General features: G+C 43.1%; 4 protein-coding genes across 10 annotated transcripts in view; 2 read left to right on the top strand and 2 right to left on the bottom strand.

The window, feature by feature from the left end:
* Nucleotides 1-47,995, bottom strand: part of SGO1 (shugoshin 1) — a 97,622-nt gene extending 49,627 nt beyond the window's left edge. The window contains exons 1-5 of one of the 4 annotated variants that reach the window (XM_033930662.1): nt 47,819-47,995; nt 33,958-34,246; nt 27,515-27,682; nt 20,685-20,881; nt 9,656-9,760 (exon numbers count right to left, since the gene is read on the bottom strand). In XM_033930662.1, the coding sequence (XP_033786553.1) occupies nt 9,656-9,760; nt 20,685-20,881; nt 27,515-27,662 (450 nt within the window). In that variant the 5' untranslated portion in view covers nt 27,663-27,682; nt 33,958-34,246; nt 47,819-47,995. Of the gene's footprint in view, nt 1-9,655; nt 9,761-20,684; nt 20,882-27,514; nt 27,683-33,957; nt 34,247-47,468; nt 47,490-47,818 lie in introns of those variants that run through there. The other 3 variants (XM_033930660.1, XM_033930663.1, XM_033930664.1) reach the window with 3 other exon arrangements.
* Nucleotides 47,996-150,664: 102,669 nt separating this feature from the next.
* On the top strand, nt 150,665-671,559 carry CTNNAL1 (catenin alpha like 1). 2 transcript variants are annotated; one of them, XM_033930655.1, is made up of 19 exons: nt 150,782-150,907; nt 443,931-444,120; nt 466,822-467,009; nt 479,017-479,136; nt 494,232-494,321; nt 512,066-512,236; nt 514,492-514,692; nt 548,035-548,121; nt 562,333-562,491; nt 578,809-578,901; nt 588,045-588,195; nt 638,805-638,842; nt 644,942-644,992; nt 645,091-645,245; nt 658,968-659,016; nt 662,210-662,266; nt 662,410-662,529; nt 670,280-670,363; nt 670,493-671,559. In XM_033930655.1, exons 1-19 carry the CDS (start codon nt 150,782-150,784, stop codon nt 670,655-670,657), a joined length of 2,295 nt encoding a protein of 764 aa, XP_033786546.1. In that variant the 3' UTR covers nt 670,658-671,559. The 2 variants fall into 2 exon arrangements, with proteins under 2 accessions (XP_033786547.1, XP_033786546.1); XM_033930656.1 differs by lacking the exon at nt 494,232-494,321 and having other exon boundaries at nt 150,665-150,907.
* Nucleotides 671,560-672,448: 889 nt separating this feature from the next.
* ABITRAM (actin binding transcription modulator) lies at nt 672,449-733,589 on the bottom strand. Of its 3 annotated transcripts, XM_033930658.1 has the most exons (8): nt 733,434-733,589; nt 716,931-717,010; nt 707,601-707,695; nt 691,972-692,023; nt 679,212-679,341; nt 675,061-675,137; nt 672,946-673,015; nt 672,449-672,862 (listed from the first exon to the last, which is right to left on the bottom strand). In XM_033930658.1, exons 3-8 carry the CDS (start codon nt 707,671-707,673, stop codon nt 672,725-672,727), a joined length of 540 nt encoding a protein of 179 aa, XP_033786549.1. In that variant the 5' UTR covers nt 707,674-707,695; nt 716,931-717,010; nt 733,434-733,589; the 3' UTR covers nt 672,449-672,724. The 3 variants fall into 3 exon arrangements, with proteins under 3 accessions (XP_033786549.1, XP_033786548.1, XP_033786550.1); XM_033930657.1 differs by lacking the exon at nt 707,601-707,695; XM_033930659.1 differs by lacking the exon at nt 716,931-717,010.
* Nucleotides 733,590-738,767: 5,178 nt separating this feature from the next.
* Nucleotides 738,768-839,415, top strand: SLC39A6 (solute carrier family 39 member 6). Its single transcript, XM_033930654.1, has 9 exons — nt 738,768-739,420; nt 751,069-751,252; nt 759,158-759,327; nt 785,040-785,246; nt 788,757-788,868; nt 798,299-798,673; nt 809,978-810,058; nt 830,332-830,522; nt 838,322-839,415. Exons 1-9 carry the CDS (start codon nt 738,968-738,970, stop codon nt 838,472-838,474), a joined length of 1,926 nt encoding a protein of 641 aa, XP_033786545.1. The 5' UTR covers nt 738,768-738,967; the 3' UTR covers nt 838,475-839,415.
* The last annotated feature ends 285,521 nt before the right edge of the window (nt 839,416-1,124,936 follow it).

Genomic DNA, 1,124,936 nt, shown 5'->3' with positions numbered 1-1,124,936 from the left:
AGTACTGGTATGCACAGTGCAAAGTGTACTGTCACTAACTTCCCACCCAACGCTGGCTCACAGAGCCATCAGTTCAATAAAAAAGCTAAGTCAACTAGGAGAAGTGGGAGGGTTGTGAGAATATCTGCCTGCTGTCCCTGGATAAAGCAATGTTACTTACCGTAACAGTTGTTATCCAGGGACAGCAGGCAGCTATTCTCACTAGTGGGTGATGTCATCCGACAGAGCCCCGACACGGACATCTTGCAAGCATGTCTCGCTTGAAGAAACTCAGAAGTTTCGAGATGCCCGCACCGCGCATGCGCCAGTGCCTTCCCGCCCGATGTACCGGGCGTGTCTCCTCAGTTCAGGTAGCTAGCCTGAGAAGCCAACCCAGGGGAGGTGGGTGGGACGTGAGAATAGCTGCCTGCTGTCCCTGGATAACAACTGTTACGGTAAGTAACATTGCTTTATCCCAGGACAAGCAGGCAGGTAGTCTCACTAGTGGGTGACCTCCAAGCTAACCCCAATGGGATGGTGGGAGAGTTGGCAACTTAAGAGAACAAATTTTGTAACACTGTTTGGCCAAACTGTCCATCCCGTCTGGAGAAAGTATCCAGACAATAATGAGAGGTGAATGTGTGAACCGAGGACCAAGTGGCAGCTTTACATATCTCCTCAATCGGTGTCGATCTGAGGAAGGCTACAGAGGCTGCCATTGCTCTGACCTTATGGGCTGTGACCTTACAGGGAAGGGATAATCCAGCCTGGGCATAGCAGGAAGAGATACAAGCCGCCATCCAGTTAGAGATGGTGCGCTTCGATACAGGTCGTCCCAACTTGTTTGGATCAAAGGAGACGAAAAGTTGAGGAGCAGTTCTGTGTGGTTTGGTGCGATCCAAGTAGAAAGCCAAAGCACGTTTACAGTCCAGAGTGTGAAGAGCTGATTCTCCAGGATGAGAATGAGGCTTTGGAAAGAACACTGGAAGCACAATGGATTGGTTGAGGTGAAATTCAGAGACCACTTTAGGCAGGAATTTCGGGTGAGTGCGGAGAACCACCTTGTCATGATGGAATACTGTGAAAGGTGGGTCCGCCACCAAGGCCTGAAGCTCACTGACCCTGCGAGCAGACGTGAGGGCCACCAGAAAAACCACCTTCCAGGTGAGATACTTAAGTGGAGCCTTGTTGAGAGGTTCAAACGGAGGCTTCATGAGATGAGACAGGACAACATTGAGATCCCAAACCACAGGAGGAGGTTTGATAGGAGGGTTGACATGAAAAAGACCTTTCATAAATCTGGAAACCACAGGATGAGCAGACAAAGGTTTCCCCTGTAGAGGCTGATGGAAAGCCGCAATAGCACTCAGGTGGACTCGTATGGAGGTAGATTTGAGACCAGACTGAGATAGGTGTAGAAGATAGTCCAATACAGAAGAAAGGGAAGCTCGTTGAGGTTCCGTGGCATTGGAAATACACCGGGAAGAGAATCTAGTCCATTTTTGGGAATAGCATTGTCGAGTAGCAGGCTTCCTGGAAGCCTCCAAGACCTCCCTCACTGCTTGAGAAAACTGGTGAGGAGTTATGTTGAAAGGAACCAAGCTGTCAGGTGGAGGGACTGCAGATTGGGATGAAGTAGTGAACCTTGATGTTGAGTGAGTAGTGAAGGAAACACTGGAAGAAGGACTGGCTCCCTGCTGCTGAGTTGAAGTAGAAGGGAGAACCAAGGTTGTCTGGGCCACCGAGAAGCAATCAGAATCATGGTGGCATGGTCTGATCTCAACTTGACCAGAGTCTTTTGAATGAGAGGAAAAGGAGGAAACGCATATAGGAAGCGATTCCCCCAATCCAGTAGAAAAGCGTCTGCCTCGAGGCGATGAGGAGTGTAGATCCTGGAGCAAAACTGAGGCAGTTTGAAGTTGTGGGGGGCTGCAAAGAGGTCTATCTGAGGCGTTCCCCACTGAGCAAAGATCTGATGAAGGGGGTCGGAATGGAGCGTCCATTCGTGAGGCTGGAGAAGACGACTCAATTTGTCTGCCAAGACGTTGTCCTTCCCCTGAATGTAGACAGCTCTGAGGAAGGTGTTGTGGCGGACCGCCCAATCCCAGACTCGAAGAGCTTCCTGGCAAAGAGGGGCCGAGTCCGTGCCCCCTTGCTTGTTGACATAATACATGGCGACCTGATTGTCTGTGCGAATAAGGACCACCATGTCGTGAAGCAGATGTTGAAAAGCTTGGAGAGCATTGAAGATGGCTCTGAGCTCCAGAAGATTGATTTGATGGAGTCGTTCCGCACTGGTCCAGAACCCCTGAGTGCGAAGACCATCCAGATGAGCTCCCCATGCATAGTTCGATGAATCGGTCGTGAGAACTTTCTGGTGGGGAGGAGAGTGAAACAGCAAACCTCTGGATAGATTCGAAGAGGTCATCCACCAGAGAAGAGACTGCCGTAGAGCAGGAGTGACTACAATGTGGCGGGACAACGGGTCGGACACCTGAGTCCATTGAGATGCCAAGGTCCATTGAAGAATTCTGAGATGTAGTCTGGCAAAAGGCGTCACATGAACTGTGGATGCCATGTGACCCAAGAGGACCATCATGTGTCTCGCTGAGATGGATTGGCGAGAAGACACCGACTGACAGAGTAGAAGAAGAGCATCCATGCGTTGAGGAGGAAGGAACGCTCGAAGTTGGATGGTATCCAGGACAGCCCCGATAAAGGGGAGAGACTGGGTGGGCTGAAGATGTGACTTGGGAAAGTTGATCTCGAAGCCCAAGTTCTGCAGGAAACAAATTGTAGTCAAGGTCGCCGAAATGACCTCTGGAGCCGACGGTGCCTTGATGAGCCAGTCGTCGAGGTATGGAAACACCTGGAGACCCATGTTCCGGAGTGCAGCGGCCACCACCACCAGACACTTCGTGAAGACTCTGGGCGATGAGGAAAGGCCGAATGGAAGCACTCGATACTGCAGATGTAGATGTCCCACCCGAAATCTGAGGAACTTGCGGGAGGCCGGATGAATTGGGATGTGAGTGTAGGCCTCCTTGAGGTCCAGAGAGCATAACCAATCGTTCTGCTCGAGGAGGGGGTAGAGAGAGGCAAGGGTCAGCATACGGAACCGCTCCTTGACCAAAAACTTGTTGAGGACTCGAAGGTCCAAAATGGGCCGCAGATCGCCCGTCTTCTTCGGGACCAGGAAGTACCGGGAGTAAAACCCTCGGTTTTGCTGATCCAACGGGACCGGCTCGACGGCCCGAAGCCGAAGCAAAGCTTGAGCCTCCTGGAGAAGAAGAGCGGTCTGCGTTAAGTTGGAAGGATACTCTCTTGGAGGGTGGTCCGGAGGGACCCGTTGGAAATGAAGAGAGTATCCCTCTCTTACGATGGTAAGGACCCAAAGGTCCGTGGTGATTGACTCCCATCGATGACAAAAATGATGGAGACGACCCCCTATGGGAAAAACAGGGGAAGACAGAACGTCGGTTATGCTCCCTGGAAGAGAGTCAAAAAGGCTGAGTAGCCTTAGGTGCAGCCGGCAACTGAGGCTTCTGCTGAGTCTTCTGGGGAGGCTGTCTCTTCGCAGGCTGTCTCGCAGGAGGAGTCTGCCTTGGTTGATAACGCCGCTGGTAAATTTGAGGCGGTCTAGAGGGACGAGACTGCTGAGGCTTCGGTTTAGGACGCAGAATAGACTGAAAAGACTTTTCATGGTCCGAAAGCTTTTTAGTAACAGTTTCTATAGACTCATCAAACAGATCCGCTCCTGCACAAGGTACATTTGCAAGTCTGTCTTGGAGGTTCGGATCCATATCAATGGTACGAAGCCACGCCAGGCGACGCATGGCGACCGAACAGGCCGCAGCTCGAGCCGAGAGCTCGAAGGCATCGTAGGAGGATTGCATCAGTTGAAGACGTAACTGGGACAGGGTCGCCACCACCTCTTCAAATTGGAAACGAGCCTGAGCATCGATGAAAGGGATGAACTTGCGGAGCACCGGCAAGAAGAAATCCAAGTATGAAGAGAAGAAAAAGTTGTAATTGAGCACACGAGTCGCCATCATCGAGTTTTGATAGATACGTCTACCAAACTTATCCATCGTTCTCCCCTCCCTGCCCGGAGGCACGGAAGCGTAGACTTGGGAGGGATGAGAAAGCTTGAGAGAGGACTCGACTAGAAGGGACTGATGAGAAAATTGAGCTCCCTCAAACCCCTTGTGGTGAACGATGCGGTATCGAGCATCCAGCTTACTGGGAACTGCAGGTATGGAATACGGTGTCTCAAAACAGCGCATGAAAGTCTGGTCCAGCAGTTTATGGAGAGGAAGCCGAAGTGTCTCCGCCGGAGGGCGAGGCAAATGCATGGTGTCCAAATACTCTTTAGAATATTTAGACCCAGTGTCCAAAGTCACATCCAAGTCATCCGCCATCTGTCAGAGAAAGGAGGAGAAAGACAGTTGGTCTGCCAAGGCCGGCCGACGTGACGGACTAGAAGAAGTGGAAGCCTCCGGGTCCAGGGAGAGCTGAGATCGGCATGGAGAATAGGAGGTAGATGGTTCCTCATACTCTGGTCCCTCCGGCTGGGATACATCCGACGAGGAGTATCCCAAACGCTGCATCTTTTTCTGCGGAGACACCTCCGAATGACGTGAGGAGTGCCGAGAAGAGTGCCGAGATCGATGCCCCTCCCGGTGACGGGACGGGGAACGAGATCTTCTATGCATCGATCGATTCTTCGAAGCCTCAAAGGAATGGATAGGACACGATGCAGTGGATCGCAGAGGTGGCAGAGATGCGGACTCACGCAGCGCCACCCATGTCTGGTATGGAGTGCGGAAGAACTCCTCCTGCGATGCAGTATGCCCAGGACTCCGATTATCAGGGGCCGCCCTAGCACCCTGTTGTCGTGGAGGTGTGATGGGCTCCAAAGGCGGCATATCAGGAAGGGAAGCCCTCTTGGAGGATTCCGCCGCCCTCCGCCGATCCCCCTCGTCGAGCAGAGAGATCGAACGACGAGGAGGAGGGGGAGGGGGCGGATCGCCCCCTGAAACCGGGGCCGGAATGTCACCCTGAATGTTGGCGATAAGCCGGGGTCCCATAGTCTGCATAAGCTCGACAAACTGAGCTTCTAGCAGGGATCGAAGCGAAGCCGATATGGAGGGATCCGCACCGAAAGGGGGTCCTCCTGCACGGTCTTCGCGTTCCTTCGTGGCCAAGTACTTCTGCTTGCTAGCTTTAGGCACTTTGATGACCACGGGAGGGACAGCGGAAGGCGGTACCTGAACCGAGGAGACGGAGGCAGGCGCCGATGCTGAACTCGATGCTGAAGCCGGTGCAAACGATGCGGGCTTCACGATGCTCGATGCAGGTTTCAAATGGACCGGCGAAACCTCAACAGCCGCAGCAGCAGACATGTCCTTGGCAGTCTCCATCTTGAACATCGACTCCCAGAGCAAGCAGCGCCGTTTAAACGAGCGCGCAGTGAGCGTGGAACAAGGCCGGCACGATTTCGGAACGTGTTCCGGACCAAGACACTGAAGGCAGCGTCGATGCGGGTCCGTCAACGAAATCGCACGCTGGCACTTGCTGCACTTTTTAAAACCGGTGATTGGTCGGGACATAGGCCGGAAAATCGACGCTGCAAGGTCGAAGGCGCTAGGCCGCAGCCACGAGGCCGGCCCGGCCGAACCGCCGGAAGAAATAATTTTTAACTTTTTTTTTTTTTTTTTTAGAAAAGTGAAATAAAAGTGAAATAAAGTCAAAGAAATAAACAAAAACGCGGGTTAAAGAAGGCAAAAAACTGAAATTCAGTCAGCGCAGAATGAAGATAAACTTCTCAGCTCCGCGGAAAGAAAAGAACTGAGGAGACACGCCCGGTACATCGGGCGGGAAGGCACTGGCGCATGCGCGGTGCGGGCATCTCGAAACTTCTGAGTTTCTTCAAGCAAGACATGCTTGCAAGATGTCCGTGTCGGGGCTCTGTCGGATGACATCACCCACTAGTGAGAATACCTGCCTGCTTGTCCTGGGATAACACCTGTTATAGGTAAGTAACTGGAAGATTTAGGTTTATACCTTCGAATAATCTTCTTTCTCTGTTAGTCCTTGTAGGATTCCATATGCTAGGTGTTCAATCCCAACCCACAATCCGGAGTTACAGAAATCCAACACTTTTCTGAGCACATACTCCACCCCCTTAACTGGATATGTTTGTTAGCTCTCAGGTTAAGTCCCAAAGCCAAGTAACATACCTTAACAAATCCATGGCAAAGGGGTACGGGGAAAGATCCCCCAATATCACAAACAAGTCTTGAACTGCTCTGCAACAAGTAATAACAGGCACAAAGGCAACTCAGAAAACATTGAGGAACAATGTAGAACTTAACCTGCTGTGTGCAATGAGTACCCCAAGAAAACCTTTGGGTAATGTGCATACTCACAGAAAACTCCCCAGAGGATCTGGCAACTAGCTAGAACAGTGTTTTTCAACCTTTTTACACCTATGGACCAGCAGAAATGAAAGAATTATTCTGTGGACCGGCATCGGTCCGTGGACCAGCAGTTGAAAAACACTGGGCTAAGTCATGGGCCAGACCCCGCCCACCTCTACCCAATGCCCACCCCAGACCCCACCCCCATAATAGTACTAATTGCACCTTGCTCATCCCATGCCTCATCTGGAAGCCTTCCCTCTGACATTGCAAAAGGGTAGAATACAGAAAGAATAAGGAAAAGAAAAGTAAAGTGAAGATAAGCATAAGATAATGACTATCTGATCACTAGTAATATGAAAAAGTTACAAGGAAATTAACAACCTAGTCAGAATTATGGGAAAATATTGCAGAGATAAAGACTCCCTATTCTCAAGTCATAGCAAAAGTTGTGAAGTGACAAACTATTAAGAACTATGTTCAAATACCATTTTGAAATAAAAAGCCTTCAAGTGAGACTTAAATGACTTCAGGGATTTTTCTGTTCCCAGATATAATGGGAGTTCCAGAGAGTTGGAACCATTACAAAGAGTCTCTATAAATGTACAAAAACAGCTGCCTAAAGGATGGAATAGACAGTAAGGATTGATTTGAGGAACGCAACTGTCTCCTGGGTGAATAGGGAATCAAATGAGAAAATAAGAATAGAGGAAGACCAGAGTCCAGAATCTGAAAAGTGAGATTATATTTGAAAGGTATCCTGAAAGAGATATGAAGCATTAATTCAAATCTGTGAAGCGGAGTGATATGGTCAAATTTTGGAAGATATGGTTATGCACGGTTTGTAAAATCGTGTATAACGCGTGCGTTATATGCGTGAAAATACGGTAGTTTGTTGGTCCTGTTTTTCCTCCCTTTTCTTCGGTGTTCCAATCGCCGTATCTCTCTCAAGACTCAGTCTTTCGGGATATCATTCTCCAAACTTCCGGATGAACGAGCCTCCTGGGTTGCAGACACTATCTCATTGGAGGTGTCTGATTCCCGCGGTGAACTGGTGTGTTGCGGTTGGGGGGGGGGGGGGGGGGAGTGTCTCTTACTTCAAGGCTCAGCGTGACCTCTAGCCCAGGGTTCCCTTTAGCGGCGTCACTCCGCGTCGCCGGTTCCAACGGGCAATTCCCTGATGTCGTTGACTCCCTTTGAAACCGATTCAGGAGCTGCTCAATGGTAATTGTAGGGGGATTTTCAGGGCGTCGTAAGGCTCCTGTGGCACTTCTCCCCCTCTTTTTTGGCATGAGGAAAGTTTCAGACAAGCTGAGAAGCGAAACAAGGTAAAGTTTCCAATTTTCACCCGAGCGCTCAAGATCCACTTCCAACATTCAGACACTCGCGGCCATCTTGGCTGTATCTTACTTTTTAAAAAATATGAAGATAACATACTAAACAACAATCTGAGTAATCTTTTCGTTGGCTAAGAATCTCTCTTAAATGTTCAGAACTATTATAAGATCTTACAATATTAATGTTACTTACAAGCATGTAATGTTTTGTTTAAAAAAAATTCAACATTATAAAGAAACTTTTTTTTTGTGAATCATTCCAAAATCAATAAAAATATTATTGGGAAAAAAAATGCCATGTTTGTTATTACAAATTGGTGTTTTTCCCCCTAATTGCTTATAGTATAGTTTTATTTTTTAGAGAATGACACGGGGAAAAATATTTGTCCCCGTCTCTGAGAGCTCAACCCCTGTCCCCGCAAACCATCTGATCCCATCCACATAAGCCTCGAATAGTTTTATACTGAACTTTATTTTATTAAAGTATAAAAAGAAACAATATTCAGTATAATTGTCATTTTATAAATCAAAGTTTGGCTGCCAAACTAGAGAAGAGATCTTCAGCTGGCAGGGCTTTATTTATAATATGTTTAAAAACACAACTAATATACTAATTTATGCAAAAGAAAAATAAATATAAATTTTTTCTTCTACCTTTGTTGTCTGGTTTCTGCTTTCCTCAACTTCTCCTCATTCAAGTCCTTCCATCCACTGTCTGCCTTCTCACTGCCTCTTCCATATGCTCTGTTACTGTGCCTCTCCCTTCCATCTCTCCCTCCACCCATCCCCCATTGGTCTGGCATCTCTGTCTTCTTCCCTTCCATCTTTCCTTCTCTCCCCCAGGTGGTTTTTAGCATCTTTCTCTTCCTTTCCTCTCCTCAGATCTGGTATCTGTCTCCCCAATACAGCATGTGCCTTTTTTTTCTTTATCCCCTCCTTCCATCCAGTTCCCTTCAGCATATTCCCCCCCACTCTCTCCTACCCACTTTCCTTCAGCGTCTGTTCCTCTCACCCCCCTCCACTTCCCTTCAGCACCCTTCGCGTGGTCCAGCAGTAGCAGCCCCCTTCTTCCCGCCGCGGTCCAAGCATCTCCCTCCCTCTCCCTTACATTCACTGGCAATTTTTATTTTTCTCTCTACAAGCAGTCTTTAAGTTGTGTGCGGCTGCCGGAAACTTCGCCTCTGACTCAACTTCCTGTTTCCGATTGCATCAGAGGAGAACTTTCCAGCAGCTGCATGCGATTTCAAGGCTCCGGCTGCTTGTTTAGAGAAAAATAAAAAATCGCCAGAGAAGGGAAGGGATGAAAATGCCCAGACTGTGATTGGGAGGAAGGAGGGAGGGGAATGAACCATGTGATCGGAGATTTAGCAAATTTTCCCTCACTTAACTGCTGGGACAAGGCCTTTCACTGCGCCACGGGGTGGTGAATGGCCTTGTCCCTGTTCCCGTAGCAACCAGGCTTTTTTCATCCCTGTTTTGGCGGGTTACAGTTACTAATTCTTTATTAGTTTTTTCCTACAATACTCTGTATCATTTCTGTTTTGCAACCCCCTGTACCATTTATGTTTTCCTGTTGTGTCTGCAGATGGTTTGTGTCTGTGCGACTACTGATTTAGGGCTTCTCTTACAAAGTCACAGAAATATTTCCTCTGTGGCAAATGCACCAAAGCCCATTCAATTCCTATGGGCTTTGGTGCATTTGCCACGAAAGAATCACTACCATGACTTTGTAAAATGGGCCTTTATATAACATCACCATTAAGATTTGGGATAGTCCAGTTTCATCTACAATCATGTCACCAGCTCTTAGAAATACTATAAAATCATATCCAGCCAAATGTTCACTACAGCCTGTGTTACACACTGTTAGAAACTTCCCTCTTCCCCCCCAAAAAAAAACAAACAAAATTTACTTACAGAACTAGTAAAACACAAATCATGTGCTGGGCCAAGCAAGTCTGCAGTCTCCAACAGGTTGGCAGTGACTTTAGAAATTATTTCTCTCAAGGCTGATAATTTAGACTAATCAGAGAAAAAAAAAAGTATATTTTATTTATATATATAGTCACCCTGTGTGGGTTTTTTTAGTTCTTACTGTCCAGATCAAGCTAACTACCCCCTTTTACTAAGCTGCGGTAGAGGTTTCTACCACAGCCCGGAACGCTAAATGCTCCAACAGTGTTGCAACTGTCATAGAATTCCTATGAGATTCGGAGCATTCAGCCTCTACCACAACTTAGTTAAAGAGAGCCAAAAATTATATAAAGAAAATAAAACTTCATGAGAGCAAAATAAAACAGATTCATAAGAGTGTGTGGAGCTACAGCCTCAGCACCCTGATGCTGTGGGTTCAAATCCCTCGCTGCTCCTTGTGACCCTGGGCAAGTCACTTAATCCCCTCATTGCCCTAGATAGAGTTTGAGCCCACCAGGACAGATAGGGAAATATGATAAAGTACCTGAATGTAAACCACTTAGGATATAAGTGGTATATAAACAATAAATTGCATTCTTACCTTGATAATCTTTCTAGTAGAAATGCATATGAGTCTTGACCAATGGGTAAGTTATCCCTACTACTGTAGTGAGTTATTATGGAGTCTTTACAGCTATTGCACCTTGACTCACCTTCACCCGCATCTGTGCAGAGATCAGTCATGAGCAACACCAAGTCCCAAACCACCTGTTTCCCCTGTCAACCAGATATTACCATGATGCTTATGCTGGATGGGGAGTTCCCCACACACCCCTCCTCTTATGTTTTTATATTTCCATTTTGGCTTTTTCTTGATTGCTTTGCAATAAACTGGGAAGCAGAGGGCAGAACCACAGGCAGAGTTGAAAAATATAAAATGATGCCTTCTACACAACTCACAATTAAGGATAAATTACCCACTACTCATGACTCATATGTCAATATTTACCTATAGCAAGCGTTCTCTAAAGACAACAGATTATACAGTCTCGCATGTGGATGATGTCACCTGATGGATCCTGCATGGGAACACTTTCCAGCTTGTTTGCTCAAACATGAATGTTACACTATGCAAGTATTCCCACAACTGCCTGCCCCTGTCATGTGAGACCTAGCCAGTCAAATTTGTGCTCAACTAAGGCCTATGTGGTGGTGGTCCAGGTGGCCTGGAGACAAAGTTGTGCTCAACACTGGAAATAGAACAGACACACAGCAGCCTGAAACAGGGCTAAGCTCAACAGCCAGCCAGAGACCAAGCTGTCTTCTACAAAGGAGCTGCGTTCCACATCCAAAGATGGTGTCATGCCGAACATACAGAAAGGGAACCTGAACAGCCCAGCAGAGCTGTGTTCCACACCTAGAGAAGGATTCATGATGAACAGCCAGGAGGAGCCACTCCCTACATCCAGAGGTGGATCCAAGCAGAATAGGCAGGGTCATGCTCTACATCTAAAGCTGTAACTGTACTGAACAGCCAGTTGAAGCTGTGATCCACATCTAGAGATGGAACAAAATTGTACTGCCAGGTACAGCAGTGCTCAACAGCTAGAGATAGGGTCAAGCTGGATTGACAAGTTGAGCTGCATCCAACATCCCGAGATGAAGTCCTGTTGCACAGCCAGGTGGGGGGCAATGCACCATGTCTAGATGTGTGACTATGAAGCACATCCATGAGAATTTGAGCTCCACATCTAAAGATGGAGGCCTGTCTGCCAGACAGAGCCAAACAGAGATGTGGATAACATGACAAAGTTGAGTTGCACCGCCAGAAGACGACACAACCTACAATCAAAGGTGGAACCATTATATACAGTGCGCTCGCTCCACAGTTAATGACAGAGCAATGTTTTAGAGCAATGTTTGAAGGTCAGGGTTGCCAGAACGTTCGCTCTACATCCAGAGATGGAGCCAGGCCCAAAGGCTAAATATGGCTGTACACTCATTCTACATCCAGAGGGGAGAGTCATGCTCTAAGGAAAGATTATGTTCTTACCTTGCTAATCTTGTGTACAGGAATGGTAGTCTTCACCAGTGGGTAAAACCCTCATTAGCAACGAGGATTGCAGAGAGCCCACTGTTTTGTTTTCATGCTCTAACTCCCATCACTCTGGAATGAGCCCCACCCCCTCAGTCAGTACCAAAGCTTCTAGTGAGTCCTAGAGTACAAACATAAGAGAGGGGTGCAGAAAAACTCCCCTAACCCCCATGTCTGTTCTGCTTTAAATACAAACATTAACCACCACTTAAACCATTATTAACCAAAACAAAAGGGGCTACCTACTTGTGTGCTATCTGCATCAATAGTTCTGTTGCTCAGTATTTAAAATGAGCCCCTTTTGAGTGAATTCCTCTTTATTCCCAACCCTACTGGGCAGGAGGTAGAAACAAGACATTTGACTAAGTTCAAGTTTTAAGTTTATTATAAATTTGATTAATCGCTTATTCAAAATTCTAAGCAATGCACAAATCAATAAAATTACAAATTTCTGGGAGAAACAAAACAAACGAATAGAAGTAACCTGACAAAACATATTAAAACAAAAGGAAAGGATGGGAAGAGAAATACAAGTTGTTGATAGTATTTTTTCCAAAGTCTTTATTCATTTTTCATCTTACATCAAGTACACAATATTACAACAATTGTACTAATTGTAGTAAATAAGACACATATGGGGAAAAAAAAACAATAGAAGGGGAGAGAACAATGTGCTTCAAAAAAAGTTGTGAAATAGGGTTCAATTGAGGCTCCTAATCAAGCTTTCTAGCTATCAAATGCATCTTTAAAAAGGAAGCTTTTTAACTTGCTCTTAAATCTGTCTAGATTGCGTTCTTCCCTTAAATAAATAGGGAGCGAATTCCATGTTTGGGGGGCTGTGACAGAAAAAATGAATTGCCGCCGTATGTTAATGTTTTTGAGTGAGGGAACAATTAATAGATGTTGGTTGTTTGACCTCAGTAATCTTGTTGAGGTGTAGGGAATCAATAATTTATGAATGAAAGCGGGAGTTTTATAAAGAAGAGAGATTTAAGAGTTAGCAGACTTAATTTATATGTTATGTGGTGAGCAACTGGGAGCCAATGCGCTTTCTTAAAGAGAAGTGTCACATGGTCGAGTTTCTTAGCTTTCATTATAAGTTTAATTGATGCATTTTGGATAATCTGTAAACGTCTGGTTTCATTTTGGGCTATTTCCTTAAATAGAGTATTACAATAATTGATTTTTGAAATTACCAGAGAATGAATTAATGTGTCAAACAGAAAACAGGTTAGTATACATCTGACAGGGTGGGTGTTAAGACTACCATTCCTGTTTACAAGAAGATTATCAAGGTAAGAACCTCATTTTTCCTTCTTGTGCAACAGAACTGGTAGCCTTGATCAGCAGTACGTGTCAGAGCAGTTCCAGGTTCCTAGGGTGGGACATATGAGCCTGCTTCCAGCATGGAGGTCCCAAAGGTGTCCAGCCCAGCTGTGACATCACCCTGTAAAAAAACTTAGTAAACAAATGGAGGCGAGACCAAGTGGTCACCCTGCATATCTCTGCAGGCGAGACTGCTCTAGACTCTGCCCAGGATGACACAACGCTTCGAATAGAGTGGCCTTCAGCTTCACTGGAGACCGATTTCCACTTCCAATATAGTACAGCAGAAGAGGCAAGGGAGGAGTCCAATCAACCAAGGAAAACTGCCTTTATTCAAAAATACAAGTCCCAACAAGGATCCTAGTTTCGGCGTCCAACCGACGCCTTCCTCAGGGGACACAATTCGCCAGAAAGGTCGGGTCCAAGATGAAACAGGATAGCTTCTGTAGCGAAAAACAGGCTCTTTCAAATGATATAAAACACAAAACAAAAAACTACACAGAGATATTTGAATTTGAAAAAAAGTGAAAATTTGCATAAATGCATAAAGCCATATTTGTTGAATGGTCATATCTTCAGCTTCACTTCCCTGTAAAGGCTCGTATTGCAAATCTTGGAAATACCTCAAGGTACATGTCTGCTGGTAAAGTTGTACCCTCAGCTGACTTACCTACCAGCAGCATTATGGAGCCAAACTTTGCCCAAAATTTTCGTTTGTGAATTTTTTTACCTACTTTGATGACCTGTAGATTTCAAATTTGGCACAGAAACTTGCCCCAAGGTGTTGTACCAAACTGCAAAATTTCAGACTCCTAGGTAGTTTCCTTCTGCCACAGTGCTTAAGCAAAGTTGGTGTTTTAGGTCACACACGGCATGGGAGTGGATCGATTGCTTTTGTTCAACCACCCCTAGCTCCTGACCAAATTGAGATAGATCCCAAAAATTTTGCAGAGTTTCATTTGAGACCCTGGTTAGATTTCAAGGGGGTCGAGCGTGGGCGGTTTTCAGTATTGGTCCACTTGATATGGAATGACCCATAAGGAATCCAGCTGCTTGCAATATTACAATTTGCAACCTACATCTAGCAACATTCATGTCTCCACCGAACCCAATTCAGATTCCGCCAACAGCATAGCACTGAGCTTCTCATCATCACTTTAATCACAAAAACCAAACAACTACTCAGCTGCCTTTGACTCCATGGATCATCACCTTCTACTAACAAAACTGTCAGAAATTGGTCCTTTTACTAAGGCGTGCTAAACACTAACGCGTCCATTATATATGTTAGCATTTAGCATGTACTAAAACAGCTAGTGCACCTTAGTAAAAGAGGGGGGACAATAAACTCTCTTCACCAAGTTACATTTTAATGTTTAGACTGATATTTTCGATGACTAGCTTAGCGATTGAAATTGTTTCTCCTGTTATTTTGTTCATAAAACTTTGTCTTCTGTGCTGCATTAATAGCAGATCTTTGTTGCAGTCATATGCTCTATTCATTTTATAATACGCTATTTTTATTTATTTATTTATTTAAAAAACTTAATATACCGCCTGGAATCAGCAGTTTCCAAATAAACATACATAAAGCAAAAACAAAAAAACAATACAAATCATTCTTCAAAATATCAACAAATGAAAATAAGACCTACAAATTCTGCAGTAATATATTTGATAAATGTTACAAAAATGCCCAAACGTTAGGAAATTGTACACAATATTCTAAATGAGGTCTCACCAAAGTCTTATACAGGGGCATCAATACCTCCTTTTTCCTACTGGCCATACCTCTTCCTATGCACCCTAGCATCCTTCTAGCTTTCACTGTCACCTTTTCAACCTGTTTGGCCACCTTAAGATCATCACATACAATCACACCCAAATCCTGCTCTTCTGTCATGTATATAAGTTCTTCACCCTCTAAACTGTACCGTTCCCTTGGGTTTTGGCAGCTCAGATGCACGACATTGCATTTCTTAGTATTAAATTTTAGCTGCCAAATTTCAGACCATTCTTCAACCTTCGCCAGGTCTTTCTTCATGTTATTCACACCATCCAGTGTGTCTACTCTATTGCAGGTTTTGGTTATCATCAGCAAAGAGTCAAATCTTACCAGACAACCCTTCAGCAATATAGTTTATAAAAATTTTAAAAAGAACAGGCCCAAGAACAGAACCTTGAGGAACACCACTGATAACAGCCCTTTCCTCAGAACGTTCTCCATTGATCGCTACCCTCTGTCGCCTTCCACTCAACCAGTTCTTGACCCAGCTCGTCACTTTGGGGCCAATCCCGAGGGCACTCAGGTTATTTATTAGATGTTCTTCACCACGCACTCTCCGATCCTCTGATCAAAATGTATTAGTAGTCCCATCACGTAGACACATCAATACCAGGAGAAATTCCATTTTTTCAGTTGTTCTTCCTTCCCTTTGAAACTCGATGCCTAATTCCTTAAGAGAGACAATATTTATGGAGTAATTCAAATCCTTCCTTAAAATGTTCCTTTTTAAATATATTTTCCAAGTTTGATTGTCCTTTTAAGGATTTTATAAACTTAATTTCAGTCCACTTCAGTTGGTCTGCTAATTGTTACCCTGCGCTTTTGAATTTTCCTGTGTTTCTCTCTCTTCTTTATTCATATTGTAGTTCTCCCTTTTCCTCTCGTTTCAGTAAGTCCTTTGGTCTTATTTGTTTGCCATCTTAATTGATGATGTCATTTCTTTGTTATTATTTGTTCCCCCCTTGATTTTATTTTACAACCACCTTGAAATTGTTGATAAGGCGGTATAACAAATTTCTAATAAGCTTAGAAACAAATATGGGATCAGAAGTTTGTTGATAAATTCCGGCTGTCCTGTTTTTCTTGTTTTAAATGTCAACAGCTAAAATCTAAGGGCTTCTTTTACAAAGGTGCACTAGCATTTTTAGCGCACACAGCGGATTAGCGTGCGCTACTCGAAAAACTACCGCCTGCTCAAGAGGAAGCGATAGCGGCTAGCGTGCGCAGCATTTTAGCGCACGCTATTCCACGCTTTAAGGCCCTAACGCACCTTTGTAAAAGGAGCCCTAAATACACCACATCTAGCGCATATCCTCTATCCAATTCTTTGGTCACCCAGTCAAATAAATTGATCAGATTTGACTGACAAGACCTACCTCTAGTGAATCCATGTTGCCTCCGGTTGAAACTTGGAGTCCATTTGCCCTGAAGAGGACAAATGCAGCAGAGTGCTCACCCAGCCACTTAGGCTGATGGCAGTCGTGAGAGGCACTCATAAGGAGATTGAGGGGAATAACCCTCAATAAGGCATCCCCTAGAGCAGTGGTCTCAAACTCACGGTCCAGGGGTCACATGCGGCCTGTTTATCATAATCACAAAAGTAAAATAAAACAGTTTCTTGATCATATGTCTTTTTAGCTATAAATTACAATATTATTATTATTAAGACTTAGCCAAAAGGAAAGATTTATAAACTATAACGAGTTTCACCTCATGTAATGTAATGTAATTTATTTCTTATATACCGCTAATTCCGTTAGGTTCTAAGCTGTTTACAGAAAATATACACTAGGGAGCATTAAAATTATAAGTAAGATAGGTACTTAGAAATTCCCTTAAAATTGTCTTTTCTTTTATAAGAAATTAACTATTTTTTCTGAGGCCCTCCAAGTACCTACAAATCCAACATGTGGCCCTGCAAAGGGTTTGAGTTTGAGACCACTGCATCTTGCTCCTGAAGACCCAGGGTGCTGCATCAGTAGAGATTGCTTTTGCGGGAGTGGCTGTATATGCGCTCTTGATAAGGGTCAACTTTCAGGATGGCCGTCACCAGAAAATCCTATGGAATCTTTACTGAAAATGTAGAAAAAGGGGTTTTGGAGGTGGGGGTAACCTAACCCTAACCCAAGAAACCCTCAAATCTACCCCCCCCACCCCCCGATGTTCCCCATACGGAATAATGGGAGTACTCACTGACTTCTGGTGCCTGTCAGCTTGCAGCGGCCTGCCTGCAGGGAAAGGATTTCTGCCTCAGAAAGTGTAAGGAACAAGTCTACCACTGGAAGTCTTCTGGCTGCCAGTCAGGTGGACCCTGACCAAGGACTCCAACCTCCCAAAATTTGCAGGGACTCCCTGATACCCCAAGGGTAGTTACACAAGGACCACACAGCCTATACTCGAGCCTCTGATAAATCAGCAGATAATCATGCTCCCAGGGAAACAACCCCCAAGCTCCTGAAGGGACTTAAAGCAGGCTGGCTTCATAGGTACTCAGAGAAATTGGCCTGTGAGCAGCAATCTGTCCTTTCCCCAGTAGGTAAGCCCAAAAAGCAATGTTACTTACCGTAACAGTTGTTATCCAGGGACAGCAGGCAGCTATTCTCACTAGTGGGTGATGTTATCCGACAGAGCCCCGATGCGGACGTCTCACAAGCATACTTGCTTGAAGAAACTTCAGAAGTTTTGAGATGCCCACACCGCGCATGCGCCCGATGCACCGGGCGTGTCTCCTCAGTTCAAGTAGCTAGCAGAGAAGCCAACCCAGGGGAGGTGGGTGGGACGTGAGAATAGCTGCCTGCTGTCCCTGGATAACAACTGTTACGGTAAGTAACACTGCTTTATCCCAGGACAAGCAGGCAGGTATTCTCACTAGTGGGTGACCTCCAAGCTAACCTCAATGGGATGGTGGGAGAGTTGGCAACTTAGGAGAATAAATTTTGTAATACTGTTTGGCCAAACTGTCTGGAGAAAGTATCCAGACAATAGTGAGAGGTGAAGGTATGAACCGAGGACCAAGTGGCAGCCTTACAAATCTCCTCAATCGGTGTCGATCTAAGGAAGGCTACAGAGGCCGCCATTGCTCTGACCCTATGGGCTGTGACCTTACAGGGAACGGGTAATCCAGCCTGGGCAAAGCAGAAAGAGATGCAAGCCGCCATCCAGTTGGAGATGGTACGCTTCGAGACAGGGCGTCCCAACTTGTTCGGATCAAAGGAGACGAAAAGTTGAGGAGCAGTTCTGTGTGGTTTGGTGTGATCCAGGTAGAAAGCCAAAGCATGTTTACAGTCCAGAGTGTGAAGAGCTGATTCTCCAGGATGAGAATGAGGCTTTGGAAAAAACACAGGAAGAACTATGGATTGGTTGAGATGAAATTCAGAGACCACTTTAGGCAGGAATTTCGGATGAGTGCGAAGGACCACCTTGTCATGATGGAATACTATGAAAGGTGGATCCGCCACTAAGGCTTGAAGCTCACTGACTCTGCGGGCAGAAGTGAGGGCAACAAGAAAAACCACTTTCCAAGTGAGAAACTTCAGTGGAGCCTTGTTGAGAGGCTCAAAAGGAGGTTTCATAAGTTGAGAATGGACAACATTGAGATCCCAAACACTGGAGGAGGTTTGAGAGGAGGATTGACATGGAAAAGTCCTTTCATAAATCTGGAAACCACAGGATGAGCAGAGAGAGGTTTCCTTTGCAGAGGCTGATGGAAAGCCGCAATTGCACTCAGATGGACTCGTATCGATGTAGACTTGAGGCCAGAATGAGATAGGTGCAAAAGATAGTCCAACACAGAAGATAGGGAGGAGACTTGGGATCGACAAGGAGAGAAAGAGCCGTAGGCATCCTCGTACTCCGGGCCCGTAGGAGGGGAGATATCCGAAGACGAATACCCCACACGAGGAAGTTTCTTCTGAGGCGAGACTGTAGAATGCCTAGAGGAATGCCTCGAAGAATGCCTGGAATGATGCCCCTCCCTGTGTCTCGAAGGAGATCTGGATCGGCGATGCCTAGATGGTTCCCCAGAGGCCTCCAAGGAATAGATGGGGCTGGAGGCCGTAGAGCGAAGAGGAGGATGGGCCGACGCCTTTCGAGCCGCATTCCATGGGTCGAGAGAGGGTCTGGCATGGAAGGGACTGCGGAAGAATTCCTCCTGACGACGCCCAGGGCTTCAACCACCCGAAGGCACATCCCAAATTTCTTCACCCTGAACGGGGGTGGGTTCCAGACGCGGCATGTCACTAAACGAAGCACACCTCGATGAACTGGTGGCCAAGCGCCGCTCCTCCTCCCCTAGAAGCGAGAGCGAGCGGCGAGGGGGAGGAGGAGGGGGCGGCTCGCCCCCCCGAGGAGGGACTGCCTGCCCAGACTGGATTGTGGCAAGCCACTTGGGCCCCATGGTAGTCATGATATCAATGAATTGGGCCTCCATGATCGGCCGCAGCGAAGCCGACAAGGGGGGAGCCGCACTCGAAGTGGGACCTCCTGAACGGTCTTTGCGGTCCCGAGTGGTCGAGTGCTTAGCCTTAGAAGCTTTCGCCACTTTAATGACCACCGGGGGAATGGTCTGAGGAGGTATCTGATCTGAGGAGACCGAAGGAGGCACCAGAGCAGGAGGCGGGGTCGAAGTCGGGACGAAGGAGGCCGGCTTCAAAAGACCCGATGCAGCAGGAGTAGAAGACGACTTCGCAGGTACAGGCGAAGCGTGGGTCGAAGTCGAAGGTTCCTTAGCAGCTTCCATCTTGAACATCGACTCCCACAGGAAACAGCGACGCTTAAAAGCACGTGCTGTTAGAGTGGAACAAGACCGGCACGATTTCGGAAGATGTTCTGGACCAATACACTGCAGACAGTGTCGATGCGGGTCCGTCAACGAAATCGCGCGCTGGCACTTGATGCACTTTTTAAAACCGGTAATCGGCCGGGACATAGGCCAAAAAAGCTCCGTCGCTAGATCGAAGGAGCGGGGCCTCAGCCACGCGGACGACCCGGTCAAATCTCCGGAAGAAATTTTTTTTTTTTTTTAAATAATAAACGACAGAATGAAAACACACAATTAAGAGAAAACTAACTCAAAACCGCGGTACTAGAAGGCAAGAACACGGGTTCACTCAGCGCAGAGTTGAAGCAAACTTCTCAGCTCCGCGGAAAGAAAAGAACTGAGGAGACACGCCCGGTGCATTGGGCGGGAAGGCACTCGCGCATGCGCGGTGTGGGCATCTTGAAACTTCTGAAGTTTCTTCAAGCAAGTATGCTTGTGAGACGTCCGCATCGGGGCTCTGTCGGATGACATCACCCACTAGTGAGAATACCTGCCTGCTTGTCCTGGGATAAAAGGGGAACTTCGAGCACTGAAGCCAAGAAAAAAAACAATGGCAAAAATGCCTGAAAAGAAAAAAGCAGCAGAGAAGATCAGAACACACCTTCTCAGTTTGCTTGCAGAAGGAAAAGAAGTTCTCCACTGTTGAAGACGAGGAGTTGAAAGATTTGAGCAACAACTTTCTGCAAAGTTCGCAACTATGGGGAAGAAACAGCTACAGTACACAATCCTACGTCTTTGCAACAGAATAAGCCAGTTTTGGGGAAATTAGTATGGTGACAAGCTCCGCCTACTAACTTCATGTAAGGTAATGGGCAAAGGCCGCTCCTGCTATCTACTTTTAATTAAAACCTACTTGGTGCTTGTGAACCACCATATAAAATTTTTTTAAAAGAATGTAGCTTATTAGGAACTCTACAATTATTCTATCCATCACTAATCTGCATCCAGTTAACTTGTAAACATTTTAATTATTTATTTCACAGAAAAACAAATTCTCATATTTTACCTCAGCAGAGCTTTCCTCTTCCTGGGACTTCAGCTTCCTTTGTAACATAAATATATGGAACTTCAGAGATTGGTAGTCTCGTTTCAAATGCAGGATAACATCTTGGGCTTGCCTTGTTTTTGCCTTTTCAATTTCCAGAGCCTGGGCTAGTGCTTTATTATTCAGCTGGACATTTTTTAGCATCACACAACTGTTTTCTGTGGACAACACAAACAAAAGATTAGGTTCTTACCTTTGCTAGTCTTCTTTCTTGTAAATCCACTCTCTATTCCTGAGCAAATTGGTTGATGGGAGAGTCGCACAGTGGTTAAAAGCTACAGCCTCAGTACCCTGATGTTGTGGGCAAGTCACTGATTCCCCCCATTGCCCCAGATATATTAAATAGATTGTGAACTCGCAAGGACAGACAGGGAAAAATGCTTGAGTAGCTGAATAAATTCATATAAAATGTTCTGAGCTCCCCTGGGAGAACGGTATAGAAAATTGAATGAATGAATAAATAAGATCTCTTGTAGGAAGCTTCACTTACATATTTTTGACCCTGCTCTCTTACCCTCAGGACTACCCTTTGACTTCCAGTTAATACAAAAGCAGTCAGCCACACCTGTAAAGCACACAGAAATTCTGAGAAAGTCTAATCTGCTCATATTATGAAACTGTATAACAATCAAACAAACTGAACAGGTTTGCAATAATCATAAACCTTAAAAACGTTACGATAAAGAGACGTAGCATGTCATCAGTATCACCCTGAGGATTCAACCACCAGGCCAGACTGCACTGAGCCTCTGTCATCCATGGAAGGCACACATGCAGCGGATCCCTCTGTGGATGCCAATGGGAGATAAGTGTGAGTCCTCACTCAGGGAACCACATCTATAGCCGTGACCATGGACCCCAGAACCTGCAGGTATTGCTAGGCTGTTGGGACTCACATATCCAGGAAGGTATGTTTTAGCTGATGAAACTTCACCTAGCGTGACTCAGGAAAAAATGCCTTGTTCAGACCCATGACAAAACAGACCCCCAGGTAGTCCAGGTCCTGTGTAGGAATGAGCTGGCTCTTCTGAAAGTTGGCCACCCAGCCTAGCCTCTGAAGCAGCAGGACGACCTGGTGCACCGTTTGGTGGCCCTCGGATTTCCAGATACAGGTGGACTTGGATTCCCGCTTTTTGCGGGTGGGCTGCCACTACCACCATCACCTTGGTAAAGGTTCGAGGCACTTGAGCCAACCCGAAGAGTAAGGCTGCTAACTGAAAATGCCACTGCAGGGTGTGAAACCTCAGATATTTCCTGTGTTCCAGAAAAATGGGAATACAAAGATAGGCCTCTGTTTCAAATCCAGCGAGGCAATCGCTGACGGCACTGTTTCCATTCTGAAATGGGGGACCTCGACAGACCGCTTTAAGATACAAGATTAGTCTCCAGTCCTCAGTGCCTCTATTTGGCATGATGAAGTATATCAAGTATCTGCCAGAGCCTGAGTCAGACTCTGAGTTAGGTTCTATGGCTGCAATGTCCTGGAAAAATTCTAGGAGGCCAATAAACTCGAATTTGTACACGTCCTACAGAATATCCAGAACCCAGCAATTGGAGATGATGGCCATCTACTCTTCCAGGAAGGCCAAGAGCCGCCCTCAAATCTGCAGAGGCCTGGCAGTATTGTCTGTGATACACAGGGAGGAGCCTAAGGCCCTGATTGGCTCAGGCGCCTTGAGTTCCTCCCCCCCTTAGGAGGGACCTGAGGCGCCTGAGCCAATCATGGACTTCCTTAGGGCTGACCCTTAGGAAGTCCCTGATTGGCTCAGGCGCCTCTCCGATCGCCCCCATTTGAATACGACTGATTGTTCCGATTCGGGCAGGTTAGTGAATCTAGTCCAAAGTCGGCCAGACCTTTACTGAACAGCAATTGCCCTTTAAAAGGCAGTTTACCGAGGGTCGCCTTAGAAGAGGAATCACTGGACCATTGCCTGATCCATAATATCCGGTGTGAGGATATAGAGTACACCGAGAGCTTGATCATGGACTGAAACTGAGGGGCAGCAGGCTCAGAACAAATGTCAGGAAGTTCTGTTTCGCACAGCGAGTGGTGGACGCTTGGAATGCTCTCCCGGAGGAGGTTGTAACGGAGACTTCCATTCTAGGATTCAAGCGCAAGTTTGGATTCACACCTTCTTGCAAATCACATTGAGGGTTACCGGTAATCAAGGTCTCCATCAGGGAGCACCTAGCTTGGCCTCCGGCTATGCGGGTCGCCGGACTAGATGGACCTAGGGTCTGATCCGGTGAAGGCGTTTCTTATGTTCTTATCAATACGCCAGAAACTAAAAAGGAAAGATCCTGAAGTACTGTGTGTCAGGATCGTGGTGAAGTTTGAAGCAGCAAACTCTAGTGACAAAGTAAGCCACTGCAGCTGCTTTCAAACCAGAGCCCATTGAAACAAAAAGCTGTTTCAGGACAAAATCAATCCTATGGTCTTGCACATCTTTCAGTACCACACCTCCCTCAGTAGGGAGAGAATACACTTGGTGACCTATGCCACCAACGAATCCACCTTCAGAGAATTCCCCACCCCCACCCGTTGATTAAAAGCCTCCACCATCGGATAAAGCTTGGACATGGCCTTCACCACTCTTAGAGGACCTTCCGGCACCTTCCAGTGATCTGTGAGCTTTTTAGCAATGTCTGGATGTTTGGGAAAGGAGGAGGTTTGTGGTAGAGAATGACACAGTGACAAAATTCATCACCGTTCCCGTCCCCGCGGGAAACCATCTTCATGTCATTCTTTAAGGAGAGAGGGAAGAATCAGAGTATGAATGGCCACAACCACTGACCCTCAAGCTTTGCTTTGAAGAATGCTGGTGTAGAAGGACAGAGGTTGAAAAAGACACTAGAAAATGACATGGGATTATTTTCCGCGGTTATCCGTGGGGACGGGAACGGTGATGAATTTTGTCACCGTGTCATTCTCTATCTGTTGTTTTGTGCTAAATTATGAGAGAACATTTAGCCGCCATAGACTGGCTAGTCTCCAATTTCAACTCTTGAAAGGATTCCGATTTCAAGCCCTACCAAGGGCGGAGGACTTGAAAAGCTCTCCTACATCCAGAGCATGCCCCAGATCCAGATTGGGAAGATCCATGATTGCAGCCAAACCCCCCACAGTGGAGGTGCCTGCTTAAGTAAGCAAAGACATGGTCAGATCATCATTAACATCCATTGGAGGACCATCCCTCTGTTGCGCAGGATCTCTATGCTAGGAGGCCCACGTCTTGGGAAGGAGGAACCCCCGACACCAAAGGAAACACCATTGGAGGCGCACTTAATGAAATTTTCTTAGCCAGATAAGACTGAAAGAGCATATTTATAAATTCCAAGGGGGGGACCCTGTTCTAGAGGGTCAGCCGTCTCCTGGGAGCCCTTCTTGGAGGATTTACAGACCTTATACACAGATTTGTGGCCGCATTTCTTGGGGGACATACTTCCGCTGTCCCCTGGGCACATTTTTATCTTTTTCAACTGGTCCTGGATGGACTGAGTGGCAAAACCCCCCAAAGGTGCAGAGGGAACCAAGACTGACACCACTTCCCCTCTCTCACACGCTGCATGGCATGTTGAACACGGCTGCTTGCTTGTGAGCCATCTGCCGCAAACTGGGCAAGAATCCAAAGTATCCTGCTTTGTAGAGTCCATCTGACAGGTTTTTCTGGCAAAAATAAAGCTTGTAGGAGATAGAAAATAACTTAATTTAGATCACAAAAATCCAAGATGGCCACCGCAGGAGAGATTTTATAAACAAAACAGCCCAAGAAACCTACAAGAGCCCCCAAAACACGATACCCAAACACTTAAAAACCAAAATTGGAGACCCCCTAAAAATCGATCTCACAGGCTGTCAACCTGCTACTCACTGTGAAATTCTGTATGCTGGAAGCTGCAAGACAGAAGCTGAAACAATTTACAGGGAGATCCTCTGCCTCAACAAGACTTGGAACCTGGACTGCTTGTCTTCCGACTACCTCTCCAGCCTGACACTATGGCCGGAGAACTTCACCTCACCCAGAAATGCCACACACTCGATCAGGTGGAATAACGCAGTCAGTCCTGATCCCAGATACACCTCTATGGAGCCACACAACCTGCACTCAAACCCAATAGCGGACGAAACTGGGGTAAGCAACACTCCCAAGGAAATGGTTCCCAAGTCCTGATCTAGAAATGCAGGCTGTCCAGGTAGGAACACTGCAGACTTTGCTAGTAATCTCCTACAGCCAGAGCTGTCCCTAGAGGAACCTTTGCAGCATGAAGACACAAAACCACGTAAACACTGACGATAAACAAAAAATAAACACGAGCAAAAAAAAACTAGCTCCTACTGTCTCGCTTGTAAGAAAGCAACTGGAAGTTAGAGAAGAAGGTCAAAAATATGTAAATGAAGCTTCCTACAAGCAATCTCACGAGATGGGATGCATAACTATATACTATTTTCTTGATCATCAGAAATCTGTTCTTCTTATCTCTCTAGATCTGTCTGCAGCCTTCGATACCATTGACCACTCTCTTCTCATCAACCGACTCAAAGACTGTGGCAAAACCCCCCAGGACCAGCTCTCTCATGGTTCACCTCATACTTTAACGAATGCAGTTTCAAATTTCACTCAAAGGAGAAAACCTCCTCATCTATAGCTCAAACTTATGGTGTTCCGCAGGGTTCTATTCTATCCCCCCTACTATTCAATATCTTTATGTCACCTCTCCTTACTCTGGCACAGTCAATCGGATTCACAATCTTTGCCTATGCGGATGACATTCAATTACTTCACCCCGTTAATACCTCAAATACCTCAGAAATACAAGAAATCAACAATAAACTAGATAAAATAAGTGACTGGCTTCACACAAATAAACTCTCTCTTAACATCGATAAATCCTGTGGCCTCCTATTCTCAACCAAAAAATAGCGAGTCTTTACTAGGAAAGCTTTTTATCAAATCCTCCCCTATAAAAATCGAAACAAAAATAAAATTACTGGGAATAATTATCGATAAAGACCTTACTTTTCATGACCATATCAGCTCGGTGGTAAAAACATGTTTTTACAAGCTTCGCCTCATTCGTTCTCTAACTTCTATTCTAGACACAGCTGCTATCACAACCTTGGTTCATTCCTTAGTTATCTCCCACCTTGATTACTGCAACTCTCTATATAACGGAATTCCCCAAAAAGAATTCCGACATTTACAGTTAATCCAAAACACGGCAATAAAACTTATCTACAAATTAGGGAAATATGATCACGTCACCCTTCTCCTGAAAGAAGCGCATTGGCTTCCTATTACACATCGTGTTACTTATAAAACCATCCTGCTGACCTTTAAAAATTAAACTCTCTCATCAGCCTTCCTACCTTGATAGGCTTCTCATTCCTCAATGCCCCATACGGACGCTTAGATCAGCAGACCAGAATTTCCTTTCTATTCCCTCTATAAAGGATTTTTTCTACACGAGGAAATCAAATTTTTCAGTAGTTGCCCCAACATTACGGAATGCTTTACCATATCAACACCGTCATAAAAACAACTTGATAGATTTAAGATAAGCTTAAAGACTTTCTTATTTCAAGATGCTTACAACTGCTCTTGAATCATTTCTTTTCTACACAACCAACCGCTTCTATGAAGCGATCCTATCCCAAATGTTTTATCCTCTTCCCCCATTTTCTTTCACACTCTTTTTTTTTTTCTCCTTCTTTTCTCTTTCTCCACTAATTATGTAACTTTACCCCCCTCCCTTTCCCCTTTATCCTCACTCTCAAGTTTGTCCTGTTCATGTCTTTAATGTACACTTTTATTTACTCCTCTTTTAGAAATATAACTTTTTATCTCTATTTTTAACATTTTACTGTAAACCGGCTAGATACCAGTTGATGGTCAGTATATTAAAAATTAATAAACTTGAAACTTGACTTGAAACTTGATAACCTACTTGTCCAGGAATACAGTGGGATTGTATAAGAAACAGTTATACAAAGGCTTGCAAAATTTAAGTTGGACAAAACCTGGTGTCCAAAAATTCAGAGCACTGCATTCACTGTTAGGCTCAGGTGGAGATGACATCATATAAATCAGAGAGGCCAGCTCAAAATGCCATTACCACCAATGTTGAGACCCCAGCATGGAAAATCACCATCAACATCTCAGGCAGCAAAACTGGACAACCACCTTTCTAAAATACTACAGATTACAAAACCTTCCAAAGGAAACTAAAAACCCTATTATTCAGGAAATATTTCAAGACAGACTAATGCCTCTCTTTAACTATCCCTAAATTTGTAAATTCACTGGACATGGAGAGCTAAGCTCTTATTGTAATCCGCCTAGAACTGCAAGGTTAAGGCGGAATAAAATTTGACTAATGTAATGCAATCTCAAAGTGCCAGTGCCTGAAAGAGAGGTATTAGTAGAGTAGAGATGGAAAAAGCAAACATGGAGGAAAAGTGCCAAGGAGAGAGGAAACCATGAAAAAGTAAAAATAAAATGGAAAGAAGCAAAACCAAAAAAGTCATGGACAAAAGAATATATAAAAAGAGAAGAAAAAAGGACAATATTCTAAAGGCTCCTTTTATTAAGTTGGGATAGTGGTTTTAGCGTGTGCGCTAGACGCTAACGCCAGCATTGAGCTGGCATTAGTTCTAACCGCGTAGTGCGGGTTTAGCGCATGTTAAAATTTTGTGCGCGCTGAAAATGCTATCGCAACTTAGTAAAAGGAGCCCTGTTTCTTAAATATTTTTCCAACCTACCTAATGAAATTAAAAACAAAACAAATCTTACGCAGTATTTTGCCTTTGACCTTTGTTGACAAGTTTTTGTTGGCTGTAGTCACTTTTGCTAGTTGTTTATTTCTTTTTTCTTTCATACGCTCCTTTATGACTTCTAGGCTGTCCCTGAAGGACTTCTTAGCACATCTTTCATGAACCATTTTTCCAAGAGCTCTTCACTCTGAAAAATCAAAAGGGCAAATTAAATAGTATGGACATGAAAGCACAGTTACTTACCGTAACAGGTGTTATCCAGGGACAGCAGGCATATATTCTCACATGTGGGTGACGTCATCTACGGAGCCCCAGCGCGGACAGCTTTTCAAGCAAACTTGCTAGAAGTTTCAAGTTTGCACACTGCACCACGCATGTGTCTGCTTCCTCGCCCACTAGAGGGCGCGTTCCACCTCGTGGTCCTCAGTTCCATCACTAGCAAAGAAGCCATCCCCGGGGAGGCGGGTGGGTTGTGAGAATATATGCCTGCTGTCCCTGGATAACACCTGTTACGGTAAGTAACTGTGCTTTATCCCAGGACAAGCAGGCATGATATTCTCACATGTGGGTGACCTCCAAGCCAACCAAAAAAGGGTAGGTGGGAGGATGGCAATTTATGAAAACAGATTACGCAACACCGACTGGCCAAACCGGCCATCGCTTCTGGACAAAGTGTCCAGGCAATAGTGGGAGGTGAACGTATGAACCGAAGACCAAGTGGCAGCTTTACAAATGTCCTCCATGGGAGTAGATCGGAGGAAAGCAACCGAAGCTGCCATCGCTCGGACCTTATGCCCCGTGACACGCCCCGAGAGCGGGAGACCAGCCTGAGCGTAGCAAAAAGAAATGCAAGCAGCCAACCAGTTGGACAAGGTGCGCTTGGAAACCGGATGTCCTAGACGATTAGGATCAAAGGACAAAAACAATTGAGGAACCTTCCGATGAGACTTGGTACGTTGGAGATAAAATGCCAACGCCCTCTTACAGTCAAGAGAATGGAGCGCCGTCTCGCCAGGATGGGAGTGGGGCTTAGGAAAAAACACAGGAAGGACAACGGACTGATTCAAGTGGAAATCCGATACAATCTTTGGCAAAAATTTCGGATGTGTGCGCAAAACCACCTTGTCATGATGGAACACCGTGAAAGGTGGATCCGCAACCAAAGCTTGCAACTCACTAACTCTTCGAGCCGATGTGAGAGCAATCAGAAAAACCACCTTCCAAGTAAGGAATTTGAGAAGGGATACGTCCATAGGCTCAAAAGGAGGTTTCATCAGTTGAGCCAGGACAACATTCAAATCCCAAACAACAGGAGGAGGCTTCAGAGGGGGACAAACATTGATTAGCCCCTTCATGAACCGTTGCACCATAGGGTGAAGCGAAAGAGCACGACCATCTAAGTGCCGGTGAAAAGCTGAAATGGCACTGAGATGTACCCGGACAGATGTCGTCTTCAGGCCTGATTTAGACAAATGTAACAAGTAGTCTAAAACCGAAGCCACCGGGACAGAATCAGGATTCAGATGACGCGAGGAACACCAAGATGAAAATCTGGTCCACTTCTGTGAATAACAAAGCCTGGTCGAGACCTTGCGTGAGGCTTCCAAAACCTCCCTCACTGACTGGGAAACCTGGATGGAAGTGAAGGGGAAAGGAACCAAGCAGTCAGGTGCAAAGACTGAAGATTGGGATGCAACAGCGAACCCCGACTCTGAGATAGCAGAGAGGGAAACACAGGCAGAAGCAGAGGTTCCCTGACACTTAGTTGAAGAAGCAGGGAGAACCAATGCTGACGAGGCCACCGAGGCGCAATGAGAATCATCGTGGCCGTGGATGACTTGAGACGTACCAACGTTCTCATGATCAAGGGAAAAGGAGGAAACGCATACAGGAACCTCCCCTCCCAGTCCAGAAGGAAGGCATCCGCCTCCAGACGGTCCGGGGAGTACATCCTCGAACAATATAGGGGCAGTTTGCGAGTCTCCGAGGAGGCAAACAGGTCCACTTGCGGAGTCCCCCAGCGGTCGAAGACCTCGCGCAGGACTCTGGAGTGGAGAGACCACTCGTGCGGCTGAAGAAGCCGACTGAGCTTGTCTGCCAAGCAGTTTTGGTCTCCCTGAATATAGACCGCCTGTAGGAAGATGTTTCGGGAGATTGCCCACTCCCAAAGGCGAAGCGCCTCCCTGCAGAGGGGCCAAGAGCCCGTCCCACCTTGCTTGTTGACATAGTACATCGCTACCTGGTTGTCCGTGCGAACTAGGACTACCTGATCGCGAAGAAGGTGGTCGAACGCACGAACCGCCATGTAAATGGCTCGAAGTTCCAGCACATTGATGTGACATCGACGGTCCTACGACGACCACAGACCCTGGGTCCGCAGCCCGTCTAGATGGGCCCCCCACGCATACTCCGAAGAGTCCGTGGTCAGGACCCTGCGAAAAGGAGGGGCCAGGAACAGCAACCCCCCGGAAAAATTGGAACAGTCGGTCCACCAACGGAGCGACCGTTTCAAAGAAGGAGTGACCGTAATGAGACGGGACACCGGATCGCAATCCTGACGCCACTGGGAGGCCAGGGTCCACTGAGAGATTCTCAGGTGCAGTCTGGCAAATGGGGTGACGTGGACCGTCGATGCCATGTGGCCCAGAAGCATCATCATGCGCTGGGCCGATACCACCTGCAGCTGCGAGACCCACCGCCCCAGCCGAACCAAGGCCGCCAAGCGAGGCTGCGGGAGGTAGGCACGTCGGCGCACAGTGTCCAGCACTGCGCCTATAAATTGAAGGGACTGGGCCGGCTGCAACTGCGACTTGGGGAAATTCACCTCGAACCCCAGTCGTTGAAGGAAGGCGATAGACTGTCGGGTCGCTGAGATAACCCCCTCCCTGGTCGTGCTTTTGATCAGCCAATCGTCCAGGTAGGGGAAAACCTGAAGGCCCCGATTTCTCAGGGCCGCCGCGACCACGACCATGCACTTCGTGAAGACTCGAGGGGACGAAGCTAGGCCAAAAGGCAGGACCCTGTACTGAAGGTGCAAGTCCCCCACCTGGAACCTCAAGAACTTCCGGAAGGCAGGATGCACCGGAACATGAGTATATGCCTCCTTCAGATCGAGGGAGCACATCCAGTCCCCTTCCTCCAAGAGAGGGTATAGAACCGGGAGAGACAGCATTCGAAACTTCTCCCGGACCAGGAATTTGTTGAGCTTCCTGAGGTCCAGTATAGGGCGCAGGTCCCCGGTCTTTTTCGGGACCAGAAAGTAGCGGGAGTAAAACCCGGTCCCCCGTTGATCTGCGGGAACCAGTTCGACCGCCCGAAGCTTCAACAGGGCCCGGGCCTCGGCCAGCAAGATGGGAAGCTGGCTCCGATTGAAAGTGGAAGGTCCCGGAGGCATATCCGGTGGCACAGACAAGAAATTGAGAGAGTAGCCCTCGGAGACGGTCCGGAGCACCCAGGCGTCTGATGTAATTTCGGTCCAGGCTGGGTAAAAGGACCGAAGACGCCCCCCTATAGGCAGGGATTTCTGAGCGGTCGCGGAGGGGAACCTGCCCCATCCGCTCAGCCCGTCAAAAAGAAGGCGCGGGCTTGGAAGGGCCCTGCGCCGGGGCTTGCGTTTGTCCCCCTCTGCCCCTCTGAGCCTGGCGTCTAGGTGGCGGTCTGGAAAAGGCGGGAGTAGATTTTTGGGGGTACCGCCTTGGGGGAGGGCGGAAGGGTTTCTGCGGCGGGGGTCTAGGCTTGGGCCGGACCAAGGAGGCCAACGAGCGCTCCTGCTCCGACAACCTCTTGGTCGCCGCCTCTAATGACTCGTCAAACAGTTCGGACCCCACACAAGGCAAATCTGCCAGGCGATCCTGCAGGTTTGGGTCCATGTCGAGGGTGCGAAGCCAGGCCAGACGGCGCATGGCCACCGCGAAGGCCGACACCCTCGAAACCAGCTCAAAAGCGTCGTACAAGGCGTGAAACAGGTACAACCGCAGTTGAGACAGGTTGGACATGAATGTATCAAAACCTGCCTTCTGGGAGTCCGGTAGGGAGTCACGAAACTGAGGGAGGTCCTTCACCATACCTCGAAGATAGGAGGAAAAAGTGAAGGCATAATTTAGCACCCTGGTGGCCATCAGGGAATTGGAATAAAGGCGACGGCCAAACTTGTCCAGGGTTCGGCCCTCCCTACCAGGTGGAACCGCCGCAGAAACCCGGGAAGGCTGAGACTTCTTAAGGGCAGATTCCACCAGCAAAGACTGGTGGGAGAGCTGCGCCCTGTCGAACCCCTTAGCCGGCACCGTCCTGTATTTGCCCTCCATCTTGGACGGGACTGACGTGACCGTAAGAGGGTTTGACAAATTTTTTAACCAAGTCTGCAGGAGGACCTTATTGTATGGGAGCCGAGGAGCCTCCCTAGGTGGAGTTGGAAGGTCCTGCTCCTCAAGGAACTCCTTAGAATATTGGGATCCGACCGAGAGGTCCAGCCCGAGGGCCTTGGCCATGTCCTGCACAAAAACCGAAAATGAGGACGGTTTAGCAGGCGGGGAAGGAGATCTCGACTTTTTCGCCGAGGAAACCGGAGAGGCCTCGTGCGAATAATACAAGGGATCTCTCCCTGACCCCGAGCCCCACGATGTCCTCTCCACAGGCCTCGAGGGGGTAGGAGAATGAGTCCGCCTCGACGAGGCCCGGGGCGAGGACCCCGGGGTCCGGGGGACGAGAGCCCCCTCCCGCTTCCTCGGCAAGGAAGAACGGGACACCTGACGCGCCGGGGAGCGGAGAAGCTTCGGATTGTCAATGCGCAACTCCGACACCCGCAACGCCTCGCCCCCGATCGGGGAAGACCGACCGCGCCCTCGAGGCGAACCCCGTGAGCGCTTCGGCTTCCTCGGCCGGCGCCTCGACCGAGTCCGAGGCGAGGGCGAAGACCCCCGGGAGGACCTCGAGGACGACGAGGAGGAAATGCGGCGGACCCGACGCACCTTGTCCCGGGGCCGCACGCTACGCTCCGGCTGATCCCCCGCGGTCGATGGTAAGACCGAAACCGAGGCCGAGGCGGGCGGAGCCTCGACAGCCGAGACCGAAGTCGGAGGAGCCCCGGTCTCCGAGGTCGAGGGAGCCCCGGCACCCGAGGCCGAGGTCGAGGCCACCGAGGCAACAGCCGCCGGGGTCGAAGCCTGTTGCAGCTGTTCCAGGGCCCCCGACAGCTCCGTTGATATGAGCGCTCTGAGGAGCTCCTGGAAAGCCGGGATCCCGACGAAGGTCGGGAGGTCCGAATCCGGGGCATGCTCCCTGGAGGGCGACCTCGGTCTCGAGTGTTCCCTCGGGGCTTGCACGGGCGGGGCCTGAGGCGGGGCCGAGGACGACCCACCCGCCTGGACGGCTTCTTTGCAGACCCTGTAGGGGATGGAAAGGAGGACTTACCCGAGGTAGTCTTCGTTCCCGAGGTCGACTTGGAAGTCGAAGGGCGAGGAGAGGCCGAGGGCCCCGAGGACGTCGAGGCCGAGGTCGAGGCCGGGGCCGAAGCCGAGGCCGACGTCGAGGCCTTCACCACGGGGTCCGCCTTAAACAACTCTGCCATTCTGGCCCTCCTGCGACGGAGAGCCCTGGGCTGAAATGTGGAACAGCGATCGCACGAGGTGGTAGGGTGTTCCGGGCCCAGACAAACGATGCACCACCGGTGGGGGTCTGTAATAGAGAGCAGCCTCTCGCACCGGCTGCACTTTTTGAAACCCGTTACAGGACGGGACATCAACGACGAAACTGGCCGGGAACGATCGACGTCCCGCGGCCACGGCTGCCGGGAGCCCCCGGAGCCCAACGAGAAGACAAAAATTATTTGTTTTTTTTTTTTTTTTTGACAAGAAAAGAACAGAAAAGAACAGAAAATCGAAAAGCACAGCGACCGAAAAATCAGACGCGGTGTCAGGAAGCAGCGACACAAAAAAGATTAGGAGCTCACAATCCACAGGGCTTACTGGCTCCGCGGAAAAAAATGAACTGAGGACCACGAGGTGGAACGCGCGCTCTAGTGGGCGAGGAAGCAGACACATGCGTGGTGCAGTGTGCAAACTTGAAACTTCTAGCAAGTTTGCTTGAAAAGCTGTCCGCGCTGGGGCTCCGTAGATGACGTCACCCACATGTGAGAATATCATGCCTGCTTGTCCTGGGATAACATTTTTTACCTTTTAAACTTTGTACAGTACTTAGTTTCATATGTAAAATGCAACCCCTGTGCTTTAATAAAAGAAAGTCAAAATATTATGGAGCTAATAGCCAGCAATGATCTGCGGTTTTTAAGCTGCTGACAGCCAAAGGCAGAATTAAACCCAGATCAATGTCAGGCCATGTTTGGACATCGGCATTAAATGGCCTGGATGTTATGCAGGTGCCAGCTGATATTCAGTGCCTGTATTCACAGTTCTAAGCAGACAAAAGATAGGACTGCTTAAAAGAGAGTCCTATCTGCCCACTTACCTATATGGTTATCAGCACCAAAAATGGCCAGTGCCTGCATAACTGTCAGCTCCTCTCCGATTCCACTCATAGACCACCCCAACAGTAACCACATAGTGCCATGGCAGTCAGAGGGGATGTTCTGCACTGTGTGGCAAATACTGTTGAATATCTGGCGATGCCTCTCCTTCCACTTAAATCCCGTTGAATATCAGCTCGTAAGGTAATAACCAGGCATTTAGACATGTATATTGCATATGCGACTATACACTTCTCCGTCCGTATTCGCTGTGATAGGGGATTAACAGACCTGCGAACACAGAAAACCCGTGAATAACCTTTTCATATATTATTCGCTGTTTTCTATTAAAAACCATTGTGAATATGGTGAAACCGCGAATAACATGGTGGGAGACTGGCCTGTTCCTAAAGGAGAGGCAAAACACGGTAAAGAAAGTGCTGGGAATCAGCGATTTCTCTATGCAAGCTGGTGTAATTGGGGGGGGGAGGAGCCAGCAAGCTAAAAACCACGAATATAGAGGGAGAAGTGTACTCTGATTTTATAATGCCAGGATAAGAACATAAGAAAAGCTATTCTGGATCAGACAAGTAGGTCCATCTAGCCCAGTATCCTGTTTCCAACAGTGGCCAATCTAGATCACAAGTACACAAAGATCCTTTAGCCAAAATTCTGAAAACCGAAACTTGATACAAATCGAAAGTAGTCAAGTTCCCCGATATAACATATGCTGAATAGTGCTTCCTGATTCAGTGAAAAATATTTCAATTTGATTTGCCCTGTTGAATTGATTTTTCGATTTGATTTCAATAACACAGCTTTTTAAAAATTTTATTTAACCAAGGCAATATCATGTCAAAAATAGGCACATCCAATCTTTAACATAGCTTTAAAATTAGTTAGAAACATGGGGTGGTGCCAGCAGGGAAGAGGGCCAGAGAGGAGAAGTGCTGGTGTCAGCTGACTGCCTACAGGCTGTACCTCTCGCAGCAAGAGGCAGAAAGTGTTGGACTCATGGAGAGGGCGAGATGGATGGGGAGGACAAAAAGGAGGAAAGGAGAAATGTCACACTCGGGAGGGCAAAGCGTGAAAAGTTGGACTCATGGAGAGAAATTGGTTGGGGGATAAAGGAGGACCAGAGAAAAAGCAGCATGCAGGTGGGAGAGAGAAAGAAATGTTGGACTGATGGAAAGGAGGGAGAAATGTTGACTGGGAGGGGGGTCAGAAAGGAGATGGACTGCAGTGGGCAGAAAGGAGGAAGGGAGAGAGAAATGTTACACTACGGGGTGGGGGAGGAGAGATACCAGATCGGGAAAGGAGGGTGGTGGTAGATAAATCCTTTGACTCAGATTCCGCAGCTCTGGGTGCCAGACTGGGAAGGGGGGAAAGGAAGGAGAGAGATGTTGGACCGCTGGGAGGAAGGAGGAAGGAGAGAGATGTCAGATCATGGAAACAGGGAGGGAAGGAGAAAGAGATAGGAAGGGAAGGGAAGACATGGAAAAGTAGATTTTGAGAAGAAAGCAGAAAAATTGGATGTTAAGTTAATGCCAACATGGATATAAGGCAGAAAGTGAAGGAGAGAAAAACAGTCAATGGATAAGAAGCACTGGAAACATAGTTAAAAGCACAGAAAAATAAAGTCACCAGACAACGAAGGTAGGGAAAATGATTTTATTTTCAATATAGTGATTGAAAAAGTGTCAGTTTTGAGAATTTATATCTACTATGTATATTGTGTGTATATGAAATATGAATGGAAAAAAATTGTATTACAATTAGTAAAGGGGATGGTATCTGGGGCAGAGCTTGGAAGTCTGTGGTAGGGGTACTCAGTTGATATTTGTTAGACTTAAGGGGTACTTAGCTTGAAGTAGTTGAGAAATACTGCTGTAAGCAATCAGCTGGCACCAGCACCTCTCCTTCCCTCCGGCCCACTTCCCTGCACCCCCTACTGGCATCTCAGGAGGCGGAGGGGTTAATATTCAAGAGCAGTGTCTTGCCTTGGCCTGCCCTGCCAGGCTCTACACCCTTTTCCCCCTCACTGCTCTGCCAGGCTCTGCATCCAACCCCCTCCCTCCCTCCCCTGCCATTCTCTGCACCCAGCCACCCTTCCTCCCTGGTTCTGTACCCTTTCCCCCCTCCATCCCTATATCTTGTAGGCCTTCACTAGGTCCAGCGGTGGCCGGGACAGGAGAGATCCCTCACGCCTCCTGTCCCAGCTGATTCTAATTATTTTCATCTCCCTCCCACCTCCCCCTTGTGGTCCAGCAGTGAATTGCGGCAGGAACAACAGGATATTATGCAGCTGAATAAGTATGTTATGATTTTAATTAAAGCTGAATTATGCATTTTTTATGTTATATACTCTTGAGAATATGAAGAAATATTAAAGGGGTGCTGAAAAATTGGCCATCCAAGAAAGTTGGGGCAGTCTCCGTCGAGGGCTATACATACACTTAATCCAGCGAGTTTCCATTTTTTTTGTTCAGTATTTTTCCAACGGAATGAAAAAAGCGGAAACTCGATGGAGACTGTCCCAAGTGCAGTTAGTTGGGCTGAGACCTATTCATCACCCCCTCGTACATTGGGCTGCTTTTTCAAGGTAATTTGGCAGGATTATAAAAAAGTATCTGGCAACACTGCTGAAAGATGCAATCGACATCCTTCTGCAACAATTTGCAACCAAAGGATATTCACCTACAGCACAGACTCCTATGTTTATATAACAGAATATTTATTTGTTTAAAAGATTCATAAACCGCTTACAATCAAAGCGATGTACAAAGTAACATACATGATGACAAACCATAAGTACATCAAACAAAAAGCACAGTTACTTACCGTAACAGGTGTTATCCAGGGACAGCAGGCATATATTCTCACATGTGGGTGATGTCATCTACGGAGCCCCGGCGCGGACAGCTTTTCAAGCAAACTTGATTGAAGTTTCAAGTTTGCACACTGCACCACGCATGTGCGTGCCTTCTCGCCCACTAGAGGGCGCATCCCACCTCGTGGTCCTCAGTTCCATAACTAGCAAGGAAGCCATCCCCGGGGAGGCGGGCGGGTTGTGAGAATATATGCCTGCTGTCCCTGGATAACACCTGTTACGGTAAGTAACTGTGCTTTATCCCAGGACAAGCAGGCATGATATTCTCACATGTGGGTGACCTCCAAGCTAACCAAAAAAGGGCAGGTGGGAGGATGGCAATTTAGGAAAACAGATTTTGCAAAACTGACTGGCCAAACCGGCCGTCACTCCTGGATAAAGTGTCCAGACAGTAATGAGAGGTGAATGTATGAACCGAAGACCAAGTGGCAGCCTTACATATGTCCTCCATCGGAGTGGATCGGAGGAAAGCTATCGAAGCTGCCATCGCTCGGACCTTGTGCCCCGTGACTCGACCCGGGGGAGGAAGGCCAGCCTGAGCGTAGCAAAAGGAAATGCAAGCGGCCAACCAGTTAGACAGAGTGCGCTTGGAAACTGGATGCCCTAATCGATTGGGATCGAAGGACAAAAACAATTGAGGAACCTTCCGATGAGGCCTGGTGCGTTGAAGATAAAATGCCAACGCCCTCTTACAGTCAAGCGTGTGAAGCGCCGTCTCGCCAGGATGGGAGTGGGGCTTCGGGAAGAACACAGGAAGGACAATGGACTGATTGAGGTGGAAGTCAGAAACAACTTTAGGTAAAAACTTAGGATGGGTGCGGAGAACCACCTTGTCGTGATGAAAGACAGTGAAAGGGGGGTCCGCAACCAAGGCTTGCAACTCCCCGATCCGCCTGGCGGAGGTGAGGGCAATTAGAAACACCGCCTTCCAAGTCAGAAATTTCAAGAGGGACTTGTTGAGTGGCTCAAACGGGGGTTTCATCAGTTGAGCCAGAACCACATTCAAATTCCACACGACAGACGGAGGCTTAAGAGGGGGACAAACCCTGAGTAACCCTTTCATGAAGCGTGTCACCAAGGGATGGAGTGACAGAGGGCGTCCCTCCAGAGGTTGGTGGAAAGCAGAAATCGCACTGAGATGAACCCGCACCGAAGTGGTTTTCAAGCCGGAGCGCGACAAATGAAACAAATATTCTAAAACCGAGGATACCGGAACTGATACCGGATCCAGGTGAAAAGACGAGCACCAGGTGGAAAACCTGGTCCATTTCTGCGCATAGCAAAGCCTCGTCGAGATCTTGCGGGAGGCTTCCAACACCTCCTTCACCGATTGAGACAGGTCCGGAGGAGTCAGGGAACAAGAAACCAGGCTGTCAGGTGCAATGACTGCAGATTGGGATGTAACATGGATCCTTGACTCTGAGACAGCAGAGAAGGAGAGACAGGCAGGGGAAGAGGCTCTCTGGCACTGAGCTGGAGCAGCAGGGAGAACCAGTGCTGACGCGGCCACCGAGGTGCTATGAGAATCATCGTGGCCGTGGACGATTTTAGGTGTACCAACGTTCGCATGATCAGAGGGAACGGAGGGAATGCATACAGGAACCTCCCTTCCCAGTCGAGTAGGAAGGCATCCGCTTCCAGACGGTCCTGCGAGTACATCCGAGAACAATATAGTGGTAGTTTGTGTGTCTCCGGAGAGGCAAACAGATCCACCTGTGGCGTTCCCCAGCGAGCGAAGACCTCGCGTAGAACTGCTGAGTGTAGAGTCCACTCGTGCGGTTGCAGAAGTCGACTCAGTTTGTCCGCCAGGCAATTCCGTTCTCCTTGGATGTAGACCGCCCGGAGGAAGATGTTCCGGGAGGCCGCCCACTCCCAGAGGCGAAGAGCTTCGGAGCAGAGGGGCCATGACCCTGTTCCTCCCTGCTTGTTCACATAATACATTGCCACCTGATTGTCCGTGCGGACGAGGACCACCTGGTCCTGCAATATGTGAACGAAGGCTCGAAGTGCTAGGAAGATGGCTCGCAGCTCTAGCACGTTGATATGACACTGACGGTCTTCTGACGACCACAGGCCCTGCGTGCGAAGACCGTCGAGATGGGCTCCCCACGCGTACTCCGAGGAGTCCGTGGTCAGGACCTTGCGAAAAGGCGGAGTGCGAAACAATAGCCCCATGGACAGATTTGAAGAGTCTGTCCACCAACGCAGCGATTTCCGCAAGGGCGGAGTTACCGAAATGAGGCGAGACACCGGGTCGCACTCCTGGCGCCACTGGGACGCGAGGGTCCACTGAGGGATCCTCAGGTGTAGCCTCGCAAACGGCGTGACATGTACCGTCGAGGCCATATGGCCCAGCAGCATCATCATGCGCTTGGCCGACACCCTCGATAGTTGGGAGACCTGGCGGCTCATCCGTACCAAGGTTTCCACCCGCTGGGTCGGCAGGTAGGAGCGTAGGCGCACCATGTCCAGCACCGCACCTATGAATTGAAGAGACTGCGACGGTCTCAACTGAGACTTTGGAAAGTTTATCTCGAACCCGAGAGTTTGCAGGAAGGCAATAGACTGTCGGGTCGCTGAGATAACCCCCTCCCTGGTCGGGGCTTTGATGAGCCAATCGTCCAGGTAAGGGAACACATGGAGTCCACGTGACCTGAGGGCTGCTGCAACCACCACCATGCACTTCGTGAATACTCGTGGGGACGCGGCCAGGCCGAAGGGCAGTACCCTGTACTGGAGGTGGAGGTCCCCCACCTGGAATCGTAAGAATCTTCGACAGGCGGGGTGCACCGGAACATGGGTGTATGCTTCCTTCAGGTCGAGGGAGCACATCCAGTCCCCTTCCCCCAAGAGGGGGTACAAAACCGGGAGAGATAGCATTCGAAACTTCTCCCGGGCCAGGAATTTGTTGAGCTTCCTGAGGTCCAGTATGGGGCGCAGGTCCCCGGTCTTTTTTGGGACCAAAAAGTAGCGGGAGTAAAACCCCGTACCCCACTGGTCCTTGGGGACCGGCTCGACCGCCCGAAGCTTCAAGAGGGCTTTGGCTTCGGTTATAAGGGTCGGTAGCTGCGAACGGTTGCAGGGGACTAAACTTGGGGGACTGTCCGGCGGCGAGGACACAAAGTTGAGCGAGTAGCCCTCGGAGACGATCCGGAGCACCCAAGCGTCTGAGGTAATCCCGGTCCATGCCTCCCGGAAGAACCGAAGACGGCCCCCGATAGGAAGGGGTTCCTGAGAAAGTGCGGAGGGGAACCCGCCCCGTCCGCTCAGCCTGTCAAAAGGAAGGCGCTGGCTTAGAAGGGCCCTGCGCCGGGGCTTGGGGTTGTCCCCCTCTGCCTCGCTGAGACGGACGTCTCGGAGGCGGTCTCGAGAAAGCCGGGGTCGACTTCTGAGGGTATCGGCGCGGCGGAGGCCGAAAGGGTTTCTGCGGCGGGGGCCTAGGTTTGGGCCGGACCAGGGATGCTAGAGAGCGCTCCTGTTCCGACAAGCGCTTGGTCGCCGCATCCAATGACTCGTCGAATAACTCGGACCCCACACAAGGCAAGTCTGCCAGGCGTTCCTGCAGGTTTGGGTCCATGTCGAGGGTGCGAAGCCAGGCCAAGCGGCGCATGGCCACCGCGAGGGCCGACACCCTCGAAACCAGCTCAAAGGCGTCGTACACTGCATGGAATAGGTACAACCGCAATTGAGACAGGTTGGACATAAACTTGTCGAATCCTGCTCTTTGGGAGTCCGGTAACGAGTTTCGATATTGAGGAAGGTCCTTCACCATACCACGCAAAAAGGAGGAAAAGGTGAAGGCGTAATTTAGAACCCTGGTGGCCATCAGGGAATTTGAATAGAGGCGACGGCCAAACTTGTCCAGGGTCCGCCCCTCCCTGCCTGGTGGAACCGCCGCAGAAACCCGCGAGGGCTGTGATTTTTTAAGAGCAGACTCCACCAGAAGAGACTGGTGTGAGAGCTGCGCCTTATCGAACCCTTTAGGGGGAATCGTCCTATACTTCGATTCCATTTTTGAAGGCACAGACGTGACTGTAAGAGGGTTTGACAAGTTCTTCAGCCAGGTTTGCAGAAGGACACTGTTGAGAGGGAGTCTAGGCACCTCCCTAGGAAGAATGGGGAGGTCCTGTTCCTCCAAAAATTCTTTGGAATACCGAGAGCCTACCATCAGGTCAATCCCCAGGGCTTGGGCCATGTCCTGAACGAAGGATGAAAATGAGGACGGCCTAGCCTGGGGAGAGGGGGTTCTCGACCGCCCCACCGAGGAGAGGGGGGAGGCCTCATGGGAATAATGAGGATCCCTAACCGATCCCGAATCCCAGGATCCCCTCTCGAGGGCCCTCGAGGGGGAAGGGGAAGTTATCCTCCTCGCAGAACCCTTGGGTGAGGACCCCGGGGTTCGTGGGACACTCTCCCGTTTCCTCGGCGAGGCGGCCCGGGAAGACTTCCCATGGGGTGAGCGGAGGAGCCTCGGGTTGTCGAGGCGCAACTCCGACACCTGCAACGCCTCGCCCCCGAACGACGAGGAACGGTCGCGCCGAGGCGAGCCTCGGGGCCGCTTAGACTTCCTCGATCGACGCCCCGTCCGAGGTCGCGTCGAAGGCGAGGCGTGTCTGGAAGACCCGGAGGAAGAGGAGGAAAGACGGCGCACTCTGCGCAACTTTTCTTTGGGCCTTACACTCCGCTCAGGGGGTTCCCCCGAGGTCGAGGTCCGGGGCGGGGCCGAGACCGAGGTGAACGGGGTCCCAGTACCCGAGACCGAGGTCGCCGAGGCCGGGGCTCCCGAGGGAGCCGAGGCCGGGGCCTCCGAGACCGAAGGCGTCCAGGCCGAGGTCGAGGCCGCCGGAACCGCAGCACGCTGCAACACTTCCAGGGCTCCCGACAGCTCCGATGAGATGAGAGCTCGGAGGAGATCCTGGAAGGCCGGAATCCCCACGAAGGTGGGGAGTTCCGAGTCCGGGGCACACTCCCTGGAGGGCGACCTTGGTCTCGAGTATTCCCTCGGGGTGTGCGGAGTCGAGGTCCGATGCGGGGCCGGGGTCGACCCACCCGCCTTGGCCTGACTCGAGGATGGCTTCTTTGCTGAAGGGGATGGAACAGAGGACTTACCCGAAGCTTGCTTCACTGACGACGCCTTCGAGGAAGAGGGCCGAGGCGAGGCCGAGGCCCCCGAGGACGCCGAGGCCGAGGTCAAGGCCGGGGCCGAAGCCGAGGCCGACGTCGAGGCCTTAGGCGGCGCGTCGACGGCGAACAATTCGGCCATTCTTGCCTTACGGCGACGGAGGGCCCTGTTTTGGAAGGTAGCACAGCGATCACACGAGTCTGTCGGATGTTCGGGCCCAAGACAGACAATGCACCACCGGTGAGGGTCAGTGATGGAAAGCAACCTCTCACACCGGCTGCACTTTTTGAATCCCGTAACAGGACGGGACATCCACGAAGAAAAAGAAGAAGGCCGGGAACGTACCGACGTCCCGCGGCCACGGCTTCCGGGAGCCCCCGGAACCCGACGAAAAACGAAAGACTTTTTTTTTTTTTTTTTTTTTTGAAAAGAAACGAAAGGAAAACAGTACCGCGAACTAATTCGAAGGGAAAAACAAACTAAACGCGGCAGCTAGAAGGCAAAAACACTGGAGCTCAGATCCACAGGGCTTTCTTGCTCCGCGGAAAAATTTGAACTGAGGACCACGAGGTGGGATGCGCCCTCTAGTGGGCGAGAAGGCACGCACATGCGTGGTGCAGTGTGCAAACTTGAAACTTCAATCAAGTTTGCTTGAAAAGCTGTCCGCGCCGGGGCTCCGTAGATGACGTCACCCACATGTGAGAATATCATGCCTGCTTGTCCTGGGATAATAACATTTACATAGCAAAACTCAACATCCCTACATTAACCCATTGAGGCAGTATGATGCTAAATTATAACATACAGTCAATCTATATTACATAAATGCATCAACAAACAATTGGGTTTTCAGTTGTTTCCTGATCATTACACTGTCTCATAACTCCAGGAAGAGAGTTCCAGAGCTGAACATCTACAACTGAAAACATCGTATTTCCAATTCTCTTATGGGTGGAATTCTAAGTTTCTAGTAGTACTAAGTCAATTATTATCAAAACCCAAACGGTCGCAAAACATGTCTCCCTTACTTGTCTGAACTGCATTTGCTCCTCTTTGGTCCTCAGTCCCCAGCAGCACTTCAGCAATGGATGGTGCAAGCAGCAACCCACACGCTGCACGTGGCTGACCCAGCCTTCTCTCCGTTAACTCTGATGTCGGAGAGAAGGCTTCTAGGTCAGCCACTTACATGCACCACCCACCGCAAGGAGCACTGCCGAAAACTGAAGGAGCGACTGCGGCTCCAAGAAGGTTGGTTCGGGGGGAGAGGCACGTCCTGTAGGCAATCAGTGGACGCCAGCACCTATCCTTCTCTCTGGCCCTCTTTCTGTCTGGCACTCCCCACTGGCGTCTCAGGACTCGCCTGGCCTTCTCACACATGAAGATATCGGAAATGATGATGTCACACATGTGCGTGATGTCATCACAGTGATATCTACGCACTTCTAAGTGCCTTGAGCCATGGCAACTACCTTTACTGTGTCGTGGCTCAAGAAAGTTTGCGGGACACTGGCTCAAAAAGGTTGAGAAACACTGTCCTAGAACACCACCTGGTGGTGCACTTTCCGAATCTGGAGGAGTGGGCATCAACCTGTTTTTGATGCAGAAGGCAATACAGTAAGCCGAGTCCCAGATATTACTACTATTTCTATAGGCTGAAAGGCATACGCAGCGCTGTACATTTTAATATACAATAGACAGTCCCTGCTCAGAAGAGCTTACAATCAAATTTAGACAGGACATTTCAGGGTTGGGGAAGCTATACTGGGTATCAGTGGCGTACCAAGGGGGGGCGTGGGGGGCGGTCCGCCCCGGGTGCCAAGCCCTGAGGGAGTGCTCTTGGTCCGGTCCGGTTCTCCCCCCCCTGTGCCGGGTGTCACGTCTGGAAACAGCCTGCAGCAAGACTGCGAAGCCAGCAATCTTTGCCTGCTTCGGCTGTTTCCTCCGCCACGGTCCCGCCCCTCCTCTGATGTCAGAGGAGGGGCGGGACCGCGGCGGAGGAAACAGCCGAAGCAAGCAAAGATCGCTGGCATCGCGCGATCTTGCTGCAGGCTGTTTCCCCAGGGAAATGAAGCGGGGAGGCCGGGGGAATAAGCAGTGCTTCGTGGTGGTGGGGCCGAGTGGTCCTTCGAGGTAGTGGGGGGGGGCAGCAGGCCTTCAGGGTGGGGCGGGCAGGCAGACCTTGTGGAGGGGGAGAAGACAGGCCTCATGGAGAACAGGCAGGCAAGCCTTCAAAGGGGGGACAAGCCTTCGTGGGGGGGGGGACAGGCCTTCAAGGGGGACAGGCAGGCCTTCGGGGGGGGGGGGGGGGTGCAGGCCTTGGGGGGGGGATAGGCCTTCAAGGAGGGGTGCAGACCTTCGGGGGGGGACAGGCAGGCCTTCGGGGGGGGGGGTGACAGGCCATGAGGGGTGCAGGCCTTAGGGGGGGGGGGACAGGCCTTCGAGGGAGGGGACAGGCCGGCCTTCAAGGGGGGGACAGGTAGGCCTTCAAGGGGGGGGACAGGTAGGCCTTCAAGGGGGGGACAGGTAGGCCTTCAAGGGGGGGACAGGTAGGCCTTCAAGGGGGGGACAGGTAGGCCTTCGGGGGGGGACAGGTAGGCCTTCGTTCGGGGGGGGGACAGGTAGGCCTTCGGGGGGGGGGACAGGTAGGCCTTCGGGGGGGGGGACAGGTAGGCCTTCGGGGGGGGACAGGTAGGCCTTCGGGGGGGGACAGGTCGGCCTTCGGGGGGGGGGACAGGTAGGCCTTCGGGGAGGGTGTAGGCCTTCGGGGGGGGGTGCAGGCCTTCGGGGGGGGGGTGCAGGCCTTCGGGGGGGGGTGCAGGCCTTTGGGGGGGGGTGCAGGCCTTCGGGGGGGGGTGCAGGCCTTCGGGGGGGGTGCAGGCCTTCGGGGGGGGTGCAGGCCTTCGGGGGGGGGGGTGCAGGCCTTCGGGGGGGGGGGTGCAGGCCTTCGGGGGGGGGGGTGCAGGCCTTCGGGGAGAGCAGGCAGGCAGGCCTTCAAGGGGGGACAGGCCTTCAGGGGTGGGATGCAGACCTTTAAGGGGGGGACAGGCCTTCAGGGGAGGGGGGGGCCCTGGTGTAGAAGTACACGGAGGGAAGGGGGAGGGGTTCAAAGAGACATGCATATGCCGGACTTTGGGTGGGAAGAAATAATGGGTCTGAAAATAGAAGAGAGAGAGATGATGGACATGGGTTTTAGGGAGGAAAGGAACAGAAAGGGAGAGAAGTTGGACACAAGGGATGATGTGGGGGGGATAGAGATATTGGTTAGAAGGGTAGTTGGGAAAAGAAAGGGAGAGATGGTGGACCCTGGGGTGGTGGGGAAGGAGGGAGAGTTGCTGGATGAAAGGGTAGTTAAGAAAAGGTGGATCTGTGGAGGGAGACAAAAAAAGGAAAGATGCCAGACATCCGGGCGAGGGAAGGGAAACGGAAGGGGAGGACAGAGATGGCAGATGGATGGTTAGCACGGAGAAAGAAGAAAGAAGGAGACCCTGGCAAGCAAGTTATCAGAAGACAACCAGAGCCTTGGACCAACAAGATTTGAAAAATAACCAGACAACAAAAAGGTAGAAAAACTAATTTTATTTTCTGTTTTGTGATTACAATATGTCAGATTTGAAATGTGTATCCTGCCAGAGCTGGTGTTAGACCGCAAACGTGAGCTAGGATTTAACAGAGAGAGGAAAAGTCCTTTTTGTTTCTTTATTTACACCACAGCGCCAGTGTGGTTAGGAGAAGCCAAAGGGGGGTGAAAAAGCTATAAAATAAACCCACCAGGATGTTTGAAAAAAACACCCAATTGGGCAGGAAAATTGAATCGATAAACCAATTAAATAGGCTGAATTGAATCGAAATTTTTTTTCCTGAATCTGGCAGCACTAGTTTGCGCTGTCTTAGACTTTAGGACCTGGGATTGGGGAGAGATGGCATCCTCAGTACTTTATAATGCAAGTGAAATGAGGATTTGGTCAGATTTTTGAAGGGTCTGCACTCTGCTGAAGAAAAATATTGCATAGGCCGGGAACATGAGACAGCAGGAAATGGGAACTTTTCTTCCTTCTATTTTTGTGAATGGAAAGGCTGAGGATGTCAGAGAGTTCAGTTAAAATATGTGCTTTATAAGAAAATATAATAATGTGTTTTATAAAGTTTATAGCATTGCTGGCCTACCTGGTGAGGTGTTCCTAGTGGTGGTGGCGGCAGCGTGTCAACGTGTTGAGAGGAAGAGGTGATCTGGGAAATTCTGCTGAGCAAACTCTGGGCCCATTTCCACCCCCCAGTTAGTCCACTCCACTCAACTGGTTCACACACTGAGTGGGTCTTTGGGTGTTGTTCCTGGGTAGTTGTTTTGGGATCTCTTCCAGTGGTTTGTCAGTATCTCCTTCTGGTCCAAGGAAGGAAACTTTGTTAACCTTAGCACTGACCTACAGAATATGTTTGTAACAGCGCTGCTTGTGTGGCATTAGTCTATGTAGTGATCGAAAGGAAAAACCAGACCTTTCCACATTTTTGCACTATATGATGGGTGTATGAGGAGATTCACATTTCCTGCACAGCTAAGTCCGTGTGAAGTTACCTTGTACTGTATTTGACATCTAGCAAAGGCTCTGTTTGGAAGGAAAGATCTCAGCTTAAAAATGAAGTGGCCAGAAGTTATGGTAAAAGCAGATAGCGTAGCTGGTTTTAAGAAAGGTTTGGACAAATTCTTGGAGGAAAAGTCCATAGTCTGTTATTAAGACATGGAGGAAACATCTGCTTGCCCTGGATCGGTAGCATGGAATGTTGCTACTCTTTGGGTTTTGACCAGGTACTAGTGACCTGGATTGGCTTCCATGAGAATGGGTTACTGGGCATGATGGACCATTGGTCTGACCCAGTTAGGCTATTCTTATGTTATGTTCTCATCTGTAGGGGCCTTTGTTTTCACTTCTTATTTTAATGTATTTTTTTTCTGAGAACTTATCAGTGTTTTTTATAATGGAAACAAAAATGGAAGAGAATTAATGTGTGTGGAATGGGGGGGGTAACTAATTTCTTCAGCTAAATAATTCAATCCACCTCAACCAGACATAGGAGAACTCACGCACCATTCACACACCCTCCAACCAAAAACGTCAAAAGAAAAAAAACTGTTCGACAACCTCCTAACACTCGACCCCCAACTCTACAACCTATTGACCTCGACCACAAACTACAAAACCTTCAAAAAAACACATAAAACCGAACTAACACAATCAGAACTGTCCCAAGCATCACCTGCAACTACTCCATATGTACTTCTGATGTCATGACAATAATTTATGTTATGTTATGGTATGTTTGGAATAATGGTTACATATATGAGGTTCAATAAAATAAAATTTTCACTGCCTGTTTCTATTATGACCATTTATTCAGTTTCATGGTTACTACAAAAAATATTTTTTTACATGGGGAGGGGGGGTGTCAAAAAATTATGGGCCCCGGGTGCCACATACCCTAGGTACGCCACTGCTGGGTATAGGTACCTGATAGCAGCAGGGTAGTCCGAGGGTAGCCATCCAAGGAAGGAAAATGGTAAAAACCAGGATCACCCGAGCACTAAGCCGTTGAACGTAGCTGTATTTCATTGTTTTTAAATGTTTTGTCAAAACAGTTTTCCTTGTTAGCATAACGACTGTAAAACCACTCCATAACTTTATTTTCAAAGACGTCCACAGCGTCTTATGACAAGGCCAACGACACCTTATCTCAAACAGGCCCCAGCAGTAAACAAAGCGCGAAGGCAGAAGCCTGCCGACAGATCTTCCAGATCGCCCTTTAAAGCGGCGCCAACCCAATCCGGCAGCGAGTCAGAAGCGAGCACAACCGCACTTACCGCGGGCACAGGCGCTAGGCCCGGCCGGGAGCCTCCGCTTTAGATCAGCAGGATCCTGCGCAGTCGCTACATCAACACACCGTTGGCCGAGCAAACGCAGGGCCGTTTCGCCGACTTTCAAAAAACCCGCTCTGAGAGCTTTCATTCGCCGAGGGGGTTGGGTTTTTTTTAATTCCCCTCCCCCGTGTGTGTGTCACGTGACAAGGCGAGGAGGGCGGAGAAAAGAGACGCCGAACCACAACGGCCGAGAGTGACGTCAGTGATGGTTCTTGCTCGGCCGGCGCCGCCTGCACGGCTGGGACAAACTGCTGGTACTGTAGCGGGACGGTCTCACTAACGGGAAAGATGACTAAGAGCAGTAGAGGGAAATGGTTGCAAACATAGGAAACGTGTGACTCAACCGTTTGGGGAGGCTACAGTGGGTGGAGCGGGGCACGGTAGCGGTACTTTGGGAACACGACAGGTTAGGATGGGACCGCTTTGCTGTGTTTCCTGGCGGCATTGCCTCACCTAGGTACCTAAGTTATTATGCAAATTGAATACACTCCAGGGAACGATACACACACCCCCGCAAAAAAAAAATCAAAATAATGGTGTTTTCAGTTTTCTAAAAATATATGCAGATACTTTAACATTTAGCGCACAGACAAAACCTAGCTTCCCAAACCAGTGTCTTCCTGTTGGCCATGTGAACAGTGACATTCAGCAATACACTAAAAAAAAAAATCCTTTGGTTACTCAGGGCCAGCTTAATCATTGGACCAGGGCACCAACATATTCAGTTTCTAACCTGCCTAGTCCACAGGCTAAGCCAGGGCATGATTAACCAACAATCCAAGTAGGCATGTGCCTAGGGCCCAAAATGGTCAGGGGGGCCAGATGAAGGAGGGCATCAACATTGATATCTCCAAACAGCGATGGGTCCCTCCAGCATCGATCGGCAACGTGGCTCCCCCCCCCAATCGACGGAAAGTAAGACAAGCAACGGGAACTGTAATTGTGCAAGCGGTGCTGCTTGCCCAAAGCTTCCCTCTGATGCAGCTTCCTGTTTCTGCCTGGGCACATGGTGGGGTGGGGCGGGGCGGGGCGGGGCAGGGCAGGGGGCCTAGTGTACTTGTGTGCCTAGGGGCCCTTGACGAATTAATCTTGCCCTGGGTTAAGCCTTTTCTTTTCCCCTCCTCTCTCTTCCCTCCCTTTCCCCCAGGTCCAGCACTGCTCCTTCACCTCTCTCACTTTCCATGCAATCCTGTAAAATTTATGTTGGCTGCTGCAGCAGCATACCATACCATATTGTTTCTTATATCCCGCAATTTTCAGCAAGGATTCATCGCAGCTTACACTAAGATTGGAATTAGATATTATATTGGAATTAGGTTCTAGAGCAGTGTATCGCAAACTGTGCTGTGGCAAGATTCCTGGTGTGCTGTGAGATGCCAGGCGAGGAGGAGAGGCACCGGCTGACTTGCCTATAGGATGTGCCTCTTGCAGCGAAAGACACATCCTGTAGACCAGTGTTTTTCAACCTTTTTTGGGCAAAGGCACACTTGTTTCATGAAAAAAATCACGAGGCACACCACCATTAGAAAATGTTAAAAAATTTAACTCTCTGCCTATATTGACTATATATAAAGTAATTCTCTTGAATAGGAATCAAATAAACACAAAGAAAGTATTTTATAATTACTTTATTACGAAATAAAAATTATAAAATACTTTATTCAGTGCGAAACCTGGGCCTGTTTGGCTGAACACAAAGCTGATATTCTGGCTGGAATCGAAGAAAGACACACACGTAGCTCTTTGTCAACAGCTCTCAGTCTCTCTCTGTATTTGGTTTTTATAGCATACAAAAATAGACAAATATACCCTCCATCCTTTTTATTAAACCACAATAGCAGTTTTTAGCGCAGGGAGCTGCGCTGAATGTCCAGCGCTGCTCTTGACGTTCATAGGCTCCCTGCGCTAAAAACCACTATTGCGGTTTAGTAAAAGGTGACCATATTGTAAAATATAGACAGCAGATATAAATTCAGAACTGTGCATAGTAAGTGAAGGGAAGTTTTCATCTCTGGGAATTTACCCAGTTAACTATTAAGTTATTTGGGCAAATTCCTTTGAAAACTGTGGTAATACTGCCTCCACTTTGCTAAATTTAAAATAAAATCATTTTTCCTACCTTGTCTGGTGATTTCTGGTTGCACTTTCTTCTTCTGACTGTGCATCCAATCTTTCTTCCCTTCTATCAGCCTGTATGCTTTCTCTCCTCCACACCTCATTCCCTCCCCCAACTTTTTCTTCCTCTCTCCCTGACCTTTCTTTCTTTTTTTCTGTTTCTCTTCTTTCCTTCTGTTTCCCTGCCTGCCCCCTTTCTTTCTTTCTCCCTGCTGTTCCCCAAGCCACTGCCGCTGCCATCGGGGAACAGGACCCACCAATGGATAACAGGCCCCAAAGCCGACGCCGACGCATGCTCTCCCTGACGTCAATTCTGCAATCGGAGAGGAAGTTCCGCCCAGCCAGGCAGCGATTGGCTGGCCCGAACTTCCTCTCCGACTGCAGAATTGACGTCGGGGAGAAGAAGACTTATCGGCTCGATAGATTAGATCGCCAAGACAAAGTGAGTCCTGGGTGATCGACTCACTTTGCCTTGGCGAGCTACTGGCGCTCCTGCCTCGGGCCCCCTGTCAGCTCCGGGCCCGGCGGCCCTGCGGCACACCAGGCAACATCTCGCGGCACACTAGTGTGCCGCGGAACAGCGGTTGAAAAACACTGCTGTAGACAGTCCACCAGCGCCTCTTCTCTCCACGCCTCTTCTCTTCCAGCACACATACCAGCACACTGGCGGCTCAAGACCCTGTCTGGAGGGCCTCTGTGCATGTACGGAAATCGACATCGCACACACGTCAATGTCTGCACATTTCCGGATGCCCTCTTAAGCCAAGTTAATTTTAAAACTGTTTCACAGGCTGTCTTACTATACCTAGACTACTGTAATTCCCTATACTAACGCATTACTGAGAAAGAAGTCAAGAGACTGCAACTATTACAAAATACTGTGGCCAGATTCATTTTTAGAGTGCATTGGCTGCCAGTGAAACAAAGACAGCCTCATCTAATATAATAAAATGCTAGGCCGCGCATACGCACTCTAAAGTCGTGTTCCCTGATCCGTCGCGGACATGAGAATGCGCATGCGCGCTTACTACGTCACCACAGCCTGCTCTCCACCTCGCGCCGCTGCAGTAACGGCCCACACTCGCCAAAGAAGAGCGGCGGCCTTCCTTTCCTGCCTCTCCCACGATAACCACCATCGGGGGATCATAACCAGTGGCATAGTAAGGGGGCGGACCGCCCCGGGAACCATGTTAGGAAGGGTCCGCTGCTCCAATGCAAAAATCTAAACTTTATTTTACTGCCACATCGTGGCCCTGCACCGCCCCAGGAGAGGGACCTGTCTCGCTCACTACGGCATAAGTGAAACCGCCGATGCTGAGCAATTTTAGTGGACTGGATGGGGGGAGGGAGGGGAGAGAGTGCGCAGCGGCTTTAAACTTTAAAATAAACTTTGGCCGGTAGTGCTGTTTTTCCGTGATGGAGGTCTGCGCGGGTTCTCCCAGAGCCTGACCCGCACCAAGACGCGCTCCTACGGCACTACAGCTAACAGGCGAAAAGAAAATAAAGAAAACGGCCCCCGCCGAAGTAGCAGAAGGTGGAGGAGGGGCGTGAGGAGCTGGAGAGGTGTATGTAAGTGTGCGTTGGAGCTGGACCCCCCCGTTGACCCTCCCACCGCTACAAGGCTGACAAACCCGGCAGGAGCAGCAGCGTCGCAGGCACACTAAACGCTGCTTCGTGTCTTCTACTGGCCTAATTTCCTCTGCCGCGTCCCTGAAGCAGCGTTTAGTGTGCCTGTGACGCTGCTGCTCCTGCCGGGTTTGTCAGCCCTGTAGCGGTGGGAGGGTCAATGGGGGTTTCGGTTGTGCCGAGTTGGTGGCGGCGGGGGGGGGGGGGGAATCAGGCAGGTGGAAGGAGAAAGGGAGGGAGGCAGGCAGGCTGGCTGGCATCGGAGGAGGGGGGGTTCAATGGAAGGCAGACAGGATGGCATAGGGGGTTCCATGAAAACATGCTGCTCAGGGGGATGGGAGGCAGGCAGCAGGCATGGGGAGGTTCAGTGGAAGGGGAATGGAAAGCAGGCAGGCTGGCATTGGAAGGGGGGTGGGGGGGTTCAATGGAAGGCAGACAGCCAGGATGGCATCGGGGGGGTTTCCATGGAAACATGCTGCTCAGGGGAATGGGAGGCAGACTGGCATGGGGGGTTCGGTGGAAGGGGGATGTGAGGCAGGCAGGCTGGCATTGGAGGGGGGTGGGGGTTCAATGGAAGGCATGCACGCAGGATGTCATGGGGGGATTTCCATGGAGATATGCTGCTCAGGGGGATAGGAGGCAGGCAGGCTGGCATGGAGGGGTTTCAATGGAAGGGTTATGGGAGGCAACGGAGGGGGTGGGGGGTTTTCAATGGAAGGCAGGCTGGCATCGGAGGGGGGGGAGGAAGGAGGCACTGGGGGCACTAAGGACATAGAAAGGGGCACTATGGACATAGGAAGGAAGCACAGGGAGATTCACAGACAGAAAAAATGACAGACAGGCAGCATGCAAGGAGAGAGAGACAAAGAAAAAAAATACCCAGACAGACAGACAGACATCTACTCTAGCACCCGTTAATGTAACGGGCTTAAAGACTAATAGTCTATAAAGTGTTCTATGGTGAAAACTCTGCCAGACTACATTCCTAGATGCTCAATCAGCCTCACAAATGGTCCCTCAATCCACAGATACTCCAATGGATGTTCCAAATAAGGAGAATCCCAGATATAGGCCTAAAAGCAATACAAAGGGCCCACAGTTTTGTTCACTTCAGCCAGCGCAGCAAGCCATCACGAGATGCATTCCCCATCTTGTGGAGGGAAAATCTAGCCCTTGCCACCATTTCCAATCATCTAGAGTCCTTCAGAAAGTCATCAAGAACTTTACACCTTACCCCGATTGATTCTTGATGGCCTGGCAACTCTGGTACCCATTTCTGCCTATTCCTCTCAAAATCCACCCTTCCTTCCTCAAACAGCAACTCCTCATGGGCAACCTCTCGGTCAGTGAAAACCATTGTTCTAGCCACGTGACGGCTCTCTACTAGGGTATTCAATCAATTTTAGGAACTTCTTTTCTAGGAGAGCTTCACCTCCGGGTGCGGTGGCTTCCTACTTGGACTCCTTACAGTTGCCTCGGGTATCGGGAGTCGCGGTGGAGGACTTGCATGCTCCCATTGCGGCCTTAGAGATTCGGCAAGTTATTCGGGACTCTCCACTTTCAAAGGCGGCGGTGGGACCCGATGGTCTTTCTTCTGAATTTTATAAAATATTGCAGGATCGTATTATGGGTTCCTTGGAAGCTTATTTTACTGGGGTGAAGGCTTCGGGGGCCTTTCCGGCTCATGTTAACAGGGCGCATATCGTGCTGATTCCCAAGCCTAACCGGAACCCGGCTTTTGTGGATTCTTATCGTCCCATTTCTTTGATTAACTTCGAGCTTAAAATATTGGCTAAAATTCTGGCTAACCGGTTGGCTGGATTTTTACCGGATTTGATTCATGCTGACCAGGTGGGGTTTATTCGGGGTAGACAGGCGGTTTGGAATGTCCGGAAGGTCATGGCAGCTTTGGGCCATAGTGTGACTCATTCGCTCCCCGGTCTATTGATTAGTCTTGATGCTAGTAAAGCATTTGATTGTGTGGATTGGGAGTATTTGTTCGCAGTGCTTGAGGGCTATGGGTTGGGGGGTTCTTTTCTGATCATGGTCCGTTTGTTGTATCATCTCCCTAGTTCAGCAGTATTGGTTAATGGACTGGTTTCTAGTTATTTTCCTGTGAAGCGTGGCACCCGTCAGGGTTGTCCTCTTTCCCCCTTATTATTTATTTTATCTTTGGAGCCCCTATTGCAGGGATTCGGGAGGATGACTCTGTTTTCGGGTTGACTGTGGGGCGGGAGGAGGTCCGTTGTCTGGCCTTTGCAGATGATATTTTGCTGCTGTTGACACAACCAGGTCAGTCTCTTCCTAGGGTGTTGCAATTGGTTGGTGATCATGGTGGGGTGTCTAGTTTGGAGTTAAATTTGGACAAGTCTGAGGCTTTGGCTGTCGGTGGGTATGTTTATGGGGATTGGTCGATCCCATTCCCCCTGCGAAAGATGGCACATAAACTTAAATTTTGGGGGGTATACATCACTAGCAATCTGTCCCGGGCATATAAGGAAAATTTCACAGTGCTTTTGAGTCTTTGGACTCGGTTTCCATTGTCCCTATGGGGTCGCATTGCTCTTTACAAAATGGTGTTGTTTCCTAAGTGGGTCTATGTGATGCAAACTTTTCCACTGTATATGACTAATAAGGATGTTAATATGTATTACACTGTCTTACGCAAATTTCTTTGGAATAATAGGAAACCCAGACTGACTCTTCCGCAATTCTCTCTCCCTATCCCGGACCTGAAGAGATACAACATAGCCTGCCTTCTTTGGCACTTGGTGGACTGGATTAAGAACACTCAGTTTTATACACCTGTTACTCTTGAGCAGCAGTTGATGGCTCTTACTCACTTGATGTACTATCTTCATGTTAAGCGTCCACACCGGATTTTTCCTACTAGGTCTCATCCTCTGCTGCATTCCATGAGACAATGTTGACAATGGTTGTGCAAACGTATGCATTTACCTTTCACCTCTACGATCCTGTTGCCCTTATGGGGTAATCGAGACCTGGATCATGACGCTTCTAAATTATATTTACAACATTGGAGCGCTCGAGGACTATGCTATGTGCGCAATGTGGTGTCGGAGGAGGGTATGCCTCGTTCTTTTCAGGATCTACAGGTGGCGGGTCTCTTGGAAGCTCGGGACTGGCTTTTCTATTGCCAGGTGTCTCATTATATCCGCTCGTTGGATGCTGCTACTTTGAATGAAGACATGGCGGATGTGGTGTGTGAGACTCTGACTCTGTCCCGCCTGACTCGGATTAGTTTATCCTTTCATCAAGTCAGCTTGGGCTGCTTTGTGGCTCCTTGGGACCCAGAGGTGGTGGCAGCTCTATGGAATCAGGATCTCCACCGTCTGAGCGTATTACGGGCTCCGGAGTTCATCTTCGTATGAAACATCTTCCTCGGATGGCTCGTTCTGTGGTACTACAAGAGCAACACTTCAAGTTTCTACTGCGGCTGCATGTCTCCCCATTCCAGGCTTATGTTTCTGGATACGCCTCTCATGCTCGGTGTCCTCGGTGCCAGTCTGCCCCTGCAGGTATACTTCATATGTTTTGGTCTTGTGACCGCATTCAGACATTCTGGTCCTTTGTGGCTGTGTACCTGCAGTCTGCTTTGCGTAAGCAGATTCCTTTGAGAGCGGATGTTCTGCTTTTTTCTCAGGGGGTCCATTTGGGTTTGTCCAGAGGGGGCAACTTGTTATTACAAAAGGCCTCTTTGTTGGCCCGGAAGTGTATACTTTTGTTGTGGCGCCAAACTGAAGTGCCGACCCTTACTATGTGGAGGAATGAAGGAGGATGGGATGAATGTGGAGGATGAGACCTAGTAGGAAAAATCCGGTGTGGACGCTTAACATGAAGATAGTACATCAAGTGAGTAAGAGCCATCAACTGCTGCTCAAGAGTAACAGGTGTATAAAACTGAGTGTTCTTAATCCAGTCCACCAAGTGCCAAAGAAGGCAGGCTATGTTGTATCTCTTCAGGTCCGGGATAGGGAGAGAGAATTGCGGAAGAGTCAGTCTGGGTTTCCTATTATTCCAAAGAAATTTGCGTAAGACAGTGTAATACATATTAACATCCTTATTAGTCATATACAGTGGAAAAGTTTGCATCACATAGACCCACTTAGGAAACAACACCATTTTGTAAAGAGCAATGCGACCCCATAGGGACAATGGAAACCGAGTCCAAAGACTCAAAAGCACTGTGAAATTTTCCTTATATGCCCGGGACAGATTGCTAGTGATGTATACCCCCCAAAATTTAAGTTTATGTGCCATCTTTCGCAGGGGGAATGGGATCGACCAATCCCCATAAACATACCCACCGACTTGTTATTACAAAAGGCCTCTTTGTTGGCCCGGAAGTGTATACTTTTGTTGTGGCGCCAAACTGAAGTGCCGACCCTTACTATGTGGAGGAATGAACTGTTTGCTCTGTTGAAATTTGAATACCTGGATGTTCGGAAGGGAGGTCCAGGGCCTTGGAGGAAATTCAGGAGAATCTGGGCTCCCATTTGGGAGGGATTGTCCCCTAGAGCTCGCAGTTCTTTATTGAACTTTTGACACTGGAATGCTGGGGGGGAGGTGGGGCGGGTTCAGGTGGGGGGGTTTGGTTTCCGTGGGTCTTCGTGAAGGAATGACACGAAAGACCCAATTGTTTTAGCATTTTCTCTTGTTAGTGGTTGTTGGTATGTGGTGACCTGTATTTCTATCTCTACAAACAAAAATTTAATTAAAATGATTTTTTAAAAAAATGTGGATTTTGCCTTATTTTGGCCCTCTTTTACAAAGGCAATTGTCGAGGCAGGCCGCAGAAATCGCTCCGACACCCATAGGGATTCAGTGGGGTCAGCGTTTGCCATGCAACAGCTGCTACCGCGCCTTTAAAAAAGGGGGATTTGTTTGCAGAACAACATGCCTAATATACGAGTATGTTTGGCTCTGTTGCCAAACTTCTGTGATATTCTTACACTTTTCCACAGAGTTTACTTTTCTTCAAATTTACTCTTAAAATAAAGTACGGCCGAGCACTGTTCTACAAAACCTTGACATTCTAAATCTCCTGCTGTGCTGGTAGGTGCAGATAGAAATATAATTGTGTTAATGCACAATTCTAGATTTCCTGCTGGTGTATGCAATTGCAATGAGTGCAGCAGTTCATTTTGTGTCTTTTCTGGCAGAACTCCAGGATTTCCTGAAATAGATGGGAGAACATCTGGAACTCAAAGTAACATGGGCATAAATCAATAATTATCTTGTAGTAACTCTTCACACTAAAGCTTCATTTGTACACTGGCAAGCTTTGTAGTAGATATCAAACTGCAGCTGAATTCCTCTGCCTCTTCTCTAAGCTTAAATTAGATAAATCACATACACACACACACACACACAACAAGGCATAGAATGCTTATGATTTTATCAAGTAGTCAATCTTTACTTCATGTTCTCATCATTTTGAAGCATACAGTAACGTGGTCTCATTTAACATAGTAACATAGTAGATGACGGCAGATAAAGACCCGAATGGTCCATCCAGTCTGCCCAACCTGATTCAGTTTTAATTTTTTCTTCTTAGCTATTTCTGGGCAAGAATCCAAAGCTCTACCCGGTACTGTGCTTGGGTTCCAACTGCCGAAATTTCAATCAAAACCTACTCCAGCCCATCCCCATTGAAGCCCTCCCCAGCCCATCCTCCCCCAAATGGCCATATACAGACACAGACCGTGCAAGTCTGCCCAGTACTGGCCTTAGTTCAATATTTAATATTATTTTCTGATTCTAGATCCTCTGTGTTCATCCCACGCTTCTTTGAACTCAGTCACCATTTTCCTCTCCACCACCTCTCTCGGGAGCGCATTCCAGGCATCCACCACCTTCTCCGTAAAGTAGAATTTCCTAACATTGCTCTTGAATCTACCACCCCTCAACCTCAAATTATGTCCTCTGGTTTTACCATTTTCCTTTCTCTGGAAAAGATTTGTTTGGTGTTAACAAACTGCTAAAATCAGGGGTAGGTAATCTTTATACACAGAAGGCTACAGGAATGTCAGTACTATCCTTAGCGTGCTGCAACATTATGTAACATCAGAACTGAAAATGCACAGTGCTCCACAGACCTTCTGTGATAAAGAAATAAGTACAAATGTAACTAAAGATGATGGAAACAAACTGCTCGAATGGCTATTCTGAAAATATTTTCCAAATGCAGTATTTAAAATTGCCAAAAACTCTGGTCTGCGTATATCTCCCATGGTTTAATGGGCCATACCAAATCCAATGGTAGGCCTCTTTCAGGCAATAGGCTGCAGGTTGCCCATAGGTGTAGTATGGGTTAGGCAGGGGTCAGCAACCCCAAAATGTATGGGTGCTAATGCTTAATTGCCCCCATCCTCCCACTGTCCTTACCCTTTAACTCTTTCCCCTATCACCACAGTTTATTATAAGTATAGTATAGTATACTGACACTTTCCAGCATTCTTTCCTGTGTATGTACCTCAGGAATTTAGTCCTCCTTTAAAGTAAGTGACAAATAGCAACAAAAAGAATAATATCCCTTATTGTTAACGAAAAAAATACTCAGTTGGAGGACATTATTAGCAGGGAAAACTTGATCACCTGCGAGCACTCATAGAATCTGCTAGCAACATTATGAGGCATGGAAGCAGGGCTTCATTCCATAAGAACATAAGAATTGCCATACTGGGACGTATCAAAAGTCCATCAAGTCCAGTATCCTGTTTCCAACAGTGGCAAACCCAGGTCCCAAGTAATAAAAGAGATTTTATGCTGCTTATCCTAGGAATAAGCAGTGGATTTCCCCAAGCCATCTCAATAATGGCCTAACATGGACTGCTCTTTTAGGAAATCAGCCAAACCATTTTTAAACCCTGCTAAGATAACTGATTTCATCACATTCTCCGGCAACAAATTCCAGAGTTTAATTGCACATTGTGTGAAGAAATATTTTCTCCAGTTTGTTTTAATCTACTTCTTAGTAGCTTCATCGCATGCTCCCCCTCCCCTCCTCCCCCCGGTCCTAATATTTTTTGATAGAGTAAACAAGCAATTCTGCTACTAAAATACTTTTCTGCTTCTGATGTGTACCAGCAAGAGGAAATTCAGTCAGCATTGCTGTGAGAGGATGAAGAGCATCTGTCTCTGTTCTGCACCACTCTTAGAAGTAGTGGGTGGCAGTAATAATCCATCAAGAGCTCCTGCTTGAGCCCATGGGGTGGAAGGAGACGTACATAGATGGATCAGAAACTCATTGGAGGGTAGGAAACAGAGGGTAGAAGTGAAGGGCCACTACTCGGACTGGAGGAGGGTCACGAGTGGGGTCCCGCAGGGCTCAGTGCTCAGGCCGCTGCTATTTAATATATTCATAAATGATCTAGAAACAGGGACGAAGTGTGAGATAATAAAATTTGCGGATGACACCAAACTATTTAGTGGATCTCAGACTAAAGAGGACTGCGAAGAATTGCAAAGGGACTTGAACAAACTAGGGGAATGAGCGACGAGATGGCAGATGAAGTTCAACGTTGAGAAATGTAAAGTATTTCATGTGGGATACAGAAACCCGAGGTACAACTATACGATGGGAGGGATGTTATTAAATGAGAGTACCCAAGAAAGGGACTTGGGGTAATGGTGGACATGACAATGAAGCCGACGGCACAGTGCGCAGCAGCCGCTAAGAAGGCAAACAGAATGCTAGGCATAATCAAGAAGGGTATTACTACCAGAACAAAAGAAGTTATCCTGCTGTTGTATCGGGTGATGGTGCGTCCGCATCTGGAGTACTGCGTCCAATATTGGTCACCGTACCTTAAGAAGGATATGGCATTACTCAAGAGTGTTCAGAGGAGAGCAACACGTCTGATAAAAGGGATGGAAAACCTTTCATACGCTAAGAGATTGGAGAAACTGGGTCTCTTTTCCCTGGAGAAGAGGAGACTTAGAGGGGATATGATAGAGACTTACAAGATCATGAAGGGCATAGAGAGAGTAGAGCGGGACAGATTCTTCAAACTTTCGAATAATAAAAGAACAAGAGGGCATTCGGAAAAGTTGAAAGAGGACAGATTCAAAACGAATGCTAGGAAGTTCTTCTTTACCCAACGTGTGGTGGACACCTGGAATGCGCTTCCAGAGAGCATAATAGGGCAGAGTACGGTACCGGGGTTCAAGAAAGGATTGGACAATTTCCTGCTGGAAAAGGGGATAGAAGGGTATAGATAGAGGATTATTGCACAGGTCCTGGATCTGTTGGGCCGCCGCGTGAGCAGACTGCTGGGCACGATGGACCTCAGGTCTGACCCAGCAGAGGCATTGATTATGCTCTTATGTTCTTATCAGCACTATCCACACAAAAACAGTTACAAAGTGATCATATTCTCATCTGGTACAGTTCTGGAGGGAAAGAACAACTGAAAACAAATACAATCTCAGGGAAATAAGGTGGCATATTTATGAAACAGAGAGTGTGAGTGTTAGAACGGAGTTTTGAGTCTACCCCAGGACTTCTGAATCATAGTTCACTGCTCCTAGATAACTCATTTTCTTCTGGGTGTCTTCCGTGACTGAACGAGTTTTCTGCATAAAAAAAGATTAAACATTTTTTTAATGATAACATGGTAGGGCACAACAATGGCAGTGAAATTTGAGTACACAACTTATAATGTCACCTTTCTGACAAACTCTGCCAGTGTGAAAGTAGAATCATGAGTTCCTGCTTTTTCTTATAGTACTTTGAAATGATTAAAAAGTCCATTTGTTTCAAAAAGAAATATTGCTTAGACTGCAATGTAAAGAACCCACATTAAAAAAAAGCTTGTTACATCCTGCTAACCTTGGCATCAAACCCATCTGCTAAATTAAAGGTTCATTTTTACAACAAATACCTCATGGCACGCTTATAAGAATCAGCCAATGTGCATTATTACCACACTGAGCCAGTTGGATGAGAGATCATAAATTGAAGCCGAACCCAGAGAAAACAAAATTCATCCTCCTCGAAAATAACAAAGTCCCAACCATGACCAATATAGAAATTAACTCAATCAATTACCCCATTTAACCCACCCTAAAACTACTAGGAATGACGATAGATAGATGCTGCACCATGCAACCACAAATCAATAAAACAATTCAGAAATCATTCGCAGTTATGAGAAACTTAAGACAAGTTCAAAAATTCTTCGATGGAACATAATTCCGGCTCTTAGTACAATCCCTAGACCTAGGTCTTTTAGACTATTGCAACATTCTCTACATCCCCTGCCCAGCAACAATGATAAAACAACTACAAACAATCCAAAACACAGCACTGAGACTTATCTATTCATTGAGGAAACATGACCACATCACAGAGGCATACCTCAACTCACACTGGCTTCCAATTCCAGCAAGAATACTATTCAAATTCTACTGTCTACTTTTTAAAACCATAAACGGTGACAGCCCTGAACAACCGTCTCATCCAACTACATCAACTAGACATAGGAAAACCCACACTCCATTCACGTACCCTCCAATCAAAGAAGTCAATCGGAAAAACTATATGATGGCCTCCTAGCCACACAAGCAGCAAAACTCGACAGCCAAATCTCCAATCTACTAATTACGACCCCAGACTACAAAACATTCAGAAAAGAAATAAAAACTCTACTCTTCAAGAAATTCCTGCAAATGACTTAATACTGCTAGCTGCTACCCACTTCCCAATACCTTCCTGATTCCCCAAAGCAACCTCATCTACTCCTTATCTCCACTAGGAATTACCAGATATCTTCTTTATTTAATACAGTTTTTGTAATTCTTTTGTAATCCACCTTGAATCGCAAGGCAATGGCGGAATAGAAATCTCTAATGTAATGTAATGTGCATGCCACAGAGTAGAGAATGACACAAGGATGGGTATCCATGGTAAACTACAGGGCGGACACAGGAGCAGAGCCTGTGTGTCATTCTCTAAAAGCATGAGACTAGTATTAATATGTAAAAACATAAACACATCTTAGATAACTTGCAATTGAGTTCAATGATTTAAAAAAACCACAGAAGCTGTTTCCGGATTTAAATGAACTACTAATAAATGACATCAAGTGTGTCTTGTCTGCTTTTGATATGCCAACAAGAGTCTTATCTGCTGATCAGAGGAGAGTGTGGTATAGTGGTAAGAACTATAGCCTCAGCCCCTTGAGGTTGTGGGTTCAAATTGTATGCTGCTCCTTGTGACCCTGGGCAAGTCACTTAATCCTCCACTGCCTCAGGTACATTAGATAGACTGTGAGCCCATGGGACAGAGAGGGAAAAATGCTTGAGTACCTTATTTTTAACCTGCTCTGAGCTTCTTTGGGAGGACAGGCTAAAAAAATCTAATTAATCTGCAACATCTTTCCATATGTGCCCAGCTGCTTAAGTATCTTACTGTTACTGCAACAGATTCATCCATCATTGCTGGTATCAATAAACATTTCCAACATTTAATACGAGTAGACACTTAGGCCCGGAATCAGGCCTATGCCCACCCAAAATAAACCCAATCCATGTTACAGATGCCAGTTACAGAACCGGATTACTGTAGACGTGGCCACTATAGTTATCTCGATCTCCCTGCAGTGATAAGTATAGCAGCCCCCCGCCCCCCCCCCACACACACACACATAGATCATGGCAGGAGGGAGCTCAACCCCTCCTGCTCAAAGATCCAACCCAACCCCCCCAAAAAAAATTTGCCGGCAGGAGGGAGCCCAATCCCTCCTGCCGGACCCCGCCACCCCTCCCTAAAGATCACTGGCAGGACATGTTCTGCAAACAAATCCCTCCTGCTGGACCTCCCAGTGAAACCCCCTCCCTGGACCCCGCCTCCCAATTAAACCCTCTTCCCCAGAAACCCCCTCCCCCGGGCACACCTTGAAAGGTGGCTGACTGGACAGGTCTTCCAACTGTCTGGCCAGCATTGCTCCTTCCAAATGAGGTGGGCCCACCCCTCTCTGGTCAATCCCACAGGAAGGGCCTTAAGCAACTTGGCTAATCAAACCTTAGGCTCTTGTGGGATGGGCCAGAGAGGGGCGGGCTCGCCTCATTTGGACTTATGTGGGCATGCTGATCAGACGGTGGGAAGACCTGTCTGTTCGGCCACCTTTCAAGGTGAGCCAGTGGGGGGAAGGAGGGTTTGGTTGGTTTCATAGGGGTGGGTTCTGGGGTTGGGGAGGTACGGGGAGGGGGGTTGTTGGAGGGTCCAGCAGGAGGGATTGGGCACCCTCCTGCCGGTGATATTCGGGGTGGAGGGGTCGGGTCTTCAGGCAGGAGGGGTTAGGCTCCCTCCTGCTGTGATCGTTCAGGAGGGACTGGCAGCCGTGGCTGCTATACTTATTGTGGCAGGGAGATTCCTTGCTGCGATAAGTGTAGCGGCCACGTCTACTTATTGTACAGGTCTCCCACTGGCCTAGGGAGACATGTACGGCATCCTAGGTTCGCCTAAGGCTACACCTAACCTTAGGCGAGCTTAGGCGGTTTTGTGGGCCTCCCTAGGCTCCTGGAGGCACCTTCAATGTAGGTGGTATGCCTGGGGAGCATTTTTTTTTCTTTTTAAACGTGCATCCTGATTGGCTGGTTAGACAGCTGTAGGACACCTTCAGCTGCCTACAATCGGGACGCCGTTTACAGAATCCAGGCCTTATTTTCCTATTCATCCACTAAACTGTAGGTTTTCTTCCACACCCATGTCTGAAAGACAAGCCAATTATCTTCCTAGATAAATGTAGAAACACAGGCAACTGAATCTTTGGGAAGGTTCTACCAAAACCAGATCGAAATAGAAGGCTCTATTTGTGATTTATAAACAGTTGTACAGAATATTGTCCCTTTTTATATTATAATAAAAAGATTTAAATATAAAATCATAAGTGTTTGAGGCTTGTACACATGAGGACAGAGCCCATGGGGATTGAGCAGGATGGAAACAGAGCCTGCAGAATGTAGAAAGCAGTCATTGGGACCATATCACTCCATTGTTGGTTTAATAGTCATTAGCTTCCAGTACATCATTGAATATGATTCAAACTTATGGTGATTGTATTTAAAATTTTAAATCAAGGTTTGCTTTTGACACTTGTGAAAATACTACAGTTGTATATTTCTCCTCGTGAACTGTGCTTTAATCAGGCATCTCTCCTTAAAGTCCTTGAAGTTAAACATTCCAAACTGGAAAATATTCAAAAAGATGCTTTCTTTTATGTGGCACCTGCGATGTGGCATTCTTTGCCTCAGTATCTTTCTCTTGTTTTACAAAGTTATTGAAGGCCTGGTTATTTTATCAGGCCTATGGAACTGATTTTAAGGAGGGTTAATTAATGTTATGGTTTGTAGATACAGAGAGAGCTATTTTTAAAAAGGATATTTAAGTCCAACTTGGATTTTCCCCACAAGACATCCAAAAGTTGGAAGCACAGAAATGTACATTTCAAAAGCCGAACCGCTAGACATCCCGCCAATTTTTTTTTTTTTTTTTTAATTGCCTAGTTGACTGACAGGATATTCAACCCTTAGAATGTCTAATTTTAGACCACATTTTTGACTACAGAAATGTCCAAGTTGAAAACATCCAAATCCAGACCATTTGGTCATGGGAGTGGCCATCACTTTGATGGCCAGATATGCCAACAGAGCAGGGTGACACCTTAGAGAATTCTGCTGTGAACTTTACATAAAGGGTGCCAGAAGTACAGCTCTCCATAACCTCATATAATTTATGCTAAGCTCTCCAAAACTCCATAAAAACTATTACTACTCCATACACTATTACTACTATACCCATCTATCTACTACCCCAATAGCTCTTATGGCTGCAGGTGGTACCTATATAGCAGTATAGTAGGGTTTTGGTGGCCTCACATTTTCTACCATAAATGTAATGGTTAGATTGGCCTGGATCCTTCTCTCTATGGTTCACTGGCCCACCCACGAGGCTACTTAAAACACCTGTGTGCTGCTTTACTAGGCTTTCCCATACTAGGTGCTGCTGTTCAAGAGACAGATATGTACTCTTTCATTCAGATTTTTTGGGGTGGGAGGGGGGCCAATGACCATGGAGGAGCATTGGTTAAGTCATACCTTCAAGTATCCAGTGCTCATCTGGTCAGTTTGGGTACCTTTATGGCACTTAGACACCTCTAAAATAGGTCTGGCTCAAAACGTCTAAGTTCCGTCCTGGACATCTTGGGAAAGGTTCAATTATTGCTGCAAGATGTTCAAGTTAAGCATGGCCAAAGCACATCCATAACGCCTCTCAACTTGCCCCCTGGAACTCTGGGCACACAGCAGGCAAAACACCTTGCTAGATGTCCAGAAAAATGGCTTCAAAAATCAGCGCTTGGACATCCCGGTGATAGGACATCCAAGTGCCGACTTATGACAGTTTTTGGATGTTTTTATTTTTGATTAGGAGCTCCAGAGAGTATTATATTATATCAGAGTGTAATTGCTTTATTTGATTTTTCAAATTCATATATCCTCCCTTTTACAAAACCGGAGTATGGTTTTTAGCGCTGGCCACGGTGGTAACAGCTCCGATGCTCATAGAATTCCTATGAACGTCAGAACTGTTACCGCTGTGGCCGGCACTAAAAATCATGTTACGGTTTTGTAAAAGGGGGGGGGAGGGGATAATGAGGATGTTTTTATCTATTTTGGGATTCTTTTGGAGTGGGTCTTTACTATTAGTTGATGACATTCTTTTCTTTTTCTTATATATATATATGTATACTATATATATATATATATATCCCGTTTTGATGAAAAAAATAAATGGTCACGTTAGACATATCAGATATGTAACATCAGTCTTGCCTTGCATAGTGTTTCTTTTAACTTATATCTAAAGATGTGCACAGAATTTATATAGGGATATGCAGTGCCACTGTGTGTATATATATATATATATATATGTGTGTATATATATATATATATATATATATATATATATATATTGTACACTATATATATTTCCTTGTATAGTGAAATGGCAGGTTATCAAATAAATAAACCTGTAAGCAGAAGAAAAAAGTAACTGTTTAAAATACATTATTTTTCTAAATTCCTTTTTACAAGGTAAGGACAGCAGTTCAAAAGATTAGGTAGGAAATGTTACATTACTGTAGTAGGAGTCAGACCATGTTGTATATACAGTACACTATTACAACTTATTTGTAGTTGGGCACACGGCAGCAATTCCATTAAAGGACCACACAGTGGCACTGCATATCCCTGTATAAATTCTGTGCACATCTTTAGATATAAGTTAAAAGAAACACTATGCAAGACAAGACTGATTTTATTTTAGTGAACACCAAAGGGGGTTTGGAAGATGTATACCTTTTCTATTGCTACAACTGAATGAAGATTCATACTTTGGTGGGGATCTTATGCCGTCTTTGATAATTTAATTTTATACATATTATCTGCATATTGTGCCACCAGCTGTTGCACACACTTCTGGACGGCTGGATGGACACATGGTTATTCATTCCCATGAGCCTCAAAGTAATAGTCAGAATGGTCCAAGGCTTAAATTCAACAATTTCTTTATTTCTCTTGCCAAACCTTCCCCCCCCCCCCCCCCCCCAGAACTTGACCACAAACATTCTCTCCAACTCCATTCTGGAGATTACTTACCCCCTTGGGAGTCACTTCCACAGGCTGGAGCTGTTCTAATGAGGACTCCCTATTATTCTCAGCAGCATCCAGCATTTCTCTGTCTGCCTTCTCCTGAAGGCTGGAGCTTTCCTCCAAGTCCTCCCTCTGGCAAGCCTGCTGCTTGGGTTTGGGTTCCTCTCCCCACTCTCCTCTCTTTGTAGTGGGCACACCCAGATAAGGCTTGTTTTTCCTCACAGGTGCTTCCTCTGTGTATTTAGTATGGTCATTAATCTCCAGGAACCCTGGTGTTGCTCCCTTTTCCTTCCCCTGGGAAACTGCAACACAAGGTCTGGCTTTGACAGCTAACCTCTCTCCTGTCAATTGGAGAGTTTTTACATTTACCCACATCCCTGCCATTCTTGTGGGTTTGGGATACCCTGGCACCTTTTGGGCAAGGAATATAGGTCCCTTTCTGGATCTGCTTAGGGCACATGGGTGTTTCAGATGGTGCAGCGCTGCCCTTGACAATATAATTGGAGAATGAACAGATTTGTTTCATTTTGATTTTTTGTTTTGTTTTAAAATTAATTGGTTTGTTACAACAAATAACAACTTAGGCAATTAACAGATTCAAAGAAAATACATCAAGCTAAAATATAATCTTATCAAGTCCACATTATTATGGGGGCTGATTGTTCTGTAGGAGTCACCAAAAAAGCAAAGAAAAAGCAAACAATATACCATAATTTCCTAAGTCAGGCAAATAAATGTATTTTCATTTGATCTCAACCTCTGTATTAGTTACAGGCAATATGTCTAATTTAGGTTTATCTTGAAGAAAAGTTTCTAAATGAACTGGATCAACAAAAATATATCTGATATGTCTAACGTGACCATTTATTTTTTTCATCAAAACGGGACATCTATTAATATTCAGACCCGCCCCCAATCCCGCCCTAGCCCCGCCCCCAATTTCTTCCATTCATTTTTCATTCAATATCTTATTAATTCATAATGGTAAACATAAAATAAAATAAAAAAACCACAAAGCACACTGTATGCAGAGAAAATGTTCATTATCATTTACGAGTTTTGGATTTTTTTCAAAGATGTCAAGGCAGATGACTTTAAAATATGCAATGTCACCTTAGTAACTATAGAAAAATAGACAAATATAGTGCAAAATATAGACAGCAGATATAAATTCTCAAAACGGACACATTTTGATCACATTTTGTCTGGTGATTTCATAAGTCTCTGGTTGCACTTCCTTCTGACTGTGCATCCAATCTTTCTTTCTTTCACATCCAACATTTCTTTCACAATCCAGCCCCATCCCCTTTGGGTCCAGGTCTCTCTTTTCCCTCTTACCCTCCCCAGATCCAGTTCTCATGTGTACCTTTGTTCCAGGTCTCCCTCTCTCTCCCTCCTCTGTTATGATCTTAAATCTCCCTGTTCTTCCCCAGGGTCTCTCCCCCTCTGTCTGAACTTCCCATAGTCCTGCATCTGCTTCCTGTCTTTCCCCTGTGGTCCAGGCCTTTCTCTCTCTAGTCTTTCTAATCTGCTTACAACCCCCCCTTTCTCTGCCTCTTTCTCACCTTCCTTCCTCCCTCCTTTTCTCCTCTCAGATCTGGTATTTGTCTCCTTCCTCTTTTTCTCCTCCCAGGTCTGGTATCTGTCTCCTCCCCTTCCCCCCTGCTCAGGCATCTTTCTCTCTGCTCCCTTCCTCCTGTTCTTCCTTCTCAATTTATTTTCTGCCTCTGTCTAAATTCTTTCTTACTATTCAGTCATCAATTTCCCTCTTTCATTGTGTCTACCTATAGCTTGCCACCTCTTTCCCTCATCCGTTCCAGTATCTAACTCTATCCTATTCCCTCAATCCAGCGTGTGCCCTTTTTTCTTTTTCCTCCCTACTTCCTTCCAGCGTCTGCTCCCCTCTCCCCCACTTCCATTCAATCTGCCCCCCTCTCCCCCACACTTCCATTCAGTGTTTGTCCTGCCTCTCCCCACACTTCCATTCAGCTTCTGTCCCTTCTATCCCCCACACTTCCATTCAGTGTCTGTCCCCCTCTCTCTACCCCTTCCATCTACTGTTCACCCTCTGTCTCACCCCTTCCATTCTCTGCCCTCTCTGCCCTTTCCATCCAGTGTCCGCCCTCTTTCTCTCTTCCATATGGTATCTTCCTTCTTTCTATGCTCCTTCCATAAACTGTCTCCTTTGTACATGATTCGTTTCAGCTTCCCCCCCCTCTCCATTTTTCTGTCTCCCTATACTCTGGAATCTCTCTCTTCTCCTTTCCTTCCTTCCTTCCCACTCCACCCTATGGTCTGACATCTCTATCTCCTTCCCTCCCCTCCCCCATGCCCTGGCATCTATCTCCCTCCTTTCCCTCTGGTCTGGCATTTGTTTCCTCTCTCTCCTCCCATACCCTAGCATCTCTCCCTCACCCTCCATGGTCTGGTATCTCCTTTCTTTTCCCTCCCTCCCATGGACTTGGCATCTCTCCTTCCTCTCCTTTTTCCTTCTCTCTCCTTTTGTGTCAGCATGCCCCGTGTCCAGCATCTCCCACCTGCCTTCCTACTCGTCATGTCTGTTTTATTCCTTCACCCTACAACCTTCATGTCCAGCATCTTCCTGTGTTCCTTTTTTTCTTCCTTATCTGATTTAGCAGCTTTCTCCTCTTTCCTGAGCCAGCCAACCCACCATCTTTCCACATCCCATTCCAGTACTTCTCCTCTTTTCCCTCAGGGAATCAGCCCTTAGCTTAATTTAGAGGCAAGTGTTCTAGTGCTGCTGCGAGACTGGAGGCAATTCTTAGCTGCCATCAGCCCTGCCTTCAGCTGCGCCGGTAATGCTAAACTGTACGGTAAAACCAAAGAGAGAAGCCGCGAGACTTTCCCACTTGCCTGCATCGCTCGAAGTTCTGCCGCTCTAGATCCCGCCCCTCAAAAACAGGAAGTCACTTCAGAGGGGGGCGGAATCGAGAGCGGCAGAACTTTGAGCTATGCAGGCAAGTGGGAAAGTCCCACAGCTTCTCTCTTTAGTTTTACCATCCAGTTTAGCATTACCAGCGCAGCCGAAGGCAGGGCTGATGGCAGCTAAGTGAGCTGCCTGGATCTCAGGCCCCCTTGCCATCCCCTAATGCCAGCCCTGAGAATAGGGAGGGTGATTTCGGACCTCGCAGGCCCCCATTGACCCTTTCAGCGCTGTAGGGAGGGAAGGAGGGAGGCAGGCTTTAGCGCAGAAGGGGAAGCGATTGCCAGTCCATTGTCCCCGCGCACAGCTTCAGGACGCTGTCCCTGAAAACGGGACATTTCGGCGTCCCAAAGCGGTGGGTCGGGACAACAGGATGGTCAGTCCCATAACGGGACTGTCCCGTTGAAAACGGGACGTATGGTCACCTTAGATATGTCACTAAACACTTACATGGGAAAATATAACTGATATGTCACTAAACACTTACATGGGAACTTAAGAAAAAATAAAGCTCCCACAGCCAAGACATAAGTCTTGAGTTGCAGGAATTTCTTTCTCCTGTATTGCATCTGTTTAGAGACATCTGGAAAAATATTTATCTGTTGACCACAAAACAAGGCATTTTTATTTATAAATTATAATTTAAGAATGGCTTGTTTTTCTATTTCAGTCCTAAAGGTGACCAACAATGTTGCTCTTTTGACTATAAAATCTTTTGATGACTCTAGGAATTGAGAAATATTTAAACTATTGGGTGACACTAAATGATCTTTCCCCTACTCTTCCGAAACCATTTTGGAACCACTAGGTATATAGTAAAGATTATCCGGAGAAAAAGTTTCTAATTGAGTATAACAAAGTATATCCATCAAATACATTTTTAGTAATTCCAAAGGAGAAAGATAACGAGCTACCGGAAAATTCAGAAATCTGAGGTTCCTAGAACTGATAGCATTTTCCATTTTTACAATCTTTAAGTGTAATAAAGTATTATCCTTCACATGAGATGCAGCATAGGATTGCTTTACAGATATAGATACTTCTACTTTGTCCAATTTCTTTTCCATCACAGCCAATTGAGAATCATGCTCAGTCACCTTATTTGTTATTTCAGATGAAAACTGACAAAGCTTTACTACTGTGCCCTGTAATGAGTTCTCAATTTTATTCACTACAGTCCAGACGTCTTGGAGCATAACAGTTTTATCACCCAACTCGGGCCTAGTGATAGGTCCTGTAGGCATTGAAACAGGAGACACAGAAACAAATTGTTTTCCCATTTAATAAATTTTTGGGTCCAGCTCAAAACATTGTGGAGAAGTTGAGTACGAACCGGATATGGAAAAGGAATCATTCTTCTTTAGTAAAGATAAACGGGTTGAAGTGGAGGTGTGGGTTCAACAGATGAGAGAGAGGCAGATTGGATTGTAAATCAATCTTACCTTCAAAGGATGTTACAGAAACTGGGCATAGGTGGCGATCCATTGGTCCTATTATGTTAGATGAGGGAATAATCTTAGCCTTCTGTTTGCCCATACTTTTTCCCAGTTGCTCCTCGCTCCTCCTGCCTCCAAAAGGTCTCAAAAGGGGCATGTCCTGCCCCTTTGGCCATGTCCCTTCAGACACACAGCCTTGGGCACGTATCCGCATTCCGCGGCTCACTCGGGTTTTAATCCTGGGAGAGAGGAACGTCCCTCCCTAACGGCAGATGCTAAGTGGTGGCTGCAGGGGTGCTTGACTGAGGAGAGGAAATACTGGCAGGCTCAGTCAGCCTTCATTTTGATTTTTGGGTGGCTTCAAAGGTTGTGGAATGGCCTAGAAATTGGTTGAATGACAGGCAACAGAGGGATGCTAGTAAATGGAATTCACCTTTGAAGAGAGGTGGAGTGCTTTTTTGTTAATACAAAGATCTGAATGGAATAGATACTAGGGATATGCATTTGTTACTGTTTGGTTTGTTAGTGTACCTTAAAAAATGTATGAGGGAGTGCTGAAAAGTTCTCAGCCCAACCAAGAAGAGATTGACATGGCTATGATTCAACCAATGATCTGAAACAATGTCAAAAAGCATGCAATTTCATTTCTGCAAATTGGTACTTAATGAAATAAGATAACACTTTTCAGCTACAGTGGCAAAATAACACCCAGAATTTAGGAAGATATTGGGCTGAGAACTTTTCAGTACCCCCTCATAGTGCATGCTTAATCGATTTAATATACATTAACCTATTAATTATCACATACACTTATTTCCTTATTATTGTAGATTGTTCAGAGAATTTTTTTCCTTTTTTCAGATTTCTTTATCATGGATATATTGAAGTGATTATAAAATTGTATTTATAGAAAAATAAAAGTTAAAAAAATAATTATCACATTGAAGGTGATTAGTAAAAGGTTTCAATGTATGTTAAAATGTAGTTTGTTTGTTTTTAATTTAAAACATATGTAAAATGAATCAAAAATTAATCCAAGAATTGGGGAAAAAGACCAAACAAATGGAAAACAAACATGATTTAATGAGACAAAGTCAGCGTGGATTCAGCTGAGAGAGATCTTGCCTCACCAATTTGCTTGACTTGTTTGAAGGCGTGAATAAACATGTGGATAAAGATGAGCTGGTTGATGTAGTGTATCTAGATTTTCAGAAAGCTTTTGACAAAAGTTGCTAATGAGAGGCTCTTGAGAAAATTAAAGTCATGGGATAGGTGACAAAGTTCAGTTGTGGATTAGGAATTGGTTATCAGATAGAAAAGAACCTGCAGACCCTCAGACAAGTGGTTCGACTCCGAACTCCACCTACTAAAAAGGCATTGCAGACAACTTGAAAGATCTTGGAGAAAAAAGAGAAATGACCAAACCAAATCCGCTTGGAGAACCCAAATCAAACTATATAACATCAAACTTAAGGAAAAGCGCAAAACATACTACTCTAAACTAATTGGCACAAACACCTCTGACGCAAAAACACTCTTCAACTTAGTAAAAAAACTTATGGACACAAACCCATTCCTTGCCACTCAAGGCAACAAAACACCAACAGCTTCCCAATTAGCAGACCATTTCAAACTCAAGATCATCAAAATCAGAGCTACCTTCAACAACTCAACTACCACACTCGACGAGTCAATAACTACCCCCACATCAGAAGAAGCCATAACAGCAGACAGAACATGGGCCACCTTCCCAACTCTACAATGGCCTGATCTGAACCGACTATATAAAAAATACAGCCACACCTCATGCGACTTGAACTACTGCCCATCGTATCTACTCACAAATGCCTCCCCTAAATTCAAAACCAGCCTCACGCAGTGGATACAAAGCACTCTCATAGAAGGCCAATTCCCACAAGATCTTGGAGAGATCATAATCACACCCATACTGAAAGGCCAAAAAGGTCCTGTAGACACACCTACCAACTATAGACCTATCGCTTCGATCCCATTATATGTCAAGCTGATTGAAGGACTTGTGGCTCAATATCTCACCAGCTACCTAGCTGACCACAATATACTTCACTCATCTCAATCAGGATTTAGATCTTACCACAGCACGGAAACACTACTAGCAACACTACTGGACATAGCCCGACAACACCTCAGTAAAGGACACAGGATCCTAATTATCCAACTAGATCTTTCCGCCGCCTTTGATCTAGTTGATCATACCATACTACTCCAGATACTTGATGCAATAGGGATCTCAGGAGTGGTTTACAACTGGTTCCAAGGATTCCTTAAAACAAGAACGTACAGAGTTAAGATAAATGATACGAAATCTAACACATGGTCAAATCCATGCGGAGTCTCGCAGGGATCTCCACTTTCACCCATTCTATTCAATCTCTACATCTCCTCCCTTGGTACCACTCTAGACAACCTAAATGTAACATCATTCAGCTACGCAGACGACATAACTATTCTCCTCCCCTTCGAAACCCATGACCACACCTCAACAGGACACCTGGAAACAATACTGGACGAAGTAGAAAAATGGATGACAAACCACAAATTAAAACTAAACTCGGACAAAACCAAATTCTTAATGCTTGAAACGGACAAAAACCCATCCATAACAGACCTGGAAATTAAAGCAATCAAATACCCAATCCAAACCTCCCTCAAAATCCTGGGAGTGCTGATAGACAGATGCTGCACTATGCAGACTCAAATCAACAATACTACCCAAAAAGCATTTTTCACAATGCGCAACTTAAGAAAAATAAGGAAATTCTTCGACAAAGAACACTACAGGATCATTGTTCAATCCCTGGTACTAGGTCTTGTGGACTACTGCAATATCCTATATCTACCATGCCCTACAAACATGATCAAAAAACTACAGACCGTTCAGAACACAGCTCTCAGATTAATCTACTCCCTCGGAAAATATGACCACATCACCAACGCCTACCTAGACTCACATTGGTTACCGATTAGAGCCAGAATTCAATTCAAGCTATACTGTCTAATCTTCAAAGTATTCAACGGTACTGCTCCTGCCTATCTAAATGATTGCCTAAACCGTAACCTTCCACCCAGAATAAGAAGAACACTGACACCATTCTCATACCCACCACTCAATGGCACTCATCGTAAAAAGCTTTATGATAACCTCTTAGCAACGCATGCAGCAAAACTCGAACCCTCCATCTCCAGATTGTTAACTTCAACATCCGATTACAAAGCATTCCGTAAAGAAATCAAAACGCTGCTATTCAAAAAGTATATACAATCTACCCAATCTCCCTCTCCTCTTCCACTTACACCGACCAGGTTTTGCTCACTCCCTGGCACCGTACCCTCAACCGACCAAAAAAAGGAAAAGACTATTGATATGTAATTGTAATGTAACCTGATTTATCTTCCAAAGTTACTATGTCCATTCTGTTATTAAGTCTATACCCTCAATCTGTTTTCTCCAATGTCATGTACCCTCCTGGAAATGTCCAGCTTTCTTCTTATGTAATCCGCTTTGAACCGCAAGGTACAAGCGGAATAAAAATCACTAATGTAATGTAATGTAATGTAAAAGAGGGTAGAGTTAAATGGTCATTTTTCTTAATAGAGGAGAGTATACAGTGGATGCCACAGGGATCTGTACTAGGACCGGTGCTATTTAACTTATTTATAAATGATCTGAATATTGGAATGACGAGTGAGGTAATTAAATTTGCAGATGACACTAAACTGTTCAAAGTTGTTAAAACACATGCGGATTGTGAAAAATTGCAGGGACCTTAGGAAATTGGAAGACTGGGCGTCTAAGTGGCAGATGAAATTTAATGTGGACAAATGCAAAGTGATGTACATTGGGAAGAATAACCTGAATCACAGTTACTGGATGCTAGGTTCCACCTTAGGAGTTAGTGCCCAAGAAAAGGATCTGTGTATCATTGTAGACAATACGATGAAACCTTCTGCCCAATGTGTGGCAGCAGCCAAAAAAGCAAACAGGATGCTGGGAATTATTAAAAAAGGGATGGTTAACAAGATGAAGAATGTCATAATGCCCCTATATCGCTCCATGGTGCGACCTCATTTGGAGTATTGCGTTCAATTCTGGTCTCCTTATCTCAAGAAAGATATAGTGGCAATAGAAAAGGTTCAAAGAAGAGTGACCAAGATGGTAAAAGGAATGGAACTTCTCTCGTATCAGGAAAGACTAAAACGGTTAGGGCTCTTCAGCTTGGAAAAGAGACGGGTTGATATGATAACTGTGGGGAGATATGATAGAAGTCTTCAAAATCCTGAGTGGAGTAGAACGGGTATAAGTGGATCAATATTTCGCTCTGTCAAAAATTACAAAGACTAGGGGACACTCAATGAAGTTACACGGAAATACTTTCAAAATCAATAGGAGGAAATATTTTTTCACTCAGAGAACAGTTAAGCTCTGGAACGTGTTGCCAGAGGATGTGGTAAGAGCGGATAGCGTAGCTGGTTTTAAGAATGGTTTGGACAAGTTCCTGGAGGAAAAGTCCATAGTCTGTTATTGATAAAGACATGGGGGATGCCACTGCTTGCCCTGAATTTGGTAGCATGGAATCTTGCTTCACCTTGGGTTTTAGCCAGGTACTAGTGACCTAGATTGGCCACTGTGAGAATGGGCTACTGGGCTTGATGGACCATTGGTCTGACCCAGTAAGGCCATTCTTATGTTCTTATGCTTGGAGGAAAAGGATGTTGTTAGTGGAGTACCGCAGGGATCTATCCTTGAGCCAGCTCTTTTTAACATCTTTGTGAGTGATATTGTGGAAGGACTGTCTGGCAAAGTGTGTCTTTTTGCAGATGATACCAAGCTCTGTAATAGAGTAGACCTCCCAGAGGGAGTGGATAACTTGAGGCAGGGTCTAGTGAAGCATGAAGAATAGTCCAGTAATTGGCAACTAAGTTGTAATGCTAAAACTGCACATGAGGCTGCAAATATCCATGGAAATGGTATAGTATAGGAGGTAAAGTACTTCTGTGTGTGAAAAAAGAGTAGGACTTGGGGATGATTCTGTCCGATGATCTCAGGGTGGCAAAACAGGTAGAAAAAGCGACAGTCTAAGCCAGGAAGATGCTTCAGTGCATAAGGAGAGGAATGGCCAGTAGGAAAAGGGAGGTAATAGTGCCATTGTATAAGTCTCTGGTGAGGCCCCATTTGGAATGCTGTCTGCAGTTCTGGAGACTTCACTTCCAAAAAGTTGTAAATAGGATGGAGTTGATCCAGAGGGCTGCTACAAAATTGGTTAGTGGTCTTGGTCATAAATTGTATTGGGACATACTTAGAGACTGTAATATGTGGAAGAAAGATGGGCAAAAGGGGATATGATAGAAACGTTTAAATATCTCCATGACATTAATGTACAGGAGATGAGTCTTTTTCATATGAAGGAAAATTCTGTAAGGAAAGGGCATAGGATGATGTTAAGAGGTGAAAGGCTTAGGAGTAATCTAAGGCAATACTTTTTTACAGAAAGGCTAGTAGATGTGGTGGAGACAAAGATTGTGTCTGAATTAAAGAAAGCATGTGACAGGCACATGGGATTTCTTAGGGAGAGGAGGAGATAGTGGATTTTGCAGATGGGCTGACTGGATGGGCCATTTGGCCTTTATCTGCCATCATGTTTTTATGTTCCTGAACCAGATGCACCAAAAAACCACTGTGGAGTGACAATGTTCCTGAAATGGACTTTATTGAGAATTTCAAAGTTCCAAAATCCTGAGTGGATAAGCTTTGATTTCAAGCAGCGCTTTCCTCACGATTCTACACACACTAGTTCCTTCACATATCTACTACCATGGGACTTTCAGGGACCCCTGAAGAAAACTGTCTTGTTGAAACACGGACCGTGTTGGGTCCTACGCTTACAGCGTGTTTTAGGTTTTTATGTGGATTACTGAATTGTACTTTTGGAACTTTGAAATTCTCAATAAAGTCCATTTCAGGAACATCATCACTCCACAGTGGTTTTTTGGTTTCTCTTGGACTTTCTTCTCTGTGGATTTCCTAGGGTTAACTTTTTTGTTTTTGTCCTGAACCAGATGCTCCAAGAAGCAGTCATTTATGACATTTAGGAATTTGATATTCGTAGCACACCCTGATGTACCGCAATATTTATCCAGAGTAATTGAAATAATCCATTATTATAAATTTGCCTACTTTTCTAGCTGTCCCAATTTCTGTAAGTATTTCTTCATCTGTCTATTCATTCTGTCCTGGTGAACAGTGGTACAGTCCTTACCAGTATACTCTAATCTAATCTTCTATTTCTGCGTCGCACATACCTAAGCAGGCTCATACTCCTTCCCTTCATGCTTGGAATTTCTATCCATAAGGATTCCACTCTGCTGTTTCATGTAATGCAACCTCTCCTCTAATTTGATTCACTCTCGACAGCAGAGATGCTACTTCAAGCAGTTGGTCGTGGCAGCCAACTTGTCCCGCCTTAACCTTTTATAAATATGATCCCTTCCTACCTTGTATAGTTTAGTAGCTTACCTGCTCTTTTAAATTTTAAAACTTCTTAAAAACGCAATATCAGAGTCGCTGCACTATTTTTATTTTTTAATTGATAGGAGTCATCTCCATGAATCTTTGCCTGCTATGGAATGTCTGCTGAACTTATGTGTCTGGGTAAGAGGAATTGTCATTCTAGTTTTACATTTTATTTTTATGATGAATGTACCACCAAGTAAATGCTGGCTGTTTAGATTGACAACTGTTTTAATAGAGTTTTTCTTTCATTAATGTATGTATGTGTATAATAAATTGTGATGAGTCAAAACTAGGCTCTTGCTTTGTAGTCAAAGAGATTTATGTACACGATCAGCTCATGCTCAGTCTATAAGAAGCTCCCTCGCTCCTGTTTGGTTCATATATTTCATTACAATTGCATTTGGATGAGAAGACACACTATTTTGGTGCAACCTGAACACTCTTTTGTGAACTTGCTTGACTTCTAGCCAGTGTCTAACAAAAAATAGGGATAATATGCTTTTATAGAACGGCAGTAAAGTCTAATTATGATAGAAACAAACTGACTATAATGAACACCAATTCCAAGAGAGTGAAATTACTTTGAAGTACGCTCAGAGAAGTGAAACTCTGAAGAGAGAGACAACCCCCTCTTGGGACGAGAGTTTACCATCCAGTCATTGCATATTTGATAAATCACTCTCTGAGAAATGGTAAACGCTGGTTTATATCTATTTTTCAAAATTTTAAGTTCAAAAAACGTTTCTTTTCTTGTTTTGCACCTTTGTTTGAAACATGTGTCACTGGAGCATTGTTACAATCTCACTTATCTTATGAGGAAAAAGTCCTGTAGGGTCCCAACGCGGCCCCGTTTCGTTATCTGCTTCAGGAGACCCAGCTGTAAAGTTGAAAAGTTTCTCACTCAAAAGATAGAACTGAAATGCTGTTTAAGATGTCCGTGAAACTGATTCGCTTGAAAAATCTCTTAATGGCTCCCAGCGTTTACCATTTCTCAGAGAGTGATTTATCAAATATGCAATGACTGGATGGTAAACTCTTGTCCCAAGAGGGGGTTGTGACTTCTAGCCAGGGCAGGATTAATTCATTGGTGGGCCCTAGGCATCCAAGTACACTGGGCCCCCCATGTCCCCCCCTCCTGTAACAGTGTACCTATGGGCCCAGCTCCAGAAGTCCAAGCAGCACCTTCTCCATCCTTCTTCATTATTCAGTGCAGCTGAACTTGCAGTCTTCATAAGATTGTGGGTAAAGGTACCTACATACTGCCCACGGCTGACCTGGAAGCAGTGTAGGAACCGCTGCCCATGGCCTTTTGAAGACTGCAAGTTCAGCTGCACTGAATAATGAAGAAGGCAACGTTCAGATGTCTGGAACTGAGCCCGGAAGCAGGTACACTGACGTCATCGAAGTAGGCAGTATTTGGGGGCCCCTGAACTCTTCAGGCCCAAGGCACATGCCTACTTGGCCTAACCGTTAATCCTGCCCTGCTTCTAGCAGAGGAAGCTTGAGCTGGACTGATAAATTATGGCACAAGTTCTTTGTAAGAAGCCTTCATAAACCTTTGAACATGTGATCCCCCTCAATCAATAGGTAATCACAGTTCTTTCAGGACTGTCTGTTCATGCTTACTGTAGTTTGAACTATTAGGATTGTGCAGAGATCATACTAATCATTTGGATTCTTCAAAGTAAAGAAAATATATCACAAGGGTACAGACCCAGGAAATACTGCCTTCTATGATAAAATCAGTCCGATGGAGGGTTCTTTATTTCTCTGTCCAAGTTTGATTAGGCATAGCCTAAGAGTTGGAATGCAGATCTTGTCTCAGATTTCAGCTTAAACTAGCTGTAATTTTTACTGTTCTCCAGAGCACTATTATTCTTCCCTCCTACTGAGAGCTTCATTATTTACTTATTAAAATGAGTGATGTGTACAGGGAGAAAGTCATATCAAAGCACATCACTACCCCAGTGATTTCAAGTTAAAAATTAAATACCACAGTCTACAGAGCAGCCCAAGTGTCACTCCACCTGCTGACATTGAAGTGAAAAAGGAGTTTCAGGTGCTATCAGGCACTTCATCTCCCCTGGGGCTATTTCTGGATAGGGAGGAGGAGCTATCTTTCCAGGCCAAGCTTTGTGGCATCCAATCCAATAGTCCTAGCTAGCAAAAATATCAACAAAGTCTGTATAGCACACAGGGCAGGATTAACCAATAGGCCCAGTAGGCACATGCCTAGGGCCCAAAATGGTCACAGGGGCCCAATGAAGGAGGGCATCAGCATTGTTTTTTGCAAATGGCAATGAGCCCCTCCAGCATCAATCGGCAACACGGCCCCCCCCCCCCGATCGGCAACATGGCTCCCCCCGATCAGCAACGCAGCTCCCCCCCCCCCATCGATGGAAAGTAAGACAAGCAAGCAACGCGGGTAAGAAAGGCAACAGGAACTGTAATTTTGCAAGCAGTGCTGCTTGCTCAAAGCTTCTCTCTGACGCAGCTTCCTGTTTCCGCCTGGGTGCATGGTGGGGTGGGGCGGGGCAGGGGGCCCAGTGTACTTGTGCGCCTAGGGGCCCTCGATGAATTAATCCTGCCCTGATAGCACACGGGCTCATAAAAAACATAATTTAGGATTCAGCTCATGCCTTTTTCATTAATAGCTCCAAGTGAGTTATATTCGGGAAACATAGATAATTCCCTGTCTGGCATGGGCGTCGGAACAGGGGAGGCCACAGAAGCCATGACTTCCCCCAAAATTGGTGGTCGGAAGAATCAGTTATGGCTCTACTCCCCCACCCACCTCCTTCCGGCCGCTGTAATTGAAAATCTTCAGGCAACTGCCATGCAACGTCACTGCAGAATGAAGACTTCTGAGGCAGGCCTGCTCATTGATGCTGTGCTGCTGCCCAAAAATGTAAAATTACAGCGACCGGGCAGGGTAGGTGGGGGAGTTGGGAGCTGGAGGAGGAGGTCATGCCACAGGATCCTGCTGGGGCTAGGGCAAAGGTTTTGTCCCCACTCCAACAAAAAAGTGTTCCGCTGCCTATGCCCTGTCCCCAGGGAGCTTACAATTTAAGTTAGCACCTGAGACAATGGAAGGTTGTGTCACTTGCCCAAGGTCACAAGGAGTAATACCAGGATTTAAACTTGGTTTTCAACCCTGGTGTTGTAACTTCTAGGCTAATCCTCCAGTCTGTATTAGCTTTTTCTGGTTAATTTTAGGATTTTGTGAACATAACAGCAGGAAAAAAAAAGAAAACCAAGGTGCTTCAGGATTTATACTAGTACAGTCCAAACCTGAGTGGACTCAGATCTTCTCCTTAGAAGAAGTAAATAAATCCTCTTTTTGTGAGGTTAGGACAAATTCCTGATGATCCAGACTAACAGCAAACTTACTAAGTCTAATTCATTTATCACGTGCCACCTGTATTTGGAGGTTATCTCACTCTCTCACACTGTGAGCCTCCTGGAGAGCAAAGTGATTTAAGCAGCAAACTATCCCTTTCAGCTTCCAGATGATATTTCCATTTCCACAACTAATTCCAGGCTGGTAGAGCCCTGGAGTCAATGAGAAACAAGAAATGGGAAGAGCAATGGGGGCAGAAGCACTTGAAGGCATGCTGCATAAACCATTTAACTACAATATGTAATGAATGCAAAAAAATATTTTCTTAGAACCTTTTCCAGTTTTGAGATGGGGTGACCATACCTGCACTCAATGGTACTCATTTTACGAGTGCTATTCGCGTTTCATACATATATAAATATTTATAAACAACCAAGGCCTAAATTCACTAACAATTGTGACTCAATTGCTGTTGGCCGGTTCTCTGGCCGATTTTCCAACAGTGATTGATTCACTATTAAGTTTGCATGCAAATGATTTGCACGAAGGTGCAAATTATTTGCATGGAAACTCCCCAACTCAATCGTTCAGTGAGCGATTGAGTCGGGCTTCTGAGGAATTCTTAGCTGCGCAGTTACGACTCAGTATTGTTTTCAGTTTTTAATCCATGTGTTCTTATATCAGGACTATTAGGGACCCCTGAGGAAGACAGCATTGCCGAAACACGGTCCGTGTTGGGTCCACAGCTCCCCATGGTTTGGGTCCTAGATATATTTTATGTGAATCATTAAATTGTATATTCTTAAATAAAGCCTGCATCTTGAACATCACCATCCACAGAGTTTTCGTTTTCACTGGTATATTAAAGTGACATCCTGATGCTCATAGCGATCCCATTATTTCCAGATAGATATCATTATTGAAGTGGAAATAGTTGTGAGTTAGAATGAATTTACATAGAAACATGATGGCAGATAAAGGCCAAATGGCCCCTCTAGTCTGCCCATCCGCAGTAACTATTATCTCTTTCTCTCTCTGAGAGATCCCACGTGCCTATCCCAGGCCCTTTTGAATTCAGACACAGTCTCTGTAATAGCTTCTAGTGGTGGTCCCAGGTATATGTTTTTAGGAATTTATCACATGGAGCTATGCCATCCAGATGGAGAATGTTGCTGTATAGTGATTCTATATCCATTGTGACTGTACCAGGTGGTAGCTGCCTGATGTTTTCTACTTTATTCAGAAATTCTGTGGTATCTTGATTGAAGCTGTTTGTCTTGTGCACCAACTGGCCAATATTCAGCAAAAGTTAACTGGCTGGGAACAGCTGCTGACCAGTTAACTTGCATCTCAGCAGCTAACTGGGCATTTTCAACAGCATTTAATGGTTATTGCTTGGTTAGCACTAATAAATAATATGGTGATGTTGGGGGTTCCGGGGCATTACCGCTTCAGTCCCAATATTCGGAACTTAAGTGTTCATGTTTAGCAGGCCTATCTCTGCCTGCTAACCCATGGCCGGTTAAGTCTGAATATTACTTTCACCAGCCATGTGCTAGCCATTGTTGAAAGACATGTATATTCCATGCAGGTCAACCAGAAATGGGCTGGCAGGGGTTAATGCCAGTGATGGGCAGTCAGAGCACTGCCCGCTAAATATCAAGTGGTAAGAGTTTAATAATCACCTTTATAAGTCCAGATATTTCCTCTGTGAGTGTTCCAGTACCAGATATGAGTACGATGGGCTGCCAGGATTTTCAGGTTTACGGGTTTTAGGTAGCGCGTAGAATGTGTCCACAGAAGGATGGTTTGGTAGTTTCTTTTAGATGTTGCTGTGTTTGCATAGCGAGTTTCTTGAGATTTGTCAACTGTTTTATGTAATCCTGTTAGGGTTCCTCAGTTGCAAAGTATCACCAGCTTGATTTAGTGAGTGAGAATGCTTTTCACTGAGCACCTTCACACTAGTTCCCCCTCCCCCTTCTTTACAAAACCGCGCAAGAGGTTTTTAGCACTGGCCGACACACTGAATGCTCTACGCTACTCCAATAGTCGTAGAATTCCTTTGAGCGTCGGAGCGGCGCAGAGCATTCAGCATGCCATCCGGCGCTATAAACCTCTTGTAAAAGAGGTAAATTATTTTTAGATATCTTAAATTATTATATTTTAAACATAGAAACATAGAAATAGACGGCAGATAAGGGCCACAGCCCATCTAGTCTGCCCACCCCAATGACCCTCCCCTACCTTTCTCTGTGAATAGATCCCACATGTCTATCCCATTTGGCCTTAAAATCAGGCATGCTGCTGGCCTCAATAACCTGAAGTGGAAGACTATTCCAGCGATCAACCATCCTTTCAGTGAAAAAGAATTTCCTGGTGTCCCCGTGCAGTTTCCCACCCCTGATTTTCCAAGGATGCCCCCTTGTTGCCGCGGGACCCTTGAAAAAGAAGATATCTTCTTCCACCTCGATGCGGCCCGTGAGATACTTGAATGTCTCAATCATGTCACCCCTCTCTCTGCGTTCCTCGAGTGAGTACAGCTGCAACTTATCCAGCCGTTCCTCGTACGGGAGATCCTTGAGTCCCGAGACCATCCGGGTGGCCATTCTCTGGACCAACTCCAGTCTTAGCACATCCTTACGGTATTGCGGCCTCCAGAACTGCACACAGTATTCCAGGTGGATGATAGTTGATGTTTGAGAATTTATTGCAATATTGTTGCCTTCACAGATATAGGTTTCTTGTTATTTTCAGAACATATTGACTGAGCACTGCCTGTGCCCTTCTAAGTATTTTTGTATGTCCATAATCACTACAGAGCATCTTTTGTCTGATGACAATATTTTGATCATTCTGTAGGCTTTTTATAGCAGCTTGTTCTAGTAAAGAGAGATTGTATAGAGTTGCACAAAAAGTCAGTGAATAAATCCTAATAAATCCCTCGGGCTGGGTCCCAAAGTGACGAGCTGAATCAAGAACTGGTTGAGTGGAAGGCGACAAAGGGTAGTGATCAATGGAGATCGCTTTAAGGAAAGGGATGTTACCAGTGGTGTGCCTCAAGGTTCTGTTCTTGGGCCTGTTCTTTTTAAAATTTTTATAAATGATATTGCTGAAGGGTTGTCGGGTAAGATTTGCCTATTTGCGGATGATACCAAAACCTGCAGTAGAGTAGACAAGCCGGATGGTGTGAATAACATGAAGAAAGATCTAGCGAAGCTTGAAGAATTATCTGAAATTTGGCAGCTAAAATTTAATGCTAAGAAATGCAAGATCATGCATTTGGGATGCAAAAACCATAGGGAATGGTACAGTTCAGAGGGTAAAGAACTTATGTGCATGACTGAAGAGCGGGACATGGGTGTGATTGTATGTGATGATCTTAAGGTGGCCAAACAGGTTGAAAAGGTGACGGCAAAAGCTAGAAGGATGCTAGGGTGCATAGGGAGAGATATGGCCAGTAGGAAAATGGAGGTATTGATGTCCATGTATAAGACTTTGGTGAGACCTCATTTAGAATATTGTGTACAATTCTGGAGGCTGCATCTTCAAAAAGATATAAAAAGGATGGAGTCGGTCCAGAGGAAGGCTACTAAAATGGTATGTGGTCTTCATCATAAGGCGTATGGGGACAGACTTAAAGATCTCAATCTGTATACTTTGGAGGAAAGGCAGGAGAGGGGAGATATGATAGAGACGTTTAAATACCTATGAGATGTAAATGCACATGAGTGGAGTCTCATTTGAAAGGAAGCTCTGGAATGAGAGGGCATAGAATGACGTTAAGCAATGATAGGCTCTGGAGTAATCTAAGGAAATACTTTTTTACAGAAAGAGTGATAGATGTGTGGAACAGTTTTTCCCAGAAGAGGTGGTGGAAATAAAGACTGTGTCTGAATTCAAAAGGGCCTGAGAAAGGCACATGGGATCTTTCGGAGAGAGAAAGAGATAATGGTTACTGCGGATGGGCAGACTGGATGAGCCATTTGGACCTAATCTGCCATCATATTTCTATATAAATAATAATTATCTGGCTGAAAAATCTACCTTTGGGATTGGTTGTAAATGTTATGCCTTGGCCTCTCCTGATCACATCCTTAACATGTATTTCATGAAACATCTTATTTCTTTTGTGTATGTGACTTGACTAGATTTTAAACTGCATGTAGCACAGTTTATCTCTTCCACGTACCTCTACAGCACTGGGTATGACCAGCAGCGCTGTAAAAATGGTACATGCTGGTAGTAGAAGTCCGTTAATTGCTAGGGATTTTTGGTGGAGAGTTTTGTAAGCTTTAATCCACAGGGTTTCTGAAATACGCTATTGAAAAATCATCTTCAACAGCCAGGGATTTGATAAGGTTTAAGTGATATAGTGTACACACAGCGACAGAATTAGAACAGAGAAATCCAAGCAGAAGGAAGCCCCGGGGAGCGGTAGCTGAGAACAAAACGTATTTCAATTAGCTGTTTTCAAATCATTTTGACAAGTAACCATTTATCTTACTTTTTATTTATCAGGCACTGGGGACTAGCTACAAAATGCCCTTTTTATACCCTGAACTTGATGAGTCTCCTGGGATTAGAAGAGATTTAAAAAATTCATACATAAAACATGAGTAGCTTTGCCACAAGGACCAAGCAAATAATCCCACAAATATGAGTTACATGTAACAATGAGATTTTATTTAGATCAAAGAAACATAAAATAGAAGGCTCGCATGATTATCTAGTACCAGGATTTTTCTTTTAAAATGGCTTCTTCACCTTCAGAAATTAAAACTCTGACTTCAGTGTGCCCTGCTGTTCTTGATTTAGGGCTTATTTTTTTCTGCAAGACAACCACTCACAGTTACAACAAGGGCTTTCTTCTTATGTACCGGCTTTACAGAAAATGAGAAAAAGATAAATTGAGCCCAGAGCTTTTGCTGGTTTGGAGAGTACAGCAGAGAGCAATAATTATTTTCCTTTTCTTCTTTTCACTTCTGAAACAAACAATGAGATGCTGAGTCTGATAACACTTACTTTACCTTGCCTTGAGTCGTTCCCCCCCCCCCCCCCACCCCATCTGCTCTCTGTTTTGTGGAAAGCCAGCAGGTCAGAGAGAGCAAAGGGGATAATAAAGAGGAAAAACAAAAGATACAAGCAGATTTAAGCATTCCCCAAGCAAAATGGAAGGGGTACCATAATGAGGGACTCTCAGCTTCAAGAAATACCAACAATTATAACACACATTTCTATTTTAAAATGTCCCTTGAAATGAAATAAATCGACAGCTACTACCGTACTTATCATTTTTATAACACTACTAGATGTATATAGGTGGTACATAAACATATAAGAGACCACCCCTGCTCCCAATCCATTCAGTTTACAATGCAGACAAACAGAACATATAGGAGATTAGGGAATTTCCTTTATGGAACCAGTTAAAAACCAACATGGGTATGGACAAGAGAATAAGAGGTTAAGATTTAAAAGCAGCTTCAAAAACTTGGGCTTTTAGGCTAGATTTGAATAGGGCCAGAGAAGGAGCCTGACACACTTACTCGGAAAGTCTATTCGTGGAGGGGCAGAATCAAAAAATATATCTAAGTCCATTTTGGGCCTAAGTCACTAGTCGCCCAAAGTCGGACATGTCCAAAGTCCATTCTCAAAAAATACATCCAAAATATTTTTTTTAATCGAGAATCATCTACTTGTACATCCAGCTGTTTGATTGTCCAGACCACTAAGTCGTCTATCTTTATACCCCATTCTCGTCCAAAAATTCATCCAAGTCAAAAACACCTAGAATAAGACCTTTTGGACATGGGAGGAGCCAGCAAAGTGATGGACTGGACACCCAGAAATTGCAATAGAGTAGTGGGGCACCTTACAGGGCACTGCTATGAACTTTACAAAAAGGGTGCTGCATAAACATCTCACCACAACTCCCTTGAAGGTCATGGTGAGCCCCCCAAAACCTACTATACCCACCTGTCTACAACCTCAGTAGCCCTTATGGCTGCAGGTGCCACTTATTTGGCAGTACAGTAGGGTTTTGGGGGGTTTGGTTGAATCACATTTTCCATCATGATTGCAGTGGTTAGAATAACTTATGGGCCTGGGTCCTCCTCTCTATGGTTCATTAGCCCACCCCCAGACTACTTAAGCCACCTCTGTGCAGCTCTACTAGGTTTTCCTATGCCAGGTGCTGATGTTCTAGAAGCAGATATGTATGGTTTTATTCTGATTTTTATGGCGGGGGGGGGGGGGGAATAAGTGATCACTGGGGGAGTGTGTAGGGGTCTGTACTTTGTGTCTGCAGTGGTTATCTGGTCACTTTAGATACCTTCTGGCCACTTAGACCTGTTATTATATTGCCTAAGTCACTCCGTATAAGTTCCAACTAGGCAGTCTCGTTAAACTTTCGGTTATACTTGCAGTACAACTAAGTCTGCCAAAAAATTAAAAATTTAAATTGAATCAGGTTGGGCAGACTGGATGGACCATTTGGGTCTTTATCTGCCGTCATCTACTATGTTACTATGTTACTATGTCTAGGTCAGCCCACGTCCCACCCAAATCCTGCCCTCACCACTCCACCTAAAATGCCCCTTTCAACTCTGGGTGTGCAACAGCATTGAAAAGGCCTAAGCTGTTTTTAGATATGTCTAAAACCCGTTTCGATTATTGGCACTCGGATGACCTGTCTTTAAGGTCGTCACCGTGCTGATTTGGGAGGGATTTTAGACATATTTCTGTTTTAATTATGAGACTTGTGAGCATAGAGTATAAGCAATAACTTGTAGCAATACCTTCAGATATCTGTGCTGTTCTTCATCAACGAAGGCTTTTAAACAGCTAAGACAGGTTAGATGATATCATTCATCGGGTTATGCTGTTATATAAAGTGCGAATTTTAGTGCATTACTATAAAATCATCTTGTGTAAACTTTTAGATTTAAGACAGCACATATCTTATAGCGTTGTCTTTGCCCAACGGGACCCGTTTCGCCGATCCTTCGGCTTCTTCAAGGGTCGTAATAAATTACTAGAATAAACATAGTGAAAAATGTGTTGTTACAAACTGAAATATTAAACATACTCTAAAAATAGTAAAACAGCGGTACTTACTGGGCAGCTAAATTCACAGATTTCTTTTCTGAAAATGGCGCTTGCAAAGTGAGAACGCCGCGCATGCGCTTTAAAGAGTACTTCATTAATTATTCATAATATCCTTGTGCGGTTAGATCTATACAATTATATGCTTTAAAGCTCCTGTAAGCCAATAAAAAGAATTATAAATATAAAGATGGAACTTGAAGAACATCATTTGTCCTTAAAAGAACGAGTTCCACTCCACTAAGCTGTTAAGACCCGCCGGTTTCAAAGTACCCAATTTGAAGATCCAACGGGACTCTTTCTGTAAGAGCAATCTTTTACGATCTCCTCCTCTTCTGTTTGGTATGATCTTGTCAAAACAGAAACTTTTAAGATCCAGGAATCTGTGTTGCATTTGAACACAATGTTCAACTAAAGGTGCTGTTAATCTTCCACACTTCAAGTTAGATTTATGTTCACTGAGTCATATCTTGAATGGTCTTGTAGACATGCCCACATACCACATGCCACAGGGACAAATAATGACATATACTATGTGTTCTGAAGAACAGGTAAGAAAATGTTGAATATTGTAAATCTTCCCAAAGATGGGAAGATTTACAAGATTCAACATTTTCTTACCTGTTCTTCAGAAGTGTGGAAGATTAACAGCACCTTTAGTTGAACATTGTGTTCAAATGCAACACAGATTCCTGGATCTTAAAAGTTTCTGTTTTGACAAGATCATACCAAACAGAAGAGGAGGAGATCGTAAAAGATTGCTCTTACAGAAAGAGTCCCGTTGGATCTTCAAATTGGGTACTTTGAAACCGGCGGGTCTTAACAGCTTAGTGGAGTGGAACTTGTTCTTTTAAGGACAAATGATGTTCTTCAAGTTCCATCTTTATATTTATAATTCTTTTTATTGGCTTACAGGAGCTTTAAAGCATATAATTGTATAGATCTAACCGCACAAGGATATTATGAATAATTAATGAAGTACTCTTTAAAGCGCATGCGCGGCGTTCTCACTTTGCAAGCGCCATTTTCAGAAAAGAAATCTGTGAATTTAGCTGCCCAGTAAGTACCGCTGTTTTACTATTTTTAGAGTATGTTTAATATTTCAGTTTGTAACAACACATTGTTTTCACTATGTTTATTCTAGTAATTTATTACGACCCCTGAAGAATCCGAAGGATCGGCAAAACGGGTCCCGTTGGGCAAAGACAACGTTATAAGATATGTGCTGTCTTAAATCTAAAAGTTTACACAAAATGATTTTATTGTAATGCACTAAAATTTGCACTTTATATAACAGCATAACCTGATGAATGATATCATCTAACCTGTCTTAGCTGTTTAAAAGCCTTCGTTGATGAAGAACAGCACAGATATCTGAGGGTATTGCTACAAGTTATTGCTTATACTCTATGCTCACAAGTCTCGTTTTGGTTGCTTTTCAGTTTGAGTGACTTGTTTACATTGTATTTATTTTGAGTGTTTTAATTATGAGCCAGTAGGTGTTAAGCATAAAGAACAGTCTGGAATTGGCAGTGGAGAAGAGGGGCACAATTAAGAGAGATTTACCTCATGAGCAAAGTTCCTGAGCAGGTATATATGATATGGGGGGGAAATACTGGAGAGGAAATGAGGAGCTACAAAATGACTGCACATGTAGGTCAGTAAGAGAAACTTGGACTTTATACTGAAACGGATAGGGGCCAATGAAGTGACTACGCTGGAGAATAGAGGGTTGTGTGAGGATAGCAATATTAAAAGAATATAAAACATTTTGGAGTCATTTTCAGATATCCATGAGGAACCGCAAAGTCTGCAGGAACTTTTAAGCATATGGTATATTTTCCCTTTAAAAATCAATGAAGGATAAAGTACTCACCGAGAATTGTACCTGCTTCTATAGACACTTTTCTGATTTAAAAAATGCATGTATGTTGGGAAACTATGCATGTGGTTGCATACCTTGTGCTATCGCTGACCCCAGTAACGCCTCATCTCTGCTCAGCGCAGGCAAAAGTATGCGCCTTAAGCAAACAATAAATGAACTTTTACCACATTGGGGGTTGGCAGTTTTCAAAAAGCTCTTGTACACAGCTAAACAGCCATTTTCCTGGATAAATGGCTTTGAAAATTATCTTCAATTAAAACCTTACCTCGAGTACCCTGCATATCTGTGCTTTCTAAGATAGAGAAATCAATCAATCAATCAATAAATGTAACTGTCAGAATGAAGCACAGATTCCTTTAAGAAAGTTTTTATTTGTTGAATAGTCATTGCTGGCTGCCTTGTTTGACTTTGTGCTCATGCCGTTCTGAGAGATTTGCATACAATAGAGGTAGAAGGTATGTAAATCATTAGAGATAGTCTAAAAACTTGACCTTAGTTAGTTCTTAAAATTTGCAATTAAAGTAAACAACTTCTTTCTATTTGACAAAGGAGTTTATACCTTTAAGACTTGATTGTCAACAGTGACATCTACTGACTTGCAGTGAGTGAATGGCCTTCTCTATGTAATTTTTCTTTTAGGAGAAACAGATTTTCTGCTATTTACTGATTTTCTTTTGCACTTCTTGGTGCAGAAGCCAGTGGCTATACATTTTTCTTGGAGGGAGTAAACAACATACTGCACAGGTAGGCATCTGAAATGCCCCTGTAATTAATTATAGGGGTACAAGAAGGAACAGCATCATCCATTATCTCAACTGTAAGAATGGAGTAAGTGTATCATCTGATGAACTGTACTGAATATTCCCACAAATAAATTTCTCGGATTGTGTTTCCTACTAAAACACCATACTACTACTTCAAAGATTAAAATATTGCTATCCAAGTTTCAGTCCTTTCCTTGCTTGACTACTGTACTATTTCTTTGACTTGAACTGTTGTTGTGAGGTGCCATCGACATGTGCTCAAGTCATAGCGACTTGATGAATTGTGGATATATAAAGAAATCAGTTTTGTGGTAGTCCAGAAAGGTCCTCCAGTGTCATCTCCATGGTTGTTTTCAACATGTCCAGCCATCTGATTGCAAGTCACCCTCTTCGCCTGGTTCCTTTGATTTTCCCAAACATAATGACCTTCTCCAATAATTTCTCTCTTCTGATAGTGTGACCAAAATAAGACAGTAGTAACTTCATCATTTCGGTTTCAAGTGACATAGCCGGTTTGATCTCTTCCAGAATCGACTTGTTAATTCTTCTGGTGGCCTACGGCATACCTAAATTCCCTCTCCAGCACCAAAGCTCAAATAAGTCAATCTTCTTTCTGTCTTGTTTCTGTAGTGTCCAGCTTTCGCATCCGTAACTGACCACTGAGAAAATGAGTGAGTAGACAAGTCTGATCTTCGTTTGGAATGTTACCTCCTTGCCTTTGAATACTTTCTCAAGAGCCTTCATTGAAGAGTGACCAAGTGCTATTCTGTGGAGTATTTCCTCCCTGCTAGTTGCTTCTTTATTTACAAAAGAGCCCAGGAGACTGAAATCCTTTAGAACATCTATCACCTTCAAGCTCAAGATCTTCATCATTTTCCATGTTAATGACCTTTGTCTTGTACTAATCCCATGTTATGACTTTCGGCTTTGACTTTTCTCAGTAGATACAGCATGTCTTTGCTGCTGGTGATGAGCGCTGTATACTTCGGTCATCAACTGTGAAACCGACACTCTTCTTCCAAATTTGCTTTGCTGAAGATGGTTTCATTGTACAGGTTGAACAGGTAAGGTGACAAGATGCATCCTTGCCTGACGCCATGTTTTATTGGAAACCAATCAGTGTTGACTTGGTCTACATTTTAAATAACTGCAAAGACTGCAGGTTTTTCAGAACATGTCACTAAATTCAATCATACTACACCATAGGTTTGTGAACTACATTGGCCATTTGTCCATGCAAGAACTGATTTTAAACTTTTGGCATTTGTTTTTAAGATTTTATATGGCTTATTCTCTGATTATCTACCCTAGTAGTCTTGATATCCAGTTTATCAGCCTGCTAGTTCAGAACTTTGTATGGAAATGCTTCCAAACTTTAGAATAGCTTACCATCTGAGATCAGACAACTGACACATTTGGATTCCTTTTACTAAACAGCATTAGAGGTTTTTAGCGCAGGCTGGCAAAGTAAATGCTCCGATGCTCATAGAATTTCTTTTGAGTATGGGAGCATTTATCTCACTGGCCCATGCTAAAAACCTCTAGCGCCGTTAAGTAAAACCCAGCATATACTATATACAGTTTGAAAAGTACTTGCTTTATTATTACATGTTTTTATATATTTTAGGCTGATTTTTACAGGAGTTTTGCGGTTTAATTGTATTTTTATTTTTCGTGTAATCCATTATGAGTCTGATGGTTACGCGCAGGGCTGGATTTTCCTATAGGCTAACTAGGCTTCAGCCTAGAGCACAGGTGTCAAAGTCGGTCCTCGAGGGCCGGAATCCAGTCGGGTTTTCAGGATTTCCCCAATGAATATACATGAGATCTATGTGCATGCACTGCTTTCAATGCATATTCATTGGGGAAATCCTGAAAACCCGACTGGATTACGGCCCTTGAGGAGGGACTTTGACACCCCTGGCCTAGGGCCTCAAGATCAAGAGGGACCTACATTCAAATTGTTAGCAAAATTAAAATTACACTATTCTAAAAACAGTGAACACTAAAACACTGAACCGAAAATAAGGAGAAATTCTACGCTTCGGGATCGGAACTGGCTTCGGCAGCAACAGGGCGCTGACTCGGCTTCTCCCTTTCTTTTTCTCGCCCTGGGAGGAGGATCGGGGAGGGAAAGACGTCAGTCCGGAAAAAGCTGGGCAAAGCCCAGCCCCGCGGGGAGAGAGGCAAAACGTGGATCTGTCAGGACAGAGTGTCCCAGATTGGCATTGGGGGGGTGTTCAGTGGAAGGGGGATGGGAGGCAGGCAGGCTGGCATTGGAGGGGGGGGGTGGGGGAGTTTAATGGAAGGTAGGCAGGCAGGATGGCATGGGGGTGTTCAATGGAAGGGGGATGGGAGGCAGGCAGGCAGGCATCGGAGGGGGGGTGAGGTGAGGAAGGACACACTGGGGACATATGGAAGGGGCAATGTTGTGTGTTATGTTTGATTAGTTATTGTTACAAGTACTATATATGGTGCTGAGAATAAATGTCCAAATAAGTGTTCTCGACTTTTTTTATTTATTATCCGTGTCACATTTTTTATAAAGGTTAGTACCAATAACAACATGTTTCATTTAACATATTGATATATATCACAGTAATGATGTATTTTATTATCTCTCATGTAATTTACAAACTTAAAAATGGGAGGTGAAAGGGCCTCATAAGTGGAATAGCCTAGGGCCTCTTTTCATCTAAATCCGGCCCTGGTTATGCTGGATATACTGTAAACGCTGGAATTATTTCTTTCCTTTTCTTCCCTCACTCAAGAAAACTGCTCTCCTACTGGACATAATATCCTGTTACCCCAAAGCTTCCTCACAGAAAGACCAATGACTCTATAGTAAAATAAAAATGTTTTGTTTCAGCACAAAATGAGCAGTGCCCCCCAAAAAAATTAAAAAAGTAACAAAAATAAAATATTAATATGTAACATGTATGAAAAACTCAATAGAAAACTGGAAGATGAAAATATAATACCAGAAACTTAACAGAGGGAATGTCAGCCTTCAGTAGAATACTAAACCAACTGACATAAAACGGTGACAGCTTAAGTCTGCTGACTGAACATGACTGTAAAAAAAATCTCTCCCACGTGGGGATCAAACTTACAAAATAACAGCATAGTTAAAATCACATATCATATATTACACATTTTGCCAGTGAGCCACTGGAGATGCTTCATTTCTGCCAATATATCAGCAACTTAAATATTCATCCATCCTAAGCTGAGGAATTTTTTTTGTCAGTTGATGTAGCACGAGGGGGCATTCGGAGAAACTGAAGGGAGATAGGTTCAGAACAAATGCAAGGAAGTTTTTTTTCACCCAAAGGGTCGTGGACACTTGGAATGCGCTACCGGAGGAAGTGATCAGGCAGAGTACGGTACAAGGATTCAAACAGGGATTGGACGGATTCCTGAGGGATAAAGGGATTGTGGGATACTGAGAGAGGTGCTGAGATGTAACACAGGTATAGAAAGCTAACCAGGGGTGGCGGCCTGCTCTGGTCGTGCATGTGCAAGACCGGAGGGTTAGGACTTCGATGGGAAGATAGAACTCAATGGGAAACCAAGGTGGCAAGGGGGCCCCTTCTGGTGACTCAGACAGGCCGTGACCTGTTCGGGCCGCCGCGGGAGCGGACTGCCGGGCAGGATGGACCTATGGTCTGACCCGGCGGAGGCACTGCTTATGTTCTTATGTTCTTATGTTCATTCTGCTGAAGGCTGAAGTCCCCCCTGATAAGTTGCAAGTATTATATTTTTGTTACAGTTTGATACTGAGAGCTCCTTTTACTAAGGAGCACTAGCGTTTTTAGCGCACGCTAACCCCGCGCTACGCGGCTAGAACTAACGCCAGCTCAATGCTGGCGTTAGCGTCTAGCACACACGGCATTGTAGCGCGCGCTATTCCGCACGTTAATACCCTAACGCAGCTTAGTAAAAGGAGCCCAGAGGTTTTTTTTTCATTCACGTTACATATTAGTATTTTGTTTTTGGCGGTTTGTGTTACACTTTTTGGAGCGTTGCTCATTTTGTGCTGAAACAAAACGTTTTTCTTTTAATAGAGTCATAGTTCTTTCTCATGGGGATGCTTTTGGGAAACACGATTTTGTGTCCAGAAGGAGAGCAGTTTTTGTGAACAAGTGAAGAGAAGGAGAAAAGCCTTTTTGAGAAAAGCAGTTGGTCGTATGTCTGATGATGCTTTAGAGAGCAAAGTCAAGCAGCAAAAGAAGAAAACCCAGCAGTTCCACACTGAATGAAGAAATCAAAACAAAAACTGGAATGGATTTTCTTGATGCAGGCTTTTCTTATTCAGTCTGTCCCCCTCTTTTACTAAGGCGTGCTTGCCGATTTAGTGCGCGCTAAACACTAACACATCCATAGAATATAATGGACGCATTGGCATTTAGCACGCGCTAAATCGGCTAGCGCACCTTACTAAAAGGACCCCTGTGTTGGAAATACAGAAGCAATCCACATATGCATAAGGTGAACCGAACCCAACACGGTCCCAAACATGTCTTCCTCAGGGGTCCAAATGTTTACTGTAGGATCAGAAAAGGCAAATGTGGTCGTTGCGAAATCAACATGAATCAGAATCATAAAATGTACTGCACTATTTGCGCTTTGATAAAACATCTGATCCTATGTAGACTGAATAAAAAAGCCCGCATCAAGAACATCCATTCCACATTGGTGGAGTGGCTAGAGCAACAGCCTCAGCACCCTGAGGTTGTGGGTTCAAATCCCACACTGCTGCTTGTGACCCTGGGCAAGTCACGCATTCCTCCAGTGCCCCAGGTATGTTAGATAGATTGTAAGCCCTCTGGGACAGACAGGGAAAGATGATTGAGTACCTACCTGATTGTAAACCACTTTGATAGGTGATATATAAACATTATGACTGTCAGAGCAGCGCAGACCATTCAGCATGCCAGCCAGCGCTAAGAAACCTCATGCACAGTCTTTTTAAGTGTGTGGGGGGGGGGTAAATTATTTTTAGGTATCTTATATTGTTATATTTTGTGGAAGACTGTAGATTGTTGATGCTTGAGAATTTATTGTAATGTTGTTGCCTTCACAGATATAGATTTTTTTTTTTTGTTATTATTTTTTGTTAAGACATAGTTTAATTAGTTTTACTCCCATTTCTTAGTTTTTGTTGATTGGAACAGTACCACAGCAGTCACAAAACTGCAGCTGGGCACTGATTGTACCTACTACAGAAAATAACAGAATAAATTTGTCAGGAATATGGTGTACAGACTGGTAGTGTCCAGTGCCCCCAGGGTTGAAGGCCAGAACAAACTATTTAGCTTCTTAAGGATTTGTTAACAGCCATTGTACTTCTAGTTGTGTTCTGATTGGCCCAGCAGGTACCAGCAGATGGCAGGGTTGGGCATTTCTGTCCTACCTCTGGTCTTGTTCCCTGCTGTCTCATTGGTCATTGTCTCTTGCATCTGTTTGTATTGCCTTGTCTCCTTCCAGCTGTCTTGCCCCAGGGCCGTGCTCTTGGTTCTTGCTTTTGCTGCCTGATACCTCAGGATTCCTGCATTTCTTGTTTGCCCTTAGTGGTGGAAGCACTTCAGAAAGACAGTAATATCTGAAACTTTGGATAACTAATGTATTGTGCAAATATTGGTTGAGACAAGTAATAATACTACAAGTCTCTATTTTTGGGAAATGATGATGTGCGAAATTATTATTCCTACATAAATGACATAAACAAGAGAATTAAATTGAAGAAAAAGGTCTAATAGCTACAGCTAAATTAAAGTATAATAGAGAGAAGAATTCAAAATGAAATTATCATCACATAATGCAAAATGAGTGTCTCTTCATAATGATACAATCATTTACTACATAAATCATATGAAACACAGATTCAGGCATTTGTCCTCCCCTTTTACAAAACTGCACAAGAGGTTTTTAATGCTGGCCAGCGCGCTGAATGATCTGTGCTGCTCCGACGGTCATAGAGTTCCTATGAACGTCGGAGCAGTGCAGAGCATTCAGCACGCTCGATGCCGCTAAAAACCTCTTGCATGGTTTTGTAAAAAGGGGGGGGGGGTTGATTTGATGCTCCCTGTTAATTGTGTGAATACTAGATAAATCAACCAGAAATTACAAAGGCAAACAGGTATGAGGGTAGTTTTCTAACAGGGCACCTAGATGGGGAAGGAACACATGTGTTTATATGCCACAGTCAAATGGCCTATACAAAAGTCCTCAAGTAGAATCACACCTGAAAGGCAGGAATAACATAGAGTGTGTATGTGCCTGTAAGAATTGATGCTTGTGAGTGTGTCAAATAGGGCTCTAGTGGTATAATAAGGGGGAGGGGCAAGAGGGGGCGGACCACCCCGAGCACCATGTTGATGAAGTCGCCGGTAAATAACATAACATAACATAAAACGCACTTGCTTACCACAAATACCATTAAGTTCTATGTGGTTCACAAAGACTAATAATGCAAATGAATAAATATCCTATATCTAACTTACAAAAATTTCTTTAAAAGATACGTCTTTAAGGCACGTTGAAATTGTTGGTATGAATCTGAGATTTTGAATATATGAATTAAATCCCTAGTCCTTGAGGCTACTTGAAAAGATAGCAAACGATCCTGAAATTTCTTATATTTACAACCCTTTACAGAAGGGGATGAGAATAATGAATGAGATTTTCTAGGATGTTTAGAATTGTGGAATATCCTAGAATTATGCCTGTAAAGCTCCATCATACACATCATTGACTCCATGTTCTATTTCCATTTGGATATATATCTGGAATTTCTCAAAGAAAGAACTTGCTGCATAAATTATGAGCACATGTAATTCATTTGGGCCCCCTTTTACAAAGCCACGTTAGAATTTTATTTACGTTGTAACCCTTCTTCCATAACTCTTTTTGTAATCCGCTTTGAACTGAAAGGTAATGGCGGAATAGAAATCTGTAATGTAATGTAATGTAATTTTTTATATATATCTTTATTTATTTTCATTTTAAAAACAGTGCATACAATTGCATAACAAGTTACCTGAAAAAACAGCACTTATATCCATCAGTGAAATACATAAGAATAATTTTCACTCCCCTCCCCCCTGATTTCAATATATTCAAGATACCCATACAATAGTACTAACAACTCATAAATAAACCAGTCCCTATACATTATCATTCTCCCTCCCACCCACCCCCCTTCCCTGGATGTGTAAAGTATAACCAAAAGTAAAGGGGAAACCATTCAATTAGAATCAATAAAATTGGTCAATGGACCCCATGTCAGATTAAACCACTTAATATTACCCCTTTGTTCAGACATCATTTTCTCATAATGATAACACAAGCAAATCGAATTCCACCAAAAAATGAAATTTAAGTGGTCACAATTCTTCCAGTTTTTCGTAATCATTTGGATGACTACCAAGTTAGAATTTCTATGAGCATCAGAGCTAATACCGCCATGGCCGGCAATAAAAAAAGCCTAACACGGCTTTGGGGGGGGGGGGGTTGGCTAACTGATGAACAGGGCATTTACTTCTAGACAGTGTCCAAATGAAACATTGCCATCTACCCAATCATACTAATTGTTACACTTAAGTGCAGCATTTTAAAAGCTATGAATGTGGTCAAACACCATATCTTTCCCCTAAAGTGTTCCCAAAGTGGGGGGTGGTAGGTGGCGATGGTAACTGCCTGTATCCTCTCCATAACAGTTTCAAGAAAAACCTTAACTATGTTTCTGGTTAGGCACTAGAAAATGAGCAAAACTGCCAGTCTGTACACCATATGCCTGACAAATTTATTCTTATTTTATGTAGAAGGTACAATCAGTGCCATGTTTATTATCAACTTATATTATTAATGCATGGAACATTAGTCCCACTTGCCTTCTTTTGATGCCTGAGCTGCAATGTTTAGCAATTCTCACATCTAAATAATATCTATGCCACAATGTTCATTACCATAAATAAATTTCATTAGTGTGTCATCATTTTTATTTATGCCAAAACCAAAGAAAATTGACCCCAAAGTATCCACAGAGAAGAAAATCCAGAAGAAACCAAAATAAACACTGTGGAGTGACGATGTTCCTTAGAGGGACTTTTTATTTTTTTAAAAATCATTTTTATTAAATTTTTGTTTGTAGAGATAGAAATACAGGTCACCACATACCAACAACCACTAACAAGAGAAAATGCTGAAACAATTGGGTCTTTCGTGTCATTCCTTCACGAAGACCCACGGAAACCAAACCCCCCCACCTGAACCCGCCCCACCTACCCCCCAACTCCCTCCCCCCCAGCACTCCAGTGTCAAAAGTTCAATAAAGAACTGCGAGCTCTAGGGGACAATCCCTCCCAAATGGGAGCCCAGATTCTCCTGAATTTCCTCCAAGGCCCTGGACCTCCCTTCCGAACATCCAGGTATTCAAATTTCAACAGAGCACACAGTTCATTCCTCCACATAGTAAGGGTCGGCACTTCAGTTTGGCGCCACAACAAAAATATACACTTCCGGGCCAACAAAGAGGCCTTTTGTAATAACAAGTTGCCCCCTCTGGACAAACCCAAATGGACCCCCTGAGAAAAAAGCAGAACATCCGCTCTCAAAGGAATCTGCTTACGCAAAGCAGACTGCAGGTACAGAACCACAAAGGACCAGAATGTCTGAATGCGGTCACAAGGCTTTTAATATCTAAAATTTACTTTATTTTATTAATTTTTGCTTTTAAAATCCCCTTACTCCCCAATGTTTTTCCTTAAATGTATTTCTCAATATAATAGATGTAACTTTAACCCCCCTTCCCTCCCAATTGTTGTTGGTCATGTTGGATTTCTATTGTTTATATATACTGTATGTATTTTAACTTAATTTATTTTATTATTATGTACATCGCTTTGTTTAATATAGCGATTCATCAAATATTTAATAAACCTTGAACCTTGAAACCTTGAAACAAGACCAAAACATATGAAGTAGGCCTGCTGGGGTTAGATGGACTTTATTGAGAATGTCAAAGTTCCAAAGGTACAATGAAATTATCCACATAAAAATAAGATAATCCACATAAAAATCTAAAGGACCTAGTCCGCTAAGGGTGCAGGACCCAACACGGTCCGCGTTTCAACATTTTTATTTATACCATACAAGTATTATATTGGCTACCAGGTTCCAGTGAAAGTCTTATACTAAAAATGCAACTGATTAATAAAAGGCCTGCTTATTTCCTGAGATAATACTGCTTCTTTTTCTCCTTTTACCCAAGTTTTCCCTCATTTCATTTCCCCACCCTCCCCTTCCTCTCGCCCCCACTGTCTCAGTGATGAATTAGTTACCTGCTCAAAAAAACCTGTTGCCTTGGCTTACTGCTCAGCATAAACATAAATGAAACGGGGAAAATCAATATCTGGAATTATCACAATCATGTAGAAATACATTAAAGCAATTCCATTAATAACTGCCAGAAATCCTGCAGGAAATCAGTTCTATTGGTCAATAAAGCATTAACATTACATAATTAGTTAACTGAAAAATCTCTAATGCATTAGGTAACGTGTTGTGAATTATACAGCAAGTACCAGAGAATTTTTCAACAACCATTCTGAAATTCAGTCTGATGCTCCAAAGTCCATAGGCAGTGCCGGAGAAGATGAGGAATATGGTGGCAGACTCATCTCAGTTACATGCTGGTTGAAGTTCACAATTAAAGGGCAACACGCCTGCAAACTGTATTACTTGCACAGTTCCAGACTAGCATGCATTGTGGCCAGTTTAGGAGCAATTCTTAAACTACTTACACAGGAACAAAGTCCACGGTTACTTTTTAGCCACAGACTTAGTAACAGTTTGTGTATATGTTCATTTTGAAACTTTTGCCCCTGCTGTTTTTGTGCATACTGTATGTTTGGAGTTTCCCCTTTAAAATAACACAGGTAGGCCTGTATTCCCTTCTGCTTTTGTAGTATCTTAGGCCCTGTTTTACTAAGCTACAATAGAAGTTTCTACCACGGCCTGGAGCGCTAAATGCTCTGCTGATGCTCTCATGCTCATAGGAATTATATGAGCATCAGAGCTTTTAGCACTCCGGGCCATGGTAGAAATCTCTACTGCATCTTAGTAAAAAAAAAAAGGGGGTTCGTCTTTTTAGATCTCTTTCATATTCATTTTCACCCTCTCTTCCTGTTTATGTCCTCTTTTCCTATTCTTTTTTCTTACAGACTTTCATTTTCTCTCTAGCCTGCACAATTGTTTTCTGTTTTCTTAATTCTTTTCCCCAACTTTTCCCTTTTACTTCTTTTCCTCTTCTTCACTTGGAGGATAGTGGCAGTATTCATCAGAAATATTGCTAGGGCCAGCGGGAGGGGGGGAGGCGGTAAAGACAATGTAGGTTGATCACTCCCCCCCCTCACATCTCTTGTGAGAGCATGCAGTAGATCTCCACTAATATGGATGCCTGGAATGTGCTCCCGAGAGAGGTGGTGGAGAGTAAAACGGTGACGGAGTTCAAAGAAATGTGGGATGAACATAGAGGATCTAGAATCGGAAAATAATAGTAAATATTGAAGAACTAAGGCCATTACTGGGCAGACTTGCATGGTCTGTGTCTGTATATGGCCTTTTGGTTGAGGATGGGCTGGGGAGGGCTTCAATGGCTGGGAGGGTGTAGATGGGCTGGAGTGAGCTTTGACGGAGACTTCAGTAGTTGGAACCCAAGCACAGTACCGGGTAGAGCTTTGGATTCATGCCCAGAAATAGCTAAGAAGAAAAACCAATTTCTATTGAATCAGGTTGGGCAGACTGGATGGTCTCGGGACTCAAGGATCTACCATACGAAAAACGGCTTGACAAATTACAGCTATACTCGCTCGAGGAGCGCAGAGAGAGGGGGGACATGATCGAGACGTTCAAGTATCTTACGGGCCGCATCGAGGCGGAGGAAGATATCTTCTTTTTCAAGGGTCCCACGACAACAAGAGGACATCCGTTGAAAATCAGGGGCGGGAAACTACGAGGTGACACCAGGAAATTCTTTTTCACTGAAAGAGTGGTTGATCGCTGGAATAGTCTTCCACTACAGGTGATTGAGGCCAGCAGCGTGCCTGATTTTAAGGCCAAATGGGATCGGCACATGGGATCTATTCACAGGGCAAAGGTAGGGGAGGGACATTAAGGTGGGCAGACTAGATGGGCCGTGGGCCCTTATCTGCCGTCTATTTCTATGTTTCTATGTTTCTATGACTATTCAAGTCTTTATCTGCCGTCATCTATTATGTTATGAGGATGTTGCTGGCCAGACTTTACAGTAGCTATCCTGCAAACAACGGGATGGTTGGATAGGCAGGAGTGAGCTTGGATGGCAACTTCCGCATTTGGAACCTAGGACAATACCAGACTTTACAGTCTACGGCCCAGAAGTATTAAAGAAAAGACAAGTTAATCAAATCATGTATTTTTTAAATTAGTATCACTAATGGGCAGACTGGATGGCGCGTTCAAGTCTTTATCTGCTGTCATTTACCACGATACTATGTTACCTGACCTGTGAACCAAAAGGAAGATACTCTATCCATCAGCCCATTTAAAACTAACAGCAGACCTCCATCCAGTTCTGAAGGAATTCTTGCAGAGATTTAATTTAACTTAATCAATTTATAATCCATTTTAAGAACTGGCCATATATAGCCTGAGGAATAATAGGCAGCTAACTAAATAATAACAGAAATACAATTGTTCCATTTTAACATGACAATAAAACCTAATAACTCTAATTCTAGCTAGGTTATAATCATATACCCCCTACTTTACAAAACCATGCTAGTATTTCTAGTGCAAGCCGTGACAGTAAGAACTCCGGCACTCGCAGAATTTCTATGAGCGTCAGAGGTCTTACCATCGCAGCCAGCGCTAAAAACACTAGCAAAGCTTTGTAAAGGAGGGGGATAATTTCTTCCTAACATGGCAATTAACTAAGAGGTCCTTTTACCAAACTGTGGTAAAAAGTGGCCTTAGTTAGCGCATCCTTACGCAGGTCATTCCTGTGTACTAACACTAGCTTTTACAAAACCGCAGTAGAGGTTTCTACCGTGGGCCAGCAAGGTAGATGCTCTGACACTCATAGTTTGAGCATTTACCTTGCTGGTCTACTGCGGCTTTGTAAAAGGAGCCCTAAGGTAAAATGACCAATTTTTTCTATTTTCAGTATTAATGACCATTTATTAATTTCCCCATTTGCGCATGGCCATTAATGCATGACACCCTTCCAGCACCTATTTTGTAGGCAGCAAGGCCCAGGTTCTCTAACCGGCGCTGATTTTTTTAGGTACTGGTAGGCACCCAAGCTCAGTAAATGCCATTTAAACAACATTTTTAACTGAGTTTCAAGGCGCCAAGTGGCACCTAAAAAAAATTGGCATCGGAATCGTACCTCGGTTGGCACTTTAGGCTGCCTAATGTCACTGTGGGCATGGCTAATGCCGGAAGTGGCATTAGGCAGCCTAAAGCACCTACCTAGATGCGATTCACGACAAAGAGAATGCCGGAAATGTAGACCTGGAAAACCCTGGCCTATATTTCCGGTGCATATCTTTCCTGGAGGCGTTATTCTCTATACGGTGCTGTCACATGATTGACACACGATTGGCAGCTGCATTTTAGGTGGCTGCTGATATCGGAGAATCTGGGCCTAAGGGCTCATGCACTAGCCACATGCTAATCAGTTAGCACATGGCAATGTAATGCACTGAACAATTAGTCCCCCTGCCAGCTCTACACATATGTAAATGTCACTTTTCCAATGACTGATGGGGTGGGATTACAGCTGACCTCCACGAACCTAATTTGCAAGCAGAGTTAGTTGAACACTGATCATTGTTTTAAAATCAGACAATTAATCGGCCCACAGCAACCCACTTGATCATAATGACAATTTTGGTGCATCCAGGCCTTAATTCTGTGATCTATGTCAGTGTGAATAGAACACAGATGACAGAGGTTTTGAAGTAGTTGTGGGAGTCTGTCAAAGAGAACAGAGCTTCTAGTGCAAAAGGCATGAGTATTGATCAATGGGTTATGTACCCACTCGCGATTTTGTGTAAAAAGCATCATCTGTATTTTTCGGCTCCGCCTCCTCTGACACTACTCTATGTTCCTTAGTTCATCCTTTTTTTCTCTGCTCTGTTTATTTAGGGTTTAAAATCACTGTAGAGGCTTTTTGGTGCTTTAGAAGCAGCTTTTGGTGCTTTAGAAGACACAGGTGCTCTCAGTTAGTTTCGATAGCTGGGAGGGCCGCTCTGTTTCAGAGCATGTACCTGGCCAGCCTGCTCTAACATTGGAATAGCTCGGGGACTGTTCCCCTTGTAGCATTGCTCATCCCTTGTGGTCTGCATCTGTGTCAATCCCCCTAGGGCTTTTTATCAGGTACCGGCTGCATTTAATTTCCCCCCTTTCCCCCGAAGAGAAATGAGGAGTTGTTGGGTCCAGGAATTCAAGCTCTAACCCAGTGAATGACAGCCAGAAGACACAAGTAGGTCCTATTTTTATGCTTATCTGAGGCAGTAAGTCTCCACCACTTCCCAGCTTGGCTGAAGGCTAAGGAGGCATAGCATCACTACTCTGTACTTACCATTTCTATCTTTTTGGCGGGGGTTAGGTGCAGAGCCGGCCCATGAATAAGTTTTTGGGCCAGCTCTGACCCACCCCCGCCTCCCTCTTGCGTCCCCGGACCTTACCTGGTGGTCTAGCTGTGAGTTCCCGTTAGACCATCAGGTAAGGTCCGGGGAGGTTCAGGTAGCCTGCAAAGAGAAGAAAAAAAAATTGCAAATAATCGAATTCACAAATAGGGAAACTGCAAATAGTGAGGGAGAGCCGTACATCCATTGTAAAACTAAATAAGAACAGTACAGATTGATCCTGCACAGTCAGTGCTAACAGAGAACCATTTATATTTATCTTTTTTGTCATTTTTCTATACTTGTTTTTGAATTTACTTGAATTCTCTTGTTTTGTGTTTCTTACGCACAGAACACACAAAACACCTTTGCCCAGTATGGAATATGTAATCACAAACTAACCCCCTAAACACACACACTCCTTTTACAAAACTGTAGTGCGGTTTTTAGCACTGGCCACGGCTGTAACAGCTCCGATGCTCATAGAATTCCACACAGGTAAAATTCTTCCTGTGTTATAAGAAAAAAGGGAATACATTAAATAAGAGAGTTCATTTCTTCCTGATATGGGTGTATGGTTGCTATTTCAGTGTTAGTGCCTGTTGCACTGTATATAGATTTGTTATATGGTTATTTTTTAATCAATTTTTCTTTATAGTCAGAGCAGACTCGAGCTGTACAGAGGGTTCCCCATACCCCTCCACTTTCTGTATTTATTTGTAGCGTTTCTCAACTGCTTTGGTACAAACTAAGGAACAATGTCAGAGGAGGTTGAGCTGAAAAATGTAGATGATGCCTTCTACATAAACTCACAAGTAGGGGTACACAACTTGCTGGCCAAGACTCATATGCCTTTTACTAGAAAAAAATTGAGGTAAATACCTACTCTACCCTTAGTAATGAGGAAAAGCAGTCAGAGATTTGACAGCTTGAATTCACTGAGATTGTGTAGTAGTTCCTGTGGGAAAGGGAAGGTAATCCACCCTTTACTACCCTTTCTTCTTGAGTGGAGGCATCAGGGTGCCAGAGATATAAAAAAGGGGTGGGAACAACAGAGCTGACCTCAGTGTACTGGAGTACCTGCTTGGTGGCTACCTGGGGCGGCACATTTTCTCCTCCTTCAGGCAGTAGGAGTGAGAGCTGAGTGAAGTGGACACAGAGCCATGCTCTGCATGCGCATGGCCATCAGTTCTGCCAGTCTCCTACCCTGGAATAGGAAATTAACATCAGAGGGGGAGGGGTCTGGCGGAGCCGATGGCCACGTGCATGTGGCTTGCAGCCCTGTGACTGCTACACCCCCCCCCCCCCCGCATTTTCCCCTCCCACACACACACACTGCCTGCACCTGGGATGGACCGCCCTGCTTTTGATACATTAGAGCTCCAGTGGAGACATTTATCAGGTGAGCCCCCCCCAATCCAAAGAATATTCCAGAAGGGATGTTACATAAGACAAATCTGGAGCCATTTGGAAAAGTTGTAATAGTCAAATTTGAGCTTGAAAATACAGTTGCACTAGGATTATCAAGTTTATGCTTATCCATTTTTGAATTTGTAAGGTGACCTTCTGATATTGTCTTAAACTTTGTCCAGAGGGCCACTAGGTGAAGGGGAAGACTTCCCCCTATTTTCCAGAGCTTGTATGGAACTCCAGAGCCCTGTATTCACACTGATCTCACCTCCATTCAGTTTCTCAACCTGCAAGACACCTCTTGGAATCATCAAGCACTTTAACTTCTTCCTCACTTCTCCAGATTCCTTAAATCCACTGGGTAGATAATCCCCCCTGTAATTCTTTGAGCCACCAGAGGTAGTGGAACAATATGGTCTCAAAAACCTAACTTTCAGATCTTCAGGTGTGCATCCATCTTCATTCATAGGACTGTGTCCTGGTGGTTCTATCGCTCCAGCTTAGAGCATTGACTCTTCTCAGTCAGGTTTTCAGAACTAGCAAACCTTTTTCAGTTTCTTCACATCAGAAACCTCTTGGACACCGGACCTTACTCCAGAGAATCTGACAACTTTAATATTGAGCTCCAGTGCTTGCCTGGATGGGAAACAAACAAAAATGGAATAGGCCTTTTTTTAACTTTGCCTTTAGACCAGTTTGGTACATTAGGACCTAACTGCTAGACTCCTCCTTCTACAAAAGTGACAGGAAAGAGCAAAAAGACAAAAATCCTCTCTTTATACCAGAACATGGCATTGTCAAAATCTCCACGTCTATACCCATATCTCTATCCAAATAGGGAATTCTTCTACATGGACACTTTCACCCAATATATCACCAGATGACAAGGATAAGTAGTATCCCTGTAACACACTTTTAAGCTATAGCCTCCAAACACTAAATCTACCTCTAAGGCAGGGGTGTCAAAGTCCCTCCTTGAGGGCCGCAATCCAGTCGGGTATTCAGGATTTCCCCAATGAATATGCATGAGATCTATTTGCATGCACTGCTTTCAATGTATGCTAATAGATTTCATGCATATTCATTGGGGAAATCCTGAAAACCCGACTGGATTACGGCCCTCAAGGAGGGACTTTGACACCCCTGCTCTAAGGCAAGGGTGTCCAACCTCAGCCTTCACCAGGTTGAGTTTTCAGGATTTCCCAAATGAATATGCATGAGATCTATTTGCATACAATGGAAGCAGTGCATGCAATTAGATGTCTTGCAAATTCATTGGAAAAATCTTGAAAACCCAACTGGATTGAGGCCCTTGAGGACCAATGTTGGACAACACTGCTCTAAGACAATATGCAGTACATTAAAGGGAAGAATTAGCAAGGAGCCACTCTTACTCCCCCTCCTCCCCATATTTAGAGGGACAAATCAATCTTGGGGAGGGGTTTGCAGTATGAAGAAGAGCCTAGGGATATTTCATACTCTTTGCTTCCAAATCCCGATAGAACTTCCTATCCTTACCTATCAATTCTCTATCCTCTCCTCTTCCCTATCCTTGCCTTGTTCCTTTCCCCTTCATATCCAATTCCCATCCGATTCCCTACCTTGGCTCCTCCCATTCTTCTTCCAATTCCCATTCCTAGGTAACTCACTTCTTCTTTCCCATCCCTTATTTTGTTTTGCTTGTATGTACCACTTCTGCAAAAAAAAAACAAAAAAAACACAACAAAAAAACCAAACCCCCCCCGCATTCTCCCAGCTAATGACATGGTATACTTACCCCCTCTTCTACAAAACCACGCTAGCAGTTTCTAGCATTGGGAGCTGCGCTACTTCCGATGCATGGGGAGCAGCATGGGCCATTCAACGTGGCTCTCTGCGCTAAAAACCGCTAGCGCGGTTTCGTAGAAGAGGGGGTTATTGTATCCTTAATGTGTGTGTACAGTACCATTCAATAAAATGAGGCCGTTTCTTAGAGGTGATCTTTAACTTTGCTGTGGCTTCCCTGTAATTTACACTCTGAAATCTGCACTTTAGTAGGTTGTGCTCTATTATCTGTTTCCACAAGCATTATCAAAGGAATAAAAAAAAAGTCTTGTTAATTTTCTGCACAATAGAAAAATATATCTTGGTATACTTATCCCAACACTGCACTAAATGTCAGCAGTCAATGAATGTAAAAGCCTAGTTACCAAGGAATAGAGCATGAAACAGATGGGCAAACAGCAATAATAAATATAATTTTGCTCCTGAGAGTCTACATAACCTTATGTGTTTGGTTAGAATGCACATGTTGAAAGTTATGATTAATAGATCTAGCATGAGACAGTGTTTATTTTCTTCTCCAGAGATTAGTTCAATGACTTGTCAAATAAACTGCACTTCCAGTTCAGAAGATTAAATGTTGACACAAAAAAATTTAGATTTACAGCTTATTTGTGTATCCTTAGATTCCATGCACACATTTCTGTATGATTGTGTATTTTTTTACTTTGTATTTATGTTATATAATTTCCGACCAATAATCAGCCAGCAGTGACCAGCATTTTTATGTCCACCACCAGCTGTATTCCTAGATATTCATTGTCGAGCAATATTCGGATATCAGCATTGAATATCCATTTCTAGATTGGTGTAGTGGTTAGTGCTGGGAGGAACTAGTGAGATAATTAAAATTTGCTGATTACACCAACACCCCCCTCCTTCTACAAAACTGCATTTGAGAGTCATTTCTGCCACCCTAGGGTTACCACACGCCCAGGAAAATTTAAAGAATGCTTAAACTCAACTTTTTGCAGCTGCCTTTTTGTTGCATAATTAATTGGGATGGATTAGTAATTGGATTTTGAAGGTTGCGCAATGATATTTGTTTTGTCTTCTTGTAATGGGATGTTTTTATTATGTATTTTTCATGTAAACTGTTTAGGTTAGGCGGTGGATACATTTTTTTAAATAAATGAGCAAGGGTTACTCAGACATGGTTGTTTAAATCCTGCTTAGAGCTAAAAAGCTGTTGACAGTAGCAGCCTATACCAAGGTCTGGAAGTCCTTTCAGCACTGGTGTGCTGAGGATAATGTAGACCAGGGGTGCCCACACTTTTTTGGTTTGCGAACTACTTTTAAAATGACCAAGTCAAAGCGATCTACCAACAATAAAAATACTAAACATATACCCCCTCTTTTACTACGGTGCGCTAGCCGATTTAGCACCCATTATATTCTATGGACGCGTCAGCATTTAGTGCGCGCTAAATCGGCTAGCGCGCCTTAGTAAAAGACCCCCCATATTTATTTATATATATATCAAGTGCACCTCGTTCCATTCCCCAACCAACATCTCTCTCTGTCCTTCCAGAAGTCCAGCTTTTCTTCCTCTCTCTCCTCCACCCCTACTGGCAACATGTCTCCCTCCTCTGTTCTGATCTTGCATCTCTCTGTTCTTCCTCAGGGTCTCTCCTCCTCTGTCTCTTCTGTCTGTACCTTCCATAGTCCAACATCTGCCCCCCTCTCTTCTGCCTCCTCTTTGTTTCAGGTGTCTCCCTCTCTCTATCTTCCTTCTGTTAACATTTTGAGTCCTCCCACCTTTGGTCCAAGTCTTTGTCTCTCACTCTCTTTGTCTTCCCCCTCCCCAGGGACTGGCATCTCTCTCTCCTCGGTTCTCTAACCCCTCTAATAGTCCAGGATCTGCCTTATCTGCCTTGTCTTCCCACTCCCTTTTGATTTAAGGCTGCTTTCCCGCCCCTCCTCAAGGTCCTTTTGTCCCTTCTCTCCCCTCCCTCTTCTCCGATCCAGCATCTCTAAGGCAATCCCCCTCCCGCCGGTGCCCTCGCAATGGGCACAATTTTACCCCAACGTGCGGGGCCTTATCTCCGCTGCTTCCCTCACCTCCGCTGCTTCCCTCAGACTGGGTCATCAAGCTGCTTCCCTTAGACTGGATCCCTCACTTCCGTTCTTCCCTCTGAGCCTACCACAGTTGAAAGTTCATTACGGCAGCCTGCAGAGCAAACGTAGCAGGCTGCCGTTGGCTTCTGTAGCACGTTCCCTCTGCTGTGGTCCCGCACCTCCTCTGACGTCGGGGGTGAGACAGCGGCAGAGGGAACATTCTATAGAGGCTGATGGCAGTCTGCTATGTTCGCTCTGCAGGCTGCCATAATTCCACTACTTTAAAGGCGAGACAGTGACCGGGGGAATGCTAGGGAGAACATTGGCTCTGTGATCTACCGGCGTTGCCTTTGCGATCGACTGGTAGATCGCGATTGACCGGTAGATCGCGATCGACGTTTTGGACACCCTTGATGTAGAGCCATTACAGGCTCCAATTTCAGTAGTCCTGGACTTTTTGTAAGAGGGTCTGTAAGAGGGTCTGGACTTTTCAGAAGGGTCTGTTGGTCAGATCACTGGAGCTGCTTTCCTTTTACCAAGCTTGAGGGAAAGAGGTCCTCTGCACTCTCACCCGGATATTGCCTGGTTCATCAGAGGGGCTCTTTGGTTGCACCTTCCTGCAAAGTATTCTTCTTCTCCTTCACCCCCATGTCCAATATGTCTCTCTCTCTTACTCCCTCCCTTGCTGCACAGGGAATGGGAAAAGAGAGACTGGATCCAGGGCGCATCTCTCCCACCCCTTCTATTGCCATATACAACGTTTCTCCATCTCTCACCCCCTCACCCCCCTCTGTGCAGCATCTCTCACTTCTCCCTACCAGTCCCATGCCCAATATTTCTCCACTCACCCCTCTCCAGCTTCAAAGACCACTTCTCTCCCTCCCTTCCCTCTCCTGATTTCCCTTCCTGGAATCTTAACACCATATTACAAGAGCTCCATATGATCCCTTACAAGAGGCTTCACTTCTGGATCTTATAATCGAGATGGTGTTTCTTATGGCGATTATGTCAGCGAGACAAGTTTCTGAGTTACAAGCTATTCCTTAAGTTTATGGAATCATGACTCTCCTTGTGCATGGTTCCATCCTTCTTACCAAAAGTAGTCTCTGCCTTCCACATCACTCAGGAAGTCCGTTTGCTCACTTTTCACTCTATGGGGGTCTAAGAAAAAGGATAAAGTTTTACATTTGGTGGATGTCAAGCAAGTGCTTCTCCAGTACCTTGAAGTTACGAGTTTTGCGTATTGGATCATCTTTTTGTTCTGACTAGTCATGCCAAGAAAGGAAGGCCGGTGTCTAAAATCTTGATTTCTAGATAGAATAAAATGGCCATTTTCTCCATGTATGTGAACTGCGGTAAGCAGCCACCGATTGCATTGAAAGCCCATTCCACTATAGGAGTCACTAACTCATGGACGGAGACTCAGACATTTTCGCCCGAGGAAATCTATAGAGCAGCTACTTGGTCTACCTCTTATACTTTTACCAGGCTCTATAGATGGATGTAGCAGCCAGGAAAGATGTTGCTTTCGGGTCCTTTATTTTTGAAGGCAGGCTCAGTGGGCCTGCCCTAGACTCTGGAAACTGCTTTGGTACGTTCCTAGCATTCAGAACTCCTAAATACATTGCACTAGAAAGAAAGATTAGGTTCTTACCTTGATAATCTTCTTTCTTGTAGATGTGACTGGAGGTCCTGAAGCCCTGCCCTGTCAGTGAGTTTCGCCTGCTTTCTGCCTTAAGATCAGTCTGAATTTGGAGAATTCTTTGTCTCAGATGAACTAAGAGGATATGTATAACCGTTCCCCTTAACTGTATCCATAACATCCTGTTTGTTTGTCTGTCTTGTCTTTTCTTGTTTAGATTGTAAGCTCTTTCGAGCAGGGACAGTCTTCTTTGTGACTCTGTACAGTGCTGTGTTCATCTGGTAGTGCTATAGAAATAATTAATAGTAGTAACCCAGACATGTTCTCTTTTTAGAGAACTGTCTGGGTGCCTGAATGTTGGTTTTTTAAAAAATGGGGAGTATGTCCAGTTTTAACTAGCTCTCCCAACGCTCCCATCTACCTCCTGCCTGGCCGCTGTAATTCAATCTTTAGGCAGATGGTAGCAGCAAAGAGGTGAGCCTCCTGCCGCTGACCTGCCCTGAAAGACACCTCTCTGCATGTCCCGCATACGTGGGAACAGGAAGTCGCTGCAGAGAGGTGGCTTCTGGGGAAGACTTGCAGCAGCAGGCTCACCTCATTGCTGCGTCAGCTGCCTGAAGGCTGAATTACAGTGGACAGGTAGGAGGTAGGTGGGGAAGTTAAAGATGTCATGAGGGGAAGCAGCATTGGAGGTTGGAGTAGGAAGGGAAGGGAGGAAGAAACAGCATGGAGGGAGGAAGAAAACAGGGAGAGAAGGAGAGAGGGCCAAAGAAACAGCATGAAGGGAGGGAAGGAGGGCTGGAGAAGCATTATGGAAAGGAAAGAGTGCTGGAAAAAAGAGCATGGAGTAGGGTAATACTGGATAGGAGGGGAGAGAAAGAAACATCAGGAGAAGAAGTTGGAAGGAGAGAGAGAGGGGCATTTGCGGGGAGATGAGTTATGGGTTGGAAGAAGAGAGCGAGAAGCACCCATGAGGAAGGAGGGTTGGAAGGAGGAATAGAGAGAAAAGCACTAAAAGGTTATAGAGGTTGGTAAAGGAGACAAAGGAAATGGGCGAAAGGTGGGTGGAGCTATGGGTAAAGTGTGGGTGGAGTCATGTGTCCTCTTTTTTGTCTTCACAAATGTGGTGAGAGGAATCAAGATGGCGTCGGAGTGAGTCGAGCTATCAAGTGGCTCCTGCTCTGTTCGGCATTTTTTCAACCTTTTCCTCATAGACATTTACCTGCTATGCCCAAGCGCAGGGGTAAGAAGAGGAGTGTGCTTCCTGCCTCCTCTTCCACTTCACTGACTCGGCAAGCGGCAATAACATCCTACGTTGTCCCAGTTGGAGAGGGCGCATCCGTTGACCGAGGAGGGCACACCTCGGTCTTGGAAGGCGATGTTTCGCTTAGCCCTTTCGGGCCCGGAGTTCCTCCACGTCCCGGGATGATGTCGGGGACGCCCTCAGACGCACAGGAAGCGCCGGAATTGATGTCTCCGGCGGCGCTGCAGGTCTCACCCCTGACCCCGGATGGAAACCACAGCTTGCTGACTTCCTTACAGTCAGCATTGGAAATCAGAGGACCTGAAAGTCAGCGGGAAGCGGAGAAGGTGGAGATGGATCTCATGGTGGAGTCCACCGGAATAGCTACCCCTGCTCCCCTGATTAAACCAGCGGTGATTGACATGGAGGCATTATGGAGCGCTATGGAGACTTTACACAAGGTATGCTCCCAAATTGTACTTTCCACACAAAATACTAACTGTAAATTTAAAACTTTTGAAGAGAAACTCCAGCAACAGTCCCTTAGAATGGACAAATTGGAGAAATCTGTGGCAGATGGGAAGATTACTACTAATTTACAACTTAAGGAGAAAGTTTTACTTGCTAGGAAAATTGAAAATTTGGAAAATGCTAATAGGAACTTGAATTTGAGACTTTTAAACTTTCCTGTTTCCAAGTTTCAATCTCCTAGGGATCTATTTCAGTCTTTTTTGAATACTGTTCTGAAATTTCCTGAAAATAACATGCCACCACTACAAAAGATATTTTACTTAAATTTACCAAAGGAGGATAAAGATAAAGGAGAATACCGGGAGAATTGGATCTCACTGGTATGCTGGAGACATCTCAAGAAGATATAATGACTAGAGCTACTTTATTGGTAACTTTTGTCTTTCTTCAAGATAAAGAAGCAATTCTTCGTCTATTCTATAGGACTGATAAGGTGGAATTTCATGGACTCAAAATTTCTATATTTCCTGATGTATCTAAGTGGACACAAGCCAGACGTAAGAAGTTTTTGGCTTGTCGTCAGTCTGTTTTGAGTTTAGGGGCAACTTTTCAATTACGTTTCCCCTGTAAATGCTGCATTACTTATCAGAGTAATAGATATATCTTTTATGAACCCGATCAACTGCAGTTTTTTCTTGAAGGTAAAGTAACCTCAAGAATTCCAGATACCTCCATGGAATCAGCCCAGCAGGCATCAGTTAAATAACTCCAACTGCACTCTGTTATTTGAATTAATTTAGTTTATTTCTTGAAACCAACTACCCTTGGAAGTGATTGATTCCTTCTCCTCTCAGATTGTGGACTTTAATCATAGTTACTATGTGTTATTATTTTATAATTAATATTTGTTTTTCTTATTGGATTGTTATATTTCCTTCAAGTATTGATTGATATGTTAATTTGTAAAAGTATAAATAAATAAAAAGTTCCCTTGCCAGAAAAAAACAAAACAACAAATGTGGTAACCCTATGGCAACCCCTTGAGATAGGGGCTTGTAAGGTAGATGGAGTGGGGGTGAAGATTTGGACTGAGAATCTGACTACAGGAGGGAGGATTATTAGAAATGGGGGAGGGGAGGGAAGGAAAGGAAAGAGGTGCTGCATGGGGGAGCGGGAAGAGGGATAAATATTGCACATGGGTGTGGAAGGCTAGGAGGAAGAGATGCTGCGAGGGAGGGGGAGGATAAATGTTGGACTTGGGGAGGAGGGGATGGGAGAGAGAAATGCTGCATGGGGATGGGGGGGAGAAAGAGACATCCAAACCCTAAACTCAGACCTTGAAAGCAAAACACTCTCAGACTTCTTTGCTGATAAAATAGACAAAATACATTCCCACCTGGATGCTACCACACAACAAACACCAACTCCCCAAACCCAATTAGAATACCCAAACCTTCATCTGAAACCTTAAATCATTTTGAAATTGGCTCATATGAAGACCTAACCAAGATACTAAACTCCATCAACCCTTCGGGCTCCATCCTTGAACCCTGCCCATCACACCTCCTTGTTGCTGCCAATGATACCTTTGTAAGCTCAAGCCTTCCTCTTATCAACTCCTCTCCGTACAGTCAGGTTCAGTCCCTTTAAACTGGAAATCAGCCATTGTAAGACCAATTTTTTAAAAAACCACACTCGACCCTGGTGTCCCCAGCAAAGGCCTGTCTCCAACCTACCCTTTATAATCAAAATCTTAGAAAAAACTGTACATAACCAACTCCTCTCCTACATCAACAAACAGAAAGCCCTATCCACCTACTAGTCAGGAGTCAAGAGATTTCACAGCACGGAAACTGTCCTACTTGACATTCTCAACAACTGCTGGAAACTCATGGACAAGGGAAAACATGTCCTTCTGGTGCTACATGATTTCAGTGCAGCCTTTGACACCATTGACCATCACCTCCTCATTATGCGACTCTCTGAGATTGGCATCCATGATGTTGCATTGTGCTGGTTCACTTCCTTCTTAAGTAACAGATACCCAAATACCCAAAGTGTACTAATGAGCTCAACCCTATCAAAACCAAAACTAATCAAATACAGGGTGCCACAGAAAGCCCTATTTCTCCCTCTCTTATTCAACATCTACCTTAAACCCATCCTAGATATAGCGCACAAACACCAAATTCGGATCCACTTCTTCGCCGATGACATCCACCTATACTTTCATTTAGGGAAGAGACATGACTCCCAGATTGCAAAACTCCTCAACTGTCTAGTGGAGGTCAAAACCTGGATGTTTATAAATAAACTGCAACTAAACGCCTCAAAACCAGAACTCCTTTGGTTATGCAAAGAGCAATGCACGTACACTCATCCCTCTCTTATCTGGGAAACCACTATCCTAACTGCAAAAGACCAAGTACACAGCCTGGGAATACTTCTCGACACAAATCTTTCACTCTCTTGTCACATCTCTCAGGTAGTCTCCTCATTCTACTATCTCTGATAGCTCTGGAAAATAAGAAGCTACTTCTCTAGCTATGAAGCTCCTTTATGGATCTTCTCTATACAGTACTCCCCCAAAATTCACGGGGGTTCCGTTCCAGGAACTCCCGTGAATTTTGAAAAACCGCAAATGCAGTTTTTTGCCTGTCAAAAGACAGGGGAGGCAGGAGAGGGCAGATGGAGCGCCGGTGGGTGAAGAAAATCACTCGAGGTCTGCTCCAACTGTCTCTTCCTGTAGTAAAGTTGGGCTACACCAATCAGGAGCTGCATTGACACGCAGCTCCTGATTGCTGTAGCCCAACTTTACTACAGGAAGAGGCGGTCAGAGCAGACCACGAATGAGTGAGTCCACGATTTGCAAACCACGAATTCAGGAGGGAACACTGTACCTTCATCCTGTACCACATGGAGTACTGTAACACACTAGTCAATGGATTGACAGCAAAAAATTTCCAGCACCTACAACGCATACAAAACGCAGCAATTAGATTCCTGAAAAGCCTCTATGCCTGCGACACTGTCTCAGAAGCACTACCAAACATTGTATCTTCAAGAGCCTAGTAACATCATAAGAAGAACATAAGAATTGCCGCTGCTGGGTCAGACCAGTGGTTCATCGTGCCCAGCAGTCCGCTCACGCCCTTAGGTCAAAGACCAGTGCCCTAACTGAGATTAGCCCTACCTGCGTACGTTCTGGTTCAGCAGGAACTTGTCTATCTTCGTCTTGAATCCCTGGAGGGTGTTTTCCCCTTTAACAGCCTCCGGAAGAGCGTTTCAGTTTTCTACCACTCTCTGGGTGAAGAACTTCCTTACGTTTGTACGGAATCTATCCCCTTTCAATTTTAGAGAGTTCCCTCTCGTTCTCCCTACCTTAGAGAGGGTGAACAACCTGTCTTTATCTACTAAGTCTATTCCCTTCAATATCTTGAATGTTTCAATCATGTCCCCTCTCAGTCTCCTCTTTTCAAGGGAGAAGAGGCCCAATTTCTCTAATCTCTTGCTGTACGGCAACTCCTCCAGCCCCTACACAACATGGAACCCAGCTACATATCAACCAAACCTCCTCCATATGTTCCAAACAGACCATTCTGCTCCCAGGAAGAAACGCGTTTGCAAATACCTCCTGGTTGCACTCTCCAACTCCAGAGCATCAGATGCCATTCCTACTCCCAGTTCCTACCAAATTATTGGAAGCAACTGCCTCTTCACATCAAATCCCTTAAAGGTCTTCTGAACTTCAGGAAAGAAATAAAAACTTACTTCTTCTCATAATTCCAGTCACTCCCTTCAAACCACAAGTATATTAATGTACGCTGAACTAGATTTACTCTGGTTGTTAAATGAAGATGGAAATACCCGTTCTAAATTGGTTCAACTCATATTGTCAGGACAGGTCATCTAAAGTTATATTTAACGACACATCATCAAGTAACTATATAAATTCATATGGTATCTCCCAGGGTTCAATTCTGTCTCCCCTATTATTCAATATTTTCCTTGCTCCTCTTCTCACACTAAGCCAGTCCATAGGATTTTCTGTTTATGCTTACGCAGATGATATCCAGCTATTACATCCGCTAAACACTGCTGATTCTACTGAGATAATGAACATAAATAACAAGTTAAAACAAATTAGTCAATGGTTAAAAGACAACATGCTGGCACTAAATCCATCTAAATCTTCAATGATGTTACTACCATGGAAAAAGGACATTACATTTGCAGCACAAATTTTTTGGGACAATTTTCCACTACAAAAAGTGACAACGACAAAAATATTGGGAATATTATTGGACCATGAACTATCATATCATGATCAGATCAGTTCTGTAGTTAAAAGTTGTTTTATAAACTACGCCTCATCAGATCCTTAGCCAAAGTCTTAGAACCAAAAGCTCTTAATGTCCTAATTCACTCTTTGATAATTTCTAAGCTAGATTATTGTAATGCATTATACCAAGGCATAACACAGAAAGAAATACGAAGACTACAAATTATACAAAACACAGCAATAAAAATTATTACTAGCTCTAAAAAATATGATCACGTCACTCCTCTTTTGCAAGAAGCACACTGGCTACCTATTTCACATAGAATAACATATAAAATCGCATTGTTAACATTCAAAATTCAGAAAACTAATACTCCAATATTCTTATATTGATATTTAATGCCCTACTCCCCAGTTAGATCTCTTAGATCAACAGATCAGTATTTGTTGACCATTCCATCATTGAAAGTAATTGGCACCAGAAGAACCACAACCTTTTCTATTTTCGGACCTCAGCTTTGGAACAAACTTCCAATCTATTTGCGCTGAAACCTCCTTAGAAAAATTTAAAAGTAATCTAAAAAGCTATCTTTATAAAGATGCTTATGAATCTTAGATCAGACAATCCTTTTGATTTTCCTATTTACTTTTAGATCAGGTCTCACCTTAACAATTACTCTTAGACTAAGTCTTCATAAAAATTGTTCTTCCCTAATTGTTCTTCTATTTTAATTGTTTATTTTAAATCAAATGTAATTTAACCTCTAATTCTTTACATATCTTTAATGTAACTATGGATAAAATTGTATGTATATGGTTTTAAACTGTTTTATTTGTCCCCCCCCCCAAATTATTATTGTTATACGCATTGAAAATACTTGATATTGCGTTTAAATCAAAATCTCAATAAACTTGAAACTTGAAAACATAGGGCTCCTTTTACTAAGGTGCGTTAGGGCCTTAACGTGCGGAATAGCGAGCGCTAAATTGCCGCGTGCACTAGACCTTAACGCCAGCATTGAGCTGGTGTTATACTAGAAGCGTACCGCGCGGTTTAGCGCATGGTAATTTTGTGTGTGCACTAAAAACGCTAGCACACCTTAGTAAAAGGAGCCCTATGGGAAATCACCGCGCACTACACTTCTAGAACTAACACCAGCTCAATGTTGGCATTAAGGTCTAGTGCACACTGCAATGTAGTGTGCGCTATTCCGCGCGTTAAAGCCCTAATGCGGCTTAGTAAAAGGAGCCCATAGTATTACAAATCTGCAAATTGGCACTTTGCAAAATAAAATAACACTCTTTTCAGCTACAGTGGCAAAATAATGCTCAGAGTTTGGGAAGTTGGTTGGGCTGAGAACTTTTCAGCACCCCCTCGTATTTTGTGAAATGCATATCTTGTCATTTATTTTATAAATAAAATGTAAAACACAAACTTTAGAAGCCAATTATGCATAACTGGTTGGAATTCAGAAGAGTTCAATTTATCCAATGTTCTCCATTATCTGCAAAATAAAACTTTTAGGCAAACTAATTTAAATGATCAACTCTTTCTTCATTATTCTAGACCAACACAATTTTCATTAATAACCTAAGTACTGTAATTGCTGTTCCAGTCAAGCAGTACTTCCAAATCCCTGATGTGAACTTTGCAAGTTTTTGGTGGTAATAAGGAGCTCAATAAACTCTTTAGAAACAACTTTTTATTTCAGGGAGGGGGGGGGCTTGTGTTTTAGAACACAAGGTAGCTTGTTACTTCATCTCCTTTCAATGTATCCCCAAATTTAAAAATTGGAAGCAAAATAAATCTTCTGAACTTCTTGGTGAAAATCCTGCAGTGGACCAATAACTTTGATATGTGGGAAGTATAAAGGCTTTTGTTGCATGTAAAACTGTCTTACATGTATAAAAGCCCTTTTATATAATTGAGCAGCACATTGGAATCTTTATTCAAAAGATAACTTATAGACTCATATATAAGCAGAGATTTTGGGGTCAAAAATGGCCCAAAAATGGGGATCTTGGTTTATATTTGAGTCTATGCATAAGTATTCTGTAACTCAGTAGTCTCAAACTCATGGCCCGGGGGCCACATGCGGCCCACCAGGTACTATTTTGCGGCCCTCGGTATGTTTATCATAATCACAAAAGTAAAATAAAACAGTTTCTTGATCACATTTCTCTTTAGCTATAAATTACAATATTATTATTAAGACTTAGCCAAAAGGAAAGATTTATCAACTATAAAGAGTTTTACCTCATGCAAGATTGTCATTTCTTTAATAAGACATTAACGATATTTTTCTGAGGCCTTCCAAATACTTACAAATCCAAAATATGGCCCTGCAAAGGGCTTGAGTTTGAGACCACTGTTGTAACTGAATTAAAAAATATTAAAATTTAAACATCCCAATGACTGTAAAGGACATCTTCTATGGACTTTACTAACTGCATTTCATCAGGACATACGAGGTCTGACAATTAAGGGCTCCTTTTACGAAGCCGCGTTAGCGGCTATATAGCGCATGACTTATAATCACGCGCTAACCCCTGCGCTAGCTGAAAAACCACCACCTGCTCAAGAGGAAGTGGTAGCGGTTAGTGCGGCCGGCAGTTTAGCGCACGTTAAACCGCTAACGCGGCTTCGTAAAAGGAGCCCTAAGTTTCAAGTCTATTAAAATTTTTGATTAAACGCAAATCAGAATTTCTAAGCGTTTTACAAATTGTATTAAAAAGGGGAAGACCAAACAGACAAATATTCAGTTAACAAAACTTGACCAATACAAAGAAAACAATAGGAAATAAGGGGGAACTACAAAATTAAAAGTAGAGAGTACATAGAAGGTAAACCACAAAAGGGAGGGAAAACAGTCAAGATTGTTGAGCAACTCTGGCAATATTCAAGATCTTTTTAAGAGTCAAATGCATCGTGGGAAAGGTAAGTCTTTAAATTTCCCTTAAATTTGTCTAGATTTTTTTCCGCCCTGATATGAAAAGGTAGAGAATTCCATATCGTGGGGGCTGTAATAGCGAATGAAGCGTATATGGAGTAGATACTCATCCTCAAAAAAGTGCTACATACCTCATTGCTGAATATCACTATGGTCACCTTCGAAGTACTGCCTTTGGGAAGCTATGCATTGATGCCAGTGCCTAATCCACCCTTCAAAGCAATTTTGGAACTCTTTTTCCAGAATGCCCATCAGAGCTGTCATTTTATTACCCTTAATGTCCTGAATGTCATCCAAATGTCTTCCTTTCAATATTTCCTTTATCTTTGGGTAAAGAAAAAAGTAATTGAGGACCAGATCAGGTGATTAAGTAAGGTGTTCCAATACAGTTATTTGTTTTCTGGCTAAAAACTCCCTCAAAGACAATGCCGTGTGAGCTGGTGCATTGTCGTGATGCAAGAGCCATGAGTTGTTGGAGAAAAGTTCATGTCATTTTCAACTAACTTTTTCAGCACTTCCATTTAGTAAACTTGGTTAACTGTTTGTCCAGTTAGTTCAAATTCAAATGAACAATCCCTCTGTATCAGAAAAGGTTAGCAACATTGTTGATTCTTGAATTGGACTGGCGGAACATTTTTGGTCGTGAAGAATTGGCTGACTTCCATTGTGCACTTTGATGCTTTGTTTCAGGGTCATATTGGTACACCCATATTTCATCACCAATGATAACCCGGCCCCAAAACATCATCTTGCCTCTCCAAAAGGTCTTGGCAAACTTTGACTCTTCTTTGCTTTTGTTCATTGGTGTGCTCCTTTGGGACCAAGATTTTCAATTAAGCTTTTCATGTTTCTCTATCGATGTTTACTTGGTATGCTATGCTTCTCACAGTCAACTGATGATTTCGATGCACAATTCAATGAATTTTTGCAATGCTTTCATCAGTTTTGCTCATTACTGGTCGCCCTGACCTTTCTTCATCAGTGACCCTTTCTCTTCCCTCAGAAAAATGTTTAATCCATTTGTACATTGCTATTTTCTTTATGGCATTATCCTCATAAACTTAGACTAACATGTCCCTGATTTCACTTCCACTCTTGCCAAGTTTAACAAGAAATGTAATGTTTTTTCATTGCTCTTATTCAATTTCTGACATTCTCGTGACAGCACACAAAAACATGCAACCTCAATAATGATTGCTACACAGCAAGATACCTCCATATGCTGACACAAATACAGCTGTGAGACACTAATATACAAAGGTTATGAAATCTTACTGAATTGTGCTGCCAACATAAGCACACGGAGGCAAGTTCACAAACTTGTCAGACCTCATATATATACAGTATATGTGACTTATTATGAGAGGGAATTATAATCACAAAAAGGGTGATAATAATAACACTGCTTTAATTAGTCACCCATGCCAAATCTGTAAATCTCTTTATATGTAAAATGACCACACGGTATAATACATGCTTAATAGTGAACGCTCAGACCCACAACTATATCCCAGTGAAATATCACAGAGAAGCTGTGTAAAGAGATCATCATTGCTTGTTCACAGTCTCTCCCACCATTACATATAACATTAGATCTTAACTGCATCCACAGCTCCTGAACTAGGAACAAAAACTACTTATCTTAATAAGGTGGTACTGTGGTCTTTACAGCTACTCCGGGTACATCCTTAGTCACCACAACTGCACAAAATGCATGTTCACTGACCCCCCCAACCCAGGTTTCACCGGTTGGCTTCATCAGATGCCAGAGTGCTCTGTGTGCTGAACGAAGGAAGTTGATTTTCCCGTACCCCTCCTGATGAAGCCAACAGGTGAAACCTGGGTTGGGGGGGGGGGGGTCGGTGAACATGCATTTTGTGCAGTTGTGGTGATTAAGGATGTACCCGGAGTAGCTGTAAAGACCACAGTACCACCTTATTAAGATAAGTAGTTTTTGTTCTTAGTTCAGGAGCTGTGAATGCAGTTAAGATCGAATGTTATATGTAATGGTGGGAGAGACTGTAATGCACACTGTAATGCCTTGTAGTTTGAATAGGGAGATTGAGTGCCGTACTGAATTAATTATTTTGATGTCAGCTGTTTTGATTTAAAGTTCTGCTATTTAAATGCAACCTCCCTTTCTGCGCCGTCACGACGTTTTGCATGACGACTGTTAATTCAAGTGTCGACAGACCTTGCCCTGATGTCCTGCCCGGTATGCTTGCCTTGTCTCCGTTTTATTTTGTTGCTTAGTTTGCTCTTTAGTTGTAATTTTTTAATTCTTTGGTATGCTAGTGTGTTTTGTTTTTTGTTTCTTGTTTTTAGCTTAATTCTTCCTTTTGAAAAATAACTTTGAAACACGGCCTGTGTTAAGGAGGAGAGAAGAAGTGGAAGATGTTGTTTCATTGTCCTATTTTGCCTCGTGATCATGTGAAGGAGCTGGTTTAACCACTTTCGTGGAGGATTTATTTGCACACAGCACTTGCACTTTATACATCATTTTTTTGATACTTTTTTGTTCTCGTTGGTACATAGACTGGTTTGTATGTGATTCTGCACTCTGCACTTTGAACTTGTTAGTAGTCCTTTCCGCCATCTTGGATTTCTTTGGAGTTTGTACACTGTGGGACTTTTAGCTGCTTATTTCATTTGTTCATCTGGATGAGTTTTAGATAAGTATTTTTCTACTATCTAATTCACTGCATACTGTATTGTTTAAAAAAAAATTTTGTATGCTGATTGTTGCATAATATTATACTTGCCATTCATGTGATCATGTTGTTCTTAATCTGTTTATTCGTATGTATGTATGTATGTCTTTTTAAAGAAATAGTTTTGAAGTCATGTTGCTATTAATACTAATAAAGTTGAGATAAATTCATTAATTATATTAGCTAGATATTGATTTTCATATAAGTATTATTTGATTAATTCACATTAGCATTTGTGCTATTCTATGTATTATTAAGAAGATTTATCCTAAGAGGGTTTGCTTATATATTTTATCTTATGTTTTGGGAACCCTTGTATTTAGTTTTTGATCTCTTAGGGTTTTGTTGTTTGTAACTAAACTTTAATGCTAAAAAATGTAAAGTAATGCATCTTGGGAGCGGAAACCCATGCAGAACATACACCTTGAATGGTGAAAACTTAGCGAGAACCACTGCAGAAAGGGACTTTTTAAAGATGCTTTTAACTGAAAACACAATGTTTAACTAAAATATAATTTTAGCTGTTCTCTACTTTGACCCTATCTTTGCCACCAAACTCTTTCTTCTTATCCCTTTGGGTACTTCCCTTTTATGTTCTTTTTCTTCAAAATTGTATTTCTCCCCCTCTTCCCTATTGTTTCCTGTGACTTAAAAAAAAGTAGTTACCCTTGTATGTCTTGTAAAGAATTATGTATATTATGTTACTTTTATTATTTGTACAACGCTTTGTACCTTTGGTTAAGCGTTTAATCAAACAAATGAATAAACTTGAAATGACTTGGGAGTTCTCATCCGAGAAGATATGAAAGCTGTCATTCAGATGGAGAAAGCTTCAGCAAAGGCTAGACAAATGCTGGGTTGCATCAGAAGGAGCTTTATCAGCCGAAAGCCTGAAGTCATACTACCGTTATACAGATCCATGGTGAGACCTCACCTGGAGTACTGTGTCCAGTTTTGGAGGCCACATTATCAAAAAGATGTGAAGAGAATGGAGTCGATCCAGAGAATGGCCACTAGGATGATCTCAGGACTTAAAGACATCACATATGAAGAACGTCTAACCAGACTGCACCTATATTCTCTCGAGAAGCGCAGAGAAAGAGGGGACATGATAGAAACATTCAAATACATTACGGGTCGCATTGAAGTGGAGGAAGAATTATTTTTTCTTACGGGCCCCACAGCAACAAGAGAGCATCCGCTAAAACTTAAGGGGGGAAAATTTCATGGTGACACCAGGAAATACTTCTTCACCGAATGGGTGATTGGTCGATAGAATAAATTTCCACGCCATGTGGTCGAGGCTAGTAGCGTGCTCGACTTCAAAAGTCAATGGGACAAACAGGTGGGGGTGCTACAGAGTTATGCATAAAGGATGGGTACACCAGGGAGGGAGGATTCTCGAGTGGGCAGACTTGTTGGGCCGCCGGCCCTCTTCTGCCGTCTTATTCTATGTTTCTAATGGAATTTGCTCATAGGAGGGAAAGGCGAGTAGTAGAGTGCCTCAGGGATTGGTGCTGGGTCCAATTCTGTTCAATATGTTTGTGAGCGACATTACTGAAGGGTTAGAAGTAAGGTTAGCCTTTTTGCGGATGATACCAAGATTTGTAACAAAGTGGACACCCCGGAGGGAGTGGAAAACATGAAAAAGAACCTGAAAAAAATTAGAAGAATGGTCTAACGTCTGGCAACTAAAATTCAATGCGAAGAAGTGCAGAGTGATGCATTTGGGGGGTAGAAATCCGAGGGAACCGAGATGAGATGAGAGGCTGATAAGCACTGATGGAGAGAGGGACCTTGGGGTGATTGTGTCTGAGGATCTAAAGGCATCTAAACCAGTGGTCTCAAACTTGCGGCCTGCCAGGTACTATTTTGAGGCCCTCGGTATTATAAAGAATGATTCTTTATGGAAAACTTGTGCCTTAAGTGTCCGGCGGTCACATTCTGGAATGTTGCCCGTCTGACTGCTGTAACCTCATGAAAGTACTTTCCTACATCTATACGGGATTGTTCTCTCCAGTCCACCTCACAATCGCGTGCAGACGCAGGAAAGCGCTTGCATGAGGTTACAGCAGTCAGGCGGGCAACATTCCAGAACTTAAGGTAACCATCGGAGGCAGTGCAGCTTGTGCGTGTGTCCGGTACTGGAGGAGGTGAGAGCTGAAGGCGGTTGCGGACGCGACTCCAGACACTTAAGGCATACATTTTCCATAAAGAATCATTCTTTATAGTACCGAGGGCCTCAAAATAGTTGGTCCAAAATCTTGTCTTTTGCAGATGATACTTTGATAGTTTTTCACTTTCTGCATGTTGCACTGCTTTCAGCTGTGTATAGCTGAAATTATCAGAAGCAATTAAGGAAAGATTTATAAACTATAGTTTATAAATCTTTCCTTAATTGCTTCTAATAATTTCAGATAATCCACATTTTGGATTTGTAGGCACTTACCTCATGCAAAGTTGTCATTTATGTAATAAGACATTAACTATTTTTTCTGTGGCCCTCCAAGTGCCTACAAATCCAAAATGTGGCCCTGCAAAGGGTTTAAGTTTGAGACCACTGATCTAAACAGTGTGATAAGGCGGTGGCTGAAGAAGGGAGGTGTTTATGCTCTTATATAGGTCATTAGTGAGGCCGCACTTGGTCTATTACAAAGGTGATTATCGCGATGAGCCACAGTAATCGCTCTGATGCCCCTAGGGATCCAATGGAATCATTTGCCATGCCTTTGTAAAAGGGGGGTAAGTTCATTACTAATGCGTTTTTACATTTTTTTTTTTTTAAATCAAATCACGTGCTAATTTTTGCATTAGCGTGCAAGACCTGCAAAAATATTAATGTGGGAACACTTATCACCTCCTTTTTAGGTTATTTGCATTATGCAGTCAGCATCCACTAATGCAAATGTGCTAGCTGGATAACACTTCCCTACCCAAGACACATCCTCTTTCTTGAATCTACCTCTAACTAGGATTACCAGATGTCCGGATTTCTCCAGATGTGTCCCCTTTTGAGGACATTTCCGGGGATCCGAAAGGCTTTTCAAACCCCGGAACTTTGTCTCGGTTTTGAAAAGCTTTCCTCCATATCGCGTCAGGCAGGAGAGCATCGGAGCATGCCTGGATGCCACGCGATGATGTCACACGTCGCATCTGCATATGCACGGATGTCCTTCTGCCCGACAACAGCAGGCAGTGGAGGGGGGGGCGCCGAACTGGGGCGTGATGTGGCAGAAATGGGTGGAACCGAGTGGGCCTGGGGGCAGGTCTAGGGGGTCCATATTTTCCAAATGGAAAATCTAGTAACCCTACCCCCAACTGCTTTTACATCTGTGACCTTTATGAGCCTCATTTCTCTCACAAGGTGCCACAGCAGCAATCAAACACAAATACAGAAACAGGCAACTCCCAGAACCCTTTGTTTGTGCGGAACAAAGCCAGAGCTGGAACTCACACATGTACCTCTCATTCCTTTTTTAGTAGTTAACTGATTTATATTCATGACTCAGTTAAATTGCTGAATTTTCAGGTTGAAAACACAGATGCTTTTCACTTAGGGCATGACTTTGATATTAAGGTACTTAAATGTATTGATGAGGTGTGAAACATTGCCAAATTCATCAGCTTAGAGTTGGCTACTGACAGGTTGAGGATCACTGACTTCAAATGTGCATGGTGAGCCAGATTCCAGGCACTGTTCACTGAATTTTCTTTTGAAAATGTAACCTAGATATTCAATGTCGAGCCTAATCTGTGCAACAGCATTGGATATCTGGGTACTGGCTGGCTATTGGAAGTTATCTAGGTGTTCAGACTGGTACCCAGCCTTTTTGTTGTCTTTGGCATTTCCAGGCACTTACCCCATTAGCAGACGGAAAAATCACTGCTACCAAGATAAGACCCAGTGCTCCCATGATTGCACCCCTTGAAAGTGCCACAGTGGTCACAGCACATATTCAGTAGCACCGAATATGTGTTCTAGGGCTGGCCAGTGGAAATTAAGAGGGTAGGAGCTTTCCTACCAAGTTAAATCCTTTTAGACTTCTACCCCTTTGTTTTGATATTTTATCTAGGATAACCTGCACAAAATGAGCATGGTTACAACCCAAGCAAGAGCAGCACAATTGCATCAGATTTCCAAGAAGGCTGAGTTAACCTACATAGGGTATAACCCTATGTGATCCTTACTTCGACCAGTTTCAAGTGGTTGCATGTTTCAGGCCAGTGGCATAGTAAGGGTAGATGGTTCCCCCCCTTCACACCTTCCTCTCTGCGCCCCCACTCCTTCCCACCCCCCACTCCACACTCCACACTTGCACTCTCCCTCCTCCCATATCTCTAAATCTTTGCCAGCGCGAGTGGCTTTTATCCAGCATGCTCCTCGCACCAGCGTTGGATTTCCCTCTGATGTCACTTCATGGCCCCGTGACCCGAAAGTGGAACCAGGCTGGTGCGAGCAACAGGCAGACGTTGCTTGTGCTAGTAAAATCAACAGAGGTACGGGGTGGGGGGAGGGATGGCGTGAGTGTGGTGTGGCGGGGTGGAAAGGTGCTAGCGCCCCCAATAACATGATGTCAGGGAAGTCCACACCCCCCCTTACTATGCCACTGTTTCAGGCAATGGTGTTATGAAGGGCCCCTTTAACAAAGCCATAGTAGCAATTCTCGTGCGGCAAATTCAACGCAGCCCATTCAGTTCCTATGGGCTGTGTCACATTTGCTGTGTCAGGACTTGCTATGTGGCTTTGTAAAAGGGGCCCTAATTCACTCTTTTGCTCCTCAATATGTCTCCTCTTTTGTCTCTCCCTGCACTCGTCCCCGGGAACTCCGTTCATCAAGCAAATCTCTCTTATCTGTACCCTTCTCTTCTATTGCCAACTCCAGACTGCGCCCTTTCTCTCTTGCTGCACCTTATGCCTGGAACAAACTGCCTGAGTCAATACGTCAAGCTCTGTCCCTGGAACTATTCAAATCCAAACTGAAAGCCCACCTTTTTCAGAATATATTTAACTAAAAACACCCTCAATCTAAGTACACTGAGAAACTCCCTAAGTCCCTATTTATTCTGTTGTCTGTTAATTTAGATTGTAAGCTCCACTGAAAAGGGACCGTCTCTTAAATATGTTGTTGTACAGCGCTGCATATGCTTATTCGAATCCAGAGTACTCTTCAAGTTCGCATGCCTCTGCTACAAAACTGTATTTGGTCTATCCCCAAGCTACCTCACCCCTCTCTTCAAGCTAAATCACAAGTATAAACACTCTTGCAGAACTCATTTGATCGCCTTCCCCCCCTAAAATTATGCCAATTCAAAAGGTTCCTTGACAAAACCTTCTCCTTCCAGGCAGCCAAACTAAACTCATGGCTATCCCAAATTGTTCTTGACGCCCCTACCTACCTTGACTTCAGAAAAAAACTCAAAACTCACCTATTCCATGGACAGAACCCCTAACTCCCTCTCACTTCTTTAACTCCCACCAACTCACGAGAACCTTCTTCTTCCCCTCTTATTGTACCCACCAAACCAATTTAACTCAATTACCGCACTTTCCTGCAAATACTACTGTACATTCTTGCATACTCCTGTCAACTGCAATAACCTGTAACTACAATGTTTCTTTATGTCTGTAATCTTAATTTAATTGCTGTGAACCGCCTAAAACTCTCTGGGTATGGCGGTATACAAAATAAAGTTATTATTATTATTACTATTTATTGGTGCTATAGAAATGTTAAATAGCAGTAGTAATTTTGATATCTGGTTGGTGTTTTTTGGCGCCATTTTGTTTCAAAACACAATCATTCTGTTTTTAGTCTAGATTTGTTTTCTAAGATCTGTGTACCCAACTGGACCCCTGAGGAAGGCGTGTTCGCCGAAACACGGACCGTGTAGGGTCTGCTACATATGTGGACTCATATATTTGTGTTTACTCGTGTTTATTTTTTGGAAGAAGTGACTAATAAATCATCCTTTAGAACATCATTTTCCACAGTTTTCTGTTTTTATCATTTAAATTATTTTAAACCATGGTACTAAGTTCAAATTTTATTTAAAATTTGATTAAATGCTTATAAAAATTTCTAAGTGATATACATTGATTAAAATGAGGGACACGTAAAAAACGTACATATCTGGTCCCCAAAACTAGGCTGACTAGAAACAAGTTGGAAAAGAGGAAAGGACTACAATTTTATAGTAAAGGAGATGAACAAAAGGAAGGTTGAGTCAAAAAAACAAGGAAAATAAAAACTAAGAAGCCCTAATGGTTATAGAAGGAAGCCTGGGCATTGAAACTTGTATGAACCAAGAGATAGACAACAGAGCCTTTACTATACTACCAGTGCAGGCAGTGGAAGCCAGCATGGTAACAAGCTTTAAATATGCTCAGAACAGTTATAGATGGTAGTGATATGAATAAGGTGGAGATATTGTATAAATAACATAGAAGGAGCTAGCATTGGTTGAAGTATGAGAATTTATATACTCATCAGTCCAAAATAGTAAAGAAACAAGAAAGGAAAACAAATGTTTTACCATGTATTTTGTCGAAATTGTCATGTAGTATACCATGCCATACTTTGATTGTAATTTGAATATTTTTTTACTGCTGTAATTGTCTGTTGCTTATGTTTGACTTATTCTTGCTGTACACCACCTTGAGTGAATTCCTTCAAAAAGGTGGAAAAAAAAGCCTAATAAATAAATAAAAATAAATGGGGGTATGAGGGAGTCTTTAGGACACTACAACTCCCCTGCTGGATATTCCCTCATAATGTCAGAGCCACCTTAACATAGGTAGCTCCTCCTTAGGGGTAAGTGACAGGGGAAGGAGGAAGCAGGGAAGCAGCTACCAGGAAGTATAAGAGCCAGAGCCAGAACTAGGTTAGGGAGGCCAGGAGTAGGAAGTGGCCCCAGCATACTCCTTAACTACTCCCACTAGACATTCTGTTTGGCTGAAGTAAGCCAAATCTTTTCTTGTTGAATACTTAAGAACGTGACTCTTAGGACTGGACAGGACCAGGCCTTGTTACTTGGCTGAAGGAAGACTGTTTCAATATTGTGTTTAGTGTGTGGCTGTTACAAACCACGGTCCATGTCTTGGGGTCTGGTCGGCCACAGACCCATCTCAGGATGTTTGAACTGAAAGACTGTTCATTGTGTGCCTGGCCCTGTGAAGCAACAGGGTGCAGGATTTTCCTTTTGAGTTAATAAAGAATTTTCTTTGACCTTTTGTACTTGTGCCTGGCTGTTTGTGTACCGGCCCAGACAACATCCCGCTCGTGCTGTTACAGGGGGCAACTGAATGTACCAGTTGATCTCTAGTGCTGCAATTTCACTGTGTATGTTAATGCAACATTTTAGGGCTCCTTTTACTAAGATGCGCTAGCGTTTTTAGCACACACACAAAATTACCGCACGGTACGCTTCTAGAATAACGCCAGCTCAATGCTGGCGTTAAAGTCTAGCGCACGCGGCAATTTAGCGCGCACTATTCTGCGTGTTAAGGTCCTAACGTACCTTTGTAAAAGGAACCCTAAGTTCTTGTGTAATGTATCAGATTAAAAGCACAGGAAACAGAAGTTCTCATTTATCCACAGAACAGATGCAATATGAATAGTAACAAACAGGCTTTCTCAGTGCTGCCACTGGGCTTTTGACCATGCTTTGGAGGGATCATCTCTAAAAAGTGAGTGGATAAACAGTCTCCAGTGTCTGAGACTGCCCATTGAGTGCCAATTAATACCAAACTGAGGTGGAGGATTTCTTTGGTGATGTAGACACTTCACTGGAAGAATTAACCTTAGTTAATTTAAATAGATCACTAATCACATTCAGATTGCATTCGTTTTCATCAGCACCACTCTGAAGCTAATATGAATGAGTGACTTAGAGGTGAAGGGCTGCGTAGCCCTGTATCAGTCTCCCAGAGTCATCATTATTCCACCAAAACCCTTCACTTTTGTTAAATCTGACATCCCTTTTCTAAATTATGATTGCTCGGTAGGTTGTTATATACAGCAGCTTATTTTGATTTGAAGATGGATTTTCCTGTGGTTTCGTATTACTGTCCAGATGTCCAGCTGTTTCCCTTAATTTCTCTTTTCCTTAGGTGGTTTCTTAAGCAGCATCCACGTTAGCACTTGCTCAGTATTTCTCCTTTTCTTCTACAAAGACATTACGATACAGCTTTGATGTGGGAAGCTCTCACTGCAGTGATGACAGCTTAAGAGCTTGTTCAAGAGGGAACAGAGGAAGAGAGAGTACTCCACCCAGCATGGGGAGAAATCTCATCAGAAGGTAAAAAGGAAAGTGCTGTTCCTGTCCGCAGGTGAGGACACGCTATGTGCATCTGGAGAAAATATAATTTGTAACTTAAAAAAAAAAATGGTTATAAGCAAGCGGATTATAACACAGAGTTCCTGAGTGATTGATTTTCTTTCAAGAAATGGGTAAATTATGGAAAAGATCCATGCTAATTCTGAACAATGGAAATCAAGTAGCACAGGAGTTGATGTTTTTCCATAAATGGTCCAATAAGAAATTGTCTCTATAGTTATTGTGCAAATTACAATAATTAGAAAGTCTCACTAGACTATATAGCACCCTCAAACAATCATCCTAAATACAGACGTGCAAAAATCATTGAATTAGGGAAAGATGACTAGCAGGAACCCAGAAGTGCAAGTTTCATTGAGTGACCTTTGGGCAATCTAATCCTTTTGCAGATACCCTACCAGGTAAGCATAGCTGTGGAGCTATGGTTCATGGCCATGGTCACACAACTAGCAAAACTTGTCTAAAGTTGCATGGCCAAAGGGGAGTGCCCCTTTGGAGTCCTTTCAGAGCCCCTGAAGAGTATGGCAATGGGAATTTCATCTAGAGTTTGAAATTTCTAATGAGGAAGAGGAAAATGAAGTTCAGGAATTTCCCTAAGATGAAACTTCCAGGCAATATATTTATTTATTTAATTCATTTTCTATCCCACTCAGAACGGGTTACAGGTTAAACATACATAATATACAGTTAACAGGTTATGATTTGCCATAATTACAGTACAAGTTGTACGATACAAGTTTTTATTCTAACTCGACACATACTAGGGGTCTAATACCAATATATATAATATACAGGTTTATAGGTTACAATTTGCCTTATAATGCAAGTTATTTTCATTACAAGTTTTTATCCTAACTTAGGCCTACTCCATCATAGAAGACCATTTTCATACAAATCTTGCCTCCCAACTCATGATCACTATAGCCAGGCCCTTCACCAGACTACAGGACTTCAGATGCCTTCTCAAGTTCACTTCCAGATTTCAGCTGTCCACACCCCCAGGCAGTTCTGACAAGTTAAAGTCTTATCCTGTGTGATTTTGATATACTGTATATCTGAAGCTGAGGAGATTAAAAAGCTGTTTTACCCTCTATTCCCTGTAATAAAAGTCAGTGTGGAAAAAATGAATGTGTTATTGTTCCCTGTAGCCACACCCTCTTTCCTTTCACCAGCAAGGACTACAGCAAATCACCATGTTGTGCAATTGGGCCTGCTCTGCCTCACACATCAGACTCCAGGGACAGATTACAAATAAATATACAACGTGGAGTTCATGCTGTACTAATCAGGCACATGTAATCATTTTTTTAACAGCTGGCAAGGACTCCATGGGGCATCTTTTCAATAACCTTGTAAAGGAAAAGAGTGGAGGAATGTCCTAGTAGAGAAGGGAAAAACATTCAAGGTTTAACATTTTTGCAAAATATAATAGGAAATTTGCCCCATCTGGGGTCTATGAGGAAAATGCTTAGCATTTCTCTCTTTTTTCTCCATAGATCTCTAACTCTATTCAGTTTCCTTCCTGAAATTTCTCATCCATTAGCACTGAAAATGAAAGACAACCCAAAATGTACAGTATGTAGTATGATGAGCTGGGATTACCAGACAATCAATAACATTTGTGTACCTAGGATCTCTACTATTCATGTGGCTATAAGGACCCTTCCCCCAAGACCTTACTAGCCACGTTTAAGCAGAGATATTCTGTCCACTGTGCCGTACTCTTGAAGACTTTCACTGAAGTGTGGTACATTTTTGTACTTAGCATACTTTTACAGCAAAAATTAATGACCAGTAAGGGCACAGGCTGTGTAGACATTGACATGGACATGCCAGCATGTCCCTTAAAGTTACATCACGGAAAATTTATTGACCCTGCTTTGTTTATACATAATTAAAAGCATGCATTTTAGACCTCCCCTTGAGGAGGCAGTAAGGGCCGGATTCTACAAATGGCGCCGATATCAGTGGCCACCTAAAAAACGGCCGCCAATCGCGTGTCAATCACACAACAGCACTTCAAACATTCAGTAGGTGCCGGAAATGTAGGCCAGGATTTTGAAGGCCTACATTTCTGGCTCCTGTGTTTGACGTGAATCATGTCTACAGAGGCGCCTAAGAATGTCTAAGGTGTTAACCACGCCTACTTTGACTTTAGGCATTCTAAGGCACTTCTGTAGATGCGATCAAGGTGCCATTTTTGGAGGCACAGGCAGGCGCCTACTTTTTTAAATAATTGTTTTTAATGGCTTTACCAATTAAGTTAGGCGGCGATAGGGCGCTGTTTACAGAATATAGCTCTAAGTGCACAAGTGACAGTCCAAGGAAAATCTGGTAACCCTATAACAGTCAGTGCAGCAGACTGAGCTCCCGAGGACTAGGTTCAATTCCCATCACAGCTCCTTGTGATTCTGGGCAAGTCACTTACCCCTACATTGCCCCAGGTACAAAACTCTTTGATTGTGAGCCCACTAAGGAAAGAGAAAGTGCTTGCACATCATGTACAGTGCTATATACGTCGACTAACACTATAGAAATGATTAGCAGTAGTTACTAACAAGCACTAATTCATGCATTAACCCCCTCACCCTAAAACAGGTTTCCTAAGCTTAAGCAGCATTTGAATGCTTAAATGTATGGAATACTGGCATTTACGTGACAGAATGGTCACGTGAAGAGTGTGAGTTCGTGGTATTGCTGGTGGAGGCAGTATCACATAAATAAAGCTCCGCTTTGAAAATCTGAGCTGCAGTGAAGAAGTCCGCTAGTACAAATGTATCTGTGCATATGCTAAAGAAGGGAAATGTTCATATTAGGGGGACTTACCCAGCTAACAATCAAGGCATATTCCTTTGAAACAATACTGCCTCCACTCTGTTTATATCCTTTTACAATTAACAAAGAAAACTCAATTTATTTTTCCAGTTCATTTACCCCTCCCCCCCTTTTGCAAAACCACATAAGCGTTTTTTAGCACCGGCCGGCACGCCGAATGCTCTGCACTGCTCCCGACACTCATAGGAACTCTATGAGTGTCGGGAGCAGCATATTCAGTGCACCAGCTGGCACTAAAAACTGCTTTTGTGGTTTTGTGAAGGGGGGGGTGTTATTTATTTATTTAAAAATTTATACCCTGCCTAAAAATCTAGGCAGTTTCCAAACAACATACATAATCATCTTTCAACAATATACATACATATATAAAAATTCTATCTATTAACTGCTTTACTATTCAGCCTCTCGCTCCCTCACATAAATACACTTACAAACAGCTGTGTCTTTAATAGTATTTTTTTTTTAAAAACCTGCTCTACCTGTAGTTATGAAGTTATTTTCACATTGTACATTTATATCTTGGACACATTACCTGTAAATCTCAGTCTTGGAGCAATCTACCCTTGAGAGTAGAAGCAATGGAGGGTGAAAATGACTTGCCCAACTTCCATGGTTCTTGGCCCACTTCCAAGTTACCCAGCTTCAGGAGAGAGACTTTTTGGCCAGTTCTGTTTTTTGAACTTAATACTGTATGCTCTTTGTAGTCCTGGATTTTACCCATTGATAATAATCAGTGCTACAGGTCCCATAATTCATCAGATAAAGTTGTCAGAAATCTCTCAGAACTAGCCTAAAATCTCTTTTCTGGGAGTTGGTAACTTGGGGGCAATCCAGCTCTAATCATTTCTGTTATATGATTGTTCTATAATGCTGTTACATTTGTATATTTCTGATACAGTTTCATGTTACTCCTATTCCTGGGATTCAGTTTGCCATATCCAAGTTTACCTCATTGATTGTATTGTATTTATGTTTATATTTGGTCATCCTACTATTGTTTTATGTTAAACTGTACCTGCTGTACAGCATCTTGGGTGAATTGTTTCAAAAGGTGGTTAATAAATCCCAATAAATAATAATTAAATACTAATTAAGTTGCTCCATTCAAAAAACAATAGCTTGCCTAATTCCAATTCTCATTAACAAACTATTAGTTACAGGACTCTACACTTCTATAGAAGTGAAATGCTGACGCGGTGGGGGGGGGGGGGGGGGGAGAGGAGGCCATGAATGAATATCTGAGGGAGACAGGAAATATTTTATCTTAACCATGCCTGCTAACCAGGACTTGCAATGCTCTATATCTGCCTTTGCTTCATACTCGACTAATCTCCCCTTTCTCAAAACCATAGCGTGGTTTTTAGCGCCAGCCATGGCGCTAAGAGTTCCGACGTTCATAGGAATTCTATGAGCGTCGGAGCTGTTACCGTTGCAGCCAGTGCTAAAAAACGCGCTACAGTTTTGTAAAAGGGAAGGGGGAGAGGGTATTATTCTGGTGCAAAAGACATATGAGTCCTGACAGTAGTTGACATGAGTTGATTGCAGAAGGATGAAATTTACATTTTTCAGCTCTGCCTCCTTCTCCAGTACTGTAGAGCCCCCTTCAGTTTTTCCCTTCTGAAGGCAAGTTGAGAAGGTGTGATTCTTTTTTTTAAAAATTCTTTATTCATTTTTACAATTTACAACAAGTGTAATCAGAAATAACATTTAGACTTACAAACTAACAAACATCACTTGAATTTCTATTACAATCATCTTAAATTAATGAGATTTATCCCTCCCCTCCCACTCTTACCATATCATATGGAATCATGTATATCATATAATATATTCTTTTCTACTAATCCAAGCAATGAACCCCCCCCACCCCCACTCTCTCAGTTACAATTATGTAAATAAGGGAAAAGTGTTATTTACTCATTACAATAATCTGTTAATGGTCCCCCAAACATCTTTGAATTTATTAAAATATCCTATCTGCATGGCTAATATTCTTTCCATCTTATATATATGGCATAAAGAATTCCACCAGAAGGTGTGATTCTGATCTGTTCTGATATTCTTTTTCAGGTTTTTATTCAAGTTTGAGGCTTTTGGTGCTGGAGAAGTCCCCGGTGATCCTGGGGCAGCTCTCCCTGGGAGAAGACTCAATCTTGGTGAAAATAGTCTGCAGCTGGCAAGTCATCCTTCGGGGTTCCTGTCCAGCTGGCCTGCATTTGGACTTGTGGAGCTCAGGTTCTGTTACCCTTGATGCTAACTCGCATTCTGATTTATCAGGTGCTTGAGCGCAGGCTGTTTAGCCCCAGTGTCGGTCCAGCAGGAACTAACGGGTGACAGCTACATAAATCCCTCCACAGAGGTTGAGATTAGAGAATGACACGTGGACCGTTTACCGCGGTAAACTGCGGGTCACCGCAGTAAATCCGCAGGAATGGAGACATTTGCAACTGGTTTACTGCAGGAATGAGGACAAGACCTTTCACCGCCCCGCAGGAATGGGGACAAGATCTTTTACCGCCCCATGGGAGTATTGAAAAGTCTTAGTCCTGTGATAAAAAAAATTGCACCCGTGTCAGACTCGGCATCTTCTCCCCAGCTCCTTTTGCGCCTATTTTACCTTCAGGAGCCAGCCTTGCCATGATGAAGACAGAGGGAACCCAAAACCAAAGCCTGAGACCAATGTGATTTGAAGAATAAAATTACCAGACAACAAAAAGAAAAAAAAATACATTTATTTTATATTTTCTGATTAAAATATTTCAGATTTGAAATATGTATCCTACTAGAGCTGGTATTAGACATAACTGGGGACCACAAAGTCCAGGCTATGCTTCTTTAGCTTCCAGCTGGCTTAGGGCTCTCTCTCTGACCAGGGGCAGTTGCCCTAGTTGCACTCCCCTAACACTATTCCTGCCATGTGTGACTGAAGTATTCTGTTAGCTTGATTTTCTATGTAGCATTCTGAAGTAATTTGGTTTGTTCAGTTTTCACAATAGTGAAGGAGATATTTGTGAAAGGGAGGGGAGATTAGTTTTGCTGAACCTTGCTTTGTTTTATTTGTGTTTATAAAATGGCAATTGTCAGAGGAGAAGCTTCTGCCCACACACACGACACATGCAACTGCAGGGCGGCACAGGCAGGCTTCGCCGGCATCAGTTTTTTTTTCTAAAGCGCTGCAAAGATAAGGGAGAGGAAGGAAGGGAGATAGATTTGGCTGGAGTGATGGAAGAGGCCGCGCACGTGATCAGTGACCGCACACCTTCCCTCCCTTAAGTTTCTTTATGCCATGAAGGTAAGGGGGAGGGAGGGAGATTCTTGGGCCACTGAAGGGTGGTGAGGTGGCAAGGGGGAAGGGAGGATGCTGCAGGGATGGGGCGGTGAAGGGGCGGCGGGGACGGGGTGGTGAAGGGGACAGTGGGTTCGGGGACGGGGCGGTGAAGGGGACGGTGGGGACGGGGCGGTGAAAGGGACGGTGGTCCGATGACGGGGCAGTGATGGGGACAGATTTTTTTCCCTGTGTCATTCTCTAGTTGAGATCTCAGACAGGCTTTAAGGGCTCCTTTTATAAAGCCACGCTAGCAGTTTTAACGCATGCACCAGATTAGTGCGCGCTAGCCAGAAATCTACCGCCTGCTCCAAAGGAGGTGGTAGCAGCTAGTGCGTGTGGCAATTTAGCGTGCGCTATTCCGCGCATTAAGGCCCTAGCGCGGCTTTGTAAAAGGAGTCCTATCTGACTGGCAGTCCAAAGATCCCAGCAGGGACTTGGTTTGCTAACTGAGTTTTCTTCTCTCTCCAGATGCAGCAGGGGGCTTCTTTTTCTTTGGTTTCCAGCCCTGTCCAGATGACATCAGCAGGGCTGGTTGCTGACCCGGGAAGCTCCTGGAAAGGGCTCATCTAGAAGCAGGTAACTGACTCCTCCAAATCTCTCCTTAAACTAGATACTCTTAAACATCTGATTTATGACTGCACAAATGTCTCGCAGTTCTGGTCTGATGTGTAGCTAATAAGCAAGAATATTCTTAATGTCCCAGAAAATATTTCCTATAAAATCATTATTTGGAAATCTATAGTATTAACATGTATTTTATCTGTAAAGACAAAGGGGCTCCTTTTACAAAGGCACGTTAGCGGTTTAACGCGCATAATAGCGCGCGCTAAACCGCCAGCCACGCTAGCCGCTACCGCCTCCTCTTGAGCAGGTGGTAGTTTTTCAGCTAGCGAGGGGGTTAGCGCGTGATTAAAAGTCGCGGCTTCGTAAAAGGAGCCCAAAGCTTTGCTTGAGTTTTTATTATCCTTAGATTTAAAATTAATCATCCAACATTGAAAAAAATATTGTATAGGAAATAGGAAGATATGTTCTTTCATCCTTATAAACTGCAAATGTAATAGGAAATGGTCTAAAATGGATAGCTTTTTGCCTTCAACATCTAATTTATATATGTAACTGGATCACTCAATTTAATTTCAGTTTAACTACTTAATCAGACTTCTACTGCTCATTTGTTTTGGTTTGTGTTTCTCTCTCTTCAAGTTAATTACAGTATGCAATTTGTTTGTACACAATTTATTAAAGTTATATTTGTATTATCTTACATAATTTCACAAAAAATGCACACCTTTTTCCATATGTACCTCCCTCCCCCTTATAACAAGCTGCATGGGAGGTTTATAGCGTGGACCAGCGAGGTGCTTCAATGCTTGTAGGAATTCTATGAGCATTGGAGCATTTACAGTGCCGGCTCATGCTAAAAAACCTCTACCACAGCTTGATTTCAAAATTTAATAAAAATTATACTTGAAAAAAACATATGAGTGTTCCACATAGAAATATATAGTGTTCTGTTCCCAAACAAGCAAGTATATCTTTATAACTTTTAAGTGCCAAAAAGCACGCCAAATTTGCACTAGATTCCAAACTTTAAAAAATAGTTCAAAAACGTATCTGACTTTTGGCTTCTTATGTCTGACAAGAGCCCTGTTTCGTTTCCTCCTTCAGGGATGTTACAAGAGCTCAAGCAAACGGCTTCCATCTGAAACGAAAAGCTCTTTGGTACGCAATGTGGCTTGATTTTTCCCGTTAGAATGTGCATTATCTACTGCAGCACCACAAAATCCTTCTGGCAACTTGGGCTAGCAGCCAGCAATCCAGTAGGTTACTGGATAGTGGCCAGAACAGGCTTCAAACTTTGAGATATTACTGAGAAGGAAGAGTTTGATGCACTTTACTAAAACACATAAAGATAAGTTGAACATTTTATACTCTGTTTACATAAAGGAGATCTAGTTGAAATTGTTGTTCGCAGCAGTCAACGTGCTCTTCGCGACTCCATCAGCTCTCCCGCTGGTGTCGCTTCCAGGTGTCGTGCATAGGAAGTGACATCAGAGGGAGAGCCGACAGAGTCACAAGGAGCACATTATTGAACACCGCAAGCAACAACTTCAACTAGAGGTACAAGGGAAGGGGGGCAGACGCGATCGGGAAAGGAGCGGGCAGGTGGAGATGAGGGTGGGGGAGGGGCACCACCACCCCAGGCACCTCTCACCCTCGCTACGCCACTGGCCAAGGGTACTAGCTGAGCTCTTATCCAGGATCACAGAATGGAGCCTAACATGTTCTTACCACAGCAAAAAATGGGGCGCGCCAAGACATCCCTCGGTAATTTTTGAATGTGTGTACGCACTACCCACACACTAAAAAATAAAATTTATTCTTACCACAGGGGGCGGGTCTATGGGCAGTTAGTGGGCGAGTTCTGCATTAATCAGCCAGTGCGGGTACATTGCCATGAGCTAAACGATTAGTGTATGCTTAGTGTGTGAGTCCTTAGGGCCGGATTCTATAATCAGTGCCAATATCAGTGGTCGCCTCAAAAATAGCCATCAATTGCATGTCAATCACGCAATGCCGCCATTTGTAGAATCACGGCTACCTCAAACATAGGCAGGGTTTTAAAGGCTTATGTGTGGCGGGAAGAGGTCATGCGATAATGGGAAAACTTGCATATGACTATTAATAGGGAAAATAGGAAAATCAGCCATTCTACACCTGTCGAATGACCTGCACAAGGTTGCACTGAGATCACTTTTTACCACAGTTTAATAAAAGAGTGCCATAATCTTTTCTCCTTTTTCCAACTATATAGTTTTGCTTCTTTTCTCTTTTAGATTTAAATGCAATTTTCCTTTTCTCCTCAGTGTGTTTGGATCTCTTCTACTTTGGGACTATAACTGAATAGAATTTCATTAATAATATAGTTCCTAGATAGTTTAAATATAATACCCCCTCTTTTACAAAGCCGCATTAGCGCCGGCCGCAGTGGCAACAACTTAGACGCTCATAGGAATTCTATTCTTTTCTGTCAGAGGGAAGGAAGTGTGCAGGAGCTGCTGCTCGCGGCTTTGTGAAGAGATGTGAGGCTGGGAGGAGGGAGCCGGCCAGAGAACATAAATACCCGCTGGAGGGAGGCACGAATTTGGGACAAGGAACAGAGAAGGAGGGAAGGACATTAAGGTGTGCATCGGGACATGGAAGGAAGGAAGAGGGTCACATTGGGACAGGAAGGGAGAAGCAGGACCCCGGTTCGTAATTATGAGTCCAACTTAAGTCAGATGTTCTTAACCTGACTGCCTGTATAGTTACCCTAGCTGGTTAAGTGCTGACACCACTCCTGGAATGCCCCCCAAATAACCAGTTTTCATTTAGGCATTAAGGCCTGAATTCTCAAAACTATGCCAGAATTGGCCAGCGCCTGAAAAAATGGTGCCAGTTGCATGTCACTCAAACTACGGTGCCAGTCACTTAATCCTCCATAGCCCCAAGTACGTTAGATAGATTGTGAGCCCACCGGGACAGAGAGGGAAAAATGCTTGAGTACCTGATTGTAAAAACCGCTTAGATAACCTTGATAGGCGGTATATAAAATCCTAATAAACTTGAAAACTTGAAACTTGATGTTGAGAATCATGGTCTGCATCGAAGAAAGGCGCTGGAAATGTAGGGTTTTACAGGCCTACATTTCTGGCACCTATCTTTGACATAGAATCACGCTTAGCAGCACCGAACATCAACCCTGCCCATAACCACACGTTTTTTTGATGGTCAGTGCCAGTAAGCATCTGCATAGATATGATTCAGGGGCTTTCTTTGTAGGTGCCTGGCAGTGCCTACTTTTTTTCTTAATTAGTTTTTAATTGTTTTTATACAGCATGGTAAATTACCACACTGTTAATTGCCAATCAAAACACTTAGATGCTGTTCGGGCACATTCCAGCGCCCTTCAAACGCTGCCATTTTGAAAATCCGGGCCTAACTGCTCATTTTCAGTGGCGATAACCAGTCAAGTGCAGCTGAAAATTTGCCAATAGCCCTGAACAAGCTATTTAACCTGTCGACGATTGTTTCTGGCCAGTTAAATCATTTTGAATCTCAACCAATTAGATGTTTTCTTTGTAAATGTTCTGAATGCATGAGAGAAAGCAAAATGACAAGAAAGCAAAAGAAGAAAAGCCCTATTTGCAAATAAAGAACTGAGAAACGAAGGTTGCACAGAAGTTGAGGCACCTTCAGTGAACCCCTGCATGCCTGATGCTGAAAGATCCTCACGTGAAGAAACCTCTTGATCAAGACTTATCCAGCAACTTTATTGATCACGCAAAAGGAAGCCCTCTGACTGATGGCTGAAAACGAGTAGAAACACAGAAAGATGGTTCACAGATTTTGCTCATTTGCGTCTGCCTAATGTGCTGTCACAGGTGTGACTCACTATGGTCATGACCTTTTCTGCAGATTAAGTAAATCCTCTGCTATCTTTCTTCTGAGGTAATTAACTCTGGTCAGTTGAAAGTGTTCATTACAAGAAACAGAGAGGAAATTCAAGTTTTCCCAAGAGTGGCTAGGCATAGTGAAAGAAATGAAAATAAATTAGGTAAAATTGTTTGATCCCAATCTCATAAAAAATACTCTAACTTCTATGATGAAGAAAATAATTGATGCAATTAGTGCAATAGAAGCTCTCAGCAGATGAGATTCCAAGATCAGAAAATGTGCAAGATAAAGAGAACAGAAAAGAAATCCGGCAAGAGCAGCTCAGCACACAGGAAGTGGACAAAGAAACAAGGCAGAATTTGTATTCATAATGACACATGAAAACAGAGAGCATGGCTGTGTACCTACTCTGCATTTCAGGATGCACTATCCATTGGCAAGAATTGTCCCTTACTGACAATAATTAAAATTTATGCATGCTGGTCTATAAAAATGTATGTGTACATTTTTCTACGTGCATCCAGAAGGGCATGTCAATGGAAGGGGTATGGGCAGGTCAGGGGCATTCGTGAAATTTGTGTGCAGTGTTATAGAAAATAGCAGATCAGTGCCTAATTTAGGCATGAGGATTTACATCAGGTTTTAGTTGGCATAAATCCCATGAACCAAAATTGGGTGCAGATCCTGGCATCAAATGCTATTCTATAAATGGCACCTAATTTGGAGTGCCGTTTACAAAACCCAAAGAGTAGCAACATTCCATGCTACCGATCCAGGGCAAGCAGTGGCTTGCCCCTTGTTTTTCTCAATAACAGACTATGGACTTTTCCTCCAGGAAATTGTCCGAACCCTTCTTTAAACCAGCTACGCTATCCACTCTTACCTCAATCTCTGGCAATGCATTCCAGAGCTTGACTAATTTCTGAGTGAAAAAATATGTCCTCCTATTGGTTTTAAAAGTATTTCCCTGTAACTTCATCAAGTGTCCCCTATTCTTTGTAATTTCTGACGAAGTGAAAAATCGATCCACTTGTACCCGTTATACTTCATTCAGGATTTTGTAGACTTCAACCATATCTCCTCTCAGCCTTCTCTTTTCCAAGCTGAAGAACCCTAACCTTTTTAGTTTTTCCTCATACGATTGGAGTTCCATCCCCTTTATCATCTTGGTCACTCTTCTTTGAACCTTTTCTAACACCACTATATCTTTCTTGAGATAAGGAGACCAGAATTGAATGCAATACTCCAGGTGAGGTTACACCATGGAACGATACAGAGGTATTATAACATTCTTAGTCTTGTTAACCATCCCTTTTCTAATAATTCCTAGCATCCTGTTTGCTTTTATGGCCGCCACCACACATTGGGTGGAAAGTTTCATCATATTGTCTACAATGACATCCAGATCCTTTTCTTGGGTGCTAACCCCCATGGTGGACCCTAGCATCCAGTAACTGTGATTTGAGTTATTCTTCCCAATGTGTATCACTCTGCATGTGTCCACATTATATTTCATCTATCACTTGGACGCCCAGTCTTCCAATTTCCTAAGATCTGCCTGCAATTTTTCACAATCCACATGCATTTTAACAACTTTGAGCAGTTTAGGGTCATCTGCAAATTTAATCACCTCACTCGACATTCCAATTTCCAGATCATTTATAAATAAGTTAAATAGCACTGTTCCCAGTACAGATTCCTGCGGCACTCTATTGTTTACTCTCCTCCATTGGGGGTGCGGGGAGGCACCTAAGGATAATTAAGCTCCCCCAAGGCTGGGAGTGGGTGTGGTTTCACCCAGAAGTGGCATTAGGCAAGTTTAAGTGGCCCTAGGTATCTCTCTTGGTGAGTGCGCTGGCACCTGTCCTCCTCTCTGCCCCCCTTGCTCCTTCTCACTCCTCCCCTCCCCCCCCCCACCATACCTCTGTCTCTTTGATGGCATGAACAGCAACTCCAACCTGCTGCTTGCGCCAGCATTGATTCTCCCTCTGATGTCACTTCCAGGTCCCACGCCTAGGAAGTGATGTCAGAGGGAGAGCCGACACCAGGGAAGTTAAAAGAGGTGTGTGGCAAGGGGGGCGGGGAAGGAGCAGGGGGCGAAGAAGAGGGCGGGGGAGGAGTGCTACTGCCACGGGCGCCTCTCACCCTCGTTCTGCCACTGAGTGCAACTTCACCTTTGGAACAGAGCAGATCAATTTGCTATGATTGTACTGCTGCGATTTTCTTGCCGAAACACAGCATATAGAAGTGGTATAAGTAGTAAGGGTACTTAGCTTTCGTCAAATCTAATTTCCATATTTTGACAGGTGACCATGCCCACTCCTGGTCACAACAGTCAGTCAGACATGAGGATCCACCCAAGCCATTCCTACTCACTTCCTGCTAGACTACCAAGGAAAGTCCCTTGTAGGTATCAGGGATAGAAGGGAATCTTGTCTGATGGGGAGGGAGAGCTTGACTGATTGGGGGGGGGATGGACTAATGTACTAGAGTCTTGCCTTTGAAGGGAGGGTTTGGAGCTTAAAAGGTGGGAAACTGGGTAGTAAGAGGCTGCATGGATATTGAGATTTGCTTTCTAGTGGTCTCTGGAAACCTAGCGAATGTCATTCAGGTGACCCTAGAGTTGGTAGAATCCTTTCTGTGGTGGACAATTTGACCCAATTTGATTGTGGGACTCTCATTCCAAATCCCTTAACACCACGAAGTGCTGAGTATGGATGAATCCAACCTGGGGTAGGAAGCTCATCTAAATGGGCTTCCCACTCAAAATTCTTTGTCAACTCAGGAGAAAGATTTCCTTGTCATCTTCCTGGAGTTTTAGGCAATATGGAATGTTCTAAAGCAGTGGTCTCAAACTCAAACCCTTTGCATGGCCACATTTTTGATTTGTAGGTACTTGGAGGGCCTCAGAAAAAATAGTTAATGTCATTAAAAAAATGACAATTTTGTATGAGGTAAAATTCTTTATAGTTTATAAATCTCTTCTTATGGCTAAGTCTTAATAATAATAATATTGTAGTTTATAGCTAAAGAAACATATGATCAAGAAACTGTTTTATTTTACTTTTGTGATTATGATAAACATACTGAAGGCCTCAAAATCTAATTGGTGGGCCGCATGTGGTCCCCAGGCTGCGAGTTTGAGACCACTGCTCTAAAGGGTTTCAGAGATCGACTGATCAGCCAAATTGTACTAATTTGGACAGACAACCAGGTTGCAATGTACTATACCAACAAGCTGGGGGGGGGGGATCCTACCCTCTGTGTCAGGAGACCATTAGGATGTGGACTTGGGCTGTTCAGCATAGGATAGTTCTCAGGACCACATACCTGGCGTGAAAATCCAACAGCTTGGCCAACAGACTGAACAGTATCATGAAACCAGGAGTGGTCACTCAATATGGAAATTTTCCAATAGTGGGACACTCTCTCAATGGTTCTCTTTGCTACTCCTCTCAATCACAAAGCTCCAGTCTCAGATCACACAAAAGACTAACATTGGATGCTTTCTCCTGCATTGGAGTTCAGGACTTCTGTTTGCAAGTTCTCCCATACCTCTGATAGGGAAACCTTTGCTAAAACTCAAGCAGGATTGGGGAAACATGAATCTCATTGCACCGTATTGGCTGAGGCAGATCTGGTTCCCTCTTCTGGAATTGTCATCCGAAGAGTCTTGGACTGTTTTCCAACCCTCATCACTCAGAACAAGGCTATTCTACATCCCAGCCCCCAGCCTCTACCTCTCACAGCCTGGATGTTGAGAGCTTAGACTTTGCTTCCTTGCATCTCCCAGATGGTGGATCTAGGATTTTGCTGGCCTCTAGGAAAGATTCCATTGAGGTATTATTCTTTTAAATGGAGGAGGTGGTTTGCTATCTGGTGTGAGGGTAATGCCCTAGATCTGCTGTCATGCCCTATCATCTACACCAGGGGTGTCCAACCTGCGGCCCGAGGGCCGCATGTGGCCCTGTGAAGTATTTTGTGCGGCCCCGGTTGAGGATGATGCAGTGTTTTCCGCTGCTGCCTCCGGGTGTTTACTGTCTTGCCGGCTCCCTCCTCTGTTTTGCTGCAGCATTTGCACGTTTGTGCGGCCCAAGAAACATTTTTTTCGGCCAGTGCGGCCCAGGGAAGCCAAATGGTTGGACACCCCTATTCTACACCTTTCTGAGCCTGGTCTCAAAACCAACTTTATAAGGGTTCACCTCGGTGCAATTAATGCTTATCATTCTCATGTAGAATGTAAGCCCATTTCTTTTTTTTTTATATTTTGTTTATGGAAAAATTATAGTCAAATATATTTTATTGATCTCATCAAGAAAATCAAACAAATACACAAAAGGAACCGCAAACAAGCTCAAATTTTGTTGTACAATACCCCCCACACAACTCCTCCCCTATCCCCCATACCCCCCATACCCCCAGGTCCTCCTCCCAAATACAACTCCAACATATGCAATGAGATAATACAAAACAATACATGCATACCAACGGTAACATAGCGATACAGAGAGACATGGAAGCAACAGTTAAGCAATTGGCTGCGAGCCAAGGGAGTCATGATAGTCCAAAAGGGTTCCCAGGTGTGTTGAAAAATGTGCCCTGGGAGAGAGGAAAAGCCTGTCACATCTCTTCATTCCCACATCAGGAGGGTAATCATCTGGCACCGCCAGATAGAGTTTATGGAAAAATTATAATATAGCCATGTTACATTCAGGATAACCAACTGGAACAAAATCATAACCAAAACCCTAGATACCATAACCCCTCTCCTGGTTTACGGAATCTTTAAGACTAGACAAACAACTATGCAGACGTCTAGAGAGGAAATGGAGGAAAAACAAAACACCAAACACAATGGAGAGCAGCCATTAAAAAAATATAAGGACAATATATCCGAAACCAAGAAAAACTACTAGGAAGCAACACAACCGACAGCAAAAAACTGTTTTGCCTGGTACGACAACTGACAACTCCCCCAAACCAAGAATCTGCAACCCATTCTAATAAAATTTCAGTCCATGAACTAGCAGATTTTTTCCACAACGAAGTCAAATTGGTCCAGTCGGAAGTTGCAAAGAAAGCCGCTACAAACACTTCCCAACACTACTCTATGGAATACACTGAACCCATAAAAGCAGACCATATCTGGACTTCATTCGCTAACCTTACCATCCCCGATACCAATAAACTAATATCAAAACTAGCCTTATGAAGCAGCCCCCTAGACAACTGTCCTCCATATCTTCTTTTAGCAGCTCCACATCATATCATTAACTGGCTCACCAACCTGCTAAATAGTTCCCTGAACCAAGGGCACCTACCCAAAGAAATGGGCAAAATAGTCTTAATCCCTATACCAAAAACAGCCCAAGTAGACCTCTCCACAGCATCTAACTACAGACCGATTGCTGGCATTACAATCCTCACTAAAATCCTTAAGTCCCATGTCAGTGAGCAGCTTGCCTCATAAATAGAGCAGCACTTCATACATCCAAATACAGCTGCTGAAAAAAGCACAGCATCGAGCTCCTCCTCATCACTTTAATCACTAAAATCAAACAGTTGGTAAGCTTGAGTCATCAGGCAATATTACTTCAATTTGATATCTCCGTGGACTTCGACTCAGTGGACCACCAACTACTCCTTGCTATTCAGAAATTGGAATAACAGGGACAGTACTGAAGTGGTTTGCCGATTTCATACAAAATCGCAAATATATGGTCAAAAAGCAAGAAGTATACTCCAACCCTTGGAAGGCATTCTGTGGCGTCCCATAAGGCTCCCCATTATCCCCAATCCTATTCAATTTATTCATGAGCTCGCTGGGACACATCAAGATGGAAGACGAAACTGTACTATCCTGTGCCGATGACATCATTCTCCTCATCCCCATAACCAATAAACATACTAATATTGCTGAAAAAAATCTCAAACGATATAGATAAAATCCAAACACGGGCAACGAACAAGTTGAAACTGAACGCCACCAAGACCAAAGCCATTGGTTTCCGCACCGCACAACAGAACGTCATATCTAACCTCACTCTTTCATCAGGCATCACTCTCACAATGGAAAAATCCACCAAGGTACTCAGTTGCATCTTAGACGGCACTCTCACAATGGAACCACAAATTTCTAACCTTTGGAAACAGACCATCTACACTATGCGTCAACTACATCTCACAAGACCATACTTCTACCCACATCACTTTGCTCTGATCGTGTTCAGATGATGGTCTTACCTCAATTGGACTATTGCAACTCTGCCTACCTTAGCATCAACACCATTCATCCACAAACTGCAGCTCATTCAGAACACAGCCGTTAGACTAATCTACAAATTAAAGAAATATGATTCAATCACAACGTTCATCAGGCAACTACACTGGCTCCCAATATCATCCCAAATAATTTTCAAAACTTCATGTATCCTACACCAGATTCTGTACAGAAACTCAGCAGCCCCTCTTATCCAACTATTCTCTACTGTTTGATCGACATCAAGAAGAATCCTTAACAGAATTCAACTAAACCTGCCATCCACAAAATACCTCCACTAGAAGCAAATTTTTCACTGTACGCTAACTTATCTGGGGGTAAAAACCTGGAATGACCTCCCAGAAGAAATCAGAAAAGAGACAAACTACACCACATTCAGGAAAAACCTAAAGACCCACCTCTTTGACATTTAACTGTTTTCAGCTTCTATATTGCACCCCCTACTTCTAGGCCCCTCCCCTTGCTTCTGCATGCCCCCCCTCTACCTTCCCACTTCCTCTTTGATCTGTCGCCTTGAGCTTGTATAGGTTTGTGCGACTCAAAATGGAAGATCAGATTAGACATAATACAATCTTAAACTAGGTTCATAGGATTACAGTTAGCTAGAAAAAGAAGCTTTTTATAAAGCTTAGAACTTAAACTACTTTGGTACATCCTAATTTACTACTTAATTCAGCTACCCCCTTCCTATCCTTCCCTCTTCCTATATCATTATATAGTAACTAACCTTTAAATTGTACAGTTCTCTCCTCATAATTTTTATACAACATAAATCTTAGATTATTCTCCAAAGACCCTTCCATATTTTATATAATTTAAACCTTAAACTGTCTCCACTGAAGATATGGGTTCCAGATTTTTCCACATGTTTGTAATTGTCCATTTTATTGTGCGGTCATTTTGGACATTAAGCAAATAAAGTCTACTTCATGCAATATTGTCTCCATAGTTGGTGCGTCTGCTTTTTTCCAATAATGTGCCAGTAAAAGTTTTCCAGCCACCAATTTGTGTGTGGCTAATTTATAGGTTAATGAGGGAAAGCCTGCTGATTTAACATGCAGAAGTCAGGCCTCTGCTATAAATGGCATTACACAGGGCTCCTTTTACGAAGCTGCGTTAGCAGCTTCAGTGCGCGCGACTTTTCATCACACGCTAACCCTCTCGCTAGCCTAAAAACTACCGACTGCTCAAGAGGAGGCGGTAACGGCTAGCGCGACCGGCTGTTTAGCGCACGGTATTACGCGCGCTAAACCGTTTCTGCGCCTTCATAAAAGGAGACCATAGTGTATGAACTGTTGCATTGTTCATAGTATCGTCTTCCAATATGATTGAACAATGGGGCATTCCCATCATATATGATGGAAAGTGCCCCAATTCCTACAGTGACATCAGCAATCAGATGAAATCATCTTAAGTATTTTTGGGAGATTTGCAGGGGGTGTCATATAATCTATAAATAATTTTAAATCCATTTTCCATTGTTCTTTTAGAGATAGATACTCTCAATAAGCTGCAGAATATCTTCCACCAAGATAGAAAGTCATAGGTTTGGCATAAATCTTTCTACCATTTATCTGTATAATATTAGATGGTAAGATGTTGACCCAATAGGGCTTGATAAAGGTGTGAGATACCCCCAAATGCAATGCCTTTTCTAAATTAGTTTCAGATACTATGAGCTCCTTACTGGCTTTCCAGTGTATATTGTCTCGAAGTTGGTGATATTTGAATAAATCTCAAGATTGTAATCCATATTCATCTTCCAGAACCAAGAAGTCTAATACTTAATTGTCTTCCCATAACTAAGCCAGTGTACATAGAGAGGATTGGACCCGTGTTTTATAAGTGCCATCAAGCATTCCAGGTGCAAAACCTGGGGCATACTGTATTGCGGTTGCAAGAAAGTGTTTCTATCTTAAAAAAATATAGTTCACACTGATAGCCAAGTTTGTAGTGAATCTCCTATGTATCTATTCAGATTTCGAGCATTTTAGGACAGTTCCTGTCACAGTAGCCAAGGCCAGGCCCATTCGTGTCTGTTCTATACTAAGCCAAGGTATATTTCTATTTTGCATCCATTCTGAAATGATTTTCAAATGGGCTTCTTTATGGTAATACAGAAAATTTGATAGAATTCCATTGCGCAGAATTCCACAAGAAAGAGACATCGCTTTAAGCTGACTTTTCCTTCTCAGCAAATCCACCAGAAAAACAGTTATTCACCTCCACCTTCAAATATCAAGGTCCCCAAATCTGGAACAGCCTACCACACTATCTATGTCAGCTCTTTACCTACTATCAATGCAGGAAACTGTTGAAAAGACATATCTCTTCTCACTGTAATTCTCCTTATAGACTATGAATCTTATTGCACCTTCCACGAATGCTCAGAATTCTTACTGAAAACCGCAATGAATCCTTGTTGAAACTTGCAGAAACTGTATGGTACTAGGAAAGCTATGCTGGATAGTTTAAGCGTCTGGAGTTTGTTTCACATGTTTTAGATACTGTACCTCCCTTTTCCACACAGAGGCTAGAGAGCAGGTGAACAACAGTAAAAGATGCGCATAAACCCCCCCCCCCCAAACAACAAAGCCGACTGGAGTTTCCCAATTCCCTGGCCATAGAAGAATCAATGGCGACGGACCTAGCAAACTCCTTACCCCAAGCCCTTTCCGTGATCTGAAATGCCCGATGCGATCCTTCTCCGGCAAAGTTTGGGGAACAGGAGGAAAAGGCACAGTTCAGCGCCGGGACAAAAGGAGGGAGGAACTGATTGAACCAGCGAAGCTGCGCTCGGTGACAGGAGGCGGTGCCCGGGGAGGGGGGGGGGGGGGAGGAGCCAGCGCGGGGTGGGGGCGGGACCCGTCGCCGCGCTCTCCTGTCCGGAGGCGACGGCGGGAGTTTTCCTGGCGGGTTCGGATGTGCGAGTCCTGGGAGGTGTTTTCCTGCGCCGAGAGGAGGAGGAGAGGAAGCACGGAGCCATGGCCACCTCTCCCTGCAGCAGCAGCGGGGTCTCGTCCTCCTCCTCCTCGGGCTTCAGCCTCGACTCCGGGCTGGAGATCAAGACTCGCTCCGTGGAGCAGACGCTCGTCCCGCTGGTGTCGCAGGTAAGAGGGGAGGGGGGGGGGGTAAACGAGCCGCGAAGCGAAGGGGATGCGCGCCGGATCGGAGAGCGGGAGAGCTGCATTCGTTGCCCCGGGAAGCGTCTGGAGCGCGCGCCGGGTGGACCACAAGTTCAGGGGAGTCGTAGGGTCGAGATCGCTTTAAGAAAACTGGGGGGGAGGGGGAGGGTCGTCCTTTCCATTCTTGGCTTGTGTTTTTGTAGGGTCTTGCTGGAAGGGAAAGGGATGGAGCTAGCACCTCTTGTCTAAAAACAGAGCGGGGATCGGCCGGGAGAGGGCATCGGGCGCGGGGGGAACCTGTCCGCGATGGAAGGTTGCATGGGGGGAAGTTCGATGGGGGGGAACACGTCGCATTGTCCGGGGATTGTAGCGTCAGGAACCGCCGTCCGATCTCCCCATCATTATTTTTGGGGTTGTTTTTTTTGTTGTTGTTTGTTTCTCTGCAATCGGCGAACCCTGCGCGGCTGCAGCTTAGCACTAAGGGGATGACTGGAAACTTTCCCGGCTCTTTTTTTATTTTTTTTTGCCGTTGGCTGGGCAAATCTGTAGCGCGGAGATGGAGGGCGCCAAGTTGTCCCCCCCCCCCCGCCTCTGAGTTTCTCTCGTCCTACTGTCAGAGTTCTTAGTAGATGTGCAAAGTCTGTGGCGCGCGTCTCAAGTTTTATGTTGTTCTCTAAAGTCTGGTAGAATCAGATGACTGTAAAAACAATAAACCTAGATGAGGTTGAGGTGCCATCTGTCTTCGACACTGGTGGGTTTTGCAAAGTTTTCCCGTTTACACTCGGATTTCCCTTTAAATGACCTTTTAGTTGTAACTTAAGTACTGTGGAGTTATTGCTAAAGAAAATAATCAATGCAGCTATCTGTACACAGCTAAGATGCTGCTATTGAGAAGCTTGAAATAGTCCTTGGCCGTTTGCAATTCGTAGAGGGAGAATGTGCAAATCTGCTTTCGTTATATGGTTAACAGCTTCGATCCTTTAAGTGTAGTGCTGAGCCGCAGCTGCAGCCTTACAGCTATTGCAAGTAGGAGAGTTATATCATTGTACATTATATATAATTAGGACCAGGTATCTCTTTCCTCGGTGTAGGTGTGAGCATATGTTTGGAAGGGATGTGCTCAGGAATTCAGTGGCTTAGGGGAGAATGACAGTGACAACTCCCATGTGCTGCAAGCAGAGTTCAGTGGCTTGGAAAAGGAGGACAGGTTTCATCATAAGTATTTTGGAGATTTAAGGCTGCCACTGGTCCTCTGTTCTTGGCCTTGGGGTTTCAGGGATTTGGATTTAGATCATGCCTTTTGCAGTACACTAATGCTAGCTGAGTGGCTTTCAGGTACAGTAGGCATTGCCTTGCCTCTTTTTAAGTTCTTGTGTAATAGAAATAATTATTTAATCACCACTGGGAGATTGTAACTTCTAAATGCTCCAGTGAGAATCAACCTTACTATCCCACCTCTTCAAATTGATTTCTAACACTTCCTATGGTTTTGGTGATACATTTAGGGGTGGTGATTTCTCATTAAATGCTCCTGTTCAGTTGCTTCGTGATGAGTTTGTTTACACAAGCTGCTGTCCTCTATAGTTGCTTTTATGTTACTGGCCCAGGAGTTTCCTCCTGCTTTCTTTGGGAGCCTTCATTATGGTTTATTATATTCAATATACTACAAGTAATAAAAAAAATCTAAGTGGGTCACAAGAGAACAAAGTTAAAAAAAAAAAAGCAAAAGCCAGTGTAAGATATGCATGTGTGAGGAATAGCCTAATGGTTAAAGCAGAAGGTCTGAGAACCAGGAAATTCTTGCTCAAATCCCACCATGGCTCCTTGCTATCTTGGGCAAGTTGCTTAATCTAAGGAAATAATAATCTATATATATAAAATCGGAGGTATGTATGTGTGTATGTATGTGTGTATGTGCCGCGATCACACAAAAACGGCTTGACCGATTTGAACGCACTACCTGGGATGATATGTTCTGGGGGTCTCGCGGCCCACCTGCACACGTGGGCGGAGCTACAAACATAAAATCAGATTTCACCCATTCATGTCAATGGAAAAAATGTAAAAAGCTGCCATTCTCACAGTAATTCAAAAACGGCTTGACCGATTTGAACGAAACTTGGTATGCAGATCCCTCACTACCTGGGGTGATATGTTCTGGGGGTCTCGCGGTCCACCTGCACACGTGGGCGGAGCTACAAACAGAAAATCAGATTTCACCCATTCATGTCAATGGAAAAAATGTAAAAAGCTGCCATTCTCACAGTAATTCAAAAACGGCTTGACCGATTTGAACGAAACTTGGTATGCAGATCCCTCACTACCTGGGGTGATATGTTCTGGGGGTCTCGCGGCCCACCTGCACACGTGGGCGGAGCTACAAACAGAAAATCAGATTTCACCCATTCATGTCAATGGAAAAAATGTAAAAAGCTGCCATTCTCACTGTAATTCAAAAACGGCTTGACCGATTTGAACGAAACTTGGTATGCAGATCCCTCACTACCTGGGGTGATATGTTCTGGGGGTCTCGCGGCCCACCTGCAAACATGGGCGGAGCTACAAACAGAAAATCAGATTTCACGCATTCATGTCAATAGAAAAAATGTAAAAAGCTGCCATTCTCACAGTAATTCAAAAACGGCTTGACCGATTTGAACGAAACTTGGTATGCAGATCCCTCACTACCTGGGGTGATATGTTCTGGGGGTCTCGCGGCCCACCTGCAAACATGGGCGGAGCTACAAACAGAAAATCAGATTTCACCCATTCATGTCAATAGAAAAAATGTAAAAAGCTGCCATTCTCACAGTAATTCAAAAACGGCTTGACCGATTTGAACGAAACTTGGTATGCAGATCCCTCACTACCTGGGGTGATATGTTCTGGGGGTCTCGCGGCCCACAACTCTATGTTGCTTGCTCAGGGCTGGGTTCACCCAAGAATTTATATGTTCTTGCTCCAGGAGGTGAAACTAAAAATGTTGTTTATAATCACGTTTTGCGTTAGTTGTATTGTATTCATTTTGTCAAATATTTCACATTATAATTTGAATATTGTACTTTTTATTAAGCTGTAAAAAAAAATTTCATTCACCACTATAAAGTATCTTTATTTGAATCCATTTACAGTGTTATTGCTATAATTAAATACCCGTGCAACGCCAGGGCATCAGCTAGTAATAAAATAAAAAAATTCAGAGAAGACCACACCGTCAAACTGGACAATGCACTTTAATAATGTTGCTTAATCCTTCTATTGGCTCAGGTTTGCGTAAGGGGCCGTTTTATTAAGCTGCGTTAAGTGTTCACACACACCTAACGCAGAATGCGCTAACATTTATTGAGTTAAAAATTTATATGCCACATAAAAACTATGCAGTTTACAAAATTACATGCATACATATTTAAGAAATGCTAAACATGTTTCAACAAGACAAACACAAAAAGACATTAACGGTATCATTATTAAAATCTTCTTTTAAATTCATCCTATAAGATGGAAACACAAAATCCCATAAAATAATCTACAGGACAGGAAGGCATTAACAGAGAATAGCGTTGTGTTGTGCCCTGTGCACAAGCTAAGCGTGTGCCGTTTATTTTGTGCGAGGGGCAGGGAATGGGCGTGGAAACACTGTTCAGCTATCACGCTGACCTTACTGCTGTGCTGGCTGGTTAGTGCATTCGTAACCTTGAGTGTTTGCTAAATAGAAGGGAGGTAAGTGCTCCTGTGTTCATGTTTTAAAATGGCTGCATTTCTAATGGTACATGGACAGAAATCCAACAAATGAGGGAGGCCGGGGGGGGGGGGGGGGGGAATGCCTATTTTCTGATGGCTCTAGAAATGGGCTTAGTGCAGTGGTCTCAAACCCTTTGTGGGGCCACATTTTGGATTTGTAGGCACTTGGAGGGCCTCGGCAAAAATAGAACTGACAATTTTGCATGAGGTAAAACTCTTTATAGTTTAAAAATCTTTCCTTTTGGCTAAGTCTTAATAATGATATTGTAATTTATAGCTAAAGAGACATAGGATCAAGAAACTGTTTCATTTTACTTTTGTGATTATGATAAACATACCGAGGGCCTCAAAATATTACCTCATAAGAACATAAGAAACGCCTTCACCGGATCAGACCGAGGTCCATCTAGTCCGGTGATCCGCACACGCGGCGGCCCATTTAGGTACTCATTTTTGGAGACCCGGCTTTACCGTATCCCTCAATATGATATGCAAGAAGGTGTGCATCCAACTTGCGCTTGAATCCCAGTACAGTAGTCTCCGCCACAACCTCCTCCGGGAGTGCATTCTAAGCATGTGGTCCCCGGGCTGCGAGTTTGAGACCACTGGCTTAGTGCTTGGGGAAAGTCCCATGTTAGTGCATGCTAAGTCCATTAACTAGTGCAGCTTAGTGAAAGAGATCCTTAGACTGTAAATCCTCCATGGAGAGGAAAATAACTAATCTACCCAAATGTACTGTAACTCGCTCCCAACTGCAAGTGAAGGAATGAGTTACATTCAGTCCAAAAGTTTATAACTATCCAGTAGCTTCTGTGCTACCAGTGGCGTAGCGAGGGTGAATGGTGCCCCTGCTCCGCCCTCTTCTCCACTCCCCCCTGCTGTGCGCACGCTCCCTTCCCTTCCCCCGTACCTCTTTAATTTTCCAGGCGGGAGTAACATCGCAAACTTGCTGCCTGCGTCGCGTCGGCTATCCCTGTGACGTCACTTCCTAGGTGTGGGGCCCAGAAGTGACATCAGAGGGAGAGGCAACACCAACGTGGGCAGCAAGTTTGTAATACTGCTCGTGCAGGGAAAATTAAAGAGGTATGAGGGAAGAGGGGTCTGGGGGGGAGCGAGGAGGATGGGTGCCGGTGCCCCTACCAAGACTGCTCCCTGGGACAGACCGCCCCCCACTGTGTGCTACTTTATATCCTCTTCTGCAATGCTAGACTGAGTGAACCAGGAACAGTCCTCGGCTTTGCTGTTTCACACTGAGCGCCACTTCTCTTCCGTGGGCTCCAGTTGATCTGGAGAGCAGAGGATGCAAGGTGAATTGTATCCTCTTTACAAACCCAGCTCCTTAGCTTACATCTGCATCCCTGACTGACCTTTACGTCGGACCACTGGATCAAAACCCCACCATACTTCAATGACCTACAAAGCTATTTTACCTATGTTAGGCTATGTCCATACAGGAAATGATGTAATTTAAACTAGTGGTTCCCAACCCTGTCCTGGAGGACCACCAGGCCAATTGGGTTTTCAGGATAGCCCTAATGAATATGCATGAAGCAGATTTGCATGCCTGTCACTTCCATGATATGCAAATCTCTCTCATGCATATTCATTAGGGCTAGCCAGAAAACCCGATTGGCCTGGTGGTCCTCCAGGACAGGGTTGGGAACCATTGATTTAAACCACCATAGACTATGGGCTCCTTTTACAAAGGTGCGTTAGGGCCTTAATGCGCGGAATAGCGCGCGCTAAATTGGCATGCACGTTAGACCTTAACGCCAGCATTGAGCTGGCGTTATTCTAGAAGCGTACCGCGTGGTAATTTCGTGCGTGTACTAAAAACACTAGCGCACCTTAATAAAAGGAGCCCTATGTCTTCTCGGAAAATACTGCGATTTTTAAAACACCCAATGTCCACTGTCTGTATCTCCAAATCTGTATGTTATGACTATACTGTAAAAGCTGAAATTTATACCTCTATGTACACCAAGTTTGTTTGTCCCAACAAAGTTTGTCTTACTTATACTGTGAATGTAATCTTGTAACCCGTTCTGGGCTCCTTTGGTAATAAGGCCTAAATAAATAAATAAATAAATTCTCTCCTGCATATTCTGACTCTCCATATAATTTCTATTGTAACTTCTAAATTTACTGCCTCATTCTGGGAAAGCAGATTACTAATTTGTGTAGCTGTGCTGTTCTAGTGAACTTATTACTCTGCACACAATATTTCAAAACTCTGCAAAGTTTATTTGTATGTAGCGTAGAATTCTCCCATCCTAAGGCCTAAAATTCTTTCTTGCCTTTTCCTTTCTCAGGCTTCAGCTGCCTCGGTTTTTTCTCGTTCCAACTGTAGTTTTGTCTCCCTCTAAATTCCAAAACAAGGAGTGGAACCAATATGCTGGATCAACCAAGTTTATTCAAATCAAATCAAAAAGTCAATGGAAATGTCACTCGCACCCTGAATTCTCTCCTTTGCTCCGATGGTGTGCATCTCTCTCTTCACTGGCTAAGAATCTCTTCCTCCATTCCTTTTCTGATCTGGGTCACTCTCTCTTCCTTTTTCTACTGTCTCCCCACCCCCACATGGGCCCAGCATCCATGCCTCCTCCTTTTCCCATCCCCCCACTTGTTGGTCCAGCATCTTTGTCCCGAGAATTCATGGGAGCCATTCAGGAAGCCACTGAGCGCCGAGCAGCAGCACCAAAGCGTGCTCCCGCTCGGTACCGGTTAGGAACTGAAGCTGGAACTCGCGGCAGCGACTGACCAGGTTAGCAGTGGGACAGGAGTGCTGAAAGCTCACTCCTGCCCGCTACACCTCTTGACCACAAGTGGTAGAGGTACGATTGACAGGGCAGAGGTATGATGGTCAGGGCAGGGAGGGGGGGTCAAGGTGCAGAGCCTGGGAGGGAGGGAAGGGGCCTGTGTGCAGTGACTGGCAGGAATGGGGCTGGGTGCAGAGCCTGACTGGATGGAGGGAAGGGCGCTGGGTGCAGATCCTGGCAGGGCAGGGCACTAGAACATTAATCTGCCCTTATTTGAGTCAACCATTTTTCCTCCTTTTTGGGGGGAAAATGGGGGTTTTGACTTAATTTCGAGTATATAGAGTAGTAGTGTAGAATTGTACACACATCAACTTTCAATCGTATTAAATTAACTGCAATTTCAAAGTTCTCTAGCTCAAATTCCTTTTTTTCCTTTTTAAGTTTAGAAGGTTTTGAGGTCCTGGCTGAAAAGCACTGGAAATTTAGGTGATTATATCTGGATCAGTGCTACAAATTATCATTTGTATATACAGATTTTAATCCATTTATTTCTGAATAAGCCAGAGTCAGTGATGGAAAATGTTTTAAAATATGAACTAAGTTACAGTGAATTGGACCTCTGTAGTGAACTGGTATTATCTAAAATGGTCCTTGGGTTGGGAGTTGCTACTGGGGCATAGTGGGATCTCATAGACTAGCGTTTGGGTAGGTTGATCAGGACAGTCATGTAGGTGCCACAAGATGATGGACAGACACAGTGAACGCTGCTAGCATTGTTCCTTGGACTCAGCAGGGTCTGCTTCCACATTGCCCCCACCTTTTACATGGCTGGCAGGAGGAGTAGCATTTAATCAGTCTCCTTCCTCCTGGGATTAGTTTCATGCTATGAACCTAGAGAACTTATGATCTTACAGCTCTTTCTATGAGGCTGACACATTAGGTAACCATGAGGGACCCAAAAAGTTCTGGAATATGGCTGCTGGTGAGAGAGAGGGAGGAGGAGGAAAGGAAAATATTGAGAAATTTGGGATGAGTCTGGCAGAGGGAGGGAGACCTACACGGGGTTGGGGAGCATAGCGAGGAAGACCTATATGGGATAATGGAACAGTGAAACCTAGAGAAGGGGTGTGGACAGGGCAACGTACATGGGAAGGGGGAATAGTGAAAGTGAAATGCAGACAGGGCATATGAGATGGAGAACTCTGTGGGCCAGGAAAAAGGCTGGTGGGAATGGGATGGAGGGAGAAAAGTAAGAAGGAGGTGGAGGACATGGAGAGAATTTCTGGAGGAAGGGGAGAAGGGGGGAGTGTTACTGATTATTTTTGCCTAAGGCGCTTTTTGCCCTAAATCTAGCCCTGTTCACCAGATGAGCCAGCCATCGTCTCGTAAAAAGTTCTACTTTGCAACATAACAGCCATCGCTGTGTATGGATCCTGTGTGCAAGACGGGGTTCATTTTGCAGCACTTTCATCGTTCCATAGCCTTCCTGTAGTCGTGCACTGAGCTGTCGGACAAAGTTTGGGAAACGGGGTGCACAAGTTAATCTGCTGGCTATATGGACATCAGTCAATACATGCTTCATTGGGAGAGGCTTCCTATTTTTACGTTTTGTGCCTTTATTGTGGTTTTACTTTGCAGAAGGTATGATAGCTAACATGTATGTCAGTGGGACAAAAATCATCCCTTAAGTAAGGGCAACATGATGTAAATGTGTTTTTATTACAGACGATTCTTGTTCCTTGTCTTTCCTCCTCTTCCCCAATATAACCGGATGTATAAGGATAAGGTTGGTTATTTATTTATTCAGTTTTCTATACCGTTCTCCCAGGAGAGCTCAAAACAGTGTACATGAGTTTATTCAGGTACTCAAGCATTTTTCCCTGTCTGTCCTGGTGGGCTGACAATCTGTCTAATGTACCTGGGGCAATGGGTGGATTAAGTGACTTGCCCAGGGTCACAAGGAACAGCATGGGTTTGAACCCACAATCTCAGGGTGCTGAGGCTGTAGCTTTAACCACTTCACCACACTCTCCCCTTGGACACAGGCAACACACTTGTACTCTGTGGCAACTGCCATGTTCCCAGTAGGGTCAGAGACTGGAGTATTACCGTATTTTCTCGCATATAACGCGCGCGTTATACGTGGTTTTTACGTACCGCGCATACCCTCGCACGTTATACACGTGAGCGCGTTGTACAAAATTTTTTTTACATAGTTCCCCCCCCCCGACGTCCGATTCACCCCCCGCAGGACCGCTCGCACCCCCACCCCGAAGGACCACTCTCACGCACCCCCACCCCGAAGGACCGCTCGCACGCACCCGCACCCCCACAGCCTCCCGACCCCGCCCCCATCATGTAGAAGCTCCTACCGGTGTCCTGCTGCTTCCTCTTGGCGGTCCCGACACCCGACACGATCGGGGCAAGAGGGAGCTCAAGCCCTCTTGCCCCAGCCAACTGCGGCACAACCGACATGATCGGGGCAAGAGGGAGCTCAAGCCCTCTTGCCCCAGCCAACCGCGGCACCCCCGACACGATCGGGGCAAGAGGGAGCTCAAGCCCTCTTGCCCCCCCGACTCCCCGACACGATCGGGGCAAAAGGGAGCCCAAGCCCTCTTGCCCCGCCGACTCCCCAACTCAACGACAATATCGGGCCAGGAGGGAGCCCAAGTCCTCCTGGCCCTGGTGACCCCCCCGCTAGTTGTTTGTGCCAGGAGGGAGCCCAAACCCTCCTGGCCACGGCGACCCCCTACCCCCACCCCGCACTACATTACGGGCAGGAGGGATCCCAGGCCCTTCTGCCCTCGACGCAAATCCCCCTCCCCCCAATGACCGCCCCCCCAAGAACCTCCGACCGCCCCCCCCAGCCGACCCACGACCCTCCTGGCCGACCCCCACGATACCCCCACCCCCCTTCCCCGTACCTTTGTGTAGTTGGCCGGACAGACGGGAGTCAAACTCGCCTGTCCGGCAGGCAGCCAACGACGGAATGAGGCCGGATTGGCCCATCCGTCCCAAAGCTCCGCCTACTGGTGGGGCCTAAGGCGCCTGGGCCAATCAGAATAGGCCTGGGAGCCTTAGGTCCCACCTGGGGGCGGGGCCTGAGGCACATGGGCCCAACCCGCCCCCAGGAGGGACCTAAGGCTCCCGGGCCTATTCTGATTGGCCCAGGCGCCTTAGGCCCCACCAGTAGGCGGAGCTTTGGGACGGATGGACCAATCTAGCCTCATTCCGTTGTTGGCTGCCTGCCGGACAGGCGGGTTTGGCTCCTGTCTGTCCGGCCAACTATACAAAGGTACGGGGAAGGGGGGTGGGGGTGTCGTGGGGGTCGGCCAGGGGGGTCGCGGGTCGGCTGGGGGGGCGGTCGGAGGTTCTTGGGGGGGCGGTCGTTGGGAGGGGGGTTTGCGTCGAGGGCAGGAAGGCCTGGGATCCCTCCTGCCCGTAATGTAGTGTGGGGTGGGGGTAGGGGGTCGCGTGGCCAGGAGGATTTGGGCTCCCTCCTGGCCCGAACAACTAGCGAGGGGGGGGGGTCGCCAGGGCCAGGAGGACTTGGGCTCCCTCCTTGCCCGATATTGTCGGGGAGTTGGGGAGTCGGCGGGGCAAGAGGGCTTGGGCTCCCTTTTGCCCCGATCGTGTCGGGTGTGCCGCGGTTGGCTGGGGCAAGAGGGCTTGAGCTCCCTCTTACCCCGATCGTGTCGGGGGTGCCGCGGTTGGCTGGGGCAAGAGGGCTTGAGCTCCCTCTTGCCCCGATCGTGTCGGGGAGTCGGGACCGCCAAGAGGAAGCAGCAGGACACCGGTAGGAGCTTCTATGTGATGGGGGGGGGGTCTAGAGCCTGTGGGGGTACGAGCGGTCCTTCAGGGTGGGGGTGCGGGTGGGAGTGCGTGCGAGCGGTCCTTCGGGGTGCGGGTGGGAGCGGTCCTGCGGGGGGGGGGGTGAATCGGACGTCGGGGGGGGGCATCAGGCTTTCAGGGTGGGGACAGAACTTCAAGGGGGAGAGGAGAGTCGGGACGGGCGAAAGGAGAGTCGGGGTGGCCAGAGGAGAGTCGGGGCGGGCGAAAGGAGAGTCGGGCAGCATGCGCGGTATACGGGTGTGCGTGGTATATAAAAATTTCTATACATAGATTTGTGTTTTTCGCGCGCTATACCCGTGTGCGCGTTTTACACGGGTGCGCGTTATCTACGTGAAAATACGGTAGTTATTCCTTCATTCCTTTCCACCCTCCCCCTATTAAGCACTTTTTCAATCTTGGCCACAGGAGGATGGTCCTCTTTGGCCCACCACCCAGACTCTGAGTTTGATTTTACAATTGGTTTAGTCAGAAGGTTAAGAAGCAGATTGCCAGAGAAGCCTCAGCTCTGATGCCTCTTGAGCTTGTCCTCTGACTATTTTTTAGAGTTGTCACAGTAATGAAATATGTCATCCCCGGAACCAAACTCTTCAAAGGACAGAATTAGTTGCAGTCTAGTTCAGTCTTAAAAGTGCTGGCAGAACTATGCTATTGAATGTGCCTGGTCGAATTACTCAAATGATCTGTGAAGCTCTGAGCTTGGCGTTTCTGCTTTTATTTTAAACTAGTGCCTGATGCAGGCCATGTCAAGTGCAGGTCACCTTCTTTTGTACAGACCTTGTGCTGACTGTGCTATAGATGAGCTCTGCTTATCTGCTGCAGCTTTATCTCCTGGCTTGGAACTTGTGTATTGCATTGTGGGATGCCGCCTGGATAATTTCCATGCCTTTTGTCTTGCCTTTAGAATACCTGCAGGGAACAAGATTCTGTTTTCCTTTAACATGGTAAAACTCCACTTCCTCTGTTCTGCTTCTTAGGGCACTTTCTTGTATGTTTTATACCACCTTTTGACTTAAGCAACAAGGCAGTTTACAAAAGATGATAAGTTAAAACTAGTAATATGAGCAAAAATTCCATTAGGACAGCAGGAAGGGCATCGCAAACAAACACAGTGTTTTTCAACCTTTTTACACCCATGGACCGGCAGAAATAAAAGAATTATTTTGTGGACCGGCACACTACAAGGACTAAAATTTAAAAACCCTGTTTCCACCCCATCTCCGCAAGGTTGGTCACCTCAGTAACTATAGAAAAATAGACAAATATAGTGCAAAATATAGACAGCAGATATAAATTCCCAAAACTGACACGTTTTGATCACTAAATTGAAAATAAAATCATTTTTCCTACCTTTGCTGTTTGGTGATTTCATGAGTCTCTGGTTGCGTTTCCTTCTGTCTGTGTATCCTTTCATTTCTTTCTTTCTGCATTCAGGCCCAACAATTGTCTCTTTCTATTCCCTCCTTCTTTCCTTCCCATGTCTTTAGTGCCCCCAGTGCCTTCTTCCCAAGTCCTTAGTGCCCCTTCCCATGCCTTTAGTGCCCCCAGTGCCTCTTTCCCATGCCTTTAGTGCCCCCAGTGCCTCTTTCCCATGCCTTTAGTGCCCCCAGTGCCTCCTTCCCATGTCCTTAGTGCCCCGAGTGCCTCTTTCCCATGCCTTTAGTGCCCCCAGCGCCTCCTTCCCATGACTTTAGTGCCCTCAGTGCCTCCTTCCCATGTCCTTAGTGCCCCTTCCTGTGTTTAATGCCCCCAGTGTCCCTCTCACTGCCTTCCACACTTTGTCCCACCTCCACCCCCGAAGCCAGCCTGTCTGCCTGTCTACCTCTCTCCCTCCCTCCCTGGCCAAAGCCAGCCTGCTTGCCTGACTACCTCCTTCCCTCCTTGACGGCAAAAAAAAAAAGCCTCCCTCCTTCCTTTCCCTTGCTCTTACCGCCCTGCTGCTGCTGCTAAACCCAACAGGAAATCTTCTTTCCGACGTCAATTCTGACGTTGGAGAGGATGTTTTGGGCCAGCCAGACAGCGATTGGCTGGCCCAGAACGTCCTCTCCGACATCAGAATTGACGTCGGAAAGAAGATTTCCTGTCGGGTTTAGCAGCAGCAGCAGCAGCAATCTTGCTAGCCCTCTGCAGACCGGCAGAAATTTCCTGCGGACCGGCACCAGTCTGTGGACCAGTGGTTGAAGAACAGTGCATTAGACCATCCATGCTGGCTGCTATCACCCCACTAGTCACAGCCCAATGGCTCCATAGAATAATCCAGTGACGTTGCCAGACTTCCCAGTTTTAGATGGGCCTGAGCCCAAAGTGGGTGGGCACAAGAACCCTGCCCCATGACATCTTTCCCTCCCCTCTTTTCCCAGGGAATCGGGCGTCTCCTAAATCCACTCCCCTCAACCCCCCTCTGGTACCTTTTTAAGGGGCAGATTCTCAAAACTAAAATTTGCCTTTAACGTGCTCGCTAAACCGGTTCCAGCTGATTTTAGTGTGCATGTATTTTAGCAACGGATTATCAAAATAGCTTAGGGAGGTCTCTTCGAGTTTTCTAGCAGTCTCCGATGCTGCCATGGAAATGTAGTACAATGAGGTCATTAATATTAAAATGATCACTCCGAGCGATTCTCTAACCTTGTTGCACCACATTTACAGCCAAAATTTACCAACAGGTCTGAGCTGTTGCCTTACTTTCTGATCAATGCCTGAGCGCTGATTGGCCAAGGTGAAGAAATAAATTTGAGATTGGCTTAAAATGTTGTCAAGGAGGACGCCTTCCAGGATCACTTCAGAAAATAGCTCCAGAGAGAGAGAGCAAAGAAGAAATATAAAAGATGAACTCCTGATTGAATTGAGACAAGCAATTGGAAATGGAATTTGCGAGTGGGAACATATGGAATGAGGAGTAGAGACAGATATAGTGGGATGCCAGTGTAGAAAGTCCAGTGGCCAAACAGAATCTAGGTGAACAGAATGCTAGGAATGATAAAGAAGGGGATCACGAACAGATCGGAGAAGGTTATCATGCCGCTGTACCGGGCCATGGTGCGCCCTCAACTGGAGTACTGCATCCATCACTGGTCGCCGTACATGAAGAAGGACACGGTACTACTCGAAAGGGTACAGAGAAGAGCGACTAAAATGGTTAAGGGGGGCTGGAGGAGTTGCGTACAGTGAAAGATTAGAGAAACTGGGCCTTTTCTCCCTTGAACAGAGGAGATTGAGAGGGGACATGATCGAAACATTCAAGGTACTGAAGGGAATAGACTTAGAAGATAAGGACAGGTTGTTCACCCTTTCCAAGGTAGAGAGAACTAGAGGGCACTCTCTAAAATTGAAAGGGGATAGATTCCGTACGAATGTAAGGAAGTTCTTTTTCACCCAGAGAGTGGTAGAAAACTGGAACACTCTTCCGGAGTCTGTTATAGGGGAAAAACCCTCCTGGGATTCAAGACAAAGTTAGACAAGCTCCTGCTGAACCAGAACTTACGCAGGTAGGGCTAGTCTCAGTTAAGACACTGGTCTTTGACCAAAGGGCCGCCGCGTGAGCGGACTGCTGGGCACGATGGACCACTGGTCTGACCCAGCAGCAGCAATTCTTATGTTCTTATGTATGTGATAAAGGAAATGGAGGCAAGCCCCTGCCAATATTCAGCCAGTGACGGTCAGCGTTTTTTGGGCTATCCTAAATTACTCCTCTTAGTTATGCAGGTGCTGGCAATGAATATTGCTGGCACAATGCCTGCATAATCCCAGGTCATCCCCAATGCTGCACCCAGTTCTGCCCCTCACCTGTCAACTTTTTGGTTGGGTGGTCTGTGGGAATATTCAGCGGCTAAGCGATTACATCACTTTGAAAATCATCCGGAAGGATTTTTGACAAATAAAAGGTAGTACGTGATATGTCTCTCCCCAAAAACTATCGTCCTATCGCAAATCTTCCTTTACTCTCCAAAATTACGGAAAAAATCATTCACTCCCAATTAACAGAATTTCTCGAAAAAACTCACGCATTACATCCTTGCCAAACAGGCTTTCGCTCTTCACATTCTACAGAACTATCACTACTTGGCCTTATCTCAACCATACAATATTACCATGAACACCAAAAATCTGTTATTCTAATCTCTCTAGACCTTTCCGCAGCTTTTGACACCATCGATCACTCTCTTCTTATCTCTAGATTAAAAGACTGCCGCGTTTCCGGTTCTGCACTCTCTTGGTTCATATCTTACTTTCAGGAACGCAGCTCTAAAGTCTGCGTAAAAAACGTAACTTCCTCAACTATATTTCAAACTTTCGGAGTCCCACAAGGATCTATACTATCTCCATTATTATTCAATGTATTCCTCTCTCCTCTCCTCATATTAGCCCAATCCATAGGATTTACAATCTTCGCCTATGCGGACGATATTCAACTTCTTCACCCTATTAACACCACCAACATCTCTGACATAAAAGATATAAATAATAAATTAGATAACATTAACGATTGGCTATACACAAACAAACTTTCACTTAACATCGACAAATCCTGCGGGCTCCTACTCCCCATCAAAAAATCCGAATCATTACTAGGAACTATCTCCATCAAATCCATCCCACTTCATATGGAATCTAAAATTAAATTACTCGGCGTCATTATCGATAGAGATCTCTCCTTTCACGATCACATTAGCTCCATCGTAAAAGTCTGCTTCTTTAAACTCCGCATCATCAGATCATTAATTTCCATACTGAATATTGACTCTATTACCATTTTGACCCATTCCTTAGTAATTTCTCATCTAGACTACTGCAATTCTCTCCTTAACGGCCTCCCTCAAAAAGAATTACGACGCCTTCAACTGATACAAAATACCGCAATAAAACTTATCTATAAGAAAAGGAAATTTGATCATGTCACTCCTCTCTTAAAGGAAGCCCATTGGCTTCCCATCTCCCACCGTATCACTTATAAAATTATTCTACTCACGTTCAAAATCAAACTCTTACATCTACCTACATTTCTTGACAAACTCCTTATTCCTCAAAGTTCCACTCGTACATTAAGATCATCAGACCACAAACTTCTCTATATTCCTTCCCTAAAAGACTTCTACTATACTCGCAAAACAAATTTCGCTATAACCGCCCCTACATTATGGAACTCACTTCCACAATACCTCCGTGACGAACAACAATTAGCTAAATTCAAGATAAATCTAAAGACTTTCTTATTCCGGGATGCTTTTAATCTAATCTAAACTTTTTATATTTTTTTTTCTTTTTTTTTCTCTCTCCTTTTCTTTTTTCTTTCTTTCTTTCATTAGGCAAGAATCCATCATCTTCACGCTTCCCCTTCCCTTCATTCAATCCCCCCCCCACTTTTCCCATTTCTTCTATACAATGTAACTTTTCCCCCTTCCTCCCCTATTGCCCTCACATTCCTGTACGTCAAGTCTTTGTCATTTATGTTTAATTTTAGACATCTTCATGCACATTCTACTACATTTAAACTCTTTATTAATTTTATTGTTAACCGGCCAGACAATTGTTTGATGGTCGGGATATTAAAAACTAATAAACTTGGAAACTTGGAACTTGGCATGTAGTCTGTAGATGCTCAAAGTTGATATTCGAATACCTGTATAAATTATATTGCAGTAGTACTGGTGCAAAATGACTAATGTCTGCATCAGGGACTTCACGGCTAAGTGCTCAAGGGATAACCTGACAGAGTAAATTTGCCTGAAAGAATAAAATGAGTACCTAAATATAACTTGTTCTTCAAAAGTCAATTGAAATGCAAGGATCACATTCAAAATATTGATGGGTTTAAGGTTACAGGATAGAACAGTGGTCTCAAACTCGCGGCACGGGGTTCCACATGCAACCCGCCAGGTACTATTTTGAGGCCCTCGGTATGTTTATCATAATCACAAAAGTAAAATAAAGCAGTTTCTTGATCATATGTCTCTTTAGCTATAAATTACAATATTATTATTAAGACTTAGCCAAAAGGAAAGATTTATAAACTATAAAGAGTTTTAAAATTACCTCATGCAGAATTGTCATTTTTTAAATAAGATATTAACTATTTATTCTGAGGCCCTCCAAGTACCTACAAATCCAAAATGTGGCCCTGCAAAGGGTTTGAGTTTGAGACCACTGGGATAGAAGGTTTACATGTGTAAGTAGTAATAAAAACTGCAAACCTATATCAGTCTTGTCTGTATCAGGGAAAGTCCCAAAACACAACAGGACAGGCAGTCTGCAAAATGCAAGATGATGGTTAAAACAGCATATCAGCCAAAACATACAGTAGTAACCAAATAACTTTATTGTTGCAGAGACACATAAAAATGCTTTACACAGGCTGTGTTTCACCCATACAAAAGCTGCGTCAGGGACTCAGTAAAACTATAAAACAATAATAAAATAGTAAAATCATTGTAAACATATAAGGCTCCTTTTTATGAAGCCACATTAGGCTTTTTTTTTTAAATCACCGGCTGCAGCGGTATTAGCTCTGATGCTCATAGGAATTCTATGAGCATCAGAATTAGTTCGGTTGAACCTTATTGTTCACTTGTTCTTTATTCCTTTTGTTCTTTTTGTAACTCTGTTTTGGTTACTTAAAACTCAATAAACATATTTGAAATCATAATACTGCCATGGCTGGCAATTAAAAAAAACCTAACGTGTCTTCATAAAAAGGAGGGGGGGAAGGGATAAAAAGTTAACAAGGGACTAGGAAAAGACATATATCTACACCATGGCAGAAGTAAAACACATATAACAAATATACAGGGAAAGAATTGAACCCTGGGGCACATTAGAAGGTATGAGGAAGACGTAGAAGAATGACTATGAAGAAAGAACTCAAACCAGTTTTTAGGACTTCAGCTTCAAGCCTAAGGGCTCCTTTTATCAAGCTGCGCTAGCGGTTTAACGCGCATAAATAGTGCATGTTAAACTGCCGGCCGCGCTAGCCGCTAACGCCTGCCTTGAGCCGGTGGTAATTTTTTTGGCCAGCGTGGGGAGTTAGCGTATGATTAAAAGTCACGCGCGCTAACCCCGCTAGCGTGGCTTGATAAAAGGATCCCTAAGTTTACTGAGCCTAGATCAGGGGCGGGCAACTCCGGTCCTCGAGGGCCGGAATCCAGTTGGGTTTTCAGGATTTCCGCAATGAATATGCATTGAAAGCAGTACATGCACATAGATCTCATGCATATTCATTGGGGAAATCCTGAAAACCCGACTGGATTCCGGCCCTTGAGAACTGGAGTTGCCCACCTATGGCCTAGATGTTCATTTAGAATACACCTTGGGTAATCAATGTGATATTTCTCCTCCTCCTTCCCCTGTTGTTTTCCTAGTTTTTTTCTTTTAGCTATTCTTTAAAGCAGGGGTAGGGAACTCCGGTCCTCGAGAGCCGTATTCCAGTCGGGTTTTCAGGATTTCCCCAATGAATATGCATTGAAAGCAGTGCATGCAAATAGATCTCATGCATATTCATTGGGGAAATCCTGAAAACCCGACTGGAATATGGCTCTCGAGGACTGGAGTTCCCTAACCCTGCTTTAAAGCATTATGGGCTCCTTTTATCAAGGCGTGCTACGGGGGTTAGTGCGTCAGACATTTCATCACCCCCACGGCAACCTAAAATCCTAACGCCTTGTCAATGGAGGCGTTAGGTGCTAGCGCGGCAGGTGGTTTAACGCGCAGTATTCCTTTGTAAAAGGACCCCTATGTTTTGAGTTTGGTTTGTACTGCTTTTTTATTTTTCTGGTTTGTTTCCAATTATGGGCTCCTTTTTACTAAGCTGCGGTAGTGTTTTTAGCGCGCGCTAGCGGTCCCCCACGCTACGTGGAAAAACTAACGCCAGCTCAATGGAGGTGTTAGCGTCTAGCGCGCTCTAAAACCGCTAGCACAGCTTAGTAAAAGGAGCCGTATATAAAATGCCTTGATGATTTTTTTGAAATTGCAAATGGTACATATATCTAGTAATGGTATAAGGAAAGAAAAAAAGTCTTGCTGCAGTCATTCTGTTGCTGTTGTGTGCTGTGACTGCTCTGTTGATAGGATACCCCAGTGCTTCATTACTTTATATGTGTGTTTTGAGGTTATTTCAGGAATCTATCGCCTTTTCCCTGAAGAAATATTTCCTGGCCTTTCTGAATCTAAAAAAATATATAGAGCAGGGGTGTCCAACCTGCGACCCCGTGAAGTATTTTGTGCGGCCCCAGTCGAGGGCGATGCAGTGTTTTCCTCTGCTGCCCACCCGGGTGTTTACCGTCATGCCGGCTCCCTCCTCTGTCTTGCTGCAGCGTTTGCGCGGCACCAGTACATTTTTTTCGGCCAATGCGGCCCAGGGAAGCCAGAAGGTTGGACACCCCTGAAATAGAGGATTCATAGACAAAACCGCGGAAGACAAAGGCGCGCGCCGACAACTGAGCGCAAGACGGAGGCGCACGCCAAAGAAAAAGACAGTTTTTAGGGGCTCCGACGGGGGTTTTTGTTGGGGAGCCCCCCCCACTTTACTTAATATAGATCGCGGCGGTGTTGTGGGGGGTTTGGGGGTTTTTAACCCCCCTCATTATACTGTAAACTTAACCTTTTCCCTGTTTTTAGGGAAAAAGTGAAGTTATCAGTAAAATGTGGGGGGTTACAACCCCCCAAACCCCCCACAATGCGGCGCGATCTGTATAAAGTAAAGTGGGGGGGTTCCCCCCACACACCCCCGTCGGAGCCCCTAAAAACAGTTATTTTCTTCGGCGCGCGCCTCCGCGCTGCGCTCAGTTGTCGGCGCGCGCCTTTGTCTTCCGCGGTTTTGACCTGACACCGAAATAGAGTATAACCAGAAAATCGGCTAATCCCATCAGCACTGTACAAGTTTCAAATAGAGGAGGAAAAAGACCTCAGATATCTAACTCCAGCAAGTCCCAACTTCATGAGACTGAATATATTTTATATATAGGAGCTTCTCCAGTCATTGGTCCACTTTAATTATATCACTCTATTGCAGTCTTCCCCCCCCCAAAAAAAAAAAATTGGCAAAATTGTGGGCTCCTTTTACAAAGCCGCGCTAGGGCCTTAGCGCGCGGAATAGCGCACGCTAAATTGCCACATGCGCTAGCCACTTCCGTCTCCTTTTGAGCAGGCGGTAGATTTTCGGCTAGCGCGCGCTAATCTTGTGCATGTGCTAAAACCGCTGGCGCACCTTCGTAAAAGGAGCCCTGTGTCTTTAATCACAGTTTTCGTAGACACAATCCCATATCATTCACAACTCACTCCCGTAACAGTTAGAGAACACAGCTGGGCTTTCCTTTTTTTTTTTTTTTCCCATCTCATATTCACAAAAAAGCCCAACAGCGGCCCTGTTTCGCCTCCAGCTTTATCAAAGGCTGCGACATTAATTCTCCGTCGGCAGTCTTTGCCAAACACAAAATTCTTCACCCTCACTAAAGGATTGCACCAAATGGCTCATTTATGAATGATATGGGATTATGTCTCTGAAAACTGGGCTTCCATGTGGCAGAGCTGACAGTGACTTATGTGACAGTGACTTTTGTGACTTATGACCCATCATGCCCTTGACCCCATGACCTGTGATGCATTCTCCGGGTTCCAGATGCAGCATTCACAGATAAGGCTACACTTGACGAATATAAGTCTCTTGCTAACTGGCAATGCATTGGTAATTGCCAAACTAGTTCTAATTGTGTCAGCCATAGTGCAAGTTCTCCCCTTCTTTTATTTTGTATGATTACTGTATATATGACTGTAGGTTTACTTTGTGTACTTTCTATAATTCTGCATTCCGCTTTGTCGAACTTAACCCTCAGTATTTTTCTTTTTTTTTTTTATTAACAAATTCAAACAATTACAGCAGCATAAACCCACACATATCATGCACATAAGTGATTAGCCAAAATTGATGTATTGTGACTCTTTAGCACATGATAGAGCATTAGCTGAAAAGGTCTTCAAATGTTTATATATATATTCAAACCCACAGACCTCAGAAGAACCGTGCTGTATGTCTAGTTTCTTCAAAGAGCATACAGACTAATTACGGCATCCATGGTCGTCATAGGTCTCTATAACATTTTTTGTTTTTTTATTTTTAGTTTTTAATAATTGTTTGACTTAACATATCAAAAAGTACTTATCTTTTATCTACGCGGGTGGGGGTAGGCACTCCGACATAGACTATGTTTCGCCCCGAATGGGCTGTATCAAGGAATCCCCCTTATATCAAGCGACTCATGCTTCCCGCTATAGATTTTTAATCTTTAGCACATGCCCATGTTACTTGAACATATCACATCTAACCCCACACCCACACCATAGAGCCCCCAGAGAAGGGATATGTGCAAGCAGAATATCAATAACCCAAAAAATCACCAAATGTCCATTTAGTGAAGATGATGTTCCAGAATGAGTGCGCTGCCTAACCCTCGGTATTTTAACGAATAACTGCAATGGTTCATTACACACTTTAGAAGCTTAATGCAATTTCTATTCATTCATAAATGGCAGAAAGTCGCACATCACAATTATAATTAGACCTAAATAATTTTGCAGCTTTTACAGTGCACTGAAATCGGAAGAAAAAAATGTATTATTTTCAGCATTATAGTAAAATTTCAAACTTCTATGGATAAATTTTATTGTGGGTTACAAGACACTGACCCGTGACCCACATGACCCATGACCCATTATCGGCTGTGCCGTGTGGCAGATGCAAGGCAGATGTAGATCACACTTCTTCAATTTACCATATGGGCTTTGCACTGACTGAATCTTAAATTTGCACTTTAAGTTTTTTAAATTAAAACTAAACTAAAGCTTAGCTTTATATACCGGGTCATCAACCAAAGGAAGCTCGACTCGGTTAACGATAATTAAAAAAATACTGAAAGAAAAACAAGAATTTCAAAAGGATTAATTTTCAAAGTGTTTAGCAAATAGAAAAGTTTTTAAAGATTTGCGGAAGAATTGAAAAGGACTGGGGCTCCTCAAAATTAAGGGGAGTTCATTTCATAGTTGAGAGAATTTGAAAGTCAAAGATTGGCTAAAGATATTGACTCCTGTAATTCCTTTTCTGGAAGGAAGGGAGAGTTTGAATTGTTGAATGCACTTATCTCATGGAAACATAGAAACATGATGGCAGATAAAGGCTAAATGGCCCATCCAGTCTGCCCATCCGCAGTAACCATTATCTCTTTCTCTGAGAGATCCCATGTGCCTATCCCAGGTTTTCTTGAAATCAGACACAGTCTGTCTCCAGCACCTCTACTGGGAGACTGTTACATACATCTACTACCCTTTATGTAAAAAAGAATTTTCTTAGATTACTCCTGAGCCTATCACCTCTTAACTTCATCCATGCCCTCTCATTCCAGAGCTTCCTTTCAATTAAAAGAGTCTCGACTCGTGTGCATTTATACCACGTAGCTATTTAAACGTCTCTATCATATCTCCCCTTTCCCGCCTTTCCTCCAAAGTATACAGATTGAGATCTTTAAGTCTGTCTCCATACGCCTTATGATGAAGACCATGCATCATTTTAGTAGCCTTCCTCTGGAACAACTCCATCCTTAAGTGCGGCCTCCAAAATTGTACTCAATATTCTAAATGAGGTCTCAGTAGAGTCTTCTACAGGGGCATCAAAACCTTCTTTTTCCTACTGGCCATAACTCTTCCTAGGCATCCTAGTATCCTTTTAGCTTTCACCATCCTTTTAGCTTTCACCAGCTTTTCAACCTGTTTGGCCACCTTAAGATCATCACATACAATCACACCCAAGTCCCGCTCTTCTGTCGTACACATAAGTTCTTCACCCCACAAACTGTACCGTTCCTTCAGTTTTCTGCAGCCCAAATGCATGACCTTGCATTTCTTATCATTAAATTCTAGCTGCCAAATGTCAAACCATTCTTCAAGCTTCACTAGGTTTTTCTTCATGTCATTCACACCATCTGGGCTGTCTACTCTATTGCAGATTTTGGTATCATCTGCAAAGAGGCACATCTTACCCAACCAGCCCTTCAGTAATATCTCAACAAATTTAGGCCCCCTTTCATCAAGCCACGTTAGGGTTTTTTATCGCCAGCCTCTGCTGTAAAAGCTCTGATGTTCATAGGAATTCTATGAGCGTTGGAACTTTTACCTCAGTGGCCGGTGATAAGAAACCCTAACGCGGCTTGATAAAAGCTGGCAAATGGAATGACTGCTTGTCCACTCTCATCTCTCTTGCCCCAACTTATCAATCCTTCAGGAAATCTCTCAAATCGTATCTCTTTGATAAATTCCTCTAACCCATGCCCCCCCTACCAAACTAATAATCCCAACCTCGCCTCCCTCCCTACCCTTCCCCTCCTTCATCCCCGATTGGCACCCCCCCATGCAACAGTTATTGGATCATTTTGTAATTGTCACTGGTTTATACCATACAATTGTTAACTAATTATCTGCACCTGCATTGCATAAATTGCTCTGAACTGTTTTCTGATATGCTGTAACTTCGCTGTAAATGTACAGTCTCTTAACCTGTAAACCGCTCTGAACTGTTTTGTGGTTTTGCGGTATACAAAAATAAAGTTATTATTATTATTATTATTATAAAAGGGGGCATTAGTAAACATGGCCCTTAATTTCTAAGTGTGTCTGTAGTGGTTTTTTATTGTTTTAAACAAAGGTGGACATATACTTCTCCCTCGTTATTCGCGGGGGATAGGGGCAGAGTCGGACCGCGAATGGCGAAAAACCGCGAATATCCGGCTCTGACCCACCCTTGCCTCCCTTCCGCCTTCCCCTGGCATCTCGGTCTTAACTGGTGGTCTAGCTGGTTTTTGGGGCAGGAGCGATCTTCCTACGCTCCTGCCCCGTGCAGATAGCCATTAAGAAATAGTCTCTCGAGAGGCTATGGGAACTCCCCACAGCCATTTCCTAATGGCTATCTGCACGGGGCAGGAGCGTAGGAAGATCACTCCTGCTCCGAAAACCAGCTAGACCACCAGGTAAGGCCAGGATGCCGGGGGGAAGACAAAAATATGGGGTTTTTTCTCCTCCTCCCCCCCAAAAAAAATCGCGATTATATGAAATCACGAGTAGGGAAACCGCGAATGGGGAGGGGGAAGTGTATAGTTCTGCTTCAAGGTAAAACTCGATCTTTCCTAACCAGGCTGAGACTAGGCAGCTATTAGAACAATATTTGTGCAAAATAATTGTTACGCATTTCTGTGATGTGGCAAAATGCTGAAGATTTTGCCAGCTTTCTGACTTTTCAAAGTTGAAAAAAACCATCAACAAGCAACAAAGCTCTGATCCTGGGTAGAAGCCAGCACCATACCAATGGCGAGGCTCAGAAACTTGCCTTTTAAAAAAAATTTTTTTTGTTTTTTTAAATCACACGTCATCTGCATATATTTGTTCCTGGGGACACGCTGCCATACTGTGACTATTAAGTGCTCATTTTGTGCTGAGAAAGTAATTGGCTTTTTTTTTTTTGTTGTTTAAAAGGAGCTGCTCATGAGAGCTTTTTCCCGTGGGCTTCTCGTCACAGATGCAAGTACAATGTAGCAATTGAGTTGCGCTCAGCAAGCTTCTGTTAAATTGTTCCTTTTATTGTTGCTGTTTCCATCCATAAAAATTATTTTACCAAAATATCTTACCGGGGGGTCATGAGGAAATCATAAACAGAAATGAAATTCCACAATGTTATTTTCTATTACCGGCGAGCAAGCTTTGTTCTGAGTTTAGAAGGTGCACTGACATCCATTTATTTCCGTACTACTTTGGCCCTCCCCTGTTTTTACAAAACTGTAGCGTTGTTTTTAGTGCCGGCCGTGGCGGTAACAGCTCCGACACTCATACTGTGTTTCCCCCAAAAATAAGATCTACCCCGAAAATAAGCCCTAGCATCATTTTTGGGGTAAGTCTTAATATAAGCCCTACCCCAAAAATAAGCCCTTGTCCGTCGGGGATTTCACTCTGCCGCATTACTGATGACATCATCAGTAACGCAGCACAGTGAAATCCCTGAAGGACTAGGCCAAGCAACCTGTTTAGAGTGCTGCCAGCCCAACGCTGCTTCGGTTGAAGGTAAGGCTCGCTCGTGGTTGGCGGGGAGGGAAGGATGGAGGGTTAGCAGGTGTTCAACTGCACGGTGGGGGCAAGGAGGGGTGCTGAAGGGTTCTGCTGCACAAGGGATGGGAGGGAAGAAAGGATAGAAGCTGGGCAAGGCTGCACGAGGGATGGGAGGGAGGGAAGGATAGAAACTGGGCAAACTTCTGCTGCACAGGGGGATGGGAGGGAAGATGCTGCACATATGGGGGAGAGAAAGGAAAGAGGAAGAATTGGGGTGAAGGAGAGGGAGGGAGAGATGATCATGTTCATACCCCGAAAATAAGACCCAATGCCTTTTCTTGGGCCCCAAATGAATATAAGACAATGTCTTATTTTCGGGAAAACACGGTAGGAATTCTATGAGCGTTGGAGCTGTTACTTCTGCCGCTGGCGCTTAAAACCGCGCTATGGTTTTGTAAAAAGGGGTGGAGGGTTAACTGTCTAGCAGGGAAAAGTGATTTACAGACTTTACATCAAAAGAAAGGAACCCTAAATCAAACAGAAAAGGGATATATCCATACCAAGTTTACATGTAACTGAATGTACAGTAGAATTAAGTTAATAACTTCTTTCAGGCTCAAGATGTTTGTTTCACTGAGTCGACTGTAAATTACCTTGAGCTGTTCATTGTTTAATGTTTAACAGACTGTTGCTGCCTTGGTTCTTGGTTTCACCCCAACTTGAATGTGAAAGTTCTGGTTAAAATGTCACACTGGAGAAACTGAGAGGGCAAGGTATTTTTTTTTGTTGTTGTTCCTTTGCTGATTGATTTGTAATCCAATAGGAACCTCTCAGAGAAGGTAGAGAAGATGGTCCCATAGCGTTCAGTTGGTCTGTAAAGTTGGTTGCTTCACCTTGTCAGCTCCAGGATTGAGTGGCTGCGGGTGCCAGAGAATGTGTTAGTTACATTGGTAAATCTTGTTTTATTTTTCAGCTTTGTACAAGTCCCGTGCTTATTTTTATTAACCAAAAGATTATCAAGTTTCAAGTTTATTTAAAATTTCTCATACCACCCAATCAACCTTCTAGGCCAGGGGTAGGCAATTCTGGTCCTCAAGAGCTGGAGCCAGGTCAGGTTTTCAGGATATCCACAATGAATATGTATGAGATGGATTTGCATGCACTGGCTCCTTGAGATGCAAATCTGTCGCATGCATATTTATTATGGATATCATGAAAATCTGACATGGCTATGGCTCTTGAGGACCGGAATTGACTACCCCTGTTCTAGGCAGTGTATAAAATCGTAAAAACATAGTTTGGTAAAAATACAAATTTAAGATGACAGGACTTCACCAGGAATAACAATGATATTTGAAGACATTTAAAACAAAGACAAACGGGAACAAAGGGTAAGAGGGCAGGAACTACAATAATCAAGGTGAAACAAAACATTTAGGGAAAAAGCAATAGGAGGGGCTGCTAGAGATAAAATTAAGCTAGTTTGCCCTTAGGACAGGGGTGTCAAAGTCCCTCCTCGAGGGCCGCAATCCAGTCGGGTTTTCAGGATTTTCCCAATGAATATGCATGAGATCTATTTGCATGCACTGCTTTCATTGTATGCTAATAGATCTCATGCATATTCATTTATTAATTGGGGGAAATCCTGAAAACCTGACTGGATTGCGGACCTCGAGGAAGGTTTTTGACACCCCTGCCTTAGGAGGACAGTTAGGTCTCGAAGGCATCAAGAAAGAGGAATGTTTTTAACTTCGTCTTGAAATTATTAAGAATTGATTCTTCACGTAAGTAGGTTGGGATATTATTCTGTGTGTTAATGCTAATGGAGAGCTTCAGTCTCCCTGTTCTCAAATATTTTTTCACGGTATAGCTGGAAAAAAAACCCCTTTCAGTATAGGGTCTAAAGAGAGAGCTCTATGAGTATGTTTTGGCTTTGTAAGGTGGCTGAGGTAGTAGCTTTTTCATTTGCAAACTAGACCTTGCACATAGTCAAAACAGAGTGTGGTGATGGGAGAATGACGTGGATTCGATACTTAGTTTCACTGTATACAGCTTGCATATCAATGCTTTGGTGTGACTCAAATTACGTGGGCTTATTATCTTGGTGTCCTTGTTACTTTGTAAGGAAAGTGTTCTCTGGTTTCAATTTCTCTGCAGGTTTTCAGGTTTTCTTTCTGGCTTAGCAAAGAAATCGCTCCCTATGTTTTCTACTCATATTAGGGCATTGCTTCATAATGAGAAGATCTCTCTAAACTGATTCTAATGAAGTACTTTACTGAAATTAAGAACTGTTTAGAGTCCCCTTGCCAGCAGCAATGATGTGTGTGACAATGTGCATGTTGCAAGACAGAATCCTAAGGTGCAAGATGTCCCGACAAATTTGTGTGAACATTGACTCTCTAAAAAGTTCCTGTACCTCTCCTGGAGGACCCCCCAGTCACCTGGGTGATCAGGATATCCACAATGAATATATACTGTATATACTCAAATATAAACAGAGATTTGGGGGCCCAAAAATGGGGGTTTCAGTTTATATTTGGGCCAGTGCCCAGCGCCCCCTCCTGGACTTGTCACAGGCTTCCACTGGGCTGCCAGGATCTGCACCCTGTCCTCCCCTCCCTGCCCTGTCCATTGTACATCCTCTCTGCCGATATTCTGCATGTTGAGCCTTCCCTATGACCCATGTACCTGGAATCCCTGGTGGTCCAGAGGTGTAGCGGGCAGGAGTGAGCTTTCTGCGCTCATGCCCCGCTGCTAAACCGGTTGCTGCCACGAGTTCTGGCTTCAGCTGTACTCAGCAGGAGCGAGCTTTCGCACTACTGCCTGGCGCTCAGCAGCTTCCTGAATGGCTCCCACTAATTCTCACAAGGCTCGCTGCAGCCATTCAGGAAGCTGCTCAGCGCTAAGCAGGAGCACGCTTTGGCGTTGCTGCTCGGCGCTGAGTGGCTTCCTGAAAGACTGCGGCGAGTCTCGTGAGAATTTGTAGGAGCCATTCAGGAAGCCACTCGGCGCTAAGCAGCAGTGCCAAAGTGCGCTCCTGCTTAGTACAGCTGAAGTCAGAACTCACGGCAGTTTAGCAGTGGGGTAGGAGCACAGAAAACTCGCTCCTGCCCATTACACTTCTGAACCACTAGGGATTCAAGGTACGCAGCAGAGAGGAGGTACGGTACAATGGAAAAGGCAGGGAGAGGGGGCAGGGTGCAGAGCCTGGCAGGGAGGGAAGGAGGCTGTGTGCAGTGATTGGCAGGGAGGGTGCTCGGTTCAGTGCCTGACAGGGGAGGGAGGGGGTGCTTAGTGAAGATCCTGGCAGGGCAGTGCACTTGAATATTAAGCTGCCTGACATATATTTGAGTCAACCATTTTTCCTCCTCTTTGGGAGGGGGAAATGGGGATCTTAACTTATATTCAGATAGACTTATATTCGGGTATATGAGAGAGATTTACATGCACTGTTTTCATTGCATATAGATTACCTCATGTAACTTCAGGATCCAAATCTTATTGTAAACCGCATAGATTGCTTGCAGAAAATTGCAGTATATATGACATTGTATTGTATTGTATCATATGTATTTTTATTGTTAGTATATTCACCCAGGCAGCTGAGGGTTCTGTAGGACAGGTGTGGGAACTACTGTTCTAGACATTTAGATCTGTAAACACCTTGGCAATCTTCAATAAGTTGAGGGATCTCCAGTCCATCCCACCAAACTCTCTCTGCAATTATAGTCCCCACTAGGTTCCTTCTGTCTTCTCTCCCCCCCCTCCATCACCCTCTCTTTTCACCATAACCATCACTAATCTACTTCTCTCTTCTCTCCTCCTTACTTCTGGTCCTGGTTCCCATAGCCAGCCACTGTTTCCTCCATCAGTCCTGCTCCTTAGTGTTGCAGACCATTGTTGAACCTTCTGTTTCTGGCCTATGCAGGCTGCTGCTAAGCTCTTTCTCACTGCTTCTCTGCTTCTGGCTCCTCCAGCCTCCAGCCTCGTGAACCTTCCTACCCCCTACCACCACCACAGACACACTTTTTGCATTCAGGCTGCTGCTAATCCCTCTGTCACTGCTGCTCTGCTTCTGGCTCCTCCAGCCTCATGAACCTCCCTCCCACCTACCACCACCAAACACATACTTTCTGCATTCTGAGGATCCTTTCTGATGTCATGAATCACCAGCAGTGCACTGACTTCAGACTGGGAGCCACCATTACTGACTATAAAATTTTTTTTTAAAAATGCTTATTTTTTTCTGTTTTGAATTAACTTTTAGACCTTTGAAAAGCTGTCAACATTTGATAAGTGGAGATATTGGATTTACTTGCTTACTATCTAATTCAGTGAACCAGACTCCTTTCTCTCTTGGAAATTTGTCTTAAACATGCCTGAATCTTGCCACCCTCTTTGCTGAATTCCTAAGCCCCGTTGTCCTCTCACATGGTGACTACTCTTAACTGGTCCGCCTCATTCCTCTTGCTCGCTCATAGCATGGTAGCTTACCTAATCTTTGTTTTACCATCATGTCATGTACCACTATCACTCTATTTTAAGCTTTTACATTGTTTCTATTCTTTTTGAGTTGAGGAGTTTTTAAAGATTTTCTAGAAATATGCATTTGAGCAGATAGCTTCTAGAAGTTGCATATTTAATTTGATTTAATTTTAAGATTTATCAGTTGTCTTGATAGGTTAGTCTCAGATTTGAACTCTACAGCTAAAATTTTTAGGACTGTGCCTTCAGCTTGACAGTGTTCATTTCTATCTTCCTTTTCATCAACAGCAGATGAATCTAGAGACTAGTGGGATTATGTCCATCAACCAGCAGATGGAGATAGAAACATAGAACATGACGGCAGAAAAGGGCCACGGCCCAACAAGTCTGCCCACTCTAATGACTCACCTCCTAAATTCTTTCCTGAAGTGATACCACATGCTTATCCCATTTTCTCTTAAAGTCCAGCGTGCTGCTGGCCTGAATTACCTGCAGTGGAAGACTATTCCAATGATCAACCACCCTTTCGGTGAAGAAGTATATCCTGGTGTCACAAGAAATCTCCCACCCCTGAGTTTCCCTCAGGTATATCTTGGATGCACAGCCTCCTGGCCAACCAGTATACTCTATCTCCTGGATTTTGTGGTGGATTTCGAGCCAGGCTTGGCAGCTACTGGTTTCAGTTTCCTGGATCAGAAAAGAGAAATATTCCTGTGGCTAAGGCCTCGGTGGAGAAATGTTACTGTGGCTTAGGTCTCGGAGGAGAGAGATTCCGGTGGCGTAGGCCTCGGAGGAGAGATATTCCTGTGGCTTAGGCCGCAGTTGAGCTGTGGGATGTTGGCTGTACAGTGCCAAGTATGTGTGGGGGGCAACACCTGGGCTCTCCCAAGTCCCTTCCCCCTGAAGAACCTGGATACCTAAATCCCATAAACTCACTCATTCTGTGGGGTGGAGCTACTGAGGTCGCCATTCTCTTCAGAGAGGCACCGGTAGGAGGTTGTTTTATTTTTTTTTACTCCTTTCCTGCGTAGGGAAGCTGAGGCTTCGGCTTTATTTGCGCGTGGTCATGTTTGGTTACTCTGTTCCCTCCCTCCCTGTCTTTGGGTGTGTGGGTGTGTTTTGCAGTGCTGTTTCCTGCTCCCTGCGCCGGTCCGGGCTGGCCATGACAGTATGAGTAAGTGTGGTGTCATGGCGGTTGTGCTTTGCTGGAGTCCACTGGTTGCAGCTAGGTCAGGCAGCAGCAGGCGGTAGGAGGCCCTAAGGGCAGTTGGCTGAGGCCCTTCCCTCCCGCCACGGCTCGGGGGAGGGGGGGCATCACTGCAGCTGCACGTTTCAAGGCTGCATTGTTTGTTCCCCTGATGAGCCAAACATTGGTGAAACAAGTTCGCTTGTTGGGAAGATTGGAGAAGACATTGTTGGAGCTCAAGTTGTCTTATGTCATCTAAGTCCTTGAACGTGCCTCCGAGTGACTTTGCCTTTTTCTAAACCTCAGCTGTTCTGTGAGGGAATATTTTGCCAGTGAAAGTATACATTAGTCTGAGGCTTTTTTTTCGCTCTTTTTGGGTGCATGCTGGGTTTGAAGAGGGGGTACCTCGGTGCCACAATCGCACAACATTTTGACTCACTATATGAACATATTATATGTTGTGCATATTTGCATTATTTGTTAACACACTAATATCAATATGTAAAAATGTAACACTCATAGACAGTTGGCAACTGAGTTCAATGATTAAACAAAAACCGCAGAAGCTGCTTTTGAATTTAAATGAACTACTGTTAAATAACATCATTTGTGTCTTGTCTTGTCTGTTTTATGTGGCAACTGATCAGACTCTTACCATCTGCAACGTCCTTCCATGTGCCCAGTTTCTCAAACATCTTACTGTTCAACAGATTCATCAATCGCTGCTGGCATCATGGAGCATGTCTACCTTTTAATAGACACTTATTTTCTCGTTCATCCACTTCACAGTGTAGGTTCTCTTCTACACCCATGTCTGAAAGATAATCCAGTTATCTTCCTAGATGATATAGAAACACAGGCAACTGAAGGTTGTACTAAAACTAGATCAAAATGGAAGGCTCTATTTGTGATTTATAAACAGTTAAACAGAATATTGTCCCTTTTTATACTCTCAAAAAATTTAAATATAAAATAACTAGTCTTTAAGTCCCTTACATTAACAGGTGCTAGAATATATGTTTGTCTGTCTGTCTTTCTTTCTTTCTGTCTCTCTCCCTGCCCCTGTCTTTCTTTCTGTCTCTGTCCCTTCCACTGTCTGTCCTTCTTTCTGTCTCTCTCTCTCTCTCTCTAGCTCCCATTGTCTGTCTGTCTTTGTCTCTCTCCCTGCCCCTGTGTCTTTCTTCCTTTCTTTCTGTCTCCCTTCCTCCCACTGTTTGTCTGTCTTTCTTTCTATCTGTCTGTCTCCCTGCCCCCTATGTAGCAGCAGCAGCAGCAGCAGCATTTCCCTCCCCCCACTTCTCTGTGCAGCAGCATTCCCTCCCCCTCCATTTCCCTGTGCAGCAGCATTTCCTTCCCACCACCCTACTTTTCTGTGCAGCAGCGATATTTCCCTCCCCCTCCACATCCCTGTGCAGTAGCAACAGCATTCCTCCTCCCCCCGTTCCTTCCCTTCCCTTCCCAGCAGCTGGTTGCTTATGGCCAGCTCCCTTAGTCCCTTGCCAGAGTTATTTTTAAGTTTAAAGCTGCCACGACGGCTCCTCTCATGATTCCCACCTGCGTTGGAAGCCTTCTCCGACGCAGGTGCGGCTCATGAGAGGAGCCACGGCGGCGGCTTTGAACTTAAAAATAACTTCGTCCAGGGAATGTAAGGTAGCCGGCCAGTCCGCGGGCAGCAGGACATTACCTGGGGGCCGCGAGTGTGGTGCCGTTGTCTAGTTAGAAAGAGTGAGGTTGGGAGGGGGGAGTCGTGTTCGTGCATCCCTGCTTAAAGTGCCTCGCATGCGCAGAAAAAACCACCGCTGAGTCCTTCTACTGTGCATGCGGGGCCACGGACCTACGGATCACGGAACACGCAGGTAGGAGTGTGCATGCGCACTTAGGGTATTATTACTAGTGATGTTTGAAGCTTGTGCAAATGAGATCAAAGTAGATAGCGTAGCTAGTTTTAAGAAGGGTTTGGACAATTTCCTGGAGGAAAATTCCATAGTCTGTTATTGAGACAGACATGGGGGAAGCCACTGCTTGCCCTGGATTGATAGCATGGAATGTTGCTATGCTTGGGTTTTGGCCAGGTACTAGTGACCTGGATTGGCCACCATGAGGACGGGCTACTGGGTTGATGGACCACTGATAATAATAATAATAATAATAATTTTATTCTTATATACCGCCATACCCGGAGAGTTCTAGGCGGTTTACATCAGTTACAGTAGTATCTGCGTTGACACGCAGATTTACAAACCGTTTGAACAATTTTAAACAATTTATCAGCAGTACACAATTTATCAGGTAGAAACAAATGTAAGAGCGGGGTTTGCAGCATTTTATCATGTAAAGACAATTTATCCGATGTAAATAGTTTATCGGATATAAGCAGTGTTAATCGAACTTAACAGAGGATGACTGGCGGAGGGGAAATGGGGGAGAGGGGAGCAATTAAGGGGGGGAAGAGCGGGGGTGGGGGGGGTGTAGTAATGTAAGCGGGGGGGGGGGGGGGGTTGTTAGGGGTCTTGTTTGCCGAATATGTAGGTTTTGAGTGATTTTCTGAAGCCGAGGTAAGTGGGGGCCTCGAGTATCATTTGTGCAAGCCATGGGTTGAGCTTAGCTGCTTGGAAGGCGAAGGTTTTGTCTAGGAATCTTTTAAGGTGGCAGAGTTTTAGAGACGGGAAGGCGAACAGCTGAATTCTACGGGATTTCTTGTTTGTGTTGTAGAGGTTAAAGTGAGAATTGATGTAACTTGGTGCTGAACCATTTATCGATTTGTAGCAGAAGCATGCGAATTTAAAGAGGACTCTAGATTCAAATGGCAGCCAGTGAAGTTGGTGGTAGAAGGGGGTGATGTGTTCCCATTTCTTAAGGCCGAAGATGAGACGCACCGCGGTATTTTGGATTATTTTTAGTCTCATGGTGGTTTTCTTTGTGGCGTTGAGGTATATGATGTTGCAGTAGTCAAGGATGCTGAGGATGGAGGATTGTACAAGTAGGCGAAAAGAGGTGTCGTCAAAGTATTTTTTTATGGTGCGGAGTTTCCACAGTACGGAGAAGCTTTTCCTGACCATGAGATCGGTGTGGTTTTCTAAGGATAGATTTTTGTCCAGAGTGACTCCCAGTATCTTTAGCGTGGGCTCGAGGGGGAAAGTTTGTCCTTTTAGTTGAATTGAAGTGTCCTTGATTTTGTCCTTGGGGGTGGCTAGGAAGAATTTTGATTTGTCGGGATTGAGTTTCAGTCTAAAAGATAACATCCAGAGTTCGATCTGGTTGAGAATGTTTGTAATGTAGTTGAGTCGTTCTTGTGAGAAATTGGTTAGTGGGATGGCTATTGTGATGTCGTCTGCATAGATGAAAGATTTAAGTTTGAGGTTGTGTAGAAGGTTCCCTAGGGAGGCTAGGTAGATCCTTCTACACAACCTCAAACTTAAATCTTTCATCTATGCAGACGACATCACAATAGCCATCCCACTAACCAATTTCTCACAAGAACGACTCAACTACATTACAAACATTCTCAACCAGATCGAACTCTGGATGTTATCTTTTAGACTGAAACTCAATCGCGACAAATCAAAATTCTTCCTAGCCACCCCCAAGGACAAAATCAAGGACACTTCAATTCAACTAAAAGGACAAACTTTCCCCCTCGACCCAGTAAGGCTATTCTTATGTTCTTAAGAGCTCATGGAGACGAAGCCTGTGGGGCAGGGCGGGGATGGGGACAAACTTTATTCCACTGTCATTCTCTAGCTTTGGTCTTTCAGTATTTATTAAGTTCCTCAAGATTACTCAAAGAACTATGTTGTTTTATGTCTCTGCACGTCCTTTGTGTTTGAATAGTGCTATAACTCCAGATATCTTTAATGTTCTGTCATCTTTGTTATCTCCAAAATATTTTTGCCTTCAGGGTCTTGTTGCATTAGCATGTTGTGGATACCTTGCATGATCCTGTAAGAGTCTCTGTAAAGCAGTGCTTGTTTTACTTCATTTTGAGGGCCTTGGACCTTATTTATTTTTCTTAGGAGGCTGCCGTGACTTCCAGTGGCAATCTTATGAGTTCCGCTGGAAGTTGCAGCAGCCATTTTTACCATAGAGACAGTGTGGGCAGGAGCGAGTGGGAATAGCTCCTGCTTCAACACACTACTCGACCACCAGAGAAGTATGGTAGGGAGGAGGGAGGAGTGCGAATGAGCGGTGCTTGTGGGGTGGGGGGGGGCAGGAGAACTTTGCCAGTTTGGGAGGCTGATGGTTGTGGCAGTAGCAGTGGAGGAGGGGGGGACACATCTACTACTATTACTACTACTTATTTCTATAACGCTGAAAGAGCTTACAATCTAATTTGGACAGACAGAGCATCTCAGGATTGGGGAGTTTCTAGCAGAAAAAAAAAAAGATACAATGGGTATAGGCATTTGACAGTGAGTGGGAGTTAAGAGTTAAAGCAGCTTTTGAAAAAAGTGGTCTTTTGGCTTGGATTTTAATACTGCTGGAGACGGAGCATGACGTATTGACTCTGGCAGCCTGTTCCAGGCAAACGGCACGACAAGAAAGGAAAAGAGTCTGGAGTTGGTGGTAGAGGAGAAGGGTACAGATAAGAGGGACTTACCTGACGAACGGAGTTCACGGGGGGAAGCCTAGGGGGAGAATAGTGAATACTATTGTAAGACACTAAGAGGAGTTTGAACTTTATTCAGAAATGGATGGGGAGACAATGAAGTGACTTGAGGAGAGGGGTAATGTAAGTGTGGCAGCTTTCGCAAAATATGAGTCATGCAGCAGCATTTTAGCATTTTGAATGGATTGAAGGGGGGAGGAGAGATGAATGAGTGGAAGACCTGAGAGAAGTACATTGCTGTAGTCTAAGCGAGAGGTGATGAGAGTGTGGATAAGGGTTTTGGTAGTGTGCTCAGAGAGGAGAGGTCGGATTATGGTAATATCATAGAGGAAAAAGTGATAAGTTTTAGGGGTTTGTTTGATCTGAGCAGAGAAGGGGAGAGCGGAGTCAAAGATTACCCCAAGGTTGCAGGCTGACAAGACAGGGAAGAGGAGAGTGTTATCCAAAGAAATAGAGAACAGTGGGAGGGGGAGGTGGGTTTAGGTAGAAAGATAAGGAGTTCAGTTTTAGCTATATTCAGTTTTAGATGGTGGTGAGACATCCAAGCGGCAATGTTGGACAGGCAGGCTGAAATTCGGGCCTGAATTACCGTAGCGATATCTGGTGTGGAGAGGTAGATCTGGGAGTCATCAGCATAGAAGTGATATTGAAAACCATGGGAGGAGATCAGTGTACTGAGAGACAGGGTATATATGGAGAAGAGGAGATGGCCCAAGACAGAGCCTTGAGGTACACCGATAGACAGTGGGATAGCAGTGGAGGAGAATCCACCGTTACATACACTGAAAGTACATGCCAGGGAGAGTCCACACATGAAGGGCAGGACCATGTGAGTGCCACAGGACAGTAGGGCTAAAGAGGGGTTAAAAAAACCCAAACTTTTTATGCTTGCGCCAAACAGAATGAGTGAATGAAGCCAGTATGGACCTTTTAACTGCTTCAATGAGTTTGGAGGAGGTACTTTGGCAAGGAATGAGTTGTCAGAGTAGTGTGGGGCCTGGTTTGAAGGATATATTGTCAGTCAGTCAGTCTGTGGAGACAGGGAAGTTGTTGAATTAAAACAATTAGCAGAAAAGCCAAGATTGTAATTCAGACATTATAGAAAAGCATGTAAGAGATTTTCAAAGTACAGCATTACCAGAAAGAGATTTTTCAAATGCTTTTTTAAAGGTACAGAGAGCAATATTACGAGAAAGACTTATGTGTATATTAGTTTAAAGATAATCCCCATAGAAACAGAATGAATGAATGAAGCTAGTATGAACTTTTTTGACTGCTTCAATGAGGTTGGAGAAGGAACTTTAGCAGGGAATGAATTGTCACTATTGGGAGGGAGGGTGGTAGAAATGTGGACTTCAGGGAGTGGGAAGGAGGGAGGACTTGAATATAAACCAAGATCCCCATATTTGGCCCAAAAATGTCAGTTTATATTTGAGTATATACAGTATTTGGGTTGAAAAAATTCCATAGCCCCTTTTTTTTTTTGGCAGAAAATCTAGGAATTCTGCTACTGCTTTTTTAGTGAGTAATACTGTTCATGTCTTTCCAGGTTGTCACGGTGTAGAAATGATATCTTCAACTTGCCCTTAAATTAGCTTTTCTGAAAACCTAGACTGAGGGTGAAAAAAAAATTCAAAAGACCTCTGACGGTTGTTTAGGACAAGAAATATTCTTGTTCCGGAAAGTTCCAGAATTATGGCATGGTCTACCATAGTATATTAGAGAGATTGATCAATACATGCCTTTTAGAAAAGTGTTGAAGGCATGGCTGTTTAGGAAATATCTGTCTTGAGAATAACAATTGTTTTGATGAAGCTTATTTTATGATAATATTGCTTAGGGCTCCTTTTACTAAGGTGCATTAGGGCCTTAACGCACGGAATAGCGCGCGCTAGACCTTAACGCCAGCATTGAGCTGGCATTATTCTAGAAGTGTACCGCGCGATTTAGCGTGCGGTAATTTTGTACGTGCGCTAAAAACGTTAGCGTACCGTAGTAAAAGGAGCCCTTAATGTTTAACTATAAGATAATTTATGTCTCGAGTGTGATTATTGTTTTGATGATGCTTATTTTATGTACCTATAGTCTGGTTATTGTTCAACTGTAAGATAATCTTTTAATGTAACCTGCTTTGAACTTGACAGCAGGATATAAGTACTGTTATCCCAGGACAAGCAGGCATGATATTCTCACATGTGGGTGACGTCATCTACGGAGCCCCGATGCGGAAGCATTTTCAAGCAAACTTGATTGAAGATTTAAGTTTGCTCTGCTGCTCCACGCATGTGTGCCTTCCTGCTCCACTAGGGGGCGCATCCCCTCGTGGTCTCCAGTTCAAAATTTTCCGCTGAGCCTAGAAGTCGTGTTTTTTCAGGCTCTGCCCCAACTGCCTTCTAGCACTGCGATTTTCTTATTTTTTTTTTTTCTCGATTAAGTCGCTGTGCGCAAATTTTTTCTTGTTCAACTTGTTCCTGCTTCGTTTTTGAACCGATCCGGAGGCTTCCGGGTCCCCGTGGCCACGTGGCTACTCGAGCCACGGCCACTTTCGATTCTATGTCCCGGCCTTTGACCGGCTTTAAAAAGTGCACCCGGTGTGAGCGGCTTCTTTCCATCACAGACCCGCATCGCCGGTGCATCCTCTGCCTGGGGGCCGCTCATCCAACCGACTCCTGCCCCCAGTGTGCTACTTTCCAGAACCGGGCCCTCCGCCGAAGAAAAGCCTGCATGGCGGATCTCTTCGCCGCCGACCAACCCTCTACCTCGGCCTTGAGGTCGGCCCCGGCCTCGGCCCCGGCCTTGACCTCGGCCCCGAATACCTCGGCATCGCCTCGAGACTCGAACCCGAAGTCCTCGGGACAACAGAAAGCCTCGGCTCTGGGTAAGTCCCCTCTTCCCTCTTCAGGTTCCGCAACAGCGAAGAAGCCAGCCTCGGGGACACCGGCGACGCATGGCGGAAGTCAGCCCCGGCGAAGCCCTCCAAGCCTTCGGGCCGTGCCTCCACCACACGGGAATACTCTGATACGAGGTCGCCCCCGGTGGAGCGCACCGAGGCAGTGGACATGCCCTCGATGCTGTCCGTGCCCGTTTTCCAGGACCTACTCCGAGCGATGATTTCATCGGAGCTGTCCGCTGCAATGGCCCATCTACAACCGGCCTCGACCTCGACCCCACATGTGCCAGAGCAGCCTGAGCCTCGCGTCGAGCCACCTCGAGGAAAAGCGCGCAAGCTTCGCCGCATCCCATCCTCCTTGGACTCCTCGCCGAGACACCCGAGGCGCTCTCCCTCCACAGACCGCCGCGGGGCAAAATGTCGTGCTAAAATGACAGAAACCTCGAACTGCCGTACCTCCAAGAAGGCCCGAGGTTCCCCCACTCTACGAGGCCGTTCACCTACACCTCATACGGGACCAGCGCATCCTCTGAACTCCCCCTCGGACCGGGGCTCCGATCCGAGGTTTCAGACTTTCACCGAGGGAGTCCGGGTCGAGGTCACCGATTCGTCATCGATCGGTACCCCGAACCCCGGCATCGTCTCCGAGGGGCTCCTCGAGACGGCGGAGATCCACGACCCCGGAACACTTTCACAGTGCTTCCACGGTCTCGGAGCGTGGATCGGAGCAGGAACCTCGATACTCGAGGGAAGCCTCCCCATCCTTCTCCACCCGACGGAGGTCTCGTTCACCGACCCCACAAGGGGCCTCGGGAACATCCCGCCCATCCTTCTCTCGCTTTGTCCAGGACATGGGCCACGCTTTGGACTTAGACCTCCAGTCCGACTCCAGATACTCTAAAGAGTACCTAGTGGAGCTGGATATGCCATCACTGCCCAGAGAGTCCCTTCGCTTACCGCCTAACCCGGTACTCCAACAGGCTTTCTTCAGAAACCTCGAGACCCCCTATATGGTCACAGCAGTACCCTCCAAAATGGATGCTAAGTACCGTACAGTACCCTTCCCGGGATTTGAACAACCGCAGCTCTCCCACCAGTCGATGTTGGTAGAATCCTCCTTGAAGAAGGCTCACCCCTCCAGGGTCTCAGCGGCGGACCTCCCAGGCCGAGAAGGCCGAACCCTAGACAAGTTCGGCAGGAGACTATATCAAAATGCGATGATGGCCTCTAGGGTGCAAAGCTACACTTTCACCTTCACATCCTATCTCAAACATCTCATTGGACTACTGAGAGCCTTTGAGACTGACTTACCGGCCTCCCGCCAAGGAGCGTTTAGCCTGCTTGCAGAGTCCCTCTCCAACCTATGCTTCCATCTATTCCACGCGGCCTACGATGGCTTCGAACTCTCCTCCAGAGAGGCAGCCTTTGCTATCACCATGCGCCGACTAGCTTGGTTGCGCCTGGTCGACATGGACCCCAACTTACAGGACCGGCTGGCTAACCTCCCCTGCGTGGGTAAAGAACTGTTCGATGACACTATCGAGGCGGCTACAAAATGCCTCTCCGAACACGAACGCTCGTTTGGCTCCCTCGTGCGGTAAAAGCCAAAACCGTCCACGTCCAGGCCGTTCAGGGCTCCTCCGCGCCGCTACCCACAAAAATCCACTCCTGCCTTCTTGCGGCCTCTGCCCAGGCGCCCAAGTCCCAACCGCCTGCGACTACCAAACCGTCCCCATCCTTTTGACGGGACACGCGGAAGGGGGCGGGCCCCCTCCGCCGTAGTCCCAGGCCTCCTTCCCATCGGGGGTCGCCTCAAGGTCTTTTACCCTCGCTGGGAACAAGTCACGTCGGACGCATGGGTCCTTGGCGTGATCTCATCAGGATACTCTCTCAACTTTCGGGCCATTCCTCCAGACAACCCCCCAAGGAATTGCCCTCCCAACCGGACGCAGCTACCCCTACTCCTCTCCGAAGCCCGAGATCTGCTTCACCTGAGAGCAGTGGAGGAGGTTCCCCCTGGCCAACGGGGGAAGGGCTTCTACTCCCGTTACTTCCTGGTACCGAAAAAAACGGGAGACCTTCGCCCAATACTAGACTTGAGACACCTCAACAAATTTCTGGTACGGGAAAAATTTCGGATGCTTTCCCTGCCAACCCTCTACCCCCTGATCGACGAGGGCGACTGGCTCTGCTCCCTCGATCTGAAGGAGGCGTACACACATGTTCCAGTGCACCCCGCTCACCGCAAGTTCTTGCGCTTTCAGGTGGGAGACCTGCACCTGCAATACCGAGTCCTCCCCTTCGGCCTAGCATCGTCACCTCGGGTCTTCACCAAGTGCCTCGTGGTGGTTGCAGCTACCTTACGCTCCCAGGGTCTTCAGGTTTTCCCCTACCTGGACGACTGGCTGATCAAAGACCCGTCCAGGGAAGGGGTTATCTCAGCGACCCAACAGACTATTATCTACCTACAGAGTCTGGGGTTCGAGATAAACTTCCCAAAATCCCAACTACGGCCCTCGCAGTCCCTACAATTCATTGGGGCCACGCTGGACACGGATCGCCTCCGTTCCTTCCTCCCCCCTCCACTCCTTCCTCCCCCCTCCGTGTCTAGAGGCGTTAGTAAGTCTGAGCCGAAGGATCTCACTGATGACCTCGGTATCAGCTCGACAGATGATGACTCTCCTGGGCCACATGGCCTCCACCGTCCATGTCACACCCTTCGCCCGTCTCCATCTGAGAATCCCTCAATGGACCCTGGCCTCTCAATGGCGTCAAGACCGGGACTCGATCGATCGTCCCGTGACAGTGACTCCTTCCTTGCAACGATCGCTCCGCTGGTGGGCCGACTCTTCAAATCTTTCCAAAGGTTTGCTCTTCCTCGCCCCTCCTCACAGCAAGGTACTCACCACAGACTCGTCGGAGTACACTTGGGGAGCCCACCTGGACGGCCTCCGCACTCAGGGGATGTGGTCAGCAGAAGACCGCTGCTGTCACATCAACGTGCTAGAACTCCGGGCCATCTATCTCGCAGCTGTAGCTTTTCAACATCTGCTTCACGACCGGGTGGTTCTCATCCGAACCGACAACCAGGTAGCAATGTACTACGTAAACAAACAAGGGGGGACAGGGTCTTGGCCCCTCTGTCGGGAAGCCATGCGCCTCTGGAAATGGGCAATCTCCAACAACACCTTCCTTCGAGCGGTGTACATACAAGGAGAACAAAACTGTCTGGCGGACAGACTCAGCTGCCTCCTCCAGCCACACGAGTGGTCACTGCACTCTCAGACCCTACGACAGGTGTTCGAAAAGTGGGGGACGCCGCAAATAGATCTGTTCGCATCCCCCCACAATCACAAACTGCCCCTCTTCTGCTCCTGGATACACTCCCCGGACCGACTCGAGGCCGACGCCTTCCTCCTCGACTGGGAGGGAAGGTTTCTGTACGCGTTTCCGCCGTTCCCTCTGATCCTGCGGACGCTGGTCCACCTGAAAACGGTGAAAGCCACCCTGATCCTGATTGCTCCTCGCTGGCCACGCCAGCCTTGGTTTTCCCTTCTACTTCAACTCAGTGTCAGAGATCCACTGCCTCTGCCTCGGTTTCCCTCTCTACTATCACAGAGTCAGGGTTCGCTGTTACATCCCAATCTTCAATCTCTTCATCTGAATGCTTGGTTTCTTTCCCCCTGACTTCTCTCCCCGTGTCTCAATCAGTCAAGGAGATATTGGAGGCCTCTAGAAAGACCTCGACGAGAACCTGCTATTCTCAAAAGTGGACCAGGACCCGGTGTCGGTCCCCGTCCCTCTGGTCCTTGACTATATTCAAATATATTTTATTGAGCAATCATGAAAAACAACAGAATGCCACAACAAGAGCAAAACCAGCTCAAAAGAGTTTGAAGTATTCCCCCCAAAGAGCCTCCCTCCCCACCACCCAACCCAAGACACCCCTCCCCCACCCAGTCCCACCCCTGGGTCCTCCTTCCAATTACCAAAAATAAACAAAGAACAAACTCCACACAAAAGTAAACAAAGAATATGCATTACAAAAAGCATCAATTAAGTATCCGGCTACGAGCCAGAGGGGTCAAAGTAGTCCAGAAGGGTTCCCAAGTAGTCTGGAAAAGGCGGCCCTGGCGAGAGGACAAATCAGCCACATCCCTTCGCTCCCATATCAAGAGAGCAATCATGCGGCTCCTCCAAAGGGAATAGTCCGGAGCTTCAACTTCCAGCCATTTCAGCAAGATGCATTTCAAAGCAATCAGGATAGACCACTTGAGGAAAGTTGCAACCCCTTTGGAACGTGGAAAGTAGTGAGGAATAGTCCCAAACAAAAGCAAAGGGGAGCTGCGGATGGTAACAGGCCAAAGAGTCTCAACAAAAGCAAAGATAGCTGTCCAAAAATGCTGTACCTGAGGACAAGTCCAAAACATGTGTCCCAAACTGGCCTCCGGAGCCCGACAACGAAGGCAGGCAGCGGTTAAACGAAAATGAGCCAAATAAGCTCTTTTCCTTGACTATTTACTTCAATTATCTCACTCCGGCCTAAAGACCAACTCCATTCGAGTACACCTCAGTGCGATTGCGGCCTTTCATCAGCCCCTGGAAGGAAAAGCCCTCTCGCTCCACCCCTTAGTCTCTCGCTTCATGAAGAGTCTTCTGAATATCCACCCTCCTCTCAAACCCCCTCCGGTGGTTTGGGACCTTAACGTGGTTCTGGCTCAACTAATGAAACCTCCATTTGAGCCCCTAGACAAATGCCATCCTAAATTCCTCACGTGGAAGGTGATTTTCCTGTTTGCACTCACTTCCGCCCGGCGAGTTAGTGAGCTACAGGCTCTGGTAGCGGACCCACCCTTCACTGTTTTCCACCATGACAAGGTAGTACTCCGCACACATCCAAAGTTCACGCCTAAAGTAGTGTCTGATTTTCACCTCAATCAGTCCATCGTCTTGCCCGTGTTTTTCCCCAAGCCCCACTCTCACCCCGGAGAGGTGGCGCTTCACACTCTTGACTGTAAGAGAGCGTTGGCCTTTTACCTCCAACGCACTCAACCACACCGGAAAGTCCCACAATTATTTTTGTCCTTCGACCCAAACCGGTTAGGCCACCCAGTTTCCAAGCGCACCTTGTCCAACTGGTTGGCCGATTGCATCACCTTTTGCGACGCTCAGGCTGGTCTCGCGCTGCATGGTCGAGTAACGGGACACAAGGTCCGTGCGATGGCAGCCTCCGTAGCGTTCCTCAGGTCCACACCTATTGAGGAAATCTGCAAGGCTGCCACGTGGTCTTCGGTTCATACTTTCACCTCCCACTACTGTCTGGACTCACTGTCCAGAAGCGATGGCCGGTTCGGCCAATCGGTGTTGCGAAATCTATTTGCTTAAATTGCCAACTTCCCTCCATCCCTTTTCAGTTAGCTTGGAGGTCACCCACATGTGAGAATATCATGCCTGCTTGTCCTGGGATAAAGCACAGTTACTTACCATAACAGGTGTTATCCAGGGACAGCAGGTATATATTCTCACAACCCGCCCACCTCCCCGAGGTTGGCTTCTTGGCTAGTTAAGTGAACTGGAGACCACGAGGGGATGCGCCCCCTAGTGGAGCAGGAAGGCACGCATACGTGGAGCAGCAGAGCAAACTTAAATCTTCAATCAAGTTTGCTTGAAAATGCTTCCGCATCGGGGCTCCGTAGATGACATCACCCACATGTGAGAATATATGCCTGCTGTCCCTGGATAACACCTGTTACGGTAAGTAACTGTGCTATTTTAAATTAATTATTAAAGATTTACATGTCCTATTAATTTCTGGCGTTTTCTTTACTTCTCTTTGATTTAGGGATCCTCCTTCACTTTATCGCAAGCATTTTCTAAAATTTTGATAACCTATTTTGGCTCCTTTCTCTCCAGTTCCCTCTCCTGGAGGCTATTCCATGCATCGCCCAACTTTCAAATAAAAAAATGTCCTTGTGCTTCTTGTGACTTTGCCCCCCTTATATCTGCATAATGTGACTTTTTTCTTTTACTGAAAAATATTTGTTTCTGCATTATTTATAGGGAATTTGAATGGTTCTAGAATGCTGTTTATGTAGTGCTTTCTTATCCTGCTGGACCAGGGGCTCTCAACCTAGTCCTCTAGACACACTTAGCCAGTCAGATTTTAAGGATACCCACAATGAATCTGTATGAAATAATTTTCATGCATATTCATTAAGGATACCCTAAAAATGTAACTGGCTAAATGTAAACCAAGGACAGGGTTAAAAAACCCTGTGTTAGACCAGTCCAGAGTTATGAATAGTCCAAGTTTATTGAGAATTTACTATCCTATCCCATCATACAGAAACAGCTAGGCAGCTTACAAGCTAAATACAGAGAAAGAAGGACGGGTAGAGAGGTAGAACTACAGTGTTACAGGATAGCAAGGAATGATACTCGAGGAAGGGAATGCAGTCTTTTCAGGCTCACCCTAAATGTGTCCATATTTTAGGTGTAGGTATCTGTAAATAAAAAGGTTTTAAGTTGCGATTTAAAAATTTTGTATACTGTAGATATATCTGTGAAGATGTTATGTTCTCAACTCAATCAAACAGACACTGAAACAAATCACACTAATTATATCAATAGTCAAAAAAGTGGTGATATTTAAATTTTTTTAGTTTTGAAAAATTCCTTGAATGTTGTAAATCTTTGTCTTCTCGGCACTCCTCCTGAGAGCCGAGTCCAATGCACCTCTGAAGGAATAATGGGGGTTCTTCTAGGCCATCAGTTTTTTTTTTTTTCCTTTTACCTGCTCCCAGAGGCAAAGTAATAGCATATCATGTTTTGGGAATGCTTGCTTACCGACCGACACAGGCAGCCTCTGTTGTCGGCATGCCATTAGGATTTCATGTTGAATGCTCTCATGATGGTACCCTTCAATACAATAACTTCAGTGCTGAATGCTTCGGTAGGTTCAGTTGTGATGTTGGTTGATGATGAGCTTAGGAAAGGCTGAAGCTTCAGGAAATCTTTTAGAATTTTATGCCTTTCTCCTCTAGGTAAAAACATTTATGTCTGCAAGTCTCTGCTTTGTCCCCTGGGCTACCTTGGGACCCTCTTCCATTTAGGTACTTATCTCTGAAAAAAACCTTCCAGTGATACTAATATTTTTCCCCAAAAACTCAGTGGTTGACTTCATTTCAATCTTATGCTGTCTTGGAGGAGATGGTGCGGAAAGATATGGAATAGTAGATAGAATTAAGAAGGAAGAAGAAAAATTGAAGAAAGTTGAATATTGAAAGTTAATGCCAAAGATGGATGTAGGGCAGAAAGTGAAGGAGAGAGAAACAGCAAATCGATAGGAAGGCCCTGGAAATAGAGTTAAGGGCACAGACAGAAGGAAGTACAACTAGAGACTGGGAAAACATGTGTAGAAAAACAAAATCAGAATACAAAGCTAGGAAAAATGATTTTATTTTCCATTTAATGATTGAAATATGTTGGTTTTGAGAATTTACATCTGCGATCTATGCATTTGTTTCTATTTCTCTGGTGTTGTACTTACATGCACGCAGAGTCTGTCATTAGGGTTCATTTGTGTATATTAGGACTTTTAATTTGTGGTCCTATATTTGCATAGGGTTGATATGTGTTCTGCATGTGTGATCAAGGCCAGGTGTTCTGGTAGAAATGAATGATGAGAAACATTATTGGTGTCATGGCCCAAAGTAGGAACATATTTGTCGTCTTTCCTTCATCCCTTTTTGAATAAAAGCAGCCCTCGCTTTATGGAAGTGTGGAGGAGAGAGGGAGCAGAGGTAGGCCTTTTTAATCGCCAGCCACAGCGATATTGGCTCCGACACTCATAGGAGTTCTATGAGCACCGGAGTTTTTACTGCCACAGCCAGCACCAGTGATAAAAAAGCCTAACGTGACATCATAAAATGGGATGGGGGTGGGGGCTATGAAGCCACATTAGGGTTTTGTTTTGGTTTTTTTTTTTCGCTGGCCGCAGTGGTAAAAGCTCCAGTGCTCATATAATTTATATGAGCGTTGGAGCTCTTATTGCCATGGCCTGCAATAAAAAACCCTAATGCAGCTTCATAAAAGGGGGGTTTTATTTGTTAATTTATAAAGTGATGATAGCAGATGTAAATCTGAAAAAACAGAGAAATAGCAATCTTTATATTTTGCACAATATTAGCGAACATGCATCATTGTTTTTGTGGTGTTGCATTGTATGAAGAGTCCAGCTTCTTGGTGGTTCAGTTTAACTTTTGTCTACATATTTCTATTTTACCCCCTCCCCTTTTTACAGAACTGTAGCGTGGTTTTTAGTCCTGGCCATGGTGGTAACAGCTCCGACGCATCCAGCGATTCTATGAGTGTCGAAGCTGTTACCATCGTGGCCAGTGCAAAAAACTGCGCTACAATTTTGTTAAAAAAAAAAAAGTGGGGGGTAGTTTGTGATTACATATTCCATACTGGGTGAAGGTGTTTTCTGTGTGTATGAAAGACTTGGTTCTCTGTTAGCGTTAACTGTGCAGGATCAATCCCAGAATGTGGCACATCATCCCCCCATCCATTAGATCACTAGATAGTCTTTGGAACTTCAGAAAAGCCGTGAAAACCTTCCTCTTTACAAACCCAGCTCCTTGAAGACCCACGTCTACACCCCAGATGGATAGAACCCCAAAGCCACCACCTAATATACCACACGGAATCTCGCTAAAACTCGCATGCCCACTGCAAATATAACCTGAATTACTACCACATTCTCTGACAACAAAGATGCACTCCACCTGCAAAGAAAAGCTACTTCACTTCCTAGTATATCTACACTGAAAATGCTGCAATTTAAACCACCCTATGTCCACTAAGGGCTCCTTTTATCAAGCCGCGCTAGCGGTTTAACGCGCGCTAAACTGCTAGCTGCTACCGCCTCCTCTTGAGCAGGCGGTAGTTTTTGGCCAGTGCAGGGGTTAACGTGTGATGCAAAGTCACATGTGTTAACCCCGCTAGCGCGGCTTGATAAAAGGAGCCCTAAATCTGTATTTGTAAGTCTGCATGTTATGTCTATACTGTAATTTCTGTAATTGAAACCCCTTTGTCCAAGCTGTAAATACTGTAAAGTCTATGTCTCACTTAAATTTGTCCTACCCATACTATGTATGTACTCCTGTAACCCATTCTGGGCTCCTTTGAGAGGACGGCCAAATAAATAAATAAAAATAAATAAATCTGTACTAGTCTTTCTTGTTTAGTTTTACAAGAAAGGCTAGTACACTGCAGTATGTAAGATGCTGCCTTTTCCTAGGTACACCCTTGTTGTGCGATGTGTGGATTGCTACTAAAAATCATGTTTTTCATATAGATGATGGGGGTATCAAAAAATGATAGGCCCCGTGTGTCTCATATGCTAGATACGCCACTGCTATCCCCTTCCATATTCATCACACAAAATGCTTTTTGTGAAGATGCTCGTGCTCTACAGCTCCCCAGCGAACGGTGATATCCCTGAAGCCACCAATAAATAAATGTTGAATCTCTGAAGCACAGTGCAGCAGGGAACTTTAGTAATGGGCCACACATAAATCAGAATCTAAATAAAGATGGTTTAACAGACTGAGTCACTAAGTGGTATGCAAACATTTTTTACTGTGCGCTAAAACTGGCATTTGCAGGCAGTTCACAGTGCTAATGATATGCAGGGCAAGCACACAGTAAAACGCTTGTTTTGTAGGAGAGGGGGATTTCTACTGTGTCGTGACAGAATCTCCCACATCAACTGACTCTGAGTGCAAGAACCAGTTCACATGGGAAATCCCTCCCGTACCCCTGTGTAACAAAGCCTTCCCCCTCCCTTCCATCACAAAAAGTCTTTAGCTTGCAGGAGTGTTAGCGGTTCTTCATGACTTTAACATTTCTGTCTGTGTCTTTCTTGCATTTTATTTTTGCTTTAGGAAGACTCCAGTTTTGATCACATGGCATAAGGAAAAGGAGCAGAAGATTTAATAATAAATGAAACTGCAGGTAGTTGGCCATTATTAGTGGAGAATCATCTGGGCCATTTTCAGCACCTGTGCTGTGAGCATTGCTGTAAGCATTGTTTTGGTACATTTTCCAGTATTTAGCACAAATCAGTTGGAAGTTGTTGGTAAAAAAAAAATTTCCCACAGAAAGAGTGTTTTGATTTTAATTATTATTAAATATATGGGCCCGCTACTGCTAAGGCAAATCTAATTAAATTCTCTCTGCACATTCTCAGGCAGCCAGTTACCATGCCAAGAACCTGCTGGCTAAGAGGCACTCAATGCTGTTCACCCCAGAACTTGGAACTTTTCTCACTAGCCACGCACACAGTGTAGGGGTTGTGTGATGACTAGAACTCTATCAGTCCCTGAGGGTGAGGAGGGTAAAGTAGGAATGCTGCCACCACAGACTGGTCCAGTGAGCAGAAGTCAAGTTTAGGAATGCCTAGATCAGTGTCTCAAACTTTTTTTTAGCTCTGGCACACTAAATGGAACAAATGTTTTTCATGGCAAGTTATAATTGAAAGTATAAAATTACAAAAACAACAAAAAATTAAATTTGAAAGTTATTTATTTAAAGTTCTTTAAGCTATGTATGGGTAATTGTAACAATGGTGAGATTAAAGTAGATAACATAGTATTAGAACATAAGAATAGCCTTACCAATGGTCCAGTAAGCCCAGTAGCCCGTTCTCATGGTGTCCAATGCAGATCACTAATACCTGGCCAAAACCCAAGGAGTAGCAATATTCCATGCTACTGATTCAGGGCAAGCAGTGGCTTCCCCCATATCTTTCTCTGGGCGATGGATGTGCTTGATTTTGAGTGCAAACTAACTCTAGATGCGGCTCGATAGTCGACAAGCAAACACACATTTCATCATCCATCATCTGCAGTTGTTATCTTTTTTCAATTTAATTTCTGTCAGAGCTAAAAATCTAAGTTCACAAAGATAAGAAGATCCAAAGTAATAAAGCCTTGAAGTTATCCTAACTACTGCATAAAAAATAAAATGAAAACTCAAATTACTTGCCATTAGTTTTCGAGGATCAATTATGTCAAAGAATGATGCTTGTCTGAGCAGTTGCATCCTTACGCACACAAATGCTCATAAAATTGACATGTTCTTGCATATGTGACGTACATGTCATCTGTTCTAGCATTCTTTGGAGTCGGTGCAAAGAATGGCCACCCGGATGGTCTCGGGACTCAAGGATCTTCCGTACGAAGAACGGCTTGACAAATTACAGCTATACTCGCTCGAGGAGCGCAGAGAGAGGGGAGACATGATCGAGACGTTCAAGTATCTTACGGGCTGCATTGAGGCGGAGGAAGATATCTTCTTTTTCAAGGGTCCCACGACAACAAGAGGGCATCCGTGGAAAATTAGGGGCGGGAAACTACGAGGTGACACCAGGAAATTCTTTTTTACTGAAAGAGTGGTTGATCGCTGGAATAGTCTTCCACTACAGGTGATTGAGGCCAGCAGCGTGCCTGATTTTAAGGCCAAATGGGATCGGCACATGGGATCTATTCACAGGGCAAAGGTAGGGGAGGGACATTAGGGTGGGCAGACTAGATGGGCCGTGGCCCTTATCTGCCGTCTATTTCTATGTTTCTATGTTTCTATATTTATGAAGGGAATTTTTTAAAATAAAATGTTATGTTACCATTAAATATAGGAATTCTGGAAAATTTTGAAAGATATATATGTTACCTGTACTGCTAATAGTGCAAAGTATGTAAAAATTATTGTTTTTTTATTTGTATGGCACTGTTACAGATTAAAAATCAATAAAGATTGAAAAAAAAAAAAAAAAAGTAAAATTCTGGAATCTCTCGTGGCATACCTGGAATCTCTTTGAGGCACACCACTGTGTTGTTGCACACTGTTTGAGAGACACTGGCCAAGATCATAAGGACTTCTCCCACCATTATGGTTTGTAAACCCAGACAATTTTCTTCTCACACCTTTTGGATTTCCAGCTTAATCACTTAAGCCTATTCCTCACTTCCATATCCTTCAGAAAGCCACTGTTTACATAGAAAAAGGCTATGCCCTGGATTCTGTACATGGCTCCCAAATTTGGGCCCAATCCTTAGATCTGATTGCAACTTAATTGGCTAATGAGCCATTAACAAGCAACAGCAACCAATTACTGACGTTAACTGTTACCAATTAGGAATCGCACATGCATTTGGCTGTGTGCCATTCTTTAATGCAAGGTACCCAAATCCCATTACATGCAACTTAGAAGGGGGCATGGCCATGAAAGGGGTACTCAGTTTATTCATTAGATGCCTGCAAAAGGCTTTGTTAAAATCTAAATATATCACATCTAGAGCTGTCCCTCTATCCTGTTCTCTGCTCACCCAGTCAAAGAAATTGATCAGATTTGTCTGACAAGAGCTGTATCTAGTGGATCCATGTTGCCTCGGGTTCTGTAATCTGGCACCCAAAGTTAGGATGTGGGATAGAATAGTACTTAGTGCCAATCTTTTCTGACATCCATTTTTGAATGCCACTTTTATAGAATCTGCTAAAATAGATTTTGCTTGATATGCCAACTTTTCAAACAATTAACCTTTTGGGTCTTCATTCCTCTGTTTCTCAAGTTACTGGCTCTAAGCTATTAAACTCTGCCTCTGGAGTTACAAAAAGCTGACTCATTGTTCTTAGAAAACAATTGAAAACACACTTATTTCATAAGGCATTTTGTGAAAAGTGCAGTTCTGAGAGAACAAATAGTTAAGCTGACTTTTTTAAAGTTTCAAATATGGAAGCTGGCTGATTTTTACATGACACACAGACACACACACACATGATAATATAAAAATATGTATGAATGTATAAATCAGATAAAGACCAAATGGCCTAACATTCTGCCCATCTGCAGCATCCACTATCTCCTCCTCTCCCCAAGAGATCCCAAATGCCTGTCTCACGTTTTCTTGAATTCAGACAGTCTTTGTCTCAACCACCTCTACTGGGAAGCTATTCCACACATTTACCACCCTTTCTGTTAAAATGTATTTCCTTAGATTACTTCTGAGCCTATCGCATCTTAACCTCATTCTATGCCCGTTCACTCTGGAGTTTCCTTTCAATTGAAAGAGATTCACCTTGTGTATTTATGCCACTTAAGTATTTAAACATCTCTATCATATCTCCTCTCTCCTACCTTTCCTCCAAAGTATACATATTGAGATCTTTAAGTCTGTCCATGTACACCTTATGACGTAGACCACAGACTATTTTTAGTAGCCTACCTCTGGACCGACTCCATCCTGTTTATATCTTTTTGAAAGTGCAATCTGCAGAATTGTACACAATAGGCTAAATCATTACTACTACTGCTACTAATCACTTATATAGCGCTGATTTAGTGATATGTTTTATCTGGGCAGTAAAGGAGAGGAGTCAAAGATGAGCCTGAGATTATAAGCAGACAAAACAGGAAGGATGAGAGTGAGGGACAGAGAATGAGGGAAGCGGAGAGGTGGGTTTAGGTGGGAAGATGAGCAAAGTCTCACCAGAGTTTTATATGGGGGCATCAATACTTACTTTTTCCTACTGGCCATTCCTTTCCCTATGCACCAGGCATCCTTCTAGCTTTCATTGTTGCCTTTTCAACCTGTTTGGACACCTTAAGATCATCATCATACTGTCACACCCAAGTCACAATCCTCTTTTTGTGCACAGAAATTCTTCACCTCCTGAATGCTTGTACCATTTCCTCAGCTTTTTGTAGCTGAAATGCATGTCCTTGCATTTCTTGGCATTAAATCTTAGCTGCCAAATTTCAGACCTTTACTCAAGCTTCACTAGGTCTTTCCTCATGTTATCCACACCATCAGGGGTGTCTGCTCAATTGTGGATTTTGGTATCATCCACAAAGAGGCAAATCTTACACGACAGTTGTTCAGCAATATCACTTAACAAAAAATTTAAAAAGAACAGGCCCAAGAACCAAGCCTTGAGGCACACAACTGGTAATATCTCCTTTCCTCAGAGCCATTCCATTGACCACTACTTTGTCACCTTCCACCCAACCAGTTTCTGAACCAGTGTGTCACTTTGGGGTCCATTCCTCACTTTGGGGTCCATTCCAAGGGTACTCAGTTTATTCATTAGATGCCTGCGAAAGGCTTTGTTAAAATCTAAATATATCACATCTAGTGCTGTCCCTCTATCCAGTTCTCTGCTCACCCAGTCAAAGAAATTGATCAGATTTGTCTGACAAGAGCTGTATCTAGTGGATCCATGTTGCCTCGGGTTCTGCCATCCCCTGGATTCTAGAAACCACTGGAATCCACTGGATTCTCTGTTCTAGAAGCATTTCTATTAATTTACTTACCTACTACAGAAGTCAGACTTATGGGCCTGTAGTTCTCTATTTCTTCCTTACTACCCCTTTTGTGGAGAGGAGCCATATCTGCCCTTTTCCAATCCTCAGGTACTACTCCCAACTCTAGAGAAGCATTGAAAAGGTCAGTCAGCAGAGCCGCCAGAATTTTCCTGCATTCCCTTGGTACCCTTGGATGTACATCATCCGGCCCCATTGCTTTGTCCACTTTTAATTTACCAAGCTCCTCATGAACACAATCCTCTGAAAATCGATCAGCCTTATTTGTTTTTGTTTTCTGTGGTTCCGCTCCTGGCTCTTCAGATGTGAACCCAGAACAGAAATATTTGTTGAGCAATTCAGCCTTATCTTTATCCTTCTCTTTACCTTTAAGACTCACAATGCTACCTTTGCATTTCCTCCTATCACTAATATATCTAAAAAATGTTTTGTCCTCCCATTTTACTGTATCTGCAGTTTTTTTCTTCTGTTTGCATCTTTGCTTTCCTGACTACTCAACCAGCCTCTCTTAACTTTTCAAGATATTTTTGCCTGTCTTCTTCTTTCTGCAACATATGGAAGGCTATTGTATGTTGTTGAATTGGTTTTTGTTTTGAATGAGTCTTTATGGATTGTGCATATTTACTTTAGATTTTGCAGAATATACATTTATAAAATAAATTTAAAAAATAAGAATTCTAGTCTTCTATTGGGAAATTCTACATGTACAGCACCTTTTCTGTGAAGAAATATTTCCTTTGATTAATTTTGTCTATCCCATTTCATCTTCATCCTGTGCCCCCTCGAATAAACTTCCTTTTAATTGAGAGGAAGTGTATTCCAGGTTGATTTCCTAAACACCTTGTCCTGACAAAGCTGGTGCTCTGCTTTCTACCATTGATGGCATTGAATTGATGGCATGGAAAGTAGGAAATATTCCTTATTTCTCACTCCTTAACCCAATTCTAGGTGAATGCAAATGGGTATTAGGCTGCTCATTGTTAGAATTTCTCTTGCTGTTTTTGGTTCTGGGTTGAGGTGTTGGTGGTGTTATTTCATTTTGGGGTATTATTTTCCTTTGTTTGATGCTAGGAACAGGTGTTTTTGTACTATTCTGCACAGACACAGGGTCTTCCCTGTGACAGTGTGACTTAATATACTAAATTTGCTCACTTTTCAAGTTTCTCTTGATATGCTCAATTGCTATGCATCTCTCACCGAAGGATTCAGATTGTGGAAATAAGTAGGTTATCGTGTTAATCTTTAATGCCTCCTTAAGTAAACAGAGAAAGAAGGTTTAGGTTTCCTATATTTTGCCCATCAGCTTGATTACAGGATAGTATACTGCAGCTTTAATTTCAGTGTTTATACCTGTATGCTAAATGTAAATTCCACTAAAGCCAATAAGGAACTCAAAACCTGTTTTAATACGTATGCAGACTTGCATGAAGCATTCTGCAAACATTACATCTCCTTATCTATATCACAGTGCAGTAGTTCTTAAACCTGTCCTGGGGAACCCTCCAGCCAGTCTGCTTTTCAAGATATCCCTAATATGCATGAGGCAGATTTACATGCATGTCACCTCTACTATTATATGCAAATCTACCTCATACACATTCTTTAGGGGTAGCTTGAAAACATGACTGGCTGGGGGGGGGGGGTCCCCTAGGACAGATTTAAGAACCACTGTCACAGTGGAATAATCCAATGATTTTTGCACCTTTTTAATGTGATCAATGTTGGTTCTGAGATGGGGCTGCCTTTACCTGTGGAAAACTGCCCAGGCCCAGTTCTGTCTTGATGAAACTATTGGCTGGTGTGCAGACTTGGGCTCCAGGGAGTACCTTTCTGCTCCCTACTCCATTTCCTCCCATATCAGGTCTGCAGGGAATACAGCAAAGCCGTGCCATCCTGTTGTCTGCAGAGAGCAGGAGGGGAAATGTGAAGCTGGGGTAGACAGTAGAACAAAACATTCAGCTTTGGGGTCAAATTTGTGGTCATTTATTCTGTATTTGGGACCCATACACCAAAGTTTGCCAGGGGTTTCTTAAATGGTTAAAGCGGCTCTGTCCCAGAACTGAATGTTCAGATTTCAGTGATATAACGGCATTACCATGAACATTTCTCTCTTTGTGTGCGTGCTGGTGGTAGGGGGTGGGGGGGTGGGGGGGTGGGAGCTGGATACAGTGATATGATCTGTCTAGTGCTTTGGAACATAGCTTTCAGAAGACAAACAATTACTTAACAATTTATTCCAGCTAATTTTGGTATGCAAACCAAAATACTCTTTCCTAAATGTAAAATAGTTTGTGGCTCTCACTTCCAAAGTTTTCATTCTTTAAATTTTTCTTACAATGCAAGGAATCCTCCAGACTCACCTGTTTTTCTTTTGCCTCCACAGCTGAGGTAATTATCATTTACTTTCTTGGATTCAAGTACAGTGGTACCTTGGTTTGCAAACATAATTCATTCCAGATGCATGCTCATAATCCAAAGTGCTCGTATATCAAAGCAAAGTTCCCCACATAGGCCATAATGGCAACTCGGATGATTCATTCCACCGACTTGGGTACATGTATCCAATCCCCGAGCCATGCCGACATCTGACCCAGCCCGACCATTGTTGCTTCTTCTGTCTTCTCCCATTGCTGTCCTCCACTTTGACACCCCACCCTGGGAACCAGCTTTGCTGCTCCCCCGAGGCCACCGGCTCTGCTCCCTCCCTTCGCAACTGAGATCGCCTCCTCCCCCCCCAGTGACCCAGAGCCAGAAGGCCTTGAGCATATGCAGGTGCTCAAGGCCCCATAGCAGCCCAGCAGAGCATCATCGGCAGGCACTTTCAGCACCGGCGCACGGGTAAGGACAGGGCCAGTCAGTGGGGGGGAGGGGGAGGAGGCGATCTTGGTCGCGAAGGGAGGGAGCATCGCCGATGGCCTGGGGGGAGCAGTAAAGCCGGTTCCTGGGGTGGGGGCTTGCAAATTGAGACAATGCTCAGTTTGTGAGTTACAGTCTGCTCAAGTGTTTTGCTCGTTTTGCAAAACACTTGCAAACCGCATTACTGCGTTTTAATCTCTCTCTACTAGCATGCGCTCTCTCTCTCTTAATTTTTTTTGAGTGGAAGTACTCTATACTGTACTTTTTGTCTATTCTGTTCCTATAAAGGAATTCTGTATGTACTACCCACAACTTTTTGAATTCCATCATTTTCATCCCCACCACCTCCTAGAGAAGAGCATTCCAGGCATCCAGTGCCCTTCCTGATATTGCTTTTCAGTTCCTTCCTCATAGCTTCATTTCATGACCTCTAGTTCTGTAATCCTTTGTTTGTTCATTAATATCTTTCAAGGATTTAAATGTCTGTATCATTTTTCTTCCCCCCTACCCTTCCTTCCTCTCCTCTCCAGTATATATATTCAAGTGTTTATCTCTTCTCGTATGTATTCTGGTGTAGACACCATACCATTTTGATTGCTTTCTTCTGAATTGTTTTGAATCTTCTGTTCCTGGCCTCCAAAATTGAACACAATACTCCAAGTGAGGTCTCATCAGTGCATTATCACCTCTTTCTTTCTGCTGGTTATGCCCTTCTCCATATAACTGAGCATCCTTCTGGCCTTATCTACCACCTAAAACAAAAAAGCAAACAAAACAAAAAAGTTTCAAGTTTCAAGTTTATTTCTGTTTTTGATTAATCGCCTATTTTAATTTCTAAGCGATGTACAAGGTACAATAAAATACAATAAAGAAACTTAATACAATAACAATGTTTTCCAGTTCTGACTGACATGAGTAATAGGAAGGCGGGTAAAGTTACATTTTTGGGTATGGTGAAAAAAAGGGAAGAACAAAAGGAGGGGTATAAAATTTACCAAAGCACATTTCGTAAACATTAATTAATCATCTGTTATTTAGAGATTAAAAGCATCCTTAAATAAGTAGGTTTTTAAAAAGTTTTTAAACGTTGCCATATCTTGTTCTGTTCTAATGTACTGGGGGAGAGTATTCCACCATTGTGGCCCCGCGACAGTGAACATGTCAGCCCTACGTGTCCCTATGGTCCTTAATGAAGGAACTGTTAATAAACTTTGCTCAGAAGAACGCAGAGATCGTTGGGTTTTATAAGGAATCAAAGATTTTGATATAAATTGCGGTTCACTAGAGGAAAGGGTCTTGAAAATTAAAAACATAAGTTTATATAAGATCCTATGGCTAATCGGTAGCCAGTGTGCATCTATCAATAATGGGGAAACGTGATCAAATTTTTTTGCATTATAAATCAGTTTGATGGCTGTATTCTGGATAATTTGAAGTCTCCTTTTTTCTTTTTGGGTAATGTTTAAAAGTAAAGCATTGCAATAATCAATTTTAGCTATAATGAAGGAGTGAATCAATATTTTTAAAGATGATGGGTGAAGAAATTTGGCAATTGATCGTATCTGCCGTAATTTGAAAAAACAGTTTTTAACGATAGAAGAAACATGTTCGTGATAAGTTAGCTTATCATCTATTACAACTCCAAGAAAAACTCTTCATAATTGAGTCCACTAGGGACAGAAGTATTACCTGAATATTTAATATGTAAAACCACTTTTAGAGAATGACCATGGGGACAAAGTTTGTCTCTAACCCACCCTGTCCCTGCAAACTCAAATTACACTACATTAATTTCATCATTTTGATAAGACAATCACTCGCTTTTTGTACGAATGAGATTTTGTACTGTTGAGGGGATGAGGTACGGCTGGAGACAAACTGAGTCCTCGTATTGTTCTCCAAGGGTACCACAGAGAGATGGCATATCTAATCCCTTTTCCCTTTTTCACATTGTTTTGCCACCTTGATATCTTCATACACTATTTCCCCAATTTCCTTTCCAAAAAATGTTTGCTTCCAGTGCTTTGCATGTTAGTATTTGATAGAAAATTTCAAGTTCGTATTACTACGGGGATTTCTACAGTGCGTCCTGTGTCTGCAGGAGTACCTCAGGAGTCGGGGACAAAAATGAGTCTTTCAGGAATATTATTTAATGTGTATTTGGCACCAGTGTGTAAATTACTGAAATCCTTGGGATTTAATGTTGACGATATTCAAGTGGTATTGCTTGTGCCTGACGACATCCCTGAGGTTCTCATGCAACTGCAGGAATTACTTGATATATTCCTGGATGTTTGAAAATCATTTGACATTAAATGTTGAGGAAACAAAGTTGATATATGTTTCCTCAGGTTCATCTGATTTATTTTCAGCTGAAGTGAAATTATCACAGGGGAAATTAATTGTGCCATCTCCTGTAAAATATTTAGAAGTTATTTTGGATTTTGATTTATTTTATAATTTCACAAGCAGGTCTGTTTAGTTATTAAGACTTCACTTTTTTAAACTGCGGCGTCTGAGTAAATTGAAGCCAGTGCTTTCACAGGCAAATTTCTGGAAGGTTCTTCAGAGCCTAATTTTAAGTGGAATTGATTATAATACGATTTTTGCAGCTTCATTAATATAATCTTTACAGGTAATACAAAATTCTGTTGTGCGTCTGATCTTTGGACTTGATAAATTTGAACATATTACTCCTTTTTACAGGAAGTTGTAATGGATAACTATTACTGGTAGGGTTCATTTTTAAATTGCTGATGACTGTGCATAAATGTTTGTATCGACAATCTTGACAATATTTAAAGGACTGTATTCAGTAGTATGAGTACCAAGGAGGTCTTTCTGTTCTGAAGCTGTTTGTCAGCTGGTGATTCAGGAGGCACCTCTTGAACGTGCATGCAGATGAAGCTACTTTGAGGCAGGCCCTGTGGCTTAGAATAGAGTGCCGGAAAACAAGCAAAAGATTGATCCTTAATCCCACAGGAAATGCAAAATCCAGCAAAAACGAAAACTCTGTGGGGATGGTGATGTTCAAGATACAGGCTTTATTTAAGAATGTACAATTTGATAATCTACATAAAATATATCTAGGACCTAAACCATTGAGATTGCCAGCAGGACTTCGATGTCAATCAAATTTGAGTCAGTTTAAACAGTTATTGAAGCGACATCTGTTTATTCAGGACAGATAGATGATGTAAGGGATTTATGATTGTTATTCTTATTGGTTTGTCATTTTAATATTATGTATGTATTTTTTTATACACTACTTTGGAATCCAATCCAATCCAATCTTTCTGTTTATATACCGGATCATCCTCCAATGAAGAGGTCTATAAATTTTTAATAACTGAAATGAAAAATATCTGAATGTTTTTGGGGTTTTTTTTTCCACATGCTTGCCTTATGTTTAGCAGGGGCATAGTCACGGGCGGGCCTAGACAGGACTGCCCTGCCCAGTTTGGGCTCAGGCCCATCCACCCAGCAGCCACAGGCCACCAGCAGAGAGCTGCACAGGAATGGGGTTGGTGCAGGAGATAGAAGATGGCTGGGAGTATACCTGGCCAGCTTGCCTGCCTCCAGGGCCACTGCTGTCAACATGCTGCCAGCAGTGGTTCCTTCTACGTGCTGCCGGCGGCTGAGCAGGAAGGCTTTTCTCTGACGAGCAGAAAAGACCGGCTCCTACCATCTCACTTGTAGAGAGACAACTGAGGAATTGGAGGACAGCCCAGAAGACTGGAGGCGGAGCAAAAGAATGCTAATGGAGCTCCCTACAAGAATTCTCATGAGAAGGGATTGACTACCTACATGTTCAGGAATGGAGTGTCTGTCTACTAGAAAGAAGATTATTGAGGTAAGAACCAGTGTTCCCTCTAAGCGGGCGGGTGTTGTGAGCAAACTTTTTTCACTGTGAGCTAAAAATATCGGGCGCCAGCAAGTTATGAGCCAAATAAATATGTTGTCAAAGTTGCTGATACATGAGGACGAGGTATTCAAAGGAATTTTAGGCCTACACGCTAAATTAAATAACGTTAAATAATATTTTTAAGAACACAGAAATTGTAGGGATGAAATGATATCTTAATAAATGTTTTACAACAAATGTAGTTATGTCTGTTACATCCATATGTGTAAACTGTAAATTAAAAACAGTCCAGAAGACAATACGTTTGATGCTTTCAATTTCTAGACCAGTGTTTTTCAACCTTTTTTGGGCAAAGGCACACTTGTTTCATGAAAAAAATCACGAGGCACACCACCATTAGAAAATGTTAAAAAATTTAACTCTCTGCCTATATTGACTATATATAAAGTAATTCTCTTGAATAGGAATCAAATAAACACAAAGAAAGTATTTTATAATTACTTTATTATGAAATAAAAATTATAAAAATTATAAAATACTTTATTCAGTGCGAAACCTGGGCCTGTTTGGCTGAACACAAAGCTGATATTCTGGCTGGAATGGAAGAAAGACACACACGTAGCTCTTCGTCAACAGCTCTCAGTCTCTCTCTGTATTTGGTTTTTATAGCATACAAAAATAGACAAATATACCCTCCATCCTTTTTATTAAACCACAATAGCAGTTTTTAGCGCAGGGAGCTGCGCTGAATGCCCAGCACTGCTCTTGACGCTCATAGGCTCCCTGCGCTAAAAACCACTATTGCGGTTTAGTAAAAGGGGACCATATTGTAAAATATAGACAGCAGATATAAATTCAGAACTGTGCATAGTAAGTGAAGGGAAGTTTTCATCTCTGGGAATTTACCCAGTTAACTATTAAGTTATTTGGGCAAATTCCTTTGAAAACTGTGGTAATACTGCCTCCACTTTGCTAAATTTAAAATAAAATAATTTTTCCTACCTTGTCTGGTGATTTCTGGTTGCACTTTCTTCTTCTGACTGTGCATCCAATCTTTCTTCCCTTCTATCAGCCTGTATGCTTTCTCTCCTCCACACCTCATTCCCTCCCCCAACTTTTTCTTCCTCTCTCCCTGACCTTTCTTTCTTTTTTTCTGTTTCTCTTCTTTCCTTCTGTTTCCCTGCCTGCCCCCTTTCTTTCTTTCTCCCAGCCTCCTGTCCAGCAGTAACTCTCTTCCCTTCCTCCCCTCCCAGCAGCATCTCTCCGTCTCCCTCTCCAGTAGCAGCTGTCCCTTTTTTTTTCCTTGCCCAGCAGCTTCCCAGATTCCTTTCCCTCCTCCCCTCCCAGAAGCATCTCTCCGTCTCCTTCTCCCTCTCCAGTAGCAGCTGTCCCTTTTTTTCCTAGCCCAGCAGCTTCCCAGATTCCTTTCCCTCCTCCCCTCCCAGAAGCATCTCTCCTTCTTCTCCCTCTCCAGTAGCAGCTGTCCTTTTTTTTCCTGGCCCAGCAGCTTCCCAGATTCCTTTCCCTCCTCCCCTCTCAGATGCATCTCTCCTTCTCCTTCTCCCTCTCCAGTAGCAGCTGTCCCTTTTTTTTCCTGGCCCAGCAGCTTCCCAGATTCCTTTCCCTCCTCCCCTCCCAGAAGCATCTCTCCTTCTCCCTTTCCAGTAGCAGCTGTCCCTTTTTTCCCCTGCCCAGCAGCTTCCCAGACTGATAGTGGTTTTCTCCCCTCCCAGCAGCTCTTCTTACTTCCCAGCGCAGCGATTCACGAAGGCAGCCTCGGGTCCTTTGTTGTGTCGCGCCGCCTCTGAGGAAAGAGGAAGTTGCATCATCAGAGGCAGCCGCGACTCAGCAAAAGCCCCGAGGCTGCCTTCGTGAATCGCTGCGCTGGGAAGTAAAGGAGAGCTGCAGAGAGGGGAGAAAGCCACTGTCGGAGGCTCCCCAAGATCTCTCCGGCCCAGCGCACGCTTCCGATGCTGATCTTGCAGAAGTTCAAATGAGTCAATCTTGCCGGTCCTGCGCTGTGACGAGAAACTTGTGCGCTGCGACCTAATATTTTGTGCGCCAGCGCACGCCAGCGCAGCTTAGCTAAGAACTACTGCTACTAAGAACTACTGCTACTGTTATTTCTATAGTGCTACCAGATGTACGCAGCTCTGTACATAGTCATGAAGGAGACTGTTTGAAAGAGCTTACAGTCTAAACAGGCAGGATAGACAGGATGTCAGGGTGGGGGTTACAGTTAAGGGGATGGTTAATCTGCTGGCTAGGGTGGTGAGTAGGGTTACGGTTTGAAGGAAAGGGGCATGATTGATGAACTCAGGTGGTTTATTCCAGGCATATGGGGCAGCTAGATGAAAGGAACGGTCTAGAATTGGCAGTGAAGGAGAAGGATATAGATAAAAGTAGCTTATTTTCAGCTTGGAAAAGAGATGGCTGAGGGGAGATATGATTGAAGTCTACAAAATCCTGAGTGGAGTAGAATGGGTACAAGTGGATCGATTTTTCACTCCGTCAAAAATTACAAAGACTAGGGGGATACTCGATGAAATTACAGGGAAATACTTTTAAAATCAATAATAGTTAAGCTCTGGAATGCGTTGCCAGAGGATGCGGTAAGAGCGGATAGCATAGCTGGTTTTAAGAAAGGTTTGGACAAGTTCCTGGAGGAAAAGTCCATAGTCTGTTATTGAGAAAGACAAGGGGGAAGCCATTGCTTGCCCTGTATCGGTAGCATGGAATATTGCTACTCCTTGGGTTTTGGCCAGGTTCTAGTGACCTGGATTGGCCACCGTGAGAATGGGCTACTAGGCTTGATGAACCATTGGTCTGACCCAGTAAGGCTATTCTTATGCTCTTATATTCTAACTGAGTTCTCGGGGAGGCGTATAAGGAGAGGTAAAAGAGGAGAGATACCGAAGGGCTGTGGCATGGTATATTAGCCATGTAATATTCTCATTTGAACTGCTCCATGAACCTTCATTTGCAAGTACCTGAAGGCTCTTTCCCTCCCTTATTTTATAGCCACCTTACTTTTATAGCCATTCTCCGAAATCTGGTACCTGTGCAGTTTATCTGGCATCCATGTGTCATCATGCTGTGATGGCTGAGACCAACTCTGCACCAAGAGAGTAGGGCTAGGGAAATCAAGTTGTATTTGACTACTATCCCTGGTGGTTGTGTTTCCCTATCCCTACTCTCTTGGTGGGATTTTGCTTGTGGGGATTTGGTCTGTTTTTTTTTTTTTAATTATCTACTGAGACTATCTCTGTCTAAAGTTTATGAATGCAGTCACCATACTATTTCTAGCCCTAGCAACTAGGAGAACATAAACTAGGGTGGGGAATCAAACCCGTGTCTCCCATTCAGAAGCACTTTGACTGCACCAACAAAGCTGCATGTCTGTCAGTTCTAAAGTTAAGTTAAAATAAACTAAATCTTAAGCTTACACATCTCCCTCGGTATTTGCGGGGGATAGGGGCAGAGCCAGACCGCGAATGGAGAAAAAACGCAAATATCTTCTCATCCAGCTCTGAGCCACCCCCGCCTCCCTCCCGGCATCCCGGCCTTACCTGGTGGTCTAGCAGGCTTTTGGGGCAAGAGCGATCTTCCAACGCTCCTGCCCCATGCAGATCGCCAACAGGAAATGACTGCCGTGAGTTCCCGTAGGGATAATATAGAGGGAAACGAAGATCACAATTTTGTAAAAAGCCGAGTTTTCAGATGTTTTCGGAATAATTTGAGTGAGCCCAGATCACGCAACTGGACAGGAAAATTATTCCAGAGCTCAGTAATTTTGAAAAGTTCTTGTTAACAAGGTTGAGGGTTTTTTTTTTTTTTTCTGTTTTAGAATCTTTGTAAGTTTATGGCACTTGTGCTTTGAGAAGAAGATACAGAGGAGCACTGGAAAGTTTATGTGTAGAGTAATTGTTTCAGATGGTACTGACTACACGATGTGATCTCTCTCTCTCTCTTTCTCTTCTGTTACTCCTGCCAGTCGTCCTGTAAGGGATTTAAAATTGGATGGGAGCCAATTTACCAAATCCTGTGGGAAAATGTGCATCCCAAAGAGAAACGCTCTAGCAACTTAAGAAGATGCATGTTTATAGTGAGCAGGCAGTCACTGAGAAGCCCCTGATGGTCTGAAAGGCGCTTTTGTGCTAGCTGTCTTTTGTAAGGCAGCATAGGCCGGAGGTTAGACATGATACACTGGGATTGTTGATTGCTGCTTTTCCTCTTGGTGAGGTTACCCCACTTTTCCTTTCTTGTCAAGTTTCAGAAACGGATGACTCCTAATTGCCTTGGCAGCAGCATCATGAGGGCCATAGTTAGAGGGAATAAGACGCGTGTTTTAAAAATCTGTGCGTATTCTATCTTCTTCAGCATTTTCATGAGTATAAAAATAAAGAATTTCCTATAAAAGTGTTTTTACTGAACAAGCATGTAACATAGTAGGCGAGGTCAGATAAAAATCTGCACGGCTCATCGTGTTACTGAAGAGTCTGTGAGATGTGAGTGTAACGGAAAACTCTCACTTTAAGCTTGTGATCTGTGTCTGTATAAGGCAAGATGGATCAGGAGCAAGTATGCAAATTTTATACCACATTCATATTGTCTGAGTACAGGTACACTTCTCCCTCAATATGTGCTGGGGTTAAGGGCAGAACCGGCCCACAAATTTTAATATTTGGGCCGGCTCTGACCCACACCCCCGCCTTCCCCCGGCATCCCGGACCTTACCTGGTGGTCTAGCGGGCTTTTGGGACAGGAGCGATCTTCCTACGCTCCTGCCCCGTGCAGATCACTCATACAAAATGGCTGCGGGGAGTTCCTGTCGTATGAGTGATCTGTACAGGGCAGCAGGGTAAGAAGATCGCTCCTGCCCCGAAAGCCTGCTAGACCACCAGGTAAGGTCCAGAGAGGTCCGGGATGCAGTGTTTCTTTTCTTCCCCCCCCCCAAAAAAAAAAAAAATCACGAATAACTGAATCTGTGGATACTGAAACCGTGGATTCGGAGGGAGAAGTGTATTGTTTTTCTCAGGGGGTGAGGAAGACATCTTATAATGGAACTTAGCAAATAAAATGAATAATTACTGGATTGTTGATTTAACATTGCCTTGATAACGAATGTGACTGTTGAGCAGACTGGATGGACCATGCAGGTCTTTATCTGCTGTAATTCCATGTTACTATCTGTTTTTCTTTGAAAAGCCTTTAATATCTGTCCCAGTGTTCCGTACCTCCTAGGTATGCAAGAAATATAGGTCCTTTTTTACTAAGCCATGGTAGAGATTTGTACAGCGGCCTGGGGCGCTATATGCTCCGGCACTGCTCCGACGCTCATAGAAATTCTGCGGTCCTTGCGCGCTAAACGCTAACGCGTCCATAGACTATAATGGACACATTAGTGTTTAGCGCGCGCTAAAATGGCTAGCGGGTCTTAGTAAAAGGACCCCTCTATGAGTGTCAGAGCATTTAGCGCTCTGGGCCATGATAGAAACCTCTAACGTGGCTTAGTTAAAAAAAAAAAGGAGGGGGGACGACGATGACATAAAATGTAAATAAAGACTTGCATGGTCCATCCAGACTGCTCAGCTAGTTGGCCAAAGCCATATTAACATCCTTTAGTTTACCCGCTTCTACTGTCTCGAACGAAAAAAAAAAAGTTTATTTGTATGATAAGCATACTATATTGAAATATAAAAAAATTTATATTTTCAGAATAGATCCCTTTATTTTAAAAGAAAAGTCAATGCAGGCCTTTTTTCCATTAGTTTTCACTTCACATTTTTCCTTTTGGGTGTTTTCGTTTTACATTTTTAAAATGCTCCATATATTTTCTGTGTAACCCAGACTCTCTTGTGTGCTTTAGAATAGCTGTTCAGCTCTTTCTCCATAGGCAGAGGTGGAATGTGCAGCAGCCTAAGCTCTGCTCACTGACCCCCCCCCCTTCCACTGATGGAAAGTAGCACAAGGCACTCCTGAATCCCCCTGAACTATCTAACAGCAATATGGGCTGACTATGCTCAGGATGAGTAGAAGAGCTCCACTGAAGAGAGAACACTTGCAGTCTGTTACAGACTGCTCCATGTTGAATATTTTCTCCCCCAAGTCTGTCTTTGCTGCTGTTGTACAAAAGTGCTACAATGACCATGGACACTACTTGCCTCACTTACTGCCTGGAGCCCGAAGAGGCGTCAGATACAGAAGTGTTTCTCCCCCTCCCCTCCCACACACTTAGGCCTAGGTGCTTTTTCCTTTAATTATAGTCCATTCAGATGAAATAGACAATAAGCTGGCATTCATATATTTATACTGGGATCTTTGTACTTCTCCCAGCACAGGAGGACACTTTTGGATGTCTCCTTCCATTAAGTAGTTTCCTAGAGATCCTATCTGCCTTCTTCATACTCCACTGCTTGCCCTGTATCGGTAGCATGGAATATTGCTACACTTTGGGTTTTGGCCAGGTACTAGTGACCTGGATTGGCCACCGTGAGAATGGGCAATTGGGCTTGATGGACTATTGGTCTAACCCAGTAAGGCTATTCTTATGTTCTAAACTACAGAATGACATGGGGAAAAAATTTGTCCCCGTTCCCGCCAGCTCAGTTCCCTGTCCCCGCAAACCATCTGATCCCATCTGCACAAGCCTCAAATAACGTAGCTATGATTTTATACTGAACTTTATTTTATTAAAGTATAAAAAGAAACAATATTCTGTACAATTGTCATTTTACAAATAATACAGAGGAAGGATCAACAAAACCCCTGTTTCTCCCCTCACAAATATCCCCTGCACTATCAAGAAAACTGAAGTCAAATTACTGCAGAATGCTGCATAGAAAAATGAATACTTCAGTCACACATGGCAGGAATAGTGGTAGGGGAGTTCAACTAGGGCAACTACCCCCTGGTCAGAGAGACCCAGCTCTAGCAGCATACATATTTCAAATCTGATATATTCTAATCACAAAATAGAAAATGAAATTATTTTTTCTACCTTTTATTGTCTTGTCATTTTATTCTTGTTGGTCTTAGGCACTGGTCTCTGTTTTCTTTTGTCTTCTCTTAACTCACTTGCCAGGGTCTCCTGACCATTTGACATTTCTTCTTTCTCCATGCTCACCATCCATCTTCTTTCTCTGTGTATGTATTGTTCCCCATGTTCAGCGTCTCCCTTCTCTATGTCTCCTACACATCCCTTTCTATTATTTCCCCTGTGCCCATCTCCCTGCCTTCATCTTCTCTCCATTCTTTGATCCCCTCCTCTATACCCCCCTGACCAGCATCTTCCTTCTGCGTTCTTATTCTCCATGTCTAACCATCTTCTCTCTGTGTCCATATACTCTCCCATATCTAGCATTACCCCTCTGTCCATATACTACCCCCATGCAGCATTCCCCTTTTTGTCCCTGTTCCTATGTTCCCATCATGCCCACCATCTCCCCTCTTTTTGTATATCTCCCTGTGCCCAGCTTCTCCCCTCTCTTACACCAATGTGTCTTTCATACTCTCTCTTTCCTCTCTACCCTGTGTTCAATATTTCACTCACTCTTCCTTCATCCCCTTGGTTCAGAATTTTCTCTTTCCCTCTCCTTCTCTCTCTTCCTCCCTGCAGGTCCTGTACCTTTATCCCTTCCCTCTAGCCCCCTTCCCATAGGCGTTGGAACCGGGGGGGGGGGGCACAGAGGCCATGACCTCCTCCCTAAATTGCCCAGCATTAGGGGGAGCAAACAGGGTAGCTATCCTATCTCCCGCAGTAGCCTACAAGCAACTTCGCCCATGCTCCGGGGATCTATTGCTGTGCTTGCCAGCTTCCTGACCCTTCTCAGACGAAACTGGAAGTTGTCATGAGGGGGGAAGGAGGAGAAGCGAAGCCGGCAAGCACAGTGTTAGAGCCCCGGAGCATGGGTGAAGCCGCTTGCTGGCTAGGGCGGCGTCAGCAGGAGATAGGGCAGGGAAGGAGGCGTTTAACTCACTGCTCCTGCTTGCTTCAGGCCTTCCTCGCTGCCGGGTCCTGCCTTCACGGAAACGGAAAGTAGGTGGGACCCGGCAGCGAGGAAAGCCCGAAGCAAGCAGGAGCAGTGAGCTGTGAATGCTGTGCTGCGATAGGGAAGGAGGGATGGAAGAGGGAAGAGAAATGCTGCTGCACCCAATTGGGGAGAGGGAAGACCAAGGAAGGGAGAGGAGAAGAACGAGAGATGCCAACTCCTGGAGGAGGGAAGAGAAATGCTGCTGCTGTACCCAATTGGGGAGAGAGAGAGAGAGAAAGAGGGAGAAGGAAGACCAGGAAAGGGAGAGGAGATGAATGAGAATGCCAAGTCCATGGGAGGGAGGGAAAGGAAAGGAGATACCAGACCATGAAGGGGGAGGGAGGGATGCCAGGGCATGTGGGGAGGGAAGGAGACAGATACCAGACCAGGGGAAAGGAAGGAAGGAGGGAGGGAGAGAAAGGAAGAAGAGGAGATGCCAGATAATAGAGGGGGAGGGGGAGATGGAAGGAGAGGAGATAGATGCCAGGGCATGGGGAGGGAAGGGAAATATAGAGACAAATGGCAGACCAGAGGGAAAGGAAGGAGAGGAGGTGCCAGAGCATGAAGGGAGAGAGAGGAGAGGAGAAAGATGCTAGGGCATGGGGGAGGGAAAGAGATAGAGATGCCAGACCATGGGGTGGAGTGGGAAGGAAAGAAGGAAGGAAAGGAGAAGAGAGAGATGCCAGAGTATATGAGAAGGGGTGGAGACAGAAAAATGGAGAGGGGTGAAGCTGAAATGAATCATGTACAAAGGAGAGAAGGGGCACAGGATATACAATTTATTGAAGGGACATAGAAAGAGGGAACATGCTGTGTGGAAGAGAGAAAGGGCGGACAGTGGATGGAAAAGGCAGAGAGAGGGTGGGCAGTAGATGGGGTAGAGAGAGAGGGCAGAGGTTGGGTGAAAGGGGCAAAGAGAGAGGGCAGATGTTGCATGGAAGGGAGAGAGAACAAACGCATAAAAAGAAGAGCAAAGAGAAGATGATTAAAGCAGAAGCTACAAAAGGTAGAAATAATTTTTTTGTTGCTTTTTGTAGAATCAAATAGTATTGTAACTGTATTGATAAAAATTTGTAAATAGGAAATGGAAATAAGGCAATTTGGGGGGGACTAAATCCCTTTCCTTAGGTCAGGACAGGATACCATAACAGCAGTACAGTATACTGTACTGTCCTGAAGAAAGATTTGGCATCTGAAAGCTAATTGAAAAATGGATTAGTCCAGTAAAATGGTATTTTCTTATTTCTCATTATTTGTTTTATTTCTATTTGTTAATTTGTAAAGTGGTGATTGTTTTGTATCAGTTTTTTCAAATTTACTACTACTACTATTTACATCTACTGTCTTCATATTTTGCACAGTATTAGGGGACATGTGTCACTGTTTCTGTGGTGTTGCATTGTGTGCAGTCTTGCATCTTAGAGTTTCATTTTTATATATTAGTACTTATAGGGCCTCTTCTATCAAACTGTGCTAGCAGTTTGTAGCGCTATGAGCTGAATGGCCTGCGCTGCTCCCAATGCCCATAGAGTTCCTTTGATAGACGAGGCCCTTAGTTTGTGGTCCCATATTTGCTTAGGGGTTATCTGTGTTCTGGTAGGAATGAATGTTTAGAAGCATAAAGTGTGCTTTGTTTAGTTTAATTTTGTGGTTAACCATTATGTGTTAATAAGATTATATTGTATATATATATGAAAAATGAATGGAAAAAATTGTATTACAATTAGTACTATTATAGGGGCGGGGTCTGGGGCGGAGATTGGGTGGGGGTGGGGTTGGGGGCGGAGCTTTCAGGCTCCCCCAAACAAAAAAGCATTCCGCTGCCTATTCCCTTTCCCATAGGTCCAACACCTCTATCGCTTCCCTTTCTCTTTTACTCATCCTTCTTCTGCCATGATCTCCTCCTCTTTTCACTATCTTTAACCCTTCCTATGCCTTATCAGAAGCATGATTAGCCATGGAGACAGTGATGATATGCTCATAATCTTTTCTAAATATAGAAGCACTTGTATGGAGAGGAGCACTGACAGTGGGAGTACATTCTTTTCCTTATCCTGTATCTGATGGTATTTTCTGTGGCTTGAGAAACAAACAAACGCCGAGAGCCTCAAAAATTAGGACTAATATTTATTGAATAGACCTAACCCAGGCTGTGTTTCAGTGCACAGCACCTGTGTCACGGACATCTTCAAGGAAACAAAATGATACACAAACAAACAATAAATATGAGTTGCATACAAATCTAAACCAACAAAAACTGTTGCATTTGAATTAATATATGTAATATGAACCACTCAAAAAATGCAGACCATGAACAATGTGTGCAAACTCAGAAAAAAAGCATGATGCTTGCACAGTATTATAATGAGTGGAATCGGGAATGTGCAATATTGAGCTACTCAGATTAAAAATTACATACTGGGATTGGGGCTTGGGGTAGGAGCTCGGCGATGAGTCACGAACACGAGCTCAAGGATTTGCAGCCTGAAAATACATGAGCACACGTGAAGAAGAAAATTGGCTTAGTACGTCAGGAGTTGCATCGTATCAAACAGAAGTAGTTTACCCATGGAGAAGAATACAAAGATATTTTATTGAAAGAAATACCTTCTCCTTACTATCTTACTATGTTAATAGCATTTTTTTGTTGTTTGATTTAGAATTTGGATATTATCTTATTGTGAAATTCACTACACACGTAGGTGGGAACTGTTTAAAAGGCACTTCTGAATCTCCTTATAACTCACAACTACACAGGTCGATGGCTGCTTTCTTCATTTCAAATGATGATTATTAGACTTGAACAGAAGAGAAATTTTGAGAGAACAAAAACAAAAAAAAAAACTGAGTAAAAAGTGATGCCTTTCTAATAGTCAATTTGCATGTTTCAGTGAATCCCTAAGTGAAGAAAGCCGACAGCCTCTGCATAGTACAAAGTTAAAACACCACATCTTTTTTCTAGACTAACAGCTTCTCTCTCTGTGTGATTTATATTTAGACAGTAAAATATAAGAAATTGGAGATATGTCTAGGATTCTGAGCTGTTCTGCACAGCAGTTGGGCAGACTAGATGATAGGCCATATGATTTTTATTTATCATTTAGTCTCTGTTTCATTTTCCATTGAAAGGATTTCTAAGAGGTTCTAAAGCAGTGGTCCCCATCCTTGTCCATACTGGGTGAGGGTGTATCTGTGCACTGGTATGCTAATCTTTGTTTGTTTTGAATCCAACATGAAACAAGGAGATCGGCAAAAAATAAGGAGATTCAAATCAGGTTTATTCAAGGTGCTCCCAAGAACCATGCTTGATGCATTTCACCAAACAAGGCTAGTCAACCCTAACAGAAAATCATGTCTTTTATACACACAGAGCACAGATACTCCCTCACCCAGTATGGAATAAGTAATCACAAACAAAAAATAGAAATATATAGATAAAGGTTAAACTGAACCACCAAGAAGCTAAACTGCATACAGTGAAACACCACAGAAACAATGACACATAGCCCCCTAATACTCTGCAAAATATAAATATAGCAGATGTAAATTTGAAGAAACTGACAAACAATCACCACTTTACAAATTAACAAATAGAAATAAAACAAAAATTGAAAATAAGAATACACCATTTTATTGGACTAATCCATTTTTCAATTAACTTTCAGAGGCCATAGCCTCCTTCTTCAGGTCAATATAGTATACTGCTGTTACATTATACTGTCCTGACCTGAGAAAGGGGGTTTTAGTCTCTAAAAGTTAGTAAAAAATGTATTAAAATTAGTCCAATAAAAAGATTACCTTATTTTCTGTTTATAAAAGTTTTATCAATACAACTACAATACTATTTTATTCTAAAGCAACAAAAAATCTTTTTCTCCCTTTTGTCGTTTCTGCTTTAATCATCTTGTCTTCACTCTCTTCTTTCTAGGCAGCATCTGTCCTTTCTCTGTCTTCCATACAGCATCAGCCCCTTCCATCCACTGTCTGCCCTCTCTCTCTACCCCTTCCATTCATTGTCCGCCCTCTCCCCATTCCATATGGTATCTTCCCTCTTTCTATGCTCCTTCCATAAACTGTCTATCCTGTGCCCCTTCTCTCCTTTGTACATGATTTATTTTAGCTTCACCACCTCCCCATTTTTCTCTCTCAACCCCCTCCACTATGCTGTGGCATCTCTCTCATCTCCTTTCCTTCCTTCCCACTCCACCCCATAGTCTAGCATCTCTATCTCCTTCCCTTCCCTCCCCCATGCCCTGGCATCTCTCTCCCTCCATACTCTGGCACCTCCTCTTCCTCCGGTCTGGCATTTGTCAGAATTTCTCCCCCTCCCTGTACAGCAGCAGCAGCATTTCTCCCTCCTCTCTGTGCAGCAGAAGCATTTCTCCCCCTCACCCCTTCAGCAGCATTTCTCCCCATCCCCCCTTCAGCAGCATTTCTCCCCTTCCCCCTTCAGCAGCATTTCTCCCCTTCCATGTGCAGCAGCAGCAGCATTTCTTCCTCCTTCCCTGTGCAGCAGCATTTCTTCTGTGCCTCCCTCTGGCGCATTTCGTTTCTGGCCGGCTCCCTTGCTGCCTGTTTAAAGCTGCGGGCATCGGCTCCTCACGCGATCCGTGGCTGCGTCGGAAGCCAGAACGCTTCCGATGCAGTCGCGAATCACACAAGGAGCTGACACCCGTGGCTTTGAACAGGCAGCAAGGGAGCCGGTCAGAAACGAAACATGCGCCAGAGGGAGGCACAGAAGAAAGGAAGGGAGAAGGTCGCATTGGGACTCGAGAAAGAGCACAAGCTGTTGGACACTTTTGATTTAAAGGTTTGCTGCTGCTGCTGCTGGTTAAGAAAAGCAGCAGCGGCAGAATAGGGAGGATGGTTCCGGTGGCGGGCCCCCCCTGACCATTTCGGGCCCTAGGCCCATGCCTACAGGGCCTACCCTTTAATCCGGCCCTGCATGTGCTAGAAAAGGGAGGCTGTGTGGACTATGTGAAACTTTTATGTTCTCATTTTTTTTTTTTGTTTTATCTTTCCTAAGGAACACTTAATTTTGTGGTTTTATCCAGGTGATTATAATCACAAGCTTCAAATGTTTATTGTTAGAATAAAAAAGATTTATTTGATGCTAGAGGGTTCCTAGAAAGAAAATATTTTTTAATAAATGTCACAGTCTTCCTCATAGCATATAATTAAGGCTTTTTTTAATGGGTATTCTGTGGTACTGAGAATTGGCACAGTTTGTATTGTCTACTAAAACTGATATTAGAGCAAGAAACTCTTGAGGCATAGGAGTCGCAGGGGTCATTGACATGAATCTTAAAATCACTAAGAATGAAGGAAGGAGACAAAGGTTCAAGAAAGACGGAGCGCCAGGAGACATGGTCAATGAGAAAGGAAACTAGGGATTTGTCAGGGGGTCGATAATGACCACTATTTGGAGAGGTGGAGGAGTGAACAGACAGATGGAGTGGACTTCAAATGGCCTTCAAAGGAAGAGAAGCAGTGGGACTGAGGTGGGAGAAGAGGTTGAAATCTACAGGAAGGTGAGAGTAGCAGCCCAACCCCCTTCTCCTGGGTGAGGCATATGGGAGACAAAGTAACCTCCATGACATAGGGTAGCGACTGAAACAGAGTCTTTAGGGCAGAGCCAGGTCTCAGTGCAAGTAGGTGGAAAGAATGAGCGATAAAGAAGTCGTAGATGTAAGCGAGCTTATTAGAGACAGAGCAGGTATTCCGCAGGGCACATGAGAAAGGTTGAGAAGAAAGGGAGAGGAGAGGAACAGAAATAAGGTTGGAGACTTTGTGGTGTAATCTGAATGAGTAGGGCGAGACATGATTTGGAGGGCCAGCAATGATGTTCCCAGCAATGATGTTCCCAGCAATGAGCAAAAGGAGGAGCAGAAGAGTGGGAGAGGCGTGATGACGGCAATGCAGACGAGATGTGGTTAGACAGGATGGAAAAGGTTGAAATGAGAGAAAGAAACAAAGCTTTAGAGCTGTGAAGAAGGTGGGCGATTAAAAAGGATGGTGAGGTGAATTTGAAAAGTGGACAATGAGGTCTTGAGGTATGCAGTGGTTTGAGGTGGAGGGAAAGATTGGGAAGGAATAGTATCAAGAGAAGGTGTAATGGAGCGCCATAGACTAGGAGAGGGAAATTATACCTGGGGGAGGGGGGGGTGAGGTTGATCAGGGTAGGCCAAGGGGTCACCCTAGGGAGTGCTGGGAGGAATCTGCAGATAGATCACAAGGTGGATGTAGTAGACAGGCAATTAGAGGTAATAACTATTCAGCTGAAATCTGTAGGTTTGCTTATAAGTATAAGGAAAGGATAATCAAGAGAGCCATCTGATGAAAGGTCTGGACATAGAGAAAGCATGTCAAAATCAAAGGCTGACACGGGCCAAATAAACAAGGTTTAAGTTTATGTGAGCCGCAAAAAAGCAAAAACGCAATTTTTCACAGAAACTTAGATTTATTTCAAAAAGTACAGTATAAAAAGAGAACAAGAACAACAATAAAAGTAATGTTTTCTTCATGACACTTGGCATCTCTTCTCTGCTAGTATTTTTCCTATTTCGGGGGTTTGCAGTGATTACTTTTAAAACTGACCCAAGGTGCATGTGGGTAATTCTGGATCTTATAGGAGATTTATTTTCTTTCATAAGTGTAAATAACTGCTCGCACTGATAAGTCTATTGTGTGTAAAATATGTGTGCAACCAAAGGGTGAGTAGGATAGATTCCGTACAAACGGAAGGAAGTTCTTCTTCACCCAGAGAGTGGTAGAAAACTGGAACACTCTTCCGGAGACAATCATAGGGGAAAACACCCTCCAGGGATTCAAGACAAAGTTAGACAAGTTCATGCTGAACCGGAACGTATGCAACTAGGGCTAGTCTCAGGGTGCTGGCACGATGGACCACTGGTCTGACCCAGCAGCGGCAAATCTTATGTTCTTAACCAATGTGTTAACCGCATAGTTTTATGCGGTATATAAATTGTTAAATAAATAAATAAGTACTTCCAAACATAAGTGAATTTTCATGTATACCTGGCTGGCAAATACTTGTAAAATTCATGCAAGCCTATTTCACTGTATTTTGTCTTCAAATCTGAATCACACTAGATCTCAATTACTTCCGTTTGCATATGATTAGATATTGATTCTATATTTATTGAAAAAAATGAAGAAAACAAAGAAAACTTGTCTTCCAAAGATTAAAAATCTACAAATCTTGTTTCAAACTCAGTTCTAAGGCTTAAAATTTTTTCTGCGTATTTTTGATATGATGCAACTTCACCTAAACTTGATTTGTTTATGTTGTATGTCGGAAAATGCGTTAAATCTTAATTTTTCAACTGCTTTTCCCAAAGAACTAGCTTACATTGGAATGCTTTAACTTGATCTCACATGTTCGTAATGATCTGATCTTCTTGCAGTTTTAAATTTAAATTGTTTAAGTGTTTTGTTATATCAACCATGAAGGATAAATCTTGTAACCATTCTGGATCAGAAAACAACCTTATGCCTTGATTTTTAGTTATTAAAAACTGACACATTTCTTCTTTCAAGTCCCAAAATTGTTTAAGGACCTTGGAGCAGGATAGCCAAAGTACCTCGGTAAAGTAGGACAAACCAGAATATTCGCTTTCTAATTCACTTAAGAAAGCAGACAATTTTTGACAAGTGTCAACACATTTTCCATGTTTATTACCTTTGTGCATAATACTTCTTGATGTATAATGCAATTTGTATGATGAATCTTGGATCCGTCACAAGTTTTACTTTGAGGTTTTTGCAATAATGCCACAAAACTGTTGGTTTTTCCGGCCAATGAAGGAGCTCCATCTGTAGCTACAGAAGTTAGTTTTGACAGAGGTAAATTGTATTTTTGCAGAAGTTCATAAACACAATTAAATATAGCTTGTCCCGTTGTAGTGCCACACATTGGTACTAGTTCCAATAATTCCTCAAAAATGTTGAAATTCGTGTCGCAAGCACAAAGAAATACAGCTAATTGAGCTACGCCCCCAATGTCCGTACTCTCGTTACAGGCAATGGAAAAAGCTTTAAAACTAGATGATTTTGCTTTGATCTGATCACTTAAATTGCCGGCCAAATCAGTAATTCTTTCTGCAACTGTATTTCGATACAGAGATTGTTTGAAGAACCTTCACAATTCCAGGAAAAATAATTTTTGCGGCTTTAATTGGACATTCCTTGATGAAATCACCTTTGGTAAAAGGTTTCAAGTGTTTAGCTATCAACTCTGACAAGGCGTAACTTGCATGCACTGCCGCTTCACTTTTTTGGGATACTTTAGTAAACATGAACTGTTGTTTTTTTAGTCCCAACTTGAGCTCTTTCAACTTTTCTTGTCTCATTAATTCTTTGTAATTGTCATATTTTGATTTATGCTATTCATGGTGCCGTTTAATGTTATATAACTTTGGCACACTAATAGCATGATTACATATCAAGCAAATTATTTTATCTCCAATACTCCAATTCCCACTTTTCTTGGAGATTTTGATGTTCATCAGCAATTTTTTATTTAGTTTTACCACTTGGTTTATTTAGTTTTACCACTTGGTTTTGATAAAGACGTCTGAATACAAAGAACTGAAATAAATGAGTAATCATTTACACAAAAAAAACCATTTCAATAAAAATCAATCTTTTCTTAAATATTAACTTACCAGACACAGAATAATTGCACAAATTAATACGTGTAACATAAATAAACCTATACTCATATTTTTATTATACTCTGAAGGCAAAATGTTTCCTGTTAGGCTCACCAAGCAAGTCAATACAAGACTAATGGCATGGTAGGTATTATTATCATCTGATTCACTGCTAGTATTAGTGGGGGGAAATGGTGCGTTACGACTAGAGGCGCGAAATTGTTTCGGGTACCAAAGGCGTCCGCATCGTAGTACTTAATAAGAATAAGCAACTGGTTATACATGTACGTTATGTCATTGTTTTCAACTGGCTTAGATAGGCGACTGCTTGGCGCTGATGGATTGCAGGAGAAATTTCACGATTCTTTAAGTTATGATTTATTGGATTACATTGGCTGGGCCGCAAAGATGTTTGTTGTGGGCCGCGAGTTTGACATGCTTGAACCAGAGGAATGTTAGGGGTAGTTAAGTGGAGTATAAAGGTAATGTGATTCTAGTGGTGGGTAGGATGAGGGGCAGGGTGGGAGGGCCCAAGCAACCAGGGATGTGTGGGCAGTGATTTCCAGGATTCAGAATAAGTCAGAATCTGAAAAATGCTTAGCTCAAAATAGAAGACTAGTGATGAGCTGAGATCTTAAACAGTATAGGCAATGCATAAAATTCAGAATGGCAAAAGTATGAAATTGACTTATCTTAGAAGCAGGTCCTGCCCCATGTGTAACAAGGGTGGGAAGGAAGGAAGGAAGGGCTGATGGGGATGTTTAAGACCTGCCATCCAAAAATGTATTCTGCCAGAGCCCAGGGCCTTGCTGTGTGAGGAGCGAGAAAGCAAGCAGGCTGCTCCAGCACTTCAGCAGATGCTTAGATCAGTTACAAATGGGGGCACTCTGCTTATTTCCTGCAACTCAGACAGCACAGCACCGGGCTCTGGAGGTGAATCTCTGGCTGGTGAGGTTGAACATTCCTTCCAGCCACATATTTGGTGCTGCAGTATTGGAGGGGGCCTGAGCCTAAAGTGTGTGTATGTGTGGGGAGAGGGTCCAGGTCACTGAGGCCCCCCTTGGCTATGATCATGGACGATACGGACATTGTTTAGATTGTAAGCTCTTTAAGCAGGAACTATTTTCTTTGTGAATGTGTAAAGTGCTGTGTATGTCTGGTAAGTGCTATAGAAATAATTAATAGTAGTTGTAATATTCTCAATTTTATTCTCTATTCCTTTTTGAATAATACTTAACATTCTGTTTGCTTTCTCAGCTACTGCTGCTATTACTACACATGGAACAAAAGGTTTTGGTATATTATACACAGTAATATTCTGCATGGTGACACCTAATATAGAGCTCAACATTGCAGGCTCCTTTTACAAAGATGCGCTAGCGTTTTTAGTGCAAGCAACAGATAGTGCGCGCTACCCGAAAAACTACCGCCTGCTCAAGAGGAGGCGGTAGCATCTAGCCCGCACGGCATTATAGCGTGCACTATTCCGCGTGTTAAGGCCCTAACGCACCTTTGTGAAAGGAGCCCTGTCTACATCTGGAAAGTAAATTTAGAAAAGGCCACATGAGGGAATATGCTATAACTGTTTTCTTGTAAAGTCAACCTTGTGCATTTTTGTGCCTTTTTAAGATTAGCACAGGGAAAGTGGGCAAGCACTGTTAGAGATACTTCAAGGTTGGCATAATTGTGTACATATATTGCCTCAGGCGAAGTTCTTCAGAAAGGTGGCTAAATCCCAATAAATAAATTTACCAGAAGAGTAGGCGTAAATGTCAACCTCCCCCCCTTCCCCCCACCTATTCTCCAGCCCCAGGACTCCTTATGTATAAAAGTAGGAACTATGGTGGAAATTCTATAAATGGCACTGAAACCTAGGTGGCGATAAAAAAATTGGCACTCGGTATTCTATAAAGGGTGCTTCAGGAGGAGTGTCCTTTATAGGATAGCACCGAGCGGCAAATTCTGTGCTGAACTCTGGGTGTGAGGACTTAAACCAGTTGAAACCTGGTTTAAATCCTGGTGTGGAATTTGGGCATGGACCCCGCTATTCTGTAACTCAATGTGCATCTTTTTGTGACTGCTGCTGACCCGCTCATGCCCCTCCGAAGGCCACACCCTCTTTTGAGTGTTATGCATTACAGTTTAGGTGCTCACTGTTACAGAAAAGTATGCATCAGTTCGGAACCCAAAACATATCCCCTTTTCTACGAAACTGCACTAGCAGTTTCAAGTGCAGAGAGCCGCGCTGAATGTCCCGCACTGCTCCCAATGCTCATATGAGCATCGGGAGTGGCGCAGGACATTCAGTGCGGCTCTCTGTGCTAAAAATTGCTAGTGCAGTTTAATAGAGGAGGGGGATAATTTGTTCCAATTTGGAAAAATGCTCCACCTCACCATTGTGGATTTAGATGAAACCGTGTATGCTGAATCTTACAGGACTCAAAGTAACTTTGGTAAAGTTTAAGATCTGCTCATGGAATACTTGTAAAGATATAACTCTTATTTGATACCAGACCAGGGGTGGGCAACTCTGGTTCTCGAGAGCCGGAATTCAGTCGGGTTTTCAGGATTTCTCCAATGAATATGCATGAGATCTATTTGCATGCACTGCTTTCAATGCATATTCATTGGGGAAATCCTGTAAACCTGACTGGATTCCGGCCCTCGAGGACCGGAGTTGCCCACCCCTTTACCAGACCATGACCATGTATTGTATCCCTGCACAGTTTTGGCAACTTTGAGTCAAAATATTTCCTTGGTTACATAAGCAAAACAAATGAAATTTGGTGATCTTATACAACTTTTTACAATCTTTTCAATGGAACTAAAGCGGATTTTAACTTTTTGAAACCGATATATGTAAAAATCCTCAAAGTGCAACAGGGGTCTACAAAAAAAAACAAAAAACTATATATCGCGTATATATAAATTAATAGAAAACAAAGATAACAATAAGCGTAATTTGTTTTATTTAAAAATTTTTATTAGTATTTTTGTTTTCTATTAACCCCTTCTTTTACAGAACCGTAGCATGGAGCTGTTACCACCGTGGCTGGAGCTATAAACTGTGCTACGGTTTAGTAAAAGGGAGGATAAATTAGGTATACGTGAAATATTTTGTAGACCTGATGCAGGTGTTATACGCCAAAACATGGCTTGTGCTGGGTCAATAAAGTCAAGTCGCTGTTCATTGAGGTCCTTTGTGCTTTTTATATTTTGCTGTATTGCCTTCGCCGATGTCACCATCTGCTACCTGCCTGACCAGCCCTGCAGAACAGATTTTGCTTTCCACTGCTAGAATTACCGTATTTTCGCGGATATAACGCGCGCGTTATACGCGTTTTTACGTACCGCGCATACCCCTCGCGCGTTATATGCGTGAGCGCGGTATACAAAAGTTTTAAAACATAGTTCCCACCCCGCCCGACGCCCGATTCACCCCCCCAGCAGGACCGCTCGCACCCCCACCCCGAACGACCGCTCGCACGCGCTCCCACCCGCACCCGCATCCACGATCGGAGCAAGAGGGAGCCCAAGCCCTCTTGCCCGGCCGACTCCCCGACGTCCGATACATCCCCCCCCGGCAGGACCACTCGCACCCCCACCCCGAAGGACCGCTGACTCCCCGACAATATCGGGCCAGGAGGGAGCCCAAACCCTCCTGGCCACGGCGACCCCCTAACCCCACCCCGCACTACATTACGGGCAGGAGGGATCCCAGGCCCTCCTGCCCTCGACGCAAACCCCCCCCCCCCCCCCCAACGACCGCCCCCCCCAAGAACCTCCGACCGCCCCCCCAGCCGACCCGCGACCCCCCTGGCCGACCCCCCCACCCCCCTTCCCCGTACCTTTGGTAGTTGGCCGGACAGACGGGAGCCAAACCCGCCTGTCCGGCAGGCAGCCAACGAAGGAATGAGGCCGGATTGGCCCATCCGTCCTAAAGCTCCGCCTACTGGTGGGGCCTAAGGCGCGTGGGCCAATCAGAATAGGCCTTGGAGCCTTAGGTCCCACCTGGGGGCGCGGCCTGAGGCACATGGGCCCAACCCGACCATGTGCCTCAGGCCGCGCCCCCAGGTGGGACCTAAGGCTCCAGGGCCTATTCTGATTGGCCCACGCGCCTTAGGCCCCACCAGTAGGCGGAGCTTTAGGACGGATGGGCCAATCCGGCCTCATTCCTTCGTTGGCTGCCTGCCGGACAGGCGGGTTTGGCTCCCGTCTGTCCGGCCAACTACCAAAGGTACGGGGAAGGGGGGTGGGGGGGTCGTGGGGGTCGGCCAGGGGGGTCGCGGGTCGGCTGGGGGGGGCGGTCGGAGGTTCTTGGGGGGGGCGGTCGTTGGGGGGGGAGGGGGGTTTGCGTCGAGGGCAGGAGGGCCTGGGATCCCTCCTGCCCGTAATGTAGTGCGGGGTGGGGTTAGGGGGTCGCCGTGGCCAGGAGGGTTTGGGCTCCCTTCTGGCCCAACTACACAAAGGTACGGGGAAGGCGGGTGGGGGTGTCGTGGGGGTCGGCCAGGGGGGTCGCGGGTCGGCTGGGGAACGGGCGGAGGTTCTTGGGGGGGGGCGGTCGTTGGGGGGAGGGGGTTTGCTTCGAGGGCAGGAGGGCCTGGGATCCCTCCTGCCCGTAATGTAGTGCGGGGTGGGGTTAGGGGGTCGCCGTGGCCAGGAGGGTTTGGGCTCCCTCCTGGCCCGATATTGTTGGGGGGGGCATCAGGCTTTCAGGATGGGGACAGACCTTCAAGGGGGGACAGGACTTCAAGGGGGGACAGTGCACGGAAAGTCAGGGGGGGTGAACGGAGAGTCGGGACAGCGCACGGAAAGTCAGGGCAGTGCACGGAAGTCAGGGGGGGGTGAACGGAGAGTCGGGACAGTGCACGGAAAGTCAGGGCAGTGCACGGAAGTCAGGGGGGGTGAACGGAGAGTCGGGACAGCGCACGGAAAGTCAGGGCGGGCGAAAGGAGCGTCGGGCATCATGCGCGGTATACCCGTGAGCGCGGTATACAAAAGTTTTTGTACATATCATCGTGATTTCTGCGCGCTATACCCGTGTGCGCGTTTTACACGGGTGCGCGTTATATCCGTGAAAATACGGTACTTCACTGACTGCAGGTACTCTTACCTAGCTTTGTCCTCTTAAGTAGAATCACTAGTGGGGCTAACATAATTTAAGGGTGCCGATTGAAGGAGCTCCTTAGTGTGCTCCTCTGTTTGGACTTTGGGTGGATAGATAAAGTGTCGAGTAGGGGATTATTATTCTTTTGTTATTAGTGAAATATAAACTATTTTGCTTTCTGGTTTAATCATTTAGAAAATGGAGTACAATATTTCTGTGATTGCTGGTGTAGAGCAGTGTCTCTCAAACTTTCTCGAGCCGGGCCACACTAAAGGTAGTGGCCATGGCATGAGGCACCCAGAAGTGCGCGGACGTCACTGTGATGACATCATGCATATACGTGACACCATCACGTCGACGTCCGCATGTGCAGAGGCCCTCCAGATGGGCCCTGAGACGCCAGTAGGGGGTGCCAGCAGGGAAGAGGGCCGGAGAGGAGAAGCACTGGCGCCAGCTGATTGCCTACAGCAGTGTTTCTCAACTACTTCAAGCTAAGTACCCCCTAAGTCTAACAAATATCAACTGAGTACCCCAACCACAGACCTCCCTAGGCCCACCCAAGCTCTGCCCCAGTTTCCTTCCCCTTTACTAATTGTAATGCAATTTTTTCCATTCATTTTTCAAATACACACAATATACACAGCAGACATAAATTCTCAAAACTGACACATTTCAATCACTATATTGAAAATAAAATCATTTTACTTACTGGTGATCTTCTGCAGATTGCTGCAATTAGCTTTAAAGGTGAGACCGGGAGGCCAGGAGGGAAGCCGGAGGACGCTAGAGAGAAGGGGGGAAACATGCATGCTTTTGGCAAATCGGGCAGCACTGGCGCTGTACCGTGTAGGGAAGTCAGCTGGCAGGTGCCTCGCTTCCTCAGTGTGCCGCGGCATACTTGGAATCTCAGGAGGCACACAGTTTGAGATACACTGATATAGAGGCTGTTATGGTTCATTAGCTAGTCTGTCTGTCTTTTGTGGTTCTGAGACCACCTTGTTTAGTCTTGATTCATCTAGAGTTTCAGCTCCTCCTATAACTCAATTGAAATTTGGAATTATAAATGCTAGGACAGTTAGAAATAAAATCTGGCTTCTATTTAATTATACTACTACTGATCATTTCTGAAGTACTGCCAGACATACATAGTGCTGTACATTAAACACCTGCTCGACAGAGCTTACAATTTAATCAAAACAGACAAATTTTACCTCTTATAGCTAAATTAGTAGAACAAACAGTATTTGTGCAACTGAAAGACTTTGTGGATAAAATGAGCAGTCTTCATCCTAGACAACTGGAATTTTAAGGGCTTTTAAAGTACAGAAACCAGCCTTGCAGCCTTTTAGAGGGAAGATGCCTTGGTGTTCTCTTTAAACCAGTGTCTCTCAATCTTTTTTTAGCTCCAGCAGACTTAACAGAACAAATATTTTTCATGGCACATTGAATAGAGCAAATGTTTTTCATGGAACGTTATAATTGAAATTATAAAATTGCAAAACTAACAAAAAATTAAATTTGAGAGTTATTTATATAAAGTTCTTTAAGCTATGGGGCTCATAAGCGAAACTGAAATACGTTTAAAAACCTGCCCAAGTTGGACGATCTATAAGACAGGTTGTCTAAATGCCGATAATCGAAACGTCTTTTTAGACGTATCCAGGGACTTTTTAGGCCTCTGAATGCCGCTGTGCGCCCAGAGCTGAAAGGGGTATTTTTGGAGGAGTGATTAGGGCACGATGTGGGCCGACCTAGACTTAGTCATCCTGCAGGGATAATCAAAGGTTTGACGAGACTGCCTAGACGGAACTTAAACGTTGTGGCACCCTTTATGTGAAGTTTACAGCAGTGCCCTGTGAGGTGCCCCACTGCTCTGTTACCAAGTTTGGGTAGCCAGTCCATCATAATGCTGGCCTCTCCCATGTCCAAAAGGTCTTGTTCTGGATGTTTCAGACTTGGATGAATTTTTGGTCGAGAATGTGGTATAAAGATAGAAGTACTGGCGATTTGGATAGACGATTTTCGAAAAAATATTTTGGATGTACTTTTCGAGAATGGACATTTTGTCATTGCCGACTTTGGGCGACTAGCACCCTACATCCAAACCAGACTTAGACATTTCTTTTGATTATGTTCCTCCACGTATGGGTAACTGTAACAATGGTGAAACTAAAGTAGATAGAATAGAATTGCTAATCAATGCAATGGATGTGCTTGTTTTTGAGTGCAATTAACTCAAAATGTGACTCAGTAGTCGACAACAAACATGCATTTCATCATTCACCATCTGCAGTTGTTCTCTTTTTTTCGATTTAATTTGTCAGAGTTGAAAATCCAAGTTCATAAAGATAAGAAGAATCAAACAGTAACAAAGCCTCGATTGTTTTGTTGCTCAAGTTAGGATAACTACTGCATAAAAAATAAAATTACTTGCCATTAGTTTTCAGGGACGAATCACATCAGAGAATGATGCTTGTCTGAGTGGTTGTATCCTTACACACATACACGCTCATAACATTGATAGACTCTTGCGTATGTGACATACATGTCATCTATTCTAGTGTATACTTATGAAGGGAATTTTTTAAATATAGTAAAATTCTGGAATCTCTCATGGCACACAAGGAATCTTTTGGGGCACACCTCTGTGCTGTGGCACACAGTTTGAAAGACACTACTTTAGGCCTTACAACTGCTTTTGATTTGGTTGACCAGTCCTTAATGGTATTTTGTTTACAGGGGTATGGCCTTGGGAGAACTGTACTTCAATGATTCTGGAATTGATGTGTGATATTCCATAAGGTTCATTTTTTTCCCCTCTTCTTGTGTTTAAATTGTTTTTGATGGATGATATTCAGTTGACATTCTGCATGGACTCAGTTTGTCCTACCTCTCCTCTCTCAATTCTTGTCTGTCTGCAGTTTCTTCTTGATTGTAATCTCATCATCTGAAGCTCAACCTATTTAAGATCCACAGCCATGGCTAGTTTGAATTCTACATGATAGAAGGCCTTTTATTTTTAATATGGTTCCTAGTTCTAAACAAGATGATGATCATCTTAATCTTAGTAATTATAGGCCTCTTGACTTATTGTCTTTCTTTGGAGAGTGTCATCTCATTTTAATCCTAGTAATTATAGAACGATTGATTTATTGTCCTTCTTTGGAGAATGTTATCAGACTTAGACCAATTATAAGATTATGTGGATTCTGAAAAGCATCCTAGATATTTATCAGTTCGGTTTAGGGCAAAAGATGGTATTGAGACAATTTATAGTCCAGTCTGGACATAATCTGACATGGTACGTCTTATGCTTTGGTGCTGTTAAATATATAGTATATCAGCAGTATTTGACACTCTGTTACACAAAGATCCCTCAGTAGGGTTTGGGGGTGTCACTTCATATTGTTTTTATTCTTCTAAAGGGAAATATGCAGGTAGGCAATGATCATTCTTTATAGTTTATAGCTCGAACTGGAGTTCCCCATGGGTCAACGTTTATTTCCATTGCTGTTCAATATCTGTATACAACCAATTTGCCAACAGGGCTTGGAGCTTTCCTTAAAGCATATGCAGAGGATTTGCAAGTTTTTGTACCAATTACTACTTTAGTTGGTGATAGTGTGCAATTTTTACATTGCTCAACTACTGCTCACTGTTGGTGTTCTAGGACCATTTTATCTTTTTTTTTTTTCCTTGAAAATTTATTGAAAATTTTGCAAAATACAAAAGGGAAAGTGGTACACAAGAAATACAATAGCCAACAATGTACATTCAGAGTGTTTGGTGTCATATGAAAAGTACAATAATGTAGGTGGGAGAAAGGTACAAGATATAATACACAATAATCATTGATCTAAAGGTATGTAAGGGCAGGAAAAAAGAGGATAAAAAGACAGGGGAGGAAAGGAAAGAAAAAGGAAGAGGAGCAATATAAAGTCAACAGGAGTGAAAGGGAAAACTATCAAAGGAAGGAGAGGAGAAAAAAAAAGAGAAGGAGTAAGAAAGAAAGAATAAGAAAGAAAGAAACCCTCAGAAGCCCGGAAAGAAGAAAAGGAGAGAGGAAGAAATAGAGAGAGAGAGAGAGAGGAATAACCAACAAGTATATAAAAAGAAGATAAAAGATGCAGTGAGAGTGATAAATTACAGAGAATTCAAGTACTCTGTAAAAGCAGCCCATTTAATAAGGACTTTGGAAGACAGAAGTGAGAAAGTAGAAATCAACATTTCATGTTTGTGCTGGAGAAGTACTGATTGAAACCAAAAATATACTGAAAGAGAGTCAAATGATTTCTAGTTAGAAAGTACCGTATAAGTCTTAGAGCTATGATAAGAAGTGTATCAAATAGCGAATGTTGAGTAAGAAGAATATCAATTTTTGGCGCTTCTGATTTCAGTAAAATAACTGAAGGAGAAAGATCAGATTTAAAGTTAAAAATTGAACCAAAGATAGACCAAATGCCTAACCAAAAGTTTTGTAGAAGTAGACATTTGAAAATCATGTGGAGTAAGGTGCCAGGGAGGGTCTTACAATTCCAGCATTTGTTAGTAGGGAGAAGACCAGCAGTGTGAAGCTTTTGGGGTGTCCAAGTTGTCCTATGATGTAAGAGGAACATAGACTGGATCGAATTTGCAGAGGAAATGGTTCTGATGCCTCTAGACCAGACCATTGTCTGTCATGTATTGGGTGTCCCACACCAAGTTCCCAGACTGCACAAAGGGAAGCATTTTATCTTCTTGAGAGAGTTCTATATAGACTTCCACTTAGTATTTGACCCCTGATGAAGACCACTATACAGGCCGAAACACAGACTGTGTAGGTTTCCTATTTCTATCATTGTTAGTCTATTCTACTGCTGCTCAACTTGCCTGCCAATTTGGCATATTGGTTTTATTGTGTCTACTCTACTGCTACATCACTCGCCAGCTAGTTTGGCACATTGCATTTAGCATGCCTGTTCATCATTATTGCAAAATATACCAGCAAAAACTATTGTTGCATTGTTTATATGTTAGTATATATTTTGGACAATAAATTGAAACCTGCTCTCTATTCTCTGAGCACTTATAGAGTTTGGGGCTAACTGAACTCCTTGTAAGAGATATTGTTAGGATATTACATACAGGGTGTTGAATCAGTAGGTAGGAACTCGTGAGAAAGATTTATCCAAGTTCACCAGGGTTCAATACCGCTAAATTTCACAAGCGTGCCCAGCAGACGTTACCCACTCACATCACTTTAAAGTTTAGATTAGCCCTGTGGGCTAATCTAAAAATCTATAATTTATAATGCAAAAAACTTTTTTACTATTTTCTTTTTAAATGTTTTTATTGCAAAAACTATGTTGATGGAAGGATAATAAATAAATATTTTTGAGAGGATAATATCAGTTCAATACACAAAGGAGATGGTATACTGTTAACCAACACCAGTCAATCCACTCAAATAAATTAGTCTTCAGACCCTCAGAAATGCCACCATCCACTCCATTGTAGTTTCAATAGTGGTTGGATTTACACATTAGATCCTCACCGTTGTGGTCGCGTTGTGGGTAACCAATTCAAACTTAGAGGGATCAAAGCCCTGATGAAACCCAGTATAGGGTGAAACATGTTGGTGATAGATCCCTTTGAATGCACCACCTCAGCTAAATATTAGCTTTATAAGAAGATTGTTGGCAAAATAGTCAGAGCAAAGTTCTATCTTCACAGTAGATTATAAGTGACCCGGTGAGAATCTAATGTGTAAATCCAACCACTATTGAAACTACAATGGAGTGGATGGTGGCATTTCTGAGGGTCTGAAGACTAATTTATTTGAGTGGATTGACTGGTGTTGGTTAACAGTATACCATCTCCTTTGTTTATTTTATTGCAAAAACTAGCCATAGGCCAAAACCCTGGTGTCTATATAATGTATTTAGAGAAATTCAAATAAATAATTCAATAACGCTTCTAAATGACATTCATTTGAGAGGCTCCTGTAGTATTTAGCCTTGTCAGTTTTAAACCTTTGATAAAGTTGCTAGAAAACAGGAACTTATCTCAATTCTGCAAACCGCTGTTTTTTTCATTCATACGGGGTGCCAGCTGATTGCCCTACAGAGCCCCGTTTCGTAGCCTTCGTCAGGGGCAACCTCAGGGGCATCTCCCGATGCCATGTAACTCCCAATGCTGGTTCTCCGCGGTGCAGGTATATATTTTGGACCACTTATAGCTGTTTACAGATATTTTGGATAGCCTGTCAGCTGGATTTGTTTTTGACTGTTTTTAGATTATATTGACTGGCTTGAGTGTTGTAATAAACTTGGTTGATACAGGCCATCCACTTCACTTTTTGGTTTTTGTTTTGTGGCTTGAAGGTATATAGAGCATGGATGTTGGCCAATAAACCATTTAAAAATTCATAGGACAAAGATTAGATTTGTCGGTTTTCTACAATAAGTTTCCATCTAGTTTTGTTATTGCTGTCAAGACCCTGTATGTTAAGTGTTTCAGAAATGTGGATGTTATTGTGGATTTTAAGCTGTGAGTGAAGAAGCATGTAGAAAATACTGTAAAGCTTGTTGTTTTCCAATTAAGGGGCCCTTTTATTAAGCTGCAAGAAAAAGTGGGCTTATCACATCTTTGTGTGGGTTTTTCCTGTGCCTGTTGACCATTGTTTCCATTTTTATTGTATTAATAGCCATGTGCTCATGAGTGTACAACCATTAGAAGAAATTACTGCATGGGCACTTACCACCATCCATTTTGTAGGTAGTAACAGTAGATGCCACCATTTTACCCAGCATTGACATCAGACTGGCCAGTCTGTAATTAATCAGATCATGCTTGGAACACCTTTTAAACACAGGTACAGTATTGCTACATTCAGGTCATCGGGTATAGAGGCAGATTTGAGTAATTGCAGATTGATAGCAGTGGTCTGCTATCAATCTTGAAATTTATTGCTATGTAGTTTGTCAACCTGCTTTCATACCTTTCCCAGGTTCAACCTGATTTAGTTCAGTTCCTCTGATTCATCACCTATAAAGAATGTTCCAGTGGGGGTATACTGGGTGAAAAGAGCCATCTTATCTCCTTAGAGACCTCCAAGTCTGGAAAGCTCAAGGTTTAGGATGAACTTCTAGTGGCATTCTCTGTTTGTAACCTTAGCCTGAATTCCTTGAGCAGAAGCCTGACACGGGGACAGAATTTGTCTCTGCCCCACGGATAACTGCAGGAAAATATCCCTGTCATTCTTTAGTGGCCATCTCAACCTCTGTCCTTCTACACCAGCATTCTTCAATGCAAGGCTTGAGGGTCAGTGGCTGTGCCCATTCATACTCTGATTCTTCCCTCTCTCAAAGAATGACATGGGAATGGTTTCCCATGGTTAACAGTGGGGGTGGACACAAATTATGTCCCTATGTCATTCTCTACGCTCAGGTACCCCCTTTATTCCTCTAAAGATTATATTTCCACTGTCTTGGTTCTATTCTACTTTGTTATGTCTCTTCTCATCTGAAAATCTTGATCCTGTTGTCCATTTCCTACTGTTGCAAATTAGCTTGGGCATGTTGTATTCATGAGTACCTACTGTTGTCCTTTACTGTGGTCCACTGTCACACTGCTTATCACTAAACCTGAGTATTTTTAATATGTACTGAGTAGCTGGCAGGAGAAGAGAAACATAGATTTGCCATAAATTCCGATGAAGGACTTGCATGCAAAAAATAGTGCCTTATACCCTTGCTCAGAAGTTTCCAAAGCCACAGAAGTTTCAGTGACCGTAATTACTGTCACAGATTTGATGATTCCCTCCCCAACTGATTTAAACTTGTAATGAAATAAAATATGCGCAGTAGGGAAGATACAGATGCTTACTCATTAGTTATAATTAATGGATTGGGTGATGAATGGGTGGGGACGATGGAACATGGGGGTTTTGTAATGAAAGGGAGAAGTAACCCAGTAGCCATAGTCTCACTCTCATAAAATATGAACTTCTACATTAGCAAAGGCAATTTCCTGTAATTGTTAAAGGGGGTTGTCAACTTGTTGGCATTACAGTTTTGAAGCTGAGATGATTTAAATGCACGTAACATTACTAGACTTATATTCCAGAATTCCTTCACAGTTCTATGCAATTAACAGAAAACTAAGAAGCTAGAGTCAAAAGAACATAAGAATTGCCGTACTGGGATAAACCAAAAGTCCATCAAGCTCAGTATCCTGTTTCCAACAATGGACAATCCTGGTCATATGTGTCTGGCAAGATCCCAAGCAGGAAAACAGATTTTATGCTGCTTATGCTAGGAATAAGCAGTGGATTTTCCCCAAAGTCATCTCAATAATTGCCTATGGACTTCTCTTTTAGGAAAGAAGCAAAACCTTTTTTTTAAACCCTGCTAATCTAACAGCTTTCACCACATTCTCTGGTAATGAATTCCAGAGTTTAGTTGCACATTGAGTGAAGAAATACTTTTCTTTGGTTTGTTTTAAATCTACTACTTAGTAGCTTCATCGCATGCCCCCTAGTCCTAGTATTTTTGGAAAGATAAACAAGTGATTCACATCTACCTGTTCCACTCCATTCAGTATTTTATAGACCCCTTTCATATTTTCCCAAAGCCATCTCTTCTCCAGACTGAAGAGCCCTAGCTGTTTTAGCCTTTCCTCATAGGGAAATCATCCCATCCCTTTTATCATTTTCCTCACCCTGCTCTGTACTTTTTCTAATTCTGCTATTTTTTTTTTTTAGATGCAATGACCAGAATTGCACACAATATTCAAGGTTCAGCTGCATCATAGAGCGATGCAAAGGCATATAACCTTTTCATCTTTGTTTTCCATTCCTTGCCTGTTGATTCCTAACATTCTGTTTGCTTTCGTAGCTGCCGCCGCACACTGAGCTGAGGGCTTCAATATATCCTCAAAGGTGACACCTAGATCCTTTTCATAAGTGATGACTCCTAATATGGAACCCTGCATCAGTATGATGTAGCTATAGTTTGGGTTTATCTTTCCCACATACATCACTTTGCACTTGCTCACATTAAACATCATCTACCATTTTGATGCCCAGTCTCCTAGTCTCACAAAAACCCCCAAAATCCTAATGTACGGCCATATAGGTACCACCTGCAGCCATAAGGGCTATTGAGGTTGTAGTTACTTTTTTTACCCAAGTAATGGTACTAGAGTAAGGTTTTTTTCCCCTGTTAAGGAACACTTTTTGTAGTAATCAAGAACAATATAATAAATAATTTCTTACTAATTAACCTGTATCAGTGAAGTTTTTATTTTTGTAATCAGGGTTGTGGAGTCGGAGTCGGAGGAAATTTCGGGTACCTGGAGTCGGAGTCGGAGTCTGAAGTACAAAAAACTGAGGAGTCGGAGTCGGAACATTTATCTACCGACTCCACAGCCCTGTTTGTAATTAGTAGATATTGTGTGTCTGTTTATAGCATTAGTCTGTAGACATGCTTTTTCTTTCACTGACTTAGCCTCTAACTGTGCCTTATCTTTGAAGTAGGTTATTGCTTTTAAATTGTTTTCACTCCTATCTACTAGATCAGAAGGCTAGTACAAAGCTCATACATGTATTAGGTAAAATGATTGAAAAAGATTTGTATGCAAAAGAAAAAAAGTTCACGAAGTACTATATGAGAGGATTTAGAGGTATGTCTGTGTGTGTGTGTGTGTACTGTGAATCTGAGTGACAAAAAGAGATTGTGAGTGTGAACAAGGGAAGGCTGTGAACCTCTTGTTTGTGAAGCCCCTCAATTCATTAGTGGTAGTGACCATTTGTGATACACATTCCACTATCTGCATTATTCTCTCCTCTTCTCCTATCCCTCACATATAAACACAGTTCCTTATCCTGCTAGATGAGTCTAGACCAGGGGGCTCCCAAATGGTCAATCGTGATCGACCAGTAGATCGCAAAAGCAACGTGAGTCGATTGCGTTGCTTTTACGATCTTTACTTCCTTTCTCCCCGAGCCAGGCCAGGCGTGTACAAGCGCCGAACCCACAAAACTTCACCTCTGACGTCAATTCTGACATTGGAGAGGAAGTTCTGGGCCAGCCAATCGCTGCCTGGCTGGCCTGGAACTTCCTCTCTGATGTCTGAATTGACGTCAGAGGTGAGGGCTAGTGGGCCCGGCACTTGTATGTGCCAGGCCTGGCTCAGGGAAGCCTGCTATTCAATGTATTTATAAATGATATAGAAACGGGGACGAAGAGCGAAGTAATAAAATTTGCAGATGACACCAAGCTATTTAATGGGGCTAGGACTAAAGAGGACTGCAAAGATTTACAAAAAGGACTTAAACAAACTAGGGGAGTGGGCGACGAGATGGCAGATGAAGTTCAATGTAGAGAAATGCAAAGTCTTACACGTAGGGAACAGAAACACAAGGTACAGCTACACAGTGGGAGGGCTGTTATTGAGTGAGAGTTCCCAAGAAAGGGACTTGGGGATAATAGTGGACATAACAATGAAGCCATCGGCCCAATGCGCAGCGGCTGCTAAGAAAGCAAATAGAATGCTAGGAATAATCAAGAAGGGTATTACAAGCAGAACGAAAGAAGTTATCCTGCCATTGTATCGGGCGATGGTGCGCCCACATCTGGAGTACTGCGTCCAATATTGGTCGCCGTACCTAAAGAAGGATATGGCGATACTCGAGAGGGTTCAGAAGAGAGCGACACGTTTGATAAAAGGTATGGAAAACCTTTCATACGCTGAAAGATTAGAGAGACTGGGGTTTTTTTCACTGGAGAAGTGGAGACTTAGAGGGGATATGATAGAGACTTATAAGATCACGAAGGGCATAGAGAAAGTGGAGAGGGACAGATTCCTCAAACTTTCGACAACTACAAGAACGAGAGGGCATTCCGAAAAATTAAAAGGGGATAGATTCAGATCCAATGCTAGGAAGTTCTTCTTCACCCAACAGGTGGTGGACACTTGCAACGCGCTTCCAGAGGGAGTGATAGGACAGGGTATGGTAATGGAGTTCAAGAAGGGATTGGCCAATTTTCTGAAGGAAAAGGGGATAGAAGGGTATAGATAGAGGGCTAGTATACAGGTTCTGGACCTGATGGGCCGCTGCGTGAGCGGACTGCTGGGCATGATGGACCTCAGGTCTGACCCAGCAGAGGCATGGCTTATGTTCTTATGGAGAAATCGGCATGGTGGCTTAGGGGGAGAGGGGCGGCAGGGAGAGAGAAAAAGAATCGGGGAAGTGGAGAAATCGGTCCGATGGCTTGGGGGGGCAGGGGGAGAGAGAAAGAAAGGCAGACAAGCAGGGGGAGAGAGAAGGACAGAAATAAAGAGGGGGGCAGAAGGAGAGAGAAAGAAAGACAGAAAAAAAGGGGAGATGGCAGAAAGAAAGAAATATTGGATTTACAGATAAAGGAAATGCAACTAGAGACTCATGAAATCCACCAAAAAGGTAGGAACAATGATTTTATTTTCAATTTAGTGATCAAAATGTGTCCATTTTGAGAATTTGTATCTGCTGTCTATATTTTGTACTATGGCCTCCTTTTACTAAACTGCGATAGTGGTTTTTAGCGTCGGGAGCTGCGAGGGGCTTTCAGCGCAGCTCCCTGCGCTAAAAACCGCTATCACGGGGCTATATTTGTCTATTTTTGAATAGTTGTTACTGAGGTGACATTGCATATTTTAAAGTCATCTGCCTTGACCTCTGAAAAAAACCCGAATGCAAATGATAATTAACATTTTCTCTGCGTACAGTGTGCTTTGTGTTTGTTTAAATTTTATTGTTGGTAGATCATTTTGACTTGGTCATTTTAAAAGTAGCTTGCAAGCCCAAAAAGTGTGGGCACCCCTGGTCTAGACTATGGGTTATGTTGCATTACCAACAGATGAGGTCAGGACTGGTGCAAGCGATCTTGCCCCCTCCCCCGCTTAATTAATTTCAGGCCCCTAATATACCCCCACCCCCAAAGATAACGTCGGGCTTCTAAATATTAAACCCTGCGTGAGTGTCTCACACACAAATAACACAGGTCAACACATCATTTTCATCAGAGTTAATGTTGAGTGGAAGGAGGATTCACTAAACACTGCTGTTTCCTTTGCAGATCTACAGCTGAACATTATGTGAAGCATGTCTGGCAGCTGAGGGATCCCTATAACCCAGGGACAAGCAGTGTGAAATGTATGCCATTGGTGAATCCTTATAAAATATTTCTTCCACCTCTTCATATCAACCTGGTAAAGGCCATGGGTAAAGCAAACTCGCCGGGTTTTTAATATCTTGTTAAGAAATTTCCAAAAATCAGCACTTCAAAATTGAAGGAAGGAATATTTATAGGCCCACAGATCTAGTACATTATGCAGGATGAAGATTTTAAGTAATCACTTTCAGCAGCTGAGCTTGAAGCTTGGGAGGCATTCAACTGGTTAGTGGGAAAACTTTCTGGGTAACCATAAGTCTCCTTCATACAAGGAAGAAGTTCAGAATCTCCTTGACTCATATCAGAAACTTGGCTGTCGCATGTCATTAAAAATACACTTTTTGCACTCACATCTTTACTTTTTTCCGTAAAATCTTGGTATGGTGAGTGACGAGCAAGGAGAACGTTTTCACCAGGATATTCAGTTAACGGAGCGTCGCAACCAAGGTTTCTGGAGTGAGAGTATGATGGCCGACTACTGCTGGATGTTGTGCCGTGACAATCCAGATACAACTTACAAAAAGAAATCATATTCTAGGGGCTCCTTTTACTAAGCTGCGGTAGTGTTTTTAGCGCGCGCTGTAGATTAGCGCACGCTAACCCCCATGCTACGTGGAAAAACTAACGCCAGCTCTATGGAGGCGTTAGTGTCTAGCGCGCGCTAAAACCACTAGCACAGCTTAGTAAAAGGAGCCCTAAGTATTTTTTAAGAAATATTGGTTGCTAAGTGACACAGTCCAGTATAATTATATTATGCTGTGTGCTTATTTGACTTTGGACTGAAGATACTGCAACATTTCTTTAAGTTGATGCTGGAGTTCTTAAAACCCTATATGCTAAAACGCTATAAACTAACATTAATCATAACTTTAAAACTTTAAAAGTGACTTAAAAAAACTAATAACAGATCTGAAATCAGGATGAAAGACTGATTTAGAAAAATGTGCTATGTTGTCAGATGATTCCCTCCAAATTTTTTTTATTGCCTTATGTAATGAGAACAGTTTCTAAAATCCATTCACCCAGATAAAATAGTCTGTTTGAAAACTGCTCACCCTTCCTGCAAGAAAAATATGCATTGATGGTTATTTCTGTTTATGTGGTTTTGCTTTGATTGCAGCTGTTCTTTGCTTCCCCCTAAAAGCTGCTGTCCTAGGTAACTGCCTACTTTTGTCTAATGGTTGAGCCAGCCCTGTTGAAGGAAGAGACATCACCAATAAAGGGAATGGTGCAGCCTGGAATATCTCAGTATTTCTCTGCCTCCAGCAGAAGTTACATGGTGGACTGGTACAGTGAGTTCTAGAAGTTGTCCATCAGAGATGCCTTGGAATTTGAAAAGCTAGTGTCAGACACCTTTAAGGTATCTTCTTGCTGATCCCACTTCAAGAAATGAACAGTCAAGTCCATGTTACAGATGTTTGCTCCAGTTAGAAGTGATGGAACCTATTCCAAGCCAGGACATTGGAAGGAGAAATTGTCTTATATAATTTTTCCATTAGTCCTTCACGCTATACCAGAGCTTGTAGTTATGCCTATCGACCAGAAAGTGGAGATAGAAAACACTGAACTGAGGTGTCACATATAAGCCCTGCTAGGCTGGTGCAGCAGAGCAGCTCTCTCTCACGCTGACAGCAATGATGAGTTTGATGGCTTTGGGAACGAATGTTGAAGGAGGGAGTGTAGTATCTGGAGAGCTAGGAATTTCCACCCCTTTCTCCCCAGAGTTCATTCTCCTCATGTACCAAGCCTTCTTATTATAGCAGCCTGGTGCTGCTCAGTCCTCCATGGCCCTTTCTGGGGACTCTCTGGCCCTCTCAGTAAAGCAGTCTTGGGTGGAGGCCCATAGAGACCAGGAGGAGGTGTCGGTGGCCTCTAATAATGAATTGGAGGTCCCTCTTTCAGGTGGTCTGGTGACTCATAAGGGGACTTCCTGGAGGACATGAATCTTCCATCACAGGACGAGGATGACCCCTGGCCATTTGTGGCCATTTGTTTGGAAAAGATGAATTGCCTTCATTTATTCTGCAGGTTCTGAACATTTCCTCTCTGGATCCCCTTCCTTCAGAGGTGATGGATTTCCTCAGCCGGCACTTATTAGATCCGGGAGAATGGATGCTTTCTGGGGAGGCCTTTTGGTGGATTGTGGATTGCTGAGGGAAGGCCAACCGTTGTGAAAGCCCCATGGTTTTTCAGCAGAAGGAAGGAGTTTAGGTCAGAGGCTCTATTCCAGCCCTGGTTATTCTCATGGAAGATCCCTTCTCCTTTGGTCTTATGACCTGGCTCTTGAAACTGCTGTTCAAACGTCAATCCAAGGCAAATATTAATATCTTGAAACAATAATCCAAATCCAAGTCTTTCAACCTAGTTCCAAGATCTATAATATTAATCTTCTTTCACCATCATCCAGTTTTCATATACAACTTCAATAGTGCCAGAGACCTCAGAAACACCTCTCCTCTGTCCTGTTATAGGTAAAAAAAATTTCGGGGAGGATCATGTTCCAGGCTCAATTTTCTATTTTATAAATCAATTTGCACACTTTTTATTAAACTTTTTATCTCCTATTATGTTGTAATTATCTTAATAGGTGATTAAGCGGTTGGACCCGACATGTTTCGCTTCCGCTTCGTCAGGGATCCACACTATAAAAAATCAAACCACAATAATTAAACCTTTAAAAGTGTCTTTCAATCACTATAGTACAAACTCCACTAACTATTCCTTACCATAGCCGCTATCATCCATCCCGCGTAACAACTGCTTGCAAGAAAACACAGGTGTTTTATTCAGCATATGCGGACTCCTGAGCCCCCAAGCTGGCAGCTTCAGAAGTGCCAAAACCAGGAAATTACAGTGATATTTATACATTTTCTGGCTGGACAACTGAATGCTAGATACAACTTCTCCTTTGTTACTTTTGCTACATTTTCTTAACAATCATTGGTCCTAAGCTCACACTTATTATTAGTTCAGGGGTTAACCTTATAGTCCTTAAAAGATGAATTCTCAAAGGAGGGAGGGTTCTTGAGTGGGCAGACTTGTTGGGCCGCCGGCCCTTTTCTGCCATCATACTCTATGTTTCTATAGGGAGCAGATCAGTTATCTAAGCCCTGCAGTCTTTCTGTTACATGTCCAGGAGGGTGAAATACAATATGGTTATCTCAGCATACACTGTAAGAAGCTAACACCCAAGCTACAACACCCAGTGTAGGCAGGCTAGAATATGAGATAAGTCAGGTCTGCAATTAAACATAATTCAGCATTTTTATTAAGGAGAAAACTTAGTGCAAGACTCAGAAAAACCAGTCCCAGACTCCTTCAATGAGGTGTTTAGTGCCAATTATCTGCCTGATTAAGCCTATTAACCAGTTAATTTAGGCACCTATATTGGTTCTGTGTTCTGATATAGGCGGCTAACTTTAGGTGGACTATATAGAATTTTCCAGTCTAGGCCTAAACTGATTTTTTGGAATGGAGGTTCAGAAGTTAACTAGCTAACAGCTCATACAAATTGTTGTTCTTGACAAACTTGAATTGCTGCAACAGATTTGCATCATGTTTTTCCCCCCCCCCTCTCACTTTCACGCTTTTCTTGGTTAGCTTGTATCATTTACTTGTATTGATTTTTGCTTTCTGGACGGCCAGTGTATCCTGCACATCTTAATTAATTGTGGTTGTGTAAAGTGTTGAATGACAGCAGCAGTAATTTACTCTGTTAAGCACTGTGCTATCTCATGAAGTCAGTTTGTTTCTGTAGAAGGGTTTGCAGTGCCTCTGACTTGTTTATCCATTGCTCCTTCTTTAAAATCGGGTTCTCGTACCAAGGCAGTACCTACCAACACTGTTTCTCCTACTAGATTCCTGTTGCGTTAGCCTGAAAGCGCACTGTGTTTTCTTAATGTTTGAGACTACCTAGAGCAATGGTCTCTAATGTGTGGCCCTCAAAGTCCTTTGTTGTGGTCATCAGTTGCCTGAAACACTCTTTAAATCCTGCAAAAACATCTTCAATCTTGCCCACTTGGATAGTGCACTAAGACCTTCTTTTACTAAGCTGTGGTAGAGGTTTTTTCTACTGCGGCCTGGGGCGCTAAATGCACCGACGCTGCTCTGACGCTATGAGTGTCAGAGCAGCGTTAGAGCATTTAGAGCTTAGTAAAAGAGGGAGTAAATCTTTTGAAAAAATGATTGCTATAGAGGCCAGGCATGGATGTAGGTATGCCTACAACGCCTGAACCATATGTACATACACAAGAGCACAAAAGTCAGGACTAATATTTAGATGCAAGTGTGCTGCAGTGATACGATGAAGCTAGAGTTGTATTAACTAATATAGGCTCATATGTGTAAGCTTGACATTTTTTGGTGGCCCTCGGAGCTTTGTCATAGTCACATTGCAAGGCTTTTACTGTGTGGCTTCGTAAAGGAGGCCCTTAAAGGTGTGTATATTTCTTTCTCAAGCATTCAATCTTCCTGAAAGTACAGGAAATCAGGTGACAGAATCATAGTATCCGATCTGTTTGCACTTTTTTCTTTTTGGTGGTGGTGGTATGCTGTGTGTTTGGTTTGTTTAGGTCTTTCCTAGCCATAATGGAATTCTTTTCTATTTTACATTTTTGTATGTATTTTTTTAATATATTATATTGTACACCACTGTGATCATTAGTTGCCAGGTGGTATATAAAGTTTTAATAAACTATAAACTGAAAGCCATGGAGCGTTTCAATTTCAATGTTGTATATTTTTTGACTGTATAAATCATTATAAGATTTTATGAATTAATGGTATACAAGATAGATGAATAAACAAATAGCTGTTAATGCTCTCTTGGTGAATATGTTTGATTAAGTGAATCAAGTTTGGAACATAAGAACATAAGAACTGCCATCTCCGGATCAGACCCATGGTCCATCGAGTCCGGCGATCCGCACATGCGGAGGCCCAGTCAGGTATACACCTGATGTAGTTTTACCACCCATATCCCTCTATGCCTCTCATAAGGAGATGTGCATCTAATTTGCCTTTGAATCCTAGCACAGTGGATTCCTTAATAACCTCCTGTGGAAGAGCATTCCAGGCGTTCACCACTCGCTGCGTAAAGCAGAACCTCCTGACATTTGTCCTGGACTTGTCCCCCCTTAGCTTTAAACCATGTCCTCTTGTCCGTGTCACGTTGGACAGTGTAAATAATTTGTTTTTCTGCTCTATTTTATCGATGTCTTTCAGTATTTTGAACGTCTCTATCATGTCCCCTCGCAGCCTCCTCTTCTCAAGGGAGAACAGTCCTAGTTTCTTGAGTCGTTCCTCATATTCCAAGTTCTCCATACCTCTTATTAGCTTCGTTGCTCGTCTCTGCACCCTCTCCAGCAGTTTTATATCCCTCTTTAGTTTGGGAGACCAATGTTGGACACAGTATTCCAAGTGTGGTCTGACCATTGCTCTATAAAGCGGCATTATGACTTTCTCCGATCTGCTCATGATTCCCTTCTTTATCATTCCTAACATTCTGTTCGCTTTCTTTGCCGCTGCCGCACATTGTGCCGACGGCTTCAGGGTCCTATCTATCAGTACACCCAGGTCCCTTTCTTGTTCGCTCTTACCAAGAGTTGCTCCTGACATTCTATACTCGTGTTCCTTATTCTTACTGCCTAAATGCATTACTTTGCATTTCTCCACGTTGAACTTCATCTGCCATTGCTCTGCCCATTTCTCTAACTGATACAAGTCGCTCTGGAGTTCTTCGCTATCTTTCTGCGTTCTGATTGTCCGGCATAGCTTTGTGTCGTCTGCAAACTTAATGATCTCACTGGATATTCCGTCTTCAAGGTCATTGATATAAATGTTAAATAGGATCGGCCCAAGTACCGAGCCCTGGGGCACACTACTAGTCACTTTCTCCCAGTCTGAGAACTTCCCATTTATGCCCACTCTCTGCTTCCTGTTTTCCAGCCATTTGCCTATCCACCTGTGTATATCTCCCTCTATTCCATGGCATTGCAGTTTCCTGAGAAGTCTTTCATGCGGAACTTTGTCGAATGCCTTCTGGAAGTCCAAATATATTATGTCCACCGGCATTCCACTATCAATTTGCTTGTTCACGGTCTCAAAAAATTGAAGCAAATTCGTTAAACATGATTTCCCTTTCCTGAACCCATGTTGACTGGGTTTCAGCAATTCGTGTATATCTAAGTGCCGGACTATGCTATCCTTGATCAGTGCTTCAACCATCTTTCCAGGGACAGACGTAAGGCTCACAGGTCTGTAGTTGCCCGGTTCTCCTCTTGATCCCTTTTTGAAAATTGGCGTGACGTTCGCTATCTTCCAGTCATCCGGTATCTGTCCAGTTCTGATTGTCAGATTGGCGAGTTTTTGCAATAACTCTCCGATTTCAACCTTCAATTCCTTTAAGACTCTCGGGTAAATTCCATCCGGTCCAGGGGATTTGTCACTTTTAAGTTTGTCGATCTGGTAGTATATCTGGTCCAAATCTACTTCAACTGTGGTGAGGCTGTCTTCTATTACTCCACTAAACACTTTCACAGTTTCTGGTATTTTTGCGGTATCCTCCATTTTGTTCTGGTAGTGATGTCCATGGGAGCCGACTTTGAAAATGATTGGGTTGCTCAACTCAGTTAACATTACCATGTCTGTATAAAGGAAAACAAAGTATGGTAGGATCATGGTCACAAACAAAGTATGGTAGGATCATGGTCACATCTAACAAGGCCGTATTTAGATGTCGAGCACAGCAGGTAGTGCATACAATAAAAGTATTAATGGCTAAAAGAACAGCTAGGGAAGCATTGAATGTCCCACCAGTCTCTCTTCAACTTCACTTCATCCCCAACAATTTACTTCACTTCCTTCCTTCCCCTCCTACCGATACCCATCTATACTACAGTTGTATCCCTTCCAGTCCAGCCTGGCCTATCCTTACCAGCCACATGATGCTCCTTTGACTTTCTCTTTGAATTTGAACTTGACTGTAGGTCCTCTTTATTACAAAACTTTTTCAGATTATGGAATCATATACTGCTGAAACTCCCTCTTCCTCTAAGCAGTAGGAGGATGCCTGGAACGGTCATGGGGTCCGCATGTGCACGGCTGTTGTTTCTGTCAGTGTCCCACCCTGGAAAAGGAAGTTAACTTTAGAGGGGGTCGGGGCCTAGCAGAGCTGACAGCCACCCACATGTAAACCATAACTGCTCCAGCAACCTCAACTACCTGCACCCGGGGCAGACCGCCTCTACTGCCCCACCCTTGGTATGCTAGAGGGAGAAGAATGGCAGAATACCAGTTTTCCCTACCCTTGATCCAGCCAGCACAGAAATTTTACTTTGGTGCTGTAGGTTCTTGTATTCTGTCTGCTTATTCTTGGTAGCTGTAGCTTACTTTATCACTTTTACAGATCTAGAGAAGAAGCAGTAACTTGGGCGTGAGAGGGGGGGGCAGAGAGGGAGCTTAAACTGGATGGAAGAGTGGAGAGGGGGCAGAAGCTGGAAGAAAGGAGGAAGGGGGTAATGCCTGGATGGAAGTGGGGAGTGTCGGTGACTGAAGCATGCCACCAATTTGCTTGCTGCGCAGGCCTCAGGCAGTGGACCTCTTCAGCTGGCATCCCCGCCAGCAAAGGTAGAACTAAACACTGTCAAGGGGGAGGGGGAGACCTGAGAGGAAATGTGCAGCCTAGAGGTGCTGTGACCCAAGAACATTTGAAAACCACTATAGTAACTTTTACACTTTTCAATTCTCTTTTTCCTTCCTAGCCCCCTCTATTCCTCTCCCAGTACTTCTGTCTCCTTTTTTTCCCCTTAATTTCTAAACATATTATTGTGGTAACACCAGTAAAACTGTCATGCTAATTAATTTATGTGACTCACTCTTCTTTCAGTGTCTAGCTCAGGGGTGTTAAACTCAAATCACATAAGGGGCTGAAATCTAAAAGACAGGCAAAGTCGTGGGCCAGATTTTTTTATTAAGATACTTACCCCCTCCTTTGCGTGGGCCTCAGTGCTGGTGGTGGCTCCGATGCGCACAGGACTTCTGTGAGCGTCGGATCAATTGCGGCACCAAAATCCACGCTGCATGCCAGCAAAGGAGGGGGTTAGGCTTAGTAGAAGTATAGGGATACAAACTCTCCAACCTCATGCTGGCTACAAAATTAAAAGAAAAGACTTTTCCTCTTTCATGCTTGCTGTATAACACCAGCTCTGGCAGGATACACATTTCAAATCTGAGATATTGTAATCACAAAATAGAAAATAAAATTATTTTTTTTTACCTTTTGTTGTCTGATCATTTTGCTTTTAGTCCCAGTTTCTCTTTCTGATTTTGTCTATCTTCGAATTCTCTTTCCAGTGTCTGCTGTCTATTTTTTTTCTCCTCTTCTCTCTTGCTCCAGTCCCTGTCTTCAACATATTGATTTTTCCCTTTCAACTTTTCTCCGTTTTTCTTTTCTGCCTCTGTCCATTCAAATCTCACCCTCTTTTGCATCCTTCTCCTTTTAAAATTTTCAGCTACCTATCAATTTTCCATCTCTTATTCTGTAGCTCTCCCATTTCCCATCTCACTCCTTTTCCAGCCTCCTTTTTCCTTATATCTTTCTTCCTCTCTCCTCTTGGTCCAACATTTTGCTCTTTCTCTTTTCTGTTCTTCCATCCCCTCTTGATGCTGAACAATGAGATGGAAGGAAAAAAAACTAGAGATGCTGCATCTCTCTCTCCCTTCCACCCCCAGGCCTACCATTTCTCCCTCTCTTCCATCTCCAGATCCAACTTCTCTCACTTTTTCTTCCCAACTGCTCACCAATTCATCTCTCCCCCTGTCTGCCTGCCTCCCTCCTCCCAGATCCACCATTTCTCCCTTTCTCTTCCCAACGGTTCTCCCTTCAAGTATCTTTTTCCCTCTTCCTCCACACTATCCCAGGTCCAACCTCTCTCCTTTCATCTTGCTCTCCTCACAGCCTAGCTTGCCTATCCCTCCTGCGCCGATCCCTCTCTCCTCACAGCCCAGCTTGCCTTTCCCTTCAGCACTGGTCTTAGAATCGCTATATTTGAGGACTTAAATAGTTGGAAGATATATTTATATTTCCTATGTTTTCTTTTCCTCCGATACTTATGATTTGTGATCTTTCACTTGATTTCTTGAAAGGAATATGTTCCTGTTTATAATATGGAAATGCAAATAAAAAGAAAAAAATGAAATTTGAAGAGGCACCCTTCCCTATCCAAAATGATAAATAATCCAGGGAAGAGGATCTTGGTACCTTTCAGTATGCTGAAACTCCTAAAGGTGCAGTGATGATACCTATTCACAACATTCTCAGGGACTTATAGAATGTGGTAATCTCCTTAGATTTGTGCACCTGAAGCAAGGAAACTAGATCTGAAATATAACATACAATCTGACGCTGGTTTCAAAGTCATCTACCATATTTTTCGCTCCATAAGACGCACTTTTTTCCTCCAATAAAATAGATGGAAATAAGGATGCTTCTTATGGAGCGAATACCACAACCCCCTCCCCCCCCCCGGTTCCTATTTTTACTCCCCCAGTACCTTTTTGCACATCCGGTGCTTCCCTTGCTGGACGGCTGTGGCAGCAACCATTTTGTACTCCCGGTGCTTCCACTCATGGATGGCTGCGGGAGCGAGAGGCAGAGCAGCGAACAAGGCAGGGGGAGGGGCGGACGGATGCCGCTGGTACAGGAGCAGGCACTGCAGTAGCAGGGTGAGCAGCGAGCCGGCCAGCAGCACATACGTCATGGTTCCCGCCCAGACCCCAGTGCCCCTCCTCCTCACATACACACTCAGTCCGCCCGCTCTGCTCTGCGCCAATCCCTACTTCTGGGACTCAGCCGGCGGGGAGTAACCTGATTGGATAAGCCAGTCAGAAATCCAGGTCTGGCTCGCAGTCTCCTCTGCCGGGATTTAAAAAATTACAGGAGAGTACAAAAAGGTATTGGGGGGGGGGGGGGCTGGGATTTTAAAAAGTAAAAAAGGTACTGGGGAAGGGGGGCTGCCCTGCCTGCCCGCCCTGTCCCTATTTGCTGTCAGCCACTAGGCCTGCCTGCCCTGTGCCCTGACTCTACCTGCCTGCCAGCCACTAGGCCTGCCTGCCCTGCCCCAGCCTACCACTAGACCACCAGAGGGGGGACAGGGTACAGTACCTGGCAGGGAGGGGGGGGGGGATCTGACAGGGAGAATTTGGTTCAGAATGTTTTTTTTCTTGTTTTCTTCCTCTAAATCTAGGCTGCGTCTTATGGAGCGAAAAATACAGTAATTGCTTCACCACTCAATGGGGGTGAAGTCTGCATTCAAAAAAGCTAAATGCTCTAAGAAACCTTCCAGTATGCTGACAGGAAAGGAAGCAAAGCCCATGGATCTAGTTGATAAAATTTTCCAGGTAGAAATGTTAAGTTGTGAGACTGCTGCTAACCAGGTCTATATAATGTTATACTGGTGTAGTAAGGGAGCGGTCCGCCCTGGGCACCATTTTGGCAAGGGCTCCAATGTATCTCCCTCCCCTCACCCCACCCCATACCTCTTCTGCAAGCATTATTTGTCCTCATCTTGTTTACATTTTTGTCAACTTATGAGCTGTACTAATTGCCTAAAATCTTGATTCCCCTCTTACACAGTTGTACTTATTTTATTTAAAAAGTGCTTATATTCTGCCTAATCTACAATTCTGAGCAGTAAATTTGTCTGTGTACATTCCCCGTTCCCAAGAAATCCAAAATTCCCTCTTATCCACCAATTCATCAGCTAGGCTTTGAAGTTTGTGATGTGACATATCCTGTTTGTCTCTTTGCCATTTACCAGTAATATTTCAGGAAATGCCATTGGCCTTGACAACTGCCAAAAAACGTCCTTTAATTTCTTCAGCATTTGTACTTGGTTCCTAGCCATATCATTTGTGCCCAAATGAACTGGAACATCTATCTCCTCTTCCCTTTTTTCTGCTCCAGGAATACTTTGTTTTTATGTTAGCTAACCAAGGATCATGATAGGCATTTAATCCTCTTGTATGTCTTCTGGCCTGTTCTAAAATGTGCTTCCCTGATGAGAGAGTCTCCCCACTTATATGGAATCCTTTTCCACTAATTTTGAGTTTTTATTTAAGGTGAATATTAATATTTAATTCTGCCTCCATAATAGATGCCTCTGTGGATATCATTTTTTTTTCTAATGAAAAGGAATTGCATAAAGGTATTATTTTGAGGCTGTATATATAACTCCCAACTCTGATTTTCTTTATCTTGCTAGATCAGTCCAGGCTAATAGATTCAGATCTCCTACCAGCAGATGAAGGTAAAGACAGTAAACCCTTCCAGTGACATCACTAGTATAAGGGCTGGTTCATTCTGGAATTCTTCAGTATTTCTGTCCCTCTATCAGATGGTGTAGGTTGTACTGGTGCTGTAGGTTTTCTATACACGTCTAATTCTCTGATGGGAAGTCCACAGCCTTCGCCCCTCGTGATTGAATTTCTTGGCTGCTGCTGCTCCCAGGGTTTGGGTCATGGACCTTAGAATGATTGAACTCAGATGGTTTAATTCTCTGAAGCCTGAGTCTGAACCCATAGTCCCTTGCTTGGTGAGGTGCGCTAACCTGCCCATTCCTCCCAGTTCCCCTACAGCAAGAAAAAATCTGTATCTAGTGTTAGGGGAATAAAGTTGTTGAAAAAAAGGAGATATACAGAAGGCAGCAAGGAGCAGCACTTGGTTATTGGCCAAACAGCAGGAAGACTTGGGATCCCTCCGGTGAGGTATGCTTTGGATCTCAAGTGTATATGTGTGTTTGGGAGGGAGAGTTGGTCTTTCCACCTACGTCATCTGGGATTCTGGGCAGACATAGGTGAAGAACCTGCAGGATCTGGCCACAGATCACTGCTGCTGGCTCTTACTGCTCCTGTTGTGATGGGGCAACCACAACTTCAGCTCCCCTACTTCTAGAGGAGCTCCCAGAAGAGGAGCACAGAGAGGTTAGACATCCTGTCAATATGATTATGCCAGCCATGGTTCTGTTTTTGTTACAATAGTAACCTATCTATGATGTGATCAAGATTTTTTCAGGTTACTCAGAGGCATGAAACTCTACAAGGAAGGGGTATACCCTCCCAAGAATGGAACAGAGTTCACTTTCCAATCATTGTAACTGTTTCAATAAAGATCACACTTCAAGCTAGGATACAGGTAAATAAAGAATGTATCACAATTTTTCAATGCTTCAATGTGTCATGGCTTTCTTTTCTTCATGAATAGTATTAAGTTAACATCACTGAAACTGGGTAAGTTATAAAATAATAACTTAACTTTATGGAGGGTTTGGGGTCCCAACGTGGCCCCGTTTTGCTTTCTTCTCAGGAGACCCAATCATAAATTTGATAAAAGTCCTTTAAAACTCTGAATAATATTAGAATTCTACAAGAAGCAATTATACATCACCAATTCTAATATTATTCAGAGTTTTAAAGGACTTTTATCAAATTTATGATTGGGTCTCCTGAGGAAGAAAGCAAAACGGGGCAACGTTGGGACCCCAAACCCTTCATAAAGTTAAGTTATTATTTTATAACTTACCCAGTTTCAGTGATGTTAACTTAATACTATTCATGAAGAAAAGAAAGCCATGACACATTGAAGCATTGAAAAATTGTGATACATTCTTTATTTACCTGTATCCTAGCTTGAAGTGTGATCTTTATTGAAACAGTTACAATGATTGGAAAGTGAACTCTGTTCCATTCTTGGGAGGGTAAATCCCTTCCTTGTAGAGTTTCATGCCTCTGAGTAACCTGAAAAAATCTTGATCACACCATAGATAGGTTACTATTGTAACAGCAAAGTCAGTTCACATTTTTGACTAAAGCATTTTCTGACTTTCCCTAGTTTTTACTAGTATTACCCCTGTGATATCAAATGGTTCTGTTTTTGGCAGGGACAGTGACCACTTTGCCTTCTTTCCATCAAAGTAGGGAGCTGTATAGTAAGAGCAATGCAACTGATTTGAGAGGGTTTAGAGGGGCCCCTGAAACCATCTGGTTCAGTTCACAGGATCCAGGGTGCCCCAGGACCAGAACAACATTCTGTCATTATGGAGTTCATCAAGCATAGCTTAGTGGTGGTGGTGGAGGGGTCTTCTTCCATGCATGTCAGCACAGCTTACAATCGTGAATGAGTCCCTAGTTTCTGGGCCCCATGGGGTGCACAGGGATCCAGTCTAATAGGTGTCTGGGCCATGGACCCGAGTAAATGTATCACCTCAGTGAGTTCTAATCTGGGTCAGTCCCTAATTCCACATGTGTCCCCAGTGGAGGAGAGGAGGGGAAGGGACCAGAAAAGGAGCTCTTTGAGGGCTCTCTACAGGAGGTGGCCTTACCAGAACTGAGGAACCTCTAACCAGAAAAAGATTGATTCCCCAGTTGTCCAGCTATTCAGGCATGAGAAACTGGCCATCAGTTTGGTGGCCATTGTGCTATGAATCTCAGCAATGGCTCAGGTGGAGCCTTTAGATGAGGACCCTAACCTTTAGGGACCCAGGAGGCTGTACAAATTGCTCTGGTTGGGAGGAAGCTACCAAAAGGCAGAGCTCAACAAGTTGTTCTTATACCCTAGTCATTACAGTGACCAAAAGGATAACATTTTGGTCAAAGGGGGTTAGGTGCTAAGGATGCCCTTGAGAGGAAGGTGGGGCAATTCCTTAAGCAGGCCTTTGTCTCTTTGCTGATAAAGGGCCAGGCTTCTGACTGTGGTGACTTCGTGGCTTGTACCTTCTTGAGTTGTGCAACAGTTGCTGGAGTCCCTGGAAGGGATGCAACTAGAGTCAGATGCAGCCTTTCTGGAAGATGTGTTTTATGATCTAGTCTGCATTTTTTTCTTGGACTATGGCATTGGTGGTGGTAGCCTTTGATGGTTCTGGCTATGGCACTGGGTGGCCAATAAGAACATAAGAGTTGCCATACTGGGACAGACCGGAGGTCCCTCAAGCTTAGTATCCTGTTTCCAACAGTGGCCAATCCAGGACACAAGTACCTAGCAAGATTCCAAAAGATGCCACTTATCCTAGGAATAAGCAGTGGATTTCCCCAAGTCCATCTTAATAATGGATTATGGACCTTTCCTTTAGAAAATTATCCAAACCTTTTATAAACCTTGTTACCTAACTGCTTTCACCACATTATCTGGCAATGAATTCCAGATTCAATGAAGCCTCCAAGATGCCTTTGAGTAACCTACTCTTCAGGGACTGTTTACAATGAGAACAAGAAAAGTTGGTAAAGGGCTCCAGAAGATCAATCTCATGCAGCAGTTTGTTCTCTGGAGATAGGTCTTGGTGAAAGGATAGGGACCAGCACCATCTCGGTAAGTGATCCTCAGGTATAGAAAGCAAACCAAGTAATAAGTATAGAAATCCAACCAGGTCGTGCATGTGCAAGACCGGAGGGATAGGACTTCGATGGGAAGATAAGACTCAATGGGAAACCAAGGTGGCAAGGGGGCCCCTTCTGGTGACTCAGACAGGCCGTGACCTGTTCGGGCCGCCGCGGGAGCGGACTGCTGGGCAGGATGGACCTGTGGTCTGACCCAGCGGAGGCACTGCTTATGTTCTTATGTTCTTATGTCTTGGCATCAAAGGCCCAAATGGCAAGGTATCCTGGACTCTCGTCATCCTTGGCAGCTGTCAGGAACCCATAGTGAGCATCAGCTAAGCTCCTCAGAGGTGCGGATGGGTGGCAAGCTATACCTATTTCACCATCAGATTAATTCAAGAAAGTGGATTAAGAATTGGCCATTTTTCTCAATGGATGAGGGTAAATAGTGGTGTGCTGCAGGAATCTGTCCTAGGACTGATGCTATTTAACTTATTTATAAATTATCTGGCTTGGAACGATGAGTGAGGTGATTAAATTTGCAGATGACACTAAACTGTTCAAAGTTGTTAAAATGGATTTGGACTGTGAAAAACTGCAGAAGGCCTTAGGAAATTGGAAGACTAGGTGTCCAAATGGCAGATGAAATTTAATGTGGACAAATGCAAAGTGATGCACATTGGGAAGAATAATCCAAATCATAGTTATCAGATGCTAGAGTCCACCTTTGGGGTCAGCACTCTAGAAAAAGATCTGGGTGTTATCGTGGACAGTATGCTTAAACTTTCCACCCAATGTGTGGCAGTGGCCAAGGACGCAAACAAGATGCTAGGAATTATTAGAAAAGGGACAGTAAACAAGACTAAGGGCTCCTTTTACTAAGCTGCGTTAGGGCATTAATGTGTGGAATAGCGTACGCTAAAATGCCGTGCGCGCTAGACGCTAATGCCGCATAGCACGGGTTTAGCATGCGCTAAAATGCTGCATACGCTAAAAACGCTATTGCAGCTTAGTAAAAGGAGCCCTAAGAATGTCATAATGCCTCTGTATTACTCAATGATACGACCTCACCTTGAGTACTGTATTTAGTTCTGGTCTCCTTATTTCAAAAAAGATATTGCAGCACTAGAAAAGGTTCAAAGAAGAGTGACCAAGATGGTAAAGGGGATGGAACTCCTCTCATATGAGGAAAGACTAAAATGGTTAGGGCTCTTCCACTTGGAAAAGAGACAGCTGAGGGGAGATATGATTGAAGTTTACAAAATCCTGAGTGGTATGAGTGGATGGTTTATTTTTTTTTTCCCTTTTTTTTTTTTTTACTGCATCAAGATTTTCAAAGACTAGGGGACACTTGAAGTTACAGAGTAATACTTTTAAAATCAATAGGAGGAAATATTTTTCACTCAGAGAATAGTTAAGCTCTGGAATGCGTTGCCACAGGATGTGGTTAGAGCGGTTAATGTAGCTCGTTTTAAAAAAGGTTTGGCCAAGTTCCTGGAGGAACAGCCCATAGTCTGCTGTTGAGACTGACATGGGAGAAGCCACTGCTTGCCATGGATCGATGGCATGGAATGTTGCTATTATTTGGGTTTTTGCCAGGTACTTGTGACTTGGATTGGCCTCTGTGAAGACCTTAAAATGTGAGTACCGTAGTGACATAAGTAAACATCAAATTTCTGACCCTATAAAACTATTCGTATGTTCTTATCACATTCTACCAATAGGTATTCCATAGTTCTGTGGATTAAGGTTGCAATTGAGGTGGCTTACTGTATATCATTTGTTGGAAGGTTGTTTAGGATAGTTTGCGGTCTAGTTCTCTTTTGGCTTAAATGACTTTCTGGACATAGGCCTTGGTAGCCACACCAGAAGACACATGCAAGGTAGAAATGTAGTCTTCACTATTCCTTTGTGAAGCTCTACAAGACTGATGTGCTAGCCAGGAATGCCAACCAACAGATAAGAGCAGAAAGAGCCAGGTCTTCAAACTAGAGATTTGCACAGGAATGGGGATCGCGGGAATCCCCCCTAACCCACAGGACTCCCACGGGGACCCCCCTCTGGCCCACGGGACTTCCACAGGGACCCCCCTCTAACCAATGGGACTCCCACGGGGATGGAAGGCTTTGGAAGCAGGGTTTGTCCATATAATATAATGGACACATAAGCCTTAGTAAAAGAGGTGGCTTATAAGTTAATTACCTGAACAGAAAACAAAAAAAAGGTTCCACCAAAGAGATTCCACAAGGAAAACAGCAGCGCAAACACAAAAGAAACTGGAATTGATGAACCTATCAGAAGTAATTGCTGCTTTTTATGGGGACAGGCGGGGATGGGTGGGGACGGAGAGGATCCTGACGTGGACGGGTGGGGATGAAGAGGATCCTGGCGGGGACGGTTGGGGATGGGTGGGATTTCTGTCCCCGCGCAACTCTCTACTTCAAACTTTAATAGCAACCAGTAGTGCAATACAAATTAATGAGTCAATCAGCCAGTCATAAAAACATCTGGAAAGCCATAGCCAGGAATGATACAGCCTTTGGCAAAGCAGTGATTCAGGGAGCCTTGTCTTCTTTCCCTTTTAGAGTGGTAATGCTTTTTGTATATCCTGTTGATCAGGACTGGTCTAGCATGATACGGTGAAATGCGTTCATACCTTTTAAATTTCATTTCCTTGAGTTTTGTTAGACAAGTCACGCACCCACAGTGGAAGACTTCAGTGCCAAGGTTTATTATGGTTGGTTGACATATGCTGCATTGGTTCTAAATGGAATTCTGGTAAGTTACCTGTTCTACTTTAGGATTTGGCATACTGGAGAGTTCAAGACCTGTACCAGTGGTGTCACTGGAAGATTTTGGTATCTCTACCTCCACCTGCTGATAGGGAATCTCAGTCCACTAGAAGGATTCAGGAAATGAAATTAACAAGTATGAATAAATTACACTGTTGGATTAATCACATGCCATTTGATCCTTTGTGACCAAGAGCAAGAGGTCTCTCTGAGTCCCAGGTACCCATTTAGAAGTTAAGATTAAGAGCTTCATGAACTTGTGTATCATTGATTGTATAGCACCCAGGCTTAGAATCCCTAGCAAATATTAAATAGAAGATGGCCTTATTTGATCAGTGTTCCATTTTTCATTAGCAATATAAAAAGAATCTCTTTCCCTAATATTTTTTCAAAAAGGTTTATTATGTGTTGTGCCTGTAGCAAAATTCACTTAGGAACTGGGTCCAATTAACATTGCTTAGAAAGTTATAAAGTTTATTTTATTTGTTTGTTTTTCCTAATTGACTTGCTTAATGATGCTGTATAAAAAGCATTTCTGCGTGTTGTAGAAGTCACAGTAATCATTTAATAGCCTCAAGCTACACATTTTGATAGAACATGCTTTTCTACTCTTATATAGCCAGGTATACCGTGTTTCCCTGAAAATAAGACAGTGCCATATTAATTTTGGGTCCAAAAAAACGCATTGGGGCTTATTTTCGGGGGACGTCTTATTTTTTTCATGTTCAATAATCATCTCTCCCTTCCTCTTCTCTACCCCATTTCTTCCTCTTTCTTTCTCCCCCCCCATGTGCAGCATGTTTCCTCCCCTCTCACCCATCCCCTTGTACAATATCTTTCTATCCCTCCCTCCCATCCCCCTGTGCAGCGGAATCCCACCGAACCTCCCACCATGAGACTGACAAACCTCCGCTCCGAGGCCTCCTAAAGTAGCAGAGGTGGGGGTTGCTGAATCGATGAGTCTAATTATTTTAGCAAATCAGGCAGCACTAGTGTTAGGGATAGAGTCAGGGAGTGTCGGGGACATTCGGGGGTTGATATTAACTAGGGCTTATTTTTTGGGTAGGGCTTATAGTAGGAGCATCTTTAAAAATCATGCTAGGGCTTATTTTTGGGATAGGTCTTATTTTGGAGGAAACAGGGTAGTAATGTACAAAGGATAACCACCCCTATGATATTTCTATTAATGTAGGTGTAGCAATAAAAATAAATACATGTACTTTCAGCTGAAACATTTATCTTGTTCAGGTGTAACGTCAGTGAGATGTCATCGATGAACCATTAACAATAACATTCCTTTCTAGCCTCTTTCATTAACAGGATGTAGTTGCATTTTTTCGCTTTCTAATTTTAGCAGCACAATGTAGTGTAAATCAGATCCTGTATGTTACCACCATTCTTTTGCCAGATTCCACAACTTAGCACCTGTTATATCTGGAACAACAAAAAAGCTCTGTGGTGGTACACAACACAAGATTTTTGCTTGCATAGTTGCTTTTGGGAATTTTTTTTTTCTTGTCAGAAGTTTCATGAAATTCAATCCATTGACCATTAGAGAGGTGACTTTAGAAGAGCTAGGTGCCATATACACATGTAAAAAGTTGGTACATTTAAATCAGCATACACATGGTAGCATAACTAGAACATCGAGGCCCCCCATATGAAATTAAGGAAAAGAAATATATCTCCCTTTTATGAAACTGCGTTGGTGTTTTTTATCGCCAGCTGTGGCAGTAAAAGTTCTGACATTCAGAAAGTCTGAATGTCGGAGCTTTTACCACTGCAGCCGGTGATAAAAAAAAAAAATGCTAAAGCAGCTTCATAAAAGGGGTAGGGGTGGGGTGATAAAGACATCAAGAAAATACGTTTAATAAAATGTAGGTATGTTTAATTGAATATAGAGTTTCTTTGAAATAAGTTTTTGTATGTCAAATATTTAATTTGTATGTAAGATGATGACACTGTAAAAATATTATTTCAGAACATGAATAGGTCACTTAAAATTAAAATACTGGGTAAATATTTGTAGGCTATTTAATTGAATGGACACATAATAAAGTTTGGTTTTTCCAGACATCTGGTAACCCTAGGCCCAGATTGAGGGTTGACCATGGGTTGGGGGATTTTAGACCAGTTTTAGGTCTAAAACTACCTTTGACCTGTGCATGGGATCCACCTATAGTCAAGTATATATGGTAGCGGTTTAACGCGCATAATAGCACGCGCTAAACCGCCAGATGCGTTAGCCGCTACCGCCTCCTCTTGAGCAGGCGGTAGTTTTTCGGCTAGCGCATGATTAAAAGTTGCGCGTGTTAAAGCCGTTACTGCGGCTTCGTAAAAGGAGCCCCAAGTTCCTACCATCTAGACTAGAGGAAGATCATTTCCACAGGCAAAGAATATAACCTTAATCCAAGCCCTGTTTGGATTGGATTGTACTATTGCCGTAATTGGATATTGTAGAATACTTGTACAATAACACTTTATGCAAACTATAGATTATTGCAAAGATTAAAAATATTCTTCCCTGATTATAATATATGACATATGAGGGATGGTGGGGGGAGGGAAAATTTGATTATTAAAGAAATAGATCATTATATATATATATACACACATATATATGAGGGGGGCACAATATTTTAGGATAATACTTGGTTACGGTCTGAAGATGATCCAATAATAATTGATCTTCTACCAGACAATTTCAAAATCCTAACGTTAAACCGCACAGGCAAAAAAGGAGGAGAACTAGCAATTCTTCTTAAAGAAGGATTCGAGTTCGAACTTCTGGATTCCAAAATGACCGACCACCTAGAAATCCTAGCCTGTAAAATCAATAACACCCAACTAGATGAATCCTTATCCTGCATACTATTCTATGTCCCGCCAAAAAGCTGGCCCAAAGCCAAAGAAGATTTCTGCGAATTCGTCCTACACAATTCAGTTGGCCCTAACTACAACATCATCGCAGGGGACATAAACATACACCTAGACGAAGAGAACAATACAGACACAAAAGAGCTTAAAAACAACTTTCTATCTCTACTCAACTACAACCTCCCCATACCCACACAAACTCACGAAAAAGGCCATCATTTAGATTTGGTTGCCATGTCCACAAAGGAAATCCTTGACCCAATCATCTCTCTGCCTGAAGGTACCTGATGTCACGACATCTGGTCCGACCATTTCACTTATTATTTTAAATTAATCTGGTCGCACCAAAAATCTAAAACACGTCCAATGATGAAAAAAGAACATCATACAAGAGGTTATATTAATCCAGAAGAATACTGGTCACAATATGAACTGCAGACGGAGATAGAGGAAGGAGTAGATTTCTGGGACCACTGGACGACAACCAGCACATCCATTTTAGATAAAATTGCCCCCATACATAAATGCAAAAGCAATGCAAACAAATATAACAAATGGTTCGACACCGAACTACTAAACACGAAACAACTAGCTAGGCGACTAGAAGAATTTGGAAAAGAACAGGAGAACTGGCAGATCGCAACAAATGGAGAACCAACATAAAAACCTACAAACAACTGATAAAAGACAAATGTAAAGCATTCTACTCCACCAAAATCAGCCTATCTTGCACTGGTTCACCAGGAATCAACACAAAAGAGTTGTTCAACCTAATCACAAATCTATTTGACACCACCCGCTACACCATACATGTGCACAACACGAAACCACCCTCTGCGAAAGACCTAGCGCTATATTTTGATTCTAAAATTAAAAACCTAAAAAATAACAGTGTAAGAAATAACTGCGTAATAAACACCCCTAGTGTTCACCAAATAGCTAACTTACAAGACAATGAAATACCAATGGACATGATCTGGAGTTCCTTTCATGATTTAGAATGGAATAACTACACCAAACTATACAACAAATACTCTAAATCTCACTGCGTCCTGGACACTTGCCCCCCGGAGATTATGAAAGCGGCGCCATTAGAATTTAAACTATCACTGCTACACTACCTAGCCCACAACCTAAAAAATGGGAATTTCCTCACTAACAATGGTCACATAATAATAACCCCAATCCCAAAAAACTGAAAAGAATCTTCAGCTCTAATAACCAACTACAGACCTATAGCATCTATTCCATTTATTGTAAAAATCATGGAGGGATTGGTTCATACCCAATTGATGGAATATCTTAATCAATTCTCCATCCTGCATGAAACTCAATCCGGCTTTAGACCTTTATTTAGTATGGAGACGGTTATTGCCGCTATATTAGACTATTTGCGCCTATTATTTAGCAAGGGCCACAATGCCTTGATCATGCAATTCGATATGAGCTCTGCATTCGATCTGGTAGACCACGGGAAAATGCTACAATGCTTAGACGCCATCGGAATCAGGGATGAGGTGTTGAACTGGTTCCGTGGCTTCCTTACATCCCGTACCTTCCAGGTACGCTTCAACTATGATCACTCCGATACCTGGAGCAATTCATCCGGGGTGCCACAAGGGTCACCGCTTTCCCCATTGCTTTTCAATGTCTACATGTTCTCATTGGGCGTGAGACTAACCCAACTGGGGATAAAATTATTCAGTTACGCAGATGATTTTACGATCATCATCCCATTCACCAACTCTATCTTGGATACCATTCCCAAGGCATCCGATGCCATAAATGAGATGGAACAATGGATGACAGATTTCAAGCTCAAATTTAATCCAGAAAAAACAAAATTCTTTGTTGCCTCTCCCCACTCGCTTGACAACAAAACCTCACTATGCATCAACGAACTCAATTACCCTATTCAGCCCACCTTAAAGATACTAGAGGTAATCCTAGATCAATGCCTAACCATGAAAGACCAGGTGGACTCCATAATCAGGAAGGGTTTTTTCACTCTCTGGACTCAGATCCATTAAATCTTATTTCGATACGTCAGCATTCAGAATCCTAGTGCAATCCCTCGTCCTAAGTCAACTTGACTACTGCAACATAGCCTATTTAGCAATCTCCCAAAAGAATATACGACGTCTTCAAATGATGCAAAATGCTGTGGTTAGACTTATCTTCAGGCTGAAGAAATTTGATCACTTGACACCTTATTACCGAAAATTGCACTGGCTGCCGACGGAAGCACGTGTAAAGTTTAAATTTGCCTGCCTCTGCTTCAAAGTACTATATGGACTAGCCCCCGAATACATAACTGACCTTTTCTCCTTTTCCACCAACAAACATAAGAGAAGCACACATTCAAACTTTGTTTCCCCTCCAATTAAAGGTTGCAAACTGAAAAAACACCATGATCACCTTCTCTCACACCAAGACCTAGATCAACTGCTTTCGCTCACTACCTATGAGGAATTTAGGAAGCGCCTAAAAACACACCTGTTCCTGAAATACCTGAACAACTGACCTACTCTTCCCTCTCTCCTCAATAACAGTCCTCCCGACTTCTTACCCTTTTCCTCTCTCCCCTCTTTAGTCCGCATAGAACTCTTGGTTCTGTGATATATACAAATTGTTATTATTATCATATCGTAATTGTCGCTGTACTTTCAAAATTGCACATAGAACTCTTGGTTCTATGATATATATAAATTATTATTGTAATTTTCGCTGTACTTTTTGAATTGCATGGCCTTCTTCTAACAGGCCCACTTGGAAATTTCTTCCAATCTGTATACCTTATACTCTCGCTCAGCAAATTGTATATCTATAATTTTGCTTCGTAAATGTTTCTGCACTCTGTATTTCCTCTGACTATCTGCACATTGTAACTCGCTGAATGTCCAGCTCTCTTGATTGTAAACCGCCTAGAAGTCGCAAGATTGTGGCGGTATAGAAGAATAAAGTTATTATTATTATTATTATTATATACGATCAAATGTAAGAATTCAAGTGTTTTTAAATGTTCAATTGTTAAACGTCATTTACTGTACTTGATTTTAAGATATGAAATGAATAAAGATTAAAAAAAAATAAAAAATTCTTAGCTCCACTGCCAACTAAAGAAGCTTCTTCAACAGGGAAGTTACATTTCACAGCCTCATTCAGATGTATACCCTGTCTGAATGAGATACAATAATTGATTCTATTTAATACCAATGAAAGAGAATCAACAAAGCAATGTAATTGACAGTTTGGTATAAGATAAAACAAGACCTTAAAATGTGAGTACCCTAGTGACATAAGTAAACATCAAATTTCAATTGCAAACTCAAAATCTCAGATTAGAAACCTCTTCTAACAAGTTTAAATCTGGCCTGGTGACACATTTATTTCAAGAATGCCTTGGCATCTGAGCAGGTTCTCTCATGTCAGATATTATTCCTAGGTCTGATATGGTTGGGGAGGGGGAGGACTATGCCCTAACTTACTCTAGCAAGGAATGTTGCTACTATTTGGGTTTCTGCCAGGTACTTATATCCTGGGTTGGCCACTGTTGAAAGCAGGATACCGGGTTGGATGGACCATTGGTCTGACCCAATATGGCTATTCTTATGTTCTTATGTACTCTAGTCTTTCTAAAATAACACTATTATGTGTCTTGTTTCTATATAAATCATTTTGTTGAAAACTATATAGTTATTCTTATTTGATTTCAGAGGCACATCAAAAATCAAACATTCACTGCTGACACTGGACACCCAGCAATCACTTGGATTTTCAGTGAACTCAGTCCTCCATTCTAGAAAACCACTGTGCCTGTTTTCTATCCAAGGTTAGCTTCAATTGATTTTCATACAGGCAATCTGTAATCCATTTTAAAACAAATAATCTTTTTTATGTAGCAGATTGTTTCAGTGACATATACATCACCAGTTGTATATTATCTGCACAGAAATAACATCCTAAATCAAACTTTTCACTCTCTTTTGCTACTTGACAAATATTCAACTTATATTAATCACTGATGGGTGAGGTAGGGTTGATGGGAGCAAAGCTTAATTACCATAAATCTTTAATCTACATCCCACAGGGATCAGTGATTAATCCAAGCCATTAACCAACTGGAGCTTTCTCTGTTTCTTACCTTGCTAGATGTGCAGATCCGGGTCCAGAGGGTGCAACTCTGTTGCCCATGTCGTATGTACTGTACATGTAGAGTACACAACTTGAAGAATTCTTATCTGTGGTAACCAAGGGTTGTATAATATCACAATGTCTCTTTTTCTAATGCCTAAAAGACAACCTCAGTATTGATTTCTTGTACTAGGTAGAAGTAACAGTTGATTCCGGTTAGCCCAGGTGCCTAAGTCCCCTCCTGTGGGTGGAGCTTTAGGCGCCTGGCCAAATCAGGCCCTAAGGCCTGCCATTCTGCGGATGGCGGGCCTACCAGGCGGGTGGGCTTAGGACCTGTCTGTCCAGACAACTTCTTTAAGGTAAAGGGGGCATCTCAGGGGTGGGGGTGAGGTGTTGCAGGGTCAGCGGGGGGTGTCGCGGGGTCAGCAGGTTGGGGTTTCAGGTTGCTGATCAGGGGTTCGGGGGGGTGTTTAGGGGGGCATTGTGGGCAAGAGGGCCTGGGATCCCTCCGGCCCCTATCTTAGTGGGGTGAGGGGTAGGGGGGTCATATGGGCAGGAGGATTTGGGCTCCCTCCTGCCCATATCGTATTGGCGGGGTGGTCACTGGGGCAGGAGGGCATGGGATCCCTCCTGCCCCGATCGTGTCGGGGGGTCTTGGGTCATCGGGACAGGAGGGGTTGAGCTCCCTCCTGTCTGATCCGATCAGGGGGATGGATCGCGGCAGTTAAGATTTGCCGCGATAGCGATCCGCAGTGCCATAGTTGGTGACACTTCGGGGAATCATTATCGCAGCAGGGGAGATGAGGCATCTCTCCTGCTGCGATCGTTGCTGGGGGGGAGGGGAATTCTGTAACCAGTGTTCTTTTTGACAGACACTGGTTACTGAATCCAGCTTTTAGGCAAATGACAGGCCCCTCCTTCGCCTAAAAGCTCTTGTGTTGGGCATTTGGGACTTAGGCTTTTTTTGGGTTGATTATATGTTGTTAGTGTAGACGTAGTGGTGGTCTGGGCGTTTAAACAGCTGAACGTAGAGGCAGGCCATTATAAAAAAAAAACAACAACCTCCTTTTGGATGTTTTTTTGAGAATGGACATTTTCCCTGCTTCTGCTTTCAGCGTTTAGGGCCTAGGCCAAAAGAGGACTTAGACGGTTTTTTTATTATGCCCCTCCAAGGCTTCTATTAGTTGGAATACTTGAGAGCTGGATGCAACCAGATGGTTATGGAAACCTCTTTTAGGGAAGACTGTTCTGCCAGAGAAAAGAAAAGCAGCGGAGCGATGGTAGAACGGGGACCTTTCCAGGCAGGCAGAGGTCCAACAGGTGAGAAGCAGTAGAGGCACTGGCTCTTGAGAGGATGGAACTAGCCATAGAAATGAATAGTTGTAGAGATTGAATACACTTTTAAATATTGCCTACTAGCCTTGTTTAAAGTCATAATTGCTTTAGGTTTTCCTGGGAGAAGGGAAAGAAATCCCATCTGCTAGCATCATTTTTCCTGAGATGGAGGCACTAGTGCTGCCTGATTCACGATTTGAATCGGTTCACCGATTCACTTCGGGTGAATCGATTCGGATCAATTCGAAACAAAAAATAAAATCGGTTCCCGATTCGGCTGACCCTCCCCCCTCGCCCCCTAAAGCAGGAGTGGCAGCGCTTCTCTTGCTGGCCGGCCACTGCTGCACCTACTTTAGAGGGTGAGGGGGCAAGGTCAATGGGAAGTACTGTTGTTGGGTCCCCCCCTGGCGTCTGGTTCTACCCCCTGGCCTCCGTTTCCACCCCCTGGCGTTCGGCTTCCCTCCCTGGCCTCCCTGCACCGTTTACCTGTGAGGAACAGCCTGCAGATAAGATCGAGATGCTAGCGATCTTTCCACTGCTTCGGAGCGGTTTCCTCTGCAGTGTTCCCACCCCTCCTCTGACGTCAGAGGCAGGATCGTGGAGGAAACAGCTCCGAAGCAGTGGAAAGATCGCTAGCATCGCAATATTATCTTCAGGCTGTTCCTCACAGGTAAATGGTGCGGGGAGGCCAGGGGGGGAAGCTGGACACCAGGGGAGACCAAGGGGAACACGGAGGCCTTCTGTGTGGGGGGGGGGGGGGAAAGCAGTCCTTCGAGGTGGGGTGGGACAAGCAAGCAGGCAGGCCTTCAGGGGGAACAGGCAGGCAGGCCTTTAAGGGGGGACAGGCCTTGAAAGGGGGGAGACAGGCCTTCAGGGGGAGGTGCAGGTTTCAGGGGGAACAGACCTTCAAGGTGGGGTGGGGGGGCAGGCAGGCAGGCCTTTGGGGGAGGCAGGCTTTCAAGGGGGGACAGGGCTCCAAAGGGGGACAGGCCTTCAGAGGGAGGTGCAGGCCTTCAGGTGGACAGACCTTCAAGGGGAGGCAGGCAGGCAGGCTTTCGGGGGGATGCAGGCCTTTAAGGGGGGGAAGCCTTCAAGGCGGAAGCAGGCCTTCAGGGATGGTGGCACATGCGTTCAGGGGGGACAGGCAAGCCTTTAGGGGGTGGGGTGCAGGCCTTTGGAGGGGACAGACCTTCAGGGGAGGGGGCCCAGGTATAGAAGTACACGGAGGGAGGGAGGAAAGAGGGAGGGGGTTCAAAGTGACGTGCATATGCCGTACTTTGGGGGGGGAAGAAATAATGGGTCTGAAAATAGAGGAGAGAGAGAGATAATGGACAATGGGATTTAGGGAGAGTAGTTGGACACAAGGGATGTTGTGGAGGGGGGATAGAGATACTGGATAGGTGGGTAGTTGGGAAGAGAAAGGAAAAGATGGTGGACCCTAGGATGGTGGGGAAGGAGGGAGAGATGCTGGATGAAAGGGTAGTTGAGAAAAGGTGGATCTGTGGATGGAAACGAAAAAAAGGAAAGATGCCAGACCTCCAGGGGAGGGAAGGGAAACGGAAGGGGAGGACAGAGATGGCAGATGGATGATTAGCACGGAGAAAGAAGAAAGAAGGAGACCCTGGCAAGCAAGACAACCAGAGCCTGGGACCAACAAGATTTGAATAATGACCAGACAACAAAAGGTAGAAATAATAATTTTATTTTCTGTTTTGTGATTACAATAAGTCAGATTTGAAAAGTGTATCCTGCCAGAGCTGGTGTTAGACCGCAAACGTGAGCTAGGATTTAACAGAGAGAGGAAAAGTCCTTTTTGTTTCTTTATTTTGTTTCCACCACAGCACCAGTGTGGTTAGGAGAAGCCAAAGGGGGTGAAAAAGCTATAAAATAAACCCTCCAGGATGTTTGAAAAAAACACCCAATTGGGCAGGAAAATCGAATCGAATTGAAAAACCAATTCAATAGGCTGAATCGAATCGAATCAAATTTTTTTTTTCCTGAATAGGGCAGCACTAGGAGGCACCATGCATTAGGCTGTAGACCCATAAGATGGTGCCACACTTTTAAGAAAGTTTTCTACATCGTAGGTCTGTATTGTATCACTTCAGTATTTATATTTCCTCATCTATGGCTTTGAATGGCCAGAAAAATAACCTAAAATATACTAAATAAGTTGATTTTCTCTTTAGGGCTAGGGCTTGGAGTAACTAACATTCCCTCTCTATTTCTTCACCAGTGTACAATTATGGTTGAGTATCAAGACTTTGTTTACTATTTTATTATCACCATTAATAAGTCTTTATTTTTTTTAATCATTTATCATTTTACAATACATATAAAAGCATAAAACTTATACAGAAAGCAAAATCCAAGCCAATAATTAATTACATCAATTTAAGAAACATATAATCAAAAGAAGGAAACAATTTATGCTTAAATTTCAGCTCAAGTCCTCATTGGATCCAAAATATAACTAATGCGAGATTAATAGGTAATATATTAAGAAAGTATAGGGCTACCAATTAAGCTGAGGTAGGTTACCCCATAAATAATCAATCTAGGGCTTAGTTAGCTCTTATCTTTTTCTTTTTCCAAGCGTGATAGCTATAGAAAAATTGTCAACTGAAAGGGTTAAAAAAAAAATATTTTTGAGAAGAATAATTCACTATACATTTGCATGGGTGACGAAGATAAAACATCGCCCCTAAGGCTAAGACTCCAGGTTTTAAAAGTAAAAATTCTCTGTGACGCCTCTGGGTCTCTCTAGCCAAGTCTGGATACATTTGTATTTTCATTCCGTGAAATTATTACTGTTTGTTTTGGAAGAAAACTCTTAATAACCAATTTTTGTCTGGTGCTAAAGCAACTGTTAATAATAGAATTCCAGGTGTAATCAATTCCTTGTCAGACATTTCCAATAGGTTAGATACATTCAGATTTTTCCCCTGTAAAATTTCTTGTAGTTTTTGTTTCTGTTGATTATTTGGGAGATAATAAACTTGAGTGAATGGAGGTATCATCTCCTCTGATATTCGCAAAATTTCTATCATATATTTTTTCAACATTTCCCTAGGAGTTACTATCTGAACCCTAGGGAAGTTCACCAATCTTAAATTATTACTACGGGAAAAGTTTTCCAAAAATTCAAACTTCCTTCTAAGATTAGTGTTGTCTTTAATTACAGTCTCTTGAACTTGTTTAAGCTTTGTTATCTCCTGATTAATATCTCCAATACCTTCTTTAAATTCTTTTACTTCCTGTTTCAAATTTTTAATATCAGTGGAATGAACATTTATTTTCTCTTCTAGTTGTTGAAATTGAGGATTTATTAAATTAGGTAAACTGGCTACCAGATCCCAGATAGAGTCAAGTGTTACCTCCCGGGGCTTCTGTAGTAAAGGCAACTGCAAACGTTTGCTTTCCTCACCAGTCGTTCTTCTCCCACGATCACTTCCCTGGTTTCAACTGTCCGCAGAAGCGGTTGATTCCTCGATTTCTGTGCCAAGGCTCTCCTGGGATTGCAGGGAGTCTGGCTCCAAGCTCCCCTCAACATTGTCTCCGGCCTCCAAGGCAGAGTGAGTTTCCTCCTCCGAGAGCTACGCCGCCCGCGGGGAGCTGGCAGCTTGAGGATTTGGGGGCGGTGCCCTCATGTCGGGAATCAAGGAGAGCGCCTCCGTCTCACTCATCCGGGGCGTCTCCAACGGGCGAGTCACCGGCTGCTGAAGGGTTCCCTGCATGTGCCGAAAGAGCTCCTCCACAGTCCTCCCTCTCTCTCTCTCTCACTGTCCCATCTGTCTTTCTCTCATTCCCTCCCTTGATACAAAGGGAGTGGGGAAATAGAGAGATAGAGATCCAGGGTGCATCTGTTCCACCCCCTCTACTGCCATATCCAATATTTCTTCTTCTTTCATCCCCCGGATCATGTGCAGCATTTTTCACCTGTAACTTCAAGTGTCCCCTAGTCTTTGTAGTTTTTGACAGAGTGAAAAATCGATCCACTTGTACCCGTTCTACTCCACTCAGGATTTTGTAGACTTCAATCATATCTCCCCTCAGTCATCTCTTTTCCAAGCTGAAGAGCCCTAACCATTTTAGTCTTTCCTCATATGAGAGGAGTTCCATCCCCTTTACCATCTTGATCGCTCTAGTTTGAACCTTTTCTAGCACCACTATATCTTTCTTGAGATAAGGAGACCAGAATTGAACGCAATACTCCAGATGAGATCACACCATGGAGAATACAGAGGCATTATAAAATTCTTAGTCTTGTTAACCATCCCTTTTTTAATAATTCCTAGCATCCTATTTGCTTTTTTGCCGCCATCGCACATTAGGCAGAAGATTTCATGTGGCAGTAGAGGGGGTGGGACAGATGCACCCTGGATCTCTATCTCTCTATTTCCCCACTCCCTTTGTATCAAGGGAGGGAATGAGAGAAAGACAAATGGGACAGTGAGAGAGAGAGAGAGAGGGAGGAAATTTTTTTTCGCTCAGAGAATAGTTAAGCTCTGGAACGTGTTGCCAGAGGATGTAGTAAGAGCGGATAGCGTAGGTGATTTTAAGAAAGGTTTGGACAAGTTCCTGGAGGAATAGTCCATAGTCTGTTATTGAGAAAGACAGAGGAGAAGCCACTGCTTGCCCTATATCGTTAGCATGGAATATTGCTACACCTTGGGTTTTGGCCAGGTACTAGTGACCTATTGGCCACTGTGAGAACAAGCTACTGGGCTTGATGGACCATTGGTCTGACCCAGTAAGGCTATTCTTATGTTCTTATCACTATGTCCAACATTCCTCTCCCTTGCATCCCCTTCAATCTGTCCCTCTGTTCCCTCTCCACCACCATATCCAACATTTCTCCCTCTGTTCCTTCTATTCCTCATGGATCTCTACCTCACTCCTCTCTCTGTGCCCAATTTTCATTTCTTATTTTCCCCATGTGCACCATCTCTTTCCCTCTTACGCACACACTCATGCCCAACAATTCTCCCTTTCTATTCCTTTTCTCCTATGTCCCAAATTAGTTCCCCCTTCCTCCCTCATGTCCCATGTTCATGCCATTTCCCTTCATTCTGTGTTTTGAGTTTGTGCCCCTCTCCCAGCCTTCCAGCTTGTGTCTCAAAATCGTGCCCCCCATGTCCCAACATGCTCCTTCCCCCCCTCTTTCTTCCTTTGTCCCAGATCAGGTTGCCTCTCTCCCTTACTTGCTCGCTCCGGGGCCACAGTTGCTTCCTACGGGGCATCCAGCTGGACTGATCCTCCTTGCCTTCAGCAGCACTTGTTGCAGTGACATGGGCAGCGGCTCTTACACTCTGCATGTGGCTGACCCACAAGCCTTCCCTCTGACGTCAGCTGTGATGTTGGAGAGAAGGCTTCCGGCTCTGCCACATGCAGCATATAAAAGCTGCGTCCCTGCAACAAGTGCTGCAGAAAGCAGCCCACATGGAAGGAGGTAAATGGAATCCTCTGCTGACTCAGAAGGCTTCCCTCTGATGTCGGCTCTGACATCGGAGGGAAGCCTTCTAGGTGGCTTCAGGGAGGGGGGTGGGCAGGAAGGAGGGCATGGGATCCCCAGTGGTGGCAGCGGCTTCGGTGGAGGCTGGCAGACAGGAAGGAGGGCATGGGATCCCTGGCGGCAGGGATTTTGGAGGAAGGGGGGCGGGAGACCTAAGCAGTGGCACGTACCCCCAACAAGTGTCTTGTGTACCCCTAAGGGTACGCGTACCGCGTGTTGAGAAACTATGGTTTAAGTCATAGGAAAGAATTCACCTAGCACTTAAAAGTGGCTGGCTAGACAGTCTATGTGGAGATGGACAAGCTGGAAGAAGTAACTGCAGTGCTATTAGAAATACACTCTGGTCTAAAGTCGAGCCTGAAGTCTATATGTGGGCTAAGAATCTTAGTAATCTGAGTCCCAGGTGCAATAAAATCCTGATTAGAATAATGTCAAGGCTAAAGTCTGTGGTATGCAGAGACAGACATTTGAGAATTGTTCTTAAATAAAACTGCCAGAAATATCAGCTGGTATATTAAAAGTCCCAGGATGCAATTGGACAAGATGAGAGAGAGAAACAGTGCTTTTTGGGGAGGCTATCCTTTTCATCCCTAGCGCTGATCTTCCTGCTCCAGGCAAGAACATCTTCTCCCTTCTTGCTGTCACCCATGCTAGCAGAAACGAGGCATGGGGCTGTTAATTCTTTGCATACTGATGCAGTCTGTGCTAGTCCCATCCCTTTGAAAACATGAAGTTTATCACAGGGGGCAGCACCAGCAGGAGCGCGTCTTCTTTTGAATGTTGGGCTAGTTTAGATAAATGTTTAATAAAATTCATGAAATATGCATTTTGAAAAAGCACAGTATTGATCCCTTTATTTTGTTAATTTAGTGACTGGAATGTGTCAGTTTTACAAATCTTCATCTGGATCATTCCGTGTTAAGTGCTCTAATTTTAGAAAAGTGCCTCACCTCACCATAACGGATTTTGATGAAACTTTGTATTCTGAATCTTACATGACTCAAATTGATTTTTGGTAAAGTTTAAGATTCGTCAGTGTGGATTGACTACCCAGTATAGAATCTTTTAATAAACAATAATATAGCCTTTTTGTTTGATATGATATTGCGACCATGTACACAGTATCCCTGCAAAATTTCCACAACTTTGTGTCAAAACCAATGAAACTTGGCAATCTTATACAACTTTTTACAATCTATGCAACGGAACTAATGTGGATTTTCTGTTTCTGAAATTGACGTACATAAAAAGCCTCAAAGTTGGCCCCAAAAATGGATATGCTGAAAAATGTCAAAGTTTAGCCTTCTGTGGCTCCTGTAAGCTATTCCCATAAAATGTCGCTAATTATTATGTGACACAACTTTGTTCTCAAATAGATTTCAATTTATAAGCTAATCTCTTTACTTTTCAACAGTGTCCTGCAAACTTTGTTGAGCCGCAACGCACCAAACAAAGTGGCCGTGGCTCGAGGCATCCAGAAGTGCATGGATGTCGCCATGTTGATGTCACATGCGTGTGTGATGTTATCACGTTGACATCCGCACATGCTTAAAGGCCTTAGAGTTTTTTTCACCTATCTCTGCACTTTGTATGGATCACACATTTTTTATTATCATCATTTACACATGTTGAGACTCTTTTGAAGTCACTCTCCCTATTTTCTTTTTCACTTACAATTCTTTCACCAGAACCATGTTAGTATTAGCCTTCTTGCACCACACTATTTTTGTGCATGATGTCACTCACATCCTTAGATTCACCATCACAGAGATTGCCTTAAACTATTTACACATTATTCTAATGTACCTCATTATTTATAGGACCCCTGAAAAAGACTATCTTGTTGAAACGCGGACCGTGTTGGGTCCTACGCTTTCAGCGTACTAGGTCTTTTAGGTTTTTATGTGGATCATTTTATTTATATGTGGATTGTTTTATTGTACGTTTGGAACTTTTATATTTTTATAAAGTCCATTTCTGGAACGTCGTCATTCCACAGTGTTTTTTGGTTTTCCTTGAAGTCCCTTAATCTTACAGTGCCCCCAAGTACAAAATAAGTACCACAGAAAGGCAGTAGATAAAATCTCATCCCCTTTTGTTTTCACGAGGAAGTTTTCATATAGCCTTCCCCCAGTTTATCCCTTTAAAAAATTTTATTCTGAAGTTTGACATTAAATGCAAGTGAACTCTTGTTAGGCAATGTTTAGAAGAGAAACTAACTCGGGTTTCCTATGAGAAAGGGTGTGTGAAGACTTTTGCAATTCAAGATTCTTTTGCTTTCTTAGTTACATTTTGATAGGACTCGGTGCTCGGACCGCTGCTATTTAATATATTTATAAATGATCTAGAAACAGGGACGAGGTGCGAGATAATAAAATTTGCGGATGACACCAAAATATTTAGTGGAGCTCGGACTAAAGAGGACTGCGAAGAATTACAATGGGACTTAAACAAACTAGGGGAATGGGCGACGAGATGGCAAATGAAGTTCAACGTTGAGAAATGTAAAGTACTACATGTGGGAATCAGAAACCTGAGGTACAGCTATACGATGGGAGGGATGTTATTGAATGAGAGTACCCAAGAAAGGGACTTGGGGGTAATGGTGGACATGACAATGAAGCCGACGGCACAGTGCGCAGCGGCCGCTAAGAGAGCGAATAGAATGCTAGGTATAATCAAGAAGGGTATTACAACCAGAACGAAATAAGTTATCCTGCCATTGTATTGGACGATAGTGTGTACACATCTGGAGTACTACGTCCAATATTGGTCGCTGTACCTTAAGAAGGATATGGCAATAACCTCCTATGGGTGGACATCTGGAATGCCCTCCCATAGGAGGTTATTGCGGAATCCACCATTCTAGGATTTAAAAGCAAACTAGATGCACATCTCCTTACGAGAGGCATAGAGGGATAGGGGTGACTAAAATTACGCCAGGTGTACACTTGGCTGGGCCTCTGCGTGTGCGGATCGCCGGACTTGATGGACCGAAGGTCTGATCCGGAGATGGCAGTTCTTATGTTCTTAATACTCGAGAGGGTTCAGAGGAGAGCGACACATCTGATAAAAGGTATGAAAAACCTCTCATATGCTGAGAGATTGGAGAAACTGGGACTCTTTTCCCTGGAGAAGAGGAGACTTAGAGGGGATATGATAGAGACTCACAAGATCATGAAGGGCATAGAGAGAGTAGAGAGGGACAGATTCTTCAAACTTTCGAATAATAAAAGAACAAGAGGGCATTCGGAAAAGTTAAAAGGGGACAGATTCAAAACGAATGCTAGGAAGTTTTTCTTTACCCAATGTGTGGTGGACACCTAGAATGGCGTAATAGGGCAGAGTATGGTACTGGGGTTCAAGAAAGGATTGGACAATTTCCTGTTGGAAAATGGGATAGAGGGGTATAGATAGAGGATTACTGCACAGGTCCTGGACCTGTTGGGCCGTCGTGTGAGCGGACTGCTGGGCAAGATGGACCTCAGGTCTGACCCAGCGGAGGTATTGCTTATGTTCTTTATGTTACCATACATCTGGGCAAATCTGGACATGTCCGAATGTCTGGATGTTTGTTTGTTTTTTTTTTTTAATTGGGGACTGTTCGGATTTAGCCAGCCCACAAACCCACCCAGTTTGCCAGGGTTGGCTTTTACCCACGAGTTGGATATGGCTCCCTAGTCGCTACAATAGAATCTTCAGCACCCCAATTCTGTCCTTGCTCTGCCTCTGGGGCCTTGGCCAATCAGGATGCTTCCCTTCATGTACTATTCACACTCTGTTTACATCCAGTTGTTTTTCAGCTCGGGCGAGATTTGAGCCTATAACATCTGGGCCTAACCTGCTTCCCTCATGCAAGCGCACACTCCCGTGGTAACTGCACTACTCATGGCACTAATGAGTGCCATGATATCTCATCCCCAACGTGGCTCCCACTGCTGCCTCTCTGCCTCTTCCCTCTATCTCCCTTCTGGGCTCCTACCCATGCGCAGGTGTCTTTCAGATGCAGCCCCAAGCTCAGACAGAACTGGGGCCTTTCCTGCCATCTGCAGCGAGCGCCAAGCAAGCCTCCAACAGCTTGCAACAAGAGCTCCTATCCCTGGGCCACCAGTACCCTCAGTGGGACTGTGATTAACACGGCTCTGACCCATGGGTGACTCCCAGTGCCACAAGAGAGGTACTCATCCCATGGGGGGCAATGAGAGGAGAGGAGGTAGCTCAGTTTGCGTGGGGACTGGGACAGGGCGGGGCCACATATCGTTTTTTTTAACTTCAGAAATATAGTAACACTACATTTTGATTATTTTTTAGTTCTTTGATACTGAAAGCATAGTTTGTTGTCTAGCTCAGTGAAGCAAACTCCGCCATTTTGAACTGCAATTTTAGATAGCAGACCGTAAAAATATACAAGGGCGTGAAGACTTTTACAAGGTAACATGCATAAAATGTGCCTAAGAGACTAAAAAGAAAGTGTATGTCTGTGTATTTTCATGTATCTGAGTGAATGCAGGAGACATCTGTTAATTGTACTTGACCTATGAAGTAAATGGTTCCTGGTTTTCATTATTAATCATGAGGCAAATGCAAAAGGAGAAAGAGGTAGCCATTTCTGGCTTGAACGGGAGGGCTGGGACTCAATAGTGTTCATAGATATTCCCCTTATGTAGCTAGCTGGGCATGTAAAAGAGCAAGATTGAATATCCATAGGAATGCTGGTTTTAATTTTCAGGTGCCAAATTAAGTTTCACTTGAAGTTTGACCACGTCAAAGCTCTTAAATTCTGAGGCAGATTCCATGTACTTTAAATTTAGAATGCTGGCAAGTTTTACTGATGGATTGCTTAAGTGAAGCACTGAATTTCTTATCCTATAGATCAGGGGTGTCCAATCTTTTTGCTTCCCTGGGCCGCATTGGCCGAAAAAATTGTTTCTGGGGCCGCGCAAACGCTGCAGCAAGACAGAGGAGGGAGCTGGCAAGATGGTAAACACCCAGGGGCAGCAGAGGAAAACATTGCATCGCTCTCGACCAGGGCCACACAAAATACTTCACGGGGTCGCATGCGGCCTTTGGGCCGCAGGTTGGACACCCTTGCTATAGATCATTCTAATATTGCCTAAGGTTTAGGTTTACTAATCTTTTTGTTAATATGTTACCATGCATTATTGAAACATAGAAATATAGAAACATGATGGCAGATAATGGCCAAATGGCCCATTCAGTCTGCCCATCCGCAGTAACCATTATCTCTTCCTCTCTCTAAGAGATCCCACATGACTATCCCAGGCTTTCTTGAATTCAGACAGTCTCTGTCTCCACATCTGTACCGGGAGATTGTTCCACGAATCTACCACCCTTTCTGTAAAAAAGTATTTCCTTTGATTACTCCGGAGTCTATCACCTCTTAACTTCATTCTATGCCCTCTCATTCCAGAGCTTCCTTTCAAATGAAAGAGACTCGACTTATGCACATTTACATCATGTAGGTATTTAAACATCTCTATCATATCTCCCCTCTCCTTCCTTTCCTCCAAAGTATACAGATTGAGATCTTTAAGTCTGTCCCCATTCGCCTTATGACGAAGACTACGCACCATTTTAATAGCCTTCCTCTGGACCAGTGGTCTCAAACTTGTGGCCCGGGGGCCCGCCAGGTACTATTTTGAGGCCCTCGGTATTTTTATCATAATCACAAAAGTAAAATAAAACAGCTTCTTGATCATATGTCTCTTTAGCTTTAAATTACAATATTATTATTAAGACTTAGCCAAAAGGAAAGATTTATAAACTGTAAAGAGTTTTACCTCATGCGAAATTGTCATTTCTTTAATAAGACACTAACGATTTTTTCTGAGGCCCTCCAAGTACCTATGAAGCCAAAATGTGGCCCTACAAAGGGTTTGAGTTTGACACCAATGCTCTGGACTGCCTCCAACATCCTTTTTTGAAGGTGCGATCTCCAGAATTGCACACAATATTCTAAATGAAGTCTCACCAGAGTCTTATACAGGGCATCAATACCTCCTTATTCCTATTGGCCATACCTCTTCTTATGCACCCTAGCATCCTTCTAGCTTTCGACGCCGCCTTTAGATCATCACATACAATCACACCCAAGTTCTGCTCTTTTGTCGTGCACCCAAGTTCTGCTCTTCTGTCGTGCACATAAGTTCTTCACCCCCTAAACTGTACTTACTGTTCCTTTGGGATTTTGCAGCCCAAATGCATGACCTTGCATTTCTTAGCATTAAATTTTAGCTGCCAAATTTCAGACCATTCTTCAAGTTTCGCCATGTTATTCACGCCATCCTGGGTGTCTACTCTATTGCAGGTTTTGGTATCATCCGCAAAGAGGCAAATTTTACACGACAGCCCTGCAGCAATATCGTTTATAAAAATGCATTTATTAGTAAGTAGCCTCTGTTTACTACATTGGAACCTGAGTGAAATAATGCACGTTAAATGGCAATAATGCATTTTTAAAGTGATGCATCAACGTAGGTTAATAGATGTAGCCCTAAGAGGATAATCTATACCTATGTCAGCAGTTTTGTAAGGGAAGGATGCACCTGGGGTGGTGGCATCTGGCATTGTTGCACTTTTCCTCGTTGCGTGTACCTGTGCGTATACCACCTCAAATATTCACCAGCAACGAGCAGCATCTCCTAACTGCTGCTCGCACCGGCCTCAGCTCTCCCTCTGATGCCACTTCATGGTACTGAAGATGAGGTCGTACCATGGAGCAGTGTAGAGGCATTATAATATTCATTATCTTATTTACTAGTCTTTTCCTAATAATTCCTAGCATTCTGTTTGTCTTTTTGGCTGCCACCACACACTGGGCAGTAGATGGGAATGAAATACAGATTAGAGAATGACACGGGGACAAATTTTTCCCCTTCCCCGCGGGAACTCATTTTCCCATTCCCATCCCCGCAAATTCTTTTCCTGTCCCTGCCCAATTCCTGCAAGCTCCGTCCTCATCTTAAAAGCTTTAAAATCATAAGTGTTCGAGGCTCGTGCGGAAGGTGGAGCTTACAGGAATGGGGCAGGGACGGAGACAGTGACAAAACTCACGGGGGGAAGAGCAGTGCAAACTTCTAAGTGAGCCACTGAACTGAAAGGAACATAGAGAAAATGATAGCAAAGACCATATTGCCTGTAGAGTCTGCCTATCAATACCAGTTATTGTGACTGTGTCTGAATTCAAGAAAGCCTGGGATAGGCACGTAGGATCTCTTAGAGAGAGAGGAAGAGATAATAGTTACTGCAGAGGGGCAGACTGGATGGGCCATTTGGCCTTTATCTGCCATCATGTTTCTATTCAGCTCTCCACTTCCTGAGACATCGTTGGTACTTGTTCCAGTGGTTTCTTGAATCCAGATACAGTCCTGGTCACCAGCTGCTCTACTGGGAAGGCAATTCCATACATCCACCACCCTTTCTGTAAAGAAAAAATTCTTTAGATTAATTCTGAGTCTATCCTCATATACTTTGATAGATGACTGACCTCCTTTAGCTGGTCTGTGGACCTTCTTCGTCCTACTTACATCCCTCTGAAGGTGCATCCTCTAGAACAGTACATAGTGCCTCTGTCTCTGATGAGACCACATTTACAATACTATTGCCTCCTTTTTCCTGTTGGACATTCCTCTCCTGTGCACACAAGCATTCCTCTAGCTACTGGTATCTGTTTAGCTATCCTAGGGTCATTGGATATGATTATTCTCAGGTCCCACTCTTCTTTCATATATAGAAGTACTTGGGTTTTTGCATGATCCCCCTCCCCCCTTACACTCATAGGAACTCTATGAGCATCGGGAGCAGCGTGGGCCATTCAGCGTGGCTCGTCGCGCTAGAAAACTGCTAGCGCGGTTTAATAGAAGAGGCCCTAAATCTTCAGTTACCAAATTCTGTACCATTTTTCAAATTCATTAGATCCACAACTCCAGGGGTATCTGCCCTAATGAAGAATTTGGTATTGTCTGCCAAGAGGCAAACCTTATCATTTATTTTATCAGTTTTGTGTCCCATATTATTCAATGTGCTGATAGAGGAACTTTCAGAATACTCCTCAAAACACAATTGTTTATTAATGTTTTTTTATAGGGTCTGACTTGTCTTGATTGAGGATTAATTGTGAACTTAATTTTTGATGATTTGACCCGCTTTTGTACTATTTTTAAGTATTGTGTATGTGGATATACTGTAAACCACCTAGGAACTAGATGGTATAGAAATTTTAAAAATAAATAAAACAATATATATATATATATATATATATATATATATACACACACACACTAGTCTTTAAGCCCGTTACATTAACAGATGCTAGAATAGATGCGTGTGTCTTTATTTCTTTCTTTGTGTCTTTCTTTCTGTCTCTCTCTTTCCTCAGCTGTCCACCACCCCCCCTTACCTGCTCCCCCTGTCCAGCAGTAGCCCTTCTCCCTTCCTTTTACCTCCCCCTGTCCAGCAGCAGCCTTTCTCCTTTCGTTTAACCTCCCCATGTCTAGCAACACCTCTTCTCTGCTCCCCCTGTCCAGCAGTAGGCCTTCTCCCTTCCTTTTACCTCCCCCTGTCCAGCAGCAGCCTTTCTCCTTTCGTTTAACCTCCCCATGTCTAGCAACACCTCTTCCCTGCTCCCCCTGTCCAGCAGTAGGCCTTCTCCCTTCCTTTTACCTCCCCCCTATCCAGCAGCACCTCTTACCTGATCCCCCCTGTCCAGCAATAGGCCTTCTCCTTTCCCTGCTTCCTCTGTCCAGCATCTGCTAGCCCGGGCAGCCTCGGGGCTTTTGCTAGGCCGGCCCACCTCACATTATCAAAGTGGGCCGGCCTAGCAAATGCCCCGTGGTTTCTGCGTTTGCTGGTCCGGGGGTGAGAAATGGCATCCCGGTAGCGGCAGGGATCACAAAACCCTAAGTGTGCATGCGCGCTTAGGGTTTTATTATAGAGGATAATATAACATACCAAACATATAACAAACCAAAACACACTAATTAAAATCAGCCCTTCCACAATATTCCACAGTGTTAAAAAAGACTGATCATTTTAAAAATAAAATGCTGTTAATTTAAGGCAGCATCTACTGTCTGCAGCTGGGCCAAAATAACCCCTCATGCAGACCTTGTATGTCCAGGATGCTTGTATGATTACTGAGTTAATACAATGGTATCGGTTTCTTTCCTCTTTGAAGGCTTTTCTTTCATGCTGCTTCCCCTTCCTTACCATTACCTTTTCTTTTCAGATGTGACTCGCTTACAAACAGAATGGGATTTACAGTTAGTACTGCCATGTTCTAAGGTTGAGATTCCTTCGAAAGGTTTTGAATATGGTTAAAGTCGAGGATGCCATAATCCCCCCACCCTCCTGTGATACAACTGAGTTTAGTTCCAAGTGAGCTCAGAAGGCAGGAAATTTGTTGCAGAGCGGTTGTCATGAAGTGTTTCAACTCTGTGCCGCCTTTTAAGGGTTTCAGCACCGCTCGGACAGATTTGGCTTGGGACTTAACATCTATTTATGGCTGATGCCGATATTTGATATTCGAGCAATTCCCCACCCCTAATAAAAACCCTTCATCCGTATTGGTAAGGATGCGTTTTACCTCCTCATTTCTCATTGTTCTGTTCTTTTTCTTTCGTGTGCAAGTCGGGAGATGGAGACTGGATTTATTTTGTTCTGCTCTCTCTGAATGTAGTTGCTCTTTTCTGGCATCAGGGTTCTACTATAAATATTTTAGATTAGATCCATTGCCATGATGTGGTTAGTGTCCCAGTGCAGCTTGTTAAATTCAATGTTTCTGTGCAGGGGCACAGCAGAAAGAACTTCTTTTGAGAATCTGTCCATAATTTGGCGAGTCGGGGAGATGAGGGGGATGCCCCTCCTTTCCTTCCCTTCACCATGCTTAGTGTGATTAACAGATGTTTTTAAGCAGATTAGAGGACACAGATGTCTCTGATAACTGAAATTATATGAATAAATGGCTACCAACAAGACTAATCATGGGGTCATTAGCAGGAAAAATGTGCTGCTTTATACTGAGAACAGAAACAATTGTCTATCTCCTCTTCTTGAGCAGTGACTGAGCCATTTTAATAAATCCAGAGGACTCTGTGATAATTTGTATTGACCCACCAAAAAATGTAAAATACAGGTGTTTTCCCAGCATGTACCCTCTTCTGGTCTCATTAATATGCAGCTTAGTGACACCTAGGGCTCCTTTTACGAAGGTGCGCTAGCGTTTTTAGCGCAGGCACAAGATTAGCGCGCGCTAGTCGAGAAACTACCGCCTGCTTAAAAGGAGACGGTAGCGGCTAGCGCACACGGCATTTTAGCGCGCGCTAAGCGCACGCTAAAACCGCCAGCACTCCTTTGTAAAAGGAGCCCCAGATTTATCGTGTTGTTTGATTTAAAGCGCAATTAAACTTGGGGAGGGGGCGGGGTTATCAGAGTGGGTTTAATAAGGCTTTTTAATTTAAATTTCCAGCTCATCCAGAACCTGCCATAATGCTGTAGGGAAAGCCCTGGGTGTCCAAAGATGAGGGTACTTGGAGCTTTGTTCAAAATACTCTTTCTCCCCCCCCCCCTCTGTTTCAGATGATGTGTTGGTGAGTTTTAATGTAAAAAGGAAAAGTGTGCCTGCTGAGTAGGTGACATCCATCCATTTTTCCATGACCTCTCTTCAGCTCCTAAACTAGGAACCTCTGGAACGAAGCACATGACTCAGTTTTCTGCTGTGATAACTGCACTGTAAACCAATTTATAGGTGTCTGAAACATCCTTGGAGAAGAACGAACGGTCTCCTATTGTGTGTAAAGTGGCATTTCCAGGATAGGTCCTATAAGAAGAGTGTTAATTTTTAATTTAATTTAATTCTTATATACCGCTAATAACCGTGAGGTTTCTAAGCGGTTTACAAAAAATATGCATTAAAGATACAATAAATAAAAACTAAATAAATAAGATAGGTACTTGGAAATTCCCTAACTGTCCCAGAGGCTCACAATCTAACTAAAGTACCTGAAGAAACAGTATGAAAAATAAAATAAAAAGACAGAGGTAGAGATCAGTGTTCCCTCTAAGCGGGCGGGTGTTGTGAGCAAACTTTTTTCACTGTGAGCTAAAAATATCGGGCGCCAGCAAGTTATGAGCCAAATAAATATGTTGCTTTCTACCACAGAACTTCCTTACGTTTGTATGGAATCTATCCCCTTTCAACTTTAGAGAGTGCCCTCTCGTTCTCCCTGCCTTAGCTACTAAGTCTATTCCCTTCAGTACCTTGAATGTTTCTATCATGTCCCCTCTCAATCTCCTCTGCTCAAGGGAGAAGAGGCCCAGTTTCTCTAATCTTTCGCTGTACGGCAACTCCTCCAGCCCCTTAACCATTTTAGTTGCTCTTCTCTGGATCCTTTCGAGTAGTACCGTGTCCTTCTTAAAGTACCAGTGCTGGACGCAGTACTCCAGGTGAGGGCGTACCATGGCCCGGTACAGCAGCATGATAACCTTCTCTGTCTCTTCAGTCCAGCATCTGCCCCTTCCATTCACTGTCTGTCTTTCCCTGCCATCTCTCCTCCTGCCCCCCCCCACCCCCCAATTTGGTCTAGCATCCATCATCTTCCTTCTGTTCCCCTCATGGTCTGGCATCTCTATCCTTCCCTCCCCCCTGTGGTTTTTAGCATATCTCTCTTCTCATTTCCTCCACTCAGATCTGATCATTCTCTGCTCTCTCTTCCCTTTTCTTCTCTGGTCTTCCTTCTCTATTTTCTGCCTCCATCTAAATTAAATTCTTTCTTACTATTTAGTCCCGTTTCCCTCTTTTCACTGTGTCTACACACAGCTTGTCACCCCTTTCCCTCACCCCTCCATTATCTTACTATTTTCTTCCCCCTTTATCTCCTCCTTCCATCCAGTATGTGTTCTTTCCCCACTTCCATTCAGCATCTGCTCTCCCTTCTCAACTGACATCCATCTGCCTTCTGCTCTCTCTCCCTTCTTCTCACTTCCATCATCTGTCCCCTTCTCTCTCTCTCTCATCTCCTCTATTCCATCATCTGCCCCTTCTCTCTCTCTCTCTCTCTCCCCCCCCCCAACTTCCATCATCTGCCCCCCTTCCCCTCACCTTTGTGGGTCACTTTCTTTCCCCTGAGGGTGGCTCATGTCACAGGGGAAGCTTTGGCCGAGCAGAACCGCTTGATTGACAGTGGAATTTACTTGATTGATGTCGATGCTGGGGCCCGTTGCCGTTTGAAGGAAAAAAAAAAAGGTGGAAAAAAGGAACCTGTAAAGGCGAGAGGAAGGGAAACCTCCAGGACAGCTGCTTTTTGCCCTCCTTCAGCGGCCCAAGAGTTCAGACCAGCAGCGGCAGCTCTGTATGCTTTTAACTTCGGCACAGAGCTGCCCCTAATCAATAGTTTAGCGCGGTTTCATGAGGCAGCCTCGGGGCCTTTGATAGCCGGCCCGCTTCGATGATGCGATGTGGGCCGGCCTAGCAAAGGCCCCGAGGCTGCCTTATGAAACCGCGCTAAACTATTGATTAGGGGCAGCTCTGTGCCGAAGTTAAAAGCATACACAGCTGCCGCTGCTGGTCTGGAGGTGCGGAGACAAGGCAGGAGGCAAACGCGGTGGAAGGCAGGAGTCCCGGCGAAGGCAGGAGTCCCGGCACAGCGACTGCAACAGGAAGTTGCAAGTCAGCTGACGCCGGCCTTTCGTTGCGGCGGGGACCGAATCCTTCGCGGACCGGCAAGATTTTGTTTGCGGACCGGCGGTTGAAGAACTGTGCTCTACACTGTGTGCGCTGTGACGAGAAACATGTGCGCTGCGAGGTAATATTTTGTGCGCCAACGCACCCCAGCGCAGCTTAGCGGGAACACTGGTAGAGATAGAGATAGAAATGAAATATTCCAACAAGTAATGAATAAATAATTTAAAGATAGAATTAAAATAATAATTAAAGTAAACAAAATAGAGATAAAAATAAGCATAGAGAAAAACAGAAACACACTCCAAAAAAGCATCAAGATCTTTGACTTGTAATTATTATTAAATCTGCTAAAAAGAAATTTGGAATGAAGTTACTAGATCAGATTCTTTGGCTTTATTCTAAATTTTATATATCCAGTATAGTCTGATTCCCACACAGTAGACACAGACCACCACCAAACTTCACCAGTGTAATCTGGGTAAACAGAGCGCTTTCAGCTTCTGCTCGTGCTCTCTGGGGCTTCCTCACAACTCAAATCCTTTTTGATAAAAAACAGCAAAAAAAATGCTCCAAAAACTTCTGTCACACACAGACAGCTCTCTCACACAAATTCAACAAATTTCAGCTATTTTAGTCCAAATTAAACCCCAAAGAACTCATATCAGCTCCTCACACAATCACAGCATCTCACTCTCTTCACAAGCAGGTCCCAACTGTCTTCAACGGCTCTCGTAGACAGAGAACACAAACACCACAATTAGACACACCACCATACAATTAGATCTGGTATGCTATTTTGAGACTAAAGTATTCATTTCACAGGCCGTTTTAACAGTTATTGAAAGGGGATAGGGTAAAATACAGCTGGAGATAGTAAGGGAATTTTTAAGTACCTTCTTACTTCTCATTTATAATCTTAATGTATATTTTCTTCAAACCGCTTAGAACCTAACGGATGTAGCGGTATATAAGAAATAAATTACATTACATTACATTACAATATGGAGGATATTAGGGTGGATTACGTATGGGAGCAATTTTTCCCATTTACATTGAAGGATATCTAGTGCCTTTTGATAAAGTTAGTTAAGAGCTCTTATGCTTTAGAGCCCTGTGTTGGCTATCAACTCCTGAAACACCCAATTGCAGTGCTGAGGTGGCTGGGAAAATTTGTGACCTGGGAATGGAAAGAAAGGGAATAATAGCCAATGGATTTTGGTCATATAACATCAACTTCAATTCTTAAATTAGGTTGTACCAGTCTGATTTGTCTGCTAATTACTGTCTTGTGGCTCATTTCCCTCGAGGCAAAGTTAATGGAATTGGTTGTAGCTTATCAGCTTCAATACTATTTTGATTTTTTATACTTCTCTGCATCCCTCTCAGTCTGTGTTCAGGAATCTCCACAGTACAGAGATATTACTTATGGCACTGTTTCAAGAGATTAGGTTAATGGTAGACAGGGCGAGGGCATGCTACTGTGATGCAGATTGGTCTGTCTGTTGCTTTTGCAGTTAGCTTAGCAGGGTTTAAAAAAGGTTTAAAAGAAAAGTCCATGAGCCATTATTAAGATGGACTTGGGGAAATCCACTGCTCAGTCCTAGGATAAGCTGAGTAAAATATGTTTTACTCTTTTGGTGTTTTGCCAGGTATTTGTGACCTGGATTGGCCACTGTTGAAAACAGGAGACTGGGTTTGATGGACTTTTGATTTTATGTTCTTATGTTGTTTGGATAAGATAGGTATCACTGATAAAGTTCTTAACTGGTTTAAGGGCTTCCTGTCTGCATGCTCATACCAAGTATGTTTTGATAATGCCCTCTCTGCTAAATGGAAGAACTCTTGTTCCGAGCCAAATATCTGCTCGGAATAACAAACTTCTCTTTATAATGACAGGGGTTGCCATACAACTTATTTTGAGGAATTGGAAAAATTGGGATCGATTAAATTATACTTTTTGGTGGGAATCTCTGTGTTACACTTTTAAAATGGAACGTATGATGGCCATACAACAGGGACATTATAAGAAGTTTATGGATGTTTGGGAGCCATTGACAAGATTCTGTAAGGAGTGATTGTTGATTTTCCCCTTTGATAATACACGTCCAGGGTGGGTGGGTGATATATGTATTTGTTATAGAAGATAATTTTTACTGAATGTAAGTGCTGTTAAAATGTAAAATGTCTGTAAAATATGTTGCACTTATTTTTGGCTTTAAAATGAATAAAGAATTTAAAAAAGAAAATAAAAGAAGAACTCTTGTGGTGTTCCTCAGGATTCTCCCCTTTCTCCACTACTTTTTAATGTTTATTTCAGCTCTTTGGGTGCCAGACTGTCTGGTTTGAATGTCAAGTTCTACAGTTATGCTGATGATTTAACAGTAATGATTCCTGTTCCATTTGCTTTATCGCAAATGACAATTAATATCAACAGTACTATCTACTATAGAGCATTGGATGCAGGAATTTAAATTGAAACTCAACAAAGATAAGACTAAATTCTTTCTAGCTACCCCTGTTAAACAGGCAGTCGAAACCCGGATATTAAGAGAAAAAGCTTGTGCAAATCGGGCCCTAAGGAGCTGGTATTCTAAAACTTTTCTACTTTGTGCTAGCATATTTTTTAAAGGTCACTTTAGAATGTATGAAAAAGTGGGCACACATTTTGTTGACTAGTCATTATCCCTCTAGTTACAAAAGCTCAGTAGCAGAAGAAATGTTTTCCCATAGAGTGGTTACTTTGGGAATATGAGCTCCTGTTGGTAAGGCTTTTTTTTTTGGAGCCAGGGTCCACAAATTCCTCAAGGGAAGGGCACATAAGGCATTTCAAGACACTAACCCCCTCTTTTACTAAGGTGCACTATGCTTTTTAGTGCGCGCTAAACGCTAACGCGTGCATGTAATCCTATGGACACGTTAGCGGTTAGCACATGCATTGATTCAGTGTGCGCTAAAACGCTTAGCGCACCTTAGTGAAAGAAGACCTAAGAGAAAAGGGGCGGAGGGGTAGGGAAGGGCCATCTTCAGAGTTGGTATGATAGAGCAGTGTTTATCAACTTCTTCAAGCCAAGTACCCCCAAGTCTAACAAATATCAACTGAGTGCCCCTCCCAAGCTCTGCTCCTGCCACCCCCCCCATAATAATAGTACTCATTGTAATGCAATTTCTTCCATTTATTTTTCATATACACACAATATAATCTTATTAATATATAATAGTAACCACAAAATTAAAAAAACACAAAGCATACTGTATGCAGAGAAAATGCTAATTATAATTTATATTCGGGGTTTTTTTTCAAAGAGGTCAGGGCAGATGACTTTAAAATGTGCAATGTCTCCTCAGTAACAACTATAGAAAAATAGACAAATATAGTGAAAAATATAAACAGCAGATATAAATTCTCAAAACTGACACATTTTGATCACTAAATTGAAAATAAAATCATTTTTCCTACCTTTGTTGTCTGATGATTTCATGATTCTCTGGTTGCTCTTCCTTTTGACTGTGCATCTAATATTTCTTTCTTTCTGCTTCCTGCACGCTTCCTCTCCTCTGGACCTCATTCCCTGGCATCAGTGGTGATTAGGGAGGAAGGGGGCGGGAGACCCGCGCAGTGCTGAGAAACTCTGTGATAGAGGATGTTTCTCCTCCTTGCTGAGGAGTAGTTGTTGGTGACCTCCTTCTGTGTCTGATGAGTTTGGGGGGAGTGGGAAGAAACATACTAAGGCATACTGAGGTAGAAAGGGAGTTGAGGCTATGACAGAGACTCAATAATATTTGTAGATTTCTCAGAAATTGGAACGCCTTTTCTTTGAACTTTCCTATACTCTGAGATGATAAAAGGGATGGGACAATTTTTCTATGAAGAAAGGCTAAAGTGGCCTAGTGCTCTTCAGCCTGGAGATGACTCGGGGGAGATATGATAGAGATCTCTATAATACTGAGTGGAGTGGAATCAGTAGATGTGAATCGGTTGTTTACTTTTTCCAAAAATACTAGAACTAAGGGGCTTACGATGAAGCTACTAAGTGATAGATTTAAAACAAATCGGAGAAAATGTTTCTTCACTCAACATGTAATTAAACTCTGGAATTCATTGCCGGAGAATGTGGCAGTTTAACAGGGTTTAAAAAAGGTTTAGATAATTTCCTAAAACAAAAGTCCATAAGCCATTATTAAGATGACGGGGAAATCCACTGCTTATTCCTAGAATAAGCAGCATAAAATCTGTTTTACTACTTGTGACCTGGGTTGGCCATTCTTGGAAACAGGATACCTTCTTATTCACTCCCCTCGTTTCCTTTCTGTTTATTGGCGCTCTCAGCCTATCCAATCACATCACTTCCATTCTCTCCTATCTTCTCTTTTCTCCTTCCCTCTTACCCACTGTATCTCCCTCCCTTCCTTCATCCTTTTCTTCCCTCTCAGCCTCTCATCTGCCTTTCCTTTGCTACATCATCCGCATCCCATCCCCTTACCTCCCCTACTTTTTTTTCACTTTACTCAATGTGTTCCCATTTCTTCCATAACCCTCGCCTGTCCCTTCCTAACTTACTCTCCTACTACCTCATCTGAATCTTGCAATGGAGGGCTCTTCTCCTGCTGTCAAGGCCTGTCTTCCACACCAGTGGCTTATTAGTACGATTCCAGATAGCCTTTCTTTCACTGCTGATGTCTGACCTTCCCACCAATGGTTTTCTTCATTGATACAGGTTTGGCTGTTAGGGTTTTCCGAGGCCCACTAGAAGGAAAAATCAATCAGCCTTTCTGCTGCCTTCACCTTGCATGACATAAAGAAAATAACACATGGGGATGTATCAGGAATGAGCAGACTATCTCCTGTCATTTTCTCCATTACTGTGATGACTTTGAGACTCCTGCTTTGCTGATACTATTCACTGCTGCTTCAGTTAAATTCTAGTAATTTCTCTGTGCATTAAAATGTGTTGAAGTAGCATATTTGCTCTGGTTATTGATTGCTTCATGATTCGTAGTAAATGCGTTCCTTCTTTCCTATAGTGCTGTGAGGTGTAATAGAATAGCTGCTGCAAGTCAGGCATTTCATTAATAAACATTGCTTCAGTGACTGCCTTGGAGCATTAGAAGGTTAAGTGCCACTCGCTGATACTAGACAATGCTGACCTGAAATGACCAGCCACCAACTAGACTATTTTACTAGAATCTGATTCTTTTAGTGGTATCTTGTGTTAGGAGATATGTTTTGAGTGGGGAACCCCAAAAGGAGGTGCGTTTCTGGTATGGCCATCTCAGTACTATATTACTGTGTTTGTGTGTTGCCATTATACAGTATTAATTCTATTGTATTAGCAAATGACTGTAGCTTTTTTTTTTTTTTAATCATGTTTTGAGCTCTTTACTTGGAAAAGTCTTGGAATGATATGATGATTGAGACTCTACAGTTAGACTTGCTGAATATAACCACTTTCTAGGACACATAGTAGTCATATTGGGTCAGACCAATGGTTCATCTAGAGCCCAGTATCCTGTTTCCAAGAGTGTGGCCAATCCAGGTCACAGGTACCTGGCAGAAACCCAAACAGTATCAACACTCCATGCTACTGATCCAAGGGCAAGCAGTTGCTTCCCTGTGTCTATCTCAGTAGAAGACTATGGACTTTTCCTCCAATAAATAGTCCATACCATTTTTTAAAACCCAGCTATGCTAACTGCTATTACCACATCTTCTGAAATTTGAACAACACAGACAAATCACCTTCTAAGTTATCCACCCCACAAATAAATATCATCAATCAAAAAACGGGGGATATAAAGGATAATTTATACAGTGCTTGCTTTGATAAATATTTTTACACATCAGTGTCTCACGTCTCTTTTATAGTTAATATGCTACTTCTGTTTACCCACTACTTTTTATCATTCAAATGATGCCCTGTTTTAACAACAAACTCCCCCCCAACCAAATATATTGGGAGGTTGAAATATCATAAAAAATATACTATTCTCAGTAAAGAGACCTCTTATAACACGGATGTTATTTCAAGTCTTCATCCTGAATGCATGTGATATAAACTATAAAAGAGAAGTGAGACACTGATGTGAAAAATTTTTTTTTTATTATTTTTTTATATTTTTATTATTTTCAACTTAAATTTCAAATATTACACTTGTACAGAAAGCAAGAATAGAATAGATATCAAATTCAATAGTAATATAATTCCTAAGTTAACAAATATACTATTTATGCTCAAGTCCACAAATTAAGATCCAAGAATTAAAGAAAATTGGCGAAATTATAAAGAAAAACAGTAATAATAACAAGAAACTGAGAGCTATAGCATTGAGATGGGGTCACAATATCCAAATTATAGGGCTCAAAGATTGTTAACATTCAGATGAGACATAGCCACGAAATTGGTCAGTTGTGATGGTTCAAAAAACACATATTTAAGAGTACGGTAATATACAATACATTTACACGGGTGTCTCAAATAAAAAGTTGCCCCCAAAGATAAAACCCCAGGTTTCAAAAGAAGAAATTCACAGCGGCGCCTTTGCGTCTCCCGTGCCAAATCTGGGAACATTTGTATTTTATAATCAAAAAAGCTTTTTTGTCTATTTTTAAAGTAAAGTTTTAACAACCATGTTTTATCAATTGACAAAGCTAAAGTAATAATCATAGTGGCTGGTGATGCTAAATCCTTCTCAGATGTTTCTAAAATCTGTGAAATGTTTAAGGGTTCTTGATCTGAAGATTTTACTTTTGGTTGTTGATTTTGATCTTTATCAGGCAAATAATAAACCCTTGAATATGGTGGTAATGAATCTTCGGGTATCTCTAAATTCTCCACTAGATATCTCTTAAGCATATCTCTAGGTGTTACTAACTCGAGTCTTGGAAAATTAATTGACCTTAAATTATTGCTACGTGAGTTGTTCTCAAGCATTTCAATCTTCTTCCTTAGGTTAATATTGTCTTTAACTAAGGTCTCTTGAATTTGTTTCGATGATACAATTTCTTTTTCTATTTTTTGAATAGATGAGTTAGAAGTATTCGTTTCTTCTCTTAAGTTCTTCAGTTCCTTATCGTGTTCCTTAATTTTCCCTTCAATTTGTTGAAATGTAGGAGTAATATTTTTAACAAAACCAGCCATTAAGTCCCAAATAGAGTCTAAAGTCACTTCTGCAGGTTTAATCAGTACAATTGGAGTTTGTGTAAATGTAAAGTGCTCACCATCCTGAAGTCCTTCGAGGGGTGTCTTCTGCCCTTCCCCCTCATGTTGAGATGGTGTTCCCCCAGATACCTCCATGGGAGCCCTGGAAAGGTGGGCCCCAACCTCCAAACTCTCCAGTGAATCCTTCCTTGCCTCTGGAGAGGAGAAAACCAATGAATCCGGGGTTTCCCCGCCCCTGGGAGAGCTGGTCATCTGGGGCTGCGGGGGCGGTGCCCTAACGTCGGGACTCAGTGTAGTATCGGGCTCAGGAGTATCCACAACGGGTTCGCCTCCCTGTGTCCTCTGCGGGCCGCCATCCGACGTCGCTGTGACCTCCTGCATGCGCCGCAAGAGTTCATGTATATTCCCGAGACCCGGGGCTCCAGGACGCCGCGAGGCAGGAGCGGCACTCCGGCCCCGTCTCTTCGGCATCGTGGTAAGTGAAAACCGCTAGAAAAGTTCCAACGAACGTGATCCTGGAACACGCAGCTCAGCGCGTCCTGCTCTCAGATCGCCATCTTGGATCTGATGTGAAAAAAATTTATCAAAGCAAGCACTGTATAAATTATCCTTTTCTGATTGATGATTACCACATCTTCTAGCATGAGTGCAGAGCTTAACTATTCACTGAGTGACAAAATATTTCCTCCCGTTTGTTTTAAAAGCAGTTCCATGTCACTTCATTGAGTGTTCCCTGTTTTTTTTGTTGTTGTTTTTTTACCTTTTGAAAAAGTAAAAAATTGGTTCACTTTTACCTGTTCTACACCTCAAGATTTTGCAGACATCAGTCATATCCTCCCCAGCCATCTCTTTTTTTTCCAGACTGAAGAGCCCCTTAAGCCTTTCCTCATATGAGAGGCATTCCATCTCTCATTTTGGTTGCTCTTCTTGGAACCTTTTTTAATTCCATTATGAGATATGGAGTTCAAAATTGAATGCAGTTATCAAGGTGAAGACGGATCATGGAGTGACACAGAAGCATTATAATATTCTTGGTCTTATTTACCATCCCTTTCCTAATAATTCCTAGCATCCTGTTTGCTTTTTTTGGTTTCTGCCACCACATACTGGGCGGAACATTTCAGTGTATTGTCTACAATGATACCTAGATCTTTTTCTTGGGTGCTGACGCCTAAGCTTGACACTAGCATCTGGCAACTATGATTTGGATTATTCTTTCAAATGTGCATCACTTTGCATGTGTCCACATTAAATTTCTTTGGCCATTTGGATGCCCAGTTTTCCAATTTCCAAAGGTCTTCCTGCAATTTTTCACAGTCCGCTTGTGCTTTAACAACTTTGAATAGTTTTGTGCCATCTGCAAATTTAATCACCTCGCTTATTCTGATTTCCATTATTATTTATAAATATGTTAAAAAGCACTGGTTCCAGTACTGATCCCTGTACCCTCCTCCATTGAGAAAAATAGCCATTTAACCCTACCCTCTGTTTTCTGTCCAATAACTAATTTCTAATCCTCAACAGAACATTGCTTCCTATCCCTTGACTTTTAAATTTTCTCAGGGGTTTCTCATGAGGAACTTTGTCGAAAGCATTCTGAAAATCTAGTTAGTTAGTTATTTTCAAAATTTCTATACCGTTTTTTTCTAAAACGGTTTACAAGGAGTTACATACATAAAATATTAAGAATCTAAACAAGATAAAAAATAAAACCAGACAAATTCTGTCTTACATAAAATCAATTGCTCAAATAAATGCATCTACATAGTTGAGTTTTTAACATTTTCCTAAATGAATTCCTCTCTCCACATTTTCGAATCTGGCCAACAAGGCCATTCCATAGCTTGACTCCTGCACATGTGAAAGTCATGGCATTTGTTTCCATTTATTTAGAGTTAGCCTTTGTTTTCAGCAGTGCAGCATTTTCGGAACGCAGGGATCTTTGTGGTTGATAACGAGACATCATGTTCTTTAAAATTTCATATAGTTCGAGTGTAGAATATCTTCATTCAGTTTTAAACATCAATATAAACGTTAATGTAGTGGGTTGCTAAGAAAGCATTTATATCACCAAGAGAACGTAGCAACGGGAGTTCAGATCTTGACCTTAGAGTATAGAGTGCTCATTCGGTCTGTCATTCGTCATTAATCCCTGCTAATGTTCTCATATTCTTATATATTTTTTTAGAATCTTTTTATAATCTTTTTGTTGTATATTGTATCATTTAAGTTATCAATAAACTAGTGTTTATCCATAGTATGTTTTGATCACTTAGCTTTTTTTGCGTATATGCATTCTGTGATCTACTGGTTCACCAGTGCTGTCCCAGCATTAGATTAAATATTGGCATGGGGGAATATTTAATCTAATGCTGGGACAGCACTGGTGAACCAGTAGATCACAGAATGCATATACGCAAAAAAAGCTAAGTGATCAAAACATACTATGGATAAACACTAGTTTATTGATAACTTAAATGATACAATATACAACAAAAAGATTATAAAAAGATTCTAAAAAAATATATAAGAATATGAGAACATTAGCAGGGATTAATGACGAATGACAGACCGAATGAGCACTCTATACTCTAAGGTCAAGATCTGAACTCCCGTTGCTACGTTCTCTTGGTGATATAAATGCTTTCTTAGCAACCCTTTAAAATTTCAGGCATTGTACCATATAGAAATTGATGACATAACATAATTGCTTTGTATTGAATTCGAAACACAACTGGCAACCAATACAGTTGAAGATATGGAGTAATATGCTCATATCTTGATGTTCTAGTTTATCAATCTGGCCGCGGCATTCTGAACTACCTGCAATGCCCTGCACCTGGTCTTGGTTATTCCCAGGTACAGGACATTGCAGTAGTCCAGCCATGACAAGACCAATGCTTGTACAACAGCACGAAAGTAATAACATTGGTTTCACACGGTACAATAAATGTATTTGTGCAAAACATATTTGCATTGTTTTTACCACTTGACTACTCATAGTAAGTCCTGGGTCCAATTTTACTCCCCGGACTGTCATTGACTCCCTCACCAATAATACCTCATCCATCACTTTCAATGTTTTTGGCCAATTAGCATGGTCAGATTTCCCCACAAACATTACCTCAGTCTTTTCTACATTCAGTCTTAGACCCTGCTTCCCTATCCATCCAGTAATTTAACTCATGTAATTACTCAGCAACTTTTCTAATTCATCTCCTCATACACACACTGGGAAGAAAAAATAGTATCATCCGCTTATATGTGATATTTGACCCCTAAAGATTGAAACAATTGACACATAGTGGCCATGTAAATATTAAATAGTAACGCTGAAAGCGCCAAGCTTTGAGGGACTCCACTCCTCACCTGAAAATTACTCAAAATCTTAATCCCATTCCTTACTTGAAAAGAGCGATCTATCAAGTATGAATTAAGCTATTTAATGATGGTACTGCCTGCCCCAAGGTCTTTCAGTCTCTGTAAAAGTTTCTGAAGATCTACAGAATCAAAGGCACATGCTTATTCACACTTTCAAAGAAATGAAGTGAATTGGTGAGGCAAGACTTTTTCTGGCTAAATCCATGTTAACTCTGTCACTCATAAAAATGAACAAATTGCTGATGAATCTGCCACTCTTGAGTATAACGAGTACCCTGCTTGTCCTGAATAGACAGTATGACCTGATGTTTTTTAGGAGGCCGCACCAGATTAGCCAACAGTCTTCCCGTTTTCCTGCCCCAGGTGTACAATTTATACCTTTGAAAATAAATATGCCTAGCGGCTTTCTGCATCAAAATAAGGCATCAATCTGCCTCCTAACGGCCAGTAAACACAGTTTATCCTCCGCAGAGAGTGAAGCGCAATGCTTCGCTCGCAATTGATGGAGCTCCCCCAAGAGAGCCAATAAATCTGCATCTTGTTTCTTCCGCTTATGAGAAAGAGAAGCTATAATGAACCCACGCAAAACCGCCTTGGAGGCCTCCCAGAATGTCACCGGGTCAACATTGCTAATAAAGATAATTGAAGGAAAAAAAAACCCCTCTGTCACATTAAACCATGTGTGTCCACGTGGTTTAATGTGACAGAGCAAAAGGCTCATTGGCTCCCAGTTGCACACCGAATATTGTATAAATTATCTTTACTCACCTTTAAATCATTGCTATACAAAACTCCATCATTTATTTATAAAGACTTAATTCCATACTCTTCTCAAAAAACTTTACGATCCAATGAACAGTTATTATTGGTTATTCCTACTCTTAAATTCATAAATACCCGAAGACAATATATCTTCACCGTTACAGCACCACAAACATGGAATTCTCTCCCACTATATTTAAGGGTAGAGAAAAATCTTGAAAAATTCAAAAGCCAACTTAAGAGCTTTCTTTTTAAAGACGCTTTCAATACTTAAATGAAATGCTAATTGCTCTTTATTACTACCAATCATACCAGTCATCTAAAGATATTATTTCCAAATTTATTTTGTTTTTCCCTTTCCTTTTGTAATTTACCCTCAATGTTCTCTCCTTTCCTATTATAAATTGTATTTCTTTCCCCTCTATCCTAGTGTTTCCTGTTGTAATTTGTCTAATATTTAAATGATTTTTATATTTTTATTTATATTATTGTTATTGTTTTATCCTGTACTCTTTGTATATGTAAATCGCTTAGTAATTATGATAGGCGATCAATCAAATAATGAATAAATTTGAAACTTGAAACTTGTTCTTTTAATTTGTAGTATCTCGCCTGGTACTGAAGTCAGGCTTACAAGTGTGTAATTTCCTGGATCACCCCTGGAACCCTTTTTAAAAATCGGTATTAAATTAACCAACCTCCAATCTTCAGATTTTAATGACAGATTATATATCACTAAAAACAGATCAGCAATTTTATGTTTATGATCTTTCAGTACCCTTGTGTATATACCATCCAGTCCAGGTGACTTATTGCTCTTTATCAGTTTGGCTCAGTATATCTTCCAAGTCCACTGAGGTTTCTTTCAGTTCTTATAATTTGTACCATTTCTGGTACAAATAGATCTTCTTACATCTTCTTCTGTAAAGACCAGAGAGCAAATAATTCATTCAGTCTCTCCAGGTTGCTTCTCATTTAGGTTTGTGTACTCAGACTTGACTCGGAGGACAGTGTGGCCCCCTCCTCTCTCCAGCTTAGTGCCCAGGGCTGTCATCGTGCTTGCCCACTTCTTGTGACAGCTCTTGGTAAGATGGATAAGAAAAATGAGACTTGTGAACAGTTTCCCATTTGATGCTGATATGTGCATATGGTTATAACTACTAGTCCATTGCATTTTAAAAAAAATGTGATTATATTATTGTTCTATTTTTTCTGACTTTTTAACAATAATTGCGGACATGTACATTGTTAACTAAAACACAGAAGGCCAAGTATAAAATAAAGGTCTCATGAACAGTAATATGTGTATGATCTTTACTTTTTATATAACTTTTCCCCTTCCCCACCCCTCCCTCCTCTCAATTCAAAGCTTCCGTACTCTGGTTTGACTCAGGGATCGGTGGTTTTCCATACACTAACCCCCAGGTAGTTACTAATATGCAGCTTAATGAAAGGCCTATTCTTTCAACATGCTTCTACTCTTCTTCCGACCCCCCTTCCCCTGCCTTTTGATACAGCTGCATTTCCTACCCCTTAATGAACATCTAACGTTTCAAAAGTATGCTTCTCACCCTGTGTGGCAGTATTCTCCATAGGGGCTCCCAGGTCTTCTGAGAGGTCCTCCATTTTATCCTAGTTAAACTACCATGCTGGATTTGCTCCATTATCAATAAATGAGATGTTAAATTCCTCCACTGCATTAATTCAGCAAAGTACACTTACATGGCAACAGAAGTGCTCTACACACTAATCATTTTACTTTACCCCTATGGGTACCCTGCTGTGCAGAATTGTCAAACAAAAACATTCCTCTCTCTGGCCCATTTAAATCCCCAACATAATCTGATTGGCATTTTTAATCCACTCACTCTAACTCTCAAGTCCCACAAGAAATCAGTACAGGCTAGAATTTGGAGTTCTGAACCAAAGTATTTAAGTCTTTAAGCCCAAAACCCCCAAAGACAACTCTTTACAGCAACTACAGTCAGAGGCAAGGAAAATGATAGTTCAGTACATGTTATCAGCCACGGGGCCCATTTTATTCCTAAGGGCCCTTCTGCAGAAAACATACACTGTATGTTAATTGTTAGTAAAAGACCCATTTAGTCTAGCAGCTTCTTTAGACTTTCTTCTTTCTGGAGGATCCTTAGTGGCATTACTTGGTTTGAGTGGCTTCCTGTCTAGATGGGATGCTTGCCTGTAGGTCTCTTTGTAATTGTAGATTCCAGGAATATTCCCTATGCTCTCTTGTGTTCCTCTAAGCTGGATTTTCTGTATGTTTACTTTTTCCTACTATGCTCTCTTTGATTCCACTATGTAACATGATGTTTGTTCTTGGGCAGTAAGTTTAATTTCCTAATTACTCATGTTTCCATAAAACTTTGCTTTTGTGACTAGGATAGTAAAATTTTGCAATTTATCTATTTAAAACATGAAAATGTCAAATTTTCATCTTTTCATTCTTTTAAAGTCATAAAAAAAACAACATATGAATTACAATTAACATGTATTTATATTGAGGTTATACAAAGATGACCAGAGAAGATTTAGAAGTAGTTTTTCAAGATTTGTGATTATATTGTGAGTCACTTTCATGAATCAGCCCTCAGATATAGATCATGTTCTCATAATACAGTATTGTCCTTGTTAGTTGTGTTTGAAGACAAAGCTTGTCTTTAATCCCCAATAGGCAAAACGAAATATGCCTTGTAAGCATCGCAGACCTTTACAGATTCTTCTGGAGTACCGTATTTTCGCGGATATAACGCGCGCGTTATACGTGGTTTTTACGTACCGCGCATACCCCTCGCGCGTTATATGCCTGAGCGCGGTATACAAAAGTTTTTAAACAGTTCCCACCCCGCCCGACGCCCGATTCACCCCCCCAGCAGGACCGCTCGCACCCCCACCCCGAACGACCGCTCGCACGCGCTCCCACCCGCACCCGCATCCACGATCGGAGCAAGAGGGAGCCCAAGCCCTCTTGCCCGGCCGACTCCCCGACGTCCGATCCACCCCCCCCCCGGCAGGACCACTCGCACCCTCACCCCGAAGGACCGCCGACTCCCCAACAATATCGGGCCAGGAGGGAGCCCAAACCCTCCTGGCCACGGCGACCCCCTAACCCCACCCCGCACTACATTACGGGCAGGAGGGATCCCAGGCCCTCCTGCCCTCGACGCAAACCCCCCTCCCCCCCAGCCGACCCGCGACCCCCCTGGCCGACCCCCACGACCCCCCCACCCCCCTTCCCCGTACCTTTGGAAGTTGGCCGGACAGACGGGAGCCAAACCCGCCTGTCCGGCAGGCAGCCAACGAAGGAATGAGGCCGGATTGGCCCATCCGTCCTAAAGCTCCGCCTACTGGTGGGGCCTAAGTCGCGTGGGCCAATCAGAATAGGCCCTGGAGCCTTAGGTCCCACCTGGGGGCGCGGCCTGAGACACATGCTCGGGTTTGGCCCATGTGCCTCAGGCCGCGCCCCCAGGTGGGACCTAAGGCTCCAGGGCCTATTCTGATTGGCCCACGCGCCTTAGGCCCCACCAGTAGGCGGAGCTTTAGGACGGATGGGCCAATCCGGCCTCATCCCTTCGTTGGCTGCCTGCCGGACAGGCGGGTTTGGCTCCCGTCTGTCCGGCCAACTTCCAAAGGTACGGGGAAGGGGGGTGGGGGGGGTCGTGGGGGTCGGCCAGGGGGGTCGCGGGTCGGCTGGGGGGGAGGGGGGTTTGCGTCGAGGGCAGGAGGGCCTGGGATCCCTCCTGCCCGTAATGTAGTGCGGGGTGGGGTTAGGGGGTCGCCGTGGCCAGGAGGGTTTGGGCTCCCTCCTGGCCCAATATTGTCGGGGAGTCTGCGGTCCTTCGGGGTGGGGGTGCGAGTGGTCCTGCCGAGGGGGGAGAAGAATCGGACGTCGAGGGGGGGCATCAGGCTTTCAGGATGGGGACAGGACTTCAAGGGGGGACAGGCAGATCTTCAAGGGGGACAGGCAGACCTTCAAGGGGGACAGGACTTCAAGGGGGGACAGGCAGACCTTCAAGGGGGGACAGGCAGACCTTCAAGGGGGGACAGGACTTCAAGGGGGACAGGCACGGAGAGGCGGGGCAGTGCACCGAAAGTCAAGGCAGGTGAACGAGAGTCGGGACAGCGCACGGAGAGGCGGGGCAGTGCACGGAAAGTCAGGGCAGGTGAACGAGAGTCGGGACAGCGCACGGAGAGGCGGGGCAGTGCACGGAAAGTCAGGGCAGGTGAACGAGAGTCGGGACAGCGCACGGAGAGGCGGGGCAGTGCACCGAAAGTCAGGGTGAGTCGGGGCAACCAGAGGAGAGTCGGGGAGGGCGAAAGGAGAGTCGGGGTGGCCAGAGGAGAGTCGGGAAGAGCGAAAGGAGAGTCGGGGTGGCCAGAGGAGAGTCGGGCAGCATGCGCGTTATATGCCTGAGCGCGGTATAGAAAAGTTTTTTTACATATCTTCGTGATTTATGCGCGCTATACCCCTGTGCGCGTTTTACAACGGTGCGCGTTATATCCGCGAAAATACGGTACTTTTTCCCTCTTGTCTTGATAAATAGGCCTGCCTGTCCACTCTCATCTCTCTTGCCCCAACTTATCAATCCTTCAGGAAATCTCTCAAAACATACCTCTTTGACAAATTCCTCTAACCCCCACCCTCCCTACCCAAAATAACACCCCACTTCATCTTCCTCCCTACCCTTCCCTTCCCTTCACCCCGGTTGGCACCCCCCAAGCAACAGTGATTGGTTCACTTTGCATTTGCCACCGGTCTATACCATATAATTGTTAATTAATTCTCTACACCTGCATTGTATAAATCGCTCTGAACTGTTTCCAATATGCTGTAACTTCGATGTAACTTCGCTGTAAATGTACAGTCTCTTACCCTGTAAACCGCTCTGAACTGCTTGTGGTATTGCGGTATACAAGAATAAAGTTATTATTATTATTATTATATAGCAAAATGCATCTTCTAGATGTTTCTGCCTTAGTAAAAGGGCCCCTATGTTTACTCAGCTAGGAATCAATCTGGAATGTTCTGCAGTAAAGGTAAATTTCAAAATATCAATGTCCTGGTCACAAAAGCAAAATTTGAGGGGAATGATAGCCATTTTCTATATTTTTGTTCCATAGGTAATTAAGAGCGAACACTTAATATCCAGGAACAAACAAGCCAAAAAATTTGTTATATAGTATTCTCCTTTGCAGGATGGTGGGCTGGTTCCTTGTTCCAGTTTACATGAAGTGGTTAGTGCAGGCCTCAGCTGTGCCTACACCGCTCTCCACTCCTTGCTCCTTTAGGTTCAATAGCTGGACTATCTAGAGACCTTCTTCTCTTTATTGTATTATATAATGGACAGGGAAGCATGAATCAGAGACAGATAGATTAAAACTGGGCTGGGTGTTATATACCAGACATGGTTTTCCTTTGAGGGTTGACCTCCCACTATTGTTTCACTGGCCATGAGAACTCTTTTCTTTGTACCACAAACTATGGGGATATTTACAAGTCAAAGTATAACATTTCCAGAGACAAATTCTTTATATTTTGAAATCATGAATTCCCCTTTCTTGTGGATTGTAGTAATTTGGTTGTATGAAGTGAGTTCATTCATGGGTATTTGTGTTCTGATGTTACTTCTAGTGCAACTAAATTGATCATAACGTGATTTAACATTGATCATAACATTGATTTAATGTGAAGAGACTTAGAGGGGTCGAGTCAGAAGGGCCTTATTTATGGAAATTTAATCTACGTTGACTGAGAAAGGGGTGAAATGGATCAAGGAAGAAGGAATGCCTATGGCCCTTCAAAGTTTTTCATCAGTCAGTCAGCATATGCTATTCCATCAATTCATTTCTAGCCGTTTCACCTTCACAGGCTCCCTATGGAATATCCACGCTGTTTTCAACAAACTTCCTTATGTTCACGGTCTCCTCCATCTCTCGATCTTTCTAGTTTTTAGTTTAAACGGAGACCAGGCTTTGCTTCAGTTGCAGCTCTCTTGTCATGGGAATGTCTTTTCTCCCACATGCTTTGCTTGGACAGCTGTGATGGTGGTGATGGATTACTTATTACTCCCTCGTACAGGTTTCACGCCTCATTCCTTTTCAATCCCATTCCTTTTCTCCCTTTTGAGGTATGTTCCATCAGCCTGTTCCATTCACTTCTTTACCAAGTAGCTGTTTTATATAGACCTCCTGATAAACCCCCCCCTATTCTAATTTTACGTCTTCAGTCTACCTTGATGATCTCCTTAGAGCAACTGTTGAGCTTCAGCCCTTTGGTAAGAAGCATTACTGAACTAAACTAAATACTGGGATGTCTATGTGAGCAGCCCCAAAAGGTGGCTACATTTATATACATATATAAAATCGGATGTATGTATGTATGTTCCATCAGAGTTTGCAAAACCCGAATTGATATAGAACACAAATAAAAGCTGAAAACACTAGTTCTATAACTTAGATGTTGAATAAACTGAGCAGTGCTGCCCAATCAATGTAAATAATACTGTAGATATTTAAGAATTTTTTAAGTGAAAGGAAGACCTCAGTGCAGGATTGTATAGTCAAGCGAACGAAAAAACGTTCAATTCTGCAATCCATGTATCACCACACACCTCACCATCATAGTGTCTTCCCTGTGAGATAAATAGTGCCTAAATTAGTTAGTGAAAATGTATGTATGTTCCAGCATAACTCCAAAACGCATGAACAGATTTCAACCAAATTTGGTATACATATCAATTACTATCTGGAAAAAAATACTGTGGAGTGGGAAGGGGGTGACATGTAAAGAATCATCGAAAAGACAGATATTGCTCTGACCAATTGTGTGAAGCTTGGGAAATGATGTCACACTGTGTTGTGCTATCATTGCTGTAACAATGCCTCCAAGGAAACGTAAGGCATGTTTCCAACAGCTACATAGAGCTTCAGGGAAAGTCCAGCAGCATGAGGCCCGACTACAGGATATGAAAGCTAAGTGTCTAATTCATAGTTTTCGGGCTCGCTGAGATACTCTCGATACCATTTAAGTCCAAGTTCAGCCCCATATAGAGGGCCATTCTTGCTGTTGAGATTGGGATATCTGGACAACGCTGGGTGATCAGCTAGTGCTTCTATAAAATAGCCATGCAGACCCAGCCACAGTAGTCCACATACAAATTTACATCTGCTTCAAAAAAAGGATGTGTATGCACGTATTCTACACATGTGCCTCACAATTGCATCCTTATAGCCTGAACTACATCCCTAGGAATAGCTGCACTTTCCTTGCACTTCTTATCTTCATCAGCTGTTGCGCAATTTTATTTAACTACCAACAGTGGTTGACCGCTGGAATAATCTTCCACAACAGGTAATTGAGGCCAGCAGCGTGCCAGATTTTAAGAAAAGATGGGATTGGCATGTGGGTTCTCTTCATGGAGGTAGTTAAGGGGTGGGCCATTAGTGTGGGCAGACTAGATGGGCCGTGGCCCTTTTCTGCCGTCATTTTCTATGTTTCTATGTTGTGTTCCAGCCCTCTTATCCCTGTATCTGCTTCATGTACTTTAAAACCGTACTTTGTATCTATCTTTGCTGATTGTCCAGCTCCTCTTATTGTAAACCGCCTCGAACTACTATGGCTTTGGCGGTATATAAAAATAAAATTATTATTATTATTTAGCATGTAAAACAGACTTTACATGTGAAAAAGCTTTATAAAATTAACCCTAAAATGCTTATTCAAAACATAGCTGTAGTTTGAGTCTCATAGTGAAAAAAAAAATGTTCCATTGTATGATTAGAAAGTCGGCTCATTATCATTTTATTTTCTTTCAGAAGAGAGAAAAGAAAATAGAATTCTCCTACTGTGTATCATTTCTATAGCATTGAAAAGTGTATGCAGTGCTGTACAATCAACATGCAGTAGACTGCCCCTGCTCAGAAGAGCTTACAATCTAATTGGACAGACAGACAGGACATATAGCAGGGGTCTCAAAGTCCATCCTTGAGGGCCGCAATCCAGTCGGGTTTTCAGGATTTCCCCAATGAATATGCATGAGATCTATGTGCACGCACTGCTTTCAATGCATATTCATTGGGGAAATCCTGAAAACCCGACCGGATTGCGGCCCTCAAGGAGGGACTTTGAGATCCCTGACATATAGGGATTTGGGGAGTTTCTTGCAGAGTAGAATGATAAAATGGACATAGGTAATTTTATGGTGAGTGAAAGATAGGAGTTGAAGGCAAACAAAATCTCTAGTCTCCTTCCAGTAAGAAAGCAGAGCTATACTGAATAACATATTTTACTTTTCTGCCAAATACAAATAATGAAAAATGTTATTTGGCCAAATATGAATACCGAATATGAATAATGGGCATTGAGCTTTAACATAGCAAATAATAAAAGAATAAGCATTAAATCAGAGATCAAGCATTTATTTCAGTAGAGCCCTGGATTATTTATATTCCAATTTAAATTACTATTTGGCCGAATATAAATAATGTGTTCAGGGTTAAATCGAATCAGATATGAATATTCAGTACAGCTCTAATAAGAGCTGTATATTTAAACCTTTAATTGGCAGATGGTGAAAACGGCTGCTTTACGTAACTTGATGATGAACAAGATCAACAGTGCCTAGTAACAGGCATTTGGAGATGCAGATTAGAGAATGACACGGGGAAAAAAATCTGTCCCCGTCACCGCCCCACCATCCTCTGCACTGCCCCGTCACCGCCGTTCCCTTCACCGCCCCGTCACCGTCACCGCCATCCCTTTCACCGCCCCGTCACCGCCACTGCCATCCCATTCACCGCCCCGTCACCGTCCCCGCTGCATCCATATAAGCCTTAGTACTGTAATATTTAGCTTATTCCTTTCTTATAAATCAAAGTTCCTGCTGCTGAACTAGAGAAAGAGATGTTCAGCTGGCAGGGCTTTGTTTATAAATTTTTATCAACACAACTAATATACTATTTTATCCTAAAGCAAAAAATAAATAAATAAATATAATTTTTTTTTCTACCTTTGTTGTCTGGTTTCTGCTTTCCACATCTTCTCATTGAATTCCTTCCATCCACTGTGTGTCTTCTCTCTGCGTCTTCCATTTGCTGTTACTGTGCCTCTCCCTTAACCCCCCCCCCCCAATTGGTCTAGCACCCATCTTCTTCCCTCCGCTCCCGCATAGTCTGGCATCTGTCTTCTTCCCACTCTATCTTCCACATTTCCCTTGGGGGTCTGTTCCTCTCCACCCTCCTTCAATGTCTGTTCTATTCCTTTCCACCACCACCCTTCCCTCCCTCCTTTACCATCTGTTCCTTTCTACTACCCTTCAGCTCCTCTCGCGTGGCCTATCTACCTTCCTTCCTCTTATTTTCATGGCACGTTACAATGTAATTTGTGCAAGCCATTGGAGCCTGCAAGCTCGGTCCCTGTCCCATCCCCACAAACCATCTCGCTTCTGTGCTCCTATTTTCTCCATTTCTAATATCTCCTCTATGTATCTGTCAATGCCCCCCCTGTGTCCATATACCATCCCCATGGCATGTCCCCTTTATGTCTCTGTCCCTATGCCCCATGCACATAATTTCCCCTCTTTCTGTTACCTTCCTGTGTCCAGATTTCCCCTATCTTCCTCTTCCATACCAGTGTGTCTCTTCTTTTCAACCCCATCTAACTTTTTTCCCTCTTTCTTCCCCCCCCCCCCCCTGCTTCTAGCATCTGGCTCACCTGCCAGTCCTTCCCTTTCTTTCCTGCTGTGGGTTTTTCTTTCCGACTTCATCCCCTTAGCCCAGAATCCTTTTCCCTTTCACTCCCTCCTTCCAATTTGAGCCGGGAACACTAGCGATCGCACGGTCCCCGCAGCCACTACCTGCCTGCCCAATCGATCCTAGTGTTTAGCCAGCTCTCTCCCTTCTCCTCACCTTAGTTTATAGGTTTTCTTTTTCGGCGACCTGCACGCTTTCCCAAAGAGCCGCGCACGCGCGGCTGCTCAGTGTTCAATCTTCTGCTCTGCTGCAACTTCCTGTTTCCGGTTGCGTCAGAGCAGAAGATCGAAACTGAGCAGCGGGTGCGCGGCTCTCTGATAGCGTGCGGGTCGCCGAAAAAGAAAATCTACAAACTAAGGTGAGGAGAAGGGAGAGAGCTGGCTAAACACTAGAATCGATTGGGCAGGCGGGTGTGAGCTGCGGGGACCGCGCGATCCTTCATGCCTCACTGCGGGGACAAGACCATTCACCGCCCCGCGGGCGGTGAATGGCCTTGTCCCCGTCGCCACAGCGACTGCTAGTTTTCTTCCCCGTTTTCGGCGGGTGACCCGCGGCTAAAATGCGGTGGCTGCGGGTAAACCGCCACCGTGTCATTTTCTAATACAGATCTCCCATAAGAGCCATAGAAGATACATGTTCCTTCCAAGCAACAATGCCAAATACAGGTTTCACACTTTGACCCACATGTTGGGCTCTGAAGGTTCCTGCAAGAACAGGAAAACTTCCTTTTTTGACCATATTGTCACTTGGATCAAGATGCCTATTAGAATCAGCAACAGATCTTATTGTCAGAAATTCAGAAGCGTCATAATCGTCAGTTGTATGACACATATTTGAGTAGCTATTTGCTAGAGAATGACACAGGGACAAATTTTTCCCCGTCCCTGCAGGAACTTATTTTCCCGTCCCGTCCCCGCAAGTTCTTTTCCTGTCCCTGCCCCATTCCTACAAGCGCTGTCCTCCTCTGCACAAGTCTGAAACACTTTAAAATCATATGGGGCTCATAATCAAAAAACAAAAACGTCCAAAAAGGGGCCTAAATCGGTACTTGGACGATCAAAAAGCCAGATCGTCCAAATACCGATAATCAAAGCTGGGTTTAGACGTATCTAAAACCAGCTTAGGCCTTTCCCCTGCCTCTAAATGCCTACAGCGAAAAGAGGCGTTTTTAGAGGAGGGGAAGGGCGGGAGGTGGGCCGACCTAGACTTAGTCGTACAGCAAGTATAATCAAAACCTTGAACAGGTTCCCTAGTCGGAACTTATATGTTCCGAAAAGGGGCGGTTGCTGTGATTAGCTCAGCGGACCCGGCAACCTGGCACCCCGGCAACTTTGGGGTGAGAATTGCAGAAGAGATGCCTCGTCTCCCCTGCCGCAATCCTCACCTTGAAGTGCCGCGGTTCACAACACTTCAGGGGATCATTTTGGACGTTTTTCCCTGCTGCTATTTCAGTGTTAAGAGCCTTAGGCCAAAAGGGGACTTAAACTTTTTTTTTGAATATGCCTCTCCATGTGTTCGAGACTTGTGTGGTTAAGGTAGAGTGTACAGGAATGGGGCAGGAAGAGGGACAGTGACAAAACTCACGGGGATAGGAGGGGGAAATTGAGGTCCTGCGGGGATGGGGCCAAATTTGTCCCCGTGTCATTCTCTACTATTTACATCTGATATTGCGCCAGCTGCTATAAATGATGTAAAACTACCATTAAGTATTTCTTGCTGTTCTAATCATATCTTTTTATAATTTAAAGAAAAATGCAGACTATATCTCAGCTCAGAATTTTGATGTTTTTAAATCCGTTTGCTTTCTGAAAATATGTTCTGTATTCATTGCGAGGCGTTTTTTTTTTTTTTGGGGGGGGAGGGAAAGAAAATGGGATTCACTGGGCATTTAAATATTCCCTGTTTGATCAGGTTTCAAATAGTTTCGTGTCCCCAATAGTATGGAGGGACAGGTTTTTAACCCAGTGAAAGGGGATCACTGTCCATGCCTCAAACCTTAGCAAAAATAAATAAATAGAGGCCGAGAATTTCATTTTTTTGTGCTGTGAAAATACTTTCATCACTGAATGTTCAAGTCAGTGGAAATGCTTGGCTGATATTCTCCTGTCCTAGATAGGAAGACACCCTGTTCAGGAACTCTTTATCCTCTTCTGTGTAGGTCCTCTTATAAGAAATGTAACCCACTTTTCGGGGGGGGGGGGGTTAAAATGTATTTATTTCTATCCCATTCTCCCAGAACCTCGGAACGTGTTACAAGTAGCCATTCACAATCGTTTGAAAACAGACTAGTCATGACAACAAATAGGTTACAGTAGTCAGTCGAATGAAATTTCAAGAGTGTATCAATGTCAAAACTCTCTTTTTCCTCTCCTCAAAGTGAGGGGAACATATGAGTTAAGGACAGTGGTGTAGTAAGGGGGAGGGGGGCGACCGCTCTGGGCACTGTCTTGATGGGGGCACCAGCACTTTTCTGCCCTCCCATGCTGTGCTCGCACCCCTTCCCCACCACCCATACTTCTTTAAAATCTTTGCCTGCGTGAGCAACTACTCTAGTCTGCTACTTGCGCCGGCCTAACTCCCTCTGAAATCACTTCCGGGTCGCGGGGGCAGGAAGTGACGTCAGAGGGAGAGGGAAAGCCAACGCCAGTGTGAGCAGCAGGCTGGAGCAGCTGCTCGCACTGGCAAAGATTTAAAGAGGTATGGGGGTGGGAAGGGAAGGCGTGAGTGTAGTGGGGGGGATTGAGTACAGAAGGAGAGGAGGGCGCCACTGCCCTGGGCACCTCCTACCCTCACTACGCCATTGGTTAAGGATTCGTTCATTCTCTCCCAAAATGTGTAGAAGAATACACTTATAAAACATATTGCATTACTGTCCAACTGGGAGGTGAGGGACACGCCTGGGAGATGCCAGTATGTTCCTTCCACCACAGTACTGAGTCCTCAAGCTGCAATGCTGATGCCCTTGGGTGTGTTGTGGCCCTCCTACAAGTTTGGTTTCTTCTTTCCCCTACAGATGATTAGGCTGTTAACTTCTCCCTTGGGACATTGGCTCTCCTGGTGTGCATTTGGTTTCTCCGCAGTGTCACTGGTTCCTCTGGTGCTGGATTTGTTTATCCCTAGACCTCCGTTTGTTTGCGTTTTCTTACTCCCTGCTAATCCAGGCCCAGTTGTCTTGTGGGGGTCACATCAGGTGCAGCATCCTGCAGAGTCAGGGGAAGCACTGGTTCAGGGTGCCAAAAGCTTGCTTCGCTAGTTCATCCTTCACAGGGGTAATAGCTTGTTCTATTACTCTCACAAAAGTTGGATCTGGGTGCCCCCACTCGTTGAGTTGGACCTGGCACCCCCTAGCTGTGCTGTTTTCTTAGCTTTGGGCTTCAGCAGCCTTTCCTTCCCTGGACATCTTTTGGAAGGAAGACATGGGTTTGTATAGTTCCCTTCACCAATATGAAGAGGGGGGCTCCTTGAACATAAGAACATAAGCAATGCCTCTGCTGGGTCAGACCTGAGGTCCATCGTGCCCAGCAGTCCGCTCACGCGGCGGCCGAACAGGTCCAGGACCTGTGCAGTAATCCTCTATCTATACCCCTTTATCCCCTTTTCCAGCAGGAAATTGTCCAATCCTTTCTTGAACCCCAGTACCGTACGCTGCCCTATTACGCCCTCTGGAAGCGCATTCCAGGTGTCCACCACACGCTGGGTAAAGAAGAACTTCCTAGCATTCGTTTTGAATTTGTCTCCTTTCAACTTTTCCGAATGCCCTCTTGTTCTTTTATTATGTGAAAGTTTGAAGAATCTGTCCCTCTCTACTCTCTCTATGCCCTTCATGATCTTGTAAGTCTATCATATCCCCTCTAAGTCTCCTGTTTTCCAGGGAAAAGAGACCCAGTTTCTCCAATCTCAGCGTATGAAAGGTTTTCCATCCCCTTTATCAGACGTGTCGCTCTCCTCTGAACCCTCTCGAGTAACGCCATGTCCTTCTTAAGGTACGGCGACCAATATTGGACGCAGTACTCCAGATGCAGATTCCCATGAGTAACAACGAAAGTCCATCCTCAGTGTTTATACCTGGGTTTAACTTGGGATTTAACGCAGGAGCAAGGGACTCATTTCTGAGGGCTCTGCTATACATAAACTGAACCTAAGTGAGCAGAAGGATAGGGGAAATAACATCACTTGGAGGTCTGTTTTGCATGCCAGCTTCGCACACATTGCCATTTACGTGGCTGAAGAATGCTGCAGGTTTGAGGCCCTGGAGTTTTTACTGTATGAGATGTATTGGCCTTTAATTGTATAACTTGCCACCTGTGCCTACTTATGTAATTCTTGCTAGAGTTAAATCAAACAGCTGTATACTTACCATGGTCAGTTATATTTATGGATGGTATTGGATATTCTCAACTTGCAGCAGTTTATTACAGCTTTTTTTTTTTTTACACAGTGATTTTCCCTTAGCATTGCAGGATCCTAAAAACAGGTGCACAGGTTCTAAAGTGCGTGTGCTGAGCAAGAGGGTTGTCAAGATTTATGGCATATTTTTTTTTTACTGATCCACAGTCTAAAACAATCCAGATAATTTCACAAATATTTCCATTGATCTACTAATTCTAACAAACCCAGCAATGCAGCATTTTTTGTGTGAACAGCTGAAATCTGGCTGTATTGCCTTGCAATTTGTGACGTTCGTCTTTGGATAGGCAGGAGGGAACTCACCTAGGGCCTACACTGTCATCCCTGGCTTCCCACCCCTGTGTCGCGCTCTCTTCCTGTTCAAATGGTGACAGAATCTATAGTAATATAGTATACTAGTGTTAAAGCCCGTTACATTAACGGGTGCTAGATAGCAGCCCCCTTTCCCTCTCCCCCTCCAGTTCCTCCCTGACTGTCTCTCTGTGGGCCCCTTCTGTCTCCCCTCCCCCAAGCAAAGCTGTCTGCCTCCCAACACACCCCTCCCCCCAAAGCAGCCTCCTTTCCCTCTCCGCCTCCAGTTCCTCCCTGACTGTCTCTCTGTGGGCCCCTTCTGTCTCCCCTCCCCCAAGCAAAGCTGTCTGCCTCCCAACACACCCCTCCCCCCAAAGCAGCCTCCTTTCCCTCTCCGCCTCCAGTTCCTCCCTGACTGTGTCTCCGACTCCGTGGCCCCCCTTCTCTCTCCCCCCCCAAGCAAAGCTGTCTGCCTCGCAGCACACTCCTCCACCAAAGCAGCCCCCTTTCCCTCCCATCCCGCGGTGTGGATGGCTCAATTATGAGACAAAGCTTATAAATTAACTGGCAATTTGGAATTTCTGTCCTGTGATTTTGAACTCTCCTGCTTGCCGGCAGCGACCAGGACCCGTTCCTCACCTGCAGTCTCCCCGCCCCAGCATAGCCTGGGCCTAAAAGCAGCACATTCGCCTCAGCGGGCAGCCGCAAGGAAGGCTCATTGCCCCGGCTCCGTCCGTGTCTGCAGCCCGGCCCGGGCTTCCAGCGCTTTCTCACCGGCCCGGCTCGCTCTGTTGTTTTTTTTTTTTTTTACCTGGTCGTTCCTATTCCTGCATCCGACAGGCCGCCTGGGTAACGGCGAGGAGGTTCCTGCGATGCAGCTGCTCTCCGTCATGGCCCTGCGTCTGCCCTCTGCCGACAGCCACCTGGAGTTGTGGTCGAAATGTTCATTTAATTCAAAGCCGACGCCTCGGCTCCTTTCTCGATCCCCGCCTGCTGCGGTTCGAGAATCGTGAGAGGAGCTGCGCCTGAAGGAGCTGAAGAGTATTTCTCCCGCTTTGTCTGGCCGCCGCATACGCACTGGCCATGGACCTACAGATCACGGATCAGGGATCACAGACCACACAGGTCTGAGTGCGCATGCGCGGCTAACGTTTTATTATATAGGATGATGGCAGATAAAAGGCCCACATGGCCCATCTAGCCCACCCAATAAGGCGATCAGCGCCACACCTGCCACGTTGTGCAGGTTACAATCCATCATGATCAAATACTGGCATTACAAATAGCGCAATTGACAATTTCCCACAATAACAACCAGTTATATTTGACACGATCATGGAAGAGTGGTTTTATAATTCTGATTGAAGTATAATCATGTTCAGTGTCGGTACTTGATTAAACCAGCAATCCAACGATGTTACAGTTGACAACATTGTACTTGCTATCAAACTTGAGGTGTCTGCCTTTACCCTCTGAAATACATTCCTAGCATGTGATATGAATAAAATAAAAATACACACACACAGGTGTTGATGCCCTTTTACAAGTTGTTCGTGAGGCCCTACTGGAGCATATGTTTAAATACTTACGCAATGTATATGCGCATGAGTCAAGTCTCTTTTATTTGAAAGGAAACTCTGTAATGAGAGGGCATAGGATGAAGTTAAGTGGTGATAGGCTCCGGAGTAATCTGAGGAAATATTTTTTATGGAAAGGGTGGTAGATGCATGGAACAGTCTCCCAGAAAAGGTGGTGGAAACAGAGACTACTTCTGAATTCAAGAGGGCCTATGATAGGCACGTGGGATCTCTCGGAGAGAGAAACAGATAATGGTTACTGCAGATGGGCAGACTAGATGAGCCATTTGGCCTGTTTCTATTGTGCTCAGTTTTAGAGGCTGATCTCGCTAAAGATGTAAAAAGACTTGAATCAGTTGAAAAATGGTATGTTGTTTGCACTACAAGATGTATGAGAAAAGACCTAAACTAAACTAAACTAAACCTTAGGTTTGTATACCGCACCATCTCCACAAGCGTAGAGCTCGGCATGGTTTACAGGGTTAGGTTGAAAAGGAGCTAATGGCACCAAAAATGTAGGCAAGGGTTTTAAGGTCTACACTTTAGGCGCCTAAGTTTTTGGAGAACCACGTTTAGGAGTGCCTAAGTCACGCTCTGCCCATAGAAACGCCCGCTTAGGCATTAGGTGCCGCTAAGCGCCCTGCGATGGGCACCTATCTTTTATAGAATTGGATAGGCGCTTATTACCCAATTAAACTTTTTTTCCCTGATTATTAAGGCTATTAAGGGTATTTTGCCAATTAAGTAGGCCTAAGAGGCACCTAACTTTAGATGCACTTTATAGAATCTGGCCCTTGATGACCTGAATATGTATACCCTAGAGCAGGGAGTTCTTAACCTGGGGTCCATGGATGGGTTTCAGGGGGTCCATGAGGGCCAGACAAAAATTAGCATATTCACTATACCACAGTTCTTCAACCGCCGGTCCGCAAAAATATCTTGCCGGTCCGCAAAGGATTCAGGACTCCGCCGCAGCAAAAAGTGCCGGCGTCAGCTGACGTGCAACTTCCTGTTGCCGTCGCTATGCCGGCACTCCTGCCTGCCACCACGGACTCCTGCCGCGTATGTCTCCGCACCCCCAGAAAAGCAGCGGCAGGTCTGTGTGCTTTTAACTTCGGCACACAGCTGCCCCTAGACAGTATTTTAGCGCGGTTTCATGAGGTAGCCTCGGGGCCTTTGGTAGGCTGGCCCACATCGCATCATCAAAGTGGGCCGGCCTACCAAAGGCCCCGAGGCTGCTCATGAAACCGCGCTAAATTACTGCTTAGGGGCAGCTGTGTGCCGAAGTTAAAAGCACACAGAGCTGCTGCTAGCCTACATAGAGGGAACATTTGCTGGAGAGGGAAGGAGGGAAGGGAGAAGGGGTACTCCTGGACAAGGTAGGGGAAGAGGCTACTGCTGACAGGGGAGAAGGGAAAGGGAAGGGATGAGAATTACTGTTGGATAAGGGGAGGAGGAAAGGGAGTAGGGGTACTCCTGGACAAGGGAGGAGAAGGGGCTACTGCTGACAGGGGAGAAGGGAAAGGGAAGGGACGAGAGTTACTGTTGGATAATAGGAGGAGGAAAGGGAGAAGGGGTACTCCTGAACAAGGGAAGCGAAGGGGATACTGCTGACAGGGGAGAAGGGAAAGGGAAGGGACAAGAGTTACTGTTGGATAATAGAAGGAGGAAAGGGAGAAGGGGTACTCCTGGACAAGGGAGGGGACGGGGCTACTTCTGACAGGGGAGAAGGGAAAGGGAAGGGACAAGAATTACTGTTGGATAAGGGGAGGAAGAAAGGGAGAAGGTGGGAGAAGGTACTGCTGGACAGGGGAGGAGGAACATTGGAAGGAAACAGCTGGCAGGGAGATTAGAGGAGGGGAAGGAGTCAGGATGGAATGGAGAGATCAGATGAGGGAAAGGACAAAGATGCTAGATCTGGTGTAGGAGAGAGGGGCATAGAAAGAACGCAGATACCATATAGGAGGGGGAGGGGTGAGGGCAGACAGTGGATGGAAGAGGCAGATGCTGGATTGAAGAGACAGAGGGCAGACACTGGATGGAAGAGTGAAAAGACGATGAAAGCAGAAACCAGAGACGACAAAAGGCAGAAAAAATAATTTTATTTCTATCTTGTGATTAGAATATATCAGATTTAAAATATGTATCCTGCTAGAGCTGATGTTAGACATAACTGGGGAGTGCAAAGCACAGGCAGTGCGTCTTTAGCTTCCAGCTGGCTTAGGGCTCTCTCTGACCAGGAGGCAGTTGCCCTAGTTGCACTCCCCCTAACACCATTCCTGCCATGTGTGACTGCGGTATTCTGTTAGCATGATATTTGTGTAGCATTCTGTAATAATTTGGCTTATTCAGTTTTCTTGATAGTAGAGGGGATATATGTGAAGGGGAGGGGAAACGGGGGTTTTGTTGATCCTTGCCCTGTATTATTTATATTTATAAAATGACAATTGTACAGAATATTGTTTCTTTTTATACTTGAATAAAATATGTTCAATATAAAATCATAACTATTTGAGGCTTGTGCGGATGGGATCAGATAGTTAATGGGACCGAGCTCGCAGGGACAGGGCGGCAATGGGGTTTTAAAAAATTTCAGTCTTATTAGTTTGCCGGTCCACGAAATAATTATTTTATTTCCGCCGGTCCATGGGTGTAAAAAGGTTGAAGAACACTGCACTATACAGCTTGGTACTGTTGATTTTTCTCACAGATAACAAGAGAATAGATGTTGTAGTAGTACATCTGTTTTAATTTAAAGAAGAGGATTGTATTTCATAATTATAACAAGTGGCCATTACTTTTTGCATAAAAAAGGAGTGTTTTTTTAAATAGAGTGTTTACTTTAATTTTTTATAATACTTTGTGTATGTCATATATGTATGAGTCAATCAAATCTTGATAAATAAAGTACATTACACTCCTGCCGCCTTATTTGCAGTTTCAGCACCCGTGGTTTCGATTATTCAGTTTTTGGTGCCAGGATCCCCCCTAGTGAATTGACCTTATCTGGTGGTCTAGCGGTGATGCAGGGCAGGAATGATCTTCCTACACTCCTGCCCCATGGAGAGCCGTCATCGAAAATGGCTGCTTTGAGTTCCCGTGGTCTCACGAGACTACAATGGGAACTCACGGCAGCCATTTTTGATGATGGCTCTGCACAGGGCAGGAGTGTAGGAAGATCGTTCCTGCCCCGCATCACCACTAGACCACCAGGTAATATCCGGGAGGCAGGAGGGAGGCGGGGGTGAGTCAGAGTCAGCCTAAAAGTTATTCGCAAATTTTCCATATTCGCGGACCGACTCTGCCCCTAACCCCTGCGAATACGGAGGGAGGAGTGTATATTCATTGCATGCAAAGTTGTGTTTATGTGACTATTTCTGGGAAAGGGGGTCCATAGCTTTCATCAGATTCTTAAAGAGGTCTGTGACTCAAAAAAGGTTATGAATCACTGCTAAGAACATAAGAAGTTGCCTCCACTGGGTCAGACCAGAGGTCCATCGCGCCCAGCAGTCCGCACCCACGGCGACCCATCAGGTCCATGACCTGTCAAGTGATCCCTGACTCTTCCTATAACCTATCTCTACTTCTATCCGTACCACTCAATCCCCTTATCCTTCAGGAATTTATCCAAACTTTCTTTGAATCCCTGTAGCGTGTTCTGCCCTATCACAACCTCCAGGAGTGCGTTCCATGTGTCCACCACTCTCTGGGTGAAGAAGAACTTCCTGGCATTTGTTCTAAACCTGTCCCCTTTCAGTTTCTCCTTGTGGTTCCCTACAGTCTGAAGAATCTGTCCCTGTCTACCTTATCTATGCCTTTCAGGATTTTGAAGGTTTCTATCATGTCTCCTCTAAGTCTCCGCTTTTCCAGGAAGAACAGCCCCAGCTTTTCTAACCTGTCATCGTATGAGAAGTTTTCCATACCTCTAGAGGAAAGGAGGGATAGAGGTGATATGATACAGATGACATTTAAATATTTGAAAGATATTAATGTGCAACAAACCTTTACCAGAATCAAAAAAGTGGTAGAACTAGAGGACATGAATTGAGGTTGCAGAGGGGATCGATTTAGAAATAACATCAGGAAGTCAATTTTTTCAGAGAGGACGGTAAATGCTTGGAATGCTATCCCGCGGGAAGTGGTGGAGATGAAAATGATAACGGAATTCATACGTGCTTGGGGTAAATACAAAGGATCCCTGTATGGAAAATGAATGGAAGCAAAAACAAACTTAGTGGTGCTTAGATGGCAATGCCAGTAATTGGTAAATAAGGCCAGACTTCTACAGTCTGTGCCCCAATTAGATTGTAAGGGAAAGAGAATGAGGACTTGTATATACCACCTTTTTGTCACTTTGGCATTTCAAAGCTGACATTCAAAGCAGTGGGCACTGGAGGATTGAGGCCCAAATTCTGTAACCGGTGCCTTATGTTAGGCACCTATTTCAGAGGCGCCCAACTAGATAGGCGCCTATCTAAATTGATTAACAAGCTCAATTAAGCTTTTTAATTGGCAATAATTGAAACATAGGCGCCTATCAAGAAAACGCGATTCTACAACAAGGCGCTTCTAAAAATTTAGGCGGCTTTCAAAAAATAGGCGCTATGCACGTTAGGTGTGGGCGTGGCTACGTGTTAGGCGCCTTGGTGCAGATTCGCTTCACTTAAGCATGCTTAAGCGCTCACCTAGGTCTTCCATGTCAGGTAGTTGAGGCCAGTAACGCACTCGACTTCAAGGGACGATGGGATAAACATGTAGGTTCGCTCCGGGGAAAAAAGAGGGTTCTTGTTGAGGAAGGGTTCTTGGAGTGGGTTCGCTCCGGGAAATTCTCAGAGGGAGAGTTCTTGTTGAGGGAGGGTTCTTCGAGTGGGCAGACTTGTTGGGCCGACGGCCCTTTTCTGCCGTCATACTCTATGTTTCTATGTAACTTTTAGTTGTGCCTAGAGCTGGCCTATTTATTGGGTGCCTATAAAATAGGTGCTGCTCAGCATGATTCATTAAACAGCACCCAATTTTACTTGAATCGCGCCGGGATTTAATCTCACAACCTCTAGGTGCAGAGGCAGCAGCTCAGCCAGTGAACAACAGCCCTTCCTATTGTGCTGCAATTTGTCTCTTACATGTTTAGATTATAAACAATTTTTATTGACTGAAAAATAGGCAGAGCCATAGGAAAACTGCAGTATACAAAAGACAGTGAACAAAGGCGGGAGATACGCTTAACAAAGCAAAACAGTGCAAAGTTGTGCGTCATTTTCATCTACCCACTAACCCCAGAAGCCCCAAACACCCCACCATCCCCCCTTCCCCTCCAAGCATGGAGGGGAATGCAAAGACATCTCCAGGGCGCACGGGAGTCCGAGGACACCCTGAGCCCGAAAAGCCCAAGAAAGGACCAGGCAAGCCAGTCCTAGGTAGAAAAGAAAAAAAGAAACACCAACAAGGTTCCCCCAGGGTCTGTACTCTGATGACCTTTAATGGGCACTTAGCAAAGTAGGACATCCCCTCCAAAAAACACCCCCCAGCCCCCATCCGCTCCCCCAGAGCAGAGAGATGCGATGATCCAGAACAGACTAAGATACACTCAACAGTTAAGCTAGGGTATTGAGAATAATGATGCGGTCTCTTACATGTTTAATGTTCAGTGCTGCGTATTTCTGGCAGTGCTACAGAAGTGATATATAGTAGTAGAGGAATTTTGAACTGATTGAAAGGGAGAGAGATGATTTAATGGAAGACCTGTGAGAAGTAAATTTCAGTAATTTAGGCAAGAGGTGATAAAGAGTGTGGATAAAGGTTTTGATTGTGTGCTCAGAAAGGAAAGGGAGTACTGCGTCCAGCACTGGTCGCCGTACATGAAGAAGGACACGGTACTACTCGAAGGGGTCCAGAGAAGAGCGACTAAGATGGTTAAGGGGCTGGAGGAGCTGCCGTACAGCAAAAGATTAGAGAAACTGGGCCTCTTTTCCCTCGAAAAGAGGAGATTGAGAGGGGACATGATCGAAACATTCAAGGTACTGAAGGGAATAGACTTAGTAGATGAAGAAGAGGGCACTCTCTAAAGTTGAAAGGGGATAGATTCCGTACAAACCTAAGGAAGTTCTTCTTCACCCAGAGAGTGGTAGAAAGCTGGAACGCTCTTCCAGAGGCTGTTATAGGGGAAAACACCCTCCAAAGATTCAAGACAAAGTTAGACAAGTTTCTGCTGAACAAGAACGTGCGCTGGTAGGGCTAGTCTCAGTTAGGGTGCTGGTCTTAGACCAGAGGGCCGACGCGTGAGCGGACTGCTGGGCATGATAGACCACTGGTCTGACTCAGCAGTGGCAATTCTTATGTTCTTATGTTTATGTAAATGTCTGATTTTGGTAATATTATAGAGCAGGGGTAGGGAACTCCGGTCCTTGAGAGCCGTATTCCAGTTGGGTTTTCAGGATTTCCCCAATGAATATGCATGCGATCTATTTGCATGCACTGCTTTCAATGCATATTCTTTGGGGAAATCCTAGAAACCGACTGGAATACGGTTCTCGAGGACCGGAGTTCCCTACCCCTGTTATAGAAGAAGAAACACCAGGCTTTAGCGGTCTGTTGAATTTGTGCAGAGAGAGAGAGGAGTCAAAGATAACCCCAAGGTTGTGAACTGATGAGAGTATTATCCTCAGAAATAGAAAATGGGAGTACTATAAGGCAATTAGGATTTTACAGACCCTGGTCCCTAGGTGAAGTGTTTAGTAGTACTATAAGGCCCAATATTTACTGAATACGCTCTAGAAAAAAGCTCTCTTGAAAATAATAGTGTGTGATTGTGTTGCATTGGCATGAGACAGATGTGTATAATCATGAACACCCAAATGCAAAGTTCTCCATACATCTTCTAAGTCCAAGGTAGAGCAGAGCAGTGGCAAACCCTTTTGCAAATTAAGCCTCTCATTTGATACTGGCTTAAATTTATCTTCTGTCTATATTAAAGTCACCCCCCCCAAATTGTAAATTGATCCTGCTGAGGGAGCAAAGAAGTAGTTTGATAAAATTTCTTATAGTAAACATTTTGTGAATGCAGATTACATAACCACAATATTTCATGTTCTCTGGTCAACTTGACAAGCCATATCTCCACTTGGGTCATAAAAAGTACAATGGATGACAACATTAAGCTCCTTGCAGAATTAAAATTGTAACCCCCATCTTCAGGTACAATGCTGGCGTGCACAAGATTGCTCCTACCCACCACTTATTTAATTTAGTATGTTCTGCTGAGAACAAACGTGTCTCTTATAATAAAGCAATATCTGCTTTGTGGCAGTTAAGAGCCTAAAGTATTTTGGGGCTCATTTTCAAAGTACTTAGACTCGCAAAGTACCAATAGAAACCAATAGTCAATATAGTGCTGCAGAAATGATATGTAGTAGTAGTAGCATTTTGGTATTTTATGTGTCCAAGTGCTTTGAAAATCAGCCTTTTTGTGACTTTTTTAAAGGAGAGGTTATACCTCCCACGTGCCATGAGATTATTTTAACAGACCAAAGGACATGCAAATATTAAAGAACAGAGCATGATACTTGCCGTTCCAGATGGAGCAAGGCTGTCTTAGCCCTCTCCATGTTAATTATGTATTTTATTTTTTATTTATTCAATTTTCTATATCATTCTCCCAAGGGAGCTCTGAACAGTTTACATTAATTTATTCAGGAACTCAAGCATTTTCCCCTGCCTGTCCCAGCGGGCTCACAATCTATCTAATGTACCTTGGGTGATGGGGGGATTAAGTGACTTGCCCAGGGTCACAAGGAACAGTGTGGGTTTGAACCAACAACCTCAGGGTGCTGAGGCTGTAGCTTTAACCACTGTGCCACACACTCCCCCAAACTCTCCTCCAAACCCCGACAAACAAAACAATGAGACATCCGTACTGCTTTACCATCTGTAGCAACAAAAAAGAGATAAATAAAATTTTATACAAATTCTCCTGTTGCTGTCTCTCTCCATGTCCCCTTTGTTTCCCCCCCAACCCTCCTCCCATCTTTACCATCCTCAGTTGCAAGGGGACTAAGGTCACTAAGTGGTGTCTCCCTGCCCTCCATCCTCAGGTTCAGTTTAGTCTGATCTTTAATTAGAAAATAACAAACACCTGAAATTCTTACATGGCTCCTAACCCAAGGTAAGGTGCTGCTGTATAGACTGAAAATATCTCCCAAAGCACTAACAGAGTAGCAGGGTCCTTTTTCTGAAGCTGCCTGTTATTCTGTGGAAGATTTGATGACTTCCCACTCTTGAAGAAGGGGGGCATAATGTCATTACTCCTTTTTGTGCTGCAGGAACATGCAGTTACCGTAGGCCTATTTTGCTCTTTACTGGCTTCATCACTGATGGGTTTCTAGCAGCTGCAATTGCTGCTGCTTTCAGTTGTGAAATATGTAATTTAAGAATTTTCTTTTTCCAAATCTTTGCTGCTCAGATTGCATTGAGGTTATCTATCAGTGATTTATATCATCTAGATAAGCCGCATGGAAAAGTAATAGATAAAGAGAAGTGTTTTAAAGAAAACATCTAATAGAAATGCAGGTAATAAGATCCACCTTGCAAACTCAGGATTCTTTAACATTAGTTTGTGGCCAAGTAAGCAAAAACTTTTTAAACTGTACTTGAACTGTTTTTAAAGCCAATTGCATTTTTATGTGGCAGATTACCAGCATTTCAGTAGAATAACAATTGGAAAAGCTGCTCGTTTGAAATCAAATCCAGAGCATTATAGACTTAATTTACAAAGTTGTTTATTCCCATTGGCCCAGAACTGGGTTGGAGGAGGGAAAGGCTTAGTAAATCGGCTGTATTTGTTGCCACAGCTATAGCAGAGTAAATTAAAATATTGATTTGAAGTTATACACACTTTACAATCTAAATTATCCACAGCTTTAGACAGGCACTCTAAATATTAACTTCTGCAGCATTATACAACTTTATTGTGATTTCTTGCGAGATTAAGTTCTCCATAAACTCTGAATTTTATTATTGTGCCCACACTTTTAACAGTATTTAAATCATAAAATTGCCTTCTCTTGTGTTACATGTTCTCATTTGGATGGAAGGCATGATCTTCTATCATGCTGAAACAATACTCTATAAAGGTGCAATGAATAGAAACCTTTATTAGGCATGCTAGTGGTGCTGAACTATCATAGAAGGTGATGGCAGATAAAGACCATATGATCCATCCATACATGAGCGCTAGATGCATTAAACAGGACTGGTACTGCTCCGATCCGATTTTTGGCTGATTTAAAAAGAGCTATTGATGCACTAAAAAGTTTGCATGCAAATGATTTGCGTGGAGGGTCGTCGTAATTCCCGTCTGTCCCATCTGATTGATCACTGTGAGAGTGACTTTCACACATGTGCAGAGCTGGCAGGGGAAGCCTGAACAGCTGAGAGGCAGGGGAAGCCCCAAAGCAGTGTCCTGCCGTTTACATGTTCGGGGCAGGAAACCTTTTTTTTAATGGGCACAGATGCTGTGTGTGTGTTACACATGCACAATATCTGCCCCATAAAAAAAAGAAAAAAAACAACCCCCCGTCATCTCCCTGATGAGATGGCACCATACCCCCCCCCCCCAGTACAATGGCCTAGATTCACTAACCTGCCCGATTCACTCCACTCCATGTCTGATCTGACGCAGGCTGACTGATTCACAACGGGCCTGTATTCAAATGGGGGCGACTGGAGGAATGCTCCCCACCGACTACACGGATCGCTCTCTAGCGATCCAGACGCATGCGCAGACCATCTACTTTGCCTGTAGATGGTCTGTGCATGCGTTTGATGTCTGTTTTTTTTAATTAAAATTTTTCTTTTTACTCGCGAGCCCGTGGGTTTAAAGCAGGCTAAAACCACAGATTTGCACTGCAAGGAAGGGTGGAGAATTGGGGCAGAGAGCAGTGCTGGAAGATCGGGGCAGAGAACAGGGCAGGAAGTTGGCAGGGATTTCAGGGCAGCAATGGAGCAGGATAGTTGGCAGGGACGTGTGCGACTGGTTCTCAGCAGTCGCTTGTTTTGGGATTGGCCAGCCCAGTCGGTGTTCCTTTTTTTTAAGTGAATCACTGCCTGCCTATATTTGCATGTGCAGATCAGAATCGGATCGGGAGGCAGGTTAGTGCCGGGTCTGCTAAGTGGTCGGGACTTGATCGGTGGGCTTAGTGAATCTAGCCCAATGTAGGCTTTTTAGCATGTGGAGGTTGAGGTCCAAAGATTTGTCACTGCATATAAGTGAGAACGTGGGATAGAGGAACTGTTAATTGATATCCATTTAGATCTACTGTACTGTATAACTTGCCTTGCTAGTTCAAAAACCCAACAATATGAACAATGACATCACCCATTATCTAATAGAATAATGCAGAAATTAGCAAAAATTAAATTTAAAACAATACTTTTAATTTACAGTTCAGTAAAATATTACAATATAATACTGTAAAATGTCAATTGTGTAATGCTTATTATATGTATTTGTTTATTTAAAGCTTTTATACTGCTAACTATTGACTATGAAGTCAATTCAGAGTGGTTTACATAAGCAGCTTTGATGGACATATGAACAATAACTTCAGTAATGAGTTACAGTATATCAGGGGTAGGCAATTCCAGTCCTTGAGAGTTGGAGCCAGGTCAGGTTTGCAGGATATCCACAATGAATTTGTATGAGATGGGTTTGCATGCACTGCGTCCTTGAGATACAAATCTAACTCATGCATATTTATTGTGGATATCCTGAAAACCTGACCTGGCTCTGGCTCTCGAGGACCGGAATTGCCTACCCCTGCAATATATGAACTATAGACAAGGAGTAACACTGCACTGCTGGAATTATGACAAAAGAGCTTAGTAACGGTGTTACATATAGAATTAGATTGTTTCTGAAATGAAAACATGAAGCTAGTTTTCGCTGTTTTAAAATGAGTCATCTTATTCCTAATAACATTGGCCAGATGTTGAGCCGTTATTAATTCTCGCCTATAGTTTGCCTTTAAATTCTTTAATATTTCTTGGGCCAAAGGCTGAATTCAAGATGTGTTCTTTGGCAAGAATATCATGCAGATTTTATTATCTCAGTCATCAAACAAATTGCCAGGAAACTAGGAACTTGTGCTAAGGAAGAGATCAAAAAAGCACTATCGAAAAATTGAATGATCTCTAATGGGTATCTTAATAGACATCAAATAGTGTGTATAGTTTAAACATCTATCAGCTGTTGTAACCACAAGTGCTCAGAGATGTGTAGCCATGCCAAGGACAAAAGCCCCTATAGCAAGACCCACCACCCAATCATTGCACATGTGAAAAATATTTAAATGCAAACGCTAATGCAAATGATTGAATTAATCAAAAATAATAATGTTGATAATAATGTTGGTTTCCCACTCAAGTCTGTTATATGGTGTTATCATGCTGCTTTTTTTTCCTTTAAAGTAGGAAGCACACATTTTCCACGCTTTATTTTCCACAGTCTAACGAAATATTCCCTGAATATACATTTTTGTTCATGCTTGTTCACTAAGAATATCATTATGTTGAAATTTGGCATTTAGCAGCTATTGAAGAATAGTTAAGCCCACTTCATCAGATAATGTTGTTCTAGTTTGTCTGTTCTAAAATCGACATTTATTGTTGCTCTAGCATTATAACCAATGATTGCTCCTCTTAAGGTGGCCTTGTGACTACTCCATTTTGTCTCTATCGGTACTGGTATAGAATAATTTGCAGTAAATGATAATACAAAATTCTGCAACCTGACTGATTTTTGGTACTAGAAAATGTAAACATGTCACCTTTGTTGCAAAAATTACTTTGGTTACCTATGAAATATCATACCATCTCTTACAAGATTTTGTTTTTGATTTTTCACATTCTGAATCAAGAGGGGCCCAGAATGTGATAGTTATATACCCGTATATGCCCTTTGGGCCAGATTTTATAATAGTGGAAGGCACTGTATTGCTGCCTAAATAATTGGTTTTAATCAGCATGGTAACTGACTGCACTGTTAAAAAAATTATTAAAAACTCATTTTTAAAAAGTTTGTGTTGGTAGATGCCTAAGACGATAGGCATCCTAATTGCATCTAAGGAGGTATCTAATGGCATCTAAGGTCAAAATAGGTATGTTTAGGGGCGGAGATGACCTTAGGTGCCATTAAACGCGATTCTCAAAAGAACTTAGACATCTGCAAAATAGGCCAGTAAAAGAAAGTTTCAAGTTTATTGCATTTGATAGCCTAATAAATCCTAAGCGGTTTACAAAAAACTTTTCTACAGAGGCATAATTTTTAAAAAAGGGGGAGGAATGTACACTGACTGATGTACACAGGGGTGCCCATAAGGTTGATCGTGATCGACCAGTAGATCGCGAAGGCAACGTGAGTCAATTGCGGAGCCCATCCCAAGCTCCATGATAGACTCGCGTTGCCTTCGCGTTCTCCCTAATTCCCGACACCGTAAACAGGACAGCAAAAGCGTCAGGCCCACCAGCCTTCCCCCTCCCCAATGTCAATTCTGACGTCGGAGAGGATGTTCCGGGCCAGCCAATCGCTGCCTGGCTGGCCTGGAACTTCCTTTCCGACGTCAGAATTGATGTCGGGGGGAAGGCTTGTGGGCTGCTGCTTCTGTTGTCCTGTTTATGGCGTCGGGAAGCAAGGAGAGCTCAGAACTCGGCGGCGGTGGCTTGGGGGCCTGTTCCCTGATGGTGGCGGTGGTGGCTTGGGGGGGGCAGGGAGAAAGAAAGACAAAGAAAGAAATGGGACAGGCAGGGAGATAAAAAGAAAATGGGGCAGCGAGACAGAAAGAAAGAAGGGAAAGAAAGAAAGGGGGATAGGGAGACAAAGAAAGAAAGGGGGCATGGAGCGAGAAAGACAGACAGAAAGAAAGAAAGGGGGCAGGGAGAAAGAAAGAAAGGAGAGGGGGCAGAGAGAGAGGAAGAAAAAGTTTGAGGAGGGAATGAGGTCTGGAGGAGTGGAAGCATACAGGAGGCTGAAAGAAGGGAAGAAATATTGGATGCACAGTCAGAAGAAGAAAGTGCAACCAGAGACTCATGAAATCACCAGACAATGAAGGTAGGAAAAATGATTTTATTTTCAATTTAGTGATCAAAATGTGTCCGTTTCAAGAATTTATATCTGCTGTCTATATTTTGCACTATGGCCCCCTTTTACTAAACCGCAATAGTGGTTTTTAGTGCAGGGAGCCTTTGAACCTCGAGAGCAACACAGGGTATTCAGCGCAGCTCCCTGTGCTAAAAACCACTATCATGGTTTAGTGAAAAGGGAGGGATTATATTTGTCTATTTTTGTATAGTTGTTCCTGAGGTGACATTGCATAAAGTCATCTGCCTTTACCTCTTTGAAAACCCGTGGAATAGAAATGATAATTAACGTTTCTCTGCATACAGTGTGCTTTGTGTTTTTTAAAATTTTATTGTTGGTAGATCATTTTGACTTGGTCATTTTAAAAGTAGCTTGCAAGCCCAAAAAGTGTGGGCACCCCTGCACTAAACAATGACACTGGACACAGAAAGGAAAATGGTAAAGGGATACATCGTCTAAAATAATGAAGAAGGTACATAAGCATGATTGACACGCAGCTGGCACCGTTTTTAGGCGGCTGTTGATTTAGGCTCCATTTACAGGATCTGGCCCTTTGCACTCAGCGACTGAGAGGAAACTTATTGTGCCAGCAGTGCCACTTTTTGATGGCTGAAACAACAGCTTGTGCCTTTTCTGTAGCTGGCCCCCAAATTATAGAATGCACTCCCAGGTCATCTCTGATTTTGTTCCTCATTAGAACAATTTAAAAAGGTGCTTAAAACGTGCTTGTACTTTCAGGCTTTTTCCGATTTTTGAATTTTAGCATAACGGCTTATTCATTTGGGGGCTCCTTTTACAAAGCCACAAAAGTGATTCATGTGTGGCAGATGTGATGCAACTCATTCAATTCCTATGTATGAAACCTATTTTAAGGTACTACACTAAACATACATGACCAGAGAAAAAGGGGCCTAATTAAGTTTCTGGACTGATGACTCCTGCACTAGATGCAAATCATTCCAGGCAAAACTTTTACACACCTTTTTTTAGAATGGCCTGAATTGACAATATGGAACAGAGTACCGTATATACTAAAATATAAGTCGATCTGAGTTTAAGATGAGGTACCCTTTTTCCCCCTAAAAAAGAGGAAAAAAGGTTGACTCAAATATAAGATGGGGGGTAATAATATTCATGTGTCCTGCCCCCCACCCTCCCCTGCCAGGCTCTGCACCCAGTCCCCCCTTCCTGTCCTGTACCTATCCCCCTTCTCTCCCGATGTCCTGCAGGCCTCTACCAGGCCTGTCGTATGACCTGGTGGGCCAGAACAGGAGGGATCCCTCCTGTCTCCTGTCTCGGCCAATTCTGTCAATTTTTTTTACTTCCCTCCCACTTCTCCCCACATACCTTTTTGAATCCCTGGTGGTTCAGTGGTGTACTGGGCAGGAGCGAGCTTTCACGCTCCTGCCCAACGTGGAGCCACTCGCTGAATGGCTGCCCCGAGTTCACGCAGGACTTGTGAGAACTTGTGGCAGCCATTCAGTGAGCAGCTCTGTGCCCTGCAGGAGCACGAAAGCTCACTCATGCCCGGTACACTGGGCTGCAAGAACTCTAGGCGGCCATTGAGGGAAAGGCTCAGCGCGGGGCAGGAGCGCAGAAAGCTTGCTCCTGCCTGGTACACTGCTGAACCATCAAGGATTCAAAAAGATATGCGGTAGGAGGCGGGAGGGAGGTAAAAAATAATTGGCAGAGTTGGCTGGGACAGAAGCCAGGAGGGATGCCTCCTCTCTTAGCTCACCCCACCAGGCCATACGAAGTCTGGGAGGGGGAGGGGAGATAATGACCTGAATATAAGATGAGACTCCCATTTTTGGGCCATTTACTTTGGCCCAAAAATCTCATCTTATTTTCGAGTATATATGGTAATTTGGTATTTTAGAAAAACAACAACATTTTAAACATTCATAGAATGAAATGTTCAAGCTGTTCTTTTGGGGGAATGAACAGATATTTGTTGATCAAGGTCTCCCTACGGAAGAAAGAAGAGTACATATATAGCCATATTATGCTATCTTCTACCATACTATGGGCTCCTTTTACAAAGGTGCGCTAGCGGTTTTAGCGTGTGCTAGCCACTACCACTTCCTTTTAAGCGGGCGGTAATTTTTCAGCTAGCGCGCACTATAGCGCGTGCTAATCTTGTGCGTGTGCTAAAAATTCTAGCGCACCTTAGTAAAAGGAGCCCTATGTCTGATAGTGTAGCATAGCCTCAGCATCCTGTGGTTGTGGGTTCAAACCCACACTGCTTCTTCTGATCCTGGGCAAGCCACTTGGTCCCCTATTGCCCCAGGTATATTATATAGATTATTAGCCCACCAGGACAGACAGGGAAAAATGCTTGAGCATATGAATAAATTCATGTAAACCATTCTGAGGGCCCCTGGGAGAACGGTATAGAAAATTGAATAAACATCAAAGAAATACTGGGGTTGCCCAATGCGGAGAATTTTCCAATTAATAATTACTATTATGTTCCTCAAAAGAAAAAAGAATCCGCCCAGGAGGTGGACCATTTGGTCACAACTGAAATTAATTTGACAGAGTTTCTTGAAGATAGTCAAGATAGTCAAGATAGTCACAGAGGAATGTGAAAAATTGCAAAGGGACTTGAACAAACTAGAAGAATGGGCGACGAGATGGCAGATGAAGTTTAACGTTGAGAAATGTAAGGTATTACATGTGGGGAGCAGAAACTCGAGGTACAACTATACAATGGGAAGGATATTATTGAATAAGAGTACCCAGGAAAGGGACTTGGGGGTATTGGTGGACATGACAATGAAGCCGACGGCACAGTGTGCAGCGGCCGCTAAGAGAGCGAATAGAATGCTTGGTATAATCAAAAAGGGTATTACAGCCAGAACGCCGTTGTATCAGGCGATGGTGCACCCGCATTTGGAGTACTGCGTCCAATATTGGTCGCCGTACCTTAAGAAGGATATGGCGATAGTCGAGAGGGTTCAGAGGAGAGCGACACGTCTGATAAAAGGTATGGAAAACCTGTCATATGCTGAGAGATTGGAGAAGCTGGGTCTATTTTCCCTGGAGAAGAGAAGACTTAGAGGGAATATGATAGAGACTTATAAGATCATGAAGGGCATAGAGAGAGTAGAGAGGGACAGATTCTTCAAACTTTCGAAAAATAAAAGAACAAGAGGGCACTCAGACAAGTTGATAGGAGACAGATTCAAAACAAATACTAGGAAGTTCTTTTTTACCCAACGTGTGGTGGACACCTGGAATGCGCTTCCAGAGGACGTAATTGGGCAGAGTACAGTACTGGGGTTCAAGAAAGGATTAGACAAATTCCTACTGGAAAAGGGGATCGAGGGGTATAGATAGAAGATTGTGTGGCGCAGTGGTTGGAGCTACAGCCTCGGCACCCTGGGGTTGTGGGTTCAAACCCCGCGCTACTCCTTGTGATCCTGGGCAAGTCACTTAATCCTCCATAGCCCCAGGTACGTTAGACAGATTGTGAGCCCACCGGGACAGAGAGGGAAAATGCTTGAGTACCTGATTGTAAAAACCGCTTAGATAACCTTGATAGGCGGTATATAAAATCCTAATAAACTTGAAACTTGAAACTTGCGCAGGTCTTGGACCTGTTGGGCCACCGCGTGAGCGGACTGCTGGGCACGATGGACCTCGGGTCTGACCCAGCAGAGGCATTTCTTATGTTCTTATGTGATCCAGAGTCGGTCCACTCTGGTGATAACATGCATGAGTGAGATAGACAAGATGTTAATAATGAAACTTTATTTTAAAAATAGGTGAACAAAATTTTGTGGAGATTTGGTTAGAATTTTTACAGATGTCTCTAGAGCTACTCAATTAAGGAGGAAAGAATTTCTGAAATTAAAAGTTAGAGTTTTAGCTCTAGAGGCATCCTTTTACCTAAAATTTCCATGTAAATGTCTTGTCAAGTTGCAAGACGTCGAATATGTTTTTTGGGATCCCATATAACTGCAACAATTCCTAATTGCTCGAGAACAGAATTGAGTTAGTATTTAAGAGTTAAGTTTCACTACTGAGAAATAAGAGCAGGGAAATTAAGAATCCCTTTAAGAGTAAGGAATGGTTTAGGGGTGAATAGTGAATCATTTCCTTTTTTTTTCTCTTTATAATTTGTTTTTTTTGAAAGTGTATCATATCTCCCCTTTAATGTGGGCTTAGAAAGGAATTTTGTATGAATGATAATGTAATGTTAATTTCCAAGGAAGACCTTTTTTTCTTTTGTATTATTTGATATTGTAATCATCTAAATCTATTAAAAAAAAATAAAAATGAATAAACAAATAAATATTAGTTCAGAAAACAATACTGCATTTCTGGGCTTCTCAAACTGCGCTACCTTTTCAAGGGTGGATTTCTAGCATCACTGGCACTGTGGCTTTTGAATTACGTATCTATCAGGCCAAACCGAAACTTGAATGGGTGAATTGTAGAGCACTTTGGAATTGATTACTTCATTACATTTGTACTCTTTCATATATACAGTACCTTAAAGGTCTTGTATAATTTGTTTTTTGTTTTCTATTATCCCTAATCACAGTCCTCTGATGTCCCTCATAGAAAATATTTGAGTTTTGTACAAATTCACTGTACAGCTGATAGAATGAATAGATGTGTATTAGTTATATGTATTTGTAATTGCATGGTTGAATATCAAGTTATTGAGAAAAGTACATAAGAACCTAAGAATAGCCTTGCTGTGCCAGACCAGTGGTCCATCCAGCCAGTATCCCATCTTCACGGAGGCCAATCCAAGTTACAAGTATCTGGCAAAACCCCAAATAGTAGCAGCATTCCATGCTACTGATCCAGACTGGGCTTCCCCCATGTCTGTCTCAACTGCAGACTATGGACTTATGTCCAGTTACCTTTTTTAAAATATTGTTTTTTTCCAACCAAGTAAGTTTTAGTTTAAATCCACTAACTTGTTTTCTCAGAAGCTGTATAATTTAACCCTTTAATTGGCAGATGGTAAAACGGCTGCTTTACATAACTGGAGGTTGAACGAGAGCAACAGTAAAAAGATAACATTAATTTGGAGATGCAGAGCCATAGAAGATACGTGTTGCTTCTGAGCAACCATGCCAAATAAAGGGTTAAAGCCTTTTTGTGCTAGACTATAAATTACTTTTATATACCTTTTTAGCATATCTTTCTCTTGAAATTTCAGTATTTACAAGTTGATTTTACAACTTTGAGTATAATTGAAGTCATAGGAGCCAACTTTTCAAAATGATTGGGGGTGTTTAAAGGCCCACCCCAGACCCTGCCAAAACTCCGCCCCTGCCCCCATAATAATAGCAGTAATGCCATTTTTCCATTCATTTTTAATATATATACGCACAATATATTCTTATTAACAATACATGTTGTGCATTGCATTTTCAAGATATACAGAAACATCATGGACTCAGATTAGTTAATTCCAGATATTATATTACCTCTACTTCTCATATATACAAAGTTGAACTCTGTATGACAAGCTCATAATTTTGTTCTGTAAATATGTCTGTCTGTACACACAATATGGTATAATAAAGAGTTTTGAAAATGTAAAATAGGCAAAAAAAGGCACTTTCCTGCCCAATTAACTTAGGCAACCTATTATAAAATAATCCTCATTTTGCTGTGAATAAGCATGTTTGTAAAATATGATTAAATGTTATGATTATCAAGTGTGGGAGTGTGTAACGCAGTGGTTAGAGCTACAGCCTTAGCACCCAAGGTTGTGGGTTCAAATCCCTCGCTGCTCCTTGTGATCCCGGGCAAGTCACTTAATCCCCTCATTGCCCCAGGTACACCAGATAGAGTTTGAGCCCGCGGGGACAGATAGGGAAATATGATAAAGTACCTGAATGAACTTATGAAAGTACTTATGAACCACTAGGGGGTTCATAAGCAAAACGGAATACATCTAAAATCCCGCCTAAATTGGCACTTGGACGATCAAAAAGACAAGTTGACCAAGTGCCGATAATCAAAATGGGTTTAAAATGTATCTAAAAACAGCTTGGGCCTTTTCAGTGCTGCTGTACGCCCAGAGCTGAAATGGGCGTTTTAGGAGGAGTGGTGAGGGCGGGATTTGGGTGGGATGTGGGCTGAGCTCAACTTAGTCGTACTGCAAGTGTAACCAAAAGTTTAACGAGACTGCCTTGACGGAATTTGTACGTTGTGACGTAGGCGATGTAAAAACGTCTAAGTGGCCAGAAGTTGTCCAAAATGTCCAGATAACCACTGCAGACACAAAGTACAGACCCCCACACACTGCCCAAGTGATCACTGACCTCCCTCTACAACACCATAAAAATTGGAATAAAAACGTACATACAGTCAAACCTTGGTTTGCAAGCATAATTAGTTCCAGAAGCATGCTTGTAATCTAAAGCACTCGTATATCAAAGCAAATTTCCACATAGGAAAGAATGGAAACTCAGACGATTCGTTCCACAACCCAAAAACTTTAATACACAATACTATATGTACTCGTATTGCAAGACCTCGCTTGTTTAGAACAGTCGCTACACCCTAGCAGTGTCCGAGAGAGACGAACCATCGGCTCAGTTGTGATGATGCGACACGTGTATATTGGATGTACTCGTATTGCAAGACCTCACTCATTTAAAACAGTCACTACACTTCTGCAGCGTCAGCAAGAGAAGAACCATCGGCTCAGTTGTGATGATGCGACGCGTGTATACTGGATGTACTCCTATTGAAAGACCTCGCTCATTTAAAACAGTCACTACACTCCTGCAGCACCAGAGAGAGAAGAACCATCGGCTCAGCTGTGATGTGTGTATACTGTATGTACTTGTATTGCGAGACATTGCTTGTATATCAAGTTAAAATTTAATCAAATGTTTTGCTTGTTTTGCAAAACGCTTGCAAACCAAGTTACTTGTAATCCAAGGTTTTACTGTACTTGCCTCCAGAACATCAGCACCTGGCATAGGAAAGCCTAGTAGAGATGCACAGAGGTGGCTTAAGTAGTCTGGGACTATTTAGGTTGTAGACAGGTGGTCTATTGGGTTTTGGGAGGACTCACCATGACTTATAAGGGAGTTCTGTTGAGATGTTTATGCGGTACCTTTTTTGTGAAGTTCGCAGCAGTGCCCTTGTAAGGTGCCCCACGTCCAAAAGGTCTTGTTCTAGGCTTTTTTGACTTGGTCAAATTTTTGGACGAGAATGGGGTATAAAGATAGACGACTTAGCGGTTTGGATGATCAAACGGCTGGACGTATAATAGACAATTCTCAAAAAAAAAATTGGGGATGTATTTTTCAAGAATGGACTTTTTACACTTTTGGGTGACTAGCGACTTAGGCCCAAAATGGACTTAGACATATTTTTTTGATTATGCCCCGCCACGGATATAAGTGGTATAGAAATAATTAAATAAATCATCATTGTCTTTTTAATCAGGGTTTGTATTTTAAAATTAAAACAAAGAAACAAACGGAATCACTGATTAGAATCTCCTTTGTTTGAGGATTTTTGTCAGTTACTATTACACAGGCCTGAGAACTGAATGGGAAGCTCAGAGTTCTCTGGTTGCTGCCTTCTGAAGTGAAACCAGTGTGCTGCAGACAGCCCAGTGTCCCCCACTGGGCTTTACAAAACAGAGCTGAGCACTTTCAAGCACATAAAGAAAGAACTCTTCTAATTATAAATCTTACAACACCCCCCCAGCTGTGAAGCATGTCATTTGTTAATACTTAATGCGTTCCCGATTACAAATTACCCAAAGTTACTTTCATTAGAATCCTTGAACACGATCCTGACTTACTTCTCTTTTATGCCAAAGTAACTTCAGCACATTTTATGTTCAGTTTTCAAAAAACATTGAAAAACAGACATGTGCATGTTGGGTATTATACAAGTTAAAGGTTATCTCCATTACAGAGGCAAATCGAAACAGGATCCCATCTTGGTTGACCCTTGAACTGTCTGCCACGCTTCTCAGCAGCATTTTCCTCAAAGGTACATGCAACGCAAACATTGTTCCATCAGGCTGACACTAGTATTAGAAAGATCTTTTCTGTTCCCCAGTGTTCGCTTAACAGCCACAGCCAGCGAGAAATCCAGCAGCAAGGCCAGCACATTTTATACACAAGTGTCTGCTGGTTTAGGCAGGGCAATCGATCAACTGAAAAGCACCGCCGCTCCCTTTCAGGCTTCCAGTCACCCATGGATTCAAAAGGGAAGCTTAGCACCAAGTGTAATCACCCTTCTTGCTTGCCTGTTATGATGGCCATGGCTAAAGGGCATGTTTTAAAAGCACATTTGTTAAGCATAACTTGGTCCCTGCTGGCTCTACATTAGCTAAATAGTACCAATATTCCAAGCCCATTGTAGCAGAAAAAAATCCTGAATGATGAGGATCATTGAAGATCACCAAAATAGATGGACGAGTGCACATCCTTTACTGTAATAAATCCTGTTTTTCCTGAGTAATAGCTTGGTGGTCATATTCTGAAAACTTTGAAATTTCTTAATTATGCTGGCTAACATTTCAGCATACAGAGCATTGCAGTACACTTCTCCCTCCGTATTCGCGGTTTCCACAATCACGGTTTCGATTATTCGTGGTTTTTTAACCTCTGGCTCCTCCCACCCAAATTAGATCATCCATGGTTGCAGAGAAAAATTTTGCCACGTTTTTCCAAAGTATCAATTTGCAGGGTGCACAGAGAAAAATCACAGATTACCAGTCTCTTTTCAATAATCAGTCAAAAGAGACCAAATTACACGCATTTGCGCTCTCCCTAGTCAGCATGCCTCCTTCCCCCCCTCCATCCATGGTCCGGTATCTTTCCCTCCATGCTCCTTCTGCGACCGAGGTCTGGCATCTCTCGCTCATTCTCAAACCCCATTGGTTATACCTTCAAACTTGTCTCTGAGGTTGCTGGCAGCAGCGGTAGTTTACATGGAGTTGTCTGCAGCAGCCCTGGAGGTTTCCCTCCGCCGCATCCCACCCTGCCAGAAACAGGAAGTTGAGTCAAGAAGGGAGGCGGAACACAGCACAGTGAAAGTGATCAGAGAAAGTGCGTCAGAGGGGGAGCGGGGATGAAGTAAGGTTGGAATAAGGTTGAGCTACCGGAAAGCGAGATTGTTATTCATGGTTTCACCAAATGCAAGTGAGTTTTTAAAAGAAAACCACGAATAACATATGAAAAAGTTATTCGCAGTTTTCCAGTATTCGCGGTCATGTTGATCCCCCTAACCCCCGCAAATACAGAGGGAGAAGTGTAATATAAACAGCCAAATAAAGCCTACATTTACTAATCATGCCAAGTGACATCTTTCCTGCAAATTGGAGGTTTTCTCCCCCCCCTAACAGATCCAAGGAATGAACACTGTTGGATGGAGGTCAACAACCAGCCTTTGTTTACATATATGACAGTGCTGAAAACGGTACACTCAGGACTGATATTTGTTGCAATTAGACAATTAGGCTTGAGGGGTAAGCTGTGGTTTGTAATCACGCACACATGGTGACACAATCAGTAACTGAACTAATATTTGGGCTTCTGAAAAGTTGGTTCATATAGAGCAGGGGTCTCAAAGTCCCTCCTTGAGGGCCGCAATCCAGTCAGATTTTCAGGATTTCCCCGATGAATATGCATGATATCTATTTGCATGCACTGCTTTCAATGCATATTCATCGGGGAAATCCTGAAAACCCGACTGGATTGCGGCCCTCAAGGAGGGACTTTGAGATCCCTGATATAGAGGTTACATAATATAAAGTCTGGAAAGAGCTGCAGACAACTTTGTTCCATGGTGTACAGTATTACTTTGAATTATGAGATTTTTCTGGATAAATCCACCTTTGAGGAGGAGGAGGATTCTATTGCTGGATGAAACATCTCTGCTAATGGGATGGTGGACCACAGGAGGATCATGAAAGCTTACTTTTTTCATGTAAATTTCTAAATATTTAATCTGATGGGTGGTTGAAGCTTTCAAGGTCAGTTGGCAAGAGGAAAGGTTGGTGAAAATAATTGAGGGAGCAGGATGGATGTTGGGTTTGGTGATATGCCTTTGTAGTACAATTTTAGCAGTGTGGAATGATGGGTATTTTTTCATCACCTAAGAGCTTTCAGTACTCTCTTTAGATGTACTTTTTTTTTCCATATGCTGTGGAAATGTTGATTTATAGCTCATTTATAATTTAATGCAAACATTTACAGTGGCCCTGCAGAGATAGGGACTTGATTATCTCCAACTGAGGAAGCAAAGGACTTACTTCATAAGTGATAAAGATAGTTGTGATGGTTTAAAAAAAAACAACCAAAAAACAACAAAAAACGTTTTTCACACTCTTATGTCGCACATTTACAAGGAAATTCCAAATTATACTAAGCCCCAAACTGTAAGATGTTTGGTCTTACCAACAGAGTGTACTTTGTAGAGTGTGTTGAGTTGACAGAGTGCTGTATTTGTTTTCAGGTCTCTTCATAGTATTCAGGCAGCCCAGCACACACTTTCCCCTCTACCCATGTGAACTCTGTAACGTACACCTTTGCACTCATGAATATATACAGTACATGTACACACTTGCATATGCAGGCCCCATTCATACACTTATAGAAACCACCTGCCCCATAACTTCATCCATCAATCCAAAGATTCCACCCGCATCTTAAGAGAAGTGCTTGTGTCATACTTTTAGGATGCCCTTCCTAACTCATTTTTTGTTGGGGCCTCCCGTTCCTAGTAGAATTCTTATTCTGGATTGGTTACCTGAATGTTTCATGCAGATCGGTTCTGACTCAGAGAGACTTTTTTTGTTCGCTTGTTTGCTTTTCGTGAGCTCTCTACATCTTCTTTGTGTATTGTGGGACTTCAGAGAGACTTTTAACAATCCTTTATACTCTGTTGAGGATTGGCAGTGCTTTTTGTTCAGCTTCATGTTGGGTTTGACTCCCTGCTATATATTTGGCCTAGGAACCAGATTAATTTGCATAGTTTGGTTACCTTGAAAACCAGTTTGCTGTCTATGAGAACAATAGTTACAAAAGTTATTTACACTTTTTTTTTTAAGCTCCTTGTCTAATGTGTATTATCCTATGTGCTTTGAGGTATTCAAGTGTCTTGCTTATATCTTTCTCCTTTAATACAGATGTATTTAAGTCCTGGAATCTTTTAGTTTTATGGTCTTAAGGTTAGAGACCCTTTTACCAAGCTGCGTTAGGCACTAATTCATGTCTACGCTAAAGGGTTCTATATAAGTTTTGCCATCTGCATTTGCTAAGTTCACAGAATTTTTCTAAAACATTTTTGGAGAGGGAGCAGGGCATGGGTGGAGACTGAGAGTGGTAGTACCAACCTATGTGCTAGCTCAGTGTTTTTCAACCTTTTTATACCCGTGGACCGGCAGAAATAAAAGAATTATTTTGTGGACCGGCAAACTACTAGGACTAAAATTTAAAAACCCTGTTTCCGCCCCATCTCTGCGAGCTCAGTCACCTTAGTAACTATAGAAAAACAGACAAATATAATGCAAAATATAAACAACAGATTTCATGAGTCTCTGGTTGCGTTTCCTTCTGTCTGCGTATCCTTTCTTTCATTTCTTTCTTTCTGAACTCAGGCCCAAGAATTGTCCCTTTCTATTTCCTCCCTCTTTCCTTCCTATGTCCTTAGTGCTCCCAGTGCCTCCTTCCCATGTCTTTAGTGCCCCTTCCTGTCTTTAGTGCCCCCAGTGCCTCCTTCCCATGTCTTTAGTGCCCCCAGTGCCTCCTTCCCATGTCCTTAGTGCCCCTTCCTGTCTTTAATGCCCCCAGTGCCTCCTTCTCATATCTTTAGTGCCCCCAGTGCATCCTTCCCATGTCTTTAGTGCCCCCAATGCATCCTTCCCATGTCCCTCTCACTGCCTTCCACACTTTGTCCCACCCCCACCCCCGAAGCCAGCCTGCCTGCCTGTCAACCTCTCTCCCTCTCTCCCTGGCCAAAGCCAGCCTGCTTGCCTGCCTACCACCTTCCCTCCCTGCCCCGCAAAAAAAAAAAAAGCCTCCCTCCTTCCTTTCCCCTGCTCTTACCGCCCTGCTGCTGCTGCTGCTAAAGCTGACAGGAAGTCTTCTTTCCAACGTCAATTCTGACGTCAGAGAGGACGTTCTGGGCCAGCCAGGCAGCGATTGGCTGGCCCAGAACGTCCTCTCCGACGTCAGAATTGACGTCGGAAAGACGACTTCCTGTCGGCTTTAGCAGTAGTGGTAGGGCGGTAAGAGAAGGGGACCCGGGGAAAGGAAGGAGGGAGGGACAGGAAATGATCGCCTGTCCCGTTGTCCCCGAGCACAGCTTTGGGGGGACAACGGGACAGGAGTCTGAAAATGGACCTATGGTCATTTTAATCTTGCCGGCCCTGCGCAGACCGGCAGAAATTTCTTGCGGACCGGCGGTTGAAGAACAGTGTGCTAGCTGGTTACCACAGAGTAACCACAGGAGTCTTTACCGTCTCCTAAATAAGAGAAGGTAAAAGCTCCCATGCAAATTTTTTTAATAGCCGCATGCTAATGTAACATTAACACAATTTTCTGTTGAAGGGACATGGCAGGGGGAAGACCCAGGGACTGACTGAAGGCAGCCTATCATGCTACTGCTGTCACTAGCAACTGACAAACTTCACAGAACCCCTGAGGACTGAGGGGAAGATTGTCAAATGTTCGCGGTAAAATTCGATGGGCCGCTGTCGCAGCCACTATTGTAACAATTTCAAAAAGGCAAATCATTCTTTAAAAAACACGCATGCAAATGAGGATAGCGGAAGGTTGCTAAATTTGCATGTGCCTATCACTGGTGATAGCGATTGGCACATGCGCAGATTAAACCTACAAATTTTAAAAAAAAAAACCCAAATCAAAGATTGGCAGGAGACATGCCCGCTTCCTCCCACCACCACCATTAAGCAACCTGCCCGACACATACACACACAGTAGCAGTAGGAGGGATGCCCACTCCCTTCCGCTGCTGTTGTCAAGAAACCCACGACACCCCCCCAGCAGCTGGAGGGATGTCCACTCCCTCCTGCCACTGCTGTAAAGCAACCTCACCGACCCCCCCCCCCCAGGCAGCAGGAGGGATGCCCACTCCTTCTTATGGGAGGAGCCTTAAGCAACCTGGGCCATAGCCTTAGGCACCTCCCCAGTGCATCCAGTGAGGGGCCTATGGCTCTGATTGGCCTAGACACCTAAGGAGTCTCCCATAGGAGTGGCCTTAAGCAACCTGGACCAATCAGAGCCTTAGGCCCCTCTCTGGCACATCCCAGAATGCACCAAGAGGGGAAGATGTGGGCCTGCTGGCCAGAGGGATTAGGCATCCCTCCAGCTGGTAATCGTGAAAAAGTTAGGGGGTGAGGGTCAGTGGGAGCATTACGGCGGTGGCAGGAGGAAGTGGGCAACCCTCCTGCTGCTGGGGGAGGGGGTTTGCTTGTTGGTGGTGGAGGGAGGGAGTGGGCAAAATTTTCTGGCAGGTCTGAGCTGTCAAGCCTTACTTTCCTGTCAATGCCTGAATCAATCAGCGCTCGGGCACTGACCAGAAAGTAAGGCTGTGACAGCTCAGACCTGCTGGAAAATTTTGCCTGTAAATGTGGGACAGTGAGGTTAGGGAATCACCTGGCGATAATAGAGAATTGCCCAGAATGCTTGTTTAAATATTAATGACCTCATTGTAATACATTTGCATGGCAGAGTCGGAGTCTGCTTGGAAGCTTGAGAACTGGCCAGTAGAATACTTCTACGGTAAGCCGGGCTTAGCGACCATCGTTAAAGGCACACTGGGTTTTGAGAATCTTCCTGTGAGAGAGGAGATGAAATAGTGCCAGCTCGCAGGGAGAGGGAACAGATAGACAGGACCTGGGGGGAAATAGAAGGGGAGAGGATGGTGAGGTGAGAGAGACAGGACAGGACCGGGGGAGGTGAGAAGAAAAGGCTTCAGCTTTAGACAAGGTGAGGTCAGAGGCTGGGTATTCTGGAGTCCTAGGCTAGTTCCTCATCTTGTCCAATGGTTAAGCTGGCCCTGATTGGCTGTGGTAATTTCAGTTTATGAGATTTTTAAACTGCTTGTGATATTGACAACAGAGGATCAGTGGACTGGCAAGTGGTTACATGGAAGTAAGGTTTCCATGGAGGAGGCGGAGGCAGGCTTTGTCAGGGTGGAGGGACTTACCCATGCTCAAATTTGTCAGCCATGTGAAGGATTTTTGTGTCTTTTGGTGCACATTCATAAAAATTGCTGTGAACAAGGCTGCCCTGTAAACATCTAAAAGCTAAGTTACTCAGCATTTCATATTCTGCTCTTTTGACTGGTTTTCAGCATTATATCTGCTTAATTTCTCTTCTCCTCCCTGTTTCTTACTAAAAAAAATATAAAAAAAGCACAAAAAAAATCCTTCTCTTTCCTCTGTTAAATCCTATTTCTTCTTCCTGCATTTTTGTTTAAAATACTGTGTTTTAGGTGGTATAGAGCCTATATTTCTGGTGCCTGTGGCTCAGGGTGACTAAAGTAGGGAAAATCCTGTTATAAATCCTGTGTTTTAGGGTAGCACTGATAGAACCTGCAGTTTTGTTTAAAATACTGTGTTTTAGGTGGTGTAGAGCCTATATTTCTGGTGCCTGTGGCTCAGGGTGACTAAAGTAGGGAAAATCCTGTTATAAATCCTGTGTTTTAGGGTAGCACTGATAGAACCTGCAGTTTTGTTTAAAATACTGTGTTTTAGGTGGTATAGAGCCTAAATTTCTGGTGCCTGTGGCTCAGGGTGACTAAAGTAGGGAAAATCCTGTTATAAATCCTGTGTTTTAGGGTAGCACTGATAGAACCTGCAGTTTTGTTTAAAATACTGTGTTTTAGGTGGTATAGAGCCTATATTTCTGACTCACTAGTTTTTAGCCATTGTGTCTGATTAGTTGGGGAAGGGAGGGGCTCTGTTTTACTTCTAAGGTTAATTGCATTATCTTTGGGACATTGCTGTGAACCAGGCTGCCCTGTAAACATCTAAAAGCTAAGTTACTCAGCATTTCATATTCTGCTCTTTTGACTGGTTTTCAGCATTATATCTGCTTAATTTCTCTTCTCCTCCCTGTTTCTTACTAAAAAAAATATAAAAAAGCACAAAAAAATCCTTCTCTTTCCTCTGTTAAATCTTATTTCCTCTTCCTGCATTTTTGTTTAAAATACTGTGTTTTAGGTGGTATAGAGCCTATATTTCTGATGCCTGTGGCTCAGGGTGACTAAAGTAGGGAAAATCCTGTGTTTTAGGGTAGCACTGATAGAACCTGCAGTTTTGTTTAAAATACTGTGTTTTAGGTGGTATAGAGCCTATATTTCTGGTGCCTGTGGCTCAGGGTGACTAAAGTAGGGAAAATCTGTTATAAATCCTGTGTTTTAGGGTAGCACTGATAGAACCTGCAGTTTTGTTTAAAATACTGTGTTTTAGGTGGTATAGAGCTTATATTTCTGGTGCCTGTGGCTCAGGATGACTAAAGTAGGGAAAATCCTGTTATAAATCCTGTGTTTTAGGTAAGCACTGATAGAACCTGCAGTTTTGTTTAAAATACTGTGTTTTAGGTAGTATAGAGCCTATATTTCTGCCTTACTAGTAGTCTTACTTATAGTCCCACCAACCCCAGGGACCACTATTCATATATAGAGACCCATATAATCAGGACTACTCAAATCAAGTCACTTCACAACCAATCAAGATGACCTTTATTCTATGCAATCACTGTGGTGCTTTAATTCCAAGACATACTATTTGGAGGCTTAAGGCTTGCCCCATCTGTCTTCAACTTGCCAGTATTAAGGAGGAGCTCTGCAAACTTAAACAGGAATTGAATACAATTAAAGCAGCTTCCATCACTCCACAAAATCATACCAACTTACCACCTCTACCTCAAAGAATAAAACAGCCCAGGAATAAATGGGTCACAGTAGGCTCAGGAAGACTGCGACATGTAACACAGAAACATCCACCTTCACTAATATTACCTCTACAGAATTCCTTCGCTCCACTAGTGCACTGCGATACTCAGGAAAACAGAAGGGAGGTGGGACTGGAACCAATGAAGGTAACTCAAGAGAACAAGCGCACCCTAAGTACAAATAAAAAAGCCAAAAACAGAAAACTATTACTGTTGGGGGATTCCATCATCAGAGGCATTAACCTTGGAACACAGGGCGAGGAGACCAAAATAGTGAAATGTCTTCCAGGATCCTCAGCTACCAGGAGTTCCAGGCAAATACTGACTATAATTAAGGAAGAAACTAAGGATTTTAACACTGATGTTGTTATCCATCTGGGAACAAATGACCTGGCCAATAACTCCACACTTGCAGCACAGAAAGCTTTTCGGGAGCTTGGTGAGGGCGTGAAACCTTTTGTAAAGACTTTAGCTTTTTCTGAAATACTGCCTGCATATGGAAAGGGAGAGCAAAGAGTGAAAAACACAGAGGACTTTAATAGATGGCTCAGAGCCTGGTGTCATCAAGAAGGCTTCAGGTACATAGGAGGATGGGGAAATACATGGAAGGACAAGAAGCTATATTGCACTGATGGGCTACATATTACTACAGCAGGAAAAAGAAACCTTGCAGAGAAATTTAGACAATATTTTTCTAGGCATTTAAACTAGAAGGTGGGGGTGGTGTATGTACGAAGGACAATTATAGAGACCACCCCCGGCAAAAGAAAAAATGTGATAGTAGTAAAGGCTGCAACATAAGCAATATCAGCAACTCATTTCTTAGTATTGCAACGGAAAGTGAAACGACACAAAAATCCATACAAAAAAGGAAATTAACGCTGAAAAATAGCTGGAAAGCGATGACCACAAATGTTCGCAGTCTAAGCAACAAAGTTCATGATCTGCAAGCCCTGATATTAGAGGCAGATCTAGATATTGTTGCTATCACAGAGACATGGTTCAGTGAATCACATGGATGGGATGCAAACATACCGGGATATAATCTTTTTAGGAAGGACAGAGATGGTCATAAAGGTGGAGGAGTAGCTCTCTATGAAAAAGATCAATATCCAAGCGACCGAAATGCAAGGGACCTGGGGAGAGGAAGAAGCGATATGGATTGCTCTGAAAACATAGAAACATAGAAACATAGAAACATAGAAATTGACGGCAGAAAAGGGCCATAGCCCATTGAGTCTGCCCATACCAGTGACCCACTCCCTGATTCTTACTCTCCTAGAGATCCCACATGAATATCCCATTTCCTCTTGAAATCTAACACGCTGCTGGCCTCAATCACCCGCTGAGGCAGCTCGTTCCAATGATCGACCACCCTTTCGGTGAAGAAGTACTTCCTAGCATCACCCTGAAATTTCCCTCCTCTGATTTTCAGCGAGTGTCCTCTGGTTACCGAGGGCCCCGTAAGACTGAAGATATCATCTTTCACCACTATACGCCCAGTAATATACTTGAAGGTTTCAATCATGTCTCCTCTCTGTCTTCGCTCCTCCAATGAGTACATCCGCAGTTCTATCTACGTGGGTGTAGTCTACAGACCTCCGACTCAATCGCAGCAAATTGATAAGGATCTGATTATGGATATCCAAAAGTTTGGAAGGAAAGAGGAGGTTCTGCTGTTGGGAGATTTCAACCTGCCGGATGCGGACTGGAATGTTCCGTCTGCGGAATCGGAAAGAAGTAGGGAGATTGTGGATGCCTTTCAAGAGGCTCTGCTCAGAGAAATGGTGATGGAACCCACAAGGGAAAAAGCGATATTGGATCTGGTCCTCACAAATGGAGAGAGTATCTCTAATGTTCGAGTGGGTGCTCACCTGGGTAGTAGCGATCATCAAACGGTTTGGTTTGATATAACGGCTAAAGTGGAGAGCGGCCGCACGATACTTAAAGTCCTAGATTTCAAACGTACGGACTTTAATGCAATGGGAAAGTACCTGAAGAAAGAGCTGTTAGGATGGGAGGACATAAGAGAAGTGGAAAGACAGTGGTCTAAGCTGAAAGGAGCGATAAAAATGGCTACGGACCTTTATGTGAAGAAAATCAATAAAAACAAGAGAAAAAGGAAGCCGATATGGTTCTCCAACCTAGTGGCTGAGAAAATAAAGGTGAAAGAGTTGGCGTTCATGAAATATAAAAAAACCCAAGAAGAGGAGAGCAGAAAGGACTACAGGGTGAAACTGAAAGAAGCCAAGAGAGAGATACGTTTGGCGAAGGCACAGGCGGAAGAACAAATGGCTAAAAATGTAAAAAAGGGAGATAAAAATTTTTTAAGATATATTAGTGAAAGGAGGAAGATAAAAAATGGAATTGCTAGGCTAAAAGATGCTGGGAACAAATATGTGGAGAGTGATGAGGAGAAAGCAAATGTGCTAAACAAATAATTCTGTTCTGTGTTCACAGAAGAAAATCCTGGAGAAGGACCGAGATTGTCTGGCAAAGTTACACGAGAAAATGGAGTAGATTCTGCGCCATTCACGGAGGAGGGTGTTTATGAGCAACTTGAAAAACTGAAGGTGGACAAAGCAATGGGACCAGACGGGATCCATCCCAGGATATTAAGGGAGCTCAGAGAGGTTCTGGCGAGTCCTATTAAAGACTTGTTCAACAAATCTCTGGAGACGGGAGTGATTCCTGGGGATTGGAGGAGAGAGGATGTGGTCCCTATTCATAAAAGTGGTCACAGGGATGAAGCAGGAAACTACAGGCCGGTGAGCCTCACTTCAGTTGTTGGAAAAATAATGGAAGTGTTGCTGAAAGAAAGGATAGTGTATTTCCTTGAATCTAAGGGGTTACAGGATCCGAGGCAACATGGCTTTACAAAAGGTAAATCGTGCCAAACGAACCTGATTGAATTTTTTGATTGGGTAACCAGAGAGCTGGATCGAGGACATATGCTAGATGTAATTTACTTGGATTTCAGCAAAGCCTTTGATACAGTTCCTCATAGGAGGCTGTTGAACAAACTTGAAGGGCTGAAGTTAGGACCCAAAGTGGTGAACTGGGTCAGAAACTGGCTGTCGGACAGACGCCAGAGGGTGGTGGTTAATGGAAGTCGCTCGAAGGAAGGAAAGGTGACTAGTGGAGTCCCTCAGGGTTCGGTGCTGGGGCCAATCCTGTTCAATATGTATGTAAGTGACATTGCTGAAGGGTTAGAAGGAAAAGTGTGCCTTTTTGCAGATGATACCAAGATTTGTAACAGAGTAGACACCGAAGAGGGAGTGGAGAATATGAAAAAGGATCTGCAAAAGTTAGAGGAATGGTCTAATGCCTGGCAACTAAAATTCAATGCAAAGAAATGCAGAGTAATGCATTTGGGGATTAATAATAGGAAGGAACCGTATATGCTGGGAGGAGAGAAGCTGATATGCACGGACGGGGAGAGGGACCTTGGGGTGATAGTGTCCGAAGATCTAAAGGCGAAAAAACAGTGTGACAAGGCAGTGGCTGCTGCCAGAAGGATTCTGGGCTGTATAAAGAGAGGCGTAGTCAGTAGAAGGAAGAAGGTGTTGATGCCCCTGTACAGGTCATTGGTGAGGCCCCACTTGGAGTATTGTGTTCAGTTTTGGAGACCGTATCTGGCGAAAGACGTAAGAAGACTTGAGGCGGTCCAGAGGAGGGCGACGAAAATGATAGGAGGCTTGCGCCAGAAGACGTATGAGGAGAGACTGGAAGCCCTGAATATGTATACCCTAGAGGAAAGGAGAGACAGGGGAGATATGATTCAGACGTTCAAATACTTAAAGGGTATTAACGTAGAACAAAATATTTTCCAGAGAAAGGAAAATGGTAAAACCAGAGGACATAATTTGAGGTTGAGGGGTGGTAGATTCAGGGGCAATATTAGGAAATTCTACTTTACGGAGAGGGTAGTGGATGCCTGGAATGCGCTCCCGAGAGAGGTGGTGGAGAGTAAAACTGTGACTGAGTTCAAAGAAGCATGGGATGAACACAGAAAATTTAGAATCAGAAAATAATATTAAATATTGAACTAAGGCCAGTTACTGGGCAGACTTGCACGGTCTGTGTCTGTGTATGGCCGTTTGGTGGAGGATGGGCAGGGGAGGGCTTCAATGGCTGGGAGGGTGTAGATGGGCTGGAGTAAGTCTTAACAGAGATTTCGGCAGGTGGAACCCAAGCATAGTACTGGGTAAAGCTTTGGATTCTTGCCCAGAAATAGCTAAGAAGAAAAAAAAATTAAATTGAATCAGGTTGGGCAGACTGGATGGACCATTTGGTTCTTTATCTGCCGTCATCTACTATGTTACTATGTAAATTAAAATGCTTGGCAAGCTGCAACTAATTCTCAGTTATTTTCATTGTAATCCTCTAGCTAATTGCTGGTGTTATGTTGGCAGAAGAATATTTGTCTTTTGGCTGTTCAGTTATTAATTAATTAGGAATGTCAAACCAAAGAACACAAATTGGTTTTGATGTGATGGGCACCATTGTTTGCCCCTTTTTTTATGTTGACAAAAACAGCAAAGAAATGAAAACACATAATAGCTGAGAATTAAAAATCTTTTGTTCTATGGTACACACACTCTTATTGTGCTGTCTCTTCACCTGACCATCTGTATATTTGAATCCTATTATGTATATCACTAGTCTTTAAGCCTGTTACATTAACTGGTACTAGAATAGATATGTGTGTGTCTTTCTTTCTTTCTTTCTCTCTCTCTCTCTTTGACCGCTTTCTGTCTTTCTTTCTTTCTTTCTGTCTCTCTCTTTCCTCGGCTGTCCACCATCACCCCTTCCCTGCTCTCCCTGTCCAGCAGCAGCCCTTCTCCCTTCATTTTACGTCTCCCCTGTCCAGCAGCACCCCTTCCCTGCTCCCCCTGTCCAGCAACACTCCTTACCTGCTCCCCTGTCCCTCTTCCCTGCTCCCTCTGTCCAGCAGCACCCCTTCCCTGCTCCCCTTGTCCAGCAGCACCTCTTCCCTGCTCCCTTTGTCCAGCAGCACTCCTTACCTGCTCCCCTGTCCCTCTTCCCTGCTCCCCCTGTCCATCAGCACTCCTTACCTGCTCCCCTGCCCCTCTTCCCTGCTCCCCCTGTCCAGCATGCGGCTTCCTTATTGTTTGCGTCTGCCCTCCTCTTCTTTAAAGCAGCCTACTAAGGATCGCGGCCGGCAGTAGCGAACCTCACAGGCTGCTCTGCACCTCGGTAGCACGTTCCCTCTGATGTGATCGCTACAGCCGGCTGCGATCCTCAGCAGGATGCTTTGAAGAGGAGTAGCGCCGTCGGCAGCGGTTGGTAAGTGAGGGTGGGAGGGGAGAGTCGCCGGCGTGTTCCCTGCCTCCGTATTCCAAAATGGAATTCAGCACGGAGGGACACAGCATGGTGGCAGCGATCAGAAAACCCTAAGTGCGCATGCGCGCTTAGGGTTTTATTTTAGAGGATTACCAGTTCAGTACTGCCTGCAAGCAATCTACAGGTTCCAGATCTGCCTGACCTCCAGCATTATGGTTCAGCTAATTTCCCCCCTTCCCCTTTTACAAAACCTTAGCATGTTTTTTAGCACCAGCCACTGTGGTAACAGCTCCTATGAGCGTCGGAGCTGTTATCACCACAGCTAACGCTAAAAACCGCACTATGATTTTGTAAAGGGGGGGAGGGGTTGTTCCTTAGAGCAGTAGACTTTAGTTTCTTGAGTATGCCCAATGTTATTGTATGTTCTCCCAGTTTATGGTCCCAAGCTTCTTAGTAACACAGTAAATGACAACAGACCCCCCCCCCCCCAAATCACCTATGGCTAAATGCCGGTTGTCAAGTTTCCACCATGCCAACCATACAGGCAGCCAAATATGATAGGGATGATACATGGTTATAACCAAGACTCCAAGTACTGCTATTCAATTTACCAGTCAAGATTTTCTCACCTCCCACCTGAGCTGCACAGCTCTCTCACTCACAGCACTGACAACAAAGTGATCTACAACAGTGTTTCTCAACACGTACGCGAGCCGCTTGGGGGTACATCTGTGCGACTCATCTTCTACCAACCTCACCACGTTCATGTCACCCCTCTCCTTAAGTTACTTCACTGGCTCCCTATAGTTCAAGATCTTATCGAATATAGTTCAAGATCTTATTGCTGACCTACAAGTGCGTTCATTCTGCTGCTCCTCAGTATCTTTCTTCGCTTCTCTCTCCTTATACACCTCCCAGAGAACTTCGTTCCTCAGATAAGTCACTCTTAGCGTTACCCTTCTCCTCCACTGCCAATTCCAGACTTCGTTCCTTCCATCTAGCTGCCCCCCTGTGCCTGGAATAAATTACCTGAGTTTGTCCGTCAAGCTCCTTCCCTTCCCTTGTTTTAAAGGAGACTGAAAACTCATCTTTTTGATATAGCTTTCAATCCTTAACCCTACTCCTCTGCCCTCCAACCCAACCTGCTGATTAACTTTTCCCCTTAACAGTATCCATGACATCCTGTTTGTTTTTCTTGCCTGTTTAGATTGTAAGCTCTTTTGAGCAGGGACTGTTTTCTTACTCTTTGTGACTGTGCAGCACTGTGTGCATCTGGAAGCGCTGTAGACATAATTAATAGTAGTAGTAGTAACATAGTAGATGACAGCAGATAAAGACCCGAATGGTCCATCCAGTCTGCCCAACCTGATTCAATTTAAATTTTTTAATTTTTTTCTTAGCTATTTCTGGGCAAGAATCCAAAGCTCTACCCGGTACTGTACATGGTGCAAGTCTCCCACTCCCTTCCTCCAGTGGCATGTTCCCCTTCGCTGAAGAGCCTTCATGTCCACGCGCTTGGGACATGTTTGCGTCAGAGGGGCGGTACCAACAGGGCCTCACGAGTGATATACTCGAAGGCTCTGCATTAGTTAAGCTAGTGCCAGTGCTGGGCCTTGAACTCCCTGAGAGGCAGTGGGAGGGTGGCAGAAGATGGAGGGCTCTTTATCGGAGTTAGCTTGGTGTTACCTGGACTGTGGCCCCCCACTCAAACCCATGACCCCCCCAACTGTTGTTATTAAGCGACATGATATCATCGTCTGAATTAGGATTAGCTTTTATTGTTGAAACCTGGCTTAATGATTTGGAATGTCCAGAATTGTCTCATTTATGTCCTCTAGGTTACATGTGATGGTTGGTATATCAAGCCATGAATAAACTTGAAACTTATATTACGACTCCATAGATTAGATAAAACAGCCAGACATCCATCTTTTATTTTTGAAAATTACCTATGTAGACGTTTTGGTCCATAGTACGTCTTTCTTTTTTGGCCATTTTCAAAAATAAAAGCATCCACATGAAAACCCCACAAAAGCAAGTTTTGCAGACATACCCAACTACCATGTCTGATCATGGTGGGGGAATCCCCATCAGCTCAGCTGGTTTAAGTGCAGTCCTGCTGATTCAGCTGATATTGAATTCCCCTGCCAAGATCAGCTGAATCGGCAGGGAGAAAAAAAATTCTCTCTGTCTCTCCCTCCCTCCCTGACACCCACCGATCCCCCTACACCCTTCCCCCCGACATCTCCCCACATCCCCCGTACCTTTGGTTGACATATCAGCAGGAGGGAAGCCCACACCCTCCTCCCTATAGGGCCGCAGGCTCAGAATGACGGGTCTTCCCCCCTCCCAATGCATCTTGGGATGCAGTGGGAGGGGCCTAAGGCCTTGATTGGGTTTTTGCCAGGCACTTGTGACTTTGATTGGCCACCATGGAAACAGGATACTGGACTAGATGGACCATTGGTCTGACCCAGTATGGTTATTCTTATGTTCTTATGAATACTGAAGAGAGAGGGTATATGAGCTGCTATTGAGAAATACAACAAAGTACCACCATTGTCCTTTTCCTTAAATGAAATAACATTCAAATGAAACAATGATGGTGGCATAGAACTGCAAAGGGGAATTGCTTATGAAGAAACACTTCTCTTTGCCTTACATAAATCAGTTTATCCAAGCATAAATTAAGATTGTGGGAGTGTTTTAATTTTTTGGGAGAAAGCTCTAAATGTTCCTTTGTGCTTAGATGTTAGATACGGCTGATATATTGGGTTACTAAGGAGGAACCAAGACACCCAATTTACTTTGCCTTGCAGTTCTAACAACAAGCATTTTGTCAGATCTATGAAGACACAACAAGCCTCTCTCCCTGAATTCAAAACATTATTCTTCTGTTCATTATAGTTTAAAGCTGTGTGTTATCATGAGAATGAAGAAACAGGTTTCAAAACACATCTGAAATTAAACTATAATCGAGAGGAAAAACCTCAGATTCCTGCACCAACATAGAATATAAATTCAAAAGTGTTTTTAACTCAGGGTCAGGTTTTCTATCATCGGTCAAAAACCTCTCAAAACTGATCGAAAAAGTATATTTATATTTAAAGCCAGTGTATTATGCACTCTATAATTGCTCAGAAATGATCAGCTATAACATTAATGTACTTATCTTTGATGCTGATAAGAGCATAAGGGTGTAGGAATGAGGCTTTCACACAAGGCTCAGAAGTTCAGAACTACTGCATCCCTTCAGACGGGATCCGTTTCGTCGGGGGACTTTTTTTGAATACTGCAAAGAAAAAAGTGCAATCACACATAATGTATGAACTCAACAGTTGTTAAATCATTCAACAGAAATAGTACTCACTGCGTTCAGTTTTACTGCTACTGCATATCAAAAAATGGCGTCGGTAACTTACTCAACGCTACACATGCGCACTTATACTCAGCTCAAATGATGTTTTACATCAGCTGATGGTACTGGCAGAACTTCAATACATTTTAAAGAAACCGCTACTTTCAGAAAAAGGAATGCCAACCCACAGTCCATTTAAAATTAGGATGAGTGAGCAAAAGTCTAATTTAAAATTTTAAAAAGTAAGTGCACCTTTAGTCGAGCACTGCATAGCGTTCAAACATGAATTTAAACATCTCAGATGTCTATGCATTTACAGAGAAGCAAAACATGAGGGGGGAGGGGGTGTGTGAACGTCAGAAAAAGTTACTCCAGTGCGACGCCAGATGGATTTTTAGTTTAAATACATTAAAACCTTCCTAACATTACCACTTTCCATGAATCATTTTAATATAACTGAAGCTCTTTCTATCAATTAATTTTCTTCATAATTTTTTTCTTTTTTTCTAAATTGACCCTGCCCTTATGTACAAACCTTAAATGTTTTTTATATTTATTTTTTTATTTTTATTCTTTTTTAATTAATTTTATAAATTGTATAAATTGTATTTCTCCCTTTTACCTACTTGTTTCAGTTTGTATTAATAGAATATAATGATTAGTCTGTATAATAGTCGTATTTGTATTTGTCATCCCTGGCTTTTACAATTATGTAATACGCATTGAAATATTGGATATTGCGTAAAATCAAAATTTAATAAACTTGAACTTGAAACTTGAACTTGGAATTAATGGCACTGTGGGTTGGCATTCCTTTTTCTGAAAGTAGCGGTTTCTTTAAAATGAATTGAAGTTCCGCCAGTACCATCAGCTGATGTATGACATCATTTGAGCTGAGTATAAGTGCGCATGTGTAGCGTTGAGTAAGTTACTGGCGCTATTTTTTGATATGCAGTAGCAGTAAAACTGAACGCAGTGAGTACTATTTCTCTTCAATGATTTAACAACTGTTGAGTTCATACATTATGAGTGATTGCACTTTTTTCTTTGCAGTATTCAAAAAAAGTCCCCCGACGAAGCCAAATACTTTGGTCACGTCAGGCTCTTATCAGCATCAAAGATAAGTGCATTAATGTTACAGCTGATCATTTTTGAGCAATTATAGAGTGCATAATACACTGGCTTTAAATATAAATATATTTTTTCGTTCAGTTATGAGAGGTTTTTCAACCAATGATAGAAAACCTGACCCTGCATTAAAACCGTTTTTGAATTTATATTCTATGTTGGTCCAGGAATCTGAGGTCTTTTCCTCTCGATTATAGTTTAATCTCAGATGTGTTTTGAAACCTGTTTCTGCATTGGGTTATACAACATTTGAGGTTTCCATCCATCTTTAAATTTTGATCATGAGAACGAAGACATAAAAACCTTTTTTCCAAAGATGGTACTCTCTTATCTATGACGATTTTAGTTAATCTCCCCCAAACTCTTTGGATATATTTTGCATTTTGAATAACCATTTTATGTTGGCATGCCTTCAAAAAGTGATTTTGAAATGAATTTGTGCAAGAATTAAGAGAATGTGGAAGGTCATTTTAGAACAGTGTGTTGTGGCACACTAGTGTGCCTCTTGAGATTTCAGGCGTGCTGCAAGATGCTAGGAAGGAGGAGAGGCGCTGGCTGACTGCCTACAGGATGTGCCTCTCAGTGCCATCTCCTCTCTGCACGTCTTCCCTTCCGGCACCCCCCACTGTCAGCTCAGGGCCTGTCTGGAGAGCCTTCGCGCATGTGCAGACATCGATATGATGATGTCATGCACTGCTTTATAGGATAGTAGTATAACTGGTTATGCATACCTAGTTTCAAGTTTATTAAAAGATGTTTTAAACCGCTTAATCAGGTTTCTAAGCGGTGTACAATATAAAATTTATATAAAAACATTAAAACTTGGGATATTGGATAAAATCTTAAGTGTCATAATAAAGCACTGATAAGACATATAGACCTACTTCAGACAATAGGAAAAAGGGAAGGAACTACAATCGTAAAAGAAAAGTGCAACAAAAAGGGAAAATACAATAGGTTAGGGTAAAAAGTAATAATTTTAATTAATTTATTTAGTTTTTTTTTGCCCTTGTTGTCCAAATGCATCCTGGAACAAGAATGGATAAGATTTTACTAGTTGTACGAGATCTCCGGGTTGCTATTCAAAGCAGTGTAGTCAGAAATTGCTTCTGGCAGGTTAAGTTGCCTGTTTGGGGCTAACCACTGATTTTCAGCTGCTCTTAACTGGTTAGTGCTGCTGAAAATAACCAGTTAACATTGAACTGCAAACCGGCTATTTTGGGTGCGTTCCAGGGCGCAGTTAGCACTTGACTGGTTAAGTGCCATATGATCATGTTACATCTTTTTATAGACAACTGCATTGGCTACCGGTTGAGGCTCGTGTAAAGTTTAAATTTGGATGTATCTGTTTCAAGACATCAGTAGGTCTAATAGCTAAATATCTCTTGGATTCATTTACTTTTAATAGCTCAAAACGTCTTAGAAAATCTCATGCGTTATGTATTTTTCAGTCAGCCAAGGGTTGTAAATTTAAAAAAAAGATTTCATCAGCGCCTTTTGTTCTTTCAAGCAGCATCATGGGGCAAGGACTTGAATTATGACTAGAGAATGACACGGTGACACAAATCATAACCCCGGGAAACCATCTTCATGTCATTCTTTTAAGGCGAGAGGGAAGAATCAGAGTATAATTTGGGCACAACCACTGTCCCGCAAGCTTTGCTTTGAAGAATGCTGGTGTAGAAGGACTGAGGTTGAAATAGACACTACAGAATGACAGTCTCTGGTATCCAGAGCAGATATTGTGATGTCATAATGCCTCATTCCACCAGTGCCTAAGAACCAATCACATCAGTGATGTCACAATGGCTTCATTATCCTTGGCTCACATAAGCACAGCCACTGACCCGCAAGCTTTGCTTTGAAGAATGCTGGTGTAGAAGGACCGAGGTTGAAATAGACACTAGAAAATGACATGGGATTATTTCCCACGGTTATTTTGTCACCGTGTCATACCTATCACTAATTCTGATGTTCTTTATGTTTAAATGATTTTTATTATTCCAGCAGTAAGAAGCAAATACAAACAGTAGTACCAATCAGGAAATAACATTTTCAACAATATAATCAGTTCCCCTCCCATCCCCCCCCTCCCCAAGAATCCATGGCCAGTCCAACAGCTGAGAGTGGGAATAAAATCTTAAAGATTCAAAAGTCTACTGTGAGCACGCGGTGTGAGGTCCTGCCAGAAGTGCTCCCACACCTGCCAAAATTTGCGACCCGGGCCAAGAGTCAAATCTCCCACCATGCGTCTCTTCTGATGTTCTTTAAAAACATATCTTTTTATCAAATCCTTTGGAAATTAGGAAAGTTTTTCTCATTGTATTCAGTTTTGTTTTTCTGTGAACCGTGATAGAACTTACAAGGAGAGTAAACAATGCAGGTAATAGAAGTGAAATGGTTGGTAGATTGCATATTTTAGATACAGTTTCAAGCTCCTGTTATCTGCATCTGCCAAATTTGGACTAACTTGTTTTATACCATTGACTTTGATTCATTAAATTAAATTTTGATTCAGAAAAACACAATTGGAGTTAAATGAGTTATTTAGTCAAGGTTATCAAATAGCCTGAACTGCTTATTCAGCCTATTGGCATAGGAGCCAGTTCTGTGGATGCTTGAGTAAACTCCTTGAGTCCAGGGAGGGATAATTTCCATTGGGTTTAGCACCTCCTAATAATTTTTGAAAAGTTGGCTCCTATGCCTCCTGGAGTAATCCAATCCTTCTGACCCAGTAAGAAGAGGCTTACTGGGTCAGATCAGTGGTCCATCTGGCTCAATATCCTGTTTCAAACAGTGGCCTATCCAGGACACAAGTATCTGGCAGAAACCCAAAGAGTGGCGCAACATTCCATAGTACCGATCTCAGGGCAAGCGGTGACTTCCCCCATGTCTATCACAGTAGCATCCTCTGGACTTTTCCTGGCCTTATCCCAAAAATCTGTAAATTAATTTGCATATCTAGTTCCCACCACATGAGGCATGCACTATGTGATTACTACAATACAAATGAGTGCAGTATCCCTAATGAGAACATTGCTAATTGAATTGTCTGTATCAATCAATCATTCTGTAGTACTTGTGGAGAAAAAGAAGATCCCCAAGTATGGATCGATGCAATTGTAAAGCAAGACAATATGAAGAAAACCAGAGACATTGCCCCAATTGTTCTGTGATCCAGTGGCTTGGTTTAAACAATTTTCCACATCTGCCCTATTGAGCAGGCTAGATTATTTTCCATGTTACTGTCTTTTTGGTTTTATACAAAAAGGTTTTCTTTGTCACAACGTAAGCATTGAAATGAGCATTAGCAATAAATCTCTGCGAGACTTAAGAATCTTCGGCATTTCCTGACCTAGGAGTGAAGTTGGGTCATAAAGTGCACAAAACAAGCTCACTCAGAACATTACCCCAAATGTACTATAGAAAGAAAAAAAGAAAAGAAAAGGAAGATATGCCACTAATGTTCAAATATCTATCCAAGTTCACTAAAGATCCAGAAGGAAGCATTCTCCTTAGAATAAAAAAAATTTAAGAGAGAAGCTGAAGAGAGGGAAACTTGAAGGGAATGTGAGAAAATGCTTCTTTCTGAAAAGGTGTTTGACATCTGGAACAGAGTAATGGTGGAGGTAATGAGAGCCAGGTGAGTGTCACGCTTGGATAAACATAAAGCTACTTTTATTGATGGAATGGTTAGAATGTGGCAGGTTCAGGAAGGTCTGTGAGAATATAATAGGCTAGGTGGACTATGCCATCATCTTTAGCGTGTCTCAGTATGTTGCATTGGTTTCTTGCTGTTTTTCTCTTGGTATCCACTGAGGAATTGAACCAACCCTGAAATCAAAGTAACTGGTGTTCACAAATTTCACCTTTTTTGAGGTGATAATCAGTAAAAATATCTATTTTTTGAGCATGCAGTTTCCTTTAAGTTATGAAAAAGGAATTCACATTAATGACTGTCATGTTCTCATCTTTCTCAGCGGCACTTAACCCTGAACATGCCCTTTTTGTGTGATCCATATGTGGGCAGCTGCTGGGTAGGGTGACAGGCATGGATCAAATGTATCAAGATTTAAACATCAGATCATGACAAGAAATTTCATCTCTAGTGCAACTGCAGGTTAAAACTGTGGCATCTAGACATAAGTGAAGCAACTAGAGAAGGGAGACTTGATGTATTTGTTTGCTCAGAATAATATCACTAGCTGCATTCTCCTGGATGTGAAGCCCCAGGTTTAAAACAGAAACTGTGAAGTGTTTTTATAGTGTGAACTCCCAGTTGTGTCTAATTATCTCTGCTTGTTTGCCTTTTGGCATGCAGTCAGGTTTAAAAAAAAAAAAATAATAGTCTTTACAAGTCATGCTTCAAATTTTATTGTACCCTGTTTTTTCTTTAAACCCTTGTCAGTTCTTACAAATTAGCAATATGTTATATATTTTTTTAATTTTTATACTCTACATTCCTATAGTAAACTTGTGTAAATGTGCAGTAATGAGATCCCACGAGTTTGACACTAGGGACCCCCATTGCTCTGTACACTGTTTTATAGCAGGCTTATCCAAATTCAGTCCTCGAGGGCTAAAAGCAGACCAGGTTTTCAGGATATAAGAACACTAGTCTTTAAGCCCGTTACATTAACGGGTGCTAGAATAGATATGTCTGTCTGTCTTTCTTTGTCTCTTTCTCTCTCATTTGCCGCTGTCTGTCTGTCTGTCTTTCTTTCTTTTTGTATCTCTCCTTGACCACTGTCTGTGTGTCTTTCTGTCTCTGTCTCTCTCCTTGACCGCTGTCTGCCTGTCTTTCTGTCTCTCCCTCTCTCCTTTGCCACTGTCTTTCTGTGTGTCTCCCTCTGTCACTCTCTGTGTGTGTCTGTCTTTCTGTCTCTTTCTCTCTCTCTCCTTGGCTTCTGTCTGCCTGTCTTTCTGCCTCTCTCTCTCTCCTTGGCTGCTGTCTGTCTTTCTGTGTGTCTGTCTGTCTTTCTGTCTCTCTCTCCTTGGTCGCTGTCTGTCTGTCTCTCTCCTTGGCCACTGTCTGTGTGTCTGTCTGTCTTTCTGTCTCTTTCTCGTTGGTAGCTGTGTGTCTTTCTGTCTCTTTCTTTCTCTCTCTATCTCCTTGGCCACTGTCTATGTGTCTGTCTTTCTTTCTATCTCTTTCTCTTCTTGGCTGCTGTCTGTGTATATTTCTGTCTTTTTCTCTCTCTTTCTCCTTGGCCGCTGTTTATGTGCCTTTCTGTCTCTTTCTCTCTCTCATTGGCCGCTGTATGTCTATCTTTCTTTCTCTCTCTCTCTCTCTCCTTGGCCGCTGTCTGTGTATGTTTCTGTCTCTTTCTCTCTCTTTCTCCTTGGCCACTGTTTATGTGCCTTTCTGTCTCTTTCTCTCTCTCTCATTGGCCGCTGTGTGTGTCTGTCTTTCTGTCTCTTTCTCTCTCGTTGGCCGCTGTCTGTCTCTCTCTCTCTTTGGCCGCTGTTTGTCTTTCTATATCTTTCTCTCTCTCTCTCCTTGGCTGCTGTCTTGTCTGTCTCTTTCTTTCCCTCTCTCCCGTTCCCTGCCTGCACCCCGCTCCTTTTCTTTGACCGCCCCCCCAGCCCATCCCACCCCCTCTGCGGCAGCGCCACCAGCCTCCAACAAATCCTCATCCTCGACCCGGAAATTCACCCAGAGGGGAGAGTGGAGGCAGAGGAGAAGGCTGTGCGACCACGGAGCGGCAGTAGTTGTGGCTTTCCCTCCCCTAGCTCCGTAGCTCGGTCGCCGCCACCGACTCCTTCTCTCCCCGATGTCGGCTCCCAATTTGTGCACGCGCCGCACACGTGCCACACTCTGCAACATTTGTCTGCTAACCACAGAGCGACGGACGCACGGAGCCACAAAAATTGAAGTGCGCATGTGCGCTAAGGGTATTATTATCTTAGAGAAGATTTGCTGCTGCTGGGTCAGACGTGCCCAGCTGTCCGCTCACACAGCAGCCCTTAGGTCAAAGACCAGTGCCCTGTTTGAGTCTAGCATTACCTGCGTATGTTCTGTTCCAGCAGGAACTTATCCAACCTTTTCTTGAATCCCTGAAGGGTGTTTTCCCCTATAACTGCCTCTGGAAGAGCGTTCCAGATTTCTACCACTCTCTGGTTGAAGAAGAACTTCCTTACATTTGTACGGAATCTATTCCCTTTTAACTTTAGTGAGTGCCCTCTGGTTCTCTTCACCTCGGAGAGGGTGAACAATTTCTCTTTCTCTTCTAAGTCAATACCCTTCAATATCTTGAATGTTTCGATCATGTCCCCTCTCAGTCTTCTCTTTTCAAGCGTATGCAAGAGAGATCTACATACAATGGATGTGGTGAGCATGCAAATATATCTCATGCATATTCATGAGGTTATCCTGAAAACTTGGCCTGTTTGCAGCCCTCGAGGACTGAACTTGGACAAGCTTGTTTTAGGGTTTTTGGATATACCGTATATTGGAACATTAGTCCCTAAAACTAATGTGCAAGAAACCAAAGGCTGTTTTTCAGGGTGACTAAAATATACAAACAAATTTGATTCTCAGGTCAAATGTCTACAATTTTGTTTGATGTTTTTAATCAAAAAAAGAATGCTTTTGTTCTTCCGAACTTGACGCGAGAGGCACTGAGCTGGAAAGTTTGTTGGCAGCTGTGTATCATTAATCCACCTGAAACCAGAAACTTAAGCAGAAAATAAGAATTTGACTGTGGTAACTTTCAGTCCTAGCCTCCTTAAACTTATCTGTTTTGCTCAAAGGAACACATTGCCCCCCCCTTTTAAAAATAGACAAAGATAATATGGCTTATGGAAGGCTTAGTTAAGTATGTATCCTGAGAATGAAGTGTAAGTTTGTGTCTGGCATCTGCTCTGGCTGGTTTGTGATTAACTGCTTCCTTTCCTATCCGCTCCCCCACCACCACTGCTTCTGGGAGGACTAGAACAGTGTATTTTAGGTAGATGGTTCATAAGAGCTTGCATGATATTTTTCAGTGGAAGTGATACGTTTGACCTCTCGGTACCTCTCATCATTGCTGCCTGCTCCTTTTACTAGAGAGGCTGTAGAAAGACAGGCTTGCAAATGACTTAACTTCTTTTTAGCTGTCCCTTCATGCTGGGCAGATTAAGTGAGAAGTAATGCCCTCTTATTAGGGTGTGCCAGTGTTGATGTCATAATTTTAAAAAGCACTAGTGGAAAAACAGTACAATTTCATGTGGAAAATCAACAACTCGATTTAAATTTTGTGTAATACAGTATGTTATTTACCTACACAAATTACTGAAATATGTTTAAGTGCTCTGATAATAGTTTTTATGTGTTTGCTTTGCATATTAATGTCTTTTGTGCCTCAATTATTTTACCTTATTTACCCATACTAACACTTAACACATTAGTTCATTTTCTCATTCTCATGTTTTCAACGTAGCGCCGTCATAGCGTCAGAAGGTGGTGGTAAACGGTACCCCATCCGAAGCATCGGATGTGATCAGTGGAGTGCCGCAGGGATCGGTCCTGGGCCCGATTCTATTCAACTTATTCAGAAGAGATATGACACAAGGACTTAGAGGAAGGGTATCACTGTTCGCCGACACCGCCAAACTTTGCAACATAGTAGGCAGATGCTTATTACCTGATAATATGACACACAACCTACTTCTACTGGAACAATGGTCAAACACTTGGCAGCTAGGCTTCAATGCTAAAAAATGCAAGATAATGCACCTGGGCAAGAGAAACCCGCGTAGAACTTATGTACTAAATGGTGAGACCTTGGTTAGGACCACGGCGGAACGCGATCTAGGGGTGATCATTAGCGAGGACATGAAGTTGCCAATCAGGTGGAGAAGGCTTCCTCCAGGGCAAGACAAATGATGGGGTGTATCCGCAGAGATTTCGTCAGCAGGAGACCTGAAGTTGTGATGCCGTTGTACAGAGCCATGGTGAGGCTTCACTTAGAGTACTGTGTTCAGTTTTGGAGACCACACTACCTAAAGGACGTGCTAAGGATCGAGTCGGTTCAGCGAACGGCCACCAGGATGGTCATGGGGCTCAAGGATCTCACGTATGAAGAAAGACTAAAGAAATTGCGGCTGTACTCACTTGAGGAAAGAAGAGAACGGGGAGATATGATTGAAACGTACAAGTACATCACGGGACGCATCGAGTCAGAAGATGATATCTTCTGGCTCATGGGACCCTCGACCACCAGAGGGCATCTGCTGAAAATCAGGGGAGGGAAGTTTCATGGCGACTCCAGGAAGTACTTCTTCACCGAAAGAGTGGTGGATCATTGGAACAAACTCCCACTCCAGGTGATAAAGACCAGCAGCGTGACGGATTTTAAGAATAAATGGGATACTCATGTGGGATCTTTAAGGGAGTAAATCCAGGGGGGGGGATACTTGGAATGGGCAGACTTGGTGGGCTATAGCCCTTTTCTGCCGCTTTTTTCTATGTTTCTATGTTTCTATCTAATATTGAAAATGTCTGAAAGAACATTTTAGACAGGAACCCTGTCTAAAAGTTCTTTGTTAAATTAAAGTGGGTATGCTAAAGTTTTCTGCTGTGGAGCTGCGTGAATAACGAGGGACTCGGCTTAGGGCAGTGTTTCCCAAGCAACCACACTTCAGTATAAATAAATCAATCATGTGACACAGCCCTTTCCTCATTTCTGGCGTTGTGCTTCTTTCCAGCCCTACCCTTGCTCTGTGCCAGTGCGTGCCTTCAAGTGAGCTCACACAAGCTGAGTTATAGTATTGTGACAGCCTGTACAGGCCAATGGCATCATCAGTTATTTGGCACCATTTATATGTAATGCCTTATTTTTGCAAATTGCATTGGCTCCCAGTGGAGGCATGCACTATTTTTAAAATTGGTTGTTTTTGCTATAAGGCATGGTCTGTTACCTAGTTATTTAATGGATCATTTTCTCTTTAAAGATTCTGCTCATTTGATGTGTAACTCAGCATTGTTCGCATTTCCATCTGTCAGGGGTTGCACGTTTAAGAAATACGTAAGCAGAATGCTTTCTTACCAGGCAGCAAGTTGGGAAATTGAAATACGTTCTCTGTTATTGACCTCCACTTCCTGTCTACATTTCAGGAAATTGTTGAAAACATTTGTTTATGAATTTTTTGAATGTTTAAATTGTTGTCTGCAATATTGCTGTTTGTATTAATTTGTAATTCACTATAGATATATAGTTTTTTCTTTTTCTTTGTTACCCGCATCAAACTGCAAGTTTTTTCAGGATAGAAATAAAATTTTATGTTATCTTTTTATATGTATTGGGCTTTATACATGTACAGTGAGAATCTCAGAGAGAACGAGAGCCAGAAGGCCTTGAGCATGTGCAGATGCTCAAGGCCCGGCTCAGGCAAGAGGCGGGATTTTCGTTCACTAGCACCGGCACGTCCTGTGGGTTGGTGCTACGTGCCGGTGTCAGATGGGGTAAGGGACTTGTTTGGGCGGGTGGGGGATGCCGCTTCCAGTACAGGGGTGCGATGCCAGTTTTTTTGTGGGGGGGGATGTTTGCAGGTGGGAGTGATGCCGGTTCGATCAGGGGGGGGGGGGGGCGATGCCAGTTCTCGGCAGGGCATTTGCGGGGGGGAGCAATGCCGGTTCGAGCAGAGGGGGGGTTGGAGCAGCGCCGGTGGCCTCGTGGGGAGGAGAGGTGAAACCAATCAAGTGAGTTTCCCTTACTTCCTATGGGGAAACTTGCTTTGATTCTCGAGCAATTTGGTTTACGAGCATGCATTTGGAACAAATTATGCTCGTAAACCAAGGTTCCACTGTATATTGAATTCAGATTTCAAAAGACGAAGTAATAAAAAGAATTTAAAACTTAATGTGCCTAAGAATCTTACCTAGCGCTGCTACATTTTAATTACTGTATTTGCTGGTGTATAGGACACACTTTTTTCCTCTCAAAATAAACTTAAAATAAGGGGTGCGTCTTATACGCCGATAATCTAAATTATGAGCTTTGCACCCTGTCCACCCTACCTCCTCTGCCGCTGGAATCCCTGGTGGTCCAGAGGTGCAGCGGGCAGGAGCGAGCTTTCTGTGCTTCTGCCCCGCTGCTAACCCATTTGGTTGGTGGCTGCCACGAGATCGGATTTCTTCAGCCGCTGAGCAGGAGTGCGCTTTGGTGCTCCTGCTCGGCACTGAGAGGCTTCCTGACTGGCTCCCGCAAATTCTCATGAGAATCATTATCTTTACTACAGACTTCTTCAGATTAATAAAAATTCAACCCAATTAATAACATTAGTATCATTTAATATGTTTAGGATATATACAAATAAAATCAATTAGCAGTCACGTACAATTTTAAATTACTTTTCTGTAAGCCTGTGGATCTGAATGAAGTCTTCAGGACACAACCCTCAAGTTGGTATTCAAGATACCCACAATGAATAAGAGGGAAATTCTATAAATGGTGCCTAAATATAGGCGCCCTACTGGAAACGCCATTTAAAAAGACAATGTTAAATTATAGTGCTTACTGGCACCTAAACAAAAGGCACCAGAATCACCCCCTGGAGGCGCCTACTGGCCTTCCCTGTGCAGCCGTGGGGAAGGCTGCAAAGCAGCCTGTTCATTGTGCTGCTGCCGATGCTGAAGGGAGCGGAGGTACAATATGTTGATCTCGTGGTGGGAGGGTTGGCGGAATTCAGCTGTGTGGGGGGGGGGGAGGGATGGGAGGGAAGGAAAGATGCTGTGCAAGGGGATGGGTGAGAATGAAGGAAAGCTGTTGCATATGGGGAGGGGGAGGAGAAAGCACTACTGCCGGCAAATCGGGCAGCACTATTGTCAGAAGGGATGGAGTCGGGGACATTCAGGAGGGGCTTCGGGGGGGGGGGGTGTCTATCTAACTAGGACTTATTTTCGGGGAAACACGGTGGTCCTGCTTCCTTTGCAGCTTATTGGCTAGCTAAGGAATATCTGAGCAACAGGGTGCAAGGGTTAGTGAGAGCAGTAGCTAGAGAGACACTCCCTTTCTTCCTGCTTTCCCTGCAGCTCTGCATTGGGAAGATTGTAGCTCTGATGTCTGGACAGTGCTGGAAAGAGTATTGGGGGTACTCTAGCACCCACTGAGCTAGTGGCTATTGCTGGAGATACACAAGTAACTTACTTATAAAATACTGCCCAGACTCTACCCATATGTAAACTCACTTGTCATATACATGTAAGATATGCACATTAGTACTTAGGTGGTTTTTTGGCATTTATATTCATAATTGGCACTTAAATATTAGCACTTATTTTATAGAATTATCTCTTTAACGTCTTGTCTATTTTATTTCTCTCCAAGTTCTATTAATTAGATATACTTGCTCTTTTTTTTGTTTTTTTCCTGTTGAACTGGAAGAGAAACGGAGACCATTTTCTTTTGTAATCTAATAGAACCACACGAAGGTAGTTTTCAATCTGCTTGCATTGAAGCTAGGCCTGCTGATTGCTTTAGCCCTAGGCTTTGGAACATTTTTTTCAGGGAAAGTACAAGCATTCTTTCCCTCTGAAAATTGCTCATAGATAATATACCCACAGGGATTTGTACCTCTTTGATTCCATACAAAATAATGTGCTTAGATTTGAAAATAAAATCTTAGCAAATTGCTTTCCTTCCTTGACCTGAACAAACCTCTGAGCCAGCCTGCTTTGTACCTGGCTGATGTTCATGTGCACTTTTATCTGGGTAAACTGGATGTCTGAAATTACCTTGCTAAATCAATGTTCAGCTGATAAATAGCTTCTGAAAATTACCCTCATTATGTCATAGCTAGAGAAAAAAGATGCATAAAATTGTTGATCTGAAATTATTATATAGTAGTTGTACTGAACTTGATCAGATGCAAGTATGAACATAAGAAATGCCATACTGGGACAGACCGAAGGTTCATCAAGCCCAATATCCTATTTCCAATAGTGGCTAACCCAGGTCCCAAGTACCTAGCAAGATCCTAAGTAGTAAAACAGATTGTATGCTCTTTATCTTAGGAATAAGCAGTGGATCTCCCCAAGCCATCTCACTAATGGCTTACGGACTTTTCTTTTTGGAAATTATCCAGACCTTTTTTAAACCATGCTAAGCTAACTGACTTCACCACATTCTCCACAACGAATTCCAGAGTTTATTTACACGTGTAAAGAAATATTTTCTCGAGTTTGTTTTAAATCTGCTATGTAGTAGCTTCATCACATGCTCCCTAGTTCTAGTGTTTTTGGAAAAAGTTAAAAAGCGATTCACGTCTACCCTTTCCATTTCACTCAGTGTTTTATAGACCTCTATCATATCACCCCTGAGCACTTGCTTCTTCAAGCTGAAGAGCCCTAGCCACTTTAGCCTTTCCTCATAGGGAAGTCATTCCATCCCTTTTAACATTTTCATTGCTCTTCTCTGTACTTTTTCTAATTCTGCTATACCAGTGTCTCTCAAACTTTCTCGAGCCAGGGCACACTAAAGGTAGTAGCCACAGCTTGTGGCATGCGCAGAGGCCCTCCAGATCGGCCCTTAGATGCCAGTAGGGGATGCCAGCAGGGAAGAGGGCCGGAGAAAAGGAGAGGCACTGGCACCAGCTGATTGCCTACAGCAGTGTTTCTCAACTACTTCAAGCTATGTACCCCCTAAGTCTAACAAATATCACTTGAGTACCCCAACCACAGACCTCCCTAGGCCCACCCAAACTCTGCCCCAGATCCCATCCCCTTTACTAACTGTAATGCAATTTTTTCCATTCATTTTTCATATACATACAATATACACAGCAGATATTAATTCTCAAAACTGACACATTTCAATCACTATAATGAAAATAAAATCATTTTACCTACCGGCAATCCTCTGCAGGCTGCTGTAATTAGCTTTAAAGGTGAGACTGGGAGGCCAGGGGGGAAGCCGGAGGACGCTAGAGAGAAGGGGGAAACATGCAGGCTTTTGGCGAATCAGGCAGCGCTGGTGCTGTACCGCGTAGGGAAGTCAGCTGGCAGGCGCCTCTCTTCCTCCTCAGTGTGCCGAGGCACACAGTTTGAGAAACACTGTGCTATACAATGGCATAGTAAAGGGGGGGCACCAGGACCTATCCTCCCCCCACGCCATGCTTACGACCTTACTTCCCCCCCACCCGTACCTCTTTAAATCTTCACCAGTGTGAGCAACTTCTCTGGTCTGCTGCTCACGCTAGCCTGGCTCTCTTCTGAAATCACTTCCTGGTCATGGGGCCAGGAAGTGACATCAGAGTGAAAGCCAAGAGTTCTGTCCCTTTCAGTTCTCTTGGGGATGGGGATGGAGATAGATCCCACAGAGACTGGGTCAAATTTGTTCTCGTGTCATTCTGTAGGAGGAGAGAAGGCCTTGGTTCACTTGGTTGGGTCCCCTGTCAGACTGAGTGCATGGTCCCTGTGCTCTAGTAATGCTGAGCCTCAAAGCCTAGGATGGTTACTTTAGATGCCTTAAGGGATAATATTTGTAGGTCTCGAAGTGTCCCTGATTAAAAAGCTGGATTGTATTCTAGCCCTGTGCTTACATTTTAGACACGACTGCAGAAGGTTAGCAAAAGTTGAGCTGAAATGAGATGCAGAAGGCAACCCTTCGCAGATAGAGGAACTTAAGAAATATGATTTTTTCCCCCCCATTATTAGAGATCTGGGGGGGCATTAATCTGCATTTGGAGACTGTCAGCAGTTGTTCTATTACCTTGCTTCTCCGACCAGAAATCAGTCCACAATTCTCCTTGATTCAGCTCCTTTCTTCTGGAGGGTCACCTCTTCTGTCTCTCCTTACAAAAAAAGTAGAGATCAGTTTCAGCTTTCTTAGGCTGACCTGCTGGGAGGTCTTTATTTCCTTCTCTATTCATATGAAGAGCATGTTTCCTTGTATTAACCATAAAAACTACACACAGATTACATAACTAACCAGCCGCTAGTCTATCATGTTGATAAAAAGTATTTTGATTTATAAAAGGGGACGTTTTATTTATGACCCATGAAGATAAACGGAGGTCTTTTTCTCCCCTTTATTATTTTTTTGTAAGGTGCATTAATTTTTCATGAGATAGACTAGTGGCTAGTTAGTTATATAATGAGTGTGTAGTTTTTGAGCTCTTTATTTCCCCCTGTACAGTTGCTGTGATTGCTGCTCAAGTTTCAAGTTCAAGTTTATTAGGTTTTTATATACCGCCTATCAAGGTTATCTAAGCGGTTTTTACAATCAGGTACTCATGCATTTTTCCTATCTGTCCCGGTGGGCTCACAATCTATCTAACATACCTGGGGCTATGGAGGTGCTTCCCACCAATCAACAGTCTTTTGGTCCTCTAGAGCTCTGGGGCAGACAGACATCTCTCCTCCTTCCCCTTTTCGGTGCATAATAGGGTCTATTTCTCCCCGCCAGGGTTTTTCGGCACATAATGTTCACAGTAGAGAATGACACGGTGACAAAATTCATCACCGTCCCCGCCCCCGCGGATAACCGCAGGAAACCATCTTCATGTCATTCTTTAAGGAGAGAGGGAAGAATCAGAGTATGAATGGCCACAACCACTGACCCGCAAGCTTTGCTTTGAAGAATGTTGGTGTAGAAGGACCGAGGTTGAAATAGACACTAGAAAATGACATGGGATTATTTCCCGTGGTTATCCGCAGGGACGGGAACGGTGATGAATTTTCATTTCACCGTGTCATTCTCTAGTTCACAGTTCACTTTCTGCAAACAAGATGTGAATATCTCTCCAATTCACAGTTCACTTGCTGGGTATTCTTGGTTTTGCTCCCATTATTCATGGAATTGTTGAGAAAACGACATTGGCTTCCGTTTCGATTGAGAGTTCAATTTAAATGTGCCTGTAGAGTCTTTAAAATTCTGCATGGACTATTTTTGTTCCTTTGATCTTTTTATCTTTAAACACCATGAGATCTTCGGACGCAAGAACAACTCGTATGTACAGTATAAGCTCTCTTTTCCATCTTTAAGAGGAATAAAGTCCATTAGTAAAATCTCACACTCCTCATACTTATTAGCTGCGATATGGAATGGATTACCTTCTCACATGAGATCTTGTTTATCTCTTCAGATCTTTCACAAAACTTTGAAAACCACAATATTTCATCATTTTTTAGTCTATGGATCTTTCTTTGTATTCTAATTATGTAAACCAAGTTGAGCTCCTAATTCTAGGAGATGATTCGATATACAAGACTAAGAATTAGATTAGATTAGTTACTCCCCCTGCCATCTCTCATATAGCCTTCCCAGACAGCCTACCACAGGGGTGTCCAACCTTTTGGACCGCATTGGCTGAAAAAAATGCTTTCTCGGGCTGCAAAAATGCGCAAACGCTGCAGCAAGACAGAGGAGTGAGCTGGGAAGACGGTAAACACCCGGGGGCAGCAGAGGAAAACACTGCATCGTTCTTGGCCGGGGACGTTTATGGGGGCCGCATGTGGCCCTTGGGCCGCAGGTTGGACATCCCTGGCCTACAACCAACTGCTACAGGGTCCCAGTCCAAGCACCCTAAGGTCTCCTTTTACAAAGCCGCACTAGGGCCTTAATGCGCTAGCCGCTACCGCCTCCTTTTGAGCAGGCGGTAGATTTTTGGCTAGCGTGCACTATAGCGCGCACTAATCCGGTGCATGTGCTAAAACGCTTAGCACATCTTCGTAAAAGGAGCCCTAAGTGTTCAAGTTGACTCATATGAAACTAACCTCAAACCCAAGTTGTCAGTCTGTAAAGCTTAAATTTTGTTGGATGTCGCTCCTGGGGTGCTCCACCTAAACCTCCCCCATGACAGGACATACACCCCCATACAGAGACTTTTGAGAACTACTCAAAGAGATTGAATGTGAAGTTTGTCAATTTCCCTAAGTTCTTATTGCAGTGTTCTCAGGCTTGACAGATAATGGCAGCCCCTGGAGATCTCTGGGGAGGTCCCAATTGTCATTCTGGGGTGGGGGGTTTTTTTTTCTTCTTTTTTTGCTACTTTCTGCCTCTATACTCAAGCTTGTGACAAAAATGGGGACGTGGATGGGATGGGGGAAATGCTGCTTGCTTGAAGGACAAGGCATTTCTCAATAGAAGAAGAGAATACATTTGAAAATGCCCATCTCCTTGAGTATACCCCCAACATTTCTGTGACCTGTCAGTTGTTGTTTGAACAGAAGAGAATATTCATCTGTGAGGATCTTAAGGTTTTAGTTTGTTATAAATATATATTTTTTTTATTTGATGTGAATCATTGAGGTTTTTTTTAAACAGTATAGAAACATTTTAAATAAATAAAAAGTAAAAAAATGGTCTGGAAGTGACAGATGTCATTGATGCATGGTGGCAAGCTGTGACATATTTGGGAGCTCTCCTTCAGCTTATTTGGATTAAAAGTGGCACCAATTTAAAAATTAGTGAAGACCGCTGCTGCCTTGGTTTTACACTTGCAAGTTTTGAAAATACATAGTGAATCTATTCCTTTTTAAAAAAAAATATCTTTATTCATTTTTAAATCTTACAATAAGTGTATCATTAAATCACATCACTTTCCTTTAAACACAACACGTAATATCCTATTAAGACTTAGTACAAAATCTTTATCCCTCCCTCCCCCTCATTAACAATTTTCTATTTAACACCAAGAAACATATTCCTGTTTTGTATTTGATCTATTGGGTGAGATTGTGGCAGAGGTAGGAGCTCTTGGCTGGGAGTTTGGATCCTCTGTTCCTTTACTCCCATCTCTTTTCTAAAGGACTTATAGTTCCTTTCACGCTCCAATATAGTTTGTAAACTACTTTGATATTTATTTGAGAAGCAGTATATAGGAACTTTTTAAATGTATAGAGGTTTGTGGTTGAAGACTCAGCTTGTGATTTTTGCACTGGAGCATGATAAGGCCTGACCACTGTAATTGGTTTTTAATATAGCATTGTGATTATTTTTTTTTTTTTTGGATGCTTCCCATATCTGCCAAGAGAGAACTGTTTTCTGGTTTTCTGGTATTCAAAGTTATTTCCTTTGAAGCCTCTTTTGTGCTCCACTTTCCTTGCATGTGTGTAGGTAGCTATACTAATGTGAAATATAATTTTTATGACCTCACTTACTTGAAGGATTTCTTAGACAATAAATTTTCTCTTCGTTTTCCTCCTGTAGGTATTGGGGAGGGATAAGGTAGCTATTTATTTACATAAAAAATTTATCAACCGCCTATTCCTAGGCTGCATTACAAAACTAACATACACAGAATAAAATAGACTTATACAAACATCTTGAATTACAAATTTGAATAATTACATCTTAGGAAGTCTTAATTAAATAGATCCTCACAATACAGTTCATCCTAAAACCAGCATTAGAGAACACATCTTTTATTGAAAAGCTTCTAAAAATAGTGTAGTTTTAAGAATTTTTTTTTAACTTCTGAATATCAGATAGTGCCTTTAGCGGTCCAGTTAATTTGTTCCACAGCATTACTCCCATGATAGAAATGGCAGAAGTTCTCGTGTTCTCATAGTGCATTTTTGAGAAGACTTGTCAAAGCCAATCGTATCGCACCTTCAGATCGCAAAGCTCTGAGTGGTCGACAAATTGCCATAGTTTGTGATAGATACTAAGGAATCCCATGGTAAATAACCTCAAACACCAGAGTTAGAGTTTTGAAAATGATACGTAATCGCACAGGTAACCAGTGCAATTTCTTCAGCCAAGGTGTTATGTGGTCAAATTTTCTAATTGACCACAAATTAATCTTGCAGCCACATTTTGGATCATTTGTAGAGCTTTACACTGTACTGTTGGAACCCGTAAATAAAGAGCATTACAATAGTCCAGCTTTGATAAGACTATCATCTGATCTATGATCGAAAAATCATATGTCAACATCATCGATTTTAGGCGACTTAACAATTGCAACTGGAAAATGGAGATTTAACTACAGACAAAATTTGATCCTTCATGCTGAGAGTTGAATCTAGCTAAACCCCTAGAATTTTCAACTTTCGTTGTATCAGTATAACCTGGTCACTAACCTTAATCTCTTTTGTCCATTTTGGGTCATCCTTTCTCCCAATCAACATAACTTCTGATTTTGCAAGATTCAGAACCAATTTATGTTTCACCATCCACTCATTCACGCTTTTCATTTATCCAGTCAATCTTTCATTCAACTCAACTCTCTAGTCTAGCAAAGAAAAACTGGAAAGAAAAACTGAATGTCATCAGCATAAATACGATATGCTACATCTATTTTACAAAGGCTCTCCCCTAAGGAAGACATGTACAGATTAAACAATAAGGCACTAAGGGCAGAACCCTGTGGGACACCTCTACTCATTGGTTTACAATCAGTTAATTCACCATCTCTTTATCTCAGCCTTTTCTTGCATTTTGTTTCCTTGCTTAGGATCCTTTTATAAAGTTGTAATATGCACTAATGCTTGCTTACTGCAGCAAAAGAAAAAAAAGAATTACCCAGGGCGCACTAAGGAGTCCTATGGTAGTGCAGGGATGTGCGTGTGCTACCCATATGCAAAAAAATCAATCAATATAGATATATATTTTGTAGCACTGGGGACAGAGAGTAGGCATGTTTACTAATCAGCACATAGGAATTGCTGACTAGCACAGGTTTAACATGTGTGTCCTTACCACCTACAGAATAGGTGACGGAAGGGGGCCCCTATAGAGTCTCACAAGGTAACGACCACTTACTAATAGGAAAATTAGTAAGTGGCCATTAATATGAAAAATCAGTAAATATGTCCTTAGAACAGGGGTGCCCACACTTTTTGGGCTTGCGAGCTACTTTTAAAATGACCAAGTCAAAATGATCTACCAATAATAAAATAAAAAAAAAACCAAAGCACACTGTACGCAGAGAAAATGTTAATTATTTATATTCTGGGGTTTTTTCAAAGATGTCAAGGCAGATGGCTTTATGCAATGTCACCTCAGTAACAACTATACAAAAATAGACAAATATACCCCCTCCCTTTTTACTAAACCACGATAGCGGTTTTTAGTGCAGGGAGCTGTGCTGAATGCCCTACGCTGCTCTCGATGCTCATAGGCTCCGTGCACTAAAAACTGCTATTGCGGTTTAATACAAAGGGGGCCATAGTGCAAAATATAGACAGCAGATATAAATTCTCGAAACGGACACATTTTGATCACTAAATTGAAAATAAAATCATTTTTCCTACCTTTGTGATTTCATGAGTGTCTGGTTGCACTTTCTTCTTCTGACTGTGCATCAAATATTTCTTCCCTTCTTTCAGCCTCTTGTATGCTTCCTCTCTCCCAGACCTCATTCCCTCCCCCAACTTTTTCTTCCTCTCTCCCTGCCCCCTCCCCTTTCTTTCTTTCTCCCTGCCCACTTCTTTCTTTCTGTCTGTCTGTCTTTCTGTCTCCTTGCCCCTTTCTTTCTGTCTTTCTCCATGCCCCCTTTCTTTCTTTCTGTCTCCCCTTTCTTTCTTTCTGTCTCCCCTTTCTTTCTTTCTGTTTCCCTTCTTTCTTTCTGTCTCCCTGTCACTCCTTTCTTTCTGTTTTCCTTCTTTCTTTCTGTCTCCCTGACCCCTTTCTTTCTTTCTGTTTCTCTTCTTTCTTTCTGTCTCCCTGACCCCCTTTCTTTCTTTCTGTTTCCCTTCTTTCTGTCTCCCTGCCTGCCCTCTTTCTTTCTTTGTCTTTCTTTCTCCCTGCCCTCCCCCAAGCCACCGCTGCCGCCGCAGCCTTCGGGTAATAGGCCCCCAAGCTGCCCCCGCCGAGTTGTGAGCTGTCCCTGCTTCCTGATGTGGTAAACAGAAGCGCCGGGCCGAACAGCCTTCTACCCGACATCAATTCTGACATTGGAGAGGAAGTGCCTGTCCGATGTCAGAATTGACGTTAGGGGGAAAGAGAAATGTTACACGGAGGGGGAGGAGGGAGGAGAGATGAATAAAGGAAGAGAGAGATATCAGACCAGGGAATAGAAGGGAAGGAGGGGAGTCTGGTATTGCTATTGAAATAATAGTAGTACTGTAGTAAAGAAAGATGCCAGATTAAGGGAAGGAGAGAAGAGAGATGCCAGACTGGGAAGGGGGGAAAGGAAGGAGAGAGATGTTGTCGGACCACTGGGGGGGGGGGGAGAAGAGAGATGTCAGTCCATGGAAATAGGGAGGGAAAGAGGGAGAGATAGTAGATTTTGAGAAGAAAACAGAAAAATGGAAATATTGAATGTTAAGTTAATGCCAAAGATGGATACAAGGCAGAAAGTGAAGACAGAGAGAAAAACAGTAAATGGATAAGAAGGCCCTGGAAACATAGTTAACAGCACAGAAAAATAAAGTCATCAGACAACAAAGGTAGGGAAAATAATTTTATATATAGTGATTGAAATGTATCAGTTTTGAGAATTTATATCTGCTGTTTATATTGTAGCATATGAAAAATGAATGGAGAAAAATTACCTTACAATTAGTAAAGGGGGTGGGATCTGGGGAAGAGCTTGGGTGGGTCTAGGGTGGAGTTTGGGAGGTCTGTGGTTGGTGGTACTCAGTTGATATTTGTTAGACTTTCTTGCTGGCAGGCCCTACTGGCATTTCAGGGTCTGGAGGGCCTCTGCACATGCGCATGATGTCATCATGGCAACGTCCGCGCACTTCTGGATGCCTCGAGCCGTGGCCACTATATTTAGTATGCCCTGGCTCGAAAAAGTTTGAGAGACACTGCAATAACATATCCAATTCAGATGAAAAGGATATAAGTAAGATAGATAGGCTGAGAATGGATATACAATGCTATCTGAATAGATGAACTGTAAATGTTAATTGTGTTTAGCATTTAACAATTCTATTATGTTTTATGTTATAATTCATCTTGAAATGGCAGTGACAGAAAAGAAGGCATATTTTGATGTTTATTTTAGAAACCCTATTTGCATTTTGGACATGGGGTTACTGCAGATGGGCAGATTAGTTGGGCCATTTGGCCTTTATCTGCCATCATGTTTGTATGTTTCTTTGAACTAAAAAGCCAGGTATACGTGTCCAAAACTTGAATACATGCATCTGCCAAAAGGGCATGGACAGAAAAAATGTGGAAGAAAAAAACACACTGTACTGGATGAAGCCAGGACAATATAAAAAGTGTATTTAAAAAAAAAATTCCAAAAGCAGCTAAGTGACTATACTTCACAGGAAACAATATGTAATTATTTCCTGGGCAAAATGATACACATGCATTCCTTCTTTCAGACATCTTTGTCTGCCAGCATCAATGCTGGGATTTACACCAGATCTGTGGATGTCTTGGTCAGTGCTTCTCAACCCAGTCCTCGGGTACATCAAGCCAGTCAAATTTTCAAGATAGCCACAATGAATATGCATGAGATAGATTTAATGCGTGCACCATCTCCTTGGTAGCCAATCCAAATCACTAGAATCCCAAGATTCCAGTCTACTTACCTCTAAGGATAGGGAAAGGGATTTGTGTACAGTGGTGTACCAAGGGGGGGGGGGGGCGGGGAAGGTGGTCCGCCCTGGGTGCACCCCCCAAGGGGGTGCACTGCTGGCCACCCACTGGGGAATAGGCTGCCGCCGGGTAAAGGCTGCTACTGGCCATTGGGAACAGGTCGGTGCCGAGTTCTCCTTCCCTGCTTCTCTTCCCCTCAGGCCGACCATCTCTCGCCACCCGACGTCAATTCTGATGTCGGAGAGGACATTCTGGACCAGCCAATCGCTGCCTGGCTGGCCCGGAACGTCCTCTCTGACGTTAGAATTGACATCAGGCGGCGAGAGTTGGTCGGCCCTGCGGGGAAGAGAAGCAGGGCGAACTCAGCGCCGGCCTGTTCCTGATGGCCAGTGGGCAGCCTTTCCCCGGCAGCGGTGGCAGCAGCATGTTTCCCAATGGCGGTGGCATGGGGGAGGGCAGGGAGAAAGAAAGAAAGAAGGGGGGGGAGACAGGAAGCTAGCCAGAAAGAAAGAAAGGGGGGGGACAGGGAACCAGAAAGAAAGAAAGAAGGTGCAGGGTGAAACAAAGAAAGAAAGAAAAAAATGGGGCATGGGGGAGAGAGAGAAAGACATGGAGAGAGAAAGAAAGAAAGAAATGGGGCACGGAGAGAGAGAGAAAGACAGACAGAAAGAAAGGAGGCATGGAGAGAGAAAGAAGGGGGCAGGGTGAAAGAAAGAAAGAAATGGGGCATGGAGAGAGAGAGAGAAAGACAAACAGAAAGAAAGGGGGCATGGGGGAGAGAGAAAGAAAGAAGTGGGCAGGGTAAAAGAAAGAAATGGGGCACGGAGAGACAGAGACAGACAGAGAAAGAAAGGGGGCATGGAGAGAGAAAGAAAGAAGGGGGCAGGGTGAAATAAAGAAAGAAATGGGGCACGGAGAGAGAGAAAGACAGACATACAGAAAGAAAGGGGGCATGGAGAGAGAAAGAAAGAAGGAGGCAGGATGAAACAAAGAAAAAGTTGGAGGGAATGAGGTCTGGAGGAGAGGAAGCATACAGGAGGCTGAAAGAAGGAAAGAAATATTGGATGCACAGTCAGGACAATAAAGTGCAACCAGAGACTGATGAAATTACCAAACAAAGTTAGGAAAAATGATTTTATTTTCAATTTAGTGATCAAAATGCGTCCATTTTGAGAATTTATATATATGCTGTCTATATTTTGCACTATGGCCCCCTTTTACTAAACCACAATAGTGGTTTTTAGTGCAGGGAGCCTATGAGAGTCGAGAGCAGCATGGGGCACTCAGCGCAGCTCCCTGCGCTAAAAAACGCTATTGCGGTTTAGTAAAAAGGGAGGGGGTATATTTGTCTATTTTTGTATAGTTGTTACTGAGGTGGCATTGCATTAAGTCATCTGCCTTGACCTCTTTGAAAACCCGCGGAATATAAATGATAATTAACATTTTCTCTGCGTACAGTGTGCTTTGTGTTTTAAAAATTTTATTGTTGGTAGATCATTTTGACTTGGCCACGAAGGTATGGGAGAAGGAGGGAGGGGAGCTGCTGAAAGACATCTAGTAATCCTTGCAGGCTTGACTGTGCAGGAAATTATTTTTGTAAAATCATGTTTTGTTATGTGACTGGCATTTTTTAGACTTTAATTTCTATGAATGAATAGAATGAAAATGATATAAAATTACTTGCTTGTTTTTATGTGCTTGCGCTGAAGGAAAGTGGAGAGAGAGTGGGCTGAGGATGCTGAAGGGAAATGGGGAAGAGAGAGTGGGGAGAAGACGCTGATTTATAAATTGACAATTGTACAGAATATTGTTTCTTTTTATACTGTAATATAATAAGTTCAATATAAAACAGTTCAAGGCTTGTGTGGATGGAATCAGGTGGTTTGTGGGGATGGGGACCGAGCTTACGGGGATTAGTCCAATAAAATGGTATTTTCTTATTTCTCATTATTTGTTTTATTTTTATTTGTTAATTTGTAAAATGGTGATTGTTATGTATCAGTTTTTTCAAATTTACATCTACTGTCTTTATATTTTGCACAGTATTAGAGGACATGTGGTGTTGAGGTGTTGCATTGTATGCAGAGTCTGGTTTCTTGGCAGTTCAGTTTAACTTTTGTCTACATATTTCTATTTTTAGTTTGTGATTATTCCATATTGGGCGAGGGTGTATCTGTCTGTGTGTATGAAAGGGACATGGCTTTCTGATAGCATCAACTGTACAGGATCAATTGACTGTGCAGGATCTGGCTTGTTTAGTTTTACAATTTATGTTTAGTGTTCTAATGCTCACTGCAGTGTTTAAGATGCTGCCTTTTCCTAGGTACACTCTTGTGCGATATGTGGATTGTTACTAAAAATCATATTTTTCATATAGATTGGGGGGGTGTCAAAAAATGATGGGCCCCGGATGTCACATATGCTAGGTACACTGTTTGTGTACTGCCTTTTTGTAGTTTTACAACCAGTTTACATATAGGTACTTCAAAGCATTTTCCCTATCTGTCCCGGTGGGCTCACAATCTTTCTAATGTATCTGGGGCAGTGGAGGATTATGTGACTTGCCCAGGGTCACAAGGAGCAGTGTGGATAAACAGTCTACCAGGTCTACCTTAATAATGGTTTATGGAATTTGGTTCCTGTGTACTCATACAAGAGAACAAATTTTTTTATTTTTTTTTTGGAATGCTACATTTTCTCCAATAAAGACAAGATTCTATTGGTTTGGGTTTTGTTTTGTTTTTTTTTAAAGCTGGAAGAGTGCTGTAAACGCCAGTGAAGAATTTGATAACCTAAAGCTACAAGCTGAGAATTTGCTGTTAAAGCTGTTGGCTACAGTTTGGAACAGAGAATACCTAGTATCTTGCACATCGTATCTGCAGTTTCTTTTCTTGTTTTGGTCATTTGACTTTGCACTGCAGATCGGTTGAATTTGTTTTTTTGTTTCGTTATGGAATTTGTCCACGGCTTTTTTTTTTTTTTAAATCCAGCTACATTAACTGCTTTATTATTTGCTCCAGTAATGAGTTCCAGAGCGTAACTATGGGCTCCTTTTACTAAGGTTTTAGCACACGCTTAATGCACGCTACAATGCCATGCACGCTAGTATTTATCGTTTAGCGTGCACTAATCTTTAGTGCGCACTAAAAACGCTAGCGCACCTTAGTAAAAGGAGCCCAATGCCTTGAGTGACTATAACTTTACAGTGTCCTGTAGTCTTTTGTACTTTAGAAAAGCGTAAACAATCGATTCAAGTTCACACATTCCATTCCATTCAGGATTTATAGATCTCTCTCATATCTCTCCTTTGACATCTGTTCTGCAAGCTGAAGAGTGCTAACCTCTTTAGTCTTTCCTTATGAGAGTTGTTCCATCCTCTTAATCATTTTTGTTTGCCTTTCTCTATACCTTTTCTAGTTCCACTATATGTTTTTTTGAAATGCAGCAGCCAGAATTGCACAAATACTCAACATGTAGTCAAACCATGGAGCAATACAGAGACATTATAATACTCTTTTGTTTTATTCTCTGCTCCTTTCCTAATAATTCCTAACATTTTGATTTTTTGGCTGCCTCTCCACACAGACTGAGCCAAAGATTTCAATAAATTTTCCATGATAAACCACCAAGGAAAAGCATTTAGGTGTCAACTTATAATGTGGAAACTAGCATCAACTGGCAAAAATTTTGGCAGTTTTACCCAATTAACATCACTTTGCACTTGGCCACATTACATTTCATCTGCCATTCAGAAGCCCAGCTTGTCCATCTCCCTAAGATGATCCCATAGGTTTGTTTTTTTTTTTCAGTCTGTATGAATAACAACTTTGGATAATTTTGTGTCATTTGCAAATTTGACCACTTAACATATTCTTCTCATTTCCAGATATGTGTGTGTTAAAAAACAAACAAACACTGTTCCAAGTAAGATTCCAGTGGCACATCACTGTTCTACTTCTATTGAGATAATTGGCAGTGTAATTCTTCTGTTTTCTATATTTTAACCAGTTGGGGAGAAACCCTTGGAGATACATTCTCTGTGTGAGAGGATATTTCATTACCTGTAGAGCAAGTCCTGGCTACAGGATCATTTCCTGCCTCACCAAGGTGATGGTTTCCTGTCCTTTGTCCTTCAAGACAGCGTGATAAAGTTGGCATCAAGCACTCTGGATTTTCCACCAAACAGCTTCAGGCTTTTCTTTCATCACAAGAAAATCAATAAGTTAGAACATAAGACTAGCCTTACTGGGTCAGACCAATGGTCCTTCTTGCCCAGTATCCCATCTTCACGGAGACCAATTCAAGTCAAAAGTACCTGGCAAAAACCCAAATAGTTACAGCATTCCGTGCCACCATTGTTGGTAATAACCTAACACCTATTCCTATTCATCAATCCACGTGCCAGTCCTTATGGTTGAACTCCAAGATTCAAATTGGCGAGTTTAAGATCATCTGGAAGCATTGGATGCAGGCAGGTTATATGTACTTTGGATAATGTGTTATCAAATGGGAGAATGCTTGATTTTTTACAACTGCAACAATCATTAGGCATTGCAAAGTCTCAAGTATATAAGTGGTTGCAGTTGAAGCAGGCCATTCAGAAGGGGTTTCCTGATTGGCGAAATTTAAAAAATCAGTATAGCTTGCCGGGCCTTTGCTTCCAGGCAGATTTCCTAGGGCATCAGGCCGCCAAGTGATTCAAATTAATATCAGAATATTTGAATAAGAAACCTAAAAAAACCCCTTCTATTCATAAAACACATAAAACCGAACTAACACCTGCATCACCTGCACCTACTACATATGAACTTCTAATATCATGACAACTCAGATGTAATCCTTAACAACTCAAAGAAATGTACAAACTACTCCCTAAATACTTCTAATCTCCGGACAAACCATTTGTAATCCGCCTTGAACCGCAAGGTAATGGCAGAATAGAAATCCCTAATGTAATGTAATGTAAAACTAGTTTAAAAGATATTTGGAGCATTGAGATTAAGCAGCAGATTTCTGCGACTCAATGGCCACGGATTTGGTCTTAGAGGGTGAGATGTACAGTATCAGCATCTATGAGACAAACTTGTTTTTTCTTGTTACATAGAAGTTTTTGGACCCCTGTTAGATTACAAAAATTGGATAGTTCTAAGTCAAATAGATGCTGGGCAACTGTCATCTCGATGTAGGGACACTGGATCATCTGTTCTTCTTTTGTCCCTTGATACTTAAATTTTGGCAATCCATTTGGTGTCAAATCAATATAATACTGGAAGTTACATTGGCATTGACATATGATACAGTGCTGTTTGGTACGTTATTGATGGCCAAGAGTCCCATAACCACATAACAATAGACTTCTTCTCATCATGACGGGAGTTGTCATGTAGCTTATTTGGAAAAATTGGGACAGGTTAAACTATAGTTTTTGGTGGGAATCCTTGTGCCAAACTTATAAATTTGAACGTATGAGTGCAATACAATTGGGACATTATACGAAATTTAAGGAGGTTTGGGATTCATTGACAAAATTTTGTAAAGATTGATTACTAGTTTTGCCATTGATTATACACATCCAGGAAGGGGGGTGGAAATAGGTACTTATTTTATTTTTTAATTGTAATTTCCTTATCTTGGTCACTTGCATTACTCTTGATTGTCTTTATACTGTATGAAAGGATGGGGGGGAAGGATATGTAAGTGCTGTTTTCTTTTTGTAAATTGTTTGATAATATGTTGCATTTGTTGTTGGTATTTAAAATGAATAAAGATTTTAAAAAAATAATAAATTTCCCAACAAATAATAAGTTGATGGCTTCCCAAAGCAATTTCATTTCATCCCACTAGAACTCAAAATGGATGCAACCACTATCCTCTCTTCACCTTCATTTAAATCGGCATTGGCATTTGGATGTTGGATTCTCCATGCAACTTCAAGTAGATATGGTTGTGAGGAATTTGTTTTTTTTTTTCATGTTGAGGAAACTTTGTGCAATCTGGAATTAATTTCAGGAGGCACAATTTAGATTGTTGGTTCAAGCATAGATACTAAGCTCTCTTGACTATTGTAATCTTAACTAACTAAGCTGCCCAAAGCAACTATTTAAACTATTGCAAACAGCTCAAAATACTGCACCGAGATTGATTTTATTTTTTTTTTTAATTACCAAAGTAATATGATCATGTGACAGTTTATTTGCAATTGAACTGGTTGCCTGTGAGAGCCAGAGTACTGTTTAAGTTTGTGTGTTCTTTGTAAAGTCTTATATGGGCTAGCCCTGCCTTATCTTCAATGCCTGGACTTTGCCAAATAACGCTCTGATGAACTGAAGGCCAACTCCTTGGCAACAGCACATGTAGGTCTCGGCAGGCTGTCCTCAGATTGGGGCTAAATTATGCCCCATTAAATGCTCTGGTCAGGATTTTTAGATGTAGAGAATAATAGGATTAAAATAAGATTTAAAAAATGCACTTGGTTTGACTAAATAGATTATACTTAGAGTGAAAAAAAGGTGACCCACTACTTTGTTTACGTGGATTGAACACGAAAGGGAATAGTAGAGCTGTGGCAGAAAGTGTGGCAGGGGAGAGTGTGGCACAGTGGTTAAAGCTGGAAAAAAAAAAAAACAGTCTAGGAAACAGAGCAGCAAGGGAACTCAAGAGTAGAGAATGACAAGGGGACAAATTTCTCACCGTCCCAGCGAGTTCTTTTCCTGTCCCTGCCCCATTCCTGCAAGCTCTGTCCTCCTCTGCCCAAGCCTTAAACACTTTAAAATCATAAGCGTTCGAGGTTTGTGCGGTTAAGGCAGAGCTTGCAAGAATGGGACAGGGACAGCGACAAAACTCGCGAGGACGGGGAGATTGAGATCCTGCGGGGACAGAGAAAAATTTGTCCCCGTGTCATTCCCTGCTCGAGAGCACAGGTGGAAGGAGTTAAGTACCTGGAGCCAGTTAATCTGGTTGATAGGAGTAAAAAGAAGCCAATCTGTTTATACAGGGGGGGAAAGGATTTCAAGCCAGAAGAATTCAAGTTGCCTGCTTTAGGACAGCTTTAGGAGAGTTAATCCTTGGAGTGATTCTTGAGGCTTAATTGTCAGAATGAGAAGTAAAGGTTGGAATGAAATACTGGTGTTGAAGGGTAGGGATAAAGATGAAGCATGTTTTGCTGTATACGGTGCTTGGACTAGAAACCAAACTGGACCCTGGTTTAGAATGTTGCCAGAGAGCTGTGAGAAGGTTGAGTGCTGCTGACCAGGAACTCAGGTGAAATAATCTAATTAGAATCAGTCATGTGGCTTAAAGCTTCATAAGGAGAAAAGGATTTACAGTAGGTTTGAAAGTGCATTAATGTAATGTGGCTTAAAGCTGGAAAAGGCGCATAAAGGGAAGTGCTTAGCTTATCTGGGAAATGTGCTGTAGGAAGATAATTGTAAGGGGTTAGTTGGTTTGATTTTTGGTTTTGGTTTTTTGTTTTTTTTTTTAAGCTGGAAGAGTGCCGTAAACGCCAGTGAAGAATTTGATAAATTAAAGCTACAGGCTGGGAATTTGCTGTTAAAGCTGTTGGCTGCAGTTTGGAACAGAGAATGCCTAGTAAGTGTTATGCTTTAAGTGAAAGCACTTAGGATTAAGTTGTGTAATCGGCAGTATAAATGGCTCTATGTTAAGTGTGGAAAGTTGTTGAGGAAATCTATCGAAAAGCTTGCCTTCTAAATTATGCATTTAAGTTTGTAAATAAAGCATGTAAATAGGACACTAGTGTCCTGCTCATTCATCGGAAAGGTCCGTAGTGCTGAGGTCTTGGCATCTAGACAATAACCCAGAAAGGGTCTTTTTATCATAGCTATGCTAATGACTCCTGGCACACAGTAAATGCAATTCTTTGAAATCTCTTTCCAGACATAAATCATTTGTCAAATTATTTCAAACTATAAAATTAAATGTACAGCCTGTTTCCTTAATTTCTGTTGATTCACTATAACGTACTTTAGCTTGCTTTGACCTCCAGGTAAAATTGAATGATAATCTTAATGTTTGCTTGTAAATCGTTCTGAGCTACTGGGAGAACGGGATAAAAATCTAAATAAATAAATAAAATATGTTTTGCTTAGGAATTCAGCTTGGTAGTATTTGCCATCTGTAGAGAATTTTAGGAAGCAAGACTTTTTTTTTAAAATAAATTGCATTTCCCCAAAATAGAAATTGGGCAGTAACTGGTTGATTTTTAATTTGCTGTGTCTACAATCACAAATAATTCCGGATAGTCTGTAACCCATTTGAGCAGAAAGGTGGCTTCCCAGTGTACCTTAAAATTTGTGTGAATGGGCATTGCTACCAAGGTGGGGAGTTTATCGTTACAAAATTTGCAATCCTATAGATAATCTGGTATTCAATAATTGATTCCAGAAGATTGGAAAGTTGCGAATGTTATGCCGATCTTCAAGAAAGGTTCAAGGGGAGATCTGGGAAATTACAGACTGGTGAGTCTGACCTTGGTACCGGGAAAGATGGTAGAGGCGCTGATAATGGACCGCATCATTGATCACCTAGACAGACACAATCTGATGAGGACCAGCCAGCACGGCTTCAACAAAGGAAGATCTTGCTTGATGAACTTGCTGCACTTCTTCAAGGGAGTAAACAGGCAGATAGACAAGGGTGACCTGGTCGTGCGCAGGGAGCAGCTGACCGAGTCACTTGTTGCCTGCGGTGGTTGCACTGGTTTTGAGTCACGGTAATGCAGTGGGGCCGGGTTTGGGCATTTTATGAGGTGTTCGGGAGGTGGGGGTGGGTCCGGGTTTAGAAACTCACGAATAATCAAATTCGCGAGTCCTAAACCCGCGAATCGGAAGGGAGAAGTGTACACACAATATAATTTTATTAATTAAATTAATACATTAGTATTTTAGCCTGTTACATTAACGGGTGCTAGCTGTCTGTCTTTCTTTTCCCCCCACTTCCCTGTGCAGCAGCCACAGCAGCATTCCCTCCCCCTCCATGTCCCTGTGCAGCAGCATTTCCCCCCACCCTACTTCCCTGTACAACAGCATTTTGATCCCCCCCACTTCCCTGTGCAGAAGCCACAGAAGCAGCTTTTGCACCCCTCCACACCACTTCCCTGTGCAGCAGTAGCATTTCCCTTATCCCCCCTTCCCTTTCCGCGGTCCTGCCCCCACACACACACACACACACACACACACAGCAGCAGCATTTCCCGGCCTTCCCTGTGCAGCAGCATTTCCCCCCACACACACACTTCCCTGTGCAGCAGCAGCATTTCCCACCCTTCCCTATGCAGCAGCAGCATTTCCCTGCCTTCCCTGTGCAGAAGCAGCATTTCCCCCCCCCCCACACACACACACTTCCCTGTGCAGCAGCAGCAGCATTTCCCGGCCTTCCCTGTGCAGCAGCAGCATTTTCCGCCACCCCTTCCCAGCCGCCGCGTTGAAATTGATAGAAAAGCACTGCGCTACCGCTGGCTTCGGCATCTTCTATCCACTGCGGCCAACCCTAGCGGAAACAGGAAGTAGTCAGAGAGGGCAGGCCACAATGGACAGAAGACGGCAAGGCCAGCGTAAGTGCGGCGCAGCGCTTTTCTCTTAATTTAAACGCGGGTGAGCTGGGCAGAAGGAGGAGGCTTTTGTAGTGGTGGTTTTGGCGGTGAGTGAGGGCGGGAGGGGGGGAGTCACCGGCTGTGCTGTGTGTCTCCGAGTTGCCTGGCCACCGCATCCGCATTCCTGCTGGCCACGGACCTACTGATCACAGATCAGAGATCACGGAAGCACGCAGGTAAGTGTGCATGCGCGGCTAGGGTTTTATTATATAGGATAATGGCAATCATAAAATTTAAAAAACACAAAGTACACTGTATGCAGAGAAAATGTAAATTATTATTTATATTCGTGTTTAGGGTTTTTTTTTCTTCAAAGAGGTAACGGCAGATGACTTTAAAATATGCAATGTCACTTCAGTAACAACTATAGAAAAATAGACAAATTGTTTGGGGGTGGGAAGGAGGGATGTCACACTCAAGGGAATGGGTGAGGAGAGAGAGAGCATGCAGGAGGCAGAAAGAGTTGGACTCATGGAGAGAGAGGGATAAATGTTGAATGAGAAGGGCAGAAAGGAGGGAAGGAGAGATGTCACACTCAGGAGAAGGGGGAGAGGGCAGATAGTGAACAGTTGCACTCAAAGGAGAGAGAGATATTGGTTGGGGAGAGGAATCGTGCAGAAGGCAGAGAGAAAGAAATGTTGGACTGGGAGAGGGGCCAGAAAGGAGGAAGGGAGGGAGAAATGTTACCCCGAGGGATGGGTGGGGGAGGAGAGAGCACTCAAGGAAGATAGAGATATCAGATCTGGAGAAGGGTGATGGAGGGAAGGATAGAGAGAGATGCAAGACCAGGGAATGGAAGGGAAGGAGAGAGAGGGAATGGAACAGTTCAGCACAGCCTTTCAGAGCAGTCCTTTCAGCATGGGACAGTTCTTCACAGCCCTTTCAGAGCGGACTGTTAAAGTCAACTTTTTACCCCGGAAGTCTTCCCTCTGGACAACTTTCTGTTCCAATATAAAAGGAAACCTTACAATGCGCCTGATTGATCTGTGATGATGCATCTCACCCTCTTTCAAACCTTGAAGTCACCAGATGATGCAGAGGCAGGAGAAGAAGACCACGGGTCAGTGAAGGGAAAGGAAAGAAGCACCAATGGGGCAAGGGGGATTATTCCCCCCTCTCTTTCAAAGCTCGCAGCTTCAGCAAGGTAAGTGCTCGCTGTTACAGTGGCCACGATGAAACAGCTGTGATTAAATGGCTATGCTGAACTGGGCTAGCTGAAACAGCTGTGCTGAACTGTCCATTTTGAAATGACCGTGCTGAATCATCCTAGACCCAGGAGAGAGATGCCAGACTGTTGGAAGGGGGGAATGAAAGGAGAGATGTCAGACAACTGGGAGGAGGGAGGGAAGATGTCAGACCATGGAAAAGGGGAGGGAAGGAGAGCGAGATACCAGACCATGGAAGACGAGAGAGATAGGAAGTGAAGGTAAGATATATAAAATTAGATTTTGAGAATAAAGCAGAAAAATGGAAAAAAGTTGAATGTTAAAAGTTAATGCCAAAGATGGATGCAGGGCAGAAAGTGAAGGAGGAGAGAAAAACAGTCAGTGAATATGAAGGTTCTGGAAACAGTCAGAAGGAAGTGCAACCAAAGACTGGGAAAGGATGATTAGAAAAATAAAATTGCCAGACAACAAAGGTAGGGGAAATGATTTTATTTTCAATTTAGTGATCAAAATGTATCAATTTTGAGAATTTATATCTGCTCTCTTCCCCCCCCCTCTTTTTACTAAACCACAATAGCAGTTATTAGCGCAGGGAGCTGCGCTGAATGCTCTGCTCCCAATGCTCATAGGAACTCTATGAGCGTCGGGAGCAGCGTGGAGCATTAGAGCTCCCTGCACTAATAACCGCTATCATGGTTTAGTAAAAGGGGCTATATATTTTGCATTATATTTGTCTATTTTTCTATAGCTGTTACTGAGGTGACATTGCATATTTTAAAGTCATCTGCCTTGACCTCTTTGAAAAAAAAAACCCAGAATATAAATGATAATTAACATTTTCTCTGCGTACAGTGCGCTTTGTGTAGTTTAATTTTTTGGTTACCATTATGCATTCTTAATAAGATTATATTGTGTGTATATAAAAAATGAATGGAAGAAATTGCATTACAATTTGTACTATTATTATGGGGGGGGGGGTCTGGGATGGGAGCTTGGGTGGGGTTACTCAGTTGATATTTTTAAACTTAGGGGGTACTTGGTTTGAAGAAGTTGAGAAGCACTGCTATAGATAAGCTGTAGGTGGGAGAGAGAGGAGAAGAAAAGTAGGATGGAGTAAATGATAGGGATGAGGTGAGTTTGGGGAAGAAGAGAGAGTGGTGGGACATTCAGTGCTTCCCTAGCTCTTTTAGCCACGAGTCCTTCCATTGTGTGTATTATTCATTGTGCTCTATATCTAAATATGGTCTGGCCAGTTGTGCCCATGACTCTGCCATACTTTTGTTTTCCTTTTTATAGATACGGCAGTGTGTGTCATGAAAGCTGGCTCCTATGCCAATGGGTACAGCATATTGAATACTTAGTTGATATGCTTGGAACAAATGAAGAGGACAGCAAAAGACATTGTAGACATTTAGGAGATGAGAAATTTGAGACGTTTTAACTCATTTATTGATACCCGGTGCCAACAGCATTAATGTAGAGAGTGATAATTATCAATGGAAATAGAACTAAATACATTTTCTTTTGTTTGTTTTTAACAAACTATTTTTAATTATGTCTAATGATTATCCTTATAATCCCTGAGTATCTACTGTGAGATAATAGCCCTTGACCTAATGTTAGCACTTTGCTGCAAAACAGCAGTCATGGATAATTATCTCCTAGTAGACGCCAACTCTGCAGGGACTTTGTAAAAAAAAAATTAATTAATCATTTGTAGTGCCTCCCATGTGGAGGAAAATTGGAAATGATAAGGTGATCATCATGTTGACGTTTTGTCGCTAGCATATATGAGCATGCCTATAGCTCAGAGGTAAGTAATTCACATTTTGAACCTTCCTTGTAGGTCTCTCTCCACAACTTACTTTGCCAGCTTATTCAGAGTACAGCTATTTGTCTAATTTACCTACAGATGGTTTGAGTATAGAAATGAGAAGCAGCTGCAGTGAGCTAAATCTGGAGCGTCTGATTTAATCCTGGTTTTCTTCCATTATAGGCCTGCTGATTTTAGAACCCATAAGGCTCTCCTACCCTCCTTACCAAGGTCAAGACCAGGGGCATACTAAAATTACTGATCAGCTACCGTATTTTTCACGCCATAAGATGCACCTGACCATAAGACGCACCCACATCTAGAGGATAAAAAAACCAAGAAAAAAAATTCTGAACCAAATGGTGTGCTCTGTACCCTGTCCCCCTCTGGTGATCTAGTGGTAGGTCGGGACAGGGTACAGGGCATAGCTAGTGGTGGGCACATCTAATGGTAGGCAGCGCCAAGCCAGCCTGCCCCCAGTCAGCCCACCAGCCCCAAACCAGCCAGCCCGCCAGCCTCAGGCCAGCCAGCCAGCTCCAGGCCAACCATCCAGCCAGCCCCAAGCCAGCCAGCCTCAAGTCAGCCAGCCAGCAACAGGTCAACCAGCCAGCCAGCCAACTCCAGGCCAGCCAGCCAGCTTCTCCAGGCCAACCAGCTAGCCCCAGGCCAGACAGCCAACCCCAGGCAAGACCCCCTCCAAGTACCTTTTTAAATTGTGCCCAGCAGCTCCAGCTGGCTTCTCTCCCTTCCTGCTTGCTGTGACAGCCTTCGCTCTTCCGGGCTCCTTATTTCCCGGCCGTCACAGAGATCAGCAGTGCGGACGACAGGAGCAAGCTTTACACTCTCCTGCTCGGCCTCTGAATGGCTGCCATAGGTTCTCGCAAGTCCCACGAGAACCTAAGGCAGCCATTCAGAAAGCAGCGTGGGGCCGAGCAGGAGAGCGTAAAGCTTGCTCCTGATGTTCGTGCTGCTAATCTCTGCGCTGCAGGCTGGGAAATAAGATGAAAGATACACGCTGGACCACCAAGGTAAAAAGGGAGGACAACTACGAGGGGGGACAATGACTATGGGCGGGCGTTTTTTTTTTTTTTTTTTTTTAAAGGTGGTTCGGTGGCGGCAGCAGTGGGCGGGTGGGCTTAAAAAGGTGGTGCGGCGGGGTAACAAAATTTGTATCTTCGCTTCATAAGATGCACCGAGATTTCTACCCACTTTGGGGTAGAAAAAAAGTGGTTCTTATGGAGCGAAAAATATGGTATTTCATTATATTCTCTTCTAGCGTCTTTAAAAAAAAAAAATTTTTCTCCAGTTATGTCCCCATCCTCTCGTTCTTACCTTTAATATGAACTTTTCTTTACAGCATTGTAGTTCTTCCCTTCTATTCCTTAAGTTCCTGTCAGTTGCTGTCCATTGAATGTTATGTATGTATGGATGAAAAAAGGCATTTGAATTCATCAGATCAGTTGAAGGGCACTTTCCTTGTGCGCATCATTCTGAGTGGGACAATTCTGCTCTATCTTTGTGTATTTTTTTGTATCCATTGAATATTATGTATGTATTTATTTATACCTTTTTGAATGTTTTGTACCCCATTTTTTATTTTGTACAGTGCTTAGAAAGTTTTATAAGCGTTTTTATCAAATTTTAAATAAACTGTAAACTGTGGGGCACAAGGGGAGCAGTTGCTGCCCCAAATGAAATTTTCAAAAAAATGGCGCCTATTTTCATGCTAAACACCTGAAAAGATAGTTTCTTGGGAGGGGTTTTTGACTGCCTGGCATCCCGCCTCTCTCTGTCCCTTTCCCGTACTGCAGCTTTCAGTCTTTGGGTGCCGGTAGCATCAGTTATCTTAAGCACGTTGCCTTCAGTGGCTCAGAAACTTTTCCTCTACTGCAGTCCTGCCTATGGTGGGACCAGAAAAAGCAGAGGAAAGGCTTCTGGAAGCTGACTGCTGCTGCTGGTGCTGGTGCTCAAAGATTGAAAGCTGCAGGGAAGAAAACGGAGAGAGAGGAGGGGAGAAATGCCACCCCAAATTGGAAGGAGGTTGGGGTAGGTGGAGAAAGAGTCCAAATTTCAATGTGGGGGAGGGAAGTAGGATGCAGGTTTCTTCTAGGCCAAGCAGCGATAAAATGGAGGGGACCACACATGCAGCCCCAAATTTATTTAGCCCATAAATAATGACAAAATTAAAAAAAGGGTTATGTTGGGTTAAAAAAATAGAGGGCTTTGTGTCCCCCCTCCTGTCAGGGTTAAGAAGCAAATGGAAAATGGAATACTAAAGGGGAAGCTGTCTAGCACTTTCTCTGTGTGGGATGCTGCCTGGGGCACACCCAGCCAGTTTGGTTTTCAGGGTATCCAAAGTCAATGTGCCCGAGAGAGATTTGCATGCAATGGAGGTGGTACGTGCAAATCTATTTTATCCATATTCATTGTGGATCAGCTAAAAACCTGACTGGCTGGGTGTGTCTTGTGGACTGGGTTGAGAAACACTGGTTTATAGGGATAAATCTACCAGTATTGTCCGATACACTGATTTAAACCATCCTATTGAGTAAATCTCAAACTGTGTGCCTCCTGAGATTTCAGGTATGCTGCGGTACATTGGGGTGGAGGAGAGGTGCCAGCGCCTGCTGACTACCTACAGGACATGTCCTGTAGGCAATCAGTGGGTGCCAGCACCAATCCTTCTCTCTGGCCTTCTTCTCATCTGGCACCCACCACTGGCATCTCAGGGCTCGCCTGGAGGGGCTTCACATACACGTGGACATCGGCATGATGATATCGCACATGCGCGTGATGTCATCACGGCGATATCCACGCACTTCCAGGTGCTTCGAGCCACGGCCACTACCTTTAGTGTGCTGTGACTCAAGAAAGTTTGTGAGACACTGGTTTAAATAAATGAAATAAGTTTACAGTAGTGGTCAGATTAGGATTTATCCTGTAATCCCTTTCAGTGAAGTCACACTTGCTTGTTCTGTCCCTTTCCTTAAGGGTTTAATAAAAGTCTTTTTATTTATTTTTATTTTGTATCTATAGTTTCTTTTAATATCCGCTGTTTTGCGAAACACTGCCTTCCTATTTGCTGTTGGCTTCAGTCTAAGATAAAACTTGCCAGATACCGTAGAACACTTTTTTCCCCTTGAAGTTTTGGTTCAAATAGGAAATTACTTTTTTGATCATGATAAGAAAAGTGAAGCATTAAGTCAGTCCATTTTTATTTTGTGCTAACAAGATGATATTGCTTTTATTTTTCAGTAAGCTTATTTTAGGCTGGGCCAAATGAACCTTTTTGGGTCAGGGTTTTTTGATCAGTTAAAACTGACAATAAAATTAATGATATTGCTACTAGTATCAAAACAGTGACATGTACTCTTTTAATATATTCTTGCAGCTATTAGGAGAAATGATAAAGTGTGTTTTAAAGGGTTCTTTTTTAAATTTTTATCTTTATTAAGATTTCTTCATATATTACAATACTTGGATTTCTTCATATATTGCAATACTTGCAAATCCAAAAGCAAATCAGAAATTAATAACATTATATAAAAAATAAAAATAAGGAAAATAACAATTTCAAGCTCACATCATGGAGAGCGGGAGAATTTCCTCTGCTGCAGAAAATAATTATGATCCCTATTAAACCTAATGGAAGAATTTAAGAAAATAGAACATTTTCACTTACCCTCAGCCTTATCCAAAAGAAAAGTCTATTAAGTGAGTCGGTTCCAAAAACACTTCTGAATTTTAAAAGGTTCTTAGAGAAAGCTGATGTTCCAGTTAGGGAAAGAACCAGCAGCAGTCTTGTCTAGGACAGTGGTCTCAAACTCCAACCCTTTGCAGGGCCACATTTTGGATTTGTAGGTACTGTACTTAGAGGGCCGCAGAAAAAATAGTGAATGTTTTACTAAAGAAATGACAATTTGGCATGAGGTAAAACTCTTTATAGTTTATAAATCTTCCCTCCCCTGAAGGCCTGCATGTTTCCCCCTTTGTTGCAGCATCCTCCAGCTTCCCCCCTGGCCTCCAGGTCTTAGTTTCAGCTAATTACTGCAGCCTGCAGAGAGGATCACTAGTGCTATAGCGTTCCTTGCAGGTTGCCATCGGCCTCCGCAGCACATTTCCTCTGCCGCGGTCCTGCCCCTCCTCTGAGGGGTAGGATTGCGGCAGAGGGAACATAACCGAAAGTTTTACAACACTGCCTAGACGGAATTTGGACATTATGACTTAGGCCATCTAAAACCAGATAAATGGCAGATGAGTTTTAATGTGGAGAAATGTAAAGTTATGCACATAGGGAAAGGGAACCTGATGTACAACTACACGATGGGGGGGATGACATTGGGAAAAGGCACCCTAGAAAAGGACTTGGGGGTTTTGGTGGATAAAACAATGAAACCGGCAGCACAATGTGCAGCGGCCTCAAAAAATGCGAACAGAATGTTGGGCATTATCAAAAAAGGTATCACTATCAGAACCAAGGAAGTTATCCTCCCGCTGTACAGGGCAATGGTGCGACCGCATCTGGAGTACCGCAGTAGTCCAGTACTGGTCGCCGTACCTAAAGAAAGATATGGCGATACTCGAGAGGGTCCAGAGAAGAACAACAAAAATGATAAAGGGCATGGAAAACCTCTCGTATGCTGAGAGGCTGGAGAAGCTGGGGCTCTTTCCCTGGAAAAGCGGAGACTTAGAGGGGATATGATAGAAACTTATAAGATCATGAAGGGTATAGTGAAAGTAGAGAGAGACAGATTCTTCAGACTGGCGGGGTCAACAAAAACTAGAGGGCACTCAAAAAAATTGAAGGGAGATAGGTTCAGAACAAATGCTAGGAAGTTCTTCTTCACCCAGAGGGTGGTGGACACCTGGAATGCGCTTCCAGAGGGGGTAGTTGAGCAGAGTACGGTTTTGGGTTTCAAAAAGGGATTGGACGAGTTCCTAAAGGGTAAGGGAATCCAGGGGTACAATTAGAGGGTTACTATACAAGACAAAATGCTCTTGAATAATAGATCATTACAGGTCATTGACCTGGGGGGCCGCCGCGGGAGCGGACTGCTGGGCATGATGGACCTATAGTCTGACTCGGCAGAGGCAATGCTTATGTGCTTATGTGCTAGGTCTAAGTCTACAGAAGGTATCCAAAGTGACCAGATAACCACTGCAGGGACAAAGTATGGACCCCCACACACTGGCCCAGTTATAAATGGATCTCCCCCCTAAAAATCGTAATAACAACTTTACATATCTGCCTCCAGAACATCAGCACCTGGCAGCCTGGCATATGAAAGCCTAGTAGAGCTGCACAGAGGTGGCTTAAGTGGTCTTGGGGGTGGGTTAGTGAACCATGGAGAGGAGGACCCAGGCCCATAAGCCACTCTAATCACTACATTCATGGTGAAACATGTGCACCCCCCCAAAAAAAAACCAAACCATTGTGTACTGCCATACAACTGGCACCTGCAGCCATAAGGGCTATTGGTGATAGGTGGGTCTATTAGGTTCTGAGGGAGTTTTAGGGGGCTCACCATGACCTATAAGGGAGTTGTAGTGAGATGCTTATGTGGCATCCTTTTTTTTTAAATTCACAGCCCTGTAAGGTACCCCACTACTCTGATGTCATGTCTGGGTGTGCAGTCCATCACTTTTCTGGCCCCTCCCACACCCAAAAGGTCTTTTTCTAGTCGCTTTTGACTTGGACAGATTTTTGGATGAAAATGGGGTATAAAGATAGACGACTTGGCGGTCTGGCGATCAAACGGATGGGCGTACAGTTAGATGATTTTTGAAAAAAAAAAAAAAATATGTAGGACGTATTTTTTGAAAATGAACCTTTTCCCATGTCTGACTTTGGGCAACTAGTGACTTAGGCCCAAAATGGACTTAGACATTTCTTTTGATTATGCCCCTCTATGTATACCAAGGCAGCAAATCGGCAAGTAACGAGCTGAAAATAATGATGGCATGGAGAGTACTGGAGTAGGAAAGATGATCACAGGAGCAACTCCGGAGCACTAGATTGGAGGAACAGGCTGTGTATTGTTATTTTATGTTATTTGTGGTCTTATATCCCACCAAATCCTCCGGAGTGGAGTTTGAGGCAGGTTACAACAATAATTAATGTATCACACACATTACAACAGTGATTATTGCTGCACAAACATAAATACCCAGTGCAGTAAAAAGTCCAATTGTACTCCTAATAGAGACTTGATTCAGTGAATTTGTAGGTAGTGTGCAATTCAGAATTTGGGTCAAGTTAGGCTCCTAGCCTCCTAGGTGGGCAACCTTTGGGGTGTGGGGTGTTGGCAGGAGGGACCGGGCATCCCTCCTGCCATGATCATTTGGGGGGGGGATTGTCACAGCGGGTGTCAGCAGGAGAGATTGGGCATCTCTCCTGTCACAATAATTCGGGGGGGTCACAGCGGGTCTCGGCAGGAGCGATTGAGCATCTCTCCTGCTGCAATCATTGGGGGGGGGGGAGAGACAGTTCCATGATTCTCTAACAGGCGCTTATGACAGATGTCAGTTAGAGAATTGTGGTTTTAGGCGAAGGATTGGTCCCGTCCACGCCTAAAAAGTCTTGGGTGTTTGGGCGTTTGGGACTTGGGTGATTTATTTTTTTTTTTTTTTTCGAGAATAGGGCTTAAAGGTAGACATAGTGGTGGTCTGGGTGATTAAACGCCTGAACGGACAGGTAGGCCATTCTCAAAAAAAACCCAAAAACAACCCCTACATATTGGACTTTTTTTTTCCGAGAATGGACATTTCCTTGTTGCCTACTTTGGGCGCTTAAAGCCTTAGGCCAAAAAGGGACTTAGACTTTTTTTTATTATTATGCCCCTCTACTTCTCTTAATGTCCATACTCTTAGAGGGCATATTGGAACTCTTTCTTTAATATAGGCTGCAGATAAACTGAAAATTTTGGGAGTTTGGTATGGCACTTCATTGGAGAGCACTTTGGAACTTAACAGGTGTGCATTGATTGCAATTGTTGATGCATTAGCAACTAAATGGTCTTCTTTATATATGTCATGGTGGGATAGATTTGAAACGATTAAAATGGTATTGATTCTCAAACACAATTATATTTTAAGTATGGTACCAGTACCCTTTTTGGATTCCTTTTACAAAAGTTTGGAGGATAGGATTTCTCGCTTCCTTTGGTGAAATAAACCTCCACATATTGCTATCCGTAAATTGAAACAGCTTAAGGATAGAGGGGGCGTTAATTTTCCAGACTTTAAAATATATCATTATGCTTATATGACGGCTGCTGCTGTGGCTTGGTACATGCCGGATAGTAATAGAATCCTGGTCCAACCTCTATGGTGTACCTCAAGAATCACCACTATCTCCAACGCTTTTCAACCTCTACGTCGCATCCCTTGGCACCAGTCTCGACCATATAGGCATTACATTATACAGCTACGCAGATGACATCACCAAGACATTAGCAACAGTGGAAAAATGGATGACAGACCACAAACTAAAACTGAACACAGACAAAACAAAATTCCTACTACTTGAAAAAGACAAAATTCAACCTCAACAGAAATAGAAATAAACTCTTGTCAAGTACCCTATACAAACTGCCCTAAAACTCCTTGGTGTGACGATCGACAGATGTTGCACCATGCAACTACAAATAAACAAGACCATCCAGAAATCCTTTGCAGTAATGCGCAACCTATGGCAAATCTGAAAATTCTTCGATAGAACAATTCCAATTCCAATTCCTAGTCCAGTCCCTAATTCTGGGTATCCTAGACTACTGCAATGTCCTTTACCTATCATGTCCCGCAGGCATGATAAAGCAATTACAGATCGTACAAAACACAGCCCTTAGACTGATCTACTCATCAAATCACCACTGTTTACCTAGACTCACATTGGCTCCCAATGTAAGCACAAATATTATTGTCTACTCTACAAAGCACTAAATGGTGCCGCCCCCTCAGACCTGAACGAATGCCTCATCCAGAATAACAGAATCAGGCCAAGAAGAACTCAGACTCCTTTTACTCACCTCCAACTCAAGAGCACACTGCACAAAATAATGTACAACGGCCTACTAGCAAGCTCTCCACTCCTGTACCTTGTTCTTTACCCTGTATCTCTTCTGGTAATGTCCAGCTTACGTACATCTTTTGTAATTCGCCTAGAACTGCAAAGTTAAGGTAGAATATAAATTACTAATGTAATGTAATATACAGGTACAAGGTTCCCAGTGGTTACAATTGGAACAAATTTTAGGGCTCCTTTTACTATGCTGTGATAGCGTTTTTAGCGCGCGCTAACCCCCGTGCTACACGGAGAAACTAATGCCAGCTCAATGGAGGCGTTAGCATTTAGCGCATGCGGCAATTTAGTATGCGCTAAAACCGCTAGCGCAGCTTAGTAAAAGGAGTCCTTAGGCCTAGATTCTGTAAACTGCGCCAAACTTTAGGCGTGCTTTAGACGTCTGATTTAAGTGGATAATGAGTGATTTAAGGGTCTTAATAAGCCTTAATTGGGACATAGATGGAGTTAGGTGTCAGTTGGACGTCTTTACAACTTAGACGCGAGATAGACGCAGGTTTAAAGAATAGTCACGTCTAAGTTTGTAGACGTGGGCGTAACATGGGCGTGGTTAAGGATAGGCAACACATAGATGCTAGTTAGGTGGCAGAGGGCGTCTAAACAGTGTGGAAAACGTAGGCGTGGGAAAAGCTGATCTAAGTGTAGTTTTTGCTTCATTTCATTTCCTGCATACGACGCCTAAACGCAGTGGTTCCCAAACCTGTCCTGAAGGACCCCCAGGCCAGTCGGGTTTTCAAGATAGCCCTAATGAATATGCATGGAGCAGATCTGCATTCCTGGCATCTCCATTATATGCAAATCTCTGTCATGCATATTCATTAGGGCTATCTTGAAAACCCGACTGACCTGGGGGTCCTCCAGGACAGGTTTGGGAACCACTGCCTAAACGGAACAGAAGAATACTTTCAAATTTATACCTCACTCAGTAGCACAGTGGATAGAATGAAGGTTAGCGTGTGAGCATGGTCTGGGTTCGACTCCCTCAAGTCCTTCAGCTGACACAATACTCATTTTAATAAAAATTACAAGATACAGACCAATCACATATAATTTTCATCTCAAACAGCACATTAGCAATACTAGAAACAATACATTACAAAAGTTGAGCTTGCGTTTGATAAAAACAGCATTATTTGACTCCATGTCACATTTATTGAACCATATTGAGAATATGGGGTTTGGGTCAGTGAAAGCAGTGCTAGCAGACGCCTATTTAATGCCTAAGTATCGCTGATTGCCACTTGCGCTACAAGGATGTCTAAACCACGCCTAAAGTTAGATACACTTTACAGAATCTAGGTCTTAGTGTCTCCATTTCCTTTTGCATGTTTCGAGGTTGGTGCCTTCTTTGGTGGTGCAGGCAGTACCACAGATTTTAAAATTTTTGGCAGATAGTCTGTCTCTCTTGTGGCCTGATTCAAATTTTATTTCTATATGGCATAATTCTGACATAAAAATTCAGGGTAATATGTTAAATTGGGCTGATTGGTAAAATAAAGGTATATGGTTCGTTACTCAGCTCATGAGTGGTGTTAAGTTTAAGTCGTTTGTTGACCTGGGCAGAGAGTTTGATTTAGAATTATCGTATTATTACCGGTGGTTGCAACTGGCATTGTCTGCAGAGTTCTAAGTTAGAATTGCTGCAGAAAGGAGATACGAGTATTCATGATTTCTTTGTAGGATTGTTTGGACAAAAGAAAAAGGCATCTTCAGTATACAGAAAATTCAAGTTTAAGGCAATTGCAAGTTGTGTGGCTTTGGAACATATATGGGGACATGATATAGGGGCAACTATTGATGAAGAGGAATGGATATTCTTTTGGTTAAGGGTTTGTAGATCTGCTCTCTCTGCTTCTGTGACAGTCTTTATTTTATGTAGCTCATAGAACACTTTGGAAAGTGTCTAAGGGCTCCTTTTATCAAGGTGCGGTAGGCGGTTAATGTGCGGAATACCGCATGTTCAACCGCCTGCCACGCTAGCCGCTAATGCCTCCATTGACGAGGCGTTAGTTTTTTGGCTTGCCGCGGGGGTTAGCGCATGATGAAATGTCCGATGCGCTAACCCCCGTAGCGTACCTTGATAAAAGGAGCCCTAAGTTGTTGAGGAGTGGGACTGATAACTTGGTCTTGTCATCGGGAGGTGGGAACTTTTAAACATATGTTATATACGTGCATCAATGTGCCACAGTTTTGGATAAATGTGTGGAGAATTGAAAATATTTTTCATTTTAGGTTGTCACTTATAAACTTATAGTCTTGCAATCGGTGGCGTTTTCCCAAAATTTTACATAAATCTGAAGCAAAACTGTTTGATATATTAATGGGTATAGCAATACAACATATTTTATCTGAATAGAAGAATAGTTCTGTATTATCTGAGGTTGCATGATGGAATGTTGTTTAGTACGAAAATACAAAGAAGTAGCTGCTGTAAAAAAAAAAAAAGTATAATTTAATTAATGTTAGAAGGGTTTGGAGACTGTTGGATTTATATTGTCAATCCGTTGAGTAATGAGTAAACTGGAGACCTGACTCTTAAGATGCCATATTGGATAGAAGGATATTATATGTTTAGGTTATTGAATTTGTTTACTATTAGACTATTTAATTAAAAAATTTGGACATAAGAACAACTTTACCTGTAACTGAAGCATTATCTCAAGAAAAGAAAAATGGATATGGAGCTCAATTGAAAAATGTATTTCGGAGTTCTGTGCTTGGATATTTCGGGATGAAAGGACATGATATATCTAGCGAAAGGGCATCATATCTAAATTACTGTATATGCATCTCTGATAATGCTGTCTTTCTCTAAGCCCAGGCACATCAGAGCATGGGAAGAGAGTAAGCAATGAGGAAGATTTATAATGAAATTGCATACATTTGTGTAACAGCGAGCTGAAAATGGGTACAAATATTGTATCTCCTGTTGTACAATTAATATAGAAATGTTATACCTCTGATGAGTATAATATGCTTCACTAATACCAATTTCAACCCTTCCCACTTCTCACCAGAGAAAATCCCTTCCTACTTCCCATCCACAGCCGTCTACTCACGCTCAAGTTTCTAGTACCCATAGCCATAATAGATGTTCACTTACATCATTAAGTATTACCTATCACATTCCATATATTCTAAATGTTGTTGTTGTTTTTTTTATATCTCCCGCCATTAGCATCCGTCACTACTACAGCAGGTCATTTAAGCCATCACAGATTACCGTTCAGAATACATAGTATTCTTTCAAAATACAATACGCACTAAACATTTATTTGGGTCAATAGACTCTACATACCCGCTGGAGTTAGTGATACATATTCACATGCACTGTATGTATACATATAGGTGTTTTATATCTTAGGCACACAAGTTTTATTTTTGCTGATAATTGTTATAAATCTTAATATGGGTGATTTTATTAATTAGTATTTTGCATGCTTATTTGGGTTTTCAACGTCTCTGTGTCTCAGTTTCCGTATAAACTAGAGCTTTTGTCGGCCGTTTAATACATATTATCATAATTGGGACTTTGCTCAGTTTAGCGTTTTTAAGGCCTCCTGCTATGAGGTTACATTTTTCTCAGACTGCCTCTCACACAAAGCTTAAAATTAATAATTTGCACTTTACGTACACGTTTTTAATTTAAAGTATTTTTATTTAAAGCATTTATTAAATATTTATTTTTACTTTAATTTATTCATACACCAAATCACAGCTCTGATGCTTGTACTTAAAAATATATACCAAAATATACATAAATATCTTTGTAAAGTGCTCAGACCCGTAACCAAATTAATCTGGGCACGGGTCTGAGCACTTTACAAAGATATTTATGTATATTTTGGTATATATTTTTAAGTATAAGCATCAGAGCTGTGATTTGGTGTGCGAATTGTAAGAAGTCATCACAGATTATAAATAGTATTTCCCTATAAAGATTGAATACTTTAATTTATTACCATCTTAGTTTTATTCATTCTACTTCTTAATTTGGTTTATATGGTTTTTAGAAGTAGTTCCTATCACATTGGTTCTCCAAAAGTGAGATTTTATTCTGCTTTACAAATACTCGTTTAAATTTATCATCATCTTAGTTTTATCTGTTTGCTTTCTTATTTTGGTTTATATGTTTTAAAGCAGCAGTTCTTATTAAGTTGTATCCCAATTGGTTCTTCAAAAGAGAGATTTCAAACATCTTGGTATGTATTAGCGTTTATACTCTCTTTTCCATCATTGATCATGGCTCACAGTTGTTTCCTATATCACTGGTTACGGTTTGTTTCATTACAGGCAATCTGCCTAGTTTATTTGCACTAATTCTCTTTGTGGCACATGTTTTAGGAACACCTTATGATTAATAATCATCGCTATTTATTTTTAATACACGGACCCCACATTATGACTGGTACACCATTTCCATAAACCCATCCGATCACTTCACACCATTGGACATTATTATTGACATGCACCCACATGTTTTCAGTCAATCTTATTATATATTTTCAATAGGACCCCTGAGGAAGAGGTGTTTATCGAAACAAGGACCGTGTCGGGTCCAGGTTTCAAACCTGAAGCGATCCAGTCTCTGGATACAAATGTTTTACTGACTTTGATTAAAGACTTGCCATTCTTGTACATCATCTCTGCAGTCTCTTTTTTGGTTTCGGTGCACGACAATTACTGTTGCATGCTGCTAATTCACTACACGCTACCGCAAGTAGCTACTTCAGGAGCTGCCAATCATTATGCCCATATAAAAATTCAAACGAATATGCTGATATAATTTTTATATCACTATGGGGATTCTCAGAACGCCACCCTGGCCAAACAGGCACAGCGTGGCAGCACTCTTCACTGATTCAACCCAAAACTGTAAAATCCTTTTGCTTTTATATTTTTTTGTTTGGTTTTCTATACTTTTCTCTTTATCTTAGCTTCATATAAATATTCTTATCCGTTTTATTAATCTCATTTCAATTCATCTTTCCTTAACTTATTGCTATTCATAGTGCGAATAGTGTTTAATGTTTAACTTAGCTTAATGCTGTTGTTGCACTAGTTCCCACCAACACATTTCAAATTTTCCTCAGGATAAGGGTTTGTGCCGCAATAATTGCATAAGTGTATTCACTTCCCTGGCATAGCGGTTGTACATTGCTTAAGTCACTCTTTGTGGAGATATGTAGGCAGTATACAAGAATTTTTAATAATCTGTGAACCAGAGGTGTAGCTACAGGGGAGGATTTGGTGGGATATAAGACCACAAATAACATAACTTAACAATACACAGCCTGTTCCTCCAATCTAGTGCTCCGGAGCTGCTCCTGTGATCATCTTTCCTACTCCAGTACTCTCCATGCCATTAGGCATGTGTTCTACAGCCATCATTATTTTCAGCTCGTTACTTGCCGATTTGCTGCCTTGGTATACATAGAGGGGCATAATCAAAAGAAATGTCTAAGTCCGTTTTGGGCCTGTTGCTAGTTGCCCAAAATCGGACATGGGAAAAGGTCCATTTTCAAAAAATACGTCCAACATATTTTTTTTTTTTCGAAAATCATCTAACTGGCCTTTGATCGCCAGACCGCCAGTCTGTCTGATCACTAATCAAGCGTCTGCTCTTTTAGGCTCCCGTTATTCTTGCACATGTGCAGTATTCATATTAGCTCAGCCCAGCCACGTGCAACAAGAAGCACCTCTTGTAAGCCTTTTGCAGCACCAGCATTATCTTATTGTTTCACCTACCTAGCTTCCAAGCAAGCAAGCAGCAGCCCTCCTGCCTGCCTCATTTGTTGCTATTTAAGCATCAAAGTGTCTCCACTCTGCTCTGCCTCTGCTTCCTGCGGCTGCTTGCAGCTCTCCTCTTTCTGATGCCTACCCCTGCAGTTCCTGCTCACCAGTCCAACATGGCTCAGGTTTCCACTGCCACACCAGAGAGCTGCCATTCCCTTCATCTATATACAGTATATACCCATTGAGGCCAGGATTCTCAAAAACCCACGTTAAAAAGCGACGGTCTGTTAACGCAGCCATTTTGATAGCAAATCGAAAAAAGCAAGATTCTTAAAAATCGTGCATCCAAATGAGGTCAGCGGAAGCAGTGAAGATTCGCTAAATTTGTATGTGTCCATCGCTGAAATCCCAGCTGCATACCATCCCCCCACCCTCCCCTGCAGTGGGAGAGGTGCCCACATTCTCCCACTACCCTGAAATCCCAGCTGCACGCCAACCCCCCACCCCGCTGCTGCCAAGAAATCCTAGCTGTGCGCACACCCCCAAACAGTGGGAGAGATGCCCACTCTTCCCCGCTGGCACGTGACCCCCTGCCATAGAACATCTTTCCCCGCCTCCAATGCCCTTCCCCCTTACCTCCAAATTGATGAATGAGGTAAAGTTAAAATCAGTAAATTGAAACTTACCCCCTCTTCTACGAAACTCCCTCCTCCCAGTAGTCCTGCGTCATCAAAAATAGGCTTTCCCTTCCCCGGTGCATCATGGGAGTGGCCTTAAACAACCTGGGCCAATCACAGCCTCAGGCCCCTCCCCAGATGTACCTGGTGCAGATGAACCCTTACTTCCAAATTGCTGCACAGAGGGACGCGGACCCCCTCCTCCCAGAAGTCCTGCGTCATCAAAAATGTGCTTTCCTTCCCAGATGCAAGTTGGGATGCACTGGGGAGGGGTCTGAGGCTCTGATTGGCTCGAGTTGATTAAGGCCCCTCACATTTGGGCATAGCCACACCCGGTGACATACGCAGTGGATTTCACTGCGTATGTCACTGGGCGTTGCTGTGCCTATGCCCAAGCAAGTCTAGCCAGAAATGCTTGGTGTACACAGCGCTGACCGAGCGGAGTTTAGCTTTTGGAGTGGCAGATCAAGTGGTACTAATGAGTTTCATAGTCTCTTTTCAGATTTAATTCAAGTAATTATTTTATTTGCAAACAAGGAAAACAACATCCCGAATAGTTCAAATCACAGGCATTGCAAAAACTGTTCATCAAAATCACAAGCAATCCCAGACCAAAATTTCCAAATATGAGACTTCTTTTCAAACTTGATTCTTCATCGCCAGTAACAAAAAAATTCATTCAGTGCTTTTATCAGTGATTGAATTCAACATTAGAAGCTTCAGTAGTACCCAAAAAGGTGAAAACAAAAACAAAATGGCTCACAGTCCAGGACTAATAAACCTGGGTCTGCCAGTTCACCTCACCTCCAGCTGGGCAGCAAACTCTCCAGACTTGGAACACGTGCACTCAATCTCTAAAACTTCCAATTTACGGTGCTCCTTATTTTGCAATGCAATGAATTGAAATTAAACAGAGAGGTAGCCTTTATTATTTCAGGAAGTGATATCAGAAAATTATTTGGACCTTGGTTGTTGATTTGGAGAAGGTTCATGCTGAGAACTTAGTTGTTTTTAGCCTGTTTCATAATGAACTGTATACTGTATATTTATTTTCTCAAACTAGCATAGTGAGCAAATGTAGCCAGTATGTCATGAAGTTTTCATGCAAAGGCCACCCAAATGTCTAATTTGTACCATATTGTTTTCTTGCTGAAGGCCTGCTTTAACTTTGAGCTACATTCATAGTTGACATTATGCAAGCAGAAATGAAGCCATCACTCATCATTTATTTATACTGAAGTTGCCTAAGTAAAAACTGAAGCAGCAGTTCTTCATTTTCATTCTCTTCATCCATATTAGCTCATGACAGATAGCCTGCAACTAATTTGGTGGTTGTAGAAGCAATTTTGTCTTTTTACAGCTTAAAAAGTAATGAAGCAAGAGTCTTATAAATTGAATCTTATAGACCTCAGTGGTACCACCTGTATGTATATAAACTTTTAAACATACAGAATTCAGACGCCAAAAATCATCCTTGGTCTCAATACTTTAAATACTTTAAATATTTTAATTATTGTATACTTAGGGATCCTTATACAAAGGTGCGCTAGCGTTTTTAGCGCACTCACCGGATTAGCACGCGCTATAGCGTGCGCTACCCGAAAAACTACCACCTGCCCAAGAGGAGGCGGTAGCAGCTAGCACGCCTTTGTAAAAGGAGTCCTTAATATTTTAAATAGTTGAAAAACAGATACTCATCTTTATCTACGCGGGTGGGGGTAGGCACTCCAACATAGACCTATGTTTTGCCCATAAGGGCTTTATCGAGGAATTCCCCCTGCAAATATATAAATAAAATTATAAACACCCATAGTAATCACCAATTTATATAATCTATATAATCTTTATAAATATTCTTTTTAAATATATAGCTTTAAATAATCTCCATCGACACAGTTTTTAATATAAAATATCTTAAATCAGCCGACTCATGCTTCCCGCGTTCATAGGTTTAACCAGGAAACATGGCCGCGGCGTTCATGCAGTAAATAACCAAACTTTTGTAAACGTGATGACATCCATCTTAACGTAACCACGCCCCCTCATCTGACTTAGCGAATGAGCTATTCCCTTTTCTTAAATCAATGTCATCCATTCAATTTCAGCATTTAATCCCCTTGGTATGACTGAGTTCAAGAGTTTACAAGAGTTTGGTTATTTACTGCATGAACACCGCGGCCATGTTTCCTGGTTAAAACCTATGAACGCGGGAAGCCTGAGTCGGCTGACTTAAGGTATTTTATATTAAAAACTGTCTCGATGGAGATTATTTAAAGATATATATTTTAAAAATATATTTATAAAGATTATATAGATTATATAAATTTTCGATTACTATGGGTGTTTATAACTTTATTTATATACTAGTCTTTAAGCCCGTTACATTAACGGGTGCTAGAACATATGTGTGTGTGTCTGTCTTTATTTCTTTCTCTCTCTCTCCTTAGCTGCTTTCTTTCTTTCTGCCTTTATTTTTCCTTGGCTGTCCTCTGTTTCTTTTTCTTTACCTCCCCTGTCCATCAGCATCTCTTTCCTTCTCCCCCTGTCCAGCAGTAGGCATCCCTTCCTTTTTTATCCCCCCTCTTCCTTCTTATCCCTATGATACTCTTACCTTGCTCTGTCCCTGATCAGAGGTTCCCGACAGCCGCCAAGTTGCACCCATTGGAAAAGTTCCCACTGCCGCATCCCACACCCCTCCTGACGCGGCTTCTGCTGTCCTTTCTGTCTGTCTGTGTCCCTGGCCCCCTTTGCCTGTCTGTCTTTCTGTGTATCTCCCTGCCCCTGTGTCTTACTTCTTTCTCCCTCTGTCTGTCTGTCCAAAGCAGCATTCCATCCCCCTCCATTTCCCTCCCCCCACACCAGTTCCCTGTGCACCTGCCCCTGTGTCTTTCTTATTTTCTTTGTGTTTCCCTTCCTCTCTCTGTCTGTCTGTCCAAAGCAGCATTCCCTCCCCCTCCATTTCCCTCCCCCCCCACCAGTTCTCTGTGCAGCAGCATCAGCGTTTCCTCTACCCCCCCTTTCCCTTCCCGCGGTCCGGACTACAAACGTGATGATTCCAGCAGCGCTTGCATCAGTCTCCACACGCTGCTTCGGGTCCTTCTACTGCCCTGATTTACTCTGGCACGTCTCTGATGACATCATCAGAGATGCGGCAGAGCAAATCAGGGCAGTAGAAGGGCCCGAAGCAGCGTGTGAAGACTGATGCACACGCTGCTGGAATCGCCATTCGGGCCCGCGGGAAGAGAAGGGGGTGGGTGTCAAAGGAGGAACGGAGATTGGCGGCGGCAGGAGGAACGGAGATCGTCGTCTGACTGTGGTCCGGCTTGTGGAAAGCAGGGAGGCTGTGGGGAAGAGAAGGGGGTTGGTGGCAAAGGAGAAACGGAGATCGTCGTCTGGCTGCAGTCGGGCTTGTGTAGAGCAGGGAGACTGTGACGTATTAAGCGAGCAGGTGGTGACGTAAAACCCGCGCATGCGCACTCGTGTTTTCGCGACGGATCAGGGAACACGTTTTTTTAGTGCGCATGCGCGGCCTATCATTTTATTATATTAGATTTGCAGGGGGAATTCCTTGATAAAGCCCTTATGGGCGAAACATAGGTCTATGTCGGAGTGCCTACCCCCACACACGTAGATAAAGATGAGTATCTGTTTTTCAACTATTTAAAATATTAAGTATACAATAATTAAAGTATTTAAAGTATTGAGACCAATGATGATTTTTGGTGCCTGAATTCTGTACGTTTAAATGTTTATATACATACAGGTGATACCGCCGAGGTCTATAAGATTCAATTTATACGACTCTTGCATTATTACTTATTGAGTTTAATGTATTGTGAGTCTTAAAATAATCAATTGAGATAGAGCTGGTTCCTGGCTTGTTTTTTTACAGCTTAGACAGAGAGCAAACCACCTTTCCCATATTCAGACAAATGTAACATGAAGCTAGGCAAATGATGTTATCAGTTGGAATTTTCCTATCTGATGACAACACAAGCAGTCTGGGGTATCTATTAAGATTCCTAATTAAGACTTTTATATTGTGATTGTTGAAATATTTAGGATGACTGAACCCTTTTCTTGTAGCACTGGGTTGCACAGTTTAGATAGAAACATGACGGCAGATAAAGGCCGAATGCCCATCCAGTCTGCTCATCTACAGCATCCATCATCTCCTGTTCTACCTAAGAGATCCCACATGCTTGTCCCACGATATCTTAAATTCAGATAGTCTTTGTTTTCACCACCTTCACAGGGAGACTATACCATGCATCTGCCACCCTTTCTGTAAAGAAGTGTTTTCTTAGATTATGCCTGAGCCTAGACAATCTAAATAACAGCTTCATTTTATCTTCAGAGGAACAGTATCTCCAAATTGGTTAGTTTGATACAGTCTCTTCCTAATTCTATAAAATGTGCTAAAAATTGCATATGCAAATTTGGGCACGTTCCCAATTCGCATGCACAATTTTATTGAATAATGAGCCAATTAGTTTTGATAATTGGGACATTAAACAGTTACTGGCACTAATCAGAATTAACATATATGCGTGTATTATTAGGTGTTGGATCAGCACTTAACTTTTACATGTGGTTTCAAAAAGGGGACGTGGCCATGAGAGGTTCATAAGCAGAACAGGGGTGTTCGGCAATTTACATTTGCGGTCGTAGAGTAAGGGGGAATCTGTACCTAATTTAGGCGTGAGGATTTGTGCCTAAAGTTAGGTGTGGTTCCCCGTGCCAAGCACTATTCTATAAATGATGCCTAACTTTGAGCTCCTTTTATGGATTAGTGCTAAATTCTATATTTTCGGTGCCATTTGTAGAATCTTGTAGTCCACTGTGACATAATGAACCTCGTTTCTTAGTCCAGGGTATATTGGGTGCGATTTCCTACCTTCAATTTATTCTTGCTGAGCTCAGTAGTGTTAGTATTGGGCCAGAGAGCTTTCTCCTGATGTTCTAGGATGTAATATGTATATTATTTATTGAGATTTATTAACTGGCTTTATGAAGAGATCCACTCAAGGTGGTGCACTGCAGGTATAATTCAACATAAAACTTACAGTTTTGTTAACAGCGTAACAGTAGTGAAAAGACCAAATATAAATATAAATACAATGAATGAGGTAGAGTTAAAATCAGTAAATTGAAACTTACCCCCCTCTTCTACGAAACTGCGCTAGCAGTTTCCAGCGCGGGAAGCCGCGCTGCTCCCGACGCTCATAGGAACTCTATGAGCGTCGGGAGCAGCGCAGGCCATTCAACGCGGCTCTCTGCACTAAAAATTGCTAGTGCGGTTTCATAGAAGAAGAGGTTAATAATACTACCATGAAAGAGTTTCAAAAATATACTTATTAACAGCACTGAAAGTCAAATATAGGCAACTTATCAAGAGATGCTTGGAAGATAAAACCACTTGGTCTTTCCAGTGTGCCCAACAGTCGCATTCATTATCAAGTCAATGCAACATTATTACATTTTACTTGCTAAGTTCCAGTATAAAGGGTCTTCAAACTCCCCTCCCCCCCAATTGAGATATGCAAGCTCTGTACTCAGACGATATGAATGTGATATAAATAGCAGAGACACTTCGCCAAATATGTAACCTCTCCCTAAAAACTGGGGAGATCCCAGAGGACTGGAAAATAGCAAATGTCACGCCCATCTTTAAGAAGGGATCAAGGGGTGACCCGGGAAACTACAGGCCTGTGAGCTTGACCTCGGTTCCTGGAAAGATGATGGAAGCAATGGTAAAGGACACAATCTGCGAACACATAGAAAACAATGGACAACTGAAGGCGAGCCAGCATGGCTTCTACAAGGGAAGGTCGTGCCTCACGAACTTGCTGTACTTCTTTGAGGGAATAAACAGTCAGATGGATAAGGGTGAATCCATAGACATCATTTACCTTGACTTCCAAAAAGCCTTCGACAAGGTACCTCACGAACGGCTACTTAAAAAACTGTGGAACCACGGGGTGCAAGGGGATATCTACCGATGGATCAAACACTGGCTAGCGGGCAGGAAACAAAGGGTTGGAGTCAAAGGCCAATACTCAGATTGGCAATGGGTCACGAGCGGAGTTCCGCAGGGGTCGGTGCTGGGACCTCTACTATTCAACATATTTATTAACGATCTGGAGACGGGGACAAAATGTGAGGTTATCAAATTTGCTGATGACACCAAACTCTGCAGCAGGGTTAGAAACACGGAAGACTGCGAAGACCTACAAAAGGACCTAACGAGACTGGAAGACTGGGCAAAAAAGTGGCAAATGAGTTTTAACGTAGAGAAATGCAAGGTCATGCATGTAGGGAAAAAGAACCCGATGTTCAACTACAAAATGGGGGGAACACTGCTAGGGGTGAGTAACCTAGAAAGGGACCTGGGGGTGATGGTCGACTCATCACTGAAACCATCGGCGCAATGTGCGACAGCCTCAAAGAAAGCAAACAGAATGCTGGGCATCATCAAAAAGGGTATCACAACCCGGACGAAGGAAGTCATCATGCCGCTGTATCGCGCAATGGTGCACCCGCACCTGGAGTACTGTGTTCAATACTGGTTGCCGTACCTCAAGAAGGACATGGCGGTACTCGAGGGAGTGCAGAGGAGGGCGACTAAGCTGATAAAAGGTATGGAAAATTTTCCATACGCTGACAGGTTAAAAATGCTGGGGCTGTTCTCCCTGGAGAAGAGGAGACTTAGAGGGGACATGATAGAAACCTTCAAAATCCTTAAGGGCATAGAGAGAGTAAATAAGGACAGATTCTTCAAACTGAGAGGAGCCACAAGCACTAGGGGTCACTCGGAGAAGTTGAAAGGGGACAGGTTTAGAACAAATGCTAGAAAATTCTTTTTTACGCAGAGGGTGGTAGACACATGGAACGCGCTTCCGGAGGAAGTGATAGGCCAGAACTCTGTACAGGGATTCAAGAAGGGTTTGGATAGGTTCCTGGAGGATAAAGGGATAGAGGGGTACAGATAGAACTTGAGGTAGGTTATAGAAGTGGTCAGAAACCACTTCACAGGTCGCAGACCTGATGGGCCGCCGCGGGAGCGGACCGCTGGGCGAGATGGACCTCGGTCTGACCCAGTGGAGGCAACTTCTTATGTTCTTATGTTCTTATGTATACTAGCTCCTGATTCATCCTTGCCATCTTCAGGGTAAATAAGTCTGCCCTGCACCAGCCCTACCTCCTAGCTATCAAGGTAGTATCAAAGCCTACTGCAGCCCATCCTGCTCCATCTTGCCACTTACAAGTGGAGCTCCAGTGTTCTCAACTTACCGTTAAAATCCTGTGGGTCGTTGTAGTGCTGGTAAATTTTCCGATTTTAAAAAGAGTGATGCTGCAAAACTTCACATGCAAATGAGTAGAAAGCCTATAGTGTACAGACCACCCTGCATGTAGCCAAGGTATCATCTAGAAGAGCCTTAGAGGGGAAACGTGTCTCAGCCCTTGCCAAGATCCTGGCCAAAGGTTTTCAACTCCTCCAGAGTAGCCATTAATTTCAAGCCTTTCTTCAGAAAGATCTCCACCTTAGCAGGATATTGAACCGCAAAGTGCAGTCCTTTATTACGAAGCTCAGCACAATAAGGCACGAGAGCCTTGCAACTTGCCACCACCCCTGCTGAGAAATCATAAAACAGGCGAAGCTGAGCGCCTTTATAATTCAAAGTAGGCTTTTTGTGATACAGTGCAAAAAGTTTGTCCTTGTCTGCAAAGTTTAAAATGCGGGTCAGAAATGGTCGTGATTTAGGGTCTTTCTTTTGCCAGGGTCCCACTCTGTGCACTCTCTCCACTTTCACAACAGTACCTGCAGGCTCCAGCCCCAGGGATTCTGGAAGCCAATTCTCCACCAAATGTCACAACTCCCCATCTTTAACCGACTCCAGAATCTCCATTATGCGGAGGTTGTTTCACCTCCCACGATTCTCTTGGTCCAAGATGGTCGTCAGCATGCTCCAATTGGGCCTGCAAAGTCCAAATCTGCTCTTCCATATTGTGAGAATGATCCTCATGTTGCGATATCCATTGTTCTGCATGTTCAAGGTGTCTAGTGCTGCCACATACCTCCAACATGTCATAGATGTCATCCATGGATGCCTGCAGTTTGAATAACTTATTGTCCCAAGATTGCGAAGAGAGTTTTCATAAGTTCCTTTACCACTTCATCTTGAAGTGTGACCACTGGCCTCGTTGGTGAGGGTGGTTGCACCATCTTGCAAGGATGCACCATGTGCTTCTCCTGAGCAGGCTGTGGTGTTTTAGCGGTGTTGTGGCACAATTCCTTTAGTTGTGTGCCACAACACCAAAATTGCCAGTAGAATCCCCACACTAGTCTCCAAAAAAAGTTCCACTTTAATTCAAGAAATAAGAAAGGAAATAGGCTAGGGATTATAGGAGAGGAGGCAAAGAGCCACCACTCAGCACAGCGTCATTACATGACCCCCATGTTTACACAGTTTCTAGTGGATGAGTCATACTTTATTCCTTCTCTAGGGAGACAGTATTGCACTTTCAGCATCGCCACAGAGTACACCAAACTTCAGCTCAGCACTCCAGTTTATACTGTGTTTCCCCAAAAATAAGCCCTACCCCCCAATAAGCCCTAGTTGAAATGCTGGATTCGCTGCAGCAGCGCTTCCCTCCTCACCCCCCCTCCCGCACCCGCTGTCTCTTCCATCCTCCCATTAGAACCGCCGACCGTGAGACCGATATACCTTCTTCCAAATGGTAGCGTCGGCAGCAATCTAATCAGGCTGCTTCGTAGCCTTCTTCCACCAGGGCATTCTTCTGCCGCATCACTGATGATGTCATCAGCAATGTGGCACATGGAACGCCCTGGTGAGAGAAGGCCATGAAGCAGCCTGATTAGATTGCTGCCAACGCTGCCGTATGGAAGAAGATATATTGGTCTCGCGGTCGATGGCTCTGATGGGAGGATGGAAGGGTCAGCGGGGGAGGGTGTGTATGCGTTGGAGGGGGAATGGGAGGGAGGAATAGAAAGATGCTGCAATGGGAGGAAGGGAAGGATAGAAGCTGTGCAAGGGTTTTGCTGCACAAGTGATGGGAGGGAGGGATAGAAAGATGCTGTGCAAAGATTCTGCTGCACGGGGGATGGGAGGGAAGGATAGAAAGATACTGCACAGGGGGAGAGAAAGGAAAGAGGATGAATTGGGGTGGAGGAGAGGAAGGGAGAGATGATCATTGTACATGAAAAAAATAAGACCTACCCCGAAAATAAGACCTAGTGAATTTTTTGGGCCCAAAATTAATATGTGTGTCTTATTTTCGGGGACACATGGTAATAACAAAGGTCTTAGTTTCTCTGTAAACTATTTTTTATGCTTCCTGTGTGCTTCTCTCTTTCTTAAGACAACAAGAAGGGAATTAAGTGTGTAGCAGAGGCCTAGACAGATTAAGAAATGTGACTGTTAGCACAGATCAGAAAGAAAAATGATGCTTTTAAAAATACCTTTTGGGGGTTGGGTTCTGTCTCAGTCTCTTGTGGTTTGTAGAGCTAGTCTGCTCTGTCTGCATAAACTCCAGGCAGCTTAAAGAGAGAGCTAATTGCTTCCTCTTAGGTTAGGTTATTAATTGCTGAGGCAAACCAGAAAAGATAGAATTTTTTCATTTCCTCACACAGATGACAGCATTTTGAGCCCAGGCACCAATAGGACAGGCGTGTCCAGAGATCCCCCTCCACAAGACTCCAGGAGACTCTAAGAAGTAATGGCCAGGAGGGGAGGTTTGAGGAGTGGAAGTGAATTTTGTTTCCTTGTCAGCAGTAGATGAATTCGAGATGTGTAGGTTATGACCATCTACTAGCAGGTGGAGATATAGAACAACAAACTGAGCTCTGTCATATAGGATGTCATATAGGCTTTCACTAACAGCCACCTGGCTTTCCCTCATTTTAACTGCTTCCTTTTTTAGCCAGTCTACCACTCAAATCTTGCAATGTATGTTTTTCTTGTTTGAATAAAATGCAACACGCTGTAGAGGTTTTTTTTTTGTTTTTTTTTAAAAAATCTTTATTGAATTTTCAAACTACAGTTGTGCAACAAATAATTCATAAATATAAAATATTACAAGACAAGCACAATAAACTTTCAAACATTAATGTACAATTATATTTCCCCCACCCTCCCACCCAAATAAAATAAAATAAAACCTTCAAGAAACTCTCCATAAAATCCCTGAATTAAATCCCAATGCAACTCCCTTCCCCCACCTAACTGTATGAAGTTTATTCTACAACTGAGGTTGGACCATCTGTACTGTAATATCATAAAGTCATCCTACAAATAGAACTCAAGAAAGTTACCTATATAGTGGGCACAGTTTTATTGGACTGCCTTGATATATCAGTTACCAGTTGGCTCAATATTCAGCTGCTACGCCCAAATGAAATATAATATCGGTTATGAATATCTGAATCTAGAGAGAGGCCACTGTTCTGAATGACCAGATAGGGCGGTCAGTGCAAGCATTATCCATACAGCAGTGATATGTGCATCCTGTTACCCAGATTTCTGTTTGGATAAAGACAGGACATTCTCCAGATATCTCTGGAGCAGACTGAATATTGTTCCTAACCAGCTCACTCCAGAAGCTGCTTTCTTTCCAATCACAGACCATCCTATCATATCTAGATAGTGCAGAGGTAGTCTATACTGTTTTCAGTGAACTTATCTGGTGTGTGGTGCAGTGGTTAAAGCTACAGCCTCAGCACCCTGAGGTTGTGGGTTCAAACCCTATCCTGCTCCTTGTGACCCTGGGCAAGTCACTTAATTCCCCATTGCCCCAGGTACATTAGATAGATTGTGAGCCCACCAGGATAGACAGAGAAAAATGTTTAGTACCTGAATGTAGACCACTTAGACAATAAATAATTAAATAAATAAAAAGTTACTTCTGCTGAAAATCACTAACTAGCTTCTCTGAGTGGCACTTATCCAGGTGACTGGCTAATGTTTGAATATTGGGATGAATACCATTTTGTAGCAATCTGCTAAATGGACCAATGTAATAAGATTGGGCTAAAATCCGTGTTTCATTTTTAGCACAGATTTTTTTAAATCATTATTTCTGTGGGCTATTATTCTGCCCTTAATAGCCAGAACACAGTAACTCAAATTTGTGTCAAAACTAAGTTAACTCGTCAGATGTTTTGTAGATACTGTGTATTTATTAATGTGGAAGCAATTTAACATTTGAATACATTTTCAAGCGTGTAGCAAAAGTTCAAAACAGTGTTCCCCCCTCCCCCCCTCGGTATTAATTTTGAGCAAGGATTACATCGTGGGGATTCATTCAAAGAAGTCATTTTTGGGGGACTTTTCTCATATTTACATTCTCAACAGTTACTGTGTTTTGGCTTTTCTGGGCAGTATTCATTCAAAGAGCTAGGTTTGTCTGGTCAGGCACTTCACTGGTTCTCCTTATTTCTCTAAGACAGAACATTTGTCGTCTCCACCTCTCCTCAAGTCTGTGCTCTAGAACGTGGGTTCTCTCAAGCTCCTTAGTCTAAACTGGTGTTTTATTACACAGATGATATTCTCCTGGCTCATTATACTAACTCTATTGCCCCTTATCTTTTTCAATTACATCCTAGACTTGATGCAATCTTCTCTTAGCTCTGTAATGATTTTTTGGTCTTAAATTCCAAATCTGTTACCTTATGAGCTACAGGAAGACTTGATGTTCCCCCCCCCCAACTTAATGACTGCCCCCTAATCTTGGTCATAAAATTTCATCATCTTGGTGTAATACTTGACCAAGAGCTCTCATTTAAACCCCAAGTTACTGCCTTAGTTAGGTCTCGCTTCATTTCTAAATAAGACGTCTCAAATGACTTTATGCCATTCTGTTATCTTACTTGCAGTGTCATTTACTCAGGTTTTCCACATGCATTACTTAAGAGATTGCAGATTGTTCAGAATACAGCAATCAGACTCCTCTCACGTGCTAGCAAATTTATTTATTCAAAATCGCTGGTTGCCTGTGACTACTACTTTTTCTTCTACTACTACTTCTTATTTCTATAGCATTGCTAGATGTACACAGTAGTGCTAACTGATTTGAATGGATTCATTTCCCCCCAATATTGGACTCAGATTTCACTGAACAGCCCTATCCCTTCCACCCCCCCCCCCTTGTGAGGCCTGACACACCTCCAGGGCCTCCTAAAGCAGCAACAGCAGTAGTGGTAGACGGCTAGTAGAGGCAAACTCTGAACAAGCTGTTCATGGCCTTCCCTGCCGGTGGCTTCCCTCTGCCGCATCACTGATGATGTCACTGATGTGGCGGGGCAGGCCACAAACAGCTTGTTCAGCGCCTGCATCTGCTAGTCATCTACTGCCGCTGCTGCTGCATTAGGAGACCTGACAGCATGTCAGATCTCGAGGGGGGGTATCAGGAAGTGCTACACAGGGTTTGGGAGGGACAAAAAGCTGTCATACAGGGGGATAGGAAGGAGGGACAGAAGGCTGCTGCACAGGGGAATAGGGGGGATGAAAAGCTGCTACCCATGGGGGAAGAGAGGAAGAATTTATTTATTTAAAAAATTTATCAACCGCCTATATTTAGGCGGCATTACATTAATAACATGTACAGAATATGGCAAACAGGACTTTTACAAACATGTTGGGTTGCAGGTGAATAATTGCATTTTTAATAGATCTCTACAGTACAAATAATCTTAAATCCAGCATTCAACATTTCAATTTTATTGAAAAGCTTCTAAAAATAGTGTGGTTTTAAGGATTTTTTTGAACTTCTGAATATCCGATAATGCTCTTAGCGGTCCAGTTAATTTGTTCCACAGTGTTACTCCCATGATAGAAATGGCAGATGTTCTTGTGTTTTCATAGTGTATTTTTGAGAAATCTGTCAAAGCCAATCACATTGCACCTCAGATCACAAAGTTCTGAGCGGTCGGTAAATTACCATAGCTTGTAATAGATACCAAGGAATCCCATGGTAAATGACTTTAAATATCAAAGTTAATGTTTTGAAAATGATGCATAATCTCACAGGTAACCAGTGCAATTTCTTCAACCAAGGTGTTATATGGTCAAATTTTCCAACTATTCAAATTACCCTTTCAGCAAAATTTTGGACCATTTGTAAAGCTTTGCACTGAACTGTTGGAACCCCTAAATATAGAGCATTACAATAGTCTAACTTAGATAAGACTATCGTCTGAACCACAATCCTGAAATCATATGTTGACATCATCAATTTTAAATGACTTAACAAACATAGAAACATGATGGCAGATAAAGGCCAAATGGCCCATGTAGTCTACCCATCCACAGTAACCATTATCTCTTTCTCTCGCCAAGAGATCCCACGTGCCTATCCCAGGCCATTTTGAACTCAGACACAGTCTCTGTCTCCAACACCTCTTCTGGGAGACTGCTCCATGCATCTACCACCCTTTCTATGAAAAAGTATTTCCTTAGATTATTCCGGAGCCTATCACCTCTTAATTTCATCCTATGCCCTCTGTGACACACTTATCCCTTGCTTTAACCAGCAGAGGGATTAGGTGTGTTGAGTTCTGGCCTGTTGGCGTGGCCTCCTCAGGTTGGAGGAAGGCTTTTCAGGTTATAACAGACCTAGGCGCCTGCCTAGTCTGCCAGGCCACACTGAGAGTAGCTTGTAAAGAGAAGACCACACAGGTAAGCCTTGTTACAAAAGAATGTTCTTGTACTTTATTGAACCCGGGGGTCTGAATACCATCAGCCACCTGCATGTCATGGCAAAAATATAAAATACAAAATAGCTTGCAGTCGTCAGAATGGCTTGCTACAAATGCCACATACAGTTCAATACCCTGGACTTTTCAGTCTAAATACAGTCCTCTTCACCAGGGGTAAAGGTAAATGAAAAATATCAGGAAAATAAACTTTCAAACTTTGCAAACACAGCCAGAGTAATTACAGTTCCCAAACCTAGCAATGAATTTCTCAAATGTTTCAGCTTACCTAGCTGAGACACGGATAGGTTTTGCAGAGCAGGCTTCACAGCTCGTTACTATCAGCTGGGCTTCCTAGCCGATGGAACATAGTATGACTGTAGGTAAGCTGTGAACTTTACTTAGGTTTTCACACGGAGCTTTCACACCCCTACAGATAAAGTTCCTTGAACAAACAATGCCCTCTGGGCGTCACACAGTGTAACGGAGAGATTTTTCCTGCTCTCCCCCTAATCACTGTCAGCTGGGCTTGGGTTGCAGGAGCCAGCACAAGCACAGCCTTGCTTCATTCCCTTTAGCAACTAACCTCCATGTCAGCGGGGAAATAGCTAGCTTCCAGCAGTGGCTCAGAGACATCCATAGCCTCTGCCTGCTCAGCAGCAGCTGGGGGTTGAGCTGAGGTCGTCCCCGGCCATCTCTATCTCCTCACTGCTGTGGGTTGGAGGAGAGAGACTTCTCCCCTCATCTGCATCCAAGCACTGCTGCTTCTCCTGCCGCTGCCTGAGCTCGTTAGCCCCAGCTCCGTCCCTGCTCTCCCTACTGTGATCCCATGCTCTGTTCTTATGTGAGTTAAAGCCCCACCCCTCTCTCCTAGGAGCAAATGTGTTAGGCAGGAAATCCCTAGGGAAATAATTCAGGTTTCTCCTAGGCTGGTAATGAGCATACCTTCCAGCACTGGGACTCCACTTCTCAATAAGAGTTCTATCAGGCTTTCTATAGTACCTGTCCTGAGATGGCGCTCTCTGCTGGATGTACCTATGTTCCTGTCTCTCCTGCCCTACCTCACTGTCTGAGGGGTAGTCAGCCAAAACCAAACCTTTACTTTTAACCTGGTCAGCCCTTCTGACCAGGGACCGTGTTCTGCTTTTATCCCTTACAGGGACAAAGCTGGCCACAGGTTTGTCACACCTCTCATTGAAGAGTTTCCTTTCAAATTAAAGAGACTTGACTCATGCGCATTTACATTAAGTAGGTATTTAAACATCTCTATCATATCTCCCCTCTCCCGTCTTTCCTCCAAAGTATACAGATTGAGATCTTTAAGTCTGTCCCCATACGCTTTATCACAAAGACCACTGACCATTTTAGTAGCCTTCCTCTAGATCAGGGGTCTCAAAGCCCCTCCTTGAGGGCCACAATCCAGTCGGGTTTTCAGGATTTCCGCAATGAATATGCATGAGATCTATGTGCATGCACTGCTTTCAATGCATATTCACTAGGGAAATCCTGAAAACCTGACTGGATTGCGGCCCTCAAGGAGGGAGTTTGAGATCCCTGCTCTAGATCGATTCCATCCTTTTTATATCTTTTTGAAGGTGCGGCCTCCAGAATTGTACACAATATTCTAAATGAGGTCTCACCAAAGTCTTATACAGGGACATTAATACCTTTTTTTTCTAACTAACCATACCTCTCCCTATGCAACCTAGCATCTTTCTAGCTTTCGCCATCACCTTTTCAACCTGTTTGGCCACCTTAAGATCACATACAATCACACCCAAGTCCCGCTCTTCTGCCATAATTGGAAAAAACTAGATATGACAACCAACAATATTTGATCCTTCATGCTGAGTGTTGTTGAGTCTAGCCAGACTCCTAGAATTTTCAGCTTCCGTTGTATTATTATAGTCTGATCATATACCTTAATCTCTTTTGGCCATTGTGGGTCTTCCTTCTCCTAATCAGCATAACCTCTGATTTTGCGAGATTCAAAACCAACCTGTTTCACCATCCACTCATTCATGCTTTTCATACATGGGGTGGAGGAGAGGAAATGAGTGCAATAAAGAGGTAGAGGAGAGGGAGACATGCATGGAGGAGAGGGAGAAATGTTGGACTTTGAGTTGAGTGCAGGGAGAGATGGTGCATGTGGAGAGAGAGAGAGAGAGAAATATTTCATACGATAATGGGGAGGGGGAGATATGTTGTATGGAGGGGAATGGAGAAATTTGACCCAGAGCACAAAGCAGGGAGAGAGAGAGAGAGATGGTAGACAGTGGGAAAGATACAGAGATGGAAGATGGATGGTGAGCACAGAGAAAGAAGAAAATGTCAAATGGGCAGGAGACTCTGATGAACGAGTTAACAGAAGACAAACTGAAACCAGAGCCCGGGATCAACATGATTTGAATAATAAAATGACCAGACAACAAAAGGTGTATGGTGCAGCAAGAGAGAAGGAATGGAGTCTGGAGCTGGCATTAGAGGAGAAGGGTACAGATCGGAGAGGTTTGACTGGTGAACGGAGTTCCTTGGGAGAAGTCCTGGGAGAGAGAAGAGGTATTGAGAAGCTGCTCAGTGAATCCATTTGTACATAAATAATTGGGGTGGGGGGAGTGGGTAAAGAGGCAGTACTGATCAGGGATTCATAGATGGACAACAGGTTTTGAGCAGGTATATTTAGCAGAGCACTGAGTTTCCCCGCCATTACCTCATTGTATACAAGATCCTTATTCTGGTTCACAAAACTTTACTTTCAGATACTCCCCTTTGTCTCTCCTCATTTGTCTCTATGCCCTAACTGGAGTTCTTTGATTCTTTAATGCCAGCTTCACATCTCATCAGCCCATCATATGAAATTCCATTCCACTAGAAATGAAGCCTTTTACCATACTGCCCCCTCACTCTGGAATGTGTCCCATCTGACATTCATCATGAGCCTTTATATCAGAAATTCAAGGTAGCCTTAAAAACCCATCTCTTCTGGAAGGAGGCCTTGGGGGGGGGGGGGGGGGAAACAGGAACAGCCTGTTCTTTTACTCTGGGTGCACCTAACCGAAATGAACAAATAATTTGATTTGCCTTTCTTCTTTCTGGTTGTGATTGTATAGCTCTTTGCTGTTGTTGTTAATGGTGTTCCTTTCTGTTTGTAAACCTCCTTGTTCTTTATTGGAAAGGCCGTAATATTAAGCACAATAAATCGTACACCTGTCCGCTAAATAGGCATATACAGCTAAACTTAAATTTCTGCGCTAAAATGGAAGTTAAGATTGTCACTACATTAAAAAGAAAGTAAAATTAGCTTTTATGTGGAAAAATGTGCTTAAAAAGTTATTGCTTTTAATTGGCTGTAAAAAATCAGGAAACAGCAGAAAATGCTAGGATAGTTTCCCCCCACTTCCCCCTTTTACATAAGTACCTCTCCGAAGTGAAAACCAGTAACAGAGTAACATAATAGATGAGAGCAGATAAAGGCAAAATGACTCATTCCATTACATGTGTTCCAGTCCAGAATGAATGGGTTATGTCCATCTATCAGTAGATGGAGACAGAAAACAAATAGTCTCAAGAGCTTCACCTATTAAGGGCATCATGCAGACTGGCATGTTCAGTATTTTTCTCTCAAGTGGATGGATCATGCAGTTCCTTCTTGGTGTTTGTCTGGTAGCTCTTGGCCTGGTTAATTCCAGGGGACAGTTGAATAGAGGGCTATGCTGGCCATCTTTGCTAATGTTATAATCTGAACTTTCTCAATGAGCTTGTTTGACATCCAGAGGTTCTGGGTCCCTCATCCCCCAGCTTGGATGACACCTGGCAGTTCTGAGTCCCTCCCCTCTCCCTCCTGCTCCACCTCTGACTTCTGAGGTGACGTTGGAGTGTGAAATGAGGTAAACATGTATTGAAACTTCTGTGTGTGGCAGTCTTCTGAATAGCAAGTACCTATTGTTTTGGTGCATAATTTCCTGGAATATAATGCAGTATGCTCATAGCATCATCAGTAACAGAGGCTACTAGGGGAAGGCAGCTGGTGCAGCTGCACCAGACGCCCCCAGTAGAGGGATTTCTGCTGTGTTTAAAAGTCCCCCACTCTCCCTTCACTAATAACATAAACGGTCACCATAAAAAATGACTTGTAGTTCTGCCGAACTCCTTCACCTCTTTTCCCCTTCTGTGATTTATCTCCAGCTGATAACTGGTACTATGAACTGCCACTTACAACAGAACCTAGGCCTTTTGACCCTGAGTACTGCCGCTCTCCTGCATGAGTGAAATAATCAAGTAGGATGTGTGAGAGAGAAAGAGAGGGCAGACGGGCTGAGGGCAGGCAGGAGGTGAAAGAGAAAACGAGAGGCAGATTGACTGCAGTTCTCTATGGAGGCATAAGAGTAATCTATGAACACTTTGTTTTACAATCTACTTTAATTCAGTTGGCTAAGACACCTGTATAAATCTATTGAAGTTTTCATTGTTTAATTTTCTTGTCACTTTATTCTTATGTTTTCAATGCATATTTAATATCTAAATTTAATACAAGGTATTACTTGCAACTATTTTGCTGACCTTTCTAATGTCAGACAATTATGGACTCAGGCCCTGCCCTGACCCCACCCAATTTAGCTTCCCCAAACAGTTGAGCCGCTGACCGCCTATTTCTACACCACTGATCAGGCATACTGACCACGAAGGCTCAAACCATCCCAACTGTATATGGCCTATTTTTTACCCCACCCCTTATCCAAACATCAGGTTAAAATATATAGAAACATATAGGGGAAAATGCTTTGATAATCCTCCTGGAGCATTTATGGAAATAAGTATAACATAAATCTTTATTTATATACCGTGAAAGCCATTTTGGTTCGAGGTGGATTACAGGAAAATAGATGAGAAGAGTCAGTACTATGAAGGGGTGCTGAAAAGTTCTCAGCCCTACCAAGAAGAGAATGACATGGATATGATTCAATCAATGATCTGACTCAAATCTACACTTTCACAGTAGCAAAAAATAAATAAATCGTGTGTCAGTGGACAGTGCTGCCTCAGTTCAAGTGAAGAGGAGTTTCAAAAAATGGAGGAAAAAGCCTCAGACTGGAGCCCTCCCACCACCACAATGGTGGTCCAAAGTGGTTAGACAATAACCTCACTGGCAAAAAACCTCCATTTGAACTCCCCATACATAAAAACTTTAGACAGGGCTGTTTGTGCATACAAAGAAGATAGAGATTGTCAACTTATCTTCGAATGATCGGTACACCGACGGTGGCCAGCGTTTCACAAATCTGCTGCCTCAGGGTGTAAAACGATCCGATCAAACTTTAAGTGGGACGCCGAAACGCATCTCCTAGTCAAAAGATGGGGAGTGCAAATGGAGGTTTTTTTGCCAGTGAGGTTATTGTCTAACCACCTTGGACCACCATTGTGGTGGTGGGAGGGCTCCAGTCTGAGGCTTTTTCCTCCATTTTTTTTGAAACTCCTCTTCACTTGAACTGAGGCAGCACTGTCCACTGACACATGATTTATTTATTTTTTGCTACTGTGAAAGTGTAGATTTGAGTATTATTGAATTTTCACATATCCGAGTCAATCAATGATCTGAAACATTGTCAAAACATAGGATTATGGATTTATCTGTAGTTCACCCTTTTTTCATTAGTAGCACAAGGGAAAAGGTGGGAGATGCCTAGAATGCCATCCTGCAGAAGGTGGTAGAGACGAAAATGGTAGCAGAATTAGAAAATGTATGGGATAAACACACAGGATTCTTAAGAACATAAGAATTGCTAAACCAGAACAGACCAAAGGTCCATTAAGCCCAGTATCCTGTTTCTAACAGTGGCCAACCCAGGACCCAAGTACCTGTTGTATAAGGACTTGTATGCTATTACTAGGCCCTTAAAGATACAACGCATGGTAATGGGTAGCCAGTGGACTGATGATAGGGTTGCGAGCATGGAGGTTCTTTAGGAGTCTAACTGTTGTGTACAATGAATACTACAACAAGTCATATAAAAATATTTTCAAATGTTTTACGAAAACTTAAGTAATTGATATCCGCCCTAATGCAAACAGATGGATTATTCCAAATTGTGATGGCAGCGTAAGCAAAAGAGTTGTTGAGCTGTCGTTTATACCGTACTCCTCTAATCTGTGGAAAATGTAGTAATAAAGTACCACATACTGTGGTGGAAGTATAATGATTTTACAAATTATGAGGAAACTTAGGCTAATGAAGTCCTGCTTTTTTGAACATCATTTTGTACTGTTAGTTCACATGTTGGTGTTACCTCAACTTGATTACTCTAATTCTTTATATTTGAACTTATCATCAAAAGTGATCAAAAAATCACAGTTGCTTCAGAATACTGCAGTTAGATTAATTTTTGGTCTAAAAAGATATGAAAGTGTTACAGTGGAATTTACTATGTCATATTTTCAAAATGAAGAGGATATTAGCTATTCAGCAGGGACGTTATAAAAAATTCATTGATGTTTGGGAGCCATTAACAAATTATTGTAAAGATTGTTTATAATTAATAATGTATTTCTTCCCCTTTATTTATTGAATACTAGCAAAACCCGAAAAATGGGAGATGGAGCAACACTCAAAAAAGAATGATCTCCCAAAGCCCCAAGAAAAGGAACTAGATGAGGGGGAGAGACAACCTGTAGAGTGGTGATACTACTACCACTCAAAGAAATATAATAAATAATATCAAATATTTTAGATTTTAGAGAGCCCTCAGTCACACAGCCTCCCTCCGGGAACCCCCAGAAGCCACGGCTGTCACTGGCTTACACCCAACAGGGTGTTAACTGTGAAACATCCCCGGGCTCTCTGTGAAATTTGGTGATAAATAACACCAAAAAAAGTGCTACTAGGTGCAAACTAAATCAAAAACACACTCTACAAAAAAGTTGTCTCTACTTCTGATCCAGGGGGCCCGAACACAAAGTTCGAATGTCCAAATTCAACTATGCAAAGCCAATTAGAAGTACTTAGCTTCTCTGAGAAATGCAGCCAGTAGATAGCCCCCGAATCATCAGGATACAATGGCCATTTTCTACTTTGCCAAACCGTTGTAGCCTGATGATTCGGGGGCTACAGCTCAGCTCAGCCGTTCTTGAGGAAGGGGGTGTTCACCCCCGAAACGGAGTCCCGTAGGACGAACTGGTTATCTGCTAGCTGCATTTCTCAGAGAAGCTAAGTACTTCTAATTGGCTTTGCATAGTTGAATTTGGACATTCGAACTTTGTGTTCGGGCCCCCTGGATCAGGGGTAGAGACAACTTTTTTGTAGAGTGTGTTTTTGATTTAGTTTGCACCTAGTAGCACTTTTTTTGATGTTATTTATCACCAAATTTCACAGAGAGCCCGGGGATGTTTCACAGTTAACACCCTGTTGGGTGTAAGCCAGTGACAGCCGTGGCTTCTGGGGGTTCCTGGAGGGAAGCTGTGTGACTGAGGGCTCTCTAAAATCTAAAATATTTGATATTATTTATTATATTTCTTTGAGTGGTAGTAGTATCATCACTCTACAGGTTGTCTCTCCCCCTCATCTAGTTCCTTTTCTTGGGGCTTTGGGAGATTATTCTTTTTTCCTTTATTTATTGAAGCATAGGGTGGGGGGAGGGTGGGATTAATTTTAAATTATCTGAAACTATAAGAATATAATGGAGGGAGGGCGGGAGAAATAGTATTATGATTTCAATATATGTAAGATTAATAAGTTATATTAAAGTGAATATGATGGTATTATTATGTACTTGTTGAAAGTTTAAAAATGAATAAACATTACAAAAAAAAGAAAGTGTTACAATCTTCCTCCATAAATTAGAAATTTGATCTTTAAATGTAAGAGAAGAGTCTAAAAGAATACCCAAAACTTTAGATCTGATTGCAGGGTAGTACCTGATTGTAGAGTTAGAAATGAAGAAACAGAAGATGGTGAATTATGAAACCAAAGAACCTTCATCTTACTTGCATTCAATTTCAGCTTATTAGAAGAAACCCAATCTCCAATTCTATTCATGCAATGAGTGATCTCAGCTGTAAAATAGTATTTCCTTAGATTAAACCTGAGCCTATCACCTCTTAACTTCATCCTATACCCATTATTGCTCATTTTCAGGGCTGATTAATCTTTTTAAATAATTGTTAGGTGCCTGTCTTAAGGCACTGTTTATAGAATCGGGGCCTTGGCGCTTAGCGCACTGCATCATGTCATATAACTTTTGATATCCTTTATAAAATTGTCTCCTACTGGGGGAATTCTTTATAAGGCGCCAAATGTTAAGTGCTGCATCCATGCAGAATTTTTGGTGTGAAAAAGTGTCTTAACGTATGGAAGGTGCTAAAACAGGACAGAACTGTATTTTGTAATTTCTGGACCTTTCATCTAAAATGTCCCCTCTGAAAATTCTTAACAAACTGTATACCGTATTTTCACGCATATAATGCGCGCGTTATACACGATTTTACAAACCGTGTATAACCATGCGTGTTATATGCGTGAGCGCGTTATCCCCTTTTTTTTTTACATAGTTCCCCCCCGATGTCCGATTCACCCCACCGCAGGACCGCTCGCACCCGCACCCCGAAGGACCGCTATCACTGGAACACGCACCCGCACCCCCACCCCGAAGGACCGCTCGCACCCCCACAGCCTCCCCCCCCAACATGTAGAAGTTTCCTACCATCGTCCTGCTGCTTCCTCTGCCGGCGGTCCTGCCCCTTCTCTTAGCCCTGCGTCTACGCTGCTTCCTCTTCTGGCGGTCCCGCCCTTTCTCTGTATTTCATCAGTATTTTACTTTCCTGTCATGTGCTGTTCCTTTCAATTTCTACATTTGAATGTATAACCCTGCATTTTATTGCCTTTAAATACAGCGACTAAGCACTCAACCACTCTTCAAAATTCTTTTAAACACTCATCATTCTGTCTGCTTTGCAGAGTTGTCCACGTTGATCTCGGTGTTTCTTACTAACCTCTCTGCAGTATCATTTACAAAAATATCGAACAGCATTTATGTGTTGCCTTTCAATTAATGTCAAGGTGGCCTATAACAAGAACAGAGCAGCATGTTGATTGACAAATGCAAACTCGTGCCCTCCTCCCACTCAGCATATAGAGTTCTTGGACAAGACGCTTATAGGGCCATGTTCAGTCATTCCTTGTCAGACTAAATAGTGAACAGAACCAGTTATAGGGCAGATGTCTAGGGACCTACACAGATTTAAAAAACAAACAAACACATATTAAGAACATAAGAAAAGCTGTGTTGAGTGACCAACAGTGGCCAGTCTGGGTCACAAATACCCTGCAGATCTCAAACTTCCAATAGTTTGAGTTTGAGTGTTTCCAAGCAGTAGTGTAGCCAGACAGCCAATTTTGGGCGAGTTTCTCTCTTTCTTTCCTTCCCTTCCCTTCCCAACCCAGCCCGTGCAGCATTTCTGTTTTTCTTCAGGTTGCTGACAGTGATTCCTACACGTTGCTGGTGGCTGACCCCGGAAGTCTTCCCTCTGACACAAAACACAAATGTGTCAGAGGGAAGTCTTCCGGGTCAGCTACTGGCAGTATGTAGGAACCGCCTCGGGTGGCCTGTGGCTTCTGGGTGGGCAGGCCTGAGCCCAAATTGGGCGGAGCAGGCCTCCCCCAAGGCTATGCCCCTGTTCCCAAGACTACATGACTAATTTTGTACTGACTTTACCTCCAGGAACTTGTCCAAACCTCTCTTAATTCCTACTGTGTTAGTCACTTTGATGACATTGTACAATACATTCCACAATTTTAACTATGTAGTAGTGTGTGTTTGTGTAAAAAAAGCTTTTCTACAATTTTTTTTTAGACTGCTGCTCTTTAGTTTAATGGAATGTTGTCACCTTGTTTTTTGTTTTTCACAATTATTGCCTATTTAACTGTTTTATTCTCATTTTAGATTTTATAAACTTCGATCATATGTTAATGTTTTTTTATACGTCTCTGAAAGTCATTATTATTCCTGGTAATGTTTTGTCTTTTTAAACTGCATTTTAGCTAACAAATGTTTTTAACGATTTTGTACACTGCCTTGAAGGTTTGATTAGGCGGTATAAGAAATTTTAAATAAACTTGAAACGTGTTTGTGATCCATCAGAATAGTTTGTATGAAAAAAAAAAATCTAGAGATTCTTTCTGTATCTGTCGTATGAAGTTGTGATCGCTGAGTAGAAATGTGTTTAGCCTCCATCATTTAATGGAAGATTCATTAGTTGACCATTGGAGAGAACAGGATGTAGCTGCATGGTCTGATACGGAGGTATTGTATATGTTGGCATGAACAAGATAAATCCTAGTTCCTAAACAATAGTCTATTCTAGAGTTAACAGCATTTACCACTATGGTCTTGTCATCTCACTCACTCAATTTTTAAACTCGAGTTAACCATTCAGGAGACCCACCTCCAGGCTCTTTAGTTTATTTATGGTCTCCTGTGTAGGTCAGTGTCAGAATCCTCCAGCACTTGATCTGATTCTCTGATCACCCAACTAGGATTTTTTTTGTGTATTTTTTGACTGCTAACAGTATGCTGCTTTTGAATCTTATAAACCAGTGAAAATAAGAGACTTTGAGGCACACAGTACCACCTTCTTGTTTCTGTCTGTCACCATGCTAAAGAGAAGTCCCAGCAGCAGCACGCATAGGGTTCCTGATACTCTCCAGTGCTGACAGCTGTGCATCCGAGTTGCTTTTCTTTTTTGCCTTCACATAATTGGAAGTACAGATATATTCAGTGCTGCTCCTTTCGTGCCTGCTACATCTCCTGTGCTATGAATTTTAAATAACAAAATGGAAGTAACAGCTTGTCTTCCAAGACTGTAGTGCATCTGTGACTCATAAATGTAAATAGACCAACCAGCCTCCCTTTCAGGACCAATTCTTATTACAAGACACTTGTTACATTCATTTATTGTGGACTCTTTTGACACGGTTTTTAATCCAGAAAGTGGATGTAGTGGAAAGCAGTTGTTTTGTTAGTGAGATTTATTTGGGCTTCCCAAACGCTAATTAAGTCAGTTTTTACAAGGCAAGCGAGAGACACAACAGGTGTGGGGAGTAAGCTTCTTTGCTTTTGTTTTCCAACGTATGGCTCTACAATGCTGCACAAGGAACTGAAGTGACATTGGCAGGTTAATGCTATAGATACATTTTTAGGTAGTAGTAAAACAGATTTTATGCTGCTTATCCTAGGAATAAAAAGTGGATTCCCCCAAGCCATCTCAATAATGACCTTTGGTTACTTCTCTTTTAGGAAATAAAACTCCAAAGCATTGCTATTGGCTCTAACTCAGATCTTGCCCCTACAGGCCCAACGTCTGTTCAGCCCTAACGAGTCATCCAGAAACCTATCTTCTAAGCCCCTGTAGCTGAAAACTGTCAACCCCCCTCTAAAAAAAACAACAACAAAATCACCTGATTCTAAAACTCTCTTCTAATCCTACATTCATGATGAAATCCCCGCTCACACAAATCCTACCTATACTCTGCATCATCAACCTCAAGGAAGTTCAGACCACATCTCCCACCGGCAGTGCCATCTCCTCAGGGGATTTCACCCAACAAAGGCCCAGACCTCAAAATCCTCCTGCTACACTCGAGGAACGCTATGGATCACACTAAAGCCCCATCCCCATCCTCTGGACCAAACGCAATCCAACAATAGACAGTGCTACTAGATGTACTTAGCGCTGTACGTTAAACATGTAAGAGACAATCCTTGTTCAATAGAGCTCACAGCCTAATTAAAATAGGACAAATAGAAGTTAGGGAATTTCTCTTTGTTTATTGGAATTAATCGACCATTGCTATATGTCCTCAACAGATTATTGTACTTCTCAGGTACATGTAAAGTGTATAATAGGACTGATTAATGAATAGATATTGCCAGTGTATGTCAGTCCCATTGATCTTAGAATTGCTTTGATATGGAGTAATACTGTGCATCAGACTGAACTGAGTGAATGTACAAGATAATTTTAATTATATGCATTTCTATTCCCCCCTCTCTGAATCAATAAGAACATACATAGAAACATGATGGCAGATAAAGGCCAAATGGCCCATCCGCAGTAACCATTATCTCTTCCTCTCTCTAAGACAGGGGTGTCAAACTCAATCACATAAGGGGCCGAAATCAAAAACATAGGCTAAGTCGCGGGCCAAATTTTTTTATTAAGATACTTAGGTTTTTAAAAATTAAGATACTTTTATTAAGATACGATAGCCGATTTAGCGCGCACTAAAGATTAGCACACACTAAATGCACACCTTAATAAAAGGACCCCTTAGTCTTAGTAGAAGTATAGGGTTACAGCCTCTCCAACCCCACGCCGGCTCTATGATGTAAACATAATAAATAAAAAAGACTTTTCCTCTCTCTTTTAGGTCCTAGTAACACCACCTCTGATAGGATACACATTTTAAATCTGACATATTGTAATCACAAAACAGAAAATAAAATTATTTTTCTACCTTTTGTTGTCTGGTCATTATTCAAATCATGTTGGTCCCAGGCTCTGGTTGTCTTCTGATAACTCGCCTGCTAGGGTCTCCTGCCCATTTGTTGTTTCCTTCTTTCTTTGTGCTAACCATCCATCTTCCATCTCTGTCCTCCCCATTCATTTCCCTTCCCTCCCCCAGAGGTCTGGTATCTTTCCTTTTTTTCATCTCCATCCCCGTATCTGCAGCGATGGACCCCATCATCCCTAGATCTACCATCTCTCCTTTTCTCAACTATCCTTTCATCCAGTATCTCTCCCTCCTTCCCCACCACCCCAGGGTCCACCATCTCTCCCTTTCTCTTCCCAACTACCCTCCTATCCAGTATCTCTAACCCCCTCCACACCATCCCTTGTGTCCAACTTCTCTCCCTTTCTGTTCCTTCCCTCCCTCCATCCCATTGTCCACCATCTCTCTCCCTCTCCTCTGTTTTTAGACCCATTATTTCTTCCCCTCCCTCAGTCCAGCATATGCACGTCTCTTTGGACCCCTCCTTCCCTCCCTCTGTGTACTTCTATACCAGGGCCCCCCTCCCCTTCCCCCTTCACCCAAAGGCCTGCCTGTTTTCCTCCTTCTTTCTAACATCCTCCGGCTTCCCGTTCTCACCTTCAAAGCAGCCTGCAGAGGATTGCCGGTCAGCTGTAGTAATCCTAGCAGGCTGCCATCGGCCTCTGCAGCATGTTACCTCTGCTGCAGTCCCGCCCCTCCTCTTACGTATGGTACTGCGGCAGAGGGAACGTGCTGTGAACATGCTACAGCTGACCGGTGGGAAGCCAGGAGAGAGATAGTGAACAATGAGATGGAGGGAAGGAAGGAACAGAGTATTTTCTTGCGAGCCAAATTGAATTACCCTGCAGGCCAAATGTGGACGCGGGCCTGAGTTTGACACCCCTGCTCTAAGAGATCCCACATGACTATCCCAGCCTTTTTTGAATTCAGACATGGTCTCTGTCTCCACCACCTCTTCCAGAAGACTATTCCACTCATCTACCACCCTTTCTGTAAAAAAGTATTTCATTAGATTACTCCTAAGCCTATCATCTCTTAACTTCATCCTATGCCCTCTCATTCCAGAGCTTCCTTTCAAATGAAAGATTCAACTCATCCGCATTTACACCAAGTAGGTATTTAAACATCTCTATCATATCTCCCCTCTCTCGCTTTTCCTCCAAAGTATACAGATTGAGATCTTTAAGGGCTCCTTTTATCAAGTGGGGTTAATGCGCGTGACGTTTCATCACGCGCTAACCCCTGCGCTGGCCAAAAAACTACCGCCTGTTCAAGGGAGGCAGTAGTGGCTAGCGCGGCTGGCGATTTAACGGGCGCTATTAAGCGCGTTAAACCGCTAGCGCGGCTTGATAAAAGGAGCCCTAAGTCTGTCCTCGTATGCCTTATGATGAAGACCACGCACCATTTTAGTACAATGTTTTACAAAAATATCATAAAATATTATAACAGATAAATTCATAAAAATATATCAACAGCATTCTAGAACTCATAGAATTCCACCTCCAGGGAAAAATATGATTTAACTTATTTCATGAATATTAAATAGCTGGCTTTTTTGCCATTTATGAAGAAGGAGAGCATTCCACATGTCTGGTCCAATAACAGAATATCCATGCTCTGTAGCAGTGGTCTCAAACTCAAACCCTTTGCAGGGCCACATTTTGGATTTGTAGGTATTTGGAGGGCCTCAGAAAAAATAGTTAAAGTAAAATAAACCAGTTTCTTGATCATATGTCTCTTTAGCTATAAATTACAATATTATTATTAAGACTTAGCCAAAAGGAAAGATTTATAAACTATAAAGAGTTTTACCTCATACAAAATTGTCATTTCTTTAATAAGACATTTGTGATTATGATAAACATACCGAGGGCCTCAAAATAGTACCTGGCAGGCCGCATGTTGCCCCCGGGCCGTGAGTTTGAGACCACTGCTCTATAGTGGATGAAGGCTGCAGAGGACATCCCTGGCTTGGCAAAGCTCTGCCTGGCTTGCATTATCTGTTTATCAAAGCAAAAAATGTATACCTTAATACAAATGCTAAGAGCTGCAGCAGCCTATAGTCTATATGGACCTAGTGGGGCTTTCTATAGGCATACAGTGATACTTAGTGCTCCTTTTACAAAGGCGCACTAGTGGGGTTAACGCGCGTGACTTTTCATCACGTGCTATCCCCTGCGCTGGCCAAAAACTACCGCCTGCTTAAAAGGAGGCGGTAGCGGCTAGCGCATCCGGCGGTTTAGCATGCGGTTTAACGTGCGTTAAACCGCTAACGCGCCTTTGTAAAAGGAGCCTTTAGTGTGAAACTGGAGCAGCTGAATATACTTCCCTTTTCCATTTTCCTCCTTTTATTTTCCATCTTGATGTATTTAATAATCTTCATCTCCCCATTTTTTCCCTTTCTTATCATGTACGTCAGTGCGTAAGTGCTTCCCTCCTTTTAGCTTAGATATGTTTTTATTTTTTTTATTTTTATATTCTATTTTATTGTTAACCATTTAGATACCTGTATGTTGTATTGTTAACCGTTTAGATACCTGTATGATAAACGGTATCTCAAAAATAAAGAAACTTGAATACAGTTTTGGTAGGAGGGTGAAGGCTAAATACTTGTACCAATATTTCTCTGGACATTACATTACATTACATTAGGGATTTCTATTCCGCCATTACCTTGCAGTTCAAGGCGGATTACAAAAGAATTATCCAAGATGTATTACAACAAGAACTTCCCAAAAAAATTGGTCATTTTCAAAGAGAGTAAGAAATGGGTAAGGTTATTTGTTTGGGGTAGTTGGCTTTAGTGAGAGGTGGAGTTTGAGACTTGCGGTATTATTTCTTTTTTCAGAGTTTTCTTGAAGAGTATGGTCTTTATTTCTTTTCTAAAAAAAAATTAAGACTGGTCCTTAATTCATTTTCTTTGCTATGAGAGGCAGAAATTCAACAGGCTGTGGCCCCTGTGGACCAGCCCAGTCTTCTGCCAATGAAAAGCTTTTAACTAGACCAGTGTTTCTCAACTTGGTCCTGGAGTATCCCCTTGCCAGTCAGGTTTTCAAGATATCCACAATGAATATCCATGAAAGAAATTTGCACATAATGGAGGCAGTGTATGCAAATCAAGTTTATGCAAATTTTAATGTGGATATCTTGAAAATCTGACTGGCAAGGAGATACTCCAGGACTGAGTTGAAAAACACTGACCTAGACTACTGATTTATGTTTTTCCCCATCTACTGAAAGCAATATCCCTAAGCATAAAATATACTGATTGATGAGGATCTCCTGGTGTGCACAGGGCAGCAGGTCTCTCAAGGAATGTTGAAGCCTGTGCCTCAGTGAGCCTGTGCTAAATCAGAAGATGCTTATCTCTTTCCATATTTATGGCATCCTTAGTGCATTGGCATCTTCTAATGAAGCATAAGAACAACCACCATCAGAAGTGATGGACTAGTGAAAAGCTTTATCTGTAATTCTTTCTGGAAATTGAGAACTTAGCCTGTAATTGCTGCATTTCTTTTACTATTCATTTCCTGATTAATCTCCTCTGTGTTAGGTGTTGCCTCCCTCACTATGTGGTCTAATAGGTGAATTAACCTTGAATTTTCCCTCTCTTTGTTTTACTTATTACAGTTTGTGTAATCTCATATGGTATTTCACAAAGTAGGACTCTTAGATTAAAAGATAGAAAGCAAAATTTTAAAAATAAAACCATCAACAGGCTCTAGATTCTTCTGAAATAATTGCCATAAAGCCCTCACAGCTCTGAGTAGGGATTATGAATGAATAACTAGTTGTATAATAAAATGTAGGCAGGATGAAATATATGCATGCACACACTGACAGACACCTTCAAAATTTTATGCTGTAACTCCAGCTCTCACCGATTATAATAGAATAGTTTGCATTTATTTATTTATTTATTCTGAGGTTCTAAGGACTTGTACGTTGCTCCTTATTAAGCAGTCTGCTTTGGTATGAATAGTATTTAAGCATTAATTTTCTTCTGTTTTTAGTCTTTAAGGGGCTACTTGTCAGCCTTCTTCTGGCCCTGCTTTTTCCCTCCCAGTAAGGTGATTCTCACAGTGACTAGAGCACGCTTGTGTCTCACAGCATGCCTTCTTTATTAACGTATTTGGGATATATTGTCCCATTCCCAGTGGCGTTACACATATCCTTTTTCTTGGGCAGAATTTAATTTGCTCAAAATCAGCCCCTTTATCATTCTATTGTACTGTTAATTGATAGACAAGGTAGTGCTAAAAGCTACCCTGTGGGCATGATATACAATATACTAGAGAACTGGATCTCCATTTGGAAAATAGCAGAAAAGGATAGGGTTTTCTTAGTTATTTACTGCTGTAAAAGTGGATGTTTGTCTGCTGTTATGAAATGCTCAAAAATACCTCTCATTTCATTTTTCATTTATATCTTTATTCCAGTACATTCAAAAAATGTTCTAGTCAGATAGTGATCGATATTTACAGACAATAAAATGAACAAATACCGAACACAAAGCTCACAGTGAACATTTATACATAACTTATTTGGAAGGGATCATAAAAAATACTCAAAGCATGCTCGTTGCAAGAGTAATACATATATTCAAGGTATAGGCAGATGGTGTATAGGTAGTAAATGTGGAACGATGAGGGGGAGAGCCCCATAAAAATGCAGCACAGGCAAATTTCACAGCTCCCGTTCTTTCAGAAAGACAAATATTGGAGAAGGTAGCTAAATGAAATCCTAGCAGGGATAATTTGAGATCACCTTATTAGATAGTCCAGGTAGAGCAGGGGTGTCAAAGTCCCTCCTCGAGGGCCGCAATCCAGTCGGATTTTCAGGATTTCCCCAATGAATATGCATGAGATCTATTTGCATGCACTGCTTTCATTGTATGCTAATAGATCTCATGCATATTCATTGGAGGAATCCTGAAAACCCAACTGGATTGCGGCCCTCGAGGAGGGACTTTGACACCCCTGAAGTAGAGTAACTGAGGTCTTGATTTCTAATGAATGTTTTTGATTTCTTCTATTTTTCATGATCCCTCTTCCTTGAGGTGGACTAAACTGGTTGCTTGTGCTTTTTATATACTGTATTGAATGAAATTATAATTTTTAAAAAAATAGTATGGTCTTATTCCTTTTCTGATTCCTTCAGTTCAACTATTATCAGGTGGCGATAGATGTTGGTCCTGAAATCAAATGACTGTTTTCCACCAATATCCAACAGCAGGCCTAAAAAAAATTTTCTCATCTTGACTTTCATTTCAAGCAGTATATGGAATTCGTCACCACCTGGTATATTTCAGAAAGTTAAAGATAATATTATCCAGGCAGGGAGATAGGGCAGAGAGAGTAAGTAGCTACTATTAATGATTTCTATAGCGCTACCAGATGCACACAGCACTATACAGAGTCACAAAGAGTAAGAAAACAGTCCCTGCTTGAAAGAGCTTACAATCTAAACAGGCAAGACAGACAAACAGGATGTCATGGATAAAATTAAGGGGAACGGTTAATCAGCTGGCTGGGTTGGAGGGCAGAGGAGTAGGGTTAAGGATTGAAAGCTATATCAAAAAGGTGGGTTTTCAGTCTGCTTTTAAACAAGGGAAGGGGCTTGACGGACAATTACTCATTGGGCTTCGGATGGGTTCATTAATATACTCCTGGCTTGTTTACATCCATGAATATTGACACTGTTTAGTATGTAGGGCCTCTCAGTTTAGAGCAGGGGTCTCAAACTTCTCAAGCACCGCAAGCCAGTTAGGTTTTCAGGATGTCTATAATAAAAATTATAAGTTGTCATATTTTTACTTGAGGTCCTGTCCTTCCCCAGCTTTCACTCAGCAGTTCAGGCCCTCGTTTTTCCCTGCTTTGACTACTGTAACAGCCTTTTAGTAGGAATTTTAAAGTGACATCTGTGAGCCCTGCAAGTTGCCCAAAATGCCACTGCTCGTATCATCACCAAAACAGTGAACCATGCCCATATAACCCCAGCTCTTATCTCACTCCTCTGGCTTCCAATAGAACAGAGAATTGCTTTCTATGCCTGACCTGTAAAGCTCTCCCACCTATCTCTACATTGTTACAATGATACCTGCCTACCAGGACGCTGCGTTTCTCAGACAATCTTTTTCTGAATTCCCATCCTCGCGACTAGTTTGACTGGAAACTTACAGAAGATCACTCTTCAGTATTGTTGGTCCCAAACTCTGGAACACCCTGCCCACAACTCTTCGTACAATCTCCAGCTTTGGATTTTATAAAAAGGAGATTAAAACCATTCTATTCTTTTGTGCCTATGGGGTCTCTCCAAGGATATCCTTCTGCTAACCATCTTGAACTGATTCCTGCACTGTAAATTTCACTGTCTGTTCATTGTCTATTGTCTCAAATTAATTGTCTCCATTGTAATCCGCCTAGAACTTTTGATAGTGCAGAATAGAAATGTTATGTATGAAGTGGAATTGCATGCCCATTACCTCCATTTTATGCAGAGTTATCTCTTGCATGTTCATTAAAAATATCCTGAAGATCTGATTGACTCGTGGCCCTCAGGGACCAAATTTTGAGACTCCTAGCCTAGAGGAAACCTTGCCAGGATATTATGTGATGGACTACTTGTAGGAGTCAATAGGGTACTTGCCAAATGTATGACAGAACCCTCTCCTTGCAATGGAATGACTCCTGTAGATGCAAGATTGGTGATGCAGTGATGGATTCCTTATGTGTGTCCTTAACCTTGTTGAATTGTGTGCAAATGGGTAGAGATTTCAAGCCGTGACAGCAATGGACTTCATGCTGTGTATCAGATAAAGGTATATGGCTGAGCTCTTGTGAATGTTATTTGTTATTGGATTGACAATTGTGAGAGAAAGATGAAGAATAAAAAGTGTATAGATGGGAGAAAGTTTTGGTTTTGTTTGTTTTGCATTTGGACACCTGCTGCCCTTTCCTGCCTGCAGTTTCTCATGCATTGCATCTTGCTAAGCATACAATACAATTCTTGTATCCCACAATTTTCTGCATAGAATCAATGCGGCTTACAGCAAAGGGATTTACATTAGTGAGTCTAGGTAATCTTTTTTTCTAACTGTGGCAAGTGGGGTGTTTTGTGTGTAGAAGTGGGGAAAATAGAATAGCAAAAAAATACTTGACTTAGTGAAAATGCATAGCATCATACTATCATAACCTAATGACAGTAATATTTCTTGAAGGAAAAGGATCTTACACATCCAAACCACAGACAACTTGAGAGTCTGTTGGTTATCACTGGATGGTAGTATCTTTCACTGATCCTGAAAAACCTTCTTTTGTTTTTAAATGATTTTTGATATCTTCAATGAAATGAATGATTTGAAAGCCTTTGGCTGAAAAAATATATATCCTTTGTATCTATTGTACCATAAAGGCACTGAGATCCTTTTCCTTCAAAAAATATTACTGTCATTAGGGTATGATAGTATGATGCTACGCATTTTCATTGAGTTAAGTATTTTTGAGGTATTTATAAGTTTGTCTCTTGCTCTCAAGCATATTGATTGTGGAAGTCCTGAAAACCCAACCAACTGGTGATCCTCAAAAGCAATTTGGAGGCCCTTGCTTTAGTGGGCTGTGGCTCCAAGCTCGGTCCAGTTAAAGTTGCTTGTTGCAGTGCTCCTTCCTGCTTTAAAAGTATAAAAGAACCATTTCTGCTATCCTCAGCCATGACAGTGCAGACTTTACCTTCTCCCAAAGAGTTTATTATCTCGCATTTCACACCAGTTGTGGGAAAATGCCTAGCTGAGACTCAGCTTGTTTAGAAGATGACGAGGAGCAACAGATGGTATATACTTAATCAGAATGATAATGGATAGAATGATTCAGAAGACATTATCTTTGCTTTATTGACCATGCCAAAGGCATTTGATAGAATAAATCACAACAAACTAATAGAAATAATATGCATAGAGTAAAGAGCATACGAAGACATTCAATACATTTGAAAAGTGAAGATAGAGGAATTCTTATCTTTTAATGATTCTTATATCCTACATCTTCCTTATTAAGATTCTGTGCAGGTAGAAATGACGAGAACTTGTTCAAGTACAGTCATTTGTTTCTAAATAATACTAAACAATCTAATATAATAAAACGGTAAGCCGCACATGCGCAGTTCCTATGCGTCCGTCCGTTTTCCGTGAGCTGTAGCTAGGAAGTGCGCATGCGCGGCTTACCGTTTTATTATATTAGATTGTTTAGTATTATTTAGAAACAAATGACTGTACTTGAACAAGTTACGGTCTTCTTCCCCCCCCCTCCGCCGAGGTGGATGTCGGCCGCGGCGGCTGCTGGCCGCACGAAGCTTGTTTTCTCTCTTCCTCCCCCCCTGAGGCGGATGTCGACCGCGGCGGCCCGAGTCGGATGTCGGCCGCGGCGGCTGCTGGCCGCCCGAAGCTCGCTCCCACTCTTCCTCCCCCCCCCCCGAAGCGGATGTCGACATAAGTAGGGCATGGAGTTCAGGAGGAAGGTATGGGGGGGAGGAAAATACTGCACAGGGAAGTGGAGTGGGAGGGAAATGCTGCAACATACGGAAATGGAGGGGCAGAAAAGGGGTTGATGGACAGGGGAAGAGGTGTGATGAACAGGGAGGGGGGCAGAAAAATGAAGACAGGCCTACTGCTGGACAGGGGGAGCAGGAAGGAGGTGATGATGGACAGGGGGAGGTAAAACAAAGGGAGAAGGACTTCTGCTGGATAAGGTGAGCAGTGATGGGGTGGTGGAGGACACGGGAGGTCAAAGGAAGGGAGAATGGACAGGGGGATCAGGCAAGGGATAGTAGTGGACAGCCAAGGAAAAAAAAAAAAAAAAGACAGACAGAAATACAGAAAGCGGCTAAGGAGAGAGAAAAAATAAAAAAGACAGACACATACACATATATTCTAGCACCCGTTAATGTAACGGGCTATAAGACTAGTTGTGAAATATTCTCTTAAAAGTAAAAGTCAGTAAACAGCTCATGGTCCTAATAACAAAAATTTTCAACTTTAACTTTCCTAAACATATCGTAGTGACCTGTCATTCTTATCTCATGTGGCAATGAATTCCATAGTACTACTGCTTGAAATGAAAATGAGAAGAATGTTTTAGACCTGACATTGGATATTGGGTGTCTAAGTGCTTTGAAAAAGATCTTCAGTATCTATCAGCACCTGGTAATAGTTGAACTGAAAGAATCAGATAAGGAGGAATAAGACAAATGTAGAATTTCAATTAGTACATAAAAAGCACACATTATCAGTTTAGCCCGCATCATGGAAGAGGAATCATGAAAATAAAAGAAATCAAAACCTAAGTCACTCTACCTGGACTATCTTAATTTACAGCTCTGCTTACGTCTAGCAGCGATATAGAAATGATAAGTAGTAGTAATAATACTTTCTAATAAAGTGATCTCAAGTTATCCCTCCTAGGATTTTACTTAGCTTCCTTCTCCAACATTAGTCTTTCTATCTGATCAGGTTGGAAAAGAGACGACTGAGGGGAGATATGATTGAAGTCTATAAAATCCTGAGTGGTTTTAGTATGGGTACAAATGGATTGATTTTTTTTTTTTTTCTCCATCAAAAATTACAAAGACTAGGAAATACTTGAAGTTACAGGGAAATACTTTTAAAAGCCAATAGAAGGAAATATTTTTCACTCAGTGTATAGTTGAGCTCTGAAACACGTTGCCAGAGTATATGTTAAAAGCGGTTAACATAGCTGATTTAAAAAAAAAAAAAGGTTTGGACAAGTTCCTGGAGGAAAAGGCCATAGTCTACTATTGAGACAGATATGGGGGGAAAGCCACTGCTTGCCCTGGGATCGGTAGCATGGAATGTTGCTTCTATGTGGGTTTCTGCCAGGTACATGTGACCTGGATTGGCCACACTAAAAACGGAATACTAGGCTAGATGAACCGTTGGTCTAAGCCAGTATGACTATTCTTATGGTTGTATAAAAGACATAGCTTACTCCTGAGAAATTAACTAAACATTTAGAGAGGAATTTCAGGAAAAAAAAAGTTGCTCTAAAGGCCAGTAGCCTAGGTTTAAGCATTAAGAACTGCCTCTGCCTAACCTGAGTTGCCCTTGATATATGAGGAAAAACTTTGCACAGGAAATCCTTCTTCTTAAAGTAATTTTTCAGAGCCAATATTTTATCCTCTTGAGAAGAAAAGGACACCAAGAGGGTGGCTCTAGTGGAACCATACAAAATCTTAAGTATCAATACGCAGATGTTAAATTGCAAATGTAAACTTATAAACAATGGGGTGATGCTCAGAATTTCACGCTGAAAAAAATTAAGCTGGCTGCTATATTCTGAATTGTCTGTAGTCTTTTAAAAATAGCCTTAGAGTACCTCAGATAGACTACATTGCAGTAGTCCACTTAGGAAAAAGCTAATCACTAGACAATTACCCTGAAGAGATGACTATCAAAATATTTTCTGATCGCTCTTAACTTCCTTAATAACATACACGATGTTTTGAAAGATTAGATAGAAGGATATGACCTTAAATGAGAGGTTGCATGAGGTGGGAGGAGGAAGAGTCGGTACAGAAGATCTGGTCAAAAGAAATATGAATTGGTTATTGGTTATTTTCTTAGAGGCTTATGTGCTGAGGGGTCTGATAAAGGGCAATAATATTTATAAAAAGGGTTAAGATCTGGAAACATGAGTAGAATAAAGAGGATGACTAAGAACAGTAAGAAATAGCACATTCTAATTGCCAGCCTACATATAAAAGATAGCCAATTATAATGATAGACATTTCAAAAGCAACAGAGCAAATTTGTTGAAAGCTTAGATGGAATACTTTTCCATGAAACTTTAATGAAAAGTGCATTTTACATAGAGGATGCCTATAAATCATACAATTTACAGGGAAGTGTCCATGTCAGAATTACAAAAAGGCTCTTATTTTATGCCTTTTTAAATATTGGGAATACTAGCACCCAGGGCCAGTGCATGCATTCTTACGTTCAAATTTACACATGCAAAAAGAAGGAAGAACAATCTCTCTACAGGTAAAACAGTACAAAAAGGAAATATGTCAAACCTAAATGGAGGCCTGGTTCTAAATATTCCACAGAGCTCAGATGCAAAAATGTATTGTGCATCCAAGAAAAGTGCAGTAACAACGTTTTTGCTGCATATCCGACAGATAAAATCTCAAGGCTTCAAGAAGCCAAATATTCTTGTGCTGTGCATTCAACAGATAAAACCAGGGACTCGACGTGGAACTGTGTTTCAGCAGAATCGCCTGCATCAGGGGTTCTGACACATCAATAAAAGCAAATTTATCATAACTATCAATACATATTAGGTAGTGATGATATCTCGAGTTGTGATTTTGCTGCTTATCCAACAGATGAAGCATTTTTGCTACACATTATTCTTCTGCACTTACAGTACAAGTCCAAAAAATCTGGACTGCTAGGGGTTGGGGAGGTCTGGATTTTTTTGATTTTCCAGATTTTCAGGCAGTATGTTTAAAATTCACCCTATCTGTCTCTTTCCCCCATCCAGTATTACCCTATCTCTGTCTCTCTTCCTCCCCATCCATTGTCTGTCTTCCCCCATCTAGCATTATTCTCTCTTCCTATCCCCCATTCAGTACCTCTCTTTCTCTATAGCTTTCTTCCCCCCTGTCTAGTGTCTCTATCTCTCTTTCTCTATGGCTTTCTTCCCCCCTGTCCAGTGTCTCTATCTCTCTTTCTCTATGACTTTCTTCCCCTCTGTCCAGTGTCCTCTATCTCTCTTTCTCTATGGCTTTCTTTCCCCCCCCTTGTCCAGTGTCTCTATTTCTCTTTCTCTATGGTTTTCTTCCCCCCTGTCTAGTGTCTCTATCTCTCTTTCTCTATGGCTTTCTTCCCCCCCCCTATCTAGTGTCTCTATCTCTCTTTCTCTATGGCTTTCTTCCCCCCCCCTGTCCAGTGTCTCTATTTCTCTTTCTCTATGGCTTTCTTCCCCCCTATCCAGTGTCTCTATCTCTCTTTCTCTATGGCTTTCTTCCCCCCTGTCCAGTGTCTCTATCTCTCTTTCTCTATGACTTTCTTCCCCTCTGTCCAGTGTCCTCTATCTCTCTTTCTCTATGGCTTTCTTTCCCCCCCCTTGTCCAGTGTCTCTATTTCTCTTTCTCTATGGTTTTCTTCCCCCCTGTCCAGTGTCTCTATCTCTCTTTCTCTATGGCTTTCTTCCCCCCCTGTCTAGTGTCTCTATCTCTCTTTTTCTATGGCATTCTTCCCCCCCTGTCCAGTGTCTCTATTTCTCTTTCTCTATGGCTTTCTTCCCCCCTATCCAGTGTCTCTATCTCTCTTTCTCTATGGCTTTCTTCCCCCTATCCAGTGTCTCTTTCTCACTCTGTGGCTTTCTTTCCCCCCCTGTCTAGTGTCTCTATCTCTCTTTCTCTATGGCTTTCTTCCCCCCCCCCTGTCTAGTGTTTCTATCTCTCTTTCTCTATGGCTTTCTTCCCCCCCCCTTGTCCAGTGTCTCTATTTCTCTTTCTCTATGGCTTTCTTCACCCCCCCCTATCCAGTGTCTCTATCTCTCTTTCTCTATGGCTTTCTTCTCCCCTGTCCAGTGTCTCTTTCTCACTCTGTGGCTTTCTTTCCCCCCTGTCTAGTGTCTCTATCTCTCTTTCTCTATGGCTTTCTTCCCCCTGTCCAGTGTCTCTTTCTCACTCTGTGGCTTTCTTTCCTCCCTGTCTAGTGTCTCTTTCTCTCTTTCTCTATGGCTTTCTTCCCCCTGTCCAGTGTCTCTTTCTCACTCTGTGGCTTTCTTTCCTCCCTGTCTAGTGTCTTTTTCTCTCTTTCTCTATGGCTTTCTTCCCCCTGTCCAGTGTCTCTTTCTCACTCTGTGGCTTTCTTTCCCCCCATCCAGCTTATGTCTGACTGTGTCTTCCTCTCTCTTTCTCTCTCTCTCTCTCTCTTCCTTCCCCCATCCAGCAATTCTCTCTCCCTTTCTACTTACCCTCTTTGTGCTGTTGTCCTTAGCTTCGAAACACAGCTGTAAAGACACTAATGCAGGATCTTGTATCTATGTGTGTTGCTGCTAGCTTTGCCAGTTCCACCCCCTATGATATAGACTTCCTCCATCAAAGGAAGTGGAACCAGCAGACCAAGGAGGATTGTGTGAGCAGAAACATGATCTTGCCTCAGTATCTTTTTAGCTGCATTTAGGAAGCCAAGGACAACAGCAAAAATAAGGTAAGTAGGAGGGAAAGAGGGAGTGAGAGAGAGAGATGCTGGATGGGGAAAGGAAGCCAGAGAAAGAGATGCACCTGTATTTGTAGGAAGAGATACGGGTAGAGAGTCTGGATTCTCATGCTGTCTGGATACCACAGTTTTAAAGAGTCTGGATTTTCGGGTGGTCTGGAAATCTGGCATCTGGATTTTTGGACTTGCGCTGTATTTCTTGAATAAACAATAAATTTTTGCATCTTAATTCTGTGGACTTAGCTCATTCTTTTATTGTATTGTATTGTGTGTTTATTTATTATTTACCTTATACAAAGCAAAGTACAAATCAACAAACATAATAAATGTCATTACAGACATAAAACCTTACAAAAATACAATATAAAAACATAAGAACATAAAATGATTAGCAGCAATTAAGCATCAATGTTCATAACACGTCTTCTCGTAACCACAAACATAGTCCCTCATTCTTCAACCATATTTCATTTTGCAAAACAGATGGCTTTCAGCAATCTTTTAAATGTTTTCTAATTCCCCTGTTGCACTATATATTGCGGAAGCCTGTTCCATTCCTCTGGAACAACACAGGAGAACACACCCGCCCTTGTTGTTTGCAATTTTAACTCCTTTCTCGTCGGGATCTTCAAATCCCAGTGGCCAGAGGTACACAACGTAGGGAGTACAATATAATGCAATAGACAATCAATTAGGTATTTGGGGACCAACCCATGCAGACTCTGATAAACTAGCAACAGCAGCTTATACCTGACACAGAAATCCATCTTAAGCCAATAGTTAGATACATGTTCACTTTTTGTTAATCTAAACAATGTCCTTATGACGGGTTTTTGTACTACCTGCAATGAATGGAAAACAGTGGACAGCAAGCCAAGTAGAACGATATTACAATAGTCGAGGCTAGACCTCACAACTGACTGAATGACATGTTTATAAGCGCCCCATGGACCAGGACCAGGCTTCCCTTTAGGTTGTTTCCTTTTTGTACAAATGTTATACTTCCCCCAAGGAAGACAGAAATTTGTGCATTTACTTGTATATTTTGTAAAAATGCACATACATCACAACACAAAGTATGCTGCAAGAAACACCTATACACTACTCATGTAAAGAATGCGCTCTTTCCATATGTCTGCTTTTTACCCATGTCTACCAGTTGCAGCTTTATGTATAAGCAGGCTTTATATGCAGAAAAAAGCACACATTTTATAAGTTAGCTGCCTATTGTGCATGCTTATAGTGTTATTTTTAATAGCATACTAAGGAGGAATATTCTTACATTTCCAGAAGTCTTTTCCTCATGACAGCTCTAGTTTCGGGGGGGGGGGGGGGGGGAACATCACATTTCAGTTGTCATTTTGAGCAGCATGAAATTGGTTTCTTTAAGAATAACTAGACATGCATTTTTTCCCCCACCTTGAATTCTTCTGTAAGAATGTTCATCGATCCTTACTGGCAAGATTTGTTTTTTTTTCTTTTTTAGTTAAAATAGTTCTTCCCTGAATGTGTATTTTAAGGGCAATTCTAGAACAGGTTCCTTGCAGTTAATGTGCCACTTGCACGCATAAATGAACAAAAAAACCCAGCTTATGTGTGTAAATGGCAGCAGAGTGACTGAGAAGTTATGTAACAATATACACATATGTAGCATTGCGCATAAATGCAGGGATACTCACATGGGTAGAGCATAGGAAAGGCAGGGGCAGGGCTGCCATTTACACGTGCTACTTAAAGAATAAGCAAACTACGTTAGCCCTTGCCACATCTAGGTGCCTGCAGTTACGCCAGGTCTATGGCTGGTGTAACTGTGGGCATGGAAGTGCAAGGTGTGCGGATGCGCTAACGCTCTGTAACAGTCTGGGCTTCTAGGGTTTGTTATAGAATTGGCTCTCCTGATGCTCTGTTGGACAGCATACAAGGAGGCATTGCCCAATAGAATGTGGCGTAGTGGTTAAAGCTACAGCCTCAGCACCCTGAGGTTCTGGGTTCAAACCCGCGCTGCTCCTTGTGACACTGGTCAAGTCACTTAATCCTCCACTGCCCCAGGTACATTAGATAGACTGAGCTCGCCGGGACAGATAGGGAAAATGACTGAGTATCTGATTTGTAACCTGTTCTGAGCTCCTTTGGGAGGACGGGATAAAAAAAATCAAAGAAATAAATAAGAATAGCCTTCTTTATGAATACTTCAGTGCTTCTTCCTTCAAATTGGTGAGTGTACGGTGCAGCAAAAGAACAAAATAATGTAGTCAGACACTGATCTAAACATCCTGTATAGGGGCGCAGTGAGATGGAGTGTTTGAATGTGACGCTTTTCAGTGCATTTTGTTAAGATGACACTGTTTCATTCCAGATGTATCATTTCATTTCTGTTTTCAATTTGTTCACAGATCACCACGCTTATCAACCATAAAGACAAGCCAAAGAAGTCAGACAAGACATTGCAAGCGATTCAGCGGGTGGGACAGGCAGTTAACCAGGCAGTCGGAAGATTTATTACAGTAGGTGAAGCCATAGCCAATGAAAACCGGGAGCTGAAAGAAGAAATGAGCGTGGCATGCAGTGAGGCAAAGCGAGCAGGTATGCGACTGCTTAAAAATCCATAGGACTTTCATGATATACCAATTTATGATGAGAAAACTAGTGAATAACTAAGCAAATGGAATATACTACTGAGCTGATTGGAATTGGTATGTTCAGAAAGGAAATGTCAAAATCTATACATCTAATTTCCGATGAAATGAAACCTATTAGAGTACTTCAGAACCCGACAGTGTGATTCATAGCTCACAAAAGGTGCTCACCAAGATGAATAGTGATTGCAGCCACCTTCTGTTTTGAGCTGAGCCCTCTGGGGCTGGTGGCCACCATGTCTTTACCGTCTGAACCCAGAAAGCAGGGGGAAACTAATGGAGAAACAAGTGCAGGGTGATACATGATGATAAAGGCAAAAAAAAAATGATTACGATCCAGCAGGGACTGGAGCAGGATAAAAAAAAACCCAAAAGTCCCACCTAACTAGGATCCAGCAAAAAGCAGGCAGTCAAAAAAGCACAAGATGACATTCAATTAGTGCAGACCAAGCTTTGGCAAGCAAACCAGATAGTAACTATTTTTATATAAGAAAAAGTAGCCGTGGGGTGAACAGATATGGGTAGTCTGCCTGGTGAGGCACACTTGATACCAGATGATAAAAGTTTATTCCTGCAGAATGGTCACACAGCTGGCGTAGAAATTTAATTTCAGCTATGCTCAATTATATTGAAATCTATGAGGAACTGAGAGGCATTTTTTTCTCTTTTTTAAGAAATGAATCGCAGTTCTAGAAATGATTTAAATTTATTTATTGAAAATTTCTAAAAATTACATCCAAGTATCAACTTGAAAACAGGAAGTCATAAAAAATGGAGAAAAATAATATACAGAAGAATAATCAACTTTTGGTCAAGAGGGGGGATCAACAGAAATATACAGTATAGACTTGGAGGGGCACAAAGTTCAAGCTAGGATGTCTCTGCTTCAAAGTATTAAATGGTCTAGCCCCAAAATACATTACAGATCTCTTCTCATTCCCAACCAACAGACACGAAAGAAAAACACACATGAAATTTGTCTCCCCACCGGCTAGAGGGTGCAAATATAAGAGACACCATCAACAACTGCTATCATATCAAGCAGCCATATGGGGTAAGGACCTAGAAAAACTAATTGCACAAACAAACAACTATGAAGAATTCAGGAAACACCTAAAAACCCACCTATTCCTGAAATACCTAGGCAACGAACCGGAACATCAACCCCCCCCGTAACATCATCACATACCTGATCATACCTGATCATGCGACCTGTCAGACCCAACCCCTAACCACTAACTATGAACACTCTACTCAATTTACGGAACATTTCTACTTCTGTGTAAATAGCTGGGCACTTCCTAGCCTTGCAACACACAAACTGTTGCCAACATTATTAATATTATCAAATGTATACTACCATACTCTTTAATCCATTGCACGAGATGTATACCGCTATACTCTTTAATCCAATGTACGTAAAGTTTCCCTTTATTGTATTGAGATATACACTGCTATACTCTTTAATTCATTGTACGTAAAGTTTCTCTTTATTGTATTTACATTTTCTTTCACTGTATTCACAGATTCTTTATTGTAAACCGCCTAGAAGTCGCAAGATAGCTGGCGGTATATAAAAATAAAGTTATTATTATTATTATTATTAATAATAAAAAAAAGTCTAAGTCCCCTTTTGGCCTAAGGCCCTAAACGCTGAAAGTAGCAGCAGGGAAAATGTCCATTCTAAAAAAAAAACGTCCAAAATGAATTTTTTTTTTTTTTTGAGAATGGCCTACCTCTACGTTCAGCAGTTTAATTGCCCAGACCACCACTGTGTTTAACCTTAGAACACATTATTAACCAAAAAATTACCCAAGTCCCAAACGCCCAAAACAAGACCTTTTAGACAAAGGAGGGGCCAGTCCTTCGCCTAAAAACTAGATTCTGTAACTGGCACCTGTCAAAAACAACACCGGTTACAGAATCCCCCTTCCCCCTGCAACGATCGCGGCAGGAGTGCACGGGGGGTGGGTGGGTGGGTGTGCGTGTGCCATGATCAGGAGGATCTGGGATCCCTCCTGGCCGTATTTGAGAGATTCGGGGGCTCCCTCCTGCTGGTATTGTTGGGGTTTCGGGGAAAGGTGGATCACGATTGCAGCAGGAGAGATTGGGCATTTCTTCTGCCATGATCGTGAGCCTTCTCCCCCGAACTGCTGCAAACCGTAGCAGGAGAGATTGGGCATCTCTCTGCCACAATTCGCGGCAGTTCAGGGGGGGATCGCGATCGTGGCAGGGGAGATGAGGCATCTCTCCTGTCGCGATCGTTGTGGTGGGGGGTGGGCAGGTTGCCTGGGCTGCTGAGCTAATCGTGGGAGCCGTGATCAGCTCAGTGGCCCCCTTTCGGAATTTATACCTGTTTTGACTTGGTCTAAGTCAAAACGTATAAGTGCCGAGTAGGCAACCTGTTAAAGTTTTTGGTTATACTTGCTGTACGACTAAGTCTAGGTCAGCCCACCTCCCGCCACCCACCGCCTTTTCTCCTCCTCTAAAAATGCCTCTTTTCGCTTTAGGCGTTTAGAGGCAGGGTAAAAGCCTAAGTTGGTTTTAGATACAAACCAGCTTTGATTATCAGTACTTGGACGATCTATCTTTTTGATCGTCCAAGTACCGATTTAGGCCACTTTTTGAACGTCTTTTTTTAAATTATTATTATGAGCCCCTTAGATACTATCTGAAAAAGAAATAACACTGCTCTACAGCTAAAATACAGTGATGCTGCAGCCCATTAGATGTGATTACTTACAAAGCTGCCTGCTTTCACTGAGACTGTCATTAATTCAAGCATTAGCAATTAGCTAAACCAAAGTACCATACCTGGAAACACTAAATTAGTCAAAAATTAAATACACAATAGTTGATTTTATAGAGAATACTGTCAAACATGGATTATACAGCATAAACCAATACAAACAGTAACAGGACAGCTTACAGTATAATTAGGTTGGAGGGAAGGAAGGTGTCAAAATTGTTCAGGTATTTTGTGGTGTTGGTTTGAGCATGAGTTAGGAGAAGTTTAGAGAGTATGGATATGGTATGGATCATGCATGCATGCATGCATCTTTATTTATTTATGGTTTAAATTTATTTAATTTACTGCCATTCCTTAAGGAATAATAGAATGGTTCACAATAACAATATAATCATGAAAATAGAAAGGAACTACAAATCAAAAGTAAAGGGACTGCAGAGAGAAAGGGTGGATAAAACACCACATAAAATAATATAGTTTATTTATTAAAATATTTCTAAACTGCACCTCACCCTCGCTACGCCACTGTAGAGAGGGAACACACCTCCCTTTTCCAGTCCTCCGCTACCACTCCCGACTCTAGGGAATCATTGAAAAGATCAGGCAGCAGAGCCTTCCAGAACTTTCCCAAGTCCCTTCAGTAACCTTAGATGTACACCATCCAGCCCCATCGCTTTGTCCATCTTTAGCTAGCACCTCATGAACATAATACTGTAAAAATCAATCAGGGTCTGCTTGCTCTAGAGCAGTAGCATGGGATGTTGCTGCTCTTTGGGTTTGGGCCAGGCACTAGTGACCTGGATTGGCCACCATGAGAAGGGGCTCTAGGCTTAATGGACCATTGGTCTGACCCAGTAAGGCTATTCTTATGTTCTTATGTCTATCATACCTCCAGCCCTATTTGCATTTGTCTTCTGTAGTCCTGTTCCCAGGTCTTCAGCTGTGAACACAGAACAGAAATATTTGTTAAGCAGTTCAGCCTTATCTTTATCAGCTTCTACATATTTCTCTCCACCTTTGAGTCTCACAGTGCCAGTTTTGCACTTCTTCCTATCGCTAATATATCTAAAAAAATGTTTTGTTCCCCCTTCTACCATGTCAGCTATTTTTTTCTTCCATTTGCATCTTTGCTTTCCTGATTATTCAACCAGTCTCTTTTATCTTTTCGCCTGTCTTTCACTTTCTGAGATCTTTAGTAGCTTATAAAAGTTAACCTCTTTTTCCTTACCTTCTTAGCTACTAGTTTTGAGAACCAAAGCAGCCTTCTTTTCTTTTTCCTTACTTTCCTTACAAAATGGTTTATTGCCCATACAATAGCTTCTTTCAGTTTTGCCCACTGCATTCCTACTTCTTCCAGACGTTCTCACACAGACAATAGGTCCTTGATGTAATCCCCCATCTGAACAAAAGTTTTTTTTTAAAAGTCTAGAACCTGTACTTTCGAATGAGCTCTCTCTACACTTGTCTTTTTTTAAAATATATTTTTATTGAGAATGGCAAATGATCCAGACAAAGGAGTCACGAACAGCAAAGTAACCATATAGGAAGAACAAGGATATCAAAGAGGATCTAACAAAGGAAATCCTCCCCAAAGAAAGATTGAGTCCAACAGTGAACAGGCCCAGGTCCTGTAAAGATGAAAGGGGCCACTGAGCTGATCACGATTAGCTCAGCAGCCCAGGCAACCTGCCCACCCCCCACCACAACGAACGCGACAGGAGAGATGCCTCATCTCCCCTGCCACGATCGCGATCCCCCCCCGAACTGCCGTGAATTGCGGCAGAGAGATGCCCAATCTCTCCTGCCACGGTTTGCAGCAGTTCGGGGGAGAAGGATCGCGATCATGGGAGAAGAAATGCCCAATCTCTCCTGCTGCAATCGTGATCCACCTTTCCCCGAAACCCCAACAACACCAGCAGGAGGGAGCCCCCAAATTCCCCCGAATCTCTCAAATACGGCCAGGAGGGATCCCAGGTCCTCCTGATCATGGCCCCCCCCCCTCCCGTGCACTCCTGCTGCGATCATTGTGGGGGGAGGGGGGATTCTGTAACCGGTGTTGTTTTTGACAGGTGCCAGTTACAGAATCTAGTTTTTAGGCGAAGGACTGGCCCCTCCTTTGCCTAAAAGGTCTTGTTTTGGGCATTTGGGACTTGGGCAATTTTTTGGTTAATAATGTGTTCTAAGGTTAAACATAGTGGTGGTCTGGGCAATTAAACTGCTGAACGTAGAGGTAGGCCAATCTCAAAAAAAAAAGAAATTCATTTTGGACGGGTTTTTTTAGAATGGACATTTTCCCTGCTGCTACTTTCAGCGTTTAGGGCCTTAGACCAAAAGGGGACTTACACTTTTTTTTATTATGCCCCTCCAAGTCTATACTGTATATTTCTGTTGATCCCCCCCCCCCTCTTGACCAAAAGTTGATTATTCTTCTGTATATTATTTTTCTCCATTTTTTATGACTTCCTGTTTTCAAGTTGATACTTGGATGTAAATTTTAGAAATTTTCAATAAATAAATTTAAATCATTTCTAGAACTGCGATTCATTTCTTAAAAAAAGAGAAAAAAAAAATGCCTCTCATGTCGAGAGGCACGTCCTGTAGGCAATCAGTGGGCGCCAGCGCCTATCCTCTCTGGCCCTTCTGGCACCCCCTACTGGCGTTTCAGGGCCCACCTGGAGGGCCTTCACACACAAGCGGACATCGACATGATGATGTCAATCATGTGCATGATGTCATCACGGCGATATCCAAGTCCTAAAAATGGAGCTGTAGTGAGATGAAGACATGGCACCTTTTTTGTGAAGTTCACAGGAGTGCCCTGTAAGGTGCCCACTATTTAGATGACATGTCTGGGTGTTCAGTCCAGTGGCGTACCTAGGGTATGTGGCACCTGGGGCCCATCGTTTTTTGACATCCCCCCCATGGAAAAAAAAATTTTTTGTAATGACCATGAAACGTAATAAATGGTCAGAATAGAACAGGCAGTGAAAATTTTCTTATATTCCAAACATAACATAAAATAAATTATGTCTGAATTGTCATGACATCAGAAGTACATATGGAGTAGTTGCAGGTGATGTTTGGGACAGTTCTAATTGTGTTAGTTCGTTTTTATGTGTTTTTTGAATAGAAAGGTTTTTATTTTTTTTTGAAGGTTTTGCAGTCTATGGTCGATGTCAATTGGTTGTAGAGTTGGGGGTCGAGTGTTGCAGCTCGAATGGCTAGGAGGTTGTCGAACAGTTTTTTTCTTTCGACGTTTTTGGTTGGAGGGTGTGTGAATGGTGCGTGAGTTCTCCTATGTCTGTTTGAGGTGGATTGAATTATTTAGCTGAAGAAATTAGTTACCCCCTCATCCCACACACATTAATTCTCTTCCATTATAAAAAAAACATTGATAAGTTCCCAGAAAAAAAATACATTAAAATAAAAAGTGAAACCAAAGGCCCCTACAGATGAGAACATAACATAAGAATAGCCTAACTGGGTCAGACCAATGGTCCATCATGCCCAGTAGCCCATTCTCATGGTAGCCAATCCAGGACACTAATACCTGGTCAAAACCCAAAGAGTAGCAATATTCCATGCTACCGATCCAGGGCAAGCAGACACTTCCCCCATGTCTTAATAACAGATTATGGACTTTTCCTCCAGAAATTTGTCCAAATCTTTCTTAAAACCAGCTACACTATCTGCTTTTACCATAACTTCTGGCCACTTCATTTTTAAGTTTAGATCTTTCCTTTCAAACAGAGACCTTGCTAGATGTCAAATACAGCACAAGGTAACTTCACATGGACTTAGCTGTGCAGGAAATGTGAATCTCCTCATACACCCACCATATAGTGCAAAAATGTGCAAAGGTCTGTTTATTTCTTTCGATCACTACATAGCCTAATGCCACACAAGCAGTGCTGTACAAACATATTCTGTAGGTCAATGCTAAGGATAACAAAGTTTCCTTCCTTGGACCAGAAGGAGATACTGATAAACCACTGGAAGAGATTCCAAAACAACACCCAAAGACCCACTCAGTGTGTGAACCAGTTGAGTGGAGTGGACTAACTGGGGGGTGGAAATGGGTCTGGAGTTTGCTCAGCAGAATTTCCCAGACCACCTCTTCCTCTCAACACATTGACACGCTGCCACCACCACCACTAGGAACACCTCACTGGGTAGGCCAGCTATGCTATAAACTTTATAAAACACATTATTATATTTTCTTATAAAGCACATATTTTAACTGAACTCTCTGACATCCTCAGCCTTTCCATTCACAAAAATAGAAGGAAGAAAAGTTCCCATTTCCTGCTGTCTCATGTCCCCGGCCTATACAATATTTTTTTTTCTGCAGACCCTTCAAAAGTCTGACCAAATCCTCGTTTCACTTGCATTATAAAGTACTGAGGATGCCATCTCTCCCCAATCCCAGGTCCTAAAGTCTAAGACAGTAGCGCAAACTAATGCTGCCAGATTCAGGAAAAAAAAATTTCGATTCGATTCAGCCTATTGAATTGGTTTTTCAATTCGATTTTCCTGCCCAGTTGGGTGATTTTTTTCAAAATTCCTGGTGGATTTTATAGCTTTTTCACCCCCTTTGGCTTCTCCTAACCACACTGGCGCTAAGGTGTAAATAAAATAAAGAAACAAAAAGGACTTTTCCTCTCTCTGTTAAATCCTAGCTCACGTTTGCAGTCCAACACCAGCTCTGGCAGGATACACATTTCAAATCTGACATATTATAATCACAAAACAGAAAATAAAATTAATTTTTCTACCTTTTGTTGTCTGGTTATATTTCAAATCTTGTTGGTCCAAGGCTCTGGTTTTCTTCCGATAACTTGCTTGCCAGGGTCTCCTTCTTTCTTCTTTCTGCATGCTAACCATCCATCTGCCAACTCTGTCCTCCCTTTCCATTTCCCTTCCCTCCCCAGGAGATCTGGTATCTTTCCTTTTTTTCATCTCCCTCCACAGATCCACCTTTTCTTAACTACCATTTCATCTGGCATCTCTCCCTCTTTCCCCACCACCCCAGAGTCCACCATCTCTCCCTTTCTTTTCCCAATTACCCTTCTATCCAGTATCTCTATCCCTCCTCCACACCATCCCTTGTGTCCAATTTCTCTCCCTTTCTGTTCCTTCCCTCCCTAAATCCCATGGTCCATCATCTCTCTCCCTCTCCTCTATTTTCAGACCCATTATTTCTTTCCCCCCCCCAAAGTTTGGCATATGCACGTCTCTTTGAACACCCCCTTCCCTCTATGTACTTCTAACCCAGGGTCCCCCCCAAAGGCCTGTCCCCCCTTGAAGGCCTGCACCCCCCTTGAAGGCCTGCACCCCCCTTGAAGGCCTGTCCCACCCCCTTGTAGGCCTGTCCCCCCCTTGAAGGTCTGCACCCCCCGAAGGCCTGCACCCCCTGAAGGCCTGTCCCCCCCCTTGAAGGCCTGACCCCCCCTTGAAGGCCTGACCCCCCCTTGAAGGCCTGCCTGCCTGTCCCCCCTTGAAGGCCTGTCCCCCCCCTTGAAGGCCTGCACCCCCTTGAAGGTTGGCACCCCCCCAAAGGCCTGCACCCCCCTGAAGGCCTGTCCCCCCTTTGAAGACCTATCCCCCCCTTGAAGGCCTGTCCCACCCCCTTGTAGGCCTGTCCCACCCCCTTGTAGGCCTGTCCCCCCCTTGAAGGCCTGCCTGCCTGCCCCCCTTGAAGGCCTGTCCCCCCCTTGAAGGCCTGCACCCCCTTGAAGGTCTGCACCCCCCCCGAAGGCCTGCACCCCCCCTTGAAGGCCTGCCTGCCTGTCACCCCCCTCCCCCTTGAAAGCCTGCCTGCCTGCCTGCCCGCCCGCCCCACCCTGAAGACCTGATGCCCTGACCCACCCCGAAGGACCGTTCGCCCCCCTGGCCTCCCCGCACTACCTATCCCTGCGCTGCTTAGGAGCTGCTTCCTGCGCTGCGGTCCCGCCCCCTCCTCTGATGTCAGAGGAGGGGCGGAACCGCGGCGCAGGAAGCAGCGCCCAAGCAGCTCAGGGATTGCTGACATCGCGATCCTGCTGCGGGCTGCTTCATAGGTGTGCTGGAAGGTCAGTGGGGCGAGCGATCCTTCGGGGTGTGGGGGGGAACTGAGCGGCAAGGCCAGGAACACCCCCTCAGGGCTGGCACCCTGGGCGGACTGCCCCCCCCCCCCCTTTGGTACGCCACTTGTTCAGTCCATCACTTTGCAGACCCCTCCCACGTCCAAAGGGCTTGTTCTAGGCGTTTTTGACTTGGCGAAAAGTTGGACGATAAAGATGGACGATTTAGCGACTTGGATGATCAGATTGGCAGGATGTATAGTTAGACGATTTTTGAAACAAAAAATAATTTGGACGTATTTTTCAAAATGTGTCCTAAGCTGTTTTTTATTTTGGTCGACTTGCGACTTAGATGTAAACGGACTTAGACGTTCTTTTTGATTATGCCCTGCCACATGTATTAAGGGCTCTTTGATCTGGTTTAAATTTCTATAACTCTAAATTTATATGAATAAAGGGTGTTGAATCAGTTCATGGGAACTTTTTTTTTAGGAATTTGTCAAAAGTTCACCAAAGTTCACCGCATTTAGCACCCAAGAGTGCAAGGCAGGAATCGCCCACAAACATTATATTAAACACCCTGTGGCTAATAAAATTTATATTTTTAAATTATTAATGTAATATTTAAAACATGCAAAATAGCCCCAATTACCCAGTTCCACAATAATTTGGTTCAAGAAATCAAAAACGCTTAAAATTGTCGAATCATTTGGTGATCGTTCCTGCACTGCCAAGTAACAGTATATCAGTCTTACAACATTCAAATATGGCTACTGAAAAAAAGGAACTTATCTCAATCAAAAAACGCTAACGTCCATCAGAACTGTTTCCAGCGAGTGCTAGCTGATTGCCCTACAGAGACTCGTTTCGTGTCCTTCATCAGGGGCAAACTCGGGGGAATCTCCTGCTGAATATTACATTATGTGCTGGTGTAATAAACCCTAAAGCTCAGCGCAATTTCCTAACAAATATGTAAAAAAATTCATGCATATATTTATTCCCGATGCTGTAAACAAATTGCAAAAAATATGTGTGCAAACATGGGGAACTTGCCGGTCACCAATGAAACACATGCACAAGGATATCTGTTAGCAGCAGAATCAGTACTTTGCACAGAGGTTGAATGGGCACCTGATAGGAGTAGCATGCCCATACATTATGGGGGTACTTCTGGAATGAGGGTGCCAAGAATTTGCATAAATTGCCAGAATATGGGTGTGTATCTGTGCAAGTAAGCACATAAATGGCAGTATTCTGGTGCTTTCTTAGAAACAAACAACACTGTGGGGTGGTCGATGCCAAGAAGACAGACCAGCCTCCCACAGTAATGGACCTTGGTACCACAAGAGTACAAATGTTTCCAACAAAACCAATCCCTGGATGCCCAGAGGTTAATACAATAATATTTATTAATACAAAATTAAAATACAATTCACAATGTAATAAAAAGCCAACAAAGCTACAATTGATAAAATCACTTGCTGTAAGCAGATATCCAGACCCTACACGGGCCATGTTTCGGCAGTATTTGCCTTCTTCAGGGGTCCTCAAATACAGCAATAAAAACACAGCAGCTTCACAGAAAACATCTGTGAGGAGGTGATATGATACTTCTATAATACTGGCTGTGATCCCTGAAGAAGGCTATGTCTGGGTGGCCAGTCCGCTATAGGACTGGCCCCTTCCACATCCAAATGTTCTTATTCTGGGACTTGGATGAAATTTTGGTTGAAAATGTAGTATAAAGGTAGACGTCCTGGTAGTAGAGGATTTTCAAGACATATGGTGGTTTGCCTTTCAAAAACAGGCATTTTCTTACTGCTAACTTTGGATATCTAGTGCCATACGTCCAAATCAGACTTAGACGTATGTTTTGAAAATGTCCTTCTAAGTTTCAAGTTTAATATAAATTTGATTGATCCCTTATTCAAAATTCTAAGCAATGTACAAAATTTAGGGGACAACAAAGCGGACGACACAAACTAAATCTTGTAAGACATATTAAAAACGAATATTACAAACATATTAAAACAAACGGAAAGAAAGGGAAGAGAAATACAAGTTGTTTGATAGCAAATAAGACATATATGGGAAACAACACTAGGAAGGGAGAGATCATGTACTTCAGAGAAGTAAAGAAATGCAATTGAAATAAGGCTTTCTAATTATCAAATGCATCCTTAAAAAGAAAGCTTTTTAATATGCTCTTGAATCTGTCCAAGTTGCGTTCTTCCCTTAAATAGATAGGGAGAGAGTTCTATGTTTGGGGGCTGTGACAGAAAAAAATGAATTGCCGCCGTGTATTATTGGTATGGTATCATCTAACCATACTTAACCGGCTATGTTGCTGCTCTGCCATAACTCTTTCCCTGGTCTACCCCTATCCTAGCTGGTTAGGGAATCGCCGATTAACACTGATATTCAATGGCACTAACCAGTAAAGTGCTCTGAGGGATTTAACTGAGCAGGAAGCTCTAAGTGTAAGTATTATTGGTATGGTATTGTCTAAATTTTTATCGCCATGAGACCTTCTCTTTACTCCCACGTTTGGCAGCTCAGTCACCTGAACTCTTCACTTCCTGCCATATTTTTTGGTTGATCCAGCACTCTTCCCCTTGAATAAAACAAGGGAAAAAAATTGTGGCTATTTCGTGCTGGCACCAGAAAATAAACTGGCACTTACTATAGAGAAGTGCCAGTTCTCTGTAGTACCTTAGATTGTATGCTAATTCCCCAGCATTAAAAAAATCAGACATCAAGCTGGTGGATCACGGGTATACTTCTTGAAATGCTAGTGCTGGCTTGAATAGCTAATGCCTTCGTTATTAGATTTAAATGAGCAGTGTACTGATGTCAATGCAGGTTGTTGTATACAGTTTTCTTGTATGCTAAACTCTTTCGTGCATACGGCAATAGTACAATTGTAGCACACAGCCCACTGTGATTGCATTGACCTCGGAATAGGGGAAAAAATTAGATCCATCCCTAAGTCTGGGTTTCTGGATAATCAAACTTGCACATTATGGGCTAATTTAATAACGGGGCACCCACAAAAATATCCAAAAACATGCCTATTTTATGCTTGTTTTTAAAGATGTGTGTTTATAAAACAGGCACTCGGAAATTTGTTGAAATTTGTACCTTCTCCAAGGTAGCGCAAATATGTGCATCTGTTCTATCCATGTACATGTTTGCTTAATAAGATATACATGTACATCACAATTCTACTCATGTTCTGCCCAGAGAACAGCCCCGGGAACACCTGTGTATCTAATCCAGTAGTTCCTAAATCTGATCTTGGAGGCACCCCGGCCAGTTAGGTTTTCAGGATATCCAAAATGAATACTCATGAGAGTGCATGCAGTGAAGGTAGTACATGAATATTCATTGTGGCTATCCTGAAAACCTGACTGGCTAGGATCAGATTTAGGAACCACTGGGTTAGACACACAGATGTTCTCTGGGCAAAACAGGAGTGGAATTGTGATGTTCATGTATACTTTATTAAGCAGAAATGTACATGGATAGAACAGATGCATATATATGCACTACCTTGGAGAAGGTACAAATTTCAGCAAATTTCTTAGTGCCTGTTTGATAAAGATACTTCACTGCATGCAAATCTCTCTTGTGAATATTCATTGTGGATATCCTGAAAACCTGACTGGCTGGGGTGCCTCCAGGACCAGGTTTGGGAACCACTGGTCTATCACACACATATGCACACAGTTTTTCTGGGTGATGGGACAAACGCGCGCCAACATTTGAGAGTGGACAATTGAGCGCAAGACTTCAGCGGGCTGCTCTAAAAGCTTATTTTAAAGGGCTCCGACGGGGAGTGTGGGGGGAGCCCCCCCACTTTACTTAATATTGTTTGCGCTGCCGTGTTGGAGAGGGTGTAACCCCCCACATTCTACAGAAAACTTATCTTTTTACCTATTTTTTTGGGAAAAGTTAAGTTTTCTGTATAATGGGGGGGGGGGGGGGTTACAACCCCCAAAACCACCCCCAACGGCAATACCAACACTATTAATTAAAGTGGGGGGGTTTCCCCCCCCCACACCCCATCGGAGCCCTTTAAAATAAGCTTTTAGAGCGGCGCGCTGAAGTCTTGCGCTCAAATGTCTGTTCTCAAATGTCGGCACACGTTTGTCTCGCGTGCTTATGACTGTGAACCGTTTTTCTGTGCACCTGTTTTTTTGCATGCATACACTCCTGTGAAGTTTCATAATGCTCTTATTCCAATCTTATATAAAATTACCCCCACGGTGTGTTCTGATCTGAAAATTATTGCTGTGTGTATCATATGAATATTCATTTTATTGTCTAGGGTTTAGTTTGCTGTGTTTTAATGACCAGCGCTGCCGATTTTAGGAAAGCTAAAACAATCCTCTCAGTGGCATGATGTGTCCTAAAAAACAGATGAGTTAATTTAGTGGCTGGACACGTTTTGCTCAGAGTTGTTAGATAAATTGACAGCTAGCTGTGATTGTGGTAGCAGCAACATAGTAGAAATGCTGTATTAATTATATTGCACATTCTGGTGGCAGCCCGACCATCATACCTACTGTCATCCTTTCATTGAGTATTATGTGCCAGTTCATTGCTTCAGTTAAACAGTTTCCTTGTTTTTTCCTCTTCTCAGTAGAATGCTAAATGATGTTTGTTAATTTGGTTATCCTTCTGCCCAGGAAACCTCTCCAGGAAAATAAAATCGTAGTGAATTCTGGAATCCAGGAAAGTTGTTATTGCCACAGCTGCAAATTTTGATCTGGCTGTCGAGGACTAAATTACATGTAACTCAATTTGTGCTCACCACAGGATCAGTCATTTTTTTTTTCCTTTTTCTAAACTGCATTTGTTTCCTGCTGTTCTAGTAGTGAGGCAGCAAAGAACGTGGCTAGATCACTGAGACCTTCACATGGCTTAATAGAAGCAAACTTGCTGTTTGGAATGACATAACTTTTTTTTTTTTTTTTTTTTAATGATAGCATAGAACAGGGGTAGGCAATTCCGGTCCTCAAGAGCCGGAGCCAGGTCAACTTTTCAGGATATCCACAATAAATATACATGAGATAGATTTGCATCTCAAGGAGGCAGTGCATGCAAATCCATCTCGTACATATTCATTGTGGATATCCTGAAAACCTGACCTGGCTCCGGCTCTCGAGGACCGGAATTGCCTACCCCTGGCATAGAAATACAGAACACACTGGCAGGTAAGGACCACGTGGCCTATCCATACCTACTCCTGTTCTTTCCTCTTCCTTAAAGATCCTCTGTGCTTGTTCCTTACTTTCTTTAAGTTTTTTTTAATATACAGAGCTGCATATATCTAGCAATGCTATAGAAATTATAAGTAGTAGATACAGTCCTTGTCTCCAACACCTCCAGCGGGTGGCTGTTTCTGTGCATCCACCACCCTTTCTGTAAAGCAGTGTCTCTCAAACTGTGTGCCACAAGAGATTCCAGAATTTAACTTTATTTTAAAAAATTCCCTTCATAATTATACACTAGAACAGGGGTAGCAATTCCGGTCCTCGAGAGCCACAGGCAGGTTAGGTTTTCAGGATATCCACAATGAATATGTATGAGATGGATTTGCATGTCACTGCCTCCTTGAGATATCCTGAAAACCTGACCCTCCTGTGGCTCCTGAGGACCGGAATTGCCTACTCCTGCACTAGAATAGATGACATGTATGTCACGTACTCATGAGTCTGTCAATGTTATGAGCGTCTGTGTGCGTAAGGATAAAACCACCCTGTCGAGCATTGTTGTTTGACGGGATTGGTCCTTGAAAACTAACGGCAAGTAATTTTAGTTTTATATTTTATGCAGTAGTTATCCTAACTTGAGCAACAAAGCAGTCTAGGCTTTGTTATCGTTTGGATCTTCTTATCTTTGCAAACTTGGATTTTCAGTTCTGACAGAAATTAAATCGAAAAAAAGAGAACGACTGCAGATGGTGGATGATGAAATGTCGACTATCGAGCTGCGTTTTGAGTTAATTTGCACTCAAAAACAAGAACATCCATCCATTGATTAGCAATTCTATTCTATCTACTTTAGTTTTCACCATTAGAATTACCCATACATAGCTTAAAGAGCTTTAAATAAATAACTCTCAAATTGAATTTTTTGTTGGTTTTGCAATTTTATCATTTCAATTATAATATGCCGTTTAGTGTGCTGAAGCTAGTAAAGGGTTCCTTTTACGAAGCTGCGTTAGTGGTTTAACACGCGTAATACTGTGCGCTAAACTACCGGCTGCACTAGCCCGCTATCGCCTCCTTTTGAGCAGACGATAGTTTTTTGGCTAGTGCGGGGGTTAGCGTGTGATAAAAAGTCATGCATGCCCAAAGTTTGAGAGACACTGCTGTAAAGTATGTGATTAGATTATTCCCAATGTTGGACCTTTCATAGGCTGTTAGGCTCATGCATTATGGGCTGAGGGGAAAAATTCTGATTCTGAAACTGCTTTGCAGTCTTTAACACCTTGAGATCTTTAAGCATGTATATTGCCCAACCTTGTCTGTTTATGTATATCTACCTCTTGTAATTCCATCCTCTGCATCTAGTTTAACTCTTCTTCCTGCTCCTCTCTGCCTCTTGCTGCCCCCCTCCCCATTTTTATCACCCATTTATTGCCTACTCTATTGATTTTCACTAATTTTCAACTAGGGCATACTTTGACAAAACAAAGTGAGAGACGAGACAAAGCTGCCGGCACCCTGGGGAAAGTGGTTCCTCCTTCCAGTGAACTGACTAGCTCAGATTCGTATTCTCACTCTGAAGTCTGCACTTCCACACATTTTTGGTCTCCCTCAGCCCATCTTAACTCCCAACCACCTTTTCTAGCAAGTCTCTACCATCATATCACCACCACCACCTTCTCCATCAAGCCGGCTGCCCCAGAGTTTAATCTCCTCTTCCTTCAATTTCAACGTTCAATATATTATTTCCAGTCCACCTTTGTCCAAGGCAGATTACAAAGAAAAAAACATAATAAAACAGTTATTATACATACAAACATACTCACAAAACAGAATCTGCTGTCACTTGAAACCACTTTGTTTCGCTAGTGTCTGTGACAAGATACATACGCAGGCAATTCATTAACGCAATATCATATCAAGTGGATTCAGACTTCAAGATAACGGAGACCTGGCTAATAAGATCTAGACTTCTGTTTAAGACTCCTGATGCAGGCTGGGTGGGCCGAAACAAGTACATGTCAAGTCTTTATGTGAATAAATAAAATGCAGTAGAATATAGAGGTTGCCTTCGCTGTTCTTTCCATTCTCTCCATTGTGAAGAGGGTTTTTCTCCTGTGTCTGTCATATCACATCACTTGAAACCCAACATTACTAAAATGTCCTATTGCAAACCCAACATTACCATATTTCATATTGCAAAAAAATTATTATTTTTTTTTAAACATTTGCTTAAATTCCTGCAGGTTTGACAAATGCCTTAAATACACAGGCAGCCTGTTCCACTCTAATGGACCTGCACATGAGAACACACTGTTCCTTATGGAGGATTGCATTGTACCACCTTTGAAAAAGGGGTTTGATTTTCTTGCACCGCCATGCAGTGCACAAAATCCTGCAGTGCTCTCATAATAGCACAAGTGCCACAACATTTGGGATCGGCGTAACACAGCTTAAACTCCCCGAGAGCTGCAGGGTGATGGAAGACTATAGCTGCTCTAGAGGCACACTTGCCACAAGACTCCAGAGAAAGTGAAGATTGTCAGTGAAAACTGCAGCTGGTTGCCAGGCCTTAAAGTGAAGACAAAGTGATCATTGTGTTGGCGTAACGCTCCCCGGTTATGGCTATCTTATGTGGCATGAACTCCAGAAGCAAAACTCCTTCATCATCTCAGAAAACAGTTGCCATTATTTTGCCTGCAGATTTTTCTGTCTTGAACTTTTTTTAGTTGGTGGGGGGATAACTTGTGCTTCCACTGCATTGACTCCATTTTGGATTCAGGATCTCTGTGATAGACCCAAGTCTCATTTCCAGTCACCAAATGATGAAAAACGTTCATTTGGTCTTCACGGAACATCTCCAATTTCTCCTGACAGCACTGGAGCCTTGGAGCCTTCTGACATGGAATCGGCATTCTTTGAGCCCATCTTGCACTAACCTTGGACATGCCCAATTTTTCATGAATTATCTTCCAAACTCTACTTGCTGAGATGCCCATTTCTTCAACTATTTGGGAAACCTTAATTCGTCTGTCTGACAAAATTAAATCCTCGACTTTCTTGAACATTTCTGTGGAAGTTGTCCAGTGTGAGGGTCATCTTCAATGGACTCTCAACCCCACTTAAATGGCTTGCTACAGAATTTTACTTTGTAGGATGATGGGCAGCCTCACCATAAACTGTAGTCATGCATTCATGGATTTCCTTTGGCTTTTTACATTCTTTTGTGAGAAATGTTATCACTGAACAGTGTTCCAAATCTATCAGTTTTTTTTATTTGATTTGCTTGAGGGCTCTCATGACATCCTGGCTCTTGAAATGTTAGACTCGCACTGAGCCACAACTGTGCATGAGTAACCCTGAGACATATCACAACATGCACAGACTTGTTTCAATATGCCTACTTTCATACTCAGGTAGGTAAATTATTGAACACCCCTTGTATACATGGAACCAGTATGATGGCACTGGAGATTTTGCAGGTGATCTGAGGAGCAAAGCATAAGCTCAGTTGTCTGTGGCTAGTAATAGGGTCTTGTGCCAATATGAGCTATCCACTATATATGTGCTCTTTTTTTTAATTGAAGAGGATGGGTGGGTGGATAATCTACTAAATAGAATGAAAAGAAAAGAAATAGTGGGGGGTTGTGAAGTGAAGCTGATTGGCAAAATGCAGGGTTAAAATAGGCAGTGTGCTTAATTGCAGAAATGTGTTTGATGCAGTACCAATAATATATGGATGGATGGATGGAATATATATTTAAAAATAATAAAGGGAAATGTATCATCAAACTCTCCCAAATAACTGATGTGGTAGCACACCAAACAGAATACCTGGGAAAGATCCATATTCTATAAACGGTGCCATGTTGCTAGCCGGGGTCCTCTAAGGCAACAGCAGCAACACCCCACTAAGCAGCACAAATCTTCCTTGCGCGCTTCCCAAACAGGGAATAGCCCCACAGGGGGGTGTTTTGGCTCTACTAGAAGCCACACCACTTCCTAGACAACCTAGCACATGGTACAAAAAGTTCTAAAGTCAGAACAGCTTTGGTTTAAGTATACTTCCCCCTCTGTATTCGCGAATTCCATATCTACGGATTCGCTTATTTGCGGTTTTGGATCAAAAAATACATTTTAATTTTTCAGGCTATTTTAAGCCCTGTAAGCCCCCCCCCCCCCCCTTAAGCCTTACCCGGTAGTCTAGCAGGTTTTCGGGGCAGGAGCGATCTTCCCACGCTCCTGCCCCATGGAGATCGCTCACAGGAAATGGCTCGAGAGACAGCCATTTCCTGTGAGCGATCTGCATGGGGCAGGAGCATAGGAAGATCGCTCCTGCCTCGAAAACCCGCTAGACCACCAGGTAAAGCTTAAGGGGGCGGCTTTCAGGGCTTAAAATAGCCATGGGAAACGGGGGTTAGGGGCAGAATCAGCCCGAATATTATTCGCGGTTTTTTAATATTCACGGGCTGGCTCTGCCCCGAATCCCTGCAAATACGGAAGGGGAAGTATAGAATGCTTTTATTGCTTAAGCCCCAAAAGAGGTAAGTATTGGTTTCCAAAAATAAGGAAGAAAAAATGTGCAAAAAAGGAAACGTAAATAAACAAACACAGAAAATATAATTAAAGTGGATTTTGAAACACAACAGCAGTGCTCTTGGTCTTTTACTGCCTTCAGTGGCTTTTCCATAGCAGGATAATTGCCACACCTTAGTCACTGGGAGAGCCACAGCTTTCCAGCAATTTCTTTCAAACAAACGAAAAAGAAACAGGTTTGCAATTAAGTTCAAACTCAAGAAGTTTATATTAATCTCCTCATAGTTCCTTTAGTTGTACTTTGTAGTCCAATACAATCTTGTTCCCAGTTTCAAAAAGAATAAAGCAAAAAAAAAACCCTAAAAACTTCTGTGAAAAAAATCCCTTAAACAGTCCAAACAATTTAAAGTAGATATTATCACCATAGCCCTATGGTTATCTGCACAGTTCCTTAGCCAGCTTTGGATTCAGAAAGAAAAGCCAAAAAACAGAAATTCAAAAACAAACTTAAACCCAGCACCTGTGGGCTTTCCTTGCTAGTTCGCAGATTCTTGCTGGATCTCCTTACTACTAAACTTTTTGTCTTAGCCTCTGTAAACAGTTACATTTTCTCTAGCACACATCAAAATTTCAGAAAACTAAAACCAAAACACTGAAATAGCCTTTAGCAGGTATCCATATGCTCTATTGGCTCACCTTCAGGTGTTAGCTCTTCTGAAACCTCCATACACTCCACTGAGCTGGGAAGTTCTGCCTTTGGATCATGTGTAACTTATTCCAGCTCTAGCATCTCAAAGTCCTCCTTTGGCTCTGGCTGGACTTTGCTCCAAGGCAGATCCTTCTGCTTGGCTGGGTCTCTCTTAAGTGACTGGTCCTCCTGTCTTCTCCCCCTCTGTTCAGTGAGGAGCTTATTTTTATACCTAGGAAAACCCCACCCAAACCTACGTAGCTCAGGCATGGGCCAAGGCTCTCTATGGCTCCCTTTCTGGCCAGCCTGAAAACTGCTGTTCTGTTTAAAGGGGAACAAGCTTGTGCTTTTCCTGGCACTCTGAAAGGTTTTATGTGCTGTTTATTCCTAGCCTGCTTTGTAGGCCAGTAGTTAGACCCTGGCATGCCTGGACCCGGATAAGCACTCACCCATCCATGAACCAGGGTCAAACTCCTGGTGAACCTTTTTTCCTGCTGGGCTATTTTTCTTTCTGTTTCCAACCGGTAAGAAGCCAGCAGCAGCGCTGGGATTGTTACAGCCTTAAGTTAGGACCTGGTAGGCACCCTACCGGCGCCTAGCTTAAGTAGAAAACTCTGTTTAAGAAAAGATTAAAAACAGTTTTAAAAGAAAAATGTAGGTGTCTACTGGAGCCTAACCCCCCCCCCCACCAGTGTGGCATTAGGCATGGTCAAGCACTTCCGTAGAAGTGATTCACATAAAAGGTAGGTACTGGAAATGTAGGCCTTGAAAACCCTGGCCTACATTTCCGGTGCCTACTTTTTGTGATTGTATAAATGGCACCTTTGCATGATTGACATGCGATCAGCGACCATTTCTTAGGCAGCTGCTGACCATGGTGCCGTGTATAGAATCCAGGCTCTAATAACTAAATTTTATATGTTATGGGGGGGGGGAACATCAAAATTACTGTAGGAAGGATCATTGTCCCTCTCAAATTTTCAAAAAAAATATAATTAACAGCTTTATTGAATGGTCCAACATAGACAGACAGTAAAGCAATATACATTATCAACTCATAATGCAAGCAGGTATAAAAATAAACACTGTAAACAATCAGTATCTACCAGACCACCCTGCTAATACAAAGAAACATAGAAACATGATGGCAGATAAAGGCCAAATGTCCCATCCAGTCTGTCTATCCGCAACAACTAACACAGCTCCCTTCCTCCCCCTCCCCCACACACACTTACAACCTTCCAGCCACCCTACCCTTTTTTCATAACTCAAATCTGCCCCATTTTCGTGCAAAAGCGCCCCAAGATCGGTATTTCATGGCAGTAAGCCTCTAGAGGACATACCAATCGTCCAACTTTCGAATCGGCATATCTTCATCAGGCAACTCCATAGATTCCCATTTTGCAGCCAGAACTAGACGAGCCACTGTCAGCAACATTTTACACAGGGAGACATCACTTTCCTCCATCTCAACCTCATTCAGATTTAGAAGTACCCATTCTTTCCGGAGAGCAACCTTCCGCCCCAAAATTTGGGAAAGAACCCAAAACACCCCCTCCCAGAAAGCAAATACCCCTGCACACACTCTCACCACATATGCATATTAAGTCCCTTCACACCCACAACCCTGCCAACAAAGACCCTAATCCTCATCCTTAATACTTGCCCACCACACTGGCGTATGATACCATCGCATCCTCTATCAAATTTTTAATCACATGTCCTTTCAACAATGAAGTGAAACCCAATTGCACAGTGTGGAACATATGTTTTCAATAATTCTTCAAATCATAAAGTTCAATAAAAAGCGATCACTTGTCTGCTTGTTTATACTCTGCACTGAGTCATTGAAATCACCCAGCACCCACGAGCCCACATTCATAGCTGGTGCCCATGTGAAATGAGATCCTGCATTCAGACAATAGCATTTTGGCAGAAGTAAAAGCCTGCTTCCAGGGATATTAAGGTTAAAAAAAAGATAAAATCTACATGAGCACACAAAATCCACTGTCGAAAGTTATCACAATCACAAAATAACTTACATATTTTAATGCAGCTACAAATGCCTACCCCTTTGTCACAGGAAAAACTCCTGGCATGTGTTGAAAGCAATAACGCTGAGCATTTGAAGATATCAAGACTGCAACATGCTCCAATATGATGATGTCATACATGTTGAGAAATTATGTGCACTTATGAAGTCCAACCTTCAGAACACAAAGTCTATGTGAATTCTACCGTTGCAATTCCCTATTCAAGCCTTTAGGCTCAATACAGTCTAATTTATAGAACCAATGTTCTCTTTACATAAAAAACAGAAAAAATGTCACCTCTCCCCAGTTGGGAAGGGATAAAAACTTCCAAGATACAGAAACATAGATCTTCAAAACTGTGTAGGTGCCACAGAATGTGATAACAATCTTGTTGCTGCAACCAAATGCGATGTTCTATCAACCATGCTGTATGGCCTCGATGAAACTTCCTCTCTGTGATGAATCGTGTCCCAATGCATCTTGGTGTCTCTCCTCCCCTCTGACCCCCCCCCCTGTCAGTGCCTTCCCTCCTCCCCCTGCTGCCCCCCTCCCCTCCATTCCCCCAGCATACCCCCCAAAAGTTCACAGCCACATCTTCCACCCCCTGCTTGGCCGGCCTTGGCTCCCTTCTGATGTCACTTCCTAGTTGCGAGACCAGGACATAATGTCAGAGTGGAAATTAGGCCAGCATGAGCAGGGGGTTGAAGATGCTACTTACACCAGCAAACCTTCCAAGAGTTATGCAGGCTGGGGGGGTGGGTGCTCCTACCTTGGTGGTTGGAACAACCCCGCTCACAACATGCCAGGTGTGTGTGTGTGGGTGGGTGTGCTCCTACTCTGGGGGTGTATGAGGGGCATAGCCCCCCCAAGAGATCATGACAATTCATCATTGCCAATTTAGCGACAAAATGGTCATGATGAATCGTCTTAGACCCTTCCCTTGATGTCCTAAACATGTGCCTGTTTTGCTTAATGGTTAATCCAGGGTTGACTGATATTTAGTGCTGGTGTCTTCATAGCTATCCGGGCCAATAGGATCAAATAAATAGTAGTCCTGTCTTTGCCTGGTTGGCTGTGTGGGTATAGTATTGAATATTGGCTGTATTCATATAACTTCTGGGTATAGTTTCTAAACTGGATGCTCAGTGCCAGTGTCTGTATATAGGTTGGTCCTGAATCTCTGGATCTAAACTAGCCAGTGGAAATCAGCATTTATAAAACACTAACTGTTGCTTGTACAATATTGACCTGTATATTTTTAACACTTTTAAAACCTTTTTACAATTTCTCCTTTAAGACTGAAGTAGCCTTTTCTTCCTCCATGTTCTTAATTTCTTTGTTCTTAATTTTTTTTTTTTCAACAGGAGAAACAATTGCACAGCTAACAGATGTGGGGAATTTGGACCAGCCAGAATCTGATGGAAGGGTAACAATATTCACAGATAAAACAGGAGTAGTGAAGGCTGCAAGACTGCTGCTTTCTTCAGTGACAAAGGTCCTTGTACTGGCAGACAGAATAGTCATTAAGCAAATTATATCTTCCAGAAACAAGGTATTCAATTTTGTAGTTACTACTGAAATTGTAATTCATGCTCTGAAACATGAGATAACGTGGCTATCTTCTGTGCATTTCAATTAATGATGAAAACTCTTTATGAAAATAGCTTTCTTTGCCTTGGCTTTTGTGCCTGTATTTTCTCATTGTTAGATAAGACTTCTTTAAATGTATCTTCCACATACCTAGAAAATTAGGTTTTTAAAAATGTACCTTTCTTGCATGCTGTGTTTCTCTCCAGTTAAAGAAATTAACCCCCTCCAGAGATTTTTAGAACGGGCCGGCGAGATAAGTGCTCTGACGCTCATAGAAATTCTGTGAGATTGGAGCATTTACCGCATCTTCCTGAGCTAAAAACCTGTAGTGCAGCTTGATAAAAGGGCCTGTAAGTGGCTAAGGCAGCGCTGTGGTGTTTTATGAAATGATGTCCTCTGACAAACCATTTGGAGGAAGAGGTATTAGTAGAGATGTGCATTCATCCTAAAACCAAAGGTAAAAGGCAATGAATGTTGTCATTTTTGGTTCATGTACTTTTAAATGAACCAGAGACTACATTACCCCCAAATTACTTGGTTCCTCATTTGTCTCCATTTATTTTTTGGCTCAACAGCAAACAATCCTGGAATGTGCAAATGTCCACCCAGCAAAATTATATTATTAAAAAGAATAATATATGTGGAGAAGCTCTTATAACAACCCTTATAAGCCATCAATGCTGCCATAAATTAAGCTGCTATATGATTCCGAAATGGATAAAATAAGAACATAAAAATTACCATACTGAGACAGAATGAAGGCCCATCAAGCCCAGTATCCTGTTTCGAACAGTGGTCAATCCAGGTCCTAAGTACCTAGCTAGATCTTAAGTAGTAAAACAGATTTTATACTGCTTATCCTAGGAATAAGTAGATTTCCCCAAGCTATCTCAATAACGGCCCATGAACTTCTCTTTTAGGAAATTATCCAAACCTTTTTTAAACTCTGCTAAGCTGACTGATTTCACCACATTGTCTAGCAAATAATTCCAGAGTTTAATTGCACGTTGTGTGAAGCAATATTTTCTCTGGTTTGTTTTAAATCTACTACTTAGTAGCTTCATCGCATGCCCCCTAGTCCTAGTATTTTGGGAAAGAGTGAACAAGTGATTCACATTTACATTTTCCACTATATATCACCCCTCAGCCATCACTTCTCCAAGCTGAAGAGCCCTAGCTGCTTTAGCCTTTCCTCATAGGGAAGTTGTCCCATCCCTTTTGTCATTTTTGTCACCCTTCTCTGTACCTTTTCTAATTCTGATATATCTTTTTGGAGATATGGTGACCAGAACTGCACACAGTATTTGAGGTACGGCAGTACCATAAAAAGATACAAGGGCATTATAACATTTTCATCTTTGTTTTCCATTCCTTTCCTGATGATTCCTATCATTCTATTTGCTTTCTTAGCAACCGCTGCACATTGAGCTGAGGATTTCAACGTATCTTCAACAATGACACCTAGATCCTTTTCCTGGGCAGTAACTTCTAACACAGAACCCAGCATCACATAGCTATACTTCGGGTTCCTCTTTTCCACATGCATCACTTTGCACTCGATCACATTAAACATCATTTGCCATTTTGACGCCCAGTCTGCCAGTCTCACAAGGTTCTCTTACAATTTTTCACAATCCTCTTGCGATTGAACAACTCCAGACTCTACCCCTTCTACCTTGCTACACCATATGCTTGGGCATTGTCTCTGGCAGTGTTCAAGGTCCAGTTAAAAGCCCACTTCTTTGTGACTGCTTTCAATTCCTAACTCCTCTCACCTTGGGTTCTGCATCCTTAACTCTATATGTCATGTCTGTCTATCCAAGTTAGATTGTAAGCTCTTCTGAGAAAGGACCATCTATTAAATATCAAAATGTACAGCAGTGCGAACACCTTTCAGCAATATACTGTAAATAGTAGTAGTAATAAATCGTAATAGTATTCCAAGGAGCAATTGTCCTCGTGTTTAAATTATAGAGTATGTTATGTGGATCAGTGTGAAACAAACACATACCATAATGCAGTTTGAAATCTATTCTTTAAACAGCAAGGTTCAATTTCTGCAAGGCACTGTGTTTGTACCTCCATATTCCCACTCCAATGCCTGTTTTTCCACTTAGGCTATATTTGGAAGATATATATGTTTATTTATTAAAATTTGATATCCCACAGAAGCTTAGAACATTTCTCTGCAGCTAACAATTAAAACATATGTTCAAAAGAGGTAAGAATGGAACTCCATGACATATAGGAAAGACCTATGCAATCATACAAGAAAGAAAAAAAAAACACACAGCACTCCATAAGAAATACATTAATGTCTTCCTAATAAATATGCTCTTTTTGAGGAATGTCAGCCCAAAAGACAGATTGAATAAAGTAAGTCTTTAATAGTGTCTTGAAATCTTTGAAGTTCAGTTCAAGACAAATATTATTAGGAAGTTTGTTCCAAAAACTCGGTACCAGATTTTAAAAAAAGCTTTACGTCTGGTACATTCCCAATTTGTTCTTTTAGGTGATGGCAGAACGAATCTATTGTCTTGTAAGGACCTAAGCACTCATGATGGAACATATGGAATAGTTAAAGAGTTTAGACAACTGGGTTCAAGCGTATGAAAGACTTTATGTGTTAACATTAAAATTTTGAATCAAATACGATATGAAATCAGTAACCAGTGATATTGCAAAAAGAGTGGTGTCATATGATCAAATTTACTTTTATGTCCTAACAACTTAATTGTATTATTTTGCAATGTTTGAAGTCGTCAAAGATCGAAAGAAGAGATATACTTTCCAACTGTCGTCTCAGAGACTCCATTGCTTCTCTCTAGTGTCCTTAGCTTTTGAGAGTTCAGTGACACTTGATTTGGAAACAGTCAAACTCCAGAGTAATTTCTTGGTTATTCTTGGATGTCACTGGATTCCTCCATTAACTTATGTCTAGAAAAAGAGTTATGGCTCTTTGTATTCCTGAAAACATTCCCCAGTGCAAATGAAGGTGACTGCTGCCATTACGATGGGAGGCTGAGTCCCAGGGTGTAAGCAGATCACTGAAAGGCTTTGGTCAAAATGTCTTTCACCTGCTAAATCAAAGGAAGGGGAACACCATTTGTCTGGGAGGCATCAAATAATTATTCTCTAGTGTGGAGTAATATATGTATAAGAATGCACAGAGCAGAGCGGTGCTATTTGTCCCTGCCAGGTAGGTTCTTCCTAAAGGATTTCAGGAAACTAGATCCCTCCAAAGAGCAACCACTAGCTACAGTGCACTTTGAATTGAATTATTTTTTTAGGCAGCTGAATGTGAGCAATGAGGGCACGTTGTCCATTCCGTCCCTATATTTACAGCACAGATGTGACAAAACTGATTCATTACTGCATCCAGCAAACTAAATAGAAAAGCTGTGATCATATTTGTACTTGGTTTTTTGTATTCTCTCTGCATTCTCCTCTGTACCCCTTCTGATATTTCAGATAGAAAAGAAATAGGAAACATACTTTTCTTCAAGAATGCAAGTTCTACATAAATATTTATATTTAGGTAGGGATGTCTGTTGAATTTATAGTACTTTGCCATATGCAGATAATTTTCCTTAGAAGGTGGACTATAAATCTTGTGCTGCATTATATCACACATCTGGCCCTAGAGAACAAGGGCTTTATTCATCGCCACAGCCCTCAGTGGCCTCAATTTGAGGGGTAGACCTTTCTGAGAAATAGTTAAAGTTTAGGTTCAGGAATAACTTTTTTGATATTTAGCACAGTTGAAAGCCTCTCACAATCGGAGCCTTTATATTGGCACGTGTATGACCCTCCTCTTTCTGTGTGAGGGGTCTTGTAAACAAGCACGTGGCGAGAATGAAAATGCAGCAATTTCTTCTTTGTGAAGCTTTCGTTTCTCCCCCCTGTGATTTACTAAAGGTAAATGCTGCTATTTGCGGTCTTGTAATGCAAATGTTATAACTGCTTTTGTGAACTGTTACATCCCCTTTTGAGACTTGTACATGGTCTGGTGGAACCCAGGGTAAAGTTTGTGTGCCTACAGCCTCTTGTCCTCCATCCTCCCCCCACTAGCCAATTTTGTTTTTCCATTTTAACCTGGCAGAGGATTTTGTTTTCCCATTAGGTTAAAAGAGCAGCAATTTCTTTTTTTTTTTTTTTTCTATATAGCTTTTTATTGTGCTTTAATGCAGCTTAGCCAGAATTCATGTTAGCTTCTTCTGGAGGATAATTACTGTTGTTCTCTATTGACAAGGATCACATATGGGCAGTGATACCTAATGGTGCTAACACTGATAGCTATTGAGTTCAGAAACCTCCCCCAGATTTTTCTGAGTGTGTATGGGCCTTCTTATGCAGCCTCTACTTCATGAGTTCCTTTGGTCTCTTTGTCCAAACTGTCATCTGGATGTGGTTTTTGTGCCTTTTTTTCTCCAAGATATTTTTCTCCGTGGTCCAGCTTCCTTGTTTCTTCCCAAGTTCCCATTCTCATTTCCCACTAAAAATCAATGGAGTGCTATTCTAAAGGACTTCTACATTTTGGGCCGGATTCTGTAACTGGCGCTGTTATTTGCTGGCCACCTAAAAAACCGCCGCCGATCACATGTCAATCACGAAATGATGTCGTTTACAGAATCGCGGCTTTCATCAAAGGAAGGCACCGGAAATGTAGGCCAGGGTTTTAAAGGACTACATTTCTGGTGCCTACTGTGATGAGAATTCCTGCAGTTGTTTCTGGCGTTAACCATACCTGCTTCGACCATAGGCATTTTAAGGTGCCACCATAGATGCAATGAAGGCATTGTTTTTTCCAGACACCAGTAGGCTCCTATATTTTTTTTAAACAATTTTTAAATCATTTTTAAATGGCTTTTATCAATTAAGTTGGGCACCATTTATAGAATATGGGCCTTAATGGCTGTCTTTGGGTTCTCCAACACCATGTAATTTGCTTATAAAGATATGAAAAGAGACTTCAGAGGAAATTCAGCACTACATGATCCCAGATAATGGTTCCTCAAGAGACACCAGAAAGGAGCCTTTCCATAGGATAAGCACACTGCCAAAAAAGAGGAGGCTAGATCATAAAATATCTCAGATCTAGGCATAGGGATCAGTGCTGTAGAAGGCAACTGGTTAGTCAGCAAAAGCTGCTGGTGAAGAAAGCTCAGCTGCCCATAGAAGTTGGCACAGTGAACAACTTTGATTCATTACAGTAACTTGATGGAAGGACTTGATGCAACAACTGTACATAGAGTTTAAATTCAGTTCAGTGCAAAAGGGTGTTGACCATAAACTCTCATTCACTCTAAAGAACTCAATGAAGAAGCAAATATACACAACTCTTCACATAAAAGACTGAACCAGCCCTGAACTTAAATGTACTTGTTAGGAGAGAAGATGACTGCTCTCCTAAGGCCTTCTCAGGGGGATTTAGGACATTGGTCTTTGTGCTGCCAAAGCTGCATTAGATATAGGAATCACTGGAAACAGTGCTGGAGGTTTTTCAAGAACTATCCTTGTACCTTCACCAGCCTGAGTTCAACTTATATGAGGAAAATATCACCCTTACCATTAGATCAACTGTGAACCTACACTCTTAATGAAGAGTGTCTGAATAAAATTGATTTCATAAGATCAGTTCAGGAACTCTGGAACATGTTACCTACAGCAGTGGTCTCAAACTCAAACCCTTTGCAGGAGGTTTTTCAAGAACTGTCCTTGTACCTTCACCAGCCTGAGTTCAACTTGTATGACAAAAATATCACCCTTACCATTAGATCAATCATGAACCTACACTCTTGATAAAGAGCATCTGAATAAAATTGATTTCATAAGATCAGTTCAGGAACTCTGGAACACATTACCTACAGCAGTGGTCTCAAACTCAAACCCTTTGCAGGACCACATTTTGGATTTGTAGGTACTTGGAGGGCCTCAGAAAAAAAAATTTATGTCGTATTAAAGAAATGACAATTTTGCATGAGGTAAAACTATTTATAGTTTCCTTTTGGCTAAGTCTTAATAATAATATTGTAATTTATATCTAAAGAGATATGATCAACAAACTGTTTATTTTACTTTTGTGATTATGATAAACATACTGAGGGCCTCAAAATAGTACCTGGCGGGCCACATGTGTTCCCCGGGTTTGAGACCAAAGACCTACAGCCATAAGAAAAGAACACATGTTTAAACAATTTAAATCCAGTCTAAAAACATGGCTTTTCAAGCAAACCTTCCAAATAAGCTAAGTCGGTCACAGCCAAGATCTATAGCCTGTCTCAGTCTCTCTTCTCCTCTCCATTCCCAATGTTATATTCTCCTGGGGTCTTCTGGACCTCCTTTACCCCTTTATCCAAGGTTACCTTCCCAGAGTCTCCTATATAATTCAGTCTTGAGTGAATGTTCCATTCCTGTCCAATAAATGTGGTTCCTTTCCTTTTTCTGTGATATTATTTCTAATATGTAAACTGCTTTGTTCTGTCAGTTAGCTAAGACAGTATATCAAGTTTAAGTAAATAAATCTTGCACATGAACACTGTCAACAGGCACTATTAGTAACTAGGTCCCATTGCATTAAATGGCACCTGAAGTAAACTAATACATGGTCGAGTCACATTATTATGACCTCTGGCGTCAGGGAGGCACATCCAATGAATGCAGACTTCATGGGTATATAAGGTGGGATGTAAGGAAGTTGCCAATATAGCAACTGTGGCTGTCATGGGGAAAAAATGTGATTTATCAGACATTGAAAAAGGCATGATCAGCTACCATACTAAGGATGGCAGCATTTTGGAAATGGCAGAGTTTGTGAACTGTTCACAGGCTACTGTGGTTAAAGTGTACCGTGAATGGGCAAATGAAATCTTTTCAATGACCCGACATGGTATCTGTGGAGCAGCATGAGCCATCGAAGCGAGAGATGAACGTCTGTTGCACAGGTTGATGTGGGCCAAGCGGCACGGAGCGGCATGGAGCAAATCACATCCAAATGAACCAGGGGGCTTCCAGATGGGTGCCCAAAATGACTGTGCAGCAAACCCTGTTGCGAATGGGGCTCTGGAGCAGACAGCTGGTGACTGCACCTATACTCATGAGGGTTTATCATAAAAAATGGCTGAAATTTGCACAGGAGTAAAAACATTGGACTTGCACTGACTGGCAGAGGGTTGCCTTCTCTGATGAGTCATGTTTTGAGTTCCATCGAATGAATGGACATTGGTGTTTCAGCTGTGAAATCGCCAAGAGCAAACACCCAGCAACCATTGTTAGATGTATACAAGCTGGTGGCAACAGCATTATGGCATGAAAATGTTTTTTTGGTAGGGTCTGGGTCCCTTGATACCTCTGGAAGGCACACTCAGCCGATATGGGTATCTCTCCATCCTTGCTGATCAAGTACACGCGTACATGTTGGCAGTCTTCCTTATGGCTGATGGGATCTTTCAACAGGATAATGTGACATGTCATACTGCCAGAATTGTTTGTGAGTGGTTCGTAGAGTATGATCAGTACTTACAGCTACTTCCCTGGCCTCTGAATTTCCCAGACCTTAACCCAATCGAGTACATTTGGGACCATGTTGATCGACATGTTAAACAACTGGATCCATCACCATGCACTCATCAGAGATCCGGGAAACTACAGACTGGTGAGTCTGACCTCGGTACCGGGAAAGATGGTCAAGGCACTGATAAAGGACCGCATCATTGATCACCTTGATGGACACAATCTGATGAGGACCAGCCAGCACGGCTTCAGCAAGGGAAGATCTTGCTTGATGAAGTTGCTGCACTTCATTGAGGGAGTAAACAGGCAGATAGACAAGGGCGAGCTGGTCGACATTGTATATCTGGATTTTCAGAAGGCGTTCGACAAGGTCCCGCATGAACGACTACTTCAAAAATTTGCAAGCCATGGTATCGAGGGTGAAATACTCATGTGGATTAAAAACTGGTTGGTGGATAGGAAACGGAGTGGGGGTAAATGGACAATACTCGGACTGGAAAAGCATTACAAGTGAAGTGCCGCAGGGTTCGGTGCTTGGACCTGTGCTCTTCAACATATTTGTAAATGACCTGGAAATTGGTATGACGAGTGAGGTGATTAAATTTGCGGATGATACAAAGTTATTCAGAGTAGTGAGGACACATAAGGATTGTGAAAACATGACATAACCACATAAACACGCTCAAGAAATGGGCTGCGACATGGCAAATGAGGTTTAACGTGGATAAGTGTAAGGTGATGCATGTTGGTAACAAAAATCTTATACACGAATACAGGATGTATTCGGAGAGACCCCCCAGGAAAGAGACTTAGGAGTACTGGTCGACAAGTCAATGAAGCCGTCCGCGCAATGTGCAATGGTTGTGAAAAGGGCAAACAGAATGCTAGAAATGATTACGAAGGGGATCACGAACAGATTGGAGAAGGTTATCAAGCCACTGTACTGGCCCATGGTACGCCCCCACCTGGAATACTGCGTCTAGCACTGGTCGCCGTACATGAAGAAGGACACGGTACTACTCGAAAGGGTCCAGAGAAGAGTGACTAAAATGGTTAAGGAGCTGGAGGAGTTGCCGTACAGCAAAAGATTAGAGAAACAGAGGAGATTGAGGGGGCATGATCGAAACAATCAAGGTACTAAAGGGAATAGACTTAGTAGATAAGGACAGGTTGTCCACCCTCTCCAAGGTAGGGAGAACGAGAGGGCACTCTATAAAATTGAAAGGGAATAGATTCTGTACGAACGTAAGGAAGTTCTTCTTCACCCAGAGAGTGGTAGAAAACTGGAATGCTCTTCTGGAGTCTGTCATAAGGGAAAACACCCTCCAGGGATTCAAGACAAAGTTAGACAAGTTCTTGCTGAACCAGAACGTACGCAGGTAGAGCTAGTTTCAGTTAGGGTGCTGGTCTTTGACCTAAGGGCTGCCGTGGGAGCAGACTGCTGGGCATGATGGACTACTGGTCTGACCCAGCAGCGGCAATTCTTATGTCCTTATAATAATAATTTTATTTTTTGTATACTGCAATACCACAAGCAGTTCAGAGCAGTTTACAGAGGAAGAGACTGTATACAGACAGCGATGTTACAGAAAAAGACTTTCACATTATATTAGCAAGCCAAGATTAGTCAAGATTGATCCGGAAGCATTTCAGAGATACAACAAGGCAGGAAAGGAGTCAGAGAAATTTATCAAAGAGATAGGTTTTAATTGATTTCCTGAGGTTTGGTAGGAGGGTGCATTTGAAATGAAGGTGGTTAGACATTTATTCCATTTGCCTGCTTGGAATGATAGTGATCTATCAAGGAATCTCTTGTAGATACAGCCCTTCAAGGATGGGAAGGCAAACAGAAATGATAGGCACTACGTGTGCAAGTGGTGCCTGGAAATTCCAAATGGTGTGACAGGTATATTGGGGATGAACCTGTTATGGTTTTGGAGCAAAGGCAGGCAAACTTGAAGATGACCCTTGCCTCCATCGGCAGCCAATGTAGTTTTTTGTAATATGGGCTTATATGATCTGACTTTTTGAGACCATAAACAAGACGGACAGCAGCATTCTGAATGACTCTTAATCGTTTGATGGTTTTCTTAAAGGATCCCAAGTATATAATGTTGCAGTAATCTAAGATGCTTAAGATTAGGGATTGAACCAGAAGTCAAAGTAGTGTTTGATGGTACGAAGTTTCCATAGGTGCAAAAGCATTTTTTAACCTGAGCATTAGTATGATCTTCAAAAGTCAGGCATCGGTCCAGGATGACTCCAAGGATTTTGATAGTAGAATTAATTGGGTAATCTAACCCGTTTAATTTCAAAGAGGTATTGTAGTTAGGACTTGCCAAGAAAATCTTGGTTTTTTCTGGGTTCAGTTTTAATTTAAATTGCGTAGTCCATTGTTTTACCTTAGTGAGAACAGATGAGGTGAGTTGTTCTGTCTCTTGTGTCAGTGAGGTTATGGGAATGATAATTGTAATGTCATCTACGTATATATACGATTTCAATTTTAAGTCAGATAACATATGTCCCAATGATGCCATGTAGACGTTGAATAGAGAAGGGGAGAGAGGGGAGCCCTGTGTAACTCCGCAGGGATTACACCAAGTTTGGGAAAAGGTTCCGTCACTGTGAACCTGGTAAGTGCGGTTTTTTAAGAAGCCTGTAAACCACTTTAGTACCTGTCCAGAAATGCCAATAGAATTGAGGCATCTAAGCAGAATGTCATGGTCAACAAGGTCAAAGGCACTGCTCAAGTCATACAGAAGTACCAGTGCGCTTTTTCCCAGGGAAAATAGATCGAAGAGGTAATCAGTCAGCAAAGCTAAGACTGTTTCCGTACTGTAATTTGTGCGAAAACCAGACTGAGAGTCATATAGAATGTCGAACTTCTCAAAATATTTCACGAGATCAGTGTTAACTAATCCTTAGTTTAAGGAAAAGTGGTATGTTGGCAATGGGTCTGTAGTTGGCAGCCGAAGAGACTGACTCCTTGGAGTTTTTAATAATAGGAGTCACAAGGATATGGCCGAGTTCCACCAGAAAGTAGCCAGTAGACAAACATAGAGAAACCCAGTTGAAAAGATCAGTTTTGAAGGGGAAGGGAGCTGATTTCATGATAGTCCGTGGACAATTGTCTAATAGGCAATGGGATTTTGCATATTTAGAGTAAAGTTTGAGAAATTGGTTCCAATCTGGATTTTCGAAATGATTCCAGATCATATCAGCATTGAACCTTCATTTTCTAGAGTAGATTGATTAATTGATAGGTCTATGCTTGTAGCTACAAGAGACGATTTCAAATTATGAATTTTTATGGTGAAGAAGTCGGCTAGGTTTGCAGCAAAGGGTGGGAGATTTGTGTTAGAACGTTTATGTAGATCAATATCAAACAGAGAATTGACTATTCTGAAAAGTTCTTTGCTATTCAGCTTAGGGGAATTAATTGTTTGGGAATAATGTTTACAACGCTTTTCTTTAATCATTCTTTTATACTCTTTAACTTTTAGTCGCCAAAAGAATCTGTCCTTATCTTTCCCTGATTTGTTTTTACAGTATGCATAGCTCCAGATACCAGTAACCATCCAGCATCTTATTGAGTTACTCCCACGGTGTCTGGCTGCTGTTCATGCTGCCAGAAGCTGTTATTCTGGATAGTAGCAGGTGGTCATAATAATGTATATGTCGACCATGTATATGTTAATGACATCAACATGCACTAATACAGTAGCACAGATTAGTAACTCCAGCCTGTGGATGGATGTTTTATAAGGAAGGTGAGTCTTCTGTAAATGCTTTTTCAGGCACCAATTTTAGATCAGTTTTATTGTCTTTTTAAAATGCTAGCAGTAGTGGAAGATATGTGTAGATTATAGGCACGGATGGGTGTGTACACATGCTGTGGAATAGGTATAGATACTGTATCAGTGCATATCATTGTTAAGTATATGCATTGATTAGCGTATTTTATGTATGCACATTCCTGTTGTGCTCAAACTCCGCCCCTGTACATGCCCATCCAGGGTGGGGGAGGAGGGAGGGAGGGATATTTTGAAGGTTTAAATAGATAAGTATATTTTTTGTAATAAAAATAGGATTTAATGTATTAATAGTTGAATGATAGGGGAGATAATGGTTGTTTCATTATATTTTGTGTATTAAGGTGCATTTTATTCAAGCTTTTCATGTTATAATTTCTGTAATGCACTGCCATTATTTAAAATTCAGTAAATAATTTAAACAAGACTACCTATCATTCAAAACCAAGAAGAATGGAAGATTTCTTGCCACGTGTTACATTATACTGAATTGTGCTCTGATTTGAAATGATTAATTCCATGTCTTCCTTTCTCAGCTTTAGTATGTGGTGTCTTAAAACAAAAGGTTACCCAATATGTGGTTGCATTTCTTTAAATAAATAAAAAATACAGCTGTGTAGCAAACTAATTCATTGATTTTTGTAGGTCCTTGCAACCATGGAGCAGCTGGAGAAGGTTGGCAGTTTCCAGGAGTTTGTGCAAATATTCAGTCAATTTGGAAACGAAATGGTGGAATTTGCTCATCTAACTGGTGATAGACAAAATGTAAGTATAAATTGAAGTAAAGTTTATTTAGGGCCAACTTGTAACACACAAGAGTAAATGATGGCAGATAAACATCTCTGTGGTCCATCCAGTCTGCCCAATGAGGCAGCCAGAGCTGCACCCTTCACACTGTGCTGGCATTGCTTTACCCATCAAGCTGTTCAGGTTTTTGTGCTTTTCATGTGCAAGTCTGTGCCTTAAGAGTATTAACCTGACCCAGAATGAATATTGGTAAGGGAGAAAAGGCTTAGAAATTTAGTTCACATATGGCCTTTTCAGAAGGGTACTTGGCTGAGTTTATGTGTATGAATGATGCCATTTTTAAAATTTGTATATCATGTTTATTGTGCTTAACCTAAAAAAAAGATCAAATCTAGATAAGAAAAATAACATTACAGTTCATAGATGAAGGAGCATGGTCTAGTCATTAAAACATTAGGCTGACAATAATGGAGGAGACAGGCATGCAAATATGTCTAATGCATATTCATTAGGGATATATTGAAAACCCGACTGGCTGGGGGTCCCCTAGGACAGAGATGAGAACCACTGCTCTAAGAGATCCTACACCTTCTTGACATTTATGAAAGTGCAAATCTTAACACCTTAGACAAGTTATTCCATAGAGTCAGTGCTACCCCACAAACCTGTTGTACACTACTCAGTTTGTACATGGATCCCATACAAAGGCCATACCAAGGGCCCTTAGGCATAGTAGATAGGCTAGTACAGGGGTCTGCAACCTTTAAGACATAAAGAGCCACTTGGACCCGTTTTCGAAAAGAAAAAAAAACTTGGAGCCGCAAAACCATTATAAAACAAATCTAACACTGCATATATTGTTTCTTATCTTAATGCTATATACAGGATCATGCAGTTAGCTGTCAATCTGAAGAAAAAAAGGACTTTTTCACTTAACAATGTAAAATATATTTTTGCACATTAATAGCTAATTAAAATATTTAATTTAGCTGGTTAATGGGATTTTTGCTCCTGAACCTCAGTGCACAGTGTCTGCACATCAGGGCTGTAAGACGTCACCTTCATTTTCACACAGGCTTGCAAGCTGTCATCACCACCATTACTGGGCCAATAAGCACCTCCTCTTCATGTCCCCTCTGAATCTCTATCCTTATTCAGTAGGTCCTGCTTACCCTTTCTCTTCTTTGTGTCACTATCTCCATTTTCAGCTTTCCCCCCCTTTTCCTTTGTTACTGCACCCTGTAGCTAGAATCTTTCCACCCTCCCTCCACTCCGGCCCAGCCCAGTATGAAATATTTCCTTTTGTTTCCCTCCCCTCTCTCTTTCTCTCTCTCTTCTCCTCCCTCACCCACGAGTCCTGCATCTGGCCCTCTCCCTTCTACCTGCACCTGGCAACACCCCCCTGCTCCGCGGCTCTCTTCAGCAACTCGTCAGCAGCGGTGATCAAGACAAGCTGCCGACATCGAGGCCTTCCCTCTACGAGTCTCGCCTTTGTGGAAAAAGAAGTTGAAACAAGCGGGACTGACTTAGAGCCATAGCGCACGAGAGAGACTCCCATGGGGATGAAAACAGCCTACCTAAATTCTGGCGATGCAGGCATGCAGCTTACAAGTCCGGCTTCGCGGCGGGAAATAGCCATGCTGCCGGGGCCGCCGGACCAATCAGCAAGCAAGGCTTTCATCTGTGTACGTGCTGAGCTCACTGCTCAGCTTGGCTATTTCCCGCCGCGACGCCGGACTTGTAAGCTGCATGCCTGCATCGCCAGAATTTAGGTAGGCTGTTTTCATCCCCGTGGGAGTCCTGTGGGCCACACTACCGGAGCCGCGGCAAAGGTGAAAAAGAGCCGCATGCGGCTCTGGAGCCGCGGGTTGCCAACCCCCGGGCTAGTAGATAAGTTATGGACAGAAGTAGAGCTCAGTTGGCTTCTTAGCACACCAGTAAAGAAATATGGATCAAAATTCAGGCCAGCAGTGTTCGTGCCACACTTGACAAATGACAAAGCATAGAAGAGTAAGCAGTTATTGTGGAGGAACTTTAGATGGAAATGTATTCCTGGCTGCCTATTTCATTTTCTGTTACTCTTCAGTGTTTAGAAAGCATAGAGGGCAGTTTGCTTGTCAGTTGAGGTCAAGATGAATTTTATTTTCCCTGTCTCAGAAGTCTTACAATAGAATTTCTACTTGATGACTTTTCCAAAGTCACCAGGAGGGGCCTAAGGCTACTGGGCCTATTCCGGTTGGCCCAGGTGCCTCAGGCCCCACCTGTGGGCGAGATTTGAGCTGCCTGGGCCAATCAGGCCCTAAGGCCATCCATTCAATGGATGGCTGGCCTGCCGGATGGACAGGCTTGGCACCCGTCCGTCCGGCCAATGAATTTAAGGTATGGAGAGGGGGATTGGGGGTGGGGGGGTGGAGGGGTCGGCGGGGTCTCGTGGGTCAGCGGGAGGGGGCTGATCAGGGGTTTGGGGAGGGCATTCATGGGAGGGGGGTGCATCGAGAGCAGGAGGGCCTGGGATCCCTCCTGCCTGTATCTTAGTGGGGTGGGGAGTAGGGGTTCACCGGGGCAGGAGGGCTTGCGTTCCCTCTTGCCCAATTATATACTGAACTTATTTTATTAAAATATAAAAAGAGACTATTCTGTACAATTGTCATTTTATAAACACAAAATAATACAGAGCAAGGATCAACAAAACCCCTGTCTCCTCTTGCTTTCACAAATATCCCCTCCACTATTGTGAAAACTGAAAAAAAAACAACAAATTACTACAGAATGCTACATAGAAAAATCAAGCTAACACAATACTTCAGTCACACATAGCAGGAATAGTGTTAGGGGAGAGCAACTAGGGCAACTGCCCCCTGGTCAAAGAGAGAGCCCTAAGCCAGCTGGAAGCTAAAGAAGCACAGCCTGGGCTTTGCGGTCCCCAGTTATGTCTAATACCAGCTCTAGCAGGATACATATTTCAAATCTGAAATATTCTAATCACAAAATATAAAATACATTTATTTTTTTCTACCTTTTGTTGTGTGGTAATTTTATTCTTCAAATTACATAGGTCTCAGGCTTTGATTTTGGGTTCCTTCTGTCTTCATCGTGGCATGGCTGGCTCCAGAAGGTAAAATAGGCGCAAGAGGAGCTGGGAAGGAGATGCCGAGTCTAACACGGGAGCAATTTTTTTACCACAGGAGTAAGACTTTTCACCGCTTCCACAGGGCGGTGAAAGGTCTTGTCCCCATTACCACGGGGTGGTGAAAGGTCTTGTCCCCATTCCTGCGGTAAACCAGTTGCAAATGCCCCCATTTCTGTGGATTTACTGCGGTGATCACGGTTTACCGTGGTAAACAGCCCATGTGTCATTCTCTACCCCTGAGCTAATCGAGATAAGGGAATCTCCCTGACACAATCAGTTTAGCAGCTGCAGCAGGGAACCTGTTCCCCCTGAGAAGTCAGCCAGAAGAAGAGATGCCCACTCCCACCTGCCAGAACCCTGAAGCCCCCCAACTGTCCACGGCAGGAAGAGTGCCCTCCCGACACAATCCAAGGCAGGAGGAATGCCCGTTCCCTCCTGCCACCACACCCTGAAGCATTCCCCAGCAAGAGGGATGCCCATTCTCTCCTGCCGCTGGCCCCATCATCCAATCCCCACCAAACATTTTCCGACTCCACCCTAACACTCCCAAGATTCTCCTGCCACCCCGACCTCCCCCCCCCCCGAATGCCCCCTGTACCTTTATCTGATGGACGGAAAGCGGGATGCCTGCTCCGTCCTACCGCAGGCCTGACCCTACAAAATGGCAGGCCTTCCCCTTTCTGGTGCGTTCTGGGACACACCGGGGAGTGACCTAAGGTCCTGAATGGCTCAGATGCCTAAGGCCCCTCCCATAGGAGGGGCCTTAGGCACCTGGTCCAAGCAGAGTCTTAGGCCTCCTTCCCAGTGCATCCTAAGACTCCAATTATCCAGATACCTAAAGCTCCCTTGGACAGTTTGGGGGAGCTTCGGGGGTTCCGGCAAGAGGATGTGGGCATCCCTCATGTTGGCTGACTTTGCAGGGGGGACAGGTTTCCTGCTGTGGCCGCTAAACGAAGATTCCCATGCAGCAATCGACTCAGTGGCCGCATCTATTTGAAATGTAGACCAGCATATATACACGAACGCAAGGAGCCTAAGGAACAAGATGGGTGAATTAGAAGCTATGACACAAAAGAATAACTTTGACATCATCAGCATCACGGAAACATGGTGGACCGAAGAAAACATCTGAGACACTGTGCTACTGGGATACAAACTATACTGCAGAGACAGAATGGGTCACAAAGGTGGGGGCGTTGCCCTATATGTCAAAGAGGGAATCGAATCTACTGGAGAGAGCACACCTGAAAGTATGAATAAGTTAGATTCTGTATGGGTCAAAATTCTGGGAGCCAATGGATCGGAAATGAAGATCGGCATCTACTATCGACCCCCAGGGCAGCCCGAAGAAATGGATGGAGAAATGATAAATGATATCAAACGCAACTGCAAGGGAGGCAACACAGTTATCATAATTGATTTCAATTATCTGGGAATAGACTGGAATCTAGGCACCTCCGGCTGCGGTAGGGAGACCAAGTTCCTGGATGCTGTAGGCGATTGCTTCCTGGAACAACTTGTCAAGGAAAACACGAGAGGAAATGCAATTCTGGACTTAATTCTAAATGGACTACGAGGACAGGCGCAAGATGTAGAAGTAGAGGGGGCGCTGGGAACCAGTGATTACAATATGATCTGCTTAGACATAGATGCAGGGGCGAAACATCAATCCAGAACGACAGCTACGGCACTGAACTTCTGAAAAGGAAATTACGAAGGGATGAGACTCACGGTGGGGAAAAAGATCAAGAAGAGGATAAGCACTGTAAAACACTAGAGTAGGCATGGTCTCTTTATTTTTTTATTTATTTTTTTAATTTGTTTATTTATCATTTTTCAAAAACATTACAAGAAACAAACTTCTTGTTAAAGCAATACAGCAGAATACAGTTAAAATATAACATTAAATCAAAGATTTTGATATTTAAGGCAATTATAATCACTTCCTTAGACCCCAATAATGGAGGGGGAGTTAAATCCAGAATAAAGAGAAGTATCTTTCTTCAACATACTGTGACCGTGCCTGTCCCTGAGTAGGTGGGAAACCAGGCTCAGACCACAGGTAGATTTATTAATGCGCCTTTTATATGGCTGGATGAACAAAAACCCGGAGGACGGATTTCTTAGGAACTGGAACCAGGTTTATTAAAGTTTTCAAAAAAAACAAAAAAAAAAAACCATGTTGGAACATATAGCATGTTCTTCACATTTTCCTTTACCAAGCATAACAGGAGATTCAGTCCTTGTGCCCTGTCTGGAGCTTCCCTGTCCATAAAATAAAGCCTGTTAACATTCCAAACCTCCCCACAAAACAAAGCAGAGGTTTGGCTTTCAAATTCTCCCACACAGAAAAATGTGTCCAGGGTTAATGACCGTAGCCAAGCCCCACCTGGGCTAACTTCCATGATCTTCTTACCCCTCCAAGTCCTCCAGAGGTAAGTTAACTAAACAGTTCTCACAATTATTGTTCAATTGGTCTTAATTGCCCTGACCCTGCTTCAAACACTGCTAGGGTCCAGGGCTTCAATTAGCCTAGACTGGATTATTGAGGAAAGGGGCAAGACCTCTCATATCTCATACTCCCCTAAGTCCATGTCTTCCCCGGGCTCACTCTCCCCAGGAAGGCTGTTCATTTCCCAGTCCATAGATCCATAACCCTGGCTGGTTCTCCACCCTGTGTCCTCGGGCTGCTTCTCCCAACCCCCGTCTTGCCTGAGTGTTAGCTCCTTGCCAACCGGTCCTTTCCACCGCCCCTCTCTTGGTGCACCCTCCCGGGGTTTGTACAGCCAGGCAGGGTCGCAACCAGGGCCTTCAATCTCCCACCTGCTGGGTTGTCTCCTGACTAGCAAACGGGGCTGGGGAACCGGAACTCCTTGGAAGCTGCACTCCCTGCTGGTGGCTGGCTGATTGTAATTAGCCCCACCTGAGCTCTCCAACTGATTTCCCTTTGTTGGTATTTGAGGCTTTCTGACCTGCATACCTTGAGTGTTAACCCCACCCCCTCCTGAGTTGGGTTTAGGTTTCAGAGAAGGAGGAAAGGAGTAATAGGGGGAGGAATTCGGTTCAAGTACCCTCCCCCTCTGGCTCTTAGGCTGGGTTATGACCGGGTTTTTCTCTTCCCTTCCTAGTTGTGACGGCTCCATGCCAGGTTTTCTTGGGCCCAGGGCAGGGTGCATGCTGGGTTTCGTAGTTCTTTTGGCTGGGACAGGGGCTTCCCTGTCACAATACAGAAAACATAAAAAGGAAAGGCTTTAATGCAAGTTGCTAAATATTTCTTGCACTGGTGTCAACTCTATCTAACTATCTTTTTCAGCTCCAGAAAAGATTTTAATTGATCTGGCAGAAAAAATACAAATTTATGTTGAGCATATTTCACTATACACTTACAAGGGTAAGCTAGAAGGAAAGTTCCTTCTAAAGATATAACCTCTTGCCTTAAGGATAAAAATTGTTTCCTTCTCTCCTGAGTGATTTTAGTCACGTCTAAATATGCCCATATTCTTTTCCCATAAAACAGACTTTTGGAAAATTTAAAGTATAATTTCATGAATGAATCCAGATCTTGTTGGAAATAGTGTTGTCCTTAATGTAGATTCGGTGATAGATTCTTCTAATATCGCAGATATTTCATTCAAGTCAAGTTGAGGTTGAATATTTTTCTCTTCTTTCCCTTCCTGTATCTCCTGGGAATTTTTTATCGCAATAGGTAGATAATAAATTTTATTCAATGGAGGTATAAACTCAGGGGAATATTTCAATATCTCTACCAAATATTTTTTAAAGAGATTATATGAAAAAATCCCAGGGGACCTCAGGAAGTTCAAAATTCTGACATTAAGACGTCTGTTGAAATTTTCAATATTTTCTATTTTACGTTGTAATAATGTACTGTCCTTTATTGCAAGACCTTTATATTCTTGCAATGATTGTACCTTAATTTGACGTTTTTCAATGGAGTTCTTAGTTTTCAAATTTGTTTGCTCAAAATTTTTTGTGATAGTATCTAACTTTGCTCCAGGAGCCTTTACCTCCTCTGCTGTTTTTGTTGTAGCCGCGTCCAACTTCTGAAGCATCTTGTGGATAGTTGTTAGAATGACCTCCATCACGGGGGTAGAACCCCCTAAGCTGTTCTGCATCGGCAGAAGCTCATGTGCCGAGGATCCTTCCTCTATGGACAGGTCGGGTGCAGCTTCGACTTCCCTTCCTGGGCAGTGCATGGTCTCTTTTTAAGGACACAGTCACCGAGGCGCAAAATCTATATATACCGCGTATCAACAAGAGAGGCAAGAGAAAAAAGAACAAAGAACTGGCGTGGCTCACTGTAGCCGTGAAGGAAGCAATCAGAGACAAGAAGACTTCGTTTAAGGAATGGAAAAAGTAAAAAATGGATGAAAACTAGAAAAATCACAAAAAGCATCAACGCAAGTGCTATAAAGTGGTAAAAGGGGCCAAAAGAGACTACAAGGAAAAAATAGCCAAGGAGGAGAAAAACCTCAAGTCATTCTTTCGATACATTAAGGGGAAACAACCTGCAAAGGAAGCGGTGGGACCATTGGATGATAATGTAATAAAGGGAGTGCTAAAGGAGGACAAAGCCATCGCCGATAAACTGAACACATTTTATGCATCTTGTGACAAACCCAGGTCCGTTTCGGGTTTTGGCCAAAACAAACCCGAATCCGTACCGGGTTTTGCCCCAGTGATCAGGAGTATTCACAGTGCACCTAGATGCAGGAGGGCTGATCAGGTGACCTGCCAATTGATTGATGAAGCTGACTTCTGCTCTGATTCTGACATGTAGGTAGAAGAGACAGGGCAGGATAAGATTAAGAGAAAAATCCTACACTCCATGCAGACCTGTCACTGTCAGAAAGCTTATTCAGTTTGAACAGCCTGTTAAAATCAGGGCTAGGGAGAAACCTGCCTGTAATAGCAGGAAGCAAGCCGGTGTGTGGAAAACCCTTCCCCCCCACCTTCTCAGAGGGGGAGTGGTTATCCACAGGATATAACGAGGCACAGGGGACATATGAGGAGAAGAGAGGAGAGAGGAGAGATGGGAGAATGGGAAGCTGAGAGGAGGCAGTCTCTCACAGACTGTCCCATGCTGAGGCAGATGAGTTACCTCCTGTCTGGGACACTGGAGTACAGCCAGAAGGAGAAGCCATGGAGGGGCAGGAAAGCTGTGTAGGAGCTGACACTCTGCCAACACCCATGGAGACCCAGTAAGCCTAAGATTGGGATTTAATTTCTTTATGCTGCAAGCTTGTCTCTTACCCGTTTGAAGCCAGTGAAGCTCTTCTGGGAAGCCACATTTTTGAGGTTTTCTGTAAAGCAGGAATGTGTGTGTTTTCTGACAAACCATTTTGAATGTATTTCCTGTATGATGATTCAGCTGGGAAATCTCGATGGTCCTGCTCAGCTGTGCCTGATTGCTACAGCAACGTTTAGAGGGAAACGTTTGCTTGATTTTGAACTCTGAATAATGCTGTGATTCTTATGTGTTCTGGACTGTTGGATAAAAGCATTACTTATCTGATTATTACTGCTCTGGTGAAGAGAACTGTATTTCTTGACTGATTAAAGTCCAGAAGCAGGGGACTGTACACAAGGCAGTGCTGACCCAGATTCAACTGCCTAATTATATTATTGTGAACCTTTGTATTTCATGCAATATCAGTCCATCTTGAACTACAAGGCTGTTGCCTATATTTTTTTGATTTATTCAACCAGTGGTTTAAATAAAGTTTATTTTTGCTTTGCCATTTCTGACTAAGATGCCTTTATACTTTGCATGCTGATAAGTTTGGAATGTGCCTGTTCTAAAGACCTGAAGGATCCCTTAGTGGAAAGGGACACGTCGGGTTTCAGCTTTGGTCACATTCCCAGGTGCTCGCTGCGCCTTACAGGAGCCCGGGTTGTGACAATTTGGTGTCAGGAGTGCGATTTGGTACCTCCTTCAGGTGAAGAAAGGCATAGCAAGGTGGAAAATTTTTTTATTTTTTTTTTTTGTTCTTCTGGATTTTCAACTGTGGATTAATGTTGCCGGAGGAAAAGTTTGTTGGACTAAACTTCTGGAAGTGATTGCTGAACTGGGAGTTAGAAGTCTTCAGGACAGCGTTTTGGAGCCTGCAGAGGAGCAGCTGGATCAACAGCGGAGGAATCCACAGCAGTGCAGCGCAGGAGAGTGTTCCAGGAGTGGAGCCGGTGACCAGACGATCCCTGGAGTTTCCAGTGGAACCAGAGGGGGCCGGGAGGTCCTGGAAGAAGGGCGGTGCACCCTGTAAGGAGCACAGAGGCGAAGACTCACCAGTACTGCGGTAAGCGCACTAGACAGAGGGTCTAGGAGGGTGGTACTGGGGGGGTCAGTGATTGTTAGGATACCACACTTGGATCGAGTGTTTGTGTCTCACATTTCCACAGATCCAGGATGGAGTCTTCAGCATTGGTGGCAGTGGCAGCGGAGTGTCACAGGCAGAACGAGGAGCTGAAGAAGGTGATAGACGCCAATCAAGGTCTGTGGCAGGCGAGCCAGGAAGCAGCAGAGTGGCACCACAAGGACTTTGTACATGTAATGGAGGCAGGCACAAATGATGGGACGGCTTTTGCAAGTGTTAGAGGCGTACATGGACGCCCAAAGTAGGGTAAATATTGTGAGACCTGCTTTTAGAGCACACCCACCCACACCCATCCCGATACACACATCTGGGGATATAGGACCCAGTGGGAAAAGATTTGCTAGAACCCAGGGTAACACCCAGAGGAAATTTACATCTAATACAGGGGTGCAATGTTTCAAGTGTGGGGGAAGAGGACACCGACAGTGGGAATGCAGGCAGAGGAGAGACTGTACCATAACAACTGAGGTAAGGAGGAGCCCTCAGGGGGGTTATGTGCAGAAGGTATGGGTACAAAACAAAGCAGTGACTGCCTTACTAGACACAGGGGCGGAACAGAGTGCTATGGCCAGTGACCTGTGGCAACAGATAAAAGGTGACATCTCTGAAAGCACTAGCCTTAAGGAAGTTGAGATAGGATGTGTCCACGGTGATAAAAAGAAATACCCGGTGCGGATAGTGAATGTGAAGAGTGAAGGGGCAGCGGTATCATTGCAAGTGGCCCTAGTACACAACCTACCTTATGCCCTGATATTAGGTCAGGATTGGCTAAGAACCCAGGGAGGAGAGTTCCAAGTAGCCGGCCATAATAATATAAGCATACAGGCGGGTAGCCAAATATTAGGGGCATGGACCAAAAGAAAGCAGAATTACCCGAGGAGAGTACGGAGAGGCTGGCAGCCGACATTAAGATGGGTATCAATGTCTGATAAAGCCAAGGCCCCTACTAGAGCTTATGAGCGTGCAGCAGGTTATGACATATATGCAGCTCAAGAGGTAGAGGTGCCCGCTCAGGGGAGAGCAGTAGTATGCACTGACATACAGGTATCACCACCCCCAGGCTCCTATATAAGACTTGCCTCACGGTCAGGTTTGGCAGCGAAGAAGGCTATAGAAGTGGCAGCTGGGGTGATTGATCCCAATTACCGGGGTAATGTTGGAGTAATATTGGTGAATCATGGGTCGGAGCCCTATTGGGTCCGACAGGGGGATTGCATTGCTCAGATGATATGTGAGCGGATCTGGCCAGCAAAATTGCAACAGTGGGTACACTTGCCAGTAACAGGCAGGGGTGCTAAAGGCTTTGGCTCATCCTATAGGGCAATTCCCACAGAGCAAGGTAAGCAGGAACAGCTACCAGGAGAGGCTCAGCAGGGAGTTAGGATAGGACAGAATGGCAGTCAAGAACATAAGATACAGGGAAGTGTCCCAGAAACAATTACACTACATGAACCTCAAAGGAAGGGCAGAGCAGGTATGGAGGAAGTCCTCAAACAAGAACTGAGGGAGTTGAGGGAACAATTAAAGTCCCTGAGGGAGGAAAAGAAACAAGAAATGTACGATCATACACAACAGTCAGCAGAAACCTTTAATAAAGCCCTGACGGAGATGGCTGGGCAACTCTCCCAAATAGGCAAACAGGTAGTTGATAACCAACATCAGCAAGAAGAACTGGGAAAAATCTTAGAAACCCTATCGGGGAGATGGAAGGATAGGGAAGGAGAAAATAATAAATGGGGTGAACAGAAACAAGTACTAGATGCCCAAGTAGAACAACAGAAGTTGCAGCTTGATAAAATGGAGAATACACTAAAAGAAATTCAAACCCAAGTAGGGAGGAGTAAAAAGGAAAGGTTGAACGAGAGGGCTGAGGCTGTTGCAGCCCTAGCTCAGCGGGTGGAAGGGGTAGAAGTTCTGGATCAAAGAGAGATGGAGCCTACCCAAACACCAGTGCTACATTGGCCTGAAGATTTTCAGGACCCTCCTTCCATTACACAGGACCTTGAGAAGGACTGTAGGAATTCTAGGTTAAGTGAGGAGGCTGAAATGAATAGGGTAGAGGAAGATCTATCTCTACCGGACCCAATGATGTTAGGAGAGGAGGTGAGATTCTCTCCCCAGCAGTGGGCACAATTTTTTCCTCACTTGTGTCCCGGTCAGCTCGGAGGGAGTTTACAGGGACCTGAAGCCACTCAGTCCTCAGGTAAAAAAACTAGAAATAAGAAACATCATTGATTATTGCGCATCCCAGAGAATACAGGAGGTCCTTCATCTTTAAGCAGGAGTCAGCTTTTAAGTGTGGGGGAATGTGACAAACCCAGGTCCGTTTCGGGTTTTGGCCAAAACAAACCCGAATCCGTACCGGGTTTTGCCCCAGTGATCAGGAGTATTCACAGTGCACCTAGATGCAGGAGGGCTGATCAGGTGACCTGCCAATTGATTGATGAAGCTGACTTCTGCTCTGATTCTGACATGTAGGTAGAAGAGACAGGGCAGGATAAGATTAAGAGAAAAATCCTACACTCCATGCAGACCTGTCACTGTCAGAAAGCTTATTCAGTTTGAACAGCCTGTTAAAATCAGGGCTAGGGAGAAACCTGCCTGTAATAGCAGGAAGCAAGCCGGTGTGTGGAAAACCCTTCCCCCCCACCTTCTCAGAGGGGGAGTGGTTATCCACAGGATATAACGAGGCACAGGGGACATATGAGGAGAAGAGAGGAGAGAGGAGAGATGGGAGAATGGGAAGCTGAGAGGAGGCAGTCTCTCACAGACTGTCCCATGCTGAGGCAGATGAGTTACCTCCTGTCTGGGACACTGGAGTACAGCCAGAAGGAGAAGCCATGGAGGGGCAGGAAAGCTGTGTAGGAGCTGACACTCTGCCAACACCCATGGAGACCCAGTAAGCCTAAGATTGGGATTTAATTTCTTTATGCTGCAAGCTTGTCTCTTACCCGTTTGAAGCCAGTGAAGCTCTTCTGGGAAGCCACATTTTTGAGGTTTTCTGTAAAGCAGGAATGTGTGTGTTTTCTGACAAACCATTTTGAATGTATTTCCTGTATGATGATTCAGCTGGGAAATCTCGATGGTCCTGCTCAGCTGTGCCTGATTGCTACAGCAACGTTTAGAGGGAAACGTTTGCTTGATTTTGAACTCTGAATAATGCTGTGATTCTTATGTGTTCTGGACTGTTGGATAAAAGCATTACTTATCTGATTATTACTGCTCTGGTGAAGAGAACTGTATTTCTTGACTGATTAAAGTCCAGAAGCAGGGGACTGTACACAAGGCAGTGCTGACCCAGATTCAACTGCCTAATTATATTATTGTGAACCTTTGTATTTCATGCAATATCAGTCCATCTTGAACTACAAGGCTGTTGCCTATATTTTTTTGATTTATTCAACCAGTGGTTTAAATAAAGTTTATTTTTGCTTTGCCATTTCTGACTAAGATGCCTTTATACTTTGCATGCTGATAAGTTTGGAATGTGCCTGTTCTAAAGACCTGAAGGATCCCTTAGTGGAAAGGGACACGTCGGGTTTCAGCTTTGGTCACATTCCCAGGTGCTCGCTGCGCCTTACAGGAGCCCGGGTTGTGACAATCTGCATTTACCAAAAAGGACATACACAACATACCAGAACCCGACAGGCTATACGCAGGAGGCGAAGACGGGAAACTGATGATGGTCAGTCTACAAAAAGTATGAGCGACAAATCCCCTGGACTGGATGGCATCAATCCGAGGATCATTAAGGAACTGAAAGGGACTATAGCTGAACTGCTTCAACTAATAGCCAATCTGTCGATCAGATTGGGAAGGATTCCGGAAGACTGGAAGGTGGCAAATGTGACGTCGATCTTCAAAAAAGGTTAGAGGGGAGATCCGGGAAACTACAGACTGGTGAGTCTGACTTTGGTACCGGGAAATATGGTAGAGGTGCTGATAAAGGACCGCATCATTGATCACCTTGACAGACACAATCTGATGAGGACCAGCCAGCACGGCTTCACCAAAGGAAGATTTTGCTTGACGAACTTACTGCAACTGGCAGATAGACCCGGTCGACATTGTATATCTGGATTTTCGACAAGGTTCCGCACGAACGACTACTTTGAAAAATTGAGAGCCATGGAATAGAAGGTGAAATACTCACATGGATTAAAAACTGGCGAGCAGATAGGAAATAGAGAGTGGGGATAAATGGACAATACTTGGACTGGAAGAATGTCACCAGTGGGGTGCGAAGGGCTGGGTACTTGGACCCGTGCTCTTCAACATATTCATAAATGATCTGGAAATGGGTACGACGAGCGAGGTGATTAAATTTGCAGTCGATACGAAGTTATTCAGAGTAGTGAAGTCACAGGGGGTTTGTGAAGACCTGCAACCCGACATAACCACGCTCGAGAAATGGGCAGCGACATGGCAAATGAGGTTCAACGTAGATAAGTGTAAGGTAATGCATGTCGGTATCAAAAATTCCAGACATGAATACAAGATGTCCGGAGAGACCCTCCCAGGAATGAGATCTGGGAGTACTGGTCGACAAGTCAATGAAGCTGTCTGCGCAATGCACAGCGGCGGCAAAAAAGGCAAACAGAATGCTAGGAATGATTAAGAAGGGGATCACGAACAGATCGGAGAAGGTTATCATGCCGCTGTACCGGGCTATGGTACGCCCTTACCTAGAATACTGCGTCCAGCACTGGTCGCCGTACATGAAGAAGGACACGGTACTACTCGAAAGGGTCCAGAGAAGAGCGACTAAAATGGTTAAGGGGCTGGAAGAGTTGCCGTACAGTGAGAGATTAGGGAAGCTGGGCCTGTTCTCCCTTGAAAAGAGGAGACTGAGAGGGGACATGATCGAAACATTCAAGATAATGAAGGGAATAGGCTTAGTAGATAAAGACAGGTTGCTCACCCTCTCCAAGGTGGAGAGAATGAGAGGGCACTCTCTAAAGTTAAAAGGCGATAGATTCCATACAAATGTAAGGAAGTTCTTCTTCACCCAGAGATTGGTGGAGAACTGGAACGCTCTTCTGGAGTCTGTTATAAGGGAAAACACGCTCCAGGGATTCAAGACAAGGTTGGACAAGTTCCTGCTGAACTGGAATGAATGCAGGTAGGGCCGGTCTCGGTTAGGGCACAGGTCTTAGACCTGGGGGCCGCCGCGTGAGCGGACTGCTGGGCGCGATGGACCACTGGTCTGACTCAGCAGCGGTAATTCTTATGTTCTTACATTTCAGGTGCCTATTGCGGCCCTAGGGAAATGCCGAGGGTCATCTAAGCTTGCCTAAAGCCACTTCCAGGTGAAACCACGCTCACGTTTAACCTTAGGTGAACTTAAGCGTCCCTACGTGTCTCCCTCAACAACAACAGATGCCTTTGGTGTAGGTATCCTGCCTCGGTGTTTTTTTTTAAAAAAAGATGTGCGTCCCAATTGGCTGGTTAGACAGCAGTAGGATGCCTAACGCCACCTACAGTTGGGACGCTGTTTATAGAATTTGGCCCATTGTGTTTGTCTGAAAACTTTTTTTTCTCTTTTGAGTTTCTGGAGCCATTTAACACATTGAAATTTTATTTGCTAGGACTTGAAGGACGAAAAGAAAAAGGCAAAAATGGCTGCAGCTAGAGCGGTTCTGGAGAAATGTACAATGATGCTGCTCACTGCTTCAAAGGTGAGGCTTTAATTGGATTTCTTCTCTCAAAAGACTAGTAATCAGGAAAAAAAGGCTTTTTATGAGCCAAATTGGAAAGATCCTGGTAATAAAGGGACTTTTTTCCAAATCAAAGGGTTCCTTTTACTAAGCTGTGATAGCAGTTTTAGCGCATGCTAGACCTTAACGCCAGCATTCAGCTAGCGTTAGTTCTAGCCACGCAGCACAAGTTTAGCATGCGCTAAAATCCTGTGTGCGCTAAAAACGCTCTCGCAGCTTGGTAAAAGGAGCCCAAAGTGTGTTTGATATGTTGCAGCTGATACATTATTTACTGAATTGCGTAAATACTGTTTGGCAAAATAAAATTTGCTTGTTAATACCACTCTAGATGTATATATAAATGTTTGCGTTTGTAGCCATCATTGTTTGCAAACACTGTCCAGCAGGACAGGGGGTGCTAATTTTATAACAACAATAAACCAGAAAACAGCTTCTTAGAAAACCAGTATTGAAATACAGTAATACAAAAAAAAAATACAACAAAAACATTTTTATAGTTGTTGGACAATGGCTATAATCCACCTATGACTATGTAGCGCAACAATTACTTGCCTTCTGTATATATCATCATTGATCTGTTAATTCAACAGTGCCTTCAAAATCCAAATTTATATTATTCAAACAAAAAAAAAAAACCTAAATGACAGCCTAATAGCCTCCAAAGCAGCTAAACTGGACAGACAAATCACCACTCTGTTACCATTGACCACAGACTACAAAACCTTCAAGAAAGATATTAAAACCATACTTTTCAAAAAATACATAAAACCCTTCTAGCACGACCAGTCCCTACCCAACCCCCCCAACCCTCTCTATACCTTTAATACTATCTAATGTGCTTCTAATTACCCAACAAAGTCTAAAATGCTTCTAATTTACCCAACATTTATCACCTTAAGATCTCGACAACTCTTTGGTACTTCTTAAGTAAATATTATGACATCGCTTATGCTATTCTTGCAAACTATTAATGTAATTCTTGATAACTTTGATGTAATCCGCCTTGAACCGCAAGGCATTGGCGGAATAAAAATAACTAATGTAATATATTATATTCAAAGATAAAATGTGCAGATGAAACTTATCTTAATATGGAACAAATACAGTATCAATGATTATAGTCTGAACGCCGGTTCTTGTTCAGGGTGCAGCTTCTCATACAATCTCTGAAAAAGAGAATTCATTGTAAGTGACACAAAAATGACAAAAAAACCAAAACCCCCAGTTATCTGGTAGAATAGCATATATAGCCCCTTCCCCCTGTTTTACTAAGGTGCGCTATGCGTTTTAGCACGGGTTTAGCACACGCCAAATATACCCGCGCGCTAACCACTAACGTGTCCATAGACTAATATGCATGTGTTAGCGTGCGCTAAAATGCTTAGCGCACTTTTGTAAAAGGAGCCCATAGTGTCATCTTTCACTTCAAGGCAAATGATTCCTAGCAAGAAAATAGGACCCAAGCTGAAATACAGATTTTCATTAAAAAAGAACCAATCAAAATCAAATTTATTTAAAAAAATTTTTATACCGTTTAAACCAGTGGTTCCCATAACCTGTCCTGGAGGACCCCCAGGCCAGTCGGGTTTTCAAGATAGCCCTAATGAATATGCATGACAGAGATTTGCATATAATGGAGATGCCAGGAATGCTGATCTGCTCCATGCATATTCATTAGGGCTATCTTGAAAACCCGATTGGCCTGGGGGTCCTTCAGGACAGGTTTAGGAACCACTGGTTTAAACCCAAACGGCTTACATATCTTTACATACAAATCATAGTAATGAAATGCTAGGGTCCACCTTGTAGGTTAGCACCCAAGAAAAAATATCTGGGTATCACTGTAGACAATACGCTGAACCTTCCACCCAATGTGTGGCAGCGGCCAAAAAAGTGAACAAGATGCCAGGAATGATTTTTAAAAGAGATGGTAAACAAGACTAACAATGTTATAATGCCTCTGTAGCTTTCCATGGTGCGACTTCACCTGGAGTATTGCATTCAATTCTGGTCGCCTTATCTCAAGAAAGCTATAGCGGAACTAGAAAAGGTTCAAAGAAAGAGCGAGCAAGATGATAAAGGGGATGGAACTCCTCTCGTATGAGGAAAGACTAAAGAGATTAGGGCTCTTCAGCTTGGAAAAGAGACAGCTGAGGGGAGATATGATTGAAGTCTACAAATTCCTGAGTAGTGTAGAATGGATACAATTAGATCCATTTTTCACTCTCATCAAAATTACAAAGACTAGGGGGACATTCAGTGAAGTTAGAGGGTGATACTTTTAAAACCAATAGGAGGAATTTTTTTTTTCCACTCAGAATAGTTAAGCTCTGGAACGCATTGCCAGAGGAAGTGGTAAGAGCAGTTAATGTAGTTTGTTTTAAGAAAGCTCTGGACAGTTTCTGGAGAAAGGTCTATAGTCTGTTATTGAGAGAGACCTGGGGGAAGCCACTGCTTGCCCTGTATCAGTAGCATAGAATGTTGCTACTATTTGGGGTTTTGCCAGGTACTAATGACCTGGATTGGCCACTGTGGAACCAGGATACTGGGTTAGATGAACCATTGGTCTGACCCAGTAAGGCTATTCTTGCATTCTTAAAAATTGCCACGAATTAGGGGCAAGAACTTACAAAATAGTCTCATTTAATTCTCCAGGTTGTACAGTTTTCAATCTTATCTATCCATTGTTGTTCACTGTACTCGGTCACCACTAAGGCACAGAAGGGGGATACGATCGGTAATGTGCCATTTCAAATTAGACAAAGCATGACCCACAGACAGCCAATGAGAGAACAAAGGGGCTGTCCCATTCGTGGTATAGATCCTGCATTTGTGTTCATTTAGACACAACCTTATTTTACATTGTGTTCTCCCCACATACACCAAGGAGCAAGGACATACAATAAAAGCAGATTTACACATAGTGGAATGGTATGCGGTTATTCGGTTGCCATTAGATGGAGAGATGCAAGTATCACCCTCCAAAGCAAAAGAGCACCAGTTGCCATGCTTACACTTCCAATGTCCACAATGTCTCTCACATATCTGCTAAAACCTAAAATTAGGGAAGTAGATATTCAACTGCTGGTGGACAGCTTTTTGAGGGAGGTTTTGACAGCCGTCGGCTTTATCCCCAGATATTCCATGCCAGGCTGTTACTGGCCATCAGCATTGAATATCCAGGCATATGCAACTGGTTAAAACTTAGCCGATTCAGCCCTTAACCACACAACTGCTTCTCCCAGTGTTAAAAGAACAAAATGTAATGGGCTGGATTCTGCATCCGGTTCCAGTATTGGCCGGTCACATATCAATCATATACTGGCACCAGTTGCAAAAATCTCAGTCAGGTGTAAAGTAGATGCTAGAAATGTAGGCATTCCAGTGCCTAATTCACACTTTGGTGAATCAATTCAAATCGATTCTAAAGCACAGCAGTAGCAGTGGTGGTGGCTGGCCAACAGAAGCGGCACTCTGAACAGGCTGGTGCGGCTTGTCCCTCCTTGGCCTTCTCTATGCTGCATCAATAATGACATCACTGATGAGGTGACATAGGGAAGCTCTGGGAGGGCAGGCAAGGCCACAGGCAGCCTGTTCACAGTGCTGCTTTTGTTAGCTGGCCTCCACTGTTGCTGCTTTAGGAAGCCCGAAGTATGTCAGATCTCACTATGGGGTGGGGGGGGGGGTTGGTCGGGAGGTGCTGCTCAGGGGGGTGGGAGGGAGGGATGGAAAGCTGTTGTGCAGAGGATAGGAGGGATGGAAAGCTGCTTCACATGGGGGGAGAGAGGGAAAAGGAAGAATTGTTGGACATGGGGTGGAGAAGAGGAAGGGAGAGATGCAACAAAGAGGTAGAAAGGGTTGAGAGGGAGAAATCCTACATGTGGTGGAGGGGAGGGAGATATGCATGGAAACGAGTGAAGGAGAAATGTTGGGCATAGCGTGAAGGGCAGGGAAAGATGGTGCATAGGGAGAGAGAAATAAATGCACATGATAATGGAGGGGAGGAAGGGAGAGATGCTGAATGGAGGGGAATAGAGAGGTTTGACCTAGGGCCCAAGGCAGGGTGAGAGAGAGAGAGATGGTAGACAGTGGGAAAGAAGCAGAAATGTTGGATATGGCAGTGGAAGGGAAGGTACAAAGATAGAAGATGGATGGTAAGCACGGAGAAAGAAGAAAATGTCAAATAGGCAGGAAACCCTGGTGAGGAGTTACCAGAAGACAAAGAGAAACCCATGATTTGAATATTAAAATGACCAGACAACAAAAGGTAGAAAAAATAATTTTATTTTCAAATTTGTGATTACAATATGTCGGATTTGAAAAGTGTATCCTGCCAGAGCTGGTGTTAACTAAATGAAACTAATACAGGGGAAAAAGTATAAAACCAAAAAATATAAAAAAAATGGAAGCAAAAAATATACGTTGTGAGACAAAGGCTCCCAAACTATAAATCTAAATAACAAAAATCATTCACAAAATAATTTTTATGTGTTGGTAGGATATAGCTCAGAGACATGGAGGGATCAACAAGGGGGACGAATCCCGACCACCTCACCACCCAATCATTGCTTGATCCTCCATTTTTATTTTTTCTTGCAAAATGTCACTTATAATTAATAAAACTTGCACACTCTTCAAAAATATTTAAGAAGTGAAAAACCACTTAACTAATGGTTGGTTTCGATGTGGCACGTTTCGATTGCTGCTTCAGGAAACCATTCAGGCTGGAGTTCTAAAGTCCAAAAATGGTTTGTCAGCAAGAGCGGGTGAAATTCTGAAAAACATTAGTTCTTCCTTCTTACAGAGGCTCTTGGAATCGCTGCTTAACGGCCATTAACTAATGTGGTGAGGTGGTCGGGGTTCGTCCCCCCTTGTTGACCCCTCCATGTCTCTGAGTTATATCCTACCAACATATTCAAATGATTTTGTGAATGATTTTTGTTATTTAGATTTATAGTTTAAGAGCTGGTGTTAAGACAGCGAGCGTGAGCTACGACCTAACAGAGAGAGGAGAAGTCTTTTTTGTTTGTTTGTTTTGTTTATAGTACAATGCCGGCATTGTTTGTCACCAATTAAGTTAGGCGGCAGTAGGATGCTTACTAACTTTTGGAATCCCTACAAGAATCAGGATCTATGCTCCTAAATCTATGTCTAACATTCATTTTCCTAGATATGAGCTAAGTTTAAGTGCCTAGTGCTGAGAACCTAAGTTTTCTCTCACTTTAAAGGTGTCTCTGCTGCTACCCAGTTTTAGGCTCTTAAATTTTGAGTATAAAGTTGCACACTCAGCCCTAGTAAATTTTCCAAGATGTCAGTTTTGTAGCCTAACTCTCTATGTTAGGATCATAAATCTTTTGAATATTGTTTAGATCTCAACCACTTTTTCCAAAAAAAATTTCACATTATTTCTTTAGACTCAGTGGCCTCCATTCTCTTTATTTCTGATTTAATCTTGTGTGCTAGCTTTACTGGTTTGGGCATATTCACCTTCTTTTCTATAGTTGCCTCTCTACGTCCTCCAGACATTTGCTATTTTTAAATTACGCTGTCTTCAGGATACATCACTCATGAGAGAATCCTCTTTTTTCATCATGAATTTGCTGATGAGTTTATGTAGGTTCTAGTGTTTAATCATCTGTGTCTCCTCTTTTTTTTAATATGCCATCTTGCAGGAAGGTGGTGCTGGTTTCTCAATTCGATTGTCAATGTTACCATGCCATACAATATTTGCATGTCTGAATAACTAGATTTTCTTTCTGTCTCTGATTTAAAAAGCATTAGAGTTCAGATGTTTTCTGAAAGTGTCTTAGGCAAATTTGGCAATATGCCATTTTCTACTTTAGGCTGCAAGTCAGAGCTCATAGTTCTTTATTCTTCCTTTAGTCTGCTTGCAGATGTGTATTTAATTTGTTTATTTGTTTGATTAATTATTAATGAACTGTCTTCCTGCTCCACAGATGTGCCCAAAGCAGCATACAGCTTTAAAAATGATGATAAAAACAGTAATCTAAAAAGCAAAAACAGAAAAGGCTAATAAATGTACCAAAGGGCTCATTTTCAAAAAAAAGAAAAACATCCAAAAGTAGCATAAATGGGCAGATGGACATTTATCGCACCAAATTTTCCAATTCGCTATTTTTTAAATATATTTTATAGACAGATTTCTATGGTGATTGTATGCAGTGCATCTAAATCTGAAGGGTGCGTGTTCAAGGTATGGCTTGGGTGAGACTAGGATGTGCTTATGATTTGGACATTTTTCTGCAATAATCAAACATTTTAGAAAACGTCCAGTGCACAGTTTGGGCATTTGGGGTTAAACCTGTTTTAACAGCAAATAAGTTCCAAAACGGTGCCCAAACAGACCGATGACCACTGGAAGGATGAAAGCATGACCCACTTCCATACTTCACTGATCCCCTCCCACCCCTAAATATGTGAATGAAATGGTACATACCTGCCTATATGATAGCTTCAAATGTTATGGCCAGTCCTAGTAGAGCAGCAAACAGGTTCCTGGAGTAGACAAAATACAATCTAATCTCAACACTACCTCACTACCAACACCATCTCCTCACAAGCCAGACAGAATACTTAAACTTACAACTAGAGAGTTGCGCGGGGACAGAAATCCCACCCGTCCCCACCCGTCCCTGCCAAAGTCCCACCCGTCCCCGTGAGGAATCCCTCCGTCCCCACCCGTCCCCGTGAGGAATCCCCTCCGTCCCCACCCGTCCCCGCGAGGAATCCCCTCCGTCCCCGCCCGTCCATATAAACTTCAGAAATAGTTATTTCATTTAATTATGCTACTGAATTAAAGGCTCTGGTAGAAACCCATTTACAAATAAGCAAAAAGACTTTATTAATTTGAAAATATTAATTGGGAAGAATACATACTTTGCAAATGGGTTTCTACCAGAGCCTCTAATGTTTATAAATTTTTATCAACACAACTAATATACTACTTTATCCTGAAGCAAAATAAAAAAAAAGAAATATAATTCTTTTCCTACCTTTGTTGCCTGGTTTCTGCTTTCCTCATGTTCTCATTCAATTCCTTCCATCCACTGTCTCTCTTCCTTCTGCATCTTCCATTTGCTCTGTTACTGTGCCTCTCCCTTTCTTCCCCCTTCCAAATTGGTCTGGAACCCATCTTCTTCTCTCCGCTCCCCCATAGTCTGGCATCTGTCTTCTTCCCTGCCAGTGTCTTCTCCCTACTCTCTCTTCCCCATTTCCTTTCAGCGTCCTTCTCCCCCCCATCTTCCCCATGTCCTGTCAGCGTCCTTCTACCCCCTCTGTCTTCCACATGTGCTTTCAGTGTCCTTCTCCCCCCTCTGCTTCCCCATGTCCTTTCAGCGTCCTTCTCCCTCTCTGTCTTCCCCATGGCCTTTCAGCGTCCTTCTCCACCCACCCCCCGTCTTCCCCATGTCCTTTCAGCGTCCTTCTCCACCCCTTTGTCTTCCCCATGTGCTTTCAGCATCCTTCTCCCCCCTCTGTCTTCCACAAGTGCTTTCAGAGTCCTTCCCCCCCCCGCCCTTCCCATGGCCTTTCAGCGTCCTTCTCCACCCCTTTGTCTTCCCCATGTCCTTTCAGCGTCCTTCTCCACCCCTTTGTCTTCCCCATGTGCTTTCAGCATCCTTCTCCCCCCTCTGTCTTCCACAAGTGCTTTCAGATTCCTTCACCCCCCCCGCCCTTCCCATGGCCTTTCAGCGTCCTTCTCCACCCCTTTGTATTCCCCATGTGCTTTCAGCGTCCTTCTCCCTCCTCTGTCTTCAAGTGCTTTCAGAGTCCTTCCCCCCCTCCTCCCGTCTTCCTCATGGCCTTTCAGCGTCCTTCTCCCCACTCCTTCTCTACCGCCCCGGGTGCAGTACAGCCGGCCAGGTCCCCTTACTTTTGTGGCACTTCCCCGACCGACTGACAACAGCCCCGGTCCGACAAACCTCCCTGCCCTTAACTGCGAATCTAAATTACCTTATTACAGCTGCTGTAAGAAGATAATTTAGATTCGCGGCTACAGGGCAGGGAGGATTGTCGGACCGGGGCTGTTGTCGGTCGGTCGGTCGGGGAAGTGCCACAAAAGTAAGGGGACCTGGACGGCTGTGCGGACCGCCCCCTCCCTTGGTAGCCACTCGAACCGCGAGGCTACTCTCCTCCTTACCTCACTGCCTGCAGCACAGAGCCAAACGGAAGTCTTCCCGACGTCAGCGCTGACGTCGGAGGGAGGGAGGGCTTTGTTTAAGCTCTCCCTCCCCTCCGACGTCAGCGCTGACGTCGGGAAGACTTCCGTTCGGCTCTGTGCTGCAAGCAGAGAAGGTAGGGAGAAGAGCCGCGCGACTGAGTACATCCAGCTTTGTTTAAGCCCTCCCTCCCCTCCGACGTCAGCGCTGACGTCGGGAAGACTTCCGTTCGGCTCTGTGCTGCAAGCAGAGAAGGTAGGGAGAAGAGCCGCGCGACTGAGTACATCCAGCCCCGCAGGAACCCCGCGACCCTTGGAGGCGTCCCCACGGGATCCCCGCGACCCTAGGGGGTGTCCCCACGGGATCCCCGCGACCCTAGGGGCGTCCCCACGGGATCCCCGTGACCCAAAGGGGGAACCCGCGGGATGCCCGCGGGTCCCGCGGGATTCCCGTTGTCCCCGTTCCCGTGCAGCTCTCTACTTACAACTAGGAACATAACTCACTTTGAAACTGTCACCCATGATGACTTCACCAAGATACTAGACACTATGGGGCTCATAATTTAAAAAAAAAGTCCAAAAAAAGGCCTAAATCGGTACTTGGACGATTGTCCAAATACCGATAATCAAAGCTGGTTTTAGATGTATCTAAAACCAGCTTAGGCCTTTCCCCTGCCTCTAAATGCCTAGAGCGAAAAGAGGCGTTTTTAGAGGAGGGTAAAGGACGGGAGGTGGGCCAACCTAGACTTAGTCGTACAGCAAAGTATAACCAAAAACTTGAGCAGATTGCCTAGTTGGAACTTATGCTTTTTGACATCTACCAAGTCAAAACAGATATAAGATCTGAAAAGGGGCCGCTGAGATGATCGCGGCTGCCGCGATCAGCTCAGCGGCCCCGGCAACCTGCCCACCCCTCAAAGCAACGATTGCGACAGGAGAGATGCCTCTCCCAAATCGTGATTGCCCCACCCTCGAACTGCTGCGACCCGTGGCAGGAGAGATACCCAACCCCTCCTGCCCACAGTGAACCCCCACCCCTAAAATACGGGCAGGATGGAGCCCAGGCCCTCCTGCCCACAATGTACCCCCCACGACCGTCCCCCAAACCCCCGATCGGCCCCCCCGAACCCCTGATCGCCCCTAAAACCCTGTGACCTCCTGACAACCACCCCACCCCAACACCCCCCTTCACTTACATTAGTTGGCCAGATGGATGGGTCCTAAGCCCGTCTGCCCGGCAGGCCCGCCATCCTCCGAATGGGCCAGGCACCTAAGGCCCTGCCCACAGGAGGAGGCTAAGGCAACTGGGCCAATTCTGGTTGGCCCAGGCGCCTAAGGCCCCTCCTGTGGTCAGAGTCTTAGGCGCCTGGCCCAATCAGGCCCTAAGGCCCGCCATTCAGAGGATGGCGGGCCTGCCGGGCGGACGGGCTTGGGACCCATCTGTCTGGCCAACTAATGTATGTGAAGGGGGGTGGGGGTGGTCGGGGGAGCTTATCAGGGGTTCAGGGGGCGGTCGTGGAGAGGGGTGCGTTGTAGGCAGGAGGGCCTGGGCTCCCTCCTGCCTGTATTTTAGGGGGGTCACTGTGGGCAGGAGAGGTTGGGTTCCCTCCTGCCTTTATTTTAAGGGGAGTGTCGCTGTTAGCAGGAGGGCCTCAGATCCCTCCTGCCCGTATTTTAAGGGGGACCATGGTGTTCGCGCCTCGGCAGGAGGGATTGGGCTTCCTCCTGCCAGTATTGGTTCAGGGGTGGGGGGGGGGGGGGATCGTAGCAGGAGAGATTGGGTATCTGTTCTACTGCGATCACCCCTTCCCTCGAACTGCCATGAACCACGGCAGGAGAGAATGGGCATCTCTTCTGCTGTGGGTTGCAGCAGTTTGGGGGTGGGGTGATCGCGGCAGGGGATATGAGCCATGTGTTGTGTTGGGGGGGGGGAGGTGAATTCTGTAACCGGTGTTGTTTTTGACAGACTCCGGTTACAGAATCCAGATTTTAGGCGAAGGACTAGCCCCTCCTTCGCCTAAAAGGTCTTGTTTTGGGCATTTGGGATAGGCTATTTTTTGTTTGATAATGTGTTGTAAGTTTAGACGTAGTGGTAGTCTGGGCATTTAAAATGCTGAAAGTAGAGGTAGGCCATTCTCAAAAAAAATCTCATTTTGGACGGAGTTTTTTGAGAATGGACATTTTTCCTGCTGCTACTTTCAGCGTTTAGGGCCTTAGGCCAAAAGGGGACTTAGACTTTTTTGATTATGCCCCTCCACTTGCCCTTCTGGCTCCATCCTAGACTCCTGCCCTCCACACCTCCTAGTGGCTGCAAAAGATGCCTTCATAAACTCCATCCTTCCTCTCATCAACACTTCTCTACAATCAGGCTCAGTGCCCACAAATTGGAAATGAGCAATCATCAGACTAATCAAAAAAAAAAACCAAACAACAACACTCAACTCTACCATGCCCAGCAACTGTAGACCTATCACCAAGATCCTGGAAAAAAACTGTGCTCAACCAATTTCACTCCTTCTTCAACAAACAAAGAGCCATATCCACCTATCAATCAGGATTCAGGAGAGTCCATAGTACTGAAACCGTCCTTCTAGACATCATTGATGACTGTTGAAAACTCATGGATAAGGGTAATGATGTCCTTCTGGTGCTACTGGATCTCAGCACAGCATTCAACACTATTGACCATCCTCTCCTCATAACACAATTCTCTGAAATTGGCATCCAAGATACTACATTACATTGGTTCACTTCCTTCCTGAGTAAGAGATCCCAAAGTGTACTACTCAACACTGCCCTATCAAAACCAAAACCAATCAAATACTGTGTTCTCCAAGGGGCTCTACTTGTCCCCTCTATTATTTAATCTCTACATTAGACCTGCCTAGACATAGCCCACAAACACCAAATCCAGATTCACTCTGCTGATGACTCCAACTATATATACCACTGGGAAAAATCCATGACTCTCAGATCACGAAACTACAAAACTGCCTCTCAGAAATCAAAATTGAATGTCCATCAACAAACTACAACTAAATGCATCCAAAACAGAACTCTTTTGGATCCTCAAAGAACATTGCATCTACATCCATCCCTCTCTGCTCTGGGAATCGACTATCATAACTGCAAAAGACCAAGCACACAGCTTGGGAATACTCCTTGACTCCAACCTATCGCTTTCCAACCATATCTCTCAGGTGGTCTCTTCTTCATTCTACTACCTGTGACAACTCTGAAAATTAAGGAACTACTTCTCTGAATCTGACTTCACCCAACTTCTCTATGTCTTTGTCCTCTCCCGCATAGACTACTGACTCTATTTATTGGACTCACAGCAAAAAATATACTGTGCAGTGTCTTCAACATATACAAAATGCAGCAATCAGACTTCTAAAGAACCTTCGCGTCCATGACTCTGTCTCCCAGGCCCTATCATCATCCCACTGGCTACCCATAGCTAAACGCTTTGTCTTCAAGAGCTTGATGCTAGTGTACAAATCCTTGCACAATATGGCGCCTGGCTACATGTCAACTAAGCTTCCTCCATATGTTCAGAACAGGCCACTCTGCTCCCAGGAGGAAACACTCTCTGGACATGCCCTTCAATTACAGAACACCAGATGACGATCCTACTCCCATTTTGTACCAAGCTGCTGGAATCAACTGCCCCCACAGATTAGATCTCTCGAAGGGCTCCTGAACTTTAGGAAGGCAATAAAATCTCATCTCTTCACCTAATCCCCCTACCTATTGCCGTATGATTCTAAATGTATATTGAAACTACTGGAATTAGCTCCTCTGTATATGTCAAATTAGGATGAACACATTGTATTGTAAGTATGGCAAATTATAACCCTTTTTGACTATATTATGTATGTTAACCTGTAACCCATTCTGAGCATGTTGAGAAGTACAGAATAAAAAAACTAATTAAAAAAATAAATAAAACTGTAGAGTTGGGGACTTAGATCCATATCCCTCTCTAATTGCTACATTTGCAAAATGTGTAAGCCTTCCAAAACCCACCTAAATTCCACTGTACCTGCAAGCATAAGGGCTATTGGTGTATTATACAGTTGGGTGGGTTTTGGAGGGCTCATCATACACTATAAGGAGGTTATGGTGAGATATGTATCTGGACCTTTTTATGTGGAATTCACTGCAGCGCCTCCTAGGGTGCCTCACTGCTCTGCTGAGATGTCTGTGTGGCTGGTCTACTAAAAATGCTGGCCTCTCCTACATCCCAATAACTTTTGTGCATTTTTCTTTTGGATTTGTTTTTCAAAAATGGTTCAAAAAGATAAGTGTACTAAGGACAAGCACATCTGAGAAATGGCCAATTTCGAAACAAAAAGGCTGTATTCTGCAAAATGTCCAAACTCAGATTTGGATGTCATACAAAAATACCCCTCCACATGTAAAAAAACATGAAGCTGTAGTAATAACTCAAACCCATTCTGGCTCCTATTTTACTGTTTTTCCCAAGGCAATTTCTCCAGATGGGATAGATTTGCACATTTTTCATGTTGAGACTTAAAAAAAAAACACATTTATGTCAAAGGTAGAGTTTTTTTACACCTATGATAGAACAAAGACAGTTGTTTAAATATATTATGGTGCTGTTGTATGGTTTTGAGGCTTTTTCTCCACCTTGATTTATTTTGACATATTGAGCCTCAAGTGATCTGCCCTCCACTGGACACACTATAACAATTATTTAGTGAGTTTGATAGCTTTGCACATACCATGACAAGGATGAACCTCACTGCTAAGTCAGAACATGTGGGATGTTCCTCCTTATAGGAACAGCAATGTATTTGTGATGTGTCATGATGTGTCTTTATGGTACTATTTGATAGCCATGAAGGCCCATTTTACAAAGAACATTGAGATGGGAATGTAGACGTCAAGGTCAGGCACAGTTCCTCTACTATTTTACAAAAGACTATACCAACCATGGAGCTTTTTTTAAATATCTAGAAGAATATAAACAAATACAAGGGAACATGTACTGGCATGTTCAGTGTGAGCAGTAATATTAAAAAGCTGCATGTGAGACAAAAAGTGTGCCCTGCTCTCTCCAAATATACATTCTGCAACTTTTTTTTAAATGACTGCTTTGGAGAGACAAGAATTCTTTTATCTCCTGATACTGACCCTGATCTCCCTTGACCTAGCAAGATCCTCCTGAACACCCCCCTCATGCTTTGATCCCACCTCCCCCTTTGGAGTTTTCCCTGTTACCTAGTGGTGTGGGCAGGAGCGATCCTTGAAAACTTCTGCTCTGTGGGCAGTGGGGTTCAAAATGGCACTAGTACTCTCCCCAGTGTTACCACTAGGGTGTCAAGCTGCAAAATTAGGGCTAACCAAAACTGCAGTGGTGGAGTGGAAGTGTTGATGAGGTTCTCAGGCCTGCTGGCACAAAAAGAATTCAGCAGTGCAGGAGTGGAAGTACCAGTGAGACCTAAGAAGAGGCTTCTCCCATGATGGCATAGGAGTTGGTGAGATTTCCAACCCCTTCAGTAGAAGAAGAGGCTCCAGATTGCAGCAAGGAAAAAGTGGAAGTGCTGGCAAGGTTTGCTGGTACATTAAGAAGCTGCTCACCACAGCGTTATTGGAATGGAAGTGTCAGTGAGGTTCCCAGGCCTGCTGGTACAAAAAGAAGCAGATAACCTACTACTACTAATCACTTATATAGTGCTGACAGGCGTATGCAGCGCTGTACATTTTGATATTTATAGACAGTCCCTGCTTGCAATCTAACATTGACAGACAGACAAGACATATAGGGTTGGGGATGCAGCACCCAAGGTGAGAGAAGTTAGAAGTCGTAAGCACTCTTGAAGAGGTGAGCTTGAAGAGGTCTGACAGAGACAGAGCCCACTGTAGGGATTTGGGCAGCTTGTTCCAAGCATAAGGCCAGCAAGGTAGATGGGATGGAGTCTGGAGTTGGCAGTTGAAAAGAAGGGCACAGATAGAAGGTACTTACTAGCTGAGCAGAGCTCATAGGGTGAACATAGGGGGAGATAAGTGAAGAGAGAGAGTGAGGGGCAACTGAGTGAGTGTATTTGTAGTTCAGTAAGAGGAGTTTGAATTGTATTCGGAAACAGATGGAAAGCCAATGAAGTGACTTTAGAAGAGGGGTAATGTGAGTATAGCAGCTCTCCTGGAATAGGAGTCGTGCAGCTGAATTCTGGATGGATTAGAAGGGAGAAAAATGGCTAAGCGAAAGGCCTGAAGTTGAGTAGTGGAGTAGTGCTTGCTAATGAAATGAAAAGGAAAAGGGCGTGGAAAGAGAAAGAGAGGAGAGGGGGTTAGACTAAACAACACTTCAGCGTTTACAGGACTCATGCAGTACTGAAGCTTCTTTAATGTTCAGGTCAGTCTGGGAGGAGGTAGAGAGTGAATGCAACAGGTCCAGCAGTGGGAAGGGAAGGTGGGGGGGAGATGCTTGACATTGGGTGGATATAGGGAAGGGGACATGAGATTCTAGCCGACTGGGGGGTGGGGAAGGTGAATTAGAGCACAGTTCTTCAACCGCTGGTCCGCGGACCGGTGTCGGTCCGCAAAAAAATGTTGCCAGTCCGCAAAGGATTCGGGTCCCCAGCCACAGCAAAAAGTGGCGTCGTCAGCTGACGTGCAACTTCCTGTTGCCGTCGCTATGCCGACACTCCTGCCTTCCACTTCCTACTCCTACCCCATATGTCTCCGCACCCCCAGACAAGCAGGGGCAGCTTTGTGTGCTTTTAACTTCGGCACACAGCTGCCCCTAGGCAGTATTTTAGCGCGGTTTCATGAGGCAGACTCGGGGCCTTTGATAGGCCTGCCCATAGCGCATCATCAAAGCGGGCCGGCCTACCAAAGGGAGAAGGTGGGAGAAGAAAGGGAGAAGGTGGGGGAAGGTACTGCTGGACAGGGGAGGAGGAACATTGGAAGGAAACAGCTGGCAGGGAGATTAGAGGAGGGGAAGGAGTCAGGATGGAATGGAGAGATCAGATGAGGGAAAGGGGAGAGACGAGGAATGACAAGGTAGAGAGAGATTGATGCTGGGAAGGGGGGTCAGATGAAAAATAAGGAAAGAGGGACAAAGATGCTAGATCTGGTGTAGGAGAGAGGGGCATAGAAAGAACTCAGATACCATATGGAAGGGGAAGGGGTAGAGGGCAGACAGTGGATGGAAGAGGCAGATGCTGGATTGAAGAGACAGAGGGCAGACGCTGGATGGAAGAGAGTGAAAAGAAGATGAAAGCAGAAACCAGAGACGACAAAAGGTAGAAAAAAATAATTTTATTTCTATCTTGTGATTAGAATATATCAGATTTAAAATATGTATCCTGCTAGAGCTGATGTTAGACATAACTGGGGAGTGCAAAGCCCAGGCAGTGCGTCTTTAGCTTCCAGCTGGCTTAGGGCTCTCTCTGACCAGGAGGCAGTTGCCCTAGTTCCACTCCCCTAACACCATTCCTGCCATGTGTGACTGTGGTATTCTGTTAGCATGATATTTGTGTAGCATTCTGTAATAATTTGGCTTATTCAGTTTTCTTGATAGTAGAGGGGATATATGTGAAGGGGAGGGGAGACGGGGGTTTTGTTGATCCTTGCCCTGTATTATTTATATTTATAAAATGACAATTGTACAGAATATTGTTTCTTTTTATACTTTAATCAAATATGTTCAATATAAAATCATAACTATTTGAGGCTTGTGCGGATGGGATCAAATGGTTAATGGGACCGAGCTCGCGGGGATGGGGCGGCAATGGGGTTTTTAAAAATTTCAGTCTTATTAGTTTGCCGGTCCACGAAATAATTATTTTATTTCCGCCGGTCCATAGGTGTAAAAAGATTGAAGAACACTGAATTAGAGAGTGTAAGGGAGATTCTGGTTGCTGGGGGAGGGGATGTAGAGAGGCGAAGGGGGTGGTGCTGGACACCTGGACGGAGGTAATAAAGGAAAAGAGAGGTGCTCAACTATGAAGGTATGCAGAGGGTATGACCTTGAGGGAGGGCAGCATTATTGAAGGTTTGCCTGGGGTTTACAATACTCTTGGGCTGGCTCTGGAAGAGAAATACAGGGGGAAACCATCCAGTAGTATCATATCACTTTTATTTCTCATGTCTATTTCATGCAGTACTCCTTAAGCTTTCCCTATATTTAGAGTGCCTTAAAAACTCACACCATGATCCACAATGTCATTCATAACACCACATTTACTCACAGAGTATCCTTTAGTACTTAGAACCCATTTTTCACATTTTGACTCACTAACAGCACACTTTCCACCTCTCATATTCCTTCCATACACTCTTGCCACTCTCCCAGCCCCCAGGCATTCACAGCTGGATTCCTGCTACTCATCCTCTCAGCCTTCCACCGTTCAGCAATAGAGTAGGCATCCCGGATGGTGTGAATAACATGAAGAAAGACTTAGCGAAGCTTGAAGAATGGTCTGAAATTTGGCAGCTAAAATGTAATGCTAAGAAATGCAAGGTCATGCATTTGGGCTGCAAAAGCCCAAAGGAACGATAGTTTAGGGGGTGAAGAACTTATGTGTACAACAGAAGATTGGGACTTGGGTGTGATTGTATATGATGATCTTAAGGTGGCCAAACAGTTTGCAAAGATGATGGTGAAAGCTAGAAGGATGCTAGGGTGCATAGGAAGAGGTATGGCCAGTAGGAAAAAGGAGGTATTGATGCCCCTATATAAGACTCTGGTGAGACCTCATTTAGAATATTGTGTACAATTCTGAAGACCGCACCTTCAAAAAGATATAAAAAAGATGAAGTTGGTCCAGAGGAAGGCTACTAAAATGGTGCGTGGTCTTCATCATAAGGCGTATTGGGACAGATTTAAAGATCTCAATCTGTATACTTTGAAGGAAAGGCGGGAGAGGGGAGATATGATAGAGATGTTTAAATACCTATGTGGTGTAAATGCACATGAGTCGAGTCTCATTTGAAAGGAAGTTCTGGAATGAGAGGGCATAAGATGAAGTTAATAGGGGATAGGCTCAGGAGTAATCTAAGGAAATACTTTTTTACAGAAAGGGTGGTAGATGCATGGAACAGTCTCCCAGAAGAGGTGACGGAGACAGAGACTGTGTCTGAATTCAAGAAAGCATGGGATAGGCACGTGGGATCTCTTAGAGGAAGAGATAATGGTTATTGTGGATGGTCAGACTGGCTGGGTTGTTTGGCCTTTATTTGCCATCTTGTTTCTATGTTTCAGCCCTTTTATCAATTAACTGCCTCAGCTCCACCCTGCTGCCCTCTCATAATCCCACCATCAATTCATTCATTTACCTCCCACAAGTCCTTGTAATCTCCACTCCCTATCATTTATACACACACTCCAACAGTGAAACATGCTTGTGTAACACTTAATTGGGTGAACTTTACAACTTGTTTTCCTTATTGACAGATTTGCCTAATATTTTATTTTTATGCTGTATATAGTGAAGATCATCCTACTTGAATTCTAGAAGGTGGGAGTAGCAAAACTGTGTATCTTTTTTGGTTACAGACATGTTTGAGGCATCCCGACTGTGAGTCAGCACGCATGAATAAAGAAGGGGTCTTCCACAGAATGAGGATGGCGCTGGAGCAGGTGGTGGAGATAGTGACTGATGCGAGATTGAATGGGGAAGTTGAAGTGGTGCCTGTTAGTATCTATACAGGGATCAAAGAATTCAAGGTGAGAACAATGGTAGCATAAATTGAACTTTTTAAAATTATTGTATGTATTTAATTCTCAGTATATCATACAACCATCCACAGAAACTTGAACAAGGAGAATGGCCAAAAGAAAAGAAGCAGGCTATGTTTATTATATCTATTATTAAATGCGGTTAATGTTACCACCTCTTAAACCAAGGGACCTGACACGGTCCGTGTTTCGGTTAACACGTCTTCATCAGGGGTCCAAGATTGATAAGGTTTCAAATTAAACCGAAAATAAACATGAGCCTGTGTAAATCAAGGGTAATCGCTGACCAACGGTCTCAGTGTAAACTTACACTGAGACTCAGGCTCATGTTTATTTTCGGTTTAATTTGAAACCTTATCAACCTTGGACCCCTGATGAAGGCGCATCAAGCCCAGTATCATGTTTCCTAAGGCGGGCAATAAAGGTCACAGGTACCTGGCAAAATCCCAAAAGATTAAAACAGATTTTATGCTGCTTTCCCTAGAAATAAGCAGTGGATTTTTCCATCTTATTAATGGCTTAAGGACTTTTGTTTTAGGATGGATTTGTATGCATTTATATAGTCTTCTTATGTGCTTCCCTTTCCAGTCAGTAAAACTGGAAATTCATATCACCCCCCTCTGTGGCTGAGGTCTAGATGCACAAAACATGGTCGTTAAGACCATGTGAGTTGCTGTTGGCAGATTTTTTGACCAACTCTGGAATAGCGATTGATGTTCCAAGTTTCCATTCAAATGATTTGCATGGAGGTTCACCCTAATCCCAGCTGACCAATCACTTTGAGAGCGACTTCGACACATGCACAGAGCCAGTTTGGGGAAACCCGAACAGCTGAGTGGCAAGGGAAGCCCCAAAGCAGCCTCCTGCTACTTAGCTGTTGGGGCTTTATTCTTTTTTTTTTTATTGCATAGATGTTGTGCGTGTGTTATGCACAATATCTGCCCCATTTTAAAAAAAATGTCATGATGACCCATCCCGGAAACAGAATAGAGGCAGGAGGAATGTCTACTCCCTCCTGCCACTGAGGATCCCCCCCCGTGCCAGCCAAAATCAGCAGGAGGGATACCCACTCCCTCCTATCCACTGCTAACCCCCCGGATTGAATCCCCCCCCCGAACCGACCCCTCCCCCGCTCCCTTTCCTACAAAAAAATCAGCAGGAGGGATGTCCATTCCTTCCTGCCACTGGATGCACCTGAACCCTCCCCCCCAAATACCTAGAAATTAGTTGACACCGGGAAGAGGAAGGCCTGCTATTTTGCAGTGATAGGCCTGAAGAGCAGGAGGGACTGGGCATCCCTCCTGCTGTCAACTAATTTCCAGGTATGGGGGGTTTCTGTGTGGTGTAGGGAGGTTTCAGGGGCATCAGGTCTCAGGAAGGAGTGGGCATCCCGCCTGCTGATTTTTTTCTTTCTTTGTAGGAAGGGGAGAGGGAAAGGGGGGGGGTCACGGTAAGCTAGAGGGAGTTGGCATCCCTCCTGATTATGGCTGTTGCTAGAAAGTTCCACGGTGGGCAGAAGGGAATGGGCATCCCTCCTGTAGATTTTGGCTGGCATGGGGGGTGTTCCATGGGGGGGAGGGTTCAACGGTGGCTGGAGGGAGTGGGCATCCTGTCTGCTGATTTTTTTTTTTCTTTGTAGGAAGAGGAGAAGGGAAAGGAGGGGTCTTTTCAGGTGTGGGGGATGCAATGGAGGGGAAGGTGAAGGCCTGCCATTTTGCAGTTGCGAGCCCGAGGAGCAGAAGGGACTGGGCATCCCTCCTGCTGTCAACTAATTTCTATGAATAGCTATTTGGGTACCAGCTCTGTATATCAAAGGTATTCAGCTAACTTCTGGCAGCCACCAAAGACTTGGATATTCCATACTGGTAGCTAGATATAGACTGCTACTGAATATCTGGATCTAAATTGGCCTATGGTGGCCAACATTTTTTTAAAAAATGCTGACTGCCTTGGACTGAACATTGCTTGGAGTTTTTGTAGTGTTTTAATAACTCTGAATAATGAGTGTGCTTCCTGTTCATAGTGTTAATTTTAAAATTCAATCTGAAACCACAATATTTAGGTGAATCCATCTTTTTTTGCAATTATCCTTTCAATTTTTATTTTATTTCATTACTTTATACTTCACTACTACTAAAATTGTTAATTGATACCCATGAATCATAATGCCCTAAAAACGCTTACATTGCTATTATCTGGATCCACAGTTCGTTTAAATGGACTTTGAACATTTTCTTTTGCAGAGCAAAGTGGAAGGTCTTCGGGAAAACTTGTATTTTCTCTCTAAGGAGAGTCTTTCCCTGATGTTGGAATTGATCCTGGAACACACGGAGGATTTTACAGATTCAGCATATACCAGCCATGAATGCCGAGAACACATCCTGGAGCTCTCCAGGCAAGCAAAGATGGAGCTGGAACAACTGGTTTCCGTATGGATGCAAGCTGTAAGAGCTTTTTAACAAAGCAAATTCCCTTAGTTCTGAGAAATTTCTTACTTTAGATAGAAATATTTTTCATTTCTTTACTTGTGCATGAGCTCTGCTTAGTGTATACTTTTTCTGCAAGAATAAAGGTGTTTGTTGATACTTCTTCATTGTTTTTATCCATAATGATGATAGGAAATTATGGAGCATCTTTTTGGTATTAGTTAGAGAATGACATGGTGACAAAATTCATCACCGTTCCCGTGCATAACCGCAGGATACTATCCCCGTGTCATTCTTTAAGAAGAGAAGGAAGACTCAGAGTATGAATGGGCACAACCACTGACCCTCAAGCCTTGCATGAAAGAAGGCTGGTGTAGAAGGACTGAGGTTGAGATAGACACTAAAGAATAACACAAGATTGTTTTCCGCATTTATTCGCGGGGACAGGAACGGTAATAAATTTTATCACTGTGTCATTCTCTAGTATTAGTGTCATAACATAAGAACATAAGAATTGCCGCTGCTGGGTCAGACCAGTGGTCCATCGCGCCCAGCAGTCCGCTTACGCGGCGGCCCCCAGGTCGAAGACCTGTGCCCTAACCGAGACCAGCCCTACCTGCGTTCGTTCCGGTTCAGCAGGAACTTGTCCAAACTTGTCTTGAATCCCTGGAGCATGTTTTCCCTTATAACAGACTCCGGGAGAGCATTCCAGTTCTCCACCACTCTCTGGGTGAAGAAGACCTTCCTTACGTTGGTACGGAATCTATCCCCTTTTAACTTCAGAGAGTGCTCTCTCGTTCTCTCTACCTTGGAGAGGGTGAACAACCTGTCTTTATCCACTAAGTCTATTCCCTTCATTATCTTGAATGTTTTGATCATGTCTCCTCTGTCTCCTCTTTTCAAGGGAGAACAGGCCCAGCTTCTCTAATCTCTCACTGTACAGCAACTCCTCCTTAACCATTTTAGTCGCTCTTCTCTGGACCCTTTCGAGTAGTACCATGTCTTTCTTTAGTGCTGGACGCAGTATTCCAGGTGAGGGCGTACCATAGCCCAGTACAGCGGCATGATAACCTTCTCCGATCTGTTTGTGAACCCCTTCTTAATCATTCCTAGCATTCTGTTTGCCGTTTTCGCAGATTGCTTCATTAACTTGTCGACCAGTACTCCCAGGTCTCTTTCCTGGGGGGTCTCTCCTAGTACTGCCCCGGACATCTTGTATTCGTGTGTGGGATTTTTGATACCAACATGCATTACCTTACACTTATCCAAGTTGAACCTCATTTGCCATGTCGCTGCCCATTTCTCGAGCGTGGTGATGTCACGTTGCAGATCTTCACAATCCCCCTGTGTCTTCACTACTCTTTATAACTTCGTATCGTCTGCAAATTTAATCACCTCACTCGTTGTACCCATTTCCAGATCATTTATGAATATGTTGAAGAGCACAGGTCCAAGTGCCGAGCCCTGTGGCACCCCACTGGTGACGTTCTTCCAGTCCGAGTATGTCCATTTACCCCCACTCTCTGTTTCCTATCTACTAGCCAGTTTTTAATCCACATGAGTATTTCACCTTCTATTCCATGGCTTTCAATTTTTTGAAGTAGTTGTTCGTACGGAACCTTGTCGAACGCCTTCTGAAAATCCAGATATACAATGTTGACCAGGTCACCCTTGTCTATCTGCTTGTTTACCCCCTCAAAGAAGTGCAGCAAGTTCGTCAAGCAAGATCGTCCTTTGCTGAAGCCGTGCTGACTGGTCCTCATCAGTTTGTGTCCGTCAAGGTGATCAATGATGCGGTCTTTTATCAGCGCCTCTACCATCTTTCCCGGTATCGAGATCAGACTCACTGGTCTGTGGTTTCCCGGATCTCCTCTCGAACCTTTTTTGAAGATCAGCGTAACATTCGCCACCTTCCAGTCTTCCGGAATCCTTCCCGATCTAATCGACAGATTGGCTATTAGTTGAAGCAGTTCAGCTATAGTCCCTTTCAGTTCCTTAATGACCCTCGGATGGATGCCATCCAGTCCTGGGGATTTGTCGCTCTTAAGCCTATCAATCTACCTGCATACTTCTTCTAGACTGACCGTCAACCTTGTCAGTTTCCTGTCTTTGCCTCCAGCGTATAGCCTTTCGAGTTCCATTATGTTGTGTATGTCCTCTTTGGTAAATACAGACGCAAAAAATGTGTTCAGTTTATCGGCGATGGCTTTGTCCTCCTTTAGCACTCCCCTTATTCCATTATCATCCAACGGTCCCACCGCTTCCTTTGTGGGTCGTTTCCCCTTAATATATCAAAAGAAAGGCTTGAAGTTTTTTGCCTCCTTGGCTATTTTTTCCTCATCTCTTTTGGCCCCTTTTACTGCTTTATGGCACTTGCATTGATGCTGTTTGTGCTTTATCCATTTTTCATCTGTTTTTGACCTAGTAAGCTGAACTCTTCCATGTGTAAGGATAAAGAAAGGTATGAGTAACCACGGATGTTATGACCCATACAACTAAAGACTCCTTTTACGAAGCCGCGTTAGCGGTTTAACGCGCATAATAGCACACGCTAAAATGCTGAACGCGCTAGCCGCTACCGCCTTCTCTTGAGCAGGCAGTAGTTTTTCAGCTAGCACAGGGGTTAGCGCGTGATTAAAAGTCGCGCACGTTAAAGCCGCTAACGCGGCTTCATAAAAAGAGCCCTAAGCTTAAGTTTATAATTCCTTCTTTATTTCAACGCCAATTGCAGTTAAGTAGCAATTTTAATTATGTTCTTATTAAATATATATAAAACAAAATTACAGTTCCATTACTCAGTAAGATGTTATCCTAGAATGTTTCCATATTGGATCAATAAAGTATATTTATTTAGCTTAGCCACCGTTTCTATCATTTTCTTTTTGCTTTGCTTTGGTTTGCTGCCTTGGCTTTCAAGCCCAGTAGTGTTCAAAGTGTCTTACTCAAAGCTTCTCACCAAGATATATACCAAGCTCAGTATATATCTCAAACTCCTCACCTCCAATATATAATCCCCAGCTCCTCAGAAGTACCACCTGGGCTCAAAAGTTTTCACTACCCTAGGCTTTATGTACTACCTCCTCACTGGAGCCGCTATCAATTTTTACTAAAAACTTTACTTTTACATTTTAAATTTTTATTTAACAACCCTTCTAGCATATTTCAAAGGTACTTAGCATTTAATTGTGGTCTTCTTTTCAGGGAAATAGGAGCCAACATGTTTCACCTACAGAAGGTTTTTTCAAGGCTTATCATCCCTTAGCAAGCTTTATATCGACATATCGGACCACTGAATGTTGATTCAAACATTCAGGTGTCTGATATGTCGGTGTAAAGCTTGTTGATTCAGTGGTCCGATTTGTTGGTGTAAAGCTTGCTAAGGGATGATAAGCCTTGAAAAAAACCTTCTGTAGGTGAAACATGTTGGCTCCTATTTCCCTGAAAAGAAGACCACAATTAAAAGCTAAGTACCATTGAAATATGCTAGAAGGGTTGTTAAATAAAAATTTTAAATTTTAAAGTAAAGTTTGTTATAAAAATTGATAGCGGCTCCAGTGAGGAGGTAGTAGTACATAAAGCCTACGGCAGTGAAAACTTTTGAGCCCAGGTGGTACTTCTGAGGAGCTGGGGATTATATATTGGAGGTGAGGAGTTTGAGATATACTGAGCTTGGTATATATCTTGGTGAGAGTTTGATTGGTGATCCTCACAAGAACATTTATATATAAAATTGAGTGCCTTTGGATAAATTACTCAAAGCTTCAGCATTATGGTGTTTCTGTTACTATCTCTTTCTGTTAATGGAGGTCTCTTATGACCTAGGACAAAATCCCTGCTGCTCCCCTCTTGGGTGAGGTTAATTCTTCTATGACACATTCTTTCAGTGCCTCTGCTGGGCTAGAGACTTAGGGCTAGATTCACTAAAGATAGTGACTCAATCCCTGTTGGCCGATTCTCTGGCTGATTTTCAAACAGCGATTGATTCACTATCAAGTTTGCCACTGACTCAATCACTCAGCGATTGAGATATGCACAGAACCCTAACAGTAGTGACAGGAGAATCAGCCTCCTGTAACTGCTGTCAGGGCTTCTGCTTTTTTTTTTTAATGGGACAGATGTTCTGTGTGACTTAAACATGCACCATCTGTCCCATTAAAAAAGCCCTCCTCCCACACTAGCACCTCCAAGCTACTGTCCTGAACCCCACGAAGGCTCTCACCCGCCCGCTCCCCCCCAAAAAAATGTTAGGAGGGATGCCCACTCCCTCCTGCCACCGCAGTGTCCCCTTCCCGCTCCACCCCGGCGCCTGTACCTTTCTGTTGGGAGCAGGAGGTACCGAAAACACCTAGGCCCTGATTCTATAAAGGGCGCCTAAGGCATGCCTAAAGTTAAGTGTGCTTTAGGCATCCAATCTAAGCAGTTAATGAGCCAATTAAGGGTCTTAACAAGCGATAATTGGTACTTAGGCATCCAAAGGACATAGATGCCACTTTGTAGATGCAAAGGAACAAACGTGGGTGGAATTGTCCAATCAGAAAGGTGCACAACAAAAGTGTCTTTCAACTCATCTGATTGATCTTTATTCATCCAAAGTAACTCGACCCGACATGTACATGTTTCGGCCTTACGGCCTGTGTCAGGAGTCTACAAGTTATATATAAAAACATGAATAGAACATATAATCATACATAGAAATATGGTAAATATTAAAAACAAAAACAACAATAAGCATAAATATTTATAAAAAACAGCAAAGCATATAGAAAAGAGAGAAATAGTAAAAACAACCCATATATAAGGAAGTAATAAAAAATACACATATCAATCATTGTTAAAACCAACTCTATAAAAAGATATTGACAATCAAAAAACATCTTCAATAATAAATAATAATATATAAAATATATAAGTACAAATATAAAAATCATAAGTACAAAGATACATATTGTCTAATAAATACAAAAAAATTTTTTTACAAAAATTTTTTTATATATATAGCCAGTATATGTAAAAATTATTCAATACACCGTTAAAAGTACATAAAAGAAGACAACTATATGTGCAGTCAGCGCCTGGTGGGTTTTTCGAGCTACCACCCGTATTTTCTAAAATACAACATACCAGTTAGTCAATTTTTGAGAATATGGCATATCTGCTCAGATCAAGAGGAATTTGATAAACAGGCGAAAATGATGACCCAAAGGTTTCGAGAAAGAGAATACCCAATGAAAACTATTAAGAAAGCCTATCTTTGGGCTAAATTTGCACAGAGATCTTTGCTTTTTCAAGAGAAAACTGTGAATGATACAGATGAAAACTTGATCTGCGTACTTCCCTATATAGATATAAGTAGTAAATTATTCCAAAGCATAAAAAACCATTGGTCAGTACTGCAGCTTCACCCATGTTTTCATCAACATCCAATTGTATCCTTCAAGAGAGGACGGACTATAGGAGAAATATTATCCCTACAGAAATTTGAGAAAAGGGGTGAAGAAGAAAAAGACGATCAAATTTTTGCTCATAAAATCTACAGACAATGCCAATGGTGTAAACAAGCTATATTGGGCCCAGAATGGACCCATCCAGGTAAGAAGATCGAGGATGAATACTTAGAAACATAGAAACATAGAAAATGACGGCAGAAAAGGGCCACGGCCCATCCAGTCTGCCCACACCAAAGACTCACCCCCTATCTACCTTCATGAAGAGACCCGACATGCCAATCCCATCTTTTCTTAAAATCTGGCACGCTGCTGGCCTCAATTACCTGTTGTGGAAGATTATTCCAGCGATCAACCACCCTTTCGATGAAGAAATATTTTCTGGTATCGCCATGAAATTTCCCACCTTTGATTTTCCACGGATGCCCTCTTGTCACCTCAATACAGCCCGTGACATATTTGAACATCTCGATCATGTCTCCCCTCTCTCTGCGTTCTTCGAGTGAGTATAGCTGCAACTTATCCAGCCGTTACTCATACGGAAGATCCTTGAGTCCTGAAACCATTCTGGTGGCCATTCGCTGAACCGACTCAACTCTCCGCACATCCTTTTGATAATGCGGCCTCCAGAATTGCACACAGTATTCCAGATAGGTCTCACCATGGATCTGTACAATGGCATAATAACCTAGGGCTTACAGCTGACGAAACTTCTACGGATACAACCCATGATTTGCCTAGCCCTGGAGGAAGCTTTCTCCACTTGATTGGCAGTCTTCATGTCTTCGCTAATGATCACGCCCAAGTCGCGTTCTGCTACAGTCCTTGCTAGGATCTCGCCATTTAGGGTGTAAGTCCTGCATGGATTTTTTCCACCAAGGTGCATGACCTTGCATTTTTTGGCATTGAAACTTAGTTGCCAAGTCTTTGACCAATGCTCCAGCAGGAGTAGGTCCTGCGTCATACTGTCAGGCATTGAGCTTTTGTTGGGCACTGTGCTTTCGTCCGATAAGCTTTTGCCTACTATGTTGCATAGTTTGGCGTCATCGGCGAATAATGTAATTTTACCTCGAAGCCCCTCAGTCAAGTCACTTATGAAGATGTTAAATAGGATCGGGCCCAAGACTGAGCCCTGCAGCACTCCGATCACCTCCATCGTATCGGAGAGGGTACCGTTAACCACTACCCTCTGACATCTACCCCTAAGCCAGTCCCTAACCCATGTGATTAATGTTACACCCAGTCCCATCGAACCCATCTTGCTCAATAACCTGCGGTGTGGTACGCTATCAAACACTTTGCTGAAGTTCAAGTACACGACGTCCAGGGATTCCCCTGTATCCAACTTCCTTGTTACCCAGTCAAAGAAGCTGATCAAATTCGATTGGCAGGACCTTCCCTTCGTAAAACCATGATTCTGTAGTTTCTCCTCGCTCAGGATTGTATCCAACTGGCGTTTGATTAGCGTTTCCATAAGTTTACGTACTATCGATGTGAGACTCACCGATCTGTAATTCTCAGCCTCTGTCCTGCTTCCCTTTTTGTGGAGTGGAATGACGTTAGCAATTTTCCAATCCAACGGAACTCTTCCTGTACTTAGGGAAAGATTGAAGAGCGCGGATAACGGTTCCGCAAGGACGTCACTCAGTTCCCTGATCACCCTGGGGTGTAGTTTGTCCGGTCCCATGGCTTTGTTCACCTTGAGTCTAGATAGCTCATCATAGACACTACTGGGCGTAAACTCAAAGTTTCAAAATGGGTCTTCCGAGCTCTCCCTAGTCTGCAGCTGAGGGCCAGATCCAGGTGCCTTGTAAGTGAAGATTGAGCAGAAGTATTCATTTAACAGTTTGGCTTTTTCGGAAACCAGTTCCACAAAGTTCCCGTCGGGTTTCCTAAGGCGTACTATCCCATCTGTGTTTCTTTTTCTGTCACTAAAGTACCTGAAGAAGGATTTATCGCCCTTCTTGATGTTCTTCGCAAGGTCTTCCTCCATTCGGAGTTTGGCCTCCCTGACTGCCGTTTTGACCGCTTTAGACTTGGCCAGATAGTCTTCCTTGGATTCTTGCTTCCCTGATTGTTTGTGGAAGATGAACACCCTTTTCTTCTTTTTTATGAGGTCTGAGATCTCCGTAGAGAACCACTGTGGTCTATTGTTTCTTCGCCATTTACTTACTGATTTGACGTAGCGGTTGGTTGCTTCTCGTATGGTTGATTTGAGAGTTGACCACATCACCTCCACATTATCTGTTTCAGCTTGGTTTTGCAGCGTCCTCTGGACGAAATCTCCCATGCTTTTGAAGTTTGTGCCCTTAAAGTTGAGGACCTTGGTTGATGTGCTTGACTTTGTGAAACCTTTCCTGAGGTTGAACCGTATCATGTTGTAGTCACTGGAGGCTAGCATATCGCCTACCGAGACCTCGGTGACACTTTCTCCATTGGTGAGTATTAGGTTTAGTATCGCCCGATCCCTAGTGGGCTCCAATACCAATTGTCTGAGTCTAGCTCCCTTTATAGAGGTTAATAGCTTCCTGCTGCCTATATCCATGTCCTCCTGTTGTCTTGGAGGTCTGTATACTACGCCAAGATACAGGCATTTGTCCTTCCCTCTAGCCAAATTCACCCAGAGAGATTCCCCGGTGTATTTGACATCTGCGATCTTGGTAACTTTGATTTCCTCTTTAGTATATAGTGCTACCCCTTCTCCCATTTTGTCCTCTCTGTCCCGCCGAAGTAAGTTGTATCCCGGTATAGCCATATCCCACCCATGGGAGTCCGTGAATCAAGTCTCGGATATCGCCACCACATCTAGATCAGTGTTCCTCATTTCCGTCTCTAATTCCAGAATCTTATTGCCCAAACTGTGGGCATTAACATACATAGCCCCCCATACCTTATGTTTGCTATGTGTCTGTGTAGATATTCCTGCCTGAGTTAGTTGGACTCCTATAATACTTCATGTGTGAGAAGTCATGTAGTGTATATTATCCAATGCCCGTGTGATTTAGTATATATAAGCAGAACAAGCAGGAAAATTAATGTTAGGCTTACTGAACGCAAATCCAAAATTAACACCGGGAGTCTGGATGCACCCCTTGTCCAACACTGGCAAGAGTTAAGGCATAAAATTACAGACTTGAAATGGAGAATTATAGACTATATCGAAGTAGGATGGAAGGGTGGTAATTTTATAGAAAGTCTAAATTTTAAAGAACAAAAATGGATTTTCTTACTAAATACTGTTAAACCACAGAGCCTTAATACTGAAGTAGAACGGATGACATTAGTTTAAACTTGTAACTAAATAGTTCTATGTCTGCCCTGGGGCCTGATTGGCTATGTTTGAATGAGATCATGACGTATAAATTTCTCCAAAAAAAGCCACGGCCATGTTTGCTGAGGAAACTGATGGTATAGCTAATGTTACCATATGGCTCCAGAAAAAAGGGGACGGATTGAGACATCCGGATTTTACTTCCAGGAGAACAGATTGAGACATCTTGGTTGCTTTCAATGGAAGTAAAACCAGGATGTCTCAATCCATCCCCTTTTTTCTGGAGCCATATGGTAACCTTAGGTATAGCACTCATGGAACCGGCATAACTAAGGTATTTGAAAGAAAACTATGGGTTTAAATATATTAAAGTAAGTTTAATAAGATTACCCTAATAGATTTTAAGCTATGTTTCTGTGGGGTTGTAAAAAAAAAAACAAAAACCCTTTTTAAGATTAGATACAGCTGAGTTATATTTATTGATATATGTCTTTTCTATTGTCAGGGGAAATACCTTGATAAAGCTCCCTGGGCAAAACATAGCCTATGTTGGATGAAAATCCCCTGCTATGCTTCATAAAAGAGATGAGTATTGGAATTAAACATAGAGTTAAAGAAAAAAAACTATATATATATATATATATATATAAAATTATAAAAAACAGAATGTTGAAGATTTTGGTGCTAATGAACCTGTGAATGAAATCTACACACAGTTTGCACTGCTGAGGTCTTAAAACGGGTTAAAACTGAAAATATCTAAGGTTGCTTGTGGGTTTATTTTATAGCCTCTTCACCCCCTTTTCCCTGTCCTATTCAAACTGGCACTGTGATGTAAACAAAATAAACAAACAAAAAAAGACTTTTCCTCTCTCTGTTAAATCCTAGCTCATGTTTGCAGTCTAATGTTTGGACATCTTGCAGGAAACATCCAAAGTTGGACTTAGACACACTTTCAAAAATGCCCCTCTATGGGCTCCTTTTACTAAGATGTGTTAGGGCTTTAACGCGCGGAATAGCACGCGCTACAATGCCCCGTACGCTAGACGCTAATGCCAGCATTAGTTCTAGCCGCGTAGTGCGGGGTTAGCATGCACTAATCTGCTGCGTGTGCTAAAAACGCTACAGCACCTTAGTAAAAGGAGCCCTATGCGTTTACACATACACATAAATGACTTGAATACCAGCATTTACGTGTGTACTTGCCATCAAAATCTGGGTGGCTCCTTAAAAAATTAATCTCAAACAAAATCTAGCTTTAGGTTTTCAAGATTCAGAAACCTAATCTTAGATGAATTCTCATCTGAAAATTTCAGCTAAAATCTGTATTACCTCAGAAATTCTAGATAGCACTGCTCCCCTAAGTCAAAAATTCTAGTCAAGCAGACAAAATATACCTTGGTTTAAAATGAACTGGTAGAGCCCAAAAAATAAATATAGGCATTCGGAATGCACTTGGTTAAAAAAAACAATCAATAAACAGAGTATTACAGATAAAATATCTTGGAGAACAGCCATTTCACCTTGATTAGAATCTCAAAATGTATTTACTATTCCAAACAGATAGGTAATGAGAGAAAAGAATGATGAAAGTTATTTAGTCTCTTACATAATGCAGTTCTACCATCATCAAAGCAACCTTTCCATATGCCACTGAACTGGCAGAGTTTTTCCAAACAGAATGCTGAGTAGATTAGAAAACTGATAGACTATATTCCAAAAAATTGATTTTATAACTTTTGAACTAGCCAATTTCATCAATGAATGAAATCTGGGATATTTTCCTGTTATAGAGTGAAGATAGATGTCCTACCATTAATTAATAAATTAAAATATTGTAGTTTAAATATCTGTCCACACTATTTGTTTCAGGTCACCATCTTCTGTCTTTGCTGGTTTTTAAAATGGCTAAATTATGCCATGTCTCAGGCTTTTAAACAGAGTCCTTAAGGCTTAAGTAATATCATTTTGAACCCAATCCCAAAGAACAGGAATATTTCCCTAGATGTAATTTCAGACTATAGACCTGTTGCTTCCATCCACTTATGTATTGGAATATCGGAACAACATAACTTACTGCCTTCATTATTCTGGATTTTATAGTAAACATACTACTGAGATGGTAGTAGGCACACTGGTGTCTGTTGCATGCTCTATATTGATTACAAGTCATCAAGTAATAATAATGCAAATTGACTTATCTACTTTTGACTTGGTTGATCATACAATTCTATTACATATTCTTATTGAGATTGGTATAATGTAGAATTCTCTCTTGAATGGAAGGTTTTCCTACAAAAAGGAAACAGACGGTCATAATGTTTGGTACATTCTCTGTCCCATGGGTAGTACCATGTGGGGTCCCTTAAGGATCTTTATTGTCCCCAGTATTATTTAATTATCATTATAACATTTTAATTGATTGTTTTTGTACTTTCCCATAGATTTTACAGCTTCTTTGGATGTAAATCACCTTGAACCTTTTTGATATAGTGTGATTACTAAATTGTGTATTAGATTAGATTAGATTTGATGCATTGGTGAAATCACTGGATAAATCTTTGAAAGAGGACTGGGTGCAAGTATTCATTTATGCAGATGACATTATGTCATTAGTTACAATACCTGGGTTATTGACATTATGTCTTTAGTTACAATACCTGGGTGAGCCCATGTGCCTAAGGCCTTGCCCACAGGAGGGGCCTAAGGCAACTGGGCCAATTCTGGTTGGCCCAGGCACCTAAGGCCCCACCTAAGGGCTGGACATGAGGCAACTGGGCCAATCAGGTCCTAAGGTCCACCATTCTGAGGATGGCGGGCCTGCCGGATGGCAAGCTTGGGACCTGTCCGTCCGGTCAACATTGTTAAGGTACAGAGGGGTGTCAGGATGGAGGGTCGGCAGGTGGTGGGGGTCTTGGGCTTCGGGGGAGCAGAGTGGGAGTTAGGGGGGGTGCATCGAGGGCAGGAGGGCCTGGGATCCCTCCAAGCCCTCCTGCCTATATCTTAGTGGGTGACAGGGAATAGGGGGTTTCTACGGGGCAGGAGGGCTTTGGGGCCGGGGCAGGAGGGCTTGGGTTCCCTCCTGCCCCGATCATGTCGGGGAGGGTGGGGGTTCTGGCAGGAGGGCTTGGACTCCCTCCTGCCCCGATCATGTCGGGGAGGGTGGGGGTTGTTCTGGCAGGAGGGCTTGGACTCCCTCCTGCCCCAAAGTCGAGGAGGATGGGGGTTGTTCGGGCAGGAGGGCTTGGGCTCCCTCCTGCCCCGATCATGTTGGGGAGGGTGGGGGTTTGTTCGGGCAGGACAGCTTGGACTCCCTCCTGCCCGATCCGATTGGGGGTGGATTGCAGCAGAAGAGATTGGCTATCTCTCCTGGCACGATAGCGATCGGAAGTGCTACACTTCCCAGGATCATTATCGCGGCATAACCGAGCGTAACATACTACCATGGCTAATTTACAAAGATAAGTGCAGTTTTTGTTTTCAATAGCACAATAGCACTTTATATTTAAGTCGTTTGCACTAAGCATTTGCACTTTATAAAAATGTAGAACATAAATGAACTCAATGAATGATATCTTCAACCTGTACATCTGCTGATAAGAAAGAACTGTTTATGATTTAACAGCACAGGTATCTGAGAGTTCTCTACTATTTTGTAAATATTTTTCTATCACAAGTCCTTAAGCTTTATTGATCTTATACAAAGAAACCTGATGAATAACAACTGGAGACAACTGTGTTGGTGAACAACTAAGCAAGCTGTGTGAGCTCCTATCCGGTGCAGGGCAAAGGCAAAAGTGGACTGGTATCAAACCAGTTCTTTGCCCAACACCAACCAAGTAAAGTATCTCTTATTGAGACATGGTTCAAGCTTTAACTTGAATCTTAAATGCTATTGGCAATGCGATCAGTCCATAAAGCCTCCACCGTATAACGGCAGAAATAATGGCACTACGGAAACAAGACAGAAAGAAGATTGACATTTGAGCTTTGGTGCTGGAGGAGGATTTCAGGCGTGCCATGGACCACCAGAAGAACTAACAAATTGATTCTGGAAGAGATCAAACTGGCTATGTCACTCAAAGCCCAAATAAAGAAGTTATGACTGTCTTATTTTGGTCACACCATCAGAAGAGAGAGATCACTGGAGAAGGACATCATGTTTGGGGAGATCGAAGGAATGAAAGAAAGAGGGTGACCTGCAATCAGATGGCTGGACACATTGAAAACAACCATGGGGATGATGCTGGAGGACCTTTCCGGACTAACACAAAACCGATTTCTTTTTAGATCTGCAATTCATCAAGTCACTAGGATTCGAGCACAAGTTGATGACACCTAACAACAACAACAAGGTATGCAGAGGCCAATTTTTACTGAAGATTAGTAAAAGGATCCCTATATGTGGTACTTTGAATGCATGTGTATAGAAGAATCACATACATGTTCACATATATATCACTATGGAAACAAGACAGAAAGAAGATTGACTCATTTGAGTTTTGGTGTTGGAGAAGGATTTTATGCATTCTGTGGATCACCAGAAGAACAAACAAATCGATTCTGGAAGAGATCAAACCAGCTATGTCACCAAATGCTCAAATGATGAAGTTACGACTGTCTTATTTTGGTCATACTGTCAGAAGAGAAAGATCAATGGAGAAGGACATCATGTTTGGACAGATTGACGGAACCAGGCAAAGATGTTAACTTGCAATCAGATGGCTTGACACTTTGAAAACAACCATGGGGTGATTCTGGAGGACCTTACTGGACTGGCACAAACTGATCTCTTTTTAGATCTATAATTCATCAAGTCGCTAGGACTTGAGCATGAGTTGATGGCACATAAGAAGACACATATACGCATACATACATACATTTATGTGTAACTATCTGATCTCGCATATTACAGACTCTAGTAGTCAATCAGATCACATTACTCCTCCTTTATTTTTGAATATTTGCTTCCAGTTGGGTATAGGATTCCATTAAGCAGTTGTCAATCACATATTGGGCCAAGATTAAAGATGTTTATTTCTGTTCTTGATCTCTCCTCTTACACCAGAGATGGGGAACGAGGGCTGCAATCGGGTTTTCAGGATTTCCCCAATGAATATTCATGAGATCTGTTTGCATACAGTGGAGGCAGTGCATGCAAACAGATCTCATGCATATTCGTTGGGGAAATCCTGAAAACCTGATAGTATTGCAGCCCTAATTCCCCACCGCTGTTTCACGCCACACTGCTCTCAAAGACATTTTTTTTTGCCCCAACAGCACCTTTTAGTCATTCCCTCCTATTACCACGTGTGCCATGAGGTTACTAGATACTCTCCTTTTGGTATTGTAGTACTAAACCTTCGAAACCATGATTCCCCCTATCTTAAATCCGAATCCCTATTTAATACATTCAAACCCTTACTGAAGGCCTATTTTTTTTCTCCAAGGCCTTTCCACAGGTTGATTAGTTTGTCTTGAGTGAACAAGCTCTGTCTTCCTTTCTGCTTGTACCCTTTAAGCCTTTTTTGGTAACTTTTCCTGCTGTTTATTCCTTATGTGCTGTTCCTTGTCCATATCATGATGCACCCCTTAGTTTTGTACCCTATATTTTGATTTGTACACTGCTGCGATGTTATTTCTATTCATGGACAAAGGATTTATACTTTAGAGGCTGCTGCTAAATATATAGGGCTTCAATTAGTAAATGAAAAAGCACCACAAAAAAAGTGGCAAGCAATGCTATTCTACAATGGGTGTGCAAAAGATGAACACCCATTAAAAAATAGCACTGAGTGCTGGTTTTGCTGCCCAAATTTGTGCCCTAGGCATAATTCCCAGCGCCCAATTTGGGTGCATATCCCCCGTATTCTATAAAACTGTTTACACCTCTCATGGCCAAGCCCACTTTTGGGTTGCATGCTAGGGGATTTGGGCACACAATGTAGAATAGCGCATAGCAAGATGTGCATTCAAATGCGAATTAGCACTCAATTATTGGCACATTAGCCAATTTAGTTGGACGCACCTCTTGGATTGGTGTCCACATATCAGCGCCCAGTTTGGGGTACTGCATAGAGCAGTGAATCACAAACTATGTGCCGCGGCAAGATTCGAAGTGTGTCACGAGACGCTGGCAAGGAGGAGAGGCACCGGCTGACTACCTACAGGATGTGCCTCTCGTGGAGAGAGGCACGTTCTGTAGAAAGCCAGCGCCTCTCCTCCTCCCCGGCACCTCTACTGCTCTCCGTGCCTCTCCTGTTGCCCCTCCCCCCCACCGCCAGCTGAAGGCCCCATCTACAGGGCCTTCGCGCATCACATCTGTGCATTTCCGGGTGCCTTCGAGCTGTGGCAGAAAATAGTTTGCGAGACACTGGTATAGAGAATCAACTCTTGAATATTGGGCCAATTGTTAACTGGAACTCTAACCTTACTCAAATCTACAAACTCTCTAGCCTCAGAAAAAGAAAGACAGAAGAGGTACTTCCATTTATATCTACTCTTTAGCATGCACACATTTTCTAGGCTAATTTATGCATATCTGGCCACATTTTCAAAACTCTTCTCTAACCCCACCTTGACAATACCTCCACTCAGCCCAGCTAGACTTATATGTCTACATACCTGACTTTACATAAACTTTCCCTTTAAAGCCACTCAAAACAGACAATGCTATTCATTAGGACCACATATTATAATACCTCTCTGCACTCCCAGTTTATATTGGATGAATTATCTTTTGTTTGTATGCGACACGGTAAATATCTAGGTGTGCTTTAGATCCAGCCTTTAACTTGGAGAAGCACGTTTGTGACATTTTAAGGAAGATCAGATTCGTGCTCCAATTTACCCATCATAAATCTTCTCTGACTAGTTTAGACTGGCTGGTATTCTCTAGGACCAATCACTCTAATTCTCTATTAGGTCCTTCCTATGAAAACCTTTGTTGTTTACAAGTGAAACAATATGTTGCAGACTTACTGACCTGGGGGAGTTCTCTTCAAAAGCACATATCTCTAGTTCTGCCTGGACTTCATTGGCTTCCCCTACCATTCAGGATTCAGTCTTTAGTTAGTCTGGAAGAAGTCAAATCTACACAGCCTAACTACGATTATGGTCATTAAATCAGATACCAACTTTTGTCTCTGTACATACTTTCGTCTGTGCTGGACCATTTTTTGTGAAACTGAAGGAGTCTGGGACTGGATTTCCTAAGTGTTGAACTAAGTTTTCTCTTTAATAAAATGCTGAATTATGTTTAGCTGCAGACCTAACTTATCTCATGTTCTAACCTGCCTGTACTGGGTGTTTTAGCTTGGGCATTCTAGCTTCTTATGGCTTTGTATTCCGCCCTCCTGGACATGTAACAGAAAGACTGCCGGGCTTAGATAAGTGACCTGCTAGTGTGAGCTTAGGACCAATGATTGTTAAGAAAAGTAACACGTGAAAAGTTTTTTCTAGAATTCAGTTGTATAGCCAGAAGAATGTATAAATATCTCTGAAACTTCCTGGTTTCGGGACTTCTGAAGCCATCTGTGCTTTCTTCAAGTCTCTAAGTTTTGTGGCTGCCCAAAGTGACCTTTCAAAACTTCCTCCCTAACTTTCTATGTTTGGTAGAAAATTACTTAAAACTCAGAAAAACTTTAAAATATATATCTTTTTATTGAGGCTTTTCAGAAGGATATTGGATTTGGTGGTCTACTTTTTATTTTTTTTTTTTTGCTTATTTTGGCCATCTAAATGTTATGAATATGATATAGAAATTAAAAATCACTTCAAAAACTTGTGGAACACACTAAAATCCTCAAAATATAGGCTATAGCGTGAGTCCAGACAAAAACTATATACCAACCAAACTGTTGAGTTAAGAGATTATTTGGATCTCAAGTGCTCACAGTTATATGCCGGTTGAACAAGTCTTAACATATAGCTATCATGTGAGCTATCATCGGTCCTTTAAACTCTTGTTATGTAATTTAATTTCATTAATTTCAATCTTATTATATGATTTATAGTTCTAATTTGTTATGCTATTGCATTTAAAGTTATTCAAATACTTAGCTCGGGTGTTGGTTCTTAACCCGCCCTGTTGAGAACTGGATAACTGGACGACGGAAGATCTCCATTTTGCTCTCATTAAAAATGACAGAGCTTCTTCAGGAACAGTGCAGTTTATCGACACTGTTTAATTCTTAATCGCTGCTTAGCAAAGAGGCACTCCCTATATGGGATAGCCCAAGACTCTGATCGCGGAGAATCTAAGGGCGTCTTACTTCACTTCTGGGATTATATTGCTGGAATGAATATGATATAGACCAAGAATCTTACTGAATTTTGTTTTGGTTTCAGAAGGGAGAGGGACAATAAATACAAATTTTTATTCTTTTTAACTTAATATGCCTTATTACTAGTTTTATAGTTTTTTGAACTTTATGGTTTTATAGGCCTAATTACACTGTTGCATCTGCCTAGTTACCATGCCTATATCTGTTCATTAAAAAAACTGCTTTAGATTCAGAAAAGGTTTTCAAAATTCTCCTCCCTACACCTTTGGATGATGGTTCTCTGAATGTGCTGTTTTGACTGCGACTGCCAGGGGGCGCTGTGACTGTGTTATGTGCATTCTTTATAAACTACAAAAGTCAATAAAAACACAACTGTGTTCTCTTTCGGGGTCAATTCAGGAGATGGTCTGGCAGCACATAAGGTGATAGCCAAAGTGAAACTGCACATGAGGGAAGACTAGGAAAAAGTGAGGTAAGAGTGTTTTAATCAAGGGTCTGATATCTTTCAGTCAGTTTTCACTGGGATGCAATTAGCTAGCTAGAAATAACCACTGGACATCAATTCAACCTATTCTTTAGTAAAAATCAAAGCAACAAAAAAGCATATACATAATTTACCACCTCTCTTAAACCAAACCAATCATCCAGACCCCCTTAACCCAGGGGTAGGGAACTCCAGTCCTCGAGAGCCATATTCCAGTCGGGTTTCCAAGATTTCCGCAATGAATATGCATGAGATCTATTTGCATGCACTCTTTCAATGCATATTCATTGGGAAAATCCTGAAAACCCGATTGGAATACAACTCTTGAGGACCGGAGTTCCCTACCCCTGCTTTAACTGAAAACAGGAAAGAAAGCTCAAATAGCCATGATAAATAGTGAAAAGAACAAGAACTTTTAATGTGTAAAAACCAAAACACATTTGTAAGATTCTAGATACCTGAAAATTACTAAACTAGACTCATACACTTCAATTTGCTAAAATTGCATTCAGCAGATATCACCTACAGCAATTGGGAGCCTAAATTAAATCTTATTCTGATCATTATCAGAGCAATAATTCCCCTAGACTGAACAAGGAAGAAGAGGGGAAGCACTTAAATCGCAGCTATCCCATTATTAGGCTCTGTAATAAACAGAGTAATACATTTAAGAGACTGTGTTACCAGGACTGCAAGATTTCATACAAGGTCTGCTGTTGGAGAGGCTGTCGCTATCATAATCTTCAAATTGCAGTCAGACAAGAATGCCTGTTAGCACAGACACGTAACTAGGACCCTGTATATCAAAGGTTTGAAGCGCCTCAGTACATAGGCATATGCTGAGAGAAAGGCTTGATATCTGCGTAAACCTTTCCTGCCCAGATCAGTCTTAGGAGAGTACTTAACAAAAATATATTTGTTTTGTTGGTGGCCCAAATCAGGACCAGTAATCACTTGGAGGTAACTGGCATAACACTCCACGCTCCCCACCGACTCACAACAGTTCAGGCCAGCATATGGGTTCAAACTAAAAGGATTTACATAAAACAGAATCTTTAGACAAAAAAATTCTATATAACAGAAAAAACCAAGTTTGTCTCATAGAAGCTGATGCTGTACATCTCATTCTCCAAGTCCAAATCCGTGGCCATTGAGTAGCAGAAATCTGCTGCTTTATCTCAATGCTCCAAATGTCTTTTAAACCTGTTTTAGGTTTCTTATGCAAATATTCAGATACTAGTCTTTAAGCCCATTACATTAACGGGTGCTAGAATAAATGTGTGTCTGTCTTTCTCTCTCTCTCCTTGGCCGCTTTCTGTCTGTCTGCCTTTCTTTCTGTCTCTCTCTCTCCTTGGCCGCTGTCTGTCTTTCTTTCTTTCTGTCTCTCTCTTTCCTCGGCTGTCCACCACCACCCCTTGCCTGCTTCCCCTGTCCAGCAGTAGCCCTTCTCCTTCCTTTTACCTCCCCCGTGTCCAGCAGCACCCCTTCCCTGCTCCCCCTGTCCAGAATCAGCCCTTCTCCCTTTGTTTAACCTCCCCCCTGTACAGCAACACCTCTTCACTGCTCCCCCTGTCCAGCAGCACCCCTTCTCCCTTCCTTTTACCTCCCCCCTGTCCAGCGGCATCTCTGCCCCGCTCCCCCCTGTCCAGCATTAGGCCTTCTCCCTTCCTTTTACCTCCCCCCTTTCCAGCAGCACCCCTTCCCTGTTCCACCTTTCCAGCAGTACCCCTTCTCCCTTCCTTTTACCTCCCCCCCGTCCAGCAGCACCCCTTCCCTGCCAACAGCTGCATATCTTTATTACAAAAATATTATTAAAAAGAATAATTACAAAAATAACTGGTGAGTTTTGGCCCTTCCCTTCACCAAATTTTAACTGGAGGTTTTCTGCTCCGGAATGACGCAGGACTTAAAAAAAAAAAAAAAAAAGAAAGAAAGGTTCACTGTACATCAGTAGATCCACTTTACTGGAGTTCTCTGTTATAGAACTCCCGCTTCTTTCTCCGGCATCTTTTCCATCGTTTCTGTTCCTTAAATTTTAAACCATCGTCTTTTCTCTAATGAATACACCGAGTTATTGGAGATGAGCATGAAAGATGCTGGAGCTCGTTAGGCACAAATCCAATATGATACAGATGCATTTCCTGTAACTGGCAACCATTCACTATGTCTGACTGATGTGCTTTAGCTCACTTTTCAGCGCATGTCTGGAGTGGCCTTTATTCAGAGCTGGGGGATGTTGTGGAGTCCATTTTATCTGCCTCCTGCTCCTGGGAGGAGGCAGGTTGACCACCCTTAATGCGCTTCCACTTCATTCTTTGGTTTTGGAACCAAACTTTTACCTGTCGCTCAGTAAGATCCAAGTTCACAGCTATTGTACCTCCGAAGTCTCATCAAATAAGCTCTTTGGTGAAAACTGTTCTCTCCTTCCTCGCCTTGCTGTGCGCTTCAGGCTTGGTACTGGCATCCTGATGGTTCTTATACTATTCAGGGCTCTGATATGAATCCACGTTTCACGATTAGCTGTCTCAAGGAGTATCTCTTTGCGGTCGCCTTTCCAAAGCACGGTTTCCTTTTCCAGCTGGGCCTCAGCTCATCTCAAAGTCAAACTGCCACCACTGCTCAAGCCGCCTCACGCGCCGCAAGCTGTCGCAAGCCACCCCACGCGTCTCCAATCGAATTTGGCACAGAGGCAGACTTCAGGCGGCAGGGATCACAACCTGCTAAGTGCGCATGCGCACTTAGGGTTTTATTATAGAGGATTATTTTGTACCACTTGGCGGCCTGATGCCCCTGCCAATCTGTCTGGAAACACATGCCCGACAAGCTATACTGATTTTTGAAATTTCGCCAATCAGGGAACCATTTCTGAATGGCCTTTTTCAACTGCAACCATTTAAATCCTTGAGACTTTGATATGCCAAATGATTGTTGTAATTGTAATAAATTTACCATTATCCCATTAGAAATTACATCTTCCAAAGTACGTATGCCTGCCTGCAGCCAAAGTTTCCAAAGGATCTTAGACTCACCAATTTGAATCTTGGAGTTCAACCAGGGATTGACACGTGGATTGTTGTATTGGAGTAGGTGTTAAATTATTAATGAATTTTAATGTGTTCCAGGTGGAAAAAAGAATACTGTACTATTGTTTGTTTACAAAAGTTGGATAGTTCAAAGTCTAATAGATGCTGGCACTGTCATCTTGAACCAGGGACACTGGATCATTTGTTGTTTTATTGTCCCTTGATACTCAATTTCTGGAAATCGATATGGGGAAAGATTATTAGGATACTTGGTGTTCCTATGCCATTGACATACAAGATGGTTTTATTTGGAACATTATTGAAACCGAAGAATCCAGTTGAGAAACATAAAAGCAGACTTCTTTTAATTATGACAGGGGTTGCTATGCAGATGATAACCAGGAATTGGAAAAATTATGACAGGTTAAACCTTTCCTTTTGGTGGGAAACATTGTGCTTATATTATAGATATGAGAGAATGTATGTGGAACAAGTGGGAAATAATAAAAAATTCAAAGAAGTCTGGGGTCGGTTGGAAACATTTATTAAATTGTAGATTGGTTAATTGAAACGATCCTTAATTTTTGGATTTTTTTTTTTTTTCCACACACATCCAGATAGGGGGAGGGTAGGGAGGGGGGAGGGTATTTTGTTTTTTATATTTATGCAATTGTAAGTGCTATTAAATTGTTTATATCTGTATGCACTTTTTCTTCAGTTTGGAAAATTAATAAAAATTCAAAAAAAGAATCTTTAGATTCTTCTTCTCAGCATCTTTAGATTCTGCTTTTCAGCATCAGAATCATTTGTTGTTTTCATTTGTTTCTTCTTCTGCCCTTCTCCTTATTAGAAGCAATGGGCTGGCTCCCTGTTCCAGCTTACATCTCCAAGGAAGTGCAGAAGACTCAGCAGCCCTGTCGCCTCTCACCACTTCTTTACTCCTTTTGGCATTATGGCTGGGTTAGCCAAAGTCCTTCATTCCTTCCACAACTTGGAACAAGAGCCAGAGTGTCAGAGTCAAAGACTCTTCCCCTCACTGTGGCAACAATTGCCAGAGAAGCAGAAGCCAAAGACAAATAATTCAAGCAGGGTTGGAAATTTGTACCAATTTTCCCCAAAAGAGGTTTCTCCTACTTCACTGGTCAGGAGAGCCCTCCCCTTGTTCTGGAAATGGTGGGGGTATTTTTTCCAAGTCAAAGTCCAATATTTCAGTAGAGCCACTAGAGGTCTCTGCCATCCTTTTAATATAGAACCTTAAGAAGTCTCTATACTTGTTTCATGGCAACTTATACACACTTAGAGGTCCATTTACTTAAGCTTTAATCACCCGCTTTAACATCATCTCCTGTTTTTTGGTCATTAGATACACGGCTTTTTTTTTAAGCCATTTGGGCCTACACTAATAAAACACCGAGAGCAAATAGACTTTCAGGGAAGGTCTCAAGATTATTGAAGCTTTCAGATGCAGAGAGAGAGAAGAGCAAGTCTGAATAAATACGGTGAGTAGTGGAAAGCACATAATTTTAATCACCGTTTCCATAGCAGCTAGTATGATGGCACTGTAAAGTATTACACATTGCCTTATCTGAAGTGAAAATGAGCTGGCACAAGTGGACATAGTCCTCTTTCAGTGTGAAAGTAAATGACAGTGAACAGGAGCATAAACTTTTATGACACTAAGAGTAATCTGAAATTAGGGCGCCTAGGCACACTGCCGATAATTCTATACAGGAGGCACGACCATCCATGCACCAATTACACTTGTAAAAGCTCAGATTATGGTCACACAGACATACAAATACTGGAAATCCATCTATGCAATATTCTGTAAATATGCCAATATCTTACATAGCATGTATTTGACAGGTAGGCATACATGGGTGATGTCTGCACAGAGCATGGAGGAGGGACTTCACTTATGTGTGTAATTTATAAGCACTTGTATAATTGCACATTTATTTAATTATTTGTTTTAATTAATTAATATATTTATATCCCGCATATCCATAAATCTATGTGGGTTACAGAAAAAAAACACTCAAACATTATTTAAACAAACAAAACCTTAGAAATAAAATACTAATACATCACATTTTAAATCGTTCTCATAATAAACAATCTTAAGTACTAATTATATTAACACACACGAAAAAAGCAAAAATACCGCTACTTATAAAGGAAAATGGGCACCTACATTCCCCTTTATAAAATATAATATTATCAGATATCCATATATGAGGACAGGTAAGAGTCTGGAATAGGTGTTTCCAATGTGACATTTTGGTAACCTTGGCATTCATTTCATTTCCATTTTTAAATCTGTGCTTATTTAGGGCCTCTTTTACGAAACCGTTTAGCGCGGGCCACTGCGGTAACGGCCCTGAAGTTGCACGCTAAATATTTTGTGTGCAGATCTTTGCAGAATAGCACTAAACGAGATGCATGTGTAAATCCAAACTGTTGCCAATTAACGCCAACAATTGTTTGTTAGCGTCCAATTAAAGGCGCCAACTGGCTCATTAGCCAATTTATTTAGCACATATCTCAGCATAACATACAATTTTGCAGACATACATTTGGGCATAATATATAGAATCTGGAGATACCGTATGTGTTTAGAATAATGGCATACATACACACACTCGTGCAAGTGCCAAAATTCTACCTAAGCCCTCTTCTGAATACATATTTATGATGGGGTGCACACTTGGATTGGATTGATTGCACTTGATATACCGCTAAGACAAATGTATTAAGCGGTTTACAATACTACACTTGAATAAAATTACAACACAGTAACATCACAGAAAAAATTACAAAATATAATTGAAAAAACTTGTGTCCCAAATCAATAATTTCCAAATCCATAGTACAGGCAGACCCCGGGTTAAGAACATGTTATGTTTTTAAAGCTGCTCTTAAATTGAATTTGTATATAACTCAGAACTTGTAGATTTTAAGATTCTTGCTGTTCACCTCTGCTCTCAGCTGATAAAAGGGCCAACTGTCCCTACCAGCGTTCCCTCTAAGGTACAGCATATACAACCACACACTGTTTTTAATGTGGTCATTCATCATTTCTGAATATGCTACAGGAGAAGTGTAGGAGTCTATGCCACTGGAAATACTGCTCAGTGAAATCAAATGATGCTGTAACCACGTTCTTAAGTACATGTTGTACTTAAGTTGGACGTCTGTAACTTGGGGACCGCCTGTATTTTTAAAATAAAATTGACTTCAGTTGTTTTCGAAAAGCATAATAAGAGAAATCATGAAAACCATGCATATTACAGAATACTGTACGTTGCGTGCATACCTCCGACATTTAGGTGCAAACTTGTACACTAGCTTTACAAGTCAACATTGCTTTGCTTCCTTTTTATGTTCTCTACTGTTTTGGACAAACGACAAAATCTCCCTTCCACAGTCCAACACCCAACCCTCACCTGCCAGCTTGCCTTTTCACCAGGTTATAAAATAATCTAAAAAGCTAAACACCAGATCAATGTGGTTTTGCTGGACAGTGGATTTTCTAGAGTGTTACAAAATGGCTACCTCAGGGCCTGCATTAAAATGTGCTATCTGCTTATAGCAAAGATGTAAACAGCTTTGGATGTAGCACAGAAAGCCTTTATATTCAAATCCATGACCCTATACGCTCTTTGGGCTAGATCCGATCCGTGTCTGGGGGGCTGATTCACAAATCACCCTCATCGGAATCACGCCCCCATCTCATTGTTGGGATCGCTCTCTAGCATTGGATGCTGAAGGAATGATAATCAGGCAGCTAATATTCCAAGGTAGGGCTAAGTTTAGTCATAGGCAACGTCCTAAGGCATCTCATATTGAGTATGCAAGTACCTCAACCACAAATGAACGTATAGGGCCCCTCCCATAGGAGGGGCCTTAAACAACCTGGGCCAATCAGAGCCTCAGGCCCCTCTCCTGTGCATTCCAGGATGCACAGGGGAGGGGGAGGCCCGCCATTTTGAAGAGGTGGGCCTGCTGGCCGGAGGGAGTAGGTATCCTTCCGGCCAGTCATTGTAAGTAAGATAAGGGGAAGAAAGAGCGAGGGGTTGTCGAAGAAACAGGGAGGGGGGTGTGGTGTGGGGAGGGGATGGGGATTGTGTGGCGGCAGAAGGGAGTGGGCATCTCTCCCGCCACTGGGTGGGAGGGGGGTTGGGCGGTGTGTTGCTTGGTGGTGGGAGAGAGTGAGCATCTTTCCTGCTGCCAGGGGCTGTGTGTGTTGGGTAGTGCGTTGCTTGGTGGCAGGAGTGGGCATCTCTCCCGCTGCCAGAGGGTGAGGGTGTTGCTTTGCAGCGGGAGAGAGTAGATATCTCTCCTGCTTCCGGGGGGTTGGTGTCGGCAGGTGTGTTGCTTGGCGGCTGGAGAGAGTGGGCATCTCTCCCGCTGTCGGGTGGAGGGTTGCTTGATTTCGGCAGCTCGATTTGTTGGGTTTGATTTTTTTTTTTTGCGTTTTTTCTGCGCTTGTGCCCATCGCTACTACCAGCGACGGGCACCTGCAAATTCAGTGAACCTTTGCTACTCTCCTCCAACCTCATTTGCATGAGCATTTTTGGAGAATGACTCGCTTTTTAAAAATCACTAATATAACGGCTGCGACAGCGGCCTGTTGGTTTTTAATGCAAACTTTTGAGAATCTAGCCTTGACTTGTGAATACTGGTCTATTCCCCACTATCCACTAGGACATATCAGAAGAAACATGAACATCCTCTAAAACCCTGTCCCTGTGTTACCTTATTACACATCACTGTCATTCCTGCTAGTAGTGTTTCTGCGCGGCACTTTGTGCAGCCCAGTTTTTGCTATAAATTGCACCGAGTGACACATAAACCATGACAACTGGCAGAGGCAGCTGCAGATATCTTGCCAGAAAATGTCTAAAGCAGAGAATAAAAACAATAAAACCAAAACGGGCAGAAAGGATTCTACAGCTATTAAATATAGGTTTAATAGTTCAGGATGCCACAATATCCTTTTAAAATGGTCTTATTTTGACACTTCTTTGCCATGCTAATAAAAAAAATGAATAAAACATCTCTCTCATTCTGCACCTTTGCTCAGAGAAGAGACAGCCTACTTGTTTCCTTGACAACAAAATGCACAAATAGCAATAATAATAATAATAAAAAAGTTTCTTTCAGATAATTGTTTAAGCAGGCGTGATTTATTTTGCTCTGAAAAAATCTATAGTTTCCAGATTTGAAGGACACAAAGTTATAAACTATTAGCACTTATTTCCCCATATTTTACAGCACTATTGTTTTTTACATTGTCCAAGCTGTTCCAACCTATAAGATGCCTCAGAAAGCCAACAAAGCACTTTCAGATGTAAGCTAACATTTTTTTTTTTTTGCGGTGGTATAAAAATTTTCAGACTGTGTTGAGTCTGCTTTCAAGTCTAGGTCTTTCCATAGCTGCATCTCCCACAAGCACATGATTTATACGCCAAAAGACAATGTTCAGCTCCCCAATTACGGGAAAGCTCCTTCCAGCAGCAGGAATTCAGTAAACCTGTTTACAACTTTTATAGACAGTATCACACGCTGTTCCATGTAAAGTATGACTTCAAACCAATGAAAAAATTCATTAGATGTTTCCTAAAAGATGATATAGTTTGGCACTCACTGTGTACAAGATGAATAAATTAATGCACTGTATGTGTAGAATCATGTCCCTAGGCAGTTAGCCCTTAGAAAAGTCTTCATGGCACATTAACCTCCTTAATCTATAACCCAGTCCCTAAAGCTAGGCACCAATTGCTGCATAATTAAGTTTATTAGATTCTTGATATACTTACTTTTTTGTGGTACAACCAACCCCCCCTTTTATGAAGCTGTGTTAGAATTCCTATGAGCATCAGAAGTAATACCACCGTGGCTGACAATAAAAAAGCGTAACGCGGCTTCATAAAAGGGGGCAAAAAGAATTATAGAATACCAACCAGGGTCAGATCATAAGTTTGTGGGTCCCTGGGACCCCCTCACTCTTCCTGGCCACAACAGCCAAGTACAAAGTTTTACTATCCATCACACAAGGAGCATAATATACATGCAACTGCGCAAGTTTAAATTTATACAAGTACACGTTTAATGTCAAGTTACTCTTAGTGTTATAGGGCAGTGTTTCTCAGTCTGTGGTACGCGTACACTAGGGGGTATGCGGGCTGACTGCAGATTACTCTGTGCCTCCCCCCTCCCAAGTGCTCCATTTAATTATCCCTCACCGCTGCCGCAACTCCGGGCAAGGAATGGCCAGGCGCATGCAGCGATTGCACGCTGCCAGCCCATAAGCCTTCTCCTTCCTCCCCCCTCCCCCAACGTCAATTCTGACGTCGTAGAGAAGGTTCCAGGTAAGCCAATCGCTGCTTGGCTGGCCCGGACCTTCTCTGTAACATCAGAATTGACATCTGGGGAAAGGCTTGTGGATCAGTGGCATGCAATCGCTGTACACACCTGGCCCTTCTCTTCCCAGAATTGCGGCAGATCTCTAAGCTATCATATCACAGGGCAGTCGGAGACACCTGCCTGGAAACTGCTATAGCTCAATAAGTATAAGCCCTGAGCTCCTCTTCCAGAGTTCATGGGTTCAAATCCCAGTACATATTTTAATTGTGGCATTCTACCTTGTAGGTGCACCTTGATGATCTCACAATGAGATCACCATTGTGCAGCTGCAAACCTCTATTTGCAATGAAGTAGAAGCCATGCTAAGGTCTGCATCTGTTTTTTTCTGTTTTTAAGCTTTTACAAATTAAGTTATGTATGCAATCTATATATTTTTGTCATGTGCTTTCTTTGCTTTCAAGAATGAGCTGATTGGAGCACTGTTTAGTCAGAAAAAAAGGGTAGCTTTTTAGCAAGAAAACTAAAGCTATGTTTTTCATGTGCTGTGCTTCAGTTAATGGATCTTTTCCTCTAATTAGCAAATAACATTGCTGTTTGTCTACAAAAATAGGTTTTGCATGCAACATATCTATTTTGATGTACCCCGTTTATGTGGTGCCTTATTAAATGTATTTTGCCCAGAGAGCTATTTAGCAGATCGCATTAAGGACATCCAAAGTGTGCCTAAGTTCTGGAAGAACGTCTAAAGAGTGTCTAAGTTTCGTCCATACAACTCAGATCTATTTGAAGCCCAAACTAAGCTCAAAAGTAGACCTGGTTCTCATTCGCCTACAATATAGGCATCATATAGACACCCTAGGTCGCTCAGTGTTATGTAAATGAATCAAAGGACGCCCAAATTGAGTCATTGCCCAAACCACGCCCATTCCACGCCAATGCCTATTGAGTTAGGCGTAAGTTTTAAACATGGGTGTCCATGAAATTGTGGCTGCATCTACAAAGTACAGATAACAGGGGAAGCAAATCCACAAAATACAAAGGAACAAATGTGGGTGGAATTGTCCAATCAGAAAGGTGCACAACAAAAGTGTCTTTCAACTCATCTCATTGATCTTTATTCATCCAAAGTAACTCGACCCGACATGTACATGTTTCGGCCTTACGCAGAAAATTTGAAAACCACCATATAAATAGATAACAAATCATCAAAAAATCCCAAAGCAAAAAAATATATAAAAAGTAAAAAGTATAAAAAACGTAAGGTATAAAAACCAAGAAAAATATGAAAAATATAATAAATTGCTCAATTATAAAATAAAGCATATTCAAATTGCATATAAAATTTCATATTTATAAAAATATATATAAAAATATATTTTAAAACTTCTATATATGAAAAAAAGGAAAAAAATAAAAATAAAATGACTATCATGAGGCATATATACAATGGGAAAATAAAAAGCTCACATACAAGATCTCAGATCTAAATCATTATTTAGACCATGTGGACTAATGGTGTTGTAATTATGAATAAAGCGCTGTTCCTCCCTTATAAGAAAATTGTCGGTATTGCCTCCTCTCCATTTAGTCTTAATAACCCTTAGAATAAAAAACTTTAAATCATCAATGCATCCTGCATGAGCGGACTGCTAGGCACGATTGACCTTAGGTCTGACCTAGCAGAGGCATTGCTTATGTTCTTATGTGTGGTATGCCACATACACAACCCAGAAAAGAGCACAGCATTGGAATTTATGTAGCTGCATATCCTGCTGCCAGGCTCAGTTTCTTGTAAATGCACTGACTTCCAAGTCACTACCATGCTGATAATTGAAGCTGTACTTTTTTATGGGGAGTTGGGGGTGGAGAGGAAACAGGGGGGCAGGGAGCTACTGGACCATAAGGGGAAAAGAGAGAGAGAGAGAACATGAAGTTGTTGGACTGTAGGGATGGAGGAGAAGAGAGAGGGGACAGAGAATTGCTGCACCAGAGAGGTAGAGGTGAAGGAGCAGGGACAGGGAAACACTTGAACTTTAGGGATAGAAGAAAGGTGACAGGGAGATGCTGGGCTACAATGGTGTGGGAAGGGGAGGGCAGGGAGATGCCTGGCATAGTGGAATCATGTGGGAAAGACCATGGTAATTCTTAAAGAGAGGAGTGAGAGGAGGAGTACAGAGAGTAGATGTATAGTAATGAGAAGTGGGTGAAAGAGAAGGGAATAGGAGGTCAGGGAAGGAGAGATAGGGGGTGAAAGGAGATGGAAAGTTGATAGGTAAGTGAAATGTAGGTAAAAGACTGAAGAGTGAGAGGGTGAAATTTGAGCTAGCAGACAGATGAGAAAGAGAGAGGAAATATGTTAGAGATTGCTGATGTGAGACAATGGAACAAGGATAAGTGGACAGCACCCACTAGAAAGAGCAGAAAACGGATAGGAAAACAGAAAAGAGAAACTAGGACTAACATGCTTAGAAAACTAAAATGCCCAAACAACAAAGTTAGAAAAGAATGTTTTATATTGAATTTATAAGGTATGTAAGTTTTAGAAAATGTGCAACATGGATGCCTTTGTACTTCCAAGAAAAGAGGAAATATGCCTGCACTACCACTGGATCTCTATGAGTGTCGGGAGCAGCACACGAGTATTCATCGCAGCTGCCTGTGCTAAAAACCGCTTCTGCAGTTTTACAAAAGGGGAGGGAGTATTTATTTTTCCATGGTAACTTCCATGATCTGTACCTGTTGATAGGAGACAGAGTTTTGTGAATGCAGAGCATGTTTATATTTAATACATAAGAACTGACATACTGTATCAGAGCAAAGCTCCGTGAGGGTCATGTGTGCAATGTGCCACATATGCAAGCATCATCCATCAGGTGTGTCCTAACTGAAAAAAGGCTGAGAAGCACTACCTTAGACTTTTTTGACAGTTAAAGAAAAGGGGTTATACTGCGAGATTAAAATTTGTTTTGGACCTGTGATGTTTCCATTATTTTTCTGCTTTCGGTTAGGGATACTGGAGGAACTCAGGGGAAATTAGAAACTGTTCGCTCGATTTCTGTGGTTGACTAAGCCATACTTCTAAACTTTTTAAAATTAAAGGCATGATTCAGAGGGGCCTATAGGGTTCTCAGAATTGAAAACATGTCAGTAGGACCAAACTTTATGAAAGAGAAGCATAAAGAGCTTTTAAATCAAAAACTATGGACCAACAAGGGTGCAGACTTTGAGTTAATAAACAGCTGTTCAGTTTCAGCAGCAATTTGTGAGCTGAGCTATAAAACTGTCTCTATGACATATAACCCCCCCCCCCTTTCTGTTTGAAAAAGACAAGGGCAGTCTGGTTTGTTTTATGGCTGTAAGAGTGTGAGGGAAACCATGCACTGCCCTACACTTTTTCTGTGAAAAGGTTAAAGAAATCTGACTAGTGATCAGTATGACTGATAAAAATATAACTGGAGTTGATATTTCACAAAGTGCTATGCTAGTGCTATTTGGGGTCCACTTGAAGCTTATTTAGAAATATATCAGAATGGAACAGGACATTACAACTTTTAAAAAATTGCTAAAAACTTATTTATTTAAAGACGCTTTTACTTCTGATTGACCTAAAAACGCTTTTTAATATCGGCTTAAATCTTATTATTTTATTTTATTTTTTAAACTACCTACTTAAAGAGTATTTTTAATTTCAAAGCGTTCACTTCCTTTAAAGACAGCTTTAGCTTGTGTTCTGATAAAGTTAAACCTATCCTTTTGTGTTTCCCTTTTTTTTTTCTAACCCAACAGTGTAACTTTATATTATTCCTTACCCCTCATGTATGTTTTATATAAAATGTAATGAGTAATTTGTCTATATTTGTTATATTTTAGCCTCTTGTATACTTTTATTTTGTTAATGTACATCGCCTAGAAATTTTGTAATAGGCGATTCATCAAATATTCAATAAACTTGAAACTTGAACTTGAAACTTGTAGAGGCTGGGAGAAGATTTAATCTTTCAAAGTGGAAACATCATCCCCCTTTCTTTTTTTTTTTTGTTTAGTGTTGATTCAATGAAACTTTGTAAAATAGTCTGACCAGAACTGTAGAGATATTTCACATAGCTTTGCTAGAACCCTTGTCTAGTTTGTTCTCTTAGGCTTCCATGGCTAGCATAATGACTGTTGCAGATGTTCAGGTCTTACCATATATGGGTAAATAGAACTGATGTTTCAGCCATCAAACTGTGGCTTTCTTCAGGGTGTGCTGTGAGGTCTGCAGTTGTCTTTATAAATAGTGGGTCCTCAACCCTGACTGGCTGGGGCTTGAGGTGATTGAGACAGGAAAGCCCTTTTGGTCACAAATTTTAATTTTGGCAGGACGATCCTTTGGTCACAACTTTAAATTCTGGCAGGAAAGAGGCTAGAAAATTAATTGGGAGAATTCTGATTCTTGGGGGGGGGGGGGGGAGTTTCAGAATCTATAGTCTAAAACTTTGAGAGGAAGGAAGAAGGTGTTTGTCCTTGGTCCCAGTCCTTTTTTGCACTAAATTTATTTTGGATGAGCAGTTGCCATACTGCAACAGAACAAACATTGGTAGTGGTCCCCTATGTCCAAGGAGTAACAGATTGCATAGAAAAATTGCGAAAGAAGAATAACATCAAAACAGCCTACAGTGCACCATAGAAATTTGTGTTCACATTCACATATGTGAAAGACCGGTAACCTCTGCTTCAAACTCCTAGAGTGTTTGAAATCCCATGCAGTTGCAGCCATTCGTACATTGGCGAAACCAGATGCACTGTGGAGAAATGGCTGCAAAAGCACAAAGATACCACAAGTTATGCAACACGGAAAAATTAGCTGTAGCTCTTCATGCCAAGGCAACTAGTCATACAATTAGATTTGAGGACACAAAAATGTTGGAGAAAGAAAACCATTGGTGGTTTTGAAGAATCAAAGAGGCAATAGAGATAGGAAGACACCCCAATAACTTAAGATAATGAGCTTTCCCATAAACAAATCATGGCAACTACTCATCCAAAAGAGAGAGAAATTTAGCACAAAATGAACTCGGGCTGAGGACAAATGCCTTCTTCCTCCCTCTCAAAGTTTTAGAATATGACCTCAGAAAATGCTCTCCTCCTTCCCTCAAGAATCAGAATTATCCCCAAAAAATTTTGTAGCCCCTTTCCCACCAGAATTTAAAGTTGTGACCAAAAGACCTGCCTACTAAAATTCAAATTTATGACCAATGGACTTTCCTGTCTCAATCACTTCAAACCCCAGCCAATCAGGTTTGAGGACCCACTATATATATAAATAAAATTGCAGACTTCACAGCATACACTGAATAAAGCCACAGTATAATGGCGTCAATTCTACCTACCCAGATGCAGCAAGACCTGGACAACTGCAACAATCACTTTATCTAGTTCATTGTAAAAGAATGGGGAGGGATTAATGAGCAGAGGAGGGGAAGTTTTAATTAATTGGGGATGCATGTCTTCTACTTATGGACAGAATGGAAGAAATGGATAGAGACAACTAGGTGTCTTTTATTGAATAATGTGAGAGTCTAAGGATTTATCTGATTTTTTTTTTAGATATGAGCCTGATTTTGTACATATTGTTAATGTTAGTTGCTTTTATTTTTCTTTGCATTCATGGCAAAAAATGTTACAAAAATAAATTTAAGCACAGCTTATATTCTAGGAAGGGCTGTGGCTCATTGGTTGAGCTGCTGCCTCTGCACCCAGAGCTTGTGAGATGAAATCCTGCTGCTGCTCCATATAACCCTGGGCAAGTCACTTAATCCTACAGTGCCCATCACTTTGAATGTCAGCTTTGAAATACCAAAGCCACAAAAAGGTGGTATACAAGTTCCCTTTCCCATTTTACCAAGTTGTGGTAATAAGTGCCATGGTAGTTTTGAGATCAGTGCTTACTTGCTAAAAAAATAGAATTTGTTTTAGTGCTTGGAGTGGGTCTAGGGCAGAGAGTAGGTGTGTTCCGCTGTGTATGCTAACCAATTAGTGCGTGATTAGCACATGAGCTCTTACTGTCTACAAAAGTGGTGGTAAGGGCTCATGCACTAATGGGGAAATTAACGAGTGGCCATTAATAGGAAAAATGGAAAATGGGGCCATTTTCACTGCTGTGCTAAAAGTGGCCTTGGCGCACAGGGAAGATCTAAGCTGGGGATAGTACAAGCCACTTTTTTACACAGCCTGGTAAAAGGGTTGTGAGTTTGACCACTAAATGTTGTACCTTATTACTACTGGAAAGGAGAAAACAAGTAGGTGCTGAAGCATTGTGATAGGCATGGAAAATGGGCCGATTGATTGGGTCTGAAGGTTTTGTCTGTCTTCATAATCTATTTAATGCCCCCTTCTCGAGATAAAATATTGCTGTTTCATGCATGGAATTGCCATACAGGACTGTGTTCCTTTGGTGAACATAACCGATGATAAACTATTTTTGTTTCCTTTTGTTTTTTTAAAGCAAACTCAGAAAGCAAAAGATACCACTGAAGATCTGGAGCTAGTTATACTGAAAACATGCCAGTGCATTGATGAATTAAAGAAAGAGGTGAGCACAGTTTAATTTTAAACCAATTTTTACCTGTCATGCAGAGTAAACATGTCAAGTAAGGCTATTACTCGGATGATCTTTGGGCTGCTAATGTTGTGTCTTCATTAATATGATTTTGATGCATTGCTTCAAAAGTCTATGAAGGTTTTGCTTCAGGAGATGCTGCAAACACTTTGGAATTGACAAAGTACAGTGAAAACATATCTTGACTAATCAGGATTGGCTAGCTAGATTGTAGTACTTCAGAAAAGACTATATGGGTTCATAACATAGTATTATTATATTAATATATAAAATGTTGGGGGGGATGTCACGTGACTGATTACAAGATGGCTGCTTAGTGATTTTCTCCGCTCCAGCCCGCTTTACAAAGTTCGTTTTTCAGCCCTAATCTGCTGTACTTCAGGTCAGTCGACAGCATATATACAACTGGTAATGTCATCGAAATCAACAAATACGGAGGGTTCTTCTCCATCTGGCACAACAATGATGCATAACTTGTCTAAAAGATCCAAGCACAAGCCCCCTTCGCCTGACAAGGCCTGCCCTTCTGGTGCTAAAGATCACAGAGCTTCTATCTCCAATGATTTGCAAATTCTAAGGGACCTCATGCAGGAAAATTTAGCAGCAACTGCTGATATTAAATCTGAAATCAGTAATATTATGACGCAATTAAAACAGCATAGTGCACGCATTGATTTAACTGAAGAGAGACTCTGTACACATGATAATCAGTTCCTCGAAATACAACATGGCCTTCATAAGATATCCCTTTTACAACATGATATGGAGGACATCTCAAACAGAATGCACCGCAATAATGTACGCATAATTGGGCTTCCTGAGGGTACTGAGGGGAAAGATATCGTATCGTATCTGCACACCTTCATTCCTGATATTTTGAAATTACAGTTTAACCTCCCCTTAGAAATTGAACCCTCCTTCTCCGATGAAACTGTGAGACCAATTGTTCTAAAAGTCTTGCGCTATCCGCAAACATTACAGATCCTACAAACCGTGAAAACTAAATCTTCATTGCTGGTGGATGGCAAAAAAATTCTTTTAGTACCAGATCTCTCGAAAACGTCTGCACAAAAACAAAAGGCTTTTCTATCCATAAGGCCTCACCTTAAAAGCATAGGAGCACAATATGGCTTATTTTATCCTGCCAAGATGAATTACATACTGTAATGCAACTAAGAATTTTGATGAACCCGCTGATTTTCAGAAATTCCTGGATGACAATGTAAGTGACATGACCTGAGACGATCAATTCTTTTCTCTATGGGCTATATCTTTTCTCTATGGGCTGAACACAGCTTATTTTGTTTATTTCTCTGGGCTGGGGGAGAAGTGCTGTGCACATCTTGTCAGCATGCGATCCCAATTTTAGATCTTTGTTTTCCACTTGCTCATACTTACTATAAGCATGAATCTATTATTATTATTTTTTTATTCCCCCGCTCTCTCATTATGGAGCTATTATTATGTTTTTTGTCTTTCTTGCCAAGAGAATTCTGCAATATACTTTTTACAGTCACAACCTGTGGCTCTATCACTTCAACTTACTGCCTGAGCGGCTCTACCATTTCAACTCAATGCCTAAGAGGATCCTATCCATTTCCAGCTTAATGCTCACTAAATGGTTAACATAAATCTTGTTTCCCTTAATGTTAAGGGGATCACTAGTCCTGACATAAGGAAAAAAATACTCCACTATTTCAAACACCTTGGGGAGGATATCTGCCTTATTCAAGAATCATATCTCAGCCTAGAAGAAGCACAGAAATTATCTGGTGGCTGGATACAGCATTGTTTTGCAGCTCCAGCAGTAGGTAAAAAGAATGGGGTTATCACTCTGGAAAAAAAATCTCTCAACTTTCAACGCTCTTCTCATAAATTTGACCCTAATGGACATTGGTCGTATATTGAAGGCTCTATTGAGGGGAAACCACTTAATCTTTTCAACATTCATGCCCCAAACATAGACATAAGAACATAAGAAGTTGCCTCCACTGGGTCAGACCAGAGGTCCATCGTGCCCAGTGGTCCGCTCCCGCGGTGGCCCATCAAGTCCACGACCTGTGAAGTGGTTTCTGACTATTTCTGTAACCTACCTCCACTTCTATCTGTACCCCTCAATCCCCTTTTCTTTCAGGAACCTATCTAGACCCTCCTTGAACCCCTGTAGTGTGCTCTGGCCTATCACAGCCTCCGGGAGCGTGTTCCATGTGTCCACTACCCTCTGAGTGAAAAAGAACTTCCTAGCATTTGTTCTAAACCTGTCCTTTTTCAATTTCTCCGAGTGCCCCCTTGTACTTGTGGCTCCCCACAGCCTGAAGAATCTGTCCCTGTCCACCTTCTCTATGCCCTTCATGATTTTGAAGGTTTCTATCATGTCTCCTCTAAGTCTCCGTTTTTCAAGGGAGAATAGCCCCAGCATTTCCAATCTGTCAGTGTATGAGAAGTTTTCCATACCCTTTATCAGTTTTGTCGCTCTTCTCTGGACTCCCTCAAGTACCGCCATGTCCTTTTTGAGGTACGGCGACCAGTACTGGACACAGTACTCCAGATGTGGGCGCATCATTGCCCGATACAGCGGCAAAATGACTTCCTTCGTCCTGGTCGTGATACCCTTTTTGATGATACCCAACATTCTATTTGCTTTCCTTGAGGCTGTCGCACACTGTGCTGATGCTTTCAGTGTTGTGTCCACCATCACCCCCAGTTCTCTTTCAAGGTTGCTCACCCCCAGCAATGATCCCCCCATTTTATAGTTGAACATCGAGTTCTTTTTCCCTACATGCATGACTTTGCATTTCTCAGTGTTAAAACTCATTTGCCATTTCCTTGCCCAGTCTTCCAATCTCGTCAAGTCCCTTTGCAGGTCTTCACAGTCTTCCTTCGTTCTAACCCTGCTGTAGAGTTTGGTGTCGTCCGCAAATTTAATAACCTCACAGTTTGTCCCTGCCTCCAAGTCATTTATAAATATATTGAACAGGAGTGGTCCCAGAACCGACCCCTGTGGGACTCCACTTGTGACCAGTGTTCCCTCTAAGCGGGCGGGTGTTGTGAGCAAACTTTTTTCACTGTGAGCTAAAAATATCGGGCGCCAGCAAGTTATGAGCCAAATAAATATGTTGCTTTCTACCACAGAACTTCCTTACGTTTGTATGGAATCTATCCCCTTTCAACTTTAGAGAGTGCCCTCTCGTTCTCCCTGCCTTAGCTACTAAGTCTATTCCCTTCAGTACCTTGAATGTTTCTATCATGTCCCCTCTCAATCTCCTCTGCTCAAGGGAGAAGAGGCCCAGTTTCTCTAATCTTTCGCTGTACGGCAACTCCTCCAGCCCCTTAACCATTTTAGTTGCTCTTCTCTGGATCCTTTCGAGTAGTACCGTGTCCTTCTTAAAGTACCAGTGCTGGACGCAGTACTCCAGGTGAGGGCGTACCATGGCCCGGTACAGCAGCATGATAACCTTCTCTGTCTCTTCAGTCCAGCATCTGCCCCTTCCATTCACTGTCTGTCTTTCCCTGCCATCTCTCCTCCTGCCCCCCCCCCACCCCCCAATTTGGTCTAGCATCCATCATCTTCCTTCTGTTCCCCTCATGGTCTGGCATCTCTATCCTTCCCTCCCCCCTGTGGTTTTTAGCATATCTCTCTTCTCATTTCCTCCACTCAGATCTGATCATTCTCTGCTCTCTCTTCCCTTTTCTTCTCTGGTCTTCCTTCTCTATTTTCTGCCTCCATCTAAATTAAATTCTTTCTTACTATTTAGTCCCGTTTCCCTCTTTTCACTGTGTCTACACACAGCTTGTCACCCCTTTCCCTCACCCCTCCATTATCTTACTATTTTCTTCCCCCTTTATTTATCTCCTCCTTCCATCCAGTATGTGTTCTTTCCCCACTTCCATTCAGCATCTGCTCTCCCTTCTCAACTGACATCCATCTGCCTTCTGCTCTCTCTCCCTTCTTCTCACTTCCATCATCTGTCCCCTTCTCTCTCTCTCTCATCTCCTCCATTCCATCATCTGCCCCTTCTCTCTCTCCCCCCCCCCAACTTCCATCATCTGCCCCCCTTCCCCTCACCTTTGTGGGTCACTTTCTTTCCCCTGAGGGTGGCTCATGTCACAGGGGAAGCTTTGGCCGAGCAGAACCGCTTGATTGACAGTGGAACTTACTTGATTGATGTCGATGCTGGGGCCCGTTGCCGTTTGAAGGAGAAAAAAAAAAAAGGGACCTGCATAGGCGAGAGGAAGGGAAACCTCCAGGACAGCTGCTTTTTGCCCTCCTTCAGCGGCCCAAGAGTTCAGACCAGCAGCGGCAGCTCTGTATGCTTTTAACTTCGGCACAGAGCTGCCCCTAATCAATAGTTTAGCGCGGTTTCATGAGGCAGCCTCGGGGCCTTTGATAGCCGGCCCGCTTCGATGATGCGATGTGGGCCGGCCTAGCAAAGGCCCCGAGGCTGCCTTATGAAACCGCGCTAAACTATTGATTAGGGGCAGCTCTGTGCCGAAGTTAAAAGCATACACAGCTGCCGCTGCTGGTCTGGAGGTGCGGAGATAAGGCAGGAGGCAAACGCGGTGGAAGGCAGGAGTCCCGGCGAAGGCAGGAGTCCCGGCACAGCGACTGCAACAGGAAGTTGCAAGTCAGCTGACGCCGGCCTTTCGTTGCGGCGGGGACCGAATCCTTCGCGGACCGGCAAGATTTTGTTTGCGGACCGGCGGTTGAAGAACTGTGCTCTACACTGTGTGCGCTGTGACGAGAAACTTGTGCGCTGCGAGGTAATATTTTGTGCGCGTGCGCACGTCAACGCAGCTTAGCGGGAACACTGCTTGTGACCCATCGCCATTCTGAGTAATGGCCCTTTACTCCAACCCTTTGTTTCCTGCCTGCCAGCCAGTATTTGATCCATCGGTGGATATCCCCTTGTACCCCATGGTTCCACAGCTTCTTTAGCAGCCGTTCGTGGGGTACCTTGTCGAAGGCTTTTTGAAAGTCCAGGTAAATGATGTCTATGGATTCCCCTTTATCCATCTGGCTGTTTATTCCCTCAAAGAAGTACAGTAAGTTCGTGAGGCATGACCTTCCCTTGCAGAAGCCATGCTGGCTTGCCTTCAGCTGCCCATTGATTTCTATGTGATCGCAGATGGTGTCCTTAATCAGTGCTTTCATCATCTTTCCCGGGACCGAGGTCAAACTCACCGGCCTGTAGTTTCCTGGGTCACCCCTTGACCCTTTCTTGAAGATGGGTGTGACATTTGCTATTTTCCAGTCCTCTGGGATCTCCCCTGTTTCTAAGGAAAGGTTACATATTTGGCGAAATGTTTCTGCTATTTTGTTTCTCAGCTCTTTTAGTACCCTTGGGTGGATGCCGTCCGGACCTGGTGATTTGTCGCTCTTTAGTCTGTCTATCTGACGGAGGACGTCCTCCCGGCTTATCTCTAGTTTGGCTAGCTTCCCATCCCGGTCTCCATGTAAGATCTCCTTGGGTTCTGGAATATTGGATGAGGCCTCTTTCGTGAAGACAGACGAGAAGAACTTGTTTAACCTGTCAGCTATCTCTGTTTCCTCTTTCACCACTCCCTTCCTGTCTCCATCATCCAAGGGTCCCACTTCCTCCCTAACCGGTTGTCTCCCCTTCACATACTTGAAGAATGGTTTGAAGTTACCTGCTTTCTTTGCCAGTCTCTCCTCATATTCTCTTTTTGCTTTCCTTATCACTCGGTGACATTCCTTTTGGTGCCTTTTGTGTTCATCCTGGTTGTCCTTGGTTTGGTCCTTTTTCCATATTCTGAACGATGCTTTTTTGTCGCTTATTGCCTTTTTCACTGCATTTGTAATCCACACCGGGTTTTTTGTTCGGTTCTTTTTGCACCCTTTCCTAAACCTGGGGACGTACAAGTTCTGTGCTTTGTGCACTGTGTTCTTGAGTAGGGACCAAGCTTTTTCTACTGTCGCCATCTTCCCTGCGCTGCTGCTGAGTTTCTTTCCCACCATTTTCCTCATGGCCTCATAGTTCCCTTTTCTGTAATTGAGTGCTGTCGTTGTGGTTCTCCTCACTTTTGGTGTTCCTATTTCTAGCTTGCACTGGATCATGTTGTGATCGCTGTTTCCTAGTGGCGCTAGTACTACCACCTCCTTTGCGGGTCCCCCTAGCCCGTTGAGGATTAGGTCAAGTGTGGCTTCTCTTGTTGGTTCCATGACCAGCTGTTCCATGAAGCAGTCCCTTATAGTCTCTAGGAATTTTGTTTCCCTTGTGCAGTTTGAGTGTCCGATACTCCAGTCTATGCCAGGGTGGTTGAAATCCCCCATCACCACCACACTACCGCTTTTGCACACCTGCCTTAACTCGGCCTCCAGGTCCTGGTCGTTTGCTTCCGGTTGTCCTGGTGGGCGATAGTACAGTTCCACTCTTTTTCCAAACTTTTCACACAGTTTGCAAATCCTCTATGTCATCGAATACCATCCTTGCAGGAGACTTCAACTTCCCTTTGGACCCATTCATTGATAGATCTTCATCCTGCTGTCCAGCCAAGCTCTGAATTCGATCCTCCTTATCGAACATGATGAACACATATGGTTGGTCTGACATTTAGAGAATCTTTCATCCCACCACGAAAGATTTTACTTTCTACTCTGCACCACATAAAACCTACTCTAGGATCGATTATATTTTGAGTTCTAAAGACATCTTGAACATTGTCACCTCCGCAAAGATACATGACATCACCATTTCTGGTCATGCAGCCATTTAATACTCCATTAACTGGTCCAGGAACACCACCCCTCAATTCTGGAGAATGAATAATCTGCTACTTCAAGATGAAGATTTCATCACTCATATCACCAACAAATCAAAATCTTTTTTCTCCACCAATCTTCACTCAGTTACCAAATATTCCATCATGTGGGAAGCATATAAATCATGGTTGCATGGAGAATCGATTAGTTACTCAGCTTTCCATCTCAAACAACGAAAGAATGATCTTCTACAATTAGAGGCAGACATTCATCATCAAGAAACTCAATTATATAATAAGTATGATCCTGTATTGTATAAAAATTTGCAACATCTCAAGTTTCAATAAAACAAAATCTTTAGTAATCTTGTTTCTGTCTCTTTGTTCCACCAATCTACTACATATTATGCATCCTCTAATACAGGGGTGCCCAATACGTCGATCGCAATCAACCGGTAAATCGGGAAGGCAATGCAAGTCGATCACGGAGCCTGTCCCAATCTTCCGGGCCTATCAGCCTTCCTCTCCCCGATGTCCCCCACCGCCGCCCCAAACACTCCCTGCAGAAGCGTTGGACTGACCAGCATTCCGCTTCCTGACGTCAATTCTGACATCGGAGAGGAAGTTCTGGGCCAGCCAATCGCTGCCTGGCTGGCCCGAATCTTCCTCTCCGACGTCAGCATTGACGTCGGGGAGCGGAATGCTGGTCGGTCCGACGCTTCTGCAGGGAGAGCTTGGGGCGATGGTGGCTTGGGGGCCTGTTCCCCGATGGCTGTGGCTGTGGCGGCAAACCTAGTGGCTTGGGAGCCTCTTCCCCAATGGCGGCGGCAAACCTAGTGGCTTAGGGGAGGGCAGAAAGAAAGAAAGGGGGCAGGCAGGGAGACAGAAAGAAGGGGGGCAGAGAGACAAAGAAAGAAGGGAAATAGAAAGAAAGGGGGAACAGGAAGACAGAAAGAAAGGGGGCATGGAGAGAGAGAGGAAGAAAGGGAGGCAGGGAGACAGAAAGAAAGAAGCGGCAGGGAGAAAGAAAGAAAAAGTTGGGTGAGAGAATGAGGTCTGGAGGAGAGGAATCATACAGGAGGCTGAAAGAAGGGAAGAAATATTGGATGCACAGTCAGAAGGAGAAAGTGCAGCCAGAGACTCATGAAATCACCAGACAACAAAGGTAGGAAAAATGATTTTATTTTCAATTTAGTGATCAAAATGGGTCCATTTTGAGAATTTATATCTGCTGTCTATATTTTGCACTATGGCTCCCTTTTATTAAACTGCATTAGCGGTTTTTAGCGCAGGGAGCCTATGAGCATCGAGAGCAGCGCGGGCATTCAGCGCAGCTCTCTGCACTAAAAACTGCTATCGCGGTTTAGTAAAAAGGAAGGGGGTATATTTTTCTAATTTTGTATGGTTGTTACTGAGGTGACATTGCATAGAGTCATCTGCCTTGATCTCTTTGAAAAAACCCCGGAATATGAATGATAACATTTTCTCTGCCTTTCAGTGTGCTTTGTGTTTTTTAAATTTTATTATTGGTAGATCATTTTGACTTGGTCATTTTAAAAGTAGCTCGCAAGCCCAAAAAGTGTGGGCACCCCTGCTCTAATAAGTCTGGTCACTTGCTGGCCAAGTTCTTGAAAGGGCAACGAACAAAGCATCGCGTGGCCCATATTAAATCCTCTTTGGGGAACTTACACACCACCACATGGGATATTTTGGAGGAATTTCGTAACTTTTATGAGACTCTATAAACATCTGAATCCCTATCCTCGGACCAATATATTTTGGATTTTCTTCACTCGATAGACCTGCCATTGGTGTCCGAAGCTCAGCAACAAGCCCTGCAGCAACCTTTATCTTCCGTTGAAATCTCCAAGGTTATCTCATCCATGGCGTCTGCAAAAGCACCTGGTCTGGATGGACTCCTATCTGAGTTCTACAAATCATTTTCATCCCTCCTGACTCCACACCTATTAGACTACTATCAAAATCTCATCACCTTTCCAGATCATTTGCACCATTTTCATGAAGCAAATATTGTGCTTCCAAAACCGAATAGAGATGTTTAATTGGTGAAAAATTAAACCTAGACTATAAGATATTTGCTAAAATACTTGTTCATAGATTGGAAAATATAATGCCCTCTCTGATTCATAGAGATGAGGTGGGTTTCTTAAAAGGAAGGTATGGAGCAGATAACACTAGGTTGCTGTGCCGCATACTCCACTCTGCCTTGTCAACTAGCCAATCTTTATTAGTTGCTTCTCTTGATGCTAAAAAGGCTTTTGACAAGGTAGAGTGGAGGTATCTCTTTTGTGTACTAACTCAATTTGGCCTCCCTCAGCCCTTTGTTCATATGATTTCACTATTGTATAATAACCCTGTTGATAAGCTGAATCCTCAGCCCCATTTACTCTCCATAGAGGCACTAGACATTGGTGCCCCATGTCCCCACTGTTATTTAATTTGGCAAGAGAACCCCTATTATCAGTCATCAGACAGTCTACCTCCATCAAAGGCATCACTATAGCTGACTCGATTTGCAAGCACCTCCCCCCTGCTGGAACCGGCATCGCTCCCCTCGCCCACGAATGCCCCCAAGAACCGGCATCGCACCTTCCCCCCTCCCGCTGGAAGCGGCATCTCCCGCCCACCCAACCAGATGGGGTAAGGGGGGGATGCTGCTTCCAGCACGGGGGGGGGGGCCCATGCCGGTTCTCGGGGGGGGGGGGCATTCGCGGGTGAGAGCGATGCCAGTTCGAGCGGGGGGGGTTGCAATGCCGGTTCTCTGTGGTGGGGCGTTTGCGGAGAGGAGTGATGCCGATTTGAGCAGGGGAGGGGGGATGGAGCAGTGCCAGTGGCCTCGTTGGGAGGGGGAGCTGGAACCAATCAAGCGAGTTTCCCTTACTTCCTATGGGGAAACTCGCTTTGATATACGAGCAATTTGGTTTATGAGCATGCTTCTGGAATGAATTATGCTCATAAACCAAGGTTCCATTGTATATATAAAATGTTGTAATATATGTCCTAATTATTATCCTAGTGCAATAAAGACCCCATTCCATTCAGCACTGGGATTGAATTTATCTCATAATTTCTTTCAGTTACAGCTCAATTTTGGTTTAGGGTGAGCTAGAAAGGGCTCTGACGCAAATTCCAGTAATATGGAATGTGAGGACAGTGCTGGGCAGACTTTTATGGTCTGTGTACCGCAAATGAAAAGAAGGCTTATATAGACTGGAGTGGGCTTCAACAGCAACTCCAGAAATTGGAACCTAAGGATGGTACCGGGTAGACTGTTATGGTCTGTGTCTCAGAAATGTCAAAGAAAGACAATTTAATCATGAATTTATGCATAGAGAAGTAAAGCCCATGCCAGATGGACTTCTACGGTCTGTGTCCCATATATGGCAAGACAGATCAGGATGGGCTGGAATAAGTTTTGACAGCACGTCAGTAGATGGGACCTAGGGTCAGTGAAAGGCAGACTTTTTTATGGTCCGAGCCCTGAAAATGGAAATGATGGGTCAGGAGCAAATATCGTCTGAGTACAGGTCTTGCATATCTTGGGGGAAAAGGAAGATATCTTGTAGCGGAACTTAGCAAATAAAATGTAATAGTTTCAAGTTTCAAGTTTATTAAAATTTTTGATTAATCGCTTAATCTTGCTTCAAAGCGATGTACATACATAAAAGAAAATATTTAAATTACAATTTTAAAATAAAATTACAATTTTAAAATTAAAAATAAAACATTAATTAATATATAACCATTAAAATAAAAAGAACTATATACGAACTAACAAACATGAGTAAAGAGGAAAAGGGGAAATGAACTACAATTTATAATAGAAAAGAAGGTCGGGAAAAACATAAGGATGGGAGTTCAAAAGAATTGTCGAAAAACAGCATTATTGAATTCAAGGGAAAAACTTGTTAATCAAAAGCATCTTTAAAAAGGAATGTTTTTAAGTTAATCTTGAATTTATCGATATCATGTTCTTTTCTTAAGTAAATTGGCAGGGAATTCCAAATTTGTGGAGCAGTGACAGAGAAAATAAATTGTCTTCTAGTATTAATGATTTTGAGAGATGGAATTGTTAATAAATGCTGTTCGTTGGATCGCAATATTCTATTTGTGGAGTAAGGGATTAGTGTTTTAAAAATAAATGCAGGTGTTTTAAAAAACATTGCTTTAAAAGTGAGTAGGCTTAGTTTATATGTTATTCTATGGGATACTGGAAGCCAATGAGCGTTCTTGAGAAGTGGTGTTACATGATCAAATTTTTTTGTCTTTGTTATTAGTTTGATGGAAGTATAATAATATACTGTAGGTTCAACATTGGCTTGATAATGAATGAGACTGTTGAGCAGACTGGATAAACCATGCAGGTGTTTTATCTGCCATCATTTACTGTGTTACATTCAAGAACAAAAGGTATTTTCCCTGTCCCCCAGAGGGTTTACAATCACAGGGGCCCTTTTACCAAGCGGTACTGAAAAATGGCCTGCGTTAGCCCCAACTTGGGCCTTTCCCACCTGTTGAGGCCACTTTTAATGCTGCTGGTTAAAGGCAGATTTTTCTAGTTTTCCAATCATGACTGCATGCTAATTTATTCATTAACGTGCGAGCCCTTACTGCCACCTATTTGATAAGTGGTAAGAGTTCACTTGTTAATCCTGCGCTAATCAGCGCATGACAATGCTCACACACTAACCGATTTAGTATACTTTCGCCCTCTTCCCACCTCCCAAACACATCCTCAGCGCTAAAAAATACATTTTAGTTTTTTTTGTGCCTGGGCAGCACGCTCATATGCAGAAAACTATGACAAGATGTCTAAGCGTGCCGCGGCGGAACTGCAGTTTATCTTTTGTGGTAAACGTGTGTTAGTACTTACCACAGCTTAGTAAAAGGACCCCCTAAGTTTATTGTTTAATTCTTTATTGATTTTCAAATTTTGAGAGTGCAATACAACTATATTAAACATGAGCATTATACATAACGCAGTTAAAATACACAAAATTAATATATTACCAATCCTTTTCTCCCTCCCTTCCTCACATAACTATTACACTGCATATGCATATATTATTGCAGTATTATAGATAAATACCTTTAGCAATCCCAAATACCTTCCTCTCCCCCCTAAGTTTATATGTGAGGCAATTGTAGTTTCAGTGCCTTTCCCAAGATCTCATGGAGAAGTGGTGAGATTTGAACTGAACATCGCTGTTCCCAGCCCACTGCTCAAACCATTAAGCTACTGCTCCGCTCCACTCCACTAAGGGCTAGATTCACTAAGCAAACTAAGCAGATCGGTTTGCGACCCCTTTGCAACCCAATTTCCCTACGACCCGATTCACTAACCTCTGTCCCGATCATTCACAGCTTCCATCCGATCCTCCCATGCAAAATAGCCAAGCGATTGATTCACTAACAATTGCTTGGCTATTTTGAATTGGGTTTTACGATTATCAAACCCGACTGCTGCAGACCTGTCGGTGACTGTGTTACCGAAAATCAAACAACAACAAACGGATCACTTTCTAAGTTATCCAACCCACAAAATATCATTTATCGGAGAAAAAGGGGGGTATAAAGGATAATTTATAAAATGCCTCTTTTAAGAGTTTTTTTGCACATCAGTGTCTACCTTCTCTTTTGTTAGTTAAAAGGCCACTTCAATTCATCCATTATTTTTATCATTTAAATAAGACCCCATTGTAACAACCAACTCACCCCCTGTGTTACCGACAGATTTGCCAGTTTTTTGACAGGTCTGCCTGTCTTTTTATTATTTTTTCCCCATGGCACAGATATTTTGCTTCTCCTTTCACTACTGTGAGGGTCTGCCCCGACTCAATCGCTTTTGAGTTGGAGTTTGCATGCAAATGATTTGCACTTCCAAAACGGACTTAGACGTTTCTTTTGATTATGCCCCTCTTACTGTATAAAAGAAGTGCTGGAATAGTAAATTGAAAAGAAGTGTATAGAAATGTTGGAGAAAGTCCATAGAAGAGCAACACACATACAAACATGCGCATGAGTCGAATCTCTCATTTGAAAGGAAACTCTGTAATGAGAGGGCATAGGATGAAGTTAAGAGGTGACAGGCTCCGGAGTAATCTGAGGAAACACTTTTTTACAAAAAGGGTGGTAGATGCGTGGAACAGTCTCCCAGAAGAGGTGGTGGAGACAGAGACTGTGTCTGAATTCAAAAGGGCTGGGATAGGTACGTGGGATCTCTCAGAGAGAGGAAGAGATAATGGTTACTGTAGATGGGCAGATTGGGTGGGCCATTTGGCCTTTATCTGCCATCATGTTTCTATGTTTCTCTCTCTCTCTCTCTCTTTCTCCTCCCACCCTGTCTCTGTCAGACATCAGTGACAAGGGAAGGAGTAGAAGTAGGTACAAATTCACTGCAATATTTTGTTGTCTAAGAAAATAAAGCTCATGCAAAGCCTTTGAAATTCTATGTACCCTAACTGAAACTACAACAGGGGAATGTCATGCATTTAATCCACAACAAATGAAAATGGAATAAGAGAACCTGCCTGTTTATTATTAGAGTTAGGTAGCTGATGCCAACTAGCACATTCACTGGCTTATTACAGAAGAACTAAATAAAGCACTTCTGCGGCTCTGCTTTGTCCCTTACTAGACACAAAAAAACACTTCAATACACCTGGCTTTTTGCAGTTAAAATGCTTGGATTGGATTCTGTGCCACGCCTGCTCAAAATCTATTTCAGCTTGCCGGAGGAAAACAGGATATAAATATGATAGCCTGGGGTTCTGACTCATGAGACAAACATAGGTCATCTCACATGGGAAAGATAAAGCAAGAAAGTATTTGGTGCACTCGTGTGTGGCATATCTGCACAGTTTTCACCTTGGAGATTTGGAAAATCACTTTCTGATTGTATCTACATCATTGCTCAGTGTGATATAACCTGATTTTGTAATATTCATTTACTGTTTTTTATGCACCAAGATGAAGGCGTATCAAGTTACATGGATAATAAGAAGTAATGGAAAAAAAAGGTGATTGTGGCATATAGCCAGACTGAGCTTGCATTTAATGTTCCACCAGCAGTCTGCCTATGCCAATTTAATTCATGATGACAGGAAGCCCCCTCTGGCTTTCAGCAGTGGGAGATGCCAGCTGCACTGGAAGTTGTTTTCAAATTATAAACTATTGTAAACTCCAAAGCAGAATATAAATCCTTAAACGTGGTTTTAAGCCTTAGTGATTACAGGCTTTTCCACTCAAAATAGGGCTCTTAATTACAGTCTGGCTTCTCTTATTTCTCAATGTATAATAATAGCAGCTTTGTTAATGAAGTGTGAGTCTAAAACAAAATGCATGTCAGGCTGTTTATATCATTTGTATGTTTTATGATGTGTGATTTGCTCATGTATTGATCGGCTGTTTGGTAGAAATGAGTGCACTGTCATTTTGCTGCAGCTTCATAGTGCGGCCACGGCGCTTGTCGCAGACCTGCTGAAGTGTCACATGGACCACATAGTCCTGAAGGCGCTGAAAATTGCTGGTGTAGAAGGGAATTTGGAAGCAGTTGCAGAGTATGCATGCAAATTGTCCGAACAGAAGGAGCAGCTGGTGGAGGTGAGTCTCTAGGCTTGCTTTTGAGAAAGCAGAAAGGAGATGATTTTCAAGAGGGGGGCCCTGCCAACTTTCTGTGATGAGAAGGGTGGGGTGGGTTGAAAGCATTTTCTCCTCCTAGCTCATTCATGAGCAGTTAAAATTTTATTTAAAAAAATCTCTCCCACACCCTGCAATTAAATGTTACAGCGTAGAGGTCTTTTTAAAAAGACTTTTCTATATGTAAAGCTTATAGGTAGGTGCACTGACAATAAATGGGCTTAGGCACTTCCAGAGGCAGAGCTGCATAAAATACAGATTTTCTTACATAAAGTAATTTTCTTACATAAAGTAATATTTACACCTGCTTCCAAGCACAAATGTTCTTGCGCTGATTAATATCTGTTCAGAGGCAGGTGAAACTATCTGTATATACTGCTATGCATGTATATATGTATTTTATAAACTATACCAGTGATTCTTAAATCTGTCCGTCACCTTTATTATATGCAAATCTGCCTCATGCATATTTATTAGGAATATCTTGAAAACCTGACTGGCTGGGGGTTCCCCGGGACAGGTTTAAGAACCACTGAACTATATATCTACAGCCCTGAAGAATGCCTACATGCAGTCCATATAAAAGTACCCATACTGTTGTCAGCCAATGTACATGCATAAACATCCATGCAGTTTAAGACATGTTTGCCAGGTAAAAAACACGTGGAGGAGCATAATCGAAAGGGACGTCTAAGTCCGCTTACGTCCATCGCAAGTCATCCAAAGTTAAAAAGAGTCAAAGACACATTTTCGAAAGATATGTCCAACTTTTTTTACTTTCGAAAATCGTCTAATTATACGTCCTGCCGATCTGGTCGTCCAAGCCACTAAATCGTCCATCTTTATATCACATTTCCGTCCAACTTTCTGTCCAAGTCCAAAACGCCTAGAACAAGCCCTGTTGGATGTGGGAGGGGTCTGCAAAGTGATGGACTGAACACCCAGACATGCCACCTAAATAGTGGGGTACCTTACAGGGCACTGCTGTGAACTTCACAAAAAGGGTGCCATGGCTTCTTCTCACTACAGCTCCCTTATAGGTGACAGTGAGCCCCCCAAACCACCTCCAGAATCCGCTAGACCCACTTATCTACCACCCCAATAGCCCTTATGGCTGCAGGAGCCACTTATATGCCAGTAAAAAAGGGTTTTGGGGGTGTATAGGGCAGTGCACATGTTTAAGTATCAATGCAGTGATTACAGGGGCTTATGGGCATGGGTCCTCCTCTCTATCCTAACCCACCCCCAAGATGACTTAAGCTGCCTCTGGGCTGGACGACTAGGCTTTCCTATGCCAGGCAGCCAGGTGATGATGGTCTGGAGGCTGAAATGTAAAGTTGTGAATACAATTTTTATGGGGGTAGGGGGGTTGGTGATCACTGGGGTAGTGGGGGGGGGGGGTCTGTGTTATGTGTTTGCAATGCTTATCTGGTGAGTTTAGGTGGGTTTACTTAGACCATGTTTTACCTGGCCTAAGTCACAATGTCCAAGTTCCATCGATCCTGGGCTGTATAACTTTTGGTTATACATGCTGTACGACTAAGTCTAAGCCACCCCACGTCCTTCCCAATTCCCACCCTCGACACGCCTCTCGAAACACCCCATTTAGCTTTGGACGTTGAGCGGCACTATGAAGGCCTAGGTCGTTTAGAAATACGTCCAAAACCCGTTTTTATTTTCGGTGCTTGGACATTTGTGAGAAATGTTCGTCCAAGTGCTGACTTAGGCCGGTTTTTGGACGTTTTTCTCTTTCGATTATGAGCCCCATACTTTATAAAACTACCTCTATAGAAAAACTTATCTGTATATTTTCTTTTCCTACTTCAGTGCCATGTGTCTCAGGCTTTATTCTGGTAACGGTTTCCCATTTCCTCTTAGCTGAATTTTGTTACCACTTTGGTTCCCACCTTTCTTTGGAGACTCTTAACGGAAATGGTGTTAGATGCATAGAAAGCAATGTTGCTCACCTATAATAGGATATAACATATTCAGCAGGATCGGTAAGGCACACAAGTGGAGTGATGTTTTCCAGCAATGCTGGGACAGAACTGCTCTCCCAGAGCTCAGAAATATAGTGTGACGTTCTGTGCATACACAGCCTTTCCTGCAGGCGGTGGTCTCCCAGTTACTCAATTAGTCCCAAAGCTCAAAACATTAAGACAGTTCTCAGGGAGATTGGAAGGATTCAGACCCCGATGCACAATTCTCTGATGCCATGGTAAAAATTAATATGGCAGGAGCCATTTTTCAGTGTCGGGTGATGTGCAGCACGAATAGCATGTAGATTATATGCATGTTATTCCTACGGAGCAGCCCCGGTAAAAGGGGGAGGAGCTGTGCCTGGCGCTTGACATGCTGCTGATGCCGGTTCAGCTGATCATGGCAGGGAAATCCCTGATCAACTGAACCTGCAGGACTCCCCGAAGCTGTCAATTGGTGGCTTCAGGGAATCCTGCCGACTCAGTTGATGGAGATTCCCCAACCACAAACAGCTGAACCAGCTCTTTTTTTTTTGTAATGGGTGCATTTGTTGTGTCCCCCTTCCCACCGAGCCCCCTACTGGCCTGGGACACCCCCCACATCCTCATACCTTTTTTTCAAATCAGCTAGAGGGATGCCTACTCCCGCCTGCCTGAAGTACCCCCCCAGGGTAGGGGCGTTAGACACCTGAGCTAATCAGGCCCTTAGGCCCTTCCCAGTGCATTCCAGGATGCACCGGGAAGGGGAAAGCCATCCATTTTGAAGAGACGGGTCAGCTGGCAGGAGGGAGTAGGCATCCCTCCTGCCAATTTTCATCTAAAAGGTACAGAGTTGTTGGGGGAGAGGGGGTCCCAGTGCTCCCAGACCATATGGCTGTGTTTGGGGGGGGGGGGTTGGGGCAGCCTGGTGTTTTTTGGGGTGGGGGCTCGATAGGGGTGAGGGGGTAAGGAGCGTTTTTTGTTTTTTTAAATAGGTGCAGCTCTTGTGTGTGTGTTGTGCCTGCACAATAGCTGTGCCCATTAAAAAAAATACTCAGCTGCTAAGGGATTCCCTTGCTGGCTCCAAAGCAGGAACTGGGAGGGGAAATCTCAATTCAGCTAAGCCTGCAGCTAGGTCTGAGCTATCATATAGCTTTTCTTTCCTATTGGTGCCTGAGACAATCAACACTCAGGCACTGACAAGAAAGTAAGGCTACGACAGTTCAGAACCTAATGTTAAAGTTTGCACGAGAAACAACTGCTTTCCCTGCTGTGTATTACACAGCGTGCTCATTAGAATACTAATGAGCTCCTTGCAATGCATTAGCATAAGATTCTCGCTGGCTGCTATGACGATCGGTAGCAGCCACAGCGAACCCTTTTGTGCATCGGCAGGACATCTTTCCATGCCAGTAAGAGTGTTTTAATGACTCTTTCTGCCAAGGAAAGCTTTTGAGCATTGGGGCCCGTATGCCTTAACAATCCTCTCTATAGAAAACACCTGTTACAGGTGAGCAAGTTTGCCTTTTCCACTGACTAGCAGTAGTCTCGCACACAATTGGGTGACTTCCAAATGTAAGGCAGCTCAGCAATGTATTGTCTGTGTCCTTAAAACAGCCCACACAGTCGAGTTAACTGAGGCACTGTCCAAACAATAATAAGCTGTTGAAAGTATGAGGAGTAGACTATGTAGCTACTTTACAGATGGTATTCATTGAGTCAACTTCAGGAGGGTCACTGTGAATATAGTAGCTCTGATTTGATGAGACTTGATCATGGACCTGAGAGGCATAACCACTTGTTCTTAGCAGAAGTGTATACAGGAAGCCAGCTGCTTTGCTAGAGTTCTTTTTTGCAGCTGGCATACCAGTCCTATTTGGATCAAATGAACAGTTAAGTGAATTTTCCCGGTGACACAGATCTTTTTAAGCAGGAGGTGAGAACCTGTTTACAATCTAAAGTATGAAGGACTCTTCTCTTGAGCATTTGCAGGAGGCTTTGAACAAAGTATGAAGCCCAATTTCTTCATTCAGGTGTAATGGGATACATCTGAAGATACTGAAGGAACTTAGGGAAGTTCTGGTGCCTCTGAAGTCTGCTTCTTTAGAGTTAGGAGTGATCTCAGAGAACTGGAGAAAAGTTTCTAGAATCCAATGGATTGCATGATCTGAGACATCATGGTTTTATTTTTCTAGACGTAGGTCTTGTCAGACAAATCTGATTAATTTCTTTAACTGGGTGAACAGAGGAGAGTGCAAAGTCTTTGACATAGGTCCACAGATGACATAAATAAATTAAGTGACGTTAGTATGGACACTAAAGTAACTGACTGAATTTGAAACTGGTTGAGTAGAAAGTGACTAATTTAAACTCACAACGTCTGGGGCCACAAACAAGCCAGATAGGGCCACAGAGAATTTGTTATATTCCTTGTATACGGTGAGCAAACATTCCCACTTCTACCCCCAGGGAATGTAAATCATACTTTATTAGCAGCAGATGGGAATCACCACAAGCAGGAACTCAGATAAATCAGAAATAATCCCATGCATAAAGATGGAGCCAGCTGTTTTGCAGGTAAATCATCAGAACAATTAACAGGAGTTGCTGAAAACGGGTGTGGAAGAGGGCTTTTCATCTCTTGGTTCTACTCCTGGAGAATTCTGGAGCAAGACAGGCCGCAGATACCATTACAGTCCTGAGGCTATGAACACACTGCCAGAAAAGTACTAACACTTTCTGCTGATTTTGTTGCAGGCAACATAAAATAGAGTTGCTACAGTGACATCCTAATGAAGAGTCTCCTTGACTAACTAGAACTTACAATAAAGATTACAGTACTTAGTCCCTAGGAGGCAGGTTGTTTCTCTAGCCAATCAGAACATGCAGAAATATAGAAAAATGTAAGAACCAGTGATTGAGGAAGTATCTAGTGAAGCTTGAGGAATGGTCTGAAATTTGGCAGCTAAGATTTAATACTAAGAAATACAAGGTCGTCCATTTGGTCTGCAGAAACCTGAGGGAATGGTACAGTTTAAGGGGTGAAGAACTTTTGTGCACGAAAGAGGAGCAAAACTTGGGCTTGATAGTATGTGATGATCTTAAGGTAACCAAACAGTTGACAAGGCGATGGCAAAAGCTAGAAGGATGGTAGAGTGCATCAGGAGAGGAATGGCCAGTAGGTAAAAGGAGGTATTGATGTCCCTGCATATGACTCTGGTGAGACCTCATTTAGAATATTGTATACAATTCTGGAGACCACATCTATAAAAAGGATGGAGTCGGTCCAGAGGAAAGCAACTAAAATGGTTGATGGTCTACCTCATAAGGCGTACAACGACAAACTTAAAGATCTCAATATGTATACTTTAGAGGAAAGGCGGGAGAGGGAAGATGTGATAGAGATGTTTAAATATCTATGTGGCTGGGGAAAATATCCATTTCAAGTACCCATAAGGGTTTAAATCTTTCTGCAACTCCTCAGGACTTTTCCCTATTGCACCACAGATGGGGACACAACTTGGGAGGCCTGGTGTCTATTTGGAATATTTATGCAAGTATTAAACGTGTTCCCATTGAAGTCTGCAGTGCTCTGTTTTTTTGGGTTTTTTAAAAAATCTTTATTAATTTTCAAAGCTAATACAGTGCCATGAATTATACAGACATTAAAAACAAAATAAGCACTTAAATTCCATTAATAACAATGCAGAAAATAAATATCCCTCCCTCCCATCCTACAATTTAATCAAGAAATGAACCAGAGGGGGGGGGGGGGGCGCTAGTGAGCGCGATTCATGGTGGACGTGTAGCGGCGCAGCTCCCGCGGAATCGCTGAAAAAATCGATCCCCTCTGCCGAAAACGCTGTTAAAAATCAATAAATTCTGTGCAGGCAGACACGCAAATCAGGATGACTTCCAATAAGCCTGGCAAAAGACGAAATACCGACCCTGTTTCGCCGCAGAAGGCGTCAGCGTCCAAGATCGACGAGGCCTCGTCTCAAACCATCCTCGAGGAAATACGAGCCATGCGAACGGAAGTGAAAGCGGACAACGAAGAAATCAAAGAAGAAATCGCCGTTTTCAAAAAGGACCTGGAGGCGCTAAAAATAAAGGTACAGGCAACAGACACTAGGATGTCTGTTGCTGAAAATAACATTAAAGACTTACTTCGTCAATCGAAGCGCATTGCACAACTGGAATCTCAGATTGAAGATTTTAGTAATCGCTCGAGGAGGAACAACTTTAGAATTCTTGGGATCCCAGAATCCCGTGAAGGGCGTAACATGTCTGATTTCCTCCTTGCTACACTGCCAAAAATACTTGATCTTAATTTTGACCTACCGCTCGAAATTGATAGAGCGCATCGAGTTCCGTCTAATGCGCTTACCAATCAATCCGGGCAATACCCGCGGCCCACGGTAGTGCGTCTCCTTAGATATCCTCAAGTAATGGCGATCATGCAACAAGCACGTGCTAAAGCGCCAGTTAAATTTGAGGGCAATACCCTCCTTTTCGTGCCAGACCTGGGAAAGCAAACTGCTAAACTCAGAAAACAGCTTCTGGAATATCGTCCCAAATTAAAGCAACTGGGAGTGCGTTTTGGCATGATGTATCCTGCCCGCCTACGGGTAACGTATAATAATACTACAAAAGACTTTACCAACCCAAATGAACTGGCTGAGTATCTAGAGACTTTGAGTCCGAGTACAATTGATTGTACCTGATTTACTTTTGCCTGTAATTATGTCTGCCTCTATATTTGGTTAGTACCTGTTTCACTCCCAGGTACACTAATGTATGTCATATTGTTCATCATGTTAAACTAATGGTTTGTTATCCTGCCTGTCACTTGCAGAGGCTTATATTGATTGTTCATATGATTCCGCTGGACGGTGCTGCTGTAAGGTGCCACCTGGCTCACTGACCCGTGGTTACTGTTCTTCTTCATTAGGTTACATAGCTTTTATACTTTTCATTTTCTTTCACCTAATGACTGCTTGGCTATTTCCTTCTCTGTCTTTAGACTTTGAAATATTTCTGCATCTTGCTATACATGCCTGTGAAAAATACATATGTCATAATGTATTTCTTAATACACAGTGCCTTTTACATGTATCACATTGAATGTTAAAGGGTTGAACAATCCCATCAAATCTAAAAAAAATCCTGAATTATATCTCCTCTCTATCTACAGATGTAATATTTCTCCAGGAAACTCATTTAGATGCTACATCCTCTGCAAAATTGTCCCTCTCTGGAGCGCACCCGCCTATATTCTCCCCTGCGATAGACAAGAAGAATGGGGTACTCACATTTGTTAAGAACCTTAATTATATAAAGATTCTTTCACAAACCACTGATAATCAAGGTAGATGGGTTTCCACAAAACTAAGTATAAACAACCAAGAATACTTTTTCCTAAATATCTATGGTCCGAACACGGATGATTGCTCTTTTTTCACCTCGCTAGCAGAACTACTTAATAGTTATCAAACCATTCCTTTTATCGTAGGTAGGGACTTTAACCTGATAATTGACCCTACCAAGGATAGAAAATCCATATATAGACATAAACAATCAAAAACGTGGCTACTCCTACAGGATATCATGACCCAATTTTGTTTAATTGATCCATGGCGCATAACGCATATGGAGGAAAGAGACTACACATTTTTCTCTGCTCCCCATTCCTCTTACTCGAGGATTGATTATTTCATAATATCCCCATCCATGGTCAAATCCATTCTACACTCTGATATTAAGCCGATTTGTGTATCTGATCATGCTGCTGTTCTTCTATCTTTAGACAATGTCCCCCCTCCGTCCCCATATAGAGCTTGGAGATTGAATTCTTCTCTGTTACAAGATAAGAATTTCTGCGAGCGTATCTCAACTGCAATCCAGGACTATTTCTCTTTGAATTCATCCCAAGACTGTAATTGGATTTCCACTTGGGATGCTTTCAAAGCATATCTCAGAGGAGTCATAATCTCCTACACTGCTTATTTAAAGAAGAGCTCCAAACAGGAAATAGACAAGTATGAATCTGAACTGAAAACCCTAAAAACAATTCATCAAACGAACCCTAGTGATATACAGACATTGAAAAAACTACAACATACTAAATTTCAATATAATACATAGAAACATAGAAACATAGAAATAGATGGCAGATAAGGGCCCATGGCCCATCTAGTCTGCCCACCTTAATGTCCTTCCCCTACCTTTGCCCTGTGAATAGATCCCATGTGCCGATCCCATTTGGCCTTAAAATCAGGCACGCTGCTGGCCTCAATCACCTGTAGTGGAAGACTATTCCAGCGATCAACCACTCTTTCAGTGAAAAAGAATTTCCTGGTGTCACCTCGTAGTTTCCCGCCCCTGATTTTCAACGGATGCCCTCTTGTTGTCGTGGGACCCTTGAAAAAGAAGATATCTTCCTCCGCCTCGATGCGGCCCGTAAGATACTTGAACGTCTCGATCATGTCCCCCCTCTCTCTGCGCTCCTCGAGCGAGTATAGCTGTAATTTGTCAAGCCGTTTTTCGTATGGTAGATCCTTGAGTCCCGAGACCATCTGGGTGGCCATTCTTTGCACCGACTCCAGTCTCGGCACATCCTTGCGATAATGCGGCCTCCAGAATTGCACACAGTATTCCAGGTGGGGCCTCACCATGGATCTATACAATGGCATAATGATTTCCACCTTACGACTGACGAAACCCCTTCGTATGCAGCCCATGATTTGTCTTGCCTTGGACGAAGCCTGCTCCACTTGATTGGCAGACTTCATGTCCTCACTGACGATTACCCCCAAGTCTCGTTCTGCTACCGTTTTTGCTAGGATCTCTCCATTAAGGGTATAAGACTTGCATGGATTCTGGCTGCCCAGGTGCATAACTTTGCATTTTTTGGCATTGAAGTTGAGTTGCCATGTCCTAGACCATCGCTCCAGTAGGAGTAGGTCGTGCATCATGTTGTTGGGCACTGAATCTTCGTCTGTTGTGCATTTGCCCACTACATTACTCAGTTTGGCGTCATCAGCGAATAATGTTATTTTACCTCGAAGCCCTTCTGCCAAGTCTCTTATAAAGATGTTGAATAGGATTGGGCCCAAGACTGAGCCCTTTGGTACTCCACTAATCACCTCCGTCATTTCGGAGGGGGTGCCGTTCACCACCACCCTTTGGAGCCTACCTCCAAGCCAGCTCCCAACCCATTTCGTCAATGTGTTACCTAATCCTATAGAACTCATCTTGCTCAGTAACCTGCGGTGTGGTACGCTATCGAATGCTTTGCTAAAGTCCAGGTACACGATGTCCAGAGACTCCCCAATATCCAGCTTCCCCGTTACCCAGTCAAAGAAGCTGATCAGGTTGGATTGGCAGGATCTCCCCTTAGTAAATCCATGTTGTCGGGGATACCTGCCTTAGCAAAATAGCTGCTTCACAAGTTTTTATGAATACAGCCAAATACTATTCGGATGGAAATAAATGTGGCCAACATCTTGCTTCATACCTAAAGGGAAAGCGTAATAAGATTAACATCCCTGCCATCTCTACTAATGATGACTCTCTAGTTACTGACCCCACTGAAATTCTTTCACATTTTCATGACTATTATTCAGTCTTATATACATCCGAACTCCAACAGGAATGCACTTCAATCCCATTTCTTAAAGATCTTGTACACAATACACTATCCGAACCTGACAATATTGGTCTAGAATCTGATATTACTATAGAAGAAATTGGTGAGGCGTTAGACCATATGCCACTGGAAAGGCACCTGGCCCTGATGGCCTACCATCTGAATTTTTTCAGGTGTTCCGAAAATGGCTTTCCCCATATCTTTTGGAATTCTTCCAATACTTACTGACCTCTGGAGACATAAGGGGGTCTTTCACAGAGGCGACAACTATAGTACTTCCCAAACCAAATAAAGACCCGCTTAAAGTTCACAATTATAGACCTCTATCTTTAATCAATTCAGATGCTAAGATATATGCTAAAATATTAGCGAACAGACTACAACACATATTACCCAAATTGATTAACACTGATCAAACCGGATTTATGGCTAATCGCCTTTCCAGTGACAATACAAGAACATTTGCTCATGTGATATCCCTTGCTAACTCTCTAGATTACCCCTTAGTTGCTGTTGGATTGGATGCAGAAAAAGCATTCGATCGTGTCGAATGGTCATATCTTTTCCAGGTAATGTCGTGGTTTGTCATGTCTCCTAAATTTATTAATATGGTAAAGGTATTGTACTCTGCTCCGACTAATAAGATATATGCTAATCAGTATTTTTCTTCACCTTTCAAACCTAGCAGGGGAACACGACAAGGTTGTCCGTTATCCCCCTTACTCTTTAACATAGCCCTGGAACCCCTTTTGATTGCAATTCGTACCTCACCTCACATACGTGGATTCACATATGGGGGAGTAAACATCAAACTTTCAGCATATTCGGATGACATCCTACTATACATCACGCCGGAGTCCATCTCTTCTTTACTTCAAGTGCTGTCATCTTACTCCATTCACTCGGGATACAAACTCAACATTTCTAAATCGGAGGTAATGCTATTGAACTGCCCAGAGGTAGGCCACTTCATTACAGACCTTGGATTACTATGGGCGCCTACTAAACTGAAATATCTTGGACTATACTTTACACATGATTTAGAAGTGACATTGGACCTCAATGCTACTCACATTCTTGATTCAGTCCGTCTCCTAACCTCCAAATGGTCCCCGCTGAATTTATCATGGTGGGGCAGACTGGACACAATTAAAATGATGATCTCCCCTGTTATAAATTATACATTAAGCATGATACCTGTTTTGATGAAACCTGCATTCTATCACAAGATTGACAAAATCCTTACAGCATTCCTATGGAATAACAAACCACCGCGAATAAGTCTGAACAAACTTAGAAATTCCAAGGAGGCCGGTGGAGTCAACTTTCCTAATTTCAAAAATTATCACCTTGCCTTCTTACTTCGTCAAGGCTCCCGATGGATCTGCACCAAGACTGACACTCCAGAACCCCTCTGGCTACAGTTGGAACGTTCAATAGCCAATATCACATCTTTGGATGACCTATCTTTCCTTGGTCATGTGGATCTCTTGTTAGCGCATCCCATCCTTGCTTCTACACGTACTGCTCTTCGACATATAGATGCCATGCTTACTCCGAGATGGCATGAAACCACACACTTTCCATTATGGGGAAATCAAAAAGTTCGTATTCAAAATGCACCGGTGCACAATTCATTGTGGCAATCCAAAGGAATAACCCGGCTATGTCATCTTTACTCGAACTCACAGTGGATACCGTTTCAACAAATGGCTGACACTTATCAACTACCAAAATCGCATTTCTTTAAATGGATACAACTGAAATCGGTCGTTACAGCACATTTAAAACAAAGACCAGTCATTGAGGAGCCTCCCCAACTCTTAACTTTATGTGATCTATTCTCTCACAATAGACATGAATCCTCGCAATGGTATAAAATCATGAGGAAGCATTATACTTTCTCACTTGCAACTCTTTACTCTTTGTGGAGTAGAGACACTGGATTGGAACTGGAATTATCTGAATGGAATATGGTTTGGAAAATGTCTCACTCGGTGCTTGCTTCCTCAGCTATCACTCAATCACTTTTCTTCCTCCTCCACAAGGCTTATTGGACCCCAATAAAACTTGCTAAGATTGCACACCAGACTGATTCATCGAATGGCAGATGCTGGTCCTGCCATGCCTTTCATGGGACTCTGGAACATATGATTTTTCGGTGCACCGTCATTCAACATTTTTGGTCTCAAATTTGGCTTACTACTAGTGCTATACTACACATATCGGAACCCATTACATTGGCTATTGTTATATATGGCCCTTATGGACTTGACTCCTTTAGTTGAACCTCAGGCCAAACTGCTCAAAGCTCTGATAGCTATTACCATTAAACAGATTTTGGCTAACTGGAAAAACTCGCCTGCACTGTCTTATTCGGCGTGGTGGAATCAGGTATGCCTTATTGCTAAATTTGAACTGGCTGCTGCTGAACGAAAAGGATCACTGCACAAAACGCAAAATATATGGCAACCATTATTGGACTATTGTTCTGATTGATGTGATGCTATTTCCTATAAGATATGTAATCCATTTTTCATGCATATGAACACTTACCAAGCAGTCATTCTTTCTTTCTTCTCTTTCTTCTTTCTCTCTCTCTTATAATGATTCACTTATTATGTTAGTTTCCTTTCTTATTTTCCTCTTAGTTTTGTAATGCTATGCCTGAACCCGGAATTTATTTCTCAAATCAGGTATATCTCGATGCATTACTTTATGGAAGCTTGATCTTACTGTTAATGTATTGTTTACTGTTTATTGAAAATATAATAAAATATTTGAACTAAAAAAGAAATGAACCAGAAAAATGCCCCCCCCCCCACCCACCCACCCTCCCCTGCCTGGATATGTATAAAAATAAGCAAAAAATTTAAACAAAGACAACTATGTTGAAGTAACAAAGGTTGTCAACGGGCCCCAAACCAATTTAAATAATTTGCTATGCCTTAACATATCAGCATTCATCTTTTCGTATTTGTAACCTAAACATAAACTGGCCCACAAAAACGGAAAGTTGAGGCAGTCGCAATTTTTCCAATTGTGGGTTATCATTTGCATAGCTATCCCTGTCATAATTAGGAAAAGCCTGCATTTGTAGGGATCCATGCAGTGCTCTGTTAAGAGAATGTGCTTTATGAGTGTTCACAGGACCTCTATCACATCCTCTCAGATGCACAAGATGGAGCATCTGCAGTCACAGCATTGTTTGAAGTATAATCTGGAGGAGGGCAATTTTTTTTTTATGCCTTTTGGCTCTGTCTGGCTGTTCAAGCCTTTTGGAAGTGGGCTAGAGTATATTTTATGCGGATATTGGGTCAGAGATTGGCAGTCTCCCCGGAGGCTCTTCTGTTGGGTCTGTTGAGATCAAGCGGGATTCAGGGGAGGGGGGGCCTAGACTTTGGGTCAGGAAACTGAGCATCTTGGGACAAAAGGCCATCCTAAAAGAATGGACCTTGGACCACTCTCCCTCTTATTAGGGGTGGAGAATAAGTCTCCATTAATTGATGGGCTGGGAAGCAAGAGATGCCAAGGGCACCTATAAATGGAAGAAGCACTTTTTGGGCATTTGAGACCCCTACTTAAATTCCCTTTCACATAGATTGCGCAGCCAGACTTTGAATATGCTGTAATTGCATCCACTGTTGGCTTGGTTCTTTTTCCTCCATCCACATATTTCAGATTTTGTGTTTTGGGTGGACCAAGATTTGGGTGGTTTGGGGGTTAGAGCTCAGGAAAGGTTGTTGTGAGGTTGGGGAGGGAAGGGCGGTCATAATGGGAAGGGGGGATTTGGTAGTGTTTGCTCTGTATTAATGATATTGCATTCTTGGGGTTTTTTCTAACTCTTAGCAAGGACTTTGCTATCATGTTTAGCTAGCAATGATTACTCTTAATTGCTTTTTCAATCAGGGGATATTTAGTATATTGGTACGAATGTTGGAGGAGAGATTTGAAGATTTACAGTTGCTTTTTATAATTGTATTTTAAGTTTTATAATGTTATTTTCTATTTTAATTAGAATTTACTTTGTAATTTATTTTCTTCTTTGTATTTTACTTTCCTATTGATTATGGAGTTCTTTTTTTTTTGTTTAGTATCATGTAAACCACTATGATGATGTATCAAATAGTGGTCTATAAAAGCCAATAAACCTACACATACACATAGATTGGTTTTTGTTTTCGTGTTTAATGCTTACTGCCTTGCTTCTATATTTGTCATGCTCAAGGTGCAGTTTTTGATAAAAATTGTTGAATCATAAATACCTACGTGGCTGAACACGCATGAGGCAAGTTTCTTTCATTTGAAAGGAAACTCCAGAGTGAGAGGGCAAGGGATGAAGTTAAGAGATGATGGGCTCAGGAGTATAAGGAAATACATTTTTACTAAAAGGGTGGTAGATACTTGGAATAGTCTTCCAGTAGAGGTGGAGACAAAGATTGTGTCTGAATTCAACAAAGCGTGGGATCTCATAGAAAGAGAAGGGGATAATGGATGCTGCGGATGGGCAGACTGGATGGGCCATTTGACCTTTATCTGCCATCATGTTTCTATATTCTCATCAGGTTGTACCTTGTTATACTTTGTAGAACTGATAAACAAGGGGCTCAGTATGTGGTAGCTGGGAAACTAGACCAGGGAGGTTATCCCTGTAATGAAAATATGTAGTAAAAATCTCTTGTAAAACTCTTTGCTAGAGGATCAAATATATACAGGTTTTATATGTGGTTTCAAGAGACGATGCTTCTAGCATGTCCTCACACCAAAAATATGACAGGAGGTTTCCGGTATGCATCAGTGACAAAGGATAGTGGTAAACGGAGTTCACTCAGGAAAGAGAAATAACTTGTGATATGCTACAAGTATCATTTCTTGGTCTGGCTCTTTTCAGCATTCTGTGAGTGATAATGTGGAAGGTTCTGTCTGGTAAGGTTTGCCTTTTTGCAGATGGGCAATAGGATTTGGCACCATTTGCAATAGGATAGACCCCCCCCTGCTGATGTAAAAAAATATAAGGAAGGATCTAGCTTGAAAAATGGACTAGTTTTGGTAGGTAAGATTTGATGCTTAAAAAAATACATGGTCGTGCATTTGGGCTACAAAAACTTGAGTAGAGCCAGTAAGGGACTGAGGAAGTGTTCACAAAAGAAGAGCAGAACCTGGGAGTTATAATATCTGATGATCTTAAGGTAGCCAAACAGATTGAAAAGGCAACACAAAAGCCAGAAGGCTGCATAGAGAGAGGAATGCCCAGCAAGAAAAAGTCTCTAGTATAAGTATAAGTCTCTAGTGAAACTGCACTTTGAAAAAGATATAAGCAGGATGGAGTTGGTCCTTGTGACCCTGAGCAAGTCACTTAATCCCCCATTGCCCTAGGTGCATTAGATAGAGTGTGAGCCCACTGGGACAGACTGGGAAAAATACTTGAGTACCTGAATGTAAACCACTTAGGTTATAAGTTGCATATAAATACTAAAAATAAAAATAACTTCTCCCTGCCTCACTCACACCCCAAGCATATCTTAGAGCAGTGGTCTCAAACTCAAACCCTTTGCAGGGGCACATTTTGGATTTGTAGGTACTTGGAGGGCCTCAGGAAAAAATAGTTAATGTCTTATTAAAGAAATGACAGTTTTGCATGAGGTAAAGCTCTTTATAGTTTATAAATCTTTTCTTTTGGCTAAGTCTTAATAATAATATAGTAATTTATAGCTAAAGAGACATATCAAGAAACACTTTTATTTTACTTTTGTGATTATGATAAACATACCGAGGGCCTCAAAATAGTACCTGGCAAGCCGCGAGTTTGAGACCACTGTCTTAGAGAGAGGAAGAGATAATGGTTACTGTGAATGGGCAGACTGGATGGGCCATTTGGCCTTTATCTGCCATTATGTTTCTATTTATGCTCATGTGCTCCATTTATTCTTGTATCTGCCACACAATTAAGGCAGTCTATTTTAAAGTCACCCACCCAAGTCAGCCCTTGGCTAACTTCCAGGTTCCTTTGTCCCAGTATACTGCAAGGCTTCCCACACAGGAGCAAACTGGCCACTCTTGGATAACCTGCAAAACACACAAGAATTAGAAGGGACTGTGCTGCATATTGGGTTGGGGGCCCCTGCAGTCATAACTTGTTCATTGTGTTGTTTTAACTATATAAAAAATTGTCAGTCTCTCCATTCTTATTGTTTTGAGACTTTATATCGTTCCCCCACGAATTCGCAGTTCGCGAATCGCGGACTCACTCGTTCGTGGTCTGCTCCTACCGCCTCTTCCTGTAGTAAAGTTGGGCTACACTGACTGAGCAGTCCGCGAGTGATTTTTTTTACTCACCGGCGCTCCAGCTGCCCTCTCCTGTCTCCCCTGCCTTTTGACAGGCAAAAAAACACATTCGTGGTTTTTTGAAGTTCGTAGGGGTTCCTGGAACGGAACCCCCGCAAATTTTGGGGGAGTACTGTATATGTGATGTGTAGACTAAGGATGGCTTATTTTCTGGTTAGGTTGATGCACCATACTTACTGTATGTGCCTTGTTTTTTAATTTTTTTTTCTCTCTTGTAATAAAATAAATGTTGTTCTTGATTTTTTTTTTTTACTCAGGTTGTCTTGATTTTATTTATGTAGTATTTTTCTCTCTCTTTTTTCTGAGACAGCATATTCATCTTTTTTCCAGGTTTGTCGATTGTTGAGACATGTTTCAGGAACAGAACCACTTGAAATAACTTGCATGCATGCAGAAGATACCTTTCAGGTTACTGGCCCACAGGTATGCCTTTATACTCCCTTGCCCCCATTTCCTAAAGTAATGATATGGGGTGTTATACCTGTGTAGTCTGGAATTTTAACGAATGCAAGAAGAGATCTCCTGTTAGATGTCTTAGGGTGCGGATTCTACAGGGGCAAGCTTGAACGTTTTTGGTGTGTCTGTTGCCTTTGATAGATGAGTACTTGAACTCTGGCAGGATGCAAAGTCAGGAATTGAAGGGAGTGCCTAGGACAGCCTTCCTTCCAGCATAAAAGGATTTTCTGTTTAAGGGGGAAATTTTATAAAGCTTTTTCCACTAGTAAATCTTGTTTTACATTCAGAAAAGGTACAACTGTAAGTAAATACCTGTAAAAAGTGTGCACCTACTTTTAGGTGATTTGCATGTAGACACTCCCAAGGGCATAATTTGGGTAGATGTGGAATTGTGATGTACACACACAGTATACAGTATAAAATACACATCTATGTACATCAAGTATACAGTACACACAAAATTTGGGTATTGGGTTTTGTGCATTTAGGGCTGACTCTGGGAGCCTATTTTAAAAAGGCAGCTAAAAGCCTGTGCTGCTTTTATAAAATAAGTATCAAATGAGCACCTTTTTGGGCATATAACAGAGGTGTCTGTTATAATATAAGGCCCTAATGGCCTCTTTTACAAAGCCGCGCTAGCGGCTGTGCTGTGCTAATGGCCCCGAAGCCCATAGAGATTTAAAGGGCTTCGGGGCTATTGCCGCTAGCGCGGCTTTGTAAAAGAGGTCCTAAATGTATAAACTAGGATTACATAGAAACATAGAAAAAGCGGTAGAAAAGGGCTATAGCCCACCAAGTCTGCCCATTCCAAGTATCCCCCCCCTGAATTTACTCCCTTAAAGATCCCACGTGAGTATCCCATTTTTTCTTAAAATCCGTTACGCTGCTGGCCTTTATCACCTGGGGTGGGAGTCTGTTCCAATGATCCACCACTCTTTCGGTGAAGAAGTACTTCCTGGGATCGCCATGAAACTTCCCTCCCCTGATTTTCAGCGGATGCCCTCTGGTGGTTGAGGGTCCCATGTACTTATACGTTTCAATCATATCTCCCCGTTCTCTTCTTTCCTCAAGTGAGTACAGCCGCAACTTCTTTAGTCTTTCTTCATACGTGAGATCCTTGAGCCCCATGACAATCCTGGTGGCCGTTCGCTGAACCGACTCGATCCTCAGCACGTCCTTTCGGTAGTGTGGGCTCCAAAACTGAACACAGTACTCCAAGTGAGGCCTCACCATGGCTCTGTACAACGGCATCATAACCTCAGGTCTCCTGCTGACGAAACCTCTACGGATACACCCCATCATTTGTCTTGCCCTGGAGGAAGCCTTCTCCACTTGATTGGCAATCCTCGCTAATGATTACTCCTAGATCGCGTTCCGCCATAGTTCTAACCAAGGTCTCACCATTTAGTACATAAGTTCTCCGTGGGTTTCTCCTGCCCAAGTGCATTATCTTGCATTTTTTTAGCGTTGAAGCCTAGCTGCCAAGTTTTTGACCATTGTTCCAGCAGCAGTAGGTCGTGTGTCATATTATCAGGTGATAAGCCACTGCCTACTACGTTACAAAGTTTGGCATCGTCGGCGAACAGTGATACCCTTCCTCTAAGTCCTTTTGTCATATCTCTTATGAATAAATTGAATAGAATCAGACCCAGGACCGATCCCTGCGGCACTCCACTGATCACGTCCGATGCTTTGGATGGGATACCGTTTACCACCACCTTCTGAAGTCTACCGCTCAGCCAATCCCCAACCCATGTAGTTAGAATGTCTCCTAATCCCATCGATTTCAGCTTGTTCAGTAATCTTCGATGAGGGACGCTATCAAATGCTTTACTGAAGTCCAAGTATACCACGTCCAGTGACTCTCCGGCGTCCAGTTGTCTGGTAACCCAGTCAAAAAAGCTAATCAGATTAGATTGGCAGGATCTACCCCGGGTGAACCCGTGTTGGTGTGGATCACGCAGTTTTTCTTTGTCTAGGATTGTGTCAATATTCTGTTTGATCAGTGTTTCCATGAGTTTACACACTATAGACGTGAGACTCACTGGTCTGTAGTTTGCTGTCTCTGTCCTGCAGCCCTTTTTGTGGAGTGGGATTACGTTGGCTGTTTTCCAGTCTAAGGGGACCCTTCCTGTGCTTAGGGAAAGATTGAAAAGAACAGATAATGGTTCTGCCAGGACTTCCCTTAACTCCCTGAGCACTCTGAGGTGTAGGTTATCCGGCCCTATGGCTTTGTTTACTTTGAGTCTTGAAAGTTCGCCGTAGACACTACTGGGCGTAAATTCGAAATCTTGAAACGGGTCTATTCGGTTATCTTCCGTCTGCAGCTGTGGACCAGCTCCCGGCGCTTCGCGGGTGAACACTGAACAGAAGTATTGGTTTAATAATTCTGCCTTCACAGAGTCTGATTCTGCAAAGTTACCGTCCGATTGCTTCAGGCGTACTATCCCATCTTTGTTTCTTTTCCTGTCACTAATATAGCTGAAGAAAGATTTATCCCCTTTCTTAATTTTCCGTGCTAGCTCTTCCTCCATTCGGAGTTTGGCCTCTCTGACTGCTGTTTTGACAGCTTTGGATATATATAGATAGTCCTCTTTCGCCCCCTCTCTGCCTAAATGTTTGCAGGCGATAAAAGCGTCTCTTTTCTGTTTAACTAGGTCTGAAATTTCTTTACTGAACCATTGGGGTCTTTTGTTTCTCCTGTGTTTACTTACTGTCTTTATGTATCGGTCTGTTGCTACGTGTAGTATGGACTTCAGAGACGACCACATATCCTCTACATTGTCAGTTTTTGCTTGTTTATGTAGCTCTTGATGGACGAAATCTCCCATGCGGTTGAAGTCTGTGCCTCTAAAGTTGAGAACCCTTGTTGCTGTGTTTGTTTTTGGGAAACCTTTCTTGAGGTTGAGCCAAACCATATTATGGTCGCTGGAGGCCAGTGTGTCTCCTACTGAGACTTCCGTGACGCTATCTCCGTTGGTGAGAATCAGGTCTAGTAACGCCTGGTCCCTGGTGGGCTCCAATACCAATTGCTTGAGACGTGCACCCTTTATGGAGTTTAATATTCTTCTGGTGCTACTCGTAGTCGCGGAGAGTGTGTTCCAATCTGCATCTGGCATATTGAAGTCTCCTAGTATTACTGAGTCCCCGCGCAGTGTGATGTTCTCTATGTCCTCGATTAATTCCATGTCTTTGTTCTCCTGTTGCCTGGGAGGTCTATATATGACACCAAGGTATAGGCATTTTTCATTCCCTCTGGCTAGGTTCACCCAGAGGGATTCCCCAGTGTATCTAACATCTGTGATTCTGGTGGTTTTGATGCTTTCCTTAGTGTATAGCGCTACTCCTCCTCCCAATTTACCCACTCGGTCGCAACGAAGTAGGTTGTACCCTGGTATAACCATATCCCACCCATGCGATTCCGTGAACCAGGTTTCGGATATCGCTATCACGTCAAGATCGGCGTTTGTTATCTCAGTCTCTAATTCTAGAATTTTATTGCCCAAACTGTGTGCATTAACATACATGGCCCTCCATATCTGTGAAGAGTTTACTTTATGAGTTAATGTGGCTCCTAAATTATCAGTGATATTTCTCCCTGAATTATTGTGGATATCATTGGTACTTACCTTAGACTTGGTAGTGCGACTTGCCTCCTCAGGGTGGTTTCTTACTGCTCTGGAATATAAGTATGTACCCTCCCCCAACTTACCTAGTTTAAAGCCCTAGTTTAAAGGATTGTCTAAGCTTTTTCTGGCAAGGCATCAATGGAGGTCAGACAAATGATGTATCCCAATGAGCAGAGTTCTGGTTCTACCCTGCTCATAGGTGCACTGAAATGATAATAATTGTACAAATATTTCCGATAAAATATTGTTTATTAAAATTTAACAGACAGTCCAGTTTCAAGGCATTCATTTGTACAATGGAGGAACAAGTCAGAGAGTGTAAATGCAACTTTCCTGACTTAACGCCCTCAAAATTCCATTCTGCTAGGTTCACTTAAATATATCTAACACATGACAACATTTTACTGCCTGCATATAATTGGTCATGAATACTTGATACCATATAAGGTGCTTGCATACATATTGGGGGAGTGTCTGTCCCTCTCACACAAGAATTCCTAAAAGTTACATTTTAATACTAGTTTATCTAATAAAGAAAAGGTACAGAAGAAACCATATACTTACAGAGGAAAAAATTATCCATACACACAGCTTTAAATCATTTCTCCTTAATAGTCAAATTGCTGCTTCCATGTTACTGAGTCACTTAAGAGCATGCACTGAAAATCCTGTGTCTCAGTGAAAGAGAAGGGGAGTGGCCAATCCACTCCCACAAACCCTACATTTTTCTATATGAATCCTCCAGTACAACTTTTAGAAGTAATTATATTTCAGTCTGAACCCTTGAATATGAAAGTTCCTTCATTATTAGTTTACTAAAATTTAATTCATCATATATGCTTTTTGTATATCCAATTAGCATTTCTAACTTTACCCTGCAAAAAGAAGAGGGAACCCCCTCCCCTGGAATGTAATCTCTGTAGTAAGAAGAAAAGTCCATCTCTATAGCAACCAGGTCAAAAGCCAAACCTTATCTGCCACATGTCTTTGGAGACCAGACTGAGCACACATTGAAACAATGGAACTTCATAAAACTAAGCTACAGCCTGGGTGTATCTGCTCTGGTCTTCAACAGAGCTTATATATTAATTCTAGTGACCTGAGAGAAGGCCTACTTCTGTTTTCAGTGACCTCAACACAAAACACATATTTAGGTCAATATATTATCCCATATTTTTTTTATCTGGTTTGTGTTCTGGCTTATCCAATTGTAATTTTATATAGCCAATTATAAACCCTTCTCCTCTGCCCTTGGATTAGGTCCTTATCTTATAAATCAAACCCTGACTAGTAAATCCAGAGCAATGGGAGGAAAATATAATGGCTATTTTATTTTTCATTCTTGCCCATTCCACCACATATCTGTCCATTTTTAATAGGCTGCCACGCCCAGATTCAAAAGGGCCTCATCACCAACCAGCTTTAACCAGGGTTGGCCACACTAGGGTCCATGCTCCTAGGGGCTTCCATGGGCATAAGGAGGAAAGCAAGGGGGCATTCCACCTTTCCTCTCCCCAATTTCTTAGCTGCTGCCCGTATTCTTCATCCAGAAGCCTCTCTTCTTCTGTTCCCCCCCTCTGTCCACCCACCCATATACACGCACGCACGCATGACTTGGCATCTCCCCCACTTCAATCCCTCATCTCCCTTAAAATTTGTCTTTCTCCATGTTTAGATTGTAATATAGTAAATGATGGAGATAAAGACCTGCATGGTCCATCCAGTTTGCCCAACAGCCACATTCGTTATCAAAACTTTATTGAACAAACAATTCAATGGTAATATTATGTTTTACTTGCCAGGTTCACTATATCAGAGGTTTTCAACCTAGTCCATGGGACACACGCAGCCAGTTGGATATATCCCCATTGGGAATACTCTTGACTGACTGGCTGGGTGTGGCTTGAGGACTGGTTTGAAAACCCCTGCACTATATGATATTTTCCTTCCCCTCTGAAATATACAAAATATTCATATGAGATATTCATATGATATGAGTGTGGTTGGAAATATGCATACTTGCTCCTGATCATCCTTATCATTTTCAGGGCTCAACCAGTTAAAAAATAAAAGTCTGCCTTGCATCAGCCCTACATCCCAGCTACTGGAGTTACTATCAAAACCCACTCCAGCCCATCTTAAACTGTCTTGCGATATATGGGACATAGACTGTAGAAGTCCATCCGGCATTGGCCTCACTTCCCCACTGCTGAAGCTGCCATTTAAGCACTAGTTCTGTGCTTCATAAATGAATATATGGGGAGCTGGTTTGGAGATAGCCTGAGAAAGAGCTGGTGTTGAACCAGAAGTAGGAAGCTGGCTTCTTGGAGACTGGCGCACTGGCACCTCCACCAAAGAGCAATAATTATTTCCACCCCCACCCCACCCCCAGTGCTTCTCAGGTACTGGTGATGCCAAGGTTCCAGTGCTCCCAGCACTGATGCTTATGCTTCTATGACTTCCCTCGCCACTCAGCATCGCAGTTTCTTAGTGCTAGAGAGGACAGCAGTGAACTTTTATTTGTCCTCAGTGTCAGGTTGGATGCTGACCAGTCCTCATGCCTGCTATCAGTACCCAATGTTGAGGAAAGTAGAGACCTCCGTAATGGTGGTGCACTCCCAATGTTAATGTTTCCAGTGCTGTCGGTTAGAGCTAAAATCTCAGCACCCTGAGGTTTTGGGTTCAAATCCCATGCTATTCCTTATGACCCTGGGAAAGTCATTTAATCCTCCCACTGCCCTAGGACAAATAGGGAAAATGCTTGAGTATCTGAATGTAAACCACAGGCTATAAGTGGTATATAAATGCTAAAATAAAATAAATATAGAATAAAGTGCTAATATTCTGTACTTAACTAGATAAGGTTACTGGACAAATTGGCCCATATAAAACACCATCTTATCTTTGTCCAGTTTCACTTATCTAGGAAAGAGCTTATATTAACCTTACCGGATAAGTGTCAGCTGGCTGCACAACGCCAGTTCCTGGACATGACCCAGTACTGAATATCCAGGCATAAAGCTGGTGATATCTAATAAAAAATTTTCACTTAATACATAAAACAAGGAGTCCTCCACAAGAAACACGGAGAATAAAGTTACATTCAAAACACACATGTGTCATGAATCATAACTCATGAAAAAGAAGTGGTGGATAAACCTCAGGCACCCAGGAAGTATCCATAGTAAACAGTATTATTGTAGCTGTACAAGATTGCTGCAATACAGATTGAAAATAATCATAGGTCAAAAAACCACCACACCACTCTCAAAAAAGTGTAAGTATCATATAGGCACTTCGTAATCAAAACGTGCAGTGAAACACTTATCTAAGTTGTATCCCAACAGGAATTCGTTTCACCAATAGCTTCTTCAGGGAATAACCAAATCAATAGGCCTTTTTTGTCCAGCGGCTCATGCTAATCTTCTAAAAAAAAAAAAAATGGCCTAATTGCATTAATAGTTGTTCTGATCGACCTGTATTAGCAAACCTACTGAATGTCCGTATCAAGCTGTCCGTTGTAACTTCCTGGGTAATTCACCCAACCTCTTGTAAAGTAATCCGACCTTGAACTGAATAGATAAAGGTGGAATAAAAAACCTGATTAATGTAACATAACATAAAGTGCCAAATAAACATAAAATGTAAACTAGCTGATTAATACCCTTGGTAAACATTCCTTAGTAGATATGCACATTTATACAATGGGGGTTATATGTCAATGTGCAAATAAAAAGATCTGAGGAGAAGGGTTTTGTTTAAATACAGAAGAGGACAGAAGAGAAACTGCCTGCATGCTGCTTATGTACAAGAAAGTCCAATTACCTTGTTCTAGTGCCTGGAACACTGACTCTTCCTCCTGCACGGATGTGCAAATCATTTGCATGCAAACTCCCCGACTCAATCGATCAGTGAGCCCTGACAATGGCCATTGTTTTGGCCATTCAGGGACTTCCTTAGGCTCCTCCATAAGGAAGTCCCTGATTGGCTCAGGTGTCTCAGGCCTCTCCCAAGGGAGGAGCCCGATGTACCTGAGCCAATTAGGGCCTTAGGCCCCTCCCCGTGCATATTTTTCAGTGCAGGGGGGAGTGTTCGGGGGCGGGGAATGAGGAGCCAATGACAGGAGGGACCGGGCATCCCTCCTGCCAAATTTTTCAGCGTGGTGGGGGGAGGGGTGTCGGTTGGGCAGGGAAGGAGGGGCCAATGACATTGATGGCAGGAGGGACTGGGCATCCCTGCTGCCATATTTTTCAGCATGGTGGAGGGAGCGTTGGGTGGCAGGAGGGAGCAGACATCCCTCCTGCCATTTGTGGGTCGCCGCGTGCCAGGGGGGCAGCGGCGGTGTTTTGACAGGACTGCCTGTTTTTTATTCATTTTTTATAATGGGGCAGATATTTTGCGGGTGTAATACATGCAAAATACCTGTGCCATAGAAAAAAAAATACAGACAGACCTGTCAAAAAACCAGCAGACCTGTCTGTAAGACAGTTACTGACAGGTCTACAGCAGTTGGGTTTTAGGATCGTAAAACCCGATGCAAAATTGCCAAGCAAATGTTAGTGAATCAATCGTTTGCCTATTTGCATCATTTGCATGGGTTGGATCAGATCAGAAAATACGCGGTGGGCTGTTTAGGGAATCGGGTAAGTAGCAGCGATCGTCGCTAAACCTGTGAAAACAGGTTTAGCAACAATCACTGACTTTAGTTCTATCTCTCTACTTACACTGCATTATGTTACTGTGGTGCTTATTTATCCATGAATGTGTTGACCCCTTTGGCACGATGACACCTTCCCCCTGATTTAGAGCTATTCAGCTGTAGCCTCCCAGTGGAGACCAAGGTGCTGAGGAGATTAGTAGACATGACTGTCATTTTATGCCAGGATGCATCTTCTGAATACTTAGAAATCATGAACTGTAAAACTGCTCATCTTCTCTCTAGGTACTTACATGATTCATTTTTTAAAGGATGTAAATGAATAAAATTATTATAAGTGGTGCTAGACTAGTTGTTGCCTAGTGGGAAAGTAGAGGCTTCATTAGACATGCTAGTATTTATTTTAAAAATGTATAAACCGCTTTAAATCAAAGCGGTGCACAAATAAACAATACATAAAAAATAGCATCCAACACACACAGCATAAAAATAATATCAACATGGCAGAATCATCTAGATGTCATTCCTACTAATTCTTACAAGGTTCATACATTAACATAAAGGGATTATATGATGTCAAATTATAATCATATAGGACTCTGAGGTTTTCATAACTCCCTTGAATTTTGCCAAACTGAACACACTACATGAATGCATCAACAAACAACTGTACTGTATACAGCTTTAATTTCACTAAAGTTTAGGTCTGATTCTCACCAAGAGTGATTCTAGTTAGTGGAAACATGTGTAGGCTATTATTTGATGATCAATGGAATTTGCTGATGTGTTGAAATATATTTTTTTAAATCATTTCCTACTTTCAGATAATTTCAGCAGCAGAAACATTGGCACTGCATCCTTCTAGTAAAATCGCTAAAGAAAACCTGGCTGTGTTCTGCGAGGCCTGGGAGTCTCAACTGAGTGACATGTCTGTTTTGCTACGAGAAGTCAATGATGTGTTTGAGGGGAGACGAGGTAAGAGAAGTTGCTTGTCAAAATCAAACTTTTCAAATCGTAAAATCCTTTTTTCTTTTTCCATGCAGATGTGTCTTATTTTATTTAAGGGGTAAAAACTATAACATTTCTTTTGTTTAGATTTTAAACTATATTTAGAGATGCACAACACTCACAGGGGACAGATTAAAATGGAATTTGTAATTTGAAGCTGAAGGTGGGAATTGGAGGGAGGACTCGAGAAGAAACGTTGGCATAATCAGATTAAAGTATCCAGTGCTCACAGAGAATGAGTGTACAAAGCACGTAGACAAAAACAGCGCCATCAGTGGATATGGTAGTGTACTAGAACTTGAAACATTAACAATTTTCTTACTAAACTGCGGTAGAGCTTTTTACCATGGGCCGGCGAGGTAAATGCTCCGACGCTTGTTCAATTCATTTGAGTGTCGGAGTATTTACCTCACTGGCCCGTGGTAAGAAGTAGAGAATGACATGGTGACAAAATTCATCACTGTTCCCGTCCCTGCGGATAACCGCGGGAAATAATCCCATGTCATTTTCTAGTGTCTACTTCAACCTCAATCCTTCTACACCAGCATTCTTCAAAGCAAAACTTGCAGGACAGTGGCTGTACTTATGTGAGCCAAGGATAATGAAGCCATTGTGACATCACTGATGTGATTGGTTCTTAGGCACTGGTGGAATGAGGCATTATGACATCACAATATCTGCTCTGGATACCAGAGACTGTCATTCTGTAGTGTCTATTTCAACCTCAATCCTTCTACACCAGCATTCTTCAAAGCAAAGCTTGCGGGTCAGTGGTTGTGCCCAATTTTACTCTGATTCTTCCCTCTCTCCTTAAAGAATGACATGAAGATGGTTTCCCGCGGTTATCCGCGGGGACGGGAACGGTGATGAATTTTGTCACCGTGTCATTCTCTAGTAAGAAGCTCTATTTCCATTTAAAAAAAGCCAGTGATAATCTCTAAATTAAAATATTGAAACCATTTTGGTCCTGAGTACGGATTGTCTTCTCTGTTCATGAATATTGTTGTAAAAGCTGAAAATTAGATACCAGAATAATCCAGTGATCCTTAGATGTAATTTATTTCAAAAATGGACAAAAAAAGGTGTCAAATTAAAGTATTTTCCTGCTTAGCGCCATATGTTTCCATCTAACCTTCAGTTGTACAATGGGTAGAAAGCAAATAAAATGTAAATTTTAATTATTTACAGTGAGGATTATGTTCATGTGAAAAAATCCCCTAAAGAGCTCTCTTCCTGTACTGTCTGACATGTCGACTTGCTCATTCCTCTGGAAAGACTGTGTTCCTTTATTCTGTACTGTTAGTTTGAATTCTCTCCACTTCATAACATAGTGAATGTAGCTATTTGATTTCTAAACTGCTGTCCTTTCTCTTGGATGGAATCTCTCTTCCGGCTCTGAACAATCTTTGGATTTTTTCTTTGGTTGGTAAGTTTTGTACAGCATTAAGAAAAGAACAATGACATGTTATGGAATATTCCTGTATGCTATGTGTGTCTTATTTTCTATTCACTTTCTATATAGTACAATGAGGGTAATGCAAAATTCAACTTTGAGACCTTTAGATAAAAAAACATATCCAAGTTTTTGTGCAATAACTTATTTATTGTAATATTCCTTTGTATTTCATAAATCAGCTCTTGGATATTTTTCTTGCAAAAATGTCCACTTGCCAATTTTCAAAGCTGACTTTGTAGAAGTCTTGCTAAGCCTCTTAGCTACATCCAAAGTTCGAGGGGGCATATTGAAGGTGGTTTATAGAGGAGCTTAACACTTAGATGTCTCGTGATCATTGAACATTTCTTAAGACGTCCAGGATGCAACTTAGACGTCCAGAGCTAGACCTGTTTTAAAAACGTCTAAGTGCCAAAAAAGAACCCAAACTGACCAGATGACCACTGGAGAGATTAAGTAATGATCCCCCCACACTCTCTCAGTGGTCACTTACCCCCATCCAACACACAAAGATCTGAATGAAACAGTACATACATGTCTCTAAAACTAAAGCACTTGGTATGGGAAAGCCTAGTAAAGCAGCACACAGGTGTCTTAAGTAGCCTGGTGGGTGGGCTAGTGAACCATAGAGAGAAGGACCCAGGCCCATAAGCCACTCTACATTTATGGTGAAAAATGTGAGGCCACCAAAACCCTACTATATTGCTATATAAGTGCCACATGCAGCCATAAGGGCTATTGGGGTGGTAGACAGATGGGTATAGTAGGTTTAAAGGGAGTTTGGGAGTGCTCACCATAAATTATAAGGGGTTATGGTGAGATGTCCATCTGGCTCCCTTTATGTGAAGATCACATCAGCGCCTTCTTAAAATGCCCCACTGCTCTGTTGGCATGTCTGTGAGGCCAGTCCATTACAATGCTGGCCTCTCCCATGTCTATATGGTCTGGATTTGGCCATTTTGAACTTGGACATTTTTGTGGTAGAAAATGGCAAAAAAAGGTTGGACATCCCGATGGCCAAGAAATCCAGATAGGTCATTTTCAAAAAATAATTTGGACATCCAGTGGTTTCAAAAATGGATGTTTCCCTGCCCTGAATTTTGGATGTCTTGTAGGAAATGTCCAAAGTTGGTCTTAGATACACTATCGAAAATGCCCCTCTGAGTACCTGATGTTTTTATTTTTTTATTTTTAATTTGCTGTACACCGCCTTAGGTGAATCTCTTCATAAAAGTAATTAATAAATCCCAATAAAAAAATAAAATAAATATGCTTTGTCATGTTATTCCATTTTAAAATGCTAGTTAAAATCTCTCTATATAAAATCGGATGTATGTATGTATGTTCCAGCATAACTCCAAAACGCATGGACAGATTTCAACAAAACTTGGTATACATATCACTTATTATCTGGGAACACTGTGGGGGTGGGAAGGGGGTGACATGTAAAGAATCATTGAAAAAGACAGATATTGCTTTAACCAATTGTGTGAAACTTGGGGGATGATGTCACACTGTGCTGTGCTGTCATTGCTGTAACAATGCCTCCAAGGAAACGTAATGTAATTGGCCAAGTGCAATCAAGGCTATATCTAGAGCTTCAGAGACAGTCCAGCAGCGTAAGGCCCGACTACAGGATATGAAAGAGAGAGCTGCTACATCTAGATCTTCAGAGACAGTACAGCAGCGTGAAACAAATTTTATTCCTTTTCCTGTCTAATGGAAGATTAGAATAAATAAATAACCGGGATAAATAAATACCTGGGCAATGCCGGACAATCCGCTAGTTCTTTATAAAATAAAAATCAAATTAGATTAAATAAGAAAATGGCTAGGCTTCTTGTACTCCATTTCAATCCAGGTTTGGCATGGTTATTCTTTTTCCCTGGAATTAATTAAGGTAATCTTTGATTTGACTCTTACTGCTCTACAATGCCTTGTAGAAGTCTTCACATCTCTGTATATTTTTCATATTATGCTGTCAAGAAAATACAGTTCACAATGCATTAAAGTTGGAGTTTGTGTTGCAGATCTACATGCTACACTTTCAATGTAAACAATTATAGAAATAGTCAAAAATAAGAAATTAAAAAGTCTTACACAAGTCTTCATACTTCATACCAATTAGTTCTGCTTCCATACATTTTCTAAAGGAGATCCCTAATAAGTCAGAGCTCACCTATGACAGGTCACAGTAACTGAGTTGCTTCAAATGCTCCTGGGAGAATCTTCGAGCTGTTTCTGCTGTATAAAGTGAATATGAAGCAAAGGTCTAAACATGCTGAACATGAAGCTGCTAACCCTCTTCCCCTTTGTGAAGCTGCATTAGGTTTTCTTAAAAGCAGGCCATGGCAGTAATAGGAATTCTATGAGCATCAGAGCTTTAACCACTGCGGATGGCTTCATAAAAGGAGAGGTAAAATTGTTATTCAGAGGTACAGATTAGAGGAGGCTTTAAGAAATTTTCATTGTAATTGAACACATCTTCAGAGATCATTCAACAGCAAAACATGCTGTGCATTGTGTCTGTATATTGCCACAACAAACCTGTTGAAAACAACATCTAGCCATATTTATATTTTGTCATTCTGTCTGCAAAACTGTGATAGTAAAATCTATAATCTCCCCCGGACATCTCTCTGAAAAAGTATTCAATAGTTTTATCACTTTTTACTGCCTGAGCTCCTGCAGCCAGTAGTGTGGTAGGACTTCTACTCCTTCCTGATTTCTCTTTTCTACACCATCAGTACAACCTGGATATTAAATTCCCCCCCCCTTGTTTTAAGACCTCCTTGAGCTCCACCTCTTACTGTATTCTTTCTGAACTTCAGCCCAACAAGGACATGTACTTCGTAGCCATAGAACTGTATCTGTGGTAGTTCTATTCTTCTTGTAGCTATCCAAATATATGTATGCAACCATGCTTACCATCAAACATTTACCGCATAAATGGATGGAGGGTATGGGAGAGTGAGTGGGTGAGTGTTGTGTTAAGGATTACTGAAAAATTTTGCATGCCATACATCCCGAAACAATATTTTATCACAAATTATTTAATCAAATATCTCTTCACATTGTCCATACACCCTTCTTCAAACGGGATTAATATATAGTGCTCAGAAAATGGCTACACTGTAGCTCTTTGTTCTGTTTCTTAATCAGAGACAAGTCAGCACCAATTTTAATCATCACACATGTCCACTGCATTGTTACAAGAGAAGGGAATAAAGTGTTCTTATACAATTCATAAATCTTCTCTGGAAATAATCACGATGCATTCCTTCTGGTGCTGTCAGAATTTCTTCAGTGCTTTCTCTTATATTGTGTGTTCACCACAATGCTATCGTGAATGCCCAAAACCCAACTAGGATCCTGGTTTTGCCAGAAATGGCTTCCTCAGGGGTAAACTAAACAGAAATAAAATCACCATCTTAAACTTCATTCTCTTGTGAAAAAAATCACTACTTTATAGCTCTTTAAAGTTCAACATACATATTTCATGGCTCATGCAGGGGGTTCTCTCCAGTTAATACTTTATAGCTCTTTAAAGTTCAACAATCTGAGTAGTAGTAGTAATCTAGATGTCACTATTGAGTTCCAACTGTTTGACCAGCTAGACCAGCTCAACCTGGCAGACCGACATCCAAGGCTACCATTTCAAGATGGATATGCATGGCCATCTCATCAGCATATATCGGCAAGTAGTCGCTGGTCTCCTTGAAGGCGCATTTGACAAGAAGTGTGGCTTCTTTGTTGGTGAAAGCTCAGGCAATTTCCTCTGAGGAGATTTGTAGGACAGCGACCTGATCTACATTGCATACGTTCTTCAAGTTCTACAGAGTGAATGTGGCAGCGCAGGAAGAAAACTTCTTTGGGTCCTTAGTGTTACGATCAGGTGCAGAGGTCCCACCTTAGATTTCTGGGACTGCTTTTGTATGTCCCTAGTGTCCAGAATGGCTCACCTATAGCACTATAAAAAGAATAGGTTCTTACCTTGCTAATATCTTTTCTAGTAGATAGATGTGTCATTCTGGAATCTTGTCTTGTCAGTTATTTCTCCACCTGCCTACTGTCTCAGTCGGACAATTCAAGTCAAAACTGAGATTGTGATGTAAATCGGACCTTAAGGGTATGTAGAATAATCTTTTGCTATAACACATTGGGGAATGTTTGAGTTCCATAAATGTTTCTGTATGGTTATTTTGATGTTTGGATTGTTCAATTACGATGTTCACCATATTTGTTATACTTCTTTCAGAGCAGAACAGAAATGTATTTAGGGGGTCTTTCCGTACCCCTCCTTATGTGTTTCTATATAAGGCTATCACCTGCTTTGGTACAAACTGAAGGGGCAGAAGAGCAGAGAAGGAGGAGGAGTTGAAAACCTGGAGTGGATTCCTTCTGCACCGCTCATGAGCATAGGGAGAATACTGTTCAGAATGGCACACCTAACTACTAGAAAATATATTAGCAAGGTAAAAACCTAATATCTTTTTTGTGCAGAACACATCGATTAAAATTATTTCCAATGCTAAAAAATTTGATCATGTCACCCCCCTTCTAACCAAAGCATACTGACTACCAGTTGAGCACAGAATCAGTTACAACATCTTATTACTAACATTTAAAACTCGCTCAAGTAACCAGCCAGAATTCATCAACAGGCTTCTCATTCCATATAGCCCTATCAAAACTCTACGCTCAGCCACACATAACCTGTGCTTTTCAACATATTTATAAACGACCAGGAAATTGGTATGACGAGTGAGGTGATAAAATTTGCGGATGACACAAAGTTATTCAGAGTAGTGAGGACACAGAAGGATTGCAAAGACCTACAATGAAACATAAATACGCTCGAGGAATGGGCTGCGAAATGGCAAATGAGGTAAATGTGGATAAGTGCAAGGTGATGCATGTCGGTAACAAAAATCTTATACACGAATACAGGATGTCTGATGCAGTATTCGGAGAGACCCCCCCCCCCCCCGGGAAAGAGACTTGGGAGTACATGTAGACAAGTCAATGAAGCTGTCTGTGCAATGTGCGGCAGCAGCAAAAAAGGTGAACAGAATGCTAGGAATGATTAAGAAGTAGATCACAAACAGATCGGAGAAGGTTATCATGCCGCTGTACTGGGTCATGGTGCACCCCCACTTTGAACACTGCATCCAACACTGGTCGCCGTACATGAAAAAGGGCACAGTACTACTCGAAAGGGTCTAGAGAAGAGCAACAAAAATGGTTAAGGAACTGGAGGAGTTGTCTTGTGAGAGGCTAGAGAAACTGGGTCTCATCTCCCTTGAAAAGAGGAGACTGAGAGGGGACATGATTGAAACATTCACGATAATGAAGGGAATAGACTTAGTAGAGAAAGAGAGATTGTTCACCCTCTCCAAGGTGGAGAGAATGAGAGGGTACTCTCTAAAGTTAAAAGGGGATAGAGTCTGTACAAGCGTAAGGAAGTTCTTCATCCAGAGAGTGGTAGAAATCTGGAACATTCTTTATAGGGCAAAGCACCCTCCAGGGATTCAAGACAAGGTTAGACAAGTTCCTGCTGAACCTGAATGTACGCAGGTAAGGCTAGACTCAATTAGGGCACTGGTTTTTGACCTAAGAGCTGCCGTGTGAGCGGACTGCTAGGCACGATGGATCACTGGTCTGACCCAGCAACGGCAATTCTTATGTTCTTATGTCCTTACTATTCCTTCTTTAAAACATATTAATACGTTGCATCTAATATCTTCTCTGTTACCGCACCCTCTCTCTGGAACTCCATACCAAACTACTTACGAGAAGAAGCATCCTTAAATCAATTCAAATCAAAACTAAATACATTTCTGTTCACCGATGCATTCGGTCTGTAACTGTCCTTTATAAGGAAAAAGGGTCTCTCTTTTACTATGGTCTTTCACTACCTCTTGTTTGTACCTTTTTTGTTTTCTTTCCTCTCATCATTGTAGTTCTACCTCACTTCCTTTTTGTCTGCATTTGTCTTGTTTTTCATCTGTTCCTTGAATTAATAATCCCTAGTGATGTCCCTCTTTACTAATTTTTTAACCTTGTTTTTAACTCCATATGTACTAATGTCTGATTAGCAAGGCTGTGGAGTCGGTAGATAAATCCTTCAACTCTGACTCCTCAGTTTCTGGTACTCACGACTCTAACTCCAGGTACCCAAAATTGTCTCCAACTCCTCAACTCTGACTCCAACTCTGACTCCACATCCCTGCTCAGCGCTGTGGAGTCAGTAAATATCCTTTGATTCCGACTCCTCAGTTTCTGGTACCCACAATTCCGACTCCAGGTACCCAAAATTGTCTCCGACTCCTTGATTCCAACTCCGACTCCACAGCCCTGCTGATTAGGCAGTATAAGAAATTTTTAAATAAACTTGAAACTTGGTTATACATTCAAAATGGTTTACATATATACTTATTTTGTACTTGGGACAATGGAGGATTAAGTGATTTACCCAGGATCAGAAAGAGCAGTTCTACTACTAAACTATTCCTCACCTGAAGGCTTGTAATGCTAGAATTTTAGCCCAGGTTGTAATCAAACTGGAAGTCTGAAGGAGCAAGAGGAAAGAAAATTTTGGGTGAGAAAACCCAACATGAATTGCCTTTCACAGTGTCTACATAGTTGTGAAGGACATCTCAAAGTGACAGGCAGTTCCAGTGCTAGTAGTTCATTTAATTAACCAGATCATACTATAATAGTTTGGCCTTTTTGCATTGCATTGTATATGTGGCAGCCTTATAATATTCCTCTGCAAGTCATAATGGTAAATGAATTGTCTGATTTCCAAGCTTAAAATTAGATTGGCAGATGAGCAATTATAAGGCCAATAAAAACCTTTTAAAAATAATCCCTAGAGAGTTATCACAACGCAAATAGGTAGATGATGGAGAGATTACTAATCTGAGAAAAATAACAGGAAATTTTGGTTAAACGTGTACCTGTGGCCTCACTGTTCCTTCCCAGTTAGAAATTAGAGAGAAATCACATTGGTTTGGGGGATCAGATATCCTAGTGAAATTCAGACTTTAAGAAGTTGGTATTGTCTTTTAATTTTGGACCTCCATATGAGAATACAGGTGTCCAAATAGACTATATGGAAATTCTTTGTAGTTTCTCAGCCTTTCTGATAAGGAAACATCACCTTTGTTTAATTTGTGTGTTTGTCAAGCACTGCATGCTAGGATGTGCATTCTCTTGATACAACATGGGAAATGTCAATGACCTTTCCAGTGTCATTTCTTGTCATTTTTACCATGAAACAGGAAAAAAAAAAATCAATTGTAGTTTTTCATCCAATGTTGTAAATGGTGTGCCCTGTGTGTACTATTTATGACCTTGCTCCCAAAACAAAAATACTTAAAACCAAAAAAACAAAACAAGAATTTCCATAAACTGCAAAGAAAACTAAACAAAAATGTGCATACATCATATAATATACAATGATGAGGGAGGAGTGGCCTAGTGGTTAGAGCTGCTGCCTCAGATTGCAGGTTAGATACTGTGACAAACCCAGCACCAGCACTAGTCCAGTCCCTGATAGGATCGGATGCAGAAGAGCAGACCAGATCGATTCTGGCACTCACCTTGAGGCTGACCTCCCTTGCCCCCATAACCAAAGAGATAGTGAACTGGAACAGAGGCAGGCAGATTGGCAACAACAGCCTCCTGTCTTTAGAGCAGCTAGAGAAGCCACGAGGAAGGTAGCTGCAGTAGAAAAACCTAGGCAGAGAAAAACTGCTGTAGAGCCAAAACCCATCCCCCGCTACAGGCTGAAGGGGATTGGCTCTGATCTGTTTAAAAGCAGGCTGAGTCAAGCAGGAGGAGGAGGAGCGAGTGACCAGGGCGAGTCACTCCCACAGCTCAAGGCAGGTGAAGAGCTGTGGAACAGAGGAGGAGAGGAAAACGTGCTGGATTATCCCATGCAGGATTTGGAGGAAATCCTGCCTACTTCAAACTACCAGGTTCTAGATCGTGTGGATGGCATGGAGATAGAACTGGCTGGCCCTATGTTAGAAAGCCAGACGGAAGGTATGGAAGTTGCATGAAAGAATGCAGCAACTGAGAAACCATTAGTGGTTTGTGTTTCTTTCTTTCTTTTGCTGATGTCTGGTTTGTTTCTGCTGTGCAAACTATGCCTGCAGAAGTTAAGATATGTTTGAACTTTATAAGTATTTTGAGAGTAAGAATAATACTTGCTCCAAACTAAGAAATGGATTTAAAAGCCAGTTTGTGAACCAGAAGCTCAAGCTGAAATATTTAAGTTGTGGTTTTTGGAACTTTAGAAATCCTGCTCTGACTCCCGTTCTAAAAGCTAATTAGATTATCTGTCTCAGCTGTGTGATTTTGCCTGCATGTGGGAGCTGAGAGAAAAGCTGAACTGTTACCAGAGTTTGCTGTGGCTATGTTTGCCTAAGGAGTTTTGATTTATTTTGAATTTGCAGTAAAGCTTTATTTTTGCAAATCTACTATTTTTGTTGAATGACCTGCAAAAGTGATGTTCGGTTCCTGTTGCATACTTTTGACCTGTGGGTCAGAATAAACAACTTATTCTTTCCTAAAGAACTTGTGTTGGCTGGTGATATGGTGAAACCTTGTTACTTACCTTGCATCTCTTAGGCCCAGGCAATTGCCTAGGGCCACCTGAAAAAGTCCTGAAGGTACCCCTGGTTGTAGGGGACACGCCAGAATCCCTGTGTTTGTCACCCGGCAGCCCTACACTACGGAGGGTTGGTGACAATACTAATGCCACTCCTTGTGACCCTGGACAAGTCACTTTACCCTCCATTGTCCCAGGTACCATAGTGAGATTGTGAACCTGCTGGTACAGATAGGGAAAATGTTTAGAGCAGGCTGCCCAAGTCCGGTCCTTGAGATCTACTGGCAGGCCAGGTTTTCAGGATATCCACAATGAACATGCATGAGAGACATTTGCATACCAAGAAGGCAGTGCAGGCAAATCTTTTTCATGCATATTCATTGTGGATATCCTGAAAACCTGGCCTGCCAGTAGATTTCGAGGACCGGACTTGGGCAGCCCTGGCGTAGAGTATATGACAAAGAAAATGTATAAACTGCTTTGACCTCGATTGATAAGGTGATAAATCAGATGAAATAAACTATAAAATATGATGATGATGAAGCCTATAATTTACCACAGCATACAACTTAACAGTGAGGTTGTGCTATTGAAATCAAATGATTCAAGACAAATGCTAGAAGAAACATCTTATCTCTAGTGTCGACTATGATTTACAATGCTCTGAGAAATAGAATTTAAGATTCTCTGCATATTGTATAAAGCTGTTCATCTGGAGTCCCTGGCTTGTGTGTATGTGTAATAAAATTCAGCTTTACTCTACTCCTTGTTTATTATGATTGTCACAATATGCGTTGTTACAGACACTATGGTGTTCAAGGTTGGTGACTACAGTAAGGAGGGTTGTCTCATATTTCCCTTAGATTTATAGCTGTCAGGTTTTTTTTTAATCATTTTGTAAAACATGTAAAGTTTTTAATAAAGTTCATGTTTTTAAATTTTATATTGTTCTGTTTATGTGTTTTTATACTTTTAGTCTGCTCTGTACGTTGCCAAGTAACTGAAAGGAACTTGCCGTGAATAAACTTTATAGATAATAAAATTTCAGATTGTCAGAGGAGACCCCTGTCATATGATCTGGTAACCTTAGGTTCCTCTCCACTTCAGATTCTATGTGTGGTAGATGAGGTAAGCTTGTACCCATGAGCTTCATATTTGTGAGGACAAAAAAGAGGACACATGACCTGGGTCCCACCCTTAATCTGCCCATGGCCCCACCCTGCCCCTGCCTCCCACCAGTCCTACCCCTGCCCCACCACCTCCAACTTTCACCCATTTCCTTAGTCTCCTTTCCCATTCTCTGTACCTTTTTAGTCCTCATCACCAATCAGTCCCAGCTCCATCCCTATCTCTTCTTCCTTTCCTTACCTCCAAGGCCATTCTTCTATCCCTGTCCCAATATTCTGTCCACATCCAGCTTCTCTTCCTTCTTTACCCTTTCACATGTACGTCTTCCCCAGGACCAATATCTGTGTCCTCTTTCCCCTGCCCCCTCCTCATGGTATTGCATCTCTTTCCCCCCTTCCTCGATCTACCATATTTCTCAAACTCTACCCCTACCCAGCATCTGCGTCTCTCTCCCTCTTTACCCTCTATTCCCCAAAAGCTCACCTGTGGTAGCATCTCTCCCTTCTCCCTAGCTATGGATACTTCTCTCTCTCTCCTTCCACCGCCCCCCCCCCCCCAACAAGTGTTCTCCGTCTATCTCTCTCTTTCTGCTTCCACCCCTCTGCTCTGTCTCTCCTTCCACCTCCCTTGGCTCCTTGCTGTCTTTTTCTTCAAAATAGAAGAGCATGTCCTTCAAGACAAACCAGTGCTTTTGATAGACGGTGTGGCAGTCTTTCTTCTCACACAAGAACCCACATTGTCTGTTGGTGAGTCACAGGTGGCATAGTAGGATACATTCCATTCATTCAGCTTCTCTGGACGTTGCCCGCATGACCCCTGAGCTGAAAGTCAGCATTGCAATCTCCCTGTAGTCCAGTTAAGGGTGATTCTCTGTCTCTCCCTCCTTCCAACTCCCCCATCCCCCCACGCAGGATCCACATGACCTCTCTCCAGCCCCCTACCCCTCTCCTTACTCCTCCACATGGCCTACCTCCTCCCTGGCTGCTGCATTGAATCTTCGGGCAGGTGGTAGCAGCAACAATGAGGTGAGTCTGCTGCCTTCGGCCTGCCCTGGAAGCTTGTAGTGACTCCCTATTCCCACATAGGATGGACCTGCAGAGAGGCGACTTCTAGTGTATTCTGTTTGCAGCAGACTCATCTCATTGCCACTGCTGCTGGCTGCCTAAAGATTCAATGCAGTGGTGGGGGAGGAGGTAGGTGGGGGAGTCAGGAGAGCAGGCTAAATGCAGACAGACTCCTACTTTTGAAAAAAAAACAACAGAAAAACGTACAGGCACCTGGACAGTCCTTTCAAAAAAGGACATGTCCAGGTTTTTCATATACACATTGTATTATAATTGTAAGGTTTTCAAATTATTATTGTTAAGGCTTGTTTTAGAAAGGGATAATACAGTAGACTCTAAGCTATCTGGCACCCATGGGGATTGGTAGATGCCAAATAACTCTGGTTGCTTGAGAGTTACTGTAAAAATAGTTTTGTCTCCCTTCCCACCGCACTCTATCATTCTCCCACCCCTTTTTGTAGGTCCAGCATCAATTCTTCCTTTCTTTGTGGGTCACTTTCTCTCCCTCCTTCTCCCTCACTTTTCTGCCCCCACTCCCTCCCGCCTTCCCTTACCCAAAGCAGCAGAACCTATCCTGACAACCACCCCTCCCACCCTCCCTTACCTGAAGCAATAGAGGCAGCAGGCGACAGAGGAAATGCCAGTAAACAGGCAGCTTCTGACCAGCTCAAACAGGGCCTTTCCTCTGCTGCTGATGCCTTTGGGACTATAGGGAGGGAGGGAGAGGGGTGTTGGGTCAGGAGCATCAATTAAATCATATAATCTATTTTCTTTATTATTATAGTATCATGACCACGGCTAAACGTCCAACTTAACTCATAGTCACTGTTGGTATCAAACTTTCAATACCTTATGGATCTTCATTACAATTATTTGTATGGACCTTCAGAAAGCAATCAGACCAACACAACTTGTAATCTTCGTCGGTCCAGCCTTTATTAGTACTTTAATATAATTTTTTATGTGTATTTCTCTTTAAATCTATAATAAAATATAGTTGAAGGAACCTCACTTAACTTATAATGAATTTGTCCTATCTTCACCTCTCCCCAATGTCAGGAGCATGACATTGGACATTGTCTGAGAAAGCGCAGGAGACAATTTTTTATTTTTGGTTGCTGACAATTTTTTTTAATGTTTGGTTCAGAGGGCTGGTTAACTGAGATTCTACGTAAAAGGACATTTTAAAAAACAAAGTACATTAAAGTACATCTGAGGAGTCCCTTCACTATCAAAAATCACTTCAGATTCAGTGAAAAAAATCTTTAACAATGTTATAACAGCTGGTTAGGGAATTTGCTGGGCCCTGGACAGTAACATCTAAGCCTTTATTAGTTTAAGTGGTTTAAAGCAGGAGCCCAGCAACTTTTTTTTTTTAGGTATTTATATACTGCCTATCAAAGTTATCTAAGCGGTTTACAATCAGGTACTCAAGCATTTTCCCTTGTTTTAAGAGTAACAAGAGGCAGCTAATGAAGTACATACTTGTTTCTTCCTGCTGCAAGCCTGAAAATTTTAACAGTTGTAATGCAAATGTGGTCCCATGTCATCACTAAGAGTTAGACTTACATTTCACAGAGGGCAGCAGTTAATTTATTTTTGTTTCTGGTATTGATAATCTCAGGTGATTACTTGTATCAGTATGTCCTTTAAAACTCCTAATTTATATAAGACAAAATACATTGGTATCAGATGATAGTCTGAGGCTCCTTTAGGAATGAGTCTAAATCAGGGTTGGCAAGCGTTTGTCCTAGAGAGCCACAATCCAGACTGGTTTTCAGGGTTTCCCCAATGAATTTGCAAGAGGTCTATTTATATGCACTGGTTCCATTGTATACAAATAGATCTCATGCATATTCATTTGGGAAATCCTGAAACCCTAACCTAGCAAGGGATGAGGTCGGACACCCCTGGTCTAAATATTTCTCTTCAGCAATTAAATGTACAGGTTACTTTTTGTGAGTGGAACCATGATAAATTTCTATGGATAGCCTTTAACTATGTGTTTTCTGTCTAAGGCAAATATTTAATGCTCACAGTAACAGCATTTTGATTTATTTGTTAAACGCATATCTCATCTTAATTATTTAAAAGCACCCTAACTAAGAAACAATAGAAAAATATAAAATACATTATTACTAAAATGGGAGAAAGGAAAAGTATGATTTTGATGCAAATAGCTCATTAAAGAGAATAACCTGTTGAATTTTACATTTGGAAAGAACTATTCTTTTTGAAGAAGATTGCTCTTCAAATTGGAGCAGTTTACAGACTGAAGGGTTCAATCTGCTGCAGGATGAAAAAACTGGAACTAATTTTTCTATCTGTGTCACTTGAGCATTTGAAACAAAAAAATTCCTAAAGGAGAATTATATTACATGAGTTTTTATTTAATTTTCTATACCATTCTCCCAGGGGAAGCTCAGAATGGTTTACATTAATTTATTCAGGTACTCAAAGTATTTTTTCTTGTCTGTCCTGGCAAGTTCACAATCTATCTAATGTACCTGGGGCAATGGAGGGATTAAGTGATTTGCCCATGGTCACAAGGAACAGCGTGGGTTTGAACCCACAATCTCACAGTGCTGAGGTTGTAGCTTTAGCCACTGCACCACACTCTGGATCACTAATGTGCCCCAAATGGAGTTCAATGTGATTTACAATTTAGAAGAGCCTGGCCTTGTCCAGGATGTACTGTGTATATTATTTCAATAGGTTTCATGACATAGAAATCTTGGTTTGTGTTCATGTAGGTGTATGATTATTGTATATGATTTGGAGAAAAGATTGGCCATATCTGATGTTGTAATCTTGACTATACGAGTTCTGGTATGAGTGTCACTTTCCTGGTTTGTAGGGTGATGTGTATGTAGATAACTTGATCATCTATCAAGATGGGAGAGGTGGTTTGTGTCTTGTTTGGTTTCTGTTGGTTATAGCCTGTTTTTTTTGGTGGGTGGATGGAGGGGGAAAGAATAAGATATTTTCCAAATAGATAGGTTTTTAGGCCCTTATGAAAGTTTTGATAAGAGGGGGTGTTCATTATTGTGCTCATAAAGGATTCCACCATTTTGCTCCAACTAATAGCCAATCTGTCGATCAAATCAGGAAGGATTCCGGAAGACTGGAAAGTGGCGAATGTTACGCTGATTTTTAAGAATGGTTTGAGGGGAGATCCGGGAAACTACAGACTGGTGAGTCTGACTTTGGTACTGAGAAAGATAGTAGAGGCGCTGATAAAGGATCGCATCATTAATCACCTTGACAACACAATCTGATGAGGACCAGCCAGCACGGCTTCATCAAAGGAAGATCTTGCTTGATGAATTTACTGCACTTCTTTGAGGAAGTAAACAGGCAGATAGACATGGGTGACCTGGTCGACATTGTATGTCTGGATTTTCAGAAGGCGTTCAACAAGGTCTTACACGAACGACTACTTTGAAAAATTGTGAGCCATGGAATCGAGGGTGAAATACTCATGTGGATTAAAAACTGGTTGGCAACAGAGAGTTGGGGTAAATGGATAATACTCGGACTGGAGAAGCGTCATAAATGGAGTGCCACAGGGTTCAGTACTTAGGCCCGTGCTCTTCAACATATTTATAAAAGACCTGGAAATTGGTACGACGAGCAAGTTTATTAAATTTGCAGATGATACAAAGTTATTCAGAGTAGTGAAGGCACAGAATTGCAAAGACCTGCAGCGTGACATAAATACGCTTGAGAAATAGGCCGCGACATGGCAAATGAGGTTCAACATGGATAAGTGTAAGGTGATGCATGTCGGTAACAAAAATCATATACATGAATACAGGATGTCCGGTGCAGTATTCGGAGAGACACCCCAGGAAAGAGATTTGGTAGTACTGGTAGATAAATCAATGAAGCCGTCCACGCAGCGAAAAAGGTGAACAGAATGCTAGGAATGATTAAGAAGGGGATCACAAACAGATCAGAGAAGGTTATAATGCCATTGTAGTGGACCATGGTACGCCCCCACCTGAAATACTGCGTCCAGCACTGGTCACCGTACATGAAGGACATAGTAACACTCGAAAGGGTCCAGAGAAGAGCGACTAAAATGGTTAAGGGGCTGGAGGAGTTGCCGTACAGTGAGAGAGTAGAAAAACTAGGCCTCTTCTCCCTTGAAAAGAGGAGACTGAGAGGGAACATGATCAGAACATTCAAGATAATGAAGGGAATAGACTTAGTAGATAAAGACAGGTAGTTCACCCTCTCCAAGGGCACTCTCTAAAGTTAAAAGGGGTTAGATTCCGAACAAACGTAAAGAAGTTCATCTTTACCCAGAGAGTGGTAGAAATCTGGAACGCTCTTCTGGAGGCTGTTATAGGGGAAAGCACCCTCCAGGGATTCAGAACGTACACAGGTAAGGCTAGACTCAATTAGGGCACTGGTCTTTGACCTAAGGGCCACTGTGGGAGCGGACTGCTGGGCACGATGGACCACTGGTCTGACCCAGCAGCGGCAATTCTTCTATTCTTATGTTCTTAAGGTTCTAGAGTGAACAGTTACTTAATAGAGAATACAAGAATCTCCTTAAGTAATAACATCTGAGCACCACTACTGCTATCTATTCAGTTGTGTCCAACCCTTGGATACTCTGTAGGATAGTCCTTGCCATGCTTCCCTACTTTCCAAGGCTTCTTTCAATTGCTTGATGTTTATTCCTATGTCATTCTTGATGGTATCCAGCCAACTGGCCTTTGGTCTCCCCTGCTTCCTTTTACCGCTGACCATTTCAAGTAGCACACAAACACAAAAAATATATGATTTAGAAAAAGAGAAAAGATCAGTAACTAATTGGCAGCTGCCACTGCTTAAATTTTATTTATTTATTTATATATTAACTGTTTTTCATGAAGAGATTCACCCAAAGTGGTTTACATGTACAGTGTTTTTAAGTAGAAAAATAGAAACATTATGGTAGATAAAGGCCAAATGGCCCATCTAGTCTCCCCATCTGCAGTAACCATTATCTCTTTCTTTCTCCAAGAGATTTCACGTGCCTATCCCAGGCCCTTATGAATTCAGACAGTCTCTGTCTCCACCACATCTTCTGGGACTCTGTTCCATGCATCTATCACTCTTTCTGTAAAAAAGTATTTCCTTAGATTATTCCAGAGCCTATCACCTCTTAACTTCATCCTATGCCCTGTCATTGCAGAGTTTCCTTTCAAATTAAAGAGACTCGACTCATGCCCATTTACATTACATAGGTATTTAACTTCTCTATCATATCTCCCCTCTCCCGCCTTTCCTCCAAAGTATACAGATTGAGATCTTTAAGTCTGTCCCCATATGCCTTATGATGAAGATCACAACCATTTTAGTAGCCTTCCTTTGGACCAAATCCATCCTTTTTTTATCTTTTTGAAGCTGCGGCCTCCAGTATTGTACACAATATTTTAAATGAGGTCTCACCAAAGTCTTATGCAGGGGCATCAATACCTCCCATCAATACCTCCTCTTTCCTACTGGCCATACTTCTCCCTATGCAACCTAGCATCCTTCTAGCTTTCGCCGTCGCCTTTTCAACCTGTTTGGCCACCTTAAGATCATCACATACAATCACACCCAAGTCCCGCTCTTCTGTCGTGCATATAAGTTCTTCACCCCCTGAACTGTATCGTTTCCTCGGGACCAATGCATGACCTTGGAACGCTTCTGCGTCTCTCTATGGATAATTCTCTAGAGACCAGTTTCTGCAGCTTTTTACTGTGAGATCCTACAAATGATCAGTGTGACTATCCATTGGGGGCAGGAAGGTTCAAAAGATTTGTCAAATATAGTATTAGCAGTGTATTTGTTCTGTGCCTTAAGGGACAGTTTAAGGGTTTGTTGAAATATAAAGTACATTACATTTGCCAGGTAATAGTGTTTTTGCAGGCCTGGATGTTGCTATCAATTAGATTGACTTCCATTTCTTTTATTCTAGCTGATCTTTGGTAAAGCCTTAATGAGAATTGCTGACACTGCAGTGACTATCAGTTGTGTATAGCAGAGGTTCTCAATCCAGTCCTCAGAACATTAAAGAGGAAAATGCATAAAGGCTGGTAGTAGAGCCGCATGCGGGTGTCTGAACACATGGCTTCTACTGCAAGCATAATAGCACAGAATGCAGCAAGCTAATCATATGCAAACTTTGTGTGTGTGTGTGTGTCAAAGCTTCAGCAAAAATAAAGAGGGAGTATGCTGGACACGTGCACAAGGTTTCACATTAAGCTTTGCTTCTGGCGCACATGTCTGAACTAAAACTGAAAGAGTCAATACACATCGGCATCTGTTCTTCAGCGGCTAAATACGAGCCTTTTAAAAAATTGCCTGCATTTGAAATTTTTGAGAGGCTCATATTTAGGCGCAGAAGAACAGGCACCAATACATGCTTTTAGTTTCTTTTGTTTCAGACACATGCACATTTTGTCACTCACTATCTGTCTTTAAATAATAATAATAATAATTTTATTTTTGTATACCGCAAGTACCACAAGCAGTTCAGAGCGGTTTACAGAGGAAGAGACTGTGCATAGCCAGTGATGTTACAGAGAGTAGTTTTGAGTTATATTGGTGTCGGGTGCAACAAGTATCTCAGAGGAGATGTTACAGAGAATGTTACAAGGAATAGATTCAAATTAAATTGGTGTCAGGGATGCAATAAGTAGTTCTGAGGTACAACAAAGTCGGAAGGAGTCAGAGAAATTTATCAAAGAGAGGTTTGTAGGATGAAAGGCGAGCAAACGGATCTCCTGAATGACATTACTTTACGGGAGGAGAAAGACCTTGGAAAATTTAAAACTGAGTTAAAAACTTTCCTTTTTAAAGATGCCTTTTCTACATAATTTTATACTTCATGAATTATATTTATTTGGTTAGAGCTGTTTTAACTATATCCCTTTTGTATCTTCCCTCAATGTTTCTGCTTTACTTTAAAATTGTATTTCATCCCTCCTTTCCTCATGTTTAACAATGTTCAAATTTAGAGTATTTTAGCCTTTATTTAAAAATTGTATGTATTGTAATGTATTGCATTGTTATTGTTTTTCGTTTTTATATTGTAAATTTTAAATGTACATCGCTTAGAATATCCGATTAAGCGATTTATCAAGTCCCCTAATAAACTTGAAACTTGACATGAAAGGCAGAAACTATATTCAGAACATAAACCATACACAGCTTACATAGCAAGCCAAAAACAGTTCTTAAATGTGAAAGATTGATGAGAAATGTTCTCTACAAAATCTTTTACACTATCCTGAGCTCTCGTGGTAAATTTCTCGGGTTGTGCATCCGTCAGAAGTGGGCAGTGCTCTGCCTAGCATGGAATACCTAATGTAGTTCATCAGCATACATTTTAATAAACTTGTGACTGTGTTTACCGCATGAGTTAAAACCCACACACAAGTCTTCTCAAGTGCTTGGTGTGTAGAATCAGCATCCAACTATTGGTAAGCCTGCAGTCACTTTTGGTAAACAGACATGATAAATTTGCATGTACTGCCTCCATTGTATGCAAATTTAATGCAGATTCATTTTCTGAGTCCCAAGAAATTGGGTTGAGAGCCTTGGTGTACAGTATAACAAGTTTATATTTTATCGAAGCTGACTGTTACTACTATTTAAATGCATTTGGCCCTCTGCATTTGTGAATTCAATCAATAGCAGATTCAACCACTGCTCTTTTCCTCAGGTCCCCCGCATCTGGTATACCTTTGCAGCCAGGCTTTGGCCCGCAGCAACAGGAGCAGCCATACTCAAAAGGCTGCCTACACCAGGCCTTTCCCTCTGATCCAGCCCGCCCCTTCTAATGCAACTTCCTGGGTAGAGTTGTAGTCAAGGCAGGAGCAATGCCCCAGTCATGGTAGCCAAAATAGGCTCCAGGGATTGCTCCAGGTCTAGGACAGTTTATCGTGGCTGTTTCAGCATGATGAACTCACCACAATGAATCTGATTCTCTTCCCTGCCCTCCCCATCGCAGTGTCACCAGTGCACCCCTCTCAGTTGTGTGTGTGTGTGTGTGGGGGGGGGGTGATTCCCACCACACACACCAAGATCTCCTCCCTGTCCCCATCAGCAGCCTCACCAGTGGGTAGCTACTATTCATCCTCAGGCCCAGATTTAGATATAGGTAATATAAACAACTGCCTAGTGCACTAAATTTTGAAGGCACCAAATAATCAGGCAAGAGAGGAGTCTGCTCCTATTTATTTTAGGGCTGTGTGCATGCACAGCTTCAGTGGGGACCCACCAAGACACTCTCACTGCTCTCTGATTATCTTCGAGCTCTCCAGTCTCCAGATCTCTCATACTCTTCCACCCAAATCTGTGATAAGCGGTATATAAATTGTTTATCCAATTCTGTCTGATCCCTGTTTGTGGATACCAGAAGCTTAAATCTAATCCTGCTTGTCCAAGATTTTCCAAAAAAGGTAACTGATTTTATTTCCATTCATAACAGCTATAGGTCAGAGCGTTGTGTTTAGAAGTCTAGGAGATGAAGTTAGCTAGATGGAACAGGAAAAATAGCATTTTTGTATAATCCCTCTGGAGCCTGAACTTGTGGGATCTTGTATCCTCTTTAGCCTCAGCTGCAGGGCTAATAAAACTTGTTCCCTCCCCTCTAGGCTAACTCCCTGGTAGCTTCCTGTCATGCTCAGTTTGTTCCTGCAGCCTCGCTACATGGGTGAAATCAGTCTCTTCTGCTTGTGATTTGTTTTCAATTCCTAGTCTTTATTTGATTTGTTTTACCCAAGTGCTGCTGATCAACTCTGTGGGAGTGATTCTTCGGCGGGAGATCGCAGACATTTTAAATTTTGTCTGCTTCTGGAGGGTGCTCTGTAAGCTTAAACTGCAGTAAGCCCTCTAGACAGCCTGCAGATTGGATCGGGTCTCCAGGATCAGGAACCATCTCTCCCCTGGTTCATCTGAAAAGGGGTAGAGCGCAGGGTGCTGCGATTCCATGGAGGTATGCGGATATCGGAACTGAACCGCGTGTCTTCCCTAATTTAACTGAAGGGTCCTGGTGGTCATGATCTCTGGTGACAGGGAAGGTGAGGTGGTCAGAAGACCTGAAGAAATCCAGCTTAATCAGCTCCTGAGGTACTGATTTCCTTGCTTGTACTGTGTATTGCAGGCTGCCATTGACTTTCATTGCAGTACATGTCTCTGGTGTCTGTGAGTCACAGAGTTTTGGTGATTTTGGGGGGGGTGCTGAAATCAGGGTTTTGGGTGGTTTCCCTGCATGACCTGGTCTCCCCCACCTGTAAAATCGTAAAATCGCCATTTTTCGCAGTTCCCTGAGTTTTCCCCGGGCATTTTTAGGGCAAAATCGGCACCTGCGGTGGCCATCTTGGATTTTCTTTAAAGTTTTCAAAAGTATATTTTTTGGACTTAGAAGCTTCGTTTTTGCTCCAAACTTCACAGATGGCCACCTCAGGACAGGATGGCATGGATTCATGCCATAAATGCGGTGGATGGCTGGTGGATTTGCAGCCATGTATTACATGTGCCGCGGTGCGCAAGGGGCATGAACCGTGCGTGGATTCCGCACTTTCCTCTGGAGAGACTATGCTATCCTCGAATTCTGCCGGAGATGCGATTCCAGCGTCCAGGACGCCAAAATTGGGCAAGGAGGTTACTTTTGCAAAACACAAGCACAGTTCCAGGGAAAAGTCTCGTGTCTTCTTAACATTCCAAATCTGAGTCCTGCAGATCGGCTCTTGCCGACCGGTGAATATTTTCCACTGGAATTTGTGGATATGATGTATCAGGCTTTCAGGAGAAAAAGGGCTATGCCTGTCTCTTCCTCTCAGCCTCCGGTTCAGCAGTCTGTTCAGCCTTTGGATTCCAGCATCTCCATTTGCTCCCTTGCTGGTCCGCCTGAAAGCTCCTCGCCATTGCCTCGGTACCTGTGTCAATTTATATGCCGTTGCTGTCACATGGCTCTTTGACGGGGTCAGCTGATATAGCTAACTTAGTGGATCTAGGGGATTCCCGGAACACTGATTTCCATGATCTGGGAGAGGATCAGACGTTGCGCAGGCTCTTTAAGTCCAGCTGCCTCCATGATCTTATCTCTGATTCCCTGCGGTCATTGAAACTTGATTCAGACTCAGCAGTTCAGGCAGTGTTCCATCATGAGTTCTAAGCTCCTGCTTTCCGCTGCATTTCCGGACCACGTGGACTCGGCAGAAATGCTCTTGGAGGTTTGGGAGGCCCCAGAGTGTCCCCTGAAGTGCGCTAGGGCCATGGCTAAGTTGTATCCCACGGCATCGCTTAGTCCCGCCGAAGGTGGATTCGGCGGTGGCTCAGGTCACTAAACATACCTCTTTGCCCTCGGATGGAGGGGTTGTCCTGAAGGATGTCCAGGACAGAAGAGTGGATTATGTCATGAAGCATCTTTTTGATTCCACTGCGGCAGGAGTACGAGCTGCGGCGGCCACTTCCTTTGTGGCCCGGGAATGTCATACCAAACTCCGTCAGGATCCTGAGGAGGTTGTCCTTCGGGACCTCGACATCCTGGGGTCTGGAGTGAATTATTTGGCAGGCGCACTCTATGATATCTTGACAGTTTTTGCTAAGCTGGGAGCTTATTCAGTTTTTGCAAGGAGAATGTTATGGATTTGCCTGTGGTCAGGTGTTTCTTCATCTAAGGTTACACTGAGCAAGTTGCCTTTTAAAGGTTCGCTCTTGTTTGGCCAGGGTTTGGATGACCTTATTGCCAGTGTGCAGGACCATAAGCCTAAGGTGCTTTCTGGCTCTAGACCTCGCCTTGCAAGAGGGACAGGACAGCCAAATTTTTATCCCTTCAGGTGAACCTCACAGTACGCCAGACCCCCTGCGACGGCACAGTGTTTTGGAGCGTCCTCCAGACTTCGCTTTGGAGGTGCAGCGTGCCAACACTCTTCCAACTCCCAACCTTCTATCCCTCCCAAGAGAAAATGATGACACCTGGTCTCTTGCGAAGCCCCCCCCCCCAGATTGGGGGGAGGACAGCTTTCGGCCTTCCTTCTGGAATGGCTAAAAATAACCTCAGACCAGTGGGTCCTAGAAGTACTTAGGGAGGGCCTTCGACTATAGTTCTTCCGACCACTATTGGACTTCTTCCTGTCCTCTCCCGAGGGAAACCGGACTGGGCCAGCAAGGTACATGCTACAGTGCACCGGTTACTGGATCTGGCAGCCATAGAGCCGGTCCCAAGGGAAGACTTGGATTCCGGGAGATACTCTACTTACTTCATCGTGCCAAAGAAAGACTCCGAAGATTGTAGACCTGAAAGCAGTAAATGCATTCTTGCAAGTTCTGCATTTATGGATGGAAACAGTGTGTTCTGTAATGGCAGCAGTGGTGTCCAGGGAGTTTTTGGCTTCCTTTGATCTCACAGAAGCGTACCTTCCCATCCCGATATTTCTGGATCATCAGAGGTTCCTGAGGTTTCATGTTCTCGGGAGGCATTTTCAGTTCACCGCACTACCTTTCAGTTTGGCGTCGCACCCAGATAATTCACCAAAGTCATGGTGATGGTGGCTGCTCATCTGCGATCATTGGGTGTGCTTGTACATCCATACCTAGACAACTGGCTGATCAGAACTCCCTCGAGGGTTCAGGGCCGCTTGGCGGTTCGCCCAGTGGTGTCTTTTCTGGACAGTCTCGGATGGGTAATCAATCTGAAGAAGAGTCGCCTTGAGCCGACGCAGGACTTGGAGTACCTGGGAGTCTGGTTCCACTTGGGGATGAACCAGGTATTTCTTCCAGAATCCAGAAAAACTCATTCAGGAGTGCGATTCAGGACATGTTAGTGGTCCCAGCACCGACAGCCTGGCAATATCTGCAGGTGTTGGGTCTCATGGTGCTGCATCGGGTGTCCTCGCACAGGGGTCTGGTGATCCTTGTGGCTCCAGACTGGCCCAGAAGACCTTGTGAGGTTGAGCTCGGAGAGGGGTCTGCATCTTCATTGCCATCTGAGGTTGCTCACGCAGGGTCCAATTGCACTTCAAGATCCAGACCACTTTGAGCTAGCAGCCTTGAGGGCCAGGGGTTATTCTTCTGCAATTGTTACCACACTCCTTCAGAGCAAGTGGAAATCAACTGTATCAGCATACATGAACGCCTGGAGATGCTTTCAGGCTTGGTGTGTGGGGTTCAGGTGGACCCTTTGGTACTGTTGGTGGCTCATGTTCTGGACTTCCTGCAGGCTGGCCTCAGGAAGGGTATGGCGGTCTCTTCTCTTTATGTCTAGATTGCGGGACTTTCCTGTTTAGGTCCCTCTTTGTTCAGGGATTCTCTGGCATTTCACCCGGATGTTGTTCGGTTCTTGAGGGGAGCTGGGAAGCTGCGGCCTCCCTTACGACCGCCATGTCTGACGTGGAACCTGAATGTGGTCCTACGCTCCTTGGCTTGTGCGCCCTATGAACCCCTGGATGGCATCTCTTTGGAAGAGCTCACCATTAAGTCCGTTTTTCTTGTGGCGGTCTCTTCGGCAAGGAAAGTGTCAGAGTTTCAGGCTCTGTTGTGCAGAGATCCTTTTCTTTGCATCACTGTTTCAGCGGAGATTTTGAGGACTGTGCCTTCCTTTCTTCCGGAAGTGATTTCCTCTTTCCACGTCAACCAGGATGTTTGGCTGCCAGCCTTTGTTCCTTTGGGTTCCAAGTCTTGGGTTCCAAGTTGTTTTGCGGTCTCTAGCTGTGCGGTGTCTCCTTTTGAGATACCTGGAGGCCACTAATAATTTCCGTCTGTCGGATCATCTCTTTGTTCTAGCGGGGTCGGCCTGCTTCTAAGGCTACCATCTTGCATTGGATACGTGTGGCCATTTCCACTGCCTATGTTTCAGCGGGGAAGAAGCCTCCCCTGGGGGTGAAGGTTCACTGTACCAGAGTCATGGCTTCTTAAGTGGTGGAGTCTCTGGTGGTTTCGCCTGAGGAGATTTGTAGGGCAGCCATGTGGGCTGCACTTCATACCTTTACCAGATTTTACCTGCTTGATGTGGGAGCTAGGGGTGATGTGGCCTTCCGTTCTGGCGGCGAGCTCCTCGCCCCCCCCCCCACTCTGAGAATTGGGACTGCTTTGATAATTCCCACGAGTTCAGCCTCCAGAGGGATTGTACAAGAATGAAAGATTAGGTTTCTTACCTCTGCTAATCTTCCTTCTTGTAAATCTTCTCTGGAGGCTGAACTCCCGCCAATCTGTTTTGTCCAATTCACAGATCGCCTCTTCAGTTACTGGTAAGCTGGATTACTGTCTTTGACCAGACTCACTAAGAATTCCATACATGTTCCCTTAGGTTGGGTTCAAGGGTTGCCAGGGTTCCTGGGTGGGGCCCTATCTGAATTTCAGGCTGTCTACGTTTAGGTGGATTTATCTGTTTTGCAATTTGTACATGTTCAAATTTCTATTTCTTATATAACAACAACAAAAAAAGAAACAATTGGCCTTTTTGGCTCTAGTTCCTTGTGTTTGTTGTACTTGTGAGCAGAATTGACTAGTAGCGGGAGTTCCCGCACCCTCTCTTCTCTTTTTCTGTTTCCTGTTTGCACTAGATATCACTGGCTTTTCAACAAACTGAGCATGACAGGAAGCTATCAGACAGATAGCCTAGAGGGGAGGGAACAAGTTTTATTTGCCCTGCAGCTGAGGCTAAAGAGGATACAAGATCCCAAGAGTTCAGCCTCCAGAGGAGATTTACAAGAAAGATTAGCAGAGGTAAGAAACCTAATCTTTCATTGGAAGATTGTCAAGAAAGACAGCAAAATATTTTTCTCCATTAATTTTGTAATGCCTGCTAAATCTTCATGTTGCAGCAGAGCTCATCAAACTGGCTTCATAGGTTAAGAAAATTTGTGGTAGTTTGCCCTGTGGAGGAAGAAGAAAGGTCTATCTTGAACACAGTTGTCTGCAATTAAGTGTAAATATTCCTTAGGTGTTAGTAGGAAACCACCTTAGAGAAGAATTTTTAAAATTGCATCTGTGCCCATTCTTTCTGTTCATGTAAAATGAATTCACTGTTCTGCCTTGACTGTAATTATTTTCAAGAGAATAAATTTGTTGGCATCCTCCAACGAACCAGATGTGAACTAGAGTAAAGTAACCTATGAACAGCCAATGTTGTGCTTGCAGTCATACTGACAGCCAGCCAGTTATTCAGCCCCTGCAGCTTCATATCTCTTCCAGGTTTTAAAAAGTCAGAAATGGTAATTTTGCTGCACTAATTATAACATTTCTCAGCTTCAAAATATTTTGTTCTTAAACGAGTTTGAACTTGGAAACAGCAGGAAGAAATGAGAAATAGACCAGGTGCAGTAGTAAATGGTTCGAGTGTCTCTAAATACCGAAGTGGGTGGGAAGAGGAGTTGCAATGGCCTGTGAATGTTGGCTTCTGGAAGCTTTAGCATTATATGGTGGAAAGAAAGACAGTGATCTCCTTCCCTCTTCCGGTTTTCTTTGGTAGGGATCTTAATTGAGTATAATTTGTTCCTCATGCCCCACTGGGCTAGATTTTCAGCTAAACATTTCCTAAAATCTAGCCTGTTGAAATATGTCCAGCTAGATTTAAAGCCTGATTTTGCTTTAGTCTCTAGGTAATAGTTGGGACATTCAGGTCAAGATGTTCAAAGTTCCCTGAGTGTTATTTCCTTGAATAGTATATACACTGCTACCCCCGAGATACCAGGCCAGCCTTAGATTCACATATTGTAATCCTATCATTCTCTCTGTAAAAAAAACTCCCCAACCCCTATCTGTCCAATTTGTTCTGTCTGTCCTAATTAGACTATAAGCCCTTCTGAGCAGGGACCATCTATTACTTGTTGAATGTACCGCTCTGTGTACTCCTTTCAGCGCTATAGAAATTATAAATAGTAGTAGCTCCTTAAACACAGATAATGATAAATAGTAATAGCTCTTGAAACACAGCCTGGCTGATATTCAAAGTGCAATAAAAGCAAAAGCAAGGGGGAGAACAAACGACTGATTAAGATGGAAGGCTGACACCACTTTTGGAACTTAAGGCGCACTTACCGCAAAATTCATGTGTGCGTGCACCAGGTAAGACTGGAAGTGCAAGTACACATCAGGGCTGTTCTTCTGCATCTTTAATTATAAATGTATCAAAAATTGCTTTCACTTGAGAAGCTCATATTTAAGCGCAGAAGAACACCGCCAATGTGTACTTTCGCTTTCTGTTTTGCTCAGACTCACATTTATTTCTCACTATCTGCATTTGTAGGCTACACAGGCTTCCTTTCTCTTCTGTAAGAAATCAAAGCTGGCAGTGTACTGTACAGTGAGAAATTCTGAAGAAATGCTCTCGTCAAAACATTCAACGCCATCCCTGAACTGGCGGTAATTTTACGGCATTAAGGGCAGCATTGGGCAGGAATACCAAATGATCTCATTAACATCTGTTTGAAGACAATTTGCAGCCGTCTTTGGAGCACACATTGTTTCCAATAGTAGAGCCCTCTGAATATGCGCGCTAGGCTGACACAAATTGCCTCTAACTCCAGCATTAGGTTTTGAGCATCGGCCCCCAGGTTTGTTAAAGCATGCATTAAAAAGTACATCCATACTTTTGTGGCCTGCCCAAAACACATCGCCATGGAAACTGCAATGCTGCAGTTCTATATATGTATGTACATGCAGGCTTTCCAAAATAACTATTTATGTGTCAGTCATTCACATGTGTAAATACCACTGTTTATAACTGTAGAAGACATTCAAACCTTCTAAAATAATCACCTTAGTGTGATTGAGTTTCACAGCTAAACTTAAATGTCCCTTTTACAAGGTTATAAGTATATAAGCACATATTGGGACAGACCAAAGGTCCATCAAGCCCAGTATCCTGTTTCCAAAAGTGGCCAAACCAGATCACAAGTACCTAGCTAGATCCCAAATAGATTTTATGTTGCTTATCCTAGGAATAAGCAAGTTTCCCACTTAATCTTTGCAACCACTTTTGTGAAGAGGGACCACATTTCTCCTATCTCTAAGAATTTAGTGAACAAATTTTCAAGAGGACCCACCAGAACCTCTTAGTGCTCCCTCAATATCCTGGGATGGATCCCATCCAGTTCCATAGTTCTGTTCACCTTCAATTTTTAAAGTTGTTCATAAACACCTTCTTCTGTGAACGATGTAGTATCCACTCCATTCTCAGGTGCAACTTTGCTAGCCAATCATGGTCCTTCTCCAGGCTTTTCTTCCATGAACACCAAACAGAAGTATTTGTTTAGCATGTTTGCATTGTCCTCATCACTAATTCCATTTTTTTGTCTTCCTCTTTCACTAATATATCTGGAAACATTTTTGTCTCACTTTTTTTATATTTCTGGCCCTTTGCTCTTCCGTCTGCACTTTTGCCAGACATCTCTCTCTCTTGGCTTCTTTCAGTTTTATCCGATATTCCTTTCTGTACTCCTTGAGGTTTTTTAAAATATTTCACAAACACCTTTTTTTTTTATTTTTTCCGCCATTAGTTTGGAGAACCATATTGGTTTCCTTTTTCTCTTATTTTTATTTATTTTCCTCACATTAAGGTCAGTAGTCCTTTTTTTTTTTTTGCTTCTTTCAATTTGAACCGCTGTTTTTCCACTTATGTCCTCACATCCAGTCAGCTCTTTCTTCAGGTACTCACCCCATGCTACTAAAGATTTCACCGTGTTTTGGATGAATAACTGGGTCCTGCATCATACAATGTATAAATATGAATATTTTCCAGAGAAGAACATGGAGAATTTCATTGACACTACTCTCACAGAACTTGGACTGAATTTGGATGATACACAATGCACGATTGACAAAGGATCAATGTTGTGGCTGCAACTGCTGCAAAAACTCACATAGATTGCTCATGTCACCAGCTAAATGCTTCCATTGATACAGCCTGGAAGAAAGACATGTCCATGAACCCTGACGTATGCCAGCTGGACAATTATTCCCATGAATTGGTCAAATATGCAAACTAGACATCAGGCATATGGTCCAACATGCCAAAAAGCCTTAAACATGGGGGAGAGACAAGGCTATGGCATAGTTCATGTAACATGTTTTCATCAATTTTGGAGAGTCATGATGTGCTGATTCTATTACGGAAGGACAGAAAAAGGAACATTGGATTTCCCAAATTGATACCGACCTTTTAAAAAATGTGGTGTCCTTCATGGTCATTTTTCCTCTGTTATTTGATATTCTTGAATATGCCAATATTCCTACTTTGCAAAATTCATTACCAAGTTATTATACTCCTCACGCAGCTTGGCAACTGCAGTGTTCTGACAGTTACATGATTAGTCTGATGAAAAGAAGAATTTATAGCATAATTAACCGAGAAATACTGGAGCAGTTTGACCATGCTGCATTTTGTGGTAACATATCTTGATCCAACTTTGCAAGGATTTAGTTTTGTGAAAAACCTAAAGGATCACCAAGGGTTCTTTGAACAAGTGAAGTCCTCCCTTCACATTCTAGCTATTAAATCTATTTACTCAACTGCCGATGATGTTACTGAAGCAGCCCTGGCTTCTGCAGAATATGTTACAGAATGATGTCAACTTGAGCGCACCACTGGAACCTTTATGCAAGAAGCTGAAGGTTGATCCATTCGTATGGTGCAGAAATTCAGAGACAAGGTACCACAATCATTTTTTAGTCACTTTTGTTTTGATTTGCAAGAAATGGAGGAAAATAGCAGATAAATGCACATCATATAAACTTTTTGTGTTTGAAAAATATTTATACTTACACATTTTATGTTTATTCTACTGTATACTTATAGTGCCAGTAACATGAACCAAGTATCCAGGCGCGCAATGGAACAGAGAATTGACGATGAAGTGAGAGATTACGAGAGAGAAGCGAACCCACCTCAACCTCACTTTGACTCGCTGAAGTGGTGAGGTCTCCATTGCAAGACGTTTCTGTTGTTATCCAACATTGCTAGATGACTCTGTGTCATTCTGGCGTCTTCAGTTGAATGTGAGACACATCTACGCATTCAATGCTTGACACATAATTACATCACAACACAGTAGCATGTATCCTGAAACTGTTGAGGTTATTTCAATCATGCTTGAGAGGTACAAAAATAATCTGATGAAGTGATTTTGGAACAGTGACTGACTCGGGCAGTCAGTACATGTAATAGTCTTTTTTTTTTTTTAATTAATCTTTATTGAGTTTCAAACAGTCATAATGCAAAGCAATTAAATAAACATATAATAGTCGGAGGAGTGGACTAAGAACATAAGAATTGCCGCTGCTAGATCAGACCAGTGGTTCATCATGCCCAGCAGTCCGCTCACACGGCGGCCCTCTGGTAAAAGACCAGCACCCTGAGACTAGTCCTACCAGCGTACATCCTTGTTCATTATGAACTTGTCTAATTTTGTCTTGAATTCCTAGAGGGTGTTTTCCCCTATGACAGACTCTGGAAGAGTGTTCCAGTTTTCTACCACTCTCTGGGTGAAGAAGAACTTGCTTACGTTTGTACGGAATCTGTCCCCTTTCAATTTTAGAGAGTGCCCTCTCATTCTCCCTACTTTGGAGAGGGTGAACAACCTGTCCTTATCTACTAAGTCTATTCCCTTCAGTACCTTGAATGTTTCAATCATGTCCCCTCTCAATCTCCTTTGTTTGAGGGAGAAAAGGCCCAGTTTCTCTAATCTTTCACTGTACGGCAACTCCTCCAGCCCCTTAACCATCTTAGTTGCTCCTCTCTGGACCCTCTCGAGTAGTACCGTATCCTTCTTCATGTATGGCGACCAGTTGCATGACACACGACTCACACGTAGTATTACTGTGACCATTACAATTGTGATAGTTTATAATTTTATTTGTATTCCGCCTTTCCCAAAGTGGGTCACAAAAAATACAAATAGTAAAACTAGTTTAGAGAATTTTCCTTTGGCCCCAGGTGTTTTACCTATTGATTTTCTTAAAAGATATTTTTCCGAGAATCTAAAAATTCCCCTAAATAATATTCCTCCAATTAATAACATTTATTACTTGCCAAATAGAAAGGCTTCACAAAAGGAATCGAGAAAAAAGAATGGTCAAGAGACTCAGATTGATTTTGAAAATGTGTCCGCACTTCTTGAACAAACTTTAACAGCTGACACTGAAAGAGTTACTCTTTTGGTGTCTTTTGTTTTTGAACAGGACGCTAAAATGATTTTGAAATTATATTTTACAAACTCTCAGAAATTGTTTGGGGGTCAGAAAGTATGGTTATACCCTGATGTTTCTAAAACCAAGTTTCAAGTTTAATAATAATTTGATTAATCGCTTAATCTAAATTCTAAGCGATGTACATGTTAATAAAATTACAAAGTAAGGGAGATAATACAATAAATAAAAAACTAAGACTAACAAGACTATTGACAAATTTGACAAAACTAGGAACATAAGGGAGGAGATGGGCGAGAATTACAATTTGTATAAAAGTTAAAGAAACAAATAAGGGGGATACATAAGGAAAGGGAAGATAAAAAAATTACTTCAATAAAATTGTAGAAAGAAAAATAAAATTAGTTCAAAGACTAAATGATTAGTTTATAAAGGCATCTTTAAAGAGAAAACTCTTCAGTTTACCTTTAAATTTTTCTATATTGGGTTCTTCTCTTAAATGGCTAGGGAGAGAATTCCAAGTTTGGGGGGCCGTAACTGAAAAAATCAACTGTCGTCTAGTATTAATAATTTTAGGGGGTCACGTGATGCTGGAGACCTGATCGGACGTGCCTCTCCACAGCTCCGGGCTGCTTCGTCCTAAATCTTTGATATTCACCCGACTTCCTGCCGTAAAGCCCTGAAGCTCTGCACTGGAGCTCCTTCTACACTTTGGCACGAGCGGTAATACCTTTCCAGCGGCGTTTCTTTGGGGTATGCCGATTAAATCTCAGTGAGGAGTTAAGGCCAAACTCATCTCGCCGGCACCCAAAATGGCAGAGAAACACGAGGTGCCCATGTTCACATTGCAAGAGGCCGCTGTGCAGGAGCTCACTCGCTCCCTTACGCTTGTGATGGATGATAAACTTACGAAGATTCAATCCTTCATGGAGGAAATGAGGGAAAGCCTGGAATTTCAATCTAATTGATTGCAGCGGGCGGAAGAGCGTATCGCACAGCAGGAGGTGCATACCAACAACTTTGAAGAGAGGCTGCGTTCGCTGGAAACTTCCACCTCTGCTTTGAAAGATCGGGCAGAGGATCAGGAAAACCGCAGCCGCAGAAACAATCTGCGTTTTATTGGAATTCCTGCCTCGGTACGTGATGTGGACCTCCGTACCCGATTGGAAGCATGGCTACCCACTGTCTTCGATATGCAACCACCTTTGACCCCGGTGCTGCTTGAGAGAGCTCACCGAGTGGGCACCCGCAAGGAAGATGACCAACGCCCGCGCCCTGTCATTGCGCGATTTCTCAATTTTGCTGCCAAGGAGAGAATCCTCTCTTTGTACCGTAGAGGGGCCGCAGTGCAATTTGAGGGGCAGAAGGTTCTCATGTTTCAGGACTTTTTGCCTCAAGTCTCCTACCAACGCAGGGCTATGGCTCCCTATTGTAATGAGCTTTACAAGCGCAATATCAGAGTCACTCTTCAGTATCCTGCACGCGCACGTGTTTTTCATAACAACAAGGTTACCTTCCTGGAAACTCCGCAGGCAATGGAGCAATTTATTCAAAAGCTTCCTTCTGGACTGGAACCTTCCAGGGTAGCTGACTGAGCGTGTTACCAGGACTATTGACTTTGGTCTATATGTACAGTTCAGGATTGTGGGAGGCTTTTGCATGTTTTTGGTATTCTTTTGTGACCATAACTGGGGCCTTTTGTAGCCTTGGGTCGTTGCCCGAGGATTAATGGGGATGCATATGGTTTTTATTTTGATTTACTTTCTAGAGGCACCTTATTCCATCTCTGTGTGCCTCTCTTTGCTACACCTCTGCGGGCGCAGGTGCAACGACCCATGACTGTTAACTGTGACTGATGTTTGGAGGGTGCTTTCTCTGAGGGGCGCCCTTTTTCTTTTTGCTCATTTATCTTGCTGTTAGCCCCCACAAGTTTTTCTTGCTCTGGTTTCTGTTGTTGTCCACGTTCAGACTCACCATTGTTCCTTGCTTTTTTCATTGGGCATTGTTGTCTCCCTACCTGCTTCCCTTTTCTAAATTGTTCGCTGTGGCTTATACGCCGTGCAAGCTATTGGCATGAAATGTTTGCAATGTTTCTTTGATTCTATTATGGGTTTTCTTATTTTGTGCTGATCATTAGCTGCTTTGAGGCGGCCCGGAGCTGGTGTTTTCTATGCTGTAATGTTGTGCAGGGGTAGACTACATAGTCTGGGGTGGGGGGGGAGGGAAAAGAAAAAAAATTGGGGGATTGGGGTGGGATGTGAGTATGTGTCTGTGTGAGTGTGGATTGGATGGTTGTGTTTTTTATGGGCAGCAGAGGTGCGAGGACTTGATTCTGGTTTGGTTGCTGTGGCTATTGGGTGGATACCTACTTCTCGCCGGGACTGGGTTGGGGGGGAATTGGCTGGGACGCCTCCCACCCGGTAATTGGCGGATTTTGGGTTTCTTTTCTGCTGTCTGATCTTGCTTTCCTTTCCTATGGCTAGTCTTTCTGTTAACTCTTTGAATGTGGATGGGTTCCATTCCCCGGTGAAACGTACAAAAATTTTGACCTATTTGAAAAAAGAACGCTGTGACATAGCACTCCTTCAGGAAACTCACCTGTCCCCCACTGAACATCTCAAACTCCGGAGGGACTGGGTGGGACAGGTGGGTTTCTCTGCTTACTCTTCCCGGAAGAGAGGGGTAGCGATCTTGATTCATAAAAAAATCCCCTTTACTGTTCATAAGGAGCTTAAGGACCCCGAGGGCAGATATTTATTTCTGATTGGGGAATTGTGGGGCTGTCCTTTAGTGTTGGGTACTATCTATGCCCCGAACATTTACTCTCATGACTTTTTCTCCTCCTTGGTGGGACTCTTAGCACCCTATTCCTCGCATCAATTGATTCTTGGGGGTGATTTTAATGTGGTGGCGGAGCCCCTTGTGGATCGCAAGCCTGCTAAATCTGCTACTAAGGGCCACTATGACAGGGGTATTCCCTTCCTTCTTCGGGAATTGGGATTGTTGGATGCTTGGCGGACCCTGAATCCGGAGGATAGCGATTTTTCTTTTTTCTCCCACCCTCACAATGTATACACTAGAATTGATTATATACTCGTCTCTGCTGGACTATTTTCGAAGCTGTCTCGGGCTGTTATGGCCGCTCCACTGGTATCGGATCATGCACTTCTGGGAACTACTTTTCAGTTTTCTTCGGCCTCTCCTGGCAGAATTTGGCGGATGTCTCCCCATCTGTATTCTGACCCCAATTTCAAACCCTATTTGGAGCGCAAATGGGAGGACTTCCTTGCCACTAATGGTGTGGGGGATGTCAGTTCGGTTTTATATTGGGAGGCCGCTAAGGCTGTTATGAGAGGCCACGTGCTTGCTTACTCCGCGGCTGTTAAGAAAAAGCGAGATGGGGACTTATTGACCTTGACTGCCAAGTTGCAAGATCTGCGGCGTTCTCATATCTCGAGTCTCACACGGGAACTGAGGGATCGACTCCAAGTTGTTAAACATCAAATAAATGACATTCTATCTCAGCGGGCTTCTCGCAGTATTTACTTTTACAAATACAAATTGCATGCTTGGGGTAATAAAACTGGTCGGTTGCTCGCAAATCTGATCCGGCCCCCTCGTACTCGTCATGTTATCACGCAAATAAAGGATCGGGCGGGCAACCTGCATACTCGGCAGCGGGAGATCACGAGCCAATTTCTACAGTTTTACCAACAGCTTTATGCTGAGCAGCCTCCTGATGATCAGGCCCGGGATACCTTCTTTTCTGATTTGTGTATGCCTAGCATATCTGAATCTCAAAATCTTCTTCTTAATCGGCCGATCAGTGGAGATGAACTGCAAGCGGCCATTCGACGTCTTAAACTAGCCAAAACTCCGGGCCCGGACGGTTTTGGACCGGAATTTTATAAGCTCTTACCACCTTCCGCTTTATGCGCTCTTCAGGACTATTTTATGGGCCTCCGCTCGGAAACCCCTCCGGGAAACACGCATAACAATGCCCATGTGATCATCCTGCCGAAACCGGGGAGACCCATGGACCAGTTGGGTTCCTATCGGCCGATTTCGCTTCTGAATCAAGACGTCAAGCTCCTGGCTGGGATTTTGGCGTCGCGTCTAAACGTGCTGCTCCCGGAACTGATCCATGAGGATCAGGTAGGCTTCGTTCCTGGTAGGCACGCTTCCATGAACCTGCTAAAAGTCCTTGCAGTGCTACAACTGCCTTCCCAAGCTTCGGACAAAGCCTTGATCACCAGCCTTGACGTGGAGAAGGCATTTGATATGGTGTCCTGGCGTCATCTCTTCTGGGTGCTTGCAAAATATGGCATCTCTGGGGACTTTGTGCATTGGGTATCTGCTCTATATTCTTCACCTAAATCGCAGCTATTGATTAACGGAGGAATTTCCGATCCTTTCCCTCTTGGTCGTGGCACCCGGCAGGGTTGCCCCTTATCGCCTCTGCTTTTCCTTCTTTCTCTCGAACCCCTAGCTATCCGCATCCGCCAAGACACAACTCTGCAGGGCCTGAGTGTGGGGGGGGTCTGAGTTTCATATTAGTATGTTCGCAGATGATATGTTACTTTATGTCAAACATGCAGACGTTCATCTTCCCCGTCTGATGCATATTATTAATTCCTTTGGTTCCTTTACTGGATTAAAAATTAACTATGATAAAACTGAAGCTCTCCTTCTAAATGACTCGCTGGGTGACAAGTGGTTCGAACGCCTGGGGGTTGGCATTGCGCCCAGGAAATTGAAATATTTGGGGATTCTTTTATATAGGAACCCGAGCAAACTCTATGAATCTAATATCTCAACAGCTATTGGACGGATCAAGTCCCTCTGTCATCGGTGGCGCTCCCTTCCCTTATCCCTGATGGGCCGGGTAGCCCTGGTTAAGATGGTTCTCTTTCCTAAACTTCTATACGCTCTTCAAACCGTACCCTTTTGGGTTAGTCGAGAGGATGAACGTCACTATAATTTCATTATTCGTAGGTTTATCTGGCAGGACAGGCGGGCTCGTATAGGTTTCCCTAAACTAACTCGGAGCAAGGAGCAGGGGGGACTTGGCCTACCGGACATCCGTCTTTATAATGTTGCGTCCCTATTCCGGTGGATTCATGAACATTTGACTTCACATCGTAGATACTCCCCGCCGGGCCTTTTAGCTTCTTGCTGCTCCCCTATATCTTTTGTATCGTCGGTCTCTTTAAGCTACCCTACCTTGGATTTCCTCCTCGCCTTTCGCAAAGCGTGGACATGGTGGAGACGTCTACAACATAAGGTGCCTCATCCATCTCCTTTTTTGTCCTTATTGGGACTTCGGGGTCTGCCAGGCTTGAAGGACCGCCTTGAACGAGATTCCACTATACTTGATATGTTGCATTTGGGGGGCGGTCGATTTCCCTCTTTTTCCCTTATGTGCACCCACTGGGGGCTCCCCACCACACAGGCTTACCTTTATCTTCAAATTAAGCATTATTATTTATCCCTCTCTGCTGTCACTTCGAACTCCTGGTCCTGCGGTGTCATCGATGAGAGGGCTTTACTTACACCTCCTCACAAGAACAAGATTGCTACTTGGTATCAAGAGGGTCGGGATTTTCAAGGGGAGCGCTGCCTTCAATCCGTAGCGAATGATTGGTCCCGGGGTTTGGGCTTGATGGTTTCTCATCAGGATTTACAGACTTTCTTTCAAAATATATACCTTTTTCTTAAAAATGTATTGTTACAGGAGACCCAATTTAAGATATTACATCGTGCTTATCTCTCTAGATCCAAAGGTTTTGTCATGAAGCTTTGGCCAGATGATCTTTGTGTTAAATGCCATCTCTCTCCGGGAACCTATCTACATTCTTTCTTTCTCTGTTCTAATCTCTCCTTCTGGGACTCCGTTCGTGCTAGTCTTGATACAACTCTTGGTTGTACCTTGCTTTGGAACCCGTCAGCGTTGCTGTTGGGTGATGTACAGGACTTGTCTCAACAGCAGCTCAGCACCTCTTCTCAGAAATTTGTCCTTCATGCGATCATGCTGGGGAAGCAGCTTATTCTGCAACATTGGGCATCTCTTGAGGCCCCTACTTACCTGCTCTGGCTGGCACGCATGAAGGTCCTGGGTCTTTATGAGCTTCAAACTTATTCCTCTCGTACTCAGGATCACTGGAAGGAATATAGTGCTCTGTGGGACGGATTTCTGGCATCTTGCCAGGAACATTCACCTTGATAGTGATGATCTTCTTGCATATTTTCCTTCATCCTTGAATGGCTGGCTCTGCTTCTGCCCTGCTTGTGCTATGCTGGCACATGTCTGATTGACTACTGTCCCTTTATTGCCTTTCATCTTTTTACTCTTCCTTTCTACGCCTGCTCTAATACCTCTGTTTCACCTTTATTGATATTCTTATTACTCTTATTCTTCTTATTTTATTATCCTTATTATTCTTACTCTTATTACTCCTCTTATTCTCCTATTCTCTAAATCTTTTTCCTCGTTTCGTGTATTGTTTCCATTCTTCTCTCTGACTGCCCGAGTGTATGATGTGTGAGTGTACGTGTGAGTGAGGGGATGTTGGGGATATTTGTGTGTATGTATTTTTGACTGCGGGTGGGTGTGGTGTAGAGTGTTGGAATGTCTGGGGAATGTTGTTCTGGGTTCTTCTCACCGTAACTTGGGGTGCTTTGGACCCTTTGCTATCATAAAACCTTTGAGCATTTTGGTTTATAGTGCCATCGCTTTTTCTCATGATAGCACATTGTGCCACTGTTGGCCTCTCTGACTTCTCATTCGTATTGTGCTGGTTTGTTTTTTTTTTTGGTTTTTTTTAGAGCTTGGAATGCTATGATACGAATTTCAGGTCATGCTTTAATCAGCCTCTGTTATTATACATATTTGTATTACCTGTTTTGCCTGTATTATTTGAACTTTTTCTTACTTTCGTACTTGGCAATGATTTCTGTACTGTTTGTTGTGCTGTAAACCTTTTGCTCAATAAAAATGAGTATACAAAAAAAAAATAATTTTAAGGGAAGGAATCGTTAGCAAATGCTGTTCAGCGGATCTTAATGTTCTATTGGAGGTGTAAGGAATTAATAACTTGTAGATGAAAGCTGGAGTTTTAGAAAGAAGAGATTTAAATGTAAGCAGACATAGTTTATATGTTACCCGATGGTCAACTGGAAGCCAGTGGGCTTTCTTAAGAAGGGGTGTTACGTGATTGAACTTCTTAGCTTTGAAAATGAGCTTAATGGACGTATTTTGAATGATCTGTAGACGTTTGATTTCCTTTTGAGCTATTCCGTTGAACAGAGCATTACAGTAGTCTATTTTGGAAATAACAAGAGAGTGGATAAGAATATTGAGAGAATTAGCGCAAAGAAATTGAGAAACAGAACGAATTTGACGAAGCCTAAAAAAGAGGATTTAACAATACTACTGATGTGGTCATGAAAAGAAAGTTTGTGATCAAAAATAATTCCTAGAATCTTGATGTTATATACTTGTTGCAACGGAAGACCCTTGATAGTAATCAGAAAGTTAAGTTTTAAATTATCCTTCCAGGGAAAAAGCATCACATTTGATTTATTGATATTCAGTGCTAGTCTATTATTATTCAGCAATTGATGTATTTTTTCAAGTTTCATATTAATTGATGGTATGTCCAAAGTGTTATTGGTGTCTAGTGGGTGTAAGAGTTGAATATCATCGGCATAGGCAAATACGTTAAAGCCGATGGGTCAGCAATGGGGCAAGAAAAATATTGAACAGAAGTGGAGACAGTATAGATCCTTGAGGAACACCATATGTTGTGGTGAAGCTATCAGAAGTTTCGTTGTTGAATAACACAGATGAAGTACGGTCGGAGAAATAAGATTGAAACCTAGATAAAACCTGGTCTGTGATGCCAATAGATTGGAGCCTGTTTAATAAAAGCTCATGGTCGATCGTATCGAAGGCAGCCGAGAGATCTATAGAAATTAAAAGAACTGATTGGTGGTAATCTAAGAAATATTGAATGGATGTAGTCATACCTACTAATGAGTATTCTGAGGAATGGTGCTGCCTAAAACCTGTCTGGTTTGGGTGCAAGATGTTAGTTTTTTCAATAAAATCTGATATCTGATTAAACACCACCTTCTCGGTTAATTTTGATAGAAATGGAATGTTGACTATTGGCCTATAATTTGACATATCTTCAATGCTAACTTTTTGATCTTTAACAATTGGACGAATGATTGATTCTTTCCAGGCTTTTGGCATAATGCTTTGTTTCAAACTTTCACTAATCAGTGTAAGGATTGCTGGACCAAAAATCTTAAAGTAGCGCTTAAGGAGGAAAGGTGGTATTGAGTCTACCTGGGAGCCCTTTGTATTAATAGGAACAAAGAAAGGATTTCCTTTCTTTATGTCAAGAGACAATCGTTAGGTGCTATATTCCTTCTTGCATATCCCTGTAAATGCCTGGTTAGGTACTTGTCAAATATACATCTTTTTTCTCCAGAACATCTGAAGCAGTTCCTAGATATCAAGAAGATTGTCAAGGAATTATTAAAAAGGGACTTTTTGAATAATCCAGTCGTTAAATCACACTAAGCTTTTTCCTTAAATGATATGTATTTAAATTCTCCTTGTAATATATGTTGACTACCCCTACTATTATTGTGGTCTAAAAAAGGGGATTAAGATTTGCTTATATTGTAAGAAATTTTCTTTTTGTCTTGAAATTATTTTCCTTCTCTGTGTTTCATGCAACAAGTTGTATTCTTGTGAATTTTATTTGAAAGTTATAAATAAACTAGTTTAGCGACCATCGCTCTTTCATATAATATAAAAGACATGGAGGGGCATAATAAAAAAAAAACGCCTAAGTCCCTTTTTGGCCTAAGTCCTTAAACGTTCAAAGCAGAAGCAGGGAAAGTGTCCATAACCAAACCAAACGTCCTTGTTTTGATTATGGCCTTCCTCTGCCTAAACACCCAATCACCACTACGTCTAAAAGTACACCCACACGACGTCTACACTTTTTAGTCATAATGAAACAAAAAAATGCCTAACCCCCCAAACGTCCAACAGAAGGGCTTTTAGATGAAGGAGGAGCCAGGCCTTCGCCTAAAAGCTGGATTCTGTAACCGGTGTCTGTCAAAAACAACACCGGTTACAGAATCCCCCCCCCCAACAACAATCCAGGCAGGAGGGTGCCCAAGCCCTCCTGCCATGTCGAATCGCCAACCCCCCCCCCGACAACATCGGGGCAAGAGGGAGCCCAAGCCCTCTTGCCCCGCGGCAGCCGCGGCAACCCCCGACTCGAGTGGGCCAGGAGAGAGCCCAGGCTCTCCTGGCCCGTGGCGGACCCCCGACTCGAGTGGGCCAGGAGAGAGCCCAAGCTCTCCTGGCCCGCGGCGACCCCCCCCCCCCGCTGCTACTGGAATGGGCCAGGAGGGAGCCCAAGCCCCCCTGGTCCCTGCGACCCCCCCACCCCCCACTACAATACGGGCAAGAGGGATCCCAGGCCCTCCTGCCCTCGACGCAAACCCCCTCCCCCCAATGATCGCCGACCCGCGACCCCTCCCGGCCGACCCCACGACCCCCCCACCCCCACCCCCCCTTCCCCGTACCTTTTCCAAGTTGGCCGGACAGAAGGGTGCCACCCGTCCGGCAGGCAACAGACTCCAGAATGGGGCCGGATTGGCCCAGCCGTCCCAAAGCCCCGCCCACAGGTGGGGCCTAAGGCGCCTGGGCCAATCAGAATAGGCCCGGGAGCCTTAGGCCCCTCCTGTGGGCGGGGCCTTAGGCACATGGGCCGGGTTGGCCTCCCCAATTGGAACAACGTCCTGAAGATCGAATTTTGCACCACTTACAGCGCACATAAGACTAAGCCAGGTATACCTAAAAATACTAGATTACAATAATCCAGACTGGATAACACAGCTGTTTGCAAGACAACTTTAAATGTACTACCAGACAGATAAGGCCTCAAATTACTCATCATTCACAGCTTTAAAAAAAACACCTTACGAACCATTGCCTGAATATGACCACGAAAAATCAGGCCTGAATCCACTAGAACTCCTAAGTAACCTCTGCAACCACTGTCACCTTGGTACCCAGAAGTTCAAATGCAGTCAGCACATCATTCCCTAACACTTTCCCAACACATGTCTTTCTGCCATTTATGAATGAAATTGCATACAGTAATCATAAAAAATAAATAATAGTAAAAGTAAAACAAGAAGAGAACTTGCACCATTGCTGTCACAAATAGGACTAGTTTGACACTTAACAATGCATAGAAACATAGAAATCGACGGCAGATAAGGGCCACGGCCCATCCAGTCTGCCCACCCTAATGACCCTCCCCTGCCTTTACTTTGCGAATAGATCCCACGTGTCGATCCCATTTGGCTTTAAAATCAGGCACGCTGCTGGCCTCAATCACCTGAAGTGGAAGACCATTCCAGCGATCTACCACCCTTTCGGTGAAAAAGAATTTCCTGGTGTCACCGTGCAGTTTCCCGCCTCTGATTTTCCACAGGTGTCCTCTTGTTGCCGTGGGACCCTTGAAAAAGAAGATATCTTCTTCTACCTCGATGCGGCCCATGAGATACTTGAACGTCTCGATCATGTCTCCCCTCTCTCTGTGCTCCTCGAGCGAGTATAGCTGCAATTTATCTAACCGTTCTTCGTACGGGAGATCCTTCAGTCCCGAGACCATCCGGGTGGCCATTCTCTGGACCGACTCCAGCCTCAGCACATCCTTACGGTAATGCGGCCTCCAGAATTGCACACAGTATTCCAGGTGCGGTCTCACCATGGATCTATACAAAGGCATAATGACTTCAGGCTTACGGCTGACGAAACCCCTGCGTATGCAACCTATGATTTGTCTTGCCTTGGAAGAAGCTTGCTCCACTTGATTGGCAGCCTTCATGTCCTCACTGACGATCACCCCTAAGTCTCATTCTGCAACCGTTCTTGTTAGGATCTCACCATTAAGGGTATAAGTCCTGCATGGATTATGGGTACCCAGGTGCATAACTTTGCATTTTTTGGCATTGAAAGTGAGCTGCCATGTCTTAGACCAGCTCTCTAGTAAGAGTAGATCATGCATCATATTGTCGGGCATTGAATTTTTATCTATTGTGCTTTTGACCACTACATTGCTTAGTTTGGCGTCATCGGCAAATAATGTTATCTTACCTCGGAGCCCTTCTGCCAAGTCCCTTATAAAGATATTGAACAGTATCGGGCCCAAGACAGAGCCCTGGGGCACTCCACTGATCACCTCCGTCATTTCAGAGGGGGTGCCATTCACCATTACCCTTTGAACCCTACCTCCAAGCCAGTTCCCAACCCACTTCGTCAATGTGTCGCCCAATCCTATGGAACTCATCTTGCTTAGTAACCTGCAATGAGGCACGCTATCAAATGCTTTGCTAAAGTCCAGGTATACGATGTCCAGGGACTCTCCAACATCTAGATTCCCCGCCACCCAGTCAAAGAAGCTGATCAGGTTGGATTGGCAGGATCTTCCCTTAGTAAATCCATGTTGACGGGGATCCCGTAGGTTCTCTTCATTCAGGATTGTATCTAATTGGTGTTTGATAAGAGTTTCCATTAGTTTGCTCACTATTGATGTGAGACTCACTGGTCTGTAGTTTGCCGCTTCTGTCTTGGAGCCTTTCTTGTGGAGTGGAATGACGTTAGCCTTCTTCCAATCCAACGGGACGCTACCTGAACTAAGGGAGAGGTTGAAGAGCGCTGACAGCGGCTCCGCCAAGACATCACTCAACTCCCTGAGCACCCTGGGGTGCAGGTGGTCCGGTCCCATTGCCTTGTAAACCTTGAGCTTGGACAGCTCAACGTAGACACTGTTGGGCATAAATTTGAAATCACTAAATGGGTCAACTGAGTCAGCCCTTGTCTGTAACTGAGGGCCATGCCCCGGTGCTTCTTGGGTGAAGACAGAGCAGAAGTATTCATTTAACAGTTGGGCTTTTTCTGAGTCCTTTTCCACATAGTCTCCGTCTGGTTTTCTTAGACGTACTATTCCCCCTGAGATTTTACTTCTGTCACTGATATACCTGAAGAATGATTTATCTCCCTTCTGGATGTTCTTTGCTAGAGATTCCTCCATGTTGAATTTAGCCTCCCTGACTGCTGTTTTGACGGCTTTTGACTTGGTCAGGTATTCTGCTCTGGAGTCCTGTTCCCTTGATTGTTTGTAAGAGATGAATGCTTTTTTCTTTTCTTTGATGAGGTCTGAGATCTCCGCAGTGAACCACTGTGGTTTATTGTTTCTACGCCATTTACTTACTAGCTTAACATAACGGTTTGTCGCTTCCTGTATGGTGGCTTTCAAAGTCGACCACATTTCTTCCACACTATCGGTTTCTGCTTGGCTTTGTAGCATCTGGTGAACAAAGGAACCCATGTCTTGGAAGTTTGTGTCCTTGAATTTGAGGACCTTGGTCAGTGTGGCAGGTTTAGTGAAGCCTTTCCCAAGATTGAACCATATCATGTTATGGTCGCTGGAGGCCAATGTGTCTCCCACCGAGACCTCTGTGACACTTTCACCATTGGTAAGCAACAGGTCCAGTATTGCCTGATCCCTTGTTGGGTCCAACACCAATTGCCTGAGACGTGCTCCCTTCAAAGAGTTTAATAGCCTCCTGCTGCTGCCGGAAGCAGCGGTAAGTGTGCCCCAATCCACATCAGGCATGTTGAAGTCACCTAACAATACCGTGACCCCACGCAAGGTGATATTCTCTATATCTCCAATCAATTCCATATCCAGGTCATCCTGTTGTCTTGGGGGTCTGTAAATAACGCCGAGATACAGGCATTTGTCCTTCCTTCTGGCCAAATTAACCCAAAGGGATTTCCCAGTGTATTGGACATCTGTGATCCTTGTGACCTTGTGCCAGTTATCAAGAGGCCTATATCTGTCATTTGTAGCCTTATCTGCTGACAGTGCGTCTGGAGCCAGGAAAAATGCACCACCTGTCATTGATGGGTCGCAAAAGATGACCCACTGTCAGCTCTGCTTCTAACTGTTCCTCCTGTGGTGCAAAGAGGCAGTCTCCCTTTCTGTCCACTTCCTGGACCTGAATCCCATTTAGAGATGTAGTGCTGCCGCAGTCTGCAGAGAGAAGCACAGGAGATTTCATAAAACAAAGGTACCAGATTTTGGGTGGGCAGATCTGGGACATTGGTTCCACACAGTGCCAGCAGAAAGCAAACAATTCATTTATACGGGGGAAGGGAGGCATAGCCCTGAAAAGTGGTTTACGGGATTGTCCCCCATGGAAAATGTTCTGTAATTTGTTCTCAAAATGTAGTTAAACATATGTACCTCGGTGAAACTTTGGGCTCCTTTTACGAAGGTACGCTAGCGTTTTTAGCACACGCATTGGATTAGCGCGTGCTAGCCAAAAAACTACCGCCTGCTCAAGAGGAAGTGGTAGCGGCTAGCGTGCGTGGCATTTTAGCACGTGCTATTCCGCGCGTTAAGGCCCTAATGCGCCTTTGTAAAAGGAGCCCCTTGTTTTCACAAAATCTTACATCTAATATAACAGTCTGGCAGACTGGTAGGCATGTTCTACACAAAAAAGATGTAATTTTGTGCTTGAAAAAAAGCCAAAATTTAAAAAAATCCTGCCATTCTCAACATGTAAGCCATATGTAGGAGATACCTTCCAGTCAGAGACTTTGAACTGGGTCCTAAAATATTTTATATTGATGATATTATTATTATTTATGAGATAATAAAAGTTTTGATATTGGTGGGTTTCTGAGAGCCTTTGTTAATTTGCATATGCTTTCTGTAGGGGTGGGGGTTTGTTTGGCTGTGGGGATTCACATTGTATTTTTATGTTCAGAACCTTGTAATTAGCTTTATTTCATGCTATTGTGTGAATCTGTTGCTTTTCTTTTGGTGGAGGTTTATGGTAAAAACTAAATAAATAAAAATAAATAAAAGTTTCCAATGCATTAGTGTTTCTGGCTCAGTGTAAATTTTCTCATTCTCTTTTTTAGTGCTTTTTTATTTCAGACCTGGATATTTTTAATATTTTTTTTCCACTTTGTTTTACTTCTTTCAATGTTTCCCTTCCCTTTAGTCATTTTTCTATTCTTCTAGTCTGCTATCCCTTTTCTTATTGCCCTTTTTATCCCTTCCCTCTCAGCTCCATTTCTTTTCCCTTTGCCTTCTGTATTATCTCTCTGAATTTCTTCTCTCCTTACCCCACAAATTCAGGATCGTCTTTCTCATCACTGCTTATTCTGTTTCTCTGTCTTCTTCCCTCCAACATCCTTCCATCATCCAGAGTCTTTCCACTACTTTCTGAGCTTCAGCCACTATTCTAATTCTCCAGTATGCTTACAATTCCTAAAAATCTTTCCAAGTATTCTCTTCCACTCCCTCACAATCCCTGGAAATCTTTCACACATGTTCTTCCCTCTGTCTCTGGTCACAGCTCTTTCCTAAACCTATATCCTTGCTGTGCCTACTTACTCTGTTCTCATATTTCCCTCCAGTTCTTGCGTTCTGTTCCACCCCTAGAGCTCCTTTTACTAAGCTGCGTTAGGGCATTAACGCACGGAATAGCATGCGCTAAAATGCCACACGCGATAGACGCTAACACCAGCCTTGAGCTGGCGTTAGTTCTAGCCATGTAGCTCAGGTTTAGTGCACGCTAAAATGCATGCACTATAAACGCTATCGCAACTTAGTAAAAGAAGCCCCTAGTCTCTCACTCACTTCCTCACTTTTTTCTGCTTTCCACCCCCCCAAATCTCCACCCCCTTTTTCTTTACTTCCCCCACCAAGCTGATTCCCTCTTCTGCCCTACATAACAAATATAAAATAACTAGCTTTATAGCCCGTTACATTAACGGGTGCTAGAATATGTGTGTGTGTCTGTCTTTATTTTTTTCTCTCTCTCTGTCTCCTTAGCCACTTTCTGTATTTCTGTCTTTCTTTCTTTTGGCTGTCCACCACCACCCCTTGCGTGCTCCCCCTGTCCATTCTCCCTTCTTTTCACCTCCCTTGTGTCCACCACCACCCCTTCATTGCTCCCCTTATCCAGCAGCAGCCCTTCTCCCTTTGTTTTACCGCCCCCCTGTCCATCAGCACCTCTTCCTGCTCCCCCTATCCAGCAATAGGCCTCCCTTCCTTTTTCCCCCCCTGTCCATCAGCACCTCTTCCTGCTCCCTCTGTCCAGCAGTAGGCCTCCCTTCATTTCCCCCCTGTCCATCAGCACCTCTTCCTGCTCCCCCTGTCCAGCAGTAGGCCTTCCTTCATTTCCCCCCCCCTGTCCATCAGCACCTCTTCCTGTTCCCCTTGTCCACAGGAGTTAGTACAGGCCCGGTCTCTGCCGTTCTTCCCAGAGTTTGTTCTTTACTCAGATAGAGAGTCCTTGCCGCCCCCCCCCCTTCACTTCCCGCGGGTCCAATTACGAACCTGATGATTCCAGCAGCGTGTGCAGTAGAAGGGCCCGAAGCAGCGTGTGAAGACTGCTGCACACGCTGCTTGAATCGCCAGGTTTGTAGTCGGGTCCGCGGGAAGGGAAGGGGGGGGCGGCAAAGGACTCGGACTCCGCTGGTCTGTCGCGGAGGGCGGCCCAGCTCCATTTCTCGGTTCGTCCCGGAGAAAATACACTAAGGCAAGGCAAGGAGCAGGGCAGACCGAAGAACAGCACAGAACAGAACCCTAAGCGCGCATGCACACTCCTGCCTGCGGGAGACTACAGCGCACGGAAAACAGAACATGCGGCGCGAGTGCGCATGCGCGCTTAGCGTTTTATTATTACAGATACGATTCACCGTGGCCCAAATTCCATTGAACCCAGCATCCTGTTTCTGTGTCACAACTACCCAGCAAATTAGATCAGTTTCCCAGCATAAGCAAAGGCTTTTCCCAGTCTATTTGACTAATAAGTTTTTATTGACTTTTCTCCAGAAACTTGTCTAATCCTCTCTTAAACCTTATTATGTTAGTTGTATTAACCATATCTTCCGGCAACAGATTCCACAGCTTTATTATTCACTACATGATTGATAGATAAATAAATAAATAAAATCACTATCTATGGGCTTTCCTTTAACATAGTAAATGACAGCAGATAGACTTGAACAGTCGATCCCGTTTGCCCAATAGTTACCCGCATTATAAATACATGATTAAATTAAATGGTCTTTTTTCTTTGATATTTCTGGGCCGAAGACCATTTATTTATTTTAAAACTTTCTATACCGTTTTATATCAAAATGGTTACATACATAAAATGTTAAAATAAATCAGGACAAGTAGAAACAGACAGCATTAATTCTAACTGCAATCAATACTCAGAAAAATGCATCAACAAATAATTGTGTTTTTAACAGTTTTCTAAATGAACTCCTATCACTGCATTTCCGAATTTGGCCGACAAGGGCATTCCATATTTTTACCCCTGTACATGGTTTCCGCATATTTTGGGTTTGTCATTTGTTTTCAACAATGCAGAATTTTCCAAATGCAGTGATCTTATTGATTGATAACTAGACATCTTACTCTTAAAGAATTCTGGAATCATGCCATATAAAAACTGGTTACAACTGGCAACCAGTGTAGTTGTCGAAGATATGGCGTAATGTGCTCATATCTTGATGTTTCTGTTATCAATCTAACCGCGGCATTCTGTACCACCTGCAATGCCCTGCCCTTAGATTTGCACTGTCTGTGTCCTGTATATAATAATAATAATAACTTTATTCTTCTATACCGCCATAGTCAGGTGACTTCTAGGCGGTTCACATCGAAGAGGGCTGGACAATCAGCGAATTACAGGATGCAAAAAGAGAGGGTACAAACATTTTTGCATAAGAAATGGACATAAGGGAGATATGGGTCTCAAGTATACATTATGAGTCTCAGGTATGCAACCTGAGGTAGAAAGCTGGAAAGTCAGCGAAATTACCAAATGCAAACAGAGAGAGTACAACATATACAACGGAAAGTATATTGCAGTTCAGTTTAGGATGGACTGTGGAGGGCTTCAACAGGAACGCCAGTAATTTGGAACATGAGGATAGTGTTAGAAAGACTTCTATGGTTGTATCCCGCAATAATAATAAGATCGTTTGGATAGGTTGGAGTGAGCTTCGATGGTAACTCCAGTAATTGGAACCTCAGGACTATACCGGTCAGACTTTATAGTCTATAGCTCAGAAATATCAAAGACAAAAGACAATTTAATGAATTTATAATGTGTATAACTATTAGGTAGACTGGATGAACCATTCAGGTCTTTATCTGCTGCTATTTACTATGTCACTATGTGAAAAGAAAGCCCAAAGATAGTGTCTGTATGTGACATAATTTCAGTTTGTTGGTAAATGGTTTCATAGAATGTCCTCTTGTTATAGTGTTGTTTTAAAGATTAAATCATTGTTCTCTGTTTAACCATTCCACGCCAGTCATGATTTTATAAACTTCTATCATATCCCCTTTGTTGTCTAGCCTGTTTATCTTTGCACATTAGGGAAGTGTTCCACCCCTTTATCATTTTTTTTGTCCTTCTCTGAGCTAGCCTCTCTGCCTTTTCCAAGAAATTCCAGACATGTGCATTGCTCTTACTGATCCCTAGTGATCCGTGGCCAGATGTCTCCATCTGTCCTGGTTGCTGTTCCTCTGCCCATCAGTGGTGCTTTCCTATGTGGCAGGAGGAAGAGGGTGAGCAGCCAAGAGAGAGAGAGACATGCCTGGCCAGAATTATATTGGGGGTGGGAGAGGACAGCTCATTGATATCCAGCAGTGACAGTGGACCCTAAGACCTCCCAAGCTTCCTCCATGCACAGCCGAGATGGCTCAGGGTATGGGCTCCAAGTGCCCAATGGACACAGATTTCTCTGCAGACGCTGGGGTTGAAGTTGTGATGATTGACTTGAACTTCATACAGGTTTTAGATTATCTGATACCACTTATCCAATATACATTTGCTTCCTGTAATCCTGACAGTCTTGAAAGAAAATGAAAGGTTGGTTTTGAGATCTCCTGATGAAATTACAGCAGTTAATACAATAGAATCTCAGTTATCCGACACCCATTGGCATTGGTGGATGCAGGATAATTGGTTTTCTGGTTGCCTGAGAGTTACTGTATTGTATAGTACTGTACAAGAAGTGTCTACCAGATCTCAATTCCCTCTCTACCACCCCGAACCATAAGCACAGCAGCGGTCCTGAGCCGCAAACCCCCCTTCCTCAAGCCCCAAAGCAGCAGAGGCAGGCAGTGGTCCTGAGCCATGAACCCCCCTCACTCCCTCACTCCCTTACACAAAGCGGCAGCCAGTCAGCAGGAGGCAGGAGCGCTCAAAACTTTCTGCTCACAGCCCTACTAGGGTGGGCCATGAGCAGCCTATTTTGAGCTCTGCCTATTGCTGACCGGCTGCTGCTTCAGGTAAAGAAGGGAGGGAGCAGGGGGTTCACGGCTCAGGACTGCCACTACTTCTACTACTTTGGAACTTGAGGGAGGAAGGGGGGGGGGGTTTGTTGCTCAGGACCGCTGCCACTGGTGCTTCGGGGGGGACTTTTTTTTCAGCAGTGATTTTTTTTGCCATTTTCATCGGTGATTTTTATGCCGGTTAGTTGAGAGTGCCAGTTAACTGAGATTCTACTGTATACTTCAGTGTGGGGTTACCAACAAAACACATGATCAGGGAATGAATTAAGCCATTTCTTTAGTTTATCTTGCCTTTCTTGAAGAAACTGGAGCTAACAGTAATGCACTCCTCCTCCTGTCCCTTAGGGCGTGGAGTCTGTTTACATCCCTAGTTTAAATGCTTGTAACATTCATTTTGTGTGAGATAGGTGGTGAATTTGGTGTCCTTAAATACCTTAGGGCCCCTTTTACTAAGGTGTGCTAGCGTTTTTAGCGCACGCTGCCCCCAGCCAACTGAACGGTGGCGTTAGCGTCTAGCGCGTGCTAAAACCGCTAGTGCAGCTTAGTAAAAGGAGCCCTTAATGTTGTCACTAGTCTAAGACCTCCCTTCCCCCCCCCATATTCTGTGTCTTAATGAAAGGATTTTTTTGTCTTTGTTAAGTTAGCGGAGGATAGTAATTAGGAATGCTAATTTGCTAAGTTCATTGCTTATTTGTCATTCTGAATCAAATGTTTGTGTTATGTGTCATTCCCAGGAGAGAAGCGAGCCTACCTTTCTCTACCCAGGCCAGGGGTAAGTTGAGTGCATTTTGCTTTACATTAGGTTAAGGCACACATGTCAAACACAAAGCCCGGGAGGCCAAATCCGGCCCGCCTAGCCACTTTATGCGGCCCGCAGTGACTGTGTCACATCTGTGCGCCTGACCATGCAGCCCCAGTCCCAGTGGTGCTCCAAGCTCCTCACCATGCTGCCTCGGTGCCCATTTGCAGGCAGAAGGACCCCGTCTCAGTTAAAAGCTGCTTGAGCAGGGCGTGCCATACAAGTGCCTGAGGGTGAGGAAGGATCTATACTTCTATTAAGACTAAGTATCTTAATAAAAAATTTGGCCTGTGACATAGCCTGTGTTCGACCCCTTATGTGATTGAGTTTGACACCCCTGGGTTAAGGTTTCTGAGTGGCCAGCTTAGACAGTGCATTGGACATGTATTGTAACAAGCGAACTACCGAAATGCATAAATCATCTTCTTGTAGTTTCCTTTGCCACTAGCATTGATGTTCTCCAAGTGCTTGTTGCTGCTGACAAAGTAAAATATTTGTGTATCCTGACAGATTGTAATAGTTTACTGCACTAGATGTCCAGTAGAGAGCATACATACATGTTAAAATATCTTGTGCAATAGTAAAGTGTCCTAATGTTGCTGTTAATCCTCAACAGAAGCAAGGAAAATCACATATTCTTTTACGATTACTGTATGATCAGAAACACATTGGTCTAAAATATGGTGTGTGAATATGTGAGTTGTTGTTAATAGAAGCATAGGGCATATGACCTTAATCTGCCTTCGTATTTCTATCTAGTCTGCCTAACCATGCGATCTACTATCCTCTTCTCTTCCTTAGAGATCCAAAATATTTGTCCCAAACTTTCTTAAATTCAGATACCCTTTTTTTGTCTCCACCACCTCCACCAGGAGGCCATTCCAATCAGAAGCAGAGCCTATCTTGATGGGTGAAGAAGATGAAAAAGTTTGGTAATGCTTCCTCTGCTCTGTGAAAAAGCATTTTCTGAGGTTACTTCTCAATCTATCCCCTTTTACCTTCATCCTATGCCCCCTCATTCCAGAGTTTCCTTTCAACTGAAAGAGACTCACCTCGTGCGCACTTATTCCACATATTTAAATGTCTCTATCATATCTCCCTTCTCCCGTCTTTCCTTCACATAAGGGAGCATTGAATTTTTGCTTTTCTGTAGATTGGTCAAATAATGAAAAGGTGGAACGTTCACCCTTACAGTGTGGCAATGGCAGGTTTCCTTTTCACGCTGGCAGACCGAGTGTCATTAGTGACACATCCATCCCCACTGAGACTTTTTCAGTAGGGATGACAGATGATTAGTGTATAGAGCGGGAGGTTTGTCTGTGTGTAATGGAAGGGAATACATGTGGTGTGTGGGTGTGCACTGAGGGGGGATGTATGTGTGCATTGGTTTATAAAGTGCTTATGGGTTACAGTGGGTGTATTTTGCAGGGGGGGAATTTCATGGAGATTAAATGTCTAAGATGTGAAGTTGTATGTCAAGAGTGGTGTAGGTGTGTATGTGCTTATTGGCAATGTGCGTGTTGAGCAGTTTCTTTCACTGGTGAAAACAAATGACTTTTGTTGACTTGTGAAAACACGTCTTTAAACTAGGAAAGCACCAATACCTGAGATACATTTTCACAAAATAGGAATAAAGTTAATCATCTAGACACACGGAAAATATGGAGGAAAAACTTAGGGCCTCTTTTACAAAGTCACAGTAGCAAGTGCCGGCACTGTAAATCCAACGCAGCTCATGGGAACTGAATGGGCTGTGTCATATTTGCTGCGCAGGAATCGCTACTGCGGCTTTGTAAAAGGGGACCTTAATTTTTATAAAGTATAAGATAAGCTTCTATTAATTAAATTTGCAACTCTATGCAAATGTGTCACAGAATTGCTACAGAATTTCAGAAACTGTTGAAACAGGTTGTAATTCTTGCCACAGAATTTACTATTGATGCACTTACAGGAAACTGGAAGCTATTTCATACTACATGTACTGTCACTGAAAATACTCAAAAGTTGCACATATTAAAATTAATTTGAAACTATATATATGTATATCCCCTCAATATTCAGCAGGCACTGGTCAGCATTTTTTTTTAAATGCATACATATTTTGGGCATCGATAGATACAATACTTTGTCGCTACACCAGTTAAAACTGGTTTAGTGACAATCGTTAAATGCACAGTGAGTTTTGTGCAAATGGGCTTTAGTCTCTTCTTTCCTCTGTTTGGTTGTAACATCCATGGTGTTTATCTCACTGCTTTTGGATTCCAGCATCATTTTTATCTCACATCATCTTGTTTGGAAGGGAATTCTAGGCATCTATCGCTCTTTTTTTGCTGAAAAATATTTCCTAAGGTTGCTTTTGATTCTACCTCCTTGTAGCCTTATTTCATGCCTTCTAATTCTAGAGCTCCTCTTCATTTGAAAAAGAGATGCTTCTTCTGTGTTATAAACTTTTAAATACTTGAAAGGTATCGTATTTGATCTGTCCCTTCTCTCCTCCATAGTATACATCCATTTTGGACTTCTTTACTGACTTTAGTCTCTTTGTCCAAGATAATGGCCTCCAAAATGGAACACTATGTTCCCAATGAAGCCTTTTATCTTTTCCTTCCTGCTAGTTATGCCAGTCTTGAAATCCTTCTGGCTTTAACTACTACCTTGTCCTGTTGTTTCACCAGTTTTGAAATCATGAGACGTTGACACTAGAGAGTTGCGCGGGGACAGAAATCCCACCCGTCCCCGCGAGGAATCCCCTCCGTCCCCACCCGTCCCCGCGAGGAATCCCCTCCGTCCCCGCCCGTCCCTATAAACTTCAGAAATAGTTATTTCATTTAATTGTGCTACTGAATTAAAGGCTCTGGTAGAAACCCATTTACAAATAAGCAAAAAGACTTTATTAATTTGAAAATATTAATTGGGAAGAATACATACTTTGTAAACGGGTTTCTACCAGAGCCTCTAATGTTTATAAATTTTTATCAACACAACTAATATACTACTTTATCCTGAAGCAAAAAAAAAAAAAAGAAATAGAATTCTTTTCCTACCTTTGTTGCCTGGTTTCTGCTTTCCTCATGTTCTCATTCAATTCCTTCCATCCACTGTCTCTCTTCCTTCTGCATCTTCCATTTGCTCTGTTACTGTGCCTCTCCCTTTCTTCCCCCTTCCAAATTGGTCTGGCACCCATCTTCTTCTCTCCGCTCCCCCCATAGTCTGGCATCTGTCTTCTTCCCTGCCAGCGTCTTCTCCCTACTCTCTCTTCCTCATTTCCTTTCAATGTCCTTCTCCCCCCATCTTCCCCATGTCCTTTCAGCGTCCTTCTCCCTCTCTGTCTTCCCCCTGGCTTTTCAGCGTCCTTCTCCACCCCTTTGTCTTCCCCATGTGCTTTCAGCATCCTTCTCCCCCCTCTGTCTTCCACAAGTGCTTTCAGAGTCCTTCTCCCCCCCCCCGCCCTTCCCATGGCCTTTCAGCGTCCTTCTCTACCCCTTTGTATTCCCCCATGTGCTTTCAGCGTCCTTCTCCCTCCTCTGTTTTCAAGTGCTTTCAGAGTCCTTCCCCCCCCTCCTGTCTTCACCATGGCCTTTCAGCGTCCTTCTCCCCCCCCCTCCTTCTCTACCGCCCCGGGTGCAGCACAGCACCACGAATCTGAATTACCTTCTTACAGCTGCTGTAAGAAGGTAATTTAGATTCGCGGCGACAGGGCAGGGAGGATTGTCGGACCCGGGCTGTTATCGGTCGGTCGGGGAAGTGCCACAAAAGTAAGGGGACCTAGCCGGCTGTGCTGCAACCGGGGCGGGGCGGGGCGGACCGCCCCCCTCCCTTGGTAGCCACTCGAACCGCGAGGCTACTCTCCTTCTCCTTACCTGCCCTGCCTGCAGCACAGAGCCGAACAGAAGTCTTCCCGACGTCAGCGCTGATGTCGGAGGGAGGGAGGGCTTTGTTTAAGCCCTCCCTCCCCTCCGACGTCAGCGCTGACGTCGGGAAGACTTCCGTTCGGCTCTGTGCTGCAAGCAGAGAAGGTAGGGAGAAGAAGAGCCGCGCGACTGAGTACATCCAGCCCCGCAGGAGCCCCGCGACCCTCGGAGGCGTCCCCATGGGATCCCCGTGACCCTAGGGGGCATCCCCACGGGTTCCCGTGACCCTAGGGGCGTCCCCACGGGATCCCCGTGACACGAAGGGGGAACCCGCGGGATGCCCGCGGGTCCCGCGGGATTCCCGTCGTCTCCGTTCCCGTGCAGCTCTCTAGTTGACACCCCCAAGATTTCTCATCTGGTCCGTTATCAGCCTCTTGCCTCCTAACACATACATTCTCTTGGGTTTCTTCACCCAAAATGTATCACTTGGCATTTGCTCACTTTACAGTTTGACTTTTGGTGGAAGATTTTGTAGGCCAGTAAGAAGTCCTTCAAGACTTATTTGACCATTCTTTTTGTCTGTCCCTTCATGATATAGGTAAGAATAGATCAAAGCACTCCATTGAATTAAAATGCATCTATAAAATGCATTATAATTTCTACCATCCTATTTGCTTTTTTGGCTGCTGCTGCTTACTGATCAGAAAACGTTGGCGTATTGTCCATGATGACACTCAGATCTTTTTCTTAAGTTCTACCTTTTAGAAGTCAATATGGGGACAGATTAATATTATACTGGAATCAACAATTCCATTGACATATGAGGTAGTCGTATGTGGAACATTACTGCATATTAAGCCCCCCCATGGACCGCTATAAATGCTGGCTTTTCCTAATTATGATAGGGATAGCCATGCAAATGGTAACTCACAATTGGAAAAATTATGAAAGCCTTAATTTTCCCTTTTGGTGGGCGAGTTTATGCTCAAGGTATAGGTATGAGAAAATGAATGCTGATATGTTGGGGCATAGCAATTTATTTAAACTGGTTTGGGGCCCTTTTATAGTTGTCTTTAATTTTTGTTTATTTCCATGCACATCCAGGACAGGGTGGGAGGGAGGGGGGGTATCTTTTTTGTTTATTCCTTGATTGAATGTATTGGAAGGGAGGGGGAGGTATTTTTTCTGCATTGTTATTGATTGAATATAAGTGCTTATTTTGATTATTAATGTTTGTATAATTTCCTGCACTTTGTATCAGTCTTGAAAACTTAATAAAGATTAAAAAAAAGAATTAAAATGTAGCATAACTCACCTAGGTGTGCATTGTAATGGAATTCTCAGTTGCTGAAAGGATTTGGTCAACAGTTCACAGTGGTAATCTCATAAAACCATCTATTTCACTAATTGACCTATTATTTGTATGATTTGTTCTTTTTTTTCCCTAAAATATAAGCTCCTAGATCAAATGAGATAAAAGCCTTTCAGAAACTTATCTGACGTATAGGATAAGTCATATCCTGTGGAAATTAAAAACCTCTACACAGGCCATGAATTCCATCCATGTCCTGTCCCCTCTGTGATTATTGCTTAGATACAGTTCTAAATTTCTCTGCTGAAACGTTTTATAAAGGTGATTGACCACTGCTTTTGAAAAGACACAGGATGCATGTAATTAAAAATGGCAAAATGTTGTAAAACTGTCTGGAACCAATTATTTTTCTCTGCATTATAGAAATACTGAAATGCAGAATATGATGGCTAAGGACAAGTGCAGAGGGCAACTTGTCTGCACAATTTAATGTTTGATCCTGTAGTTCTTCCTGAGTATGAGTCATAGCCAGTGTGGAATGAATGAGTTGATGTTACATTATGAATGCTGAATTAGTAAAGGAAGAGTTTTAACATATCATAGTTCTTGGTCATCTTATGCAACCGCAATAAAGGATCTAAATGTTCTGCAAATGAAAGTATTTCCATTTTTCAGTCATTAATCAACACAGTGTTTTGTATATAGATAGCTGTGGTGGAGTGAACAGACTTGTAAAATGGATGAGGAGGTTTCTGTGGTTTCATTGTGACTGCAAATTTGTTTTAAACATGTAAACATTCTGATCCAAATTTTGTGTTTATGTTCAGCCTGTTCTTGTTGTCTTAATCAAACTAGATGATTCTTTGTTATGAATTTTTTTTTTTAATTAATGTGTATGTTTTATGACAGAAGCACAGTGTGAATCTGAAAATGCTGAAGCCGGTGAAACTGGATGGGGAGGTGAGCTTTCTATTGGGTTTCAGATTTTCTAGTTTCATTTGCCACTGAATCGTTTTAAAAATGGCCCATCCTGATCTGCTGTGGCCGATTGCTTACAGGAACAAGGAAAAATTGCAAAATTGGGATTAGAACTTCGTTTGCTCACATCTGACGTTGATTCTGAGACTGAAAAATGGGAAGACCAAGAAAGTGAGATTGCTCGGCACGGACAGAGCTTGTCCAGCATGGCTTATTCCATGTATCTATTTACCAGGTATTGACAACACTATACCACTACCAACATTTTAATTGGGAGGCATTTGGACAATTTCAAATAGAAAGAAAAAAAGAATCTCTCAAATTGCAGTAGAAAGATAGTTATAATTGCCTGTTAACATACAATCAGTTTCTCCTCCTCTACCCAGGCCAAGCATTTCAAAATATTCTAAAATCTTGTCACAACTTCATCTCTTCATATCTCCTTCCTGAGTAGAACAAAATGTATATGATGAAATGTACAAGATTAACTATGTCCATGTTTACATCTTCAACTTCTGTACTGTACAAGTTGGTCCCTCTTAGCAGCCTGTATTTGTCTAAAACAGTGGTCTTCATTGCAGGGCTCATGAGCCAATGGTGGCCTGCAGAGACTTTTTGGGCAGCCCATGCTGCAGCCTGGGTTTCCATATCCCCCCCTCCCTGGGATCTAATGCTTCTCTTTCCCAGCAGCTGCTGTTTCACTTTTCGAACCACCAGCAGCAAGAGTTAGCTAAACACACTGCCTTCAGTGGCCTAGAAACTTTCCCTCTGCTACTGCTTCTTGTCCATAATTAAACAGGAAACAGTAGCAGAGGGAAAGCTTCCAGGCTGCCAAAAGCAGCGTGTTTTTCATTCATGCTGCAAGTGGCCCGAAGAGTGCAAGAGCAGCTGCCAGGAAGGAGAAGAGTGAGGAACTACCAGATCCCGTGGAAGGGGGAGGATCGCACACTGGGTGGGGGGGGGAGGGTTACTACAGAGAGGCTGGACTGTGGGAATGGGAAGGAAATAAAGAAAGAGATGCCAGATCTCCAGGGGGGAAAGGGAAGGAGAACACAGAGATGCCAGACCATGGTAGGGAAGAGGAGGAGGGGGAAGGGAAGGGAAGGACAGAAGAGGAGATACCAGTCCACAAGAAGGGAGAAAGGGAAGGAGAGAAATGTGTCGGACTACTGGAGGGGGACAGGAAGGAGGAGAGAGAGAGAGATTCCAGATTAAGGTAGGGAGGAAGAAGGAAGGGAAGGAGAGAAGAAATACCAGACCACAAAAAGGGGGAAAGGGATGTCAGACTACCAGAAGGGGAAAAGGGAAAGGGATGTCAGACTACTGGAGGGGAGAAAGGGAAGGGGATGTTGGACTACTGGAAGGGGGAAGAGAGGGAGAGAGATGTCAGACTACTGGAGGGGGAAATAGGGCAAGAGATGTTGGACTCCTGAGGAAGAGAGAGAAAGAGAGAAAACAGAACATGGAGGGGAGGAGGAGAAAAGGGAAAGTGAGGAGAGAGATACCAGACCACAGGAGGATGGAGGAAAGGAGAGAGAGGAGCCAGACTACAAAGGGAAAGGGGAGGGGAGAGATATGCCAGACTGAGAAAGAGAGGAGAAATATGTCAGACCATGAGGGGGAGGAGATGATAGAGAGGAAGGGGAAAGAGAGGGAGGAGAAGATGTACAGGGATGGGAGGGGTGAGAAAGGGAAGAAAGATGGAAAAATGCTGTTTAAGAAGAGATGGGAATAGGGGAGGAGAAAGAGGGAGAAGATGGTGCACATAGATGGAGGGGAAGGGCAGAGAAAGGGAATAGATGGTGCATGTGGATAGATGCGAAGGGAAGGCTTGGGAAAAGTAGATAGATTTGAGAAGGAAGCAGAAAAATTGAAGAAAGTTTTATTAAAAGTTAATGCCAAAGATGGATACAGGACAGAAAGTGAAGAAGGAGAGAAAAACAACAAATGGATAAGAAGGTCCTGGAAAAAGAGATAAGAGCACAGACAGAAGGAAGTGTAACTAGAGATTGGGAAAGGATGATTAGAAAAATAAAATCAGATAACAAAGGTAGGAAAAATGATTTTATTTTCAGTTTAGTGATTGAAATGTGTTAGTTTTGAAAATTTATATCTTACATTTTTTTCTATTTCTCTGGTGTTGTACTGCATGCAGAGTCTGGCATCTTAGAGGGACATAATCAAAAGAAACGTCTAAGTCCTTTTTGGGCCTAAGTCACTATTCGCCCAAAGTCGGCAGTGTGTAAAGTCCATTCTTGAAAAATACGTCCAAAATATTTTGGTTTTTCCGAGAGTCGTCTAACTGTACGTCCAGCTGTTTGATCGCCCAGACTGCTAAGTCGTCTATCTTTATACTCCATTCTTGTCCAAAAATTTGTCCAAGTCAAAAACACCTAGAAAAGGTCCTTTTGGACATGGGAGGGGCCAACAAAGTAATGGACTTGACACCTAGATATGGCAACAGAATAGTGGGCCACCTTACAGAGCACTGCTGCAAACTTCACAAAAAGGGTGCCACATAAACATCTCACCATAACTCTCTTATAGGTCATGGAGAGCCCCCCAAAACACCCCCAAAACTTATTATATCTACCTGTCTACCAACCCAATAGTTCTCACGGCTGCAGGTGGCACCTATATGGCAGTACAGTAGGGTTTAGGGGTGGGGTGGGGGTGCAGATGTTCTACCATAAATGAAGAGGTTAGAGTGGCTTATGGGCCTAGGTCCTCCTCTCTATGGTTCACTAGCCCCCCCACACACACACGCACACTACTTAAGCCACCTCTGTGCTGCTCTACTAGGCTTTGCTATGCCAGGTGCTGATGTTCTGGAGGCAGGTATGTATGTTTTTATTCCGGTTTTTATGGTGCTGTGGAGGGGTCCGTGATTACTGGGGCAGTGTGTGGGGGTCTGTATTTTGTGTCTGCAGTGCTTATCTGGTCACTTTAGATACCTTTTTGGCACTTAGACCTGGTTTTACATGGCCTAAGTCACAACGTACAAATTCCGTCCAGGCAGCCTCATTAAACTTCGGTTATACTTGCAGTATGACTATGTTTAGATCAACACACTAAATTGAAATTCCCTAGTGGGAAAACTTCACAAAATACTATAAATCAGACAATTCCCACTTATAAACGAGTGCAAAATCTAATCTATATATAGGAGGCGGCCTCAGTAATGGAGCCTACGCGTAGTCGTATTCAATGACTGGGGTATTCAGCGTAGTTGTATTAGCTCCTTTTTCTCCAATCATTGGCCATACTCCAGTATCTTTTATTTATTTTAAACCATTAAATTCAACCCGTTTTGTTTATAAAAGGCTTCTATTAACTTATTCTAATTTTTCATTTTTTAAACATTTTATTAAAAATTCAATTTTCTATTATCTTGCAACGTTTATTTTTTCTCTACACTCTTTCATATTCCATGAGACTACATTCTTTAATTTATCTCACTTTACAGTTGCTGTCAGCAAAAAATATTCAATGCTGTTAGAAGGTTACTTATCTTTAGTCAGCGCTTGTATTTCAAAAAAAGCCAACGTGGCCAGCGTTTCGTGGGCTACAATTCAGACCCACTGCATCAGGGCCAAGTGGTATGAGAATCAAGCCGCTGTGAACAAAACATAAAGTCAATAAGCAATGATAGTATTCCTGTGACTTATCCGTTATATATTCTCTTATTTACTGTTCTGTGTGCATTTGACAGCAGTCTCAGAGTAATAACAAAATGGCGACAGCCTCTATTTAAAAAGCTTAGCGGCGTACTGACGTCAGTCAGAGTGCCAAATTTCATTGGAGCATACCTAGTTAGTCTATTCTACATTCTGAAAGAATGGAAACATTCTAAAGCCCGGAACTCTAATCCAGATTCGTTTAGTAAAAGTGTTGCCACTCTATCTGTTTGTTCAGACCATTGGGGTACAATGTATTCAGCCGACTAATCCAGCGCTGTTCACGCCGGAAATTACCACCCCTATTGTCAGGTTTAACAACTTCTATAATGACAGCTCTTAATGTCAGGAAGTCATGTTTCTTTGCAATACAGTGTCTCGCTAGTGGGGCCCCCATATTTAGATTTTTAATATTGCTCTTATGTTCGGTCAAACGAACATTAAATTTCCTTGATGTTTGACCTATATAAATTAGATCACAGGGGCATTTTAAAGCATATACGACCCCTTGAGTCTTGCAATTCGAAGTGTGGTTCAGAATGTAATTTCTATTATCTTTGGGGTTCTGAAATATTTTTGTGCATTCCATAAGAACACACATTTGACAATTCCCACACGTTTGATGACCCTGTGTTTCATTCACTGTATTAGTCGAAGTCTCTATGAAGCATGAGGGGCATAATATTTCTTTCAGGTTTCGGTTCCGGCAATATGCTATCCTGAGTGAACAACCTTTGAATGTTCCTGCTATTTTCAATATCTCCCAGTGTTTTCTAATAGAAAATTGAATTTTTAATAAAATGTTTAAAAAATGAAAAATTAGAATAAGTTAATAGAAGCCTTTTATAAACAAAACGGGTTGAATTTAATGGTTTAAAATAAATAAAAGATACTGGAGTATGGCTAATGATTGGAGAAAAAGGAGCTAATACAACTACGCTGAATATCCCAGTCATTGAATACGACTACGCGTAGGCTCCATTACTGAGGCCATCTCCTGTATATAGATTAGATTTTGCACTCGTTTATAAGTGGGAATTGTCTGATTTATAGTATGTTTAGATCAAACCATGTCCCGCCCAAATCCTGCCCTCACCACTCCTCCTAAAATGCCCCTTTTAGCTCTGGTCATACAGCAGCACTGAAAAGGCCTAAGTCATTTTTAGATACATCTAAAACCCGGTTTGATTATCAGCATATGGACGACTTGTCTTAATGATCGTCCAAGTGCCAATTTTTTGACGTATTTCTGTTTCGATTATGAGCCCCTTAGGGTTTTGTTTGGGTATATTAGGACTTTTAGTTTGTGGTCCTCTATTTGCATAGAGTTCATCTGTGTTCTGCATGTGTGACCAAGGCCAGGTGTTCTGGCAGGAATGAATGTCAAGAAGCATTATTGGTGTCATGGCCCAAAGTAGGAACATATTTGTTGGTTCTCCTTCACCCCTTTTGAACCAAATCTGCCCTCATTTAAAAATTAGAGAAGACCACTGGTCTAGGAGCATGCACATATCTCGCATCCAAAGAGCACAGTGCATCTCATCTGACAGATGCACACACTCTCCTAGATAAATATTTATTTTATAAAATGCTAACTAATAATCCTGTCACTACAAAAATACATTCATATGCCCCTTTTTGCATAAGTTTCCATGGTGACAATTAGTTTACATGAGATGGCAGGGTCTATCAGTATGTCAGGACAAGAAGTCTCTTTGAATAATCAACTTATTAAAGAAGATTGGTGACTGTGGAGCTAGCCTTCAGCAAATTGACACAGGTAAGGGGGAAAATAAGAGAGAAGAGCATCCAGGCAAGGACCATTGAGAAAGAAAGACCCACCACTATCATATTATGATGTTTTCAGGAGGTAGAGACCATTCCTCCCCTCCTTTCACTGTCTGTGGGTTCCCATAATTGAAATCTGACATAAAGTACTGGTATATATGTCATTATAATAAAAAGTAACTTAAGGTTGGGTTCAGACCCTATATAGCTTCACTTTGTTTTGCTGATGGATAAACATTATGGGGCTCATAATCGAAAGAGAAAAACATCCAAAAACCGGCCTAAGTCGGCACTTGGACGAATATTTCTCAAAAACGTCTAAGCGCCGATAATAAAACCGGGTTTTGGACGTATTTAAAAACGACCTAGGCCTTCATAGTGCCGCTCAACGTCCAAAGCTAAACGGGGCATTTCGGGAGGCATGTCTAGGGCGGGAGTTGGGCGGGACGTGGGCAGGCTTAAACTTAGTCGTACAGCATGTATAACCGAAAGTTTAACAACAGAGCCTAGACGGAACTTGGACGTTGTGACTTAAACCATGTAAAACATGGTATAAGTCACAAAAACCCACCTAAACTCACCAGATAAGCATTGCAAACACATAACACAGACCCCCCCCCCCACACTACCCAAGTGATCACCAACCCCCCCACCCCCATAAAAATTTTATTCACAACTTTAAATTTCAGCCTCCAGACCATCATCACCTGGCCGCCTGGCATAGGAAAGCCTAGTCGTCCAGCCCAGAGGCAGCTTAAGTCGTCTTGGGGGTGGGTTAGGAACCCATAGAGAGGAGGACCCATGCCCATAAGCCCCTGTAATCACTGCATTGATACTGAAACATGTGCACTGCCCTATACACCCCCAAAACCATTTTTTACTGGCATATAAGTGGCTCTTGCAGCCATACGGGCTATTGGGGTGGTAGATAAGTGGGTCTAGGGGATTCTGGAGGTGGTTTGGGGGCTCACCGTGACCTATAAGGGAGCTGTAGTGAGGAGAAGCCATGGCACTCTTTTTGTGAAGTTCACAGCGGTGACCTGTAAGGTACCCCACTATTTAGGTGGCATGTCTGGGTGTGCAGTCCACTTTGCAGACCCCTCCCACGTCCAACAGGGCTTGTTCTAGGCATTTTGGACTTGGACAGAATGTTGGACGGAAATGTGGTATAAAGATAGATGATTTAGTGGCTTGGACGATCAGATTGGCAGGACGTATAATTAGACAATTTTCGAAAGTAAAAAAAAGTTGGACGTATCTTTCGAAAATGTGTCTTAGGCTCTTTTTAAATTTGGACGACTTGCGATATGGACATAAACGGACTTAGATGCCCCTTTCGATTATGCCCCTTGTGACACACTTATCCCTTGCTCTAACCAGCAAAGGGATTAGGTGTGTTGAGTTCTGGCCTGTCGGCATGGCCTCCTCAGGTTGGAGGAAGGCTTTTCAGGTTATAACAGACCTAGGCGCCTGCCTAGTCTGCCAGGCCACACTGAGAGTAGCTTGTAAAGAGAAGACCACACAGGTAAGTCTTGTTACAAAAGAATGTTCTTGTACTTTATTGAACCCGGGGGTCTGAGTACCATCAGCCACCCGCATGTCATGGCAAAAAATATAAAATACAAAATAGCTTGCAGTTATCAGAATGGCTTGCTACAAATGCCACATACAGTTCAATACCCTGGACTTTTCAGTCTGACTACAGTCCTCTTCACCAGGGGAAAAGATAAATGAAAAATATCAGGAAAATAAACTTTCAAACTTTGCAAACACCTTGTGAACACAGCCAGAGTAATTACAGTTCCCAAACTAGCAATGAATTGCTCAAACATTTCAGCTTACCTAGCTGAGACACAGATAGGTTTTGCAGAGCAGGCTTCACAGCTGGTTACTATCAGCTGGGCTTCCTGGCATGGCATTAGATAAGCTGTGAACTTTACTTAGATTTTTCCCAGAGCTTTCACACCCCTATAGATAAAGTTCCTTGAACAAACAGGCAGTGTAACAGAGAGATTTTCCTGCTCTCCCCCCTAATCACTGTCAGCTGGGCTTGGGTTACAGGAGCCAGCACAAGCACAGCCTTGCTTCCTTCCCCTTAGCAACTAACCTCCATGTCAGTGGGGAAATAGCCAGCTTCCAGCAGTGGTTCCGAGACGTCCATAGCCTCTGTCTGCTCAGCAGCCTCTGGGGTGGAGCTGAGGTAGTCCTCGGTCATCTCCACGTCCTCACTGCTGCGGGCTGGAGGAGAGAGACTTTTCCCCTCATCTGCATCCAAGCACTGCTGCTTCTCCTGCCGCTGCCTGAGCTCGTTAGCCCCAGCTCCATCCCTGCTCTCCCTACTGAGATCCCATACTCTGTTTTTATGTGAGTTAAAGCCCCACCCCTCTCTCCTAGGAACAGCTATGTTAGGCAGGAAATCCCTAGGGAAATAATTCAGGTTTCTCCTAGGTTGGTAATGAGCATACCTTCCAGCACTGGGACTCCACTTCTCAATAAGAGTCCTATCAGGCTTTCTAGAGTACCTGTACTGAGATGGCGCTCTCTGCTGGATATTCCTATGCTCCTGCTTCTCCTGCTCTACCTCACTGTCTGAGGGGTAGTCAGCCAAATCCAAACCTTTACTTTTAACCTGGTCAGCCCTTCTGACCAGAGACTGTGTTCTGCTTTTATCCCTTACAGGGACAAAGCTGGCCACCGGTTTGTCACACCCTCCACACATTCAATCAACAAAAGTAGAGATGAAAGAGATGCTTCAACTGGGACTTTATTGCATTAAAACAAACATTAGACTCAACACAGCCTGTGTTTCGGCACCTTAGTACCTTCCTCAGGAGTCAACAAATAAAAATTAAAAACATCTATCTTGAACATCAATTAATTGTTGAGTCTGATGTTTGTTTTAGTGCTGTGGGGATCTAGGGTCTCAGGCTACACCTTAGTCTATGTAGCAGCCCAAAGAAACAAGCCTTTAGAAACATAGAAACATGACGGTAGATAAAGGCCAAATGGCCCATCTAGTCTGCCCATCCACAGTAACCATTATCTCGTTCTCTCTCAGAGAGATCCCACGTGCCTATCCCTGGCCCTCTTGGAGTCATTGTACATGCTTTTCTGAGGCAGTAATCTTCTCCATATTCCAGCTGCTGTTTTACTCACAGCACCATTATAACTCAGTACAGACCATTGTGGTCTATGGGAGACTTCAGGGTTTCTTCTTAATGCCTTTTTGGAGGATTGTGGAGTTGGGATTCTGAATTTTATTTCAATCTCCCACCCGGACCATTTTTTGGAACCAAAATGCTGCAGCGGCGGTCATCTTAGATTTCTCAATCTGATTTTAAAAACCTCATTCTGCCTCCCAAATACCTTGATTTTAATTAAAATCAAGAGATGGACTTCTCAGGCTGTTTTACCCCTGATTCATGCCAGTTTATCGCTGGATGGCTGTTTGAGGAGTGTCCTTATTCCACATGCTTCGGGGCACATGAAGGGGGCAGGAGCAATGAGCTTAGCCCCTGTCTGGTCCCTCTAGGGTAGGGGAGTTGCAGGTGACTCATTTGTTGGGACAAAAATGCCTTCCCTTGGTTAGCGATATGGTGAAGTGCAGATGCACAGATGCCTCTGGTCCTCCAAGGAGACAAGAAGAGTCCCTGCAGATGTCCATAGGGCATACTGCTCAGGGCCTTACCCCTGATTTTGTTGGTCTGATGTTTAAAGCCGATTTGACTTATCGGGGTCACTCTACACTATCTGAGGTCCCACCAGCTGTTGGGCAGGGGAGGGGTGCCACCTCCAGAAGTTCCCCTGCAGGAATCTGAGGTCCAGTTGGAGAGATAGTGGGAGGACTGGGGCTTGCAATTAGTGCCTTTACTCCCTTAAAAAGAATCATCAGTTTTGGAGCATTCAGGGTCTCAGGCTGGGGATCACAGGCAGGAGTCTGTGGCAGCCATGGATCAAGGAGAGGGCATGATGGTGTGCCACCTTTTTAAACCAGCAGCTTTGCTGGAGGTCATCACAGAATATTTGCGGGTTTTGAAGCTGGTCCCCCTGGAAACCTCTGCTGCTCAGTGTTCTGTCATAAGCACTTTTAAGACTCATATCACCTTTTTTCCTTTGCATCCTAACATTACAATGAAGCTAATGGAGTACTAGGAAGTCCCTGAGGGTCCCTTGCAGATTGTCAGGACTATGACAAAGTTGTATCTGCTGGCTCCAGATTTTCAACAGCTGTTTGGCCCACCTAAGGTGGATTCGCTAGTAGCACAAGTTACCAAGCGAACTTCTCTGCCTAGTGAAGCTGGAGTGATTTAAAGAATGCACAAGACCACAAAATGGATTTGATCTACAAAAGACTGAGGCTGCGGCTTTAGGGCTGAAAGCGGTGGCAGCTGCATGCACCTGCTACACTATATTGCATCAGGCTCCAGCAGAGCAGGATGACGCTTACTCACAATTACTAACTTTAGGGGTGGATTATATGGGTGGATGCTATATATGACGTGTATAGGGTTATGAGCAAGGTCTCTGTGTATTCCATTTCTGCCCTTAGAATGCTCTGCATTAGGCAATGGGCGGGAGATTCTGCTTCCAAGGCTACAATGAGCAGGCTACCTTTCAAAGGCCAAATGATCTTTCGAAAGGGGCTGGATGACCTTATGACCAGTGTGGCAGATCATCTCCTTAAGTCTTTGCCAGACAGTAGACCACGTGTCTCTAGCAGGAGAGGTTGAGCTAATTTTCTTGGTTCTCAATGGTTTCATCAACCCTCAACAGGGTTCTCTGTTCAAAGATCGTATTATGGCTCTCAACAGAGGCTCCAGTCAAGCTCAGCCCTCAGGTTCCTGGCCCACAGCATCCCCCAAATAGTCCCATTGATGCCAGGCCAGTCACCAACCTGCCATAGATAGGAGAATGATTGACTGCTTACTGGGAGGCCTGGGCGAGGATTTGCTTGGACCATTCGATACTGAACATCCTTTGAGAGGGCTATAGGTTCAAATTCTTTCATCCTCTGCTGCACCTATTTATGCTAGAGAAAGTGGTTAAAGTCCAAGAGACTGTAGAATGGCTCATGAATATTCAAGCTGTACAATCCGTACTGACTAAGGAATCAGACCTGGGCAGGTACTCTATAAACTTTATCATAACCAAGAAAGACTCTGATGACTGGAGGCCAATCCTGGATCTTGCATCAGTCAATACAGAATTCAAAGTGCTCCCTTTATAGATGGAGACAGTGCGCTTGGTCATAGTCTTGGTGGCGCCAGGGGAATTACTAGCCTTGCTGGATTTGACAGAGGCTTGCTTGTATATTTCTGACTCACATGAAATCTCTGAGGTTCCATGTGTTGGAAAAACATTGCCAGTTCTCTAGCAATGGCACTTTGCACCTTCACCAAGGTGATGGTCATTGCAGCAGTGCAAGGCAGGGATCCAAGTGCATCCATACTTGGACGACTGACTGATCTGAGTTCTGTCCAGGGCCAATGGCAAGAAAACAGTGGTGCAAGTTGTCCAGTTCCTGTAGGACCTGGGATGGATTTTTGAAAGAGCCACCTGTAACCAATGCAGTTCTTAGAATACTTGGGGATCCACTTCAACCCAGCGGAAGGCCATGTCTTTTTTCCAGTGCCATGCAAATTGAAGCTAAGATTCCAGATTGTGGAGATCCTGGCAAAGCTTGCTGCTATAGCTTGGCACTACCTATGGGTGCAGGGATTAATGATAGCGACCATAGAGGTTGTTCCGTGGGCATAAGCTCATCTATACCTTCTACAGAATGTGCTATTTTCCTGCTGGTCTCCACAGACAGACAGGTTCTTTCTAGATGCAGCTGGTCTGGGCAGCGGACAAAGTTTGTCTTGGTGGCTCTGGCTGGAGTCATTGTCCAAAGGCTTGCCTCTCTGAATATCCTCTTGGGTGATCCTCACAACAGATGCCAGTCTTTACGGCTGGGGAGGTCATTACAAGGGGCATCCAGTTCAGGGCCGATAGTTTCCCTCTCAGAGGAAGTGGTCCATTTGTCTAGTGCTACAGACTCTGGAGAACATCCTGGAAGGCAAAGCAGTCAGGGTGTTATCAGACGATGGCACAGCTGTGGCAACATCAACATGCACGGAGGCACCAAGAGTGCCCCACTGAGAAAAGAGACCCAGTTGTCATTTCACTGGTCAAAGATCACCTGCAGCACATGTAGCAGGAGTGGACAATGTACAGGCTGACTATCTCTGCCAGCAGACCCTGGACCTGGGGGAGCAGGGTTCATTCTCCCAGAAGGTCTTTAACAGCAGTGTGAGTCACTGGGGGCAACTGTTCAATCTGATGGCATCATCAGCAAATAAAAAAGTCTTTTGGTTCTTCAGCCAAAGATTTGAGGTCGGAAACATAGAAACATGATGGCAGATAAAAGCCAAATAGTCCATCTGTTGTATCCACTATCTCCTCCTCTCCCTAAGAGATCCCACATGGTTCTCCTGTGCTTTCTTGAATTCAGACGCAGTCCTTGTCTCTACAACCTCTACCAGGAAACTATTTCATGAATCTACCACCCTTTCTGTAAAAAAGTATTTCCTTAAGATTACTCCTGTGCCTGTCACCTCTTAACTTCTTCCTGTGCCCTCTCATTCTGGAGCTGCCTTTCAAATGAAAGAGTCTTGCCTCATGCACATTTATGCCATGTAGGTATTTAAATGTCTCTCCAAAATAATATATAGTAAAAATTTAAATTCAAAAAATATATAAAACCAGTGGTGGAATCACCAAGGAGAGACACATTAATCAAAAAGCGTGGAGAAAAAGCCTCAAATAGAACGATTTGGCAACAATCAATAATGATTTTAAGCTGCACTCAAACTTGTCAATGGCATTAAAAACTCCAGTCTTTAATGAAAATCTCTCACCGGGCATAAGCCACCACTGTGCACAGGGTATTGAAAAAAGAAGAGAGAAAAACTTCTACTTAGCTGAGGTAGGAAGAATGAGAGGGCACTCTCTAAAGCTGAAAAGGGATAGATTCCATACAAACGTAAGGAAGTTCTTCTTCACCCAGAGAGTGGTAGATACCTGGAATGCTCTTCCGGAGTCTGTTATAGGGGAAAACACCCTCCAGGGATTCAAGACAAAGTTGGACAAGTTCCTGCTAAATTGGAACATACGCAGGTGAGGATGGACTCATTTAAGAGCACTAGTCTTTGACCTGAGGGCCGTCATGTGAGTGGACTGCCGGGCAGGATGGACCACCGGTCTGACCCAGCAGCGGCAATTCTTAGGTTCTTATATAGATCTTCATCACCACCAGTTGTTCTGAGTGAAAAACTTCAGCCAGGAATCCTGCTGCTGTTGTTAGGTGTTATAGCTCATGTCCAGCTGTCAGCATATGCCACTGAATTCCCATGAGCATCGGAGCCGTTGCTGTCGGTGTGAAAACCTGTGCTACGCGTTAGTATTGGAGGGGGCTAATCTTCCTTTATGATTTCTCACAGCTTGCACAGGCTAGACCAGAGGTCTCAAAGTCCCTCCTTGAGGGCCGCAATCCAGTCGGGTTTTCAGGATTTCCCCAATGAATATGCATTGAAAGCAGTGCATGCACATAGATCTCATGCATATTCATTGGGGAAATCCTGAAAACCCGACTGGATTGCGGCCCTCAATGAGGGACTTTGAGATCCCTTGGCTAGACGTTCTCCATATATTTCTCAGTGAACCCACTTATGTCTTTTTGTTCATTCTGCTTGTTTGTGTTAAGTGTTTTTTTAGAAGGAAGTCTCCATCTAATGCTCGGTGGTATTTTGTTGGTGGTTTTTTTTTTTTGTTTTAAAGGTAAAATTAAAAGGTCTTTGCAATTAACTAAACATTGGTTCATTCACTAAATCGTCATTTGTTTTGTAAACTGTCCTGGTTCCTCTGAGAGTCAGTAGGGCACCGATTGTGGATGTAGGATAGAGTTACTTTCCTAAAGAATTTAAGTTTGAGTGCCGCTATAAACTGCTTACACTGCAAGGGTCATCTGATCATACGAAGGTCATGCAGCCTGACACATACATCTTCAGTGTGCCACATGCAAACAGTTTTGACATGCCTGACTGAAGTAAAGCCTTATTTGCTTATCACAATTTCAGGCTTTAAACTAAAACATTTTCTCCAGTGATGCTTTTGTTTTGGTGCTTTGAAAAGAATCCTAATGTTATTGAACTGATGTTTTCAAAGAACTCATGAACATTTTTCCTTAAAAAAAAAAAAGCATTTGTTTCTAAGTTTCAAACTTTATATCAAGTACCTGTACTGAAACTGCTTATACAGTATTAGTATGTAATGACAACATGTTGCCAGAGCCCTGAGTGTATGTGATTTTTCCTTTCATTGGGTATTGCTAGATTGTAGCAGAGAAAAAAAGAGGGCTGAGCCAGTAAGTGAGGCAAGATCCACATTCTTAAAATATTCTGTACAAATGATCTCCATTTGCCCTTCCTGTCTTCTGTTTATATCACATTCAGAGGAGAAGGTTTGCTCAAGACGACCCAAGACTTATTTCATCAAGCTGAGGTAATGCAAATTTGTACTTTTTTTAATTGGGGGTGGGGGGGGGAGTGGGGGAGGGAGGGGAGGAGTTTAGTATATGAAAACTGCATGAAAAAAAGGGGAAAACAAGGAAAATTGTTCACCACAGGTAGGGCACATCTTTGGGTCCTGAAGAGAGAGTGTGGAGGAGCGATTGGCAGCCTGCAGGGTATAGAGGAGCAGAGGTCTGTGGTGAGAAAGAGCAGGTCAGTGTTTAAGAATGGCAGGGTAAAGGTCTAGATCTTGGGTGGGAGAGGGAGTAGTCTAATGGTTAGTGCAGTGAGCTGGGGAACTGGGCAAATTACTTAACCCGCCATTGCCCAGGTCCAAAAACTTAGATTGAGAAACTTAGACTGAGAAAGTACCTGCATATAATAAAAATGTAACTCACTTTGAGCGTACTATAGCAAGGTGAGAAATCCATTTACCCTTGCCGAGGAATGGTGAAGGGTTGCCAGCCCTAGGGTGAGAGAGGAATGGGTATAAGATGCTGAGACGAGGGGATGTTGAAGGGGTGGGTAGAGGAGGCATCCTGATCTAAGGGGGTGAAAAGTAGAGTGGAAATGTGAACCATTGAAGGTCTGTAGGAGTTGCAGGATTAGTAAGGCCAGCTGCTAGGAAAGGGGATGTGGAGCAACAGTGAATATCAGTGCTGGGGGTGGGAGGTAGGGGCCTAATTGCTCTTCTGATATTGTAAATAAGGCTGTGAAGGAGCGGGCAATGAGCTACAGGAGGAAGATAGGAGGAACTGAATCGGGGGTTTTAAAACCATACCCTCCCCCCATTCATTGGTACTTAGCTGGCCCGGAACGTCTCCCAGTTGGCTAAGTATCAATTAGCTGTCCATCCGTTGATATTCAGCAGGAGGTAGCTGGCTCGCCAGATTGGCTGATGACTGACTATGTTGCACGACATAGTCAGTCACCACCAGTATTCAGCGGCTAGCTGGTTAAGGCTACTGGCTACATAGACCTGCCTAAAGAACAGGTCTACCTTTCACTGCTTTGACTAAGCTTGCCAGCCGCTGAATACTTGCTTTGCTGGTTAAGTCCGAGGCAGTGAACTTTACCCCTGAAATTCAGTGACAGTGGCCAGATACACCCCTGGCATTAAATATCAGGGATCACCAAGACTGCACCAGCTCCAGAACTGATCACATGCGTCTACACACTGCTTCCTGTACAGACCATTCCCCAGGGGCCTGATATTGAGACTGCAGGAGTCAGCCTGGCTAACTCCAGCAGTGATTGAGGAAGAGTTCAGAGGAGTGAAGGCACAAACAGTGCTGTTTAGGGGAAAGATGGTTAAAGTGCATTGGTAGGAAGGTAGATAAGATAAAGTGAACCGGTAGTCTCTAACAAATGGAATGTTGTAAAAGAGTAAGCCTTAAAAATCTAGCCTACTCAAAAGATAGGGGTCAAGATAGAAAAAGACCTGCTCTCAATGGGCAACTGGGACCGAGGGTACTTCACACCGTTGTTGAGAATAGATTTAAATTTAAGTTTTTTTTAACTTAGGGCTTTCAATCAGTTCATGGGAACTTCTCATAAGTCAATAAAGAGTTCACCAGGGTATATTCACACATATCAAAGGCAAAATAATGTTCAATCAATCTCTATGATCCTCATAAAAGAGGGAACTTATCTTAGTGAAGACCGCAAACATCCATCTGGTTCAAAAGTCCATTGAAGGGAGTGCCTCAGCTGATTGCCCTACAGAGCCCCGTTTCGTGTCCTTCCTCAGGGGCACTTCACCCAGATATAAGTTTGAATGCTGCTCCTCATAAGAGCCGCACCACAACTTGTAATAACATTGCATTTACTGATCTTAAATTCCTGCTAGGCACCTATACGGACACCTTATACTGCTCTCTCCCTTTTACTGGTACCTCTCCAAAACTATCCTTCACGCAGTCAGACGTACATATACCCACATAAGCGGAACTGCATAAAACTTGCCATATTTGCAGTGTTTTATTTAGACTGCTTTTAGCCAATCTAAACAAAACATTATTCTGCACAGTGGATTTCAGCTAATGCTTTACCATGACCGGAAGTCCCAATCTAATGAATTTGGTAGTTTTAAAACGAGCTGATTAGCAGATCCGTGCAATGCCCAGAACAACAGGTGCACAGAAAACCCCTGCCAAACTATTGACATCTCTGAGCTGTCACTTAGATCCTGTACTTTATAATGCTTTCCTGTCAGTGCTTGAGTGCTGATTGATTCAGGCTCATAGGAAAGCATGCCCCCCAAACCCAAAAAATCCTCAGTGGATTCCCCCAACCCCACCAAGCTAAACAAAATCACAGGTGGTCAAGCAGACTCCACCCCCCTCCAACTAAATTGCCTGGTGGTCCAGTGGGATCCTGACCTGGACCCAACCTCCTACTTATTCCACCCCCCCAAGATCCCTCCATATGCCTTCCAATGCAAGTAGGAGGAATGCCTACTCCTTCCTGCCTCTGGGCCCACTCTCTTCAAAATGGTGGCACCCTGCCTGGTGCATTCGAGGATGCACTGAGAGGGTCTTTTGGACCACCAGGGATTTTTATAACTTGGGGGATGGGAGGGGTCTGCTGGACTACCAGAGGTTTTCTTTTTTTTCCAAATCTTTATTCATTTTTTCATCTTACATCAAGTACACCATATTATATCAATTGAATCATATACATTACTTGAAATTTTCCATATATCATCATAAAATACATAAAAATATCTCCCTCCCCCACCCACCCTTTTCACAATATTATAATCAAAAATAACCAGAGGTTTTCTTTTGGTGGGGAGGTGTTGCTGGACATGTGCACAAGAATTGTACATTCCTAACACACAACTTTTGTTGGCATGCCCCAGGACCTTTCCAACCTCTTTACTGACCAATGCTGAACACGAACAGCGTGGTCACAAAAACAAGACTATTTTTCCAGCGCTATATCGGAACAGCACCGGAGTTCTATACGTCTCCTCTATATTCCTTCAGCTGGGCTCCACATGCTTTCCCCATTTGTTTTATTTTTAAAACTTTTTATTCAGGCCAAGGGATCAAGAGATAATGAGCCATCCAAAAGCCCGAGACAACACTTTGTTTTAATCAACTGCTGTGCTTATTGGTCATTAGTGGACTTGTAAGCATATTTTAAAAAATATATACTAATATTGCCTCTTTTCTTGTCAGGTTTTTGCTACAGCAGGGTTGAAGCTTTCTGCTGTACTCCATGCATTTTCTAATCAGGTACTATATGCTTTTCAAACTAAGGAACTGTTCATATTGTTGCGTGTTCTCCTGCCTATAAGTATTGCATGTTTCCTAGTGAATAATCAATAGCTGGCAACTACTCATTATTTAGAGCTGTTCTCATTTCCTGTGTATTTCAGCTTGAAGATGATGACAAACCATTACTCTTAGTGGAAATAGACAAACTGATCTCTATGACTCAGCAGCTCCAGATAACAGCAAAAGCTCCTGTCCAGGGTAAAATTGCCATTTTTACAAAGGTAACATATTATTTGCATTTTTAATTTTATATGAATTTTCAAAGGGCTTTAGTTCTTTTCATAAGCATACCCAATGTTTCGTTTTGCAGTGGGCTGTTAACAAATGCCACCAACGCTGAAAATCAAACAATAAAAAGTTTCATGCCTTGTTTTAATAGCAGTATAGAAGAGCCCCAAGTTTAAGAGCACTCTGTGAAATCTTAAAAAGACCAACTACAAAGTCAGACATTTTGCAATGCCTTGTCATAAGTGTTTGACTACTCTACAAAGCCCCATTTAACTAGCGTGACAAAACTTCTTTTTAATAATATAGTATTGCATCTCATTTTAAGTTACAAGTGTTTTGCAAATTACTTTTTCCTTTCACGGTGGTTATTTCTCCCTTTGGATCGGCTGTCTTGCTATCTGTGCTCTGTTGGTTAAGATGAAATGTTAAGACAACATTCTGCCATTCCCTTTGAACAAAAATAGGGCAATTCTATAAGATGGGCAGCTCAAGTAGGAGACTTGATAGTGTACACTGAATGCCAGTTCCATAATATTGTAGAATGCTAGTGTAAGTTGGCATTGACAGGCCTACATTTAGGCATACCCATGAATGCCAGGTCTTTGGCTGTTGTAAGTTGGTGTGTCTGTGTGCCATGTGGCCTTTAAGTGCCGAATAAGACATCATTTGCACACAAACAAGATGTGTGTATCTGCATGCACACAGTTAAAGAAATAAAATTTGTCTCTCTGCGGTAAGGGATGCTACCAGTAGTGTGCCTCAAGGGCCTGTTCTATTTAACATTTTTATAAGTGATATTGCTGAAGGGCTGTCGGATAAAATTTGCCTCTTTGCGGATGATACCAAAAGCTGCACTAGAATAGACACCGTGGATGGTGTGAACAACATGAAGACAGACCTAGCGAAGCTTGAAGAATGGTCTGAATTTTGGCAGCTAAAATTTAATGCTAAGAAATGCAAGGTTGGGCTGAAAAACCCAAGGGAAAAGTACAGCTTAGGGGGTGCACAACAGAACAGCAGGACTTGGGTGCGATTGTATGTGATGATCTTAAGGTGGCCATTAAAAAGCTGACGGTGAAAGCTAGGATGCTAGGATATAGGGAGAGGTATAGACAATAGGAAAAAGGAAGTATTGATGCCCCTGTGTAAGACTCTGGTGAGACCTCATTTAGAATATTGTATGCAATTCTGGAAACTGCACCTTCAAAGACATAAAAAGGATGGAGTCAGTCCAGAAAAAGGCTGCTAAAATGGTGCGTGGTCTTCGTCATAAGGCTTATGGGGACAGACTTAAAGATCTCAATCTGTATACATTGGAGGAAAGACAGGAGAGGGGAGATATGATAGATGTTTAAATACCGATGTAGCACGAACGCTCACGAGTCGAGTCTCTTTCATTTGAAAGGAAGCTCTGAATTGAGAGGGCATAGGTTAAAGTCAAGAGGCGATAGGCTCAGAGGCCCAGGAGGAAATAGTGTACAGAAAGGGTGGTAGATGCATGGGAACGGTCTCCCGGAAGAGGTGGTGGAGACAGAGACTGAATTCACGAAAGCACGGGACAGGCACGTGGGATCTCTTAGAGAGAGGAAGAGATAATGGTTACTACGAATGGGAAGACTGGATGGGCCATTTGGCCTTTATCTGCCATCATGTTTCTTTGTTAGTCTGAGACCCTTTTATAGTAAACCATCCTTAATCTAGTTCTTGAACAAAGTTTTTCTTTCTAGTAGTGGTCCTGTAGGGGAGGAAGAACCCTGCTGTTTTGGACTATAATTTGTTTTTCATTGGCTTCTTAGGGGAAGGGGAAGGGGGAGGGGGGTAGGTAGGGGTATGCTGTTACTTCTACATTTTGATTGTCTAATATTTATATAGAGTTTTAAAGTGTTACAAATAGAGATATAAGTTCTTATTTTGCTTAAAACAATCTTCAGACTTCAATACAAAGCCATACCAAATAAGATGATATCCAAACACAAACCAGATACAAATTCAAAAAAATCCTCTTAAGAATCATTTAACACAAATTTAGTATTTATTTTAAGAACTTATACACCGCCTAAAAACCTAGGCGATTCACAAAACATCATACAAAATAAAAACAAACATTTAAAAACAAGAAAACCAAACAACATATCACTTGAATGCCCTCAAGATCCTATAACGTAAGTGGTTTACATTCAGGTAACTCAAGTATTTCTCCCTATCTGTCCTGGTGGGCTCACAATCTGACTAATGTGCATGGGCCAATGGAGTGTTAAGTGACTTGCCCAGGGTCCTGAGGAGCAGTGCTGGGCTTGAACCTGCAAACTCAGGGTGCTGAGGCTGCAGCCCTAACCTCTAGACCACTCCTTCACAAAGCAAACAATCTTGTCTGTAAATACCCTGTGGACTTATGCCTGACAGCTCATATTGGAGCACGTTACCAAAATGTTCGCACAAATTAATTGGTTAACAAGCTCTTAATCTTCAGTAATTGGGTGACAACAACCAATTATTGATGTTAATTTTTGTGTGCATCTGGCTGCGCACTGTTCTAAGGCAGAGCACCTAACTGCCATACCACATATCCCAAAAGGGGGTGTGGCCATGAGAGAAGCATGGATATGTTGGGGCATTCCCAAAAAGCTATATGCTTAAGTCTGGCACCCAGAGTTAGTTGTGATAATCAGCGCTGCCCACACTTTGTATAGAATAACATTTAGCACTATTTATAGAATTCCCTCCACAATGTGTGCCCTTGTCCCACAGCTAACATAATTACACATAACTGCTTGGAAACTTATTTGAACCCAATTGGTTTACTAGGAGTACATTATACAGCACAGCATTATTATTATTATTTTAATCTTACAAAATCTGATATTTTCATCTAGAAATCACTGCATCTTTCTAACCATAATTGAACACAAACAAATTTGTAAGTTAAGAGAAAATAAATCACTGCACCTTTCTAACTGTAATGTACATAAACATGTTCGTAAGTTAATAAGAGAAATTAGCTTGGGAGTGATGAACAGAATTAAACACACACACTCAAATGAAATATATGCTTTTGCAGAACCTCTGTATAATTATAAAGGCCAGGGCTTTTTTTTTCCAGCTACTAGGCACAATATGGTGTTGGACCACCACTTGCCTTCCAAAAATGTCCTATCTATATCCCTTTAGATTTCTCAATCTCCCAGTTTGTTTCTCCCCACCTCTCTTCCTCCCACCACGGTCCACTAGCTAGACCTCAGATTACAAACTCTAGGTTACACAAAAGTGCTCCGATTGAACAATTCTCCACTGGATGGAAGTTACAGTAGGTAGTTTTCTGTCTCTAGGATTTCAATGAAAAAAAAAAAAAAAAAAAATAGAAGACAGAGAGTAAAATTAAAGCTAGTGGGCTTTGAACCAGTGTCCTCTGATTATATTTACCCTGGTTTTCTCCAGCTTGCTTCAACCATTAGGCTATCCCTCCACATGGAAGACTATGTGGATATTTTATAATTAGGATGTTTCTCTGCTGCGACATCCCTATCCTTTGTTTTGCCCCGTTCATAGTTTGAACTTTTCAGTTTACTACTATTACTATTTCTATAGTGCTACCAGACGTACGCAACACTGTAGAGTCACTAAGAACACAGTCACTGCTTGAACAAACAGACTGTCATGTATACAGTTAAGGGAAACGGTTAATCTGCTGGCTAGGTTGGAGGGCAGTGGGGAGTAGGGTAATGGATTGAAGGCTATATAAAAAAGGTGGGTTTTCAGTCTGCTTTTAAACAAGGAAAGGGGAAGGGCTTAGTGGACAAACTTGGGTAATTTATTCCAGGCATAGGGGGCAGCTAAATGAAAGGAACGAAGTCTGGAATTGGCAGTGGCGGAGAAGGGTATCGCTAAGAGCAGCTTATCTGAGGAACGAAGTTCTCTGGGAGGTGTATGAAGAAAGATATTGAGGGGCAGCAGAGTGAACATACTTGCACTACTACTACTATTAATTATTTCTATAGCGCTATTGTAGGTCAGCAATAAGAGCTTGAACTGTATGTGAAGGCGAATAGGGAGCCAGTGATTTAAGGAGAGGGGTGACGAGTGCAACGAGGTTGGTAGAAGATGAATCGTGTAGCAGAGTTTTGCACAGATTGCAGGGGGCAGAGGCAGCACTGCAGGAGACCAGTTAGAAGTAGATTGCAGTAATCTTAAGTTTGAGGTTACGAGAGTGTGGACAAAGTTTCCGGGTAGTGTGCTCAGAGAGGAAGGGGTGAATTTTGGTGGTGATGTAGGGATAGAAGCAACAGGCCTTAGCAGTTTGTTGGATGTGCATAGAAAATGAGAGGTCAGAATCAAAGATGACTCCAAGGTTGCGAGCAGAGGAGACTGGAACGATGACAGTATTATTTACCGAGATGGAGAACAAGCAGAGGGTTTAGTAGGAAAGAGGAGTAACTCAGTCTTGGACATGTTTAGTTTCAGATGACAGCAGGACATCCAGGCAGCATGTCAGCCAAAAAAGGCTGACACTTTTTCTTGGACTTTAAGGTGAAATTTCAGGTGTAGAGAGGTAGATTTGGGAGTCATCAATATATAGGTGATATTGGATGCCATGGGAGAAGATCAGGACACCGAGGGAAGAGATGTAGAGAAAGAAGAGAAGAGGAACTAAGACAGAACCCTGGGGTACGCCAACAACTAGCAGGATAGGAGCAAAAGAGGACCCACCAACACATATACTAAAGGTGCGATAGGAAAGGTAGGAGGCAAACCAAGAGGGGACAGATTTGTGGAATCCAAACGAGGACAACGTATCAAGGAGTAAGCTGTGATTAACAGTATTAAAGGCAGCAAACGGGTCAAAAAGGATGATGATCAAGTAAAGGCCCTTAGATGTGGCCATGAACAAATCACGGCAGACTTTAGTAAGGGCAGTCTCTGTGGAGTGTTGGGGGCAAAAGCCAGATTGTAGAGGATCATGAATCTGTCGAGTTGAAATGAAGTCCAGGCAGCAATGGAGAATACGCCCGAGTAGCTTGTATAGGAACGGAAGAAGGGAGACAAGATCAAGTTTATTAAAATTTGATGAAACGCTAATCATAAATTCTAAGCATTTAACAATTTAAAAATGTAAATGGAGAACAATTAACATTCTTGTTAGTGACAAGACTCAACCAAGTGACAAGAGGGATCTGCATACCAAGTTTCGTTCAAATCGGTCAAGCCGTTTTTGAATTACTGTGAGAAAGGCAGCTTTTTACATTTTTTCCATTGACATGAATGGGTGAAATCTGATGTTCTGTTTGTAGCTCCGCCCATGTGTGCAGGTGGGCCGCGAGACCCCCAGAACATATCACCCCAGGTAGTGAGGGATCTGCATACCAAGTTTCGTTCAAATCGGTCAAGCCGTTTTTGCGTGATCGCGGCACATACACACACACATACACACCTCCGATTTTATATATATATATAGATTCGATGAGGAATTGGTAACCAGTGTGCACTCTTTAGCAAGGGGGTAACGTGATCAAATTTCTTCTTGTTCATTATAATTTTTATGGCAGTGTTTTGTATTAATTGTAGACGTCGGATGTCTTTTTGACAGACACTTTTATATAAGGAGTTACAATAGTCAAGGTTGGAAATAAGGGAGTGAATTAGACTGTTGAAAGACTGAGGGTCAAGAATGTTTGCTTAGGATGATAGTTGGATGGACAGGTGAGGTCCCACAAGGGCTTTTTGAGAAGTGGCTTAACCAATGCATGTTTGAAGGCAATGGGGACAGTTGCAGTGCAAATGGATAGGTTGAGAATATGGCAGATGGGATCAAGTAGAGGGGTGGGAATAGTGTCTGAGAGGCATGTAGTAGGCTTTGCTGAAGACAAAAGTGCAGCTTCTTCCAATGTGATTTCAGAGAAGGAAGAAAATTCATTGGTAGTTGACAAAGGGTTGAGAGGATGGGGCCAGCCAAGGGGAGCTTCCTGTATTGTATGGGTGAAGAATGACGGGGTGGTGTGAGTTTGAAGTTCAGGAGAGTGGATGGTAGGTAGGGGATAAGGATGTGACTTTGTAGTGAATTCAAGGGCAATCTTGTGGACCTTATCATGGAAGTAATGAGACATAGTCTGGGGAGGGAGAGAGAGAGGAGGGGTCAGAGGTGGGAGCGCTTTGAGGAGGGAATTCAGCATGGCAGAGACGATGAGGGTTGGAAGAAAGGAAGTTAAGTTAGTTGGATGTAGTAGTCTTGCTTGACCCATGTAAGCGCAGAATTAAAGGTCAGCATAAATTTAAAGTGAAGAAAGTCAGCACATGTGTGAGATTTGAGCCAAATGCACTCGGCAGGAATGTAAGTAACCAATATTGGGAGTGAGCCAAGACTGAGATTTGGTATGCCTGACAGAATGGGGAGTAAGGGTGTCCAGAGCAGAGAACAGAGTTGTACAATGAGACAGCCTTGTGGACAGACTTAGAAAACATAGTGGAGCCAAAGAGAGGTGAAACAGTGGTTGAGAGTGTTAATGACTGTTAATGCTGAGCATAGCCAGCACTTAAATGTCTGTGACTTGTATATTTTAGAACAGGCTGTATGTGAGCAAATCATGTTTTGAAATACATGAGAAATGTGATGTACAAGACTTGGATGTCCTTTCTAAAATATCCTTCCAGGTGCCTTTATAAAATAGGCGCTATCTTAACTTCTTAACCAAGCCAGTGTCTCGCAAACTTTGCCAAGTCGCGGAACACTAAACTGCTAGTCATGGTTTGAAGACATCCAGAAGTGCGTGGACGTTGATGTGATGACTGCACATGTGCGAAGGCCCTCCAGACAGGGCCCTGAGTCACCAGTGGGAGGTGCTGGAAGGGAAGAGGCACCGGCCCTGGCTACCTGCCTATAGGATATGCCTCTCTCCGGCATCTTTTTAAGTGCCTATTTTCTAAAACATAATAGGTGCCAATGGGGCTCATTTAAAAAAAACAAACAAACAAAAAAAACAACTTCCAAAAAGTAGCATAAAGGGGCAGATGGATTGCTATGCTGTTCATCTAAATTTCAAGGGGGCATGTTAGAGGTATGGTGTGGGTGGGACTATCACCTGGATGTTTTTACACGATAATCAAAAATTTTAGAACATGTCCAGAGCACAATTTGAACATTTGGGGCTACACCTGTTTTAAACAATGAATAAGTGCAAAAAGGTGTCCAAACTGACCAGGTGACTACAGAAGGGATGAAGGCATGACCTCCACAAACTCTCTCCCAGTGCTCACCGACCCCCCTCCAAAGATGTAAATGAAACATACATACCTGCCCATATGACCGCTTCAAATGTTCTGGGCAGTCCTACTAGAGCAGCAAGCAGGTTCCAGACCTCTCCACTGTACCTACTTTTTAGAGCCTGGTGGTCTAGCGATGAAGCGAGGCAGGAGCTCCTGCCCAGTGAGACAATGGGAACTCACAGCAATCATTTTTGTTCCCAGTTCTGCACAAGGCAGGACATAGGAAGATTGCTCCTGTCCCGCATCACTGCTAGAGCAGCAGCTTTTAAAAAGAAAGTAAGTGGAGAGGTCCAGCAGGTGGGGGTGGGTCACCCAGACGAAAACTGCCAATAACAGCTGTCGCGAGTTCTGAACCCGCGAATATGGAAGGGGATGTGTACAATGTAATTTTTTTTCTTTTTTTAATAGTAAATTAATATGTATACGTAGTCTTTATCCTGTGGTTACAAGTATACCGTTTCCTCAATTATATCCTGTTTTCATGTTTAGGTCGATACATGTATTCAGAAAACAAGGGGTGTGATGATTGTCTTAGCACGCGTCCTCCCAGTTTGCTACAGATTACAAAGGAAGGTGAGTGATTGACGCTATAAAACATTTTTCCTTAAATTAAAGAAAAATAAGACTAGACCTACTTGTAGTGGCTGGCTTTTGCTTTTTGGGGGGTTGTTTTTCTGATGTATAACAATTCTTTTGTTTTAGCACAAAGCTGGAAATGGCTGCCTTCGATCCCCCCACACATGGAAAGCAAACAGACTACAAACGGTTACAAATGAAGACAACCTGGATGGGAAAACTGTTGAAGCCTTTGGAGTCAAATCTCTGGAACACCATGTAGCGAATCTAACATTTTTAGAAAGCAAATGACTGTTTGGAAAGCTTCAGTGAATCTGCAGAACTGAAGTGGTTTCACCTTTTGCTGTGTTTGTGGAAGGATCAAATCAGCTCAGCTCTCTTGCTCTGAACAGCTGTTTGAAGACGGTCCTTTACTCTTGGTACTTTTAACAGTAACAATTACATCAGTCTGGTTCAATCACTGTGTTTTTTCAATAACATGAAAGGTTGTTTGCTCATCTATATTGTTAAGAACACTTGTGAATGTCTTAAAGTTTCAACCCAAAGATGCTGCTATATATAGCTATATACAGCTATATATATATATATATATAAAAAAAAAACAAAAAACTGGATGATTTAAATATTCTGTACTATAGAATAACAAGCTACTGTCAACGTTAAAATCATTTATTTTAATTATGCTTTAGGTATATTCACCTGCATCAGGAAGATTGTGGCTTAAAGCACTGAGTAGTTAGTATCTTAAATTGGAGGCATCCTTCTCTAATGAATTAAGCAAAACGATAGGATTTATGGCATTTCTTTGCAAGCCCCAGATCAGCTGGACTGAGTTTTGCATTTGAGTACTGACTGGTTTAGCTGTAAAGTTGCATCCTTGGCTTATGAAGTGATCAGTGTTGCAGAAGATATTTAAAAAGTGTCTATTTTTAAATGGATTCATTTAGCAGAAGTGGATCGATTCTCTTCTTTTTAAGATATTCTTCTATTTATAGATAGCGATTGATTGCACTGCTTACTTTGTGTGTATTCCTTTAGAGTTTAGCAGCCATTGATTTGCATGTGCAACTACAGCGGTCACTTATCTTTCCAATGTATTCCCATATTTAAGTTTCATGAAGATGATGTAGTTTTTTTACATTAACATTTACAATGTAAGATTATATTTTTTAAATAATCAGTCTTTGCTATCAGTTTGGTCTCCATATGATCCTATGTAAACATTACCCAAAACCTGGAGCTTCTTCAGTATGGAAAAACTAGTAAATAGCACAGTTGGTTCTAGTGCAAACACAGACTAGCTCTTGTACAGCTGTGGAATAATCTGCATGTAGCAAGGGCCACATATCACTATGGAACTTTAGGACAGCCCTTGTGGTTGGATTATTGGGTCCTGTATTAAAAGTCATTTAGATTATTTTCTGTCAGTATAAAAAGGCCACTATCAAACTAAGAAATAGTTTTGGCAGCAGCACACAGCTGCTTGTTATCTGTTAGTCATAATTTGACTAGACACATTTTCAATGCACATAAGAGACACAATACTACTACCGTGTTTCCCAAAAATAAGACCTATCCCAATAAGAAGCCCTAGTTGCCAGCAGCAGCGCTTCCCCTGCCTTGCCCACTGACCCTTCCATCTCTCCCTCCCATCCGAACCCCGAAATACTTGGTAACAAATGGCAGCATCGCAGCCAGCCCTTCTCACACCCGGCCGTTCTGTGCCGTGTTGCTGATGACATCATCAGTGATGCGGCAGAGGAACACCCAGATGCGAGAAGTGCAGGCCACGATTCAGCCTGTGCTGCCGATGTTGCTGTTTGTTTCCAGGTATTTCGGCTTGTGGTTGGGGTTCGGATGGGAGGGATAGAAAGATGCTGCGCATGTGGGGGAGAGAAAGGACATAGGAAAAATTGGGGTGGAGGAGAGGAAGGGAGAGATGATCATTGTACATGAACGAAAATAAGACCTAGTGCCTTTTTTCAGTCCAAAATTAACAAGACAGTGTCTTATTTTCAGGGAAACACGGAAGTAACAGCTTAAATTTTAGCTGTGCTGAACAAAAACAGCCCAAATATTTTCTTTAATAATTTTTTTTAATTCATTCATATTTCATCAGTTTCATACAAAATCCAGGTTCAAGGTTAAAAAATAAAGTATAAAGGTACTGTTACACTTGACCCGACTCTTGAACAGGCACTAAGTTCATCAGTTTGTTTAAGACCACATGTTAATTCACTGTTTAAAAGTGGAAATGTCTGGAAACAAGAGGTAGATTTTTATGTACTATACTGGTAAGTCTTGCTGTTTACATACAAACAAAATACAATCTAAATAAGGCCTTAGTCCATTGGTTTTTCAGGATGAATCTGATGGGGTATTACATCTGTTCAGCAGAATTTTTTCATATTCTGTCTGGCTCAATAGTCCTTGTGTTATCGTCTTACTTTCCTCAAATTTGGGTAACAGAACTGCAATGTATCCCTCAGTGGATGGCTGCAAAAACCAGAGCAGACACGCACATTATATTTTTATTTTTAATTGCCATAAACAATATAAACTACGCAATATATCCTTACCTTTTCTTGCAGAAGAACTGGATTGTGGAGAATATTTTCATTTACCTCTAATAATCGACCTCTTATACAGCTGAATATGGAAGAGAAAAATCCCAATTGAGTTTCTAGTGGCTTAAGTAAAATTTTGACAGTGGCTCTGCATGCATAATAACAAGTGGGTAATATGGCTAAATCAGTCAGTTTTTGGAAAGCAGGGCTTAAATGGTTACCATCTAAAGAAAGGTGTAATACAGTGTTCTTTACTCTAAGGGTAAGGGGCGTGTATTTGATACACTGTCTTTCTGTGGTACATAATAAAAGGCCCAGAAGCCAGTTGCATTGCCAAATGATCTTAAGGCAGCTTTCCGACTCCTTTCCCAAATACTTCTCTGGTGCTTCCAACTGGGACCAGGTCTTGAATAGCTACACCATATGAATCTCAATGAGCCCACAAATCATGAGACTAGTACAGGAGTTCAGGCAGGCACTGTTCAGTTCAAACCCATTGAGAGCAGTGCAGATTTTGACTAGTACATTGGGCTCTTTATACCACCCACTTTATCTCTATTGTCCATCCAATAATCTGAGATCTTCTCAGGGCAATCTGTTCCTGACCAATGTTAACTTGGATGTTTCAAGGCTATTTGACTCCTTCCCTTTGGAACACACTAACATGGGATATTTGCCTAGAAATCCAAGCTTGCTGTTGCTTTTTGGGCATTCCTGTACTAACCAGGTAACTCATCTACATTAGCACACAGATAATGCACCGCCTTCAGATAGGTGTTAAGTGCTCTTGAAGTATGTTTTCAAATTAGCCGTATGCAATGGCAATTTTAGCATATGGCCATTAATGAAAAAAATAGGAAATTAAATTTTCTGGCTATGGCAAAAATAGCCTTAACGTTCAGGAGAAACCCACACTAAGGCCTATTTTTACTGCAGCTCAGTAAGAAGACCGTAAAATTAGGGACAGATAGTTGCCAAATAAGGAGTCAGGGACAAGGGTCTGAAATCAGTTATAGTCCCTTAAAAAGCAAGGATAAATAAGAAATTAAAACATATAGGCCCCCTTTTATCAAGCTTCCTTAAGGGTTGTTTTTTTTAATCGCAGATTGTGGTGGCAAAAGCTTCAATATTCATAGGAATTCTTTGAGCATCAGAGCTTTTACCGCAGCGGTCTGTGATAAAAAAAAAACCAAAAACCTTTACGCAGCTTGATAAAACGGGGCCATAATAAACAGGTTCAATAAAACTAAAATTTGATATAAGAACACAATTCTAAATAAAAATATTCAATATAAAACTGAAGTGGTTTTTGCTAAGGTGGCCCTCACTTGAAACACAGTAAAGCTCACTAGTGTCAAGACCACCACAATCACACACCACCTTTTACAAAACCATAGTGCAGTTTTTAGCACTGACTGCAGTGGTAACAACGCCGATGCTCATAGGAATTCTATGAACGTTGGAGCTGTTACTGTCGCTAAAAACCACACTACGGTTTTCTAAAAAAAAGAAAAAGAAAGGGGGGGGTTAAATTCTAAGTCACAAATTTATATCTAGCTGAAGCAATAATGCAATAAAATTCTTTGATACTACAGAAGTTAATCATCTCAAATCTATTCCCTACTATCCAGCTATGAGTAAGATCACCTTCACAAATGGTATCAACATTCATTCTTGGGAGCTAAGACAAATGACCACACAAGGGAATGGTTCCCCAGGAGAATGAGGCAGCAGCAACATGGTTAAGTTCACACATGCCTTATTCAAAGTGGGTGTATGTATATTCTGAACATTAACATTATTTGATTGCAATCTCATCTACATCCCTATAAAAATAAACTGGACATTTACAAGAGGGAAAACACGAATGCTAGAACACAGATAGAGGGATTAAAAATGCAAAGATGCTTTGAAAAATGCCCTCAGGGAAGAGTGATGTGTTAAAAATGAGCCCTTTTCCCCCAGGAAGCTGTAATAGATGGTAACAGAATTGCAGACACAGGAAATCATTTTTGAAACTCTCAGCATCAAGGTTCAGACTTCAGGTAGAAGGGCAACCTAGCATGCAGGAAAAAAACAAACAAACCACAATCTGGCACAGTACTGTGAAGCCAGACTATAACTCACCTATATATGGTATACTCTTCTCCATCTGAGGAAGAAATCCGACACAATGGAGCGAGTTCTGTCAGAAACTGAGCACCCTGGGTTCAAAATAAAAACATTTACATTCATGCAAGCTTCTGAGTTTTATGGTATCCATCTAATATTTGTCTTAGCAGACCAAGTTTCCTCAGTGCTGAGTTTAATATTTACCGCAGCTATGAAATCTTCAACAACAAAAAAACAACCCCAACTATTCAGTTTTACTTGGGATGCAGCATGTTTATTTAGTTTAGAAAGAAACTACCATTATATACTTGTGTATAAATTGAGCTCATGTATAAATCAAGGACAGTTTTAGGACTAAAACTAGCCAAACACACTGACTCATGTATAATTAATTTCCCAAATCCACCCCCCCTTCCCATAGCCCACAAATTTCAACAACAGTCAAAACACTGTTTCCTTCTGGCTTTAAGCTAAATCATCAGATTTTAGTAAACGAGGATTATATATTTATCCCTCACTGATAAGTCCAATTCAGTTTTATTCACTACTCTCACAAGCTAAACTTTAGTGAATTTGCCACAGCAAAATGTTTACAAAATCACTTACCCATCCAAGGATTTTTTTTTTCCCAGGAATCAGTATTTTTCAGCACCCACACATGCTTTTTTTATTCTCATAAAAAAAGCAATCAGAATTTCACTTGCCAACATTTTTGACACCACCTAGCAAAAATTTCTCTTAGAACCTACTGCTTGCTCTTATCAAGATATCAAATGGCTTTTAGCCGTCTCCAAGTCTCCTGGTAACTGTCATGCCCTCCTCTCAATGTATATGTACATGCTCAACACAAATTTTGAATCAGCCAGAACATAACTTCAGCACAGAGGGTGTACTGTACTTCCATGAAGCAGACTGCTATGGCAAGGATGAGAATGATCCATTGACATGACGACCCCGGTTTTCTGATGAATTTTGAAGTCCAAATGATTCTAGAACAGTGTTTCTCAACTTCAAGCCAAGTACCCTCTAAGTCGAACAAATATCAACCAAATACCTCCACCCAAGCTCTGCCCCAGACCCCACCCTCATAATAATAGTAGTAATTGTCATGCAATTTCTTTTATCCAATTTTCATATACAAACAATATAATCTTAATGCATAAAGGTAACCACAAAATAAAAAAAAAAAACAAAGCACACGGTAAGCAGAGAAAATCATCATCATCTTTAATATTCATATTTTTTTTCATAGAGATCAAGGCAGATGACTTTAAAATATGCAATGTCACCTCAGTAACAACTATAGACAAACAGACAAATATAGACAGCAGATATAAATTCTCAAAACTGACAGTTTGTTGTCTGGTGATTTCATGAGTCTCTGGTTGCACTTTCTTCTAACTGTGCATCCAATATTTCTTTCTTTCTGCATCCTGCATGCTTCAACTCTGAACGTCACTCCTTTCCCTTTCTCTCTATCCCTCCATGAGTCCAACTATTCTTCCTTTCTCCTCCACCCCTATTGACAACATGTCTCCCTCTCTCTCTCACTGTCCCAGATCCAGGTATCTCTCCCAACCGCTCTACTGCCATATCCAACATTTCTCCCTCTCAGCCCATGGAGCATGTGCAGCATTTTTCACCACTGTCCACCAGCCCCATTTCTCCTTCTATCACCCCTCTCTAGCACCATGCCATATCTCTCCCTCTATCACTATGTCCAATATTCCTCCACTTTGCATCTCCTTCAATCTGCCCCTCTGTTCCCTCTCTACCACCATATCCAACATTTCTCCCTTTCATCCTTCTCTCCCCCATGCATCTCTACCTCTCTCCTCTATGCCCAATTTTCCTTTCTCCATGTGCACGTCTTTCCCTCTTACTCCACACCTATACACCTAAATCCAACAATTTTCTTTTCCTGTTCCCTCCCTTCCTAACCCCCAGCCTGTGCAGCATCTGTCCTTCCCTTATTCCCAACTCCAGTCCCCCACTCCACTCAGCTGATCTGACCTTTCCCAATTACCCTACCTACCACCTCCCCACCGCTGTATTTTAAAATCTTTAGGCAGCTGGAGGCGTAACTAAGCCAGCCTCCCGCTTTCTGCCTGCCCTGGAAGTGTTCTTTCTGCAGGGTTCTGTGTAAACTGTAGAAAGAACACTTCTGGGTCAGGCAGATGGTGGGAGCTTGGTTTCACTGCGTCACTGGCTGCTCAAAGTTTTTAAAATACAACAGCAGGGAGTTGGTAGGTGGGGGAAATCAGGAACTGGGGAGAGGTTGGGTCCAGCTGAGAGGAGTGGGGGCTAGGGTTGGGTTGGCTTTGACAGAGGGGGACAGGCAGGCAAAATGTGTGGCAGCGCGTACCCCGAACAAATGGCTTGCGTATCCCTAAGGGTACACATACCGTGTGTTGAGAAACACTGCTCTAGAATATGGTAAAAGATTTTCTTTATTTCTCAGGCTTTCAAACAGTGTTTGTTGGTTTTATTTTTTATTACTGTAAATATTATTGGTTATGAAGTTTGATTTTGTGTGTTATCCACCTGATATTCAGACCATGGGAGACAGCTGGCTATCTCCCACCCGGCCAAGTCCTAGCAGCCAACGATAGACCTTCATTCGCTTTTTAGGTGGGTCTATTTGTTTACAGAACTTAGCCAGCCACTGAATATTGGCAGTGACCACCTATATCGCATTACATAGCCAGTCAATGGGAATATTCAATGGGAAATAGCCACCTATCTCCCGCTGAATATCAGCAGATAGTCGGCTGTGTGCTATTTGGCTGGCCAATATCAGCTGGTATGTCTTTTTTTGGCTGCGACAGACCCTAAGCAATCTTAGATTGGATTATGCAGATAATAAACTACCAAATATTTATTTATAGATTATGATTCATGGTACTGTATCTATATCCACATAGCACAACCTCAAGAGTGTAGGATAACAAGTCCAAGTGTTACTCTTAAGGGAGAAAAGACCTCAGTGTCTAATAGGGAAAATCAAAGCAACCCATATAGACAGGCTAGTTGCAAATATCACTTGCAGACACATCCTCGGTCAAAAACTCCCAAAAAGTTGAGGACACAATTTCACAGTGAATTTCAACAGTCTTAATTCTAAGTCTCAAAAAGTTTTCAAAAAAACACTTATCTGAAAATTGTTGTCTTCTCAATCAAATTGCATTAGAAAAAGGATTTCCATTCCACAACTGTTACTTAAGAGAGAACAACTCTGGATATTTATTCTTCAATCCTGTACTCCCATTGGTTTGAATTGGGGTGTGGAATGGAAATCCTTTTTCTAATGCTTTTGTTTTGAATTTTTTCACTCTGACTTTTGTTTTGGAGTGAATATGCATGATGCTGATGTCATCATGTGGGTGTGGTGCCAGGAGGAGTCCTATATCAGTTAGAATGCCGGGGGGCCATTTTCTTGACAGAAATTGAAGCGGGTGAATCGATGCTGTGAGTTGAGCTGCAGTGGAATATATGTTTTCCTGTCCTTTTAGAGTTTTTTTAAGCTCTGTTTTTGTGTTTTTTTCCAGCAAATCCCTGAAGAAGCGCACCAGCGAAACAGGGAACCCTGTTGGATTATGCTAGTGGTGATATTTAGTAGCTGCTATGCTCTGAGTTTGTCTCCTATGGAGTGATTTTCTCCTGCTTCCAACTCCAGGATCATGTTCTTGTGTTTGCAATTTGATTGAGAAGACAACAATTTTCAGATAAGTGTTTTTTTTTTTAAACTTTTTGAGACTTAGAATTAAGACTGTTGAAATTCACTGTGAAATTGTGTCCTCAACTTTTTGGGAGTTTTTGACCGAGGATGTGTCTGCTGGCTGTAAGTGATATTTGCAACTAGCCTGTCTATATGGGTTGCTTTGATTTTCCCTATTAGACACTGAGGTCTTTTCTCCCTTAAGAGTAACACTTGGACTTGTTATCCTATACTCTTGAGGTTGTGCTATGTGGATATAGATTTATTTAACAGCCTCTCTTGGTTCTATTTATTTTTCATGGTACTGTATGGCATATTCCTAGTTCCAAAAAAGTGAGAAATTCCCTAACCCCTATTTGTCTGTTTTCTATAGAAATGTTAAGTAGTAAGTAGTACAGCATTATAATATGCTATTATTTGAATGTTAGGAAGGAAAGTAGTCTCTTACCCGCTTTGACTTTCCAGAGACCTTATTTTGAAGCCTGCTGCAGTTGGCACTAATTTGGTAATTAATGCTTTTAATTGTTCTTCCCTTTTGAAGAAGAGGATGTGACTTTGCCAGTGTGATTACACAAATCCTGTGGAGAAAGAAACATCCCATTGGTAAAGGTACTCTTCACTTTCCTTAATAGGGCTTTGCTGAGCTCTGACCTCTCTAATGGTTAGAAGAGTGAGCCACACTTTGGGCCGAATTTTACTAAGGTTCTCACTCCCACCCTACCCATAAACACAGCACAGGAGAAAAGCATCTGACCTAAAATTCAGTCAGCATAACCAAACTTCTTGAATATAGTCAACAGCTCTGCTTAAAATGTCTAGTGCACTAGAAACGACTGATCAATCTGAGAGCATGTGTTATATAAAGCATCCACAAGTATGGACTCCACTGAAAGTCGGAACAAAACCCCATTTATTCCCATTTTCCCCCCCATGGTTTCTTTTTCACTTCCTGTTCAGAGTCTGCTTTAACTGGTAACAGTGTTGGATTATAAGAACATAATATGTTCAGTTTTCAAAATGTTCAGACAGGAGAGGCTCCTGCTCAGTTAAACCATGCCTAACTGCTGATATCCAGTAGCACTTAACCAGACGATACTGCAGAATACCTGCACTAACCTTCTTGCTCTGCCTGGTTAATGCTTGAGCAGAGTCAGTAAACTGGTTAGTGGCAATATGCACGTACTTGCTCCTCCTCTTCAGTAACAAACAGCCAATCATATCGCTCCGTCATGCTGACCTATCCGTGCACCGGCAGATCTAAAAAATGCTGACCATTCAAAATGGACATTTAAACCCTGTGGGCTCACTGTAACTCAAATATCCAGCATTGTTTCTTCCATCAGTCACCATGCCATGGAGATTCCTGTACCCACTCCAGGGCTATACCTTTGAATGCTTTAAAGTCATGATGAAATTGACAACAGTGTGATGAATGGTTCCTCCATTCTTTTCGCGTCCACATAGGAACGATGTTCCAAAGTCCACTTCCTCAGCATGCATGAGGTCTGCTCTATGTACAGCAGATAGTTCAAGTTCAATTTATTAATATACTGTAAATATAAAACCAGGAGGCACCAGATCAAATAAACCACTCCATTTGTCACATATGATGTTTCCTGTCTCAGAGCATATCTTTTCCCAGTCATAGAGTGAACATATACCTCTGTCTCCTCTATATTTTCACACACTGAATACTGCCCACAGGGGCTATGTCCCTGTGGACTTGCCATGGTCTCTATCTTCTGTGGCAAGGGTACAGTGGGGCTTAACAGGTTTCCCAAATTTTGATTGTGGTCAAATGAAAATCTTCACATCTCACAAGCACAGATGTATCCTTAATAATGACAATTGCGATCAAATTGCCTGAAAGATTGGTAGCCGCAGGTATGGGGACAAGGCCATTCACCGCCCCATGGTGTACCCGCAGTAAAGTATCTGCCGTGCATTGCCTCCCTCCCACCTCTCCCACCCTTCCTCAATCATGCAGCCAAGCAGCCCCCCACCCTCCCATCATAGCGGTCTGAGCATCTCTTCCCCTCGTGGTTTCATCTCCCTCTCTTCCCCTCACCTTCGCTTTTCAGAGTTTTCTCTCTCTGAGCAGCCTGGACACCATAGCCTTCTCAAAAGTCGCACGCAACTGCCCCGAAGCTTCTCCTCTGACATGAGATGCCCAGGAGAAAACAGGAAGTTGCTTCAGGGCAGTCGCGCGTGATTTGCAAGAAGGCTATGGCGTCCAGGCTGCTCAGAGAAAACCTCGATTCTGAAAGCGTCCATGAAGGAAGGAGATGTCCCGACGAAGAGGAGAGAGAGAGGGATGAAAGATGCTGCATGGAAAGAGGAGGGGAGCATTAACTGGAAGGAAGTGGGGGGAGAAAGGGAGGAGCAGACGCTGGATGGAAGTGGGGAGCGGAGAACATACTGGATGGAAGGAGGGGATAAAGAAAAACGGCACATGCTGGATTGGGAGAAGAGGAGTTAATGAGATAATGGAAGGGAAAAAGGCAGCAAGCTATAGGTAGACCCAATGAAAGGGAAACTGAGGACTGGAAAGTAAGAAAGTAGACAAGAGGTAGAAAACAAATTGAAAAGGAAGAGCAGAAAAGAACAGGATGGGAAAGGGAGAGGAGAGAGAGATACCAGAGCATTGGGGAGGAGACAGATACCAGATCTGAAGGGAAGAAAGGAGAGAGATTCTAAAAACCACCTGGGGAGGGAGTAAGAGATGGAAGGGAAGAAGACAGGTGCCAGACCAAAGGGGTGGGGGGGGGGGAGAGATGGAAGGGAGAGGCAGACAGTTTCTGGTAGAGGCATAGAAATAGAGCAGATGACATATGGAAGAGGCAGAGAAAAGGAAGAGAATGACAAGAAGATAAGGAAAGCAGAAACCAGACAACAAAGGTAGAAAAAAAAAATGGCTATTTCTTTTCTTTTTTGCTTTAGGATAAAGTAGTATTGTAACTGTGTTGAGAAACGTTTATAAACAAAGCCCTGCCCGCTGAAGATCTCTTCCTCTAGTTCAGCAACTAGAACTCTGATTTATAAAATGACAATTGTACAGAATATTGTTTCTTTTTATACTTTAATAAATAAGTTCAGTATAAAACTATTTGAGGCTTGTGTGTATGGGATCAGATGGTTTGCGGGGCAGGGACTGGGACTGAGCTCATGGGGATGGGGACAAAATTTTTTTCCCCATGTCATTCTCTAATCAACACTAAGTATCCTTGGGCTGGTGGGCTAAGGCAGGCTTGGAAGCTTTTAACACCTGTGTCTGCAGTAGCCCTGAGAGCTCTTGTCCGAGTATAGCCTGGGATCTCCTCCTGGAGAGACTATGCCGATACTGGAAGAGGCATTGGCTTGGAAGCGGTCTGCTGTACTGATGTTTGTGCATAGGAGACATCAGCTGTCAACGCTTGGGAGACATCAAGGAAGCCAATGCTTAGAAGGGCACAATGCCATGCCTAGAAGGGAAAGAAGGTTTGTGCTGCCTCTTTTCGTTGTTTGCTCTATTGTAGTTTGAGGCTTGGTTTCATATGCACGAATACAGGATGTCCGGTGCTATTCTCGGAGAGAGCTCCCAGGAAAGAGACTTGGGAGTATTTGTAGAAAAGTCAATGAAACCATCTGCGCAATGCGAGGTGGCAAAAAGGGAAAACAGAATGCTAGGAATGATTAAGAAGGGGGATCACAAACAGATCTGAGAAGGTTATCATGCCGCTGTACCGGGCAATGGTACACCCCCACCTGGAGTATGCGTCCAACGCTGGTCACTGTACATGAGAAAGGACACAGTACTACTCAAAAGGGTCCAGAAAAGAGCAACAAAAATGGTTAAGGGGCTGGGGGAATTGCCATACAATGAGAGGCTAAAAAAACTGGGCCTCTTCTCCCTTGAAAAGAGAAGACAGAGGGGACATGATCGAAACATTCAAGATATTGAAGGGAATTGACTTAGAGAAAGAAAGATTATTTACACTCTACAAGGTGAAGAGTACGAGAGGGCACTCGCTAAAGATAGAAGGGAAAAGATGATTTCCTATGTTTAATCTCAGTTATACTCTAGCTACATCCCCAATATTATAGAGGACTAACTATACCTTGTATTAAGGAGATTTCTTTTTAAAGAATTTGGATCTTTGTATTTCACTTACATGGTATTTTTCCCTGTTTGACTTGTTATGATTGTCAAATGTTAAAATATAAATAAAGAAAAAAAAAAAAAAAAAAAAAGGGAAAATATTCCTTACAAACGTAAGGAAGTTCTTCTTCACCCAGAGTGGTAGAAGCCTGAAATGCTCTTCCGGAGGCTGTTATAGGGGAAGGCACCCTTCAGGGATTCAAGAAAAGGTTGGATAAGTTCCTACTGGAATAGAACATACGCAGGTAAGGCTAGACTCAAATAGGGCACTGGTCTTTGACCTAAGGGCCTCCGCATGAGCAAACTGCTGGGCACGATGGACCACTGGTCTGACCCAGCAGCGGTAAATCTTATGTTCTTCTTTTCTTTTTTTCCCTCATATATGTATCGTCTCATAACTGTATTACAGCCTGCTCAAGTTGTTAAAACAGCAACCCAAATACTCAAAAAAACTTTAAGTAATTTATCAACTAAGAAGTGTTCACACATTTCAATTGCAGCAGGAGCACATAGTGATCACGGAGTTCAGCAACTGGTTATCATCCCCCGAAAGTGGTCTATTTAGGCTGAAACGACCTTCACAAAATCAGGCGTCAGGTGTTCAATTAAAATACGCACCAATGTTGGACCTGGCAATTTGGCCATCTAGATAAGTGTTGCTGTTCCCCTTTATTTCAAATAGTTTTCTAACTAACTTATAAACAAATAAATGACAGTTTCAATTAAAGTTACTTAAGGGTGGGAAGGAGATTTGTCATAGATGATTATCCAGCATTCACCATTCAGGATAAGGACCTGAAATAACATAAATGTTATAAGAGGTTCTATGCTCTGAGGCTTTGTACCCAGTTATACTTCAACCTCCTAGTTGATACATTACTTAGAAGAGTTTTTTTGAGTATTTGGGTTACTGTTTTAACAGCTTGAGCAGGATGTAATAGTTATGTACGATACATACACGAGTCATTGACATTGATTGGTATAAAAGTTTTCTAATGTCATTTACCTTCATTATCCATTAAGATCCCCTTTTTTTGATACAGGATTATTACCTTGTGGGTTGAATGTAGTTAAAAGTAATCCATTTTTCTATTCTTGGTAACTGTGTTAACGACAGGTCTGCTGGGTCTGTCCCATTTAAAAAAAAAAAAAAAATCCCCTCACCGCTGGCCCTCCCCATACGACCCCCCCCCCCGACACGCAGCGATCCACAAATGGCAGGAAAGATGCCCACTTGCTCCTGCCATCGCCCTCCCCCCATGCTGAACTGATAGGGCAGGAGGGATGAGGAGCAGGAGGGCAGGAGAACCGGTGCAGGAGGGAGAACCGGCGATTCCAGCGGCAGGTCGCGGCGAGGAGGCTCCGCCCACCCCACCGCGTCAGCGTAGCGTCATCGCCCGGGCTCCCCCTTAAGAGGAAGGGAGCCGCGGCGCGAGGGCTACACTGAGCCGTGTAGCAGCGGCGAAGAGGCAGGGGAGCCGGCGAGAGGAGCAGGAGGGCAGGAGAACCGGTGCAGGAGGGAGAACCGGCGATTCCAGCGGCGGGTCGCGGCGAGGAGGCTCCGCCCACCCCACCGCGTCAGCGTAGCGTCATCGCCCGGGCTCCCCCTTAAGAGGAAGGGAGCCAACGGCGCTCAGCCGTTCGGCGCGCGACGAAGGCGAGCGGCGAAGGAGCCTTGAGAAGGAGACCAGGCAGCCCAGCAGCAAACCTAAGTTTTAAATTTTCAAATTTTTGTTTTCTTTTTTCTTTCTTTTAAAAAAAAAAAAAAAAAAAAGTACTTTCTCCTCTTCTCATTCTTCTCTTATATTCTCTTATACTCTCATACTATCTCTCATACTCTTACATTTACTCTCTCTCATTTACTCTCTCTTACATTTACTCTCTCTCATTTTGTTATGGCAGGGCGGACAAGGAGTGTGAAGCCTACAAGCAAAAGTGGCAACCCCTGCCCAGAGGTGATCCGGGAGTTCAACTCAGCCTACGCGCAGACAGAGGAGAACACAGCCCCGGGAATGGACGTCTCCGTGCAGACCGAGGCCATCCCACAGCAGTACATTACGGCCTCTACACAGACGGAGGAGGTCGATCAGAGGGATGAAGACATCATGCAGGAACTAAGAAACCTCAGGGAGGAGGTGAAACGTCTGAGAGGCATTAGAGAGGATGAGGCCTACATCGATGGGATAGTGCAGGAACTATCTCAAGTCACAGAACGGACCCGTGACGGATCTCCCATGATGACTCCAGGGCCGCCGACAAAGAAACCAACTGTTGCAGTTCAGGAGATGGATGGAGACACTGACTCCTGGCAGTTAGTGACCTCCTCCACAGGTAAACGTAGGAGACCCCCACCCCAATTTACAATATACTCACCTTCTCTCTCTTTCTCTCAACAGGGCAGCTCCACATCAACTCCACAGCTGAGCCTAAAGAACAGATTCCAGGTCTTGCAGGAAGAGACTAGCGACGGGGAGATGGACCAGGATCAACGCATATCTCCATCTCCAGGGACGATGGATCGACACCCCCAAAAGAAGCGTAGAGTAATAACTATTGGGGACTCCATGTTGAGAGGCACTGAGGGACCAATATGCAGACCGGATATGCAGTCGGTGGAGGTCTGCTGTCTACCCGGAGCCAAAATAAAAGATGTGACCACCTGTCTCGATAGACTTCTCAGGCCCCAGGACCACTTCCCCATGCTGCTCATCCACGTCGGAACGAATGACACTGCCAAAAACACCCTGGAGGACATAGCTAGAGACTTCGGAGCTCTGGGAAAGAGGCTGAAGCAGACAGGAGCACAGGTAGTATTCTCTTCCATTCTTCCTGTTAGGGGCAGAGGAAGGGACAGGGACGAACGCATCCTGAAGACGAATGAGTGGCTACAACGATGGTGCCAGGAGATGAACTTCGGATTCCTGAATCACGGAGAGACACTGCAGGGACTACAGGGACCAGACGGACTCCACCTGACCAACAGAGGTAAGAATGTCTTCGGACACAGACTAGCCCGCCTACTTCGAAGGGCTTTAAACTAGGTAAGTCGGGGGTGGGTACCCACTTTTACACCGGAGCAGTAAGTAACTATCCTGATGTGGAGAACCAACACTACGCTTCTAAGTCTGAGGTAAGTACCCTTATTGCAAAAGAATCGTTAGGAGACACCTTGACTCAAATGGGGGGCTCACTACAGGAGGTTAGTAAACAGAAAGAGTGGAGAGCTATGTATGTTAACGCACACAGCCTAGGGAATAAATTTCTACAACTAGAAACAGAAATAGTTAATGCAGATCTAGACATAGTAGCAATATCCGAAACATGGTTCACAGACTCTCATGGGTGGGATATAACTATACCAGGGTACAACCTGATTCGACAAGACAGAGAGGGTAAGTTAGGAGGTGGGGTAGCACTATACATCAAAGAAAACATTAAGACAACCAGGATCACGGATGTCAAGTATACTGGGGAATCTATCTGGGTAAACCTGGCCAGAGGCGGAGAAAAATGCCTGTACCTTGGTGTGATATACAGACCTCCAAGACAATCGGAGGACAAGGACGCAGAACTAATTGAAGACATTGAGAATATCACCTTACGGGGGGAGGCTGTACTATTAGGAGACTTCAACATGCCTGATGTAGACTGGAACACACTATCAGCGACAACTTGTGATAGCAGGAGGATATTAACGTCCATGAAGGGAGTACGGCTCAAACAAATGGTACTAGAGCCCACTAGGGCCCAGGCCATCCTGGACCTGGTACTTACGAACGGGGAAAGCGTCTCAGAGGTCTCGGTGGGAGAGACGCTAGCCACCAGTGACCATAACACGGTATGGTTTAACCTTAAGAAAGGCTTCCCTAGATCACAAACAAAAACAAGGGTACTCAATTTCCGGGGCACTGACTTCGCACGCATGGGAGATTTCGTCTATCAGACGCTGCAGGTTCAAGAAGTAACTACTAATGTGGAGGCTATGTGGTCAACCTTGAAATCGATCCTTCATGAGGCAACTATCCGCTACATAAAATCGGTAACCAAACAACAAAGAAAAAAGAAACCCCAATGGTTCACAAATGAGGTATCGTGCCTCGTCAAGGAGAAGAAAGAAGCATTTCTCTCATACAAACGCACGGGGGAAAAAGAAGCAAACATTGAATACAGGAAAAAGTCTGCAGCGGTCAAAACAGCAGTCAGGGAGGCCAAAATTCGTATGGAAGAAACTCTAGCAAAGAACATCAAGAAAGGGGACAAATCCTTCTTCAGATACATTAGCGACAGGAAAAAGAACGCAAACGGGATAGTACGCCTTAGAACACCAGACGGGAATTATGTAGAAACAGACTCCGATAAAGCCAAACTACTGAATGATTACTTCTGTTCAGTCTTTACCTGCGAAGCACCAGGGCACGGGCCTCGGCTAGCAGCAAAGCAAGGCATGGAAGACCCATTTCAGAAGTTTGAGTTCACACCAGCTGATGTTTACAAAGAACTGTCAAGACTCAAGGTGAACAAAGCCATGGGACCGGACAATCTGCACCCAAGAGTGCTCAGAGAGCTATGCAATGTTTTGGCGGAACCATTAGCAATACTCTTCAATCTCTCCCTAAGCACGGGGAGAGTCCCCCTGGACTGGAAAACTGCCAACGTGGTTCCTCTGCACAAAAAGGGTTGCAGAGCGGAGGCCGCAAATTACAGACCAGTAAGTCTAACATCAATAGTGTGTAAACTCATGGAAACTCTACTTAAAGAGAAATTAGACGCGATATTGGATGATGGGAATCTGAGGGATCCCTGTCAACATGGATTCACTAAGGGCAGGTCATGCCAGTCCAATCTCATCAGCTTCTTTGATTGGGTGACAGGAAAGCTGGACTCGGGAGAGTCTCTGGACATAGTATACTTGGATTTCAGTAAAGCTTTTGACAGTGTCCCACACCGTAGACTATTAAACAAGATGAAATCGATGGGGTTAGGTGAGAAACTAACGGCGTGGGTCAACGATTGGCTGAGTGGAAGACTTCAGAAAGTGGTGGTCAATGGCACCCTCTCTGAGACATCGGAGGTGACTAGCGGTGTGCCGCAGGGCTCAGTCCTGGGACCATCCCTTTTTAACATATTCATAAGGGACTTGACCCGAGGGCTTCAGGGTAAAGTAGCGCTGTTCGCCGACGCCACCAAACTGTGTAATATAGTGGGTGGAAGCAATCCCACGGATGGTATGACGCAGGATCTGATCAAGTTGGAAAAATGGTCCACGACATGGCAGCTGGGCTTCAACGCTAAAAAGTGTAAGGTCATGCATCTCGGCAGCAGAAATCCATGCAGAACATACACCTTGAATGGAGAAACACTAGCTAAGACTTCAGAGGAACGGGACTTGGGAGTGATCATCAGTGCAGACATGAAGGCTGCCAAACAAGTGGAGAAGGCTTCATCCAAGGCGAGGCAAATGATGGGATGTATCAATAGAAGCTTCGTCAGCCGCAAACCTGAAGTCATAATGCCACTGTATAGAACCATGGTGAGACCTCATCTAGAGTACTGTGTGCAATTCTGGAGGCCACATTACCGTAAAGATGTGCTTCGAGCTGAGTCGGTCCAGCGAATGGCCACTAGGAAGGTCTCTGGACTCAAGGGTCTCTCATACGAGGAAAGACTTGGCAAATTGCAGCTGTACTCTCTAGAGGAGCGCAGGGAAAGGGGTGACATGATTGAGACTTTTAAGTACGTCACAGGTCGTGTCGTGGTAGAAAACGATATATTCCTTCCCAAGGGACCCTCGGACACAAGGGGGCACCCGCTCAAACTCAGGGGAGGGAAATTTAGAGGTGACATCAGGAAGTATTTCTTCACAGAAAGAGTGGTGGATCACTGGAACAAACTTCCGATGCAGGTAATCAAGGCCACAAGCGTGCTCGACTTTAAGAATAAATGGGACATCCACGTGGGATCCCTACGTGGGCCGAGCAGCACTCAGACTTAATGGGGTGGGCCAGTAGAGTGGGCAGACTTGATGGGCTGTAGCCCTTTTCTGCCGTCACCTTTCTATGTTTCTATGTTTCTATGATGCCCACTCCCTCCTGCTGTCGGACCCCCCACCTCTGCCATCCAATCCCCCCCACCTGTACCTTTAAGGCGGGAGCAGGAGGGGTGCTCAGTCTCTCCTGCTTCTCTGCCGGCCACCGTCAGCAATGTGGGCCTTAGGCCCATCCCTGGTCCACTCTCGCCAAATGCGCTGCTGTCAGTGCCAGTAGAAGACATTCCACCCTAGAAAAAGAAGGTGGGCTTCCTGAGCCAGAGGAGTACTCTTGGGCCTTCCCTGGTGACTGACATAGGTTACTGCCGTCGTATTGTCGGAGAAGACCAAGTTTATTTACATTTTAATATACCGACCATCAGCATGTATCTGGCCGGTTTACAAAGCTAAAAGCATAAAAGTAAATGTAAAAACGGGGTAAAACGAAAAGGTGAAACAAAGTAGATGAAGAACCTGACTGCTTGGCCCTCCAAGGTCTTCAGCAATCTCATCAAAGCCAGATGAATGGCCCGGAGCTCCAGTCGGTTGATGAACCACTTTCTCTGTGTCTGAAACCTCATCTGAGCCAAACAAATAGCCCTGAGCTCCAGCGGGCAGATGGACCACTTTCTCTGCGAGTGTCCAACCTTGCGGCAGGCCAATCAGCTTGTGGCTCTGAACAGGCAGAAGCAAAGGAAGGTTGCTCCTGCTGCAGTTCACCATTGGACCAACAGGGATTCTAAAGGTAAACGGGGGAGGTGGGAGGGAAGTAAAAATTCTAAGAATTGACTGGGACAGAAGGCGGGAGGGATCCCTGCTGTCCTCGCCCACCGCTGGACCACTAGGACTTATGGCAGGTCCGGTGGAGGCCTGCATGGCATCGAAGGGAGGGGGAACGGGGTACAGAACCTGGCAGGGAAATAAGGGGGCTGGGTATAGAGCCTGGCAGAGCAGGGGGGAACAGGGTGCAAGAGCCTGGTAGGACAAGGCAAGGCAATGCACGGCACTTGAATATTAACCTCCCGGTTTATATTCCAGTCAACTTTTTTTTCCTTTTTTTTTTGGAGGGGGGGGAAGTTTCTTGTTTTATATTTGAGTATAAGCTGTAATTAAAGAAAAGTTTTTTTGTCCAATGACTGGAGATATGTGTGTGTATATATATATATATATATATATATATATATATATAGTTAGTTGCATTATTCAAAACCATGGTTATTTATAAAATAGAGTATAACCAGAAAACAGGCTAAGCACATTAGAAATTATATCAATAGAAACTGCACAAGTTTCCAATAGTGGAGAAAAAAGACCTTGGAGAGAACGGGAACCTGAAGGCTTTGAACATGCGCAGATGCTCAATGCCCAGCACGAAGGAGGCAGATCTTTGTGCACCAGCACATCCTGTGCGTTGGTGCCGGTGCCAAACGGGGGTAAGAAATGTGATCGGGTGGGTGGATGGATGCCTGGGGGATGGCGGATCACGGCGGGGAGGGAGTGCGACGCGAGCGGAAGGTGTCGGTTTGCGGGGGGGGCCTCATAAATCGAGGCACGCTCGGTTTTGCGAATGTTTTGCTCGTCTTGCAAAACACTCGCAAACCAAGGTACCAGTTTCTATTGATATAATTGCTAATGTGCTTAGCCTGTTTTCTGGTTATACTCTATTTTATAAATAACCATGGTTTTGAATAATGCAACTAACCACAAATAGTTTAAAAAAAAAAAAAAAAAAAAAAATTAAAAAAAAACAGGCCTCAGCATTCTGATATATTGCTTTTTGAGTAGTGTTCTATATTCATGAGTTGATAAACTGCCATCCCCTTGTTTCTGTCATTTCACTAGAAGATAGTTCCAAGTTTAACTCATTTGGTCTTCCTACTCAGACTAGAAAAAAAAAGCCGCCATTGTTAGACTTTGCTAAGGAAAAGAGCAGAGTTCAATCCAAGACCAGGTCTATTGAGAATATCTAGTACACCTGGTCCCCATGGTTTGTGTTGTGAACTCTTGTCTGCAAAATGCACATCTGCAGAAAAACGCTGACCTGTTAAGGAAAATTCCAAAAGGGTCCCTAGCCTAAGATGCCTGTTTATGGTTTTTCCTTTTCTGCATGACTGTGCTCAGTGGGAAACAACTTGTTTATCTAGGCTTTAATGCAAACTTAATTAAGTCTTACAGTGAATTTTTATACCTTTGGAAAAGCTACTTTTCAGAGTATCCAATTATGGAACTGGTTGTGCTTTAATCCCTCTAGTTTATAGCTGCTTGTTAAAGGAAAAGCAACATTACTCGGCAAGATCACAGAATTTTCTGCTGTCAATTGGCTCTGTTTAGCATCAAACATATTACATTTAAAATAGAATGAGTTTAGCTTTGGTTAAATTAAAAATCACTCATGTTAGTCAAATAAGCTTTTACGGTGTGTTAAATTATTAATCTCCTCTACATAGGTTTCGCAGAGCAGAACTAAATACTAACCAAAGCAACACAGGTAGTGATGCTTACCAAAAAAAAAATCCACAACAAAAATTGTGGAACAGGAGATTGGATGTACCTGGATGTAGTTTAATAAGGTGTCTAAATAACAAAAGCAAACAAAAAATAAAATGATATATACATCACAAGTGACCCACAGAGTAAAATACAAGCCAAAATGATATATAAAATTTCAAGTGACCCCGGCAAAAAGAAATAATGTGGTCATAATAAATAACAAAAATATAAACAAAATATACAAGTTATGAAAATTTAAGTTTAGCAACACAAAGGTAGGAGATTTTAGCACACTAATACAGGCATACTCTTCAAGCTTACAAGTGCTGTTGTGCCATCTAGTGGACAGCAAAAGAACAAGGCTTGGTCAGATCACACAGTATTTCAACTACTTTATTCAAACCAGCAGGCTTTTTAATTAAAGCTATGGAAGCAGTAACAGTTACCTACCCAACAGCAAAATATATTAAGCTTTTTAATAGTTTGTAAGCTTTTAATACACAGTATTAAAGTCCCCAGACTGAAAAATGGATGTGGTTAAATATATCTACTTGCCTATTGGAGTGTTGTAGTATGCAATGGTCTTCACATGGTCTGCCTTTAACATCTGTACGAAGAGAAAACAAATGTAGTACATTTTAGTAATAGTCACTGAAAAATAGATACTGAAAAATACATACTGTCAGTTGTTGGAAATGCTCAATAGTCAAGTTTTCCATCACAATTTCAATCCATGAAGGAACCCACATTTTCCATTTTGCATTAATCCTTGTGCTACCTAGCAGATATCTGCATTCAGGGCCGCCATCAGGGCAGTACTACCAGTCCTGCATTCAGGGGCCCGGAGCTGACAGGGGGCCCGGGCTCCCCAGTGTTCTCCCCAGCGCTTTTCAGCCGGGTGCAATGCCCAGCAAATTTAGATGCCCGCCCGGCTGTCATCTGCCGAATCCTGCTGCCGCCACTGCTTAATGCGCAGCCTGAAGAGCCGCCGAAAAACCCGCTGGACTTTAAACAAAAAACCCCCCCAGCAAGCGACTCGAACCCGGCTTCCCTCCGAAACCGGATGTTACGTCTGGGGGGGGGGGGGTAGAGAAGAGAAGCCGGCATGGACCATTAGAGCCCCGGAGCATGCGGGAGATAGGCCAGCCACGGAGGGAAGCTTACTTGCTCTTGCTTACTTCGGGCCTTTCTCGCTGCCGGGTCCTGCCTACTTTCTGTTTCCGTGAAGGCAGGACCCGGCAACGAGAAAGGCCCGAAGTAAGCAAGAGCAGCAAGTTGTAAACTTCCCTCTGTCGCTGCCCTTTGGGAGATAGGTCAACGACCAAGGGAAACTTGCAACTTGCCTTTGTCTGTAGCGAATCTGCCGGGTGTGTGAGATGGGGGGGAATGGGAGGAGTAATGCTGCTGCACCCAATTAGGGGGGAGGGGGAAGATAAATGCTGCTTCTGCTGTACCCAATTGGGGGGGGAAGAGAAATGTTGATGATTCTGCCTAACCCAGTGGAGGGAGGGGGAAGAGAAATACTGCTGCACCCATTTGGGGAGAGAGAGAGGGAAGGAGGGAGAAGGAAGATCAGGAAAAGGAGGAAAGAGATGCAAAGACCATGGGAGGGAGGGAAAGGAGGATGTCAGGGCATATGGGGGGGAAGCAGTGCTAGATTAAAGGATAGGCCCAGTAGGCACAGGCCTAGGGCCTGAAATAGTCAGGGGGGGCCTGCCAGTACTGTGCTTTGGTGCCTCACCCTTGCTGGATTCGCTGGCAGCAGCAGCAGCCTCATCATCATCCTGGGCGACCCCCAACCCGATCCAACCCTCCTATCTCTCCCTCCTTCCCTCATGCCCTGAAGCAGCCTTCTTAGAGTAGAGCAGTGCTGTTTAGAGTCTCGTGATGGGAGGGGGGGAGAGATAGGAGGGTCGTGGGGGGGGGGGGTGAGAGTAGCAGTCTGCCCCGGGTGTTCGACCTGGCGTCATGAACTTTTTCGGCTAGCATCAGCATTTACAATTCACTGCTGTTGCCAGCTTCAGGCCTTCCTCTCTGCCGGGTCCTGCCTACTTCTGTTTCCATGAAGGCAGGACCCGACAGAGAAGAAGGCCCGAAGCTGGCAACAGCAGCGAATTGTGAATGCTGCTGCCTGAAGAAGTTCATGACGCCAGGTCATGGGTGACAGAAGGAGGAAAGGGAGCAGAGGGGGAGAGACTTGCTGCACCCAACTGGAGGGAGAAAGAAGATGAGGGAGGGAATGAAACGAGATGCCAGGGATTGGAGGGAAGGGAGGGAGGAAGAGATGCCAGGGCATGGAGGGAAGGAGGAAAGTATGCCAGACCAAAGGAAAAGGAAGGGGGAAAGGAAGGAGGAGATGTCAGAGCATGGAGGGGGAGGGAGAGATGGAAGAAAAGGAAAGGAGTGAGATGCTAGAGAATCAGGGAAGGGAAGATACCAGACTGTGGGGTGCGAAGGAAAGAAAGGAGAAGAGAGAGATGCCAGAGCATAGGGGACGGGGTGGTGACAGAGAGAGAAAAATGGAGAGGTGGCAGAGCTGAAATCAATCATGTACAAAGGAGAAGAGAAGGGGCACAGGATAGACAGTTTATTAAAGGAGCATAAAAAGAGGGAAGATGCCTTATGGAACGGGGAGAGGGCGGACAGTGGATGGAAGGGGCTGATGCTGTATGGAAGACAAAGCGGACAGATGCTGGCTAGAAAGAAGAGTGAAGACAAAATGATTAAAGCAAAAACGACAAAAGGTAGAAAAAATTGTTTTGTTGCTTTACGTAGAATCAAGTAGTATTGTATCTATTGATTAAAGTTTATAAATAGGAAATGGAAATAAGCAGTTTTTTGGGGGACTATACCCCTTTCCTCAGGTCAGGACAGGATACCATAACAGCAGGGGTGCCCAAATAGTCGAGCGCGATCGACCAGTAGATCGCAAAGGCAATGTGAGTCGATCGCGTTGCCTTGGCAATCTTTTTCTTCCAGCCTCCCTGAGCCAGGCCAGGCGCGTAGAAGCGCCGGACTCACAAGACTTCACTTCCGACGTCAATTCTGATGTCAGAGAGGAAGTTCTGGGCCAGCCAATCGCTGCCTGGATGGCCTGGAACTTCCTCTCCGTCGTTAGAATTGACATCAGAGGTGAAGTCTTGTGAGTCAGGCGCTTGTACATTCCTGGCCTGGCTCGTGGAAGCAGGGAGAAATCGGCATGGTGGCTTAGGGGGTAGGGAAAGAATCGGGGAAGTGGAGAAATTGGCACGATGGCTTGGGGGGGCAGGGGGAGAGAGAAAGAAAGAGAGACAGAAAGAAAAGGGGAGGGGCAGAAAGAAAAAAAATATTGGATTTATAGTCAGAAGAAGGAAGTGCAAACAGAGACTCATGAAAATCACCAGACAAAAAGGTAGGAAAAATGATTTTATTTTCAGTTTAGTGATCAAAATGTATCTGTTTAGAGAATTTATATCTGCAATAGCGGTTTTTAGCGCAGGGAGCCTATGAGTATCGAGAGCAGCACAGGGCATTCAGCGCATCTCCCTGCTCTAAAAACCGCTATTGCGATTTAGTAAAAAGGGAGGGGGTATATTTGTCTATTTTTGTATAGTTGTTCCTGAGGTGACATTGCATAGAATCGTCTGACTTGACCTCTTTGAAAACCTGCGGAATATAAATGATAATTAACATTTTCTCTGCATACAGTGTGCTTTGTGTTTTTTTTTTTTATTTTATTGTTGGTAGATCATTTTGATATGGTCATTTTAAAAGTAGCTCGCAAGCCCAAAAAGTGTGGGTACCCCTGCTGTAGAGCAATTTCTTGTATGACTGGATGAACTATATTTATCTTTTTTTTTAGTTGTTTAAATTCATGCAGAAATAAATGGCTAGATTGAACCTAATGACTTCATTAACGCCTGTCCCTTTTTTTAACTTCTATACCATTTGAAAGAGGGCAAATACTTCTTAAATTTAGTAAAAATATTCTGGCACAAGTGTCAAACCTTAAAAAAGGAAGTCATATTGAGCATTGGAAAATAATAATAATAATTAACTAATAAAAATAGGGCTCCTTTTACTAAGTTACGATAGTGGCTTTAGCGTACGCCACGCGCGATAGATGCTAACGCCAGCATTGAGCTGGTGTTATTTTTCCCACGTAGAGCAGGGGTTTGTGCGCGCTAGACATATGTTAGTTTAGAATAGATAGGTATAGATTAGTTTAGTTTAGGTTAGGTTAGGGCCCTGCTGAAAGAGTCTACCTTGACATGGTTTCAGGCTTACAAATCTTTTGGTCAAAGAGTGCGATGACAGAGAAAAGTATGTGTGTATTCGGCCCATGGAAGAAGGGGGGGGGTCGGGGGGGAAGGGATGCGTAGGGGGTCCAATAGGATTGCTCAGTAAGGGGCCCAGAAATTTCTGATGGCGGCCCTGTCTGCATTTGCCAAAAAACTAGATATTACAATATATATTTTCACAGCAATACACTAACAAGTCAAAAAGGCAACTCTACAAGTCATACTTGTATTTAAACTGCAGCATGGAAATCACACTTCAACTTTCCTGCAAGGAATTGTTATCTTTATTAACTTGGTATAAACTGAATTTCTTTGTCAATACTGCAGTGTAGCACCAAAGCCAGCCACCTACTGGCACCACCAGGGTGAGGCCCTGTCTCCTGTTACTGAGAGCTTCAGGCACTCCCTCTTGGGCTCCAGGTGTCCCTCTGCCTTACCCTCTTACTAGGCATAACTAGGAGAGCCCTCCCATCACCATAGTTGCTCACCTTCCAAGAACTTGATGGACCCATCTCCTGAATGGCTCCCAGCCTTCCTCTAAGGCAGGGGTGTCAAAGTCCCTCCTCAAGGGCCGCAATCCAGTTGGGTTTTCAAGATTTCTCCAATGAATATGCATGAGATCTATTTGCATGCACTGCTTTCATTGTATGCTAATTGATCTCATGCATATTCATTGGGGAAATCCTGAAAACCCGACTGGATTGCAGCCCTCGAGGAGGGACTTTGACACCACTGATCTAAGGCCTGTAATATGGCCTATTTTCTGGCAGCCTCTGCAACCTTTTTGGCTCCCAGATCCTTCAAACAATATGCAACCTCTGAAAGGCAGGCTATTCCAAGTGAGACTTAGGAGACTGCATCTGCTACACAATGGCAGATTGGGAGGAGGTGTAGCATTATATACTAAAGATGACATTAAGGTCACAAGAATCTCAGATGTCCAATACACTGGAGAATCCCTTTGGGTTAATTTGGCCAGAGGGAAGGACAAATGCTTGTATCTTGGCGTAATTTACAGACCCCCAAGACAACAGGTTGACCTGGATATGGAAATAATCGGGGATATAGAAAATATCACCTTGCGTGGGGACACAGTATTGTTAGGTGACTTCAACATGCCTGATGTGGATTGGGATACACTAACCTCCGATTCTGGCAGCAACAGGAGGCTATTAAACTCTATGAAAGGAGCTGGTCTGAAGCAACTGGTGTTAGACCCAACAAGGGATCAGGCAATACTGGACCTATTACTTACCAATGGAGAAAGTGTCACAGAGGTCTCGGTGGGCGACACATTGGCCTCCAGTGACCACAACATGGTATGGTTCAATCTTAGGAAAGGTTTCACTAAATCTAACACGCTGACCAAGGTCCTCAAATTCAAGGACACAAACTTCCAAGACATGGGTTCCTTTGTTCACCAGGCGCTACAAAGCCAAGCAAAAACCGATAGCGTGGAAGAAATGTGGTCGACTTTGAAAGCCACCATACAAGAAGCGACAAACCGCTATGTTAAATTAGTAAGTAAGCGGCGAAGAAACAACAAGCCGCAATGGTTCACTGAGGAGATCTCGGACCTCATCAAGGAAAAGAAAAAAGCTTTCATCTCTTACAAACAATCGGGGAAACAAGACTCTAGGGCAGACTACCTGACCAAGTCAAAAGCAGTCAAAACAGCAGTCAGGGAGGCTAAATTCCACATGGAGGAGTCTCTGGCAAAGAACATCCAGAAGAGAGATAAATCCTTCTTCAGGTATATCAGTGATAGAAGTAAAAACTCTGGCGGGATTGTACGTCTAAGGAAACCAAACGGAGACTATGTGGAAAAGGATTCCGAAAAAGCCCAGCTATTAAATGAATACTTCAGCTCAGTTTTCACCCGTGAAGCGCCGGGGCTTGGCCCTCAACTACAGACAAGGGCAGACTCAGTTGACCCATTTAGTAACTTCGAATTCACGCCCAGCAGTGTCTACGATGAGCTGTCAAAACTCAAGGTTAACAAGGCAATGGGGCCTGACAACCTACACCCCAGGGTGCTTAGGGAGTTGAGTGATGTCTTGGCAGAGCCACTGTCGGCACTCTTCAACCTCTCCCTTAGTACGGGAAGCGTCCCGTTGGACTGGAGGACGGCTAGCGTCATTCCACTCCACAAGAAAGGCTCAAAGATGGAGACAGCAAATTACAGACCAGTGAGTCTAACATCTATAGTGAGCAAACTTATGGAAACTCTGATCAAACGACAATTGGATAAGATCCTGGATGAGGAAAATCTACGGGACCCCCGTCAACATGGATTTACTAAGGGAAGATCATGTCAATCCAACCTGATCAGCTTCTTTGACTGGGTGACGGGGAAGCTGGATGTTGGGGAGTCCCTGGACATCGTGTACCTGGACTTTAGCAAAGCATTCGATAGCGTACCACACCGCAGGTTGCTGAACAAGATGAGTTCTATAGGATTAGGTGACACATTGACGAAATGGGTTAGGAACTGGCTTGGTGGTAGGCTTCAAAGGGTAGTGGTGAACGGCACCCCCTCAGAAATGACGGAGGTGATCAGTGGAGTGCCACAGGGTTCGGTCTTGGGACCGACCCTATTCAACATCTTTATAAGAGACTTGGCAGAAGGGCTTCGAGGTAAAATAGCATTATTCGCCGATGACGCCAAACTAAGTAATGTAGTGGGAAAATGCACAACGGACGAAGATTCAATGCCCGACAACATGATGCACGACCTACTCCTACTGGAGCGCTGGTCTAGGACCTGGCAACTCAGCTTCAATGCCAAAAAATGCAAAGTCATGCACCTAGGCAACCACAATCCATACAAGACTTATACTCTTAATGGTGAGATCCTAACAAGAACGGTTGCAGAACGGGACTTGGGGGTGATCGTCAGTGAGGACATGAAGGCTGCCAGCCAGGTAGAGCAGGCCTCATCCAAGGCAAGACAGATCCTAGGTTGCATTCGCAGGGGTTTCGTCAGCCGTAAGCCGGAAGTCATTATGCCATTGTACAGATCCATGGTGAGGCCCCACCTGGAATATTGTGTGCAATTCTGGAGACCACATTATCGCAAAGATGTGCTGAGATTGGAGTCGGTTCAGAGACTGGCCACCCGGATGGTCTCGGGACTCAAAGATCTCCCGTACGAAGAGAGGTTAGACAAACTGCGGCTATACTCGCTTGAGGAGCGCAGAGAGAGGGGGGACATGATCGAGACGTTCAAGTATCTCACGGGCCGCATCGTAGCAGAAGAAGATATCTTCTTTTTCAAGGGACCCATGGCAACAAGAGGGCATCCGTGGAAAATCAGAGGCGGGAAACTACGAGGTGACACCAGGAAATTCTTTTTCACTGAAAGGGTGGTTGATCGCTGGAATAGTCTTCCACTGCAGGTGATTGAGGCCAGCAGCGTGCCTGATTTTAAGGCCAAATGGGATCGACACGTGGGCTCTATTCACTAGGCAAAGGTAGGGGAGGGTCATTAGGGTGGGCAGACTAGATGGGCCGTGGCCCTTATCTGCCGTCTATTTCTATGTTCTATGTTCTATCCAGCAGCCTTCTTTCAGCCATGACCACTGCTCCTCCCAGCTTTGTTGTTACCTAGACCAAGCTCTAAAACACATTGGCTACAATTATCTTCCCAATACAACCTTTGTCCACTCCACAGTTATAGCTGCCTTCCCTGGGTCAAGTTACCATGCCATCTGCTGTCTCCAGTACAAGACTCCTTCCAAGCAACTTCCACAAGTCACTGCCTGTAGTGACTCTAGATACTTCAAAATGCATGCTTCTTCAGGCATTTCATTTTCCCACCTACAAAGCTGAATCCTCCCTGCACTGAAATAGTTAACACATCACATATACCTTTGACAATCCCAACAATCTCTCTTCCTCTTTCTTGTGCCAGGGATAGAGCTTACATATGGCTCTAGCTGCTATAGCTTTAGCATCCAGGTTTTCCCATTCTGCCATCATCCTTTCCTTAATTTCATGGTGAAAGGGAAAAGTTTTAGTTGGCTTCTGTATATTATGCAGAATTTAATTTCCTTCTGTCCTGCCTCCTGGTAGCAATCATCTGCAATTTGCAGCATCCTGGTGACTTGGGAAGTCATTGACCCTAGTTCATGAACATTTTAAGTGCTGCCTAGTCTTTTTCTTTGTCCTACTAATCCCTGATGCCCTCCTCTGCCTCACTCACTTGACAGTTCCCAAGGAGTGTGCACTAACTGTACTGGAGCAAGCATTGTGCTACTGTAGGTAGAAGTCTGTTAAGGGCTTTTGACTTTATGCCTCTCACCCCCCCCCCTAAAACTCCATGAACTCTTTGCTCTCTGACCCAGAGATCTAAGTCCATTGCAAATTATATTTGCTATGATTTAATGGGTTTTTTTAAATAGTTTAATCATTCAATTAAATTCTGTTAAATTCTGTGCTTATTTTAAGAGTAACCATATGCTCGTGAAGCAGTCTCTTCTGGGCGAGACATAGCCATGTCAGATGGTTTTAAAATAACGTTTCTATTGTCCACCGACCATATTTACTTCTACATGTTTGTCAACTCTACTGAAGACATAGAATAGTAATAGGCTTCCCAGCTGCACTAGCTTGCACAGGAAAGTCTGTCAATCAATCGTCTCCACTTGCTGGAAGGGAGGACCCAAACCAGACATCTGGACTGGTCTAGCAAGGACAAAAAGGAAAGCGTATCAAGTGCAAAATGTCAATGCACTTTAATAAATGGGAGCCTAAGTTGCTTATCTTTAACAGGTATTCATCAAGAACATCAGAATGCAAGTCCTCAATGATGAAGCACAGTGAAGCAAAAATGAGTAACTTGCTCGTGAAGTTTAGGGAGCTTCCTAGTATGTTCAATTGTGCATGCAAAAGAGCTTCTAGATCATTGCCATCATGCAGAATTGCCTCAGTCTATACCAGGGATCTCAAAGTCCTTCCTTGAGGGCTGCAATCCAGTCGGGTTTTCAGGATTTCCCCAATGAATATGCATTGAAAGCAGTGCATGCACACAGATCTCATGCATATTATTGGGGAAATCCTGAAAACCCGACTGGATTGCGGCCCTCAAGGAGGGACTTTGAGATACCAAGCTACCAGCACTTGGAATGAATGGAAGAGCAATCCAATGGTTAGAGCAGCAGGCTGAGAACCAGGGAAGCCAGGTTTCAAATTCCACTGATACTCCTTATGGGACTTTCTGTGGTTACAATCAAAGCAGTTTACATATTATATTACCTTGAGAAAGTCAATTAATCCTCCACTGCTTGAGGTACAAACTTAAAGGGCAATTCTGTAACTGGGTGTGTGCAGTTATGCATGCCTTGGTACATTACATGCACAAAAAAGTGCAACTTATTCACATAGGTGCACCACATACTATTGTACAAGACAGCAAATCGAGATTAGGTTCTTACCTCAATATCTTTTCCAGTAGATAGGAATGGTATGCTGAACCATGGGTTGCCTGCTCACAAGGATTCTGCAGAAGATGTCAATCACAGTTTTTCAGCTCCTCCCCAGCCTCTGCTGCCCTCTTCAGTTTGTACCAAAGCTGACGGCAGCCCTATAGGAAGGCACAGGAGAAGGTACAGGGAACTCCACGAAACCAAGTGTCTGATCTGCTCAGATAAATGTAAAACAATCACTGAATAAACAGCAATGCAAGTAAAACATAAGCAAGGTTTTTTGTTTTTTTGTAAATCTTTATTCATTTTCAATCTTACATCAAATGTACAAACATAAAAAAATAAAATTAACACATCACTTGACAATCTTTCTATTTTATCTTATAATACATAAAACTACCACCCTCCCCTCCCATCATTCCCTCTATTATTTTCCCAATATGAATACTAATATATAAACCTCCCCCTTCCTAACATTAGACGGTGTATATTTCATTAGAAAATGGTATCTACTCATTACAATAAGAAGTTAATGGCTCCCAAATTTTTGAGAGGAAACTTGTTAAACAAGAACATAACAGCCTGAACATTTATGAAGCTCAAACATTCCTCCCTTTTAATTATATACAAAGAATTCATAATCCCATAGTCTGACAGGAAACTGTGAAGCTGACCATTAAGCTTAAGACTTTAGTAGTTGCATCAGATAAGTGTTGGACAGGGAGTTCAGCAAACCATTCCTATCTACTAGAAAAGATAATATCAAGTTAAGAACCTAATTTTTCCAATGCAATAGGAATGCTATGCTGAACAGTAGGGATGTACCTAAGCATTTCTCACACTCTCAGGTGGGAAAGAGGAGCCTGCTCGTAGAACTGAGGACCCAAAAGTGGCATCGTCCTGTGCTGCTATGTTCACTCTGTACAATTTGGTGAAAAGTATAAAGGGAAGACTAGGTTGCCGATCTACAAATCTCCTTGGGTGGAACTGCCCGAGCTTTCACCCAAGAGGAGGCCACTTCTTGTTGAATGTGCCTTTAAGAAGACAAGCAGTTGTTTGCTGTAACTGATGTAGGCAAGAGGATATAGCTCTACAAATCCATCTAGATATGGCAGCTTTGGAAGCAGATATGCCTCATTGTGCCTGATTAGTTAACATGAATAGATGGTCTGAGAGACAAAACTTATTGGTTACTTCTAGGTAATGCAATAGTTCTCTTCCGACATCCACACCTTTTAAGACCTTATCCTTTTTCTTGAACCCTGTGGGGTGGAATGCTATCAATCTAACCTCTTTGTTAACATGAAATGCTGAAACAACCTTCAGCAAAAATGAGGGAAATCCAAGATGGCCACCACAACAGTGTTTTGGAGCCAAAAAACAAACAGTTTTAAAACACTTCAGGACCAATCACTCAAAATAGGATTTTAGAGGGGAGAAGGAACAAGGCTTTAGAAAAACAGCCAAATCAGTTTAACAGAAACCCCCCCCCCACACACACACTTTCTAATTTTCCCCATAGGCTGTCACAGCTGTACTCACAGGCCATGTGCAGGGCAAAAGGTGCTGTAGCCTGCCTCAGCTCCTTGAGAGAGAGTAGCTGGACCTAGAGGGATTTTCTGCCTCAATCCACCAGTCAGCTGTCATGCCAAGATCTTTGGGCTGCCATTCGAGCCTCAGTTGGACTGAACTTTCACCCCCCAGGTCACAGCGACTGCCGAAAAGAGAAGAGAGGGTAGGGTGAAATCTTAGCCAGTACCGAGCACCCTGAAGGACGCTATTGATGACTTAACAGCTTGTGCTCAAGCTCCTGACCGAGTCAAGGAAGTGAGCAAATGCTGAGGGCCCAGAATCTCAAGCTCCACAAATATTCAGCAGGCTGTCTGAATAAGTCCCTGAAGAATGCACATGCCAGCTGCTCTCCAAGTAGGCACTACTCGTTCGGGAGTTGCATAAAAACCATGAACAACCAAAGACTGCAAGAAACACCTCAAAAATAAAGAAATAAAAGGGAGCCGATCAGAATGAAAATACAACACTTATCGATTTTAAGGTGAAGCTAAAGACATTCCTTTTCCACGATGCCTTTGTAATGAAACTGTCCTTTTAAAGGACAACTCAGATTTAAGAAATATTTCTACTTTCAGTTCCCCAACCTTTTGTTCTTTCCCTTAAGTGTGGCTCCAATCCCTTCTGTTCCTGTTCGTCTTTGTCCTTAAATTGTTTTTGATTAAATATTTTAATTGGTATATTGTTATGGCATTTTTGTACATCGCTTAGAAGGCTCGCGTGGGCAGTATAATAAATTTTAAACAAACTTGAAACCTTCATGCTCGCCCCAGAAGGAAGAACTGGAGAGGGCAGCAGAAAATGGGGAGAAGGAGAAGTAGCTGCAAAGCTGTGACTGACATCTTCTGCAGAATGCTCGTGAGTAGGCATGGACAACCCTACAGTTCAGCATACCATTTTTACTGAACTGGAAATGCCGTTGCATATAACCACAAGGGGCGCAAACACATGGGCAGAACACAGGAGGGACTTGGGTGTGTTCAAAATATACACTCAGCTTTTACATTATTCTGAGTTATAAGCTTTGCATGGTATACTTAGGCCTAAATTTAGGCACCTTAATTTGGACTTACATTTGCGAATAGAATGCTTGGTATAATCAAGAAGGGCATTGCGACCAGAACGAAAGAAGTTATTCTGCCGTTGTATCGGGCGATGGTGCGTCCGCATCTGGAGTACTGCGTCCAATTTGGGTCGCTGTATCTTAAGAAGGATATGGCGTTACTCGAAAGGGTCCAGAGGAGAGCGACACATCTGATAAAAGGTATGGAAAACCTTTCATATGCTGAGGGATTGGAGAAATTGGGTCTCTTTTCTCTGGAGAAGAGGAGACTTAGAGGGGATATGATAGAAACTTACAAGATCATGAAGGGCATAGAGCAAGTGGAGAGAGACAGATTCTTCAAACTTTCAAAAAATAAAAGAACAAGAGGGCACTCGGAAAAGTTGAAAGGGGATAGATTCAAAACGAATGCTAGGAAGTTCTTCTTTACCCAACGTGTGGTGGACACCTGGAATGCGCTTCCAGAGGACGTAATAGGGCAGAGTACGGTAATGGGGTTTAAGAAAAGATTGGATAATTACCTACTGGAAAAGGGGATAGAGGGGTATAGATAGAGGATTACTGCACAGGTCCTGGACCTGTTGGACCGCCGCGAGAGCGGACTGCTGGGCACGATGGACCTCAGGTCTGACCCAGCAGAGGCATTGCTTATGTTCTTATATCTTTGCATGCAAATGCTGTTATGGAATTGGTGCTCAGCGCATAGCACTGGCACACCTAACTTTTACTAGAAGCACCATGTTGTAGAATTTTCCTCTTAGAGAGTACGTCCTCCAGAACAGGAAAAGTAATTCTGTACCTGAATGTAATTTGCCTTGGACTACAACCAAAAAAGGCAGGAGTGAAATAAAATAAGAAAGCAAGAGAATCCAATTTCTAGGAGAGAGAGGTGGGTACCGTGAAGATTAATAGCCTGCTGACCTTAGAGAACACCTATTACAGGAGTCATAAAACACATTCTTTGAAGTTAACATGTAATTCTGCACTTCTTTGTAAGTATTTTGTGTACTTTCATGTATTGTTTACTGTGCTACAGCATTGTTAAAATAAAAATTTTGATAGCTAGACAAAATGGAGCTAAAGTGCTTATGAAACAGAAGGAGCAAAATAACCTTTTCTGCTGGAAGAGACTCCTACTTTGGTGACATTTAGCACTGTGTCCTTGAGTTGGTTTTCCCTCATCATATGGGCTATTTACTAAAAAGTGTATTAAAAGTTGTGCAGGTTAATTACCACATTTGGGAGGATGGAAGTTACCAATGTGGGCTACTATTAAAGCTGTGCTATTATAGCACAATGTCTTGTTTTATTTAATGTGGCCTAGTTATAAAACCTTGGTTAACAGTAAAATAACCCTTCTTAACCCTTTCAGGACCATAAGGATCGTAGGCCAATTTTTGTGGTTTTGACGACATTTTTATGGTAAAAAGGGCTTGCAGATGCCAAAAAATTGATTTTTTTTGTGAAATATCATTTTTTTAAAAAAAAAAATCACACTTCTGGCTTATGGACAGTGTGGCAAGTGAATCTTCTCGTCAATCTGGCAACGACGCTAATGAATGAATGTCGGAACCAGTTTGTTTACATAAAGGCAGTATCATATGGAATCCGTACATATCAAATTTAGAACTGTAGACTATCCCAATCAAAATTTATAGGATTTTAAAGTTATGGGACAAATATGTCCCTTGGTCCTGAAAGGGCTACCACCAGCCCAAATTGATAACTTCTCCCTTAATCTGTAATGTGGGTTTAATTCAAGCCGTTATTCTTAATAGACCTATTTACTAACTATGCACTTTACTCAAATTCACAAGCAGTAAATGTGTAATAATGCGAGGTCACCAGTTAACCCACATTAGTAAAAAGAACCCTTTGTTTGAATTTGCTAAAGTAAATCTTGAAAATGTATTTATGTAAGAACTAAGGGCCCGATATTAAGACTGCAGAAGGCAGGCCACGACGCCCACAGCAAAAAAGAAAATAGAAATTTTTTTTTCTACCTTTGTTGTCTGGTTTCTGCTTTCCTCAACTTCTCATTCAATATCTTTCATCCACTGTCTGTCTTCTCTCAGCATCTTCCATTTGCTCCGTTATTATGTTTCAACCTTTACCCCCCCCCCCTCCAATTGGTCTGGCACCCATCTTCTTCCCTCCGCACCCCCCATAGTCTGGCATCTCTGTCTTCTTCCCTTCCAGCGTCTTCTCCCCACTCTGTCTTCCCCATTTCCTTTCAGCGTCTGTCCTCTCCACCCCCTTCAGTGTCTGTTCCTCTCCATCCCCCTTCCCTCTCACCATCTCACCGCCCTTCAGCACCCCTCACGCGGCCCAAGAATCTTCCTCCCTCTTACCTTCGCAGCGCGTTTTAAGTTACTTTCCAGAGTAACTTGCTCAAGCCGACCGAGCCTGCCTTTAGTCGAATGTGTCTATGAGCGGAAGCTTCTCCTCCGACGCAACCAGAAGTTGTGTCAGAGGAGAAGCTTCTGCTCACAGACGCATGCGACTACAGGCAGGCTCGGTTGGCTTGAGCAAGTTTACTCTGAAAAGTAATTTAAAACACGCCGCGAAGGTAAGGGGGAGGAAGGGAGATAGATTCAGCCGGTAGGTATGAAGGGGACTGCGCGCGTTCCCTCCCTAAACTGCGGGGACAAGGCCATTCACCGCTCCACGGGGCGGTGGATGACCTTGTCCTCATGCTTGCAGTGAGCACTTCCCCCCCCCTCCACCATTTCGGCAGGTTACCCGTGGCTAGCCGCGGGTAACAGCCACCATATCATTCTCTAATACACACAAGAGTAGGCACACAAAGCCGACTGTGGTTATGCATTATATAGTTAGTTCTCACATTTCTGGTCCCTCCTATCTATGTACCCATTGGTCAGGATAGAGATAGCCACATTTTCAGACAACCTATCAACTGCAACTTGCTGTGCTTCCGTTTTCCCCACCTCTGTTTATTTATCCCACTACTCTCGCTCTCCCCCCCTCTAAATAACCCTCATCTTATTTCCTTTCACCCATATATGGTTTATCTATATGCACAATCCTCTCTTTATGTGTTCAGTCCCTCAGTGCCACTGTCCATTATTCTATAGTAGCTGAGACAATGTGTTCCCAGATAGTTGCAAATAATGTCTTAAGAATGTCTCATCTCCCTCCCTCTTCCTTCCCAGGCAGTTCATCAGTTCTTTCTCCACCTTCCTCCCCTACTGTTCCTGCATACCTCTGCACATCAACAATTAACACCAGAATATACAAAAAATATTATTTTAAAAAACTGTTTTAAAAAGTTCTCTTTTCAAATTTCTCACAACATAAACACAACTTTGCATTCAATGAATATAATGTACTTTATCAAGATTTGATCATCTCAAACATATGACATACACAAAGTATTATTAAACTTTAAAAGTAAACAAGCTAAAAAAAAAAAAACTACTCTTATGCAAAAAGTAATGGCCGCTCATTATAATTATGAAATACAATCCTCTTGTGCAAATTAAAACAGAACTACTACTACTACTCCCAAGTTATCTGCAAGAAAAATCAACAGTACTGGGCTGTATAGCGAATATAAATGTTAATTTTTATTTGACCCTCATGCAGGTTAAGAACCCCTGCATTAGTGCATTAGATCTATGCCAGGGGTGTCCAATGTCGGTCCTCGAGGGCCGCAGTCCAGTCGGGTTTTCAGGATTTCCCCAATGAATATGCATGAGATCTATTTGCATGCACTGTTTTCAATGCATATTCATTGGGGAAATCCTGAAAACCCAACTGGACTGCGGCCCTCGAGGACCGACATTGGACACCCCTGATCTATGCTATTAGTAGTCATTCCTTTACCTGCTTTGTACCAGCGAGTGAAATAACGATCTATTAAACAAGGGATTTCAGGAGTCTGATGTTCTTCAGTCATTTTGATGCCTCTACTTTTTCACCTACCAACAAAAGAATTTGAATAAAACAATTACAATTCTCACCGGCACCACATTTAGGCACATTACTGATTAACAACAGATTGGAATACAAGTAGCATAGTAAACTATTACAGATAACTAGTTAATGCAAGAGGAGCTTTGAAAAACTCAGATTTGCAATGGATGCAAAATAAAGTGGCCCTAATGTGATAGCTAGAATTCTAGCAGTATTCTATTTTCCTGACCTAACCATTTTAATAGAGCAAAGTTACACATTTCTCCTTTATCCTAAAATTCTTCCTAATTGTTGGTTTATAAGAGGTGGAGTTACTTGTCCAAGAAACTGTAGCTCTAAAGACTTTGAGGTCCTGTAGATAAGTTAATCTTGGTCTTTTTCAATAGTAACCAATCCCCATTTTGGTAGGGCTGAGGCCGACCTAGAGGCAAGTACACACATTTTGTTGGTGTCTGTGGCTAAGTCAAAATCTCCTCTTCCAGTCCCTTCCCATAGACTCACAACAATGACAAAGGCTCTCAGTAGGCTTGCTATATATTCTGTGTATAGCTTCTGGACAACTCACACCAAAAAAAGAAGCTTAAGGACATTTGATACAGGTTAGTATAAAAATAGCCCATTTAGTGGGCTCTTTCCAGATATACAAAAGTAAAAACAAATTAAAGGCATATGTTTCTTAATGAGACCAGCAACTTCTACCTTGTCCCCAAATATTGTCAACCCAGCAAGGGACATCACCAACTTTTCTTGAACCGCTGTTTTTATGTCTGAGATGTGCAGCTGTTTGGTCTAAATAACTACACACACCCTCAAAAAATTACCAGACACAAAAAAGTGTAGTTTAAACATTCAAGGACTTGGGAGTTCTTGGCATCCTATTAACTGGTAGGAAAACAATCAAGAATCTCAACGTCTTACAAGCAACTGCCCATTTTATTGGGATTATGACAATTAATTCATTATTAAACATACATAGTTGGTGCATCTTCCAATTAAATTACAATTGCTTTATTAAGATCCAATAATAACTTGCATACTCCAGAAAGTTCTGTTGGTTAATTTCAAGTCATAAGGTTTTCCTAGCAATGACTCAGTTATCACATGCTATTGGTTTCACCCCTGTCAGCAAAAGAGGTAACATGTTCACTTAAGACACAATGACCTTGATGACATGCTCTAGGACATAGGTACTTCCTTTATTCTATTGCAAACATCTATTTTAAAAACATTTGCCAGTAATGCTAACCAAGCAATATTAGAAGCTGAATAAAGAGACTTCCCAGCAGACTGTTATATTATGACTTCCACATACTACAGCCTCTGTTTTCCAGACATTAGACCTTGTCCTGTAAATATTTTCTCTTTGTTTCACTGGCAACAGAAAAACATGTACTCTGCGTGCCAAGTCCAAATCTCTGATGCATTTCTATCCTTCAACTCCATCTTTTTATATACACCCTGAGGAGGCAAGTCGCACTACCAAGTCTAAGGTAAGTACCAATGATATCCACAATAATTTAGGGAGAAATATCACTGATAATTTAGGAGCCACACTAACTCATAAAGTAAACTCTTCACAGATATGGGAGGGCCATGTATGTTAATGCACACAGTTTGGGCAATAAAATTCTAGAATTAGAGACTGAGATAACAAACGCCGATCTTGACGTGATAGCGATATCCGAAACCTGGTTCACGAAATCGCATGGGTGGGATATGGTTATACCAGGGTACAACCTACTTCGTTGCGACCGAGTGGGTAAATTGGGAGGAGGAGTAGCGCTATACACTAAGGAAAGCATCAAAACCACCAGAATCACAGATGTTCGATACACTGGGGAATCCCTCTGGGTGAACATGGCCAGAGGGAATGAAAAATGCCTATACCTTGGTGTCATATATAGGCCTCCCAGGCAACAGGAGGACAAAGACATGGAATTAATCGAGGACATAGAGAACATCACACTGCGCGGGGACTCAGTAATGCTAGGAGACTTCAACATGCCAGATGCAGATTGGAGCACACTCTCCGCGACTACGGGTAGCACCAGAAGAATATTAAACTCCATAAAGGGTGCACGTCTCAAGCAATTGGTATTGGAGCCCACCAGGGACCAGGCGTTACTAGACCTAGTTCTCACCAACGGAGATAGCGTCACGGAAGTCTCAGTAGGAGACACACTGGCCTCCAGCGACCATAATATGGTATGGCTCAACCTCAAGAAAGGTTTCCCAAAAACAAACACAGCAACAAGGGTTCTCAACTTTAGAGGCACAGACTTCAACCGCATGGGAGATTTCGTCCATCAGGAGCTACATAAACAAGCAAAAACTGACAATGTAGAGGATATGTGGTCGTCTCTGAAGTCCATACTACACGTAGCAACAGACCGATACATAAAGACAGTAAGTAAACGCAGGAGAAACAAAAGACCCCAATGGTTCAGTAAAGAAATTTCAGACCTAGTTAAACAGAAAAAAGGCGCTTTTATCGCCTGCAAACATTTAGGCAGAGAGGGGGCAAAAGAGGATTATCTAGACATATCCAAAGCTGTCAAAACAGCAGTCAGAGAGGCCAAACTCCGAATGGAGGAAGAGCTAGCACGGAAAATTAAGAAAGGGGATAAATCTTTCTTCAGCTATATTAGTGACAGGAAAAGAAACAAAGATGGGATAGTACGCCTGAAACAATCGGACGGTAACTTTGCAGAATCAGACTCTGAGAAGGCAGAATTATTAAACCAATACTTCTGTTCAGTGTTCACCCGCGAAGCGCCGGGAGCTGGTCCACAGCTGCAGACGGGAGATAACCGAAGAGACCCGTTTCAAGATTTCGAATTTACGCCCAGTAGTGTCTACGGCGAACTTTCAAGACTCAAAGTAAACAAAGCCATGGGGCCGGATAACCTACACCCCAGAATGCTCAGGGAGTTAAGGGAAGTCCAGGCAGAACCATTATCTGTTCTTTTCAATCTTTCCCTAAGCACAGGAAGGGTCCCCTTAGACTGGAAAACAGCCAACGTAATCCCACTCCACAAAAAGGGCTGCAGGACAGAGACAGCAAACTACAGACCAGTGAGTCTCACGTCTATAGTGTGTAAACTCATGGAAACACTGATCAAACAGAATATTGACACAATCCTAGACAAAGAAAAACTGCGTGATCCACACCAACACGGGTTCACCCGGGGTAGATCCTGCCAATCTAATCTGATTAGCTTTTTCGACTGGGTTACCAGACAACTGGACGCCAGAAAGTCACTGGACGTGGTATATTTGGACTTCAGTAAAGCATTTGATAGCGTCCCTCATCGAAGATTACTGAACAAGCTGAAATCGATGGGATTAGGAGACATTCTAACTACATGGGTTGGGGATTGGCTGAGCGGTAGACTTCAGAAGGTGGTGGTAAACGGTATCCCATCCAAAGCATCGGACGTGATCAGTGGAGTGCCGCAGGGATCGGTCCTGGGTCCGATTCTATTCAATTTATTCATAAGAGATATGACGAAAGAACTTAGAGGAAGGGTATCATTGTTCGCCGACGATGCCAAACTTTGTAACATAGTAGGCAGTGGCTTATCACCTGATAATATGACACATGACCTACTGCTGCTGGAACAATGGTCAAAAACTTGGCAGCTAGGCTTCAATGCTAAAAAATGCAAGATAATGCACTTGGGCAGGAGAAACCCACGTAGAACTTATGTACTAAATGGTGAGACCTTGGTTAGGACCACGGCGGAACGCGATCTAGGAGTGATCATTAGCGAGGTCATGAAGGTTGCCAATCAAGTGGAGAAGGCTTCCTCCAGGGCAAGACAAATGGGGTGTATCTGTAGAGGTTTCGTCAGCAGGAGACCTGAGGTTATGATGCCGTTGTACAGAGCCATGGTGAGGCCTCACTTAGAGTACTGTGTTCAGTTTTGGAGCCCACACTACCGAAAGGACGTGCTGAGGATCGAGTCGGTCCAGCGAACGGCCACCAGGATGGTCATGGGGCTCAAGGATCTCACGTATGAAGAAAGACTAAAGAAGTTGCGGCTGTACTCACTTGAGGAAAGAAGAGAACGGGGAGATATGATTGAAACGTATAAGTACATCATGGGACGCATCGAGTCAGAAGATGATATCTTCTGGCTCATGGGACCCTCAACCACCAGAGGGCATCCGCTGAAAATCAGGGGAGGGAAGTTTCATGGTGATCCCAGGAAGTACTTCTTCACCGAAAGAGTGGTGGATCATTGGAACAGACTCCCATCCCAGGTGATAAAGGCCAGTAGCGTAATGGATTTTAAGAAAAAATGGGATACTCACGTGGGATCTTTAAGGGAGTAAAATCAGGGGGGGGATACTTGGAATGGGCAGACTTGGTGGGCTATGGCCCTTTTCTGCCGCTTTTTCTATGTTTCTATACTAGTCTTTAAGCCTGTTACATTAACGGGTGCTAGAATATATGTTTGTCTGTCTTTCTTTATTTCTTTCTCTCTCTGCCGCTGTCTTTCTTTCTTTCTCTCTCCCTGCCCGTCTCTTTTTTCTTTCCTTTCTGTCTCCCTCCCTCCTACTATCTGTCTTTCTTTCTCTCCCCACTTCTTTCCAACGTCTGCTCCCCCTGTCCCTCAGACTTCCATTCAGCGGCTGTCCCTACTCTCCCCCACACTTCCATTCAGTGTCTGTCTCCCTCTCTCACCCCTTTTATCTACTGTTCACCCTCTTGTTTTTCCCCTTCCATTCACTGCCCTCTCTTCTCTTTCCATCCAGTGTCCGCCTTCTCTCTCTCTCTGTTCCATATGGCATCTCCTCCTTCCTTTCCCTCTTCCTTTTCACTTGGTGTGGCATACCTTCCTCCTTCCCTGCATGCCCTGCCATGTCTTCTTCCCTCTAAGCCATTCTCTCCCCTTCTGCTCCCTTTCCTCCTTGAACTTCATCGGGCAGCAGCAGCATTCATAATTCATTGCTGTTGCCAGGCTTCAGGTCTTCCTCTCTAGCCGGTCCTGTCTTAATGAAAACAGGAAGTAGGCAGGACCCGCCAGAGAGTAAGGCCTGAAGTCGGAACAGCAGCGAATTTTAAATGCTGCTGCTGCCCGAAGAAACCAGGCCTTAACAACAAAGCTCCCTCCAGCGTTAGCAGCCGCGAGAGCGAGGTAGGGATACCACTGGACTACCAGGTTTAAAAAAAAACAACAAAAAATTTACCAACCATGGCGGCGGTGCTGGGGGGGGGGGGGCGGTTTGAAAAGCCATTGGCCGTGAAGTATGCCACCTGCATACTTCAGGGCCGATGGCTTTTCCAAACTTTAAAAACTTAGCAATGATGGCGGCAGTGCTGGGGAGGGTTTGAAAAGGTGCCGCGGCTCCTCTGTCGATCCCCGCCTGACATGTCTCACAACAGCAGTTTAAGTGCGAGGTAGGGTGAGAGGAGCCGACACGGAGAGCAGGAAGTCCAGCGCTAGCAGCGAGTGGTAGTTGCTGGAAACTTAAGTAAGGCTGGGAACTTGCGCAAGCGCACTCCTGCAAAGCCACGGACCTACATCTCACGGAACAGGGATTACAGAAGCACGCAGTTGAGTGCGCATGCGCGGCTAGCATTTTATTATTTTAGATTAGTGTCTTTTCAGGTTCCCAGTTAAAGGGCGTCTCATACATTGGGTTATGGGCCTCTCCTGATATCCTGCTTAATACAATTATCGCCATCACAGCCATGAGAGAATACACACACCAATACCTAGGGCAGAAAGTCTGGATGCCACATCAAAAATCTTCAAAAGTTGCTTGAGCTATGTGCTTTCAACATTCCTTCTGCTTAGTTGCTAGCTGACAAAGTTCAGCAGCCTGCTTAGGAGGCAGAATATTCAAAAACTGTACACCACATTATTCAAGTTAACACTGAATGCAAGAAATGAGCATTGAACCTTGAAACAACATCCCAGCCTCAGGGAGTAAAGGCATGATCCTTGAGTGGATTTGACAACCATGGAATGCAGCGGAAGCTGCAGCTTCTTAAATCCAGGAGCCTTCTGTACTCTCTACATGGAGTCCACCTTCTTTGAAACAACTTTCACCTCCCTCTCTTATACTTATTGCTGTTCAATGGTTACAGGTTAAATGAGAAAATATCCCTGGACTTTGTTAACTCTTCCTCAATTTTTACTCGCTACCCCTTATTTCAGGTCAGTGTCTCCACACACATTCAGTCAAGCTCCTTCTTACTGGCATACTGTCTTTCTCAACAACCTCTGGCAATGTGTTTCAGAGCTTAACTATTTGAGTGAAAAAATATTTCCTCCTATTGGTTTTAAAAGTATTTCCCTGTAATTTCATCGAATGTCCCCTAGTCTTTGTAATGTTTGATGGAGTGAAAAATCGATCCACTTGTACCCGATCTACACCACTCAGGATTTTGTAGACTTCAATCATATCTCCCCTCAGCTGTCTCGTTTCCAAGCTGAAGAGCCCTAACCTTTTTAATTTTTCCTCATACGAGAGGAGTTCCATCTCCTTTATCATTTTGGTCGCTCTTCTTTGAACCTTTTCTAGCGCCACTATATCTTTCTTGAGATAAGGATATCAGAATTGAAATCCAGATGAGGTCGCACCATACAGGGGCATTATAACAGTCTTGTTAATCATCCCTTTTTTAATAATTCCTAGCATTGTTTGCTTTTCTGGCCACCGCCACACATTGGGTGGAAGGTTTCATCATATTGTCTATGACAACATCCAGATCCTTTTCTTGGATGCTAACATCCAGTAACCATGCCACATCTCTCCCTCCATCACTATGTCCAATATTTCTCCCCCCCCTTGAATACCCTTCACTCTGTCCTTCTGTTCCCTCTCCATCACCATATCCAACATTTCTCCCTCATCTTTCTCTTCCCCGTACATCTCTATCTCTCTTCTCTCTATGTCCAATTTTCCTCTTTCTTCCTTTCCCCATGTACCACCATCTCTTTCCATCTCACTCACTCATGCCCAACAATTCTCCCTTTCTATTCCCTCCCTCCTATGTCTCAAATTACTGCCCCCTTCCTCCCTCCCTCGTCCCATTTTCATTTCTCCTCCCTTCTGCGTCGAGTTCATGCCCCACCCCTGCCTTCCAGCTGTTGTCGCAGAATCATGCCCCTCCAATGCTCCTGAACCATCTTTCAATATTTATAGTATATATAAATAAATAGAATCTCACTCTTTACACCAAAACAGTTTACTCCAACTTAGTATAGTAGCGCTAGATAATATATCAATGTTTTATAAATTCTTTCTTAGTCCAGTTTCTTTACAACAGTATATCCACCCTTATCGATAGATACAGGTGGTAGGATTCTTCATGATTCCAAGTACTATTTCCCAATTATTTACTTATTTAAATTACTTTATATAAATATAATAAATAATAGACTTAGTTTATTCAAAGTCCATTCCCCTTCCCGATGCGTTTCGCCAAACTTTCTTAAAGTCGGGGGAACTGGACATTACAGCATAGCTTCTCCTAGTATAACCAGCCATTAATGCCTCTAATGCTCCTTCTAGCCCCTTTCTCCCTTTGTCCCAGAATGGTCTCCTTACTTGTTCGAGCCGCATTCACTCCATGTCTTTAGCGGCTAATTGGGGCGATGTGCAGGGAGCGATTCATACGCTGCACATGGCTGACCCACAAGCCTTCCCTCCGACGTCAGCTCTACCTTGGATTTAAAGTTTCTGGACATATGGGACTTTTTGAAGTGCTATGATGATCCATTTGTACCACTATTGCTTGAACCCATTGAGCACATAAGGTGGTTGGTCTGAGCACTTCATAAAAAAATTTTAAAAATTTAATATATATTTGTTGATTGTGTTTTGCAATGTACACTCTGTGATAAATTGTTAGAGAAGTATTTTCTTACACAGAGGGTTTTTGTATCAAATTTCTCCCTATTTTGGCCTATTGGACAAGACATCAGCCATAGGCCTTTCTAGCCAGATAAGATTTCAATATCAGTTTCAGAATGAATCCAGGCCGCTGGAACGAAAGCAACCCCTTAATACTTGGTAGGGAGGGAGTTCTAGGCAGTATGGATTTCAAAATAGGAGACGAACTTGCAGGCAATACAATAGTGGAGTATGTACATAGAACAACTGAAAATTCAAACACGCCTGCTACATCTACAGAGCCATCCCATGTCCCAATGCAGAGATGGCAGAGACAAAGGTCCCCAGTTCCCACTGACCAGCCATGGCATTAAGAGAGCTATCTCCAACCTTCATCAAGCTTAAAGCCCTTATCCCATGGTTGAAGCGATACCCAAAGAGGGATGCTGCTGAAGCCATATTGCACTCGTTCTCTACTGGGACCCCCTAAATATCCTGTATGAATAGTATCCCCTTCAAGGATACCTCACACCGCACCATCCGCTTCTGGGCAAATGTCGGCTTTCCCCCACATCTCAGTTTAAAAGCTGTTCTCCTTTTTTTAACGTTAGCGCCAGCAGCCTGGTTCCATCCTGGTTAAGGTGGAGTCAGTTCTTTCAGAATAAGCTCCCTCTTTCCCAGAAGGTTGTCCAATTCCTAACAAATCTAAATCCCTCATCCCTGCACCACCATTTCAACCACAATTGGGACTTCGGAGCTCTGCCTACATCTTGGGTTCTTCGTGTAGAACTGGGAGCATTTCTGAAAAACACTACCCTGAAGGAATTGGATTTCAGCTTTCACAGGGTCAGCACCCCTGTCATTCAGTACCAATTTGCAAAGTCCTGCGAATGTGCCTGAATAAAATAGGTATGTCCAACATGTACTTCAGGATGCATTCCTTTTGGATAGGAGCAGCTACTACAGCAGTGGCCAATGACTTTTCTAAGGAACAAATTATGGCCCATGGCAGATGAAAGTCCAATGCTTATAGGCGCTACATTAGGTCCGAAGATGGTTTAAATGCTTAGGTACATTAATTATATACCTATATCTATGTTGCAGGTACCGAGAGTAGTTAGATACAGATTTGGATATACGGACACTCATTTGTGCACAGAGAAGAGCACAGGCAAGACCTATGGGTGAAAATTTGGGAATACCCAAGGAAGGAGCCATATTATGGTTGGGAATGGGAGGAATGCTGTGGGACCAGTTGATGCCGTCCATCCTCTGGATGCAGAAAAACTGACCTTCCCCTCGGATCCTTATTATACACTTGGGGGACAACAATAACACATCTACAAACAGCATTATTGTTAAATAAATTGTAGAATGATTGACACTTGCCAGTATACTTCACAATATGGTAGTAGTATGGTCTCGTATCATCCCCAGGAGGGTATGGAGGGGTGCAAGATCCCATCAAGCTGTGGAAAACACACAGGAAAAAAATAAAAAATAAATAAATGGATGCACAAGTTTATGCAAAAAGTTATGTCCATCACCCTTGACCCATTCTCCGATAGCTGTACAGGCCTTTATCTCCCGGACGGGGCTCACCTATCCAACATTAGGTTAGATATATTTAACAGCATATTGCAGGATTTTATAGAGTTAGGATGTGAGAAGGGCCACAGCCATAAGCCATTGGGGGGTGCCAGAGATAAGCGAAGGGTCGCTATCTCGGGCAGTGGTGGATATGGCAGTGAGAGTGTGAATGGGTACATAGCATTCAGCTAAAGTGTCACATTGCTGATAACCTGAAGACGTTATAAAGTGATAACGTGAAGAGTTATAACATATAGCATTGCATAAGAAGATAATAAGACCAGTGAAAGAGGTATGTCTCCTTGCTTGGATAGCAAGGAGGCCTAGTGGACAGTGGCATGTTAAATGATTGACATCAATTTGTCCATCCTTAGATGGAATGGGAGTCAGGAAAAAGATTTGGAATAATGGGAGGGTGGGGCAGCTTGGAAGGCACCCCCCCTCCTTTTGGGAGAAGAATAGTGAGGCCAGATAACTCTTTTATCAGGTTACACAACTTAAGTGTTGCAAATTGATATGCGATTGAACATTGTTAAGATGTTTGTAATTGACATTTATGGCTGCAGCCTTTAATAAAATCCACACTTGTTGAACAATGAGCTGGCATCTTACTGTTATATTATGGGAAGCAAAGGGTGCCGAGTGCCAGATTTGAAGGACAGAAATTAATCACAAAATACCATTCTTACAAAACAGCTTAGTATTAAATGTTTAAAGGGATTATTTTTCCATTTAGCTCATACCTTTCTCAGCATTTTAAGGGGATTTACACTCAACTACGATAAGCATTTTTTCCTGCACCTGTTTGTGTACTTAAGAAAATGGAGGATTAAGTGATTTACCCAATATCACAAACAGGGTCAAGTAGTGTTTAAATTCTCTGGTTCCCAGCCCACTGTCTTAAACATCAGGCTACTCCCCCACTTGAATGAAAATAACACTGTGCAACAGAGGTTTTGGGGCATGAATTGTAGTGGGTGTTCTATAGTGATTTGGGGGTCGCTAAATTCAAAACTGATCTTAATTTTTCAGTATAACCCTCTGATTTTTGGCAAAAGAGAATTATAATGCAAAAATTAACATTTTCACTATACAGTACTCCCCCATTCACAGGGGTTATGTTCCAGGAACCCCTGCGAATTTAAAAAAAACCGCAAATAGTTTTTAGGCAGGGGAGACAGGAGAGGGCAGCTGGAGGGCTGGCGAGTGAAGGAAATCACTCGCTGTATGGCTCCGACCGCCTCTTCCTGTACTAAAGTCAGGCTTCACCAATCAGGAGCTGCTTTGACACTTATAAACTTTGTTATCTATCAATATTTAAGAAGTCTCCTTTGGAAATTAAGAGTTTGCAGCCCAAATGCTCCTCAGCCATTTAGTAAAATGTTACATTTCAGAATTTTTTTATTTAAAAGATAATCATCAACATATGAAAGATATACAAACAGCCATCAGCCAGATTGAAATCTTCACAACTGGCAACACTGCTCAAAACTTATTGTGCTAAAATCAATCACTTTGGGGGCGATTCTTTAAATAGATACTAATATTTATATGTTCATATAATGAGTCAAAATATTTTGTGATCGTGGCACCAGGGAACCCCCCACTTCAAACACAGCATTCACCCAAAAAGAGGGAGAAAAAGCCTCAGACTAATATCTATATGCCAGTTGTGTACATAAATGTCTAGGATATCAATTAGAGAATGACACGGGGAAAAAATTTGTCCCCGTTACCAGACCACCATCCCCTTCACCATCCTGACCACGCAGCATCCACCCTTCCCTCTCGCCACCTCACCGCCCTTCAGCGGCCCAAGAATCTCCCTCCCTCTTACCTTCACAGCGTAAAGAAACTTAGGGGAGAGAAGGTGCGTGGTCCCTTCCCTCCCTCCCTCCCTAACTCCAGTCAAATCTATCTCCCTCCCTCCCACTTACCTTTGCGGCGCTTTAGAAAAGAAACTGATGCCGGCAAAGCCTGCCTGTGCCACCCTGCAGTCGCGTGTGTATGGGCGGAAGCTTCTCCTCTGACAATTGTCATTTTATAAACACAAATAAAACAGAGCAAGGTTCAATAAAAGCCATCTCCCCTCCCTTTCACAAATATCCCCTTCACTATTGTGAAAACTGAACAAACCAAATTACTACAGAATGCTACATAGAAAAATCAAGCTAACAGAATAGTCACACATGGCAAGAATAATGTTAGGGGACTGCAACTAGGGCAACTGTCCCCTGGTCAGAGAGAGAGCCCTAAGCCAGCTGGAAGCTAAAGAAGCACAGCCTGAGCTTTGAGGTCCCCAGTTATGTCTAATACCAGATCAAGCAGGATACATATTTCAAATCTGAAATATTTTAATCACAAAATATAAAATACATTTTTTTTTTCCTTTTTGTTGTCTGGTAATTTTATTCTTAAAATCACATTGGTCTCAGGCTTTCATTTTAGGTTCCTTCTGTCTTCATCGTGGCATGGCTGGCTCCTGAAGGGAAAATAGGCGTAAGAGGAGCTGATGCCAAGTCTGACACGGACACGGGGTGGTAAAAGGTCTTCTCTCCATTCCCGCAGGGCGGTGAGAGGTCTTGTCCCCATTCCTGTGGTAAACCAGTTGCAAATGTCTCCATTCCTGCGGTGACCCGCAGTTTACCGCGGTAAACGGTCCCCGTGTCATTCTCTAATATCAATGTATATGTGTATACATGCTAGATATATCCCTAAGCACTATTTTGTAAATATGCGCATATCTTAGTAATGAAGACATTCAAAATATAGCTGTGAAAGGGGAAGTACTACCAAAAGTTGATTTTAATATACCAGCTATTGATTTATATATTCCTATTGCAGTACCTTTTAGAAGTAGGGAGGTCCTGGATTCTCTAGAGGAGGAACTATTCCAGCAGTTAGTAATGGAATCTACACAGGATGAGGCCATACTAGACTTAGTACTTACGAATGGAGAAAGTGTTTCTGATGTTATAGTGGGTGATCATCTAGCATTCAGTGATCACCACATAGTGTGATTTATTTATTTATTTATTAAATTTCTATCCCACTTACAGTATATCCTAAGCAGGTAACAAATGATACATAAAAAAATGTAAAACTACAAATTTATCAAAACATCAGCAACACAATAAAAAGTCCATCTAATATTCAATTCACATGAGATTGCTCTGTCATCTAGTTCAGTGTTTTTCAATCTTTTTACACCTATGGACCGGCAGAAATAAAAGAATTATTCTGTGGACCGGCATTGGTCCATGGACCGGCAGTTGATGAACACGGGGCTAAGTCGCAGGCCAGACCCTGCCCATCTCTACCCAATTTCCACCCCAGACCCCGCCCCCATAATAGTACTAATTGCACCTTGCACGTCCCGTGCCTCATCTGGAAGCCTTCCCTCTGATGTTGCAACGTCAAAGAGAAGGCTTCCGGTTCAGGTGCAGGATGCCCGTAGGAGCTGGCTCGAAGATAACGCCGCATCGATCGCACCGTGGACCGGTGGTTGAAGAACACTGTCATGGGCCTGATGCACGTGCTGGCCCTGTGGACCGGCAGGAAATTTCTGTGGACCGGCACTGGTCCGTGGACTGGTGGTTGAAGAACACTGATCTAGTTTAAAACAATCAAGTAGCTCTCACAAATAGACAAGTCTTTAACAATTTTTTAAAGGATATAAAGTCTGCACATAATCTTAATGTCCCTTTCATTGAGTTCCAAAATCTTAGGCCCGCTACAGATACAGTAGCCATGATGGGGGGTTTTGTAGTGTATATCCTGGTTTCTTTCCTCAATCAATCTCATAGTCAATTCTGATCGTAAATTTTGATTTTGAATGTATCTTCTCAATATTTGGATCCAGTACCATGGTGCCATACCATAAAACACGTGGAGGGGTATAATCGATAGGACGTGCATATGCACATGTATGTCTGCCACTGGACGTCTCCCGAAAGTCGATGGGGGGACAGGGACTTTTTTTTAATTGGACAGATATTTTGCATGTATAATACATGCAAAATATTTGCCAAATGAAAAAAAAACCCAACAACGGCAGAAGCCCTGATAACAGTGATAGGAGGCTGCTTCTCCTATCACTACTGTCAGGGCTTTGCACCGACTCAAACGCTCACTGAGCGATTGAGTCGGTGAGTGTGCATGCAAATGATTTGCACCTCAGTGCAAATCATATGCATGCAAATTTGATAGTGAATCAATCCCTATTTGAAAATTGGCCAGAAAATCAGCCAATAGCGAATGAGTCGCTCTCTTTAGTGAATCTGGGCCTTGGTTAGAAAACAAACCATCTAGAATTCTAATGCTCTCACACACACAGTTTGATTATATGAGGCATAGATGTCCCACAGGGAAACTTACAGGGACGACCTTTAAAGATGTCCAAAGTCGTCCAAGTTCTGACGATTATGTGACTCCCTCTAGACGTACACACGGTCATCTATTAGTTGTTTTGGCACGTCCCTAATGATGTCAAAATGTTGTTGTACAGGTGTGATTAGCGTCCTACTTGTCCATATATAGCCCTGCATGTGGCACAATTCTTTATGGGTGGATTTTGGAGTTGTGGTGGAGGTGGTTGTTCTTGGTATTGGATAGCAAAAAAACAGAGTTCTGAGTGAGACTGTGTGATGGAGAGAAATTCAGAGAGTGCCAGTGTGAGAGAGACTGTAAGGTGACAGACAGGAGAGACTGTGTGAGAGACTAGGAGAGTGAGAGACCGTGCAGTAAGAAAAGGTGTGATAGGGAGGATGACGAGTCAAAACTGCGCCAATGCCGGGCAATCGCGTGCAAAAAGTAAGCGCGCTGGATTCAAACACTATTTTAAAGCACTCTGAAGGGGTGAGGAGGACACACCCCCTCCCATTACAGAAGTAACTAATTTTTCCCTAAAAAAAAAAAAAAAAAAAAAAGAGGAAAAATCTAATCTTTGGTTTATATGCCGGGTAATCTCCTTAAGGAGCTCGACTTGGTACACATATAATTAAGACTAGAGTACATAGAAAAAGAAGCATGAGAGAAGTAAGAACTATAGTATTACTATTTCGTTGAGACTGTGGTTAAACAGTTTAAAAATTGTGAGAACAAAAAAGTTTACAGGGATGTACAGCTTATATCTTTGGGGACTAAAGGGTCAAATATTCCATAGAGAAACTTGAAGATTATGCATGCGCATTTAAACTAAATCCAAAAGCGAACTGAGAGCTAGTGAAGCTTTCTCAACCGAGGGGAAACATGATCATACTTTCATTTTCCAAAAATGAGCTTAGCTGCAATATTCTGTATTAACTCGTTTTAGACTTCCCTGCTTAATGCCCAGATAAACTGAGTTACAGTAATCTAGCTGTGCAAGCACAGTGGATTGTACCAACACTGAAAAATGTTCGTGATGAAATAGTGACCTAACCTTCCTCAACATACGCAGACTAAACAAACACTTTTTTGTCAAATAATTTTTCTGTTCATGAAATGTAAGTGAAAAAGGCTGTTTCCTCTATAATGGGGGGAGGCTTTCCCCCTCAATGGAAACGCCAACAGTTCTAAGTAAAGTGGAGGGGTTCACACACACACACACTCTCGGAGTGCTTTAAAATACTGTTTGAATCCAGCGTGCTTCTGCGCGTGTTTGTCTGCCCGCAATTGTCCACACGGTTTCGTCTATGTATCGATAGGGAGAGTGTGTGAGTCTGACAGTGGGTCTATCAAAGTGTGGGATTGAAAGTGGGTCTGATGGTGGAAAGACGGGAGCCTAATTACTCCCTAGAGGAGACACAGACTTTAGTGGAGCTCTGCCTGTGTTATGAAAGTTGTGTCTTTGACCAAAATGACCAAAGGCCACCCCATAATGTCGCCATGAAGACCTAGACCTGTATCTGCGACACCCTCCATAGTTGACCATCAGCCACTACCCATCACTATGTAAGCCCACACAGGTGACCTGTGCTCCTTAATGTTCAAGAGCTGTCATCAATGGCCTCTTAATATGAGGGCCCCCCCAAAAAAACCTTCTTGCATGCAGCCTCTTGCTATTGTCGCTGAATAAATAAGTATAATATATATTTGCTTGCCAATAATGTTATGTACCTACATCATCAAAACAGTCATGAGAAATATAATGTGCTCAGTGCCCTCATAACCCTGCATATGTTTGACTGGTGGAATCAAAGGCCTGTCACCTAAACCCATTCTCCACAATGTTTTTCTTGCAGGCGCTTTGGCGTCTATAGAGACCTAGAATCCCTCAGGCAGAGGTACAGGAGGGTGAATCGTGACATAAGAATAGCCTTACTGGGTCAGACCAATAGTCCATCAAGCCCAGTAGCCCGTTCTCATGGTGGCCAATCCAGGTCACTAGTACCTGGCCAAAACCCAAGGTGTAGCGCTATTCCATGCTACCTATACAGGGCAAGACAAAAATAGAACCCTAAATCGAGGAGGTACACAAACAAGCTAACAAATAAAGAACCTCCCTCACCCCAAGAAGTCTACAAAGATTAGGGGAAAGAGATGAAGTCCAACTCCAAACTGAAATAAGAAATACTCTATAAATTAAGAGTATTAAACGGACAAGCCCTCAGTCACACAGCAACCTCTGGAATCTCTAGGGAAAAGCTGTCGCGGGTTTACACCCAGAAAGGTGTTAACTGCGAAACATCCCCGGGCTTGCTCCGGATAATATTTCTAGTGCCTAAATAGTGCAAATGTGCAATGTGTGAAAAAACTCAAATGAAAAAAACACACATTATCAAAATAAAGAAGGAATTCATCTCTTACCCCTAAGCTGGGGGCCAAGCTGGAAAGTTAGTGTCCAAATCCAACCAAACTCAAAAATACACAGCCTGAAAGAACTTAGCTTCTCCGTGTGTAGTAGAGGTGGTGATCCACAAGCAGTAAGTAAAGTAAACGTCCAACGGACTCCATTTCGGGGGTAAACGCCCCCTTCCTCAGGAAATGGCCATTTCTTTCCTGCTTTACTTACGAACTTGAGAGTCATTGAGCAGTGCGGTTCCTGAGGAAGGGGGCGTTTACCCCCGAAACGGAGTCCGTTGGACGTTTACTTTACTTACTGCTTGTGGATCACCACCTCTACTACACACGGAGAAGCTAAGTTCTTTCAGGCTGTGTATTTTTGAGTTTGGTTGGATTTGGACACTAACTTTCCAGCTTGGCCCCCAGCTTAGGGGTAAGAGATGAATTCCTTCTTTATTTTGATAATGTGTGTTTTTTTCATTTGAGTTTTTTCACACATTGCACATTTGCACTATTTAGGCACTAGAAATATTATCCGGAGCAAGCCCGGGGATGTTTCGCAGTTAACACCTTTCTGGGTGTAAACCCGCGACAGCTTTTCCCTAGAGATTCCAGAGGTTGCTGTGTGACTGAGGGCTTGTCCGTTTAATACTCTTAATTTATAGAGTATTTCTTATTTCAGTTTGGAGTTGGATTTCATCTCTTTCCCCTAATCTTTGTAGACTTCTTGGGGTGAGGGAGGTTCTTTATTTGTTAACCTATACAGGGCAAGCAGTGGCTTCCCCCATGTCTTTCTTAATAACAGACTATGGACTTTTCCTCCAGAAACTTATCCAAACCTTTCTTAAAACCTGTTATGCTGTCCGCTCTTACCATATCCTCTGGCAACACGTTACAGAGTTTAACTATTCTTTGAGTGAAAAATATTTCCTCCTATTGGTTTTAAAAGTATTTCCCTGTAACTTCATCGAGTGTCCCCCAGTCTTTGTAATTTTTGACGGAGTGAAAAATCAATCCACTTGTACCCGATCTACTCCACTCAGGATTTTGTAGACTTCTATCATATCTCCCCTCAGCTGTCTCTTACAAGCAGAAGAGCCTTAATCGTTTTAGTCTTTCCTCATACGAGAGGAGTTCCATCCCATTTACCATCCTGGTCGCTCTTCTTTGAACCTTTTCTAACGTCACTATATCTTTCCTGAGACAAGGAGACCAGAATTGAACGCAATACTCTAGATGAGGTCGTACCATGGAGCGATACGGGGCATTATGACATTCTTAATCTTGTTAACTATCCCTTTTTTAATGATTCCTAGCATCCTGTTTGCTTTTTTGGCCACCACCGCACATTGGGCGGAAGATTTCATCAAATTGTCTACAATGATCCCCAGATCCTTTTCTTGGGCGCTAATCCCCAAGGTGGACCCTAGCATCCGGTAACTGTGATTCAGGTTATTCTTCCCAATGTGCATCACTTTGCATTTGTCCACATTAAATTCCATCTGCCATCTTCCAATTTCCTAAGGTCTGCCCTCATCCGGTGCACAAGACACAGCCTCATATACCAACAGAAATCCTCTCCCCCGCCGCAGTAACTCTACAACTGGCCAGTTCTCCTATCATGACTTAGATGTGATGCTCCTACCTCTTCTCTGCACATATCCCCAGGACTTTCAACAATGAGATGACATGGGAAGAATTTTGGCAGGGGGGGGGAAGGAAGGCATATATGCACAGTACCCATTGGTTATAATTCTCTGGTACAATCATATTGTTCATTGCTGCAACATTTTATCTAAAATTTCCATGTAAATGTCTTGTTAAATTACAGCAAAAAACCTCCCAAACCCCAAGAAAAGGAACTAGACAAGGGAGAGAGACAAAAGCAGAGACGGCTCAACTACATTCACCAACCTATCAATAATGTTTAAGATGTAAGTAGATTAAACGGGAGAGCCCTCAGTAACACAGCCACCCACCGGAGAACCAGTGGAAAAGACTGTCACGTGGCTTACACCCAAACGAGTGTTAACTGTGAAACATCCCCGGGCTCTACTCCGTATTTTTAATAATAAAGTGCACCCAACAGTGCTAAGTGTGAAAAAAGATATACATAAATCAAAAAAATTATAATTATAGTGAATGGTAAAGTGTGTTTTTTTTTATTTATGTATATCTTTTTTCACACTTAGCACTGTTGGGTGCACTTTATTATAAAAAATTTTTATTTTGGATAAGTTTCTGCCCCTTGTCCAGGGGGCCAAAAACGTCCAAGTCCAGCCAAGCAAAAAACAACAGGAAGTACTTAGCTTCTCCGTGAAGACAAACAGCCAGCAAAGATATTCTTTGTCCAACGGGACTCCGTTTCGGGGGTGCACACCCCCTTCTTCAGGAACAGCTGGGCTGCGCTGTGACCATCCAAATCATCCGGCACAGCAAGGATTGACAAAGCAGGAAATGGCACTGAACCGAACAGAACGCCTCCAATTTAAACAGCAGACCCAAAAGGTAATTGGACTAGAGCAGAAAGAAAACACCTGACTCCAGAGAACTTCAAAGAGACCAGAAAAACACGGCCCGGAGTTCAGCTGAAAAAATGAACTGCAAAAAAATTCCAATCAAAAATAAAGCAAAAATAACTTTTGGAAAACAATAAATTAAAAAGTATGTTGCCATTCAATATAGTCATTATGTCCCATAGGAGCTAACGCTTGGAGCTCAAAAATCCAATATTGCTCCCTCCGTTGTAACCACAACACTTTATCTCCCTGATGACTCTCATAAACCTGTTCAATGATAGACCAACGTAAATCCTGAAAGGTATGTCCCAACTGGATACAATGAGGCACCAGCGGAGAATTCATTGACCGGGTATTAATACGTGAGCGGTGCTCAATGAGACGTGTTTTAATTTTTCTTTGAGTACGGCCCACATATACCATACGACAAGAGCATGTAATAACATATATCACCCACATAGAACTACATGTGGTGACAGATTTGAGAGCATATGTCTTAAGAGTCTTAGGATGTTGCCATATATTACCTTCAATAGTAACCCTGCACAAGTCACAAGTATCACTGCATCTTGAATGGTGTCCCTCTTGGATCTTATGGTTGTGTTCAGCGATATATCTGGAATGAACCACATAGTCTGCAACATTTTTGGCACGAGAATATGCAATGCAGGGAGGTTCATGAAAGATGGAATGAAGCTGGAGAATATGCCAGTGCTTTTTGATGCTTTGAGCAACAGTGGCCGCTTGATCAGAATACGACAATACACAGACTGTTTTAACCTCTTTTTGAGGAGAAGTAGAGGACAGTAATAAGGCCCGGTTGGCATAAAGGGCTCTGTGATATGCATTCTGCAGAACACGATGCGGATATCCTCGCTCTCTAAATCTGTGATATAATTTCCGGGCTTGGATGCGGAACTCATCAGTGTCTGTACATAACCTCCGAATACGGAGGAACTGGCTTATAGGAAGGGATTGTTTAAGCTTAGTGGGATGACAACTGGTGTAGCTTAAATAGTTATTGACCTCCACCGTTTTTCTGTAGACAGTGGTGGTTAGAGTTTGGTTGGACTTCTGGACCCATACGTCCAAAAAAGCTATTTGATGTTGATCAGATGTCATAGTGAATCTCAAGTTTATGTCCAACGTATTGAGCCAATCCACAAAATGCACTAACAATTCTGGAGGGCCCATCCAGATACAAAAAACATCGTCAATAAATCTATACCAGACTTTAATATAAGCAAACCACTGAGATGGATACAAGTGGGTTTCCTCAAACCGGGAAACGTATAGATTAGCCATGCTGGGGGCCGCTGCGGTGCCCATGGCAATGCCATGTGTCTGCAAAAAAAACTGATGGTCAAATTGAAAATAGTTATGATTCAAAACTAGCTCGCCAGTTGGATAAGTAAATCCGCTCTAATGCGCTCATGGTGAATATCCTGCATAAAAATCCTGGAAATTAATTCAAGAGCAGCATTTTGTGGTATGTTGGAATATAAGGATTCTAAATCCATGGTGACTAAAAGGTAAGTATCGCAAACGTCCGTAATCTGGGCAATACTTGACAAAAAATGGGTGGTGTCTTTCAAGTAAGACCTAGCTTTTGTAACTTGAGGTTTAAGAAACCAATCAATGAATTTGGACAAAGGTTCCAGGACAGTGCCTCTAAGAGACACTATGGGTCTACCCGGTGGGGGATTCACGTTCTTGTGAACCTTGGGAACAATATAGAACGTCGGGCGGCACGGGGACGGCAATTTGAGAAATCTTTTTTCAGCTCCCGTAAGTTGTCCTTCGTCATAGGCCTTATCCACGATGGATGCGATGGTACTAATAAGGGAATCAGTGGGGTCCCCAGACAACCTAGAATAGTAACGAGTGTCAGCCAAATGTTTGTACACTTCAGTGGTGTATTGTTGCTTATTCAAGACGACTATCGAGCCCCCCTTATCCGCCGGTTTAATGATATGCTGGGTGTCTCTTCCTAAAGCTAATAAAGCAGCACGTTCCCGAGCAGTCAAGTTGGAATACCTCCGTGTTTTACTACTGAGGGTGCTCTCTAAAGCATGTAAATCTCTCAAAATAAGCTCTCTGAAAGTGTGAAGGGCAGGATCCAGGGGTCCTGGCGGAAGCTATTTGGAGGGAGGTCATGATGCACGACCTACTCCTACTGGAGCGATGGTCTAGGACATGGCAACTCAACTTCAATGCCAAAAAATGCAAAGTTATGCACCTGGGCAGTCAGAATCCATGCAAGTCTTATACCCTTAATGGCGAGATCCTAGCAAAAACGGTAGCAAAACGAGACTTGGGGGTAATCGTCAGTGAGGACATGAAGTCTGCCAATCAAGTGGAGCAGGCTTCGTCCAAGGCAAGACAAATCATGGGCTGCATACGAAGGGGTTTCGTCAGTCGTAAGGCGGAAGTCATTATGCCATTGTATAGATCCATGGTGAGGCCCCACCTGGAATACTGTGTGCAATTCTGGAGGCCGCATTATCGCAAGGATGTGCTGAGACTGGAGTCGGTGCAAAGAATGGCCACCCGGATGGTCTCGGGACTCAAGGATCTACCATATGATAAACGGCTTGACAAATTACAGCTATACTCGCTCGAGGAGCGCAGAGAGAGGGGGGACATGATCGAGACGTTCAAGTATCTTAGGGGCCGCATCGAGGCGGAGGAAGATATCTTCTTTTTCAAGGGTCCCACGACAACAAGAGGGCATCCGTTGAAAATCAGGGGCGGGAAACTACGAGGTGACACCAGGAAATTCTTTTTCACTGAAAGAGTGGTTGATCGCTGGAATAGTCTTCCACTACAGGTGATTGAGGCCAGCAGCGTGCCTGATTTTAAGGCCAAATGGGATCGGCACATGGGATCTCTTCACAGGGCAAAGGTAGGGGAGGGACATTAGGGTGGGCAGACTAGATGGGCCGTGGGCCCTTATCTGCCGTCTATTTCTATGTTTCTATGAAAATAGATGGATCTTCCACGTCAGGTTGCTTCTGAAAAAACAACCTGATTTGGAGAGATCTGATGAATCGTTCAATATTGCAACGTGTAGTGAAGGCGTCATACCGCATAGATGGAACGAACGAGAGCCCCTTATTCAACACCTCCAATTGATCAGTGGATAAGGGTATCCCCGGATTTACGTTGGTCTATCATTGAACAGGTTTATGAGAGTCATCAGGGAGATAAAGTGTTGTGGTTACAACAGAGGGAGCAATATTGGATTTTTGAGCTCCAAGCATTAGCTCCTATGGGACATAATGACTATATTAAATGGCAACATACTTTTTAATTTATTGTTTTCCAAAAGTTATTTTTGCTTTATTTTTGATTGGAATTTTTTTGCAGTTCATTTTTTCAGCTGAACTCCGGGCCGTGTTTTTCTGGTCTCTTTGAAGTTCTCTGGAGTCAGGTGTTTTCTTTCTGCTCTAGTCCAATTACCTTTTGGGTCTGCTGTTTAAATTGGAGGCGTTCTGTTCGGTTCAGTGCCATTTCCTGCTTTGTCAATCCTTGCTGTGCCGGATGATTTGGATGGTCACAGCGCAGCCCAGCTGTTCCTGAAGAAGGGGGTGTGCACCCCCGAAACGGAGTCCCGTTGGACAAAGAATATCTTTGCTGGCTGTTTGTCTTCACGGAGAAGCTAAGTACTTCCTGTTGTTTTTTGCTTGGCTGGACTTGGACGTTTTTGGCCCCCTGGACAAGGGGCAGAAACTTATCCAAAATAAAAAAATTTTATAATAAAGTGCACCCAACAGTGCTAAGTGTGAAAAAAGATATATGATTTATGTATATCTTTTTTCACACTTAGCACTGTTGGGTGCACTTTATTATAAAAAATACAGAGTAGAGCCCGGGGATGTTTCACAGTTAACACTCGTTTGGGTGTAAGCCACGTGACAGTCTTTTCCACTGGTTCTCCGGTGGGTGGCTGTGTTACTGAGGGCTCTCCCGTTTAATCTACTTACATCTTAAACATTATTGATAGGTTGGTGAATGTAGTTGAGCCGTCTCTGCTTTTGTCTCTCTCTCTTGTCTAGTTCCTTTTCTTGGGGTTTGGGAGGTTTTTTGCTGTAATTTAACAAGACATTTACATGGAAATTTTAGATAAAATATTGCAGCAATGAACAATATGATTGTACCAGAGAATTATAACCAATGGGTACTGTGCATATATGCCTTCCTTCCCCCCCCCCCTGCCAAAATTCTTCCCATGTCATCTCATTGTTGAAAGTCCTGGGGATATGTGCAGAGAAGAGGTAGGAGCATCACATCTAAGTCATGATAGGAGAACTGGCCAGTTGTAGAGTTACTGCGGCGGGGGAGAGGATTTCTGTTGGTATATGAGGCTGTGTCTTGTGCACCGGATGAGGGCAGACCTTAGGAAATTGGAAGATGGCAGATGAAATTTAATGTGGACAAATGCAAAGTGATGCACATTGGGAAGAATAACCTGAATCACAGTTACCGGATGCTAGGGTCCACCTTGGGGATTAGCGCCCAAGAAAAGGATCTGGGGATCATTGTAGACAATTTGATGAAATCTTCCGCCCAATGTGCGGTGGTGGCCAAAAAAGCAAACAGGATGCTAGGAATCATTAAAAAAGGGATAGTTAACAAGATTAAGAATGTCATAATGCCCCGTATCGCTCCATGGTACGACCTCATCTAGAGTATTGCGTTCAATTCTGGTCTCCTTGTCTCAGGAAAGATATAGTGACGTTAGAAAAGGTTCAAAGAAGAGTGACCAAGATGGTAAATGGGATGGAACTCCTCTCGTATGAGGAAAGACTAAAACAATTAAGGCTCTTCTGCTTGTAAGAGACAGCTGAGGGGAGATATGATAGAAGTCTACAAAATCCTGAGTGGAGTAGATCGGGTACAAGTAGATCGATTTTTCACTCCGTCAAAAATTACAAAGACTGGGGGACACTCGATGAAGTTACAGGGAAATACTTTTAAAACCAATAGGAGGAAATATTTTTCACTCAAAGAATAGTTAAACTCTGTAACGTGTTGCCAGAGGATATGGTAAGAGCGGACAGCGTAACTGGTTTTAAGAAAGGTTTGGATAAGTTTCTGGAGGAAAAGTCCATAGTCTGTTATTAAGAAAGACATGGGGGAAGCCACTGCTTGCCCTGTATAGGTAGCATGGAATAGCGCTACACCTTGGGTTTTGGCCAGGTACTAGTGACCTGGATTGGCCACCATGAGAACGGGCTACTGGGCTTGATGGACTATTGGTCTGACCCAGTAAGGCTATTCTTATGTCACGATTCACCCTCCTGTACCTCTGCCTGAGGGATTCTAGGTCTCTATAGACGCTAAAGCGCCTGCAAGAAAAACATTGTGGAGAATGGGTTTAGGTGACAGGCCTTTGATTCCACCAGTCAAACATATGCAGGGTTATGAGGGCACTGAGCACATTATATTTCTCATGACTGTTTTGATGATGTAGGTACATAACATTATTGGCAAGCAAATATATATTATACTTATTTATTCAGCGACAATAGCAAGAGGCTGCATGCAAGAAGGTTTTTTTTGGGGGGCCCTCATATTAAGAGGCCATTGATGACAGCTCTTGAACATTAAGGAGCACAGGTCACCTGTGTGGGCTTACATAGTGATGGGTAGTGGCTGATGGTCAACTATGGAGGGTGTCGCAGATACAGGTCTAGGTCTTCATGGCGACATTATGGGGTGGCCTTTGGTCAAAGACACAACTTTCATAACACAGGCAGAGCTCTACTAAAGTCTGTGTCTCCTCTAGGGAGTAATTAGGCTCCCGTCTTTCCACCATCAGACCCACTTTCAATCCCACACTTTGATAGACCCACTGTCAGACTCACACACTCTCCCTATCGATACATAGACGAAACCGTGTGGACAATTGCGGGCAGACAAACACGCGCAGAAGCACGCTGGATTCAAACAGTATTTTAAAGCACTCCGAGAGTGTGTGTGTGTGTGTGTGTGAACCCCTCCACTTTACTTAGAACTGTTGGCGTTTCCATTGAGGGGGAAAGCCTCCCCCCATTATAGAGGAAACAGCCTTTTTCACTTACATTTCATGAACAGAAAAATTATTTGACAAAAAAGTGTTTGTTTAGTCTGCGTATGTTGAGGAAGGTTAGGTCACTATTTCATCACGAACATTTTTCAGTGTTGGTACAATCCACTGTGCTTGCACAGCTAGATTACTGTAATTTAAGTTTATCTGGGCATTAAGCAGGGAAGTCTAAAACGAGTTAATACAGAATATTGCAGCTAAGCTCATTTTTGGGAAATGAAAGTATGATCATGTTTCCCCTCGGTTGAGAAAGCTTCACTAGCTCTCAGTTCGCTTTTGGATCCAGTTTAAATCCCTAAGCAATTATCCCCTCAACGAATTCAGTGGATTGCCCCACCCAAGCATCTACCACCTCCTAACAAGCCTCTTTCCAACCAATCCCTCATCCCCGGTTTTCAAAATCCACCCAAGTCTAATCCTCTTTCCTAAAATCCATCCACCCCAAGGCCATAAATGGGTCAACAAGCTAAATTTCACTTAAATTGACACAAGTGTCTCTTTAGCAGAGATACCACGTCACGCGCATTCAGCTACTCTCGCCCTCTAATTACACGCATTCGGGGACCGGCCTCCCAAATCCGTGGTCTTTGCCTTCTCTCCATGTGTGCGATCGGCCTCTCTCCCTCAACCCCCTAACCTAGCATCACTTTCACATCCGAGGTTGTGCACCAACATTCCCTTCCCTTCACCAACACCACGACCCCTCTGAATTCAATTCACATTCTCTGAACCATCCCGCCTTGCCGGAAACAGGAAGTTACGTCACAGGAGGGGAGACCGCCAGAGAGAAAAAAAAAAACAAAAAACTGTGGGGCCTATTGCTGGGGGAAGCTACTTAAGAAACAGGGTTTGCGGGGATGCATGTAGTTTCTGCAGGGTTCCCACGGGAGTGTATGAGGCTGAGCCTCCCAGTAACCACCTTCTTACCCAGGGCTGTCCAACTACCGCCTCTTCCCTTCAATAATTCGGCGCAACCGCTCTTGTTCTTTTGCCCCCGACTGATACGGCACAGCTCGCACCAGCCGGAAGCATTAGAGATCGCCTCATCTAGTGGCGCATGCGTGTGGCGATCTCCATCTGCACGTGAGGTCAAACTCTGAGGAGTCTTATACACACAAGAGGTAATAAAGTTTTCCCTTATATGATTAAGATCAATAAAAAATATTAATTCATTCTTTTCGTATTTATTTATTCTTTAACGTCTGTTTCTCTGCTTCTTTTTTATGTTTCAAACGATTTTTTTTTTTAATTGAAGGAAAGCCAAAGAACAAAATGCAAATAAACAAGAAAATACAGAACAAGCATGAATATAAGGAGTAAATATACTAAATAAAACTGATAGTCTTACAGTCCCATCACCAATTTAGTTTTCAGTCCCATGTCAGTCTTTCCAAATGTAGATAAAGATAAAAAACCAAATCCTCTCGCTCCCCCACCCCCTTGGTTGACTCGATGTATCAATGTAACTCATTTAGTATCAAGCTACGAGCTCTAGGAGGAAGAGAATGAAGATATGGATCCCATATCTGAAGGAAAATGCAGGTACGTTTTGGCGTCCGCCGAGTCTCCCACACCTCAAAAAACAACAAATGATGGAGTTGGTTGCACCAATGCCAAAAACTAGGAGGCATGTGTGAATCACCAACCTTTGGAACAATTAATGGTAGAATCAAAGGGGTGGGGTGGTTGAGGAAGGAAAAGAAGAGATCCCTGCTGAGGGGGAAGGATTGTGGTAGCAGTAACATGAGCAGGAAGGTTGTCGAGTGGCAGGATGCCGGTCCCAGAAGAGTCCCACAATAAATGGCTATACTGATGACTGGACTCAATCTATAATATCATAGCAAGAATAAATTATTCCAGTCTTATATTAATCCCCAGATTCATGAGGAGAAATTATGATACTCGATCCTCAGAGGGTCAAATTACCCAATGGTTCCAATGAGCGGAAGCTCACAGAACCCGATCTTCCCAGAAGATCCCAGAAGAGTGCCACCTGAGGCCTCAATTGACCTTATTATAGGGCTGCCCTTGCTTCAGGGAGAATTATATTGAACCCTTAGATGTACATAATATATTAGAGGCTGGCAGAGACTCATTTATGAAGTATAGTATGTTGCCTTCCCAATTAATATTTCCAAATTAAGAAAGTGCCTTTGTTTATTTGGTAATATTAATTGGGAAGGATACATAGAGGAGCAGAATCAAAAGAAACGTGTAAGTTCAATTTGGATGTAGGACTAGACACCCAACATCAGCAGTGCAATATGTCCATTCTCAAAAAGTACCATCCAAAATTTTTTTTTCAAAAATCATCTATCTGTACATCCAGGCATTTGATCGTCCAGACCGACTACGTCTGTCTTTATACCACATTCTCAACCAAAAATTTGTGCCAGTCTGAAATGTTCAGAACAAGATCTTTTGGTTGTGGGAGGGGCCAGCATTGTGATGGACTGGCCACACAGAGAGGGCAACAGAGCAGTGGGACACATTACAGGACACTGCTATGAACTTCACAAAAAAGGGTGCCAGATAAACATCTCACCAGAACTCCATTATAGATTATGGTGAGACCCCCCAAAAAATCCACTGTAACCACCTGTTTACAACCTCAATAGCCCTTATGGCTACAGATGGCCCTAAATGGCAGTACAGTAGGATTTTGGTGGGCCCACATGTTCCACCATGAATATAGTGGTTAGACTGGCTTATGGACCTGGGTCCTCCTCTCTATGGTTCACTAGCCCACCCCCAGACCACTTAAGCCACCTCTGTGCAGCTCTTCTAGGCTTTCCTATAGCAGGTGCTGATGTTCCAGAGGCAGATATGTACGTTTTTATTCTGAATTTGTGGGGGTGCAGTGGGGTCAGTGAACATGGGGTGTGTATATGGGGGGGGGGGGTCTTTACTTTGTTCCTGCAGTGGTAATCTGGTCACTTTGGGTGCTTTTGGGCACTTATACATGTCTTTACATCATCTAACTCACAACGTTAAGTTCCATCTAAGCAGTCTCATCAAACCTTCAATTATCCCTGCAGGACGAGTCTAGGTTGGCCTACATCCTGCCCTAACCACTCCTCCAAAAACTCCCCTTTCAGCTCTGGGCCTAAAATGTCCCTGGATACGTCCAAAAAGCCGTTTCAATTATCAGCACTTAGACTACCTGTTTTTTAGATTGTCCAAGTGCCGACTTGGGTGGGTTTTTAGACGTATTTAAGTTTCGATTATGAGCCCCATACTTAATAGATACTCTTGATAGAGCCACTAATGTATTTCAGTAATAAATTAAATAACTACTTCTGAAGGTAATCAGTATAAGTGGGGATGAAAGAGATTACTAGTGACAGGTGGGGATGGGTTAGATTACAGTGGAATGGGTGAAATTTCTTACATAACTCTAGTTAGAAAGTGGGATGAGGGAGCTGAAAGTTTGAGAATGATAGAACTATGCTGGATTAGGGCTGGGGATTTAGGTTTGAGATGGAAACAAGAGGGAGATATACCAGATAATGATGGGTGTTGTGTGCAAGTTGTTGAGTGTCTGCTTCCTCTGATTTTCCTCATCACAAAAGCACAGAAAATAGCCAAGTGATACCCAAAAGAAATATGCAATATGCATGGTTAATTGATGCTAACAAACCAAAAGCAAGTGGAGGATCTGCCTGGCACAAAGGGTTTGCAATAAGAATGGTTCTTATGCGCATACCCAGACAAACACAGACGTGCAAGCAAACATCTGCACCTTTAAATATGAGCCTTTCAAAAATTGTTTGCATATTCAATTTTTGAAAGGCTCATATTTAAGAGCACACAAACAGGCATCAATGTTTGGTTGTACTTGCACACATGTTTGGTTCTTATTAGAAGTGCTCAAACTTTCATGGACTTCTTTCCACTTGCAAAAGACAAAAAATGCAGTGGAATGTGAACAACTGACAATCTTCTCTTGAAAACCTTCTACTTTCCTTCCTATGTCCTTAGTGCCCCCAGTGCCTCCTTCCCATGTCCTTAGTACCCCCAGTGCCTCCTTCCCATGTCTTTAGTATCCCCAGAGCCTCCTTCCTATGTCCTTAGTGCCCCTTCCTATGTCCTTAGTGCCCTCAGTGCCTCCTTCTCTTGTCCTTAGTGCCCCCATGCCTCATTCCTATGTCCTTAGTGCCCTCAGTGCCTCCTTCCTGTGTCCTTAGTGCCCCTTCCTATATCTTTATGTTCAAATCTATTTTATTAAGCAATAGTAAATACAACAGCAATAGCAATCATGGTATACATTGTCATCAGACAACCGCGGAGGACTGGACTCTGACGTCCTCCCCGGACCCACCGCACCCCCACCCCACAGCAAGGAATCCCCAACCCCCCACCCTCCCCTCCCCATCCCCCCACAGATACATAAAACTCTTATGCAGGGAACAGCAAGGGCAAATAGAAGCACAGATTCAGAGGTGGAGTCTATTCAAAACACTTCCTATATCTTTAGTGCCCCCAGTGCCTCCTTCCTATGTCCTTAGTGCCCCTTCTTATATACTTAGTGCCCTCAGTGCCTCCTTCCTATGTCCCCCTCACTGCCTTCCAGCCTTTGTCCCACCTCTCCCCCGAAGCCAGCCTGCCTATCTCCCTCCCTCCCGCGCCAAAGCCTGCCTCTCTCCTTCCCTCCCTCCAGCCCCAATTCAATCACTCCCCCCCTCCCGGTCTGCCGCCACTGCCTGCCAGCCTCCCTCCTTCCCTCGCCGATTCAAACCCCTGTCCGCCTACCGCCACTGCACCTTTTTCTTGCCAAGAAGCCTTCTTCCCGACCTAAATTCTGACGTCAGAGAGGAAGTTCCTCTCCAACGTCAGAATTGACTTCAGGAAGAAGGCTTCTGGGCGGCAAGAAGAAGATGCAGTGGCTGCGGGTGGACAGGGGTTTAAATTGGCGCTGGGGGGAAGCAATCGTCTGTCCTGTTGTCCCCGCGCACAGCTTCGGGACGCTGTCCCTGAAAATGGGATATTTCGGCGTCCCGAAACAGTGGGTCAGGACAATGGGATGGTCGGTCCAATAACGGGATGATCCCGTTGAAAACGGGATGTATGGTCACCTTATCCATACTGGGCAAGGGTACAGAGTCAGCATGAAATTAGCCAGGGGAAATCTTATCTTGCTAGATTGCTTCATGTTTTGAAGTTGTGAATAAACATGTGGATAAAGGAGAGCTGGTATATCTAGATTTTCAGAAAGCTTTTTGACAAAGTTCCACATAAGAGACTCCTATGAAAATTAAAAAGCCATGGGCTAAGAAGCAATGTTCTGTTGTGGATTAGGAACCGGTTAATAGTTAAAAACTACAAAGGGTAGGGTTAAATGTCCATTTTTCTAAATGGAGGAGGCTGAATAGTGGAGTGCCATAGCGATTGGTACCAAGACCAGCGCTACTTAACATATTTATAAATGATCTGGAAATTGAAACACACGAGGTGATAAAATGACACAAAACTATAGTATTAAAAGTTGTTAAAACACATGCGTACTGTGAAAAATTGCAGGAAGACCTTAGAAAGTTGGAAGACTGGGCTTCCAAATGAAAGATGAAATTTAATGTAGACAAGTTAAAAGTGATGCACATTGGGAAGAATAATCCAAATCATAGTTACCATATGCTAGAGTCCACTTTAGGAGTCAGCATCCCCCCAAAGATTTAGGTGTCATCGTATAGGATACACTGAAATCTTTTGCCTAATGTTTTTACTTTTATGTGTTGCAGGCAGTTTCTTTTATCTTACTGCATTTTTGTTACAGGAATTGAGTTTATGACAGATGAAAGTAACTTGTATAAGGATTTTCCTTCTTATTTATGGATTGTCAATTTCTTTTTATTATGCATGGTTTTATGTAACCCCCTCAGAACTGTGGATGTGGTGGGATATATTTTTTTAATAAACAAAAAAATGAATTTATATGAAAGAAGTTTGCTCAAGGAATGCAGAGTCTGACCTGATAGCATTAATGGCTACAGGTCCCTTTCTCCCTGATGATCACTTTCACTTAGATCAAGTAGTTCCCAAGCTTGCTCTGCAGGCTCGCCCACAAATCAGGTTTTCATGATAGTCATAAATGAATATTCATGAGAGAGGTTTGCATGCACTTCCTCTCTAATCATTGTGCATATCCTGAAAACCTGACTGGCTGGGGAGCACCTAGGTCAAGTTCTGGAACCAACCATTGCCTTAGATAGAGATACGCATGCGTCAGGCACGCGAACCCGGTTGCCTTGGCGATTGGGTAGGGAGATTTTCTACGAGTTCTCTACGTCACCCTCCCTCCCCGGCACCCGTGGGTGAATCGTCAGAGACGAAAGTCGGACGCTGATGCATTACCGGGAGCAGAGGGGTTGGGCGAGGCTTAGCAGGCTTGCGCGTGCGCATTGGGCCAACGCGTCAGCCTGAGCGGTCGTTGCTTCGCTTTGTCGGGTGGGCGGCCGCGGCGCATGTGGCCGAGGAGTACAATGGGCGGCTGGGCAGGGCTGATGCTGTCGATGCTCATCTCGCCGCCCTTGTTCTCGTGGCTCGGCCGTGCGGCCGGTGGCGGAAATGGTGTAGAGCTGGAGCTGGGCGCCGTGGACCGGGAGCGGGCGTTGCTGGCCCAGCGGCGGCAGTTGCACGTGCTTTTCACGCGCTACGGCGACAACAGCTCGCTAACGGTGCAAGGCTTTCGGCAGCTCCTGCGCAACATCGGTTTGGGGCAAGTCAAGTGGCTACCGGGGGAAGAGGAGGAGGAAGGTGCCCGGCACCGGGGCGAGCACCACGGCGGCCATGGCTCTGGCTGCCCGGCTCCTGTTACCCACCGCAGCTTGGCTCAGGCAGCGCCTGCAAGCCCCGAACCGCTAACCAGACACACCCGGCCCAAGGCCGTTACAGCCGGTACCCCGGAGCCCCAAGAGGTGAGACGCCGAGTGCCACTAAACTGATTCATTATTTGCCTGTGACTTTCTGGTGTTTAGGATTAACTCTCTATTCAACCCTTGACTTTAAACGCACAAGTCTAAGTACATTTATTTATGTGTACAAGTATTTGGGAACATAAAACATAGTGAAATCTAGTTGTGACCTTGCCCCCCCCCCCAAAAAAAAAAAAAAAAGAAGATTCTGCAGTGAGAGCGTCGTTATTAGTCTGGATGCTTGAAGAATGATAAATTTTTAACTGCCCAATGTGAGCTGTATACAGTACATAGGCGATATGAGGTTTTAAGGCATTATGGTCTAAGATATGCTGATTTGTTGGAGGCAAGGGATGGCAAAATGTTTTTGTGCTTAGTTTTATAGTTTATCTCTAGCGGGTTGGTTCAGCATGGACAAGGATGCCTGGCGTAGACAAGTGCATTAGAATATGACATCTGTGTTTTGAATGGTGTACAAAATTGTAACCTGGAAGGATGGGCTGTTGAGGGAGATAGAAAAAAAACTGTAAACCCTGAGCACGTTTTTTTGAAGAATGTCTTTTCTTTTCTTTTTTTTCTTTTTCTGAGTACCCCGAGTTTCATGAATAGAACTAGTGTGCATCTTTCTGCTCTGCTGCACCTGAATGAACATGTTTTCTCCTTAGTATCCTTTGACTTGTTCAAAGAAGGTATTGTTTTCTTAGTATGGTAGTCCTGGAGTTATTGATGCAGTTGCAGTGCTGTAGACAGAGAAACACTTTTCTAGATTATACATTTTATTGTTTGGGGGTGTATTTGTGGAGGCTTATTCTTGCTTTTAAAGTTGGACTTATAAATGTAGTATTCTGCATTATTATTTTTGTATTAATATAATTTTTATAATTTTGACATTGGGGAGGAGTATTCTAATGGTTGTACAGCAGGGCTGAGGACTAGGTTCAATTCCAAGTGCAGGTCCTTGTGACCTTGTGCCAGGTACAGAAAACTGTGAGCCCAATAAGGACAGAAAAGTTGAAGTCTATATATTAAGAACATAAGAATAGCCATACTGGGTCAGAAACCCAAATAGTAACAACATTCCATGTTACCGATCCCAGAGCAAGCAGTAGCTTCCCCCATGTCTGTCTCAATAGCAAATCATGGATTTTTCTCCAGGAACTTGTCCAAACCTTTTTTTTAAATCCAGCTGTGCTAACCACTTACCACATCCACTGTCAGTGAGTTCTAGATATAGCAGAATTAGAAAAAGTACAGAGAAAAGTGACAAAATGGTAAAGGAGATGGGATGACTTACCTACGAGGAAAGGTTAGAGAAGAGACGGCTCAAGGGAGATATGATGGAGGTCTACAAAACATTGAGTGGAGTGGAACAGGTAGGTGTAAATCACTTGTTTACTCTCCCAAAATACTAGGTCTAGGAAGCATGTAATGAAGCTTGTAATTTAACAGGTTTATATTCTGCACTAATCAATAGATTCAAGGTAGATCACAAATTACAAGATGAATGATGGATGAATTTTTTGACACCTGCTTGAAGATAAGTAACCCTCCTTTTTTGGTTGATTGTTGGGTTTACTTTTTGTTTAATGAACTGATAATTACTTTCATGGGGAGACAATTGGTTAGACAGTTGAACCTCTAGTTTAACGATGAACATTAGCGCACTCATTGCAGTCAGAGTATACTGGGAAGTATTTCACTTCAGACACGATTGATTTTAGAGTGTGATTTTTACTATATAATTTATTACACTGAGCACACCAGGTCCAGGGATGTTACATGTTTATTAAACCCTTTTGCAAAACCGGAAGTTACATCAATGCAAGGACTCCGGTGGCAGAGAGAAAGCCCAAACGGATCTCTGGTGCAGATTGGGGCAGCAAGGTTCTTTCCTTCCTGGCAGCAAGGCTCTCTCCTCTCCTCCCTGGCCAGGCAAAAGTGGCGGTAGCGAATGCAATTCACTACCCTGCCGCTACTCTGGGCATCTTCTCTCCATTCGGCCGCCCAAGCGGAAACAGGAAGTTTTCACTGAGGGCGGGCCGCAGTGGAGAGAAGAAGCAAGGAGTGGTGGCAGGAGTGGATCGCTACCGCCACCAGCAGACCTCTTCCCAGATGCATCCCTCCTGCCGGACTCTCTTTGGGAAAGGTGCAGGGGTGTGGTGGTGGTGGGGGCTTAGGAGTACCATAAAATAAAAAAGATAGATGGAGGGAGAGGGGAGTTGGTGGACTGGAGGAGAGATGGGGAGAAGATAGATGGGAGAAATGAATTTGGTGGAGGGGGGAGCTAGACTTGGGGGAGATCATGGAGAGGGGTGATGGGGGAAGGATAGAAGAAATAAGGATCTAAAAACAGGAGAGGGAGAAAGATGGTGGACAAAAGGATTTAGGGAGGGAAGGAACAGAAAGGGAGAGAAGTTGGACACAAGGGATGGTGTGGAGAGGGGGTTAGAGATGCTTGATAGGAGGGTAGTTGGGAAGAGAAAGGGAGAGATGGTGACCCTAGGGGTGGTGGGAAAGGAGAGAGAGATGAAGGATGAAAGGGTAATTCAGAAAAGGTGGATGTGTGGATGGAGACGAATAAAAGGAAAGATACCAGACCTCCGGGGGAGGAAAGGGAAACGGAAGGGGAGGACAGAGATAGAAGATGGATGGTTAGCACAAGAAAGAAGAAGACCCTCACAAGCAAGTTATCAGAAGACAACCGGAGCCTGGGACCGATAAGATCTGAATAATGATCAGACAACAAAAGGTAGAAAAAATAATTTTATTTTCTATTTTGTGTTATTAGACCATGAACATGAGCTAGGATTTAAGAGAGAGAGGAAAAGTCTTTTTTGTTTGTTTATTTTGTTAATACCACAGTGCCAGTGTGGGTAGGAGAGGGCAAAGTAGGTGAAGAGGCCATAAAGGGGTGAAGAAGCTATAAAATAAACCCACCAGGATATTTGAAAAAAAACATCCACTTGGGCAGGAAAATCAAATCGAAAAATCAATTCAGTAGACTGAATCGAATCAAAATTTTTTTTTCCTGAATCAGGTAGCACTACTGAGGACCTTGCTCACACAGTACAAAAATATTTGTTTTGAATATATAGGTTATTGCTGTGGTTGAAGAGTGATAATTCCCAGTATACTCTCAAATACAAGGAAGAAACCACCTTTTGATTTTTCTTTCCTAATTGGGTCTCTTAGTTTTATGAAAATAGCTCAGCAAGATTTAAAAAAGGGTTTGGATAATTTCCTAAAAGAAAAGTCCATAAGCCATCATTAAGATGGACTTCAGGAAATCCACTGCTTTTTCCTAGGAAAAGCACCATAAAATCTCTTACTGTTTGGGATCTTGCTAGGTACTGTTTCCACATGTGTTGGCCACTGTTGGAAACAGAATACAGGGCTTGATAGATCTTCAGTCGCTCAGTATGGCAAACTCTAATGTTCTAATAAGAATGGCACAGGGACAGGCCCAAAATTTGTCCCCATGTCATTCTCTAGGTAAAAACTTACCACATCTTAGACAATTGGCAACTGAATCCAGTGATTAAAAAAAAAAAAAAATGCAGAATCTGCTTTTTGATTTAAATGAACTACTATTAAATGACATCATTTTGTCTTCTGCCTTTGATGTGGCAACAAAAGTCTTGTCTTCTGATCAGACTCCTACCATCTGTAACGTCCTATTATGTGTCCAGTATCTTACTGTTACTGTAACGGATTCATCCATCGTTGCTAGCATCAAGGAACATGTCCAACATTTTTTCCTGTTCATCCACTACACAGTTTAGATTATTTTCTACACCTGTGTTTGAAAGACAATCCTATTACCTACCCAGATGATGTAAAAACATAGTCAACTGATTCTTCGGGAAGATTGTATCAAAACCAGATCAAAATTGAAGGCTGTGATTGTGATTTATAAACAGATGTGCAGAATATTGTCCATTTCCTTGTCATCAACAGCAGATGAATCCAGAAACTAACAGGATTACATCCATCAACCAGTAGCAGGTGGAGATAGAGAGCACTTGATTTATCCTCGGGTATATCTTGGATGCACAGCCTCCTGGCCAACCAGTATACTCTATTTCCAGCAGGTGCACGGATGTGTCCCTCACAGCTCCTGGCTTCTGCTCGTGGATTTCAGTTCCAGGCCTGAATGTTTGGAAGGAGGGGTGTTCTGGCTTAACGGTGCCTGCTTTGGAGGTACACCTGGGACTTCCCAGCGTCCCTACCTTAACCTCTTCATGGTAATACCAGGGCCCACCCAGGTCCCTTACCCTGCTGGACTTGGTGCCTTCTGGACTACAGGGCACAGATCCTGGATTCTATGGTGGATTTCGAGCCAGGCTTGGCAGCTACTGGCTTCGGTTTCCTGGATCAGAAAAGAGAGATACTCCTGTGGCTTAGGCCTCAGTTGAGAGATACTCCTGTGGCTTAGGCCTCAGTTGAGAGATACTCCTGTGGCTTAGGCCTCAGTTGAGAGATACTCCTGTGGCTTAGGCCTCAGTTGAGAGATACTCCTGTGGCTTAGGCCTCAGTTGAGAGATACTCCTGTGGCTTAGGCCTCAGTTGAGAGATACTCCTGTGGCTTAGGCCTCAGTTGAGAGATACTCCTGTGGCTTAGGCCTCAGTTGAGAGATACTCCTGTGGCTTAGGCCTCAGTTGAGAGATACTCCTGTGGCTTAGGCCTCAGTTGAGAGATACTCCTGTGGCTTAGGCCTCAGTTGAGAGATACTCCTGTGGCTTAGGCCTCAGTTGAGAGATACTCCTGTGGCTTAGGCCTCAGTTGAGAGATACTCCTGTGGCTTAGGCCTCAGTTGAGAGATACTCCTGTGGCTTAGGCCTCGGGTGAGAGATACTCCGGTGGCTTAGGCCTCGGGTGAGAGATACTCCGGTGGCTTAGGCCTCAGGTGAGAACTGTTCCGGTGGCTTAGGCCTCGGGTGAGAACTGTTCCGGTGGCTTAGGCCTCGGGTGAGAACTGTTCCGGTGGCTAGGCCTCGGGTGAGAACTGTTCCGGTGGCTTAGGCCTCGGGTGAGAACTGTTCCGGTGGCTTAGGCCTCGGGTGAGAACTGTTCCGGTGGCTTAGGCCTCGGGTGAGAACTGTTCCGGTGGCTTAGGCCTCGGGTGAGAACTGTTCCGGTGGCTTAGGCCTCGGGTGAGAACTGTTCCGGTGGCTTAGGCCTCGGGTGAGAACTGTTCCGGTGGCTTAGGCCTCGGGTGAGAACTGTTCCGGTGGCTTAGGCCTCGGGTGAGAACTGTTCCGGTGGCTTAGGCCTCGGGTGAGAACTGTTCCGGTGGCTTAGGCCTCGGGTGAGAACTGTTCCGGTGGCTTAGGCCTCGGGTGAGAACTGTTCCGGTGGCTTAGGCCTCGGGTGAGAACTGTTCCGGTGGCTTAGGCCTCGGGTGAGAACTGTTCCGGTGGCTTAGGCCTCGGGTGAGAACTGTTCCGGTGGCTTAGGCCTCGGGTGAGAACTGTTCCGGTGGCTTAGGCCTCGGGTGAGAACTGTTCCGGTGGCTTAGGCCTCGGGTGGGAACTGTTCCGGTGGCTTAGGCCTCGGGTGAGAACTGTTCCGGTGGCTTAGGCCTCGGGTGAGAACTGTTCCGGTGGCTTAGGCCTCGGGTGAGAACTGTTCCGGAGGCTTAGGCCTCGGGTGAGAACTGTTCCGGAGGCTTAGGCCTCGGGTGAGAACTGTTCCGGAGGCTTAGGCCTCGGGTGAGAACTGTTCCGGAGGCTTAGGCCTCGGGTGAGAACTGTTCCGGAGGCTTAGGCCTCGGGTGAGAACTATTCCTGGGGCCTTGGGCCTCGGGTGAGACATGGTCCTGGGGCCTTGGGCCTCGGGTGAGACATGGTCCTGGGGCCTTGGGCCTCGGGTGAGACATGGTCCTGGGGCCTTGGGCCTCGGGTGAGACATGGTCCTGGGGCCTTGGGCCTCAGGGGAGACATGGTCCTGGGGCCTTGGGCCTCAGTTGAGCTGTGTGATGGGGGCTGCGTATTGTTTGTTCCTCTGATGAGCCAAACATTGGTGAAACAAGGTTGTTTGTTGGGAAGATTGGAGAAGACGTGACATCGTTGGAGCTTAAGTCGTCTTTTGTCAGTTAAGTCCTTGAATGTGCTTCCAGTTGACTTTGCCCTTTTCTAAACCTGAACTGTTCTGTGAGGGAGTTTTTTTGCCAGTGAAAGTATCAAAATCATTTTTGATTTGTACCTTTTTGTTCTATACTGCTACATTAGTCTGAGGCTTTTTCTCCCTCTTTTTGGATGCATGCTGGGTTTGAAGAAGGGGTACCTCAGTGACATGATCACACAACATTTTGAATCATATGAATACATTTTGGTTAGCTCTTCAAGTTATAAACTGTTTTGCATTTTTTATGAGGAAAATATTTGATTGCATTGGTCCATGGTGGCATTGCCACTACTAGTTCAAGAAATCTGAACCAGCAAACTCATCGCCGTAGAGGTCATGCCTGATAGCTGTGCAATACCAGCCACAGGTGGGTCTCTTAGTACAGGTTCCCAAACCTGTAGTTTTGGTTTCTTCATCGAGGTTCCAAAGCCTTCAGTGGGTGTCTGTACTAGTAGATGTGTAGAATAGTCTCCCAGTGAAGGTAGTAGAGACAGACTGTCTGAATTCAAGAAAGCGTGGGACAGGCATGTGGGAATTCTTAGGAGTGGGTAGATGGTGGATGCTGCAGATGGGCAGACTTGGATGGTAGTTTTACAAATGAAGGAAAGATCTCAGAGTTGCCACACCCAGGATAATATTGTTATTGTCTGAAAGGGAATTGTGGCTTGTGGTATCTTTCATTGATCAACCTTCATTGTTAATTTGTAGTAATTTGTAGGGTAATATAAGGCAAACGGGTTATATCACATAGCAATTCGGGCTGTTTGCCTTATATTACCCTGAGGAAGCCGCTCAAGCGCGGTGAAACGGGTTCCCGTTGGTTGGGATACACGGGTTTCTTACGTCCAGATGAATGTGCCGTCTTTCTGATACATCATGTTTAACAGATAAGTGCCAGTTTTAAGGCCTCTTTCATGATGTTCTATCCTTGCTATTTTGCACAGCATATTTAGATAAATAAGCTAGATTTGCATTAGTCACTTTAGGAAATATTTGCATTTTTGCACAAAAATAAGAAAAAACAAAGAAAAAATATATAGGATAAATACTCCTTAAAGAATATAAGAAAATAGTTTACATTACATTACCGTATTTTCGCGGATATAACGCGCGCGTTATACGTGATTTTACGTACCGCGCATACCCCTCGCGCGTTATATGCCTGAGCGCGGTATACAAAAGTTTTTAAACATAGTTCCCACCCCGCCCGACGCCCGATTCACCCCCCCAGCAGGACCGCTTGCACCCCCACCCCGAACGACCGCTCGCACGCGCTCCCACCCGCACCCGCATCCACGATCGGAGCAAGAGGGAGCCCAAGCCCTCTTGCCCGGCCGACTCCCCGACGTCCGATACATCCCCCCCCCCGGCAGGACCACTCGCACCCTCACCCCGAAGGACCGCCGACTCCCCAACAATATCGGGCCAGGAGGGAGCCCAAACCCTCCTGGCCACGGCGACCCCCTAACCCCACCCCGCACTACATTACGGGCAGGAGGGATCCCAGGCCCTCCTGCCCTCGACGCAAACCCCCCTCCCTCCAACGACCGCCCCCCCCCAAGAACCTCCGACCGACCCGCGACCCCCCTGGCCGACCCCCCCACCCCCCTTCCCCGTACCTTTGGAAGTTGGCCGGACAGACGGGAGCCAAACCCGCCTGTCCGGCAGGCAGCCAACGAAGGAATGAGGCCGGATTGGCCCATCCGTCCTAAAGCTCCGCCTACTGGTGGGGCCTAAGGCGCGTGGGCCAATCAGAATAGGCCCTGGAGCCTTAGGTCCCACCTGGGGGCGCGGCCTGAGGCACATGGGCCAAACCCGACCATGTGTCTCAGGCCGCGCCCCCAGGTGGGACCTAAGGCTCCAGGGCCTATTCTGATTGGCCCACGCGCCTTAGGCCCCACCAGTAGGCGGAGCTTTAGGACGGATGGGCCAATCCGGCCTCATTCCTTCGTTGGCTGCCTGCCGGACAGGCGGGTTTGGCTCCCGTCTGTCCGGCCAACTTCCAAAGGTACGGGGAAGGGGGGTGGGGGGGTCGGCCAGGGGGGTCGCGGGTCGGTCGGAGGTTCTTGGGGGGGGGCGGTCGTTGGAGGGAGGGGGGTTTGCGTCGAGGGCAGGAGGGCCTGGGATCCCTCCTGCCCGTAATGTAGTGCGGGGTGGGGTTAGGGGGTCGCCGTGGCCAGGAGGGTTTGGGCTCCCTTCTGGCCCAACTACACAAAGTACGGGGAAGGCGGGTGGGGGTGTCGTGGGGGTCGGCCAGGGGGGTCGCGGGTCGGCTGGGGGACGGGCGGAGGTTCTTGGGGGGGGGGCGGTCGTTGGGGGGAGGGGGTTTGCGTCGAGGGCAGGAGGGCCTGGGATCCCTCCTGCCCGTAATGTAGTGCGGGGTGGGGTTAGGGGGTCGCCGTGGCCAGGAGGATTTGGGCTCCCTCCTGGCCCAATATTGTCGGGGAGTCGGCGGTCCTTCGGGGTGGGGGTGCGAGTGGTCCTGCCGAGGGGGGAGAAGAATCGGACGTCGAGGGGGGGCATCAGGCTTTCAGGATGGGGACAGGACTTCAAGGGGGGACAGGCAGATCTTCAAGGGGGACAGGCAGACCTTCAAGGGGGACAGGACTTCAAGGGGGGACAGGCAGACCTTCAAGGGGGGACAGGCAGACCTTCAAGGGGGGACAGGACTTCAAGGGGGACAGGCACGGAGAGGCGGGGCAGTGCACCGAAAGTCAGGGCGGGTGAACGGTGAGTCGGGGCAACCAGAGGAGAGTCGGGGCAGTGCACCAAAAGTCAGGGTGAGTCGGGGCAACCAGAGGAGAGTCGGGGCAGTGCACCGAAAGTCAGGGTGAGTCGGGGCAACCAGATGAGAGTCGGGGAGGGCGAAAGGAGAGTCGGGGTGGCCAGAGGAGAGTCGGGGAGAGCGAAAGGAGAGTCGGGGTGGCCAGAGGAGAGTCGGGCAGCATGCGCGTTATATGCCTGAGCGCGGTATAGAAAAGTTTTTGTACATATCATCGTGATTTCTGCGCGCTATACCCCTGTGCGCGTTTTACAATGGTGCGCGTTATATCCGCGAAAATACGGTACATTACATTAGTGATTTCTATTCCGCTTGTGCCTTGCGGTTCTAAGCGGATTACATTAGAAGATGGCTGGTCATTTCCAGGCGATGACAATACACTTATTTGTATAACTTTACAAACTTTGCATACCTAACTTTACATAACTTTTCGTACATAACTTTACATAACTTTACGTGGAGTTACTTTGCGTTACTTTACATTATCCTTACCGTGCTTGCATTACTTGCATTAAGTTTACATAATTTATCTTACATAATTTATCTTACATAACTTTACAAGACTTTACGTAGGGTTACTTTGTGTTATTTTACCTTATTATTCCAGTACATTGCATAACTTACATTACATAATATTACAAAGCATAACCTTATGTTATATTACAAAGCATAACCTTATGTTACATTACATAATATTACAAAGCATAATCTTATGTTACCAAAAAATCGTCTGTTCCTAGGTTGTTATATCTGATTTTTCGGTATTTGGGGAAACAGTGTTTCTGGATATGAATTGGCTTATCGCCCGTTGCAACTAGATTAGATGTTGCCTATGGGGACGAAATTGCAGTTGGTTGTGAGTTGCAGGAGGTTATGAAGGGTGAGAAGATGAGGGTAGATTATAATATTGGGATGTGTTTTTTGAATAGTATAGTTTTTATATCTTTTCGAAACGCTTTGTAGTCCGTAGTTGTGGTCAGCAGCTTGGATATGATGGGGTCAATTTTCGCGGCCTGTGTAGCAAGTAGGTTGTCATATAGCTTTTTGCGTTTTGTGCCTTTGAGTGAGGGGTAGGTGAATGGGGTCTGGGTTCTCCTTACTCTAGTTGAGAGGTTTCGGATTAGGCGGCTGTTTAGGTAGAGAGGTGCTGTTCCGTTTAGTGCTTTGAATAATAGACAGTATAGTTTGAATTGCGTTCTTGCTTGTATCGGTAGCCAGTGTGAGTCGAGATAGGCATTAGTGATGTGATCGTATTTTCCTAGCGAGTAGATAAGTCTGAGTGCTGTGTTCTGTACTGTCTGTAATTGTTTGGTCATGTAAGCGGGGCAGGGTAGATAAAGGCTGTTGCAGTAGTCTACAAGTCCTAGTACAAGTGATTGGACTAAGATCCTGTATTGTATTTTGTCAAAGAATTTTCTTATTTTTCGCAGGTTGCGCATGGTGTAGAAGGCTTTTTGGATGGTTTTGTTAGTATGAGTTTGCATTGTGCATCTCCTGTCTATCGTTACTCCCAGGATTTTGAGTGCTGGCTGTATTGGGTATGTGATTGCATTTGTCATCAGATCAGTTAAGGTAGGTTCTTTGTCTTTTTCTAGCAGCAGGAATTTGGTTTTATCCGTGTTCAGTTTCAGTTTGTGGTTGGTCATCCATGTTTCTACCGTTTCCAGAGTTTTTTTCAGTCGTCCTGATGAATTGGGGTCTTGGGTATTGAAGGGGAGAAGGATTGTTAGAGTGGTTAGTTTAGAGTGGTAACATTTAATAATTTTTAAAGTAGATTTAAAGAATAATTAAATTACTACAAATTAACAATGAAGGTTGATCAATGAAAGATACCACAAGCCACAATTCCCTTTCGGACAATAACAATATTATCCTGGGAGTGGCAACTCTGAGATCTTTCCTTCATTTGTAAAACTACCATTATATCTAATGGTTTATAGTTTTCGGTAGATTAACCTTTTTGGGGATCTTGTTAATATTGGTTAATCTGTTCTCTTGTTCTATACTACCCAGACTTGGATGGGCCACTTGGCCTTTATCTGCTGCAACATTTCTCTACTTAAATGTTTCTAAATTACTTAGCTCCAGGAAGGAGTTTTTGGCCAGTTCAATGGTTGAACTTGTATCTCAATTAATTATGCTATTTTTAATCCCTGATACTACCAAGTGAATTCAGCGCTTTTCTTCCCATAATGTACTAGGGTAGTGCTGGCAGAAATCCAGGACTTATTTGGAATCTCTCTCCTTGAATTGGGTCACTTGGCAGCTCTTCAGCTGAGTAGGTAGGGTTATTTTAGAGAGATGGAGCAGTTAGATCAATGGGTAGGCAAGTGTATTTTGCCTCCAGGCAGATGTTCTTGACCTATTAAGTATAACTTTTTTTCCAACATCCTTTGGGTTAAAGAATGAAGACCAGAGTGCTCAGGTATAAAATGCCTTTTCAACTTTGTTTTAATTTTATTGATAGCTTAGGGCAGGGGTGTCAAAGTCTCTCCTCGAGGGCCGCAAACCAGTCGGATTTTCAGGATTTCCCCAATGAATATGCATGAGATCTATTTGCATGCACTGCTTTCATTGTATGCTAATAGATCTCATGCATATTCATTGGGGGAATCCTGAAAACCCGACTGGATTGCGGCCCTCGAGAAGGGACTTTGACACCCCTGGCTTAGGGAATCTGTAATATATAATAACTATGTGTAACTACTCTCCCTCACCTCCACACTTTATTGCCCTTCACAGTGTTTAAATGCATCTCGACTTATACTTTCTCATGGAATGAATCAACATGTACTGATGACTGCATTTGACTTTGGCTACATTTGTCCAGCTATTGTTAACCAGATTGATAGTAAATCCTGTCTGATCCATGCAACTGAAGAGATGCTGGTCGAAGGTCCTCAAAAAGTCTACTCTGTTCATATAGGTAAAACTTTTAATTATTTTTTTAAGTAAGAACCTAATCATTTACAATATTGGATGGCCATATGTTTGATATTTTGGTTACTGTATTGAGTCATGCCATGTGAAGTGGACCAATACTTAAACCCGCCCACGCTCGACCCCCCCCCCCCCCCCCTTGAAATCCAACCAAATTTTACAGCCCATGTTCTTCTGTTTTTTTCCCCCTGATTTATGCAATAGTATTGGTTCATATTTGTGACTGTCTCTGAGAAAAGGTGACTAAAGTAGCGGATCCAAAATGTTGAGAGTGACTGATTTTTCCTGTCATAGGTCCGTCCAAAAGCAGTCTGCAAAAGTTAGATGTTCAAACTTCGGTTACTTTCTAATTTTTTTTAACATAAGGATGGGGTTTGGACTATTATATTAAAAATTGTTTATTTTTTATTTATTTCTGGTAACTTTAGTCACTTTTTCTTAGAGATAGTCACAATTAACATTAAAGTGTAGACCTGGTGTAACTGCAGATCCAAGATGGAATTGGCTTGAAATTTGTTTGCGCCTTGTCTTAGAGATGTTTGCAATGAGGAAGCATAAAAGAAGACAGGAGGAGGGTCACGAGTGGTGTTCCGCAGGGCTCGGTGCTCGGGCCGCTGTTATTTAATATATTCATAAATGATCTAGAAACAGGGACGAAGTGTGAGATAATAAAATTTGCAGATGACACCAAACTATTTAGGGAAGCTCGGACTAAAGAGGACTGTGAGGAATTGCAAAAGGACTTGAACAAACTAGGAGAATGGGCGACAAAATGGCAAATGAAGTTCAACGTTGAGAAATGTAAAGTATTGCACGTGGGAAGCAGAAACCCGAGGTACAACTATATGATGGGAGGGATGTCATTGAATGAGAGTACCCAAGAGAGGGACTTGGGGGTAATGGTGGACAGGTCAATGAAGCCGACTGCACAGTGCGCAGCGGCCGCTAAGAGAGCGAATAGAATGCTAGGTATAATCAAGAAGGGTATTACAGCCAGGACGAAAGAAGTTATCCTGCCGCTGTATCGGGCGATGGTGCGCCCACACCTGGAATACTGTGTCCAGTTTTGGTCGCCATACCTTAAGAAGGATATGGCGTTACTCGAGAGAGTTCAAAGAAGAGCGACACGTCTGATAAAAGGGATGGAAAACCTTTCATACGCTGAGAGATTGGAGAAACTGGGTCTCTTGTCCCTGGAGAAGAGGAGACTTAGAGGGGATATGATAGAGACTTATAAGATCATGAGGGGCATAGAGAGAGTAGAGAGGGACAGATTCTTCAAATTTTCAAAAAATAAAAGAACAAGAGGCCATTCGGAAAAGTTGAAAGGGGACAGATTCAATACGAATGCCAGGAAGTTCTTCTTTACCCAACGTGTGGTGGACACTTGGAATGCGCTTCCAGAGAACGTACTGGGATTTAAGAGAGGATTGGACATTTTTCTGCTGGAAAAGGGAATAGAAGGGTATAAATAGAGGATTACTGCTCAGGTCCTGGACCTGTTGGGCTGCCGCGTGAGCGGACTGCTGGGCTAGATGGACCTCAGGTCTGACCCAGCAGAGGCATTGCTTATGTTCTTATGACATTAGGTGCCTTCAACTGGTTGGCCACTGGCCCCGTGGATCATTTTATTCAACATGGGCAACCTTTGGAAGTTTTGGGCTGCAGCAGCTGAGAGCCAGGATGGAGACAAGTGGACTGCTCCACTTCCTTTGCTCAGAGATGTCGGCTTAAGCCTAGATTAGTGTTCTTGAGATCAGCTCTGTAAGGATATCTATGAAAGGAGATGGGAGAAATGAAGTATACTGTTGTGATGAAGGATCTGTGGTTTCTTGGTTGCAAGTGCTGCAATTCTGGGTGAGCTGTCTCAAAGATGTAAAGACAAAGCTCCTACTCTGTTGGTGACTTGGGAAGAGTTAAACAATACTAATTTCTGGAAGTAATGGAAGATTCTGTTTCTTTGCTTTGTATAGCTGTGAACATTTTATTCTGGAAGCTGCTGGTATTTGGCAGTTAGTCTTTGGATACAGGGTAGGCATTAGGTCCTCTTGTTAATGGCCTGGCCTATAAAGTGGAGCAGTGTCAAGAATAGACAAACTGGAGACTGAAAATTCTACTGTGAAAATCAGTTACAGATTTAGAGGCTAAAATCGGTTCTGTACAATCAGCAGAAGCAACAATAAATTAAGGGTGTTTCTGCATTATGTGAATGAAACAAGTTTTTAAATTTTGTTTCACTCTGCTTACCTGTGTGATCGCCAAGGGAAAAGTTTTGTAGATATTTAAACTTAATCACCAAAAATCATTCATCCAAAATTGCCAATGAAATGACCTAATATACAAGCATAATGTAATTAGGCGACTAACGAGGTAAATGGTCCCCAGAGATATAGATAAACTAATGTCTCAAAACCTCTCCTGCTTCAGACATAAAGTTGAAGTAGGGAACACATCCTGGGTCAAAAAAACCCCTCCATTACCAGTTCTATTCTTTAAATCAAATCAATTCTTCAAGTCAAATTCACCAAGTAAGCAAAATTAACGTCACTTATCTGCAAAGTGTCAAATCTCCCAGCGGCAAAATAGCAGAAATTCAGATTCCAGGACTTGGACACTAATCTCTGTATTTTTCACCACCTCATCCCAGATACAGACTCGCTTCATAGGGTTCCCAACAAGGCCATTTTTCATAAACAGCTTCATCAGGGGAAACACTATAAAATGTAAAAATAAATAAATAAAGCATTTTAGAAAAATAAAAAATAATGTGAAAGATATAATATAAACATTCAGTACAAGAAGTACCATCTAAATACTGCTTCTGCTTCAATAGTTCATTACAAAATGGCCCCTCGGCGTCAGGCATGGCTTATAGAGCAAGTCACAGTGATGTCATAAAGCACCAATCAGACAATAATTTAAAAAACAGCCCACCATTTGATCATTGTATTCAAATCAGCAGGTTTACAGGTGTTGAGTTTAAACATCTATCTCTGCTCATGTTGTTTAACGAGGGTTTTGAAATCACCCCCACGTATAGACGGTATGACTTTTCTAAAATCCAGCAGCGCATTTCAGAAAACAAATGATTAAGTGACGCCTCTAGTCCAGAGCATGATAGACAAGATATTTGCTCAGTAATCCTGGTCTTAAATGAACGAGAAGTTTGTCCCACGTATAATTTATCACAGGGACACTGGCTAAAGTAAATCATCCTGCTTGTTTCACATGTAGTATATTCACACAAAAAATAGTCTTTATTATCCTGAGTATTTTTGAAGAAAGTGCATTCCTTTGTTACTGAATAGACTGAACAATGGCCACATTTTAAAATGACCCACCCTCACCCTCATTTTAAATGTGGCCATTGTTCGGTCTATTCAGTAACAAAGGAATGCACTTTCTTCAAAAATCTTTAGGATAATAAAAAAGGGAAGAAGCCCCATTACAATAAACAACAATTTTCTCTTCCTTGGGTCATTATAATGGGAGAGTGGACACAAAGAAATAAGTTGTCTTTTTGTGGATGATACTAAGCTCTTTAATAGGGTTACTGCCACCTCCCCCCCCCCCCCACCCTGGAAGGTGTGGATAACATGAGGTGTGATCTGGTGAAGCTTGAAGAATGGTCTGATATGCACATACTGAATTGATCTGTTAGTAAGTGTGCATCTATATACTGAACTTGTCTGTAAGGTGATCTTGGGAAGATCAGGTGCAAAAATTGAAGAGTGAAAAATTTTCATTGGATAGAAAATTTTAATTTTTTGACTACAATTTATAGAAGGCATTTTTGATAACTGTAGTAATCTGGGACACACTAATGGCATAAGTGAACCAGCAAACCAAGATCTTTATCTTGGAGAACTGTCGGAATAGTCCAGTCATCACCCATAAATTGAGTTGGTAGGTTAGGAGGAAATCTTTTTGTACCATAAATAAGACCTCAGCTATTTTCGTGTTCAATTCCAGGATATTTTGAGGCATCCAAATTTTAATAGTCTGGGTACAGAGACAAGTACAGTATAATTAGTAGCATAAAACAAAGAACTATGACCTAGTTTCACTAACCTTCCTTTCCCTGTCCGATCCGTGGGCGATTGCAGGCAGGTCGATGAATTCACTAAAGGCCAGCATGCAAATAGGAGTGATTGGAGAAATGCCCCCCATTGACCACACGGATCGTTAGTGAGTGATCCTGAAGAATGTGCAGACCATCTGTAGATGGTCTGCGCATGCTTAAGGAGCTACGAGCTGCTTTTTTTTGTTTTTTTACTACTTCATGAGCCCGTGGTTTTAACCTGCAACCCACGGGTTAAAACCACGGGCTTGCACTGTGGGGGAAGGGAAGGAGAGTTGGGGGCGGCGCGAGGAGAGTCGGGGCTGAAAAAGGCAGGAGAAGCGAAGTCAGGCTGAGAAAGAGCAGGAAAGGTCGTGGGTGACTGGTCCCCCACCAGTCACGTTTTGGATTGGCCAGCCCAGTTGGTGTTCCTGGAAAAGTTTAGTGCAGGGGTGTCCAACCTGTGGCCCAAGGGCCGCATGCGGCCCAGTGAAGTATTTTGTGTGGCCCCTGTCAAGGACTATGCAGTGTTTTCCTCTGCTGCTCCCGGGTGTTTACCGTCTTGCTGGCTCCCTCCTCTGTCTTGCTGCAGAGTTTTGCAACCCCAGAAACTTTTTTTTTGACCATTGCGGCCCAATGAAGCCAAAAGGTTGGACACCCCTGGTTTAGTGAATCACGTCCCTTCCTACTTTGCATGCTATTTACCCTCATTTGCATATGTGGATCAGAATCGGATCGGCCACGAGGTTAGTGAATCGGGTCGGGGTCGCAAACCGATCGTACACGATCGGTTTGCTTAGTGAATCTAGCCCTATGAACTGGAGGAAAAATCTGGATGTTGGCATAAAATCTACGGCCCATTCCCAGATTTGATAACAGTTTACAGTTTACAAACCTCTTCTAAATACAGATTAAAAAGTAGCAAAGAGTACAGACCCCCTACAAAATGCTTATTGGAAGTAAGACTTGATATCTATAGCAGGTAAAATTTTCAAAATACCTATAAATACAATTATCCTAGGACAAGCAGGCAGCATTCTAACATATGGGTGATGTCATGCGCAGGGCTCGGTACGGACAGCATGAAAAGTGTACTGTCACTTTAAGTTTTAAGAAACTTCGACTGTCTGCACTGCACATGCACGAGTTCCTTCCTGTCCGACGCTTGCTCATGATACCTCAGTTCTTCATTTTCCGAGGAGTGAAGAAGTCTATTTTGACTGAACTCTGTTCAGTTGGCATTGCCTTCCTGCTTCATGTTTTTTTTTTTGTTTTTTTTTCTTTTTTCCAAATTTAGTCTACTTTTTGTTTTGTTTTGTTTTTTTCCTTTTTTTTTTTTTTTCCTTCAACCTTGGGCTTTGACTTCGAGTTTCTTACCCTGGCGGGACTTAGTTAACCACTGAGTTTAATCTCGCTTAAGAGATTTTTCCTGTGTCGAAACCTACAATGGGGTTTCAAAATTGCTGCAGGTGTCAGAGGCCTATTTCCATAACTGATCCACATAATTTATGTCTTTAGTGTTTGGGCCCTGATCATCATATTGAATCGTGTGTTAAGTGTTCCACCTTGCAAAAGCGTTCCATTAAAGCCAGTCGTATCCAATGGGAAAAGCTATTTGCCTCCGCTATGGACATCGGGAAAACCTTCGGAGCCCTCGTCTTTGAAAACTCCTACATTGACATTGGGAAATCTATCATTGGGGAATCATCCACTTCCCAGCAAGCTTTGTAGGTCTTAAGTCCCTTGATGTAGACCACGCATCAATGCCATCAATCTAAGGATCTGAAGGTTGTCTCTCCTCCCAGGTGTGCATCCTCATTGAAGTCACCCTCTCCGAGTCAACCTGTTGCACCGATAGTACTGACTAGTGCATTGGTTCCCAACCCTGTCCTGGAGGAACACCAGGCCAATTGGGTTTTCAGGCTAGCCCTAATGAATATGCATGAAGCAAATTTGCATGCCTATCACTTCCATCATATGCAAATCTCTCTCATGCATATTCATTAGGGCTAGCCTGAAAACCCGATTGGCCTGGTGTTCCTCCAGGACAGGGTTGGGAATCACTGGACTAGTGAGCCTTCAGTACTGGTGTATGCTGCTTAGCAGGCATCGTAGGCCTTGACGGTATTGAGTCTCTTGAAGCAGGCCAAAAGACGTCATCATTGTTCTGCTGAGTTGCAGGTTGTTCCTCCCATATGGGTTGCGTCTTCTGTCGAGTCACCCATGTCGAAACAACCTGCTGCACAGACGGTTATGGTAGCTTTTCTCCTGGATGGAACGGACTAATCCTGCTGTTCCTCTCTTGCTCAATTTCCTAGTTCAGCTTCAGTAGGAATCAGCCTCCAGGCTTTTTGTACCCTTTGGTGGGCCAAACAGCCATGATACTATTTTTTATTCTAGCCAGAGACAAAAGTTTTCTCTCAGGAGTTGGAAGTCTATTTTCATTTTTAGTGTCTTTTAAGGTGATCTCAGCAGATGCTGGTTTTTTTTCCTCATCCTTCTAGACTCTATTAGCTGTGTCTACACAACCTTCTTGCAGCAGCCTTATCAGGAGTAGGCGAGATATTTTCACTATTCTAGACTCTCTATATTATCTAGCCTTTCACCTACCGGTAATATTCCCTACCCCTCTCCTACTCAGCTTTTGGCTTCACTTCAGTCGCAGTTTGCCTTCGGGTTATGAGCACTTCTGTGTTCAGGTCAACAAACTATTCATCCTCTAATTCCAAACTTTGCATGGGTCTTGTCGACCTCCACTGGCCTCTAGTGGGTTGGGATCCTTGCCTTGTTCTCTCTACACCAGTGGTTCCCAAACCCTGTCCTGGGGGACCCCCAGCCAGTCGGGTTTTCAAGATATCCCTAATGAATATGCATGAGAGAGATTTGCATACCTGTCGCTTCCATTATATGCAAATCTCTCTCATGCATATTCATTAGGGATATCTTGAAAACCCGACTGGCTGGGGGTCCCCCAGGACAGGGTTTGGGAACCACTGCTCTACACTGTTGTTCCCTTCTTTGGAGTCTTGTACAGTTTGACAACATGATACAGTAATTTCTCTCTACTACTCCTTTTTGTCCAGACAACAAGTGTCAGGAGATGTCATATACATCTCATTATGCTTCTATTTTTCTCTCTTCAGCCTTATTCTCACCCTGGAGAAATTGCTCTTCCTACCTTAGCCTGCTACAGAACCTTGGTTTTCTCTTTCAAACAACTACGCTCTACAGAACCTCTTCTCACCCCGGTTCATCCTTTTCTTTTCTCATGGGTTACCTTTGCCTATCCCTGAAGCTCTATTTCCTCATACCTTACAATCTGTGTCGCTTTTGCATGTTTGGGCTATACTGCAACTTGGGGCATCTCTGATAAGCCCGTAAGCTCTCAACCTTTCTCGCTTCAGTTGCATTCTTAACGTTCCTCTCCCATAGGTACATTTTGCAGTGCAGCTACTTAGTCCTCAGTCTACTCATTCATACACCTCTCCTGTCTGGAATCTTTTCCACAAGGGAGAGGTGCTTTGGCCAATTATTTTTTTCTACAAAATGTCTTTACTTCATTGGCCAACTCTCTCTCCATCCCGTTCCAATAAGCTAGGGAGTCCTATACACGGAACTGAGGTACCACAAGTGAGCGTCGGGCAGGAAGGCACTTGCGATGTTTCTTAAAACTTAAAGTTGCAGTACCGTATACTTTTCATGTTGTCTGTACCGGGCTCCGTGGATGACGTCACCCATATATGAGAATATCTGCCTGCTGTCTCCGGATAACACCCGTTACAGTAAGTAACTGTGCTATATTGCAAAAATGTTTTATTTTTCTCATTGCAGCCTGGATTGGTGGTGTCATAGCCATTTCTATCATCAGTTTCCTGTCCCTGTTGGGAATCATTTTTGTGCGTTTGATGAATCGTGTGTTTTTCAAGTTTCTACAAAGCTTTCTTGTGGCATTGGCAGTGGGGGCCCTTAGTGGGGATGCATTTTTGCATCTCCTTCCACATGTAAGTGAATTCTTTTATTTTAGCCATTCCCTTAATATTATTTAATAAAGTATAATTCTAAGTATTATTTACTTATTGTGCATGCAAATTAATAATTTTTATTTTATTTCACTTGATGACAATGACTCAAGTGAAGTACAAGAGAAATAAAAATTGTTTAAAAAATTCAAAACTGAACACCATAAATCTAGATTGAGCCCACTAAAATTAATAATCAATATGATATTGACTATAATTATTAGTTTTTATAGGATTCAGATATTTAGCCTGTTTGTGTAGAAAGACCTTGCTAGAGTGGCTGATATTTAATAAGGATGTATTCACAGTGATAAACCTGGGGAAAAGCAGTCCTATCTATTGTTCAATGCTGGGTTCCTTATTAAGCGTTTAGGCAGGAATGGAGAATAACATAATACCTCTTTTATGGATCTATGGCTTGACTACACACGGAGGTGGGTACTCTACCTCAAAAGACAGGAATTGAACAAGGTAGAGAGAAGGGCAACACATGACAGGAAGCTGTTCAATCCCCTTTTAAGAAGAGAAGCTGTGAACAGATTAGAGCTCTTCAGCTTGGAGAAAAACACTGATATGAGAGGTTTATAAAGTCATGAATGGGGCAGAACAGGTTAATAAGGTTAATAAGAACATAAGAATTGCCGCTGCTGGGTCAGACCAGTGGTCCATCGTGCCCAGCAGTCCACTCACGTGGCGACCCCCAGGTCAAAGACCAGTGCTCTAAATGAGTCCAGCCTCACCTGCGTACATTCCAGTCCAACTTTGTCTTGAATCCCTGGAGGGTGTTTTCCCCTATAACAGACTCCAGAAGAGCAATCCAGTTTTCTACCACTGCAGGAACTCACAGCAGCCATTTGCTATGAGTGATCTGCACGGGGTAGGAGCGTAGGAAGATCGTTCCTGCCCCCCGAAAGCCCACTAGACCACTAGGTAAGGTCTGGGATGGCGGGAGGGAGGCAGGAAAGGTCTGTAATGCAGCTTCATTTAAAAAAATAAAATAAAAATTGCGGATACTGAAACCGCAGATTCGGAGGGCTCACTGTAGTCTATTCCAGGCAAACAGGGCAAAAAGGTAAAAGGAGTGAAGTCTCGAATTGGCAGTGGAGGAGAAGGGTTCAGATAAAACTTCATCCTATGCCCTCATTGCAGAGTTTCCTTTCAAATGAAAGAGGCTTGACTCATGCACATTTTTTTTACATAGGTATTTAAATTTGTAAACAATTCTTATTGACAGAAAACAGGTGGAACCAAAGGCGAACAGTTGCATACAAAAGACAGTAAACAGAGGCGGGATATCTGCTAGAACAACTCAGAACAGTACAAAATCATGTGTCATTTATACCCACCCACAAACCCCAGAAATCTCTTCCAAATCATCCCCCCCCCCCATATTTACCCTACAAGCAGGGAGAGGGATGCAATCCCAAAAAGGGAACAAAAGATCACACATGATTCCCCCAGGGTCTGGACTCTGATGACCCCAGGGCAGTCAGCGGGGCTAAACACCCTCTCCCCCCAAAAATAACCAACAAAAACAACCTAGATCCCCCTCCCCTCTTCCGCTCCCCACCCCCAGAACAGAGGGATGCGAAGAACCAGAACCAATGTGGGTACACCCAACAACTAAGGTAGGGAATTAAGTATGAGGCTACATCCCCTAGGGGACATAGAGCGCAAATATGGGTCCCAAAGAAGCAGAAAACAACGCCGACGCTTAAGAGAGATCCCCACCTCCCGCACGAGCCAAATGGTTAGCCAAAACCCTGGCCAACAACTTCACTTCACAATTGAATAACGATATGGGGCGGTATGATTCCAACTTAGTAGGATCACGCCCCCGCTTGGGAAGAACAATGATTTGGGTCATATTGAGATAAGCAGGCATAGCCTCCGCATCAACCATCGCATTAAACATAGCCTTAAGGGGGGAAACAGTAGTCGCATCAACTTATAAAATTTAGCCCGAAAGCCATCTGGACCGGGAGTCTTCAAGGTAGGGCTCTGACGAATAGCTAAGTCCACCTCTACTTCAGTCAGTGGGGCATTCAACAGTGTCAAATGAGCAGGGGTCAGTCCATGTCCATATACATCTCCCCCGGCAGGCCTTGCAGTGAAGGCTCAGCATACAACGAAGCATAATAGTCCCGAAACGCCTGACAAATGGCCTCATCATCAGTGAGAGGCCCAGAACTCTGCGAGGTGAGAGAAACAATTTTCTGTCTGCTTTCCCAGTGCAAAATCAAACGGGCTAAAAGGTGACCACATTTATTACCATAGGCATAGAATTTATACTTATAGTAAGCCAAACCTTTAGTCGCATGGTGGTGAAGCCTCACATTCAAAGTGACTTGCACATCTAGCAAGGTCTGTCGATTAGCTGCAGTGGGGCGGCGACCATACTCTCGACGAAGAGCCACCAATTGCCGGGATAAGCGTAAAATTTCCCGATCTCGACTCTTCCGAGCCTGCGTGACATAGCTAATAATATGACCTCGGAAAACCGCTTTAGTGGCCTCCCAAAAGAGGACCAGGTCATCTCCATGTTGTCTATTATGAAAGGAGTAATCCTTCCAGCAAGCCGACAATGAATCATAAAACTTAGGATCTTGCCCAAGCCGAAGAGGATACGTCCATGAACAGGGATGTGAAGTCTGGTCAGGAGGAGCCCACTCCAACCACGCCCAAGCGTGATCAGAGATTGCATAAGGGCCAATAAGTGGTACAATAAGTGTCCATACGACCAGAGAAAAAATAGTCCGCAAAATTAACAGGTAATCAATGCGGAACTGGGTAGAATGAGCTCGAGACATATGAGTAAAGTCCTTCTCCAAAGGATGCAAAATCCGCTAAACATCCTCAAGCTCCAAGAACTGACAGAACGACGAGAGTCCCCTACTGTCCTGGGCTTGACGATTCGGAGCCGCAGTGGAACGATCCAAGAAAGGATCCCAGACTGTGTTAAAGTCCCCTCCCACGAACATTGAAAGACCAGGATGAGGTGAGAAAATCGTATGTAAACGCTGGTAAAATTTTCGGTTATAGGAGTTTGGGGCATAAATACTACCCAAGAAAACAGTACAACCGCAGTCCGGTCCTTACAAAAAACATATCGCCCATCCGAGTCAGCCGCCACAGGAACAAGTTGATTAGCCACCCCCTTACGAATAAGAATGGCTACCCCACACTTCCTCCCTGAACCCTCCGCTGCGACACAAGAGTTCACCCAGTCTCGCTGTAGTTTGAGATGCTCCGCTGCAGTAAAGTGTGTCTCCTGCAGTAGCACAATGTCAGCCTGAAGCCTTTGTAAATTACTGAGAATTTTACATAGATATTTGAATGTCTCTATCATATCTCCCCCTCCCCCGCCTTTCCTTCAAAGTATACAGATTGAGATCTTTAAATCTGTCACCATATGCCTTATCACAAAGATCACACACTATTTTAGTAGCCTTCCTCTGGACCGACACCATTAACTGAAGAAATCTGTCCATTGAAGTCTGTTTGCAGTGACATCTGTTGGTATATTACACTTTTGATATTATTTTTCCTTAAAATCAAAGGAATGTTTGAGAACTCTCTTCAAATATTCCTTCCTCTTACAGTACTTCCAGGTCAAAGAAATATACATGCACTCACACCATGAGCGATTTTCTACATGTTTTCCTACTCGTTAAAACTTTCAAAGCTGTATTCTGTGCAATCTGTCCATGTATAAACTTTTAAAATATAGTAAATACCTTGGTTTGCATTGTTTTGTATAATTTTTCATTTCTTTTAAAAAGCTTGCATATTTTGTTATTTTATGATAGCAACTTCTAACTTCTCACATGCTTGATACTATAGGTGCTATATATATTATATCAGACTACTTTAACTAATTTGATATAGTTCCTGTAGATGCATTTTGATTTTAATCTGCTATTTTGGTTCAAGATGGTAACAAAAGCCTGGGGAATGTGAAAATGAGCTGTTTAGCATATTTTTTTAAACCATTTTAAACTTACCAATGAACGGAGTTTTCAGAGAGGAGTATAAGGAGAAATGAGAGAGCTGCAGAGTGAAAGCACAAGTCAATAAGAGAAGTTTGAACTGTGTGTGGAAATGGATAGGGAGCCAATAAAGCGACTTGAAGATAGGGGTAATGTGAGCATAGTGATGCTGGTGAAATATAAGTTATGCAGCAGAATTTTGAATGGATTGAAGGGGAGAGAGATGGTTTAATGGAAGACCTGTGAGAAGCAGCTTTGCTCGAGTTGGTTGTGTCAGCCAGATATGTTGCACAGCTGCAACACCTAGCTGTATTGATATCCTACAGCAACGTTTATACAGTAGAATCTGTTATCCAGCTCCCAAGGAGATTGGTGGATGCCAGATAATTAGTTTCTGGTTGCTTGAGAGTTACTGTAAAAATAAGTTTGGTCTCCCTTCCCACCTCACTGTGTCATCCCCACCCCCCACTTGTAGGTTCAGCATTTGTTCTTCCCTTCTTTCTCTTCCACTTTCTCCTCCTCTTCCCTCCCTCCTCTTCCCTCCTTGATGGCATTGAGCTGGTCCTGCTAACCCCTTCCCTCCCTCCATTCCCGAAGCAGCAAAGCGTTCTGACAACACCCCTCCCTCCCTCCCTCACCAGAAGTGTAGCGGCAGCCAGCAAGCAGAGGAAGCAGCCTCTTTACCGGCGTTTCCTCTGCTTGCCAACTGCTGCTACAGCTTTGGGTGAGGAAGGGAAGGGGATTTCTCAGGATTCTCTGCTGCTTCTGGAACAGAGGGAGAGAGAGGATAGTCAGGACCAGCTCTACTGCATTGGGAACAGAATGAGGGTGGGGGGATTCTCAGGACTAGCTGCTTATGGAATGGAGGGAGTGAGGGAAATTTGTGACTGCCACAATGCTTCGGGAACTGGAGGAAGGGAGATTTGTGGCTGCTACTGATGTCTCGGGGGCTGAAAGGGAGGGAGAGGGGTTTTTGGGTTAGGAGCACCACTTTGGATGTTATTTGAGGCAGTGGTTCCCAACCCTGTCCTGGAGGACCACCAGGCCAGTCGGGTTTTCGGGATAGCCCTAATGAATACGCATAGAGCAGATTTGCATGCCTGTCACTTCCATTATATGTAAATCTCTCTCATGCATATTCATTAGGGCTAGCCTGAAAACCCGACTGGCCTGGTGGTCCTCCAGGACAGGGTTGGGAACCACTGATCTGAGGAGCGTGAGAGACAGGTTTGTGGGTTTGTTTGTTTGTTTGTTTTTTTTTTCCAGTTGGTTGAGAGTGCCAGTTAACTGAGATCCTACTGTAGCAGCCATCTATGTGGTATACAGTTCTGTGACATAGCACCAGCAACTAATTCAGTAAGGAAGACATAGGATTATGTACAGTAGCTGTTATTTCCCACTAGTCGTGACCAACTTGTTGCAAGACGTAACAATATTAAGCAACATTGACACATTGTGGAAATATATCAGTGCTTTCAAAATAAGAAACCACTTTTGTCAGACATACCTCAACCTATACAACGTGTACTGGACATATATATTTGGATCTTAGAAACATGACTGCAGTTAAAGTCCAAATGGCCCATCTAGTCTGCCCATCCACAGGAACCATTATCTCGTTCTCTCTCAGAGATCCCACGTGCCTATCCCAAGTCCTCTTGAATTCAGACACAGTCTCTGTTTCCATCATCTCTTCCGGGAGACTGTTCCATGCATCTACTACACTTTCCGTAAAAAAGTATTTCCTTAGATGACCCCGGAGCCTCTTAACTTCATTCTATCCCCTCTCATTGCAGAGTTTCCTTTCAAATGAAAGAGACTTGACTCGTGCACATTTATATTATGTAGGTATTTAAACATCTCTATCGTATCTCTCCTCCCCCGCCTTTCCTCCATAGATTGAGATCTTTAAGTCTGTCACCATACGCCTTATCACGAAGATCACACACCATTTTAGTAGCCTTTCTCTGGACCAATTCCGTCCTGCATCCTTCTAGTTTTTGACGGCACCTTTTCAACCTGTTTGGCCACCTTAAGATCATCACATACAATCACATCCAACTCACTCTACCCACAATCACAATCAATCAACTACCCGGATTTCTCACTTTTACACATCTCTATTCCACAAGAAAACATAACAAATCACATTACTGCTATCTCAAATAAAAGAAGACGCCAACGAACCCTTAAAAAAAGAATAAGGCAAGTAAAACCCATCAAAACCAATACCGCTACCAAACCTATCGCACCCACATCTGTCCCCTGTGCATACCTTAATGCTAAATCTGTCAGGAATAAAGCCTTCCTAATTAATGATTGGATCATTAACAAGCAAATAGCCTGCCTTTTACTAACTGAAACATGGTTACTATCAGAAGATGATCCAATAATAATTGACCTCCTACCAGACAATTTTAAAATCCTTACGCTAAACCGCGTGGGAAAAAAAGGAGGAGGTCTAGCAATTATTCTTAAAGATGGATTTGAGTTGGAACTATTAGATTCCAAAATGAGCGACCAACTAGAAATTCTAGCCTGTAAAATTAGCAACCGTCATCTAGAAGAATCCCTATCATGCATATTATTCTATGTCCCACCAAAAAGTTGGCCAAAAGCCAAAGAAGACTTCTGTGCATTTGTCCTAAACAATTCACTCGGCTCTTCTTACAATATCATCGCAGGAGACATAAACATTATGGAATGCCCTACCACAACAACTCAGAGAAGAACAACATTTAGATAAATTCAAAACCAATTTGAAGACGTTCTTATTTCGTGACGCCTTTGCCTGTCCTTAAACCCACCTTCCTTTTCTTCTCTTCTTCTTCTCTATTTCCCTTCTCTCGTTTTTCTTTTTTTTTTTCTCTCTTCTTCTTTCTTCTCTACTCCATTTCGCTGATTCCTATTTATTAAACCAACCGCTTTAAAAAAAAAAAAGTGACCCTTTCCAATATGTTTTCTTCCCATTCCCACTTTCTCCCTTTCTTCTCCAAAACATGTAACTTTTCCCCTCCCTTATCCTCACTTTCATGATAATCAAGTTATGTTTTTGATGTTCACCCATCGGCTTTTTATATTTATGACTTTTTTTCTCTTTTTATAATTTTATTGTAAACCGGCCAGATACCTGTTGATGGTCGGTATATTAAAAATTTAATAAACTTGAAACTTGAAACTAGATGAAGAGGACAATACAAACGCGAAAGAGTTTAAAAACTTTCTATCCCTACTCAATTACAACCTCCCTCTACCCGCACAAACACATGAAAAAAGCCATCAGTTAGATATGATAGCCATATCCACAAAGGACATCCCAAACCCTGCCATCTCTATACATAATGGCACCTGGTGTCATGATATCTGGTCTGATCATTTTACTTATTATTTCAAGCTAATCTGGTCTTATTCTAAATCTAAAACACGCCTAATAATAAAAAGAGAACATCACACCAGAGGCTATATTAATCCAATAGATTTCTGGTCACAATATGAATTGCAATCAGAGATAGAAGAAGGAATCGATTTCTGGGATCACTGGATGACAACCAGCACATCCATTTTAGATAAAATCGCCCCTACACGCAATAGCAAAAGCAATGCAAATAAATATAACAAATGGTTTGACACCGAACTTCTAAAACTGAAACAACGAGCTAGACGACTAGAAAGAACTTGGAAAAAACCAGGAGAACTAACAGACCGTAACAAATGGAGAGCTAACATAAAAATCTACAAACAAATGATAAAAGACAAACGTAAAGCATTCTACTCAATTAAAATCAACTCATCTTGTAATGGTTCACAAGGAATCAATACAAAAGAGCTATTCAACCTGATCACAAATTTATTTGACACCGCTCGCTACACAACACCCACACACAACTCTAAGTTACCCTCTGCAAATGACTTAGCACTACACTTCAATTCGAAAATTAAAAACCTTAGAATTCATTGTTCAACAAATGACCCTAGTGATCATCCGATACCTATCACCCAAGGAAATGATACACTGGCAGACATGATCTGGAGCTCCTTTCAAGATTTAGAGTGGAACAATTACAACAGACTCTATAACAAATACTCTAAATCCTATTGCGTTCTGGACTCATGCCCCCCCAGAAATCATGAAAGCGGCATCTTTAGTATTTAAACTATCGTTGATGCAATATTTGGCTCATAACCTAAAAACTGGGAAGTTCCTCTCTAATAATGGTCACATAATAATAACCCCAATTCTAAAAAATCGAAAAGAATCTTCAGCTATAATATCCAACTACAGACCAGTAGCATCCATTCCGTTTATTGTAAAAATTATGGAGGGATTGGTACATACCCAACTGATGGATTATCTGGATCAGTTCTCTCTCCTACATGAAACTCAATCTGGTTTTAGACCGTTATTCAGTACTGAGACAGTAATTGCGGCTATTTTAGACAATCTGCGCCTACTGTTTAGTAATGGCCTTAATGCCCTGGTTATGCAATTCGATATGAGTTCTGCCTTTGATCTAGTAGACCACGGGAAACTGCTGCAATGCCTAGACGCCATTGGTATCAGGGACGAGGTGCTAAATTGGTTCCGTGGCTTCCTTATGTCCCGCACTTATCAAGTACGTTTTAATTATGAACTTTCAGATACCTGGAGCAGTCCATCCGGTGTGCCACAAGGGACTCCGCTATCGCCATTGCTCTTCAACGTCTGCATGTCCTCACTAGGTACGCAGCTAACCCAGTTAGGGATAAAACTATTTAGTTATGCAGATGATTTTACGATCATCATCCCATTTGTTAATTCTATCTCTGAAACTATTCCTAAAGCTTCAGAAGCCATAAACGTGATGGAGCACTGGATGACAACCTTTAGGCTCAAACTTAATTCAGAAAAGACAACTTTCTTCGTTGCTTCGTCACATCCGCTTGACACCAAATCACCACTATGTATCAATAATCTTAATTACCCTATCCAACCTACCATAAAGATACTAGGTGTAACTTTGGATCAGTGCCTAACCATGAGAGACCAGGTGGACTCCTTGATCAGAAAGGGATTTTTCACTCTCTGGAAACTCAGATCCATTAAAGCTTATTTCGATACATCGGCATTCAGAACCCTAGTCCAATCCCTCGTACTGAGTCTACTTGACTACTGTAACATCGCCTATTTAGCAATTTCCCAAAAGAACATGCAGCGTTTACAATTGATGCAAAATGCAGCGGTCAAACTGATCTTTGGGCTGAGGAAGTTTGACCATGTGACACCCTACTACCAGCAGCTGCATTGGCTGCCAATGGAGGCGCGCGTAAAGTTTAAATTTGCCTGCTTCTGCTTCAAAGCACTACACGGACTTGCCCCTAAATATATAACTGACCTTTTCGTCTTCTCAGCCAACAGACACAAGAGAAGCTCACATTCCAACTTCGTTTCTCCCCCAGTGAGAGGTTGTAAACTGAAAAAACACCATGAACATCTTCTCTCGCACCAAGCAGCATCATGGGGTAAAGACCTAGAACAATTGCTTTCGCCCACTACTTATGAGGAATTTAGGAAACGTCTGAAAACACACCTGTTCCTAAAGTATCTAGACAACTGATCCTCTCTTCTCTCTCCCCTCTATAGCGATTAACTTGTTCTATTGATCAAACTCTCCTCAAAAATGGATTTCCTGTCCTATTAACCCTCTTTCTTCCTCCCCTCTTAAAGTCAATCAATTTGTACCTTTGCTTAATCTTTGTAAACCGCATAGAAGTTCACGGTATTGCGGTATATAAGCTATTATTATTATTATAAGTTCTTCCCCCTCCCCCTAAACTGTACCGTTCCCTCTGGTTTTTGCAGCCCAAACGCATGACCTTGCATTTCTTAGCATTAAATTTTAGCTCCCAAACTTCAGACCATTCTTCAAGGTTTGTCAGGTCTTTCTTCATGTTATTCACACCATTTGGCGTGTCTACTCTATTGCAGATTTTGGTATCATCCGTAAAGAAGCAAATCTTATCCGACAACCCTTCAGCAATAAAAATATTAAAAAGAACATGCTCAAGAACAGACCCTTGAGGCACACCATTGGTAACATCCCGTTCCTCGGAGCAATCTCCATTGATCATTACCTTCTGTTGCCTTCCACTCAACCAGTTCCTGACCCAGCCCATCACTTTGCGACCCATCCCAAGGGCACTCAGTTTATTTATTAGACTTCTATGTGGAACACTGTCAAAGGCTTTGCTAAAATCTAAATACACCACTTCTAGCGCACATCGTCTATCCAATTCTCTGGTCACCCAGTCAAAGAAATTGATCAAATTAGTCTGACAAGACCTACTTCTAGTGAATCCATGTTGCCTACAGTCCTGTAATCCACAGGATTCCAGAAACTTGACCATTTTCTGTTTTAAAAATGTTTTCATTAATTTGCTTACCACAGAAGTCAGACTTACCGGCCTGTAATTCCCTACTTCTTCTTTACTTCCAATTTTGTGGAGAGGGACCACATTTGCACTTCTCCAGTCCTCCGGTACCACTCCCATCTGTAGAGACTCATTGAAAAGGTAAGTCAGCGGAGCTACTGGAACTTCCCTAAGTTCCTTCAGCACCCTCGGATGTAGATCATCCGGCCCTATTGCTTTGTCTACCTTTGTTTTAGCTACCTCCTCATGAACACAACCCTCTAAAAATCGATCAGGGTCTATTACTCCACCATCCCTATTCACGTTTGTCTTCTGCAGTCCTACTCCTGGAGCTTCAGTCATGAACACAGAACAGAAATATTTGTTAAGCAATTCAGCCTTTTCTTTATCAGCTTCTACATATTCCTTCCCTTCACCTTTGAGTCTCACAATGCCACTTTTGCACTTCTTCCTATCACTAATATATCTAACAAATGTCTTGTCTCCACGTTTTACCATGTCAGCTATTTTTTCTACCATTTGCATCTTTTCTTTCCTGACTACACAACCAGCCTCTCTTAACTTTTCCAGATATTTTTGCCTGGCTTCCTCTTTCTGCGATCTTTTGTAGTTTATGTAAGCTAACCTCTTATTCCTTACCTTCTCAGCTACTACTTTTGAAAGCCAATTGTTTTGAATAACTTTAAGTATCCAACAACTAGAAGAACAAATAAACTTAATTTTTCCAGTAACTGTAAAACAAGTCAAGTGGTATATATTGTCATCTTTCCATACAAACTACTTTACATGGACAAAACAAAGAGAATGATAAGATCATTGAACACTATAGTTGCATAATTAGACAAGGTTCCATACTTTTGGGTGCTGAACAAAGAATCATTTTTAAACTTAACACTACAAGCCCATATAGTCTTAATCAAGAAGTGGACTTTCAACCTTTTTTATGAAGTTATATGTGCTGTTATAAATTTATTCAATTCTTGTTTTATGTGATATACATATTATCACTTTTCTAGTACCTGCATTTATCCCAGGACAAGCAGGCAGCATATTCTTAACGCATGGGTGACATCACTGATGGAGCCCCGGTAAGGACCTTTTTAACTAGAAAATTCTAGTTGGCCGCACCGCGCATGCGCGAGTGCCTTCCTGCCCGACGGAGGAGAGCGTGGTCCCCAGTTTCTTCGTTTCCGCGGAGCGAAGAAGACGCATGTGTTTTCAACGGCCGTTGAAAAACTAATTTTTGCCTTCCCGCTCGCGTATTTTATAAATTATTTCCTTTTATTTTTGTTTTCAAAAAAAAAAAAAAAAAAACTCGTCGAGTTTTCTATATTTTTTCAGGCTGGCCCCGGCGGGGCCTGTTGCCACCATATAGGCCTCTGGATTCGATTTTGCGGAGGCCGTGTTTCCCTTCATGCCCCCTCAACCGGGTTTTAAGAAGTGCCAGCGGTGTGCACGCCCGATCTCCCTCACCGACCCACACAATTGGTGCCTCCAGTGCTTGGGTCCAGAGCATCGGGCTGACACCTGCACCCGCTGTGCTACGCTTAAAAAGCGTACTTTGAAAAATCGACAGATCCAGCAAAATATCTTGTTTGGTACTGGATCTGCCATGGAACCGGCTGCGACGTCGACGGCACCACAAAAGTCGGCACCGACGACATCGACACCACCGGATCCTTCCTCGGGGTCGTTGGGCCCAGGTAAGCCGGCTAAGAAGCCTCCCTCTTCCCTTGAGCGCCCTCCTGCCACGGTTTCGACACCGGCCCTCCCGACGCCACACCGACCCCGCAAACGCTCCGCTCCGATCTCGGTGAGTGCCTCATCATCGGCCTCCTCATCGCTGGAGCGTAGAGCGGCACCTATGGTACCGAAGAAGAAAAAAGCGGTACCGGTGCCTCCCCTGGACGACCGCATCGCGGCCATACTCCAAACACAGTTACAGGAGCAGCTGCAACAACAGCTCCAACAACTGTTGCCGGCGTTGCTGGCACCGCACCTTCCGGTACGGGACCGGTCCGAGCCCCACACCGTTCCATCGGTATCGACCCCCTCGGTACCGCTTAATACTTCCATGCCGGTGCTCTTGGCAGAAACACCTACAGTACATACCTGTGATGCTGCCGCCCCTGTCAGGTCTCAGGAACGACATCGGTCTTCCTCACCCGGTACCGCCTCGGTGCGCTCAGGCAAATCTCTCTCAAAGACCCGCCATGCCGAGCCCTCCACACCGATGTCCAAACGTACACACCCCGACGTTAGGGACCCAGACTTGTGGGAAGACTCCCCTCACGGTACCGAGGAGGACGCTTCATCAACCGATGAAGAACCCTCCATGACCGACACCGTCTCAAAACCAGAGCAATCCTCTTTCTCCAAATTTCTTAGGGAGATGTCAGCAGCTCTTTCCATTCCCTTGGAGTCCGACTCTAAAAAGTCTCAAGCTTTTCTCGATGCCCTAGACTTCGAGCAACCTCCCAAAGAATTTCTGAATTTGCCCGTCCACGACATCTTACAGGAAACTTTCTATAAAAACTGGGAAGCTCCCCTCACGGTTCCTGGAGCCCCTCGTAAGTTAGACAGCTTGTACCGGGTTATTCCAATCCCAGGTTTTGACAAGTCTCAATTGCCCCACGAGTCCCTCCTGGTGGAATCCACTTTGAAAAAATCTCAGGGTTCCAGTGTATATGCCTGCACCCCTCCTGGCAGAGAGGGTAAAACCATGGATAAATTTGGAAAGCGCCTTTTCCAAAATGCCATGTTAGCCAATAGAGCCAACAACTACACCTTCCACTTCTCCTTCTACATGAAGCATCTGGTGCAACAGCTCTCCTCCTTACAGAAATATCTTCCTGAACGTAAGGTCCCTCTTTTCCAACAGCATATTTTCAGCCTCCTCCAACTTAGGAAATTCATGGTTCGCTCCGTCTACGACTCATTTGAGCTGACCTCTCGCGCTTCTGCCATGGCGGTGGCTATGCGCCGTTTGGCATGGCTGAGAGTCTCTGACCTAGACATTAACCACCAGGACCGCCTGGCAAACGCACCTTGTCTGGGTGATGAACTCTTCGGAGAGTCCCTAGACTCCACAACCCAGAAACTCTCCGCACATGAGACCAGGTGGGACACTCTGATCAAACCTAAAAAGAAGACTCCACCTGCTCGCACCTACAGACGGCAGTCTTCCTACCAGCGCAGGTTCTCGGCCAGACCTCTCAACCCGCCTCAACAGCAGCTGCGCCGACCTCGGCAACAACATCAAACTCAGGCTCGCTCTCAGTCTCACCAACCTGCCAAGCCTCTACCTCCGTCAAAACCATCTCAGCCCTTTTGACTCTTTTCTCCAGGGCATAGCCAGTCTCCCAACATCATTGCCTCTTCCTCAGCCGATCGGAGGTCGCCTCCAACTTTTCCTCAGCCGTTGGGAGGTCATCACATCAGACCAATGGGTCCTCAACATCATTCGTCACGGCTACTCTCTCAACTTCCAGACTCTTCCACCAGACAATTCTCCCGTAGAGTCTGCTTCTCACTCCTCCCAAACCCCCCTCCTCCTAAGGGAGGTTCAATCCCTCCTTCTTCTCAATGCCATCGAAGAGGTACCTCCGGACCAAAGGGGTCAGGGATTCTACTCCCGCTACTTCCTGGTTCCCAAGAAGACAGGAGACCTCCGTCCCATCCTCGATCTCGGGGACCTCAACAAGTGTTTGGTCAAAGAGAAGTTCAGAATGCTCTCCCTGGCCACGCTGTACCCTCTTCTCTCTCAACACGACTGGCTATGTTCCCTGGACCTCAAAGAGGCCTACACTCACATCCCCATCAATCTGAATTCACTACGCTACCTCCGCTTTCAGGTTCAACACCGCCACTATCAGTACAAGGTACTACCCTTTGGCCTCGCATCATCGCCCAGGATGTTCACCAAGTGCCATATTGTGGTGGCGGCCTTCCTCAGGTCTCACAACCTCCAGGTGTTCCCCTACTTGGACGATTGGTTGGTGAAAGCAACTACGTCTCCACTTGTGCTGCAAGCCACTCATCACACCATCTCTTTCCTCCATCTCTTGGGGTTCGAGATCAACTACCCCAAGTCGCATCTGCTTCCCACACAGCGACTTCAGTTCATCGGAGCAGTTCTCGACACCACTCTGATGAGGGCATTTCTCCCCTCTGACCGACACCGGACCCTGCTCCACCTCTGTCGTCAGGTGCTCCTTCATCAAACCATCCCAGCTCGACAGATGATGGTCCTCTTGGGCCACATGGCCTCGATGGTCCATGTACTTCCTCTGGCTCGACTCCACCTCAGGACACCTCAGTGGACTCTAGCCAACCAATGGTCACAGACCACGGATCCTCTTTCTCATCCCATCTCTGTGACATCGTCTCTTCAGCAATCTCTTCAATGGTGGTTGAACTCCTCCAATCTTTCCAGGGGTCTACTCTTCCATCTACCCCCTCACTCCATGATCATAACCACGGATGCCTCCCCCTATGCGTGGGGAGCTCACCTGGGAGATCTACGCACCCAGGGACTCTGGACCCCTCAGGAGCGTCAACATCACATCAATTTCCTGGAACTCAGAGCCATGTTCTATGCTCTCAAGGCCTTCCAGCACCTTCTCTACCCTCAGATTCTTCTCCTGTGCACAGACAATCAAGTCGCCATGTACTACATAAACAAGCAAGGCGGCACCGGATCTCGCCTCCTCTGTCAGGAGGCCATCCGAATCTGGACCTGGGCCACGGCCCAAAGTCTCTTTCTCAAGGCTGTATATATCCAGGGCGAACAGAACTCCCTGGCCGACAATCTCAGCCGCATCCTTCAACCTCACGAGTGGACTCTGGACCCTCCAACACTCCGCTCCATCTTTGCTCGCTGGGGCACTCCGCAGGTGGACCTCTTTGCAGCTCCTCACAACCATCAACTGCCCCAGTTCTGTTCCAGACTCTTCTCTCCTCATCGTCTGACCCCAGACGCATTCCTGCTCGACTGGACGGATCGGTTCCTCTATGCCTTTCCTCCTCTACCTCTGATGTTGCGGACATTATCCAAACTCCGAAGGGACAGGGCCACCATGATTCTCATCACTCCTCGGTGGCCTCGCCAACACTGGTTCTCCCTCCTGCTTCAGCTCAGCTCCAGGGAGCCCATTCCTCTTCCTGTGTTTCCTACTCTACTTACGCAGCAGCATCAGTCTCTACTACATCCCAATCTGTCTTCGCTCCACCTGACAGCTTGGTTTCTCTCGGGCTAACCTCTCCAGAGAATCTGTCTCAGCCCGTCCGTCGCATTTTGGATGCCTCTAGGACAGTGGTTCCCAACCCTGTCCTGGAGGAACACCAGGCCAATTGGGTTTTCAGGCTAGCCCTAATGAATATGCATGAAGCAAATTTGCATGCCTATCACTTCCATCATATGCAAATCTCTCTCATGCATATTCATTAGGGCTAGCCTGAAAACCCGATTGGCCTGGTGTGCCTCCAGGACAGGGTTGGGAATCACTGCTCTAGGAAACCGGCCACCCTCCAATGTTACCATCAGAAGTGGACCAGGTTCTCCTCTTGGTGTCTACTGCATCATCACGATCCCACCTCTTTGGCGGTGGAAACTGTACTGGACTATTTGCTTTCCCTGTCCGACGTTGGCCTCAAGTCTACCTCAATCAGAGTCCACCTTAGTGCCATCACTGCGTTTCATGAGCCTATCCTCGGAAAACCTCTCACGGCTCATCCACTTATTTCCCGGTTCATGAGAGGCCTCTTCAATGTCAAACCACCCCTGAAGCCCCCTCCTGTCGTCTGGGACCTGAATGTGGTTTTATCAGCCCTCATGAAACCTCCTTTTGAGCCTCTTGCCACAACTTCGCTCAAACTTCTAATATGGAAGGTGCTTTTCCTCATTGCCATCACCTCTGCCAGGAGGGTTAGTGAGATGCATGCACTGGTCGCCGATCCACCATTCACTGTTTTTCACCATGACAAGGTGGTTCTGCGTACCCATCCTAAATTCCTTCCCAAGGTGGTCTCGGCTTTTCACCTCAACCAGTCCATTGTGTTGCCTGTCTTTTTCCCTAAACCCCATTCTCACCCTGGGGAACAGGCGTTGCACACGCTGGATTGTAAGCGTGCCCTTGCATACTACCTTGACTGTACCAGGGCTCACCGCTCGTTCCCTCAGCTCTTTCTGACTTTCAATCCTAACCGTCTAGGTCGTCCTGTCTCTAAACGGACGCTTTCCAACTGGCTTGCTGCCTGTATTGCGTTCTGTTATGCTCGGGCCGGTCTCTCACTGGAAGGTGCTGTCACGGCCCACAGGGTCAGAGCTATGGCTGCTTCTGTGGCTTTCCTCCGTTCCACGCCCATCGAGGAAATCTGCAAGGCTGCCACTTGGTCCTCAGTTCACACGTTCACTACTCACTACTGTCTGGATGCCTTCTCCAGATGGGATGGACACTTCGGCCAATCTGTGTTGCAAAATTTATTTTCCTAATGGCCAACCATTCCTCCTCCCTGTCTGTTAGCTTGGAGGTCACCCATGCATTAAGAATATGCTGCCTGCTTGTCCTGGGATAAAGCACAGTTACTTACTGTAACAGGTGTTATCCAGGAACAGCAGGCAGATATTCTTACGTCCCACCCTCCTCCCCGGGTTGGCTTCTTTAGCTGGCTTATCCTAACTGGGGACCACGCTCTCCTCCATCGGGCGGGAAGGCACTCGCGCATGCGCGGTGCGGCCAACTAGAACTTTCTAGTTAAAAAGGTCCGTACTGGGGCTCCGTCGGTGACGTCACCCATGCGTTAAGAATATCTGCCTGCTGTCCCTGGATAACACCTGTTACGGTAAGTAACTGTGTTTTATTGTTATCATCAGTGTATGCAGTTGTATTTTATATCGTTGTCCATGTCTAATCAGGTTGATTTATGCTTTGCTGTATGTATTATATTTTGACATGATTAATCTCATTTTTTTTCTCATGTGTTATATGTATGGGGTTTGTCAGTTTAGCATTTTTTTTTTTTTTTTTCAGATTTTAGTAATTCCTTAAGATTTTTATATTAGTTTGGCTGTTCATTTTAGCAAATCAAGTCTTTTGGTTGTTTGTTTTTTTTAACAGAAAAACATAAATGTCTCCAGCATAGGATATACACAAACATCGCATTCTTTCTGTGTAATTCAGGGGAACTTTGATTAATTATTTTAATTGTATGGCTGTGGATAAGTTCATTATAATGTAGGTCATAGGTTTGTGTACCACTTATTGCTCCCACCAATTTTTTTATTTTAGTGTCTTTTGGACTTTCATTAAACTGACATTTATATATTGATAATAGTTTTGTAATCTTTATCTTATGCGAGTCTGTAAACAAAGTACATTTCCCCTAAAGTATTTTTCCCTAGCAACAGCAGCAGATGAATCCAGAGACCAATGGGATAGCCCACATCTACCAGCAGGCGGAGATAGAGAAACTGATTAACAGGTTGTCCTATTGGCTGGCACTCCTCCTGTTTATCCAGTATTCTCTATCTCCCAGCAGGAAAAGGTCACTATTCAACTAGCTCCTGAATTCTGGCTGTGACTGGAACTTTATTTTCTCCTGTTGAGGTTTCTCTTCAGTGAGCTGGCAATGCTATTTCTCCTGTTGAGATTTTCTCTTCAGTGAGACAGGGGTGTCCGTCTGAACGGTGCCAGCTTTAGGGGTTACACCTGGGCCCCCCAGGTCCCTGCCTCACCCTCCCTCCAGTGATAGAGGGTCTGATTGGGTCTCAGTTTTTTTCTTCTTTCCCTTCTCTGTAGAAAAAAAAAAAAAGAGACCACAGTTCCTCCATTCTGCTCGGTTACTGCTGATCAACCAGCTTTAACTAGCTTCAACCGGCCCTAACAAGAAGCTTGTGAGCAGTGCTCCCTCTAAGCGGGCGGGTGTTGTGAGCAAAATTTTTTTCGCTGTGCGCTAAAAATATCTGGCGCCAGCAAGTTATGAGCCAACTCGCCCGATTCTCCTCTCGCCGCCCTGCCCGCCGTGCGCTGTGACGTGAAACTTGTGCGCTGGATGTAATATTTTGTGCGCCAGCGCACGCCAGCGCAGCTTAGAGGGAACACTGCAAGTTGTGAGTATGTCTGTTTGAACTTCAGGTTCTGTTTGGGAGTCTTAATAATGTGGGTTCGGTCAACGTATGTTTAAGGCATGGATATTTTATTGAGGCTAAGTTTTATGAGTAGAAATCCGTGGAGGGAGCCAGGACTTCCCGCCCTTTGCATGCACGCGCTTGGTTTCCTTGTTTGTTACAGCGCGGCAGTAGCGGTGCAATTTCATGCTCGCACTTGTTCTCATTGTTGGGTTTCAGTTCAGCAGTAGTACTGTTTATTCTGAGGCTCTCTTTCATCGGTGTTTGTCACGGCCATGTGCAGCTGATTGTGCAGGTGCCGGTTTATAGCAGCATGAGATGGGACATGTTTTTTTCAGCGCTGTGGGCCGTTCTGGTTATTCCCTGAGTCTGATTTTATTTCTATGCAAGCCGCAGCAGGATAAATTTTGCGGGGCTTGAATCCGACTATGTTTCTAGGAGCGTTGATGCAGCGGCCACGTGTTAATGAGAATCAGGCGTGCGCTTGGGTCTCCGGCGATGGCGCTGCAGCAACGGTAGTTTGTTTCCAGCTGACTTTGGTCAGGATATGCCGGGGCTTCTCTCCTTTCCGGTTCAGACAAGTTGTATGTGTTTCACCAGCTTTGGGACAAGCTTGGGCAGCTTTATATGTCTGTGTTACTTTTTCATGCCACCTGACTGGAAAAATTTCTGGGGAGAACACTGCTGTGTTCATGTGCTGAGTGGAATTAAATTATCTTTAAACACAGCAAGGTTACAGACTTTTTAGCATAAGCATCCAGTGAATTTTTTTTGTGTGTGTGTGGTCAAAATTTTTGTTTTTTTAGTTATATAGTGCAAAGTAGAGGTGCCTTCATCAGAATTAGATAACAAAGTTGTATATATAAATTTTGTTATCTAGTTCTGTTGAAGGCAGCCTGTAATCCTGTAATTGGGGAATCTCATCTGTAAAGATTTGATACCTTTGTCATCAGAGAGAACTTGGTTCCTTCCTGTAGCAGACGTTCTCTGACATTAGGATACAAGTCTCTACATACTGTCCACCACCTCTTGGAATGGATTTTTCCCCCTCATACTTAATACTTTTTCAAAGACTGAGGAGGTCCTGTGCAATGCAGCAAAGCAAGAAGTTAAGAAGTTGCATGCATGCACGCACAGTAAGGTCTTTAAAAGGCTTCCAGCACTTTAATTGGCTTTACTCCACTCTTTCATTTGAGTAAACAACACTTGTCACCTCCCCCCGCTTCTTGTCTTCTAACTTCTCTTTTTGAAATCGTCTGTGTCCTGCTCCAAGCCCTAAAATCGCTGGGAATCGTAGTTTCAATAGTAAAAACGATGTTATCCCAGGACAAGCAGGCAGATATTCTCACATGTGGGTGACGTCATCCACGGAGCCCCGACGCGGACAGCTTTTCAAGCAAACTTGATTGAAGATTTCAAGTTTGCTAGTGCTGCACCACGCATGTGTGTGCCTTCCTGATCCACTAGAGGGCGCATACCCTCCTCATGCTCCTCAGTTCTTAGTTTTCCACTGAGCCAGAAAGCCCTGTCTCTCTTCTCTGCGTTCTTCTAAGTGCCTTTCTGGCACCACGGCTTCTTTATTTTGTTAGGGAGTCGCTGTGCGTTTGTTAATTGATCGTGTATTTTCTTTGTTTCAAAAAAAAAAAAAAGGACTTTTTATTGTGTTTCTGCTGGTTCCATCGGCAGGCCCTTCTTGGGCCTCAGCCATGCTGCTAGGCCTCATTTTGCTGCAGCTGTATTTTCTTCTTCCCTGGCCTCTCTCTGGGCTCACCTCGTGTGAGCAGAATGGCCGGGACCCTTTTTCCTTCGTTGGAATCGGACTGAGTAGCTTCGATCCCCGGTAAGTTTTTCTTTCTTTCTTTCTTCTAGGTGTGTTACCTTGGTAACGCCACCGGCTGAGTCTCAGGCATTCCAGGCATCGAGTGCAATCGTGCCCGCCTCTACGAGACCTTCGATGCGTGCCTCCTTTCATGGGAATACTCATCTCGAGGTTGCCCTTTATGGAGCGTACTGCTGCACCTTTATTACCAGTTTCATTGGTACGGTGCCGATTTCTGAACCTCGACGGACTTCGGTGTGCCTCGACGTCGACTGGGGCTTCGTGCCTCGACGTCGACTGAGGCTTCGTACGTCGGCTGAGGCTTCGTGCCTCGACGTCGGCTGAGGCTTCGTGCCTCGACGTCTCCTGGGGCTTCGTGCCTCGACGTCCCTGAGGTTTCGTGCCTCGACGTCGGCTGAGGCTTCGTGCCTCGACGTCGGCTGAGGCTTCGTGCCTCGACGTCGGCTGGGGCTTCGTGCCTCGACGTCGACTGGGGCTTCGTGCCTCGACGTCGACTGGGGCTTCGTGCCTCGACGTCGACTGGGGCGTCGTGCCTCGACGTCGACTGGGGCGTCGTGCCTCGACGTCGACTGGGGCGTCGTGCCTCGACGTCGACTGGGGCGTCGTGCCTCGACTGGGGCTTGGTGTCACGATGTCGACGGATGCTTTGTACCTTTGACGTCGGCTGAGCCGTGTGCTCCGCGTCGCCTGATGCTTGTGCTTCGACTGAGGCTGGGGGCCTCATCGTCGGCTGGAGCTCTGTGCCTCATCGTCGACCGAGGCTTCGTGACTCGCCGTTGACTGGAGCTTTGTGACTTGACGTCGCTTGGGGCTTTGTGCCCTTTGGTTGACTGTGGCCTTGTGTCTCGAAGTCGACTGTGGCTTGGTGCCGCAACGTTGCTAGGGGCTTTATACCTCGGCATCGGCTGAGGCTTTGGGCCTCGGCGTCGACTGCGGGTTTGCGCCCCGGTTTCGACAGGGGCTTCGTGCCTCGACTTCATCTGTGGCTCTGTGCCTCGGCGTCTCCGGCTCCTATTCGAGAGGGTTCCCCGTTTTCTCTTCGGTTCATTCCGGGCAGCCGTGACGGATTCTTGTAGTGCGGAGTTTGGTTTCCTGGAGGAGACTCTCTCCCTGCTCCGGCTCTATTGCTCCCGCCATGCGTCATCTCGCTTGGCGCAGAGTGTGGCTGAGGATCCGAACCTCCAGGATCGTCTCGCCACTTTTACTTGCGTGAGTACTGCGTTTCTTGAGGCCTCTCTTGCGGAGGCCACTAACCGCCTTTCAGAACGCGACCGGTCCTTCGCCTGTCGGGGACGCCTTCAGCTGAATCCCTTCTGCCTTGGTGGTTTGGACACCTTCTCCGGAGGGGCCCTCCGGATACCTTTCTTGTGTTATCTCGGCCTCCTTCGCAGCAGCCGCAATAGCTGCAGCAGCGCCGGGTTATGGTCCAGCCGCCGGCTTCGGCGACTCCTGGCCGTCTTTTTGACTATTCTTGCATAGCCTCCGGGCTGCTCTCTTTCTGGGGATTCCTCCCCTCCCTTCGGGAGGGGTGTCACCGTGTCTACGCACTGGGAGTATAGCCTCGCCTCTGTCGGTTGGGCGTTCCCATCCTCCCATCTGCGTCTGGTCCTGGCCCTTCGTGACCTGCACTAGTTTCTAGTCTGGGAGCGGTTCAGACTCTGTCCGCCCCAGTCTCGGGAGTCCGTCGGGGCGGACCTGGACCCAGTTTGTCTGCGCTCCTTCTTGTCTTGGCCTCAGGGGGAGGGCCTTGTTTGTTTATACCGGACGATGGCCCCTCTGTCCTCGGTCCGCCTCCAGTCTTTTCTGCCTCTGCCTCGGCAGGCCGCCTGTCTGCGCCTGAGTCAGCTGGTGTCTCAGCGGTCTTTGGCCTCGGCCGAGCTGATGCTTTGGGATCATGGGTCTCCACGGTTCATGTCCCGATGTTCGCCTGGTTTCCTCTTCGTGTTCCCCGCTGGACCCGAGCATCTCAGTGATGGCAGGATCGGGATCCCGCTTCCCAGCGCTTTTGTGGTGCGCTGGTTTCGTTGGTGGGCCACCTCTTCGTATCCCTGCATCAGAAGGTTCTGCCGATGGACTCCTCGGCTTAGGGGCGCAACACAACGGCCTTCGGACTCGGGGTCTTTGGTCGGGTGCGGACCGTCGCAGCCGCATCAATCTGCGGAAGCTCCGGGCCATTTACAATGCCGTGGTGGATTTTCGTTATTGGTTGCTGGATTGCGGGGTCCTGGTGCGTCCCGACATCCCGGTGGCGATGTATTCTGTGACCAAGCCAGGGTGTACAGGTTCCCTGTTACTTTGCAGGGAAGCCCTTCGTCATTGGAGGGGGAGTTACACCACTACTTCTTTCTTTGGGCGGTGTATTTCCGGGGCGAGCAGCATTGTCTGGTGGACACGTTGAGTCGCCCTTTTCGGCCGCATGAATGGTCGCTCCATTCTCAGACTCTGCGGCATGTGGTTGTTTGGTGGGGAACCCCACAAGTAGTTCTGTTCGCTTTGCCTCTCACTCACTGGTTGCCTCGATATTGCTCGAGGATGTTCTCCCGGGTTCGCATCGAGGTGGATGCTTTCCTTCTCGATTAGATGGGCAGGTTCCTCTATGTGTTCCCTCCCTTTACTCTGATTCTCAGGTCTTTGATACACCTCCTGTCGGTCTGCGCCACCATGATCTTGATGGCTCCTCTGTGGCCCTGGCAGCTGTGGTTCTCCCTGCTCCTCCAGCATGTCAGGGAGCCTCTGTTCCTACCTATGCTCCCTTCTCTGCTGTCTCAGTGTTGAGGTTTCTGTTGCATTCCAATCTGCAGTCTCTACACTTATCAGCTTAGTTCCTCGCAACGTGCCTCCCTTCTTCTGTTTCTCTCAAGTCGGTGGGGGTGTTTTCGAGGCCTCTCGAAAGATCTCCACTCGGCAATGCTATTCCCAGAAATGGTCCTGATTTACTGCGTGGTGTGCTGAGCACCGTATGGATCCGCTCTCTGCCTCCTTGCCTTCAGTGCTGGTTTATCTGTTTCACTTGTCTCGGTCTGGTCTCAAATCGACATCAATTCGAGCCCACCTCTGTGCTTTTGCTGCCTTTCATCGGCCGCTTGATGGGACGCTGCTCTCCGTCCATCCGACGGTTTCCCGCTTTATGAGGGATCTCTTCAATGTACATCCTCCGCTCAAAGCCCCTCCGGTGGTTTGGGATCTTTGTGTGGTCCTGACTCAATTGGTGATACCTCCATTTGATTCCATTGATAAAGCTCTTTTGAATTACTTCACCTGGCAGGTGGTATTCCTGGTTGCTCTCACGTCTGCTCGCAGAGTCAGTGAGCTGCAAGCTCTGGTTGCGGACCCGTCTTTTCCTGTATTTCTTCATGACACGGTGGTCCTGCGTACTCAACCCCAGTTCTTGCCCAAGGTGGTTTCGGACTTTCCTCTCATTCATTCCATTGTTCTTCTGGTCTCTTTTCCGAAGCCCCACTCACCTCCTGGCGAGGTGGCGCTTTACACACTTGACTGTAAGAGGGCGTTGGCTTTTTATCTTCAACTCACTCAGTCTCCTCAGACAGTTCCTCAGTTGTTTTTGTCCCTCGGCCCTAATCGGTTAGGACGCCCAGTTTCCAAGCGCAACTTGTCCAACTGGTTGGCTGCTTGTATTTCCTTTTGCTACGCTCAGGCTGGTCTCGCGCTGCATGGTCGAGTCGCGGGACATAAGTCCGAGCGATGGCGGCTTCTGTAGCTTTCCTCAGGTCGACACCTATCGAGGAGATTTGCAAGGCTGCCACTTGGTCTTTGGTTCATACTTTCACCTCCCACTACAGCCTGGATACTCTGTCCAGGAGCGACGGCCGGTTGGGCCAGTCGGTTTTGCGTAATCTGTTTTCTTGAATTGCCAACTTCCCTCCGTCCCTTTTTTGGTTAGCTTGGAGGTCACCCACATGTGAGAATATGCTGCCTGCTTGTCCTGGGATAAAGCACAGTTACTTACCGTAACAGGTGTTATCCAGGGACAGCAGGCAGATATTCTCACAACCCGCCCGCCTCCCCGAGGTTGGCTTCTTTGCTAGCTATCTGAACTGAGGAGCATGAGGAGGGTATGCGCCCTCTAGTGGATCAGGAAGGCACACACATGCGTGGTGCAGCACTAGCAAACTTGAAATCTTCAATCAAGTTTGCTTGAAAAGCTGTCCGCGTCGGGGCTCCGTGGATGACGTCACCCACATGTGAGAATATCTGCCTGCTGTCCCTGGATAACACCTGTTACGGTAAGTAACTGTGCTTTTTCACAAAACCGCAAATAACATATAAAAAGTTATTTACAGTTTTTCAGTATTTGCATCTGTGGTCCGCCCTCATCCCCCGCGAATACAGAGGGAGACGTGTAGTCTGTTTTTTGTTGCACTCAGTTGTTTTTTTACCCTTGCTTTTCAACTTTGACATGGGTGAACTGAAAAGCTGAAAGAGATGCTAATCTCTCTCATAGTAAGAGTGAAGTTTTCCCTGACTTCAGTAGCAGGGAAGCATAACCCAACTAGTCTGGGCTGATTTGACATTACGAAAGGAAATCAAATAGATACAGTAAAACCTTGGTTTGCGAGCATACTTGTAATTCAAAACACTTGTATATCAAAGCAAATTTCCCCATAACAAATAATGGAAACTCAGACGATTCATTCCACAACCCAAATACTTTAATACAAAATACTGTACTTTACAGAACAGTCACTACACTCCTGCAACGTCACAGAGAAGAACCATCGTCTCAGTTGTAATTACGTGACGTGCGTATACTGTACATACTTGCACTGCAAGACCTTGCTCATTTATCAAGTTAAAATTTAATAAAACATTTTGCTCGTCTTGCAAAACAACTCGCACACTAAGTTACTTGTGATCCAAGGTTTTACTGTGCACTTAAATTTCACCATATACCTTTTAATGTTCAAAACATGTTTAAGTGGAAAAGCTCACTTTTCTGAATGTGCAAGGTCTTTCTATGTAAATGAAAGAATTATGATTTCTGTTGCAGAAAATTTTAAGCAAAGTACTTAAACCCCATTGTACTTACTAGCCATGACCATTCTTGAGCAGTAAATAGTAAAACATAAAACACAACCAGACTAATATGAATCCCAAATCTATTAATGGCTACAGGTTGTCTGTAAATATCACATTTACTGGTTACTAAAGTGAACCCCACCTTTCTAAAAACAGCATCCAAGTTCAGGTTTGCAGTGGTGTAGAAAGTGAGTATTTGTTTTTATAGATTTTACGGGCATTGCAGTGTTTGTAGTAAATTCTATAAAGCAATTTTTTAGGATTCTCTCTTTTTTATGTTTTTTCCTTTTAGTCCCATGCAAGAAATCACCATCACCATGATACAACACTCTTTGAAAAGGAAGAGACAAAAGTTGACTTTCATTTTATGGGTGGCCATAAAAATGGTCCTCTGGATGCCACATGGAAGGGCTTGACTGCTCTTGGAGGTCTTTATTTCATGTTTCTGGTTGAACATTTAATCACGTTGGTCAAACAGTATAAGGATAAGAAGCAGAAGGTAGGAACAGTTCCTCTGTATATAAAGTATGCAATGTGATGTTATCTAGAGTAAAGAAAAACTTTTAATGGGCATGGCCAGAAGTCCATTTTTGGGGGTCCTAAGGGATGCCAGGTATTCTTTCCTACTTTGCTGTTGCTGCAACCACCACAACCACATTAAACTATATCTTTACTGGCAGTGATTCCAAGCTGTTCCAGCCGAACAGCTGTGCAAGTCCTGCCTGGCCCCCTTTGGCTGCCAATGTTAGTACTCCTGTGCATGCTCAGTTCGCAACTTAATATGATTACATATCTTCAAAAACCTAGAATTCAATGAGTTAGTATTTAGCAAAGCATTAATAGAAAGGGCTGGTATGATCTTGATCAGAGCTAATAAAAACAATCTGTATGATCAGATGCTAATAAGAATGTAATGTAGATAATTCCTAGCAACAGCCCCCTTAATCTTAATATAAGATCCTAGTGGTCTAGTGATAAATCTGGAGCAGGAGCAATCCCCACTCGTTCTGCCCATGCTGTCTCTAGTTACTGCAATCAATAGCAGCAATCTCATGAGACTGCCGCTGCAAGTCATGGCATCCATTATGACTGCGGAGATGGCATTGGTAGGAATGCATGGGGATAGCTCCTGCCCTGACTGCCAGGGCACTAGACTACCAGGGTGGTACAGGGGGTGGAGCTCCTCTTTTTGGAGGGAGGAAGAGGTAAACCCTTTTTGTTTCTTGGCAGGCACTACAGGGGAGAACACCATGGGGGGAAACTCAAAATCCAAGATGCAATTTTTTATGATTGTCTCCCCCCCCCCTCTTTTCCTCTCCTAAGTAGATGATACCAAATTATATAATTTGTATGCGATACGTTTTTCTCTGGAAGAATTTTTAAAGCTTAAAGAAAAGAATTAAAAATATCAAAATGCTAGTGTACAGTGCTGCAATAATTGTTGGGGTTTTTTAACTGTTGAATAAGCATCACACTAAAGAAAAGAGCCTGTATGTGTCGCAAGGAAATGGCTGAAAACTGTAGTGCATTTTGGTTGGTTTGTATATCTTTGCTGCTTCAAAAATATATTACACTTCTCTCTCAATATTCGTGGGGGTTAAGGGCAGAGCCGGCCCGCGAATATAAAAAAACCCCACGAATAATATTCCAGCCGGGTCTGACCCCGCCTTCCCCCCAGAATCCCAGACCTTACCTTAAGCCTCTGAGACTCCTCGGAACCATACCTGGTGGTCTAGCGGGCTTTCGGGGCAGGAGTGATCGTCTTATGCTCCTGCTGCGTGCAGATCACTCATAGGAAATGGCTGCCATGAGCTTCGTCGTAATCTCAAGAGACTATGGGAGCTCACGGCAGCCATTTCCTATGAGTGATCTGCAGGGGGTAGGAGCGTAGGAAGATCACTCCTGCCCCAAAAGCCCGCTAGATCACCAGGTAAGGTTCTGGGGAGTCTCAGAGGGCTTAAAAATAGCCCAAAAAATTAAAATAGATGTAAAAAACAAAATTGCGAATAACCGAATCCGAGGATACTGAAACCACGGATTCGGAGGGAGAAGTGTACTTATTCTACTTTAGCATGATACTTTTATTAATGCTAAAATTTTCTTTGGTTGAATTCATTAAGGCTGAACACTTCGCTATTTTATTATGTAATTATCTTCATAATTTAGTGCTTAATTTGCAGTGCAAAAGCAGTAACAGACTAATTGGTAAAGATAATTGGCCCATGTGGTTGGTTCAGTTATTCTTGCGCATGTTACAAGGGATTTATTTTAGTTATCCTAGGACAAGCAGACAGCATATTCTCAGATATGGGTGATGTCATCCACGGAGCCTGGTATGGACAGTTTGACAAGTGAAGTGTCGCTTTAAGTTGAAAAACTTTGCGACTGCCCACACCACGCATGCGCAAGTGCCTTCCCGCCCGACACCAGCTTGTAGCCCTTAGTTTATTTTCCACAGAGCCCGTAGTGAACTCAATAAGAAAAGGACACACCATATAAAATCAAAAGAAAAATAACCCAAACCCCCCAAAACAATTGGGAGAGGTCCATCCTGAGGTGTAAACACAACCACAGCCCCCATTGCTCCACCGGAAGTCCAGCTAGAATATCTTAAGTTCTTAGATCTTTTAAAAGCAATTATCTCTTTGTCTGAAAAATCTAAAATAGTTTATATGATGGGACAATGTTTTCTCAAAATTTTGATTATCTTGTATGATAAATGTTTAAAATACATTGGACAGACCACCTTTTCATTTTGATTTTTGTACATAGCAAAGAATTCCTGATCTGAAGTTCAGCCTTTCTTAGTCCTGCATTAATGTATCTATTAGGATATCCTTTGTCTCTAAATCTAGAGGGATTATTTTGAATTGATGTTTCATAGCATCTTTCACGCTATTGCAGACCTGTGGAATAGTTATGTTCATTGACCACCAGGTGGAGATAGAACACACAAGGAGAGCTGCATAATATAGGATGTTTGGGACTGCGGCAGAGGGAACGTGCTGCTGAGGCTACGGCAGCCTTCTAGGATTGCTACAGCTGACCGGCGATCCTCGTCAGGCTGCTTAGAAGATGAGACCGGAAAGCCAAGATGGAGGGAGGGAAGGGACGGCGGGCTAAATTTAATTACCCCACGGGCCAAAGTTTGATACCCCTGGGCTAGATGCTCTACTTCGGTCCTGCCATACTGGGACAGACCAAAAGTCTATCAAGTCCACTATCCTCCAGTTTCCAACAGTGGCCAACTCAGCTCCCAAGTACTTAGCTAGATCCCAAGTAGTAAAACAGATTTTATGCTACTTATCCTAGGAATAAGCAGTGGATTTCCCCACTGATGTGTTAATAAATTAGACATCTTCAACTTAGACTGTTCTGCCTTTTGGTTTATTGCTTTACACTTCTCCCTCCGGATTCGCGGGGTATAGGGGCAGAGCTGGACCGCGAATGGTGAAATACCTGCCGTGAGTTTCCGTAGTCTCTCGAGACTACGACGGGAACTCCCCACAGCCATTTCCTATTGGCGATCTACACGGGGCAGGAGTGTAGGAAGATCGCTCCTGCCCCGAAAGCCCGCTAGACCACCAGGTAAGGCCAGGACGCCGGGAGGGAAGGCTAAACTGTGTGGGGGGGGGGGTTCTTTTTTCCCTCTCCCCAAAAAATCGCAAATATGTGAAATCGCGATTGCCGAATCCACGAATGGGGAGGGGGAAGTGTATATGTTGTGGCAATTCTTTGCCTCTTTTTGTGTGGTCTTGACAAATTATTTCTTCCATGGTTAATGTACAACTTATCACAACTCTAAAAACAAGGTTAGTGGCATATTTTTAAATGGTTTAAATGGTGTCTGAATTCTTATTACTAGCTTTTCTGCTTGACAGATCTACAGATTACTTCCCGATGATGTGTTTTGTACGATGTGTTTTGTGCATCAGTTGAATTAAACCATCAAAATGTGTTGATAAGCATGAATGACCTAAAGCAAACTCCTGTACTGCTGCTCTTTTAGCATCAGAAAAAAACAGAAAATGAAGATGATTTGGAAATTAAGAAGCAGTTATCAAATTTTGATTTACGTCCTTCAAGTAATGAAGAAAAATCCGACTCAGATACGACAGTTCGTAAGTCTTAAAATCTGACTTGTGTACACCTATCATTACAAATAAGACTTTATTATAGTCTCTTACGTAGTTATAACTTTTTTATATAATTTTGCAGTTTATGCTTCTCTGAAGATTTAGGTCAGGGGTGCCCACACTTTTTGGGCTTGCAAGCTACTTTTAAAATGACCAAGTCAAAATGATCTACCAACAATAAAATTTTTAAAAACACAAAGCATATCGTACGCACAGAAAATGTTAATTATCATTTATATTCGGGGGTTTTTTCAAAGAGGTCAAGGCAGATGACTTTGCATTAAAATATGCAATGTCACCTCAGTAACAACTATACAAAAATAAATATATCCCCTCCCATTTTACTAAACCGTGATAGCCGTTTTTAGCACAGGGAGCTGCGCTGAATGCCCCACGCTGCTCTCGACGCTCATAGGCTCCCTGGACTAAAATCCGCTACTGCGGTTTAATAAAAGGAGGCCATAGTGCAAAATATAGACAGCAGATATAAATTCTCAAAATGGACACATTTTGATCACTAAATTGAAAATAAAATCATTTTTCCTACCTTTGTTGTCTGGTGATTTTCATGAGTCTCTGGTTGCACTTTCTTCTTCTGACTGTGCATCCAATATTTTTTCCCTTCTTTCTGCCTCCTGCATGCTTTGTCTCCTCCAGACCTCATTCCATTTCCCAACCAACATCTCTGTCCTTCCATGAGTCCAACTTTTTCTTTTTTTATCTTTAATTCTTTATTGTTTTTTATTTTTTATTTTTAATTCTTTATTGTAATTTTTTTTCTTCCTCTCTCCCTGCCTGCCCCCTGACACACTCCATTCCCTCCCCCAACTTTTTCTTCCTTTCTCCCTGCCCCCTTTCTTTCTCTCTCCCTGCCCCCCTTATTTCTTTCTCTCTCCCTGCCCCCCTTATTTCTTTCTCTCTCCCTGCCCCCCTTATTTCTTTCTCTCTCTCTCCCTGTCTCCCCTTTCTTTCTTTCTCTCCCCTTTCTTTCTTTCTCTCTTTCTCTCCCTGTCTCCTCTTTCTTTCTTTCTCTCTCTCTCTCCCTGCCTCCCCTTTCTTTCTCCCTGTTTTACCCCCCTGTCTTTCTGCCTCCCCAAGCCACCGCTGTGGCTGTCTGGGAACAGGTCTCCAAGCCATTGCCGCCGAATTCTCCCTGTTTCCCCGACACCGCAGCAGACCAGCAGCCTTCCCCCCAACATCAATTCTGACGTCTGAGAAGAAGTTCCGGGCGCCCAGCAGCGATTGGCTGGCCCGGAACTTCCTCTCCAACATCAGAATTGACGTCGGGGATGGGGGAAAGCTGTTGTGCCCGGTGCTTCAGTAGTCGCTGCTGGCCTGTTGTGGCATCGGGGAACAGGGAGAACGCAAAGGCAATGCGAGTCTTATTACAGAGGGCTCCGCGATCGACTTGCATTGCCTTTGCAATCTACTGGTTGATCACGATTGTCCTTTTGGGATACCCCTGGCCTAGGTATTTTCTTTCCAGCTACTTCATAATTTCTTTCAAAGTTAAACCACAATTTTTTTTCTTTCTAAAACTTAGCACCTGAACCAAAATAACTTTGAGTTTAAAAACCCTTATTCAAGGACAAGCAGGCAGCATATTCTCACATGTGGGTGATGTCATCCATAGAATCTGGCATGGACAGTCTAAAAGTGTACTGTCACTTTAAAAATGTTAACACCTTGCGCATGCTAGTGCCTTTCTGCCCAAGTTGATTTGTAAGACCATCAGTTTTCAGCGGAGCTGAGAAGCTGTTCTTTAGAGTCTCTCTAAGCGCATTAAACATACATTTTGTGCTTTCCCATTTTGATTTTTCCCTTAATTTTAGTCATATTTTTTTCTTTCACTTTAAAATTTTTGAATATTTTACCAATTTTACCCCCTTTTACAAAGCTGGATTAGCGGCTGCAACACAGCAAAAGCTCTGAAGCCCTTTAAATCCCTATGGCTTTGGGACAATTATTGCAGCGGCCCACCCTTTATAAAAGAGAGGGTTAATTTTTGGGCTCCTTCAGGTCAAGAGCTTCGACTTGTTTTCGGTATACCATCCTCTTGACCTCCCTGGATCATAGAGTTCTTTGATTTCACGTTGGTGATTTTTCCTTCGAAGTTCAAGGCACCTGGCAGCTTCAAGTGGTGCACGTGATGCAGCAGGACTATTTCAAGCAAAGACCCACATAATTGGTGTGTTTAGTGCTTTGGTCTTGACCATCAAGTTATATCCTGCACATTCTGGTTGCAGAAGAGGTTGCGTAAAACCAGAAAGTTGTAATTTGAGAAGCTTTTCGGGTCAATTTCATGTATATTGATTATGGCTGGAGATGCCGACACTCAACCTCGAACTACTTCTGTCTTGCCACCTCCAAACTCAATTATATCTTTGGCAGCATTAATCCCTCCGTAACATTTTGGCCCTTCTATGTTCTTTTCTTGAAAAACTGTAACTACCCTTCTAACCTCCCTCTCAAGTCTGTCTGTTGTCTATATTTATTGCCTGAATGTAACTATATGTTTGTTTTTTATTGTCAATCGCTTAGAAAATTTATACAAGCGTTTTATCAAATTTTTAATAAAACTTGAAATGTGAAAAACTTGAGTTGGAGACAGAGCCTCGAGCAGAGCTTATGGTTGCTCTAGGACAGGGGTGCCCACCTTTTCTTGGCTTGAGAACTATTTAAAAAATGACCAAGTCAAAATGATTTACCAACAATAAAATTTAAAAAAACACAAAGCACACTGTATGCAGAGAAAATGTTAATTATCATTTAAATTAAGGGTTTTTTTTCATAGAGGTCAAAGCAGATGACTTTAAAATATCAATGTCACCTCAGTAACAATTATACAAAAATAGACAAATATACCCCCTTCCCTTTTACTAAACCGTGATGGTGTTTTTTAGTGCAACGCTCATAGGCTCCTCGTGTTAAAAACTGCTATTGCAGTTTAGTAAAAGGGAGCCATAGAGCAAAATATAGACAGCAGATATAAATTCAAACACATTTTGATCACTAAGGGCCTGTTTTACAAAGCCGCACAGCAACGGCCCCAAAGCCCTTTAAATCTCTATGGGCTTCAGGGCCGTTACCATGCTGCAGCTGCTAGCGCTGCTTTGTAAAACAGGCCCTAAATTTAAAATAAAATAATTTTTCCTACCTTTGCTGTCTGGTGATGTCATAAGTCTCTGGTTGCACTTCTTCCTTCTGACTGTAAATCCAATAATTCTTTATTTCTGCCTTCCTTTCTTTCTGCCTCCAGACGTCATTCCATTCCCCAACCAACATATCTCTCTGTCCCTCCATGAGTCCAAATTTTTCCTCCCTCTCTCCCTGCCCCCTCCCCTTTCTGTCTTTCTCTCCCCCTACCCTTTCTTTCTTTCTTTCTCTCTCCCTGCCCCCTCCCTTTTCTTTTTTTAATTTTTATTTTAATAAGTTTTATTGAATTTTCACAATGGCAAATGCACCAGATAGCCAAATCCCCACGCCAAAACATAAACAGTCATACTGGTACTCTTCAATATAAGGCAATACTATCCAACCCCAAATTTCCCCCTCCCTCTCTTTCTTTTTTTTTCTCTCTCCCTGCCCCCTTTCTCTCTTTTTGTCTATCTGTCTTTCTCTCTCCCAGCCTCCCCCAAGCCACCGCCGCTGATTTCTCCCTGCTTCCTCGACGCCAGGTACGTACAAGCACCGGGCCCACAGCCACATCCCCCCCCCCCAAACATCAATTCTGACTTCAGAGAGGAAGTTCCAGGCCAGCTAGGCAGCGATTGGCTGGCCTGAAACTTCCTCTCTGACATCAGAATTGATGTCGGGAGGGGGGGGGGGCGGGAGGCTGTGGACTCGGCACATGTATGAGCCTGGCCTGGTGTCGGGGAAGCAGGGAGAACAGAACTCAAAGGCAATGCGAGTCGCAATCGACTCATGTTGCTTTTGCAATCTTCTGGTCGATCGCGATCACCTTTTGGGCACCCCTGCTCTAGACTATAAGAAGTGGCCTAAAGTCTGTATAAAGCTGCCAATCCTTAATCTTATGAAGGAGACATTATTTAAAAACTGGGAGTCTCTACTCTGTTCAGTAGCTCCACTCAAGTTGGACACACTATACCAGTGGTCTCAAACTCAAACCCTTTGGAGGGCCACATTTGGGATTTGTAGGTACATGGAGGGCCGCAGAAAAATAGTTAATATCTTATTAAAGAAATGACAATTTTGCATGAGGTACAACTCTTTATAGTTTATAAATCTTTCCTTCCTTTCTCTTCCTGCCTCCTTCCTTCCTTTCCCTTGGTCTGGTATCTGTCTCCTTTCCTTTCCTTCCCTCCCTCCCATGGACTTGGCATCTCTCGTTCCTCTCATCTCCCTTGTCTTCCTTCCCTCTCTCCCCAATTGGGTGCAGCAGCATTTCTCTCCCCCCTTCCCTGTGCAGCAGCATTTCTCTTTCCCCCCTTCCCTGTGCAGCAGCATTTCTCTTTCCCCCCTTCCCTGTGCAGCAGCATTTCTCTTTCCCCCCTTCCCTGTGCAGCAGCATTTCTCTTCCCCCCTTCCCTGTGCAGCAGCATTTCTCTTTCCCCCCTTCCCTGTGTAGCAGCATTTCTCTTTCCCCCTTCCCTGTGCAGCAGCATTTCTCTTTCCCCCTTCCCTGTGCAGCAGCATTTCTCTTTCCCCCTTCCCTGTGCAGCAGCATTTCTCTTTCCCCCTTCCCTGTGCAGCAGCATTTCTCTTTCCCCCTTCCCTGTGCAGCAGCATTTCTCTTTCCCCCTTCCCTGTGCAGCAGCATTTTTCTTCCCCCCCTTCCCTGTGCTGCAGCAGCAATACTCTTCTCCCCCTTCCCTGTGCAGCAGCAGTATTTCTCTTCCTCCCCTTCCCTGTGCAGCAGCAGCATTTCTCTTCCTCCCCTTCCCTGTGCAGCAGCAGCATTTCTCTTCCCCCTTCCCTGTGCAGCAGGAGCATTTCTCTTCCTCTTTAGTTTCTGGCTGGCTCCCTTGCAATTGTTTTTCCTTCAAAGCCGCGGGTGGTGGCTCCTTGCGCCTGCGTCGGAAGCCTTCTCTCTGACGTAAGCGTGAGGAGCCGCCCCGCCCATGGCTTTGAAGGGAAAATGACTGCAGCAAGGGAAGCCGGCCAGAAACTAAACACTCGATCATCACGTCCAGATCGGGGGGGGATGGGGTCGCAAGTTTGAGACCGCTGCTCTATACAGAATCCAATCATGCCCAGGCTCTGACAGACCAGTCTTTGGTTGTGGAATCTGCCTTGAAGAAAGCAAACAGTACTAGAATTTACACAAGTACTCCACCAGGAAGAGAGGGCAGGACACTTGCTAAGTTTGGAATTAGTGTTCAGAGCACCATGCTGGCTAATAGAATATTGAACTACAACTTATGACATTTTATATGAAATCTCTCATTCAGAAATTGTCTCAATATGAACAATACTTACCATCAGAGCATCTAAACACTCCTACTAATATCTTTAAAATGACCTGCTAGAGACAAGAAAATACATTCCTCGTATGACAGTCTCTCGCACATCAGCAGTGTCTGTTGCCATGCATAGGCAAGCATAGCATAGAATCTTTCACCTCGGTGCTAGTGTACAAAGTTGCCTTTCTAATATTCCCTGCGTAGGAGGCGATTTATTTGGAGACCATATAGAAGAAGAAACACAAGATTTAAAAAATACGAGGATTGCATAACTAACTTAACCTCTTCCAAGTCAACCCGGGCTTAGGCACCCATGAACTATTCCAGCACGTCCATATGCTCTACTTATTATACCAAGCATAGATATAGCCAACCTTCCACATCCTCTTCAGCTCCCACTCAAAGACATCCCAGGCAACAAATAACACAAAAGACTAAGTCACAACCTCAGTCCAAACAGTCTTTTTGACTCCGTACTAAGAGCCTAGCCAGTGTTTCCCAATCTTTTCATCAGATTCTCCCCATTAGAGATCAACTCACTCACTTTTATCATTGATGGTCTTTGGTAACATCAGATTACTGGAACCCTCAAGTGGTGAGAGAAGGTTATGGCCTTTGTTTATAGAAAAGATCTCCATTCCATCCTTCAAGAGAGTTGCATTTCAACTCCCATCAGAAGACCCTCCTTCATCAGGAGCTCTCAGCCTTCCTCATTCTCAATGCCATAGAAAAGTACCTCTGCAGGAGAGGGGCCGAGGGTTCTACTCAAAATAGTTCCATGTGCCTAAGACCACTGGCCTCTGTCCAATTCTGGATCTCCGTGTTCTCAACAAATACTTGGTGAAGGAGACATTTTGCTTGCTCTCTTTGGGAACCCAGTTACTGTTGTAAGAGAAGAACGACTGTCTCTGCTCTCTATACCTTAAAAAAGCTTATACACACATCTCCATTCTTCCACCCTAAAGGGATTATCTTCACTTTTATGTGGGAACATACCACTTTCAGGACAAAGAGTACTACTGTTTGGGCTGGCATCAGCACCTAGGGTATTCACAAAATGCTTAATGGTGGTGGCTACAATCCTTTGCTCATGTGACCTTCATTTGTTCCCTTATCTAGATGACTGGTTAATCAAAGCCCCAATGTCTCAATGCGCTCACCAAGCTATGAATTCAACACTTTGTCTCCTAGAACTTCTTGGATTTGCAGTAGACTATGAAAAATCCCATCTATAATCCACTCAACTCTAGAATTCATTGGAGCAGTTCTAGACGCAACTGAAGCTCATTCTTTTGTACAACTCATGGCTTTCTACCACAACAGAGGCTCAACACTCTAATCCAGATCTGCCAGAAAGTTTCCTCTCCAATACATCACTGCACACCAAATGATGCATCTCCTTGGCCATATGGTATCTATAGTTCATGTAAATCCATTTGCCTATCCACATCTCGGAGAACCTTAGTGGACACACTCGACTCGATCTCAACCACCAAATCATCATCCCAGCAAATACAAGTGACTTCAGATTCTTGTTAGTCGCTTCAGGGACAGTTGTCACTGGCAAATCTTTCCAGGAGCTGCCTTTTCGATACTCTGCCACACCAAAAAATGTTAACAACGGATACTTCTGTGCTCAGTCGGGGAGCCCATCTCAACGGCCTCCATAATCAGCTGGTCTCTTCAAGAGAAAATGCTCCACATCAATTTCCTGAACTCCGAGCAATCCGCAATGATCTCTGCACATTTCATAATCGCCGCCTCAATCAAGTAGTATGCATTCGAATGGACAACCAGGTAGCCATGGACTATGTGAACAAATGGAGGCACAAGAAGTGATTCATATCTGGTCCTAGGCGATTCCTCGCAGCATATTTCTAAAAGCAGTATACCTCACAGGAAAGCAAAATATTTTAGCAGACAAGTTGAGCAGACTCCTACAGCGTCATGAATTGGTCCCTCAATTCAACCATATTATGTTAGATATTGTTGGAATTGGGTCCCTGGAAGTGGACCTCTTTGCATCTCCCCACAACCACAAACTTCCCCTTTTCTGTTCCAGAATCTACACTCCTGATCGTCTAGAGTCGGATGCATTCTTTCTCAACTGTCAGAACAAATTTTTGGTGGATGAGGGGGGATAAGCATAAATTTTTGAAAAATTTTAAGTGATGTCTATATTGTAAAATGAATAATTTACTCTGTATTTCACTTATTGTATATGTTTTAAAAATGAATAAAGAATATTAAAATTAAAAAAAAAATTAAAAAGAAAAAATTTCTTTATGCTTTCCCTTCATTTCCTCTACTCGGGAAGACTCTACTCAAACTTTGCCAGGACAAACCATCATAAATCTCATAGTGCCTCTGTGGCTGCGTTAACAATGGTTCCCTCGCCTCCTAAAACTCAGTGTATAGGAACCAATCACACTTCCAATCTTTCCAGTACCACTAACAACAGAGCGAATGCTGTCTTCATTCGTTAGTTCTCACAGCATGCTATCTCTACCACCAAGTATAGATGCATTTGAACTCTGTGTCAGCTATCATCAAAGCCTGCTATCATTTCTAGTGGACTCGCTTCACAGTCTGATATAATCTCGACTCACTAGTCCTGATCACTGTCCTCTCCCATCGATTCTAGATTATCTCTTCCACCTATCTGACTCTGGTCTCAAGATTACTTCAGTTAGAGTTCATCTCGGTGCTTTTCACACACCACTAGACAAAAAGCCATTGTCCGTACACCCTTTGGTTTCCAGATTCATGAAAGGCTTTTATCATACTAAACCACCAATCAAGCCACCTCCCGTGATTTGGGATTTTAATGTTATCTTTTCCAATCCCATGAAGCCTCCGTTTGAGCCACTCTTGGCGTCACCTTTCAAACATCTCACTTGGAAAGTAGTGTTCCTCATAGCTCTCACATCTGCACACCAGATCAGTAAACATCAAGCACTTGTCTCAGATACATCTTTATATAATGTTCTACCATGATAGGGTGGTTCTTCACACCCATCCCAGGTTCCTCCCTAACATATCTAAGAATTCCATTTCAGCCAGTCTATTGTTCTCCCTGTCTTCTTTCCCAGACTTGCATTCCCACCCTGGGGAAGTGGCACTCCACATACTATACGGTAAACATGCTTTTGCTTATTACCTGGATCACACCAAGACTCACAGAACTTCCACTCAACTGTTTCTGTCTTTTGATACAAACAAGCTTGGAGCTCCTGTCACCAAGAGAACCATCTACACATGGCTGGCGGACTGTATCTCCTGCTATTCTTGGACTGGGCTGACGCTTGAAGGCCTATTCACTGCTCATAAAGTTCAAGCAATGAGGACATCTGTAAAGCAGCCACCTGCTCCTCATCTCACATCTTTACGTCCCACTGTTTGGAAAATCATTCAAAGTGGGATAGTTGATTTGGCCAGACAGTTCTACAAAGTTTATTCTCTACTTACATGGCAACTTCCCTCCAATTATTATGGTTTTGCCAGGCTCATGATAGCTGTCATTAACGCTCTTTTAGAAGCTTGATCATGGCAGCTATATGAGAATATGCTGCCTGCTTCTTCTCAGATAAAGCATAGTTACTCACCTGTAACGGGTGTTTCCGAGGACATCAGGCAGATTTTCTCACAGCCCTTCCACCTCCCTTGTTGACTACTAAACTTTGTTCCTGAACTGATGATCCTGCAAACCGATGTCTGGTGGGAAGGTACTGGCATGCACGCGGTGTGGACTGTATTTAAGATTTTTAAAGTGACAGTACACTTTTAAACTGTCTGTGCCGGGTTCCATGGATGACGTTGCCCACATGTGAGAATATCTGCCTGCTGTCGTTGGATAACACCCACTAAAGGAAATGCTACTGGACTATCAGGCTAGTTAAAACAATATTTTAAGAACAGTTTCTGCCGATTTTGATTGCTTATACAATTGTTGCATTCTGCTTAGTTGAACCATTTTCTTCTCTTTTGTTAAGATGTTGAAAGCTTACTACGGCCTGACTCGCAAAGCAAGTCACAGTCTACCCCTACCCCAGTAGATGAAGAGGAGGAGGAAGTTATGATTGCTCATTCCCATCCTGAAGAAAGTTATAATGAATATTTGCCCAGAGGGTGTGAAAACAAATGCCATTCACATTTGCATGACACACTTGGCCAGTCAGATGATCTCATTCACCACCATCATGACTATCATCATATTCTGCACCATCATCATCACCAGAATCACCACCCCCATAGCCATACTCAGCGCTACTCACGAGAAGAGTTGAAGGAGGCCGGCATTGCTGCTTTAGCCTGGATGGTGATTGTGGGTGATGGCCTGCACAACTTGAGTGATGGATTAGCAATAGGTAAGTGCTACAGCAGTCCTGGAACTATAATTGTTTATGTGTTATATGCTAAAGCAGGGGTAGGGAACTCCGGTCCTCGAGAGCCGTATTCCAATTGGGTTTTCAGGATTTCACCAATGAATATGCATGAGATCTATTTGCATGCACTGCTTTCAATACATATTCATTGGAGAAATCCTGAAAACCCGACTGGAATACGGCTCTCGAGGACCGGAGTTCCCTACCCCTGTGCTAAAACCTAGGGTTACCATATGGCTCCAGAAAAAAGTGGATGGATTCAGATATCCAGTTGTTACTTTCATTGAAAGCAATGGAAGTAAAGCCTGGATGTCTCAATCTGTCCTCCTTTTTCTGGAGCCATATGGTAACCCTACTAAAGCCTACTGAGACAGCTTTTACTTTAGCTGCTAATTGAAATATAATTGGTGTGACATGAAGGCAGGTTTATGATGACCAAGCTTTTGTTGTAGGTTACAATGAATACTATGCAGAGATAGTATCAAACAGTGAAGACTGATATTTTTAGAAATTGAGAAGGCAAGAACAATAGATAAACTTAATGAATATTAATTACAAAAGTTAGGAAATAAACCACCTTTGCGGTCAAGTCCATACATCTGGTTGATTTCTTCTTCCATTTTATACAATTTCTAGAAACTTTGAAATGGTGCTACATGGTCAGGTTGGGTTCCCTGAATGGAAAAATCTCAGTAATCAGTATAGTTTGCCGCTCTTATGCTTTCAGGTGGACTTCTTAGTGGCCGCTGCGCACTGTGCCGCCGGCTTCATTGTCATGTCCACCATTACCCCCAAGTCCCTTTCTTGGGTACTCTCATTCAATAACATCCCTCCCATCGTATAGTTGTACCTCAGGTTTCTGCTTCCCACATGTAATACTTTACATGTCTCATTCAATTTGTAGAATCTTTCTAATTCATTGTAAACCGCATAGAACTTCACGGTCCTGCGGTATATAAACTGTTATTATTATTATTATCAGGCCTATCATTGGTATAAATTAATATCTGGATTTTTAAATAAGAAACCAAAAACTGGTCTTTGGGACATTTGGAGCATTGAGATCAAACAACAAATTATTGCATCTCAATGGCCAGGTATTTGGGTTTGGAGGATGTGATGTACAGTGTCTGCATCTATGAGACAAACTTGTTTTTTTCTGTTACATAGAGCATTCTGGACCCCGGCTCGTTTACAGAAGTTAGATAGCTCTAAGTCTAATAGATGTTGGCACTGTCATCTTGAAGCTGGGACATTAGATCATTTGTTATTCTATTGTCCGTTAATACTTGCTTTTTGGAAATCAATATGGGGTCAAATAAATAATTTGTTAGATAATCCGGTGGCATTATCCTATGACACCATATTGTTTTGCATGTCAATGAGGGCAAAAGCCAAATATCCTCTAATAACAAGTTTCTACTCATTATGACACGGGTTGCCATACAACAGATTACGAATAATTGGAGAAATTGGGATAGGCTGAATCATAGCTTTTGGTGGAACTCTTTGTGTCACATATTCAAAATGGAAAGGATAATTGCCATGCAGCAGGGAAATTTTAAGAAATTTCAGATTTGGGAGCCATTAACAAGATACTATAAAGATTGAAATTACTGCATAGAATAAATATTAATTTTTTTTCCTTTTATTCATATACGTCCAGGGTGGGGGTGGGGGATATTTTATGATTTCTTTTGCTTATGAATAACTGTTGGGTATAAGGGGGGGATATTTGATGCGAGTTAGAATTTGATGATATATTAAGTGATGTTAAATTATAAATGATTGTATTATATGTTACACTTATTGTGAGTTTTAAAAATGAATAAAGATTAACAAAAAAGAAATGGTGCTACCACATGTGCAAAGCCTCTCTAATCTTACACAGGGCTACCTCAGTGATTGAATTTTTATGCCAGTGTTTTTCATAAGAGATTATTCAAGGAGAATTTGAGTATGTTCTATTGAGTGATAGTTACCTCAGGAATTACTTTGTGGGAACAGTTGCATACTGAGCCATTAAAGAGAAAAATATTCTTTTAAAATTCAAAGGGTCCATCTTTTGATATTTGTACTCTAGAAATATAAATGCAACATGGGTGGTTATGGATTATTGAAATGTCATTCGATCAAGGTAAATTGGAAGATGATATGGGGCATATAGAATTAGATAAAGGAACAAAAATAAAGAGATGGGGGTGCAATGGTAATTGTGGGTGATGGACTGCACAACTTGAGTGATGAATTTGGCAATAGGTAAGTGCTATAGCAGCCCTGGAACTATAATTATTTGTCTGTGTCACATGCTAAAGCCTAGGGTTACCATATGGCTCCAGAAAAAAAGAGGACGGATTGGCAATGGTGTACAGTGTAGCAAGAGATTGTGACAAATACATAGTAATGATATAGTTCAGGCGTTTACGAGTTGATCACCATAAATTTTATTTCACAGTGCTATTCAGATTAAGAGATAGACAGGTGTAGCAATGAATATTAAATTAGACATGCTCCCAATAAAACTAAAACTAGGTAAAACAATAGGACTTTATAACATAGCTTAAGAAATACTATGTTTTAAGGTGATAAAGCATGAAAACCACTGCAAAAAAATTACACAAGAATAATTCTGATAAGTTTGAAATGCTTTTCTCCACCACCCAGTAAAAATCCATTGAACCTTCTCTGCTAGAGAGATAAAAATTGGAGTGCACTTTTTCAAAATCTGTCTAAAAAATACAGTTCAGAATGCTTTTATAGGTTAGCTTCCTCTGAGTCCTCTAGTGGGGACTCCGAGTGGTAGGGAGAAATTCCCTTCTGGAGACCACAAACGGTGTAGGCATGATATACAATTGCTTGGACGCTGTGGAGCCCAAGAGAAGCTATGCTGAGGTCCTGCAGGGGGCTGTGGGGCCTCATGTTCAAAGATTTACCCCTGAGTTTGTGAATCTTCTGTGGAAAGCTTATTTGATGGGTCTGGGACACACTGGCTCCCTGGAAATGTTCTAGCATTGGACCAGAGAGAAATCCTTCTTCTGGAGGTCTCCCTGTTGCGGAGAAATCCGACTTCTACCCTAAGTGACCAAGAGGAACAGGACTGGGAGGATTGGAAGTCGGACTTCATGCCTTTATTATTCCAGGGCTCAGCTGCTTTCCTGGTGGATTCCAGTTCCCTGTAAGGACCTGGGAGTCAAGAGGAAACAGTTGCACTAGACCAGGGAGAAGCTCATCAGTTTGGCAGGTTTTTAAGTCTGCTACCATCCCACATATTACAGATGCGCTCAGGGAGTTGAAGTCAAAGCCATGGTCATGAGTGGCATAAATGCTCAGACCACCTTTTTTCCTGCGCATCCGGACATCATCTTGAGAAGGCTCCCTAAATGAGGCAAAAACTATGACCAAACTTTTTTACCCTATGGCTTCAGAATTTCAGCAGCTGTTTAGTCAGCTGACTGTGGATTTCACGGTGGCTCAAATAACTAAACATACCTCCCTCCTTAATGAGGGAGGAGTGATGCTAAAGGGTGTACAGGATCGCAAGGTGGATATGGTTCTTAAGAGGCAATTTGAAGCGCTAGCTTTGAAAATCAAAGCTGCAGAATGGACAGCATGGCCAAAAAGTAAAACAAAAACAAACGAAAAAAAAGATTTCTGAAACCTTTTTTGTTTTACTTTTTGACTGTGCTGTCAATTCTGGAAGGATATTAGATCAGGAGATTCCTGAAGAAGCCGGTGGGCGAAACAGGGATGACCCTGTTGGATCTCTGCTTTATCTCTACAGGAAGATTATAGCAGCGGCTTGAAACCCTGCTGGAAACAGCTTGTGAATGACCGACAGGACAGATTGGAGCCAGAGCAAGCTAAGTGATCGGTTTCACCTTTTCTTGCTGCTTGTTTTAGAGTATGATTAGTCTATACTGTGCTGCTGTGCGCACTTGCATTCTTGGAGACTTTAATGAAGAAACAGTTTGAAGAATTTTCTAACTGGGAGTTTTTTTGTGGCCCATGAAGCCTATCGGAGGCGTATTTTCTCCATATTTTTTTGAGTCTCCAAGAAAGCTATTTAGTGGTTTAAGCTGTAGCAATTGCAAAGTTTTTGACTAGCCTCCTGTATTGAATGTGGATAAGACATTGATTTTTGGTGATTTCAATTACCCCAACATTGACTGGTTAAATGTTACATTGGGGAGTGCTAGGGAGGAAAAATTCCTAGACATTATAAATGGAGCAACTGGTCCGGGAACCGACAACAATGGGAGCTATTTTAGATTTATTCCTTAGTGGAATACAAGGCATAGTACAGGATTTTTAACTGTGTTGGGTCTGCTGAGAAATAATGATCATAACGTGATAAAATTCCAGCTGATACTGGGAGTGACGTCGCAAAAGAAATCTACTGTAGAGGTGTTTAATTTTCGAAAGGGCGACTATGATAAAATGAGGAAAATGGTTAAAAAGAAGCTAAAAAGATCAGTTGCAAAGGACTGTAAACCAGGAGTGGATGTTATTTAAAAATACCTTCGTGGAAGCCCAGACTAGATGTATTCCTTGTATCGGCAAAGGTGGAAAGAAGAGGAAATGAGAGAGCCAGCGTGGTTAAAAGGTGAAGTGAAAGAGGCTATTAGAACAAAAAAAAATTCTTTAAAGAATGGAAAAAGGATCCGAATGAAGAAAATAAGAAGACACACAAGCACTGGCAAATTAGATGCAAAGCATGGATAAAGACAGCTAAGAGAGAATATGAAGAGAAACTTGCAAAAGAGGCAAAAACTCATAACAGTTTTTTAGGTACATCAGGAGCAGAAAACCTGTGAGGGAATCTGTGGGGCCGCTGGATGATCAAGGAGCAAAAGGGGCACTCAGGGATGATAAGGCCATAGTGGAGAGACTGCATGAATTCTTTGCTTTGGTCTTTACAGAAGAAGATGTACGAGATCTATCTGAACCGGAAGTGGTTTTCAAGGGGGGTGATGTGGAAGAACTGAAAGAAATCTTGGTGAATCTGAAAGATGTACTAAGCCAAATCGACAAGTTAAAAAGTGATAAATCACCTGGACTGGATGGTATACATCCCAGAGTACTAAAATAACTCAAACATGAAATTACTAACCTGCTGTTAGTGATCTGTAACCTGTCGATAAAATCGTCTGTAGTACCTGAAGATTAGAGGGTGGCCAATGTTACACTAATTTTTAAAAAGGATTCCAGGGGAGATCCATGAAATTATAGACTGGTAAGCTTCACTTGAGTGCCAGGCAAAATGGTGGAAGCAATTATAAAAAAAAATGGAACACATAGACAAGCATGGTACGCCCTCGCCTGTAAAACTGCGTCCAGCACTGGTCACCGTACATGAAGAAGGACATACTACTACTACAAAAGGATCCAGAGAAGAACGATTAAAATGGTTATAGGGCTGGAGGAGTTGCTGTACAGTGAGAGATTAGAGAAACTGGGCCTCTTCTCCCTTGAAAAGAGGAGACTGAGAGGGGACATGATCGAAACGTTCAAGAGAATGAAGGGAATAAATTTAGTAGATAAAGACAGGTTGTCCAAGATAGAAAGAACGAGAAGGCACTTTCTAAAGTTAAAGGGGATAGATTCCTTACAAATGTAAGGAAGTTCTTCACCCAGAAAGTGGTAGAAATCTGGAACGTTCTTCTGGAGTCTCTCATAGAGGAAAACACCCTCCAGGGATTCAAGACAAAGTTAGACAAGTTCTTGCTGAACCAGAACGTACGCAGGTAAGGCTAGACTCGGGGCACTTGTCTTTGACCTAAGGGCTGCCGCGGGAGCGGATTGCTGGGCACGATGGACCACTTATCTGATCCAGCAGCAGCAATTCTTATGTTCTTATGTAACATGATTTAATGAGACAGAGTCAGCATGGGTTCAACCTAGGGAGATCTTAACCTCACCAATTTGCTTGACTTCTTTAAAGGTGTGAATAAACACGCAGATAAGGTGAACCAATTGATGATGTGTATCTAGATTTTCAGAAAGCTTTTGATAAAGTTCCTCATGAAAGGCTCCTGAGAAAATTAAAGAGTTATGGAATAGGTGGCAAGATTCAGTTGTGGATTAGGAATTGGTTATTGGATAGAAAACAGAAGGTAGGGTTAAATGGTCATTTTTCTCAATGGAGGAGAGTAAACTATAGAGTGCCGCAGAGGTCTGTACTGGGACCGATGCTATTTAACTTATTTATAAATGATCTGGAAATTGGAACAATGAGTGAGGTGATTAAATCTGAAGATGACACTAAACTGTTCATAGTTGTTAAAATGCATGCAGATTGTGAAAAATTGCTGGCAGACCTTAGGAAATTGAAAGACTGGACGTCCAAGTGGCAGATGAAATTTAATGTGGACAAATGCAAAGTAATGCACATTGGGAAGAATAACCCAAATCAGTTACCGGATGTTAGGGTCCATCTTGGGGGTTAGCGCCCAAGGAAATAATCTGGGTGTCATCATAGACAGTATGATGAAATCTTCCGCCCAATGTCCTGTAGCGGCGGTGGCCAAAAAAGCAAACAGGATGCTAAGAATTATTTAAAAAAGGATGATTAACAAGACTAAGAATGTCATAATGCCCCTGTATCGCTCCATGGTGCAACCTCATCTGGAGTATTGCGTTCAATTCTGGTCTCCTTATCTCAAGAAAGATATGATGGCGCTAGAAAAGGTTCAAAGAAGTCTGACCAAGATGATAAAGGTGATGAGAACTCCTCTCATATGAGAAAAGACTAAAAAGGTTAGGGCTCTTCAGCTTAGAAAAGAGACAGCTGAGGGGAGATATGATTGAAGGCTACAAAATCCTGAGTGGAGTTGAACGGGTACAAGTGGATTGATTTTCACTCCGTCAAAAATTACAAAGACTAGGAGACACTCGATGAAGTTACAGGGAAATACTTTTAAAACCAATAGGAGAAAATATTTTTTCACTCAGAGAATAATTAAACTCTGGAACGCATTGACAGAGGTTGTAGTAAGAGCAGATAGCGTATCTGGTTTTAAGAAAGGTCCAGACAATTTCTTGGAGGAAAAGTCCATAGTCTGTTACTGAGAAAGACATGGGGAAAACCACTGCTTGCCCTGGGTCGGTAGTATGGAATATTGCTACTCCTTGGGTTTTGGCCAGGTACTAGTGATCTGGATTAGCCACTATGAGAACGGGCTACTGGGCTTTGGACCATTGGTCTGACTCAGTAAGGCTATTCTTATGTTTTAAAACAGAGTGGTGAAATTTCTGGAATCCAGTGGGCTATAGGACCGGAGGCAACATGCATTCAAGTTTTCTTTATTTTTGATATACCGTTTATCATAAAGGTATCTAAACGGTTTACAATAATATGTAGGTCTTGTCAGACAAATCTAATCAATTTCTTTGATTGAGTGACCAGTGAATTACATAAAGTGGTTGTGCTAGGTGTGGGTATTTAGATTTTAGCAAAGCCTTTGACAGTGTTCTACACAGAGGTCTAATAAATAAACTGATTGGCCTCAGGATGAGCCCCAAAGTGACTGGTTGGTCAGAAACTAGTGGAGTGGAAGATGATGGAGGGTAGTGGTCAATGGAGATTGCTCTGAGGAAAGGGATGTTACCAGTGGTGTGGCTTGGGTCTGTTCTTTTAACATTTTTATATGTGATGATTGCTCAAGGGCTGTCAAGTAAGATTTGTCTTCCTGCGGATGATACCAAAATCTGCAATAGAGTAGACATCCCAGATGGTGTGAATAACATGATGAAAGACCTAGTGAAGTTTGAAGAATGATCTGAAATTTGGCAGCTAAAATTTAATGCTAAAAAATGCAAGGACATGCATTTGGCTGCAAAAACCCAAAGGAAAGGTACAGTTTAGGGGGTGAAGAGCTTATGTGCGTGACTTGGGTGTGATTGTATGTGATGATCTTAAGGTGGCCAAACAGGTTGAAGAGATGACAGCGAGAGCTAGAAGTATGCCAGGGTGCATAGGAGAGGTATAGCCAGTAGGAAAAAGGAGGTATTGATGCAACTGTATAAGACTCTGGTGAGACCTCATTTAGAATTCTGGAGACCGCACCTTCTAAAGATATAAAAAGGATGGAGTCAATCCAGAGGAAGGCTAGTATAATGTTACGTGGACTTCATCATAAGGCATATGGGGACAGAGTTAAAGATCTTAATCTGTATACTTTGGAGGACAGGCGGGAGAGGGAAGATGTGATAGCGGTGTTTAAATATCTACATGGCGTAAATGCACATGAGTCCAAGTTTTTTTTCATTTGAAAGGAAGCTCTGGAATGAGAGGGCATAGGATGAGGTTAAGAGGTGATAGGATCCAGAGTAATCTAAGGAAATACATTTTTACAGAAAGGGTGGGGGGTGCGTGGAACGGTCTCCAAGAGGAGATGTGGAGACAGAGAACGTGTCTGAATTCAAGAAAGCGTGAGATAGGCAAATGGGATCTCTTAGAGAGAGGATGAGATAATGGTTACTGCAAATGGGCAGACTGGATGGGCCATTTGGCCTTTTATCTGCCATCATGTTTCTATGTTTTTGTTTCACGTTAATAGTAGTAATACTCAACGTTTGGTGGCCCATGGTAGTAGTAAATTCAGCCTGTGAGACACCAGGATACATATTATTGTACCAAGAGAGTTGTGATCCCTCAGTATACAGTGTCCAGGTTAGGATACAATACTGTGTGGTGTGGTGCGATACTATGTGGTCTGTGATAATTGATATAGGGTGTAATTTGTAAATCTCCAAAAAATTATCTTTGCTTTAAACAATTAATTCTGTTACCACCTTTTTTTTAAAATCATTTTTATTTAGGAACCATATCATTGGGGTGGGAGGGGAAAAGGATGTTCATTGATTTGGTGTGTATGTGTGATGGGGTTGTCCTTGCTGTTACCACCTATTTTATTTAATGGTATAGTGTTACCACGCAACACCTCCAGCTCTAAAATTTATGAGAATATAGGCTGCATTGATTGAACTCAAATAATACTAATAAAGACTTTTGTTACTGCTAAGCTGTGGTTTGGTGCTTGTGTACAAGCCCCTATTCTCGGATGCTTGTTCTCAGTGATGTACATGCCAGAGCCTCTCAGTCCCCAAATAAACACGTATGAGTTTGCAAACAGAGGAAGGGTAAAAGAACCATTTTGTCACACTATTACTGGCATATCCAAAAAAACACCTAATTCAGCACTTGGAACATCCTAATTGCTAGGACATTCAAGTGTCGATAATCAAAACCGTTTTCCTGGACATCTTAGTGATGTTTCACCTGGTGTGCATACAGAGTTCAAGGGGACATATTAAGAAGTGTGTTATGGGCGGGCTCTGGGCAAGCTAGACTCGGACGTTTTTCAGGGATAATCAAACCTTTTGTAAAACGTCCTATACAGAATTTAGATGTTCAGATTTAGACCTGTTTTAGAAGCCAAACTGACCAGATGATTATTGAATTCATAAAGGTATGACCCCCCCCTACCCCCCAACAATCTGAATGAAAGAGTACATCCCTATCTCTAGAACAGCAGCACTTGGTATGGGAAAGCCTAGTAGAGCATCACACAGGTGTCTTAAGTAACCTAGTGAATGAAGTAGTGAACTATAGAGAGGAGGACCCAGGCCCAAAAGCCTCTCTAACCACTACGTTTTATGGTATTAAGTATGAGCCCACCAAAACCTTTCTATGCTGCCATATAGGTAGCCATAAGGGTTAGTCAGGTGGTAGACAGGTAGTCTAGTAGGTTTTGGAGGAGTTTTGATGGGCTCAGAATAAACTTTAAGGAGGTATATGGTGAGATGTACACCTGGCACCCTTTATGTGAAGTACATAACCGTGCCCTCTAAGGTGCCCCAGTGCTCTGTTGGCATGCCTATGTAGCCAGTCCATTAGAATGCTGGCCTCTCCCATGTCTAAATGGTGCTGATTTGGACGTTTCTCACTTGGATGTTTTTGTGATTTGAAAATGAATAAATTTAGATGTCCTGACAGTCTAGATCAGGGGTGCCCACACTTTTTTGACTCGCGAGCTACTTTTAAAATGACCAAGTCAAAATGATCTACCAACAATAAAATTTAAAAAAAACACAACGCACTCTGTACGCATAGAATTGTTAATTATCATTCCTATTCCGGGGTTTTTTCAAAGAGGTCAAAGCAGATGACTCTATGCACTGTCACCTCAGTAACAACCATAAAAAATAGACAAATACCCACTCCCCTCCCTTTTTACTAAACCACAATAGCAGTTTTTAGATCAGGGAGCTGCGCTGAATGCCCAGCGCTGCTCTCGACACTCATAGGCTCCCTGCGCTAAAAACCACTATTGTGGTTTAGTAAAAGGGGACCATATTGTAAAATATAGACAGCAGATATAAATTCAGACACAGTTTGATCACTAAATTAAAAATAAAATCATTTTTCCTACCTTGTCTGGTGATTTCATGAGTCTCTGGTTGCACTTTCTTCTTCTGACTGTGCATCCAATCTTTCTTTCAGCCTGTATGCTTCTTCTCCACCACACCTCATTCCCTCCCCCAACTTTTTCTTCCTCTCTCCCTTACCTTTCTTTCTTTCTCTCTTCATGCCCCCTTTCTTTTTTTCTGTTTCTCTTCTTTCCTTCTGTCTCCCTGCCTGCCCCCTTTCTTTCTTTCTCCCTGCCCTTCCCCAAGCCACTGCCACTGCCATCGGGGAACAGGACCCAAACCGCCACCAATGGATAACAGGCCCCAAAGCCGATGCCGACACCGCCCCATGCTCTCCCTGCTTCGGGCCGACCAGCATTCCTCTCCCCGACGTCAATTCTGCCGTCGGAGAGGAAGTTCCACCCAGCCAGGCAGCTATTGGCTGGCCCGAACTTCTCCGACGGCAGAATTGACGTCGGGGAGAGGAAGACTGATCGGCCCGATAGATCACCAAGGCAAAGTGAGTCTTGGGTGATCGACTCACTTTGCCTTGGCGAGCTACCCGTCGATCGCGATCGACCTATTGGGCACCCCTGGTCTAGATATTTTGGCAGCCAAAATGTCCAAGTAGGTGAGTTTTTTGGAAATAGATTATTTGGACATCCCGTTTGAAAATGGGCATTTCTGTGTTTCCTACTTTGGTCGTTTAGCAGGAAATAGTCCAAGTTGGACTTAGATGGTCTTTACAAAAATGGCCCTCCACATGTTTGTGTTTTTCAAATTGTTTGTTGTCCATATGTTTTTGTGAGATACTTAATTATTGTATTCTGGATTTCAGCTCATAAAAAATTTCATTTTGTTTTTGCCTTTTCCTAGGTGCCGCCTTTACTGAAGGTTTATCAAGTGGCTTAAGTACTTCTCTTGCTGTGTTTTTTCATGAACTACCTCATGAATTAGGTATGTAATAATGATTTTGAGAATGCTATCTTATTTGAACATTGTGAACGATTTATAAATAAACTTATTTACTAACTCCGTGATTATAGTTGCAAAGCTCAGAATGAGTAGTAAATTCAGCCTGTGAACCACCAGGATACATATTATTGTATCAAGAGTGTTGTAATCCCTCAGTAGACATTATCCAGGTTAGGGTACAATACTGTGTGGTGCGATACTATGTGGTCTGTGGTAATTGATAATAGGGTGTGAGAATCTGCTGTGGTTGGACTTTTGTGTTCTATAACATATTGTATAAGGTTTCACAACATAAGAACATAAAAATTGCCGCTGCTGGGTCAGACCAGCAGTCCGCTCCCACGGCGGCCCCTACGTCAAAGACCAGTGCCCTAACTGAGACCAGCTCTACCTACTTGCTACTGTATTGACAAGTGTATAAGGCAGCTTGAAATATACATTGACTTGACAGATCAGAATAGGAGTGGGGAATGGTTAGTGTGTGTGGGTTTTTAAAACTCCTACGTCTATTTTCTATTTGCTTTTTTTCCTTTATTTTGCTATTTTTTGCTCTTTCCATCTATCTTGTTTTTTCCCTTTGCCTCCAGTATGTCTCTCTTATAGCCCATGAACTCTTTTTCTAATATTTATTTATTTTACACATTTTTGATATACCATAATGTGGCCTGTTTAAGGCATCAATGTGGTTTACAATAAAATAATTTGGGAACAAGGGCTAGGGCAGAGGACTGAAAGAAAGAAACTACAAAACATAATTAAAGAGATTGGAATGTGGACTGTAAAGGATGGTTTTGAGGAGAGTCTTGAAATTGGTATTTGAAGTTTCTGTTCTGAGTAAGAGAGAGTTCCAAAGTTTAAGGTCTATGTAGCTGAATTCAGTTTTACAATGAATTTGTAAGCACAGAGGGTCAATGGAAGATGAAGCAGCGACCCATTTGAAGAACAGAGAGGGCATTTAGGTTGATGCAGAAATAGGAAACAATTAAGACAGATAAGAGTTGTGGGTAAGCGATCTTTAGAAACTAGCAGCAAGATCTTGAAACAAATGGGAAACAGGAGCCAATGCTCTGAATGGAGTAAGGAGTGAAATGATCGAAGCAATATGTATTGTGGAGTAATTTAATGGCTGTTGATTTGGACGAGTTTGAGACATTTAAGAGTGTAAAAGCGGTAAGCCAACAAATAAAGCATTGCAGTAATAGAGATGGGCTATCGCCAGAGAAATGAGTGCGAATAGAAGAGCAAAGTAAGAGATATTGAATGGCATGGAGTCTATGGAGAGTGAAGAAAGACAAGGAGGATATAATCAATTTGGTGCTTAGCTTCTAGTCAAAAGTGACACCTTTTGTTATTAATAGCAACCTCAGCATCCTTCTTCCCAGGAATGGTTACCTTGAAACAATCTTTTTTTTTTCTTTAATGTAAAGCTTTTTATTGCATATAAATATGCATAATATCACATGTAGGAACTATACAATTTAATCGTTAAAGCACTGAAAAAACTGGGGCATGTTTCTTTAATGCACCAGTTCTAGCATACAAGTAACAACTTAAATTCCCAACAGATCCCACCCTTCCTGCAAGCCCGCCGTACCCACCCAACCAACTGTTGCCCCTTTCCAACCTTCATAAACATTATTAAGTCCCATGACTGTCTCCCCAAATTGTATAATTTTTCCTTATCCAAATAAAACGCCCAATTTTAAGATGATTTTGAGCTGTCAATCTATACAGGGCAGACCTGTCATCTAACTTTTGCTTCACTAGACTCCATTCCATTGAAGCAGCAACCAACCTTGCAGCTGTCAACAGCCACTTAGCAAAGCAAATGCCTCCTTCAGCTATATAAATCTAGTAGAAATATAAAAAAGCAATCTCAACTGAAGCACTAAGCTGCCAGCCCAGGATTTGGAAAAGCCTTCGGAACACAGTCCTAAAATTCCCTGAAGAATATACACTCATCATGTATGCATATATGTTCCCTCTAATCCATAGCCTCTTCAACACTTCCCCACTCTTTCCCCACTTCATTTTTGCAAACAAAGATGGGGTGTAATACCATCTCATCAAAACATTATGCGCATTATCCACCAAAAGGGTTGCCAACCCCAGTGACTCAGTATAGTGCCATATAAGCGCCCGTTCCTCTACGGAAATGTTTTGACCTAAATACGTCTCCCGCACTACCATATAGTTAAGGGTGACCCACCCACCACCCCTTCTAGTGTTAAAACAATGATAATGTGCTGAAATGAATACCACTTGCCCTAATAACCTCTCAAAATCAGTCTTCCACCCCTCTCCCCCAGCCTTCCCTCCATGTCCTAGTACATTCCTGAACTCTGAATATAATGCCTGGCCTGTAAATAGGGAAAAAAGGTCTCTAGGCTCCAACTCATACCATTCCTTAAGGTCCCTAAATGATCAACCTCCTCCCCCCTCAGGCCTATAAATTGGTCCACACAGATCAAGCAATTAGTCTCCTAGGATTAAAATACCATAGTATCCTGACCTGAAGAGAATTTCCAATTGAACCTCAGTTGGGTAAACCAAGAATACATCCTTCCTAACAATAATGTGCCCCTATCCCCCTCCAGACCCGCAGGGCAGTGCTTACAGACTCTAAACTACCATCCAAGGTAAATGCAGCTATGGAGCTCCACCAGCCACCTCTTATGTGATATCCACCTAATGTTTAACACTCACCTTGAAATAATTTCTGATGTTAGCACCTCTTGTATGGGATAGGAAAGAAACAAATTTTATGCTGTGGAAGCTGAACATATATTTATTTATTTAAAAATTTTATATGCTGCCTGGAGTCTCAGCAATTTCCATGTAACAACATACATAATAAACATTATCCCAGGATAAGCAGGCAGCATATTCTCGACATGTGGATGACGTCATCCACGGAGCCTCGTCGCGGACAGCTTTTCAAGCAAACTTGATTGAAGATCTCAAGTTTGCTAGTGCTGCACCTCGCATGAGTGTGCCTTCCCACTCAGCTATAGGGCGCGTCTCCTCAACGTTCTTAGTTTTCCGCGAGCCAGAAAGCCCTGTCTCTCTTCTCTGCGATCCTGTGCCTTTCTTGCACCGCGGCTTCTTTTCTTGTTTTTGAGTCGGAAATCGCTGTGCTCCGTGCTTTATTGTTTTCTTTTTTTTTTCCTTCAGTATAAACGAAAAAAAAAAAACCAAAACCTTTTTTGTTTTAGGTTCTTCGTGAGCGGGGCACCCCGGTCTTTTTGTGGCCGCTCGACCTCGTCTGCACCGCGGCCCCCTCTCTTTGCCTTATGTCCGGGTCTCTCACCGGGTTTAAAAAGTGCACGCAGTGCGGCCGGGTTATTTCTATCACGGACCCGCACCGTTGGTGAATCCTTTGCCTCGGTGTTGATCACCCCTCGGACTCCTGTCCTCGTTGTGCCACCCTTCAGCCTCGGGCTCTTCGTTGGCGTCGGGCGAAGATCCTTGACCTCTTTGCCATGGAAGCTGGTGACGCCTCGACCCCCGGCCTCGGTCTCGACGTCAGCCTCGAAGACCTCAGTCCTGGGCAAATCTCCCTCGACCTCAAAGTCCTCGGGGGCCCCGGCTTTGAAGACCTCGGCTTCGGGTAAGTCTCCTCTTCCTCTTTCAGGTTCAGCTCAGCTACCGAAGAAGCCTTCCTCGGAGTCTCTGGTCACCCAGGCAGTGAGCGTAGTCCTGCCAGCCTCGAAGAGACCTACTCCTAAGCATGCCTCCACTTTAAGGGAATACTTTACCTCGAGGTCACCCTTGTTGGAGTGCAGTGGAGCACCGGTTCGTCCGAACCCCATGGTCTCCGTGCCGATGTTCGAGGATAGGCTTAAGGCTATTTTAACCTCGCAGATCTCCTCGGCTTTGGCCCAACTTGCCTCGACCTCGCTCGTTGCGGACCAGCCTGAGCATTGCGCCGGGTACTCTTGAGGCAAGTTGCGTCGATCACAACGCTTGTCCTCGAGTGATTCCTCACCCGTTCCGTTGAGATAGACTTTTCCCGCCGCCCGGCCACATGCGAAGCACCGGTTGAGACGTGCCTCGTCCTCGAGGCGGAGAGCTGCGAAGCGGCCAGGGATTCTCCCCCGAGGCGAGGTTGGTCTCTGGGCCCCCGCACTATGGGGTCCATTAAGCTGTCGGACCTCGTCCTGTCTGACCCCTCTCTTCCGCCCCGGACCATGGGGTGCCAAGGTCGAGGACTCCCGCCTCCCTCCAGGGTCGCCGGATTTCTTCTCCCCGGAGCTCACTGGAGCGTGCTGCCCGATTCTTCATTCCTCGGACACTGGGGTCTTCGCCTTCCCGGGTTCCTTGACGCAAGCAGTCGTCGACTCCCCCTCATTCCTTCAATGGGGCCTCCTCGCTGTCCACGCTTGTGGACACTGATACCCCGGCGCAGTATTCGAGGGAGGCATCCCCCTCATTTTCTGCTGCCCCGAAGTCTCGTTCTGCTTCCCCCCAGGGAGGGGCCTTCTGCGGGTAAGCCGTCCTCCTTCACCAGGTTTGTGTTGGACATGGGCAAGGCGCTGCAATTGGACCTCCAGTCTGATTCCAGGTACACACGGGAATATTTGGAGGAGATGGAGCTTCCTTATCCTCCTAAGGAATCTCTTCGCCTTCTCTTGAATCCGGTCTTGCAGCAGACCTTCTTCCGGAATCTGGAGACTCCTTATGCTATCCCGGCTATTCTGTCCAAAATAGAGTCCAGGTACCGGACAGTCCCCTCAACTCTCCCACCAATCCCTGGTGGTGGAGTCTTCCCTGAAGAAGTCCAGTCCTTCACGAGTCTATGCGGCTATACCCCCGGACCGGGAGGGCCGGACTATGGACAAGTTTGGCAGGCGCTTGTACCAAAACTCGATGATGGCCAATAGGGTGCTGAACTACAACTTCACGTTTACCTCCTACCTCAAACAGTGCATTAAATCTATGCCCTCTTTTCTGGAGGATTTGCCAGTCTGTCACCAGGCGGAATTTCGCCGGCTCCTGGATACCTTGTCGCAGATTCGACTTTATATGTTTCAGGTGTCATATGATGCCTTTGAACTCTCCTCCAGGGTCTCCGCTTTTGCAATAGCTATGCGCTGATTGGCTTGGCTCCGCATCGTGGACATGGACCCGAATCTGCAGGACCCGCAACAAACTCTTTGATGATTCTATCGAGGCAGCCACCAAAAGCCTCTCTGAGCATGAGCACTCTGCCTCGTTGGTACGGCCCAAGGCGAAGCCCGCCCCTCTGAAGTCGTATAAGTTGCCCCCCCCCCCCCCCGGTGCTACCTCCAGAAGTTAACGCTGGCATTTTCCAGGCCGCCTTCTCGGCGCCAGCAACAGCAGAGGGCCCCTCAGAAGCCTCAGGCACCGGCGACAGCTAAGCCTGCGCCATCCTTTTGACTATCTGGGTTGGGGCGGGCCGGCCCCCTCCATCCTCGAGCCTTCTCCTCTGCCTATACGGGGCCGCCTCAGTGCCTTTTCTTCCTGTTGGGCTCTGATCAGGGCGGACAATTGGGTCCTCTCCGGCATCCGGGAGGGGTATTCTCTGCATTTCCGGGCGCTGCCTCCGGCCCGGCCCCCAGGAGGGTGTCCTTCAAACAAAGCACAACTCCCCCTTCTTTTCCAGGAGGCCCATGCCCTCCTTCGTCTCCGGGCGGTGGAGGAGGTCCCGGTGTGCCAATGGGGCTCGGGGTTTTACTCCCATACTTTCTGGCCCCAAAAAGACCGGGGACCTGCGCCCTATCCCGGACCTCCGAGAGCTGAACAAGTTCCTGGTCAAGGAAAAGTTCCGTATGCTCTTTCTTCCCATGTTGTACCCCCTGCTGGACGAGGGGGACTGGCTTTGCTTCTTGGACCTGAAAGAGGCCTACACTCACATTCCGATCCACCCGGCCTCTCGCAGGTTCCTTCGGTTTCAGGTGGGAGACCTTCACCTGCAGTATTGGGTCCTCCCGTTCGGGCTCGCTTCGTCCCTCTGGGTATTCTCCAAATGCCTCGTGGTGGTGGCGGGGGCCCTGCGGTCGCAGGGTCTTCAGGTGTTTCCGTACCTCGACGACTGGCTTGTCAAAGCGCCTTCACGGGAGGGGGTTATTTCAGCGACCCAACGGACTATTTTCTTCCTTCAGAATCTGGGCTTCGAGGTCAACTTTCCAAAGTCCCAGTTGAACCCCTCTCAGTCTCTGCAGTTCATTGGGGCGGTGCTGGACATGGTTCGCCTCCGCTCGTTCCTGCCTCAGTCTCAGCACACTGCCCTTATCCACTTGTACCGGAGGGTCGCCCTTCAGTCCACGGCCTCTGCCAAACAGATGATGATCCTGTTGGGCCACATGGCTTCCACGGTTCATGTGACTCCGTTCGCCAGGCTTCACCTCCGCATACCGCAGTGGACCCTGGCGTCCCAGTGGAGACAGGACCGGGATCCTGCCTCTTGGCACATTACAGTGACTTCCTCCTTAAGGCGTTCACTCCGCTGGTGGACGCGCTCTTCCAATCTTTCGAGAGGTTTGCTCTTTCTCACGCCCCCGCCGCAAAAGATCCTCACAATGGACTCCTCCGTGTATGCCTGGGGGGCTCACCTCGACGGCCTCCAGACCCAGGGTCTTTGGTCTAGTGCCGACCATCGGTGCCACATCAACCTGCTGGAGCTTCGGGCCATTTTCAATGCCCTGGTCGCCTTTCGTCATCTGTTTCAGGATCAGGTCGTCCTGGTGCGCACGGACAACCAGGTGACGATGTATTATGTAAACAAGCAGGGGGGTACGGGTTCCCTGTCTGTGTCGGGAGGCTCTTCGGCTCTGGGAGTGGGCAATCAGCCACAACATCTTCCTTCGAACGGTCTACATCCAGGGAGAACGCAACTACCTTGCGGACCGGTTGAGTCGTCTTCTCCAACCTCACGAATGGTCGCTCCATTCCTCGATTCTGCGCCAGGTGTTTGCTTGATGGGGGATGCTGCAAATAGATCTGTTCGTCTCCTCCCTCAACCACAAGCTGTCTCGCTTCTGTTCCAGGATTTACTCCCCGGATCGTCTCGAGGCGGATGCTTTCCTGCTGGATTGGACGGGCCAGTTCCTCTACGCGTTCCCTCCTTTTCCTTTGATCTTGAGGACTCTCGTGCAGCTCAAGTTTGCTCGCGCCACCATGATCTTGATAGCTCCTCGTGGGCCCCAGCAGCCGTGGTTCTCCCTTCTTCTTCAACTCAGTGTCAGGGAGCCTCTGCTGCTGCCTGTGTTTCCTTCTCTGCTGTCTCGGAGTCGGGGTTTGCTGTTGCATCCCAATCTGCAGTCTCTACACTTAACAGCTTGGTTCCTCTCCCCTCCTTCGACTTCTCTCAGTCAGTGAGGGATGTTCTCGAGGCCTCTCGGAAGAGCTCCACTCGACAATGCTATTCCCAGAATGGACCAGATTTGCTGCTTGGTGTGCTGAGCACCTCTCATAGGCGCTCAAAGACCTCTCATACGAGGAAAGGCTGAACAAATTGCGGCTATACTCTCTCGAAGAACGTAGGGAGAGGGGAGACATGATTGAGACATTTAAGTATATCACTGGCCGTGTCGAGGTGGAAGATGATATTTTCTTTCTTTAAGGACCCTCGGCCACAGGAGGGCATCCGCTGAAAATCAGGGGCAGGAGATTTCTTGGCGACACCAGGAAGTATTTCTTCACAGAAAGAGTGGTTGACCATTGGAACAAGCTCCCAGAGCAGGTGATCGTGGCCAACAGAATGCCTGATTTTAAGTATAAGTGGGATGCCCACGTTGGATCTCTACGAGGGTAGTGTAAAGATGTTGCCATCAGAGTGCGATCTCTAGGAGGGTAGTTAGGGAGGGTTAATAGAGTGGGCAGAGTTGATGGGCTATGGCCCTTTTCTGCCGTCATTTTCTATGTTTCTATCTGCCTCCTTGCCTTCCGTGCTGGATTATCTGTTCCACTTGTCTCGGTCTGGCCTCAAATCAACATCTATTCGAGTCCACCTCAGTTCGATTGCTGCCTTTCATCAGCCACTTGATGGGAAACCGCTCTCTGTCCATCCGGTGGTTTCCCGATTTATGAAGGGCCTCTTCAATGTTCATCTTCCACTCAAGCTCCCTCTGGTGGTTTGGGATCTTAATGTGGTCTGGCTCAATTGATGAAACCTCTGTTTGAACCCATTGATAAGGCTCATCTGAGGTACCTCACTTGGAAGGTGGTTGCTCTCACGTCTGCTCGCAGAGTCAGTGAGCTGCAAGCGCTGGTTGCGGACCCGCCTTTTACTGTATTTCATCATGAGAAGGTGGTCCTTCGTACTCATCCCAAGTTCTTGCCCAAGGTGGTTTGGGATTTTCACCTCAACCAGTCCATTGTTTTCCGGTGTTTTTTCCAAAGCCCCACTCTCATCCTGGTGAGGTGGCACTTCACACCCTTGACTGTAAGAGGGCGTTGGCTTTTTACCTCCAACGCACCCAACGACTCCTCAGCTCTTCCTATCTTTTGATCCCAATCGGTTGGGCCGCCCTGTTTCCAAGCGTACCTTGTCCAACTGGTTGGCTGCTTGTATTTCCTTCTGCTACACTCAGGCTGGTCTCTCGCTGCCGGGTCGGGTCATGGGGCATAAAGTCAGAGCGATGGTGGCGTTTGTCGCTTTCCTCAGGTCCACGCCTATTGAGATCTGCAAGGCCGCCACGTGGTCCTCGGTTCATATATTCACCTCTCACTACTGTCTGGATACCTTTTCCAGGAACGATGGCCGGTTCGGCCAGTCGGTTTTACGTAATCTGTTCTCCTAATTTGCCAACTCTCCCTCCATTCCTTTCTGGTTAGCTTGGAGGTCACCCACATGTCGAGAATATGCTGCCTGCTTGTCCTGGGATAAAGCACAGTTACTTACCGTAACAGGTGTTATCCAGGGACAGCAGGCAGATATTCTCGCAACCCTCCCACCTCCCCGGGTTGGCTTCTTTGCTAGCTATCTGAACTGAAGACCACGTTGAGGAGACACGCCATTTAGCTGAGCGGGAAGGCACACGCATGCGTGGTGCAGCACTAGCAAACTTGAGATCTTCAATCAAGTTTGCTTGAAAAGCTGTCCGTGACGGGGCTCCGTGGATGACGTTACCCACATGTCGAGACTATCTGCCTGCTGTCCCTGGATAACACCTGTTATGGTAAGTAACTGTGCTTAAACCATACAACTGACAGATACACATCATCCTAAAGCCATAGTTTACATACACAAAAACAAAAAACCAACAAAAAAAAAATTAAATATCAAAATACAAAATGTAACAGAGGAACCAGATACACATCATCCTAAAGCCATAGTTTACATACACAAAAACAAAAAACCAACAAAAAAAAAAATTAAATATCAAAATACAAAATGTAACAGAGGAACCAGATACACATCATCCTAAAGCCATAGTTTACATACACAAAAACAAAAAACCAACAAAAAAAAAATTAAATATCAAAATACAAAATGTAACAGAGGAACCAGAGTAAATTCAAAAGAAGTACACTTCTCCCTCCGTATTCACTGTGATAGGGGATTAACAGACCTGTGAATACAGAGAAACTGCAAATAACTTTTTCATGTTATTCGCTGTTTTCTATTAAAAACCATCGTGAATATGGTGAAACCGCAAATAACATGGTGGGGAGACCTGGCCAATTCTTGAAGGAAAGGCAAAACATGGTGAAGAAAATGCTGGGAATCGGTGATTTTTCTCTGTAAATGCTTGGAATCAGCGATTTCTCTATGAAGCTGATGTAATTTGGGGAAGGAGCCAGCAAGCTAAAAACCACAAATAATCGAAACCGCGAATATGGAGGGAGAAGTGTAGATAAAAAATAAGCATCTATAAACAGCTTAGTTTTCAGCAACTTCTTAAAGCTGTGATGGTTAGTACATAGTCTCAGTTGACCAGTAGGCTTGTTTAAAAGAGACATGCCCGCAAGCGAGAACATTTTCAGTTTCGTTGTTACATATTGTACATTCTCAGCTGTCTGAGCTACTAATCTCATGCTCCCTTCAGATTATAGTGCTCTATTCGGTCTATAAACCTCCCAGAGAAACTGAAACCATTAGGGTGCCGATTGATACATGATCTGGTGCACCAAAGATAACACTTAACTGGATTCTTTGTTCTATCGGCAACCAATGAAGGCTTTTCAGTATGGGGGTTATATGTGTTGTTCTTTTAACCCCACTAATCAGCCTAGCTGCTGAATTCTTCAGTAACATTGTCTAAGCCTTACTGGGTCAGACCAATGGTTCAGAAGAGACGGTCTGACTTTGGAAGAACCCTGTTTATCTTATATATCCTGTAATATTAATTCAAAATGCATTAGAAATTGTTGGTCAGGCTCCATTGGAATTTGGTTGTGAAACCAAGATAGCACATGAGTGGAGAAAAACTAGAAAAGCTCCTCATTATTTGCATGTGACAGTGACTTGGGGTGATTTACAGCCCTTAGAATTTGTACTGATTAGCATAAGAAAAGCAGGCCCTGTTTGGTAAACGGAAAAAGCAATACTGGAAAGTTCCACAGTGAATGAGATTCCGAGAATATATGTGGAGGATCTGGACCAGATGCAAAAAATGTCTTCTTTTGCTCTCTCTCTATATATCTATATCTATATAGATATATCTATATCTACATCTATCTATCTAAATATAGATATATAGATATAAATATATAGAGAGAGAGCAAAAGAAGAATGAATAGCTGTGACATCTGCCACGAGGTTGGCGTATGGTTAAGATGAAACAAGGGAAGAAGAAAAAGAAAGACATGCTTGAACATGTCCCTGATACCCCAAAACTTGCCCAGGTTGAGAGAGCTAATGCCTCAGAGAATCTTAGTTTCTCAATCTTGGTTTTGCGATTACATCTGTGTGCCCAGAAAAATGTCAGGAAGAAGCAGGGTATATGGAAAAAAGCTGAAGAAATTTTTTTTTTTTTTTTTTAGTTAAATTTAAATTCTCCTAAGGTACTTCAATCTTCTTATAGTTTTGATTATTTTCTCTCAGCAGGGTGGACCATATAGTATATGTTAACTGTACATGTATAACGCTATGTACGCCTGTAATCGCTATAAAAAAGAGAAACAGTAGAAGTACGGTGAGAGTAGCAGTCCCGAAACTGGAGACCTAGCCGTCCTTGAGCTTCCCGCCATCCTCACCAAAACTGGGTGTGGGAGGGTGGTAGAAGATAAGTTATTTTGAAGGAAAAATGACCTCCAAACACCATCTTCTTCGGATAGAGAGCCGCTGCCGCTAATGAAGGAGTTGAACAATGTTCCAGTGTTAGGATCTCCTTTTACTTTTGGCCTGCCTAGTCTGGAGTTTATTTTTTTTAGGCGGCATTGGCGGTAGTTGGCTTCCCTTCCCTTGTGGTACCGAGTCAGGGCCCTGGGAGGGAAGCGAGCAAGCAGCAAAGCCTGTGGCTATGGTGTCTTCATGGAACTGTTGGCTTGAAGCGCTGAAAGAGAACCGCCGCCTATTGCGATTTGTCAGAGAAAGGAGAAAACAAAAAACAAACTCCGTACAGGTCCTATCACCTACCTTCAAAACTACTGTCACTGTTTCTGTGGCTACAGTAGAAAAATCACTGTTGTGTGAGGGTTGTTTTGGGGTTTTGGGTTTATTTGTGGTTTTTTTTTTTTTTTTTTTGAAAAGGTAGATGAGCGTTGTTTGTGAGCGAGCACTGAGATCTTGTCATCCGTTGGCCTGCCGAGTCTGCCGTGTTCTTGCTCTCTTGATGGCTTTGGCGATAAGCAGCTTCCCTCCCCTTGTGGTACCGAGTCAGGGCCTTGGGGGAGGGGGCAATTGGCACAGTGGGCGGCTACGTCGCTTGCTTAGGAGTTCCAGTGCAAAGAGTCGCTGTTGTCTGCTGGCCACAGCTCCATGTTAAAGACACCGATGTTGGAGGTGATGGTCTCGTTCCATCCTGAGGAGGTTAAATCATCAAAACTGTTTTATTGAGCTCAAGAAGAAACAGTACAAAACATAGAAAAATACAAAAAGCAAGCTCATAGTTTGTCAGTTCAAAACACTACACTATGGTGCCCCCCCCACCCATACCACTTCACTACAAACAATAAGAAACCACCAAACTGCATGAGAAACGCAGAGTGAATACAGTATACAACCCCTCCCACCCACCCCAATCCCCAGTCATCCTTCAAGTCCAGTCATAAAGAATCAATCCAGAACTTGCAAACATCAGGTACAGAAAGAAGTCCACACAACAGATCAACAGTTCAGAAGGTGGCTACGTACTACCAGAGTCATAGTATTCTAAAAAGGCTCCCAGGTAACGTTGAAAAGTACGGCCAGGAAGGGAAGAGAAGTCCTGGATATTGCGACGTTCCCACGTCAGAAGGGTGATAAGGGGACAACGCCAGAGCGAGTAGTCAGGACTCTCCACCTCCAGCCACGTGAGCAAGATGCACTTGAGGGCTATCATCACAGTCCACTGGAGAAAGGCAGCAGTCCTCGGTTTCCTAGGAGATAAATGAAGGGGAACACCAGAAAAGAACAAGGGGGAACGGTGATTAACAACTTTCCATATATTTTCAACAAAGCAAAAAATGGCCTCCCAAAAGGACTGAATAGCTGGGCAGGTCCAGAACATATGGCCCAGTCCAGCGTCCGGGGCATCTCAGCAGGGACAAGCAGCAAACGCCCGGAACTCCGATAGGTGGGCCCTCTTGGGAGATATATACAAGCGTAAAACTAATTTATAATGTTGTTCCCAAAAAGTAGTATACAGAGGTACCTCGGTTTACGAGTGCACCGGTTTGCGAGTGTTTTGCAAGACGAGCAAAACATTCGCAAAATCGGCACCTCGGAAACCGAGCGCGCTTCGATTTGCGAGCGCCCCCATTGCGAACCGGCACCCTCCCCCCCGCGATCCATCACCCCCCCCCCGCCGCCATCGTGCCTCCCCCGCTGCCATCGGGCACCCCCCGCTGCGACCTGAGGTCCCCCCAACCCACCCGAACCCTCTTCTTACTTTTCTGTAGCCTCCGCAGCGGCACCGACACCAACATGTCCTGTGCGTGTGGTGCCTGAAGATCTGCTTCCTATGCAAGGCCTGAGAGTTCATGTCGAACGTGAACTCTCACGTCGAACGTGAACTCTTAGGCCTTGCACAGGAAGCAGATCTTCAGGCACCACGCACAGGACATGCTGGTGCTGGTGCCGCTGCGGAGGCTACAGAAAAGTAAGAAGAGGGTTCGGATGGGTTGGGGGGACCTCAGGTCGCGGCGGGGGGGGGGCCTTCGGGGGGGAACAATGCCGGTTCTCGTGGGAGGGGGGAGCAGCGCTGCTGGCCTCGGGGGGGGGAAGGTGGGGGGGGTGGAAACATATTCAAGCAAGTTTCCCTTACTTCCTATGGGGAAACTTGCTTTGATATACGATTTGATTTTGGATTATATTTGATTTTGGATTACGAGCATGCTCCTGGAACGGATTATGCTCGTAATCCAAGGTACCACTGTATTTGCAAAAAGCAGGCAATCTGCGTACAGCACAAAGTACAACATCATCAGGCAAATCTACAGAAAGATCACGGGCCCAAGCGTCCCATAAACGGACATAATCAAGCAGGGGAGAATCATCCTTCAAGTGTCTATGATGGAATTTAAGAGGAACAGAATGCTGGGATCCTATGGTGAAAGCCGTGGACAGTAGCTCCTTACAAGAAGCCGTCAGATGACAGGGAGACAGAGTTGCATGTAATGACGAAGTTGCATGTAAGCAAAGCCATTCGTTCGAGGGAGATTGAATTCTAAACATAATGATTCAAAAGATTGAGCTTCCCATCATCTTCCACCACCTGAAACAGATTTTGAATCCCCCCCTGCTTCCCAACGGGCAAAACTGACCCCAACCACCCCAGACAGGATGAGGAGGTTAAATATCTTATTGCCTGCCGATTCTGCCGTTTTTGTTTTTGTTTTTTTTTCCAGACAGCATAGAAACATAGAAAGATGACGGCAGAAAAGGGCCACAGCCCATCAAGTCTGCCCACTCTATTGACCCACCCCATTGAGTGCTAGTGACCCAGTTCCTTAACTTGACCCTCGTAGGGATCCCACGTGTATGTCCCATTTATTCTTAAAATCAAGCACGCTGGTGGCCTTGATCACCTGCACCGGAAGTTTGTTCCAGTGATCTACCACCCTTTCTGTGAAGAAATACTTCCTTGTGTCACCACTAAATTTCCCCCCTCTGAGTTTGAGGGGGTGCCCCCTTGTGACCGAGGGTCCCTTGGGAAAGAATATATCGTTTTCCATCTCGACGCGACCAGTGACGTACTTAAATGTCTCAATCATGTCGCCCCGTTCTCTGCGCTCCTCCAGGGTATAGAGCTGCAGTTTGCCCAGTCTTTCTTCGTATGAGAGACCCTTGAGTCCGGCGACCATCCTGGTGGCCATCCGCTGGACCGATTCAGCTCGAAGCACATCTTTCCGGTAATGTGGCCTCCAGAATTGCACACAGTATTCCAGATGAGGTCTCACCATGGTTCTGTAGAGTGGCATTATGACTTCAGGTTTGCGGCTGACAAAGCTTCGATTGATACATCCCATCATTTGCCTTGCCTTAGATGAGGCCTTCTCTACTTGTTTAGCAGCTTTCATGTCTGCACTGATGATTACCCCCAAGTCCCGTTCCTCTGACGTCCTAGCTAGCGTCCTAGCTAGCATCAGCGGCTGTTGACTGCCCTCCCCTTGCAGTACCAAAACAGGGCCGTGGGGAGAGGGAGCAATCATTGTTGAAGTGTGCGTCTTCAATGCCTTCCTCAAAGTTCTGGTGGCTGTCAGCTTCCCTCCCTTTGCGGTATTGAAACAGGGCCCTGGGGGGAGGGAGCAAGTGGAAGTCTTCGACGGTACAGCCTGAAGTGCCACTGAGGGGGAACCACTGTCCATTGCGGCTCTCCTGTCAGCCGCCGAAAAACGCCCTCCCAGTCCTAGCATCTACCTGTAAGAAACTGGCGCTCCAGATTGACGTTGAACGTAAGCATAGGAGACCCACCCCCCCTTCTTCAATTTCTTCATCCTCTTCTTTTTTTTTAACCGACAGGGCAGTTTTACATCTACCCCTCACCTCACCCTGAAGAACAGATTCCAGATACTACAGGATGGGACTGCCGAGGAGGAACAGGATGAGGTCCAACCCGAGGCTCCAGTTCCAGAGACTTCTGATCAACCCCCCCCCCCCCCCCCCCCCCGAAGAAGCGCAGAGTTGTGGTCATTGGGGACTCCATGCTGAGGGGCACTGAGGGACCAATATGTAGACCAGATATACAGTCAAGGGAGGTATGTTGTCTGCCTGGAGCCAGGATCCGAGTTGTCACCACCTGTCTAGATAGACTACTCACGCCTCAAGACCACTTCCCCATGCTTCTTATCCTCGTCGGAACGAACGACACGGCCAGGAACACCCCAGAGAATATACCCATAGACTTTGGAGCCTTGGGTGAGAAGCTGAGGCAGACGGGAGCACAGGTGGTCTTCTCATCGATCCTCCCAGTTAGAGGCAAGGGAAGAGCCAGAGATGAGCGCATCCAGAGGACCAACGAGTGGCTACACGGATGGTGCAGGGAGATGAACTTCGGATTCCTGAACCATGGAGAGGCAGTACAGGGACTTCAGGGACCAGACGGACTTCATCTAACCAGCAGGGGTAAGAACGTCTTCGGTCACCGACTAGTCCGTCTGCTTCGAAGGGCTTTAAACTAGGTAAGTTGGGGGAGGGTTCCTGTGCAGTAGGTAACTATCCTGAGGAAGAGAGCCACAGCTCCACTTCTGAGTCCGAGGTAAGTGCTCACTTTGCTAACAATACCAAGTCCAAGGTAAGTACTCACATTGCAAATAATTCTGAGTCCGCATTGCTAACAATACCAAGTCCAAGGTAAGTACTCACATTGCAAATAATTCTGAGTCCGTAATAAATGCTCACATTGCAAACAATTCTTTAGGGGGCAAACTAACTCGGACGGGAAACTCCCCACAGGGTCCTAGCAATCACAAGGCATGGAGGGCTATGTATGTCAATGCACACAGTTTAGGCAATAAAATCCTGGAACTGGAGACCGAGATAATAAATGCTGACCTAGATGTGGTGGCGATTTCCGAAAGTTGGTTCATGGACTCTCATGGGTGGGATATGGCTATACCGGGTTACAACTTACTTCATCAAGACAGAGAGGGCAAGTTAGGAGGAAGGGTAGCGCTATACACTAGGGAGGACATTAAAACTACAAGAATCACGGAGGTCAAGTACTCCAGGGAATCCCTCTGGGTAAACCTAGCCAGAGGCAAAGAAAAGTGTCTGTATCTTGGTGTAATATACAGACCACCAAGACAGCTGGAAAACAAAGACATAGAATTAATCCATGACATAGAGAATATCACTTTAAGGGGGGGACACTGTACTGCTAGGGGACTTCAACATGCCGGATGCAGATTGGAACACGCTCACAGCGACAACTAGCGCCAGCAGAAGGCTTTTATCCACCATTAAAGAAGCACAACTCAAACAACTGGTATTGGAGCCCACTAGGGCACAGGCGATTTTGGACCTGGTACTCACCTACGGAGAAAGCGTATCGGAGGTCTCGGTAGGCGATAAGTTAGCCTCCAGTGACCACAACATGGTATGGTTCAACCTCAAGAAAGATTTCACTAGATCAAGCACGACAACAAGAGTACTCAACTTTCGAGGCACTGACTTCAAACGCATGGGAGATTTCGTCCATCACGCACTACAAATCCAAGCTGTGGCCAATAATGTGGAGGATATGTGGTCAACCTTGAAATCTATCTTACATGTAGCAACGAACCGATACATAAAATCAGCAAGCAAACGGCGAAGAAACAATAGACCCCACCGCAGAGATCTCAGATCTCGTTAAAGAAAATAAATTAGCATTCATTTCCTACAAACATTCAGAGACAAGGGAGGCTAAATTGGAATACATGGCCAAATCTACAGCGGTGAAAGCGGCAGTCATAGAGGCCAAGCATCAAGCTGAGGTAAACCTAGCAAGGAACATCAAGAAGGGCGACAAATCCTTCTTCAGGTATATTAGTGACAGAAAAAGAAATACTGATGGGATAGTGCACCTTAGGAAATCAGATGGGAAGTATGTAGAATCGGATTCAGACAAAACCGAACTACTAAATGGATATTTCTGCTCGGTCTTCACCTGCGAGGCACCGGGGTCCAGTCCACAGTTGCAGGCAAAGCAAAGTTCAGAAGACCCGTTTCGGGATTTTGAGTTTACTTCCAGAGACGTCTACGACGAATTATCAAGACTCAAGGTGAACAAAGCAATGGGGCCGGACAATCTACATCCCAGGGTGCTCAGTGAACTCAGGGACGTCCTAGCGGAACCGTTATCAGTACTCTTCAATCTGTCCCTGAGCACGGGAATAGTGCCCTTGGACTGGAAAACAGCTAACGTTGTTCCTCTGCACAAAAAGCGTTGCAGGACAGAGGCTGCGAATTACAGACCGGTGAGTCTCACATCGGTAGTGAGTAAACTCATGGAAACACTCATCAAACGCAAATTAGATATGATACTAGACGAGGAGGAACTACGCGATCCCCACCAACATGGATTCACCAATCTCATTAGTTTCTTTGACTGGGTAACAAGGAAACTAGATATGGGAGAATCCCTGGACGTCGTGTACTTGGACTTCAGCAAAGCCTTTGATAGCGTCCCCCACCGCAGGCTATTGAGCAAGATGAAATCGATGGGATTAGGTGAAACACTTACACATGGGTCCACGATTGGCTGAGTGGTAGACTTCAGAGGGTGGTGGTTAATGGTACCATCTCTCAAACGTCGGAGGTGACCAGTGGGGTGCCGCAGGGTTCGGTCTTGGGCCCGATCCTTTTCAACATATTCGTAAGAGATATGACTCAGGGGCTTCAAGGTAAAATAGCATTATTCGCCGATGATGCCAAACTATGTAACATTGTGAGTAACGGCAGTCTGTCCGACAGAATGACGCAAGACCTGCTTTTATTGGAACTTTGGTCCTCGACCTGGCAGCTTAGCTTCAGCGCTAACAAATGCAAGGTCATGCACCTGGGCAACAATAATCCGTGCAGAACGTACACATTAAATGGTGAAACCTTAGCAAGGACTACAGCAGAACGGGATTTGGGGGTGATCATCAGTGAAGACATGAAAACGGCCAATCAAGTGGAGAAGGCTTCATCCAGGGCTAGGCAAATGCTGAGTTGTATCCGGAGAAGCTTTGTTAGTCGGAAGCCCGACGTCCTAATGCCCTTGTACAGAACCATGGTGAGGCCTCATCTGGAGTACTGCGTACAATTCTGGAGGCCATATTACCGTAAAGATGTGCTAAGAGTCGAGTCGGTACAGCGAACTTTGGTCCTCGACCTGGCAGCTTAGCTTCAGCGCTAACAAATGCAAGGTCATGCACCTGGGCAACAATAATCCGTGCAGAACGTACACATTAAATGGTGAAACCTTAGCAAGGACTACAGCAGAACGGGATTTGGGGGTGATCATCAGTGAAGACATGAAAACGGCCAATCAAGTGGAGAAGGCTTCATCCAGGGCTAGGCAAATGCTGAGTTGTATCCGGAGAAGCTTTGTTAGTCGGAAGCCCGACGTCCTAATGCCCTTGTACAGAACCATGGTGAGGCCTCATCTGGAGTACTGCGTACAATTCTGGAGGCCATATTACCGTAAAGATGTGCTAAGAGTCGAGTCGGTACAGCGAATGGCCACCAGGATGGTCTCGGGGCTCAAAGATCTATCATACGAAGAAAGGCTGAACGAATTGCAACTATACTCTCTCGAAGAACATAGGGAGAGAGGAGACATGATAGAGATATTTAAGTATGTCACTGGTTGTATCGAGGTAGAAGATGATATTTTCCTTCTTAAAGGACCCTCGGCCACAAGAGGAACCCGCTGAAAATAAAGGGCGGGAAGTTTCATGGCGTCACCAGGAAATATTTCTTCACCGAAAGAGTGGTTAATAGCTGGAATAAGCTCCCAGTGCAGGTGTTCGAGGCCAGCAGCGTGTCGGATTTTAAGAACAGATGGGATGCTCATGTCAGATCTCTACAAGGGAAAGGTCATCAGAGAGCGATTAAATAGGGGGGTGGGTCAATGGTGTGGGCAGACTTGATGGGCCTCTGCCTTTTTCTGCCATCACTTTCTATGTTTCTAACGCTACAGGATTTTTTATTTATGAGCTTTGAAGTCCTCTCGAGTAGTAAAAGCTACTTGGTTTAAATTTCAAACCCTCTTTATTTTCTTAATGAACTAATTAATTTTATCTAACTAAGGGAACTAAATCTTATTAAATTAATAATTCTTTCCTGAAGAGAGAGGGGAGAGCTCGACCATTCAGGAACGACAGAGAAAAAACTGACAATTGGAGGGGAGGGGCTGTAGGTGTAGGGACTCCTGCACATGCCCAGTAAGCTCAAAAGCTTATTTAGCTAGGGGAGAGTACCGACGTACAGGCTTGGAGGACTTCACCAACAAGTGTGCCTGCATATCCCCTGTTTGTCTCCAGAGAATAGCCCTTGCATGATTTCATAGAGCTGTTATCTCTCACCCGCCACCCTTTGCTTCACACCCTTGACTGTAAGAGGGTGTTGTCTTTTTACCTCCAACGCACCCAGTCTCATCGAACGACTCCTCAGCTCTTCCTATCTTTTGATCCCAGTCGGTTGGGCCGCCCTGTTTCCAAGCGTACCGTGTCCAACTGGTTGGCTGCTTGTATTTCCTTCTGCTACGCTCAGGCTGGTCTCCCGCTGCCGGTACGGGTCACGGGGCATAAAGTCAGAGCGATGGCGGCGTCTGTCGCTTTCCTCAGATCCACATCTATTGAGGAGATCTGCAAGGCCGCCACGTGGTCCTCGGTTCATACATTCACCTCTCACAACTGTCTGGATACCTTTTCCAGGAACAACGGCCATAGACATTCTGAAACTTTCCTCAGGTTCACTCAGACATGCTGTACTTGTATTATTTGTAATTCCTGTGTGGATTTCATATAGGCATCATAATTCCCTGGTTTAGTTTTAGTGATGATAGGACTAACTTGAAAGGAGCTATTAAATGGTTTTAAACAATATTGTCAGTACTAAATGAAATTTAAAATGTTTCACTGCAAGAAGAGGATCTTAAGATTTGTCAACAGAATCATTTTTACTTGGTCTGCATACCACATTATAAAAATACGTACAATTTGTATTTTCTCTGCAGGTGATTTTGCTGTACTTCTAAATGCTGGCATGACTGTGAAGCAAGCATTTTTCTATAATTTATTGTCAGCTATGCTGGCATACTTTGGAATGGTTACTGGAATTCTTGTTGGCCACTATGCAGAAAATATTACATTATGGATATTTGCACTTACTGCGGGGTTATTCATGTATGTAGCTCTTGTTGACATGGTAAGTATGGAATTTCCAATGCTAATACTTTTGTCCTTCTAACATATTTTTGTGTATGCCATCAGTTTTATTCATTTTATAATGCTGCTGAAAAACAATCGGTAAACTATTTTACAAATGGGAAAGTGTTGAATATAATCACTTAGAATGGAACACATCGAATAGCACCAGAAATATATTTGAAAAACCTGTTAGTACTTTTATTCTATTTCATATACAATGTAGCAAATAAAATGGATTGTTAGTTTTAAATTTGTTCATGTTTAGAGAAAATAAAATAAGACAGTTGAGTCTAGTGACCACGCATAACCAAATAGACATCATTTCCGGAACTTTCAGAAAAAGGCAAAACGCTTGCCATGGGTATGCATGACAATATTTGTACTGCAGCAACTCTGTGGCTCTCCTTGATTCCTGTTTATTCTCCAAATTGTTTGAAAAGGAGATATTTTGTTTTCTTTATTTCCTATTGTAGTGTGACAGGCACATCACTCCTGAACTCTTAGGTAATCAATCCCTTCCTGTGAGATCTGTGTAGAGAACCTCATTAGCATCTTCTTCGCTCCACCTCCCATCACTCTGAGCTCTCCTGTACCTCCTCATTTTCTCTCTACATGCGAGATGGTAGACACCTATCTGTTCTGCTCGAGTTTATTTTTAATTTAATTTGGGTATTATCATCCGATCCATGTCCATGCTGCAGAGGTATCCAGCTTGGGATATCTGAGGTCAGAAGTCTGTAGCCAAGGAACAGAATGCTTTGCAGTGCACCCATTTGGCAGGCCTACACTAACAGTCGGAAGCTCAGGGACTGGTCCCTTAGGAGCAAGGCTCACCCCAGGTTCTGTGCGTAGTGGTCTTCAGTACAGGCTGAGTTAGCTCTGTGGCATTTTTATTTAAAACCTGGATTAGGGTAGACTGCATTCCTTCCCTTCTGCGCATGTAGGTTTTGCTGAGGGTTGAAGTTTCCAGCTGGTCAGAGGGCTGGAGAAGCAGTCAGAAGAAGCAAGCATTCCAGTTTCCAGGCTCATTTGAGGCAGAAGTTTCCCCATCTCTCTGGCTGTTGTTTCAGCCTTGGCTCCCAGCACAAGCATGTCACAGTGAGTGCAATTATATGAGTATAATTATATGTCAATCCTGACATATAATTGACAGCCTGGGAAGAAAATCATGGGGAGAGGGTGTCCTGGAAAGTAATTTTTGTTTTGTTTTTTTTGGTCTGAGGTTAGAGCTAGGGTTCCCTATCTCTAAAATCCCATGAGGGTCATCTCTCTGCCTCAAAACACCTCGATTCTGCTTGAAATCAGGGTTTATTGTAACCTCTTCACCCACCCCAGTCCCCTTTGCTCTCTCCAGCCCCATGCTGGCGCTTTAATGTAAACAAAATACTGTTTAACACCAGCTCTGGCAGAATACACATTTAAAATCTGACACATAATCACAAAATGGAAAAAAAAAGATTTATTTCTACCTTTATTGTCTGGTCTTTTTATTATTCAAATCATGTTAATCCTAAGCTCTGGTTTCTGTTTGTCTTTTATTATCTCGCTCGCCAGGGTCTCCTGCCCATTTGACATTTTCTTCTTTCACCGTGCTCACCATCCATCTTCCATCTCTGTACCTTCCCTTCCACTGCCATATACAACATTTATATTTCTTTCCCACTGTCTACCATCTCTCTCTCCCTCCCTGCTTTGTGCCCTGGATCAAAGCTCTCTATTCCCCTTCATGCAACATCTCTCCCTTCCTCTCCTCCATTATCATGTACACTATTTCTTTCTCCCCATGCACCTTCTCTCCCTGCCCTCTATCCTATGTCCATTTCTCCCTCTCTCTTCTTTATGCATATCTCCCTACCCTCCACCATATGCAGGATATCTCCCTTTCACTCCTTTCTACTTTTGTTGCATCTCTCCCTTCCTCTTCTCCAACCCATAACCACCTAGTCTTCCTCTCTCCCTAGTCTTCTTCCCCCGCACATCTACGTGCAGCAGGTTTTCATCCCTCCTTCCTATCCCCTGTACAGCAGCTTTCCATCCCTCCTATTCCTCTGTGCAGCACCTCCTGACTGACAACCCCCTTCCAGCCTCCTAAAGTAGCAGCAATGTGGCGGTGACTAGCTTTGCTAAGGTAGTGTGGTGAACAGTCTTGTCGCAGCCTGCCCGCCAGGGCTCATCTCTGCTGCGTCATCAGTGACATGGCAGAGGTAAGGCCCCAGCAGGACAGGCCAAGAGAAGTCTGTTTACTGCGCTGCATCTGTCAAGCCACTGCTGCTACGTAAGAGGTCCGGAGGTATGCCTGGAGTCAGGAGTCACTGAATTGGCAAGTCCAATTTTTTTTTTAAAGTTAATCTATTCACCGAGGTGGATCGATTCGAATCGGGCAACACTAATCTGCAAAAGCAACAGCGTGCTGAGGTTGTGATCCAATTCCTGGGACTTGTTGAGAAAGATCAAAGTATTCTGAAGAGAACTGTCATTGGCGACGAGACATGGGTGCATCACTGCGACCCAGAGAGCAAAAGACAAAGTATGGAGTGGAGACACCGGTTTTCTCTAGCAAAGAAGAAATTTAAATGTCAGCCCTCCTCTCGGAAAATCATGTTAATCTTTTGGGACATCGAAGGGGCATATTCTGGCGCATTTCAAAGCTCTCGGGTGAACAGTGAAAATTACTGTGCGTTGCTGCACAATGAACTTAAACCTGCAATTCGCAGCAAAAGAAGAGGAATGTTGTCCAAAACAGTCTTGCTGCACTATGACAATGTACATCCTCGTACAGCAGCAGTGACAGAAGAGACAGTTCAACAGCTTGAGTTCGAATGTCTTCCACATCCTCTTTACAGCACAGATCTGGCACCTAGCGATTACCACATCTTCGATCCACTGAAGGAGACGCGAGGTCACAGATTCACCTCTGATGATGAAGTAAAGAAAGCTTCAGGCTTCAGGAGCAGCCAAAAAACAACTTTTCTGCAGAAGCTTGTGAAATAAGCAACAAATGCATCATGGTGCATGGGGACTATGTGGGAAAGTGATATATTTTAGTTGCTCGCAGTTAAATGTACAAGGTGCTACCCAAAAGTTCGGGGAATTCAATTGTAAAAAAAATTGCTTACCGAAACTCCTAGTTTTCATCGTCTCCTTTAAAGTAGTCTCCTTCAGAATGTATACAGCGATCCAAGCATTTTTCCCTTGAGTCCATGCATATATGGAAGTCATCTTGGGTGAGTGCCTTGAGGACCATCGGCGAATTGGATCTCTTCAATCGTGTTTAAAATGGCGCTCTTTTAGTCGTAATTTCATTTGGGTAATAGGAAAAAATCACAGGGGGCAAGGTCTGATGCGGCAGAGAAAAGGCCCTACCGAGGCTGGCTGCGAGCAGCCTGTTTACAGTGCTGCCACTGCTGACTGACTGCCGTTGCTGCTTTAGGAGAGCCACAGGTACAAAATTCCAGCTCTACAATGTAAGATGGGGGATTCATCAGAGGTCAGAGCTGTGCAGAGAAAGGGAGGACAGATGGGGGTGGGGGGTGGTAAGAGGTGGACCAAATGTGTGGTTGGGGAAGGTGGAAAGGACATGAATGCTGAACCTGCAGGGTGAAGGACACGGGAGAGAAGATGGATGCTGGGCTCATAAGTGGTTTTTTTTGTTTGTTTTTGCTTTTATTTACTGAGGTTATGGTATGGGGTATATAGTATTAGGTCTATTTTTAATAGTAACTCTCAAGCAACCAGAAATTACATTTATTCCTAGCATATTCTCACACACAGACACTTGAAGAGTGAATCGCAACTTTAAAGTTTAGAAAGTTCTCGATCAGCCTGCGCAAGTGCCTTCATGCCTGATATAGGTGCGCGGTCCCTCAGTTTCTTAGTTTCTGCGGAGCTAAGAAGATGCGTTTCAGTGGCCGTTGAAAACATTTTTGCCTTCCCGCTCTCGCATTTGAGACTTTTTAGTCACTTGCATGTTATTTTTTACTTTACTTTTCTTTTCTTTATCTTTGGTTAAAAAAAAAAAATCCTTTTTTACTTTATCCCTTGAGGTTTCTGGCCTGGCAGAGCCTGTTTGTCCACCTTGGCCACCGGTATTAATTTGGCCGAGGTGGTGTTCCCATCGATGTAACATCCGCTGACGGGATTTAAGAAATGTGGTCTCTGTGCTAAGCCCATCTCTATGACTGACCCATATCGCTGGTGCTTCTAGTGTTTGGGGCCAGAGCACCGCTCTGAGACCTGCACGCGCTATTCTTCCCTTCAGAAGAGAACTTTAAAAAACCACCTTCAACAGCAACAATTGTTCGGTGTCGCTAGGAAGGGGAGCCGACATCGTTACCGGCACCAACCAAGACAACACCGGCAGAGTCTTCGGACCTGCCTCCAGTGACCCATCATTTTGTGAGTAAGCCGGCTAAGAATCCTTCCCCTACTCCTTCTGGGACTCAGGCCAAATTAGCAATGAGCCAAGTCCTGCCGACCTAGAAGAAGTCCCGTAAGCGCCCAGTCCCAATTTCGGTGAGTGCTTCGACAGCGGTACCGGTGCTCTCCCTCAAGCAAAAGATTGATAATCTGTTTATGGAGGAATTGGGTGAGCATTTCTAAATGTAGGTGCTGACGCAGCTTATGCCCATGTCGACACAGACTCTTCCGGTGCGGGTCCAGTTTGAGCAACTCACGACACCAACCACATCTCATTTGGATGCTCCACCGGTGCGGAGATCGACACAGGAGTCAATTGTTACATCTCCACAGCACCAGTTGTCCTCGATGCAAACATCTAGAGTAGTGATCTGGTGTGGTCTTGGAAGGCCTCTCGCAAGACCAGACACTTCATGGCTTCGGAACCGTCCCTATTCCATCCAGGATTCAAACTTATTTGGAGACTGAGCAGGAACCACTCTCTACTGAGGCTGAGTATTCTTCTGGTTCAGATTCAACTCAGCGTTCTCCTCAAGGGCCTACTTCTTTTTCTGAGAAGTTTTCTTTTTCCAGATTTTTTCGTCAAATGTCTGAAGACCTTTCCATTCCACTGGAAGCAGATTCTAAGCTTAGTAAGCAGTTCCTGGAGGTTTTAGATTAAGAACAACTTCCTCCTGTGGACCATCTATGGACACGGCCACTCAGAAGCTCTCTACACATGAGACCAGGTGGGACACATTGGTCAAACCAAAGAAGAAGCCTCAAGCTCCTCATCCTATCAAGCCTGCTGCTTCTTACCAGCACAGGTTTACTGCAAGACCTGCTCCTCCTCAACCTAGGAAGCAAAAACAGCAACCACGTCAGCACCCTAAACAGGCTGCTTAACAAAAGCCTACACAGCCTTTTTGACATGTTCCTCAGGAGCATAGCCACAGTTTCTATTCTCCAACCTTTACCTCAGCCGATCGGAGGGCAACTTCAACATTACATAAATCATTGAGAGCTCATCACTACAGATCTCTGGATTCTAGACATCATTCGTCAAGGGTATGCTTTCCGTTTTCATAACCTGCCTCCGAATTATCCTCCAAGAGAGACTATTTCGGACCCTGCACAGTCCTCTCTTCATCTTCAGGAGATTCAATCCCTCTTGCTTCTAAATGCCATCGAAGAAGTTCCTCTATCTCAACCTTTTCTTAAAAGTGTCTATATTCAAGGGGAGAAGAATTCCCTAGCAGACAACCTCAGCAGAATTCTTCAACCTCGTGAATAGACTCTCAGCTCTGCAACGCTTCATCCCATCTTTCTTCAATGGGGCACTCCACAAGTGGACTTATTTGCGGCTCCCCACAATCACAAGTTGCCCAATTTTGCTCCAAACTATACTCTCCTCACCTTCTGGATGCAGATGCTTTTCTTCTCGATTGGACGAACATATTTCTTTTATGCATTTCTGCCCACTCCTCTCATATTAAAGACTCTGTTCAAACTCAAGAGTCAGCCACCATGATTCGAATTGCTCTTTGGTGGCCCAAGCAGCATTGCTTCTCCCTTCTACTTCAACTCAGCTCCAGGGAACCAATACCTCTGCATATTTTTCATACTCTACTTACTCAGATTCAAGGATCTCTTCTCCATCCCAATCTGCACTCATTACACCTGACAGCTTGGTTTTCTTCGGGCTGAATCCGCCTGAGTTATGTCTCTCTCAGCCTGTACGCAATATTATTGACGCCTCCAGGAAACCAACCACTCGACAATGTTATCAACAAAAGTGGACTAGATATTCTTCCTGGTGTCTCCATCATCACAATACAACTTCTTGTCAGTGGACTTGGTGTTGGATTATCTTCTTCATCTGTCTGACTGGTCTCATCTACATCTATCAGAGTCCATCTGCTATTACAGTGCTATTACAGCTTTTCACATGCCAGTCCAGGTAAAGCCTCTTACTGCTCATCCTTTGGTCTCCAGGTATATGAAAGAACTTTTCAATGTGAAACCACCTCTCAAACCTCCTCTAGTTGTTTGGGACCTTAATGTGGTTCTTTCCAGACTAATGAAGCCTCCATTTGAACCAATGGCCACGACTCACCTCAAGTATCTCACCTGGAAAGTTGTTTTTCTCATTTCACTCACTTCTGCCAGAAGAATCAGTGAATTACAAGCATTGGTAGCAGACCCACTCTTCACAGTTTTTCACCATGATAAAGTGGTTCTGCAAACCCATCCCAAGTTTCTTCCAAAAGTTGTGATGGAGTTTCATCTCAATCAGTCCATTGTTCTTCCAGCTTTTTATCATTAAGCCTCATTCTCATGCAAAAGAAACAAAATTGCATACTCTGGACTGTAAACATGCTTTGGCCTATTACATTGACAAGACAAAGCCACACCGTACTTCTCCTCAACTCTTTGTCTCATTTGATCCTAACAAGTTGGGGCATCCTGTTTCCAAGAGAACGATTTCCAATTGGGTAGCTGCCTGTATATCGTTCTGCTATGCTCAGACTGGACTGCACCTGGAGAGTCGTGTCACAGCTCACAAAGACTGAGCTATGGCAGCTTCTGTAGCTTTCCTTAGATCTACTCCTTTTGAGGAAATCTGTAAAGCTGCCACTTGGTCCTCAGTTCATACATTCACCTTGTATTATTATCTGGAGTTTTTCTCTAGACAGGATGTGCATTTTGGCCAGTCTGTATTACAAAATTAATTTTCCTAAAGCCAACACACCCACCATACCATTCTGGTTAGCTTGGAGGTCACCCATGTGTGAGAATATGCTGCCTGCTTCTCCTTGGATAAAACACAGTTACTTACTGTAATGGGTGTTATCCATGGACAGCAGGCAGATATTCTCACAACCCACCCACCTCTCCTGGTTGGCTTCTTAGCTGGCTTATCTTAACTGAGGGACCGCGTGCCTCCGTCAGGCGGGAAGGCACTCGCAGTATGCATGGTGCGGGCTGATCGTGAACTTTCTAAACTTTAAAGTTGATATTCACTCTTCAAGTGTAAGTACCGGAACTCGTCAGTGATGTCACCCATGTGTGAGAATATCTAACCTGCTTTCCCTGGATAACACCTGTTATAGTAAGTAACATCTACCAATCCTCATGGGTGCCGGTTAACTGAGAGGCTACTGTAATAGGTATAGAGGCTGAGTGACTGAAGGTAGGGTGTGTCTCCATAATTGATTGTGTTTAATGGATGTATATTTAGCACTTATTAGTAGAGGTTTCCATTATTTCAGCTCTTTAATCTTAATAATTTTGTATCAGTGGCCTGACTAAAATGAAAACTGGTGTTGCTGAGTCATCCAAAGTGGCATGTTTTGCTGTGAAATATCTCTGTCAGCTTAATTTCTTTTTTATTTCCTTTAGATGCCTGAGATGTTGCATAATGATGCTAGTGATCATGGCTGCAGCCGTTGGGGATATTTTCTTTTGCAGAATGCTGGGATCCTGTTAGGTTTTGGTGTTATATTGCTAATTTCAGTGTTTGAACATAGAATTGTATTTAACATAAATCTGTAGTATACTGTTACTTTATTTTACATTCAATGCCAGAAATTGAAAGGTTTGTGATTTATTGCTGTTCAATGCAGAGTTTGTTTCACAGCCTAAGTTTTGTGAGTTTTTTTGTTTTTTTTAGTGTCTTGAAGTTACATTTGATGTAAAATGTAAAAGCTTTCATTCTGTGTATTAAATTAGCTGTTTGTTCGTTTTATAGTTCAAAATAGTAGCACTTATTTTGGTTAAGAAAACTTCCAAATGTCAAATGTACATAGCGACCATTTTTACTTTATTTATTGAACCATTCACAGCCAAATTATGCCTATTTTCTTTTCTGAATTTACCTTTGTAAACAAATATGTTGTGTAGAAATCCTAATTGTTGTAATCTGTGCATTTGTGTTCTAAAATGTTTCTGACAGGGAGAGTAATTTTTAAAAGGTATTTCCACAGGTGATGTTTTACATGCAGAAGTAGCTTTTATAGATATACCTGCACAATATGTTTCTAACCTGTGTGTCACATGTTTACCTTAACTGAAAAGAAATATTCCCTGGAGAGGTGAGAATGTGAAAGGGTTGTAGATTGTGCAAATACTTTATAAAACATGTTTGTAAAATAAACCAGGAAATGTGTGCATACCAAAAGATCAGGTGTAAATGTAAGTGCATATTTTCCCTGGAGTCATTTTCAAAGCAGAAGCATACTGTATGCATGCTTTAATCTTGAAAATTTGCCTGTGTGAAAATATTTTAATGTGTAGAGTTATAAAATTACCCCCTAAATTACTTGTGACCTTATATTAATCATTCCATCAAAAGTGAGTACCTTCTTTTTTTGGATTTTAAAGGTTTTAGGGGGTCACATTCATGTAATTGTGAAGCATCACTTATCATATAAGATAGGTACAGTAATAAACAGCAGTTGCAGAATCTTGCTCATTTGTAATTGGCTATGGAGTTATACAGTGGAACCTTGGTTTACCAGCATAATTCGTTCCAGAAGTATGCTCGTAAACCAAATTGCTCGTATATCAAAGCGAGTTTCCCTATATGAATGAATGGAAACTCGCTTGATTTGTTGCCCCGCCACCCCCCCACCCCCCTTGTGATCTGGTATCCCCCCCTTGTGATCCTGCATCCCCAGCCGAGCACCCAAACAGCATCCCTTACCCCAATTTGGCACCAGCACCAATGCACAGGATATGCCGGTGCCCGAAGATCCTCCCTCTTGGCTGGGCTGGGCCTTGAGCATCTGCGAATCAAGCGAGTTTCTCTTACTTTCTATGGGGAAACTCGCTTTGATATATGAGTAATTTGGTTTACGAGCATGCTTCTGGAACGAATTATGCTCGTAAACCAAGGTTCCACTGTATATCTAAAGTCTTGTCTCCCCATTTTACTATATCAGCTATTTTTTTTCTTCCATTTGCATCTTTGCTTTCCTGACTACATGACTCATAACTTTTCCAGATATTTTTGCCTGTCTTCCTCTTTCTGCAATCTTTTGTAATTTATGAAAGCTAACCGCTTATTCCTTACCTTCTCAGCTACTACTTTTGAGAACCAAAGCGGCCTTCTTTTCATCTTACTTTTACTTACTTGTCTCACAAAAAGGTTTGTTGCCTTTACAATCGCTCTTTTCAGTTTTGCCAATCGCATTTCCACTCCTTCCAGATGTTCCCATCCAGACAATAATTCCATGATGTAAACTCCCATCCAAACAAAGTTAGTTTTTTTAAAGTCTAGAACCTTTGCTTTTGAATGAGCCCTCTCTATACCCATCTTAATATTAAACTGTACCATGCCAGATGATCACCCACTGTAACATCAAAAACACTTTCCCTGTTTGTAAACACTAAGTCCAGTATGACCCCATCCCGCGGGGGTTCCATTACCAACTGCTGGAACAAGATTGACTGTAGTGAGATTGACACTCAGGAAAGTGATGGTATTTCCTTGTTTCTAGTGATAACATAGGTTGCTACTCAAAACAGGTTTACTGGGCAGGAGAGGCTTTTCCCAGGTTAAATTGTGCTGGCGATTAAAGAGCTAGCATTCAATGGCACTTAGCCAGATGGTTTTGCTTCTGAATATTGGCTTTGATCATTGTGTCAGTTATTGCTAGTGTCAGGACAATCTGAGAGCAGAGTAGAGGAGGAGCCAGGAGATATGCAGGCATTGATCTGTTTACCACCACCCTGCTGATCTTGAGTTAATAGCATAGCAAAAGCCACCCTCACTGTTCAGTCTAAAAATGTCTCAGGTATTTAGCAAACTGTGACTTTGTCCTGGCACAATGCAGAAATTTCAAAGTAGTGTCAGAGCTTCTTTGATCAGGCTTGAAACTAGAGGTCACTACGGTATTTGCTTAACCAATCTTGCTATATGGCATAGCAGTGATATGGCTTAACAATAGCGATTTCTTTCTCTAGGATCTGAAGTTCAGTTAAACCCAGCAACCAGAGGTTCAATTGTATTTTAATTTCTATAAATGAAAATCTTAAGTTTTAGTTTTCAACTTGTTGGAATTTGTACACACTTATTTAAAGCTCATATTGGAATTCAGTAATTTCCTCTTAATTTTAGAGGTATAAATAGCAAACATTGTTTTTTTTATATATATGAGTGATTTAACAGTTATAGTATTTTGTGGAGCAAAAAACTTAGCATCAGGCTAAGGGTTCAGTGCTAATTTTCTTTCTCTTTACACCAGCTGTTCTAATAAGAACATAAGAATAGCTTTACTGGGTCAGCCCAATGGTCCATCAAGCCCAGTAGCCTGTTCTCATGGTGGCCAATCCAGGTCACTAGTACCTGGCCAAAACCCAAAGAGTAGCAACATTCCATTCTACCGATCCAGGGCAAGCAGAGATTTCCCCCATGTCTTAATAACGGATTATGGACTTTTCCTCCAGGAATTTGCCCAAACCTTTCTTAAAACTAGCTACGCTATCCGCTTTTGCACAACCTCTGGCAAAGCATTCCAGAGCCTAACTATTCTCTGAGCAAAAAAATATTTCTTCCTATTGGTTTTAAAAGTATTTCCCTGCAGTTTCATCAAGTGTCCTCTAGTCTTTGTAATTTTTGATGGAGTGAAAAATCGATCCACTTGTACCTGTCTACTCCACTCAGGATTTTGTAGACTTCAATCATATTTCCCCTTAGCCGTCTCTTTTCCAAGTTGAAGTTTGCCCTAACCGCTTTAGTCTTTCCTCATACGAGAGGACTTCCATCCCCTTCATCATCTTGGTCGCTCTTCTTTGAACCTTTTCTAGTGCTGCTATATCTTTCTTGAGATAAGGAGATCAAAATTGAGCCCAATATTCCAGGTGAGGTCACACCATGAAGCAATACAGAGGCATTATAATAACTTTAATCATCTTAACTATCCCTTTTTTAAAATAATTTCTAGCATTTTGTTTGCTTTTTTGGCCTCCACTGCACATTGGGTGGAAGATTTAATCATATTGTCTACAATGACACCCAGATCCCTTTCTTGGGCACTAACCAACCCCCAAGGTGGACCTAGCATCCGGTAAGTGTGATTTGAGTTATTCTTCCCAATATGCATCACTTTGCATTTTTCCACATTAAATTTCATCTGCCACTTGGACTCCCAGTCTTCCAATTTCCTATGGTTATGTTGAATAAGGTAAGGTAAATTGCTTTTCTTAGTCTGATCAAAGGCTGTTGGCAGAATTCATTGGCAGGATAAGTGTGACTCTAGTCTCTTGATTTTTTTTTAATCATTCATTTCATGCACTAGAAACTATTAGTCTAATAGTCGAGGTGTAACATTCTTTTTGTAATTTGGTTACCTATGTTCATGAAGTAGTAATACAGATTGGATTAGTCATCCATTGCAAGTGTCTGATAATTTTAGCTGTAAAAGGAGCATGGCTACTAAGAAATCTGTCTAGAGTGCTATTATACTGACAGGACTGCAATCACATTGCTCTGCTCTTGTTTTCTAGTTCACTCTCTACTGCTTCTTCAGAGAATGTATCCAGCTTTTCTTTGTTGATGTAGCTGTTCTTTCTAGTGTACAATTTCCAGGCCGCTCTTCACAAACTTCAGAACTCTTTTTATGGACTTTATTTTGCCACCTTCATGTTCGTGGCTAGGAATGTGATGATGGAACTTAGGATGCTCCTTTCCAGAGCTTTGCTATGGGCTGGATTCTGCAAACATGTTCCAACAAGCTTCACTCTGGGATTGTTCCTTCCATGCATATTTTTTATCCCCATACAAGTTTTACTTAATCTTTCGTGCTAAGATGTGGCTTGAGAATGAGTAGTGGTTTTCAAGCCTGTTCTGGGGGAACGCCAACCAGTCTGATATTCAGGATACTGTCAGTATGCATGATAAAAATGTGCATGAGACTGTTCATGTAAATATTTCTCTTATATACTCACTGTAACTATCCTGCACTTGATTAGCTGGTGCATCTCTGGGGCAGGTTTCACGAGATCTAGAGGCCTTCCTGACAACAATCAAATGAAAGATTGCCTTCATTCATTGGAATTCAGTCAGTTTGAGTTGTCAAGATATTCATATTGTATATGTACAAGAGATTTTCAGGTATATTGCTTCAGTCGTAAGCAGATCTTACTTATGCATCCTGACAACCAAAGCAGATTTAAGTCTACAAAGGTTGGAAGTTCACCTACCACTGTAAGTCAACTTCTGATAGCTATGTGCAAAAGTTTAAGCATGCTGGGTAGATTATATATTTCAATGAATCCATTAATGAACAAAAGTTGGCACTGTGATACAAAGTTAAATATGAATCTTTCTGCATATTTTAATGGAAAACTACTAATGACCGATTTTGACATATTGAAAATAAATGAATGTGTCCAGTTCAAACAGTTGGACATTCAGATGATTCATTACTAAAAGTTAATGTCTAAAAATTTGGCTTTCAGTTAGGTCAGGGGTGTCCAATGTCGGTCCTCGAGGGCCGCAGTCCAGTCGGGTTTTCAGGATTTCCCCAATGAATATGCATGAGATCTATTTGCATGCACTGCTTTCAATGTATATTCATTGGGGAAATCCTGAAAACCCGACTGGACTGCGGCCCTCGAGGACCGACATTGGACACCCCTGAGTTAGGTTAAAGACAGTTCAATAGTGGAATGAATTTAATCTTTTTTAATATCTCACTGAGACAGTGAGCTACTACGCAGCTGTCTCAAAATCTGAAAATAAAGGCAATTTACTCTTATAAAGTAGCAGATGACTCGAGGGGGAAAAAATAATCCCTAAAACACTCCCAGCTAGCAAATTCAACTATTAGAAACAATCGATATTCTCCCAATATAGTGCATTAATCAATTTTTCTTGCTCATATGGAATTTTATAGCAAATGTTCCCTTCTTGGCCAAGATGAATTGTTTGCTCCTGTGGTTGCCAGAACAGCTAGTCAATTGATTTCTGTACAGCTTTACAACATACCCTTCACGTGAGCAAACCAGTCTTTTATCCCAGGACAAGCAGGCAGGTATTCTCACTAGTGGGTGATGTCATCCGACAGAGCCCCGATACGGACATCTTGCAAGCATGTCTTGCTTGAAGAAACTCAGAAGTTTCGAGATGCCCGCACCGCGCATGCGCCAGTGCCTTCCCGCCCGATGGTCCGGGCGTGTCTCCTCAGTTCTTTTTCTTCCGCGGAGCTGAGAAGTCTATCTTCAATTTGCGCCCATTGAATCTCTTTTTTTGCCTTCTATTTTGCCGCGGGTTGAGTTCTTTTGGCTCTCCTGTGCATTTATTTCTTTCTTTGATTTCTTTTTAAAAAAAAAAAAAAAAAATTTCCGTCCGATACTGGGTCGGCTGCGAGGCTGGGGCCCCGCACCTTCGACCTTGCGGCGGAGCTTTTCCGGCCTATGTCCCGGCCGATTACCGGTTTCAAAAAATGTAGCAAGTGCCAGCGCGCAATTTCGCTCACGGACCCTCATCGACGCTGCTTACAGTGTCTGGGACCGGATCACTTCCTGAAATCGTGCCGGCCTTGCTCCACTCTGACGGCGAGAGCGTTTAAGCGCCGCTGTCTATTGTGGGAGTCCATGTTCAAGATGGAAGCTTCATCGGACCCTGCAGCTTCGACATCGACGGGTGCTTCAACTCCTTCGGCGAAGCCCTCTGCCTCCCCGGCTGCTTCGGGCCTCCTGAAACCGGCTTCGTTCACACCGGTTTAGGCCCCGGCTTCGGCGCCAGTGCCTTCCTCCGTCTCCTCGGAGCAGGTATCGACCCCTTCAGTTCCACCGGTGGTGCTCAAGGTGCCGAAGACTGGCAAGCAGAAGCACGCAGCACCGAAGGAGCGCGGAGACCGTGCGGAAGGGCCCCCTTTTGGTGCGGATCCCTCCATATCGGCTTCGTTGCGGTCCCTTCTGGAGGCTCAGTTCGTGGAGCTCATGCATACCATGGGTCCTCGACTGATTGCCACCATCCAGGGTGACCTCCCAGCTTCGGCTTCGAGGGGCGGACCGCCCCCCTCCTCCTCCTCCTTGCCGCACGACCTCGTTGCTCGGCGAGGAGGAGCAGCGAGCGGTGTCCGGATCCTCGAGGAGGTCCTCCGTTAGTGCTGTGCCTCCTTTGGAACCGATTCCCTCGAGGAGGGCCTCCCTTAGTGATATGCCTCCCTTGGAGTCCATCCCCTCGAGGAAAGCCTCATTTAGTGACCTGCCTTCCTTGGAACCGATTACTCTGCCCCATGACTCAGTGTGGCGTCCACCTTCGGGGCCACCCAGTCCTGGGCATAGCAGGAAGCAGGACGAGTTCTTCCGAACCCCCTATCAAGCTTGGGCGGCATCAGGAGAGGCACCGACTCTTCCGCCTCTGCGATCGACGGCATCGAGTCCGATCTGCTCCTTGGAGGCGTCTGACCCAGTTTCTCACAGACGGACTCGATCCCCTTCCAGGCATCGATCCAGACATTCTTCGAAGCATTCCTCTCGGCACTCGACCGTCTCGCCTCAGAAGAAATTGCCTCGGTTGGGGTATGCTGCTTCGACTGGGTCTCCTCCTCCGGGGCCGGAGTTCGAGAACCCCGAGGTTTTCTACTCGTCCTGTTGCTCGCAGGCCTCTCTGGAGCCTGAAGCCTCTTCTTCTTCTAGTCCGTCTCGCAGACCGGCGATGGCGGACCAACTGTCCTTTTCATCTTTCCTCAGGCAGATGGCAGATGACATGGACATTACTCTCGATGCTGGGTCTCGATATTCCAAGGAGTACCTCGATACCATGCACTTGCCTCGTCCTCCGGCAGAGTCCTTGCGGCTTCCCCTGCACAAGCTCCTCGACCAGACCTTCATGCGGTGCTTCGAGTCTCCTTACTCTATCCCTGCGGTCCCTGGTAAATTGGATGCGCGGTACCGCACGGTGCATCATAAAGGCTTCGAGGGTCCTCAGCTTTCTCACCAGTCCCTCCTGGTCGAATCCTCGCTCAAGCGGTCTCATCCTGGCCAGGTCTATGCTTCAGTGCCTCCGGGCCGCGAGGGCAGAACCATGGATAAGTTTGGTCAACGCATCTATCAGAATTCGATGATGGCGTCTCGAGTCCTGAATTACAATTTCCACTTTGCAGCCTACTTGGAATTTTTTCTACCTGTGCTTCGGAAGTTCACACCGTACATCGAGTCCCAGGCTAGGTTTGAGTTTGAGGAAGTGGTTGCTTCGCTGTCCCAACTTCGGCTTCAGTTAATGCAATCTGCCTATGATGTGTTCGAGCTCTCAGCTCGAGCGGCGGCTTGCTCGGTGGCGATGCGCCGGTTGGCCTGGTTGCGGACCATTGATATGGACCCGAATCTTCAGGACTGCCTGGCGAACGTCCCGTGTGCTGGGGCGGATCTTTTTGACGAATCCATCGAGACTGTCACGAAGAAGTTGTCTGACCACGAAAAGTCCTTCCAATCTATCCTTCGGCCGAAGCCTAAGCCTCAGCAGTCTCGACCTTCTCGTCCGCCGTTGATTTATCAGAGGCGTTATCAGCCGAGGCAAACTCCACCTGCGAGGCAACCGGCGAAGCGTCAGCCTCCCCAGAAGGGTCAGCCTAAGTCTCAGTCGCCTGCTGTCCCTAAGACCACTCAGCCTTTTTGACTGTCTCGTCGAGGGCATAACCAACCTCGTTCTGCCTCCCCCTGTTTTTCCCATCGGAGGACGCCTCCATCATTTTTATCATCGCTGGGAGGCCATAACAACCGACCTCTGGGTCCTTCATATCATCAAGGAAGGATACTCTCTTCATTTCCATCGGGTCCCTCCGGACCACCCTCCAAGAGAGTATCCTTTCAACTTGACTCAGACCGCCCTTCTTCAGGAAGCTCAGGCTTTGCTCTGGCTTCGTGCCATGGAGCCGGTTCCGACGGACCGACTGAACCAGGGGTTTTACTCCCGGTACTTCCTTGTTCCGAAGAAGACGGGCGACCTGCGACCCATTTTGGACCTCAGGGTCCTCAACAAATTCCTAGTCAAAGAGAGGTTTCGCATGCTGACACTTGCTTCTCTCTACCCCCTCCTCGAGCGGAACGACTGGTTATGCTCTCTGGATCTCAAGGAGGCCTACACTCATATTCCCATTCATCCTGCCTCTCGTAAGTTCCTCAGATTTCGGGTGGGACATCTCCATCTGCATTATCGAGTGCTTCCATTCGGCCTGTCTTCGTCCCCCAGAGTCTTCACCAAATGTCTGGTGGTGGTGGCCGCGGCCCTCCGGAACCAAGGTCTTCAGGTATTCCCCTACCTCGACGACTGGCTGATCAAGGCTCCCTCGACCTCGGGGGTCCTCTCAGCGACCCTGTCAACAATTCTGTTCCTGCAGAGTTTGGGATTCGAGATCAACTTTCCCAAGTCTCATCTACAGCCGACCCAGTCTCTTCCCTTCATCGGGGCTGTCCTGGATACCGTACGTCTCAGAGCATTCCTTCCTTCTCAGCGCATGAATGCTCTTCTTCATCTCTGCCAGTCTGTGTCTTCTCGCCAGACCATCTCAGCGAGACACATGATGGTCCTCCTGGGCCACATGGCCTCTACAGTTCATGTGACGCCGTTTGCCAGACTCCACCTCAGAATTCCTCAGTGGACCCTGGCATCTCAGTGGACTCAGGTGTCGGATCCGTTGACTCGACACATCACAGTCACTCCTGCTCTTCGGCAGTCTCTGCTCTGGTGGATGACCTCTTCGAATCTATCCAGAGGTTTGCTGTTTCATTCTCCTCCCCACCAGAAGATTCTCACAACCGATTCCTCGACCTATGCCTGGGGAGTGCATCTGGATGGGCTTCGCACTCAGGGATTCTGGACCTGTGCGGACCGACTCCATCAAATCAATCTTCTGGAGCTCAGAGCCATCTTCAATGCTCTTCAAGCTTTTCAACATCTGCTTCATGACATGGTGGTCCTCATTCGAACTGACAATCAGGTTGCCATGTATTATGTCAACAAGCAAGGGGGCACGGGCTCGGTCTCCCTCTGCCAGGAAGCTCTCAAAGTCTGGGATTGGGCGGTTCGCCACAACACCTTCCTCAAAGCTGTCTACATTCAGGGGAGGGACAATGTCTTGGCGGACAAACTGAGTCGTCTTCTCCAGCCTCACAAATGGACACTCCACTCCAAGCCCCTTCATCAGATCTTTGCTCAGTGGGGAACGCCTCAGATAGACCTCTTTGCGGCTCCCCACAATTTCAAGCTGCCTCAGTTTTGCTCCAGGATCTACGCTCCTCATCGCCTCGAGGCAGATGCTTTTCTGCTGGATTGGGGGAATCGCTTTTTGTATGCATTTCCGCCATTCCCTCTCATTCAAAAGACTCTAGTCAAACTGAAGTCCGAACATGCCACCATGATTCTGATAGCTCCTCGGTGGCCCAGGCAACCTTGGTTCTCCCTTCTACTTCAACTCAGCAGCAGGGAACTGTACCTACTTCCGGTGTTTCCTTCACTGCTTACTCAGCATCAGGGGTCTCTGCTTCATCCCAACCTGCAGTCTCTCCACCTGACAGCTTGGTTCCTCTCAACGTAACTCCGCACTAGTTTTCCCAGGCGGTGAGGGATGTCTTGGAGGCTTCCAGGAAGCCTGCTACTCGTCAATGCTACTCCCAAAAATGGACTAGATTTTCTTCATGGTGTATTTCCAATTCTAAGGAGCCTCAGCGAGCCTCCCTTTCCTCTGTTTTGGACTATCTTTTACATCTGTCTCAGTCTGGTCTCAAGTCGACATCTATACGTGTCCACCTGAGTGCTATTGTGGCTTTCCATCAGCCTCTACAAGGGAAACCTCTCTCTTCTCATCCTGTGGTTTCCAGATTTATGAAAGGATTTTTTCATGTCAATCCTCCTCTCAAACCGCCTCCAGTGGTTTGGGATCTAAATGTTGTCCTTTCTCAGCTTATGAAACCTCCTTTTGAGCCTCTGAGCAAGGCTCCACTAAAGTTTCTCACTTGGAAAGTGTTTTTTCTGGTGGCCCTCACATCTGCTCGCAGGGTCAGTGAGCTTCAGGCCTTGGTGGCGGACCCACCTTTCACAGTATTCCATCATGACAAGGTGGTCCTCCGCACTCACCCGAAATTCCTGCCTAAAGTGGTCTCTGAATTTCACCTCAACCAATCCATTGTGCTTCCAGTGTTCTTTCCAAAGCCTCATTCTCGTTCTGGAGAATCAGCTCTTCACACTCTGGACTGTAAACGTGCTTTGGCTTTCTACTTGGATCACACCAAACCACACAGAACTGCTCCTCAACTTTTCGTCTCCTTTGATCCAAACAAGTTGGGACGACCTGTATCGAAGCGCACCATCTCCAACTGGATGGCGGCTTGTATCTCTTTCTGCTATGCCCAGGCTGGATTACCCCTTCCCTGTAAGGTCACAGCACATAGGGTCAGAGCAATGGCAGCCTCTGTAGCCTTCCTCAGATTGACACCGATTGAGGAGATTTGTAGGGCTGCCACTTGGTCCTCGGTTCATACGTTCACCTCTCATTATTGTCTGGATACTTTCTCCAGACGGGATGGGCAGTTTGGCCAAACTGTGTTACAAAATTTGTTCTCCTAAGTTGCCAACTCTCCCTCCATCCCATTGAGGTTAGCTTGGAGGTCACCCATTAGTGAGAATACCTGCTTGCTTGTTCTGGGATAAAGCAATGTTACTTACCATAACAGTTGTTATCCAGGGACAGCAGGCAGCTATTCTCACGTCCCACCCACCTCCCCTGGGTTGGCTTCTCTGCTAGCTACCTGAACTGAGGAGACACGCCCGGACCATCGGGCGGGAAGGCACTGGCGCATGCGCGGTGCGGGCATCTCGAAACTTCTGAGTTTCTTCAAGCAAGACATGCTTGCAAGATGTCCGTATTGGGGCTCTGTCGGATGACATCACCCACTAGTGAGAATAGCTGCCTGCTGTCCCTGGATAACAACTGTTACGGTAAGTAACATTGCTTTGTCACACATGCTTACCTGAGTTCAACCTACCACACTAGCAGGATTGCAAGGGTCTCCTATGTACATTTAATTTACCAACACTCTTGTGCCCTCAGCTTGAAAATCACCTATGTTTGTGGCTGATTATAACCTGCTTGTCCATGGCATAAGTGAAGTTGCTTACCTGTAACATAGGTTCTCGGTGAACAGCAGGATAAATCATCCACACAAGTGTCCTGCCTCCCTTTATGGTTGAAAGTGTTTAAGCATTAAGGTGTCCTGAGAGGAAGGAGCTATGTATGGGCAGAAAAGCACACTGGAGCATGCCCCAAAATCTTCTCTAAGCTCTTAGGGAATGCTCTAGGACAGTGATGGCTAACCTTTTTGAGCTCGAGTGCCCAAACTGCCGCACAAAACCAAAGAATTTCCTCAAAGTGCCAGCACGTCAATTAAACCTTAATAAGATTTTAATATCTAAAAACTCTTTATAAAGTTGCCTGAACTATGTAACATCATTTTTAGAATCAATTTTGTATTGTCAGAGAATCAATTTGATTCACAATCCTTTGGTTTTCATTTCAATTTATTGGCAATTTATAATGTTTTAATGATTTCATTCATGGGCCGAATACACACATACTTTTCTCTGTCGCCGCACTCTTTGACCAAAAGATTTGTAAGCCTGCAACCACGTCAAGGTAGACTCTTTCAGCAGCTCCCCTCCCTCCCCCTTACCTTTGTGGCCAAGTCAAAATGATCTACCAACAATAAAATTTTAAAAACACAAAGCACGCTGTACGCAGAGAAAATGTTAATTATCATTTATATTCCGCGGGTTTTCAAAGAGGTCAAGGCAGATGACTTTATGCAATGTCACCTCAGTAACAACTATACAAAAATAGACAAATATTCCCCCTCCCTTTTTACTAAACCGCGATAGCGGTTTTTAGCGCAGGGACCTACGCTGAATGCCCCACGCTGCTCTTGAAGCTCATAGGCTCCCTGCGCTAAAAAACGCTATTGCGGTTTAGTAAAAGGGGGCCATAGTGCAAAATATAGACAGCATATATAAATTCTCAAAACGGACACATTTTGATCACTAAATTGAAAATAAAATCATTTTCCTACCTTTGGTAATTTCATCAGTCTCTGGTTGCACTTTATTCTTCTGACTGTGCATCCAATATTTCTTCCCTTTTTTCAGCCTTCTGTATGCTTCCTCTCCTCCAGACCTCATTCCCTCCCCAAACTTTTTCTTTGTTTCACCCTGCCCCCTTCTTTCTTTTTCTCTCTCCGTACCCCCTTTCATTCTGTATGTCTGTCTTTCTCTCTCTCTCCGTGCCCCATTTTTCTTTGTTTCACCCAGCCCTCTTTCTTTTTTTTTTTTCTGGCTCCGTTTCCCCCCCTTTCTTTCTCCTTGCCCTCCCCTATGCCACCACCATTGGGAAAATGCTGCCACCGCCACTGGGGAATAGGCTGCCACTGCCGCTATCGGGAACAGGCCGGCGCTGAGTTCGCCCTGCTTCTCTTCCCCGCGGGGCCGACCAACTCTCGCCACTTGACGTCAATTCTAACATCGGAGAGGACGTTCTGGGCCAGCCAGGCAGCAATTGGCTGGCCCAGAATGTCCTCTCCGACATCAGAATTGACGCGGGTGGCGAGAGTTGGTCGGCCCCACAGGGAAAAGCAGGGAGAACTTGGCACCGGCCTGTTCCCAATGGCGGCGGTGGCACTCAAGTGGCTAAAGAGACGCAGTTTGCCAGCCTAGGGAGAACACTGGAGGGTGGCCAGCTGTGCACCCCCTTGGGGCGTAAAACTGGGGCAGACCGCCCCCACCCCCACCTTGGTATGCCACTGTCTGTACCTCCCTCCCTCCCTATGACCAAAAATTCTCCTTTCTTCTATTCCCCGTGTACACAACCATCTCTTTCCCTCCCTTCCTCTCTCCCAAGTCCATGCCTTCTGTGTCCAAAAATCCATTCCCTCCCACACCTCAGCATCTCTTTCCCTCATTTCCTCTCTCCCAAGTTCATGCCTTCCGTGTGCAAAAACCCGTTCCCTCCCCCACCTCAGCATCTCTTTCCCTCCTTTCCTCTCTCTCAAGTTCATGCCTTCTGTGTGCAAAAACCCATTCCCTCCCCCACCTCAGCATCTTTCCCTCCTTTCCTCTCTCCCAAGTTCATGCCTTCTGTGTGCAAAAACCCATTCCCTCCCCCACCTCAGCATCTATTTCCCTCCCTTCCTCTCTCCCAAGTCCATGCCTTCTGTGTCCAAAAACCCATTCCCTCCCCCACCTCATCATCTCTTTCCCTCCCTTCCTCTCTCCCAAGTTCATGCCTTGTGTCCAAAACGCACTCCCTCCCCCTTTTGTGTTCCCCGTTTGCCTCCCAGCCCATCTTAGCAACTTTCTTAGCAAAATGTAGCTCGAGCCGCGTAGGCTTGTCTTCTATTTCCTGCCTGTCCCACCGCGCACACATAGCCGACCAGAAGTCTTCCCCGACGTCAGCGCTGACGTCGGAGGGCGGGCTTTGCGTAGGCCCTCCCTCCGACGTCAGCGCTGACATCGGGGAAGATTTCCGATCGGCTGTGTGAGCGGCAGGGCAGTCGGAGTAGAAGATGAGCCTCGCGGCTCGAGTTATATTTAACCCCGCGGGTCCCCCATCGTCCCCGTTCAGCTCTCTCTCCTGTGCACCCCCTGGTAGTATTGCCCTGATGGCGGCCCTGCGTGTGCCAGCTGCAAGGCCTTCGCGTGCCACAGTTGGCACGCATGCCATAGGTTTGCCATCGCTGCTCTAGGAGGACGGATCCAAACTGGTGCTGTTAATGATGTTAACCATGTGTGTGGCTGATTTATTCTTGATTTATACATAGATGCAGGTAATCAACTTCACGAATGTGAAACTGTCAAGGCAAGACCTGAAAGAAAAAAAAAATGATAGAACTGCCTGAAAATTGGTCAGATCTGCAAAACAGAACCCATGTGTCACAGCAAACATACCAAGCAAAGTTTAACTGGTACTGGAATAGTTGTCCACAATACAGTGTTACTTATACAACAATACTGTCTAAAGTAGGCAAAAAAACAACTTCAGTTATTCTGAAACCTTTAGAAACAAATTACTAATGAACTGAGAGTTGAACTGTTCAGCCACACCACCAGAAGATGCATTTATTTGGAGAAAACACCACTTGATTACTGTTAAAAGCAGGGGAAGCAGGTATTTTATTATGCTCTGGGGTTATATGGCAGCCATTGCCCTAGGGACAATTGAGTGGGTGGAAGGAAGAATGGATTCAACTAAATATCGCATACCCTCAAGATTAATGTCCCATAGTGAAGAAATTGAAAGCTGAAGAGAGATTGGGTGTCCAGTGAGACAATAAAACATGCCTTGAAACCAGCTATGAAGTGCTTATAGAAAAGATTATTATTATTTTTTGGAATGGTCTTTGCAATTCCCAGACTTGAATATTATCAGTTGGACTATCCTAACTGGCAGTTCATGGGAGAAGAACAAAGAATATTTCAGAGCTAGAAAGTTTTGTCTGAGGAATAGTGGGAAAAACTTAAGAGCTAGAATGTCTTAATTGACAATAGGAAACATTTGGCTGCTGTTATTTGCACCAAAAGAGTTATGAAGTACTAACTGAAATATGTCCAATTTTTTGCAGCTGCTATATTTTTGTTTTGAATTCTGTGTATTAAAAAAAAAAAAAAATTGACTGCAGAGAGGAATGTATAAGGTACAGGAATGTTTATTAAAAGTCTATATTCCTAAAACCAATAGTCTCTTTTTCCCATTGAAAGATAATATTCAAATTACATCTCCAATATGTATTAACATTCCAATCAAATCTGTTGACATGATTAAAATCTTAGGTGTAACTATAGACAACCGACTCAACTTTCGTTCACAAATAGGTTCTGTGATAAGAAGCTGCTTTTATGGACTTAGTATGATTAGATCTCTGGCAAAAATCCTGGAACCATCATCAATTAATATTTTAATTCATTCACTTATCTCGAAAATAGATTATTGTAACTCCTTATATCAGGGAATCTGTCAGAAAGATATCGGGCATTTACAGTTAGTACAAAATACTGCCACCAAAGTGATTACAAACTCTGGAAAATTCAAACACGTTACTCCTCTTTTTAAAAAGGTCCATTGGCTTCCAGTCCAATACAAGATAACTTATAAGATTGCCCTTTTCAATATTCAAAACCCTCAAAACTAAAGAACCAGCATTCCTTGATAAAAATCTTATACCTTCTATGCTACTATTCTTTTCTTATTGAACCCCTTAGTCCTTTTGATTTTTTCCTGTATATATTTTCTTTTCTGTATTTATTGTAGTTCTCCCCCCCTTATCCTTTTGTTCTTATTACATTTATTTTGTGTCTTGTTCGTCTGAGTATATTTCGTCTGTTTAATACTTTTGTTTTTAATTCTGTTTTTATTTCTGTTCTTACCCCTATTTTATTGTTGTAATAAGCTTAGTATTTTGATAAGCGTTTAATTAAATTTACAATAAACTTGGAAACTATACAAAATTGTAATTCAAAGACATGGCTATCATATACATGGAGTATGGACCCAACATGGTCCGTGTTTCGGAGAAACTCTCCTTCCTCAGGTATGAGATATCCTATCTATCACACATAGAGAGTCATACGGAGAACAACGTTGTTGTATAAAATAATAAAAATTTGTGATTCGTAGGCAAAACTACTTCAGGGGTAACATACATTGTGAATACTTTTGGTTGCAGCCAGGCAGGACAGGGAAACTTGGTGGTGGTGAAAATTAAATGTGCACTATTTTTATTAGTTAATTATTATTTTCCAATACTCAATATAACTTCCTTTTTTAAGGTTTGACACTTAGGCAGTGTTCCAGTAGCATTTAAGCTACCCTTGGAAAAAAGTAATGCAGATCCTCTTATTCAGAATAACTACTGGCCAGTATCAGACTTTCCATTTCTTTGAAAACTACTGAACATAAGAGAGTGGTATTCAACCAACTTCAAACTCATGTTGAATCAGTTAATGCTTTGTATCCCCGGCAATTTGTTTTTTGTTTGACATAGCAGAGAGACAGTAGTTCCTGCCTTAGGGCTCCTTATAGAAAGCTGCAATTCTGCCACAGCAGATGCACTGAAGCCCCTAGGAATTGAATGGACTTTGATGCATTTGCCATGAGAGAATCGCTACTGTGGCTTTGTAAAAGGGGCCCTTATTGAGTGAACTCCATAGGCACCTAGACCAGTGTTTCTCAACTTCTTCAAGCCAAGTGCCCCCTAAGTCTAACAAATACCAACCGAGTATCCAAGCAAGCTCCACCCCTGACTCCACCCTCATTATAATACTAATTGTAATGCAATTTCTGCCATTTCATTTTTCATGTACACATAATATAATCTTATTAATTCATAATGGTAACCACAAAATTTAAAAAACAGAAAACACACTGTATGCAGAGAAAATGTTAATTATTTATATTTGTTTTATTTTTCAAAGAGGTCAAGGTAGATGACATTAAAATATGCAATGTCACCTCAGTAACAACTATAGAAATATAGTGCAAAATATAGACAGCAGATTATAAATTCTCAAAACTGACACATTTCGATCACTAAATTGAAAATAAAATCATTTTTCCTATCTTTGTTGTCTGGTGATTTAATAAGTTTCTGGTTGGACTTGCTTGACTGTGCATCCAACAGTTTTTTCTTTTTGCCTCCTGAATGCTTCCTCTCCTCCGCCCCTCATTCCCTTCCCCAACCAACATCTCTCTCTGTACCGCCATGAGTCCAACTGTTCTTCCTCTCTCCTCCAACCCTATTGGCAACATGTCTCTATCTCTCTCCCTCCTCTAATATGATCTTGCATCTCTCTGTTCTTCCTCAGGGTCTCTCCCCCTCTGTCTCTTCTGGCTGCACCTCCCATAGTCCAGCATCTGCTTCCTTTCCCCTTTGGTCCAGGCCTCTTTCTTCTGCTTAAACCCCCCCCCCCATGTCCAGCATTTGTTCTCCTTTCTTCCAGGTCTCTTTCTCCTTCCTTCCTCCCTGGTCCAGAATCTTTCCACCTCTCTGCAGTCTCTTCCCTCTATACACCCCCAAGTCTAACATCTGCTACCTCTGTTCTGCCTCCCCTTTGCTTCAGGTTTCTCTTTCTCTCTTATTTTCCTTTTGCTAACATTTCGAGTCCTCCCACCTTTGTTCCAGGTCTTTCTTTCTATCTCACTCTGTCTTCCCCAGGGCCTGGCATCTCTCCTCGGTTCAGGGTGTTTTCCCTCTCTATCCCCTCCAGTCCAGCATCTGCCCTGTCTTCCCCCTCCCTTTTGGTTCGTCTGCTTTCCCGCCCCTCAAGATCCTTTTCTGTCTTCCCCCCCCCCCCCCCCCAGTGTCCAGATCCAGTGTCTGGCAATGCCCATCCTGCCGGGCCCCTCGCAATGGGCTCAGCCTTACCCTGATGGGTGGGGCCTTACCTCCGCTGCTTCCCGCACCCAGCGAGAGAGGTCATTTTCCACGCTGTGACTGCCACTTGTCAAGGACCAACTTTTAAAGCTAATTACAGCAGCCTGCAGAGGATCGCTAGAGCTGTAGCAAACCTAGCAGGCTGCCATCAGCCTCTGCAGCACATTCCCTCTGCTGCGGTTATGCCCCTCTGATGTCAAGGGCGGAACTGCAGCAGAGAGAATGGTGCGGAGGCCGATGGCAGCCTGCTAGGTTCGCTACAGCTCTGGCGATCCTCTGCAGGCTGTCGTAATTAGCTTTAAAGGTGAGACTGTGAGGCCGAGGCAAACATGCAGGCCTTCAGCGAATCGCGCAGCACTATGCAGCGCTACTCCTGAGAGGGAAGCGTGTCATTGGAGGAAGACAGCCAGGTAGAACGCCCAGTTAAAAGACGCTAAGGAGAACACTTGATTTAAGTGATTGTTATACCTCAAGTTCATGGCAGCTTGTCATAGAAGAAAAAACTAGGAAAATCCTTTCAGTAGCCCCTACCTTTCATTAAAATTTTCAAAACCAGCTGGACAAACAGGTCATTCCAGGGGAGAAGGGAACAGCCAATCCACAGTTGATGAGTATAAGAGAAGGAAGGCAAATGAATGGGGGAGGGTGGTACGTTAAAAAAAGTACTCTCCCTCCGTATCCACGGTTTCCGTATCTGTGGATTTGCTTATTCGTGATTTTTTGGTTGCTGACTCCACCCCCTAATTTTTGTCACTGAACTTGGCGTTTCACATTGGAAATCGCTGCTCCTGGTGGTTCTTGAAGGAAATCACTGAACCCGGCGTTGTATGGAGCAAATCGCAGGTCGGGTTATTCACAGTTTATTATCTCTTTCAGGTCTATTTTACCGAAAAACCACGAATAACACAAAGTTATTCACGGCTATGTTCTGCCCGCATCCCTGGCGAATACGGAGGGAGAAGTGTAGTATTTACTCTGAGATTGATTTGACTGGAAATAGAACTTAGTCCGTCTAAAAGTATGCTCAAACCTCATTTTTGTTAAGTATGAAGAGATATTCCTAGGGATGTGTTTAGATCAGAGGAATAAAAACTGCATATACCTTAGTATTTTTAAATGTGCGCATGCCATTTATTCCCTGATCAGTGACCTGCAGAAATAGGTGTAAAATATGCATGGCTATTTCACACGTATGGACATTCAAATAATTTTCAGCTAAGCTGCACACCCTGCAACTAGGTGCATCTGAAAATTGCTGCAACTTTGCAGCTTCCAGATTGAGAAGTTATGCAAGAACACTTCTGAAATGAAACCAAATTCTAAGTTTCTAAAATCTGTTAGAAGCAAAAGAATAGTAAAATAAGGATGATATCTGAACTGTGTTTAATAGAAGGGGAAATTGAATGACTAACAACAAACTGTGAACTCCAAAGGGCTTTCTATAGATCACATAAGCATGGGCAAACAGCTAATGTCCATAGATTTCTATTTAGTCATAGTATTAAAAGCAAAGAAAGAATGTCCCTTGAGAAGGAAAAAGAAGCAGGCTAGACTTTTTTGTGCATCCTGTTTAGAATACTAGCAGGTATCAAAGGGATTCATAAGGGTTCTCTGGTACCTCTTCCACTAGTTGGAAACCTTTTTTAAAGGACAGTAGAGTGGGCAGACTTGATGGGCTGTAGCTCTTTTCTGCCGTCATCTTTCTATGTGTCTATGATCTATTAGGTCTTACAGAGCAGTGGTTTTCAACCCAGTCCTTGTAGACTTTCTGGTCGGACAGATTTTCAGGATATCCACAATAAATATAACCCATTTAGATAGATTTGCATGCACTGTTCTATTATGCAAATTTTCTCATGTATATTCATTGTGAATATCCTGAAAACCTGACTGGCCAGGTCCTCAGGACTGAGTTGAAAATCGCTGTTCTAGGAAAAAGTTGAAGACATTTAATATATATCGTAATTGTGGATTATGCTAATTACAATTACTTTTGCTGATGTATAACATCCTATTATTTTTCATGGGTGGGGGTAGCCCTTGAAATCCTGGCAGACCAGGAGCCAGCCTTCATATCTAATGAGGCAATGATAACAACAGTTAACTTTCTAATAGACTGAATCCAGTGGTAAGCACTGTTTTGAGACATGTACGAAATACAGGTAAAATATTTATGCACTTCTAATTGTAATGTTTTCAAATTGTTTTCTGGGTTATAGTTTCTTAAGGATATGGGTTATAAATATATTTATGACCTATTAAGGTGGTTGAGCTTTTGTTTTTTAATATTTCCAGCGAGGAAGCTCATAGTGACATTCAGCATGTAGTAGAAATACGATATGTAATATTTGTATGTGTGTCATTAGGATGTACTGATTAGTGTTTTTTAAATATGTACCTATCTTTTTAGTATTTTGATATTTGTAATGTTATTTTTAATAAATGTTTTTTTAAAAATTTTGATTAATACTTTGGTCCTAAATTTTAGAATTATAGAGCCCTCTCATTCCTTTCTGAATAATTATCAAAACTACTGGGTTTCACACAGCTATTTGTACTAGTGCTTATAATTAATCATAGACCATGATTCTTTTCCTTTCCCCCTCCCTTTTTTAGACTGTTTGTAAAACACATCAGTCTTAGACTCTTGAGGTGTATCAAGCATACATAGATAAAATACAAATGATTTAAAAAAATCTTACTGTATCACAAATGCCACCACACCATCAATTTTCAAAAAAGCAAAAACATCATTACAAAAACACTAAACAAATCTTTTAAAGATGCACTGAGGGGCATAATAAAAGATGTCTAAGTTCCCTTTTGGCCTAGGGCCTAGGCCCTAAACGCTGAAAGTAGAATCAGGGAAAATGTCCATTCTCAAAAAAAAAACATCCAAAAGGAGGGTTTTTAAAAAAAAAATTCTTTATTCATTTTGAAGCCAGCTGTTTAAACGCCCAGACCACCACTACGTCTATACTTAAAACAGAATAAAGAACCCAAAAAAAGCCGAAGTCCCAAATGCCCAAAACCAGTCCTTCGCCTAAAAGCTGAATTCTATAAACGGTGTCTGTCAAAAAGAACACCGGTTACAGAATCCACCCCCCACAGAAACAATCGCTTCAGGAGAGATGTCTCATCTCCCCTGCCGTGATCTACCCCCGATCGAATCGAGCAGGAGAAAACACAAGCCCTCCTGCCCAAACGACCCCTCCCCAACACGATTGGGGCAGGAGGGAGCCCAAGCCCTCCTGCTCCAGTGAAACCATGAACCTCCCCCCCAAGCAACAATCGGGGCAGGAGGGAGCCCAAGCCCTCCTGCTCCGGTTAAACACCCCTCCCCTGGACACCCACTAAGGATAGGACAGGAGGGATCCCAGGCCCTCCTGCCCTTGATGCACCCTCCCCCAGATTGCACCCCCTGAACCCCCGCTGGGCTCTCCGAAGCCTGAGGCCCTACTCCCGACACCCCCCTGTACCTTAATGGATGGACGGACAGGTACCAAGCCCATCCGGCAGGCTCGCCATCCCCAGCCCATGTGCCTAAGGCCCTGCCCACAGGAGGGGCCTAAGGCAACTGGGCCAATTCCAGTTGGCCCAGGTGCCTAAGGCCCAACCTGTGGGTGGGTCTTGAGGCAACTGGGCCAATCAGGCCCTAAGGCCAGCCATTCTGAGGATGGCAAGCCTGCTGGATGGACGGGCTTGGGACCCGTCTGGCCAACGTTGTTAAGGTGGAGGGTGTGGGGGGTCTCGGGCTTCAGGGGGCGATCAGGGGGTGTATCAAGGGCAGGAGGGCCTGGGATCTCTGCTGCCCGTATTTTAGTGGGTGTTGGGGGGGGTAGGGGATTTTGCCGGGGCAGGAGGGCTTGGGCTCCCTTCTGCCCCGATCGTTGCTGGGGGTGGTGGATCACGGCAGGAGAGTGCCGCAGTTCAGGGAGGTGGGCGATCACAATTGCAGCAGGACAGATGAGCCACCTCTCCTGCCGCGATCGTGGTAGGGGATAGGCAGGTTGCTGGGGCTGCTGAGCTGATCACAGCAGCCGCGATCAGCTCAGCGACCACTTTTTCAGCACTTATACCTGTTTTGACTTGGTCTGTCAAAACGTATAAATGCTGACTAGACAACCTGCCTAAACCTTTGGTTATACCTGCAGTACGGCTATGTCTAGGTCGGCCCACCTCCTGCCTCTATTCGCTCTATGCGTTTAGAGGCAGGGGAAAGGCCTAAGCTGGTTTTAGATACGTCTAAACCAGCTTTGGTTATGGATACTTGGACGATCAGGCTTTTTGATTGTCCAAGTACCCATTTAGGCCACATTTTAGACGTTTTTTTGTTTTGATTATGAGCCCCACTGTTTGAGCATTGCATATGTCACAGAAAAAATAAAATCGAACTATCTTTTAAAAAATTTTTCAGAAGAGTATTTGAAATAAAAGAAACCTTTCCTCCATATATGTTTTTCTGTAACAGTTTACAGAACTGCAGGCTGACAAGTTTCAAGTTTATTTAAAATTTCTTATACAGCTCAATCAGACATCTGAGCGGTGTACAATAAAAATATAGTTTTTGTCATATAAAATAGGGGTAAACATTTGACAAATCTACATAAGTTCAAACAAAGACGAACAGAAACAAGTGGGAAAAAATAACTACAATATTTTTAAAGAGAACAATTAAGGAAAAAACAGGAAGGGGAGGGAATTGCTCTCTGCAGTCAGCATGTGTTTAGCCCTTACAAGGGCAATTAGGTATCTTATGTGTCTTGAAATACAAATGTTCAAAAATGTGAAGAGTTCACATGATACAAAATCCGAGCACATATCAAAATCACAGACCAGTTGATCAAAAAATGAAGATAGAGGGAAGAGAGATGCAGGATATGGCTCATGGAATTTTTTTCTAATCCCTGTGTGTATTGTTAAAGCCCAGTGGACCTGGATTCAAAAGGAAAGACCATGATTTACTGGAACAACCATATTTTTATTCAAAGCAAAAATAGGTTAGCTTTTCAGTTTCCCCATACACCATCAGTAGAATCCTTTCAGTCCCCTAGAACCCTGACTGCGCCCAGGAATCTGTGACCCTCTTTAGTTCCTGAAGGTTAACAGCACTCAAAACCTGCTTCAAGTAAGTCACTTGGTCATACCTGTTCAGGTGCCATCAGAAAACCACCATTACACACTCTTCATGGCAGTCTTTCACTCATCCCTAATCCAGAGGCAAAAAGAAAAAACAAACTCCCAGTTCATTCACAGCAATGTGTCTTTAAGGCAGGTTCTAATATATTCCTAATCAACTGGTATTTTCAAATCTCCAAAACAAGGAGTCTTTCAGAACAATGTTAATGTCTTACTCTTAAGAGTCATTCCATGTCGAGTGAAGATTACAGAGGATATCTGAAAAAAATACAAGATTTTAGAAAAGTGCCCCACCTCACCTTCGGCTTTTGATGAAGCCTTTGTATGCTGAATCTTATATGACCCAAATGAACTCTGGTAAAGTTTAAGATCTGCTAGTGGAATACTTGTGGAGATATAGCTCTTTGATACCATACCACAACCATGTACAGTATCCCTGCACAATTTTGGCAACTTTGAGTCAAAAGATTTCCATGGCCATTGAAGAAGCTAAACAAGTGAAACTTGGCAATCTTATACAACTTTTGAAGATCTATTCAAAGGAACTAATGCAGATTTTCATTTGTTGAAACTGATGTATGTAAAAAGCCTCAAAGTGGGCCAGAAAAATTGACCATGCAAAAAATGTCAAAGTTTAGCCTTCTGTGGTTAATAATGAAGCTATCCTCTTAAAATGTTGTCTGTTATTTTGTGACATGACTTTGTTCTCAAATATATGATTTCAACTTATAAACTAATCTCGTTACTTTATAATTTCAGTTTAAAGTTTGTTTTTTTCCAAAAAAATGTAACCCAAGATTCTTGATCTGTGGTTTAAAGAGGAGTTCATAGTTCCAAAAAGGGATTTTGATGATGTGTATGTACAGAGCGTCCTCTGTTGGTAATGCAAGTGAGGATGCGCCTAGAGTCAGGAAATATGTTGGAGCTACAGAACGTGTGCAGGTAAAGGAAAATACTATCGGATAGGGCTGGGGTCTTGGTACCATCACAGGTGGAAGAGAGAAAATGAACACAAAAATGTTCCCTAGACCTGCTTCTGCACAGCAAGGCCTACATTACTGCCCTTCAACATGGCAATATATTTTACTTGTCTCTTGCCTGGCACTTCCCCAGAGTTACAGATGTAATATATAGCAGTTACTTGCGTCAAAAATCCAAAACTCTGAGCTGAATTTGGGCAGGCTAGCAGTTCACACATTGATGGTGGTAACAGATGCCCTTTGAGCATTGCTGTTTCCCCTCTGGGCCTCCTTAATCTAGTTGTGTCCCAGGCTTTTATACTTCCTGGATCATGCCTTCCTGGCTCCACCCTCCTATGTCATGTCCCCCTTTGACAGGACTATGGATTTTAAGGTGGCTCTAACACTGCAGTAGTATCCGTTAATGGAAGTGGCAGTGTCTTATAGCCTCCCTCATAGGGGATCCAGCTCTTTGGAGAGATCTTTGAGCCCCCTTCCCTCAATCAGGTGGGTTGAACCAGATAGGGTGAATTGGAGAGGGTTTCCACTGGGCTATGGCCATGCTACCAGGGCTGCACATAACACCATTTTTTGAGGTAACTCACTAAACTACTAAATTACTTTGAAGGGGTGGATAAATGATATGGTATATTTGGATTTTCAAAAGTCATTTGACAAAATACCTCATGAAAGACTTCTGAGGAAGTTAGAAAGTCATGGGATAGGATATAGGAGCCAACTTTTCAAAATGATTGGGGGTACTCAAAAGCCACAGACCCCACCCAAGCCTTCCTGCCCCTGCCCCTATAATAATAGTACTAATTTTAATGCCATTTTTTTACATTCATTTTTAATATATACACACACAGTATAATCTTATTAACAATACATAATGATTAACCGGCCTGTGAATATAAAAAAACCACAAATAATATTCGGGCCGGCTCTATCACTTCTAGCAACACCTCAATCTAAATGGTCAGCCAATAACTTAGAAAGAATCCTTACATCAACATTTAAAAGGGATATTGGGTAATAAGAATTAGTTAATTTGGGTGGCCATCCTGGTTTTGGGATAAGTATTACTAAAGCTTTGCATAGCTAGAAAAAGAGCCCTTGTTAATCACTATTGTATAATAAGAAATTAAAGACCAAATCAATTGACATAAAATTTTATAAAAATTCACCCGAGAAGCCATCTAGGTTAGGCGCTTTGTGAGTCTTCAGTGATTGGATTATTTTTTGCAATTCCTTAGCCAAAATGGGTTTATTTAATTGCTCTTGAGCTTCTGATAAAAGCTTCGGGAAACCTGATCCACAAAGATAACTGTTCCTGAACTGTAGCACCATCCTGCGCTTCATAAAGCTTGGTAAAATAATCATAGAAGACCTGAGCAATTTCCTCTACATTGGGAAAAATAACCCAAATCGTAGTTACCAGATGCTAGGGTTCACTTTGGGGATTAATGTTTAAGAAAAGATCTGGGTATCATTGTATGACGGCTATTTATTTATTTATATGGCAGCAATTAATTTATTTAGATAGATTTATATCCCATCCTCCCCTAAGGGTTACAGTTTACATTCACAGTGTTACAATATATGGTTTACATACAGCGTGTTGCAATATATCTTCATATAGGATTGCTTACTGATGCTGGTGAAGGGTTGAGGCAGTGACTAGGCAAAAAGGTAGGTTTTTACAACTTTTTTTAAAGTTAAGAAATCTTTTAAGGGCTCTGAAAGGAGGTAGGCTGCTCCAGAGGTTTGGTAAGAAATGGGAATAGGATCGTTTCCAGGCTATGAGTATCGGAGTTTTTACTGCCGTGACGGCGCTAAAAATCGAGCTACAGTTTTGTAAAAGGGGGAATAAGTTAGTCCAATAAAAAAGGTATCGACATACTTTCTTTGTTTTGTTTCTATTTATTTCTACATATGCAAAATGTTCTTGATCTTTCTGTGCCACTAGGTGGCAATGCTCAATCATATACTGTGGAGAGCAGATTAATATTACCTCAGTATCTTCATGAATGGAAGCAATATTGCAATTTTCCATCTCTTGTGAAGTGAGGAGAAACATTTCCTACCACTAATTGACATAAAATACAATATAGATAGAATATAGCTAGTTAAATGAACATTTTCTTATTATAAAATCCAGGAAACAAATGAAAAATTTATGGTCAAAAGAAAATTTAATCTGAGACTACATGATATAATGCAGTCCAGGTTTTTTCTTTTCTTTTCTTTTTTTTTTTTTTTAAGCTTCTATCATTCTCAGTTTCACTTTGGAAACTCTTGTATGTTCAAACATTTTTTTAGGTAAATGCTAAGAAAAAGTTATGATCCAGCATGTATGAAAGTAGAAGCTGATCACCATATACTGTATGAAGTTATTTGGATTTTTTTTTAACTACTGAAGAATTGGTTTTAGATGCACATCTCTTTTTAAGCTGCCCTTGGATAAAAAAAAGAGCTACTGGGCAATTGAAAATAAGTAAAATTTGATGGACTGCTTGTTTTCCGTTCATTCTTACCCATTACTTAATTTATATATGTGGAGGGGCACAATCAAAAAATACATCTAAGTCCATTTTGGGCCTAAGTTGCTAGGTGCCCAAACTCAGCAGTGTCTAAAGTCCATTCTCGAAAAATATATCCAAAATATATATATTTTTTGAGAATCGTCTAACTGTACATCCAGCTGTTTGATTGCACAGACCGCTAAGATATACCCCATTCTCGTCCAAAAATTAATCCAAGTCAAAAATGCCTAGAACAAGACCTTTTGGATGTGGGAGGGGCCAGCAAAATCATGGACTGCCCCCTCCCCCCCCCCCCCCGACATGGCAACAGTAGTGGGGCTGCTTACAGGGCACTGCTGCAAACTTCACAAAAAGGGTGCCACATAAACATCTCACCATAACTCCCTTATAGGTCATGGTGAGCCCCCCCTAAAACACCCCCAAAACCTACTAGACCACTTTTCTACCACCCTAATAGCCCTTATGGGTGCAGGTGCCACCTATATGGCAGTACAGTAGTGTTTTGGGGGGGTGCACATGTTTCACCATGAATACAGTGATTAGAATGGCTTAAGGGCCTGTGTCCTCCTCTATGGTTCACTAGCCCACCCCCAGACTAGTTAAGCTACCTCTGTGCTGCTCTACTAGGCTTTCCTAAGCCAGGTGCTGATGTTCTGGAGGCAGGTATGTACATTTTTATTCCGATTTTTATGGTGGGGGGGTCAATGATCACTGGGGCAGTGTGTGTGTGTCTATACTTTGTGTCTGCAGTAGTTATCTGGTCACTTTGGATACCTTCTAGGCACTTAGGCCTGTTTTTACATCGCATAAGTGACAACGTACAAGTTCCATCTAGGTAGTCTCGTTAAACTTTCAGTTATACTTGCAGTATGGCTAAGTCTAGGTCAACCCACATCCTGCCCAAAACCCATCCTCACCACTTCTCCTAAAAAACCCCTTTCAGTTCTGGGTGTACAGCAGCACTGAAAAGGCCTAAGCTGTTTTTAGATACGTCTAAAACCCGTTTTGATTATCAGTACTTGGACTACTTGTCTTTTTGATTGGCCAAGTGCCAATTTAGGCGGGATTTCAGACATATTTCCATTTCGATTATGAGCCCCCAAGTATCTTCCTGATCTATGAATGAAAGATTGAAATAGCAATATTTATGGAATAAAGTCATCCCTCCATCCTCAATATTCAAGATATTGTGCACTATTCAACTTGGAGGTTGAGGATAGGGTTGGAAGTAAGACTCAATCCTGAAAGAGCAAGGGAAGATCAGCTTTGGCAGCTACTAAAATACAGGCCTGGAAGAGTGGGGGGAGGGGGAGATGCATATTTTAGTGCAGGTGGGAGAAAGAGTTGAAAAGGGTTACAGTTTTGCATTCTCTTGATTTACCCTGTTTTACTAATCTAAGTTATCAACATACTATAGGTTTATTGAAGTCTTGAGTGGACTTTTTCTGATGGAAGGTAATCCATCACCACCTACAGCAATAGTCCTACAGGTTGAAGGATGGAGTAGTAAATCCCAAAGAGATGCTAGATTTTAATGTGAAATCCCAGAAAGATGTTAGATTTGAATGTGATCTCTGCCGCTGACTTATTTTGTGACCTTGAGGAAGCCATGTAAAGCAGCATCAAAGGCAAGACGCTCTATGAACTCACCTGTTTCTTTCCTCTGCTTCTATCTCTCTGTTTTATTCAGAGAAATCCATTGGGCCTTGATTATAGCCTGTATTCTACTATATGTGTTCATGTATTTTAAAATCAGATGTGTTCCTTTTATGGCATATACAGTATAATCTCGTTATAACGGACTTCAAGGGACCTGGCAAAACAGTCTGTTATATCCAGAATTGCATTTTTAAAAAAACTTTATTTAGATCTACTTGAAATAATGTACAATCAATGAACAACAGTCATTGCACAAGCATATCAGCAACATAACTCAGCAAAACATTGGTATGGCATGAAATGATTGCAAAACCAGAATACTAAAAGTTGTTCTAAAGCATTATGTCATACTGTGTACTGGAAAGAAAAATAATCTGTCATTTTCTTCTGGGCTGCATTTCTTTCATATATTTTAGTGATGTACGCATTTTGATACTGTATGACCGGCCCGCCACGTGCATTGTAGGCAGAGCCTGCATGTCTGTTATAGCTGAACAAAACTACAGCTAAAAGTGGCTCTGGGGACTAAATTGTTTGTCCGTTATATGCGAGTCTGCTATATGCAGTGCTTTTCTGCATGTATGTAAAGGCACACAGCTGGGACCAGCGGGCCTCATCCGCTATAGATGACATTCCATTATAAGCGAGTCTGTTATAATGAGATTATACTATAGTAATGTCTGAATTTTTTAAATTGGATGTTATTTGTTAATGAGCATGCCTTGTATCTGTTACATATGTATTTTGCAATGTTATATTTTGATTTGGCTCATTCCTATTTTTTTTTTTTAGTGCAAATATTTTATTGAAAATGTTAAGTATTTACAAAAAAATGAAAACAAACTTTCCATTTAACACAAAGAAGACCAAATAAAATAAATTATATAAGCAATCTTTTATGTTTCTCTGGAAATATTTTAGGGCTCCTCATATCTTGCATGAAAAATTCCAAATCAAATAATTAAACTTACCCATAAAAAACTTTTAAGTTTGATATTCACCTAAAAAATGCACATAACACTGCACATCTCATGCTCTTAAAACACCCCTTCTGAAAATGTAACATTTTTACTTTTATAACTTTTTGTAAACCGTGTTGAACATCTGGTTACGTGGTTAATAAGCACAATGTTGTTATGTTAGTATGAAGCACAAAGCACTTTAAAAAAGATATTTATTAAGGTCTAATGATGAATAAAAGCCAAAAAAGAAAATAAGTCTACTAATAATTTGGCTGGTGGTTGGCAAGATCTCAAGACCATAATTTAAAACAAGTAAATGAGTAACAAATAATCTATCATATATAAATTTTGTTAATGATTTAATGAAACATAGAAACATAGAGTATGATGGCAGAAAAGGGCCGACGGCCCAACAAGTTTGCCCACTCAAGAACCCTCCCTTCTCGAGAATCCATCTTTTAAGCATTCCTCTGGAGCGACCCCACCAGACGGTCCCACGGTCCCTTGAAGTCGAGCGTGGTACTGGCCTCAACTACCTGACGTGGAAGACCATTCCATCGATCAATTACCCTTTCGGTGAAGAAGTATTTCCTGGTGTCCCCATGAAATCTTCCCCCTCTGAGTTTTAGCGGGTGCCCTCTTGTCGCCATGGGACCCATAGGATAAAAGATTTCTTCCTCCACCTCAATGCGGCCCATGACATATTTGAATGTTTCTATCATGTCCCCCCCTTTTTCTGCGCTCTTCGAGAGAATATAAACGCAGCCTGTTCAGACGTTCTTTGTATGGGAGATCCTTGAGTCCTGAAACCATTCTTGTGGCCATTCGCTGAATCGACTCCATTCTCTTTACATCCTTTTGATAATGTGGCCTCCAAAACTGAACACAGTACTCCAGGTGAGGTCTCACCATGGATCTGTATAACGGCAGTATAACTTCAGGCTTTCAGCTGATAAAGCTTCTTCTAATGCATCCCAGCATTTGTCTAGCCTTTGCTGATGCTTTCTCCACCTGATTGGCAACTTTCATATCATCCCGGATAATTACTCCCAAGTCCCGTTCTGCTGCAGTTTTTGTTAGGTTTTCACCATTCAGGGTGTACGTTCTGCATGAATTTCCGTTACCAAGGTGCATTACCTTACATTTTTTGGCATTAAAATTCAGTTACCAAGTACTGGACCATTGTTCACAAGGCTGCCCTGTGAACTTCTAAAAGCTAAGTTACTCAGCATTTCATATTCTGCTCTTTTCACTGTTTTTCAGCATTATATCTGCTTAATTTCTCTTCTCCTCCCTGTTTCTTACTTAAAAAAACACAAAAAATAAACCCCTGTCTTTCCTTTGTTAAATCGTATTTCCTCTTCCTCTTCATAGGAATAAGGGTAAGACTTTATTAACTCTTATTAAATCCTGGTGCCTGTGGCTCAGGGTGACTAAAGTAGGGAAAATCCTGTTATAAATCCTGTGTTTTAGGGTAGCCACTGATTTGTTATAGAGCCTGCATTTTTGTTTAACATACTGTGTTTTAGGGTGGTATGGAGCCTGTATTTCTGACTTACTAGTTTTTAGCCATTGTGTCTGATGATTAGGTGGAGAAGGTAGGGGCTCTGATTTACTTCTAAGGTTAACTGCATTATTTTTGGGACAGTGCTGTGAACAAGACTGCCCTGTGAACTTCTAAAAGCTAAGTTACTCAGCATTTCATATTCTGCTCTTTTCACTGGTTTTCAGCATTATATCTGCTTAATTTCTCTTCTCCTTCCTGTTTCTTACTTAAAAAAACACAAAAAATAAACCCTTGTCTTTCCTTTGTTAAATCTTATTTCCTCTTTCCCTTCATAGGAATAAGGGTAAGACTTATAGTCCAACCAACCCCAGGGACCACTTTTCATATATAGAGACCCAAATAAGGACTACTCAAATCAAGTCACTTCACAACCAATCAAGATGACCTTTATTCTATGCAATCACTGTGGTGCTTTAATTCCAAGACATACTATTTGGAGGCTTAAGGCTTGCCCCATCTGTCTTCAACTTGCTAGTATTAAGGAGGAGCTCTGCAAACTTAAACAGGAATTGAATACAATTAAAGCAGCTTCCATTACTCCACAAAATCATACCAACTTACTACCTCTACCTCAAAGAATAAAACAGCCCAGGAATAAATGGGTCACAGTAGGCTCAGGAAGACTGCGACATGTAACACAGAAACATCCACCTTCACAAATATTACCTCTACAGAATTCCTTCGCTCCACTACTGCACTGCGATACTCAAGAAAACAGAAGGGAGGTGGGACTGGAACCAATGAAGGTAACTCAAGAGAACAAGTGCACCCTAAGCACAAATAAAAAAGCCAAAAACAAAAAACTATTACTGTTGGGGGATTCCATCATCAGAGGCATTAACCTTGGAACACAAGGCGAGGAGACCAAAATAGTGAAATGTCTTCCAGGATCCTCAGCTACCAGGAGTTCCAGGCAAATACAGACTATAATTAAGGAAGAAACTAAGGATTTTAACACTGATATTGTTATCCATCTGGGAACAAATGACCTGGCCAACAACTCCACACTTGCAGCACAGAAAGCTTTTCGGGAGCTTGGTGAGGGCGTGAAACCTTTTGTAAAGACTTTAGCTTTTTCTGAAATACTGCCTGCATATGCAAAGAGTGAAAAACACAGAGGATTTTAATAGATGGCTCAAGAAGGCTTCAGGTACATAGGAGGATGGGGAAATACATAGAAGGACAAGAAGCTATATTGCACTGATGGGCTACATATTACTACAGCAGGAAAAAGAAACCTTGCAGAGAAATTTAGACAATATTTTTCTAGGCATTTAAACTAGAAGGTGGGGGTGGTGTATGTACAAAGGACAATTATAGAGACCACCCCCGGCAAAAGAAAAGATGTGATAGTATTAAAGACTGCAACATAAACATTTCTTAGTATTGCAACGGAAAGTTAAACGAAACAAAAATCCATACGAAAAAGGAGATTATCACTGAAAAATAGCTGGAAAGCGATGACAACAAATGCTCGCAGTCTAAGCAACAAAGTTCATGATCTGCAAGCCCTGATGTTAGAGGCAGATCTAGATATCACAGAGACATGGTTCAGTGAATCACATGGATGGGATGCAAACATACCGGGAAGTAGAAGGCATGAACGAAAGTCCTGGCTTGAGGCTATAAATAACACTTTTGATATAGCATCCCAGATCTCTGTGGAAAGTATAGCGATGTGCACACTCTCATTGCTGCATGTCTCTGACTTGGAACCAGCTGTTCAGCAGAGGCTGGCGAATGCTACTTGCCAAAGAGATAACTTTTTTAGAGAGAAAATGGAAGAAGTTGCTGATCTTATCAAAAAGTACACTACCATCGACATTCTCCTGGTGAGTGCTTTCTGAATTCTCCTTATCCAGGAGGTTTTGGGGTAAATTGAAGTGAACATCCTTCTACTCTCAAAGATGTAGGCATGCTCCTTTTTCTTATCTTCTTTCAACAAGGTCAGCCCCAGCGCGCTCATTTTCTTCAGCAGGATGTGCAGAAAGCCCAGCTAGCTCACTAGTCAAAACAAGGGAAGAATTTTTGACTGGCACCAACAGAGCATAGCCACAATTAAAGTAACTGTTCCAGATGACCTACTGGTAGGTGGAAAGCTGAGTCTTTATACAAGAAAGGTCGTGTCTTGTAACCTAAGACCAGTGGGCATTGCAAATAGTCAGAACAGGTTATGTTCTTATTTGGCAGAATGTTCCATCAAATTGTCCCCTGGGAGCTACTCTATACAACTCTTGTAACAAGGCAGTACTTCTAGAAGAACTCTTTGCCTTTCTAAAGGCCAATGCAGTCAAACCCGTTTCACCAGGAGAAGAAGGGCTGGGATTCTTTTTAAAGTACTTCCTTATTCTAAAAAAAGACAGGAGAGATGTATCCCATCCTAGACCTGAGAGCCCTGAATAAACATCTGGTCAAAGAAAAGTTCAGGATAGTTTCCCTGGGTTCCCTTCTCCCAATGATTCAGAGACAGGATGGGGTACACCATCAGTAAACACACTATTTCTAATTTTTTTCAAAGACTGCATCTATTTTGCTTATGCCCAGGCTGAGCTGTTGCCTTGAGGGTCTTGTCATCGCTCATAATGTTAGTCATGGCTGCATTCGAAGCCCATTTGAGGTCAGCCTCTATTAAAGAGAGATGCAAAACTGCAACATGGGCTTCTATCCATATATTAATAAGAACATAAGAATAGCCTTACTGGGTCAGACCAATGGTCCATCAAGCCCAGTAGCCCATTCTCATGGTAGCCAATCCAGGTCACTAGTACCTGGCTAAAAAAACCCAAGGAGTAGCAACATTCCATGCTACCAATACAGGGCAAGCAATGGCTTCCCCCATGTTTTTCTCAATAACAGACTATGGACTTTTCCTTCAGGAGCTTGTCCAAACCTTTTGCTCTTACCACTTCCTCTGGCAACGCGTTCCAGAGCTTAACTATTCTCTGAGTGAAAAAACTTTCCTCCTATTGGTTTTAAAACTATTTCCCTGTAATTTCATCAAGTGTCTCCTAGTCTTTGTAATTTTTGACTGAGTGAAAATCGATCCACTTGGACCCATTCTACTCCACTCAGGATTTTGTAGACTTCAATCATATCTCCCCTCAGCCGTCTCTTTTCCAAGCTGAAGAGACCTAACCGTTTTAGTCTTTCCTCATATGAGTGGAGTTCCATCTCTTTTACCATCTTGGTCGCTCTTTTTTGAGCCTTTTCTAGCGCCACCATATCTTTCTTGAGATAAGGAGACCAGAATTGAATGCAATACTCCAGATGAGGTCGCACCATGGAGCAATACAGGGGCATTATGACATTCTTAGTCTTGTTAACCATCCCTTTTTTAAAAATCCCATCATCCTGTTTGCTTTTTTGTTCCGCCGCCGCGCATTGGGTGGAAGATTTCATTGTAATGTTTACAATGATACTCAGATCCTTTTCTTGGGTGCTAACCCCCAAAGTGGACCCTAGCATCCGGTAACTGTGATTCAAGTTATTCTTCCCAATGTGCATCTCTTTGCATTTCTCTACATTAAATTTCATCTGCCATTTGGACGCCCAGTCTTCCAATTTCCTAAGGTCCGCCTGCAATTTTTCACAATCTGCATGCGTTTCAACAACTTTGAACAATTTAGTGTCCTCTGCAAATTTAATCACCTCACTCATTCCAATTTCTAGATCATTTATAAAAAAGTTACATAGCAGCGATCCCAGGACAGACCCCTGCGGCACTCCATTGTTTACTCTCCTCCATTGAGAAAAATGACTATTTAACCTACCCTCTTTTTTCTATCCGATAACCAATTCCTAATCCACAAATGAACTTTGCCACCTATCCCATAACACTTTAATTTTCTCAGGAGCCTCTCGTGAGGAACTTTATCTAAAGCTTTCTAAAAATCTAGATACACTATCGACCGGCTCACCTTTATCCACATGTTTATTCTCACCTTCAAAGAAGTTAAGCAAATTTGTGAGGTAAGATTTCCCACGGCTGAACCCATGCTGACCCCGTCTCATTAAATCATGTTTGTCTACGTGTTCTACAATTTTATTTTTTATATTTGTGTCTACCATTTTGCCCGGCACCGAAGTGAGGTTTACTGGTCTGTAATTTCCCGGATCTCCCCTGGAGCCCTTTTTAAAAATCAGCGTAACATTGGTCAGCCTCCAATCTTCAGGAACTACAAATGATTTTAGCGACAGGTTACAGATCACTAACAGCAGGTCATCAATTTCATGTTTGAGTTCTTTCAATACCCTGGGATGTATACCATCAGGTCCTGGTGATTTATCACTTTTTAACTTGTCGATTTGGCTCAGTGCATCTTCCAGATTCACCAAGATTTCTTTCAGTTCTCCGCATCATCACACTTGAAAACCATTTCCGATTCAGGTAGATCTCATACATCTTCCTCCTTAAAGCTGAAGCGAAGAATTCATTCAGTCTTTCCACTATGGCCTTATCCTCCCAGAGCACCCCTTTCGCTCCTTGATCATCCAATGGTCCCACAAATTCCCTCACAGGTTTTCTGCTTCTGATGTACCTAAAAACATTGCTATGAATTTTTGCCTCTTTTACAAGTTTCTCTTCATATTCTTTCTTAGCTGTCTTTATCAATGCTTTGCATCTAACTTGCCAGTGCTTGTGTTTCTTCTTATTTTCTTCATTCGGATTCTTTTTCCATTCTTTAAAGGATGTATTTTTGGCTCTAATAGCCTCTTTCACTTCACCTTTTAACCACACCGGCTCTCGTTTCCTCTTCTTTCCACCTTTGCTGATTCGTGGAATACATCTGGTCTGGGCTTCCATGACGGTATTTTAAAATAACATCCACACCTGGTTTATTGTCCTAACCTTTGCAGCTGATCCTTTTAGCTTCTTTTTTTTTTTTCTTCAATAATATTTATTAGAATTTTCAATAAAATGAAAGAATTCAAAGGTGTAACAGAAAAAAAAAAACCCAATGAAATGAAACATTTTCACATTCTTGCAGGATTGTTCATAGTGATCATTAAGTATGCAAAGAGTTAAATTCCAATACAAATGAGTTGTAAACAGAAACCATAATTGCTCAATAACTTGAGTAATTTCAATTGAGAGTATTAACAGAGAGTATTATCAGAATATGCTATGACCTTAGAACACATCTTCGTGAAGGAGAAAGAAATAGTATGATTATTATCCTCTATTGATTTTTCATATCTTGCATATAAACAAACAGTATTCCACCATTCATTATAATTGAGGGAAGAAAAGTCCTTCCAGTGAGATAGGATGATTTTCAGAGCAATCAACAAAAAACATTTCAAGAGTTTAATACTGTAATTATAAAGTGTTGGTATCAGAGCAGAACCTCCTATTATGGAATGCAAGACTCCTGAAGCAGCCTCGGTGAAACAAGGAAGTTCCCTGTTGGGTCTTGTAGTGAAGACGCCATTTCAAGTTCTGCTGTCCTGCATGTGCATGTTCGTTTGGGGGATCATGGCACGAGAGGCATAAGATGACCTCAGCTAAGTATCTGTTTTTTGCCATCTCATGCGCTGAGTTTAAACTGTGCCTGTTAGTGATTTTTGAACTTTCCCTGCATTTTCCAAGACTTTTGGATGTTTCAATCTCCAACTGGGGAGTGGCTACTGCTGATACTTGATTCAGTGAACATTTTGATTCAGAAAAACGGAGCCCATATGAGAAAAAGTGGAGTTTTTTTAAACCCATGAAGCTGAACTGAGGCTTTTTCTCCACTTTCTTTTTCTCTTCTGGTTCTCGTGCTCCTTTTCCCTGTTTCTGCTTTTAATTTAGTGTGTGGCTTATGATTGCGGTGGTGTATTTCCTCTATCTGTGAGTGATTATTTGCCAGTACTGAGTGGAAGGGGTTCTATAGATATATTTGTTTATAGAGTATGAGCTTTGTTACTTACTGATTTTACATACTCTTCCCTATTAATTTGGTAATTGAAATCACCCATTATTATAGTGTTGCCCATTTCTCCAGCTTTCCTAATCTCTGGAAACATTTCTTCATCTGTCTGCTCATTTTGTCCCAGGGGACGGTAGTATAACCCAACCTTTATATTCCTTCCCTTCACACATGGAATTTCTATCCATAAGGATTCCACACTGCTATCTATGTCATGCAGAATGTTTCTATTTTATTTGATTCAATTCTCTCTTTAACATGTAGCGCAACCCCCCCCCCCCCTCCAATTTGATCTACTCTATCCTTTGATATAATTTGTACCCAGGTAACACAGTGTCACATTGATTGTCCTCCTTCCACCAGTTCTCCAAGATGTCTATTATATCTATCTCATCATTCAATGCTATACACTCTAACACTCCTATTTTATTTTTTAGGCTTCTAGCATTTGCATACAGACACTTCAAATTGTGCTTTTTCCTTGCAACTACAGTCTGCTGAGAAGACAGGGAAAATTTGAGTCTTTTACTCTGCCTTCCACTTAAACCCTCCTGGCTTTCTTTCACCATTATTGGAACCTCTGTACCGGGATTCCCTAAATATCCTGTTTCAATAGTACCCTCCAAGGATACCTCACACTGAACCATCCGCGACAGTCGGCTTTCCCCCACATCTCAGTTTAAAAGCTGCTCTATCTCCTTATTAAACATTAGCGCCAGCAGCCTGGTTCCATCCCGGTTAAGGTGGAGTCCGTCCTTTCGGAACAAGCTTCCCCTTTCCCAGAAGGTTGCCCAGTTCCTAACAAATCTAAATCCCTCATCCGTACACCGTCGTCTCAACCACGCTGTAAGACTTTGGAGCTCTACCTGCCTTTTGGGTCCAGCACGTGGAACTGGAAGCAATTCTGAAAATGCAACCCTGGAGGATCTGGATTTCAGTTTTGTACCTAAGAGCCTAAATTTGGCTTCCAAAATGTCCCTCTCACGTTTTCCTATGTCATTGGTACCTACATGTACCAGGACATCTGTCTCCTCCCCAACACTATCTAAAATCCTATCTATGTGATGCGTGATATCCGTCACCTTTGCACCAGGTAGGCAAATGAATAGGTGATCCTCACGCCCACCAGCCACCCAGCTATCTTAATGCCTAATAATTGAATCACCAACTACAACCGCTGTCCTAACTTTTCCCACCTGGGCAGAAGCCCCTGGAGACACATCCTCAGTGCGAGAGGATGTTGCTACAGGATTATTTCCTACTTCACCAGGGTGATGCTCTCCTTCTAGGAGAACTCTCTCCTCCAAGGCAGCAAAGGGGCTACCAGACTGGAGGTGGGATTTATCTACAACATCCCTGTAGGTCTCCTCTATGTACTTCTCTGTCTCCCTCAGCTCTTCCAAGTCTGCTACTCTAGCCTCAAGGGAACGTACTCATTCTCTGAGAACTAGGAGCTCTTTGCAACAAGCACACACATATAACTTCTCGCCAACTGGGAGAAAGTCATACATGTGACACTCAATGCAAAAGACTGGATAGCAACCCTCTTGCTGCTGGACTACTGTCTGCATCTTGTTATTGAGCTAATTAATTAACCTTTTTAAGCTGCTAAGAATATATTAGACTAGTATAGAGAGCATTAGGATTTTATTAAAAGTTTGTTCTTTTAAGATCTAAACTGTCTTTAGAATGGAATCTACAAATGATCTTTTCTCCCCAAAGCTCTTTAGAAGGGAACCTACAATTGAGCTTTTCTTCCCAAACCTATCAAAGCTCAGAGCAAAATAATGTGTACTTACCCAAAGATATGTCTTCTACTTTTCTCCTCTCAGAAGGAGAATGTCCTCTTCCCTCCTTCTCTAACAGACTCTAAAGGCTATACTACTGCCTGACTGATTTTGCTGAGCTAAAAAGAGAACTACAAAAATATAACCCACCAAAACCCAAGTTTACCTTTCCCAAGTTTGAATACCACCAGCAGAAAATGTTCCAATTGATGTATTTTTTATTTTCTCAGCAGAGCAGATCCTCTCAGTACCTCTTCAGGTTTGGGGAATAGGGTGAGTTTCCAGAGGGTTTGGGGTTTAGGTGTTTCAGGTTGTGTAGATTATCCTTGTTAAGATTAGTTGGAGAAATGTGATATTTAATTTAGAAGTAGTATAAGAGTAATTTGAGCCTAGGGGTGGGTGGGCAGATAGTAGTTCACAGGTTGCTGTGAAAACTATCTTTAATGCAGATCCTCTACAACCTCCCTCCTAGAACCAAGTTTACTGAGAGTTAGGCACTAGGCCAGCTTTCCTCCCCTCTAGGGTCACCTGTGGAATCTGATCTCTTAAGACATGACAGTCATTTTGATCAAGCAGTTCTGTAAAGTTTGTTTGGGGTCTAGAATCCAACTCTACCCCATAAGCCTGTTTTCCTCTGTTCCAGGCTGCATCACCTCATGGTGTATATATGTTTCAGGTTAGCTGTACTAACTCATCGTTAGAAGTTTGAATTGTTTTTGTTTTCAGTGAGCCTGGTAGTTAGGGATTCCCACATGTGAGATTATCTTGGCTTGCTTGTCCTTGGAAAAAGAAGAGCTGTAGCATGTGTTCACATACCCTCCCACCTCCCCTAGGAGTTGTATTTTATGCTTAAGCTATAGATTGTACTGCTGGTCCTATGCTTGTAAGGCCAATGGGAATGCACCCACACAAACATGGTGGGATGCTGTCTTCAACTTTAAAGAGATGCATGTGTTATTAAACATCCATACCCAGGGTTCTGTGGATTCATCACCCACATGCAAGATTATTGGCCTGCTGTTCTCAGAGAACACCTGCTATAGGTAAGCAGCTGTGCTATATCAAAATTCAATCCATTTCCTCAACCCAATCCTGAGTTTCACAAAAATGTTTCTTCGGGAGGAAATAATATCTAATAAATAAATAATTCACTAAAGGATTGAGCAAAAATATTTATACAATGAAGAAATTTTTTGCATAATACCTAAAAATAAATCTTAAGAGTCAAATGTTCCACTATCATATGAAGCCATTATATGTGGTACGTTACTACATGTGAAACCCACTTTAGTTAAATATAAGAGCCGTCTTTTTATGAGCCATCTTTTTATGATAATGACAGGCATAGCCATTCAATTGATTATGAGTAACTGGAAAAACCATGACAGAATAAGTTACACTTTTTGGTGGGTGAATGTATGCACTACATACAGATATGAAAGAATTAATGCAGAATATAGGGGATTTAGTGGTGTATTTAATAAAATTTGGAGCCCATTGACTAAATATGTGGAATCATAATAACGTATATTTATTTTATCTTTCTTTCTGTTTATGTACACTTACACATCCATGGGGGAGGGGGGTTGGAGGGAGGGAAATAAATTTTGATGGTGACATTTAGGTAACTTTATTCTTTATTTATATTATATATTACTAGTCTTATAGCCCGTTACATTAACGGGTGCTAGAATATATGTGTGTGTGTCTGTCTTTATTTCTTTCTCTCTCTCTCCTTAGCCGCTTTCTGTATTTCTGTCTTTCTTTTTCCTTGGCTGTCCACTACCATCCCGCACCCCTCCTGACCCGACTCCCGCTGTCTTTCTTTCTGTCTGTCTCTGTCCCTGGCCCCCTTTGTCTGTTTGTCTTTCTGTATATGTCCCTGGCCCTGTGTCTTTCTTCTTTTCTTTCTGTCTCCCTTCCTCCCTCTGTCTGTCTGTCAAAAGCAGCATTCCCTCCCCCTCTATTTCCCTCCCCCCACACCAGTTCCCTGTGCACCTGCCCCTGTGTCTTTCTTCTTGTCTTTCTGTCTCCCTTCCTCCCTCTGTCTGTGCAAAGCAGCATTCCCTCCCCTTCCATTTCCCTACCCCCACACCAGTTCCCTGTACAGCAGCATTAGCGTTTCCTCTACCCTCTTTCCCTTCCCACAGTGGCGACTACAAACGCGGGTCCGAGTCATTTGCCGCCGCCCCCCCCTTCCGTTCCCGCGGGCCCGACTGGCGATTTAAGCAGCATGTGCATCAGTGTTCACACGCTGCTTCGGGTCCTTCTACTGCCCTGATTTACTCAGGCACGTCTGGAGCAAATCAGGGCAGTAGAAGGGCCCGAAGCAGCGTGTTAAGACTGATGCATACGCTGCTTAAATCGCCAGTCGTGCCCGCGGGAACAGAGGGGGGGGGGCGGCGGCAAATGACTCGGGTCCCGGGCAGCAGAAAGTTGCTGGGCTCCGCAGGCCTCCCCACCCCACCATCCTAACGTCAAACTGATACCTGAGGCTGGCCCCCACCACCACCACCACTTCCGCAGCTCGCTCGCGCTTCGGCCGGTAGGTGGAGAGCAGGGAAGCTTTTGTGATGCGCGAACACGCAGCAGCAGGACGGACCAGAAGCCGTGCATGTGCACTTCCTATGTGTCGCTACAGCTCACGGAAAAGCGGCACACACTTAGGAACTGCGCATGCGCGGCCTAGCATTTTATTATATTAGATATTATTATTATATGTAGGAAATCTGAAAATCTGGAATGATATATATGTTACCTGTACAGATAATAGTGCAATGTATGTAATATCTACTGTTCTTTTATTTATTTGGCACTGTTTTTAGATTAAAAATCAATAAAGATTTAAAAAAAAAATATATATATATTTTTTGAAAAATTACTTGTAAAAAAACTTATCATGTTAGTTGTGTACTGGAAGGATACTCCCTCCCATGAAAGTGTCTACACCCACATCAACTGGTGAAAGAGACCATCTAATATAAAAATAGGAAATGATGTCATCACGTCACCGTTATCTCATCTACTGAACTTGCTAATGAATTGTACTTAAGGCAGACTGACAGATAATCAATATAAATACCATTACAACCACTCCACTTCTCTATTGAAGCCATTAGATGAAACAGTGTCCCATAGAAAAATAAAGCAATATTCTTTTTGAAGCAGAATGTCTGATTCTATTGCCACCACGTTGACTGAATCTGCAATAAAACAACAAACCGTAACTGAGAAATAATATGCTGCATTTCCAACCAGTAAGCTGTCAATGGTACTTCTTGTTTCCAGGTTCTGAAATTATTTTTATTTTAGGTATTTATATACCGCCTATCAAAGTTATATAAGCGGGTTACAATCAGGTACTCGAGCATTTTCCCTATCTGTCCCGGTGGGCTCACAATCTACCTAAAGTTTCCATCATGTAAATCACAAATCAATATAGATGGAAACTTATCTTTATGATGTCTGCAAGTATTCAATAGTTTCCTTGAGAGGAGGTGCCTTGGCTGATTGCTCTACAGAGTACCCCGTTTCATATCCTTAGGGGCAAACTCAGGGGCACATCCCGCTATATGTAAAATGTTAACTTCTCCATATCATTGCGGCATGTAAAAGACTGGAGTCGAACATTATTTTATAATCAGGAGATTGTTGAGTGGCCCCGCCCCTTCACCAATGAAATGTTACCAGGGCGTTACTCTGGAGTATACCCTAATGCCTAAATATCCCAGCAGTTAGCCACTCCATGGCATCATTCATGCCATGGGGCGTGAAAGATGGTAGAGTATAATAATAATAACTTTATTTTTGTATACTGCCACACCATTACAGTTCTGGGTGGTTCACAAAAGAGACAACTGAACAACCAGTGAAAATACAAGCAATATGGAAATACAGACAATGGAAAAACAAAGAAATATCAATTGACAAATTTATCAAAAAGATGAGTCTTTACTAATTTTCTAAATGAGAAATAGGACGAAACATGTGAAATAGTTTCACTTAACCAGATATTCATTTTTCCTGCTTGAAATGAAAGAGTTCTGTCCAAACATCTCTTATACCGACAAGATTTTAATGACATAAGGAAATAAATGAGAACAGAAAAGATTTCCTGTCACCGTGAAAAGTAGAAGGGATTTGTTCGATAACGCACCAGTTCATATGTTGAAAAGTGTGGCACCCCCCCTCTCAAGGAAACTATTGAATAGTTGTGGACAACACAAAGATAAGTTTATGTCTATATTGATTTGTGATTTACATGGTGGAAACTTTCACAAGGATATGTGGGTTTAAGCGATTTTGCGATTTTACACACAGCACTTTTGGAATCACATCAATGCAAATAGATTTTCATTTCCTTTTTCCATAGCAGCCCACAGTCCCTCCTGCAATTCCGTCACTTTAATATTATCTTTAACATATAATGCCTCTTCTCCTCTCTCTAGTCCTATCTCCTCCTAGTCATTGTTCTCCGTAAACCACGTCAGTCTTTTCCATCACAGCCTCTAGATCTACAGCCTCTAGATCTATATGCACAACTTTCCAAATGATAGCCTTTTATTTTACTATTTCTATAGAGGACTTCAATGGTTTGCTTGTCTGGGAGCTTTGATCATCCATTCCTAATGATTCTTGTTTAAAACCCTCTTCAACGGGTTAGCCAGTCTTCTATGGAAGACACTTTGTCCCTTCTTTGATAGATGGACACCCTCTCTGCTCAACAGCCATTGGAAAGTCATAAGAAATGCTATATTGTGTCAGATCAAAAATCTGTGAGGGTCATGTATGCAGTGTGTCACATAGGCAAGTACTCTCCATCTGATGTGCCTCAACTGAACAAAGATTGGCCTCCAATTCTACACTAGGAATGCACTAAAGTGGGGGGAGGGGGCAAAAAATGGAAAAAGAAGGAAGACAGCATGAACAAATGATACAAAGTAGAAGAAGAAGAAACACTAGCAGCAAACTGCTTATGGAAGAATACCAAAGAAAGAGTAGTATAAGAACATAAGAATTGCCGCTGCTGGGTCAGACCAGTGGTCCATCATGCCCAGCAGTTCGCTCACGCGGCGGCCCTCTGGTCAAGGACCAGCGCCCTAACTGAGACTAGCCCTACCAGCGCACGTTCTTGTTCAGCAGGAACTTGCCTGACTTTGTCTTGAATTCCTGGAGGGTGTTTTCCCCTATGACAGACAAACTCCCTAAGGGTATAACAATCGTAATATGAAGATCACAAGGCATCGAGAGTGGGGCAAAGGCAGCATCAATAATGGCAAGAGTATGCTAGGCACTTTGAGAAGGGCAAAACTGTATCTACAGTAATTGGAACTCCTGAAAGCACTGGGAGAAGGGCAATAGAACCCAAAGAAATGAGATACTTCAAGGATCCAAAGAATTCTATTTGCATTGTTCAGTATTGGAAGAACATTTTCTAAATAACTGCCACTCTGTTGTACATAACGTGGGAGCATTGTTACAGTCACTCACATTTTGTAGCATTCATTCTATAGGTAGGGCCAATGGTAGCATGTTAGTATGCCTTTAGAGAGTGATCCAAATGAATTTGTTTACCATCGTAATACAAGTGCTTTGATACTCCTGTCCTCGTCGAACAAGCTGTGAATAATTAAAATGAGGCAGCATGCCAAAAACCATATGTGAACAAAACCTTCTTTACACAAAACCTTTTGACCATTGGTTTCATTGTCAAACCCCCCAAAAGACAGTCCTATTTTCTTTGCTGCAGCGCATCAAAGGGCATGGAAAAAAAAAGCCCCTTCGCAGTGTGGCAAATTGTTGTTCACTGCTCACATTGTCCTCGACTGATACCAATATGCTGTGATGGGCATGAAGGCTTCAGCTTGACATCTTATCCTGATGCCTATTGTCAGATGCCCTGTCTTTCTTCTAGATTGCTCAGAGCTGTAGCTTCTTTGATTCTGCCTGCCAAATAGGCTTTAGAACTGCTCCCACTGACATGGTTGTCACTGTTATTAGTACTAATATGTGGTTTAGAATCTCCTTCATTTCTTTCTTTACCTCCTTATGTGAAAAAAAATATTCCTTTCCTTTTTTTAGGCCACTTTTGATGATGTATAGTTACAAGGTTTGCTGAGATGTTTTTCCTTATTTCTTGTGTATTAAAAGCAACTCAGGGACGTAAAGAAAACACACTCTCGCTTTGCTAGCAAAAAGGACTACAGGACTCAGACAAATGGATACAGAGAAATAGATTTGCATCTAGAATTAACTACTATGCTGTGGAACGTCATCTGCTTATATCGTTCTAAATAAATGTATATGTTTAGTGTGGGGCTCATAATGGAAATAAAAATATGTCTAAAAACCTGCCTAAGTCAGCACTTGGATAACCTAAAATACAGGTAGTCAAAGTGCCGATAATGGAAACGGGTTTTTAGACATATTTAGAGGCATTTTAGGCCTCTGATTGCTGCTGTGCATCCAGAGCGAAAGAGACGTTTTTCAATGAGTGGTGTGGGTTGACCAAACTTGGTTTTCCTGTAGCGATAATCGAAAGTTTATCAAGGTTGCCTGGATGAAACTTTTACGTTTTGACATAGACGAAGTCAAAACAGGTATAAGTTCTGATTAGGTTGCCGCTGAGCTGATCGCAGCTGCTGCCCAGGCAGCCCTTCCCCCACCCCCTCCCCCTCTCCCGTGAAGTCAACTGGCAGGAGGAATGCCCAATATCTCCTGCTGGACACCCCACATTTTGTTGGCAGGAGGGATACCCAGTCCCTCCTGCTGGACCCCCCCCCAAAGGTAGCCCACCCAGTCCCCCCCCAGCCAACCCCCTACTGGACCTGCCCACCCAGACTCCCCACCCCAAGCCCACCAGGACCCCCCTAACCTTTTTTAGATGGCCAGCCAGATGGGTCGTTCCTGCATCTGGCCAGCAGGCCTGCCTTCAGTGGAATGGCGGGCCTGCCCCTTCCCGGTGCAACTTGGGATGCAACAGGGAGGGGCTAAGGCCCTAATTGGCCCTGGTGCTTAAGGCCCCTCCTGTAGGAGGAAGCTTAGGCACCTGGGCTAATCATAATCTTAGGCCACTCCCAGTGCATCCCAGAAGTTAGGGTGGGGGGTTGCGGTGCCCTATATAAACAGAATTCCATCATTCCTAGTGGGTAGCACACATCTACTGAGCTGGGTATTCCATGCTGGTGCCAGACATGGCCTGGCATTGACTATCCAAGACTAATGTAGATGGATAAGATTGGCATTTTGCCAGCTGAATATTTTCTCTCTTAAAATTCCATGTTTAATATAAAGTGATTTGATATTAGAAAAAAATTCTAAGCAATTGCTTTGAAGTAAGCTACAAATCCATTTTTCCATTCCACCTTTTCAGTAAGTATAAGAGATGTTTCTCAGGGACAAGGCTGATATAAATGGACTCTTCAATACCTCTACCTTGAAAAATTCTTTAAAGTGCTTACCTGGTCTTTTTGTAAGATTCCTGTCTCCTGCAGTTGGTATATACAGTAAAACCTTGGTTTGCAAGTGTTTTGCAAAACATGTTATTAAATTTTAACTTGATATACAAGCAATGTCTTGCAATACAAGTACATATAGTATATACATATCACAACTGAGCCGATGGTTCTTTTCTCTCTGACGCTGCAGGAGTGTAGTAGTGACTGTTCTAAATGAACAAGATCTTGCAATACAAGTATGTATAGTATTTTGTATTAAAGTTTTTGGGTTGTGGAACGAATCGTTTGAGTTTCCATTATTTCTTATGGGGAAATTTGTTTTAATATGAGTGCTTTGGATTACAAGCATGCTTCTGGAACGAATTATGCTCGCAAACCAAAGTTTTACTGTAATTCCTCTGCTACAAGTAGGTGTAAAATTCTTCTTGGGGTCAATAGTCAGAAAGCAATTATTCACATTACAGCTGTGATCCAGAAAGGCTACGGCACTGCATGTATTTTTGTCAAATTATGATTGCGTATTCTTCTTTACTTCTATTATTTAGTATTTTGCCTCTGATAATGATGTTCGGTGGTTCAAGTCTCTGGACCCCTAATGCATTCTGATTAATAATATCAAAGCTTCCAGGAACAGTGAATGAATAAACAATAATTCAAATAAAATAACCTACGCAATAAAAAAAGAGTGGAGCCGAAGAAAAAGGAGATGAAAATAAGATGCTAATTTAATGTAACCACTTGTACGTGATATGGCAATTTAAAAAATGCATGAAAAGATGCCAACTTGCTTTGTAATGCCTTTTGATGAAAAATGTGAAGCATGTTCCCCTTTAAATTAAAGAGCAGATGCAACGGGTTTGACCAAGCACTACATGGTTTTGTACAGCATTAAATTATGCATACAAGGTGAGACAAAAATAAGCAACCCTTGTGAGGCTTTTGCTGTTATCTCAGCAACTGCTTGGAATTTCAACATGAAATGTTACTGCTTTATTTGTTGTTACTATCTGCATTTATGTGCTTAGCGGAATGAGATCTTTAAACATGGCAAAGTTGCAGATTTATTTTTTAATATCTTTATTGAATTTTATAAATACAATAATTTAATACAACAATTCAATCCAATGACATTTGAGTCCTTCCCCCAACAAAATGATAAAATTAGATGAATTGGGAGTGCAAACCAAAAGAGAAATACATGAGCACGACTCGAGTTCTACAATAATCATCGAAAAGAGCCCAAACCCTCTTAAAATGCTGAACTGAACATCGTCTAACAGCAGCTACTTCTTCATATTGTTGCATGAGACAAATTCCTGCCCACCATGCAGGAAAAGAAAGAGCTGTGCTATTTTTTACATTCTGATAAAACATGTTGAATCGCTAGACCCATATGAATATCAAATAATTTGGCTTTTTAACTAAGGCCCTCTTTTCCAAAGGTGCGCTATGCGGTTTAGTGCGCATATAGTGCACACTAAATCAACATGTGTGCTAACTGCTAGTGCAACCTTAGAATAACATGCATGCGTTAGCATTTATCGTGTGATTAGTGTGTGCTAATATTTACCGTGGGCTAAAAAGCATAGCGTACCTTAGTAAAAGAGGGGGAAATGCGATAAAATAGCAGAACGCAAAATGACAATTTCATATATCAGTTCTATACGAAATCTAAAGACATCATGCACTCATTGCCAAACTTAATCCCAGAATGTTTTTAATAGCATTGCATCCAAACGGCATGTGAATAAAAGTTGCCTACATTGGTTTTACAGGTCCAGCATAAATTAGACCCATGGACTGACAATCTGGAGACTTTATGAAGTGTCCAAAATGCTCGACGAACAACATAGAATAAAGATTGTGCTATTGAGGCTGACAGGGTGAGTCGACATACCTTCCCCCCAAAACTTTCCTTATAACATTAGTAATTTCCATTCCAAAATCATGTTCCCATAACTGCTGCAATGTAGCACATAAATTTAACTTTGCAATAGATCAAATAGGCTCTTTTTGATTGTCTAATCAGGTTTCAAGTTTATGTAAAAATTTGATATAATCGCTTTTTCAAAATTTCAAAACAATGTGCAATAAAAATGAGGAAGATAGACAATTCGTTTGGGAGACAATGACTTACTTCGGACAAAGATGGACTGTAAAACAAAAGGAATGAGGCCTACACAAAAAATTCTGCAATCCCTTATCCCTAGTGTTTATCAGATCTTTGTAACATAATTTTGTTAAACAATGCTTTAACTGTAACCATTGAAAAAAATTGCGCTGCAGTTTAATGATAGTCAGTACATAGATCGTCAAATGTTTTGAAGTTATTACCCTGATATAATTGATTAATAAACCAAATCCCCCTGCGTTGCCATTCAACCCAATTAATAGTCCTTGCATTTTAATTTCTGGATTAAACCAAAGGGAAATATACTCAAAGGCAGGCCACAATAGTCCTAGTTCGTTGGCCATAGACTATAACACAGGAGGTATGGCTTGTAAAACCAAGGATTGTGATACTACTTGCTGAGGTTGTGCAGTCAACAGCCCACATAAAGGGAATGGAGCAGCACTCTCATTTTTCAATAATAACCACTTGGGTACATCCAGGTCAAGTGTATGAATACACAGCGAAAGTTACTAGAAAATCAGAATGATATAGTTTAAAATCTGGAAAATTAACTCCACCAAAATCTCATAACATTCTGAGCTTTATTAGAGCAAAGCAAGGAGGTTTTCCTTTCCATAAAAAGTGAAGGATTTTACACTCCATAGATTTATAAAAAGCATCAGGAAGCACCATACTTACTATATAATTCACCTTGAGAGTTGCAGATTTTTTAACATAACCACCCAGCAATTTCTACGCATTCAACTACCATTATTTAAAAAATAAATGGGTTACCAGTTTACTGTTAATAACATCACAGCGAGTAACAACGCAAAATAGTTTTTCACACTCAGAAGTCCGGTCCATTGATTTTGGTATCTGAAGCATTGGTCCCTATGACTCTGGGAGTTGCATTGGACACTGGAGATACACCAATGATGAGGTCACCTCCTGCTTCGACATCAAGCATCAATAGGTCCTGTTAGGACCAAGCATCTTTGGATCCCAAACTGAAGAAATGTAGGAATTTGACACTGTTCTTAGCCTAGAAACATTGATGATTAGCAGAGGCCAAGTTGTATTAGCACAGGTCCCTATCAAAGTCCAGGGAGCACCAAGGCATTGACACCATCAGCACCTGAGAAATGATGCAGAAGGACTCTCCCCTGCCACTGAACTGGGAACAGACCTCTGATTCTGTCCTGACTACGTCTGAAGACCTGGCCTAGCCTTTACTGGTGCCCAACCTGGAGGTGCAGATTCGGGCACTGTTGCAGGAGAAGCTGGGGCATATTCTTGACTAATATGAAGCTAAGGCATTGACGATGTCAATGTTGGACCCGATGCCACTTCAGCCCATACTGAAGACCATTGCCTCAGTGTGTCAAGATCAGAACCATTCAAGATAGTGTTGATGTCTAGCCCTTAGGGAAAATAATCTTTCTCTGAGACCAGGATTCTTCCTTATCCTTAGCACGTCCTGCACAGAGTCTTGCCATGAATACAGTAAACTGAGGCATGTATGGACTCAGATATCCATGAATTACTGATTTGGACTGCTCCTGGGAATCTGAGGTATTTTGGTCTCAGATTGAACTTATGCTCATGAAGGTAGAAAATCTCCCCGAGGAGCTCTCATTTACATCTTTTGAACAGGATATGGCTCAGTCCATCCCATTTCACCTGGAGGTTGAGGATGAGCCCAGGGGAACATTACGGGACATCCTTGACTTCTGACGCTCCTCCCAAGAAAGCTGCACATTAATAAACATAATAATAAACACAGTATCCTCAGGGATGTACAGATGAAACAGTGGAGAGCCCTCTCTCTGTTCAGAAGAAGGCCAACTCTATATATAGAATCCAAATGGCTCCCAGATTCAAGAAGCTCGAACTTCCTCACCATTCCATGGCACTCAAAACCATTTTCAACTGCCACCGGCTGCCAATTGTTGCCTGGCTGGCCTGAAACGTCCTCTCCGATGTTAGAATTGACGTCGGGTTGCGAGAGTTGGTCGGCCCCGCGGGGAAGAAAAGCAGGGAGGGATAACTCGGCACCGGCCTCTTCCCGATGGCAGCTGTGGCAGCCTTTCCCTGATGGTGGTGGCTGCAGCATGTTTCTCAATGGCAGTGGCATTGAGGAGGGCAGGGAGAAAGAAAGAAAGGGGGCAGGGTGAAACAAAGAAAGAAAAAAATGGGCATGGAGAGAGAAAGAAAGAAGGGGGCAGGAAGAAAGAAAGAAAGAAATGGGGCACGGAGAGAGAGAAAAACAGACTTAGAGAAAGAAAGGGGGCATGGAGAGAGAAAGAAAGAAATGGGGCACAGAGAGAGAGAGAGAGAGAAAGACAGACATACAGAAAGAAAGGGGGCATGGAGAGAGAAAGAAAAAGGGGACAGTATGAAACAAAGAAAAAATTGGGGGAGGGAATGAGGTCTGGAAGAGAGGAAGCATACAGGAGGCTGAAAGAAGGGAAGAAATATTGGATGCACAGTCAGTACAATAAAGTGCAACCAGAGACTGATGAAATTACCAAACAAAGGTAGGAAAAATGATTTTATTTTCAATTTAGTGATCAATATGTGTCCATTTTGAGAATTTATATATGCTGTCTATATTTTGCACTATGTCTCCCTTTTACTAAACCTCAATAGCAGTTTTTAGTGCAGGGAGCCTATGAGCGTCGAGAGCAGCGTGCCCTCTGATCTAAAAACCACTATCGCGGTTTAGTAAAAAGGGAGGGGGTATATTTTGTCTATTTTGTATAATTGTTACTGAGGTGACATTGCATAAAGTCATCTGCTATGACCTCTTTGAAAACCCGTGGAATATAAATGATAATTAACATTTTCTCTGCATACAGTGTGCTTTGTGTTTTAAAAATTTTATTGTTGGTAGATCATTTTGACTTGGCCATGAAGGTAAGGGGGAGGGAAGGAGGGGAGCTGCTGAAAGACATCTAATAATCCTTGCAGGCTTGACTGTGCAGGGAATTATTTTTGTAAAATCATATTTTGTTATGTGACTGGCATTATTTAGACTTTAATTTCTATGAATGAATAGAATGAAAATGATATAAAATTACTTGCTTGTTTTTATGTGCTTGCGCTGAAGGAAAGTGGAGAGAGAGTGGGCTGAGGACGCTGAAGGGAAATGGGGAAGAGAGAGTGGGGAGAAGACGCTGATTTATAAATTGACAATTGTACTGAATATTGTTTCTTTTTATACTTTAATATAATAAGTTCAATATAAAACAATTCAAGGCTTGTGTGGATGGAATCAGGTGGTTTGCGGGGATGGGGACCGAGCTTATGGGGATTAGTCCAATAAAATGGTATTTTCATATTTCTCATTATTTGTTTTATTTTTATTTGTTAATTTGTAAAGTGGTGATTGTTATGTATCAGTTTTATCAAATTTACATCTACTGTCTTTATATTTTGCACAGTATTAGAGGACATTTGTTACTGTTTTTGTGGTGTTGTGGTGTTGCATTGTATGCAGAGTCTGGTTTCTTGGCAGTTCGGTTTAACTTTTGTCTACATATTTCTATTTTTAGTTTGTGATCATTCCATATTGGGCGAGGGTATATCTCTGTTCTATGTGTATGAAAAGAACATAGTTTTCAGATGGCATTGACTCCAGGATCAATTGACTGTGCGGTATCTGGCTTGTTTAGTTTTACAATGTATGTGTTAGTGTACACTGCAATGTTTAAGAGGCTGCCTTTTCCTAGGTACACTCTTGTTGTGTGATATGTGGATTGTTACTAAAAATCATATTTTTCATATAGATGGGGGAGGGGTGTCACATATGCTAGGTATGCCATTGCTGCCAGGATAACCATTTTGGTAACAAGAATATAAGAGTTGCCATACTGGAACAGAATAAAAGTCCTTCAAGACCAGTATCCTGTTTCCAACAGTAGCAAACTCAAGTCACAAGTACCTGGCAAGATTCCAATTTGTTAAAAGGATTTTATGCTGCTTATTCTAGGAATAAGCTGTGGATTTTCCCAAGTCCATCTTAATAATGTGGAAGAGGTTGCTGATCTCATCAAAAAGATAACTGATACTATTGAAGTCACTCTCCCAGCCTACTCCTGCTACAGCTTCCTCTTCTAGGAAGTATTTGAGTGCAGAGCAAAGGAGACCCTACTACTCTCAAAGGTGCAGGACAGGTTTCCTTCTCCCTCCTGCTCCTCCCAGTCAGCCCAGAGCTCACACTCCCATCTAAGGCAACAGAGAGCTCAGAAGTCCCAGCTAGTTCCCCAGTATAAGCAAGGGCTTAGCCACAGTAAAAGTAACTATTCTGGATGGCATACTGGAAGGAAAAAGGCTGAAAACACTTCTCCCTCCATATTTGCGGGGGTTAGGGTCAATGAAAGCACGTGAATACAAAAACAACACAAATAACGTTTTGCTATCTTATTCAAGATATTATGGTTAAATTCCTCACGAATAGTGTGAAATCACAAATAAAACTTACTGTATTCACGATTGTTTAAAAAAAAAACCCAAACATGTTATATTGCAGTTCTTGCATTGTACTGTACACGTTAGCAGTACAATTCAAGTACTGTATAGTATTAAAGCATGGTTTGTATACAGTACAATTTTCATATACAGTACTGTAGTACAACTGGCACTTACTATCAATACATAAAGGTTAAGCCCATCTCTGTACCGCCTCTAGTTTTTTGCTTGATGAAAGAATTTGTATTTAAGCCCCCAGTCAAGCCTCCAACAGTGCCATGGACTCTCAGTGTTGTTCTCACCCAGTTGATGAAAATTACTTGATACTTTCAATCTGAAGTTTTTGACCTGGAAAGTCTTATGCATTGTGGTAGTCACTCCAGGCCTTGATAGCTGATCCAACCTACATGAAATTTTATCACAACAAATTAGTTCTCCACATGCATTCTAAGTTTCTTCCTAAGGTTGTTTTGGAATTCCGTCTCAACCAATCAATTGTTCTACCAACATTTTTCCCAAATCCTCATGCACTACACACTTTCATAGACAGTCCACTCAGTGTTTTGTTTCTTTTGACTCTATAAGGATGAGGGAAGCCATTAGTAAATGTATTTGACCCAATTGACTAGCAGACTGTATCTCCTTTATTTATACCTATGCTGGGTTGACTCTGGAGGGTTATGTCACAGTTCATAATATCAAAGCCATAGCTGTGTCAGTGGCCCATTTGAGATCAGTCTTAATCGAAGAGATCTGCAAAGCTGCAATGTGGTTATCTGCCCACACATTCACATTACATTACTGTTTAGATCAAGATTCCTAATGTGATAGTCAATTTGGTCAGTAAGTCCTTCAGAATAGAGAGTTGCGCGGGGACAGAAATCCCACCCATCCCCACCCGTCCCTGCCAGGATCCTCTCCGTCCCCACCCATCCCTGCCAGGATCCTCTCCGTCCCCACCCATCTCCGTAAGGAATTACCTCCATCCCCGCCTGTCCCCATAAAAAGCAGCAATTACTTCTGAAAGGATCATCAATTCCACAATTTCTTTTGTGTTTGCGCTGCTGTTTTCCTTGTGGAATCTCTTTGGTGGAACCCTTTTTTTGTTTTCTGTTCAGGTAATTAACTTATAAACCCCCTCTTTTACTAAGGCTGATGTGTCCATTATATTATATGGACGAACCCTGCTTCCAAAGCCTTCCATCCCCGTGGGAGTCCCGTTGGCTAGAGGGGGGTCCCGGTGGGAGTCCCGTGGACCAGAGGGGGGTCCCCGTGGGAGTCCTGTGGGTTAGGGGGGATTCCCGCGATCCCCGTTCCCATCCAGACCTCTACTTCAGAATCTATTTGGGTCTAGAATCTAACTCCTTATCAGGCCCTTTTTTTCTTTCTGTTATAGCTGTTCTGTAATAATAATAATAAAAAAAATTACAGATAATGAAAAAAACCTCTTGCTATTGTCTGTTACACGCCTTGTTATTCCCTATTTGTTTTTGGGATTTCCATATATGATGCCCTGCTTGTCCTTGGAGAAATAAATTCCATCAAATGAAAGCAAAATGTAACACAAATAGACCCCCCTACCCTTTTACTAAGCCGCAGTAGAGGTTTCTACTGTGGCCTGGAAAACTAAATGCTTAGATGCTGCTCTGATGCTCATAAAATTCTATGAGAATTGGAGCAGTGTCAGAGCATTTAGAGCTCCAGGCCATGGTAGAAACCTCTACCGTGACTTAGTAAAAGGGGGTGAGAATTTTTTAAAATATCTGGGAGAAAGGCCACCACTGACCACTTTATAAGACCTGAAATTCCACATTAAGGCATTAAGGCCAACTTTTTTATATGACTATACAGGGAAAAATAGAACCTAGACAATTGCCTCCCTCACAAACGTAAAGAAAGAGAAGACTGACAAATACAGACACCAAATGCAAAGAAAATGTGGTAGAAAAATGCAGAAATTCTCCTACTTGTACTAGGCACAGCCAGCCTGACTAATAAGAATTTCCAAGTGCATCTTGATATGTGGCCTGTGCATATTGTGAATCCAATGTAAGTGTTGAGCATTAGTATTGTAACAGAGAGACTGAGATCATCTATAATGTACCAAGATACAAGTGTGAGGTTCATGTGCAAAATTAACCCATTTGGAGACCTCTCATAGATCATTAAAATCTGGTAGAAAGATAGCAAAACTACTCACCTGCAGCAGGTGTTCTCTAAGGACAGCAGGCAACATATTGTAAATGTGTGCACCTTAGAGGAGGTAGGTGGGTATGTGAAAATATCTCTCTCTCTCTCTCTCTCTCTCTCTCTCTCTCTCTCTCTCTCTCTCTCTCTCTCTCTCTCTCTCTCTCTCTATCTCTCTCTATCTCTCTCTATCTCTCTCTCTCTCTCTCTCTCTCTCTCTCTCTCTCTCTCTATCTCTCTCTATCTCTCTCTATCTCTCTCTCTCTATCTCTCTCTATCTCTCTCTATCTCTCTCTATCTCTCTCTCTCTCTCTCTCTATCTCTCTCTCTCTCTATCTCTCTCTCTCTCTCTCTCTCTCTCTCTATATATATATATATGTATATATATATATATATATATATATATATATATATACCTACTTAGATATCTACTGTATGTTATATTTTCTTTGCCCAAGCTACAGCACATGCCAGAAAATAAACCTACAAATGCTAGATGTATTTGAAGACATATGGTTCTAAAATATGTTTTTACAATACATTTTGATTCCCTATGGGAACAGCTGGTAGGTAGGTGTCAAGGCATGATAAACAGCCAAGGCTGGATTTACATAATAGAAATGTTAAGGGACAATGAAAATCATTAGCTTGTATGCATGTTCATACAGCATGAACAGCCCCAAGGTTATCTGTGACTCCTAGCAACAGAAACTGGCAGGTTTAGGGGAAAGGGAGGGGGTTATCTCTTGTTTTGGCATAGGGTTGGGTTGGCTATTGTTCAGCTGAAAGGTGGATTTTAATGGACTGTCAAATTGTGCCCAACAGATATCATTTTGTTTTTATCAGAGAATTGGGGGATGAGAATAAGTCACTTTTAAAGCCTAGCCAGTGAATTATAATTTGTGACCACACCAGCTGGGCTATCAGAAACAAAAAGGTTTTCTTTTTCTTTTCCATTTGTGAGGTCCTAAATAAGAACAATCCGGTGAGTGAGTGGGGGTGGGGGCAATGCTCTGTAATTATGCCTGGGGGGATGGTAGAAATTGGAAAATGCTTCAGTCTTTGTACTGAATGATGGATCAACAAGGAAGACAGATATTGTATGCAAGAGAATAGTGCAAAGGAGTTGAAGGGCTACAAAATTAGGCAAAAGGAATACATGATAATTCAAATAATAATATGCATCATAAAAGAATAGAGGTGTGCAGGAAAAATTGTGCCATTTTGTGTTTTGTTTCTTTTGCTTTGGGGTTAGTTTGCATTTTGTTTAATTTGTTGTTTTAGCATGCCTTCAAATGAAACAAATTATTGATTTCTTTAATTTATAGAGGTCTTTATTGAACAATATGCCAAAATTATTTGATCACATTACAACGGTCACAGTATCATTAAAACAATACATTTGCTTTTTACAGACATAGTTCTACCAACTGCCCACTCCAAGGAGTAATTGCAAATCATAAACCAGGAAAGGCACCTCCAGACCTCTAATACATTTTGGATATGACATGACAGAAACAAATGTTGATATTTTCTTATCATTTCACAATGAGAGCACCTTTCTATTGAAAAACACCATGTTATTAGCATCCTATAAACAGAATAATAGGCAAAATTCTCATTCGACAACTTCTGAAGGCTAAAGTAATTGGTTCCTGTGTTTTCTGATTTATTGCTTTTCTCAGGGTTCTTGGAGAGGAATGTTATCAGGTAACAGCTTTGCCAGTTCTCAGATCTTGTAATTTCTTGATTACCTCTTTTGAGGCAGTTTCCAAGTTTCTTTATTCTTTGATATACCGTTTATCAAACTGGTACCTAAATGGTTTACATTGGATTCAATATGTAAAAAGTTTTTTAAAAAAAGTACACAAAGCGTAATATAAAATAAAAAGTAATGGCATAATAAAATTAAAAGGAGGGAGCAGACGGACTGACATATTGGAAACAGGATGGGAGGAGGGACATAGTAAGTTAATAAATACATCAATTTGAAAGAAAAAAAGGGTGTGGAGGGGAGGAAGATACATAATGATAGGGCTCACTTCAACAGAAGTGTTTTGGTAAAATTCATCTAGGAGCTATGTGGATTCTGTTAGAAAGGAAGTGGATCAGAGGTTGATTTCATTGAGCATATCCTGTACTCCCCATGAGAAATTTATGTCTTTTTCTATGTATCTGCTTCCACCTCTACCTTTGTGAACATTGAGGTAAAAAATCAAATTTTTGTAGCAATATCTAGGTCTCCTGTCAATTACCTGTTGCCTATCTCCTCCGGTGGCCTCTTGTTACTTAGTTATCTTACAGCTAGTGCAATAGTCTGAGAACCAGGAGAATTGGGTTCAATTCCCATTGTAGCTCCTGGTGACTCTGGGCAAGTCATTTAACCCTCTATTAACCCCAGGTACAAAATAAGTACCTATATAGAATATGTAAACCACTTATAACCATAGAAAGTTGGTATATTAAATCCCATCCCCTTTCCCTATATACCTGAAGTCATCTAATTCACCTAAATCTTCTATGGAATCATTTTACTTTATATATTTCCTAATACATTTTTACACTTTGAACTCCTATTTATTTTTAAAATTTGTAGACCGCTTACATCTAAGCGGTTTCTATGAAAACAAAAATAGTATTCAAACAAATGGCACATATAATAAGATTATGACTATTATACCAGAAATCAACCTTTTACTATTCTGAACAATATATCACCATCATAAAGTCAGGCCCCTCCCTCCTTGCCTTTCACACAATCAAATCATTCTTAAGAACATAAGCAGTGCCTCCGCCGGGTCAGACCATAGGTCCATCCTGCCCGGCAGTCCGCTCCCGCGGTGGCCCAATCAGGTCACGACCTGTCTGAATCACCAGAAGGGGCTCCCTTGCCACCTTGGTTTCTCATTGAAGTCCTATCTTCCCATCGAAGTCCTAACCCTCCGGTCTTGCACATGCACGACCTGGTTGGGTTTCTATACTTATTACCTGGTTAGCTTTCTATACTTGTGTTACATCCCAGCTCCTCCCTCAGTATCCCACGATCCTTTTATCCCTCAGGAATCCGTCCAATCCCTGTTTGAATCCCTGTACCGTACTCTGCCTGATCACTTCCTCCGGTAGCGCATTCCAAGTGTCCACGACCCTTTGGGTGAAAAAAAACTTCCTTGCATTTGTTTTGAACCTATCTCCCTTCAGTTTCTCCGAATGCCCCCTCATACTTGTTGTCCCCTTCAGTCTGAAGAATCTGTCCCTATCCACCCTCTCTATGCCCCTCATGATCTTGAAGGTCTCTATCATATCTCCCCTGAGCCTCCATTTTTCCAGAGAGAAGAGCCCCAGCCTATCCAACCTCTCGGCGTATGGGCAGTGTTCCAGCCCTTTTACCAGTTTCGTTGCTCTCCTTTGGACTCTCTCAAGTACCGCCATGTCCTTCTTGAGGTGTGGCGACCAATACTGAACGCAGTATTCCAGATGTGGACGCACCATCGCTCGATACAATGGCATGATGACTTCCCGCGTCCTGGTAGTTATACCCCTCTTTATGATGCCCAGCATCCTGTTGGCTTTTTTTGAGGCTGCTGCGCACTGTGCAGATGGCTTCAGTGATGCATCCACCAGCACACCCAAGTCTCTCTCAAGTCTGCTGTCTCCCAACAATGCCCCCCCCAATTTGTAGTTGAACAACGGGTTCTTTTTCCCTATATGCATGACCTTGCATTTTTCCACGTTAAAGCGCATTTGCCATTTGTTTGCCCAGTCTTCCAGCTTGTCCAGGTCCCTTTGCAGGTCCTCACACTCCTCCCTGGACCTAACTCTGCCACACAGTTTGGTATCGTCTGCAAATTTTATAACCTCGCACTTTGCCTCCTTTTCCAGGTCATTGATAAATATGTTGAAGAGTAACGGCCCCAGCACCGATCCTTGTGGCACACCGCTTGTGACTCCCCACCAGTCAGAATATTGGCCCTTCACTCCGACCCTCTGCAGTCTACCCGACAACCAGTGCTTGATCCATCTGTGCACATCCCCTCCCACCCCGTGGTTCCACAGCTTCCTAAGCAGCCTTTCATGTGGCACCTTGTCGAAAGCCTTTTGAAAATCGAGGTAAATGATGTCTATGGGTTCCCCATTGTCCACCTGACTGCTTATTCCCTCTAAGAAGTACAGAAGGTTCGTTAGGCACGACCTTCCCTTACAGAATCCGTGCTGGCTTGTTCTCAGTAGGCCATTCATCTTGATGTGCTCGCAAATGCCGTCCTTGATCATAGCTTCCACCATCTTCCCTATAATTGAAGTCAGGCTCACCGGCCTGTAGTTCCCGGGGTCACCCCTCGATCCCTTCTTGAAGATAGGTGTGACATTTGCCAATTTCCAGTCCTCTGGTACCTCACCAGTTTTCAAGGATAGGTTGCAAACATGCTGGATTGTGCCCGCTATTTCTTGTCTTAGTTCCTTCAGAACCCTTGGGTGGATCCCGTCCGGGCCCGGTGATTTACCGCATTTTAACCTGTCTATCTGTTTGAGGACATCCTCCTTACTTACCTCTATGTGCTCCAATTTTTCGGCCTGTTCCCCACTCATGAGCTCCTCTGAGTCCGGTATATTAGATGTGTCTTCGCTCGTGAAAACCGACAAGAAGAACGTGTTCAACCTCTCAGCTACCTCTTTATCCTCCTTAATCACTCCCTTCCTATCCCCATCGTCCAACGGCCCCACCTCCTCTCTCGCTGGTCGCTTCCCCTTTACGTAACTGAAGAATGCCTTGAAGTTTTTCGCCTCCCTGGCCAGCCCCTCTTCGTATTCCCCTTTCGCTTTTCTAACCTCTCGATGGCATTCCTTTTGGCATTTCCTGTGCGCCTGGTGATTTTCCTCCGTTGGGTCCTTTTTCCATCTCTGGAAGGATACTTTTTTGTCATTTATTGCCCTCTTTACTTCAATTGACATCCAAACCGGGTACTTTGATCGCTTGTTCTTGCAGCCTTTCTTGAAACTGGGGATGTACATTCTTTGTGCTTCCTGCAGGGTGTCCCTGAATAGGGTCCAGGCGCTTCCCACAGTCTCCATCCTAAAGATGTTTCTGAGCTTCCTCCCCACCATTTCCCTCATAGCAACATAGTTCCCTTTCTTGAAGTTGAGCGCAGTTGTTGCGGTCCTCCTTACTATGGGTGTCCCCCTTTCTAATGTGAATCTGATCGCGTTGTGATCACTGTTGCCTAGTGGTCCTCCCACTTCTATCCCTCTTGCAGGCCCCCCTAATCTTGCTATAACCATAACAATGGAACAATGCATGTCATAATAATAATAATAATTTTATTTTTATATACCGCCAAAGCCATAGTAGTTCGAGGTGGTTTACAACAAGAAGAGCTGGACAGTCAGCGAAAAAATAACAATGAAGACTTTGGTTACATAAAGTCACAATGTAGGGATATCGAGTACATGTGATAAGAGTACAGGGGAAGGTTTAAGAGTTCTTGGTTACAAATCAGTTAAACAGGTTGGTTTTAACTAGTTTTCTGAAGTTAAGATAGGATGAGGAGTGTTTGATGATGTTGCCTGCCAGCCGTTCTGTTGACTTGCTTGGAAGGCTAGCATTCAGACAAGGAATCTTTTGTATTGGCAGGTTTTTATTGAAGGGTGGCTGAACATATGTATTCTACGTGTAGGCCTGGTAGAACAATCCAATTTAAAATGGGAAACCAGGTATAGGGGGGCCATACCAAGAATAGATTTGAAACAGAGGCAGGCAAATTTGAACAGCACTCTTGCTTCTAGGGGCAGTCAAAGGAGTTTTTGATAGTAGGGAGTTATGTGATCCCATTTTTTATGCTAAAAATCAGTCGCACTGCTGAATTTTGTATGATTCGGAGTCTTTGAATGGTTTTCTTGAGGGACCCCAGATAGATGATATTACAGTAGTCAAGCAGGCTTAAGATGGAGAACTGTACCAGTAGGTGAAAGGATGCTGTGTCGAAGTACTTTCTGATGGTTCTAAGTCTCCATAGTGTCGAGAAGCCTTTTTTGATCAGTGACTCTATGAATATCTAGAGTGAGGTAACGGTCTAGCATCATTCCCAGGATTTTTATGGAATCGATGATAGGGAAGGCCTGTCCGTTCATGGAAATTGAAGTATCTTTGATTTTGTCATTCGGGCTTGCCAGGAAGAATTTGTTTTTTTCAGAGTTGAGTTTCAGTTTGAACTCGGTCATTCATGATTCAATATGTTTTAATGTTGATGCTAGATGATTCTTCATTTCGGGAGTCAGGTTTGTTAGAGGATGGACTATGGCGATGTCATCAGCATAGATGTAAAATTTTGATTTTTGTAGTAGAGTCGCCAATGAGGCTAGGTAAATGTTGAACTGGGTGGGGAATAAGGGGGATCCCTGTGGGACTCCGCATGGGTTTACCCAGCAGAAGAATTGATTGTTATCGCTAAGGATGCGGTACAATCATTTTGTCAGGAAACCTTGGAACAATTTCAATACATTACCGGTGAGTCCAATTGACTCCAAGCAGTCAGTTAGGATGGCATGATCGACTAAATCGAAAGCACTACTCAAGTCAAGCTGAAGGAATCTGCAGTACGAATCGGCATATTTCGAGTAGAATTTGCAGAATTGATTCTAAGTGGGGATAGAGAAATTGTTCCGGAGCATGTCTACCCTGGGTTTGTCAATGTATTGGGCGACTGGGTAGTTCAAATGGTTGGATGTGGAGGTCGGTAGGTTGGATCTTAGGTTATTGATTTTGTAGTTGAAAAATTCAGCCAAAGCATTGGCCGATGGTGGGGAGTCTGTTATGGTGCGGGAAAAGGCCTGTATATCGTAAAGATTATTAACTAGTTTAAATAGATTCTTAGTGTTGGTGTTGGGAAAGTTTATTTTTTGTGCGTAAAATTCTGTGCGTTTTGTAGTTATAAGTTTTTTGTATTCTTTTAATTTTAGTCTCCAAGTTGTTCTTCCTTTGTTATCTCCTGATTTTAGCCATTGTCTTTCCAGTTTTCGTAATTCTCATTTTGCTGTTCCTAGCTCAGCTTCAAACCAGCTGTCTAGGTTTTTATTTCTCATTTTTCTTAATTTGATGGGTGCCATCTTGTTTAGAATTTGCGTGCTCGTATTGGTCCAAGAGTAAACAGAGAGGGAGTCTGAGTCTGTCGAGACCTCGTAATCTGACCAGAATTTTACTGGGTTTACCAAGCCTCTGGAAGCTGTCATTTTCCTAGTCCTTTTTGCCCCTTTGGGCTTGGTTGGGGGACGTTTGGCTTGCCAGTTGAATTGGAAATTGCATAGGCGGTGGTCTGACCATAGAGTATCGGTCCAGTGGTTTGGTGGCAGAACATTTTTGGATAGACTAGGTCTTTGGAAGAAAAGGTAACTAGGTCTAGTTGGTGTCCTTTTTGGTGGGTTCTTTCTGGGGGTGGCACAAGGAAGTCTAGAGAAGCGATAAAGGATAGTAATTCTTTGGTGTCGCCTTGTTCGCCCTGCTCTAGGTGGATGTTTAGGTCACCAGTCAGTAGGTTGTAGGGACCAGCTGTTGAGTTCGTAAGGAGGAATTTGAAGAAGGTATCCTTAGCTGTGGACCATTTCTTGGAAGGGATGTAAAATAGAGTGATGATTAAGCCCTCTTCTAGTTGGTCTGCCCTGAGTTTACAAGAAAGGATTTCGAGATCCACTGAGGATTTTGAAGATAAGATGGTGGATTCAAATGAGTCTTTTACAATGATGGCTAATCCTCCCCCTCTTCAAGATATCAATATCCCGGTTCTCACTTTCTTCCCACTTCACCTGATCTTATTCTTCCCAACTTGATGAAATGAGATCAATTTCCTCCCATCATGTATCACATGAAGGCATCCACAAATAAATGTGTTTTCAACATTTTCATAAAGTTCAAATGATCCATACAAAGCCTGAAGATTCCAGGGAGGGATTTCCAAAGCTTTACTCCAGCTATAGAAAGCATAGATGACCTCAATCTTGCATAGTGAATTATATCATCCTGAGAAATCAGTTTCATAGCTCCCTCAGATCTTAACTTTCTGGATAATAGATTTTCCAAAGAGTTAGAAAGCACAAAGGAATAGACCCATATAAGGTTTGATGCACGACTGAGAGTACTTTATACAATACTTGTACTGGGAGCCACTGTAGTTGTTTTAAAACCAGTGTGATGTGCGCTATCTTCGGTATACTGGCAATTAATCTTGCCGGTATACAGTACTTGTACAATTTCCTTCATTCTTCTCCTGTGCAGTTCATACTATATACCTCAGTTATGTATTTTTGTGATCTTAATTACTTATTCATAGTGTTAAACTTGGCTATTTCATATTTTATACACATTCTTAATCGTTTAGCTGACTGAATATCGTCACTACTGGCTAAGTGCTGGCTCCGCCCCTAACCTAGCCAGTATAAGAAGAAAAGGATGAGAGTGGCATTATATGTTAAAGATCATATTAAAGCCACACAATTGCAGGATCTACAGGATCAAGAGGCATTGTGGGTCAAATTGGAAAGAGGAAATGGAAAATATATTTACATTTGGCCATGGGTGCGGACTGCTGGACATGATGGACCCCTAGTCGGCCAAGCAGAGGCAATGCTTATGTGCTTATGGTGCTTTCTCTGACATCACTTCCGGGAGGACGTGACATCAGAGAGAGTGCCGGAGCTGACACAGGCAGCACGTTCTTTGCTGCTCGTGCCAAAGTTAAAAAGGTATGGGGAAGGGGTATGGGTGGGCGGGGAAGAGGGCAGGAGAGGGGAGCCGCCACCACGGGCGCTAGTCACTCTCGCTATGCCACTATCTGGAAGGAGTAGAAAAGCACTGGGCAAAACTGAAAGGAGTTATTGTAAGGGCAACAAATCATTTTGTAAGGAAAGTAAGTAAAAGTAAGAACAAAAGAAGGCCACTTTGGTTCTCAAAAGGAGTAGCTAAAGTAGTAACTATGAAGGTAAGGAAAAAGAGGTTAGCTTTTATAAACTACAAAAGATTGCAGAAAGAGGAAGACAAGCAAAATATTTGGAAAAGTTAAGAAAGGCTGGTCGAGTAGTCAGGAAAGCAATGATGGAAATGGAAGAAAAAAGATCTGACATGGTAAAATGGGGGGATAAGACATTCTTTTTTAGATATATTAGTGATAGAAGGAAGTGCAAAAGTGGCATTGTGAGACTGAAAGGTGAAGGGGAGGAAATGTGTAGAAGCTGATAAAGGTAAGGATGAATTGTTTAATAAATATATCTGTTCTATGTTCATTAGTGCTACTCGATTCAGGGAAAAATATTTTGATTCACCTTGTTGAATCAATTCGCTTTCAATGACACAGTTTTTTAAGTTTAAACATTTTAAACATTTTATTTAACCAAGGCAATATCATGTCAAAAATAGGAACATCTAATCTATAATATAGCTTTAAAATTTGTTAGAAACATGGTGTGGTGCCAGCAGGGAAGAGGGTCAGAGAGAAGGAATGCCAGCTAACTGCCTACAGGACATACTTCTCGTGGTGAGAGGCACGTCCTGTAGGCAGTCAGCTGGTGCTGTCACCTCTCCTCCCCAGTGTGCTGCGGCACACCTGAAATCTCAGGAGGCACACAGTTTGCAATACACTGCCCTAATCCCTTGAATTGCTGCATGATATGAATTTAGGTGTCAGCAGATTGCCTTCAGCTGTTGAGTGCCTCTGTTATCCCCCCTCTTCTATCTCTACGTTGTTCATCTCTCCCTATCCCCATTTTGCTCTCCTCCTCCAAGTCCATCTCCTCTATCTCCCCCATATCTATCATCTCCCCCAAGTCCATCTCTCCCTCTTCCCTCTCCATCATCTCCCCCCTCTCCATCATCTCCCCCAAGTCCATCTCCCCCTCTCCCTGTCCATCTCCCCCTCTCCCCCAAGTCCATCCCCTCCCCCCTCCTGGATCTACCTTTATTTTGTTGTAAAATATGTTGCCGGTAGTGATAGCGAATCTAGCGATTCACAGAGCTCTCCTGCCACCACTTCTTTTTTTTTTTTGTAAATCTTTATTAATTTTCAAAACTAATACAAAGTGCCAGAAATTATACAGACATTAATAATCAACGTAAACACTTAAATTCCATCAATAGCAATGCAGGAGAAAAATATCCCTCCCCTTCCATCCAACAATTTAATCAAGACATAAACCAAAAAGATATCCCCCCCCACCCACCCCATCCTGGATATGTATAAAAATAAACCAAAATAAAATAAAAGACAACTATGTTGAAATAACAAAGGATGTCAACGGCCCCCAAACCAAATTATAAAAATTGCTGTGTCCTAACATATCAGCATTCATCTTTTTATATTTGTAACCCAAACATAAACTGACCCACCAAAAAGGAAAATTGAAGCGGTCGCAATTTTTCCTATTGCGGGTTATCATTTGCATAGCTATCTCTGTCATAATTAGTAAAAGCCTGCATTTGTAGTGATCCATGGGAGGCTTAATGTGCAGCAATGTTCCACATATAATTGCCTCATATGTCAAAGGAATTGTTGATTCCAGTATGAGGTTAATCTGTCCCCATATTGACTTCCAGAAGTTGAGTATCAAAGGACAATAGAACAACAGATGATCCGGTGTCCTGATGTCTAAAGGACAGTACCAGCATCTATTAGATTTAGAACTGTTTAACTTGTGTAACCTGCCGCCACTCCTGATTTAAATGTAAGTAAGGATCAAATGTTTAGAAATTAAGCAGGAGCCTCTCACTTAGGCAGCCATCCATGCCAACGTTGTCTAATGGAACCTTTTAAAACAGAGAATAGTAAAGTTTCTGGAATCCATTGGATTATAGAACCTGAGGCAACATGGATTCACTAGAGGCAGGTCTTGTCAGATAAATCTGATCAACTTCTTTGACTGGGTGATCAGAGAAATGGATAGAGGGAGTGCACTAGATGTGATGTATTTAGATTTTAGGAAAGGCCTTAGACAGTGTTCCAAACAGGTGTCTAATAAACTGAATGCCCTCGGGATAGGCCCCAAAGTGATGGACTGGGTCAGGAACTGATTGAGTGGAAGGTGACAGAGAATAGTGGTCAATGGAGATTGCTCTGAGGAAAGGGATGTTATTAGTGATGTGCCTCAAGGTTTGGTTCTTGGGCCTGTTCTTTTTAACATTTGTTTTTAAGCAATATTGCAGAATGGCTGTCTGGTAAGATTTGCCTTTTTGTGGATAATACCAAAATTTGTAACAGAATAGATACCCCTGATGGTGTGGATACTATGAAACTTGAGGAATGATCTGAAAATTGGCAGCTAAGATTTAATGCTAAGAAATGAAAAGTCATACATTTGGGCTACAAAAAACTGAGGGAATAATATAGTTTAGGGGGTAAATAACTTTTGTACATGAAAGAAGAGTGGGACTTGGATGTGACAGTATATGATGAACTTAAGGTGGCCAAACAGGTTAAAAAGGTGAGGTCAAAAGCTAAAAGGATGCTAGAGTACACATGGAGAGGAATGGCCAGTAGGAAGAAGGAGGTACTGATACCCTTGTATAAGACTCTGGTGAGACCTCATTTAGAATATTGTGTACAATTCTGAAGATTGCAATTTCAAAAAGATAAAAACAGGATGCGGTCAGTCCAGAGAAAGGCTACTAAAATGGTTGGTGGACTATGTCATAAGCCATATGGGCTAAAAATAAAACCAGGAGACCAGCATAAAAATAAAAATAAATTGTTTTATTCCAATGAACAGTGACAATTCTCAGTTATCCAACATGGCCATGTTTCGCCCCCCCTCTGGCCATGTCGAGCAATTGAGATTTGTCAGTATTAGTTATAATAAAACTATTTATTTATATTTTTATGCTGGAATGCTGGTTTTATTTTTGGATTGGAACTTGCAGATTTTGTAAATCGCTTGCCTATCTGTTTTTTGTGATCTATAAGACGTAAGTGGACAGACTCAAAGATCTCAATATGTATATTTTGGAGGAAAGTCAGAAGAAGGGAGATATGATAAAGATGTTTAAATACCTACGTGGCATAAATATGCATGCGGCGAGTCTCTTTCAATTGAAAGGAAACTCCAGAGTGAGAATGAAGTTAAGAGGAGATAGGTTCAGGAATAATCTAAGGAAATACTTTTTACTCATCACTTTGCCATACTGACACAAATGCTTTTGCTGTCCCAATTAGACTACTGCAACTCTCTCTACTCAGGCATAAACTCTACCCTCGTGCACAAACTACAAATGATTCAAAATATAGCGATCAGATTAATATGCAATCTGAAAAAATTTGACTCCATCTCACCTTATTACAAAAGCCTACACTGGCTACCCATTAATGCATGTATCACCTTCAAATTAACATGCATAATGTTTCAGATTTGATATGTGACCTCGGGAGAACCTCTCTTAAAACTCTTCATCAACTCTTGGCCCGCATCAATCAGAAAACTGCAATCATTTCTGCTAATTCTACCTTCTCCCAAAGGAGTTATCTATACACGCATATTTAATTCACTTTTCACATATCTTGGCACCAAGACAAGGAACAACTTATCAAAGGTCAGCAAGACTGAACCAAACTACTACAGATTCCAAATAAAACCTAAAAACGCTTTGAAAACATATGCTCCATTGACAGTCATTGATGTATCTCGGACTGTACTGTACACCATACTTATTCTCTGAACTACTAACATCAACATTATGGTCCTTCAACACTGTCACTTCTTCTCTCCTCTTCATTCTCTGCTAAAAGTAATTTGTATAAATAATGCTCCATTGTCTCTACTCCTAATTCTATGTGTATCAAATTTATTGTAAGTCGCCTTGAACCTAGCTAGGCATACGTACAGTGACCCAGAAATTGGAGTTTAGATTAGAAAGGGTAGTAGATACATAGAATAATTTCCCAGTGGAAGTGGTGGAGACGAGGACTGTGTTTGAATTCAATAAAGCTTGGGGCATGTGGGATCCCTTAGGGAGAGGAGGAGATAGTGGATGCTGTGTATGGGCTGACTGGATGACCATTTGGCCTTTATCTGACATTGTGTTTCTGTGAGATATTCAACAACACTTCCCGGTTAAGTACCGCTGAATATTGGCAGTTGACCAACTCAGCAGGGTTTAACTGGACAAGACCCTAAGGCCCTGATTCTCTAAAAGTGCGTCCCGATTTTAGGCAGCTGTAGGCGTCCTACAGCTGTCTAATCAGCCAATCGGGATGCACGTTTTTTTAAAAAAATGCTCCCCAGGCAGGCCGCCTATATTGAAGGCGAGGCCCGCAAGACACCTAGGCCCTGATTCTGTATAGGACGCCCGGGAGAGGCGTCCTATTCAGAATTGGCCTAAACTAAACCCCGATTCTGTAACCGGCGTCCATGTTACAGACGCGGGTTAGAGAATCGGGTTAGATTAGACACGGCCCGCTACACTTATCGCGGCAAGGGATCTCTCTGCCGCTATAAGTATAGCGGGCCGTGGCCCCCTGACCGATCACTGGCAGGAGGGTGCCCAAACCCTCCTGCCCGAAGACGCCCCCCCCTCCCCGACACTACCGACCGCCCCCCCCGACACTACCGATCGCCCCCCCCCGACAATATCGGTCGCTGGCAGGAGGGTGCCCAATCCCTCCTGCCCGAAGACGCACCCCCCCCCGGCGCTAACAACCCCCACTCCACCAAACCTGTTCTTACAGATGGGTCTTGCACGTCGAGCAAGCAGGCACGCCTCGTCGAAATGAGGCGGGCCCGCCCATTCCCGGCCCATCCCGCCGAAGCCTAAGGCCTGATTGGCCCAGGCTCTAGAAGCCTGGACCAATCAGGCCTTAGGCATAGCGGGTCCGCCCATCCCCACTTAATCTAAGGCCTGATTGGCCAATCAGACCTTAGACTTAGTAGGGATGGGCGGACCCGCTATGCCTAAGGCCTGATTGGTCCAGGCTTCTAGAGCCTGGGCCAATCAGGCCTTAGGCTTCGGCGGGATGGGCCGGGAAGGGGCGGGCCCGCCTCATTTCGATGAGGCGTGCCTGCTTGCTCGACGTGCAAGACCCATCTGTAAGAACAGGTTTGGTAGAGTGGGGGTTGTTAGCGCCGGGGGGGGTGCGTCTTCGGGCAGGAGGGATTGGGCACCCTCCTGCCAGCGACCGATATTGTCGGGGGGGGGGGCGGTCGGTAGTATCGGGGAGGGGGGTGCGTCTTCGGGCAGGAGGGTTTGGGCACCCTCCTGCCAGTGATCGGTCAGGGGCCACGGCCCGCTATACTTATAGCGGCAGAGAGATCCCTTGCCGCGATAAGTATAGCGGCCGCGTCTACTTACAATGTAGACCAGCATTTTGCTGGCCTACATTTTTAAGCTTCTCATCTATTAGGGAGACGCGTAGGGCCGCCTAGGTTCAGCCTAAGGCCCGCCTAAGGCCCTTAGACGAGCTTAGGCATCTTGCGGGGCTCCCGGAGGCGCCTTCAGGCCTGCCTGGGGAGCATTTTTTTTTTAAAAACGTGCATCCCGATTGGCTGATTAGACAGCTGTAGGACGTCTACAGCTGCCTAAAATCGGGACGCACTTTTAGAGAATCAGGGCCTAAAGGTATAACTTTTTCTGTGTTAACTTGTGCAGATATATAGAAGTGAGATATATTTGTTGTTCACCTTTTGCTGCAAGATTTAGGTTTTTCCACTTGTACAGCATATGAATGGGACAGTATCGGAAGGGACTGTCCTTAGTGGCACCTGCTAAATATAAGTCACCATCCATGAGAGTTCAACACAATATAGGAAATGCTGCTGAAAATTCCCTAAAAACACTCTGCCACTATTGGATAATGCTGGGGTAGTTTGAGGGTGATTCGTCTATACTATCCATTGGTTTCATGGAACTGCACATATGTGTCTTTTAGAATGCCATGAACAGCATTAAAACAAAACACACACACTCACCACCATCGCTGAATATTGACCCAATATGTATGTGTGTATATGTATACAAGAAACACACACACATTTGCTTTTGAGGGTTCCAAGGGAGAACACTTGCGTGTCTTCAAATGATTTGTTTGTGTCTGTCTTCTACTAGTTTTGGGAGGACTACTTTTACTGCTGCTATATAAAGAATGGCTTAGATACAGGTTGCATCCTGAGTAACGTTACCAGATTTCCTCTTAAAAAAAAGATGACACCTGGCCCCGCCCAACTCTTCCCCCAGCCCCACCCCTACAAGAACCTTGTGTCTCCTTCCCCAAGCTTGGAGCCTTGTCTGGAGGACCTCTTTGTATGCGCAGATGTCAGCGTGATATGCATATGATGATAATATGCATGATATGATGATGATATGCATATGCATGTGATGTTATTGTGTCAACATCCACACATGCACAAAAGTCCTCCAAGCTTGGGGCCTTCCAAAACCCAGACAAATAGCCAGGTTTTGGAAATCCCTCCTGGCATCCAGGACATGTCTTGGTTTTCCCAGACATCTGGTAACTCTAATCCTGAGTATTGTACCACCTACTTCCATTATCCTTAATTCAGCCATGCATGGGCCATGCATGGGACATGAATCCCAGATGACTTCCTCATCTGTCTTTTCCCCTTAATCTATCACATCCTATCCCAACAGGAAAGGGCCTAATGCCTCTAATTTAGCATCTCCGATGTCCATATCCAGCCCCCAAAGTTAAACATTAGCAGCAGGACTTGTCTGCACCTTGGCAGACACTTGAGACCTTGAGATCTCATTTAGAATATTGTGTACAATTCTGAAGACTGCACCTTCTAAAAGATATAGACAGGATGGAGTTGGTCCAGAGGAAGACTACTAAAATGGTTGGTGGTCTATGTCATTAGGTGTACGGGAACAGACTTGAATATCTCAATATGTATATTTAGGAGGAAAGGCGAAAGAGGAGAGATATGATAGAGACGTTTAAATACCAATGTGGCACAAATACGCATGAGGCAAGTCTCCTTCAGTTGAAAGAAAACTCCAGACTGAGAGGGCATGGAATGAAGTTAAGAGGGATAGGCTCAGGAGTAATCTAAGGAAATACTTTTTTTTACAGAAAGGGTGGTAGATGCATCGAATAGTCTTCCTGTAGAGGTGGTGGAGACAAAGACTGTGTCTGAATTCAAGAAAGAATGGGACAGGCACCTGGGATCTCGTAGAGAGAGGAGGAGATAATGGATGCTTCAGATGAGCAGACTGGATGGGCCATCTGGCCTTTATCTGCCTTCATGTTTCTATGTTTCTACAGTAGACCACTCACAAGGAATCAAGTTGTATAGCCCCAGCCTGGGCCCATTTTAAAGTGGATTTCATGTGTCCCAACAACAAGAACTCCAATAGTGCACAAAAATTTCAAATGAAATAATTCATAAACACATGGTTACCACCACCGATGTTATAACCTTTCACACCAAGTTCCTCAGAATGTCACACAAACTGATAGTGTGGTAGCCGTCCTCATGGGAACCTTATACGGTGTAATTTTTTCATTAGATAAACCAATACTTTCCGTTGGATATACTAAAATCTCAAGTCATCTCTATTTATATTCATTTTATAAAGTGCCAGTGCTAATATTAAGGTAAACTACCAAATGTAATGTAAAAATGTCACTTAGCTTAGAACAGCTCTGCTCAAAAACTTAGCATTAGCTAAATCCATAAAGTGTTCCCGGCGAACACTTTATGGATTTAGCTAATGCTAAGTTTTTGAGCTACTCTGCATTCTCCTTCCCCGATCCTGATGAAAGAGTGAAACGCGTCGGTGGGGATAGAGGCAGAGCTGTTCTAAGCTAAGTGACATTTTTACATTACATTTGGTAGTTTACCTTAATATGAGCACTGGCACTTTATAAAATGAATATAAATAGAGATGACTTGAGATTTTAGTATATCCAACTGAAAGTATTGGTTTATCTAATGAAAAAATCACACCATATAAGGTTCCCATGAGGACGGCTACCACACTATCAGTTTGTGTGGCATTCTGAGGAACTTGGTGTGAAAGGTTATAACATCGGTGGTGGTAACTAAGTGTTTACCAACAACAAAAAGGCATCCTTTCTCAGCATGTAGTGTGCATACTTATAGTAGGCAGGCAGAAGGATGTGTGTCTTTGTGGAACAGCCATGCATGATGTTTTTTGCAGGTGAAGCAAAAGAGGGCTCTTTTCTGCAGCTGTACCTGCTGTTCCTGCCGCGTGCCAGCTGGTAGAGAATGTGATCCGACAACAATGTTCTTCAGTGCAAGGCCCGTAGTATGCATCCAGTGGCAGCCATCCAACCCAAAACAACTACATAGAATGATGTCGGGAACGCTCTAAGACAGTCTGTGCAGTTTTGAAGACCATACATTCCAAAAGCATAGATATTTGGATGAAATCAGTCCAGGGGAGGCTACCAAAATGGTCTGTGGTCTTCATTTTAAAGCTCATCAAAAAGATATAAGGCCATAGTTATCAACCTGGGCTAACATTAAGGTGTGTTAGTGGTAAAATAACTTAGCACAAGTCTCATTTTATGCAAGACTGTTACTAATAACTGGGGTTAACAGTAAAATAACACTAGCCCTTGTTGATAACCACACCCTTTAAAGATCTAAATGCCCTTTTACAAAGCCACAGTAGCGAGTACCGGTGCAGCAAATGTGACGCAGCCCATAGGAATTAAATGGGAATCACTACCATTTAGGACCATTTAGGGTCCTAAATGTGTATGCTCTGGAATCAAGGGGAGAAATGACAGAGCTTTATAAATATTTCCATGGTATAAATGCATGGTGGCCTTTCAGTTGAAAAGGAGCTCTGAAACGGGGGTGGGGTAGGGGGGTTGGTTGTTAGGATGAAAGTGAAGGGAAACAGACTCAGGAGTAATCTAAGAAAATATTCCTTTACAGAAAGTGTGGTGAATGCATGGAAGTGGTGGAGAGGAGGACAGTATCTGAATTTAAGAAAGCATGAGAGAAGCTTAGAGGGAAAGGAAGGCATTATAAAGGTGAGTGTGGATAGATAGACTGGGTAGACTATATGGTCTTTATCTGCCATCATGTTCTCTGCTTCTTTGATAAATGTGGAAAGGACGAATCACTGTCAACAAGAAATTCCTTGAAACTATAGTGTCTGTGAAGAAACTGAAAAGTATTTGCAGAGTTAGCCCTAGTTCATTTACTATGTCAGTGACAGAATGAGAAATATTTACATAATAGGATTCATTTTGCATTGAAAACCTAAAATATGATCAAATTAAAACACAAAATTCTCATTATGTTTTGCACAATACCTGTAGCATCAAGAGAATATGATAAATATTATGAAACTGGAAGAGAAACCTGAGATGTTTAGAAAGAACCTTTTTTATGTTTTTAATTGTTTTGTTTCTATTTTGTTATTCTCAAAGTAATAAAAACATCTTATCTCAGTTCTTCCCTCGACTACAAACAGCAGCTTTTGAGGTCAGTATATTATATTGTGATTAATGCCACCTAAAAATGTATGTAAATGTGCATTTATTGCACATATAAATAGGTGATGTTAATGCTATGCAAATGAATCCTGACAGTAAAATATATGCAGCCTTTATCACATAAAAACTAACCATACCTCCTAAGGTGCAGTTAATTTATTCCTGATAAGACGTTTGCAAAGCAGTCAATGTACATACTTTATCTCTGTGCTACTAAATTATAAGCTGTTTTCCCTAACTGTGCATCTCATTATCTTGTTGGCAACGATTTTGCACATAAACTCTAAAAAAGCTAAGGCACACACATGCGGTGGGTAATTTTATAAGGCTTTTTTTGCAAGGATAATTTTATAAAATGTTTTCTGTATAGACCTCTTTTGCACATACAAAAGACTTTTATAATTTACATGACCACATACATGAATAAAAGGGCATGGAAAGGGTGTGATACATTTCATGCGTTCTCTGTTTAGGTGGTCCAGCGTTTGAGTGGGGTGGAGGCATAGTTTTGGTATGCAAACATATTTCATAAAATAAACATATAAACTTACACCATTGTCAGTGCAGCTGTAAATATTTGCATTGGCATCTATGTACTATGGAGACTGTATCTGGCATAAATAATTATATAGCTATTATAAAATATCACAAAAACTTCATAATCATGCTTATAGAAATTATTTAATCTTTTTTTTTTTTTTTTTATTGTGCTGGGACCATCTCATAAGGGGCAATGAATCATGCCCAATAAATGCAACACTGTCACTTTAGTGTTGATCACAGCACTTTCACTTACTAATCATAAGTTCCAATTTTTATATAAATGTATGTTAAAAGTTGCCTTTCAGCATTTATCCTCTGATATTATTATGTGCAGAGAATATCTTCCAAAAAATAATAATAACAGCTTTATCTTGCAATCATTTATTCCGTAAAAATAGAGCGCAGTGAGCGCATTCATTTCCACAGAAAAGCTGACGTGATCACGTTTGGAGCCAAAGCTCTGCGTCAGGACATGACTATATGCAGCTGCAAAATTTCAAAGGATCTACAAATAGATAAACAAATTTTTTTAGGAAGATTAATATGCACATGCACCCCAAGTACACAATGGTGCTCATTTTCAAAGTATATGTATCAAGTTTCAAGTTTCTTGATATACCGTTTATCAAACATATCTAAATGGTTTACAATAAAATTGGTTATAAAAAATAAAAACTATGTAAAAATTTAAAAGACATACATAGACAGCACTTGTTTAACTAACATGAAGCCAAGAGGATAAGGGAGTAGGGAATACATCACATTATTTAAAAAACATTAAAAAAGAAGGAGGGAAGAGGAAAAGTACAAAATGTTGGGAACAATGAATGTTTTCCTCATATGATATGTTGGTTCTCATTTGTTGAATGCGTCCTTAAACAGGAACGTTTTAAGCTTTGAGTTGAATTTTGTTATGGAAGATTCCTGTCTAAGATCCTCCTGACGTATGTTCCAAAAGGATGAAATGGACGTCTGTGTGCTTGAAACGTACAAATCCTGATTATGCCAAGGCAGAATAGGGGTGTCCGAAAAGCAAGGGAGCATGTTTTTGGGTGGGACTAGGGAAGATCTGAAATCTGTTCATCCAACAGCGATTTTTGAAGGGGATATGGGTTAGAGGATCCCTTTTTAAAGACTATAAGGATGTTGTAGGTGAACACTATTTTGGCGGTGATGTTGAATGGGACAGCAGATTACTTTCCTTGATTGGAGGTCAAAAATGCCCCCCCTTTTATTTATTTATCTTTAGAGCCACTTCTAATTATACTTCAAAATGTTCGGGAAGTTATGGACTTACCTATAGGACAAGAGATAATAAAATGCATGGCATTCGCAGTTAATCTGCTTTTGATAGTGATACAACCTAAATGATCTCTGGAGAGAGTGTTGCATTTGATACATTGACAAAGTGAAATATCTGGATTTGTGATGAATTTAGAGAAGTCTGAAGCAATGCCTTTGGGAGGGTACACATATGCTAATTGGACCACTGAATTTCCCTTATAGAGAGTAGATCAGAAACTTAGATATTTGAGAATATACTTAACTGTATACTGTATGTGGCTGATGCATGTTAGGAGAATTTTACTAAACTCAAAAAATCATTCCAGGGCAATGGGTGTAGAGGTCCTGAACAGCTGGACAGTCACCCTTGTATCGTTGAAGAAGGCATCAATCATTTTCTCGGCTCTGCATCATTCCCCAGAGGGCTGTGCTGTAGCTCCTCAGTTATTCCCTTCTACAAGCGTATTCAGAAGGTATCTGATCTGCTCTGACTTTTTTTGTTTTATTGGGGGGGGGGGGGTGTCTTTGGAGTTTGAAGCGTTTAGTGCTGCATATGTTTCCAGTGCTTCTGGGACAGCTCTGACTGTGAGAAGACACAAACTCTTGGTGAAGAAGTCTGTAGCTGGTAGGCTTCTCTGATTCAGAATACCTGTCTAGCTAGCCTGCTTTAACAGTTAAGGAAGCATGGCATGGGTGTAGCCAGTGGGGTTCAGATGCACCCCCCTCCATAACCAACCGAAAATGAATGCAGTTCTAAATGCTTGCAGCCAGCCCAAAATTTTCCAAAGTTGGTTTTAGACCGACTGACTGAAGACCGAAATTGAACAACAGAAGCAGAGAGCTCTAATTTTACATAAGCTTCCAGAGTGTAGAAGCATCCATGTCCCCTAACCCCACCCCACTACCTCTCACTCACATCTCTTCCTCTTTTCCCATCCTCCCTTCTGGTCAGGGTCACTTTCTTCCTCCTCCACTTATGGGTCCAGCATCCATTTTCGTCCCCTCCCCTTCATCCTGTGGGTCCACCATCCATGTCCCCTTCCCCTCCCCTCTCTCTCCTCCTTTTATGGGTCTGCCCTCTCTCCAACCTCCAAGGCATTTCCCTGCCATCCTGCTCCTGACCCAACAACCCCTCTCTCCCCCATGTGAGTCTGGCCTCCAATCAACCCCCCTCTCCATGTGGAGCTGGTATTTCTTACCCACAGGCCCTCCCATAGCAGCAACCAGCAGAGGAATTGCTGTAAATAGGCTGCTTATGACCAGCCCCACCAGGACCTTTCCTCTGCCACGTTGGAAGTGACACAACAGAGGAAAGGTGGGGCTGGTCATAAGCAGCCTATTTACAGCATTTCCTCTGCTGGTTGCTGCTATGGGAGAGCCTGTGGGTAAGAAATACCAGCTCCACATGGAGAGGGGGGTTGATTGGAGGCCAGACTCACATGGGGGAGGGAGGGGTTGTCGGGTCAGGAGCAGGACAGCAGGGAAATGCCATGGGGGAGGGGGTGGTTGGAGAGAGGGCAGACCCATAGAAGGGAAGGGGGAGGGGAAGGGGACATGGATGGTGGACCCACAGGATGAAGGGGAGGGGACGAAAATGGATGCTGGACTCATAAGTGGAGGAGGAAGAAAGTGACCCTGACCAGAAAGGAGGATGGGAAAAGAGGAAGAGATGCGAGTGAGAGATAGTGGGGTGAGGGGACATGGATGCTTCAATACTCTGGAAGCTTATATAAAATTAGAGCTCTCTGCTTCTGTTATTCAATTTCAGTCTTCAGTCAGTTGGTCTAAAACCAACTTTGGAAAATTTTGATAGTGAAGTAGAACTCTGCTACAAGTTTTGGAGACAGAAGAAAGCAAAGAACGTCAATATGAAGAATCTAACAATGGAAGAATTGGTGAAAGAAGTGATGACTTTTTCCACAAATGAAACATGCTCTTCTCATTTTTTTGCCCCAATCATGTACTACCAATACTACTGAGTGCCTGTTTAGTACCTTGTGCAGAGTAAAAACTTGGTTGCGCTCAACATTGACAGAGGATTGTTTGAATGGGCTATGTATGCTGAGTGTGCATTGAAAGCTGGTTCAGGACAGAAGGATAGAAATAGAAAATAAAGTTCTGGAAGGGTTTAGCACAGTGCAGATAGAAGAAAAACTGTTTTAGTATAAGTTGAAGACTAAGTTTAAAATAAAAACATTTTTTCAATAGCCTATTTTGTCATGACCTCCAACTCTCAGTCTTGAACAAAAGTCTGCTTATTTAGCTTACACCCATGTGTTCAAGCTCAAGTCCAATCCTAGTGTAGTTCTCTCAGTCTAAGATCCTGGCTACACCCATGGTTGGGGTGAAGTCCTTTTGTTCCTCATGTGGGGCAGAAGGGCAGGGAAGAGCAGTAGGAGTTCTTTACATATGTGGAAATATATGTATTTAGCATGCAGTTTTATGGACTGCAAGTTCAAGCACCTCTGCCAATTGATCAGACCCTTACCAAGCCACCAAGAGGTCAAGAAAATGAATAATAATAATTTATTCATGTATACCGTCAAAGCCATAATAGTTTGAGGTGGTTTACAATGAGAAATACTGGATAATCAGTGAAAAAAATACAATTCAAATCATCAGAAATACATACAAGATAAAAGGATAAAAGATTAAAAACAGTGAATCAGGTTACAAATTGATCAAACAACTGTGTTTTTACTAATTTTCTAAAAGTAAAATAAGATGGAGCATAATAATATTACCCAACCAGTCATTCAGTTTGCCTGCCCAAAATGCAAGAGTCCAGAAATCTTTTAAAGCGACAAGCATTTACTTTTGGGTAAGCAAACATATGGATTCTGCATGTTGGCCTGTTAAAATGGTCTAGAAAAAAAATGAGAGACCAGGTACTCAGGAGCCATACCAAATATTGATTTAAAACAGATACAGGAAAATTTAAACAAAACTCTTGCCTCCATTGGTAACCAATGTAGTTTTTGATAATAGGGAGATATTCAGCTGGGCTCCAGTGGCATATTGAGGACTGAATGGGCCCTAGGTGGAAAAAAATATGGGTCCCTTATATCCTCATCCAAGTTCCAAATTAATCTGCTTATCAAATTTCTAAGTGGGTATATAGGCTATAAAATTGGGCTGTACATAATAAAATAATACAAACAGATGTACTTTAACTCTGGAAAAGAGGAGGCTCAGGGGGGATATGATAGAGACCTTCAAAATACTTAGGGGCATAGAGAGGGTGGACAGGGACAGGTTCTTCAGACTAAAAGGGATGATGGGTACGAGGGGGCACTCAGAGAAACTGAAGGGAGATAGGTTCAAATCAAATGCAAGGAAGTTTTTCTTCACCCAAAGGGTCGTGGACAAATGGAATGCGCTCCCGGAGGAAGTGATCCGGCAGAGTACAGTACAGGGATTCAAACAGGGATTGGACAGATTCCTGAGGGAAAAGGGGATCGTGGGGTACTGAGGGAGGTGCTGGGGTGTTGCATAAGTATAGACAGCTCACCAGGTCGTGCAGGTGCAAGGCCGGAGGGTTAGGACATTGATGGGAAGATAGGACTTCGATGAGAAACCTAGGGGGCAAGGGGGCCCCTTCTGGTGATTAAGGCAGGTCATGATCTGTTGGGCCGCCGCGGGGGTGGACTGCTGAGCGGGATGGACCTCTGGTCTGACCCGGCAGAGGCACTGCTTATGTTCTTATGTTATGTTCTTATGTATATTGGGAAAGGAGGGGAGAACTACATCAGTAAATAGGACAGAGAGACATATGGGGTTAACACAAGAGGTAGTAGGATCCCATCTGTTAGAAAGTCTGAAGATAAAGAATTTACAGATCAAAGGCATCTTTGAATAGGAAAATTTTTTAACTTTGATTTGAAGCGGTCTAATGATGTTTCTTCTTGTAAAGAGATTGGTATAGAATTCCAGAGTTGTGGGGCAGTTACTGAAAAGATGGTTCAGTGAGTCGTATTTATGTAGCGTAATGAGGGAATCAATAGCAGATGTTGGGTGTTCGAACGGAGGGATCTTGTAGGGGCATATGGAATTAGGAATCTATCTATAAATTCAAGGCAATTGTTTGCTCGTGCTTTAAATGTTAGGAGTAATATTTTATATGTGACTCTATAAGAAATCAGCAGCCAATGTGCATTGATCAGAAGTGGTGTCACATGGATGAATTTTTTTGCTTTTGTGATAAGTTTAATCGCTGTATTTTGTACAATCTGCAAGGGTCTAAGTTTCTTTTGTGTTATTCCCCCCCCCCCCGTCCTCATTACCTGTAAAGGTAATGGGGACTGGGGGATGGAGGAAGAATCCCTTCAGAGCTCAAGTAAATAAATTCTGCAGAAAGCAAACACATTCCAGAAAACTTGTCATAGTAATAGGATTAGAAACTAAAATACAAGATATCAGATATGCACATTTCCCAAAGCTGATGAATTACAGTGAATAAATTCAGAAAAAAATTTTTTTTATACCTTTTATTTATCTGCACATTCCTTTGATCCCACTGTCAATTTTCTGCTTTCCTCTGTATTTGCTTAACTCTCTTTCCATGGTCTCCTGTTCTTTTGACATTTCTTCTCTGTATCCACTGTTCAACTTTCTTCTGTATCCCCCATCTGTCCTGTCCAGTGCCAGTATCTGCTTTCTAGTACAATGAGATCATTAATATTAAAATGATCACACCATGCGATTCTCTATAATTGCCGAGTGATTCTCTAACCTCGTTGTTCCACATTTGTGGCCAAAATTTGAGGACTAGTCTGAGCTGTCATTGCCTTACTTTCAGATCGATGGGGGGGAGGGGGGGTTGCTGATCGGGGTGGGGCTCGCGTTGCCGATCGGGGGGGCCAGTGTTGCCAATCGATGCTTGAGGGGCCCATTGCAGTTTGGAGAAAACAATGTTGATGCCTTCCTTCATCGGGCCCCCTGACCATTTCGGGCCCTAGGCACGTGCCTACTTGGCCTATTGGTTATTCCTGCCCTGTGCGTATTTATGATTTTTTTTTTTTTTGTTACTGTTTATACTATTTATTTTACTTGAAAATTTTCAATAAATTTTCATGGGAAAAAAAAACATTTTTCTGAAGCTCTTTGAATTGATGCTAATTTGTCTAAAGTCTCTAAAACAGGCTCTTTTGCAGCATTCTAGAAAGTCAGAATGTGACATGTTGAGACATCAAAGAGTTTTTCTTTTCCAGAATACTTCAGGTAAAAGTTTGTTTCTAAAATTGTGGATAACTGGAGTCACTGACTGAGTTCTTTTAGATAATTCCTCCCAGAATAGTGTGAAATCTATAAAGAAATGATCTAACCAAGGCACCTTCCCAATATTATTCAACTCAAGATTGCCAATCATTTCCTGAGATATAGAATAAGCTAATAGGTCTAATTGGTGACCTTTCTCATGTGTAGGCTGATTAATCAAAGATCTGAACCCCAATGTGCTGGGAGGTGAGAGGCTGATAAGTACTGACAGAGAGAGAGGCATCTAAATAGTGTGATAAGGTGGTGGCTGTAGCTAGAAGGATGCTAGGCTGTATAGAAAGAGGAATAACCAGCAGAAGAAGGGAGGTGTTGATGCTTCTATATAGGTCGTTGGTGAGGCCACACTTGAGGCTCCTTTTACAAAGCTGCGCTAGTACTTTTAGCGCGTGCTAGACGCTAATGCCACCATTGAATTGTCGTTAGTTTTTACATGTAGCGCAGGGGGGGGCATCGTGCGCTAATCTGCAGCACGTATTAAAAACGCTAGCGCACCTTAGTAAAAGGAGCCCTTGGAGTATTGTGTTCGGTTTTGGAGGCCGTATCTGGTGAAGGATATAAAAAAACTAGAAGCGGTCCGGGAAGGTGATGAAAATGGTAAGGGGTTTGAACAAAAAGAAGTATTAGAAGAGACTAGAAGCCCTAAATATATATACTCTGGAGGAGAGGAGGGACAGGGGAGATAAGATACAGATACTTGAAAGGTATTAATATAGAACCAAATCTTTTCCAGAGAAAAGAAAATGGTAAAATTAGAGGGCATAATTTGAGGTTACAGGGAGGAAGACTTAGGAGCAATGTTAGCAGGTAAGTATTTGGTTATGAAAACTATTTTTTGCTGTCATTTCTTGACGGCAGAATTGTTTGTCTCAGTGACCTTTCACAATATCTGAAAGCAAAAAGGTTTTCCGAATACAGCAGTGGTACAATCAGGAGTTTATTGATATTCCACAGAGAAGCTACAGAAGGCTTCATATTGCTCTGCTGACAAGATCTGATAGATTTAATTTCAGAATTTAGACTGGCCCAAAAGAAGTTAGTTCTCATGGCCTGAGGGACTTTGATGTCTGCATTTTTTAATTACAGTGGAGGCTCTCCGTTTCACTTTGGATATTATTGTGGCATAATTTAATACAGTTATATATAAATAGTATGCAGAGGTCCCACCATTACACATCACTGTGGCTGTTATCACATTAGAAGGTGATTATAGTGAGGGAAGAATGGTAATGTGCTGATCTAAGAAAATTAAAGTAGACATGCTGGTAGGTCAGTATGGTTTGATCTTGTCTTTAAAAAAATAGTATTTGGGGATTCTGCCAGGTATATGTGTCCTGGACTGGCCACTGTTGGAAGCAGAATATTGGGCTAGGATGGACCTTCAGTCTAATCCAGTCAAAGGCTATTCTTAAAAGAAATTATTATTATTTCTTATTAGTGTCTTATTGTATGACATTCTTTATCTGTCTAGTTATTTATCTACTTCAATGTGGCATCACCGATAAAAAAACAAAACTGTAAAGTTAGAGACCCCAATCTGATTATCATCTCAACCACTGATTAAATGTGTTTGTTATAGTTGCTTAATCCCTTTTACTCAGACGTAGAGAATAAACTGTTTGGTGCAGGGCCATTGTAATCCCACAGCAAGTTCTGCCACAGTCATTTTGACCCCTGGAAGGGGAACAGTAAAAAGGCAGGAGAGGGCAGCTGGGGCGCCGGCGGGTGCAGTAAATCATACCCAGTATGCTCCGGGAGGGGGGGGGGAGAGGGAGAGAGGAGGAGGACTCAGCTGTGCAGAAGGCTGATTGGCTGACCGATGGGAGAGGAGGAGGAATCGGCTGTACAGAAGGCTGATTGGCTGATCGGGGGGGGGGAGGGGGAGGAGCGAAGAGGGGAGAAGAGGAGGAATCGGCTGTGCAGAAGGTTGATTAGTGATCGGGGGGGAGGGGCCGAGAGGAGGAGAAATCGGCTGTGCAGAAGGCTGATTTGTGGATACAGTCCCTGTATTTTCTGACTGGAAGAGGCAGTCAGAAAATACTACGAATGACTGAGTCCGTGAATTGCGAATCATGAATTCGCAGGAGAACACTGTACATGTTTTCCAAACAACCATTGTCATAAAGGCAAATATTCGGATGATTTATTTATTTTGAAAATTTATGAATTGCTTAAATCTAAGCGATGTACAAAACATTTACATCTACAGTTTCAAGCACATACAAACATTATAAAATGCAATAAACAAATAAGTCACAAATTTCCTTAATACAAAATTCTTTAAATCTAAAACAAATAATAACCACAGAGTTAGAGAAAGGTGTCCAAAAATAATTGTATTTTTAACATTTTCTTAAAAGACATACAATCTTTGCATAATCTCATTATACCTGGAATTGAATTCCAGAGATTCTTACCGGCAAGTGAGAAAATAGATATTCTAGATTTACCGTAACAAATCCCATTTTCTTTTAAACTTATGAGCAACATCCCTCCCTCAGATCTCAAATATCTTGCAGATTGATAGATTTCCCACAAGTTTTGAAAGCAAGTAGAAGAGGAGTACAATATTTGATGAACGACAGACGGAGCTTTATAGCAAATTTTCTGTTGAACAGGTAACCAGTGGGGAGCTTTTAAGATTGGAGTAATATGGGCAACCCTAGGAATGTCCATTATCAATCTAGCCGCTGAATTCAGTAGAAGTTGGACAGGTTTGCATGTTTTCTTTGACAATCAGAGATACAAAAGATTACAGTAAACAGTTCGAGATAGCAATAAGGCTTGAATGACAGAGCGAAAATCCACAGGCAGGAGCATCGGTTTTAATCTAAATAAGATATGAAGTGGTGCATATTCCTATGAGCATCAGAGCAGTGTCGGAGCTTTTAGCACCCCAGTAGAAACCTCTACTGTGGCTTAGTAAAAAAGGGCTTAAGACAGACATGGGCAACTCTGGTCCTCGAGGGCCGGAATCCAATCGGGTTTTCAGGATTTCCCCAATGAATATGCATTGAAAGCTTTGCATGCAAATAGATCTCATGCATATTCATTGGGGAAATCCTGAAAACCCGATTGGATTCCGGCCCTCGAGGACCGGAGTCGCCCATGTCTGGCTTGAGATATGAGAGCACGTATGAAAACTTATGTGCAATGGTAAAAGAAATAAGAAAAAGGTGTGAACAACAAATGCAGTAGTTGAACCTTCAAGACCCCTCCCCCCTCTCCAGGAGGTGTCCAAGGCAGGGCATTGGTCAGATCATTTAGTGTAATAGGCAGTGTTGTAATAACTAAGTAAATGTAACTATCCTGAAAAGGTATACACAACTAAATTGGCTAAAGGAGCCAACACTAACAATTATTGATGTTAATTGGCAACACTTTGGATTTGCACATGCATCTTGCTAAGTGTTATGCTATAAAGATTCCTGTAAATATTTATAGTGCGCAACTCAAAAGAGGGCATGCTGAATGCTCTGCGCTGCTCCCAACACTCATAGAGTTCCTATGAGTGTTGGGAGCAGCACAAAACATTCAGCGTGCTGGCCTGCACTAAAAGCCACTACCTGTTACAGGATGAATTACTTAAAATTTTATGTTTCGTGTTTAAAGCTTAAGCTTTGAAGTGGAATATCCCAGAATATTTGTCAGATAAATTGAGTAAATCTGCTCCAACAAGTGTTCTGCGTTCATTTCAGAAGAACTTGTTTCAGTTACCATCGTTGGATAAAGTGAGATTGACTGGAACATGGAAAAGAGCATTCTGCTATTCTGGCCCTAACTTGTGGAATAAGCTGCCAATTGAATTGCAATCAACGGAGAGTTACTTGGGTTTTCTGAAGCTATTGAAAACGTGGCTTTTTACTGAAAACTTTTATATTGTGGAATGAACACTATGGGCTCCTTTTACTAAGCTGCGTTAGCGTTTTTAGCGCACGCGCTAAACCCGCGCCAGGCGGCTACAGCTAACGCGTGCTCAATGCTGGTGTTGGCATCTAGCGTGCCTGACAATTTAGCGCGCACTATTCCGCGTGTGAATGCCCTAACGCGGCTTAGTAAAAGGAGCCCCTATAACATGGATATTAAGGAGAGTCAGAATGCTATGGGTAACAGCTATTTATTGAGGTCTTTTATATAGTTAATGAGTTGCAATTAGATGATTATTATATTTGGGGTGGGTTCTCTGGATGTGAAGGTATAATTAGTATAATAATAATTGTTGCTGCACAATGAAATGCTGTTTGTAACTTGTTATAATGAGCTGTTTTCAGAATTGTAAACCGCTATAGCACCTCAGTTTATAGCGGTATATTAAGTATTAAAATCAAATCAAACACAGACAATTCTCCCTCAGGCATGCACATTTCTGAGGCCTAGCCCTTCTTAGCTTAATGCTGGCATACAAGTTAAAAATAACTAAATTCATCAGCATTGCCATTTCCCAATACATGTAAACTAAAAGCAAGAGGTTTGATGGGGTAGTTGTCTATTATCATTCTTTGAAAAGCAGACAGCAGAGGAAGAAATGTGACAGTGGGTTGTGCACAAAAGCATTTCAGAGCAGCCCCCCCCGGGCATGTTGTCAGCACGATGACGAGCCCAGCTCGAATCCATTTTCCAGAGGCCTTATCCTCACAACATGCCCAGAGGGCTGCGTTGAAATGCCTTTGTGCACAACCACTGGCACACTTTTTACCTCTGCTTTTCAAGGACTGATGATGGTGATGTCCATAATTTTTATTTTATTTTATTTCATTTGATTTCTATCCCGTTCTGTCCCCAGAGCCCAGAATGCTTATAGGATAACATACATAAGAGACAGCCAAACGTTTACATTTTGCCATATATATAATACAATGTGATTATCATACTTTGCCATGGCCCTGAAATATTCGTAGCAGAAGATCCAATTTTCCATACATGATATCTTATTTTGCTTAATAAAAAAGAAAGTTGAAAATGGGATTTTAATGTCATTCATCTTGCTGTGGTGCTTTAAGCACATCAGCACCTATTTTGGAGGCGCCCAATAAATAAGCCAGCTCTAGGCACAACTAAAAGTTAGGCGGCCATACGAGCGCTTAAGCATGCTTAAGAGCAGCGATTCTGTAAAAAGGCGCCTAACATGTAGCCACACCCACGCCTAATATGCATAGCGCCTATTTTTTTGAAGGCCACCTAAATTTTAGAGGCGCCTTGTTACAGAATCACTCTTTCTTGATAGGCACCTATGTTTCAATTAGTGCTGATTAAAAAGCTTAATTGGGCTTGTTGTTCAATTTAGATAGGCGCCTATCTAGTCAGGCGCCTCCAAAATAGGTGCTGGTTACAGAATTTGGGCCTTAATCCTCCCATTGCCACAGGTATACTAGATAGATTGTGAGCCCTCCGGGACAGACAAGGAAAAATGCTTGAGTACCTGAATTAATTCATGTAAACCGTTCTGAGCTCCCCTGGGAGAACGGTATAGAAAATTGAATAAATAAATAGAACTTACAAGAAGTTCCTGTTTGGGGTTGAAGAAGACTCAAACTTTTAAAGAAATGTTTACTCTATAGAATGATAATAGCCCCTGATTCCACCCATTGAAATTCATGCTGCAGGGCCCATAATGCATCAGGATAGGGTGGTCAGAAATCCAGAACAGGCCTAAGATCCTCCTCCTGGCAATGGGCAACTTAGCAGCTATGGCAACTTAGCGATTAATGGTAAACATGCTGGAAGCTTTCTTAACATAAGGTTTAGGGTGGCCTGTACAAACGTGAGCGCTTTAGAATTTTCTAACATACAGTATACAAGTTGTTTCAGTAGTAAAAATTGCTCACATTACAAGAAGGCACAAGTGTCTGAGGAAGGGTTACCAGATTTTGCATCTGGTAAAGGAGGACACGTGGCCCTGCCAAGTTCCACCCCTAGGACTGTCCCGTTCCACTCCCGGCCCCATTCCGCCTCCCATCCCCCAGCCCCACGCAAACCTCATCTCTTCAGGCCAGGTTTGGAATGCATCTGCATATGCGCTGATATGACATGACAATGTCGCATGCATGTGACATCACTGCGTTGCATCTGCACCTGCCAGACTCAGCCCCGATGTTAGCAGCTTTTCAAAACCCAGACAAAGTGCTGGGTTTTGAAAAGCCATCCGGATGCACAGACTGTCCTCTGAAAAGAGGACATGTCTGGGTAAATCCAGCCAACTGGTAACCCTAGTCTAAGGTAACATTGAATGATTGGAGTACAGGAGATGATTGGAGATGCCGGCCCCTGGCAGCTGGTAACCTCCTCTACGGGCAAGCAAAGAAAACCTACCTCATTCTCACTTTCTTCTTCTTCTTTTTCTCTCCAACAGGATAGCTCTACAACAACCCCACAACTCACTCTCAGAAATAGATTTCAGATCTTACAAGAAGGAAACACCGAGGGAGTAACAGAAGGGGCTCAGGAGAATACTCAGCACATAACTTCGAATTCAGGGCTCACAGATCGGCCCCCCCGGATTGAACGAAGAGTGGTGGTCATTGGAGACTCCATGCTAAGGGGCACCGAGGGACCAATTTGCAGGCCCAATCTGCAGACAAGAGAGGTCTGCTGTCTCCCCGGAGCCAGGATCCAGGATGTCACCACCAGCCTAGACAAACTTTTAAAGCCCAATGATAATTTTCCCATGTTTCTCATCCATGTAGGCACAAACGACACTGCCAGGAGTACCACGGAGAACATTCCCAAAGATTTTAATGCCTTGGGAAAGAAGCTGAAGCAGATAGGAGCACAGGTGGTCTTCTCATCGATTCTCCCAGTAAGAAACAAAGGCAGAGCTAGAGAAGAGCGTATCCAACGGACTAACGAATGGCTTCGCGAATGGTGCATAGAAATGAACTTTGGATTCCTAGACCAAGGCGAGACGCTCCAGGGACTACAGGGACCAGACGGACTCCACCTAACCAGGAAAGGTAAGAATGTATTCGGACATCGCCTGGCCCGTCTACTCCATAGGGCTTTAAACTAGGTAAGTTGGGGGAGGATACATACTTATATCCCAGAGCAGTAAGAAACCACCCTGAGGAGGCGAGTCACACCCACACTTCTGAATCTAAGGTAAGTACCCATGCTATCCACAATAATTTAAGGGGAATTATCAATAATAATTTAGGAGTCACTCTAGCTCAAAAGGGAATCTCTTCACAGATATGGAGGGCTATGTATGTCAATGCACACAGCTTGGGCAATAAAATTCTAGAATTGGAGACTGAAATATTAAACGCTAACCTTGACGTGGTAGCAATATCTGAAACTTGGTTCACGGACTCGCATGGGTGGGATATGGTTATACCAGGCTACAACCTACTACGTTGCGACAGAGAGGGTAAGTTAGGAGGAGGGGTAGCACTATACACTAAAGACAACATCAGAACTACCAGAATTACAGATGTTAGATACACTGAGGAATCCCTCTGGGTGAATCTAGCCAGAGGAAAAGAAAAATGCCTATACCTTGGTGTGATATACAGACCTCCCAGACAACAGGAAGACAAAGACATGGAACTAATCGAGGATATAGAGAACATCACTCTACGGGGAGACACAGTGATGCTAGGGGACTTCAACATGCCAGATGCAGATTGGAACACACTCTCCGCGACTACGTGTGGCAGCAAAATAATTTTAAACTCCATAAAGGGTGCACGACTCAAGCAAATGGTATTGGAGCCCACTAGGGACCAGGCGATACTAGACCTGGTACTCACCAACGGAGATAGTGTCTCGGAAGTCTCAGTTGGAGATGCACTAGCCTCCAGCGACCATAAAATGGTATGGCTTAACATCAAGAAAGGTTTCTCAAGGTCAAACACAGTAACAAAGGTTCTCAACTTTAGAGGCACAGACTTCGACCGCATGGGAGATTTTGTCCATCAGGAGTTGCATAAACAAGCAAAGTCTAACAATGTAGAGGATATGTGGTCAATTCTGAAGTTAACCCTACATGAAGCAACAAACCGCTACATAAGAACAGTAAGTAAGCGCAGGAGAAACAAAAGACCCCAATGGTACAGTGCAGAAATTTCGGACCTCGTCAAAAAGAAAAAAGAAGCATTTATCACCTACAAACATATAGGAAAACAAGAGGCGAAAAAAGACTATCTGGACAGATCTAAAGCCGTCAAAATAGCAGTCAGAGAGGCCAAACTTCGAATGGAAGAAGATCTAGCACGAAACATTAAGAAAGGGGATAAATCTTTCTTCAGCTATATTAGTGACAGGAAAAGAAACAAAGATGGGATAGAACGCCTGAAGCAATCGGACGGTAAGTTTGTAGAATCAGATTCTGCTAAGGCAGAATTACTAAACGAATACTTCTGCTCAGTCTTCACCTGTGAAGCGCCAGGAGCTGGTCCACAGCTTCAGACGGGAGACAACCAGAAAGACCCGTTTCATGATTTCGAGTTTACACCCAGTAGCGTCTACCACGAACTATCAAGACTCAAAGTAAACAAAGCCATGGGTCCGGACAACATACACCCCAGGGTGCTCAGGGAATTGAGTGAAGTCCTGGCAGAACCATTATCTGTTCTTTTCAATCTTTCCCTACGCACAGGAAAAGTCCCCTTGGACTGGAAAACCGCCAACGTTATCCCACTCCACAAAAAGGGCTGCAGGACAGAAACGGCAAACTACAGACCAGTGAGTCTCACGTCTATAGTGTGCAAGCTCATGGAAACACTGATCAAACGGAATCTTGACAAAATCCTTGACGAGGAAAACCTACGTGATCCCCACCAACACGGATTCACCCAGGGCAGATCCTGCCAATCTAATCTAATTAGCTTTTTTGACTGGGTTACTAGACAACTGGATGTCGGAAAGTCACTGGATGTAGTATATTTGGACTTCAGTAAAGCTTTTGATAGCGTTCCACACCGAAGGTTATTGAACAAGCTGAAATCGATAGGATTAGGGGATACTCTAACTACATGGGTTGAGGATTGGCTGAGCGGTAGACTTCAGAGGGTGGTGGTAAACGGTACCCCATCCAAAACGTCAGACGTGATCAGTGGAGTGCCACAGGGTTCGGTCTTGGGCCCGATTCTATTCAACTTATTTATAAGAGATATGACCCAAGGACTTAGAGGAAGGGTATCTCTGTTCGCCGACGACGCCAAACTTTGCAACATAGTAGGTGAAAGCATCTTGCCTGATAATATGACACAGGATCTACTGCTGCTGGAACGGTGGTCAGCAACATGGCAGCTAGGCTTCAATGCTAAAAAGTGTAAGGTAATGCACCTGGGTAAGAAAAATCCACTCAGAACAAATGGTGAGATCTTGGCCAGGACCACGACAGAACGTGATCTAGGGGTGATCATTAGTGAGGACATGAAGGCTGCCAATCAAGTGGAGAAGGCTTCCTCCAGGGCAAGACAAATGATGGGTTGTATCCGTAGAGGTTTTGTCAGCAGAAGACCTGAAGTCATGATGCCGCTATACAGGTCCATGGTGAGGCCTCATTTGGAGTATTGTGTTCAATTCTGGAGACCACACTACCGGAAGGATGTGCTGAGAATTGAGTCGGTTCAGCGAATGGCCACTAGGATGGTCTTAGGGCTCAAGGATCTCACGTATGAAGAAAGACTGAATAAATTGAGGCTGTACTCACTGGAGTAACGAAGAGAGAGGGGAGACATGATTGAGACGTTTAAGTACATCAAGGGCCGTATCGAGTCTGAAGAGGATATCTTCTACCTCATGGGACCCTCGACCACCAGAGGGCATCCGCTGAAAATCAGGGGAGGGAAGTTTCATAGCGACTCCAGAAAATACTTCTTCACCGAAAGAGTGGTGGATCATTGGAACAAACTCCCCCTGCAGGTGATTGAGGCCAGCAGCGTGTCGGATTTTAAGAGAAAATGGGATATTCACATGGGATCTCTAAGGGGGTGAAATCAAGGGGGCGGGTATTTGAAATGGGCAGACTTGGTGGGCTATAGCCCTTTTCTGCCGTCATTTTCTATGTTTCTATGTTTCTATTAGGGAATCAATTTTCAAAGTAGAGTTGCACCTCTATAGCACCTGGGGTAAGTCCACGAGTAAAAGGTACCTATCATCTTTGTAGTTATGTAAGCAACATGAAACTTGCTCCCTTAGAAATTTGTTTCTGGTTAGGGCTAGGGTTATTAATGGGATCAGATTGACCCAGTCCTGGTTTTATTTCATGCATTGACTTGCACTTCTATAGTTCTGTCTTTCAGAGTTGGGGGTTGAGAGATGTTATGTTGTGTGCAATCTTATATCCTGCTGAATCCTCACAAATTGGAGCTCTAGGCTGGTTACAAGCAACGGATTGCTACATAGAGTTATCCATAGAATCGTGCATAGAAACATGATGACAGATAAAGGCCAAATGGCCCATCCAGTCTGCCCATCCACAGTAACCATTATCTCTTCCTCTTTCAAAGAGAATCCATGTGCCTATCCTACACCTTCTTGAATTCAGACACAGTCTCTGCCTCCACCACTTCCTCTGGGAGACTGTTCCACACATCTACCACCCTTTCTGTAAAAAAGTATTTCCTTAGATTACTCGTGAGCCTATCAGCTCTTAACTACATCCTATGCCCTCTCATCCCAGAGCTTCCTTTCAAATGAGACTCAACTCATGCGTATTTATGCTACGTAATGTAAACATCTCTATCATATCTCCCCTCTCCTGCCTTTCCTCTAAAGTATACATATTGAGATCTTTAAGTCTATCCCCATACGCCTAATGATGAAGACCACGCACCATTTTAGTAGCCTTCCTCTGGACCAACTCCATCCTTTTTATATCTTTTTGAAGGTGTGGTCTCCAGAACTGTACATAAAATTCTAAAAGAGATCTCACCAGAGTCTTATACAAAGGCATCAATACCTTCTTTTTCCTACTGGCTATACCTAAGGTGACCATACGTCCCGTTTTGAACGGGACCATCCCGTTTTGAGATCCCCTGTCCCGTTGTCCCTGCACACAGCTTCGGGACGCCGAAATGTCCCGTTTTCAGGGACAGTGTCTCGAAGCTGTGCGTGGGGCCAACAGGATAGGTGATCGCTTCCCCTCCCTCCCTGCTGCGCCAAGCCAGCCTCCCTTCTTCCCTCCCACGCCCGATTCAACACCCCCCCCCCACCAGGTCCACAGCCGCTGCTGCTTGCCAGCCTCTCTTACCTCTCTTCCAGCCAGATTCAACCCCTACCTCCCTGGACCGCCACCGCTGTTTGCTGCCCAGCAGTCTTTTTCCCGACATCAATTCTGAAGTCAGAGAGGAAGTTCTGGGCCAGCTAGGTAGTGATTGGCTGGCCCGGAACTTCCTCTCCAACATCAGAATTGACGTTGGGAAGAAGCCTTCTGGGCGACAAGCAGCAGCGGCAGCAGACCGGGGGGGGAGGGGTTGAATCGGCGCTGGAGGGAGGTAAGGAGAGAGGCTGGCAAGCAGCGGCGGTGGATCGAAGAGGGGGTTGAATCGGGTGCGGGAGGGAAGGAGGGAGGCTGGCTTTGGCATGGCAGGGAGGGAGGGAGGTAGGTAGGTTGGTAGGCAGGCAGACTTCGGGGGAGGGGGTGGGACAAAGGCTGGAAGGCAGTGGGGGGGAAATGCTTGAGTACCTGATTGTAAAACTGCATAGAAAACCTTGATAGGCGGTATATAAAATCCTAATAAACTTAAACTTAAACATATGAAGGAGGCACTGGGGCACTGAGAACATGGGAAGGAGGCACTGGGGGCACTAAGGACATAGGAAGGAGGCACTGGGGGCACTAAGGATATAGGAAGGGGCACTAAGGACATAGGAAGGAGGCACTTGGGGCACTATGGACATGGGAAGGGGCACTTAGGACATAGGAAGGAGCACTGGGGGCACTAAGAACATAGGAAGGAAGGAGGGAGGTGATAGAAAGAAAGAAATGAAAGAAAGGATACACCTACCTTCAGATAACCTTCCCCCAAATTACCCACCTTAACACCTTCCAATTAAACAAATACCATAAATAGATTGTAACCTACCCTCTCTAACTGCATTCCATATGTATTTTTCATACAGTTCTTCACTGTCAGTTTAATTTCCATCCTATAAGTTCACATAGAATTTTTCTTTTTTCAACCATCTTTATTTTCTCTTCTTTATTAATTTCCAGGTACTTTAGTTAGATTGTGAGCCTTCGGGACAGTAAGGGAATTTTTTAAGTACCTTCTTACTTCTAATTTATAATCTTAATGTATACTTTCTTCAAACCGCTTAGAACCTAACGGATGTAGCGGTATATAAGAAATAAATTACATTACATTACATTACAATCAGAAGGAAACACAACCATAGACTCATGAAATCACCAGACAGCAAAGGTAGGAAAAATGATTTTATTTTCAATTTAGTGATCAAAATGTGTCAGCTTTGAGAATTTATATCTGCTCTCTATATTCTGCACTATATTTGTCTATTTTTCTATAGTTACTGAGGTGATATTGCATATTTTAAAGTCATCTGCTTGACATCTTTGAAAACCCCACAAATATAAATGATAATTAACATTTTCTCTGCATATCGTGTGCTTTGTGGTTTGTTTTTTTAATTTTCTGGTTACCATTATGAATTAATAAGATATTATGTGTACATAAAAAATGAATGGAAGAAATTGAGGATGGGATTGGGGGCAGGGCTAGGGCAGGATTGGGGTGGGGCTAGGGCAGGATTGGGGGCGGGCCTGACAATTAATAGATGATAATAATAATAATAATAGTTTATTTTTGTATACCGCCACACCATCAGTTCTTGGCGGTTTACACAATAAATTACAAAATATTTAAAATACTAAAGTGTCTTATAAAAGGAAATAACACAATTCAATAAAAGATACTAACTGACAAAGTACGACCCTAATTCGTTCAAACAAAGTATGCATAATACAGATTATTTATACTGAAATAGATAAGCTTCTGTAAGCCTTATTCCATAAAAATAATAAAAATCCATTTATCAAATTGATATTGATATCTATTAAGTATTGTACTGTTTAAATAGATAGGTCTTAAAATCTTTCCGAAATTGCTGATAAGTAAAGGCTGGAGTAATAAGAACATTCAAGCATGTATTCATCCATTTTGATGAAAAAAATAAATGGTCACGTTAGCTATACCTCTTCCTATGCACCCTAGCATCCATCTAGCTTTCACCATCACCTTTTCAACCTGTTTAGCCACCCAAGTACCGCTCTTCCGTTGTGCACATAAGTTCTTCACCCACTAAACTGTACCATTCCCTCTAGTTTTTGAAGTCCAAATGCAAGACCTTGCATTTCTTAGCATTAAATTTTAGCTTCCAAATTTCAGACCATTTTTCAAGCTTTGCAAGGTCTTTCTTCATGTTATTCACACCATCCGGCATATCTATTCTGTTGCAGATTTTGGTATCATCTGCAAAGAGGCAAATCGTACTTGACAGTCCTTCAGCAATATAGCTTATAAAAATGTTAAAAATAACAGGCCCCAGAACAGAATCTTGAGGCACACCACTGGTAGCATCCCTTTCCTCAGAGCGATCTCCCTTAACCACATGCTACATAAAAATTATACATCCAGTGTGAGATAAAATTTCTGAGACAGCAAGTAACCACTAACACAAATACCACACTGCAATGTAATATACACTCAAAACCAGAACTAGCCAAAATGTCTGTTTCCTGGAACTGGAAAACTCAGTAGCAGCTCTGAGCTGGCTAGGGTTACCATATATATATTTTTTAAATTAGAAAATTTCAAATTGTTGTTACACAAAGTAAAGATTATGGAACAAAGAAAAAAATTTTTTTTTACACATCATTCATATAAATGATTCCATTAAGCCTACTTATTATGAGAGTAAAGTGTTCTAAATTAAAAAAAAAGAAAAACATTGAAGGAAAAGGAAAAAATGGGAATAAAATCTCCAAATCCAATAGGCAAGGGTTACCAGACTGTTCCCTCTAAGCTGAGCAGGAGTCCTCCACCCACAGTCTCACCAATAGAGGGTGCTGTTTTACTGTCACATTTTTCAATTGTGAGGGACAGGCAAGTTCTGCAGGACTCCAGGGAACATACCTGTCCTTAGCGACTGAAAATATTCCACCCCCTAGTGGTAGCAATGCAGCTGGAGGACACCTGCTCAGCTTAGAGGGAACACAATTTACCTGGACGCATGGCCCTGTCCTTTTCTGCCCTCAGCTCTGCCTTATTCTGCCTTCAACCTGCCTTGTTTCACCAACAACCCTGCCATATTCTGCTTCCAGCCCCACTCCCAAAAAGCTTCATCTCTTTTTTTCTCAACCTCCAGGCCGCGGCTGGAGGGCCTCCAGCATGCGCGGGTGCGTGTGATGTCATCCGCGCATGCTTGTTGAAGGTCCTCCAGATGCGGATGGAGCTCAGGCCTTTCCAAAACATGGACAGTCCTCTAAAAAGAGGACATATCCAGGTTTTCCCGGATGCCTGGTAACCCTAGACTTGGCAGTTTTCAAAAAGTTCATTTCTACAGGTACAAGAGCTTTTTTACCTGTGGGAACCGCTTTAAATACTGCCCTCTCCACAATAATTATTTGCTTGTACAGGTTACCTGACTGCTAAGTGAGGCAGCTGAAATAACACAGGTTTGGTGCTTCTTTTAATATCATTATCACAGCTTTAGTCTCATTACTGTCTATTCACAAACATCTCATGAGCACTCAGACATCTATTCATTTTTTTTTTCCAGACTCCCTAATACACATGGCAGGCACTGGGCATGGTTCATAGAATAATACAGAGAGTAATTATCCCCAGGCGCAATTTCAGTAAAATTATAGCTCAAGTGTAATATTCAGCCATGTTGCAGCTGACAGTCTTGCAAGCTGATTTTTAAAGGGGAACTCACCTTCAAAGTTTATCCTTAAAATTCAGCAGGTCAGCCAGTAATTAGCGTAAATCTGGAAAAAGAGGTGCAGGGATTCCAAAATGAGATCCCTGAATTTTGTTTTGTCAGTTTATCCCAGATCTGGGAAAATCCTTCACACCCATGAAGATGGTCAGAGGGCATGGCTGCTGAGACTCCCCTGTAATGGGCCTATCAGAGAATGGTTTGTGTATGCTTAAGCTGATCTGGCCTTTGCATCATAGGACCAATTCCCATGACTTAATCCTCACCAAGCTGGGCCAGTCACGAACTGCCAAGCTTCACTACTTCCATGTTAGCCTGTCAACAGCCAATAACAAGTCTTACCATTAATGGCTGTGGAGACAAATCCTATATAACAATGAGTTTCCTGGACCTTAAAAAAAAAAAAAAAGGAGGAGAGGAGAAGAAGAAGGAGAATGAGAATGAGGAGAAGATGGAGAATGAGACTGTGTGAGAGAACTGGTGGTTTCCAGCCCTGCAGAGGAACTGGAAAGATGTGCCATGGAGAAAGATGCCTTGCTGGAAAGGGGGGGAGGGGGGAACCACAATCTTCCTGGGCAAAAGTGAGAAATGCGGTGTCAGGTCAAAAGCGCGCCGGGACAAAGGCGCGCGCAGACAATTGAGCGCAGCGCGGAGGCGCGTGCTGAAGAAAATTACTGTTTTTAGGGGCTCCGACGGGGGTGTGTGGGGGGAACCCCCCCCCCACTTTACTTAATACAGATCGTGCCGCGTTGTGGGGGGTTTGGGGGGGTTGTAACCCCCCACATTTTACTGAAAACTTCACTTTTTCCCTGTTTTTAGGGAAAAAGTTAAGTTTCCAGTAAAATGTGGGGGGTTACAACCCCCCAAGTCCCCCACAACGCCGCCACGATCTGTATTAAGTAAAGTGGGGGGGGGGGGCTCTCCAACAAAACCCCCCGTCGGAGCCCCTAAAAACAGTAATTTTCTTCAGCGCGCGCCTCCATCTTGCACTCAGTTGTCGGCGCGCGCCTTTGTCTTCCGCGATTATGTCTATGAACCGAGAAATGCTGCTACAGTGGAATTCTGTTTTAAATCAGACTCTTTTTAGAGTACTAGCCTGACAGCAATTAGCAAAGTTCAAGTTCATTCACTAAACAAGGGTTTAGGCTAGAATAAATATGTAGAATTGACTGTGTGGAAACAATCATAACATCTTATTGAAGCAGAGAGATTGTTTCTATATATTTCTTTAATCTGGCCTTAATTAAGGTCGTTGATCTGTGTTACCATTGATTTGAGCTAAATAAAGCCAAATTTAACTCCCAGGTACATATGACGCACAACACTGCGAAGGTATAAACAGATCCCGTTACAATTCGTGGAGTAACGCGGCATCGAAAAGGGTTAATTTTGAGAGGATCTGTTCTGTAAATATCTTTTAGTGCTGTGTTTACAAAGTATTGATTTGTACTCTGGATTGGATGCAGGATAGCAAACAGAAAAGACAAAACTGAACACAGACAAACAAGGTGGAGAGCACATTGTGGTGGTTCAAACTGAAACGCAGAAAATCCCAAAAGCAGGAAGGGAATTTTGCAGAATATTTTTTGAACCGTTTGGTAGGAATTCTTACGTAGAATCGTTCACAGATGGATGTGAATCTTTGAGAGATGTAGAAGGGAAATAAGAACAATTCATATTCCTCACTGGCAAAAAAGGGGAAGTTTGAGAACGGTGTGCCGGTTTGTTTTGTCTGCTTTCTGCTCTATGAGTGAGATACTTAGGGCTCTTTTTACGAAGGTGTGCCAGCGGTTTTAGCGCACGCACCGGATTAGCGCGTGTTACAGCGTGCGCTAGCCGAAAAACTACCGCCTACTCAAGAGGAGGCGGTAGCGGCTAGCGCGCGTGACATTTTAGCGTGTGCTATTCATAGAAAAAACATAGAAAATAACGGCAGAAAAGGGCCATGGCCCATCTAGTCTGCCCACACTAATGACCCACCCCCTAACTTCCTCGATGAAGAGATCCCACATGCCAATCCCATCTTTTCTTAAAATCTGGCACGCTGCTGGCCTCAATTACCTGTAGTGGAAGATTATTCCAGCGATCAACCACCCTTTCGGTTTTCAAATAACTATACATATTATATATCACAAACAAAACATTAAAACACAACATACAAAAAAGTAATCTCTCTCCAGGGGATCACTCAATTTTATTTGGCCAGAACCATAGGGTCACAGGCAGAAAACTTGCCTTCGTAAAAGGAGCTCTTAGTGATTTGAAGCAATGTAAAGAGGCACTGACTACTAGAATCCAAAAACTGACAGAGCAGAAAGAGTTCTTATTCAGTCTGAATTCCTGCCTGAAAACCCAGAGGACTGATTTGGAAAGGAAATTAGAGACACTGACCAAGGCCTTTATCGACCTCGAAGAAGAGAATACACACTTAAGATATGAAACAAACAAGGTTTTTCTATTCTCAAGGAAAGAATTTTGAAGAGAGGAAAAGGCAAGCTACTGTACATTTGACATTGCTTAGGAATACTGATGGTAATTTTGGATGGGGGAGGGAATTTTTATCTTTTGTATAGATACTGATTGATTATAAATGCTTGGTTGATTATCATTATTTGTATATAAATTGTATTGCACTTTTTGTTGGCATTAAAAACTAAATAAAGTTAAAAAAAATTCTTAAACAGGTAAAAAATAAATAAATAAAGTGTCTCCTGTCAATGATTTCTATGGTGAAGGTGTTCAGTCTGAGACTGTTTTTGATGACAGAGTAGAAATTGTCAAGCCTTCAGTTGAGGAACTGTGTGATTGTCATAAGCCAGGTTGTAGAGGCTTATCAAATGAATATGAATGCAGTGATATTCCAGTTTCAGTGCCAGAGAAGAGTAGTGTAGGAGCATGGACCCATACTGGTAAAAGTGCAGTTCCAAGTTCAGGTTCTTTTACTTCTTGTCCTCCTTCAAAGGTACGCAAGGATAGACTGCAGAATGCCTCTGCTCAGAAACAGGTAGGGAAAGGACCAGGGAGAGAAGTGAGAAAGAATGCCTGGAGAATTCTTGAGAGGCTTGAGGAAGATGTGAGAATGCAGATGAAAAGGGGGAAAGGAATAATGATTTCTCCTAGGAAGACTCTTGATTGCGGAAATGACATTGAGATCCAGAGATCAAATGAACCTGCGTCCAGAGTTGAGCATAGACAGAATGAAGGAAATCAAACAGAATCTGCCTTTGTTGATGAGTTTTTCAAGAAAGATCTGCATGACGTCGCAATGAGTTCAAAAGGCCTCCATGGTAGCAGGGTGAAGAGAAAAATAGATTTTGTGATTTGTGTTATGTAAACAGTTTTAGCCTGCATCCTGCATACAGATAAATGTAGTTTCCGAGTTTATTCAACACTTGATATACTGTCTATCAACTAGAACCTAGATGGTTTACAATGCTAAAAAATTAAAATTAAAACAAGATAAAAAAACAAAATATATATGCATGTTCAATGGGTAACACATGGACAAACAGAAACGAGTGGATCAAGGGGGAGGCAAGAGTAAAATACATCGAGATAAAATAAATAAAAAAGGGTGGTAAGTGGAGAAGGGAAAAAACATAGAAGGGGGGATTGCGCTTCTTAAAAGCGGTTGGTATTCATTAATGTGAACGGAATAAGCAGGTTAGAGAAATTGCCTATGTACAGTATATACACATATATTTTCTGTAGTTAGGAATGCAGGTTAGTAATAGAATAGTTAATGTCTTTTAGGGAAAATGTAATGAAAAGTGACAAAGTAAGCAATTTAAAAGTTTTCTAGCTTGCATTTATTAATAACTGAATGGACAAAATTAACTGTTTCAACAAAAACAGATATGCTTACTTTTCCTGCCAGCAGAGCAAACAAAACATTACAGGCAGCTTTCTTTCTTTGTAACTATGAAGGCATTTATGTGTAATGCAATTTATTAGTGTTTTTCAGGAATAAGAAATGTGCCTCACCCAGAAAGAGGTGAAGAAAGGAAATTAAGAAATACTACTACAAACAGAATATGTATTTTATTTTCTACCGATCTGTATTGCATCTAAGGGCTCCTTTTACTAACGTGCGCTAACGTTTTTAGCGCACGCACAAGATTAGCGTGCACTGTAGCGCATGCAAGCCGAAAAATTACCGCCTGCTTATAAGGAGGCGGTAGCAGCTAGCGCACATGCTAAAACCACTAGTGCGCCTTTGTAAAAGGAGCCCTAAGGTTTTTTTTGGGGTTTTTTTCACACTTAAAAAGTTCACAAACTTTTATTTATGGATTAAACATCAAGGAAGTGTTTCACATCAATTTCTGTGCTGAAATTGTGATGCAAGTACTTTGGTTTAACTAGTCAAATTCAACAGCACAACTTAGTCCCAATCAGGTTAGATTTCTCCAAACAGGAGGAATACAGTACTGATAGGTAATAAAGCCAAACTTTAATAGTTTATATCAAAAATACTCTAATAGTTTATATCAAAAACATTTCCAGGATTTCAATTCATCATAGGTTATCTATTCCATGTAAATTCTTTGTCATTTCAGTCATTTCAATAGACTTTCATTCATTTCAATAAGTTTTCAATACATTTTTTAATTTTTCATATCCTCTAGATAACTGAGCTCATTAGTTCAATGTCGCTGTAACAGGAAATGTTTTTGATATGAACTATTAGAGTATTTATTTAGTAGTATATGAAACAGCAAGAAGAGCAGAAATATTAAATAAAGATTATTTCCAATTTAGAAAATTAGAAAAAAAGAAAAGAAAAAAATAGATCAAAAGACACGTTTGGGTGAGCCAGTGACGAGTGCTGCCACACTGGACTGCATGATATGATAGTGGACAGGTGGCGTTCTGAGATTCCCCACGTGTGGTTTAAATATTGTCCAAAAGGCATGATATAATTTTAAATAGTATTTCAAAAAATTAGATATAGTGTTTATAACAGGGCCACTGCATTTTGGATTTATTTTGAACCACTAAGCAAGTAATCCAGTTATTAGGTCCAGGGCCACCATCAGAAATTTCTGGGCCCCTTACTGAGCAATCCTATTGGGCCCCCCACGTACCCCTTCCCCCCCGAAGCCCCCCCCCCCCCTTCTTCCATGGGCCGAATACACACATACTTTTCTGCTAATGCTCCACCTAAGCCAGTCCCGTAAAATCTTCTCACGTCCATTGGGTGATAAAAAGAACGTTCGTCAAGATCTTTACTCATAGACTGTGCCATTTGCTTTAAATCATCTTCCATCATTAATCCAAATTGCACAATTCTTTCTCTGTCTTTGTCCTGAATGGCATCTGGCCACATTGCTGGATCCTTCCAGTCAACAAATTTATGAGCAGGCGCGGAGAACGCATTTTTAAACAAATGTAGTTTATCCTTGTACTCCTTATGTAATTTTAATCATCTATGGATATGTTTGTATGTTTATTGTTCAAATGGTTTTATTTATTTCCCCAAATTTATTTTTGTTATATGCATTGAAAATATTTGATATTGCGTTTAAATCAAAATCTCAATAAACTTGAAACGAGTGCCCGTGAGATTGTGGGAGGGTTAAATACTCAAAACTTAGAAGAATAACAATTTACTTAAAGTTTTTGCTACGCCAGCTTTCTGGTATCTTTACATACAGTGGCGTACGTAGCATATGTAACACCTGGGGCCCATCATTTTTTGGCACACCCCCCCATCTGTAAGAAAAACATGATTTTTAGTAACAAACCACACGTCACACATGAGTACCTAGGAAAAGGCAGCATCTTACATATTGCAGTGCATTGCAATACACCCATTGTAAAACTAAACAAGCCAGACCAGCACAGATCAATCCTACACCGTCAATCCTAACAGAAAACCATGTCTTTCGAACACACAGAACACAGAAAACACCTTCGCCTAGTATGGAATATGTCATCACAAACTAACCCCTCACCCTTTTACAAAACTGTAGTGTGGATTTTAGCCACAGTGGTAACAGCCCTGACGCTCATAGAATTCTGAGCATCAGAGCTGCTACCACCATGGCTGGCGCTAAAAAACGCTCCACAGTTTTGTAAAAGGGGAGATAAAATAGAAATATACAGTTTCAACGCTCTAGCTCAGAGGTGCCCAAACTTTTTGAGCTTGTGAGCTACTTTAAAATGACCAAGTCAACAATAAAATTAAAAAACACAAAGCACACTATACGCTGAGAAAATGTTAATTATCATTCCTATTTGGGGTTTTTTCAAAGAGGTCAAGGCAGATGACTCTATGCATTGTCACCTCAGTAACAACCATACAAAAATAGACAAATATACCCTCCATCCTTTTTAATAAACCACAATAGCAGTTTTTAGCGCAGGGAGCTGCGCTGAATGCCCAGCGCTGCTCTTGACGCTCATAGGCTCCCTGCGCTAAAAACCACTATTGCGGTTTAGTAAAAGGGGACCATATTGTAAAATATAGACAGCAGATATAAATTCAGAACTGTGCATAGTAAGTGAAGGGAAGTTTTCATCTCTGGGAATTTACCCAGTTAACTATTAAGTTATTTGGGCAAATTCCTTTGAAAACTGTGGTAATACTGCCTCCACTTTGCTAAATTTAAAATAAAATCATTTTTCCTACCTTGTCTGGTGATTTCATGAGTCTCTGGTTGCACTTTCTTCTTCTGACTGTGCATCCAATCTTTCTTCCCTTCTATCAGCCTGTACGCTTTCTCTCCTCCACACCTCATTCCCTCCCCCAACTTTTTCTTCCTCTCTCCCTGACCTTTCTTTCTTTTTTTCTGTTTCTCTTTTTTCCTTCTGTTTCCCTGCCTGCCCCCTTTCTTTCTTTCTCCCTGCCGTTCCCCAAGCCACTGCCACTGCCGCTGCCATCGGGGAACAGGCCCCACCAATGGATAACAGGCCCCAAAGCCGACGCCGACGCCGACGCATGCTCTCCCTGCTTCGGGCCGATCAGTCTTCCTCTCCCCGACGTCAATTCTGCCGTCGGAGAGGAAGTTCCGCCCAGCCAGGCAGCGATTGGCTGGCCCGAACTTCCTCTCCGACTGCAGAATTGACGTCGGGGAGAGGAAGACTGATCGGCCCGATAGATTAGATCGCCAAGACAAAGTGAGTCCTGGGTGATCGACTCACTTTGCCTTGGCGAGCTACTGGCGCCCCTGCCTTAGAACACTGCCTAGGACCCTGGGGGAGCCCTGGCCCCCTGTCAGCTCCGGGCCCCTGAATGCAGGACTGTTAGTACTGCCCTGATGGCGGCCCTGATTAGGTCATTGACCATTTCATCAGTGCTGCAATTCCGTCTGTCTTGATCACCGATGTCTCTCAAATACAATGAAATCTCTGACAGTTGGTAGTTCAACTGCAGGTAGTTCTCTGCCTGATCCTGCCAAATGAGTCTGAATTGTTTTTCTGTAAGACATTTTCAATATTAGATTATCACTATAACGATGCTACTGTATGTTGAAAACCTGCGAATGAGAAAATGTGTTAAGTGTCAATATGGGTAAATAAGATTAATTGATAACGGAGGCACAAAAGGTATTAATATGCAATGCAAATGCACAAAAACTTTAACATATTTCAGCAACTTGTATATTTTTGTATAATTTTTGAGAAATTCCAGGTAGGTATATAACATATTACACAAAATGAAAAGCTAGTTGTTGATTTTTCACATGAAATCGTATCATTTTTTTCTCTACAGCTTTTTAAAATTATGTCGGCCCCCGGGGGTGGGAAGTGTGGAAGAGTGGACGGTGGGAGAGCCTTGGGGAGGGGGGAATTTGGGGTTTGTGGGTGGCTGTAAATGACACATGCCTTTGTACTGAAATGCTTTGTTAAGCGGATCTCTCGCCTATATTCGTAGTCTTCTGTAACCTGTTTTCCTAAGGTTCTGCCGGTTTTATTTAGTCAATAAAAATTGTTTACAATCTAAAATTATGTCAGCCCCCCACAAACTAGACCCATGCTGGCCTGCGGTCTGAATTTCTTGGATAGCTAGCTAAGGGGTCCTTTTACTAATGCGCGCTGACCATGCGCTAAAGATTAGCGCGCACTAAATACTAAGGCGTCCATAGAATATAAATCGGCTAAATCGATTAGTAAAAAGGACCCCTAAGTCCTGCAACATATCTGGCTATCTGTTAACCAAAAATATACAGCAGCCATCTCACGCTTATTATTAGCGTTTAGGCAGCTATGTGCTATTTAGTTGGAAAGGAGCCATTCCTGGCTGGCTAAATAGTATTGAATATCAGGTGGCATTTGTTTAAAATATGTGTCTTAAAATAATAAAAACTAATGAGAAGACTTAATAAAAACCGCTTGATAAAAAGCAAGGTGATGTAATGGAAAGGTAGCCAGGCAACATATAGAATGTACATATCTTATATAACCGCATTCTATCAGTCTATACCAGGGGTGTCAAAGTCTTTCCTCGAGGGCTGCAATCCAGTCGGGTTTTCAGGATTTCCCCAATGAGTATGCATGAGATCTATTAGCATACAATGAAAGCAGTGAGTATGCAAATAGATCTCATACATATTTATTGAGGAAATCCTGAAAACCCGACTGGATTGCGGCCCTTGAGGAGGGACTTTGACACCCCTGGTTTATACTGTGCTTATAAAAATATTTGAGTACAGAAAAAAATATTAGGGCTTTTACCTGAGGGGGTGGTAGAATCAGGTGTTATCTGTGCACAAGTGCATTATCAATGCACTTGCTTATAGAACAAGGATTTACGGACTAGGGACGAACCAAAGAGCCAGAGACATTTCTGGCTAGTGTAGTGTGGAGGTGTGGGGAACCTCTAAACCCCTACAGTTCAGAGAAAGGAACAAGGAGTCTATGTTAGGTATCCATTATGTCAACTAGGCACCCTGTACCTAATCTTAAAAGTGCAGGTACCACCCAGAGCAGAAGTAGATAACTGCTGATATAAACTGATACCGTCCTTACAAAGCAAGTTTGTCATCAAGCTGCCTGGCTCTGTCCTTCAACTGCAAATAAAAGCATGTTCCCCTAGGCTGATGCCTAGGTACACATATTAAAGGAGGGGTTACAGCTGGCTTGAGATCCACTGGGAATTAAAATTGGTCTACCTAAAAATTTTGTTTTTTGTTCGTTTACTTTCCAGTGGGAAGATGTACCTCTGGAAAAGGAGTTATGAGAGTAAATTCTAAGAGATATAAGGGTAGGGGCAGATGGGCAAGTCACTCAGAACTCCATAGCCCCAGGTACGTTAGATAGATTGTGAGCCCTCCGGGACAGATAGGGAAAATGCTTGAGTACCTGATTGTAAAACCGCTTAGATAACCTTGATAGGCGGTATATAAAAACCTAATAAACTTGAAACTTCTTTTCATGTGATTGGAAACTTCTTGAACAAAGCTATTTGAGGATTGCTGACTCAGATTTTGGACACTGATGTGAGCTAAGTAGAGCTTTATTGACCTGAGGAGGACTGGGATGTCTCCATTTCACCACAGGGGCTTTTCTCAGGAAGGGCAAAGTGATGGGCTTGAAGCAGAGGGGAAGTCTGACAGAGTTTGAGGAGTTGTGTGACTGTTTGAACTCCTCTGTTGTGTGAGTTCAACTTTCCAGACGTGTTAACACTGCAGCCATCTGACCCTGAAATGACCCCAGATAATCACCACCTCACAGGGCCTAAAATTACGAGTAAGCCTTCTATCTACTGTACCTGAATGAAACACAACTTGAGCTACAACCGCAAAAAGGGTGAACTAAATCCAAATAAATAATACATCCACCATCTTTACAGGGCTGAAGATTTTCAAAGGAAAAATTTCACAAGTACATTTCCTTTTGAAAATGAGCTAGCAGGCCTGTAGTTATAAAGTACCTATGGCCTACAAACTGCAAGAGAACAAAATATCCTAGAAACTGTATAACAAATGAATCATCTTATGCAGGAAGAATTTCTTGGATGAAGATCTGGAGAGGCTGCCAGCTGAGGAAGAGACTCCTTGGGGACATCGGGAGGCAACAGTGTGACCCTTCTAGCTGTGCTGGCACTATTATCTATTCATTATTCTCATTTTAAGAAACAGACCAGCAGCCAACAATTGACTAAGATACTTTTCTGTAACTTAGATGAATAGAAACTGGTTGGAGCATTCACAGAGACAGTGGCATTGGTTTCCATAGAAACTATCACTTAAAATAACTTTCAACATGATTTTGTCATTATAGCCCCATGATCTATAGAGATAATTAACAAATGGCCTGCTTTACATCTGGCATCTGAAACTAGACTTATTGTCTTGACCCCTGAAATCATACTTGCCTTTGGCGTATGGCGCTGGTCTAAGATAACATATAATTAGTTCCTACTGTAGTCCACAGGAGAGCAAATAACTACTGAATTATTTACATGTGTTCTGGAGGACCTCATTCACAAGGAGAAAATGACAAAGGTAGCAAAATCTCTAGACTTTTAGAAAAGGTAAGAAAGGTCTGCTATGCATTCTGAAATGAAGACAATTAACCATAAAGAAAACTGCCAATTATTGTGAAAAAAATTATGCATTTTTAAAATGATTAAATTGCTTACAAGCTATTTAAATACTATCAGTGAAACTGCAAGAACCAGAGGGAACTTTTTGTGAGCCCTTACACCATTGAAGACAGGAGAGAGAACCCTGGAGGTTCCATGGGTATCTTGCATTGGTACCCTTTCCTTCCACCTGTACTTAAAGTCACAGAAAATTACAACAATGCTCCCTTTTTCAGTTCTGTTTGGATTTAATTTAATTTAATTTTGTTCTTTTTTTTAACCATTTTCTCCCTACTGGATCCTTTTTCATAAAGGCAAAATGCCAATGATGGATTGTGGGCACAACCTCAGAAATACTTCATGTGGTACATTGGGCATGAGAGAGGGCAAGCCAAATTGACATTTACACATCAGCCTCATTCTCATGTAGCTGAGACCATTATGATTCCAATTTTTCAGGTACAATTTACTGGCATCCAAATCAAGGTCTTTATTTCCTCACAGAAGGAGCAATATCATTGATCATGGTGATATTTTCATTTGCCGGCAAAGCCAATACCAGCCCTGGCTTATTGATTTTAATATTAGACATCTCTTAAGAGGCAGTACCATATAAGGTTTGCAAATATGTAAATAGCCAGTCCATCATGTGCCTCATTAGTCAGGCAGCTTTGTATCTCCACATATCAGGAAGGGAGAAACCACCCTGTCCCCTGGGCAAGGACAATTGTTGCAAGGTGACCTGAGGTTTTCTGTTATTCCATAGAAACTTTTGTAGGATTTTGAAAAACATCTCAAATCTCTGTTAGTCAAGTACATTGGGAAAGTCTGCATCACATATAACTACCTTGGAAACAAAATCATTTTGAAAAGTGCTATGCACCCCTGTAAACAATGGAAATTTAGTCCACAGTGTTAGCACATCTATTGATTTTTTCATTAAAGCAGTGACATTCTCAAAGTGTGCATCAGCCATATTTTGGTTAAATAGACTTCTAAATATTTAAACTTATTGCCTACCTTTTTAAGAGGAAAAACATCAGTCCAATTGTCACACAGTACAAATTCAGACACTGTCCAATATTATATCAGCTGCAATGATCTGGTAAGAGATTTACTTGGGTCCATCACTGCTAATAACAAATCATCAGCAAATGCCAAACACCTTACCCCTTTCCCTCCATCCCCACCCTCAGACCCTTGATACCTAAATAAGCTCCCAGCCTGATAAGTAAGGGTTTTAAAGAAAGAATAAATAAAAGGAGGGAAGGAGACACCTTTCACAAGTTTCTCTAACCAGTGGGAAAAAACTCTGAAAGAGGACAATTAAGCCACACCGCTGAAGTGGGTTCTTCTATAATAATCTAACCATATCGAGGAAGGGGAAGTGAGGAAGGGGCCCCCCTAGCGCATATTTATCTAAAAGCTGAAATAAAAATTTCCAAAGTACACAACTGTTTTTTGGGCATCAAAACTAATTAACAAAGCTGGGATATTTCTTATAGAAACATAATGGCAGATAAAGGCCAAATGGCCCATCCAGTCTGCCCATCTACAGCATCTACTATCTCCTCCTCTATCCAAGAGATCCCACATGCCTGTCTCATGCTTTTTTTAAATTCAGACACAGTCTTTGTCTCCATCACCTCTACCAGGAGACTATTCCATGCATCTACCACCCTTTCTGTATAAAAGTATTTCCTTAGATTACTCTTGAGCCTATCACCTCTTCATCCTATGCACTCTCAGTCTGGAGCTTCCTTTCAAATGAAGAGAGATTTGCCTCTTGTGCATTTATGCCATATAGGTATTTAAAGGTCTCTATAATATCTCCAGACATATTGAAAAATGAAGTAGATTGGGCACTGAGGCAGCCGCCAAACAACAAACACTTGGCATTGATGGAATCCCTGCAGAGCTGCTCAAACCAGTCCCAAGAGCCACACTGTCAGCACTATGCTAGAAGATCTGGAGGACCTGCACAAAGCCAAAGGACTGGAAAAGATGAGTTTTTATCCCACTGTACCAACTATAGAACAATTGTTCTGATCCCCCACACCAGAAAGGTGCTTCTAAAAATCATCCAGAGGCAACATCCTTGATTGAGAACTTCCTAATGCCCAAACTGGATTCCATAAGGGCAGAAGGAGCTGTGATCCCTTCGCAAACTTTAGGTGGATCATAGAAAAGGCGAGGGAGTGCCAGAAGAAGTTCTACCTGTACTTCATTGATTATATGAAGGTTTTTGACTGTGTTGAGCATGAAAGCTTTAGGAAGCACTGAGTGAGATAGGAGTGCCAGCGCACTTGATCAGGTGAATCAGATCGTTCTGCTCCGATCAAGATGCTACAGTGTGAACCAGGTATGGCAATACAGAATGGTTCAAGATGAAAATGGGTACAAGACAAGGATGAATCCTCTCTCCTTTTCAACCTTTATGCAGAATTAATCATGAGAAAGCTGAACTTGGATGATTCGAGTGTTGGGGTGATCATGTGTCAATCATGCAATGGTGCCCTATATTTATTTATTTACAATTATTTATAACCCGCTTATCCACAAATCTAAGCGGGATATAGTAAGCACATACAAACTGATCAAAAAAAAACAGTGCAGACAGAACAGCAGAAAGCAATAAACAAGCAGCTCTAACTCACACAGTCACATGACTAGCACCAAAAAAGCGCTAAAATAAGACACTTTTCACTGCCTTTCTAAACTGCCAGAGAATGTTCGATTGGCGCAACACCAAAGTAACGCCAAAGGTAGAGAATTGCACCTCTGTGAAAGATAGGCGCCGGAAATGTAGGCCAGAATTTCCTGGGCCTACATTTCCAGTGCCTATCTATGCCATGATTCGCACCTACATAGGCGTTTTAGACCACCTAATGCTACTTCCAGCATTTGCCACACCCATAGAGGCATGCCACGGCCTAAAGCGCCTTCATAGGTGTAATTACAGTGTGTATTATTTAGGCGCCAATAGGTGCTGTAATGGTGCCATTTTTTGCCATTTTAAATGGCATTTGTTTCTTAACTTAGGCACTGGTAAGGCGCCGTTTCTAGAATTTCCCCATTAGTGCCTAGCAGATAACTGGATGTATCACACTGATATTGAACCGCTAACTGGATAAGTTTAGCAGTCAAATAGGACAGCATAATAGCAATCCTACCTTTAACTGCTAAAACGTTAACCAGTTAGTGCTTAATATTGGGCTCTGTGTGTCTGTCCTGTTTTTCTCTTTCTTTCTTTGTGTTTTACATTTGGTCTTGCCCACTTTTAAAATTTTATAACCACTAAGCCCCTCTTCTACAAAGCTGCGCGGTAACTGCTCCGAAGCCCATAGAGATTTAAAGGGCTTCGGGGCTTTTGCTGTGCGGCTTTGTAGAAGAGGGGGTTAGTTTTTTCAGATATTGTTGCCTTTTTCTTTCTGTGATCTTTTGTTATTTATGAAGGCTAACCAGTTTTTCTTTACTGTTTCAGTTACTTCTTTTTGAGAAGCAAAATGGCCTTATTATTTTTCTCTTTTATTTACTTTTCTTAAAAAAAGGTTTGTTGCTCCAAGGAAAGGGGATGGTTCCATGTGCAAGACAGCTGCAGCTTGAATTCCTCACATAAGACGTAAAAGAACTGGCAAGGTTGAAGCATCTGCAAAAATAAGAAATACATCTACTACTATTTATTATTTCTATAGCGCTGAAAGGCGTATGCAACGCTGTACATTTTAACATACAATAGACAATCCCTGCTTAGAAGAACTTACAATCTAGACAGGACATTTTAGGGTTAGGGAGGTTATAGCGGGTATAGGCATCTGACAGCTGTGAGGGGCAGTTTAAGAGTTGAAAGCCGTTTCAAAAATGTGGGCCTTTAGCTTGGATTTGAACACTGCCAGGGACGGAGTATGGATTCAAGCAACCTGTTCCAGGCATACGGCACCACAAGAAAGAAGGGATGGAGTCTGGAGTTGGCAGTGGAAGAGAAGGGAACAGATAAGAGGGGCTGTGCTGAAAAAGGGACAATGGGACTCAGATTACGAGACCCTGCAAGATTAATACCATGACTCCATCTACCCTTGAACTGAAGAACCATTATGCAGCTCTGGAAATGGAGGAGGTAAGAGCCCAGGGAGAGGAGGAACCAAAGCTCAAAATCCCCAGAGTTGTTAGATCAGTGAACACTAGGAGGCAAAAGGTAGTGGCGGTTGGCAATTTCCTTCAGAGAGGTATGGAGGCGTTCATCTGCAGACCAGACACAATGTCCCAGGAGGTGTACTATCTACCAAGAGCCAAAAATTAAAGATGTTCCTGGACTCCCCAGGCTTATGTTTATTGCTATTTGCGGTTTAATTTGATACCTTACAAATTAGGGACCCCAGATGAAGGCGTGTTAACCGAAATATGGACCGTGTCGGCTCCCCTGGTTTGTAAAAAGGTGGTGACATTAACCACAATAACTAATTGTCTTAATAAACATAGCCTGCATCTTGTACGCTCGTCTGCAGTTTTCTTTTGTTCTGTGCTGTTTCTGTTTCACTGCAGACCTTGTTGGATTGTGTTTATTGGCGTCAGCCAGAAAAACAAACTAGATGCTAGGAATTATCAGGAAAGGGCTGGTAAATAAGACTAAGGATATTATGAGGCCTCTGTGACACTTCATGGTGCAACCTCACTTTGAGTATTGCGTTCATTTCTGGTTGCTGTCTCTCAAAAAACATAGAGTTGAATTAGAAAAGGTTCAAAGAAGAGCAATCAAAATCATAAAGGAAATGGAGCTCCTCTCATATGAGGAAAGGCTAAAGAGGTTAAGGGGCTCATAATGGTTATGCGGTTTAGAAGCACGATGTTATGTTATGCTATAATCGAAACAGAAATACGTCTAAAAACCTGCCTAAATTGGCACTTGGGCGACCTAAAAGACAAGTCGTTCAAGTGCCAATAATCAAAATGGTTTTTTAGACATATCCAGGGACTTTTTAGGCCTCTGAATGCCACTGTACGCCTAAAGCTGAAAGGGGCGTTTTAGGAGGAGGGATTTGGGCGGGACGTGGACCAACCTAGACTTAGTCGTATTGCAAGAATAACCAAAAGTTTTATGAGGCTGCCTGGTGGAACTTATACGTTGTGACTTAGGTGATCTAAAAACAGGTCTAAGTGCCCAGAAGGTATCCAAAGTGACCAGATAACCACTGTAGACACAAAGTACAGACCCCCACATACTTCCCTAGTGATTACTGCCCCCGTCTAAACTGCCATACAAATCGGAATAAAAACGTACATATCTGCCTCCAGAACATCAGCACCTGGCATAGGAAAGCCTAGTAGAGCTGCACAGAGGTAGCTTAAATAGTTGGGGGGGGGGGGGCTAGTGAACCATAGGGAGAAGGACCCAGGCCCATATACCACTCTAACCACTACATTCACAGTGAAAAATGTGAGTCCACCACAAAAACCCCAAACCCTACTGTACTGCCATATAAGTAGCACCTGCAGCCATAAAGGCTATGGGGTGGTAGACAGGTGGGTATAGTAGATTTTGGGGGTGTTTTGCATGAAGGGTCACCATAATCCCATCTGATCAGTCGCTCTGAGCGTGATTTTGACACATGCGCAGAGCCAGTTTGGGGAAGCTTGAACAGCTGAGTGGCAGGGGAAGCCCCAAAGCAGTCTCCTGCCACTCAGCTGTTGGGTCTTTTTTATTTTTTAATGGCACAGATGTTGTGCATCCCTCCTGCTGATATATATATATTTTTTTTTTATAGGAAAGGGAGCAGGGGACGGAAGAGGTTGGTTTGGGGGATCCTTGTGGGGGGGGGGGAGTTCAGGGGGGGTTCATGGTGGCAGGATGTAGTGGGCATCCCTCCTGCTGATTTTGGTTGGTGTGTGGGGTTTACGGTGGCAGGAGGGAGTAGGTATCCCTCCTGCCTCCATTCTGGTTCTGGGGTGGTCATTGGGGAGAGCGGCATTGCATTTTTTAAAATGCACTAGATATTGTGTGTGTGTTACTCCCCTCCCCCCATGCAACGTCTGTGCCCATAAAAAAAGTGAAAAAACAGTTACTGACAGTCAACCCGATTCTGGCATATAAGGTTAGGGAATCGATCAGATGCCTGGTTTTAATATTAATGATCTCATTTGCATGCCAGAATCAGAGAATATATGACCACATGAAAAGCCAGGCAGTGAGCCATTTAGAGCATTGGGTCGGCAAATATGATCAGTCGCCAAACCAGTCAAACCGGTTTTGTGATGATCGTTAGATGATCGGAGGCTTTAGTGCAGTGGTCTCAAACTCAAACCCTTTGCAGGGCCACATTTTCGATTTGTAGGTACTTGGAGGGCCGCAGAAAAAAATAGTTAATGTCTTATTAAAGAAATGACAATTTTGCATGAGGTTAAACTCTTTATAGTTTATAAAACTTTCCTTTAACAGTTAAAAGGAAAGATATATAAACTATAAAGAGTTTTACCTTATGCAAAATTGTCATTTCTTTAATAAGACATTAACTATTTTTTCTGCGGCCCTCCAGGTACTCTATTTTTTCTGCAGCACTCACATTTAAAGTTTAATATCTTTTCTTTCTCAAAACTGGCACATTTCAATCACTAAATTGAAAATAAAATCATTTTCCTATCTTTGTTTGGTAATTTCATCAGTCTCTGGTTGCACTTTATTCTTCTGACTGTGCATCCAATATTTCTTCTCTTCTTTCAGCCTCCTGTATGCTTCCTCTCCTCCAGACCTCATTCCCTCCCCCAACTTTTTCTTTCTTTCTCTGTCTGTCTTTCTCTGATTCCGTGTCCCATTTTTTGCTTTGTTTCTGGCTCCCTGTCCCCCCCTTCTTTCTCTCTTCCTTCCTGCCCTCCCCCATGCCACCGCCGCCGGGGAATAGGCTGCTGCTGCTACCGCCATCGGGAACAGGCCGAGATCTCCACGCTTCTATTCTCCACGGGGCCGACCAACTCTCACCGCCCGATGTCAATTCTAATGTCGGAAAGAACGTTCCGGGCAGCCAGGCAGCGATTGGCTAGCCAGAATGTCCTCTCTATGTCAGAATTGACGTCGGGCGGTGAGAGAAGCAGGGAGATCAAAGAACACGGTGCCGGCCTGTTCCCCGATGGCAGCGGTGAGAAGGGAAGGGAAGCAGTTTGGGCACCACTGCTCTAGACGAGCCGCACTCTAGGGAGAACAGTGGAGGGTGGCCATCTGTGCAGAGCGCCCCCCCTCCTTGGTACGCCACTGGAGCAGCATGTCTGACAGGCTCATTCCGTTCAAAGCCGCGGGTGGCGGTTCCTTGTGAGATCCACGCCTGCATCTGAAGCCTCTCTGATAATGTGATGTCAGAGAGGCTTCCGATGCAGGAGTGGATAGCGCAAGGAGCCGCCATCCCGCGGCTTTGAACGGAACGAACCGGCCAGATACACTGCTGCTCCAAAAGGAAGAGAATGATCCAGTCCAGACCGCGGGCCGCAAATAAAACTTGGAGAGCCACATGCGGCCCACGGGCCACGTGTTTGAGACCGCTGCTTTAGTGCATCTGGTCCTATGAGTCCTGCACATCTGCACTATGTTTAGAATCTCCCTCCTACCAATGTCTTGACAATTTGGGTTAGCATTTTCTCAGGCTTATTATAATATTTATGGAATTTACCTTTCCGGTATAAGAGTATATGAGAAGTACATTCATGTATTGGTGTATCCAATGCTATCTGCATTGCATGCAATATTTCTTTGTTGCTAGCTATAGGACACTTAAAAATTTTCTGTCTTTCCAGTCCAAGGATGCGTGCTGCTAAGTGCTTATCTTGAGAGCTCACATATGCTATCACATCACCATGCAGCACAGTCTTGGCAGTAGGCCAAAACAATTTCAGGTGATGGCATGTTGAGAATTATTTTATATAAAAAAAATCTTCCCCCTAGCCTGTAGATACATTAAAAAGTGAGAATCTTTATATAGATAAGATGGGAATCTCCACCCCTGTTTATTTTGATAACCATACAGTGGTCAGATAGTTCTCTAAGGCCCACGGCTGCTAAATAAGTGAATGAAAACAAAAAATTGCTGATTGATAAAAATATAGTCCAATCATGAATATGTACCATGGATCCTGGAGAGATATGTGTAATCTGACTCTCGAGAGTGGAGCAGTCTCCAAGCATTCACCAGGTTTAAGGTCAAGGTAAAAACTGACAAATCATTAGGTAGGTTCTCACCCACTAATGGCGGGCAAGTGGACCTATCTAATGCATTACCAAGTTTGTGTCTCTGACAACTAGCAAATTTCTGTGCTGGTAAGGGTGACAAATTGTTAACAATTGCCTATAAGTTTTTAAACCCTATAAAAGTTTTTATACAGGGCCATATATCATACAGGGCCATATATCACCAGCAATATCAATTCCTTCCCCTGCAGATTAAGTTGGAGCAATACAAAAATATATATATATATATATAACAATGTAAAAATTACACGTCAACAAAATAAGCCATAAATCAGTTCATAAATCTACCTCTTTATAAGTGTTTCTTAGAGCCATAGTGTTGTTGAAATAAAACTGTTTTGAGTAGCTTTTGAATGCAAAATAAAGAGATAAAGAGACTGGGCTACTTGCATATTTTCTAGGACGACAACCTGAGTTGCCTTATATACTTGAATATAAACCCATCCGAATATAAACCAAGATAACCTTTTTTTTCCTCTTAAAAGGAGAAAAAAAGATTAACTTAAATATAAACCAAGGGTTTATATTCAAGTGCTCTTCCTTGCTAGGCTCTGCATTTAGCTCCCTCCCCCCCCACCCCGATATCTATTGCAAGCCTCTCTCTGGGCCTCCCTTAAGCCCTAGTGGTCCAGGAGCAATCCTTCCCATATCCTGTCCCAGCTGACTATGAACCACCCTGCCTCCCTCCTACCTCCCGGACTTCTATAATCTACCTTGGAAGCCCTAGTGATCCAACAGTGAACTGAGGCAGGAATGATCTTCCTATGCTCCTGCCCCTTGCAGAGTTGCTATCGAAAATGGCTACCATGAACCCTCTCTCCTGCTCTTCTCTCCCTCGCTTCTATTTTCCCAGCATTGTCTTATACATATAAATTTGAGTACCTGCATTAATAAAACTTGCAGATTTGAGGTCTATATTTAAAATGAGTCACAAGATTCATATTCTTCCAAACCAAAATGCAGCATGAACTAAAGTAATTATAATTATCTAAATCATTCAGTTCATGCAAAGTTTAGATTTTATCCAAACTTGTTCACCCGTCCATAATACTTTCATATAAAACTCTCTCATAATTCATTATTTCTAGCTAATTATGCTATGATAGGATTTAAAAATTATATTGCTGACTGTGATGACTTTTTCTTCAAATGATTAAGGCAGTTGGCAAACCATGAATATCTGTCAATTACTTCAAATCTTATTTTACTGCAGCTTTATCAACAGCTTTATAGAATTAAGCAGAGAAGTGAAGCTGTCTGAGAAAACTGCTCCTGCAATGTCCGACCTTGGACAGCTCTGGAAGTTTTTTTTTTTAAAGTGAAGAAACAGCTACTTGGACTTGCGCTGGCCGAACACCAAACACACAATGATGTATTTAATAGCAAGATAATAATAATAATAATTTTATTTCTTGTATACCGCTATGTGCAAAATCTAATTGATTCTGTGGCAGGAGGGAGTCATTCTAAGCATATAGCCCAAAATCTAATCTAATCCAATATATCTGAGTTGCAGTATGCCTAAATAGGTTCAAGGCGACTTACAATATAAGAAATTACAGATGTATGCACTACATTATTTTATAGCAGCTTGAGGAGTTATGAATGGAGTAATGGGGAAGGCAGGATTGAGGTTTCATAGCTGTACTGGTATAACACTTGAGTTGAGTATGGGATTTAGTGATATTAGGTAGCTATTTTGAGTATATCTATAGTATATATGCTTTCAAAGAAGAGAGTTTTTATTTTTATTTTTTTTAATGTTGTAGAACGTTTCCATCCTATTGTCAGTTGGGAGGTTGTTCCAGGCCTTGGTGCCAAGATAAGTGAAGAGCAAGTCGAACGTGCACATAGATAATGAGGATGTAAGCAATTGTTGAGCTACCCACAGATTGTGATTGGAGTTTGCACAAACTAAAATTTTATTACCATAAGAACAGCTATACCGGGTCAGACCAATGGTCCATCTAGCCCAGCATTCTGTTTCCATAGTGGCCAATCCAAGTCACAAGTACCTAGCAAAAATCCAATAGTGGCAACATTTCATGCTACTAATCCCAGGGCAAGCAGTGGCTTCCCCCATGTCTATCCTCCAGGAACTTGTCCAAATCTTTTTTTTTTAAACCCAGACATGCTAACCACCATTACCAAATCCTCTGGCAACAATTTTTGAGTGAAAAAAGATTTCCTATTTGTTTTAAAAGTATTTCCATGTAATTAAGTGTCCCCTGGTCTTTGCACTTTCTGAAAGAGTGAAAAATCGATTCACTTTTACCAGTTCTACACCACTCAGAATTTTGTAGATTTTTTAATTATGCATATAGTGAAACAAAGAGTATGGGGCGTAAACATACTACCCACCCCCCTTGATATTCAGGCTATAGGAGATCACCAGTGATCTCCCACGGTTCGTGGCGACCCCAGAAATTCAATGACCGGCACTGAATTTCCGGTCCATTTTTAGCCAGCCAAAACACAGCTGGCTAGGCCAATATTCAGTGGCCAGCTGGCTAAGTCTCAATGGCCAAAGATAGGTGGCTCTGACTGGTTGGCAAACTTAGTTGGTCACCGCCAATATTCAGCGGCTCACCGGCTATGTCATGTGACATAGCCGGTTACTGGCCAATCTGCTAAGCTGAATATTCAGGTAAGACATGGCCTAGTGGTAGAGCTGTAGCCTCAGCACCCTGAGGTTGAGGGATCAAATCCCAGCACTGTTGCTTGTAACCCTGGTTAAGTCACCTAATCCTCCATTGCCCTGGGTACAAAATAAGTACCTGTATATACGTATGCATTGACTGCGTTGACTGTGTGACCGCAAAAAGGTGGTATACAAGTCCTGTTCCCTTTACCTCCCACTGTATGTCATGGGATTTTCAGCCAGCCAAATAGCGCTGAATATCAGCCTCACTAAAAGCCAACAGAGAGAACAGGTAAAATCCTGATGAAATAAAGGATCCAGCAGCAAAAAGAGGGGTTTAGCAAAACATGAAGAATGGTTTAGAATTTGGCAGCTGAAAATTAATGCTAAGAATACTGTATCATGCATTCAAGCTGCAACAAAATACAATATAAGAAGTGAAGTACTTCTTTGCATGAAAAAAGAGAGGGCCAAACAGGTAGAAAAGGCAACGGAAAGAGCCAGAAGGATGCTTGGATACAATAGGAGAGGAATACCAGCAGGAACAAGGACGTGATAGTGCCTTTGCAGACCTTACCTTCCAAACATTAATAGGATGGATTCAGTCCACAATGCGGTCATCATCAAAATGCATATGGGGACAGATCTCAATATATATATTTTGGGAGAAAAGCTGGAAAGAGGAGATATAATAGAAATTTTTAAATACCTACATGATATAAATGCACAGGTGGTGACTCTTTTTCAATTGAAAGGAAGCTCTGGAGTGAGGAGGCATAGGATGAAGGTAAAAGGGGCTAGACTCAGAAGTAACCCGAGGAAATACTTCTTCATTGATAGGGTGGTGACTTTGTGGGAACAGCCTTCCAGTGGAGGTGGTAGAGACGACAACTAACTGAATTTATAGAAACATGAAGGTAGATAAAGGCCAAATGGCTCATCTAGTCTGCCCATCCACTATCTCCTTCTCTCCCTATGAGATCCCATGTGCCCATCCCACGCTTCCTTGAACTCAAACATTTTGTCATCACCACCTCTATTTGGAGACTATTCCATGCATCTACCACCCTTTCTGTAAAAAAGTATTTCCTTAGATTACTCCTGAGCCTATCATCTCTTAACTTCAAGAAAGCATGGGACAAGCCAGAGAATCTCTAAAGTAGAACAATTACAGAGTTTAACAGTTGGTACAGATGGATAGGCCAAATAATTTTTGCTGTCATTTTTTTAAAGTTTCTATGTTCTGAATTAGTCCCACATTTATGCCGTATAACACCTGCTATGAATGCAGCTACAATTAGGTACATTGTAGGATGCCATATTACTGTTATTACTGAGGGAGGATAATTTTCAGATGGTTTACATATGCAAACCTCTATTTACCTGCATAAATGGCTTAGAAAACTGTCCTTTCTATTTAATTCCTCTTTCGTGGCATTGAGTTGTTTTTGATTTTTTCTCCGATTGTGGGCTTTGTTCAGTAGTGCAGCCTGGCAGTTTAATTACAGTACATACTGCTCCAGGCTTTCTTCCTGACAATATCTTGATGACTGAGCATAAGTTTACTTTATTAAATTTTGTGGATATATTTATTTTAAGAAATCCAGAAGCTGAAAGCATAGACACTGCGCAAATTGCTGTGGGTAATTAAATAAATGGCTTATATCGCTGATGGACTATTACACCGATTTCTTCTTGTGCACTAATCGCTCAAAAATGTGATAAATGTATTCTACCGTAGTACTTTTCAGTCATTTTTTTCAGGTTGTTTTCCCAGCATAATCTTGAGTATATGCTGCTTTACTGCTAATTTCTTTTTGGATCTGAATTCTTAGCCTACTTATATCATACAGATCAGCATAACAAAGCAGGCTTTGTTTAGAAGATGCTGCTTAATTTCAGAGAAAAATTCTATGAGCCCAGCCATTCCATTTTCCTTGGACAAAAGGCAGGCTTGATTTATATTTATCCAAGATTACTGAGACCATGACTGCAGAAAAGTACGTTTAGAAAATATCATAATTCAGGCCCATCATAGGCGGTGTCATGCAGACGGCCACTTTTCACACAGTGCTGCCAGCTGAGCGTGTTTTAAGGGAGAAATGGGTAGAATTAAAGTCCAAGCACAGAATAATATCGTCAGTTTCTCTCTGCCTGCTCCCAGTGCTCCTAGAATTTTCAGAAAACGCTAAATTCCCTTTAACATAAATACTGCAGAGTTTCAAGGTATTCTCAAGAAGTTATTTAAAAATAACTTTTTGCTTTCAAAAGATGAAGGATAGCAATGGGCATGCATTTTGAAACTCATAATAAGCCATATCTAATGAGGCCTCTATCAGTTTCTGTACTTTTATATGAACTAAATGTCTGCAGCTCTTGAAATAGCTGAATCCTCATTTACGCCATTTGTGCTTGGCATCAGGACGGTCTATGTGGCCAGATAGAGGGTCTCCCAAATCTCTTGACTGAAGATGTCAGCAGTCCGTCACCATTTTCCTTCTGCAATCAGAGAGAAAGTGGCAGAAAATTGATTGCCGAAGCCCAAAACGTATTTAAAAATAAAATAATAGTAAAATCATTCAAAGATCAACATAGACCTCTGAGAATGTGTATGAGAATACTGTTCCTGTCTTAGTGATAGAGAAAAACAGGGGCTATGTGTCTCTAGAACCAGAGAGCTACTGACTAAATAGTCAGAAAAAAAACCCCCATTGAGACAGAGCTCAGAGAATGGCTGCACTGTTTCTAGCTCAGTGATAGAGAAAACTGAGTTTTAAAAATCATTCAGGCTTTGTGCTGTAGTCAGAGAGATTGATGGCACAGTCAAAGGAAAATAGCAAAGACAGAGCTCCAAGAATCAAGCAGTACTATTTCTGTCACAGTGGCAGAAAAGATGGACTTTAGCATTCTGTCAGATTCTCTACTACAGAGTCAGATGCAGCATAGATGTCAGAGAAAAGAATTCAAAGAGAACACAATAGATGAGTGCCTGTCTGCCTATCTTTATCTTTATTAAAGATTTATAGACCACTGTACAACAATATTGCTCATTGAGAGCATTTTACAAAATGCTCATAAAACAGACAGAATCATATAAAACAAATTCCGTTTATAACACAATTATGCTGTCACCATGATTCTAAAACAGTCCATTGCACAGGAAGTAATCAGGTTTTCAGCAGCTTTTTAAGGGGTCCTGCTACTAAGCCGCGTTAAAAAGTGAGGCTTCATTTTAGAGCAACTCTGCGATGCTAGTTTCTTTTTTTTTTTTTTAATATTCTTTATTCATTTTCAAAATTACATTAAGTGTTAAAAATATTCATTCAAATTAACATTTACTTCCTCACTTACAAACAATCATTGATATATTACATAAAAACATATCCCTTCCCCTTTCCCATCCCACTCACCCTTATATACCATCATCATATAAAACATGTAATAATAAAATTCCCCCTCCCTACACCTTAAATCGATAAGTATAAGGGAAACAATTTCAAATTAATCTTTACAATACTTTGTTAATGGTTTCCACACATCCTGAAACTTCTTAAAGTAACCCCGTTACAATGCAATAAACCTTTCCATTTTATAAATATGGCATAAAGAGTTCCACCAGAAGTTATAATTTAATCTCCTCCAATCCTTCCAATTATATGTAATTTGCTGAATGGCAACACCAGTCATTATAAATAGTAATTTACTATTATTCACAGAAATCTGACTTTTTGCTCTCATTTCCATACCAAATATCACAGTATCATAGGATAATGTCACTGGGTTATCTAATAAATTATTAATTTGGTCCCAAATTGATTTCCAAAAATTCATAATAAATGCCGGTTTCTTATTAATGATAAAAATGATAGACTGACTACATTGGTGATAAATGCCAGCGGGGAGAGAGCTGATGACAGCTTAGAAAAACGCTCAGAAAAAGTGAAACTCTGAGGGGGGTGAATACCTCCCCTTGGGCAAGAGTTTACAATCCAATCATTGCATTTGCTATTTGGAGCATCACTCTCTGACCGCTGGTAAAACTCAATTATTTCAATAGCTTTTAGTTGACAAAAAATTTTTGTTCAAAAGTGTCATGCACAAAATCTCTTGCTCATTGAATGATACTATACACTTATCTGTGCAAGCTTTTAAGGATTGTGGTTATAAGGGCTCTAGGGGTCTCAACGTGGCCCCGTTTCGAAAATCTTCTTCAGGAGACCCAATACTGCACACTCTGAAACCCTTTTGCTAACGTATCTTTCAAGAGATGATCTGAAATTACAACAAACATTTTATCAGTCACAGCGCACGAATTATACTTGCAGTGCGTTGTGAAGAAGTTATACTGATTTATAGCAATAATGCAAGCAGGAAGCACTATAAATGAACAAATAAAACATAAAATTTAAGAAAATTGGAATCCTTATTCACATACCGTTTGCCAAATTTGAAAAGTCCAAACGACGGAGACCGCTTCACTCCTCACTGGTTTTATACTACTGTGAGGAGGAGGGGTGACCTCCGACGGAACGTGATGACGTCAGAAAATGATGACGTCAAAGGTTACTGTAATGAGTGCGTCACTAACACTGTAAATAAAGTTCGTTTAAAGAAAAACACATCAGAACTGTTCAAACTACTGGCCAAATTCACTGGAAGAACTGAAATCATAAGGAGTCATAAGAAAGCCACCCACTCGATCTCATTATTTAGTCCATTGGGGTAAAGCGTGTTCAACTCAAAGATCCACTTCTGTTCCTTCTGCCAGAGGAGTTTAGGTATATTACCCCCTCTGACAGATTGCACTGTATCTAGCACTGAGAATCTTAAATCGAAAATGTCATGACGCTGTTGCATCCAGTGCTGTACAAGGGGGTCTTCTTGCGTGCCTGAGTTTATTCTGCTTATGTGCTCACCTATTCTGATCTTAACACTACGCACTGTGCAGCCCACATAGCATAAACCACAAGGGCATTGTACTATGTACACAACTTGTTTCGTGTTACAATCTGAGACTAAAGGAGTTTGTCTTCTTTTGATGTTAAGTCTCATGTGCTGTAAAGGAACACTATACTGGCACACTTTACAGTGACCACACGGATTGTGCCCACTCGTGATGGTGAAGGTATTCCGTTGAAAACGTAAAAACTGGGAATGAACCAGCCTCTGCTTCAAGTTTTGATTTCTAGAAAACGCAAATCGAGGGGGCTCCTGAAACTCCGAGTGGTACTGCATCACATGCCAGTGTTGTTTAATGATGCGTTTGATGTGAAACGCCAGGTGAGAATAGGGTAAGACGCACACTAGAGATTGATCATCACTTCTGGAATGTGGTTCTAATAGTAAGGAACGATTGGCATACAAGCCCCTCTTGTATGCTTTCTTAATTACAGTAGCAGGGTACCCCTTGTCCTCGAACCTGGTTTTCATAACTTCTGCCTTGAAGATGTAATCCTGTGTGGAAGTGCACAATCTTCGGAGTCTCAAAAATTGTCCTGCAGGGATATTATCCCTTAGATGTTTAGGGTGAAAGCTGTCGTATTGGAGTAGATTGTTGCGATCGGTGGGTTTTCGATAGATGCTTGTTTGAAAACTGCCATCAATCAACCGGATATTAATGTCCAGAAAAGGTACTTGGTGATAGTCTTTAGTCAACGTGAAATGCAAATTGACATCACAACTATTCAACCAGACTAAAAATTGGTCCAATTCATCTGCTGTGCCCGTCCATATTCCAAAGATGTCATCTATGTATCTTTTCCAAAAGACCAGATGTTGCCAATGTGTAGATGGATACAAAAAAACTTTTTCAAATTTAGAAACATAGAGACAAGCTACAGATGGAGCCACTTTAGCTCCCATGGCAGTACCTTTGATTTGTTTATAAAACACTTCTCCAAACTGGAAGTAATTCAAACCCAGTACTATGGAAGCCAGTTTTAGCAAAAATTTGATCTTACTAGCAGAGATGTCCATCATCTGCAATTCTTCCTTGATGACATCAATAGCATCACATTGTGGTATATTTGTATATAACGCAGTAATGTCTAAGGTAAACAATATGGCCCCATGTGGAATATTGGTGAACATAGCCAAGAATTGTATCATGCTGGCTGAATCCAGAACATATGAAGGTGCTAGGGGGACACGGCCCTTAAGGTAAGAATCCAGCATAGATGATAGGGGTTCCAATATTGATCCTATGCCCGAGACTATTGGTCTACCTGGAGGGTTGCTGAGTGATTTATGAATCTTCGGGACAAAGTAAATAACTGGAATTCTAGGGTACTTACAGTATAGAAATCTATATTCCCTCTCAGTTATGACTCCCATTTCTAACCCCTGTACCAAAATGTTTGAAATAACATCTTGTATGTCTTCTACTGGATCATGCTGAAGGACTTCATAATATGTAGTGTCAGATAATTGGCGATGGGCTTCTGCCTCATACTGTTCAGTATCTAAAATGACTATGCCTCCTCCCTTGTCAGCGGGTCTTATAATAATACTGTCATCTGCAGCTAAGGTGTTCAAAGCTTCTTGCTGTGAACGTGACAGATTAAAACGGAGGGGAGACTGCTGGTGTTCTAAATGAGCAATTTCCTTCAATAGAAGATTCTCAAACGTTTGAATATGGGGGTCCACGGTGCCAGGAGGGCACCATGTAGATTTCAGTAATAACTTTGCTTGTACTGGAGGTTCTGGATCTGCCATGCTGATATCATGGTTGTCTGCCTTTTTGTTATGAAAAAAATTTTTAAGTTTGCATTTCCTAATAAATTTGAACAAAGCTATTCTAGTATCCACAGGTTGGTAAGTATGAGATGGTACGAAAGAAAGCCCTTTGTTCAACACAGATGTTTCTACTGTAGTGAGGTTTCTATGGGATAGATTGAAAATATTTGATGTTAAGGAGGATTCCTGGTTTGTTTCGCTCTGGTGGACCTTTTTACGCTGGGTTTTGGTCCCCCTTGAAAATGGACATTAGGGCCTACTACTGAGGTTTTTTGTCTTCTGTCATCTTCAGATGAGTCGGATGACGTTTGTGTGTAAGTAGGGTGTTTAATATTGCGCTTGGTAGATCGGGATTTGTCCATCCACGCGTAGACAAACCCCTTTGTGTAGTCTAATTCATCACGACGTAATTTTTTAATCTTATTCTTCCTAAGATCTTCCCTAAACCCTTCTATTTTGGTATTGAACTCCTGTAGAGACTTACTATATTCATCAACTGCTGAACCCCCTTCTAATCCCTCTTTAGCTGTTTGGAACTCAGTGGTATATGTTTGTAATTCACTTTTAGTAGTCTCTATAACCAGGAGCATTAAATCTAAGGAGCACTTATTTAATATAGCGTTCCATTTGTCTAAAAAGTTGACATTATCCAAAAATAGTCGGTTCAGTACGCATACGTAACCCTCGTGGTATCCTTTTTAACCGACAGTATTCTGCCAGCAAGAAGCTTTGAACACCTTAGCTGCAGATGACAGTATTATTATAAGACCCGCTGACAAGGGAGGAGGCATAGTCATTTTAGATACTGAACAGTATGAGGCAGAAGCCCATCGCCAATTATCTGACACTACATATTATGAAGTCCTTCAGCATGATCCAGTAGAAGACATACAAGATGTTATTTCAAACATTTTGGTACAGGGGTTAGAAATGGGAGTCATAACTGAGAGGGAATATAGATTTCTATACTGTAAGTACCCTAGAATTCCAGTTATTTACTTTGTCCCGAAGATTCATAAATCACTCAGCAACCCTCCAGGTAGACCAATAGTCTCGGGCATAGGATCAATATTGGAACCCCTATCATCTATGCTGGATTCTTACCTTAAGGGCCGTGTCCCCCTAGCACCTTCATATGTTCTGGATTCAGCCAGCATGATACAATTCTTGGCTATGTTCACCAATATTCCACATGGGGCCATATTGTTTACCTTAGACATTACTGCGTTATATACAAATATACCACAATGTGATGCTATTGATGTCATCAAGGAAGAATTGCAGATGATGGACATCTCTGCTAGTAAGATCAAATTTTTGCTAAAACTGGCTTCCATAGTACTGGGTTTGAATTACTTCCAGTTTGGAGAAGTGTTTTATAAACAAATCAAAGGTACTGCCATGGGAGCTAAAGTGGCTCCATCTGTAGCTTGTCTCTATGTTTCTAAATTTGAAAAAGTTTTTTTGTATCCATCTACACATTGGCAACATCTGGTCTTTTGGAAAAGATACATAGATGACATCTTTGGAATATGGACGGGCACAGCAGATGAATTGGACCAATTTTTAGTCTGGTTGAATAGTTGTGATGTCAATTTGCATTTCACGTTGACTAAAGACTATCACCAAGTACCTTTTCTGGACATTAATATCCGGTTGATTGATGGCAGTTTTCAAACAAGCATCTATCGAAAACCCACCGATCGCAACAATCTACTCCAATACGACAGCTTTCACCCTAAACATCTAAGGGATAATATCCCTGCAGGACAATTTTTGAGACTCCGAAGATTGTGCACTTCCACACAGGATTACATCTTCAAGGCAGAAGTTATGAAAACCAGGTTCGAGGACAAGGGGTACCCTGCTACTGTAATTAAGAAAGCATACAAGAGGGGCTTGTATGCCAATCGTTCCTTACTATTAGAACCACATTCCAGAAGTGATGATCAATCTCTAGTGTGCGTCTTACCCTATTCTCACCTGGCGTTTCACATCAAACGCATCATTAAACAACACTGGCATGTGATGCAGTACCACTCGGAGTTTCAGGAGCCCCCTCGATTTGCGTTTTCTAGAAATCAAAACTTGAAGCAGAGGCTGGTTCATTCCCAGTTTTTACGTTTTCAACGGAATACCTTCACCATCACGAGTGGGCACAATCCGTGTGGTCACTGTAAAGTGTGCCAGTATAGTGTTCCTTTACAGCACATGAGACTTAACATCAAAAGAAGACAAACTCCTTTAGTCTCAGATTGTAACACGAAACAAGTTGTGTACATAGTACAATGCCCTTGTGGTTTATGCTATGTGGGCTGCACAGTGCGTAGTGTTAAGATCAGAATAGGTGAGCACATAAGCAGAATAAACTCAGGCACGCAAGAAGCCCCCCTTGTACAGCACTGGATGCAACAGCGTCATGACATTTTCGATTTAAGATTCTCAGTGCTAGATACAGTGCAATCTGTCAGAGGGGGTAATATACCTAAACTCCTCTGGCAGAAGGAACAGAAGTGGATCTTTGAGTTGAACACGCTTTACCCCAATGGACTAAATAATGAGATCGAGTGGGTGGCTTTCTTATGACTCCTTATGATTTCAGTTCTTCCAGTGAATTTGGCCAGTAGTTTGAACAGTTCTGATGTGTTTTTCTTTAAACGAACTTTATTTACAGTGTTAGTGACGCACTCATTACAGTAACCTTTGACGTCATCATTTTCTGACGTCATCACGTTCCGTCGGAGGTCACCCCTCCTCCTCACAGTAGTATAAAACCAGTGAGGAGTGAAGCGGTCTCCGTCGTTTGGACTTTTCAAATTTGGCAAACGGTATGTGAATAAGGATTCCAATTTTCTTAAATTTTATGTTTTATTTGTTCATTTATAGTGCTTCCTGCTTGCATTATTGCTATAAATCAGTATAACTTCTTCACAACGCACTGCAAGTATAATTCGTGCGCTGTGACTGATAAAATGTTTGTTGTAATTTCAGATCATCTCTTGAAAGATACGTTAGCAAAAGGGTTTCAGAGTGTGCAGTATTGGGTCTCCTGAAGAAGATTTTCGAAACGGGGCCACGTTGAGACCCCTAGAGCCCTTATAACCACAATCCTTAAAAGCTTGCACAGATAAGTGTATAGTATCATTCAATGAGCAAGAGATTTTGTGCATGACACTTTTGAACAAAAATTTTTTGTCAACTAAAAGCTATTGAAATAATTGAGTTTTACCAGCGGTCAGAGAGTGATGCTCCAAATAGCAAATGCAATGATTGGATTGTAAACTCTTGCCCAAGGGGAGGTATTCACCCCCCTCAGAGTTTCACTTTTTCTGAGCGTTTTTCTAAGCTGTCATCAGCTCTCTCCCCGCTGGCATTTATCACCAATGTAGTCAGTCTATCATTTTTATCATAAATACTCTTACTGACTAGGGTTTTCATATATGAGTCCCTGTACTTATCTTTAACGGTTTCTTATTAATGGCTACACTCAAATTGCAAAACTAACCCCCACCCCTTTTACAAAATCACGCTAGCGTTTTTAGCGCTGGTCACAGCGGTAACGGCTCCGATGCTCAAAGAATTCATACGAGAGTTGGAGGTATTACCGCCATATCCGGCACTAACAACCGTGCTACGGTTTTATAAAAGGGGGGGAAAGTGTTAGTGCATGAGCCCTCAATACCACCTATTTAGTAGATGTTAAGGGCTCCCATGCTAATTCTGTGCTAATTAGTCAGCATGCACCAATGCCCACATGATTAGTGCAGGGCATACCTTCTCTCTATCCCAAACATGCTCCTCCCCTCCCGAGCTAAAGGCTAAAATATATTTTTTAACGGGTGAGCGGTGCATGCCGAGCCTACAGTTAGCGCATGGCTTCAGAGCATGTGCCACTAGCATCATTTTTAGGCTTCCTCTACTTAATAAAAGAACCCATGCATTTCTTAACATCAGTCTGTCTTAGTTCCATTTACAAGCTGTTCCACCAAATTAGGACCAAAACATAAAACATTTTTAAATCTGCTGCTACAATTACTGCTTATTTCTAAAGCACTCCCAGTCATGAAGACAGAACAGGATATTTGTTAAGCACATCTGCCTTTTCTTCATCAGTCTCCATATAACGGTTCATGGCACCTTTACTTTCATAACACCATTTCTAGCCTTTCTCCGTGCACTAATGTACCTGAAAAAGTTTCATCACCCTTCTTTACATTTTTAGTCATTTGTTTTTTTTCTGTCAGAACCTTTGCAAGCCATATTTCTCTCTTTACGTCTTTCAGTTTTATCCAGTAATTTCTTCTATGCTGCTCTTGTGTTCTTTTGTATTTTGTGAACGCCACTCTTTTGTCTTTATATTGTCAGCAACTTGTTTGGTGAACCATATCAGTTTTCTTTTTCTCTTGTTCTTGATTACCTTCCTTATATAAATATCTGTTGCTGATTTTATAGGTCCTTGTGGGATCAAATCCCAGCACTGCTCCTTTCTGAGAGGAGAGAGAAAGAGGGAAGAGGACATTCTTTTTCTGAGATGAGAAGAATATGCATTATTTTGCTCTGAGCTTTGATAGGTTTGGGGAGAAAAGCTAAATGGTAGGTTCTTTTCTATAGACAGTTTAGATCTTAAAAGAGTAATAATAGCCTTTTATAGTTCTACAGGTTTTCTGGTAGAGATAGTCTCTGGCAGACAGAACAGGGTCTGGCTTAATCTCCATTCCCTCCTGCCCTCCCCTCTCCCACCCACCCCTAGCTCATTGCTTTACTTATAGTCTTAATTTATTTTCAATTAATACAATTTATTTTCAATTAATTCATTACCTGCTAAGAATCAATCACTAAATAAGCATACAATATAACTCTAAGACTATCTAAGAAACAAACACTAGTATATATATTCCTAGTAGCTTAATAAGGTTTAATTAATTAATTAATCAGCTCAATAATAAGATGCAGACAGTAGTCCAGCAGCAAGAGGGGTGCTATTCAGTCTTTTGCACTGAGTGTCACATGTATGATTTTCTCCCGGTTGGCGAGAAGTTATATGTGTGTGCTTGTTGCAAAGAGCTCTTACATCTCAGAGAATGAGTACGTTCCCTTGAGGCTAGAGTAGCAGACTTGGAGGAGCTGAGAAGACATAGAAGTACATAGAGGAAGCCAACAGGAATGTTGTAGAGAAGTCCCACCTCCACTCTGGTAGCCCCTGTGCTACTTTGGAGGAGAGAGGTCTCCTAGAAGGAGAGTATCACCCTGGTGAAGTAGGAAATAATCCTGTAAAAAGGACCTGTTCGTCAGGGGATGCAATACCCTTGTATCCTCTCGCACCAAGGATGTGCCTCCAGGGGCTTCTGCCCAGGGTTAGGACAACTATTGTAGTTGGTGATTCAGTCATTAGGCATATAGATAGCTGAATGGTAGGTGGGTGTGAGGATCACCTGGTCACTTGCCTGCCTGGTGCGAAGGTGGCAGACCTCATGCATCACTTAGATAGAATTTTAGATAGTGCTGGGGAGGAGCTAGCTCTCTTGGTACATGTAGGTACCAATGGCATAGGAGAATGTAGGAGAGAGGTTCTGGATGCCAAATTTAGGCTCTTAGGTAGAAAGCTGAAATCCAGATCTTCCAGGTTAGTATTTTCAGAAATGTTCCTGGTTCCACACGCAGGACCCAAGAGGCAGGCAGAGCTCTAAAGTCTCAGTGTGTGGTTGAGATGATGGTATAGGGATAAGAGATTTAGATTTGTTAGAAACTGGACAACCTTCTGTGAAAGGGGAAGCTTGTTTCGAAAGGATGGATTCCACCTTAACCAGGATGGAACCAGGGTGCTAATGTTTAAAAAAGCAGAGAGCAGCTTTTAAAATGAGATGCGGGGGAAAGCCAACAGTCGTCCACAGTCGCCCAGGAGCAGATGATTCATTGTGAGGTATCCTTGAAGGATACTATTGGAGCAGGATATTTAGGGAGTCCCAGTAGAGAGGTTTCAATAATGGTGAAAGAAAGCCAGGAGGGTTTAAGAGGAAGGCAGAGTAAAAGACTCAAATTTTCCCTGTCTTCAGCAGCCTGTAGTTACAAGGAAAAAAACACAATTTGAAGTGTCTGTAAACAAATGTTAGAAGCCTAAAAAATAAAATAGGAGACTTAGAGGTTCATAATCAAAACAGAAATATGTCTAAAAACTCACCTAAACCAGCACTTGGATGATCTAAAAGACAGTCCCCCTGTTCCCTTCTCCTTCCCTCTCTCCCCCCCCCCCCCCTCTCTCTTTGTCACCACCCCTACATTGGCAGCACAGCATGCAGGAACTGTAGGAATTGAACCTGCATCTGAATTTTATATAGAAGCCGAAAATCTTCCATCTTTTCTCTCAGAGACTGTGCATACAGCAGGGCATGCCTTTGATCCACTTCTGTGTCTGTTTATCCAGTGATACATTGAATTGATATAATGGAAATGCAACTGAGACTTGTTATTATTTCATGTTCCAGCTTGATGTCTTATCCAGGGGCAAGCTGGTCCTTTTGGACAAAATGGAATCACAAAATTCTAGGGGCTGCAGACAGAGCCAAGGATGCTGGACTTTACACTGACGTAATGTTTGAGGTGAGACTTAAGTCAAGAAATCAAAACATGGGGCGTCAGTTTTTCAGAGGAGATCTGACTCCAAAAGACCATGGTAACCATTATCTCAGAAGGGAGACGTGCTGCCAATTCCTGTTTCTGAGGTCTTTTGGCCATGCTATGCCTGATCCTTGACCTGAAGAAAATGCCAAGACCTAGACTAAAGTTTCCAATGCCTGGTGGCCTTCTCCAGACTAGGATTATCAGATTTTTCCGGAATGAAAATCTGCTCTGATGTTCAGGATTTGCCCGGCAGCTGAACTTTCGCATACTGATAATAGCAAGTAAGATTACTTGTTTTTCTAATATTTGGAATTTGTTCATTCTGTAAACTTATATTTTGAAATATGTAACATCCTCATATTCTGGGAACATGTACCATCATCTGCCATCCTGTGTGCAAGGTAAACTATAAAAGGAAGCCCCTCAATGATGGTAAGTAAAGTTCGTCCAAGGCTCCTGCTGTGGAAGAGCTCTCTACCTGGCTGTTATTGATGGGCTTCACTTAGTTTGTGTGAGGTAGAGATCTTGCTGCTTTTGCTGGCTTCGAGCCTTCCTCTCTGCCAGGCCCCACCTACTTCCTGTTTTCACGAAGGCAGGACCCAGCAAAAAGGAAGGCCCGATGCCAGCAGGGCAGCGAGTTATACACACTGTAGTTGCCACTGCCTCTGCTGGAAGGGGAAGGAATTCCCTTGCTACTGACCCCAGAGCACCCACTTATCTTCAAATTTGCCATGCTGCCACTGCCCACCACCCCCCACAGCGAAAACCCGGACAAAAAGCTACCCTGAGAAAAATCTGCCCGGACGCCCGATGGACCACCAAAAAAGAGGACATGTCTGGGAAAACCCAGACATATGGTAACCCTACTCAGGGTATAGCTCCCATTCCTCCACCACTTCCATGCTTTCTTCCAGCTGGTCAGTAGTACTACTAGCTTGCCTTTCTTCTTCCCCAAAGACTTTTTCCCATGGTGCAATGAGCTACCCCAACCCTTTCCAGCCTTTCTTTGGTTCTAATGCATTTTGTTTAGTAACCCAGGGAAACTGAGCCTTCTCTGTTCTCTTCCCCTTGCCTGCAGACTGACACTTACCCTTGAGGAGAGATACTGAGTACTGCAATCCGTTTCCTTTCAGTGTCTATTACTATGACAGTTTTTTTTTTTTTAAATATAGGTTTGGAATGTGTTTGTTGCACTGTTTTTGTTTACTGGATCTCTAAAGGTGTTCTCTTCCCCCCATTACCCCTAACATGGAAGAGATGGTGTTATAGAGGTTCATCATAATTTTCCTGCCTGGGTCCCATTCAGCCTTAGCTGCACAACTGTTATAACTCAATATGATTCAATAGGAAAAGAATTTTGCTTAGTGATTAAATGGATCTTGTTTTTTTTAGTGGTTTCTAATGTCATAATACAGTTCATATTCTTTCATCTTCTTTTTTTTTATTTCTGGAAATTCAACTCATAGGGTTCATTGCTTAGACAATTCTCTTTGCATCCTTTGAATATTGTCAATTACAATTTCTCAAATTTTCTCTACATAGTCTTTGATTCTTCTTTAGCAACTCTGAAATAACATCAGCATGCAGTGTCTTGGGGATCAGTTAGCCATTTTGAGACCAGAATGGAAGCGGCTGTCAGTATCCCAAAAGATTTGTGCAGTCTTAGAAAAACATTAGGCTAGGTAGGTCTGAGCAGCATCTAGGCCTAAATGATAGTACACAGTCCACTCATTTATGCTCCACAGAACATAAAAGTAATGACAAGCCGACATGACAGCTTCTTGCTGAGATAAGAACAGAGGTCCTGAGAGAATATCCTTCATGCTGTACAGTGTACAAAAAAAAAGGCTTAGGACAATGAAAACAAAATGTTGCATCTGCAAAAATAGAGAATTAGGTTTTGTTAGCAAAATTGCTGATCAGTGAAATAATTATAGAATGCATGAAGGAGTGGTCTAACGAAAAGGGAAGGCAGGTACTGAGAAGTTCTACACTAGTTCTAAATCAAAAATGAAAAAAACTCTCCTAGCTGGTTAACAAGACACAGGTTTTGTTACATGCTTTTGGAATGCCACTCTAAAGTAAACTAAAACTTGAATTTATAGACCATGTAATCTCTATAAAAATAAAGCTCAACTCGGTTTACAGTAAGTAATGTTAAAGGGGGAAATAATAAATAGGAAAATTTACAATTTGGTGAGCAGCCAAGTTTTTAGATGTTTACGGAAGATTTGAAAAGAACCTAGTTCTCTCAGCCACAAAGGGATATTATTCCATAATTCAGTTAGTTTGAAAGAGAGAGACTTCCCCAGTTGACTAGGAGAAGCTACGCCTTTCAAAGAGGGAAAAGATAGTTTAAGTTTTTGCATAGTTCTAACCAGTCCATATTTTGGGGAGTTCCAAGACAGAGGAATTAGTAGAGGACAAATGCCGAATAAAATCTTAACTGCAGCAGCACATATAAAAAGGCTTTTTACAGAGCAAAACAAAAGCTGGCAATAGGCTAGTAAGCTACAAAATCATGATGGACTGCAAGTGTACCAGCTCAAAATGTACAAAAAATTATTAGAAAGCGCCTACACCTTTTTATTCAATTTGTTTTTTCTTCTTAAACTGACAGGCGTCCTGGCTGTTAAGGAACAGTTTTACAGAGCACTCCTTTCATTTACACCAACATTCACTTTTTCACTGATACATTGTCAGCCCCTCATGCTTTACAAAAGTCTTAAACACATCAACCTCAGAACAGCAAAACTGGACAATGGAGCAGTGGCGTACCTAGCCTATGTAAAAGAACAAACACTTTCAACAATGATGATGATAATGTCCAATAATATTAAGTGAGAACAGCATAGGCTATAAATTCAATCAAAAAAAGGAAGGAAAAAGCCTCAGAAAGGGCCCTCCCACCTCAACCAAATGGCTTTTCACAGAAGTGGTCGAGCGGTCACGTCACTGGCAAAAAACCTTCAATATGTATTAAAGCCTTATGCTGTGTTCTACTTCGCTAATGAAAATTAAGTGATAGAAGAAAAATTCTCTAATCTTCGCTGATTGGTACACCGATGACGGCCAGCGTTTCACCTACCCATGTCTCTTTCATCCACCCAGCCCCATTTATTTTTTCTGTCACCTCTGACAAACCTAGGGCCAAGTCAAGGTTTGCCCCAAGGAAAGACAGGGTTTTGCCTAAGTCCCGTTGTAAAAGGGCAGACCAAGTGAGTGCTGGGTCTCCAGGTAATACTGACTGGCCCTAGGAGAACATGGGCCTGGCTGAGATGAGCCAGAGTCTACCTGGTAGGAGTCTTGTCCCTTTAAGGCAGAGAGCTGTTAGAAGCAAAGGAAAGAAACCTACCAGGGAAATGCCTGAGTCTGATTTCCCACCCTGGCTCAAGGGGTGTGGTTTAGAGCTCCTGAAAAGCCAGCTCAGACAGGATCACTGGAAGCAAAGCTACCAGAGCCTCATAGACTAGGAAGCTGGAGTCAGGGCAAGAAGAACTGGTCTGGGCAGAGACAGTTCAGGAACCCAGCCCTTCCAGAGATTTTCCTGCTGACTAGGATATGCAAGAGGCAAGTGAATTTCTTCTCTGTCCTGAGTCAGAGTCTCTCCCACATCCTGAAGCTATGGAGATCAGTACAGGCATATCAGAATGGCAGGAACCAGCTGAAGCTATGCAAATCAGCTAGAACAGTAAGTTTAAGATTTTGCTTAAACCTTCAGGCTCACTGCTATATGATTGTGGGTTTACTGTGGATGTTTGCACCATCCTTTATTTTGGAAGAAAAGTTACTGAGCAGTGAAAATGTTTTGGATTTTGTGTTAGTATCCTGTTGTTCTTAGTTGGGGTTGATTGGTGTGCTGGAGTTGCAAGCTGGAAGTTACAAGTCTGTGTTATAGGTTGAGAAACTTTCCTGTGAATCTGCAATAAGCTTTACACTATCTCCTAAGGAACTGCTAAACTCTGTCTCCAACCTAAGACTGTTAACAGATGGTATGTGCCAAGTTAATGAAATCTACTCTGCCTACCTTAAATTGAAAACTGCTAACCTCTTTTGCGTTTTTGTTGCTGTTTTGTTTTCTAACTTTTTTGCCCATGCCAGTGCCTCAAACTGGAGGTTGAGAATTTTATAAAAAAAAAAATATTTGCTTCCGCAAAGACTATTCCCAGAGCAGAAAACCCTGGGTTACTGATTAAATGTATTTATAGATTCCTGTTTGGGGAATATACCAAAACTATTACCAAAAGGTTGAAACTTATCTGGCCGGTGGCCTGAATAAAACCTTTATTTTTGTTTCAAAGCCATTCTTCCTGTGTGTTTGTTTTGGAGAGTCTGCATCTCTTTCCTGTACCTGCACTGTTAGGCAGTTATCTAGTGTGGATGAAAGTCTTGAGGGGAACCCTCAAGCTACAGAGGGAACGCTGGGAAGTACATTGTCACGGCCTAAACGCACTAACCAAACCAGTTAGGTGCCTAGAGGTGACAGTCCTTACCCATCTCTTCCTCTTCCTGTGGTACTATCACTGAAATGCTTTGATGTTTCACTTACATATAGTGGCAGTTGTCAACATTTGCTTATTTCTGCTCTGAAGAAGGGTTTCCTTCAAAAGCTAATCAAACAATGCACCGTCTAATAAAAAAGGTATTACTTTTATTCCCTTTGTTGTGTTTTATGTAGAGGACAATATAATGGGAAGCAGCTCCTGGCTTAGATAGATTGCTTGGAAGGATAACTGTTTTGACACATATGTTTTTTGTGACCTTCCTCGCAAGGAAGAGAATAAAAAGATGGAGTTATTGTGCAAAGAGCGGGTGGGCGTAGCAAATTCAAACACCTCCATCACATAGCTCGGTGGAAGGCCTTGTACATGAAGCAGCCAAATTTGAAGAGAGGGCGGACCTCAATGAGGAGCCAGTGAAGTTGTTTACAATAGGGCATGATGTGGTCTGATTTCTTCAGACTGAAGATGAGTTGTACAGTTGAGTGTTGAATCATTCAGAGTCTGTTGTAATGCTTTTGAGGGCATGAGAGATATACTGTACAATAGTCCAGTATACTGTACAGTAATCCAGGATGCTAAGGATCAGTGATTAAGAGAGGATCCGGAAGGGGAACATAAGAATTGCCGTCTCCGGATCAGACCCTGGGTCCATCTAGTCCGGTGTAAGAGCAAATAGATTGCAATTTCCAGAGAACGGCAAAGCCTATACATATAACAGCATCTGCTTGGGCTTTCATGGTACTTGTAAGCTTCAGGTCTAGTGTCACTCCCAGGACCCTACTGGAGCTGGAAGCTTAAGGTGATTTGGCCATAATGTCTTCTTGGTTCCTATGAACGGCCACAGAAAGGGCCCTTTGGTGTGACTTTTCGGCAGGACCTGCTAGCGGGAGAAGCCCGTCTGTCCTGTGGCCCTTTAAGGGAGCTTGTGGAGACCTGGAAGATAGGGGGTGGATCTTCCACCGATGATGGTGGAGAGAGAAGGGGCAGTTCCCTTTTCGCTCTGCTGGATCCAAGATGGTGTTGCAAAGTTTGTCCTGCGATCCTTTATGGGAGCTTGTAGAGGCTCGGAAGATCGGGGGTGGGGCCCCCACCGACAATGCAGCTGGCTGATTCTATTACTCCATCAGCTTAGTAATGTAAATGATGGAATACCAGTAGACAGAATTTGGTCACAATTTGATGTATTTGATGCTTCATGATTGTACTAAGCGCCTTGGTGTTGTATGTGATATTGACTGCATCAATATGTTTATCATATTACTAGTGTTTAAGTCCGTTAGATTAACGGGTGCTAGATGACCGCCTCTCCTGTTTTTGAACCTGGGCAGGGGCAGAGGCAGAGCCGGGGCGGGAGGGAGTGACAGTGGGAGAGCAATTTCAAAGCTTTGGCAGCGGCGGCTCCTTGACCAATCCGCGCTTACAACGTCCCCACACTCGCAGTTTGGCTGGCTCCCCCACCAAAGCCCTTCACAGCGGCAGCCCCTCCCGCATCCGTCCCCGCGTCCCAAGCCTCACCGAAGGCCGGCTCCCACGAAAATGGTGGCCCTGTGTCCAAAGCTGCGGCGGCAGCATCCCTCAAGACACATTTCAAATCTGACATATTGTAATCACAAAACAGAAAATAAAATTATTTTTCTTACCTTTTGTTGTCTGGTCATTATTCATATCATGTAGGGGTCCCAGGCTATGGTTGGCTTTTGATAACTCGCTTGCCAGGGCCCCTTCTTTCTTCTTCCCTCCCTCCTTCCCTGCAGCTGAAGACAGGCACCTCCCCCCAGTGGTCTGAGACAGGATGGAGCAGTTAGGAGAGGGTCTGAGGGCAAAGAGGGGCTCAACAGCGCACAACCACCTTTCCTTCCCTCCCTCCATCAGGTGCAGTGCAGCTCCACCAATGTTAAAAGAAGCCGCGTCGAAATCAGAGGCCTGCCACTGCCGTAGCACGTTCCCCTCTGCCTTGGTCCCGCCCCTTCTCTGACATATAGGACCGCGGCAGAGGGAACGTATTATGGTGGCGGCAGGGCTCCAATTTCAAAGCACCTCCTTTTAACATAGGTGGAGCTGAACTGTACCTGATGGAGGAAGGGAAGGAACGGTGGGGCAAATTTCGGCAACGGCAGGAATTGTTTGGCGGGCCAAGCACCGTGACACTTTGTTTATTTTAGGCAGCCCCGATTGTTTACTTGGATTCAATGTGAGCCTAGGTAGGGGGACAACAATGGCGCTTATGCTCAAGCCCCCGCCGCAGCTCCTCTCTCGATCCTGGTGCGGGTCGAGAGAGGAGTCGTGGCGGCGGCTTGAGCATAAGCGCCATTGTTGTCCCCCTACCTAGCCGCGAGGCTGCGGCGGCCTTCCTCACCCGGCTCTCACGGCTGGCAAACCCTAATGCTGACATTGAATCCAAGTAAACAACCGGGGCTACCTAAAGAAACATGGTAATCATATTCTGTCCTGAAAGGCCCCGCCGCAGCTCCCCTCTTGATCCTGCTGCAGTTCGAGAGAGGAGCCGTGGCCGCAGCTGGAGCATAGTGCACAGTGAGAGCCAGGGGCACGCATGCGCAGTCGTGGTTCCGCAGCGGGATCAGGGAACACGACTTTTGAATGCGCATGCGCGGCCTAGCATTTTATTATATTAGATTGTGTTTGATGCATCATTATTGTTCTACATGCTTTGATGTTGTATTTGTTGTTGTTCAAACAAGAAAGAATCCAATCAAATCTGCAGTGGACCAAGCAGCAAAACAAAAAGCAAAAAAACAAAAAAAACTGCAACTATGTACAGGATGCAGGCACAAGCGGAATAGAAATCACTAATGTAATGTAATGTAATGTAATGTAATACCGTCAATAAATCTACAACCTTATTATTGGTAACTAGTTTTATAGCCCGTTACATTAACGGGTGCTAGAATATATATGTGTGTGTGTGTGTGGTTTTATTTCTTTTTCTCTCTTTAGCCAGGTGCTAGAATAGATGTGTGTGTCTTTCTTTCTTTCTCTCTCTCCTTGGCCGCTTTCTGTCTCTCTCTTTACTCGGCTGTCCACCATCACCCCTTGCCTGTTCCACCTGTCCAGCAGTAGGCCTTCTCCCTTCCTTTTACCTCCCCCTGTTCAGCAGCACTCCTTACCTGCTCCCCCTGTCCAGCAGCACTTCTTCCCTGCTCCCCAGTCCATTTTCCCTGCTCCCCCTGTCCAGCAGCACTTCTTACCTGCTCCCCCTGTCCAGCAGCACTCCTTACTTTCTCCCCCAACACTCTTACCTGCTCCCCCTGTCCTTCTTCCCTGCTCCCCCTGTCCAGCAGCAATTCTTCCCTGCTCCCCAGTCCCTCTTCCCTGCTCCCCCTGTCCAGCAGCACTTCTTACCTGCTCCTCTGTTCCTCTTCCCTGCTCCCCCTGTCCAGCAGCACTCCTTACTTTCTCCCCCAACCCTCTTACCTGCTCCCCCTGTCCTTCTTCCCTGCTCCCCCTGTCCAGCAGCAATTCTTCCCTGCTCCCCAGTCCCTCTTCCCTGCTCCCCCTGTCCAGCAGCACTTCTTACCTGCTCCTCTTCCCTGCTCCCCCTGTCCAGCAGCACTCCTTACTTTCTCCCCCTGACCCTCTTCCCTGCTACCCCTGTCCAGCAGCACTCCTTACTTTCTCCCCCTGACCCTCTTACCTGCTCCCCCTGTCCAGCAGCACTCCTTACTTTCTCCCCCTGACCCTCTTACCTGCTCCCCCTGTCCAGCAGCACTCCTTACTTTCTCCCCCTGACCCTCTTACCTGCTCCCCCTGTCCAGCATGCGGCTCCTCTTCTTTAAAACAGCCTACCGGCTGTAAGGAACCTCGCAGGCCGCTCTGAGGCACGGTGACTTTTCGTGTGCAGCACTCTCCACACACTGCTTCGGGGCCGTGTACTGCCCTGATTTACTCTGGCACGTCCCTGATGACATCATCAGAGACGCGGCAGAGCAAATCAGGGCAGTAGAAGGCCCCGAAGCAGCGTGTGGAGAGTCCTGCACACGCTGCTTGAATCGGCGTTTGGATTGGGGCCTGCAAAGAAAGTATCAGCTGGACTTTTTTTTGCGCTTCCCTTCCCGCCCCTTGAGGTGCGCCGCGGCTCCTCTTGATCCCCGCCAGCATCGGAAGCCTTCTCCGACGCTGGTGCGGCTCGTGAGAGGAGCCGACAGGAGAGCAGGATGTCCAGCGCTGGGGTCCACTCCTTCCGCTGTGGAGGCGATCGTTGGCTGGCTGCGGTTCCGCACTTGCGATGCGTGTCTGGTGACGTAGTATGCGTGCAAGCGCATTAAGCTGGCACAGCGCGACAGAACAGGGATCAGGGAACACGCTTTGCAAGTGCGCATGTGCGGGCTAGCATTTTATTATTACAGATAAGGTTGTAGATTTATTGACGGTATAATAAACAATGCCTGCATCCTGGACATAGTCTGCAGTTTTTGTATTTGTTGTTGTTTGCATCAATAAAAATTGTTTGAACCTTAAAATGAAAAGTTCTTCTAATTGATTGATTGGCATTTATACATTGCTTGCATACAATGTCCAATTTTGTTTGAACACCTAAAAAGGTGTTTTTTTGCTGAAACATGGTACTATGTTGGATTCCATATGAGATAATAAACATTGCATTAGGATACTTTACCCAGGAAGAAGAGTCATCTTTTTGACCTTATTTATTTTTATTTTTAGGCATGATCTTTTATGCCATGTCAGTAGCAAGTGTAAATGTTCAGCAAAGTCACTTTAATGTGTAACATACATGCATGCAAAAGTGGGACACAATCATGTCCCACCTAAGCCCTGTCTATTTGTACAACCCCTTGCATTTATAGGCTATGTGAGTGGTTATAGAGCAGTGTATCACAAACTGTGTGCCATGGTGACATTCCAGGTGTGCCACCTGGGAATAACATGCAATGAGTAATAATAACAGTTTATATACCGCAGGACTGAAGTTCTATGCGGTTTACAATGATTAGAAAGATGCTACAAATTGAATGGAACATACATAGTTAGAGATTAGTGGCTAACAGTTTAAGGGATCAGTTGTTATGGGAGAGATTGTGCAGATCTGCTACCTAGGTACTTCAAGAACAGGTATATTTTTAGGTGTTTCCTAAATTCACCATAGTTATTTGCGTGTATAATTAGTTTTTTCAGGTCTTTTCCCCATAATGCTGCTTGATAAGAGAAAAGATGTTGATGGTGTCTTTTAAATTTACATCCTTTAACCGGTGGGGAGACGAACTTCAGGTGTGTACTTCTCTTATGTCTATTGGTTGAGAAGGAGAAGAGGGATATGCTGCTGGTGTCTCTCCTCATTTCCGCCCCCTGGTGTGCCTCTGTAAATGTCCTGCTGGCATGAGAACTCAGGGCCTCCCCTGCACAGCCTACCAGCATGCCCGGACATCGACGTGATGTCACGCACATACTTGTGATGTCATTGCATTGATGACCATGCATGCTCAGGGCCCATGTGGGGGTACAGCGGGGCGTGGCTGTGAGCAGAATGGGGCGAGGCCATGTATTCTCTTCTTTATGTTCTATGAAAAACATTTGCTCCGTTAGTGTGCCAATTGGATTACAATGTCAAGATTAACATAAAACATAGCAATTCTTATATCCCATATCTAAACAATAGCTCAGAATAAAATACTATCTAAACAGGATTGCTGTATCTAAGAAATATGATCTAACCACCCAACATGTTAATAGTTTAGCAGATCCTAAAACATTATATTCACATTTCAATTTAAGCAACAATAATTGGCATAAGAATTTATACAAATGAATACTTTTAAACTAAGAAGAAATATATTTTCTGAATAACCAGCACTTAAGTAATTTACAAAATATATTCCCATCTCAATTCAGATGGCAAAGGGTTCCATAGTGGAACTGCTGCATAATGAAAAAGTGTTTTATGTGAAAAAGAAAGTCAACGAGTAGATGGTGAAAGAATAATGAGCTGATTAATATGAATTAATCTACTAGAATGAAAATCCGTCTGCAGGGAAATCAAAGACATGCACTCTGGGCAAAATCCATGCAATATTTTAAAAACCAAACGGGATTTAAAGTCCATTCTAGCAATTACAGGCAACCAATGGAGAGATTTTAAAAGGTGTATGAATCTGGCAAATCTCAGTTTATGAAGACGCACTTGAGCACCCATAAATTTGAGCAAACTCCATGACTGTGTTCAGGGAGAGGTGATTTTTGTTGGGTTTAGCACCCCTAATCATTTTGAAAAATTGGCTCCTATGCTCTTTCTAAAAGCGTCTTTGTAGTAACTGAATTCTTGTCAAGCATTTTTTGGGAAGTCCTTTATAGGGATTTACAATAATCAATGTTAGGAAAAATGGGTAAGGACATGGCGTAGTAAGGGTAGGAGGCACCTGGGGCAGTGGTCCCCCCACGCCCTCCTCTGTGCCCCTGCTCCATCCCGCCCCCACTCCACACTCACGCTCTCCCTCCCCCCGTACCTCTAAATCTTTACCAGCATGAGTGGCTTCTCCAGAATGCTCCTCGCACCAGCGTTGGATTACCCTCTGATGTTACTTCCTGGCTCCGTGACCCGTAAGTGATTGAGAGAAGAACCAGGCTGGCATGAGCAAACAGACAGGAGAAGTTGCTTGTGCTAGCAAAGATCTACAGAGGTACAGGGTGGGAGGATGGATGGCACGAGCATGGCATAGTGTGGTGGGGAAGGGAAGGTCGGAGAGGTGCCGGTGCTCCCACTGACACATCACCTGGGGCAGTTTGTACCCCCGTTTCCCCCATTACTACGCCACTGGGTAAGGGTAATGGGATTTGTCATACCACCATTCTGTGGTACAATCAGAGCAGTTTACATTTATTATATACATGTATTTTCTTGGTCCCTAGTGGGGTCACAATCAGAGTTTTGTACCTGGGGCAACGGAGGGTTAAGTGACTTGCCCAAAGTTGCAAGGAGCTGCAGATGGGAGCTGAGGCTGAAGCAAGCAGCAGGGAAGAGTGTGTGTGTGTGTGTGGGGGAGGGGGGGTGGTGCATGGAGTGATGCCAGGTGCCACAGCCCTGGGAGCTGATCTCCCCAGCTACGCCACTGTCTGGGGGATAGCGCTCAAAATTGTGGGTGTAAATTTGGGTGCATGCCCAAATTTTGCATGCAATTTAGTCGCTTAATGAACCAATTAGTGCTGATAATTTGGCACTAACAATTATTGGCACTAATTGGAAATGATTGGAGTTTTTGCATGTGTGCATACATTTTTCTGTGGGATCCAAAAAGGGGGCATGGCCACAGGAGGGATATGGGCAAGTCAAGGGTGCTTCTAGGATTTGAGAACAGTGTTATAGAATTTGGGAGCTCCGTGTCTAATTTAGGCCTGGTGATTTACTCCAGGGTTCAGTTGGTGTAAATCTTCGTGCCCAAAGTTGGATGCAGATCTTGGCATTGTAGGGTAATGTAATGTCCTTATTATGAAGTTTTATTGCCAACTATGGTCCCCTAACACTGATGTCCCTGATGAATTTCGTTTGAGCAAGACATCATGATTTGATGTCTACACCCTAAAGGGTTGATTCTATAAACGGCGCCTAGCTGAATTCCGTGTGGAGCTCTAATTTTTTTTTTTTTAATTGACAAATGGCATTTTAATTGAAAACATCATTAAAAATAAATTAAAAATGATTCCAGAAACACTAATTGAAGTTGTATGTGGAATTCAGCAAAGCACATGGCGATGCCTACACTGAGGCACCTACCCGAGAAGTAGGCATGGTTAGGGGTGGAGAATAGGCATGGTATGACTTAGGCGTCGGTAGGTGTCTGGGTTAGGTTCTGGTAAATTAGGCCAGGAAAACCCTGTCCTAATACTGTATATTGGTGCCTAACATTATGATGCCTATGGCACACTTTGCTCGAGTCCAAGAATACTTGTTGGAAATACCAACTTTCAAGACAACAAATACAAAAGTGTCAGGAAAAGAATGTTCTCAGTGGTGACTCCAATGTGGTGGAACTCCTTAGCAAAGGAATTAAAACTAGAAAAAGATACCAAAGAGGTCAAGAAAGGCATGACGAATCATCCGGGGGAAGGGGGTGTAATTTAATATGGTGGAATTAGCTCAGTATTTCACAGTTCATACATGATAGGATGAAGCAAGATATACAAAGGAAGTTTAAATTATGATACATTTAAATAGCAACTAAAAGTTTTAGGGCTCCTTTTACGAAGCTGCGTTAGCGGTTTAACGCATGTAATAGTGTGCGCTAAACTGCCGGCCGCACTAGCCGCTACCACCTCCTCTTGAGCAGGCGGTAGTTTTTTGGCTAGCGTGGGGGTTAGTGCGTGATAAAAAGTCACGGCGCGATAAAACCGCTAACGCAGCTTCGTAAAAGGAGCCCTTAGTATGTATATTTATGGAGGCTAATTATATAAATAATGAAGGGAAGTATGGTTGTAGTATTCTTTATTGTTCAGTCTATCAAAGGATAGACTAGGTAAATGATTTGTACATGTATATGTATGTTGGACATCTCGGAAACAATCTAATTCTGTATGTAACACCATTACTAAGCTATTTAATCATAACTCCAGCAGTGTTATGTTACTCGTTGACTATAGTTCAGGGTTCTCAAAGTCCCTCCTTGAGGGCCGCAATCCAGTCGGGTTTTCTGGATTTCCCCAATGAATATGCATTGAAAGCAGTGCATGCACATAGATCTCATGCATATTCATTGGGGAAATCCTGAAAACCTGACTGGATTGCGGCCCTCAAGGAGGGACTTTGAGATCCCTGCTATAGTTCAAATATTGCAACTCCATTTATTGCTACAACAAGAAAATCGACCCTGATCTCTCCCCAAAAGGGGATGCAACCAAAAACAAACAAACTTGTGGAGAGTTGATGTCCAAGATGAAGACTTTATTAGAACAAATAGTTTCGCTATCAAGTGTATCTCACCAGCACAGGTGCTTTCATTTTTATTTAATCCACAAGCTACAACAGTACACCCCCAGTCGCCCCCTCTGCTCAGCTGCAGAAAGACGACTGTGCATCCCATAAGGAAAATCTCTCCAGATGGAAACGGCCCGAAAAGACTCATACAATCATTTCATCCCTCAGCTCTGGAACCAGTCCATTTGATCTCGGAACTCACTAATGACATTCTACAAAACAATGAAGACCCTCCTTTTCAGCTAAACATACTCTGACAGACTGCCTCTCCCTTTCTCTTCCCTCTTCTGAGCCCCTTAGTCTCTGAATTTTCAACACTTTTTCCCCCTATGTACCTATTACCCTTTGACCAGTCATGACCACTGTTCCCTCTAAGCTGAGTGGGAGTCTTCCTTCTACATCCCTATCAGTGGGGGGCGCTGTTTCACTATCATGTTTATAATAGTGAAGTGCAGATGAGCTCTGCAGTATTCCAAGGAACATGCCTGTCTAGTGATTGAAAACACAATATTGAAGCACTGCTCCCTACTGGCAGCAATTCAGTTGGAGGACTCATGCACTGCTTAGAGGGAACAGTGGATGATCCTCACTTTTGTAAAATGTCTGCATTGTGAATGTTCTTATGTAGCCTGTTCTGAATTTCGGGGAGGACAGGCTAGAGATCAAAATAAATAAATAAGCCTGCATATAGGACCTATAGGACCCCTGAGGTAGACAATAGTGTCGAAACACAGACTGTGTTGGGTCCATATGTTTCCAGTGGTTCAGGCCCTAGACATTTTTATGTGTATTATCTGTTCTAAAAGTCTTCATCTTGGACGTCAACTCTCCATAAATTTGTTAACTCATCTATTGTACCATTATTACTGAAATTAATATTCATATTTCCATCAAAGCTGCTCATGTAAACCACTCTAAATTGACTTCATAGTCATTAGTTAGCAGTGTAGAAGTTTTAAATAAACAATACACAATTCATAAAAAACACAATTGACCCTTCTCTGAACTCTGAAAGGATATATAGCCAGGACCTACTTTTTAGACAAAAAATACACAGAACTGTGGAGTCAGGCGTGTGGAAGGGCAAGGGTAAAAACAACAGGAGAGGATGGGCTGGATTAGGCTGAAGACTGACTGTTCTATGCACTGCTCTAGGCTTACTCTCTCTCCCTTCTTCCTTGCAGGATGCCTGGAACAAAACTCCCCTGCTCCAAAGTATGAAAAGAAGAACTGTTTTTCAGACCTTAGCTTACCAGAATGAACTGACAGATGATGAAAAGCTAACAGAAATTAGCGATGCTAACAAAATTGGGAACATAATAATAATGAGCAAGTTCAATTACTGCAGTATTGACTAGATAAATGTCACATTAGGACATGCTTGGGAGGTAAAGTTTCTAGATAAAATAAATGACAGCTTCATGGAACAGCTGGTTCAGAAACTGACATGAAGGGGTCTATTTTAGAACTAAAGGTAACTGTGCTGGGGCCACTTGGTAATAGCGATCATAATATAAATTTGACTTTATAACTAGAGGGAGGACACTAAATAAATCTACCGTGCTAATATTTAACTTTTATATAAATGACTATGATAAAAAGAGCAGCTACAATTTACATGAGGCATGGGTGTTGTTTAAAGTACCATTTTGGAAGTCCAGACCAGATATATTCCATGCATTAAAAAAGGTAGAAGCATGACATTGTATTTTGTTACACTGGAGACAATATGATGCTCCCACTTTTACCTTATGGAGAAACAAAATGTTTATAATGTTAAAAATGGAATATGTGGATGTAAAGAGAAGGTTACCTCGACCTTGGAAACACTATAAAGAAATTTGGTCACTTATATGGGATGGTTTCCAGGGATTATATCAAATCTGATCATGTTATGATCACTGTTATCAAACGGCCCCAGCACCATTACCTCCCTCACCAATTCATGTGTTCCACTAAGAACTAGATCTAGAATTGCTTCACCTCTTGTCAGTTCCTGAACCAGCTGCTCTATAAAGCAGTCCTTGATTTCATCAAAATAATTTTATCTCCCTAGCATGCCCTGATGATACATTTACCCAGTCAATATCGGGGTAGTTGAAATTACCATTACTGTGTTACCCAGTTTGTTAGCCTCCCTAATTTCTGATAACATTTCAGCATCTATTCATTCATCCTGGTCAGGCGGACGGCAGTACACTGCTCTCACTATCCTTTTCCCCCTTACATACAGAATTTCTACCCATAGGGATTCCAAGGTGTGTTTCTGCTCCTGTAGAATTTTGAGTCCATTTGATTCAAGGCCCTCCTTAACATATAACACTTTGCCTCCACTATTCAATCCACCCTATCACTACAATATAACTTGTACCCTGGTATGACAGTGTTCCATTGGTTATCTTCCACCAGGTTTCAGAGATGTCTATTATATCTATCTTTTCATTTAGTGCAATGTATTATAAATCTCCCATCTTGTTTCTTAGGCTTCTGGCATTTGCATACAGATATTTCAAACATTGTTTGTTATATCTATTTACAATTTGCTCAGATAGGGGTCATTCAATATTCAACAAATCTAGGGGGCCTGGACTCTTATGACCCTCAAATATAAACAGTACCTCCCATCTTCCATTCCTGTTAAACAGCAATACCATCACTGGAATATGTTTCATATCTCTGCTGACATACCATTACAACATATTCAAAAGCAGACTATGCCCTCGTGGTCTGAGAGATTGCAAATAAGCATTCCAAATGAGTAAGAATTTCCTCCATCTTTTTAAATGTCCTTCCACCATCCATGCTTCCCAAATGATTAACATATGGAGTTGATTCTTCCACATCCAAAAAGATGTTGGTTTTGAAGATATCCAAGACTGTAAAATGTATTTATGTGCTAGGAGACACACCCTAGGAGACAGTGTTACTGCCTCCCTGGGTAACCCCCCAAATGCTCTTGGCACTTCCAATGCAATTTGCGCTGCTGTGTAATAAGTGAGTCAAATTAAAAGGTACACATGTGTTTTGGCTCTCTGAATAACAAAATAGAAAATGTATTTATATACCACTTGTAGCCTAAGTGGTTTTACATTTAGGTACTCAAGCATATTTCCCTATCTGTCCTGGTGGGCTCACACTCTATCTAACGTACCTGGGGCAATGGGGAATTAAGCAACTTGTCCAGGGTCACAAGGAACAGCATGGGATTTGAACCTACAACCTCAGGGAGCTGAGGCTGTAGTTCTAACCACTGTGCCACACACTCCCCATAAAGTATGGCTCCTGATAGAGAAAGGTTGAACAAACCTAAGCTAGATGTTTTGAGTGCTCTTGACCTTGTCCATTATGAGGTATTGTTGTAGAAGATGGACTCTATGGGGCTCATTTTTAAAAAAACATCCCAAAATGGCATAAAGTGGATGTGTTATTTGCTAAAATGTCCAACTTGCCATTTTTGAAACACATTTTTAGACTGTTTTCTGTGCTTTTTGTCTGACGTGCATCTAAATCTCAAAAGGGTATGTTGGGGGCATGTTTTGGGTGAGATTAGGGTGAACTCATTATTTGTACAGTTTTCTGCAATAATGGAACATTGCAAAAAATATCCAGAGCCAAACATGGCCGTTTGAGACTAGACCTTTTTCAATAACATATAACATAACAATTCACTTATATACCACAACTACATAAGAACATAAGAATTACCGCTGCTCGGTCAGTCCAGTGGTCCATCGTGCTCAGCAGTCCGCTCACGTGGTGGCCCTTAGGTCAAAGACCAGTGCCCTAATTGAGATTACCCTTACCTGCATACGTTCCAGTTCAGTAGGAACTTATCTAACTTTATCTTGAACTACCTTTATAGTTCAATGTGGTTTACAGCATTTAAAAGAGAAACCGCGCATTTGCAGAGGAATTACAATTCAATTAACATAGAAACATAAAAATAGACAGCAGATAAGGGTCACGGCCCATCTAGTCTGCCCACCCCAATGACCCTCCCCTACCTTTCTCTGTGAATAGATCCCACGTGTCTATCCCATTTGGTCTTAAAATCAGGCAAGCTGCTGGCCTCAATAACCTGAAGTGGAAGACTATTCCAGCGATCAACCACCCTTTCAGTGAAAAAGAATTTCCTGGTGTCCCCGTGCAGTTTCCCGCACCTGATTTTCCACAGATGCCCCCTTATTTAGAAATTTTCTCAAAGAGATATGTTTTTAAAAATTTACTGATATTTAAATAGGAATTAGAACTTGAGACCAAATTACTAAACCTATTATCCCAAAAGGCTGCTTGATAATCGTGAATTCTATTGAAATATCGCTTATAAAGACAACCCTTTACTGAGGGGAAAACAAAAAACCTGTTAACAAATTTGAAATGATCAACCATATAGGTAGGTATTAAGCTGTACAGTGTCTTATAGCAAATACGACCAAATTTAAATAATATTCTTGCTTCAATGTGCAACCTCTTAATATTAAGTAAATCAAGTTGCAATAAGTGTCAAAAAGTGGCCAAACTGACCCGATGACCGCTGGAGGCATGAAGTCATGGTTCCCCTTACTTCCCCAGTGGTTACTGACTCCCCTCCCACCTCTCACAGATGTGAATGAAACAGTATATGAAACAAAAGACAATGTGGAGAAATGATGTTCCTGAGATGGACTTTATTAATATTAAAATAATATTAAAACTTGGCAAACCACATAAAAACCTCTAGAACGCAGTCCGCTGAAAAGCTTTGGACCCTGGAATAGAGAGCTGCGCGGGGACAGAAATCCCACCCGTCCCCGCAAAAATCCCAGCCATCCTCACTCGTCCCCGCGAGGAATCCCCTCCATCTCTATCCGTCCCTGCAAGGAATCCCTCCATCCCCACTCGTCCCCGGGAAGAATCCCCTCCGTCCCCACCCGTCCCCGTGAGGAATCCCCTCCATCCCTACCCGTCCCTAGAAACTTCAGAAATAGTTATTTCATTTAATTATGCTACTGAATTAAAGGCTCTGGTAGAGACCCATTTACAAATAAGCAAAGACACTTTATTAATTTGGAAATATTAATTGGGAAGAATACAAACTTTGTAAACGAATTTCTACCACAGCCTCTAATGTAAATATAAAATATAAATACTCAGCTGATGAGAACCCCCAAGCTGTCAGCTGAGGACTTCCTTAAGCCCTCCCTCCAATGTCGGGGAAGACTTCCGGTCGGCTATTTGTGCTGCTGCAGGGCAAGTAGGAAAAGAAGACGAGCCTTGCGGCTTGAGTTGCATTGAACCCCTTGGGATCCCCAAGACCCCCGAGGGGGTGTCCCCACGGGATCCCCGCGACCCGAAGGGGGAACCTGCGGGATCCCCGTCGTCCCCGTTCCCGTGCAGCTCTCTATCCTGGACCCCATTTTTGGAACAATGAAATGTTAGATATCAGCTTTGTATGACAGCTTCAGATGTTATGGCCATTTTATTAGAGCAGCAAGCAGGTCTCTGGAGTAACCTCATGGTCAATGCAATGGACTTGACAGAAGGGGACCCGTGCCCATATCCCATTCTAACTAGTACTCTTGTGGTGGAAAGTGTGAGCCCACCAAACCCACAAAAAACCTATTTTACTGATATTTAGGTGACACATGCAGGCAAAAGGGTTGTTGGGGAGGTATACAGTTGGGTATTATTATTATTATTATTATTATTAAGTTCTTATATACCGCCATACCCAAAGAGTTCTAGGCAGTTCACATCAATTAAATTAGGATCCGGTCTGAGCACGGATTTACAAAATTTTGTCGGAATTACAAGCAACGAGGAAGGGAGTATTGGGGTTTTAGCAGAAGTTTATCATAGTTGGATTGGAAGAGATGAGGGAGGGAGAGGGAACCAAGGGAGGGGAGGGGGAGAGAAAGGAGGGGGTGGGGCGGGAGTTGGATTGTTGCGGGGAATAAGGGTTAAGGGTCCTGTTCGCGGAAAAGGTATGTTTTGAGAAGTTTTCTGAAGTCGAGGTAGGTTGGGGCCTCAAGCATCATTTGGGCTAGCCAAGGGTTCAGCTTAGCCGCCTGGAAGGCGAAGGGTACAGTTGGTTATGGATGAGTTTTGGAGGGTTATGGTGAGATGTGTACCTGGGACCTTTTATGTGAAGTTCACTGAAGTGCCCACTAGGATGCTCCACTACTCTGCTGGGATGTCTTTGTGGATAGTCTGCTAAGAATGCTGGCCTTCCTATATCCCGATGGCTGATTTTTGTGCGCGTTTCATTTGAATTTCTTTTTTTTTTTTTTTTTTCTGAAAATGATTCAAACAGACAGATGCATTGAGGACAAACATCTAGAAAATGACCATTTTCAAAACAAAAAGATAGATATTTTATGGTTTGAACATGATCATTTTCTCTACTGGATTTTTGGATGATGTTCCCCAAATGTCCAAAATCAGATTTAGATGTCATATTGGAAATAGCTTTCTGTGGTAATATCTGGCAGGGTGTTAAACTGGTTTAGGGGTCTTCTTTCATATAGTGAATGTGAATTTTCAGATTGTTAGTCACCTGGTTATGGGGTTCCTCAGGGATCCCCACCGTCATCTATTTTATTTAACATTCTGTTATCTTCTTTGGAAATCTACTTGATAAAGGCCGGATGTCAAGTTTATATATATATATATATACTTGACATCCGGCCTTTATGAAGTAGAATCAGTATATATGTCATATATATATATATATATATATATATACATATATATATATATATATATATATATTTTTGACATTTATACGACATATATACTGATTCCATCACAGTTTTGTTTACAATTGATTCAATGTTAAAAAAATATGCTTCCTAGGGTGACTAAGGGGGGAATTCATAAAAGGTGCTAACCGCTAAAGACGCCCATAGGAATATAGGAATAACTATTATGGAAAATCCTAGATAAATGATCTAACACTCTGTATGCTATCCTCATAGAACTAAAATTGGGCACAGCTGAATATAAGACCAGTACCGTAATTACAACTGTAACTACATGCAGTTGTGCACAAGAATTATGCTGCATTACAACTTAAGGTTAAAGGTGACAACAAGCAGGAAATAGGAAAGCAATAAGATTAATAATGAGCCACTTGGTGGGTGTTGGGAGCAGGAGCAAAGCCCACTCCCTCCTGCTCCTAGTGGCAGCTTCTACAAATTATTGCAGCAGTCTTGCTCCTGCCCCCAATGGACCACTAAGTGATATTAGGCTGGGAGGGGGTTGAGGAAATTGCGATTGTGGGGGATTGTGTCGGGGGCAAGGGGGATGAGAAGGGGCCTGCTATTTCAGGGAGGGGGAATTGAAAGGATTGGGAAGGATTTTTAAGTTTTGCGGGTCCTGGCTGTGAGAACTGTCTTATTTGCACTGGGTCCCACATAAGCTCCAATAGCCAAGACAACCAAAATTAGCACTGGATATTCAGTGCCGGTGTCTGCATATAGCCTAGTATTAAATATTCAGAGCTAATTTATCCGGCAACAGCCAGCATATTTAAAAATGGATTAACATTTAAAAAAAACACTGCTGCCGGCTGAATATAACCCCCATAGCTTGGATTACTGAGGCATCTACTACTAATCATTTCTATAGCGCTAGTAGACAGACGCAGCGCTGTACATCAAAAGATAGAAGAGGCAGGCCCTGCTCAAAAGAGCTTACAATCTAGTCAAGATAGACAAACAGAATCATCATATAGGTCTCTCTTCCACTTTTACTTTTTACTGGAAGCATCAGAGGTAAATAGGTAAAAGCAGTAAAACTTGGTGAAATTATTACTTCAGTAAAAATAACAGATATTATCCTGTACTTCTTTTCAAGTAAAAATGATAAAACCTAAGTACAGTAACTAGTTATATTTACGTTAGTTACTATACAACACTCCTGGTATGGAGCTCTGGGTCATCCTTCTTTCTTCTTGAATCCTCATACTAAAAATTATCTTCCCAAAAATGTTACTGTGACCCTCTGTCTCTTTACATTATGTTGTGGTGGTTTTTTTTTTTGTTTTTTTAAAAAGACCAAAACAAAACCTTACATGTAAATCCCCTGTCTGTTCCTGCTGCCCATAAAAGAACAATGCCATCTGGGATACCTTCCTGGTTTGAACAGCAAGGGACTATCCCAACTGGCACTGATTTTTTTTATGGGCTGCAAGAAAATAGGGAGTTCTTTTTTTCTTTTCCTGTAAAGGAAGACGTTTGAAGAGAAGGGGAGCCATGACAACATTTCGGGCAAGTAATCTGCTGGCAGGGAATTCAGAAGGGAGGAAGGAAAGTCATAGCATAGTTGTTTTAAAGTTGGTTTGTTTTTATTAACTTCAGGGAGATTAGGAAGAAAGGAAGGTGACTGAGGATATATACATTTTTCAGGTCCAGCAGAATAAATGGCCTCTTATGGCAGACAGGGAATTGACACAGGCAGAACCAAGTGACTCTAGTCTGGACAGGAGAGTTAAGAAGTTAGAGAAAGGGAGAAGGCAAAGAAAGAGGGAAGAAGAATAGAGAAGGGCAAATTCCCTCTTCTCCATACAACTCCCTCTGCATACACAAATGTCTACATGCACCTCTTCCTCACTATCCACACACTATTTTACCACTCGAGCACCCCCCCCCCCCGCTACCCACTAATACACAAGCCATCAAGTTACTCATTACCTATGCAATCACACACTGCCTGACTTTTGCATTCCAACTACCCTCACATTTATTCTTAACATTCCTTTTTGTTATTCTTAAAATACATACTTATCAACTTGTTTAATATTTCCATGTTACTTGGTTTATCTAATCTTCCATTTGTGAGTCACACAAACTATACAAGCTCAAGGCGACAGATCAAAGAGGAAGAGGGAAAGAAGTAGGGAGGGCATGCAGAAGCAAGGGGAGGGGCCTAGAAGTAGGGGGAGCTATACAGAGGCTGAAATAGTTAATTGTCAAAGAGGTGGGTCTTCAGGTTTATCCTGAATGTGGTGTAGTTTGTTTCTTTCCTGATTGCTTCTGGTAGGTCATTCCAGGTTTTTACACCCAGATAAGTTGGCATAGAGTGGAAAATTTGCTTGTAGTGGAGGTATTTTGTAGATGGCAGGTTTAGTTGAATTCTGTTAAGGATTCTACTTGATGTCGACCAAACTGTAGAGAATAGTTGGATGAGGGGGGCTGCTGAGTTTCCGTACAGAATCTGGTGTAGAATACATGAAGTTTGAAAATTATTCAGGATGATATTGGAAGCCAGTGTAGTTGCCTGATGAAGGTTGTGATTGAATCATATCTTTAATTTGTAGATTAGTCTAACGGCTGTGTTCTGGATGAACTGCATCTTGTGGATAAGAGTGGTATTGATGCCAAGGTAGGCAGAGTTGTAATAGTCCAGTTGAGGTAAGACCATCATCTGAACGATCAGAGCAAAGTGATGTGGGTTGAAATATGGTCTTGTGAGTCGTAGTTGACGCATTGTGTAGATGGTCTTTTTCCGAAGGTTAGAGATTTGTGGTTCCATTGTGAGAGTGTCATCTAAGATGCAGCCGAGTACCTTGGTGGATTTTTCCATTGTGAGAGTGATGCCTGATGAGAAAGAGTGAGGTTAGATATGACGTTCTGTTGTGTGGTGTGGAAACCAATGGCTTTGGTCATGGTAGCATTCGGTTTCAACTTGTCAGTTGCCCAGGTTTGGATTTTATCTATATTGTTTGAGATTTTTTTCAGCAATATTAGGATGGTTATAGGGATGAGGAGGAGGATGTCATCGGCATAGGATAGTATAGCTTCGTCTTCCATTTTGATGTGACCCAGTGAGCTCATGAATAGATTGAATAGGATTGGGGATAATGGGGAGCCTTGTGGGACGCCACAGAATGCCTTCCAAAGGTTGGAGTATATTTCTTGCATTTCCAACTTCCTAAATTCAGAGCATTATTGTGCCACTGTACCTGAAGAGTTATCTTATTTATTAGTGCCAAATTGCAGAAATAAAATGCTATTTATTTTTTTTTTACTTTGTTTCAGATCACTGATTGAATCATATCGGTGTCATCTCTTCTTGGTTGGGCTGAGAACTTTTCAGCAAACCCTCCTCCCCAGAGTTGAGATGTGCTACTGAAAATGTTGACTCTGTGAGTCTTAGTAAAAGATGTTGGATGCTCAGAAAAGCAAAAATAGAAAAGAAAAGAAATCTGAAATCATGCTACGGAAAAAGGATATAAAAATATGTTTTATAAAACCTGTCACCTGTAAATCGTTTAATCAAGAGTCAGAAACTGTTCGGTTCCAGGGTTCTTTAGTGATTAATCTTTAATTTCCAGTCTTCCGGTGATGCTGCATTTTTTTCTGTGACCTATGGATGTCATTATTCCACAATTATTATGCTTACTTATGGAGCACAGCAGTCTAATATTCCTTTTCATAATGCAGAAAATTGCAATGTTTCCCTGAGCTTTCATTCACAATCCACTTTTAGACATAGCAAAACCACAGGACCCACCAAAATATTCTACATCTGAAATTTTTTTCACATAAAAAAAAAATATATATATACAATGATTAAATTAGCTAGAAATATATATACAATCACATATAGAAAGAACCCATCTTGTGCTAGTTCTTCCTACCTTGCAGATACAACTTCAACTTAGTTTTCTTTCTGTTGTTAACGAAGGAACATAAAATAGATTAAACAACAATAACCCAGGATCACTGTCATTTCTGTTGTCTCAGGCGGTACCAAATGGCATCAAAGTGAAACAAGCTGCAGTTCATAATTCTAATTGTGGTGTTATATGTTTAAAATAATTTCAACCCCATAGGGTGTGCGTTCTGTTTGTTAATTTCTCAGTTGAGCATCTTCAGGGATCAGTAGCTTAGGAACCATTGCAATGTAAGAATTTCAGTGCACAGACTAGACAACAGCTTTCAGTGAGAGCAATTAACAATATAGTCAGCCCTTGGATGAGTTCTTGACAGAGTAGGCAGCTGTTCTGCATCCTTTTTTGGGTTGATCCAAGGTCAGTGTTATGACTTCCACTTTTTCTGTGCTCTATGGTTGAAACTGCAGGGTTGAATTGAATTCCTAATTCCAAAGTGGGAATGGTACTTCTTAAGTCCACCCCCTCAAGATTGGCCAACTGCCTGCTTGCCTAGTAAGAAGATCCTAGAATTTTTGAAGGGAAGTGAGGGAAATTGTTTAGAATAACCAACTCTAGAGGAAAGCAATAGTGATGAGCTCCTTCCCAGGACAGAACAGACAGGTAGAGACCCTAAATTCTCCCTTAATGTATATGAAAAGGCGAAGTATGTCTAACAATACAGGGGCTGCTGGCTCTAATCTATGGACAGAGCTAAATTCTCATCAGTGATCCCAGCACTGAATCTGTAAAATGAAAATGGTGAATTATATTACTAGAGAGCCCATTCTGATACTCTTATGAACTGTTTACCAGTGGTGGCAAGGAGAATCTCAAATATCTTTTGAATGAAATAATCATTAGGCTATTAATTTTGAAGAAGAGTTATGAAAGTTTTGTGTTCTATAGCACTGGTGCCCTATGGCCAAAGGACTCCTAAACCACTCATAAGGCAAGTTGGATATAGTGGTGATCACAGAGACATGGATCACGGAGAACCATGACTGGGATGTAGTTATACCGGGCTATAATCTGTTCCGGAAAGACAGGGTAGGAAGAAAAGGAGGGAGAGTAGCGTTATATGTTAAAGTTCTGCTGGGGAAGAAAGAGGCACTGTGGATCAAATTCGGAAAGAGGGAATGCTAAATAGATTTACATTAGTGTTATGTTCAGGCCTCCTTCACAGACGGAAGAAGTGAACAGAGTTTTAATAGTAGACATTCAGAATATATCTAAAAAAAAGGACATTTTTATTAATAGATGATTTTAACATGCCGGATGTTGATTGGGGTATCTCTATTGCAGGGTCTTCTAGAAGTAGGGAAATCTGGATTCTCTACAAGGATAACTGTTTCATCAGTTGCTAATGGAACCCATGTGGGATGGGGTCATACTGGACTTAGTGCTTACAAACGTGGAAAGTTTTTCTGATGCTACAGTGGGTGATTATCTGGCATCCAGTGATCATTGCATGGTATGGTTTAATATTAAGACAGGTATAGAGAGGGCTCATTCAAAAATAAAGGTTCTAGACTTTTTTAAAAACTAACTTTGTTCAGATGGGGGATTATGTCAAGGAATTGTTGTCTGGATGGGAATGTCTGGAAGGAGCAGAAATGCAGTGGGCAAAACAGAAAGGAGTTATTGTAAGGGTAGCAAATCTTTTTGTGAGGCAAGTAAGTAAGAGGAAACAGCCATTTTGGTTCTCAAAAGTAGTAGCTGAGAAGGTAAGGAATAAGAGTTTAGCTTTCATAAACTACAAAAGATCGCAGAAAGAGGAAGACAGGCACAAATATCTGGAAAAAATTAAGAGAGGCTGGTTGAGAAGTCAGGAAAGCAAAGACACATGGAAGAAAAAATAGCTGACATGGTAAACATTTTTTTTTTTAGATATATCAGTGATAGGAAGAAGTACAAAGTGGCATTGTGAGTCTCAAAAGTGAAGAAATATGTAGAAGCTGATAAAGAAAAGGCTGAATTGCTGAACAAATATTTCTGTAGACAGACCTCGATCTATTTGCAGAGGGTTGTGTTCGTGAGGAGTTAGCTATATTAAAGGTAGACAAAGCGATGGGGCTTGATGGTGTACATCGGAGGGTGCTGAAGGAACTTAGGGAAGTTCTGTTGGCTCCACTGACTGACCTTTTCAATACTTTTCTAGAGTCAGGAGTGGTACCGAAGGACTGGAGAAGGGTGAATATGGGATTGGCCTAAGGGACCTGGCCAATCAGAGTCCTAGGTCACTCCCACTGCATCCCAGAATGCACTGGGAGAGAGGCCTAAGATTCCAGTTGGCCAAGGTGTCAAAGCCCCCTCCTATGGGAGAGGCCTTAAGCGCCTGGGCCAATCAGGGCCTTAGGCCCTTCCTGGTGCATCCCACATGCACCGGGAAGAGGAAGGCCCGCCAATCAGTGGAGGTGGGCCTGCTATGTAGAGGGTGTATACACTAATCCAGAGGGAGTAAGCATCCCTCCAGCCATCCAACTGAAGAAGGTACTGGTGGGGGTCTGGGTGGGCTTGGGGGAAGAGTCGGAGTGCCAGAGCATGTCTCAGGGAGGAGTGGGTGGGTTCTGGCAGAAGGGACTGGGCATCCCTCCTGTTGATTATCTTAGGGGGGTGGGGGGTTCCGGCAGGAGTGACTGAGTATCCTTCCTGCCGGTGGATGTGTTGGCAAGGTGGGAGCAGGAGGAATTGGACACTCCTCCTGCCGCAGACATTAGGGGGTGGCAGTGGCTTCAGGGATTCCAACAGGAGGGACTGGGCATCTCTCCCGATGATAGTCTTCGCGGAGGGGACGGGTTCCCTGCTGCGGCTGCTAAACTGATTGCGGCAGGGAGATTCCCTTGCCACGATAAGCTCAGTGGCAGTGTCTATTTGAAATGTAGGCCAACATTTTGCTGGCCTACATTTCAAGCACCTATCGCAGCCCTAGGGAGACACCTAGGGCTGCCTAAGCTCACCTAAGACAATTTCTGGGTGGAACCATGCCCACGCCTAGCCTTGGGTGAGCTAGGCAGCCCTACGTGCCTCCCTAGGCTCATGAAGATGCCTACAATGTAACCAGCCTGCCTTGGTGTGTTTAAAAAAAAACCAAAACCAAAATGTGCGTCCCAATTGGCTGGTTAGACAGTGGTAGGACGCCTACCGCCACCTACAATCGGGACGCCATTTATAGAATTTTCCTCAAAATCCATACACCAACATAAAATGTATGATTGCATATAATCAAAGAAACACAAAGATATTAAAATCAGAATAAACGTTAAAAACAACCTGGTTGATATCGGCAGTCAGCCTAACTTTAGAGTTGGACTGAGATGTACCATTCCTACTTTGGAATTAGGAATTCAATTCAACCATACCATTTCAACCACAGAGTTACAAGAGCTCTCAGTGAACAAAAAAGTTATATTGGCCCTGTGGGAGGCAGCCCTGCTACTTCCAGTGGTTGGGCTGTATCCAGTATTGAATATCCAGGTCAAAATTTGCCAACAAGAACTTAGCTGGCTAAGTTGATAAACCTAAGGGAATTGCGGTGGATGTTCCAGTTGCAAACTATGGCCCCATCTGGGCTAAATGAAGCCTCAGATTGGATGGCCCAAGTAGACTCTTGATTTAAATACGGGTCTCCTGATTTGAATACGGGATTCCCTGGGTCGGCCTAGTTGCTAGGAGAGATAGTGTGATGCCGGGGGAGGGATCTATTTAACGCTCTGAACAAACGCCATGGCCATCTTTTTTGATTGCCAGCGGCAGCAGTAAATGGATTAGGATTACCCTTAACTTTCGGTGAGTGATATAATATCTTACTGATTTAGATATAATATATTGAATATAATGATTGAAGTTGAGCAGAGAAGTTGCAATAACCATTGTGTGTGTGTTGCTTTTCAGTTCCCCCGACCTTGAAAAAGAGATTCGAAACGGGAAAGGGAACCGATAAGGATTTAAAGATAAGTGATACACTTTTAAATCTATGCTTACATTATAAATAAGTTATAATAAAAATATAAATACAAAAATCTAAAATCTAAATATATATCCAATAGTGGGGAATGATGAAGAATCCCAATACCACTGACTCTGTGTGAGTAGGTGGAATCAGAATTCCCATTGGATTGTATAGTTTGTACTGAGTGGAAGTTGTGATTGGTACTTTTATAAGCTGATATACAGCAGCTGGCCAGCTAAGGCAAAACAGCGAAAGAAAGACCTGCTTTTTAGCCGGTCAGCCGCTGAATATTGACAACTGACTAGCTAGGTCGCGGGACTCACTGACCAATTCAGGGAACCAAATATTCAGCGGGAGATATATAGGTGGCTATCTCCTGCTGAATATTGATGAATAGCTGATTAAGTGATACTTAGCCATCTGACCAGTTGAATACTGCTGAATATTGGGGAGATTGACTTTGTATCAACCCAGAAAAGGTTAATGTGCTCATTTTCAAAGCATGACTCACAAACTTCCATAGTACCACATGGAACCTTGTAAATCTTTGTGCTTTGAAAATGAACCTCTAAATCAGTGTTCTTCAACCTTTTGACACCTATGGACCGGCAGAAATAAAATAATTATTTTGTGGACCGGCAGTTGAAGAACACTGGGCTAAGTTGTGCCCATCTCTGCCCCAGATCCCGCCCCCATAATAGAACTAATTGTAACACCATTTTTTCATTCATTTTTCATATATACAGTACACACACATTATAATCGTATTAACAACACCATAATGGCTAACCACAAAATTTAAAATACTATATGCTTTTCAACATTCATTCCTACCAGAAAACAGATAACCCCATGCAAATGCAGGACCAAAAACTAAAAGTACTAATATATACCTATCTTGATTGGGAGATGAGGGGTAGATATGGGAAAGGGGATGTTGACCTGATGAGAAGGGAGAGCTGGGACTATGGATCTCATCGGGGAATGGGAGGTAGAGAATGACACGGTGACGGTTTACCCGCGGCCACCGCATTTAAGCCGCGGGTCACCGCCGAAAACGGGGAAGAAAACTAGCAGTCGCTGCGGTGACGGGGACAAGGCCATTCACCGACCGCGGAAACGGTGAACAGGTTTGTCCCCGCGGGCCAATGTACCCCCTTCTAGGAACCGCTATTTACCTGTGTTTCACCGTGCTCCTCATTTGTCAGATCAACCCTTCCTGCCAATCGCAGCAGAAGGGTACCCAACCCCTCCTGCCGGTCCTCCCAATGGCCTCCCCTAAGATCGCCGGCAGGAGGGTACCCAACCCCTCCTGCTGGACCCCCCCCCAACGAACCCTCCCACCCCGGAACCCCCTTAGTCTTACTTTCCAAGTTGGACCGGACAGCTCCTCGCTCGTCTGGCCAGCAGGCCTGCCTCCGTCCAAATGAGGCGGGCCCGCCCCTCCCCTCCCCTGCCTAACCCACAGGATCCTAGGGCCTGATTGGCCCAAGCACCTAAGGCCCCTCCTATAGCGGGAGTAGCTTTAGGTGCCTAGACCAATCAGGCCCTAGGATCCTGTGGGTTGGGCAGGGTAGGGGCGGGCCCGCCTCATTTGGACGGAGGCAAGCCTGCTGGCCATACGTGTGAGGAGCCGTCCGGTCCAACTTGGAAAGTAAGACTAAGGGGGTTCCGGGGTGGGAGGGTTCGTTGGGGGGGGGTCCAGCAGGAGGGGTTGGGTACCCTCCTGCCGGCGATCTTAGGGGAGGCCATTGGGAGGACCGGCAGGAGGGGTTGGGTACCCTTCTGCTGCGATTGTCGGGAGGGCCGTTGGGGGGGTCTTTGCCGCGATTAGGTACAGCGGCCGCGTCTAATTACCATATAGGCTAACATTGTAAGCATTTAAAGTACATGTCGTGTTTGTTTTTGCATTGCTAGCCCCAGGGGTGGTGGAAGATTAGTGATTGAAAAACTGTATGAAAAATAACTATTTTAAATTTAGTGATCAAAATGTGTCAGTTTTGAGAATTTATATTAATTAATTTTTTCTCTGCGTGTTTTGTTTTTGTATAGTTATTAACTAATATTTAACTAAGTTTTAAAGTTTTAAAGAATGTTTCCTTTATACGTAAATAAAGAAAAGTGAATGGGATTGCAGTGGCGGTGACGGGGCGGTGAATGGGGTGGCAGTGGCGGTGACGGGGCGGTGAAGAGGATGGTGAGACGGGGACGGGGCGGTGACGGGGATGGTGAGACGGGGACGGGGCGGTGACGGGGATGGTGAGACGGGGACGGGGCGGTGACGGGGACCAATTTTTTCACCGTGTCATTCTCTAATGGGAGGGCGATCAGAGGGAAATAGTACTATAGCATCAATAAAGTTGGAGGACACCTGCTCAGTTAAGAGGGAACAGTGAGGTATATTATGATAGGTAAAATAAAAATGTGTTAAATAAACAAATATATGAAAATAGCATGACTGCATGCAAAATTGCTTCTTATTCAAGTCACCTCTTTGGACCCCTAATTAATGTCAAAGTTGACCCGTCTTTTACCCAATCTTTCCCAGCTCTGCTTTTGCTACTATCACAGGTTTCATTTCCACCGCTTCCATTCACACTCTACCTCCATAAAGAATTTACTCATGGATCCTTGGAGTCTCCTCCCTCCTGCAGCTATTTATATACAACAATGGTCTCCAATGTATAGCCCCAGGGCCACATGTGACTCCCGAAGTCATCCATGCAGCCCTCAAAACAGTTGCTTTTCAAATTCTGTCAATGTATTAATTTCAAACTGGTCCATTCGATATAGTAACTGCAAACAATCTCTTAAGTGTATTACTTAGGCGTTTCATTTATGGAATTTGCTACTGTTGACAATCCAAAATAAAGTGAGTTTTGAAAATATATCCTTGAAGTGATGTAGAATCAATATTAGTATTAATTTTTAATGTGTAGTCTGAGCAAGTAGGTCAAGGCTGTTTATAAAATTAGTAGTATGTGGAAGCTTGAAATCTTTTGCTGGCCCTCTGAACTTTCTTGTATTCATACTGCACATATTACACATGCTTTCAGAGTGATTATAAAATACACTTAGGGCTCCTTTTACGAAGGTGCGCTAGCGTTTTTAGCGCACGCACCGGATTAGCGCGGACTAGCCAAAAAACTACTGCCTGCTCAAGAGGAGGCGGTAGCGGCTAGCGCGCGCAGCATTTTAGCATGCGCTATTTCGCACGTTAAGGCTCTAACGTGCCTTCGTGAAAGGAGCCCTTAATAAATTATAGCAACAGAATCGAACATGACTTTAAAAAACCCAGGAGCTACAGGGTACAGTTTTCTTTTTAATATTCTGCCGACATCATTATTAAGGGGTCAGTGATTTTTCTAGCTTGATAAAGACAGGATTGTTAGAGATGTCACATTACTGACCCTCTTTGCCCACATGCAAGACATTAATTTTACAATCACTTCATTCTAGTGTAATGATTTTAAATCCAAGTTAACAGGTAGTCTCTCCTTTGTAAGCAAAAATGACATATCACATAGGGAAAGCAGGAATAATCTGAACTGTTTCTGTGCAAAGACTAAAAATGGCTATTTACTGTGGACCTACTGTTTTAATGCAAAACTAGAATTTCTTCTCTAAAATTTGTACTATGTATCCTATACTGTAGCCTTGTACACTCTGTATGTACACATATAACAGATGCTTTTTATATCTAAATTCAAGAGAGCTTGGCATAAGCACATTGGAACTTTGAAAGAAAGAAGGGATTTGGATAGGTTGCTGATAATGAGAGAACACTCTGAACAGGCTTCTTGCAGCCAGCCGGAGCCTTCCCTTTGCTGCATCACTGATGTCACTGATGACATGGCAGAGAGAAGCCCTGGAGGAGCAGGCTGCAAAAAAAATCTCATGGTGGGATGGGGTGGAGGTGGGGGGGTCAGTCGGGTCCAGAGGTACTGCACAGGGGGATGGGAGGGAGGGATAGAAAGCTGCTGCACATGGGGGGGAGAGAGAGGAAGAATTCAGGGCTGGAGAAAAGGAAGGGAGTTGCAACAAAGATGTAGAAAGGGGTGAGAGGGAGAAATCCTGCATATGGTGGAGGGGAGGGAGACATGCATGGAGAAGAGAGGATAAATGTTGGACATAGGGTGAACGGCGGGGAGAGATGGTGCATGGGAAGAGAGAAAGATGTTGTACATGATAACTGAGGGAAGGAAGGGAGAAATGCTACATGGAGGGCAATCGAGAGGTTTGACTTAGGGCACAAGGCAGAGAGATAGAGATGGTAGACAGTGGGGAACCCCGCCCCACCCTGAAATGTTGGATATGACAGTGGAAGGGAAGGTACAGAGATGGAAGATGAATGGTGAGCACAGAGAAAGAAAAAAACATCAAATGAGCAGGAGATCCTGGCTAGCGAGTTAACAGAAGACAAATAGAAACCAGAGCCTGGGACCAACTACATTTGAATAATAAAATGACCAGACAACAAAAGATAGAAAAATAATTTTATTTTCTATTTTGTGATTACAATATGTCATATTTGAAAAGTGTATAATGTGGACTATATCGTTGTTGATTAATTTCCTTTATATGTTAAGTTGTATTTTATATACAGAATTTTGTGGATATTCGTGAATATTTGTTATTGTAATGAATAATCAAATAAAGAATTAAATAATAAAAAAGAAAAGTGTATCTTGCCAGCGCTGGTATTAGACAGCAAATGTGAGCTAGGACCTAAAAGAAAGAGGAAAAGTCTATTTTGTTTACACCAGAGCACCGGCATGGGGTTGTACAGGTTGTAACCCTATGTAATATTATATTGTAACACTATTGAACTCTCTGAGGATGATGGGATATAAAACTCAATCAATAAAATTACTAAAAATATTTTTTTATATAGGGGGTGTTTAAGCCTCAGTGGGAAGTAAATCAACAAGACGGCAGCCAGAGATGGTTTGGAAAAGGCATATATAAATAGGCTTATTACAAATACATAGGGAATACTGATATATTAGTTGCAAATCACCTTGAGTGTGTGTGTGTCTATGTCCTGCCTGAATGAATGAGAGCAGAGCAGTTAGCATAGAAACATAGAAGAAGACGGCAGAAAAGGGCTACAGCCCATCAAGTCTGCCCACTCTGCTTAACCACCCCCAAAATAAAACAGCATGGGGTTGGAACCCACAACCTCAGGGTGTTGAGGCTGTAGCTCTAACCACTATGCTACCCTCTCCTCCCCAAAAGAGACTTGAACCCTCAACCTGACATCACTACCCTTTTCACTTCACTTGAACCAGTATCAGCCCTACTCCTTAGCTGAGACTTGAACCCTCAGCCTCTTGTTACTAACCCAGCACTCAACCCTTGCACCAGCCAGGCTTTCACTGCACCAGCCAGGCTTTGTATGAATGAATGTCCTGTGCTTCTGAATGGTAGCTATAGAGGTGTGAAAAGCTGAGGGAGGAAGAAAGAAGACAGAGAGGGGGCACAGGGTTTGAAGCCTGTCTTTATAGATTTCAGTTTGTTGTAAAAATAGTAACTTCCACTATCTTCCTCTGTCACAATTTGGTATCTGTTTGAAACAATAGCTCTTAATTGACAAGTGGAGTGACCCTTGAATAACTGGTAACCAGAGCTGTTCTGTATCTGAATTCCTTAAGCACCTGTTCTTATCACATCTTTTTAAAGTCCAGGGCTTTGCAGGTGTGATTATGTGACCAGGCCAAGCAGTATTCCCGTCACATATCCATATCCCCAGGCACCATAATTCTCTGCAAAAACATAAATACAGGGTTCATTCCCTTAAAAACCCGACCAAATCTTCCAGACCTCCTGGTCATCCCAAGGTCCTCCCTGGACTCCTTGTCTCTCCAGGCTTCTCCAGAGTCCTTCCTGACCCTCCATTAGCCCTCCAGGTCTTCAGCAGCGTCCGGTGCCATTTACCGATCCCTCCGCTGGTTGCCACTGTCCCAGTCGGTCCCTCCGCCAGACTGTTCCTCAGTCCTTTGGCCAATGCTCCCTGGTCCTTGGACTCTCCCAGCTTCTCTGTTGCTCGGTCATCTTATCCAGCACACATGCACTGCTCGCTCTCACAGTCCCTCGGTCATCTTCCTGCTGACGCACGCACTGAGGACTCCTAGGTGCTCCGTTACCCAGCCGTCTTATCTGGCACACATGCACTGAAGGCTATCCCAGCCCCTCAGTCGCCTTCTCGCTGATGCACGCACTGAGGACTCGCCTGGATCCTTCTTCACCAGTCCTACCTCCAGTTGTCATGCCGAAGCCCCTCAACTCCAGGCTCTATCGGGGCCCCGGCTACTTCAGCTCTTTCCCTGACAGTGTATAGGTCCCCACAGACCCTCTCACCACCGGACCTCTCCACTGAACCAGCCCCTCCTGTCAGGACTGGTTAGCCTAGCCACTCTACTCCGCTGCACAGGGCCCCCTATCATGGCCAATCAGCAGTGGCCTTCAGGGTTACTGGGAGTTAGGCCAAAGTCAGCATTCCTCATCCCATGCTCCCGAAGGAGCTCTTTGCCATCTGAGCTCTCTATGCTGGGAGCTGTTCTTTTCAGCACCACAATGCACTCAGGTGAGTGGACAGCTCCCAGCAGCACTAGCAGCTCTTATGCAAATCAGCTCTCCTCTCAGGCTCCATAAGCTCCATTACTTGGGCTTTCTCCGCTGGCCAGTGATAGGTACTCCACCCTATCACAGCAGGATATTCCTCAATACTATGTAAAGGGTCTTTTGTTAAACTAAATAGCCCCTGCCCATATGTTACTATCTGCAGACATCCCCCCAAGTCAGATCTGTTTAATATAAATCCCAGAATCCTTTGCTTGCACTCTGGACTTGCCAGCACACTAATGCTGATAGTCATGGCATATACCAGGGGTAGCGAACTCCGGTTCTCGAGAGCCGTATTCTAGTTGGGTTTTTAGGATTTCCCCAATGACTATGCATTGAAAGCAGTGCATGCAAATAGATCTCATGCATAGTCATTGGGGAAATCCTGAAAACCCGATTGGAATACGGCTCTCGAGGACCGGAGTTCCCTACCCCTGGCATATACCATAGTAGTTTCTATAAAATTGTGCAGAGCGTATGCATGGCATTTGTTTAATTTCCCCTGTGACTGCTTATTTGTGTGATAAGGTAAAAACTCTTTTTTTAATACTAGGTGTCGTTTGAATATGCCAAAGGTAATGTTTACTTCTTATGTTGATTTCTTAAGTGGTTTTTGTTCTATTCAAGGTGTCAACTGGAGAGAAAAGTGGTTTCTTTCCGCTGAGTTTAGCGATAAGCTGATTAGCACATTGTGTGTTTTTGAGGTGGTATCACTTGTGTTTTCACATTTATTTTAAGCAAAAGCTATATTTATATTGTTGTAAAGCAATATTTGCAATTTATTTATGTTTGTAGTATTTTGTTCCTCACATTATTTTAGTAGAATGTTTTGTCTTGTAATCACTGCTTTATGTTTTTTCTTATTTTAACGGAAGTATTTTAATCTAAATACCATCTAAGCATTGAATGATGTTAACTTTGTATACATTTCATTTAATGATATTCTTGATGTGGTTAGCCATAATTGTACTTCATTTTGGATATGTAATAAAAGATTAACTTGACATTCATAGCTAATCAGTGATGAGTGCAGTGCATTGGTCCAAATGGTGCAGGAATAGCCACATGGGAGGCATATCTGAAGATTCAGCTTTACTGATAAAATTGATATGATTGTTTATTAAATTTAAATAAGATGATATATTGAAAGGTGCACTTTTTCAAGATTTTTTTGCAAATGTAATATAATTGTTCATTTGTGATTATATTTAAGATCTATATTTTGATTCATGCATATCTTTATATATTTATATTTTGAGTAATTTGTAGTTCTAGACTTTATTATTGTTTTGATGTAGTGTTTGATATTTATTTATTTAAGGACACATTAAAACAGCTTTATTACAGATGACCTCATATGGCCAGTGTGTCAGCTGTTATGCCTGCATCAGGGATCTAAAAAAAAAAAAAAGAAAAAAATACAGCAATATCCTTATCAGCATACATATCATTTAACATGGTGACAGGTCAAAAGCGCGCAAGACCATTTAACATATATATATGTTATACATAATATATACATATTAATGATATGTATGCTAATATGGATATTGCTGTATTTATTTACTTATTTTTTTAGATCCCTGATGCAGGCATAACAGCTGACACACTGGCCATATGAGGTCATCTGTAATAAAGTTGTTTTAAGGTGTCCTTCCTAAGGTGAATTGTGCTTCTTTCCTGCTTGCTGTGTTTTTGAACTCTTTGGATCTCTCTCCTTTACTATTTTACTCCACACTTCTATGATTTCTTTTATTTGACTTTGGCAGTTTCCTATGCAGATCTCTGTTTACTTGTGAGAAGGTTGCGGACTCTCCAAAATACTGCTGCTTGGTTCCTCTGCCAAGCCCATGGTCCTGATCATATCATGCTGCTGTTAGTTCATTTACATTGGCTCCCAATATCATTCAGAATAAATCAGACAATTTTAATTTTAGCATTTAAGGCATCTCATAGTAGAATTTCTGCCTTCTGCTAAACCATACTTCTCCCCTTCAATCTGTTCAGAACTCTGCTGCATGCCTCATATTCTGCCAATGTCACTATGTCCACATTACCCCTCTCCTCAAGTCACTTCATTGTCTCCCTATCCGTTTCCTCATACAATTCAAATTCCTCTTACTGACCTACAAGTGTATTTGCTCCACAGCTCTTCAATATCTCTCCTCTCTCTTCCCTCCCCCACACTTACTCCCCCCCCTCCCCCGGGCACTCTGCTCATCGGATAAGTCTCTTTTACCTGTACCCTTCTCCTCTACGGCCAACTCCAGACTCCATCCCTTCTACTTTGCTGTATAATACTTACTTTGCTGTATAATATAGTACTTCAAGCTCTGTTTCTGGCAGTATTCAAATCCAGACTAAAAGCCCACTTCTTTGAAGATGCTTTCAATGTCAAACTTCAACCCACCTTCTAGCACCAATATCTATCTTATCATTCCCTCTGTAATTCCCCCACCTGAGCACTGTGTATTGATGCCAGCTTGTTCCAGTTTTGTCTTGTCCAGTTTGGCTGTTTTGACTAGATTGTAAGCTATTTTGAGCATGGATTGTCTCTTCTGTGTTTTGATGTACAGTGCTGCCTGAAAAGGATTCAGGTCCCAATTCCTGCCCCATACTTTCTCTGTCTCTGTCATATGTAAGTCAGGTACCTGGGGACACATCTTAAAGACCAGAAACCATCTTTCAAATATGTCCGTCTTTTATTATGAGTTTCACATATTTATACGAATCAGGTTTGCCAGCATGTGATGGCATGTGACGTAAGGTCACATGAAACTTTAAACACATCAGCATTTTTCCTAGCTAGAGATTGAAGTCCACAGAGGGTCAGAAAAAGCCTTGACCAGCAGAGCTTCTTAACTAAAGCTGTCTGTAAATACGGCTTAACAAAACAATTGAATTCACTTCACTACAACTCTGTTTAAACATTCATGTCAAAGAAAGAAAGACAAACATAGATGTCCTTATACCATCTTCAAAGAAGGGAAAGATAAACAGGGCCTACCTTTGCATCTTTAAACAACATATGCCTAAGGACACTTATTAAAGTTCTGATACGTGTCCCTTCAAATCCCCTCTTACGACATGTAAATGACGTCACAAATACACAGCATGAGCTGGAAGGGAGTGATACCCTAGGTATGTCTCTCAAGGAGGGGTCTTTTAGGAGCTGTAATACGAATAACACAGTACATGAGCAGTCAAGATAAGAGTGCAAATAATAAGAGATTATGCATTCAACTAAAGTGCTGATCCCAAAAATTAGATAAATCAGAGTTACATTTGAACTCAGCAAAGAGGTCTGCTAATTTCTGAATGTCCATAGGAGGACCTATATTGTCAGAAAGAAAAGTACAACAGCATAAAATACTGAGGAGAATTTAACAGAATTCTCAGCTAGAATCATATCTAGGGCCATATGATTTTGAGAACCATCTGAGAAGTGGAGCCTAATTAATCAGTAATACCTTGCAAGGCGTCCCTAGAATAGTTCACAAAGCGTTGCTGATTATAATAATTTTAACTAATCCGATCAACATTCTTATTAATAGTAATAAAGGGAATAAGGAACTCAAACCCAGCCTTAACCTGAGCTCGGGCCTTAAATTCATCTGGGACCCCTCTTGGGACCCCTATAGCATCTATGTATACATCTGATCAGATTTATATCAAGACAAATAAAAGGAAAAACCATGTGAATAGGAAGGATGCCTTTCAGAAAAATATGCAGAAGCATAGTAACCTTAACTAAAGTGCACTGGCCTATCCACTGGCTGGGTAGCTTAACAGGGAGCCAAAAGTCTCCATAAAGCCAGTAAATATCAAATCTAATGCAGCAACAATGGGGCATACCTATGAGCCAAGACAGAACAATAACCTGGGGGTAAATTACCTACAAAACTACCCTGTGTCAGATTAGAAACATGACATGTGTAATTGCCCTTATAGATGATAACGGCAATATCAAGCTTTTGTTGTCCTGGCAACAAAGGGTATTTAGAACACTACAGTGCACAAAGGGGATAGGTAAATAACCCAAAAAGGCATGGTTGGATACCAGGAGGGAGGTCCAGATGTACGGTTCCTAGATGGGGTCTAGCTTGAGCACATATGTAACAAGTACTCTTATTATGTTGATCAGCAGTGAATTTCATCCATTCTAACCAAAGGTTACGTTCTGAAAACCCTACCTCAACAGCCACAATATCTTCAAAAGTGGGATTGGCAATAGCCATCATGTCAGTAAGTTTATTGAATGTAGGGGCCAGTGAGTTAGTATTTTTTGGGGCCCCCACAAAATGGCGGGAGAAGATGAGTGGAGGTAGATAGATCCCATAAGAAAACTGATAGGTCGGATAGCTAGACCCACCCTTAAACCACATGTCCATAATGTACATACCTTCATCAGTAGGTCTAGGGTTGTCAATAGTAAGAGAAAGCTTAATAATTTGTGCAGGAACACTTTTCCTATAACAGTGTCCAACCTTATGAAGGGTCATACAAGTAAGCAGTGATTTACCATTTTGGTCCACTGTTTTTCAGAGTATTTTCTAGTTTATAAACCCAGTCAGTATTAATATTCCACCCTACCACTCCCCAGAATGCACACTTATCCCCCCAACGTAAGTCAGTAACATATACATATATGTCCTTAGTTTTAGGAATCTCTGAGGACCAATGGCACAGCCTTGGGATATCAATTGATGAACAGTCCACAATGTCACAATACTCAAAGGAGAAGGTGGCAACTTGTACACTGCTGGAATTATACCAAAGGGTAGCATCGGTCTTTTCTGGATTCCAATTGAAGGACAGCCTTTGCGAGGGAGTAGTCCAGCTTGACATCGTGTTCGCAAAGAGGTGTCGGGGGTGCTGTTTACAGCAGGAGTGTCATTTACAGATGGGTATGGGCAGAAAGTGTCATGGACCCAGAACACATCATCCCTGTAGACCCAGTTAGAAATGATCCATACAGGGAGAAAAACTAGCAGCAGCGGTGCCAGTAAGAGAATGATAAAGTTGGTAGAATGCTGCAATGAGATCATTATGTTGTTCCACTGGAGGAGGTGAAATCTGCGCAGGGAAGACTTGCTTCTGGGGTTTTAGGTTAACCCTCTTCAAGCGACTTGCGTGGATCCAAACAGGAAACTCCTCAGTGAGTGCAGCGGGCCTGGTCACAGCGATCACAGTAGTGGGAAGGCCAAAGGGGAAATCTGTCTGCTTCCGATCCTTGGAAAGCTGCTGGATAATCACCAGGCTGGAAAAAATGGGTAGGAATCTGTGGAGAGAAAGGAGAAGTGCAAGACACGTTTCTTTGAACAAGCCCTAATATTTCAATTAGCTTTTGGACGTATTCCTCCTGTATCAAAGGAAAATCTACCCATGGGGCAGGGAAAGGTCATCCCGTGAGAATCTCAAAGGGAGAGCAGCCAGATGTCTGTACATACAGAAAGAGATACTTGAAAAGAAATGCTTGAAAAGCATTCCAAATATCATTCAGCAGCTGTACTCCAATGTGATCCAAATAAGAGATAGAAAACAAGAGAAACCATGTTGCCTGTACTGAATGTGGCAACATGCAACAATACCAATTCATTCACTTAGCATAGCTATTGCAAAAGAGAGACAATACTCAGTTACTTAAGGTTCTTAATTGAACAATCCAAAAGGATATGTTTTTTCGTGCTTCATATAACTATTATGCACCTCAGAGAGACCATACTGATGTACTGAATGTATTCAGAAATGTATATTGAATGGATCATATGTAGGGAACACCACGAAATAAATGCTGTATAAAATAAAACTTTTTTCTTATAACCCCTAACTAAACTATATTCAGAATATAAAAGCTATAGGTAAAAGAACATTGCGCAGTTAGGCTAGTAAGAAGTGGAAAAAGAGCTCTAGAAATGGCCAATATTATGTATCCTGGGGTACCCACTAAACTAAAACAAGTAGACATGACACAGACAAAACATAAAGTTTTAAGCATGGAGCTATTTCTCCATCTGTCAAGTGTGCAGGGCTGAATTTAACTCTGCAAATAAACACATTTTTATAAAAAAACCAAAACAACAAATATAACCATCTCATATTTGGAAAAAGGCATAAAGCTAATGTCTCTTTGGAGCGTCTCTATCTCTGCAGTGATAAAGAGGACCCGTGGAAAACATTAGAAATATCTGTGCCAAAACGGATCTGGGATGGCTATGTATAAATCCGGAAAAAACCATTTTAAATTAGCAACATCCTAATTTCAGCTAAAACAATAGAAAGGAATTGTATTTTCCAATTTATTTTCAATTCACAACCGTGCCAGCTGTAATTATCGAGCTATATATCTCTGTATCAAGGAGCAAAAGGTCAAGAATGAAAATATCACTAGCAAGAAGTTAAAATGTCGAGCGAGCACTACGATAACCAATACCATGATATTGAGCAATGAATAAGGGAGAGCTAGCAGCTGGTATCCAGGGTTTCCCCTCTTTGCACCAAAGTCCGTCCAAAAGGGCGGCTTTGGGCACCTGCCAAACGCCAGGCATCAAATTCAGAGGAGGGGGTGGTAACAAAGGACTGAAGCTGTGAAAAAAGAGAGGAAGAGAATCCTGTTCACCCTTGAGACCCAGAAGCCTATTTAAAAGAAGGGCTTGGACATCGTGAAAAGTATGAAGGGTAATGGGGTGACCTAGGATCAAAGAAGTAACCATCTCTACCACCATAGCACAAGCAGCCAGGGAACTTAAACAGGAGTGACTATAAAAAAAAGGCAACAGAGCGTAATTTACCGCCATGTTCTCCCTTCATGGTGTTACAATAGTCCCAAACAAAGAGATAAAACATGTGGGCATAAGCAGGAAAACCCAAACTTGAGCTAGAAACCAAAGCACATCTTAAATGTCCAACATTTCATAAGTCCATCTGATAAGAGCAGTCATTTCAGAAACCAGGGTCTGTCTCAAAATCTGGTCATAGAAGGAACAAGCAGAGATCCATTGGCGGCAGTGACCAATCATAGCAAGAAAAGTAAGCATGTCTTTCTTGGTAACTGGGAGGGGCAGACACAGAATAGCAGCAGTGCAGAAAGTGCAGATTTTCCTCTGACCATGAGACAGGACAAAACCCAGGTATTTCACTTCAGATGTACACCAGTGCAGTTTATTTCGTGACACCTTGTGACCACACACAGACAATCATTATAAAAGGTACAAACTATCAGCCTGACAGGTCTCCTGAATTATGGAACACAAAAAGTTGTACAAAATGAGAATAGGACCATGAGGGGCAGTGCATGACTTGTAGAATAGCCAAAAGGACATTCCACACTAGGTATTCTGTTGCTTAAAGGTGAAGGCAGCCTCACCAAAGGGACTAAAAATAAAACATTCTTTAGGAAAATGACAGAAAAAAATCATTGGCTGCCGGTGGAATGGTGGAAGAAACATAAGTGCAATGAGAATTACCAAAACTCTAACAGCCCGAAATCTAGGACGAAACAGGGAATGCCATTAGCTTTGACAACAAGAGCGATGGGCGTATTATAAGAAGAGATGGTGGTTTTGATAATGCCGGAGAAAAGTCAAGAGACGAGCAGTGGAATCTCACCTTACTGCTTTATAAAACCAAGAATGAGTAACTTCAAAGAAGCACTATAGGGGGTCAGTGGAAGCCCAAACAGAGAAATCTGGGGGAAGGGACAAAAACATTCATGCACAGACCCTGATAATGAAAGCAAAGAACAGATTAGCTTTGCTCTGCACAAGAAAGAAAACCTTTAAAACGGAATTTTTTCTTTTTCTTGTTTCTTTTTTTAACTACAAGGGAAAGATCTTAGACTGGTTCAAACAGCGCATTCAATTCATTCCACATAACAGCCTGTCCTACCTCAGTATTAAACATTGGTGACACAGAAAGATGTGAGCTGAAGGAAAAATGTCATACACACACACAGCCGTACAAGTCTCATTTGTCTAGGAGTAACCTAAGTGCCTTATTACTCATTACAAAGCCAATATAACAATGCAAAAATATTCGCTTATCTTACCTTATAAGCGAGGTACAGTAATAAGAGACAATAAAATCTTATACTCTATAAAAAACCTTACAAATGACAGAGTGGGCAGGGGGGTTCTATAAATAATTTCATTCTTTCCGAAAGAATGGCAGCTGCGTATATATATGAGGGGTGCTTACCAAAAGTACCCCGAGATTTTTCCCCAAAAAAACTCCATAATAGAACCCAAAGCTTGAACTTAAAATAAGGGGTTGGGTACAGGTCACCACTACCCAGTGAGTATTAAAGAACAGAAAAATTCAGAAATACTCACAAAATATTGGTGATATCATCTGCCCATCGCGGACGTGCCCCCAACTGAAAAGGATTCAGGTCCCAATTCCTGCCCCATACTTTCTCTGTCTCTGTCATATGTAAGTCAGGTACCTGGGGACACATCTTAAAGACCAGAAACCATCTTTCAAATATGTCCGTCTTTTATTATGAGTTTCACATATTTATACGAATCAGGTTTGCCAGCATGTGATGGCATGTGACGTAAGGTCACATGAAACTTTAAACACATCAGCATTTTTCCTAGCTAGAGATTGAAGTCCACAGAGGGTCAGAAAAAGCCTTGACCAGCAGAGCTTCTTAACTAAAGCTGTCTGTAAATACGGCTTAACAAAACAATTGAATTCACTTCACTACAACTCTGTTTAAACATTCATGTCAAAGAAAGAAAGACAAACATAGATGTCCTTATACCATCTTCAAAGAAGGGAAAGATAAACAGGGCCTACCTTTGCATCTTTAAACAACATATGCCTAAGGACACTTATTAAAGTTCTGATACGTGTCCCTTCACTGCCTGCGTTTGTCTAGTAGTGCTATAGAAATGATTAATAGCAGTAGCAATAGTAGAACTTGGTTTCCTTGTTCCTATCCATTATCTACCTGTCTATTCTCAAGAAAGAAAATAAATTTTGGTTAAATACCACACTTCTATCTCACTGTGCTGGATCAAGCGGTCATCTCCCATCACTTCATCACAGGCTCCTCTGGTCACATTTTTCCATTCCACCATCTGTCTCTTCTGAACACACTTCCTTGGTCAATCTGGCCACTAAAGATCGTGCCAATCTCTACCAGTCCTTCTGGTCACCACTAGTCCCTCCAACCGTCACTGGACTTCTGGGTCTTCTGGCTACTTCCAGTACCATTACCAGTGCCTCTGCTGGTTAAAAGTCCCTCCGGTCTCTCCGCCGGTCACCATCGGCCAGTGATCTCTGGTTCTTTGGGCTGCTTCCTTCTGGGTCTTCTGGCTGCATCCAGTACCATTACCAGTCTCTCCGCTGGTTGCCACTGGGACTTCCGGTCCCTCCACTGGTCCCTCGCTAGTTACCAGGATACTCCTGGTGCACTGGTCCCCAAGGACCTTCCTGCCATCAGTCTATCAGAGCCCCAATACCACCAGTACACTGGTCCCCATGAACCCTTCCTGTCCCTCAGTCTCCGGGGACTCTCCTGGTCACTCAGCCTCTCTCTGAGGATTCTCCTGGTTACTCAGTCACCACCAGTCATGGCTGGTCATCACGCTTGAGCACTCTGCTGGTCATCACGCTTGAGCACTCTGGTCCCTCCTGGACTCTCCAGTCACTCCATTGGTCATGGGCCAGTCATGGCCACTCAGTTTCCCCAAGGACTCTCCTGGTCACTAAGTCATCACCATGCATGGCCTGTCATCAAGCAGACTGGGATGTAGTTATACCAGGCTATAATTTGTTCAGGGTAGGAAGAAAAGGAGGGGGAGTTGCATTATATATTAAAGATCATATTAAAGCCACACAATTGTAGAATCTGCAGGGCAAGGAAGAGGCACTGTGGATCAATTTAGAAAGAGGGAATGGTAAACATGTTTACATTGGTATGATATATAGGCCTCCTTCATAGACAGAAGAAGTGGACAGAGATTTAATAGTAGACATTCAGAATATATTTAAAAGAGGGGAAGATTTACTAATTGGTGATTTTTACATGCTGGATGTTGATTGAGGTATCCCTATTGTGGGGTCTTTTAGAAGTAGAGAGATCCTGGATTCTCTACAAGGAGAATTGTTCTACCAGTTGGCAATGGAACCCATGTAGGATGGAGTCATAGTAACATAGTAGATGACGGCAGATGAAGACCCGAATGGTCCATCCAGTCTGCCCAACCTGATTCAATTTAAATTTTTTAATTTTTTTCTTCTTAGCAATTTCTGGGCAAGAATCCAAAGCTTTACCCTGTACTGTGCTTGGGTTCCAACTGCCGAAATCTCTGTTAAGACTTACTCTAGCCCATCTATACCCTCCCAGCCATTGAAGCCCTCCCCAGCCCATCCTCCACCAAACGGCCATATACAGACACAGACCGTGCAAGTCTGCCCAGTACTGGCCTTAGTTCAATATTTAATCTTATTTTCTGATTCTAGATCCTTTGTGTTCATCTCACGCTTCTTTGAACTCAGTCACAGTTTTACTCTCCACCACCTCTTGCGGGAGCGCATTCCAGGCATCCACCACCCTCTCCGTAAAGTAGAATTTCCTAACATTGCCTTTGAATCTACCACCCCTCAACCTCAAATTATGTCCTCTGGTTTTACCATTTTCCTTTCTCTGAAAAAGATTTTGTTCTACGTTAATACCCTTCAAGTATTTGTACGTCTGAATCATACTGGACTTAGTGCTTACAAATGGGGGAAGTGTTTCTGATATTACAGTGGGTGATCATCTGGCATACAGTGATCACTGCATGGTACTGCTTAATATTAAGAAAGGTATAGAGAGGGCTATTGCTTGAATTTTTTGGTCTTTTTTACGAGCATTGCATTTGCTTACAGTCTTTTTAAAGATTATTTTAGTTTGTATTTCCAGCACTGGAGTGACACCTAGTGGAGGGTATTCTTTTCAGACCATTAGACACACCCCTGAGGCAAGCCTCCTATCTGGGGGCCAAAACACAGACTGTGTCGGGTCATCACATGGATCCTTTCAATATAAGGGCATTACATTTATAGAACTTTTTATACATGTGTTTCTGTATTTATTTTGTTTATAGAAATAAAAGATGGTTTGTCTCAAGGTTGACATGTTCTATCCCATTCCCCACTTGTTCTTTCTTTCTAAGCTTGAACACTCTATCATGGTTAGGCTTACTGAGAGTTAGGCTTTTGCCAGCATTCCTCCTATCAAGGGTCGCCTGAGCTTCAGAAGAAGCTCTAGTCTTCCAGGTTCTTTGTTCTGGAAGAGTTTTCAAATCCCTTTTTCACTCAGGGTGAGTAGAGAAGAGAACTAGAACATAAGAACAGTTGTCTTAGCAGCATCCATATGCAAATGAGCTCCTTCTTCTTATGCGGAGTCTTCTGTCTGCTGGCTGGTGATGGACAGACACCCCATCACACTCACATTTCCTACTACCTCCCAACTCCCTTGCAATAACTACTTTTTTCTAGTGCCAGCCCCTTGCCCCTAAATCCAGGGAGATCTTAAGTGAGTGTAAATGAGGACCTTATGAAGGGGTAGAGATCAGAAAAAGCCATTCCATATCTCATACAATGCTGCAATATTATTAAACCCACTAGTGTAAGTTGTTTGACATTTGTGAATTTTTTCTGCTGTAGTAGCTGGATTCATAGTGGATACTGATATAAAGCTTAGCAGAAAACACTAATCTGATATCTTCCATTCCACAACTTTGCAACATGACAGAAGAAGGCACAATTAATAATGCCTGTTAAAAAGGGTCCTGTCATCGTAAAAAATCTTGACTTACTAGTTCAATTCAATTACGTTTCAGTGAAATGTAACTGTCATTTCTGTGCATGTTCACAGAACAAATTATTTTATGCCACTGATCGAATCTGCTGCTTTGAGGGTAATTTTATGTAGGTCAGGAAAATGGAGATGTGTTACAGGAAACAGAGCTGCTGAAAAGTACACTTACAGTTTTTAAAGAGTAGCAGAATCCATAGTTTGGCACATAAGTTATACAGTATCTATACTCCAAACGTACACACAGAGAAAAGTACACATACAAATTTGTGGGTTTTCATTTCTATGCAATGTTCTCAGATTTTATAAACTTGTGCCCCTAAATATATGCCTAGTGTGCAAATTTGCACATGCAAGTTCTAGAACAAGGGCGATTGCATGTGCAACCTAATTTAATATTTGGCTGTTATTTGGAATTGATTATAGGGATGGGATTAGAGGTAAGTTCCAAAATTAATCAGGGACCACTGTTCAGGCACTAGGCCTGATGGGCCGCCGCGGGAGCGGACCGCTGAGCAAGATGGACTTTTGGTCTGACTCAGCGGGGGCAACTTCTTATGTTCTTATGTTAATTGGCACCAATTAGCATTCGCATGTGCAACTGCCCTTAGTTGCTATTCTAGAAGTTGTGCGCACCAATTCTAGTACATGCAGTTTCTATAGGGGCCTGGATGTGGGCGGAGTTAGGTGCACAGGTTACAGAATACAATGGTTTATGTGCTTAACTGTCAATAATTAGGTATGAGCACTTCCACCAGCTTTTGACATGGCATAAATGCTCATATCTAACATTAGACATGAATTGAGGGCAATTCTGCATGGAACTGTCATTGCAGAATTTGTTCACATCACCCTGGTCCCTAAATTGTCACAATCTGTGTGTGCTGACATTAGCAAAATGGACCCTTTCATAATGAAACCTACTTTCGTGACTAAGGATACATTCCTTCTGGCAGAGCTTATGAGGGCTGTGAGTAATGTCTATTCCCCACCCTAGAGGTCAGGAGGGACATGACTAGGACAAATCCTTTTGTAAAAAGGTATATGTGCTCCTACTTAGTGCTTGATTAGTCCTGTATTTCTTTATTTTATAAGCTTGTGATTACTTGCTGTCAAGTATACACACAATGGCAGCAAGGAGAAAAGCCTCAGGAAGGCCAGCTTTGATCTAGAGGAAATAGCACTCATTATGATGGAAGCAATTAAGTAACTCAGTCTTTTTTTTGGGGCCAGGTTCCACCGAAGTCACAAATGCAAGTCTGGCAGGACATTTGTGTCAAAACTAAGGGCCTCTTTTACGAAACCGTTTAGCATGGGCCGCTGCGGTAATGGCCCCAAAGCCCATAGAGATTTAAAGGGCTTCAGGGCTGTTGCCGCGCGGCAGCCACTAGTGCAGCTTTGTAAAAAAGGGGGTAAATGCTTACTTGAGACATCGAGGACCTCAGGAAAAAATAGAAAGGTCTGTGGAAAAAGATCAAAGGGTCATCCATATCAAGTGTACCAGGGGTCCACGCTTGTCCTCCTCCCAATTGAACACATTTATATGTTGATGTTCTGTAGAGTTATTAGGCGTAATAAAACTGTCGCAGGCAATTACAGATAAGCACTTTCTCTGCATTCGTGTCTAGGGAGAATGCTTACACCCAATAGTATCCCAATGGTTTGTTCTTTTTGCAGTCTTATTAGGAAGTATGAGACCAGAGAATATCTGAAAAGTATTTTATTATGAAAATGAAGAGAAATATATATTTAGCAAGCTGTATAAAAACAACAGACTAATGATTATGCACAATATTTCTGTAAATATATCAGCACACAATTAGTAAATATGTAATTCATTAAGTAATCAGAAAATATGACTAATTATCATAAAATATATACTGTATATTCTTGTGTAACAAACTAAAATACTTGATAAAAGAATATAATCAGCAAAACTGATATAGCTTGGCTAAATACAGAACCTTATTCTCAACACGTGGTTTGCATATCCCATGGGGTACATGTACTATTGTCAGGGGGTATGCAGCATTGGCACTGTTCTAGAGAATGACACGGGGAAAAAATCTGTCCCCATCACTGCACCGTCACCGGCCCACCATCTTCTGCACCGCCCCGTCACCGCCGTTCTCTTCACTGCCCCGTCACCGTCATCCCTTTCACTGCTCCGTCACCACCACTGCCATCCCATTCACCGCCCCGTCACCATCCCCGCAGCATCCATATAAGCCTCAGTACTGCGAAACACCATGAAGACAGAAGAGAGTTCTGCCACTACTACTACTGCACTGAGAATCTGTTTCAGTGCCTCTGCTCTGTAGTAAAAACCGAACATAAAATAAATCAATTAACTTGTCCTCCCTTTCAATGACGTGTCCCCCATGTTCACCTATAGCTCGAATCAGGTTAATTGTGCACACTAAAAATGCAGGAGGATCTGGAACGTGAGCGCAGGCTGGCAGTGATACAAAAACAGCAGACACCCGACCGACTGCAGTGTTCTGCCATCTCCCTCCCTCCATCTCACCTTAGATGTAGAGTATGCCAGATTTCTTTTTCGCCCAGCCGCATGTTGTCACAACCCCAGCCTTAGAGCTAAGCTTGTGCCCGATAGAACTCCTCAGGACTCAGGCCTTACCTTGAAAAGGGCTGACCAATGTAGCAGCTCCAACTTAGACAGGCAGTTAAGTTCTGAGTTCAAATTGAACCAGCATGATCCAGAACCCTGGGGAGGGGAGGAATATTGGGGGAACATCCAGGAGCAACAGGAGGTGCCTTGCAAAAAGGGACAGCCTAGGAGGCAGGCTCCTAGCTCAGGGAGTTCCCAGCTGTTGAGCCTAATTAAGGCTAAACAGAAGACTCAGCAGAAGCAGCAGGTTGCCCTTCCCCCTCACAGGTTAGGGCGTGTCCAGCTCAGGGCTTTAGAAGCTGAGCTGAGGAGGAACAATTCAGTCTATCCTGGGTCAGCCCAGGAAGGAGGCTCGAGGGACTGGGCTCCTGAATCACCACAGAATTAGGATATTGAAATGCTGGATGCAACTACTGTCCCTGAGGCAAACCAGCCAGCCAGCCAGGATGTCACAGAGCTGATGGATACCTCAATGGAACCTGATGAAATCCACATGGACGAGAGCTAAATGAATTTCCTGACTGTGTGCGTTTGAATTGTGAAGTTTTTTTTTGGACTGTCTGGAAGCACAAGGGTGAGCAGTGCTAGGCTCACGGCTGTATTTGGAGCCTTATTTGTGGGACATTGAAGGAAGTGTGTTTTTTTGAACATTTTTACTTTTGCCTTTTTCTGTTTGGAGGGGACTTTGTTGCTGACCGTATGTAAGGGGTAGTAGTGGGGAGAATCCACTGAAGATCCTCGGGTCGGGTTTGTGGGGCCAATTTTTGGCAAGTTAAAAAGTATAGTGGATTCGACTACTCCCCTCCCCCACCAGCTTGTTAAGTTGGCTGGGGAAGGCTTGTTAAAAGCCAGGCCTAATCAGCAAGTGCTAAGAGAACTGAAGAGATATAGTGAAGAGCCAGTATAAAGGCTGGGCCGTTTTTGTAGCTCTTATCTTTCCCTTTTTGAATGGTGGGGACTGTTAGAAAGAGCTGCAACAGAACTGTGAACACTTACCTGCAAGAAAGGTGTGGGCTGTCTTTTAGCCAGTCCCAAATTTTCTGTTTGTTTGTTTTTGAATTCGTAGCCCAAATTGTAGCAGTTGCTACTTGGGAAATAAAGTTGGACTCAGTTTATTGAAAAGCTTTATTGTTCCTGACATTTTTCTTTATTTTACTCATAAGAACCAGCAGGACCTTCAACTTCTTTTGAAGGCACGGTAGTTCAGTCGTTGCTGAGCCCTGGTCAGTGGCCATTTGCAAAACCCGGCACCGGCAGACTCACAATGTGCGGGTGTTCATTTGTTCAATATTCTCCTCTGATGCAACTGGAAACAGGAAGTTGCAAGAGAGGAGAAGATTGATCAATGCGAGCGTGGCTTGGCGAAAAAGAAAGCCGGCATACTCTACATCAGTGATTTTCAACCTTTTTACACCCGTGGACTGGCAGAAATAAAAGAATTATTTTGTGGACCGGCAAACTACTAGGACTAAAATTTTAAAACCCTGTTTCTGCCCCATCTCCGCAAGCTCGGTCGCCTCAGTAACTATAGAAAAATAGACAAATATAGACAGCAGATATAAATTCTCAAGACTGACACATTTTGATCACTAAATTGAAAATAAAATAATTTTCCTACCTTTGCTGTCTGGTGATTGATTTCATGAGTCTCTGGTTGTGTTTCCTTCTGTCTGTGTATCCTTTCTTTCATTTCTTTCTTTCTGCACTCAGGCCCAAGAATTGTCCCTTTCTATTCCCTCCCTCTTTCCTTCCTATGTCCTTAGTGCCCCCGGTGCCTCCTTCCCATGTCCTTAGTGCCTCCTTCCCATGTCTTTAGTGTCCCCAGTGCCTCCTTCCCATGTCTTTAGTGTCCCCAGTGCCTCCTTCCCATGTCTTTAGTGCCCCTTCCTGTCTTTAGTGCCCCCAGTGCCTCTTTCCCATGTCCTTAAGTGCCCCCAGTGCCTCTTTCCCATGTCCCCCTCACTGCCTTCCACACTTTGTCCCACCCCCACCCCAGAAGCTTGCCTGCCTGCCTGCCTGCCTGTGCCTGTCTAGCTTTCTCCCTCCCTAGCCAAAGCCAGCCTGCTGCCTCCCTGCTGCTCAAAAAAAAAAAAAAAAAAAGCCTCCGTCCTTTTCCCCTTCTCTTACCGCCATGCTGCAGCTACTAAAGCCGGAAGTCTTCTTTCCGACTCAATTCTGAAGTCGGAGAGGACATTCTGGGCCAGCCAGGCAGCGATTGGCTGGCCCAGAACGTCCTCTCCGACGTCAGAATTGACATCGGATAGACTTCCTGTTGGCTTTAGTAGCTGCAGCATGGCGATAAGAGCAGGAGAAAAGGAGAGGCTTTTTTTTTTTTTTTCTTTGCGCGGACCGGCAGAAATTCAACCGGCGGTGCTCTTCCAATTCAAAGGTGAGGTGGAGGGAGGGAGATGGCGGGGACCGCGCGATCTTGATTGCCTCACTGCGGGGACAAGTCCATTCACCGCTCCACGGGGTGGTGAATGGCCTTGTCCCCGTCCCACAGAGGCCACTATTTTTTCTTCCCCGTTTTGGCGGGTTACCCGCGGCTAAATGCGGCTAGCTGCGGGTAACCCGCCACCGTGTCATTCTCTATACTGTACATCTTCCAACTTGCTTCTGTCATCACATATCTCCCACCTTCCTCATCTTCTCTTCCCAGCCTCCTCCCCCGGACTAGCAGCTGCAGTTCACTATATGCTTTTCACTTCCTCACACAGCTGCTACTAGTGTTAGTTTAGCCGGCGATTCCATCAAGACAGCCTTGGGGTCTTTGCTAAGCCCGCCTCCAATGATGCAATGTCCTCTTGTCAAAGGTGGGCTGGCCATACAAAGGCCTCGAGGTTGCCTTATGGAACCACGGTTAAAATAACACTAGTTGCAGCTGTGTGGGGAAGTTAAAAGCACACAGCAAACTGCCACTAGGGAGAGGAGAGGTACTGTTGGACAGGGGAGGAGGGAAAGGGAAGTGAGAAGAGATACTGCTGGACATGGGGAAGGGGGAGGAGGGAGGAGAAGGGAAAGGGGGTACTGCTGGACAGGGGAGAAGAGAGAAGGGGTACTGATAGACATTGGGAAGAAGAGAGAAGGGGTACTGATGTGCTTGGAAATCACATAGCAATGATGAAGAATTGCTCAGAGTGCTCGTTAAATATTGATGAGCCCATTTGCATAGCAGAATCAGAGACTGCTAGGAAGCTCGGAAAAGACTGTGGTAAGCTATTTTGATAATCCGCCTCTAAAATACTTGCACATTAAACTGGCTGGAGCAGGTTTAGCGACCACATTAAAGGCAACGTTAAGTTTTGAGAATTTCCCTTTAAAAATGCTTACAAATAAAACAGAACAAGTGAGACTGCCACAGATCTTAACACAGAAACTAGATGCAAACAAATATCACACCTCATTCACAAACAAAACACAGACAGACTCTCACCAAATACAGAACAAGGGATCACAAATTAGAAATGTGAAGACAAAAAATGAACTGGGAACTCCAAAAGTTAAACTCAACATATACTGCAACAATGGAGAAACAAAACTAAATGCATTTCCTTTTGTACTGAACACAATACATAAACATCTGTAAAGCACATTTCTATGTAGCTACCATATGCCAGTTAATAAATTCAAAAATAAACACTTTATTTTTCTACTTGTGCATGTCTGGTTCATTTTATTTTTCCATCATATTGGTCCCAGTTTTCTTTTCTGATTTTCTGATTTCCTGTCTTCTGATAATACTGTATCCAGCAACTGCTATTCATTTATTTGTTCTCCAGTCTTATTCCATTTCCTCACTATATGTGTTTCTGACACATCGATCTTCCTCTTAAAGCTCTCTCCTGTTTTTATTCTTTTCTGCCTCTTTTTTCATTCAAATTTCACCCTCTTGTTCTTCTCCGTTTTTACTTTTTATCTTCCTACCAACTTTCTATCTCCTTCTCTCATGTTTTCCCACCTAACTCATTTCTCGGTCCCCGTTGTCTTTTATCTGATCCCCATTACTACGTTTCTACCCTCTGAACTCACTATCCGCCTCACTCATTTCTTTGACAACCCCTCCCATGGTCTCTTCCACATGGATCCAACATTTCTAACATCTTTCCTCCTTACCACTCCCTCCACCCTTGTAACCCAGCATTTCCCACTTCTGATCCCTCCTTCAAATCTGACATCTCTCCCTCCCCCTTCTGTCCTTCATATCCTCATCTCCATCTCATCCAGCCATGCTGAATGGCCCAAGCTGCTCCCAAAGTTCTTAGGAACTCAATGAGCATCAGGAGCAGTGCGGGCCATTCAGCGCGGCTCTCTGCGCTAAACACCGCTAGTGCAGTTTCGTAGAAGAGGGGGATAGTCTTCTCTGTCTGAACCAATACTTTACTATCTTTCAAATGATTGCCACATAGAATACTTTCGTTATGTTACTATTAAATATAGGATTTCTGGAAAATTTTGAATGATATATATGTTACCTGTATTGCTAATAGTTCAATGTAAAAATCAATAAAGATTAAAAAAAACAAAAACAGATATCAACTATTTATAGTTCTATCTTCCTCTTGTAAATTAATATATGTAGATACCTTTAAAGATTACTTAGTTCCCTTAAATTCCTTCAGACCTACTCGCCAGGTTGATGGGCTCTTTTGTCTTTTTCATCAAGCCCAGTATTCTGCTTCCAACAACTCGGGTCACAAATACCTGGCAAGATCCCAAAGAGTAAAACATATTTTATGCTGCTTATCCTAGGAATAAGCAGTGGATTTCCCTACATCCATTTTAATAATGGCTTATGGACTTCTCTTTTAGGAATTATCCAAACCTTTTTCAACCCCGCTAAGCTAACTGCTTTCACCACATTCTCCGGCAATGAATTACAGAGTTTAATTACATGTTGTATGAAGAAATATTTTAACCGGTTTGTTTTAAATCTACTATTTAGTAGCTTCATCGCATGCCCCCTAGTCCTAGTATTTTCGGAAAGAGTGAACAAGCGATTCACATCTACCCTTTCAGCTCCACTCAATATTATATAGACCTCTATCATATCACCCTTCAGCGATCAGGACTGCACATAGTAGTGCAAATCAATGGAATATGCAATCTGCCTCCCTTCAGCTCCCTGGTCTAACATCTCTCCCTCTCTCTTTCCTCACTTTCCTCTTCCACTAAATCCAAAATCTCTCCATCTCTTTTCCCTCCCTCTCATAGTTCAACGTGTCTCCTTCCCTCCTCTCTAATCCCTGGTCAAGTTTCAAGTTTATTAAAATTTTGATTAATTGCCTATCATTTCTAGGCAATGTACAATAAAAACGGGGGGTACATATAATCTTTAAAACAGACATAACATTGACTAACAGTAAACAGATGTATGGGAAATGAGGGGGGAGAAGGTGGGACTACAATATATTAAGAAAAAGTATAGATAAAAATGGAAAGAACAAGAGTGGGGGGGAGAGAATTTAGAATTCCTGGTGTTAAAGCAATATCTTTGCATCTCTATACTTCTCCTATGCCCCTGGATCTAACAAATGCCCCTCCCTTACCTACAGCCTGACAACTCCCTCTGTTTCTTAAACTCCCTTCCCCTGCCTGATCTGCCTTATAGAATGCATATTTCCCAGAGGCCCCTTTCTTTGCCCTGTAGAAGCAGTGAGAGAGATGAGGGAGAGGGATGCTTGAGGGGCCAGCACAGGAAACCATGCACATAGCTACTGCTGACAACCTCTAGGCAGTACATGTTCTAAGCTAGACTGAGGGCTGTTTTAGAAAGAGGGGGAATTACCAGGCCAGGGTAGGAAGAGAGAGAGATGGAGGGCAAAGGCATGGATGGAAGAGAGATGCAGAGATGTTGGATCAGGGAGCATAGGAGAGGGAGTGAGACAGCTGCCGCTGAGGTGTTGTGGGGACCTGAATGGCCAACAGATTGAATGAGCCTGAGCCAAGAATGGGTGGATCTGTGCTCACTTAGGCCTCTCGGCAGCTATTCCACTGGTGATATATGCTTTGACCTTTACTTTTTCTACAACACTGGTTACCTATCAATTTCTGAATTCAAAAAGAGATTTTGATACTACCACACAGCCTTTTTTTTCCTCTTATCATCCTGCCTATTTATCTTCCTTGCTTCTTCTTTATATTCAATCTCACTCACTTCACTCTGCAAACAGTAATCTTATCATCACCTCTTTTTTGACAATTTGTGTCTATTCTTTGTGTGCTTCTTTTGTTGCATCACTGCCTCTCTTGGGAACCCACTGCCTTTGAATCTTCAGAGAAGAAGTGTAAGACCAGGCTTAAAACCTGGTTATTTTCTCGCACTTTTTATTAAACTTCGGTCTTTGTTCTCCTGGTCATCTAATGCTGTTCTGGCAATGTACTTGCTTCTTCCTGGTTTCCCTTCTGTCTTCAGCTGCATATATAATCTCCTGTTTAGTCCTCTTGTCTAAGGGCTGGATTCTCTAAATGTCACTGCTAACAATGGCTGCTTAAAAAAGTGGCACTTATCACACGTCAATCACGGGACAGCGCAATTTAGAGAATCGCGGCCATGTCATAGAAACATAGACTAAGCAAAAAAACAATTGGCAGAAACTTTTTCCTCCCACTTAATTGCCTTTCCGTTTCCAATTTTTGTTACTCTGCTGGTCTCCCGAGGATTTATTTGTCCCCGCTCCTGAAGAAGGCACCGAAATGGAGCTCTGTCGAGGGGTGACAGAACCCGAAGGGATTTTGCCTTATTGGCATGCACAAACACAACAGGACTCAGCTAAGTTGAACCGCAGTTACGTTTTTTCTTATGACTATTTGAAGATTTTTTGCAATGACAATCTCATGCAAGGGCAATTGAAATTGAATTGAATGCTGTTATTTTTGGGAGAGTTTGGGGTATCTAATGCGCTCCATCTTTCCTCTCGCTCTGAATCTTCAGTGTGCAGTAAAAAAAATTTTTTTTTGCTATTTTTCACATTTGCAAATATAATTAAATTAAACAAAGTAAATTCAGGAATTATTTTTGAGACAGCGAATGATGTACTGGGCAGGGCTTATGTAAACTTCATAGTCTGATGCTTGTCATCTTTGAGTCCTTGCCCGGGCTTGAATTGCTTATATGTCCCGTACTGATGTCTCATTTTTATGCATCTACCACCCTTTCTGTAAATAGTATTTCCTTAGATTACACCAGAAATGTTGGCCAGAGTTTTACAGGACTACATTTCAGGTGCCTACTTTCAATGAAAATTGTGTCATAGAGGTGCCTACCAGTGCCTACGTCAATTTCCGTCATAAACCACACCTATTTTAGACATAGGCGCCAGTAGGTACCTCTATGGATGGGAGTTATCCACCATTGTTGGTAAGCGTTTGTAGGCATTGTACCACATTATTTATCAACAATTAAATCACTTAAGTTAGGTGGTGGTAGGGTTCCTACCTTCGCCTAACTTTCAAGTTTCAATTGATTTGATATACCACAAATACAACCACAGTTAGTCTAATATATTAAAAAAAACAAAACAATTAAAAAGATATAACAAGGGAGGCAATAAACAAAAATACAACCAACATACAAACAAAAATGGACACAAGGGGAATAAAGAAAGGGAAGGTTACAATTTAAAAAAAAAAAAAAAATTGAGGAAGGGAGGGAGTGCAACATAAGGGAAGAGAAGTCACAGTGAAATTCTGCCCAAACAATTAACGATATAAGCTAAGAAGTCAAAAAGAAATTGAATTGTGGTAATATTATTTGTAGCCAGCTAATACTTGCTTATTATGACCTGCCATGACATTGCTGTGAATGGCGGTATAACAAATGATGCAAATACGAGGGGGTAATGAAAGTCTTTGGCTTTTCCTCTTTCACCTACTTTTAGACTAATAATACTTTCATCACATCGAAGCCTATTGTTTTGTACACGCCTGGCCTAAATTTCATAACTGTAGCCTGATTATTTAAACTTTTATGCAGATCTGAAATGAAAATGGCGCAAAACAATGAAGATTTCACTGCAAAAGAGTGCCACGTGCTAATGAAATATCATTTCTTAAAAGGGAATTTGGCCAAACAAATTTACAAGGTCATGCCAGTTACATTAGGGCAGTGTCTCTCAAACTGTGTGCCAAGGCACAGTGGTGTACCCCGAAGAGATTCCAGAATTTTACTTTATTTAAAAAATTTCCCTTTATAAGTATACACTATAATAGATGACATATACATCACATATGCAAAAGTCTGTCAATGGTATGTCTGTTTGCGTAAGGATACAACCGCCCAGCCAAACATCATTCTTTGATGTAATTGGTCCTTGAAATGGCAAGTAATTTTAGTTGTTTTTTTAATGCAGTAGTTATCCTAACTTGAGAAAAAAGAGATCAAGGCTTTGTTACCGTTTGGATCTTCTTATCTTTGCAAACTTGAATTTTCAGCTCTGACAGAAATTAAATTGAAAAGAAAAGAGAATGACTGCAGATGGTTGATGATGAAATGCGTGTCAACTACCGAGCTGCATTTTGAGTTAATTTGCACTCAAAAACAAGCACATCTATCGCATTGATTAGCAATTCTATTGTATCTACTTTAGTTTCACCATTGTTACAATTACCTATAGAAATATGTATATATACCTATACATATTTTTTGTTGGTTTTGCAATTTAATAATTTCAATTGTAATGTGTTGTGAAAAACATTTGCTCTGTTTAGTGTGCTGGAGCTAAAATAATGTTTGAGAGGCACTGCATTAGGGGATAAGTGCCCTTCCTACTTCACAGTCAAAAACTGGGTTGCTGTTTTTAGAACAGGACATAGGAGCATGGAAAACCAAAGAATGTTCTAGGAAGAATGTATGCTAAATTAGCTAGGAGCTGCTGCTATTTTCTTGATGGAACATCAGTCTGAGGATTTGAGGGAACAACCTGAGGTGAGGCTACAGGATGAGCTGTTGAGACAAAGCTACTGAGTATACTGGTAACAGGCTGATAGTCTTAGCCTTCTTCTCAGAGATCCCATGTGCAAGGCAATGTAGCAGAAATACCACCCCTGTATTTTGTACCTGAAAGAGAAGAGAGGCCCAGCTCCACCCAGAGACACCATGATCCAGGAAGGTCAGGGAGATGGAGGAAGTAGGTAGACACAGAGGTAAACTGAAAGGGCCTGATTTTAAAACTGTGGGTGTTAGCTGGGCTGGTTCTTCCACTCACCTGGATATTCAATGCCGGGTCATTTTTTGGTGACTGGCATTAAATATCCGGTCTAGTTTTGGCCACAAGAAACTTAGTCGGCCATGTCGCTATTCAGCGCTGGCTGGCTAAGTTTGTAGCAATCAAAGATAGACCAGCTATTTAAGTGGATCAATTTAGCTGCTTGACTTAGCCAGCCAGCGGTCAGAATTTCACGAATAGCTGGCTAAGTCGCACAATGTAACCAGCTATCCATTAGTCACTAATTGCTAATATTCAGTGGCCATCTCGTGATGAACATTAGCGCATAGACAGCTAGGAGCCATTAGTTATAATGAGAGGAAACTGGCCAGATTAGAAAAGCCTCACAGTCGTTATCTGCCTTCATATACTTTGATTCTACCATGTCCATTTTACCAACCCTGACAGCAATCCTTTAAGAAAATGTCTTTCTATATAAAGGCTAACAATTTATCAAGTGGAAAAGCAGCGCGGCAATACTGGGGCATTCTTCTAAATGACATGCCTCTCCCTACCTAAACATAGACGTCCTATTCCCTGAGGAGCTTTAGAAATACCTTGTCTATTGAAGACTGCTTTTAAAATACATTCTGAATGAATCTGTGCTTCAAGCAGGAGAAATAAATAAGCTTTCAATATGAACCCCGGCTGAATTCAATTTTAGAGCAGAGAGTTTGCCGTAGGTTTTCCAAGAAAACAGAGATTGAGTCTCTCATTGGAAACGCATTCTGTTTTTTGCTGTTTGCAACAGAGTATGTATGTCTTGAAATGTATCTTGAAAGTTTGAACAAGGTGATAGCAAGTGTTGGCTAGAGCTAACCAGCTCATCACTGATTTTCCCTGATGGTTTACAGAAGAGGTGATTTGTCAAATATGACGAACAATAACCCCCTCCCCCTCTAAAAGCTCTGACACTCATAGAATTCATATGAGTGTTGGAACTAATACCACCGCAGCTGGCGATAAAAAAAAAAAGGCCTAACGAGGCTTCTTAAAAGGGGGCCTAAGATAGCAAATGATTAATGCAAATTTTCTTTATTCTTTGTTCCCCTGTCCGCAATATTTTTTCCAAAGGACTAGCTGGGTTATTTGAATTTCCCACTTATAGAGGGTAATAAGGTAGAGTTTTTTTCTCTATGACAGGAACCCTTAAACTTTTCTCCTGTGCCTCAGTGCTACCACCCAGCCATGGAACAAGCTTACTAAAAATTAATTTTAATGCTTACTTTGTAAGGTGTGCTTGAATTCTCATTTCCCAAAGTCTCTTGGGAAATTTCAGCCGCAGATCCAACCATTGAGAGAAATTGCTGTGGAGGATGAAAAGCAGAGGAAATCAGAAGTGTTTTTGATTCTACCTTCTGTAAAGCAATTTATTTTGTAAGCTATATCCAAGCTCAAAATTGTGTCGCAAGTGTTATTTATAAGCTCTAAACCGTAGCTTCTGCTGTGCTGGTTATCAAAAGGACCGAGAGAGGCTAGCTAGAAATAAGCCAATTTGACATTTTGTCCTCCAAACTGCACCAAAATCTCTTCTTCCAAAGCTAACTCCTCAGCTCACTTCCTTATACATGTAAACACAGACTACAACATATCGCTGGTTACAGGGAGGGTAAATTTCAAAGTCACATCTGTGGGGAAAAAAGCAGAACGTTGTCTGAAGAAATGGACTTTTATAGAACTGCCTGCTCTACAAAGGGTAAAGTTATATTTGCACAGCTAGTATGACACAGCTTTACTCGCAGCTTCAGGAGCTATCCCTGGGTATGGGGTTGAGGAAGGTTGTTCACTTGGTTACTGATCTACGGCCTGAAGAAATCTTGTGCAGCAGATTGTCTTGAGCCGCCCCTGGTTGGACTTGGATTTGTTTCTGCCATAATCAAACATTTTAGAAAGGGTCCAGGGCACAATTTGGTCATTTGGAGCTAGACCTGTTTTAATAACGAACACGTGTCGATATCCAAACTGACCAGATGATCACTGAAGGGATGTAGACATGATCTCCCCACACTCCCCCTGTGGTCACTAACCCCCTCCCACCCCTCAAAGATGTGAATGGAACAGTACATACTTGCCTGATAGTTTCAGATGGTATGGGCAGTCTTATTAGAGCAGCAAGATCTCTGGAGGAGCCTGGTGATCACTGCAGTGGATGCCAGAGAAGGGGATCCAGGCCTACATCCTACTTTAGCTACTACACTTGTAGTGGAAAGTGTGAGCCTAAGCCTATCAAAACCCACCCAAAATCTACTGTGCTGATATATAGGTGACACCTGCAGGCATAAGGATTATTAGTGCCATGTACAGTTGGGTCCAGTAGGTTTTGGGTGAGTTTTGGAGGATTCACCATACACCATAAGGGGGTTATGGTGAGATGTGTACCTGAGACCTTTTATGTATGGTTCACTGCAGTGTCCCCTAAGGTGCCCTACTCTGCTGGGATGTTTGTGTGGCCAGTCTACTAGACATGCTGGACCCTTCAGACACGTTTGTTCTGTGTGTTTCTCATGTGGATGGTTTTGTTTTTTCCAAAAATAGTCAAAAAAGATAGATGCATTAAAGGCCAACATCTAGAAATGGTCATTTAAAAAAAATAAAAGATAGACATTTTGCTGTTTCAAAAGAGGCCAATTTTTGGATGCACTTCTGACAATGTTTAAACCCGGATTTTAGACATCATATTGAAAATGCCCCTCCACAACCTCAGGTACAAACATAGTGGGTCTTTTAGTATAGATTAGCACATGTTAAAACACATTGCAAGTGGGAAGTCAAAATACTTTTATTTATAAACATACCAGGAGAAAAATCAGCCCTGTGTCCTCACAGGATTGGTACTTCCAATTCAAGGCTCTCGCAGTCCTGATTCCAGTAGCCTGCCCCTGGCTTGACTACACTCTTCAATATGCAATAACTTCCTTTATCATAACCACAGTTCCAATAGCCAAGGGATAATTAGCTTTCCTTGGCAGTTTTCAGTTACCTCACTTGTGATCACACACCCCTGGAATCAGTGGTGTAATAAGGGTAGGAGGCATCCAGGGTGATGGTGCCCCTCTGCGCCCTCCCACACTTGCTCATCCTTCCCTCCCTTCCCCCCATACCTCTAAATTTTTGCCAGTGCGAGTGGCTTTTCTCCAGCATGTTCCTCGTGCCAGCGTTTGATTTCTTCTGATGTCACTTCCTGGCCCCATGATTCAGAGGGGAACCAGGCTGGCGTGAGCAACAGGCAGGAGAAGTTGCTCATGCTAGCGAAGATCTACAGAGGTATTGGGGGGGGAGGGGGGAGGGATGGCGTGAGCGTGGCGTGGTGGAGAGGTTCCCTTGCTCCCACTGACACGGCGCCTGGGGCAGTCTGCTTCTCCCCCCCCCCCATTACTACATCACTGCCTAGAATCCTTGGGCCACTCCTCTTCCCTGGAACTCTTAGGTACTGCAGCCAAGCCAGAACTCCTTGGGAGGATCCTTGCTCTAGACTCCTTCCCTCAGGGCCTCTCTGATCCACTCTGCTCCAGGACATTTAATCACCATCCATGCCGTGGCAGGCTAGCTCCACCTGCTGTAAAGTGGCTAAAATGCAACCTCAGCAAAAGAGACTTCTTCTTCTTTGCGACTCTGTGCAGCGCTGAGTGTGTCTGGTAGCGCTATAGAAATAATAGTAGTAGTAGTCGTAGGGACATCTGCTGCTATACCACTCCTCCCTCACAGCCCCCTTAGATTTTAAGGTCACCAAGAACAAGGAAATACCCAGTGTAGCTAAATGTAACTTACCTTGACCTTTTACTGAAAAGGTGTGAGCTAAGTCGAAAAAAAATCACCCAGAGGCATATGCCACCCTGATATCTGCTTTGCAAGTCTCCTTTATGCATTTCTTCAGAAATATAAGCACCCATTTGTAATTTTTCCTGCTTGAACACAACAAATTATAATTGTATTACTCTTATTGCTTACTTGAAGAATGGTCTGAAATTTAGCAGCTAAAATTTAATGCTTAGAAATGCAAGGTCAATTATTTGGGCTGCAAAAACCCGAGCAAACGGTACAGATTAGGGAGTGAAGAGCTTATGTGCATCATAAGGCTTATGGGGATAGACTTAAAGATCTCAATCTGTATACTTTGGAGGAAAAGCGGGAGAGGGAAGATATGATAGAGATGTTTAAATACCTACGTAATGTAAATGCACATGAATCGAGTCTCTTTAATTGGAAAGGAAACTCTGCAATGAGAGGGCATAGGATGACGTTAAGAGGTGATAGGCTCCGGAGTAATCTAAGGAAATACTTTTTTTACAGAAAGGGTGGTAGATGCATGGAATAGTCTCCCAGAAGAGGTGGTGGAGACAGAGACTGTGTTTGAATTCAAAAGGGCCTGGGATAGGCACGTGGGATCTCTCAAAGAGAGAAAGAGATAATGGTTAATGTGGATGGGCAGACTAGATGGGTCATTTGGCCTTTATCTGCCATCATGTGTCTATGTTTCTATGATTTACTTTAAGAAGATCATTAAGTCAAAAGTTAGCTTCATTAATGGGCTGCTGACTCCTGATTAGTCTTTTTTTTTTCTTCCTAGCCCCTTTCATCTTGCATCTTTTAAAGTACGAAGTACTTTTTTTAGTTCAAATATTTTATTGATTTTTAATATATAGCAAGAACAGGAGTTAACAGCGCATGAAAACAATATGCCGTACAAAGCAAGAAATCTTAGAGTGTTGACAAACAATGCAATACAACAGATTGAACCATGCCTATTCAACGAAGTACTTTTAATGTCTTTTCCTTAAAGGAATATTTTGAATCAACTGGCTCAAAATCTGAAATGCTCTACAAGGCTTGTATAATGCTAAAGCGATTATACAGAAATGGGAGTGTTATAATTTTGGCCTGACTTGTTAATTTTTGATTGGAAGTGCCAAGAGGCATGCTGGGAGGGGAGGGGGAGGGTGCAGGTAAAAATTAACTAGATGGTTCCAATATCCAGTATTGGCTGTTTAAAGAGAGCTGGTTAAGTTGAGCTGTGCAAATACAGTATCAGATATAAAGATAACCAGATAATTGATCCAGTTATATCCAGCAGTGCTGACTTGTCCAGGTATGTCTTTAGTTGCAGCTATAGTTAGCATGCTGAATACAGAAATAATTTGAAGTGTCCAGCTTAGACATTTCAAATTACTCCAAAGTTGTTTTTCTGAATATTGACATAGTTCTATCTATTACTTTCGGAGTACTTTTCTTTTTTTTTCTTTAATTCTGTATTAATTTTTGATATTAAACACAAAGTGCAAACACATGAACAATCAAGTAATATAACATGCTACTCTCTTTTTTCCAATAAATAATATAAAACTGTTTTATCCCCCCATCCCAGCCTAACCCACCCCCCGTCCCTCCTGGATATGTATGACAATCAATCATAAACCAAAGGGTAATAATAATGATAATAGTTCATTACAATATTTTGTTAACGGGCCCCAAATTTCCTTGAATTTGCTATGGTGTCCTAACTGTAAAGAATTAATGTTTTCAAACTTATAAATCTGGCATAGGGATTCCCACCAGAAACTATAATTTAAATTATCCCAACTTTTTCAGTTTTTCATTATCAGTTGCATGGCTACTCCTGTCATGATGATGAGCATTTTGTTCTGATTTGCATTAATTGATTTTTGGGTAATAAAATCATTACAACAATATTATATCATATGATGATGTTAGTGGAACTTTCAATATTGTGCTAATTTGACCCCCAAATGGATTTCCAGAATTTGAGTATCAAGGGACAATGATAGAGCAAATGATCCGGTGTCCCTACAGCAAGATGACAGTGCCAGCATCTAATAGATTTAGAACGGTCTAACCTTTATAACCTAACAGTACTTTTCAACATGCTTTATTTTAGTTTTTGGTGCACTTAAGGGTTTTTGGGAGGTTTCTCTGACCAATGATAAGAACTGTGATCAGACAGCATTAAGTATCTGAGCTGACTCTTTTCCTGATCTCTTCTTTCCTTCCCTTTTGTTGCACTGTACCGCTAGAAGATTTTGAGTTCTAATGCATTTGAGTGAAATACTGAGGGTCAGACCAGCTGAGAGATGAAACTTTATTTGCTGTCTGAAATTTGGAATTCATTTCAGTAGAAGGCTGTGTGACAATGTTATGAAAAGTCCTGATTAGAAGTTATGGTAAAATATCTACCCAGTAGATTAGAATACTTTAGACAGGAAGTCTATACGAGGGAAATTCAGACATTGAGGTGTTATATGTTGTCTTGGGAGTTACTGACCAGGAGAAGACTGTAGTGAATTATTCCCTGCTAGATTAATAGCAAGAGGCTGAAGTAGGTATGTTTTGTATTATTTTATCATTTTTATGTCTGCTATGTCCTTGTCTGTATTGTACACATGTTTGGTTCATAATTATCGCTTATCATATTTTATAACCATTAGTTTTATTGATAATGTTTGACATCTTTTATTGTTGATTTCATGATCATCATTATTTATTTGTTTAATATAATTTATTCCTTTTTTTATTATATTCTACTTGCATATGTTTATGTAATTTAAATGTTTGTACATATATATTCTTCTCGCTTTTTAGAGATCACCAGTATACCCCGGATGAAGGTTTTCTTTCCCAAGCCATGTTGGAGTCCAATGAAAAAGGGCAAAGGACTCTCTAAATTGGCCCACATTTATATATGTACTGGACATTCAGTTGAGGACGGGTTGGGGAGGGTTTTGATGGCTGGGATGGTTAAGATGGGCTGGAGTGAGCTTTGATGGAGACTCCAGTAGATGGAACCTAAGCACACTACTGGGCTGGGCTCTGGGTTTCTGGCCCAGAAATATCTAAGAAAAAGTACCATTTAAACTAAATTAATTTATGGAATATGTATGGTTGGGCAGACTGGATGGACCACTCGGGTCTTTATCTGCTGTCATTTATTATGTTGTTTTAACATTTTGAGTATGTTTAATAAAGCACAGTTGTTCCAAAAACTGATGTTTCTGTTTCCTGTGTGTATTGTAGAGTCAGACCAATTAGGAGGTATAGCCAGCTGGATGGCACATTAAAGCACTTAGGGTAGATTCACTAATCTTACTTCCCATGTCCGATCCGTGTCCAATTGCATGCAGGCTGACAAATTCACAAAAGGCCTGCATGCAAATGGGGGTGATCGTTGGCATGCCACCCACTGACCGCGCGGATCGCTAGCGAGCGAGCCTTGAGCATGCATAGACCATCATCCTTGACTGTAGATGGTCTGCTTATGCGCTGGCCCTCTGTACTCTGCAGAGCAGAAAACGTTTTTGTTTGCTATTTTTTCTTTGCAAGCCCATGGTTTTAACCTGCTTTAAGCCCGTAGGTTAAACCACGGGCTTGCACTGCGGGGAAGGGCAGGAGAGTTGGGGTGGCAGGAAAGATTTGGGGAGAGAGCAGGAGATCAGGGCAGGCAGGAGATCAGGGCAGGCAGGAGATCGGGGCAGGCAGGAGATCGGGGCTGAGAGCAGAGAAGCAGGGCGGCAGAAGGCAGGGCAGTCAGAAAGGACCTGAGCAACTGATCCTCAGAAGTCGCTTATTTTTGGATCAGTTAGCCCAGTCGGTGTCCCTCTTTCTTTTTAGTGAATCGCGTCCCTGCCTACTTTGCATGTCATGTCCCCTCATTTGCATGCATGGATCGGAATCGGATCGGAAGAGAGGTTAGTGAATCGGGTCGGAGGGAAATTGGGTCGCAAAGGGGTCACAAACCAATCGGTACATGATCGGTTTGCTTAGTGAATCTAGCCCTTTGGCTGTAGTCTGTACTACAGAGGATCAGACAGGCTGAGAGTAGAAAGCTGACAGAGGATGACAGCCTATAGATTGTAATCTGCAGTCACAGCAGAACTTTACGGACTGTAGGGCTATAAATTAACTGTGAAAGTTACTGATTAGAAGCCCATGGTGAAGTATCCGCCTAGTTTTGTAAATAAAACGTTAAATACGTCTAAAAACCCATCCGTTGGCACTTGGAGGATCTAAAAGACAGGTCATCGAAGTGCTGATAATCGAAACGGCTTTTTAGACGTATCCAGGGACTTTTTAGGCCTCTGAATCCAGATGTACATCCAGAGCTGAAAGGGGTGTTTTTGGAGGAGTGGGTAGGGCGAGATGTGAGCCAACCTAGACTTAGTCATCCTGCAGGGATAATTGAAGGTTTGACGAGGCTGCCTAGACGGAACTTATATGTTGTGAGTTAGATGATGAAAAGGTATCTAAAGTGACCAGGGACAAAGTAAAGACCCCCCCTCCACACCCCATGTTAACTGACCCCATCGCATCCCCACAAAGTTCAGAATAAAAACATGCATACCTGCCTCCGGAACATCAGCACTTGGCATAGGAAAGCCTAGTAGAGCTGCACAGAGGTGGCTTAAGTAGTCTGGGGGTGGGATAATGAACCATAGAGAGAAGGACCCAGGCCCATAAGCCACTCTAACTACTATATTCATGGTAGAACATGTGAGCCCACTCAAATCCCACAATACCCTATTCTACTGCACCTGCAGTCATAAGTGCTATTGGGGTTTATTTATTTATTTAAAAAATTTATCAACCGCATATATCTAGGCGGCATTACAATAATAACATGCACAGAATATACAGGTGGGTATAGTGGGTGTTGGGGGGGGGGGAGGCGTTCACCATGACCTATAAGGGAGTTCTGGTGAGATGTTTATGTGGCACCCTTTTTATGAAATTCACAGCAGTGCCCTGTAAGGTGCCCCACTGTTCTCTTGTCATGTCTGGGTGGCCTGTCCATAACAGTGCTCCGCCCCCCCATGTCCAAAAGTTCTTGTTGTAGGGATTTGGGACTTGGACTATTTTTTGGTCGAGCATATGGTATAACGATAGACGTAGTAGTGGTCTGGACGATCAAACGCATGGACGTACAGATAGATGATTTAAAAAAAAAACAAAAAACGTTTGGACGTACTTTTTGAGAATGGACATTTTGCCATTGTCGACTATGAGCGACTAGCATCCTACGTCCAAATCGGACTTAAACGTTTCTTTTGATTATGCCCCTCTATATGTTTTAATTGTAGCTGCAGAGAACTGTTGCAAGCTTCTGTGAGTTATCAAATTTTAATAAACATAAATGTTTCTGGATGATATTGAAAGCATATGTTTAGGATCTCTCACCATGGGCACAAAGTTTGGTTCTCGATGAGCTTCGATTGTAAACATTTGTTTGATTTGGGCATTCTATTCAATCTCACTTTGATAACACTGGACAACAAAGTTTTTGCTTCTTCAATACTTTCAGATGTATCTTACAGATTTTTGGCTGCTGATCACATAAATCGCATTTAAAATTACGTATCACATACCGTTTTTAACAAAAAAGTACATTTTTACAATTTCTTGTTATACTTTCATGCTAATGCAATTAATTCTTAGCCTAATTCTTAATATAGGCCTATTGTTCACATTATACCTTGCTGAATATAGTGTGGGCATATCCAGGCATACATTCAGGGCAGGTTGCATTATGTCCATGGAAATGATGCAGTCTGGAGATGCTTGTACATGGGCTTGATGGATACTGCCTGAAAAGGCTATATAAAAGCAGTTTGCATACAAGGATTTGGTTCCAGGACAGAAAAATGTGGTACATAAACCATTTGTTGACCTGAAAAAGATATTTTTGCCTCTTCTTCACATAAAACTTGGACTGATGAAAAATTTCGTAAAACCGATCCAAGATGGCGGCAGCATAGGCTAACAGAGAGGAATGTCTTGCAAGCCCGTCTTCAAAAATTGTCTGGACATTACCACCTTTGGGGGAAAAATGCCGAAGAGAAGAGGCAGGAGTGCTACTAGCGCCTCGTGGCGCTCTGGGCCCGCCATCCTCAGCAACATTGACGAACTACTGAGACGTATGCAGGGCATGGCAGCAGCATTGGCTACTTCCCCGCTGGAGATGCTGCAGAGAGGCGAGATGCATGCGGTCTCCCAGGGGCTGGAAACAACGTTGAGCCCTGATGTGAGAGCACCTCCCCCACAGCCTCGCACCACCAGTTCTCTATGGGAGGGGGTGCTTCCGGGAGGCAGAGAGCACTCTCTCTTGGAGGCTAGAGAGATCAAATTAGAGAGCAGGAGTTCTGGTTCCCAGTCCTTTCAAGGGAACCTGAACATGGATAGGGAAGACTAGACAACAATGGGAACAGGACCTTCCCAGCTGGAGCAGAGACAGGGAGAAATGCCAGTTGGTGAGCAGAGTGATTTTAACTTAAAAATTTCTTTACCTCAGAAACCCCATAAAGTTATTTTAGAAGCCCTGTGGGATTTGATTACTAACCTGGGAACAAATATTAACTCTCAGTCCCAACAAATAGAAGGGAAATTAAAGAAGCATGACAATGATTTTAATAAATTAAAACGAGATTGGTGCCTCTAAATTTTCAATAGATACATTGCAAGAAAATAAAGAAATATCAAAGAGATTACAAGAGACTCTAATCAAGGATAATACAAACTTAAGAAGAAAACTTGAATCACTTGAGAACTTTTCCAGGAACAATAATCTTAGACTGATTAATTTCCCTAGGGTTACTATGTAACTCCTAGAGAAATGTTGAAACGTTACCTCTTGGAAATTTTGGAACTTCCTGAGGCTTCATTACCTCCATTTACATAAGTTTATTATCTTCCAAGTAAGACACAGGATAACCAACAAGGGACAAATCAGGAACCTATGGATATATCAACCTTATTGGAAACATCTGATAGAGAAGTGGCTGTTCAGCTGCTTTACTACTGACTGTAGCTCTTATTCCTGATAAAAGCTGGCTTCTGAGAATGTTTTGTAAAAATAAGCAAAAAGAATTCCTAGGTTATAAGATACAAATGTTCCCAGACCTAGCAAGGGATACACAAAAGCGTAGTAGAGAGCAAGGGATACACAAAAGCGTAGTAGAGAATTTCTATTATTAAAACCTGGTATTTCGGCTTTAGGGGCTACCTTTTTTCTTTATCACCCGTGCAAGTGTGTAATTCAATATAAAGCTCAGAAATTTGTCTCTTTTGAGCCTCTCCAATTGACGACATTCCTTTCTCTGTCTCATCTTGAGAAGGACAGTGCTTAATGAAAATTAGATACCCTAACCCTTTGTTAGCTAATTGATTTCTATAAGAAGTATTTCTTTTTATCTCACTCTTAATTCACATTTTGGATCCATTTGAGGACTTGAGAAGATTTATGTTAGTTAACTATTGCTTATTTGCTTTGAAGGATTGATATATAAAATATTGTTTTTTTTTGTCTTGAATCTTCTTTCTGTACAAGTTTAATCTTAAATGTATACACATCTCCCTCATTATTCACGGGGGATAGGGGCAGAGCCAGACCGCGAATAGGGAAATACCGTGAATATCTGGCTCTGACCCACCCTCACCTCCCTCTCGCCTTCCCCCGGCATCCCGGCCTTACCTGGTGGTCTAGCGGGCTTTCGGGGCAGGAACAATCTTCCTACACTCCTGCCCCTTGCTGATCGCCAATAGGAAATGGCTGCCATGAGTTCCCTAAGCTATCATATTAGATGTGAGGAAGAAAAACATTAGTGGAAGCTGCTGTGGCCCAATGGGTAAAAGCCCTGTTCCCATCTTCCAGAGGTCATGGGTTCAAATCCCAGCATATATTTTAATTGTGGCATTCTACCTTTCAGGTGCACCTTGATGATCTCACAATGAGGTCAGTATTGTGTAGCTGCACACCTCCATTTGCAATGAAGTAGAAGCCATGCTAAGGTCTGTATCTGTTTTTTTTCTGTTTTTAAGCTTTTGCAAATGAAGTTATGTATGCAATCTATATATTTTTTTCATGTGCTTTCCTTGCTTTCAGTAATGAGCTGATTGGAGCACTATTTAGTCAGCAAGACATCTAAAGCTGTGGTTTTTTTCATATGCTCTGCTTTAGTTAATAGATATTTTCTTCTAATTAGCAAATAACATTGCTGTTTGTCCACAAAATTAGAAGGTTTTGCAAGCAATATATCTGTTTTGATGTGTCCTGTCTATGTTGTGCCTTATTAAATGTAGTTTGAGCTTAATAAAGCAAAAATAAAAACCCAGAGAGCTATTTAGCAGATCGCATTAAGGATGTCCAAACTGTGCCTAAGTTCCGTCCATAGAACTCACGTCTATCTGAAGCCCAAACTACGCTCAAAAGTAGACCTCCTTTACAATGCCTATAGGACCTAGTTTTACAATTGCTATGCAACTTGCTAGCTCATTGTGTCGCACACTGATTAAACCTACAGCCTTCTACCCTAATGTTGCTGCTTCGAATCCCAGTCATTCTCTCTGATGGAAGAGAAATAAATAAAAGCATTAAACAGATCACAATTATAATGAAAAACACCATAAAATTGCCATTCTAATAACATCATAATAATAAAATATTATAACATTAAGGACATTGTTTGGACATCTAACTCTCACCTAAAATCCAATTCTCTAAAGGACGTCTCAAAAATTGGATGCCTAAACAGTGCTGAGCATCGCTGAACATGATTCTACAAAGGACACCTATCTTGGATGTCCAAATTGTGCCTAACTTTAGATGCGCTTTGCAGAATCAGGACCTGAGAGTCTCCTTCCTATTCAGGGTAACCTGGGCTCTGGTCTGGCATCATTGGGACATCTGGGGTGGCTGTTGAGCTCTTCTGGAGCTCCTGAGCTTCTGTTTAGATCCACAAAAATGATCGCTGAGAAGAGGTGCCTGCCAATGACAGGCAAGACTGTAGCCATGAAAGAGACCACGACTTGACCCCCATGGAGCACAGGGTCTACTATCTGGTAATGACTTAAGGTGACAATCTGCCACACTGACCATAAGGTCATCCAACCCTTTACCAAAGAGTATTTGTCCTTTGAAAGGAAGCCTGTTCAAAATAGCTTTAGAGGCAGAATTTTCCGCCCATTGTCCGATCCAATGGATTCTGCGGGTGGAGATAGAATAAGCAGACACTTTGCCATTGACCCTGAACACTTCATGTAGAGCATCTGCAATATAATCAACCTCCCAAAAGTAATCACCCGGGGATATGTGCTTTCTTCTGGAGCTGGAGTCTTGTGCAGCATCTTATGGCAGGCATGTACCACAAAGAAAGCCACTGGCACTGATCCAAACCTAAAGCTAAAGCTTCAAACTGTCGTCTCAGGTTTAAGTCAAATGCCCCTCCCCCCCCAGCTACAGTCCTCTGAACTAGAGGCTGTATCTTCTCCCAGGCAGAGCCATCCCAGAAATCCTGGGAACCTCAGAGGCACTGTGAAATCTTGCACTTTTGATTAAAACCCCCAAATAATAAATCAATTGCAGAGCAGAAGAAAAAACATCTTCTCAACTCGCTTTCAGAAGCAAAAATTGAGGCGATGGGGATTGCCCATTGACACAAGGATGTGAAGCTGAAAAGCTGTAGATAATTCCTTCTGCAAAAAACTCACCAATAGAGGTGACTAACCCACTGGTCAAGACTCGTGTTTCTTTTGCACTGGAATGTGCTTCCTCAAGGCACATACATGAAGGCACCTAAATATAGAATTGTCCCTTTAACCTTTTTCCAATAATTAAATTAATTCTCAAGAAATCTGAAGCAATCATAATGATATTAAGTTTAAATGTCTTGGGAAGTTCAGCCAACTGGCAAAACTCTAAATTAAATTATCCAGAAAAAACGTGGAGGTTTAATTGTAGCTTTCTATGTGGTGAACAATGGCAAAAAGACAAAAGTGCTTATTTTTCTATTATAAACATAGAATTTGGTAGAAAAGATAAAACAAGCCTGCCGGTGCTTGATGTTCAAACATTGTCCCCCCCTTAGCATTATGCCTAACTGCACCTTCTGGGACTCAACCATGTTAAACTTTAGAAGGGGGGCTGCTTGAGATCCTTCCTTTCAGTGGAATAAAAATAACTTCCTTTCATCTGCTTTGAGTATTTTCTTTCTTTTAACTTCTTTTCATTACTGAATGATTGAATGATATGATGATATCCAGCCTCTTGTTATAGATGAGATTTATAATTTTGTATACCTCTGTGAAATACATTTCAAAGGAGATTTTTTTTTCTCACTGACCACAGTCATGACATCTGAGCACTTTAACTATGACTACACTATAATTCTTCATGGGCTCTCTAACTTAAATTACTGCGTGCTGGCCAAGACTGCACTTAACAATATTCTTAAAGGGATGTAACCCATGTACATTTTGTAGTGCTATAACTAGCTCTCAATATTTTTCTCTGTTTTAATTTTTTTCCCCATTTTTCCCTACATACTCTTTTTCAGAAGAAACATTTTATGTTCTAGAACTTGGTAACTAACTCTAGGACCAAATCATACCCACATAGAACTTGGAAGGTTTTCTATCAAAAATATTTTCTCTACCTTGGAGATACGAAAGGTTTGCTCCATCTGACACAAATTGAAGACTCAGACTTGCAGGTTTGTATGACCTGACCAAATATTCTGGCAAGCAGGATCTATCATCTGGTCCCACACAATCAGTGCCATCCAAAAGCTCTCAGCTCCAACTGGACTGAGTCTAGCGACTGATTCTGTGAAGACGAGCCAATCAGTCGATCAACAGACAAAAATATGGGGGAGTAAAAGGGGGCAATGCTGAACAGATGAAGATAAAAGATGGGGTAAGAATAAGGAAATTGAGGATACACTAGACATGGGGGAATAGAAAGATGGAAGAGATCCTGGAATGGGGAGAGAATAGGGAGATGAAGGAAATTTTGGACATGTGGTTAAGAGAAAAATGTAAATGAAGGAGATTCTGGGTACAGGGAAGGATAGGGAGATGAAGTGCTAGACACATGGGAGAATATGTTGGACATAAAAGGGGGTGCTGATAGTTCTCAACCCACCCAAGAAGAGAATTGACATGAATATGGTTTGATCAATGGTCTGAAAATACAGTGGCAAAATAACACTCAAAATTTAGGAAGTTAGTTGGTTGGGCTGAGAAGTTTTCAGCACCCCCTTGTAGGATGGTGGAATAGGAAAATGGAGGAGATGATAGGCATGGAGTAATAGGGAGATGCTGGGCATGAGAGGGTGGAATTGGGAATGGAGAAGTGGTAGATATGAGCTATTAGGGAAATGAAGGCGATACTGGACATAGTGTAATAGATGAAGATGCTGGAAGCAAAGAGGATGGGGAGATTGAAGAAATGCTGAATATGGGGAGGAGGTGCTGGACATGACAGTGGAATAGGGAGAAAAGGAGGCTTTTGAATGAAATCAATTGGCAACAGAAACCAAAACAATAACATTATTGCATTTTCTACAAACAGGTGAAAAATTATTATTCAGAAGGGCATTTGAAAGCAGCATAAAAAAATGAGTAGGTGTTGATTATACCAAGTACATTTGTTGAATTGAAATTAATTTTCCAGGTACAATTTTGCATTGCAGAGGTACAGCTGGGGTTTGAGCCTGCTGCAGCCTTGGACTGTGGAGAATAGATGCAGGGTGGATGTTCTGACTCATGAGCCATGACAGAGGTCCCTTTAGCATTGGCACAGAAAACTCACTACATTATTATGGTTTCTTGGAGGGGCTGGTTTTTAAAAATTATTATTATTATAATAAATTGCATGGATGCAGCTAGGGTTTGGGCCTGTTGCAGCCTTGGGCTTTGGGGGTGCAGGGTAGATGCTCTGGCTGATAAGCCATGACAAAAGTCCCTTTAGCATTGACACAGGAAACACACTACATTATTGTGGTTTCTTGGAGGTGTTTTTTAAATAATAATAATAATAATAATAAACTGCATTGCATAGGTGCAGCTGGTGTTTAAGCTTCCTGTGGCCTTGGGAGTGATGAGCCATGATGCGGGTCCCTTTAACGCTGGCACAGGAAACACACTACATTATTGTGGTTTCTTGGAAGGGTGGGCTGTTTTTGTGTTTTTTTGTTATAATAAATTGCATTGCAGAGGTGCAGCTAGAGTTTGAACCTGTTGTAGCCTTAGGCCTTGGGAGTACAGGATTGATGCTCTGACTGATGAGCCATGACAGAGATCCTTTAATGCTGGCACAGGAAACACAACATTATTGTAGTTTCTTGGAGGGGTGGTGGTTTGTTTGTTTTTTTGTTGTTGTTGTTTTTATAAACTGCATTGCAGTGGTGCAGCTGGGGTTTGGGCCTACTGCAGCCTTGGGCGTGCAGGGTGGATGCTTTGGCTGATGAGCCAATACAGGGATCCCTTTAACACTGGCACAGTAAACACTACATTATTGTGGTTTCTTAGAGGTTTTTATTTTTTATTATAATCCAGAAATACTCTTCTGTAATCTGCCTTGAACTGCAAGGTAATGGCAGAATAAAAATCACTAATGTAATGTAATAATAAATTGCATTGCAGAGATTTGAAGCTGTTATAGCCTTGAGCCTTGGGAGTGTAGGGTGAAGGCATGACAGAGGTCCTTTTAACACTGGCACAGGAAACACTACATTATTGTGGTTTCTTGGATGAGCTGTTTGGTTTTTTATTATAGTAAATTGCATTGCATATCGTAGGTACAGCTGGGGTTTGAGCCTGCTGCAGCCTTGGGCTTTTGGGAGTGCAGGATGTATGCTCTGACTGATTAGCCATGACAGGGGTCCCTTTAATGCTGGCACAGGAAACACACTACATCAGTGGTCTCAAACTCAAACCCTTTGCAGGGCCACATTTTGGATTTATAGGTACTTGGAGGGCTGCAGAAAAAAATCGTTAATGTCTTATTAAAGAAATGACAACTTTGCATAAAGTAAGTACCTACAAATCCAAAATGTGGATTATCTGAAGTTATCAGAAGCAATTAAGGAGACATTTATAAACTATAGTTTATAAATCTTTCATTAATTGCTTCTGATAATTTCAGCTATACACAGCTGAAAGCAGTGAAACATGCAGAAAGTGAAAAATTATCAAAATATCAACTGCAAGAGACAAGATTTTGGACCAACTATTTTGAAGCCCTCAGTATTATAAAGATTGATTCTTTATGGAAAACTTGTTCTTTAAGTGTTCGGTGGTTGCGTCTGCAACTACCTTCAGCTCTCACCTCCTCAGGCACTGGACACACGCAAAAGCTGCACTGCCTCCAATGGTTACCGTATGTTCTGGAATGTTGCCTGCCTCACTGCTGTAACCTCATGCAAACGCTTTCCTGCGTCTGTACGCGATTGTGAAGTGGAGACGACAATCGTGTACAGACGCAGGAAAGCGCTTGCTTGAGGTTACAGCAGTGAGGTGGGCAAAATTCCAGAACACGACTGACGGACACATAAGGCACAAGTTTTCCATAAAGAATCATTCTTTATAATACCAAGGGCCTCAAAATGGTACCTGGCGGGCCGCATGTGGCCCCTGGGCCGCAGGTTTGAGACCATTGCACTACATTATTGTGGTTTCTTGGAGGGCCCTTTTTAAAAAAAAAAAAAAAAAATTGCTCTTGTTTGGTATTTTCACTCCTTTGGTTCTGTTAATCTGGAACTCTCAAAGATCTTGTCTCTTGCAAAATACACAGAGATTAAAGCTCTCTTTCTCTTCTTTTAAGGGAATTAGATCTAAAGGAAAACTGATGAATGCTTACATGTTTAAATTAACAGGTTTAGAATTCAATCCCATCTATGATAAGAGACCTAAACTCCCTTCAATTATTTCGTAAAGCACTAAAAACCTTTTTATTTTCTAAGCATTTAGCAACTTGCTCTCTTTAAATTTCTTTTCTATTTGTATAGTATCCCCCCTCTTTTACTAAGGTGTGCTAGCATTTTTAGCGTGCGCTGCACATTAGCGCACATTGCCCCCGCGCTACACGTAAAAACTAACACCAGCTCAATGATGGCGTTAGCGTCAAGCGTGCGCGGGGCAATGCAGCGTGTGCTAAGCACGTGCTAAAACCACTAGCGCAGCTTAGTAAAAGGAACCCTATATTTAGGTTTATCTTATTTTTTTTTCATTTTATTTTATTGTTTTGTCATTACTGGCTCACCTTATGATTGTTAACTGAGTCGAGCTTCATTTTTTTGAAGATGATCCGGTCTAAAAATTTAAGGTTTAGTTTAATTTATATGTTATAGCTGTTCTTTGTTCTAAAATTATTATATAAATGTTTTCATGTACCCTTCCCAGAACTGTGGATATTAAAATATTAAAAATAAATAATAGACTCAGGACATGGAGGAAATATGCCAGGCACAGAAGGATAGGCAGACAGAAGGGACGCTGAATATGGAAAGGGGAGGGAACAGAGTGAATGAAAGGGGATGCTGAACTTGGGGAAATAGGGAGATGCTGGAAAGGAAGAGGAGAGAAAGAGAGAGAGAGAAGAGAGATTAGATGTAGTGAAACGTTTTATGGAACTGAACAGTGAACACTATAGATTAGTGTCTCTCAAAATTTACCAGCCGTGGCACACCTAAACTGGCAGCCGCAGCTCGAGGGCACCTGGATGCGTGCAGATGTTGCTGCAATGATGTCACGTGCATGCATGATGTCATTACGTTGATGTCTACGCATGCGTGGAGGCCCTCCAGGCAGGGCCCTGAGCCGCCAGTTAGGGGTCCTGAAAAAGAAGAGGCATGGAGAGGAGGAAAGATGCCAGGGAGGAGAAGAGGCATTGGTGGCTGCTGACTGCCTACAGAATGTGCCTCTCCACGGCATCTTGCGGCACACCTGAAATCCCGCAGCACACGGTTTGCGATGCACTGCTGTAGAAACTTTTTGCTATGACTGATGCATGTTAATCAAAGGAGCTCTGTTTGTAAATTTCTTGCACCTAAGGATATATATTTACAGGCCCTCTCATTCCATAACAGGGTGCCTAAATTTAAGTGCCTCCTCCATGCTTAAATTTATAGAAAACTTGCTCTTAAGCAGATGAGTGCCCACTTGCATGTAACTCAAGATGCAGCTTGTCACATGCTAGGCCCCTGTCTAGGTCAGTAGGCAGCACTAGCAGCGATTATCCTAGGTCTGGGCGTGTTTCCCTGGAAATGAGAAACCCCTTCAGGGAGATATTGACCGGGCCTCTGCCTAGTATAGCGGGCCTTATTGTGGAATCAAAGGTATGTTAAGAATAAAGTAAAACAGTGTTCAAAAAGAAACAGCTCAGAACTTTTATTCTGTCCACTGACCGGACTCAGTTCAAGATAGCCATCATTTCATTCAGGCAAACAAAAACATATTTATTTTCCTTGTTCATGCATAGCACGTGAACCTCATTGATTGCACCTGGGCATCCAGTCTTTGGTTAGTAAGTCCCTTTCACCCTCTCCAAGGTAGGGAGAATGAGAGGGCACTCTCTAAAGTTGAAAGGGGATAGATTCCGTACAAACGTAAGGAAGTTCTTCTTCACTCAGAGAGTGGTGGAGAGTTGGAACGCTCTTCTGGAGTCTGTTGTAGGGGAAAAATACCCTCCAGGGTTTCAAGACTAAGCTGGACAAGTTCCTGCTAAACTGGGACGTACGCAGGTGAGGCTAGACTCATTTAGAGCACTGGTCTTTGACCTGGGGGCCGCTGCGTGAGCGGACTGCTGGGCAGGATGGACCACTGGTCTGACCCAGCAGCGGCAATTCTTATGTTCTTAACGGTCATTGTAAAGTTCACCAATTTCACCAACAAAAAAGAAAAGTTCATCAAAAGAAAAACAAGCCCCACACTTTAGGCACTTTTCATATTAGCTGTCTGCCCTGCAGGTGGAATTGAGCTTCAGCATGTTCTGCACACTGTGGTAGTTTTCCCAAACTTTCCACAGAAAGCAAGCTCTCACTGGGCAGGAAAAATCCAAGGCTTCTTTTAGGCATAACAAAACTTCAAGAAAAAACAGAGCTATATTAACACTATCCTGGCTGAGTTTAACGTAATTCCTTTTCAAACTTGTGCTGGAAGATCATTCTGGGCTGTCTACCACAAAAACCACATTGCAAAGTTCATATTGGTAAAATACAGTCCTTTCCTTTTCTTCACAGTGTTTTATTTTTAAACCAGGCAGCAGTTCTAGTACTAGTAGTGCTCAAATCCTCAGAGAAACACAAACAAAACAGATTTACTTTTCTTCACCATTATGGACCCACCTCCATGCATTCCAGTGGCTCTAGGAATTCTACAGGCAGCTCAGTAGTGTCCATTTCTTCCAAATTCTCTGGTCTTTCAGTGCTTTGGAACAGGGGCTGTTCACTTTCTTCAGGCATCTCCTCCTCCTTGCTCTTCCAAACTTCTAGTGGAATGTTTCTCCCTCCCTTCTGGGCTCAGGGCTCTCTCCTTAAGTTCTCCAGCCACCATGCCCATTCCTCCAGGGGAGGGGGATGGGCTTCAGCTCTCTTGAGTTTAGCGTGTGGCTTTCTCTATATGTTCTGCTCTGGAGCTGTCTTAAAGGGACAGACTTCTTTCTGGGAACTGCAAGCTTGCTAAACTTTAACACAGGATTATTCTGATAAAGGATTTCCTGCCTATCACTACTGATGGATTCCCTCTCCAATTCCTCCTCGCTTTCTGAGGAGTAGGCAGCTAACTCAGGGTTCCTAATCTTAACCTAGTCAGCTCTTCTGACAAAGAGCATGAGTTCTTCCTAAATTTCACTGGGACAAAAACAGGACTGATGTTGGGTTTTTCACACGGTATACAGGTAGGCAGAGCATAGCTGGGGCACCCAGGTATGTGCGTAACTTACAAAATGCTGCAATTTATGTGCTAAAGTGCCACATGTATGTGCTAACATTTATGCCAGCTATAGACCTAATCTAAGTAGACACCCAGAAATGTAGTCTTGGTGTCAGTTTATACTAATATTCGATAATGGAAAGAATGTATGTACTTGCTATTATAGAATAGGTACGTTACCTGCTTATTTTTTTTTTTTGTGCCTAAATTTGGTACCTGGTTATAGAATTGTTCCAGAATGTATCAACAAAACAAAACCCTTACATTGATATTGCAATCATTGATATTGAGAATACAATGGATTGAAATTGGACTTATTTTGTCACTATTCTTTGCACCTTGTGAGGGCGGGGCTCGCAAGAGTTATGGAGAAAAGTATTGTATGAAAGAAACAGTGAGCAAATGCTTCTCTTATGAACATTTTCCACCTTTCACAAACATTATATACTTATAAATCTTTTTTCTGAAATATGTGAATGATTTTCTATTACGCTTGATATAGTTGGGTGCTCACAGGCTTAATCATTTACCTTATATGACAGCTTCAGTCTATACTTACCAAGTGAGCCAGAGGGAAGGAGCAAAATAAACCAAACATCACCAAATGAAGAGTATATTGGGGCCCAGGATAGAACAAACAAGGCATCAGAGCCACAAATTAGAGGAAGCTCAGTTTATTACAGAGCCTGATATGTTCTGTGTTTTGACTACATGGTAATTGCCTGCATCAGAGGTCTGTATATGAACAAAAGTTAAAAACATAATTTAAATATATACCACTACTACTACTATCCATTCAGTCATATCCATTCCTTGGATACTCTGTAGGCTAGTCCTCGCCATGCTTCCCTGTTTTCCACGGCTTCTTTCAATTGCCTTCAGCCTCCCCTGCTTCCTTTTACCGATGACCATTCTGAGTAGCACCTCCTTTTCTAGTGAATTCGCCTTCATCATATGTCCAAAATAGATCAGTTTATATCTGGTAATCTTGCCTTCCAGGGACAACTCTGGGTTTAAATGATCCCCCTTTTCAACAAATTCCTAAATTTGCATTTAGACGAGGGAGAAATATAGGTGAAATGTTGAATTCTAATTATGATTCAGTTGACAGAAGTACTGTGGTTCAATCCCCTCACAAACCTTGCAATCACTGTATTTATTGCTCTTTAATATGGTCTAAGGGACACATAATGATCCCCCATAAAAATAAGAAATTCTTTTTGAGAACTCATACAGACTGCAATTCTATGGGTGTCATCTATTGTGTAATCTGCCCATGCGAGAATTTTTATATTGGGCACACCAAACGTAAAGTTAAGATCCATATTGGGGAACATTTATCTAATATTAAACACAAGCAGACACAAGCCCCTTTGGTGGCTCATTGGGTTGATAGGGGGCATTCCATTCATGATTTTCAATACACTGTTCTAAAACAAATTAGTTTACCTAGAGGGGGGGATATTTCCCACAGACTTCTGTCTGAGGAATGTAGATTTATTTATGAATGGCAAACTTTGAGCCCCCTGGGATTGAATGAGGAAATCGAGTGGTTTCAGCTGTGATTGGTTAATGTGAGGGAGGGTTTTGGTTTCCTTGGCTCCCATGGCACGCTCTGATTAGTTGTGTGACTGTAAGAAAATGAATCACTGTTGAGTGTCTATAAAGTTTTGCAAAATGAAGTCTCCTGTGTCTGCTCTGATCTCCAGTTTGGATAGGAGAATGCCTCCAGCCTGAAGCTGAGTAAGTTATATTATGATTTATATGAAGTTAAGGATTATGAATTTATGCTTAAATTGGATGAGGGTAATTTTGGTTGAACTGTAGTGTGTAAAGTGTATTTGGAGATTTAGTTTGTAGTTTTTATCTTTAAGCTGTAGCACTTTTTCTGTTTACAGTGCTCCTTTCCTGAAGACGCTTTTTGCGAAACTCGAGTCGAAGGGAGGCTATGGGAGTTTCAAATTCGGGGAGTCTTTATTGAGATGGATATCTGTTACGAGCACTGGATTTGAATAAAGCATTTGCTACCTTCTTTTTGCTTATTTGAATATAAGTGTTTTTTTCATTTCTTCTTGACAATTATTACTGTATAAGGAAGGTTTAGGGACTGTGAGTGCTATGATGGTCCCTGTTGTACAACCGGCGCTTTTACTTTTAACGGTACTTAATGCACGGATCGGTTGGTGACTGAGCACTTTACTTATATTAATGAATATTTATTACTATTACACAGCATATTGTGTTTTTTAGATATATATTGGTTCTATAACTTGTGGAGTATTTTCATGAAATTTATATGATCAAGAACATCTTTGTTGGTGATCCTGTATCGGTAGCATGGTATATTGCTACTCCTTGGGTTTTGGCCAGGTACTAGTGACCTGGATGGGCCACCGTGAGAACGGGTAACTGGGCTTGATGGACCATTAGTCTGACCCAGTAGGGCTATTCTTATGTTCTTATCCCATGTCTCTTTAATTTTCTCAGGAGCCTCTCATGAGGAACTTTGCCAAAAGCTTTCTGAAAATCTAGCTACACTACATCAATTGGCTCACTTTTATCCAAATATTTATTCACACCTTCAAAGAAGTTAAACAAATTAGTGAAGCAAGATCTCCCTCGGCTGAACCCATGCTGACTCTGTCCCATTAAATCATGTTTGTCTATGTGTTCCACAATTTTATTCTTTATAATTGCCCGGCACTGAAGTCAGGCTTACTGATCTGTAATTTCTTGGATCTCCCCTAGACCCCTTTTTGAATATCGGCATAACATTGGCCACCCTCCAATCCAATCCAAAAGCAGCTTCTGAAGTTTTTTTTATTTAATTATTGAATTCAGTTGCCAATTGGCTAAGAAGTTTTTACATACTGATACTAGTCTCAAGTTTTTACACAATGACATGGGGACAAAGTTTGTCCCTGTCCCCATCCCTGCCCCATGGTTAACCATGGGTACCTGTCCCGTGACATTCTCTAACCTGGCATACCACTGATAATGCCCTTTCTTCAGAGTGCCTCTTTGTTGCCTTCCATTCAACCCATTTCTAACCCAATCAGTCATTTCAGAGTCTATACTGAAGGCACTCAGTTTACTTATGTCACCAATGCGTGTCAAAGGCTTTGATAAAATCTAACACCACCACATCTATTCTTCCTTGATCCAACTGTTTGGTCATCCAGTCAAAGTGATTAATCAAATTTCTCTGACAAGACCTAGCTGTAGTAAAGCCATGTTGCCTCAGTCCTGTATACCATTGGATTCCAGAAATCTCACTATCCTTTGTTTTAGAAGTACTTTCCTTAATTTACTCAGCACCGAGATCAGACTGGCCTATAGTTTCTAATTTCTTCCTTCTCTAGTCTTCCATAAGAACATAAGAATAGCCTTACTGGGTCAGGCCAATGGTCCATCAAGCCCAGTAGCCCGTTCTCACGCTGACCAATCCAGGTCACTAGTACCTGGCCAAAACCCAAGGAGTAGCAACATTCCATGCTACCGATCCAGGGCAAGCAGAGGCTTCCCCCATGTCTTTCTCAGTAACATTGAGGCTCTAAAGTCTTGAAAAAGTCAGACAGTGGAGCTGTCAAACGTCCTTAAGTTCCTTCAGTGTCCACAGATTTGTCCTATCCAGCCCAATTCTTTTGCCTACCTTTAGATTATGTAGCTCCTTGTACAGTCTTCTGAAAATTGTTCAAGATTTAAGAACATAATATAAAAACATAAGCAATGCCTCTGCTGGGTCAGACCTGAGGTCCATCGTGCCCAGCAGCCTGCTCACACAGCGGCCCCAACAGGTCCAGGACCTGTGCAGTGATCCTCTATTTATACCCTTCTATCCCCCTTTCCAGCAGAAAATTGTCCAATCTTTTCTTAAACCCCAATACCGTACTCTGCCCTATAACGTCCTCTGGAAGCGCATTCCAAGTGTCCACCACACGTTGGGTAAAGAAGAACTTCCTGGCATTTATATTGAATCTGTCCCCTTTCAACTTCTCCGAATGCCCTCTTGTTCTTATATTTTTTGAAAGTTTGAAGAATCTGTCCCTCTCTACTCTCTCTATGCCCCTCATGATCTTATAAGTCTCTATCATATCCCCTCTAAGTCTCCTCTTCTCCAGGGAAAAGAGACCCAGTTTCTCCAATCTCTCAGCGTATGAAAGGTTTTCCATCCCTTTTATCACACTTCTATTTCTATTTGTATTTATCTTCTGCAGTTCTACTTCTAGTCCTTCATCTGTGAATGCTGAACAGAAATATGTATTAAACAATTTCATATTATTCTCGTATTCCTCTCCTCTAACCTTGAGTCTCACAGAGCTGCTTTTACATCTCCTTCTGTCACTAACATACCTGAAAAAATATCTTGTCCCCCATTTTTCTGTATTGGCAATGTTTTTTCTTCCATTTGCATTTTTGCTGTCCTGACTTTTTTAACAGCTTCTCTTAGCTTTTTCAGATATTGTTGCTTCTCTTTGTCTTTCTGCAATCTACTACTTTTGAGAACCAAAGCGGCCTTCATTTCCTGATTCTTTTATTTACTTCTCCAACAAAAAGGTTTGCTGCTCTTAAAATAACTCCTTTCAGTTTTGCCTACTGCTTCTCTACTTCTCCCAGATGTTCCTATTCAGTTAACAACTTCTTGCCACAGCCATCTTTATTTATTAGAGAGATTTATAAAGAGATTCACCCAATATGATGTACAGCAGGTACAGTTTAACATAAAACTTACAATTTTGTTGACAGCATAACAATAGTAAAATGACAAAATATAAATATAATAAATGAGGTAAACTTGGAAACAGTAAATTGAAGCCTTGTCTTGTCTTTTTGAACTCTAGAACCTTAACCTTTGAATGAAGCCTCTTTAAACGTGTCTTAATATTGAACCACATGATCTGGTGATCATTAGATGTCAGATGTTCACCAAATTTAACATCAGACATACTCTCTCCATTTGTAAACACTAGCTATGGTATGGCCCCATCTCTATCTGCTGAATCATTTCTCCCTCTAGGGAATCCAGGATCTCCCTGCTTCTAGATGACCTTGCAACAGTGATGCCCCAATCAACATCCAGCATACTAAAATCACCTATTAATTGAATTCCCCCTTTCGTAGCTATATCTTGAATGTCTTCAATCAAATCTCTGTCCAGCTTCTTCACCAGTGAAAATAGAATTTCTATTCCTCCTTTGCAGAAAAGCCCAGAGTGCCTCTTCCTTACCACATAAATCCTCCAGTCCTGTCACTTTAATATTATCTTTAACATGTAATGCTACGCCTCCTCCTTTTGTTCATTAATGTATTAACTTCGTCCAATAAAATGGTATTGCCTAATTTTCCTTTTTTTGTTTATATTAAACTTTTAACTGCAAGTCTGTCCTTACACCACTGTAGTTGGGGAATAGTTTTAATTATTTTATGCAAAATTGAGTTCTTGCTTATGTTTACATTCTTTTATTCCATAGCAGCAGCCATTATCTGCATTGACCATCCTGTGTTAGAGCTGTGTTTTGATATCAGGTGGTTGACTGTACTTACAGGACTGGCTCATCCATTAGGTAAGTCTAACCCTTCACCTATGGCTTTTGTAACTTGTTCTCATTATGTATATGTAAGGGGAATCCCAGTGCATGTCTGGATACTTTTATGCAGGAGCCCTCAGATAAAGAATTTATTTGGTTTGGGACTAGGGCCAAGACTGACAAATGCCAGAAGGCTGTAGGTAGTTAGGCCACACACTACATTCTTTATACAGTCAATAATTCAGACTACTCTGGTACTGGTGTTCTGATCCAACAAGTCTTTTTTTTTTTTTTTGGGTAAATTTATTTATTTGTATTTGATATACCGCAAATTATCCAAAAAAAACATCTATGTGGTTTACAAAAAAACAGTTCTATCATATACAAACTGACAAAAACATATAAAAGCAATAAAAAAACATTCCTTTTTTTTTTTTTTTTTTTTAAAGAACTGTGAATAAATAAATAGCGTGTAGTATCGTGAGATACTGAGAGAGGTTGCTGCAGCCATTTTAGGACAGCACCACAAGAGGCAGGAGCAAAGTGGAAGTCCTCCTGCACTTAGGGTTACCAGATTTTACTTGTAACACAAAATCCAAACCCATAGACCCACCCGCAGGTCTGCCCAGTTCCTTTCATCCCCACCCCAGCTTTGTCCCTAGCTCCACCTCTCACCCTGCTCTCGTTGGTCAGGAGGGCATTTGCGCATGCGTAGATGTGATGCGATGTTTTGCGCCCGCGCAAGTGCATGTGATGTCACCACATTGCATTCGTGCATGCGCGGATACCCCTCCTGATGCGATCTGTTTTTCAAAACCTGTACATAGTGCCGGGTTTTGAAAAGCCGCCCGGACATGCCCTCTAAAAAGAGGGCATGTCCAGGTAAATCCAGATATCTGGTAATCTACCTTAACTCAACGATGACTACTAGGGGATACACGTAGGCCCACGGGAGCCTACCTGGATGCCTGGGGCATTGGGAAGGCCTTCTAGGGGTGTCTTCTTGTCTGATGGCTGAGGGAGGAGGAAAGGAAGGTGGGACATTGTTGGGGAAGAGGGGAGGGGGCTTAGAGGGCCATATTTTTAAAAAATTTATGTAGTTTTGGCTCAATATTCAACCTGGTGTGCGTAACTATTTTGTGGGCCCCGGCTGAATATTAGTCAGGCAGCCTGGCTGCCTCCATTTAGTCTCTCACTGATTAGGGTTCAATTGCACTGTGGCATATAAGCTATCAGTGTATCAATCTGTGTGATTTGTTCTTTTTCTGGACTTATATCATAGCCCTCTACCTGTATGTAGCTTGTATTATTGTCTTTCTTCAAAATAAATAAAGACTAGAAAGCAACATATGTTTCATTTTTACTTATCATATGATGCAGTGTCTCTAGCATGCCCTGACGGGACCCATTTCGCCCATATGGGCTTTTTCAAGGGTTCTTTGAGGAGCTCTTTTTTCAGCATCCTCACAATTCTGGGGCTAGGACTGTTATGCGCTGAAACAATAGACCATGGTTTTGCATTCACTAGAGAATGACATGGGGACAAATTTTTTTCCGTCCCCACAGGAACTCAATTTTCCCATCCTGTCCCTGTAAATTTTGTTGCTGTCCCTGTCCCTGTCCCTGCCCCATTCCTATAAGCTCTGCCTTAATTGCACAAGCCTTAAACAGTTATGATTTTAAATTGTTTGAGGCTTGTGTAGATGAGGGCAGAGCTTGTAGGAATGGGGCAAGGACAGGAAAAGAACATGCCAGGATGGGACAGGAAAATGAGTTCCCGCGAGGACGAGGATACATTTGTCCCCGTGTCATTCTCTAATTCACACATTCTACTCTATTCAGGATTTTATAGACTTCAATCCTATCCCTCCAACCATTTCTTCTACAAAATGAAGAGCCCTAACCTCTTTAGCTTTTCCTCATTCTGTTTTATTAATTTGGCTGCCCTTCTCTATACCTTTACTATTCCACTATATTTTTTGAGACAAGGCATCCAGAATTGCTTATCAAAATATTCATGATCCTATCAATTTTTAATATGCAAATAAAAACATGTATATATTGCTTGTAACTACTGTATATAGGAATATGCATGACTAGGGCTGTACTCCAGCCAAGAGATAGTCCATTCTGAGTCAGGAGTAAAAAAATTGAAGTATAAGGGTTCCAGGAGATGAATAAAAGACACATAAGAATAGCCTCACTGGGTCAGTCCAATGGTCCATCAAGCCTAGTAGCCCATTCCCATGATGCCCATTCCCATGATGGCCAATCCAGGTCACTAGTACCTGGCCAAAACCCAAGGTGTAGCAATATTCCATGCTACCGATACAAGGCAAGCAGTGGCTTCCCCCATGTCTTTCTCAATAACAGACTATGGACTTTTCCTTGAGGAACTTGTCCAAACCTTTCTTAAAACTAGCTATGCTATCTGCTCATACCACATCCTCTGGCAACGCGTTCCAGAGCTTAACTATTCTCTGAGTGAAAAAAAATTTCCTCCAATTGGTTTTAAAAGTATTTCCCTGTAACTTCATCGAGTGTAATTTTGGATGGAGTGAAAAATCGATCCACTTGTACCCGTTCTACTCCACTCAGGATTTTTTAGACTTCAATCATATCTCCCCTCAGCCGTCTCTTTTCCAAGCTGAAGAGCCCTAACCATTTTAGTCTTTCCTCATACGAGAGGAGTTCCATCCCCTTTACCATCTTGGTCATTCTTCTTTAAACCTTTTCTAGTGCCACTATATTTTTCTTGAGATAAGGAGACCAGAACTGAACGCAATACTCCAGATGAGGGGCATTATAACATTCTTAGTCTTGTTAACCATCCCTTTTTTAATAATTCTTAGCATCCTATTGGATTTTTGGGCCGCAGTCGCACATTGGGTGGAAGATTTCATCGTATTGTCTACGATAACACCCAGATCCTTTTCTTGGGCGCTAATCCCCAAGGTGGCCCTGGCATCCGGTAACTGCGATTCAAGTTATTCTTCCCAATGTGCATCACTTTGCATTTGTCCACATTAAATGTCATCTGCCATTTGGACACCCAGTCTTCCAATTTCCTAAGGTCCGCCTGCAATTTTTTACAATCCGCATGTATTTTAACAACTTTGAACAGTTTAGTGTCATCTGCAAATTTAATCACCTCACTCATTGTTTTAATTTCCAGATCATTTATAAATAAGTTAAATAGCACCAGTCCCAGTACAGACCCCTGTGGCACTCCACTGTTTACTCTCCTCCATTGAGAAAAATGACCATTTAACCCTACCATCTGTTTTCTATCTGATAACGAATTCCTAATTCACAACTGAACTTTGCCACCTATCCCATGACACTTTAATTTTCTCAGAAGCCTCTCGTGATGAACTTTATCAAAAGCTTTCTGAAAATCTAGATATACTATATCAACTGGCTCACTTTTATCCAGATGTTTATCCACACCTTCAAAGAAATCAAACAAATTTGTGAGGCAAGATCTCCTTTGGCTGAACTCATGCTGACTATGTCTCATTAAATCATGTTTGTCTATGTGTTCCACAATTTATTTTTTTATAATTGTTTCTACCATTTTGCCTGGCACTGAAGTGAGGCTTACTGGTCTGTGATATCCCAGATCGCCCCTGGATCCCTTTTTAAAAATCAGTGTAACATTTCCCACCCTCCAATCTTCAGGTACTACAGACGATTTTAGCGACAGGTTATAGATTGCTAACAGCAGGTCAGCAGTTTCATGTTTCAGTTCTTTTAGTACCCTGGGATGTATACCATCCGGTCCTGGCGATTTATCACTTTTTAACTTGTCGATTTGGCTCAGTACATCTTCCAGATTCACCGAGATTTCTTTCAGTTCCTCAGCATCATCAGCCTTGAAAGCCATTTCCGGTTCAGGTAGATCTCTTACATCTTCCTCCATAAATACTGAAGCAAAGAATGCATTTAGTCTTTCTGCTATGGCCTTATCCTCCTTGAGTACTCTTTTGCTCCTTGATCATCCAACGGTCCCACAGATTCCCTCACAGGTTTTCTGCTTCTGATGTACCTAAAAAAAAAATTGCTATGAGTTTTTGCCTCTTTTGCAAGTTTCTCTTCATATTTTTTCTTAGCTGTCTTTATCAATGCTTTGCATCTAACTTGCCAGTGCTTGTGTTTCTTCTTATTTTCTTCATTCAGATCCTTTTTCCATTCTTTAAAGGATGTATTTTTTGATCTAATAGCCTCTTTCACTTCACCTTTTAACCACGCTGGCTCTTGTTTCCTCTTCTTTCCACCTTTGCTGATATGTGGAATACATCTGGTCTGGGCTTCCATGACGGTATTTTTAAATAACATCCACGCCTGGTTTACAGTCCTAACCTTTGCAACTGCTCCTTTTAGCTTCTTTTTAACCATTTTCCTCATTTTATTATAGCTGCCCTTTTGAAAATTAAACGCCCCTACAGTACATTTCTTTTGTGATGTTGCTCCTGGTATCAGCTCAAATTTGATCACGTTATGATCACTGTTTCCCAGCAGACCCAACACAATTAACTCCTGTACTATGTCATGCATTCCACTAAGGACCAAATCTTGTTGGTTCCTGGACCAGTTGCTCCAAGAAGTAGTCATTTATGACATATAGGAATTTTACCTCCCTAGCACTCCCCGATATAACATTTAACTATTCAAAGTTGGGGTAATTGAAATCACTCCTAACAAAGACACTGCAAGGCCGCACACCCCACCCACGCACACAAAGGCTCTCACATACACAACCTGAGCACTCAAAATCAGAAAAAAACAAAGAAAAGTGGAGAAAAAGCTTCAGTTCAGCTTCATTTGGCAAAAAAACTCCACTTTCTAGAAAACACTCAAAGTTTGGAAATACTTGCACACATGTGGTGCTAATTATAGGTGGAAAAGCCAGCACTGTAGCAGCCCTCAGAGGAACCCACATCCAAAAGCACCCCAAAATAAAAAACAAATTGTGTTACCAAGATCTGTACAATAACATAAAGTCACCAACAACTTCAAAAAAATCCCAAAGCAGTAAAAAACAGAGAAACTTAGCTGCAAAAATGGTCTGAGTAGTTCACAGAGCACTTAACTCGGTACTCCACCCTTCAGATACCACAGTGTCTTTGAGGTCCCCTGTGTTTCCATTTGGGACATAGTTGTTAGTAGGAGTGATTATATATGTCCTTTTCTTTATTGAGTATGTAATTGAAATCACCTATTACTATAGGGTTGCCCATTTCTCCAGCTTTCCTAATCTCTAAAAACATTTCTTTATCTGTCTGTTCATTTTGTCCTGGGGATGGTAGTATAACCCAGCCTTTATATTCCTTCCCTTCACACATGGAATTTCTATCCATAAGGATTCCACACTGCTATCTATGTAATGCAGAATGTTTATTTTATTTGATTCAATTCCCTCTTTAACATATGGCACACCCCACCCCCCCCCCTCTAATTTGATCTACTCTGTCCTTGCGATATAATTTGTACCCAGGTAACAGTGTCCCATTGATTGTCCTCTTTCCACCAGGTCTCCGAGATGCCTATTATATCTATCTTTTTATGGGCAGGTCCATGGGGAGAGTGATGGGCATTAATGAAGCATGTATAATGATCCTGTCTGCTTCATCTTTTTTCAGACTATGACACATGTGTTTTTGACCACCCCCAAATATCACCTGAATATTTCTTTGCTATTCAGCAACACTCAAATAGTACCATATATTTGTCCTCCAACATCCACAAGGAAACAGGTGAACAAATCCTTTGTGATAAATCATATCTGGTCCAGGAGATTTGTTGAACTTTTTAAAAAATAATTTCCCCTCAGTTATCTAACATTTCCGCCTCATTACCCTTGAAGTTATTTAGAAAGTTATTCATTACTTGGTGCATGGCCAAGGTCAGTTGGCCAGGTTTAATCTTCCCTTCTGAAAATATTAGGCAAGAATTTAATTAATGCTTCAGTGATTTCAACATCCCTCAGTTCTTCTATCCTGCAGTGCATACTGCCTTCTCTCTTACTCATTTCTTGCTAAGAAGATATATTTGAATTAGAGCTGTTATCTCTAGCTTCTCTCCTTTTATCCGCTTTGCTATTTTTATGTACATTTCACAGAATTTGTCATAGTTTCAACTCACGTTTTATCCCTCCTTTTTCTTTCTTTTGACCTACTTATGCCACTTCAACAGTGATGCAGCTGTGTTCTTACCCATATCACCTGCCAAAGCTGTGTGCTTTATCCAACCTAGCTCCTTAATAGTGGTCTGTATAGGAAAAAAAAAAAGGTTTAGTTGTTCATTTTGAGACAGTTTACATTTCATTCAGTCCATGTTCAAGTTTGCTTTTGGATCTCTGGAACCCATTTCTTTTATTCACTTCCATTAAAGTCAACGGGGGTAAGGCAAGAAATTTGGGGTTACACCAGGCAGCATTTCGACTCAGTTTTTATGAAACTTACCTGAAAATTGTTTTAAACATCAATGGAGGACAGAAGAAATCAAGACAAACTATGCCATCCAGGCCAGAAGTGCTCTGTTCAAAGATGCTTTTGGGCCTGTGTGACCCCAAATTGGAGACCCCATGCTGCAGTACATTAAAATGAAATAAACCATAATGAATGTTTTTTTTTTTCCCTTCACCTGGGACCTATGCCCATTTGTTTAATTTCAAAATAAATTAACCAAAAGTGTACTCACTGACATCATTTTATTATTGTTTCAAAATGAGTACATATCCCTGCTCTAAAATCTCAGTCACTTCAAAACTGTTTCACCTGACAGCACAATGCAGTAGCGCACCATGTTTATGAAGTCAAATTTCAAATGATTTTTTGAGGTAAATTTTGACCCCCATTTATGAAGCCGTATTAGGCTTCTTTATTGCCGGCCGCAGGGGTATTAGCTTCAATGCTCATAGGAATTCTATCAGCATCTAAGCCTAACGCGGCTTCATAAAAAGGGGTGGGGGTGTTGTTTGTTAGGATTTATTTATCTGTTTTTTTGAAGGCAGTGTACAGCAAGAATAAGTTGAACAAAGGCAATAGACAATTTGAGCAGTAAAAATATTCAGATAAGAATACATAGTATGGCATAGAATGCTACTTACAATGTCAGTATGATATACAATAAAACATTCAATAGACAGCATAGGGTGCATAAGAAGGTGGAACACTACATAGTACCATGAGCTGCAGTGAGAGGTCATGGAAGCTATTTTGAAAGATTGCTATGAGGGGGCAGGAGCAAGGGGGTTGGACTCCTGCTCCTGAAGAACCACGCTGGACAACCAGGTATGCAAGTAGGCCCGGGGTCCTACCTATACATGGGGGGAGGGGGAGGCAGGGAAAGGCTTTGCTATAGGCAATGGGGAGGAGGGAGGGAGGAGGGGAGGGACATTGTTGGGGGGCAGGAGGCACAGGTGATTTTTTTTTTTTTAAACAAACAAAAAAAACCTATTTATGCAGGCTCTGGGTAAATTTAGGACAGATTTGAGCTGTCCTAGATTCACCTGTTTATAAGAAGGTTTCACTAGGTCCTCACCCCAAACAATGTGCTTTGGAAAGGGCTCAACAGGAGAGGACTAGCGACACAGAAATACACAAATAGAAAAACCAGATAACCAATACACACCTACCAGCAAACACAAAAACAAAATACACCATGGAGAGGAGGCCTACTGAACACGAGATCCATGAAGAAGAAGAGAATTCAGATCACAGACTTAATAGAAGAATAAAAACTGGACTTCCTAGTGAATCTTGGCTCACAGACAACAGTGGGGTCATCTTAAGTGAGGCATGCCCACAGACTATCACATCATGCTTCAAAATAGAATAGGAAAGAGATGAGGGGGTGGAACAGTAATACACAAATCCAACCTGGGAGTCCAGCAAATCAAAACGGCCCAACCAATAGGAGCAGAATATTTACTTCTTAGAGTAGGAAACTGAAACTCAATGGGCATAATGGCATTATATGTCATCCCTGACCTGGACATGGAAGACTGGCAAAACATCTTGAACCTCATCACCGAAGTCAACCTAAAATTCTCCTCTTTCTTGGTATGCGGTGATTTTAATCTTCATGTAGACAAACCAGCATGAGGTGATTAAATTTACAGATGACACTAAACTGTTCAAAGTTGTTAAAACGCATGTGGATTGTGAAAAATTGCAGGTGGACCTTAGGAAATTAGAAGACTGGGCGTCCAAATGGCAGATGAAATTTAATGTGGACAAATGCAAAGTGATGCACATTGAGAAGAATAACTTGAATCGCAGTTACCGGATGCTAGGGCCACCGTGGGGATTAGCGCCCAAGTAAAGGATCTGGGTGTCATCATAGACAATACGATGAAATCTTCTGCCTAGAGCTGTCCTATTTATTGGGCGCCCAAATAGGTGCTGCTCAACGCAATTCATTAAACAGCACCCAATTTTACTTGAATCACGCTGAACAGTGCCTAATTGGGCGCCTAACTTTTGGGCGCTTCTTATAGAATTTGCCCTATTGTGCCTAAAAGTTAGAATGCCTAGCGATGCCTAAGGCCACTTAGGTGGCGCTAAGCGTGCTTCTATAAAGTGCTCCTAACTTTTATTGAATCCCACTTAGAACCATACATATAAATAATTTCAAGCATATTATAAACAGACATAACTATAGGGCCTTTTTACTAAAGCTTAACGAATGCTAACGGACATTAGCGAGTGCTAAGTGCCACTTGACTCATAGGTATAAAATAGGATGTACAGCATTTGGCACACTCTAATGACTGTTAGTATGTGCTAAACTTTAGAAAAAGGGGCCTTGTGCTAGCAAGTTAAAATATGAATCTGAAAGTGAACAAAATATGTGCTGCAAGGAAGATTTGTATACATGACAAGGAAAATTGGGGGGGAAAAAACCCAACCCTCACTTTACATCAGAATATAAGATTTGCCATATCCTATTTCCAACAGTGGCCAACCCAAGTCCCTGGCAAGAGCCCAAAGAGTAAAACAGATTCTATGCTGCTTATCCTAGAAATAAGCAGTGGATTTCCCCAAGCCATCTCAATAATGTATATGAACAGATGAGTGTTCATATACGATATACTTTTCCCTCCTAAGGTATATTGATGTGAGAATGTAATAGCAATAATTTGTTTATCAAGCACTTTATGTCATAAGACAATGTTCTTATATTACATTTTTTCTTCTTATAATTGAAACCTACTTGCTATCTTCAGATTACACCCCCCCTTTTTTTTTTTTTTTACAAATGTTCCTTTATCTACTACTCATGAAATGCACTGAACTTAAAAATATGAGACTGCAGATGAATGCAAAATATGGAACAATGCTCTTTAGCAGCAGTGGGAGCTTATTGGAGATGCGAAGAAAAAAAAAGGAAATTATATCAATTTGACAAACAAGAATAATGTGCCTATTTCAAGGCATACCAGTGACAAACCATGTTTCTATATCTTTAGAACTTTGTTTACTAAAAACCTGAAAATGTATAACCAGTTTTCAGCAGGCATGAGCAAATGAGATCTAAAACAAATAAATTAAATTAATCATGCTCTAGATCAGTTTTTCTCAACACCTTGGGGGTACGCGGGCCGCCTGTTGGGGGCACATGGCCTGGTCGCCCCCGGGGATCACTCCCTTCCTCCCGCTGGATATCCCTGCCTGCCCCCCCCTCCCGCTGAAGCCGCTGACAATGGAGATCACTCCCTGCCTCCCTGTCTGCCCGCCCACTGCACTACCCCCCACCCATGAATTTGACCCTGCTACCTCGCCAGAGCCGACATGGTCCACCCCCCCCCCCCCCGCCCCAGCAGCAACTCCACTCAGGGACGGCCAAAGTGCATGTAGCAACTCACATGCTGCACGTGGCCGGCCCACAAGACTTCCCCCAACATCAATTCTAATGTCAGAAAGAAGGTTCCGGGGCCAGCCAATAGCAGGCAGGGATCCCCGGCGGCACCTGCGGCTTTTGTAGATGGGTCAGCTTCAGGGGGGGAGGGTGCATAAACTTGACACAGAAAGAAGGGAACGGGCATGAACATGGGGGCACTAATTTGGGACATAGGAGGGAGGGAATAGAAAGGGAGACTTGATGGACATGAGTGTATGAGTGAGAGATGGTGCACATGGGGAAAAGAAGAAAGGAAAATTGGGCAGAGAAAGAGAGGAGTGAGGTAGACATGCATGGGAAATAGAAGGATGGGAGGGAGAAATATTAAATATGGTGGTGGAGAGGACAGACTGAAGGGGATGCAAAGGGGAGGAATGTTGGATATAGTGATGGAAGGAGAAATGTGGCATTGTGCCGGTGAGGGGTGATAGAAGGAGAAGTGGGCCTGGGGCTGGTGCACATGATCCGTGGGATGACAGAGGGAGAAATGTTGGATATGGCAGTAGAGGGAGGTGGGAGAGATGTCTGGATCTCTCAAGACAGATGGCTAGTGAGAGAGAGAGAGGGAGATATGTTGCCAATAGGAGTGGAGGAGAGAGAGGAAGAAAAGTTGGACTCATGGAGGGTCAGAGAGAGAGAGAGATGTTGGTTGGGGAAAGAAATGGGGTTCGGAGGAGAGAAGCGTGCAGGAGGCAGAAAGAAAGAAATTGGAAATGCAACCAGAGACTCATGAAATCACCAGACAACAAAGGTAGGAGAAATAATTTTATTTTCAATTTAGTGTCCAAAATGTGTCAGTTTTGTGAATTTTGCTCTATATTTGTCTATGGTTGTTATTGATTGCACATTTTTAAAGTCGTGTGCCTTGACCTCTTTGAACCCCCCCTCCCAAATATAAATGATAATTAACATTTTCTGTGCGTACAGTGTGCTTTGTGTTTTCTTAATTTTGTGATTGCCATTATGTATTAATAAGATTATATTGTGTGCATATGAAAAGTGGATGGAAGAAATTGCATTACAATTAGTACTATTATTATGGGGTGGAGTGAGGGGCGGAGCATGGGTGGGTCTTAGGCGGAGCTTGGGCAGGGGTACTCAGTTGGTATTTGTTAGGCTTAGGGGGTACTTGGCTTGAAGAAGTTGAGAAACACTGCTCTGGATCAGTGGCTTTTAAACCTGTCCCCAGTTGGGTGTTCAAGAAATCTCTAATGAATATGCATGAAGCAGATTTGCATATATTCATTAGGAATATCTTGAGAACCTGGCTGGCTGGGGGTCCCCCAAGGCAAATTTAAGAACCACTGCTCAGGATAAAAAAGATTGTCAAAAATATGCAGGTGCCCTGATCAATGGTGTAATGAGGGTGAGAGGCACCTGGGGCGGTTGCGCCCCTCCCCCACCCTCGCCCCACCGCCATCCGCTCATTCCCCGCCCCCTCCTGAAGTACGTGCGCGTCCTTCCGTTCCCCCATACTTCGTTAATGTTCGTGGAGTGAGCAGCAACCTGCTGCCTCCACCAGTATTGGCTCTTCCTTTGACGTCGCTTCCTAAGCGCAGGTCCAGGAAGTGACATCAGAGGAAGAGCCAATGCTGGCAGGAGCAGCAGGTTGGGTTGCTGCTCATGCCGCAAATGTTAATGAGGTATGGGGAAGGGGAACAGGGAGGGGGCGGACAGGAGGAAGTGGGCTGGCGCCCCCACGAAGGTAGCGCCTGGGGTGGACCCCCCCAAAACACTTTTACTATGCCACTGGCCCTGATGCAGCTTGGTGCGAGCCAATACAGATCAAGGACCACTACATACAAACTAGCATAAAGACCAATCACACAGCATCACTCTGAAGAAAGCCATAGCAGGTTGGCTGAAATGTTGGCCAAGTAAACTTGGACATGGCACCATCTGGATGGCTGCAAGAACTATATTTGCAGCCACAGAAGCCTAGAACATGCATGAGAAAGATTTTCAAGTACTTCTTCCATGGTATACATGTCTCATACATATTTATTACAGATATCCTGAATTCAACGTGATTTTTGTGAAAATTAGCTATGGGACAGAGCATAGAAAGACATTCTTGTGTTCTGCTTTCAGATAAATTTTTGAATAATGATCTGCTTTGCATGCCTTGGCATTGTAGCAGTCATTATCAATTAATTTGCATAAGCGTTCACAAGTGGTAGACAACATGCAAAAGTTTACTACGAGGTCAGGTCCAATTTGGCAAATTTTTCACAGATGGGTGTTGAGTGCGAACAAACAAGAAAAAGCCCTAAGTGCCAGACTTTTGGAGCATTTTATGAGTTTTTGCACATGTAGAACCCAATAGCGACTCCCCCCCCCCCATAAATTTGCTATGCGGTATATTAGCTTCCTTAGTAGCTTTTTGTATTCATTGTTTCTATGTACATTTGTTTTTATTGTAATTGCATATCTTGCCATCTGTCTCACTTAATTGCTGTTTTTAATTTTCTCTTTCTTTGTCTCTCTAGCACTTCCTGGGATATTGCTTCCTTTGGCCCTGAGCCAGGCATTTCTGCGTTTACAAACACATGCACCTACCTCTGCCGTGTCTCCAAATTAGTTTCCAGATGTGTACGCTTCCCTGTAGCATGAATTGCATTGCAGGTATATTTGCAAAACTGTTGTCTGATAGTCCCTTCTCTTTCTTTAATACAGAAAGCAGAAAAGACAAGCAATTAAATAGAAAATTCAAAATCCAAAGCAATTTTCATTCCACATATGGTGGTTGACAGTTCATTATGGCATCACAGCATTTAGGCAGGAAAAGCACAAACAATGAGTAGAAGACATGCACTGGGTGGATATCACAGTCCGTTCTCGTTATTCATGTATTCACGACGCGTTATTTTGCCTATCTATGGTTGCATCAATTGCAACCAATATTCCCCATTTGCGCTGCTGTGTTCAAATATTTGCGGACCGATGCTTAAATAAAACCAGCTTTTTTTGCTTTTATTTTCACCTCGCGGTCAGGCTTTGCTTCCAGATATGGCTCCCAAGTGTCTGGAGGGTGAATTACAGGTACTTCAAGAGCTGTCCCAAGCAGAAACCTATCCCTATTTTCCCAATAGGATCTCCTGTTCACTTTCCATGGTTTTGAGGTAGAAAATGTACTGCTGGAACCTATCCTCTATTTTCCCATAGATTCAATGTTTCGTCATTTGCAGTTTCACAATTAGGAAACATTTTCGGAAACCGTACTATCGCGAATAATGAGAACAAACTATAGTCATTTTCTTTGTGTATTATAGACAAAATATGAAAACAAGTCAACCAGCTGTAAACACTGTTTTTCTTATAGGTATGTTTTGCATGAAGATGTTGCCTGTTGTTGTGAGTTCGTCCATACACCTAGCTTTGTGTATATATAATGAAAGCTATTCGTGGAGGAGCAGAATATAGTGCTAGCCATTCAAGCAGTACTGGATGCTAAGTCAAAAACTGTGATGCAAAGAGCGAGAGCTGACAGAGATTTCCATCTGTGCTAGTTGAATATAAGTTGTAGGTTGCTGGGCAAACTGATTGGGCAAAGCTGCCTAAGACAGAAAGATAGAAACATGATGGCAGATAAAGGCCATATGGCCCATCCAGTCTGCCCATCTGCAGTAACCATTATCTCTTCCTCTCTCTAAGAGATCCCACATGCCTATCCCAAGCCTTCTTGAATTCGGACAGTCTCTGGCTCCACCAGTTCCTCCGGGAGACTGTTCCACGCATCTACCACCCTTTCTGTAAAAAAAAGTATTTCCTTAGTGTGAGCAGTGTGGCTGGTAAGAAGCCTGCTGAAGAAGTGATTGTCAGAAGTGGTTAGACCCGCGGATCTGTGAGGACAGTAGATGTAAGCATCGTGGCGGGTTCAATGATTGGGGGGGTGCTTGCTATCAGGAGGGCTAATGGGGGGAGAGCATCAGGGATCCTGTTGTGGGATCTTCCTAATGGGATATGTCCCATGGGAGAGAGGTTGCATCAGAGGGAAGGAACCTATGTGGTGGGCACACGCCCAAACATGGAAGAGGGAACAGAGGGAGCCTACTATGCAAGGATTTCTTGACAGGCTACCATCAGAACTTACATTAGTCGTGTGAACCAGCAGGGGTGGGAGAGGGTTTCTATTGAGAAGGGTACTATGCTTGCAGTCAGGGCAAAGCCCATCAGTGGGAATAAAAAACCAAGATAGGCGTTTTGCAGTTTTGAAAATGACCATTTTTTCTACCTGATTTTTGCGCACTTCCGAAAATGACTAAACTCGAACTTAAACATCATATCAGAAATGCCTCTCTATATCAGCTAGTTTGCCTGTTTACCTCTTCAAAAAAAAATCTAAAAAAATTGGTAAGTTAAGACTTGCCTTTGCTTTTAAGATATCAGTTCTTCTCAAAATTGAGATTATGGAAGAACTTCCTGTTTTTGTTAAGGAAGAGAGAGAAGCACTGAAGAGCCTTTATTTATTTATTGCACAGCTTATATACCGGGATATCCAAATTCTAGTCAATTCACAACAACCATCGGATAATTAAAATTCCATCTAACATAAAACAGCTCACTAACATATTCTAAGCTCCACTAGTCTCCTATAGTGGTCACCAGAGACAGCAAAACACATTAATCAAAGGCCTTGTTAAAAAAACCAAAATAAGCCTTAAGCTTTATGCAGAGCAGGTAAGGGAGTAACCATTGTCCTCATAGGTCCTTCAATTTTGGTAGTCTTTTTGGATTCTACATCTTGCCACCATTTAGTTTCTTTTTGGTGAAATTAACTGAACTGGCAATGATGAATTAATACTTTGATCAGAATCTCTGGTGTAGCTGTGGGCGCTGAGTTTGCTGCCTCCCTAGCAAACCTTTTTGTGGCTGATTTTGAGGAACATTTGGGCGTATTCATCCAGCATTTTGTTCGTATTAAGTGTTGCTGTTAATTTATTAATATTTTTCTTTTCTGGGAAAGTACTATAAGTGATTTTATACAATTTATAGATTTGAATAATTGCTATCTGACAATTAAAGTTGATTTTCATGTGATACTACTCAATTGACATTTTTGGATATCTATCTTATTTACCAAGGACAGTTTTCTATCACCGTTTATATAAAGCCCACTGATCATAATACTTTCTTGCATTTCAAAAGCATGCACCCCCAAAGCATGCTAAGCCTAGCCTTCCTGTTTCTCAATTGTTAATTTACTGACAAATCTGTGATTCAAATGCAGAATATGTTAAATCTTTGGCAGAATTAAGAGACAGATTGCATTTGATTAAACGTGCTAGGAAATGTGCCTATCTTAATCCTCGAGAAGCTTTACTGGAATACAGCCATGAATAGTAAGAACAGAACTGTTCCACATTTGTCCTTAAATGTAGCACTAGTTCAGAGAAGATCACTTGCCCCCCCCCCCCTCCTTTACAAAGTTGCGCTAGCGTTTTTAGCGCCGGCTGCGACGGTAATAGCTCGGACTCTCATAGGAATTCTAAGAGCGTCGGAGCTGTTACCGTGGCAGCCGGCACTAAAAACGCTAGCGCGGCTTTGTAAAGGAGGAGGCTGGATTGTTAAAAAACAAAAGAAAACATCTGGGGTAAATACTCAGCCAGTGACTGTCAACGTAAGACCTGGGTATTCAGTGTCAGACCATGTCCAGGAACTAGCTTTGAATATCCGGGTTTATGTGGTCAGTTGTCTCTTATCCAGTTGAGTACAATATTCAGCACTTAATTGTCTAAGTAAAGACAGGCCTGTTTTATGCAGTCCAATTTGTCTAGTTAACTTATATTGGTTTGTACTAAACAGTGGAAGAATTTCTTACCACAGGCCAGCAAGGTAAATGCTCTGACGCTTGGAGGAACTGAATGAGTGTCAGAGCATTTACTTCACTGGCCCGCGCTAGGAAGCTCTACTGTGGTTTAGTAAAAGGAGTCCTCGGGCAGGTAAGTGCTGAATATCAACATTTTAAAAGCATAAGTGCAGGCTCCGCCCCCAAACTGCACACAAAATTAGCTGATTTTCAGTTTAATGGTTAATGCTGATATTCAGTGGCATTTACCGGTTAAGAGCCACTGAATTTGTTAAAGATTTGATTTTATTAAAGATTTATCCTTGTTTTCATGATTGGCACTGCATATCTGAATTTATGAAGTTGTAAGCTTAGTGATATGTTATGCAGTGCACATGTATGGACTAAAAAGGTTTATTCCTGTTGTACAAGCTGTGGGTCATCATATGTGTGGACAGTGCTCTGTGTGTCTTTTAATGACTGAATCCACCATGTTTATGGATCATAAGACTGGAAAGGAGGTCACTTTGAAAATGGGAACCATTTGTCATTCAATGAATGTCACCTAGGGCTAGGCTGAACTGTTACTGTTATATGAGTTTTTGATAGGAGGAGTCACTTATATCATCAGATTATAGTTTATAGTTATTAAAATTTCCTATACTGCTTTATCCAAATAAATTGGGTCAACATCTTTTTGTATCAATGGGAAACTATACAGGACTAAGAGAGATCAATCTAAATACCCCAGAAATACCTCTCTTATCAAACTCTTAGAATTTTTCTTTCAATAGAAACAGCAATGAGTGCTCCTTTCTATTAGACTTGTCTTAAACATAGGATTTAGCTAAAGCATGAAGCTAAATGAAACTGTACAATTCTTTTCATTACGATCACATACTAACGATCCCTACCCCATTGGGATTTTCAATGCCTTAGCAGTATTTTTCAACATCTGAGTAGCGTTTGGCAGCATGAAATCAGCTGCCAGTGGGTCCCCAGCCGTGACGTTTACGATCTACGTCAGACGTTAAATAAAGGAGAGCAGTTCACGGCAGCGGCCATCTCTGCCTACATGAGCGAGAGAAGTAGCACCGAGTAAGCTGGATGCAGATGAATGCGTGGTTTATTTCGTTATTCTTGCCCTGACCCTGCTGCATTTTGTTGTTTTGTAGGAGTCCATTGCCCTGATGCAGCTATACAATAAAACGCCTGCTAGCTCACGTTGGCGAAAGTTTGACTTAAGAGAGCATTGAATACAATTTGCTAGGCAGGAGGGGCCTATGACGTTATTTCCCTATCCAGTGCAGTTGCTTAGTTAATATACTTACAACACACAGGGATCTGAGGCCCCTTCCCCTTTAAAGTGTTTTAAGCATTTAAATCCTATGTTTAAGACAAGTCTGATAGAAAGGAGCACTCATTGCTGTTTCAACATCTTTTTGTCCCTGTGCCATTTTGAGCGCAGTACAACTTTGAAAAAGAGGTGTATATGTTCCCCCTGATGCAGCAGAACTGCAAAACAGGGGCCTCTGTTGTGTTATATTTGAGATTCCATGAATGAAAGAGAACAGTTTTGTTTCAGTTAATATCAGTTGCTATTTTGTTACTTCCTTGTGAATTTAAGAGATGAATACTGATAAGATTTTGGAGTAAGTTTGGGTACCATACATCACCTTTTCAAAATTTGTGCTGATTGTGGTTTCTATTTAGCTTTTTTTTTTTTTTTTTTAAGACTAGTTTTGAAGATTATGAAAATTTGCATTGATATTTATTGTATTTTGTTGAACAGTGGAGAGTTGTTGTTTTTTTTTTTAGACAGATAGTATGGTAATTTAGTTTCATTAAGGGAATGAGAAAACTGAGGTTTGGTTTTTCTCTGTTGTATTTATATTTTGAATTATTTCAATACGTGCCTTGTTAATTGGTTTATTTTTCATATGCAGAAACTTTTCACCACTAATTTTGGAATATAGTACTTATCTTTCAGTTTTATTGGTAACTGAAATCTCTCATTTATATTGTTACTAACCCCCCTCCCTCCTTTTATAAAACTGTAGTACGGTTTTTAGCGCCGGTCACAGCAGTAGCAGCTCTGACGTTTATAGGAACTCTATGAGCTTCAGAGCTGTTACCACCATGGCCATGATAAAAACCATGCTACGGTTTTGTAAAAAAAAAATCAAAAAGGGGGGGATTTTACTCCGTTTAGCATTTCATAGACTTGGCTCTTTATCCTGTCCAAGCTGATGGCATATGAGCATGGGTATTGGACGCCAGCGCACTCATAGAGCTGCAGTTGCCAATTAAGCTGCTAGCTTCCACTCAAGGTGTGAAAAATAACAAAAATATGGAAAATGAACGCATAACGCATGGTTACCAAAGTACTTTTATTGCTTTTATTTTTCCATCATGAAACTCAAAAGACTAGGTGCGTTAGCGGGAGGTCGTTATAGTTGCCAAAATGCTGGCCTTCTGATAACGAGCTCAACTCGATACTTCAAAGCTCCCCATTATATACATTAAGTCCAGTATGACATCATTGGCCCGTGGGCCAATCCAAACTAACAGAGGTGATCTTCAAAGTTAGACAAAGAAAATTCCTCTACATGTTTAAAAGTTTCAGAAATCATATTTGTTTTGTTTACATTCATTTCTGAATATATATTAAAATTTTATTACATATCCAATATTCTTTTTTTGTCCTTTCCAAAAAGGTATATTAAGAGAATCTGCATTTGTTAAAAAGGTGCTGAAATATTCTCAACCTTAGAGAAAAAAGGAGAAGGCAATCAAGGAGAAGGAGGAGCTGTTTTCCCCCTTTCTATGCTAGAGACTGCTACAGATCTCTGATTCTAACTTAACCATTTCCAGATGCTGTGTTCAGGATTTTTTATTTTTCTTTTTATAAACCATTTATATCACCACATATCACATTCAGGGGCCTCTCCATTCATTCATAATCTCATTCATACTTAATGCATGTTATATCTTAGGTTGGGATACGTAATCTAATATGCTCTTCCTAACCAGCCTAAGGCACATCTGGTATCAATTAGAACCACGATGCTAGAAGCGGGAAACCTGAACAAAAGGACACAGGCTGAACACAAAATGGAGTAAAAACTAAGCAGAAGATACAGAAAGACAGAGAACAAAATGGAGTCCATATATATCCTAATTTCCTCCATGATCTAGCCTAATATTAAAGTACATACAAAGAATATTATTATGCTTTTCCTTAATATTAATCTGTAGTGAGTTTTTCTGGCCTTGGCTACATCCATAATCAGATTTTTATTCACCAATTTGTCGTACGCTTCTATTGGGTGTGGCCTTAACTAACACATATGCTTGTATCTAACTAGAGTTACCCAGAATCATACGAAAAACAGGCTCTTTTTTTGTAGAAAAATTCCTCAAAATACTGCACTATCCTGTCCTTACGTCCATTCCATTACCGTTCCATAGACATCACCCCCTTCTGGCCACGAGCCACTACTCCTCACATTGCAACCCCATCAGCATGATTCTCCCAATCACACACTAAATTTCTAGCCCTAAAGATTTAACTGTAAATTTTGTTTCCTTCTGAACTCTTATCTTGTTTGACTCTTTGTCATCCTTACCATATTGCCCCATACCTCCACCAATCTGATCCACTCATACAATTTGTTATAATTTTGATATATTTTTTAAAAACGTATATATCTTATACCTTTTTCCAAGGTGAGTTCTGAAAAGTTCTCAGCCCAACCAACCAACTTCCCAAATTCTGAGCATTATTTTGCCACTGTAGCTGAAAAGAGTGTTATCTTATTTCGTTAAGTGCCAATTTGCAGAAAAAAAATGATGTGTTTCGACATTGTTTCAGATCATTGATTGAACCATATCCACGTCATTCTCTTGGTTGGGCTGAGAACTAATCAGCAACTCCTCATATATACTGTTATGTTATTTTTCAGACTTCTGACATTTGCTTACAATTTAATGAATGTTTTTAATTTGTGCCTGTTCTTTTATAAGGCAACTTACCTTATAATGGAGACAAGGGATCCCTACATAGATTTTGTGAGTTTTTGCAGGTATATGAGGGGCAAAAATAAGACAGATGGCAGAGATATGTGATTACAATGAAGACAAATGTACACTGGAACAATTAATATGACAGCAAATAAGGAGGCCAATATATTAAGTAGCAATTTTTTTCACACATAGAGAACTATGAGGGGCCACTGAAAAGTTCTCAGCCTAATCAAGAAGAGAATAATGTGGAGCCATGAAACTTACAAGTTATTCCACACTTTCCGATATGAAAAGTGTCAAGAAAAGTGTGGAATAACTTATAAGTTTCATGGCTCCACATTATTCTCTTCTTGGCTGGGCTGACAACTTTTCAGCGGCCCCTCATAGTTCACTATGTGTGAAAAAAATTGCTATTTAATATATTGGCCTCCTTATTTGCTGTCATATTCATTGTTCCAGTGTACATTTGTCTTCATTGTAATCATATATCTCTGCCATCTGTCTTACTTTTGCTTAATTACTGTTTTTAACTTTCTCTCGTTAATCTTTCCTGCAATTAGGATGTCTTGAATCATCCAACTTTTTGTAGCGACAGATGAGAAAATTGCTAACTTTATTTGACTATTACAGAAATTTTTAACAGGTTCAATGCTATCATTTTTGTTCTGTAATACTTTATTCCATAGCCCTGCCTGTTCCTCTAGAGTTTTATTGATAAAATCTGGAAAATCTTTAAAGAAAGGAGGCAACTGTTCTGCAGTGGCGTACCTAGCATATGTGACACCCGGGGCCCATCATTTTTTGACAACGCCCCCCATCTGTACAGAAAACATGATTTTTAGTAACAAGCCACATGTCACACATGAGTACCTTGGAAAAGGCAGCATCTTACATACTGCAGTGAGCAGTACAACATCAATACACTAAACAAACCAGACTAGTACAGATCAATCCTGCAGTCAATCCTAACAAAAAACCATGTCTTTCGAACACACAGAACACAGAAAACATCTTCGCCTAGTATGGAATATGTAATCACAAACTAACCCCTCCCTCTTTTACAAAACTGTAGTGTGGATTTTAGCCACAGTGGTAACAGCTCTGACGCTCATAGAATTCTGAGCATCAGAGCTGCTACCATCACGGCTGGCGCTAAAAAACGCTCCACTGTTTTGTAAAAGGGGGGACAAAATAGAAATGCAAAGACAAAGGTTAAATTGAACCAATAAGAAGCTGGACTCTGCATACAATGCAACACCACAGAAACAGTGACACATGTCTCCTAAAGCAATAAATAGAACATTTTTTTCTACCTTTGTCTTCTGTGGTTTCTGCTTTCCTCATCTTCTTGTAACTCTCTTCCTTCCATCCACTGTCTGCCATCTCTCTTCCCCTATATGGCATCTTCTCTCCTTCTATGCCCCTTCCAGAAACTGTATGCCTCCCCCTTCCATCTCTCCTTTCACCTCCATTGGTCTGGCATCTCTCTCCTCTCCTTCCCTCTCCCTTTCCCTTTTTCCCCTCATTTTCCTTTTCAATTTATTTTCTGCATCTGTCTAGATTACGTTCTTACTACCCTCTCATCAATGTCCTTTTTCACTGTCTACCTAAAGCTTGCCACCTCTTTCCCTCACCCCTTCCAGTATCTAACTCTATCCTCGTCCCTCAATCCAGCATGTGCCCTTTTTTCTTTCTCCTCCCCACTTCTTTCCAGCGTCTGTTCCCCCTCTCCCTCACACTTCTATTCAGTGGCTGTCCCTCCTCTCCCCCACACTTCCATTCAGTGTCTGTCCCTCTCTCTACCCCTTCCATCTACTGTTCACCTTCTGTCTCGCCCCTTCCAGTCACTGCCCTCTCTGCCCTTTCCATCCAATGTCTGCCTTCTCTCTCTTCCATACAACATCTTCCTTCTTTCTATGCTCCTTTGATAACTATCCTGTGCCCCTTCTCTCCTTTGTACATGATTGATTTCAGCTCTGCCACCTCTCCATTTTTTTCTCTCTGTCACCAACCCATCCCTTATGCTCTGGCATCTCTCTCTTCTCCTTTCTTTCCTTCGCACCCCACAGTCTGGTATCTGTCCTTCCCTGATTCTCTGGCATTTTTCTCCTTTCCTTCCATCTTTCCCTCCCCCTCCATGTCTGAGATCTTCCCCTTCCTTTTCCCTTAGTCTGACATACCTTCCTCCTTCCCTCCAAGCCCTGGCATCTCCTTTCATTCCCTCCCTCATCTTCCTCCCTCCAGCTGGGTATAGCAACACTCTCCCCTGCAGCTCTGGACTTCCCCACACCTGCTCCCCCCAAATTGCCAATGCTTCGGTTACTCTTCTTTCTTCCTCCCTCCCCCCAATGCGGGACCCTGCGGCACCATCATCTCTTAGTCCCTCTAACGTCGGCCCTGCAGCTCCGGACTTCCCCACACCTGCTCCCCCCGATCGCTATTATTTTAAACGTTATGGCAGCTGCGGCGCTGTATCCATCGGAGGAGACTTCTAACCTCGGCCTGACCCGGAACTCTTCCTGCAGCCACTGCCTGCTTAGGCGGGAACAGGAAGTTGCTTTTGCAGGAAGAGTTCCGGGGCAGGCCGAGGTTAGAAGTCTCCTTCAATAGATACAGCGCCGCTGCTGCCATAACGTTTAAAATAATAGTGATCAGTGGGGGGGGGGAGGGGAGGGGAAGCAGGTGTTGGGAAGTCCGGAGCTGCATGGCCGGCGTTAGAGGCAGTGAGAACAGCTGGCTGTGCACCCCCCCAAGGTGTGCATTCGGGGCAGACCGCCCCCCCCCCCCTTGGTTCGCCACTGCTGTTCTGGGTCAATTTTATATAAATCTCTAATCAAACCTTCCCCTAGTTTTTATAAATCCACTGGTATTATTAGTAAGTGGTTCAAAAATGCAGTTTAATAATGATCTGTCCTTGAGAAAGGAACAGTATGGAAGTCTGACAATTTATAGAAACAAGCTAACGTTCCATACACAAATAGGATCTGTTGTTTAAAAAGTGCTCTTACAAACTAGAATAATTAGATTCATATCAAATCTAGTAGAACCCTCCTCTCTTAACATTCTTCTTCATTCCTTAGTCATCTCTCAGTTAGACTACTGTAACTCTTTGTTTTTTCTTGTTACATAGATCTTTTTGGACCCCAGTTAGGTTGCAAAAGTTAGACAGTTCTAAATCTAATAGATGATGGCACTGTCATCTAGACATTGGGACACTGGATCATCTGTTGTTCTATTGTCCTTTGATACTCAACTTTTGGAAATCAATATGGGGAAAGATTAATAACATCCTGGAATCATCAATTCCATTGATATGAGGTAGTCATATGTGGAACATTATTGCATATTAAGCCCCCCATGGACCATAATAAATGCCGGATATTCCTAATTATGACTGGGATAGCTATGCATATGGTAACCTGTAATTGGAAAAATTATGATTGACTCAATTTTCCTTTTTGGTGGGAAAATTTATGCTCCAGCTATAAGTATAAAAAAATGAATGCTGACATGTTGGGGCATAGTAATTTATTTAAATTGGTTTGGGGCCCGTTGACATCTTTTATTACTTCACTATATTTGTCCTCTGCCTATAATTTAATTTTGTTTATTTCCACGCACATTCAGGGAAGGGTGAGCAGGTGGGAGGGGGATATTTCTATTTTTATCTTATTTTTAGGCCTTTGAATATATATATCCAGGGGGGTGGGAGGAGGGTGGGTTTACATTACTACTTTAAATAGGAAAAGGTTATAGAAAGAATCTATGTTTTTGTATTTTTATTGATTAGTCATTGGGTGGGTGGGATAAGATGGTTGCTCATGTATGTTTGTAAGATGAATGTGCTTTTATTGATTTCTTATATGCATACATATTTGTGTTTTGCACTGTTAATGTTTGGAAAATCAATAAAGAATAAAAAAAAAAGAAAATAAAAGATTACTGTAACATAGTAAATGACGGCAGATAAAGACCTGAATGGTCCATGCCCAAACATACACTCTCTATAATTTAATAATTTAATTTAAATTATTCTTTTTCTTAGATATTTCTGGGCCAGAAACCCATGGCCTCCATCAAAAAGAACTTTGTAGGTTACAAATTATTCAAAACACTGCTGTTAAAACTAATACATAAAGGAAAAAAAATTTGATCATGTAACCCCATCAATAATAATAAAACCCTAAGCATGTGCACTCCTACCTCTGTGATTCCTGCCTCCGTGATCCTTAGCTCCATGGCAGAGTAGGCAGAGACATGGTAGTAGCAGCATGTATGCGTGTGGCGGTTTTCAGTGTGTGCGTGGTGCTAATAAAACCCTAGCCGCACATGCGCAGTAGAATAGAACCGCTGAGCAGAGAGGAACCGCTGAGCAAGGGAAGCATCTCAACACAGTGGCAGCAGGAACCGCTGAGCAGGGAAGCGTCTCAGTGGAGTGGAACTGCCGAGCAGGGAGGACCCGCCGAGCAGGGAAGCATCTCAGGGCAGTGGCAGCAGTCCGAACCTGCCAACCCCCCATTCCTTACCCAAAACAGCAGTGGCAGCGCTGTAAACAGGCTGTTCGTGGCAAACCCTAGCAGGGCCTTTCCTCTGCTGCATCACTTTGGATGTGGTAGAGGAAAGGCCCCATTGGGGCTGGCTGCGAACAGCCTGTTTACAGCACTGCCACTGAAGAAAGAAAGACTTACAGATAGACAGGGGGCAGGGAGACAAAGAAAGAAAGAAAGACTGGACAGTGAGAGAGATATAAAGAAAGGGGGCAGGGAGGGAGAAAAACAAAGAAAATAAGAAAGACGGGGGCAGGGAGACAGAAAGAAAGAAAGAGAGACAGTAGGAGGGAGAGAGACAGAAAGAAATTCTACACATCTATTCTAGCACCCGTTAATGTAACGGGCTTAAACACTAGTTCCTAATAAAATCACTTTGGCTTCCGATAACACACCGAATTACATATAAAATTTTACTGTTAACATTTAAAATAAAATTCCTTCATTCACCCACTTTCTTGGACAGGCTGATTATTCCTTACAGTTCCATTAGAACAGGGGTGTCAAAGTCCCTCCTCGATGGCTGCTTTCATTGTATGCTAATAGATCTCATGAATATTCATTGGGGAAAACCCGACTGGATTGCGGCCCCCGAGGAGGGACTTTGACACCCCCTGCATTAGAATGTTAAGATCAAATACTCCAAATCTATTACATATTCACTCAGTCAGACATCTCTTTTATGACACTGACGTGCGCCTGAACACCTGAACTTTTTACCCGCCCACCCAAGAGAAGAGAAAAACATAGATAAATTTAAAATGAACTTAAACACCTTTATATTTAAAGATGCATACAATCTGTGACCTTCCATTTGGTCAATACAATGACTTCCCACAACTTAAAGATAATTAAGGAAGAGCATAACTTCCCTTACCTCTTCTACTACCCTTTCTCCTCTTTTCTATAAATGATTGTAGTTCCACCCTCCTTTCCATATGTTCCAATTTATCTAATAATTACCCTACGTTAATAGTAGCTTATTGATTTTGAGTGGTATTTTTGTTAGTTTTAAACTTTATATTTAATGTCATGTACACCTCTTTGACAATATTAAGGCGGAATATCAAATTTTTAATAAACTTGAAACTAGAAATAAAGTCCAAAATATGTCCTTTAGCATGTGTAGGAAAAAGAACCCATTGCTGAATTCCTAAATCAGATATAATCAAATTAAATTACTGAGTGCATGGAGAAAACACATCATCAAAGTATCCATTAAAATCACCAAAAATGAAAATACGAGGGGCCGCTGAAAAGTTCTTATCCCAGCTTATATGTGATAAGCAGAAGCATGCTACTGGGCTTCAAAGAAGGTCTGGACAGGTACCTGGAGGACAAAGGGATTGAGGGGTACAGATAAGAGTAGAGGTAAGGTTATAGGGATAGGATTAGAGGTAATTTGTAAAATTAGTCAGAGACCACTGTTCAGGCAGTGGGCCTGATGGGCCGCCGCGAGAGCGGACCGCTGGGCGAGATGGTCTGACTCAGCGGAGGCAACTTCTTCTTATGTTCTTATGTTCCAAGAAGAGAACGATGCGGAGCCATGAAACTTACTAGTTATTCCACACTTTTCTTGACATATTTCTTTTAAATGATATGAAGCGAAAAGTGTCAAGAAAAGTGTAGAATAACATAGAAACATAGAAAATGACGGCAGAAAAGGGCCACGGCCCATCAAGTCTGCCCACTCTAATGACCCACACCCCTAACTTCTTCCACGAAGAGATCCCACATGCGTATCCCATTTTTTCTTAAAATCTAGCACCATACTGGCCTCAATTACCTGCAGTGGAAGATCATTCCAATGATCAACCACCCTTTCGGTGAAGAAATACTTCCTGGTGTCACCATTAAATTTCCCGCCCCTGATTTTCAGCGGATGCCCTCTTGTGGCCGTGGGTCCTTTAAGAAAAAAGATATCATCTTCCATCTCGATACGGCCCGTAATATATTTGAACGTCTCAATCATGTCTCCCCTCTCTCTGCATTCCTCGAGTGAGTATAGCTGCAATTTACTCAGCCTTTCCTCATACGGGAGATCCTTGAGTCCTGAGACCATCCTGGTGGCCATTCGCTGAACCGACTCAGCTCTCAGCACATCTTTTTGGTAATGTGGCCTCCAGAATTGTATACAATATTCCAGATGAGGTCTCGCCATGGATCTGTACAACGGCATTATGACTTCAGGCTTTCGGATGACGAAACTTCTACGGATACAACCCATCATTTGTCTAGCCTTAGATGAAGCTTTCTCCACTTGATTGGCAGTTTTCATGTCTTCACTAATGATCACTCCTAAGTCGCATTCTGCTGCAGTCCTAGCTAAGGTCTCACCATTTAGGGTGTAAGTTCTGCACGGATTTCTGCTGCCAAGGTGCATGACCTTACACTTTTTGTCATTGAAGCTTAGTTGCCAAGTCGAGGATCAATGTTCCAGTAAGAGTAGGTCCTGCGTCATACTATCAGACAATGTGCTTTTGCCTACTATGTTGCGTAGTTTTGCGTCATCTGCGAATAATGTAATTTTACCTTGAAGCCCCTGAGCCAGGTCTCTTACGAAAATGTTAAATAAGATCGGGCCCAAGACCAAGCCCTGCGGCACTCCACTGATCACCTCCGACGTTTCGGAGAGGGTACCGTTTACCACCACCCTCTGAAGTCTACCTCTAAGCCAGTCTTTAACCCATGCAGTTAATGTTTCACCTAATCCCATCGAACTCATCTTGCTCAATAACCTGCGGTGTGGGACACTATCAAAAGCTTTACTGAAGTCCAAGTACATGATGTCCAGGGACTCCCCCATATCCAGCTTTCTTGTTACCCAGTCAAAGAAGTTGATTAGATTGGATTGGCAGATCCTTCCCTTTGTAAATCCATGTTGATGGGGATCTCGCAGATTCTCCTCATTCAGGATCGTATCTAATTTGTGTTTGATTAGTGTTTCCATAAGTTTACTCACTATCGATGTGAGACTCACCGGTCTATAATTTGCAGCCTCTGTCCTGCATCCCTGTTTGTGGAGTGGAATGACGTTAGCTGTTTTCCAGTCCAACGGGACTCTTCCTGTACTTAGGGAAAGATTGAAGAGCGCGGATAACGGTACTGCCAGGACATCACTCAACTCCCTAAGCACCCTGGGATGTAGATTGTCTGGTCCCATGGCTTTGTTCACTTTGAGTCTAGATAGTTCACAGTAGATGCTGCTGGGCGTAAACTCGAAATTTCGAAACGGGTCTTCGAAGCTTTCCCTTGTCTGCAACAGTGGACCAGATCCCGGCGCCTCGCACAAGTACTGAGCACAAGTATTCATTTAGTAGTTTGGCTTTATCGGAGTCCGATTCTACATAATTCGCGTCTGGTTTCCTGAGGCGTACTATTCCATCTGTGTTTCTTTTTCTGTCATTAATATACCTGAAGAAGGATTTATCCCCCTTCTTAATGTTTTTTGCTAGATTATCTTCCATTCAGAGTTTGGCCTCTCTGACTGCTGTTTTGACAGCTTTAGACTTGGCTAGATAGTCTTCTTTTGTCTTCCTTTTTCCTGATTGTTTGCAGGAGATAAAACGCTTTTTTCTTCTTTTTTACGAGGTCCGAGATCTCCGCAGTGAACCATTGAGGTTTATTGTTTCTCCGCCGTTTACTTACTGTTTTTATATAGCGGTTGGTTGCTTCGTGTAGGGTAGATTTCAGAGTTGACCACATTACCTCTACATTATCTGTTTCAGCTTGGTTTTGCAGCGCCCGATGGACGAAATCTCCCATGCGTTTGAAGTTAGTGCCCCGAAAGTTGAGGACCTTTGTTGATGTGTTTGATCTAGTGAAACCTTTCCTGAGGTTGAACCATACCATACTATGTTGTGGTCACTGGAGGCCAACGTATCGCCTACCGAAACCTCTGTGACGCTTTCTCCGTTGGTGAGTACCAGGTCCAGTATCGCCCGATCCTTGTAAGTTTCATGGCTCCACATTGTTCTCTTCTTGGCTGGGATGAGAACTTTTCAGCGGCCCCTCGTATTTGGGATTAATATAACCAGCTCAGTAATGGCTTGAAAAATGTTATCCTAAATGTCACCTGAAAGACCCAGAGGAAAACAGAGACTAAAGCAAAGCATACTAGGCCATATGTTATAAGTTTTCCTACTAAAACATCCATATAAGGAAGTGAAATCACTGGTGTTTCAGCTGGTGTTATCCTTCACTTGAAATGCTAATCCCCATCCCTGTTGGCAGCACATGAAAATGATATATAAGAATACCCAGGCAGAGTGGCATTAATTAAATGGGCCTCCACCCCTTGCTTTAACCATGTCTCTGTTGAGCACAAGATATTACTGCAATATTATAATTCTGGATGAGGTTATTAATCACTGTAGTTTTATTTCTTAACAATCTACAATTAAGCAATGCTACATTAGGCATATCTTTTCCAGGTAACGTCAATTTTAGGGATGAAGAGATTGAAACAAAAATTAAGATGGACTTTTACAAAACTGTATTGCCGAGCAGCAGCCCGCTATATGCTGAACTTAGGAACTGGATGGCGGCTTGACATTTAGCGTGCACTGCTTGGCAGGTAGGTTAGCTGAGCAGGATCCTTAATAGGTTTTTTTTTTCAAACTGAAGATAACCTACTCGTATCAGCCCAGGTCTTTCTCATGCGCTAAGGCCGCTTTTTCCTGCCACCAGAAAATGACTGATTTTCCATTTTCTGATTGAGGGGGGAATTTATCAATGTGTGCAATTGAAAAGACATGTTATTTTACCACAAGTCGTTCTATTTTAGCACAGGGGCACATTCTATTTAACGAGACCTTAAAGTAAAATAACCTGTCTTAACAGAAGCACACGTTGATAAATTTAGTTATTCTTTTGCTTTTAAATTAACCAAATTCTGGAATGCTTTACTGCTTACATTAAGAAGTTTAGGTTCTTTTGCTTTATTCTGGAAAGTTCTGAAAACTTTTTTGTTTGCTAAACATTTTGGAAATTAACTATTTCAGTCTACTTTTTTCTTGTCAAATTTATGTATTATGTTTTACATTATTGTAAACCGAGTCAAGCTCCTCTTGGTTGATGACTCGGTCTATAAAACTAAGTTTTAGTTTAGTTTAGTTTTCCTCCTTAATGGCCACACACCGAGGTCATTAACAAAGGTATGAGCCTTTACTGCCATGTATTATGCAGGCTGTAAGGGCTCACAGAGTGGTGTAGTAAGTGTGTGGTGGGGGGGATGGGGGTACCGTCTTGTTAGGGGCACTGGCATCTCTCTTCCTCTCTACCCTCCACTCCTTCCCACTCCTCCCCGACTGCACATGCATCTTCACTCCCCTCGCCCGTACCTCTAGCTCTTTGCTGGCACGAGCTCCAACTTGCTGCTCGTGCCGGCCTCTCTCTCCCTCTGATGTCACTTCCTGATCCTGCAAGGAGTACACCACTGGGTTCACATGCTAATTCTGTGCTAATTACTTAGTACATGATAATGTAGCTGCACTAACTGATTAGCACAGACATGCCCACTCTCTGCCCCCAGACATGTCTCCTTGGTGATAAATGTTATTTTTAGTGCGCCGATAGTGCGCACACATAAGAACATAAGAATTGCCGCTGCTGGGTCAGACCAGTGGTCCATCATGCCCAGCAGTCCGCTCACGCAGTGGCCCTTAGGTAAAAGACCAGTGCCTTAACTGAGACTAGCCTTACCTGCGTACAGCAGGAACTTGTCTAACTTTGTCTTGAATCCCTGGAGGGTGTTTTCCCCTCTAACAGCCTCCGGAAGAGCGTTTCAGTTTTCTACCACTCTCTGAGTGAGGAACTTCCTTACATTTGTATGGAATCTATCCCCTTTTAACTTTAGAAAGTGCCCTCTTGTTCTTTCTACCTTGGAGAATGTGAACAACCTGTCTTTATCTATTAAGTCTATTCCCTTCATTATCTTGAATGTTTCAATCATGTTGCGGCCCATTTCTCGAGCGTGTTTGTCACGTTACAGGTCAAAGTTACTGCAGGACACCTCAGCATTCCCCATGATATGTCATTTTAAGCTGTGATAAGCATGGAATAGTGCTTAATGCAGCAAAAGGGTCCCTGTGGAAATCTACTCCATTAGTACTTCGCTTTCAAGAAAGGGACTATCACAAAGTGAGGAAAATGGTTAAGAAAAGAAGCAGCTGCAAAGGTTAAACATTTAAAACATTTTAAAATAATATCTGAGAACTCAGGCTAGATATTTTCTGCATATCACAAACGATGTAAGGAAAACAAAATGACAGCTGGCATGGTTAAAAAGATGATGTGAAAGAGGTTATTACAGCTAAAATAACATCATCCAAAAAATGGAAAAAGGATCCAAATGAAGACAACAGGAAACAGCATAAGCACTGGCACATTAGATATAAAGCACTGATAATGAAGGCTAAAAAAGAAATTGAAACGAAGCTTGCCAAAAAGGCAAAATCTCGGAAATCATTTCAGTTACATCTGAAGCAGGAAACTTGTGAGGGAATGAGTTGAACTATTAAACAACTACAGGGCACAAGGGACACTTAGGGCTCCTTTTACAAAGCCATGCTAGCCGGAAATCTACCACCTGCTCAAAAGGAGGCAGTAGCAGCTAGCGCGTGCAGCAAGTTAGCGCGGCTTTGTAAAAGGAGCCCTTGAGGAGGCCAAAATCAAAGCACAGGCACTAAGGGGTCCTTATCAGTGGTGTACCAAGGGGAGGACGGTCCGCCCCGGGTGCAGCTGTAGGGGGGGGGTGCACAGCCGGCCAGGTCCGGAAAATTCTACCGGGCCGATCAGCCTGCCTCTCCCCGACATCAATTATGCCGTCGGAGAGGAAGTTTGGGCCAGCCAATCACTGCCTAGCTGGGCGGAACTTCCTCTCCGACGGCAGAATTGACGTCGGGGAGAGGAAGGCTGGTCGGCCCGACGCAGAGAAGACGCAGGGAAGGAGAGCTTGGGGTGGCAGCGGCTTTGGGGCATGTTCCCCGATGGTGGTGACTTGGGGGGCTGTTCCCCGATGGCAGCGGCAATGGCTTGGGGGAGGGCAGGGAGACAGAAGGAAAGAAGAGAAACAGAGAAAAAGAAAGGGGGCATGAAGAGAGAAAAAAAAGAAAGAGAGGCAGTGAGAAAGAAAGATCAGGGAAAGAGGAAGAAAAAGTTAGGGGAGGGAATGAGGTCTGGAGGAGAGGAAGCATAAAGGCTGAAAGAAAGGAAGAAAGATTGGATGCACAGTCAGAAGAAGAAAGTGCAACCAGAGACTTATGAAATCACCATACAACAAAAGTAGGAAAAATGATTTTATTTTCAATTTAGTGATCAAAATATGTCCGTTTTGAGAATTTATGTCTGCTATCTATATTTTGCACTATGGCCCCCCTTTTACTAAACCACAATAGTGGTTTTTAGCGCAGGGAGCCTATGAGCATCGAGAGCAGCCCTGGGCATTCAGCGCAGCTCCCTGTGCTAAAAACTGCTATTGTGCTTTAGTAAAAAGGGAGGGGAGGTATTTGTCTATTTTTTTATGGTTGTTACTGAGGTGATAGTGCATAGAGTCATCTGTCTTGACCTCTTTGAAAAAAAACCAGAATAGGAATGATAATTAACATTTTCTCAGCATACAGTGTGCTTTGTGTTTTTTTAAAATTTTAATTGTTGATAGATCATTTTGATTTGGTCATTTTAAAAGTAGCTCACAAGCCCAGAAAGTGTGGGCACCCCTGAGCTAGAGCGTTGAAGCTGCGTGTTTCTGCCGTAAAGGTCGTCTCTGATGCAACTGGAAGTTGCATCAGAGACGACCTTTACGGCAACCATAAGCAACTACAACGCTCCAGCTGCTGTGAGAAGGCAGTTTAGACATCGCCCGCCACAGGGCAGGGAGGTTTGTCGGACAGGGCTTGTTGTCTGGGGGGGAGGGAGAAAGCATCACGAAGGTAAGGGGCAGGGAGGGAGAAGATGCTGAATGGAAATGGGGAACAGAGAGTGGGGAGAAGATGCTGAAGGGAAATGAGGAACAGAGAGTGGGGAGAAGATGCTGAAGGGAAATGAGGAAGAGAGAGTGGGGAGAAGACGCTGGCAGGGAAGAAGACAGAGATGCCAGACTATGGGAGGAGCGGAGGGAAGAAGATGGGTGCCAGACCAATTTGGAAGGAGGGAGAAAGGGAGAGGCACAGTAACAGAGCAAATGGAAGATGCAGAGAGAAGAGAGACAGTGGATGGAAGGAAGAAAGTAACAAGAAGATGAGAAAAAAAGAAGAAAGAAAGATTTTTTTTTTAGCACACAGCAGGCACAGCATTCAACACTATTGAACACCCTCTCCTCATTGTGTGGCTCTCTGAAATTGGAATCTGAGATGCTGTGTTACAATAGTTTGCTTCCTGCATGAATAATAGATCTCAAAGTGTACTGCTCAATGATGTGCTATCAAAAACAAAACCGATCAAATATGGTGTTCCACAGGGTGTTCTACTATCCCCCCTATTATTCAATCTCTACATTTGACCAGTCCTAAACATAGCCCGCAGATGATATCCAACTGTACCTACTGCTAAGAGAAACCCGTGACGCCCAGATCATGAAACTCCTAAAATGCCTCTTGGAAATCAAAAACTGGATGTCTGTCAACAAATTACAACTAATCGCCTCCAAAACGAAACTTCTTTGGATCTGCAACTACGACCATCCCTTGCTATGCTGGGACTCAACTACCATGACTACAAAGGACCAAGTGCGTGGCTTAGGAATACTCTGACTCCAACCTATTGCTTTCCAACCTTATCTCTCAGGTGGTATCTTCCTCATTTTACTACCTAAGAAAACTCCAAAAAGTAAGGAACTACTTTTCTGAGTCTGACTTCACCCAACTACTCTATGCTTAAATCCTCTCCTGCAAGGACTACTGCAATGCCCTATTATTCAATGGTCTCATGGCGAAGAACATACAACATCTCCAGCATGTACAAACACAGCAATCAGACTTCTAAAAAACCTCCGTGCCTATGATCCTGTCTCTCAAGCTCTATTGTCGACTCACTGGCTTCCCATAGCCAAACATTGTGTATTCAAGGGCCTGATGCTAGCGTTCAAAACCTTGTACGCCATAGTGCTGGGCAACATGATGACTAAGCTTCCTCCATATGTGCCGAACAGGTCCCTCTGTTCCCAGGATGAAATACGACTTAAAATGCCCCCTGGTTGTGTCCTTCAACTGCAAACTGCCAAATGATGTTCCTACTCCCACTTCATACCAAGCCACTGGAATCAACTGTCTCCTTGGATCAGATCCCTTAAAGGACTCTTCAACTTTAGAAAAGCAATAAAAACATACCTCGTCACCAAGACCAATAGATTACAAAGAAATGTTAATGTATGTTGGTATTAGATCCTTGGTATGTGTCACATAAGAAAAAAACTCATATTGATAAATTGGACATAGCTTCAGTGCAAGATTTATTTATCTTGTAAATTGTATATTATGTATATTGGTATTAGATCCCTAGTATGTGTCGAGTTAGGATAAAACTTGTATTGAAAAGCCTTGCTCTGTAACTGTGGCAAATTGCAACCTATCTAAATAAATAATTTGTTATAGTACTATAGGAATTTCCTGAGAAGAATTCTAGCAGCAGAATATCTTAGGCTTACAGCAGTGCCCTTATATCAGTGTCTTGCAAACTTTTTTGTTAGCTCCGGCCCACTATATGGAGCAAATGTTTTTCATGGCACATTATAATTGAAATTATACCTCTAGAAATGTTGCCAGCGCAAGCAGCATCTGCCAACTGCTTCTTGTGCCGCCTTCGGCTCCCTTCTGATGTTATGTCCTGGTCCCGTGACAGGAAGAAACGTCAGAAGGGAGCTAGCAGGTGGAAGATTCTGCTTGCGCTGATGAACATTTACAGAGGAGAGGCGCCACCGGTGACAGACTCTTGCGTACACGAGGCACATATCATCTAGTCTAATGTATATTTATTTTAGGAATTATTTCTTATGATGGAAATTTTAAAATAAATTCTGGAATCTCTAGTGCAGGGTTGCCAGATTTTAAATTAGCCTGCAGCATGAAGACACCTAACAGACACCCACTTAAAAAAATTACCTCGAAAATGTTCAAACAGGTAGAAAAGAGTGTTTTATTATGAATGTATTAACTGGTATATGTTAACTTTGGGAATGTGCATCATGGATGTCTGTGTGTTGTGTTCAGTACAAGAGGAAACAAATTTCTGTTTGTATTTCTCCAGTGTTGTAATACCTGTAGTAGGTGTATCGATGTTTAGAGCCCCTGTGTAATATTTGTACTTATGCTGCCCGATTCAGGAAAAAAAATTTTGATTCGATTTGACCTATTGAATTGATTTTTCAATTTGATTCAATATGCTTTTCCCACACAATCAAGCATTTTTTTAAATCAAACATAGTAGCATAGTAAATGACAGCAGATAAAGACCTGAATGGTCCATCCAGCCTGCCCATTAGTTATTCTCATTAAATATACATGATTAAATTAAGTTATCTCGTCTTTGATATTTCTGGGCCATAGACTAAAGTCCACCTGGTATTGGCCTAGGTTCCAACTGCTGAAGTTGCCATCTAAGCCCACTCCAGCCTATCCAACTATCCCATTGTTTGCAGGATATCTACTATAAAGTCTGGCCAGTACTGTCCTCATGTTCCAAGTTGGTAGAGTTCCCATTGATGCCCTCCCAGCCCATTTTATACCAAATCACCATATATGGGACACAAATCATACAAGTCTTTCCAATACCGGTCTTAGTTCTTTAATTTATACCATTTGTTTTCTAATTAGAGATCCTCTGTGTTTATCCCACACTTTCTTGAATTCCATCACTGTTTTCCTCTCCACCACCTCCCTTGGGATGGCATTCCAGGCATCCACCACCCTCTCCGTGAAAAAGAATTTCTTAACATTACTCCTAAGACTTCCTCCCTGCAACCTCAAGTTATGCCCTCAAGTTACATCCTGGCAGGTTTATTGTGTAGCCTCTTTACCAACCCCCTTTGCTCTATCCAGCACCATGCATGTAATATACACAAAATAAACAAAAAAGACTTTCCTCTCTCTGTTAGGTCCTAGCTCATGTTTACTGTCTAATACCAGCTCAGGCAGGATGCACATTTCAAATCTGACACATTGTAATCAAAAAATAGAAAATAACATTATTTTTTCTACCTTTTGTTGTCTGGTCATTTTATTATTCAAATCATGTTGGTCCCAGGCTCTGGTTTCTGTTTGTCTTCTGTTAACTCACTCACCAGGGTCTCCTGCCTATTAACATTTTCTTTTTTTCTCCGTGCTCACCATCTCTCTTCCATCTCTTTACCTTCTTGTCCACTGCCATTTCCAACATTTCTGTTTCTTTCCTACTGTCTACCATCTCTTTCTCTAACCCTGCCTTGTGCCCTGGGTCAAACCTCTCTATTCCCCTCCAGCAGCATTTCTCCCCGCCTTCCACCCTATGTCCAACATTTTTCCCTCTCTCTTCTCCATGCATGTCTCCCTGCCCAACACCAGATGAAGGATTTCTCCCTCTCACCCCTTTCTACCTCTTTGTTGCATCTCTTCCTTCCTCTCCTCCACCCCATGTCCAACAATTATTCCTCTCTCCTCCCTCCCCCATGAGCAGCAGCTTTCCTCACCTCCCATCACTCTGAGCAGCAGATTTCAATCCCTCCCATCTCCCTGTGCAATAGTTTTCCATTCTTTCCTACCCCCCCTTTGAGATCTGATATCTCCGGGTCTCCCAGAGTAGTAGCAGTGGTGGCGGTGGCCAGCTGGCAGAGGCAGCTTGCAGCCTGCCCCAACAGGGCTTCCCTCTACTGCATTATCACTGACATCATCAGTCAAGTGGTAGAGAGAAGGCCCCAGCGGAGCAGGTTGCAAGCTTCTTGTTCAGAGTGCTGCCTCTGTTGGCTGGCCACCGCCCCTGTTGTTGCTGCTTTAGGAGGCCCGGAGGTGTGACAGGTCTCACCGGGGGTGGGGCAGTGTTGATCACTGAATTGATGATTCCAGTTTTTTCATCGAATGAATCAATTTGAATCAATTCACCAATTCATCGAATCAGCAAATCAGGCAGCACTAATTTATACGTAGTGCTGCTTATTCATAGGTAGGTTTCATGCTGTTTAAATCATATTGCACATTTAGAAATCATTGGAGTGAGATATTGCATACCTGTATGTCTTGCATTTGTGTAGTACAGCAGGGCTGAAGCTCTATGAAAATGCGCTGTCCTCTCATGCCTTTAACTGCACTGGTCTTTGAGTCTTTCTGTGGTGTCTCTCTCATCACACTGTCCCTGTAGTACAGTAACTGGTAAATTGTGAATTCAATAAACCAGCACAAATGTATAATGATCTGAACTCTTAATATTCACTGCATAGTGTAATAAGTTGGATATATATGAGTTTATCTAAACCATGTCTCTGCGATTCCCCACTGTGATAGTGGGCAATATGACAGGCATAATTGAGTCTTCTGCATTTTAACATTTACTTTTCAGTGTTATAGCTGGCTTTAAACCCCTTGAATTATTATTTCCTTTGCCATTATTTTTCACAGTCACATCACTCTACCTCACCTAATTTTCCCCAAAACCCAAGCTGATCTTTGCACCTCTTAACATTTCTTGGCAAACATCCAATATAATGGACTTACCAAAGGTGATCCTTGATTGTCATTCCCAGAGCTTCAGTCTTCCTCTTAAATGTGTAACTGTAAAGCAAGGAAGGAACTCGGATTTTACCGTACATCTTTCCCTCATTATAATGCCTATTTCAAAGCCAAAAACAAAATGAAATCATAAAGAGTTATCATGACAGAATTGAAATAAATGTTAGTGAAGCTTGAATTCCAAATGCAACAGCTTCATATCAAAATGTTACATGACAGAATTTCTTACCTTAGAAGCGGAATAATTGCCCTTAGTGCATTTGTATAATGCTTTTATTCAATGTATTATGCTGCTGAACAAAGGACACACATTTCAAATAAAGAGAACGGGGTTCTTTAGCCTAATTAAGTTGCTTTAAGAGAGAAAATTTTAACAAGAAAGAAATCGACTGAGATAAATTATTAAAATATTTTTTTTTAAAAGAGATGGCTTTATTAGGCTTTACAAAATTTACAATGAAGAAAACCAAAAAAGAAAATAGCAATCAGAGCCGTACAGTGCGTTCCATTATGGAAAAAGGAGCCTATGCTTTAGAAAGATCAAAAAGAGAAAATAATATAACACATGCCTGTCCAGTAAGGCTTCACAGGCTCCCTAATGTTGAAAGAAAACCCAGAACAAAGAATGACCCCCCCCCCACCACACACACAAGAGAATAAATAAATATAGCACAAAGGATAAACATCATACTTATACATTATATTAATACTCCATTATCTATTGCAACTGAGTTAGCATTGATCAAGTCTTCCCCTCCTCCAGAAACTCTTGCAGTTGGCCTCGTTTGCAAAGCACATATTCTTTCCAATTATATTTAATCAAACATTTCTGGGAAAATTAAAAAAAAAGAAACCCATAGCCTAAAAACCTTAGTTCAACATAATCATTTTTTCTCTTGTGTTCTGTTATTAATGGAGATCTCCCAAAGTTAGATATGATCATAAAACAATTTTGAACTGTCTAAAAAAAAAACCCCACTTCAACATTTTGGGCTCCTTTTACTAAGGTGCACTAGCGTTTTTAGCACATGCAGGATATTACCGCGCGCTACACCTCGCACTATGCGGCTAGAATTAACGCCAACTCAGTGCTGGCATTAGCGTCTAGCACACAGGGCAATGTAGCGCGCGCTATTCCGTGCGTTAATGCCCTAACGCAGCTTTGTAAAAGGAGCCCTTTATCTCAATCATAGGCTAAAGAGAAAGAGACTATAAAGATTTCCCTTGTCATGCTCTCTACCATAGAAGCCTCCCAGAAAGCATTCAGATTAAGGGTTCCTTTTACAAAGTCGCACTAGTGATTCCTACACAGCAAATGCAACCAAGCCCATTTAATTCCTATGGCCTTCATTGCATTTACTGTGTGGGAATTACTAGAGCGGTTTTGTAAAAGGAGTCCCAAGACAATTAAAAGAAAGAGAGAAATCCAGACTACCCTCTTCCTTCATAAGGTACCTTACACAACTAGGAATCTACTAAGGGGGAAAGTTATGAAGTTGCGTTAGGGTCAGCCGGGGTGGCCCCACAGTCCAAGCAACACCAAGCTAACTGCAGCGATGAAGATCCCTCTGTCTTCTGCCACCCTCCCGTTGTCTGTCAGGGAGTCTGGAGTTTATACAAGGCCCAGTACTGGTGCTAGCTTAACTGAAGGAGAGCCTTCAAGTCTATCGCTTATGAGGCCCTGTTGGTACCGTCCCTCTGACCCAAACGTGTCAAAGTGGGTGCAACTGACAGGAAAGTCCCGAGCGTATGGAAGTGATGGCGCTTTGGCGGAGTGGTGCATGCTGCTAGAGGAAAGGGGCGGGAGACCCCGTGCCACGTACCTCCCACAAGCGGTTCACGTACTGTGTGTTGAGAAACACTGGTCTAGGGTGTTCTTGGTCAGGAATGAAGTCCAATCACTCCTGCCCTTGCCAGAGCAGTCACTCCTGAACAGAACACTTGCTTTCCAAGCAGGTCAACTGAACAATTGGCTGGGTAACATTATTACGCACTCCTCATCCTACCTAAGTTTCAGAAAATTAGTAAAAACAAACTTGTTTAACCGATTTGTAACCTAAGACCTCTTAAGCCTTATTTCTTCAATACTCTAACTGAATTGTTTCCCAAGATCTCTTATGCCTTACCTCTGTATCCTTCTCACCTGTATTTTGATGACTTTACATTGTACCTATATTTGCTGATTGTCCAGTTCTTCTTTGTTGTAAACCGCCTCAAACTACTACGGCTTTGGCGGTATATAAGAATAAAATGATTATTATTATTACCGATAAATGGCACCTTTAGCCATAGTCCTATAGAGTTTAACATGATCCAAAGCAGTAGTATGTCAAGACTACCACTAGGGGTGCCATTTTGAGAGAAGGCACTGACAAAGGCAGGAGCAAGTAGGCATTACTCCTGCCCATAGTAACATAGTAAATGATGGCAGATAAAGATCTAAATGGTTCATCCAGTCTGCCCAACTGTACATGCTCTATTGTCCTTTGATACTCAATTTTTGGAAGTTAATATTGGGACATATTAATAACATACTGGAATCATCGATTCCATTAACCTATGATGTAGTCATCTGTGGGACACTATTGATTACTAAACCCCCATTGGACCGGTATAAATGCTGGCTTTTCATTATTATGACCGGAATTGCCATGCAAATGGTTACTCACAATTGGAAAAATTGGGACCGGCTTAGTTTTATCTTTTGGTGGGCGAATTTATGTTTATGTTACAAATATGAGAAAATGAACACTGACATGTTGGGGCACAATAATTTATTCAGATTCGTTTGGGGTCCATTAGCAACTTTTGTTACTTCAGTTTTAGTTGTCTCTTACCTTTAATTTTCTGTGGATTTGTACAAAGATCCAGGGAAGGGGGCAAGGGGGGATATCTTCTTTGTTTTATTCCTTGATTGGATATATTGGAAGGGAGGGAGGGGTGGGGGGAAGAAATCCATTTTGTATTATTACTGATTAATCGTAAGTGCTGATCCTGATTATTAATGTATGTATAATTTTCTGCACTTTGTATTAGCCTTGAAAATTTAATAAAGATTGAAAAAAAATTAATTTAAATGGTCCTTTTTCTTAGATATTTCTGGGCCAGAAACTCAGAGCTCTGCCCGGTAGTGTGCTTAGGTTCTATCTACTGGAGCCTCCATCAAAGCTCACTCCATCCTATCTAAACTATCCCAGCCATCAAAGCATTCCCCAGCCTGTCCTCAACTGAATGGCCATATACAGGAGGACACAGATTGTGCAAATCTGCCCAGTACTGGCCTTAGTTCCTTCAATATATACCTATTATTTTTTTATTAGAGATGCTCTGTGTTCATCCCATGCTTGTTTGAACTCTGCCACCATTTTTCTCTCCACCACCTCCCTCCCGTAAAGAAAAATTTCCTAACATTTTTCTTGAGTCTACCACCCCTCGACCTCAAATTATGCCCTCTGGTTTTACCATTTTCCTTTCTCTGGAAAAGATTTTGTTCTACGTTAATACCTTTCAAGTATTTGAATGTCTGAATCATATCTCCCCTTTCTCTCCTTTCCTCTAGGGTATACATATCCAGGGCTTCCAGTCTCTCCTCATACGTCTTTTGTGGCAAACCTCTTATCATTTTCGTCACCTTTCTCTAGACCGCCTCAAGTCTTATGTCCATTGCCAAATACGGTCTCCTAAACTGAACACAATACTCCAAGTGGGGCCTCAATAACGACCTGTACAGGGGCATCAACACCTTCTTTCTTCTACTGGCTATGCCTCTGTCTATACAGCCCAGCATCCTTCTGGCAACAGCCACTGCCTTGTCATACTGTTTCTTTGCCTTTTGATATTCAGACACTATCACCCTTTCCTCATCCGTGCATATCAGCCTCTCACTTCTCAGTGCTTACAGCTCCTTCTGATTTCTAATCCCCAAATGCATTATTCTGCACTTCTTTGCAATGAATTTTAGTTGCCAGATATTAGACCATTCCTCTAAATTTTGCAGATCCTTTTCCACTCCCTCCTTGGTGCCTACTTTGTTACAAATCTTGGTATCATCCACAAAAAGGCAAATCTTTCCTCTAGCTCAGTGCTCTTCAACCTTTTGACACCTATGGACCGGCAGAAATAAAATAATTATTTTGTGGACCAGCACCGGTCTACAGATGGCAATTGAAGAATACTGGGCTAAGTTGTGGGCCTGACCATGCCCATCTCCACCCCAGCCCCTACCCCCATAATAGTACTAATTGTAACACCATTTTTTTCCATTCATTTTTCATATATACACACACACACACAATATAATTGTATTAACAACACATAATGCTTAACTACAAAATAAAATTACAAAAAGCACACTGTATGCTTCTCAATATTCATTCCTACCAGAACACAGATAACCCCATGCAGATACAGGACCAAAAACTAAAAAGTGCTAATAAAGACAAGCAAACCTTAAGATGCTAGACTCCGCATGTAGTACAACCCCATAAGAAAAGAAACAAATGCATTTCTTCCTGAACAGTGCTAAATACAGACAGCAGATGTAAATCAATCACTAAATTCAAAAATAAAATCATTCTCTCTACTGTTGTTGTCTCCCTCTCTCCATGCTGTGCCTTGCCTTCTGGCTTGCAACTGCCTGGCCATTTTATGCTTCCCCCAGTGTTATCTTTGGGCTGGCTCCCTCTTCCTCAGTGCTGCAGTGCACAAAGCCGTGGGCAGCAGATCCTCGTGCATCCCGCACCTCTTCTGGAAATCTTCCCTCTGACGTTGTGACATCAGAGAGAAGGCTTCCGGTTCAGGCAGGACGACCGTAGGAGCCGCTGCCCACAGCTCTGTGCAATGCAGCACTGAGGAAGAGGGAGCCAGCCCGAAGATGCCACATCGATTGTACCGCGGACCGGTGGCTGAAGAACACTGTCTCGGGCCCAATGCACGTGCCAGCCCTCTGGACCAGCAGGAAATTTCTGCGGACCAGCACCGGTCCACGGACCGGCGGTTGAAGAACATTGCTCTATATCACCAGGTACAGGTGCTCTTATGACTTTTTGGACTGTGTCTCTGACTTTATTTGCCTGTTTCTGTGTGTGGCCTTATGGAATGTTGAAGAAATATTTTTGGATTTATTACATTTGAACGTTCTCTCTGCAGAGCTTAAGGATGTGGGCTTCTGTTAAGACATGATGTTATTTTAGTCAAATGTGCACTGCACAACAGTTAGGTTTCATGCAAATTTTGAGCCTTGCATGCAACAATATCACTAGGACATGGTGATGCATATTGTTATTGCCTTGAGATTTCAATAAATTTCTGCATGTTTAATGAAAATTTGACTTAAATAGCTGTTCAGTAACTCATATTGGGCCTCTTATCAAGCTGAATAGTGCAAGCTGGTGCAGTAAATGCACTGAAGCCCATAAGGTTTGATCGGGCTATGATGCGTTCGCTGAGTGGCACTTGCTACTGCAGCTAAATAAAAGAGGACTATTATTGATGTAAATGCATGGATTCCCTTTTTCTCCAATCACCAAGTATATAGAAGAGAAGTTATTGTATTTTACTGCTATATTATTAGCCCCCTCTCTTTATTGAAACAATTTTTGTCAGTCCTCTGAGAATATGATAGCTCCAGACCCTGGGCATTTTATTTTGGAGTGAAAAAGTGTAAGTTGCTTTCATACTAACACATTTCCCAAAACTATTCTTTTTTCCAGTAGTGACCACTTCAAAACCATAAACTATTAGGGGCATTTTCAGAACTCTAAAAAGGACATAAATCAGCACTTATACGTCCTAATCACCAGGACGTCCAAGTCCGATTTTTTTTTTTAACCATCTTTCTGGACATTTTGCGAGCCTTTCTGCCTGCTGTGTGTCCAAGAGTAAAGAGTGTGTGTGTTGGAGGTGTGCTTTGGGCGGGCTTAGACTTGGACATCTTGTGGCAATAATCGAACCTTTTCAAGGACGTCCTGGATGGAACTTAAATGTTATGAGCTAGACCTGTTTTAAGAGCGTCTATGTGACAAAAACCTACTGACCATATTACCACTGAAGGGATTATGTAATAACCTTCCCACACTCCCCCAGTGGTCACTAACCCCCTCCCACCTCCCCAAAATCTGAATGAAACCGTATATACCTGTCTCTAGAACAGCAGCACCTAGTATGGGAAATCCTAGTAAAGCATCACATAGGGGTCTTAAGTAGCCTGGTGAGAGGGCTAATGAACCATAAAGAGAAGGACTCGGGCCCATAAGCCACTCTAACCACTACATTTATAGTGGACAGTGTGATTATTAACTAGACCCTGTTATGTTGCCATATAGGTGCCACTTGCAGCCATAATGGCTATTGGGTTGGTAGACAACTGGATATAGTAGTTCTGTCATTAGCGGTGGTGAAGCTTATGGGGAAGCGTAAGTTTATGTTCTCTGTGTATTTGAAAATGGAGAATAAAGTTGGATATCCTAAGGCAGGGGTGTCCAATGTCGGTCCTCGAGGGCCGCAATTCAGTCGGGTTTTCAGGATTTCCCCAATGAATATGTATGAGATCTATTAGCATACAATGAAAGCAGTGCATGCAAATAGATCTCATGCATATTCATTGGGGAAATCCTGAAAACCCGACTGGATTGCGGCCCTCGAGGACCGACATTGGACACCCCTGTCCTAAGGGTTGGACATCCTGGCGGCCAAGACATCTAAGTAGATGTTTTTTAAAAGAAATTTGGATGTCTTGTGATATTGTCAGTTTTGAAAATGGCCGTTTCTCCACCTCCGACTTTGGATGTCTGCGGGAAACGTCCAAAGTGGGACTTAGATGTCCTATTGAAAATGGCCCTCTATGTGTACTCTATTCCATCATCAATGTATATGTGTGTATATATATATATATATATATATATATATAAAAAATAGGCATTTTTTGTTGGTAACATATATATAGAAAAGCAGGCTTTCCCTAATTTCCAAGAATTGCTTACAGAGCAATCTCTGACCAGCAGCCAAAAGAGACTCTGGCTTTCAACACACCAATAAAATATGAATTGCTGCATTTGCTTTTCAAAATTTTACATATTTTATCCGCAATGTTTTTCCAGGAAGGATGACTATTGCTACAATAAGATTACACATGAGAAAATGATTCCAGTGAAGCATGACAAAGCCAACACACATTTGAAGATATAATACTAGAATTTAATAACCTGAGAAGAGTCCAAATGGACCAGTGTGTCGTAAAATAAAATGAATGGGCTATTTCAGTTGACACTGAAGCCCTTAAAGACTTAGATCAAAAGTATGCCCAAGTGAAAAATTTATCACTAGATATTAATTCATCTTCCTTCATTTTTTTGAAACCAACACATAGATCTTTTTGAAACATTTCCAGAATGTAATAAGCCTGGCACGCAGGCTTATATATTATGGGAATATATCATATGTAGAGACCAATTAGCTACAATCTCTGTATATGTACATGGTGTGCATATGCATGGGGATGTCTGTCAATGTGTATGTTTTATGTGGGTGAGGGGGCAGTAGTGAGGACTGAGACTGTTTGGGTTGTGGTGGGGTAATTGCAGGGGGTGGTTTTGGAGGTAGGGATAGTGTGGTGGTGGTGGTGGTGGAATATTTATACTGAGTAGTTGTGGAGCAATGGAGCTGTTTTCAGGGGTGGAGCATTTTGGGGAGTACAGGGCAGTTGCCAAAGTTATACATATGGAGGGGTATAACCAAAAGTGTGCCTTAGTCTGAGGTTGGACGTTTTGTGCAAGACATTCACAAACCCAGCAGGAAAAATGTCCATTTTCAAAGCTTCTAAACATCTATCTTTTATTTTTGAAAATGAGCTAGGTATAAGTTTTGATTCTTAGGATGTCTACTTTTTTTGCCCATTTTCAAAAATAAAAACGTCCATGTGAAAAACATACAAAAGCAAGTTTTGTAGACGTACCCCCAACTACCTTGTCTGATCGTGGCAGAAGGAATCCTCATCAGCTGAGCTGGTTTCTGGGATTCCTGGCCACGCAGCTGATGGGGTTTCCCCCATCAGGATCATCTGAGCTGTGGAGCCCTACACTCCTCCCCCTGACATCTGTGCCCCCTCCACATCCCCCCAACATTCCTGGGCCCCATTCCACATCTCTGGAACCCATCCGTACCTTCAGAAGAGCAAACAGCAGGAGGGAATCTCATTCCCTCCTGCCTACAGGGCTGCGTGCTGCAAATAACAGGGCTTCCCCCTCCCAATGCATCTTGAGATGCAGTGGGAAGGCCAAAGGCTCTGATTGACTCAAAATGGTGATGTCAGGGGAGGTATGGGATGTCAGGACGTCCAAGTGGTTTGGCCTGGAAGTAGACTTAGGCAGATCTAGGTGGCCGTATGCATCTCCCTAGGCCAGCAGGAGACACATACAATGTAGACCAGCAAAATGCTGGCAGGGAGATTCCTTGCCACGATAAGCTCAGCAGCAACCCATTTCTATAACCGGCATCTGTAACATGGGCATCGGTTAGAGAATCAGGTTCTTTTTGGCAGGCTTAGGCGCGATTCTGTATAGGACATCCATGTGCGATTCTCACAAGCTACTTAGGCAGCTTCTGAGATCAGACATCCTATACAGAATCCCGGCCTAGGTGCCTACTGCATGCCATGTTACAGTCAGTAAAATAACCCCTGCAAAAAGGGAAAAGAAGCCCTAGTGGTAGCATTATAAGATTACCACTAGGGTTGCTAGCACCATTTTGGATAAGTGGCATCACAAGCTTCTTCCACATTTTTAAATAATTGAGATCTGAATTATAAATAGCAATACTTAGGCTCTCTTTTACTAAGTTGCAGTAGAGGTTTCTACTGCGGCCCGAGGCACTAAATGCTCTGATGCTCATAGAAATTCTATGAGCATCGGAGCATATAGCACTCTGGGCCACAGTAGAAACCTCTACCGCCACCTAATAAAAGGGGTGTGTGTGTTTAATTATACTTATTAGATGAAAACATATTAAAATATTTACCTAGTGGGAACATGAAGTATTTTATTATTCTGTTCCATGCAGAAAAGCCCAGGAAAATGGAAAGAGGTAAAAAAAAGAAAGAAATTCTCAGTACTTGATTCAATTTAATTAGCCTAGCTTTAAATATAAAGTACAACATATATACTTTACTTTTCTGATATTGAAATTCATATAGATGACATTGTGTTACACTTGAAAAACTGAGTGAACTGCAGTAAAAACTGGCAACACTGAAAAGGAAAACCTCAAATAATATAAGCTTATTTGAACTCACTAAGTTAAAAGAAAAAAGATTCTTCTTGTACTTTAAATGCTATTTTTAATTTTTTTAACTTAACACAGCTATGCATTTAAACCTGGAAAATTTTAATGGAACAATATCTTAAAACCTGTCATTTTAAAAATAATATTTTAGCTAAATAATATTTTAACCTTGACATTTTAATGCACTGTTTTAAATGAACAAATTTAATCAACTTACTTACTGTGCAATAACCCTTGTTGTCACTTTACAAATATATATTTGTCTTATTACTTCCCATATTTATCACAGTGGTGCTAAAAAGGAATTGTTTGTATTTCTATTAAATACTGAAGTCTTCTTCCAATGAGAACCCATCTGAGGTACCACTCTGAGCCACGTGACAAAGACTAACATTGATAATTAATCGGAAGAATTGGATTTTCAGAGCGGAGTAAAGCTCTATAGAACAATACTTTCTACATTTAAAGGGTTTTGGTCCAGAAGAGAGGTTCTAGTTGAACATAGAGGGCCATTTTTGATAGGACATCTAAGTCCAACTTTGGACGTTTTCCACACAAGTCAAAAATTGGAGGCAGGGAAACAGCCATTTTCGAAACCTGAACCATTAAATGTCCAAAATTCTTTTTTGGGGAAAATCACCTACTTGGACATTTTGGCCTCCAGAATGTTTAACTATATTCTCCATTTTCAACCACAAAAATGTCCAAGTTAGAAATGTCCAAATCGACACCATTTAGACATGGGAGGGGATATGATAGACTTACAAGATCATGAAGGGCATAGAGAGAGTAGAGAGGGACAGATTCTTCAAACTTTCAAAAAAATAAAAGAAAAAGAGGGCATTCAGAAAAGTTGAAAGGGGACAGATTCAAAACAAATGCTAGGAAGTTCTTCTTTACCCAACGTGTGGTGGACACCTGGAATGCACTTCCAGAGGAAGTAATAGGGCAGAGTACAGTTCTGGGGGTTAAGAAAGGATTGGACAATTTCCTGCTGGAAAAGGGGATAGAAGGGTATAGATAGAGGATTACTGCACAGGTCCTGGACCTAGTGGGCCGCCGCGTGAGCGGGCTGCTGGGCACGATGGACCTCAGGTCTGACCCAGCGGAGGCATTGCTTATGCACAGACAAGCCAACAGAGCAGTGGGGCACCTTAAGGGCACTGCTGTGAACTTCAAAGAAACCCCTTATAATTTATGCTGGGCCCTCCATAACTCTCCCCAAATCTACTATATCCACCTGTCCACCACCCCATTAGCCGCTTAGTGCTAAGCAGCAGCGCTAAAGTGCTCTCCTGCCCAGTGCTGAGTGGCTTCTTGAATGGCTTTGGCTAGTTTCATGAGAATTTGTGGGAGCCATTCAGTAAGCCTCTCAGCGCTGAGCAGCAGCACCAAAGCGTGCTCCTGCTTGGTACAGCTGAATCCAGAACTCGTGGCAGTGACCGGTTTAGCAGTGGGGCAGGAGCGTGGAAAGTTCGCTCCTGTCCGCTACACCTCTGGACCACCAGGGATTCCAGGTACGCAGGTCATAGGGAAGGTGCGGCATGCAGGATATCAGCAGAGAGGAGGTACAATGGATAGGGCAGAGAGGTGGGACAGGGTGCAGAGCCTGATGGCGTGGTGGAGGCCTGCAACAAGGCTGGGAGGGGGGAAGGTGGGCACTGGGTGCTGGCCCAAATATAAACTGACACCCCCCATTATTGAGCCAATTTTTTGGTCTCAAAATCTTGGTTTATATTTGAGTATACTGTATATGGTAGCTTTGCGTTATTGAAAAGAACTTTGTTTGTGGAGACATTTTCTTGATTGACCTAGGATCTTGATTCTGTTTGTATTTTTGTAAACTGCTTAGGTTTAGACGGGTCAGAAATTTTTTAAATAAATAAGGCTTTCCATCTCTTTCTGCATGTCTCTAGTAAGCTCTAACTGTGTTTTAAGCATGTCCTTAAGTGTCTGTATCTCTTTAAGGACTGGATCTTGTACTTTTCATTTGTCCTTTTCAGCCATTTTGTCAGGGGTCAAAGATGCTGTGTTTTGTCTTTTCAGTCCAGAAGAAACTGAATACTGCTGATCTGATTTAGAATTCTTGGTCTCAGCCATGATAGACAGGAACGGATATTATTTGTTGGTAGATTTGGTGAAAAAATAGAAAAATCTCTGTTCAGAGAAGGTTTCATACAATGCTTTTATCTGGGTCAAACTCCCCTGAAGTCTGAAGAAATTTAGGGCTTCTTTTACTATACAGTGGTAGAGGTTTCTACCACAGGCTGGCAAGGTAAATTCTCCAACAGGAAACAGGTATTGTGCAGATGAACCATTGGTCTGACCCAGTGTTGCTATTCTGGACAAATGCAAAGTGATGCATATTGGGAAGAATAACCCGAATCACAGTTACCGGATGCTAGGGTCCACCTTGGGGGTTAGCGCCAAAGAAAAGGATTTGGGTGTCATTGTAGACAATAGAATGAAACCTTCCTTCCAATGTGCGGTGGCAGTCAAAAAACAAACAGGATGCTAGGAATTATTAAATAAAGGGATGGTTAATGCCCCTGTATCGTTCCATGGTACGACCTTATCTGGAGTATTAAGTTCAATACTGGTCTCCTTTTCTCAAGAAAGATATAGTGGCATTAGAAAAGGTTCAAAGAAGAGTGACCAAGATGATAAAGGGAAGGAGTTCCTTTCATATGAGGAACGACTAAAAAGGTTAGGGCTCTTCAGCTTGGAAAAAAGACAGCTGAGGGGAGATATGATTGAAGTCTACAAAATCCTGAGTGGAGTAGAACAGATACAAATGGATCGATTTTTCACTCTGTCAAAAATTACAAAGACTAGGGGACACTCAAAGTTACACGGAAATACTTTTAAAACCAATAGGAGATAATATTTTTTCACTCAGAGAATAGTTAAGCTCTGGAATGCATCGCCAGAGGTTGTGGTAATAGTGGATTGTGTAGCTGGTTTTAAGAAGAGTTTGGGCAATTTCCTGGAGGAAAAGTCCATAGTCTGTTATTGAGAAAGACAGGGAGGAAACCACTGCTTGCCCTGGATCGGTAGCAGGAATATTACTATTCCTTGGGTTTTGGCAGATACTAGTGATCTGGATTGGCCACCGTGAGAACAGGCTACTGGGCTTGATGGACCATTGGTCTGACCCTATAAGGCTATTCTTATGATATTTGCAGGGTTTTGTATTACATTTTGATGTACTTCTTTGGCACTGAAGGGAAGTTTTCTATAGCAGTTACTGAGGTAACATTGCATCTGCTTTGACTTCTCTGAAAAAAGCAGAATATAAATGATAGTTAATTAAAATTGTTCTCTCATATACGGTATGCTTTGTGTAGTTTAATTATGTGGTTACCATTATGTATTTTTAATAAGATTATATTGTACTAGTCTTTAAACCCGTTACATTAATGGGTGCTAGAATAGATGTGTGTGTCTTTCTTTCTTTCTGTCTTTCTCTCTTCTTAGCCGCTGTCTGTCTCTTTCTTTATTTCTGTCTCTCTTTTTCCTCCGCTGTCCACCACCACCCCTTGTCTGCTCCCCCTGTCCAGCAGTAGTCCTCCCTTCCTTTTACCTCCCCCCTGTCCAGCAGCACCTCTTCCCTGCTCCCCCTATCCAGCAATAGGCCTTCTACCTTCCTTTTACCTCCCCCATGTCCAGCAGCACCTCTTCCATGCTCCCCCTGTCCAGCAGTAGGCCTTCTCCCTTTCTTTTACTTCCCCCCCTGTCCAGTAGTACCCCTTCTCCTTTCCCTGCTCCCCCTGTCCAGCATCCACTAGCCCAGGCAGCCTAGGCATTATCGAAGTGAGCCGGCCTAGTAATTACCCCGCGGCTGCTGCGTTTGCTGGTTCTGAGTGAGAAGAGGCGTCGCGGCAGCGCAGGAGTCAAACCGCCACCACCGCTGAAATCGCTGCACGTGCCACAAGCCGTCGCAAGTTGTCGCACGCAGCTTAAGTCACCGCACGCACCGCAAATAGAATATGGCCACAGAAGCAGACACCACACTGTCAGGGATCACGGCCTCCTAAGTGCGCATTATAGAGGATTTATATGAAGAATGAGTAGAAGAAATGGCATTACAATCAGTACTTTTATTATGGGTCTGGAGTGGAGGGAGCTTGAGTCTGGTCCAGGGTAGAGCTTTTGGGCCCCCCAAACAAAAAAGCGTTCCGCTGCCTATGCTTCAGGGAAACACCTCTGGCTATAACCATAGATAGGACTCCTCCATATACCAACAAACGCTGCCCCTTGATGACATCAGTGGAGTTCCCAGATGCTGCTAGAGCAGTGGTCTCATACTCGCAGCCTGGGGGCCACATGCCGCCTGCCAGGTACTATTTTGAGGCCCTCAGTATGTTTATCTTAATCACAAAAGTAAAATAAAACAGTTTCTTGATCATATGTCTCTTTAGCTTTAAATTACAATATTATTAGTAAGACTTAGCCAAAAGGAAAGATTTATAAACTATAAAGAGTTTTACCTCATGCAAAATTGTCATTTCTTTAATAAGACATTAACTATTTTTTCTGAGGCCCTCCAAGTACCTACAAATCCAAAATGTGGCCCTGCAAAGAGTTTGAGTTTGAGACCACTGTCCTAGAGTGATCTCTCAGTTACAGATGCAATGTAAAGCCAAGGGGAAGCCTCTCACCACTCATTCCTTCATTTCTTACTCTTCTGCAGATAGGGCTTCCACTGATGGCAACAAGCCCTGCCCCCAATCACATAGGCAGAGTTCCCAGCCATTTTCTGAGTGATCTTTCAGTCTCAGCTGCAATAGAAAGCCAAGGGGAAGCCTATCTTGCTACTCAGGTCTCTTCACATAGAGGCTTTTCAAAAATTACTGCTTATAGCCAATTTATGTGTAAATCAGCTTTATATATTACACCTAACCCTTCTAAAATCATCTCCATAGTGCAGTGGTTTTCAAACCAGCTCTGGGGTCACAGCATATCTATCATAAATATTCATTGTGGATATCATGAAAATCTGACTGGCTAGACAGCCCCCAGGCTGTGGTGTAGTGAGGGTAGGAGGTGCTCGGGGCGGTGGCGCCCCTGTGCCCTCCTCTCTGCCTCCCTGCTCCTTCCACAACACCCCCCCCAACTCCTGTGCACCCCATGCTACACTATCACCCTCTCCACCCCTGTACCTCTTTAAATATTCCCCAGCGTGAGCAGCTTCTTCAGTCTGCTGCTTGTGTCAGTGTTGGCTTTCCCTCTGACGTCACTTCCTGGCCCCATGTCCCGGAAGTGATTTCAGAGGGAGCCAGGCCAGTGCAAGAAGCAGGCCAGAGTAGTTGGTTGTGCTGGTGAAGATTTAAAGAGGTACAGGGGGCGGGGAAGGGAAAGCGTGGCATGGAGGGTGGGAAGGCATTGGTGCCCCCACCAAGATGGCCTCCCCACTCCCCCTTACCACTGAACCCTTCCCCCCACCCCAGGTAGGTTTGGAAACCACTTGTGAAGGCTGGAAATCTCCCTGAGGCTCCTATTCAGTTAAACTCTTTAAATTGTATCCTTAATGTTATCAAATCGGACTCTAGCTCTTTGAATAAACTTCTTCAGTAACTTAAAATAAAGAATAAACAGAGTTCTGATGATCTCAAGGCAGTTCTTTGCATAATCTTCACACTCAACCAGCACATCCTATACACTGGGAAGCTGGGAATGTATCCACATATGTTGTGAGGGATACCAATGTGCTCTAGTCTTCGTTACTTAACCTAAGATTTATTAGGCTATCAGAATTAAAGTATGAAAACCTGGTGAAGGGACAATGTTTGTCCTAAGATTTTCTCTAGCCTTGTGCTACCCAACAAAATGGATTCTGTTCTCTCACAGAGGTCAAAGAGAAGGTGGGCACCAGCCACAAGCTGCAGCCAAGCTCACTGTGAGCAGCTGAGCACCCTGGGAACTTGAGTCCATAGAACACACTCTGTTTATACATCTTAAAACAAGTACTCTATATACCTTATATAGTCGAATATAAGTCAATCTGAATATAATTCGAGACCCCCATTTTTCCCCAATAAAGGAGGAAAAATGGTTGACTCGAATATAAGTTGGGTGGCTTAATATTCAAGTGCCCTGTCCTGCCAGGATCTGCACCCATCCCCCTTCCCTCCATCCCCTATCAGGCTCTGTAACCAGCCCCCTTCCCTCTCTCCTTCCCACCCAGGCTCTCCACTCTGTCCCCCCTCCCTGCCCTGTCCATCGTACCTCCTATGCTACTGGAATACCTGGTGGTCCAGAGTTGTAGCGGACAGGAGTGAGCTTTCTGCGCTCCTGCCTCGCTGCTAACCCGGTCGGTCGGTCGCTGCTGCAAGTTCTGGCTTCAGCCGCTGAGCGGTACCAAGCAGGAGTGCGCTTTGGCACTGCTCGGCACTGAGTGACTTTCTGAATGGCTCCCACAAATTCTTGCTGGATTATGGGATAAACCCTTTTCTGTCCTGATAACAAACTCCAACTCCTATCTTTCAAAATGCTAAAGACCTACTTATTTGACAAATTCTTCTGAATGTGATTATAATAACCGTGCATGTACAGTCTCTGGATTGTTGTTAACCGTGTTGAACTAAGAGGTTACTGAGGTATATAAGTGAACTTGTTATGTTAAAAAGGACTTATGGGTCATTTTTCAAGGAGAAAGCAAGCTATATGTCGAGGTATAACTACTGATCAGAATTTTCCATAGGCAACTTATGACTGTAAATTTTCCATTGGACTCATTTGCATACATGTTTCAATAGAAAATATACACATGGATAATCACAACTTGTGTGCAAAATTCAAAACTTTTAATCACATTGGCCTCAAAGTAAGAATTGCAATAGTTTATGGCCTACTATATCTGCAGTAATACTTTATTTTGCAATGTTGGTTTCTAAATGGATTAAATAGAAAAGTTTATTTTTTCAAGTTCCATTCTACTCTCTAGCTACAAGGTTCTATCAACATTATGATCATCAGTAGAAAAAGGATCCTAGTTTGATTTTTAAGACAATTTTAACTTTAGATGCCTCTGCTTAATTCAATAGCTTCAGCTCATTCAACTATAGCGGAATTTCTGCCCAGTCTTACAAACTATGAAATACTGTGCTTAATCTGAAGGAACACATTTCCTTTATGAGAGTACTCAGCCATTAAACTCTATAGATTATTTAATTTTTGAATTTTAAATATAATTAATATTCATTATGCAAGAGGTGACGATGCCTTCCTTCCATCCAGCACCCTTATTTCTCAACATGAGGCTTTGTATCACCCTTGAATATTTCTGAGTAGTTTTTTTTATAGTAGTGTGCTCCATTTAATAATATAAATTATGATATATTAGGTATTTGAGTTTTTAAACATATATACAACATCCTTAATGATCCCTCTAAATTACTGACTTTTCTTTGTAATGATTTTCATTCAGCTGCTTTTCTTAACTTTTGCATGCTTAGAAAGCTTTTATTAGTTCTCCATTAAATGGTAGCAGTTTTATATGTATATTTTTAAAGATAATTGCAGGGACCATACCCATCAATTTAATTTGGTTCTTAAAGAAGTTTAGCGAGGGCAGTAACTAGGTAAAGGCTGAAATCTATTCTGATTGATGTGTGTGCCTGGCATCCTTAATATCTGCTCTTGATAATCAAGAGAAAGACCTGAGCTCACAAGTCACAGTTGCTGACCTTGTTTTCAAAGGAGTTTTGCAATAAACACAATGTAGACAAAATGACTATGAATATAAGATGTACTACATCAATCAGTCAACTTTTCCAGCCGGCAGCAACACTAAATGCAGTGCCCTTGACTGAATGCATCCGGATGTTGACGCATTGATGTCACGCACATGTGATGTCATTGCATCAATGGCTGCGCATGCACGGAGGCCCGTCTTGCCTCTCTCATTTTGAATGGTACTGTTCGACTAGGCCTACTCGGCGTACTTTTCCTAATCCCAAAAATTGCCATTATAAAAAATATTTTGATCGATCTTTGGCTTATTAAGCAGGTAAAGTTCAAGTATGGTTAGATGACCTGATTCAACAATCTGCATCTTATTGCACCTTTAAAAAATTGGTTAAGACCCATTTGTTCAAAAGATTTGTTACTTGATTGATGACTTTGTCATAGTTTGTACTGCTTTTCTGTGTGCTTTGTATCATCACTGGAATGTCCAGTCCTCTTTATTCTGTGAACCGCCTAGAACTTTTTGGGTGTTGGAGGTATAGAAAAATAAAGTTATTATTATTACTGTATTATTACAGGGATCCGGTTGGTGCAGGGAGAAGAGGAGAGACGCTGGCCAGGAGGAGAGTCGTCCATGCTGGCTGACTTCCTACAGGACTCGCTGCGAGAGGCACGTCCTGTAGGCAGGCAGCTGGTGTGGACGACTCTCCTCCTTGCCAGTGTGTTGCCTCCTGAGATTTCTCAGGAGGCACACAGTTTGCGATACACTGCCATAGAACATAAGAATAGTTAGTCCCTGAGTTAAGAATGGGTTAAACTGTTCTTAAGTTGAATTTGTATATAACTCAGATCCTAGTATTCTTCCCACCTTCTCTACCTTCTTGAGACCCCTCTTGCAACCCTTTCCATCAATCCCACTATTCCCTCTCCACCACCACATCCAACATCATTCCCTCTCATCTCTCTTTTCCCCATTCATCTCTACTTCACTCCTCTCCCACCATGTCCAATAATTCTCTCTCTCACTCCCTATGTTCAACAATTCTCCTCTTTCTTCATCTCCCCTTGTGCACCATCTCTCTTTCTCTCTCTTTCGTAGACACCTAATTTACCCTTTCTGTTCTCTCCCCACCTCAGCATCTCTTTCCCTCACTCTTTCCATTCTTCTATCCTATGGCTCATGCTCCCCTCCCTCCCTCTATTCTGTGTCACAAGTTCATGCTCCCTGTCTCCTTCCTTTCATCCTTTGTCTGAAGTTTGTGTTCCCTCCTTCCTGAGTTCCAACACACCCCTCTCCCTCACTCCTATGTCCCAACGCGCCTCTCTCTCTTCTTCCCTCCCTCCCTCCATTCTATGCCCCAAGTACGTGTCTCTCTCCGGTGGGTGTTTTCCTTCTGGCCGGCTCCCTCCTCCTTCGAGCTGCAATAGTTTCTGTGCACAAAGCTGCCGGCAGCAGCTCCAATGCACATCCCGCGGCTGAGCCAGAAGTCTTCCCTCTGATGTTGGAGGAAGCTCCTCCCACAGCAGAGGGAAGGCTTCTGTCTCAGCCGCTGCCCGTGGCTTTGTGCAGAGAAACAACTGCAGCTGGAAGGAGGAGGGAGCCAACCAGAAGGTAAACACTAGAGAATGACACAGGGACAAATTTTTCCCCATCCCCACGGGAACTCATTTTTCCATCCCATCCAGGCAAGTTCTTTTCAAGTTTCAAGCTGATTAAAATGTGATATACTGCTTATAAAAATATCTAAGCAGTGCACATAAATATAAAAATATATAATAAAAGGTAATCACATGAGACAGGACAAACTAATACATATAAGGGGGGCGGGGGGGGGGGGAGGGTAAGAGAAAGAAATACAATATTCAATATGAAAGAGAGACGTCAAAAGGAGGCACACATAGGAGGGAATTGAAATCTTGTCAAAAGGTAGAATCAATTAGAAATCGAAAGCATCCTTAAACAGGAATGTTTTTAGACCTGATTTAAATTTTGTAAGATTGGATTCTTCCTGTACCTGCCCCATTTCTGCAAGCTCTGTCTTCATCTGTAGTAAGCCTCAAACACTTTAAAATCATGTGTTTGAGGCTTGTGCGGTTAAGGCAGAGCTTACAGGAATGGGGCAGGGACAGCGACAAAAACTCAGGGGATGGGACGGGGAAATTGAGTTCTTGCGGGAACGGGGAAAAATTTGTCCCCATGTCATTCTCTAGTAATCATCCACTGGAGGGAGGCATGTATTTGGAGCACAGAATGGAGAGAGGGAGGGAGAGAGAGGGGCATGTGGGGACTCAGGAGGGAGAGGGTGCGTTGGGACTCGGAAGGGTGGGAGAGGAACGTGTTGGGACACTGAAGGTAGAGCAGGATCCCTGTTCATAAGGATGAGTCCAATGTAAGTCGGATGTTCATAAAACGGGGATTGCCTGTAGCCTTACTGGGTTAGACCAATGGTCCATCTAGCCCAGTTGCCCATCCCCTGGTTGCCAATCTAGGTCACAAGTACCTGACAAAAAAACCCAAACAGTAGCAACATTCCATGCCATCGATCTAGGGCAAGCAATGGCTTCCCCCATATCTGTCTCCATATTAGACTATGAACTTCTCCACCAGGAAATTATCCAAACCTTTCTTAAAACCAGCTACGTTAACCACTCTTACCTTAACTTCTGGCCTATGTGTGCACATAACTTAATTAATTAGTCTAATTGGTGCCAATAGTTGACAATTCCTTTTAATTGTCATTAAGGGGCTCATAATAATTATATAAAATTCTAAAAAGTGGCATAAATGGGTACTTGGATGATCAAAAAGCCTGATCGTCCAAGTACCCATAATCAAAGCTGGTTTTAGATGTATCTAAAACCAGCTTAGGCCTTTCCCCTGCCTCTAAACGCAGAGCATTTTTATAGGAGGGGAAAGGGCGGGCGGTGGGTGAGAGGTGGGCCGGTATAACCAAAAGTTTAGGCAGGTTGTCTAGTAAGCACTTATACATTTTGACTTAGACCAAGTCAAAACAGGTATAAGTGACGAAAAAGGAGCCGCTGAGCTGATCGCTGCAGCTCAGTGGCCCCAGCAACCTGCCTACCGCCTACTGACTCTATCGCTGCAGGAGAGATGGCGATTGCCCACCCCCCTTCCGAACCGTGGCACTTCGGGATGAGCATCGCGGCAGGGCATCTATTCCGGTTGGCCCAGGCACCTCAGGCCCCACCTGTAGGCGGGGTTTGAGCCGCCTGGGCCAATTAGGTCATAAGGCCAGCCATTCAATGGATGACTGGCCTGCCGGTCGGACGGGCTTGGCACCCGTCCGTCCGGCCAATGATTTTAAAGTACGGGGGGATTCGGGGTGGGGGGGATTTAGGGGTCGGTGGGGTTGTCTTGTGGGTCAGCGGGGGAGGCTGATCGGGGCTTTGGGGGGGTTATTGAGGGAGGGGGTTGCGTTGAAGGTAGGAGGAACTGGGATCCCTTCTGCCCGTATTTTAGTGGGGGTGGGGTTAGGAGGTTCGCCTGGGCAGGAGGGGTTGGGCTCCCTCCTGCCCGATCTTGTAGGGGGGGTCATGTGGCCAGGAGGGCTTGGGCTCCCTCTTGCCCTGATCTTGATCGGGGGTTGGTGAATCGCAGGGGCAAGAGGGCTTGGTCTACCTCTTGCCCAATCTTCATCGGGAGCTGGGGAGTCACCGGGGCAAGAGGGCTTGGGCTCCCTCTTGCCCCGATCTTCGTCGGGGGTTGGGGAATCGCCGGGGCAAAAGGACTTGTTGTTTTTGACAGACACCAGTTACAGAATCCAGCTTTTAGGTAAAGGATTGGCTCCTCCTTCGCCTAAAAGCCCTGGTTTTGGGCTTTTGGGACTTAGGCTTTTTTTAGGTTTATGATATGGTGTAAGTTTAGACGTAGTGGTCGTCTGGGCATTTAAATAGCTGAACGTAGAGGCAGGCCATTATAAAAAAAAAAACCCCTCCTTATGGACTTTTTTTTTGATAATGGACATTTTCCCTGCTTCTACTTTCAATGTTTAAGGCCTTAGGACAAAAGGGGACTTAGACGTTTTTTTTTATTATGTCCCTCAACTTGTATAATATTGTCATGTCATCTAACAGCTTTTTGAAGTATAATTGTAATCCCCAATTTTAAATGGGTTAATAAATTTTAATAAACTTGGAACTAATTAAAAGTTATGTGTACAACTCAGAAAACTTGATTCTATAGAAAGTATGCGTTGGTTGCAGTATGCAAATTTGAAACAGGGGCAAAGCAAAGGGGTTAAACACATAAAAGCCAGTTAACAGTGCCAATCATTAGCGCTGTGCCAAGTGCCGCTATTCTATAAACCTTGGCATGCAAGGAGTCGTTATTCAAAATGGCTTAACCAGGCAAGAGAGTTTCCTGTTCAGTTAAATCATGCTGGCCTACCCAACTGCTAAGAACATAAGAATTGCTGCTGCTGGATCAGACCAGTAATCCATTGTGCTCAACAGAACAGTCCGCTCACGCGGCAGCCCTTAGGTCAAAGACCAGTACCCTGAGTCTAGCCTTACTTGTGTACGTTCTGGTTCAGCAGGAATTTGTCTAACTTTGTCTTGAATCGCTGGAGGGTGTTTTCCCCTATAACAGCCTCCAGAACAGCATTCCAGTTTTTTACCACTCTCTGGGTGAAGAAGAACTTCCTTACGTTTGTACGGAATCTATCCCCTTTTAACATTAGAGAGTGCCCTCTCGTTCTCTCTACCTTGGAGAGGGTGAACAACCTGTCTTTATCTACTAAATCTATTCCCTTCATTATCTTGAATGTTTCAATCATGTCCCCTCTCAGTCTCCTCTTTTCAAGGGAGAAGAGGCCCAATTTTTCTAATCTCTCACTGTAAGGCAACTCCTCCAGTCCTTTAACCATTTTAGTCGCTCTTCTCTGGACCCTCTCGAGTAGTACCATGTCCTTATTCATGTACGGCGACCAGTGCTGGTGGGGGCATACCGTGGCCCGGTCCAGCGACATGATAACTTTCTCCAATCTGTTTGTGATCCACTTCTTAATCATTCCTAGCATTCTGTTCGCCCTTTTCGTCGCCGCTGGCCATTGCGGAGACGGCTTCATTGACTTGTTGACCAATACTTCCAAGTCTCTTTCCTGGGGGGGTCTCTCCGAGTATTGCACTGGACATCCTGTATTCGTGTCTAAGATTTTTCTTACCGACATGCATCACCTTACACTTATCCATGTTAAACCTCATTTGCTATGTCATGGCCCATTTCTCAAGCGTGTTTATGTCACATTGCAGGTCTTCGCAATCCTTCTGCATCCTCGCTACTCTGAATAATTTTGTATCGTCTGCAAATTTAATCACCTTGCTCCTCGTACCAATTTCCAGGTCATTTATAAATATGTTGAAGAGCACAGGTCCAAGCACTGAACCCTGCGGCACTCCACTCATGACACTTTCCCAGTCCAAGTATTGTCCATTTACCCCCACTCTCTGTTTCTTATCAGCCAAACAGTTTTTAATCCACGTGAGTATTTCACCCTTGATTCCTTGGCTCCCAATTTTTCAAAGTAGTCGTTCATGCGGGACCTTGTCGAACGCCTTCTGAAAATCCAGATATACAATGTTGACTGGGTCACCCTTGTCTATCTGCCTGTTTACTCCCTCGAAGAAGTGCAGCAAGTTCATCAAGCAAGATCTTCCTTTGCTGAAGCCGTACTGGCTGGTCCTCATCAGATTGTGTCCATCTATGTGATCAATGATGCGGTCCTTTATCAGCGCCTCTACCATCTTTTCTGGTACCGAGGTCAGACTCACCGGTCTGTAGTCCGGCCAGAGGGAGGCTCACAACCTTTGTTCGTCAAGCCTGCCACACCAAAATGGCAGGCCTTCCCCTTCCTAGTACATTCTGAGATGCACTGGGGAGGGGCCTAAGGCTCAGATGGTTAAGGTCCCTCCCATAGGATGAACTGAGAAGGGGAAGGCTCACCATTGTGGAATGGCAGGCCTGACGAAAGGAAGGTGTGAACTTCCCTCCAGCTGGAATTTCAGATACAAGGTATGGAGTGATTGGGAGGGGGGGGTAGAGTTAGGGGTGCATGGTGGGGGGCCTGCAGCCTTGGGGGAGTGTTGGGGGAAATTTATTATTTGCAGGGTATCGGGGGTTCCGGGGGGTTCAGAGGGTGGCAGCAGAAGGGAGTGGGCATCCCTTCTGTTGCTCTTCAATGGGGGGAGGGGGTTCGGGGGCAGGAAGGAGTAGGCATTCCTCCTGCCTGGATGCTGATCATGGCAGAGGGCTTCCCTTGCTGGGATCAGCTGATGGCAAGGGATTCCTAAGCGATTCTCTAACCGGTCCCTTTCACATGAGCGCTGGTTAGAGAATCGGGGAGGTTAGGTAAGGGTTAGGTGTCTGTCCCTTAGGACAGACGCAATTCTGTACAGGATGCCAGTGTGCAATTCTCAGCCACTTCTTAGACTTCTGATGAGACCGGCATCCTATACAGAATCAGCCCCTTAGTGCCTAAGCTGAAACCAGCTATTTTGGTGGTATTCTAGGGGCAGAGTCAGCACTTAGCCAATTAAGTGCTGATACTCAGCACTTAACTGACTAAGATAATCTCATACATAGAACCTCATAAAAGGCCCCTTTCACAAAGCCACAGTAGGAATTGAATGAACTTTGGTGCATGTACTGTGGAAGCATCACTACAGCGGCTTTGTAAAAGGGGCCCAATATGCTGTTCTGTCTTTATGTGGTTCTTCATAATGCCTAACATTACACTTAACTGACTATATTTTAGCCTGCTCTGTATACCCAGAAATTTAATGCCAGAGCCCAGACATGGCCTGGCATTGAACTTTCTGGGCATAATTCTGGCAGCGGTCAACAAAATGCTGATTGCCGCTGTCTGAATATTGGGCCTCTCATGTTTGGTGGTGCAGGGAAGTTGTTTGGGTTTAGCTCACATTCAGTGCAGTACCTTAATAGCTAACTGGTCCCAATTGGCATGGTATTATATGCAGTCCAACATCCCATTTAGCTATAAGGGTATTTAATATCTGTGTTGCCTAGACAACTTCCAGGTCCACCCCAACTCAACCAATGGACCACGCTGGATTGTGTCATGGAAGTCAGTGCTAATATTCAGCACCACTATCTTATCTAAATGGTCTACGAGGACCGACGCAAGGCATAGAAGTAGAAGGGATGCTTGGAAGCAGTGATCACAGTATGATCTGCTTCAAACTGGACACAGGGGCAAAACATCGATCCAGAACAACGGCCACGGCACTGAACTTCCGAAAAGGAAATTATGAAGCGATGAGACTCATAGTGGGGAAGAAGATTAAAAAGAGGATAAGTACTGTAAAATCGCTAGAGCAAGCATGGTCCCTTTTTAAGGACACAGTCACCGAAGCACAAAATCTATATATACGCGTATCAACAAGGGATCCAAGAGGAAAAAGAACAAGGAACCGGCGTGGCTCACTGTAACGGTGAAGGATGCGATTAGAGACAAGAAGACTTTGCTTAAGGAATGGAAAAGGTCAAAAACGGATTAAAACTGGAAAAAGCACAAACAACATCAAAGCAGGTGCCATAAAGCGGTAAGAGGGGCCAAAAGAGACTAGGAAAAAATAGCCAAGGAGGCAAAAACTTCAAGACTTTTTTTTCATATATTATGGGGAAACGACCCGTGAAGGAAGCGGTGGGGCCATTGGATGACCATGGAATAAAGGGAGTGCTAAAGGAGGCAAAGCCATCACTGACAAACTAAACACATTTTTGCATCTGTATTTACTGAAGAGGATATACGCAACATACCAGAAGCCGACAAGCTATACGCAGGAAACGAAGGCGGGAAACGGACAAGGTTGACGGTCAGTCTATTAGAGGTATGCAGGCAGATTGATAGGCTTAAAATCGATAAATCCCCAAGACCGGATGGCATCCATCTGAGGGTAATCAAGGAACTGAAAGGGGCTATAGCTGAACCGCTCCAACTAATAGCCAATCTGTCGATCAAATCGGGAAGGATTCCGGAAGACTGGAAAGTGGCGAATGTTATGCAAATCTTCAAGAAAGGTTCGAGGGGAGAACCGGGAAACTACAGACTGGTGAGTCTGACCTCGGTACCAGGAAAGATGGTAGAGGCGCTGATAAAGGACTGAATCATTGATCACATAGATGGACACAATCTGATGAGGACCAGCCAGCACGGCTTCAGCAAAGGAAGATCTTGCTTGATGAACTTGCTGCACTTCTTCGAGGGAGTAAACAGGTAGATAGACAAGGGTGACCCAGTCAACATTGTATATCTGGATTTTCAGAAGGTGTTCGACAAGGTCCCGCATGAATGACTACTTCGAAAAATTGGGAGCCATGGAATTAAGGGTGAAATACTCACGTGGATTAAAAACTGGTTGGCGGATAAGAAACAGAGAGTGGGGGTAAATGGACAATACTCGGACTGGGAAAGTGTCATGAGTGGAGTGCCGCAGGGTTCGGTGCTTGGACCCATGCTCTTCAACATATTTATAAACGACCTGGAAATTGGTACAAGGAGCAAGGTGATTAAATTTGCAGACGATACAAAGTTATTCAGAGTAGCAAGGATGCAGAAGGATTGCAAAGACCTGCAATGTGATATAAACACACTCGAGAAATGGGCCACGACATAGCAAATGAGGTTTAACATGGATAAGTGTAAGGTGATGCATGTCGGTAAGAAAAATCTTAGACACGAATACAGGATGTCCAGTGCAATACTCGGAGAGACACCCCCCCAGGAAAGAGACTTGGAAGTATTGGTCAACAAGTCAATGAAGCTGTCTGCGCAATGTGCAGCGGCGACGAAAAGAGCGAACAGAATGCTAGGAATGATTAAGAAGGGGATCATGAACAGATCGGAGAAGGTTATGCCGCTGGACTGGGCCATGGTACGCCCCCACCAGCACTGGTCGCCGTACATGAAGAAGGACACAGTACTACCCGAGAGGGTCCAGAGAAGAGCGACTAAAATGGTTAAGGGACTGGAGGAGTTGCCTTACAGTGAGAGATTAGAAAAATTGGGCATCTTCTCCCTTGAAAAGAGGAGACTGAGAGGGGACATGATTGAAACATTCAAGATAATGAAGGGAATAGATTTAGTAGATAAAGACAGGTTTTTCACCCTCTCCAAGGTAGAGAGAACGAGAGGGCACTCTCTAATGTTAAAGGGATAGATTCCGTACAAACGTAAGGAAGTTCTTCTTCACCTAGAGAGTGGTAAAAAACTGGAACGCTGTTCTGGAGGCTGTTAATAGGGGAAAACACCCTCCAGGGATTCAAGACAAAGTTAGACAAGTTCCTGCTGAGTCAGAACGTACGCAGGTAAGGTTAGACTCAGGGTACTGGTCTTTGACCTAAGGACCGCCGCGTGAGCGGACTGTTGGGCACGATGGACTACTGGTCTGATCCAGCAGCAGCAATTCTTATGTTCTTAGCAGTTGGGTAGGCCAGCATGATTTAACTGAGCAGGAAACTCTCTTGCCTGGTTAAGCCATTTTGAATAACGACTCCAGAAAAGATATTGGAAACTACAAGCCAGAAAGCTTAATCTTGGCAGTGGTAAAATTAACAGAAACTCTACAGAAGGAAAGGATAGGTACAGTCTGGCACTGTCCAGTTAAATAGTACTTAACCAGTTTAATATGAATATTCTGCGCAAGAAAACTAGTTATCTCTGTTGAATATTTTCAGCTAGCAGCTAAATGTTAACCAGCTATATCGTGCTATAACTTGCAATTTTCAGCACTGAGCAACTACATTTAGGGCTCCTTTTACAAAGGTGCTCCAGCGTTTTTAATGCACACACCGTATTAGTGTGCAGTAGCCAAAAATCTACCGCCTGCTCAAAAGAAGGTGGTAGCGGCTAGCGCGCGGGGCAATTTAGCGTGCGCTATTCCACGCGTTAAGGCTCTAGCGCGGCTTTGTAAAAGAAGCCCTTAGTGCTGGTCAAAATCTAGGTTACCTACTTTAACGGATATTAAACTCACCATTCAAAAAACCAATTTAAAAGCAACGCGTTCAGAAATTATACCTCCACTTTACTTGAAAAATTTTTTTTCCTGTTTTGGTCCATTTATTCACTCACTTGTTCAAAAGAGTTTAGTTACTGCTTATGTTCCACAATCCTGGAAATCGGCCATAATTGTACCTATACCAAAAGATCATAAAGCTAGCTTAGAAGAAGTTTCTAATTACCGCCCGATAGCCAATATCCCATTCCTTGCCAAAATAACTGAAAGATTGGTCTTCAACCAACTTTCAGACTTTATTGAAGCTTCAAATGCACTTCATCCCAATCAAACAGGTTTCCGGAAATTTTACAATACAGAACTTTCATTAATAGGCCTGACAAACAGTATCCATTATTTCTTAGATCACCATAAATCAGTTGCTCTCTTTTCACTAGATCTATCTGCGGTCTTTGACACTATTGATCATTCCTTACTGTTAGACCGACTTGAATCTTTCGGCGTCACCGATCAAGTTCTTAAATGGTTTTCATCTTTTCTTTCTAACCGCTCCTCAACTGTTCATTTTAATGATGAACAATCCAAACCTTTTACATCATCTTACGGTATTCCTCAAGGTTCCATTTTATCACCTCTCTTATTCAATATTTTTCTATCACCGTTCTTAAGTTTATGTCAATCCATCGGTTTTACAGTCTATGCCTATGCTGATGACATTCAATTACTTCACCCTTTAGACCCAAGTAATATTAACGAAATCCAGGTAATAAATAACAAACTTGAAAAGATAAAAAAATGGCTTGATAAAAACCGACTAGCATTAAATATAAAAAAACCCAAAACAATGCTATTCACCTGGAAAAAGGAGATCTCTGTAAGCTCCAATTTTATTTTAGACAATTCCCCACTTGAAACTATCTCTTCGTTAAAAATTTTGGGCATCATCGTGGACGATAAGCTTTCATTTCATGAAAACATAGGGCACACAATTAAAGCATGTTTCTTTAAATTACGCATGATATGCTCTATAGCTAAATTTCTTGAACCTAAGTCTATTAATATACTTATTCACTCTTTGATCATCTCCAAAATTGACTATTGCAACTCACTTTTCTTTAATATTCTACAAAAAGAAAAAAAAAGGTTACAAATTATTCAGAATACGGCAATTAAATTAATACATAAGGCAAAAAAATTTGACCACGTTACACCTCTACTAATTGATTCACAATGGCTACCAATCAGCCATCGAATCACATTCAAAATACTGCTCCTAGTTTATTACACGGATGCTTATTCCATACAACGCAGCTAGAACTCTTCGATCATCCTCCAATAATTTATTAACAGTTCCATCTTTAAAAATAATAGAAACCAGAAGACAGGATATGTTTTCAGTCACAGCACCTCTTCTATGGAATTCCATTCCTCAATTTATTAGAAACAATAAAGACTTTATCTCTTTTAAAAAATCCCTGAAAACCTATCTTTTTAAACATGCTTTTAATCTATGATTTTCTTAATCAAAATTTACTTAAATTTGCTATTTTAAAGTCCTATTCCCCTTATGTTATTTTCCTTTATATGTTCCTCACTCTTGAAAAGAAATTGTAACTTCTCCCTTTTTTCTTCCCTATTCGTGTATTGTCTTTTTTTTAGTCTGTCTCTTAATTTATTACTGTACTAGCTGATGCCCCGGCGTTGCACGGGTATTTAATTATAGCAATAACATTGTAAATGGATTCAAATAAAGATACTTTATAGTGGTGAATGAATGCAAGTCTCACTGGAATTAGCAATCTCTTAAACTGAAAAGGAAGATCTGTTGGAATAAGTGGCAGTCAAAAGTTTCAGTATTGATTTAAACAACTCAATATGTGGAAACTCAGGTTGAAAAGAAACTCCATGCAGTTTTTTCCTGGTTCAGAATGGAACCTGTGTGCCTAGTTCAGCATATGTGAGCACTCATGTAATGTAATAACATTATGAACTGGGGTGCATGAAGGAAACAGTTACAAACACAGTTAGAACATACAAACTCTATATGTATGATGTCCGTGGTAGAATAGAAAAGATGTCCCTAGTGGTTATAGTGTCATATAAAGTGTTTTATAGTTGGAATTACTGTGAGAATGGCAGCTTTTTACATCCTTTCCATTGACATGAATGGGTGAAATAAGATTTTCTGTTTGTAGCTCCGCCCACGTGTGCAGGTGGGCCGCGAGACCCCCAGAACATATCACCCCAGGTAGTGAGGGATCTGCATACCAAGTTTCGTTCAAAGCGGTCAAGCCGTTTTTGAATTAGTGTGAGAATGGCAGCTTTTTACATTTTTTCCATTGACATGAATGGGTGAAATAAGATTTTCTGTTTGTAGCTCCGCCCACGTGTGCAGGTGGGCCGCGAGACCCCCAGAACATATCACCCCAGGTAGTGAGGGATCTGCATACCAAGTTTCGTTCAAAGCGGTCAAGCCGTTTTTGAATTAGTGTGAGAATGGCAGCTTTTTACATTTTTTTCCATTGACATGAATGGGTGAAATCTGATGTTCTGTTTGTAGCTCCGCCCACGTATGCAGGTGGGCCGCGAGACCCCCAGAACATATCACCCCAGGTAGTGAGGGATCTGCATACCAAGTTTCGTTCAAATCGGTCAAGCCGTTTTTGAATTACAGTGAGAATGGCAGCTTTTTACATTTTTTCCATTGACATGAATGGGTGAAATCAGATGTTCTGTTTGTAGCTCCGCCCATGTGTGCAGGGGGGCCGCAAGACCCCCAGAACATATCACCCCAGGTAGTTGGAATTACTGTGAGAATGGCAGCTTTTTACATTTTTTCCATTGACATGAATGGGTGAAATCTGATTATCTGTTTGTAGCTCCGCCCACATGTGCAGGTGGGCCGTGAGACCCCCAGAACATATCACCCCTGGTAGTGAGGGATCTGCATACCAAGTTTCGTTCAAATCGGTCAAGCTGGTTTTGAATTACTGTGAGAATGGCAGCTTTTTACATTTTTTCCATTGACATGAATGGGTGAAATCTGGTTTTCTGTTTGTAGCTCCGCCCATGTGTGCAGGTGGGCCGCGAGACCCCCAGAACATATCACCCCAGGTAGTGAGGGATCTGCATACCAAGTTTCGTTCAAATCGGTCAAGCCGGTTTTGAATTACTGTGAGAATGGCAGCTTTTTACATTTTTTCCATTGACATGAATGGGTTAAATCTGATTTTCTGTTTGTAGCTCCGCCCACGTGTGCAGGTGGGCCGCGAGACCCCCAGAACATATCACCCCAGGTAGTGAGGGATCTGCATACCAAGTTTCGTTCAAATCGGTCAAGCCGTTTTTGAATTACTGTGAGAATGGCAGCTTTTTACATTTTTTCCATTGACATAAATGGGTGAAATCTGATTTTATGTTTGTAGCTCCGCCCACGTGTGCAGGTGGGCCGCGAGACCCCCAGAACATATCATCCCAGGTAGTGAGGGATCTGCATACCAAGTTTCGTTCAAATCGGTCAAGCCGTTTTTGCGTGATCGTGGCACATACACACATATACACACACATACATACACACATACATACACACATACATACCTCCGATTTTATATATATAGATTACTTGGTATATTTTAAATTTGTATCGTACATCGCTTAGGAAATTAAATAGGCGATTTATCAAGAATTAATAAAACTTGAAACTTTATAATATGTAAAAGACAGCATAGACATCTTATTATTTTTGCAAAGACTACCTCGATTGGCAAATAATACATGATTTTTTACACTAGCTCCTCAGTATCTTTCCTATCTCATCTCTCCCCACAGTCCCCCTCCCTTCCCCTGGCACTCCGCTCATCGGGTAAGTCTTTCTCCTCTAAGGCCAAATTCAGACTCCATCCTTTCTACTTTGCTGCACTGTATGTCTGACCTGGTGCGTCAAGCTCCATCTCTGGCAGTATTCAAATCCCTAATAAAAAAATGTTTCTTCAGCCTTCACATGCTGAGGAAAGTGAGAACCTGTTTCCATCAAAAACACTTTGCCGTTCTTGTCCAATCCACCATCCTTTCCAGACTGGACTATTGCAACTCTATCTACCTAAGCCTAAAAAAGAAAAACCTTCAAAGACTCCAGCAGATTCAGAATGCCGCTGCTATGCTTATCTTCGCAAAAAGCAAATTCGACCACATCTTACCGCTTTTGTCCAAGCTCCACTGGCTTCCGATAATCTCCAAAGTACACTTCAAATGTGCCTGCCTTACTTTCAAGATCCTACACGGCATCCTCCCCCCCCCCCCCCTTTATTCCTCTTTCTTGGAACTCCTCTCACCCTAATTCCACCAGATCCACCCAAAAACTGAAACTTTCCTTTCCCTCTCTAAAAGGCGTCTCCCTTGTAGGAAAACTAGGTTCCTCCCTCCATTTTAGAATCACTGAGCTCTGGAACAACCTTACCTCCCCACTTAGGAATCTGAGCTCCCTCCAACTCTTCCGTAAACATCTGAAAACCTGGTTATTCTCAAAAATATAACTCTTCCTCCCTCTCTGTTTACTATAGTCCTCTAAATTTCCTCTTCATCTTTCCCTCCACTGGAGTTCCTTTCCACCCTAATTCTTGTTAACCATGTCGAGCTCTGCGAATGTTGAGATGATGCGGTATATAAACCTAAGGTTTAATTTAGTTTAGACTCAAAACCCACTTCTTTGAAGATACTTTCCTTTCCAAACTCCAACCCATCTTCTAAGCACCCATATCTGTCTTATCATTCCCTCTGTAATTCCCCCACCTGAGCACCTTCTTGCCAGTTTGTCTGTTTTGACTAGATTTTAAGCTCTTTTGAGTAGGGACTGTCTCTTTTAGGTTTTGATGTACAGCGCTGCATATGTCTAATAGCACTATAGAAATGATAAGTAGTAATAGTATGTTGCGATAATCTCATACACATTAGTCATAGGTGAAATAAATTTATTGTTTTCGTTACTACAATTTAATTTTGTTCTTCTACAGAGGAGAAAAGAGAGCCATGAAGTTTGCTATCTCAAGAATTCCACCCATTGACCATTCAAGAACTGCTACTTCTATATGGTGGACCCTTCCAAACGTCGAACTGGCAAGCATACATCTGCAATCACATATTCAGACATTCCTTCATCCATCGCCTTGGTGCCACATTGCCCTGAGCACTCCATATCCATTCCACCAAAGAGAGTGAGGGAGATGTAGATCCAGGTTACAATATCAGTGGCGCAGCTAATGAGAGAAACCTATAGTATCTAAACCACAAAGACCTCAATGACTTGGTCAGAGATCTTGGTCTTGGCTTTTGACATATAGGCTCAAGCAGTGGAACTTGTTGGATGAAAGTGTACAAGTCACAGATCAAAGGAAGCATCACCAAGCTTTTTCCACCTTCTTCACCCATCAAACTGTGCTCTGCTTCTGCCACAATGTGACCAGTCTATTTGAGGCAACTGAAATCATCTGTAACCCAAAAAAGTGACATCTCTTCATTGACAGCTCATCCAGGATCATCAAAGCTGTACTGCTCCATAACAGGAACAAATACCCATCTCTTCCACTGGCTCACTCAGTGCACCTCAAAGAGGGTTACAACAGCATCAAGTCCTTACTAGGAGCCTTGAAATATGATGAGTACTGCTGGGAAGTTATTGGACACTTCAAAATGGTATCATTCCTAATGGGTCTCCAAGGCAGTTTTACCAAGTTTCCCTGCCTTCTCTTCCTTTGGGATAGCAGGGACACAAAAGCGCACTATCAATGAATTGCGGGACTGCCCACAACAGTCCGAGTTCTCTTTGGGGAGAAACAACATCAAATGGGAATCATTGGTGGACCCTGGAAGGTTCTATTGCCACCAGTGCACCAGTGCAAATTGGGCTTAATGAAACAATCTGTCAGCACTCTAGTTAAGAAGTGAGCAGCCTTCAAGTACCTGCGAAAATTAAAGAGTCATGGGATAGGAGGCAATATTCAATTGTGGATTAAGAATTATTGGACAAAAAACAAAGGGTAGGCTTAAATGGCTATTTTTCACAATGGAGGAGGGTAAATAGTGGTGTGCCACAGGGATCTGTACTGGAACTGGTGCTATTTAACTTATTTATAAATGATCTGGAACCTGGAATGACGAGTGAGGTGATTAAATTTGCAGATGACACTAAACTGTTCAAAGTTGTTAAAACGCATGCAGATTGTGAAAAATTGCAGGCTGACCTTATGAAATTGGAAGGCTGGGCATCCAAGTGGCAGATGAAATTTAATATGGAAAAATGCAAAATGATGCACATTGGGAAGAATAGCTCAAATCACAGTTACCAGATGTTAGGGTCTACCTTGAGGGTTTGCGCCCAAGATAAGGATCTGGGTGTCATTGTAGCTAATACGATGAAACCTTCTGCCCAATGTGCTGCGGCAGCCAAAAAAGCATACAAGATGCTAGGAATTTTTTTTTTTTTTAAAAAGGGATGGTTAACAAGATTAAGAATGTTCTAATGCCTCTGTATTGCTCCATGATGTGACCTCACCAGGAGTATTACGTTCAATTCTGGTCTCCTTATCTCAAGAAATATATAACGGCACTAGAAAAGGTTCAAAGAAGAGCAACCAAGATGATAAAATGGATGGAACTCTTCTCGTATGAGGAAAGACTAAAAAGGTTTCTTCTTCTTGGAAAAGAGATGGCTGAGGGGGGGGATATGATTGAAGTTTACAAAATCCTGAGTGGAGTAGAACGAGTACATGTAGATTGATTTTTCACTTCATCAAAAATTACAAAGACTAGGGAACACCCAAAGAAGTTACAGGGAAATATTTTTAAAACCAATAGGAGGAAATATTTTTTCACTCAGAGAATAGTTAAGCTCTGGAACAAATTGCCAGAGGTTGTGGTAATAGTGGATAGCGAAGCTCGTTTTAAGAAGGGTTTGGACAATTTCCTGGAGGAAAAGTCCTTAGTCTGTTATTGAGAAAGACATGGGGCATGCTACTGCTTGCCCTGGATCAGTAGCATGGAATGCTGCTACTCTTTTTGGGTTTTGACCAGATACTAGTGATCTGGATTGGCCACCGTGAGAATGGGCTACAGGGCTTGATGGACCAGTGTAGGCATCTGCCTCAGTTTTTTATTTTTAGAAAACTTGCTCCCTAGTTGGCTGGTTAAACAACAGTAGGACGCCTAGGCGATAATTGGGATACCATTTATAGAATTTGCCTCTAATCGGGCATTTTCAGCGGAACTATCTAGTTAAGTTCCATTGAAAATGCCTGGTTAATCCCAGACAGGCAATTTAAATGGGCAGAAGCTTCTCCTGGCCATTTAAATCATTTTGAATAATAAACTCTGTATATTCAGCCGACTGGTCAACAATGAAGAAAATGGCACTAATTGACCCTCAGGCAGTAGTCTTGTGGTACTACCTCTAGGAGTGAAGCTGCTAAATTTGGATGGAGAATCAGAGGTAGAGGGGTTAGTATTCTCAAGAGTGGGAGTTTGGGGGTGGGAGATCAGTGCTCATGTAGGAGAATCAGGGGCAAGGGATGGAGATTTCTGTGTTTTAAATTTTAAAAAGCTGCAGCAACTCATGTTCTGGGCATTCTTTGATCCTCTGTACAGCTTTTTAAAAAATTGTTACAGGCAAATATACCCTTGATTCACTGACATTCTTCTAGGTCAGTGTATCGCAAACTGTGTGCCCGGCCACTGGTGTGCCGCCCGAGATTCCAGGTGTGCCGTGAGACACCTGGAAGGAGGAGAGATCCCGGCACTGGCTGACTGCCTACAGGACTTGCCTCTTGCGGCGAGAGGCACATCCTGTAGGCAGTCAGCTAGCGTCGGCGCCTTTCCTTCTCTCTGCACCCCTTCCCTTCGAGCACCCCCCACTGGCGGTTCAGGGTCCTGTCTGAAGTGCCTTCACGAATGCGCAGACATCTACGTGATGAAGTCACACATGCGCATGATATCATCACATTGATGTCCATATACTTCCTGATGCCTTGAGCCACAGCTTCACAAAGTTTGCGAGACACCGTTCTAGGTATTTTGCAAAAGGCTCTGCCTTTGGTTGAGGCTTTTGTAAATACTGAGGGAACCGAGCACATCTTGACATGGATGTCTCAATTCCAGTTGTGAGCACACTAGTTAAAAAGGCCCTTTATATG

This window comes from Geotrypetes seraphini, chromosome 2 (assembly GCF_902459505.1).
Source record: "Geotrypetes seraphini chromosome 2, aGeoSer1.1, whole genome shotgun sequence".
NCBI classification, from domain to species: Eukaryota; Metazoa; Chordata; class Amphibia; order Gymnophiona; family Dermophiidae; genus Geotrypetes; species Geotrypetes seraphini.
This window is presented reverse-complemented; position numbering and strand designations above follow the sequence as displayed.

Excerpts from the sequence above, each read along its gene's own strand:
- CTNNAL1 (XM_033930655.1), top strand. The coding sequence starts at position 150,782 with ATGGCCACCTCTCCCTGCAGCAGCAGCGGGGTCTCGTCCTCCTCCTCC. Across the intron at positions 578,902-588,044 it reads TTCAGGTTACTGGCCCACAG|ATAATTTCAGCAGCAGAAAC; the intron begins GTATGCCTTTAT and ends TCCTACTTTCAG. Across the intron at positions 670,364-670,492 it reads GCTACAGATTACAAAGGAAG|CACAAAGCTGGAAATGGCTG; the intron begins GTGAGTGATTGA and ends CTTTTGTTTTAG.
- SLC39A6 (XM_033930654.1), top strand. The coding sequence starts at position 738,968 with ATGTGGCCGAGGAGTACAATGGGCGGCTGGGCAGGGCTGATGCTGTCG. Across the intron at positions 739,421-751,068 it reads GTACCCCGGAGCCCCAAGAG|TGTTTAAATGCATCTCGACT; the intron begins GTGAGACGCCGA and ends TGCCCTTCACAG. Across the intron at positions 785,247-788,756 it reads ATAAGGATAAGAAGCAGAAG|CATCAGAAAAAAACAGAAAA; the intron begins GTAGGAACAGTT and ends CTGCTCTTTTAG.
- ABITRAM (XM_033930657.1), bottom strand. The coding sequence starts at position 717,006 with ATGGGATCTTGCACCCCTCCATACCCTCCTGGGGATGATACGAGACCA. Across the intron at positions 692,024-716,930 it reads CCATATTGTGAAGTATACTG|ATGTTAAAGGCAGACCATGT; the intron begins GCAAGTGTCAAT and ends CTCTTCGTACAG. Across the intron at positions 672,863-672,945 it reads CAGTTCTTCTGCAAGAAAAG|CCATCCACTGAGGGATACAT; the intron begins GTAAGGATATAT and ends TGGTTTTTGCAG.